The 1,146,582-nt window shown below is 41.7% G+C and overlaps 10 protein-coding genes, 1 long non-coding RNA gene, 1 other non-coding gene and 1 pseudogene across 30 annotated transcripts in view; 6 read left to right on the forward strand and 7 right to left on the reverse strand.

The window, feature by feature from the left end:
- The window catches only part of KIAA1328 (KIAA1328 ortholog), a 347,638-nt gene extending 316,134 nt beyond the window's left edge, over positions 1-31,504 (reverse strand). Inside the window, exons 1-4 of one of the 2 annotated variants that reach the window (XM_012440766.3) lie at positions 31,427-31,504; positions 26,974-27,009; positions 25,956-26,098; positions 17,292-17,386 (exon numbers count right to left, since the gene is read on the reverse strand). In XM_012440766.3, coding sequence (XP_012296189.2) covers positions 17,292-17,386; positions 25,956-26,098; positions 26,974-27,009; positions 31,427-31,484 — 332 coding nt within the window. In that variant the 5' untranslated portion in view covers positions 31,485-31,504. The remainder of the gene's footprint in view (positions 1-17,291; positions 17,387-25,955; positions 26,099-26,973; positions 27,010-31,426) is intronic. The other variant, XM_012440767.3, reaches the window with a different exon arrangement.
- A 115-nt stretch (positions 31,505-31,619) lies between these two features.
- Positions 31,620-75,315, forward strand: TPGS2 (tubulin polyglutamylase complex subunit 2). 2 transcript variants are annotated; one of them, XM_021670034.2, is made up of 7 exons: positions 31,620-31,939; positions 41,308-41,387; positions 50,496-50,583; positions 52,625-52,753; positions 60,898-61,011; positions 62,639-62,799; positions 75,211-75,315. In XM_021670034.2, exons 1-7 carry the CDS (start codon positions 31,855-31,857, stop codon positions 75,298-75,300), a joined length of 747 nt encoding a protein of 248 aa, XP_021525709.2. In that variant the 5' UTR covers positions 31,620-31,854; the 3' UTR covers positions 75,301-75,315. The 2 variants fall into 2 exon arrangements, with proteins under 2 accessions (XP_021525709.2, XP_012296191.2); XM_012440768.3 differs by lacking the exon at positions 75,211-75,315 and adding an exon at positions 64,187-67,424.
- Positions 75,316-77,990: 2,675 nt separating this feature from the next.
- On the reverse strand, positions 77,991-574,812 carry FHOD3 (formin homology 2 domain containing 3). Of its 8 annotated transcripts, XM_064379250.1 has the most exons (29): positions 574,549-574,812; positions 521,374-521,480; positions 503,685-503,749; positions 358,789-358,856; positions 348,442-348,547; positions 287,437-287,531; positions 270,651-270,762; positions 263,163-263,257; positions 253,830-253,973; positions 229,500-229,738; positions 206,494-206,586; positions 202,938-203,297; positions 202,453-202,527; positions 197,680-197,793; positions 169,816-169,950; positions 164,515-164,565; positions 158,242-158,456; positions 142,716-143,012; positions 133,499-134,382; positions 122,575-122,733; positions 112,682-112,864; positions 110,594-110,713; positions 109,603-109,764; positions 106,471-106,661; positions 98,396-98,588; positions 94,533-94,556; positions 92,899-93,073; positions 86,893-87,054; positions 77,991-78,606 (listed from the first exon to the last, which is right to left on the reverse strand). In XM_064379250.1, the coding sequence occupies exons 1-29, from the start codon at positions 574,711-574,713 to the stop codon at positions 78,524-78,526; spliced, it is 4,872 nt and encodes a 1,623-aa protein (XP_064235320.1). In that variant the 5' UTR covers positions 574,714-574,812; the 3' UTR covers positions 77,991-78,523. The 8 variants fall into 8 exon arrangements, with proteins under 8 accessions (XP_064235320.1, XP_064235321.1, XP_064235324.1 ...); XM_064379251.1 differs by lacking the exons at positions 348,442-348,547; positions 358,789-358,856; positions 503,685-503,749; positions 521,374-521,480; positions 574,549-574,812 and adding exons at positions 203,668-203,817; positions 252,926-252,961; positions 290,280-290,313; XM_064379254.1 differs by lacking the exons at positions 164,515-164,565; positions 348,442-348,547; positions 358,789-358,856; ... (1 more) ...; positions 521,374-521,480; positions 574,549-574,812 and adding exons at positions 203,668-203,817; positions 252,926-252,961; positions 290,280-290,313.
- LOC110568084 (uncharacterized) lies at positions 192,800-195,805 on the forward strand. Its single transcript, XR_002478415.2, has 3 exons — positions 192,800-192,913; positions 195,179-195,265; positions 195,631-195,805. It is a non-coding gene; the product is annotated as an uncharacterized LOC110568084 (long non-coding RNA).
- A 19,275-nt stretch (positions 574,813-594,087) lies between the features above and the next one.
- Positions 594,088-678,922, reverse strand: MOCOS (molybdenum cofactor sulfurase). 3 transcript variants are annotated; one of them, XM_064379259.1, is made up of 17 exons: positions 678,823-678,922; positions 674,195-674,461; positions 673,570-673,659; positions 670,176-670,242; positions 668,622-669,263; positions 668,350-668,397; positions 666,128-666,204; positions 663,841-664,040; positions 654,911-655,027; positions 652,742-653,206; positions 648,845-649,007; positions 626,867-626,945; positions 624,593-624,717; positions 613,275-613,380; positions 610,170-610,308; positions 602,572-602,676; positions 594,088-600,906 (listed from the first exon to the last, which is right to left on the reverse strand). In XM_064379259.1, exons 3-17 carry the CDS (start codon positions 673,583-673,585, stop codon positions 600,754-600,756), a joined length of 2,502 nt encoding a protein of 833 aa, XP_064235329.1. In that variant the 5' UTR covers positions 673,586-673,659; positions 674,195-674,461; positions 678,823-678,922; the 3' UTR covers positions 594,088-600,753. The 3 variants fall into 3 exon arrangements, with proteins under 3 accessions (XP_064235329.1, XP_064235330.1, XP_021525708.2); XM_064379260.1 differs by having other exon boundaries at positions 654,911-655,023; positions 663,837-664,040; positions 673,570-674,461; XM_021670033.2 differs by lacking the exon at positions 668,350-668,397 and having other exon boundaries at positions 673,570-674,461.
- LOC135276199 (U4 spliceosomal RNA) lies at positions 604,844-604,926 on the reverse strand (annotated as a pseudogene).
- An 8,619-nt stretch (positions 678,923-687,541) lies between the features above and the next one.
- Positions 687,542-687,682, forward strand: LOC135276193 (U4 spliceosomal RNA). Its single transcript, XR_010343740.1, has one exon. It is a non-coding gene; the product is annotated as a U4 spliceosomal RNA (small nuclear RNA).
- Positions 687,683-690,108: 2,426 nt separating this feature from the next.
- ELP2 (elongator acetyltransferase complex subunit 2) lies at positions 690,109-738,203 on the reverse strand. 3 transcript variants are annotated; one of them, XM_021670029.2, is made up of 22 exons: positions 738,039-738,203; positions 735,145-735,223; positions 732,164-732,234; positions 729,944-730,100; positions 729,502-729,579; positions 727,221-727,285; positions 725,799-725,865; positions 725,171-725,311; positions 724,120-724,215; positions 722,949-723,049; positions 722,610-722,741; positions 714,163-714,312; positions 711,598-711,786; positions 709,089-709,158; positions 708,155-708,250; positions 707,958-708,015; positions 706,971-707,043; positions 703,831-704,023; positions 701,386-701,507; positions 698,728-698,861; positions 697,925-698,038; positions 690,109-694,164 (listed from the first exon to the last, which is right to left on the reverse strand). In XM_021670029.2, the coding sequence occupies exons 1-22, from the start codon at positions 738,174-738,176 to the stop codon at positions 694,008-694,010; spliced, it is 2,481 nt and encodes an 826-aa protein (XP_021525704.2). In that variant the 5' UTR covers positions 738,177-738,203; the 3' UTR covers positions 690,109-694,007. The 3 variants fall into 3 exon arrangements, with proteins under 3 accessions (XP_021525704.2, XP_021525705.2, XP_021525706.2); XM_021670031.2 differs by lacking the exons at positions 690,109-694,164; positions 697,925-698,038 and adding an exon at positions 701,074-701,176 and having other exon boundaries at positions 698,776-698,861; XM_021670030.2 differs by lacking the exons at positions 690,109-694,164; positions 697,925-698,038 and having other exon boundaries at positions 698,768-701,176.
- A 633-nt stretch (positions 738,204-738,836) lies between these two features.
- Positions 738,837-768,761, forward strand: SLC39A6 (solute carrier family 39 member 6). Of its 2 annotated transcripts, XM_012440762.3 has the most exons (10): positions 738,837-739,000; positions 741,139-741,903; positions 743,384-743,564; positions 744,412-744,581; positions 745,810-746,028; positions 758,067-758,172; positions 760,362-760,739; positions 762,233-762,313; positions 766,081-766,271; positions 767,531-768,761. In XM_012440762.3, exons 2-10 carry the CDS (start codon positions 741,148-741,150, stop codon positions 767,681-767,683), a joined length of 2,235 nt encoding a protein of 744 aa, XP_012296185.1. In that variant the 5' UTR covers positions 738,837-739,000; positions 741,139-741,147; the 3' UTR covers positions 767,684-768,761. The 2 variants fall into 2 exon arrangements, with proteins under 2 accessions (XP_012296185.1, XP_012296188.1); XM_012440765.3 differs by lacking the exons at positions 766,081-766,271; positions 767,531-768,761 and adding an exon at positions 762,428-762,589 and having other exon boundaries at positions 738,838-739,000.
- Positions 768,762-805,401: 36,640 nt separating this feature from the next.
- LOC105713484 (dynein light chain 1, cytoplasmic-like) lies at positions 805,402-805,668 on the forward strand. The gene has a single exon (XM_012447214.3). It carries the CDS (start codon positions 805,402-805,404, stop codon positions 805,666-805,668), a length of 267 nt encoding a protein of 88 aa, XP_012302637.2.
- An 8,379-nt stretch (positions 805,669-814,047) lies between these two features.
- RPRD1A (regulation of nuclear pre-mRNA domain containing 1A) lies at positions 814,048-887,274 on the forward strand. 4 transcript variants are annotated; one of them, XM_012447265.2, is made up of 8 exons: positions 814,048-814,354; positions 844,318-844,447; positions 846,972-847,078; positions 847,164-847,261; positions 850,789-850,915; positions 851,024-851,199; positions 883,759-883,957; positions 886,497-887,264. In XM_012447265.2, the coding sequence occupies exons 1-7, from the start codon at positions 814,204-814,206 to the stop codon at positions 883,906-883,908; spliced, it is 939 nt and encodes a 312-aa protein (XP_012302688.1). In that variant the 5' UTR covers positions 814,048-814,203; the 3' UTR covers positions 883,909-883,957; positions 886,497-887,264. The 4 variants fall into 4 exon arrangements, with proteins under 4 accessions (XP_012302688.1, XP_012302687.1, XP_012302690.1 ...); XM_012447264.2 differs by having other exon boundaries at positions 883,759-887,274; XM_012447267.3 differs by lacking the exons at positions 883,759-883,957; positions 886,497-887,264 and adding an exon at positions 852,441-852,522.
- On the reverse strand, positions 875,409-875,788 carry LOC135276066 (small ribosomal subunit protein bS21m-like). The gene has a single exon (XM_064379263.1). The coding sequence runs from the start codon at positions 875,713-875,715 to the stop codon at positions 875,476-875,478; it is 240 nt and encodes a 79-aa protein (XP_064235333.1). The 5' UTR covers positions 875,716-875,788; the 3' UTR covers positions 875,409-875,475.
- A 19,085-nt stretch (positions 887,275-906,359) lies between the features above and the next one.
- CUNH18orf21 (chromosome unknown C18orf21 homolog) lies at positions 906,360-913,019 on the reverse strand. Of its 2 annotated transcripts, XM_012447261.3 has the most exons (5): positions 912,836-913,019; positions 912,732-912,754; positions 910,632-910,831; positions 908,302-908,492; positions 906,360-907,056 (listed from the first exon to the last, which is right to left on the reverse strand). In XM_012447261.3, the coding sequence occupies exons 1-5, from the start codon at positions 912,910-912,912 to the stop codon at positions 906,891-906,893; spliced, it is 657 nt and encodes a 218-aa protein (XP_012302684.1). In that variant the 5' UTR covers positions 912,913-913,019; the 3' UTR covers positions 906,360-906,890. The 2 variants fall into 2 exon arrangements, with proteins under 2 accessions (XP_012302684.1, XP_012302685.1); XM_012447262.3 differs by lacking the exon at positions 912,732-912,754 and having other exon boundaries at positions 912,836-912,908.
- Positions 913,020-1,146,582: the final 233,563 nt, after the last annotated feature.

A 1,146,582-nucleotide genomic window follows, 5' to 3' on the forward strand; every position in this document is an offset into this window, starting at 1 on the left:
ACCACACCAGGCATTTTAATCTGTTGTAGCACAAATGGGTGAATCACATTCAAGCTGAATTTATGAACCAGAGATTTCTTTTTAGACTATGGGGCCTAACCAGTCTTTCTTTAACATAAATTTCTAATTTGTTTTTATTCTTAGACACATAGTACCCTGTGCTTGTTACTACTGTCTTTCACCCTGTTTGGATGAATCAATTGTTCATCTATGCCAACTCTAAAATTTATTTATACCTTTTATTCCCTTTAACTTTCACTTTTATTCACATTTATATAGGCATCTTTATTGTTCTTTCATACATTCCACCAATGAAGATACTGACTAAAGAGGACTTCACAGAGGGGGCCTCAAGTAAACCCTCCAAGATACATGAAAACCACTCTTGGCCATGCTCTTTTAAGAATGCTTTAAACTTTAACTGTGCTATTAAAAAGAAGTTGCTGTTTTTACTTTGACTTTATACTGCATGTCACTCTATAAATGAAAAACATGCTGTATTAGGTCATTTTTACATTGCTATGAAGAAATACCTGAGATCAGGTAATTTGTAAGAAAACAGGTTTCATTGGCTCCTGGTTCTGCAGGCTGTACAGAAAACACAGTGCTGGCATCTGCTTCTGGGGAGGCCTCAGAAAGCTTTTACTCACAGCAGAAGGTAAACTGGCACTTCACATGGTGAAAGCAGGAACGAGATGGTGAGGGAAGTGCCACAGACTTTCAAACAATGAGATCCTGTTGTTGTTTAAAAGCTAAACTATTCGTTTCTCATGAATGGTTTAACACCTTAGTCTTAGTCCTGTTCTTGTGCTAGTGAGTGAGATAATGAGATAAAGACAAGCAGAGTCAGTGAGACAGTGAGAACTCACTCACTATCACAAGAACAGCACTAAGAGGATGGTGCTAAACTATTCATGAGAAATCCACCCCCAAGGTCCGATCACCTCCGACCAGGCCCCACTTCCAACACTGGGAATCACATTTCAGTACGAGATTTGGGAAGGAACAAATATCCAAACTATATCACATGCCATTTGTTTATATGTTGTGTTGAGAGCTGCCAAATATTATATCCTTCTGAAAATATGCTTGTCAAAGGACAGTATTGGGTGCCAAGCACTCTCAGTGACTTCCCCTCCAAAATAATGTTAGTGGATGTGCATAACAGTTGAAACTCTTTCAGGAATACTAAGTTTTTCTAAATCTTCTGACATTTTTCCCCTACTTGGTCTGACCTTTAATATAAATTAAATATCCTTCATGACTCATAGATATTATTTTCTGAGAAGATATAAATTAAGACAACTTTTAAAACTTCGGCCTCCTAGCCATTATCTATTAAAACTTATTTATTATTCTCTATTTATCCAAAAGTTGACTGATTAAAAATGCAATATATCAGGCAAGACTGGCAGAAGACAAAGAAGCAAAGGGTTTGTCTTAATTTATATGACATAATCAGGAAAAAAAACAGTATATAAATATAATGTGTTTATTCATTAACAAGGAAATACACTTAATGTGTTTACTCAAAGAGATCACTTTTCTCTCATCTGAAAGTTGAGCTTTCATTTCCTTCTTATTTATTTTCCATTTTCCTTTTTCTTCCAGAACAATTAAGTCCTAAGACCATAATGACAAGCAGAGTCAGAATCTGAGTGAGATAAAGAGAGCACCTGTACAGAAAAGTTTCCTGAGGTGGTAGGTCAGGGCTCAAGCATCCCTTGGCTGATAAGGGCATCCACACATGAGGATGATCTAATACCAGCCCAGTGTCAGAACCTAAGTAAGGGAAGAACGACATCCAAGAGAAGCAGCCTAGCATGATATGGCAGAACCAAAGTAGGGTGAGCTGTGTGTTCTTGTAGAAGGACTGGGGTGACTGAGCATGGAGATTCAGAGCCCAAGTATGGGGAGGAGGAGATTTATGCAGGGGTTGGTAGTACGTACTGGTGAAGATTAGCCAATAAAAGGTTAACCTGAAACAGGGTATTAGAGCTTAAGGAAGATGAGGACATATACTCAGAAGGACAGCCCCAAGTGTAGCATCAGAGCCCAGGCAGAGAGCAGGGTTATCCTCAAAAAGGCGCAGTCTGATATGTAATCATAAAGCCTGGGGTAGGTAAAGAGGACAACCATACAAGGGAGTGGACCAACAGGCAGAGTCAGATCCAGAAAAGGGTAAAGGACATGACCACAAAGCAGTGGCCTGGTGTGGAATATGGCAGCATAAAGTGAGAGGACGGTCCAACACGAAGAGTCAGAACCAGAGAAGCATAAGGAGGACATTCAGGCAGAGTGTATCCTGAACTGGTGTGCTGCAATACAAGCAAGGAGAAGAGGGCATCCATTAGAGGGTGATGGACTGAAATGGAAGTCAGATTTTCAGCAAAATAAAGATGAATTCTGTGCAGCAGAGGGAGTAGTAGCATAGATGAAAAAGATTAGTTACATACAAGATTACTAAACAAAAAAAAAAAAAAGGAGGGAGAATATATTAAACATAACAGGAAGCAGATCTATGAGTCATCTAAGAGAGTTACAGTAAGAGGGAACACTTCCTAACTCATTTTGAGGCTAGCATTACTATATTACCAAAAACAGACTAAGACAGTACAAAAAGGAAAAACAAAAACAAACTACAGACCACTTTGATATAAAAATTACCAAAAAAAAAAATAGAAAATCAAATCCTGCAAAACATAAAAACAATTATAACAAGTGAGGCATTACAGGTATGCAAGACTGATTCAGCTTTCAAAAATCAATCAGTGTAAACTACCATATCAACAGGCTAAAGAAGAAAACTCAGGATCATATCAATTGACACAGAAAAAACATTTAACAAGATTCAGCATGCAATCATAACAAAAATCTTATAAAACTAGAAATAATGGTGATAGGCTGAATACTTCTACCTAAAATCAAGAAAAGAGCAAGGATGTCCTCTCTAATTATTCTTATTCATATAGCACTGGAAATCCTAGTTAGGACCAGAAGTTTAGAAAAAGAAATAATAGAGACACTCATTGGAAAGGAAGTTATAAAACTGTCCCTATATGCAAATGACATGATAGTCTACATAAAAGAATTGCAAAGAATAAACAGCAAAAATCCTAGAATTAATAAGTGACTTCAGCAAGGTTGCAGAAATCAAGATCAACAGACAATATTCAATCATATTTCTATACACTATCAACAAAATGTGAATCGTAAAATTAAAAATATGGTATCTTTTACAATTGCTCCAAAGAAAAGTAAATATTTTAAGTATAAGAAAATATGTACAGTATCTGTATCCTGAAAATTACAAAAGCTATTGTAAGAAATCAAAGACCTAAATAATTGGAGAGATATACCATGTATCATATAAGAGAAGACCCAACACAGCAAAGGCAGCAATTCTTCCCAAATTTGACCTATAGTTTAATGTAACACCTATTAATATAACAGCATAATTTTTTGTAGACATTAATAAGCTTACTCCAAAATTATTATGGAAAGGCACAGGACTAGTCTTCTAAAATAATAATTTTGAAAATAATTTTGAAAAAGAAGAATAAAGTAGGAAAAGTCTTTCTACTCTTCCAAAATTTGATCTATAGTTTAATGTAATATAACAGCGTAATTTTTTGTAGACATTAATAAGCTTACTCCAAAATTATTATGGAAAGGCACAAGACTAGTCTTCTAAAATAATAATTTTGAAAATAATTTTGAAAAAGAAGAATAAAGTAGGAAAAGTCTTTCTACTTAGTATTAAGGCTTATTATATTGCTATAGTAATCAAGGCAGTTGGCAGAGAAATAGACACATAGATCAATGGAATAGAAAAAAGAACCCAGAAAGAGACCCATATGAATATGCCAATTTCTGACAAAAGTGCAAAAAAGATTTCAACAAATGGTGCTGGAATAACTACATCAAACAGAAAAGAAAAAAAAAAAAAAGAACCTCAACCTGACATGTTATTCAAAAGTTAACTCAAAATGGATCATGGGATTAAACAGGAAAAAAACTGATAAACTGGATCTGGTTAAATTAGAAACTTTTATTTTAGGAAAAACCCAGTAAAGGGGGATGAAAGGCAAGATACAGACTAGATAGAAGTATTTGCAAAGTACACATCCAATAAAGGATTTTTATCTAGAACATATAAAGAACTCTCAAAATTTTGTAACTGTCCTTAACAGTTACAAAAACATTCCAATAGGAAACGGGCAAAAGGGATGAATAGACATTTCACTGAAGAAAATACAGATGGAAAGAAGCACATGAAACAATGTCCAACATCAATGCTCATTAGAGAAATGCAAATTAAAATCAAGATGGGATATCACTAAGCACCTACCAGAATAGTGAGAATAGAAATTAATTATCACAAATGTTAGCAAGAATGCAAGAAGACCTCTTGCATTGCTGGTGGGAATATAAAATGTTGTAAAATAGTTCAGTAGTTTCTTATGAAATTAAACATTAGTTCCAATATCTCAAAGAAATTAAAATGTGACGTTCACACAAAAACCTACATATGAATGTTCATAGCAGCTTCATTTATAACACTGGAAACAATGCAAATGTTCTTCAACAGATTAATGATTAAACAAACTGTGGTATATCTATATCATGGAATATCAGTCAGCAGTAAAAAGGAACAGATTATTGATACATGCAACAACATGAATGGACCTAAAGAGAATTACGCTGAGTTAAAAAAAAGCCAGTTACAAAATGTTACATACTGTATGATTCCACTTACATAGCTTTCCTGAAATGATAAAATAATATAGACAGCAGATTAGTGGTTGCTAGAGATTAGAGAAGGCATATAGGAAAGAAAGTATCTGTGTCTGTAAAAAGACAGCATGAATAGTCCTTGCAAAAAAAAAATGTTTTGTATCTTGACTATGGCAGTGGTACACAAATCTACACATGAAAAAACTGTATAGAACTAAAGACATACACAAATGAATACATGAAAAATTAGCAAAATCTGTACACAATTGATGGATTCTATCAATGTCAATTTCCTGTGATATTGTACTGTAATCAAAACATTACCATTTGTAAAAACTGGGTAAATGGTACATGGGCTTTCTCTGTATTATTTCTAATAACTGCAGATAAATCTACAATTATTTCAAAACAAAAGGTTGTTTCTTTTTTTAATGTAACATATTATTTCATTTTTGTTTCTGTGAGTCCTGGATTGGAATAAAATGAATGGAGCTGGGCACAGTGACTCACACTTTGTAATTCCAGCACTTTTTGGGGGCTGAGGCTGGTAGATGGTGTGAGCCCAGGAGTTCAAGACCAGCCTGGGCAACATGATGAAACCCCATCTCTAAAAAAGAAAAAAAAATTAGTTGAGCATGATGGTGCATGCCTGTAGTCTCAGCTACTTGGGAAGCTAAGATGGGAGAATTGCTTGGGTCCACGAGGTTGAGGCTGCATTGAGCCATAATAACATCATTACTTCAGCTTGGGCAACAGAGCAAGATCCTGCCTAAACAGACAAAAAAGACAAGGAAAATAAATGGCCATGAGTCTGATATTTATTAAAAATAAATAAATACTGTAATAAATAAATAGGGCAAAAGAGAGAGCTCATCCTTAAATATAAATTCCAATTAATAAATTAAAAACAAATAAAAGAAGTATAAAGTAACCATTAGAATATCACTGTAATAGCTGCAGCCAAGTTTCTTGGATGGATGCTTATAGTGGTGGGTAAAAGTTTCAGAACAAAACAGTATATCTGAATAGTCTCAATGGATCTCCCCCAGGATATTTATTAAATACACAGAGAAAAATAATAACTTTTCAGGGGAGAAAACTAGCATACTATTCCCTAGCCAAGTGACAAAAGTTAAAACCACCGTGATAAGCCTATCAACACATCAACCTCATGCACCCCAATATAACGTATCAGAAAGCAATATAATCATGAGAAAAAAATAAATTGAAGTAAATACTACAAAACATCTGAATAGTACTCTTCAAAAGACTTGGAAGGCAAAAAAAGACTAAGGAATTGCCACAAACAGGAGGAGACTAAAGAAATATGAAAACTGAATGCAAAACAGAATACTAGAACAGAAAAGAACATATTTGTTAAAAAAAAAAAACAAAACACTAGTGAAATATGAATAAACCCTGTGGTAATTAATGGTACTGTACCAAGGTTAATTTTTTATAATTTTACCATGATTATTCAAAATGTTAACATTAGAGAAAGCTAGGGGAAGGGAAGAGAACCCTCTGTACTATTTTTTTAAAAAACAGTTTTATTGAGATATCTTTTCCATATCATAAAGTTCACCCATTTAGAGCATCCAATTAAATGGCTTTTAGTACATTTTACAGAATTCTGTAACCATCACCATAATCTAATTTTAAACATTTTCATTCTGCTAAAAAGCTTTCTACACATTAGCAGTTATTTCCTATTCCCCCACCCTGTGATATTCTTACAACTTTTCTGTAAGCTTAAAATTATTTTAAAATGTTACAAAGAACAGTGATATTATGCTGAGTTGAAATTTAAATATACATGTAAATGCACAGAATTATAACATGTAACATAACAAAATTTATACCAAGAAAGGAAAATGTAGTTCATGTATTCTAAAGTTCTTGCACTGTTTAGAAAAGCTAAAAGTGCCAATTAATATTCAATGACTGTGATTAGTCAAGAATGCATCCTATAAATCTCCAGGGTAACGAGAGTTTCATTTAAAAACGACGAAAAAAATGCAAATTATAATTGTACAAAACTAATAAATACAGAGTCAAACACACAAGGCAAAACTGATAAAACTAAGAGAAATATACAAGTCTCAAATCACAGTGGGAAACTTTAAAACATCTTTCTGAGAAATTCATAAGTTAAAAAAATCACTAAGTAAACAAAAGATTTAAAAACAATTAATCAAGATGACTTAATGAATATAAAAAAACAAGGCCCTCAACAAGCAAAAACATGAATTCTTTTAAACATATATGAATATATTCAAAGAATGATCATATGCTAGGCTAGTAAAGCAAGTCCTAAGATTTTTTCAAACTAGTAAAATCATACAAAAACACATTCTGTCCACAATTCAATTCAGATAGCTATCAAATATACACAGAAGATCCCCAATTTGTTTACAAATTAAGAAATAAGCATTTAAATAAAACGGGTCAAAAATTGAAATTAAAGAAAAAATTTAAATAGATGATAGTAAAATATTACATATCAAAATGAAATAAGAAAACATTTAGAGGGAAATACAGTTTTATGAGCATACATTACAAAAGAAAAAAGGAGATGAAAATTAATGAGTTATATATCTATTATAAAAAGTTAGGGATAAAAGAATAGATTTGACTCCTATTTAAAAAAAAAAAAGAAGGACAAGAATAATAAAGAGCAGAATTTTTCAAAGCAAAAAATAAAAGAAGGCAGAGTGCAGTGGCTCAAACCTATAATCTCAACACTGTGGGAAGCTGAGGAAGGAGGAGAGCTTGTGCCCAGGGGTTCAAGACTAGCCTGGGCAACACAGCCAGGCATTGCCCTTAAAAAATACAGAAAGAAAAAAAGAAAGAAAGAAGGAAGGACAAGGGAAAGATAAGGAGAAGGGAAGGGAAAGACAAGGAGAAGGGAAGGAGGAGGAGAAGGAGAAAGAGGAGGAGAAGGGAAGGAGGGGGATGAGGAGGAGGAGGAGGAGAAGGGCAGGGCAAGGGAAGGGAAGGGAAGGACAAGGGGAGGGAAGGGAAGGGAAGGACAAGGGGAGGGAAGGGGAGGACATAGGGAGGACAAAGAGAGGGTAGGGAGGACAAGGAGAGGGGAGGGGGAAGGGGAGGGAAGAGGAGGGGGAAAAGTGGGGAGGGAGATAGCTGAAGATAAACAGTTCTACAATAACAGAGAATTCGATAACACATTTTCAATAACACATAGAACATCTAGACAGAAGAAGAATCAGAAAGGACTTGAATAACACTATAACCAACTAGACCTAAAAGACATATATATACAGAACACTCGACCAAGTAACAGCTAAATACCTATTATTCCCAAATGCAAATGGAACATTCTCCAGGATAAACCGTATGTTAGGTCGCAAAACAAGTCACAATATATTTTAAAAGACATAAAACATACAAAGTACCTTTTCTACCATAATAGAATAGAATTCAAAATCAAGAACAAAAGAAAACACAAAAAATGCATAAATATGTGGAAATTCACAAACTTTTAAACAATCAATAGGTCAAAGAAGAAATCACAAGGAAAATTACAAAGTATCTTGAAATGAATGAAAACAAAAACACAACATACCAAAACTATGGGATACAGCAAAAGCAGTGCTCAGAGAAAAATTTATAGCTATAAATTCCTACATTACATTTAAAAAGAGATCTCAAATCAGTAACTTAACTTTATAACTTAAGAAACCAGAAACCAAAAGCAAACTAAATAAAAAGCTAGCAAAAGGAAGAAAAAAAGATTACAATATAAGACAGAGAATTAAAAAAATACAATATATAAAAACAAAACTTGGTTCTTTGAAAATATCAACAAAATTGACAAATTTTTAGCTAGACTTATGAAGAAAATAAGAGATAATGTAAATAAAAGTGAAGATACTACCAACTGTACAGAAATAAAAAGTATTGTAAGAGAATACTATGAACAACTGCACGTCAACACATTAGATAACTTAGACAAAATGGACAAATTTCTTAAAAAAAAATTACCAAAACTGACTCAAGAACAAACAGAAAATCTGAATGGACCTATGCCAAGTAAAATGATTGAATTAATAATCAAAACCTTTGGGACCAGATGGCTTCACTGATTAATTCTACCAAAAGCTTAAAGAATTAACAGCAATCCATCTTGAACTCTTCCAAAAAACATAAGGGGAGGAAATACTTTCTAATTCATGTTATGAGGCCAGCATTACCTGATGCCAAAGCCAGATAAAAACATTATGAGAAAAGAAAACTATAGACAATATCCTTTATGAATACAAATTCAAAAATCTCCAACAGAATGCCAGCAGACCAAATCCAAAAGCATATTAAATGATTTTATAACATAATCAATTGGTATTTGTCTCAGGAATACAAGAATGATTCACCACAAGAAAATTAATCAATGTAATACAGCATTTTGCAGAAAAGAAAAACAAAAAATATGACCATATCAATTGATGCAGAAGAGCTTTTGACAAAATTTAAAACCCTTTCATGACAAAAACACTCAAGCTAAGAAAAGAACGAAAGTTCCTTAACATAGTAAAGGGCACTTATGAAAAACCCATAGCTAACATGTTACTCCACTGATGAAAAAATGAGAGCTTTCCCATTTAGATCAGGAAAAAGACAGATGCCTGCTTCTGCCATTTCACTCATCAATGTACTAGAAATTCTAGGTAGAGCACTTAGGCAAGAAAGAGAAATAATGAAATCTCGTGCAGTCCAATTCAATCCTGCCTGGGTCATGAATCATCCTTTGGCCAGCATATTCACACTGTATAGGCATTAGTCACATAGTATCCCTCTCAGTTATCAGATTGAGGTATGACAGTGCTTTTGGTTACGTGACTCTTACTTTAGTAAATAATGGCTCCACAGCACAAGAGTAGTGATGTTGGCATAATGCTCTTATTGATCTATTTAATTATTAGTTATTGTAGTTAATCTCTTACTGTGCCTCACTTATAAATTAAACTTTATCATAGGTATGTATATATAGGAAAAATATATATATAGAATTTGGTACTATCAGCAGTTTCAGACATCCAATGAAAGTCTTGGAACATATTCCCTGATAAGGGGAGACTACTGTATAGAGAAAAGACTAGAGAATCCTAAATAAATAAATAAATAAATAAATAAATAAATAAATAAATAAATAGATAAAAGTATTACAGCTAATAGACAAATTCAGCAAAGTTTCAGAGTACAAGATCAACACACAATAGCCATTTGTGTCCCTCTATACCAGCAACAAACAATCTGAAAGTATATCAAGAAAACCATCTCATTTACAAAAGCATCAAAAAGAATAAAATACTTAGAAATCAATTTAACCAAAAAGATAAAAAACTTGTACACTGAAAACTATAAATCACTGCTAAAAGAAATTAAAACCTAAATATCAAAAGACATTCCATGTTCACAGACTGGAAGAGTGAATACTGTTAAGGTGATATTGATAAATTTAACACAATCCTATCAAAATGCCAACTGCCTTTTTTGCAGAAATGGAAAAGCTGATTCTAAAATTCATATGGCAATGTAAGGGACTCCAAATAGCCAAAACAATCTTGAAAAGGAAGAACAAAGTTGGAGGTCTTGTACTTCTTGATTTCAGTGCTTACTACAAAGCTATACTAATTAAAACAGTCCGTTAATGGCATAAGGGCAGACATACAGGTCAATGAAAAAGAACTGAGAGTCCAGAAATTAACTTGTATACCTCTGATCAATCAATTTTTGACAAGAATGCCAAGACCATTAAATGGGAAAAGAGCAGTCTCTTAAATACATGGTGGTGAAACAAATGAATTTTCACATGCAAAAGAATAAAGTTGGAACACTATGTCTCACCATATACAAAAATGAACTCAAAATGGACCAAAGTTCTACATATAAGATCTAAAACCATGAAATTCTTAGAAGAAAATATGAGGGCAAATCTTCATGACCTTTGATTTAGCAGTAGTTTCTTATATACGATACCGAAAGCACCATCAATAAAAGAAAAGGTAGATAATTTAAATTTCTCCATCTTTTCTTTCGTACTTCAACGAACACAGTTGAGAAAGGACCCAAAGAGTTTTGCAGAGAACAATCTATTAGGCAGAGAGAGAGACAGGAGTAGAAAGAGCTTCCATGCTATTGTGGGAGGGGATCCCAGAGAGGGAAATCTGCACAGGTAGAGAAGGAAAGACAGCTCCCACGTTGGAGGGCATCTGGAGAAGGAGTCCACACAGGTAAGAGGCAGTCGAGTTTTAACTCTGAAGTTATTCCCACCTCATTCATGTTCTTTTCCAACGAGAGGAGTTTTTTTAAACTCCTTCTGGAGTGATTTATCTTTGACTCTGATCCCAGATTGGTTGCTTGGGCCCACAACAGAGCCACTCCTTCCAGGGCTCTTGGTGGGCTTTCTGAACAAAGGAAGCTCACATGGAATTTTACCTAGCAGGCTCGGGAAAGTTAGACAAAGAACTTGAGTTTCCCGGATGGGAAGGTGGATGGAGGCATGGTGCTGGGAAGTTCTTGCCTTTGAAACCATGCCCCTTGTGGACCCAGGAAGGGAAGTTAACATAGTCCCTCAGGCCCGCCTCAGCCTCCCAAAGTGCTGGGATTACAGACGTGAGCCACTGTGCCTAGCCTTCTTTGGTTTTTTGTTTTTTATTTACAAGACTGTTGGATTGAAAGTACTCTGCCAACCTTGAAATAATGCTAATAGAAAGAAGCCAGACAGAACAGGCCCCATGTTCTATGATTCCAGTTATATAGAATACCAGAGACAGCAGCAAATCCATAGAGACAGAAAACAGATTAGAAGCTGCCAGAATCAAGGGGAGCAGGAAAATGGGGAATAACTGGTGAATAGAGTTTCCTTTAAGATTATGAAAATGTTCTAGAACTAGAAAATGGTGATGATTGTATAACATTGTGAATATACTAAATGTCACCAGTCATCAATTTTATGCCATGTGTATTTTACCACATTAAAAACACACACAAACTATTTTCACTTAAATGATGTGGTAAAATTCATGGCTATAGAGTAGGACAGTGGTTACCAGGGGCTGGTGAGAGGAGTAATGAGGAGTTGTTTAATGGACATTGAGTTTTACTTTCACCAAATGAAAGAAGTTCTGAAGATTGGTTGCATAACAATGTGAATGTACTTACCACTACTGAAATGTACACTAAAAAACTAGTTAAAATGGTAAATTTCAGGTATATCTTACTACAATTTTAAAAATTGAATTTAAAAATATACTAAGACATTTCATGAAAACTATACATATTTCTGATGATGCAAGTATATTTAACAAAATAACAGGTAATCGAATTCAGCAACACAGTAAAAATAAAAATAAAAAACAAAACATGACCAAATGAGGCTTAAGCTAGGAACACATGGTAAGTTAAACATTCAAAAATCAATCAATGTACTTTACCTCATTAATAGAAAAAAATAAAAATCACATGTTCAGCAATAAAAGATAAAAAAAATTGACAAAATTCTACTCCAATTTATGACTAAAGATAAAAACTCTCAATAAACTAGAAACAAAAATAAATTTTCTCAATTTGATAAAGAACATCTACTAAAAAATCTACAGCTTACATTGTACATAATGGTGAAAGATTTAAGATCAACAACAAGAAAAGGTAAGGATGTCCACTCACCACTTTCATTCAACATTGTACTGGAGGTCCTACCCGATGTAAAAGGGCAAGAAAAATAAAGCATCTATCGATTGGAAAGGAAAAGACAAAACTGTTTTTATTTGTAGATAACATCTTTTATGTGCAAAATCCTAAGGATTCTACAAAAAAAACGGCTATAACAAGAAAATTGTAAAAGGTTAAAGGATACCAAGCCAATATATGTAAAAAAAATTCTATTGTTTCTTCAAATGAGCAATCAAAAAAAATGAATACTGAATGTATAATAAAATTTTAAATAACATCATTTACTTTAGGACACATATAACTTTAGGATACATATAACAAAACTTATGACCTGAAAATTACATATCACTGCCTAGAAAAATTAAAGAATATTTAAATAAATAATAGATAACTTTTTGTAAATTGAAAGACTCAATAATGTTAATTTTCTTAAAACTGATCTGTAAGTCCGATACAATTCAACCAAAACTCCAGGAAACAATTTTCCTTTAGAAACTGACAAGCTGATTCTGAAAATACAGTGAAATGCCAAGGATCTCAAAGAGTCAAAACAACTTTAAAAAATAAGAATAAAGCTATAGAATTTACCTGATTTTAAGACAATATAAAATTAAAGTAATCAAGTCAGTGCAGTGTTGGCATAGGGATAGACATACACATCAATGAAAGAAACAAAGAGTCCAGAAATAGACCATGCATATATGGTCATCTGTGTTTGACAAGGAGGCTAATGTAATTCTGTAGGAAGTCTTTTCTAACATAGAAAAAAATCTTTGTAATTTGTGATGGGTAGTATTTCATAGATAGAACTCTAAAAGCATGGACCACAAAAGGAAAAAATTGATAAACTGAACTTTGTCAAGATAAAAAATTTTATCAAGAGAAAACATTAAAATAATTATAAAGGAAGCTGCAGACTGAGAATAAAACACATATTTGACAACTCATGTACAGAACATACAAAGAACTCTTAACACCTCAATATTAAGACGAGAATGTGATGGGTGAAAAGAGGAAAAAGAATTGACAGACACTCGACAAAGGAAGAATGACTCATTAGTCATATTATTATAATGTGATTATCATACCAATAAACACATTAGTCATTGGGGAAACACAAATTAATTCTTCAAGGAGAAACCACTATACTCACCACTAAAATTTAAAGAAATGACAATACCAAGAGTCGGTGAGTATACAGAATAATGAACTCACATAAGTTGTTAGTGGAAATGTGAAATAGCACAGTGATGCTGGGAAGTGGTTTGGAAGTTTCTTATGAAGTTATAAACACACAACATACAATTGAGCATTTACTGAAGAAAAATAATTATGTTCATAGGAAGACTTGTACATGAATGTTTATGGAAGCTTCATTCATAAAAGGCAAAAACCTGAAGAACCCAAATGACCATTAATAGAATAAAGAAACAAGGTACAGCCATATCATGAAATACTATTCAACATAAAAAAAAATGAGCACTCATACACAACTTGAAAACAACTAAAAATATTATGCTGTAAAATAAGCCAGACACAGAGGTCAAACATTGCATGATTTCACTTACATGAGTTACCTAAATTAGTCAAATTTATATAGAGACACACAGAATAGTGGTTAACAGGGGCAAGAGGGAAAGGAGAATGAGGAGGTATTATTGAATGGGTACAGTTTCAGTTTGTGATGATAAAAAAAAGTTCTAGAAATGGATGGTAGAGATGTTTGCATAGCACTGTGAATGTACTTAATGCCACTGAACTGTACACTTAAAAATGGTTATGACGGTACATTTTTTGTTAGGTGTATTTTACTGCTCCCCATCCAAACCATTAGGCAGAGGGAAAAAAGACAGTAAAAGAGCATATACTATGTGGCCTTTATATGGTGTGCCAGAACATGTAAAACTAAACTATAATAACAGAAACTATATTAATGGTTGGCTGGGATGGGGGAAATAGAATGTAAAAGGTCTAGAGGCAACTATTTGGAATAACATAAATGCTGTATATCATTAATAGGAAATCTTGTATATCTTACATCTGTCAAAACTCATTAAAATATACACTTAAAATTGGTTCATATTATTGTATGCAAATTGCACTCTGACATATTTACAAATAAGCAGATTGATAAGCAAGCAAGTATGCTTGAAAAAAAATACAACAGAGTAGAAAATAATACAGACTATTCTTTCTAGAAAAAAAGTTTATGTCTTATAATACAAAGAAGGCAGTGACTAGGGGGAAATATATGGTGAAAGGAGCATTTTTAAGATAAAGAGAAATTAGTATATTTAACTATTTCAAATCAGATTGAAAATTCAAAGGGAAAATAACATAAAAACTGGGAAATGTTTTGTTGCCAGTGCTTGATATATATGAGATTCTATTCTCTACATTCCCACTTCAATCCAACAGTCTTGTAAATAAAAAACAAAAAACCAAAGAAGGCTAGGCACGGTGGCTCACGTCTGTAATCCCAGCACTTTGGGAGGCTGAGGCGGGCCTGAGGGACTATGTTAACTTCTCTTCCTGGGTCCACAAGGGGCATGGTTTCAAAGGCAAGAACTTCCCAGCACCATGCCTCCATCCACCTCCCCATCTGGGAAACTCAAGTTCTTTGTCTAACTTTCCCGAGCCTGCTAGGTAAAATTCCATGTGAGCTTCCTTTGTTCAGAAAGCCCACCAAGAGCCCTGAAAGGAGTGGCTCTGTTGTGGGCCCAAGCAACCAATCTGGGATCAGAGTCAAAGATAAATCACTCCAGAAGGAGTTTAAAAAAAACTCCTCTCGTTGGAAAAGAACATGAATGAGGTGGGAATAACTTCAGAGTTAAAACCCGACTGCCTCTTACCTGTGTGGACTCCTTCTCCAGATGCCCTCCAACGTGGGAGCTGTCTTTCCCTCTCTACCTGTGCAGATTTCCCTCTCTGGGATCCCCTCCCACAACAGCGTGGAAGTTCTCTCTACTTCTGTCTCTCTCTCTGCCTAATAAATTGTTCTCTGCAAAACTCTTTGGGTCCTTGATATTTATACCAACGGTAAGCCCACCGCAACTCCAGGGCCTCTTCCCCCATTCCTGGGGCAGTGGAGGTCAAGAACCTGGGACACCTGGTTACAGGCAATCACCTGAGGTCAGGAGTTTGAGACCATCCTGGCCAACATGGCAAAACCCCATCTCTACTAAAAATATAAAAATTAGCCAGGCATGGTGGTATATGCCCGTAATCCCAGCTACCCAGGTAAAGCTGAGGCAAGAGAATCACTGGAACCTGGTGGGGTGGGGTGCAGAGGCTACAGTGAGTGTAATTCTACCACTGCACTCCAGTCTGGGTGACAGAGTTAAGACTCCATCTCAAAAAAAAAAAAAAAGCAAAGAAAACAGTTTTCAAAGTATGGGTAGACAAAAGTAGACTCAAATATCCAATAGAGAAAACTCCGCAAATTTTAAGATATCAAGAACACATTATTCCTATATACTTGCATGCTAATAGTAAATATAGTAATAATGGGGTTATTTAGCAGTATAAGCAGATTTTTACCAATATTAACCTTGTACTGACACACTGACCTTCTACAAAGAAATTACAAAAAAAGAAAACCTAGCATATTTTGTAAGAAGTAGAGGGTTATTAAAACCAAAATGACATGCTCTAATATTTCTGGTATTCGCAAAGCTTGATGGTTCAAATAAAATGGGTCAGTCAGGACAATAATGGCAACTTAGGACCATTAACGAACAGAGACAAGCAAATAGCAATAGCTTTTCGATACCATCAAACATATTTGGTAAATCCTCATCAAAGGACTTACTTACTATGTGGTAAAGTCTCACAAGAACATCATCTTCAAATATTGAGGATAACAATGAACACTGAAGTTAATAAAAACTCTACTTTAGAAACTAGAACAGCCAAAGAATTCTAATGAAAGAGATCACTACTTATCTCAGGTAGCATTATCAAATTCAGACTAAGGCATGTACTTTGAATTCTCACACCCTATATTCTGGCTCCCAAAAACATCACTTTTTTATAGTCATCTTTGATACTCATGATTCTATGATTTGGAGTAAAGTAATTTTTTAACTTCAGTCTTTTTAAAAACCTCTATATACATTATGTTAAGGTTTCAAGACAAAATATGTTCAAAACATACCTAATATTGTTATCTTCATTTGCAATTCAATGACAAAAAGTACTGTTTTATGAACTTTTAGGTATGGTCTCTCCATAAATTTAACTTTTACAATTTATATTCATACATTTCACTATAGATATCTTCATTTATTAAGTACTTTTTAAGACCCCCAAAACTGGACATGTATATTTGACAAAGAAATTACACATACAAAGTAGATATGCCTCATACACATCATTAATAAACTGGAATAGTATTCGCAAACAGCTAAGAAGTGTCATTATCAAAATTCAAAATCCATTAGTTGAAAAGCATTAGGAGTTAGCAAGGCAACAACGGATATTCTTATGAATGAAGTATTTTCTCTTCAGATGCTGAAGAAAAATCAAAGGTAACTGCTATGCCTCTGATTACATCATCATCAACCTACTTCAACAGCAGTTTCCAAAACTTCCCTCCATAGATGACTGCTACAAATATTTGCATCAAACAATTTGGAAAGTTAAGTAAATAAGAAAATATAAATTGGAAAGTAGTTTGCTTTTGATGCTTCTTTTTAAACCTTTTTGGGAGGATTTTGGCATCACAGAGTATCTTTTTTATAAAACTCTTTGCTACCATAAGATCAAAGATATTAAGTCATCAAAATATATTTGCAATTTTCTGTTTCTAATAAGAGTTGTCTTTTGTATAATAATGCATTTCATATAAGGTTTTGTCTCACCTGGCCAGTTCTTTAATTAAGTTTGCGATGCGTCTTTTGTCTTCAAGACATAAATCCTTCAATGATGCACTCTTTATTTCTCCCCTGCAGGAATTCTAAAAAAAAAAATTTAGTTACACTTTTTCTAAAAACAATTTCTAAAGTCTTTTCAAGAAACCTAGGTACAAGGTGAAATTTCTTAGGTATCTTTTATCTGGTGGAACATTATCTACCTGTTTCAATTTAAACCTACTGTGAACTAAAAACAGGCTAAGGAACTGACTGTCCACTAGGACACTTCATGAGATTTACATAGAGAAGCACACAGAAAGAAACTAAAAGCAGATGTCCCCACTTAAATACTAGGATATATTAGGAAAACAACTTTCCCTTTGTGAATGCCACAGAAACAAATACTCAACAGAAGATACTGAGTACTGTTCTTACACCACAGTCCCCATGCTGCTTAAAGGTATACTAAGGTTAGCAACAGAGGCACCAGGTACTAAGCATTCAAAATACCCTAATGTTCATTCCAAAGAGTACTAAACCAAAGTGTAATAATAGCAATAGGTAACATTTACATCTAGTGCTCATTCCATGCCAGGAATACTGTAAGTTTGTACTTATTATTCCATTTCATTTTCATAACAATGTTATTAAGTATTAATAGTTACTATTCCTTTTCTACTTTAAGGGTACATATGAAGGATTATAGCAATTTAATAGCAGAATCAAGACTCAAACACAGTTTCCATAGTCTGTGCTCTTTAAACACCATACTATCTTAATCTTTTACGCTACAGAAAGTTTTCCCCAGTACCTCAGCATCGTTAAGAGGGGTCCTTAAAGACATAAACTCAGGGAGTCACAAAGGAACCGGAGGTAACATGTAAAAGAAAGGAACTATAATCCTTGGCATTTGCGCAACCACCAAAGTTAAGTTACTCCAATTATTTCAGATAGCCAAGAATAACTGAAAGCCCCTAAAGTGAATTCTGGAAATAGTAACAGCCAAAGGTGGGAAAGAGAGTAGAAAAAAAAATAGAGAAAAGAAGATGATAATAAAATAAGTTTGGTTTTAGAAATGCTCAATGTAAGATGTCAGCAAACCATTCAAGTGGAAATGTCTAAGCTGGAAGCTTGAAAGGTAGGTCTAGCTTTCAAGCTAGAGAAAATCATAAAGATTTAAAAGTCAGTTGCATGGTATTATGGATAATGTTGAGTTTTCCTATTATTCTTTTTACTTGTCCATGTTTAAAATTTTTCTTTAATAACTATAATATTTAAAATTAAGAAAAAATATTAGTATTTTAAAATTCATCTACAAGTCCAAGAAAACTGGCATTTGATTTTAATTTCAATTTAATTAATTTGATTTTAATTTAATTTAAAGTGGCATTTGAAAGGACAAGAGGAGAATCAAAAGCATATAACATTGTAGTAGAAAAGAAGAAAAAAGTTTCAAGAACAGTGTGGGGTCAATAGTGCTAATGATTAAAAAAGACAAATAGATTGGGCGAAGAAGGTACTGGATTTGGCAATGGTGGAAACTGCTGATAACCCATGAAAAGACATTTCATTAGTGATGCAGTCAGCAAAAAGAACAAAAGAGAAATCTTTGCATATAGGCCAAAAAAAATTTAGCAGCATTGTGTTTACAACAGCAAAAATCTGAAAACACGAATGTCTATTAAGTAGAGCATAGTAAAACTTAATGGCTGGCATATTTATACAATGAAATTCTACAAGTACTGGTAGTTATGCTACTAACTTTCCCCCTCAAAACTACCTTTCTGTCCTCTGCTTTGAGATGCTAAGGCTAAGGCTCTGGAAACACCATTTCTCCTTTGCCACCTGGCTCTCTGTTGAACTCTGCCAACACAAAGAACCAGATGAAGCCCAGGAAGAAAAAAGGAAGGATATTTTCTTGCTGTTACTGACAGTGTCACCCCTGAGTTTCTCACCCTGGCAAGTTCTGATGATTCCAGTTTGCAATTTTTTCCCAGCCCTTACAGACCCGCCCTTTAACAGGTCTCCTCAGGAATGGCAGTAGCAGCCAGGCTGGTGTCCCATCACCAGAGGTCCAAGTTGCAGCTTTAAGGGGCCCCTCCTTTAAGCTTCTAAGTTTTAATAATTCCAACTTATTCTGCCCTCTCATCCAGTTCTAGAGATTGTGGTTGTGTTGTACAGTTACTACTTTCACGATACCTTAATGTTCCTTTTTTGCCTATTTGGTTCTCTAACACTATTCAACAATTTTTTTCTTTTAAATATTCTATTAAAATAACTGACTAAACCCTGAGACATCAGTGAAAAGAAATAAATTATAACTACATAAAATATAAAGAAATCTCATGTAATGTTGGAAGAGCCACAGAGATAAAAAAGACAAGAAATCTCATGAACATAATATGGAATAAAAAAGCAAATCATACAATACAATTACATATGAGCTCATTTCTATAAAGTTCCAAATACATATGAAATTAAACACTGTTTTAAAAAAATGTATTTACACTATATAGGACAGGGCTTGGTAAACCATGGCTGCAAGCTGAATCTGGCCCACTGCCTGTTTTTGTAAACAAAGGTTTATTAAAGCACAGCTTTGCTCATTCATTTGCATATTGCTCATGGCTTTTTTAATGCTACTGTGGCACAGCTGAGTAGTTGAGACAGATGTAATAGCTTGCAAAGGCTAAAGTATTTACTACTTGTTCAATTTATAGGAAAAGTCTGCCAACCCCTGATATAGAAAAATCAAAGAATTATAAATATAAAATTCAGGATAGGAATTACCAAAGAAGATACGATGAGGGAAGGTCACATCTCTACAATCACTTGACTTACAACAATAGCATCATTGCAATTCAGAGAAGAAAAGAATGTTCTTCCCAATAGATGGTACTGGGACAATAGACAATATGAAAATATGAACTGTGACCCTTGCTTTACACTACATGTGCATATTACTTCCTGATGAATAGTAGGCTTAAACTGCGAAAAATAAAGCAATATGGCCGCAAAAAAGAGAGGGAACTTGCTGCAGAGTATAATCATCTAACAGCTTCCAGTTGCAAACCTTCGGGATCCACTGCAGTGTTCATGCCAATGCCAATGACTGGGAACAGTAGAGACACTAGAACTGAGTTATTTCTGATCCAAATGGCATCCTCAAAAGGCAGTATTTGCTCTGGGGTTCCTCACTAGCAAAATGGACACTATCTCAGATTGCATGGCAGTCTGAAGGCTGAGGTTCTTCCTAGTCAATCTTCCTTCCTTCTTTATGTCTCCTCCTACAGGTGTCATTTCACCTGTGGTGAAATCTGAAGACTCCCCTTTTCTATTCCTACTCATTCTACTCTTAATGCTTTACAGGTTTTTCCTTCATTAAATCTCTTGCATTCCTAATTCTATCTTGCTGTCTGCTTCCCAGAAGACTTGAACTGACTTAATTATCACTGTGAAAACCTTAATGAATTAAGGATACTGAACATCAATACCAACAAAGACAACATACAGAAAAAAAATCACAAGATGCCTAGGCGTGGTGGCTCACGCCTACAATCCCAGCACTTTGGGAGGCCGAGGGGGGCAGATCCTGAGGTCAGGAGTTCAAGACCAGCTTGGCCAACATGGTGAAACCCTGTCTCTACTAAAAATACAAAAATTAGCTGGGCGTGGGCACATTCCTGTAATTCCAGATACTCAGGAGGCTGAGGCAAGAGAATTGCTTGAACCAGGACCTGGGAAGCAGAGGTTGCAGTGAGCTGCAGCGTAGCCTAGGCTACAGAGCAAGACTCCATATCAAAAAAAAAAAAAAACAAATCACGACATGCTCTTCAATGAAAAAAAGAAAAAAAAAAAGCATACCACCATTTCTAGTCTTAAGAGAAAGCATACATACACATATACACCTCCCATGTAGGGAATCCTCTTCTAGCCCAGATGGAATAACAGGGACCAGATCTACCCTCATTTCAGAAACAAAACAAAAACCTGACAAAAGATAAGAATCAATAGTTTTCACTGGATAGCAGGCAACACAGAATTATCATCATTGAAATTACAGAACCAAATAAGGCGATCCTACAACTGTCCCAGCTAACTGCTGTGGAGAGTTTTCAGGGCTAAGGTAGGTAAACCCAGACAGAGCCCAGTAATCTCCCTGAGATGAAAACATAGAACTGGGAGTCCAGGAAAGCCAAGATTTCTAGAGTTTGCAGGGCAAAGTACTGGCAAAGATAGAGCAGCACAAGAGAGCTCTAGAGATCTGAAGAATGCTTTCGTGTCAACTACTGAGTACTGACCAGCATATATATGTGAGAAAACTACTCATGCCAGGGAAAGAGCCCAAAAAGAGCAGTGGCAATAATTTCTGTAGCTAATATAGCATAAAGAACAGTCTGTTCCCACCAGCCAGTTGAAAACCTTGTAATTTAAGGGGCACCAGGAAGAGTATTCAAAAGGGTATGGCATACAATGGGCAAAATTACCTCTATACTAAAAGCTGCTCTGGCACCACCTTTAAAAGCTCAAAACCAAGCTTGGAAAGAATCAAATTATTTCCAACTTATCACTGTCTCAGAAACCAAAAAGGTAAAATGCATACTTTCTTGTGACATCCAATAAAAAAACAACCAAGCAGGCAAAGAAGCAGAAAAATACAGCCTATAATTAGGAGAAAAATTGCTCAATTGAAATCTACCCACAAATGACAGAATTTGTAGTCAAGAATATTGAAACAGTTATTATAACTATGTTCCATATGTTCAAGTACAATAGAAGAATGACTGGGCATGTCAAGTAGTGACATGGAAGACGTAAATAAAAATAAGAGACTGAAACTGAACTTCTAGAGATAAAACTATATTGTTTCATATGAAAAATACACTGGATGAGATTAGTAGCAGATTAGACATTGCAGACAATTAATGAATTTGAAGACACAGCAACAGCAATACAACTATCCAAGGATAAACAAAAAAAATTTTAATTAAAAAAATATGAACCGAGGATCAGAGAGCTGAGAGGGTAACTTCAAGAGGCCTAGTATTTCTGTAACTAAGGTCACTAGAAAGAGAGGGAAACACAAAAATATCTGGAGAAGCAATGGCTGAAAAATTTCCCAATTTAATGAAAACTATAAATCCACAGTCCCAAAAAGCTCAACAAATCTCAAACAAAAGAGATAGGTATACTATAATCAAATTGCTCAAAACCAGTGATAAGAAAATCTTTAAAGCAGCCAATATTTAAAACACTTACACACACAAAAATAAGGAGGAATAAAAGTGATAGCCAACTTCTCAAAAACAATATAAGCCAGGTAACAGTGCAGCAACGTCTTCAAAGCACTGAACGAATAAAACTATCAACTCAGAATTTTATAACCAGTAAAAATATATTTTAAAAAGGAAAGAGAAAAAAAGACTTTCCAGGCATACATGAGCTGAAAAACTTCTTTCCTAGCATACCTGCACTGTTGTTGAAGGAAGTCTTTTAGGAAATCTGGATACACATAAAAGAATGAAAACACCAGAAATGGTAGCTATAGAAGTAGATTTAAAAGACTTCTGCTGCATTTGTAAAATGTCTTTAAAAGGCAATTAAAACAAAACACATCCAAAATGGAATAAAGGCATCCAATAGGAATATGTAAACTATCTCTATTAACAGATGACTTCATCTTATACAGAAAAAATGGTAAGGAATTCACAAAAGAACTATTAGATTAGAAACATTGAGTTTAATAAAGTTGCAGGATACAAGATCAATTCACAAATCAACTGAATTTCTATATACCAGCAATGAACAATCCAAAAGTGAAATTCAAAAACAACTGTTTCTAATAAATCAAAAGTATAAAACATATGCTAATTCTATAATTCCTATGAAAACACAAGGGACCCAAAATAGCCAAAACAATCTTGAAAAAAGAAGAAGTTAGAGAACTTATACTTCCTAATTCCAAAAATAAAAATAAAAATAAATGGAGTAGAATACAGAGAGTCCAGAAATAAACCCTTACACTTATGGTCAACAGATCTTTGACAAGTGTGCTGAAAACATCCTTAATAAATGGTGCTGGGACAAATGGATAGCTACATGCAGAGTAATAAAGTTAAGTTACCACCTCACTCTATATACAAAAATTAACTCAAATGGAATAAGAACTAAATGTAGGAGCTAAACCTTTAAAACCCTTAGAAAAAAATATAGGCACAGATATTTGTGACCTTGGATTAGGCAACAATTTCTCAGATATGACATCAAAGCACAGGAAACAAAAGAAAACACTAGATAAACTGAACTTCATCAAAATTTTAAACTTTTGTGCTTCAAAGAACACCAATAAAGAAATGAAAAGGCAATGCACAGAATAAGAAAAAATACTGGCAAATAATGTATCTGATAAGGGATTTGTAGATGGAATTTAGAAAAAACTCCTAACAGTACAAAGACAAATAATTCAGTTAAAAAAGGATATGACCAGATATTTGTCTGAAGAAGATATGCAAATAGCCAAGAAGCACATAAAAAGATGCTCACCATCATTTAGTCATTAGGGAACTCCAAATCAAAACCACAATTAAATACCACTTCATACCCACTAGGATGGCCATTCTCAAAAAAGATGGACATAAATGTTGGCAAGAATGTGGAGAAATTTAAATCCTCATACATTGCTAGCGTAACATAGTGTGACCACTTTCTAGTTTGGAATTTTGTCAAAAGGTTAAACATAAAATTATATGACACAGCAATTCACTTACAGGTATATACACAAGAGAACTGGAAATATATGTCTGCACAAAAACTTGTATATGAATGTTCACAGCAGAATTATTCATAAAAGCCAAAAAGCAGAACACGTCCATTAACTGATAAATGGATGAACAAAATGTATATTCACACATAAAAAGGAATGAAGTAATGATACAGCATAGATGAACCTTGAAATCATTATGCCAAATGAAAGATGCCAGTCACAAAAGGCCACATATCATGTGATTTCCTTTTATATGCAAAGAAGCCAGTTACAAAAGGCCACATATCATGTGATTTCCTTTTATATGCAACATCAATAACAAGCAAATCTAGAGAGACTTAAAGCAGATTAGTGTTTGCTAGGGGCTGAGATGACTAGGGAATGAGGAGTGCCTGCTAATTGGTAAGGTGTTTCTTTCTAGAGTGACAAAAATGTTTTGAAACCAGATTGTGATGATGGATCCACAACTCTGTGAACATACACACACACACAAAATCAAAACAAAACAATAAATTGTACACTTTAAAAAGGTGAATTTTATGTATGAATTATATCTCAATTTGAAAAAAAGACAGTTGACTATTTAAAGCAAAAGTAATACATATTTTGGGGTCTGTGCACATAAGTAAAATGTACTACAACAATATCAAAAAAGTCAGGAGGGGAGAAATAAAGTACAATGTTGAAAGGTCCTTATACTATAGGTGATGTGGGAAAATGTCACTTGATAATAGGCTATGATAAATTAAAGATGTATAGTATAATCTCTAAAAGAGCCACTGAAATAACCCAATCAAAAGTTACAGCCAATAGGACAAAAATATGAACTTAATCCAAAAGAAGGCTATAATGTTCAATGTAAAACAAATCAACCATTATATGAAAAAACATTTTCAACTTTTGATAAGAACTTGCAAATTCAACTATTCATACCCCAGTGTGAAGTGGGTACACTGGTACAAGTAACATAAAATAGGCCATTTGATTCAATCATAGTAAAATCCTGTAGTAATAAAAGAGGCACTGGAAATATCTTTGAGAATATAATTCACAGAGTGAAAAAAGTTTTCTATAAAAGGTCTGATAGTAAATGTTTTTAGCTTGTTGGCACACAGTCTCTGTAGCAATTCTGCTATTGTAACACAAAAGCAGCCATAGACAATTATGTAAAAGAATGGGCACAGCTGTATTCCAAAAGTCCTTTATTTATAAACAGGCAGGAGAAGGATTTGGTCCACAGGTTATAGATTCCAAAGCCTGAGCCAAACTCTGGCTGCAGAGGGAAAATATAACAAAAATTAAAGTAAAATAAACTGGTCAGATAGGACATGTGCCAAAGGAATGCACCAATAATATTACTATGCCCAGTCACTGATTTTTCCCTCATCTTTACAATGTACAATTAGTAACATGGCATAGTAATAGTAAGAAAGATAAAACTATCATAAAGTTTCAAAAGTAAGAAGCTTTATGGCATTATTTTCCAAGTGAGGGAAATAATAATGAGAGTTAATTTTTTTAAATAAAATATCTTTCTTATGTAAAAGGGTTCATCCATCAAATAAATTCACAAAAATAAAAATCCAAAAGGATGTCTAATTAAAAAACAATTCTCATCAGTTTGATTTACTAATGCCACACAGATCAGAATATAGGTCTTTTGAGACATACCAAGATAATACATTATCGTGGCTAAATCTTAAACCAAGTCAGATGTTTTGGAGCGAAACCCTTGAGTAATCTAGATAATTTAGGCTCAAATCTGGCATCATCAAAGGATCCTGGAATCCTCTGTATCTTTTAAGAATGTTTGTTGATCACCTAGTATACTTTCAAATGTTCTTCTACCCTTTTTGGTCATCACTTACAAAGATGGGAGAATAAGGAAAAAAAGAAGAAAAATAACCAACCTGTTCATTTACTGAATTTCCTGCGCCTTTTAAGGACTCCATGGAGACTGAAGCATCAGTCGCCCTGGAAGTCTTAAGTTTAACATCAGATTTTGGACTCATCAGCTTGTGTCTTGATCTGCCATTTCCTTCAGTAGAAATTCCTAAGGATTTCCATTAAACAAGATTTCAAAATCATATCTTATTCTCTTAAACCCTCCCCCATCAAAACTCCTTCCTTGGAATTCTCCACTTTAAGGGACCTGATGGAGGAAAGTCTCTTACTTTATAAACTCAATTTTAAAGCTCTTAATATATGAATCGTGAAAAGAATATGTTTTAAAGAAATACACTAAAGATTCAATTGAAATTTGTTTTTATTTTTATGTTTTTAAAGAGACAGGGTTTTCCTATGTTTATCCAGGCTGGACTCGAACTCCTGGACTCAAGCGATCCTCCCACCTCAGCCTCTGGAGTAGCTGGAACTACAGGGTCATGCGACCATGTCCAGCTTAATTGAAATATTTTTAAAGGGTATTGTAAATGTTCATAAGTCACATTAAAACCAGTAAATTATAATATGCCAAATACACATTAACTCAGGGAAAATCAAAGATATTTTTCATCCTATATAATTAGGGTGCTTTCAATGGTTGTTTTACTATCATCTAGTTATAACCATTAAACTTTAAGTGTCTTTCACCTATACCCTGTATCAAGAAGTGGTATACTTTTCTTTGAAATATTAAATTTGGCTATCATTTGTAAAAGAAAAAATAAGAATCTTTTGCCCCTTACCACATGAAGTGTTGCACAAGTTAATTAAAATCTGATTTGCCCAGCCAATCCCAAAAAATGAGCCAGTATTGCAAAACTTAATAGGGTTATGCCAAATATTCAAAAATAAATTTTAGGTTTTGATGTCCTGCTCTGCATCCAGTCAGTTACACCTGCAACATTGTCCTAATAGCTTTATTTTCTTCTAACAATTAAGGATCAAAGGAAGCTTCCCAAATTTTAACATAGAAAAAAATCATACCTGGAACGTACACTACTGATTGTTCTTCATCAGAAACTATGCAGGAGAACGTGAAGGAAAATACAATAAGATTATCCAGCATCCAAATGATGCTTCTGTTCTGTATACCTCTTATAATTCATCATTTCTTTTGACCTGGGAATTTATAACTAAGTTTTAAAAACAAAGTTAGAAAGTAAAGTAATTGAATTAAATATAGCAAAATTAATATTCTCTAAAAGTTCATCTTCATATATTCACAAATACAGGTCTTATAAAAATCTTGGAATGTACTGTTCCATGAAACTTCCGCCCACTCTCACTGTCAAGTGGTTTACCCTGCAATATATACTCTGATGTTAGTTTCCTTTCCTTTTGAAAACAAAAAGTGCTCCAGTTCGGTCATTATTGGGGAACTGACAATTCTGAAGAGTAAATAATTTCAAGATGGGCTTCAGCTTTGAAGAACAAACACTGAGAGCAAGTCAATCATGCAAACACAAAGACAATATTTATTCTTCTACAGTGCATTAATAAAATATCCCAAGAAGCCCTACTATTTAAAGAGTAGAAGAAATTTAAGACAAAAATAACTATTTTAAATTTCAAAAGGAAAAATTTAGAAAGGCTGTGATTATAACACACAGTTTTCAACTGTCATCTTGATCCAAGTCAACTGTTCCTCTCCCAGGATTATCGCAATAAGCTCCTAACTGCTCTCTGTCACTTCCGTGCACATTCCCTCAACAGCCTATTTTTTCACACAGTGGTTAGAATCATCATTTTAATACTAATGTCATTTTCAATTTAGATTAAAAGCCAAAGTTTTAACAACAGCCTACAATCCTCAAGATCTGATCCCTATAACTTGTTATATCTCTGACCTCATTCCCTACTACTATTCCTCTCATTCATTCCTGGCTTTCTTCCAATTGCTAACAAGCTATGCAAGCTCCTACCGCATAGCTTCTGCATTCATGATTTCTTCTACCCAGGAAGCTCTTTCCCCAAATATTTTCATGGCTCACTTTAGGACTTACATCATATGTCATGATGTCATGTCACCTTCTGATTGAAGCATTCACTTCCTAACCATGTAGGTACTAGAAATTGCAAAACTCTCTCTTCCTGCAACCTACCTACCTTCCCCTACAACTTTCCCCTTTCTTGTTTCTTCTCCACAGAACCAATAATAATTGGACATGTATTTACTTATTCATGACCTGATTTCATCTCACTAAAATGTAAGCACAAATGTTCAGTGTTGTACCCTCAAACATAAAAGAATGCCTGGTTCCATAATAAGCCATCTATGAAAGAATAAAACTGATATTTATTTAATTTTATGATGCATTGTCCAACAATTTTCAATGTTATCTTTCTCTGTCTGACTCAAAATATGCAGACAAAACCTTTTACTTTCAGCTACATCCATGCGAAAGTTCTTTTCAAATATATAAAACTCTAAACTGACTTCAAAATTTTTAAAATAACAATATTTGATATTGCCTCTATCCTTTCTATTATTTGTAATGTATATTCATCTCATTATATTAAGAACCCAAGTATTTACCTTCTTCAAATGTAGAATTTCCCAACAAATGTATATTTCATGGGGAAGTCAAACAGACACATTATATACCAAATGTATAGTGGACCTACTAGTGGGTCATTTCTAGATCATCTATAATACCTAAAACAATGTACATGCTATATAAATAGTAGTTATATTGTATAGTTTAATTTGTATTACTTTTTATTGTTATGTTATCTTTTTTTCTCAAATATTTTCCATCCACATTTGAATGAATCAGCAGATACAAAGGGCTAACTGTAATTAGAAACCCAGAGCAGAAGTGGTATAGAGGAAGATGCACCTCTGTCCCAGACCTCCAAGATTTCAAGGACATAAGCTCAGTACTGCCCATTCTATTCTAATCTGCTGAGTTTTGCCAGCAATACATGTATATGTAATTATTATCAACCACAGAGACTTTTTGGGCTAATATATTATTTTTATATCAATATAAAGTCTTCGTTTTCATTTGAAAATTTAACAGCAGAGATTATATTGTAATGTTTTGACCCAGTCACTTGCAGTTCATATTTTTTAATATCAAGTTCCTGATATTGCTAATGGTAATACGCTAGAGTGCATTTAAGCAGTCAAATTTAGGTACTACAGAAACCCTAACTCACTCTGATATTACTAGATACTGTAATGAAGGAGAAGGGCAACTTACAACTGAAGGAACATATTTTGCTGGAAGATTTAACTCATAAAATGATAACACTATACACTCATTGTTTACACAAGCGGTACTAAAACATACCTTGTGCAAAACAGCACTGCTGAATCATACTGTGCAGGAGATGCATAACTCACAAAAACAACAGTTAAAACAAAAAGGGGGGGACATTCAGTCACAAATGATCTGTCCTCTCATGATGGAATCATCAAGGATTAAGGAATCTCTCAATCACATTTCTCTAATTGTTGGGGTGAAGATTTGAAAATCTTTTTTCAATAATGTGAAATGAATACCAGATTAAAGGTACAGACTTTTTGAAATTTTTCTATTGAAAATTCTACTATAAAGGCTCTAGGGTGCTCTGGGAAATAATCAATATGACAAAGGGATCAAGATCCAAAGACATGTAGTCAAATCAAATGATTAGTAACTATCATTAAGCTTTTCAGCAAATATTCAGCAACAAATTTACATTTGACATTGCTTACAGTGACATTCTCTATGGAGATTGAAAATATCTGAGGTTTGATGCTAACTGGTCATTATGTGGAATAGGCTGGGGGAAAAAGTGACACTAGTAACCTTGCAATCCTTTCACACATCTGAATTAGATCTCATAGGATATAATCACCACCATTTTTCCCCTGTACAATTTCAATTCCTCACTATCAATGAGAAGATGAGTATTTTACATTAAATGTTGAGAGTCAGAGAATATACAAGAGATAAGGGAGTATATATGACTTCTATATAAAATAGGGAGTGATATAACTACATGAATAAGTGCAGTTACTGGGTGCGAAGATCAAGAGCATAGGTTGAGTCCATCTATCTATTAATTAACTTATTCAGTCCCATTGCAATAGCTTGTCCCCCCAATCATTAATTCTATATTTGAACAATACCATAGGCTAATAACCTTCAAGTATCTCCTCTGTCACAAAATCTTGTTAATGCCAAAGCAGTATTTCTTGAGAAAAGACTCATCCCAATTTTCTAACTTCCTAATTCAGCCCAGTTGTCCACGGTGCACATATTCTCTTCCGAGAGGTAAAGGAAAAATGTTTAATTTGCACGCTGCACTAGTATGCCTTCATCCAGTGTATGTTCATGATTTCATTTGCTTTTCACCAACCTGAGACAAATGGTAATTATGTCTATTAAGTGCAAACACTAAACACCTGATCAGCACACAATACAAACATATCCCTCTCTCCACACAACACTAATCCTAGTAACTCAGCAGAGGAGTTGATAACACAGTTTTGTACATTTCACCAGGAGCTTAGAAGAATGTCCAAAGAGTGATTCTGCCAAAGGTAACTGCAATACCTTAATGCCATCACCAACCCTAGTAAACAGAAAAAGCTGCCTCTGAAAGCACTCGGTAACACTGATTGCCCTCCCTCTTTCAAGTAACTCCTCTAAGGAACATGAAGTGAATTATCAGGACCAAAGCTCAAGCGAGAACAGTCTACCTACTACAGGGACAGAAACACTCCTGTCACATAAACATCTCATCACAGCTGCTGAACTAGTAACACTACCACTGGACTAAAAAGTTCCACTGCTTCATCTCACAACGATCCAAGAACTTCAATGCCTGCCAGTGACTCACACTCTACAACTAAGTCAACAATACTTCCAGGCACAATGATTCCCATCTTACACAGTATCTAGCACCAACAGACCACATCCCAGTAACCAAGCTACACAGCTCCCCTAAAATATGTCATCACTGGAGGGCCTTTTAAGTCCGACAAGATCCTGACTTGCTCCTAGCAATGCAGACTAAGGACAGTCCTAAATCAAAACAAAAAGGCTCCCTGTCCAGCCAACATCCACTCCTCCCTCAGTCTCGAGCTCGCTCCACACGCTCAGTCGGCCTCGGGACACTCTGAGAGGGTGGGCAGAGGGACCTCGGAGAACCCGCCCAGCCCCAGGCTGAGCGTGGACTCTAGGCTATCTTTCTCGCTCACCGCTAGTGAGAGCTGGAAGCATCTGCGCCGCGTCCCCGCACCTGGAGACAGTACCAGTCTCTCCGCTACCTAACACCCAAGCAAGGGGAAAGCCCAGCACCTAGACTGAGGCCGAGCAGCACGTCCCCGCCACCGGGGTTAGCTCGGAACTTCTCCTCCGCACTCAGACTGCCACGCGACCGCTCACCCCTCGCCGCCACGGAGGAGGGCGCCGGCGCCCCCTGCCAGGCGGGCAAAGGATACAGTCCCGGCTCCAGAACGCCGCGACGCCGGGGCGGGAGGGGCCCGCCACGTCCGCCATCTTGAAACAACCGCCACTCGGGGAGTCGCGCCGGGGCCGCCACGCCCCGGCCTGCAGACGCGGTCCCCATTGGCCGTACCACCCAGAGGCCCGCCCCCGCCGGCGCGGCCGGCCCCTGCGGGGCGAGAGGGTCGGGCAAAAGGGACGCTGTGTCCTGGAGGTGCGGTTCGGGGCACTGGCCGGGGCCGCGGGAACTGGCGCCCCGCGGAACTGCTGCTGTCAGACCAACCCCGGGTCCCCATCACCACAGCGCCGCGCTCTCAGGCGCCGAGAACTACAGTTCCCGGCATGCCGTGAACTTGGCCGAGGCCCTGAGGCGGGGTCCGACACACCACCAGCTCCCGCCGAGCGCGGATCGGGGACGCGAGTCATGGAGGAGAAGGCGTCGCCCCCGCCGCAGGGCTGCAGCAAGCCGCACTTGGAGAAGCTGACCCTGGGCATCACGCGCATCCTAGGTGAGGGGTGGGGGGCCGATGCCGAGAGGGTGTGGAGAAGGAAGGAGGAGCGGAGGGATGAGGTGCGGGGTGGGCGGCGCGACGCTGGCCCCTGAACAGGAGTGGATATCGCTGCTGTGACTTCTGTTGTTACGGAGGAAAGTGAGGGACCCGGTTTGTGATTAGGCCGGGGAAGGGTCTGCCAGGAGTGTTCGGAAGCAGTGCTGGGAATCCTGAAGGTTCCCCCACTCACCGCCCCCGCAAGGTCCCACGCAGGAAGGACGGGCAAAGACTTGTAAAGGGAACACAGCAGGCACCTGAGGCGTTCTCAGCCAGGGCATTATCCCCGAAACCTAAGCCCTTCCTCTAGGGAAGTGATGCAGCCGACTTCCCAGGGCGACAATTACCTCGAGTCTGAAAGGAACCCAACCTTGCACCACTGAATGACTTAAGAGTTTTTCTTTTATCGAACGTTTCTTCTTGTTGTTGTTGTTGTTGTTTGTGTGAGTGTGTGTGTTTTGAGACAGAGTTTCGCTCTTGTTGCCCAGGCTGGAGTGCAATGGCGCAATCTCTGCTCACTGCAACCTCTGCCTCCCGGGTTCAAGCAATTCTCCTGCCTTGCCCAGCTAAATTTTTGTATTTTTAGTAGAGACGGGGTTTCACCATGTTGACCAGGCTGGTCTCGAACTCTTGACCTCAGATGATCCACCTGCCTCGGCCTCCCAAAGTGCTGAGATTACTGGCCTGAGCCACTGTGCCTGGCCTATCGAATGTTTCTTTGGTACTCACCACTATGTTAGACTGTGAGGTTAAAATATGAAAAAGACACTGTTCTGTGGGGAAAAAAAATGAGGTCTCTAGGAGTGTGAAAAGAGGTCAGTAATCTGTTGTTACTCAGAGATATCACAGAGGAGGGGACAGATCTTACCAGGGAAGTTAAAAGAACATGTCGCAGAGGAGATGATGCTAGATTTTGAATATGGGAGTTAGCCAGAAAACCAAGGAGAAGAAAGGTCTTTTAAGAAGGCTGAAAAGCATGCTTCAATGCCTTCCAATCACAATTATAATAAAATCCAAATGTCTGTACCATGACTTACAAGTCCCTGTATGATCTGCTCCCATCTCTTTCTGACTTTATTTTCACTCTTTTGACCACATGGCCTTCTAGCTGTACCTTAAACACACTAATGTGTTCGCTTCAAGGCTTTTGAAATTTGCTAATCCTTACACCTGGAATTATCTTTCTCTGAATGTCTGGCTTCTTCAGGTTATTCAGATCTCCGATCAAATGTCATTACCTCAGAGAAACCTTCCCTGAATATAGTCTGAGTAACCTCCGTCTTTCTTGCTCTCTTTCCTCATCCTGGTTTTTCTTTATCCTTATAGCACTTACCACTTCTTGCATGGTTGATTGATTTTGTAAATTTGTGTCTCTTTTAATAGAAGTCCAAGACTAAATGTGATTTAGGAGTGAGTGGTTTAACATATGAAAATCAATTAATAGCTGGGCATGGTGGCCCATGTCTTTACTTCCAGCTACTGGGGAGGCTGCGGTGGGAGGGTCACTAGAGCCCAGTTCAAGTCCAGCTGGGCAACATAGCAAGACACTGTCACTAAAAAAGAAAAAAAACAGTGACTTAAAAAAAATCAATTAAGGTTATGCAACTTATTAATAGAATAAGACAAAACTGCGTAATCGTCTTAATAAAGAAAAAGCACTTGATGAAATCTAATACCCTTTCATGATTTAAAAAAAAAAACTCAACAAACTAGAAATAGGATACAATAGAGATAGAAATTTCTCAACCTGATAAAGGAGATCTATAAAAAACCCACATCTAACATCATGTGTAATGGTGAAAAACTGGCAGCTTTCTCCTTAAAATCAGGAACAAAATTGTGTCAGGGTTCCCCAAGATCACACCAGATTCAATGATTTGACATAAGGATTACAGGACTCTGGAGATAGTCCTATTCATGGATGTGATTCATTACAACAAAAGGATTTTGGCAGCCCAATTAACAGGCCCTTTTAAGGATTATTGTCTTGGACCTGCTATGTTCACTCTTGTCTGCACAGTAAGAATTCCACTTTCATCACTTCTATTCAACATTGTACTGGAGGTTCTAACTAGGGCAGTTAGGCAAGAAAATGAAATAAAGGCATCCATTTGGAAGGGAAGAAGTTAAACTATCTCTTTGTAAATGACATTATATTGAATATAAAAAAAATTCTAAGGTATACACACACACACACACAAATATCCCTGTACACCAGCAATGAATGATCCAAAAATAAAACTAAGAGAACACTTCAATTTACAATAGTATCAAAAAGAATAAAATGTAGCTGGCATAGTGGCTCACACCTGTAATCCCAACACTGGGAGGCCAAGGTAAGAGGATTGCTTGAGACCAGGAGTTGCAGACCAGCCTGGGCAACATAGTCTTTACAAAATATTTTAAAATTAGCCAGGTATGGTAGTGCATGCCTTAGTCCTAGCTACTCAGGAGGCTGAGGTAGGAGGATCACTTGAGCCCAGGAGTTTGAGGCTACAGTGAACTAGCACACTGCTGCACTCCACTCCAGGTGACAAATGTGAGACCCTATCTCAAAAAAAGAAAAAAGAATAAAATTAATTAGGAATAAATTAACACAAGATGTCCATGACTTATGTACTGAAAGACTATAAGACTGTGGAAAGAAATTAAAGAAGATCAAAATAAATGAGAAGACATACTATGTTTATGGATTGGAAGGGCAAATATTGTTAAAATCTGTTACTCCCCAAATTGATCTACAGTTCCCATCAAAATCTCAATTGTCTCTTTTGTAGAAATGGAGAAGCTGATGTAATCCTAAAATATAATATAGAAATGCAAGAAACCCAGAGTAGCTAAAACAATCTTTCCTTTCCAAAACAGGAAAAAAGTTCCTCTTACTCACATTTTCCTATTTCAAGGTTTACTGTATTTGAGATGATGGAAAAGTTCTGGTGATGGTTGTACAACAGTGTGAATGTACTTTATGCCACTGAACTGTACACTTAAAATGGACTAAAATGATATGTGTATTTTACTATAATTTTAAAATTTAAAGCACAGTAGTCTTCAGAGTGGTAGTGGCATTAAAATAGAAATACAGATCAATGAAATAAGATTGAGATTCCAAAAATAAACATCACATTTATGATTCATTGATTTTTGACAAGGATGTTAAGACTTCTCAATGGGAAAAAATAGTTTTTCAATAAATGGTTCTGGATTTCCACATGTAAAATAATGAAATTGGACCTCTACCTCAAATTACATACAAAAATTAACTCCAAAAGTATCTTAGACCTAAAAGTAAAATAATGAAATTTGATCTCTACTTCAAATTACATACAAAAATTAAATCCATAAGACTCTTGAAAGAAAACACACCTTAGGTTACTTTTTAAGTGACCTTGGATTAGGCACTGGATTCTTCTTACATATGACATTAAAAGCATAAGCAACAAAAGAAAAACAGATAAATTGAGCTTAATCAAAATTTTAAATGTTTGTGCTTTTAAGGATACAGTCAAGAAAGTGACAATCCAAAAAATAGGAGAGGCTATTTGTAGATCATATATATGAAAAGGGACTTATAGATCTGCAAGGAACTCTTACAACTCAACAATAAAAGACAAATAATTCAATTTTAAAGGATCAGGACAGACATTTCTCCAAAGATACATAGATGACCAGTGACCACACATAAAGATGATTATCATCGTTAGCCATTAGGGAAATACAAATCAAAACCATAATGTGGTTTCACTTCACACCCACCAGGATGGCTATAGTCAAAAAGACATAGTGATTGTTGGCGAGGATGTGGAGATATCATACACTGCTGGTGGGGATGTAAAATGTACAGCAGCTTAGGAAACTAGTTTGGCACTTCCTCAAAAGATTAGTTACCATATGGCCCAGCAATTCCATTTCTGGATTTCATTTCTCCAAGAGAAATGAAAAGATATTTATATGAAAACACTTGTATACAAATTTTGTATCTGCATTATTCGTAATTGTCAAAAGTGAAAACAACCCAATGTTCATCAATTGATGAATGGGATATGTAAAATGTGATATATCCGTATAACAAAAAATTATTCATCCATATAACGTAATGAATACTGATCCTACAACATGGATGATCTTGAAATCAAACTGAGAGAAGCCAGTTGCAAAAGCCACGTGTATGATTCCGTTTATATGAAAAGTCCAGAATAGACTAATCTGTAGAAACTGAAAGATTAGTGGTTGCCAGAGCCTGGTGGGAGAGGAGACTGCTAATATAATAGGTATGGGTTTCTTTTAGGGGAAAGGATGCATAACTCTGAATATAAAAATCACTTTATAAGGGTGAATGATGGTATGTGAATTATATCTTAGTAAAGCTATTTTTAAAAAGGAATCCTAAACATGATACTATTAGAATTCCTGCTCTAATTCCCAGGGCTGTGAAGCTGATGATATCACACCTCGATTATTTTACATTAAATGGCAACAGCAAGATTATCCAGGTGGGCCCAATCTAATCACATAAGCCTTTTAAACAAGCTATTAACAGGGAAGTCAAAGAGACTTGAGGCATAAAAAGAATTTCTTACGCTGTTGCTGTCTTGAAGATAGATGGGACTTTTTAACAAGGAATACAAGTGGCCTCTGCAAGCTGAGAGTGGCCCCAGCTGACAGCAGGCAAGGAAATGGAAGCTTCAGTCCTGCAACCAAAAGGAATTGAATTCTGTCAATAACAGGAATGAGTTTCCAAGATGACCCCAAGCTCCAGATGAAAATACAACAGCTAAAATACCTGTCAGCACATCTGGTGTAAGGAAAGACCAGTAATTTCTGGTCTTTCCTAAGCAGATAACCCAATCATGGTGTGCCAGACTTGTTAGCTACAGAACTGTAACTTAATAAAAGGATGTTGTTTAAAGCTGCTAATTCATGGTAATTTATTACTCAGCAATAGAAACATTCCCCCAAATTTTGAAAGAATAGAGCAAACGATATGCATGTCAGAAAGAAACACAAGTATAATATAGCACACATAATTATGAACTATTATGATAGAGTTTAGACCAAACATATCTGTCATAACAATAAATATAAATGGTCATGGCTGTGCACTGAGGCTCATGCCTGTAATCCCAGTGCTTTGGGAGGCCAGGATGGGAAGATAACTTGGGGCCAGGAGTTTAAGACCAGCCTGGGAAACATAGCAAGACTCCTGTCTCTACAAAAAAAAAAAAAAAAAAATTTAGCCCAGTGTGGTGGTGTGCACCTGTAGTTCCAACTAGTTGGGAGGCTAAGATGGGAGAATCACTTGAGCCCAGCAGTTGGAGGCTGAAGTGAGCTATGATTCCACCATTGCACTCCAGCCTGAGTGACAGCAAAACCCTGTCTCTGAAGTATATACATATAGGTTTATGTCACCTATTAATAGAAAACAGTTTAAACCTGACTCATAAAACCCAGTTATTTGATGTTTTCAAAAACATACCTAAAGCAAACAAAATCAGAAATGTTAAATATAAAAAGATGGATGCATGTTTCTGGGATCCCACAAGCATCCACACATTTAGATCTACAGATCCACTGCAAGGACACACAGGACTCAGAAACAGTAGTCCCTAGTGTAATTTATTGCATTGATTAGATAAATGTATAGGAAAAGATATAGGTAGAATCTAGAGGAATCCATGCACAGGCTTCTGAAGTTTTCCCTCTTGTCAGTGGTCACACACTTCTTAAACAGTGAAATGCAACAATATGTGTGTAGTGTTTCTTCTCCAGAAAGCCCGTTTAAGTCTTACGTTGGCAAAACAACCAGCCACAGCTCTCAGAATTTCAGACTCCCAGAAGGATAGGTGCAGAATCAAAAATTGCTCCTGCCGCCAGCACCCTCTGAGACTGAAACACCTGTGAAACTATGCTTGCAAGAAGATCTGGTCTCTCCATTTTTTCTCTTCCTCATCTGCTGATTCCCTTCGTCCAAGTTTTATGAGCGTAGGTTTCTATGCAGGCATCCCAGCCACCGGAGGGAGTCTAACTGCAGTGAAATCTAGGAAATGAGGTCTTTAGCTACGCAGTCTAAAATAAAGGAAAGCACGCCGGGGGGAACAGGAGGAGGTGTTAATTGAGCCAGTCTGCAGTAACTGACACATCATCCTTGAAGGCCCAGATCAGCTGTGTGCAGTTTCTGATGTTTTCTATCACTTGCAGTCTTTGTCAACTTACCTCTACCTTCAACTCCTGTGGCCCTGACAGTATCACCTAGTTTAACATATAATTACATATTATCTTGCAGTTTTCACTTTGTTTCATGTTTGTCTTGTTTATATAACTAGGCGGTAAGTTTCCACAGTGTCTCCTACTTAAATTCCTAATCTCTGGCAGTAATTTTCCCAAGCTTAGGACATAGCAGGTCCCCATTAAATACCGCAGAGAGACTGTTTGTCACCAGAAAATATATTCCAGTTATCTATCACAGGGTAACAAATCATCCTAAAACATAGTTTGCTTGAAATAGCCATTAACTATCTCTCCCAGCTCTGTGGATTGACTGGACCAGCTGGGGTAGTTCTCATTTGGGGTCTCTCAAGTGGTCACAGTTAGATAGCAGCTGGGACTGGAATCATCAAATGGCATCCGCACTCGAATGTCTGCCCCCTTCAGTACTTCTCAGTGTGGCCTCTCTCTCTCTCCCCAGAAGAGTTGCTTGGATTTTGTGTGTGATGGCTCAGGAATCAAAGAAAGGCAAAAGGAAACTGCCAGTTCTCTTAAATTTTAAGTCCATAACTGGCACACTATTTTTTCACCATATTTTATAGGGCACGGCACTCACAGGCCAACTCCAAACTCAAGAAGTTGGAGAAATGGACTCACTTCTCAACGAAAAGTGGTATGGGCCTGCAGGGAAGGAAGGAATTGATAGCACCCACCATTGGAGTAAGCCAACACAGAATTTTAAGCTGTGGCATATCACACAGTTACTTAGAGTGGACTGTGCAGGGTCTAAAGATCCGAGTTTCATATCTCTTACTCTGCCATGAAGTTTATTCCAGCCAGGTGGCTGACAAATGCTTGTCATTGGTCACAAAGACAGACAGTGAGAATGGCTATGCCTGTTTAGATGTTGCTATGGCATCTTGATAGGCCAAGGGCAGTGTATAATTTCTGTTGCTTTCTAAACATCTACAAAATGCTTTTATCTCAGCAAAATGATAGGCTACTAAGACAATGTAATAAAAACAGCATTGGGCTTGGTGTCCACAGCTTTGGTCAGCGATTTCATTCTATGAATTACTTAACATCTTTAAACCTTAGTTTCCTTATCCTTAAAACAAGAGTAAGGATACCTGCTTCACAAGATTGTTGAAAGATTAAGTGGGATAATTTATGCCAAAGATTGTTGAAAGATTAAGTGGGATGATTTATGCCAATTTCCTATAACAGAGCATTATACAAGTGGAATTTATTGAATGCCCTTCTCCTCCATATCCCCAAAACTTCCTCCTCACCAATGCTGAAATACTATATTGGATATAGGAGTCTCTACAATGAGTACTTCCTAAGCAACTTATTATCTAAAAGTTATTAAAGTCAACATCTTGGCCAATTAGCTTATAATGAGAGTACTCTAAGCTTAAGTATGATATGACCACATCTGCAGTAGCATCATAGTAGTTTTTTCTGAACCTATAGCCCTTCCATGTAGGCCTGTTATAAACAGTAAATAATTGTATGTGTCCTCTTTCAAACCTAAGGTCTATTCTGACTTACCGAAAGTGAAGGGAAGTGAAGACCCATATAAAATCATACAACTAGTAAATGTATAAAGCAAGACTAGAATAGGTAAAGTCTAGATTTCTTAGTTCCTATATTGGGCTATTGCTGCATACCAAGATTTGAATTTCTGGCAACTAATTTTATAATGCATAAAAAGGGCACTGACTTAATTATAGAATCAGTGAACCACATAAAATGATTGTAAGTCTCTGCCATAGTCCATGAGATTTTAAAAACTCAAGCTACCCTCCTGTGTCAGCCTCCCAAGAAGCTGGGACTACACGTATCCACTGCCACACCTGGCTACATGTTCTTTTTATAAGGGCACCAATCTTTGGACTAGGGGTCTACTCTACTTCAGTATGACCTCATCTAAACTAATTATATCTACAGTAACCCTATTTCCAAATAAGGTCATATTCTGAGGTACTGAGGGTTAGGACTTAAATATCTTTTTTGTGGGGTGGGGACAGAATTCAAGTCATAAAAGCTTTTATGACAGATTTTTTTTTTTTTTTTTTGGTTAAGGACTTCAGAATCTTGAGTCTGCATGGCCACAGACAAGTGGAGAATGTTGGAGGAGGTATTGAACTCTGTAGTATTTCCAGGTGGCTTCTGCTTTCCCTCAGAGTGAATGATAGAACACAGCTCCACCAAGAGAAGCAAACCAGATTGTTTGGAGACCTTTTCCTACTTCAAGGATTTAGAAATGTGACTTATTTTTTCCTCAGTATATTTATCAATGGAATTTGTTTTCTTTTTGTTTTTTTATTGCATTTTAGGTTTTGGGGTACATGTGAAGAACATGCAAGATTGTTGCATAGGTACACACGTGGCAGTGTGATTTGCTGCCTTCCTCCCCTTCACCTATATCTGGCATTTCTCCCCATGCTATCTCTCCCCAACTCCCCACCCCCCACTGTCCCTCCCCTATTTCCCCCCAACAGACCCCAGTGTGTAGTGCTCCCCTCCCTGTGTCCATGTGTTCTCATTGTTCAACACCCGCCTATGAGTGAGAACATACGGTGTTTATTTTCTGTTCTTGTGTCAGTTTGCTGAGAATGATGGTTTCCAGGGGAATTTGTTTTTTATGTTAACCCAGCTTTTAAATCCTAGACCTCATAGAGTAGAAGATTATGTTCAAGATGAGTTTTATTTAGAAGAAAAGTTAATAAGCAACTTTTATGTCTTATAAAAGTTAATGGATTGCTATTTATTTCTTTTCACTTTGAGTATATAGATTTAGCTCATTGAGAATTTCCGTGTGAAATCACTAGGAATCTACAATCTGTTTTTTTGTTCAATAAGATTAATGACTGAGCAGTGACAGTATAGAGCACATTCTGTGGATATCCTTTCTATCAGGTAGACTACATTGTGCTAGGTCATGGGATCATGCCTTTCAGAGGCCAACCAGTCCTCTTCTTTCATCGCAGGAGTGCTAAGTGTGTATGAGAAGGATTGGATGTTCTTAGAGCAGTCATCAACAGCTAGTCAACATCTAGCATAGAAATGTATGACACTGCACCAATTGCAACTCTACAGACTCTTTTTTTCTCCTCCAGAATCTTCTCCAGGTGTGACAGAGGTGACCATCATAGAAAAGCCTCCTGCTGAACGTCATATGATTTCTTCATGGGAACAAGTAAGTGTTGCCACATGAAGTCTTTACCTCCCAACAAAGAGAGGTCAATGTAAATGTCCCTGAAAAGGAAAGACTGGGGGAGGAAGAATACTTATCTCAAACCACAGCTGCTTTCAAGGTAGAGTTCACCTTTTCTATGTTCCTGTTCAGTCCACTTAACAGTTCCTTTCATTCTATGCCACTTACCCAGCATGGAATGTCTCCCCTGAGCCCCACTCTCCTGTAGAGGTAGTGGACATTCAAAGTTGTATACAACAAAGCTAAAAATCAATTAAGGAATAAAAAGGATATATAAGTGTCATGCTGTCCAGAACATGGTTAAGTGCTGCACATAACTGCTAAGCAGATTAAAAGCTAATGCTTTCCAACTTTCCTCTGAACTTCATTTATTCAGTAAAAGTTTTAAGCTTCTACAATGGGTCAGACATTATGCTTGGTGTTGAGCCCTGGGGGTTAAAGGGTATTTTTTAAAAGGCACTGTTTTTGCCTCTTGATCTTACTGCCTAAGACATGGTATAGATTGTTATAAAGAGAAGACTTTACCCATTTGTCCCAGTTTTACTTATAGTGTATTTTTCTTCATTTGGAGCTGCCTTCCATAGCTGTGTTTCAGGGATAGAGTCTGCAGGGGATCTCTTGGGATCTAATCTGCCTCCTGGACTATGCATCTTTATTGGGTTCCCTTTTAGCTTAGACTGACACTTAGGGAAATGCAGTTGTAGTGCTAGATAAATAGCCATCAGAGGTCTAAAAGGATTAAAGGGTAAGCATCAAAGAAAGAGATTTTTAACTAACTGAGACAGTTAATGGAACATTTTCTTCCGACATATTCAGTTGAGAGAATGCCTGTACCTAAAATAAGGTACATAGATACATAGATTTGGAATTTTCCTATGAGTTCTATAGTTAAAATATCTCAGATCTAAGTTCAAATATGCCAAATCTAATATACAAACAAGCTAGGTGTGGTGGTGCACACCTGTAGTCCCAGCTACTTGGAAGGCCAAGGTGGGAGGATTGCTTGACACCAGGAGTTCAGGAACAGCCTGGGAAACATAATGAGACAACCCCTCAACCCCCATCTCTTAAAAAATAAGTAATCAAAATTTTTAAAATAACATACTATCAGTATTAGGATCAGTATCAAGATGAGTTTGGCATGTCTGGGCTTATAAAGGCCTGTGGGATGCTTGGAGAATAAGATAGCCTTTGGGGTGTGTATGTCTGTTTTAAGATTCAGTTTTTATGTAACACTATTTTTTTCTGATTATGCTAAACAAACATCAAAAAAGTATTGAAAATACAAAAAAAAATTTTTTTTTAAAGTCTTCTAGGATTTTGCCACCTAGACATAACCACAGTTGGTGTATTTTTGGTTGTATATGTGGGTGGAGAGTAGGCAATGGGATCCCTTACAAGTCTATGAATGGGAAGTTGTCCATGGACTCCTTAAAATGGATATCAGATGTATTTTTTTGTTTTTTTTTTTTGGTGGGGGGAAGACTTCATCAGACTCTCAAAGGGACTCATAACCCCAAAAAGTTTAAAACGGGTTTATGCATAATAATTTTTTCATTCAAATGTGACCATGCCCGATGTGCAATTTTCTTACCTACTTTTGTCTCCTAAGCAATGGAGGGTAGAAGTTTTGGACTGCTATGAAACTTCCTTGTCTCACTTTCTCACCCAAGAGGTTACTAAAGAGCATGCTGCCACGGGAGTGGGCTGGATATGCCACCCCTGCTATGTGCCTTCTTCCTGAAGTGCCTACACCAGAGAAGCGGGAGCATCCCAAGGGGCTGATAATTCCTACTTCTCTAGAGAACTGACCCTAGAGACCTGTCTCCTTGGAGACACCTCATTTAGAGCCAAGCCTCCATTTGGTATACCTGGTGATCACAGCTGCATAAATGCATTCAGATAAGGCCCCCCACAAAGGAGACCTCTGCCCCTTTGGGCAAATATAGCTCTCTGGGAAGCTCACTGAGGTACAATATACTAGTAAGGATATGGAAGCATTTTGATTTGGGAAAAACAGACTGGAGTAGGAATCTTATGCCAGCTCTGGACCCTTGGCTAAGTCATGTAACTTCTCTGGAGCTCATGTTCGTCATGTATAAAATAAGTAGTTTGAAATTAGTGTTATTGAAGGACTCATCCAGCTGTAATCTAGTATTTTGTGATTCTGTACTGCAAATCCAGGAAGAAAGGTTGACAATTGAAACCTAAATGATCACATATCTGCTACAGTGACCTGAGGTTGGAGGGAAATGTGAATAACCTTTTTCCATTTTTATATATTTCACCATTTTTTCTTCTTCAGTACACAGTTTCAGTTTGTCTGCTTCTCTGCAGTTGTATGATTCATGTTCATTGTACCTGCTACCTACCTTTTGTCATGTTGGTCCATAGTAAGGCCGAATGTCTACACTGAGATTTTCATCTTTCAAGCACCATGAAAATATCTGCCTCTCAGTTCTCATAGCATCCTGGTGCCAGGAGAGTTCTGTTATTATTAAGCATGTCAGTGACATTTCATAGTAGCAGACTGCTTTACAATTCTTGACAGGTTATACACTCTTCAATCCCCAGATTAAAATTCAGTTCACTTGATGGTGAAACCGTGGCCCACAGAAACCAAATGACTTAGCAGAATATCCCCATTGTTTTCAGGCTCAGTTTTTCTACAGTCTACAGAGTGGGTTCTGAACCTTCTTGAAGATATGTTCCTTACATGCCCCTACTATGAATTTATCATAAGCATTTCCAGTAGAAGAAATCATCCTGTGACACCATATCACTAGTGACCCCCTCATCTTATGCTCTTACTCTGCCTGAGCTTCTCTGTTCTCCACCAGTCAATCCTTCTCTCTAGCACTTCACTTCTTTCTGCTGGCAGCTTCCCCATAGGGGCTTCCCATCTCTTTAAAATTAAAAACAAAAAAACCTTCAACATATGTCTTCTTCTAGCTGTTTAGCCATTTGTTCCTTTTCACACGAAGTGTGTAGAAAAACTATCTACATCAGGGGTTGGGAAATGTTTTTTTGAGAGGACCAGATCCTTTATGCTCTGTGGGTGCTACAGTCTCTGTCACAACTACTCATTTCTGCCATTGTAGCTGTGAAAGCAGCCATCAAAAGTACTGAAATGCATGGCGTGACTATGTTTAAATGAAACATTTTTACAAAAACAGGTGACAGGGTGGATCCAGTGGACATAGTTAACAAATTACTGTCCTTCCTTCATTTCTCAGTTATTCTTTGTCCTGCCACAGCCTCTCTTTAGCCACCACCATTCTTGGATACCATTCTGTCAAAATCACTAGGACCCCTTCATTGCTAAAGACTTACCTCATCTCACTTGGTTCCACGCCTGCGTGTCTCACAGTTAGCCACTCCCTTCTCTGCTAGTCTCTCCTCCCTTGAATTCAGAAGCACAACTCTCCTGATTCTTTCCTTCCTTGCAGACTCTTCCCGCCTAGTTCTCTTTGACCCTTGCAGCTCTGCAACACTTATCTGTTAAACATTTGTCTCTGTATAAATTAGGAATATGTTTGGCCCAAGGAAAGATAATAATAAACTAGCAATAGCTTCAGCAAATAGGAATTAATATTTTTCATGTAACAAGTCCTGAGGTAGACAGTTGCAGTTGGTTCATCAGCCCTGACAATGTTAAGCCTTTATCTCTGTAATTATTTTGTCCTTTTTCTTTATGGTGCTTCTGAGTAGGAAAAACACACACTGCTTTTCCTCTCCTATTACTCCATAACAATCAACACAGAAAATTTCCATGATCAAACGTGTGTGTTTTGCAAGGGGGAGTTCCCGAACATCAACAAGCAATCAGTTCTGCAGTGGACACCAGCTGGGTATCCTCCAATTCAGTTCCAATGCTATCTCCCTGGATATAGCATCAGATCCCACAGGTTAAGGGCTCAGTCTCACAAGATTGCGCCTCACTTCCAATACCAATTGCAAGTCGCAGGTTGTTTTACCTGTGCTTCTGACCCACCAGCTATAAATTGGGGTTCCCACGACCGCCTCCTCAGGTTCAGTTAATTTTCTAGAGTGGCTCACAGAGCTCATAGGAACACTTACTTAACATTTACAGGTTTATTACAAAGGATACAGATGAAGAGATGCACAGGGCGAGGTGTGGTGGAAGGGGTGTGGAACTCCATGCCATCCCAGAGCACACCACCCTCCAGGAACTTCCATGTGTTCAGCTGTCCGGAAGCTCTTCGAACCCTGTCCTTTGAGTTTTTATGAAGGCTTCATTATGTAGACATGGCTGATTAAATCTTTGGCCATTGATGATCAACTTACCCTTTAACCCCTTTTCTTTCCCTGGGGTTAGGTGGTGAGGCCGAAAGTTCCAACCCACTGCCTGCCTTGGTCTTTCTGGTGATCATCCCCCATCCTGCAGCTACCTTGGAGCTGCCAGTCATTTGTCAACTCATTAGCACACAAAAAGACATCACTTTAGAGATTGCAAAGATTTTAGGAATTGTATGCCAGGAAACTGTGACAGAGACCAAATATGTATTTCACAATATCACAGTGGCAAAATAACTGCTACAGTCTCAGCTATCACTTCCAAGCTCAAGGAACAAAAAGGAGGTAGGTTATGTTGCCAGGCACATCTGTCACCTTTCAACAGGAAAGTGAAAATTTTCTTAGAAACCTTCTCTTTTGGACTTGTGTTTACATTTTAATGTCAAGTACTAATTGCAGGAGGTTCTGAAAACAGGTATTTAATAGGACACACTGCCATCTCAAACAAAACGAAGGTTCTGCCAAGGAGAAAAAGGAAGGTGGATTTGAATAAGCAACCCATATGTCTGACACAGCCTCCTTTGCCCTGTCCCTCATTTCTCTTTCTGTTGCTAGTGCTCCACATAGTGTTTATCCCATAATAGATACTTAATAAATGTGAGATGAGTAAGCAAATTAGATAAAACACAAAAGTCAGAAAGAGTGTGAAAGTTTCCCAAGGCTGCCTAACTTCTTTTTCACAAGCAGTCCTTAATTTCTGTCCTGAGACTCAGGCTACCACACCACCATCTCTGAAGCAGAGCAGCTGCAGATGCAAAGGCTTCCCCCACTAATTCCTCCAGTGGTAGAATTTTAATGATTATATAAACCTAAGGGCGTTACTGTTCTGAAGGTTGTCTGGCATGAGCTGTCAGACACCCAGGTTCACCAAGACTTGTGGTTTCTCTAGACAGGCTATTTATATATTTTTTTCTTCACATATTTTTAGAGGGAGACTGATGGTTCTGTGGAGAAAGGATTTTGGAAAAAGTATGCTACGTTTCTTTTGGCCCTTAACTGTTGGGATTCACTTGGGGTGGCTGGTAAAATATTAGGGAAATATTAGGGCAAGTTATAGATTATAGTCTCAAACCTTTTGGAAAGCTGAAAGGTTTTAAGAGAATGGGCTGAAGGCAACCAGTTCACACGTTAGAGCTTTAAGTCATAGGATAAACATAGGATAAAGTTTAGGAATAATAAAAGCTTCTCCAATTAAGTCTATTTATACCACATTCCTTTGTCCCTAATTTGTTTGCTCATGTAAACTTTGTGCTGGATGGTCCTCTCAGGAAGAGGTCGAAGGGGTAATCCATTAATGGTGTTTATTCTGGGCCCTGGAACCAAGACCTTTTATCATTCGTAAAATTACTCTTTTAACCATGTTAATTACTCACAAGCATGTTGACTTAGAAACTCTGTTATTAAATCCTACCGAATAAATATGAGGAGGAGCAGCAGCGAGTGGTGGTCGGTTAGCTGCAGTCACCCTCTGAAAGCAGCTGATGACCATCCCTGGCCCACTCAGATTAACTGTATTCTGGTGTGTGTGAGTACATTCATTCATCCAGTCATTAAGTCAGGGTTAGATCTCCGCAGGTGGTGATCAATGTCTCAGGTGATGACCCTGACATGACCGAGGTCTCAGGTGGTGACCCTGACATGATCGAAGTCTCGCTTAAGTAACGCAGCTCTGGCCCCAAACTCTCATACCCTACTCAACAAAACAAAAAGGTTCAGTTAACCAAGCCCTCCACCTCTCCTAAGGTGGGAGTTTAAGAATATGTTTGGGAATTCTCTTAGGGATCTCACACCATCCCTCCACAGCTCATCCAGGTTTTCCTTCCACTTCATGGAATGTCCTCCCTGAGAAGAGTTTCAGGAGACGGCATTTTGCTCATTGCCATAGTTTCAGGCAGTGTTCTCATGCTCCTTCTTGTTGGATGTCCTGGGCAGCTCTTCACCTGGCTGTGGTTGCAGACCAGGCAGAGAGCCAGCTCAGCATGGACCAGCACCTACAGAAAGATTGATTTCTGTCCTCTGGTCCCTATGCTGACCTGATCCTGCATCTGCTCCCCAGTTGGGAAGTGGCCTCTAAAAGGGGGTGGGGAACAATGGGGTGCAGGACTGTCTAGGAAGAGAAAAGGTGAGTAGAAGGCAATGGACAGCCCCTAGCCCGGTTTTCTGGAATCTTGTTGATAGCTCCCAAAACATAAAAGTGGTTCAGGTCCTTCATCCAATGAAGTAGTAACAGAGCTTGTGGTGGACTCTTACTAAAGTAGCTTAAGGAAACCACTGCAGATCGTCTCAGGAAAAGAAAAGAAAGATTGAAAATTAGGAACTATGTGACAGAAGCACCACTGGACTGGATAGACATTGCACATACCATTTTGATACAGTCAGCTGTTATTACAGACATCAGTCAGTGTTATTCTCCATTGTTGGCTTTCTCCTCAAACCCTCCCTCCAATCCTGATATTACCCTTGTTCATTCACTTTCTGCCAATCTTCTTTCTCCCCACCCTCCTATTACACCCCCCAAAATATAGACTGAGTATGAATCTGTGGAGGAAGAAGCTTTGTGATGTGGGCAGATTGCTCCCTGTAGAAAAGCAAACTCTTTTCAGGTTGGTTAGAAGAGAAATTTTAAAATGGCAGTAACTGAGTCACTGGCAAGAACAAAAAAAAAATGGTGAAATATATTAAAATTAGGAGAGGTTGTTTACTTTTCTCTCCAACCTTAAAGGACTGAAGAGGGTATATGCTCATTTAAGCTTTGGTTGTGAACCTTTCATCCTGGATTTGCCCCACTCAGAAGAGTTACATGCAATAGAAAGAGGCTGAAGCACTGCAGGCCAAGAAGCTGCCCCCAGGATGCTTGGAACAGAAAGGTCTGCAGCAAAGAGCAGCAGAGACAGGGCTGCTAGTCATTTAAATTAGAATGACAGTGAGGGATTGATGTTTTTCATGAATTTTGTTTACTTGAAAATTTTTATGTATGTTAGTATTTGAAATGTGTATTAAATACTTGATTTCACAGATTTTTTTCTATTTGTTTGAATTTTGAATAATTGTAAAAATAATGGTATAAAATACCAAAATTTCTTTCTTAAGTGAAATAAATACCATAAGAAATGTTATAATTAATGTTACTGGAATTATTCAGCCTGACTTACCTATGAACAATGCCCAATAGTCCACCTGCCCTCAGCCTGGTTCTCATGGAATCCCCATTAAGAAAGGCTGATAGACAGTAGTTTCCTAGTCTTCACCACTAGATGGCACTAGTGATCAAAATGTCAGAGGGATGCTGGCCTTTTGGGGTAGGAACAAGAACTTTGTCAGAACACTGGTAACTGTAGGCTTCCTGTAACAGGGTTCTAGGGGAGGGAGAAAGGCATTTTGCAAGTGCATTTTTTCCTCTGAAGGCACAGATAATGTAGCCACACAGGAGGGACTAGGAGCAAGCCCCTAACTCCAAACAGTAGGAAAACAAAGAAATTAGTCCAAAGAGTCTGAGAGTCTCTTAAATTTCACATCTGTGAGACTGGGAACTAAATAGCGGACACAGAAAACACAAAATTTGATCAGAACATACATTTTAGTTCATAGGAAAAGGAAATTTAAAGCTTGTTTCATTAAAATGACATCTGTTGTCCATTTAATAATCTAAAAACACTGCTTAAAATCTCTGGCAAGATTGAAGCTTTCTCTTTATCTATAGTTCCTAAAGATGCTATGGCTGTGAATAATAATTTCCTAGTCTTCTCTCTTCCTGTCAAACTCACACCCCCTTGTACCTCCAGTGTTCTGTATATTCAGTCTTAGAGTTTATTCTTCAGCCTAGATTCACAGAGTGACATGTTCAAGGTCACTCAACTAGTGGCAGAGTTGGGAAGTGAACTCAGATTGTCTTTCTACAGTATGCTTTCCCACATATTGGGTACCTAGAACTGACTGACAGGATGACCTAATGCAGTCTTGACATGAGCAGTGGTCAGCATCACATCTCAGAAGGGTCCAGTAAGCCACAAACTTGGATAGTTCTTAACATGTTGCTTCTTTGCCTCAGTAACTAGATCAAGAAGTCACTCTAGGAGCTCAGGAAATGAATTAGATAACTCATGCTTCTGCACACTCCAGGGATTTGAGTTGGCTAGGGAAGACTAAAGACTAAGTTATTTAGAATGTAGGGCTTGTTCCTGGTATCTCCTTGAAGGATACTAAGCTCCTTCTTTGTTCTCTCCACCAACAGTTTGGATGGTTTATTATCCATGTGAAATAAATATTTGAGTATATATGGTTACTTTCTAAGAGCTGTCAGAACTTAGACATTGCATAGGTTTTCTGGAAATAATATACTCTTCACTTTTAAGATGTTCTCATTTGTCCAATTACTTGTTTCAGAAAATAATATATGAGCATGGGTCAAATGTATGGCAGTGATTGCTTTGCTTGAACATTGTCAGACTTTACCTAGGACCTCCTCTCTCGCCATGTTCCCCTGTCTCCTCTTCAGCTTGTTCGCTTTGAGCTCCTTTGCCAGGTGGCTGCCCACTGGGGCATTATCATGGCAGAGCAGATACCTGGTTTGCTTTAGCTGCTGAAAAAAAAAAAGGCAAACTGGTGACTTGGCTTGCAAGGCTCCAGTGCCTCTCTATTAGAGTTTTGGGTAACTATCAGAGTCTTCCTATTTCGGGGACCTATAACATGGTAAATGTCCCCAGTGCCTTGAGGCATAGCCCTGTACCCTTTTTCCTGGTCCTGTCCTGACACTTAGCTGCTTTGTGATTCTAGAAGAATAACTGTGTGATGCCTGAAGATGTGAAGAACTTTTACCTGATGACCAATGGCTTCCACATGACATGGAGTGTGAAGCTGGATGGTGAGTCAGCCTCCTTGCTGTAGGGGGACATTTCCCTGGCTCAGAGATTGAATAGGACAACTCTGAGGGCCCTTCAACTTTTGAGTCTTTGAATCTGGTTGGTTTTCTTGGGTGCTTCTCAAGTGCCATTTCCAGAAGCTGTGATTATGTCCCAAAACTAACAGATGCCATCATTGTTTCACCCACCATGAACCCCATGCCAGTCTAGCAGTTTGGAACTGGAAACTCAATTTAGAGGCTTCCTGTAGGAATAGGGTAGAGAAAACCATTAATTACTACCTAAAAATTCCTAGCCACCTCAAACTTAAAGTCTCCGAGTACTCCATTTCGGAGCAAACCCCTCAGGGTAGGCTGCAGTGACATTCTCTAAGTGACAGGGACCACTTACCTCTTTCAGGCTCTTTCCTTTATTCCCATCATCATAAAGACCTCAGGGCCCTAACCCTCAAACCAGAGTCTTTGCACAGACCTAAGCCTCAAACCAGAGTCTCCTTCACATCACCTCAGCCTAAGTCACCAACTACCTCAATTCACAAACTGTCATCTTTATCCTTTAATGTGTCTAGGACGAAACAGTTGCGTGTGGATGTGGGAACTCACAAGTTTGTACATGTCAGATTGTAGATAGTATGTAGGCATGAAAGGCAGTGCTGAACATTTAGGTGAAGACTCCTGAAAACATTTCATAAGCTAGAAAACCCTGTCTAGCCACAGTGCCCATTCCTGGCACAGATTCCCCAGCCCTTCCCCTCCAGTCCTTTATTGTCTCTGACTCTAACCAGATCTATTTTGGCCTTGGGAAGTACCCTGCATCTCCCCACTGCTGTCCCTAAAAATGCAGTGACTTCTGTTGCACTGCAAATCTACAGAGCAGACTTCTCCCCTTCATTGCCTCAGCCTTCTGCCTACACACCTGAGTTCCCTGTTTGGGTGATTTCCAAAGCCTTCCTGTCTATCTTGCACAGCTGGCCAGAGGTACTTTTGTAGCCTGCTGGTTAATATTGAACATTAGCTTTTATCTTAGAATCATTTCCATCAACGACTTAGAAACCATCCTTGCCACCAGCATCAGAACCCTCTTATATAACATGGCCATGGCTTTTGGTATCTGGAGCAACACAGAGGGGACAGAGACTAAACCAACTGGCAGACTCTCCCTTGCCCACATCCTTGAAACAGGCTATCCCCTTCACAAGCCTGCTTCAGAGAATAAAGTTTTATGAATGAGTCCCAGTTCATTATTGCAATACCTTATCTCATTTAATCTCCCCAAGCCCAGTCTTCTTATCCCCATTACCATACCCTTTATTTACTGAACAGCCTAAGTCAATGACTGAAAAGGCGACAGAGTCAGCTTCTGAAGTTTGCCTCTTTAGTGGTCATTTTTTCTTAGACATTCCATGGTCTATACACCAGTTGTTTTATTGCTTTAAACCATTCCAGTTTTCTTCAGAAGTCAAATAAAGAAAACATGCAGCCTTCCTAGTCCGTTTTTAGACCCTCATCACAGACTAGAATCAAGCAAGAAGGCTGCCAAATTCTCATCACTGAGTAAAGGAAAATGATAAAGAGAAGGGGGGTTTTTTTTTTTTTATTATGAAAGCTTATAACAAGAAGAATAGAAGGGGTCCTTTATATAATCAAAGCTATTACTCCTTCATAAAATATTTATGCAGAATACTTGCTAAACAAAGGAAAGAGGGAGCAAAAACATTTTAAAATCCTTTACCCTTCAGATGTCCCTAAGCCACGCCCGGATTTCTCAGTTCTTTGTTGGTATTCCCTTTTAAAATTTTCTTCAGCTCCACCCTAATACATACAGTGGTTGCTCTTCATCACCCGTAGCCCCCAGTTCCTTTTTTTGTATAAGTTTGGTGCTTTGGAATATGCAGTGAGTGATCCTCTTCTTCCCACCTTCCATCAGAGTCCTCAGCTGTGGGCCAAACAATACCTGGGCTTGGGTTATTCAAGCAGAATCTCATGGTAACCATTGTAACTAGGCTGTTACTCCATGTAATTCTCCTTATGCATGTTCCCCTAGAGCACATCATTCCACTGGGCAGCATGGCAATTAACAGCATCTCAAAACTGACTCAGCTCACCCAGTCTTCCATGTATTCACTTCCTAATGCACCCACTCTGGCAGATCTGGAGGACGATACACATGAAGGTAGGAAGAAGATACCAGGGTTGGCATCTTTGTTTTGTTTCCAGCATCCAGTTCAGTGCCTGGCACATAGTAGGCACTTAATGAATCTTGGTGCATGAATGAATGTTAAAGATTAAACTTCACTCAACATTTCAGTATCAAGAGGATTCAGTGAACACAGCCGTCTAAATACAGTTCCTTTCCTCTCCATTCTTACCTCCAGGCTCTTTGCCACTTCTAAGTGAAATGGCTCATAAGTCAAGTGGCTGCTAAAACCTAGGAGCAGCTGGGTATAAGTGAGGACTTATTCAGTCAGAGTTGTGTTTGGTCACATGTAACAGATGTAGTTACAATGTTTAAATAGTAATTTATTTTTCTCATAACAAGACATCTGGAACTAGGTTGATGTAGCTGCTGGAGAAAGTCAATGATAAAGTCTCCCTCTTGCATTGTACTGCACCAGCCTGTGGATGTGGTTTTCATCCTCGTGTTTGAGGAATGTGGGCTATTCCTGTCAGGAAAAAAGACGAGTAAAAGGTAAAGGGCTGGCTGTTTGTTTGCAGAATCTCTCCCTTTTGATAAAGAAAACAATAGTTATCTCAGCAGCACTGCCTAATAGATATTGGAACAGTCAAATGGCAACCCAGGTTGCCAGGGGTCTGAGAAGATGAGTACTTTTAGTTGTGCAATATGGCCTCCTTGAACAGAACTGGACTTTCATTAAGAAAGAAAGGAAGAACAAATAGTGAATAGGCAACTAGTGTCTCCAATCCTAAGACCCTGGGGTTCACTAAGCCCTGGCAGAGAAAACTAATGTAAGGCTTTCTCCTCCAATTGGATGATCATTGAAGAATAGTACCAGAGGAGTTCAGGGGCAGAGGCTGGACAGCGACAGGTTCTGGGAAAAGCCTGTCACTCAAAGATTTGTGGAATCCCCAGGGGTAGGAAAAAGGTCTCACTGTCTTTATATGTGTGTGGTGGGCTTCTCTAAACGGCAAAGAAGTAGTCAAATAGGTAGACTAAGTCTTCCTTGTTTTTGAGTCTGGAAGAGAAGAGGTAGAGTAGATAACAGAGAGGCTTCATGGGATCACATTGTTCACATACAAATGGGGATAAAAACCACTTGGCCTTCAGACACCTGCTAGAGTCATGCCTTTTAAGATAGTGCAACAAGTATACCTAAGTCTCATTAAACCTAAATGGAAAAACAGTGACTTTTCTCAGGGAACTCAGCAGTCAGAGAGATGCTGATCAGGAAAAAATAGAATACACAATCAGCCGGGTGCAGTGGCATGAGTCTGTATTCCTAGCTACTTGGGAGGCTGAGGCAAGAGGATCACTTGAACCCACAAGTTTGAGGCTGTAGCATGCTGTGATCACATCTGTGAATAGCTACCACACTCTAGCCTGGGCTAAATAGTGAGATTCCATTACTGTTTTAAAAAAATACGTACCCAGAAAAATAAAACTGCTAGAGGACACAAATAAAAATCTAAATAAGAACAAGAATACTTAAGGAGATATAAGACAACATAAAGACTTTCTATGGGTAAAAATAAAGATTCTCAAACAATTGACTACATGAAGAAGAGTATATATATATATTTTATTGAGACCCAAGTTAGCCTGAAAAATCAAGTGCAATATATATCTTAAAGCATAGATGAATAAATTTAGAAGAGGGGGATTATGAGGGAAAAGTTAGGAATTTAGAGAAGTGGAAAATAGATTCAAGACACTTTCCATTAGAATTATAGGTGCTCTAAAAAGAGAAAAGGAATAGATAGAAAGGCAGTAAATACATACTAATAAACCTCTCTGCAGATGGAAAAGGCTCACCTAACCCAAGCTGGACAGGTGAGAAAACACAGACACCTATGCATATCCTGATGTGGAGAAAATGACAAGCTTCTAGGCAAAAATAACAAATTACTTGTGAGGGAATAATAAGCAGACCGACATTAAATGTCCCATCTACAACAGTGGAAATAGAAGATAGTGAAAAAGCACATACAGGTTTCTGAGAGAAAATAAGTAAAAGTCAAGAGTCCTGTATACACAATCCAAATATATCTCTCAGGTCATAAGAAGGATGTCAAAAAAACGTAAATAGCCAAAAAGCAAATGAAACCAAATGGATACTTCAAGATGTATATACACAAAGAAGAAAAGGAAATGTAGAATCAATGCACCTTCCATGAGAGACAGTAGGTATATGTGTTTGTGTTTAAAAGTAAATCTTAGTATCATAGAGTGTGTTGTATAATTTCTACATAAAAACTCTTGGAACATAGTACAAGAAATATTCTACAAAGTATTATACTGTCTCAGTTCAACCTAAAAGGTGAGTAGAGAGACCAGATGTAAAAGTGTTACAGGTTAAATTGTATCACCATCCAAAAATAAATTATGTTGTCATGACCCAAAGTACCTGAGAGTGCGACCTTGTTTAGAAGTAAGGTCACTGCAGATTTAATTACTTAAGATGAGTAGTTACACTAGAGTAGGGTGAGCTCCTAATCCAGTATGTGTGGCGCCCTTCTAAAAGGAGGAAATTTGGACTCAGGTGCACACAGGAAGAATACCATTTGAAGAGGAAGGTAAAGATTGGGGTGATCCTTTTACAAGCCAGGGAATACTAAATATTAACAGCAGACCACCAGAAGCTAGGGGAGAGACATGGAACAGATTCTTTCCCACAGCAGGAAAGAATCAATTATAAAGATACCAGTCTCAGATTCTGACCTCCAGAACTGTGAGGCAATAACTGTATGTTATTTAAGATACTTAGTTTGTGGTATGTTGTTACAGCAGCCCTAGCAGATTAATACAGAGGGTTCCAGAGGTCACAGTGGAGAATGGTCAAAAGACAAGACAAAACAAAAAGGCCAAAATCAAGGTATCTGCTGGGATTGTGATCTTATTCCAAGCTTATTGTGGTTGGCCGTTCTCCGTTTCTTACAGGTATAGAAGTAAGTCCCTGTTTTACTCCTGGGTTTTGGCCAGGGTTACTCTCACTACCTTTAGCTGCCCTCATATTCTGGCCACGTGACCCTTTTACAATGTAGCAGCTTATGTCTAAGTCAGAAGACAAATTTCTCTCCAGTGTACTACAACAGAGTTATTTCATGTAACAACCAAGGTTATGACTGCCCATCATATTCACAGGTTCCAATCACACTCAAGAGGAGGGGTACAAGGTATGTACACCAGGGGGCAGAAATGTTGGGAGCCATCTTAGAATTCTGTACATCACACTTGGTTAGGGAAATAATGGCATATTGTTTCCAAATAGCAATAGAGTCATATGGATATAATCATTGCAAGCAAAAACAACAACAGAAAGGAAGATAACCACCAAAGGAATGAAAACTACATTAAAATCTCCAGTGTAATAAGAGGCATATTGAATGATATGAGTAAAAATAAGAAAAAGGAAAAAGAAGAAATAACATGAAATAATTAAGAAACATAACTTTAAGATAGAGGAAGAAAATAAAATAGACAGATTATTACATTAAATGTGGGCCAGGGGAGAATCCCAGCACTTTGGGAGGCTGAAGTCAAATGATTGCTTGAGCCCAGGAGTTTGAGACTAGCCTGGGCAACATAAACCCTATCTCTGTAAAACAAAAAGATAGATTGGATGTAATAGGCTTGAATCTCCCTTTTCAAAAACAAAGACTATCAGATTGATGAAGAGACTTCCTCTTCTGGTAATGGAAGCTAGGTAATTCAGAGCAGCCTTCCTGCTGAGGACAGCTGAAAAGCAGTACAGAACTAAAAAAATCATCTTCCTAAAAGTATTAAAGCGCTAACAAGACAATGAGGTGTAATACCATATCAACATTCAGAAGGAGACACAAATTCAGGGAAGAGGCTCAACATGTGGCATTACTTTTGCCACATTGTCCTTTTCAAAAGATGCAGTGAGGCTACTGAAAGCTTAAAATTTGACTGATTTGTGAGACAGGGAGCAAAATGGAGTCCAGAGCCTACAGAAGGTGACATTATAAAATCATCTACCCTCTGGATTGGCACTGTGAAAAGCTGTACCCTAGGAGACAGGGTGAATGAAAAGTAACCATTCTTCATGTGGACTGAAGCTCAGTGGATCCTGGAAAATGTGTTAAATCCCAAAATTAGGGTAAATTGATCCCAGATTACTAATCTCCCAATAGGCCTGGCAGAAATAAAAATTGACTCTAAATAAATGCTCTAAAATTGTAATGACTGCACAACTCTAGAAATATATTAAAAACCATAGAATTAATATGTTTTAAATGAGTGAAATGGTAGGTGAATTATATCTCAGAGTTTTTGTATAAAAAGAAAAGTTCACTCTGGAATGAGATAACATTATGCCGGACCTCAATTTGTTTTTATAAATAATCAGAAACTAATTTCTACTAAAAAATAACTCAGCATATGAAGACACACAACCCCATGGATGAGAACCAGCACAGATAACAGGGAACAGATCAGCAGTGGTCACCAGAGGCTTGGGTGGGGAGGCTGGACAGGAAAAGGGGAAACGTTGGTCAACAGGCACAGTTTCAGTGAGACAGGAGGAATAAGTTCTGGTGATCTGTTGAACAGCATCATGACTATAGCTAATATTGCATATTTCAAAATAGCTAAAAGAAAAGATTTTAAATGTTTTCACCACTAAGAAATGATAAATACTAGTGGTGGATGTGCTAATTAGCCCGATTTGATCTTTCCACAATGCATACATGTGTTAAAATAGCACGTTGTATTCCATCAATATATATAATTATTATTTGTCAATTAAAAATGAAACCTTAAGAAAATGTTAATTAAGGAGAAAAAAAGAGGGCCAGGTGTGGTGGCTCACACCTGTTATCCCAGCACTTTGAGAGGCCGAGGCAGGTAGATCATGAGGTCAGGAGATGGAGACCATCTTGGTCAACATGATGAAACCCTGTCTCTATTAAAAATACAAAAATTAGCTAGGCATGGTGGCGGACACCTGTAATCCCAGCTACTCGGGAGGCTGAGACAGGAGAATCACTTGAACCCGGGAAGTGGACGTTACAGTGAGCCAATATCGTGCCACTGGACTCCAGCCTGGCGACAGAGTGAGACGCTGTCTCAAAAAAAAAAAAAGAAAAAGAGATTCATTGGTACTGCTAAGAGTGATGTTATTAGATACAGAGTACAAAATGACATGCTTATATGCCCATGGATGTAAAACCAAACTAAAATTTCAGAGGGGAACTGAAAGCAGTGATTGCAGATTTGAAAAAAAAAAAAAATCAAATATTGACATTGTGTTTATAATATGGCAGAATCTCTTACCAAAGCAAGGCTTCTGCAGATAATACTCTACACTCTGGAAGAAGTTTAAAAACATGTGCCTTAAAGGACTGGAGAGTAGTCAAAAGCAGGCAGAAGCTGGAGTGCTGTCTACAGTTGGCAAAAGGGAGCCACATTGAGTCTTCTATTCTTACAACTTTTCACCTGAGGGCAGACCTCAGCACCAGGCAGGGCTGCTAAAACACACATGTGGGAACATATCAACTGGACTTTTTATTTCATCCAAGATGGAGTAACAGAACAGATTTATCTACCCAGCTGGAGCAACAGTGACAAAGAATACAGACAAAATATATAAAACAGTGATTTTCAAGCACTGGCCATCAGGCAACAAAGGACAGTGAGGCCTGAGAAATGGGAAACAAACAAGGTGAACCCTACAATTTCCCTAGAGAGAGATTCCAGTCCACAGCATAAAGAGGGAGACCCAGGCAGGACCCGTAGCACTTCCTGAGTTGAGAAGACAGAGTTGAGAGTCCAGATCAATCAAGACAGCTAGAGTTCACAGGACTGAGTAACAGATAGGCGAATGCCACATAAAGGGAAAACCCCAGAGTTCTGCAGCGGGTGTCCCCCTCAAATATTTGGAGAAGAATTGATAAGCACATGCATGTCAAACTGTCCAAGACCAGGGGACAAAGCCACTCATGGTGATTAGAAGAAACAATGCCCAGTACTCACACAGGACCAGGAACAGTGCCTGTTTCTGTCAGACAGGCTAAAACACCTCATGATTTGGACAGCAGTAGATAGAGTACTCAAAAGGATGGTGCCGCAGCAATGGAGAATAATTAGCCCTAAGTAAATACTGCCCTAGTCCTGCCTGACAGATCTTAAGAGGAGGGCCCAAAGTATCTGTTTCCAAGTAACTTAACTGTCAAAGAACAAAGCTCAAGAATATTTACAGAAATATAAAAATATCCAGCATTCAGCAATGCATACATAGTAATAGTTTCTATAACTATATTCTGTGTATCAAAAAAAAATAAGTACAGACATGGAATGGTTGTGTGTGTGTGTGCGTGTGTGTATGTGTGTATGTATATGTGTTTGTATGTGTATATATAGAGAATATAGATCCCCAACTTATATGTTTTGTATATGTATGTTTGTGTGTATATATATATATACATATATATATACACATATATATATATACATATATATATATACACATATATATATATATACACATATATATATATATACACATACATACATATACATACACACACACGTTATATATATATCTAAAAGTTAAATTTGGGATGGAGATATAAATATATTTAACTTTTAGAGATGGAAACTAGTTTCTGAGAGGAAAAATGTAGTGGATTGGATTATTAGTGGCTAAGACATTGCAAAAGAAAAGACTGAAGAACTTAAAGACATAATAGGAGCTATCTAAAGTTACACAGAAAAAAATCATTTATAATGAAAAGAGCGTCAGTGACCTGAAGGACAACACATGGTATAATATATGTGTAATTGAAGTATTTGAGAGGAGAGGTCAGGGGCCAGAAAATATTTGAAGAAATAATGGCTCAAAAGTTTACCAATTTCATGGTAACTATAAACCCACATATCCAAAAAGCTTAATAAACCAGGAACAAGAAACACAAATGATACCGAGAAGCACCATAATCAGATAGCTCAAAATCAAAGATAAAGAGAAAATCATAAATGCAGCCAAAGGGAAAAGACAAATTACATAAAAAGGAACATAGATAAGGATAACAGCATAATTCTCCTTAAAGCAATTCAAGTGAGATAAAATACTCAAAGGAAAAAATAGGCTAGTGCAATGGTTCCTGCCTGTAATCCCAGCACTTTAGGGGGCTGAGGCCAGAGGATCACTAGAGCCCAGGAGTTTGAGATCAGCCTAGGCAACATAGCAAAACTCCATCTCTACAGAAAAATTTAAAAATTACCTGGGTGTAGTGACCACACCTGTGGTCCCCAGCTACCTGGGAGTCTGAGGCAGGAGGATTGCTTGAACCCAGGAGGTTGAGGCTATAATGAACCATGTTCACATGCCACTGCACTCCAGCCCAGGTGACAGAGTGGAGACCCTGTCTCAAAAAAAAAAAAAAATCAACCTAGAATTCTATACCCATTGAAAATGTCTTTCAAAAACAAAGGATTTCCAGTCTATCTTCCTGGATCTTAAAAAACGCCTTTTTGAAAAGCAATCTGGCAACATCTATTCTATTGCAGGATAACTGTCCCATATAATGAAAACATCAGAATATAAGGACATATACAGAGAAGATTATTGTAGCATTCACAAGTAATGGTAGGCAAATGCCTATCAATAGAGGAATGCTGGAATAAATGAGGGTACTTCACTCCCACAGACTATGAAACAGTCATTTAAAAAGAATGAATTAGAGTTATGCCACATGACTTAAAGGGCTTCTCCATGGTATTGCACAGAAAGCAAGAATCAGATAATGTGTTTGCTATACTACTTTTATAGAATAAACAATCTCAGGAAAGAAAATGAAGTTATGTCAGCATCAAGCCATTCAGATTGCTCTGTGGTCCCACTCCCAAGAAGTTCAGTTTGCTCTCCTCATGCCTCCTTTTCCCAGATTCCCTGACACTGTCTGTTGCTGATAGGGAAACCCAGACAGAAGGCCTAGTCCATGAATGAGTTCAGGGCTTTAATTCAAATACAGAATTTATTTGAAAATACTACTTAAGTATATGTCTGAGATAAGGCTTATTCCTTCTGTTTTTTCAACCTAGCAAAGTTGGATATGTATAAATATGTGTTTGAGTTGAGTTTGTTTGAACATTACCATTAACTTCTGGGTTTGCAGCCAGTGACGATCAGCCAGAGAAGCCTCACTTTGACTCTCGCAGTGTGATATTTGAGCTGGATTCATGCAATGGGAATGGGAAAGTTTGCCTTGTCTACAAAAGTGGGAAACCAGGTAAGAATCGTTTACAAGCATGGTCCTGTAGTTTGACTAGGGTCTTGTCTGACCTTGCTTATTAGCCATGGCTTAGGAGACACATACCTCCTTGGCCTGTTGAGATGCTCCCAGGTATCTTGTGTGTCCCAAACCCAGAAATGCCTTTGGTTCTCTCTGAGCATCTCCCTCTGGGCTAATTAATAGTCTTTTTATCCACCTTCATTTGTGAGTCATTGCAAAATAGTAGATGGGATTAGGGTAATATGGGAGTATAAACTAAAAGAAATAGACATTTTGTTTATAGACTCCGACAGCAAGTTCATGCACTAGATAAGCATCCAGAAAGTGCATTATCTTTTATCTTTCATTTTATACCTCTATATGTAGACCAATTAACAGCAACAAAAACCTGAATTACTAGACCTCAAGACCCCAGATGGGAAATTAAAAGCCCCTCTGCCCTCAAGCAGCAGCTGCCACCTAGCCCCTAACAGCCCTTCAGACCCTAGCCTAGGGACGGTGAAACTACATAGCTGGACAATGTCAAGCCCTCTTCAGCTAGCTGTCTGGTAGGGGTGAGAGGATACAGACACTGGGATTTACCTCTGGGGGAAGGAGAATTCATCCAGCTGGAGGAATTGTTGCAAAATAGTCTTGGAGCTGCATCTTGAACTGTGGGGCAGGAATTAGATACAGGGTGGGGAGGAGGATTTGGTGGAGTAAGACACAAAGGGGAATCCAAGCCAAGGGACAAATGGGCAAAAGCCAAGCCATAAGAAAGTACATCTGATTTGTGGGGAATGACACTTCCAATTCAGTGGGCCACACTTCCAATTCAGTGGGCCACATGGTTCATGTTGGGGATGAGGAGGAGATTAAGCCAGAAGGCCAATTGCTCTCTCTCATGCAGAGCTTTGAAAACCAAGCAAAGGAGTTTCTACGTAATGTGGAAGACAGTGGGGAGTCAATGAAGGTTGTTGAGTAGAATGGCAGGGATCATGACCACTAGCAGTTTTGTCAAAGAAAGAGACTGGATAGATAATGGAGGCCACTTAAGGAGATGTTACAGCTATCTAGACAGCAGATGAAGTAGGACAGGCTTGAAGTAGTAAGAATGGAAAGTCAGAAACTGCGAGGCAAGACATCACACCACAGCCTAGGCAAGACTCCCAGGAGTGAACTCGGCTAGTCTTCTTTGTAGTGGTTTTGCGTGGCACTTTTGGTTTTTCATGGCACTGATAGAGACCTCTTCAAAAAAAACCCAAGCCATTCAGTGGTTTTCTGTCAGGAAAGCTGAGATCACAGTGTGCACACCCACTGAGGGAGGGGAGTGCTGATTCCACACAGAAAAGGAGCAGCTTCCTAGATAGGCTGAATGTACTTCCAGGTGGTCAGAGACCAACAGATAGAGCAATCAACTGATCTATCAAAAATTTGTAAGAGTATCAAAGGAACTGGTAAAGTGGCTGCTAGAAAATGAGACTAGAGGGTTAGAAGTGGGGCAGAAGGGGAACTTTTACTTTATATTTTACATTCTGTCTGCTGGGATTTTTTTTCTAAACCACTAGTATAACCTTTTATAGTTAAAAAGAAAAAACTGTTAAGCTATTCCTTGTCTTTTTTTTCCCTTTGTCTTCCATTTCAGCATTAGCAGAAGACACTGAGATCTGGTTCCTGGACAGAGCGTTATACTGGCATTTTCTCACAGACACCTTTACTGCCTATTACCGCCTGCTCATCACCCACCTGGGCCTGCCCCAGTGGCAATATGCCTTCACCAGCTATGGCATTAGCCCACAGGCCAAGGTAAGGGAGGAACGCCTGCCATTGCAAACTATAGTATATACCAAAATCTGAGGAAATGGTTACGTTGCAGTTTCCCAACTTCCCCATCTGACTCAGGAGATCTAGGGTGGGGCCCAGGAACCTACATGTTCAATAAGCAAGACAGGTGATTCCAGTGGAAAACGTCACTTTATACTCATCTAGTTAAGTGGTTCCCAAACTTGACTGATCCTCAGAATTAACTGGGGAGCTTTATTTTTAATTAAATTTTATTGGATAGTTTATATCCGATGGGTTGTTCTGGGTTGGCAGTACATGCACCCAGGAAGAGTAAAAAGTCAGACTTTCACTCCCCTGTTCTCCAAGTGTACTTCCCCAGTGGCAGCCGCTATTACGAGTTTCCTGTGTGCCCTTCCCAAGATACTCATGGCACGTAAAGCGCATGCACATTTTTGTCGTTCCTTTTTTCTCAATCACAAGTATAATGTCCTGTCCACATTATTCTGCATCTTGCTCTTTTTCCATAACACTCCATCTTGGAGCTTATTCCCTTTCAGTGCATTTAGAGCACTTGTCCTCTTCAGTGGCTACAGAGTATTCCATTGTGTGAGTGTCCCTCATTTATATTACAGGTCTGGTCACCATTTCAGACATACAGATGCCAGGTATACAACCTGGTTTGAAAACATCAAATGTAGCTGGAAAATCTTTTGACTAGAGTGAGCTCATCTGGGCTCTTTCATGGTGGTTTCTTGCAGCTCTAAATTAGCAGCAAGTTAGGAACTCAGCTCCAGCTCACCGTACCATGTATGTATTCATCTAGTAGGCTTCAATTCCTTCAAATGTCACATAATTATAACATTATCTGGTCAACATTGGGAGGCAGCTGTGATTTAAAAGGTAAATAAATGTGGATGCCCTTTACCCTCAGCTGCCTAAAAAAACAGTAGGAAACGGAACACCAACAGATACAGCACCCCTCAGCAGAGGCCCGCACTGGCCCGCCTCCTACCTTTCCTGGGGAAATGGTGCTGCCAGAATCCACCTGATGGGAAGTAGCTGGTTTGAGGACAGAACAATTAGACCCTGTCCTCTAGAGCTTTGCAATCTAGCATCCCAGGCTCAGGACTCACTAGATCAGAAGGAAATGTGCTCAGATTCTTAGTTCTCATATTGCATTTATCTTAAAGGTCATGAGACCTCATAAAGCAATGTGTGTATCTTACCAGAGGTTGATGGGATCTGTTATCACTTCCACTTAAAGGAAGAGCAAATAGATTTTTAGGTAGATTTTCATGAAAATGTACCTGCTTCCTGTTCCCAGCTGTCCTGCATCCCCCACAAAACAGCACACAGAATGGCATTTCTTCTTTGAATTATGACCTTCTCTCCCAATTCTGCCTTACAGCAATGGTTCAGCATGTATAAACCCATCACCTACAACACAAACCTCCTCACAGAAGAGACCGACTCCTTTGTGAATAAACTGGATCCCAGCAAAGTGTTTAAGAGCAAGAACAAGATCATAATCCCAAAAAAGAAAGGGCCTGTGCAGCCTGCAGGTACCCAGAAAGGGTCCTCAGGACCCTCTGGTCCCTCTACTTCCTCCAATTCTAAATCCTCCTCTGGCTCTGGAAACCCTGTCCGGAAGTGAGCACCCTCCCTCCAACAACTCCCCAGCAGCTCTAGAGTGGTGGTTTCTATGCACAGATGGCCCTTGAGGGTGACCTCCAGTTCTGTATGTGGAACCATAGGCCTCTTTCCAGCTGAATGACCAAAATTTTAAGTTTTTTGGTCCCACTGACATTAGCCAGGAGTTGGAAGCTCCTAGTGATGCCTCCCTCAGAGTCCTTCCTCATATCCTTCACAGCAGGTTGTGCTGTTCCCTGCCTTGGGAACCTTAGTGGGGAATCTGGGTCTTAAGTGGCCAAATAAGTCTGGTGGGTTCTTTCCTCTCCTTCAACACTCGCGCCTCAATCCCTTAGCACTGATTGGAGAAGTCCCCTAAATAAACCACTGTTTTTGACCCATGAAGCATTAGAACTGCATTGTTCATTCAGGAGCCACTAGTCACATATGACTATTTAAATTTTATTTATATGAAAAATTCATTTCCTCAATTGGATTAGCCACATTTCGAGTATTCATGCAGCTGGTAGATTCTGTATTAGCACAAAGATAATGAACATTTCCATCACCAAAGAAAGTTCTGTTGGACAGCACTACATGAGAATATTTTCAATACTGCTCTTCCTCAGATCAATTAATTTTTGTTGTTAATGTTGATGTCCTAATTTGATGGATCATAATGTTCCATTAAACCTCTCAAATACACAATTGTACGTTCTTTGTATTCCTTATCACAGATATCTTGCTCCGCTCATTTCTTTTGCAGCTTCCTATAAAGTTTGTCTTCCTCATCAGTTTCCAGTGAACTTTCTTGCTTCCAGTTTGGTGTTATGATGTTTGTACGTGTACCACAATTATCCTCCTTATTAACTTTTTAAAGAAGAGGTGTACTTCTGCTGTACTTTATTCTAACCATTTAAAAACAAAAAACTCCCAAACATTGCTTTGCGTGACTCTTCATGAAGAATTTTAATGATGCCAATCACTGCTAACAGAAGCTTTCCACCTGCTCTGCCTGCCTCTTCACAACTCTGAGTTGTCCAGCCTCACTTTGCCTGGTCCCTGGCCATCTTTGGGACAAGCGGTCTCCTGCTTTGAACAGGGTGAGCTTCCAAGAGTTCCTTTGGAAGCAAGTTGCAATTCAGAAATCACTTTCCCATTGACATATAGGGGTACTGGACCTCTAGTCCACATTTGCTTAATATTTGACACAAGATAAATCTGACATTATCTACTACATTTAATGAAATTTTTACAGAGGAGGTCACTCAGATTTTCAGTTAGGAATGCCTGTTTATTTCCTCCCTCTACAGCTCTGGCTGTGGGCAGAAGCAAGGCCTTCACTCTACTTCTTCCCAGCAGGGAAAGTAGGGAGTCACCCACCTGGACCCAGTTTCCTTGGGTGGCTGCAGTTTTTGTCCTGAAGTCCCAGAGGTTAGAGAATGAAGAAGAGTTCTGAGGAATGAGGTGCAGGGGCCTGTACCGTCTGCACTCTTCAATCCCAGCTGGCTCACTCTCTTTCCTGACTGCTCTCTACCCCAGTGATTGGCCAGGCTTCATTCCTTCGCACTGCGTCTGCATGCTAATCAATCCAGGATTTCCCTCTTCCAAACCCACTGAGGAACTCAGAGGAGTCCACCAGATTCTCCACATGCACTTTTGCTCTGAAACATTTTTATTTTGATTGTTGACAATAGTGGTAGATATTCATGAAAAAGAGCCTTCGTTATTTCCTCCACCTACCACTTTCCATAGCCCCTAAGGAAAACCAAGGTGAAGAGTTAGCCTTCAAGGATGACGGCAAGGTCTAACTGGCTGCTTCCCTATTTTTGTAATAGTTCAAAGTCTTGAAATAGCAGTGCTTGAAAGTCTTTGGGAGCATAAATTGAGCTTTGTGTTAACAGCTCATTCATTTGCTTTAAAATAGCGACATCTCTTACCTTTGCAATCCCAAAACTAACTACTTATAATTCAGTCTGGTCATTTAAACATTTGTGTGTGTGTTTTAACCATAACATGACTCTGTCACATATTCTCTAGGAGACACTTTGGCTCTTCTAATTTAATTGTGTAGGTTATTACACTTCAAGCATTTATAAATGTGCAACAATTCATGGAGTGGCAGAAAAGAACAGAGAGAAACCAAGTTGTCGAGGACAATAGCTGGAGTTTAGTCTTCTGGAAGTATTTTTCTTGCCAAAACCGATCAAAGGAAGAGCCAACAGTACCAGATAAGAGAATCTAGCATTAGGCTTCTCCAAGACAAGCAAGGTTAGAAGGGAGTTGAGAAGTTATATCATCTTCCACTGCAGCAGATATCCTTTTTTTAGTACCTGGGGAGCCCCTGAATCACAGCATTTCTAAGTTAGTCCTGGATTCCCCAAGTGAAGCGGCAGAGGAACTAGGAGGTCAGTGGTGCTCCTCAAATCTGTGGCAACCAAGCAGGAGTTTTCAAAAGGCTATCAAAGGAGGTGGATTACAATAAGGAAAGGCTGAAAACATGCCTCAGAAGGAGTGAGCAGTGAAAAGCAGGACTGACTCCACAAAATGCAGGATCCAGTACAAAATGAAGATGGGTGGCTTTTGTGCAAACATCAGTGTGCAAACATCAGGAAAACATTACCTCTACAGGTACTAAAATGTCATGTTTTTCCTTTCTTCCATAGGCTCTTTCTCAACTTGTTATGGTGGTGGTTTTTATTTACTACTTAATGCCATTCTAACTAAAAAATGTTAAATTCCTATCATGTATTTTACTGTTTATGTTTATATTGTGCAATTCCAGTTTTAAATGAAAATATGAGCATTTAACTCATGCAGAATCGCCCAAATTACACAATTTGTATTTTATAGCTTGTGTTTACATACTGTACGCATATATATTTTGTTCTTACCACAGCAGGAGAAACACTGTACAAAACTAGCTCAACTGTTACTGTTTCACTTCTTGGTATTTTCAGTATAAGTGGTTGGCTAACAAAGGAATGTAACATGAGTAAAAAAAGGATATGATAGGGCTCCTTAGTCATTCATGTTTCTTAGAATGCCATTGCCTTCTTTCTGTGTTTGAAGCCAGTCGGGTTCGGATGGGAAGTGCAGCCTTTTGGGGCTCTCAGACTCCCCCACTTATTCAGTCATAGATATAAGATGCTTACTTTGTACTCACTTTGAATCTCTTCGAGCTCTGACACATCATGAGTCCAGCGGAGTTCTTTGCTCACAAGGCATCATAAAGGCTACATATGAACAGGGCAGTAAGGAACATTGGATATAAGTTGCTCATCTCCTCCGCTCATGTGTATATTCCATTGTCCCATCAGACTTCACCTACAGAACAGAGGTTCAAAGATAAAATAGTGCCAGAAGAGCATTAAACTAAATGTGAAGCCCTTCTGAGTATGGGCCATCCGCCCATGGAGCTGGCCCTGTTGAAGGATGAGGGGAGCACTTCTGGCAAAAGACCCAACAACAGGAGGTTGAGTGGGTTAAATTGGGAAAAAACACCCATGAAATTTATGTTTTGAAACTAAAGCAATTAAAATGGGAATTGGCTGTACTATAAATCAACTGCTCAGAAAAAGACAGTATGCTGGAGTCACAAAATGAGAATAAATGGCAGAATGTCTCATGATGCACCGATGTAGTCAAGATTGTACATAAAGTGCTACATCATCATGCTGCTTGCAGGGAAGTAACCAAGCCAAAGATAGGAATGAAAAGGGGCAGCTTGCACCCAATAATCCACAGAATCTAGCCCTTAAAGCTGACATGCACCAATGCCACTAGAATCGTGTGTAGAAAGTAAGATACCCAGATCCCCCTCCAGACCTACTAAATCAAAATTGCTAGGAAAGGTTCCAGCCGTCAAGATTTTTAATCAACTGCAGTGGTGACCATAATGCTCACCAAGCCTGAAATTTGTTACTTAATGGGTCTGAGTGGTTTTGCTTTTATTGCATGGAGAATAATTCAAAATCTGTTTTTATTCCAGTAAAGCATATATAATGACTGGAATAGAAGGACCAAGGGAACTTTTTAGGTTCTCCATAAATGCACATATTTTTCTAAACTCATTATTATGGAGAATTTTTAACATTTACAAAGATAGAAGAACATAATGAATCCCCATATATCCATCATCCAGTTTCATCAATTATCAACTCATGACCAGGCATGCCTTAGGTATACCCATGTTTACTCCTTCAGTTTCAAGTCTATTCAATTTATCTATTGGTTTTCATGCAAAACTGCTTTATATTTTAGCAATTGCTCTGAAGATTATAATATATGTTAACTTTTTTCTTTCCAGTAGCCACTCACAAAGTCCCTGGTAGCTATATTTTTACAGTGAACTCTGGCCCCTTTATTACAATTGATTAGACACCAGGTGGGTTTCTAATCCAAGTTGACTGTGCTCTTACCCTTGAGATCTTAAGTTGAATTTCCCTATTTTCTTTTCTTTTCTTTTTTTTTTTTTTTTTTTTGAGACAGGGTCTCACTCTGTTGCCCAGGCTGGAATGCAGTGGCATAATCATGGCTCACTTCAGCCTTAACCTACTAGGCTCAAGCAAATCCTCCCACCTCAATTTCTTGAGTACCTAGGACCAGAGGTGTGTACCACCTGGTTAATTTTTTTATTATTATTTATAGAAATGCAGTTTCCCTATGTTGTCCATACAGGTCTCAAATTCCTAGGCTCAAGCAATCCTCCCACCTCAGCCTCCCAAAGTGCTGGGATTAGAGGCATAAGCTACCACACCCAGCCAGATTTCCTTCTTTGGCTTAAGCAACCCAGACTGGATTATGTTTTTCCAGCCATGCATTGTCTTGTTAACAGACATGGCCTCCATTATGGAGTTAATTATGACAATTTAAAGAGCTAATATATAGTTGACAACTCAGAAAAGTTGGCTCCTCTTTTGCTCCTTCTTTTATAATGTGATCCCAACCTTTGTTTCCAGCGATTGACTTTCTATATTACCTATCTGGCCCTGCTCTCCTGAACCACTTACTCTTTCCAAAATTCCAGCTTGTTCTCTTCCTGTGCCTTTACACCTAGAGTTTGCTCCTAAGGTCCAGCTCCAGTCTACCTCCACCTCAGAGGCCTCTGGGAAACCCTAGGCTGCAAGGAGACCCCTCCTTTAGGTAAAGTGCTTCATGTCAATACCACTCAATTAACTTTTGATCACCTTGCCTGTGTCCTCTACGTCTTTAGTGTTGAGATGGTGTATTAATCCATTCTCACATTGCTATAAAGAAGTACCTAAAGCTGGGTAATTTATAAAGAAGAGAGGTTTAACTGATATGAAGTTCTGCAGGCTGTATAAGAAGCACAGCTGGGGAGGCCTCAGGAAACTTACAATCATGGCTGAAGGGGAAGGGGAAACAGGCACATCTTACGTGCATGGAGGAGGAGGAAGAGAGTGAAGGGGAGGTGCTACACACTATTAAGCAACCAGATCTCATAAGAACTCACTATCACTAGAATAGCAAGGCAGAAATTGCCTTCATGATTCAATCACTTCCCACCAGGCTCCTCCTTCCAACACTGGGGATTAGAATTCAACATGAGATTTGGGCAGGGACACAAATCCAGACCATATCAGATGGGGACTTCATGTTACTTTGGAAAATCCATTGCTACTTAATATAGAACCCATGAACCATTAATAAACCTAAAATCAGTTAATACATAATCTTGTGCTAAATCAAGAACTGCTTCATACTTCAGGATAGATAGGAACAGATGACAAGCAAAATTGAGAAAAAAGTTAAAAAGCTATTAATTTAAATGTTTATGCAAATTGTGAAAAGACAGTCGCTACTTTATTTTAAAGGCAGGATACCTTAGTTCAGCCCACAGACCACCCCGTCATAAAACTGTGCCATAATGAAAGATGTTAGCAATTTTCTAATGTCTTAGCATCCAAACATTGTCTCCCAGACTGCCTCTTGCCACTTACTAGCCATGGCTCAAAACTCTTTTTCTGACAGTGTTCCTTTGTGGCTCTGAAAATGGGATTTTTATAATTTCACATCCTTATGTACTCTATAGTACTGGCACCCAGGCCTTGTCCAATACCATCCTTGATAAATGTAGTGAGCATTATGAAAGAAACCATCTATCTGGATGCTTTCAGTATCCAACCAACTACAGAGTCTCATATGGATAAAATCTTTTGTGAGCAAGATTCCCAGGTGATAAGGGTGAAATGCAGTAGTGAAAACCAGCCAGAGGGTGACACGGTGAAAACACATCCCACCACCACAAGAACTGAAATGCTTTTTAAAGCATTATTGTAAGGTGGATTTAGCTGTTAAAGATATGTGTTCTGCCATGGTAAGTATTATAATAACCGAGTTATACTCACAGGTCTGATGTGGACTCTGCTGAGGAGAGATTGCTTCTTCTAAGTGAGATATGTCAAGAGAGGAGAATGTATATTTGATAGTATTGACTTCACATAGAATTCTCCTTTGTGGACAAGAATTCCCAAGACTCAGAACACAATGTAGGCAGGGGGTGGACATAGTGTATTAGACCATTTTCACGCTGCTGATACAGGCATACCCAAGACTGGGTAATTTTTAAAGAAAAAGGTTTAATGGATTCACAGTTCCACATGGCTGGGGAGGCCTTCCAATCACGGCAGAAGGTGAAAGGCACATCTTACATGGTGGCAGGCAAAGAGAAAATGAGAGCCAAGCAAAAGGGGAAACCCCTTATAAAATAACCAGATCTTGTGAGACTTATTAACTACCACGAGAACAGTATGGGGAAAACCACACCCCATGATTCACTTATCTCTCAACGGGTCCCTCCTGCAACATATGGAAATTATGGGAGCTACAATTCAAGATGAAATTTGGGTAGGGACACAGCTAAACCATATCACATAGTTTCTTAGACATTGTTTCATGTTCTAGATGGAGGGAACTGCAGTCCAAAGCAATTTTGTACAAAACTAAATTTAACATAAAAACTTCCTGTGTATAAAATGAATAAACAGCAGCAAAGTACATATTAAGGTATATTCTCTCAGACCTGCACCAATACGTAGCCATAAACTAAATGAAAATAAAATTTTAAAATTCATTCCTCAATCTCCATCCACATTTCAAGTATTCAGTAATCACATATGTCTCGTGGCTACCATATTAGATAGTTATAGATAGAACATTTCCATGATCACAGAACGTTCCATTGGGCAGCCCTAGTTAGAGCAAGCATGGCTTGTTTTATAATTTTCAGAATAATTCTGGTGAAAAGCTGTTTTATACTATGCTATACTCAACAAAGAAAAAGGATATTTACCCAATCTTAAGACCTTTTTACCTAAAACATGACATCCTTTTCTGCTTTACATATTACTTTTGCAGCTCATGGCTCATAGGAAAAGCCAATGTTGAGTTAACCTGCTGCTATCCATTTTAGCTGCAGAGTGGGCTGTGCAGGTTCTGAGCTTTCCCCATTTGATAGTCAAAGACCCCAAGGTCACCCACCCTTTCTAGGTCTCTGCACAGTCTCCAGTGTGGAAAGTTGTGGGAAAGGAAGGAGCAGGTTCTAGGTCTTCAGGATTTTCTGCATCTTAAAGCAGCTCCTCTCCCTTATACTCTTAGGGAGCAGGAGGGCCTAGCTTTCGGATCATCCTCGTAGCCTCAGAAATAATTATTCAAGAAATAACATTTCTCACATAAAGGATAAATGCTTGAGGGGACGGATACCCCATCTTCCATGATGTTATTACACATTGCATGTCTGTATCAAAACATCTCGTGCCTCATAAATATATCCATCTACTGTATACCCACAAAAATTTAAAATTAAAAAAAAAACATGCTCTGAGGTAACTGGTACTCCCGTGAAGGACCAGCTAAGTTATATTTTCTTCCACAGCATAAAGACTAAAAAAGAATATGTTGGAAACCAACTAGGGCAGAGACACAAAGCCTGAGTAGAGTTCAGTGTAAAGGAGAAACCCCATCCCTCAGGCAAAAGCTTCAGGTGTGGAACATGCTAAGCACAAGACTCAACCTCTGGAAAAACAGCTCACCTTTACTGAGGCCCCAGCTCACAGCTTTATACTTTTCGCCTTATTTTGAAAACGAGGCCATCTCATAGGATAGAGACAGCGATACGGATGGTACTTGCGGGTTTGTCCTTAAGTCTGTCCTTAAGCTACCAGAGGTGGTTCTAGATCCTGGCCACACAGGTTCTGGAACATTGTGTTGGGGCTCTAGAATGTATGTTTATTGAACAACTTAATGTTCATCAGAAAAACTCAAAATTTTCCTTTGAAAATTAGATTCTACAATAGATGGCTGTGGCCTTAATAACTATCTTCACAAATCATGTTTTTAGGCCATTAAAAAATGGTAAGCTATCTTCAATATAAGTTAGAAAGGGAATTCAAGCACAAGACAAATTCAAAAATCTGTCTTATATTTGTTCACAAACACAAGCCCGTAGAGTTTAATTTAACCCAACAGCTAGTGAACTTCTATATATATGTGTGTGTGTGTGTATACACACAGATGATCGATACAGTTGGTCGATAGATATAGAAAGTTCTAAATTACCAGGACGCTTGCAATTTCAGGCAAGTTTTTCTTCCAAAGAGATAAATGTTATTTTTTCATACCACCTGCTACAGAGGGCTAGCTAGCTGGATAAGAGCTCATTTCCTTCTATTGAGACCGCATTTCTGAGAATGGGTTGCATCTTTGTAAATGAGCTGCTTTATTCTCACGACATTCCTAATCGCATGCCTAATTATCTAAGCCAAGAAAACCTCTGAAGTTGACTGAATTGCTTTATTCTGTAGCCAGTTTACCACCTGCTGCTGTGTTCCGAGTTCCAGTAAAATCACCTTGTCTAAATAAGCGTATCATCAAGGATGCCTCTTTTCAGGGACTGGATACAATGGCTACAATAAGTTTCTCAGGCAGCCAGCTCTTCCTGTATAACTACTACACTTTTATTCAGTTCTTATTTGAAAATTGGGTTTTAAAAAATTATAATTATTCCCCTGGGCACATGACAAGTGTTTTTTGGAAAGGCAACTGCATCTATTGCCTAGCCCACTGCCCTGGCTGTTCCCCAGTGGGATCACCCTCTCCAAAGAGCAGCGAGGGCTTAAAAGCATTTTTAAGCAGATATTATTAGTAGTGGAGTCTCTCTTTGAAACAAAAAAAAAGAAAAGAAAAAAATTTCTTGTTAGTTTTCTGAAAGAGAAAAAGCCAAGCCCTCTGCTTAGCTGGGCCAACTGAATAGCCCACATACTGCAGTGATCTCTCACATAGTCCAGGAACACCACTGCTGACACAGAGGAACACAAGGGCCCCTGTTACCTTGTGCCTCATTTAATGTGCTACCCGTAACATGCTATGCATGCCTCTCGAATACTTTTAAACTCTGAACTGAGATTCATTTATTTCTATTTCCACCTACACCAGATAACTTATAATAGCAAAATGAAGGGAAGAAAATGTGTTCACTGGAACTGGCTGTCAAGTCTCTCTGATGGGAGCTGAGGAGCTGTGTGTGTCTCCGCAGGCATGGAGACTGGCCAGAACCAAAGATCCTGTGGCATCAAGCCCCGGAGGCTGAGGCAGGAGAATCACTTGAACCCAGGAGTTGGAGGTTGCAGTGAGCCGAGATTGCACCATTGCCCTCCAGCCTGGGCAACAAGAGTGAAGCTCCATCTCCAAAATAAAACAAAACGAAACAAAAATAAATTTATTTTATCACATTTCTGGGGGCTAGCCATTCAATTAATTTTATTGAGCCAAAATCAAGGTGTAGAGCAGGCTGTGCTGTTCCTGCAGGCTCCAGGGTAGCACCTGTTCCTTACCTTTTACAGCTGTTCCTTGCCTTGTACAGCTTTTGGTGGCTGCCAGCATTTCATGGTTTGAGGCCATGTTACTCCAATCTTCGTGTCTGTCTTCACGTTGCCTTTGGTGTGTATCAAATCTCCCTCTGCCTTTCTCTTATAAGGACACTCATGACTGGGTTTAGAGAATCCCCATACGATCCAGGACTATCCACATATAACAGGATCCTTAATTTAATCACACTTGCAAAGACCCTTCCTTAGAAGGTAACATTTCTAGGTTCCAGGGATTACGACCTTGTTCTGTTAGATGGCCATCATTCAACCTATTACAGTGGTATTTGGTGATACACCATCTCAGGTGTATCCATGAACACAGAAACAGTGGGAGACATGGACAATGTGGAGGCCACTCACAGACCAGGAGCCTGGAAACCAAGTCTCCTACTCCTAGCCCCTGTTGTTCCCCACTGCCTGCCCCTCCACCCACATTGCATTAACAGTGCACTTGAAAGAAAATAAAACTAGGTCATCAGCCCTCCAAGGCCCTATGTACCCTCCCCCACCATCCCCAGATCCTTATTTTTAAACAGAAAGAAAAAATCCTTAATACTCCAAAGAAACCCAAATCCAGACAGCTTTAACAGAAAAGTGTTTGCCTGCCTTTTCTGGCAGTTTTGTAATTTCAATACATATTAAAACATAGGTGCTAAGACACAGGAGCAAGAATATCTGTGGTAATTCCCAGGCAGATGAGCAATAGCATCTTACAAGTGTAAAGTACTATTCACTTTCATGCTTCTTGAAGGTCTTTTAGAAAAATTTAACATCCTGAATTAAAAATTGCTCATAGAGGCTGTCAGAATGAGTGGCATCAAGAGAGGAAACAAGCAACAGGAAAACATCCTTCAGTTTCACGAAAAATGAATGAACCACTAAGTTTAACAATGCAGATTGATTTTTCTTATAGGCTCTTCTAGGCCTTTTTGATGGATCTAGTCCCTCAGTGGATTTGAATAATCCAAGGGGAAGAGCAGCAATCCAGAGCAGACGGTTCTAGAGCTCCCGGTACTTGCTGGCACAACCTGACTGCCCCTTGACATTTGTGGACAGGGCTCTGGGTTCACCTCTGACCCACTATGTCTGTCCTGCCACTGAGCTGGCAGGCATTTCTGTGGGTGAAGAAAAAACAGAGAGGTGGCAAGAGCCGGCCTTTTATACCACTTCCGATGTTCCTTCCATATTGCTGGGGATTTTTCAAATGTTCATTTCAACTCTAAATGTTTAGTGAGGGACTCGGTTGCTGCCACCTCCTGGCTTTCAGGACAGGCAAAGAAGTGACACAGATCTCGGGGCACATAACATGAGGGCAGCTTTGCACAAACATGTCCTAGTCGATCAGTTACTTGATAGTGATTAAAAACCAATTCTGTCATGGGGAATTATTATTGGTTTTGCAAAGTTCTCAAAAACATCATCTTCAGTCTCCAACTCCCACTCCACCCCCAACCAAAAAAAATGAGAGAGAAAAAAAATACCCAGTGATTTCCATTAGAATCAGGGGGAAGGAGATGAGAAGATCTTTTAAATGTTCCAAAGTCCAGACCACACTTCACCAATTAAACCACAGTCTCTGGTGGAGGGACAGAAATAACAATAGTTCTTAAAGCACCCAGGTGAATCTGATGTGTAGATTGGGCTGGGAACCACCACCCTATCTTATTCCCATACTACAGTGGGATTATTCAAGATTCTGGGCCCAATAAACGAGACCCCTTTTACTTAGCTGTAAGCAAGAAATTAGTTGATCTTGCTTGCTGCTTCTGAGAGCTTTTCAATCCCTAAAATGAAATTAAATTAGGTTTATTCAATCACCTCCTTCTGAATGTGACTTTCCATTCTAAAGCAACAACTCAGCAGAATACCAAGGACCCCCCAGGAGGACATTGACATATTTGTTCACTAAACAGTGTGACAAAAATGCAGCTTCCTTTTGTCTGTGCATCATTATCTCATGTAATACAAATATTCCAAATCTGCATTCAGTGCCAAGCAATAGGCAAACACTCACAAACTATTAAATCATAAGCGGAATATTATTCCTGTTATTTAGAAGCATATGGAAAATAACCATTAATACCCTATATATTCTTTTCAATAAGGTGATTAAATAAACTCAACAGTCTATAGTATACAGACCCAACTCTTGCAACTTCCAGGCTCTCCTGGGGTGTTCACATCCATCATGTACTATTTGATAAATGACTGCTTCAGCAAGCTCCCTGTCTCTGTAAGTGGGGTTAGAGCAGAGAGGGGAAGACAGGCACAGAGGCCTATGGGGAAAATATACTACCTTTGGCTTTTTAAGCAATGCTACTGCACGTTGTCTACAAATCACATATCCCCAGATTCAGGAATGCAGAGTCATAGAGGTTTTAAAAGTGGGACAAAGATGGAATTAGTGACCTGATGATTTTTCAACCCCTCAAAATACCTGCTGCAATGGTTTACCTTTCCCTGTTTTCAGAGGCAGAGGTTCTTCATAGGGAACCATGGGACCCCAGGCCAAAGGGGTACTGTAGAGGGTGTGGCCACCACCTGGGCCTCAGCCCCCTCAGTGTTGCTCTGCAGTTGCTGAGAGCCCCTCACGGCACCTTCACCTCTGACCTCAGCTGTCGATGACCTGTGCTTGAGAACCATGTATAGTCATGCACCACAGAACAGTGATTTGGTTCACAATAGAGCACATATATGCCTGTGGTCTCATAATATTATAATGGAGCTGAAAAATTCCTATCACCTAATGACGTTGTAGCTGTCATAACAGTGCACTGCATTACTCACGTGTGTGTGGTGATGCTGGTGCAAGCAAACCTATTATGCTGCCAGATATATAAAAGTGGACAGTAATGTCCCAGACCTTCACATTCACTCACTACTCACCTGCCCAGAGCAGCTTACAGTCCTGCAAGCTCCATTCATACTGCGTGCCCTATAGAGTTGCACCTTTTTTTTTTTTTTTAAATCTTCAATACTGTATTTTTACCGTACCTTTTCTATGTTTAGGTGTATTTAGAAACACAAATACTGGTGTTACAGCTGCCTACAGTATTCATTCAGTAACATGATGTATAGATTTGTAGCTTAGGAGCAACAGGCTATATCGTATAGCCTAGGAACATAATAGGCTATACCATCTAGGTTGGTGTTAAGTATATTTATAATATTTGCACAATGATGAAATTGCCTAACGACACATTTCTCGGAACATATCCCCATCGTTAAGTGATGCATGACTATACTAAGCATGCAATTCTGAGGTTCCCTGTACACAAATCTTTAAATTTCCATTTTGTTTTGGTGATTTAGTACATTTTTTGAGAAAACGATTTTTTACATAAGAGGCCAGTGAGTTGTGGAATAGTTCAGATTTGTAAAATGCTACTCTCATTTTTGCTTCCCCATCACAATGGGGAAAAGAAACCTTATCATGGGTAAGGTGATAGATGTTAGATTAACAACAGCTAACACATCCTGCAAGAAGGACCTAGGCCCAATTATAAAAGGAGTTCCAAAGAGCACAGTGTTGATGCTACTCACTCTATTAACAAAATACAGCCCAAAGGATCTGAAGGCCGTTCCAAGCAAGGGTGCTTCTGATGACACTGAGAAGAGTTCTGCCGTTCTGAAGAGGCGAGCCTGTGGAACTGCTGCAGGTCCTGCTCCCAGGAGAATAAAGGTTTCCCATGATGGCATTAAACTCTATTTATTTAGTATTTGAAACATGGTGTACATTTATGTATTTGTATAAACATTTGGTACATCTAAAATCCACAACTGGTAAACAATCTGTGCTTTCTTTTGTGTACAAGTTTGGGGTTTACATCTGGATATTTTGGTGTTGTGGAGACTCAGTCTGTGAAGCTAATCAAATTGCCTCATGTTACCGTAACAACTGTGAAGGAAGTGATTTGCTCCTTAAAGAGGCTGTTCCTTGCCCAGAAAAGGTGTCACGCTTTTGAATTTGAACTAATAAACCAGTTGTGTCACAGAATCAAGAGAAACACAGCTGACACGATGGAGTAGGTATGTGCAGGGGACTCCTGGAGATCCAAGTCAGTGCGTAGCAGGCAACACAAGCTGCGCAGTGACACTGGGAATTGACTCTCCCTTTTCAAACCGTCGGATGTTAATGTCAAGTTTCCCCAACCCCACCTGGAGGGGTTTCATCTGGCAAGAGCTTGCCTTCTGCTCAGCACACTCCTGGGGGTACTCCACGAGTGTCACAGCTGCAACTCCGAGGTGCCAACCAAGCCCAGGGCTCTGGCTTCTTCTGGTGTCAGGCCGCTCTTCAGGGTTCTTCGCACTGCAGCGGTGGCCACAGGTCACAGCCAAAGGGATAAGAAGAAAAGGGGGTATGAGCAGCAAGGCACAGGGCAGTCAAGACTCCAGTCCCCTCTTCTCCCCAGGGACTTCCAGAGAAGCCAGAGAGTTCACACTCTGCACCCCCCTGCTCTTGCTGAATTGCCCTGCAGTGTGTCTGCCAGGGCAAAAAAAAGTTTGGAGCTAAACAGGCTGTCCTAACAATGCCACAGGTGCTGACTTAGAGGGCCGAGAGGAGGGGTGGGGGCACTTAGGAGAGAAAGGAGGAGAGGCTCACCCTCACAAGGCTTCTGAGAAGAGGGTGCAAACTGCAGAAGTGCAGAGGGCAGGAGAGACCTCAGCATCTGCCCAGTATGAGGAGTGTATCAGAGCTAGGAAGGTAATTCCAGAGCAGAGAAAAATGCAAGCTCCGGTAATACTAATGAGGTGAGGCAACCAATGCCCAGCGAGGGGATCCGCAAGACCCAGCAACCTTACAAATCCAAGGGAGGACCAACGATAGCTGGGGACATGCTCAAGAACCATGGCCCCACAGAGCAAGTTCATGAAGCCAGGGCAAGGGGCAGCAGTCAGGATGAATCTCTCCATGAGTGCTGTGGGTCTTAGCCTCAACTCACTAAAGGGCCCCTAGAGACAATAATTAAAATAACCAGTGCCTCCTCAAGGAATGGAGGCTAAGGAGCAAACTGCCAAACTTATTCTGGGTGGAATTGGTGGCTGTTTTCTATGGAACACATGAGACTTAAGAAGGGCCAATAAGCATTCTCACTGGGGGTTACGGTTGACAACTGGAGGGATGCTCATCTTTAACTGACTTAGAATTGGCTTGTGTTTAGCTTGGCAAGTTGGTATTCCCACTGTTTAGTATTCATCAATTTCAGCATCAAAATATAGGCTGGATAAGGGTGAATGAGGAGGTAGCTGCCTCACCCAAGACAAGTCCTTTCATTTGAAAGCATCGCTAATTACATTTTTCTTAATTTACAAATTGTATTTGACCTACTCTGTGTTTCTTTAAAGGTCACACAGAGTTTGGGGTATTCATTATCTGAAGAAAAATGTTATGGATCTGCCTTCAACCTAAATCCCAAATCAGCCAGAGTTCCTGAGATGATCAGGGCAGGCTGTTGATCAAAGTTTGGAAACAGTAAGCTCACCTTAATGTCTCCCCATTTCCTTTGCCAACTTCCCTCATGCTCTCCCCAGAGGCCAGGGCCCACCTCATACATCTGCAGGCCACACCGGCATCCTCTGAACAAAAGCTCACCCAGCCTGTGGACAAAAGATCTGAAAGACCTGTATCCATGGCAGAATCAATGGGGACTGATATCTATTATTAATAATAAAGGGCTCCTTTGCTTCCAGGAATCAGCACTTGGAACAGGAGTCAACATCATATCTATCAATTGGTCAATCAACAAGTAATTTATTCAGAACCCATTAAGTATACTCAGCATTTAACTCAAAGAATCAAAACACAGACATCAAGCATGGATTTTTAGAGAGACATGGGATATGTGGTGAGGGGTTCTTTCAAATTATGCCACTGCACACTAGCTTGGGCCTTAGAGCCATCTATTTCCAAGCCTAGCTTTGGGCCTCAGAGCCATCTATCTGTAGCTGTTCTTGCACTAGCTTCTCCTTCCCCTACCCCCGGTCCCATGGCTTCCAGACTGAGTGTCTGGCTGAACCAGACGAAATGTTTGGCTCCTGAGTCTCAGCTGGAGGCAGATTACCTTCAACTGAGTAACAGAATTTGTTCTATGGGGCAGCAGTGAAAATACTGGTTTGTAATAACCGTTTATGTTCTTTAAACACTCCTTAGAGTGTTTGTCAAAGATAATTTTAACAGTAAATAGATAAAATATCTCTCTTGACAAGAAAGATCTCTTGCTGAGACTTCTTAACCAAGATACAAAATACTGCCTAAAGAAGTCCATGCTGGCCAGGTGCAGTGGCTCATGCCTGTATTCCCAGCACTTTGGGAGGCTGAGGCAGGTGGATCACTTGACATCAGCAGTTTGAGACCAACATGGTGAAACCCCATGTCTACTAAAAATACAAAAATTAGCTGGACATGGTGGCATATGTCTGTATTCCCAGCTACTCAGGAGGCTGAGGCAGAGAATTGCTTGAACCTGGGAGGTGGAGGTTGCGGTGAGCCGAGATTGTGCCACTGTGCTCCAGCCTGGGTGACAGAGTGAGACTCCATCTCAAAAAAAAAAAAAAAAAAATTAAAGAAAGAAAAGAAAAGAAAAAAGAAGTCCATGCTGCACTAGCTAGGCATCTTAAATTATCTTAAATTTCACCAGCCACAGAAGGTGGTGTGGACATCAGTCTATGAATCTTTGTGCATTTAGGTATGTATTTTGGCCAAATGACAACAAAAGACCCCACAGACATTTTACCCATGAAGGTATTTAAAGATGCTTAACACTTCCCATTTGCACATTTGCTTTAGTTCAGTCTTATGGCACCGTCCATTATGCCCTTCTTCTTCTGAGTGGAGTCAAAATGGCAGGGCCAGATGTGCTCCCTGGGACATTCTTTTTTTCACATAAAATCCTGTCCATTATATGCACAGGTTTCCCAAATGGAAGGACGTTCTACAAAATAACGAACTAGTACTTTTCAAAAGTATCAAGGTCACAAAGTGCCCCACAGATGAGAGGAGACTAAGCAGACATGAGGGCTACATGCAATGTGGAATCCTGGGTAGGATCATGGAGCAAACATAGGACCTTCATGGAAAAACTGTTGAAATCTGAATAAAGCCTACAGTTCAGTTAATAGTACTGTACCAATATGAATTTCCTGGTTTTGCTAAATTGTCCTAATATTTTTGCAACTTTTCTGCAAGTCTAAAATGTTTTCAGAATAAAAAGTTGAAGCAATAAAACCCAGGACAACAACAAAAAGCAGACATTCCCGAATCTTGTTGACTTAAATTCAACTTCTTGGACTCACCCCCAACACACTGAGCAAGAGTCTCTGGGAGAGGCCAGGCACTGCATTTGAACCTTCCCTCGGTGCTCAGATGGCCAGGTTTGGGGCCCCTGACTTAAATCACTGCCATCTGAGATGCAGGGAAAGGCGGGTTTTCAGGACAGTGACAGTCTTTGCGGTGACAAGGCTGAAGTCTCCTAGTTCCATCTAACCCAAGATGAAGTTCACTCAGGCTGAGCGGGCACTCAGAAATACTCAGGGCATTAGGCACTTTCCGCCATCACTGATCTGGCTGTGGCTTCCTTGGCCTTGCAGAGCCCAGCCCATGCCCTCCTCCTGTACCTGTGGCTACATTAGCATTCAGCACTCCCAAAGACTGTTTTTGGCTCCTAGGTAGGATCGGAACAGAAAGCAGTTGGTTAAAATGCAAGCACCAACTGCCACCTCCTGTGACTCATGCTGGGGGTGGGCAAAAGGAGAGTTTGCCCTGAATGGAAAAGTAAGTTCTCCCCATTGTTTTCTGGGAGAATGTACCTCAACTAAGGATAGACAGGAAAGGCAGTTCAGGAATCTACAGACTCAAGAGTTTTCCACAATATTTTAAGTTCTGGGCAGGACAAAACTGCCCTCCCCCTTCCCAGATTAAATCAAGAGTGTCAGCACTCTGCCTGGGGTATCTCAACAATACTAGCCAAGTGCTATGCTGGCAAGGCAGGCTTTATATGCACAGGCACAAGCATTCTGGGGGTAAAAAAAAGACTGGTGAAGATTGGTCTGGGCTACTAATTGTAGCAGGCCATAGTGAAGTAGACGGTGTGGTGGGGAGGGTGAAGGGAGCAGACAGTTGGGTAGGGACGTGCACAACAGACCCTAAGCACCTTCAGGCAGCTACGAATTCCTACCAGCAGCTTGTCCCTTGGGCAGCAGTGAGACACAGGCTGAAAGGGAAGAAAGGTAGTGGAAACCTGTCATAGATGCCTCGCTTAACCCCACAACCACCCTGGGAGGCTGGCACTACTGCCTCCATCGTACAAAACATGACTGATACTCAGTAAGGCCAGGTCACTGACGTGAGACCCAGTCCTATCCCTGTTGTGTGCATGTGTGCATTCCTGAGCATGGAAACGGATTCCATTTGAACTTGGCAGCAGAAATGATGAAATGCTGTAACATCCCATCGACCAGGTGCATGGCACCTTCCTGAGCACCACCATGGGAACCCTACGTCTCCCCTCCAAAAGGCTCCTGGAGGCAGAAAAGACAGGTTCTTGGGTTCGTCCTTTTACTGCCCTTCCATCCTTTTGACCCTGGTACTCAGACGGGCACTGGGGGAGGACTTAAAGACCAGCCTTCTCTTTAATGTGCCAGTATCCCTTGTTTGGAAGGGTGATTTGTCTAAAAGTGAAACAACCAGAGAGCCATGTAATGTAGTGAAATGCTTCAAAACTCTTCCTGTATCTGTCTCTGTAACCCCGAGGCTTCCACCTGAGCCCTTTCTGATGACTTAGCATATTAGTGTCCTGGCCTCTAGCCTGGCCCTGCTCTGGAGCAAGGGACACCCTCTAAAGGGCAGTGACTCTCCACCTGGGTTTAGGGAAGAGACCTCGGTTCTCTCTTGGACTTGCTTTGTTTAGCCTCTTGTCCTGTGTCTTGTGCGCATACGTAGGCGCCCTCAGCTGTCTTTACAGGAAGGGCCAGTCCATCTTTAATCAGCTCTAGAAATCATTTGCTACTGAAGATCCTTGAGTAGGGTAGAATGTCGGGGAGGACAGGAGGTAAGCTGGATCAGCCATTTCACAGGCTAGAGATCACCTGGACAACTGGAAACAGTTTACTCAATATGCCCCTGATTGGCACCAGCTGGGAGAGCGGTCCACCTGAGCCATGGGAACCTGTGAATTGATTACGATGCCCTTGGCTATCCCAGCTGACTGCAAAGTTCAGGCTTTGGTGGGACATTCGGTATGTGTGGGCCCGGTCACCAGCGTCAAATGTGAAAGCAGATATTTAATTATCTCTGAGGATCCTCGAGTGGCTTGCCTTGTGGGCCATAAATTTCAAGGTTATGGGATGGATTCTGTTTCGTTTCCTGCAAGAGCAGAACTATTATTGTCTTTAGCCAAATGAGTTATGGCCCAAATATGTTGGTTATTCATTATCCACTTGCTTCATAGCCATCATTAAACAAATCAAATACAGCACTATTTCACCATGAGGCCCAAACCGCTAAACTTCACATTGATTTTGCAAATTGCTTTTTCTTGTTCCTTTAACCTCTGTGAAAAGCTGGAGTTTATCATCCCTTTATAAAAGAAATCAAAGTCTAACTTCCCCCTTCTTAAATTTCTGCTGATAGTGCCATTACTAATAAATTAAGCCTGTTACAGATAAACACATACATGCTGTGCTGTACTTGTTATAGTAACTGTGTCACAGAAAAAATGTGTTTGGCTCAATAAAAAGAGTAGACGGCTGTTTTGCATAAAATCAAAATGGAAACAATACCACAGGAAATTATTTTATGTCAACCACAAAAACAGGCAAAACAATCTCTCTGGCCAGATTGAAGAGGAAAATTAATTATGACTGTGTTATTGTGCCCAGTGACATTATGAGTCTCTCTAAGAATTTGGATCTCGGTAGACCAGAGGATGGGGCCATGCAGACTTGGAGGAGAAGCACATGCTCTGGGCCTCCAGGGACCCCAGGCCAATGTCCCATGCTGTCTCCTGTCTGAGGAGACAGCTTCCAACCCCTCCAACCCTCTGTCAGGGTGCCATGCCCCTGACGGGATGTCTCCAGCTTCACGAGGTTGAAGTCTCCTAGTTCCATCTAACTCTCCAACCCTCACCCTTGGCCCACCTCTTCGTGGCTCTTCCCAGCTCCTCCCCATGGTGAGCTCTGCACTGAGGCTGCCCACGCCAAAAGAACCAGGAGTTAACTGGGTGCGTGGTTCTTGCCATGTGGTGACCTTGAAGTAACTATTGGCCTCCTTGAATGAATTAAAAGGAGGCCAATAAAGGGCAACTACTTACTCAGGAGACTGAGGCAGGGAAATGGCTTGAACCCGAGAGGCAGAGATTGCAATGAGCTGAGTTCGCACCACTGCACTCCAGCCTGGCGACAGAGCAAGACTACATCTCAAAAAAAAAGTGGGGGGCAACTACTGAAGATAACCTACTTAAGATCTCAAAAATCCTTTTGGAAGTTTCATTTCAAAAACTATTTAAGCAGATTTCCTATCACAAAACATGGGCCAATGATATGGACAAATCATAGACAAAAGGAGAGATGCAAATGGCAATAGGCTCAACCTCCCTAAAGTGAAGGGAAATGCAAATTAAAACCACAGATAATGTTCTTGCACACCCTGCAGATCAGCAAAAATGGAAGCACTGCCTTGGCCTAGAGCAGCTGAGATGTAGCCCAGAGCATGAGCGTGGATTAGCCTCACCCCTTGGGAGAAGAGTTTCCACGCCTGGTCTCATGCCCCAGTGCTGTTCATCTTATTATGAACATGAATCACCTGGGGATCTCGTTAAATGCAGATTTGAATCAGTTGCCCTGGAAAGGGGGCCCATAAATTTGCAATTCCAACAAGCCTCCAGGAGATACTCATATTGTCTGGGGTCCAACTTTGAGTTGCAAGCCTCTAGCCAAGTTCCTTCACAAGTGCACCAGGAGATGAGCAAAGAACTCCTGACAGAGAATATAGCAAAATGTCAGAAGAAAGCAATGTAAAGCCCTTAGATATTGATGTTGGAATCTACAAACATATTCTTGAAGATGTACAAGCCAGTCTCCCTGAATGATAGTTTTCCATTTAAAAAGTGAAATAAACGTAGTGGGGAGCAGAGGAAGGCATACAGTGAAGAGAGAGCTGACACCTAATGCCACTAACCCAAGAGGCAGGGACCCAGACCTCAAGGCCTCACCCCTGAGGTTCTGCAGTAGTGAGCATGGGTGCAGCCCAGATATCGGAATTGAAACATCTCCGCAGAACATTCTAATATGCATCCAGGGTTAAGAACCACAGCTCAAGAGCCTTGTTACTCACAGTGTGTTCCAAGGGCCAGAGGCATTAATTTCATCTAGGAGCATGTCAGAAACAGACTCTTGGTCCACCCATCTTACTGAATGGGAATCCATTCCCCGCTCCCCACCCCATCCCCATCTGTACCCCCACCCCCACCTTAAGTGTTATTTTCCTTTCTGGGGGAAAATTCTCATCAGAAACTGAAGCAGATCATAGGAAAGAAACAGGGGACCGCAGGAATGTGATTAGTGTTCTGTACCCTGGAAACACATGTGTAAATGGGCCAAACAGAACCACTGGGTCCAACATATACAGGCCACACCCTGGTCGCCTCCTGTGTGAATCTCAAGGGTGGATCAAGTTTGGGCTATCTGAATTTGAGTTCTTACTCAACTCCCTGCCTACCTGGACTCAGCTCCTTTCACTTTTGGGAGAAAACAGGAGGAAGCACCTGGCTTCCTTTCCTTGTCACCAACCCTCATTCTCAGAGGCAAAGCCAGTGGAGACTAAAGCAGCCTCTAGAGTGACCCAGTGGCCAGCTGATTGCTTTTCTGAAACACTTAAGGCCACAGCTCATGCAGGGAGACGTCAAAGGAGCCACAGGATCCTGTTTCCCTACAGAACAGTGTTCCTGAGAGGGTCAGACAGAGGCAACTCCATACCCACAAGTTGGGTGAGCAGGAGCAGGCAGTAGGCTCAGACCAAAAAGGAAAATCAGTCACTTTGATTTAGTCGAATCCTCTATCTGGTGGGAAAAGGAAAAAATGGTCAACCTAGGCCACGTCAAATATTTCAAGCATCCCAATGACCATCAAATCACTTGCTACCCCTGGTTTTTGCCTTCATCATGCTCATGGGCAGCGATAAACCCAGGATGGGGCCAGTCTCCAGTCCCGCAAGCACCCCCTGGTGCTGGGTGCGGGGCAGAAACACGGCCTCCAGCAGAGCGTCTTGGGCGGGACTTGATGATGGGTTCCACTAGTACTCAGTCCTGTATACCACAGACACTTAAGGGCCTTTCATACCTTCCTGGGAACAAAGTATGAATTTAGAGAGGCCTGGCCACCAATGGCAGATACACTGAACAGATGTGGCTGCAGCTGCCCTCCTCCACAATGGCCAATGTTGACAGCCAACCCTAAAACCTTCTGTGGATGAGTGTAGGTAGGCACTCTGAAAGCCACTGACAATTCACTGGAGCCGAGTCTCCACCGTTCCCGGTTCACACAGAATAGGAAGGCAGATCCCTGCAGGGGTGAAGACTCACCCCTCCTTTAATGCACTCACAAGATTTCCGGTTGGCCCGGGATCGTTTCCTCTCCCTTGGCACCACTCGCTGACTGGGCACTTGGGTGGCCGACTTGACGATGCGGTCCATGATCTCATCAGCTGCATCATCTGTGACATTGGGTGAGTCATCAGTTCCCATAGTCCAGGAACTAGTGGATCCTAAAAAATTAAACAGCCAGAGTGTACAACGTACTCAGAGAGAAGGAAAATACAAAAGAAGATACGCAGCACTATTCCTCCAAGCAGCTGAGTTCTTTCAGCAACAGACCACAGGGAAGGCCAGAGTTAGAGTCTCAGAGCTAGTGACAGATCCAGAGCACTAACATGTCCCCACTGCAGGGAGCACTGCTGTCACTTGTGACTCTCCCCTACAGGCTCTGAGAAACAGATATGTGGGGCACTTACTTCATAACACCCTGTAACACAGCTATGCTCTTTTCTCTCATTATATTTAACTCACCACCCCAGGTGTGTTGTCTTCACCTGCCAGGTCCTGTGATCACGTGAGGGCAGATGACCCAAGCCACACCCTGCTGTGCAGCCATCAATATTCAGCAATGCACATCCAGTAATGCAGAGACCCTGTGAGGGTCTTACTGAGTCTGCTCTCTATCAGTAATTGTATATGCCAAGCGAATGTCAACTGACCCTAACTTCTCGCTAAGTAGAAAGCAATATATTTTACAATACACAGTTTATCTTTGAATTATCTAGCTATTAAAAATTGTAACAGGATTGCCATCTTTAAACAGGAAAGGGTCATTAACCTAAATTTTTCTCTGGTACATTCATGTGCTCCCTCAACCACATTTTCCGTAGTTTATAAATAACTACATGTTAAAACAAGTCAGAAGAAAGCATCATCGGCCGGGCGCGGTGGCTCAAGCCTGTAATCCCAGCACTTTGGGAGGCCGAGGCGGGTGGATCACGAGGTCAAGAGATCGAGACCATCTTGGTCAACATGGTGAAACCCCGTCTCTACTAATACAAAAAAAATTAGCTGGGCACGGTGGCGCGTGCCTGTAATCCCAGCTACTCAGGAGGCTGAGGCAGGAGAATTGCCTGAACCCAGGAGGCGGAGATTGCGGTGAGCCGAGATCGCGCCATTGCGCTCCAGCCTGGGTATCAAGAGCGAAACTCCGTCTCAAAAAAAAAAAAAAAAAAGAAGAAAGCATCATCAAAACATGGGTCCCAAGTACAGTCATCCCTTAGTATACAGAGGGATTGGTTCAGGACCCCCAAGTATACCCAATTCTCTGCATACTCAAGTTCCACAGTTGACCCCGTAGAAACAGTATACAGCCCTCTATACACATGGGCTTCACATCCTGCAAATACTCTATTTTTGATCTGTATTGTTGAAAAAAATCTGCATGTAAGTAGATGCGCTCCATCAAATCCAAGTTGTTCAAAGGTCAACCACAATGTTAAACAGTTAGAAATTAATGCCAGTGTAATACGTCCAGAACTACATCTTTGTCATTGATTAGCTTCCTTGTGAAATCTCTTCTGTACGATGGTGAATATATGTTGCTGCAAGAGGAAAGATGAACATGCTCAAGATTGTTCACTTCTACCACCTGCACTTCATTTTATAGTACATGCACAACAACTTCAAAACCCTGCATGTAAGAATTCTCAGCATCACGGCCTATGCACACAAGTACCCCCAGCCTGACTAAAGTACAACAGAGGCTAGGGAACTGCCAACTTTTCCCAATTTGAGTAAAAAAAACTGTTAATAAACAGTTAAAATGTTTGAGTTCTCCCACACTGATTGTTTTCTAAAAGTTTTGGTGCTTAAAACCACCTGGCTGGTAATGAATGAACCAAGAAAAAATAGATATCAATGGAAATGACTGGGAAATGTGGATCACAGTTCAGTGGACTGTGATTTTCATATATGCGTGTGTAGTTGAAATATTGCTAATAGTACTGTACTCTAAGGTAGTCATAATTTCTGATAGTAAAATTCATGGCTGAATTAAATACATAAATATTTCACACTTGTAAAAGGAGAGCCAGGACTCCAGGTGCCCTGTCACCTACCTGCATGTGTGTAAAACCTGTGGTTGTGGAGCAATGATGTTTTCAAATGGTAAGATTTCTGTTGGCCGGGCGCGGTGGCTCACGCCTGTAACCTCAGCACTTCAGGAGGCCGAGGCAGGCAGATCACTTGAGGTCAGGAGTTTGAGGACAGCCTGGCCAAGACAGCGAAAGCTCGTGCCTACCAACAATACAAAAATCAGCTGTGCATGTTGGTGTGCACCTGTAGTCTCAGCTATCTGGGAGGCTGAGGCAGGAGAATCTCTTGAGCCCGGGAGGCAGAGGTTGCAGTGAGCTGAGATCGTGCCACTGTACTTCCGCCTGGGCAACAAAGTGAGACTCTGATTTCTGTTATTGTTGACATAGTTTTTTAAAAAAATTGTTTTGCTTAGCTTTTATTATTTTTTAAATGATAGCACACCTACAGCATGGGCACATGCAAAATCAGTAAATTGTACTTTTTGTGCTTATACCCAAGGGAACTTGATCTGCTTGCTCTTATTAGGCCAGTTTTTTTCAGCATTTAAAAAATAGACTCTTTTCGAAATGAAACTCTTGAAATTGCTGCTGAATGTTTCTGCATTCTGAGTCAACATATTCTAATTGGAAGTAAAAGGCCTCATAATGCCACAGCTCTTAGACTGGGCCTCTGCAGACTCTCCGAACAACGAGCAGAACAATCAATAGTGCAGTTGTGTTTTACTCAGCAACTTCCTGTTTTCCCTTTTATCTATTGATTTATAATTCTCTATCTTAAAAGGCCAAACTACCTTCTAAAAACATACAAAGCTCAATAAATCGTCTTTGCTCATACTACATTTTTAGAGCCCTGGGCCAGAAATGAAGGCATCTTCTAATCTTCCCTCTGAGATTACCTGTACTTTTTCCATCTTACACAGCCCTAGGGATCTTTTGTCAACATAACGTGTCAGGAGATGCTTAAAGGAAACATCTTGTCATAGGTCCAAGATTGTCAAACTCGGTTTTATGATGACATCATTTTCTCATGACTTCATTCCTGGTTCTACTTTATGTCCTCTTGGTTTACTGCCTGATGACCATTATTTCCATTCTTCCTAGTCATGTATATATTCCTCTTCCTGGAACCCTTGTGCCCACATTGTAGCCATCAGAGTAATACTGCACACACATTTTACATACCCAAGGGACCACGTGTTAGTAAGTGTTAGCGAGACATTTGAGATAGGGTGGAGAGGATGAAGCATTCTCGATTGAATAGCACAATATCACTTTACTTTTATTTTTCTGAAACATGAAAACTGAGGCTTGAAAGAAAACACTGAAATTTGTTTTTCCCCTTACAGAAATCTAATCTAAAGAAACAGTCAACAAGGAAAACACTTACATCAAAATGGATAATCTACTGTTTTAATGTAAAAAAAAGTTTGCTTTCATTTCTGAAAGGTAATTTCCCTGAAGATAGACTTCTGTGATTGAAGTTTTTTCTTTTGACAGTTTAAAGATATCATTCCTCTTTTTTTCTGGCTTCTAGTGAGTCATCATTATTACCACTGTTCCATAGGAGGTACTCTGTCTTTCTTCTTTGTTTTAAAGAGTTTATCTTCATCTTTGTTTTTATTAGCACCTGGTCTATGGTATGGTTCTGTTTGTACTTACTCTTCTTGGATTTGCTACGTTTCTTAAATATGTTGGTTGATATCTATCATCAGTTTTGGTAAATTCTCAGCCATCTCTTCAAATATCTTCAATCTCTTCAAATATTGCTTCTGATCCATCTTTTTCCGGTACTCCAATTACATGTTAGACCATTCAACTGTGTCCCTCAGATCTTACATTTTGTTCTGTTCTTTCCATTTTTTCTCACTATGCTTCTGTTTGTAAATTTTCTATTAGCCTGTTTTGAATTCCCTAATCCTCTTTTGCTGTGACCAACCTCTGTTAAACCCATCCGAAGGGTTTCTTATTTCAGATATTTTATTTTGTAGTTGTGGAATATCCATTTGATTCTTATTTATAGAGTCCAATTTGCTATTGAAATTATCTACCTTTTTACCCATTTGTCTTTTTCCCCTTTAGTTTTTATTTTAACATTTATAATGGTCATTTAAAGTCCTTGACTATAGATATCAACACCTACGGTCCCATTCTAATTCTATTCCCTTTCATATGCCAGAAAAGATGACCACATGTTGTACAAATCCAGCAACATCTTTTCTCTCCATCCACTGTGCCTGGCCAAAGTCCTATTTTAAAAGGTAAACACCAAGGTCCAACATTAAGGTCGAAGAAAAGAGAACTAGAGTCAGTACACTGTAGTCACATGAAGTGAGAAAACCAGTCAGTAATTTAGTAAAAAAGACCAAAGTGCCAATCTGCTTGGGAATCCCATAGAAACCCCAGAGTTCTGGAGCACAGCCTGCAGGTCCCTTTGAGGTCCTCCTTGGATAGCAGTTTGTGGCTCTTTGGTTCATAGGAAACTACAAGCAGCCGTATGCGTTATGTGGTAATAACCCATCTTCTTCTCAAGAAAACTCGGAGATGCATTTATTTTCTCCATTATGTTGAAGCTATCATTACTACCATTATTTCTGTATATTTAAGAATGTTGACAACAGCAAAATTCCAAAAAGCACTGGTGAGCAAAGGCTATTAGAAGTCACTGAAGGGCCTCCTCAGGTTTCTCCAGACTGCAGCCCTCCAGATTCTAGCTGCCTTTCTGCCTGCAGGTTCACTAGAGCCTATGAAAATGCCTGGTGGGTGCTATATTCACTCATTACTGCATTTCTGTGATGTGTATGGCAACCCATAAACCAGCTTACCTGGCATGCCATTTTACTTGCTCCCCAGCATAATTCCTACTAGCACCCCCTTTCACACTCCAAAGCATCCTAGCTTGGACAAGATTAGATGGTTTCTTCTAGCTGCAGGCATAGCTTGTGCTCAGCAAACACCGAGAGAAGAAAGCCTGTCTCCAGCAGTTGATTCTCCTTAAAGCTCACCATGTTTAGTAGGTCTAACTGGGGTCTCTGGAGTGCATGGAAGAGAAAGAGCAGCCTGGTGATCGGGACAGTGCCTGGAGGATGAGGTTTCTGGAGGTGAATGGGAATGGGGCAGGCAGAGGAGTGGGCATCCTGAACTGAGGGAGCAGCATGAGAACAGCGGGGACTCTGGGACGCGCAGGGTGCTTGAGAAATGCAGTGGTGACCCTGCAGGATGAGGGAAAGCCAAGCTTGGGAGATAGGACAGCACTTGACTACAGGGGGCTTCCAAGAACTGTGTGAATGGTGTGGCCTTCAACCTGCAGGCAGAGAGGAAACCTAGGAGGATAAACGGGTTATCAGGCCAGACAGGGAAACACGAGGAAACATTCACAGATGTAAAATGCATCTTAATCCTTTCAAACGATAAAAGCAAATCTGGAAACTCAAACTTGTCTGCCATTTTGAAGTTTCAGTTTTATCTCTCCCTAAGGATGCAACGAAGGGACAAAGGAGTCATGCTTTATGCAGAGGCTGGCAACCTTGTCCTGTGTAGTAGGTGTTTTAGGCTCTGTGGGTCCTACAGTGTCTGTTACAGTGGCTCAATTCTGCCAAAGCAGCCACAGACACTACACAAATGGATAAGTATGACTGTGTCCCAACAAAACTTTATTTCTAAAAGCAGGGGGAAGACTGGGTTTGGCTTGCAGGCTGCAGTCTGCCCACCCCAGCTCTCCCGCAGGAGGCCTCCCTGGTAAGGATTCCCTCTATGTAAACTGAAGTACTCTCATTGGGAGTGTTTGCTTTTGAGGCAAAGCTCTTGAAGGTGGGTCACAAAGATGCTAGTGATGGAAGGTGTGTGGTTAGGTTGGCAGTGGAATTCCTGGGGAGCTGAAGGCCAATCATAGCAGCCCACTGCAGCCTGCGATAGGGACCGGACCCCACTGGAGTGACCAACCTGGGAAGACAAGACAAGGCCCGCGTGGCCAGGAGTTACCTCGGCTTGCTCGGCTGCGTGTACGGATGCCCAGCGCAGGGGTGGCATCCTCCACGGAGGGGGATGAGGTTTTCAGCACAGCTTTCATGTTCTCGTGCTCAGCCGCATCCTCTGCATAGCTTAGACCCTGCGGCTGGCTCGGGGTTGCCGGAGAACTGCTGGAGAACTTGCCGGACTGCAAAACCAAGGGGCAGTTAGCAGGTGAGGGAGACTCCCCAAAAAGCCAACTCAAGCTTCTAAAACCCGTGGTTAAGGCAAACCTCCTCTCCTCTGTCTCATTTGTTTTGTTTGCAGCACATTCATTATGGAAGTCACTGAGGCTGTTAACTAACGACAAAACATCTGTGCCTACAGGAAGATCTAATATGAGACAGAAAAGCCTCTGGCCCAGAAGGACCACCACCCACTCATCCATTGTAGCGGGTCTCTCTCAGATCCCCTCAAAGGTTGGCTGCCAGGAGCGACTGGTATTGGCTCTGGGAAGAGCTAAAGCCAAATGTGTTTCTAACACCAAAGCCCTGATATGAGAATTGAAATGAAATATCCTTGTTAACCAAGCATACTGAGCTTCATTTTTTTACTTAGTGTCAGGAAGCAGTTACATTTTTCTCAAGTATCACTGATGATGGTAGAATTACAGAAGTGGGATTCAATCACAGAAGCCCAGCATGTTGAGTTGGGAAGAATTCTTCTAGACCTAGTCCCATCTTGCTTTTATGAAAAAGGAAATTGAGGCCCTCCAAGAATATGTGGCTTGTCAAGGGCCCCAAAAGAATTAGTGTCAGGGCCCAGAACAGAACAAGACACAGGAATTCACGCTGATTTTCTCTAACTGAACAAAAAGTCAGGACATATATATTTTAAAAGAAGTATGCTGGAATGCCATATGTACACAGTGCCAAACATCTGGATGAAGAACTAAAAGTCAGATGAACAGTTGCAAAGAACAGCTCCATAGATTGCTGGCTTCCTTTTTCACTGGTGTCTCAGCCACAGCAACAGGGTTGGGGACACATCTGTGGCTTGTAGCATCTACATGGCTCTCTCCTCATTTTCCAGGGCCAATTAGCACCCCCTTGGTCTCTGGTTCTCGCTCCTGCATCCAGGGTGTGGGGAGGAGCCCCTGCCATCCAACACTGCATGCACATTGGCCCATGGGAGCCATTAAGACCAGCAGAGGAAATGGGCACACATCAGAGGCTGCCTACTGGCTAGGGACAGAGGCTCTGGCCTGGCCCTTGGCCACGGCCCCACTTCCTCTTTGATTTGAAGACTGTTTATGTGGTTATTCCAGAATCCAGTTCTCATATTTAAGTTGCCAAAGGAAAATTCCTTGTCCACTTTTCCAGCAGCAGGGAGAGACCTGCTAAACCTGCCACTTGTGACATGGTTACTGATTAGCCAGGCTCAGGGACAGCTTGGAAAATGCATTTAACCCTTCGGTCCCTGGCACACGTGGCATGATGAGAGCCCTGCCGGATGGTTAGTGATCACACAAAAACCAACCAGAAAATGTCCATGCATCGTTTAAAGCACTGAACAGTGCTAACACTTCATGCTGATTATGTTAGGTTAGACCAGAGCATACACGAGGCAGTCAATGTGGCATTCTTCATGTTCATAAACGGTCATACCTCAACTTCCTCCTCGTCATCAGTCTACCCGACAGGACAGGACAGGACAGGACAGGACGGGACGGAAAAGACAGAAGGGATTCTTAGAAGGCACAGAAGTCAGCAAAGAGATCATCTCAATGTCACATAAAATTCCAAGTAAATAAATTGGTCACCACAACCAGGACACATCCTCTTGGGAGCCGCCAGTCCCCACCCTCTTGTCCTCATCTGGACACTCCTTGCATGAACTTCAAGACCACCCGTGACCAGAGTCAGGAATGACTCACAGGGCCCCGGACCAATTTTACGGGGCTGGCCCTGAGGTTAACAGTCAGCTTACCCAATTCCCTGACCACCACAGACCTCACTCGCAGTTCTGCATCCTGCTGGGAGTGCCCTGCTCTGTGTCTCATATGGCTTGGGCGGCCACATCCTTAGTCACCAAGGCCTCTCTAAGTGTACTGGCTTCCATTTGCTTGGCTCTGCCCGTCAGCCGCCGGCCCTCCCATCCCACCCAGTGCGCAGGATCCCTCCCTGCCCAGGTCCCAGTTCTGGGCTACCGCCATTCCTTCCACATGCAGGCCAGCCAGGACAAACAGGACAACTGCTTCCGCAACCTGTTCACATCTCTCTCTCCTCAGGAGTATGACATTAACTTTTGTTTCAACATCTCACCTGTTTCGCATGGTGGCCACCTGAACTGACTCTCTGTGCTTTTAATTACTTTAGCACTAGATACACGTCTTTAAGTGACTTTAAACAAAATATCCCTTTTCTAAAATAAATTAGAGTGAAAAGTCATGTCAATCTCTTGATTGTAAATTAAACACATCTTTAATTTAGGAGTGTCCATGAGGTTACAGGGCCAGGCCAGCAAATCATATTAAAGTGTTTTGGGAATTGACTACACTTTTGGAAGTTAAAATGACAATCTGCTTCCAGTTCATCACATTCCACACTGCCTCACCCAAATGGCATTGTGACAAGAGACAGCAGTCCTGTTCCATTACTCTCTTCTTTAAAAAAAGAACAACATACAGTTTATTTATATAACCTGTACGGTTGAGATTTTTTTCCAGCAATTCACTCATGTTTAAGGTGCTACATATATAAAATCTTGGCCCTCTCAACATCCCTAATTAAAAATCATTCTTTTTCTAGAGGAGAGGAAGCTGGGGTTGAGCGAGGCTAAGGGTATCACCCAGGATTACCACTGCCCTCCAACGTGGGAGCCCTGGGGGACCAGCCTGGGTTCTCGCAGCCCACATCAGGAGTGTGATGACCACAGAAAGGCTGTAGCTGCCTCATGTTGCCTTGTCTGTGTTACCATTTGCTCTAGGAACAGCTTTGTACACAGGATGAGGAATTAGTTGCTCACTGATCCTAGCCTGGGAGGACCCCTGGATGATGAGAAAGAAAGCCTTCTGAACACCCAGAAACAGTGGGAGAAGAAGAAGGATAGGCACTCAGGAGCTGGTGCTGGGGTCTGGAGATTTTACCCTCATACCTCTTATCTCTAAATGCTACCACTTGCATCCTCATTTTATTCAGCAGGTACGTTCAAGGTGACTTACTATAAACAGTTTTCTCTAAAATTTCTTCTAGCTCCAACGTTCAGGAGGTCCATGATTCTAAGTCTGTTGTCTAGTTTTGTTTTCGGTGGTTTAAGTTGTGTATATGTTATTTTTTAACCAGCTTGTGATGTCCTTGGGATATAAGCTTGTCTTTCTTTATACTCACATCTTCCTTGGTGCCTGGGGCACTGCTGGGCACACAATGAGCCCTTAATAGAGAGCTGGAAAAATCCAAGGCTGTATATTTCTCCTTAAGGGACAATATCCTAATCTTCCAGCAGAGGGCAATCTTTCCACATAAATGATGCCACCTTGGCCATTAAAAACATGGACTAGACTGAGAATGAAGCCTGACCAAGCCTGTACTATCCAGATTTTAATGGGAATTTAAATATTTTTGAATCAAACTTTAGAAACATTCACCTCTGTTTATGATTTGGAAAGTCAAATGTTTTCAGAGAAAGACAGAATTTAAAAATTAGACGGATCTATAAAAAAATCTCAAGAATTTAGCAAGAAATTTTGATGTGTCCACACAACTACAACCATATTGGGCTTGTATTTTTCACCTTCCAATGTGTCTTATAGTCACAAAAATAAGCAATCTCTTTTTTAGGCTTTCCAAAAATAATACGGTGAATAAAATATGGGCCACAGCTTGCCTAACCTGCTTCCTGAGTTGCTGTCCTCCAAGAGGCTAAGGATCCTACTGAACTCAAATTTCAGGAGAGGAGACAGAAGACTCTTGGCTGATGGCACTGGAATTCAGAACTGCTTAGGTGCGGGGTAGAGCTGTAGGAAGGGCTCCTTCTGCAGAAAAGTGACCTGAGCCCTTCCTAAAGGTTCAGAAAATTCCAAGAAAACGAGGAGCTTACACAAAGGTGGATGTTAAGAGAAATGATTAGCCCAAGTTTCTTAAAATTACAACAAAATTGGTAATTTAATGCATCTGGCTTTCCTTGTAAAGTCATACCCTCAGGAATGTGGACTTCTAGAGAGCAGTAACCAAGTGTCCTCTTTGGCCCACTACATACATACATATCTGTGCACATAGGGCAGCCTCAAAAAGGTCTTCCTAATTGGTTTTCTTCCCCCCAACAAAAAATCTGCCTGACTAGGGTTCAGCTGAAGCATGTAACTGTCCAGATGATGACACGCCCTGTGGCTTAATCCTTTTCTCATTCCATTCCCTCTGGCAGCATTATATACTGCCAGAAGTCAGTGTGCTACTCAAATGCATGTACAGATGGGAGAAATCCATGGGCACCAATCCAAACCATGAAAAAAAATCATAGAGTCCTTCAACAGGTTCCAAATATGACCTGTCAATATCAAATAAGATGACTTTATTATCATTGAGTCTGTTCGAGAAAGAATAAATAGTGATTAAAGGAGGATTCCCAGAAAATTGCAGCCTTTTGCCTGGAACTGACCTTACAGTAACAGATGAGGTAAGTGAGATACCAGCCTGCATTTTATGTGCCATAAACGCACATTAAGAAAAAGGAAACTGCACTATGTATCTCTGTTGGTCTCTGGCATCTTCATGCATCCCTTCACCCTCCACGTTATTGAGCATCTGTTATCTGAATATCCACTGCCCCCCAAGACCTGGGCGGGCTTGGGGCTGAGACAGGAGAGATGGGGAAAGAGCCCCAAAGCAGGGGAGACATGTAAGTGTGCAGGGGCTCCCCAAGGTGCTCTAGGGAAACTCTTACTGGATTCATTGTCCTCTGGGATCTCTTTCCACCCTGATGTCCTGTGATTCAACGGACAGCCAAGAAGCCATTAGATTATATCTTTGAGCAATCACATCAGTTTATTCAGATGCCCAAAATGGGTGGTCCATGTGTCAACTGGCTGGGTATACAGAACCATTATGATGACTAAAACACTGAATCAATTCCCCAACCAGTACATTTGTCTTTCTATGATAAGTGGCATTACCTTTTACATTTTTCTTGTCTTCTCCCAACTTTACCCACATCACAGAGGACAAAAATAGAATCAAACATTGAATGTCATTAGCCACATGCAACACACCAAAATGGCTTCCATGTTTCTCTTCTAGCCATACGTTCTTAACTTTACATCACCTAGGTCCTTGTTTGTTACATAGCAGATTTTCACAGAAATGTTGGAGGAGTACTTTAAGAGCACTTTTTTAAAAAGGGAATTTTTTTCAATAGTCAAAAAAAAAAAAAAAAAAAAAAAACCACACACACAGCTTCCTAACTGTGGGGAGGATTTCTGATTGATCTTACTTTAAAAATGAATGACATAGGAGAGGGACTGTGTGAAACTTACATCGGTGATCATCTTCCCTCTGGTCTTATTTCTCTCTCTGTGGTTGGCCCGTTTCTGTTTCTGCTGCAAAACCCTCTCCCTGGTTGTGCGATACTCTAGTGCAAATTCACTAATGATCCTGCAGAATTTGTTTATGTTCACTTCCCGAATTGCGTAAGGTGGATGACCCATAAAGAGTAAAAAGGAGTGGAATCTGCAAGGGAAAAACAGTAATGGCAATGACTTCAGTTTTATGGAACAAAAATTACTTGTTCAAAATCTCTCAGTAAGGAACCAATGTCAGAACTTAAAATAAATAATAATAATAAGAAGAAATCCATAAGCCACACTTTCAGTAAGAAGACACTGTCCTTCATTCCTGGGGCTTTGAATTTAAAGAGTCTTCTCAAGTGAAAATGCAAACAGAGGTTCAACTCACTTTCCCACTGATGGAGGTAATATCTAGGAGGTAGGACTTCAGCAGATTACTTTTTCACTTTGCTTATCTATGTTTTAACATTTTTCTAAAATGTATATGTAAAACTTTTGTAAGAAAAATGTCAAAGTAGTATTTTAGAAAAGTATTGCACCATTTTTAGATTATATGAGAATTGAATAGGAATAAAGAAATATGGCTTAGAAATTTTTTTGAATGAATACTTAAAATAGACATGAACATATTATGAATAACATGTTAATCTATAGTTTGTAAATAGATGCTGTTTTCTGAGTAAATATTTTGAAACATTTTCTTGCAATATTACATATAATCTTTAATTAGGAAACACCAAATAAGGAGAAAATAAATTTATTTTACCTATTTAATTTGTAAATAAAAATTATTAGACATTAGTTAAAATGTTGTAAAAGAAATTACATGAGCAAGAAAGCACCCAATTTTTAGTTATCAGGAAATGAGAAAGAACACACAGTGGGAGACAGAGGGAAATCTTTACATGGAACAAACAACATTATGTAAATGTACCACTATTTATGGACAAAAAAAAATTTTATTGCTCTACTTGTATAGTTTGAATATGGATTTTAAAAAAATAAAGGACACTAGCTTACTCTTTTTGAGAACAATAATGAAGTAAACATAAATTTGTATTTAAAGTAACAGGGCCTAAGCAATGCTAACCAAAACTACCTAACTCTTAGAAGAAAACAACCTAGAAATCTTCATGACTTTGAATTAACGTCTTTAGATGTGATACCCAAAGCATAAGCGACCAAAGTAGATAAACTGGACTATATTAAAATTAAAAATCTTTGGCTTCAAAGGACATTATCAAGACCAAAAAGACAATGCAAGAGATGGGAGAAAATATTTGCAAGTCCTGTGTCTAATAAGGGATCTGCGTCAGAATATATAAAGGAATCTTACAACTCAACACTAAAAGACAAATAAAAAATGGACAAAGGATTTGAATAGACGTTTCTCCTAAAAAGACATGCATATGGCCAAGAGATACATGAGAAGATGCTCAACATCATTAAGGAATGCAAATTAGAACCACAGGGAGACACCACACACACCCACCAGGATGGCCGTAATAAAAGAGACAGGCAAGAATGAATGTTGGTGAGAATGTGGAAAAATTGAACCTTTGCTACAGTGCTGGTGGGAACATAAAATGGTTTAGCAGCCATAGAAAACGATCTGGCAGTTCCTCAAAAAGATAAATGCAGAGTTATTATATAACTTAGCAATTTTTCTGCTTTGCATAAAAGAAATGAAAATATCTGTACACACAAAACCTCTACACAAAAGTTCATAGGAGCATTATTCATAACAGCCGAAAGTGGAAACAACCCAAATGTACATGGACAGATGCATGGATGAACTAAAAACAGCATTTCCAAATAAGGCCCTGGGCAACTGGCCCCATCACCTCTCTGACTTCATCTCTCATGACTCCAGCTACACTGGACTCCTGGTTGTTCCTTGAATAAGCCCATCTCAGGGCCCCAGACACTGTGTGTGGTGTACAGGAGCCCTGGAGGGACAAAGAGGCTGAGGAGCGGAGAGCTTGCTGGGCCTTGGGGAGGGGTGAGGAGGCCACTCCACAGGGGAGGATCACAGGCCTGACAAGGTGTCCAGTACCAGCTGTTCCCCGTGTCTAGAACATTTTCCCCACTGACAACTGCATGGACGGCTCTCACTCATCTCACAGATCTCTGCCAAATACCACCTCCTCTAAGAAGACTTCCCTGACCACCCTGTGTAAAACAGCACCTTCTAGTCACTACCTAGCCATTTATACTCTTAATTCCTCTTCCTAGCTCTTATTACCATCTGACATTATATATTAGATATATGATATGATATTAGGATAGGACAGCATAATATAATATAACAACTATTCAAGATCTGTACTCAGGAAGATTTGAGGGGAGAATCCATCAGCCCACAGTTAGCTAACCACTTCACTTCCTTCTAATATATCAACTTTCTGGGTCCTATTTTATATATAAGTACAACCCAAGATTTCTTATCCTACACTTTCTAGAGCATTGTTTTTTGATACACAGGGAATCCAAACTTTGAGGCAGTAAAACTTTTAAGGAATTTTTGTCAGTTGAGTTTGTAACTTTTAGAATACATGATAGGAAGATCTTGTGGTTGTGGGCAGGCTGGCCTCCCTAACCAGTACTTCAAAGCACAAGTCAAACATCCTTGATTGGTTCTATCATCTGCCTCTGACTCAAGCCTGCCACTGAGCAGCACGTCTGGCCCAGAATGGGGAGGGGTGGACTTTGGGCAATGGCACACCAGTCTTGGTGTTCGTCTTCTGCCTGTCTCTCCCCCTAGAATGCCAGTCCATTGCTGTAGTTTGCTAGGTTTCCCAGGAAAACTTTTGATATAATTTGGCTTTGTCTTCACCCAAATCTCATCTTGAATTATGGTTCCCATAATCCCCATGTATCATTTAGGGATCAGGTGGAGACAATTGATTCATAGGGGCAGTTTCCCCCATTCTGTTCTTGTGATAGTGAGTTCTCATGAGATCTGATGGTTTCATAAGGGCTTTCCCCCTTTCCTCAGCACTTCTCCTTGCTGATATTATGTGAAGAAGGACAGGTTTACTTCCCCTTCCACTGTGATTGTAAGTTTACTGAGGCCTCCCTAGCCATGCAGAACTGTGAGTCAATTTACACTCATTCCTTTATAAATTACCCCGTCTCAGATATGTCTGTAATAGCAGCATGAGAATGGACTAATATAGCTTTCTTCTCTTCCTCTCCCCAGTCCCTCTTTATGCCTTTCACAGTGCAATTGTAGCCTAATGGATCACAAGAGTGAGTGGGTGGGTCTGTACATCCAGAGAGCACAATAGGATAAAAGGAAAGGTTAATATCACATTTAAGAATCAGAGACAAAATAAAAAGATTATCTCAATAGACATAGCAAAGGCTTTCAATAAAATTCAACACCCTTCATGTTAAAAACACTCAATGAACTATGTATTGGAGGAACGTACCTCAAAATATAATAATAAGAGCCATCTATGACAAATCCACAGCTAATGTCATACTGAATAGGCAAAAGCTGGAAGCATTCCCCTTGAAAACAAGCACAAGACAAGGACGCCCTTTCTCACCACTTCTATTCAACATAATGTTGGAAGTTCTGGTCAGGGAAATCAGTCAAGAGAAATAAATAAAGGGCATTCAAATAGGAAGAGAGAAAGTCAAGCTATCTTTGCTTGCAGATGACATAATTCTGTATCTAGAAGACTCCATCGTCTCAGGTCCTTCACCTGATAACTTCATCGAAGTTCCAGGATGCAAAATCAATGTACAAAAATCACTAGCTTTCCTATACACCAACAACAGTTAAGCTGAGAGCCAAATCAGAAAGGCAGTATCATGCACAATTGCCACAAAAAGAATAAGATACCTAGGAATACAGCTAACCAGGGAGTTGAAAGATCTCTATCATGAGAAAATAATCAAAGAAATCAGATGACACAAACCAATGTAAAATATTCCATGCTCATGAATTGGAAGAATCAATATCATTAAAAAGGCCATACTGCCCAAGGCAGTTTACATATTCAATGCGATTCCTATCAAACTACCAAAGACATTCTTCACAGAACTAGAAAAACTGTTTTCAAATTCATATGGAACAAAAAAAGAGCCTGAATTACCAAGGCAATTGTAAGCAAGAACAAAGCTGGAGGCATCACGCTACCTGACTTTACACAACAGGGCTACAGTACCTGCGACAGCATGGTACTAGTACAAAAACAGACACACAGACCAATGGAACAGAACAGAAAGCCCAGAAATAAGGTCACACACTGATGACCATCTGATCTTTGACAAAGCCGACAAACACAAGCAATGGGGAAAAGACTCCCTATTCAGTAAATGATGCTGGGGTAACTGGCTAGCCAAATGCTGAAGATTGGACCCCTTCCTTACACCATATACAAAAGTCAACTCTAGATGGAGTAAAAACTTAACTGTAAAACACAAAACTATGAAAACCCTGGAAGACGACCCAGGCAATACCATCCTGGACATAGGAACAGGCAAAGATTTTATGACAAAGACACCAAAAGCAATCACAACATAAGCAAAAGTTGGCAAATGGGACCTAATTAAAGAGGTTCTGCACGCTAAAAGATACTGTCAACAGAGTGAACAGACAACCTATAGAGTGGGAGAAAATTTCTGCACACTATGCATGTGACAAAGGTCTGAGGTCCAGCATCTTCAAGGAACTTAAATTTACAAGAGAAAAATAACCACATTAAAACTGGGCAAGGGACATACACACTTTTTAAAAGAAGACATACATGTGACCAACAACAATATGAAAAAAAGCTCAACATCACTGATCATTAAAGAAATGCAAATCAAAACCACAATGACATACCATCCTACACCAGTCAAAACGGTTAATTATTAAAAACTCAAAAAATAACAGATGCGGCGAGGTTGTGGAGAAAAAGGAACACTGATACACTGTTGGAAGGAGTGTAAATTAGTTCAACCATTGTGGAAAGCAGTATGGTGATTCTTCAAAGAGCTAAAAACAGAACTTCCATTCAACCCAGCAATCCCATTACTGGGTATATACCCAGAGGAATATAAATCATTCTACCAGAAAGACACATGCACATGAATGTTCATTGTAACACTAATCACAATAGCAAAGACATGAAATAAACCTCAATGCCCATCAATAACAGACTGGATTAAAAAAATGTGGTACATATACACATCAAACACTATGCATCCATAAGAAAGAACAAGATCATGTCTTTTGTGGGAACATTGATGGAGCTAGAGGCCATTATCCTTATCAAACCAACACAGGAACAGAGAACCAAATGCCGCATGTTCTCGCTTATAGACAGGAGCTAAAGGATGAGAACTTATGAACACAAAGGAGGAAACAACAGACACTGGGGTCCACATGGGGGTGGGGGGTGGGAGGATGGAGAGGAGCAGAAAAGATAACTATTGGCTAGCAGGCTTAATACCTGAGTGATGAATTAATTTGTACAACGAACCCCCATAGCACGAGTGCACCTATGTAACAAACCTTCACATCTACCCCTGAACCTAAAATAAAAGTTAAAATAAATGCAGGTTTGAACACCCATAACAAAATTTTCTTAGCCAACAAACAGTTTCAAAAACTAGGTTTTACCTAAAGAGAGAGCTAATTGAAACTTTTTGATCTGAAGTCAAAATATAAGTATTTAGGCTAATTTGCATGACTAAAATGATCCCACTGGTTACCAGCTATAAGGCCCTGAACCAGGGTTCCTCTTTCTGTGCCTCAGTTTCCCAACGTGTTAAGTAAAAAAAAAAAATCACAGCTATGATCCTGAGGACTGTTGATGGGAGGGGGAAGGAAAAGTAAGCACAGCCCTTGGGCTCCCAGTCCTCCATCTGTTTCAACAAGATAGTTCTGCTTTAATCAGTACTACATGCAGGGCTTCAGCTAAAGACTTCATTTGAATCCAGGATTCTATGGTTTAGGTACTTTGAATTGGCCACTTCCCTTTAGCTCCTTTTACCACCCACACCAAAACCACAGTGAACTTCTGGTTCTTCCTGGTCATCCCCAGTGAGATGTGGACAGGTGAGGTGGGAGCAGCCATCATCCGGGTGATCAGCTTACCAAGGAGAATGGGACAATCAGAGAAAATACTTTATAACTTAAGAAATAGACATATCTTGGGAGGCCGAGGCTGGTGGATCATGAGGTCAAGAGATCGAGACCATCTTGGCCAACATGGTGAAACCCCATCTCTACTAAAAATACAAAAAAAATTAGCTGGGCGTGGTGGCGCATGCCTATAATCCCAGCTACTCGGGAGGCTGGGGCAGGAGAATTGCTTGAACCCGGGAGGTGGAGGTTGCAGTGAGCTGAGGTCGCGCCACTGCACTCCAGCCTGGTGTCTGGTGACGGAGTGAGACTCTGTCTCAAAAAAAAAAAAAAAAAAGAAAAGAAAAAAGAAATAGACATATCACCAAACTGAGTTTTTATCTGTCTGGGATAAAATGGTTAACGTAACCGGCTCAATAGCTTTATAAGACGTTCATAAAATTACTCCAGTTTCATGACATTCCAAACAATAATTGGTATCTCTCTCTCTCTCTCTCTCTCTCGCTGTGTGTGTGTGTGTGTGTGTGTGTGTGTTTAATTGGGAATTGCTTGCATCATACAAAGCATTGAGGGCTAAACAAGCTCACATTCCCTGCTTCTTTGATTTCAGTAAGAAATCTGACAAAATCTCCTAAAAGTTCCCTTGAGGAAGGCAGGACAGCCAGAAGGTTAGATAGAGTACAGTCAGGGAGATTTATAGTTGAACAATTACATTCCAAAAGAACTGATTAATGGACAGTTGTCAACCTGGAGGGAAGATTCTGCTCCTTATTTTTGTCCTGTACAACATTTAACAACTACTGCCATTTTCTTAGTGGTCTGGATGAAGACCCAGGGAGTATGATTATCAAAGTAGAACTGACACCAGCTAGGAGAGGGCTTACATGCAGATAAAAGTATCAGGTTTTTATAAGTTCTGTATAGGCTTAAGGAAGGTGAAAGAAGGGAGTGAGGAAAGAAGGGAAAGGCAGGAAGGGAGGGATGAAGGAAGAATGGGTGAGGGTCCCTCAACTGTGTTCTGTAACAAAGCAAAGGTGAAGAGAATGGTAGCATATAGCAGGAAACGTCCTGGCTTGGGAAGTTAGAAGACCCAGGTTCTAGTCTTCTGGCTGCCACTGCTTTCTGGTGGCACAGCCCTGGACAGCTATGGGTCCCAGACTCCATTCTCCTTGTGGGAAAAACAAGGTCACCGGGGTCTACATGAGGGTGGAGGGTGGAAGGAGGGAGAAGAGCAGAAAAGATAACTCTTGGATAGTGGGCCTAATACTTGGGTGAACTAATCTGCACAGCAAACCCCTATAACACAAATTTTACCCGTGTAACAAACCTAGAGGGAAGATTGGATATACTTACATAAAATAGAAGTATTTAGGCTAATTTGCATGACTAAAATGATCCCTCTGGTTACCAGCTATAAGGTAACCAGTGTCTCCAGGGTTCTTGTGGATCCTGTGACTCTGGGGAGAGCTGGTTCAGAGGACAGTGCTGTGATGGAGCCTGGATCTCACTCAGGTAGGCTGTGACGCAGAGCAGCTTTTGGAGGATCCATTTCCGGAAGGTCCTCCAAAGACCAGCTGCAGATCAGGTAAAGGAGGAACTTTTCTAACAGAGAGCTGCCTTGAAAGGGAGTGCCCTCTCTATAGGTGAAATTCTTCCAGCAGATCAAGAGATGCAGGGTTCAATTTGTTAGGAATCTTACAGGTATAATTCCTTAAAGGTAGGATTTTTGATGAAACAATTTCTGAGATTCCTAACAGCTGTGAGGTTTGATGGCATTATATGATTGTGTAAGAACAATTAAGTATCCATGAAACTGTTAAACATCTGTATCATTACTGTAATTGCTACGTACTAAGAATGTACCAAAAAAACCTGTAAATTTAACCTCCAGCTCTTAATTTGCAGTACATTTTCAATATGCCATTGTATCGATGTTTTTATAAATTTCCAATCCACTTACCTGTTGATTATCCTTCTATGGACAATCTTTAAAATTATAATTCGCTCTGCACAGTCTTTCAGGAACTCTGACATCCGTTGTTTTAAAACTGGCTTCATTTCATGTTTTGCAATTGCCTTGAGGTGATCCCATGAAGCTTTGCATCTTCTTTCCATCTGACATAAATTATCCTGAAGTTGATCAAAGTCAACCTGAAAATCAGAGTGAGAACATTGCAAACACACTGAAACCGCCGGACACCAACCTGAGTTGGGAGACCAAACTGCCTCTGGGAAGAAACAAACATCAAAACCAAATTCACATCTTGAAATATAAACATATTTACAGCCTAAAAATTATTCACGTGTATTTGTCATTATCTTGACATCACCTTATTTAGTGATAAAAGTATTCTCTAAATGAATCCAATACATGTGTCACCTTTTTTGGCCATATTTGGAAATAAATCTTTGGGAACTGTAAAGTAAAACATGATATCAAGGAACCCTAGTACAAGACGAACTGAGTAGATGTCTCATAAATTTTTTCAGAGCACTCTTATTCTTCAGAGATGATATTTCTCTTAGAGTTGAGAAATGCACCCTAGTCGTACGAGAATGGCTCTGCAATGCTGGGGACCAACTAATGGGCAGCCAGATTTTCTTCGTGATGATCTCCTTTATAATGTGAGTGACAAGTTGTTTTACTCACCTGCCCACCCGTCTCTAAGCCAGGCATTGAACATAAACACAAATGGTGAATGAGACAACTCCCTGTTCTCAAGAAGGCTGACTATACACACAGGTGATCCCCAAACTCTGAAGGACGCACACCCTCCGCCAGGCCTGTGTGTGTGCTTGTATGTGGGTGTGAGGGTTGCCACAGATGCATATCATACATGCAAGTGACAGATGTGACAGAGCACTGGCTGTGTATTCAGGGACCTGCAGACAGGCGGGATTGCCAAAGCAGCCTGAGATGAGGTTTTCGAAGGTGATGATTTTACAGAATTTCCAAACTAAAAATTACATAAACCAGAGAGTTGTTTAGTCATGAAAAAAAGATATCAAAGGGCCACATTTAACAGAGGGATGGAGAAAGAAACTGACGACAGTAGAGGAGGAAGAAACAGATAAATAAGTGGGTAAGCTGAAGGGAGGGGATTGAGGTAGATGGAGAGTAGTTAAGGTGAGAAAGGCTAGGTCCAGCAAGCAAAAGTCAGAGCAGCAAGAGGTGCGCGGGGGTGAGCGGGAGGTGCGGGGAGGGTGTTGCAGGGGGGGTGAGTGGGAGGTGCGAGGAGGGTGTTGCGGGAGTGAGTGGGAGGTGTGCGGAGGGTGTTGCCCGGGTGAGCCGGAAGTGCACTGAGGGTGAGGGGGTGGGGGGTGGGGTGGGGTGAGAGGGTGAGCAGGAGGTGCGTGGAGGGTGGGGGGGGGTTGGGGGGTGAGTGGGAGGTGCGCGAAGTGGGGTGAGTGGGAGGTGCGCGAAGGGTGCTGCAGGAGTGAGCTGGAGGTATGCCGAGGGTGCAGGGTGGGGTGAGTGGGAGGGGCGCGTGGGTGCAGACTAGGGTAAGCAGGAGGTGCGTGGAGGGTGTCGGGCGGGTAAGCGGGAGGTGCGAGGAGGGTGCAGCGGGGAGGGGCTGAGCGGGAGGTGAGCGGAGGTGAGTAGGGGCGCGGAGGTGAGTAGGGGCGCGGAGGTAAGCCTTGATGCTTAGGGGCCACCGTCAGAGGCAACAAGCAGGGCCTGCTGAACGCCCACAGGGGACTTGCTGGAGTGACCTCAGACCTCCAAGCCCACCCTTAGAAGGAAAATGGAGGGGAACAAGCCCACAAAAATGGATTCTGTAAGAGAATATGTGGCACCAACAGCACGAAAACATGCAGTGTAACGTCTGGCGCCAGGCAGGGAGGAATGCAAGATACCATATGTACTGGCCTTCCTGATGCTAATGCGTCAAAAAGAGAGAGTGAGTTTAGGCAGAGCTCTGGGATTCGGGTATGCAGGAGTTCATGGCACTTTGAGGAAAATGATTTGTATGAAATCAAAGGAATCCAGAGTCCAGATAGGAAAGGCTTGGCTTTCTCATGATACAATGAGGCTTAGAATAAAATTCTGATAGGCTAGTTCAGGGTCCTCTGTTCCGTGCACCTGGCAGAGGCCAGCCTGTGGCTCTGGAGGTAGGTGGAGGAGCCACAGGCTCTCGGCCACCAGGTACCCACAAGCTAGGGCTGTGGCAGAAGGCAGACAGGAAGGGCCCCTTGAAGCAGGCCTCAGTAGCCACCCCACATCCTTCCCCACCTCTGCCCACCACTTTCTCTCTTCCTCTCATGCTGCATTCCAACACACCCCAGCACTTCCAGCTCTCATGCTCCAGCCACAGGTATTTCTAGAAGGTTCCTCCACACTGGCCTGGCTCCTGTGCTCTATTTAAGGGTGTCTTCCACCCCTGCCTCTTCCCCTAGCCCATTTCCTGTAATCCCAAGACCTTCACATCTCCCAGTTCTGGTGTGTTTGGGATCCCTCCAGGAGTTGGTCAGCCTCAGTGACCCCCTGCACTAGAGGCAGCTGGGTGTCCACATACTGTGACTGTCTCTTTTCTAATGAAGCATACACTCGTGAAGATATTAACTGTGCCCTTGCTTTAAGAGCTTGCAGCTGAGGGCCAAGGCCATATACTGTTTATAGGCCTATAAAAATGTTCCCTCTGGGCAAGATCATAGGGACAGCTGATCTGTGGGGAGCAGGGGCTGGGAGGACCCTGTTTTCTGGCTCCACACCTCACTGCAAGATTCTTATGTAGAGCCAAATTCCATATTTTTTACATGGTTGCCCACCTAAGACAAAGTGTGCTGTTTTAGTGTTCTGGAGAATCCAGTCTGGTGAGTAACACTGCTCAACAGTGGACACAGGGTTTAGGAATGGGATGGCAGGCTTGCCTTGCATACCTCAGTAGGAAAGAATCTGACCGAGAACCAGAGATAGGAAAAAGTTCATTAGAAATGCCATGAAACAAATCATATTCACAAACTCCAGAGCAGGGAATGCAGGCAGCACTTGGGCATTTTACTTAACAGGGCACATGATCCTCGAGGATGACTGATAAAGACCCCGTGGCTGCAGCAAGACCAGGCCCACTCCTTGCATCCGTGAACCTACCTTGGCTGACCTGGTGATGGCCCCGATCTCCGAGTATAGATCGGAGCTGTCTGGGAAGTTTTCCACCACCATGGTGCACACATGGTGGAGAAGCGACTGCTTGTGCACTGTGTCTTTGACTTCTGGAACCTTCTCGAGGTAGCTTAACTCAAACGCTTTGGCCTGTTGCACAAACATCAATAAAGACAAGTTTCACATGGGCTCTTAGAGAATAGCACAGATGGTTATAATTGATTCCCGGCTGCAGTAGCCCAACGTTCAGCTTCTCTGTGGCTGAAGCTCCTCAGGCCACACACTCCATGATCCATGGTGGGCCAGCCACAGTGAGAATGAGGGAGCCTCTAGCCCTTTCCCACCACAGCCAAGAGCCACGTCCCAGGGCTCACCCCTAAATCAGGGTGCTGTGGGACTGGGCTCTGACATCTGCATATTGACTTCTTCCTCCCTTTGCCTGTTGTTGTCTACTTCCTGGCTAAAGCTGGGCCAATTTGAAAAAGTTGCTTTTCTTAATAGCTAATGCATGCCGGGCTTAATACCTAGGTGATGGGTTGACAGATGCAGCAAACTACTAGGGCATACATTTACCTATGTAACAAACCTGCACATCCTGTACATATAAACTTAAAAAAGGTTTTTTCAAAAAGTTGTTTTTCTTTAAGCATCAAAATGCATATAAGCATCAATATTTGAGTGATAAGCTCAGAAAAAAATGGGGTAGAAGTTTTCCAATGTCAAATTTGAGAGTAGTTACACTTCATAAAGAATCATGTGTGCAGTTTCTTTCTGTTTTCTTCTTTGTAGCAAGACACAGGTTGAAATAAAAAGGCCCTGATATCTTAAGAACAGAATTTCTTCTCAATTTTCAGCAAGAAGACACAAAAGTCAGTTGTTCTGTGCTTTGGGGAACCCGAGATACGACATTCATCAGCGATTGATGGGCAGGGATTTTGTGACACGGGGCGCCTCAGGATGAGGGATGGGGAAGACTTACATTAGTTCCATTTAGAAAGTTCCCAATGGCTAAGAGAGTAGACAGGATAAAGCCCAAGGTTTTATTGTTCTCCAACTGGTCTATTCCTTCCTTCAAGTCCAGGAGTGGTTCTGCAACTTCCTTTCAGTTAAAAAAAAAATTAGATGATAAAGAATGCACACTTTGGCTTCACTTTTTTCTTTTGACTTTTTGTATATGGGAATAACAAGCAGTGTTCTCCGAGTACGAGGCAATCCCTTGCGGTGAGCATTGCTCCTAGGTATGGAAACAAGTGGCAGGGAGAGCCTCTACTCCCCGGACTCTGCAGTGGAGACCAAAAGGAGCTTGTGCTGGGGTGACCAGGGCTCTGGACTCCCTGTTCCTGCCCACTGTGCAAGCTCAAACAGGACCCTCAGGGAACGCCCTCCTCTGACTCTCCTTCCTGGCTGTGGCTGACTTCTGGGACACCCTTCCTTCCCATCTTCCTTTGGCTTCTAGCCCATAGTCTTCCTCTTTGCTTTTTCTCCTTCCAGGCAGATTGGCCATGAAAGTTGTGGCCTCCCTGTCCCTGAACTGCCCCAGGCCTCCTCCTCCCCTCAAGGCACTCCATGGCTAGCCACCTCTCAGCCTGGGCTGCTCACTAGAAGGCTACTATCCTCACGACTCCACTACCTTCATGATCCCCATCCCTCAGACCTCCAGCCTGCCCTGTAACCTCATAGCCTCCACCTCCCCTACCGTCTCTGCTGTTATTCTGGGGCCCCCATTCCTTTATCTTGACTGAGGCTCTCCCCTAGCCTATATCCCAAAGCCAGGAGGTTCAGCTTCAATTTCCCCAGGCCAGATCCTGCCAGGCTGACCCAGTGATCTGTTTTCTCCATGATGTTACCTCCCTTGGCTAGAGAAAGTCACCTGAGCATGCTCGGTGGTCTTGTGACCCAGTCGTAGCAGTCACCTCAGCAGTCCTAGGTGTCTTTATCTCTGCTTGACTTCCTGATGGATACTGTAGTTCCCCCCTAAAGCCCCCCACACCCACCACCACATATCTGGCCCTCACTATAGGACCTTGCTCTTTCCTTTACCAAAAGATGGAGACCACGTAGACTCTCCACTTGACTTAATCATTTTTCTTTTTTAGAGATGGGGCAGTCTCACTCTGTTGCCTAGGCTGGAGTACAAGTAAGGCAATCATAGCCCACTGCAGCCTTGAACTCCTGGCCCCAAGTGATCCTCCCACCTCAGCCTCCCAAGTAGCTAGGACTACAAGTGCATACCACCACACCCAGCTAAGTTTTAAAAATTTTTGTAGAGATAGGGTCTCACTATGACGCCCAGGTTGGTCTTGAACTCCTGGCTTCAAGCCATCTCCTGCCTCAGCCTCCCAAAGTGCTGGGATTATGGGTGTGAGCCACTGCACCCAGCCTACCTGGGCTTTAGAATCTGTCTTCTCTGGGTACTTCCTCTCAACTAAGATCCCACACAGTCCACTTTTCATCTCTCCCTTTTCTTCTCCACTGGCTCTTTCTGTTCAGCCTGTAATGAACTCCCCCTGCCCCATTCCAGAGAGGATGCTGACGTCCTCTGCATTCTACTCAGGAGGAGTCTCCTAAAGCTTTCTCCATTAAGGCCCCTTTACTTCTATTCTCCTTCCAAATGTTTGCAATAGGCATCACCTTCAACTTTCTACCAGGGATACTCTTTCAAAGGGACTCAAAGACCTGCTAATTGCCACAGTCACTGGCAGTTTAGGTGATTATTATCAGGTGGAAGGATTACAGGAAATTTTCCATATTGTGCTTTTCTGTATTTTCCACATTTTCTACATTGAGAATGTAGGATCTGAAAAAAATGTAATTGTTTTGTTTTTTGATCAGTCATCTGGTGCCCACAATCTAGTGTCTGAGGCTGGTGCCAAGCAGACACTTTAGAATCAGCCCTCATCGGCCAGCTGCTGATCACTTGGTGTACACACAACTTTCTCATTGTCAACTCACCCTCTGCACCCTATGCCAAGAATGATATTTCACTGCCTTAATATTGATCAGTGAAAAATTGCCTTTCTCCACACTGTGGATGTGGGATTGGCTGCCTCTCTTACTGAGAGCTTACCTTTTCTGTGGTTTCATAATCCATTTTGAATGCCCAGAGGTGAAGCCGCGCGGAGAGCTCGCTGATGGAGGAGAGGGTGAGGAGAAACTGCTCTGCACTGCCCAAGGGCATTTCAGGGTTGGCCAGCTGAGCTTCCTGGATTTTCTGCTTCTCTTCATCAGTGGGAATCATCGTTAGAATTTTCTGGAAATAGGAGGTGATATAGTATATTTTCTCTTTGTGATAGGCTCTCCCTTGCCCCTTCAATGTTATAAAATTTATATTATAATTTTCCAACCAGGTAATAGAGATATGTGCAGGTATTATATTGTCATAAACCAAATGTACTTGAAGCAACTTGACTCAAATTTTCAGGGTCTTGCACACAAAGGACATTCTAGGCAAGGAAGGGAGATGGGAGTTGACAGAAAGATGAAAGACAAGACCCAAGATTAGAGAACAGCTCCCTATTCCCTAGGAAGTAGAGTAAGACATGTCAAAAGATTTGCTTTGTATACTTCTCCTGGATTAAATTAAAAGCTTACAAAAATGAATCATTTTCAAAGAAGTCAGATTGACTTTTGTTCATATGACATATAGTTATTTTAACTATATTTCAAAACTTGCATAGAAACAATAATACCTTAAGTAATACTAAACTTAAGTCTGATTGCAGAAAAAATGATGATGGTATCTACAAATACAAGCTAATGAAAAAAAGTATATCTTTTTACTTTTATTTGTTTCCAGTAAAAACCAATTGTGGAAGGCAGAGAAGGCAAAAAGACACCAGAATGCTTATGATTCCCATACGCTCAAATTTCTTTTGTGATTACATTTTTTTAAAGTAAAATTTCTCATGTCTACTTCTACCATTCCTATTTAACATCATATGGAAATCTTAGCCAGGCGCATAAAAGAAATAAAAGGCATACAGACTGGAAAGGAAAAAACTGCTCATACACATAGATGTCCTAATTGTCTACATAAAAAACTACAAGGAATCTACAAAAATGTTCTAAAACAAAAAAGTGAGTTTAATAGTGTTGTATGATATAGGGTCAATACACAAAAATCCATCTTATTAGTTCATTATCTATATATTTATAATGAACTAATTTTTTAAAGAAATGCTATTTACAATAAAACACAAAGATATAACTCTAAAAAATCCTGTTAAGTATCTTTATGCTGGAAACTAGAAAGTGCTGATGAAAGCAATAAAATAGATACAAATAATAAATAAACAGAGTGACATACTATGTTTATGGATTGACAGACTCAACACAGACAAGATGTTAATTCTTCCAAAACTGATCTATAGATTTAATTCAATTCCAATCAAAATACCAGCATGACTTTTGTAGATATATGATGCAGGACAGGTGAGCACCCTTCTGGGGAAGTCTCAAAAAATTAGGGCTTAGTCTGGGAAGGTTTTTGGCTTTAATCAGAAAATTCAAGGGCAAGCTGGTGGTGATAGGCTGAAATTTTTTATTGAACAGTACTTCTCCTTCTGGAGCAGGGCTGACTCCTAGGAAGTGTGCCCAGAATCAGCAAAGTATAGGCTTTCAGCAACTGTATTTATACTCTCATAAATCTGTTTTCAATTATATGCAAATTAAAGGTCAGGTCAACACAAATTGAGGGGTGGGTTGTTTATAACTTTTTAGGAAAGGAGCAGTAAGTTTTGGGTCTTGTCATGGAAAGAGGTGGTAACTTCTGGGTTGTTTACATGGCATTTATAAATTCTCAGGGCTCTAGTGGGAGTATCTTATACCAATGAGCAATGAGGGCAGCTAAGGATTGCTTTTGTTGCTATCTGTGGTTTTTGTCAGTTTTTTTTGCTTTATCCCATCTGAACCAGATCCTGTTTTGGTCATCAGGGTTGGACCAGAAAACAGGTCCTGCTGATTCTGAAAGTTACATGGTAAAGCAGAAGAACTAGAACAACCGCATTTGAAAAAGAGTAACCTTGGAGAAATCATATAACCTGACTTTAATAAATAAAAAGCTACAGTAATTAAGACAATATGTCATTGATAAAAGGATAGACACCTAGATCGATGGGACAGAGCTGACAGTTCTGAACAGGACACACAAATATGGCCCATTGATTTTGAAAAAGGTGTAAGGTAATTCCATAGAGAGAGGATATTATTTTCAACAAATGGTGTTAGAACAACTAGGCTCTATATGCAAAAAAAGTAACTGCAAGTTAAACTTTACACCATATACATAAACAAACTCAAAATGGATCACAGATCTAAAAATAAAATGGAATACTATGAAACTTTTAGAAGAAAACATAGGGGAAAACCTTTATAACCAGTGTTAGGAAAAAAATTCTTATACATGATACTAAAAAAGAATAGGTTAATAAACTGAACTTTATCCAAATTAAAAACTTTTGCTTTGTGATAGACACTGTTAGAGAATAGAGGGCAAGCTGTAGTTCCTCAAAAGATTAAACAGAATTATCATATGACCCAGCAATTCCATTCCTGGGTATTTACCCTAGAAAAATGGAAACTTACATTCACACAAACACCCGTACATGAATATTTGTAGTAGCTTTATTCATAACTGCCAAAAACTGGACCAAGCTAAACATTCTTGAGCATTGAATATATAAATTGTAGTAGATTCCCTACAATGCAATAGCACTCAGCAATAAAATGAACAAACTATAGATGTGTACAATGACTTGAATGAATCTCAAGGCATCATGCTGAGTGAAAGAAGCCAGTCTCAAAAAAGGTTACATGCTATTTACAGGACATTCTTGAAAAGAAAAACCCATAATGATGGGGAATAAGTAAGTGGTTACCACGTGCCAGAGATGGGTTGAGGGTACAACTACAAAAGAGCAATACAAGAGTTTTGTTGGAAAATGGGACTATTTTAAATCCTGACTGCAGTGGTCATTGCATGAATTTATATGCTTTAAAACTCACAGAACCATATACCAAAAAAGTCAACTGCACTCTATATTCGTTCAAAAACTAAAAAAAAAAAAAAAAAAAGAGAAACAGGACTCTTGACACCACAGTCCCTACATATGCAGATGTTGACACAAGTACGCATCAGGATGTATCTGGCTGGGATAGATGAAGTCCTGGGCTTGATGAGGCTGTTAATAGGCAGGGCTGCCTTAGTAGTTTATCAGAAGTCAGTGAGGCAAAACTGCATTGCAGATGTGAATTCAGGCTGTAGTCAGTGTAAAGTTGTCGAAGGTAAGCCTGAGAAAACTCCCTCTCCAACTGTCCCTTCACCAGGGCTCCAATCACCTGAGGCTTCAGGTAGAATTTGAGCATCTGGAGAGATATGTGGTGGTGGTGCTCCTTGTTTGCCTACAACCTGGCACATGTCCCACCTGCTCACACAGATGGCATTAAGAGATAGGCAAGACACTTCAAGCAGATGTTACCTCTTTAAAAACATGTGTGATTTAAACTCGACTAGTTTTTAAAATAAATGCTTCACTAAAATTTGTATTTTAATTTCTTTAGCACTGCCATTGTTTTTGGTATGACCAAAATTCCAAAATGAAAAACCGTTAACACTTTGTACAACCTTCAGAAGACATCTTCCTGTGATAAATTTTGTTGCTTTGTTCCTTTGTGAAAGCAATCACTCTTCTTTTTGTTTTTCATTTCTATAATTTATACTATTTTACCATTGAGTTGAAGATTTATGAGGCTGCCACCTGCCAGTTGATTTTATTTTTTACACATCACTGACAATAAGAATAGCTGTAAGATAGAGGGATGGTAGGTTAAAGCCACCTCCTATGAGCCCCTCCTATGAGCTGACGGCCCTTGTTTTTCATGAGCAGATGATAATGTGATGAGTATGAGATAGTATATTTTAACTTGCTTTTCTATGTCAGTAGATTTATTGATAATTTTATGATCATCATTTCACAGGAAAGCAAACATCAAACAAGACCAATATGTTGATAGGGATAGGGAGCAGAGAAATTCTAGGCAGAAAAGGCCTAGAATTTCCAGGCCCCACCCTCAAGCCTGGAACCCTGGTCCAAAGTGAGAACTTTACATCCCCATTTTCCCACTTGAATGTTGCCTTTTCCAAAACCACCCTGGGTCTGCCCCACCCCCATTCTGTGCCCATAAAAACTTCAGGCTCCACTGGCATAGAGGAGAGAAGAGGAGAAGAGGAGAAGCAGCAGGACATCAGAGATTGTGGTTTGATGTCAGAGAGTGGCTGTTTGACCCCAGAGGGATGGCCTGACAGCACTGCTTTGAAGTGGAATATAGCCAGGACGGCCAGACTCTGGCGGAAGCTCACTTTCCTGCTCCATCCCCTTTCCAGCTCCCCTTCCCGCTGAGAGCCACTTTCATTGGCAATAAAACCCTCTGTTTTCACCATCCTTCAATTCACTTGTGTGACCTGATTTTTTCTGGATGCCAAACAAGAGCTCTGGTGCCACAGATGTGGATGCTAAAGGTTGTCAGACTGACCCTCTGCCCTCACTGGTGGAGAGCAACCACCTCACGTGAAAAGGCAGACGGCCCACTGAGCTGTTTAACACTTAAGACTTCAGCAATGGCAAAGCTAAAAGAGCACACCGTAACACATGCCCTCTGGGGTTTCCGGGTTGTGGGTACTCCCCGCTACATGCTGCTGCAGGGCCCACACAGAGTTTTGCTCCTGCTGGTGCCCAGAGGCACTTGCCCTGGCTCCTGCACTGGCTTACCTGTGTGCTCTCACTCCCCAGAAGGGTTGAGGACTGCAGGCTGAGTAAGCAAGACACCCCCATTAGGGGGCCTATGAAGGGGTCAGGGAAAATTTCCTGTTTCAATGTGATAACCTCCATGTTTTCAGCTTTCTCCTAGATAGTATCCCTCTAGCACTGCTCTAAGTATATTTGCTTTTGTATCTGAAAGTCATGTATTTTGGAGAAAAATGCAGAAATCTCCTTTTTTAAAAATAGACTCAAATACCATTGGGTTTGGCCTTTTCATTTACCTGCACATGAAATCATAATGAGTAATTATTTTACCCTGTGAGTTTTAAACAGAACCCTAGCTACAACTTTGTATAAGCATCTACCACAAGGATTCTGGTGACCACAGCAGAAAGTTGAAGCCCTAAGAGCTATACCTGGTTTGCATACAATGTGCATATTTGCATGAGAAAACAGTGTTCTATCCATGTACTTACTTTCCTGTAGCAACTTAAAAAAAACTTTTTAAAGCATCTTGATAGTATCCTTCACTCTTATTACTAATTGAGGCACATTAGAGCAGAAATTATTGTATCAAACTCACAGATAAAATGATTTTCCTGAAGCTAAGCTGGATCAACCAAGGCAGAGCTAGAGAAGAACTCAAGGGCCAACTCTAGTTTCTAGCACTAGCTCCAAAGTTCATGGGGATTTAAATTAATACTGAATAAATTCAAATAAATGCAAATTAATGGTGCAGCTAAGCCAGTCAGTCATCAGGATATTCTGGTTCCCTGTCACTGCTGAGCCAACTGTGACTCTCTGTGGTCAGCCTCCTCTGTGTGTGTCTAGCACCCACACAGCTGGGCACCTGTGGACAGGCACTGTGCAGGGTCAACTGCTTTCAAAGATGCTGCCATTTTTTATCTGTGGCCAAAGAAAACTTCTGTTTCTAGGATGCTGATTGGACTGGCAGCCAAACTAGGCCAAGTTAAATGTTGTTTGGGACCATTCAATTGTGCTACCCTTTTAGTGGACACAGACTCTATAAAAAATTAGAAAAGAAAGAAAAAGAAAAAATCATTATACTTCCATTTATGATAATTGATGCCATTTTACTTGGGGAAATATTGTTAATGCTACTTAGAGATGGCTGCAAAATGATTTTCTGAAGTTTAATACTCTTATGAAAAATGACTTTCTTAATGAAGTTAACTACTTACTCCTTCAGGTTTTCATGACAAACCTGGATACATACCATTGGGGTGCTAAGCAAAGCCACAGGATGAAAATTTTCTAATTATGTTTAGGTATACAGAGCTTTCAGATGACCCCATTAAGCTGTGGTGCCATGCTACGGTGCCTGCATCTGAGAAGCAGACAGTTTGGCTAAAGGCCCTTTGGGTGCAAGCTGGAAATCGCATTAACAAAGATCTGTATGTACCCAATTACATCTCTTCTCAGTCATGATTTAACTCTTGAACAAGCCTAGAAAACAAGCTCTGGGTATTGGTTTGGCATGTGGGTCTAGATCATCTCTGCCTCTCAGGTTCCTGAGATCAATGGCCCAAGACAATAGGTAATGCCGGAGAGTCCCCTGGATTCCACGTTCTGGATTCCACGTTCTCCAAGAGGGCTGTTTCCACTGCAACCTTCTCAGCTGTGAAGCACTGGAACCTTCTCAGCTGTGACTGGGGAGTGCTGAGGGGTCTACATAGTCTCTGCATTCACATAGGCAGCTTTTAGATCAGGGTCTCTCAACCCGGGTGACTTTGCTCCTAGGGGGCACGTGACAATGTATGGAGACGGTTTTGGTTGCAGAGGGAGGGTAGGTAGGTGTTACTGGCGTCTAAAGGGTACAGGCCAGGGATGTGCTAAACATACTATAATGCGCTGGAAAGCCTCCTACGACAAAGCACTGTCTAACCCAAAATGCCAGTAGCAGTGAAGTTGAGAAACCTGCTTTAGAAAAGAACATAAAAATGTAACTCTCTGTGTCATTGTGACTGTGAATTTACTGAGGACTCACAATGCAATTAAATCTCAGTCAGTGCTACCAGTGTTTCCTGTGGCTGTGTCTGCTCACTTCAAATTGCTCCGTAAGTCAGCTACTCCCAGGGAGCAAACATAAGCAGCACAGTGAAGAGGGCTGCGCTGCTTTGTTCATGTCTCTCCCTCCCCTTTCGGATTCCCTCTTAGTCTCTGCGGCATACAAACCAGGCATGGAGGGTCCCTATGGGGCCAGCCAACCCCCAAAACTACGGCCTGTATTCCAGATTCAGGCTTCAGAGCTCCCATCCCGGCTCCCGGGCTCTCCAGCTTACTGGCTTGGGAGCCTGGACACAGACTAATGCTGGGACTCCCGTTCTTCATCTTCACAGTGGGGAGCACATATACCTCATAAGCTTTGATGAGAATCTGTGGCAGGCACCTACTTGCTGCCTGGCCCACAGTAAAAATCCTATGAAAGTCAGATTTGGTGCTGTGCTGCTATTCCCATATCTGTCAGTATTACAGCTATAATTATTTCTTCCTGAATCAAAAGCGTGCTCAATTGGAAACCAGCCAGACAAGAAAAAAAGAGTAATTTGGTTCATTCTAGAATTTGAGTAACTTACTGTATCTGAAACTTTCCCCACCTGGGGAGAGTTGCATTTCAGGAAAGAACACAGGCAGAACCAAAAGAATCAATTTCTCCTGATGGACTTTCAAGTTCTCATGACGAGGAGGAGAAATATTTTTAAAGGGGGCAGTTGTCCTTTTAGTCCTTTAATCAGGCTGGCTCTGGCTATCTTTGTAGCCTCTCTCTGTCTGAATCTGAAGCTTTTGTGCTCTCTAACGGATCTTGTTGTGTAAATAGGATGGCCCAAGAGCCACTGCCTTCTCTCCTCTAGAAGTCAGACACTTTGCACTTGGTACATCCAGGTCCACCTAACAGCAGGCCACCGCCCTTCTCCTCCCTTGCTCTCTAGGAGGGTCCCAGAGTGGGCTGCATCACACTGAGGCCTGGCCTGCCCCTTCCTGCAGTCTGGCAGCTGCCTCAATCTCTCTCTTTGTATCTCCCGGCTGTCACCTATTCACTCCTTCATGCCCCTTGCTCTGGTCTGTTGTATGCCCTCACTCTCTGGATTGGCTGGATTCCTGGATTTGAGTGGGCCCCAAATCCAATGACTGATATCCTAATAATAAGAAGGAAGTTTGAACACAGAGAGGAGAATGCTATTTGAAGATAGAGAACACACATGGATATACTGACGGGCTTTGCTGCCTGGCCTGGCTCCAGAGCTCAGGGCACAACTTCTTCTGCCAGGAGAGAAGTGCATTTCCCTTATTGTACCTGTTCCTGGAACAGGGTGTGTGTGTTTCTCAGAGTAGAGCTGCTTGGGCCTTATATGGGTTTTCTAGGGCTGCCATAATAAAGTCTCACCAACTGGGTGGCTTAAACAACAGAAATGTATTCTCTCAAAGCCCTAGAATCCAGAAGTCCAAAATCAAGGTCTCAGCAGGACCATACTGTCTCCAAAGGCTCCAAGGGATGAACTTTGCTTCTTCCCAGCTGCTGGTGGCATTCCTCCTTGGCTTGTAAAGACATCACTCCAATTTCCACCTCCATCATCACATGGCATTCTGTATGTCTCTCCACATGTTATCTGTCTTCAAATAGCATTCTCCTCTCTGTGTTCAAATTGCCCTCTTCCTTTTTTTTTTTTTTTTTTTTTTTTTTTGAGAAGGAGTCCTGCTCTGTTGCCCAGGCTGGAGTTCAGTAGCATGATCTTGGCTCACTGCAACCTCCACCTCCCAGGTTCAAGCGATTCTCCTGCCTCAGCCTCCCAAGTAGCTGGGACTACAGGCACATGCCACCACACCTGGCTGATTTTTGCATTTTCAGTAGAGATGGGGTTTTACCATGTTAGCCAGGATGGTCTCGATCTCCTGACCTCATGATCTGCCCACCTCATGCTGGGATTATAGGTGTGAGCCACTGTGTCTGGCCATCTTCTTTCTTCTTATAAGGATAACAGTCATTGGATTTAGAACCCACCTGAATCCAGTATGACCTCATCTTAACTTGATTACATATGCAAGACCCTTTTTCCAAATAAGGTCACGTCCTGAGTGGGCATGAATTTGGGGGGTTGCTATTCAATGCAGTTCAGGCCTCTAGGAAAGGTTTTTCCTTTGAAGGTCCCTTCCTTCCAAAGCATGAAGGCATGCCTGGCGGGCTGGGTGCAGACCCCTCTGCATACTGTATGCCCACTGCTCCTGCCCATTCCCGGGGCCGTGGGTGATTCTGGCCAGAGGCCCGGGCCCTTCCTCACTCTCAACTTCTCTGTAGAAGGGTTGCTCTCCCTCTCTGGAGTTAGGAATCGTTGGTTCTGTCCATGCCCAAGTCTCTCAAACAGAAGACAAACCCCAATCATGGAGAGGCTTTAAAGGAGTCTGGGGCTCCCTGACAATAGGAGGATGGGTTAGGTGCCACCCAATGCCACAAGGCAGTGTCCCCATATCCCCACTCTGACCCAGTGGGCCCCCAAGCTGTAATACCTTTCTGTAGGAATCACGTGGGCGGGGCACATTGGCTCTGCCCACTCTTTTCATATTATAAGAGATTTAACCTGCTACAAACTGGTACCAACTCACAGTGAAGGGAGAGCATGGTCTGTGGAAGAACACAAACCCAGGCCCAGCAGGCGAATTCTGCCTCCAGCTACCAGCTGTGTGGTCACAGCCATGCCATCCAATCTCTCTTCACTTTGTGACATTCAGATCATTGAATGCGAAAGCCTCAGCTGGCTTGAGTTCTCCGGCTTATCAAATGAAACGCGTCTCTCTGTACCCCAACAAATGCCAAGAAAGTTCTTACATGGATGTGTGCGTGTACTGAAAATCCTACCTTTGAAAGTGCTCGTTAAACGTTATGTGGTTTAAAATGACATGAAGGAAGACCCTAGTGGCCTCCCAAGGAGGTTATCATATTCTTCTTTCATTTTGAGGTAGGCAGAATGTGGTCAGAGGGAGATTGGTAAATGAACCTGGGTGAAGATTGCTGAACTTCATGGACAAAGTGAGGCTCCCTCTCCCCTCAAAAAGTTTAACATGTGTAAGAATTATTAACCATATTCAGAGTCTAGTTGAGGACAGAAAGGCACCAATGGTACCTTTTGAAATGTGGACATGCAGCATATTATAAAATACAAATAATGCTTAATAGAGCTTCCCTTACCTCGATTCCTTCTTTGTTTAAGGCATATTCATCAAAATTCAAAATGGCGATCTTAATCGTCCTTGGAGGGGGCAGCACCGTCAGACCAATATTGATGGCGTTACTCCTCTTGGAATCCAGAACAATGATCTCTTGCCTTTTCCCATCTGCAGCAGTTTTCTTAGTGATAAAACAAGGAGAATCTAAGATTAATGCATCATCTTGGGTCCTTCCTGCATTTCATTATTAAAAGCACTCACTACTTATTTAGAAATGAAAACAAATGGCCTCAGATCAGCTCAGAAGGGATCAGGGATTAGCTCTGAGGAGCCGCCAAGCTTGGGTCAGCAACAGAACTTCAAGAGTCAGACACACAACAAAATAAAATGGATTTTCCTTCCATTGGGAAAAATGTGATATTTTGCAAGAAAAAAAAGTCTGTTTTTTCCATACAAGCAGTGAAAACAAAATCAAAACCTTTCAGAGTTCCTTTCCTGTGGGCTTCGAAGTGTCAGAATGTGTCTTGGTTGAGCTTCATACATACGGTATGTGCCCAGAGAGAGCTGGTTTACATGCTGGGAAGAGAGGATCAGTAAGGACAATACAGCACCACTGGCCTGGCAGCCCCTCCGGATCTCCAGCTCTACTGCCTCAAAGCACTCGCCTCACCATTCAAACATTCCATGCTCCTTATACCAGAGCACCTCCATCTGTGCTGTGCACTTAGACCTCTGTGCAGCTGCCTGTTGGATGAATGAAGAGGGGCCTTCTGAGGAAAAGAAATGAAAGGGCATGCACTGGCGAGGACGAATAAAGGACAGACAGGCTTAGAGGCCTAGGAGGGGAGCAGGGAATAAGAAGTGTCCTGGCATTCTCATAAAGCCCTTGTGTGTCTTTCCTGTTGGCCTAGCTGGTCCTCAGAGGCAAGTCCTAGGCTTCACTTATCTCTGCAGCCAGCCCAGAATTAGCACAGGATGGGAGCTTGGCAAGTGTATGCTATGAGCTGAATGTTCATGTCCCCCCAACATTCATAAGTTGAAGCCCTAACCCCCAAAGTGATGATAGTTGGAGGGAGGGCCTTTGTAGCTACTTAGGTTTAGATGAGGTCCTGAGGGTGGGGTCCTCATGATGGGACTGGTGTCATTATAAGAAAAGACCAGAGTGCGACTAGTTCTCTCTCTGCTACTTGAAGACACAGCAAGAAGGTGGCTGCTTACAAGCCAAGAAAAGTGCCCTTGCCAGGAACGAAATTGGCCAGTACCTTGATCTGGCGTTCCTAATCCCCGGGACTGTGAGAAATAAATTTCTGCAGTTTAGGTCACCTGTGTGTGGCATTTTATTATGATTGCCTTAGTGAACAAAGACAGTGTATGTGAAGTGACGCCTTAACCCTGTCACTGGTCAGAGCTGTGACCACAAGACCCCCAGCTTTCCTCTTGAGCTCTCGGAAGTTGGGTGCAGGTGGCACTGGCGGGTATGTGGGAGGAGACCTGGCTCTGCAAGCTCCTTGCTGTTGCTCAGGTTTCCCTTGAGGCAAACATACCGAGGAGGATGGCTATTTTGACTCATGTAACAAGTCCAGAGTGACAAAGATGAATGAGGCACTGTGCATCTCCTGAAGACACATTCAGCACAGTAATGGGGTGTGCTGCGCCCTCTGTTATTGAGGAAGCTCAACAGCAGAGCAACTGTAACTCACCTGGTGGTGGAGGGGGTCTGGAAGGGCTGACCCTTGGGCTAGGCCTTAAAGAATGCCTAGGATCTAGTCTGGGAAGAGAAGACGTGGCTTTGTCTAGGTTGTTGAGAACTGCCAGGGATGAGGCTGGAATTTTGATGGGGCCACATCCCAGAGGACCTGCTGACTCAGCCAAGGGGCTCCGACCACACTGTGCAGGCAGGTTTCCTCTGGGCAACTGACTGCCACTCATCATCCAATCTCCTGCACTGAGCCCTCACCTTGTTCTCTGAAGCAGGGGCCCTGGCTGGGCCTGGGAGCAGCCAAGCCAGCTAAACCCCAGGGACAGCAAGGCATCAAGGAGAAACAGGCTTAAGTCCAGCTTAAGTCCTGCTGGAATCTTCCTGACTTAGTTGCTAAATTTCTATTTTAGATCCTTAAATATGCAGTTGTAAATAAACTCAAACTTCTTAAAAAACAACAACAACAACTGAAAACATCCCAGGTGTTTTGGGTCCTGTTGGTGGTCAGGAGAGGCAATTCCTGTGGGTGGGGTCATCAGCTTTGAACAGTGTCCCAGGGACACATGGCATACATGCCTCCCCACTCTTCAGGGAAAGTGTTCTGTTCTATATAGTTAGCTGAAGAAACTTATCAGGAGTCCCTGGAAATTCTCAACTTAGCTTTTAAATCTAATTTTATGTTGTGTGTGGAATGCTAAAGGAATGAGAAAGGTTTGACAAAATATCGAATACAGGCAATGAAGAGGAATGTTACAACTAGCAACGCCAACACTGTGGTGCTAGAGGCCTGCTTCTCCAGGCACTGCTGGGCACCTACCCTGAATCATGCCCTCTTCCCCACTCACCAACAGGACCCTGATTTTTTTCAGGTTGGCAAAGTGTCCGTTAAGTCAATTCCTTCCCTGGACCCTCTGCAGCTGAAGCTGGCCCCGTGACTTGGTTCTGGCTTTTGTTTCCCTGATTAAAGAACAACAGACCTGGTGGGGCATGCCTTGTGCTCTTTCCCCTTCTTCCTGCCTAGAATGGAGATGTGGGTCTGGAGGCACAGTGGCAGATGTCTAGTGAGCACAGGATGGCAGCAGGGATTCCCTGGGAACCAGTAGCCCTTAACCCCTCATCCATACATCCCCATCACTCTAGGAGCCTGGAGAGATGCCTGGTCCACTCTTCCCAAAAGCCTCTCATGCCCATCCGTCCTCTTCCATTCCTACCTCCTCCACTAGGGGCCTGACCACCCAGAACCCCACTTCTCAGAACAGCCCAGCACCAGCCTCCTGCTTCTAGTCTCTTCTCTCCCTAACCCATCCATCCTACTCTTGCTAAAAGGCTTAGTGCACTTCTTTGTTCAAAAAGCCACAGTGGTTGTCCATGGTTTAAAATTTGAAAATAGAAATTGGTTTATGATGGGAAGGGAATATAAGGCAGAGGTCAGAGATGAAAGAGGGGTCCTTGTGAATGTTAGAAAATGTAAATGCCCTTCTTGAAGGGGACTGCATCTAGAAGGAGGGAGTGAGATGGACAGGGCAGAGGTTGGACAGGTATCAGGAAGGGGAGAAGAAGCAACGCTTCTTTCTAGGAAGTCAGAGAGTTGTTCTGCATTTGATAAGAAACCAGATATCCCCCGAAAAATACCCAAACAAGGAAACAAAGCAAAAAACCTCTTGAAGTTTCTTCTATTTGAAGAAAATGACATTTTTTTGAGAGTAATAAAAGAAGATTTGGATAAATGAGAAACTTCATGTTCCTGGATAGGAAGTCTCAATATCCTAAGTGTGCTTTACTTATCTCTCATCTAATCATATACATTTATATATATAACACTTAGATATATTTATATATGTAATATATATATCTACATATAACATATTTATGTATACAATTTGTATATATAATATATAAGCTGTCTAATATATATATTACTTTCATTTTATATATATGTAATCCTATCAAAATTCCTATAAGATTTGTTTTTGGAATTAGGAAAAAGTCTAAAGTAAACATGAAAGAATATATATATAAAAGTGTCAAACATGTTATTAAAATGTAGAGTTACATATAATATCTACCCAATCAGCTATCAGCTGTGGAGCATAGGCCCTAGAATAGCTGGAATGATATAACAGACTAGAATAGGACAGAAAAAGCTCTTATACAATGGTCCAGGACATTCTAACAAGGACACCGAGATTAGTGACCCAGAATCTAACATGAAAGATCAATTTTTAATACGGAATCAGAAAAACTAGCTTTAAGCCAAACAAACCAATATGGTGAGCGAACATTGTGACAGACTGGACTGACTGACACCTTCTTTCTTAGGAAAGGAAAAGGCCAGGAGAAAGCAGGAACCCAGGCTGGGTGGGAACGGCCACGCGTCAGCACAGCACAAATCCACCACAGCCAGGAGACCCCTTGCTGACTGGGGTATGATGCCACCCTGCTGCCTGGAGTCTCAAGACATTCTCAATGATGGCCCATGATGCTGAACCCTGCACAGGTGCAGAAGAGGCTGAGAAACAAGCCCTGTCCCGGATGGCCTCTTTCTGATTGACTGTGTAAGCTTCCCTATATTTATTGCCTCTCTTTGATATATAGTTCATTTCCTTAAACAGATATTTCCTGAGTGCCTGCTGTTAGGTGCCTGGTCCTCAAGTGGGAACATTTCCATGCAGACTAACAAAAAAATGTGTTACCTGTGGAGGCCCAGGATGCCCCCAACACCTATGGTCAGCTCTGGAGAAACAGGACATTGGGATTCTTGTTTATTGATAAAAGAACAATTAGTCAAAGCTCTGTTTTCTTCCTCAGCAAGTTCTAAGAACTATTAGGGAGGAAGAAATGATGGAAGGAGGAGCCTGTGAGCCCAGGCTCCAGGTACAGGATGCTAGACTAGGGGTTGGCTGGATGTGGAAACAGCAACAACTATCTTTAGTTGTCAGCAAAAAGGCAGACATGAGACAGTGTGTGGGAAACCACTGCAGGGCCATCTCTGAATATGCTGCTTTCCCAAATATGTCCAGAAGTGATCAAAAAAAAAAAAAAAAGAGGAACTTCTTTCTTTAAAAAAGTAGGGGGAGCCTGGGAAGCAGCCAGGCTCTGTTTTGGTTCCAAAAAGCCTAGTTAAGCTGAACTCCCACGGCAGAGCTCCTCCTTCAGAACTCCAACTACCGGGAGCCTCCAACATGCCCGTAGTAGCCCTTCTCCCCTGGAGGAAAGACAGTCTCCGGAGAAATGCTTCAGGGTGAATGCCATGTAAGGCTTTTGTTTGTTTTTGTTTTTGACTTGGCTAAGAACACTGCAGGGAGACGGAGCAGGGGTGTGCACAGCCAAGATGAGAGAGAGGCAGAGGTTACTCTTTGTGGAAAGAGAGGCTGTCCAGGCGAGCAGGAAACTCAGAGGGAGCAGGAGGGGGTGATTAAGGCAACTCAGGGAGAGGGTACAGCTTCCAGGAAGACGGAATGAGGCTTCAAACAGCACAAAGGGGAGGTAGTGACTGTCAACTGCCAAAGCTTTGGGGGGGCTGTGCCTGTTCTCCACAGCCCCAGATTCAGCTGGTGGGCAGCTACTGGATTGGGAGTCTGCTTTCCAGAACCAGCAGCCCCAGGAGGTAGGATCCTGCAAACTCAGCCACTCCATGGGGCAGAAAGTCACATATGGTTATAGGAATATTTTCTGGAACAGCTAAGCCAGATATTTCAGTTCGGCTGGATATAAGCACCGCAGAGTCACAAGTTCATCGAGGTGGATCCTTGGTGAGACACCAATCCTTGATGCAGAGATGGATGGAAAAGGGCCCTTGCAGGGGAGACACCCAAGTCAGGCTTTCAGAGAGAACAGATTATTGCCTCCAAGGAAAAGGATTTAAGAATCTGCAAGTAAAGACTCGAACTTGATTCTGATTGGTTACTGGAAAACAGGGACCACCATGCAAGAGGGACCACAACCCACTTTCAGTCGGCATCCTGGGAAAGGAGAAGACCTAGTTCCCCCTCAGAGACACTCTGTTTTGGAAAAAGAAGAGTGAGGATTAAGGCAGCACTTAGGGAAAAAAAGTGGAAAGAAAAATTTAAATAGTAAATAGTAGTCATTAAGGCTTCCTGACATGTTCCCATATCATATTGCCCCTTTGCATTTTTAAAGAGCATTTTACTAGTAACAGAGGATGCAGTACATAAAAAGTGGATATTTAACATAGAACATATCACCCCAGGAGGTGCTGCCATTGACAACAGACCCTGGGCTGAGGATGGGATTTATTAGGAGAGCTGCAGGAGGTCTGGAGTGTGCTGCTAAGCCTGACAGTGCTTCCATGAAAGGCGACAGACCTTTGCAAATGCTTCACCGCATCACCGCCAGAGACCTTGGGTCGGGCTCAGAGAAGCAGAAGTTCTAGAAATGGTAAGTCATCCCTCCTCACTCCCTGCTCACTGCCAAAAGAGTGACGCCACGGGATATTTTCAAAACTGTCCGTTGAGAAAGTGACAGTTTACAAGGATGCAATGACACAGATGTCACAAAGATGTGACAACTATGGAGTTTTCCTAAAGTCTTGAAACAAGGGAGACAGGGAGATGTATAGGAAAGCATTAAGGCAAACCACCCCCGCATTCCCCCAACTCACACACACCCTAAAATGCAAAACAAAAGCAAAAAACTAAGCCTAAGCAAAGGCTGAGAAATCCTTAGAAATAAAATTTCTTGCCAGATTAGGTTTGCCTTATTGTTAAGGAAAGAGTATTAATTTCTCATATTTGCCCTTTGAGTTGTCCAGAGCAGAGGCCAATTGTTAAACAGACTTCCTGCATTAATTCAGTTTATTTGTTATCCTAACCCAGAGACCCAGGAGAGGGGGAGGGAGTCTCCATGTCCTACAAGGGCCTTTGGCTCTGACATCTTTCTCTGGGGTCATTTTATTCTCCTATAGGGTTCACTGCATCCGATAGGACCAGCAGGCCTCCACCAGGACTGTCTGGCACACAAGGATGTACGAGCACCCTGCTGAAGTCCCAGAGCTGTGCTCAGAGTTTCTAGGCAGAATTCAGGTTTCTGAGGGTAATGTTAAAAAACTTATTCCCTTATGTCCTGAACTTGAATATAGTGTAGGAAGATTTTCGATCTCTTCGCAGGAAAATATAAAGGGTCGGGGGTGTCAGTGTGGAGAGTGGTGCTGGGGAACACAGTGCTCCTTCAGTGCCTCGTTTTTCACCTGAATCAGTGGTTCACAAAACCTTGGTCGCACTTGAGAGTCATTGAGGAGCTTTTACAAATATGCTTGGGAAGCTGAGGTGGGAGGATCCTTTGAGCCCAGGAGTTTGAGGCTGTAGTAAGCTATGATTAAGCCACTATACTCCAGCCTGGGCAACAGAGTGAGACCTTGTCTCTAAGAAATAAAAATAAAAAAAGGAAAATAACCCAGGCTAAGGCTCACCCCCAACCAATTAAATAATTACCTCTAATTTTTCTTTAAAAGTTGCTGTTACTAGTTCAAATAGATTTAGAAACTTCAAGGTAAATAAACTCCACATACATTCTGGACTCCCCCCATGATAAAGCTAATGAATATAAGAGAGTAAGACAGCATCAGGTACCCAAAGTGGAAACTGAGTTCCACTCCAGGTCTGTTTGGGTCTGGCTATAACTTGGGGCACAGAAGCTGCCCTTTGAGAGCAGGAGGAATTTTGCTGCCCCTGGTTAGGTACAAGGATTGGAAAGTCACTTTCCTGGGGCTCCCAGGGTGATGTAAAGCTCAAGGAAATCTCAGAGCTTTCTGCCTTGACATCTTTCTCTGGGGTCACCTATGGGGCTTACCACATCTTAGACCAGCAGTCAGAACATAACAATGAAATTTAGCACAGGATTTCTACCTTTCTCCATAAAACAATACAATTCATCTTATTAAAACACGATATAATTCTAGGTGATAGAGAAAAATTGATCCAATTCCAGAAACTATTTTGAAAGAAAATTAAAAAGTGCATCTTTTCAGTCTTCTAATTTTTTCATTAATTAGTCACCTCAGCCTTAGATCTGGCTCATGAATCTTTGTTTTCGGGTGGCTTAGTCACAGACATGCCCAATAACTCTTGTCTAATGTTTGTTAGTTTTTTTGATGAAATCTAAAACCAATTCTCTTTGTTTTGTGCTGTCTTGTAAAGTCTATTTCACTCTATTTTTGTTGCATTTTATTTATTGTACTTAATTTAAAAATTTCTGAGCCAGAATTCAGAAGTGGCTGTTTACATTGTGATTTATGAAAACCAAAGTCAAGGATCAGAAACAGAAATGAAATTGGTTATATCTGTATTGGTTACATATACAAAATGGATTCAACTCTCCAATGTAATGTGGGGTTTGTTTTTTGTTTTGTTTTTTTGAGACAGGGTCTTGCTCTGTCATCCAGGCTGGAGTGCAGTGGCGTGATCACAGCTCAGTGCAGGCTTGACCTTCCCAAGCTCAAGCAATCTTCCCATTTCAGCCTCCCAAGTAGCTGGGACTATAGGCATGCACTGCCATGCCTCCTGGGTTGTATGTGTGTGTGTGTGTGTGTGTGTGTGTGTGTATTTTGTAGAGATGGGGTTTTACCATGTTTTCCAGGCTTGTCTCAAACTCCCGAGCTCAAGCCATCTACCTGCCTTGGCCTCCTAAAGTGCTGGAATTCCCTTCATGAGCTACCTATTTGACCAAAACACGGTGATGTGTTTTAATCCTACCTTACATTCTTACCTTTTGTAACATTTTGTAAACTAGCTCCTGTTCACATTTCCTATCCCAAAAACAAAGGTAGGGGTTTTGGGGTCTCATTATAGAACATTCTGGAATCAGTTTGGTAAACTTTTCAATATATCGCTTTCCTCTTATGCTTCTACTTGATAAAAAAATATGCAAACATTTGTCTATTCGCTAGGCAATAAATTGTTCTAGAGGTCACTACCTGTTTCAGGCAATCATGGAACTTTGGGCTGAGACGGCAGAGGCTAGAAAATTATCACCGACCAAATTGGCTGCAGTAGGAACAAGAGAAGGAGGGAGGTAGGTGAAACATTCATTTTGGGCCTTCTTGAGGAAATTTTTAATCCTCTAAAAATGAAGCTAGGAGTGCCTTCACCTCCATACTTTTACTCCATTTTATTCCTCCCAATATTGAATCAAGGGGCAGCCTCTCCCCAGCAATCTGATAGGGAACCACAAGAAAGCTAGAGGTGCAGCCAGCCAAGTGGGCAACGAGGGGAGGAAGAGGAGGAGGAAGGGGGGAGCGAAGAAGGAGGAAGAGAAGAAGGAAGAGGAGGAGGAGAATTCTGTCCAATTAAGTCAGTGGGTTGGAGGTTGGTGTCAGCAAGTTAGGTCACAGGTAACACCTAGCAACCACAGACTGCTGTCTTAAACCTAGCTGGTCTTCTCCTAAATGTCATGCTACCTATAAGAATTGGAAGCATGAGACCAAGTGATGGCTCATGCCTGTAATCTCAGAACTTGGGGAGGCCAAGGTGGGTGGATCACCTGAGGTTGGAAGTTTGAGACCAGCCTGGCCAACATGGTGAAACCCTACCTCTACACAAAATACAAAAATTGGCTGGGCGTACTGGTGGGTGCTTGTGATCCCAGCTACCCAGGAGGTTGAGGCAGGAGAATCTTCGGGAGGTGGAAGTTGCAGTGAGCCAAGATCACAGCACTGCATTCCATCCTGGGCGACAGAGCAAGACTCTGTTTCAAAAAAAAGAAAAAGAAAAAAAAAAAAGAATTGGAACAGGGCATGTGGCTGGCTTGGCACCACTTGGTATCAGTCCTAGAAAGTCAGGACTGAGATATACCAAGAGTGGGTATCTGGCAACCCTTTCCTAGGTGTTATTTTCTAGAAAGGACAAAAGCTGGGTCTCCTTTCAACCAAAGGACAGGACTGATTGGGTATGATTTCTTACACTGGATCCTAGCAGTGTAGATTTGTAAACAAGACAGTTTTAATTCTGACCTGAGGGGATTCTTGATGCTGGAAATGATTTAGACTCATGTCCTCACTGAGAAACACACACTGGGGCAAACAGCAACCAGCGAAGGGCAGCAAGCAGCTTAAGAATCTCAGCATGTGTTTTGAAAGGAAGCTGATCAGTTACAGCTCCCCTGGCTGGCCTGTCAGCATCCCACAGCAGTGACAGGTACTGACTCTGTCACTGTGCTCCTCCTTCGAAGGGTTCAATTGCTCTGAGGATCCTGCATGTAATTTTTGATACAGAATTGGTGCGCAACTGGCAGGGCTGGGAACTTGACTCAGACAGTTTATACTCACCCAAAAAGATGATAAATGCATGCAGCAATACAGGGAGTTAAAATTAATTCATGATTATAAACTTTTGCATGTTTATTCTAAAGTATACTTTACAAAGTTCTTTCTCCAACCCCTAGTACCTGGAAAGAGAAGTTAGCTTTAAACCTGTTTTAAAACTGAAATATACCCAGAATGGGTTTTTAAAAACCAGTTCTTTAAGATATGCAAAAGAGGCTCTATTAATTTAGGGAATCATCAGATATAAAATCTGTGATCCAGTATCTTGCAGTTTCTTTATCAGTGTAAATTAACCATGACTCAACCTTTGATGACCAGTAACTTTATGTACAGTGTTTCCCATTGATAAAAGTGGTATAACAGCTCTGTTACTATCACAGCAGCAGTGCCTATAGGATTCTCAAACATTTATCCCAAATACTAAATCTAGATGCATGTGTAAGATTGACGGGATGCCAAATATATGGCTCCTACTTCCAGATAACTGCATAATGCTGGCTTGATCAGGGCCAAGCCAAAGAAATGTCACTTGGACTACTGCCTTTGAGATTATCGGGTAGTTACAGATAAAGTTCAAACTACTACTATCAATCATAATCAATGAAGGTAAGATTAAATAAGCATATCCCATATTTGGTGAGTCAGCAAGTCCACTTTCTCTAGTTAATGTCAACATCTGTTATTGGGCTATGCTGATATTCCTTGGTTGCCCATTTCTGTCTTCTTTTCCTCAGGAGTATTTGCCTAACATAAGTAAGCTGGTAACCGTGTTAGTTAATAAGGGTCTCTGACTCATGTAGCCTACACCTAGCATGTGGCAGAAGGAACACTACAATAATGATCAGATTTTTATACCAGTGGACTTTTTACCAAATAGCAAAAGCAATGCAAAAGAGTATTTTATATAGAACAAATCTCTTCAGCCCTACCCAACTTCCAATCAAGAAGCATGCTGAAGACTAGCAGTACCTTTGAGACAGACAGTTCCTTGGATTTAGACTCAAACAGGTGCTCCAGTCTGGAAGTGTCCACCTTAATGGGTTCCAGTTTTGACCACAGGAATTCTCTGCAGCGTCGGTTGTTTTTACATGGCCAGTCAAAAGGCCGAACTTCATTCCAGAACAAACGGATGGTCTTCTTTTTCTTAGTGAATGTGGGCTGACCCCTGGGTACCTGGGACCACCCTAAGCCCTGAGGAGCGTTGAACACTGGAGGAGGAGGAGCCAATAAATTACCAGGGACAGGAGGGGGAGGGACGCTGTCCAACAGGGGTGGAGGGGGTGGGGGCGGCAAACCCAGAAAGGTGGGTGGGGGTGGGGGAGGCGGCCCAGGGGCCTCCCTGTGACCCAGGTCCACATCTAGGACATCGACGTCATCCTCCTCCCCCAGGTCAGTGAAATCCATGTCTTGGATTCTGAGCTCCCTTGGATTGGCCATGAGCTGGTCCCAGATGTAATCAGACTCTGTCTTCAGCTGCACCGGTGCTGTCTCTGGGACCTTGTCGTTGGGCTCAGTATCAGCGGAGCCGGAACCTCTCCCCAGGTCCCCACTGTTGAATTTCTCAGTGAATGCTTTCACACTGCCCCAATTGTCCAAACAGCCGACGTCCACCCTCCTGACACTCTCATCCTGGGCCTGAGAGTTGGCTTGCAGGGTGGATATCCTGGTGGCAAGGCTGGCTACCGCCTCTGCCTCCTGCTGGGTCCTCCCAGCCTCCTCATCCCCCTTCTCCTCATCATCAGGGGACTTCCTGTTATGAGCATACAGCATGTCCAGCATGAACCGTTTGTTGGTGAGGATGTCGCCACACTGTCCATTTACACCTGCATCCTGGACACCTGTGGGCCACAAACCTGAAAGTACATAGGAGAGAAAAATGAGAAAGGGGCAAGGGGGCCTCATTTCCATGAAAAATCTGATTAGAGAATAAGTGAACTTGACACACGGGAGTGACTTCAGAGAAGACACTGCAGAAAGCAGTCAAAGCCGTGGGCAACAAGATGCTCTTGGGCAAGAAGAGATGCAGCTTCATAGTCCCAAAGACCTGCACCCAAGACTCTTTCAGGCATTACACTGCTCCTGGCTCCTACCTGGGCTCATGGGAGAAATTTTCCTTTCTCCTGTCCACCCACAGCAGCTGGCCAGGACCCGCACAGCCACAGGTAACTAAGGAGCCTCTGCCCTAACTTGAGATAGGGAGGCAAGAAGTCACTCCCTGGCCCCAGCAGGTGCTGGAGAGCCTGGAAGATAACCTTCGTTTCTTTCCCCTACTCCAAATCTGCACTAGTGCAGCTCAAAGTGCCTCAAAAACACAGAAACTGTGCCACTGGTCACTCTTTAGATTCACTCCTTATCACAGTCCCTAGTTTCCAGGGGGCTGAATGCTGCCTGGCAATCTCACCCACTCCTCTCCTAGGTGACTTTCCATAGCCTTCTCTCCTCTAACCTCCTGGCCCATCTCATCCTCAGAGATGACCTTGCTTCCTAGTTCACCAACTTAACAGATAAAGCCAGAAGGAATCTTCCAGAGCCTCCCTTCCGCCTCTACCCTCCCACCTGCACTGACCCTCAGAACACAGTCTCCCTCCTTTGACTGCCTCATAAACATCCCTCTTAGCAGGGGTTGGCTGCCCACTTATACATTAGACACCCACTCCAGAAATTCTCTCTCCTGCATTTCCCATGGCCCTCCCACTAGAGCCTTCCTTCTGGCACATTAACATATATATAATTTCCCCCATCTTAGAAAAGCAAAACGACCCTTGGTCCCACTCATCCCTCCAGCTATCACCTAACTTTAACTTTTCTCATTTCCTTTAAAGTATAACTGCTCATAAGAGTTGCTTAGCCCACTGCTTCCACTTTCTCTCTTTCCTTTCTCTTCGACCCAGTCAAAGGGAGCTGTTGTTCCCACCACCCTTCACAGCTTCTGCTTTCAGGTACCAGTGACTTCTGTGTTGCACTAGATGCAGCCGACCACTCCCTCCTCCTTCATGGGGCTCCCAAGAGATGATACAAGGCTCCCAGGACATCTGGTTACTCCTTCTCAGTCTCCTTTACTGGTTTCTCCTTATCATTAACCTTTAAATGTCCTTGGACCTCTTCTCTCCATCTGCAGTCTTTCAGTCTCATCTAGTTTCACAGCTTTAAATGCCATCCATAAAATACAACCTTCTCCACCCCTGCACCCCCCCAACCTAAGCTGCTTCTCCTGCAATCCTTTGCTGTCTCAGCTATGGCAACTTCATCCATCTTGCTGCCAATTCCAAAAACCTCACAGTCATCCTTGACTCCTCCTGTTCTTTCACCCTCCACATCCAGTGTTGCAGGAAACTGGCTATACCTTTATGTCATATCCAGAATCCAGCCACTTTCCTCGGCACCTCTGCAACCATGACCATAGGCCAGGCCAGCATGGGTTCCTGCCTACAGTACTCCAGGGGCGTCCCTGCTGGACTCTCTCATGTCCCTTGATAGCCAATTCTTACCCCAACAGTCACATGATGTTATAAAAATGTTTGATCATATCTTTCTGCTCAAGGTCTTTTAATAGCACAACCTTTTCCTGTGAGAAAAAGCCAATGACACAATGTTCACGAGGCCTTCCATGATCCATCCTTACTTTTCATTCATTGCCCACCACCATCACTCCCCCTCCCCCAGACACACATGCCCATAAACATCGTTAGCTACAGCAATTTCTTCCCATTCCTAGAACTCACCAAGTATGAACCGGCCTCAGGGTGTCAGCCCCTCCTGGGATAAACTGCACCCGGTGAATCACACAATTTTATCCTTGACCTCCTTTTAGTCTTTGCTCAAACCACATCTTCTCAATGAAGTCTTCCCTGACCACTTAGTGAAAACTGTGTAATCCTCCTCCCTGCTGATCATCCTTTCCTGCTTTATTTTTCATGACAGCTCTTAGGACTATCAAATCTGTCATTTTACTTAGTTTATTGTCTGCCTCTGCCCTGTCACTGGAATAATTATAATTACTGATTAAATTGCCTTCTTCATGGGATGCAAACTCTATCAGAACAGGATTTGGGTTTGTTTTGCTCACTGTTATTTGTGCAACATGTGGAACGAATGAATGAATGATCAGGAATATTATTCCTCTGGGTTTGCCTCCTTGGGGCTTGTATTAGTCCATTCTCATGCTGCTATAAAGGACTGCCAGAGACTGGGTAATTTATAAAGGAAAGAGATTTAACTGACTCACAGTTCAGCATGGCTGGGGAGGTCTCAGGAAACTTACAATCACGGCAGAAGGGGAAGAAAACATGCCCTTCGTCACATGGTGGCATGGGAGAGAAGAATGAGTGCCTAGCGAAGGGGGAAGCCCTTTATAAAGCCATCAGGTCTTGTGAGAACTAATTCACTATCATGAGAACAGGATGGGGGAAACTGCCCCCATGATTCAATTACCTTCCCCTGGTCCCTCCCATGACACACGGGAATTATGGGAACTACAATTCAAGACGGTATTTGGGTGAGGACACAGACAAACCATATCAGGGCTGGCAGAGCCAGCTGGCAAGTGCTTTAGGAGGTGAGTTCCATCAGCTTTCCAGGGCCTCAGTGGATCCTGGTGTTGGGACGTGGCAGGAGACCCAGGCCTGGGAGGTCAGCATTTGGAGCTTCATTCAGCTGAGGGAGCATCTTCCTCAAACACACTGAGGGTGGGCTCTGGCTTGAGAAGGCATTGACTAGGGGAGCACAAGGTCTCCCAGGATTTCCAGTGTAGCTTTGTTCTCTGTCCTCGCTACAACAGCAGCTTAACCTGAGCAGGGGACCTTAGGCCATCTCAACACCAGAACAAGGAGCTCTTGAATCCTCTTTTAGGTTTTACAAACAAAATATACTTGGGAAATAATCACCATCAAAAGGAGATGAGATGGCATTTGAGGATAAGAGCAAAAAATCTGATTAGCTGGAGTTTCAATAACTGGTCAGACACTCCTGTGAACAGGGAGACCACTTGGATGCCAGGAGGCTGCAGCAGATAAAGCAGCTGAGCCCTTGTTAAGAGGCAGACTCATTCTTTCTCCATTTATCGGGAAATGTAAGCATTTTTCTATTTTGGCAATAGGGAAAATAATATAATCAGGTAATATATTTTTTTCTGAGACAGAGTCTCGCTCTGTTGCCCAGACTGGAGTGCAGTAGTGTGATCTTGGTTCACTGCAGCTTCCACCTCCCAAGTTCAAGCAATTCTCACATTGCAGCCTCCTGAGTAGCTGTGACTACAGGCATGCGCCACCATGCCCAGCTAATTTTTGTATTTTTAGTAGAAATGGGAGTTTCACCATGTTGGCCAGGCTGGTCTTGAACTCCTGACTTCAAGTGACTCGCAAATGGGAGTTTCATCATGTTGGCCAGGCTGGTCTTGAACTCCTGACTTCAAGTGACTCGCCCACCTCAGCCTCCCAAAGTGCTGGGATTACATGTGTGAGCTACCATGCCCAGGCAACCAGGTAATATTTTTAACATGCCAGTTTCCTTGCTTGTTCTCTTCACTCATTTGTGACTCCTTTCACCGTTTTGCAGTGTCCCTCTTTGTCCTTAGTAACTTCCTTTGCTCTGAAGTCCACTTTATCTCATGTAGCCATTCCTGCTTTTCTCTGATTTAATGTCTGCATTAATATATCTTTTATCAACTTTTTCTTTTTTCTTCCTTTTATACCTAGTCCTACAGATTTTTTTCCCCAACTTTTAATGTAAAATCTACCTGTGTCATTATGTTTGAAAAGAGTTTTCTATACGTAGCATATGATTGAGTCATTTTTAATCCACTTTGCCGTCTATGTGTTCATTTAAAAGAATAATTGATATGTTAGAGCAGAAGTCTGCCATTTTATTTGTCTTATTTGTTCCATTTGTTTTAGTTTCTGTTCCTCCTTTCTTGGTCTCTTATGGGTTACTTGAATGCTTTTTTTTAAATTTAACAAATTTTTAAATTGATACATAATAGATGTACATATTTTCAGGGTACATGTGATAATTTAATACATTCATGTAATTTGTACACTAGATCTTATTTATTCTAACAAATTCTGTACTTGTACCCATTAGTCAACCTTTCTTCATTGCCCTTTAATATTTTTTGGAATTGCATTCTGATTTATTTATAGTGTTTTCAAGTACATTGCTTCATGTGGTTCTTGCAGTGGTTGCTCTAGGTATTACAATTACACACTAATCACAGTAAACTAATATTGCTGTTTTACCACTTTGAAGTATGAAAAGACTTACTTCCATTTAGATACCTTTAGCTTCCCCTCTCTTACAGTTGTCTTAATATTCCTCTACCTACACAGAGCACTACATTACATGATGTTATAATTTTTGCTTCAACCATCAAGTATGATTTAAGAACTCAGAAGCAGAAAGTCTATTTATCCCTGTTTTCACCCATTCTGTTGTCCTTTCCTTCCTGAAGTTCCAAGCCTTCTGGTCACCTTTTTTTTTTTTCTGTTTGGAGAACCTCCTATACTAATTCTTTGAGGGTAGGGACACATTCTTTTGGTTTTTATCTGAGAATGTCTTATTTTCATTCTTAAAGGGTACATTTGAGGGATATAGAATTTATAGTGGACAGTTCTTTTCTTTTAGCACTTGCAAAATGTTGTGCCCCTTCCTGCTAGCCTCCACGGTTTCAGATGAGCAATGTGCTGTCATGTGGACTGGTGTTCCTCTATAGGTAATATGTTTCTTTCTAGCCCCTTACAAAACTTCTTTGGTCTTTAGTTTTCATAAGTTTGATTATCATTTGTCTTGGTGTGAATGTCTTTAAATTTGTCTTGTTTGGGGTTTGCTCAGCTTCCTAAATCTGTGAGCTTATACCTTTTGACAAATTTGAGACGTTCTGGGCCATTATTTCTTCAAAGAATTTTTCAGCATTCCACTCTCTCTCCTCCCCAGATTCCGAGGAATTGGTGTTAGATGGAGTCTTATTGTCTCATAGGTCCCTGAGGCTCTGTTCATGTTTTTCAGTCTATTTTTTTCTGTTATTCAGAGTTCGTAATTTCCACCAGTTTGTTTTTGAGTTGACTGATCATTTCCTTTGTTGTCTCCAATCTACTATTAAGCCCATCCAGTAAGTATTTTATTTTGGTTACTGTGTTTTTCAGTTGTACAATTTTCCTTTGGTTCTTTTTAATATCTTCTATTTCTTTGCTGAGATATTTTATTTTTTATGTATTCCTTAAGTGTTTGTAACTGCTCACTGAAGCAGTATTATAAAGGCTGCTTCAAAATCCCCATCACATAATTCCAATGTCTGGCTCATCTCAGGGTTAGCATCTGTTTATTGCATTTTCCCATTCAAGATGTGATTGCCTTAGCTCTTGAAATGATGAGTGATTTTTCCATTATGTCTTGGACATTTTGTGCATTATTAGCCAGACTTTAGATCCTACCTAATTTTTTAGCAGGTAGTCACCCTTTTCAGGTATAGCATACAGATGCTGGTGGAGGGAGATGTCCAGCTCCCTGCTGGATCCTGCTGTCACCACCCCAGCAAGAGTGCTGACTCACACTGGCTCATTGCAGATGAGGAGGGCAGAAGGTCAGTTCCCCCTCCCTTGGCCCCACTGGCACCTTCCCAGGGAAATTAAATCACTGACTCACATTGTCTTATTGCCTCCAAGTGGAGGCGGAAGTTCAGCTCCCTATCGGTCCCCATTGACTCTGGGTCAGGTTTTTCATTAGTGCCTGTCTAGGGTAGAGCAAGTATTAATAAGCAAAAAGTCTGTGTTGTGTTCTGTTAGGCAATCCTTTTCCCAGTCCTTTGGCTAGGGAAATAAGCTTTACTTGGAGCTTCACCGTCATGTAATTTAAATCCAGAGGTTCCTAGGCGGTATGCCTTCCTCTTTCTACCTTTCATAGTCAGCCTCTAATTGATTGTTCTGGTGTTCTTGGGGTGTTGCTATGTTAGTTGTAAGAGGGAAGACCCAGGAGCAATGAAGATTCTCCATCTTAACCAGACACCTCTTCATTTATTCATTGATTGTTTTGTGAGACTCTGCTAGGAAGTGAAGACTCACAATGAATAGACAAACATCCCTATCCTCACAAAGCTGACATTCAAGTGGAGACAAAGGACAATTATACAAGTAATTATTTAAAAAAGTATAATGCATGCTGTGATAAAGTTTCTCACATGCATGCCCTAGAGTAGAACACATGAAACAGAGAAATTAAACCACATAAGTGGAATAAGATGAGATTTTTTCAAATCCTACAAATTCATTTTTGACATAGTCATTAGAAATATTTTTGGGAATAATTTTAACTATCTCTAAGGTTGCTCTGTAATTTGACAGCACTCTGAAAAGCAAGAGCTATAATGACATAGCTGCCCTGAATCCACAATGGCTGATGACACCTGTGAGCAGTGAGATTTTTTAGGAACCAATAAGCCACAGTAAATAAACACGACCAAATCTAACAGCACTGGAGCAAAGCAGAAAAATCATTGCAAAGCCCTAATTCCTGCTTCAAAACCCTTGGACACTGCCCACTTTTGGTAGAAAGTCAATGGTTCTTCACTGGGAGCAGTTTCCATTTTTGGAAAGTTGTCCTTTTTGGGAAGAATATTGGATAAGCTGATCCAAGAAAATTCGTCACCTGGTATATTTTTACTAACCCAATTTGTTGATATGTTTTAGGCCTGCTAAATCCAGTTATGATGAAGAATTCTTAAAGTTATTCCTAATAAATAAAACATGATTTAAGGCCAATATGATCAATAAGACTCACCCTACACCCAGTATTATGACAATAATTACATTAATGTGAATGATAACAAGTAGAATATGGGGACTTACCTGTAATCTGATTTTGAAAGAAACTAAGTAAATATCAGCATATATAATAATGCCTCTTGGCACGTACGTATTCAACCAAATGAAGACACAGGATTTTCAATGCAATAATTCCTAAGATGTAAACTAATAAAATCTTTTATATTCTTTTTTACTGCATCATAGTAGCCAGCAATATAAAGTACAAAATCCAGTTGTATATTCTAACTAGGAAAAATCCAAACTGTACTTTTAGACAACGCCATTGATTTTCAGGTCTTTTGAGAAACATTCTGGTTTCATTCATTTATCCATCCATGCTTCTGAGACAATATATTTTAATCTGGGAACTAATAAGTCATTCATAGGTCATGGCACTGGCTGGCAGGCCTTTTAGAGGTGTCATGTTGCCCTCTGGACCTAAGACATCGACTTGAGTGGATACCACTCATATGTAGCTTAATGAAGGCTGGCCCATGAGACACGACTCCACCAGTTAGGAGTGTTTGTTGAGGAAGGAGGCATTCTACCACCTTGATAGCACACAAGTCATGGGTAGGAAAATTTACCCTGTGGTGTCACAAATCATATGAATCATTTACAATTCCTACAACGCTCTATGGCACCCTCCTCAAGTTCTTGGTGAGGTTCTTTCAGGCCAAACCAAACCTATAATCTAACATTCCATTTGGTCCCTAATTGTAAAGTTATCATTCACAGGAGAACTGAATGAGTATTAAGTGTAACACCAAAAAGCATGTACTTTATACTAAAGAAAAGAATGGTTATGAGTGTAATGTAGAGAACGAATTATCTATATTCCAGTGCCTCACATCAAATTGAACTCAGTACACTATGTACTACAATTTTTTGGAAATACTCATTCAATCCATTTAAACAAATCTTTCCAGTCTGAAATGTTCAGTCAAAATGAATACACTTCAGTAAACACATTGTTAAAGAAATAGATAACAATGTGATAGTTTCTAAACTTCTATCAAAAGCTGAAAAAAATCTTACTATTATTAACCTATTATTAACAATGGAACATTCAGAGGAAAATGAGAGGTTTCTCTTCCAGGGCTTATTCCCCAGGAAAAGTCCTCCTTATCGGGGCCCGTTTTTCCAGGTATGGAAGTGATGACTGTGACAGTGTGGCAGAGGGTCTGGGGTCGTCTTTCTATGGGGTAGAAGGCTGCTGGCTGGCTGCCAGCATGGCCACACTCCTTGTCCCCAGACACTGGGTGACACAGCCGGGTGAGTGGGCTGACCCAGGTCACTTTAGAGACCAGCCTGTCGACAGGCTCTTAGCGAACCAGCCCCTGCACCCCAGGCCTCCCTGGCACATGCCAATTGAAACCAGGGGCTTCATTTACCAGTCGTCCTGTCCCTGGAGAGTTTGTCCTCCTTCTCCTCCCTCTCCAACGTGCTGCTGGAGGACGAGACGCTGGAGGCGGAGCAGTTGTCCCTTTCGTTCACCCCCTCGTTCTGCCTCTCTTTCTCACTGAGGGAGGCTCTTTCTTCTGGCTCTTGCTCTAGTGCCCGCTCCACTTCGATCTCTGCACCCTCGTGGGCAGAGGCTACGTCCTGGCCGGCTTCATCAGCAGCCTGCCCTGCTCCTGCCTCTGGTTCTGGTTCTGCCTCTGATTCAGGCTCAGGATCCCCGGAACTGGCTGGTGGAGACAACAATGGAAATTATATTGACAACGGATTTCTTGGAAGGGTGAAGTGAGGTGAGAATGGACATGAGGCTGATTTCTCTATGGTGGGCGGATGTCCAAAGATGGTCCCCAAGAGACCTATCCCCTGGTTATTCAAACGCTCATCGAGGCATTGCCATGAAGGGATTGTACAGATGAAAGTCCCTAGTCAGTGACCTTAAGATATGGAGATTAACTAGAGGAGCTGGATTCAATCAAGAGTTGGATTCAATCAGGAAAGGCTTTCAAAGGCAGAAAGTTTTCCAATTGGCAGCAGAAAAGGAAGTCAGAGATTAGAAGCAGGAGAAGGATCTGCCACTTCATAGTTGCCTGACAGGGAATGCAGGTGGCCTCAAGAAGATGAGAACCACCTCTGGGCAATAGCCTACCAGGAGCAGGGAACTCAGTTCTGCAGGCGCAAGGAACTGGATTTTGCTATCATCCTGAACGAGGCTGAACACTTCCCAGAGTCTCCTGATAAGAACCCTGCCAGCTGCAGCCTTAATTTCAGCCTTTGGCAGTGGACAGCCAAGGTCAAGAACTCAGCTGAGCTGTGCTAAACTTCTGACCTATGGAAACTGTGAAATAATAAACAAGAGTTGTTTCCAATCCCTATGTCTGTGGAAATTTGTTACACAGCAATAGGAAACTAACATATGACGTTTTTGCCTGTTTAGGGAAAGAGAAACAAAATCCATGGTGGATCAAGCTGATGAAAAGTAGTAGCCTAATGTGTTCTGAAATCAGTTGGCTGAACCAGTGAGGTTTATCACCCTTTTCTTGGGTTATGTTTGCTCATAATGTGTTTGCTCATAATATGAAGTTAGTTTGTGATTTTGAAAGCAGTTTGGAAGAATCACTCATGGTCACAGTCTATTTGCAAACCTATCAAGGCTGGAGATCTGATGCTGTCACTGAGGTAAGACACCCATGTTCTCACTTGCATGACATTCTAGGGAACATGGAAATGGCACAATCTGGCTTATGCATTTTTTTTTTTTTTTGAGCAAAACTCTCAGCTGTGAGCTGTGGATGTGTAGCAAAATGATTGAGAATACATAAAATTCTGAGCCAGCTGCCACACGTGAAGGTTGGAGGAGGGTGGCTTACTCTTAAGGGAACTGCCCTCGGGCTGGGCAAAGCCACTTTTATAGAACCCTGGCAATGCACTCTAAGGGCATGTGCTTAAACTCTAGATACACACTGCTCAAAGCAACACAGAAATTCTGGCAGTGTCTACACATGGCAGGGGCTGGATGAGACCTGCCCAGAGTCCATGGGAACACACAGATCAGGGCAGCTCTCCGTGGAGGCATCCTGCTTGCCCAGGTAATGGGCATGGCTGGCCATGTGGCACACAGAACCAGCCCTTAGCAGGCTGGGCACGGGCATTACTAAGGGGGAGGGACACTCAGGCCTCACTAAGCAAGGGGCACAGCTAACCCCAGCTTCCCAGCAAGAACTTATTCTTCAGGACCCACAGGGCCATCACTCCCAATCCCTCATCTGCTCTTAGGCTGTCATCCTCTGAGGATGAGTCAGGGAGTTAGCTGGGCAGGGAACATGCGGTGGAGAGGATGAAATGCCACTTTTCCTTACGCTCCTGGGCAATTTCCAAATCCCACTCCTCCGTGGGAATATCCCTGAGTGCCAGGTAGGAATTTGGGGATAGAGGAGTAAATTCCTCTCCTTTGATTACAGGTTGTGCATCTTCTGCTGGGAACTCCAGCCTCAGGCAGGAACCTGCTTCCAGGGAAGGCTGGAGGACATGGGGAGGGGCAGCAAAGGGGCTGTCCCTCCTGGGCATCCCGAGAAGAGAAGGCTTTAGGAACTGGGGATCTGAGGGCAGTTTCCAGAGAGGCATGGGTGGCAGTCACAGAAGGAAACCAATGGACACATAGCTGTGAGTCCGCGTGCCTGAGAACGAGAGCATCATACCCTCTTCCTTAAAAGTAAAAACCGTGCTGGGTCATGGGATGGAATGAACAGGCCTTTTAGAAATATTCCCTTTGGTGCTGAAGGAATTTTTATGGTAATTTCTTTTTCATCTGATAATAGAGTATTTAGGAGAGATACAAAACCCCATTAGTTTTACAAGCATGGCAAGAGCACAGCCTCAGCAGAGGCAGCGTCATCATTTGGTTGACAGAAAGCACATGTTTTTGCACACATGGACTTCAGAATAGCCACATCAAAACAAAAATGTGTTTCCAACAGCCCAACATGTGGCACGAACTGCAGTTTTAATTGGTAAGCATATGGTGAAAAACAGCGAGGGCCCCTCCTAGTGGCTTCATCACAGACAGGGACGGGTGTTCAGTTGGCTGTCATAAGCCTATGTCTACTCACCACCCCCAGGGGGCTGGGCAAAGCACGGAGCCTCCGTGATTGACGGCTGCTTGACTTCAGCCTGTGTGTGTGTGCACTGCCATGTTCTATTCCACTGAACACGCAGGATTCTGCCCAAGCAGCAGCTCTGGCCCTGTTTAAGCTGCCTGGGCAGGTGTGCTAACAGACACACAAGCTCTGGAAAAGCCACATTCTTGGGGGAAGCAGTACAATTTTATCCTGCTACACTAGGGCCTAACTTCATGGAATCAGAAATTTCAATTTGTGATTTCAACTACTGGGGTGGTTTCTTTTTGTCATGACTGCTGGGGAAGGAGTCATCTGCAAAGTCATCTCCTGCCCCGAATACATGACTCAGTGTCTACAAGGTCTGATTGCAAATCTGAGGCCGTCCTAATGATGAACAAATTAAATAACTGTTACATACATTCAAGTCAAGCAAAACTACCAGGGTCCATGGCAGAGCTCTTCGCTCGCTGTCTTAATCAAACCCAGGCAAGTTGTCTGAGGGCCAAGACCTTGCCTTCCTCTCCTGTTGGAGGACCCCAGCATGGTCCTGGGGCCAGTGTCTACTCAGAGCGCTCCTGCTGATACTCAGGAAGCATCCAGGACAGCCCCGAGATTCCACGCTGAACTCCAGAACGTTTCTCTTCCCCTTTCCCGTTATCTTTCAGCAGGATTTTCCTCACTCACACTTCCCTCTGCACACACACATACAACAGTTCCTTCTGAGTCAGTGTCTCTAAGCCTGCTGTCCTCTGGGTAGATACAGGAAAAAAATTTCATTTACACCCACCAAGTCCCCAGGAAACAGGAGGAATCATATAATCCTACAGGAAAAGTCCTGAAGGGGGTTAGGATCTCTGGCAACAACTAGGGAGGAAAGGGAGGAAAGGTGTTTGTTTCCCTACCAGGAATGTTTACAACTTCTCACTGTTACCATTCCCAGAATTTAATGAGCCTTTCTCTGACCCAATAATGTGGTGTTGGTGGTGAAAGACAGACACAGTGACCCATGAGACTGACCCCGATCTGTCACAGAGACTAGAGAGAAGCAGATTAGAGAGATCTCGAACAACCTGCCATGACATCCACGTGGCAAACTGAGTGAGCTCCGCCACCAGTGGGCACAGGGAAACCCCCACCTCTCAACTGCCAGCAGACACAATAACAAAAATGCATTCGTAAGAGTGATAGAGGTTCTAAGACCAAATGCACACTGTCCTGGGAAGGCATGGCAAGGGTCTTTGGCAAGACCTGGGAGGGGACGTGAGTCTTTGTGCCACAATGATGTTTAAAGCCTCAAGGGGTAAAAATGAGTTAAAACGGGAAACACTGAGAATGCTCTGGGAAGAGGGAAGTGCCCACGCAGGGACCTGGAGCCCATGGTGTGCTGGAGGGAACGAAAGCTGTGTGGCCTGGCAGAAGGAATGAGATGAGGTTTGGATGATCATTAGGGGTTAGGGCAACCAGCCCTGTGTGTTGAGGGAGGGATCTGGGACTTTACCCTAAGGGCAGTGATGACTGCTCTGTGTTTCATTTCATCTGAGGTGAGCCCTGTCTCCACCTGCATCACAGGCAAGCAAGGCTTTCTGCTGGGAACAGCTTGGGTGTGCCTACAAGCTGAGGTCCCTAGTCAGTGTGGAATCAAGAGTCCACGAAGCAAACCCTTAGAGAGAGAGAGAGAGAGAGAGAGAGAGAGAGAGAGATGAGGAAGAGGTGAACGCCAATCAGTGGAGCTCAAGAGAAAAAGAAAATAAAAACATAGCACCACTGGAAGAACATGTGGGTAAGAACACATGGATTGAGACTGAACAGCAGGAAGTTCTCCATTCCAGACATCAACCCGGGGAGGAACGGTGTTCACACTGGAGGTGGGCAGGGAGATCTGCAGGGCTGCATGGCCCCTTGAGGAATGGTTACTGAGCACTTCATAGGAACTGCCTTCCGAAGCCCTCGTGACCTCTCTATGGAGAGGGCTCTGGGATTACCCTCAGAAAGCTGGGGCCAGGAGAGAACAGTGAAGGCCTGTGCCAGGGTGGTGGGAAGGAGCAGAATGTCCCTTCCGCAGCATGTAATACCTCTAAGAACCCTGCAGCAGCATCTTCAAGGTAGGCTCAGGAGTGACTGTGATACCCAAACCCAGCAGGTCAGGAGCTGCCAGGGCTCCCCACGCTTGTCCATAACCACCTTGGATGGAGGAAGGAGGCAAAGATCTGACTGCATCTCCTGGGCTGTGCAAGAGAGGAGGGGAACTGCAGGAAGGACTTGGGCCAGGTGCCCAGGCAGCCCTTCTCCTAGCAGTGGGCGTGAGTTTGGAAACAAAAGGAGGACATGGCAAAGAATGCTTGGTAACATTACAAGCGTCCAAAACCAGGATCTGTCTTCCTGGATCACAGCCCAAGAGCGCAGACTGACGGGATCTCAGCATCGCCAGGATGCACTTAGCAAAGACCAGAAAAATGTGCTCGGCCAGAGCCTGCACTGACCTGGCTCTGAGGGCTTCCAGCTAGATCTGAAGGTGGGGGTAAGGGGAATACAAGGGCCAAAGAAAAAATCAACACTAAACCGCATAAAAGGATGTGGTAATGGATACTTTTTGCAAAGTGGAAGAAATAATAGAAAAGAAGGGATCCAGGATATCCTCAAAGTGACGTAACAGGGAACTGGGCTGTCACCACCCTATGGGGAAGGACCCATAACCCATAACCAGAGCACAGCCACTAAAAGAAATTCTTCACCCCAAAGAAACAGACATTCCTGGAGTGACAGGGGTTGAGAAGCCAGGATGGGAACCCATCAACATGAGAACCACACGGAAGGAGGGAGAACCCAAGCGCTTTTCTTAGGTATAAGAATATACATCCTGCCCCATCAGATGGAGAACGTGACCATGCTTTCCTCATGCAGATTGCAAAATCGGGAGAGAAATGAGGAATGAGCCAGCCTGAGGACTTCAGCCAACTGGTCCCTGCGCAAAGTCCACCAGGGCAGACCATCACTCACTCACATAATCTCGTTTTCCTTGTCCCTCCCAAAGTCCAACACCAACTCCTCATCTGGTCCCCAAAACCTCCCTGGACATCAGGTCCTGCTTGCCTAAGTGCAGTAAAAATCCAAGTCATTACATACTGAGTACCTTCTACATCCAAGTGCTGTGCTAGGAACCATGTTACATCATTCTCTTTAGTTCTCACACCTACAATACGAAGTAAGGATTGATGTCCCATGTGAGAAATAAGGAAATATGTTCAGAGAGGTTAAGCAACTTGCCCAGAGCTACACAGCAGGCTGACTACTCTCTGACTGTTTGATCCATGCTCTGTTCTGCTCTGTGTCTGAGGATGCTTATCCCCGCAGACAGCACCACCTGCATGTGCTCTCCCTCTCCCTGGCTCAGCCCCTGGAGGTTCTAGCAAAGGTGGGAAGAAGGAAGCTGGGATATTAACACCCCTGCTTCCTTCACACAGGACCCTAGTTTGGCAGAGGTTGTCAGGCCACTGTTTCTGTCCCTTGATCTCCCTCCTCTGGCCACAGATCTTACCAAGTCCTAGTCATTTACCAAGTTCCTTCAGGCCTGAAGGCAGGAACAGCATCCCATGACTTCTAGTCTCTGGTGAAGCATCACCACCTTCTGATGGTTCATGACGTCCCTATACCTCTATAAACGGTCCCTTCACTGAATACCTTCAGTGACCCTGTGACCAACAGGACCCACTGCCAAGCAGAGCTCATGCTAGCAGAGCTTGGATTTGAACCTGGATTGGCTGGACTGCAAAGCTCTGGCTGTTAATCACAGGGTTATACTGTGTGGTGGGTGACTTAAGCAACCAAAGAGAAGTATATCATCATGCCTGAAATTAAACACAAACACACACACACACACACACACACACACAGAGTGGGCAGGAATGTTGCAATTCTGCTTTCATCCATGTCCCTGACAGCCGAGTTTAGGGTGTCCAATTAGAATTTCCTGTCATGCAATTTTTCTTTGAAGAGATAAATTGCTGGTAGAAAGATCTGAACTTGATACATCTCTGGGTGGCTTCAGTTGATTTCAATCTGCAGTAGTGTCTCAACGACTTTGCCAGGACTTGGCTTTCTGGCAGGTCTTATGAAACCAAGGACTGGGCCAGCCAGTTCTATAATAGTTGCTCCAAACTGTGTAGATTCCAGGGACCTCCCCAGCTCAGAGCTAATAACTAACACGATTGACTATAGACTTGTGGTTTAATCACAGAAATCTGAAAAAGGTCTCAAGAGAAAAAACTCACAATTTTGAAAATCCTTTAGACTTTGCCTTTGTTGTTAGACCAGTTCTTGCTAAGTTGTTCACTTGGATTCACTCTAGAGCAAGGTTTCTCGGCCTGTGTACCTGGATATTCTGAATTGAATAATTTCTTCTTCTGGGAGACTGTCTCATAGCTGTAGGATGTTTAGCAGGATCCCTGGTTTCTACTCACTAGAAGCTGCAGCACCAACCCTCCACTCCTCCTCTGCTGTTGTGGCAACCGAAAATGTCTCCAGACACTGCCAAATGTCCCCCAGGAGAGCAAAATCCCCCCGGTTAAGAATCACTGCTCTACAGGAATAGTTGCATGCAATGGGCACAAACTCAGCTTCACAAAAGAAACTCTACTCAAGCCTCACAAAGAAACAGCTCATCACTTGCAAAATACTGATTCGATAGTCTAATCCTTATGCCTTAAAAGTTAAGCCAAGCTTTGTCCTGAAATTTCAGAGCTTGATTTTCCAAAGAAGTTCAGGCTTAAGCCCCTCTGAAGATGGATAGTTTTCATCTTCAGAGATGGGTTAGGCCTGAACCTGTTTGACCTGAACAATTCTGACCATGTATAGTCAAATTACCTTCAAAAGTCCCTTTGGACAGTGCCACTTTATAGATCCCACAACTTCTCCATGGTTTCAACAATCAAGGTTTTAATTTAGCTTCAGTGGAATTCCTTATGTGCTGGGATTGCATTCATGGGCCATGTTACCCCCAAACACAAATCTGTAAACTCTAAAATCACGTTTGAAGCAATAAGTTGTTCATACTACAAGGGGAACGCTGGAATCAGGAATGGTTCAGGGAAAAGAAAAAAAGATCCATGTTCCTTGTGGTCATGCTCTCTCAGGGACATGCACGTTAGATTTGAACGTTAGAAGGATTAAAAGCACTATTAAATTAGAATTTCCATTTCCCACTTTTGCCTCTCAGATTATGCTTCTGATTGAGTTCACTTGCTTAAATATGTATATAATGCTACTGTAGTATCACATAAGATAAAAAGAAGCCAATTTCAGGTTCAATTATTCTTATATTGATAACATATAGTGTAACTATTCTATTAGAGTTGGATCCTCAGAAAGAAATGGCCCAGATATGGCAATTCTCTGTAAAAGTTTCCTCTCTATTCATTATGCCAACATAATTTATTCAGTCCTCATGGAGTGGCCTGCACAGTCAAAGATGCGTCCTCTACCCATGGCTCATGTAATAAATTTCTTCCTGGGCACAGAGAAAACAGCTGTCTCTGCGGATTCATGCGTCTGCTTTCTTTTGTCGTGCTTGACCATTTGCCAACTCATAACGCATGTACTGAATGCTTGTTCTGCTCCAAGCACTGGGAATAACAGAAGTGGGCACAGGCACAGGCACGTGCCCTGCCCTACCTGAGGCACACGCAGATGCTTGGGAGGAGTAACCATCACATGGACAGTTAGTTAAGCCCTGCACTCCAACTGTGCACAAGATGCAAGGGAAACACAAGAGCGGGGTCAATGGAGGCTTCAAAGAGAAGAGAAGATGCTTCAGCTCGATGAAGAGTCCAGGGTGCACCCAATGGAAGAGTGTACTCCAAGAGCAGAGCATGGCATTTTTCAGAGACTGATCGTGGTTTGGTGTGGATGGAGCATAACACTTGGGGGGGTGGCTGTGGTGGCTGGTACTGGGTAACAAAGGGTCTTGAATGTCACGTAAGATCTGAATTTATGTAGTAGATAATGGAGAGCCACCTGATAATTTTAAGAAAATGTACAGAGATCCTTGTTTTTTTCAATTGGGTTGCTGAGAAGAACCTGGAAAAAGAGGGACCTATCAGAAGTGATTGAAATGGCCCAGATCAGAGATCGTTGAGGCCAGGATTAAGGCACTGGAAATGAAGATAAAATAAAGAGGGCTGATTTAAGAGAAAACACCACAAAAGACACTTGGGGATTGACTGGATGTAGGGTAAATGTTGAAGGAGAAATCAAAAATTATATGTATGTTCCAGCTTAAATGATTGGGCCAAGAGAGATGGCCTTACCCAGGTAGGGACTAGAAAATACAAGCAGGTTTGGGGTGGGGTTTCTGAATAAGAGATGGATGGCACCTCCCATCGGAACAGCCCTCAGTCTGGCACCTAGTCGGTCTGAAGGGTGGGAGAGACATTCAAGGGAGACGGCTGGGGAAAGTGTGATACACATGCCCTGAGCTCAGGGAGGCCAAGGCTGGAGGTTCAGATATGGGGGATTTAAAGCATATGGGAGGTAGGTAAAAATCACGGGTGGAATGCGAGGGCCTGGTGACAGGACACGGCATGAAGAGAGGGGGAGCTGGGGAGGAACTTCAGAAAAACCCACCACTTAGGGGGAAGGCAGAAGAGGAGTCCATGAGAGAATAAAGGCCAAACAATGAGAAAAGACTGAATGATGAGATGAGAAAGCAATAATGAGAAATTTACATGACACAAAATGCAACTGTCCTATTCAGTCTGGAGATTATCTAGAGGATGCAGAGGCATCCAGAGGGCGCTGAATCCAGAAAGTCAACAAAAAGCAACGTGAACTACTCGACATATCTGGCAGAGGGAGCTTTCTCACAGAAGTCACAATTTCAATAGGCTCTAAAGATGCACATCACATCCAGAGGCAGAGAGGATGCACTGCATGTCACAGAACCCAGAGGTTCTCTTGAAAAAGTGTATTTCAGGTACCAGAAAATCAACATGTGTGTATCTTGCTATACTGCAGGTGTTGTATGATTTTGAAAAAATGTGTTCCAAAGATGGATGTGGGAAAGCAGGGCTGCTGGAGGGAAAGGGGGAGCGGTGGAGATGGCAGAGTAGTGATTAAGATCCTGAGATGGACGAGGATGATAGAAGGAGTCCCAGAGTTATTCTCGTTTGCTAATTTCCCTGGTGTCAGTCATTGTCTGGAAATTCAAAGTACCACCGTGGCTCAAGAATCCTAATTGTCCTGACACGTGGAGCCTCCTGACTGCACCTGGAAGCATGGACCCAAGGCTCCTACCTGGGCTGAAAGACACTGATGTCTCACCCGGCCCACAAACCAGATTCTCTGAGTGTCTCCAGAGCAAACTTGTTCATCCCAAGTGCCTGCTCCAGGTGGAGTCTCACATCTCCTGCAGCAATTTCTTTTTTTGTTAAATGGGAATAAGCTAATTGCTGTTCAAAGCTTGAATTTATTGTTTACACTAATCAGATTTTAGGATACAAATTTGATATTAAGGCTGACTTAAAACTATTATAATCTAATATTAGGAAACAATTCTCTACACCTCTCAGGTGCTCCTATGTTTCTTCAGTCTTGCAAGCAAAGGCACTGATAGCCTTTTGTTCTGCACTATCTTTCTAAGGATGTGTACACAGCAAAGAGCCTTAGAAGACAGAAATAGGGTCTCCCCCTAGAGCAAAGATCTGGTTGGTTTATTGCCCACTGTAATAAAGATAATGTCTCCCTCTGGGACAAACAGAAGGCACATTACCGCCCATTATAAAAGCGTTCAGGTCCCCAAGGCTCAGTGTTCCTTTTCCCAGGTTCCACACAATGTGTCTGCAGGTTTCACTGGACCCTATTCACATCACCCTGTGGGAACTGGGGCTTGGGGAAATGGGCAAATGTTGATACTCTGGTTATTGCTATCACTATAAGTAATGAAGTCCTTTGTCTCTGACCCAGTAATTTTGTGTCTTCTTCCAGCATCCATGGAATTGTGGCAGGGCAGCATATTAGCTTATAAGTAGGGTAATGTTTCAGTCCCTTCACAGCTCTTGACACCTAATAGGTGCCTAGGAAATCATCATGTTGATCAGATCATGTCTACCTCTCCCTCTTTTTTTGGAGTTGGGGTCTTGCTCTGTTACCCAGCCTGGAGTGCTGTGGTGAGACATTAATTCCAACACAGTGTAGCCTTGAACTCCTGTGCTCTTCTTTACCAACTCTCCCGGTGCCACTCAGTGCCTGTCTTTACTTAGGGTTTATACTTTGTCAATTTCAGAAGGACTCAATCCTGATTAATGTTTCCAAATATGATGCAAGAAGACATACTGCAGACAACTGTCATTTCCATAAGGAGAAAAAGGGAAATGTTTAGCGACTGAGAAATGGCAAGAGAGAAAAACACAATGATTTGCAAAGGCTGCCCACAGCAGGTGCAGCAGGTAGGGCCTCGGCCTTGGGTAGAGTTGCTGAAAGATGTTGTCCAACTGACAAAATGTCATTAAGTAGCAGCAGTCAGGTGAGGCAGGGAGTGGGGCAGCCCTGAGTCACAGAACCACAAGGAATCTAGTTTCCTGCCAATTCATGAAACACTGAATTGGAGCATCCAAAATGTTTATGCAAGAGAACTAGCATGCAGCGTTGGGCTGATGATGTACGATATTCCATTGCTACCATGCCAGTTGGAAATAGGATACCAGATGTTTCTGATTTCTGCTGTGGGGATTAGATAACCTCAGAGAGTGCCTACACCTGAAGAAGACTCAAAACATCTTACACAACGAAGATGACAAAGACAGTCAACGCTAACAATGACAATAGCCAAAATGACAAATGCATGCCCACAGGAAAAATTATTTACACAAACTAAACATTTCATGACACTCTATGTATAAATTTTATTTCCAGGCTTGAGATCAGGAGGATATAGGAAACTGTGTTTGTCCATACTTTAAGTGCCTGGATGTGTGAGAGGAATTATCATTATACCTTTGTCAATAATGCCTGTAAATGCTGCTGGTGAGTAGGCCATGGCTGTACAGGCCATATGTATCTCTAGGGCCAAACAATCAGACATTTGGAAATACTCTGGAATCCAATTACACGTAAAGAAAAAAATCACTGTCAAACATACTTTTTCCCTGACATAAATAAAAATAATATAATGTGGCATAATTTTCAAATGCATCTCTGATGCATTATTTCTGTGTACTATATGGAGAGTATCAAGCTCATAATAAAAAAATGTAGACATAATTTTGCTTTCATGGCTAGGTTAGTGGGTGAAAGCCACTTCTAAATTCTTGAGAGCTGCTTTATTCCACTGGGAAATGTCATTTATCTCCACCTGGCCTCAGGAGAGACTTGTATGCAAGAGGGAGCAAGTGGGGAACATAGTTCTAGCTCTCCAGAGAAGGCAGCTCAACCCCGGACACCCTCCAGGGACCACCATCAACCTCTGGTTTTCAGGTGAGTAGTTTCTCTCTACTCTGTTTTCATGAAATAGGTTACCTGGATCTGACACAAACTGGGATAAGAGGTTATCTGGCTATCTTGACTTTACTTATGGGTACACAGATTACTATCACTGTTTTTAATCCTCAGAGCAACTTTCTCAAGAATTATGTTGAAGAACTCTATCCTATACCTTTTCTGATAACGAGAGTCACTTATGTGCTTTCAGAATCATCTATGAGTTTCTAAAAATAATAGGAAATAAACTTACTAAGCAGATATTCTGATGTCTACCGCAGGGATCAGTGAAAATAAGGAAAGGGTATCAAAGCAATGAATGAAGAGATGCCTTTCCATGTCTGCCCAAACTCTGGGCTGATTGTCTTTATTAATTCCAACACAGTGCAAATAGTAACATGTATATGTCTTTCCCTCCCCTGGGCTGGATTTTAGAAAGAAGGAAAATACTCAGACCATCATCACCGAGTCTAGGCAGCATGGGGACACACATCTGCTAAGCCACAGGAGGGCCAGAAGGAAAAGTAATTCAAGTGCATATTGACTTGGTGGTGGGGGCTAGTGGCATCATTCACACAAAAGTTATAGCATATCTAGCTGGGAAGCTTTCAGCTGAGACATCTCACTAGATGGCACATCACACTACCAGTATCTACCATTAGCCCTTCCCTTTTAAAAAGTATATTTTGGAAAAGGAGTTTTTAATGTTTTTATATCTTCTTCTTTTGAAAGTTCTTCAGAATCTGAAACAGGAGTTACAAAATAAAGAACCCATAAAGGGACCTGTAATCCTGAGGCATAGAAAATTTAATAACAAATATTAGTTTTTCCTTTTCTTGTGAATGTAATTCTGAAATGTAGGCTGCAATTTTTGCAGACATTGGTCAGCAAAGGGATGGTGTGACATTAATATGAACAACAATGCAAACATGGTAGAGCCACGACTCCATGACAGATGGCTGAGATTGGCAGCAAAACACTCATTACACTCCCAGCACTGTGCCAAGATGGTCTGAAGCACATCTTTCCATCTATCTGGGCCTCAGTAAAACATGGATAATAACATCTCCCCTACCTACCCAGATGTGTTTGGGAAAAACGGGCAGAACACTACAAAAATGTGAAGCGTATCATGATCGCATGATCCCACAAGGATAAAGAGTGAAAAACCAAGGCAATCCCTGGCACGTTTGGGCCACAATATGCCAGGTGTTTGGTGCAGGACCAACATCTGGATGTGTGATTATATTTTTAATTCTTCCTCCAGATGCTGGGATGCTGGAAATGCTAGGGATAAGCAAAAGGTTACTTTTGGATGTTTGAAAATGGGACTTCGAAAAAGAATATACTATTAATTGGATACTAACAGAATGTTTCAAAGAATAAACTAGGTTGAGAAAAACTTCTCTGTTATACCAACTGTGCATTTTTGTCCTAAGGGCAAACATCTACAAAGCAGAAGGAAACCTCTGCAATCCTTTCTGAGACCACCATCTTTTCATACACTTGCGAGTTCCAATTTTATAAATCAATTACATATCAGGACAAGGAAGTGAGAAGACTGCTGGTTCTTGCTGATTTGGCTCATGATTACTTAACATACAATGAGCAGCTCTTCTAGATCTCACAGGAGCCAGTGCTTTTTATTTTTTTCCAGGAAAAAAGCAAACAACATGATATGATGCTATTTTATGAATTCATAATTATGTGTAGATTCAAGCCTTGTATTCCTTTCACATGCAGTTATCATTTGTTGTGTAATTTTGGTCAAACAGTCTCTATTAACCCCTTCTCTGAAGAGAAAATAACATTTGCAAATATCTTTGAAAACGTACTGACATAACTTATTTTCTCCAAATGCATACCCCACCCCCCCCACACACACACCCCCACCACACACGCAAAATGACTATTTTCTTTATTCTTACTGGTCTCGAGTTAAATTGTAATTTAATCAAATACTTAAGAAACTGTCTTTTGCCACAAACATCAAAGAGATTAAAATTTTCGGGACAAATGATATTTACAGATACTGACAATTCCCTTTCAGCTTGGGGCTGGTTCTGACTTCACAATTCAGACAATTATTCTGAAAACAACTGGAGGTACAATTTTTAGTTAAAAGTCCCAGGATGAAGCGCTGAACCACAACTCTGAAGGAGGATATTTCTTCTATTGCCTCTGGAAATACCACAATGTAGATATAGCAACGATATGAGGCAGGGTTTGGAAAGCACGTGGATGTCATGGAATAGTCTGTTTTCTTGACTCTCAGAGTCTCAATATTTTAAGACCGACATTACTCATCCATGACTGAACCATCTGCCTGGGACAATCTTCCATGGCTCAGGGATCAGGAGTAACGGGACATCATGGGAAGCTGTAGAGGAGCCAGCCTGCTCCAGCAGAATGAGCCAAGTTTTGGAGAGCCAGCAAAGAATTGGACAGACAATATCGTTCCGCTACATCCAGTTCTGCTAAGGTCATGGAGTCTGGCCTTGTTTAAATAAAACGTTATGCCATATTTAGTCAACCCTCCTACAATTAAAATCTTAATGCCTCTGCTGTCTTCAATTGGCTAAGTCTACATCAGGCTGTAAGCCATAACACTTGACTAAACCAAACAGTGCTAGCAGTAGGGTTAATCAACACACACACTGTGTAAATGCTGGTGCCTGGGAACCAACCCTGTGTTAATGTGAAAGAAAATGAACCTACAATGTGCAGAACAGGCAGCAAAACAGCTGAGGCTGAAGGCTGCAGTGTACAATATCATCACACCTCTCCAAATAAAGCTAAGAAGACAGAATATCTCCAGGGAGAGCTTGCCTGTCTGCACATAAGCAAGTACACACACCCCCACACACCCACACCCAATCATGTGCCAGTAATTTTTACAATTGGAATTATTTTCCTTCTTCAATATTTACCTTCTCTTTTCACTAGGTCCACATTTTTCTTTGCTTGCTGCAATTAATTTTATTCTCCTTTAGTTTAATTTAAAACAGACTAAGTTCCTCAGGTAAGAACATTCAAATGTGGTCACTTGATTGGGCAGACCCACGTATCCAAATGAGAAAGTATTAAATGAATATCCCAGTATTTAGGATTAAATGTCAGAGTAAAGCTTATTTTCCATATTCTCCTTTTTCTATGACCACACATTGACAACTCTGATGAATCATTTTGCTTTACTATAAGTGGCTCTGAAGACGTCTGATTTGTTAGCGCCCACGCAGGTCGCAGTCACCCCCACAAAGCGTACCCGTAGTTGCTGTCTCGGTATTAGTCTGCAGGTTGCAATCATCACTGCTGCCCCGAGGAAGCCTGTCTGATGTTAACCCATTCATTTTCCCTCTACCCTCCCTGTACTCACCTTGGGGATGCTGAAGGGTTCCTGGGGAGGAGAGAGTCGCTGTCAGAGCCTCTTGAGAGTCTAAAGATGAGGGGCTATGGCTCAGAAGGGCCGGGCAAGCAGGGGCTGCCGGTGAGGTCAGGTCCAAAGAGAGGTCGGCTCTGCCCCGGCTCACACTCCGGCTTCTCAGCTCCTTCTCGTGCTCCTCAGCTGCCAACTGTTCCAAGTATTTGTATCTGAAAGTTAAATTCCAAAGTGTTTCCGTCAAAAGAAAGAGGAGCCCGTGGCTGATTCTTGTTTATGGACGAAACACCTGCAGAATGAGCCGCTTTCCTGAGGCACACAGCACAGTGCAGGGCTGGCTGGAGGGTCAGCCTGCCAAAAACACCCAGCAAAGCCAAGATGCTAATGATTAAAACTCCCACGTCATTCATAACCAAGCAAATTGGGGGAAATGGCAGCATCACACAGTCCCTAGATACTGGATCACTGTTGTAGAATCTTATCTTGCTCTTTTAGGGAACATTTGTAAAACAGCAAAACAGCAATAGCCACCACCAAAAAGCCCTAAGTGTGATGGCTGAAAACCAAATCCCCTCGGAGCTCACAGCTGTGAGATGGGTGGGTGCTCTGGTGTGGCAGAGAGAAAAAAAATGCCCCCAAAATACCAAAAGGGGTTGCTTGGATGAAGGTCTGCCCTCCGAATTTCTGAACCTGTTTCAATGCTAACAGCAATGTAACTGGAATTCACTTTGTTCTCTCAGTGCTGACCATGGAAACTTTTTTATATTCTAAAATATTTCTGAGTAGGAATCAGACATCCAATAGCTTGAATCTGACGTCACATATAGTTTATTCATCAAAGTCAGTTTAAAAGAACAAAGATACATCTGTTTTGCATTTCAGGCAGGCAGAACCCACTAACTGTTTATTAAGACCAGCTACCAATCATATTCCTCATAGTGTGCTTTATAGATCAGACCAAAATAACTTTGAAATGTGTGCCTCTTCCAGATGTCTGCTAATTTTACCCACCACTATTTTTTCAGAAATAAATTTATGCATCCAGCTGTGGCAGGTTTCTTACTATCTTACCCACCACTAAACTTTGAAGCAGCTTACTCAAGACCCTCACTTTGCATCTATCCAATTCACTGCTTCAGTTCCTCACAATGGGCATTAGACATGGTGTTCCTCATTTACCCAGATAAGAAAGGCAGAGCATATATTTAAACTATTTTAAAGCAAGGCATTTAAAATGCATGCATTTTTGCATCCCATCCTAAAGGTGGCTGTGGTTTCCCAATCCGTAATCCTCACCCCTTCTCCCTGCCAGCCCCAATGCAGCTTTGGACCAAGCTTGCGAGCTCATCTCCCTCCAGGAAGCTTGCCTTGACCACCAAAGCTGGAAGTGATCTTGGCCTTGCCTCTAAACTCATGTCAGGTACGTAGTCCCTTCAACTCAGATGGCATTTTACATTTACTGCCTGGCATAGTCATCTTTTCACATGTGTACGTCTGTTTTCAACAAGCAAATAATAGGACTTTTGTGAACACACGAAGATGACCATCTTCTGTTCTTTCCCTCAGTGCCTTGCATCTGTGGGCTGAGGGGAAGCAGGCAGAACATGCAGGGAGAAGCCTGCAAAGTGGCACCCCACCTGCAGAGGCCCACCTGCAGCTCAGGATGCTGAGGGGGCAAATGTATTCAGTTTCATTTTTGTGGGGAATGAGCTTGCGTTCATGGTGAATCTCTGAAAAAATGTGTGCAGTGAGTGTATATGTAGATACAAACAGTTGAGGCTTGGCCAACAGCACCACCTCTCGAGGGGTAAGAGAGGGAACAAAAGGAATGTGTTTCTGGCCTTAATTCAGGCCAGTAAGGAAAAGCCACTTGGCTGTGGAAGTAACAAGAACCTTGAAAGAAAACAATTTTGAGGGTTAAGAGGCAGGGCCTCCAGCAAATATGTTTTAAATGGGATGGTGGCAAGTTCAAGGCCAGGAATGCTGTAAGTCCAGGAGGAGTTGTGAACGCAGGTATTCCCACACTGCTGCAACAGGATAAAGGGACAGGCAAGAAACGAGTGTAAATAAGGAAATCTGGACAAGTCTAGGAGATCAGGAGGTCAGAATCTCAGAGCGAGAAGAGTCCAGGGGGGTGGGGCGTGGGCTGACGAAGCCCTGCATGAAAGGCTTTCAGCAAGGACAACCCAATTATTGCATTCATTTTTGCTGGCTCATTCCTGGTCCTGGCTTGCTGCTCGCTTCCCTGTGGGCAGCCAGGCGGGCAGGCATTTGCGGACAGCCAAAGGGTTTAACCCACTTTCTGGGAGACCCCAGGGGCCACTTATCCCAGAGCCTGGATAGATTTGACTCAAATGCTATTCCTGTGCCCCTCTCGGCCTCACACATGCCATCACTGAAGATCCATAAGACATGGGAAGAGTTAAAGGTTAAACCTGAATTGTCCCAAACAATGAAGATGTTTATGTGTTAGACAAAAATGGCAGAAGCAGAGGTAAGGGGATGATGAGTTGTTGCTTCATGGATAGAGAGGTTCAGTTGTATAAGATGACAAGAGTCTGGAGACTGGTTACACAACAATGTGAATGCACTTAATGCTACTGAAATATACACTTAAAATGGTTAAGATGGTCAATTTCATGTGATGTGTATTTCATCATAGTTAAAAGTTTTTTTTATATAAATGGCAGGGACAGAGAGGCATGGAGGTCAAGAGCACTAAACCTTTCTGAAAAGCTGCAGTAGTGTTCATCCAAAGTGGTCAGAGTGGTCAAGGCAGTGGGCTGGTACACAGGGACAGCCATGCCAGAGGCATTTATGGTGCTACAGCTTAGCGACCCCTCCTGCCCCTCATGATCCTCCAGCAGTTCTTGGGGAGGAAGCTGGACCTATGTCATGACCTTCTCCTAGACAATGACTCTAAGTGCTATGGAGCTCAATAGTACTTGATCTGGGGACCCACCAGCCCATGCAATGGCTGCCACGTATTCCTGCTGCCATGCGAAGCCACACTCAATCCACAGACCGATGGAGCCTCCTCTGTGGGAAGCACATGGTTTTCTATCCACAAACCCAGCCCCGAGAAAAAACTTTTGCTGCCTTCATCCAAACATTCCCGCTTATCCTCTGCCTGTATGATTTGTTTGTTCATTCATCTTTTCATTTATTTATTGAACATTTGTCAAGTGCCTGTCACGTGCTAAGAACTGTAGTAGACACTCAAGATTTAATAATAAACAAGGGAAAATCCCACTCTCACAGAGGTCACAGTTCAGTGGGACAGAGAGACAAATAAACCACTGGGATGAACTCCAACATCCACCCGGGACTCAGTGGCAGAGCTGGTACTGCGTGCGGCTCAGCCTCTTTTCACAGGGCCCTACAGAAACTCTGCTTGACTTTAGATTAACCTAGTCCTATTTACTGATGACTTTTCCTGCCACACTTCTATTTGGAAATTCTCACTTACATTAAACTAAAATCTGGCTCCCTCTAACTTCTGCCCTGTTCTTAGTCCTTCTAAGCAAGGCTCAGAATCCTTTCTTACTGCTTCATTGATCATTTTCATGCACAATTTCCAAAACCCTAGCCCAGTCCCAATCTTTCTTTGCACTCTGTTCCCATGGCCCCCGTTTACCATAAAGCATTTCCTCTCCACGCCCTGCCATCTCCCTCAGACTAACAAGCCCAAGTGGAAGTATCGTCCCGTGCTACCCCCAACACCCTCCCAGCCTGGGGCTCATTCCTTACTCCAGACACTTCTTTTTTCTCCTTTAAATTATTTGTGAATGTTATTTTAATCAATCATTATCCTATAAAGCCTTTCTTCTAATACTTAAAAGGATGAGAAATAGCATCTCAACAGAAACTTACTCCTAGTCTGCACCATTGCCAATAACATAGTTTGTTCGAAATTATGGAATGAGATGATATAAAATAATATAACATGTATCTGGATGGCCACTACACCTCAAAAGAAGGTAGCATTTATCTTGTTACACTTACATGATACAAGCCTCAAAAACCATCTGCTGACCCTGGCTGTCTTTTTCTGAGTCTGGCATTAAGGGTAAGAGACGTGGGACTCGACAAAGACACATCCCTGTATCTGGAAGAGTTAACAGACGGAGTCCTTTTCCTTATTTCTGTACTACTTTCCACCTCTGATGTCTATTAGTATCTCCACCCATTTCTAAATTCCATTATACTTGGAAATCTTGTCTTTTCCTGGCTTATTAGGAAGGAACCCTCAATAGCTTTTGAAACAGAGATGAAAGTCTATTTCCCCTAACTCGCATCTTCACCAGGTTATTCAAGAAGAAAACTAACAAGAAAAATGGCTGGGCCAAACCAAAGGAAAATGCGTGGCTGCTTCCCCAGACCTCTGTGTAAACAGAGAGGTGACTTCGAGGGAAGAATCCCACAGTGGGCCTGGAGAGCACACGCCTGCATCCAGGCTAATGGGCAGCCTGGGAGCAAGGACTAAGGACAGAACCAGAGGAAAGAAGAGAAGCAGAAATCTCCTCTTACGAGTTTGCCAGACCTAAGTGAAGCCTTGTTTGGGAAAAAAAAAAAAAAAAAAAAAAAAAAAGGCGGTAAATAACATCCAGAAAGAGCTGGACTTCCGTGGTTTGGGAAAATTTGGAAACCAGCCTGAGCCAGTTCAGATCTTGACATAGCACCTAAAGCATCTCCCCAGGAGCTGCCAAGCCTCGTCTGTGTGGATATAACCTAACAGTCAAGTTGTTGAGAGTGCAAAGAAATACAGAATCTGGGGGGAGAACTAAAAAAATAAAATCTAGCTCCTTATGCCTGGGCAGGAAGTCAACAGCATTTTCAGTGAAAGTATATGTGATGCCCTCTGATGTGAAAAACAGCTACTAGTGAGAAATATAACTTTCCTATTTCTTTAGCAGCATCTTTCACCCTAGATTTGCCAGCCACAACTGGTTATTAGGATGACAATAATCAAATAGAATGTTGGAATCAAAGCAATGCCATCATTTTATTTATGAGGTTGATCTAAGCATCTAATTTTTAAATTGAAGACAGGCAGTCTCCACTCTTCCCTGCCTCAGACTGTCCTGATATATTTAGCTGGTGTTTAGAAAATCAGCACAATTCCACTTCTTATTGGTACAGTCCAGAAGTTTTGTTAGGTTCCCAGCAGGTTTCAGCATAAAAGGTATGAAATTAACCTTCCCATCTCTCCATGCAGTCACCCCACCTGGTGGTAGAGAGGACAACTGCAGGCTGTAAAGAGCTGGGGGTAAAAACTAGTCTTTTGCTGGTCTACTTGTACAACCAGTGTCCACAGTTTATCTGCATTTATAAGACACTGAACATCTTTGTATCTTTTATTGAGATTCAAAGCATGTTGCCATTGAAATAAACTACTGATCAACACCAGAGTTTTGATCTGCTCCATTATATGACCTAGGCTGGTTTGAATATTACAGCAACATTTTAATAATACACTTCTTAATCTTATAAAGTAATGTATCTCATATTTGATTTTATTACAAAAATGTATATAACTATTCTATGGATAGAAATTTTAAAATGTATTCATGCATGTTCTAGTCAAAGATTTGTACCATAAATAATTTTCAAAATTAAAAAAAAAAAGTATTTTACAGCCTGAATATTTTAAATAAAGCTGTTGTTTCATTTGCTCATTTACTGATTCTATATTTTGTTCTCAAGTTGCTACTACATGCCAAGCACTGTGGTGGGCACTGGAAAAATAAAGGAAATCCAGGCATTGTTCCTGCCATGCAGGAGCTGAATACAGTTAGTTAGGGAGACAGGTAAGTGGCCAGGCACACCCAGCAAGAGCCTCAGGTGTATCTAGTGCCCCCAGCCAGTGTGTGTACACAGCCTGGCACAGTGTGTGTACTCGAATATTTGTTGAAGGAGTGCTGACTATGTGACATGGAAGCACGTAGTAGGAACACCTAGTCTGGACTCAGTAGCAGTGGGACAGGGTATTTCAAATATACGCCCTATGTCATTATGCTAACGTTAATGTGCTCATTTGAAGGAGAATTTTGAAGGAATAGACACATTTAACCATGGTGGCACCAAAAGACAAATCCAAACTTTTACTGGAAAATTAAGGTAACTAGTACACTCTGTTCTGCAAAATGCCAGCTATGTAAGGTTTTAGGTGAAGCAGCTATATTTTAATCAACAGTCTCTCTGCATGCTAGGTTAACAGTGCAAAGTCACATGCCATTTGTTACAATAGGAAAGAAGAAACATACAAACCTTTCTTCTCTTGCTTGCCTTTGCTCCTCTCTTTTGTCTAAATAATCTCGGCTAATGGAAATATACAGAACAAACAAATGGGAAAAGAAAATAACAGAATTAGATGCTCAGAAAATTACCAATAAATTATGAACAGTATATCATGAAAGACCGCCACTGTCTCAGAAATTTAAAATGGCTGTAACTGAATATTTTAAAGGTTGTAGCTTAAAAGTATTAAATACAATTGATTTTCAATACAATCACAGGGAATGCAGAAATGGAATTTTTGGATTCACCCAGAAACACTACTAATTAGTTGTTGGAAATAATATAAGTATCTGAGGAAAGAGAAGTTTTTTAAAAATTCATAAATAAAATATGGCAATAACAAGCAAGCAATAACTTTTGAAAGTGATTAGCATCTACTTGATCTCAGGTAGCTCCATAACAGCCATCTTAAGAATTAAATCTAAGTGCCTTGGCCGTTTTGTGTTGCACTCCACAGGCTGAATATTCCTTCCACAACCCAGGATTCGATTTGATTCAATTCTTTTTTTTTTTTCTCTCTCTCTCTCTCTCCTTCTCTTTCTTTCTTTTTTAAACTTCTGGGATACATGTGCGGAAGTGTGGATTGATTCCATGTCTTTGCTATTGTGAATAGTGCTGTAAAGAACACATGTGTACATGTGTCTTTGTGACAGAATAATTTGTATTGCTTTGGGTATATATTCAGTAATCAGACTGCTGGGTCAAATGGTATTTCGGGTTCCAGGTCTTTGAGGAATCATCACACTGTTTTCCACAGTGACAACCCAGGATTCTTTTACCACATCCATTACACTCTCAGCTTCTATGCTGAGATCACTGAAGCTCCTGCTTTGGGCATTCTCTTTCATCTGTACCCATAGATGCCCAAATTTGATTAATTTTAATGTTTTGTTTTTCTGTTCCTGCTGCTTAGGTTCCAACTTGAATCTAAATTTAATACTATGTGGTTAGTCATCTCTCAGTGGACTCTTTACTTTCTTGGAGAATGCTAACATCATGGTTTTCAACACTGGACATCATAATGTAGCTTAAATATTCTATTTCTTGGTGTACTGGTAAATGGATATAAAGGGACAGTAAGTTAGACTAAAGCAGTGTAGGACAGGGAGAAAAATGCAACAAGGACTCAGATCTGTCATGATTTATAAACATCCAATCTCATCACTTTCCACACTTGAAGTAAAATTTTCTGCAACTCAGAAAGCTTAAGACAATATTCAACAAAAATAACCATAAAGAACAACTTTTAGATGCTTTGCAAAAAGCACAAGAAGCACAAACAATTTAAATAAATGAAATGGCTGATAACAGGTCAGTCATTTGGGTAACATCAGGGACTACTTCAGAAAGCTTTTCCTATTTTCTTCTTTGAATTTCTTTTCATTCACATCCTCAGAAATATGGTAGTGTAGTCACCATAATTAATAGTTGCCTATGGTCTATCCTTGATTAGCATTCATTACTGGACGAGGGCCATTTTGCCAAGGTCTCTCTGTATTCTTAAATGACAAGTTAGAATCACTTGAAATCAAGAGCAAATCATTAACAGTTGTGATTATGACCTCTGATGACAACCTGCCCAAGCCTAATTCTTATTCTAAAAATATATACATATAAATAACATAACTTCTGAATATATATTACAATGCATAGCCAGGTGCAATGACTCATGCCTATAAGTCTAGCACTTTGAGAGGCTGAGGCAGGAGGATCACTTGAGCCCAGGAGTTCAAAACCAACCTGGACAACACACCGAAACCCCATCTCTACAAAAAAAAAAAATACAAAAATTAGCCAGGCATGGTGGCACGTGCCTGTAGTCCGAGCTACTTGGGAGGCTGAGGCAGGAAGATCACCTGAGCCTGGGAGGTTGAGGCGGCAGTGAGCGAAGATCTCGACACTGCACTTCAGCCTGGGCAAAAGAGTGACACCCTGTCAAAAGAGAAGAAAGAAAGAAGAAAAAGAAAGAAAGAAGAAAGGAAAGAAAGGAAAGAAAGATAGAAAGGAAAGGAAAGGAAAGGAAGGAAGGAAGGAAGGAAGAAAGAAAGAAAAAGAGTGAGCCAATGCACTCTTGTTCTATTCTCATATACTTATGGGACCCTGATGACATGAATGCTAGATATTTTGGTGTTATTACACAGGACCCTAAGGCTTTGTTCATTTTTCTTTCAATTTTTGTTTGTTTAGTTTTCAGGTAGGAAACTTGTTGTTCTATCTTCAGGTTCACTCATAGTAATGAGTTCACTTTCTTCTCTCATAGCAATTCTATTTGGCCTATCTGATAAATTTTCTATTTTAATTTTCCTGTTTTATATAGATTTCCATTTGGTTCTTTATATCTTTTTTTTTTTTTTTTACAGAGACTTAGGTTTTCATTTGTTTCAAGAGTATTTGCTCTTACTTCTTAAAGCATGTTTATAATAGCTACTTTAAAGTCTTTGACTTTATAATATCTATGTCCTTTGTGGTTAGTCATCTTTTAATTCTCTTTTCCTTTTGAGTTAAAATTTTCCTAATTGTTTTTATAAGTTATTTTGGATTGTATTTTGTACATTTTATTTATTTTCTAATGAGATATGGGGTCTTATTTAAATTCTACAAAGAATCTTGATTTTTGTTTTATTTTGCATTAGCAGGTAATCAACCAGGTTAAGTTCAGCTTGCAAGTTGTAACCTGCCTTTGGACATTGGTTCCAATATTAATTAAGTTTTCTGGCATCTGGGTGGCGATACACTCCCACTCTGTACTTAGTTCTCAAAGCCTATGGCATGCCGTGTAGGTTTGAAGCCACATATGCACAAATTAGAGATGCATTCAAGAGTCTTCTCTTGACATCTTTGCTCTTTGTAGCTTTCCTAACACTTTCTGGCTCCTTGGGTTTTCTTTTCTGGTCCTCCATCAAGAAGGCTTGGGCTTTATTTTTCCATTCCTGCCACATACTTTTGGCAACTGCATCTGCATCCAGAACAATGCAGCAGGAGGAGAGCGAAGTAAAATGATCATGGGGTCATGGCTCTTATGATCAGAGGAAGAGTTCACCTCCCTCCCGTTTTGCTGTGCTTCTGTAGCAATATTATTTGGGAGGCTAGGGTAGGAAATAAAGAAATAACAGGATTTCTCTACACTTTTATCTTTAGAAATTTCCTTTACTATGCCTCAGTCTGGAAAAAGAGGGCTTCTTCTGGGGCTCTTTTGGTCCAAATTTGGCCTACACTTCTAGGTTTAGATGCTTTTGAGTACATGCCAAGTAATATTGAAGGTAAAAAATGGTAAACTCTCACTGGTTTTGTAGGACTCTGAATTTTAGTCTCCCTTCCTAATTCACCTGCTCTCTTTTACATTTCAGAATTTTCAGAGCTCCACGTATTCTCTCCATGATTTTATGGTTGCATCCAGCAATGCTGAAGGAGAGACAGGATGGCATGAATGGATTCCATTTTCCCCAGAACTGGTACCCTGTTTCAAGAGATTTTCAATCAAAAACTTTGGATGTAAGCTAATCTTTGAATTTTCCATGTATTTCACTCAGATTCTCTGCTGGTTTTTGGTGGTAAAATATGCAAATCTCCCAGAAAATCATAAATCAGGAAGCATTTAACCTGTTCCAGAGATTTAAAGAATTGGTCTTTCTGAAAGTGACAACTTCCAGAACTACCCTCATGAGAAATGGTGCATACAGAGCTGACATTTACATGTATCATTTGGTAGAAATCTGACAGCTCAGCATATGCTACACAATTTTGATGGGAAATGATGTTGGTTTACTTCATGCAGCACATTCACCCAGTCTTAGAAAAACTAGGATTAGCATTTCACAGTCTTGGCATTTGTTTTCATGAAGTAGTGACTTATAGTTAACCAACTTCACAACTCTGCTCATATTTTGATTATTTTTACAATTACACATATACTTCTTGGCTTCAGAAAAGCACAAGTTATTGGCTGGGCATGGTGGCTAATGCCTATAATCTCAACACTTTGGGAGGCCGAGGTGGGCAGATCACTTAAGGTCAGAAGTTTGAGAACAGCCTGGCCAACACGGTAAAACTCCATCTCTAATAAAATACAAAAATTAGCTGGACATGGTGGCATGGTCTGTAATCCCAGCCTACTCAGGAGGCTGAGGCAGGAGAATCACTTAAACTGGGGAGTCAGAGGTTTCAGTGAGCTGAGATCATGCCACTGCACTCCAGCCTGCGTGACAGAATGAGACTCCATCTCAAACACTCAAACACACACACACACACACACACACACACACACACGCTATTAAATCTGTAAATCTTCACTACAATGCCTTACATTCCTCATAGATTTAATGGGGAGTAATTGATGGGAATATTATTTGCCAAAGAAACTGAGCTGAGGAAACAGGAGGTAGAGAGGGAGAGAAAAATGAAAAGAAAGAATGTAGAAGCTATAGGATAAATGACGTGGGAGAATTAAGAAGGAAGAGAAAGTATAGGAGGAGGAAGTGGGGAAGAAAGTGGGAAAAGGGAAAAAGAAGATAAGGAAGAGTAGAAGGAAGTAATGTGTAAGGAGAGACATAGCAACTGCTTTTCATTCCATAAAACACTGCACAGCATGAAGCCCAGGGGATGGGTGTGAAGGATGATGACCTGGAGAATGTAGAGAACAAGTGAATTGGTTGAAGGAGAAGCTGAGGCACATTGGGCTCAGTGGGGACAGACAGGCCAAGATATGGAAGCTGGAATGAGCTATACCCAAGAAAACATCCTTGGAGCCATAGAGAAACCAGGAGATCAGGGGGAAATGGACTGAGGGTAATCAATACAATGACTTTTTCCCCCCACATAGCAAGAGAAATTATTATTTAAAAAAATAAACTGAAGATTGTTACAGGGATCAAAAAGCAAACTGGAAAGTGGGAAAAACATTTCCTTTTAGGCATCCAATAGAATATGAATAAAACATGAGGATCATTAGGAAGAGATGGTAAATTAAGTTAAGATAATTAGGCTCTCTGTCATCAAGAAGGCCTGGATAGGACCACTGTAGATAATGGAGGACCCAAGAATACATGAGTTCCTAATTGTATTTGGCTGACTGTGCTTCCTGCCACATGGCTAGAGAAACAAAGGCCATAACAAACCAGATCCAGCCTATTCCAAGTATGCCTTTTTCTTCCTTAAAGAAACAGACAGAATTTTCATTGCTTCCTTTAATGCCAATGTTTAACATATACAGCTGTAAAGTCATGTGCTTTAATTTTTAATGCATTATTTTAAAAAACTTAAGATCTTTCTTACCTGAATTTGTTTCTTTCTTCCCGCTCTATTCTCTGCAACCTTTCTTCTCTCTCCTGCCGCCGCCTCTCTCTCTCTGCTGCCAGTGACTCTTGGTGCTGCCTGAAGGATGATGTGAGAAGACCACTTGGTGATGACCTGGAGATACAATGAGTTAATGTTTCAGTTGCTTAGCCTATGATTAACAGTACTGAAGTAAGCATCAGTCAGACCGTGGCTAGAATTGAGGGTCTGCCAGTACCTACGCAGTGCTTATGGAAAATCACTGAATGCCTCAAATCTTCTTGTTTCAGGATTTTTGTCTGTAGATGGGGATAAGTAACCTGCTGTGAGTGTGCTAGTAGGAAAAAACGTGGTAACAGACAGAAAATACCAAGAAACATGCCTGACATGTAAGCAGCCCTCAAGAACGGGTGTTATAACACAGAAGTATTCCAGGAAGGTATATACAGTCTATATATATTTTAGAGTTGGTCTATGTTAAGACATAGACAAGCTAGCATCAACTTTCAATCTAAAACCATTTTCTAACTATCTGTCAGGTAATACATTCATTATTTGGGTAACAGGATCATTAGAAGCCCAAACCTCACCACCATAAAAGACACCTATTAACAAACCAGCACATGTACCACCAAATCGAAAATGTTTTAAAAAGTGATTTTAGAAAACTATTTTCTATTACACATGCACTAAAAATATTTTACTATATATCAAATTCACAATACACTTCTTTAGGATAATTGAACAAGGCAACGAGATGATAGATGAAGACAAAAAAAACTTGCAGTGGGCTGAAATGTTAATAGAATTAAGGAAATTTCATTCTATGACATTCTATGCCAGGAAGTATTCAAGGACTCAGCATGTTCAAAGGACAGGCAGTGGTACTAGTAACATCACATAAACAGTCTGGACTGTTCACTGAAAATGTGTGTGAAGGCCTCAGAGAGAAACCACAGGGTGCGCATCACAGGAGATGTTAAGTCAGAGAATGAGTGGGAGAAGAGAAAATCAAGTAATCGTATGACATCTAAGGAAAGGGGTTAGCTATGTAAAGGAGTCTGTGGGATCTCTGGAGAATAATAAACAAAATCTGTTATGGACAATTGGGTCTTCACTTATGGAAAAAAATCTCTAAACAAAAGAGACAAATATTTATGAAATATATTTTGCCAATTTATTTACCCAAGAATATAGCTTGGGTAAAATCCTAACTGAATTCAGTGAAAAATATACCTGCAAGGTGGGAAACACAGGTCTCAGTGCAGGAGAAAGATGTGACTCTCGTATTACACACACTGCCATGAGGCCCACAGACGTTCTCCCTAGAAAAGATGAGTCACCTATGGCTATCAGTCAGAGGTGGCAGGGAAAATGGAGGGAAGAAACCACTATCCCTGGTAACTACAGGGAGGGAGTAGCGAAATTCTATATTCCAGACTCACTATGGAGCTGTTTTCATCAGCTCTAGACACTGAGGCATAGATAGAGTTTATTTATCTTTCTCATAAAAGAAGTCCAGACCAACTTCTATTTTTTGTAAGTTATTGCTTTTTTGTGGGAATTTTTTCCCTGCTGTATGCAGCCAAATCTAATAAAAAATCAGAGTAAAGAGGTTTGTAGTACCTCTTGCATGGTAATTGATAAAACTGTTATGTACATAATAGATTTAACCCAATTAATAAGTTTCATCTAATAGATGAATATGTATATAAGCTGGTACCCAAATTAGAAAAAACATATTCTTTCAAATATATAAGAACTACTAAAAAATTGACCATCAATTCTGTCACAAAGCTCAAGAATGAATGCCACAAACTGGTTTCACATGAGCTACCTCCTGATCACAATGCAACTGAGTTGAAAATAATTAACAGATGGAAAAACATTCCATGCTCACGGTTAGAAAGAATCAATATTGTGAAAATGGCCATACTGCCCAAAGTAATTTATAGATTCAATGCTATCCCCATCAAACTTCCTAGGATCTTCTTCACAGAACTGGAAAAACCCAACTTAAACTTCATATGGAAACAACGAAGAGCTCGCATAGCCCAGACAATCCTAAGCAAAAAGAACAAAGCTGGAGGCATCACACTACCTGACTTCAAACTATACTACAAGGCTACACTAATCAAAACAGCATGTTACTGGTACCAAAACAGAAATATAGACCAATGGAACAAAACAGAGGCCTCAGAAGTAACACCACACATATACAACCATCTGATCTTTGATAAACTGGACAAAAGTAAGCAATAGGGAAAGGAGTCCCTGTTTAATAAATGGCATTGGGAAAACTGGCTAGCCATATGCAGAAATTTGAAACTGGATTCCTCCCTTACACCTTATACAAAAATTAACTCCAGATGGATTAAAGATTTAAACATAAGACCTAACACCATAAAAACCCTAGAAGAAAACATAGGCAATACCATTCAGGATATAGGCATAGGCAAGGACTTCATGACTAAAACACCTAAAGCAATGGCAAAAAAAAGCCAAAATAGACAAATGGGATCTAATTAAACTTAAGAGCTTCTCCACAGCAAAAGAAACAATCATTAGAGTAAACCAGCAACCAACATAATGGGAAAAAATTTTTGCAATCTACCCATCTGACAAAAGGCTAATATCCAGAATCTACAAAGAACTAAAACAAATATACAACAACAACAACAACAACAACCCCATCAAAAAGTGGGCAAAAGAGATGAACAGGCACTTTTCAAAAGAAGACATTTATGTGGCCAACAAACATATGAAAAAATGCTCATCATCACTGGTCATTAGAGAAATGCAAATCAAAACCACATCGAGACATCATCTCATGCCATTTAGAATGGCGATCATTAAAAAATCTGGAGAGGCCGGGTGCGGTGGCTCACGCCTGCAATCTCAGCACTTTGGGAGGCCGAGGCGGGTGGATCACGAGGTCAAGAGATCGAGACTATCCTGGCCAACATGGTGAAACCCCATCTCTACTAAAAATACAAAAAAATAGCCTGGCATGGTGGCACATGCCTGTGGTCCCAGCTATTCGGGAGGCTGAGGCGGAAGAATCACTTGAACCCAGGAGGTGGAGGTGGCAGTGAGCCGAGATTGCGCCACTGCACTCCAGCCTGGTGACAGAGCAAGACTCTGTCTCAACAACAACAACAACAAATCTGGAGATAACAGAGGCTGGAGAGGATGTGGAGAAATAGGAATGCTTTTACATTGTTGGAGGGAGTGTAAATTAGTTCAACCATTGTAGAAGACAGTGTGGCGATTCTTTAAGGATCTAGAAATAGAAACACCATTTGACCCAGCAATCCCATTACTGGGTATATACCCAAAGGATTATAAATGGATCTATTATAAAGACACATGCACACATTATGCTCATTACGGCACTGTTTACAATGGCTAAGACCTGGAACTAACCGAAATGCCATCGATGATATACTGAACAAGGAAAATGTGGCACATATACACCATGGAATACTATAAAGCCATAAAAAAGGATGAGTTCATGTCCTTTGCAGGGACATGGATGAATCTGGAAACCATCATTCTCAGCAAACTGACATAAGAACAGAAAATCAAACACCACATGTCCTCACTCATGAGTGGGTGTTGAACAATGAGAACACATGGACACAGGATGGGGAACATCATACAATGGGGTCTGTTGCGGGGTGGGGGGCTAGGGGAGGGATAGCAGGGTATGGGGAGATTGGGGAGGGATAGCATTAGGAGAAATACCTAATTTAGGCGATGGGAGGATGGAGGTAGCAAACCACCATGACATGTGTATACCTATGTTAACAATCCTGCAAGATCTGCACGTGTATCCCAGAACTTAGAGTAAAAAAAAAAAAAAAAAAAAAAAGAAAATAAATAACAAGGAGATAATTTTTTTAAAAAAAATCCATGTAATTGGAAAAATTAAAACACGTCTAATAACTTAGGTCAAAACAAAGGGCAGGGCATGGTGGCTCACATTTGTAATCCTAGCAGTTTGGGAGGCTGAGACTGGTGGATCATGAGGTCAGGAGATCAAGACCATCCTGGTCAGCATGGTGAAACCTCCTCTTTACTAAAAACACAAAAATTAGCTGGGTGTGGTGGTTCGCACTTGTAGTCATGGCTACTTGGGAGACTGAGGCTGGAGAATCACTTGAACCCAGGAGGCAGAGGTTGCAGTGAGCTGAGACCATGGCACTGCACTCAGCCTGGATGACAGAGCGAGACTCCATCTCAAAATAAATAATAAAAAAAAAAAATAGAAATTAAAAAATAAAAACAGACTATTTAAAGGGTATCATAATGAAAAATGATAAAACCATAATGAAAAACCTGAATGTCAAGTTTTGTAGAATACTTCTAAAGTAGTATTTAGAAGGGAATATATTGTCTTAAGTATTGATATTAGAAAAGAAGAAAGAGTAAAAATTAGTGATCAGCTCAACAATTGGAAAGGCAACAGTGGAAAAAATTCAAAGAAGGCAAAAAAAAAAAAAAGAGCAAAGACTAATGAAATAGAAAAACAAAGGGATAGACAAAAATCAACAAAACTAAAAGCTGGTTTATGATTATTTTGAAAAACCTAACAAATAGACAAGTTCTGTCGAAATTGTTCAGGAAAAAAGGCCACAAATGAGCATATTCAGAAATGACAAGTAGATAAAATTATAGATACAGTGACCAAAAACATCGCAAAAATAAGGGGAAATTTTTATGACAATAAACTTGAAAAATCAAAGAAATGGTTTTCTAAAAATATATAATTTACCAAATCTGATTGAAGAAGAAATAGAAATTTTGAATAACCCTGTTACTCACAAAAGAAATTGAGTTAATTAATGACAAATATATTCACACCCATGAAAAATATCCATGAGAGTCAGATTTTCAACAAGATTACTACCACTCAAAGTTAGACATAGAGAAAGTTCCAGAGAACATAAAGAAGAAAGAACTCCACAACCCATTTTACATGATTCATATTACTTGGACTGTTACCGGACTAAAGCCAGGTGAGAACAGTATGAGGATAACTTACATACTATTTAATATGAACACAACTACAAAATCTGAAAGAAAATCACACTGGGCTTGTCCAATGACTGCAAGGGTAATTTGAGATGATAACATCAATGAATATAATTTACTACGTTAATAGTTTATTGGAGAAAAAACCATGGCTACCTCTGTAAATGCAGAAAAAGCTTTAAACTCAACAACCATTTGTTATTTAAAAAATCATTTTTTACTACACGTAGTAATAGAAGTAAACTTTCTTAATCTGATAGTGGGTATTTGGCAAGGAAATTTTTTAAAACGACAGTAAGGATCTTTCTTTCTGTTTTTATTTTATTTTATTTTATTTTATTTATTTATTTATTTTTTTGAGACAGGGTCTCATTCTGTCACTCAGGCTGGAGTGATCATGGCTCACTACACAGCCTTGACCTCCTGGGCTCAAGTGATCCTTCCACCTCAGCCTCCTCCTGAGTAGCTGGGACCACAAGCATGCACCACCATGCCCAACTAATTTTTGTGTTTTTTATAGAGTTGGGGTTTTGCCATGTTGCCCAGGCTGGTCTCGAACTCCTGGGCTCAAGCAATCCTGCTTTGGCCTCCTAAAGTGCTGGGATTACAGGCATGAGCCACTGCACCTGGCCAGTATCATTCTTAATGCTGAAACATTAAGAGCAGTTTACTATTAAAAATAACATAAAGATGTTTCTATCATTGCTTATGTTTGACATTATTCTGGTGGTCTGAGCCAGAATACTAAGAAAGGTAAAAAGCATAAGGAAAAGAAATAAATACAACACCATCATTTACAGATAATCTGACCATCTATAAAGATAATCCAAGAAAGCTCATGTTATTTTATTAAGAGTCTAGCAAAGTTTCTATATATAAAACATAGAAATGGCAACTGCATTTTTACATGTCAGCAACAATTTACCAAGTTAATCATAAGCTAACTATGCATTACTTAACTAAAGATATGAAAGATCTTTATAAAACCTTATTAAAATGAAACAGTCATTAAAATGGCTAACAGTTATCTCAGCACCATTTTTTAAGCAGTCCATCATTTCCCCACTGATGTGTAATGACACATTTGACAAGAATCAGGATTCCGTGAATCTCTTATTCTTTCAAATGAAAGCTATATCTCATTTATGTATTGAAAGAATCAATGCAGTCAAGATGCCAATTCTCCTTTTTTTTCCTAGTTAATACTATTTCAAATCAACATCCAAAAAAGGATTCTCCATGAAATGTTACAAGCTGAGTCCCAAATTTTTACACAGGACCTGAGGTTTTAAGGATGACCAAGATGATTTTGAGCAAGAACAAAGCAGAGCACTGGCCACATTCGATATGAAGCCTATTCTGAAATCACAATGATTGCCCGGCACGTGGTCTTGGTGCACGAATGGAAACGTGGACAAATGGAGTGGGCTAGTGAGCCATGACACAGACTCATACACAGACAGAATCCTGATTCATGTCAAATGTGTCATTACACATCAGTGGGGAAGTGATTAACTGCTTAACAAATGGTGCTGAGACAACTGTTGGCCATAAAAACAAATTACAGGCTGGGTGCAGTGGCTCATGCCTGAAATACTAGCACTTTGGGAGGCTGAGGTGGGCAGATCACCTGAGGTTGGGAGTTTGAGACCAGCCTGACCAACATGGAGAAACCCTGTCTCTCCTAAAAATACAAAATTAGCCGGGCATGGTGGTGCATGCCTGTAATCCCATCTACTCGGGAGTCTGAGGCAGGAGAATTGCTTGCACCCAGGAGGCAGGGGTTGCGGTGAGCCGAGATCGCTCCATTGCACTCCAGCCTGGACAGCAACTGTTGAGTGAAACTCTATCTCAAAAAAAGAAAAAATACAAAATACAGCTAGTCCCACCTCATACCAAATATAAAAATAAATTTTAGATAGTTTAAGTGAAAAATATAAAAGACAAAACTTTATGACATTCAGATCTCAAGATAGGAAAGATTTTTTAGACCCAAAACTGAAAAGAACAATGAAAAACGAAAGACTTGATAAATCTGCATATATGAAAATTTAAACTTGGTGCACATTGAAAGACTACATAAAATAAAGAAGAGCAACAACCTGGGAGAAAGTACTTGTAACATACATAAACTACAAAGGATTAGAATACATTATACAAAAGAACCCCTTCAAATCATTATGTAAAAGACAAACTACCTAGAAGAAAAATGGGCAAAGGGTAATGAGCATTTCACTGAAGAAAGTTAAATGGCCAATATATATACGAGTGATGCTCATCTTCACTAGAAATCAGGGAAAAGGAATGCAAGCAGAACCCACAATGTTATACTGTTTCACCCCTATCAGATTACAGACTGACAAAAATTAATGTCTGATCACACTCACCCATTGGCACAGAATAACTCTCATACAGTGCTTCTAAAAGTCTAATATAATCATTTTGGAAGAATCACACAATATATCTGAAGATGTATATTTTCTACAATCTAGCAATTCCCCTTCTAGGTTTATCTAGAAAGTAACTTTGCATGCATAAAGAAGACAGACATGTATGATAGAGAATACCACACGTTGCAGTGTTTTTTATTGCTTGCTAGTGGTTAATAATTAGAAATAACACAAATATCTACAAATAAATATACAGTATGTTTTTAGAAAGGAATACTCTACATATGTGAAAATGAATAACTAGAGTGATATGAACATAGGTAATTCCTAAAAGCAGAATATATGGATAGTGGAAAGTAGACTGAAGAAAAGAAACAGTATTCTATCATGTCTATGAAGTCTAACTACATGCAAGGCAAAACTACACACTAGTGATACATGTATATTTGGTAAAAACAAAAACATGTGAGAGTAATAAATACCAAATTCAGTGGAGTGATCATCTCTAGGGAAGAAGGGAAATCAAAGGGATAAGGGGCTCAATTTTATATCTGATGCTCTTTATTGCTCTGTAACTTTCTAGAATTGTCTAAAATTTTCTGTAAGCCCTGAATATATTTGTTAAAGTCATTTATTTCTCTGAAATAAAAGTCCTTCTTAGGTGGATAAACAACTTGTATATCAAATATCTTTGAAACCCCAAGCTAACTGAACATCAACAGTTATATCCAGTTTTAGAATTCAGAAACATAACAAAAAATAGGGGATTTTATACAGAATTATTTTAGGAGCCAAATAATTTCCCTTAATTGAGGACTTTGATTCAGGCTTTAAAGCCTGCCCTGTGTGCTCTTCTTCAGCACTAGCAGCCTCACCTTCTGAGTTATCTTTCCAGAGGGGAGAAAGAGAAGCAACATTGCTGGTCTACGTTCTTAAATGAGAAGCGAAATGAGGACCTTGCTATTCCCCTTACACTTGTGACTTCAGCTCATTCTTCGAAATATCCCAATCTTTACAATCTTCTAAATACGTCAACTACCTAAGCAGCACTAGTAGCTAAACCTGGTCACAATGAAGCCTCTTTATATCAGACCTTAACACAATTTCCTTGTTTAAAATGAGAATAATAGAGCTTGTTTAACATTGTGTAGAATTGGACAAGTATTAGAACTTGAGAAAGTTAAGTAGGATCTATCCAATTTAGTCAAGTGAAATCTGTCGTTCCTTGTTGGGAGCCTCTAAAAATAGGATATGCAGCTCATCCTCCTGTACACCTGGACCTTGCAAAAGCAGATCCCATATTGGCTCCTAGGCCAGACTTCACCTGTGGACACAATAGCAGGCACCATTAATGACACTTGGAGGCCCTTTCTTTAATCATCTCAGCACTGAGAGAATGGAAATGTGAGCTTCTAACTCAAAGTACTGAGGAATGGTTCTTCTTTTCCTGAAATAAAGCAAAATACCTTAAGTAATGAAAGATTTATTATCCCGAGTGCCCTAACAACAGATCCCTGTATCAGGAGGAGAAGCCTGTCTGTCCTAGGTGAATCTAAGCAACTTTGCCTCTGTTAGAAGATAGACACCCCAAACTGTCATTAAAAAGATAGGCGCCAAAATTCATGCTGACATGGTGAACTCTTTTCTTTATAAAGGCATCTTTAACAGATTTTTATCTTTCATATTGTTATTCCAGGAAAATATCTACAATGATTGGAAGTTGTTGCAATCATGACATAAAGGAATGAGCACAGGGCTTGGGATGAGAAAATTTGAGTGTGGCTGCTAAACCTCAGTTATTTGTAAAATGGGGATAATCACATGTCTAACTTGTACTGTAAGGTTTAAATGAGAATGTAAATGAGAATTTGCTTAGAACAGTATCTAGGCCACAGTAAGCACTCAGTAGCTATTACTTTATGTTGGGTGTTGAAAGTCTGTAGAAAGCGGGCATGGGGTGGGATAGGGGGTTCCTGCTGTAGTCCCGAGGCCAGGTCTGGAGAATGACACTGGCAGTTCCCAACTTGATGGACTCCGGTGGGCTAGTGGTTTGATGTGAGCCTTCTTGTCATGGCTACCCAGCTAGGTCAGTCATCAGGACTGCATGCCATGCTGAGCGTGCACCTGGAAGGCTAAAGTCATCTGCAGTTATGCCCAATGCAGCTGCAACCAAGAGAAACTACACGGGAATGCAGGTGGCAAGAGGCCAGAGAGATTTTATAAGAGAGTGGATAATATACTCTGAAGGAGAGGAATTATAATATTTAATCTTCACCTTGCCAGGCCCCAGGGTGTGCTCCAAAAATCACACCTGGTAAGAGCCTCCCACACTGGGAAATCTAGAACAGGAGCTCTATTCCACTGAAATATGGTTGGTAATAATAGTTAACATTTCTGGAAATGATATGGTGTGCCAGTTACTTTATATCTATTAATAATACAAAAGGAGGTTATATGGATTAAAAGAGCTATTAAAAGTCAAGTTTGTTAATTATCCCCTTCTTTATATATGAGGAAACTGGGGTGCAGAGAAATTATAATAGGGCATATAGCAGAGCTGGGCTTTTAAACCAGCTGTCAGTCCAGAGCCCCAGCGCTGACTGAGGCCCCTTTCCTCCACACCACTGGTACTTAGTAAAGCACCATTCCAGCAGCATTTAGCACAGTACAGGTTCATTTCTTCCCTAGAGATGGCCACTACCCTGAATTCAGTATTTACTCTTTCCATATATGTGTCACATTTTTTCTTGGCAGACTACGTTTTGGGGTCAGATCTTGTTTTCTCATTCATCTCTATACCCTGGCACATAGAAGAGCCTCACTGTCTGATGAGTCAACTAATGATTGAATAAACAGGATGCATGAAGTCAGAATAATATGTATAGGCTAGTCTCAGTGCTCCCAGACCCCCAGCCCAATCTCTAAGGGAAAATGTATGATAAGGACCTACAGAGAAGGAGTTTTTTGCACTAGACCCAGTCCATTGGCAATAGCTGAGTGAATGCAGGGTGGGTGCCTGCCCCAAAGGCAGCCTGTCAAAAGGCAGGCTATCCAGTGGCATAGGAGACTCCTGGCACAGAAGGCTGAGCTAATCATAGTCATGTCTCAGGGCTGTGCACTGGGAGGTGGATGGAGAATGTGCATTTGAGAGAAACAAAAACCAAAGGGCCTGGAGGTGGGGAGGCTCTTGGTGGCACTGTATGAGACCGATGCATGAGAGGACAAAATAGAGCCATGTTGTAAGGAGAAAAAAAAATGATGTTGACTGTATGAAGAGACAGTGGGGGTGGCAGTAGGAGGCAAAGGAACAAAGGAGACCATGTGGGAAGGGATTGAGACATGTTAATGACAGAGCATCAGAGGACACAGCTAAGAATTCACATGGTCAGGGACACCCGGCTGACCCTGATTTCTGGTGCAGGGAGGTGGCCATGAAGGGTGGGGACATGACTAGCCAGCCTTCCCTAGGTGTGCAGGAGGCCTGTACCATGGCTGACAACCCAGTGTGCTGACAATCATGGGAGTTCTTCCCCAGCATCTCATCACTGGGAAGACACTGAGCTCAAAGGGGCCTAACTAAGATGCCAGGGAAAGGAAATGCAGATCAACAAAAAAATTATATTAGCATTGAAAAATCCCCAGAAATAACAGTAAATTTCAAGTTCATTTTTTTTTGGGAGAAAAATAAAACATTACTGGAAGAGTCAAATGCAGAGCAGTGTGCATCACAGAGTATTCTCAAATCTTCCTTCTCTTTGCATAAGAGTTTGTGACATCTTATCCCAGAACTTACTCCTGGGGCACGTGCTTGCATCTGACAGCTTCACAGGTTTGTCTTCATGTGAAGTCTCTGAGCTGTCCCAAGATGCTCCCCTCACTGTCTCAGTTAATGTTATTTGTATTTATATTCTCCTAGCCAAGTGATGGGGTTCCAGGAACTTCAGCTCTCAGCAAGTCACTGAAACTGTGCTCATCCAAAAAGTTTTACTAACCTCCATTTGAAGAATGCAAGAAGAACCACAAAGGGGATTTAAAGTCCAACCAGACACCTCGTTGCTGAATAAATGACATCAAAATTGACAAGCACCTTCACCAGTGAACAAGAAGGGCCACAGGAAGCTGAAACAAGAAGACTATTCAAGGGTAGGAGTTCAAGGCCACAGGGAGCTATAATCATGCCACTACACTCCATCCTGGGCGACAGAGCAAGACCCTGTCTCTCAAAAAATAAAAATAAATTTTTAAAATAAGGGCTTCAAGCCTGTCACAAAACTGAGGGTGGAAGAGGATCTGTTATCCCCTGGCGTATAAATGTGGATTCTCCCTTCAGCACTGTTTTCTAGTTGTGAGGCTGTCATTGCACCCAGGCTGTAAGAGAAAACACAGATGCATCATAAGGCATGTGAGCTTGAAAGCCAGGGCTTCAATGTCACCAAAACTCATGGCTCATTGTTCAGATTTCAGCACAGAAACAATAGAAAGTTCTCTAAAGCCAGTATCAGAGTTTTAAACTTTCCTTCCCTGGGAAAATATACTCTGAAATCATAGTGGAAATCAATGGCAGACTGAAATTTTAGATCTAAATATTAGTTTAACACACATTTGAGGGGGAGAGGTAAAGTAAATGACTTACAATGTTTTTCTCATAGGATTTCAACATTATTTCCATTATACAGACTTGAATAATAAAAGGACTGGTTTCAGAAAGAACCAAAATATATACCAGAAGGATATATATATATATATATATATATCCCTCAAATATGTGTTAAACTAATATTTACTATATACCCCTCTAACATGTATCTCTGGGAGAGATTTCTGTCAGTGAAGCAATGGAATGGAAAGAGAACAGGATGCAACAGAAGGAAAGGGGTCCTGAGGCAGCTGTGCTACTCACTCCGCACCTGACCTTGGGTTAGCTTCTTGAATGCCTGCAGTTCTCTCATTCCTGCTGAGTGTTAAGGGCAGATGGAGGAACCCATGTCCAGATCCCAGGCCAAGTTCACAAACGGTCTCCAGCCATTTCTTTCTGCCTCTCCCTCTGCCTGCTTTCTGGTAGCTTTCACTATTGTCAGGGACTCTGAAAACTTACCACGTGGTAATTAGGAATACTTAACTCAGGTTCCCACTTTTGTTTTTCTTTTGAGGGGGAGAGGTAAAGTAAAAGACTTACATTGTTTTTCTCACAGGAATTCAACATTATTTCCATTATACAAACTTGAATAATGAAAGGATTGTTTCAGAAAGAACCAAAATTATATACTTGATAATGAGAATAACTTCTTAGATTTGGAAATAAACAGTTTACTGGTTGCATAACACAATGGAGTTTTTAAATGCATAAACAGTAACCTCCCCTTTTCCTAAGACTTCTTGCCTTTTTAATAGAAAAGTGATTTGCCAGAAGAAAGACACAAGGCAGCTAGTCCAATCTCCATCTTAAGTAGTTTTGAATGTCTCTTGGCTCTTAACAGAACAAACCTGCTGCCCAGGCTGAGCTAAGACAACAGAGAGAGATGACCAAAAGCTACGGGGGAGATTTTCTGTCAATGACAGTCTTTTTTTGATGACAAGTTAGCACCTTGTTTATCTAATAACCTGCAAATAGACTAAACATAAAACAGGAAATCTTTATAAAGATACGGCTAAAGCAAATAGGAGAGATTAAAATATACTAGATTTTTCATTTGAGCGAAGCCCAGAAAAAAAAAGATTAAAGAAGAGAAAATACACTAGTGTCACTTTTTAAAACACTTAAGAACCATTCAAAATAAAAATCTGCCAGATAGTCTGCAATTACTTTTTGAACAAAGTGAGTAACTTTAAACTCAACACTCAGCAGGTCACTCTTCTACTTGTTTATTGCACAACAAACTTTTAGCAGATGCACAGTATCTTATAAAAACAGACACAGAACGTTGCAGCAACTCCTTTAAAGAAAATGCAATCTTTCTCCATCCCCTTGAATCGAGGCTGAACATGTGATTGACTGTGGCCAATGTAACAATCAGAAATGTGATTCAATTCAAGCAGGGGCTTGAAAAGTATCTGCATACCGGAGCTTGCTCCCTTGCTGCCCTTAGGAACCCTACACCATCACCATCTGAACAAGTTTGGGCGAGGTGGCTGGGCCATGAGGCACGGTGCCAAGCTGCTTCCTCAAGTCAGCTGATAGTCAGCCAATTGCTAGATATCGAGTGAGACGATCAATGACTGGCTGACTGCAAATACCTGAGTTTTAACCCAGCTGCAACCAGAGTAATTGTTCAGGGTGAGCCTGGCCAAAATTACCAACCCATAGGATCATGAGGTAAATGCATGGTGGTTGTTTTAAACCACTATGTTTTGGTTGTTTTTTGTATATTTAAAAGCTGACTGAAACAGGATGGGTTTTGAAAATATTTTCCCTATTTCTGTCTGAGGAAGTTGACACTTCATTGGTGGACCCCAGTACAATCTGAAATGTTGAAGCAATTAAAGTCATCTTAGAATATGACCTATTAGCTAAACTTATATCCCACTGTACCCTGAAATGGCCTCCAGGCCCATCAAGCCATTCACCATCTTGCTCCCCAAAGAAGTCTAGTTTCTTTGCCTAGTGGTATCTTACTTCCTCTCTACCTGAGATCTTCAAGACACCTCCCTTGAAGACGATATTGGACACTGCTCTTTATTTCTCGAGACTCCTGGATGTGTCCTTTTGGCACACCATCACAAATAATTGGTTGGTTCCTTCACTGTTTTGTGAATGAACATTGCTTCTGGCACAGCTTATCCCTTGTTGCCTTTGGGAGCACATCAGAACACGGTCCCTGTCTCCTACTTCTCTTTCCCCCAGAGCAACTGTGTCTGAGTGCCATTAATACACACTGACTGAATTTTGTTGTCTATATCAGTGATGAGAGCAATGTCACAAAAACACACATTGTAGCAATTGGACAAATTTATGAACAAAAAAACCTATCATTTTCATGTTGCTTTTTCCTTTTGTCTCTCTTTACAGAAGTTAGCTTTTCTAATAAAAGTTTCCCATAAAGTAAAAGTTGGCACACTGAACCCTACCAACTTTCTACATATAATTGGAGCCTATTTAAATGGTGAAAAAAGGAAAGTTCTTGAACTTCCACTTTCAGTTCATTTGCAGGAATAGGAACCAGATTTACCTGCACCTGAAACAATTAAAAACCAGACAAAATATATGAAACAGCAGCACTGAAGAGACTGGCCATCAGATGGTGAAGGCCAGTGATTCCTGAGAGGTGAAAAGCAAAGTAGGTGATCCTCATGATTGCCCTAGTTTACTGATTACAGAACGTTTGCAGGCTGTGGTCCATAATGGGAAAACCCAGGCAGAGCCTGGAAGTCTCCGTGAGTTGTGGAGGCAAAGCTGGGAATCTGGAGAGGCAAATGGGGCTAACACTGGCAGGTAACATACTAGATAGAGTCTATAGAGAGAGAAAGAGACCTCTGTACATCTGCAGAAGGCTTCCCTCAATTAACTAGGTGAGGATTGTTCAGCGTATGCGTGTAAAAAGTTATCTGTGGCCAGTGAAAGAACTATCCAAATTAATTAGAGCAAACAGTGCCTGGAAATGATGTAAGGCAGAGGGTACTGCCTGTTCCCAACAGTTACAGAGAAAAACCTCATAATTCAGAGGGAACTGGTTAAAGTTTTAATAAGTGTCTAGCCTCAGTAAGTGGAAATATATTGGACTAACCACAGCTCTGGTCCTGCCTAACAAATCTAAATATGCAAGACCTACAAGGATCAAACTGAGCTAAGCCCATCCCAGAACAAAGCTCAAAAATATTTACAGGAATACAAAAACATCCAGTAACCAGCAAGATAAAATTTACAAAATATGGCATCCAATAAGAAATGACCAAGCATGCAAAGAAGTATGAAAATACAAGTCAGAAGAAAAAAGTAAATTATTTGAAACCAATCCAAAAATGACACAGATGATAGAATTAGTTGGGGAGAATGATAAAACAATTATTATGACTATAGTCCACATATTCAAGATGATAGAGAAAATATTTAACATGTTAAAGTTTGAAAGATATTAAGAAAGAGCCCTGTTGATTGTCACTGCAGAAAAAAAAATAGTGAACTTGAAGACACAGCAACATAACTATTCAAAGTGAAACACATTCAAAATGAATCAAAATGAAAAAAATCAACAGAGCACCAGTGAACTTCGTGAAAACTTCAAATGATCCAATGTACATGGAATTGGAGTTATCAAAAGAGAGGTGAAAAGTACCAAAAATTTTTGAAGAAATAAGCATAAGATTTTTCCCAATTTGATGAAAACTGTAAACACACAGATCCAAGAATCTCAAGTCCCAAGCATAAGAAACATGAAAAAACTATACCAAGGCATATCAAAATCAAACTGCTAAAAACCAGTGATAGCATTAACCTTAAAAGCAGCCAAAAAAAAAAAAATAATAAAAAAGATACATTACATTCAGAGGGACAAAAATAAAAACAGAAAATTTATCATCCAAAACAATGTAAGGTAGAAGAAAGTGATACAACATCTTCAGAGTACTGAAAGGAAAAATAAAACCCATATAATTCTTTACCTAGCAAAAAATATCTTTCAAAAATTATGGTAAAATAAATATTTTTTTCAGACATATAAAAACAGGAATAGGCTGGGTGTGGTGGCTCATGCCTGTAATCCCAGCACTTTGGGAGGCCAAGGCGGGCAGATCACGAGGTCAAGAGATCAAGACCATCCTGACCAACATGGTGAAACCCCATCTCTACTAAAAAAATACAAAAATTAGCTGGGCATGGTGGTGCATGCCTGTAGTCCCAGCTACTCAGGAGGCTGAGGCAGGAGAATTGCTTGAATCTGGGAGGCGGAGGTTGCAGTGAGCCGAGACTGTGCCACTGCACTCCAATCTGGCGCCTGGCAACAGAGCAAGACTCTGTCTCAAAAACAAACAAACAAACAAACAAACAAAAACCAGGAATAGTTCATTACTTAGACCTAGGTAATGCACTACAAGAAATGCTGGCAGAAGATAAATGACACCACATGGCCATCTTCATTTACACAAAATAATAAAAAGAATTAGAAAAGATAATGACAGGTAAATATAAGCCTTATTTTATTATTTCAATATACTTTGAAGATAATCAGTTGCTTACAGCAGACATAATAACAATGTATTGTGGAATTTGCAACATTATAAAAGTAAAATACATGATCACCATGGCATAAAGGCTAAGAGAACAAAAATGAAAGCGTGTTGTTGCAGGGTTGTTATGCTATGCATGAAATCTACAGTATCACTTAAAGGTAGACGATGATAAGTTAAAATGTACACTATAAACCCCAATGCAATCACTAAAATAATACAACACTTATTGCTAATAAGGCTACAAAACAGATAAAAGGAACTAATAGAAAATATGCAACCCCCCAAAAAAAGGCAGCAAGAATAAAAAAGGAAAAAAGACGGAACAAACAAAAAGTATAAACTCAAATAAATCAATAATCACATTAATATAAATGGTTCAAACACTCCAATTAAAAGACAGAGATTATCGGACTGGATTTAAAAAAAAAAGCTTCAACACTATGTTGCCTACAAGAAGCATAAACCTAATTTATCTTCAAATAATACAAAGATACACCTTATTAATACTATTTTTTAAAAGCTGAAGCTATATTAATATCATATAAAGTAGACCTAAGAATCAAGTATGTTACCAGATATAAAGGTAATTTCAAATGATAAAAGAGTCAAGCCATCAGTAGGATATAACAATTGAAAGTTTTTATGCACCTAATAAAAGAGCTTCAAGATACATGAGGAAAAACTAATAGAACAGTAATATATTTTTAAAAATTAAAATTATAGTATGCTATTTCTTTACTACTCTCTCAGTAATTAATAGAACAAGACAGACAAGGACTAAGGATACAGAATACTAGAACAATACCATCAACCAAATAGACATCTACAGAACATTTCACCCAAAAACATGAGACATATTGTTTTCAAGGGTACACAGTATATTTGCCACAATAGATCCTAGTCTGGGCTGTAAAACAGCAATAAATTTAAAAGTATTCAAGTCTTACAACATATGTTCTCTGACCACAATTTTATTAAATTAGAAATCAGTAACAGAAAGATAGTTGTAATATCCACAAATACTTATAAGCTAAATAAATACTTTAAAATAACCCATGGGGTAAAGATTTTTTAAAAATTTACAGAGAAATTAAGAAGCAAGTTAAATGAAGATAAAAAGACAACATAAAAAACTTTGTGGAATGCACCAAAAGCAGTACTTAGAGGGAAATTTGTAACACTGAATGCCTATATTTGAAAAGATAAAAAGACTCAAATCAATAAACTCATCTCCTGAGAAACAGAGCAAAGTTTACCCAAAGCAAGCAAAAGAAAGGAAATAAAACAAACAGAAAAATAATATAAAAGTTAAATGAAACTAAAAACTCATTCTTTGTGGTCAATAAAATTGATAAATCTCTAGCCAGACTGATGGGAAAGAAGAGAGAGAAGACACAAATTACCAATATTAAGAATGAGAAATATGATCACTACAGATACTAAAAGAATAAGGGACTATTCTCGACAATTATATTCCAATAACTTTTACATCTTAGATGAAATGGAAGACTTTCTTGAAAGAAAAAAACTACCAAAACTCTCTCAAGATGAAATAGATGAGCTGATATGAATTAATATAAGATAAATATCTATTAAAGGCATTGAATTTATAGTTTTAAACTTTCCCATGAAGAAAGCCCCAGTCCCAGATGTCCTCACGGGTGAATTCCATAAAATATTTAAGAAAGAAGTAGTACTAATTCTGTGCAGCCTCTTCTAGAAAGCTGAAGAGGAAGGATTACATTTCCTCTCATTTATGAGCATTACTCTGATGTATAGCCATTTTGGAAGACAGGCAATTTCTTAAAAGCTAAGGATCTACCTGGCATAAAACCTGGCCATTCTACTTTTAGTAATAATCATGCATAACATTTCAGTCAACAATGAACCACAAGGTAGTCCTTCCGTAGATTACAATGAAAATGAAAATGTGCGGTCACCTAGTGATGTTATAGTCATCATAACATTGTAGCACAACTACCTTTCTTGTTTAATTAAGTTAGTGCAGCCTCAGTATACAGTATTTATAAAGTCTACAGTGATGTAAAGTCTATGCCTTCACGTTCATGCTTGCAATCCTGTAAGCTCCACTCATGGTGAGTGCCCTATATAAATGTACGATTTTTTTCTCTTTTATACTGTATTTTTAACCATATCATTTCTACGTTTAGATATGTAAATACTTCTCATTGTGTTACAGCTGCCTACAGTATTTGGTACAGTTACATGCTGTACAGGTTTGCAGCCTAGGAGTGATAGGCTACACCATATGGCCTAGGAGGACATCTGGGACTGGAGCTTTCTTCACGAGAAATTCAATGTCTTCATCGTTATTTATCTTGTATTAATTCATATCAGATCATCTATCTCATCTTGAGTGAATCTTGGTAGTTTGTGTCCAAGAAATGCTTCCATTTTATGTAAGTTGTCAAAGTTATTGGAATATAATTATTCAGAATAGACCCTTATTATTTTTGTACAATGAAATTGCCCAGCACTGCATTTCTCAGAACATGTCCCCATCATTAATTGATGAATGACTATATTTACCCAAGAATGAAAGCACATGTACATACAAAGACTTGTATACGAATATTCATGGTCAAAAAGCAGAGACAACCCAAATGTCTATCAACAGCTAAACAGATAAATTATGGTTTATGTACACAATGGACTACTACTCAGTCAAAAGAAATGTACCACTGAAACATACAACAAAATGAAGTGATCTCAAAACAATTATTCTAACCGAAAGAAGTCAATCGCCCTCAAAGAGTATATTCTGCCTGATTACATGTATATAAAATGCTAAAAACACAAATGCAAATGAATCTATAATAAAGAAGCAGATCAGTGGTTGCTTAGGGATGGGGAAGGGTAGTAATAATCACAAAGAGGCAGGAGAAGATTTTTGGGGTGATGGATATGCACATTATCTCCACTGCGGTCATGGTTTCACTGGTGTACACATATGCCAAAACTAATGTGCTGTTTCTTGCATGTTAATTTTACTGCAAAAGCTGTTTAAAAAAAATCCTTTGTTAAGTTCAAGTTAAGTAAAATTGTATTTCTGAATGATGCAAACCTTCAATGTTTCCTCGTTAAAAATATAAATGATAATCTCTGGTAAAATATTAACAAAAGCAAAAACTAAGTTCACAAAGTATCTGATATGTCAAATTAGCACTTAATTCACAAGTAGATAATTTAATACAAAGACTTAGAGGTCAAAAATAATAATTAAAAAAATAGCATTGAAATGATGCTGAGTAATGAGATCGTCCTCACAACCTGGCTGTGAAATTGAGGATTACCTTGTCTAATGAATACAGGAGAAGAGGTAACTGTAAGTTATGGCCAACTGTAAAAGGCATTTGCTTGCCCCCGAAACAAGAAAACATAAGAATCTTCCTTCATAGCTTCAGGGTCATATCCCAGCTCTCATGATAAAACCAGCAAGCCCCAGAGGCATCTCCAAGAAACAGGCAACTTTTCTCATCACAACTGCTACAATCCTGGAGACAGCCATCGTCAGAGACTAGATGTAGATTTCAGTCTCCCTCTTGCTTTCTCTTCTCCAGCCTGTTGCCCACACTGCCTTGGTGCAGATCTGAGATCCTTGGCCATGGGAAGGAATAGCAGGGCTCACGCAGTGTGCCGCAGAGATTGGTCCCACGTGGAGTCTCACATTACGGTGCTGGCTCACATCTAGAACGTGAAGCCATTCCTGCAGGCCCTGGCTGTTGTCACGCTTCAGCCTGTCCACTTGCCCCTTTGTAGGCCCCGACTTTGGCGTACAGCAGTTCTTTCTAGTTCTCTCATTCCCTCTTAATTTCCACCCTCTGTCTAAGACCCAGTGAGTCTTCCAGCCCAAAGGAGGTCAGTCCTCTCTTGCCACAGCCCAGGTCCACCCATTTGGCTTTACCATTTGCCATTCTCCTGGAAGCTTCCCAAAGCAGACTGCCACCAGCATCTCCTGTGTTCCATGATTCCCAGCCCTTACTGGCCAGTACTGATGCCCATTCTTCTTTCTCGTCTCCTCTCTGTTTCTTCACTCCAGGCCAGCTCATTCTTCTTTTGCACACTTGTCTCTTCTCTAAATGCTACTGATTCCAAATGGTCTCCCATCTTTCTTTGCAAAACAGATTTGCAAAATCCTGTTTTGAAGAAAGATATGGACTCACTCCATTTTCTTATCCGCCTCTGAACCTCCCTTCCCCCACCCCACCAGGCCAAGCTCAGAGCAAACAGCAATTTGCCTTACATTAGTGACTCAGTTTCCCAGACCTTTTGCCAGGGGTATCCCTCACAACAACAGAGCACCTATGCTAGGCCCCCAGTCTGATGGCCTCTCTCTTTTCAGCTCTTCTATGAAGGTTCATTTTCTTCAAAGCATTCACTGCAGTGAAAACTCTTTATTTGTGGATGGTTTGCTTATCTTCTGCTTCTACCACTGAAGTGTAAGTTTTGTGAAGTCAGGGACTGGGTCTGATTCAATCAATACACTCAATAAATACTTGCTGAATGAAATATATGAGCATGTAAGACTTGTGTATCCTATATACACAATTTCCAAAATTAACTAGAAACTCAGTCTCCTATTATGATAAAAATAAAGCTTATTTAATCCTCATTACTGGGCTTTGAGGGAAGAAATGAGGAAAGAGATAAGGCAGCAAACATTCAGTGATCTGGCAATAAACATTTTCTTTTTCGAGACAGGGTCTTGCTTTGTCACCCAGGCTGGAGTGCAGCGGCATGATCTTAGCTCACTGCAGCTGCCAACTCCTGGGCTCAAGTGATCTTCCTGCCTCAGCCTCCTGAGTAGCTGTGACCATGGGCATAAGCCACTGCACTTGGGGTCTCACTTTGTTTCCCAGGTTGGTCTTGAACTCCTGGGCTCAAGCAATCCTTCCACCTCAGCCTCCCAAAGTACTAGGATTATAGGCATGAACTACTGTGCCCAGATCAGTAATACATTTTCTGAAGGAGAAATATCTCTCTCTCTCTCTGACACACACACACACACACACACACACACACACACACACCTTTTTGCTCTGTGATCTTTGTACAATAATGGTACAAAACCAATGTAGCAAGTGACAACTGAAAACTATGGCAAAAAAGATGGGAGTAGGAATGGTGGGAAAAAGTTGAGTCAGATCTAAAACATACATGGGAGAAAGAACCTTTAGTACCTGCTGAGGACCCAGAGTCCTGCAGCACAGCACAGCCCAGGTCCCCTAGTGCCCACAGTCACTTCATGAAGCTGCCATTAGAGAGCCAGACCCCTCTGTGATCTTACTCCATCAATAGGACTGGTGCTTCTCCTCTTGTGCACTTTGGATGTAATACAATCAACTAATTGGGAACACATTTTGCCTTACAGGAACTCTTATTGTTTGTAACAAGATTGCTGTCAGGAACCAGCAGCAGGCAAGTGGGAAGACTGCTTCTGCACAGTCTAAGGAGAACACAGTGTCTTTGTTTGAATAGTGGGGAATCAGGCCACATTGGTACTGCTGATTTCCTGCTGGCATTTGTGGACTGGGTGCCATTAACTGTATCGCATAGAAAGACAATGTCCCTTATCCCATTATTTTACATTCTATTTGGGATTTTCTCAGAGATTTTTTAAAAAATGTACTTTGATCAACCACCTTATTTTTTTAAGTAGAATCCCATTGCACAGTGGGGCTCTCAATTCCACTGACAATTTTTTTACAGTAAGTATTGGGTAGACCAACTGATAGAACGCAGCCAGCAAGCATCTGGGATCCAGAAAAACACCCAGATCACATATCCACAAAAAACAGTGACTCAAAAACCCAAGTAGGACTTCAAGGCACATGTAGATGACTAGTGAGGTCAGGGCAGGAAATGATCAAAGCCAAAGCAGACAAGAATGGGAAGACACAAGCATGTGGATTCATAGGGAATAGACTGTCCACTTGGAATCGGCACCAAGGATGAAGAAGGCACAGGTACTTGCAAATCACACACTGGGCAGCAGTCAAAAGACATGCCCAGCAGGCCATCACTGGAAGAGCTACAGTAACAGGCAGGAAATGCATGGAAACAGAGATGTGGATTCTGAGGGAGGAGTCTCCGTAAACAGGGTGGAGATAGGTGTTCAAGGGGTTCACAGCAAGTGAGATTCCCATAACCGAGAGCTTAAACTGGGAGGAGCAGCCACCACTAAGCACAGAAGGCTTCCATTCTCCTTGCTTCCTATGACTGTGTACTTTACTATAGCACTGTCAATCACTGTACAAAACTTCCTAAAAGCAGGTAACGCAATGGTAATAGGACTGTTCCAAAGCAGCACGTGACACAGTTGTATTCCAATGACCATGAAGAAAGTGGTAAAGCCAAAAACTGGGAGGAAGGAGAGAGCTCCTGAGAGGTCAGTATGGCTGATCAGAGAAGGAAGACAGCAGGAAGAGAGGGGAGATGCTCCTAAGAACAGTTTGAACACACTGACACATAACCAAACCTACATTCCTGTTAGTATCTGATACATGGTAGGGAAAAAACGGATTATTCAATACATGGTGTTGAATGCACAAAAAAGCTGTAGTTGGACCTCTGCCTCATACTGTTTGCCAAAATAATTTCCAGATAGATAAAATATTTAAATGTGACAAAATGCAGCTACAGACGTACTAGAAGAAACCAGAGGGAAAAGGCCTTCTTTAGTAGGAACACAAAACCCTGAAAATAGAAAAGATGAACTCATGAAATTGACTCTACATGGTAAAAAACACAATAAAAGTAAAAAGAACAATGAGAAAAATGATTGCTGCTCTTATGACAGTTTACAAAGAACTTCTATAATACAATGAGAAAAAACAACTCAACGACCCTCATATGAGGCATCTAAAATGGTCAAAGATATAGAAGTAGACAACAGAATGATGATCACCAGGGGACTGGGGAAAGGGGGATATGGGGAGTTATTATGAGTAAGTTCCAGAGATCTCCTACACAACACAGTGCCTACAGTTAATAATGTTAGTACTGCATACTTCAACATTTGTTAAGAGGCTAGATCTCATATTAAGTGTTCTTACTGCACACAAAAAAGATTATATCCTTTATTCATCCCTTATTATCCATTAGTACTCCTCTATTCCTTAACGAGATGTCATTACTTATATCTGGGTTTATAACCTTACAGAAAGTAGGAAGAACTCTGCTGGGACAACCCTATGAGAAAGACCAGTCCCAAAATCTTCTAAGGGCTCTTGACATTAATCTGAAAAACAGGTAGGTCAGTGTCATTTATAGTAAACAACGGCACTATTACAAGAGGAAAAGAGAATAGAATCCATGGTTAAAGTGCATACGGATCCTTTGGGTTTTAGCACAGCATGTCCACAGAGGAGTCCTCTCTGGCGTCCTAAATCTGGGCCTGAGGTTCCTACAACGTCTTCCCACTAAGCACTCACAGTGCAGGACAGGCGCCCTCTAGGTGGCCTCTTTAGTCCCAGCACACCCTCAGTCCCAGGGCTTGGACTTACTGTTTCCTCGTATTAGACAAGACAAGCCTCTAGCCGCCATTTATGAGAAAGTCCACAAGATGGAGACGTCACTACAGGGATGGGAAGAGGATGGGCCCGGCCGTTCCCAAAGCCCCACAGCCACAAGGGCACTTGAGGCATGGTTGTTGTTTGCTTGTTTCATTTGAATACTTGAACACAAATGGTTCAAATATTCCTATCATTTTGTTTTCTTTCACAAAGAAAATATTTAGAAATTCTCAGCTCAAAAAGTACATTTTCAAAAAGTGAAGTGTTTTAAAAGTCTGCTTTTATTAAGCAGTTGCATCTTGTATTCCTGAGGTCATTTGCAAATAGTTCTGGTTTTCTTGTTTTGTTCTGTTTCTCTTAAGTTCCAATTTCATAAAAATGCTACTCTATTTCTGAAAGAGAATCCTATTAACAAAGCTGTAGAAGGAGATGTGGAGATGTATGCATTTTAATATCCTTGTCTTGACTTAATTTTGCATATTGTTACTTCAGCACTTCCTTTCTCTGTCAATTTATTATTCCCAGTTTTATCAACATCTAACACATTAATATACTTGGGGGGAAGAAATGGAAAACTCCAAGCTCATGACGATGTCCACTTCCATTTCCAAAGTGAGCCGAGGTACCTGAAGGGTGTTTTAGTTGGCCTGATTATCCTAGGACTTCAGTAAAGTAGCCTTGTTTCCAAATCAAGGGAATGAAGTTCTAGAACTTCCTAGTATTGTAGAGGGCTTGGGTACAATGTTTATTAGTTGGGGTTATTATGCTCACAGAAGATGTGGGTTCTCATTGCAGAAATGCAACTATTATTTGTAATACAGTTCTTATTTGGTTTTAATAATATATGTATATATAAAACATACCAACCATAAATCTTACAAATTCTACTAAAGTATATATACCCCAGTAAAAATAATCACACATCTTAATAGGGCAAAAAATACTTGTATAGGTGAAATTAGATTATAGGTGACATCCAAATAAATCAGTTGTGAAATATGAAAAAGAAAAAAAATCCAACTATATAAAAGTATCTATCATCATGAGTACAACTGATGTAATGTGCTTGGGCGATGGTGCGTAAGTATGATTTGGAGTTGGTAGATCCTCTTATTTCTTTTCTTTTCCCACTTATCAAACATAAGTAAAGTAGGTTTATACAGCCAGGTCCAGTGGTTTCCTGGTCTTAATAAAACTGCACATCTAATAAGTCAAATGAGTCATCATATGGTTTTTCAGAGCCACACAAGGTGACAGTCAAAGCAAATGCAAAGGAGGTGATAGACTCCTAGAAGCTACCTTACTTGCCCATGGATAGAGTAGATAGTAAAAAAAAAAAAACAAGTTTCTACAGCAATGGCGTACTGTAAGAGGGAAAGGAGCTTAGAAGAAGAGTCACCCCGCCACTGCTTCTCCCCAGTGACCCCATCCCAATGCTAGGCTCTCTCAGAAGAATTTAACTCCAGAACCTTCTTCGAGCCAAGGACTGCTGAGTCCATACCTCCCCAGGGCCTCTGGAACATCTCCCTGGGTGTCATATAGGCTCCTTAGACCTCGCATGCCCCAGGCTGGAAATCCCCACCCAATTTGCTTTTCTTCCAGTATCATCCCAGTTCACTGTTTCTAACATCCACACACTCATGCAGGCCTGAACCTCTACTCATTTTGCATCTCCTGCTCTTACACTCCAGGTGGCAGCGAACTCTGGCAAAAGTGCTGCTCCTCACAAGTCCCACAGCCACTGCCATGTTGGGCACTGTCATCTCTACTGGACTCTGACACAGCTTCTCAGCAGCCCCTGTTCCTTCAGCCTCACCCCAGTGGCTTGTTCTATGCTAATAACAAATTAGAATTGGTCGCCTCCTGCTTCCAAACTTGAGCAGCTCCAGTTGTCTCAGGGTAAAGTCCAGCCTCTTCCCCAGGATGTTCAAGGCACTCTGGGATCCAATTCTACTGTTCCTGGTTTAACTGCCCACCCTCCTTATCCCCAGGGGCACTTCAGCCAGCCCAGGCAGAGGAGGAGACGCAGACAGGAGTCCTTCAGGATCCTGGATCTTCTAGCCCAAACCTGGACCTGAGATTCCAGGGGTAGAAAAGCAGGCAGAAGCTGGGGCTTCCCTTTCAGAACCTGGGATGATATCTCCAAAGTCCAGGGCTTCGGTAACTGTGTGGACCACAAGGACCCCCATCTGTATAACTTTGTAACTTCACAGACCTCCAAAGTGTTCTCAACCTGTGAGCATCTAATTCACCCCATCCTTCCATCAATGTTTACTATGGCTCTACTATTGCCAGGCCCCAGGCACTGTAGGGAACACAACAATGAACAGAGCCTGGTTCTAGTCCCTGAGGAGCTGGCAGCCTGGCAGATACAAGACGTGCAATGTCATAGCAGTCAGATTCCAGTATTCCTCACTTTGGCCCCAAATCTTATATCTCATATGACAAGAGGCATCTGTATGGTGACCTCTTCAGGACTACAGGTAATTCTGACTAATCCCAACAGGAGGTGCCTGAGGGTAAAGGACAGAACTACTGACAGGTAAGGGTGTCTTCAAGGTAATCAAATGGTAATGATAATAAGATAATTATCAAGACCTAACTTAGCCTGAGTGTGCCCAGCCGAGGGCCACGCTGCACTGTGGAATCTGAGGACTTGACATCATAGGATCTACATGTCACCTTCAATGTTAACAGTGACATGTGACTAGGCAAACCCTACTGACACCCCTTCCTCCCAGGGCTTAAGGTCTTGCCTGCTCTCAACCCAACCAAACCTCCAATGACCAGCAGCACTCAGCAAAACACACTTCAGAATACACATAGAAGAGGATCTAAATGTGGAACACAGGTTGCTTTAAATTTGCGATTTGAAGCCAGTGATCTCTGTGAATTGCTCACGTCTAGATTCCTGACGAATGAGATGCTGCTGGAAGTTACATGCCATCATCTCCTACACTATCTGCTCCCACCAGATATACACGGTAGGCTTCACACAGCACTCTCGAGTGGACTTTTGTTTGCTCATCAAAATCACCCTCTAAAGTAAGGGTTGGTGTAACTGGCATTTACCTTCAGGGTTTAAATAACTTCTAAGTGAATGAGCTGGAATTCTAACCAGTTTTCTCTAACTTAGCACCCTTGCCATGTAAGGGTAACTTTCTAACTGTTCTAAAATTACAGGTCTTACCTTTCCCTTGTAAACACATCCTTGAGCAATCATTTGCTTCTGGGAGTCTTAATCAGTTAATTTCTGGTGGTCTAATACTCTTGCCAAGTTAAATTCCTTCCATGTGCCCATACAATTCTTTCCTCTTCTGGTAGGTCCTGAACTAATTATACGGCACCTTAATGGGCCCACTACTTTCTGATTTACATAGATTTAATCATTCAACGGTGAAAACTGATGTGTATATAACAAATTGCAGAGCTTACATAAAATCTAGAACATTTTTTAAGGAATGAATCAAAACATTCACACAAATATGTTAGAAGACATTTTTATACTTTCTATGGAAAGTGTGTAGGGAGATGAGACAATAATATTAAAATATCACCTGTAATAAAATATTTGCTTAGTAAATAATCTGAAAGAAAGCGAAAATATTGCTGGCTTCGGACAATGTTCTGTAAAGGAAAATACTTCATGTTACGTCTTTTATTTATATTTTTCCTTTAACCACATTTAATGAAATTGAGGTTGAGGACTGTGAAGCCACCAGCATGCTTGTGGAACTCACCTTTCCAACCTGGCCTCCTGTGGAGGTGAGACAGACGACGTGGGGGTGGTGGGCACACTAGATCCAGATGGGGGTCTTGAGGAGTGGTAAGAGCTGTTGCCAAAGTTGCTGTATCTAAGAAGTGCAGAGGTTTAAGTTGGGGGAAAAAGGACAGAGAAATGAGTACAAGTCAGTAAATAAGACTTAGCAAACCATTTTAATTTTTGCAAGAGAAACAAGTCTATGCTACCACTGTTAATGGTAATTCTACGTAAAGAGGTTTGTTCCTTAACTTTTTTGTCCTGATAATTTCTCATAGGAGGAGTTTCCCAAAGTCCAAAACCACTAGGCAGCAAGATTTATGGCAAAAGGTTTAAATAAAACCCTAACATGTCCTGTCTTTTTAAATGTACATTAAAATTATTTGCTAACATAAATTAAACATCCAAATCATTTTCACTGGAACCATGAAGATTTTCCTTGCCTCACATGGTGGCACAATTAGTGTTAATTCCATCACAGGTCTGTAAGAAATACTATACGATTGGCTAAAGAAACATCTTATTTAAAATTCCACTTTAGTATTTCCAAATCAATTTCATTAATTCAATGTAATCCCATGGTATGCTCACTGATTGAGGAGTAACTCTCTCCAGGCTTTCGGGACTGGCCTGCTCCTTAAAGGTGCATGTATTCATGTTTTCATCCAATGTTTCCCCTGAACCAAAATTATAGCCATGAGGTTTTCATGAGATTTGATTATTTTCCAGACAACTCTGACAAGTTAAAATTTCAAGATTTGTAAAATTCTAGATTTCTGTTTTTCAGAATAGAGGCCCTTTAGCAGACTGTATTTAGTTATCATCACTCAGAGCACTCCCAGAAAACAAATCATCATTTGAAGCCCTAGCATGGGCTCAGACACTCAGGATTACTTACAGCTAATGAGACTCAGAGAGCTTTGCCTGTTAAACCTACCTAGCCACAGAGCAGGACCCACCCCTTCCACTAAACTGGTTAGGTACACTGTAGTAGAATGTGCAGGATCCTAACAGTCACTACGGTATAAGTACACAAAGACCTTCTTGCACATGGAGAATCCAGTCCAAACTCCCATCAACAGAGGTCAGAATCCCTTCTGAAAAGCAAACTAACTTCAAAATGAGTGTATCCTTTGACAGCGTAAGTCAACTTTGGAGAAGATAACATAAGGAAATAATCTTATAGTTATTTGTATATTGAAATGTCATGCAGGAAGATACTTATTGGAGCATTATTTATCTTTTTTTCTTTTTTCTTTCCTGCAAATAGTGGAGCATTATTTAGATCATGGTGGAAAACTAGAAGCTACTCAACCAGGTAACAATGTGGAAATGGCTAAGAAAGTATGATACAGTATTTGTCAATGGAATATTATGCAACCTTTAAAAATAATTACCAGTATTGTAAGTGACAACATGAAAAATGATAATAGGGCTAAATGAAAACATCAGGGTATAATATTATACATAGTTTGATCACATTTGTGCAAAAATATTCTCAAAAGTCAAAAACTAAGTATAGAAAAATACTATAAAAATGGGGTTGTTTTCAAAAAAGAATATAGAAATGAAATTTTAGTTTTCAATAAGAAATTTCATTATTATAACGGAAAATAAAATACTGATATTTTATTTTCCATTATGATACCCAAATCTAATCGATCCTGCGCTGCTAGCTCTGCTCAGCTTGGCTGTTGCTGTCCTTATTTTTTTTATCTAATGTCACATGCCCAGCATGTTCTCAGTGCCAGAGAAGCTCAGAGCACAACACTCTATCCCATCTTCCTCTGTTAACACACCATCTTTGCGAGACTTGGCTTCTGGGCACTAGTTTTCTCTTAAAAAACCCAACACTCTACATGTCAAACAGGTTAATTGCTTCTTCAAGTGAGTGTTGGTTTAATTTTTCAAGAGGGCTCCCAAACCACAGGCCACATAGGAAGCACAAAAGCAAAGGATGAAAGAAACATACAAAGGCAGAAACAGAGAAGGAAGAGAAAGCCAATGAGCAGAGAGGAAAAGAAACTAGGCAGCAGACACTGCAATAAGGGAGGGAAAGAGGAGGCTGCACCCCATGATGCCTAGAGCCCTTGGAGACGAGACCTCGATACAGCTCATTCGGCACAGGCTCCACACCTGTGTCAGCAGCTGCCTGGATGCTCAGCTTGTCATCTTACTCTGGCAGCTAAAGCAATCCCCTTCCCACCACAAGTGGACATCCTGTAGAATGTTTTAACAGGATCACTTTGCTGAAATTGTGTTTAAATGACGCTATGGAAAGAAAACAAGCAGAATATGATTTTCCCTCCTTTTGTTTTTCTAATGGCTAAGCAATTAATTCAAATGCCTCATAGTCTAATTTTGCATCTCAATTTCAGTCAAACTAACTAGATCATACAATTCACTATTCAGCACTTTTTTTTTCTTCATGGAGGGTGAGGGTTCTTTTTGATGACTAACTGGTTGGTCTTTATTATTATAACCCATTCAATTGCAGTCAACCACTGAGTAGTCCATCTGTGGCCACACAGACCCATGAAAACCACAGCAAGTGAACATCAGAAAATCAATAGGAACAAACAATATTTATACAGTATCCAAGCTCCTGTTGGACAACTGATTTTAAAAGTTTACAAACTTTGCTCAGTTAAATCAAAGTCAACCTTCATTTACAAGCAAGCAGCTGTTTTTCACAATTTATGTATCTTCAACTGGACAGCTTATATGTTTCTGTTGCTTCCACCCCCAGGACTATAAGTAGTACTGAAGCTTGCAGACCAAATGGGAAGGATCTGGAGCCCAGGAAAGCCCCAGCCAGGGCCGAGACCATCACCAGAAAGACCAGGATCATGACCATGGGCTAACACACTCTCTGGGAAAGATGACATCGCCAAAATATTTTTCAGCTCCTAACTTGCACATAGATATTATTCTTAGAGGGTGTAAGAGTTATGTTGGATTCATTCGACAAAAACTGTGTGAAAGAGAACAACAATCCTGGAATTGTAGACCTGGAAGAGACCTGCAGTGAACTTGTAGTTTCAAGGTATTCAAATTCAGTTCATTGGGATAATCGCTTGAACCCAGGAGGTGGAGGTTGCAGTGAGCTGAGATCACACCACTGTACTCCAGCCTGGTGACAGAGTAAGACTCCGTCTCAAAAAAAGAAAGAAACTAAGTTTACAACTGCTGGAGGTATGCAAAACCATCCTGGAAACAAGAGGAAATTAATTTTCAGTTCCTCAAGTCCCATATCTGCTCTTTTAAAAAATGGATCTCCCCACACTGCTTGTAGGGTCTCCCAGTCCTTTCTTGCCTCTCCTTCCAAAATAATTTTCCACTTTTAGAAAGAAAAGAAATTCCTGAGCAGGTAGAATCAGTGTGGGACACTGACTTGTGCTATAAAACTTTCAGGGTCCCAAGCAAAGGGAAACATCACTCTTGAGGGAATTCTTTAAGAAGTATGCAGGAAAGAGAAGATGGAGCTTTATTTATCCAGAGAAACAGTAGAAGCATGATCTCATGCCTCATCCCTGTCTACTGCCTACCTACCTGAGAATTGGCCCCAGAGATAAGACTGTTGTCAGGGATGCATATAAGCTCACTTATTTGAACTGAAACACGAAGTCATCCTTCTTCTGACATAAATTAAGTCTCATTTGACTAAGAACTGGCTTTTCTAAGTAGGTATAGTTAGGTGTTTTCCAGAATTAGATCAGTTAAATCTGAAGCCCCAAGGCTTTTTTTTAAAATAAAAAACCATATATATATATATAAAATAGACAAATTACATCAACTATATAAACTTATAATTAAAAAAACTATAGACAGGCTACTTAAAACCTCAACAAAATTTGTTAAAGATCATAGTTCTAGATTAGTCCTCCTATTTATTAGATGAAGGGTCTGATGCCCATAAAGATTGGTCATTTTCATGGTGTGAAGGAGCTGCCTTCAAGGTTGAGGTCCTATAAACCTTCATTTAAAACATGGTACAGCTTCATGTAGAGGAGGGCACCCAGGCTGCAGTCCCCCAAACAGGCTCTGGCAAAACCATCTCGCAGACAAGGACTTGCCTTGGTATGGTGTGGCGAGTGCAGTAAGGAGAGAAAGTGAACGACTGCCCAAATGACAGACAGCAGCCGCGTGTATGGGTTAGGAAATTACTCTGGAACAGGCTTCCTGGGGTTGAAACTGCTCTGCAACATACTAGCTGAATGACTCTGGCCAAGGTCCTTAGCCTTTCTGTGCCTCAGTTTCCTCACTGTAATAAGGGCTTGTAATAAAACCTACTTCTCAAGGGTAAAGTAATACTTTAAAGTACTAATTTCATGGAGAGTCAGCTATTATTATAATTAATCTAACATGAAGTGACCATTAGAATGACCAACTATTGATTTTGGACAACCAACTGTTCAAAATATGCCAACTCTACTCCCAGTTCCCTACTCTGGCAGAGAGCTCCTAATGCAGGCAAAAGTGAAAGGCATTCATACAGGCAGGCACCTGTTAAACATTCTCTGGGTTATTCTGATTTGCACACCTCCCTCTGCTCCTATCTCCATTCTTGATAAGAATTATTTAAGCGTTCACAGTAAAATAATATAATTATATTAATACCTATGAAGTGGTTCAAACTGTAATTGTGCATCATGTTATGGGATGATATTAGCATTCTTGGAAAAGAAAAATGCATATATTAGAATATAAAACAGAAAGCTGTAGAAAAGGGAAAGAAAATAAAGACACCCACCTATTAGAAGAGAAAGACCGGAAGTTGTAAGGCTCAGAGGCGGAATATGTGCTCAAAGAGACAGAATCAGAGGAACTGTCAAAGGAATAAAACCCCACTCACAATGTGGCATGGAAAGATAGCAAAGGATTTTGATATATTCTTCAGAGTCAAAAAGACTTCATGTCACATGGCTGGGTACAAGATATATAAATTTGGACACATACATATGTAAAACCTTATGTTTAAAAACCCATTATTAGTAATCATATTTTAATAAATGATCCCCTTAATTCAAACAGATAACAGTTTTCTCTGCATCTATGTAAACACTGGTCATTATTTAGTCGGGGGTCAGCAACTTAGAGGTATGCCACAACTGCTCTGTGCTTGGGCTGAAATCCACAAAAGAAACATGGCAGAAACCAAGCCAAGGGGTGCAGTTAACACACTGTGTTCTCCTCCCCGAGTTAATCTCAAATAAGCCTCCCTGTGAGCAAATCTACCTGTTTTCCTTCTGGGACTCTGCTTCCTTCTCCTTGGTGGACAGTGGGGAGTCCTCAAAGTCATAGGAGAAGAGGTGGAAGGGGCTGTGGGGCACGTAGGGCAGCTTGTCTATGGTTGGTGACACCTTCAGGGAGCTGGGTGTGGCGGAGGAGGGCCAAGCAGCTGAGGCAGGGGGTGACAGGTGGGCAGACCGGGTGCCCTCAGGCCCACAGGACCCGCTGTGCATGGGGGTCCCGCCTGCAGAGGCGGCCAGGAGCAGCTTTCCCTGCGAGGCGGCATTCGAGACAGCAGGGAGGGCAGAACTCTCGGGAGCAGCATCCTTTCCAGTGGGGGTCTGCCCTGAGGTGAGGCTGAACTTGCTGTTGGGCCAGCAGGGAAAAGGAGGAGAAAGAGAAAAGATTTGGGAGAGAGGGAGCAAAGGTTAGGAAAAAGAGAAAGACAGGCCAAAAGCCACTTCTGTACTGTTATCCTTCACTTCAGAATCCAGCTGTGTTTCTTGAAGTGCAGCATAAAAGCCTGTCACCAGAAGCTTTGGTGTGCCCAAGCAATCCTGACATACTGAGCTTGTCAAACTGGGAGGTAAGACTTATCGAGGGCAAGGAGGCAGCTCTCAGACCAAATCTGGCCTCTGGACATAAGAGACTTTGGGAAGGGATTTAATGGAAGGGATTTAAAGACTCTTCTGCACACTGCCCCTCCCACGTTTCTCCCTGCTGCTTATTTTGGCACCTGAATTTCCACAATTGGAACTTCATGTCTGTCTTGGTCAAATAGCAGATCTGTCCTCCTGCGAAAAAGCCCGACCATGAGGAAAAGGTATTCCACAAAGCCATATACTTTAGTAACTGCTTCCAGAACCTTTCATGAAAGCAGGTATGGCTAAGAGAAAAGGAGAAAAAATGCCAGTGAGGAAGGCAAAGAGCTAAAAAGGAGGGGCCAGGATAATAAAGACAAATTTTGCCCATTTCATACTTTCTCCAGGGCCTCCCACTACGCCTGTGACATCCAGACTCCTTCAGACAGGCCTGATTCCACTACAGTTACAGGTATAAAATCCTGACCTCAGCCCCCTCCACACACAGTAACTACGGGAGGTGATAGATGTGTTCATTGATTGTGGTCATCATTACACAATGTATACATATATCAAATCATCACGTTGTAAACCTTATATACTTTTTTTTTTCCCTGAGACAGAGTTTTGCTCTTGTTGCCCAGGCTAGAGTGCAATGGCGTAATCTTGGCTCACTGCAACCTTTGCCTCCAGGGTTCAAGTGACCCTCCTGCCTCAGCCTCCCAAGTAGCTGGGATTACAGGCATTCACTACCACATCTGTCTAATTTTGTATATTTAGTAGAGATGAGGTTTCATCATGTTGGTCAGGCTGGACTTGAACTCCTGACCTCAAGTGATCCGCCTGCCTCAGCCTCCCAAACTGCAGGGATTACAGACATGAGCCACCGCACCTGACACTATATACAATTTTTAATTTGTCAGTTAAGTATTATAAAACTAAAAAAAGAGCTTTCCATCTTCAAGGGGCTGGATTTAGACACTTGGACATTTTAACACATACATTCATAATCTGGGAATCTATGTTAAACTTTGCATTTTTCCAGTCTTCTCCCAGAGAACTTGACTCCCAGCCATGTTCATATGAACGTGGAATATGAGCTGTCTTCTTTTCTGCCTCAAATTCAGAGCTCTACCTGTACATAAGGGCAGGCACACCAGTTTCCCTGGGTTGAGGGGAAGATGGTCATGCTGTAGCGAGCTCAGGGCACTGCCCCCGGGAGGAGCACACACTAAGCAGAAGCCAGCAGGAAGCGAGGCGGCAGAGACACCAACCCAACAGAAGGAAGGGAAAATCCTTTAAGGTCTCAGAAGTTTACGCCAGAGAACAAGTAACATCCAGATGAAGGTTAATGAATACCTAGGTACTAACAAGATCAAGCTCTGGTATTTAACATGCACATGTTTATTTCCTAACACTGAAAAGCCTAATTGTCTTGGGTAAAGGATGCCCTCTGGCATCACTTTGTGGAGTCAGACACTCTTCTGGGCATAAGGTAAACAATCATCTACCTGTATAAACAACAACCCTAGGTAGAGACAGCACACCACTAACAGGGATGCCTTTGAAGGCTGCCCTTTCCAGCCAGATTCTTCCATCTGGTCTGAAGGTGCAGAAGCATGTGCATACCTGAGGGTTTAAGGGTTTGTGCGGTTGGGACAGAACACACACCTTTAGGCAGATAGGGAGGCATATCCCTGTTTCAGTGATAGTCTACAGAATTTCCTACAGCTCATCATCAACTGATGGTGGGATGGTGACCAAACATCCTCCCTTTCCAGAGCACCTCTAAGTAATCAATCACTAGCTCTAAGCACGGCAGGGGCTCTGTTTCACGCTTATCTTGTCTGAAATGTGTGGCTAATTCTCTATCATCAGCTCATTCCTTTCCTCTCTCCACATCCTGCTGGCTTCTTCTCAGACATTTCCAAATGGCAGGAAGCAATCATTAGTTTGTCAGTTCAGAGAAGATTCTATGACCCCTGGGCATGGCAGGAGTCTGAGTGTCAAATGAGCTCATCTGAGAGCTTGTGTGTGCACTGCTAGCCAGGCAGATAAGGCATCAGTAGCAAAGACTCCATTAAATTTAAAGTTGGCAAGAGAAAGATTTTACTCAGATCCATCCAAAATCTTTTCGTTTTGCTTATTGTAGGAAAAAAAAACAGTAAAAATGTCTATTTGCAGTGGCAATCAATTAAGTGAAGAAAACCATTCTTCACTTAATTTAAAATAATTTAGAATTATTTCTGAATACTGGAAAATAAAACTACCCACGAGGAATTTTTATTGTTTTTGCAGACATTATTTGGGGAAAATATCTAAAGAATTTAAAAATATCTGCAAGGTGCCTGGGTCTGTCAGCATTGCCTGAGGATAGAAGGAAAGCACTGTGCAAAGGAGGTGAGTAGAGGACAGCAAAATCCCCAAAGGGCTACAGAGTTATGTTAGTTGTCTTGGGTGTGAAAATAAATACTGGGAAATTTTGCTGTGACGCATGGGGTGACAATGTTACTGTTCGTTTGGATAAAAGAACAAACCTGAGTCATTAATATAGTAGTTACCTACACATTTTAGCTAATATTGTACTGGTAAAATCAGGAAAAAGGGAACATGTGGAATTCTTACTACAATGCTGAAAGAGAGAGAATCTTCTTAGGGGAGATGAGCCTTTTTAGTCACCGTCAATCTCACCGAGCTAAAGCACTCAATGAGGGAGGGAGCAGTGGGGAGAAAACCAGTGATTTTTCCATAAAGTATGGTTAGGAAGGCAGGATTTCAATAACAAGTGCAGTTCTCTAATGAAAACATGCTCAGGTATTTCTACAAAACCAGTGGTTCTGTGGCTCTGTGAACAGGGTAAGTAAGGGTTTGCAAGTGGGAGCCAGTGAGGAAGGGAGGTGGCCACTAGAAGGTGGTGAACTATCATTAGGAAGGAGCCTCCCACTTTTAGTGTGAGCTTGGGAGGCTCCAGTCCTAGGTACCTGTCCTTGCCCTGACAGGAGGCATCATCCTCTCTCTCTTCTTCTGAATTGGGCTCCGTGACTGGCTGCTCCTCTTCCTCTTCCTCCTCCTCCCTGAGACAAGGCCAGGAAAAGAGAAATGCACACAGACAAGATGGAAAAGTGAGATGAGCATTATAGACAAACAGAAAGATGAAGCAAAATAAATAAATAAAATAAAATAAAATAAATCCCAGCTGGCTGAAATGAAGAAAAAACATACTTAGTCTGTTAAGATACAAGAGACAGTTCTGAGATGGGGGACTTTAAATGTAGGGTAGAGATGTAAGAAACCAGAAGAGGCCAAATTTCTTTGTCAAGCTAGCTAGATGCCACTACCCTGCACCCCCCACAGGCAATTCAGAGAAGCTTCTGGCCTTGGGCAGACCTCCTCTGGTTTTTCTCCTCCACACAGAATCATCCAGTAAATGTTTTTGGTGATGACCAGCTGAAGCAACAAGGGTCCTCACATCTTCACTGCATCCCTCCTGATTGGAAACCAGAGAGGGGCAGGCCAATTTGGCATGGACTAACCTCCATGGTAGAGGTATGGTTTTGGCATGGCCACCCTCATTCTCACCAAGTGGCCACCCCTGACCCTCAGTGAGAGTGTTTCAGGGGTACAGTTCTACTCCCACTTCAAGGGTGGCACATAGTCCAAGTGGGGTCATTTCATGTCACACCTAGGGTTTCTCCTGGTACCATTAGGGATGACTCACTATAAGGACACCCTGAATCCAAGAAAAACATAGTTGAACCAGGAGAAAGGGAGAGGAAAGCAGTCCTCCCGTCCATTTTAATGCCTGTATCCAGCAATCTGGAGCTCTACCCTAGCCTGTTACTAATGGAAGACAATAGATCCTCTTTGCTGCTTAGGGTAGTTTCAGTTGGGTTTTGTCCTTGCAGCTATAAGTGCAGTCTAAAAACTTTAATAACTGGGACATTCTCTTTCTGTGGCCTCTAAATCCTGTCAACATCTGACTTATGTCACAGTCCGCATGGAAAACCTGTTCAGTGCCCTGCTGGGCTTCTCAATCCCTTGCTTTGCTGGACTTCTCAATCCCTTGCCTTGCTGGACTCCAGTGACCTTCACCTTCAGCCTCTCCCACTCCAGACCTCACCATCATACAGAACTAGTCCACCTTGGAAATCTTACCTCCAATCTTCCCACCCCGACCACAAACGCCCATTCACCCAAATCTCTCACTCCTTTCCTCCCACCCAAATTCTTCAACTTCCTAACGCATGTGCATCCTCTACTTTCTCAATGTCCCCAGCACCTTCTTGCTTTCAGTCCTTACAGATCCACCAGGTCTCACTCCAGGCATTATCCACCATGATCTTTAACTCTGTGATTCCACTGTCCTTCAGCTGTGTTCTTTTCCTTTTCACCAACATATAAAATATATACAGAAAAGTACACAAATCACTGAATTTTCACAAAATCAACACATGTATCCAACCAGCACCCCCTCAATAGTCTTTGCCAATTGCTTCCCTCTCCCACCCCACATCAAGTTAGCTTTGCCTGGTTTTATTCTCCATCTAAAAGGAATCATAATCTGTCTAGCCTTCGTTCAACATTACACCTGTGGGGTTCATCTACATAGTTATGTATACTTGAAGATCATTCATTCTTATTGTGTATTGCAGTAGTTTACCCATTCTACTGCTGCTGACACTTGAGTACCCTTCAGTGTGGGGCTATTTTGAATAGTGCTGCCATAAACACTGTAGTACATGTCTTCTGGTGAATATATGCATATATTACTGTGTACTATAGATCTCAGGATGTAATTTTTGGGTCACAAGATAAGCTTGAGTTCATCTTTATTAAAAAATGCCATTTAAAAAAATGATGGGACGAATTACCATCCCCATAAGTGGTAGATGAGCATTCTGATTGTTTTATATTCTTGCCAAGATCTGATAATTTTGTCTATTTCATTTTAGCCATCAATCTGTGGGTAGTGATGTCTCACTGTGCTTTCAGTTTGCTTTCTCTAGTGACTAATGAAGTTGGGCACATTGTCGCATTTTTAATGTCAATTTGGATATGCTCGTCTTTGAAGCGTCAAAGTAATTTTTTTCCCATTTAAAAAAATAGCCATTTTTTTATTTGAAGAAGTGTTTTTAATATCATTTGTCCTTTGTCATTTATATGTGCCGTAAACATCTTTTCCTTTTCTGTGTAATGTCTTTGCATTCATTTAATGTCATGTTTTAATACATAGAAGTTCTTAATAAGGTCCTGTTTATCTTTGTTTGATGGGCAGTGCCTTTGTGTGCTGTTTTAACTTTTTTGTTTATACACGAGGTCTTACAGATAGTCTCTATGTGTCCTTCTAAAAGGTTTATTTCACTAACTTTCACATTTACATTTGTAGTACATCTCTAATAGATTTTTGTGTACCATGTAAGATAGAGGTCAGATACATTTTTTTCCCTCCATCAGTATGCAATAAGCCCAGAACCATTTAGTAAAAGGCCCTTCTCTCCACTTCAGTATCTTGTTCACAAATCAAGTAAATATGTATTAAAATATATATTTGTAGATTTCTGGACTTTTTCTCACAAATCAACTTGTCTTTTGCTCTACTATTGACTGGAATTATGTTAAATTTATACACAAATTGGAAGAACTGACATCTATGCTGAGTTTTTAAATCCATGGTTGTGATATAGCCTTTATTTAGATCTAATATTACTGCAATCTTAATTTCTCTTAATAGTGTTTTAAATTTTTACAGAGGTCTTAGATATCTTTATTTTTAGGTATAAATTTGGATGCTATTGTATATGTTATCAAACTCTAAATTTCATTTTCTATTTGTTGATGGAATATAGAAATAAAATTAAATTCTGTCAATTTAGTTTGTATCCAGCAATTTTTCTAAATTTATTAATTATACCATTCATAAACAGTCTTTTAGATTTCCTCTGTAGACAATCATTTTATCACTAAATAATGATGGTTTTACTTCTTTTCAATTCATCTGCCTTTCCTCTTCCTTCCCCTGTTCCACTTGCTAGCACCTCCAACATGATGATGAAATGAAGATAGTGATGCTTCCTTTTCTTGTTCCAAATCTCAGGGAAAAGTATAAGGTTTATCATAGCTTTTTTGGTAAATAGGCTTCATTTAAAAAGTTTCCTTCTAATCCTAGTTAAAAATTTTTATTATAAACAAATATTAAAGTTCTGTCAAATGTCTTTTTTTCTTTTAAGATAATCATATGATTCTTCCTTTTTTCTGTTAAAGAGTTACAAAGACTGCTTTTTTTAAGAAAAAGTTAAACCAACCTTACATACCATGAATAAACTTAATAAAGATAATACATTTTGTTGTATTATCTTTTGATATACAGCTGGAATACATTTCTTAATATTTTATTAAGTTTCTTTACATATCTATTTTGGAAAGAGATTGATCTATAATTCCCCTCTTATAATGTGCTTGTCAGATTTTGAAATCAAGGTTATGCATGCCCTATAAAGAGTTAGGTAGGTAGAGGAATTGAGAGCTGTGTAACTAAGGAGGGAGAGACAGATCTGGACTCGGGGTGCCTGTAGCAGAAACAAGGAGAGCAGCGAGACAGCATCCCTCCTGTCATGGCAGAAGCCACAAACAAGGACATCTAAGCCATCCTTCTTATTTATTTATTTATTGACAGAGCCTGGCTCTACCACCCAAGCTAGAGTGCAGTGGCGCAACCTTGGCATCTCAGCTCACTGCAGCCTCCGCCTCCTGGGTTCAAGCGATTCTTGTGCCTCAGCTTTCCGAGTAGCTGGGACTACAGGCATGTACCACCACACCTAGATAATTTTTGTATTTTTAGTAGAGAAGGGTTTTTACCGTGTTTGCCAGGCTGGTCTTGAACTCCTAATCTCAAATGATCCACCCACCTCAGCCTCCCAAAGTGCTGGGATTATAGGTGTGAGCCACCAGGCCTGGCCTCAGCCATCCTTCTGAGCTTGGCACAGCACATCCTCACACACCACCCCCCACTAACTTCAGTCCTTTTTTCCTCCATCTGCTCCCACAGCCGCCAAACTATACCCACAATCTCCATCATGAAGCCACCTTCCCTCAGCTTGATCAGGCGTTTGCAGATGTTATTACTCTGGTCCACACAAAACGCCCTCCACCTTGCCAATCCATAGGCCTCTCATCTTTAAAACAAAACACTGAGCCCCTCCCTCCAAAATTCCTTGATTCCATTTACCCTCCCAGGTAGAGCTGGAGAGGTTCTAGAGCCAGACTGCCTGGGTCTGCTCTCCAGCTCTACCACTTTTGAGCCCTGTGACCTTGGACTCCACTTTACTCATCCTTACATGAGGGAGTAACAGTACCTATCTCCTAGCAGGAATGCATTATTATGTAAAAGCACGTTGTCTTTTTGATCCATCTCTTTTTCACATGGCTGTCTCACAGGTACTTAAAGACAGCTATACGAAGCTACATCCCAAGCTGTCTTCTCTTTGGGCTCAACATCCTCAGATCCCACAATAAATCTTCACATGATGTGCGTGTTGTAGCTTTGCTATCACAAGTGGCAGGGCAGAACCAATGGCGGACAGCACAATGACCCACTTGGAGGGTCTACATCCAGGATGCCCCATGGCCAGAGCACTGGCCTTGCCTATAATGCAAAGGGGTGGAGAAGGAAATACCCTCTCCTAGGGCACAGGACTTTCTAGGCTTGATTTTACTTAGTTCCAAACTTTGATAACATCAGTCAAATGAAATGATATTTTGTGCTAATAATATTTAAGACTGAATAATTAATTCTGACAACTTTGCTTTTCTCAAGCTAGATTTTCTTGTAAAGTGTAACCTAATTGTGTTTATATTTGTGCTAAAGAATTCTGGGTGTTTGGCCTTTGGCTTTCCAATACCTCCACAGGTCTTCTGCTTGTGATTGACAAGGAGTTACTCTAGGACACAGGCCTGTTTCAAATCCATTAGGTATTTTCTTTTTCACCACAAAGAGTCCCAGATTTGAGGTTACCCTGTTCATGTTGGAAAAGCAATTCAGAGGCCTGAAGCCTGACCAGTTCTGCAGGCCGCAGTTTCTGTCAAAGCCAATTTAATATCTTGGATTTGAGTCTCAGGCTAATGTCATATTTCTCAGGCTTCAAAACACCAAAAGGAAAATAAATGTGGCTGAGCTGTTTCAGAAACACAATACAAACATTCAAAATAATGTAAAAGTATGTTCTAAGACCAAAGCAATCAGAATGAGAAAAGATTGAGCAATAAACTGGGAGAAGACATTTGCAATAAATCTAATAGACAAACTCAAATCAAAGATATAAGAAAATATGTTTTAAACTCCAAAAACTATAAAATGAACAAAATACATGAACACAGTCGACAAAGTTTTATAAAGAGATATTTTATACTCACTATCAATCAGGGCACTATAAATTAAGGCCACAAAGAGATACCATTTCTATCTTCTTAGTAAAATTAGAAGTCTAATGATACCACGTGCTGAAAAGAATGCAAGTCAACTAACTCATATATATCATTGATACGAAGATATCTAGGTATTACCACCTGGCAAGATATTTTTCAGTATCTTTACAAGATAATTAACACTATCTTGTAAAATTAAACACTGATCTCATGACCTAAAGGTGGCATTGCTATACCCTAGGACAGTGATTCTGAACCAGGGTTATTCTGCCTCTACCCCCAGGGACATTTGTAAATATCTGGATACATTTTTAGTTATCACAACTGGAGTGGAGGGCAGGGAGTACTACTGGCATCTAGTAGGCTGACACAAGGATGCTGTAAAACATCCCACAATGCACAGAATACCTCCACAACAAGGAAGTATTCAGTTCAAAACATCAACAGTGCTGAGGTTAAGAAACCTTCCCTAGGGATACTGAAGCACCAGTGTACTAGGATGAGAGTCCAAGGATGTTCTCAGCAGCACTATCTGTAGTTGTCAGAAGCTTGAAATGACCCAAATGTCCACCAAGGAGAAAAAAACATAAAAAGATTGTGGTAAATTTCAGGCAGTGAAAATGAATGAACCACCGCTTCACATTACGATATGGAGGACCACCAGACACATAATGCTGAGTGACTGAAACAAGTCCAAGAAGGAACATACATTTTACAACAAAGCCCAGAAAATCAGAATTGTATAATCTAATGTGACACACGTGTGTAATGATACTTCAAAAACCGCATCCATTCAAGTACAGAGAAAAAAATAAAAGTAAAAAATACTAAAAAGAAAAGCCCGTAAAACAATGATAAACACACATTAAAGTGTTGGTTACCCAGGTTTAGGAATGGGAGAGTGAGAAGCACACAGACAGATGTAAATTAGAAGTAACACTTTGCTTTTTCAGTTAGGTCATAGTCTCCTTGATGTTCTATTATATTAATAAATATTATATAAAATATACTAGAAGATAGTGATCCACAGATCAGTGATGACATTGTGTTATTAACCAAGGACAATGATTAACCCACTTCTGTACAATTAGGATTTTTAAACTATGTAATGAAACAGTTTTTTAAAATTTCTTTAGAGGTTCAGGGACACATATGCAGGTGTGTTATATAGGTAAACTCATATTATAAGGGTTTGTTGTACAGATTTCTTCACCCAGGTACTAAGCCTAGTATGCAATAGTTATATTTTTCTCTTCCTCTCCCTCCTTCTATCCTCTGCCTTCAGGTAGGTCCTAGTATCTGTCGTTACCCTCTACATGTCCATGTATTCTCATCATTTAGCTCCCACTTATAACTGAGAAGATGCAGTACTTGGTTTCCTGTTCCTGCATTAGTTTTCTAAAAAAGCAGTCTAATTATGGCACAAAGGCTTTATCTCCCTCTATTTAACAAAAAAAAAATTTTTTGGAGACGGATTTTTGCTCTGTCGCCCAGGTTGGAGTGCAGTGGCACCATCTTGGCTCACTGGAACTTCTGTCTCCTGGGTTCAAGCCCTGCCTCAGCCTCCCAAGTAGCTGGGATTACAGGCGTGCACCACCACACCAGGTAATTTTTGTATTTTAGTAGAAACGGGGTTTCACCATGTTGGCCAGGCTGGTCTTAAACCACTAACCTCAAGTGATCTACCTGCCTCGGCCTTCCAAAGTGCTGGGATTACAGGCGTGAGCCACCGCGCCAGGTTTAACAAATTTTACTGAGCATTTACGTGCAAACATGCTGGGATGCAGTGGCTAAACGAAGTCCCCACCCTTGGATTACAGACCAGTGGGGGCGGAGACACTAAACAACTAATTGTAGCAGGAAGTATTCAACCCACGGGGCCCAAGTTACCCTAAATGATTCCGCAGTGCTGTTGAAGCAAAACTTGGCTGTTTAAGGCTAAAGAGGACCTGAGTAAGGGACAAGATGGAATTTCCCACATGACATTCCCTTGCGTAACATGTCTACTGACCTAGGATCAAGTCTAGTTTGCCTAGCTAATCTCTAATCCCTTATCACTTCTCCAACTTCATATCCCACTCTGCCTTCATGAACCTCCCCACCCAGTCTTTATGCAGTCTACTGATACATCAAGCTTCGACCCAACACCAAAGACATTTCACTCTTGGAGTCCTTGCAAGAGCCATTCTTCGTCACTAGAGTTACTTTTCCTGCTCTGTTTCTCCAGGAGACCCTGCCCACAGCCCTGGGTCAGCCAATAAGTACTTATTGCTCCAAGGGACAGCCAATAAGTACTAGCTGCCTGCTGCAGTTCCATGGCCCTGAGGACCTAGCACAGTGCTCAGCACAGAGGCTCTTGCTATAGTTGATCCAAGGGCAAGATTCACAATTACTTGGAGATGACCTCAGAGATCTCCCATGTTGCAGAGAAGAAAGATGGGGTCTAGAGAGGGCAAGACCAAACAAGTTGCCAGTAAAAACTCTGCTCTCCTAATATCCAGGCCAGATTCCTTTCTACCATGCCAGGCTACCCATGAAACTAGAGCACAATCTAAACTGTTTTCATCACTGCACAGTTTCTTCTAAGCATTAGTCTCCTGACCTGTGCTTGTCAATCCTTCTTTCACACAGCACAGACAAAAATAATCCCTTGTATTAGACAAGGCTGTGTATGGCTCCCAGAAGACCAGCTCAGGGCCCAGTCACCCCAGACTTGCCTAATCGTCCTGAAAGCCTAGAGGAGCAGTGCCTTATGACCCATATGTGGTAACTAGTCAAAAACCTGTCTTAAGGTTTAGATAAAATGCAGACATTTAAACTGTCCCATTTAATTCTATAAAATGCACAGGACATAAGATTAAAAAAATTCATAGAAATATTTTGTTACATTTATGGCAAAGAACGTGGCCCTCTGGGCTCAGTCTGCAGCCTTCTGTGTTATTGAATCCTTAAATTGCAGTGTGATCTTAGCCTCACAGTGACTCACACTTTCTGTTAACTTTAAGGCTGTTTCTAGGTCACCGAGGGCCCAAGATACATTTGAAAACTTCCAATTAGCAATCTTAATCAGTTAAGACAAATATCTGGCCAACTTGAATCAGTGATTTCACTTAAAAGTAGAGTTTTGTTAGCCTTCAAGTTTTTTAAAAAAGTTTCTGTGAAAGATTTTTACCAGCCAAGAGGATGAAAAGACATCTAACAGAGCCCAGCTGTTGCTCTGATGTTTCCATGGTGAGAACCCAAAGTTAGACAGGAAAGTATTTATTGTCCCTGTATCATGCAAAGGTTAGGAGGAGTATAAAGTATAGCTCATGGATCCCAAATATACCCCAGAAGCTGGACTATGGGCTAGGACCTTAATACGTAAGCCATTATTTTGCTCTTTTGTTTTAGAATCAAATAAATATTAAAGGACCCAGCACATTATTTCTGGTGAAACATGGAGTAGTTTAAAATAATGGAATTCAAGTCTGCAGATTATAAACATCAACAGAAAAAAAACACAATTAGTAACTGGGGTTACAGATTTATTCAGGTGTAAAACAAATGGACCTAGTGATAACTATAGACTACGAGGCTTCTCACTGCTTTCTGTATATACCTTGATTCTGTGTTTAAAAAAAAAAAAAAAAAAAAAAAAAAACTTTATTCTAAGCCAGAGATATTCATTGCTTTAAATGTCCCTTAGAAGTTGACAGAGCAGAAGAGAAACTAGGATGAAGGTAAGCTGCATTTTTCTAAGAACTTTGGAAACAGCAGGAACACTAAGCATAGTCCCCTGCTGAGATTTTAGGAAGGCAGCCTTCAGAGGCAAAAAACAGCCTTGCTCATTACCCTTAAAATAAAGGGAAGTACACTGGAATGAAAGCCTCCAGTTCTGACTGTTATAGCTGGAAAAATCCAATTGTGTGGATATGAGACATATTTTGCCACTTCCAGAAGTTGTACAATCACTAATCTCTTCTGTGTTTTTCACATATGGAAGATAACACCCTCCTAAACCAGGACAAGCTCAAGGCTGTTGAGGGCGGCCTTGGGAGGTCCAGAAATGGGGGCAACTAACACTCTCTATAATGCATGCCTCAACACTTCATGTCTCTCCACCCCACTGGTAACCTCCAGCCTAGAGATTCGCATCCTTGAGGCATATTATTTTAAAGTGTGAATGCTCAAGTCCTCCTTTCAGATATCACATTCAAGTGTTCTGGGGTAGAACCTGAACGTGGGTTAATTTAGATGCTTGGCAGGATTGAAAACCACTACCCTAGTCTAACCTATCAATGTTTCTCAGTAGCTTGGCATCAATAGCCACAACCCATGTCCCTGCTGCCACTCTCCCTTGCCTCTAATCCAATCCCCACCAGGCAGGCAGGTAGACAGGCAGCTCTTCAAATGTGCACAACTGAGCCTCACATACTGACTAATAACCGGACTCTGTGCTGTGGTTTCCCAGGCTCTGCAGGACCTGCTCTGCTCACTGTGCAACCTCATCTCCACTCTGTGCCACCTGTCTCCGGCCACACGCTACAGCCTCACCTCCCGAGATGCCTATTAGATACACAGCTATATCAAGCCCTTTTCTCCCTTTGCTACTGCATATGGCATGCCCTTGGCCTGGGGAGCTCTTCTCTTACTCTTCTCATCCTTTGGGATTCAACCTAAATGCCTAAGGAGGTTTTCTGGAGTAGCCCGATCACACTATTCTCTTTTCTAAAGAACTTTTTAAAGTGAATATTTACTATGGGAATTCATACTCCCTTTGAGAAAGAAAGTATGCTTATACTACTACTGATAACAGTTAAGTCCCTTTGAATAGCAATAATCACTGTCATACATTTGGTGGATAAACTTCTAGATTTAAAAACAAAACAGAAACATCTTATTCTACAATCTTTTTACACAGAAAATGACTTGACAACCATGTTGGCACTTCTGATATTCATACTGTGCATTTCTTCTACCTGCTGGTGGCATCTGCCACATAAATCATCTAAAAGTAGTAGATGTTCTACTGACCTAGCTATTCCCCAATTGTTCGCTATGCTGTACCACAGGGTCGCAGTAATGCCTCTCCCTGCCCACATCCTTGTGCACTTCTGGAGGGTTTCCTCAAAGATATACTCTTGTATCCCTGATATCCGCTACCACACGGCCCTGCTGGCTTGCTTCAAAAGTCCTCTTCCAATGCTACTCATATTTACTTGCTACACTATTTGCATGCTGTCTTATGAAAGTGTATGTTTTGTAAGGTTTATGTTCACCATTGTATTCTCAGATTCTAGAACATGGGAGGCACAGGGAAATAGGAGTTGGGGCTGGGCACAGTGGCTCATGCCTGTAATCCCAGCCCTTTGGGAGGCCGAGAAGGACAGATCACTTGAGGTGAAGAGTTCAAGACCAGTCTGGCCAACATGGTGAAATACCATCTCTACTAAAAACATAAAAATTAGCCAGACGTGCTCACTTGAACCCAGGAGGCAGAGGCTGCAGTGAGCTGAAATGGTGCCACTGAACTCCAGCCTGGGTGACAGAGCAAGACTCTGTCTCAAAACAACAACAAACCCCAAAACAAACAAACAAAAACAAACAAAAAAGAAAATAGTTGGATAAACAAATGAGTATGATTTGTTCCTTTAGTCCCAGAAGATAGTATTCCTGTCTTAACAAAGTCAGTAATTATAAAATCAAAGGTCATAAGATGTCACTACTAAGAAGTCTTTTAATGTAAGGCTGCTCTGAAATAACATACCCAGTGTTGAGGGCTTCTTTTCCAGAGAACTGGAGGCTTGCTCATTTACTTATAAACATGAGCTATCATGGATGTGAACCCAAGTCCACAAATGCAAACAAAAACCAAGGTAGAGTCCAAGGTACTTCATAGTTGTTTTTTTTTTTTTCCCTGATTCCATGAACAAAATTATATGCCCCTCCATTTGGAAGGCAGTTTTGCAAAGCTTTGTTATGGATGAAAAAATATTTAGAAAAAAAACAGCTTCTGAAGTCTGGAAATTCAGTATGTATTTCATACTCAAAGGCCTGCCCACCTGCATGTAGCCATGACATGTCCACCCCCAGTATCCCTGCTCCATCCAAGGACCCCCCAATAGACAAATACCTGTACCCCACAGGCCCTGACTGGCTACTTCCTCATGAGGGCTCATCTCTAGTCAGCTTTTAATCTCATGTTTGTAAAACCAGAACCACATTGCTGAAAAAAAAAACCCTCAGGAATAAAATTATTTCTCTGGGGCCATGTGGATACCATAATTGAGTACTCCTGAAGTGTGATATAATAGTCTCTTGATTCCTCACTGAGCTATCATGTCTTCAGGAAGTACATTCTCTCAGGATGATCAAACGGATTTAGGCTGCAGATAACCATTCCAATGTTCCCAGGATTTCTTGAGTTATGCGGGGCACTTCATTTTTTGTTTGCTTTTTGTTCTGTTTTTTGTTTCTTGAGATACTTACTCTGTCACCCAGGCTGGAGTGCAGTGGCGTGATCTTGGCTCACTGTGACCTCTGTCTCCCAGGATTAAGCAATCCTCCCACCTCAGGCTCCCAAGTATCTGGGACTACAGGTATGCACCACCATGCCTGGCTAATTTTTTTTTTTATTTTTGTAGAGAGATGATGTTTTGCCATGTTGCCCATGCTGGTCTTGAACTCCTAGACTCAAGCGGTCCACCTGCCTTGACCTCCCAAAGTGTTGTGATTATAGGCATGAGCCACTGTGCAAGACCTCTGCAGGGCACTTTCTGAGGGCCAGAAATAGGCTTCTCTGTCTTTTGCCTTGCTCTGCCTCCTAAGGATCTCTCTGGGGAAGGCAGGCTTTCCTTGGGATGGCTATAGTTCCTCATTTATTCTATTTACTTAACAAACACTGTGCCAGGTGTACTTAAGCTAAGCAGTTCACATGGTTCCCTCCTTCAGTACTCACAGGAACCCTGAGGTAGGGACTATGAATAACCCCATTCACAGATGAGGAGCTGAGGCACAGGGAGGTTCAGAAATTTGCCCAGGATCATAGCTAGTAAGCCAGAATTGAACCTAGGAAGTCCAGCTCTAGTGTCCATACTTCTAACCACTCTATTGTGCTACCTCTGTCTATGATCAATTCTTTGTGGCTGGAAAAAAAATGCCTCTTTGGCTGGATGTGATGGCTCCTGCCTGTAATCCCAGCACTTTGGGAGACCAAGGCAGGCAGATCACCTGAGGTCAGGAGTTTGAGACCAGCCTGACCAACATAGAGAAACCCCATCTCTACTAAAAACACAAAAATTAGCTGGGCATAGTGGTGTGTGCTTGTAATCCCAGCTATTCAGGAGGCTGAGGTAGGTGAATCGCTTGAACCTTGGAGGCAGAAGTTGCAGTAAGCTGAGATCACACCATTGCACTGCAGCCTGGACAACAAGAGCAAAACTCCGTCTCAAAAAAAAAAAAAAAAGAAAAAAGCCTCTTCTAAGGACTGGAAGAAGCCATTAATCCTTCCATCTTTAGATTCTTTCCTGAACACCATCAGCTCATCTGATGGTATTCATGTGCACAGGATGTTCACTAGCTCTCATCCCTTGCCCTGTCACTCTCCCTGCCCCTCTCACCAGAGCCCTATACCCAATAGGTAAGTGGATGAAACTATGATATAGGGCACCATAAGACGTATTTGGACCATGATTATAGCCCATGTTAATTCCAACTAGTCTCTGAAACATAAATATTACCTCATTTAGAAACAATAAATATTTTTGCAACATGAATATGATGCCTCTGTCATCACTATCAGCCACTAAGCACAAGCTGGAGTGAGATGAGCATGACCTTCTCCAGGTTTCTCTCACTGGGCCTTCTTCAATTTCCAAAGCCTATTCCCAGAAGACTCCCTTGCAAAATGATTCATACCAGCATCACCTCTGCCTAGATGGATTTTTCTGTTGTCAAATTTGGCCCCTTCAACCTACACGCTCAGGGTTTTATTTCCCTATTTGTTCAACCTTCATCAATGAAGACTTACAACCAGGCTGCCTCCACAGGCTCTTATCAAGCAAAAATAATCTCACTCTTCTTTCCATGGCTGGATTTGATCAACTCAGCTCAGTATTCTTTAGAAATCCCCTGCTCTACCTCCAAAGGGATCCTGGGAGTTGCACAGGGCTATATAGAGAGATCCTTATTCTCTAGCTGGATGACCCATGCCCATGCCTGGGTGGACTGCCAGCAAAGACTAAGCCTTATAAGAAAGTGCTGTGAACATTCAGAATACAGATGAGAAGGTGCATATTACAGGAGATGTAAGGTTCGGACAGGTCAAAGGGAAGCTTGGCACTGAAAGAAGAAAATTCTCAAAGTGAGTCAAAGATTCAACTAGAAACTTGAAACTTTCTGTCTGAAGTGTGTTCACCTCCATTCCCATAGTCAACAGATTGTTTCTTCCAGAGCCCTTGTACAACGTTAAGTCCACTCTAGCCTGAGAAACAGTCACACTTGATGATAACCAACGCCAAGGTTCATTGACTTGGAATGTGGCTGATGCTCTCAGTTTCTTCATTTTATGAGATGAAAGTTCTGTACATTCTCTTGCAGGGTTTTCCCCAACCACCTATCTGTTCATACAGTCTATTTTTCCTGGGTTAGGACCCCTGAACCAGAGCTTCAGTCATCACCCACAGGTAGGGGAGTTCCAGAATTGCCTATCCAGTTGACTATGGGAATTTCCACCCACGTGATCCATAGATACCTCCCAGAGCTTACTGACTGGCCCAGGTTACTGATTGCTGGGGAATCACCTCAGGCCCCTTTGTCTTTGACACCATGCAATCCAGTCACTGTCCCACAAACCACAGCCTCCTGCATTCTCATCACCTCCACCTACTTTCCCTTCTCTCTGCCCCTGCTTCAGTCAGGTCCTCTGCATGCCTTCCTGGACCAGCAGAAGCCTGGTGCCAATCTCCTTGTACAGCCTGCTCTCCTCCAGTGAACTCCCCACACTGAATGCCCAGAATGCTCCTGCAGAAACACTACACTGATTTTCACTTAATCACTTGAAATTCATCAGTAGCTCCACTTGGCTTTAAGTATAAAATTAGGCCAATTTCTTTAAAACCTAGAAAGATCCCAAGATTCAATTCAGGAAAGTTCAAACCCACGAGAAATTTGCAATCTGGTCACAGCAAATATTTGAGAAACCATTCCTGCCCCAGATATCAGCAGCATTGCAAAGTAACTTCTTCCTCATGCCCCAGTGCCTCTGCCTTTAGTCAGTACAGTTTCTCCCATTCTAAGCTCACTCTTCCAGCCTTCCCAGCCCTCTTCTCTCCAGGCCACCCTTTGGTATTCAATGCTCAGCATGCATCTCTTAGACACTGCTGAATCACTGGCTATATTCCAATCATACTTTTGTCAGGAGGTCACCACCCTTGTCAGTGAATCCCATTTATAGCAAGTCACTTACCATCAGATAAATCTTCCCAAGTAGCTACTTGCCACTCATGGTACCTGTGGTTGTTAATCTACTTGTTATGAAATCCCCTAGCATGTTTATGCGGGTACACAAAATATTTTCCCCAATTCATGTTCATATTCATTTAACAATTACCTTCTTTAACAGAGTAATATCCGTGAATGCTCCAGGGCATGGATTGATGATAATAACAGCACTAGGCAAAGCATATATTTGTGTTATTTTAACTCTCCCACCACCGTATTAAGGAGTACAGGTAGCATCATCCTGAGTTTACACACAACCACATCTATGCCTCACCTGCCCCATCTCACCTGCTGCTCCTTCACTGAACATGGCCAGCCTTCCTCCAGGAGCCAGGACTGAGCAGGTCGCCTGGGTTGCAGATTTTGTAGATGAACATTGTATAACACCTCATGTCACGGTATGTCTTTTGCTTGCAAATAGATTGCTCATTGCCAGCTGCTTCCAAGAAAGAGATAGGGCTGCTCTACTATTCTGCTATTCTACTGCAGACCCAGGATGAATTCCGTAATCCTGGTAATGAAGTTTTGTGGACAAGGTATGGGAAACTGTGCTGCCTTAAAACTTGGGCATTTAAACACACCTCCTTCCTGTCAAAACATGGGAAGATGAGCTCACTTCCCCAGCACAATTCCATAATTAGGCTCCCCGATTTGCCCACTGCTTCCTGTGGCTGGTGAAGAGATGCCAAAACTCTTCTTCACTCCTGCTGGAAAACAGAAAACACCACGCCTCTAATTGCCTCCCTCCAGCTCCCACCCCAGAGGCACAGCCCCAAGGCTTGGCTACCCTCATCCTACCTCCTGCTGGGCCACTAATTGGTATGCACCAACTGTGAACCCTCAAAAAGTGAGGATGGCTTAGGTCTCTGCTCCTCCGCAGCCTCCCCATAATTGATAGTTAACTGTGGCTTCCTTTCAGCTATGAGTTTCCCTTCTCTATACCTTCCCTTACTCCATCGCCAAGGTAGTGGTTAGTTACTTATGATTAACTGGAAAGCCTTGTTCCAGTGTTACAGCTATTGCTCTGAACATTTTCAGAATTCCCCTCCTAAAATGTCTTCTTCAGTGCCCATTTATGAGGAGAACAAGCAAATCAGTAAGATTTCAGAATCAAAATCAAACAGTGACTAAAAAATAGAGCTGACTAGGATTACCAAGTTCCAGTAAAACATTGGCCCTGAGTGATGTTTTGCTTTCTCAACAAATCTAATCCACCCTCAAAAGATAAAACATTCTCATTACTGAACACATTCTATAGATTCAGAGAGTAGTTTCAGGTATGTTAGGTTCTGAGTACAGGCTGTGGACTCTGACTGCCTGGGTCCCAACCCAACAGAGCCTCTGTAATCTGGAGACAAGCTCCTTAATCTGTGTGTCTCAGTTCCTCACCTGTAAAATGGGTATGATACTTCTACCTTCTTCATGGAATTTACAATATATGTAAAATTGCTTAGTTCAACAGCCAGCACAAAGTGAGTCCTCCATGAAAGCTGGTGTTAGAGTAGGTAGTTAGGTAGACATCACTAGGGAAGGAGAGTGTCCCCCGACTCCAGGAATGTCCAGTGACCATCAGGTGATGATCAGACAGTTGTTAAACTGTCTCCTTAGAATAATAATTTGTCACAGCTGGTGCCAGGGAAAGGCAGTCTCCTAAGAGATAGAAACAGATAAACCTAGTGATCAGCAGCTTCTCAGATAAGATCTCAGGAGTTGGGTGACTGGGCTCAAGCACGTGCACTAAAAGGCAAAATGGCAGAGTAACTGGTATATGACCTTCCTCTAGGAACACTGGAAGGTAAGGGGAAAATGCCTCAAGCCATAGCAAAATAAATGACAGCATTCTGGTAATATGGTATATCTATATAATGGAACATTAGACAATAATTTTTTAATGTACTGATATGAAAAATACAGATGCAATAATAAATACAGCAGTGTGCATTTACTAACTGCTTACTAATTGCCAAGTACTCAGCTAGTATTTATTTCCACAGAATCACAGAAATCAGGGTTATCTAGGAGAATGATGAGGACATGGACTCTGGAGCTAGACCACCTGAACCCTAGAACCAGCTCCACCATATATTTGCTGTGGGACCTTGGGCAAGGTACTTCAATTCCCTGTGCCTCAGCCTCCCTTCCTGTCTCACGGCAATAATAACAGTACCTATATCGTGACATAATAGCAGAAATGGAGTTTGTACACTTGAAGTGCTCAGCATAATGCCTGGTAAGTGATTAAGTGCCCAGTAAAGGCTAGCTGTTGTTGTAACTGTTATTGTTATATTCATCTTTGCAATATATGGTACAACTCTCCCCATTTTACATCACATAGTTGGCACCATATCTTTAAATCCTATCATTTTTATTTAAAAACATGTAGAGTTGCTATTTATTCAGTGCCTACTATTGAGCCAATGGCCATATACAAATTGACACAGAGCTATTATGGGAGAGCTGGGTTCTGAGCTTGCCTTCCCAATGCTTCAATACCTCCACCCTATGCCCAAGACCATAGTGATTCTAAACAGCCCTCTGGTGAGGATTTGTGAAGACTGAGTGCTCCCCTCATCCTTAGGAGCTATGGTCTGTTCTCTGTCAGGTGTGGGTTGAGCTTCCAGTGCTGGTCTCTGCACCCTGCCCCACATGAAACCCTCACCAGACTTCTCCCTGCAGTTCAAGTGGGCTCTCCACTCCCACACCAGTACTCCTGACCTGCAGCCCATCTAAGCATGGTCTCTCCTGCTTCTGGACCAGCTGACGCCAGGCCACATCTTTTCTCTGCTGCTCTAGGGTCAAGTATGTCTGTAGGTCAGACTGCTGTGCTCCCGACTATAAGCTCAAGGCCTAGGCACAACTCCTGACTCCCACAAAACCCATTTATATATCCTTATCGCTTTGCATTTATTAGAATGAAGACTTCTGTATAACATATATTAGGCAATTTTTCTTTAACCATCATTTAACTTACACGGAAAAAAATAGCAATTCTTATATATAACTTTTTTCCTTCTTGACCACCAGTTGACAATATTGCCAGCCAAGAGGAGAGCTGCCCACTGCTGTTTCTCAATGCTGATTCCTTGACTCCACTTGAACATTTCTGGTGAGACTGTGCCAGCTTACTCTACCTCTGGACAGGTACGTGACACCTGGCTGTAGACTATCACACCTCTCTTATATAATCATTATTCTTTCTTGCCAACTTGTTTTAGGCTGGTGTCACATTCCATTATGTCAATTTTTTGGAATAATGGATATGAATGAAGCCAATTAGAATTGGATATGCTGGGCAATTCAGTTACTGAGAGTAACAAGAGATGCAGGCAAGCCTTGGTCTCCTAAAAGGGTTCAAGCATATTTCCTGAGAATTTGAAGTATAAAACTTTGCTAAATAGACTTAAAGCAAAATCAAAAAAGGACTCTACTGTAAACCATCTGACCAGTCAGCTGGGGAAGACAATTCGTATCTCCTTTAAAAAATACTGTTTGCACGACACTCATTCTTAAAATACCAATGGATTTTTTTTTTTAACTAGAAATGTCTTCTACAGATCTGTGTTTTAACTGATTTACTATATTCTCTGAAAAAGGTCAATTTTGACCCATGCACGTGAACATTTAAGGTAGGTGCACAGAGTTCCACATGCTTCTAACGTGGAACTCTATCCCTTCCAACGGCCAAAACACTCTCTACCTCAGCATCGTGTGGATAACATAACCAATGATCTGCCTTCCCCTAAGGCAGAATTTCTCAGATTCAACACTACTGACATTTTAAAACAGATAACTCTTTATTTGCCAGAAGCTGTCCTGTGCTTAGCAGAACAGCATTCCTGGACCCTACCCACTAGATGCCAGTCGCACCACCCTGTCTCAGTTACAACAACCACAAATGTGTCTAGATGTCTCATAGGTGGCAAAATCACCCCTAGTCAAGAACCACTGCCTGGAGGGACCACTGTGACCAGTCCCGGCCTTCCATAACCTCCCTGCACAGTCCAACCTTCCCTGGACTCATCACACAGTCCCCTCCTCTCCATGTGTCCCTCAATCTAGCTTATCTCCTGCCCTTCTCCAACCCCTCAATCTTCCTCTGTGCTCTGGGATCTCATGATAAGCCATCAGCAAAGTTCCCTAGAGTCTGAATCTCTTCACAGAATATTCCTTTGACTTCCTTGCTCTAATCCCAAACCTAAGAATACTGTACCCCTAACCCTCACATATAACATGGTGGATTTTTCTCTCATACTCCACACACTCTCCTTTGCCAATTAAATGTCATTTTCCCCCACCCTCCCTCAAGAAACCCAGACCCTTGGGACAGGGGTTGGCAAACTACAGACTGTGGGCTATGTCTGGCCTCCCACCTGTTTTTATATGGCCTGTGAGCTAAGAGTGGTTTTCACATTTTTAATGGTTGAAAAAAAATCAAAATAATAATATCTCATGACATGTAAACTTCAAATCTCAGTGTCCATAAATAAAATGTCACTGGAATGCAGCCACGCTCATGCCAGTACCAGTGGCCAATGGCTGCTGAAGTGCTACAAAGGCAGAATTCAGTTGAGTAGGTGTAACAGAGACAGTCTGGTCCTCCAAGCTTAACGTATTAGTTGGCCCTTGACAGAGAGAGTTTGCAGACCCTGCCGCTGAGGCACGTGGCACTAGTCTGGACCCTATACTCCCTAACCACTTGTTAATATCCACTATCTGCCAGGTCACTCTTCCATGTATATTAAAATATACACATGACTAAAAGCTGCATGGTACAACTGTTAACGTTAGTGACTGAATGAAATTCAAAATTACTTTTATAGTTTGGAATGTTGTGTGGAAATTAGCAGGATGAAACTGAAAGTTCATGTGTTAAGTCCCATGCAGTGTTTGATATCAGAAAGACTGACACACAGAGCGGGAAGCAGCCCTGTTTTTGCCAACAGAGAAAGAACCTGGATAAACAGAATATTCAAGGGCAGGAGGGTACCTTGGGAAAGAGAGTACCCACACCTGGAAGTGTACCCCATCTCTTGGGAATGTGATAGGAAGGGCTCCTGCTTTGGGCTAGATAAATTTTAAGAACTTTCTAGTCCTAAGATTCTTTTCTCCTTCCAATGAAATTTGCAAATTTTAAGTGCAAAGATGAAACTCATTATGGCACACATGGTCCCATAAAGATGTTTTAGTTGACCAATGACCAATAAACCTGTACCTTATTGGGCAAATGTTCAGTGTGGTGTTCTATTTCTTAAGAAACCAAAGCAAACCAATCTGAGTTCAGGCTCTTATTTGTCTTTAGTAAAATTAAAGCATATAGCTGGCTTAAGTCTACAGGAAGACTAAGCATTTCTCCTTTGCAAGTCTTTAAATTTTTGTATTTACCTCAATAAGATAAATACCTATCAGGTATGTAAATCAAATTGTCTCTCTAATCATCTCACTTAAGGAATACATTTAGGAGTGGTTGGCTGGGATGTGGTTGGCTGAGAAGCGGTTTGAATACTTTGGACATTGAGAGCCAAGGGCCAAAGACATGGACTTACCCCATGGCTCAGCCCTAGTACTGTGATTTGGAATAAAGCACTTAGCCTCATCTGTTTTCTCACTTGTACAATGAGGATAATAACACCTGTCCTCTCTGAATCTTACAGAGGATGATTGAGAGTTAAATTCAAATGCAAAAGGACCATCTGAGTGGAGACTGTCTTATATATTTTTTAGAACAACATGAACCCCCTTCTAAAACATATTTCTACCTTGTTTATAAAAGTTGGCATCACTGAGTTATAAAATCCATCCCCAAATTCTTCATGTGTGGTATCTGCAGGCATGTTGCTACAAGCTAATGTTAAGTACAGCCAAGGCATTTGCAGAGCTGAAGAGCAATGTACATTAGGCATGCTTCTGTGTCTTTCAAGGTCTGCAGGGGACAGAACACAATGAGCTACTTGATTCTAAGGTACGGTTTTGAGGCACAGATGTTGAGCAGGTGACTAAGCTATCTGGGCAGAAATCATTTCCCATTCTGCATCTCACCACCCCTTCCCACAATCTCACTCCTGCCTCATCAAAATCGTGCCATCACTTTGGGGCCACAGGCAAAATCCCTCCAACAGGCTTCATAAATGAAGTCACTTCATGACCATCAATCTAGATGCATACAATGTCATCCATCGTTACAAGCTGCAAACTATATTTTTCTCAAATGCTACTAAATTAATGTTGAAGTAATAATCCCAGTAAAATGAAATTCCAAAAAAATGAAGCAAATGGCATTCAGAGCAGCATCTCTGGCTTCCTGTTTCAGACCCTACAGAGCCCAGCACTTCAAGACTGTGAACTGTGCCCAGGACGGTCCACTTCCATACCATCATCCTTGCCAGCCTACTGCAAAGCACTGTCATCTGAACTCACAACACAGGGATCCTCGAAAAGTATAACAGCAAGAAACAGACAAGGAACAAACACAACGGAGCAGGAGAACATCCAGCACTACTGACAAGGTCCTCCTAGCTCCTACCCTCAGCATCTTCAGTGGTTTTATACATAGGCTTTTATTCAGATGGCTGTATACAATTTTCTCAACTCTCTTCATGTTAATTTCTCAAGCCAGCTGGAAGAGAGCTTCAAGGGCTTTTTGTTTGAGAACTGGCTGAGTTTCTTTAAGGTCCTAGATGACAAGATGTAATGCTCATGGTAAATGCTACTGTTCCTTAATCTGTTTAGAAGTTTAGGTCTTCTTTTCACTAAAATAGAGATTGTTGTAAACATACTCTCAGAAACCTAAAAATCTGTAGGGAGAGGGCACCTGGGATTATGAGGTAGAAGAGGGGTATTAACATGGATCATGGTTGCACATCTCTCTCAGGCCAAGGCCCTCCTCCCTCTTCTGGGATAACAGGCATGTAAAGGCATGGCCTGGATCCTGCTCAAATGATCCCATGAGAATCAGATTGTTTGGGGCACCTCTTGCTGCCGGTGGGGTATTCCCTTAGAGATGGAGAGGAGGAGCATATCTTGATCACTCTTTCTTAAGGTCATCCAACTTATTCTGAGTGATTTTATTCCTTGTCATGTAGCCTGGTAACCTAAATTTGACTCCCAGAAGGATCTCTATGATGGGAGAGGATGCTCCAGCCAAGTGGTATGAGCACTTACTACTTTCAGACTCTCAGTAGCAGGATGGGAATGTGTCAGTTGGCCCCTGTGGACTTGGGTGGGAGGGACTGGTCCCTAAAGTCCATCATCCCAGTGACCTCAGAGCATCCATTTGGGAAGATATAACTGGACCCACACCCTGAAGCAGACATGGCAAGCCTTCTGTTGTACCTCTATATTATAGAATCACTCTGGTTTGGCAGATTTTGTCAAACTTTATACTTTAAATACACATAATATCTCACAGGATTGCCAATTGTTACATTTTTTTTTTCTATCTACCTTTCTTATTCTTCCTCCCAACCCAAACATGAAGCTCACAGGGACAGAGATGGTACCTTTCTATTTACATATCTTCATGGCTTTGAATAGTCTTAGCCTCTAACAGACACTCAATAAAAATGTTTCAGACTAAATGATGGAATTAGTATTTACTGAAATTAGTATTTTCTGGGTTATCATTCTGTTTAACTAAAACCAACCCGGAGATAGCCCTGTATTGTCAGGACTATTGCAAGACTCTTCCAACCTCACATTCCTACAGTGGCATACCATTTATTTCTAGGCCAAAGTTTTGTGTTTTGAAGTCTTTCCCATTTGATTAAACATGGTTTTTCTGAACAGTTATTAACTGAGAGGCAAATAATACTTTTAAAAAACAGATAGCTGAAAAAGAGTTCCTGGGATTAGTAAGATCAAGTCTGTGAAAGTCACCAGGGGCCACCTTGCATGGGAAATTCCCTGAGATGTTTGGCTGGTGGTTTAATGGTCCAGAAGACATAGGGAACAATGTCGGGGCAGGGTTTCTGGGGGGACAAACTGGCCAGCAGAAAGGAGAGCGTGGTGGGCACCTGTGGGCTGTAGCCTTCCTCTCTCTTTCGGGTGGCATCCTTGCACCCCACTCCACTGCCAACTGAATGCTTACTTTTCATGCAGATCTTGCACTTGGCTGGGCTTGAAGCTGGGTGCTGACTGGGAGCAGGGACTGGTGGGAGCCGACAGGGTACTCTTGATGCTCTGCACTGAATGCCTGCGGCTCCTTCTGCGATCCAGGCCCCGGTGTTCGCCCCCGCCACTGGAACACACACTGGCCCTCCTCCGGTCCCGGCGCCCGCTGGGGGGTGGCTCCGCAGTCTCATCGCCATCCTCATGCCTGAGCGCCACCTGGAAAAGCAGAGCGCGCCCAGTGCAAGGTCAGGTTTGGCATCCTTTCACAGACCTTAGGTGTGACTGCATTTCAGGATTGTCCTAATAGAGATTTTTAACTCTGTCTTCCCACAAGGCAGGCCTCAGCTTCCCTGCCAGGTCTTTACAAACACACGTGTCCAGGCCAAACACAGGCTGGGCACTGGAAGATGCCTGCCACTGTGGGTTCTTCCCATCAAACGGACACGAAAGGGGGCAGTCAATATGACCAGTGAGTGGGAGAAATATTTTTGTAATCGGATGGAATCTAAATAATTCCGCACCCCAGAATTTCCATTTCCTGGGCCTTCATCTCTCCTTGCCTACCCTTGCCTCTTTTCTGCTCCATGAACCTGAATCCCTCCTGAAGCCTAGTGGTGGCTGGTCCCCAGTGAATTTGCTTTCCCAAAGAGGGTGCTCAAAAGTGGCTAGAGCCACAAGATACAGGTGAATGGGAACTGGTCTCACTCATAAATCTTTCTAAGAGGCCTAGTCCAATAGCAGGTACCGCTCAATTTCACAATCTTGGCTGACAGCTGCTGCACTATCAGGCTACTCTCAGCAGCCTGGTTCAGGGTTTTGGGTGGAGGCTGCAGTTTTACTAGAAGTTGGCACACACAAGTCACAAAGACACACAACACAAATAGACGACTCCTAGATTTTTTTTAAGTTTCTTAAGAGTGATACATATTTGTGCAGAATAACTGGCTTGCATTTTGCCACTTTGGCTTACATGGGGAAACCTGAGCCAACTGGCCCCACACTCTTTCTTACCCTTTGCCTTTTTCCAAGGGATATTTTTGGTCCTGTGTCTAGGTAGTACCTTCTGCAGACGACCAGCTTCTCTGTCTCTTAATCTCACTCTGTACTGGATCTTACACCATGGCTTTCTCACCTCACATTAAAACTAACTGTCCTTTTGCATAACTCTCCTCCATCTCTCTTCTAGCATCCAGCTCTGCTCCTCATCTGTGATCGCTCTTTCTAGCCAGGGACTCTATCTCTGGCCTTTTTAATTTTTATGCCTATGTCTACATTACTTAAAACCAGACAGTAGAAAGAATACAAGTTTTGGTGTTAACTAGACCTTGGTGTGTATGCTGGCTGTGGCACTAATGAGCCAGGTGTGACCTGCCACAAATTACTTGCACCCTCTCTGGCTCATCAAATGAAGTTAATAGAATTGTCCTTGCAGATTTGTGATGAGAATCACTTACATAAAGGTAACTTGTGTAAAGCATCTAATATAGGGCCTTCTTTGCGGTACTCAATGAATATGACAGTCTTCCCCTATCCATGCTCTCACAGGAAGTGACCTAAGATGCCCATAAACTCCTTAATCACACAGAACTGGTGGGTCGGGCCACCTCACAGCCCAAATGGGCCAGGCTCATTTAAGTCCAGCAGTCTCTCCGACTTGGCAACCATGGAATCACATGGTTCCAAGTCCCCACACATGCAAGTTCTCCAGTCTTATGGGTGTTCTGGTCACATTTCACAACACAGTCCTGCCATGTGAGAGAATGGAGAATATAAAGATTTAGATAGCTAACCACAGTATATGGCTTTAACACCACCTATCTGCAGAAAATCTGGCTATTGCAAAATCCGTCACTCTCATGTCTAAAATTTCAAATCTGCGTTCTGGTGTGAGCTTGGCTGAGGCAAGGCCAGGTTGGCCACTGTCATTCCAGTTCACAGGGACATATCAGCACCTGAGATACATGGACTGTTTACCAGGAGTGTATCCACCCTTATCTGTCCCACTCTGTTTCCACCAGCTCAAGCTTTCATGAAATCTCTTCCATCTACATGCCAGATACATCTTATAATAAACTCTTATAAGTGAAGATAATTTAACAAACTTCTGACTGTTTTACTACCCTAGAATTCACCAGTCAAACATAATTTTGGGAGGTTTGAGGCAAGAATTGATAAAAGTTAATCTAAAGCTCTATCTTTACAAAGTCTCATGGGAAATTCTGTTTCCCAGGAGTCTCCTTCTGCACTGTAACTGCAAGAACTAAAATGATATTATGCATTTGGTTGAGCACATTTGTCATCTCAACTTTATAAATGACATTCCATGGGGAAAGTTTGAGAACAACCACACACCTAACAAAGGACAGCATTTTTAAGTGTTTCTAGCCAAATATTTTTTTTTCATTTCTATATATTAAAATTCTAGACCATTTGAACTTATTCTGACCTGATGTCTTGATTCTGCTTCTTATTAAGCACACATTTGGAAGGATAAGATTAGGGGCTAGAGTTCAGATATTTCTAATTCCTTATCTAACCTTAGAGGTCCAAGGATCAAGTAATGTTCCACTCATAATTCCTTTCAGAGAGGCACATAGTATGCATGAAGTGAAATCCTCTTTAACTGCCCTTTGTCAAGGAAGATGGAGATAACCAGAAAATCTGAAGGACAAGAAAAATCTGAAAAAATTATCAAGGCAACATCATAACATGGAGCACAGTTGGGGCTTTCTGAAGTTCAGATAACTGACAAAACATCAAGCTACTTAAAAAAAGAAGAGCAAGTTAGCTACAGAATCTTGGTAGACCCAAGGGCAGCCTCGGGCTTGGCAGTCAGGGACAACATAACAAGAAATTAGAGGCTGTTGTTCACTCATAGGTTTGTTTTTATAATAAGAATTCTAGAGTCATCAGTGCCCAGTGATGACAGGAAGAGAGACTTCATTTGCACATGCAAGGCTATGGTGGCATTTCCAAATGCTTTAGTTTCTAGTGAGCACTACAACTTAGAGTCAGGAATGCTGGGAGCTAAAAAAAAAAAAAAAAACACCTGGAGAGTATAGCTCTTAACCCGAGGCTTATTCAGGACCCATGGTAAGGGTCAGACCTAATCAAATACAAGTGCAATGCACATTCTCCATGGCAACACAAAGTGAGATAGAGCCAGTCCTGAAAGATCTCTACTCTCTCCCAAGTGATGGAGCGATTCATTTGTTGGACCTCTCATCAAATATGCCTTAACTCTTTAAATGTAGAACACTATTTGTAAACTAAAAACTTGGGCGAGGAGCAAGTAGGGTCCAGAATCCAGTCTTGATGGCTTACACATCCCCATGTAACCAAGAAAGCAGTTAGGAGTGGCTTAAGGTGACATCTGTAAGCACTTCTACCAGTCTTTCAGGCCATGGAGTGACCTGAACATTCTTCTTAAGAACTTTTTTCTTTTTATTTATTGTAGTAAAAACATTCAACAGGAGATCTATTTTTTTTTTAAATAAGATTCTAAGTGTACAATACAATATTGTTAACTAGAAGGATGATGTGGTATAGCACATTTCTACAACTTATTAATCTTGCATTACTAAAACTTTATGCTTGCTGATTGGCAGCTCTCTTTCACCACCTCTCCTCAGTCTCTGGCAATGGCCATCCTACTCTCTGTTTCTGTGAGTCTATTTCAGACACCTCATATATGTGAAAATGTGCTGTATTTGTCCTTCTGTGACCAGCCATTTCACTTAGCAAAATGTCCTCCAATTTCATCCAAGTTGTAGGAAATGTAAAGATTTTCTTCTTAAGACTGAATAATATTCCACTGCATGTATATAGGATATTTTCTTTATTGATTCATCCATCACTGGACATTTTGGTTGGTTCCACACCTTGACTATTGTGACTAATGCTGTAACAAACATGGGAGTACCAATCTTTCCAAAATCCTGATTTCAATTCTTTTTGGTGAACATCCAGAAGTGGGATTGCTGGATCATATAGTGGTTCCATTTTCAATGCTTGAACAGTCTTTTTAACTTATACTGTGGAAATGCTTAAATATACACAAAATATAGAGAAGAATAGAGACAGTGATGTGTTCATCACTCATGAAAAGTTCAACAATGTCGCTTGCTTTAACCAATGGAACATCAACAAACATGATGCACACAGAAGCTTGAAAAGTGTTTATGGAGAGAAATCCAAGATGGTTGAATAGGAATATCTCTGGAATGCAGTTCCCAGTGAGAAGAATGCAGAGTGTGAGTGATCACCACGTTTCCAAATGAGTTTTTACTGCCCACAGACCAGGAGATTCCTGGGCCGAAAAGCACCATTAGTTTCCAGCACAGCTGTTTCAGCCAGCGCTGCGGGTCTCCACACAAAAACTCGCACAAATCCGGGTGGCTGTTTCAACAGGTGCCTGGAACGCCTGGGATACAGGGCTTCCCATTCAACTGAAAAAAAAGGGCTGAAACAGGGAGCCATGTGATCTGGCTCAGCGGGTCCCACCCCTAACAAAGACCAGCAATCTGAAATGCTCTAGATTAAGAGTTTCGCAGCAAGCGCAGCTGGCCCCAGGACAGTCTAGCTTAGTGGAGGGAAAGGCGTCAGCCATTACCAAGACAGTCCACCATTACCGATGCAGTCCGCTATTGCCAAGGCAGTCCACCATTACTGAGGCAGACCACCATTACCAAGGCAGCTCTAACAGGAAGTTCACACAGCAGCTGGGCAGAGCCAACAGGAGCTCAGTAACGCCTCTGCTGGCAGACTGTGGCTAGACTACCACCTTGCTGGGCAGGACATCTCTGAAAAAAGGCAGCAGCATGACAGGAACTTATAAATAAAGGCTCACCTTCCTAGGACAGAGCACCAGGGAAAAGGCATTTATGAGTTCCACTGCAGCAGACGTACACGTACCTGGCCAGAGCTCTGAACAGAGCACCGGAGCAACTAGCTCAGCACTTAAGCTCCAGTGAGGGACAGACTGTCTCCCTCAAGCAGTTCCCTGACCTCTGTATATCCAAAGAGACACCTCGTAAAGGAGAGTTCAGGCTGACATCTGGCAGGTACCCTTCTGGGACGAAGATAACAGAAGAAGAAACTAGCAGCAACCCTTACTGTTCTGCAGCCCCCATGGGTGATCCCCAGGCAAAGAGGGTCTGGAATGTACCTCCAGCAGGCCAACAGCAGAGGGGTCTGATGATTAGAAGGAAAACTTAAAAACAGAAAGAAATAACTTCAGCATCAACAAAAAGGACATCCACTCAGAGACCCCATCTGAAAGTCACGAACTTCAAAGACCACAAGTAGATAAATCCACAAAGATGGGAAGAAACCAATGCAAAAAGGATGAAAACACCAAAAACCAGAACGTCTCTCCTCCTCCAAGGGATCACAACTCCACACCAGGAAGGGAACAAAGCTGGATGGAGAATGAGTCTGATGAATTGAGAGAAACAGGCTTCAGAAGGTGGGTAAGAACAAACTTCCCTGAGCTAAAAGAACATGTTCTAACCCAATGCAAAGAAACTAGGAACCTTGAAAAAAGGTTTGACGAAATGCTAACAAGAATAAACAGCTTACAGAAGAATATAAATGACTTAATGGAGCTGAAAAACACAACACGAGAACTTCACGAAGCATACACAAGTTTCAATAGCTGAATCAACCAAGCAGAAGAAAGGATATGAGAGATTGAAGATCAACTTAATGAAATAAAATGAGAAGGCAAGATTAGAGAAAAAAAAGTGAAAAGAAATGAACAAAGCCTTCAAGAAATATGGAATTATGTGAAAAGACCTAATCTATGTTTGATAAGTGTACCTGAATGTGACGGAGAGAATGAATCCAAGCTGGAAAACACTATTCAGGATATTATCCAGGAGAACATCCCCAACCTAGCAAGGCAGGCCAACATTCAAGACCAGGAAATACAGAGAACACCACAAAGATATTCTTCAAGAAGAGCAACCCCAAGGCACATAATCGTCAGATTCACCAGGGCTGAAATGAAGGAAAAAATTCTAAGGGCAGCCAGAGAGAAAGGTCAGGTTACCCACAAAGGGAAGCCCATCAGATTCACAGCAGATCTCTCGGCAGAAACCCTACAAGCCAGAAGAGAGTGCGGGCCAATATTCAACATCCTTAAAGAAAAGAACTTTCAACCTAGAATTTCATATCCAGCCAAACTAAGCTGCATAAGTGAAGGAGAAATAAAATTCTTTACAAACAAGCAATTGCTGAGAGATTTTGTCAACACTAGGCCTGCCTTACAAGAACTCCCAAAAGAAGCACTAAACATAGAAAGAAACAACCAGTACCAGCCACTCCAAAAACGTATCAAATGGTAAAGAGCATCGACACAATGAAGAAACTGTCAACTAATGGGCAAAACAACCAGCTAGCATCAAAATGGCAGGATCAAATTCACACATAATAATATCAACTTAAATGTAAATGGGCTAAATGCCCCAATCAAAAGACACAGACTGGCAAATTGGATAACAAGTCAAAACCCATTGGTGTGCTGTATTCAGGAAACCCATCTCACATGCAAGGACACACATAGGCTCAAAATAAAGGAACTGAGAATCATTTACCAAGCAAATGGAGAGAAAAAAAAAAGGAGTTGCAATCCTAGTCTCTGATAAAACAGACTGTAAACCAACAAAGATCAAAAGAGACAAAGAAGGGCATTACATAATGATAAAAGGATCATCAATGCAACAAGAAGAGCTAACTATCCTAAATATATACACACCCAATACAGGAGCACCCAGATACATAAAGCAAATTCTTAATGACCTACTAAGAGACTTAGACTCCCACACAATAATAGTAGGAGACTTTAACACTCCACTGTCAATATTAGACAGATCAACAAGACAGAAAATTAACAAGGATATCCAGGACTTGAACTCAGATCTGGACCAAGCAAATCTAATACACATCTATAGAACTCTCCACCCCAAATCCACAGAATATACATTCTTCTCAGCACCGCATCACACCTACTCTAAAACTGACCACATAATTGGAAGTAAATCACTCCTCAGCAAATACAAAAGAATGGAAATCATAACAAACAGTCTCTCAGACCACAGTATAATCATATTAGAACTCAGGATTAGGAAACTAACTCAGAACCACACAATTTCACGGAAACTGAACAAATGGCTCTTGAATGTTGATTGGATAAACAATGAAATGAAGGCAGAAATAAAGATGTTCTACAAAACCAATGAGAATGAAGACAAAATGTACCAGAATCTCTGGGACACATTTAAAGCAGTGTCTAGAGGGAAATTTATAGCAATAAATGCCCACACGAGAAGCAAGGAAAGATCTAAAATCGACACCCTATCATCAAAATTGAAAGAGCTAGAGGAGCAAGATAAAAAAAAAAAACCTCAAAAGCTAGCAGAAGACAAGAAATAACTAAGATCAGAGCAGACGTGAAGAGATAGAGACATAAAATAACCTTCAAAAAAATCAATAAATCCAGGAGCTGGTATTTTGAAAAGATCAACAAACTAGACAGGCCACTAGCCAGATTAATAAAAAAGAAAAGAGAGAAGAATCAAATAGATGTAAAAAAAAAAAAAAAAAAAAAAAAACCGATAAAGGGGCTATCACCACCAATTCCACAGAAATACAAACTACCATCAGAGATTACCACAAACAACTCTATGCACATAAACCAGTAAACCTGGAAGAAATGGATAAATTCCTAGACACTTGCATCCTCCCGAGCCTAAACCAGGAAGAAGTCAAAACCCTGACTAGACAAATAACAAGGGCTGAAGTTAAGGCAGCAATTAATAGCCTACCAAACAAAAAAAGCCCAGGTCCAGATGGGTTCACAGCCAAATTCTATCAGACATACAAAGAAGAGCTGGTATCACTTCTTCTGAAACTATTCCAAACAATACAAAAAGAGGGAACCCTTCCCAAATCATTTTATGAGACCAACATCATCCTGATACCAAAACCTGGCAGAGACTCAACAAAAAAAGAAAACTTCATGCCAATATCCATGATGAACATAGATGCAAAAATCTTCAATAAAATACTGGCAAACCGATTGCAATAGCACATCAAAAAGCTTATCCATCACAATCAAGTAGGCTTCATCCCAGGGATGCAAGGCTGGTTCGACATATCCAAGTCTATAAACATAATCCACCACATAAACAGAACCAAAAACAAAAACCACGTGATCATCTCAACTGATGCAGAGAAGGCCTTCAACAAAATTCAACAGCCTTTTATGCTAAAAACCCTCAATAAACTAGGTATAATGTAATGTATCTCAAAATAATAACAGCTATTTATGACAAACCCACAGCCAATATCATACTGAATGGGCAAAAACTGGAAGCATTCCCTTTGAAATCTGGCACTAGACAAGGATGCCCTCTCTCACCACTCCTATTCAATACAATATTGGAAGTTCTAGCCAGAGTAATCAAGCAAGAAAAAGAAATAAAGTGTATTCAATTAGGAAAAGAGGAAGTAAAACTGCCTCTATTTGCAGACGACATGATTGTATATTTAGAAGACCCCATCTCTCAGCCCAAAACCTCCTGAAACTGATAAGCAACTTCAGCAAAGTCTCAGGATACAAAAATCAATATGCAGAAATCACAAGCATTCCTCTACACCAATAACAGATTAAAAGAGAACAAATCAAGAGCGAACTCCCATTCACAATTGCCTCTTAGAATAAAATACCTAGGAATACAACTAACAAAGGATGGAAAGGACCTCTTCAAGGAGAACTACAAACCACTGCTCAAGGAAATAAGAGAGGACACAAACAGATGGAAAAACATTCCATGCCCATGGTTAGGAAGAATCAATATCATGAAAATGGCCATATTGCCCAAAGTAATTTACAGATTCAATGCCATCCCCATCAAGCTACCTATGACCCTCTTCACAGAACTGGAAAACACCACCTTAAACTTCATATGGAACCAAAAGAGAGCCGACATAGCCAAGACAATCCTAAGCAAAAAGAACAAAGCCAGAGGCATCATACTACCTGACTTCAAACTATACTACAAGGTTACAGTAATCAAAACAGCTTGGTACTGGTACCAAAACAGAAATATAGACCAGTGGAACAGAACACAGCCCTCAGAGGCAATGCCACACATCTACAACCAACTGATCTTTGACAAACCTGATAAAAACAAGCAATGGGGAAAGGATTCTCTGTTTAATAAATGGTGTTGGGATAACTGGCTAGCCATGTGCAGAAAGCAGAAACTGGACCCCTTCTTGACACCTTACACTAAAATTAACTCCAGATGGATTAAAGATTTAAACATAAGACCTAACACCATAAAATCCCTGGAAGGAAACGTAGGCAAAACCATTCAGGACATAGGCATAGGCAAGGATTTCATGACTAAAACACCAAAAGCATTGGTGACAAAAGCCAAAATAGACAAATGGGATCTAATTAAACTCCAGAGCTTCTGTACAGCAAAAGAAACAATCATTAGAGTGAACCACCAACCAACAGAATGGGAAAAAATTTTTGCAATCTACCCATCTGACAAAGGACTAATATCCAGAATCTACAAAGAACTAAACAGATTTACAAGAAAAAAAACAAAGACATATATGAGGCCAACAAACAAGAAAAAATGCTCATCATCACTGTTCATTAGAGAAATGCAAATCGAAACCACATTGAGATACCATTTCACACCAGTTAGAATGGCGATCACTAAAAAATCTGGAGACAACAGATGCTGGAGATGATATGGAGAAATAGGAACACTTTTACACTGTTGGTCAGAGTGTAAATTGTTCAACCATTGTGGAAGACAGTGTGGCGATTCCTCAAGGACCTAGAAATAGAAATTCCATTTGACCCAGCAATCCCATTACTGGGTATATATCCAAAGAATTATAAATCATTCTTTTATAAAAATACATGCACACATATGTTCATTGCTGCATTTTAGCAATAGCAAAGACCTGGAACCAACCCAAACACCCATGGACAATAGATTGGATAAGGAAAATGTGGTACATATACACCATGGAATACTATGCAGTCATAAAAAAAGATGAGTTTATGTCCTCTGTAGGGACATGGATGAATCTGGAAAACATCATTTTCAGGAAACTGGCACAAGAACAGAAAATCAAACACCACATGTTCTCACTCATAGGTGGGTGTTGAACAATGAGAACACATGGATACAGGCAAGGGAGCATCACACACTGGGGTCCATTTGGGGGGACTAGGGGAGGGGTAGTGATGGGTAGGAAGGTTGAGGAGGGATAACATGGGGAGAAATGCCAGATATAGGTGACAGGGAGATGGAGGAAGCAAACCACATTGCCACATATTTACCTATGCAACAATTCTGCATTATTTGCACATGTACCCCAGAATCTAAAGTACAATTAAAACAAAAAAAGAAAAATGTGATGTACTTAGCATATAAATTTTAGGAAATTTCCCCTACTATTCTTGTTTGATTGAATATGTGTGTAATTTTTAAAAATGTAAACTGAATATATATGTATTGAATCTATCTATGTATTGAAAATGTAGGTTGACATCACAGAGTACACTTAGTTCATGGCAATGCTTTCTCCGAAAGCACCTGCAGAAATTTACTCTCTCTTCTTCCTTGATTCTAAAAAACTCAGAGGCCACAGGGGAAAGGGAGTTCTTTGGATACCAGATAAGGCATGAAGTGGATTTGGTTACAGTAATTTTAGTATATTTCATTGTAAGGTGATGATTTCTAGGAACTTCATCACAGTAGAGAAACCTGAAAGCTCCCTGCAGCCAGCAATGAATGAAAGGTGGAGGCAGGGCCACCAACAGGGTGAGGACTGGTTGATATGCCTGGGCTTCTACATCACAATGGGGGTGGGGGTGCGTGGAGGAGACTCAGCGCCTGATTGGTTCCTGGGCACCAGGATGGAGCTCTGGTGGTTGGCAGGGCAACCTCCTTCAGTTGGTAGAAAGAAGTGGAAGGAGGAACTCCCTCTGTGCTGTCCTCTCCACAATCACAGCTCTCAGGCTTGTATCTAGACCCATTTTAAATAAACCAAGCAGGTTCCCTTCAGACAAAGGACCCTTCAGACAAGTCATCTCAGGGGAGGCAGCTGAGGCAGGGAGTGAGCTGTTAGTGGGGTGCAGCCCCATAGCCAGGGGCTGGCCCTGCCAGTGTACCTGTGTTAGAAAGAAGTGAAGTGCTGAACTCTGCAGACTTGGAGGCAAGGGAAGGCCCAAGTTGCTGGAGAGGAGCCAAGGTGCCCCATGGGGAACACTCTGAGCTGTTGCTTGTGCACCAAAGTCAGCCCCAGACGAGGTCTGCGTAGGTGGTCTGCAGATCTGTCCTGCAGCTCTGACATCTATGGGGCGATGGCAAGCAAAGGTGCAGGCCAAGGCAGAGAGGAGCGGAGGCACAGCAGATGGAATATGTTCATCACCAGTGCCCGCCCCAGTTGGGGCCAGAGCTGGGAGTGTGGGGAGCCGTCCAGCAGCTCTGACATCTATGAGGCAGTGTCAAGCAAAGGTGCAGGCCAAGGCAGAGAGGAGCAGAGGCTGGGCAGAGGGAACATGAAGCTCCCCAATGCCAGCCCCAAGCGGAGCCAGCGCAGGGTGCGGGGGGCAGACCTGATCTGTAGCTATAACATCAACGAGGTGGAGGTGGTACAAGCGCCAGATAGCACTGCTGTGGAGCCTGCCCTGTGGGATTTGGGAGCCGGCAATGGCCATAACCAGCAGCACATCAGCAACCAGGAGATGCCCAAAGATTTTGCTTCTGACCATCCAAGGGCAAGCACACTCTTCCTGAGAAAATATCAAATGAATGTGCAAGAAAAGAGGAGAAGCTCTCATCTATATTCTATACGTCTATGGCATCTTTATATAAAATACAGCTCGTGTTCCACCATATTGCTAGATAACAGTAGGGTCAGCAAACCTGATCTTAGCCACACATTAGAAAGTGTGACTTTGGCAATATATTACAACATAAAGCACAGATATGCAAACAGATCTCTGGCTATTTTTGATGAGCCAATACATCCACTTTCATAAGAAAAGACTCCAGGGAAATCCTTTGAGCATGATCCCAAATGCAACTGCATTTTCAGATATTTCTGTACTCTTTTTCAAGTCACAAAACTAACAGCTCCATGTGCAATCGTAGCTTTGGTGTACACTGAACGCCTTTTAACTAATGCTAACATTGATCTTTGTCCTACTAATTGGAAAAAAAATGTCCTCGGAGCCATGCTTCTAGCCTCCAAGGTTTGGAGAAATCGTGGTCTGTGGAGTGTGGATGACAGCCAGAATCCCAAGGACGTTGCAGTTGAGAAAATGAGTAAGATGGAGAAGTGTTTTTTAGAGCTACTTGAGTTTAATATTCATGTGTCTGCCAGTGTTTATGCGAAATATTACTTAGACCTGCGTGCCTCGGCAAACGGCCATGACCTGTATTTTCTATTTAGTCTTCTTCATAAAGATAACGCACAGAAATTGAAGGCTATGTCACGGCCATGTGAATACAAAGACTTTCATCAAGATGTCGCCACTATGACAAGGGCCATCAGCATGGATTTCACTGGTATTCCACGCACTAATGCCATCTTATCTTAGAGAGAAATTAGTGTTATAAGATCCTGGACTTGTCAACTATAAAGACTACAAAATATCACTTCTCCTGCTGAAAAAGACCAGCAAAATTAGGATTTTCTTTTTTTATGTTTTGAGTTTTTTTGTTTATTTTGTGGTGTTGATTAGAATTTTCATTGAGAGAAAACTTCTTCAAGTAGCCACACTGTGAAGCTGGGTGATGGTGGCATGAACAGTGGGTGCCAGGTGCTCCCTGCCCTTCTTGTTCCATTGGGTCCAGATGACATTCCTAGCCCACCACCTTCCTGAACAACTCTTGGGGAGGAAGACTGTCACATGAACACAGCACATCCAGTTCAGAGTCCACAGTCACCCACAGTCCCAAGCAGATGACAGTGGACTGAGCGGAGCTGGAATTCAAAAAACTTTAGAATTGGCTCCACATTTGTGAAAGTACCTGGGTTTGGTTCTCTGTCCACTGAGGCACTGAATGCATGATGCCCAAAACTCAACAAGTGTGGGAAGAGAGAGGGCATGGGGACAAGGCTGTCATTACTCCAAGCACCAGGGTGGCTCAGATCTGTTCATCTAGTCTTTGGAGGCAATCTGTGCATGTGAAATGAGGCTCCCACATCATGGTTATAAAGGAGGAGATGAAATCAGCTCATCTTCCCCGAGGCCCATATGGTCATGCCAAAACTAAAAAAAAATAAAATAGGACTCCTGAAGATTTCAAGAGTATTGTGATGAGCTCCTAGACAAGTAAAAGACCAGCCTTGGGAGTTTTAAGGGAGCTATGGAAGTAAAAACTGAATTTACCCAGTTCTGGGAAAACAAGGAGGAACATCTGGGTTCAAAACTCTATCATAAGATCATTTTTCAAGCTAATCTTGCCCTGGTGCATTGCATTGTCTCAGCACTTGTCAACAAAACAAAAGCCCCTCAACTCTAACACAGGGATACACCGGGACTCACGTTTTCCAGTGCACCTCACTGGTTCAAGAGATTGCTGGTGCCGCCTGCATCTGTCTGTCTGTTCACATATGGAGAGGAGCAGCAGTTCTCACAGGAGCAGCTTCTGCATCCTGAGGAAGTGTACCCGTGTCTGCAGACATTTTCTGGTTGTAATAACTGGTGGCACTCACTGACAAGCAGTCAACAATGGAATCTTATGGTACACAGGACTGCCCCACCTCTCAATCAAGAAAGCATTTCTAGCTTCCAAAATAGAAAATGTTGAGAATCAACTTCCCCAGAGTCTACAAGGGAAACACTTTGACACTATTTTTTTCTTACAAGAACACTAGACCCCCACCAATGTGAGATGTTAGATCAAGTTTTTGTGCAAGGGTGGATGTGGGGGGGGCAGAATCCTAAGATGTCCCATGAGCTCTGCTGTCTTTTGTTATCCTCTGAATCCTCATCTTTCCTTGGATATGGCCAGACCTGTGCCTTGTTCTAGACATTTGAATATGGCAAAGTGAGGGAGTAGCTTTCTGGGAGTTACCTTTCCTTTTATCAGAAACAATAGGAATCCCTATTTTCTTTATTGTGTTTACTTTCTTGTTTACTATTATTTTTATTTTTGACACAGAGTCTTGCTCTGTCACCAGGCTGGAGTGCAGTGGCGGGATCTCGGCTCACTGCAACCTCTGCCTCCCAGGATCAAGCGATTCTCCTGCCTCAGCCTCCCGAATAGCTGAGACTACAGGTATGCACCACCAACCCAGCTAATTTTTATATTCTTAGTAGGCAGGGTTTCATCATGGTGGCCAGGATAGTCTTGATCTCTTGACCTCATGATCTGCCCGCCTCAGATTCCCAAAGTGCTGGGATTACAGGTGAGAGCCACCGTGCCCAGCCTCTTGCATTTACTTTCACAATAAAGTGGTTTGGAACATCCCACTGTCGACTTGCGATTTCCTCCTCCAACCACAGTCTATGGCCCTTTATACATAATTGAATATTTTCATGTATTGATATTTTGTGTCTGAAGATGAAATATTAGATGAAACATGTTAAAACATTTCATGCAAAGCCTTTGGTGGTTATAGAGTCTACTCTTTGGTGAATACACAAATTGATCTATTTTAAATATTAAAATTTGTATTAGATGTGATAATGATATTTTCTTTATCTTTGCTTGTTAGATATAGTTACTTAAATTCTTCCAAAATTAATGATATTGTATCTTATATTTGATGTAAAAAACTCCTAGAATATTTGGAATTGATAGTTGAAATTAAACAGCAAAATGAGAATTGCTGAAACTGAGTGATAATGTACTTCTGATGGGTTTGTTATCTATTATCTCTAACATTGTTAAATTTTTAAATTTCCATGGAAACCTATACATAAGAACTTAACATTTTCTATAAAACCCTTCGTGCCCTGCACTTTAGCTCTAGTGCATAATGAATAAAAGGAAAATGGATTCTCCTGCAAAAAAAAAAAAAGAGAGAGAGAGAAGTGTTTATGCACTGGGACTTGCCTTTTTGAAATGCTGCTATAGTGGGAAGACATGTGGGCCAGCCTCTTGAAGATATGTGGCTCAGCCAATAGCCGGTACCAAACACCAGACCAAGTAGATAAACTAAGCCTGCCGTAGATCATCCAGCTCACTCAAACCACTAGATAACTGCAGCTGAGTGAAAACTTCCCAGCTGAATAAGGCTCAAATTCCTAACCCACAGAATCGTGAGCAGTGATTGTTGTTTTACACCACTAAGATCTGGGGAATTTTTCTATGCAGCAAGAGATAACTGATACACACTTTCTATCACCTATGACAAGGAAGAATCTTCAGAGATTAGACCTATTAATTACTCCTAAAAGTAATAGTTATGTCTCATCCTCTAAAGTCTTTAGCCTTGAGATGCCTGATCCCTTACAGGGACCATATTTTCAGAACCCAAAGTTAGAACACAAAATCTGACAAAAGATTTTTTTTATTTTCTCCATTTATGTACATGGCTCGGCCCACAGCCAGTACCAAATGCCAGACTATGTGAAAACTCATATGAAGCTATAAAAAAATCAAATGAATTTAATTAAACATGGATCAAATCACCTTTCTGAAATAGAGTTAAATTACATGAAATTGGGCCTGTTTTCAGCAAGTCCAAGACATAATGGCCATCAGATGTCCTTTTCTATTAGGAAGAATTCTAGAAGCCTAACCGAGCTCTCTGCAATTGCTTGAGAACATTCAGTCTTTTGTGAAAATAAATACTGGTTCTGCCTGTAGGCTTTATTGCTGCCCTTGCATATATTGAAGTTGGTTGTCTTGTGGCCGCAAATATATTTTTTAAATGCATTAACTTTCGGAAAGAAATAAAAATTCCAACTCTGCCAGCTATCTGAAGGATTCAGTTGTCACAGCTTGAGTTATTACTCAGGGCATCTGCCCCTTAAGGTGACTGCTTTCCAACTGACTTGCATCCTTCCTTCCTTCAACTCAGCCCCTAGTAGACACTATCATGAAATGTGTGATATTTGAAGGAGACCTTCATTCAAGCACTTACTGAACTTCTACCATGGGCAGCTGTGCTGCCAGGCCCTGGGGCCAGACAGAGGCATGAGATGTATGGCTCAGAGGAGCTCAAAGGGAAACAGGTCGCACATCCTAAGGAGTGTTAAATCAGAGGTGTGGACACAAGGCAGCACCCTCTCATCAGCTACAAACGACAGTAGGGGGACAAGCAGCAGGAGACCCTTTCATCTTGCCAAGGAGACTTGGGGGAAGAGATGACATTGGAGTTGACTTCAGCAGGAGGGGCAGGAGTTTAATAACTTGAGAAGAGGAAGAAGAGTATTCCAGGCAAGGAAATGGAATGGATAAAGGAAATTTCCCCAAATAACCTGCCTTTCGTGTTCAAAAACAGGAGAAGTTGAGTGTCACTGAAATTTCAGACACATCTTTGGAATGATGGAGATGAGGCCATAGAGACACAAAGGCCTCGAAGCATGGATGGCCCTTGTAGCAACTCAAGGAATTTTGGTTTCATCTTGCTGGTCATGAAAAAGTCATTCATTCATTCATTCATTTTCTTAAAACGAAGAACAGCATAATGAGATTTCACTTTTAGGAGGATCACCTTGCTTTCAGCTGGTATGAAATGGAATGGGGAGAAGGCTCCCTTGAGATATCAATGTCCCCAGGCTCTGCACATGCTGTTCTCTGGGCCCTACCCCTGCAGTCCCCCAGCCACCTTTCAACCCCTGACACCTGCCATGCCTGACTTCCTCCAATGGTCTCTCTCACTCACTGTCTTTCATCAGGCCATCATCTCAGACAGGCCTTCTGTCCTTGCTGCTGCTTCACTTTCTGGTTCCCACCTCATACCATCTCTTTTCTTCATAGACATGTTTGCAATCGCAGATCCTCTGCTTACACACATTCTTGGTCACTGTCTGCACCTCATTAGAATATATGCCCCCTCAGGGCAGTGATTTTTTTCTCATGTGCTGGGTCACCAGGGCTAGAATAGTGCCTGGCACACAGCAGGTGCTCAATGAAGTTTTGTTGAATGAACAAAGTAATAGACAAGTAAATGAATAAGAAGATATGCAATAGTTCAGGCAAGAAACCATGAGGGCCAGAGTTAAGGAAATGATCACAGGAATGGAGAAAAAGTACAGTTTTCAGCAATCAAACTCAGAAATATGGGGACACAGGAAAGAGAAAGGAGTTCAGTATCGCTCTAGGCTTATAACTTGGGAAACTCCACTGTTTGCAGAGGTGGAGACATGAAGAGTCTGTGCAGAATGTTTGTTTTTGTTGTGGTAGGAAAATAAAGGGTTCGTTTGGGGCTGGTTGCATTTCATGTGTGGCTTTCAGGTGGTCATGTCAGATACAGTCAGAACTTCCTTGGCATGTTCTAAGTCCTCTGCACCATCACATAGAGCTGCTAGGGGAATCGGCCACCTACTTGCCTTAGAGTACAGAACAGAGGTTCTTTAGGGGCAGGTACAGATCTTTTATCTCTGTATTTACAGCTCTAGCAGAATATGTCACATATAGTGGTCTCCAAGTGAATGAATGAAATACAAGATGGCAAGCAGGCAGAGAAAAAGGAAGGTAGAGATGCAAGCAGCCATGTGCCTCAGAATAAAGCATGGAGTCAAGATAGCAATCAGTCCCAAGGCTGCTGACCTCACTGGGGAGAATCATAGGCAGACAACACAAAGAGGAGTCTGATAAGGACACCTCAACACTGAAAGGGAGGGCACAGAAACAGAGGATCCAGGGAGGACACTACGGGGGAGCAGAGAGGTACCCCAGAGACATCTGGACACAAGGAACAAGAAGCAATGTACAGGAGTGGTCAGGAATTCTTTTATGATGCTAGTATAATAGTGATGCTCAAACTGATGAACACAGCATACAACAAAGGAAGAGGAAGGGGAGGTGGCTGGGATGGGCTGGGGAGGGGCTGCTACACACCAATCTTACTTATAAATACTGATGCAAACATTTTCAATAAATCAATACCAATCAGAATTCCAACAGCACCTTTTTAAAAAGAACACATCATTACCAAATGGATTGTATTACAAGAATGCAATGATGGTTAAAAGATGACCAAAATATCAATGAAATACTCAACTCAAAAATCCAGAAAAATAACAAGGCAAACTGAAAGAAAGTAAAAGAAATTTTTCTTTCTTTTTTTTTTTTTTTGAGATGGAGTCTCGCTCTGTCTCCCAGGTTGGAGTACAGAGGCATGAACTCGGCTCACTACAACCTCTGCCTCCTGGGTTCAAGTGATTCTCCTGCCTCAGCCTCCTGAGTAGCTGGTATTACAGGTACGTGCCACTATACTCAGCTAATTTTTGTATTTTTAGTAGAGATGGAGTTTCACCATGTTGGTCAGGCTGGTCTCAAACTCCTGATTTCGTGATTCGCCCACCTTGGACTCCGAAAGTGCTGGGATTACAGGTGTGAGCCACCACACCTGGCTAGTAAAAGGAATTTCTAAAGATAACAGCAAAGCATTGAATTACAAAACAGAAAAGCAGTGGCATTCATATAAAAATCAGAATTATTGTTTGACGAAAGTCAACAAAATAGACAAACCCCTAGTTAATCTGGAGGAGAAATGAAGAAGTCACACACACACAAAATAAGAAATAACAAAAGGAGGTTAACTACTAAAAATGAAGAAATTTAAAACATTCATAACAGTCTAAGAAAAATTCTTTTACTAAGGAATTTTAAAGGATGAAATGGATAACTTCCTAGGAAATGTAATTTAGCAAAATGTATCCTGTAACAATAGGAAGTTTAAACAGACCGGTTTCCATAGAAAAAAATATAGTTACCAAAAATTTCCTCTCATTGCCCTCACCACACACACCTATATATTTAACATCACAGGCCCACAAAATTTCCTGAGAGAATTCTAATAAGCCATCAAAGACCAGAATATGAAATGTCACTTAAACATTTCCAGGGCTTAGAGAAAGAAGAAAAACTTCTAAATATTTTTATGAAGCATGAATAAAACTGATACCTAAACATCTTAACTATTGTGTGCACACGTGTGTGCACGCACACACACACACACACATAAGTACAAGAACTCTTGCAGTAGCATTGTTTGTGAAAGCAACAAAAATGTAAACCAGCTAATATCTGTTACAAGCAGAGCAGACAGATAAATTGTGATATATATTCATCAGCAGTGACAATGGACAAACTGTTATCCATATACCAACATGGAACAGGTCTCAAAACTGTTGAGCAAAAGGGCATATTCTAGAAAAAGTGAAAAGATATGATTCCATTTATAAGAAGTTTGAAAACAGACAAAATTAAACAGTATCTTGTTTAGGGGCAGACTGGGAAGAAGGAGCCAAAGCATCTGACTGATGATCCTTTCACTCGTCTTACAAGAAAGATGTTTCTGGGGGAAGGACACAAGTGGCTGAGGACCTGCCTCACCTACCATAAATATGCTAATTAACTAGACTACCTAACAAAAAGACTAAAGGTATTTGCTGAGAGTTCTTATTTCCGGAATACCCTTAGCAGGATGTCCCTGGCTATGGTTTACTTACAGTAAATAAACCCAGAATTATGGATTTGTGAGCCATGCCTCTCTGGGGCATGAAGTGGAGATGTTTCCTAACTGAATGCTACTTGCTGAGCGAGATCACTTTGTGAACCTCACTTAGAGACTTTGTCTATTGTTCCAGGTCAGAAAACACATGTCTGAATCATGAAGAAAGGACCTGGGGAGTCACAAGGGATGTCCCAGACCTCTCTCTCATCCATCGGCACCTTGATAGCCTGTATTCTTGAAATTTATGAGTACAGCCAGATAACTGCAAAAGATCCCTGATTGGCCAATTCTGATTTAGTAATCTGATCCTTTATGTTAGCTCACAGATTAAGTGGTTTTCAGGTTAAATTCTTCTTAAAGAAAGCGGGAGAATCCTGAAGGTAGGGGTAGTAGGATGACAATTAACGGACTGCCTAGGACACTTCTGAGTTGTAGTGTTTTAGTTCTTAAAACTAGCACATGGTATTTATCACTCTTTAAATAACATAAATATGCTTCATTTGTGAATGATATACACTTGATGCTCAAACATTCAGCACACGTAAGTTGGCAAAAGAAAGATAGTGAATACAGAATAATTTCTTAAAAGTTTGGTATGAAGGAAAAGAAGGAGATGAGGAGGTGGCTTAAGAGGCAGGTAGGCTGGAGGGAAAACGTGCCCTGAAGCAGAGGGTAGTGTTTAGATTCCTGGAGTGGGTATCAATGCTATTCTTCAATACTCTCTCCCACTTGGCTCACTGATGGGCAATTTACCTGCATCAAGCTGACTTCTGAATATACAGCGACCCTATGGAATCCAAATCTGTGGTTATCTGAGCCCCTGGTTGAACAGAATCTAAGAAACAGAAGGAGTTCTGACCATGGTGGTGAGGGGGTTAAGGGAAGGAAATATCTGTGACAGCAAAAGTCCATCTTCTACCTTCATTTAAGCCAACTCTCTTGAGCTCTCTTCCTCTTCCATCTTTAGTATTCTTACTTTGTTCTCCATCCTATCTCTTAGGAGCCATAAGAACATACTCCTTCACCATCTACTGCCTCCCAGAGCCACAGGTCAGTAACAATGAAAAACTGAGGGAGTGAGGCAGGGCTGGAAGAGAAGATGCCAGAGCAGGGCACAAAGTGCTGGCCGGCTGGCAGCTGTGGGCAGCTTCGAGTGCTGCCAGCAAATATGTTGGACCCAGTTTCCTCTCTCCCAAGATCATATAAAGATCATTCTGTTCTATTCCTCAACTTGTCACCTATTATGACAGTAACTTACAGGAAATAGTTATGCATCAGTCTCTCCACTTCTATCCAGTGACAACCATAAAGAAACCATCTAGCAGGAAAATCTCTTTCCTGGAGCTCTAGCTGTGCAGAAAAATTTATGAATGAGTATCTTCCTTATAACAGCATTTGTAATTGTGAAAACTTTGGAAATATTCTAAATCTGAAAAAATAGGGACTAGTTACATGTATTATGGTATATACACAGAGAGACAAACTCCTAAAATATTAAATTTTTAAACATTTAGTGACAAGAAAAAATGTTTCAACATGTTTGCTAATGAGATTCAATATGCAATATTATATGTAGACCATTGTCCCTCATCATGAACACACACCCAAGTTACAAAAAAGACAAGAAAAACAGATCAAAATGTTAAAAATGGTTAGTAATAAAATCATGAGTGGTTTTTTTCTCTTATGCTTTTTTGTATAACAAAAATGCTTTTTTGATTTTCTAAATTTTCATCAATGAATATATGAGTGGAAGAAGGAAACATTTTAAAAATGTATTACTATTAACAAGACTGATTGGTTAGGTCAGAAGTAGAACAGTACAACCCATAGAATGTAAGAAAATATTTTCAGATTATACATCTGATAAGGGTCTAGTATCCCGAACATAGAAGTATTTCCTAAAACTCAACAAAAAAAAAATCAATTTAAAAATGAGCCATGGATCGGAACAAATATTTCTCCACAGAAACTATGCAAACAGTCAATATGCACTTAGAAAGAGGCTAAACATCATTAATCATCAGGGAAATGCAAATCAAAACCATGATGGCTATAATAAAAAGGTGGACAATAATAAGTGTTGACTAAGGTGTGGAGTAACTGGAAGCCTTATAGTGCTGGTAGGAATATAAAATGGGATAGCCACTTTGGAAATCAATCTAGAAATTTCTCAGTCAGTTAAAGATTAGTTACCATATGACCAGTAATTTCACTTCTAGGTATAAACCCAAGAGAACTGACAATGTATGTATATACACAAACTTCAACACAAATATTCAGAACAGCATTATTCATAATAGCAAAAAGGTAGAAATAACCCAAGTGTTCACTAACTGATAAATGGATAAACAAAATATGGTATTATCCATATAACAGAATACTGTCAGCATAACTAGGAACAAAGCAGCGATTCTGCAATTGTGGGTGAAACTTGGAAACATGCTAAGTGAAAGCTAGCCACAAAGGCCATGTTTTGTATGGCTCCATTTGCAGGAAACATCCAAATCAGGTAAATCCATACAGAGAGAAAGCAGATTACTGGTTTTGGGCCATGGGAAACAGGGAAGAATGCAGTGTCTGCTAATGGGTATGGGGGTTCCTTTCTGGAGTGACAAAAGCAATCTGAAATATGATAGTGGGTGATGATTGTACAATCTTGTGAATATGCTCAAAACCATTAAATTGTACACTTTAAAATGGTGAATTGTGTGGAATGTGAATAATGGGCGGAAGGCTAAAAAAAAAAAAAAAAAAACAAGATTGGGCACAGTAGCTCATGCCTGTAATCCCAGCACTTTGGAAGGTTGAGACAAGTGGATCGCTTGAGGTCAGCAGTTCAAGACCAATCTGGCCAATATGGCAAGACCCTGTCTGTATTAAAATATAAAAATTAGCCAGGCATGGTGGTGGATGCCTATAATCCCAGATACTTGGGAGGCAGGAAAATAGCTTGAACCCAGGAGGCAGAAGTTGCAGTGAGCTGAGATCACACCACTGCACTCCACCCTGGGCGAGAGAGAGAGACTCCATCTCAAAAACAAACAAAACCAGAGGTGGAAGGTTATACAGGCCAAAGGCTCTAGCAGTGACGGCCACACAGAATGCCACCCATGGAACATCCTCAGGGACTGCCTGGGTCATTGCGTTCTTTGAGTTAGTTTGGGCCTAGAGGAACTCACTTTCCTGGTGAGGTCATACCACCCAGGAGAAAACACATCTTCAGATCTGCCCCCAGGTGGCCACAGCAGGACACTGGGATGATGAGGGTCAGCAAGAAAGGGTGTCATTTGCTACTCAAGAAATGTGCTCTTACCATCTAGTGTCCAAACACTCTCACAGTTACGTGCTTTTAATACTGTGGGGGCATTTGACCTAAAATTAACCCACAGGGGACAGTCTGAACTCAAGTCAACAGGGCCCGAATCCCAATGTGTAGCCCAAAGCGGAACCGGCGTCATGGGTGAGCAAGCTGTGCAGTTGCATGAGCAGAGGAGAGGGGTTCAACATGCATGCCTGCCATTCCTTGTTACTCCTGTGCATAGATTCTGGTAGACTTGTGATAGGCAGGAGTTCCACGGGACTGGAAGTGAGGACAGGGTAAGTATGTTACATCTACAACTCGGGAGGCAGGGGCACTGACAGCCCTGGGGGCCGTTCCCTTCAAGATGGATTTGAGTGTAGACAAGACAACCCAGGGAGCCTCTCATCCTTTCTTACCTTGTTGCCTTCCCATGTTCGCCACAACAACTTATGCTGAAATGACAACATAAAAGAAAGGAAAAGATAGGGCAGCTCCTGGATCCTTTTTCTTTCAGCCCTTACTCTAGTAAGCTGAAGGCAGAGTGTCGGTAGAATGCACACACCTCAAGAAGTGAGGGACAAACAGTGCAGTTGGTTTTGTACCGTTTCTGCTGTTCTGGTAAGAACAAAGTACACATGTGTGTGGGAGCTACAAAATGCAATTTAGGTAATTTTGCTGATTCTGCCTACATGTTAAATGCTCTTATATTTGCATTCTAAACTGACACTGCATAATAAAAGATGAATGGTAAAGTTTATGGTAATAATTTTAAATTTTAATTTTTCTTTCCTTATGACATTACATACTGAATTTAAAAATCACCATAACAAGGTGGGAGAAACCACAGAAAGAAGTGAAGAGTCGTTTTAGTGTCTTTAACAGCACTTTTGCTTGACTGTTCCATAAATGGTCTTTCATTTTCGTTTTGCATTGGTTCCTACAAATCACGTATCTGGCCCTGCCTGAAGTTCCACCTCCATCAGGTGTAAGAAATGTGATTTCTGTCTCTTTCTCTCCCTGCCTCCTTGAGTGAAAGTGCTACTGACAGAAGGCATGTTATTAAAAAAAAAAAAAAATAGCTACATCAAGGGTTCTTGAGCTTGAATATACATCAGAGTCGCCTGGAAGGCTTGTTATAACATGGTCTGCTGGGCCTCAGAGTTTCTGATTCAGCAGGTCTGGAGTGAAGCCTGCGATCCTGCATTTCCCATAAGCTGGTGGTGTTCATAAGGCGACACACGTGGTCTAAAGTAGGCGCCATCTTAGTTTTTGACAACTGCCAAAGCTGTACGATATCTTACAAAAGGCATGGTCTGGTACCTCATAAATGTTGAGTTGCTCCACTAAGTCCAGGTCAGTCCCTTTCTTGTTCAAATGCCTCTGGGACACAGCAGCGATGCCCAGCTCCTCCAGGCAGTCCACGACATCGTAGAAGGTGTCTTGGTCTGGCAGTCCTGATAAAGTCTGGAAGGAGAGAAGAACCAGCTACAGACACGCCACAGAGGACTGCCTCAAGGCTCTCAAGGCATTTTCCAATGCCTAATCCAGGCATAGTGTCATAATATCGTCATGGCCGCTCATCAATCCAGACAGATGACAAATTTATTTGAGAAAAAGCCTCTTCAGTGTGGCAGGCAGAATTAACCCCAATATTCTCCCCTCTGGTGTACACATGATAGATAATCTCCTTGGCTTGAGTGTGGGCTGGGCACTCCCATGGGAGGATGGCACGCCCATGATAGGGTTACATTAGGTGGCAAAGGTGAGGGGATTTTGGAAATGTAATTAAGATCTAAAATCAGTTAATTTTGAATTAATTGAAAGGGTGACTCTCCTGGGTGATAATCAGGCCCTTTAAAAGAAGGCTTAGCTCTTCCCTGAGCTCTGGACTGGAAAGAGGTTATGCCACTGGCCTCAAAGCAGCAGCAACCACCACAAGTTTCACAGATGCAAGAAAATGAATTCTGCAACTACACAGGCTTGGAAGAGGACCCCAAGCCTCAATGAGACTCCAGCCCTGGGCGACACCTTGGCTGCAGCCTTGTGAGACCCTGGGCAAAGGACCCACTAAGGCCATGCCCTATGGAAGCTGTGAGATGATACATGGATGTTGTTTGAAGCCGCTACGTTTGTGGTAATTTGTTACATGGCAATAGAAAACTAATGTACTTTGTAATTAGAAACTCCTGTTAAGATCCATACACCAACAACTCCAGAGCTGTAACAATTTTATTAAATTGTATTTAAATTCAATAGGGCCTCCCCATGGTCTATGAAATTTTGGAAAGCATGAGAAATTTCAAGGCAGCAATTAAGAGACAAAAGGGAGCCCAAGAAAGAAAAAGCTGACTTTGAATTCTACCTCTCTTAAGAGAATGAGGGTATCTGAGACAAGGCCCAGTTCAGAGCTGGAAGGAGGCTGAGATTTACTGCAAGCCCCTTATCGTATACAAGAGGGAGAGAAGGATAAATGCCTGAGGCAACAGGAAGTTACTAAAGACACTGGGATAAAACCCTGGGCTCAGAGCTGCCATTCCAGTCTCAGCCTTTAGTCCCTATTTATTTCATTATCTTTGCATTTCTAGGAACAAGACATGCATTCTAAAATTATTCTAGACCTGATAACTTGCCTAGGAAGAAATAAGACCAACACTTTCGTAAAGATCATCTCACATCACCAACTTCTCTAACACTTCTACCTTGGGGCTATTAATATTGGAAAGAAGGTCTCTACTCATAACTTGAATAATGGCTTTTTCCTTTTTGAGCTGAGCAGAGGACACAAGTCACTGTCATTGAGATCAGAAACTAATGAAAACCAATTGTGATGTGAGAGTCTAATTATTCAAAGCCCCAAAAAGGACACAAGGCAGGAGGCTGTGCATCTGAAGCCATCATAAATAGGTGTTCACACTTGGGCCACCACGTATGACGGCACACACCAGTGTCTGCAGGCACCAGGCTGACCACATCGCACTGGCAGGCAGTAACGGTCATTGGAGTTGCCCCCGGCTTCCAACATTGATTGAAGAACTTCACATCATTCAAAGAATCCTATCATCCTTTGCTTTTAGTGAAAACTCTAGAACTTATTAAAAGCTGAGAGGGAAATGGCAATACCGGGCCTGGGCAGGGTGAACAACTAGAGATGCCCTAACTGCCAGCTGACTCTGCAAAATGCACAGCCTGAGGGACACAGGTGAGGGGACATCTAGTGTCAGAATTAAAACTTCCTCCACAGCAGTGTGGGGGCCAGCCCCAGGCACAGAGAGAGGCCGCTGGTAGTTTCTTCAGCTCTGTTTCCCCATCTTCCTCTTCTGCTTTCTCCTTGCTGGGAGTCAACTGAAGTTCTTTCACTCAGAAGTTTCCAGGAGGTTAAACTGCTAAACCTAATCCCCATTGCTTTAGCAAGTCTAACCATAAAGCGTGGGGGAATCGCTAATAAATAATTTAAAAATTAGAGCTACAGAACTAAGCAGGGGGCAGGCACAGTGACTCACACCTGTAACTCCAGCATTTCGGGAGGTTGAGGCAGGTGGATCGCTTGAGGCTAGGAGCTCAAGACCAGCCTGGCCAACATGGTCAAACCCAGGCTCTACTAAAAATACAAAAATGTAGCGGAACATGGTGGCACATGCTTGTAATCCCAGCTACTTGGGAGGCTGAGGCACAAGAATAACTTGAACCCAGGAGGCAGAGGTTGCAGTGAGCCAAGATCACATCACTGCACTCCAGCCTGGGCAATGGAGCAAGACTGTCTCAAAAACAAAATCGAAAAATAACTAAAAAGACTCAAGAAACTCTTGCCCCTTGCTCAGTCATAGGCCCTGAACTAAGTGTATCAGCAGGTCATTTGTCATTTCTGCTGTGAAAATGTGGGCTTGAGCCAAGCCTGCATACTATCACCTTTCCCGCAGGCTGCAGGGGAGACGATGGCCTTCCGCCACTCACAAATGCAGCTTCTTTTTCCACCTGTGCAAGAGGGTGCTATACATCCTAAATAACATTTATCTCTCTTTTTTTTTTTTTGGCTGATTCTCTAGTATGCTCAGCAAATTGCACCACACTCTCACCTGTCCCTGGGCCTCCCCTCCCAGTTCCACCCTGTGGCCTCTGCTATAAGTTGTCCACCTATGACAAAAAAATGGAAGCTTCACCAGAAAAGTCTGTGAGGCAAATGTTTCCTGATGCCTTCACCCTCAGACACTAAAGGTGCCCAGCGTAGCTGCCTGACAGTTGGTATCTCTCCTCCTGTTTTTTTCTCAGACTTCGTCTTGACAAGGCCTTGACAAGTAAATCTTTACAGATCCCTCTCAGAGGGGGAAATTCTGTCCTACCAGACATTCTTCCCCTTCTCTGGGTTTTCACTGATTCCATCAAGTCCTTCTTGTAGGATAAAACCATTGTGGCAAAGCCTATACATGAATGTTCATAGCAGTGCTATCTGTGGAAGCCAAGAGCTATAAACACACAAATCCCCTTCAATAGGTGAATGGGTAAGCAAACATGCACCTCTACAAGGAATACTACACAGCAGTGGAGAGGAGTTAATATGTTGCATATATTAATAAACGCAGTCAAAGATGAATCTCAAAAGGCATGATACTGACAGAAGCCAGCCTCAGAGGGTTACTTACTGTATGATTCCATCTGACATTCTTGAAAAGACAAAATTACAGTGATAAGAGAATAAATCAGTGGTTTCTCAGGATTATATATAGGAGGTGAGAATGTCACTATAAAAGGATAACATGGGGGATATACTATATTATTATTAATCTGTATTCTAATTGTGAAGGTGATCAATCTCTATATACGTGTTACAACTCATATAGCTATATTCTGGAAGAAAAGGTGCATTTACTGCATCATAATTGTTATGGTTTGGATGTGCCCCGCAAAGTCATGGGTTGGAAATTTAATCCCCAATGCATGAGTGTCGGAAGGTAGAATCTTTAAGCAGTGATTAGGTAATGAATAGATTAGTGCTGTTATCTCAGGAGTGGATTAATTATTGTGGGAGTAGTTTCCTGGTAAAAGGATGAGTTCAACGTCTTACCTTCCCTACAACCTCCCCCCCCGACCCCCAACCTCACCCCCACCCCGTATCCCACTACCGGATAGCACAGAAAGAAGGGCCTGGCCAAATGCCAGAAGCTTGATATTGGACTCCCATACTCAAGAACTATAATACATTTCTTTCCTTTGTAAATTACCCAGTCTGTGGTATTCTGTTATAGCAACACAAAACAAAGACATAAAATTGGTACAGAGAAGTGGGGCTGTTGCTATAACAAATAACTGAAAACATGAAAGCAGCTTTGGAATTGGGTAATAGGTAGAGGCTGGAAAAATTTGGAGAAGCAAGCTAGAAAAAGCATAGATTGCCCAGAGCATTATCTGGTTGACTCTGGTGGGAGCTCAGAAGAAGAGAACACATGTAGGACAAGTCAGAGCCTTCTTAGAGATTGCTGAAGTGGCTGGTAGAAATACAAACGGTAAAGCCAATTCTGAAGAGGACTCAGATGGAAATGAGGATCAAGGCATTAGAAACTGGAATAAAAGCCATCCTTGTTTTATAGTGGCGAGAACTTGGCTGAACTATGTCAATGTCCTAGGGCTCTAATGAAAGATGGAATTTAAGAGCAATGAACTAGGATATCTGGTGAAAAAAAAATTCTAAGCAAAATAATGAACAAGTTGTATGATTACTTTTAACTGCATATAGTAAGATGCAAGAGGATAGAAGTGATATAAAGATGGAGTTTATTAAAGGAAAGCACAGTAGAAAAATTGGAAAAAGTCAGAGCCTGGCCATGTAAAGAGTGAAAAGGCATCTTTTGGAGAGCAAACCAAAGGCATGACCAAGTGACCATTTGCTAACAAGATTATAGTATGGACAGAAGGGAGCCAGTGTCATTCACCAAGAAGATGGAAGAAAAATTCCGAAGGCATTTTAGAGACCTTGCCTTGAGGTCTCTGAAATGGTACCAGCAGTATCTCAGCAGTCCCTGCTCAAGGCCACTTAGGGTCCTGCTCCCAGAATTCTGGTGTCAGATTTTTTGGCCACCCCAGCTGTGACTTGAGCAGGCCTTGCTGCTCTGGAAGGTACAAGCCATAAAATACCTGGTGCTAATTCTACAGGTGTGCAAAATACAAGAGCCGTGGAGCCATGGCTCAACCTAGATCTAAAAGATGTTGTGGACAGCCTAGGGTCCCAGGAAGAGACTTGTCATAGGGGTGAAGCTACTGTGGAGAGTCCCCACTAGGGCAATGCCTAGTGGAGCCATGAGAGTGAGGCAGCCCCCAAGACCCCAGAACTGTAGAGCTACCAGTGTGCAACTCCAGCCTGGGAAAGCTGTAGGCATAAACTCCCACCCAAGAGAGCTGAAGAGTGGGCTAGGCCCAGCAAAGCCATAGGGATAGGGTTGCCTGAGGCCTTGTGGGCCCAACCCCAACCCCAGTGTGCCCAGGATGTGGGACATGGAGTCAAAAGAGATTATTCTGGTGTCTTGAGATTTAATATTGTTTTCTCTCTTGGGCTTTGGACTTGGAACTAGTTACCCCTTTCTTCTTGCCTATTTCTGCCTTTTAGAATGTGAACATCTATGCCAGTTCCAACGATGTATTTTGGAAGTAGGTAACTTGCTTGATTTCAGACTCACAGCTAGAGGGAAATTTGCCTCAGGATGAATCGTGCCTTGAGTCTTACCCAAACCTGATTCGGATTAGACTCTGGATTTTGGATTTTGACTTCATACTGGAATTCATTAAGACTTTGGGGCTACGGGAATGAAATGGGTATAACTTCATGAACTTCATGTTCATGAGGAGGACATGAATTTTGGGGACCAGGGGCAGAATGCTATGGTTTTAATATGTCTCCCAAAGTTCGTTATGTTAAAAACATAATCCCCAAGGCAACAGCGTTGAAAGGAGGTAAACTGGATGGATGTCATTATCTCAGGAATTACTTACTGCAGGAATAGGTTCCTAACAGAGCATAAGTTTCATCACCTTCTCCTCTCTTCCCTTGCAACCCTGCAACCTCCTTGCCCTCTACCATGGATGAGACAGCAAAAAGGTCCTCACAAGATGTCTGTACATTGATACTTTGATATTGAATTTCCCAGCCTCCAGAACTGTGAGAAATAGATTTCTTTATAAATTACCCAGTCTGTGGTATTCAGTTATAGCAACACAAAATGGACTAAGAGAATAATTTTAAAACAATAAAAGTAAATGTAAAAACAAAGGCAAATACTCAGCTTGTAGCATCCAGGTTCATCATCCCCCAGCCCCACTGAACAGCTCCTCTCCCCACGGCTCCCTGGGGTCCTGCTTTCCCTGAACACCCTAAGCCAGCCCCGTAGTAACCCCTCTTGTTACTCATTCTACATCCCACCCCCAATCTGCTTCATTCTATTTTATAAGGTAATCAGTTTTAGAACAGTAACCAGGATAGGACTTAGTGTCATTGTTTTATCACAGAAGTGTCCATTTTTTAAATTCCATGTTATAGGGGCTTTTATTTTGTTGCAATCAATAGTTAGAAACCACAGAAATTACAATATAATTTCCCAGATTTTAGAGTCTGAATGTTTTCCAGACCCATATTAACATTTAATTTTGTTATTTTGTTTGGTATCTCAGAGGAGTTTACTCACTGGGCAAGATGCATTACTATAATGCAGCAAAACAAAACAAACCCAGCATGAGTGCTGGTGGCCTCTTGACTTGTTTAACCCATTTATGCTAGAGGATGTAAATTTTTGTGTGTGAAAAATCAGACCTTGGTGATGACCTTGAGCAGTAGCATATAAATAACACCTACAAGCTTACTGTTCCAGTAATGGAACACTAGGCATAAATGGGTTAAGGAAAGGATTACATTTAAATGAATTTCCTCAAGGATCTTTCTGGATGTCTCCTTGGCCAGAACTAAGAAAGGATGAGAAAGAACTGCCAGAAGAGAAAGAGTAAGTGAGGAATTTCTGGAATCAAATGCCACAGTATGCCAAGCAGAGGGTGACAGGCACTGGGTCTCTGCCAGTGATTAGCAATAAAGTACCCACAGTGTGTGCATGCTGCTATGATCATAAGAACATCTGGGCACGACCTTACCAATAAAATAGATAATTTTATTTAATCAATAAAATAAAATTACAATGTGTAACACTGTACCAGGGTGAAAATTCCATTTTTGCTGAATTCAGTGTTTACCAAAACAGGGTCAGTGACCAAAAAGGACAGGAAATAGATGACCTTAATCTTTAGATACCAACAGAAAACTGCTTCAAATCAAGTGGTAAAACAAGCTCAAAAAAAGATTTGAAAATAAAAGCAGAATTCTCAGGATTATACTTCAGAAAAGTTGTGCCCATTTCCTACTAGGGTTATAGGAGTTTCCTGTGTGTTCATCAACAAATGATACTTCATTCAAAGGCAATTATTGCCAATGTGACCTGGGGAAAATGTCTTATCATTTTTGTATGTATTTCTTTTGATCTTAGTTGGTTTCATGTCTTTCATTTGTCTACTGAGTTCACAATGTATTTAGGGTAGTGTCATTTTCTACCTTTCTTTTGTAAACCATCTCTCAGTCTGTCATTTGTATTTAGTTATAATTTGTGATTTTCATTTTGTACATAAGAACTTTTAAAATTTTATGCAGTAAAATATTTAAATCTCTTCCTTTGGAACCTTTTTCACTGGTTTTATTATTAAAATAAACATTACCAACCAGAGACTAATTAGCCTTCATCTCTTTTTTTTTTTTTCCCTACAGTTTGATATGTTCCATTAAATGCTTTAAGCTCTCTGGGACTTATCGTGGTATACGGTCAAAGTATGTTTTTGTTCACTTCCATTTAACAACACCTCTCCAATCAGTAGCTAGCCTGTCCCCACCAATATTAACTGCACAGTGAGTTGTTCTGTATACTGAGGCCTGTTTTAGAGCTCCTCTGCACCAATCATCTGTCTGCTGAGGAAAGGGCCAGACCACATTGTTGTAATCCGCAGAGTTTGCATAACATTTTACTATCTAGTAGGACAAGTTGCTCTTCATAATTATACTGCTTTCTACAGATTTATCCCCAATTCATCAGGGAAAATGTTTCTCTGGTCCCTTTTTCCAAGAAGGGACTCTGGATCTTTCTGAAGCCCTGACCATCACTACAGATGGTCTCGCAGGCTCATACCCAGTGTGAGCATGTACGGAAAGCACAAAAAAGGGCTATGGGGCAGCTGGTGAGATGCCTGTGCTCTGAGGCATGGAGATCCAAATAGAGAAACTCCAGACCTGAGACTGGGCCTGTCCAGGTCAGCATGGGTTCTCTTGTTTAAGAGCAGTATCTCTGGGGATGGGCACCAAGGACCAACACTGTCCTACAAGGTGGTGATCAGGGAGAGATGAGATAGGAGGAATGAGAGCACAAGGTGTGGTCCCCATCACATGAGACGAGTGAGAACCACCCCAGGATCCCCTATCTCAGCCCAACAGTCAGACTTCAATATGCAGTGGAACACACGTACCTCGTGTCTTCCTGACTTGTGAACTATTTTCTTAGAGTAAAAACTTCATAATTTATATTCTCTCAAGGAAAAATGATTTTAAAACATAATTTTGGCTAAGTACAGTGGCTCATGGCTGTAATCCCATAGTTTGGGAGGCCGAGGTGGGCAGATCACCTGAGGTCAGGAGTTCAAGACCAGCCTGGCCATCATGGCAAAACCCCGTCTCTACTAAAACACAAAAATTAGCTGGGCATGGTGGCATGTACCTGTAATCCCAGCAACTAGGGAGACTGAGGCAGGAGGATCTCTTGAACCTGCAAGGTAGAGGTTGCAATGAGCTGAGATCATGGCACTATACTCCAGCCTGGGCGACAGAGTGAGACTCCATCTCAATAATAATAAAAATAATAATTATTTTAAGGGGCCAACTTGATAGGAAAAGCAGTCATGAAATTCTGTCACCTTTCTGGTTTACTAGAAAAGGCCAAAGCATGAACACATGCAGGCAGGCACCCATAGGGCTTCATAAGCACGCATAGCTGCATACACACCCACTCGACATGTTGCATGAAGGATTTTCTCCTTTAGTGTAAGCTGCAGCTGTGGTTCCAGCCACCATGAGGGGGTGCATATGGTGTATCTCTTATTGAGAGGGAAAATTTTAGATTTTCACAATATATTAGTTCCCTATGGCTACTGTAACAAAGTACCACAAACTAATAGAAACTTAAAATAATAGAAACTTATTCTCTCACAGTTTGAAAGACTAGAAGTCTGATATTAAGGTGTCAGCAGGGCCATGCTTTCCCGAAAGGCTCTACAGGAAGTCTCTCTTTGCCTCATCCTCAACTGGCAGCCAGCAATCCCTGGCATTCCTTGGCTTGTGGGTGCATCATTCTGACCTCTGCCTGTCATCACGTGGCTGTCTTCCTTGCATGTTCACGTTGTCTTCCCTTATGTCCCTTTGCCTCTTATAAGGACACAGTCATGCTGCATCAGAGCCCACTCTAATGACCAGATTACATCTGCTAGGACACTATTTCCAAATAAGGCCACAAGCACAGATACCCGGGGCCAGGGCTTTAACTTATCTTTATAGGTGACACAATTCAACCCATAACACAGTCAACCAACCTTGTTCACCAAAGTCATTGCATAAACCAGTAGTTCCGTGTCAACTCCATCTTTTTCCTCCAGGATTTCCATGATATTTGACCAAGGTTTGACCCCTATGAGTAAAGCAAAAACCATTAGAAACAGCGATTCATCAACATTCTTTATCCAACTCGCATCACAGTTTATTATCCAAGGACGTATCCAGTGATGGCAGTGTCTCTCAGTCATCAAATTTCAAAATATGACACTATCCTTAGGATGGATTTGAGCATACTTCTAACTGAGAATATTTCTTAATAAGGATCTCTATCTCACATCATCCTTGTTCTTTTGACAAGAGCATTGTGTACGCTTCAGTGCCTGGATGCCTATCTACTTGCTTGAAAAATTCTTCATATCAAATATATAATTTTTAAAAATCCACTTATTGCAATTCTGTAGGTCATACATTTCCCCCAGAGCAGAAAAGTCTTGGTAACTATTCTATGAATATCCATCAGCAAACAAGGAAAGGGGATGTGGAAGATCTTAACATCCCTCTAGAAGTAACTCCAAGAAATAAGTGACATGCCTGTCTAGCAAACATCTCAAGAAGTGAAGTATATTACATCTATTCCATCAAGACACAAATACTGTTTAAGTATCAGGTAGGTACAAGGTCTAGTGAGCAGCTGCCCTCAATAGGTTTACAATCTAATGGAGCAGCTAGGCATAAGCACAAGAACAGACACCAGCACAGAGCAACAGCTGAGATGTGTCCAAGCATGCAGCTAAACCTGTCACTGTGCAAGTGAGCTCTCTTGCAGCAGGGATGATTGCAGAGGGCTTGGCACAAGAGGTGGCTTCTGCCTGGGCTCTGCAGGTGAAGGCTCATAGTGGTTACTTCCAGGCTCTAGGAGGGGGCAGGAGAGTACTTCACATTCACATTCAGGACCACTAAGCCAAGGGCAAGACCACAGAGGGGGACACAACACCTTGACGTGGTTTTCTCAGCCCAAGATGAATATCTGAAGTGAAGTGAAATAAGAATTGCCTTGCCCTTGGCTTGGTGGTTTGCAACATGAAGCTCTTTCCTGCTTTCTCTATAAAGATCTCAAAGGGATACTGCTTATTTTTGCTTGAGAGAAGTAAACTTGGAAATAACCTAAATACAGTAGCTTGCAAATGCTGGTCCTTGGATGGGTTATGTCAGAGCTGATTTTGACCTTGTAAACAAAAGTTCCCCAAGGACTGTGGTAGGATCTGTCTTGTTGATCTCTGTGCTCTTAGGACAGCACCTGGCATATAGTACATGCTCAGTAAAATGTCTGCTGAATAGAGAATGGAGACCTCTGAGAAGGCATGAAGTGGGTAAAGCTGGGGCAATTTTAAAAGAACCAGGAGGCAGATGCACGTGGTAAGGAAAGCAGAGAAGACAGGATTTAAGAGGATTAAACAAAGAATAGGCTCCTACTTACTACAAGATGTCAAAGACACAAATGTAGCTCAATGTGGAGATCTTCTGTCTTTCCAAAGTGAACAGAAAGCCTTTTCTTTGGCTAAGTTGCCCAGTCAGTCAGTCAGAACTGGGCTGTCTTCTACGCTAACTGAGCATGGAAGTCTTCCTCGCTAACTGAGCACAAAGACATGTTCTTTCACCTGCTCACTACTGAGTTATCTACTTGCTGATGTTGATCATCAAACTGCTTGGAAGTCCACATCACAGTGTGGTTGTTCTTCCAACCCCCACAAAATAACCATCTGAGCCCTCAAGACAGTCAATCAATATGATCAGCAGGCCTTGGGTCTCACTGTCCAGGTGCAGTTTAAGAGATCTGGATGCCGCCGTTTGTGTTTATAACAGGAGCAGCTTCTAACATTCATATTTTGTTTCAAACCTTGGCATAAAACACATATTCTAGTGAGTTACCCATGCATGGTTCAAAGGAAGAATGTTCAGGGGAGAAGGTATTAAAACTAAGGATTTCTAGTGGTGCTCATGGACCCAGAACTACTTTTGGTTTCTTACTTTGGAGCCAAAATGCCAAACAGGGCCTGAGGGAGCAAAGGCCAAGGAACCAGCCCAGAGAGAGCGGGGGAGGTAGCCAGACTACGGCCGTCCTCCCCTTAAACAGACACATGCACACGTGTGCATCTAATCTTTTATAATAAGAACACCCAAACACTGGCTTAATTTAACTGAAAAATGTGTTCTTCAGCTGTGTTATCTGAGTCTCTTAATACCATTTAAGGATTTTAAGTCTGGGAATGTGCGTATATTCATATGCTGTTAAGATGGATGTTCATTCTTTTTATTGTTTTGGGGCAGAAAATGGGAAATATTTACAAGGATGAAGGTGAAAGGGAAGAAACATTTGGTTCAACACAAATAGCACTGGCAGGCCTCAGGCTAAGGCCTGTGTAAAACACCAGCGCTTGCAAGTTTCCTAGGAGCTCCTGTCAGAATTACATGGTCCACTTACTGCCCTCACTGCCTTTGCTAACTCCCTACAGTGTGCGTGCGTGCTTGTGTGTGTGTGTGTGTGTGTGTGTGTGTGTGTGTGTGTGTGTGTTTTGTGGGGGAGAGGATTCCTATACTGGAATCACAAACCACATGATACTATCCTTTCACATAACAGAGAAAGAAACCGGACCCCAAAGGAGTGGAATGGAGGGGCTCAGGAAGTTCACCTGGAGCTCCTAAGGTCTCTGGAGTGACTGTACCCACTTCATAGGATTACTGAGAATTGTCATTGGGATAAAGCACTTTGTCTTTTTTCCTCAGCGCTGCTGGAGTGCATTAGAAGACAATACTTAATCATTGTCATCTGTCTCTCTCCAACTCCACCGCCCCTCACCCCCACACAAAACACTGAAGTACAGGTTCTGTGAGAGCCTTTTCCCTGATGACTGCAAGCACACAACTGATATTCAAATACGTGCCGAATAAATGGGTCCTATGTGAAAACTGTTTAGAGTTGTGCCTGTTACATGGCAGATACCTAGATATCAGTAGCTGTAACTGTAATGGTGGTGGTTGGTGGAGACACCCAGTTTACCTCCAGGTGGACCATCTGCACTGACTCCCTGGCCAGCCCTCTTAACTCAGATAAATAAATACACACAGAATCAATTGCTCAATACTTCCCCCCCTCACTTTTCTAAATCTCTGCATTAAATCCAAAGGAAACTAAGATATTTAGCTTAGTGCCTCGGACATGGGTTGGTCTAACCTTCAAATAGAAGCTCTTCACAGCATGTTCCACGTCTTTCCACATAATAGATAAACACACTCAATGTAGATGCTTCTGCTATAAATAACGGTGGAAACAGAGCTTGAGTTCTGTCAACGTGTAGCTTCCACTACGCTTCACACGATCTTCACAGATTGACATACTCTTAAGCAGAAGGCAGAGATGACTGAAAGGCTTGAAAGGATGGCTGAATTTTCTCCCCACTAATCATGTGTGATACATATGCTTAAGAATTATGTCATATCTCATCACCTTACATTCAAATGAAAAACTGAACTACTTCAAAAGCTATGCTGAGCCAAATTAGTGGGACTCAAGATTTATGACAAATTTCAACATGAGTTATCCTCTCTGGTCACTTGCCTCACCCTCTGTGGGAGAGGCACACCTGTTCACTCAGATGGAAGGACCCCATACCCAGACAGCAGAGGAGTGTCAATCACTTTCCCATCAACCACCACAGGGAAGACCTCAAGGAAAGGGAGTCTCTGACATGGCAAAATGACAAAGCAAGGCTCTCTAAGGGCTCCCATGAGCATTACTGCCTTTCTCTCTTCCTGCCAGACCCTGGTCACCAGAAAGGGAAAGTGACTTAAAGATGCAAGCAAAGAAAAGGAGATCCAGTGGTCTGATTTTAATACCATACCATGACCCAGAGATGAACTTGAATCCACCTTATTATCTCGGCCCCTGAGCAAAACTGCAATTGCCTGTGTCAAATGGAGCATTTTAAATTTTCCTTCTTCATAAACACTGATCACTCCTTAGGATGGACTTGAACCCCTTTGGCTTTTATCCCTGCTAACTGGCCCACTCTTGGCCACAGACCAAATTGCACACACTGCAGAATGAAGCCTCTGGTTAGCCCACATGCAGCATGTATGATGTTTATATTTATAAAGCAACCAAAGGAATTCACTCTGGACAACTTCATTTACTTTAGGCAGTAATGATTTTTGAGGACTGGTAATTTATTTGTTGGTTTTATTGCTGATTCCTTAAATCTGACAGTTTTCATCATTCAAAAGAAACTATTTAAAAAGACAGCTGCTTATTTGTCCATTCGTCCCTGCTGAAGGATGAGTCTAAAGCCACTTTGAGAAGTAAAATTTATGATTTATAAACTTGTACACAAATGGATACGCTCAGTTTACCCTAAATCACCTCTGGCACCTGTCTGCTCTCTCACCCAGTTGAGAGGGAACTGAGGGCTGCTTCTAAACCCACTAGGTGGAAACACACCTGGAAGTCATGTTGCTCTCTGCAGAACACTGTGACATATTTATATGTTTAATTCCATCATAGGATTCATGAACAATTTTACTAGCAGTAAAATAGGATGATGTTATATGTATGCATTATAAAACCACAGCCAAGACCACACATGTTCATAAAGAAACATGCTATTGAGCCACACGTGATAAGCTATTTCTGAGTTTTTCCATTAGTGTCATTGCTTTTTTTCAGCTGCTAGTGCTCAGCGGCAGACAGATAACAGCAGTTGCCAAAGGTTTAAGAAATTTTATAGGCAAAAACCATAAAGCCATAAACAATTCATTAGCTGTTTTTTTTTAATTTTTGCTGATCAGTAAAAGATGGCCATTGCTTAATGTTGGTGGAAAGACTTGGTACAAATGAGAATCTCTGGCTGGGGCTATGGATGGAGTCTTGGATATGGCATACAAAGCCCTGGGTTCATCTCAGGATCACTCCCTCATCCAACACAATATTCCCTTTATGAGATATGAAGTCCAAGGAAGGGAACTCTGAGCTGCCAGCTCAGCAAAGCCAAAGGAGAACCCCAGGTCATGAGAAGCTGGCCCCTCTAACTCACACCCATAGCAAGGGCCCTTGGGTTACCTGAAACTTAGGACAGGAAGATAAAGAGTTTATTAGTTGTCCTAAAGCAACCCCCAGAGTTAGGAGATGAAGTACAAATCCTTCAGGGGTGAAGGAGAGGAGCTGCTGCCTACCAGCTGCCAAAACACTCCGCTGGCCTTAAAACTAATTGACTGGCCTTGGAAAAGCCTAGCTAGACCTGGTTTCTGTGCCATCAGCATTCCTTATCAAGGATTCTTGGCCGGCCCCATGATCTGCTCTTAGCCATGAGGGTCTTTCTACCTAGCAGCAGAGGGCAACATGCTGTGGCAGAAGAAACTTGCCTCAGCTTGGGAAACACCTTCCAGACTCACAGGCCCTGACCGTGTGCTAGAGTTTGTCTCCCTCACACACCAACAAGAACGGCGAGTTGCCTCCTGGCCTGCTGCCAGCCATGCCTAGTGCCAACAGCTGCCTGCATGTTCATGTAGAAAGTATAGGAGCCCCAGTTTAAGGTCCTGGATGCCTTTCATTAACTTTTTTTTTCTTTTCTTTTCTTTTTTGAGACGGAGTTTCACTCTTGTTACCCAGGCTGGAGTGCAATGGCGCGATCTCGGCTCACCACAACCTCCACCTCCTGGGTTCAGGCAATTCTCCTGCCTCAGCCTCCTGAGTAGCTGGGATTACAGGCATGCGCCACCATGCCCAGCTAACTTTTTGTATTTTTAGTAGAGATGGGGTTTCACCGTGTTGACCAGGATGGTCTCGATCTCTCGACCTCGTGATCTACCCGCCTCGGCCTTCCAAAGTGCTGGGATTACAGGCGTGAGCCACCGAGCCTGGCCCTTTCATTAACTTTTACTCAAACTTCTAAAACAACTCAAGCTACTTTCTTTCACATGTGGATTCAGCATTCAAAGGTGGATCTGAGTAATGCTAAATCATAGATACACTAGTTTGAATCAAAAGTGCAATTTAGGCCCCTCGTTTTGTTTCTGACACATTCTGGTTGGTTTGCGCATACGTGTGTGCACACACACACACAGCTATAAGGAAATATATCAACCGGTTAACAGTGATATCTTTGTTGAGATCAGGAGTGAATCTTTATTGTCTTCTTTAACCTTTTCCCAAGTTTTTAGTAATATTATTGTTATAATCATAAAAAGAAAAAATATTGTCAAGTTTTTGTTCTTGAGTCTTGTGGAGATAATGAGAATAATAATTGAGTCCTATCAGGGAGGAAAACAAACTACAAAAGACGAAAGGATAAAAACCCTTTTATGTAATCCCAGCACTTTGGGAGGCCGAGGCGGGTGGATCACAAGGTCAAGAGATCGAGACCATCCTGGTCAACATGGTGAAACCCCGTCTCTACTAATACAAAAAATTAGCTGGGCACGGTGGCGCGTGCCTGTAATCCCAGCTACTCAGGAGGCTGAGGCAGGAGAATTGCCTGAACCCAGGAGGCGGAGATTGCGGTGAGCCGAGATCGCGCCATTGCGCTCCAGCCTGGGTATCAAGAGTGAAACTCCGTCTCAAAAAAAAAAAAAAAAAACCCTTTTAATCGGGAAGCATTTTAATTTCAGGCTCCCCAATATCACAGGGTCCACAGCATGTTACACAGTAACCCAGAGCCGAAGCTCGTTCTTCACCATGTGTTTGCAGCATGCCTGCTGGCTCTGGGCCAGCTGGGGTGATGGGACACCACGCTGGGAGACAGAGACCCCATCCTTGAGCAGAGAACCCCCACTGGGAGAGACAGAGATGGGCAACACTACCACAGCAGAGAAGGGGTACATATGTGGGCTTTAAACACACATGCCCAAGGTAAAGGGGTGGGGTTGCAGCCCAGGTGGAAGATGGGGGTGGCAGGTGGGCAGGAGTTGAAGAGCAAAGGGCCTCCTCGGTTAGGGGAAGGGGACTGGCTTTATGCTCTAGGCACTGGGAAGCCACTGGCAGGTTTTAGATGTGAAAGGATGTGACCAAACTGTTTTGGAGGGTGGCCAGAAGCATAGGTTAAACATAGTGAGGGCCTGGGTAAGGCAGGGCAGGGGATAGAGGAGAGGAAGGGGGAAGATTCTAGAAACATCTGGGGGTCATAAGCAATGAAGCATAGAAGGGAGGGGAGGAGGGAGCCAGGGCAACTCTGGACAAGACAGGAAGAACAGGAGGAGGAGCTGGACTTCCGTGTTTCGATAGGAGGAGCTGGGTAAGGGCAAAGGCAAGCCCAGCATCTGACCTCTCCCAGGTAAGCCCACGAGCACTTTTCTTCCATTGTCAAACCACACTCCGGCCCTAAACTTTGTGTGTTTACTATCCTCAAAAATGTTTCTTGCAGTGAAAGTCCACCTCTCGGGAATTCTGTTAATTCTTAATTCTGTCGCAAGCATGTAGAACACGGAAGCCTTAGACATCTTCACCTTCATGACATAAGGAGGCGGGGACTACTCACCTCTTTTCGTGTCCACAGCAGTGACAGCCTGAATTAGGAGAGGCGCATTGGACTCCGAGTACTCCACAAAGACGAGCAGCAGCTTCAGGGCTGTCTTCACCACCAGGCGGAACTGTCAGAAGAGATAAAACCATCACATCGCTGCCAACGAGGCCTTGTGCACCTGAGAGCATCTTCCTAACTGCAGCGGGCACCCAGCTCTCCCCAGATGAGATGCTCTCAGTGATTACACAGATTCCTTCACACATCCTCACAGTCCCTCATTAGACACCTCAGAAGGCAGGTGTTAGTACTATCCCTATTGTGCAGATCATGAAACTGAGGTAACAAAGTTCCCTGCTCTCAGTCACGCAGTAAAATACAGAACCAGGACATGAACCCAGGATGCGTGGCTCCAGAACTCACGCCTGGCAACTCTCAAAACACGAGCATTTGCTGAATTGATTACGTCTTCGTTTTACCCCAACTATAACATTGTGAGGTAGGCACGAGCACAGTCTTATTTTTCTGGTGAAGAAGCAGAAACAGCAGGTTAAACAATTCGTCCAAAGTCACAACAGCTGGCTTGTCAGTGGCCCCATCCCCCTATTGGCAATATGCACTTTCAAGGAAAGAGGGGGCTTATTTTCACTGTGGCTGCAGGGCCTGGAACTGCACTTGGCGCAGAGGGAGCTGGAATAAATTGTTGACTGAATAAATCAGTCAGTGACCAGGTCAATCAATCCATGACCTCTCACCCAGCCCTCGAGCCTCTGTCACTGGCTGTGGCAAATCAGCTCCAGCTTTTTCCTGTGTTCTGCAGCCCAAGGAAAATTCTGTGCCTCTCGGATGCATCTGCCCACATCACAGCATTAGGGGACATGGGTAGAATTTATAGGTAAGTTTGGGGGCCCAAAGAAGACACTGTGTTGTGCAGTCCACAGGGAATAGGTTAAAAACACCACCCACCCCCAGTCACTCATCCACATTCACGCAACCCCTTTACCCCCTTGCTTCCCTCTCCTCTGCTGTCATACCTACCAAGCACACCATCTGTCTTTTCCTCAATTCCACATCTCTCTCCAGTCAGTGCCCACGTGCTCAGCTCCCCTTTATGAGGAAACTTCTCTGAAGACTTGCTACAGTCCCTGGCTCCGCCTCCTAACTTCCCACAGACTCATCACCACCCTTCAGATTACTCGTCAAGGCCGCCAGTGGCCTCTATGCTGTCGAATCCACTGGTTACTTCTCCGCCCATTTTTGCTCAGTTCTCAGCACCATGTGACAAGTAACTGCTCTCTCCAGAAACAACTTCCTCTCCCTCTGGGCAACCAAAGTCTCCTGAGTGGCTCCTTTTTCAACGGTTCCTTTTGGGCGCTCAGTCTCTCGGTGTGGGAAGATGGCAGACTTCACTCCTCTTTACTCTCCCTCTCTCCCTTCCACACTCTCTCTAGGTGAGTTCATCTAGTGCCCTGGTTTGAAAGTCTACCTAAGACCAGATGCTAAATATTGCTCTCCAGGCCTGACCAAACTCCTGAACAGGCGTCATATAACCTCCTGCCATTTCCACTCAGATGCTAACAGATTCACTGTGGTAAAAACAGAAGTCTCACTTTTCATTCACACTGACCCCCTTCCACCCACCACTCCCAACCTGCTCCCTCCAAAGCCCTCACCTCAGGACAAGGCTCCACCACCCTGAGCACTGGGAGGGGTTCGCCTGCACCTCCCTCACCCCATCCCCACAGCAAATCCATCCACCAGTGCTGGAAGAGCTCCCTTCAAATTCTGTCTCAAACCTAACAGTTTACATTCTCTCTGTTCATCACCCTGGACCACCACAATAGCCTAAGTGCTTCTGGCCTTGTCCTGCTGAAGTCCATTCTCCAAAATGCAGCGAGAGTGACCACTGCAGCCTCCTGCTCTCAAGCCTCAGTCACTCCCCATCATGCCCAGGGTGCTGCCTGTCACCGCAGGCTTTCTGTCCTGGCCTCTGGCAAGCCCTCTGACCTCCTTTCCTGACACCCCCATGCTGGCCCAGTGTGCTTCACATGCTAAGCTCTGTAGTTGTGTGAGTGTTTTTCACACAGCAGAGTTGATCCATGATTCAGGGTCTTCTCATTGTTCTTCCTTCTGCCTGAAGCCTGCCCGGAACCAGTCATCACAGGACTGACCTCATCCTTTAGGTCAGAGAAATTCTCATTATAGAAAATGCCTTCCTGACTCCTTTACCTAAAAGAGCCCCTTGGTCATTATCACATCACTCTGTTATGTATGTATGTATGTATTTATTTGAGACGGAGTTTCACTCTGCTGCCCGGGCTGGAGTGAAGTGGCATGATCTCAGTTCACTGCAGCCTCTGCCTCCCAGGTTCAAGTGATTCTCCTGCCTCAGCCTCCCAAGTAGCTGAGACTACAGGCGCTTGCCACCATGCCTGGCTGATTTCTGTATTTTAAGTAGACATGGTGTTTTACCATGTTGGCCAGGCTGATCCTGAACTCCTGACCTCAGGTGATCCTTCTGCCTTCGCCTCCCAAAGTGCTGAGATTACAGGTGTAAGCCATTGTGCCCAACTACCTCATTTTTTTTTTTTTTGAGACAGGGTCTCAATCTATCACCCAGGCTGGAGTGCAGTGGCGCAAACATAGCTCACTGCAGCCTCAAACTCCTGGGCTCAAGTCATCCTCCCATCTCAGCCTCTCGAGTAGCTGGGACTAGAGGTGCATGCCGCTACGCCTGCCTAATTTTCTTTAAAATTTTTTGTAGAGATGGGATCTCTCTCTGTTGCCCAGGCTGCTCTTAAACTCCTGGGATCCAGCAAACCTCCCATCATGGCCTCCCAAAGTGCTAGGATTTCAGGCATGAGCCGCTGCAGTGGTCCTTTTTTATCCACGTCCTTTATCATGATCTGAAATTGCTACAGACACTGGTTCACCTACTATGCCTCTGTTGCCCCTAAGGAATGTAAGCTTCATGGCAGCAGAGATGCTATTTTACCCATGAGAAGCTGTTCAGTCAGCACAGGTGTGAAGGGTAGGCCAGCGCCCGTCCTCCAAATCCATCCCCGTATGTTGTGTGGTGTGAGCCTTCCCAGCCCCCAGCCTCCCTTTCCCACCTCGTAGCAGTCCCCAGCAGAGCCAAGCCCCCCTCCCCACCCCCACCATTGAGCTGAGGGCAAGTCATGCCTGGGGCTTCCATTCTTGAGGTAAACTCCTCCCCCCACAGGGAGCTGAGTACTTTAGAGCGCTGGGAACTAACTCTTCAGAGAGTGTCTACCCTCATAACTTGAGGCCACAATTGTTCCTCTGCTTCTATTCTGTAGGAAGAAACTACATTCCAGTGTATTTTTCTCAACTACACGGTTGGAGGTTGAAGGGCAAGGTATGGCATAATGAGTTGTGCTTTGTACATTTAGGGCTGAAGAAATTTCTTCAAGTAAATAAAAAGACCTAGCAAGTTCAGGCTTGGTGACTTCCTCAGTGGGTGGACTATTATTATGTGGTTTAAGCCTCTAAATGCCTTCCCAGGAAAGAACCTGGCTGCTGCCCAACCCACTCCCCCAATTAGCTGGTCTCAGAAGGGCCCCTTCACCCACCTCACAGAGGCTCCCTCTGAACATCTCTGTGGTCATGAGGCCTTGACCGATACGGTCTCAGGCACCCAGCATCCCTAAGCCATTCTCCCATATGTGGCTCTCTAATTAAGAAACCACTGTTTTCTAGCAAAGCCTCATTTTTCTGTTGGTCTCAACATGCCTATTCCTGCCTTTCTCCCTTCTGCGATACAAGCTCTGTTCGGAGTATTTTTGGCAATCTAATTTGATTTTTATTTTTTTTAATCCCAAACATCTTCTGATTCATAATTTTAGGTTCCTAGGAATTTGGCTTCTATTGAGTTTAAGTTTATGGGGATGTACTTTTGGAAGCTTCACTATGTAAATTAATAATAAGCACATTAAACACTTTAGCAAAAAAGAGCACTAAAATATTAATTTTATAGAAATGCATGGTGCTAATTGCAAGCATGTACTAATTCACTGTCAAAATATGTCCTGCAGGACCCTCCTCAGAATTACCTTACTAGCATTACTGCATCGACTTGAAAGTAAAAAAGTTACATTCCATCAAAAGAATTCTACAGGCAACCTCATTTATCCAGAAATCATGTCTCTGATGCCCTCATGTATCTGGAATACAGTCAAAACCCTTGGAAGCTTGGAACATCCACAGTGGAGGCCACACACACATTCCTTCAAGTCCAAAGACACTGGTCACCCCACAGCTCTTAAAAATCCATGCTTGGTGTCCCTTGCGCTTATGTTAGACACATTTTATAATAACTGGAGTGGATATTAAGATTCACAGCCCACATCTGCTGAGAAGAGACAGACCAGAGAGGACAGTGTTAGAGCAGGAGAGGCAGGCCTGGTGTGGCAGCAAGAAAGAGTGTCACAAACAAGGAGAGTAGAACAAGCTGCACAAATGCCACAGCACACACCACGGTGTGGCCCAGACACGTCAGCAAAGCGTCACTACAGTCTGAACTGTCTGATTTTCAGCTCTGCCTGGCATGCCTTCACGTGGTAATGAAGGGGTCCACTATGACCTACAGGCTCAAGCACCTGCCCATTTGTCCAGCACCAAGAGAAATCAATCAGAATTGATTCTCATTCTTATGGAGCATCCCAGGCCATAGAAGATACAGCAGTCATAAAGCAGTCACACAGGAATATAGGGCAACAAGCAGGCAGCATCAGCATCAGTGGTCTCAAGACAACCAGGCTGGCAGGGAGGGAGTAGGTTCCCTGTCTCTGGAGGCTCTGCATGGCCACTTACAAAGGCCTTTGCAGAAGGAATTCAGAGCCTGTAGACGGTGGACTGGCTGACCCCACGTAAGGTCCCTCCGAATCCAAGATTCTCTGTTTCTACTTTCAACAACGTCTTGAGTGCCAGGTTGCTGAGGACAGATGCAAACAGAGAGCATTCCTAGAGGACATAACTGGATACAGTCAGCCTTTCCCAGCTTCCATGGAGCAAAAGAACCCTGTGATGGCCTTTGGGCTCCTGTTCACACAAACAATCCCTCTTCCTGTAGGCTGGAGAAACACACTGGAGCTCTAGATCCAGCCTTTGGGCTTTCTGTTACCTACATCTTCTTTAATTACAATCTAGGAAACACTAGTATTCCATCTTTAGTTGTTTGTTATAATAAGGACTATGTTTATGTTGTTCTAAAGCATGTAGCTAAAACACAGTATATAACAGGAATCTGAAATAATCCCCTTGTATAAGGGGGTGCAAAAAGCAGGAACATACAGATGGCTGTCAATTTTTGCACATTTCATAATGATGTGGCACATTTTGGGGGTTACTGAGCTGAGCATTACTTTCTGTTGCAGCTGTCATTTTGCACTCTCAAAATAAAGGCTACAAGCCTTCAAAGGACCAGAGATACCTCTTGACCCAAGGAAGTAACATTTTTCAAGCCAAGCCTCAGTCCAGGGACTGAACCTCCATATTCTATAAATAACTCAGGGCTCAATGTCAGCTCCGTGCCAGGGAGGCTGGGCTGGAGGGAAGGGCAGCAGGATGGTGTCAACACAGAGCCTTGTTGTTTTTATTTTCCAGGTCAATCCACAGGAAGAGCGTGGAGTTGCCTGTACAGAACCTGGGTATCTAGATTTCAGATAACATGTAATCACCAAATATGTGGGAAGGTAATAAAAAGACAGTTTCTTAATCCTTTTACACATAAAAACAAACTGGAAGTCCCTTCACATTTTACTGCTAAGAACTATACTTAGCAGGTCAAATATGCTGCTCGTTAAGCAAAAATAAAAGAATTCCAAAAAATCTTCAAATTCCTCATTTCTCTTCTAAAAATTCAACAACCCTAAAAAGAAAACAATTTCCAAACCTCAAGACTGAAATTACAAAGGGGGTTGGAAAACCATGCTTCATTCTGTTTGTCTCATTTTCCACTAAAACATCATAAACGTTTGTTACATAAATGGATGCTGGTTATTAAAACTGAGTTCGAAAGTGGTAAGATAACTTGATCTATAAAGCTTTGCCACATTGTTTACAAGCTCATCGGCACTTTAGAATATACTAGGTATTGCTATAAAGAAAAAAAGATCTCAAATGACTTAAGATACAAACTGTTTAAATATTGTATCCCAATGCCATACACTTAAGCTCAGAATTTCTGAGCAAGCAGCTCAGAGCGCATTCTAAAGCTTTCAAAACTGGTTATCAAACAGTCCAACAGACATCCCAAACTCCAAATTTCTCCCCTCCCGACCTCTAATAGGTTATCTAAAACATGAGGTGGGTATTATCAGAAATAAAGTACAGACCCAAACATATTAACTAAGCGCAGAACTCTGGGTCTTGGCTTGCAAGTGTCTTCAAGGGAGAGTGTGGAGACCAGGGTTGGTGTATCCGCCAGAATAGGAAGTCATGTACACCCAACCCACGTGGTCCAGCCTAAGGGCCTGATGGCCAACCTGCTTATGGCACAATGCAATTTGCAGGATTTCCATTATTTGCACAATGCATTACTGCAATTTTCAGTATAGCAGCCAGGTGTAAGCCTGGGTAGCCCTTAGGATTTTACTAGTGAACAGGAAATCTTACAGAATGTAAAATATAGCAAACAACCCATAATAATTAAAATAAATGATAATAAACAGTGCTACAAATTGGCATTTTCTCTATTGAGATAAAATTCTGGGACTTAAATGGAGGTTTGTTACCCTAGAAAAGGCCTAGATGACCAAGCATATTTTTTTCCTACCTTAACTCTGCTCATCTTTGGGAAACAGGATGCCTGAGGTCAGAAGCTCCCCCTCCTGACAAAACTGGCTCAGACTGGTGAGACCCAGGTCGCAGCTCACTTGACCTCTAAAGATTTTCTAACTTCATTAATAATCTAATTCCCATGGAAAAAGACACTTCCACCAGCACCATGACAGTTGATAATCACCATGACAACAATCAGAAGAAACCATAAAAGGACAAAAAGAAAAGTGGCATTCCGGTTTCAGAAGTTCTCCCCAGAAAAGGCATGAATTTTCCTTCCCTTGCTTTTAATGCTCCAACCCCTTCATTAAAGATGCCCTGTATCTGTGACTTCCCGCCTCTCTTGAACCGAGGAGTTGATTTATGAACCACGCTCCCACGTCTCAATTCCATGGCCATCGAATAAAGCCTGCACTGTTTGGGGCATCACTTTTGGTTTTGTGTATTGGCTTCACAGCACCTATCAGGGAAAGGCTCCCTTTTGGGGGGACTGGCTTTGTAAGAGCTTCTTTAAAGAACCATGAATAAAAGTGGAAAAGAATCAGAAAACATCCACTTTGGAGTAGGAGGAGAAGGGCTGGCAGGCGGGAGCTGGAGAAGAGAGTGGCAGAACCCTGCGGGCTTCCAGAAGCCTGTGCTGCTTCTGATTCTCTTGCCCATCCAACTCTCCTAGAAAAAGGTAGAACATCTCTCTCGGAGGAACAGCATGCTGCCTACTGCAGAGTTTTTGCATTTCCCCAAATCTTCTTCCAGATTACAGCTACCCACTTCTACTCTTCCTCCAGCTGCTAAAACTCAGCTGGTTGACCTGGGCTACAGGGGCAGAAGAGTCAAAGCTGTACGCTTAGTTTCTTCTTCTTGCATTCACAAGGATAATATCTCTGTAAGTTAAAATTCTGGTTTATCAGCAAGCCTCTGAAGAATTGAGGAGCCACAGTCAGTTCCCTGAAGACGATCATCTCAGCGTGAATGGAAGAAACTGCTGCTTAGCCCTGTGGCTGGAGACCCGTCTGGACGATGGGGCCTCCTCAGCCTGCTGCCCTCTTTGAGTCCTGGCCTGAATCACTTCTCTCTCACTCCAAGGTCTTCCTAAAACAATTACTAGTAAAACTTGCTTTTTCCCTTTTTTATCCTACTGAGAGTATTCTGACGTGGGGGCCTCTAACGTATCAAATCAGTGAGAATGAGTGTTCTGTGTACGCACAGCCAAGTGGCCAGCAGAAGAGCAACTGCCCTAAAGAAGCAGCTGGCATTTTACAGCCACAATGTCTCCAGCACAAATATTACATGACTATGCCATTAAAACCCATGGAATTTTAGAAATCTCATCTAACAAATGTTGATAAACATGCAAAAAATTCAAACACAACCTCATTCACTAAGTATATTTTCATGCCATTAGAAACAAAGCTCTTTAAATACAGCATAGCATTGGAAACAATTCAATTAAAAGATGAGAAAAATCAAATGAATAACAGTACATTCATATGACTCTGTATTATGTAGGCATTAAATATTGTGATTTAAAAATATTGTAGAAATACAGGAAATGCTTATAATATACTTAGAATTAACTCTGTAAGAAAAATTCAAAGAAAAACTAGAAGAAAAAGTACCCCAAAATGATGATCTTTATGTGGTAGTGTTTCTAGAAAATTCAGTAAATGTTTTAAAAAGTTATTTTTTATATCAATATTTCCTTATTATACCAGTAAACCTTAACTACTTTCATTTTTTGAGATGGGGTCTCTCTGTGTTATTCAAGCTGATCATGAACTGGGATCAAGGGAGCCTCCTGTCTTAGCCTCCCCATAGCTGGGACTACAGGCCCACCACACCCAGTTGCCGTATTTTTCTAAATCTGTTATCACTAACTGAATTATGAAAAAATTAGTCTTAATGAAATTTCTATTAATGAAATATATTTCAATTCAATTAATGTGGGAATCGTAAACAGAACATCCAATATCAAGGATGGACTTAAGACAACAGTGCAATTCAAGGATTAACTAACGTTCTAGTAACTCCCTTTGCCTGGACCATATAGAATTTGCTGGCTGAGTACATCTCATGCTATTGCAGTATATTTACAGCTTTTTTTAATAATATTAACAATTGGATTTCTGGCTTCCTGCTGGAAATCCAATCTCTCTTTTATCCCAACCTAACGATAAAAGAGAGAAAATCATTCACACCATAACTTTTCTTGAGCCTATCATACAGCTGGGGTTGCAGGAAAACCAAGTAGCCTGCAATCTGGGAGGGAGAGGGTACTACCCACCCAGAAAGGGTGAGAGGCCAGCAATGGCCTATCTGAGGCAGGGGAGGGGAAGAAGATGAAATCACTTATACAAAACGGTAGGAAAAATTCAGGCCGGCCGGGCACGGTGGCTCATGTCTGTGTTCCCAGCACTTTGGGAGGCCAAGGCCAGAGAATCACTTGAGTACAGGAGTTTGAGACCAGACTGGGCAACATGGTGAAATCCCATCTCTATCCAAAACACAGAAAATTAGCTGGGTGTGGTGGTGTGTGCCCTGTGGTCCCAGCTACTCAGGAGGCTGAGGTGGGAGGACGGCTTGAGCCTGAGCTGTTGAGGCTGCAGTAAGCTGAGATTGTGCTACTATATTTCAGTCTGAGTGACAGAGCAAGACCCTGTCTTAAAATAATAATAATAATAATTAAAAACAAGAAAACATCAGATAATAGTTTTAGCAAATTGTCACATGTCAACTGTGGGCTGCCATGAAGCATAAACCCCTTGGAACTGCAGACACAAAGGGATTTGGCATCCACCAGGAGGCTGCTCTCCATGGCACTCACAAACAAGCTGGGCGCAGGGCTGGGACCTAAGAAACTCTCCCCACAGCGCAGGTCTCGCAGTGCACAGCCACACAGCAGGCAGAACTGCAACAACCCTAAAGGACTAGGGTGGGGGGTGGGGAGCAGCTAGCACTGTGAAAGGGCGGGAAACCTCAGCCAGAGGCTTCTCCCCCTTGAGACAAAAGCCTTAAGCTATAGGGAAGGTCAATAAGGTGGTAGAGGAGAAGAGAAAAGAATAAAACCCCGTACTCCTAGGGCAGGGGTGGGAAGCCATCCTGGGCCTCTCCTGTTGCTCAGTGTTTTACATCTTCTTCTCTATTATCACCTGCATTTTACAGATGAAAAAAGCAACCCACACCAAGGATGGTGCGGGCGTGTGTGGCCCCAAAGCTCTGGCACTGACTATCAGATGCAGCATATCTAGATTCCAGGAAGGTCTTGTAAACCCAATGAAGAAACACAGCTGGATGGTCAGAGTTCAGCTGCTTCCCACTAATTGCACAATGGCCCTAAAATGCCCTGACTGATCAGTGTCAACCTGCAGGCTGCACTGGTTTATGCATTCCTTGTCTCTGTCCCACTGGACATTTTCATCAATGGCATGGAAGATCTGCTTATTTATTTTTTGTTAAATAAAATTAGCACTACAAGCTAATAACATAAAGAGCCAAAACAGAATTCTTAATTATCCTGAGGCTGGAACTCTGGCCTACAATCAATGGGGGAAAAATGCAAGGCCCTGAATGTAGATGTGAATCAGTCAATCACAGACACGCAGAATGGAAGAAACTGGCAGATAAAATGTGTAATGAAAACCTGGAAGGCTCAGTGGATTACCAGTTCAAATTGGGGCAACACCCAGGGCTGCTGCTAAAAGTTGTAACAAAGCAGAGGTGGGATTTGTGGAAGAAATTGTATCCCAGCTACCATATTACTATTCTTTGTACTACATGAACAGAAGAGTTGGTAACCAGTATGATGAGGAGTTGAAAATTATGTCCCCAAGGACTATCTGTAGCACCCATCAAGTTTAGCTTGGACAGGGTTCACATGGTAACTGCCTTTAAATACTCAATGAGCTTCCACAGCAAGTCAGAGTGTCTTGCTCAAGAAAGCAACGCACGAGCATTTGGTAATGACAGGTAATGCATGTCCCAAAAAGGAAGTCTTCTCACCAATTCCAGCACGCAACAGTGTCCCTGGGCAACCTAAGAAATGATCTGATGCTCCCTCTGCCTCCAGAAGTATCAGGAATGGGACTGATGTCAGAAACACCTTTAACATGACATTGCCATCTCTTCAAGGCTAGGATTCTATTATTTACATTATGTAACTTACAAAGCTTTTCAGCTTTCACCTACACGTTTGGGTCATCTGAGCAGATCACACAACAGTGTCATGCCAGTGGCTCCAAGACCAGAGAGCTCACCAAATCTCCTCTCCTCGTCCATTAGCCAGCATCTCCTGGGGCACACAGAGCACCAGGCTCCATGGCACTTAGCTCTCTTTGGAAATATTTCCTTCATCTCCAAACCAGTGTGCCCAAAGTTTTCTTGCCAACAAGCCCAAATTTCTAACTCTTCTACTGCCAGGGGCACTACCATATTTCTAGCTGCAGGGTCAAACTGTGACCCCCACCTTTGATTCCTTTTATTTTCTTATATCCAGAAACCTCCTCCTCGAAGGCTAGTCCTCAAAATGTCTCCATTTTTTCATTATTCTGTTTCCACTGCTTTCACCTCACAGCTGTGATACTGAGCTAACCCAGTAACCCACCCAGCTTCCCCATTCCTGTCAATTTCACCTGCTCCACCACTCGATTCTACACACCATGTTATTTCTCTTCATTTTGCAGTCTGAAGAAACTTTCAGCAATGTCCCCAGTGTTGGGGGTGGGGTGGCAGGCCAGTGGGAACACAGGTTCTCTAATGTGTATTAGTGTGAGTATGAGTGAGAGTGAGAGTGTGTGTGTGTGTGTGTGTGTCTGTGTGTGTCTGTACGTGCATGCAAGGAGGGCCATGGCCAAGGCTCCTCCAGCTAGGGCTACATAGGAGTACAGAGGTCTGCTCACCCTCACGCAAGTAGAAAGGAAGTCTGGAGAACTGTGATCAGCAATATGGGGCACAGCTGGAAGGATGAGCTTCGGTGGAGCTGATGGAAACATAGAGAGAGCAGAGCAAGCTAACCTGAGCAATGCTGACAGGGAAGCTTCCATGCCACACCAGCGCCCCAAGGCGCCCCTAAGAGGCAGCAAGGAGGGGAGAATTTGCCAGTCTCAGGGCCCTGAGGCCTTCCCTCTGGGCGAAAAGAGGATCCTTAGAGATAAAGAGACAGACTTTCTGTGCTAGGGTGAAAAAAGGGCCATACTTTATAGACGGAATCATTCTACCCCAGTTAATTAGAATTCCAGATGTATGAAGAGAAAAAAAAAATCCACACCCTGTGATAAGTCATGGGCCTGGCATCTGCCTCTTACCTCTGACTGGGGAGTTTAAAGATGGGCTCTTGTAAATAGAAAGAAACACTTTATTGAAAACACTTTTTCTTTCTTTTAAAAAGTCACTATTTGGCTATGAATGCATCATTTTCTCCCCTGGCTATGAGTCTCAAATATCTGCAAACATGCATTGCATAATGAGCCTCTGGCCGGCTGCAAAATCACATCTTGTTGCCTTTCATGGAAGAAAAATGAAGAATTATGAAAACACAGTGACAAGATTTTTCTACTCCAGTATCTCCTTTATCAACTCTGTGTCTGTATAAGGCAAAGGCAACTCGATGTCAAGGTAAAATTTTCAGGTCAAGATAAATCTGGCTCTTTGTCAAAAGAAAATGCTAGGTCCCCTGGCTTTCCTGATTTCTTAATTTGAATTGGGAAAACCTATTGCAGCTGTATTGACAAAACTGTATGTTTAAGGAGGAGATGGAGGCTTCATTCTCAAAACCTAAGGGTCTTGGGCTGATGTACCTGTTGTTCTTTTAAATCTTTCACTATTCAGATAGGGGTGAGAGAAGAGTGTCAGCAGACACTGTATTGGTTTTGTAAATAAGAGGTGATCTCATTAGAACCATGTAGACTGGAGATAAACTTGGCAGCTACTGCCTTTGTTAACTTTCAGTGACTAGCCTGGGACTTAGCACACCCTTCAGGGTGGCAGGAGACCTTCATCTGACATCACAGTTGGTGGGACCTCTGCAGAGTCGCTGTTCCTGGAATTCTCCTTTCCAACAACACAGGGAGCTCCAAGGCACAGGCTGACTCTTGGCTTCACTCCCATCTCATTGTGACCAGCACAGCGCAGAACACAGGTGCCAGAGACTATGCTAGACCTTCCTGTGGAAAAATAAAAGATGGAGACAGAAATACACACAGATCCAATGTTGGTGGCCCAAATGGCTGAGAAGGAGGCGAGTGTGCCACCTCAGACAGAGGCCCTAAGGAGGCACCCCAGAGTCCTGAACCACCGCTGAAGAAGCACACACTGAGTGTGCCATGGAGGAGGGGGAGGCTGGGAAAGCACAATTCCTACAAATGCATTTTTGAAGCTTTTTAATTTTATAATTTCCCCATGTTATTTAGAAATGCAATAAAGATTTTCCTGTGTGTTCGTTCCTTCTCTGTTGTTTATTTTCCTTACAGAATGATTCCAAAGTAAAGTCCACTAGATGCTGTTGCAACACCAGAGACTCCGAGCCATGGTGTGTGTTTCTGTTATTTCTGTTTTTTTCTCTGCTCCTCTTTTTCTTTTCCTTCTTCGTCTCTTCCCCTCCCTCTTTTCCATCTCTCCCTCTTCTTGTCTTTGAGCCATTCCTCTCTTAGTCTATTTGTGCTGCTATAAAAAAACACCTGAGACTGGGTAATCTGTGAAGAATAGACATGTATTTCTCCCAGTTCTGGAGGCTGGGAAGTCACAAATCAAGGCACTGGCTGGGAGTGCCCAGTCTCTCTGCATCCAAGAGGTGCCTGTTGCTGCATCTTCTGGAGGGAACAAAGGCTGTGCCCTCACACGGCAGAGAGTCGGAAGAGAGCAGACCCACTCTTTCCACAAATCCTTCTTATAAGGACATTAATCCACTCATGAGGGCAGAGCCTTCGTGACCTAACACCTCTCGACACTGTTGCATTAGGGATTAAGTTTACAACACAAACATTTAGGGAGGCACATTCAGACCACAGAATTCTCTATGTCATCTCTCCCTGCTCACAGCAATTCTTCCCCACACCTATCCCACGTTCCCTAACCTTGCCCTCACTCTATTCTCTGTCTGATAATGAGCTAACAGACTGTCAGTTTTTCTATCGTAAGCATGTTAGGTTTTATTTCCTTTTAGAAATAGGGGAAGTTGTTGGTGTTTTAACACGGCCATCATAAAACCATAAAGTTACCTTAATTCAGCTGTGACATGTACAAAAAAGTCAATCATTCTTGCAAAATCTCTTCCCATCTTCCTAGCTTTTAGGTCCTCAAGACCATTTAGAGTGCCTGGGGAGGGAGCAGCTTCCAAATGAACATGAAAGTTAGGGAGGGTTCCCAGCACAAGCAATGAAAAAGGAGAAAAAACTGAAACAGGATATGAGATATAAATCTTCCCTCAGCCTGGCTGAAGCAACCTAGATGGCCCAGCATTCCACTCAGCGTCCAAGGTCACCTACATCAGTTTCAAAACAGAGTCACTTCCATTTTCCACGGAAAACAAAGCCAAAACAATTTTTTAAAAAAGATTTTCAATCTTCTGAGGGAAGCCATAGCTGTTTCTAATATGAAATGAGGAAAATTTCTCTCATCAATAAGTACTAGAAAAAGGAAGACTGAGTGGACGATGTGAGGGTCACCCACAAATGTGGGACCCCATAGGGATTTGCATGCCAGTGCCAGTCACAGAGAAAAGGCCCTTCCAACCACACAAGGACACAATCACCAGGATTTTGAGAAGCCTGAGAAGGAGACACAGCCTAAAACTAGAACCAGGCTCATCCCCAAATCAAACCAGGGCTGAGTGCTCCCGAAGGACAGCAGAGTCCTTGAAAGGCAGGTGACTCCAGTGGTAGGGCCAGGGGATGGGCTCCCCAGCAGAGCACAGCACTATGGGAAGCTCCCCAGCAGAGCGCAGCAGCCTGGAAAGGCTCGTTCTAGTGGGGTGGGCAGTGAACACAGGGATGGGGGCAGAATGGGCAGACCACATGTGATATGGGTTGGTTCTATGTCCTCACCCAAATCTCACCTTGAATTGTAACAATTCCCACATCTTGTGGGAAGGACCCAGTGGGAAGGACCCAGTGGGAGGTAAGTGAATCATGAGAGTGGGTTTTTCCCATGCTGTTCTTGTGATAGTGAGTAAGTCTCATGAGAAGCTGATGGTTTTATAAAGGGTAGTTCCCCTGCACACACTCTCTTGCCTGCCACCATGAAAGATGTGCCTTTGCTCCTCCTCTACCTTCCACCATGATTGTGAGGCCTCCCCAGCCATGTGGAACTGTGAGTACATTAAACCTCTTGCCTTTATAAATTACCCAGTCTTGAGTATGTCTTTACTAGCAGGATGAGAACAGATTAATCCAACATGCTCTTCTGGGACCTAGCAAAGCTATGCTAATTCTGTGACCTATTTAAGTCAGGTTCAATTTCTGTATCCAGGCCCTCAAGATCCCCGACTCCACCTGACCATGATGCCACTCAGACACTCAGATCTCCACAATGCGCCACCTGCACCACACTCCAACCTTGGTGCATCTGTACCTGCTCAGGACAGGGTCCCTTATACTTCTTCTCCCAAATACCCCTGCAGCCAGGTCCCTAACACATGCTCCTCCACACCCCAGAAAAACCCAGAGAAGACTATGCCAGAGGCTTGCCCAGCTTTTGGCACACCTCATGTGATGGAGTACATCTGCTTCCTTGGCAGCACTTCCAGAGTCCTCAGGGACCTCGCAGCCAGGGCGTGGCTGGGGGTGATGTGCCAAGATGCATGGGGAAACCAGCTAGGCTTCATAATCAAGCACTGTTTCCTCAACTACCAAATGGGAATTATATTATTTACCTGATAATGGCCTCGTGAGGACTAAATGAGGTCATGCTTATAAAACACCTAGTATGGGCCGGATGTGGTGGTTCACACCTGTAACCCCAGCACTTTGAAAGGTTAAGGCAGGAGGATCACTTGAGGCCAGGAGTTCGAGAACAGAATGGCCAACATGGTGAAAATGTGTCTCCACTAAAAACACAAAAATTAGCCCAGGGTGGTGGGTTATGCCTTTATTCCCACCTACTTGGGAGACTGAGGCATGGGAATTGCTTAAACCCAGGAGGTGGAGGTTGCAGTGAGCCAAGATCATGTTACTGCACTCCAGCCTGGGCAATAGAGTAGGACTCAGTCTCAATAAATAAAATAAAATAAAATAAAATAAAATAAAATAAAATAAAATAAAATACCTAGTATGGTGCCTGGCAAATCTGTAATAAACAGTGATGACTTTTATAATTGATGTTAGAACTGAAAATTAATCTCAGATTCTTTTATCCATATAGGAATATGCATATACATATGTACAATGTATAAACATATACGTACACACATGAACATGAAATACAGGTGGTACACAGATCTTACATCTATGGTATAACCTTTTTTTTTTTGAGACAAAGTCTTGCTCTGTCACCCAGGCTGGAGTACAGTGGCATGATCTTGGCTCACTGCAGCTTCCACCTCCTGGGTTCAAGCAATTCTCCTGCCTCAGCCTCCTGAGTAGCTGGGACTACAGGTGTATGCCACCACAGCTGGCTAATTTCTTGTATTTTTAGTAGAGATGGAGTTTCACGGTGTTAGCCAGGATGGTCTTGATCTCCTGACCTCGTGATCCACCTGCCTCAGCCTCCCAAAGTGCTGGGATTACAGGCATGAGCCACCGCGCCCAGCCCTATGGTATAACATTTAATTATGAAAAACCAAAGGTTCCAAAGGCACTTGATTAAAGCTTAAGAGAAAATAGAAATGCATTAAAATTTCATGAGCCATTTGCAATTTAAGTGTATCTTATCTCTATAGAGTAGTAGTCCTCATTTATACTGTAATGGCTTGAAAAAAAAGTTGAACAAATTTCTTTCTGCAAAATTGACTCAAATAAAAACAAAAGGCAAGTGATAGGACAACTGAACAAAATAGTCAGCCATAACTTCCCCTTACCTTTGACCCAATGAGAGTATACAGCCACTGAATGGTTTCATTGTGGTTTATTACTCCATTCATTCCATCCACATACAACATGATCTGGCCCAAAGCTATAGAAAACAAGAGAAAAAGGAGACATCATAGATTTATATAGAATTATAATCTTCAGTGATCATAATGGCAATCAAGATTTTCATACTTTAAGTACACAGTGTCTTAAAAATCAAAACTGAGGAGAATCCCTGAGCTCTGAAATTAGCTAAATCTCCTTTCAGAGAGAAAGTGTCAAACAAGGGCTATGGAAGAAACAAGGGCTATTCTAGACTCCTGGAAGATGCAATTAAGGCACCGATCCAGTGACTGTTGTTTCTGTGTGCCTTGATGTATAAATGCATGCTTTTTTGTTTCTATATCTGTGTGTAGTCCCAGACAGGACAAAGATATTCATGAGATGGTGTCTGGGTTGTGGCCTCCCACTGGGGCCATAAGGACAAATGAAGTTTCCAAAAGCAACCTGTCCAGGGTCTCAGTCTGTGGTCAGCAAGTCTCAGATTCTGTGGGATCATCCTGAGCTAATCCAATTTTATTCCAACAGGTCAGCAATGTGTAGTTAAGTATTATGTGTAATTCCCTTTAAAGATTTTCAAGTAAAAAATTTCAGGTATGATGAAAATACATGATATCACACATTTGTCATAACATTAAATCCTAAATTCTTAGTTTAGGACGATATGGTCACCCATACGATCATTATTCTCCAAAAAGAAAATACTAGCTATTGTTTTTGTAAACATAAACTTAGTTTTTCAGCTCCATTAGTATCAAAATAATCTGGAGGACAGGTAATGAACAAACAGAAGTTGTATGCCCTAAAGGAAGCATATTTCACCCATAACTAATTGTCAGGACATTCACATTTTTTTAAAACAGCATGTTTTATGCTGGTAATAGTAGGACATCTTCTCTTAGAAAGTTGGAAAAACACAGAAGAATAAAGTGAAAATAATTCATATTCCCATAAAGATAACCATTCTTAAAATATTGATGTATTTTCTTACATTCTTTTTTATGCATTACACACACATATAAAGTTTGTATGTAAACTGTAGGAAACATTCTACATGAAATATGTTGATTAAAAAGAGTGAAACACGAAACAGTATACACAAATTCTAAGTATATAAATATATATGTAATATTAGAAAACTCGTTCTATCCAACAGAAGAGCAAGTAAGAAAACTGCATTGGTGGCCAGGCATGGAGGCTCACGCCTATAATCCAACACTTTGGGAGGCCGAGGTGGGGCATATCATATGAGGTCAGGAGCTCGAGACCAGCCTGACCAACATGGCAAAAACCCATCTCTACTAAAAATGCAAAAATTAGCCATGTGTGGTGGCTGGTGTCTGTAATCCCAGCTACTTGAGAGGCTGAGGCAGGAGAATTGCTTGAACTCAGGAGACAGAGGTTGCAGTGAGCTGAGATGGCGCCACTGCACTCCAGCCTGGGTGACAGAGCGAGACTCCGTCTCAAAAAAAAAAAAGGATAACTACATTATTCTGAGAAAAACTATGCTCCTAAATATGTAAGAACTCAAAAATTTTTTAAATTATTTGGACATACCCTTGACACAATAAGCAGTATATTTTGAGAAGTAACAGATTCATATTCTACTTAATGGTAAAACACTAGAAATATTCCTACTAATCAGGAATAATTTCTAAATGATGCTCATTAAACTCATGTATTATTTAACACTGCGATAGAATCTCAGGCAAATTTAATAACACATAAAAATAAGATATGAAATGGTTGGAAATAAATACATATTATAATAATTTGCAAGTAACATTATAGATACAATTTAAAAACTCACAGAATTTACTGAAAAGAGATTACAATTATAATCACATTTCTCATCCTAATGAGAAATCTATATGTAGCATTTGAATGTAGCATACAAAACGTTTGACGTAAAAATATATTAGATAAGTGGATCTATGACAATAAATGTTAAAGAATAGAATTATTGCTTTTTAAAATAGTAAATACAAACTAGTAAGAAAATATTAAATGCCAATAGAAAAAAGGCAAATCTATTTTATATGAGAGACAACAAATGTGTTTATAATATCATGCAAAATTGTTCACACTCACTATAATAAAACAAATGCAAATTAAAACAATAATAAGGTAGTGTTTACACTGAAATTGGCAGAGGTATTTTTAAAATGAATGATTATGTATCAAACACTAGAGAGGTTAAATAGCTTCATGCATCGCTGGTGGTAGGGCAAACTGGTAGAAACCTGCAATAAGGCTATCTAGGGCTCTAACTATTTGTAAAGTTGCCACGTATTTAGCACTCACTGTGTGCCAAGTTCTCAAGAGGGACTTTATAGGTATTATTGATAGAAGAGCCATCTGCAGGGGGTATTTTTACCCCCACTTGACAGAGAAAAAAACTGAGGCACTGAGAAGAGAGGAGTTGTGTCCAAAATTTCCATCACCGCCAAAGTAGCAGAGCCCAATTCCAGCCTTGGTGGGCAAGCACCTATGTGTTTATACTAAAAGCCTGAAAGTCTTCTTAAAGCCTTTCCCCAGTCATCACGATTGGGAAACCTATTCTGAGGAAATAGCTCTAAGTTTAAACAAACAAAATATTCTCACTCATAGGGGGGTGTTGAACAATGAGAACACATGGACACAGGGAGGGGAGCATCACACACTGGGGTCTGCTGGGGGAACTAGGGGAGGGACAGTGGGGTGCAGGGAGTTGGGAAGGGATAACATGGGGAGAAATGTCAGATACAGGTGATGGGGAGGAAGGCAGCAAACCACATTGCCATGTATGTACCTATGCAACAATCTTGCATGTTCTTCACATGTACCCCAAAACCTAAAACGCAATAAAATATATATTTAAATAAATAAGGAAGCAAAGGTGTTCACTGAAGCATTATTTAAAATAGCAAAATAACAACTAAAACACAAATACCTATCATGGTTCTAGAACTCAGCGTACATAGTCATTTACCAAAGCTATGTCCTAACCCGTAAAATGTTTCCCATAAAATAAGTAAAAAGCAAGTATAAACATCACATAATTAAATAAAACACTCAAATCTTCTTTTAGTTGAGATAAGGTCTGGAGCAGTGGTCACTAGACCACTAATCTTCTTTTAGTTGAGATAAGTCTGTTACCCAGGCTGGAGCAGTGGTGGCTCACTGCAGCCCTCACCTCCCATGCTCAAATGATCCTCCCACCTCAGTCTCCTGAGTAGCTGGGACTACAGACACATGCCACCACACCCAGATAATGGTTTTTTTTTTTTTTTTTTGAGAGACAACGTTTCCTTATGTTACCCAGGCTGGTTTCGAACTCCTGGGCTCAAGTGATCCGCCAGCCTTAGAATCCCAGAATGCTGAGATTATAGGCATAAGCCACTGTGCCCAGTCTTAACACTCAAATTTTCATACCAAGAAGAAAAGGAAATCCATAAAACATTAACCATTATGATTGAGTATATGTTCTTTGGATGTATTTTTCTTATTTTTCCCAGCTTTCTAATATGAGCATCGATACTAGAATACGTAATATGAAAAATATGTAAAAAAAAAAAAAAAAAAAGAACAAAAATAAGACTGAATAATGTAAGGTGTTACATGCTTTTGTTTTTAGAATTTTTTACTAGTGCACCCCTTCTTAGCTCCCCTCCCCACCCTTCTGCAGGAAGATGCAGCCCCCCACTTCATGGAAGAGCTCCATTCTGAGTCCCACTGTTGAAGAAGCCAATCCTGAGGTACATTTTAGCACCTTCCTTTAAATAAGCCTAACCACACAGGGAGAGAGGAGGTAGACTCTTTAGCCTTCTGGAAAGTATATCCACAGGGAAGACTCTCTCCTCGAGGCTGAGAAGCCAGGACTGAAAGCCTCCACCCTAAGAGCTCAGGTCCTCTGGTACTGCCCGGCGCCCAGGAAGCCAGGACACTATTACAATGGGAGAAGGCAAACTAAGATTTAAAAGCTGACTTGATCTGTTCCCTACAACATTCTACTAACTGATCACATTGGAAAAGGTGCGTCACTAGAAAGTTCATGTCTAATGGAATTCAAGTGCCCTATCACACTAATTTTTCATATTTTGATAATCAAATACCGATCACACTAATTTTTCATATTTTGGTAATCAAATCTTCCCCACTACATCTTTTTTGTACCCTACCCCCTAACACTAAAGCAATCCCGCCTATAAACCACTCCAAACACAAGATGGCGCTAAATAGATTCATGTGGGTTAATATTGCACTATGAGCAGCAAAAACCCAGCAACCTTAAACATAGGCCTGAAAATAAAATCCACACAGAAGAAAACAGATGCCCTGAAAACACATGTCTGGGTCACAGGAACCATGAAAATTCATGATTTGTGTTTTCAAGAAGGATTAGACTGTCTGTCAGAACACAGTAGTAGATGTCACCACGCAGGTCTAGGAAGAGAGCATTTCCTGTTCTGCCACTCAAGGAACTTACTACATTCGAGGTATATTTATTCATCTTTCTGTGCTTCAGTTTCTTCATGTCAAAAATGACACAGCAATACCATAGTCTTTATTTTTGAGAGGCATGGTGAGGAATGAGTTAGAACAGTGCCTCCACTGAACAGAAGCACATGCTGAACAAATCTCAAAGACCAAAAAGCAGCGAGCAAGCCCTCCGGGCTAACCTTACCCAGCTGTGGGTCATGAGATGTGGTGGAAGAACTCCTTGCTTAACTAGAAGTCACAAAGATTTTCTCTTATGTGTTCTAAAAATGTCTCGTTTTTCGCTTTATATTTAGCTGTTTGATTCAATTTGAGATAATTCTTATACGAAGAGGCTTAGATTCATGTTCTTTTTTTTTTTCATATGTCCAACTGCTATAACGCCATTTTTTAAAGAGACTGTCCTGTATTTCATTGCTTTGGCAAATTTGCCAAAAATCAACTGGTTGTGTCTGTATGGGTCTGTTTCCGTTCCATTGGTCTACCCCTTTGCCAGTACCACACAGTCTGCATCACCATAGCTTTACAGTAAATGTTAAAATCAGCCAGTGTGATTCCTCCTATTCATTCTTCTTTTTCAAAATTCTTTCAGCCATTCTTGTTCTTTTGCCTTTTAATAGAAATTCTGGAAGCAGCTTGTCTAAATCAACAGAAAAATCTTTTTGGAAATAATGTTAATCTATAAATTCTAGGAGAACTGACATCTTTACTGTGCTGAATCTTCTAATCTATAAACCTATTATGTTTATTCATTTATTATACACCTTCACAGATTACTTTTATCTGTGTTCTATAGTTTTCAGCTATAGATGCAATATATGTTTGTTTGAGGATGTATATTTTTGCCAGATTTATAAGTAGTTCGCAGTCTTTGGAGTTACTACAAACGGTGTTTTAAAAACTTTCCATTCCCAATTGTTTATTATTAGTATATAGAAACAAAATTGATTTTTGTATATTGGCCTTATATTCTATAACTTGGTTAAACTTATCAATTCTAAGAGTGTTCGATTTTTTGTTTTGTTTTTGTAGATTTCCTGGAATTTTGTACAAAGACAATAACGCTGTCTGTGAACAAGAACAATTTTATTTTTTCCTTCTCAATCTATATCCCCCTTTCCCATCCCTATAGCACTGGTGAAGACTTTCAGTATAATATTCAGTGGGAGTGGTGAGAGTGAACACCCTTGCCTTGTTTCTAATATTAGAGAGAAAGCATTAATGATCATTTACCATTAATTATAATGTTAGACATAGTTTTTGTAAATTGCCTTTTATCAAGATGAGGAAGCTTCTCCAATTTCTAGTCTGCTAAGAGCTATTTTAAAATCATGAATGGATGAATTCTGTCAAATGCTTCTTCTGCATCAACTGATATGACTGTGTTTTTTCTTCTTCAGACTGTTAATGCAGGTTACACTAACTGAATTTCAAATACTGAATGAGCCATGCATCCTTTTTGACCATAGTATATTATTCTTTTTATATATTGCTGGATTTGATTTGCTAATATTTGTTGAGGACTTTTTGCATCTTAGTTCACAACGAATATTGTTCTGTGTATTTTGTGTCTGGTTGTTATCCCATGGTAATAACAACCTCATAAAATGGATTGGAAGTGATCACTCCTCTTCTGTTTTCTGGAAGAGATTTTGTAAAATCGGTTTGGTCTTTAAATGTTTGGTGGAACTCACCAGGAAACCATTTGGACTTGGAGATATTTTGTTCAGAAGATTAACTGCAAATTACATTTCTTGAATAGTTACTGTAATGGGGCTGGTCAGGTTATCATTCCATCTTGGGTGGGTTTTGGTAGTTTGTGGTTTTTAAGGAAATGATCCATTTAAGGAATTGATCCATTTCATCTAACATATCAATTTTATGTGCTGAGAGTTGTTCACGGTATTCTAATTCATTTAAGTGAAGTCTTATCCCGTTTCATTCCTAATGTTAGCAATGCATGTCTTCTCTCTTTTTTCATTTGTCATTCTTGTTGGTCAACTTTTTCTTTTCAAAGAACCAGCTTTTTGTTTCATTGATTTTTCTCTGTTTCTCTGCTTTCAACTTCATCAATTTCTACTTTAATTATTTTCTTCCATTTATTTTTTACTTCACTTTTCTTACTCTAGTTTCTTACAATAGGTGCTTATATTATTATTTCTCTCTTTTCTAATATATGCAGGTAATGCTAGAAATGTCCCCCATGTATTGCTTCAACCACATCCCACGAATTCGATATGCTGTATTTTCATTTTCATTTAGTATAAAATGATTTCTAATTTCCATTGAGAATTCCTCTTCAACACATGGATTATTTAGAAGTGTGTTAATTTCCAAGAGTTTGGACGTATTTATGTTATCCTAAATAGTTCAGTTTACAGTTTAGTTGTATTTACAGTTCAGTTGTATTATAGTCAGAAATTACATTATCTCATTTCTTTTAAATTCGTTATGGTTTGTCTTATGACTCACGATATGATCTTTATTGGTGAATGTTTTATGCATATTTGAAAGTAATATGTATTCTCTGTAGTTGGGTAGAGTTTTCTAAAGATGTCAATTAGAAATAGTTGGTTGATGGTGCTATTCAGTTCCTTCACAGCCTTGCTGATTTTCAGTCTGTCAATTCCATTGATTACCAAAAGAGAGGTATTGAAGTCTCCAGCTACAACAGAACTTTTTCTATTTCTTATTTTAATCCTGTTTTTGCTTCATATATTTTGAAGCTTTAGTTTTCTGGGTGACCTGATCCTTTTGTCATTATAATGTCTGCTTTACCTCAATTATTTTCTTTGCTCTGAAGCCTACATCTCTTCTTCTAATAACTAATACAGCCACTTCACCTTCTTTGGAGTAGCATTTGCATGTTTTCTTTTCCTGCATTCTTTTGCTTTTAACTACCTATAGAATTATAATTAAAGTGGGTTTCTTGTAAGCAGCATTTAGTTGGGTCTTGTTTCACTTATTTATTAATTTCTGTCTTTTAATTACTGTGATTAGACCAGTCATATATCATGTAAGTACTAATGTGTTTTAATTACGGTCTTTCTGAGTCCACCTGGTAAGCTTTTTACTTTGGTTATTGTATCTTTCATTTCTAAATTTTCCATTGGGTTCTTCTTTATATCTTCTATTTCTTGCTGAGACTTTTCATTTTTCTATTCATTTCAATAATGTTCACTTTTACTTCCTGAAGCATTTTCATAATAGCTGCATTAAAAACTGACAAATCCAATATCTGTATCAACTTGGCCCTGGGGTGGTGATCTATCTTTTCCCATGCAAGTTGAGATTTTCCTAGTTTATTGTGTGCCAAGTAATTTTGGCTTATCTCCTGGATATTTTAAAAATAATGTTACGAAACTCTGGGTTTTGTTTAAATATTACAGAAAATGTTGATATTTTTGTTTAAGCAGCCAATTAACCTGGTTCAGTTTGAGCCACAAGTTCTGACCTGTCTTCTGTAGTTCCAATATCAGTTCAGTTTTCAGAGCCCTTGCTGGCTCATTTGATTCAGTCCTATATGTGTACCAACAAGTGGACAGCCTGGGGCCTGGGCAGTATCTATGTTGTTCAGTTCTCAAAGTCATTGCTATGCTGTTTAGGGTTAGATTTGTGCATACAGTCTGTGTGGAGCCCAGGGGTTCACATAAAACTTTGTGGGTCACATTCCTTCTCCTGCTCCATTATATTCCTGATATGTTTAAGTTCCCTGAGGTTCCTTCCATCACTTTTTTTTTTTTTTTGTGAGACAGAGTCTTGCTCTGTTGCCCAGGCTGGAGTACAGTGGTCCCACCTTGGCTTACTGCAAACTCTGCCTCTGGGTTCAAGTGATTCTGGTGCCTCAACCTCCCGAGTAGCTGGAATTACAGATGTGGCGCCACCATACCTGGCTAAATTTTTTTGTATTTTTAGTAGAGATGGGATTTTGTCCGGTTGGCCAGGCTTGTCTCAAACTCCTGACCTCAAGTTATCCATCTGCCTCAGCCTCCCAAAGTGCTGGGATTACAGGTGTGAACCACCATGCCCATCTGAGGGTCCCCCTTCTTAGCTCTTCAGCCAGAGACCTGGAGCATTATTTAACCTGTTCAGCCACTTAATTTCTATGGCTGTAGCCACATCTGGGCCAAGCAGAACAGAGAAGGAGAAAACAGACTGCTGTGAGTGAATTTCCACCCCACTCTTCAGAGTTTTAGGTGCCTATAGGCCCCTGCTGTTCTCACCATGGGGATTACCTGGTGGAAAGGGGGCAAGATAACAGAGTGAGAAACATGTGGGACTTCTGCACTGAGTCCCTTTTCCTCCTACTCAAGCCAGAAATAGAAAGATTCATCTTGAATTCTCTCTGTCCACACCCAAGTCCACTTCTGGGTTTTGTGCTAATTTGAGTCCAGACCAGAGAATACTAGAAGAAAAATGTTAAAAGAACTGTCAGTTCAATATTTCAAGTTCTAGTCTTCTTCCCCAGATGCTTTGCTGGAAGCAGGACTGAAAGGTTTTGCCTGCCTGCTATCATTTACTCTTCAGAGTCTTCAAACAGTTGCTCTGAGTATTTTTATCCTTGAATTTGTTGGGAAAGACAATTGAATAGTTGTCTTTATAGGTCTTATAGTTGAAATCATTCAGAAAGACAGTGTCCTGTGTACTTACTCTATCTTACTCCAAACCAAAACTCCTAGCTGTTTTTACAATAAGTAATCTAGCAGCAATGTGGAAGGTGGCCTGCATCGAGCAACTCCTGGGGCCAGGGTCCATTCACAATTCTGTCTCGGCATGCTAAGCCCATGGTTTTCAATCCTTTCTCTTCTTCTTCCCTTCTTCCATCTCTTCCTCCCTTCTTTCCTTCCTTTTCTTCTTCCTTCCTTCCTTCCTTTTTAAAGCTGGTAACCTTTTACTACAAGGAACCATTAAAAGGAAGCCTTACAGACAACAGCTAACTCCCAGATGCTTTGCTGGAAGGAGGATTGAAGGGTTCTGACTGCACTTCCCCATCAGCGCTAGACACTCCCCACCCCGCCTACCTCAGTAAGTTGTAAGAGGCCCTGTTAACAGGGCACATCACCCAGTCACCAAGGCTAGACACTGGAGTTCACTGGATACCTGCATTTTCAAATACCACTAGAAAGTTGTGAAATCAACCAAATAAGTTCAGACTAGTAATGCATATTTTTCAATAAATAGAACAGAAAATGAAGTACACTGCACTTATTAAGGGAAATACTGTTCTTACTTTCATTTCATATAAATATATATATTTTTTCCTGTAGGTCTCCAACCAAAAAAGTCTGGAATCTGCTCTTCCAGGCTCCTTTCCTTTCCTCATCCTCCACTTTCAGTGAGTCACCCAGTGCCCTTCATTATTCCTCTGAGACAGGCCTTCTCTTTCTCTCCACCACTGCCTCAGTTTCAAAGTTTATGATCTCTTCTGGACTATAGCAACTGTGGGTCCTGGCTGGTCTCCCACCTTTGATACCCACTCCTTTTCAAATCTATAATAGATGTTCTTACCACTGACTTTTCCAAGGTACCAAATATGTCAGCTGAAGCTGGAACACTTTCTGGTTCCCTCTTGCTCATGACAAGGCCCTGGGTCCCCTTACCCCTTCAACCAACCCTCTGGCCCTTCAGCTTCTTGCTCAAACCATCTGGGCTCCTTTGTCTCTGAGCCGTTTGCTACCATCTCAAGGCTTTGACTCAAAGCTTATCAATTTTCAGTGAGTTAAACATCATTTACATTTAAGATAAGTCCTTACATATATTCATGCTACAAACAGAGCTACACTTGATTTAAATTTTTTTTTTTTTTACACATTGGAGATATACAAGGATCTGATACCAAATCAGTTATTTGCTTGTTCATGTCCCATCCTTTAGCCAAAGATACTGAAAATGCCACTGATGAAGTTGAAAGATTATCTCTTCCTGGCAAAATCACCTAACTTTTTGCATAAAGAGCTCTTAAATATTGCTGCCCTGTATAATCTTTAAATCAATCCTTCATCCATTCTTCCTTTTTCTACATGACAGTGAAATTAAGGTTGCATGTGTTCTATAAATGGGTACAGAGATCCAAGAGCTATAATCCTGTTTAAAGGAGTTATCTAGTTTAGGTCTAAGTATTTTTAATGCAGTTTTTTGAAAGCATTACTATAACTATAGATATTTCACAACTTTTACAACAAACCAGCCCTTTTTATGTATTAGATAAGGTTCTGGTTTTAAAAACCAAGTGTCCCCTTGCATAGTTGAGGCCACAGAGTTCCACCATGAAATGCGAGATTCCTCTCACTGACGTGTGAGCATTTTGGCGTTTCTGTCCTCCCGGTCTTCCCACTCTTGACTTGATTTTCTTTTACCAAAGCAGTTTAAAGAGAACACTTTTCTGTTGCCATTCTATAAGATATTTTGCCATTTAAGAATGTAGCTGGAAATAATTCCTATTTATTTCTACCAAAAGTACAGAAAAAAAATGAATGAATGGTAAGAAAAATTAAAGAAACTTACCACAAGGGCAACTATAAGCAAATATTCTGCTTAAGCAAATATCAGTGATAACTAGGGTTTCATTTTGTTTTGGGAGGAATGATCTGTGATTTGCACATTGGGAATGAAGATGGGGATACGGTAGGGTACAATCAGTCCTTCCAAGAGCCCCACACTAAGCACCAAGATAGGCACTGCTTTCTCCAGTTAGAACAGAGGAGCTCTGAAAACGTGCAGTGAGGCTTTAAATCAAAGTGATCTCCAGAGAGAAAAACAAAACACAACTGTTAATGCTACTCACACCTTATCTTCTGAGAAGGGCTAATTCATCTTAAAGAAGGGATTTCAGTGAATTTTAATCAGACCATTAAAATTCACTCTTCCTAACTCTGAACTGGATTTGTCTACCCCTAATTTCCATTATACACTAGAGCCCGCAGTAAATATTAAAAAGAGGTTGATATTGTTGACATTCTTGGAACTAAATGAAGACCTTGGAGTCTAGTTATTATTCTTTTCCACTTAATTGTCTGCCCTAAATAACAAGCTCTGGTCCAGTTTTCCCCAAGGGCAACTGTCAAAGAAATACTCTTTCAACACCGATTATAGCATGAAAATTAAGGAGAGTAAGCTGCCAATTCTAGGCTGGAGACAAGAATTTAATCAGTACAAAGAGCTCCAACAAGGTGTCAAAGTTTTGAGTCCCTTGCTGACATTTAGCAGCATTTGCAATGCAAATTTTTCTAAAGCAGTCTTAGATTACTACTCTCTGTCTACCTTAGAATGACCATTTCCTAAGGTCCCCCAACAAAGTTGTTAAATAAATCAGATCTAATATTATCCCCTAACACTTGCAAGCTTAACTCTTAGTAACTTTCAAAGGACGAAGGGCCCGTTCCCCCTCCCTCCTCCCCAGGCGTTCCAAACAGAATCACTGACATCGATGTGCTTCTTTCTGATAGACCTTCCTTCCCACCAGGATATTACGTAACCAAGCTCTCTGCATTCATCTCCCATCTAATGCACACAGAAGGTTTGTTTCTGATCTATTCATTCACCTTCCCAATAGCAGCAAAGTTTATATCCCAGATTCCCATACTAAAGATTGAAAAGAAGCCCTCATCAGCCACTTGTACAGAAACAGGTGCTTCATGACTGCTACGCTGTAGCAGCTTCAGTCACACCTATGCTTCCCACCCTCTCCCAGTCTTTCCTGTTCTACATTCCCCCATTTTATAGATAAGGAGACACCAAAGGAATGAAGAAAAGTATAATAGATTAGCAAGTTTTGAACCTCTAAAATTTTTTGGCAGACTCCTAGTTTCTCTATGGAAAGAAAAACAGTCATTTTAATGATCTGTTCTATAATGATCTTCCAAAACTTACATCAAATGAAATACCAGTGGAAGCACACAGCCTCCCCAAAGCAGGTCAGAGCCACAGGTGGAATGAACCAGAAATGGGCTCTGCAGCAGGGTCTGCAGTGGCTGGCCTGTCTCATTCACTCTCATGTGCTCAAATGTACTCTGGCTCTTCCCACTGGGACCTGGAGTGACACCAAGTCAGTGACAAAGGCTTGACCAGTGACCCCAAGAAAAGCAGCTCCTCCTGGCCTACTGAGGACCCACACAGGACGCATACACTTAGGGCATCTGTCCCTGACTGACAGGCATCTGTCCCCAACTGACATTCCTGTTTACCAGGTGACAGACGCAATGAACACCAGGCATAGAGAAGAGTAATTAAACCCAAGCAGAGTGAACTGGAGCTCATAAACACCCAGATTCAGAGAAGGGTGAGGCTGGTATGAGCCTGAGTAATCACAGGAAGATTCACGGAGAAGCTGACGAGAAACATACCTTAAAGGATGGGGCACACTTAGCTGAAAGAAGACACATGAGTTTCCAGGGCATGAGAAAAGAAAAGGTACCAGAATAGTTCCCCTGAGTTTTGCTTCCAAGACAGTACCTCATCAAGAAAACTCACAGAACTTAGACCCATGGAGAAGCTGGCTTGCATGTTATCTCCACCATTTCCTACTTCCAAAAAGTGCAAATCATCCAGCCTATGGAGCTTACACAGTCATAAAGTGGAAGACAAGTCCAACCTGGATCCTTTATGGTTAGGATGAAATATGCTGATGTATTAGTATAGAACTTGGCTGATGGTTGGCCATTCTTGTTCAGGCTGTTACGCTAATTAACCTCTCTGGACTTCAATGGTATCATCTGAGAGACACAAGGGTTTAACCTGAAGACCTCCAAAACTCCCAGCTCCAAGGTAACATTATTCAAAAGCCCCTGCAGCTGTGTAATATGAAGCTGTGTAATATGTCTGGCACTAGGGAGCACGCTTGGACTAGGTGTTTCTATCTGCAGTCTGAGGTTTCAGACATGATTCCACAAACCTGCCTTATTAATATACAACCCTTCATAAATCAGTCCTCTGTAACAATCAGAAATAGGTTTTTGGGTGTTATGTAAAACAGTAAGAGAATATGCTAGTATATTAACGCTGTACTTCTCTCTATCTAGGATTTCAACACCTTTAGAATTTTAACTCTAAAAACCCTAAATTTACTAAACTTCCTAACTTACTAAATGTCACTAACCACGATGACTCTGTGTCTAGAAACACTTACCTGAGGGGACTGGCTGCTAGGCCCCTGCAAAGGCCACAGAACCTTTGTCCTGCGAATACCTGATGGCTGGCATCCCAGGCACTGACTGACAGGCTCAGGATTTCCAGGCCTGGCCACAGAGGAGAATCATCACGTCAGAGCCTTAAACGATTGGCCCTCTCCACCTCTTGGATCTCACTTCCAGCACCTGATTGACATGGGCGTGTGCGTGGATCGGACATTGATGTTTGCCAGGACTCCACAGGTGAGTCTCCTGTACAGTCAGGGATATAAGCCACTGCTCAATGCTAAACCAAATTATTACTTTAAAGGTTGTGCTTGAATTAAGGCTCTCCCCAGCAGGCTCAGCATCAACACTTGCTTCTCACCGAAACCAAGCTAAAAGGTAAACACAGGAATAACCTAAGTTCCCATGTCCTGCTCGCCAATGAGGCAGAGAACTATGGCTAGGGATGAGGTAGGAGGTGCTGGTGCTCCCTTCTCAGCAGGCTCCAAATGGCTGGAAATGGCATCTGAGTGTCATCTATGTTTGCTAAGCTGCACAGCCACATGTTTGATAGACACAGTTTCAAAATTTCAACTCTTAAACATTTTAAAATCATATCATGCAACATAGTAAATAATGTTTTTAAACAAGATAGTCTCTTACTTTCTTCCCAGAGGACTTGATTACTTTATTACAGATCTCTACAATGGGACTTTTTAAAAATGAAGATCCAATGTAGTTGTCACGGCCAGGTACAGTGGCTTACCTCTGTAATCCCAGCACTTTGGGAGGCCGAGGTGGGTGGATCATCTGAGGTCAGACATTCAAGACCAGCCCGGCCAACGTGGTGAAACCCTGTTTCTACTATAAGTACAAAAATTAGCCAGGCATGGTGGTGGGCGCCTGTAATCCCAGCTATTTGGGAGGCTGAGGCAGGAGAATTGCTTGAATCGGGGAAGCAGAAGTTGCAGTGAGCCAAGATTACCCCATTGCACTCCAGCCTGGGTAACAGAGTGAGACTCCATCTCAAAAAAATATAAAATAAAATAAAACAAAATAAAATAAAAATATAGTAGTCACTTGCCTACCATTTAGCAAAACCTATATTATTGGGAAGTATTAGAAGCCTGCCCAACGTATTTTTAGTCATATTGGTTTTGTGTATTTTATGACCTAGAACAATACCAACACAAGCATAACGGTCAAAGAACCAGAAATCTTCCTATTGTGACCCCACTCAATCATCTTTATCAGCTCTAACTTGAAGGTATTCAAAGAACAAAGATGGAGTTGGGGGTAAGGGAGATTGAAGAGCTAGTGCCTAATGGGTATATAATTTCTGTTTGAGGTGATGAAAAAGTTTTAGAAATAAATAGTGAGTGATAGTGGTACAACATTATGAAGATATTTAATGTCACTGAATTGCACAAAAATGGTTAAAGTAGTTTTATGATATATCTACAATTTAAAAAGTCAAAATCAAATCATATCAAAAATACTACTTCTCAAAAAACTAGCAACCTCATAGCCACAGCAGAAAATCATAAAAGTAACTAAGTCCTCCTGACTTGGACGTGTGCTTTAACAGTTCTGGGGGTGTTTCCCTGAGCACAAACAGGTATGAGACAATGCGGCCCTACGCAGCTGAGCCATGTGACAAGGCTGAGTGTCCCCAGACCTCACCACCATCCATCCTGTCTCCTGGGCCAACACATTAGATTCCATGCACTTAATAGCTATTTCCCAGCAGCTGTAATTACATGTTCATTAGAACAGAATTGTTTTGCCATCCTAACAGTGATTACTAGCTTCAATGACTAGTGTTTTGTTTTCATTCCTGTAATTATATACGCATTTATCATGTTATCAGCTACTGAAATGGAATAAATACTTCAGATCATAAATTCTTAATAGGAGCTAGAAACATGAAAATTGATTTTTGGGAGCAAAAACATCTTAGATTTCACAAATGTTACAGCTCTCCTGAGGGCAGAGGACATAAATAGAATGTCTGCAGAATTTGAATTTCATGAGGGTTGGGGTGTGGGGGTGATTCAGAAAAAAAAAATATTAAAGGCTCCTTAGGGGGATAATGCTGAATAGAAGGTTGACAAACAACTGCTTTATACACTATAATTAAATATTTCCTTAAACAACAAAAAAGAAAAAAACCAGCTCTCTCTCTCACACACACACACACACACACACACACACACACACACACACACGGCTATGAAAGAAAGTTTTAATGAAAAACTGTTGCAAGGCTGTGCTGCAGGCCTCAATCTGCGGCAACCTATGAGAGGTGTTACCCTCCATTTGGCCCAAACTCTCTTAGCTTTTCTGAAGACTGATACACACCCATTTGTGCTAGCAGTTGCAGCATTTGTTAAGCACCTTAGCTTTTCTGAAGACTGATACACACCCATTTGTGCTAGCAGTTGCAGCATTTGTTAAGCACCAGGCCCTCTGCTAGGCCCATTTGGCAGGAACCACGTTGGCCAAATGGACAGAGCACTGCAATAGTTAGGAATGGAGAATGATCAGACCCCTCACTCCACAAAAGCTTTGAAGGGAAGACATGGGAGGTAGACCAGCCAAGCGGTGGCAAGTACAGGCTCTAAAGCAAAGAAACTTCTGTTTGAGGCCATCCCTGTTACGTCTTACCAAACAAGCAATGTTGTACAAGTGATTTGACCTCTGGTACTTAAATTCCTCCACTGAAAAAAAAGAGAGAGATGGGAAGGTTTCTTAAGGGGCTGCAGTAAGAATCAAGTAAGAGAGAACATTAGTCTCTCACAAGCTCAAGTGACTAATAGTAATGCCTTAGCAAGTGAAGTAATATGACAATTAGAAGGTAGACAATTACCTGACAGAAAAAGGCACTGTCCTCACCTGGTTTCACCAGTGGAAACCGTTTACCAACATCCTCAACAGTCCTCATTCTAAGGCCCTGCAACTATCTTTTGGGGAAGCTCTGGCTTTAGTATGAGCTTGCATGAGAATGGGCTCCATCAGATTAGATCCAAGGCCCAGTTCAACTACCCTCAGACAGAAAGGAGCGGCAGTAAGCAGCTTTCTAAGTCAAAAGAGGAATTTAGGCAATGTGTAACCCTGTGTTTTATGCTAATTCATCTAGCCAAGAGGAGGCACATACTCACTCACTCACTCACTCATTCTGGGTGCCCAAGAACAGTTCCTGAAAATTTGGACAAGCAAGGAGGTGAAAAATCCTGCTGCATTTAGAGTTTGATTTCATGGACCCTAGAAAGAAAACAACTTCCAAAAGTATGCCTCTCTCAGCTTGCTGCAACTGTCTTTCCCAATGGATACCTGCCACAGAGAAAGGTAAGGGTCAAGAGTGCATCCTCTGGGCAGTCAATGTAATTCATCTGTGGGACCCAGGGGCTGACAAAACTTATGCTTCAGAGTCCCTCACTCCAACAGGCCCTTTCCCAGACCTTGTGAGGGGCACTAGCAATGTGTTCTCCTGGTCCTATATTTTTATACACTTGCACAGGGAAGTTATTTTAACAGTAATCACTTAAGGCCATGGGCTCTATCTAAGCTGACTTCCCTCCATCACTCTCTCTCAGGTTAGGATATAATGATGATGAAAACCAAAACAGACACATCCTCAGGGAGGCACAAACCTTACACATGGAGGGAAAAACAATCACTGTGTAGCTCTGTTTAAAATGCTTGTGTGTCCTGCCCAAGCAAGGTGCTAAAATGTAATGCAGAGGGGTACAGAGGAAGAACTATTGGTGGAGGCTGCAGGAGAATGGTAGGTAATTAGTTAACAATATTTACATGCAAATGAAGCCTACTATTCAGAAAGGAGGAAAGGGCAAAGTCAGCTTGTCCTATTTTAACGGCTTCCTTCTGAGTGGAAGAGGACTGATGTCACCAGTCCTGCTGCTCAGTTCATCTTTAACTCATTCCTCTTTCTGCTGAGCCAAGAGAAGCAGCCACAGAGAGGAGTCTGGGAGTACAAACAACACTGCTAGGTAGTCAGTCGTGGGCCATCTTTCAATAGCAAGGTGATCAAACAATGGACAGTTTTGAAACCTTTTGGGCTTTTCAACATCATCATGCCCTGAAAACCTGAATAAGTCCCCAAAGAATCCAACTCAAGGATACTGTCAAGGACCATGACTAAGTGATGGTTGACAGTGGTCTAAGAAGGTCAAGAGAGAGAAATTACAATAGGTGAGATGACCAAGTTGGTTGTAACCAGGTGATTCTTCCTGTCCTGTGAAAACACTGGTACAATAGAATAGCTTGCCAGAGGAGTCAGGGCTGAAAGCTGAGCAGAGCACAGAGGTGTGAATGTGGGTGTGAGTGCAGAAGGGAAGCATTGCGACTCAGCAGTAACACAGCTGAGATGAAGGCAGCCCATTCTCTTTGGGTTTTTAATCCATAAGAATGTGTAGACTTTTATAAAGTTCCAATGATGATATACCATGGACTATTTTAATATAATTTTAATAAATATAGTATTAGTGTTTCCAATGTTGAAAATCTCAGAAATTGTCATTTAAAGACAATTTAAATAAACCACTAATTTAAAGACAATTTAAAATAAACCACTAACATTTCACTGCATAGATATGCCTTGATCTTAACCCCTCTCCTTTTGATAAACATAGATTCCTTCTGATTTCTCATTACAAATAATGCTGTACATAATGTTGTGTATGTAACATCTGTTTCCTTTTTGGAAATATTTAAGATATATTCCCAGAGGTAGGATTATTAGGTCAAAAAGTTTTATATTTTTTGTAAATCATTGTACACTGTCAATATATTTTAAATATAAATGTTTGCAAGACTTCTGCTTCTGGCCAAAAGAGGAATAGAGATCAAATTTCCCCTTCTGCCTGAAACATAAACAAAGCTAGACTAAATATAAATAACTCTTTTCAAGACACTGGACAGCAAGCAATAACAGATTATATTCCAGGGAGTTAGAAAACAAAGATGAGCCCTCCAGTGGCCCAGCTTACTATTATACCTTGAGAAGATTTCCATATCATCGCACAGGGAAGGGGGACCTGACATACCTCATCCGAACCTCCAAGTTGGGAGACCTAAGAAAGCAAGGTAGATAGAACTCACTGGAGACACTAAGACAGAATCACCCAGAAAAAAGAGCTTGAAAATCCACCAAGGGTTCCTTCTGGGTAGTCAACTGAATACTAATCAGTGCAGGAACACACTTGAGGCAGGGAAAGAACCTTTCCAAAGGGATTGTTAAGAAAATTACCCAGCATTCATACATGGCTATTCCCACCAGCCAGACCAGAAAATCTCATAATTCATGGGGAATAGGGCAGAGCGGTCAGAAGGATCTTGTTTTAGTCATGGGGAAAACTTAGCCCTAGATCCAATGTTTCTCTGGTTCCGTCTAACAAATCTTAAAAATAATACCTTAAAGGATCAAACTGTTTACAAGTAACTGGGCCTTAGAACAAATCTGACAAATATTTATAAAGAATACAAAAACATCAGCATGCAATTAGTACAAGTTACAGTGTGTGAAAATCAATAAAAAATTACCACACATGCAAAGAAGCAGGAAAATGTGAAAGCAGTTTGGAGAAAAATTAATCAATTAAAACATATTGGAATTATCAGACAAGAACATTGAAATAATGATTATAAAGTATTCTGTATATTCAAAAAGTTCAGTAGGGACATGAAAGATATTAAAGACATTGAAATTGAACTTTCAGGTCAAACCACAGCTTCCAAGATGAAAATGACACTGGATGAGATTAATGGAAGATTAAACATGGAAGAAAAGATTCAGAAAACTGAAGATGTAGCAACAGAAACAAACCAAAATAAAAACATAGAAAGAATATTTTTAAATAAACAGCATCAGTGAACTGTAGCACATATTGGTTACTGGATTCCCTGAAGGAAAGAAGATGGAGAAGGTGATAAAAAAAATTTGAAGATATAATGGCTGAATATTCTCAAAATTTGTTGAAAATTGTAAACCAACAGATCTAAGAGGTGAAGTAACAAAATCATGATTAGAAGAAACATGAAGAAAACCATACCGATTCAAATCATAATCAAATTGATCAAAACCACTGATAAAGAACTAAAGAACAGAAAATAGACACATATGCAATGAAACAAAGAATGGCAGCAAATTTCCTATGGAAGACAACACAAGTTTAAGAGGAAATGAATCAACATATTTACAGCACTGGCGAAAAAAAAAGGTCACCCTAGAATTTTATACCAGGTGAAAAAATATTTGAAAAACAAAGGTGAAATAAAAACCTTTTCAGATATGCAAAGGTGAAGTAATTCATCAACAGCAGACCTGCACTACAAGGAAAGCCTTTGGGCATGTGGAAAATAGTGCCAGGCAGAAATACAAATCTCTAAAAAGGAATAAAGAGCACTGGAAGCACTGGAAAAGGTAACTATTAAGGGTAAATACAGGATTTTTTTCCCCTTGTTTAAAAAACACCTTTAAAAGGTCACTGGCTACTTAAACAGAAAAATAACAGTGTTCTGTAGGGGTTTTAACACATGAAAAAGTAAGAGGTATGACAATAGGCACAAAGACTGGGAGGGAATAAGTGACACTGTTATTGTAAGTTTCTTGTAGTATACACAAAGCGGTATAATGTCACCTAAAGAAAGCCTCTGATGAGTTAAAGATGTAAACAGTTGTTTCTCAGTATCCATGGGGGATTGGTTCTCTGACTACCCATGGATGCCAACTTTTTGTTCTGGTGGTTTAGCAGACCCAACTATGGAACTTAAGTATGCACGCTCAAGTTCCATAGTTAGGTCTGCTAAACCACCAGAACAAAAAGCTGACCCTCTCTCCACGTGGGTTTCACATCCAGCATAAATTGTATTTTTGATGCAAGTTTGGTTGGAGGTGAGGAACCTGCTGATATGAATGGCCAACTGTATTTACTGAAAAAAAAATTAATGTATAAGTGGACTGGCATAGTTCAAACCCATATTGTTCAAAGGTCAATTGTACTATAAACCCTAAAGCAACCATGAAAATAACAGAATTACAGCTAAAAAGAGATTGTTTAAAAATCCTACAAAATACTCAAATAATCCAGAAAAGCAGAAAAAGAAGAAAATGTAACAAAGTACGGATGAGACAAATAGCAAACAAATATTTAAATGACAGGCTTAAACCTAACCGTATCATTAGTCACAGTAAATATAAATGATCTGAACAGCCCAATTTAAAATCAGATTGGATAAAAAAGCAAAACCCAACTACATGATTCCTACAAAAGTGATCTTTTCATATAAAGAGAAAGAAATTAGCTAAAATTAAAAGGATGAAAAAAGAATATACTATGTTAATGCTAACCAAAGAAAGTTGAAATGACTGTCTTAATACCAGGCAGAATCTATTTCAGAGAAATGAATATTGCCAGAGATGAAGAAAGTCATTTCATAATGATAAAGAGGTGAATCTGACAAGAGGAAATAACAAACTTAAGCCACCCTAAGCTCTGTTTATAACAACAAAGATTCAAAGTACCTGAAGCAGAAATTGATAGAACTAAAGGAGAAATAGAAAAACCTACAATTCTGGTTGGAAAAGTCACAGTAATCTCACAGTAATGTATAGTAGAAGGAGATAGAAAATATGTATATAGAAGGCTGGAACAAAGCTATCCATCAGCTTGACCTAATTGACATTTATATAGCATTTCACATAAGAACAATAGAACATACACTCTAATCAAGTGCTCATGGACAGACCAGATTCTGACTCACAAAAATACTCTCAATATATTTAAAGAATTCAAGTCATATAAAGCACGCTGTCTGACCACAATGGAATTAAGGAATCAAGTTATAAATGAATAAAAAAGGTCTCTGGCATATCCTCAAATATTTTTATAAGTAACACACATCTAAATAACCCAGAGTTAAAGAAAAAACCAAAAGAAAAATTAAAAGAATTGTGAAATGAATAAAATGAAAATACAATATATCAAAATACATGGGATGCTTCTAAAGAGAAGTGCTTAGAGGGAAATTTACAGCACTGCAAATCTACATTACAAAGGTCTCAAATCAATGAATGCAGCTCCCACTTTCAGGAACTAGAAAAAGAAGATCAGGTTAATCCCATAGCGCACAAAATATAAGTAATAATAAATATTAGAGGAGAAATCAGTGAAATTTAAAATGAAAACAATAAAGAAAATCAATTTGATTCTTAAAAAAGACCAATGAGAGTGATATATATCTAGCCAGATTAATCAAAAAAGAGAGAAGAAACAAATTACAAATACCAGAAATGAGATTATTACAACTACAGATTTAAAATAAGAAAATCTGAACTTTACGCCAAAATATTTAACAACTTAGATGAAATGCATAAATTCCTTAGAGAGGCATGAACTAACAAAGCCTCATGCAAGAATAAACAGATAACCTGAATTAGCCAACATCTATTAAAAAATAGAAATTGTAGTTAAATTTTTACCAGAAAGGGATCACTAGGACCACATGGCTTCATTGGTGAATTATAATAAATGTTTAAAAATGAAATAATGCCAATTCTACACAAACTCTTCCAGAAAACTAAAGAGGGGCAAATATTTCCTAACTCAACCAGTAAGACCAGCATTACCACAATAACAAAATCAAAGACATGAAAGAAGACTATGTACCAATCTCTCTCAGGAACATAGATGCAATAAAAAAAAAAATTAGCCAATGAAATCTGACAATATATTAAAAGGAAAATACAGCAAGACCAAGTAGAGTTTATCTCAGTTTAACAATTTTAAAATAAACAATGTGGTTCGCTATATCAACAAACAAAAAATGATCATCTCAATATATGTAGGAAAATCATTTAGGAAAATCTAACATACATTCCTGTTCTCAGCAAACAATAAAAAAAAGGAAACTTCCTCAACTTGATAAAGGACATCAACAAAAATCCCCTGCAGATAACACCATACTTAATGGTGAAACACTGAATGCTTTTCTGTTAGGATGAGGAATAAGACAAAGGTGTCTACTTCTAACACTTCTATTCAACAGTATTCCAAATTATAGCCAGTTCAATAAAAGAAAAGAAAGAAAAAGTCATTTAGATTGGAAAGGAAAAAGTAAAGCTGACTTTATTCACAGATGACATGATCATCTGAGAAAATCCTATGGAATCTACAGAAAAGCTAGTAGAACTAATAAGTTAGTTTAACAAGGTCGTAAGATACTAGATTAATACACAAAATTAAGTTACATGTCTAAACAATACAAATGAGCAATTTGAAACTGGAATTTTAAAAAATACCTAAAAATATGAAATACTTATTGATAAATTACATAAAAGATAGGTTTTATCAGAGACTAGGATTGCAACCCCTGCTTTTTTTTTCTGCTCTCCATTTGCTTGGTAAATCTTCCTCCATCCCTTTTTTTTGAGTCTATGTGTGTCTTTGCCTGTGAGATGGGTCTCCTGAATATAGCACACCAATGGGTCTTGACTCTTGTCCAATTTGCCAGTCTGTGTCTTTTGATTGGGGCATTTAGCCCATTTACATTTAACGTTAATATTGTTATGTGAATTTGATCTTGCCATTTTGATGCTAGCTAGTTGTTTTGCCTGTTAGTTGATGCAGTTTCTTCATAGTGTTGAGAACATGTGGACACAGGGAGGGGAACATCACAACACTGGTGCCTGTCAGGGGGTAGGGGGTCAGGGGAGGGATAGCAGCAGGTGGGGGGTTACAGGAGAGATACATTAGGAGAAATACCTAGTGTAGATGATGGGATGATGAATGCAGCAAAACACCATGGCACATGTATACCTATGTAACAAACCTGCACATTCTGCATATGTAACCCACAACTTAAAGTATAATGATAAATAAAAAAGACAGAGGAGACAAAATGGTTTGTAATATCTGTATACTGAAAACTATAAAACATTGCTGAGATAAATTCATGACCTAAATAGAGATATAACAGTCATAGATTAAAAGACTCAATATTTTGAAGATGTCAACTCTCTCCAAATTAATCTGTGGATTCAATGCATTCCCAATCAAAATCTAAGCAGGCTTTTTTTTCCTCATAGGAATTGACAGAAAAAAAAGAAAAACTAAAATTCTTATGGAAATGTACAGGATTTAATAAAGGTCTTTGAAAGAGAAGAGCAGAACTGGAAGACTTATACTACCTACTTTAGGAGTTATTATAAAACTACAGTAATCAAAACAGTGTGGTACTGGCAATAGGATAGACAAATGGTACAGAAAGAAAAGTTTAGAAATAGACCCATATATATGGTCTACCACTGGTTTGTGTGCCTCTCTTTCTCTCTCTCTCTGTATATGTGTGTATATATATATATACACACACCCACATTCAAGTGATTTTTAGCAAAGATGTACAGACAATTCAGTCTCTGAGAAAAGGCAATTTTCCCTAGATACTAAGAAAACTAGACAGTCTTTTCTAATAAAAGATAGAAGAAAATATCTTTTTTCAACAATTGTTGCTAGAACAGTTGTTTGCACATAGGTCAACAAAAAAGAACTACATAAAACTTTGATTCAGACTACGTGCAAAGATTAACTCAAAATAGGTCACAGTTATAAATTAAAAACCTAAAACTAAAACCTCCTAGAAAAAAACATGGAAATAAATCTTTGTGACCCTGAGTTAAAGATTTCTTAGATATGATGCTAAATGTATGGTCCATAAAAGAAAAAAAAAGATAAACTGAAATTCTTCAAAATTAAGAATGCGTGCTCTTTGAAACATAGTAAGAGAATGAAACACTGCTAAGGGAACAAAAAATTAAGCTACAGACTGGGGGAAATATTTGCAAATTAATATCTGATAAAAGCCTTATATCTAGACCATTAAAGAACTCTCAAAACTCAATAATGAAATAAATAAATATTAAAAAATAAATATTAAATAAGAAACAGAAAGCCCAATTAAAAATTGGCAAAAGAGGTGAATAAACAGTGATGGATGGATAACAAATAAACACATAAAAAAGATGTTCAACATCATTAGTCATTAGGCAAATGCCAATTAAAACCCCAGTGAGGTACCACTGCTCGCCTAGTAGAATGGCTTAAATCAAACAGACTAACCACACCACGTGTTGGAAAGAATGTAGATGAACTAGACTCTCATACACCACTGGTGTGGATATGAAATAATACAACTCCTTTGGAAGTCGTTTGACAGTATTTTTTTTAAAGCTAAACATATACCTACCTTATGATTCAGTGATTTCATCTTAGGTATTCACAACAGAGAAGTAAAAGCACATGTCCACACAAACAATTATATGCAGATGTTCACAAAGGCTTTACTTTGGATAGTCTACCTAAATGTCCACCAATTTGTATATGGATAAACAAACTGTGACATATCCAGATGATAGAAAGCTACTCAGCAATGAAAAGGAATGAACTATTAAGACCATGTGATGGCTGGGCACAGTGGCTCACGCCTGTAATCCCAGCACTTTGGGAGGCTGAAGCAGGCAGATCACCTGAGGTTGGGAGTTTGAGACCAACCTGACCAACATGGAGAAACCCCGTCTCTACCAAAAAATACAAAATTAGCAGGGCACGGTGGTGGGTGCCTATAATTCCAGCTACCCAGAAGGCTGAGGCAGGAGAATCGCTTCAACCTGGGAGGTGGAGGTTGCAGTGAGCCAAGATGGCACCATTGTATTCCGGCCTGGGCAACAAGAGCAAAACTCCATCTCAAACAAATAAACAAACAAACAAACAAAACCATGTGACATGTGTGAAAGAAGTAAGCTGAGTGAAAGAAGCCAGACTATAAAAGGATATGTACTGTATGATCCAATTCATATACAATTCTAGAAAATACAATCTAATTCATGGTGACAGAAGGTAGATCAGTGGTTGCCTGGGGAAGGCATAGGTGGCAATGGGGATAAAGAGGATCCCAAGGAGTGGAAGGAGACTTTCTGGGTATTGGATGCAGTCACTATCTTGGTTGTGATGATGGTGGTGACTGTGTCTACATATGTCCAAACATATCAAATTTTATGCCTTAAGTATAAACAGATTATTATTGTCAATTATGCCTCAAATGCTGTTTTAAAATATCAATGGTTGAACCTAACAAAAGAGAAAAATAAGTCCCCTACAAAACTAACAGGAAATATCACCATAACAAATTGATAAATTGCTGACTCTCCTATCTTTGCCCTCCCAGAGACAACCAGGGTGCCTGGCAAGTTGTTGATTATGAACCGATTCAACTGATGTTTGCTGAGTGAATGAACAAAATTGTTTTGTTTAGTTTTGTTTGTTTGTTTGTTTTTGAGATGTTGTCTCGCTGTGTCGAGGCTGGAGTGCAGTGGCGCGATCCTGGCTCACTGCAACCTCTGCCTCCTGGGTTCAAGCAATTCTCCTGCCTCAGCCTCACACCTAACTGGAATTACAGGCATGCACCAACACACCTGGCTAATTTTTGTATTTTTAGTAAAGGTGGGGTTTCACTATGTTGGTCAGGTTGGTCTCAAACTCCTGACTTCAGGTAATCTGCCTGCCTTAGTCTTCCAAAGTGCTAGGATTACAGGCATGAGCCATTGTGCCAGGCCCAAAATTGTTACATGTTAAACATTCATTAAACTCAATTTTACTCCTTTGCTTTAATTTTGTTTCCCTCCCAGGCTTAGCTCAAAACAACCAACTTCAAGAAGGAACTGGCTGCCCAGGTGCCTCACAGTGGCAGTGGACAAGGTGGCTGTGGCTGTAGGGTATGAAGAACACAGGCTGCATCCAACCATCTGCAGGTGAGCAGCTCCCACAGACACTGTGACCTTCCTTCCTGAGTTTCTCCAAGGTTTCCTCCCTCCCGTGTTCTGTTCCCTTTTGTCTTATTATATTTGTGGAGATAAATGCTTATGTTCCTTGCCCTTGGTTTTAAAATGTGATGGTTACAGCTGGGCAAGGTGGCCCATGCCTATCATCTCAGTGCTTTGGGGGCCAAGGCAGGTGGATCACCTGAGGTCCAGAGTTCAAGACCAGCCTGGCCAACATAGTGAAACCCCTTTTGTACTAAAAATATAACAATGAGATGATTTAATCTATGACAAATCTACCTCACAGAAAACCAAGACTTTTTTTTTTTTTTTCCCAAAAAAGAAGAAAAATAAAACAAAACACTTTTCTGCCTTTGGTGGCTCTCCTGTGTCTCGGCTATGGTGGTCTGCAACAATGGCCTCAGAGAGAGATGAGAAGCAGAGGCTTTCCACTCAAGTCAGTGCCTCGAACCTGGGAATGCACCTGGGAATGGGCCGACCTGGTGCTGCCAGGAGCTTGACCTCTCCTCACCCACACTCTCCTGTGTCCTTCATCTCCACAAGGATGCCACTTGGGAGCACGGGGCCCAGCTCCAACCTGCCCCTGCAGGCGGCGGGACACAGGGCCAGGATGCAGGCCCTTCCTAGGGAGCAGCTTAGGGCGATGGAGCCAACTCCACCCTCAGCGGGGTCAGCGCTGTGCGGCAATGTGAATCAACACTACAGTCTGAAGCCATAGGTCACGGGCACATTGACTTTCAAGCCCCTAGATCTCACTTCTTACTTCTAAGTTCTATGCTGCTGTCCCTATAAAGGAAAAAGAATGGATGATTTGAGGGAGTCAACATTGGAGACTGTAAAAGCAGTGTGAAGTGAGTACTCCATGTTACCATGAAATTCCTGCTAAATTCCTCACGCCGCCTATGCTGTGTGTCTCACAGCCCGGGTAACATCACTCCAAATGCATGATGTGCAGTGGAAATGCCAGAACATGAGCCAAAGCACCCATCCATCGGAGTGCACTTGAGATTCTGAGTGTAAGTTACATTTGCCTCATCTTGCGACAGACAAACCTGAACTTTCCTTAATTACCATTCCAGCTGGCCACCCTCTCTTCCTGGTGCTGGATACGGAATAAGGGGAACTTCTAGAGTTGCTCATTAACTCCACTGTCTCTGAAGAAAACAAAAGACCAACACCTGAAAAATTAATATGCTGCTAAGATAGCCATTCTCTGTTGATTACACTAAAGCTTAAATTAGCCAAATACTGCAAACATACATAAAGTCACTTTAAGGTGGCCCAGGTCAATCTTTTAAATGAAGTATCAAAACCCTAAAGCACACATGTCAGGAACTCTTGCAAAGTAAAGAACTGTGAGTCATTATACAGATGTGGAATAAAAAAGTCCAAGGTGCCATTAAGTACCTTAGCAGTTAGCACACCCCAGGGGTGGTAAACAGTTGCTATTTGTAGGAGCACTGAAAACAGAGGATTGCCAGAAACATCTCAAGATGAACTGAGTGGAACGAACACCAGCCAGAGCCAACGCATGACAGGGATTTCTTCTTCCCATACACCTATGAAAAAGGGTTTCCCTTAAAGCACCAGCACTTACTTCTCCATGAGGAAAAGCCTGCCTTGGCCCACACCCACAGATTCGAGAAGGATTTCACGCTGGTTGTTTTCCAAACGGCAAGCTGTACATTACACGTGGAGGGTTCTTTCTAGAAAGAAGTTTCCAAGGCAACTCCTTACAAACTGCTAGCTCTGTTAGCTGCATTTCTGATAGTGATAGGGGTGTAAGCCTGTTTTTAAACATCATTTTTTATATCAAAGTAGATTTTCTTTAAAGACCAAGAGATACATAAGGTTTTTACTCATTTCCACACATCAATGAAGCAACAATTCAACAGTTCGTTTCAATTCCTACTTAATGGAAATCAGCCATCAATATCATTCAAATGTCTACTTTCCGCTTATGTTCTGCTAAACTGAGCTGAGCGTCTCAACAGTGTCATCATAGAGATAAAGCATAATCCATGCTGAGGAAAATACACTTTCCCTGCATACAACACACACACACACACACACACACACACACAGAGAGAGAGAGAGAGAGAGAGAGAGAGAGATTTAGAAGTTCTTTCTAGAACGTAAAAAGTTTCGTGATAATCATCCCTTAGCTGATAACACTGACATCTTATCAGCGGTATTCCTGAGGATTCAGAAACTGCTTTGAATTCCTTAATCCATTGCTTTTTACATTTGGATGCAGATTTACCTCCAGCTGGCTCCATTCTTTGGTGAAACATTACTTCTTCAAAGAGGCCTTCCTCATCCACCCTGTAGAAATAGTGTCTGCCCACCTCATACATGCCACCCTCTAAAAGCTTCACACCCTGCTTTATTTTTCTTCGCAGCAGTTACCACCAGCCAACATTATTACATATATCCTTTATTGTTCCTTGTCTATCATCTTGGCCAGAATGGAAAGTTCCATGAGGCAGAGCCATGTGTGTCTCGTTCACCTCTGTATGCCCAGTCCTGGATCACTGGACACAAAATGAGTTTTTATTGACTTAAATCAAAGGTGAGGAGAAGGGGAGAGAGGGAGAGAGAGAAAGAAGGAGAGGGAGGGAGGGTGAGCATGAATAAATTTTAAATTCTGAAGTTTGCACTACCAATGTAAAACAAGAAGATAATCTACAAGCCTTGCCTCATTGAATCTTCACGGCAACACCAGTTAGTCCATATTAATACCCTAGTTTTAGAGATGAAAAAAACTATTGACAAAATATTTAATATTCCCAGGATTTTAATGTAAGAAATCCCAACTTCTGATGTTAGGCTGGTTTTTGCCTAATTTTTAAAAAGTTAATATCATCTGTAAAATTTCTGTGTTCAAAGCTTTTTTTTTTAATACTGCTGGAAAAGTACCCACTGCTCAGTTCAAAGAAACACCCGGGGAAGACATTGAAAGAGGAGGAAGAGAGGTCCTTGAGTGGTCCCACCAGAAAGGGGAGAGCGGCGTCTGGCAGCCAAGCCCTGGCTTATCCACGCACACTCACCTGGTTTGCAGGTTTCCTCCAAAGCACACTGACTGCTCCGCATCCCAGGGTGGTTTTCCTTAATGCTTTCAGCCTGTGGCCACCTCTCCAGCTCACCACAACTTTGGTAAGTCCAGAGGCAGTGAGGGAGCCGACTGCCGTGATGGGCGTCTGCAGCCACCCAGCCCAGTGACTCAAGTGCCCAGGCACCTCACACCGTGAGCTCCCTGGATATGCAGGCTGATTCATTAGGCCCAAAGAATGCCTGGGCTTTGGCCCCAACTAATAAAGCATTCACTCACAGACCAGAGGCAATTAGACAGGTAACAAACAAGAAGTAAAAAGGAAAGTCAACACAGAGTGAGCAAACAGCGCGTGCTCTTCACCCTTGATCACTCTGAGTGGGCCAAGTGTGGCCCTGCATGAAACACATGCAGGGAGGTGGAGCAGGGAGATCGGGCAGGTGGCACCAGCTCCCACCACTAACTCTGCAGAGAGCACCTCTCCTGCCAGGCAGTCTGCCCAGAGGCCCTACCTTCCTGTCTAACCCACAGCTGCTCTAATACTCAATGATGATACTACCGAGAAACGCATACACTCAGCCACCTCTCTAGGGAACACTCTGAAAAGCTCTCACTCGTGTGACATATTTAACAAACACATATCTTGTGCCAGAAGCCTATAAAAGATGTTAAAACCATCTTACATGTTTTGTCTGAAGATGTAACTTGCTGCGGCTACATTCAATCTCTACTGTCCACCCCACTCCAAGGACAATTAATCTGGGTTTTCAGACACAAAGTTCCTAGCTTCTACCGCAGAAATAACCGGAAGACATTGTAAGTATGATCTTTTTCCATAAACATTTTTTATTTTAAGAAGTGGAACTATTTTGAAACACTCAGCCCCGGTACTGGCAGTAGTACCAAATGCTGATTTGAAGAGTAAAGAGAAAAAGTTTTGGGGAAAACAAGCACTTCATCCCATTTTGGAGCTTAAATGGGCCTCAGTGTGAGGCCAGCACACGGGGCTTGCTCCTCTACCTCACATCCCCAGTGGGTGACAGGGATCCTGGGTCTGCAGGACCTCAGGCCAGCTGAGGATTTTTAGCATCTGGAACCTTCAAGAATGTTCTATTTTGTTATCGTAGGTGAACTAACTGACGAGTTGCTTCTTGGCTGTTCCCCCTGACTGTCCAGCACTGCCTTTTCTGGACAAAAGAAGGAGACGTATATGACAGTGTGTGGTCCAACCAAGCCATCAAGGAAACACCATGCAATTAAGTTTCTTGACCAAAAATTTCCCTGCTAGTGGATCTCTCTAAAAGGGGAGTGTACTAGTCAAGATTTTTCTGAGAAATAGAACCCATAGGAAATGTATGTATATAAATAAAGTATATACACTTACATACTTTATATAAAGTATACTGACATATACAATATGTATATATGCATTCATGTATACACACACTATATAGATTTAAGAAACTGGTTTACACAATTATAAAGGCTGGCAAGTCTAAGATCTGCAGGGTAGACTGGCAGGTTGAAAGATCCAGGAAAGAATCAATACTGCAGTTCAAGTTGAAGGCTATCAGGCTGGATCTCAGGAAAGAGCCAATGTTGCAGTCTTAGCACCGTCTTTGCAAAATTCCTTCCGACTGATTGGATGAGGTACCCCCACATAATGGAAGGCAACCTGCTTTACTCAAAGTCTACCAACTTAAATGTAATCTCATCCAAAAACCCCACAGAAATATTCGGAATAATGTTTGACCACATATGAAGGGACATTGGTCCACCTGAGTTGATACATAAAATTAACCATCACGGGGAGCTAATGCACCACACTTTCCCTTTGTCATTTTTTTTGTGCTTCCAAATATACTAAATGTTTGTTAAATAACATGTCTCTAAGCAAACACAGGTGTCTCAGTAAATCAGACACTGTAAACCTTCTATGGCAATTTGCAAATTCATCCCCTTTAAAAGGAAATCACATGGATCTCAAGTTTAAGAATTTGCTGTTTAAATATGCCTTTTTTTTTCTTGGAGAAAGCAATTAGGAAACTTTTGAAAACAGAAAAGTGTTTTAGGATAGTAAATGCTTTCCAACATAGTTCCTTTTCAGCAAGTTGATTCTGGGAAAACAAAAAAGATAATTCAGGGAATACCCTATATATTTAGCCAGCAAAAGCTTAAATGCTGGAGCCAGGAAACCTAATACAGAATACTCAATGAAATTGAGTAGTCTTTCCTTTAATTTTTTGTTTTTATTTTCAGAAAATATTAGTATTAAAAGGCCATCTACTGTTTTTCCTAGAATTTTACTCAAATTAATGCTAATTTTTTAAATCCTTAAAACTAAAAATAAATTGAAGGGATTTGAGTTCATAAGAGAGCTAAAGGCATCTCCCCCACCCCCCACATCTATGAGATAAAAAGCACATTAACCGTGGACATCATGATGAATGATGCTTCCTGTATGGGATCTAGCTCTGATCCATTTAATTTGCCCAAGACATCTGCCTTCATAAAAAAGACAAGGCTGGTACTCACTCTACAAAGAGCTGTGGGGAACACATTAAAGTCATCTTCATTATAAATAGCTATATCCATGGTACGTTGGCCTTTTAATTCCGTTGTTATAAACTGGGATCCAAATTCCCATTTGTAAAACAGCTTTGATGTGTGGCTGGTGAAGACTGGACCGGCAAGGGTGAATATTTCCTGGGAGCCTTAGATGCTGGCAAAAGACTACCTCTCCCTAGGGCTAGTATACCAGCAAAGAGTGCTTTAAAAGCATAAAGCATTGTTATCTGAAGATCTGAGTACTTAGAAGAAAGGGCATTAACTTCTCAGAATTCTCAAGGGGGATGAACTGGAGATTTAGTTCAGTTCCATTCTGAGATTCATTCCAATTCTGCCCCATAGAGAAGCAGGTTAGATTAAATACCGGTTTTTAAAAGGTTGAACTTTTAAAAGGTTATAGGAAATCATGGACCCAGAACTTCAACTGCCTAACAACCTCCCAGTTATCTAACGTCCTGGGGATCGTTCCAGATTTTACTGACTATTCAATTCACTTTCCACTTTATTTGGAATGAGTAAACACACACATTCATATCTCGTTCTAGATTTTTGATTGCTAAAATTGAAAGCAAAAAAACATATAGCATTATTTCTTTTTCATTTTTTGTAGAGATAAGATATTGCTCAATTGTCCAGGTTGGAGTGCAGTAACATGATTATGCTCAAGGGATCCCGGTGCCTCAGCCTCCTTAGTAGCTGGGACCACATTTTTAAAAATTTTTTGCAAAGACAGAGTTTCATTTTGTTACCAAAGCTTGCCTTGAACTCTTAACCTCAAGCAATCCTCCCATCTTGGCCTCTGAAAGTGCTGGGATTGCAGGTATGAGACATCACACCCAGTCAATATTTCTTTTAATAATCTCCTTTTGAGGCTATGTTAACAGGAAAAGAAACAAAACAGAACCAAACACATTTGCTGTTGGTAAGGATAAACCAATATGGGGAAGAGGATCAGGGGAAGTCAAGACTAATATGAGTATGAATGGGATTAGGTGTGCCCTCCCCAACAACATAGGGCCTGGAAGCAGGGATGCCAGGTGGAATAACTACAGAGCCAGGAATTGGGATGAGGCACTTCCACCTTCTTCCTTGAATCATGCTTTCCAACCAACTAGTCCTTCCTATCCACAGTTTGTACAACTCCCCCTTCTCCCCCTATACTCCTCTATCCCACCCTCCCCCAATTACCACTTAAATCAGTGGGTGCCACTGAGTTAAGTAGAACCTGGTCAGGCAGAAGCAGACATAGCAGCACTGTCACATATATCACTTCAAATGTATTAATTTAAAATGAAAGTCTCCTAGGAGCTCTAAGAGGCATTTGGCACCATGAGCATTCTTCTCCCCAACTGCACCTCCAAACTGTCTATGAAAGCCCTAGCTCTAGCTTAAGCAAGCCCAGCTTCTTGGCATGAGGATGTCTGACATGGAAACACATCATTGTTGTTCATAGAGGCATTTACTCTACTAACTTTCAGCCACCACAGTTCTGAGAATCACTCCAAAAAGAAATGAGGGAATTACATTTGGCTGCTCTGTGTGCTGACACATATAAGGTAAATAATTAGACATCACTGCTTTGACACATGACATTACCACCCTAATTGGAACCTGGCTGAATTGGGCATTCTTGAGATGCAGAATTTTTCCCCTCTTAAAGGCCCTACAAACCTGCCTAATATCTCATGCTACCTCCACCCCACGCCTGCATTTCTAATGTGTGTCATCAAGGAATCTGCTTTGATCTCTGCAAAGTATGCCTGTTGGAACAACATAATGAAAGGGATTATGATTTAAATACAGGCGACATGAAGCCAGAGGCAGCAGAGAACCCACTTGATTCTTCAGGGCCTCTCTTTGTTGATTCCGAGGCTTCATAGGGATGTGTAGTGTGTTCCCTCAAGCTACTCCCCTATTGCCACATCAGAACCATGCCTCTCCCAGGAGTTGCCTGCTCTGAATCAACACTGCTGTCCATTCTGGGGGACTTTAGTGAGCATACATCCTCCAATCCTGCACTTCCTGCCCTGGAAATCATATTCATAATGGGTTCAAAAATACTCTCAGAAAATCTGGCTTTGGTTTTAATTTTCTCGAAATGGTGAAAATAAACAGCCCTGACAGGGTTTTGTCACCCCAATTCACTCACCTGGTGCTGAATTTCTTTTATCACAACTTGGCCCAGAGCCTGGGTCTGCCATTGAAAGGTGCCACCGAATCCCCATTTTTTTTTTGCCACCACAGTGCCCACCTCCACAGCAGATGTTCACTCAGTCTCTGCCCACCACTCCAGGCACATCTGAACAATGGAAGAACTATGGCCTGCTTTCCTCTCTGGACGGTGACTGGTCTCCCATCTCACTCTGGATACTTTCTACACAATGACCTTGGTTTTGGCATCTTGGCCTTCACCCAGAATAACTCCATGTCTTCTACACATGTGAATTATTCAAATAGTTAAAGTCACAGCATGCCCTGCCTAGCAAATCTTGCCCAAGTTCCCCTACCTGCTTATTATGTCCTGGTTTTCAGCCAGCTCAGTCTACAGAATATCATATGTAGTATTGAATACAGAATGAATTCAAAAGTGGGTCTGATCATCATAAAAAGCACACGGACTGTGATATCACTTACAAATGTATTAATTCAGCCTATGCAACTGTGTGGGGGTTTCTTGGGTTGGAGATGGATAGTGGTCTTATAGAAGCTAAGCAACAGAAGATGTCTACTGATTTTTTTTTTTTTTTTTTTTTTTTACTTTTTATATCGAAATATAAATACACAGGAAATTGCAAAGGTAGTATGGTGACATCTCAGGTGCTCTTCACCAGTTTCCCCCAGTGATTGTATCTTACTTAGCTATATTACTGTATCAAAACCAAGCATTTCACTTTGGTAAAATGTGCACCGATAGTTCCCTATCATTTTATCATGTGTAGATTCATGTAACTACCACCCTAATGAAGATAATAATTAAAAAACTTCCATCACCACAAAGATCCCTCTCACGTTACTCCTTCATAATCACATGCATTCCCTTATCCTGCCATCACTAACCCTTAGCAACTCCTGTTTTCATCTCTATAATACTGTTGCTCTAAGAATGTCCTATAAATAGAATCATACAATATGTGACTTTTGAGGATGGACTTTTTACAGTCAGCATAATGCTTGGAGATCCATCCAAGTTGTGTGTGCCAATAATTTATTCCTTTTCATTGCTGAGCTGTATTCCATGATATGGATGTACTGCAGTTTGTTTATTAACCTACTGAGGGACAATTGGTCCATTCCATTAAAGTAGTCAAAGTTATATGTATAGAGTTCTTTTATTAACCATTTGATCCTGCAAAACCTGTAGGAATATACCCTATCCCCAATTATCCCCTGACATTAATGATTTGTGTCTTTGTGATTCTTGCTACAGGTCTATCCATTTTATTAATCTTTTCAAACAACCAACTTAGTTTGATTTTCTCTATCATCGTCATTTTCAACGTCAGTGATTTCTGTTCTTAATTATTCCTTTCTGCTTAGTTTGGATTTGTTTTGCTCTCCTTTTTCAAGTTTCTGGAGGTGGGAACTTATTCATTTGAGACTTATTTTCTATTATATACATTTAATTCTGTAAAATTTCCCCTAAGCACTGCTTTTGCTGCATCCCACAAGTTTTGATATATTGCATTTTCATTCAATTCTATATTTTTCCCCTCTAGAAACTTCCTCTTTGACCAATGGATTATTTAGAAGGGTGCTGTTTTGTTTCTAAATAATTGGAGACTTTCCTGTTATCTTTCTGGTATTGATTCACAGTTTGATTCTCTTGTGGTTGAAGAACATATTCTGTATGAGTTATTTTAAATTTGTTGAGGTTTCTTTTTACAACCCAGTATATGGTCTATCTTGGTATATATTCCATGGGTCCTTTAAAAGAATGTGTGACTCTGCTATTGAGTGAACTGTTCTGTAAATGGTGATTAGCTCCTTGTTAACGGTGTTACTGACTTACACTATATCCTTACTGATTTTCTTTCAAATTATTCTACCAACTGTTTAGAGTGTTAAAGGCTCATGCTGTAACTATGGATTTCTTATTTCTCCCTGCAGTTCTATCAGTTTTTGCTTCACATATTTTGCAGCTCTGTTGTTTGGTGCATATACACTTAGGATTGCTGTACTTTTTAAGTGGCCAGAACTTTCCATCATTACATAATGTCCTTCTCTGTTTCTGGTAATTAACTTTGCCTTGTTTCAAATGAGCAGGTGCGAAGGACCTCACTGTCTACTCGGCTTTCTCTGACACCCACCCAGCAAGGAGGAAGAAGGGTATCCATTATGACTAGATGGAAGTAGAAGTCCAGGTTCCTCATGTGATCTCCACTGGCTCCTGGGCAAGGGGGGTGCCCTCACCATCAGACATGAATGAAAGTCCCAGTTCCCCATTTGAGAAAAGCACAGAGAACTGTTAGGGAGTGACCAAACATGGTAGTAGAAAATCCCAGAATAACAGTTGGACATGATGGTGACAAATAAGAATGCCAAAAAAGCTGGGAAACTTGGGGTATGTGGTGAACAGCAAGGGAGTGATGGGATGTCTGCAAAGACCTCATGGGCCTTTCACCCTGACTTACAAATACAATGATCGGGGAGTCATGGAGTTTGTGTCCTGTCTGGAGTGAAGACAGGCCATACTGACTACCTGGAAGCTACACCTGAAGCTACCGATGTTAGGTCTGGTGCAACAGACAAGCAATCCAAGTGAGAGCCTTGGCTTTAAAACAAAAGGAAAGTGAGAGCCTGTACTTAGAGGAAACCAGGATCACATCAGATTTCAGTCAGGTTAGGACGTCTGAATCAAGCTCTACTGATTCTATAAGTTTATTTTTCTCTACCTTTGTTTTTCTTTCCTTTTCGTTATTTCTAGAAATGTTTCCTTTTGAAAAATTACAGCATTTAAGCTGAACTAGGGGAAAAAAGAAATATTCTTTGGGCATTTGTATTGCGGCCAGGAATGCTAGCAGAATTAGTGTGTCCAGACTGGGTGTGATGCAGCCACTGCCTATCACCCCTTGGGAAGCCTTCATGCAGCAAAAAAGGAGACAGGAGTGTGGGAACAAGCCCTTCCCTACTCTCCTCCCTCCTTTGATCCTAACCAGATGCTGTTCAGGCCCACTCTGCCTCGGTGGGGAGTCTCTGTGATCAGGGCAGCTTCTCTGGCAGGTGGCTGTAGCAGCAAGGAAGGGGCATGTACACATGTGCAGAGCCAGCACAGAGCTCAGATGCAGAAAACACACAGAGGGGAGCTGTGCACAGAGCAGGAGGAGCACAGCAATGTGACCCCTGTCCACAGCCAAATACAGGATGCCTAAATGGGCACAGTGGGCGCTGACTTCTTAAATCCATTTTTGTTAATGACAGGAAGTCACCAAGACTTACTTATAACATTACACAAATACACAGAGCCATGGTTTAAAATCAAAGTGTCACAAAGTTCATAAATACTAAGAGACTCTTAAATTGAGATGAAATTGTATTTGTATAGGTCCAGACAGTTACCTTGGCCCCATCCATGGGAAGGAGGGATGAATTTTCTAAACAAATCATTTGAATAATTTGTATAATATAATCAAGGGTTGGTAAACCACAGCCCATAGGTGAAATCTGATTCATAACTTGTTTTTGCACAGCCAGCCAGCTAAGAATGGGTTTTTACAGTTAAACATTTACAGTCAATTTGATAACAGAAAACACTAACTTTGGACCCCAATTAAGTGAAATGTTATTTTCTCCCACCAAAATTTCATTCCTATCATTGGTAAACCTGAGTTAAAAACACGTGGTACTCAATTATTACTTTTATGGTTTGAATTCAGTCAATTAAAAAAACGGCAAATTTTCTTTCTCTCTTATCATAGAAGTACCTACTTAATAATCTCAGTTTTGGCTCTTGGACCAAAATGCCTGAAATATTCATTTTTTGTCCCTCTATGGGAAAAATTTGTCAACCTCCAGCATAAATTAATAATATAAACTGGCAAAAAAGTTTATTATTTAATATAATTATTGAGTAGCATTAAATACTGTTAAAACTATCACACAAAATATTTATTTTAATATTTTAGGTAATTTAAGTAATTCTTTATTGTTCATTAAAGCACAACTAAGCCAGCACTCAATGTGCCTACACGGTAATGCTACAACGTAAAAGTCTCAGGCACATTTATTTTAAACTAAACTCTAAGTCAGACTTTCTGCTGTTGGAAGGGTCTTCCTCTCCAAAGTGCTTCTGGCTTCAGGCAAATCAAATAACACTGGACCTGATTAAAGGATCCTACTGAATGCTTCCCTCAGTGGCCCAGCTTTTTACTGTTGATGACCTTCCAGTCTTTAGACCTGAGCTTTACCCTTTACTTCCCACATAAGAAACTAGGAAGTGACTGTTAGGGGGAGGGCTAGGAACCAGGGAAATGGATGGAGGCTTTGCCCAGCCCGTGGGATACCAGCATGGGCTTGCAGCTCCAGGGGCAGACAGGGCAGAGAATCCCAGTCTAAGGATTCATTCTGGACCTTCCAATCTGGGGTGACACTGTAGGTCTAGAGCATGCTATCTTCACTCTTAGAGAGTGAAAACTACACATATCACCTTAGCAACTGACCAAGCCACTGAGCCTCGCATATTAGCTCACAGCCCAGTGCCTCAGGCAGCACTGTTTTGGTAGTGCTACTTTATTTTTTGGTTCATAACAGCAATATTTTTTCATCTGAAAAAGTGTGTTTCCTGAGATAGGGGTGGCATGGAGTTTGAAGGCACAAATGGGACAAGTTAGTAAAACAAGAAACAGAAGGAGAAGAAAAACATTATAAAGACATCAAAGTGGCCCAGACTGGCCCAGTAGGGCCTCTGTGCTTCCTCCTGCCCCCATGGTGGGGTAAACTTAGGCAGATGTTCTCTAGTGTTTTGAATGGTCTTCTAAGCACAGCAAATTTATAGAGTCAAGTAAAAGCTAGACCTGGAGTTTGCAAGTTAGCACCAGGGAAACAAGCCTCTCTTTTGCTGGAGTGTCTCTCCAGAGCCACCTGGTTCAGAAGGGCTTTGTAAAACAGGGGGAAGGTGAACCAAGCAGAACAGACTCAGTCCTCTACATCTATTGAATGTACTGATCGACAATAATAACTGAAGGCAATTACACAGGCAGATGCTGGACTTAATGAGCTACCCCTATAAAATCCCACCTCTTGGTGGAGGAGGTGGAGGTTGCAGTGAGCTGAGATCGTGACACTGTACTCCATCCTGGGTGACAGAGTGCAACTCTGCCTCAAAATAAAATAAAATAAAGTTCCACCTCTGCCAGTCAGCCTTGTTGGGGACCAGTTCCTCCCAGGACCAGCTGCAGGAACAGCCCTGGCTCCTCATCAGCCCATCCTCTCAGGCTCACCCTGTCCCCACCACAGCTGGCCATGAGACAGTGTTCTGTTTTCTAACTCTTTAGAAACAACAGCACAGCGTTACCCAGGGGCAGGCAAGGAGACCACACCCTTGACTTAGCTGTGGTTGTATGCTCCCCTAAACCACACGGGAGAAGCAGCAGGGCTGTGATCAGTTTTTGAGACACCTGAAGGACTTTCACTGCAATAGGAATTAGAGCTGGCTGCATGTCCCACATTCAGGGCCAAGAGGAGGAAGTTAGGATGGCGTGGACTCTGGGAAGGAAGGGCTTTTGTGGGTCAGAAGTGTCCACAAACTGGATGTGTTATCACCACTCTAAGGGCGGTAAGCTTCTTATCATTGGAGGCAGGAGGTCCACTTGCATGGGAGGGAAGGAGCCACGGATGGGAAGTGAGTCCCGATGGCCTTTACACTGCCCTGCAATCATGGCACACTCTTGATTCTTAACTCTAATATGGAAGATATTTCTCAACAACACACAGGCATTGTAGACATCACATTCCACGATTCTGTTTTCTCCTTCCCTATTCCTGTCCTCAAACAATTACAGACACACCTCTCCTCTAGGGCCCTCTTTCATCAGGTTTTCTCACCTCCCAATGTGTCAGCCGGCCTTGGAGGTCAGGACAGGCTGTTCCATGGTTTCCTCAATAACTAAGACATAAGTCATCTTCACAGAAGGCCTCCAGATTACACAGTCCACCCACGTGCCCCGTTATCAAAGTCATTGTTCCTTACAAAGCTCATCTGGAAACCATTAAAAAGGCCCTCAGACCTTCTCAAGAGCAGCTGGGCACAAAGCAGAAGCCGGCCCCTCTGAGTCCATTCCATGCCACCTGCAGCACCACAACTAACCATCCACCTTGAGGACAAGCACTTCTGGAGAAGGGCTGCTTCGGCAGCATGCACTTGAAGAGCACACGCTCAGGACACAGAGGAGGAAGGCCTCCAGGACCTGGCCAGCACCCCCTTCGCCATCCCAGCCCTGTCCCCTCTACCCATGCCAGTAGTACGACAGACACTGCCAGAGCCCTCACTATGAGTTGCGATGAATCCAAGTGTGTCACATATACTCATCTATTTAACCCTACACCAAACTATCGGAGGATACTTTCATCATCCCTGGTTTGTAGATGAGGAAACTAAGAATTTTGAGTTCCCAGCACTAACATCTGGCTGCCTAACTTCTATAAATAGCCCAACTCAAGTTTTAAGGTCCTCCAGATGTTGAAGCCCCACCACGTCTGTGGCCTCGAGGAAACACAATACGGTGCAGAGGGCAAAGCGGCTCAGCTTCACCTGGGATCCTTACAAAGCCCCTCCCACTGTGGGAAGCCCAGGCAGGCAGGCCATCACGTTGGGGACACCTAGTCAATCAAACATGTAGAGACCACATTAGGAAGGGCCTTGAACGAGACACTGTATTTCCTGTCATCTAACAATGGTGTCTTGCCTTTAAATGTTTTAACAGAACCTTTTTCAAGAGAACTCTCCATGCAATCCCAAAATATCAACCAGGTAAAACTGGAAGTTCTGTGGTTGAGGATAGAGAGTGATTTCTCTGCTTCCATGTGTGGGAGGGACCCCAGGATTTGTGGAAGAACACATGGTAACCACTGGTTCTTCACACAAAGAGGGTTGGAAAGGATCTGAGATGACTCCCAAGGGTTCTTGGAAAAGTTTTGGTTTCCATTCTCCTGCCAAGAGTAGAGTAGGCAGGAGACTCAGAGACATTTCTGATGGGGAAGGAAACCAGAGGCACCCTCTGCCAGGCTGAGCACACGTACCAGTAGCCACAGCAGCTCTTCCTATGGGCATGACACCCCAAAGATGCCTCCACTGGTCCCCTGCCCCCCCGGAGCCACAGAAGCCACTGTGAATGTCCCTTTTCTTCCTTCTCTCTTCCAGGGAGGGTGAGACTGGAGGAAGTGGCCAGGGAAGAGGAGAGTGAGGGCCGTGGAGTTTCCTAAACACACAGACCAAGACTCAAGACTCTGGATGGTAGCAATCACTGCCCCGTGTGCCCCAACACCCACTGAGAGAGAGATACTCCATACTTTAGTGTACTCCAAGTCTAGAAATCAGAGGGCCTTACTGATGTTCTGAATTACAGTTATGGAGACTAAACATCAAGAGGCACAACCTGAGACCTGGGAGGAACTTAGGGTTTTCCTCCAATGGCAGCATCAAAGCCATGTCACAGGGACATTTTCTCCAGAGGCAGCTCTGCAGAGAACAGAAGCTGGCCAGCAGCGAGGCTGAGGGCAGGCACGAGAGCAGAGGGAAAGAAATGGAAATGAGAGATATTTCAATAAGAAAGCACAAGACTTGGCGAAAGGATAAAGGGAATGCAGAGGTGCTGGGCACGGCTGGGCAGGGGACAATGTGACATGCACAGGAATAGCCCAGGGAGGAGCCAGCCCGCCTGTGGGCAAACTGCTCTAGTGTCAGGTATCCCGCCTCCGAGAGGACCGCAGGCTATAGACAGCTGAAGATGTGGGACAGGAGCTGAAGATGTGGGATATGAGCTGAAGGAAGAGCCAGTCCCAGAGAGCTCCACTTTGGAGACAGTTTTCCAGACTTATTCAGTCTATGAGCTGTTCCTGTAAGTTCTGCTGTATGCACAGGGCACTAAAGCAACCTTTATTCATATCAAACAGACTCCTTTGAAATCAGGGAGTCCATGTGATCTTAGGTGCTGCAAATGCATCCTAGAGGCATTTTGTCACTCTGAATGAGCTCAGTTGAGCTTTTCTGAGATTTAGGAAGGGAGGCGAGATGGCACCAGTAGGCAGAATATGGAGGGGAAGCCCAGGATAGGGGAAGGGTCTCAACCACCAGAGTGGCTTGGACAGGAATGGCTGTGACTGTGAAGGCTGAAATAAGGAGAACAGTTGAAACAAAAGGCAAAGCAACAAACTGCGAAGCCAAGGCTGCCAAAGAGAAAAGAAGAGCATCCCTCAGGAGAGAGGTAGGGCAAGTTGCAGGCACTGGGACATGGGCATGTGGCAGGACCAGTGATGCACAGATGGAGAGAGTGGCCGCTTGCATCCTTCACAGCTGGGTCTTCCTTCTGTCCGTGATGCAGAAAGCACTCACGTCCACAGCTCAATCACTGTCCAGCCGCAAAACCACCATGACCACAAAGTCACCAGAGCCCTCCAGACCTCAATTTCCCTATGTGTAAAATGAAAAGGTTAGACCAGGAGGCGTTAAGACACCTTCTGGCTCTAACATCCTGTGTCCAGCCAGGCCAGCCATTGGACACCAAACTAATTCAACCATGGTCACGGAGGCAAGACCCTTGGGGACCAGTGGAAATAGGCCAAGGAAAAGTCTCTTTCCAGCCCAAAGTCTCCAGTCATGTCAGTCATACAGTCACTCACCGCAGGGGCCTCAGGGAGAACAAGACTCAGAATAAAAGCCCCAGCTACTAAGAAGCAACCCAGGATGAATGCAAGACTCCTGTGTTCAGAAGTAGCCATTCTGACCAGGGCTAAAAAATACACAGAATGTTATAAGAACATTATGAATATCCCCCACGACCAGCAATTCTACTGCTAGGTGTATCCTAGAGAAATTCACATGGATGCACAAGGAAATTACAACAAGAATTGCATGCTGGCATTGTCTGAAATTCAAAAAAAACTAGATATTACCTGAATGTAGACCAACCAGAGAACTAATAAATAATTGCGATACATCCCTACAACAGACTACTACCCAGCAGTGAAAATGGACAGGCGAGGGCCATGATGCCAGCATGGATGAATTTCATGTCATTACACTCACTCATTCTCTCAACAAGCACTCACAAACACAAGTCCTCTGTGCCAAGGCGTTGTTCTAGGCAGCAGGGACACTTAACTGAATGGATGATGCCCCTGCCCTAGTGGGGGTAGAGAGAAAAGAAACCACCATCAAATAACACACATAGCATGGCAGACTATGTTGAGCCCTACAGAGAAGGAACAAGCAAGGAGAAGCCAGGTGGGGAGAAGGTGCTAGTAATAGTTTAAGATGTGGTCAGGAAAGGCCAAATCACGTATTGGTCATGCTTCTTAAGATGAGTGGTGGATACATAAGGATTCACTTTCTTACCCTTTATACCATTTTCAAAGTCTGATACGTTTCAAAATAATTTTCACTACAAACATGACTAATAAGGAAAGTCATTAACAATGAGAGTATACATAGTCTTCCACCTTGAACATAAATGTATCCCATGTTCATGAGCCTGATTCATGTGTCCCCACCCTCCATGACCAACCCCCCGACCCTGGAAGGCTGGTCTCTCTCAAGCAAAGTTTTCAACATTAAGCAATGTTTCTGGAACCCTCACAGAGCCTGTTGCTAACAAGCCCAGCAGGGAACCTTGTCAGAAATCTGACTTTTGATGTTGAACAATGGGATTCTACTTCAAATTCAGTGGCTCTTCCAAGCTTCAGACCTCCTTAACCTTTTCATTTTATTTATTCATTTTTTTGAGATGGAGTCTCACTATCACCCAGACTGGAGTGCAGTGGTGCAATCTTGCCTCACTGCAACCTCTGCCTCCCTGGTTCAAGAGATTCTCCTGCCTCAGCCTCCCAAGTAGCTGAGATTATGGGCACCCACCATCATGCCTGGCTAATTTTTGTATTTTTAGTAGAGACCAGGTTTCACCATGTTAGCCAGGCTGGTCTCGAACTCCTGACCTAAAGTGATCTGCCTGTCTTTGCCTTGCAAACTGCTGAGATTACAGACATGAACCACCACACCCAGCTCACCCTAATCTTTTTACATCTTTAAAACATATGTATGAAGAAAATCCCTAGAACCCTATGCCCCTTTAGGTTTTCATATTAGAGAAAAAATCAGAGAGCAAGATGCACTTATTCAATGAAGCCTCTCTTTCGTGGAAATACAAAGTTGCTCAAGGAGACAGTTCCCAAATCTTAATCTAGAAACTGGAAAGAGACTTGGCCACTGTCTTGCTGTATAACACGAGCAGGCAGCTAAATTAAGAACATCAGACAAAATCACCATCACACCCTGTTGGTCTGATAAGGAATTTGAACTTACAACCATCAGTCCCTGAAAGCTGCCATATTTCCTGAACAACCACAGGAATGCCCCATCAATAGCATATTCAAGTTAAACACGCTGGTGTTCAGCTACATCTACAGAGGCAATATCCACAACCAGTATGCACATCACCAACAGCTACATCTATTTATACAACTCCAAGGGAAAAAGCTGCCATCTGCCCTCCAGACACCTTCTTTATAGCAAATGATAGTGATATCTGCTTGGAGTCAGAATCCTCTCCCAAGAGCACGAGCAGCTAGCTGCATTGTGTGGCGTTCTGTCCAGCTAATGTCAACCCATCCCCAGGGCAGTGAGATGGACAGTGATTTGGCACAGACCATTAGCACAGAAGCCCGTGTGAGAATAGGTGACATGATGTGCACTGGTTCCATTTTCTAAAAGGGCAGAACTGTACAATGAAGGTGCTCGGCACTCAAAACCTTCAAGGCATGATCTGATAAAGCAACTATGTCCTTCTTTTAATGCTGTAAGGCTAATTAACAAAGAAAGCCCGTGGCATTTTGCTGTGCATGTGGCGCTGGCATTGTATAAACACTAAGCAGGTGAAATTGCCCAGTATCCAGAGGGCCACAGCGGTGAACTTACTACATTATCTGATGCCAAAAGGGAAAGACATCAGCTCAGATGTATCCATGTTGTCATCTTGAAGCAAGGGAACAAGGACATCATGAAACTGCCCTTTGGATCCCTCGGCATGGTGCCCTTTACACAGGAAAAAGAAGGTGAGCCATAGAAAGACAGGCTTTATTTCTGAGAAACACAGGGCTTTCTGATCAGCTCTGCTCCCAGCAAACTATTCCAAATGCCAAGATCCAGGCCAACTATTTCAGATTCTGTTATACAGTATGGCAGCCTGGATGAGACAAGCCAAGAATGTCAAAAGTCCATCTAATCACCCACATGGTGCACAGCCTCTGGCTATGCTCAAGATCTTATTTGTGGGTCTTTCCTTCTAGCTTTTGATTCTAAGATTTCTCTGTCTTATCCTTGTACCACAGGCTTGTTCTCCTCCAAAGCTTCAGGACAACCATCCCCAGCTGATTATTTTATTGAAGGGCCTACCACACACCAGACACCGTAAGAGGTGCCTGCTTGTGCAGAAAACAGAGGATCCAGGTGCAAATAAGCGTGTGGTCCACTGGGAGAACACCACCTAGTCAGGTAGAAGGACAAGGGACAAATGGTTATGGATACTCTGTGAGGTGGGAAGGTCACATGCAGAGAGGATGTTTACAAAGGACGCCCCTGGAGATGTGTCATGGAAAGGGTAGGGCAAAGGGTAAAGCCCTGCAGTTAGCTGAGACAGCAGAAGGCTCAACATACACAGAGGTCAAGCGCACAGCAAATTCAAACACTTCCATGTCACTCAGCCTTATATCCACCCAAATATAAATCTGGAATAGAGGCTGTTCTACCACACTGGTGGTATATCTTGTCAATTCCATTGCCACAAGCCAGGTTCACAAATCTCCCCATGGCGAGCCTACATGCTGCAGCTCAAAGGTGCTCAGGATGGCAACTTTCAGGAGAAGCCATTGCACTCCACGGTCTCAGACCCAGAAGCTCTCAGATAACAGTGGCCCTATGTGCCCACCACCCTTGCTGCCAGCCACATGGGGAAGAAACAATATAAAACCATTCTCCCAACAGTGTCTTGCTACCCAGTCATATGTCTGCAAAGACAAAAAGTGAAGAGAGAAGAACCAGTTTTGTTATTCGAGGAGCCCATTCAGTTAAATGACAGGGTGCACTGCTACTATCTCTCATAATACGGCACTGCTACTAGCTCTCATAATATCACAAAGCACTTAGGGTGCTTTTTAATTAAACCCCTTCTTAAGAGAAATGATGCTTTTTTCTCATTGTATGATTAATCAGAAAATCACATTTAGACCATTCAGATGATGATGTGACTCTCTCCCTTGGCTTTAAAGAGCACTACTGCAACAGCATTGCCCACAAGTTGACTAAACACAACTCCAGAGAAGGTAGTCAGAGCAGATCCTGATGGATGAGGTTCCCAGGGCCTCTCCACCAGGCACTGGAAGAACAGTCAGCCAGCCAGTGTTCCCCTGGTCCACAGCCTCCAGATGCAGCTTCCATAGAATATCTGCTTGTCCAAGAAGGTGGGAAAACTGACTGTGCTTCTTCATACAACCAGAAGGTTAACATCTCAATTGTAATTTACAAAAGGTTCAGCCATTCTTAGTTCCAGCACCTTTCACATGAGGACTTCAACTGATATAGAGGGAATTTGTGATCCACATGATTTCAGAAACAAAATCACAAAGTTACATATCTCCTTTATTTTCAAGCATGATAATGTCCAGAAACCTTTGTGCTGTCTTTTGCCTACATGAGAATGAGTGATTCAAGTATCAAATTTCCTGTTTTATGAAATTCCTGTGAAACACAATATGTTAAGCTGATTCTATTTTTTAAAAAGCTGAATTATGGGACAGGTACAGTGGTGCATGCCTGTAATCTCAGCACTTTGGGAGGTTGAGGCAGGTAGATCACCTGAGGTCAGGAGTTTGACCCCAGCCTGGCCAACATGGTGAAACCCCATCTCTACTAAAATAAACACAAAAATTAGCCAGGAGTGGTGGGGCACATTTGTAGTCCCAGCTACTTGGGAGGCTGAGGCAGAAGAATTGCTGGAATGGAGGAGGTGGATGTTGCAGTGATTGTGCCACTGCACTCCAGCTGGGGCAACAGAGCAAGACTCAATCTCAAAAACAAGAAAGTTGAATTATGAAAAGTTAACATCTTGAGTGACTAAGCAAAGAATAACTATCCTTGAAATAAATGATATAGGATTGAACTACTTAAAATTTATCAACCACCTTTAGAAACATAATGCTGATGCAAACAAAATTGAGAGGAAAAATAAAGAATGATTTCAGGATTTTCATCCCAAACCTAACAAATACAGTGTTTTTGTGTCTATCCACTCTTAGATGACTCCTATGCTAAGCCAGTGCCAAGCTCCTTATGCCGAGGGGCCTTGGCTGAGCCTTGGGTTTCCTGCGGCAGTCATCTGTAGAGCATCTCTTGGATGAGTCAGTGAGTAAACAGGAAATACAGAGAAAAGCGAGATAAGAGCATCTCTGAAGAAGAGCAAGGGTGGCCCAGTGCCCATGCCTATCTTCACAGGTGAGATCATCCCAAGATCACCCAAGTGATCATCTTTTCCTAAAACTCAGCCCAATCTTGATAAGGCTACCATGTTCTCTCATGATGCTGGCATATTAGTAAACACTCAATTTCCTCATAAATTGCCTTCTCCATTAGTCACTCATTTGTGTGTGGCAGAGAGTCCTTTATTAGAGTGATCGTGGACGTTATCAACAGTTGGGAGACTCACATGAGAGGTCTGTGCAGACCGTGTGAGAAGATCATGCAGGAGGCAGAGGACCAAAGGGAATTCAGCTTGAATGGATGGGATGTGGTTGCCTAAAAAGCGCAGAAAGAAAATTAAAAGTTGCTGCCCTCATGATACCTTCCCTAATTCCCCTACAAAAGACCTCTGAGGTCACAGGGTATTCTGTATCAAATTTAGCAAGATGGCTTCGTGTTATGATTCTTGGTATGTAACTGTATTCATTTTCTAACTCTGTATAACAAATTGACTGGCAGCTTTTTATCATCTCACAGTTTCCATGGTGCAGGAATCTGGGCACGGCCTGACTGGGTCTTCTGCTGTGGGTATCACAGGGCTGCAATCAAGGTGTCAGCTGTGGTCTGATCTGAGGCTTGGGGTCCTCTCCCAGGTTCATGTGATTGTTGGCAGAATTCATTTCCTTGCAGCTGTAGAACTCATGGCAACTTGTTTCTTCAAGGTCAGCAGAAGTCTTTGACTTCTAGACCTTCTTTTAAGGGATTCATCTAATTAGGCCCATTTTACCTAAAATAATCTCCCCTCTGACTGACTCAAAAATCCAGATTTAGGACCTTAATTACATCCGCAAAACCCTTTTACCTTTGCAATGTAATATAACTTAATCATGGCTCCCTAATATTTATGCATCCATTATACGCACAGGTCTGGCCTAAACTCAAGGGGAGGCGATTATACAGGGTATAGACTGAGGGAAAGAATCTTTTGGGCCACCTTAGAATTCTGCCTACCACAGGATTTATGTCACTTCAGGTACTATATTGTAAACTCCCTCTCCTTAGGACTTTATTCTTGGCTTGATGGCACAATTTCTAATTGTTTAGTTCGGATTGTTCTCTGCTGCCCTTTACTCAGACCCCAAAGTGACTGACCCACATAAAGCAATGAAGTAACACTTGGTGATGAATGAATAATCCAGTCAGCCGATCTTTATTTAGAGGCCCCCAACCACAGAAAACTTGGGGCCCACAAACTGACAAAAAGCAATGAAATCTAAATTTGGGGAGTGAGCGATGTTTATCCAACCCTCCAGATTAAGATCTGGAAGAGTTGGGAAAAGACAGACAGAAAGACAGGTGTGGAGCAGCAGGACGTACACACGGATGGAAACTGTGGACCACGTTGGAAATGTGGGTAGATATGAGGGAAGCCAGTGAGTCAGCAAAGCAAGGTGGGCTGCCTACGCACACTCTCCTCATGGACACTAATCTGCCTTGCCAGCCCTGCTTTGGTTTGATCAACGAGTCCAACTCCTTGATGTTTCTGTGAGCCCTCCTGTTCCAGTCCTCAGGCTCTGGAGAAGCAGTAAGCTCACCATTGTCTCCTATGCCCCTGGCTTCATCATGTACATATGAATTCCTGAATATAAACCAACACTAGCCCTGCCAATCCTTCAAAATTCTGTAGGTCACATGAAAGCTATCCCCACCCCACCCCATTTTTTTTTTCTTTTTTGAGGTAGAGTCTCACTCTGTCACTCAGGCTGGAATGCAGTGGTGCAATCTTGGCTCATTGCAATCTCCATCTCCTGGGTTCAAGTGATTCTCCTGCCTCAGCCTCCCCAGTAGCTGGGATTATAGGCATGCACTGCCTTGCCCGGCTAATTTTTCTATTTTTAGTAGAGACTGGGCTTCACCATGTTGGCCAGGCTGGTCTCAAACTCCTGACCTCAAGTGATCTGCCAGTGTTGACCTCCCAAAGTGCTGGGATTACAGGTATGAGCCACCACGTCCAGCCAAACACTAGCCTCTTAGTGATGAAAAATAGTTCACCCTCATTTTCCATAAATTAGCTAGGACCTATGTCATGTAACCAGATGGCCTTATTTGAAGCTGAAAGAGGACAATACGTGCTTGGTAACAACCTGGGAATCCTACAGCAATTAACACAGAGCATGCAGAAGAGGGAAAGTCAAACAGCTCTGCTTTCATCCTTTCTGCTTTTTATATTTTACTTAGAATCACAGAATCTTAGAGGTGGAAGGGTCTAAGAGGTCATCCAGTGGCACCTGACCCTAAGCCTAGCAGCCCTAACAGATCATCTGGCCTCTGCTAGAGCATTTCCAGGGCAAAGTGATGTGTTCTATGGTTGGAAACCTTGTTGCCACACACCTGTTTGAAATCAACTAAAGAAACATGCTGAAAATGCCTAGTATTTTCCAGAAGAACCAAATCATGTCTAGTATTCCTGCTGTCACTCCTCAGCTCTGAAGCCATTGGACAGTCTTCCCTAATCAGCTGTGGCACTCTTTCCGGCTGATGCTGGATGTGGCCTCAGAATCCTCAGGAGACTGCTCCAGAAAGGCACTGCTGATCAATTTATGTTGGCAAGAGAAATAAATGAATTTTCCACCTCTGTTCTTGGATTTGTCTTCAGTCAAAAAACACTCTCTTTTAACTCCTACTTATTGCTTTTAATCTGACTTTAAGGGCAACAATTTTGCCCCCTCCTCTAAAAACCACCTCTTATTTCTCTAATGACATTTAACCTCTTTCCTCACTGAAGCCTTGCATACTGAAGCCCAGCCCCAAGGTCAAAGTGACCTGGAAAAAGAAAACAGTAGAGCTGTAATTCTAGGATCAGCAGTCCCAGCAGTGTTTCAAGGAATGCTGGGGCCCAGACAGCACTGAGGGCAGACACAACTCCAGTGTGGCTGGGAGGCTAGGGAGTGCTAGTTGCCTGTGGGAATTAGCTCCAGAAACAAGTCAGGCCAAACTCCTATCCGAGTGGTTTTAGAAAGGTCCGGTTTTAAGGAGCTAGGAATAGAAGAGACAGGGCAAAGAAAGCAAAGATGACGAGATAATGAGGTTGAAATAGTGAGGATACTGAAAATCAAATCAAGTGAAAGCCCTCTACATCACACTTGAATGTGTGTCATATAATTGCTGTCTTCTCATTTCACATCTCCTGATCATGCACACACATTTCCTGGTATAAACTTTGTGTTTACCCACAATCACTCATAAAACACTGAACAAGATCAACCCAAGAGCTCCATGGCATGGCTCTGGGGACTCCCCTCCTAGGCATTCATTCAACTGTTTTCCTCAACTACTTGTTGAATATTTATGTGGCACTCAGGAGCAGGCTGGTGCAGCTGCGTACGGCTGTGATGACACTACTCCCATCTCCACGGAATCCACAGTCCATCTATATCAGAGGCAAGTAATTAACTCCTCCATATATAAAACTGGCTGTACAGTATAATGGTATGTACATGTATTTTATCTGTACAAATCATGTCGTATTTAAAATCAAGATATACACCCTAGTAGATATATATTGACCTACTGAACTAGCAACATTATCAAAAAGAAAGTTTAGTAATTTGGCCTTTTTTGCAGAGTACCAAAACCAAATCATCTTGTGCGCTACTGCTTCAGAAACAAGAGCTGGTGAACTAAAGCTTCAGATAAGCAAATTCTGGCTCTCTCCAATTATGAGTACAAATCAGCAGCTTTCTCACAAGTAGTGACTTCTCTTTCTCTTCAGATATTCTATCATTCATCTATCCCCTCTGTCAGCCCATTTCCACTGAGCTCTTAAAAAATGCCTGGCATCCTGGTGTGGTGGCAGGCACCTGTAATCCCAGCTACTTGGGAGGCTGAGGCAGGAGAATCATTTGAACCCAGGAGACAGAGGTTGCAGTGAGCCGAGATTGCACCACTGCACTCTAGCCTGGGCAACAGAGCAAGACTCTGTCTCAAAAAACAAACAAACACACAGGCCTGGCATCAAGGATCTCACAGAACAAGGATGGAACCTGACATGCAAGTAGTCTAATATGGTGCAGGGAATTCACCTAGAGTTCCTAGCCCATAGTGTATGTTCACAAATATTTATTATCAGTGAGGTAAATGTCAAGATCAGGGTATACATAGACGGCCAAAACACTGGGAAGCCAGGGAAGATCTCCTGGAGATTACAGTATCTGAGCTCCAATCTAAGGATGAGCTGGAAGCAAAAGATAATGTGTGAACCAGATGAAGATGGTGAGCAAGGCCTTGTAGGCAGATGCCAAGGTCTGCAGGAAAGACATCACCCTCACTGAGATAGCAGGGAGTGGCTGCGGTGGACTGCACAGACACACGAGGGAAGGACCAAAGTGGGCTCTACACACATGGAAGGCCTGGGATTTCATCCTGAGGATGAGAGGAGCCACTGAAGGAGCTGAACCAAGGACTGAGGAGAGCAAATCATGGTGCAAAGTCAACCCATGCAACAGGAGCAAAATGGGCCAAAGGGAGGCAGGACTGAAAGCAGAGAGACCCATGAGGTGGCTGGTAGAGCAGGTTAGGAAGGAACAAATGATTATCTGAACTCAAAAACTGGGAACAGACAGAAATAAAAGGACTTGAAAGGGAGTGAAGGGTAGAGAAGCCCTAGTTTGGCGGTTGATGATTACAAAGGATGAATGAGAGAAGGGGTTAGGGAGGCCCTAGGGTGGCTGAATTGAATGTGATGAATGATTATGCTTTGTTGAGATGGTGAACAGAGCTGCAGAGGAACTGACTAGGGTGCAAAAACATTGGTTTTGGGTTTGGGGATGGTGCAATGGAGATGGAGATACCCAAGCCATGGCTGGCTCCACAGGCCTGAGGCACTGGAGAGTAGCCTGGGATGGAGGTCTTGTGGACATTAAAGGCAGGGGCAATCAGTGTTAGAAAAGGAGTGGTGCCCACCAGGAAGCTGGCCTAATCTACCAAGAGCCCTCAAGCCTCCAAAATGCAGATATCTATGAACACACCAACTGATATTTCCCCAGAAAATCTTAACTCCCTCTTACAAAAAAAAAAAAAAAAAAAAAAAAAAAAAAATATATATATATATATATAGTTTTAATCGATGCTTGGGGCTAGGTTTAAATCTTGCTTTTGACATTTTGTTCTATCATAAACCTGGATTCACAAATAGAAACCTTCTAAAAGAAGACCATGTGTGAGATAAAGTGAGAGCCAATGAAATAACAATCGTGCTTCAAGGTGCACCTAGCCAGCAGCTCCTCTGGAAAAGTCTACTGAGCAAGGAGAGAAGAACAGAGTGAGGAGGCACATCTTTGGTATGAATAAGGTGGAAAAATTCCTGATGAACACAGCAGTGAGATTTGGTTGTGGAAAATTCCACACTTTCTGTGTAGGAATGGCCAAATAACTTTTTCTCTCTTCCTTTTCATCTCAGATAAAAGAAAGAAGAGGAAAAAAAAAAAAAGGAATCTAGTAGAAACTAAAATTCTGGAGGAATCTCTCTGGCCAAGACTGAGACAACAATGGCTCTTTAAGGGGAAGCACTCAGAGGCATGATTGTAGGACATTGCCAGGGCTTTTTTTTTTTTTTTTTTTTTGGTTTGCAAAGTGGCCTGAATTTCTGGAGAAATGTGATTCCAGATAGAATGCAGGATGAACTTTAAGAAGCATCTAATCAACCTAAGAAGGAGTCAGGTTAAGATTAAATTATATTAATCCTGACATAATTTAATATGGCATAGTAAGTTAAACTATACAACTTTGCCCTTTCTGTAGGTAAAAGTGGTCAAATATCAGCAACTTCACATGGGTTGGCCTAACACTGCTCCAGCTGGAGATGCTTGCCAGGGCTATCCAGCTGTCTATTTCTTTAGAAAGACTGCTCTACATGAAGTATTTCTGTCACAACTGAATGCTTGCTATGTTCAATATTCATAATTAATTTGTACTTTAGGAAAATTACAATTTGAAACACGCTGGGCATGGTGGCCTAGCACTTTGGGAAGCCAAGGCAGGAGAATCTCTTGAGGCCAGGATTTGAGACCAGCCTGAGAAACATAGTAAGACCTCATCTTTACAAAAAATAAAAAAAATTAGACAGCTATAGTGGTACATGCCTGTGGTTCCAGCTCCTTGGGAGGCCAAGGCAGAAGGATCACTCGAACTCAGGAGTTTGAGGCTGCAGTGAGCTATAATTACTACAGTGCACTCGAGCCAGGGTGATAGACTGAGACTATGTCTCTTAAAAAAAAAAAAATAGAAAAGCCTTACTGATCATAAACTAAAGTTACCCAGAGACAAGCATTCTCTAATCATAGGAAAAAATACCTTGGAAGAAAGTGAGAGGGAAAACCAAAATCGACCTTAGAGCCGAAGTACTCATGTAGAGTTAGAAGCTGATGGCAAATATTGCACTTGCTGCTCAATGAGGTGAAGGGCTCAGGGTCATGGATGCTACTTGCCCCACCCATGGAATAGCCCAGCTTTCCTCTCTCACCTCAGAACAGAGGATGTACAAAGGACACTTTGTCCCACGAGAGGTCAGGATCTGGCCCCGGCCTTTCCTTGCTTCCCCTGGCAGGAGCTCCTCGCCCACCTGACCCATGGCGCTCCTGTACACAGCACTAGGGGCTGACAGGCCATCAGGGCGCCAGCCACAGTGATGATGACTCAGATCATTCAGCACTTGCAAAAGCAGCACAGTGAGGAGCCTTCAAATCACCATCCTCCAAATCTACCCAAATGACCAACGAGATGTGGACAAGACAGTCCCCAAGCCCTGAAGACTAGGGGTAGGCCAACCATACCCCACTGACCTTGGCAGATCCATCCAGAAACACCAGCAAGACTGCAGTTGGCCCCGGGAGAAGCAGCTCCCTCCTGTGGGAAACAGTACTGCAGAAAGTCAGGCAGAAAGCTGGACAAAGACACAGTATCCTATGGGCTGGCAGGCCAGGGGAGAGCCATGAACTGCCCCAATTTCAGTCCATTTGGGGTCCTCTGTGCCTGTACAGGCTGGAATGAGGAGGACACAAGTGCAGATCCCATATACTCTCTGGCCCAGTTTCCAAAGAAGGTGCAGGCCTGATGTACAGTGGCAGGGGGTATCAAGAGGAGCCACAGATGGGACACACAGAGTACCCCTGGGAAACGTGTCATCATGTACCAACAGCAGCAGGGTAACTCGGCCTCCCATCCCCTCCCAAGCAGTACAGGCTGCAGCTTCCCTGCCCCTGACCACACTCCTGGGCAGGGTGGCTGGTTCACCCCAGAGGCCACATCCCTAACAGCATGCCAAGGGGACATGAGACAGAGGCCAGAGGGAGGTCAGAACCAGCCAGGGCCCCAAGACACCTAAAGCAGAGGTTTCCACAACTACAGGAGGAAGAAAAAGCCAACACCACGTGGAGATTGCAAGGGCCAGCTTCCCCATCCCTCCCCAGTCAGCATCCCACAAGCCGGGTCGGCTTAAGTTTTTAGTATTTCAAGAAAAACCAGAAAGCTTATCTTTATGTCAAATCTCCTAATTTTTAATTATTTGCAATTAAAAATCTTTATACCTATTAGATAGGGCACACAAAACACCTGCAGGCTCCATTTAGCCCCCACGGGCTGCCAGTCCCCACATGCTGCAGTGATTTTTTTTTGGAAATAGACCTGTTATACCACTCAGCAAGAGGAGAGACATCAATTGAGGAAGGACTCCATTCCCAACACCGGCCTTAACCCACCTGGGGCTGGAGACACCTCCAGGACTCATGTGTCATCCACATCAAAGCCGAGCTGTACAGCTACCATAATAATCCCTGAAGCCCAGACCCAAAGCAAAAAACCCTCCTGGCAAGAGGCAGGAAAGAGCTTCCTCCAAGCCAGCTGTGGGGGACACAGTGGGGCCAGTGTCATGAGGTTGCAAAGTATCAGGCTGGGCCGTTCTGTAGAAAATACAGTAGCCAAGGACCTAACCTTGATTGAGGAAGCAAGAAACTCTTCCCCTTTGCTCCTGTTTCCTCACCTTGGGGCCAGTTTGGTGCCTTCCCTATAGTCTGAACCCAACCTCTGCTCTTCTTTTTGGCATTTCATAAAATGCCAAAATATAAGCTTCAGTTTTTCTGACATGAAGGATGTTTAATAATCACATGATCATTTTGTGCCACTGCCTTCTAACATCATAAAATCTCTTTCCATGCTATCTATGATATTTCCATTTCTGGTACCGTCAATGCCAACAAACACCATCTGGCCATATGTCCTGATTCTCATTAAGGGATCCCCTAATATGCATGGCATTTGGGGATTATTTTTCCTATAGTGTAATATAGTCAACTCTGGCACAGTTTTTTCCAAAGGAGCCTGAAATCTGGATTTTTTAAAAATATATCAAATTTCCCAGTGTTTAAATGCTGACAACCACTAAAACATTTAAAAATATATGACGGCAAACAAAATCTATCTGCAATTTTCATCTGAAATGAAAAGGCTGAGTTAAATGAGTTTTAAGATCTTATCCAGCTTTTTAAATAACTGATACCAACGGAGGCGTTTTATGATTAATTGGTATTTTGCTTTAGATGAAATGACTACATTAAATTTCTCCATGTAAAGCTAGCCCGAAGAGGTGGTTTCTCTTGAGTTACAGCCAGAAAGGGCAGCTGGTCTTACTATTTCTACTTATCTCTTTCTCTTTTCTCCTCCAAAGCATATCGCACATATGCAATTTCCAAGCTTACAAGACACATGCAATTCAGCATATAAAATATGCCATGCAGGAGACCCCATAGGGACCTGCTTCAACATGCATAGGGTGTATCTTGGTTTCATCGTCACAACCCTAGGGCCTGACATGGTGCACGGCCCATAGAGAAGGCTCAGGAATGTGTGCAGAAAGTTTAAGTTCCCAGGAATATACCACTCCAGGTCCTCCTTCCATAAGAATAATTGTGAGGTACAAAATTCCACAGTAGATTTAAATTAAATACTGGCTATCCTGAAAACCTTTAGATCATTAGCTACAACCGCCCAAGAAAAATAAATCAGATAAATATTATTCCTCCATGTTGTACAGTTGAGACCTCTTCCCAGCAGCCTGCTCGCAGCTTTGGACTGCACTTGCCTATACTGTAACTAAACTTCTTTCTACCGCTCAGCAGACACAGCCTCAAAGAAAAGCAGTGGACTCTTGGGCCTTAAGAAAAATGCTGAGAGGGGGCTGTGTATACAAATAAAGATAAATTAAGAGTTCTAAAAGCAGATCTGGGAAAGTCCTAGGTTCTCTACATGTTCTTGTTTCCACTGGGGCCATAGGACTCCCACGTGGCCACACAGAGCAAACCTCCTGAGATGACTTCATGATGGGCACACTTGTCGAGGCACTAGGACAATTGGTTGGCAACATCATTTTTAAAGATGCTATCTTGCCACAGATTTTTAAAAACAGGGTCTTGCTCTGTTAATCAGGCTGGAGTGCAGTGGTGCAATCATAGCTCACTGTAATCTCAAATTCTGGGCTCAAACGACCCTCCAGCCTCAGCCTCCAAGTAGCTGAGATGACAGGCATATGCCACTGTGTCCAGCTTAACTCAGTTTTGAGGCCCTGGCTAGCGACCAGCCAGTTCCCCTTCTCCAGCAGCAACTAAGCCCACACCCAACCTTCTCTCCCACTGGGCTCTCACACCCTGGGCCACTATACACAGGCCCTCCCCACTCCAGGGCCACCCTGAGCCTTGGGGCCAATCCTTAGCCAGCTTGCCTGTCCCTTGGAAGGCACATGCAGGTGTTTGCCACAGTCTGCCTCTCCCTCCACCTCATGACCAACCTCTGCGCTTCCTGAGTGGCCCTGCATGGGTACCATGTCTTCTCCCCAAGGAACTGTGAATAAAATAACTGCAAAACTTTTCCCAGACTTTTCTCTTGATCTGTCTCTGGCCTCACCAGTCTTCACCCAAGATAATATGGTTAAAACATGGATGGACAAATAAAGAGGCAATTCAAAGGTTGTTCTTGATTGCAAATGTTCAGTGGCTGCCAACAGTTAGCACAACCTTAAAGCCTACATGAGAAATTGTTCAGTCACAAAGGAATGACTCCACGTATGAGCTAGGGAAAAATCACAGCTTCCCTGTAGGAAAACACAAATATCACATCCTAAGAAACGTGTCATTTCCATCCCTTAGAAGTTACTTTCCTGGTATGGGCTTTGGTCACACACATCAAAATGTGGTGACAACTGGGCCCAGTGCCCTGGTGACCAAGTCCTCTGAGACATAGGCATGCAAAGGCATCTCTGTTCTGTGAAAGCAAAATGTCTTGCAGTAGCCTGAATGGAGTGCTCATCTTTCAGATAATGCATGATGAGCCTTCTGGTAGCAAGTAATGAGACACTATTGGAATGGAAAATATGAACACAAGGCTTTGGTGGTGACGATGGAAATATGAGGTCTTCTCACGTTTTAGGAAGAGCTGTCTGCAGCTAGGGCCTCACCTCCCTGGCGTTTTCTAGAAGGAGAGGCAGAAAAGCTGGATGAGAGAAGCAGCAGCTGGTTGACGGGGCTCTCCCCTGGTCACAGGTGGGCATTCTGAGAACATTCAGGAATTGCCTCTAGCACCTTTCTGTTTCAGGTAAGAACACCATAAAATTAACTACTGCAAGCTTCATGGTAAATATTCACTGAGGTAGAGGATGTGGATGAAGTTCCCTGTATCAACACTGCCTTTCATTGCCAGCAAGTACAATTCACACCGCTGGCAACCAGGACCTGTGTTTAACCTGCACATGCACAAGGATTCCCTCAGCAGCCTGCAGACCACCGGTGGGAGGGGTCTCACTGTTGCTCACCGGAAAGGGCTTTCTCAGCTATGCTTAATTTTCTTTCCAAACTCCCTCTAGGCAGCTGGGACTCATAACCCTCAAGCCCATGCCCTTCTCTCTGTTGCCTCCCCTGTGGCGTCTAGGAAGGCACTCCATTTGCCAGCCTCCCTTGCAGCTACAGAGGGTCATGTGATCCAGTTCTAATCCATATGAGGTCTACGGAAGAGGAGGTGAGTTCTGACCACAGCAGACAGGGCTGTCCCCCTCAACCAGGATTGGATGTAAACACTTACACTGATGATCACATAATAGAAACACACGAGTATGCTCCTAGATAAGGGTCAGAAGAATGGGGATAAACATGAAGATGGTTATAGCTCTCCAGAGGTGTGTCTGTGTATGTCGGGGATAACTTATTTTTTGGTAAAGTTAAAATGATGTACACTTTAAACATGAACAAAATATATATTGTCAGTGTGGACCCACTATTCAGAATTAGGCAATTTTAAATATATCTCCTAACGTGGTTCAACATATGGGCATCGATATTATACTTAGAAAATAAACTAGAGGAAGCTCTCCCACCCTTATCTCTGCACCTTCCTCCTGTCTAGGTGTTAGCCCAATGTGAACAGAAACACATGGGTAAGAATCCAGGCCTGCGCTCGTCTCTTTAGACACACAGATGGCTGCATTTGGATGCAACATGGCACAACAGCTTTGATATAAATGTTTACATTATTAAGGATAGAAATCACAAAATTCAGCAATAAAGCATCTCTGCTGACTACTTGTAATGGAAGATCTATTACAAGCCCAGGAAAAGACTGAGGGTGGACAAAAAGAGCCAACTCCACAGCCCCACAAACACTGCTGCACACACACCATGGGACAGCAAAGTGAGAGGCTCAGGAACTCACATACATTTGCCATTTATCAGAATCAACAAAGACAACACTGACTTGAAAAGACAACCTTAAAAAAATGTTTTAATGAGCCCTAAGTTCTCTCTGTTGCTTTTTATTACAGTGATGCTACAGAAGAGGGGAAAGAAGGAAGGACTGAAAGTTCTGATTGGCTGGAAAACACCACAAAACCTAAGGGAGCATTCTCAAGGCAAAACAAAACAGATGAGATGACTGTCAGTTTCCTGGTCTCATTCAACTCCAAACACAGACATCTGATATTAAATAATACTTTTCGGGCTGGGCGCGGTGGCTCACGCCTATAATCCCAGCACTTTGGGAGACCGAGGCAGGTGGATACGAGGTCAAGAGATCGAGACCATCCTGGTGAACAAGGTGAAACCCCATCTCTACTAAAAAATACAAAAATTAGCTGGGCATGGTGGTGCACGCCTGTAGTCCCAGCTACTTGGGAGGCTGAGGGAGGAGAATTGCTTGAACCCAGGAGGCGGAGGTTGCAGTGAGCCGAGATCACGCCATTGCACTCCAGCCTGGGTAACAAGAGCGAAACTCCGTCTCAAAAATAATAATAATAATAATAATAATAATACTTTTCATGTATGATTTTCATTCTTCTTTCACCCAACCAGAAAAGAAAGGAAGGTTTGGGTGGTTTTATTTTCTCCTATGAGCGCTGAACATGCAGTTTGTGGGGTCACAGGCATAGATACAGAGGGGATGACAGAACCCTGACCACCTTGACATACCTCAGTGCATGGGCACAGCTGCTGCCTGGTGCACTATAGGAATTGAGTTTATTAGGTAAAAAGCTTGACTTCTTTAAGTATCAAGTTGTTTTCAACTGCAAAATGTAGATAATATTAAACTATATAAAAGTTCTTTTGTAGGTCAAAACTGTTGATAGCAGCAGTTTCATATGGTTCAACCTAATCATTTCTGTCCTGCCTTTTTATTTTTTTAAACAGGTTGTTTTTCAGGATCAAATGAAATTATATAAAGATGCACAAAAAAACCTATGTCTATAAAAGCACCATTAACTTCATGAACTGGAACAGGAGTCAATGCTTCAAACTCCACATTTGCATTGCTTTGTAATGAAATCATTTCTTTTTCCCCAATAAATAAATTGGCCCCTTTGGTTTGGGGTGGCTTTCTGCTGAGATGCAGGCTTTTACCCAAGGCCATTTAGTACGTCTCCTTCCTCAACAAAGAAGAGAGATTATAAAGAACCCAGTGAATGGTACATTTTTCCTAATAAGCTGGTAAAATCACTTCAGGTGAGTCAGTAAAAATTAGCACAGTCACCAATTACTAGGAATTGATAAAACCTGATGCAGATGTTTTTTGCCGTAGGGTGTCTTTACCACCTTACTCTCAAATCCAAGTCTTTTAAAAAGCTCTCAGTCGTTAAGTTTCTGAAGGTAAACCCAGATTCCCCATTCAGCTGGGGCAGCCGCTGCATGCCCAGTCATGACTTACCCCTTAAGATGTAGTTCTGATAGTTCTGATCAGCCTCAGCTCCCACCTTGATCAAACATGTCAGACCTTCAGCCACTACAAATTCATGCACCAAATCCTTGTCATCCTGGTAGGAAAGAAAAAACAAGACTTCAAATACTGTCTCTGTCCATCTTCCCTCCCAACTGTGCTGCTAAAACTATATAAAAGCCTTTGAATCCAGAACAGCCCCTACAGATTGCTCTGCTCTATTCAAATGAAGCATCTCAACTGTTGCCAAAAGAATTTTACAACCAGTCCTCACATTGTCCTTTGCCAAAGACCAATTACTGCCTCCTGGGCAATCTAATAAAGATAAGGCAAATGAATCTCCTCACTGCTAGAAATATTTACAGTGTCTTGTTTTTCATTCTTCAAAAAACACCAGGCTCTACTCCCCAACGGGTCCTAAGGGACTGGCCACGAGAAGCTTGCTGGTTTTTAACTAGAGGAAACATTTGATTGCGGCAAAGACCATCAGGTGAAGAACTCAAAGCCACTCCTGTGTTCTAAAAACAGTCCTTCGGACAGCGGTTCCAGAAAAGGGTCTTGCAAAGACTGAGACCCAAAGGAAGCAGTTTATCCAACCTCCAGTAGTTGTGCTGCCTGCAGGACAAGCATGGAAGCAGGATGCAGGATTGGCCATTAACCTGGAGCAACCGTGCCATCCCTTGAAAGGACCGCCTTGGTCGGCTTGCAGACCTGATCACAGAAGGCAGGACATGGAAGAAACCTCAGGAGTCATCTCACTCGATGGTTCTCAGACAAAAGTCTCCAGACCTATCAGCCAACAGAGACTAGGAGCAAGTGCATCTCCTGGTAATTTGTTAGGCCTCCTGCCTCCTGAATAGGAATCCCTACAGTGAGGCCCTGTTTCTCAAGCTCAGAAGCAGGTGATTCTGAAGAGGTCAGATGGTTCTCACCCCAGACTCCTTCACATTAGAATCATCTGGGGAGCTTTAAGAAGGACTGGAAAGCAGGACCTTACCCAGATGGAAATAATCCAAATTTCTGAGGTGGGGCCAAGGCTCTGCTATTAAATTCTCAGGAAATCCTCAAAGGTTGCCTTTTTAAGAACCACTGATTTAATGCTATCTTTTCTTTACAGATAAAGACACTAAGACTCAGGAGTGGCAGTCACTTTACTCCATTCAGCCAAGATCACTTTACTCCATTCAGCTAGACCCGAGCCCAGTCATTTTTCCATAGTACCAAGCTCTCTGGAGCTCTCTGAGAGGGATTTTTCTGCCATTGTTTTCCTCAGTTGAGATTAGGAGATTCCTTCAATTGGACAGTGCCTTGTCTCAAACCCATCTAGGATAAAGCTGGAACATTCATCTTAAATTATCACAACAGAGCAAAAATAAAAAAACCTCCATGATGTAAATGGTAGAAAGCTTAATGGAATAATGAAAGGTTATTATTATGCGAAAAGTCAGCAACCATGGCTTATCTCCAAAAGAGAAAAAATAATGTAGATGAACTGGCACAATTCTGTTCCTACATGAACTCAGCCCCTTATTTTGATTTTCATGACATTTTCCAATTATATAGATGGTGGACTAGGTAAATCTGGGCAGGCTCAGCAAAGGCTCCCTTTGAACCAGGAAAGAGCTCTCCAGGGTCAGAGCTCACTTGGGGGGAAGGGTGGGTGAGTGATGCCTGCGCCCTGAATGTAATGAAAGACAGCTGTGTTAACTCAGACTTCAAGATAATCATGGCTTTGGAAGAAAGAAAATGGGACAATATCATGAGTTTTTGGAAAATTACTTTACACTCATATGTATAAAGGAAATAAAAAATAATTCTCTCTCCATCCATATCCTTTTCCACCAGCATATGTGAAAAGCGAACATTTAGATGAGCTCATGTCTAGTCAGAAAGTTTTTCCAAGCATGTAACAAATGTTTATTACTTTAACTAAAACTAGATTCACACATGACTTCATGGTGAAAAAGTGAGAACAAGCTCTCAAGAAACCACTCAAGCTAATCACTAATATTAATATACCAGAGAATTGACTGTCTGGCAAAGGCACTTGGAAAAAACACTGGACAGGCGAGACAGTGTTTATAAAAATCGTTCAGAACTTTAACCGAAATTTATGCACATATGTAGATAAGGCACTTAGGAAAGAGACATTTATTGATAATAAATGTGCAGAAAATCTTCCAAATTGGCAATGTGCTAGATTTTACACATATATCCTAAAATACATGAGCGTTAAGAAATGATCTTTAAAACACTGGTTTCAGAATAGAATGAAATGAAAATGTTAACACTGATAGGTGCTTATTACTGCATTTCAGGATTTTCTGTAATAGCCATATATTAACCTGGGATCATTTTTTTACATGCCTATTGGTCAAGGAATATTCAACGCAAAGAGATGACCAATGCCTCTGTTTTTCAGACACTTATAACCTAGTTTGGAAAAGAACCTCCACATCTAGAAAACACGAGAGATGATGGAGACTCTGACCCACGCGTATTGAAGGTGGTGATCCATGCCCAGACAGCACCGCTGCCTGTGTAATCCAGTTAATTCCCCATGCGTCACTGCCCTGTGGTCGAGTGCTGTTTTGTGCACACGTGTGTGGTCTTCCAAACAGACTATAAACTTCTGGTAACAAGCACCTTCTTCCTTGCCTACACGGTGCCAATGAGGCTGCTCAAAAATATTTGTTTAATGACGGTCCTGGGAATTCAGAGAACACACACTACAGAGTGAACTTGGTTAAAGGGATCTACAAGAGTCCAAGCATGTTTATTTTTAATGTTTTCAATTGTGAGAATTTTAAACATATACAAAAGGCAACAGAATAGTCTAGTGAACCCCAGGTGCCAATCAACGCATACCAACCCTGCTTCATTGATCATGCTAACCCTTTCCCTGCCACATTAATCTGAAGTGGGTCCCATATATCATATCATCTAATCCATAAACATTCCAATATGTATCTCTAAACTACAGGAAGTCTTCTTAAAAATATGTACTCACAATTAAAATTAATACTTTTCATTCATTATCAGATGTCTGGTCAGTGAGCAAATGTCCAGCTATCTCATAAATACTGTTTTTCACAGTTTTATTAGTATCCAAATAAGATTCATACATTGCAGTTAGTTGATATGACTCTTGAACATCTTTTAATTCAAAGTTTGTTTTGTTTTTTTTTTCCATTGGAATTTATGTGTTGAAGAAACCGGATCATTTGTCCTGTAGAGTAGCCCACAGTCTGGATTTTGTTGGTTACACCCCTGTGGTGTAGTTTAACATGTGCCTCTTGGATCATTTACAAATAGTTTATTGCATATAGAGGCATGCAGATTCGGAGGTGATTTTTTTGGCTTGACTGCATCATTGATGGTAGTTTGTATTTCCATTGGGAGGTACCTGATACCTGGCTGAATCTCATGCTCATCATGTCAGCGGTTCTTGAGGCTCACCACATAGATCCCTTAAATCATTAGGGGCTGCAGAATAGTAATATTCTAATTCTGTTACTCCCTCTTACTTATTAGCTAGAATATTTCTACAAACAAGACTTCCCCTCAACTATTTGATCATCCTAAAGTTCATAAGTGACAGGGCAAAATAAATGTGAGATACTGAAACTTAATTCACTTGCAAAATAGTAAGCTAGTTCACTAGCATTTTCCTATATTGAGCTAGTTAGCTAGCATCTTTCACTTATTTTCTGTCAATCCATTGTTATTGTGTAGTATCGTTATGAACTCATCAATACAAACTTACTTTGTGTGTTTTGATCCACTGCAATTATCACCTTTATTGATGTTCACTGTCTCATCTTTGGCAAGCCAGTGGGAGACCCTTCAACTTACTTCTGAGTTCTTTTGGAAATAATCCTAGACTATTGATAGCTTTCTTGCTCTCTGTACAATAAGATGTTCCAAGTTTATTAATTTATTTTATTATGTTTCCCACTCCAGACTTGGAATCAGCCATTTCTCCAAGAAGTTCTGGTTCCTTTTGGTGTTTCAGACCATAATCTCATTGCTAGTGGTGCTTTTTGCTAATGAATTGATCATTGCTTCTAGCTCTTTTTTAAAAAAATGCTTATTTGTTTCAGATAATATACATGGGTTCATTCTGATATTTCCAATTAAATTCAGGGACACAGAGTTGTTAAACTTAAGAATCTTAATTTTTAAGAATGCTTAGAATTACAATTAGAATCTCTCTCATGCACACCAGTCTCAGAATAGTAATACCAACACTATCATCACCAATATGATCATTGTAAACAGTTTTGTTGTGGTTGTGGATTTTTGGGTGGTTCTTTTCATTCTTAGGGTACATCCTACTCACAGTGCACAAATTACAGTGTTTTGAAGTCACTTGGAATAGTTATTAGCTGTGTGGCTCCGCCACCAGGTCTCAGTCAGGTGTGAGAGAAGTCAAAGCTGAAGAATGGAGACAAGAGGCAGGCTTGTGACAGACTAAATGAGGAAGGAGGAGGAGTGGTGTGAGTATGGCCCTCTGGTACCATAGGAAGAGTCTATCCCAACTGCAGTTGGGGATCGCAGTCCAAGAACAGGACATAATGGAAGGTGAAGAAGTTTTGTTTTGTTCAGCGAAGTATCAGGAAGACATATGTGGATACTCTGAAGCGGAGCTTTGGAATAATTAGTTAGTTAGCATAGTATTTACCACATTAGAGACAGGAAAGACTGAAGACAGAGACATCTGCTAGAAAACAATTCAAGTTACCCAGTCCATTCATTTATAGTTTAAGTGGTACCAGATAGTATGCTAGGCACAAAAGGCCTGGCGATGAAACCCAGTAAGCTCACGGACTACCAGACTGAAGACAACTGCTCTGAAGCATCTTAAGTTCTATACAGGTTGAGTATCCCTTATCCAAAATGTCTGGGACCAGCAGTGTTTCCATTTTTTTTTGGAACATTTACATATATATAATGACATATCTTGAGGATGGGACCCAAGGCTGAACATGAGATTCATTTAGGTTTTGTACACACAATTTACATATAGCATGAAAGTAATTTTATACAATATTTTAAATAATTTTGTGATTGAAACAAAGTTTGTGAATACTGAACTATCAGAAAGTAAAGGTGTCACTATCTTAGCCACCCACGTAGGTGATCTGTGCTAGCCTGGTACCACCACCATTCCCGACACTGAATTTAGAGGCTACCAATATGCAATCATTGTCTTACACTTATTCACACATAAGTACTTAACAGTAAAAAAGATGACATGCCATTTATACAATGAAAAATGATAACATGTTCTGGGTAACTAAGCAGTACAGTGGCATCACCAGAATATCTGTCTCTGCTGCTAAACAACAGCAGGCTTTCAGTCTCCCCCTACAATGTTCTGTTTTGATTAAAAGGCTGCTATACACTATATTTTATTTTGGGGGTGAGACTAAACATCACAAGTTGTTGAGGGACTAGAAGTGGGTACTCTAGGGATAAGGAAGCATTCTTCTGGATGGGCTTTTTAAAACATTTTCTCCATCATCTGCCTCATTAACAAGAGTTTTTGTCTTAGAAATCTTTGATTTTATAAACTAACATGATTTCTTGTTCTGTTTTGAGTGCACACTGCTCTACACTTCAATAAGCCATCAGATACTTTTGCCATGTCATCTCTCGGCACTTTTTCTACAGTGTTATCATCTTCATCACTTATATAAGAGTACCTTGATTCAGAAACATTTTAGCTATTTCAATTCACCATTGATTCAAGAATGAACAACTGAGGCCTCTTCATCAATGTTACAAACTTCAATATCCACTTCTTCCAGCTCACTGATGGACTCTGAAGATAAACATTCAAACAATGTTTGTATTTATAAGGAGATCAGACATCATTTTCTTCTCACTTGATGTACAGAATCCTACAAAGTCACCACCTGTTCATCATCATCACTAAACACAGTCACAGGTTAGAGGCTGTGCCAGGCATGCACAGCTGGGTCTTTAGTTGTGTTTCCAGTGTTGGCAGCAGTATATCCTTCATGCTAAACATCGTTCATGCTAAACTGCTTTTGAAAACTTTCCACACCCATGCCTCTGTTCACTGCTGCTAGCATGCTGTTCAAAAAACCGTTTTTAATATTGATTCCTCATTGATCTAAGAATACCCTTTATTAATGGATCTAAGAATTGATTCCTCATTGACCTAAGAATGCCCAAAATAAATGAAGTCACATTTGAGGGAAAGTACATTGCATAAACATTATTTTTGATGAGAATTTCAGCTGGAAGATGAGAAGAACAGTTGTTGAGGAAAAAATCTTGCCATCATTATCTAGTCCAGCTTCCCTGAAGTAAGCCCAAGCCCTCAGTACAGAAAAAAATGATACAGTGATCCATGGCTTTGTGTTAGTGTGATAATGGAATAGTAAGAAATTCACTCCTTTAAAATGGTGAGGATACATTTGCCTATCACAGCAAATTTTCATTGATGTGTGCCTGTGGCATTAGCACAGCCCCGTAGTTATTCTGTGTCCTGGCATTTGTAATTCCCTTAGGAGCTGTCTCACCAGCTCTAGCCAGTGTCTTTCTGGGGCTGTATCTACAAAACAGTAATGTTTTTTCATACACCTGTTCTGGCATCAAATTTTCATCAGTCGTGACCTTAGCAATCTTGTCAATGAATTTCTCCACTGTTTTATGATAGGTCAGCACAGGTTTATCGCTACAAATCTTTAAAAATGTAATGTTGTGTCTTTTCTTAAATTTCTTCAACGAGCCTATTAAAAATATGCAGTTCCTTTCCACTTTCAGTTTATGATAGATCTTTGCTTGTTTCACAATCAGCATACATTACATGGCATATGTTCACTGCATTGCTAATGGATCCACTCTATACGCAATTGAGATCTTCACTTTTAGCTTCATGAAATGTTCTCCTATTTTTCAGTAACTTCTGCTCATTGCTTTCCGCATAGAACTTCAACAGTTTATGCTTCTATTTCTTCAGGTCATCTATGGCGATCTTTCTAACACCACACTCTTCTGGAAGACAGTTCACACTTACACCACTGCCCAATTTCTCCAACAGCTTCACTCTGAGTTACAGATAAACATAAATGACTTCCTTTTATTTTTTGAGACAGAGTTTTGCTCTTGTTGCCCAGGTAAGGTGCAATGGTGTGATCTCAGCTCACTACAACCTCCACCTCCTGGTATTCAAGCGATTCTCCTTCAGCTTCCTGAGCAGCTGGGATTACAGGTGCCCTCCACCACACCCAGCTAATTGTTTTTTTCATTTTTTTGTTTGTTTTTCATAGAGACGTGGTTTCATCATGTTGGCCAAGTTGGTCTTGAACTCCTGACCTCAGGTGATCTACCTGGCTGGGCCTCCCAAAGTGCTGGGATTACAGGCATGAGCCACCATGCCTGGCTGACTTCTCTTTTTTGTCACTGTTACCCAAGGAGGTATCTTCAGGCCTTTTGGACATTTTCAACAATACCTTTATACCACAGAGCACAGAATAAGCAAACACACACAATGAGTAATGCACATACACTTCGGCCCATGTGGGCATTATGGGGAACCTGCCACTGGTGTGTCCGGCCTGCACACAGGCCATTTCATCGCCCTTTGTGGGCATGCTTGCATGGAGGAATCTGGGCATGTGTGGAAAATATGTATCATAGCTGAAAGGTGGTGGGAGGGTCTTTTTCCTTGAGGATGCTGAATAAATCATGTGTTGTGAGCCTGCCCTTTGACTGTGACCGTCACATGAGATCAAATGTGGAATTTTCTACTTGTGGCATCATGTCAGCACTCAAAAACTTTCAAATTTTGAAGCATTCCTAATTTTGGATTTTCAAATTAAGGACACTCCACCTGTACAAGAGGTAAGCACAGGATACTTTTAATGGTATTTGGAGGGACCCTGACTAGGGTGAGGGATCATTCTGAGAGAGGATCCCTAGCAGGAAGAGATACCAGAAGGAAAACTGAGAGACATAGAGAGTGGGTGTGGGGTGGCAAAACATTCTGGGATAGAACTTGTAGGTCCAGGCCAGATGTGGTGGCTCACACCTGTAATCCCAACACTTTGGGAGGCCTAGGTGGGTGGATCACCTGAGGTCAAGAGTTTGAGACCAGCCTGGCTAACATGCCAAAATTCTGTCTCTACTAAAAATATAAAAATTAGCTGACCACAGTGGTAGGTGGTCGTAATCCCAACTACTCGGGAGGCTGGGTCAGGAGAATTGGTTGAACCCAGGAAGCAGAGGTTGCAGTGAGCCAAGATTATGCCACTGCACTCTAGCCTGGGTGATAAAGCGAGACTCTATCTCAATAAACAAATAAACAAGTTAGTTAGTTGTAGGTCCAGGGCAAAGGTATAGAAGAGAAAGGGCAAGCCTTACATTTGGAGTACAACTGCAGGAGGAACTCAGGATGTAGCCAAGGACAGAGAGGTGGGCAGCAGAGACCAGATCAAGAAGGACTTCCATGTTATGCTGAGAAATTCAGATGTAACCCAGAAGGCAACATGGAACCAAGAGAGTAACTCCCTCTGGTGGGAAGCTAAGAATGGACTGAGTTAGAGAGAACCAAACACACATGGCTCCATGAATAGCTGCTGCAGTTTTCCAGGTGAGAGGAGGACAGTCATGAACCAAGGCAGACCTCTAAACCCCAAAGCGTTTCCAAAGTATGCAGTGGGGTGGAGCAAGGGTGCACCAGGTTCAAACCTATGGCTACTGGAAGAAAAGAAAGAGGATTTGTCTCCAGAAATGTCAACACAGAAAAGGAACGCTGTTCTGAAGAAAAAAAAAGATAATGGTACAATTGAACACAGTGAAAGAAAAATGGGACAAGAATGTGTGGATGGGACAGATTTGGGGCCCACGCTTTTTCCTATTCCCTCTCAAACAGGGAGAAATCCACTCTGGCTATCACTGACAACTATCACTGATAAAGATAATCTTTCAAGGATGTAGATGAGATGGGAACTGAAAAGAGGTAGGATATAAACTAGAATCCAAAATTCTAACAGAAAGAAACAATGAACCTAGACAGACACAAGCTCAGCATGAAGGCCATCTTCTCCATGAACCCATCTCCCGACCCTGCCCTCTGCAGGGTGATCACCTATGCTCTCACATGGGTGATCACCTTGGGGCTTGTCTGCACACCAGTCTTAGTCCTCTTCATTATGCTTGTGACTTTCTCAGCATAGGAATGGAGGGAAGGCCTAGGATGGAAGGATATTATGGAATCCAAGACAGATTTGCACAGGTACACAAGGGGCATAGTCACAATAGCATTGTTTATAACAGCAAAATACTGGAAATTAACCAAACCATCTGCTGATAGAAGAATAAACAAAACAACTTGTGTTTTATTCATCCAATGCAATCCTCAATCTGAGCTACGTCAGTTATGCCTACACCTATCCCACTCTCAGTAAGCAGAAGTAGGATATATGCAACATGATCATATGTGTATACAGCTCATAAAAAAGAATGTCACATATTGTTGGTGAATATTTACCATTAGGAAACATGCATGTGGGGGTAGGGGGAAAAGAGATTGATTGGGAATTGGGAGCAGAACACAGGTCTTCAGTTATATCTCTAATAGGCTTTGCACACGTATGTTTATTGCAGCACTATTCACAATAGCAAAGACTTGGAACCAACCCAAATGCCCATCAATGATAGACTGGATAAAGAAAATGTGGCACATATACACCATGGAATACTATGCAGCCATAAAAAAGAATGAGTTCATGTTCTTTGAGGGACATGGATGAAGCCAGAAACCATCATTCTCAGCAAGCTAATACAGGAACAGAAAACCAACCACATGTTCTCACTCATAAGTGGGAGTTGAAAAATGAGAACACATGGGCACAGGGAGGGGAACATCACACACCAGGGCCTGTTGGGGAATGGGGGGACAAGGGGAGGGGTAGCATTAGGAGAAATACTTAATGTAGATGACGGGTTGATGGATGCAGCAAACCACCATGGCACATGTATACCTATGTAACAAACTTGCATGTTCTGCACATATATCCCAGAACTTAAAGTATAATAAAAAAAAATCTAGAAGTAAATATGGAAAAATGTTACGATGTGATAAAGTTGCCTTTACTTTTTATTATGTTTGAAACATTTGATATGGTAAAAATACTCTCAACTGATAGGCATTATGACCTAATTTATATGGTAATCTGAAGATAAATATTGTAATCTAAATTTGTCCTTCCTTTTCATAATAAATTCAGGTAGAAGCTTGTCTGTATCTAATTTCACAGCAATGTGAAAACAGGTAAATGCTTGGTTTTTTTTCCTATTTACCTGAAATATCTGCTTCAGGGAGAAAAGGGCCCTTCTCAGATCTCGTCCACTGGAGTTGTACAGTTTCTCTGAAATAAAGAATACAACACACAAATTAATTAAACTGACTCAATTGACAGTGAAAACAGAGAGGATATGAATGATAACAAAACTACCCCTGGAAAGGTAATGAAAATCTATTCATTTCTTTCAGGATGCAAACCTTACCCCCAACCATAAGAAGAATGTTGCATATACATGTCTGGTGAGTGAGGGAATGTGTGACTTGTAGAGAAGGTACCTAGATTTTTAACCCTCATCTCCCATCCTTCCTCTCTCAAGATCTCTATTTCCAGCTGTTTGAAGACTCTATTTTCCAGTGTATAGATTATTTCCACTTGATGGTCAACTATACCCAGAAAAGTCCATGCAGCCAGAATAGAATCTATCCTTCTACCTCATGCCTCCCCTGCCTTACAGGCCCTGCATACCCATGCTTTCTACACCTCCTGTTTCTGGGGTGTGTGGGCTGCCTTGAGCACTCTTCTGGTCCCAGGGTTCCCTAGACAGCATGGGAGACCCAAAGGCAACATGGCAGCTTTACTGACTAGCTGGCTCCCTCTAGTTGTATGAGGGCCTCTACGCAGGAAGCCAACCTTAGCTCTGCCTGGCCATTTTCACTCATGTTCAAGGATGGGGTTTTCACTCATGTTCAAGGATGGTCCTGGCCATGGACAAGCCAGATGAAAGATCCCAGTCTTGGAATTCTCTAGATGAAGACTTAGGCTGACTTCCACAAGCTCACTGTTGAGCTGGTCACATTTCAAATATACGAGTTAGGCCAGGCTTCGTGAAGAAGAAGGTGAGCTTGACATAGGGCCCATCCTCCAGGGGTTGCCATACAGCTGGCCAGAGTTACCAGCTGGCCACAGTTACTAGCTGGCCAGAGTGATGGTGCTACAGGTGCTGAAGACACACAGGAGGGAGTCCTGTTCTGGTTATGCAGGATGCCAGGGAGCACGGATCCTGCTCAGCCTCCCGGCACCCACTCTTGGCCCTGATCCAGGTAGCTCAAGTGCATAGGGTTGTATTCCTAGCACCAGTCGTCAAACTTCTCCAAAAGAATCACCAAACACATTTACTGAGCACCTGCTGGGCATAGTAGTGGGCACTAGGATACCACAGTAAAGAATGGCATTATCAGGAGCAAAGACTGAGTCATCAGACTGCCTGCATTCCAAACCTGGTGTCACCACTTACTAGCTATGTGACCTTGAACAAAACACTTTACCTCTCTAAGCCTTGGGTTCTCATCTGTAAAATAGGAATAGATAATATTAGAGGAAAATGGGTTCTGTGTTAAATTAAGCATGTATATTACAGAGTGGAATGCAAAATACCATTTAAAATGTTTAGATAGAATAAAAGCATTCAAAGCAATGTCATGTTGCTGGCCAGCCACCCTGGGCTTCAATTCTAGCCTAAAGGGATTCAGGGCAGAGCCACATTCCCCTCTTGTGCAAGTGGCATGAAGCACATGGCCCCAGAAGAGTTTGCAGAAGTCTAGTGACAGAATGGATATGCTGGTTTTTCACAGTGGCCCAGGAAGTGGATAGGCCCCAACTGAGAGAGATTTAAAAGGACACAGGCATGTAAAGCTCAGTATTTGCTTGGCAGTCGTTTCTTCAAAGGCCTCCCTACCAGACATATTGCCTTCTGGCAAAGAACAGAAGGACCCTGTGGAAACACCCACTTGATGACATCACTTCCCCATTTAAGCCCTTCGTGGCTGCCCACTGCAGCCAGAATGAAATCCAAACTCCTTTGCATGGTCTGCCAAGCCCTTGGTCATACAGTCCCACTCCCTCGCTGTACTGCAGACACTGTGGCTTTCTCTCATATCCTGAGGTAGTCCAGGCTCCTCCAAACTCACAACTTAATACATATTGCTGCTAAGGAGCAGGGGCAAGTTGCTGTGGGGTGGGGGTCTGGGGGGTGGTATGTGACTCCAAAGATTTCCTGTTGTTTGACCACTTTGGCATCTACCACCTCTAAACACAATATGCAGCCCACAAACACCTGCTAATTATGAAGACTTCTGATTAAGAGAGAATGCATCACCTTCCTAAAAAGTAAGAACCTAGAAAGCTCCAGAGAAATCAACCATCCCCAATCTGAACATCTAATTCATCTCTGACCCTAAGAAACAAGGCCCTGGTGACTCTCAGGCTGACCTCTAAGGAGTTTGTGTGGTCCCAACATATGAGTAATAGAGTGAGTTTCTCACTGCATCGTGCCTGGAGTAGAACCCTGGTCTCTGGGGTGATCACACTTTTTCCAACTTTCACAGATAACATCTGAGAATCCCCAAGTATCAGAGAAACAGACTTTGTTTTTTGTCAATACGACTTCTAATAAATAAGAATAAAACTATCAAGTGAAAGCATGGGTCCCCAAAGAAGTCGGCCAGATTTATCCTACCCAGGAAGAACATCAGTAGAAAAGAGTCAATTCCAAGTAACTCTTAAAAAGGCAATAGGCTGCCAGGCACAGTGGCTCAGGCCTGTAATCCCAGCACTTTGGGAGGCCGAAGCTGGCTGATCACTTGAGGTCGAGTTCAAGACTTGTCTGGCCAACATGGTGAAACCCAGTCTCTACTAAAAATACAAAAATTAGCCAGGTGTGGTGGCACACGACTGTAATCCCAGCTACTCGGGAAGCTGAGGCCTGAGAATCTCATGAACCTGGGAGGCAGAGACTGCAGTGAGCTGAGATCATGCTACTGCACTCCATCCAGCCTGGGTGAGAGTGAGATGCTGTCTCAAAAAAAAAAAAAAAAAAAGGCAATAGACTTGCATTAGACCTTGTCACCAGATGACAAGCAAAAATATGTCATACGTAGACTCAAAATATCACAGTTAAAGTCTCCTTTAGTTACTAGTGACATATCATTCCTGATTCATCAAAATGAAGGTTATCATTAGTTGTATTCTGATAGTTAAGGTTTTACTACTTGGTGCTATAGTGAAAATAATCAGTTTTTAAAATACAAATTAAGGATTAGAAAAAAATCAGCTGAGAATGACTGCTAATATTTTGCTGAAGATTTCTGCATCTATAGTCATAAGGAACACTGGTTTATAGTTTCTTTTTTTTGCAGTGGTGTTAATATTGAGACAATGCTGATCTCGTGAGTTGGGAGTACTGCTTCCCCTTCTGCTTTCTGAAGGGATTTCCATAGACTTATTTTATACAAACAAGTCTATACAAATGTTATTTATTCATTTTATTCGTGTTATTTATTCAATTTCTTCATTAATACAGGGCTATTCTGATTATCTCTTTCGTCTTCAATGAAATTTGTTAATTTGTGTCTTTCAAGGAATTTATCCATTTAAGCTGTTAAATGTGTGGCCATAAAGTTGTTCATATTCTATCATCCTTTTATTAACTGTAGCAATGTCCTTTTATACCTGGTGTTGGTAATTTGTGTCTTCTTTCTATTTTACTTGATCAGTCTGACTAAAGATCTACCAATTTTATTAGTCTTTTTCAAGAATCAGCTATTGATTTCATTAGAGGTTTTTTCCTATTGTTTTTCTGATTTCTATTTCATTGATTATTTTCTTTCTTTTGTTTGCTTTGAGTTTAGTTTGCTCTTCCAGTTTCTTCAGGTAGAAATTTAAATGACTTGAGAACTGTCTTTTTTCTAAGTATTTAATGCTGTAAGTTCATTTCTAAGTACTGCTTCAACTGCTTCCTGTACATTTTGATATATTGTTTTCATTTACAAATTTTATTAATATTGAATTCAGAGTGGAATAACTTAACCTTGTGATTTTTTTTGACCCATAGTTTATTAAATTGTATTGTTTAATTTCCAAATATTCAGACATTTTCCAGATATCTTTCTGCTACTAATTTCTGATTTAATTTCTTTGTGGTCAGGACATATACTTTATCAAATCTTTTAGACTTATTAAGGCTTATTTTATGGCCCAGAATATGGTTTATCCTGGTGAATGTCTAATGTACACTTTAAAAGAACATGTATTCTGCGGTTATTGAGTGGCTGTTCTATAAATATCCACCAGATCAAAATGAGTAATAGTGCTGTCCAGGTCTTCTGTATACTTACTGAATTTTCCATTTACTTGTTCTATAGATTAGTATGAAAGGAGAGCTGAAGTCTCCAACTATTACAGAGGATTTGTGTATTTCTTCTTTCATCTTTATGAGTTCCTGCTTTAGGCGCTTTGAAGTTTTGTTGTTAAGTATGCTTACATTTGGGACTGTTGTGGCTTCTTGGTGTATTGACCTTTTATCACTATGTAATGTCTCTCTTCATCCCTGTCAATATGCCTTGTTTTAAAGTCTACTTTTCTGATGTGAATATGACCACTTCGGGTTAGTGATTGAATGGTATATCTTTTTCCATCCTTTTATTTTTAACCTATCTATGTAGAATTTCTTATATAGTTGCATCTTGTTTATATGCAATCTGACCATCTGTCTCCTAATTGATATGCATTCATTGTATTTTTTTTTTTTTTGAGGCAGAGTCTCACTCTGTTACCAGAATGGAGAGCAGAGGCACAATCTTGGCTCAATACAACCTCTGCCTCCCAAGTAGCTGGTATTACATGTATGTGCCACAATGTCTGGCTAATTTTTTTTTTTTTTTTTTGGTATTTTTAGTAGAGATGGGGTTCCACCATGTTGGTCAGGCTAGTGTCAAACTCCTGACCTCATGATCCACCTTCCTGAGCCTCCCAAAGTGCTGGGATTACAGGCGTGAGCCACTGCGCCCGGCATTCGTTTTATTTTTAACCTCTATGACATCACAACTTATTCCTCAGTGGCACTAGAACCAGACCATAGGGAGGCTCTGATTCCATCTCAAACTCTTAGATAGAAAGCATCCTTCTACAAATTCCAAAGATACTCCCAGCAGTGCCAAAAATGTCTCCTCTTTTTTGCCAAGTGTCATTTAATTAAAACAAACCACAATTCCTAATCGAGGAATAAGTACTTTCCATTCCCATTATCTTTAATTTTCAAAACAAAACCTTTAAAGTAATTTGTTTAAATTGTCTATTTCAAACAAAACTGAGTAAGAAAATACGTAGTACAGTTCCCAAATAATGACTCTGGTGCTTTAAGCAAGAGAATTCTCACTATAGACTTTAGAGACTCATAAATGTTAATGTAGTTTTGTTTTTCAATATCAAAGCTCAAAAGAACAGCTAATCTATGTAAAAATATGACCTATTTTGGCTGAAATGTCTCTTAAAATGCTTTTCTTTTTAATTCCCTATGGTATAAAGCACCAGACAAGGTCTTGATCAGAAATCCTACCATGTGGCATCCGTTAAGTTGTAACTTTTTTTACCCTTCATACAAATGTCTGGCAGTGATACTTCATTTTTTTGACAGATACCTTCTCCTGAACTACTGCAAATCTTTAATATTTATAAGCATTCAATATTTTAACAAATGTTATGCATTAGTCCCTATATATCACATTAGAGCAATACTAGAGTCATCATTATGGTTGAAATAAAAAGAACAAAATATTTATTTAAAGGAATATTACTCTAGAGTACCATCTTTGGAAAGACAATTCAATAATACATTCTCTTTCTACCAAGAACAATAATGTGGTGTAAAATGAAATCATAGTTCTTTATTAAAACTCAAAGTTGCCAGCTATGTTTAAAACAGTGGTACCAAAAAGCCTCTCTTCCTAACTTATCTTATTCTGTTGATTCATAACATACATTTCAGGAGACCTCAGTCTACCTAGAGGCTTAGGAAGGATTAGAATGCAAGGATGTTTTAAGTGACATATAATTTGTCATTTTACAAGAGGTACAATTTATGCTGGTAGAAGAGGATCCAGCAGGCATTTCACTATGTCAGACATCATGCCCAAACTAGCAACTAGTGACAGCCCTTTGATGTGGCTCAAGAGAGACCCAGACAGGCCAAAGGAGAAGCACTTCTTCCCAAAGCGCAGGTCCTGGGTTCCTTGCTGCAAGACTAACAGTGCCATGGGAGGTGTGATCTGGAGCTCTATCTGCTGGGTAACATTCCAAGTTCAAGAAACCAGGCATTCCACTTGTGTTGCACCCAAGTTTTAACATACAGAAACATCACCAAGGCTGTGCGGGCCTCTCCTTTAGCTTAGAATAGAATGTGAAGGGCTCATCCAGGAACAGTACCTGGCCTGCCAGATTCCCAAGGATATTCTTTACCTCACTCTTGGATCCATTTGCTATGGAAGTCCAATCACCCCTTCTTTAGAAGCAGCCTGTCTATGTAGATTCAGGTATTTTCAGTCTGGGTTACATGGATATGTATGTGCAGGGTTTCCTTGAGGCAAGATGATCGATAGACTTCGTGCTCCCTAGTTCTGCACCAATTCTCCACTCTGCAGACTGTGCTCGCTATGAAGGTCTCCCACATGTATATGTGGGTCTGTGTGTGTGCAGATGCATGTGCACATATGACTTCAATCTGTGGTTAGTACAGTCTATTTGCAGGTCCACTGACCCTCTAACTACATGCAGCATACTGTATAGACTGTCCTAACAGCTCCTAAATCTCAAGGAAAGGAACTCCAAGTGTGCCCACTGCCTGAAAATCAGGCAAAACAAAAGAAAGTAGATTCCACATGTAGTGCAGAAGAAGTAGGTTGGAGCCCATCCTACACCAGCAAGAGGGCAGCTACAGAGGCTTCATGTATATGCAAATCTCAAACTTTTCCCATGAGCTCACAGAGGTTCTCCTCGCTTCTCTTTGTTCACCTTGGCTATGAACACGTCAGTGAGGGTGGTACAGCCCCTATCAAGGGAGGTTGCAGGGGAGCAGATGGTTCCTGCCAACTCAGACTCAGCTGGAGAGCTCTAAATCAGAGCATCAAGGAAAGCGAGGTGCCTTAGCAACCAAGAGGAGACATGTGGGAGACTTCCTGATGAATGTCAAAAAAGCATAAAAAGGCCAGGCACAGTGGCTCACACCTGGAATCCCAGCACTTTGGGAGGCTGGGGCCGGCAGGTAGCTTGAGCCAACAAATTTGAGATCAGACTGAGCAACCTGGTAAAACTCTGCTTCTACCAAAAAATACAAAAATTAGCCACATGTGGTGTTTTGGGCCTATAGTCCTAGCTACTCTGGAGGCTGAGGTGGGAGGACTGCTTAAACCCAGGAGGTCAAGGTTGCAGAGAGTCATGATCATGCCACTGTACTCCAGCCTTGGCGACAGAGCAGAACTCTGTCTCAAAAAAAAAAAAAAAAAAAAAAAAAAAGTGTAACAGCAAAACTCAAAGCAGAAATGCAGGGCTGAGATCAAACTAGAGTCATTAAAGACTTGCCTTTCTCCTGAAGCACTGGGACTGCCAAGTGGGAGATGTGCAAAGAGGTCCCCCAAGCACAGCCCCAAGGGGTGGCCAGCAGCCGATGAGAGCTAAGGCTGCAGAAGGTCCTGGGGAAGAAGCAGTGCTGATTGCTGATTTCAGAAGCTGGGGAAAAGCTGGGGGCAGGCTGATTATACATCCCTTACTTTTAGGTCAAGTACAGCTTGTGCATGGCCAATAAATAAATGAAGAAATACATGCATCTATTCTCCTACCGCTTCCAAATTAAACCTGCCTGGGCTATAATCATTTGGGTAGCATTAGCCTTTGAGTAAATGCAATTAGAAGCCTATCTTTAGTAAGGACAAGGAGGTGTAATCAGAATATTATTTGTGGAAATCTTTGGAACTGCCCCTCCATCCTTTCTTGCCAAGATTCTTGCCTTTTAAAATGAACTATGTCCCTTTAATAGGTGCAATCATGTATTATACTGTAAACTAGCTTGTAACAACAAGAGTGGAGGGCACAGCCTAGGAGACCACTGGGGATCATTCCTGCTTTGTCTCGAAACCCCTGTGGGGCTCACAAAGATCAGTGCTGAAAGTACAGCCAAAGGGGTTCTGTGCTTCCGGTTCAGCGAAGAGCACAATGAAGAAAACTTCAGTGTGTGAAGAAAGAAAGACCAGAACATTAATTAGAAAGGCCCAGAGAGAAAAATGAGAACCAATTTACATCAGTGAAAGAATATGCAGGGGGAAAAACCAAAATCCCCTTCAAGAAGGGAAGTACAGGAGTGAAAGATACATCTAGAGTATCATGCTTTGGGGCCTATAAAAATTGCTGGCTGGGAGACTAATAATTACAGCACAAGCTCTCACCAGGTGTCAAACACATTAACCAAGCTCCCGGTGGGAAAACCTGGACCATGTCCCCAGAGCCTCTCCTCTGCTCAGGGAGCACAATAACTTTCCTTTTTCCCCTGGGCTGCTGCAGTTTAACACATTTCAAAAGGAGATTTATTCATGGGCGCAATGTTCAGGCCTACATTGAAAGTCTGTTTGCAGCAGCTACAGACAATACAACCATCATGATTTCTCAGGCACAGCCATGAGAAATGAGCTCCTGATCCACCAGGCATTTAGCTGTGTGGCATTTGCTCTTCAGACACCAGAGAGAGTTGGTGAAGAACAGCTCTGTGAAATGTGACCAAAGACAGCCTCTAGAAACGAGTGGCCAGGCTTGGGCAATGCCCATTTCCCTAGCCAGAACACACGCAACCCTAGTTACTGTCAGCACTGAGTGAGGCAAGAGAAATATACTCTAGATCTTCTTCTCGTGAATTCAAATGTGCCACATGACAAACGAATGTCCAGGCAGATGGCTCATTTCAACCTGCAGCCTCGCTCCATTATTACTTGCTAATGTTTTGAAGAGAAAATGTGGCATAGTGGACACTTTATTTTACAGTGAAAAAAAATTGTTTGGTTGGACTTTGGAAATCATATCTTCCAGTGATTTTGAAGCTTGTTGGAGTTATAGCCTCCAATATACAAGTTGTGGGGGGAAAAAAAAAAAAGCTTATCCATCACAATCAAGTAGGCTTCATTCCAGGGATACAAGGCTGGTTCAACATATGCAAGTCTATAAATGTAATCCACCACATAAACAGAACCAAAGACAAAAACCACATGATTATCTCAATAGATGCAGAGAAAGCCTTCGACAAAATTCAACAGCCCTTTATGCTAAAAACCCTCAATAAACTAGGTATCGAAGGAACGTATCTCAAAATAATAAAAGCTATTTACGACAAACCTACAGCCAATATCATACTGAATGGGCAAAAACTGGAAGCATTCCCTACGAAATCCGGCACTAGGCAAGGATGCCCTCCATCACCACTCCTATTCAATATAGTATTGGAAGTTCTAGCCAGAGCAATTAGGCAAGGAAAAAAAAAAAGGGTATTCAACTAGGAAAAGAGGAAGTCAAATTGTGTCTATATGCAAATGACATGATTGTATATTTAGAAGACCCCATCATCTCACCCCAAAATCTCCTTAAACTGATAAGCAACTTCAGCAAAGTCTCAGGATACAAAATCAATATGCAAAAATCACAAGCATTTCTATACACCAATAACAGACTTAAAGAGAGCCAAATCATGAGTGAACTCCCATTCACAATTGCTACAAAGAGAATAAAATACCTAGGAAAACAGCTAACAAAGGATGTAAAGGACCTCTTCAAGGAGAACTACAAACCACTGCTCGAGAAAATAAGAGAGAACACAAACAAATGGAGAAACATTCCATGCTCATGGTTAGGAAGAATCAATATCATGAAAATGGCCATTCTTCCCAAAGTAATTTATAGATTCAATGCTATCCCCATCAAGCTGCCAATGACCTTCTTCACAGAACTGGAGAAAACCACCTTAAACTTCATATGGAACCAAAAGAGAGCCTACATAGCCAAGATAATCCTAAGCAAAAAGAACAAAGCCAGAGGCATCATACTACCTGATTTCAAACTATACTATGAAGTTACAGTAATCAAAATAGCATGGTCCTGGTACCAAAACAGAGATATAGATCAGTGGAACAGAACAGAGGCCTTGGAGGCAACACTACACATCTACAACCATCTACTCTTTGACAAACCTGACAATAACAATCAATGGGGAAAGGATTCCCTGTTTAATAAATGGTGTTGGGGAAACTGGCAAACAGTGTGCAGAAAGCAGAAACTGGACCCCTTCCTGACACTTTACACTAAAATTAATTCCAGATGGATTAAAGACTTAAACATAATACCTAACACCATAAAAACCCTAGAAGAAAATCTAGGCAAAACCATTCAGGACATAGGCATAGGCAAGGACTTCATGACTAAAACACCAAAAGCAATGGCAACAAAAGCCAAAATAGACAAATGAGACCTAATTAAACTCCAGAGCTTCTGTACAGCAAAAGAAACAATCATTAGAATGAACTGGCAACCAATAGAGTAGGAAAAAATTTTTGCAATCTACCCATCTGACAAAGGGCTAACATCCAGAATCTACAAAGAACTAAAACAGATTTACAAGAAAAAAGCAAACAAACCCATCCAAAAATGGTAGAAGGATATGAACAGACACTTTTCCAAAGAAGACATATATGAGGCCAACAAACATATGAAAAAATGCTCATCATCACTGATTATTAGAGAAATGCAAATCAAAACCACATTGAGATACCACCTCACGCCAGTTAGAATGGCGATCATTAAAAGATCTGGAGACAACAGATGCTGGAGAGGATGTGGAGAAATAGGAACACTTTTACACTGTTGGTGGGAGTGTAAACTAGTTCAACCATTGTGGAAGACAGTGTGGTGCTTCCTCAAGGACTTAGAAACAGAAATTCCACTTGACCCAGCAATCTCATTACTGGGTATATACCCAAAGGATTATAAATCATTCTATTTTAAAGACATATGCACACGTATGTTCATAGTGGGGCACTGTTTACAATAGCAAAGACCTGGAACCAATCCAAATGCCCATTGATGATAGACTGGACAGGGAAAACGTGGCACATATACACCATGGAATACTATGCAGCCATAAGAAACGATCAGTTTGTGTCCTTTGTAGGGACATGGATGAATCTGGAAACCATCATTCTCAGCAAACTGACACAAGAACAGAAAATCAAATACCACATGTTCTCACTCATAGTCGGGTGTTGAACAATGAGAACACATGGACACAGGGAGGGAGCATCACACACTGGGGTCTGTTGGGGGGGCTAAGGGAGGGACAGTAGGGCAGTGGGGAGGTCGGGGAGGGATAACATGGGGAGAAATGCCAGATGTAGGTGGCAGAGGGGATGGAGGCAGCAAACCACATTGCCATGTGTGTACCTATGCAATAATCCTGCATGATCTGCACATGTACCCCAGAACCTAAAGTATAATTAAAAAAAAAAGAACACCACACACAAAAAAAATGTTCAGATACACAAGATATTAATACAATTTCAGGGATACAGATGCCCAGAAACTTCTTGTGGTCTCTTAGGACATTCCATGGACCACAGGGTAAAAATCATTGCTCTAACCCAACATCTTCATTGAATAGGTGCAGAAACATAGGCAGAGAGGTGCCATAGATGCTGGCCCCAGAGCTGGGACTGGAGGCTCAAGGAAACACAGAAGAGTAACTGAAAATGGCAAGCAGAAATTGAATTGACCATATGTTCTTATTGTACAATAAAAATAAGGTAAACAACTGAGCCACTGAAACTCACTCACATCCATGACATTTATGCTACCCTGTAAATTCAGAGAGAAAACACACACATGCTAAAGCAAAGGTTTTGCTTTTGAGAAGTCTGACTCATCCCTTTTGCCTGTAGGGATGACCATGAGTAGTGGAGGCTTGAGGTACGCCCCACTCAGCCTGAGGATGAGGAAGCTACACGTCAACAATGACAAGGTCATGAGACCTGGTAAGAAAGAAGACTGCTTAAGAAGAACTTATTGAAATTCTAATTCCCTTGGATTACAATCACATTTTACATACTTATGAGTATATAAACCCTATAATAATCTTAATTATTGATTATCTAGTAAGTAGGTGCTATGCTGAGCATGAGGTTATAAATGTAAATGAAGATAGTCTCAGCCATTGGTTTATCAATTGTGACAAATGTACCACATTCATGCAAGATTTTACTAATGGGAAATTAGCGAAAGTTGAGGGGGTATATGGGAACAAATTTTTGCCCAGTATTTTTTTCTGTAAAATTTAAACTGCTCTTCACCAAAATAAAGTCTGTCTAAAAAATTATATCCAAAGGCAAGCCCACAGGACGTGGGAGAGGCCATGAGCCTGGGGCTTACGGAGGGCACAGCTCTTTACAACCCCTGCTGCACGCACATGCAGTCTCAGGCCTGGGACTTGGCATTTTCTGCCATGAATCATTGCTCATCTGTCCATGCATGCTTTTGCGATCTCCCCACACCAGGGCCAGCTCTCAACCACAGTGGTTTCTCTCCAGCCCCTGGAAGTGTCTGGCTGGGGTAGGTTCCTGGTGTATGTGACTGATGGGCAAGTGTATGTGTTCTGTCTAAGGCCTGGGTCAACCTGAGATTCCATACATGAGTTTCAGACACATCTGTACCTACTCTGAGTTCCCAAAGGGAAGGGCATAAGTAATTTTTAGGACATTGGACATATCAGATGCTTCTTTGTCACCTTCAGCAGGAAATCCTAACTCCTCCTGCCTTTCCTTCCTTCAAACAATCACTGACCATTTATTCTGCAACAAGGGCTATGCCAGACAGGAGAGTAAAATGAGGCATGGGGCACAGCACAAGCTTCCAAGAGGCTTATAGTCGGTGGAGAAGACGATTTGTCAACAAAGAGGACAGCCCAGTATTGTAGGAGCTGGAACCCAGAAAGGTACCAAATGAAGGAGCCCTTCCCACCTACTGTAGGAAGCAAAGGATCTTCAAAGAGTTATTGACCAAGAGGCTGCAAAAGACTTTAAGTCATAAAATGATGTTATGTGGTTACTTCTCTGTCATTACCACCTGCTGAGCCCCACCCATCTCCACACCCATTTGGTCTGGTTACCTTGGGACTCACTGGCCCCATCTTCCTCATCTTCACTGAGAAAGAAAGCCCAAGCAAAGCCATTTATACCTCTATTCTGAATTAATTATTAGGAAACTACTTTTCCCTCTGAATTGGAGGGAATGGGTCAGCTTTGGGGCCCCAGCAAAGGATACGTTCATTTGCTCCCATCTTCACATTTCCAAAATGGTCCCTTCGTCGGGGCAAAGGGGTCCAAGTCAGCTGATGAAGGCCACTTAATAGGTCAAAATCCTGTTTCAAACCTGCCATTTTCCCTCCCAGGATCAAAGAATGATAGAGAGAAAAGGGTCCTCAGAGACTTCTCTCTGCAGAGAAGTTGAACTGCTCACCCAAGCCACAGAAGACCTGTGCACAGGTGCCAGAAAGAGGCAGCACCGTGATGCTGTTCCTCTAAAAAGGCTGCTGACCTGGGTTATCAGATCAGTGGCATCTTAAATGCAGTAAAACTGTCCCAAGGCTACCAGCAGTGTGAAAAACAGGTGACCAGGGGCTTACTTCAGGCCTCTCTCTTTGGTCTCTATCTCAGGGCTCTCTCTCTGGGCCCTGAAAATGGTTCTCCTCCCTTCTCCCTCTTACTTTCTACATTTCTTTTTCTTTGTTCTCTTCTCCCAAAGTTAGGGATCTGGAGAACCTTATGGTATTTTCTTTAGCGATGGACTTTTATAATTCCTTTTCTTAATTTCCAAATTAAGTTAAAATATTTGAATTACATATTATCTCAAGACTCATGTATTTCTTTTTCTAGGTCTGTTTTTAATATTACTTGTTTTTTTGAGACAGGGCCTTACTCTGTCACCCAGGCTAGAGGGTGGTGGTATGAACATGGCTCACTGTAGCCTCTGCCTCCCAGGCTCAGGTGATCCTCCCACTTCAGCCTCCCAAGTAGCTGGGACCACGGGTGTACACCACCATGCCTGGCTAATTGTTAAATTTTTTGTAGAGACAGGATCTCACTATGTTGCCAGGCTGCTCTCGAACCACTTGGCTTAAGCAATCCTCCCATGTCAGCCTCCCAAAGTGTTGTGATTACAGGTGCGAGCCTCTGCAACCATCCTGGTTCTCTTTTAAAAACAACAAAGAACACATACTGCTGAGTTGGTTTTGCTTGTGAGCAGGGTGTCCCTCTTCTGAGACAGCCATGGCACAATGGCTGTCACTGCCCTGCCACTGTCCCTACTTACCTCCCTACTGGCACAAAATGAAGGAAGGCTTCCTAAACAAATGAACCCATTCTTTCTCAGTCTTCTGGAAGCATCTAGGGTTCCTGGTAGCATCCACAGGAAACCATCCCTTCCAGTTGGGTGTGAGGCCCACCTCTCTGGGGAGAACATTTATGAGACAAAAACCACCCTAGCTCAAGGACTGGAAACCACAACCACGTACCACCCAACCAGCCCCACACAGCAAAAACTACTTAGCCCTCTTACGGAGGCACCCATGGCAGCCAGGACTGACCTAGTGTTGGCCTCTGCTAAGCGCCCCATTCCGTAGTCTCAGCTCAGAGAACCTGCCACCCTCAGCCCCTGATCCTGTCTCCCACCTGCCTTGGGGGGCATCTTCTCCCCTTCACCTACGGCACCAGCTGTCAAAGTCCTCATCCTGACACTGTACCTGTGCCTGGTTTGCACTTTGACCTCAGGCACCATTGTGCTATGGCCTTGGACAATACCACTACGCAGACTCCTAAATCCATATTTGCATTTCTGAAGAAATTCCTCTCTGTACCTCAGTTTTATGATCAGTAAAACAGGATTTAAAATAGACATTCCAACATTCTGAAGCCATGTGATTATGAACATAATCATGCTGGAAAAGTGCCTGGCACAAGTTAGGTACTCAGTAAAGACCACTTTTCTTTCTCTTTCAAGCCCCTAAGGCTTCCATGACATTTCTAAAAAATACCTAAAGCCCTCCATAGAGTGAATAGTTAGTCCTTTCTTGGGCACTGCACTCAGGGCTATGAGATGCCTCCTATCATCTGTCAGCTCTTCCTAACTGGGTGGTAAGACAGTCTCCTGAGCTCAGACAGCCCCAGCCGGGCCCTGGGGATCCCGCTCCAAGGCACAATCACTACCCCAAAGAGAGTGCCTCTTCCTTCCCGGGGTCAATGCCTGTTGACAGGGAAGATGTTCACCCTCTCTGCCCTGAACACTTTGAGAAAAAAGAAATGGTTTTCTACTACTTGGAGAGAAGATAAGGATCATTAGCTGGGGTCAAAAGGGAACAACCTAGAATCAATCATGTCACCGTGCAGAGATGGCAAAACTCAGCAGTTCAGCCGCCCCACACCATGGGTCCTTTAAATATTCTTTAAGATGGAAACAGCCAAGAATCTATGGCAAGTATCATGTAAAGCAAAGAAAACTGCATCAGAGAAAAGGATGGGTATTTAAGACAACTGTTTTGACAGGAGTTTATTAAGTAACAGGTATGGAAAAGAAGAACAACAGAAGAGAATATACAGTGGCATTTTTACAAGTTCAGTACAACTTAAATAGTGGTTTTGTCTCATAACAAATTCACACCTAGCCTAACATTTTCACATGTTAAATGGACAAGCTACGTCTGGATCCTCAGTGGCCTCCTGACACACTCCTCTGTATTTATTTCCAGGTTGTGTGTCCTGTGGCAAGGAGGGCTAAGCCAAGAGTGCCATGCAGCTCTAGCAAGCTGTTTCAGTGAAAACAAAAAAATGCAAAGTACCAAACATAACGTCTCTTCCCCATTGCTGTGACAGCTTGGTGAGTCCGACACATTTGAGAACATCACTAGGAAACAATGTGGATGTAGCTTCAAAGTTCTTTCAGACTTCAATTGCAGAAAAGAGAGAAAGATAACCTGGGGTTAGAACTTCAGCTGAAGAAGTATTTCTGAGCCTAATACCTAATCAGAGTGTGTTTCCTGATGAAACTGACCATTTCCCTCTGTCATCTTCCATGGAATAACAGTTACAGAAAGGCCCATACAGAGAAGTGGGCAGGATGCAGCGGGAGGACCACCAGCAACAGGCTCAGGGGCCCAGTGGGGTGACCACAGCTCAGGCACTTATGGCCTGCGTGCTTGTAGGGAAGAACCTTAATATCTCTGGGCCACGTTTGCATGTTACAATGTTAGAATGGATAAGCATAAAAAGAATGGCCATATGAGCTTATGGAGAACCTGGAACAACTGGAACCTCACGCTCTGCTGCTGGGATGTGAGATAATGCAGCCTCTCTAGAAAGCAGTTTGATAGTTTCTTATCAACTGAGATACAGACCTACTGTTTAACTCAGCAATTCTACTTCTAGGACTTTCCCCAAGGAAAGTGAAAATTTACACACATAAAAACATTTCACCAAGATCTATAGAGGCTCTATTCAGAATGATTCTTAAAAACACCCTACTGGAAACAACTCAAATGTCCATCAGTTGTCAGACAGATAAACAAACTGTCGTACATCCATACAAGGGCACGCTAATCAGCAATACAGACTACTGATGCATGCAGCATAGATGAATTCTAACGATAATATGCTAAATGAAATAAGCCAGATACAAAAGAGCAGACACTGTATGATTCCACTCATATGAAGTTTTAGAAAAGACAGATCTGATCTACAGTGGCAAAGCAGACCAGTGCTTGCCTGGATTGGGAATAGTAGAGATTGATAGGGAAAATGCATGAAGGAACTTATGGGAAAATGTTTTTTGTCGTGTTTGCAATAGAGCATATAGTTGTCAAAAGTTGAACTGCATTTAAAATGTGTGCATTCTATTGTATGTGAATTATTCCTCAATAAGGTTGATAGAGAAAAGGAAGGTTGATTCTAGAGGGTCTTTAATTCAGTTATAATTCTAACTCTTAAATATTGACGTTAAATAACTTGCTTCCTTTTAGATAATGCCATTCATAATATGTTATGTAAACTTACAAAGGGGTCACTATAAAACACCCTTTGGGTTGGGCACAGTGTCACATGCCTTTAGTCCCAGCTACTCATGAGGTTGAGTTGGGAGAATGGCTTGAGCCCAGGGGATTGAGGCTGAAGTTAGCTATAATTGCACCACTGCACTCCAGGCTGGGAGACAGAGCAAGACCCTGTTCAAGACACAAAAACATCCTATGAATATAAAGCAACACAAAAATTATTACTGACCATGGATGCATTGAGAGAGAGAGTACAAGATAATATGAGCTTGTGACACAGAAACTGAACATCAAGTGTAGACTCCACGTGTTGTGACTGGGAGAAGACAAGCCAGCTGGGGCCAAAGTGGTGGGTGTAGACAGAACCATCCAGGGGAGAGGCAGTGCTGCACTCAGTAGCCTTGACGTGGCCAATGGGAAAATGGAGGAAGTTCTGTTGTGTTCACTAACAGGTGCTAAGTATACAAAGATGAGCAAGATGTGGTGCTGTTGAGGAGCTTAGAGTCTAATAGGAAAGGCAGAGTCCCAGGTAGATATGTGCAGCCTAATGTAGGAAGTTATGCAACAGAGGAGGGCCCTAGTCATTTGGGCAAACTCTGGGGTAATGAGTCAGTTATTCAGGTGAATAAAGTCAGGTGCAGCTTTCCAGGCTGAGGGAACACAAAGAGTAGACACCAAAGAATGAGACAGCCTGGCATTGCTAGGAACCTTTGCAGTCCTACGATGGGCAGCGTCATTTCTTTCCTCTGCATGAAACTCAAGCTGACTCTTGGAATAGTCGATAATCACACTCACAGTAGGTCGGCTGAGCAACGCTTTCCTGATGTTTCCTCAAACAACACAATGTTGCCCATTATGTATTATGCTCTGTGCTAGGCTTCAGGTTCACCTAGCCTACAGTGTCTTGATATGACAATGCCATTTGTCACTAAAAGGAAGAACTCCAAGGGCACTCTTCTCACAAGCTCTACTGGTACTCCGTTAGGGTCTACTTGTTTCACTGAGTCAGTTCATAGAAAAACTGCTGGGGCAGCCCCTGGATTCCATGGAATGGTGGGGAGCAAGGGTTGGGAGCTGCTAAGAGACCACCACAGGACCCACGGGTGGGTGCATGCTCACAGCCTTGCTGACACATATGCTCGCCCTCCCTCCCTCCCTTTCTGAGTCACTTCATCACTTCACACTGAGGTCTAAGCCAAGGGAGCCTTTGCAAGAAAGTTTCACAACCACAGGCCACTGACAAGAGAAGACAAGCAAAAGAACACCCCATTCTAACAGCATGGTCACCATGGATCCCAGCAGGCTCATCACTGGTGGAACTATTTCAGACAGGGAATGTGAACCAGCCTCTGACTGGTACATGGGAAGAGCTGAGGCATGTGAGTGGGAAAGGGGAACTTAAGATACATTCACAAGAAATGCAGTTCTTATTGGCTGTGAAGACCTACCACCCACCCACCACCAAATGCCCAAGTGGCAGCCCCATACCCCCACTCCTTCCCAGATCTTGTGGAGCAGACAGATGCGTGTGATCGCCAGGAATGAGGTTGGCTCGACCATACCCCCTGGGTGGGCCAGAGTCTTGGTGGCAACTCAGCTGCGGAGTCCTGAAAGTGAGGAGCACAGCAACAGACCAGGAATGGGAAGCCAGCTGGGACAATGCCTTTGCTGCCCCAGTGAGCTCCCCTTAGGCTTCCCCTTCCTCCTCACACACCAGAGCCACAGGCATGGAAAATGTCCTCAGTAATCTTTGTGGTCCGACAGCAGGGCCCCAGCCTTCACCACACCCCCCGGGGGGCTGGAGCTTTTCCTGTGTCTACATATGGCCTCAGGAAGAGACACGCACACCCGTCATTATACCATACTTAGAGGCTCCCTCAAACATCGACTGCAGACAAAGGTGCCATTAGGACTAAACCAAGCACCAAACTGTTGCTTTGCTTTGCAAGGCAGCAGAGTTTTGTTTTTTCCTAGTCTGAAAATTATGAGGAGGCCTGTTTTTATATTCTCATTGAGACTTCAGGCTACTAGATTTTTAGTTTTATTTCACCAGTTAATCCATATTTAGGCAATATTTAAGCAAAGTCAGCCTAAGTCAGAGAAGCACCTTTAGCATCTCTATGAATCAAACAGGGAATTTCAAGAGCAACTCCTCCCTGGCCAGTCTGGTATGCAGCATGAGAGGGACATAGAAGGAGTCCAGGCACATCCTACCTTGTATTGCAAAGCAGGTCATCGGAGGTTCGGACGACACATTTTCTGAGACATATATTAAAGGAACTGGACACTTGCACAGAAAAAGATGTCAAGAGGTCAACAAAAGAGAAGCAACAAGTGTCACAGGTTGCCTATATGAAGGAGCCCTCACAGCTAAGAATTATCCACAGCTAGGACTGTCACACAGAATTTTTAAATAGTCCAGCATAAGTATAATAGTGGATGTATGTGATATCTTTAATCATCTCACACTTGAATGTGTATAGCAATCACCTGGGGAACTTGACAAGCACAGATTTAGCTTCAACAGATCCGGGGTAGAGCCTGGGATTCTGCATTTCTACCAAAGTCACAGTTGGTGCCCCCATGGCTGGCAAATGGTCCTGGGAGGACACTCAGAGAACTACTGGCCTTGGGGCATGTAGTTAACACCTGCAGTGCTTGAAGTGGTGGCCAATTTGAATGTGAAGGAGTCCCTGCCAAGGGTGGCTACTATGTGTGCTGCTTATCCTGCTATCCACATCTGCTCTGGAGGGCTCATTAACCAGCATCAGAAATGGCAAAATGCTTCTCCAATGGCAAAATGTATGGCATTCGAGATATGTCATTGGCCAGAAAGGTTTCAGAGGCGCATCCACCCTTTAACGACAATTAATCTGCACCAGCTCCTCATATTAAAAAATGGGGTAATGTAAAACCTACCCTGTTCATGTGAAAATACTTGGTAATGTGTTTTACTAGCATTAATTATGGGTTTTTTCACCTGGAATAAAACATAAATAGCCAGTAGAGAGCACACTTCTCTGACATATACATGTTCTTCAATACTCAATAGATGGAAAAAGTATTGACAGCAATACACAAAAAGATAGTGGGCTAGCAAGAGTAAAGAGGGGGTGGGATCTTATTACCAATTCTCCTTTCCCTTCTTGGTTCCAGGACAGTGGCTGGCTGTGCTGAGTGAAGCAACTGGCTGAGACCGACTGTTGCGTAGGAGCTTTGCCATCCATCTGTCAGTGCCAACCAACACTGCTCCTGCCTCTCCATCAGCGACACTTTCCTGCTGGCTTAGTCCTGGGCTCAGGACACACCATAAGACCTGGGTCATTTCTAGATTATGCTACAAAGCAGAATCTTTGTAACTGGCCTTCAAACACCAGAGGTCAAACCATCTGGTAAAAATCCCAAAAATCCCCAATTTTTCCAATCCTCCCACTCACAAAGCAGTCCTCCTGGATGCTCCAGAGCCAGGATGGGGAGCCTTGGAGCTGCATTTGAAGTGAAGTTCTATCTCTCTTCCCAGTGTTCTGAGCCCATGCATGCATGGGTCTGGCTGGCTCAGAAAAGATTTCATCATGGCCCTTGGCTATCATTTTTAACTGCAGGTGAGTCATGTATTGTAAACCTGGCAGGTAGTCTACAATGTGTTCACTCTCTCATGCTTGCTCTCTCTCTCTCTCTCTCTCTCTCTCTGTGTGTGTGTGTGTGTGTGTGCGCGCGCGTGCGTGTGTGTTTACAGAATGATTTTGGAATAAAGTCAATTCCATTCAAGTCAAACAAACATTTATTGGACTCCATGAAGTGTGAAAAACAAGAAAAGGCTTTCTCTCAGGGAGTTTGCAAGCTAGTGTGAAAGCAATTATACAAAGTATAAGACAGGATAAACCAGAAAGTCCTAGTGACTCTGCTTTGGAGACCACAGCAGAGGAAACATAGGGTCTGCAGAAGTTGCTCAGGGTAGAACCCTGTGGCCAGCCTTCTTGCCTCTCTTTACTATACCCCTCAGTCTCATCTGGCAAGGAATCCCATGTCCAACCCTTTCTTACCACTGCCCTGGTACACTCCTGGCCTAAGGAATCATCCCTCAGGGGGTCACACAGTAGCCTCCTCCCTGGTCACCCTGCTTCTCACCTTGTCCTCATATAGCCCTCATCCTCCAGATCCTTCTGAGTGAGACTTCCCCGGCTATCTAAAATCTCGAGTGTGCACCCAAATACATACTCTTCTTTCAGAAGCACGTGCCTGTTTTTTTCTCATAGCACTTATCATTATCACACTATGTATTTTACTGATTTACCTTATATACTGCCTCCCCCACTGAAACGCAGGCTCCACAAAAACAGGGATTTGTGTCTGCTTTACATGCTGCTATATCCCCAGGACCTTACACAGTGACTGACACATAATAGGTAGAGTGAATGAAAGAATCAGTACCCTCCCCCTCCTTCCCTCTGCCTCCTATCTTATGAATAGGGTGTTTGAAGTCTGTTTCCACCACCTTCTTTTTTTTATAATTTGAGAGCTTGAAATAATTTTCAGGATCTTTAGGACAGATAAGGTGTCAGACATATACACCTTCTGCCTAATTCCTTAAAACTCTAACCTGTAACAAACTCCATTTACATCACTGTTCAGAATTGAGGAAACATGAATTAATTTGTTCTCACTTAGATTAACAGCAGAAGCCACAGTTTCAGAAAGACTGCCTCTGATTCAATAGTGTAAAGACTTTTTTTTTAGTGGGTAAGAGGCAAAGGAATGTCTTTTAAAATGTCAGCCGAGAGAGAAAAACACCTTTGTCTTTGATGGTTTATACAAAAAAATGTGTTTAGCCTACTTCTACCATTAATTCCCATAGTAATAAAAGTCAAATTTTTGTCATTTGTATTTTGTTTATTTCAAGGTGAGATGCTATCTCAAAATATCAAGAGAGAAAAATGTCTGCATGGTATCTGTCCATGGTACCAATGGAACCCAAATGTCCCTGTTTTCAGAATCATGTAAGAAAACTCTGTTGTAACCAACTTGGGTGGGGAGGGGGTGAAAAAGAGAAAGAGGGAAGAGGGAGGGTGGTGACTGCTGCCCTACCAAAAAAAGGAGTTTTCTGCCTTTTCCCCAGACTCCTTACAGCAACTTAAAGAAATTTTGCAATCCCACTAGAAGGACCATATGGTAATGCTCCCTTTCTTTTCATTGTCTTCTGCCAAACCCTGCAGTCTTAGGGAGAGTTTTGGCTCACTTGAAGAGCTGGGTCCAAAAGAAGGCCTTTCAAGAGTAGATTATAGCTGCCTGCAGAAATTCCTGAGGCAATTTACTAAGAAAAGAGATGCAAAGAACAAACACAGAAAGCAACAATGACTCCACCGCTCCCCTCCTTCCTTCAGTCCTGTTGTTTTTCTCCTTCAGCAAAAGAGAAAAGCTGAGCAAAATTAAGGTTTATTTCCAACACCAGCTGGAGAATGCCTTAAAAGCTCTTTTAAAATGAGTTATCAAAAAAAAAAAAAAAAAAAAACCTCCCAATATGCCCAGCCTGGCCTACAGCACTGCATAAGAAAACTTTGGTTGGAAATGGCTTGAGTTTCCGGAGAACATGAATGCTTTCCTAATGCCATGAAGAAGGAAGGGCTCAAAACAAGGGAAAAACTGCTGGAATCCCCATTTGGAGACAAAAGCAAGAAAAATGTGGAGGCAATTCTTTATGTGGTGATGAACCTTAATTGAGATCACTACTGATGTCTCCTAATGCACATGCAATGCAAATTATTTACAAATATTGAGGTTGGTCTATTCCGCATTAGGCTGCTACAAAGAATAAATTAAGAAGAAAATATGAACTCAAATGCTATTTGCCTGCTGCAGTTGGTTTTGTATATAATATCTTAGTGACAACAGTGGGCAAGATGGCTAAAGTTACTTTCCTACTTTTCTAGAGCTTTACATAAACTGCAAACCTTCAGAACAAAGCTTAATAAACTGTAAGTAAGTGGAAAAGGCCTTTGAATAACTAAAATATTTTTCAATGTCAATCATGCCCTTGAAGGTGTCAGCAAGAGCCTCATGCTGCATATTCCTAGGCCAAAGGGACTGAAATTGAGTCAGCATTCCCTCTTCTGGGCAGACATTTCATCTACCCTCAATTTTCCACTAAAGAAACCTTAGATGGATATTGGACAATGGCCATCTCCCTGTATGTGTGCAAATATTTCTGTACAGATTTAAATTTAATTTTGGCCATGATTCTAAGGTGCCTGGAAAAGGGATTCTCCAATATAGCAAATCAAAAACAGTGGTCAAGGCAAGGTGTGGGGTGGGCATGGTAGATCCCTAGAGCAGCACAGAGGAGGAAAAGGCACTGGACACTGGACACTATCGACACTGGACCTCAGAACTGGCTGAGGCCATGGGATAAACCGTCTTATACAGGGCTACCAAGGTGCCACTGTATGGAAGCAGGCCAGTTTGCAGAAAGTATATTTACCTAAACCAAATTTGCAGAATTTACTTGTTTCTCTTTACGATTTACAAAGTCTTAACAATTTGGTTGTCAGTAACTATTTTAACAATTCTGCCTAGTTAGTTAGCTAGTTCTGCCTAGTTCTGGGTGGCCAGTATTTAGGAATGGTTAATTTGTTTCTGACTCTGCCCCCCCGCAGCTGCAGCTGAAGAAGAGCTGTGGAAAGAACAGGTTGCAGGAAAAGGGGACCCTTTTCTCAGGGAAAATACAGGACGGGAATCAGTGCCAGCCTACCTGGGCAGTAGCATGGAGGGTAAAGCGGAATGAGAGGTGTCAGTCCATTTTACACATTTATGGATCTATTGATTACAGACATTCCCTCCTGACATAAGCTTTTTCCAAATAAAGAAATATATCTAATATATTCATTCTATGTAGTCAAAGAGTTCTTAATATATATCTAAGAATAATGGCTATTCATATTCATCATATATTAATATATTCCTTTGAAATATATATGTATACTTTATAGTATACATTCCTAAAATGGCACTGAGCAACTGAATATTCCTTAAATGCTACTATTAGGACAAATTCAAACCAACTACAAGGTGGCAGAAATTTTGTTTTTTTTTAAATTATACTTTAAGTTCTAGGGTACATGTGCAGAATGCACAGGTTTGTTACATAGGTATACACATGCCATGGTGGTTTGCTGCATCCATCACCCCGTCATCTACATTAGGTATTTTGCCTAACGCTATCCCTCCCCTAGCCCCCTCCACCCTGCTATCCCTCCCCTAGATCCCCACCCCACCAACAGGCCCTGGTGTGTGATGCCCCCGCCCACCATGTCCATGTGTTCTCATTGTTCAACACTCGCTTATGAATGAGATCATGTGGTGTTTGGTTTTCTGTTCTTGTGTCAGTTTGCTGAGAATGATGGTTTTCAGCTTTATCCATGTCCCTGCAAAGGACATGAACTTATCCTTTTTTATGGCTGCATAGTATTTCATGGTGTGTATATGCCACATTTTCTTTATCCAGTCTATCTTTGATGGGCATTTGGGTTGGTTCCAAGTCTTTGCTATTGTGAACAGTGTCATAATGAACATACGTGTGCATCTGTCTTTATAATAGAATGATTTATAATCCTTTGGGTGTATACCCAGTAATGGCATTGCTGAGTCAAATGGTATTTCTAGTTCTAGATCCTTGAGGAATTGCCATACTGTTTTCAAAAGCTGTAAACTTATGACAGTACCAGCACAGATGGCTACGCGCTTAATATTAAGCAAGCAAGGAAATCTGGACAACAGATCGCTGGACAAAAAGGATCAGGCCTCCACTGTATTGCAGCTCGCCCTGGGACCTGGGTTTATCATGACACAGAAAGGATTACATTATGAATAAGTTCAGTGTCCTTTAACAAACAAAAAGGCAACATATAGTCCTGTCAGACTTACACTCAAACCAGATAAACTTCTTTAAAATTGTTCATATTTAAGGGATGATCTTTCATTTTCTTGAGAATTATTTTATGCATATGGCTCATTCCCATCTCTGTAAAATGGAGGTTACCTACTTTATCTGTGATACATGTGAGCAACTGAGAAAAACGAACACACAGCAATGGCCAACGGGAAGGGACACACAGGAAGTGAAGAGATGCAAACGAACCCGGCATGCTTATGATTTGCACTCGACTATCTGAAGTTGATAAAAGTCCATCAAATCTGTTCTTCATACATGTTGTATAAGCTATATTTAGAATCCTCTCTTTGATATTTATACTTTGGGTGGGGGGAGAAGAAAATAAGAACTCAAGTCTTAGTCTAGAAGGCCAGAATAACAAAGTATCTTCAATAGTTTGAAGGAGTCGGGGAGCAAGTTGAGGGGATTGTGGGGGTAGCAAGAGTTAAGAGTGGGAGATTGCCAGGAGTAACTTGGCGGGGACTAAGGGTAACAATTAGTAGAAGAAAAGATAAATGTGACAGAAAGCCACCAAGTAGTTTTAAGTAGAGAAGTGGGATGCAATCCAACGTACGTTTTAGAACAATCACTGGCTGCATTCAATGTGGAAACCATTTGGAGGTATCAAGGTCCTTGATGAATATCTGTTAAGTGGACAGAAGGAAGCAGACCTGTTTAAGAAGAGGCTACATTGGCAGGGGGAGTGGGGATGGTTAATGGGTACAAAAAAATAGAAGGAATGAGATCTAGTATTTGATAGCATAACAAGGGGACTATAGTCAATAATTTAACTGCACATTTAAAATAACTAGAAGAGTATGATTGGATTGTTTATAACACAAAAGATAGATGGTTGAAGTGATGGATACACCATTTACCATGATGTGATTATTACACATTGCATGTCTGTATCAAAATATTCCATATATACTCCATAAATATATACCTCTACTGTGTACTCACAAAATTTAAAAATTATTTTTAAAAAGTGTGAAATTCATCAAAAGAAGATGGGACAATGGCCTGGATTAAGTATTTTGCCAACATCACAGGTGACAGGTAGACCAAGAAAAGAAGTCACATTAAAAATCTTTAAATATTTAATTAACACCCAAGCATTACAGCAACCAATTACTGCTCACCTTTCAGAACCCTCTGCTCAAATAACACCCCCACTACCATCCTTCACTGAACAGACCCTGCAATCTAAGGTGTCATGTTTTATCTCCTGGTGCCTCCCACCTCCCTTCCCAGAGCTCGTTCTTTTGGTCTATCAAAATCCTGCCCACCTGTCGAGATGCATGGAGTGCACATGTGGGGCCAGGACATCTTTGCAGTCCTTTCAGCACTGCATGCCATGGTTCTTTGTCTCCCCTGACCATCCCAGTCCAGAGATTCTGCCATCTTTGCTCCTCACATCTTGTGCCAAGAACCACACCTGCCAGGTAAGCTCATTGCCTCTGTGTTGCCCACTTGTCATACATTTGTACCTTTAATTGGGTTGTAACATCTTGGGGCTATCAGGGATTTAAGACTTGTGCTTTTATGCCTCCCGTAACACCTGATACAGTGCCTAGTACATTCCTTTTACTATTCCATGTATTTTTCCAGAGACTGGTGAGATATAAGAGAGAGAGAGAGAGATTGATACACACACACACACACACACACACACACACACACACACACACTCATTCACTCTCTCTCTGGCTATTTCCCTGTCACAGGAAAGGTCACTTGACTTCTTGGATCTCAGTTACCTTTTCCTGGGCTTTAAGCCTAAGATTCAATGAAAAGTGATCAATATTCAATACCAAGCTAATTTCTAATATTTGTTTCATCAGATTATCCCCACATTATAAACCATCCTTGACTCTATTTCCTGCCCCAGTCTAAATGCCTCCATCCAGCTTCAGGAACTCCACCATCCCAACCTCATCTCCTTCGCGCCCTAACTGAGGAGACAGATCTGATTATCCTCATCAATACCTCACCTGTTACCTCCTTCCTCACCTTCTCCTGGATGCCCCTGTCCTCCTTATCTCTCCAAATTGGACACACCTTCAAGGACCTGCCATGAAATCCACCCTCTCCAGATAACTCCTACCTACATGGCTTTTCCTCCTCTTTGAGGTCTCATGGCACATTAAGTTGTAAAACCCCATTTATCATTTAATTATGACACTGTATGACAGTTTTATTGTGTGTGGGTCTTACTTCCTCAATTCATGGTTAGTACTTTTCTGACAAAACCTTCATCCTATGCTTCTTCCATATTCCAGCAGCTCCAAGAACAGCCCTTGGTAAAAGTGCTCAAAGAGTCACTTGGCTTAACTGACCTCCATGCCCCCATACTGAATTGACTATATCCAGTTTGGATCTTTACACTTAAGAACAGTTGATTTGGGGAGGAAGAAAGGTCAAAAGATTGCTTTCCTTTGATGTATAATTCAATTTACTTCCAGATTCCTAATTTTTCCCATGACTTGCTTTGAAGTGGCTAATCAACGTGAAATTACTGCCTTTGATCATGAGGATTCAGTGACTCATACTGGCTTAAGAGCTGACTTCAACATAATGAGCACCAAGTAACCTACGGCCCTTTCCTCACTATGGGGCACCAAAAGACAGAGAACTTGCACCCACAGGTCTCAGGGTGGTGGGATGCCTGCCCCCACTCCCAGCTCACTCATTCACTCTGCTGCCCTGCCTGGTCTCTGTGGGCATGAGGACCTCCCCTGGTGCAGCCTAACAAGACCCATCCCACAGTCCTGAACCCTGTAGCCAAGGGATGTAAGTTGGTAGAATAAAGAGAGTCCTTCCTGCCTCCTGATGGCATCACCTTCCATGCCCCTGGGAAAGATGGTCCTGCTTCTCAGTCCCTCTGGCAGCCTGCGAGATGTTCCTTACAGCAGCACCCAGCGGAACAGGAGCTGTCGCAGTCAGTAAAAACTATATGCCTTGGGAGGCCAGGCACCACGGCCAGGGCACTTCAGCATCCTTGTGACACACTCAGCACTGTGACTGGCAAGAACACAGGGCTCAGCAGAGGAGTAATGGGTTGACGGAATGAATGAGTGAGAAAATGAACAAGCTTCATAAACTCGATATAAAAATAATCACTATATTAGTGAAATGCATTTATTTATTTTTTTATTTTTATTTTTTGAGATGGAGTCTTGCTCTGTCTCCCAGGCTGGTATGCAGTGGTGCAATCTCGGCTCACTGCAACCTCTGCCTCCTGGGTTCAAGTGATTCTCCTGCCTCAGCCTCCTGAGTAGCTGGGATTACAGGCTTGCACCACCATGCACAGTTAATTTTTGTATTTTTAGTAGAGATGGGGTTTCACCACGTTAATCAGGCTGGTCTCAAACTCCTGACCCTGTGATCCGTCCACCTTGGCCTCCCAAAGTGCTGAATTACAGGCGTAAGCCACTGTGCCTGGCCAAAATGCTTTTAAAAATACATTTCTTGACCAATCTTTGGGTCATATTTTTCCTAAAATACCTAGTAATTGTACATTCTGTCAACCTTTTTTATAGCTCATAGGTTTTAGATAACATTTTCTAGAGCATTATTTTATATGTGCAGTTGTTCTTGATTATGAAAGTAATACATTCCCACTATGAAAAAACCACTGCAATTTACAGAAGAAAACAATAAAGAACAACAATTATAAATGTATGTATGCATGCACGCACGCACATGTGTGTGTATGTGTATGTTTCCATGAAGTAAAAGTCTTCTGTAATCTCACCTCTATAGATTTTGGTACGTATTGCCCTATTTGTTAAATGAATAAATTAATATCACATACACATTCAAGCTAAGCAGCATGAATAACAGTTTCTGTACCTGATTATGTTAGGGTACATTTCTCCAAAATTGTTTTATTAGTCTTGATTTTGATGGCAAGTCCTTCCCATTAGAATTCTCAATTCCTTTTGTGTTTGCGTTTTTGTGACCACTGCACCCCGCCTCCCACCCCACACCCAACCCCTCCACAGGGAGATTCAGGCTGCTTGACCTACCTACTTAAAAAGTCAGCAGCCAGTAAGGAATGGCAGTCACAGCCATCAACACCCCTGGTGGGGACCTCCAAAAGAATCACAGAGTGGCCAAAAATGCTAGCAGCCAAGCTAAGGGTCCTGCAGGACACCGTCTCTGCATGTGGCTTAGCCATTAGGGTGACACCAAGCTGCTAAGAGCCCCAAGGACAAGTGAGCACCCAAGTCCATCAAAACAAGGGGCACAGCCACATCTGGGCAGAGTAGGGAGATGAACCAGCTGGGGCTGCTGGGGTAGGCGGTGACACCGCCAGGAAATACACAATCTTCCTCTTGTCCTGCAAGCAAGAACACTTTACAGATAAAACGCCAAGAAAGAAACAGTCCAAGCTCTTCTGTTCTCCAAATAGAAGGCATTAACCTTATGTTTTTGTTTTATTGAGATACACTCCACATACCATAAAATATGCTGTTTTAAACTATATAATTAAGTGAGTTTTATTATATGCGCAATGTTGGGCAACCGTCACCATTATCTAATTGTGAACATTTTCATCACCCTAAAAAGAAACTGCATACCCATTCCCAGGCCTTCCCCACTCCCTACTCCCCTCAAACCCTAGCAACCACTTAGCTACTTTCTATCTTTGGCATTTGCCTATTGTGGACAATTCATATAAATATATTAATTAAACTATACAACATGTAGCTCCTTATATGTGTCTTTCATTTAATGTTTTCAATGTTGTGGCATGTATCAGTATTTCAGTACTTTTTATGCTAATATTCCATCATGTGGACAGACTATATTTTGTTTATCCATACAATAGACATTTGGGTTGTTTCCAGCTTTCGGCTCTTGTGAACAATGCTGCAATGAACATTCACGTACAAGTTTTCTGTGCACATAGTTTTCAGTTCTCTTAGGTATAGATCTAGAAGTAGAACTGCTGGGTCATATAGTGACTCTATGTCTATATAATCCTGGTTTTTAAGGACTGATTTGCCTCCAACAAATTTCTGTATTCCCTTCTTCCTCCATCTCCCACATTTTCCATTATCAGTGGACTGAGCACATAAGACCCTGGCCATTCACAAAATGCAGATGGATTGAGATGCCCAGAAGAACCAACCCTTGAATATTTAGAGCCTTGATATACTCTCTATATAGAGAAAGGCAGGGTTTCACCATGTTGGCTAGGCTGGTCTCAAACTCCTGAACTCAGGTGGTCCTCCGGCCTTGGCCTCCAAAGTGCTGGGATTATGAGTAGCTGCTGCATTTCTAACAAGCTCCAAGGAGAAGCTGGTGGTGCCGGCCCAAGGACCACAAATGGAGTAGCCAAGATTAAAACATCTCATTTCATTGAGCTTGTGTTCTGCCTTCAAATGAAGGAGGCTGAGCACAGGCTTTGGTCATGTCTAAGGAGCTGTTATAGAATCTTACCTGTTACTGTAAAATTCTACCTCTCTTTGGAGTGGATGCAAAGTGCTCACAACGATCACATGCAGACAGTAGAGTCGTTCAAATTCCAGCTCCTTATGCCCCTTCAATGTTCATAGCAGTGTTATCATAATAGCCAAAAAAGTGGAAACAACCCAAATGTCCATCGACTGATGAATGGATAGATGCAATGTGGCACGTACATGCACTGGAATATTACTCAGTGGTGGAAAAAAGAAGTACTGATACATGTTACAACATAGATGAAGCTCAAAACACTATGCTAAGTGGAAGAAGTCAGTCCCAAAAGACCACATATTATATGATTCTGTATACATGAACTGTCTAGCACAGGCAAAAGCACAGAGACAGAAGTAGATCAGTGGCTTTATATTTATATTTCAACCTCCTCAAAAGATCTTGAAAACTAGCTGAACCCAAAACTAGCTAAAAGTCACCTGCAGCCCCAGGCAGCTTTGACTTCAGCTTAAGGGAAACCAGCCAAACTTTCAAAAGTCCAGAGGGCCCATTCCAGCCAGAGGGCCCCAGGCCTCAGGAATTCACTCCCAGCCAAGGTTAGTGGGCTTCCTGGCTCTGTGAACCATTCCCATTCCAGAAGCTCACTCTGCATCAGTCTAAGGTAAAAGTGATCTAAGAGGTGTGGTTGTCAAACTAACTGAGTCAGACCCTAGTCACCCATGTTTCTTCCGTGGGGTTTCCAAAGCTAGCCACCACCCTACCCCACTCTCTATCCCACCACTCCTCAAATATGGACCTTTCCAGTTTCAGCCCTTCTGATCCCTCCTTTGATTCCAGGGATTGTCAGACTCTAAGCCTCCAGCTGTGGGGAAACAGCTCCAGCCCTCAGCTTGCAGTTTGCCTCCAACTCTAAAAACTCAGCATCACAACTGTTAGAGCACGGCCTAAACAGAAGCCAGAACAGGACAAGAATTGTCTTTAAAGTATTTGCCAAAATCTATAGAAGTAGCACTGATGTCCAAATCCTTATCCTCTCTCCCTTCCATTCCACATTGCCACCGTCATGCACATATCCCTCCTGTAGGCACTGAACCAACTTATGGGACAAAAAGAAGAGAGCTATGTGCCTGTGCATGTGGAGGAGTCAGTAAAATAAAAAGGGGCCAGGAGCAGTGGTTCATTCCTATAATCCCAGCACTTTGGGAGGCTGAGGCAAGTGGATCACCTGAGATCGGGAGCTCAAGACCAGCTTGACCAACATGGAGAAACCTAAAAATACAAAAAATTAGCAGGGCATAGTTGTGCATGCCTGTAATCCCAGGTACTCAATGCATACCTATAATTCCAGCTACCTCCCAGCTAATCCTAACTGAGGCAGGAGAATCATTTGAACCTGGGAGACGGAGGTTGCAGTGAGCCAAGATCACGCCATTGCACTCCAGCCTGGTCAACAAGAACGAAATTCCATCTCAAAATAAATAAATAAAAATAAATAAATAAATAAAAAGACAGGAAAATCTTTCGGACTCTACTTGTCCCTGGTTTGTAACATCGACCCTAAATCAAGGTACCTGAAGGATCTGAGTCCCTTCCAGGTCTTCTTACTGTTCTATGATGCATAAGTATTAGAAGAATGTTGTTTTTTAAATTCCAACTTTGACTGTTCAAGGTCAATGGAAGAAGAAAGTCAGGAGTAAAAGAACCAACTACTTAGAGAACCTGGATGTCACTGCTATATGAGCATATCCTAGAGGAAGGGTGGGATGTGGGATCAGCAATGCTGGGATCAGATTTGTTTCCTCAAAAAGGTTCCAAGGATATTACTAATACCCAAGGATGCTTCTCAAAAAGCGTGTTCAGGAGTAAAAGGCTTCCTTTGCCAAGGTATTCTCAAGGCCACTGGTATATTCCTATGGAAATTCTGCAGATTAAGCACAGCTGGCACAGGGGACCTGAGGGCTTAGTAACACCTCTGAGAATGATGAAGGATGATGTGCAAATATCTCCCTTGTAGTTTCTTCTCTTACACTGAGTAAGTGTGGAAAGGCTATTGGTGTCTCCATATCTCATGTTTTGATGCAGTGAGGAAGTTATTAGTATTTTATAGAAAAATGCATTCTGAACATATTCAGAAGTGATACTGAGGAATACAAATTCCCCTAGGCTTGAAACTGGGAATCAAGGCTCTAGCCCTAGCTATGTGACTTACTAGCAGTTCTCAAACTTTAATGAGCTTACTCATCACCCAGGGATCAAAAATTGAGTGACAAAGGCAGGTTCTGATTTGGCAGGTCTCAGCTGCTGCATTTCTTCTTTTGTTTGTATGAGATGGAGTCTCACTCTGTCGCCCAGGCTGGAGTTCAGTGGTGCTACCTCAGCTCAATGCAACCTCCGCCTCCCGGGATCAAACGACTCTCCTGCTTAGCCTCCCAAGTAGCTGGGATTACAGGCATGTGCCACCACGGCCAGCTAATTTTTGTATTTTTAGTTGAGACAGGGTTTCACCACGTTGGCCAGGCTGATCTCGAACTCCTGAACTCAGGTGATCTGCCAGCCTCAGCCTCCCAAAGTGATGGGATTATTGGCAGGTGCTGCATTTCTAACAAGCTCCAAGGAGAAGCTGGTGGTGCCGGCCCAAGGACCACAAATGGAGTAGCCAAGATTAAAACATCTCATTTCATTGCGCTTGTGTTCTGCCTTCAAATGAAGGAGGCTGAGCACGGGTTTCAGTCATGTCTAAGGCTGAGGACCGGCTTCGGTCATGTCTAGAATCTTACCTGCTATTGTAAAATTCTACCTCTCTTTGGAGTGGATGCAAAGTGCTCACAACAATTACATGCAGACAGCAGAGTGGTTCAAATTCCAGCTCCTTATGCCCCTTCAATGTTCACAGCAGTGTTATCATAATAGCAAAAGCAGTGGAAACAACCCAAATATCCATCAACTGATGAAAGAATGGATAGATGCAATGTGGCACGTACATGCACTGGAATATTACTCGGTGGTAGAAAAAAGAAGTACTGATACGTGTTACAATATGGATGAAGCTCAAAACACTATGCTAAATGGAAGAAGCCAGTCCCAAAAGACCACATATTATATGATTCTGTATACATGAACTGCCTAGCACAGACAAAAGCACAGAGACAGAAGTAGATCAGTGGCTACCTAGGGCTGGGGAGGATAACATGGGGATGAGGAGTGACTACTAATGGGTATGAGGTTTTTATTTGGGGTGATGAAAATGTTCTGAAATTAGATACTGGCAATGGCTGCAAAATTTGGTTAATCTACTAAAAACCACTGAATTGTGGTCAGGCGCAGTGGCTCATGCGTGAAATCCCAGCACTTTGGGAGGCCAAGGCGGGTGGATCACCTGAGGTCAGGAGTTTGAGACCAGCCCTGACCAATGTGGAGAAACCCCATCTCTACTAAAAATACAAAATTAGCCAGGCGTGGTGACACATGCCTGTAATCCCAGATACTTGGGTGGCTGAGGCAGGAGAATCGCTTGAACCTGGGAGGCGGAGGTTGCAGTGAGCCGAGATCACGCCATGGCACTCCAGCCTGGGCAAAAGAGTAAAACTCTGTCTCAAAAAACAAACAAACACTGAATTGCACACTTTAAAAGGGAGAATTTTATGGTGTGTAAATTATATCTCAATAAGCTGTTTAAAAATTCTAGCCCCTTCACATACTAAATATTTGACCTTGGAGAAGTTGGTTTTTTTCTCGTCTTTAAAACAGGGATGACACGAGGGTATCCTGCCAGAGACTAGTGTGCAAGAGCGGTTGCCATTACCCTAACAGGCTTCCTCACACAAAGCCTTCAGAAGCATTCATCGAAAACGCCACATGTTAATTCACACTTGAAAGTTCATAAAAGCTGCATCTTAATGGAAATCATGTAGGCCAAGTAACTTATATATTTAAGATTACAGCAAAATATGCACTATGGAGAAGTGGAATTTGCAATTAATACTCTTTTCAGGTTGGTTAGAGACTTCCATTTTTTCAAGCAATATCATTGTTTGAGTGAGGATTTTATCCTCTTGGCCAGTATTTGCTGACTTTCTGGGAACCCTGGGAACTAAAATCGTTGGAAATAACAATTGATTCTCCATCTGGATTGGATTCTTTCACAGGTATTTTGTCATTGCCCACAAACACTATGAAAATCATTACTCACATCATCTCATTTATGTAAAACGTCCCTGAGATAGAAACAAAATTGCGCCTGGAAGCTGTGTCCCTGAAACAAATAACCTTTCCGTGTGCTGCAAAGAAAATATCACTTATTCTGTGGATAGACTGACAAGCGTTTGTGTGAATAGCAGAAAACCAACTACCTTTAAATGGGGTCATTTTCCCATGGCGAAGTTCTCTGTTACTGTCTTTGCCCTGGTGATTCTAATTTCCTACACCAAAACCTCAAGAAAAACTTTCCGAAGTCAGCACTCTGGACAAAAGGAGCCTTTGCTTGGAGAAGTGCTGAATAGACCATTGTTCTGATCCTAATTGACCGGGCTTCTCTTTGTTCTAAGTGAGCCCAGCACTTAGAAGTCCAGGGGCCACCAGGGCAGGGCAGAGCAGTCCGTAGACAACCACTTGCTGTGGACTCAGGGTGACCAAGGAAAACAAAGGGGTGATATCCACACATAACAATTTTGAAGCCTTCTGAGAGGAGGTGTAGCCTCAGGAAACCTCGAGAAAAGAGACAGTAAAACAGGGAGCAAGCTGGCTCATCAGGCAGCATCCAGAGCTGGGGCGTGGGGCCTCAGGGAGGGACTGCGCCTCAGGGAGATGGCAGCACAGTGTTCACCAGCTCATGACACTCCTATCAGCCCACATGGCTCATGCTCCTCTGCCTCATGAGCTGGGCAGAGTACCAGGAGGAGCATCCTCATTGTCCCAAATGCACGCCCTCTCCAAAGTGCATACCCACTGCCTTTTGTTTTAGAGCACAGCTGCATTTGCATCATTAACTCTGGGACACTGTGATCCCTAAGTCATGTGGGAGTACTCGTGGGCGTTCAAAGCCAGCAATGAAAGGCCTGGGGTCTCTTCTCTAGAGGGGTAAAGACCACCCACATGAGTGCCATCGTGTCCCTGTTCAGCTGGGAGCAAAGACCCCACGGAGAGTACCATCAGTCCAGGGGCAACGCTGCCAGCTACTTACCATTAACTCACCATTGCCGCCAACTGCCAGGCTCCCTGCCTGTTATTTCACTTCCAGCTCCATTGCCTCGGCCTTTTTATCTCTTATTGCCAGTGAGGATGTCAATATCCCAGCGCTGAGTGGGAATCTGAGCTGAGCCTGGGCTCAATTTGTCTGCTTTTTCCTGCCAGAGGCAGAGTGGGCTACTATCATTTTGCTCACCATGGAACAAACAAAGCTACGGAATGGATGGAGTATCTGTAGAGACTATCAAGCACCATACCAGCTAAAACTATCTTAGAATGATACAGTTATACACATATTGTATAATTATAGAACCATATAGGTTTTAGTGAACACAAGGACGTGAGAAAGTCCTATTAGGGAGAACTCTGAGTGTATCCTATTCCCCTCCCTCCCCCATTTCCAGGCCAAATCTTGGCTTCAAACCATCTCAACAAATCTCTCCTGTCACTATGAGACAACCCTCATAGATGTGAACGGCAAAATCCTTTGCCTCTGAGCTAACCCTGTTCCTTCACATTATACCTGGGGAAACTGAGGCCAGGGAGATACAGGATGGTCATTCATGTCACTAATATTTATTGAGCATCTTCTGTGTGACAGGCATCTATTCAGCATTGAGCAGAACATGGTGAGCAAAAATGGGTGGGGGTCTGCTCAGTAACAGAAGAGAAACCACCCCCTCCGCATGAGGCCTCCTGACTTTACAAGAGTATGCTAACTGCCACGAACTAGGACCTGCTCCAGAGGACAAGGCAGCCCAGGCACAGCCCCTGCCTGCCCTGTGCGCCCCGCTCTCCTACCGTCTAGAATTCCTGCCAACTCTCTGCTACAGAATTTCCTCATGAACCAATTTCCTAAACTTCTAGGTCAGCCTCTTGACGAAGAACAGGAACCGGTTTTCCAAGGCCTCCTTCCCACACATATGCATTCCATAATTACACAGACGAGGACGCAAGGGGAACCATGCATGAGCATGGCTTGATTTGTGGAAATAATAACGCTTATCCTGGCTTAGCCACAGAGGACTGGAGCTTCCCCCTCAGACCCGCCGCCACCCTCTTAACCCTCCAACAACTTCCCTAGGGCTTGCTAAAGCCCACAACTCCGGAACAACTTTGAACACCCTGAAATCCCAGTCAGAGCACCAACTGGTTTCACATTAAGATCCAACCAAAGGTGATGAGGCCTCGCAACCCCTTGCCAAGCCTGGCATGCCTGCCAAGTTATTTTTGCGCCAGCATCAGCTGCCTCTTGGTTGAGTGATAGCTGATGTCAAAGGGTTTGATTTCTGAGAGCTTATGAAGCAGGTGGGTTTTCATGTCCTAAACATGCCATTTTAGAACTCCCACTTCCAAAGGATAACATGGTAAATACCTTGAAGAGAGCCCAGCTGGCCCGCTGTGCATGGGATCAGAGAGGAACAAATGCTCTGTAGCCCCACCCCATCTTCCAGTTGCAGCATGGGGCAGGAGAAGTGTCTACACCGCAGTGGGCAGCTCGGCAGGACAAGTGTCTATACTGCAGTGGGCAGCCCTGTGATCAAAGCTACAAACTTGGCCCAGGATCTCTCCGAGTGTGGTTTACATGTGCCCCTTAATTTGTACCCAAATCCACCATAGGGGAAAAGTCTTCTTAAGTTTCATAAAGAAAGAGTAAACAGTAATCATCCAGCCCTGAGAGGGCCAATATTTGCTTATTGTGTATACCTCTACACCTGGTGATAGGATGGAGGCTGGGATTTAGGATGGAGGGAGTGTACGTAAAACAGAAAAGTTCTCAACAGGCATCAGAGTGATCACAATTCTAAGGGGAAAGATCCCGAAGTATGGCAAAGGAAACTTCCTGATCAAGCCCTGTGTTACTCAGTTTCCTTCCTAGCACTTGTCACAATTTGAAACTGACACAAGTGTTTGCTTGTTCACTTGGTAACTGTCCATCTCCTCTCCTTCCCCAAGCTCCAGGAAGGCTTGGCCCCGTCTGTTGTATTTCCCAGACCTGCAGCCTCAAACGTGCTCGGTGTCTGTTGGTGGGATTACTGTTGCCTGCACCCTTGCTCGCTCGCGGCTGGAGGTGCCTTGCACTCCCAGGAGTGGAGCAGAGGCCCACGAGGTGGCAGCCTCAGCAGAGCCCGGGGTGGCAGCAGAAAGAAACCTGTGGGAGAGGCAAAGGATCTGGGTTTGGACTGAGCTCTGCCACCAACCTTGAAGGGGCCCCTTCACATCTCGAAGCCACAGGTTCCTCCCGCTCTAAAGTACTAGGGGTAGGTGGAAGTAAAAGCCAGGATCACTACAATCCCGCTGCCCCTGAAATTCCCTGATTGATTTGCTCAGGCTGGCGCTTGCCTTCCCTTCCACTGGCTCACACCCGCAGGGCACAGCCAGGAGGAGCTCCAGGCAGCTCCCTCTCCCACAGCGGGCTCCTGCAGGCTGTCTCCAGAGCCCCAGCTGTGCATTCCTGTGTCGCCACCCCTATCTTATCACCCTCTTCTTTCCCCACCACCTCCGCCTTCCCTGTCCCCAGCTGACATCCCTGGCCATCTGGGCCCTTATCACCGCGTCTAGCTGGCTATTCTTAAAAGTTCTTAAAAGTGCCACATTTTTCCATAACAGCCCTGTCCTCCAGGTTGCATTACCCAGGCGAGGAGAGAGGTAGCCACTTATCCATGTGGCTTCGGCACTGCAGAGTCATTAAGGTGGAAGGCACGTCAGAGACCAGTCAGCAGCCTGGGTCCCTGCAGGGATGCACCTGGCTGCCACCAGGTCAGCATTCAAACTCCGACCCCTGCTGGTTCTCACTGCATTTCTTCCCCTCTCGACTCCCAGAAGCTTCACACAGGAGCACCTGACTTCAGGTCACGATAGAGTGGAAGTGGGAAGTACATGGGAACCCTGGAGGCCACCCAACTATCCTGCTGTGGGTACAGACCTACCCTCTGCCTTCAGACTGAACAAATCATTTAGGATTTCTTGGCATTTGGATTTTAAAAGTGTCTCCACTTTTGGCGGTCTGCAGTGCAGGCACCTGTACCGCAGGCAGCGCCTACCTGCAGGATGCCTGGAGCCACCTCTGCCCGCAGCACAGGAGCACCCACATCAAGGGTTGAACATTAAATAAACAGAGCTCATCCCTGCAGTGGGGCAACGCCCACTCCACAGTGCAAAGGCCAGCACCGAGCATTGCTAGGATGCCACACACATGCCAAGTACTTCACACATGCTTTTCAACGGTCCTAGGGTGGAGAAGGGTGTTTTCTTGGTTTTATAAATGAGCAAATGAGGTTAGAAAACTCATGTGACCTTTCACCCAGCTCTCAGCAGAAAAGCTGGGATTTGAGTCCAGGCAGTCAAGGCCTTTCCCCTTGTCTTCCTTGCTCCCTTACAGAGCCCTCCTAGAGTGACGCTGGCTCAGGCTAGACCAATCTCCTGCCTCTGCTCCGGAAGGGAAGAAGGTGTCGTCAAGCTGGAGAGCTTCTAGGGTAACCACAGGGTGGTGGTAAGGGCTCTCTGGCCTGCCTGGATGGTTCACTCTGTCTCAGGAACACAGGGTATGAGGGATAGGACATTTCTAGCTTTACATGTTGAAGATGTTCTTCACACTATGGCTTTCTAACTTGATCTTCAGAAGAGAAAGTATGCTGTGGAGGGCTGAAAGTCTGTCAGAATTCCTAGGAGGTGACTGTAGAACAAACGAAAACCAAGAAGGGCATGTGAGGCTCTTAAGACGAAGGTGAAGGGCGGGTAGCTTGGCCCTTACCTCCCTAGGGTCTCTCGCAAGGAGCAAGCATCCTCTCCACCTGCTCAAAAGAGCTGGAGACTCGCTGATTAGCAGGAGCAGTCAGGGCCTGAAGAAACTAGCCCAGGGCTGGTGTCCAAACTGAGATAGAGCAAGGGTCCCCTCTTAGGGACCTGCAGGTCCCACAAACATAATTTTTTTTTTTAATCTAAGGTCCCTTCAAGGGAAATTCCAGGTACCTGGCTAGCCTTGAGAAGCAACTTAATAAGCAAGGTAACAGTAGCTAAAACAACACCCAAAAAAGCTAAAATCACTGAATGTTTGGTGCCCCTCAAAAAACTAAAGATAACACTTACTTATTTCTCTGAGTTGTTTTTCAGAAGCTCAGACCTCCACCAAATGGATCTGTCAGCACACAGACCTCATATAAGGAGGCTGACCTATCACCACCATTCTTATTCTAAATTTCTTCCTGAGGGGCCTGGAGAAAGTGACACCCACGAGGTAGAGCTAACATTCTTTTCTGCTGACCCCCAGTTTTTAAATACAGCTTCTCTTCTTTAACCAACTGCAAATCAGAAAATCTTTAAATCTACCTATGATCTATAAGGCCCCTTCTTCAAGATATTGGTTTTAAAGGGCCAAAACCAGTGTGTAACCTCCATGTATTATTGACTTATGATTTTGCCTGTAACTTCTGCTTTCCTAAAATATACCCCTGCCTTTAAAAGCCCTGACCTGCAAGCCATGGAGGAGGTCAGCATTTGAGCAACAGCTGCCTGGTCCTCCTTGCTTGGCTCCTTCAGATAAATATCTTCCTCTCTCCTGCTGCAAACCTCAGTATAGATATCTGTCTTACTGTTAACAAAACCTAGCCGAGGGCTCATCCAGGCCTTGAAGGCAAATTCACCCATTTTTAGCAAGCCATGTGTCTGCAGTAAGCTGAGAGTCTCCTTCCCTCTGGGATAACATAGACACCGAAGTCATTCACCCTGGGGTATGGGCAGCTCTCTGCAGGAGCGTAACATGTATTTATTTATTCAGCAATGTCAGGATCACATGAGATTTGTATGCATTGCAGGTGGAAGAGAGGCCAGACAGGGGAAAAGGGCATTATCAGGAGGTGAGAAAGCTGGATTGCAGACAAGCTAATTCAAGGACTTGCTCCAATTTTATGCTTTAGAATTGAGGTCAGATCCAATCTCAGACTCAGTCTGAGTAGGCAAAATATCCCTACGCATTGAGAAGAGAGGGAAGAGAATCTCAGGTTAATGTAATTTAGAAGGATTTAGATTAGAGGAAGAAAAACCACCTGTCTCTGCCATGACCCTCATGGCAAGTACTACAAATTGAACCCACCACACCCACACACGGCCTCAGATCATCCTAAACACAGCATTTCAGAAACCTAGTATCAATCAATAGATTTGGTCCTTGAAGGAAAACCTACTTAGGATCCTTGGTTTAAATCAATGTGTGGGTGATCAATCTCTCACAAATGTCTGATGACCCTAGAATCATTAGGAATTCATCAGCCAAGCCTTGCCCACCACACTCCTCAAGAGCCATGACCTAGAAAGGTCTTCCACAAGGGCGGGCAGACAGCACGGCCCCTCCTGCACCAACCCCTGGCTCCTACCCCTGCACTTTGCAGAAGACAGCCCAGGCCACAGCCTCAGCCCTCACCAACCTGGGCCCAGGTGATGTCAGATCCATGGTTCTGGAGGCAGCCACAAACATCACCGCTTGAGTTCCTCTCAGGTTATGAGATCTGTGTCGAACTTTTTTGTTTTTTTCAGACAGAATCTTGCTCTGTCACCCAGGCTGGAGTGCAGTGGCACGATCTCAGCTCACTGCAACCTCTGCCTCCCAGGTTCAAGCAATTATCCTATCACAGCCTCCCAAGTAGCTGAGATTACAGGTGCTCGCCACCATGCCCAGCTAATTTTTGTATTTTTAGTAGAGATGGGGTTTCACCATGTTGGCCAGGCTGGTCTCAAACTCCTGACCTCAAGTGATCTGCCCACCTTGGCCTCCCAAAGTGCTGGGATTACAGGTGTGAGCCACCATACCTGATCATGTCTGTCTAACTTTTTGCCTAAGATTGTCATATCACTTTTTATATTTCTATTTTGCTCTTATTAAAAAAAGTTGTAAACATCCCATGGTGGTTTGCCTGTGTGTTTATCTGTGTGCGTGTGTATCTCTGTGTGTCTGTGTGTGACAGAGAAAGACAGACAGACACTGAAGGGCAGCTATCCCTGTGTGTTTGGGGCCTATGGTACCCAAGAAGGGAGGAAGAAAGAAGAGAGGAAAGACAGGATGGGAGCAAGAAGAGTGCTGAGAGATGAACCTTTGTTCTCATTTCCTCTGAAACCAACCCTCCCCTCCTTCTCTTCACGGGACCTCCCTGTCTCTTTGCCTCCTCCTGGGCCTCCTTCCCTCCTGAGGATCCATCCTTGTCTCCCTCCCTGACTGTGTCTCTGGCACTCTCTCTCTTTCTCCATTTGCACATAGATCCTTTCCCCTTCTGCAAGTTATCACACTGGCAGTCACCAAAGGAAAAGAAGTGCAATGTCTCTTAAGTGTTAGTTGATGGAATTTTTATCTTCTTGACCCAAGTTTTCTTGACTGGGCTTGACTCACTCCACAGGAGCCAATCCATCCCTGGCCTGAGCCTCCTGGGTCCTGGAGTCCAAGCAGCATGGCAGCATCACCCAGCACAGTACGTACCAAGTCTCAGAAGTATCCAGAAGTCTGCCCCGCTGCACATCTCACATAGCAGTAAGCATTTTCTAGTATAATTTTAAGGGCAGCAAAATGTCCTTAGGAACTGTTCAAATGTTACTAATGAAAGGAATGTTTATTGCTCTAACTGACTTGTCCTTCGCTAATCCCTTCACCAGATACCTTTTATCAGAGAGGCATGCAGTCCATTTCTTCGACACGTCAATATTGACACAATCATCTGAAAACTCAAGTACAGTGGCATGTTTCCCAAAAGCATTATCAACCTGGCCACAGATATGGTCCAAGTTGAATGTCAGCTATTGGAAGCATAAGGGTCTTCTGATTAAATAAAATTAAAGATGCCTGCTTTCTCCTATTTAATTTCATTTCAAAAACTATTTGTTCTATTATAGAGAACAAATCCAGCAATATTGTGGGTTTCTTTTTGAGCTTAAGAAGCTATTTCCTGAGTGAATTTTATGTCAGAGTATTTTATCATTTAACAGCAATTCAAATAAGAAAAGAAACACTGTTTTAAAGAAAATAATTAGATTTTAATTTCTCCTACTTCTAGGTCTCCTAAGCTTAAAAACACCAAGAAAGCACTGAGACATTTATATTTTCTGTAAATAAATTGGTGCTTGGGCCAGGTGTGGTGGCTCATGCCTGTAATCCCAGCACTGAGAGGCTAAGACAGGCAGATTGCTTAAACCCAGGAGTTCAAGACCACTCTGGGCAATATGTCGAAACCCTATCTCTACAGAAAATACAAATATTAGCTGGGCATGGTAGCTCACACCTGAAGTCCCAGCTACTCAGGAGGCTGAGGTGGGAGAATTGCTAGAAGTCAGGAGACAGTGGTTGCAGTAAGTCGAGACAGCACCACTCTACTCCAGCCTGGGGCAACACAGCAAGACTCTGTTTTAAAATAAATAAATATATATATAAAATATTTTTATAAGTATATATATTTTATATATATATATATATATTTTTTTTTTTTTTTTTTTTTTTTTTTTTTTATTTATTGCATTTTAGGTTTTGGGGTACATGTGAAAAACATGCAAGGTTGTTGCTTAGGTGCATACGTGGCAGTGTGATTTGCTGCCTTCCTCCCCTTCACCCATATCTGGCATTTCTCCCCATGCTATCCCTCCCCAACTCCCCACCCCCCCGCTGTCCCCCCCACTCCCCCACAACAGACCCCCATGTATAGTGCTCCCCTCCCTGTGTCCATGTGTTCTCCTTGTTCAACACCCGCCTATGAGTGAGAACATGTGGTGTTTGATTTTGTGTTCTTGTGTCAGTTTGCTGAGAATGATGGTTTCCAGGTTCATCCATGTCCCTACAAAGGACGCGAACTCCTCGTTTTTAATGGCTGCATAATATTCCATGGTGTATATGTGCCACATTTTTCCTGTCCAGTCTATCATCGATGGGCATTTGGGTTGGTTCCAGGTCTTTGCTATTGTAAACTGTGCTGCAATGAACATTCGTGTGCATGTGTCCTTATAGTAGAACGATTTATAATCCTTTGGATATATGCCCAGTAATGGGATTGCTGGGTCAAATGGAATTTCTATTTCTAGGTCCTTGAGGAATCGCCACACTGTTTTCCACAATGGTTGAACTAATTTACACTCCCACCAACAGTGTAAAAGTGTTCCTATTTCTCCACATCCTCTCCAGCATCTGTTGTCTCCAGATTTTTTAATGATTGCCATTCTAACTGGTGTGAGATGGTATCTCAATGTAGTTTTGATTTGCATTTCTCTAATGGCCAGTGATGATGAGCATTTTTTCATATGCTTGTTGGCCTCATGTATGTCTTCTTTTGTAAAGTATCTGTTCATGTCCTTCGCCCACTTTTGAATGGGCTTGTTTGTTTTTTTCTTGTAAATCTTTTTTAGCTCGTTGTAAATTCTGGATATCAGCCCTTTGTCAGATGGGTAGGCTGCAAAAATTTTTTCCCATTCTGTTGGTTGCCGATTCACTCTATTGACTGTTTCTTTTGCTGTGCAGAAGCTGTGGAGTTTGATTAGGTCCCATTTGTCTATTTTGGCTTTTGTTGCCAATGCTTTTGGTGTTTTGGTCATGAAGTCCTTGCCTACGCCTATGTCCTGAATGGTTTTGCCTAGGTTTCCTTCTAGTGTTTTTATGGTGTTAGGTCTTATGTTTAAGTCTTTAATCCATCTGGAGTCAATTTTAGTGTAAGGTGTCAGGAAGGGGTCCATTTTCTGCTTTCTGCATATGGCTAGCCAGTTTTCCCAACACCACTTATTGAACAGGGAATCCTTTCCCCATTGCTTGTTTTTATCAGGTTTGTCAAAGATCAGGTGGTTGTAGATATGTTGTGTTGCCTCCGATGCCTCTGTTCTGTTCCATTGGTCTATATCTCTGTTTTGGTACCAGTACCATGCTGTTTTGATTACTGTAGCCTTGTAGTAGAGTTTGATGTCTGGTAGTGTGATGCCTCCTGCTTTGTTCTTTTTGCTTAGAATTGACTTGGCTATGCGGGCTCTTTTTTGGTTCCATATGAAGTTTAAGGTGGTTTTTTCCAGTTCTGTGAAGAAGGTCATTGGTAGCTTGATGGGGATAGCATTGAATCTGTATATTACTTTGGGCAGTATGGCCATTTTCACGATATTAATTCTTCCTAACCATGAACATGGAATGTTTCTCCATCTGTTTGTGTCCTCTCTTATTTCGTTAAGCAGTGATTTGTAGTTCTCCTTGAAGAGGTCCTTTACATTCCTTGTTAGTTGTATTCCTAGGTATTTTATTCTCTTTGTAGCGATTGTGAATGGCAGTTCGTTCTTGATTTGGCTCTCTTTAAGTCTGTTATTGGTGTATAGGAACGCTTGTGATTTTTGCACATTGATTTTGTATCCTGAGACTTTGCTGAAGTTGCTTATCAGTTTCAGGAGCTTTTGGGCTGAGATGAGGGGGTCTTCTAGATATACAATCATGTCGTCTGCAAATAGAGACAATTTGACTTCCTCCTTTCCTAATTGAATACCCTTTATTTCTTTTTCTTGCCTGATTGCTCTGGCTAGAACTTCCAGTACTATATTGAATAGGAGTGGTGAGAGAGGGCATCCTTGTCTAGTGCCAGATTTCAAAGGGAATGCTTCCAGTTTTTGCCCGTTCAGTATGATATTGGCTGTCGGTTTGTCGTAAATAGCTTTTATTATTTTGAGATACGTTCCATCGATACCTAGTTTATTGAGGGTTTTTAGCATAAAGGGCTGTTGAATTTTGTCGAAGGCCTTCTCTGCATCAATTGAGATAATCATGTGGTTTTTGTCTTTGGTTCTGTTTATGTGGTGAATTACATTTATAGACTTGCGTATATTGAACCAGCCTTGCATCCCCGGGATGAATCCTACTTGATCATGGTGGATAAGCTTTTTGATGTGCTGTTGTAATCGGCTTGCCATTATTTTATTGAAGATTTTTGCATCTATGTTCATCATGGATATTGGCCTGTAGTTTTCTTTTCTTGTTGAGTCTCTGCCGGGTTTTGGTATTAGGATGATGTTGGTCTCATAGAATGATTTGGGAAGGATTCCCTCTTTTTGGATTATTTGGAATAGTTTCAGTAGGAATGGTATCAGTTCCTCTTTGTATGTCTGGTAGAATTCGGCTGTGAACCCATCTGGGCCTGGGCTTTTTTTGGGTGGTAGGCTCTTAATTGCTGCCTCGACTTCAGACCTTGTTATTGGTCTATTCAGGGTTTCGACTTCTTCCTGGTTTAGGCTTGGCAGGAGGCAGCTGTCCAGGAATTTATCCATTTCCTCCAGGTTTTCTAATTTATGTGCATAGAGTTGTTTGTAATAATCTCTGATGATGGTTTGAATTTCTGTGGAATCTGTGGTGATATCCCCTTTGTCATTTTTTATTGCATCTATTTGGTTATTCTCTCTTTTCTTTTTTATTAGTCTGGCTAGTGGTCTGTCTATTTTGTTGATCTTTTCAAAAAACCAGCTCCTGGATTTATTGATTTTTTGAAGGGTTTTTCGTGTCTCTATCTCCTTCAATTCTGCTTTGATCTTAGTTATTTCTTGTCTTCTGCTAGGTTTTGAGTTTTTTTGATCTTGCTCCTCTAGCTCTTTCAATTTTGACGATAGGGTGTCAATTTTAGATCTCTCCTTTCTTCTCATGTGGGCACTTATTGCTATATATTTTCCTCTAGAGACTGCTTTAAATGTGTCCCAGAGATTCTGGTATGTGGTGTCTTCATTCTCGTTGGTTTCGAAGAACGTCTTTATTTCTGCCTTCATTTCAGTGTTTATCCAGTCAACATTCAGGAGAAAGTTGTTCATTTTCCATGAGGCTGTGCGGTTCTGGGTTGGTTTCTGAATTCTGAGTTCTAACTTGATTGCACTGTGGTCTGAGAGACTGTTTGTTATGGTTTCCGTTCTTTTGCATTTGCTGAGGAGTGATTTACTTCCAATTATGTGGTCAATTTTAGAGTAGGTGTGATGTGGTGCTGAGAAGAATGTATATTCTGTGGATTTGGGGTGGAGAGTTCTGTAAATGTCTATTAGGTTTGCTTGTTCCAGGTCTGAGTTCAAGTCCTGGATATCCTTGTTAATTTTCTGTCTCGTTGATCTGTCTAATATTGACAGTGGTGTGTTGAAGTCTCCCACTATTATTGTGTGGGAGTCTAAGTCTCTTTGTAAGTCTTTAAGAACTTGCCTTATGTATCTGGGTGCTCCTGTATTAGGTGCATATATATTTAGGATCGTTAGCTCTTCTTGCTGCATTGATCCTTTTACCATTATGTAATGTCCTTCTTTGTCTCTTTTGATCTTTGTTGCTTTAAAGTCTATTTTATCAGAGATGAGAATTGCAACTCCTGCTTTTTTTTGCTCTCCATTTGCTTGGTAAATCTTCCTCCATCCCTTTATTTTGAGCCTTTGTGTATCCTTGCATGCGAGATGGGTTTCCTGTATACAGCACACTGATGGGTTTTGGCTTTTTATCCAATTTGCCAGTCTGTGTCTTTTGATTGGGGCATTTAGTCCGTTTACATTTAGGGTTAATATTGTTATGTGTGAATTCAATCCTGTCATTTTGGTGCTAGGTGGCTGTTTTGCCCTTTGGTTGATGCAGATTCTTCATTGTGTTGATGCTCTTTACCTTTTCGTGTGTTTTTGGAGTGGCTGGTACTGGTTGTTCTTTTCTATGTGTAGTGCCTCCTTCAGGAGCTCTTGTAGAGCTGGTCTGGTGGTGATGAACTCTCTGAGTTCTTGCTTGTTCACAAAGGATTTTATTTTTCCTTCACTTATGAAGCTTAGTTTGGCTGGATACGAAATTCTGGGTTGAAAGTTCTTTTCCTTAAGGATGTTGAATATCGGCCCCCACTCTCTTCTGGCCTGTAGGGTTTCTGCTGAGAGATCTGCAGTGAGTCTGATGGGCTTCCCTTTGTGGGTAACCCGACCTTTCTCTCTGGCTGCCCTTAGTATTTTCTCCTTCATTTCAACCCTGGTGAATCTGATGATTATGTGTCTTGGGGTTGCTCTTCTAGAGGAGTATCTTTGTGGTGTTCTCTGTATTTCCTGGACTTGAATCTCGGCCTGCCTTGTTAGGTTGGGGAAGTTTTCCTGGATAATATCCTGAAGAGTATTTTCCAGCTTGGATGCATTCTCTTCGTCACATTCAGGTACACCTATCAAACGTAGATTAGGTCTTTTCACATAGTCCCATATTTCTTGTTGACTTTGTTCATTCCTTTTTACCCTGTTTTCTCTAATCTTGCCTTCTCGTTTTATTTCATTGAGTTGATCTTCGACCTCTGATATCCTTTCTTCAGCTTGGTCAATTCGGCTGTTGAAACTTGTGCATGCTTCACGAAGTTCTCGTGTTGTGTTTTTCAGCTCCATCAATTCGCTCATATTCCTCTCTAAGTTGTCCATTCTTGTTAGCATTTCGTCAAGTCTTTTTTCAAGGTTCTTAGTTTCTTTGCATTGGGTTAGAACATGTTCTTTTAGCTCACGGAAGTTTCTTATTATCCACTTTCTGAAAGCTGATTCTGTCATTTCATCACACTCATTCTCCGTCCAGTCTTGTTCCCTTGCTGGTGGGGAGTTGTGATCCCTTGTAGGAGGAGAAGTGTTCTGGTTTTGGGTGTTTTCATCCTTTTTGCGCTGGTTTCTTCCCATCTTTGTGGATTTTTCCACCTGCTGACTTTGTAGTTGTTGTCTTTCTGATTTTGGTAATTTTAAGTCTGCTGTGGCAGAACTCATAAACCCCCTGCTCTTCCCCCGAGGTGTTCTGTCCCAGGGAGTTACTGTTTTATGATGTTCCCCTGTGCGGTTGCTGTTTTCCCTGCCCACAAGGTGGCAGCCTAGTCACACTCAGGTTGCAGAGGCTTCGCTAAGCTGCTGTGGGCTCCACCCAGCTTCCGTGTGAGCTTCTGGGTGCAGTTAGAACTGCTTCCACTATGTTGGCCCGCCCCTGTAGTGACGGAGTCTCTGTAGTGGCGGATTGCCTTGTTAGATTGCCCTGGGAACAGCAGGGTGCCTATGGAGAACGCCCCTCCTCCACAGAGCTGGACCGTCCCGGTTTCAGTTGTGTTTCAGGTCTTCTTGCTGGGTAAGAGGGGACACCGTCTCATCTGATCTGCCTCCGGAGCCGCTGCGTTGGCTAAAGCCGCGGCTCTGAGATTCGTGGCGCTGGCCTGGCTCCCCGTTTCAGCTCCCCTTGCTGGCTTATAGGGGACTCAGACTCTCTCACTTTATACAGTGAACCGTTGCCTCAGGGTGCCGGCCCAGCGGCTGCGCCGTTCAAGCCAGCGGCGCCAGCGGCGCTGGTGACCCGTGTGGCTTCTCTGCGTGTGAATCTCCTGGTCTGTGGGCAGTAAAAATCAGTCTGGAAATACGGCGTCCACTCACCCTCTGTGCTTTCTCTCGGAGCTGCATTCCCGAGTTCCTCCTAAGCGGCCATCTTGGATCTCCCTCTATATATATATTTTTAATGGCACTTGGGCTAAATGCTTGTCACAGCCGACAAGCCTATCAGAAAGAAATTCCTATTTATTCAATTCTAACTGTACAGAGATAATAGAAATGGAAGACAATCACCTAAATAATTTGGATTTTACTAAAATTTTAGATCTAAATTAGTTAATATGTGGTGATAAAATTCACATTATATAGTTGCCAATCTTTTAAAAAATTGAGAAATCCTGCAGACCAGAGTTGCAATGGGTTGGTATACAACTGAAGACTATTTGTTGCTGTCTTTAAACTACTAGAAACCTAGATTCAGTAATTTCATATAAATTATTTTAGCCATGCAATTCATCAAGATCAGAGAACTGGGTTGGTTACAGAGGCTCACATCTCACATCTATAATCCCAGCATTTTTGGAGGCCAAGCAGTCAGATCACTTGAGCCAGGAGCTCAAGATTAATCTGGGCAATATAGGCAGATCCCATCTCTATAAAATATTGAAAAATTAGCTGCATGTAGTGGCATGCACCAGTAGCCCTAGCTATGCAGGAGGTTGAGGCAAGAGGATTACTTGTGCTCAGGAGTTCCAGGTTGCAGTAAGCTATGATCGCATCACTGCACTCTAGCTTGGGTGACAGAGCGAGACCCTGACTAAAAAACAAACAAACAAAAAACCAAAACACACACACACACATACATCAGAGAACTGAAGGGAAGAGACTGGAGGGAAACCTACTTGCACTCAAACTGGCCCCACCAAAGCCACAAGAATGTCTCTCTCTGTTCCTGGTCAGTGAACAATCCCACTGGTGGGTAAGTCTACCCACCCCCACCATGAGCCAAGGTATAGGAAAAGTTAAGGCAGCTCAGCACTTTCTACTTCAAAAAAAAAAATCGATAAAGCATCTGTAATGATAACATATTTATATAAAATCATCCTAAATTTACCACAACTACTTTCATTTTTGCATTTTACTCTACAGTGGATACTATGTTCTTAGATCTGAAAGGGATCGTCAAGATCTTCCTGTCCAACTTGATTTTATTGAAAAAGAAATGAAAACCTCAAGCTTAGCAGGGACTGGCTCAGGATCACAGTAATTGTGACAGGTCTATGACTAAGGCAGAAGTCTTCCAACTCCTAGTGCCGTACTCTTTCCACTACATCACCCCCTTCCTTGCTGGAATCCTGCTTGGTCTTACACAACAGACAGGCAGAACCCCAATTCTGCGAGGCAAACTACCTACCCTACATTCCAAGAATTTATTGGTAAGTTAGTTACTTGAAATTGAAAAGAAATTTCCCTATGAAAGCAATGTTGCCTGTGTTGGATGAGTTCCCAGGCTAGCCCACAAAAGCAAATTTAGAAGCTACAAGAAGCAGAAGCGGGTAATCGTTGAACCCTCTGAGATTCCTAAAGTCCTCAAATACCTCTAATTGAGAATCCAATGCCAGCAATTCCATGAGCCAAGTCACCGTCAACCATGAGGGTAGAGAGGGTAAACACAAAGGCTTTGGAGAAAAAAAACCAGCCTGAGTTCAAATTCAGATTCCCTCAACCTTCACAAACAGTTACTTTATTCCCAGTAACAATCTAATAGAAAAGGGTGACAATGGAATGAAGAAAATCCTTTTATTCTTCATGTATGTGCCTACCATTATTGGTGAGTTCCTTCTCCCTTCAGGGACAAGTGAGGACAGAGCAGTGGTAAGAAGGTGCTGTGTTGTCCTCCAGAGGAAGGACAGCAGCCTTGCTCAGAAGCAGTGGCTGATGGCGATGGAAGAGAAATAAGCAGGCTGGCCCCAGGGCATGGCACAGAAGCAGAGGGGTATCTGAGGACCTGCAGCAAAGCCCCTTCCCAGCACTGCCTTCCCTTAGTCTGCAAGGGAGCCCCTGCCGCTAGCTGTTCAGTCCCTCCCTCTCAACCCCCATCCTGTGCACCACTCCAAAGGTCTTGGCCCCCATATTTACCACTGCCAACAACTTTCATCTGCTATGCCCAGGGGTCAGCAACAGCATCTTGGATTCCAGGGAGACTTGACTTTCAGCAGGTGAAGGGGGAGCAGGACCATGTAGGAAGCCTAATAATCATCTCCTCTATGCCTCTCACTTCACAGGCACCTCCTGTATTCACTTCTCTCAACAACCCTCTAACACAGGTCTTAATGTCCCAATTTGACCTAAGAGAAAGCGATGTTCAGAGAGGTTCAGTGAATTATGTTGTCATTAATACATAGTAAATAATGGGAGAATCAGGATTCAACACTACAACTCAGTGTCCCCATGGCAGCAGTGGGATGGGGCCCTGGCCACCAGCTGGCACTCTAAACACAAGTTCCCATAAACTGCGCACACGGAAATAAGGAGCTACCAAATTCCGCTGCCCATGCAGTGTGCTGCACAGCTTGTGGGGCCTCTTCAGGAAGCAGCTTACAGTAATGCCCCATGGGAAAAGAACCTCTGGATTAGTGCATCACACAATGATTGTATTTGCATGGTATGTGTGGCTTACCAAGCGCCTGCTTGAAATAGCATTAGATTATAATCTGAAATATAAAATAAATAGTCACAAGTCTTTACTGACATAAACAGATGACTCAATAAATACATACAAAGGGAAGAATAGACTAATCTCCCATTCTGCCCTCAAATAAGAGAAGTGTAACTCCCATCCCTTGATTCTGGGCTGCGTATGGAGACTTCCTTCCAACAAGTGCAGCATGGAAAGGGGAGAGAGAGAGTAGCTGAACAGTGGGAAAGGCTGACAAATGTCACCTCAGCCAAGGTGCTCAAGGTTCACATTGAATCGTACGTCATGCTGACAGCACAAGTCCTTGATAGGATGCAGTGAGAATAGAGCTTTACAAAGCATCTACTTCCATCCTAATGATGAGAAAGACACGAGACAAATCACAATCGAGGGACACTTTACTCAATGCCTGACCAGCGCTGAACGGAACTGGCAAGGCCATCAAAAACAAGGAAAATCTGAGAAACTGTCACTGCCAAGAAGAGCCTAAAGAGACGTGACAAGTCAACATCATGTGGGGTCCTGGCCAGGGACCTGGAACAGGAAAAGGACATCAGCCAAAAACAAAGGGAATCTGAATAAAGTATTGCACACTAGATAACATTAATTGTGAAAAATACCATCTTTGTGTAAGCTGTTAATAATAGAGGTAACAGTGTGGGATATAAGGGAATTCTCTGTATTATCTTTACAATTTTTCTATAAATCTAAAGCTATTTTAAAATTAACTATATTTTTCAAAATGCTTTGCTTTTATACTTGATCATCTAACACTATGACCATGAAAGAAGTTGGCTGGAATCTTTCCCCACACTGCAGGTCAGACAGGGCCATCCATGAAGGCCTCACCACATTGCAAAATGAAGGTGTTATATGGGGACCCATTAACAACTATAGCCTAGGTGCTATACCCCAAGGTACTCCCCCAACCTAAGGCAGCCCAGCCAGTGAAGCGATTCGCCCATCTCTAAGCTCTGGGTGTGAGCAGGGTTTGGTTGATCACTCTCTCCTGCACTACCCTTTGTGGTCACTGTTCATACCACATCAGCAATATGCTTATTTTCCACCTTCTCTTCTTCTAACAATCCCCTTTGTCATAGTTGCCTTCTTCTGCTGTGTACATATCACTTATCTCCCCAACTAGACTGCAAGCTCCTCTTTCTCAATAATGATGTCTTTTGCCTTAGGATGGCTTCTGTTCCCCAAAGGGGCAGTAGATGGGTGTGGCCATAAAAATGCCCATTAACAGCCACTGCTGGAGAGTATAGAAAAAAGAAACAGTGTGGGAAGGACAAGAACTAAAGAACAACCTTCTCCCAAGGCAGAAGTCTTAAACAGCAAGGAGACTTCCCCTAAACTCCAGGCTGCTGATTAGGAACAGTGCCCTTAAAGCCAGCCCTGGGCAAAGCAGGGGTCACAGTAAAAGGTGACATAGTCAAAAAATGCTCAGAAACAGCAGTGTCTGAAAAAATGCATGAAAGGATATGTGCAGAAATAATTACACCGCTCAAAAATAGGCCAAGTTCCATAGAGAGACTGATTTTTCTTCTTGGCTGGAAAGTATTAAAATATATTTGAAAATTAAAAGAAAAAGGAGGTGGGAAAGATTCATGAAAGCTGGTTTGGCTAAGATACCCAGATGGTTCAACAGAGCCACTTTGAGATTTCACAGAGGGAAAGGTTAAATTTTTCCAAAAAAAAAAAACCAAACTAACAAAAAACAAACCAGAAAACCATGAACATACTTTGTTAAAACACGTGAGCCTGTCGCACATCCCCTTATTGCAGCAGAAGATCCACAGGCCAATGGAGAGGCAGAGAAGAGGCCCCAGTTGAGGCAAGCACCTATTTTAATCCAGAGACACTCCCTATCCTTGCTTCTGGTTTCTAATCATCTCTGTGGCAACCCACGATGTGCACACACACTTGTAGAGGTAAGGAGGGGTAGGTGAGTAGTTGGAAGTACATGCTACCAAAAATTTTTTTAATAACTGTTAGGATCTCTTTTATGTTACTCCTTATACGGCTATGAAGGCGGTAAGGAAGACACCAAAAACGCAGCCAGAGGGAACTGCAAGTCCACCCTCCTCACCTCTACTGCTTAAACTAATTACCAGTAAGTTTCCACATCCCTCTTCCTTCCTTCACCAACCAAAGTCATTCTGGTGAGTTTATGAGTTTCCTCTGAATTTCCAAATGCCCCCAGAGGAAATTCCTATTGATCACTGACACCACACTTGCTTTAATGCAGAACCCTTTCTGATATAGGTGAGTGGGAAGAAAAGGAACAGAAGAGGTGAAGGAAGACAGCTACTCTTCTGGTTTCTGCTTCCTCCTTTCTTCACCTTTTTATGGACTCTCAAGTGTTCCCTTCCTTCTTGGGGACACCAGAACTTACCCCTCAGTATAGGTCAGAGGGCTTTCTATGTCATCTGAATGTTGAGAATAGTTGTAATATTCATGAAATAAATAGCATGTAGATTATGAGGCTATAATTGGTCTACCAAGATCTTTGCCTGCTATGTAACATCCGATTCAGCAGAAAAAATTCTGCCTTAGATTATTTCCAGGCTGTGACATCCTGAGCTAAGTGAACTCTACTAAGCTCTCAGGATCTCTTTCAGAGAAATCAAGAAAGAGCATGTACCAACTCAGAGAGAAAACACTTCAGGAGTGGACACGCAACTCTTTACTTGTTACAGCTGCTGCTGTGGCTGCCTTGATTCTCACACCATCAGGCAAGACGGGTAAACTCTTATGGAATCAGTTTCAGCTCTACCAATAATAAAAGCAAATTACAAAAGCTGCTCCTTTCTCTTTTTTTTTCTTTTTGAAGACTCTACCTTTTTACTGTTGGATTCAGAAACCCTTAATATTTGAATGTAAACCAAAATTTTTGCGAAAGCCAGATGTTCTGTATAGAAGCTTGTGTGTGCTACACAGCTTGGTAGCATACCTGAAGGCACTCTTCCCAGTGGACAATACACCAATGCTGACAGCTATAGCTTTCACCAAGGGTGCACGGTGGCCCGTCACAGGATGAGCCTAACCCAGGTAAGCATTGTGCCCAGCTGTGCTTCAGCATATTTATTAAAAAATGCAAGTCTAGCATTAAGTTACTCATCATTGGCATTTTAAATCCATATTGAAGTCTTCTGAGCAGGCATCAACACACAGCAAAACAGCCTCAAGGTTTTCCCCACCTGTCTCTCTCAGCCAAGTCACATGCATCTCAGAAACTGTTCCCTTAAACCCTCTTTCCTCCCAAAACATTCTGGACGTTTCCTCTCACTTCCCACTTTCCCACCTACTGGCTGGAACTACACCCTCCACAGATCCTTTCTCACATATTCCCATGCCTTCTCTTCATGGTCCCACAAAACCAAAGACGCAGGTGCTAAATAGGAAACAGAATCCTCCTTAATTAAAAAGAAGATCCCTTAAAAGATGAATACTTAGACATCAATGTTTTTCTTCTCAGACTCACTTTTAGTCAGCACTAAATGGCACTGTGATGACTCACCCCATGACAGAGGGAGGATGACAGTCTGAGCTGTGTGGTCCTGCTTTGCATGGGCAGTCAAGAGCTGGGTGGGGTATGTACAAGCAAGGCTCTCTCCAGAAGCTTGGTACAGTCCCCAGAGCTCGGCCAGGAAGGCAGTAGAAGTAGGTCCCTCTCTGATCCCATCACTAACACTGTTGCCCCTGGGGGACCCACAGGCTGGAACTCCTCCTTCCCCACCCCCATCCAGGAGTCCCCCAAGAACACCTAGGGACTTGATGACCAGTTTGAAAACTACAAGTAGATTATTTCTATAGCCCTATCCCCCTATTCCATTCTTACCCACAACATGGGATCACACATTGTTTTATAAGAAATGACCATTTCTTTTCCACTAATCTTCTAATGCATTACAATCAATTGTCCTTTTCTTCCTCTATCTCTCAAGAAGATAAGAAAAACCATCAGTATATCCAGGCTACAAACCCCTAAGCTGGTGCTGCCGAGAAAGTCTACAGCCCGGACCCCAGTTCTATGGGCAATCTTTTGCATTTGTCAGAAAACTACTCCTTTACAATCACTGTCGGAAGGTGATTTGTCACAGTCCATCAAAGGTCATGCAGAGACGGAAAATCGTGCATAGCTAAAGGATTTGTTTGAGGCCCATAGTTAATTATAATTGCACCAGGGGCCCAGGGAGCCTGTCTTACCTGTCACTGTTCACTGCTCAGGACAAAAGGAGTTCAAAGCAACAGAAGCCCCATTAACTCCACAGGGGGCCTGCAAAACATCGGAAAAGTACAAGCCCTAGGGGGTGGCAGATGTAAATGTCAGGAGACATGTGAGGTGCACACTTGGGGTGTACATGGCCTTGACAGTATCCACAGGCAGACCCTCTGCGCTAGGGGGCGGCAGCCAAGAGATTCATGTCTGCCAGGTGGTTCCAGCCACTAACGTGGCACCAGCGGAGAGACCAGGAAGGGAAGAAGAACCAAATTTCAGAAGAAAACAAAAGCAGATGAGTATGCCACTCTTCTGAAGGCCACAGCCCAACCTGTTTATAAATTCTCCACTTAGGTAGCTGCAGCCAGAATCAAAGCATGTGCAGTAAAGATTGAAATGTACGCTCCAATGATGGTTAATTCATCTCAGAGCCTGAGGAAGGGAAAGCCCATAGCATGTTTTATATTTTTAACTATTTTTTTGAAAAATTATTTTGGCTCTTTCCCATATTAAATACACTTATTTACCTGTGATCCCTAGACAGCTGTTTTTTAAATTGTACTGTAATTTCTGGGGTACGTGTGCAGATCTTGCAGGATTGTTGCATAGGTACACACATGCCATGGTGGTTTGCTGCCTCCATCCCCTCATCACCTACATCAGACATTTCTCCCACTGTTATCCGTCCCCAGCCTCCTCACCCCCCGGGCAATCATTAAAAAACCTGGACAACTTTTTTTTAAAAAAACTGAAAGTTTAACAAACATTACCAGCACCTGTCTAAATGGAAAATAAATCTCTTTTAATAAAATAGTGCTAAAAAGCTTTATTTTGAAAGAATCATAATAGATAGATTGCCATAATATATAGATAGAATTAAAGCAAAAGAAAAATCTACTGTGAAACACTGAAAATGTTTTCTGCTTCTTATTGCTCCTATTCAATCTCAGAATTTGTCCCTCACATATTTAACTATTTTATTTATCAAACTTATACAATCCAAGACAATAGACTCTTGCTAGGATCAAGGTTGCTAAGGCTGGAGGTAAGCCAACATCTTGCCAGAAGCCCAGAGGAAGGTTTGCTGCAGGATGTCTGCAGAGAGGAAAGGTATGGAATGATTACTGTAAGGATATGCTGGGAAATTGATAAGAAACTGAAGTGACTTTGAGCTTAATATAGCAGATTGGACACATGCACTCCGATTTCAGAAATGCTGCTGACACCTCTGGCTGGCTGTCATTTCTTCTCCAGCTTTCTTTGTTCTTGCAGGTTTATGACTTTGTTCTGTAAAGAGTGAACCTCATATTAGTGGCTTTGAAGAGCAAACAGAGATACATGGGCATGTGTTCGGATTCTGCAGATGAGAGAAAGGTGAAATCTAAGTGGGAGCAAAAGCAGCAAGTTAGTTAGGTGAGACCTCCAAAGGGCTCAAGAACATGAAAACAGGTGTCTCTGAAAGCTGGGTGTAGGTGGCAGCTGAATACAGAACACCTGGTTGAAAGTTTTAAAAGGAGCAGTTAGATGCTGGAATATCCTCTCCCATGCCGAAGAGCCAGAATCAATTATAAGGCTAAAAAGAGGTCAGAGGAGATGAGGCCCAGACAGAGAGGTTGGAGGGTTGGGCTCCAGGACAATGTCTATGAGAAAAAAAAAAATGAACTGATAGAATTTCTAGTGCATCAAAACAAATTGAGAAAAAATATTTAGCTGTCTCAGAGTTCACGGATAAATTCATCACAGGTACACAATGCACATGAAAAATAAGGTAATTAGTTCCAAGAAAACAGGTTCTACAAGAAAGGAAACATAATCACATGAGGCTTGCCTGTGAGAAATACTGACATCATCTTAATAATGTGAACATTAAACATGTAACTATATTGAGAGGGTGAGGGAAGGGTGTGTATGCCTGTGTGTGTGCTCCTGTGTGCGCTCATGTGTGCACGCCCCCATATTTGTGGCTCCATGTGTGTGCCCATGTGCTCCTGGGTGTGCTCCTGTGTATGTGCTCCTGTGTGTGTCCCCTGTGTGTGTCCCTATGTGTGCCCCTGTGTGTTCTCCTGTGTGTGTCCCCTGTGTGTGTCCCTATGTGTGCTCCTGTGTGTTCTGTGTGTGTGTCCATGTGTGCCCCATGTGTTCCCTCCTTTGTGTGTGTGCCAACCCTCTGTCTCCTTTTCTTCCCAGCCATGTGAGGGTCAACCTCAGGACCTGGAATGTCTGGAGGCCAAAGGTGGGAGCTGCCTGCTTGTTTCAGCATTAGAACACTGCCCAAGCTCTCATGATCTATATGCAAAATACATTTGGATTTCAAAATGTGATGGGGAAGAATAAAAGAAAGAGCACCATCTTGGAATTCAACCACAATAATTTTTTATTTAAAATATAAAGAACAGAACAAGAGTAGCACAGTAAGAATTGCTCAAACCAGTATCAGAGAACCTGTATGTCAGTCTTCAGAATAAAACTTCTGTAGTCATGTCACAAAACTGAGCCCACATGTCCAATCCAGTCTCTTCTCTCACTTATCCCACAAAAGCCCTGGACTCCAGCCCTTGCCCTGAGGACACCTCCCGCATCTTCATGCTCAGCCTCTGCCTGTGCTGTACCGGCTTCTTTGCTCCCAGCCTCTGGCCTCATTCAAAGCCTGGCCTCCCCTGGCTCCCAGTTCCAGCCATCCCTGAGCCCCTCCATTATGCCCTGGACTCTGGACCCCTGCTTCGAGGCTGTGGGCAGTAGGCCCATGTGTGTGACATTCATGTCCCCACAGGGGTATACCTGCTCCATGAAAGAAAAACTGGGTCTGAAGCCTCTTCTGGAGGCTGCATTGTGCAGAGCATGTAGGAGCATACACCTTACTGTAAAAGCCACGTGTAGTGAGAGACAGGTTTCATTTGGAGTTGCAGGACTCCAGGTGCTGGATTTTGAAGATCCAGCTCCTCCTTTCTAACTAGCTGTGTGTCCTCAGAGCTGACTCTTAGAGCCTCTTTTCTCAATTCTCACCTGGCTCACCTTACAGTATTGAGGAAACAAAACTGTCATGTAAATTAAAACCTTTGCCAAACTCAAGATTTTTTTTATACCTGGAGATGTATTAAGTCAATCCCTTTACCCTAATGTCTCCATGGCAACTGACCGGACACAAAAAGCTAATAGAAAATGAGTGTGTGGTCAGGACAACACCAAGCTAGAATTAGTTTGATCAAGAAGAACTCTGGCAAGTATCTAGTATCTAGTCTGTATTTTTAATTTTTTGAGGAACCTTCATACAGTTTTCTCTAGTATCCAACTTCCGGGTATTTTTCCAAAAGATTTCAAAACTGGACCTCAAAGAGATGTCTATATAGTAGGCACTGTAGAGACTGTAAACAAAGAGATGTTTATAACAGTCAAGATGTCAAAAGAACTTAAGTGCTCAACAGTGGGTAAATGGATAAAGAAAATAAATCATTCTATTATAAGGACACATGCACACGAATGTTCACTGCAACACTGTTTACAATAGCAAAGACTTGGAACCAACCCGAATGCCCATCGACAGGGAAAATGTGGCACATATACACCATGGAATATTATGCAGCCATCAAAAACGATGAGTTCGTGTCCTTTGTAGGGACATGGATGAACCTGGAAACCATCCTTCTCAGCAAACTGACACAAGAACACAAAATCAAACACTGCATGTTCTCACTCATAGGCAGGTGTTGAACAATGAGAACACATGGACACAGGGAGGGGAGCATCACACACTGGGGTCTGTGGGGGAAAACCAGGGGAGGGATAGCAGGGGGTGGGGAGTTGGGGAGGGGTAACATGGGGAGAAATGTCAGATATAGGTGATGGGGAGGAAGGCAGCAAACCACATTGCCATGTATGTACCTATGCAACAATCTTACATGCTCTTCATATGTACCCCCAAACCTAAAATGCAATAAAATTTAAAAAAAATATATGGTGTGCATATATGTACACATACATATGTATTTGTGTGTATATATATGCACATATATACACATACATTTATATAATACATATATATACATATACACAATGAATTATTACTCGGCCTCAAAAAAAGAAAATCTTGCCATATGCAACAACATGGATGAACCTAGAGGACATTATGCCAAGTGAAATAAGCCAGTCATAGAAAGACAGATCCTGCCTGACTCCACTTCTATGAAGTATCTAAAATAGCCAGACTCCGAGAAGGGCAGAGAGCAGAAGGGTGGCTGCCAGGGGCTGGAGGGCAGGGAAATCGGGAGTTGCTACTCGACTGACATTAAGATTTCAGGTGTGCAGGATGAACAGGTTCTAAAGATCTGCTGTAGTATGCCTATAGTTAACACTACTGTATTGTACACAGAAAAATGTGTTAAAAGGATAGATCTTATGTTAAACGCTCTTACAATTGTTTTAAAAATGTCTAGCCTCAGCAAACTGACACAAGAACAGAAAATCAAACACTGCATATTCTCACTCATAGGCGGGTGTTGAACAATGAGAACTCATGGACACAGGGAAGGGAGCATCACACACTGGGGTCTGTTGTGGGGGAATAAGGGAAGGACAGTGGAGGGTAGGGAGGTTGGGGAGGGATAACATGGGGAGAAATGCCATATATAGGTGACGGGGGGATGGAGGCAGCAAACCACATTGCCATGTAGGTACCTATGCAACAATCCTGAATGTTCTGCACATGTACCCTACAACCCAAAGTGCAATAAAATATATATATATGTTTGTGTGTGTGTGTGTATATATATATATATATATATATATATATATATATATAAAATAAAAAGTGTCTAGTCTGCAAATGTTAAGGTAAAGGGATAGCTATTCTGTTATTCTTTTGACGTCTCAAATTTTTTTGGCCTCTTTTCTTGACTCACTCTGACAACAAATGAATAATTCCAAGCCAGACAGGCCTGCTCTGTGGACAGACTCATCATTAATTCTCCAAGAAAAACTACTGTTGGATCTTACAGTTCTGGAATGTTGTACAAATACTGAAAAGGCTCCTGAGACACTTTTAAGATAAAAGTCTTAAGGTCACTAGCATTTGTGGCACCAAAAAAAAAAAGCCAAGAGGCACTCTCATAATTCTCATAACTCGTGATGACAACGAGCTACGATCCCAGCTATGACGTGGCCAGTCACGGGGTGGGGAGAGCCCTCATCCCCAGGATCCCGGCTTGAAGAAACTTGCAAGCAAATGGGGTTGCTGCTTGTGGAGGGCAAAGTGGGCACAAAAAGGGCAAATTTGAAAAAAAGGAGCCACAGGCAGGAAAAGGAACTGAGGGAACAGCACAACAGTTCAGGTGTAAAGGGAGCCAACACCAGTCCAGAGGGCGGCTGGCATCTGGGCTGTGCCAGGGTCCGACCCGCAGACCCAGGCTTTCACGATGGATGAGTAACATACACTGACCCAGATATTTTGCCTGTCAGTCTGGCTAAGGGTCCGGGCCACTCACAGACACCAAGGAGGGTCCAGTAAAGAGTTGGCAGCCGCAGCCCCAATCAGCCAAACCTTTTGCTGAAGCTATGCAAATCCTCTGGCCTTCCAAAAAGGTTTGTGACTATTTCCTGTAACTATCCTTATAACTTTTCCTCTAAAATTTTTCCCATGACCCTGACTGAACTCCCACAGTGCTGAGCCACTGCACCAGCCCCCTCAGAACCCACCTTTTATCTTTAACTAGTCAAATTCATTCTGTATCCATGACATGACTGACAAACAGGAGCTCCACGCAGGATGGGACACCCCTGTTAGCCAGTAAGCTTGAGGGGTCCTGCTTCCCTCCCACCCACCTCAAAGAAGCTGATTTCACCTTGCGTGGCTTCTCATGCTTTGCCCTTGAGCAGGGCTGTTGCCCTGCTGAATACTGTGGATACGCAGAACCAAGGACACCAGAGGAGAAGGAAGAGCAGTGAGGCAAAAGGCTGAGGCATCACCAGACAGGCTGAGTCAATCTGGATAGAGGGCCACACCCAGCCAGAGGCTAGGAGAAAGGGCAAGTGGTTTGAATATTACCCTCAGGCAGCTTTGAGTTCCCATAGACATGGATAGACAGACAGGGGGACTTATGACCACTTCCAAGAAAGCAAATAACCAGTGTGAGTTCTTATGAAATGATTTTTGACCATTGGATTCTTTCTTTTACTGGTACTGGCTTCATATGGCTATACACAGCACGGGAGTAAACCAACTCTAGTCTGTGACATCAGCTATATTAATATTACGTACCAAGTAGTTCTGTCTTTCTTGTATCTATCATAGTACAATTAGTGATGACCACCATGAAGCCATGAGGTATTCATTAGATTGATTTGGATCAGTCATAACAAGGTTATCAATATTTAGTTTTTAAATTGATGTTGCTATTACCTATTTTCTCTGGGAGTAAAGAAAAGAAATGAGTCGTTTGCTAAGAAAATTAACAATGTAAGCATTAACAATGTAAACATGTGATATGGTTGGCTTGTAAAAAGAAATTAAATTGAAAGACTTCTGCAGTAGGAACAAATAATGAACAGAAATGGTTATCAATTATTCTTATGTAAGACCTCAGAGACTGGAAGCCAGCTGGAGCTTTCCTGAGTTCACTGCTCAGTAAGCAGTTGCTTCACATACTTAATTTAAAAATTTTTTTAAATAAACAAATGAGTGTTTTTGAAATTGTCTCTGACACAGTGAGGCTTTTTTGGTTTGGGGGATTTTGTTTGTTTTAAGAGACGGGGTCCTGCTCTGTTGCCCAGGCTGGAATACAGTGGTGCAATCATAGTTCACTGTAGCCTCAAACTCCTGGCCTCAGTCTCCAAAGTAGCTGGGACTACAGGTGTACATCACCATGCCCAGCTAATTATTTTTATATTACTTAGAGACAGGGGTCTCACCATGTTGCCCAGGCTGATCTTGAACTCTTGGCCTCAAGAGATCCTCCCACTTTGGCCTCCCAAAGTGCTAGGATTACAGGCTTGAGCTATGTGCCCAGCCTCAGGGAGTTTTCTTAAAAACAAAACAAACAAACAAACAAAAAACTGGTTATAAATGATACTGATCTAACACTCATCCTATCTTAACCACTTCCCTTTAAAACCCCAGGAGTGGTCTAACCTCAGAGCCCCTGCAGCCCCAGTCTTCTCCTTCCTACCAGGGAGCTCCGCTGGCTGCCTTCCCTTTCACATTAATTCTGCTCCTTATTACTGGCTGCTCATCAAAGGTAGAATTTTATTTATTTTATCAAACTGTAAGAAAAATACAATTCAATTATTCTAAGTGAAGTAACTCAGGAATGGGAAACCAAATATCATATGTTCTCACTCATAGGTTGGAGCTAAGCTATGAGGATACAAAGACATAAGAATGACACAATGAACTTTGGGGACTCAGGGAAAGGGTGGGAGGGGGTGAGGGATAAAAGATTACACACTGGCTACAGTGCACACTGCTCTGGTCATGGGTGTACCAAAATCTCAGAAATCACCGCTAAAGAACTTATTTATGTAACCAAACCACCACCTATTCCCCTAAAACCTACTAAAATTAAAAAATAATAATAAATTTAATGAAAACTGTGGTTCAAAAATCCCCAAAAAAGAAATACGGTCATTTTCATCATCAATATCATCATATATAATCTTTAGTGTTCATTTACCCAACCTTGGTGCCCATTTAATAATGAATAAATCATCCAAATGAACTTGGAAAGCATCTTTCCCTAAATAATTTATATTTTAATATATATGTATATGGAGAAAAATTTACTGAACAAACTAATATTATGTAAATCAGAACAAGAGGAATGGAATGACTTTTTTTTAATTCCAAGAATTCTTGCCAAGCATAAAACACTAAAAGTTGTTTTAGGCTGTCCATTTTGCTGCTATTTTAGAATGCATTTAGTTATCTCCTAGAGTAAAACTCTGTGGAACAAGTAGGGGAAGACGTGAGTAAAAGTCAGGAGAGCAGTTAATACAGGAACCAAAGTTCTGGGGTCAGATGGACCTGGGTTCCAATTCTGCCTTCTGTCTCGCAAACATTAGGCAGGTACCCTTAAGCCTTGAAGTGTCAACCCCACACAAATAACATACGGATGACAAGGGCATATGCAGCATGGATGCCAAGGAAATGTAAAAAAATTCAAATCATAATCACAGTTATTCAAGCCATATACTTAATATTTTGTGCCTTTACTATATGTTGTACTTCATAAGAATAACAAATATTTAAAACATATATGTACCATTTCATTTCAATTATCCAGTAGTCAAGCCAGAATTGCCTTTAAACACAGGAAGTGTAGGTGGTTTCTAAGGTGGAGTGATCCGAGAACCACTGGCAGGCATATGGTGCCCCCACCTAGCTCCACTGTGTCCTTACTATGCAACCTAAAGCTCTACTATTAGGGATTAACAGCTTTGGTTAAAGCCATATATTTTTCAAGCATCTTTTAAATGTAAATACCACTGTAAAGCCTCAGAGTAAAAGAGTCCTTTCCACCACTCCCCAAAAAAGGGAACTCCAATAAATTGCTGTCCTGAAAAGGAAAAGTAGGGAGGAGGAGAACAGAGGAACTGGGGGGCTCTGGGTTGAATAAAGGACAGACAGAGGCCACATGTTTGATCAAGAAAGAGTGTAAGGAGAGAAGTCCCCAGAGGAGGCAGAGGCACAGCAAGGAAAGGCCAGCAGGACGAATTTCTCAACTGCGAGACCAGCTGTGGGTGGTGCCTCAGCGACAGCCAGAGGCCCAGGCTTCTTTTCAGCATCTCAGCAGGCTCCCATCCTGAGTTGTCCCACTCAACTTGACCCTCACTGGGCCCAGTACGAAGCAGAAGGAGGAAAAGTAACTTGAGGTCCTGTCCCCCATCCTGGGCCCCAGGGGAGAAGGCTGTCCAAGCAAAACCCTCCCTTGCACAGAGGGAGGCAGGGAGCCTTGTGTATAAAATGCTTGGGAAGTCAAGTCAGCCTGGCCCCAGAGAGCCATGTGGGAGAGAGAGAGCCCACCACTGTCCACTGCATGGCCAGCTGCACAGAGACAGGTCCACAGAGAGAAGACTGGGGCAGGGCAGGGCTGGCTGGGGCCTGAAGAATAGGCCCTGATTATTAAAACAAATGTGTGACCATGAAACAAATTTTGAAAATACAATCCAAAGTCCCAATGAAATGATAGTTATACATCCATTGCTTTGGACAATCTCTGGGATGGTTTCTACTCTATCCTTTTTGAACCTACACAGAAGATACAGAGTGGACCCTGTCTAGTTTCTTCAACATTTTAGCAATTTGAGGGACAGTCTTCCTTTCACACATGTATTCTCACTTGCTCTTTAAATTCAAAATACTACCAATTCCTTATTATTATAAGAAGCTTAGAGTGAAATGAGAATATTCTTCATGGCACCATCTAATACCACCAATATCATCCTTTTGTTATATTTCCTTTCAGTTTTTATAGATTTGTTTCTTCTTTTTGTTATTTATTTTTGAAAAGGAAATACATTCAATTCACATTGTTCAAAAGTCCAAAGGCACAAAAGTCTACACCGTCAATGTTCTTTCCCTGGTCCTCCTGCCTCCTCGCCCCTGCAGCCACCTGACTGCACCCCTCAGTGAAGGCAAAATAACAAGTTCCTTGTGCAAATGCATTTTAATGTGCTTATAAGGCATTTGTGAAACCTGCTTTTATTTACCTTAACAACAGTCCTTTTCCAGGTCGCTACACTATTAATGTTAACAATTACATGATATTCCATGAAGTTGATCATTTACTTCAACTTATCCTGTTGCAGTTAAATATTAAGGCTTCTTTCAGATTTTCATTAGAAATAATGCTGCAATCACCATTTTGGGGCACTGACTAGCTTTTGTCTGATTTGGGGTACTTTCTGAGGCTGGAGCCTCCAATCTCCCCCAACCTTTTTGATAGCTGTGCTTAAGGTGAAGAGAAGCCCACAGTCCACACCACACAAAGCTCTCTGATAGTCAACACCATCCTTACCACCCTATTGGGGGAAAAAAAAAAAAAAAGTTCATGCAGGAAAAACAAAACCCAACTAATTAGGCAAAGTCAAGCTGATGATGCCCAGAGAGTACTGTCACATGCCAGGGCCCAATCACACATCATGTCCCCAAATCAAGCACAGAGTCATCTTGAGAGATCCCCTGGCCTGGGCCCCTCAAACGCACACTCATATCCCAAGAGATTTGCAATGGCACAAGGTTGACCCACATAGTTAATGTGGTCCACCCAGACCATCATTTTTATACAAAGTCTGGGGACTGAGACACTGCATTTATAGTAATCACAGATAAAGAAGCAGGCAGTTAGGGCCCTGCCCCAACTCTTCCTGGAGGTCATGGTTTGAGGAATACTGCACCCCTTACCTCTGGACTCTAACTAAAGACACCAGGGTGTTGGATACAAACCCATCTCAATTTCAGAAGAAAAGGAGTTGCCAGGGGTGCCATTTGCAAGCATCTTTCAAGTGATCACAGCAGGGTCCACGCAAAAATACAAGAGCTGCTGGCCTCACCCTCAACCTCCTCAGCAAGGGACGTGCAGGGTGGCCTTTCCCCTCCCCACTGCCACCCCAGTCAGTCCTGCTTTTATTCATTTTAGAAGTTTTTAGTGAAGGAGATTAAAAGCCAGACACTAGATAAATAGATGAATAAGACAGACCACCTTTCAATAACTCAATTCTAATGGAGAGAGATGCATACATTTAACAACTAGTAAAGCACCAATTTGCACTAAGGGTTCAGGGAGCACTGGGAGCAGGTGGGGGTGGGGGATAACAGGAATGCGAGCCAAGTTTGTATATGAACTGGCCAGTACAAATCAGTCAGCTTTCCTCCAGGACCAACCCTGGACAGGATGCAATTCCATGACCTCCCCAGCTGCGGCTCCTCCCCCAATTCTCTCTACTTACTTGCAGACCCTTACTGACTTGCAAAGCCTTTCCATTCAAAAAGGGTTCAATCTGGGACATGTGGATTAAAGTATGGCAAAACTTGCCAATGAGGAATTAGGCCTGACCTCTCTGGGAGCAGTCTCCAACGCTGACGAGACAGTGCACTGGGAAAGAAAAAATAAATGCCCACAGAGGCTTAGGCTGCTGAGTAGGAGAAATTAATACATAGATCTAAAGGAGTTAAAAGCCAGCCTGACTCCGCGGCTGGCTCCTCATGTTGCTGGTGATTTCACTACGACTAATGATGACCCGTCATTCTGAGAGCCCCCAGGGCCCTTCTGCACTGAGGAAGGCCAGATTGCCAGTGCCTGGCATCCCTGAGCTCCAGCCACAGGGGACCACGGCCCACCACGAGGTCTGGTTTTCAAACTCCTTGCTTGCTTCATGGGGAAGAGCCCTGGATTCACAGCACAATTAATTGTGAACAATTTCTTGGGTGACCTTAAATCCTTTTCTATCTGCTGTCCTGGCAACAAGTTCCTGCCTCCAAAGCCTAACCCAGGACAGGAGCCAGGGAATCCATTCATCAACAGAGACCTGGAAGGAAGTCCTATTGATTTGGATGCAACAAAAAGTCCTGGAGAATCCTGGAGTAGGATCAAGATTTCTCAATGAATTGATTTAGAAGAAAATGGCAACTTCCGCTTCAACCTTACTGATGGTAAAGATCCAGGAAACTGTAACCCTGATGACTGTGGCTGACCAGAGGGAGCCTCGCTGCAACTACCTGGACCTGCCCGTGATTTCTGGAACTCACCAATGGGGCATCCTCAAATGGAAAGAAAAACCCAAGATGAGACAGAAGCCCAAAGCTTCATAATCCCACCCTTAGCCAGTCCGTCAAATACTGAGGTAAAGCAAAGCTTATTTTTATAGGAATGTTAAACACTACCTCATGGTCAATGGAATGATTTAGAATCCCTCTTGCTACTTCAAATAAATTGAACAGGATTGGGGAGTAGAGAAGGGAAATAACTTTTACTGGGTACCACTCCATTTACAATTTGTTTACTCCTCAGACCAACCATGTTGACCCCACCAGACACCATGAAAAGTACTTTCCAAACATTAGAATTTATTATTCTTATTTTTCAGGAAGGTTGAATAAAATGCCTGCTTAAGAATCATACCTCCATAACTTAAAGGCAGGCCTAAAACCCAGAAGCTTTTAACCCACACCTCATCACCAACTCATGTTCTTTTCCTAACAGAAGAGGTCACCGAATTTACCCCCATAAGCAGCAGCCCATATGTCTCCTAGAGAACTTAGAAAGGCTTGGATTAATTATCTAAGTCCTGAACTGGCCTCAAAGCCTATTCTCTTTCTGCTCTACTGTGGTGATGCCTTTAGAAGAGAGGAGGAAGAAAAAGCAATAAATGAAGTCCTCCACCCTCCAACACAGCCACCCACTCCCATCCCTATAACCACTAACTGCAGTCATGCCCTCTACCTGGACATACATAGATCATAGCCTGTCTTCTTCAGATTACCTTTCTATAATCTTTTAGAAGGAAATCTGAAAACATCTAAACTATACAGGTACTTTAACTTTTGACTTATCTTTTAGTTATAGAAATTTACTCTGACAATACACATCCAACAATGTGAAAATACACATGCATGAGGCTATTCATTTTGCAGCACTGTTTGTAATTGCAAAATATTAAAAGCCTATGTGCCATTACATAGGAGAGTTGTTGAATAAATCGTGATACATCTGCACAATGGAATATGATGCAAATGTCATAAAAAGAATAAAAAAGATCTCTCTGAACTTATAAAAGTGATTTCTAGGATGTTGTTAAGTTTTTTTAAAAAAAGTAAAATGCAAAAAAAATCTATAGTGTGCTACCCTTTGTGTTAAAAAAGGCAATGACAAGATATTCATATATCTGCTCATTTGTGCAGTAAGAAATAACAGAATGATAAACCAGAAAGGAGACTGGTTATCTATAGAGGATGAGGGGAAACAAGAAGGGAAAGAAGAGGGCAAGAGAGAAAGAAGTAGGGAATGGGAATGGGATGGGGGGTGAGAAGGAAGTCACAGTTCTCTGGTCTGCCTTTTTGTGTAATTCTGATTTCTAAAACCATGCTTATGTTTCTCACATATTGAAAACATAAACAATAAAAATCAACCAGGATATGAGGATAACCTAAGATGGAGTATGAGAAGTAATATACTCCATTTTGTGAATCTAACTGTATTACAAATAAATAATACAACCACAGTGAAGTGGGCAGGAAAGAAAGAGAATTTAAGTAACTTCAAAAAACATCTTGGCTAGATACTGGAAGGCTACAGATTTAAAAAACATTGTATAATAATTCTTATATTGTAGTTAGGAATTTTTTTCTACAGACACACACGTTAACAATTCTGAAAATATATGTATTTGAAGACTGAATAAACAAACATATTGTGGCTAATGGAAGCTGGGTTTCTTATTGGTGAAGAGGGGAGTTACAAATAAAAGGGAAAGACCAGAATAAGGTCCATGGGGTCAGATTAAAATAGGCCACATCAGTACAAACTCAGTGTTGTTAATAGAGATAGGGAAGTATATTTCCGAGCTCCATGATCTCAAGAAGTCTAAAACCAACACCACCCTAGTATCAATGAACACACCCAGTCTTCAAGATCTTGGTTTCTAAACACCATTCTCCACTAAAAGGAAACAGAGCTTCTTAGAGAAATGACTGATTTCAGGATTGGGCAAGGAAAATACAAAATAAGCATGAAACTTCTTGAGATGCCAGAAAATAAGTATGTTCAAAAAATATAATGAGGGAATGTTTAAGAGGCACAGGAGTCAACCTTAAAGATCTTCTAATGGTGAAATCTGGAGCAATTTGAGCAACAAAGTAAACAATGATAGTACTGGGTTATAATCCATAGAATAAAACAAATATCCATGAGTTCATATACAAATAAACAGAGATGAGAAGCTCTTCCTTACAGCAGAATTTCAATTAATAAGTACAGATGATATCACAGAAACCCAAAATTACCTGTTAGCAAACACTACAGTAATGATTGCCACAGACAAGAATTATTAAGGATTGTAAAAGCATGATGAGTGGGATATTTACATAATTTCAGGGTATCTTATTGATCACAAAGGAGGAAACAGTAACTTTTTAGTGGAGAAACTACTGCCCGAAGTAATCAAAATTATCAGTGGTAATGAGAAACGTTGGCAACATGTACCTCCACACACAATGAACTGAGAAGAGCATGACAATTCTGTGGCATTGTAAAGAATGTATAACTTGAGGTCAATCACAAAGAAACATCAAACAAAGTAAATTTGAGGGCCATTCTACAAAATAATTAGCAGATATTCTTCCTGCTTGTCAAGGTCACGAAATAAAAAGACTGAGGAACTGCCACCAACCAGAAACTAGGGAGATGTGACAACTGAAATAAAATGTGTGATCCTGCATTGGATACTGAATTGGACCTTGGAATGAGAAAAAAGGCATTAGTGAGACAATGAACAAAATTTGAATAAAGTCTCTAGAATAGTTAATGGAAAAGCATCAATGTTCATGTCTTGACTTTACTGCTTGTACTATGGTTTAAAAGATGTGAACATTTAGGGAAATTGAGTGAAGGATATACAGACGTCTACATATTATTTTTTGCAACTTTTTGGGGAGCTCTGCAATTACCTCAAATGAAAAGCTAAAATATAAAAATAAACTTAAAAAATGTAAAATGATTCCACTAAATTCTCATTGCTTAAGAATTTGCCTGTATTTTTTCCTTGCAACGATAGAATGAAACAAATAGATTATATGAAAAATGTGCATGTCAGTCCTAAAAAGTACAAATGTCAGTATTTTAAAAGCCAGTTTTTTGAATAATTTTGTTTTTTAAAATCGCAGAAAAAAATCCCTATTTATGAAGAGCTGAGGAATAAAATTCACTAGTTTTTAGCTAAATATGGAAATTATCTTCTGTATGATAAACATTATCAAGAATATACCTTGAAAGGAAAAAAAAAATCAACTGTTATCCTCCATAGGCTATTTTCAGCTCAAAGAATGCCACATACTTAAAGGAAGTATGAGCCACAACCTTGCAAACATATTACATGAAACAGAGCAATGGGGAAGGGGAACCTGGGGGAAGGGGAGCAGAGAGGGAGCATTCCCAGAATACATGGAATGTCCAGAGTCTGGAAGTTCCTAAGTATTCCAGTCTCCAGCAATGACACTTCTAAATTGTGAAAAATAATGGCACTCTCTCACTATGACTCATAGAGGAAACAGTCTGTAATCAGTAATTTATTATTCTATTCCAAAGCTTTATCCACAGACTTCCATGAACTAGTCAGAAATCCTAACCTAGCATAATTTGACTTGGCTTTTCTTATTTTGTTTTTTGGGCTTTTTAAAAAATCATGCAACGTGTCGCTGTAACTTGAGCAATGTTCCTTTTAGCAATACCAAACAAACTCAGTGAGTCCACGATTCTATGAGGAGGTACATTTTGTTCCACGGGGCAGCCACTGCATCTAAAATGTGATGCAGAGATGGTGCTTGGCTGTGATGTCTATAATTAAGGAGCATCAAGGCAATTACACAGCACAGCTGTTTGTGCAAAGCTTCCCTGTAACATGTGGTTTCCCAATGTATCATCTCTATCATGAGCTTAAAAATAAGAAGGAGTCTACCAGCAAACACAAAGCTAAGAATTCCGCCAGCAGGGACTCTGCCCACTACAACAGCCATGGAGATGTCCAGCAGCCTACAGTAGGCCTCCTAGGAAACCTCCTGAAGCCTCTGGATCCAGTTCAGGCCTCCCTGTCTCCAAGCACACTTCCTGTAGACCCCAGCCTCAGCCCAGTCCTCATCCTCTATGTTCCTGTAGAACTCTGAGCGTCCACATTTTCTGGCACTTATCACATTAAAGTAGAATTGGCCATTTACCATCCCTTTCTCCTCTGAAAGCAGGGCTCACGCCCGCCCTTCTGAATTTCCCCAGGGTCTGACAATGCCTGGCTCATGCAGGTCCTCACCTTGCATTGGTGGGCAGGTGCAGCCTGTGGGAATCACACCCTACCATCCATGCAGCCCAGCTCCGGGGCACATATCCACCCACCTCACCCATCTTACTGAGCTCCTGCTTGCTGTGCAATATCGTAGCTGGTGAGAATGTTGCAAAGACAAAGAGAGAAAGGAAGGGACTATCCTCCTGGAACCGAGGAATCTATAAGACTGACCTTACACACATAACCATGCAATTGGGGAAAATATTATAAAAAAGAAAAAAGTATAGCAGGCTATCAGACCACGTAACTGGGTGCCCTGCTGATTGTAAAAGCTTACCCAAGGCAATAGCAGGGTGGGAGGGTGAGGGTGGAGATAATCTCAGCAGATAGTCACAGCCCCACCATTTAAAATACAAGAGGAAAAAAAAATAGAGATGGGCCAAGTTCCCAGCCTCAAAGGAATGGCTACACATGGCCTATCCAGGCAAGCTAAGGGAATGCAACTACTGAGCCATTTAACAATGACAAGTATGTGAACTATGTTGATTATGTGGGGAGATATTAATAGAGTTTATTATGTATTGGGTTTTTTCTACCATAAAGGTGCTTAGGTTCATTAAGAAAAATTTCAAAGCTTGGCCTCCACCACTCCTGCCTCAAGATAATCTTTAGAGTCCTGGAGCAGCACTGGTGGCCCTTGGGGCTTGGTGGTCAGAGGTGCAGGCACAAGTGACAGAGTATGAGCAGTGGGAGGGCTGTGGAGGCCCAGAGGAGCCCTTCATTTGACCAATGCACACTCAGAGTAGGCAGGCAGCGCGTCCACCCGGGACAGTGCCCCACATCCTTTCCCTCCCACGTGTGGCCCTTTCAAGGAGCTCCTCAAATAAGGAAGGGAAGTGGGAGATCAGCAGCCACATCCTCTGTCAGGAAGAGAAAGCCCTCCCCGGGCGGATGTGGAAAGGCTTCTTGAAGTGCCCTGTGCCTGCTTCTGCTGTAGAAGATGACAGCTGTGCTGGTCCTCATTGGGATGGCTGCCCGAGCCTGAGTGCTCCCATTGTTTTTTGGGTAGTTTAATACTTAGCTCTTCAAAGGATGGTTCCTGGACCAGCAGCATCCGCACCACTTGGGAGCTTATTCCAAACGAAGAACCTCAGTCCTACCAGTACAGACCTACTAAAGCATCACCTACATTTATTTTAACAGGATCCCTAGAAGAGTCACTAAGATGATGGAGTTTAAGTGTCAACCTGACTGGGCTATGCGATACCCAGACAGCTAGTAAGACATTATTTCTGGGTGTGTCTGTGAGGGCATTTCTAGAAATGATTCACATTTAAATCTGTATATTGAGTAAAGAAGAGCCCCCTTACCACTGTGGCGGAGGTGGGGCATCATCTAATCCATTGAGGAACCACATAGAACAAAAGAATCGAAGAGGGCAAATGCTTTCTCTGCTGGAGCATCCATCTTTTCCTGCACTGAAACATCAGAGCTCCAGGTTCTCAGGCCTTTGGACTCAGGGACTTAACACCAGCTACCTCCCAGGTTCTCAAGCTTATGGCTTCATACTGAGAGTTAGACTGCCCACTCCCCTGGTTCTTGGCCTTCAAACTCAATGACACCACCAGCTTTCCTGAGTCTCCAGCTTGCAGACAGTAGATCACAAGACTTCTTGGGCTCCATAATCACATGAGCCAATTTCCATAAAAAGCCTTTTCTTATGTAACTATATACATATATATCCTATTGGTTTTGTTTCTCCAGAGAGCCCTGACTAATACAGTCACATGGACATTAAAATTTGACAAGTCCTGATTCAGTCCTAGAGTGTGGGAGGATTCATTTATTCATTACCCAAATAGTCACTGACTCCTCTGCTAAATCCTGGGGCAGAGCCAGAGTACTGACAACACACCTGTAGGCTCCTCTGCAAGAGAAAGCCAGGTCAGCAAGTAACACAGCTGCCTTTCTACAGTCCCACGGAGAAGAAATCCATGCTGAAAAGCATAAGATGTTTTGAGAAGTTAACCAGAGGGTTGGGAATAGAACTTTGAGAGTCTTTTTAGAAAACTATATAGTAACTACAACAATGAAGGAGCATTCAATAAAAATCAGGCACCTTTTTCATAACTTCCTTCAGTAATAAGGTGTTGTACTGTTTTATTTTTCCATTTAGCCTCTCCTGCTAGTTTCACATTCTCTCTTGTCCAGAGTTTCCATGAGATGCTAGTAGATTTTGTTTTGTTGCCTTCCTAAATGGCCTGTGTCTGCAACTGCCTGTGTTCAGCACAACTTCAGGTACAAGGTAGACAGAGTCATCCCAGATGAGCCCAGTGGCTCAAGCCAGGCTACAAAGAGTCTAGGCCTTACCCTGAGGCCACAGAGAGGTCAGTCCAGGATCAGAACTGGTTTTCTGAGTGAAAACTCAAGTGCCAATATGGAAGATGAGCTGGAGGAGAGAGCCGGAAGACAGGATGAAGAGCAGTGCCTCACAGCGGTACAGAGGAGAGTGAGAGGGCCTGAGCCGAGGCAGGCCATGGACAGAGAGCACTGGGGCAACAGACAGCAGTCACAGGCCTCACACCCCAGCGAGGTACGGGGAGGGGAGATGGTCAGGCCTCTGGGTTGGGTGACTGCCCACAGGTTTTGCCGACAACAGACACACTGAGCAGTGGCCATGCTGAGTTCGAGGGGCTGCTAGATTTGACATCCCATGGGCTGACAGAAGTGCAGGCAGAAAGAGAGGGCCTGGGATCTGGTCAGAAAAGCTACTGAGGCCACAGCCAGAGAAGCTGCCAGAAAGAGAGAGGGAGAAAGCAGGGGAGCTGGTGGGAGAAGGAAGTTTTTAAAGGACTGATGGTGAATGCCCTCCAGTGCCCAAGAGAAGGGAAGAACACAGAAAGAAAAAGCACCCTGCATTGGCAAGAAGGAAGTTTCAGGTGACCTGCAAGCACACCTCACTGCTGGCAATCAACGGAGAAATGCAGAGAGCTGAGGGGACTGTGGGGTCCTCAGGGTGGAGGTAAAAGTAGGCTCTGAAAACAACCACCATGCTGGCCAACTTGAGACTAAGATAAATAATATTTCTGGATAATACCCTCTATTGTCAAGTTTTCTTTGTGGAGCAACTTGAGGTTTTCATGGAGATTCCCAATAGCCTTGCTGTTGAAACTGCTTGGAACAGACTCAAAGGCCTCCCATGCAGGCAGCCTCTGGAGGGGTGTGTAAGAGGGCAGTGCAGGGGATGCCACCAAAATAAAACTCCCAAAAAGAAACCAAAAACTTGGCCAGCTGTGGTGGCTCATGTCTGTAATTCCAGCACTTTGGGAGGCCAAAGCGGGTGGATCACAAAGTCAAGGAGATCAAGACTGTCCTGGCCAATGTGGTGAAAGCTTGTCTCTGCTAAAAATACAAAATATAGCTGGCCGTGATGGCGCACGCCTGTGATCCCAGCAACTTGGGAGGCTGAGGCAGGAGAATCCTTTGAACCAGGGAGTCAGAGGTTGCAGTGAGCTGAGATCACACCACTGCACTCCAACCTGGTGACAGAGCGAGACTTTGTCTAAAAAAAAAAACATAAAAATTTAATCAACCATCTGTGTGGAAGGCCATTTTAAGTCCATTGCTAACCAATGCTTTTGTAAAAAAACACAACAAAAATGAATTGTCAGTAAAGGAAGTAAAAAAGGATGTATAAATACATGCTAAATATTTTAACATTAGACTCAATACACAAAATTGTATTTTAGTAAATATAATCTGAAAATATATAACTTGCAGAAAAAGGAAAGAATTAGACAATACAAACATAATAAAAGCAAACATAGGGCAATCAATATAAAAGATTACTATTATTCTCATAATGTTTCTGTTGTAGCACAAGCAAAAAGCCAATACTTGGCCAGGCGTGGTGGAACCCCATCTTTACAAAAATACAAAAATTAGCCAGGTGTGGTACCCCACCCCTGTAGTCCTAACTACTCAGGAGGCTTGGGTGGGAGGATCACTTGAGTCCAGGAGGTAAAGGATACAATGAGCCGAGAAGGCACCATTGCATTCCAGCCTGGTGACAGAGCAAGAGTGAGACCCTGTCTCAAAAAAAAAAAAAAAAAAAAAAAGCAAAAAAGTTCATGCTCATACAATGAAGAAAAACAGCATATACCAATATTCAAAGTTTTTAATAGGACAACTTACCTTATTTTTTGCTTGTTAACTTACCTATTTTTGGTTGGATAAACCAAGCTATGTCTAAGTTGTTTCTATATTTCATTTTAGTAATACTCCTAAGTACAGAAAGGAGTCTCACAGAGGTATGTTGATGGAAATAGGGAAAGAGATTTTAGCATAATTTTGGCAAACTCAGAACATTAGTTTTCAACTTTTATCCAAAATGAAAGCAAATGCCATATTCTCAAAACACATCTTGAATCTTTCAGTAGCTGCCAGTTCCACAATCTATCCTGTGCAGTTATGATTAAATTTAAATTATCTTTGGTTGAAGTAAGTAGCTACTAGATCCATAAATTTCCTAAACATAGATCATTTTTGGTAAAAAATACAATTCAAAATGCTTGACCAAATTCATAGGATATTTGGTGATAATATTTCATAGATGTGCAATATTAAGATTATGTCACAATACGCTGTAGTTAAATCATGGTACATAACTTAGCAATCTGTAGAATTTCTGTGCTTGTTAAACTTACAGCTTTTGTTTCTGCCTGTTGATCTTTTCTCCCATTAAACAACGCGTTGCCTTCCTTTGTGCATGGGAGTTTTTTGTTTTTTGTTTTTTTTGAGACAGAGTCTCACTCTGTCGCCAGGTGCCAGGCTGGAGTGCAGTGGCATAATCTCGACTCATCGCAACCTCCACCTCCGAGGTTCAGGCAATTCTTCCTGCCTCAGCCTCCTGAGTAGCTGGGACTACAGGCGCACGCCACCACGCCCAGCTAATTTTTGTATTTTTAGTAGAGACGGGGTTTCACCATGTTGGTCAGGATGGTCTCGATCTCTTGACCTCGTGATCCACCCGCCTCGGCCTCCCAAAGTGCTGGGATTACAGGCTTGAGCCACCACACCCGGCCTGTGCATAGGAGTTTTAATACCTCAGATAACAAACAAATAAGCAAATCTGACTGCCTAATTCATATCTTTAAGAAATTGAGAACAAGCTGGTCCCTTGCCTCCAAGAAATACTAAGAACTTATTTCAGTTTATTTTCCACAGAACTTTTCCATAGGTAACTGTCATACCTCAGCATGCAATATCGGTTTATAATTAGCTTCCATATTAGCATATAAAAGAAAGGATAATTTTTAATACCTTTGCTTGTATATAGTTTACAATTCTTATACCAGCACCAAGCACACTGCTTAGTTCAGATGACCTTTTTTTCATACCCAAACTTTCTCAATGAAGAAAGGAGTGCACTGGTTTGCATTCTGTTGCAAGCTCTTTAATCTATGTGACTTCTCTAGAATATTTTTCTGTTATTGCAATGATGCTGTCAGAACACACTCTCCTGTACAAAACATAAACTGCAAACCACTCTTGTTGAAAATGTAATTATTCATAGTTTTATATCATTCAGAGTTAGTTCTGTTTATCCGTAATAAAGCTGAAAAGAATTCTTCCATCATATCAATATGTTGAAATTACACACTTACTAGAAGAATTGCCACTTAGCAAATCTGTGCATTCTTCAACCTATAATGAAAAATTCCTTACTGGCTCCATTTGTTCTATGGGTTGGTTTTCTATATTATTAGCCAGTTTCTCATTATATCATTGGAAAGTGATGTCTGAGCTGTCTCCTTTGCCATAGATTTAGCCAACATTTCCACACACATATTTTTGATGCAGTCTTACATTACTGTCTTGATAATTTGAATATTGGCTTTTTATTCTTAGCAAACCAAACTGTTACTTAGTAAGAAACCCACAAAGTACCAGTGTTGATATATGAACTAGTGAACAGTGGCATCTGTCAGCTCGTTAAATGGATTCTTTCTTTCAAAGAATCATTTTTGTTTTCAATAATTTGTTTTATATGTAAATACCATTTACATACAGATGTTCTTCTCCCTTCATTAACACTAAATTCTCACAAAAATAACATACACAGTGGTTTTAGCAGTTTAATTGGCTAATTATAGCTACAAAAGTGAATATACGAATACTTCCAAGTACAACTAATTTAAAATATTTTGCTCTTGAAATGACTTCCATTGTCACCATTTAGTTCACGACCTACTACTGCCCATTCAAGGAAAGGGGTCTTTTCTTGGCCAGAAAAAAAAAATTCAGTGAAATTTGTTTTGCCCTTTGCTATCAGTAAATTAAGGTTACAAATAAATTAATATACATTGACCAAATAATATTCAGCTAATAATATTAAGCAATAAATTAAGCTGCTGTCTTTATTTACAAATGATGTGATTATATACACAGAAAATCCTAGGAAATCTATTTATTAAAGCTACTGGAAATAATAAGTAAGTTTAGAAAAATTGTAGGCTACAAGGTTAATGTAAAAATATCAATTTTATTTCTATATATGAGCAATAAAATTTGGAAATTTAAATTTATGATAGCATCAAAAAATGATATACCTAAGAATAAATTTAACAAAGCATTTGCAAGACCTGTACCCTGACAACTATAAAACTTTGCAGAGAGAAACTGAAGAAGGCCTAAATGAAGGTAAACACCTGAATAAATAGAACACTCAATATTATTAAGATGTCAGTTCTCCTCAAATTGATCTACAGATTCACTTTCACTGCAATCCCAATAAAAATCTCAGATTTTTTAAATTAAAAAAACCAACAATCTGATTATTAAAACGTATATAGAAATGCAAGGGGCATAGAATAATCAAAACTATTTTGACAACCTGAACTTGAGAACTTGTACTACTTAATCTCAAAATGTACAATACAACAATGGTAATCAAGAGTGTATAGTATTGGCCTAAGCATGGATACACAGAACAACAGAACAGAATATGGAATGCATGCCTAGAACCACACATACATCATCAACTGATTTTCAACGTAAGTGCCAATATAAATCAACAGGAAAGGATAGTATTTCCAACAAATGGTGTTTGAACAACTATTAATAGATAAACATATCTTACCTCATCCATAAAAAAACAAGTCAAATTGGATCATAGACCAAAACAGAAAAACCGAAACTATTAAATGTCTACCAGAAAACAGAGGAGAAAATCTTTGTGATCTTGAGATAGGCAAAAATGTCTCAAATAAGACATGAAAAAATATAAACCTACAAGGAAAAACTGATAAACTGGGCCTCATCAAAATTTTTAAAAGTGAAAACCTCTACTCTTTGAAAAGCACTTTAGAAAAATGAAAAAAGCAAGCCATAGAGATGAAATATTCCCAACATATAGATCTAGCAAAGGACATACCTCCAGAGTACATGAAGACCCAAGACAAACAACCCAATTAAAAAAGAATGGTCAAAGACTCTGGATAAACAGCTCACAAAGAAGATATCTGGATAGCCAGAAAGCATGTGAAATGATGTTCAGAATCATTTGTCATCAGGAAAATGCAATCTAAAACCAAAATGAGACATAATCACAGGCCTATTAGAATGACTAATAAAAAGACTGGAATATCAAGTGTTGGCAAGGATGTGAAGCAAGTGGAACTCTTGTGCATTGCTGGTAGGAACTGTAAATGGTATATTCATCTTGGAAAGAAGTTTGGCCATTTTTATAAAGTTAAACATCCATTTACCATATGACCCACAATCCCACATTTATAGGCATTTCCAAAAAAAAAAGAAAAAATATATAAAACTGGCTCACAACAGCTTTATTCATAATGGCCCAAAACTGGAAATAACCCAAATATCAATCAACATTTGACATTTGATAAACACACTGTGGTTTATTCACACAATGGGTTATTTACAAGCAATAAAAAAATAGGAACCTTTTTTTTTTTTCAGACAGAGTCTCACTCCGTCACCCATACTGCAGTGCAATGACATGGTCTTGGCTCACTGCAACCTCCATCTCCTAGGTTCAAGTGATTCTCGTGCCTCAGTCTCCCAAATAGCTGGGATTACAAGTGTGCACCACCATACCAGGCTAATTTTTGTATTTTTTAGTAGAGATGAGTTTTTGCCATGTTGACCAGGCTGTTCTCACACTCATGGTCTCAAGTGATCTGCCTGTCTTGGCCTCCCAAAGTACTGGGATTATAAGCGTGAGCCATAGTGCCTGGCCAGTAATGAACTATAAATAACACACAACAACATGAATGGATCTAAACATCATTATGCTGAATAAGAGAAGGCTAACATAAAAGAGTACACAGTGAACTCGTTTATTGATATGAAACTCTAGAAAAGACAAATCTAATCTATAGTGATGGCAGAAAGCATATCAGTAATTACCAGTGGTTTGGAGGCTATAGGTGTGGAGTGGACAGGGACTAGAGTGACTAAGAAGGAGTAAAGGAAAACTTTTGAAAACATGGGCATGTTCTAAACCTCGACTGTGGTAGTGGTAGACACATCGGTGTATACATTTTTCTAAACTCATCATACTGTCACTTAAAATGGGTACATTTTTCTGAATGTAAAGTATACCTCAATAAGGTTGGTTAAAAATAAAATCCTACCTTGTAACCTAGTTCTAAAACACAGAACCAGCACACAGATCACACCATATGTAACTCATCATGTGACTCCAGCAATACTCAACCTGTCCTATATTTTGGTCAAAAAGATATGCTTACTGATCACTGGCTTAGATACTGCGACAATATTAAATTACTATAAATGTTTCTAAATGCTCACTCTCACTTTCTGTACATACCTCACTGTGATATGTACAGTTCTCAAATGAGCAGTGATCTATAGATCACACTTTGAGTAGCCTTGCACTAGACCACATGCCCAGAATATTCTAGATTGAATAAAATAATAATGTGTTTAATTGAGTAAATTTGTTAGTATCTTTTCTTCTGCTAAAAGTGATCCTGAAGCTCATTCCCACACAGGGAATTTGGTGAAATTCATAAAAAGTACTAAATGAGTGAACTTGAGGTGGAAAAGAATTTAAACTCTGCAAGGAAAATTGTTACTGACTAATCCTGTATAATTCTTTGAGGCTTAAATCAGTAAATGTTTAGAGGAATGTGGTAGACAGAATCTTAAAATGCCCCCCAAGACTCCCTTCTGTTGTGCCCACTGTATAATCTGGGTCAGACTCATGGATGTGATGAAATATCATCATTGTGACTAGGTTAAACTATGTGACAACAATGAGGGAGTTTTGCAGATGTCATTTAGTTTTCAAATCAGCTTACTCTGAATTAATCAAAGGAAAGATTGTCCCAGGTGGGCCTGACCTAATCAGGGGAGCCCATTAACAGAGACTGTGAAAGAACTGTACTTCCAGGGCAAGAGCAGAGTTTGAGCACACCCACCTCCTGAGGTCCTACAAGCTGGGTTTATAGAAATGGTTCTGTACAAGAGTCAATGTGAGGCCCAAAGACATTAAGACATTTGAACAGCTGAAGGGAATGGGAAGCAGAAAGATATGGCTTTAAATTTAAAAGGCAGAAAATTGTAAAACCAAAAATAAAAGCTTCCCCCTCCCTGGCCCCCAAATCAAGTTCAAACCTATGATAAAGAGCAGTGAACAAAAGTCAAGACACAGCCATTATTATATATGAGTTAAGCATCTCCTTTTCAAAACCAGTAAGAAGGTACCATTTACTGTCCTCTGCAGTTGACAGTGACCCACGAGCTCAAGCACAGTCTTGGTCCTAACTGCCTGCTTCCTCCCTTCCACGTGTGATCCCAACATGGCCTGAGAAGAATGGGCAGAACTGGGCACCCAGCATACACGCAAGGATTCCCTGAGTCATAGCTGCCAGGCTGCAATTAGAGGACCCATTCTAGAAGCTTGCTGGTCCTCCCTCCTCCATGTGAGATTAAGTTGGCTGAATCATCCCTGCCTACTTTTCTAGGAAAAAAGACCCCTTGAACAGAGTCTTACACTGGTGATTTTGTTTCTGATATCTCAGTCCACTGAAGTTAAGGAAACAGAAAGCTGCATCTCATCAATTTCTTAACAGCAAACACCAACATCGACAGACCTATTTACAATTTTTTTTTAAAAGAAAGAGCAAAAGAAAAAAATCTTTAAACTAGCATCCAGCTGGCATTCTGTGAACTCTTTGTATAGTGGATTTTAAATTACAGATCAGAGTAAAACAACATGGGCAAAAATAAAGAGTAATCAGGGCCTCTTTCTGAAGAAAATCTCCAAGACGGTATGGCCCTGAAGGTCCTTGGCTGCCCATGCCAGCTGTAATAACTGCTCTCCGTTCTCTGAGACACAGAGCTAGCTTGGTCAAACAAAGCTATGATTACTGAAAAGCAGAAATGCTCAAAAAGAATCACCAAAGGGAGAAAGGACTTTTTCTCTAAATCTTCATATCTATGTGATGGGATTCACCTTCAGATTAAATTCAAACCGCATTACTGGGAACAGGTACCACATATGACGTGCTTCCTTTGCACTCTCTTCAATCACAATATATTTTTCAAGGAACAACTGTATTTTCTCATCACAATTACATTCAACAAAACTCACTCTTTGCAAACAGTCGTGGTTACTCTTGCTTCTCTGGAAACTTCCTTGGGCCTTCCCACTTAAAGGATGGTCATATCACAGTTTCCTTTTATAGTATTACATAACCCAAATTACAGTGATAAACCGATCTCTAAACCATATGTTAGTGGCTTTAAAATTACAACAAAATGTAGATTGTCCAAGTACTGCAGAATCTGAGATTTGGAAGGGACCTCAGAGGCCACCAAATTCAGCTCTCCACCCACTGAAGACATAGCCTCGATGCAGCCATCAAGTCTGCTCATACCCAAGTCAAATCTGTCCACCAGCAACCTCCACCCACAGAGGCAGTACTGCCCTCAGGAGCTACCGAGAACAGGTCTGCTCCTTCCTCAGGACAGACTTGACTGATAGAAAGAGGCTTGCACACCCATGTGTTGGGTTTTCAGGCCATGCTTTCCAGTCCCTCTTACCATCCAATACTTTCCTCCTGCATCCTCTTCAGGACACCCTCCCAACAGGGCCCTCCTGAGATATGGCTTACAGAGCATCGCAGCTGTGGGCACTCTACATCCCTTTGACAGAATATAAAGCTTTATAGGCCATCTTCTCCTATAAAGCTTCATATTCTATAAGTGTAGTCAACTAAAACACATAGGTGTTTTATAGAAATGCTTTTTCAACTTTCTTTCCATACTCATACAATAAAATTTTTAGCCCAAGAGGCAGGCCATGTATTTCCATTATGTTAGCCTTTTTAGATGATTTCAATTTACCAGGCCACTCCCACATGCGCCCCTCTCTCCATCCCTGAATGCTGTGTTTTCATATAATAACATAGCAATGTTCGTCCCTCTTCCCAAAGGAAGAAACTCTTTCTGGCAAAATCCAGTTCAAGTGTTATTACCTTGGGGAAGACTTCTTCAGATCCCTCAGGCAAAATTGAGTTACTTCATTTCTCTTTCCCAGATCTCTATCAGTTTCACTCTTGTGGATTTAGTACAGGGATTGCAACCACTGGCTGCTATGACTCACTCTCCAAAGGGCTCAAGGGTTCTTCATGGATCGAGACTATGTTCAGACTCTGCAAGCTCACTGATGGGAACTTGTGATATACAACATATCAAGTATTTCTACCAACTTTGTCACACAACATGTTAGGTATCCCTTTCAGCTTTGTGTCACTTGAGACTGTATTGAATATGCCCTCTAGACAGAGGACACTGATCTTTTATTTTAATGAAAACATGGCAGCTTTTTGGCATCCAGTTGGACCGCCCATGCCATTCAGAACAATAACAACAGATTGTTTTTAAACAAATAGTGACTCCGTCTAACTCATGATAATGACTAGACCACACAGATATTTACAAGAGTCTCTTGCAAATCGATTCCACAAAACTAAATCTACCAGCCCAGTATTATCCCCAATCTGAGGCTGGCTTAGCAATACTCACTCCTAGCTAACCCATGTTCATTCCTGGTTAATTCTACAATCATTTAGAAATGCTCGCAATTTTTCTGATTCAATTTTTGATAATTACTTATTATCTACCATGTACCAGATTGTATAGATTTTACTAGAGATCACTGTCAGACTTCCAGGAATTAAACATTTTTAATCTTGTTTATTTTTAAAAACTGGCTTTTTTGCCAAACCCTAGTCCTGTGGCAAATGGAGATCATACACAATGAAATAACCAGTAATTTAGATCATCAACACCAAGAGGCTGGCATAGTCCTACATCTTTGTTCTCTTTCAAATGAGGACCCTTTAACTGCAAGAGATAAAATGTAGCATTCTGAATCTTCAGCTTCACACCCAGAACCACAAGATCTCTGACACCCAGAACCACAAGATCTCTGGAGAGAAGTGCAGAGGTTTAGTGCCCACATGAGGCAACAGGCACTCATTCCCATCAGTGAGCTTGCAGAGTCTGGTCAAACACTCCACCCCAATTTGAGAACAAGCCCCAGGAGTCAACCCACAGACCTGCCAGCAGCTCCATTCTCAGCAGGCCTGCTTCTCACTTTTTCTTGCTGCAAAACAACAAGATTCCTCCCCAATGCCAGCAATTTCATGCTACCTGGGTGGTGCAAGGAACAGGAAAGGCCTCTCCCCCAAGAAGTGCTTCATGTCTTCACACAGCTCCATGGATGTGGAGCTGCTCCTCCTTCTGGCCCTCAGTTCTGCCATGCCTTCTTTCTGCCCTCTGCATGTTCATTTCCTTTTCACATTGATCCCCTGATTAGTTATCCAAACCTAAGAATTCCTTATCTGTGCTAACAAACTAAAAATAGTTTTTAAAGCTGTTTTCTTCTCCCATAGCAAAGGAATGAGCTTCGCTTGTAGCAAATAAAAATGAAGACTGTTTCAGAAAGGCAGATGGAGGCATCTCTATGACATACTGGTTGTCCATAAGAACTAAGAGTCCCATATGCCCCCACCCCTACCTGGAGTCTTCCATAGGAAACTGGGTGTTTTCTACACCCATTGCTGGGGTTCTGAATCTCATTAATTACAAATCTACTTAGTTCTTCACTTCTCTTTTCCTACTTAAGTTTACTAATTTTTTGAGACTGGCAGCAATTATATTAGACAAGGTGTCACTCCATCGCCCTCATGCAGACAGACAGAGCAGACACACACAACATTCTAAGGAAGCCCAGCATCTCACCCTCACAGCACGGTAAGCCACAAAAGAGACACTCAGTCCACTATGCTACTCTGCCAGGCTTCCTGGTGACAGGGACTTCTGGAGAAAACAATCCTTAATGTCTCATTGGACCTCAAGACCCTTCACGAGGTGCCACTCCCTAGGCCAAAGCTTCATGAGGCAGTATAGGGTACCTCTATCTTTACTCCAAGCAATGACGACAGTGTAATTAACATTCCCGACCGACTGCTGCTGAAACATTTCAAGTTTCACTCCAGAAATTTGGCGTGCTTAGCCAGCCCACACTGTCTCCTTAAGATGTGTTTCCAGAATCCTGCTTGAAAATGTTGACACCCAATGACCCCATCTCTCTGGCCACAGCTGATCTGACCAGGAAGAACACCTGACCTAAGCAAACCAATCAAATTGCTCCTCTGAAGAAACATACTTAAGTCGGAAGAAACAGTCAGTCATGGTCCCTGGAGTGACCGTTCTACTGACACATTCAAAGAGCAAACAGAAAGGCCCAGTCAGCAAAGACAGTCAGGAGGTGTGGCACTTGCCCTAGGAAAAGAAGGGATGGGAGACCACGTGACAAGACAGGCAGACAGACACAGACTCCTGGCTCTCAAGAACTTCTATTTCACATGCTCCCGCCAAGCCCCGCCCTCAGGAGCCTGGTTGCTTTTTGGCTTCTCTTTTCTGTATACCCCTGCATCCTTGCAGTAAACCTCCCATACACTTCACAGGCCTGAGCGGGGCTGTGTTTCTTACAAAAGAGCATGAGCCCCCATTCTTCCTCCAAAGATGGAGGAAGGGGGCATTTTGCAATTTGTCAAAACGTAACAAGAAAGCAGTGACCTCGTCAACCAAAAATCCTTTAACGCTTACTACATAGACATGCCTATCACGTTAGAAATGCTACAGGACTCGGAGGGAGAGTATAAATATGACTCCTGCCCTCTAAGAATTTATCATCTGCTTGGGGAGTCAAGGTCAAGAGTAATCCAAGAAATAGTGAAAATTTTAAGGCATAATACATGCCTTAGAGGCAACCTACAGAATAACCAAGAACCACAGCTACCGATGTTCCTGGCAGAGGCTAGCCAAGAGGACAGAAAAGGGTGCAGAGAATTCTTCACTCAGGATCTAGGAGAATGCCAAGAGAATGTGGAAAGTCAGGAAAGCAAATGCATACAATGCTAATATTTCCTAATTGTAAGCCAAAAGATACAGATCTACAAAATCCTTGTTCAAAACCTATTTTGTATCCTAATTTCTAAGAATTTTCAGAAATGGTTTTATAAAACTAGCAATTACATTCATCATGAATAAAAAATTCGTCCAGCGACAGTGCCTACAATAGTTCCTCATTTAGAATGACTTATCCATGTATCACATTTATATGGAATCATTTAAGTATCCATCCATCCATCCATCTACCCATTTCATAAACACTGACTGGGTGTACCAGGCTCTGGGATAGGCACCAGAAATACAGACATGAATAAAACATAGTCTTGATCCATGAAGAACCCTTGAGCCATTTGAATAGTGAGTAAGCCATAGCAGCCAATGGTTGCAGCCCACATACTAAATCCACAAGAATGGATTAAACTGATAAAGATCTAGGAAAGAGAAATGAAGCAACTCAATTTTGCCTGAGGGATCTGGAGAAGTCTTCCCCAAGGTAATAACACTTGAACTGGATTTTTCCAGAAAGAAAGAGGTTCTCCCTTTGGGAAGAGGGACAAGCATTACTATGTTATTACATGAAAACGCAAGGCATTTAGGGATGGAGAGGGGGCACCTGTGGGAGTGACCTGAGAGGTGACGAGTGACTGGCCACAAGAGAGGACATGCCAAGATTCACATTCTGCAGACAGCGGGAACCAAGAAGGATTTTTTTTTTTTTTTTTTGCAGGAGAGGCAAGATCAGCTTTATATTTTTTCTTTTTTAAATCTTTCATAGTATTTTATTATTATACTTTAAGTTCTGAGATACCTATGCAGAATGTGCAAGTTTGTTACATAGCTATACACATGCCATGGTAGTTTTCAGCTCTAGTTTTCAGATGAATTCCTCTGCTGCAGTGTGATCTTCCTCGTCTCATAGTTACCATATTGAAAATCTATGGCTTCTATCTTCTGTGACTAATTGCTATTCAACTTGCTAACTGCTCTTCTTTTAAATATAAGATCTCCATTGTTGTAAGTACATATTTATCTTTTTAAGTCTTGTAAGAATTTTATCACTGTCCCGAATCCTCTTATATTTTTCTTAGAAACACACCTCAACTGAATGTATGCCTCATTTAAAATGGAAAAAGCAAAGATTGTGAAGACAGCCCTGCATTCAGATCCTAACTGTACCACTCCCTGGTTGTGTGTGCTTACTTCTAAGAATAATTCCCATCTCACTGGTTGGTGGTGATGATTAAACAAAACCATTTATAACTATGTGACTTTGGGCACATTCTTTGGGTTTTATGGAAAATGAAGACAGTAACAGAACCAGTCAGAGGAGGATTGTAAAGATTAAATGAGACAAAACAAGTAAAAACACTTACACTAAGCTCCTATCTGACAACTTCAGTTACTAATACAGTGTATGAGAAGGGACTTGCCCAGTGCTTACAACATGGTGGGAATTGAATGAACATTAGTTCCTTCCTTTGCACACATGTCTATGCTTTCTGCTTTTTGGGGTGTTTTGGGCTTATTTCAATGTATGCGGGTACTTCCAAAGCATCCAGTTAATGGACAAGGAGCCCACCACACATGGCAGTGAGGCGCCTGCTCCCCCAGTCCCCACAATTCCTCAGGCTCTGCTCGCTTGTATGCCAATCCCATGGTTATTTTCTACTTACATCTCCATGGTCTCTTCCTGGAAGGCAGGAGACAAATCTTAACTGGTATCACTAAGATCTAGCTTAATGCTCTCAGCACCCATGAAGGCATGGGCTTTGCACCTGCAGTCCCAGGTTTACCAGTTACCAGCTGTATCATCCCTATTAAGTTACCTAGACTCTCCGTGCTCCAGTTTCCTTATTTGAAAGATGAGAAAAATAATATCACCTACTATGTAGAGCTGCTGTGAGGATGAAATGAAATAGTGTGTGAAGTACTTCCCAGAGTTTCAGCCCAAAGTCACATGCATAGAAGTGTGTATCTGTGTACATGCATATGGTATTCTAGCTACCAATTAGAGGTAGACACTCAACACATGCCCTCACTTAGTGAGCACTAACCCTATACATATATTAAATATGCATGGCAGGTGCTAAACCAATGATTCAATGACAAGAATTTTCATTAAAACACACTCAGATCAAAGCATCATCTTTATACACTTTTTAAGTTTACTTTTCCTATATTAAATTATTTTAGAGTCAAGCACCATTGTTTGGCTCTCTTTTTTTCCCCCACTACCTTTACTAAATGAGCATAATCTTATTCATGGATCTGGCCACTTTTGCTATTATTCTGATTGTTCTTATTTTTAACTGGCTTTGAATTAAAAGTTGTTAGAACATAAAGCTTTTCTTAAATACAAATTTTTTAAAGCTCGGTGACCTACATTCCACATTTCCATTCCTCCACTTCCTTGATAAGCCATGTTAGCCACTCTACATCCCTTAACTGCAATTTAGTGGTTCTTCTTTATCCATGGGAATGTATTCCAAGACCTCCAGTGGTTGTCTGAATCCTTGGATACTATGTATACTATATTTTTTGTATACATGCATACCTCTGATAAAGTTTTATTTATAAGTTAGGCACAATAAGAGATTAGTAACAATAATAAAATAGAATTGTAACAATATACTCTAATAAAGGTTACGTGAATGTGGTCTCTCTCTCAAAATGTCTTATGTATTGTAGATCTTAGCAACCTCATCATATAATTTTTTTCTTTCCTTATTAAGTCAAGAATTTTCACCTTTTCCCTAGGGGAAACACTTTACAGCTTCTCTTTGGCATATCTGAATTGCTAGCATCACTAGTCTTGTGTCTTGGGGCCATTATGAAGTCAGATAAGGGTTAGGTGAACACAAACACTACTATACCACAAAGGCTCTGATGTGATAACTGAGAAGGCCACAGAGTGACTAATGGCCAGGTAGTAGATGCTGCACAGAAACGCTGAACAAGGGGATGATTTCAGTTTAAGGACGAGGGCAAGAGATTTCATCATACCACTCAGAATGATGCACACTTGAAAACTTATGAATTGTTTATGTCTGGAATTTTCTGTTTAATATTCTTGGATTGTAGTTGACCACAGGTAACTGAAAGCAAAACTGTAAATAAGAGTAGACTACTGTAATTCTTTATTATAGAACATTAATTTACAACAGAATATAGTTAGAGTGCTATTTCCAGTAAACGAACTGATGATTCATTCATTCAACAAATGTTTATTGAGCCTCGCTTTGCGCCAAACCCTGTTCTAGGTGCTGAGGACACCACAGTGAGTGACCCATCAAAAGGCCTGCCCTCATGTACCTACATTCTAGCAGGGAAGGAGGAGGAGAGAGGACAAGACAATAAACACGAACAACAAACCTAAATCAATCACAGTCAGGCAGTTCTGTTATAACACAACATACGCATCGCTAAAAATCACCACACTATGAAAAAGCTCTCACAATAACACCAGACGGTATATGGAGAAAAAAGAGAGGAGCCTAATAAAAACTGCAGCACGGTTTTATACACACTAAGTGGTTTAGCAATACGTAAATACTACAAAAAATATGGACCATACTGTGAAGAAACCGAAATGTGTTTGTGGAAGTGGGCATCGGAAAGGCTTGTAATTATGGGATGGATGGAGGATTACCAGGAATGAGAAAATTGAAACTCCACATGTGGATGGGTACGGCTCAAAAAATGAAGCATGAACTGAGGTAGCTGGGAGATGCTTGAGGTGTGTGTAGGTGTGTGTTTGCGTATTCCTATGTGGCTTGGTTCAGCTGAAGGCAGTTTTCTGCATTCACCTAGAGCTTCTGCAAACAAAAACCAGCAAATGTGAAATCCACATTATGCTCAAATTGTTCTCTAGTATGTCAATCATGTTGAAACAAATACGGGTTTTAAAAACAAGTGTTAAACAGAACTGAATGTATAAGGTGATGATTGCTGTGAAAAACAATAGCAGAATAAGGAAACAGAATGGAGATATTTGTTTTGTTTTTAAATGTGTTATTCTATACCACTGTATTCATTCTATAACACTGTTAATTAAAAAAAAAAAAAACCCACGTGTCAGTTGCATTTATGTAAGAGCCTGCAATCATTTCTCTTTCTTGTTCTCATGTCACTCTTCTTCCACCTTCAGAAGTGTGTGCTGTTGTCACATGGCACCTTGATACTATGCCCACTGCACACAGCCCCACTATGGAGCCTCCAGGTACTTCCACTATTGTTCACTATTATAAGGCAAGGTGGCTTGATGCATTGAAATGGCAGCAGAGGTTTTCCAATGCAGACGCCCTCCGCAGCATCCACCTTCTTTCTATTCTTAGAGTGTACTTAGGAATTCTCGTCAGATCCACTGTCATAAAACGTCGTTAGATGGCCTTGCTTTTCACTCTTTCTCAGTGGTGAAATAGTATGCTGAGATGACTTCAGCTGTTTCATGTACTTTGAGAACTTCACTCAAGTTCAATTCCGACCATTTCCAACTTCCTTTTCCATACCTGCTCATTTTCTACTCAAACCCAATCTGATCTCCAACGATATCCCAAAATTGTAATCATGGCGTTAAATGATAGAAATAACAGCTTTTTAAAAATCGCAAATGTATATTGCTCTTATTATCAACAAAGTTTTCATTACTTAAAAGTTTTAAATTCATAGCAGAATAGCATAGCATAGGAGAATGAGGATTTGGACTTGAAGTTTAGGGTGGTGTGAATCAAGGGCCGGGATGAATCCAGGGTGAGGGGGACAGGTGTACCTCCAGGAAGCAGAGCTCCAGGAATGGCAGGGAAACTGAAGCCATGAAGGAGACTGACCCAGGAAGGAGACAACCAGAGTTTCTCAGCTTCTTGCTGCGGTTTCCTTTCTCACATTAAAATGGTGACATGGTACAATGTTAACCCTTTTCTGCTCAATTCCAAAAATACTAAAATTTTAAGCTGATTGCTCATCTCCCTGATACACCCTTCCTACAAGTTTAATAAAAATGGCTTCAGTCAATGCTTAAATTAGTCAGATTTAGTTTATCAAAGCTTTACTTAAGGACACTAATTTATGTTTTTGAAAATAAATCGTATCCTTTGTTTCTAAGAAAGGTTCTCAACCAGGGCTGCTGCTGGGGCATAGAGAAAAGCAGCCCCTAAGGTCAGCCTGCAGATTGAGGTGGACCTCAGGCCCGCTCTTGCTCCACTGGCTGTGTGCCCTTGAGCAGGGACAACAAGCACTACTGCACAGGGTGGACTTGTCTTACACAATAGCGGAACTCAGTAGGTCCCCTGCACCATCAGGAAGCAGTGAGGTCACATTTTGGAGCAGTGCATTTCAGATCTGCATGTAAAACACACTTTTACTATCACTATTTGGTGCCCTAAGAGGCATTCCAGCACATTCACATTGATCAGCTGCAAATTGCTGGTGGGAAAGGAAATTAGAACAAGCCCTGTGGAAGGCAATTTGACAATATCTATCAAAAGTGTAAGTACACAGACCATTTGACCCAGCGATCCCACCTCCGGGAATTTATCCTACAGGTAAACTTACACGTATGTGAAATCTCATATATGCAACCTTATTCACTGCAGCATTGTTTACCACGGAGAAGAATAGATAGCAAACCAACTATCCTTCAACAGGAGATAGGTTAAATAAGATTCCTATATACATGGATCTGAATATTATCCAGATGTTAAGAAATCGGAAGCCCTTTATTTACTAATATAGGAAGAGCCCCAAGAAACAGTAAATGGAAAAAAAGTATATATGGTATGTTACCTTTATTTTTAAAAGGAGGGTAAATTACATATATTTGTCTTCATCCACAAAAACATGTGGGAATTGATAACAATAATTACATGTGGCAGCCAACTGGGAAGTTTGGGGGAAGGAAGCAGAGAGCAAAGTCAGAGATGAGAGAGAATAATAAGGTGGGATATTTTACTATAAATCATTTTTTACTTTTCAAAGTTGCACCCATGTGAACGTGCCACCTTTTCAAAAAAATCAAATATGGAGTTTAATTAAATAGCTTTTTAAAGTTAGAATAAGGCTTGTATACCTTGTTGAAACACCATTCCCGACTCCAAAAGTTATGACTGTCTCCCAATCCAGCAGAGAGGGCTTTGGGTGCTATGCTGACTCCTTTACAGTTCTCTTTCTTTAGGTACCTGCTCCCCAGCACTACAGACTGCCTATCCACACAGGGGCTGCCACCTAGGAACCAGCATGAACCTGCTGTCCCCTAGAACCGGCATGTGATCCCAAACTACCACAAACATTCATGGCAGTCCCGGCTGGATTTCCAGGTTGCAAGTCACTGTTCTTTCCTTGTTGACTGCTGATTCTGGAGAATTATTTCAAAAGATCTGCCAGCAACACCCCTTGAACTCAGGGCTACATTTATATGTTTTCAACAGTATGTATCACCTTTTTTGCTATGAAACGTTTTCTAAAAAAAATAATTAAGTCAATCAATATTGTCTTTTTCATTCTAAAATTTAAGCCACAAAAAACCAATCATATACAATCTCAGTTTTGCTTTAGGCTGCAAAGTCTAACATCTTTGAATTATCAACTCAAACTTTTGGATCAACTGTAAAGTTTTCAGAGCCAACTAACTTGATAAGACTAAGAACAGTCTTACAAAAGAAGCTACCCAGATGCCTCATTGGTTACTGCTTGAACGAATATTTGATAAATTCAAAAGTATCTCTTTTTTTATTATCTAAGCATAAAAGTTAAGAGTTAGTTCAATTTGTGTATATTTTCCCACACATGATTATCATGTGGCAGGCCATTCTAATCTATATTTCCATTTGAAAAAAATGTTTTAGTTTTTGAAACACACCCAGGAACACATTGTTTTCAGCTTATTACCAGAATAAGTTCAACCAGAATAGTTTCAACTTTAGTGAAAACTAAAAACAGTTGAAAAGTCTGAGTGTCAATTCTATCAAGACCTGTGACACTCTTTCCTGATGGCCACCACTAGACTTTGGCTGAGTCATGGCCAAATTTAACCTCGCCATTTGTCTTCGGGGTAAGAGAAGTGTGGCAGTGAAAGAGACAGTGATAAACGTCAAAAATCCAGCACTACTGAGGAGTCAACAGCTGACATGGAAGACTAGCAAGATATGTCTCCATTTACTATTTACACTCCTCAGATCATAAGGCTTCCTACTTATTATCCTGCACTGCCACCAGGCAGTCCCCGATGGTCAGGAAGCCACCAGAATGGGCAAGGAATTTATCAAGTATCTAAGTGAATCATAGATAAGCTAAAAGACAATGGCAAAAAACTAGTGCTCCCACCTGACCCCTGTCCCAGAGGATGGTTCTTACTTTAGGCAAACACTGCTCTTAGAAAACCCTATAATATGGGAATGAGAAATACTTTAAACCAAATTTCTAGCCGGCATCATCTAAGGGCTGGTTGTTAAACCAGCTGTCCTGAGTCAACAAGGTCTAGCCACATGCAAAACTATTGGCTTATATAATAGATCCTCATATCCCACAGTCACCTCCCAAGGCAGCCAGCAGACACTGGTACATCAGCGGGTGTGGGCAGGTTGGCATTTAGAAGTTCTTCAGTCATACCAGAAGGGGTGCTACAGTGTCAGGTGGCAAGTGAGAGAGGAGACTGCAGATTGGCTTGGATGGAACAATTCATTTCCTGAGTGTTCACAGCTGCTTTATGACTCCAAGGTTGTAAGTTTTGGCCCACATGACATCTGACTGTATCTGATAGCCACAGACTATACCCTCAACTGTAGCTCATCCGCTAACAAGTGTACACCATCAATTAATTCAAGAGTGACATGTGCCTGGCACTGTCTCAGAGGCCCGAGAGTGTGTGGACGGATCAGTATGAATCCAGTACAACTGTAAGGAATGCCCAGGGCACACTTCCTTCCTTTCCAGGCTCCACATTCCAAGAGAAGCTCAGCTTCACAAAACAGTTGAGTCCAGGAGGAAAGAGAAGAGTTAATCAAGTATAACTTAGCAGGGTAGCTGGTTGGGAGGTATCAAATGCCTCCAAATGTCATGTAAGCCAATAAAGTATCTTCCTCTAGGAAAGAGGCAAAGCCTTTCTCAGTCCTACTTTTAGGTCTGTCCAGTAGACCAGGCTCCAGAGTTAGCGCTCCTCAGCAGGCTAACTCCCTGACTCACGGATCTACTCTTCTTGATGTGGAAAGAAAGGCAAAAGAAAGTGCACTTTCTTCCTCTCAGCTGTGTTCCTCCCTGGCCACATGTAGCCACATGAGACAACGCTGGCCCAAGGAATCCCTCCAGTCTCTGAGGTCCATCAGACACACTAACTTACTATTTATAGATGCCCCATTCACCCACTACTTAGGCACTTAAAAGAGCATGGGTTAGCCCCAACCCAGTGTCAGCACAGATGCAGGTTTGCTTTCTGCATTTGCTCTTACAGTAAACCTAAAAATTGCAAGTAACAAGTTGCTACAGGGTTCCTATTGAATATCAGCATTCTTTCCTTCCATGGTTTATATAAATTCATGAAAACATGTGTGAAGCATCTGCCTTTTTATTTAAACAGAAATCAAGAGCTCAGATTGCTGTGCTGTGGCATTTTATGCACAAACCCAACAGCTAAATTGGGAGCTCCATCCTTGGGAGAGGCACATTAGAGTTGGGTCACTACAGCTGCCCTGGCCACCAGCTGTCCAAGAGGCCTCCACTTGAACCCAAGAGGAATAGTCAACAACAGAGCAAAGTCAAATAGAGAAAAGTGGAATAATTCCTTTTGCCTGCACAACTCAAAGTCAGATTCCAATGTACCCTCTGACCAAGAATAAGATGGCAAATTATAATCATTTTAAAATTCCTTTGAATGCATCCAGTATTATTTCACAACATTTTCCTTGAATTTGATACTGGGTAAAAATTTAACATGTTTATAGCCAGACCTACTATAAAAGTAATAAGACCATGATTTTAACATTTTAAGTTATTTTTAGAACCATACACTTTTTCTACTCTTCCCCTCCTGTGTTAATCCTCCACAAACAAGCCCACTATTTTAGTCTTATTTATGAAAATAAAATTTCCATTTATAGCAAGAACATGTAGATTTTATTTTATTTTTTTGAGACAGGGTCTCACTCTGTCGCCCAGGCTGGAATGCAATGGTGTGATCTTGGCTCACTGCAACCTCTGCCTCCTAGGCTCAAGCAACCCTCCCACCTCAGCCTTCTGAGTAGCTGGGACTACAGATGCACACCACCACGCCCAGCTAATTTTTTGTATTTTTAGTAGAGACAGGGTTTCACCATATTGCCCAGGCTGGTCTGGAACACCTGGGCTCAAGCAATGCTCCTGACTCTCAGCCTCCCAAAGTGTTGGGGTTATAGGTGTGAGCCACAGCACCCGGCAAGAACATGCAGATTTTGATCAAAAGAATTCAACTCGTGTCATACAAGAAAAACTGAGGAGCAAAAGTCAACATTTTGCCACATGTCTTCCATACACACTTTCATCATCATATACCTAAAGTCCCATTACCTCAATTTCACACTAGTACTCCCAAACCTTAAACAATCTAATTCTTAAATACAAAGCATTCAAACTAATGTGGAATATCTTCAAATTGCTTTTGCAAAACCAACCCATGAGGTTCCTACAAAACTTCAAAGAGAGAATAAAGCATTGTATTCAAACTTTCCACCCCTAAAGTCTTCACTTGGAATTAGACAGACATTCTAAATACTAATCTCTATAAAATTCCTTTTCAGAGTATATGAAAATGTAAAGCTGTTATGGACATCTATACTCAGATCACCACCACCACTCTGAACCTAATCAGAAATGGATATATTTGCCGGAATGGATTGAAGCCACGGCATTTCCAAATTCCAAATGGCAACCCACCCTGGAAGGGCAAGAGTGTCAGTAAATCAAAGTGAGAACTGACAAGTGTCAATTTTGCTGAAAAAACCAAACACTATGATTGCACCTTGTAATATGCAAAATTATATGCATTAATATGCCTAAGACATTTCCTTCTTGTTAAAAGTAACATTTTCAACCTAAATTTCTTAAATTAGTGGTAACCCTTAATTTAAAACAAAAAGATCTGTAAACCAAAAAATTTTCCAGAACAGTTAATAGAAGTTGATTAGATGCATTTCAAGGAAATGGAAAGCTGGTATTCATTTACTGAGTGGCTTAATTGTCTTTCAAATATCTGGGGAGGGGAAGTCAGCTAAAGGCTTCATATGTGCTACTGCCCTTTCTTAATCCCTCGCTAGCTCAGGAATATATGGAAAAGCAATATCAACAACAAAGTGTGTGATTATACAAAGAGACTTCTAAGGTATATTATCTCATGAAATAAAGGCACACATACATATTCTGACTTCCTACCATTCAACCCAGCAATCCCATTACTGGGTATATACCCAAAGGAATATAAGTCATTCTATTATAAAGACACATGCACACATATGTTCACTGCAGCACTATTCACAATAGCAAAGACATGGACTCAACCTAAATGCCCATGAATGGTAGACTGGATAAAGAAAATGTGGTACATATATACCATGGAATACTATGCAGTCACAATAAAGAATGAGATCATGTCCTTTGCAGGGATATGAATGGAGCTGGAAGCCATTATTCTCAGCAAACTAACGCAGGAACAGGAAACCAAATACCACATGTTTTCACTAATAAGTGGGAACTAAATGATGAGAACACGTGGACACATAGAGCAGAACAACCGACACTGGGGCCTATCAGAGGGTAGATGGTGGGAGGAGGGAGAGGGTCAAGAAAAATAACTAATGAATACTAGACTTAACACCTGAGTGATAAAATAATCTGTACAACAAATCCCTATGACATAAGTTTACCTACATAACAACCTACACATGTACCCCTGAACTTAAAAGTTAAATTTTAAAAATTATAAATATATATAATGTGTATGTATATATACACCAGATAGATAGATCGATCGATCAATTGATCGATCGATCATACATCTATATATTCTGATTTCCTTCAGTACTTCTCACCCAAGGGTGGGAGTTGTGGGTGGGAATGAACTAGAATTGAAGAATCAGATGCCTTTGCCTTTGAACTGCTTGGAAAAAGGTGACTGGGCTGGCAGGAGGAAGTGCTTGTACACTCTTCTAAGGACACAGAGGTGGCTTGAAGGCAAGGGAGAGGGGACTGCTTTGAAAGGTTTTAAGCAACCATGTATCCCAATCAGATCTACATTTCAGGAAGATCATCTTGCAAAGCACATGGAGGAAGGGAGAGCTGGCAGAGACTCCATAGAGAGAGTGATGCCAAAGTGTAACACAGAGGTGCCAAGAGCCCCAGGTAAAGGTGACAGCAACTGGAATGGAGAAAGGATCATAGGTACAACCTCACAAATCAAAATTACATATCCTTAATAAGTAGAAAGTAGAAACTGAACAAAGTAAGTGCTATTGACCCAATGGCTGTGGACGGTGTGCTAATAAGTGGATCGTGGCTCACTGAGGCAACTGTGTCTGAGGCACAGGCCACAGCTCCAGGGTGTCAACCAAGATGCCCACGTGACAGGCCTTACGGACTCGTCACACTTCCTAAATGAATGTTCAAGCCACCTTTTCATATTTCAGTGTAATCATAGATGGTTAAGAAATGACACCTATGTATATGATGATATTCAGCTATTTAATGTGCTTGAAATAGGTTTGAAAAACAAGTTTGTTTCCAGCTGATTTGAGAGTTAAGCAGTCTGGAAGGGAAAGACAGTCATCTGGTTAGGTCACCAAACTTCATCAAAGAGACTAAATTTCTTTCTCTCTCTCTTGCAGGGCTGCTTCGGCATGGAAAGGAAAAATGCCACCCTTATTATGTAGTCTTGGAAAAAGAATCACATGCCAACAGAATGAAAATGTCTGCCTGAAATGAAGAATACAAAGCTGAATGTAGTCCAGAGTTTGGCATTTAAGACTTGAGAAACATGCAGATAATTTTAATCCTACTGGAAATGACTTATGGTATGACTTGGGTTTCTGCTAAATATAGATTTACTGCAGCCTGGTAAATTTTAAAACAATCAACCAATTAAGTATTTATTGCCTGAATAAAACAGTTCAAACAAAATGCAGCGGATCGGGAACCATTTGTCCTCAGTGACAGACCAATCATGTAATTTAAATTTTAATGATGTGTGAATAAATCTTTGCATGCTGACAAGGTTTTAAGAATTCACATTTTCTTCGTCAGAACCTCTCTCCTTCCCCTTTCTCTTGCTCTCTGACAGCCTAATCAATTCTCACCCTACACCCTATCTCAGTCTCACTGCTCTCTCCTAAGTGGATTTTGATGATCTGTTGTGAACTACGAAATGAGATCATAAACCTGACAGATTTATATGCAAAATACGATTGAACAGACATTCAGAGAAGGCCTCTCCTTTGTGCAAAGTGAATTAGCACTAACCACAGAATTCTGGCAATGGACTCACATTTATTCTCCTATGGCCCTAGCCATCAGGGTCTCACCCTATCTCAGCCTGCATGGTCCATGAAAAATGGGCACTCAGCAGAGGCCTCACACCTCCCCTGAAACACTGTGAAGCCCTCCCAAGCAGGGGACTCAGAAATGGAGGTGCCCAATAATCCTCCCCTGCAATCCCTGCTCCCCAGCCCCCAAACTCACTGCCCCCTCAACTCCTGCTAGCCAGGTCCCTTGGCTACTGAGGTGTCCATGTCTTGCCCAGGAAAATGGCTGGGAGAAAAGAGGCTCTGACCACCCACCACAGAGGGTCGACTAGAGGTCAGACAGCCCTGCAGAAGCCCCTCCTGCTGCCACCAGCCGAGTGATCTCTTGACAGCTTCAATCTGACCTTTGTTAGTTTCCATTCCCTGTGTCCCAGAAACGCACTGCCACCTGTCTGGAGGGATGTGAGTGTTAAAACTCCTGAAACATCCTACCCAGGCTCAAACCACAGAATATGCTCAATAAACAGTGGGGATGGTGGCTTCTACTGTCGCCACTCTTGCCATCATCATCACAGTCATCACAGCCACCAGGGGCCACAGGCTCATCCCCCAAGGTCCAGCATTTAACTGGCACCAATGAATGATGGGAGCATTGATGTGGGTGGACAAGTGACTGGGTGACTGGAACCTTCAGTTAAGACAGGAGCTTCTGTGACATGATGGGCAGCAGCTTTCCTTGCTGCCACCTTTGGCTCTAGAACTCTTTCTGCTAAACGTAATAATGGATGGAAATGCTCCACTCTTACTCTTATGTGTCCTTTGTGCACTCGGGATAAAGGAGTGAGTAACAGGAAGAGATGAACATCTGAGGTCAGAAGGATTTGGTTTTCAATCTCAACTTTTAATAGGATTTTTATGTGAATGAACTTCACTTTCTTCATCCTAAAACAAAAATAACTTGCTCACTTAGGCTGTCATGAGGAGCAGCTGAGATCACACGCATCCATGCAGCCACTCCTGTGCTTGACACACGATGGGTCCTCAAGGATGCAGTCACCTTTCTTTCCATCTTGTTCATGTCTCCTAGCAACTGTCTAATGTGCAAAATAAGGTAGTCCTGCTGAGTTAAATGTGCTCAGCTGAAAAACTATAAAACCTCAAGTCCTCTTCTGAAACTCTTCTGTAAACTTCTAAGCCCAACTTAAAATAAATTTGAAAATAAAATTTAAAAATTAAATAGCCAAATCCGTAGAGACATAAGGTAGATTAGAAGTTACATGGGCTGAGGGTGAGGGTAGAATGGGAAGTTATTGCTTAATATTTACAGTTTCTGTTAGGGAAGATGAAAAAGTTTTGAAGATACTTTTTGGTGATGGTTGCACAAAATGATGAATGTACATAACGACACTGAAATGTAAACTTAAAATGGTTAAAGGGAAATTCTTGTGTTATGTATATTTTACCACACTAAGAAAATGTTTAAGTTCTATGTAGAGCATTGTGAATTCTGGAGAATAAGGGGAACATAGGTCTTTTGATAACTGTAAGTTGTGTGCCTTAGCATTGGCCATGAATGAAGCATATAATAAATGCAGGCTGCCTAACATGGTGGATGCAGCTGTGCTTGATAAATAGCGATCTGGTGTGGGACAGTCAATCTTAACTCCAAAAGCAACTTGCCATCCACAAGGAAAGCAGTTATGGTCATGCGAGGCCTGCTGAGCAGCATGGGCATCCTCCTCCCTTCAGCAGGCCTGACCTCAGTTCACAGCCCAAAAAAGAACCCACTGCCATGTTCCTGGGTTCCAAATCCAGTGTGCCATGCTTTCAACTTTTTTTACTAGAGGAAATAATAAAGAAACCTCTGGGAGGGGCCACAGACTCACAGGGTGTCCATGTATATGTTCTGGAGGCAGAGCTGAACGCAGGCAAGACTGAGCTGCGCACCTGGAAAATCAGCTCGTTCACGTGGGGAGGTATGACATCGTTGTCCACCCACCACCAAGACATCTTTTGTTAAGGCTTCTTTTCCCAAACACAACCTGACAACAGCATTGGACTTACGTTGGAAAACATAAGGAATAGTCCACCTTTTTGACAAATTTCTGATGCCTATTGCTGAAAACCAGGGTGCCTAAATTATACAACTGTGTTTCTGGGAAAGGTGGAGTCCTCTGCTCTGGCCCTGCCCATTGCCAGATGTTCAGTTGTGCCTTTTCGTTGAATGAAGGTTCGCCATGTGCCCATGATGGGCAGTGACCCTGTGCAGGCTCCAGGGATAACCTCACAGGCAGGTGTCTAGAATACCCGTTCCAAGGCAACAATATGACCTCTGTGAGCTTCCATCCTCACCTCTCCTTGCCCCCAGAAACCCACTGCAACGTGCTGCCAGGAAGATGAGAAAATCCTCATATCATTCATTCTTCATTATATATTGGCTTTTTGTGCTATTTTCAATATTAGACTTCTATACCTAACATTTTTAACCTTAATTTTATTCAACAGCAAATGTCCTTTAATCAAAACAAAAAAGTCTGAAATGACTATAGCAAAAAGGATTATGACTTTTATAAAATTGCTTTAAGGCCGGGCGCGGTGGCTCAAGCCTGTAATCCCAGCACTTTGGGAGGCCGAGGCGGGTGGATCACGAGGTCAAGAGATCAAGACCATCCTGGTCAACACGGTAAAACCCCGTCTCTACTAAAAATACAAAAAATTAGCTGGGCATGGTGGCGCGTGCCTGTAATCCCAGCTACTCAGGAGGCTGAGGCAGGAGAATTGCCTGAACCCAGGAGGCGGAGGTTGCGGTGAGCCGAGATCGCGCCATTGCACTCCAGCCTGGGTAACAAGAGCGAAACTCCGTCTCAAAAAAAAAAAAAAAAAAATTGCTTTAAGAGCAAATTCTCTTTACCTTAAGTCTTGATTTAAGGGAAGAATAGGCTCATCTGGGCAACTCCTCCAGAATCACTTTTACTTTTACATGGGGAAAATGGCACATATCTTTCTAAGACATATGAATAGCTTTCCCAGCTGTTCAAGAGTAAATCTGATTTTAGTCCTTGTCACTTGTCAATCACCCTGATTTTAAGTTATGTGCATTGCAGCGACATTTTGGTGTTTGAAAATTGGTATTGTTTTTCCCCTTAGAGTTAGCTATATTTCTATAAATTTTAGTTTAATTTTAAATACTAGAACTAAAGTAGCTTTAATTATCATGGTAAGGAACTTTTTCTCAAATTGTTCTTCAAATGCAGATGTGAACATATATACAGAAGGGACTTGCATTCATATGGATTCCCTCACCACACTGTTCTTGCTAAAGAAAGAGCACTGAATTTGAGCAGCTTTTCAATCCCCTGCAACCTATCCCCTAAGGCAGTGACCCTGAGCATTATTAACTGCCCTCCAGCCCCACCCCCTGCTGCTCACGTGGGATGGCAGGTTGGAGCGGGGAACAGTTCTGGTTATAATTAGGCAAGCACAGAGCACACTTTACACAAAGGGCTCAAATCCTACTCACCACTCCAGTGATCCACTTGTTGCCCTACAGATGGCCACCAGGAAAAGTCTATTTTTGGAGCCTCTGGTTGGGGCTGAGAGGAGAGGCCAAGGGAGTCGCCATTGCTTAGAGCAGGTGCTACCCAAAGGGAGAAAGCCAGTGGGCAGGTCAGTCTCCCAAATGGCCGAATGGTGGCCTTGTTTTAGGATCAGAGGCAGGAGAGTGCCAAATGGCACTAGAATAAGTTAGGGTACTTTCATTTTAAAAATAGGAATCAGAATCTTGGTTCTTCACCCTTTTTGAAAATTAGTAACTACAGTATTCTCCTGAGCCAATCAGGCCAAGTGGTGGAGATAAACCCACAGGATCAGTTGCTCTATTTTGCACTCCAAACATTTTAGATGTGGGCACTCTATATCGTACTGACAAAAATGAAAAACAAGACAATTAACGTAAGAAATAAATGAAGTAAAATAAGATGAAAAGAAACCACTGACAAATAGGAACAAAAAGGTGTTTAGAGGCCAGATTTTATCATCTTAAAAGCCAGAATGCAATGGTTAAATATCCTTTTATGAATGTTAGTTTCAAATATAGACAGACACATGAAATCAATTGATTCCTCATTCAGGATCACATAGTAACAAATGATACCCTTTGAAGAGTTACATTATTTTGATAACTTTCTTTGCAACAGATCCCAAAGAAATTTACAAAAGCACTTAAAAGTTTTTAAAATGAAATTTAAAATGTATTAACATAAAAAAGTGTATGAGGATGGTCTTTTCAACAAATGGTGCTACAACAACTGGGTATACATATGCAAAAAAATTAGGTTGGACCCCCCCGCCCGTCACACTAAATACAAAATGGATCAGAGACCTAAATGTAAGAGCTAAAATCAAAAAGGTCTTAGAGAAAAATAGAAGCAAACTTCCATTACCTTGGATTAGGCAATAATTTCTTAGCTATAAAACTAAAATTACAAGCAAAAAGAAGAAAAAAACTAGGTAAATTAGACTTCATCAAAATTAAAAATTTTCTGCTTAAAAGAACATCATCAAAAACACAAAAAGGCAACAAACAGAATGGGAGAAAATATTTGCAAAGCATATATCTGACAGGGGACTTGTATCCAGAATATATAAAGAACTCTTACAAAATTTAACAGTAAAAAAGCCAAATAACCTAATTTTTTCAGTGGCCAATGATTTGAAGAACATTTCTCCAAAGATGATATACAAATACCCAATAAGAACATGAGAAGATGTTCAATGGCATTAGCCACATGGGAAATGCAAATCAAAATCGCACTGAGATGTCATTTCAAACCCACTAAAACAGCCATAATCAACGAGATAGACAAAAACAAATTCTTGGTAAGAATTTGTTGGTAAGAATTGGTAAGAATGTGGAAAAACTGTAACCCTCATACATTACCAGTGGGAATGTGAATAGGGCAGCTGCTTTGGAAAATAATGTGGCAGTTCCTTAAAATGCTAAATGTAGAGTTACTAACCGATTTAACCATCCCATTCTAGGTAGGTTTTCATATAGCACAGGCAATGTAAAAACACATGTCAATACAAAAATTTATATACATAAATGTTCATACAGCATAATTTATAATAGACAAAAAGTAGAAACAACTCAAACGTCCATTTGCTGGTGAATGGACAAACAACATGTAGTGTATCCATACAATGGAATATTAGCCACGAAAAGAAATGACGTACCAATGAATACAACATGGATGAACCTTGAGAAGTCATGCTAAACAAATGAAGCCAGACACGAAAGGCTATATATGATTTCATTTAAAATGAAATGTCTAGAATAGGCAAATCCTCAGAGACAGAAAGTGGATTCCTGGCTACCAGGGGTTGGAGAGGTTGGGGGAAAACTGAGTGTGACTGTGAACAGGTGTGGAGTTTCTTTTGAGGATGATGAAAATGTCCTAAAATTGTGGTGATGGTAGCATAACTCTGTGACAATATTAAACACCACTGAATCAGACACTTTAGGTGAGTGAACTGTAGAGTATGTAAATTACAGCTCATAAAGCCCTTTTAAAAAAATGTAAGAGATTATACTTATGGTAGGTTCACAGCACCATGATAGGCATGGGGCACCCGGGCAACACCTTGTCCTCTGATCATCTCCCCTCATGGGCATTACTGCCCTGACTGTTTTCTCCAACAGCAACACATCAGATCAGCAGAGGCCTTCAGGGCAGAGGGGACGGTTAAGAGTGGAATGAGCCACCGAGAAACCACCTTCAGGGCAGTGCTTCTTCCGCAAGCTGCCACTGTGCTGCCAGAGCAGCCACCCCGGCCACACCCTCAGAGTGCTGGGGCCAGAGCTCTAGCTTTTCCACAGACCAAAGTCTGTATCTGATAGTCAACCCTAAAGACTCACTGCAAACTACATCCTCTTTATTCATTTACTAAACATTTACTGAGCACCTACTGTATACCAGGCCCTGAAATGGGCATTATGCTTGATACTGAGAACACAGACATGAGAGAAAAGGTCAAGGGGCTCTGAGCCCAGCAGCGGGGAAAGTAAGTCAACAGTAACACATGAAGGCTCCTGGGAACACAAACCCTGAGCTCCCAGACCAGAGAGATGAAAGAAAGGTTTGCTGGGGGAAGGAGCACTGAGTTGAATAGTGCAAGACAATGAGGCGCTAGGCAGGTGAGGAAGGCGAGGAAGGGTGATCAGACATGACAGTCAACGGCACGGATGAAGAGCTTCCGCTGCCTCTTGGAACTCACAGACTGTGAGTCTTAGAAGAACTGTTCTTTTCTCTATGTAGATATCACGTCTGCATGCTTCAGACCAGCAGCTTAATTCCTACAAGGCAGGTGCTGAAGGAGATAAGCATGCCCCTTTGCCCTGCTAAAGGAGAATTACCCCCAAGAAGGTTTCCCTTGGTCAGTGGAGGATGGTGGTTCTGGTGGTCTCCTCCTGGAAAGGGAAGGAATTCGCCGGGCTGCAAGGGTCAGCCTTGTCAGAAGCACTAGTGTGGGAGTCCAAAGGCCCCAGTTCAAGTCTTTTTCCTGCCTTTAACCTGTGGAGTCTAACGGTCTCAGACCCAGCTCCCCAGCAGGGGGAGTGAGCAGAGTCAGGAGCCCCTCCCACAATAGCAATGAGGGATTCCACGACCTGGTCAACCTATCTCCATCGCCTCAGTCATCGCTCACACACTTCTTATTTAGCCGTAAATCAACCCTTTCATAGCAGAGTCATGGGGCCCACCTGCTCCTGGGAGGTGATCCACCATGTGCTCCGGGCTTGGCTCCCAGGCGCAAGACATCCTCAGGCTTCCCTTATTGGACACCATTTAGCCCCGGCCAGATCCCAATGCTTCTGCCCCTGGCTCCTTCCTTCCAACTCCTTGGCTGTGCTTGTGCCCATCACTGGCTGCCCAACCCCTGCTCCAAATAACCACTGGCACTATGTCCTGCTACGGGCCAACTAACTATGATGGTCTTCAGCTTCATTCCTTGGTGATGGTGCCACCTCTGTTTGCCAAGAAGTCTCTGGAAGGCATCTTCCCACCTGCTGCCATGAGAGAGCCCTTCCCCTGTACCTGCCATGCCCTTCACACCTCCTTCAGCTCCCCTATAACACCCATCAGCCTGGCCCAAACCGCTGCTGCCTCAGGGCATTAACCGCTTACCTTCTCAAACGCCCCTCCCCATGGGGCCTGTAGATCTGCCCGCCAATGCAGGACCTGTCCTACACACACTGCTAACTGAAACTGTGTCTCACCAGGCTAATGGACACCCCTCTCTGTGACCAAGACCATCGTAGGGATTCCACATTACCATCGCCACATTCTTGCATACACTTCAGACTTTTCTTTCCTCCAAAGCTGACCTTAATAATTAACAAGTAAATTCTGTTATTAATTTGAAAGGCTGGTGAATGGGCAGGACAGAGGACTCATGCAAATGTGGCTCCTGGAGAAAGTGTCATCCAGTGTAGCCCCAAGGGCTCCAGAAGGCGCTCTCAGGGGCACAGGGTCTCCTCCGACAGGAAGTTGAGCAGCCAAGGCCAAATGCTCCTCAGCCTCAGCTAAACAGTTCCAATATCATCTACCTACCTTACATCTCTGTTCCCCTTAAGATACCATATGAAAAAGGATCACGCAGCTTGAAAAGCATTTAACAATCGATCTTCTCCCAGCTCTCACTCAGTTTACCATAGCCCTCCAGTATTATTGTAAGAATCACTATTTTTCAGATGATGACACTGAGGCATAGAAGTTAAGTAGGATATTCAAAGTCCCAACTATTACATGGCAGAACCAGGATTCAAACCCAAGCAGCTCAGGAGTTCACACTCTGTATCGTACCCTACATTGGATGGATTCATGTAGGGTGTCTGCAGAAGCTCACAGCAGAGTTTAGAGAAGCAGCCTAACATATGGGAAAATGTGTCTCTGAAATCAGACTTCAATTCAAATTCTTACTCCATCACTTATGTTCAAGTCTTTGATATCTGGGAATCTTTTTGAATCTGCTTTCTTATCTATGAAATGGATAAGAAAACAAAATATTGTTTTCTTATCTATGAAATGGATAAGAAAACAATTTTCTTATCCATTTCATAGATAAGAAAACAAGCCTATTTTGCAAGCGTGTTGGACTTGGGTTAAACTGAAATAGTGAGTGTGCGGGTCATAGCAAGGTGCGGAGCCCCTGGCAGATGTGCACCTGAAGCAGCAAGGCTGTTACCACCATCATTAGTGCTCACAAGCACCGGCAGAGAACAGGGAGCACACTGGTGGGGAAACGTACATGAGGGGGGAGTCAATGAATTGGTATAGACTGGAACAAAAAGAGAATTTGTAAAGTAGTACTTTTTAATTTGACTGCAGGTTGGAATCACCCAAAAAAGCTCTGTGGTCTTACAAAGCCCCCTCAAGCCTACTCTACATTTGCCTGTTTAAAAAGCTTCATAGGGCTGGGTGCAGTAGCTCATTCCTGTAATCCCAGTACTTTGGGAGGCCGAGGCGGGCGGATCACCTGAGGTCAAGAGTTCGAGACTAGCTTGCCCAACATGGCGAAACCTGTCTCTACTAAACATACAAAAAATTAGCCAGGCGTGGTGGCAGGTGCCTGTAATCCCAGCTACTTAGGAGGCTGAGGCAGGAGAATTACTTGAACTTAGGAGGCAGAGCTTGCAGTGAGCCGAGATAGTGCCATTGCACTCCAGCCGGGGCAACAAGAGCAAACATCCATCTCAAAAAAAAAAAAAAAAGCTTCACAGGTGACTCTGGACCACATTCCTATGTGCTGGGAAAAGGGGAGTAAGAGTACTACTTGGAGGAGGAAACTGAGAGGTGAGCAAAGACAGACAGGGAAAGCAGAGGGTAGCAGGCACATCGTTAACATTGGTCAGTCGGTCCAGACACACGATGTGATTACACTGCATACTAATGGACCCTGAAGCCCTACTCTGTGCACAGCACTGGACTCAGGCATAAACTTACCCCACAGCAGGCACAGAAGCAGGTGTGCCTAGTCAATGTTTACCGGAGGGTGGGTGGGTGGGTGGGTATGTAGGCGGACAGATAGGTGACGTGGCAAGCCAGGTGAGAACATGAACACACACGTGGTCTGCTCACACACAGAGAGTACTTTAGTGGGGCCTGCCATTAATATGGGCCTTCTGCCAACAGCCTCTTCTCTTCGCCAACTCATGAAAGTGCTTAGTAGACTGCTCTGACTCAAGCTGCCAGCCAGAATATGTACTATCAATAACTCCAAAATTCCGCAATAACTTTCCAAATACAACAGCTCCCCGTCCCTAAGGGCAGCTCATCTCAGATCAAATTCATTCATTCCAAGGTGAGGAGGACTGATAGGCTAGTGGAAGCAGATTTTCAAAAAGAGTTTGCTAACCCAAACGCAGGTCCTTTAAATGTCACCTGTAAAACGCATTTGCATCCCTCTCTCCCCACCCCCAACCACTCCTAATCCTATGCCAAAAGGTCCCGACACTAATGTGCCATCCTCATTCCCACACATGACAAGGCTGTTTTGAGGCCCATGTAGAAACTCTGAGAGGAAAACTCTTACAAAGGTATAAACTCTAGCTCTTAAAAACATAAGACTAATAAAACAAGGCAAGAGAACCAATATATTTGCGAGCTGTCTGGCTCAGCTCAAATCAGTATCTCTGTGGCAGGCCACATTTCAGCAGCTCTATTTGTAGCAGCAATGCCTATTAAATGCCATATCAGTGTGACAGGTGACCCAGCACCAGCATGATGAGCATTCCATGAAAACTGGTCCCCATTTCTCATTCCCTCTAAAAGCGTTTGCAGGTGCCACCTTGCTTTAAAAAAAAAAAACGAAAAACAGAGAAGGCCACTATGTGAACTTAGTACAGATCAAAGCTCATCAAAGTCCACACTACTGAAATGAATTTGGCACCTCACCATTATCAAAAACCTACTAAGTGCTTAGCATTGATGGGCACAGATCACTGAGCAGCTGATTCAACTTCTGGAACCCGCAGGCAAACTTGAAATACCACGTTTTAAATAGAAACAGAGCCTCGCTTCATTTAACCAACAAAGGGGGAAGAAAAGGAAAATAATTATTATGCAATCCCAGTATATATGAACCTTACAGCCACAAACAAGACATATTCCTCCATGTAGACAAGAATCACATCTGTTCCATATTTTGGCATGTTCACAGTCATATAAACATGTCCTCACAGCTGGCTCTTTGGGAAATTTATGTAGCATAAATTCTTTGTTCATCCTGAATTCTATAAAGATTGGTCCTTAGCTTTATTCCATTTCTGCGTTATTTTTTTTTTGTTATCCCATTTCCACCCTATCTTACATATTGAAAAAATCCTACCTTGAGATGTCACACATCCATAAGTTAATGTAGGCCAAAAAATAAAAACTTGAAAATTTAAATTGCATCCTGCAAGCCTTCCAAGACTATCAATTTGGCTTATACGAACCTGACACTTACCACTACCTCCAAAGAAAGTGGAAAGGGAAGAGGAATATTTCCATAGCTTTAAAATATGATTTGATCTTTGAACGAAATCCTTCTGCAATTGTAAATTTTTTAAATATAACTAGACAAATTGGTGGAATTGAGCCTCTTCATCACTTCCATTTAATTACCCAGTGCTATGAGTGTCGTGAGGCCCATTTTACAGGTGCACAAATGCAGGCCTGGAGAAATCAAAGAAAATAGCTATTAAATGGGAGAGACAGGAATTTAACCCTGATCTTTCAGCCACATGTTTATTGCTCTTTCTACCTGATGGGAGCTGATGTTTTATAAATAAGGAATGAATAGTAATAACTCACAAAAGCCAGAATATGAAGAGAGCATTAGTGGCATTATCATTTATTAGCTCATTGCTTTCATATCTAAGTATAAATTTGTAACTGATGTTATACTTCCTCTAGCGATTGCTAACTCCTAAGGACTGAAAAAAGTTCAAGACGAAAGCTAGAAGCACTCACAGTCACACCATCAGAACAGCAAGCATGGCAGCCCTCAGATCCAGGGATGGAGGAACAATACCACAAGCACACAACGGCTCAGCTACTCAGTGCATTTGCCTTGAGCCCCCCAATAGCCACTGAACTGGGTGCAAGTGAATTGCAGGAACTGATGACTCAGGACTTGGTATCACCTAGGGGCATGTCAGAAATTCAGGATCTCAGGCCCCACCCAAGACCTACCAAATCCAGATCCCCAAGTGATACACCTGCACACTGGCATTTGAAAATCTTCCCTGTAGGCACTTGGAACCCAGTATGGGGTCAGGCCATATGTAAACATACTATTCAACAGCAACAAATTGCCTCTTTTTAGGTGTCAGCTGCTGGGCCAAATCTTTCCCACTTTCACCTAATTCCCTTATCAACTCCATAAGGAGAACACTACAATCCCTGATTTATGGATAAGGAAGCAGACACCTGGCGAGGTCACTTGAGGTCACAGAGCAGCAAGAGGCCAGGTCTGGATGTGAACCAACACCCCAGGGGGTATGTCACCAACACCCCAAGCAGGCAACACCTCAGCAGATGGCTCACCTGGGGCTGTCTGTCCAGAAGAGCTTGTGGAATGAGAAAGTCCCTGCAGGATAGCAGGGCAAGAGGCAGGAAAGCTCAGGAGGTCAGGGAGGCCCAGGCCTGTGGCCAGCACTGCCCAAACTTACAGGGAGCAGATTGCAGGAGGGGAGAGAGGAGAATGTAAGTTACCTAAACCAAGGAAGTTCAGTTTCTGCCTCTGTATGCAGGGGATATCGAAACCTCCCTGCTAATGAGTTAGAAATATGATCCCATAAGTATTTAAGTAAAGCCTTCACACAGAGAAAGGCCTCAGCTATGGATACCCCAAGGGCACTAGGGCTTGCCTTAGCTTAGCACTTCTCAGCCCTGGCCACCTGGTAGGATCACCTGGAAAAACTTTTAAAGGACATCGATGCCCACTCTACCTCCAGCAAGTCAGATCCCGCTGGGCTGCCACAGGGTCCAGGCACCAGTTCTTTTTAGAAATTGCTCAGTTATCCCAATACATTTACTAATATTCCCACCTTAAAATGAAATGTCTTTGATAGTTGCTGGCCAGACTCTAAAACAATTTCTAATGAAATCTATAATTGCCTGGCTAACCTTTCCTTATGATTTTATATTTTTGTGGTTTTTTACTAAAATCTCCAGTTTTTATTATGACTAAGAGTTAAAACTCTGCATGGAATATATTTGCTCGGGGAAGATCAACCGTAAGATCCCTAAGTGATCAGTTCCATTCTGAGAGCAGGTATGGGTAAAGTAACTCTGGCACACAGGAGGACTTCTTAGGTTCCCTCTTAGTAGGTGGCACAGAAGGAGGACTTGCCACTCAGCTTGCAGATAATGTCAGAAATATTTCTTTAAAAGTAGGAAGAGAATTAGGGGACTTTGTGAACTAACCTGTTTTCTTCATTCTACTCTACACCCCTGATATGCATGCAGATTCACCTTAAGCAATGTCTGACTCTATTCTACCAGTATCATTCCAAAAGGTGGGTGGGAGGGGGGCAGGGAAGCTGCAGAGGACAGAACACACCCTAGGTCAGTACCCTAGGGGAGACAGGAGGGAGACACTCCCAACTTCCCTCAACTAGTCTGGGGCTTTCCTGCCAGGACTGGGGCCTGCTCCAGCTCTGGTCTTCGAGGATTTTCACAGAGCAGCTCTGAGGAGCCCAGGATTCTGCACCCTGCACCCCACGGCCCCTTCCCAACAAAACCGTCCTCGAAGATTTTCACTTCATTGTCATGACTTAGCAACGTCTAACCAAGGAGAACTTTCCTACGGCCTTGCCAGCTTGAGTGTCTAACTTGCGTCACCATTGGCCACAGCTCTAGCCCAGGCAAACATGCCTCTCAGCAGATGTGAAACAAAAGATGCCACTATGTGTAAACCTTTGGTTTTCTGCAGCTGATGGAAACGCACTGTGGTTCTAGTTCAGATAATCTGAAAAGTGGAACATATTTGTTAAGGCCTTAAAATTCAGAAAGATATAAAATTCCACTCTGCACAAAGCATTTTGTGGCATAAAGGAAGGGAAAGGCTCAAAAGGATGGCACAATGTCACATCAAACAAGCAGCAATGGATGTCAGGGAAAGAGCACCGGACTAAAGCCGTGAGCAGTGGACTGTAGTCCTGACCTGGCAGTTGCTAGCTATGTGACCTTGAACATGTCTCTTTTCCCCTCTGGAGTGTTTTCATATATATGTGTGTGTATATGTGTGTGTGTGTATATGTGTGTGTGTGTGTGTAACTGCATATTATATATCACTAAAAATATACATTATAATTTTTACATTTAATATTACATACTAGGATAAAAATATATAATATGCATTTCACACATACATTATATATTTAAAAATACCCCAGAGAGGTAGCAGCACGGATTATGTGCATGTAAAGGATATAGATCAAGATGAGCACGTGAGTTCTTTGCTGTCGTCAGCATTTTAATCTATAATGAGCCAGTTTTGCTCAAGAAGGCCTCTTTGCTGCCATGATGAAAAGAACAAGAGGCGATCAGCCTTCCTCAGCCCTGGAGCTTCAAGCCCAGCCAACTCAGTACCTCTCTCCCATCTTGCCTGCCCCAAAGGCCACTGCTCCCTGTTGGCTTCTCCTGTTCTCAGGGCTATAATTGAACCATCACAACTTCAAAAGCACCACATTTAAAAGTTTCCTGCCTTAAAAACAAAGTGGAATTTTTAAAAAGAATATATGTAAGAGAAGTGAAGACATATGTCCACATAAACGCTTGTATACAAAGGTTCATTACAGCATTATTTGTAACAGCCAAAAAGCAAAAACACAGAGGATATAAGCAGCCTCTCTGTGTAACTTAAATATTTCCACTTGCAAATCAATAAATTGGTAAAATGATCCTTCAGGTCTGCTTAGCCAGTAATTATGGCCACCCTGAGCTATATACCACATGAGGCATAGAACATGAGGGCCAGATTAAGCACTGTCCTCACAGGTTTCCAACACATGATATCTCAGAACACTTTTACTTCCTTGATTACATCTGATCCTCCTAAAAGTCCAGAGCATAAAATGTTGTTGTGCCTGTTTTATACATCGGGAAAGTGAGGCTCAGAGAGGTGCAGTGACCTAACCAAAGCCACATACTAGCTAAAGCTGATACACAGAGCAAGAACCTGGGAATCAGCTTCTTGGTCTAGTGCTCTCTGAAGACACCTACCCACCCCTCCTTCATATGCTCTTGGCAATTGACAAAAGCATTCTTGCCAATGACAGGCTGTCTTAGTCCCTTCAGGCTGCTATAAGAAAATACCTTAGACTGGGTAATTCATAAATAATAGAAATTTATTGCTCAATGTTTTGAAGGCTGGGAAGGCCAAGATCAAGGTAACAGCAGACTCAGTGTCTGGTAAGGTCTCGTTCCTCATAGGTAGCACTGTGTGTGTGTCCTCACAGGGTAGGAGGGGTAAGGAGTTCACAAGCTTCTTTGGGCCTCTTCCATAAGAGGATACCAATTCCATGCATGAGGGTGGAACTTCACCTCCCAAAGACCCTACCTTTTAATACCAGTGCTTTGGTGATTAGGGTTCATCATATGAATCTGGGGAGACACCAATATTCGGACCACAGCACAGGCCATGCATCACATCCTGCAAAATGGTGGCCAAACTCCTCCTTCTCCCTAACTAGAGTCCAGTGGCTCCTTGGAATGCAACAGTGATCCACCCCTCCCTCCAGAGCAACAGGTCTGCCTTACACTTTCACATACGAGGTACAGAGACTGAAGCCAGCACCTGACACTTTCCGCCATCTCTCTTCCATAACGCTCCTTCCTCAATGTCAAATGCCTTCACCATCCTGATCCTTTTTTACTTTTCTTTCTTTTTTTTTGAAGGAGTCTCGCTCTGTCACCAGGCTAGAGAGCAATGGTGCAAACTTGGATCACTACCACTTCCACCTCCCAGATTCAAGTGATTCTCTTGCCTCAGCCTCCCGAGCAGCTGGCACTATAGGCATGTGCCACCATGCCTAGCTAATTTTTGTATTTTTAGTAGAGTCAAGGTTTCACATGTTGGCCAGAATGGTCTCGATCTCTTGACCTTGTGACCCGCCCACCTCAGCCTCCCAAGTGCTGGGATTACAGGTGTGAGCCATCACGCCCGGCCCCACCATCGTGATCCTTCTTTTCTTTTGCAACCACTCACTCTGCTTCCAGGATGGGTCCTCTCCTCCTCTGTCCATGGAGAGAAAAGGAGAATACCATCCCAAAGGAGATGGCTGTGGATACTTACTCCCTGGCTGCCTTTGATTAGACCTCTGCTCCCAGCCTCCATCCCTGTCCCAAGGCAAGTCCTGCTCTCAGCTCTGGTGGATGCACTGAGTGAGAAGAGCCCCACCCTCTTGGTCCCTTCCCCAGGCCACAGCTCCCACTGTCCCAGTCTCATAGAGGACTCCCTCAAATCAATCAGAGTCTCCTCAGACCACTCATGATTCACCTGGTTCACTCAAAGATCTAGGGAAAATTCAGCCTCTGGGTGGGGTCTGGGATTCTGCATTTCTAACCAAGTAATGCCAATACTGCTGGCCTGGGGACCACACTGAGTGGAAAGTCCTAGAGGTCTCCAATGAAGAGCTGCGGGGATAGGGGTGGACAGGAACCAATTGGACTAAGAAGAAAATTGTTCTCCCCATTTAGAAGACAAACGGGCAAAAACAGTGTTTCTATTTTTCTTTTGGTACAATTTATTGGAGTAATTACTTTTTTCACTATATAATTATTTTTAAGGTCTTGCATAAATACTGAGCTCTTCTAGAATATTCAATTATCAATTATTCAAAAGCATGTTTCATTTCCAGTTCATTTTTTTCCATGGCTCTATAAGTGTACAAAAGTAAACCTTGGAAACTAAAATTATCCATAAACTCTACTGTTGAGAATCAAAGCTGGAGAAATACATTTCAGTTCATAGAAAGATGCATGGCATTTGAGAGGTGATAGACAACTGCAGCCAGGATCCGCACCTCACACCCGCTTCCTGTCCAGCTTTTGGGAACATTCCTACATTTTTATTTTCTCTCGGTGACTGAAGAAACTCCGTGATTCAGAAGGAGCAAAGTCAAATTCTGCCTGAGCCCTCAGGCCTGACCTGTTGGACCATCAGCTGTCTCGTGCCACTAAATTCAAAACTGTCCTCTAATTGTGTCCTTGCTTGGTCTTCCTCCCAGCAAGATGGGAGCTCAGAGCACCTTCCTGGCAGTGGCCATAGACAGTTAATCCTGAATTTCCAGCAACAGCTTTCTATAAGGTTCTGAGACCAGACAAACCTTCTACAGCAGGGTCATCAAGACTAAATATGGAGCAAGAAGAAAAGGTGGGGGGTGGGCTAGAAGGGCCTAGAGCACCCCTGAGCACAATAAGGCTAGCCAAGCCAGCAAGGTGCACGTCCTGAGCCCTAAGGGCAGCCTTGGGTAGAGAAAATGCCTTCAGGAGCCACTTCCCCAAGGCCACCCACCAAGAGGGGAGCTCTGAGATAAGAAGGGGACCCCAAAGACAGACTGCTACTGGAGCCTCCAACACATCTGCTGAGACTATAGGATTCTTTCCCACAGTTCCTTCATAAGAAACGCTGCGTGAGGGAACTTCTAGATGGCACAACAAAAGACACACATAACATCTGTGTGTGGACATCTAGGATTATCCACATCAGAAAACTCAAATACGTGTCCAGTCATACCCAAGTGAGACAGCTCACAGTCCCATAGGTGCAGGCTGGGAAGGGCAAGGCCTTGCATGGCCTAATTCAGAGCTGAAATAATGAGTCACAGCCTGCCCCAGATGCTTGCCCTCCTTGGGACAAATGAACAGGACACTGAAGTTGGGCCAGCACAGCAATCTGGGGCCACGGAAAGAAGCAGCACATGACCTGCACCTTACAGTGTTCCATTCTCAACGCCAAGGAATGTGATGGGCCTGTTTTCAGAACAGCAGTGCCCCCTTCCTGGAAGAGTGGCGCAGATCTCTGCTTGCTTGGTGTCAGATACAAGGCCCCCAAACTCTCCTGCAATACTGGAAAATGGGCTGTTTTGGACAAATAAGTCCTAGATTACAATCATCTCACACTGTCTCCCAGGAGAATAAGTTCAAAGCCAGTCTCAACACCAGTCAGACCAAAAGACAGGAAATCCCAACTTTTCCACACACCACACATTTATCTCCTCAGATCCCATCCCTGTCCTATACCTCCCTCCTCACAACACACTGAAATGTACCCAAAAACATCCCTTTATAGGAGTTCACAGACAATGTCACAGACACACAATGCACCTGCACCATGGGAAATAGGCAGACTTTTACCTATTTTGGTAAATAGGAACTTGGAACACGGGTAGAAGAGAACACTAAGCACATGAGAGTGAGTGGGATTACACTGGCCACTGGCTTAAAGCTGTGCCCAAGCATGCCCAGGGCACCAACCACATAGCGGGCACCCACTGGCCCTGGATTGTTCCTGCTGTGCCCTGACCATCCTAATGGAACAACTCATTGAGGCTACACAACAGTTCCACTCCCCTCAGGCTCTGAGCAGCCACTGCAACTGGAATCCTAACCAATATTGAATGCCTGCATTTTCTCTCTGAAAAACACAATGGCTACAGAATTACAACATGATCCAGCAACTCCATTCTTGGGTGTATATCCAAAAGAATCGAAAGCAGGTTATTACCACACCTAAAAAACAGCATCTCAGGAAGTAATGCCAGAAAGGCAGGAAGGAGAAACATCTCTCTTACTTACCACTACTGCCAAAAGACTAAAGATCTGCACTGAAACGTCACCAGCATCCCAAGATATGGTGCAAATAAAATAGTTCAATTCATAGCACTGAATTGTTTTCATTCATAGAACAGCATAAATGTAATGAGAAAAATATGTTAAGATTAAAATCATACTCAAAATATCCTTTTAACTTCCTGCATATTTATTTGCATTTGTGTTCAAGCATACAGCAGGAAAACTCCATTCATTTCTGGGTTGCCTATTCCAATGTCCACTCTCTCCTTCTTACTAGAAGAACCCCAGTGTCTCTTTGGGTAGCCTACTAGCCAGATAAAACAATTCAGTTCCATGACTCCTTAGCAGCTACCTCTAGCCACATGACTAAATTCAGTCCCATGAGATGTAAACAGAAATGTTTCAGGAAACGTCAAGAAAGCCTCTTAAGAGCATAGAACAAGCCCTTCATCAGCCCCCACCCTCCTTTCTGCTGCCTAGAATGCAGAAGTAATGACTAGAACTCAAGCAGTCATCCTGATCACCCTGGAATTACCATACTAGCCCTACAGTGCAGACCCTTAGTCTTCTAATTTGACATTATAGGAAAGGGCACTTCTATCTTGAAGGCATTTCCTATTGTTTGGGGAATTCATTATATAAAAATAAACTGAATTCTAAGTAACAATTTTTAGGAAATTATCTTAAAGATCACCAATGAAGAGAAGACTCTATAAAGATGGAGGCAGTAGTATAATGTTTGAATCATTATAAAAATCTACATTAAAAATACAACAATTAATGAGTAAAGAGTATATGGAGTCTCTATACTAGTTCTTACCACTGTGTGTGATTCTCAAAATACAGTTTTTTAGTATCTAAAACCCATTCTTTAAAAAAGCCACCAGAAAGCAAAACAAAAACACCATTAACAACATTTACACTAAAATAAAAAATGTCAAAATACAAATGAGTAAAAGCAAATTCTACAAACACTAAAATAAAAGGGGATAAGGACAAACCACCGTCAACCTGAGACATGCATGTTGTTATTATCTGTTCAGCAGAGAGTAGAGGGAAGCAATGAGACATCTGAAAGACCTGAGAACAGGAGAAGTCAAAATAACGAGCAGATATTCACTGGAGAGCATATTAGGCCCATTTGAGAACAGCAGCTAAAACTGAGAGGGGTATTGACCAATCCAATTCTAGGCAAGTCAACAGTCCCAGGGTTCAGACTAAAAGATCTGCATCTATCTAGCTTCTACGAATTCTTAAAACTGGCCCCCAGGGCTTCCTTCCAGGATAGGACAAACTGCTAGGAGTGGAATCAAAACTGAGAAATTTTGGAACTGTAATATAAAGAAAGGAAATGCTCAAAATAAAAGTGAGAGACAAGAATAGAGACAAGAAATCTCAGAACGCAATCAGTCATGTTTCTAAACCCTATACTAAAACAATAGATTAAAATGCTCTGTGAAGTTAAAAAAAAAAAAAATGTGAACCAAACCTCCTCCTAAAAGTTCAAGAAAACTGATTTCATATAAAAATGAGCAACATAAAATTATCAAGGTTAAATTTCATACAGAATTATTATAAGAAAAGAGAGAATTCACATTGAGATATCATCTCACGCCAGTCAGAATGGCAATCATTAAAAAATCTGGAGACAACAGATGCTGGAGAGGATGTGGAGAAATAGGAACACTTTTATACTGTTGGTGGGAGTGTAAATTAGTTCAACCATTGTGGAAGACAGTATGGCGATTCCTCAAGGATCTAGAAACAGAAATTCCATTTGACCCAGCAATCCCATTACTGGGTATATATCCAAAGATTATAAATCGTTCTACTATAAGGACACATGGACACGAATGTTCATTGCAGCACTGTTTACAATAGCAAAGACCTGGAACCAACCCAAATGCCCATCGATGATAGACTGAACAGGGAAAATGTGGCACATATACACCATGGAATATTATGCAGCCATCAAAAACGATGAGTTCCTGTCCTTTGTAGGGACAAGGATGAACCTGGAAACCATCATTCTCAGCAAACTGACACAAGAACACAAAATCAAACACCGCATGTTCTCACTCATAGGCGGGTGTTGAACAATGAGAACACGCAGACACAGGGAGGGGAGCACTATACACTGGGGTTTATAGGGAGGAAATAGGGAAGGGACAGCAGGGGGTGGGGAGGTGGGGAGAGATAGCATGGGGAGAAATGCCAGATATAGGTGAAGGGGAGGAAGGCAGCAAATCACACTGCCATGTGTGTACCTATGCAACAATTTTGCATGTTCTCCACATGTACCCCAAAACCTAAAATACAATTAAAAAACGGTCAGAAAAAAAAAGAAAAGAAAAGAGAGAATGAGGAGTTGAATAACATCTGTACAGACAATGAAAGCATGTCAAAAAATCATACCTAAAGTGCCTAAAATCATACCTAAATTGTACCTAAAGTCATACCTAAAATCAAATTTATAACCTAGTTTTTCAAAACTAGGTTATAAATGAGATGATACAAGCTAAGAAAGAACATAAATCAAAATTAGAAAAAAAATGAAATCTCCTGAAACTGATAAGCAACTTCAGCAAAGTCCCAGGATACAAAATCAATGTGCAAAAATCACAAGCATTACTATACACCAATAACAGACTTAAAGAGAGCCAAATCAAGAAGGAACTGCCATTTACAAATGCTACAAAGAGAATAAAATACCTAGGAATACAACTAACAAGGAACGTAAAGGACCTCTTCAAGGAGAACTACAAGCCACTGCTCAACGAAATAAGAGAAGACACAAACAGATGGAGAAACATTCCATGTTCACGGTTAGGAAGAATCAATATCGTGAAAATGGCTATACTGCCCAAATTAATTTACAGATTCAATGCCATCCCCATCAAGCTACCAATGACCTTCATCACAGAACTGGAAAAAAACACCTTAAACTTCATATGGAACCAAAAGAGAGCCCGCATAGCCAAGTCAATTCTAAGCAAAAAGAACAAAGCGGGAGGCATCACACTACCAGACTTCAAACTATACTACAAGGCTACAGTAATCAAAACAGCATGGTACTGGTACCAAAACAGAGATATAGACCAATGGAACAGAACAGAGGCGTCGGAGGCAACACAACATATCTACAACCATCCGATCTTTGACCAACCTGACAAAAACAAGCAACGGGGAAAGGATTCCCTGTTTAATAAGTGGTGTTGGGAAAACTGGCTAGCCATATGCAGAAAGCAGAAACTGGACCCCTTCCTGACACCGTACACTAAAATTAACTCCAGATGGATTAAAGGCTTAAACATAAGACCTAACATCATAAAAACCCTAGAAGAAAATCTAGGCAAAACCATTCAGGACATAGGCGTAGGCAAGGACTTCATGACCAAAACACCAAAAGCATTGGCCACAAAAGCCAAAATAGACAAATGGGACCTAATCAAACTCCACAGCTTCTGCAAGGCAAAAGAAACAGTCATTAGAGTGATTCGGTGACCAACAGAATGGGAAAAAATTTTTGCAGTTTACCCATCTGACAAAGGGCTGATATCCAGAATTTACAAAGAACTAAAACAGATTTACAAGAAAAAAACAAACAAGCCCATTCAAAAGTGGGCGAAGGATATGAACAGATATTTTACAAAAGAAGATATATATGAGGCCAACAAACATATGAAAAAATGCTCATCATCACTGGTCATTAGAGAAATGCAAATCAAAACTACATTGAGATACCATTTCACGCCAGTTAGAATGGCGATCATTAAAAAATCTGGAGACAACAGATGCTGGAGAGGATGTGGAGAAATAGGAACACTTTTACACTGTTGGTGGGAGTGTAAGTTAGTTCAGCCATTGTGGAAGACAGTATGGCGATTCCTCAAGGATCTAGAAACAGAAATTCCATTTGACCCAGCAATCCCATTACTGGGTATATATCCAAAGGATTATAAATCGTTCTACTATAAGAACACATGGACATGAATGTTCATTGCAGCACTGTTTACAATAGCAAAGACCTGGAACCAACCCAAATGCCCATCGATGATAGACTGGACAGGGAAAATGTGGCACATATACACCATGGAATATTATGCAGCCATCAAAAACGATGAGTTCCTGTCCTTTGTAGGGACATGGATGAACCTGGAAACCATCATTCTCAGCAAACTGACACAAGAACACAAAATCAAACACCGCATGTTCTCACTCATAGGCAGGTGTTGAACAATGAGAACACATGGACACAGGGAGGGGAGCACTACACACTGGGGTCTATAGGGAGGAAATAGGGGAGGGACAGTGGGGGGTGGGGAGTTGGGGAGAGATAGCATGGGGAGAAGTGCCAGATATAGGTGAAGGGGAGGAAGGCAGCAAATCACACTGCCACATATGCACCTATGCAACAATCTTGCATGTTCTTCACATGTACCCCAAACCCAAAATGCAATTAAAAAAAAAAAAAAATGAACAGAACTCAGGACTATCACTTGGATTTACTTTAAATAAATGAAAAGTCATTTCGGAAATGGCAAACTAGAAGGAACACAAAAGTAAATAAACACAATAATAATAATGCTTCAAGAGATGCAGAAAGTTAGAGGGGGACATTTTTTCAAATCAAAAAGAAATGACAAAAATGACTCAAGAGAAATAGTATCACTGCAGGTAGGCAAAGAAGGTCTAACACACAGCTAACAGGGGTCCCTGAAACAAGGTGAACCAAAATAACGGAATCGAATATTGAAAACTATAATACAAGAAAATGTTCTTAAAATTGTATATATAATTTGAAACTACATGAAAGAGCCCCCTATGTATCTGAGAATACTGACCCAGAAAGTCCTATACCAAGACACAGTATAATTATTGGATTTTACAGAAAAAAAGAAATATTTTAGGCATCTAAGCAAAAATAACAAATGACATAAAAGCTTATTATCATCAGACTTTTCAAAAGCAATACTTCATATACATAAAAATGCAGTAACAAGGACATAAAATGTTGGCAAAGGATATTATACATAGCAAAAATCTTATAAAGTGTACCAATAAACTGTTAACATGCAAAACCTGAGCCCTTTTTAAAGAATCTACTAGAAGGCAGGACCTCAAACTTTTTCTGACGCCTTAACTTCTTCAACTTATTTAGGATCCCTAAGAGCTGTGTTTTTGTGGGCAATATCTACAAACAAATCACCTCTTAGAAGTTGAAACAAATTTTTAATTCTTTATGAATTAATCAAAAATAGCAAACTCAGTATATGTTAATGTATGTCTAACATATTTTCAAAAAAATATTTATTTTTTCAAACAAAAATAAATCGTAAGAGTAACATTGCTTTTATTTTTGAAAATCCCTTTAATATTTCTCATAGTAACAGCCAGAGTCACATATCTGCTATATGCTTAATTTGTTGTGATATCACAAGTCACAGAGCTTCTGGAAAACTCCTCTGTGCACTCATGTGAGAATGAGAGAGGGGAATAAATTAAAGGAAAATACCCTCTTAGAATTATTATGAAAACATTTTTTTTTTACCTCAAAGACTCCCTAACTCAAGAATGAGTTTCGAACACAAAATGATTAGAAAAATATCAACATAAAGACTGATGGTGAACTTTAATCCCGAAGCAATCTGCAGGACTAAGAGAAAATGACAGCTACAGTGAAGCGAGTATAGTTTACAATAGCTATGCATTCTGACAATGTAGATAAAGATATTTTTAAATGAGAAGGGCAAATACAAAAAAAAAACCATTCTCAGTAGTTTTATTGATGTCGGTAGTATTGTTATTCTAATACTACTGTGTGAGTGATATAAATTTAAGTGGGTAAATATGGGATATTCTAATTCTATCCACTCTTGTGTTCTTGATAACCTGGACACATGGGGGTAGAGAAATAAGATGAGGATGTAATATAGAAGAGGTTATATAAAAACCTTGTGGCACAGAACTGGAATTTGAAGTATCATTATATTCTCATGAGCTACTTTATCCTAGGTAAATAAATACATATATATACACAACACATATCTTCCAGCTTCTCCCACTGAGAAGGCTCAGAAACTATGACAATCCAGTAGCAGTAAATATCTGCAGCACTCAAATTGCAATTTCGAAATATTTTCTGCTAACAACAACAACAACAACAACAAAAACTGGGCTTCTTCGAGAAATAGTTGATTCCAGACCTGGGGCAAGTAATGCATAAGATGAACTGAAACATCTTGCTCTACCACTCAGAGAGGAAGCTAAAGAGAACACCAATTATTCAGAAGCCTCCTTGGGTTCCAGTGGCCAAAAATGGGACAAATCAAACTTCAAGTACATTAAGTGCAACTGACTGAAACCCATCAAATACATTTAGATCTGTAAGTTCACAGTAAAAACTCTAGGTTTTCAAAACAAGCATGATAGGAGCTGCAGTAACCAACTCACCCAGATGCCTAGGAACACTGATTTCTTTGTTCCTTGAAATTTGTCATGATCCATACTTGTTGGTATAATATGCTGTTTTGTGTTTTTTTAATACCATACATCACTTCCCATCATGTTAGGGGGCAGGAAGAATCTCACTGTAGTCAGTTAATCACGGAATCAGGGCCAATCTTGGTTTCCTCCAACCACATTTCTCAAGTGTAACCCTGGAGCCCCCTCCACCACCAGCTCCCCTTCTAGTGCTGGGGTGGGGTGGGGATGGGTGTTGGTCAGCTATACCACTCCTTCCTCTTGGCTCCTTCCCATCCAATTAATTCTATATGCCATTTCCAGAATATTCTCCTCTGCTCAAAATCTGATTTCAGTGATCCTTTATTTTCTATTCACAGTGTCTGCTTGTGAAAACTGTCTACACGATGACCTTAATAATGACTTCCATTTGGGAATCTCAATATTTAAACTGATTTTATCTTGTTGACCATAACAATGAATCTGTAAGACAGATAGCATGTTCCCCAGGAGATGGCTTAGAAAATCCAGGTCTTCCTCACTCAGCCTGATATTTCTCACTTCCCTACACCCACACCAGTATTTTTTCCTTCCTTGATCTTCTGCCCAAGTAGGTTGGATTTGCTTTGTTAGCAAATTCACTCTGCTCCTGCTCATGCTCATCTATGTGTCTTTTCTCCAGTGGTTCCCTCAGCCCCTCCCTGTCACTTAAATAAACCTTCCAAGTTTTAATCAAGCCACTTACTTTCCAAGTCCTCTCCTAAGACTAATATATCTGTAGTCCCCAGGCCTCTGGATCCAAGTGGATTAACTAGCTCCCTGCCCTCACATAGGATACCATCAGAACACAGAGTTTTCTGAATATCAACCCAGCAGTAGGACCAGTTAGTATGACTTAAGAGGAAGCCTTCTGGTCCCAATCAAAACACCCATTCCCTTAAGCTGCTTAGAGAACTAGGCTCATTTCACTCCCCTTTGTATTCTCCAGGTCTAGTTGGGCACACAACTGGGACTCCAGGATAATGTTTCCTGGGGAAATGAATTACTGATTGCCTTTGTGTAGCCCAATACCCTATACTGGTGGGGATTATGGACAGCTTCTTAGTCCCTTTGTGACAGTCTCAGGGCCAGCTCTAGAGCAGTAGTTCTCAACTGCAACCACGTTTGCCCCAAAAGGGACATTTGACAATATCTACAAGTATCTTTTGCCATCACAATTAGGGGCACTGCTACTGGCATCTAGTGGGTATAGGCCAGGGATGCCACCAAGAATCCTACAATTCACAGGACAACCCCCGCTAACAAAGAAGTGTTGGCCCCAAATGTCAATAGTGTCAAGGTAGAGAAACCCTGTAGAGAACAATACAAGGAAAGAGAAAGTGTCCAGAAGATCCAGATCCCTAAACATGATGGAAATATCACAACATGCCTCGCCAGATTCAGATCCATCATAAATGCTTTCACCGTTACGTTTGTTTAACTCTAAAATTAAGCAGGCAGCCTTCTGCCCTGCAGCCGTCCCAGAAGCATGTGGCCAGCATGGCAGACACTCTGGAATGACCACATCACAAACTAACTGGAGCTGGCTGCAGCATTTCTGCCTACTAATTTTAATCTCCCTTTCTCAAAGGTCATGAATATTTTCAGACCTCTAAGCACAGGCATATTGTGGGCAGACTTACTATATGTTGCTTCCAGTTGGCAAAGCACTTCACTCACCAACACCCTAAGCTGAGTTACAGGCTTAACTTTGGCCATGTCACTTTCCAAGGGACTTTCTCAGTCCATTATCCTAACTGGCAAATGATATGTAAGTACCAGAAGGCTGTGTGTCAGCAGTTATATTTATAATGAAAGCTTAATCTCCAAAAGAAAACATTAATTCATTAAAACCTCCTTTCCCATCTGCCATGACAGTAGCCAAAGGAAAAAGAATCTGTGAAGTACAAATTAGCTGCCTGAGCATGAAACACAGACAAGACCAGATGAAGGGGAAGAGGAGATGTACCCTGCTTGGCCCCAGGAAAGCCGTCCTCACTCTACACAGCGTTGCCATGTCTCTAGGTCTCTAAGAGACAGAAGCTTGAGGATCAGAGCCTGGGAGGGCAGGAAGCAGTCTTTCCTCTGTCCTCTACTCAGGGAGACCTTTTTTAGCAGATACTGTTCAGCTTTGGCCACTGTAAGTTATCAGCACTTCAGGGAAACTTGAGAGGGTTTTGGGAAGAAAAGGAAGATGACTCCACAGTCTGATATTTCAGCTCGGCTCTCACTATAATCCCACACTCTGCTGCCCTTGTTATTCATATAGATATATTAAGACCCATCATGTGTCATACATTGTGCTAGGGAAACCAATTATAGCTACCCCATGCGCAGTACTTACTCTGCTGGGTGGGGGTTCTGGGCACCTGGCATGAATTCACTCATTTAACCCCCCAAAACCCTATGACTATCTCATTTTACAGGTGAGAAAATAGAGCTGGTGAGAAATCATCTGCTCAAGGTCATGCAGCCTGAAAGTGGTGAGGCCAGGGTGTGAATCAGGAGGGCCAGCTCCAAAGTCCACCCTGCTACACAGGGGTCCAGCACCACTGGGCAGGACAGCAGGGCTCACATGTGCAGTGAGCACATTATGCCACGGGGACTATGACAAGTGCTTTACATGCCCCATCTCATCTGTAGGAGACAGGGAAGACCACAAGCTATTTTCCCTGTGGCATGGGGAGACAATTGAGCAGAGCCTGAGAATTGAGTCAGAGTCAGCAGACACAGGGGAGGCCACCAACACAAGGTCATGGAGCCGGCCACAAGGCCTATCTGGAAAGCCACCAGCAGAATGAAAGCTGGAGGGGCAGGAGGTGTGTTATCATCTCATTCAATCCACCCAGTAAGGTATGCACGATGAGCAACCATGCCCTTTACAAGAGTCACCTGAGGCCTGGAGAGGTTAAGCATCCTACTTAAGGTCACACAGCTGCTGAGTGGTAGAGCCAGGGCTCAGCCAGGCATGTCTGACTAAAAATCCCAGGCTTCTAGGACCTTGCTAAGATCCAGTATGTGCCTCCTCAACTGCAGTTGTAGGCCTTGAATTTCCTGAGCTCTAACTCCCTGAATTTACTATTGTCCATGCCATATTCCCTGTAGGACCCTCCTACCAACGAGGAGAAGTTCCCATGAACAAGGCTGCCCCGACCAGGTCAAGGGATCCTTGTCTGGACTCCAGGTACTTGCAAGCACCCCTGCAGAAACAGGGATCCTGGCATCTGTCCAGGAATAGACCAACACTCTAAGCAGTTACAGGCTTAGGGTGTTGAATTGTAGGATTCCTTAGAAAAATGGCCTCTCCCTGTTCCATGAGCCACCCCCTTTAAAAGTGGGTATGCTTTGCCCCCCAGACCCTAGGTGCCCCCATGGTCCCTCCATGGAATGGCTCTGACCTCTCATCACACTGCAGGTCAGCACCTGGTGACAGTGAAGTGTGCCCTTCACACAGTGTTGGCAGCATCAGATGAAACCTGGCCTTATGCTTATGGAGAAATGCTCCAGCAAACAGAAGCAGAATTCTGACTGGTGTCTACAGTTGGAGTGCTCAGGCTTCCTGCCCCACCAATCCTAATTTCCCATCGCAGAGTCAACAATCACTTTCTGGTGAATATTCATGGACTATCTTTCTGCGGCAAGAGGGAAGAAAACTAAGGCAGTGCATATCTGTCTATACAGGTGAGTACTTGATCTTCCCAAGTTGGATTCATTCATGGATTACAGGTGATTGATCCATGTGGACCACTTGTTATTTCTCCCCACCTCCAAGAGTTTGACAGTTTAATAACTTCCTACTTCCCCTTCAAGGGAGTGGAGAATCACTCCAGGTTTAGCAGGGCCATCATCGTGGCAAGTGTGGGTCTGTTAGATCAGTCACTCAGGTAGTAAGTTTTCTTAAAGCAGGTTTGCTGCAAATATACGCATCTCAAAACCATCACTGGTTCACACCTTGACACACCAAGTCACAGAGGTCAGAGTGTGAGGTCCTAAATTGCCTCACATGTTATATTAATCAAAAAAAAAAAAGTGTTTCCTGAAAAAAAAACAGGTACAGAATGTGTTTGCAGAAAATCAAAACCAGCAGAGCTCAGCACAAAGACAGGGTGCATGCCAGAGCAGGACCCAGGACTAGAACAGGTTCTGTCTCCTCCAGAATGGCAGGCCCCAGCAAGGCATCCGGCAGCACACCCCGAACAGAGTCACATTTTATTTTAGACACACTCCTATCTTTAACCTGGAATACTATGGCCTTAAAAAAAACAAAGCTCAGGGCACCTCTAGTTTTAATTTAGCTCAGCACAGCCATGCTCCTCCAAGCTAGAATCACTCAGTGCATAGGGAAGAAATGCAGGAGCAGCTGTCTGTCACCCACCCACTGGACACATCCCCCATCACCTCTGGACACCGCTCATCTGTCTAGGCTGCTTGACCATTCAGCTTCACACCTACAGAGCAGGACTGGGGCTAAAATACCCAAAGCCTCAATGCTGGAGTCCTGTCTATGGAGGATCTCTCTGTGGGCTTCCTGGGTCCACAGATAACACTGATTTTTGCCAACTGAGTTAGAAGCAGATGGGAAAATAGACACAGCAGATGGGTAAAGCCTTACCACTGAGACAGCTCGTGAGAGAACCGGCCTTGAATCTGCAGCCAGAGAGGCTCCAGGCAGTTCCGAGAATGGCCGCTGGCCTACCACAGGAGCAGGTGACCTTGAGGGTCCTCAGAAAAGAACAATCATTGAAGAAGGAGGGGCTAAGCCTGACCTGCTCACTGCCTTCTCCCAGATTCACCCATCTTTCCTCAGAAAGGAGCCAAGGGGGGAGTGCAAAGAAGACCCATGTCCTTCCAGGGAGCTGAGGGGAATTCCCTAATATCTCTGGAATAGGAAGAGCAAGGCATAGGGTTCCCTTGAGATGCATCCACTGCAGAGGAAAATGAAAATCCATATCATGTCATTTTAGGGTCTACACATGGAGAGAGCACATATTTAGAAAAAAAAAAAAAAAACAACAGTGCTCTGGGAAAAGACAATAATTATGTATGTCCACTGAGAAATGGAAGTGGGAGTATGCAGGACTGGCAATGAGTCCAGCCTGAAAGCCTCATCACAGCTCTGTGATTGCAGAAAAGAATGAATTATAGGACTATTATTATTTATGACCATTAACACTGAAAATCACACTGTGACACCGTATGAGGAAGAACCCTGTGCATTCTACACAAGTCAACTGACACAGGCCCAGTGACAGGGATTGGCATCACAATAGCGGGGCAGGAGGAATACGAAGGTCAATTCTTCAACTCTGCAGTCCAGGAGTATTGATCTAAGGGAGAAGGAAGCAAAAAAAGCAAATGTCCTTGCAGGCTGCCTGCTCCACTCTGACTTCCTTTTATTTTTTTTTAAGCATCAATGCATCTTTATTCACAAATAAAAGCTGCGGCAAGATATCATCTACGCATTTGTATAAAGATTCGGACATCCCATATCAATGCACGATCCTCCTAAAACACGAATTGCCATGCAGGAACATCGCAAACACTGGCAGGCTCACCCCTCATCTGCATTTGGCAAAAAGAACCTCTCAAGGCCCCCCACCCTGCCCAAGGTGCCCCCCAGAGACAGCTGGCTTCCCAAAGCTGGAGAGAGTCCAGCCCCCAGGACACCTTCCCTAGAAAACCATAAACACATAGATCATTTGTCTTCAAATTCCCATGTCAAATACTGCATTTATAGGCAAATGATACAAAAATATGAACCTAACAGAACCTTTACAAAGCCCTTATTCTCCATCTTCATTGTTGGTAGTGGCAGTCTGTTTTGTTTTTTTACTTGTGGTTTTGGTAAAAATTCCTGCTGTGGAAGAGGCAACGTGTGCCTGGGGCTCTGCCCTAATGACAGAGCAGGGTGCTCTCAGGAAGGGAAAGGACCCAGTCATCCCTGCCCAGGAGACCCTGGGGATGGATCTGTGTTGGGAATGCCACACAGATCCCCCGTGACCCAGGCTCTGCTGAGAAGAAACCACTGTAAAAGAAAAGTAATCTGGAACCCTAAAGGACCCCTGGGGCATGCAGTCATGCTACACAAAACTGCTTAGCTGCAAAGAAAGTGAGATGGACATGTACAAAACTGGCACTAGCTCCAGCCTGGACAGTCGCAGCAGGACTGGGCTGACCCTCTGACTCCTAGGCCTTCTCATCGGACTGGGCTACAGTCCCAGGAACACATTTTACCCATTTTCTTTTTATGTCTGAAAAACAGCAGACCTGGGGAGACCTGTGGGGGATCCCAGTGTTTCCCTTTTCCTGTTTAGTTTGGGCCCCGCGTCTGGTTCAATTTAAGAATCAGGGCAATGTCAGAAAGACATGATATGCTATAGAATCAGAAGTGGAGGAATGAGGAGTATAATTAGTATTTTATGAGCAAATATCCTTGGAGAAAAACCACACCAAAAAGACAAAGATTAAAGAAAAAGTCTAATGTAACATACTTTCAAAGACACACACACACAATGCTTCTTAAGTTTATATAGCGAATTCTCTAATTTTTAAATAAACTATGTCCCCAAAGTTCAGTTAGGGAAACTAAGGCTCAGGGCAGTTCCATGATCATCAGGTCCCAGAAACCCCAAATTCCTTCCTTAAGGCCCCTTTACCCTTCAACCTCTCCCCATGAGAGGAATGGCCTCCATTCCTATCCGTAATGGTCACACAGTCTCACTGGGAAGCATGAGTAGACACATCACACCACTGGCGAGGCAAGGGGCAATGACAGCACATGGCAGCACTAGAAGCCCAGGCAACATCAAGAGTGGGTAGGCCGAGCCCTGCCAATGAGGGGTGGAGGAGCAGCGGGGAGATGGATGTGGGATGAAGCTCAGGTACCTAGCACACATTTCAACCACAGGTCTAGAACTCAGGGGAAGAAGGAAACTTTAAGCATGCAGCTGCTAGTTAGAATCATGAAAGTGGATGGAACTGCTTCATATATGTACTGCATTCACTTACGTGTCTATTTCCTTTATAACACTCAATGTAATAGTTACACCCACAGGCATTGAATAAAGATTGATGTGTTATTTTGAGTCAGGTGGAAATCTGGAAAGATCTCACATTACAGTAACATAAATGATAGTGATGCTTTCAAGCCTACCCTCAAGAAACTGCTAGATTTTGACAGTGATAGCAACAAAGCTCGTGTTAATGAAAAACCTGCAGGGCTACCAGATGCCAGGTTCTTGACCTAAGACACCCTCATGGCTCATCAGTCCTTTCCGCAGCTCACAAGGGAAGTGTGAGGGACCCCATTTTTAGAAAAAGTGTCATGTCCCAAATCTAGCAACCTGATGATGCTGTCTCCAGAATTAGAATGCTGCCTCTCCCTTACCCACCATCTCGCCTCAAGCAGGACACCCCTGAGGGAGAACCAATACCTTCTGCCTGTAGTCTGGGTGCCTGACTAAGCAGGACCTCACCCAGGACATAGTTCAGGGCACTTGCCTTTTTTAGGGTGGTGGGGAGGATATTTTTGGCTCCTAAGCCATTTGTTTAAGAAAGAATAATAGATATGCTAAAGGAAACTTGCCTTAAAAACTGCTATAGGCTGGGCGCGGTGGCTCACGCCTGTAATCCCAGCACTTTGGGAGGCCGAGGCGGGTGGATCACAAGGTCAAGAGATCAAGACCATCCTGGTCAACATAATGAAACCCCATCTCTACTACAAATACAAAAAATTAGCTGGGCATGGTGGCGCGTGCCTGTAATCCCAGCTACTCAGGAGGCTGAGGCAGGAGAATTGCCTGAACCCAGGAGGGGGAGGTTGCGGTGAGCCGAAATTGTGCCATTGCACTCCAGCCTGGGTAACAAGAGCGAAACTCTGTCTCAAAAAAAAAAAAAAAAAAAAAAAAAAACTGCTATATTTTGAATATTTAATCTTAGATTCTAGGTATACAAAGTCATTTGGAGGTGACATCAGAAGTCCTGCCCACAAGGCCCAGGTCAGTGGTCTCTTGCCTGGCCCATGAGCAGGGTACTGCACTCAGAATCCCACCTTCTCCAATCCCCCCGAGCTAGATGCCACAGCATGAAGGCCCTATGAGTCCTGATGAAGACCAAGCCTCAAGTCAGACCCCAGAAAGTCAAACCTTACGGACAGCTGAGGGGAAGCAGGACTACACCTAGAACTCACAGCCAAGCCACCCTCTGAGTATCACCACCACAGCAGTGCCACCCTCCAGGAGCCTGGCACGGGCTATTCCAGGCAATCTGTATACCATCTCAATGCACACGCCCACACTGATCCCACCCTTCAAGATTCTACTGTCTTCCAAGACAAGCCACAGCACACACAGGTGACTCACACTGGTCTGGGCAATTCCCAGCCAAGGCAACTCCATGGGGCTCCTTTCAATGTCTCTAACAGGCAGGGAAATTTCTCACTGTTTTTATGGCTTTCTGCTAAGTGATTCGTGGCACTCTATTTCTTCCCAGAAGCCTCTGAGGCCCAAGCCACCACTTGGTAAAGAGAAGTGCCTCATCAGCCCACCCTTGGCCACCCATGTCATCCTTGCCAACCCCAGCACACATGCCCAGCGCCCAGGATGGCCCGAGCCACCCATCAATGCAGGGAGGCAGAGGAGGGATAGCTTCTAAGGTACCCCAGGCCAAACAAGTCATAAAAAGCCATCCAGATACTGGGTCAGCCAAAAAATGCATTGCCACATGTACAGTGAAAGTTTGCCATCACCAGCATATTTGTTGTTGGAAAGACAAACATACAGATTGTATTTTTGGTGCAATTTGAACAGCTTATCAATTTGAACATTTTGTAAATGTCAACTCATAGAGAATATTTGGACTACTTTTATAATGCTTAGAGCACAATTTTTCAACCTTAAAGATATTATAGATGTAACTAAGCACTTGGTGTCATGTTGTGGTGTTTTCATTCCTTTTCATGCGTGCGTTTGACTGCCTGGGCATGTGCGCTCAGGAGCTTCCTCCTCCATGCCAACATCCCCTTCAGTCAGGAGAAGATGATCAGGGAACACGCCAGCAGAGTGAGAAGCAGCCTTCATGGTCACAAAACCTACTTAATTTCCATGAAGACGAGAACTTTTCAGTAAACATGCTGACTGTTCAGTGCTTGCCAAAACTGGAACATTCTAAAATATATCAAAAACAGGATAATTGGAGGCCAGGCACAGTGGCTCACGCTGATTCCAGCACTTTGGGAGGCCAAGGCAGGTGCATCACTTGAGGCCAGGAGTTCGAGACCAACCTAGCCTGGTCAACATAGTGAAACCCTGACTCTACTAAAAATATGAAAATTAGCCAGACATGGTGGTGGGCGCCTGTAATCCCAGCTACTTCAGAGGGTAAGGCAGAAGAATCACTTGAACCTGGGAGGTGGAGGTTACAGTGAACCAAGATCTTACCACTCCACGCCAGCCTGGGCAACAGAGTGAGACCCTGTCTCAAGAAAAAAAAAAACAGGATAATTGAAGAAAGCCATAAAAACAACCCCAATGCCAGTAGCTAAGCAGGAATTATGGGGTCAGGATCACCCTCAGGCCTTAGGTTGGTTAACTCCATTTTCTAAGAACAAATAAAATTTCAATAAAAATTTATTGACCTACAGTTTCAAATCTGTTGGCTGCTCAAAAAAAGATAGTAGCTAAAACATATTTTAAAGACATTAATTGGGCATTACTTGGTTTTCATATTTAAGAGTTCCACAATGTATTTCCCCAGCTTAATAGTTAATACAATTCTGTGATGCAGTTCTGGTTATGGAATATGGGCTCCTTCAAGAATTAGAGGCCAGATAATACATTTCAGTCCAGGTCAGTTCTGTCTCTAGGAGTAGGTCAGACACTCTAAAGTCACATTCCTTTAGAGGAACTGGATACTCAAATTTTGATTTTGTTCTATTGGTTTGTAAGGCAACAAAACACAAAACATGGTGCTGGTGGCGCTGGTGGTGGCGGTGGGATCTGCCACCACTTGCCAAGGGCGTAATCAGGACCTAAACACTCACTGTCTCCTTGAGCATTTGCATCACCACCAGGAAGGAGGCACTAGGACCCCCTGTTCTCACTGTTACAAATAAGCAGACAGGCCTTCAAGGGGTGGGTAACTTGCTCATGGACACACAGAGGCAGGTCTAGGATTGAACCCCAGTTTGTCTGATTCTAAAACACATACTAGATCATTCTGCCCATTGTTTGAGCACACAAACCAATACTCAATATAAGACTTTATTTTTTAAAACTGCATCTAGCACCAATGAAACATTTATTTAATCCCCACAATTTTTTTTTTTTTTTTTGAGACAGAGTTTTGCTCTTGTTGCCCAGGCTGAAGTGTAATGGCATGATCTCAGCTCACTGCAACCTCTGCCTCCTGGGTTCAAATGATTCTCCTGCCTCAGTCTCCCAAGTAGCTGGGATTACAGGCATGCACCACCATGCCCCACTAATTTTGTATTTCAAGTAGAGATGGGGTTTCACTGTGTTGGTCAGGCTGGTCTTGAACTCTTGACCTCAGGTGATTCACCTACCTCTGCCTCCCAAAGTGCTGGGAGCCACTGTGCCTGGCTTCATCCTCACAGTTTTTTAAAGGAGATATTTTCGTCCCCTTTTGATAAATGAGGACACTGAAGTCGGAGCAGTGAGGTCACTTTTCCGAGGTCACTTTTCCAAGGTCACACTGCTTCTCAGGGCCAGGTCTGATTCTAGATCCCTAGTTCTCTCATCAGCCCAGAGCTGTGCTAGTCAAGGGTCCAGATACCTGGAGCACAGTAAGCGCCCAGTCAAGAGGCAAGAGCGGCTAGCGTTACCAAAGGAACCAGAGCACAGAAGTGGAACACATCACCCTGCAGTCAGGCAGACAGACCTGGGTGCGAATCTCAGCTCTGTCATATACTCCTCACGGAACCTTGGCCTGGTGATTAGACCACTACGTGCCTCAGCTTTCTCCTCTATTAAGTGGGACCAGTAATGCAGATTCACAGGTTACTGTTGGGATTAAAGGAGATCTAGTGCTTCGCTCAGTGCCTGGTAGGAAGCATAAGCATTAAATGCTTAGTAGAAATTTCCCTTTCTGCCTTTATAGAAAGACACTATTTTAAAAAGTAAATTGCCCATTGTAATAAACCAGAACTTTTCCATTTGACAATTAGACAGGTGGGGATGTGAATCTGAGCTCTGCGGTTCAGCTCTGTGTCCCTGGGCAAGCTCCCAAACCTCTTTGAATCTCACTTTCTCCCTCTGTGAAGTAAGGATAATATATGTGTGAGGAAGATAAATGGAATCACCTCTGTTAAGCACCTTTCTCATAGCATGTGCTCAGTAACAGTAGCCAGTGAGGCCTGAACATAACTCAAACACAGCACAGCACCCCGAGAACTCCCCCAGCCTCAGATGTCCACCGCAAGAGAGCACTGTGTTTCAGGACAGTGCCAACTCTGCTTCCAGACAGAATCCTCAGATCTAAATTCCCACATCTCTTCCATCCATCCATTCCTAGGTGACATCCCAGGACATACAAGTCACCCACCCAGGAGGAAGCCTGCCCAAGAACAGGACACAGCAGGGCTGGAAGGGCTGTCCAATGCCATCCTGTAACAGCATGGAAACAGCCACCTGCCCAAATCACCCACCCTGTGAGTAATCAGACAGGGCACTCCCTGTGGAAGTGTGGCAGGCCAATTCTCCCTGACCATCACACACAGACAGGCCTGCAGAGCACTCCAGTTACACAGACATATTTCCGCAGCATTGCCTTCAGGTTGAGCAAACACTTAAACCTGGGGAAATCGGTGCCCAGACATCAAAGCTAGAAATGAAACATATGGTCAGTAAGAGCCTTGTATAGGCTTCTCCCTAACATGGAGCAAGTCAAAATAATAGAGGCAGTCTTACATTCCTAGCACCAGGACCCATATCGGGTTGACAGAATCTGAAACAAGTTAGGGTAACAGAGGCAGCTGTTTGAATAGATTCATTGGAAAATCTAAGGAAAATCTAAGGCAGCTCTCCAGACCAAGCTGTAAAAGAGATAAGATAGAAATAATCACTCTGGTACCATAGTAGACAGTCCTTGAGGGTACTGGGGCCCTTTGAATCAGACTTAGAAAGCAATTTTTGCCTCTGACTTTCTAGTTGAAACAAAATTAGTTGCCAAGACTTAGGCAAATGCTATACTGCACATAGGCACATAACCCCACCAATATAAGCACTAGGAAAATTGTAACACTTTGAATTGGTCTGGTGGAATTATCTCCAGACTTCTCCCCATATCTGGTTACAGCAATAAATTCCCTTCTTTCCTATTTTGTCTGCTTCTTGTCACTGGGCCTTGAAAAAATGCAGCCAGACCCAGCTTGGTTCCGGGAACAGAAGCACTGCAGTGGGTAGTCACAGGAAGAGCCACAGCCCATCCCTAATGAAGCACCCAGCTCTTCTTCATTCACTCGTCAAAGTCTGCCATCGACTCATTACATATGGGGATGACAGCATCCTACCACATTCCCCTAAGATGTGAAGCACACACTGCAATGGAAAGGCCACAAAAGCTGTTTCATGGAGCAGTCTTGCATCAGGCTGCTACCCCAAAACACCACCATGTCACCTCCAACCTCCCAGAGACCTGGGCCCCACTGCAACGGCTGGCACCACAGAGCTCTGCCCAGCATGTGCACAGGCCACGAACACTCACAGACGGTGCAATTCCAGGCTCACCTAATACCACCCAGAGCATCCTTGACACACTCCTCAAAACAACAGTCTACTCACTTTCACAGCTTTTTAACTCTCTATTTACTCTCACATCCTTCCCACCCCTTTGAGGTGCCCCCGTGGCATCATCTGTTAGCATATGGTACTTAACACTTACTGCCTTTTTTTCTTCTTCCTGAGAACTATCAAAGGAATTCATTTCTGAAGTAAACAAATCAAACCTAAGAAATATTGTCAGTACCATGACCCTTTTAGCTTTTTTATTTAACCAACAAATAATTTGGGATCTCCTTCTGAGGGTGAGACAATATGCTGCATCTGGCATAATAGGATCCACACCTTCATGTGCTCAAGAGCAAGCTGCCACAACGTAGAGAATCCAGACCTCACAGAGCTCAGACTAGGACCAAGGCACCAAACCCAGAATGGGGAGGACTCATACTTTCACGTGCTCAAGAGCAAGCTGCCACCCACACAGAATCCAGACCTCATAGAGCTCAGATCAGGACCAAGGCACCAAACCCAGAACAGGGAGGACTTGCAGCCTCTGCCTGGCATCTTCGTCCTCCTCTTGGGCAGCTCCTATAGCCAGCAGGGACAGAGTGCAGTGAGAGACCCCATTTCTAGGGACTTCCTAATGTGAAGCCAGAACAAGAGACCGGGTGTCCAGCCGATCAGAGTGGAAGCCTGGAAGGGATGTGGAAGCCCCAACTCCATCTCCCAGGCATCTGCAGCCTGGCTCAGAAGGAATTTTAGCTGCATTCCTAAACACAGTCAGCTCTTTAAGGGTGAAGTCCATTTTTCTCAGCTGATTTACTTTCCTCTAAGGCAATCTGTAAACCACACTGGAACTCAGCCGAAACACCATCCTTTGAAGCCTGCTGAAACTTCACTTAGAGAAACGTTTCAAAAGACATCTATTTAGATGTTTTGGCAGCACTTTTCAGACATCTCAAACCAGAAGGGCTGCATTGGTCTCTGCAATCATATCTGTAGAGAAGGGCTGGAGATGGTTTCAATGGCCTAAAAAGAGGAGCATCAGGCCAGTGCAAAGAACCTGGGCAGGGAATCGAGAGACTGCAGCCCTAGTCCAGTGGCGTCCCAGCCCCGTGACCATGAAGAAATGCCTCACCACTGGTGGACCCCCTTTCTCAGCCCCTACTGTGGCTCAGGATGGGTAGCGAGGGCTCCTGAACCTGTGGGTGGCAAAGAACCAAGGTGCAAATGTGTCAGCCAGTGAACAGGGCTCATGGGACTTTTTTTAAATGGCTGAGGTAGACAGGATTTCTTTTTTAGCTTTCTCATAGAGTTTCTCTCAAACTAATAATCTTTGTAGTATTTTACAACTTTTAAAGCACTTGTAAATACATTATCTAAATTTAAAAGTGTTATTAAAGTGATCATTGACTCTTCAGTCTTTTTTTAAAAACAAAGAAAAAGAAGGAAAAAGGAAGGAGAAAGGAAGGAAGGAGGGAGGGAGGGAAGGAAGGAAGGAAGGAAGGAAAGAAGGAAGGAAGGAAAAATGGGAGGGAGGGACGGAGGGGGATGGATGGATAGATAGATGGATGGATGGATGGATGGATGGATGGATTGGATGGATGGATTGGATGGATGGATGGATTGGATGGATGGATGCATGACTAAAGTATTGACTGGAAACCGGGCTCTATCCTTTGCCCCAACAATTTCACTACATCCTTGTAAGATAGTGACTCTTCCTGCCCACACACCAACAAACCAGTTACTGGGATTACAGATAAGTCATGTTACTTCTGGGAACAATTAATAGAATGTTTCCTTTTTTTAATTATGCTAAATAATTAACAGAACCTTTTAACTTTTTCTTCTTAGTTATTCCATTGCTATTACTCCAGTATATGGGCTTGAGATGACAGCACTTGTAACGATTCTCCAATGCCTTTCTTTCCTCCTTTAAAGTAAAGCTTGAACTGGTAGCAGATTTGCTAAACTATGAATGCTTTCTATCTGTTTTTTTTTTTTTTCTGAGTTAAAATACTTCCCATCAGGTACTTCTAACACAACAGAAATGTTGAGATGTGAAAAATACACTGACATGCACCCACTCCTTAAAGAACCTTCTTCAGCAACACATTTTTCAACCATCCATCCTCCTTTTCAACTCCCACACCCTCTGGAAATCAACATTTCTAGAAATAAGACAAAGCATTTGGTTTCCTGACATAAATTTTGATTGTCCAGTGCCAAAAATAAAGTTGTCTCTTCATCGGGACAGCCATAAGCACTCAGAGCCCATCACTAGAGCTCACATCACTCCCCAGAAGCAGACCAGACCAGTGAGAGGAAGGTATTTATACAGACACTCTAGTCAAAACCACCCAAAACCAGGGTGGTTTCCCTATCAGAAGTTGTTTTCTGGATATAACTGACGTTTGGCTGGATAGGAACTCTGGAGTCTAACTGCCAGCACGTGATTTAAATTTGTCAGGTAACACCTGCTACAGGCGTCCGTATCAATGGGACTTCATTCTCCATTATCAGTTTTGTTTGCCAGAGTCTCATATTCCTTGGTAAGTGACCAACCAGAATATAAACAATTACATGGACAGTGCAGAATAAACACACTGCTAATGGCTCTAAGGCAAAGCTCCAATTCCATTATCCAACACCTCGAGATCCTTAGAGATGAAAGGTAACAGAGTCTTAAAGAAGCAATTCATAATTTGAGTAAAATTGGGGGAAGGCCAAATACAAATATGAAATGAAGCTGTCATAAGAGACCCTGAGATATACACTTTCTTTCCTGTGATTCAATTCACATTGTTCCCGTCCATTTTCCTTCTCTTGGTGCCTCATGATTCCCAGAGCTAACCTGAGCTTCCAGCCCTATCTGGAAGGTTCCATGCTACCTCCCTCTCTCAAGTGTGTGTCTCCTCTTTATTCATCCCCTGTATTTCTGTTTGCATGTCTATAGATGGCAAAGCCACTCTTTAAATTCATTCTTTAGTTGCTCTTTCCATCTTGGTGAGAAATCAATCCCAACCTATATATCATATGAATATAACATTTGTATGGAAAGACGTGTGACAGAACTGAATGGCTCCCAGCATTTAAGGACTAGACTTGGCTGGGCACAGTGGCTCATGCCTGTAATCCCAGCACTTTTGGAGGCCGAGATGGGCGGATCACCTGAGGTCAGGAGTTCGAGACCAGCCTGACCAACATGGTGAAACCTCGTCTCTACTAGAAATACAAAAAATTAGCCAGGCATGGTGGTGCGCAACTATAGTTCCAGCTACTTGGGAGGCTGAAGCAGGAGAATCTCTGGAACCCAGGAGGCAGAGGTTGCAGTGAGCCGAAATCATGCCATTGTACTCCATCATAGGCAACGAGAGTGAAACTTTGTCTCAAAAAAAAAAAAGACTACCTGACAGCATGTTTTATATCCTTCCCATATCTCTTCTCCCATCCTTTTTTTTTTTTTTTTTTTGCAGTGGCGAGCAGGGGCAGGGGGCGGGGGCAAGGGGGAGAGACAGGGATTGGACACACCTGTCAATTCCAGTCTGATGGAAGGCCCCTTGGAGGTGGCTACCCACACAGAATGCAGAGGCTGACAGGCTGACCTACCTAAGAAATCTCCCTCAGCACAGACCTAAGGGCCTTCTAGACACATGCACACTCCATGGGGTCTGCCTCCTGGGAACTGTGACAGATTAATGGGAAACAGATGATGGGAGGTACTTATTTGATTAACCCACAGAGCTTGTTTTTACCTAGAAAACAGAACCACAGGCAGAAACAGGTCGCAGACTTGGGGTGTAAAAGAGATAAGGTTTTTAATTTCTTTTAAAGGACGAAGCACTGGGAGTCTCCTTCTGCACGGGGAGACTCGGTGTCAAACCCATCTCCTGCTGAGGCTGCAATTGGCCACTCAGGAGCCTTTGCGGGAAGACTAACCTCTCTGGAAGAATGAGAGATGGTTTCCAGAGTTTCTGGAAAATCAGAGGATCTTAGCATCAAAGAGCAGAAATAGGAAGTATGATGACCCAATGCACCTGATGCCACCAGCGATGAGCACAGCCAGGACACACAACACTGTGAGCTTGGCCATCATGATGTCCAGAGACAGGGCAAGGAGGGTGGACCACCTGCAGCTCCAAACCAAAGCTGCATGGTAGAGGTGGAACAGAAGCAGAAGCAGCCTCTTGTGGAATGCAGGACAGAGCCAGCCAGAAGCCCAGGTCCAGGGCCTGGAGTCAATGAAGGCAGGGCAGGTGGGCTAAGAGGGGAAAGAATGACTGGGGAAGAAGGGGTAGGGGTATCTCCCACTCAGGAAACAGCCAGCTCTACTTCCTTTCTGCAGCATACAATGGACACGTGGAGGCCTGCCACAGAGTAGATCACAGAGGACCAGCTGCATCTCTGTGGGTCCTACAGCAAGGACCCAGAGGGGCCAGGTGCCCAAGCACACACACGTCACCATTCAGGCCTCGTGTCTCTCAGCATGCAGTACTCCGTGCACCTCATCTATATTAGCTAGCACAGAAACAGCACCTGGGTGCTGTCAGGCCAAGAGTGTCAAAAAGGCCATTTGCAATTTCCCATAGGAAACCTCTAGTTTTTATGGAAATTCCAAACTGACACAGAGCCAAGAAGCAGTAAGGACCACAGGGGAATCTAGCTAATTTTCCAAAGGCCACCCCAGGGGCAAGTGAAATGTCAGAAAAGGAAGCTAGAAGGGGGCCTGCCTGCAGGCCAGGAGGGCTCAGCCACCAGAAACAAGCTCAAATTGATTAGAGGGAAAGACACCCAGAGGTGGGGGGAAGGTAGTACCCAGCCTGGTCAGAAGACTTAGTGAGGTAGGAGAGGAGTCATGCTCAGATTCACAGGCTGAAGAACAAAGGCAGAACCTGGAAAGGGACTGGGAAGGAAGGAGAGGGGGCAGGGGTCAGAGGCCATGAATTACAGCTCCATTCCCCACCCTTCAAATACAGAAGCCCAGGAACCCCTATACTGTAGCTATAGGAGGCTCAAGCACTGGACAAAAGCTGCACCTCACCAGAGCTGCCACATCATATGTATACCACCTCCATCACCATCAGTGGAAGCAGGTACCCATGCAGGATCCTTCCCCATTCAGACTGCACACAGCCTCAGGACCTTGCTCAACACAGAGCCTCAGGGAGCCAATGCTCCTAAATCGGTTGGCTGTGAGATGAATCCCCTTCATTACACTTGCACTAGAAGGTTCTTCCTGAGGAAATGCTCCACTGTTTATAATTCATCTCTTTGCTATAACAATATAATGCAAAGCACATGGCTACATGATAGGGCCTGCAAGAGAAAAACGCTTTGCAAATTATACATTGATGGTTTGTTCTGTTGATGTTTCTGTTGCTGGAAACTGGCATTAATGGATGAAATGGCCTTCTCTCCTATCATTTTCTTGCCTTTAAAAGTTGCCTTTGTCCCTGTGACTTGACCATCTGAGTAATTAGATGCATCTCATGCAGAGGTCAGTCGCTTTAGCCCCCTTGGCAGCCTCTGCCTGACTCATCTGTCCCTCACAGGAAGAACTCATCATCTCATATGATTCTCAAACGCCTCTGAAGACCCTTTGTGCCAGGGTTCTTTCACAGCTGAAAGCATAAATGACATTTTTGCATCTTCACCCAAATTTTACACTTTTGTTTAACTCAATGTTGGACACTAGAAAGTATAGGCCCCCTGGAACCCAGAGAATCAATCGCCAGGGTTTTACTTTCTTAATGCGAACATAGGATCTGCTTCAGAAAACTGAAGCCCAGAGGTTTTTGGGCAAACAAAATTCCTTTAAAGCGAACCCGTAAAAAACACTCACATATTAACTTTAGGAGCCTAATGATTTCAAACCTTTTTTTTTTTTTTAAGTCCTAGATTCCATTCCTTACCCCACAATTCTTTAGTTCCTTTCTCTTCAGGATGAGATTCAGTTATCAGAGCCAGTTGGCCCTCTGAACATTTTTCTGGGGTCTGGAAATAGGATCACTTTTCAGGAACCAAAAAATTTATTTTCTCTAGCTAACCTCATAAAATGCAGACTTCTCATGTCTATCACACATTTTTTAATTCATATCTGTAAGTTTATGCCCACTATATGACCATCAAAATTTTCATTTCTTTGAAAGATCGAAGCTAGATTAAGAAGGCAAGTGCTGCAGCGTTGGCTGAAATATCAATTGGTCATACCAAAAATGTACGAACAAATAAAAATCACATGGTGATGAGCACTGAGGTACGAAAGCTTGAGGCCTCTCTATACCAAAATCTCATTCCAACCTCCTGCCAAATGCTTCAGAACCACTGCATTATCAGAAAAGACCTGTTTCAGCTGCTAGCTGTAACCATCAAAGCAGAGCCCCTGTGGCCTTCATTTTTCATAAGGGTTGCCCGGCTGCTAACTATAAAGGCTCACCACACTCTCCTCCCAATGGGTGCCGGGTTCCAAAGTGAACACTGGAGAATTCCAAAGGCATGTCACCTCCAAATGATTAACATGCAGTCCTGGATTCTAAACATTCCTAAACTTAATAAAAACAGGAATGAAGGAGAAGAGAATGTAGGGTGAAGAAAGCATGATTTTTGAGACATTTCTTTGATAACGTTTCAGGCCCAGGAGACAAAAGCTGGTCCTGGATCCTCCCAGTCCAATCATGGGTGGAAAGAAAGTCTTCAAAGCTGCATGTGGTGCTTGGCTGAGACGGCAGCCACTGTGCCCCACGCCTGCAGTGTTAATATTTCACCTATTTGTTATATGGTAAAGAGTAAATAACCTTGAGAAGAAACAAGGACTAAAACAACTGACGTGAAAAAAGCTTATTTTCTCCTTGTCATATTTCCCATTGTCATTTTGACTCAAAATTGTTCCAGGTATTGTTTTCTTTATCCCTAAGAAATCTCATCTAACACTCCATTCAGAGAGGGAAGGAAGATGTCACAATAGGGGAAGGTACTTCATAAACATGATGCACACATCCCATTTTCTATACATACCCAAAGGATCATACTTAGTGCTATTATAATAAATCTACTCCAGATCTTGCTAATAGTAGGAAACGGAATGAGGAAAAAAAAGGCTTTTAATTCAAAGGAAAAACTTTTCCTTTTTGGGGTGCTGCTGTTAGTTTATATAGCCAAATCCTCTCATCTGACATAATCAGGCCTGAGGCAATTAATATTAAAGCAGAAAATCCTTTTGAAAACAATTTGTAAAAAAATACATAAACATAAACAAGACCTTAAAACATTTTGAACTCGCAGCTATTATGGCAAAACATGCCGGTCTACCTGTGATGAGGCACAAATGGTTCTCTGAATAAGGATCTACTCATTGGAATTCCATGTAGACCTTTTACAAATCCCTCCAGTAACATGGTCTGATTTCCAGTCTCAGTTTCTTTGAAGTTCAGCAGAATCCTCTTCTATTTTCATAATATTCCCCCTCACCTTTTATAGTTATCATAACCTATTTACATTGACAGAAATGCTTTTGTAGTGATGAATTTTGAGTCTTTTCCAAAATATTCAGTGAACTTTCAAAGAAGCAGTGACCTTTATGTAGTCATATTTAATTAGGTTATGAAATATTTGGTACTATTTCATTAAATTACATAATTCTGATAACCAGTGCAATTGTCATAAGGAGGTTTGTGAGTGAGCACACTGACTCCATAAGCCCCTAGGTCAACCCCTAGAGCAGGGAGCATGTGTGTCCTAGTTGAGTGCAGGCTTGAGGGGCTGTCAGTGCTCAGTACGCCACAGGATAAGATGTCACACATCTTACATCTATCACATGGGACTATAGGATATAGAAGTCAAGTCAATAACACAGAAGCTGTTTTTTAAAAATCCTGTACCTGAAATATTTGAGTACCTGAAATACTGTAAAGGAATGAGTTTCCTTAAAAGGAGTTCGCTCATTTGGATTTTGACCGAGCTCACTTTCATGTAAGTCTGCTTTCTACCACCTTACGATTCCTAGGAAAAGCCAATTCATCTTCATGTCCCAAATCTCTAGTGGTTATCAGCTGTGTTTCAATATTTAACTTCAACATGTTCAGTACATGTTATATACCAGGATTTGTTCTATCGGAATGAGGGTAAGGAGGAAGTTTATCCAAAATCGTGTCACAGACCTTTCCTTTAGATAGATATAATTTATGCATATGAAATCACTGGGAAAATATGAAGCAGGTAATAAAAAAGCCACTGATGAAATATAAGTGCCTATATACATTGTATAGTTACTCGGCACTACAAGCAGTTGAGAAGCAGAATGGTCAATGTTGGCTGGAGGTCCTGCAGATCTTACTTTGTTTCCAACAAGATTTCCAATCCTCCTGACACTCTGACCTTTCAGTCCCTGAAGTTTGAGTCACCTGCACAATTATTCTCTGGCTGCACAGATTATTACTCAAGACACTTGCAACTTCACCTCCCTCCATACCAAATGCAGTGAAATCATGTGGATTTCCCTTCATGCCCAGCTGCTCCCCCTCCCCATCCCTGGGTGAAGGAGGGACCAGAAATAATTTCCCTAACTCCACCCATGAATACCTTTCAGGTGCAGACTAGGACTCAACAGGATGATCTATGGTCTTTTGATTAGAAGATTAAATGAAGACCACAGCATATATTAAACAAAAGCAAAATTACTAAGATACAAAAAACTTCTAGACATGAAATGAAATTTAGTTCCTTTTTCTTTCCTTTTTATGACATATTCTTGCCTCGACTTGGCCCAGACCAGGAGAAAACTGGGCCTCCTACAGCAAGCCATTCTGAACCACAGACACATTTGTTTGCTTAAGAGCATCTTGCCCTGTATCCGCATGTGCCCTCACCCTGTGCTGACCTGAGATTTCCCTTTTAGTCACCTGATAACTGTCTAGAGCCCCAGACTCCACTTTCCCACAGGCACGCCTCACAGAGCCACCAGGAGGCACATGAAGATCAGGTCAATGCGCTAGAGGTTCACATTGGCACAGTCCCAGGAAGAACCTCATCTCCCCCAGCACTGCCAAAAGGAACCTCACCAGCAAGCTGTCTTACCTCACGCTCCAGTCACTAACCAAACAGCAGAGGAAGCTGGAATGAAACAGACCTTCAAAAATCATTGCTGAAAATTGTTTCACCAAAACCATAAGAACCCATGATAGGGGCTAGCACAAACAGATAGCATAACAGTGAATCTTTATTTTATTCCCGTAAGTCGTGTTTTTTTGTCATGCATTTAGTCCCTGAGGGCAGGTGTCACTCACCGATGCAGGCATGGACCCTCACCGACAGCTGCGTCCTTAAGATGATGCTGTGCTTCTTGCCCCGCCTAATGAGATAGGAGACAAAACAGGGGCATCAGAGGAGTCGGCAGAGACATCTCACGTGCTGTCAATCCACATGAAGGTTCTGACAAACCCACCTGAGAGGAGATCCACAGAAGCAGGGACCCACACTGAACAAGAATCTATCCTGAAGTAATGTTGACATCACAGGCCTTTCACAAACGTAAAATAATAAAGAAGTCTGACTTTGTTGGATTGGCACATGCATCTCACTGCCAAGCTCCATTGACTCATTCCATCCAGAGTCTGCACATAGCCATGCTTGACCATGTTGGGAAAATTTTAAAATCTGTGTCCATGAAGTGAAATTTCTGGAATGTAACAACACAAATCTGCTTGATCATTCTCATGGCTATTTTTACCTTTTTTTGGGAGGGGCAGATATAGGAAAAGTGAACACATGATGGATGGGGTCATCAGAACCGCTTTACTGTGTATCAATTCAAGCCTGTGTTAGCTTTTCTCTTATACTCTTGTGAGAAAATGGGAATCTACAAAAGAAGGCTTTCAGACTACTTACGATCAGAAATGCCAATTTACACCACACCCCATCTCACCTCCACTTCTTTCTCACTGCATTTCTCATGAGGAAGAAAAAGGGAAGACCTCCCCAGTTCCACTCCTACTAGAGCCCATCCTGCTTTATGCAGAGAGGAACGCCACAGAGCGGTTGGTAGAAGGAGATAAAGGGGAGAAAACATGAGTCTTGGCTACCTGACAGGAACAAAGGCTTTGAGGTTTAGAGAAAAGGGGAAGGCAATGGACAAAGGAAAAGCAGAGCCAGCCAAGGGCATGGCAGCAGGTAGCGTGGCAGGGCTCTTGGGAGCGGGATTCCCTGCCCATCCTCACCTCTCCCCACCAGGGCTTAATGTATAACAGAATCTGGCAGTGCTTTCCTGCCTCCTGGTGTGTGGTTGTGTTGGACAGAAGGGAACACAGATCTCACCAAGGTGCACTACTAACGCTGTGATTATGAATTCACAGTAATGACTACATCAATTACATTTTTTATTCTTACAACCAGGTAAGAGACAGAAGTATGGTTTAAATAATGGTTTGTTGATTCTGATATGGGTTGGTTGTGTCTCCACCCAAACAGCATCTTGAATTGTAGTTCCCATAATCCCCATGAGTCACAGAAGGTAATTGAATCAGGGGGGGCGTTCTCATGATAGTGAATAAGTCTCATGAGAGCTGATGGTTTGATAAAGGGCAGTTCCTCTGCACACACTCTCTTGCCTGCCACCATGTAAGAAGTGCCTTTGCTCTTCCTTCACCTCCTGTCATAATTGTGAGACCTCCCCAGCTATAAGAACTGAGTCCATTAAACCTCTTTTTCTTTATGTCTTTATTAGCAGCATGAGAACAGACAAATATAGGTTCTTTAAAAGAAAAAAGGAAACCCAGCTGCATAATTTCAAAGCATACAGTAACCTCCAGCTGGGCAGCTGCTTCAGGTAGAGAATCTGCACTCAGAGTCCCCTCAAAATTCAATGAGCCCCTCCATTTTCCTTTGTTTTCCATTTTATATGCAAGTTATTAGTCTCAAGAAGCTTGCAGCCAACACACAATGCCTGCAGAAGACAAGTTCAAGATTCCTATAAACACATATTTCTGCAAAACCTTATTTTTCACAAAAACTCTCAGTCTCAGAAATCCTGACATGAATACTCCTTCAACTCTTCCCACCAGACCAGAAGAAAGTTTTGATTTAAATGCACCAGATTGAATTATAGACAGCTTTTTGTTTGACTTGCCAAGAAAGGTGTTCTGGGGTAGGGGGGACAGCAGCTGGGAGCAGAAAATCAGTGAACTCCTGCCGGGAGCCAGACTCTAACTACTAGAAACAGTAAATCCTTGTCTTCCAAACTCAAGGATTTTCTGTAATTCACATTAACAGCAGTTATAAGTCAATGGTAAATGTCAAATAAATAGTAGACAAAGGACATGCTGTAGATGCCCAGAGAGAGAAAAAGCATGAGCTGGCCAGGGAAGACATTTCAGAATGCCCCAAGTTCTGGAGAATTTCAGAAAGGGCCCATTGGTAGCCCCTTCCTATATCCTCAAACAACTGCAAAGTTGCACTTCGAAAAGTTTGTTTCTCTACAGAATTCTCTAGACCCACAGAGAGCATGTAGGATGGTCACTCTGAGATTCCAGGCCCCTCAATGAAAACTATGACTGCCAAGACACAGCAAGCCCACCATCCTAGAAGGGTCCTCTCTTCCGGGTGCTGAGAAACCAGGCAATTGGTTTGCTAAGCTAAACCCTAATGGAATTTAAGAGAGCATAGAAGAAAATAAGGCCTATTTTTTAGAAGTTTAATCACTTACAATTCCTCCACTTCAATATTCTACCTCCTACCTTATCTGCTGGTCTACACAAAATCCTACAAATGAAGAAACCTGCATGGAACTGGGAGCCAAGGATGGTGGAAGCAGGCTGAGGTGGGGAGGAGGCCCCAGATCCCAAGTTCAGAGAAAAGGAGGGGATTGGCTAAGGAAGAGGCAAGTGGGTGAAGAGTGTGGCCAGATTCAGCCAGGTCCACAGCAGGGTATCTGCGACCTTTCACCCTTCCCCACGTCTGCTTCCGCCCACCTCTGATGTAGGTACTACTTCTGTGTCCATTTTGCAGATGAGGAAAACAAAGCTTGTAGAAATGATGTAACTTGCATACATGGCTGGTGGAAACAGATGCAGGACTGAAGGCACAGAATCTGACTCCACGGTTGCCTGCACCATCCTGCCTTTTGCTGCACAGTTGCCTCACTGTATAACCTTCTCTAAGGACTACAAAGGATAAAAAGAGTCCCTAGTTTTTTAGGGAACTGGTATAACCTTACTACTGAAACCTAACCAAAAAGATACACTGAAACTCTAAGATGCAAACATCTAAGAAAATCTTGGGAAATCAAATTATGCAATATGTAAAAATAATACAACAGGACCACATAATACTCATCCTAAGAGTTCAAGAATTATGGACAGTCTAGTATAATAGTTTTACATACATATATATATAAAAAACAAACATATATATTATATATACATATATATGTAATTCTTGACTTCTTAGGAAAAACTTTATTTGGTCTTGTATTTTCACATATTGCTTACTCGCTCGCTGTATATACACACACACACATATACACACACACGTGTGTGTGTGTGTGTGGTATATATATATGTAAAACTATTATACCGGACTACCAAATGTAAAGGGACCTTATGGTGGATGTACATACGTGTGTGTGTATGTTTAAATAAAACAAAAAACATCCACTGTAAGGTCCCTTTACATTTGGTAGCTTCCCTCCACCACTATATTTTCTAATTAGTTAAAACTGACATATTGGAGAGATTCATTTTTATGTATTTCTTTTACATATGGCCATTTCCCTGCTACCACTGATTCTAAAAACCTTTTTGCTAAGTCCTTTGGCTTATTTTAAGAAATAATCATATCTGTTTAAAGATAATCATTTTATCCCTGCCTTTCTAGCAAATACACCCTTTTCTTTTTTCATGGGTAAAATTTTCAAGAGAAAATTAAAGAATCATAGGTACACTCCCTTCCCCACCATGGGACACTATGTCAGTTTGGGTTCAGAAATAAAAATAGTTGTTAACATTTATGGAATGCTTATCATGTGCCAGAAGAAGTTCTAAGTACTTTATACAGATTTAGTCTTCACAAAATTTCTATGAGGTAGTGATATAGCTAGACTTCGTGTCCCCACCAAATCTTTTCTTGACTTGTAATCCCCAGGTGTGAGGAAGGGACCTACCTGGTGGGAAGTGACTGGATCAGGGGGGTGGTTTCCTCCATGCTCTTCTTGTGATAGTGAGTGAGTTCTCACAAGATCTGATGGTTTTATAAGGGGCTCTTCCCACTTCGCTTTCTAACTCACTCTCACCTGCCACTGTGTAAGATGTGCCTTTGCTTCTCCTTCACCTTCTGCCATGATTGCAAGTTTCCTGAGGCCTCCCCAGCCATGCAGAACTGTGAGTCAGTTAAACCTCTTTTGTTTAAAAATTACCCAGTCTCAGGTATGTCTTTGTAGCAGTGTGAAAATGGACAAATACAGGTAGATAACATTATTGCCATTCCAAAGATAAGGAAATCAAGGCCCAGAAAAGTTAAGCAATGGAGATGAAGTCACATAGCTAGAAAGTGACAGAGCTCAGACTCAACCCAGGCAGTCTGACCCTAAAGTCAGCGGCCCTATCACCTCCACAGAGCTTCCCCCCAAATGTGTGTTCCTCTCATTCACTCCTTCATTTCACTGGTGCCAATATCATGGAGAAAAGGATGCTAAGGTACTTACAGTGAATTCACACTGACAACCTCTCACGATCTGTATCTTTAGACTATTATTATTTTCTGAATCCCTACATACATATAAGATGTATTCTATGAGATGTACAAAGTATATGGAGCTTTAAGATAGGAATATAGAAACCCTACCTGCATTTCCAGGCTGCTAGCCTGCCCTGCGGATTTCAGATTTGCTAGTCCCCACAATTGCACGAGCCAATTTCTTAAAAATAAATCTCTCTAGATAGATAGATTACATAGATAGATGATAGACAGACAGACAGATAGATAGTGTATTGGTCTATTTTCACACTACTCTAAAGAGCTGCCTGAGACTGGCTAATTTATAAGGAAAGAGGTTTAATTGACTCACAGTTCCACATGGCTGGGAAGGCCTCAGGAAATTTACAATCATGGTGGAAGGTAAAGGGAAAGAAGCACCTTCTTCACAAGGTGGCCAGAGAGAAAGACAGCAGGGGGGGAAACTGCCAAACACTTTTAAAGCATCAGATCTCATGTGAATTCACTCACTATCATGAGAACAGCATGGGGGAAACTGCCCCCATGATTCAATCACCTCCCACCAGCTCCCGCCCGCCACATGTGGAGATTACAATTTGAGACGAGGTTTGGCTGGGGACACAGAGTCAAATCATCTCCGATGTCCTCTTGGTTCTGTGTCTCTGGAGAACCCTAACTAATAAAACTTTGATATCTGCCTTCCTAGAGATTCCACATTCCAAAGATAAAAATCAGTGAGAGGCTGTCAGTGTGTATTCACTGTAAGCACCTTAGCCATCCTTCTCTCCCTGATACCAGCATTCTGGGTTAGTTTTGCAGCTGCCACTCCTTTTGAGTCTGTGTTTTTTAGCAAGATGAAGTGGAATGCACCAAGTACCCAGAATCCAGTGACCCAGAAGGCAAGGCGGCTCAGCTTGACCTTAATCTCCCCAGGGAGACTCAGATTCCTTTCCTATCAGCACAGCCACTGCCAGGAAAACATCACCAGCTTCTGGACAGCAAAGCAGGCAGCACAACCAATGGGCTGCCCACAACCAAGGCCAGCTACCCAAAGTGCCAAAGGGACTATCTAAAATAGGTGAGTAACTCAAGGAAACCCCACAAGGCACATGCACCAGGGACACGATGATACTACCGCTAAAAGAACTTTCTGAAATGTCCTGCCTTCTCAGAAAACACAGGCTTCTGTTACAATAACATCAGTGGTCTTGGAAAAAGCCTGGTTTAACCAACTAAGACTCACAGAAACCTGTGTGTGTTTCCGTTCTGACCCTGTGCCTCAAGGGAACCTTTTTACAAGAGTAACATATAAAGCCCTCTGTGACTGTAAGAACAAGTGCTTACATTATTTTACTGAGTGGTATAGAGCCAGAAGCTTGATGACTTTTTCTAGCAACCAACAGTGGAATTGATGCTCCTGAGTATTCTTCTACTTAAATTAGAAGGAATAAACTATAGTTTCAGTCAAGGAAAGAAACAGATGTTTCACCATCCAGCAGAAGTAGGGACTAGGGCCCCTCAACAGTTGCGCCAGGAGTAAAAAGCTCTTACTATGCTTCCGGAGCTGAGGGGCTCAACCAGCACTCCATCTCAGATAAAGAGATGGAGGAGGATTCGAACCAGTCATCAGCTAGTAAAAGGATAGTGCTAGCTAAGATTAACTTGCCCAGAAGCTCAAAGTTTAAGCAAGAGAGGCAGTTGTCATCACATTAATCTCCAGGTGTATTCTGTTCTCCCCTGGCAGACTGTAGAGGTAGAAAAACATCGACTCTGAAGTCAGCTGTGTGACCTTGGACAAGTTACTTAACCTCTCTGAGCTTCGGCTTTATTGTCTGTAAAATAAGACAATGATGTCTGCCTTTCCTGAGAGAGAGAATTCAATTAATCAATGCAAGTAACATGCTGTGGACATGGCTGGCACGTGGTAAATGCTGAATAACATTAGGCAATACCCTTGTTAGTGATATTACTGTTCTTTCTTTCAGCCACTTCCCCTCCCTCGTTCCATCTGTCTTCATGTCTGGATATTCTCTCACTCTCTGTATGTCTCTCACTTCATTTTTGTCTGTTTTCTCATTCTTCCCAGTTCTCACATCACTCCTTTCTCTCATTCTCTCTTCACCACCCATTCAAGAATTGACAATAATGATCCATTTGTTATTATTTGATTCTTGTTCCCGTTCTTCATTAAAGCTCCAGTGATGTCGCATTTTAATATTCTCAAGGGATTATACTAATGTCTGTGCCTCCTGTGTGTGCAACCCTGAGTGTGTCTGCCTCTGAGGAATAAGTCATCTACTTTAACGGGAAGGTGTGAGGAGTCTGAGACACACGGGGATCCAGGTGGAAGCACCCCGGGCAACACGTCCTATGACCAAAGCGTGAAGTTTGCGCAATTGGTGAAAAGGGACCTATCAAAGCAGGTCACCTCTCTAGACACCTTCTCAGAGAGGCCAGTCTGGTTCTCTCATCTTCCTGTTTCCCTCACCTCTTTGCTTCAACAGGACATGATACAGACGGAATCAACTTTCTCAGTTCACTTCCACTCAGCTAATGTCCTCTCATCACAGATGCTGAAACTTCTCCCCGCACCCAGCCCAGCCCGTCACCAGCTCAGTGTTCCTCTTCCACAGTCATTCCCTGGCACGTTTCTTGTAAGCTTTAATGAGGTATAATTTAGGTGCCATAAAACTCACCTGTTTATGATATAATTCACTGATTACTAGTATCTTCATAGAGTTATACAGTCATTACAATCTGATTTTTTTAACTTTCTCAACAATGCAAAAAAAACCCCAAAACCCTCACACCCATCTGCAATCACTCCCTGTCCCCATACTCAGCAAGAGGCAACCACCAATCTACTCTGCCTCTCTACGGACATATCTTCTCTGGGCATCACATACAAATGAAATTCAACAGTATGTCACCTTTTCTGTGTGGCTTCTTTCACATGGCCTAACATCTTCAAGGTCATCAGATATCAGATATATGATTTACAAACATTTTCTTGTTTGTAAAATGTTCTGTGGCTTGTGTTTTCACTTTATCAATTATGTCTTTTGAGGGAGCAAAAGGTTTTAATTTTGATGAAGTCCAAACTATTTCTTTCTCTTGTCACTTGTGCTTTCATTACCATATCTAAGACACGGAAAGCCCATGTGGCAAGAACCATGACTTTTCCTAACTCAGCCATGGACTTGCTCCTGTTTTCCTCTGGAGTTTCATTGTTTTGGCTCTTACATTTAGGACTATGGTCTGCTTTTAGTTAATTTTTGTGTCTGGTATGAGGTTCTTGACATCTTGATTAGCTCCTTCTCTTGTCTTTCACCCTCACATACCCCGTACAGGGCCCTTGTTCAAGCTGTACACAGATTTTAGCTCCTGGGAAATCCTGCTGCCTTCCTTCTCAGCCCCCAGTCTCTCCTTGTCAGCCTCTGCCCCACCATCCTGCTGCTTCCTCCCGCTTCAGGACATCCAAAATCTGCTCCCCACTCCCAGCCTTGCCTTGCTCCTCTCACAACTTGCCTTTGTGGCACAGTGTCCTCAACTGCCCATTCCTCGAAATGTCCTCTCTCCTTGCAGAGGTAGATGCTGCTGGTTACCCCCCTAGCACCCATTTCCCTTTCTGCCTTATAACGGGAATACAATTGTGTTTGCAGTAACAATGTATATTCCACAATGTGCAACTCTATACTGTGGCACAGTTCTCATCAGTGAACTATAGGTGGAAGTTGCTGGTGGGGTTTCTGGAAAGCTCTTTAAAAGGGGCAAACCCAGCCAGCACCATCACTGCTCTTCGCTCTTCTCATCTAAGGCAGGGACCATGGCTGTCAGCTAATATTCATAGCAATAGCAGGAAAAGGTTAGCTGGATACAGCCCACAATTCATACTGCACCCATGAGCCTCTGGCCAAAGTCATGTGAGTGAAGATAAGTGCACAGAGACTAGGCATGCCCTTCCTCCATCCCTTTCCTTCTTTCTAGGGGCTGGGATGCAGATGAGATGGTAAGAGTGGAAGCAGCCACCTGGTCCCAGAGATGGAATCCTTGTTCTGAGGATGCTGTAGCTATTTTACAGTTCCAAAGAGGATTGCCTGTATTTGGAATCTTATACAAGAAAAAAACTTTTATTTAAACTGCCATATTTGGGGTTTTCTTGGTTGCAACAGAGAAGACTGCATCCTAACCAATACATGCCTCTCTGTCTTGATATGACAGGGGTGTGGGGCAGTTGCACTGTAACTATGATGGAGCATGAAAGACAAAATCCAGACCCTAAGGATGGTAGAGCATAAAGATAAAACAAGCCCAGGTTCTTAAGAGTATCATGGAATCAACATACTGTCCTTGAAACTGTATAACTATCCACTGATTTTCTTAGAGTGGCTTTAGTTGTATAGAAAAATTTCATAGAAAATAGAGAAAGTTCCCATATATCCACACTGCTCCTCCCCACCCACCTGTTTCTATCAACATCTTTCATTAGTGTGGTTACATTTGTTACAATAGACTAACTGACACTGACACATTATTAACAAGTCCATAGTTTTACTTTATAATTCACCATGTTGAACAGTTCTATGGGTTTTCACAAGTACATAATGTTCTGGATCCAACATTACACTAACATATAGTGTGGTGACACTGCCCTAACAATCCCCTGTGCTTCACCTATTCATCCCTCCCTATCCATCTCCCAACATCAGCTCCCACTCCTGGCAACAGGATCTTTTCAGTCTCCATGGCTTTTGCCTTTCTTGGAATGTCATATAGTTGGACTCACATTATGTAGCTTTTTCAGACTGGGCTTGACTTCATAGTGTGCATTTAAGGCTCCCCCATGTCTTTTCTAGCTTGATAGCTCATTTATTTTTATTGCTAAATAAAAAATACTTCATGGTATAGATGAATACTATGGTTTGTTTATCCATTCATCTACAGAAGGACATCTTCCTTAAATTTTGGCAATTATGAATAAAGCTGATGCAAAAATGTGTGCAGGCTTTTGCATGGACATACATTTTCAACTCGTTTGGGTAAATACCCAGAAGCATGATTGCCAAATTGTATGGTAAGCCTATGTTTAGCTTTGTAAGAAACTACAGGCTGTCTTCCAAAGTGGCTGTGTCATTTTGCATTCCCACCAGCAATGAATGAGAGTTTCCGTTGCTCCACATCTTTGCCAGCATTTGGTGATACCAGTGTTTCTTATTTTAGCCATTCTAAGAGGTGTGTAGTGGTATCTCATTTTTTTTAATTTACATTTTACATTATATTGACATGTAATGTTGGATATCTTTCCATATGCTTATTTAACATCTGAATGTCTTCTTTAGTGATATATCTGCTCAGATCTTTTGCCCATTTTTTCATCAGGTTGTTTTCTTATTAAGTTTTAAGAGTATTTTGTATATTTTAGATACATGTACTCCACCATTTAGATACATAATCCATATGTTTTTCAAATATTTTCTGTGGCTTGTCTTTTCACTGTCTTAATATCCACTTTTTTTCCATGATAAAAATATAAAAATTTTAAGCCACTGTTATTTGGGTTGTCACATGCAGCTAAACCTGAGTCTCTTACTGATGTACAACACCTGGGTTATGGTTTCATTGGCTCTGCGTGCTGCCACCTGGGTGACTGCTAACTTTCTAGTCCCTACAGCCAGGGCCTGGTCCTCTCCTCACCTGCATCCTATGGCTGACCCTCTGGGATAAGACCTTCAGACTCCATAGCTCCCTCCATGGGAACACCCCCAGCCTCTCCAGTCCTCCAGCCTTCTCACCAGGGTGCCCGGTCAACATTTCTCACTAGCCACCCCACACTGGCCTGTGTGTGGCTTGCCATAAGGTCAGACTAATAGGCATAAACCCCTCCTCCCCTTTTCAAAATTGCCTCCACTTTACCACCTTTTTCCCTAACCAGTCCACCATTCTGTGCACTATTCCCCTAATGCCACGTGTCCATTCCATTCTCCTGTCCCCCTCTACACCAGCTGGCACCATGGCTCCAGATTCCCAGTCCCCTCCCTCCCCAATCCTGGGCGAGACCCCAATACACTCACCTTCCTCGGCTACCAGGTTTAGGTTCATTAGGGCACTCCCTGCTTGTCCCCACAGGGGTAACATCTGACCAAGGTCTCCTACTCCAAGTTCTTCCCACTCACCCACACCCAAAGCCCCTCATCACTTAAGGACTTCTGTGATGGCTCTCTGTGCAGGTCATTTTTCTTCTGTCTGACTCCAACCCACACACTTACCTGATGTCATCTTTGCCCATCATACATCCTGGCATTTAAAGACATTTAGAACCTTTGATTCCAGTGTCCCTTCAGCATGGGAGTTACTTCATTCTCCCCTGACTTACTGAAGACTTCTCAGGAACGCTGTCTTCCTCACTCAGTGCTTCTCAACTTTGACAGCACACTGAAATCACCTGGGAGCTTTGAAAATCACCTCTGCCTGGGCCCACCCCTCCCACTGAGTTCTGATTTCATGGGCCTGAGGCTGGGAGTGGCAAGAAGGGTTTTAAAGTCCCTCAAGGGGGTGGCAATATTCTCCAAGACTGAGAACCTATGCTGCAGGTTCCCAAACAAACACCCAACCACCTGAACAGCCTTTTTTTTTTTTTTTTTTTTTTTGAGATGGAGTCTTGCTCTGTCATCCAGGCTGGAGTATAATGGTGAAATCTCGGCTCACTACAACCTCCACCACCCAGGTTCAAGCAATTCACCTGTGTCAGCCTCCTGAGCAGCTGGGACTACAGGTGCGTGCCACCACACCTGGCTAATTTTTTGTATTTTTAGTAGGGATGGGGTTTTGCCACGTTGGCCAGGCTGGTCTCAAACTTCTGACCTCAAGTGAGCCACCCACCTTAGCATCCCAAAGTGCTGGGATTACAGGCATGAGCCACCATGCCCGGTCTGGATGGTTTTTTTTTTTTTTTGAAGTGAGATTCTGAACCCCGCTCCAAACCTTCTGAAGCCAGAACTTAGACTTCAGCAGTTCTGGCACCTGGAGCTGGTGTACAGGAGCTCTGGGCTACCCACTCAACCCAGCTGAACTCACCCCTAATGGCTCCTTTGGTTTGAAAGGGCCAGCTTTCTCCCCCACTGAGAGCAGGGCAGAACTTGATGGTCTGCACTTTGAGCCTTGCTCAGCAATATGAAGACAGGAGTTCCTTCGAACCTGTCACTGATTAGCCACAAGGCCTCAGCCAACACACCTGCACCCTCCACTCAGGATAACTGCCTTAAGAGGAAAAAAAAATCAGGGCAAGTCTACCTTTCTTCCCTTCCACACCCTCCCCAGAATCTCTCTCTTAACTTAGGGGTTTTGTTGGTTACTTGTTTCAGTTTGGTTTTTTAGGTTCAGTCGATTTTTAGACTTATGTTTAAAGTCTATTCAGTGATTTCCCATTCCACCAGTCTAAGATGCAGAGAAAAGGTGGACAAATGTGTGAATAGGTGAGGTTAACTTTTATATCATAAGAAGTAGAAACTGCTCCTTGTTCCTTCAAACCTGATATTTCGAGATGCAAAGACCTCTTTAAGAATCTGATGAAGGCTTTGAAATACTTTCCCACCAAAATCTCACAAACCCACAAACTGTACAGAAACCTCAGAGGTTCATGGGCCTCAGAGCCCATGATATGCCGGCTGAGAAGTCAGGTGTCCAAGAATAAAAGCGGAGCCAGTCCCAAAACCCCCAGGTTCCCCTAAGCAGGTCAATCACAAAGCTGGTGGGACCCATGTACCCCGGCAGATGGGCCTTCGTATGGCCCTTCTCACCCTTTCCCAGATGCGCATCCAGCTGTGATTTCTAAGCCACCAGCCTCACACAGACACATGGGCCCAGGGTGGGAGGACTACTAGCCCCCTTGGCAGATGAGAGAAAGTGAACAGCATCACACAGCAAGTAAGAGCAGCTATCTTCAGAGCCAACCCTGTGGCACAGGCCTGAAGGGAGGCATGCCGAGGAAAAGGTGAACACCCCAAGTTACCTGAAGTCAGGAGCACCTGTGAATGTGTATGCCATGTCCAGCTACCACGCTCATCCCCACGATGTCCCTGAAACATCGTGTTTCTCAGGTCCGCTCTTGGCTCAAGCCATACTCCCACCTGCTGCACCTTCCAAATACCCAAAGCCACTATCTCCCCCTGGCCTTGCCTAGAAGCCCACCTTCTCCACGACAGTGCCCTGTGGACCTGGGCTGGCACTGGTTTCCTTTCAAAGACATTGGGGGTAGCAACAGGCAAGAGTGGGGTTCTGGCCAGCTCGGCCCTGTCAGCAAACCTCCATCGAAGCCTCTTAACTAAAAGTCGAGATCTCAGGGCACCTGACCTGCGTGGAATCCTCTGAATCTAAATTCCAGTGGTTCCCATTTCAATGTATCATCTTCCCAGGATCGAACTATCGTTATAACAGGGGCTAACAGTTTTGAGTGTGTATTGTGTGTAAGGAACTAGTTAAGGTTGTAGATATATTATCATATTTTACTTCAAAACAACCCAAAGCAGCAGTATTACAATAATATTGCCCCCAATTATAAGGAAACTGAGGTTCAGAGAGGAGAAGTTACATCCCCATGGTCAAACAGCCATGAGACTAACTGTAAAGCCTGTGTCCCTAACCATTATGTAACACTGCTCTCCTCAGGTGCCAGAGACCCCATCAGGACCCGTGCTCACAGAGGAAGAAAACTGGGATTGGATCATATTTTCCTTATTCTATAAATAAATGTTACAAGTGTCCTCATTTTTTTTTTGGAGACAGAGTCTCACTCTGTCACCCAGGCTAGAGTGCAATGGCACGATCTTGGCTCACTGCAACCTCTGCCTCCCAGGTTCAAGCAATTCTCCTCCTTCAGCCTCCCAAATAGCTGGGACTACAGGTGCCCGCCACCATGCCCAGCTAACTTTTGTATATTTAGTAGAGACAGGGTTTCACCATATCGGTCAGGCTGGTCTCGAACTCCTGACCTCGTGATCCACCTGCTTCGGCCTCCCAAAGTGCTGGGATTACAGGCGTGAGCCATTGCACCTGATCACAAGTGTCCTGGTTTTATAAACTTCTATCAGAAGTAAAGTGGCTTGCCCCAGGCCACACAATGACAGCGCCAGGAAGAATAACCTGGAGGCTGCAACTTCTGTGTCTGCTGCGCCAAGTCATGCTTGCTAATTTCCCTGGCCTTGGAAGGCGATGAACAGACCTGGCTCTATTTTGTTAACATAATAATTACTTTGTCCTTCTACTTTTGAAGGTCTTTCTCCTCTTCTCTGAATAGCTAGAGCCTGAGTGATAATTCTAAACAACGAGTTAATTTTTAGTCTTGGCATAAAAGTGCAGGGTAATGGACGAGAACAAAGAAACAAACTCCTCCAGCAAGGAAACTCAGGCAGAACACACGGTATGAAAAACACCACAGTTTTCACACAGACTCATCTCATACATCTTCATTAGATGATCACAATAGTAGCAGACATTTTGCTCTAATTGACACAAAGAAATCAAGAGAAAAAATGGTATTGTATTTGCCATTTTCATACCTCCAAAGAGCAAATCTTAACTGGGAAGTAATTATATTGTAACTCCCACTCATGAGAGGCACACAGACTTTGTCAAATGCCACACATCTAGGAGAGGACCTAAAAGGTCTATTTCAAAGATACAAAGCCTCACTCTGGGGTGCTTTGGGGGCACGCTTGTCAAATGTGTAGCTACATATGCCTATAATTCCAACACTTTGAGAAGCTAAGACAGGAGTTTTGTTTTGAGTCTGGGAGTTCTAGACCAGCCTGGGCAACATAGGGAGACCCTGTCTCTACAAAAAATACAAAAATTAGCCAGAGCAGGAGAATCGTTTGAGCCTGCGGGGGTGGAAGCTGCAGTAAGCTATGATTGTACTGCTGTACTCCAGCCTGGGTGACAAATCAAGAACCCAACAAAAATAATTAAAATTTTAAATTTTTCTAAAAATATTTTAAATGTGTAGCTACGTTCCTCTGTTTGGGCTACCTTCCTCTGTTTGCAGTTTCCCAAGTCTTGAGTCCCATTTTCTCAACTTTCATAATTCATTCTCCCAGCAACCCTAGTGACTAGAGTACACAAACGGGATCCAACCTCCACTATTGGATGGACTGATGGCCAAGCGATGATTCAGGAGGGAAGAAAGGGAGAATACAAGCACCAGGATCTACTCTGGGGAGCTTACAGCAGGATGCCCTGGCTCTTTAGGAGCAGCTGTGGAGGGACTGCCAGCATCTGGAGGCAGGTGTTGCCAGGGTGAACTGTAGTGTCAGTGATGAATGATGACAGCAAAGCTGTTTCAACTGGAGACAGTGTTTTAGAACAGGACCAATTGTCCTCTCAAGAACCAACCTCATGCCACCAAAGGTTCAAATGTACATGCTGCATAGAACCTAAAGTACCTTTGCCCAGAAGCCCCTGGGATGGCAGAAGAGCAGAGTCTTGGGAATTGGTCACACCTGTGTTCAAACTTGGCTTTGCCACCCTGGACATGTAATTTAACTCCTGACCCTTGGTTGTCTCAAATGAAAAACTGAGACAATAAAATCCAATTACACGACTATTATGACAATTAACTACTAAAGATCTTGTGAACAGGTAGCCTAATATAGTACCTGGCATAGCAGCTGATCCAAAAATGTTCTTTTTCTCCCACACCCTTTAGTCTTATGCTTTTATCAATACATTAGCACTTTTCTTCTGAGTTGCCATCTCCAAATCATTCAAGTTTTCACAAGAAAGAAGAAAAAAGAAACAGGACAAGGCCATCAAGCATAACACCACTAGAGATATTTCTCAAGCTGGCAATGATCTACTCATAACACTCCTAGGGGTCTGTTTGACCAATGAGCCATGAAGTCATCCAATTAGACTATCATCTAGCCTGCATTCTGACATCTTATATGAAAGGATGGCACTGTCAAATACTTGGTAAAAACTATCGCAATGGAATTTCCCCAAGTCTATCAGCCTAGTAGTGTTAATTTTAAATATAGCAATGAGTAGATTCTGGTGTGACTTAAGATACCCCTCCTATATGCACAGCCTATAGTGGTTTCCAAGATCCTTTCTCACATACTATTGGTGTGCCCCTTACTACCACTCTGGAGATAAGAAGGGTATCCTCAGAGCACCTTGCTGAATCCTAACAAGGACCTTGGTCTTCTTGGTGCACATGGCCATGCTATTCAGGAATCCATCTGGCACTGCGCCATTCACCTGGCCACCAGTATTCCCTAAGCACATAAAACATGCTGAGAAAATGCCAAGTACTGGACATTCAGACAAGCATGGTTCTGACCTAGTAAAGTGTTAGCAGCAGAGAAGAGGGACAACTAGCAGCACAATCAATGACCATAAATTGTGAAGGGTGTTAAAACAGGAGAAAACCAGGAAGCCATCAGTACATACTAAAGTCAAATAGCTACATGAAACTAACACTAAGAAGGTTCCAATTTTTCTCCATTCACTGAGCTATTCATGAAAAATGAGTACTCCCAGATAGTATTCAGTGGACCATATTTTTAACTCAGGTAAGGTAGTTTCAAACAACTTTTGGGGGCCCTTGGACAACAGATTAAGATAGTTGAGCATTATTTGGAAAGTATCAAGGAAGCTCTTAAGTTGAAGAGGATGATGAAATCAGAGATATACTTGGTTTAAGATGGATAAGAAGTAGGCTGGGCACGGTGACTCACAGCCTACTTAAGGAGCACTTAGGGAGGCTGAGGGCTAATTGCTTGAGTTCAGGAGTTCAAGACCAGCCTGGGCAACATGACAAAACCCCATCTCTACTTAAAAAAATACAAAAATTAGCTGGGTGTAGTGGTGCGCACCTGTAGTCTCAGCTACTTGGGAGGCTGAGGTTGGAGAATCACTGGAACCCAGGAGGTGTAGGTTACAGTGAGCCAAGATCGTGCCATGCTGCACTCCAGCCTGGGTGACAGAGTAAGACTCTGTCTCAAAAAATTATATATATACACAAAATTTATAAATTATATATATATAATTATATATACATAAATTTTATACACATAAAATTTTATAAATTTATTTTATAAATTTTACATATATAAAATTTTATAAATTTACTTTATAAAATTTTATATATGTAAAATTTATATAAATTTATATAAATTTTACATATATAAACTTTTATAGATTTATTTTATAAATTTTACATATATATAAAATTTTATTAATTATATATATATATAATTTTATATATAGAGAGAGAGAGTGTGTGCATGCAAGCGCGCTGGGCACGGTGGCACATGTCTGTAATCCCAGCTACTCAAGAGGCTGCAGTGAGCCGAGATCACACCACTGCACCCCAGCCTGGGCAATTGGAGTAAGACCCTGTCTCAAAAAAAATAAAAAATAAAAATAAGAAGGAGAAAGGTGGGGCCTCATCAGGGGCTATTTCAGTAATCTAATAAATATAAGAATGGCTATTTATATGGGTATATTCCCAGAGAGGTTTCACTTTCTGCGCACATCTCTGATTTTTTATATGTGTATTGCTTTATTCAGACTCAGAGTATTTCTTTATTCAGCAAAAGTATTAAGCAATTCTAGGTATAGGCAAAAAGTAAGTTGACATTAGTTAACATAATTAATAATTATTTTTTCCACAGTAATGAGTTTAAAAGATGATATCATATAGGACTATCTACTAGAGCATCTGCTAAGAAAATATCCAGTAGATTATCATTGAATACAATGTCTAAAATAGTTGTGAATTCACTAAAACCTGGAAAATATCCATTTATTTATTAATTTTAAGAGACAAGTTCTTGCCCTGTTACCCAAGCTGGAGTGCAGTGGCACAATCATGACTCACTGCAGCCTTGACTTCCCAGGTTCAAGCGATCCTACCACCTTAGCTTCCCAAGTAGCTGGGACTACAGGTGTGAACCACCACACCCGGCTGGAAAATATCTATTTAATTGTGATATCTAATTTAGAATATCTTAGAATATAAATACCATCTTCTTGATTATCAGAAATGTTCCTAGGAAAGACTACTCCCAAGTACCCATCAAGAAAAGTTGCTCAAAATGGAAACGGGTCTGCAGTCACCACTGATGAGTCACTTACATCTCCCTCATCTGTGATTGAGAATTAAGAGAAGGTCAAAGCCATGGTAGTTCCTTTTAAATATTTTAAGGCCTCAATGTACCCCCATTTCCTAGCAGGTGGGAACCAGTCAGCAGGGTCAACAGTTGCTCTTACCCAGCATCATCCTGGAAGCCTTCCAACTCATCCCGCTGCTCTGCCAGGGTGGCCTCCAAGTCCAGGTAGGCGCCATTGTGAGACAGCTGCAGAGTGCAGTCATCCAGCTGCAAGAGAAAGAGCCCGTTATGCCCAACCTGCTCTTCAGATGCGGACTACATACGGAGAAATCACATCTTGTCGCCTTCATGTGTTCTGTAAGATCAAACAATATCCTGAAATGTGGATCATAACTTGAAGAGGTAGTGTGTTAGTGCAAATAGACGGGAACAATCTGCATGCCAAGTGGATGGATGAGGCATCTCTTAACAGAGTGGTATTGACAGCACCCTCTGTGCCCTGGGCCACTGAAGGAGCTCTTTGGGCACTGGGCCACACCAGAACCTTTTTCAACCCTCAGGGGCCGAGATGAGACCTGGCATTTCAAGAGTGGAAATCAAGATCACAATGCTGATGTGACCATGTATTGAGTCACAGAGCTTAAAAGGCAAATTTGGTGAGGAAAATATGCTATTTCCTTTAATTCAGTGAGAAGCCCTGCTTATTTGGATTCTATGGTCATACTCTGCACATTACAAATAATGTTGCTCAATAAAGTATTTTTACAATTGAACTGAAACATCCTCCAACTGAGTGGCAATATACCCAAATTACAACATAACACACAAGAAATTAGGTCTCTTCGTTACTGATCTTTTTTTTTTTTTTTTTTTTTGTTTGAGACAGAGTCTCGCTCCATCGCTGGGAGCCAGGCTGGAGTGCAGTGGCGAGACCTCGGCTCACTGCAACCTCCGCCTCCCGGGTTCAAGCAATTCTCCTGCCTCAGCCTCCCGAGTAGCTGGGACTACAGGAGCGTGCCACCATGCCCAGCTCATTTTTGTATTTTCAGTAGAGACGGGGTTTCACCATGTTGGCCAGGATGGTCTTGATCTCTTGACCTCATTATCCACCCGCCTTGGCCTCCCAAAGTGCTGGGATTACAGGCGTGAGCCACCGTGCCTGGCCTCTTTTTATTTATTTATTTTTTTGAGAGGGAGTCTCACTCTGTCACCCAAGTTGGAGTGCAGTGGCTTCATCTTGGCTCACTGCAACCTCCACTTCCTGGGTTCAAGTGATTCTCCTGCCTCAGTCTCCCAAGTAGCTGGGACTACCAGCATGCGCACTGATCTCATTTTTAAAATTTTTTATTTTTATTTTTTTTTTGCAGGGGGGACGGAGTCTCACTCTGTCACCCAGGCTGGGGTGCAGTGGCATGATCTCAGCTCACTGCAACCTCTACCTCCCGAGTTCAAGCAATTCTTCTGCCTCAGCCTCCTAAGTAGCTGAGATTACAAGACCCACCATCATGCCCAGCTAATTTTGTTATTTATTTTTAGTAGAGACGGGGTTTTGCCATGTTGACCTGTCTGGTCTTGAACCCCTGACCTCAGGTGATCCTCCTGCCTCGGCCTTCCAAAGTGCTAGGATTACAGGTGTGAGCAACCACATCCAGACAAAAATTTTATTTAACAAACACTTACATGCTGTTCATTATGTTCTGGGCACTGTTCTAAACATTTGTACATGGGAAGTCAATTAATTCTCTCACAAACTCTATACATTCTACTATTTTCTTCATTTTACAGATGAGGACTCTGAGGCACAGAGAGAGGCTAAGTTACTTACACAATTCACCATCTAGTAAATGGTAGAGCTGGAATTTGGATACCAGCAGTTTGATTTGAGGACATGGTCTCAACCACTACACTCTGCACCCTCTCTACAGCCCAAGACCCATAAAGAACTTGAAAATTTTGTCATGGTGCAAAATGCAGCTTATATCACCTGAGTATTCTGGTATGACCAAGCAAATGCCATGGGTTTGCCATCGCCATTCCCTTTTCTTCCCAGGCACACAGCCTTGCCTTTTAGTTGGGCTCTGGCCACATAACTGAGTGAGTATTGACCAACAGAATATGGATGAAAGTGAAGAAGGCCCCCAACAGGGTTAGCCATAACACCTCTGCACAACTGTCCACCTTTCTTTTCTTGTCTATGGCCAGATGCAGAGGAGCCAGAGGAGACTTTGAAACCTAGAAAACAGCAGAGCCCCAAATGCAAGGAGCTTGGGTTCCTGAGTCACTGCATGGAAGAGAGCACTTTGCTGTCCAGACCCACTGACCCATCCTGGACTGTGACAAGATCAAGAAATGAGCCTTTGCTGTGCTAACTCATTAAGGTTTTAAGGTCACTACAGGTAGCAGTTAGCATTACATTACATATAGAATGATTACACTTAAAAATAGAGGAAAATAATTTTACCAAAGAAGATTGAGATTAATATTACGAGGAAATATAAACTTATACAATCATGCCTGATTTCTTGAGCTGTAAGAGTGACTCAATTCGTCTTCTCATTGAGTTAGGTTGTCATTCCAAAATGACAGCTTGGGGAAAAGTGGAGACAAATATGTAGTTACTTTAAAACATTTAGATGAATGCTTGATAATCTGCTATAAGTGAGATTTCAAATAAGGAATTAGTTTTTGTTTTGATAGAAAAGTTTTGCTATTATTCTCAACAAGAGAAACACAAACTGTCATATTGTTTAGAAGCAGCAGCTATAACAGGCTGTTAATTCTTGTTAGAGACCCTGCAGTTCCTTGGTTCTGGTTATCTGCAACAAAATGAAAGAGATTTCTTCTTTGTTACTTGTGAGAAATACCTAGTTCAGTCATTTGAAGGGGTTAATCCTATTTGATTCACTTCTTTTATTTCTCTAATAGCAGACTGTACCTCCTAATTACTAAAGTCTTGCTGGGGAATTTCAGCATTCTTGAGCAGCACCATATAGATGGATCATCTGATTTGAGAAGGCATTTAATACAAACTAGCCAAACTCTCTGTACCATAGTGTCAAAGGTGTGCCCAGGGTTTTGGGGAAACACGCAGGAGCTGTCTCCCCTACTCTATGGAAGCAGCAGGTAGGACTGAAATCAGACTTTACCATCCTGGGTGGAAAATTCCAGTGGAAACTGGACCTGTTAACATGTACAGTGGACCATGTGTCTGGTTGTAATCATTGGCAGCTCATTCTTGCTTTAATTTCTACTGCTATTAACTAAGAAATCTGATTTAGTGTATTCAGCTGATAGTATCAACACTTTAGCTTATTTTTAATCCCACATATAATCAACAGACTGAAAGATGTGATGATGAAAGCTCTTTAAGCCACCACAATGTTCTTTTCCTCAACCCCCGGAAACATATGAGCCTAGAGAAGCACTGGGATAAAGAGTTTCTGCTTCTCCTCAAGGAGGTCTGAGTCATTCTGAGTCTGTGGTCCACGCTTGGCCAGAGGGAGAGAACCAAGAGCAAGAAGAAGTGCTGTTGGGAGAGAAGCCAAGCACGCACATGAATGTGGCTTAAATACTCCCATAGAGCCTGTGTCAAGCCACCAACATGTGGTCACTGAGCATGGGGTTAGAAAGAGGTGTGCAGCAGTTCGCCGGTATATACCATTTCTACCACACAGATCTGTAAGATCTAAGTAACCTGGAGAACAGAGGTAGCAGAACGGAGTAAAATAATTAGGAAGTGATACACTGTGAATGTCTATAACCTTTGTTTTTAATATAATCTGCCCAATTGTGAGTTTCTATGACATTTTAAATTTCTTTTAGTTTTATTTATGGTTTTTATTTCTTTTTAATAGGGCTCTCACTATTGCTCAGACACTGGTCTTGAACTCCTGGCCTCAAGCAGTCCTACCGCCCCGGCCTTAAGACTATGGATGTGAACAATTGTGCCTAGCCAATTTAATTTTTAGTAATAGCTATGTTTGACAAGTGGCTCACAAAATTCCTGAGAATTTGACAATCAGTCTTGCAGGTCACCCAGGTCAGCACCAGCACATACTGCTCCTGGCCATTCAGTTGAGGTACCTAAAATGAAGATAGCAGAGATGAAAAGACTGAGAGACCCATACCCAGGCTTATCAGTCTCCACCAGCCCTTCGTAAGCTCTGTGGTCTTCTCCTTAGACCGGGAGCAGGTAGGGATGTACTGGTGGCCAGCAGATGTAGCCCCATCTGGGCTATTTTGCATGTCATTTCCATCTCACATCTTCAGATTTTATTCCTAGTAGCCCACGACAAATCTCACCTTCCTGGACACTCACCCTGGCCTGCCAGGTATCCGTCTCAAAGTACGTCACATCGGCCCCAGATTGTAACAGGAAGCCCCATAATCTCCCCAGCCTCCGACAACAGAATCCTCAAACCTTAGCACAATGGCCTGTTCTTGCCATTCCTCTTCTCACATTCTGGGCAGCATTAACTACTACCATTTCCACAGTTCAATTTTAACAAAATTATATGTCAGGCACAGGCAGGGCACCAAGGAACACATAATCACTTCCTTCCCTCAAACAGATAGTTTCATTGAGTAAGTATAACACACAAATCAAACACAGAAGAGAATAAAACACCATCTAAATCAACTGTCAAAATGGGTGGATGTTCATCCTCAGTTATATTCTTTCTGCTGTCATTAGCGGAGACCTAAGCATACTCCATAGAACTGCCCGAGTCCCCCCTCCGGGATTAGAGGGTGTCATTACCTCCTAAGCCAGATGCCACAACTCTGATCCCCTAATGAATGGGTGGGCAAGCCCATCCCATTTGTGCCAGTGAGTCCCTCAACTGAAAACGAGAAGAATTTGCGTCTGTGAATCTCTCAGGAACCTCATGTGGAGTCCTCACAGTACAGCTATGGGAAGAGGGGCTGCCCTTAGGGAGACAGGACAAGTGTGTGCAAAGAGGATCCTAACAACACGAGGGCTGTGAAGACAGCCAACGAGACAACACACACCGCCCGAGCCACTCCAGTACGCAAGCCCTACTCCATCATTACACCCAAGACACAGGAGATTAATATTTAAACCATCACATGAGCCAAGGGGGAAGAATACAGTGCTTCTTGGCTGGACCGATACATTAAAAACAGCAAAAGTTCCTAAATATGTGGGGATGGGGTCATGTTTAGCTGTCATTTTCATGAGCAAATTCATAGGTACACTAAATGAATTCCTCAATCTTGTCAGTGATAACTAAGTAACAGTTACGAACTTCCCACAGAATTCAAAAACAATACGAATAGACAGTGAGTGGTGATTAATTCCAATCTGGTTATTATAAAGATTTAGACAGATATATCAAAACTTCCCCTACAGAGTGTACAACTCAGACACCTCCCGGCCAGACCAGTCCCTGCCGAGGAATCTCAGTTCTTACTTACACTGAGGCAACCTGATCTCGTTCCTTGGCCTTTCCTGTCAAATGTCTTCCCAAATGACTTAAGGGACCTGGAATTTCCTGACTCTCACGATTTTCAGGTCAACCCTGATCCCCTGGCAGCATGTCCCCTGCAGTCCTTTCTTGACTCTAGGTTTGGTGGCCAGGACATTGCCGGGCACTTCAGGACATAAGACAAAGCCAGGAGCCACGGGGAAAGATAACATTACAGGGCTATTATAGAAGTGTGGTGATTAAGTAAATTTAGGGGCAGTGACAGCAGTGCAGCTGGAAGACTTCAGATTGGGTCACAGGCTCACACAGTTAGGGCTGTAAACCTGTGGCCAGGATGCTGGTGGGAGGCAGGGTGCTCAGCTGGCCGCCAGACTCAGATCCACAATAAGTGTCCTTTTGAATATCCAGGATTTTGTGCCACTCTGCCTGGGTTAAAACACACCAATAAAGCAGGATCTCATTCTCTGGAAACATAGAAGTAGCACGTTACTGGGGTAAGCTTAATGATTATCTAGGTTTTGGCAGCAGGTCCGCAGTGATCCATAGCCCAGGCAATAAAATTTATGTGTAATTCTGAAATAGATTTGCACAGAACCGTTCTATAAATATATACACTAGGGCTACTCTGTAAACCAGTTTTGGTTATAGTTCAGAAGTAGGAAAACATATTCTGATCTTAAAAAGAAGAAAGTAAACCTAAAGGAAAGCACAAGTGCTTACAGAACTTCATCAGTTCCCCCATCCCTGCATCCATATCCTCCCAATGTGATTTTGCAGCAACTTCCCTCAAGAGGCAGATTTTTCCTCTACTCCTGGAATCTGGGTGGCCTGTGTCTTGCTTTGGCCAACAGGACGGTGTCATGTGTGACCTGGCAGAGACCTGGAAGGCACCTGCTCACTGGGGCTGTCCTCTCTTGCTGCTCTTGGAGCTCTGCCTCCACCTAAAGATGCCAGGGTTCCCCACTGGAGGATGAAAGACTTGGGCCTGGCTGCTCCTACCACCCCCACTCACAGCCTGCCAACTGCCACATGTCACGTGAGGACAACCTGTACGGTCAAGCCTCCAGATGACATACATGACAGGCACATGAGACAGCCCAGCAGGAATTGGCCAAACTGGCCCAAACCAGAACTTTCCAGTTGACACATAGGCTCAAGAGCAACTTTAGGGTTCTGACTTTGTCACTCTCTCTTCCCATGAACTTGCCACCCCAACCCACAGCAGACAGGGAGAACAACATTCACACTCCACGTGCTCTGCACCTGGATGGGTGGTGGGTGAGAAGTTTGCCCCCTTTAAGCTGCCCACTGAATGCACCACAACACTGCAGGCTCAAGGCACGGGTGGTCACTACCTGCCCAGCCCTGAGGTGGCACAGAGAAAGAATATACCTAACCCTGACCTTACCTGAGCCCCAAGCCCTGCTTGGGGCAGAGGACAGTAGCACTGGCTGGGTAAAAGCAAGGAAGGGGAGCCCAAGCAGAGCCTGGAGCACTGGGGAGTGCGGGAGCAGTCAGCCAAGGACCCTCCCAGGGACAGGAGGAAGGAGACAGCAGGAGGCAAGACCGCACGAAGCCCCAAACCCCCAGAGCATGCTCCAGGGACCCATGAAACTTCACTTTCAAAATGCAAATTGAAAGATAAAATTTGGAAGAATTTCAAGATAGCAACTTCAAGCATGGGGCCCTTCTGGCTATATCAGTCACATGCCCACAAAGCCAGCCCCACTCCTGGCTCATAAATGAAGTGTTGCTGTGGGCCCCATCTCTCTCCCCTGAGTGCCCCACTTCAGGTACATACAGCTCTAAGAGCAGCCCAGAATCGGTCAGTATGTTCCATTTGGTCAGCTGCAATACAGCTATGCCTGTTTCCCCGCTCAAATGCTACTTGTGTTGCTAGGCAGCCATGAAGCTTGCCGATTCCTTAGACTTTGTGGTTCCTTCTAAGTGGAGCAGAGACAAGGAACTGGACTTCAAGGACAAGCAAAAAATGTTAGGAAAGAGAGCTTTCCAACAAGCAGTGCCACATGTCCCTTTCACAAGTCTTAATAAAACCAACACAAAACTTGGCTCAGTCATTCCAGGTTTTATAGACTATGATTCCCCCATAATCCATAACAACCATTGCAAAGGGACAAGATACAGGGTGCACACACTCTGGGGTTGTCCTCTGCTATTTCCTGAGGTGATAGTGAGAACGTGGTATTCATTTTATTAACCTTCAAACTATACATACACCTCAACATGTTATTCCTTTGTATGTATGACGCATTTCACATAAAAAGTTGTAATTACATTTGCATATTTTAAAAAATACAAGTAAGGCTTGGTCGATTTTCTGAAGAGAAAGACTACATGAAATCAATTCACATATACCAGAAGAAAGTAGTTCCTACTGGCTAACCCCAACAAATCATTTTTAAACTTTCATGTTTTTAGCGGCCCATTTGGCCTTTTCTAAATGAGCACATCACAGGTACTTAAATAAATATTTTAGGATGAAGTACAGGGATATTTTTGACGGTCCAGCATATATGGGTTATGAAATAACATGAATGTATTTACTTTGAAAGTGGTTGGACTTTACTTTCTCAGAAACATTTACTAAGTTACGTTCTTTGTGGCCACTGAGCAAGAGAAGCAATGTCTTAAAACTGACTTAGGCAGTTTTCAAATAAGCCCCAGATTTCTATTTAAGTCAACAAAAGAGCCCAGCTCACCAACCAAAGGCAAGAGCCTCTGTCAAATTCTGCAAGAAAGACAAAGGCCAGGTTTCTCCCATTCAGAGCTTAAATTTAGAGAAAGTGATAGTCTGGCAAATAGGTAAATATTTGAATTATTTTAAAAATTTTTGCTACCATTACATAGCCAAAAATACATTAAACTTTCCTTTAAAAAGCTGGAATATATTTTTTACATAAGTCTATAGGCACCTTTTGCCATTTTCTGTTTCACTTTATTCAAGTTGAAAATCGTATCAACACTATGCTTCAGGATTATTATTATCCCTGGTTTGTTCACTCATTCAGATTAATAGTTGTCTCCTATTCTTCTCCATGCCACACACTACACTGTATCCTGGGGAGACAGACAGCCCTGAGCAAGACAGACCAGGTCCTAGGGATCACTCAGGGCTGTGGACAGGACTGATCACCCAGCAGCTGGTAGGAGTTCAGGAAGTGAGATGCACAATGAGTTAGTTGTCTGTGTTGTTTCTGTTCTTGTTTTCTTTAGGAAGGGATGTGGGATGCAGGGACTGAAACACTGGATGCAAAAGCCCTGTCACAAACAGTGTGAGCAGTTAAAGCAGTGAAGGGAGGCAGGCCACGGGCCACAGAGGGGGAGCCTCACTGGCTAAAGTAGACTAGACTTGATTCTAGGGCAACAGGAAGCCATAAAATGGAATAGCTGTGAGCAGATGTGTGCAGGACCCGCTTTGCAGTGTGGGGATGGAAGAGGGAAGACAAATGAAGAAGCCACCACCGGGATCGGGGCAATTTGAACGTGGCTTGGGCAATTTGAACGTGGCTTGGACAATGTTGAATCCAGTGGAATTGGAGAGAAGGAAATGGAGAGAAGTGGTACAGGGAAGGAGGGCATGAAAGGGAGGAAGGAAAAGTCAGAGGATTGAGTGATCAGATGTGGTGGCATCCAACATAGGCAAAATCTTGAGTTTCTTGCTTGAACAAATTAACAAGAGGTGGCACCATTTACCATTTGCATTAACATGGCAAACACTGGACCAATAGCTGTTTGGGGGCAGGAAAATAGGATAAAATGAGGATTTGGTTTTTGGTTTTTCAGTTTTGTTTTTGGTTTTGAGGCAGGGTCTCACTCTATCACCTAGGTTGGAGTGCAGTGGTATGAACATGGCTCACCACATCCTTGACCTCCCAGGCTCAAGTGATCCTCCTGCCTCAGCCCCCTGAGTAGCTGGGGCCACAGGTGTGTGCCACCATGCCTGGCTAATGTTTTAACTTTTTGTATAAATGGAGTCTCGCTATGTTGCCCAGGCTGGTCTTGAACTCCTGGACTCAGGCAATCCTCCTTCCTCAGCCTCCCAAAGTGCTGGTATTACTTGCATGAACCACTGTGCCCAGCCAAAATTGGGATTTGTTTTTAACATGGTATGTCTAAAACTAGTGGAGATGGATGGTGAATAAAGAAAGAGATTCAGGGCACTGGGCATGAATAAAAATATGGCAGTTGAAATCCCACAAGTGCATTGGCCTGCCTACAGATAACTGCTAACTTCATGTGTCTTGAGAATTGATAGTGGTATTCCCTTTTTAAATTCCTGATATTGCTAACTGTGCTGTCTGAATTACTTCTCTAATGATTTTGGAGAAGTTCTTCATTAATGTATTTTTAAAGAACTATCGATTATATTGCTTTTCCGCTATAAGTTTGTTTTCTAGCTCACTAACTGCTATTCTTATCTTTATTATTTTCTTCTATGTTTTTTGTGTTTGACACATTGTATTTTTTTTCCTAACCTCTAAAATCTTAAGATTTTCAGACTTTCTTCTTTTCAATTATGTGCATTTAAGGCTATAATTTTCACAAGACCTCATCTCTAATAGAAATTTTAAAACTTAGCTGGGTGTGGTGGTGCACACCTGTAGTCCCAGATACTCAGAAGGTGAAGGCGGGAGGATCGCTTCAGTCCAGAAGTTCAAGGTTACAATGAGCTATGATCATGCCACTGCACTCTAGCCTGGGCAACAGAACAAGATGCTGTCTCAATAAATAAATAAATAAGAAAAAGACTGTAATTTTCCTCTAAGTAAATTTTAGCTCTAGTCCACAGGATCTGATATGCTATATTTTTATTATGTTCAATTCAAAATATTTTCTAAATTTCACTGGGATTTCTTCTTTGACTCAACAATTATTTAAAAGTGTATCAAATAATTTCCAAATATTAGGAATTTTCTAGTAGCTTCTTTTATTGTAGATTTCTAGCTTAATTTCACTGTGATCAAACAAACACACTCTGTATGATTTCAATTCTTTGAAATTTCTTTAGACTTATTTTATGGCCCGATACATAAAAATAATGTATTCTAACAGCTGCAGTGTTTGTTAAATTAGATGCTTAAATCTCTATCTTCACTGCTCTTCATATGCTTGTTCTACAGAGAGGCATGCAACTGTGAATTTTTCTATTTTTCCTTTTCATTCTGTCAATATTGGATTTATTTCAGTTATTAGGCGCAGACAAATACTTCCTAGTGGACTCTTTTAGCACTATGAGATTTCCTCCTTATCTCTAGTTGCCTAAAGAGTACATTCAATATTAATACAGGCATGCCACTTTCTTTTGGTTAGTGTGTTGCATGCATAGTCTTCTTTTAGTCCTTTACTTACAGCATTTGGTACCCATATGTTTAAGATGTATCTCTTGTAAGCAGAATATAGATTTTTAATCTAATCTGATAATTTTTAATAAAAATATATCATCAAGGTATGTTAATTTAAAATAATTGCTGATGTTTGAGTTCAAATCTGCATGTTTAGTATTTAATCTGCATGTTCTAGTTTCCTTTTTCCTCTTTTCCTACCATATTTGGTTTAATCTACTATTATTTATTCTTCTATATTCCTTTCTAGTATTCTATTTATTGCCAGGTACACATTCTTTTATTAAGCCTTTTAGTAATTTATCCTATAGATAATATGCCTTCCTGACTCAGCAAAACTACTCTAAATTACTACTGTCACTTTCCAGGCAATGTAAGGGCACTAGACCACTTCAATATGATTAATACCTTTTCTCTTTTTTTAAGACAAGGTCTCACTACATTGCCCAATCTGGTCTTAAACTCCTGGGCTCAAGCAATCCTCCTGCCTCAGTCTCCTGAGTAGCTGGAAGTATAGGTGTGTGCCACCATGCCAGCTATACCTTTTGAGATACTGAGAAATATATTTTCAATAGTATCGTTTTGGGCAGCCAATATTCCTTTAGATTTACCCATATATTTACCTTTTTGAAGTATATTTATTATACTTCATTCTTCCCTGCATTTCTGTGCTTCTATCTATAATAATTTCCTTTTGCCTGAAGAACTCTCCTTAGTTATTTCTTGAGTGAGAGTCTGCTGAAGACAAAACTGCTCAGTTTCTGTTTTCTAGAAGCATCTTTATTTCACCCCCACTTTGGGGGTAACAACTTTATTGAGATATAATTTATACCACATAATTCACCTATTTTGAGTGCATAATTCTCTAGCTCATAGTATATTCGCAAAGTTGTGTATCCATCACCCACAATGAATTTCACAACACTCTCAATCACCCCCAAAATAAACCACAAACCCATTAGCAGTCACTCCTCATTCCCACACATATACACCTTCCAGCCCGACAACTACTAATCTTTCTGTCTCTACAGATTTGCCTATTCTAGACACTTCATGTAAGTGAATCCTACAATATGTGGTTGTCTTAGTCTGTTTTGTGTTGTTACAAAGAAATACCTGGGACTGGGTCATTTATAATTTTAAAAGGATTATCTCGCTCACAATTCTGCTAGTTGGAAGACTGGGCATCTGGTGAAAGCTTTAGGCTCCTTCTACTCATGGCAAAAGGCAAAGGGAAGCCAGTATGTGCAGAGATCACATGGTGAGATAGGAAGCCGAGAGGTGGGACGGAGATGCCAGGCTCTTTTTTAACAGCCGGCTCTTGCGTGGGAAAAAATATGGGTAAGAAATCACTCTCCCCCAAAAACATGGGCATTAATCTGTTCATGAGGGATGTACTCCCATGACCCAAACACCTCCCATGATACCCACCCCCAAAACTAGGGATCAAATTTCAACATGAGATTTGGAGGGGACAACATCCAAACTATAGCAGTGGTCTTTTATGACTGGCTTCCTTCACTTAGCAAAATGTTTTATGAGCTTCATCTATGCTGTAGCATTTGTTGGTATTTCAATCCCTTTATTGATGAATAATATCTCAGCATGGATATATCACATTTTATTTATCCATTCATCAGTGCATGGACATTTGGATTGTTTCTACTTTGTGGCTATTATGAATAAAACTACTATAACATTTGTCTGTGTACAAGTTTTTATGTAGACATATGCTTCGATTTCTCTTGGGTATATATCTAGGAGCAGAATTGCTGAGTCATTAACATTTTAAGAAAATGTCAGACCATCTTCCAAAGTGGCTGTATCATTTTACATTCCCACAAGCAATGTTTGATTTCCAGTGTCTCTACAATCTCACCAACACTAGTTGTTATTTGCCTTTTTTCATTATGGCAATCCTAATAAATATGAAATGATACCTCATGGTTTCGATTTGCATTTTCATGATGGCTAATGGTTTTGAGCATCTTGTCATGTATTTATTGGGCATGTGTATATCTTTTCTGGAGAAACAGATATTAAAATCCTTTGCCCATTTTAAAATTGTGTTATTCGTCTTTGTTGTTCAGTTGTAAGAGCTTCTTATATATTCTAATACAAGTCTTCTATCTGATATGTGATTTGCAAAAATCTCCCATTGAATGGATTGGTTTTCACTTTCTTGATGATGCCCTTTGAGGCACAGAAGTTTTTAACTTTGATGAAGTACAATTTATTTATTTTCTCTTGTTCTTTGTGCTTTTAGTGTCATATTACCTTTGCTTTGAAGGATGTTTTTGCTGGATAAAGAATGCTAGATTAGCAGTTATTTTCTTGGAGTATTCTAAAACTGTTATTCCATTGCTTTCTAGCTTAGATCATTTTGTAAGCTAGATATTTAAACATCAGATAAATCTGATATATCTCTTTTGAAGATAATCTATTTTTCTCTAGTTGCATTTAATATTTTCATTGCCTTTAATTCCATAAGTTTTAATATAAAGTGCTTGTGTGCATATTACCTTGTAATTATCCTATCTAGTATGTGCAGCACTTACAGTTTGATGTCATTTGTTGATTTCAGAAAACTGGCCATTACCTCTTCAAATATTGCTGCTGTCCATTCTTCTTCTTTTCCCATTCTGTTATTGTAATACATATATTTTAGACCCATGACTCATATGCTTCTTATGGTCCTTTCTGCATTTTCTATTTTCTGCTCTTCATAAATTGGTCTTAATATCTTCTACTGACCTATATTCCAGATCATTAATTCTCCCTCCATCTGTGTCTAATTTTCTGTTGAACTATTTATCCATACTTAATTTTTGTATTTTTCATTTCTAAAATTTGCATTTGATTATTTATATTGTATATCTCTACTTTCTTTTGTTAAAATTCTTTATCTCAATCTACTTTCTAGTATGTGTCTATCACAATTGTTTTAGAGATCATATCTGATCATTCTGGTATCTGGGTCACATAGATGTTTATGTGGTCTTTTTTGTTCTTGGTCACGTCTCTGGATATATCAGATAAGTCTTTATTGAATGTTTATTAAAACATTTGGAAGTTCTGGATGTTTTCCTTCAGAGAGGATTTTCCTTAGCTTCTTGCAAGCCATAGGAATAGATCTCTTTCATCCAAACAAGGAGCAAACTCACTCAAATCTGGGTTTCAGTGTGTGTACGATCTACTATGTGTTTGGTTACCACTATTTCAATGGTGTAATCTTTAGAGGTCCCAACTGAATGCCTGGAATGTTTAACAGAATCTATTTGTCTTGGTGAGCCCCCATCTCCATTTTTTTTCTCCCCAGCAGAATGAAACTACTATTATCTCTGCTTAACTTCTCAAGCTTCCTCAGTAACTTTCTGCTTGCCTTCATAGACACTGCCCTTGTTGCTGATGAATAGATAAATACATCAAGATGAAAAGCAACTTAGAATATCAGACTTGATTTGTCTGACCTCACTGAATCTCCTTTTTCTCTGGGGTCTTGGCCATCTTGGTAGCTCTCCAGAGCCTTCAAACAAATGTTTTTGGTTCTCTGGCTAGCTTCTCCATTGTCCTGGGTAGGATATTGGTCTGCTACAAGCTAGTTCATTATAGGTAAAAGCAGAAGCCCAAACATCTAACTTTTAATAGCTAAAAATATTTACTATTCAATTAACACAAGTTAACATGAATAATTTAATCTTCACACAAGCCTATGAGGATGGTGCTATTATTGTTTCATCTTTAATTGATATAAAACTGTAGCACAAGCTCACAGAACACTGTAATTCGACCAAATAACTTACCCAAGATTGACACAACTAGTAGCAACTGAACCCAAATGACATGGCTCATAAGACCTTGTTCTTAGCTACTGCACAAAAGAATACAGATGAGGAAGAAAAGAAGGCAAAGACTAAGTCCTCAGCAAACAGCATTTAGGGACTGCATCAAAGAAAAGGAGACTAAGCAGCAGCAGCCAGAGAGAACCAGAGAGAAAGAACTAGAGAAAGCTGTCATATAAACCAAGGGAAGAGTGCTTCAAGCAGAACATGGTCAACCAAAAAATGCTGATGAGAGGTCAAGTGAGACACAGACTATGATATCTGAAATAATTAGGCCTAGTGTTACCGGCTGCTCAACCTTCAAACAATAAAAATCTTTGGCAAGATATGTATGCTCCAATCCTCACCTCCTATTCTTCTGCAAACACTCACAGAGCATACAGCAGGTCCCAAGTATATCCTACTTATTTATTATTATCTTGTCCAACAAAGTGAGGCAATGCACTCCTAGATGGCTAAACTACATAACCAAATTCATGCAGTTAAAAATTGAACAATTATTGGAGAAACCACATAAATAGGGTAACTCTTACTGATTCTCTTTAAATCGTCAAATCTCTTGCAAAAAGTTTACAAGGACTATTAATATGTTATGGCTTTATATTTAAAAATCCCTGTTGTTCACATTCATTCAAACAAAAATACCACAACATATAAAGAAACTTACAAACATATGAAAGACTCAGTATGGTCAGAACGAAGAGTTGGTGAAAGGGGGAGAAACTGAAAACCTAGGGGAAGAGCTGCATTATTTCATTTATGTGAGCCACCAACAAAGTAGATTCAATAAGAACAAGGTTTATGCATAGGGTCACTCAGACCAGCTACACAATTTGTAGCATAAACCAAAAATGTGGAGCCCAATGTTCAAAAAGCAGGGAAAAAATCATTCTCCTTTCATCAGCAGTCTCTTTTGACCTGCCATAGTGTTTTTTGAAATCTGCTATTTACTATTCCACTTCCTCAGGCACAGGGATGCTCACTGGACATATGCAGGGTTTCACAGGTGCCCACAGCCCTGGCCCCACCACTCTGCACATGAGGAACATGCCCAACCCCAACCCTCTCTGTACCTGCACCCAGGCCCCTGCTGGGCAAAGAGCAGCAAAAGCCCCTGGGCAGACCACTCATCATGGGGAAGTAGGGAGGCAGAGGTGCCAAGCCCTCAGCACCTGCTCCACTGTCCCATCAGCCTTTGCTTAAAAGATACAAATTCAGAAATAAAATTAAGAATTTCAAGACTATAGCCACATAGCATTAAATTCCAAGTGACAAGCCCCCTTCTGCATATGGGGCCCTCTGTGGCTGCACTCGTTACACACCCATTGAGTTGGTCCTGGGGCAGGCCACCACTTAATACTTCCTGTTGGGCTCTGGGCTATGAGCTGGAACCAGCCAGCTGACTGCTGCCTGCCCTCATCTGCTTGCATTCCTGCATGGTGGAGCCCACAGAACACAACTTAGAATCACAAGTCCATACTGTCCAGTGTCCTTGCCATCCCTCCATCAACCTCGTGGGAGCAATTAACATGCAGATTCCTGGAACATACCCCAATATCCTAATTCTGTGGGGTAGGAGGGGCCTGGGACATGGCACATTTCCCACCACCCACAGGTGATCTGATGCAGGAACGCTGAGAAAAGGTGCCAGACACCACCACTTCAGCTCCCCCGGGGGGTAAGGCAGAAGTCTCAATTTGGGCTGAAAACCAAGAGCAGAAACTCAGGAGTCCCAATCTGTTCAGAACTTTCCCCTCTGTAGCCAGTGTCCAGATCTCCTTCCTACTTTGCCACATTTATCCACATAGCACCCTTCACGTTGAGCATGTCCCAGGGTCTAAGGGAAGGCCCACTGAGACCCAGGAAAAACATATAAACAGGCCAAGAATCTAGCTCCACCTGGCATATGTGACACAAAGGCCCAGGAGCAGAAGCCACACCTCAGGGAACTCCAGCTGGTCATGACTGCAGACTTCTAGGAAAAGCTTTTAAGAATACTAGAGGGTGAGCTGCCTGCTCGCCAGGAAAACCCAGAACTCACAAGTCATTCCATAGCATCCCCAGGAAACAGCCCTTAAGGGATAAAAGAAATCCAGCCTCTGAGCCAAGCCAGCAGCAGAATCTTGGGCCAGCTTGTCATCTATCACAGCCGTGAAACAACAGGGCCTACAGGACATCAGGGTGCAACTGGTGAAACACTGCCACACTCAGTGTGGCCTGCCTGGCATTTTAGATACATTTGGTTAGCTGCCAATAGTTAAAAGTAAAGGCACAGTACATGAAAAGCCGGGTTTCCAGCTTCTCGGGAAGATTGGAAACATCCAGAAACCCTGGGCCATCCTTTACAGCCCCAGGGAGGCCAGGCTGAGCAGCGCCACCCTTCATTCCAAGCACCTGCTACCAAGTACCCAGAGCCACCTGGTCTGCCTGGCTCATTTCTACTACATATCTGGACCCTGGCTCAGGTGACTCAAAGGTCTTCTTTCCTCAGATGTTATATGACTGAGTGTGCAGTTTCTTCATTTAGTTTTGACTATACATAACACTAATGTTCTCTACCTGCCACCTTCTCAATAACCAGAGGATTTCAAGGTCAGCAGCGTGAAACCAGCAGTATAATTGACTCTACTCCATTCCGTTAGTAGTTCATTAACTCTGTGACCAAACAGCCCTGGTTTAGTGGTCAGCTGAAACCCCTCAACCAAACACCTCTACTCGCTGAGGGCTGTGCTGCCTTTAAGATCCTCAGAGTCCCAGATACCCAAGTCAGCATCCTCTGCCTCGCTTCTGTTTCCTCTGTTCTGTCTCCAGAACAAATGGAAAGCCCCACTGTGAGATGCCTGAGATGCAGATTACGGGAGTCCTGCTCTGCCGCGATGCCTTCCCCCACCTGGCATCACAAAGTATAGGGTTGGTGTGAGCTGTAATTAAAGACTGGTCCCTGTACTCCCTGCCACAACTTTTAAAATCCAATTTTAAAATCTACAGGCATCCATGTATTTCTAAATTACAACTTGTATACTTTTAATTGGAAGAGAAAAAGAAAGAAAAAAACAAGCAGGGTCCTTGCTCATGAGCAGAAGACCACACGTCTTTGGGACTTACCTCCTCACTGGAACTCCAGGGTGCTGAAGGATGGCCCTTCCAAAGAGCCACATGCAAGAGACAGCAAAAGTGAAACACTGCCATTTGTAATGTCATGTGCCCCAAGTAAATATTCCCTGAAAGCCTCACACATATTGTCATCTTCAATTTGTGTTTGAGAAATGTTTGGAGAGAGAGGGTCCACATCCCTCTTCCAGGATTATTCACGTTATACACCAGCCCAGAGCAGGGCTATTACTGTGACCACGTCAGGTGTGTTTGGGGATTGTATTCACCATGCAGGAAGTGCATTTCTATAACAGAAAATACAAATCATCAGTACATGGCTCTGGGAATGTTCCAAGTTAGCTCATTTGAGAGTCTGGAGAATCTGACCTTTGACATAGAAATTAACATTCTTTTCTTTTCTTTTTTTGAGACAGAATCTCACTCTGTCACCCAGACTGGAGTGCAGTGGTGCAATCTCAGCTCACTGCAGCCTTCACCTCTTGGGTTCAAGCAATTCTCTGCCTCAGCCTCCCGAGTAGCTGGGACTATAGGTGTGCACCACCACACCAGCTAATTTTTGTATTTTTTGTAGAGATGGGGTTTTGCCATGTTGGCCAGGCTGGTCTCAAATGCCTGGCCTTAAGTGATCCACATACCTCGGGCTCCCAAAGTGCTGAGATTACAGGCGTGAACCACGGCACCCAGCCTAGAATTAATTTTTTTTTTTTTTTTTTTGAAATGGAGTTTTGCCCTTGTTGCCCAGCTAATTTTTTTTGTATTTTTAGTAGAGACAGGGTTTTGCCATGTTGGCCAGGCTGATCTTGAACTCCTTACCTCAGGTGATCTGTCCGCCTTGGCCTCCCAAAGTGCTGGGATTATACACGTGAGCCACGGTGCTCTGCTGAAATTAATTTTCAATCTAAGGTTGCTGAGGATGGTCAATGAACATTTTAAACATAGTCTATTTTCTAGTGAGAAGCCACTGTGAAATCTAAATTTATAGATTATCATCTGTGAGATTCAGATCTGTCATCAGTCACCATTTTATTGAGATATAGAGATATTGTACAGCCAAAAAGCAGACTATAATGATGGCCTTTAAAATGTCAAAATCAAAATTTTCTTCAGGTCCCAGAAATGGTCCAAGTGCTTTTGGTCACAGGCAGTGACATGTTTGTGACAGGACTCAACTCAGGTTCCTTTCTGGTTCATCACTCAAGATGGAGGGACTTGGGATTTTCTGGAAAACACTTCATACCCCTCATCCTCAAGGAGGTGCAAACATGAGCACCACTGCCTGCTTATTTTTATAATCTGCCTGAACATGCAGTTTCTTATGGCCACCACACGGTTTGGTTTTAGGCAGAGAGTAATCCTTCCCAGATGTTGACGAGAAATACTCTGGCCAAGCAGATGCTGCAGCACCAGATGTGTGTGGTGTAACAACACGTCGTATTCCTAAAAGGTTGCCACAACATTCATGCTATTCTCCCAGTGAGATGCCCGTGCCATCATGTGCACGAGTACAAGCTGGTTCTCACACAGCCTCATGCACCCTCATGGAAGGTAATGGCTGAACAGGCAGGAGCCATTCACGCTTTAGTACCTCTGTGCCTACTGTTCAGAGCCACCCCTGTCTAGCAACAGAGGCACGTGAGGAGCACGGGGCACCCAAGTTCCTGCACACCTGGAGGCCAGGAACAGAGATGTGGGAGCAGCATCCACATGGGGTAAGCTGTACATTTCCTTCAGGCAGCAAAGCTGGGCAATGGGGAATGCTGGACAGGTCTAGAAGTTTATGACTCCAAGGTCATGGCGATTTCTACTATAGGCCAAGCTTGTCCAACCCACAGCCCCTGGGCTGCATGCCACCCTCCCAGGACAGCTTTGAATATGGCCCAACATAAATTCATAAACTTTCTTAACATTATAAGTTTTTTTGCATTTTTTTCCAGCTTATCAGCTATCCTTAGTATTAGTGTATTTTATGTGTGGTCCAAGATAATTCTTTTTCCAATGAGGCCCAGGGAGGCCAAAAGATTAGATGCCCCTGTACTAGGCGACTGCCATGTGCATCCGTGAGCCTGGCCCAGGCCCTGGAGATTTGCAGCTGCTCCCAAGGCCAAGAGGGGTAGGGACAGGCCTCAGGCACCCCTGCTAAAAGAAAGGGGCACACAGCCAGGGTGCTGGGCTGAAGGTGGTCCCTGGAGCACTTCAGAACACCTCTCACCAGTGACCAGGCCTCCTTACAGGAATAAATTAGTCCCTTATCTTTGAGCCAGAAGGGCAGATAGGACGATTCCCTCTCTCCCCCTGCCCTCTCTCATTCACACTCTCATTCCACTAAAACCTAAATCAGATTATCAGTTCATTTTTCCAGTAAGTCAGAAAGTGGGTTTCCTGGTACAGAGCGGTCTTGGACAGGAATGAGAGCTGCATGCGATAGTTTTTCATCAAGCTTCATTGTCCCTCAGGAAAGCCAACCACAGAGATTCTGGACTGAGACATTCTGAGCACTGAATCAAGATTGAGCAGCCATGAAAAGCTAAGCCAAAAACAGCCTTGACCTACCTCATTAATATTCTGGAGACTCCAACCTCCAGAAAGAGACAATACACTTACAGGAGCAGCAAATGCTTAAAACCCCCTCTTTGTGTCCTTAAATAGTTATTGAACACCTGTTCTGTGTAAGACATGGTGTTAGCCGTTGTTGTAAGGATAGCTTCTGTCTCAAGAACAGGGCATCTGAATAGCACTCCTAGAACAAAAGTGAAACAGGCACTTAATGATAATGCCCAGGGACCCTGCTCACGTCAGCGTCTATGGAACGAGCTGCCTCTCCTTAACTTGGGTGCCTTTGCTTCTTGGGCTCTTCTGCATGTCCCATTTTTTTCCTAATGAATGAGTATTATTAAAAATGTAATCCATAAAAAACTGACTTATTTTAACACAATCAGAGTGGTTTCATCAGTGCCTCCTCACCTTAAAAGTGGATAGAAACTACCTACAGAGCTGGCGCAGGGCCAGGATTTTATGTTTCTAACAAGAGCCCAGTGCTGCTAATGTGGGGACCACATGCAACAGAGGTCAGAGAGAGAGAATACAAGAGCTCAAGCAAACCTGCTGGAGGAAGGGGGTCAGTCAAGGCCTCACAAAGGCAGCACATCTGACCTTGGCCAGGAATACAGATCTGATTCAAAAGGTACATGTGGAGAATACAGGGCTGAATACAGATAAAGCCTTGGGGGTTAAAAAAAAGAAAAGTAAAAGTACAAGCAGGACTATGATGTGTTAAGGTGTCCATCCAGGTTGACTACTAGATAAGGAAGCAGTTCTCAAACTTAAGCATGGATAAGTTACTGGAGAGCTTCTTACAACAGAGTGCTGGGTCCCACCCACAGAGTTTCAGGATTAATAGGTTGGGAGGAGAGGGAGTGGGGTCAAAAGTCTGCACTTCTAATAAGTACCCAGGTTCCACTAAAACTGCTGGTCCAGGGACCACACTTTGAGAGCTGTGGTTAAATGAAGACTGAGGACTCTGCTCCACCCACGCCCCACTGCAGGGAGGACAACTGGATTGTCTAAACATGGTGGACTTCACATCTGGAAATGGCCATGATAGCTCATGTTAGATCCTGCCAAAGCAAAAATGGTTATAAACCCAAAAGGGCAGAACTGTACATTCCTCTGGATTAGCTTTACAATGGTTTGGATCCTATCCACCAAATTAAGTGAAGACTACATGGAATTTTTGCAGTTTGTAAATAAACTCCTCAAGAAGAAATCCAGTTGACAAACAACCACCCTGCCATGTCAGCAGATCAAGTGTTCCAAGACAAAGGTAGCCAGCAGCAGCTGTCTATGCCGGACAGCCATCCCCTCCGAGACTAAATTTCCTCCCTCCCTCCTTTGGCAAGTAAAAATTAGAACCTGATAAAGTCGAGAAAGTCATATCTCCCAGTGGAGACAGTGAGTTTCTATGCCAATTATGGTATAAACTTGGAGGCACCATCAACTCCACTGTTCCAGGGAACTAAGGCTGGTGGGTGCAGTGTAAGTTCCAGGCTGCCATTTGCCAAGGGCAGTGTGGGACACAGAGGTGCAAAGAGAATGAAAACAATCTTTGCTCTCAAAATATTCAAAGCCAACATGAATGAGGCACACAAGTAAACAGAAGAGCAAACGAACCAAGAGGTGGCCCACCCCAGGGGGCAGAGTCTGGCTCAAATCAGAGCTCTAACCTTGGCTGCATGTTAAAAACACATGGCAGGGGGTAAGGGGTTGGGGAGATGATGCCACAACCTAATTCTCATCAACTAAGTCAGAATCTTTATGGCTGGGGCCCAGGCAGAGGGAGACTAAGCAAAACTAACCCTGGCAGCCGCTTTATCGGCATGCCCACCCACCCCAACCTGAGCCAGGGAGTTCACAGAGACAGGCACAGAACCTGTCCAGCAGGTGCACCAATAAAGAAGCATTCCTTCCAGGAACTCCTCAAGCTGTGATGGGGCCAGTTGTCTAGGATGCAGAAACACATCTGTCAAGTGTTTCGCACCTGCATTGGCTTGAAGAGAATGCAGAGATTGGGGAGGGGGTGCCCTCTGTGAGCCAGAGTTGATACTGCCACAACCAAAATGGGTCAAGTTAAGCTCCTCAAGTCACAACATCTCTAGCAGGAGCACCTGCCTGCTCCAGCTCAGTTCCTCTCACCTTGAGCTGTTAGCGGGCCTGTGAGAGAGAACCATGTCTCCTTCTCCTTGTAAGGCAAAGCCTTAAAGAGAAGCCTTGCAAGGAGAGCCAGCCCCTTGGTGAGCCACACTCTGAAATTAACAGGGCAATGTGGAGGAAGGGGCAGCCTACATCCCCACAGACATACTGGGGCCACAGGTGCTGCAGGGAAGGACAACCCGGGTATGCCAGTTAACAAGGTATTGCCTCTCAGCTCCAAATTCACCCTTCAATACATGCTCTGCAATAATGGAAGGAATTATTCAAGCATTTCTCATTTACCGTGAGTACAATGTTAAGCTTTCTCAAAAGAGGGCTCTGGCTGGAGGGAACGCTGCAGGAGGAAGGGACTAGTGGAGAAGAGAGGAGGGCATCCAGCAGGGCTGTGCCCCAGCCCCACACCCAGAAGGTGCCCTCTTCCAGTAACCTCATAGCCCCAGAGCAACCCAGCGATCACCTCTCAGTATGTACAACTGGTGCTCCAGTCCTCCTGCCCACCAACACACTGATTGCCTCTGCCCACTCATCCCCTGCCCCCAGGTTTGTCTCCCATGGTCCTCCTATTCGTGTGCACTCCAGGATCCTGCCTGCACCAGTGCCCTCACTCCCCACATGGCCATACACCAGTACTAGCTGCAGCTCCCCCACCCCTTCTGAGCTCTGGAAGTTGCTTCCTGTCTGCCCCATGACCAACTAAATCAATGAACTTCCCTGCCATCCTCACCCAACCACACCTTCTCCAACAAGAACTGTTCCAAGTTTGTCCTTCCTTTGGTACCCTCAGCCCTAGAGGACCATAGAGTTTTCTTTGATCCTATAGTTACTCTTCTAGCATAGGTTAGTGATTCTTCTTATTAAACTTCCCTGTTTAGATCACTGTGTGGTTTCTCACTCGCGACTGGCCCCAGACTGCTATAGCAGAAGAACTGCCCCTAACAACACCCCGACAGAAGCCCTACAGTTACAGCAGGGAGCTCAGGCCAGCAAACTCTGCTGCATTTATCTACTGACATCAATATTCTCAGAGGAACAAGAGGCCCCATATAAAACAGACAGACTCACTTCTAGCTCACTTTCTGCCAATCAATCCAGTTCTTTTGTCAATTAAGTATATACAGAGGCTGAGACAGTGACTAAAACCCTCCTCTTGAATATTCTTAAATTATTAGTCAATCAAACATTTTTTGAATGCTTACTAACAGAGTATTTTGTAGCCTGTTTCAAACACCAGCAGAGAAAAGTATTTGTACCTTATTGTTTAGAGTTTCACTCACTTACAAAAGAAAATGGAAAAGATCTGGATAAACACCTCTTTGGAGGAAATTAGAACAAGCGAAATCTTACAGAGATTCACACTCAGAAGCAGGTGGGATCTGGCTGTCATCCGAACAGGAACATCAAGAGAGGAGCCTGGGGAGCAGCAAGGAATGTCTCCTCTAAAGGCAGGGGCAGGGCAGGCCGGCTCCCAAATGAGCACGCTCACTCTGGACCACAGAGGTCCATGTGCTTCCCACTGATCTGATTCCATGCTCTCTCGCTCACTCACTCATTCATCAGAAAAAGATACCAGCTCTGATGCTGCAGTCACCAAGACCCCCTAACCTTGATGTGGTATCCCAAGAAGTTCTTCCTCCTGGGAAAAGACTATGCCCATAAACAGCAGGCAGCACAGCAGGAAAGTGACTACCTTGGGATCCCTGCATGAAGCCAAGTCACCCGGCCTACCTCGGGAGGCAGCAGCCAGCTTTTCACGGGCTGGGTCCCTCCTGGATACACAAGCCAGCAAAACAATGGATGCTCAGCCCTGCACACCACAGTCCCCTGCCTTCAGTCTACCCTCACCAGCAAGGACCTACCCATTTGGGCAAAGCCCAACCTCAGAGGCGTTCTTCATATTCCAAGAGGAGGAATTTAATTGTAGGAAGGAAAAGTAACAAGGCAAGTCTGTCCTGTAATTGTGAGCATTATGGTTGAGCTGGTTCTCCTCAGGCAATACACAATGATAAGTCCTTACATTTATAGAGCACTTAACAGTGCTCAGAATGCTTTCACAAATGTTATTTCCTTTTGGTGACATCTGTTACTTTGGATAACTTTTCTCTCAGATGCTTTGTTTTCACATGTTAAGAAGCTAACATGTGATTCATTCCATGATGTAAGACATAGACGTAATGTTAGGGGTCACTGCCAAAGAATGAGGAGAAAACTTGTGACTTTTGCCCTAATCCATTTTAGAAAAACTAATAGATTTCATTAGTTTGTAGTTGAGTTAGTTAATTTCAAGCTAGGTGTGCAATTCACACAACATGATTCCCTCCTGAGTATAAAGGGGAATGCTCAGCCTTCCTAAACTCAGTAGGGACAGCTCTCGGTCAGTTCACAATGGCCAACACTTGGCCCCACACCTTCCCTGGTAGATGTGACTCATCAATCACTGCATTCTTTCTTCAGAGACCTCACTCCCAGATGGCACCGCAGGCAGGCATTATCAATTAATTTGACTTGGCATATGCAAGTAAAAGCTATTTGCCCTTTCTAAGTCTCAGGTTGATGGCAATGGGCCCAATGGTGCCCTGGGCACCCTGCCTTAGTTCTTTCTTGGAATTTCCTCTCCTGTTGGGTTGTGGCTCTTGGGTCCATGCAGGCATCCTCAAGACATCTGTTGCATTGCTGGGAACCTGCTTCCTACTAAGCAGGGCTACAGTACCAGCTGGCCTCATCCTTTCTTTGATCCAGTTCTTCAGAGCTGAAACTCATGTACTCCCTATTTCTGCATCCCCCAGTAGCATCCTGCATCCCCACACCACCCCACCCCATCACTGCAGCCCCCAGACTGAGAGGGCCATAGCAGGTCTGTGATTACACCTTCTTCATCATCTTGAGAGAATCTTTTTAAAAGATGTAAGTGTTCGTGTCAATGACTCCACTCTAGGATCTTTGAAGTCTTTGGCACAGTGGCTACATGCCATTACATACTGTTGGGTAAGGGAGTGGGTTCCAGGTGGGAAGAGCCATGAACACCAGGTCATGCAGCAAAAACGATCGTACTTCACTTTGCTTTGCTCAAAGGCAGAATTAGGGGGTGAGGGTGCAAGAGTGGTTGGCAGGGCAGACTGGGGCAAATCACATGAGACAAAGGTACTTGTGTACTCTTCTGCAGGTGGCACAGACCTACCAGAGGTCTCAGCGGGGAAGGACACAGCTGATGTTGTGCTCCAGAGTTCCCTGGTAGCTCTGTGGATAACACACTTGAAAGGAAGCAATGGAAGTGGTTTTTAGGTAAGAGCATTGAGCCATGAAATCAGCAGAGGTTGGGGATTCAGGGCAAGAAGAAGCAATGGCCCCCAATCTTGCCCACCCCTTCTATGTACTCACTCCCTGGGCAATGCCAGCCAGTACTGACTTTAAAGACCAAGACCATCTATGCTTTGCTCACTCCCCACTGTATGGCTCCAGCCTGAACTCCCAACTTGAAAATCCATGGCCATCTGCACTTGTAAGTCCAACTGACAGCCCCACCTTAAACACTCAAAATGAGTGCCTCGTTGTCCCCTGCTGTCTCACAGTCTCCCAACTCATAAAGGGCAACTCTGTCCTTCCAGCTGCTTTAGTCAAAACCTCAAGTCATCCTTGACCCCTCTCTCCCTCCCACTTTCTACTGCAATCCATTGGGAAAGCACATGGCTCTGTCTTCATGATATATTCAGGAATCTCTGGGCTTCTCCCAACATCATCCACCTGGTGAGGTTCCTGGCAGCCACCCCTAATCACCCTACAGGTTCTCTCCACCCAGAAGCCAGAGGGATCTCTTGTGGTATGAGTCATATCAGAACATGCTGCTGCTCAAAACTCCCCTGTGGCTGCCCCCCATAAGCCCTACAATGACACACAGGCCCTACGGACTTCCTCTTCCTGGTCTGACTCCCTCACACAGCTCCTCTTTCTGCTTGCTGCACTCCAGCCACTCTGGATTCCCAGCTGTGCCTCAAACACACTAGGCACAATCCCACCTCAGGACCCTTGCACTTGCCATGCCCCCCACCCAGAATGCTCCTCACCCAGAGCTATGTGGTTTCCTCTCTCCCATCCTGTAGTACTCTGCTCCATTGCCCTATCTTCAGAGTCCTTCCTGGACTACCCCACATGAAAAAGGATACCTGTCACTCTCTATCCCCTTCATCTATTCTTTTTATCTTCACCACCTGCCAAACACCTGTCTCCCACCAGATACCAGGTCCATGAGGTCAGAAACTTTGTCCTGGCCACTGCCCTCTCCCCAGTTCCCAGCACATGGCAGCTCTCAAACATTAGTAAAGGGTGCGACTTTGACACATGAACAGGAAAAGTGGAAAGCTTCCAGGAAGACAGACAGTGATGCTGTTAACAGAAAAGCAGAAGCACCTAAGGATGTTGGGGGCTTGAAGAGAGCAGAACTACAACCCATGGGCCAGATCTGACCCATAGCCTAATTCTATAAATAAAGCTTTATTGGAACACAGACATACACATTTGTTTAAGTATTGCCTGTGGTGCTTCACGCTACAATGACAGAGTTGAGTCACTGGAACAGAGACTGTATGGCCCACAAAGCCTAAAATACTTACTCTGTGGCCCTTAGTAGAAAATATTTGTCAACCTCCAGCACAAAGAAGTATTTTTCAAACTGTAAAAGTCATACCCCCAACTCCATCCCACAAGAAAACTGCTACAAACCTTACAGGAGGCTCAAACTCCAATTTGAGAAACAAAGAGAGATGATGGCAGTGGAGAGGAAAGACTTGGGTTCAGTCCCCAACACTGCTGTTCACCAGCTGTGTGACCTCACCCAAATTACTTAACTTCTCTGATGCTCTTCTTTATCTGTGAAATGAGAAATACTATACCAACCACCTTGCAGAGTCATTGTGAGGAGCTGAGATTTTGTAGGTAAAACATCTGGCAGTGGTTCACAATATATTAGGTGGGTGCAAAGGTCACTGCGGTTTTTGCCATTGAAAGTAATGGCAGAGACCACAATTACATTTGCACGAAGCTAATACCTATACACAAGCCATTTTTTGAGAATTTACTGCATTCCAAGCATCAGTCTAGATGCCACTCCTGAATGAATTCATCTAATCTTCACAAAAACCCAAATGGGGCTCTGCCAGCACTTCAGTGGGTTTCTTTATCTTTGATGAATACAGTCTTTAAAAATCAAAACAAAGGTTATGAAGTCAATGATTTCAGCATTGTTGAGGGGAAAGATTCATTCCTGGGGAACTGGGGAAACATCTGAGCTGCCTTGGAGAGCCTCCTCAGCTACTTCCTAAATTAGCAGGAAAATCTCCCAATTCAAAGAAACCTCATGACGTACGTGACAGAGATATCACTGAAAGCAACTGATTTTGTGCCTATTTTTGTCTGGTTCCAAGATAACTGGTCCCGGCAAGGACAAAGCTCTTGAATCACTGGAGGTAAAATGCCATAGTCCGAGCTGAGAAAACGCAGAGTGCAACACAGACAGCTGGACTGAGTCTCCTTTCCTAAGCCAGCGACCTTCTTTGGACTTTTTCACAAACCAAATAATTCAGTATTATTTTCTCAAGAAGTATAGCCATTTGAAGGACCTTTTATAGTTTTTATATTCTAAAAATAAAAGAGACAAGGTCTCACTCTATTGCCCAGGCTGGAGTGCAGTGGCGTGATCATAGCTCACCGCAGCCTCAAACTCCTGGGCTCGAGTGATCCTCCCTCCTTTTCCTCCGAGTACCTGCGACTACTAATATTTTTAAATTATTTTTGTGTAGGGACAGGGTCTCACTCTGTTGCCTAGGCTAGTGTCAAACTTCTGGGCTCAAAAGGTCTTCCCGCTTCAGCCTCCCCAAGTGCTGGGATTACAAGACGTGAGCAACCGCTCCTGGCCTGAAGTACTTCATACGTGTGAAATATGTGGAGAATAGTCTATACCATTTAAACATATTGTCTGTTAAATCAGTGAATAGAATTTTCAGTTCTGACTTCATACATGAGAAGCAGCACTAAAAAAGACTCGAGAGAAAGTTCTATTAGGCCATTTTTAAGAATAAATAAGTTTTCAACTTATCTGGTTAGCTTGAAAACAAAGAAAATATAAAGAAAAATCTGACTTAGAAGTCAATCTAATTATGCCACTGGCAGGCATATTTGAATCTTTCTATTCCCATAAACTCAATGATTTCTTGTTATTTCTTTCCTTGACTTTCCCATTACTAAGAAGTGGCCAGACTAAAAACCCCAGGGCTCGCAAAAGACATTTTTTTATTTTGACTTGACCACCATGCTCACGAAAGCTAGACATGGCTTGACTGCTGAGTGATCCCAGCCAATACCACTGCAAAGATAAACACCGCATGGAGGAGCCAGCTATGCCCTGGCATGCAGGAATCAGTGCTGTTAAACCAAATGAAGTTTTCTTTCCCTGAATAAAGTTTCTTACACTTCTTGTTCAGATTCTGACAATGGAATTCTTGCCTGCTCAGTGCAGCTTTCTGCACTGCCCACTGGGTCTAGGTTCTACAACATTCTGAAGTCTTAGCATTTGTGTCCCAGTACACTAATTTACATCTGTCCTTTAAGTAAATGTCCTTTTGTCTTTGAATCTGTGGGTGTAGGCTGCCTAGCAAAAATTCTTACTCTTTGCAACAGAGTAAGAAGAGAAGAGAGGGAAGAAAGAGAAGGAGAAAGAGAGAAGAAAAGAAGCTTTTGGATTTCTTCCTTCAGCCCACAACATCCTGCCCACTGCCAGCACCATCTATTATGGATAAAGCAAGATGGTGGAACTCTGAGTGTCTCTGAAGGAGACAAAGGGTCACAGAAATGACTATTTTGCTGCTGCCTGGTCCTCACGCTCCTTAGAGACCACAGTGCTAAGGCACTCGATGCACTCAGGGATAAGGACAAACCTGCCACTGTATAATCTTCAAGTTAAAGTATCTGAAAAAAATTCCAGGACTTTCTCATCACTTCTCCTCTTCCAGGTAGCAAATTCCCAAATGACAGAAGCCAACATATTCTATATGAATAGCTTCCGTCTATTTTTTAAGTAAACTTTGTTATTTAAGTGTAAGATATTTAGAAAGCTATATAAATCAATGAATTTCACAGTGAACACATTCATATAACTACCACTCAGATAAGGAAATGTTCCGCTTGCATTACTAGCACCCAGAGGCCCCCACCACTCTCAGCCAGTCAAAACCCCCTCCTCTCCAGAGTAAACTGCTATCTTGACTTAGAAAATTATAAATTAGTTTTCCCTATACTAGAACTTGATCTATCAATGTGCATTAGGTACTCTCCTGTGTCTAGATTCTTTCATGCAGCTGTATGTCTGTGAGATTCATCCGTGATGTTGCAGGATGTAACCGTACATTCATTTTCAGGACTGTACAGTATTCTATTGTATGAATATTTTATAAGTATCAATTCCACTGTTGATGAACATTGTGTTGTTTCCATCATTTTGCTATCACACAGACTGCTCTGTTTTTGTAGACGCCTTCTTGGGCACATATATATACATATCTGTTGAGTTTTTATTTAGCTGTGAAATTGCTAGGTCACATGCATATGTTCAGCTTCATAACTGCCTATGAGTTGTTGAAAAGTGGGTATATGGGTGTTCTTTTTGTTCCATAGCTTTTCCAACCCTTAAAATTGTCATGGTTTTACATTTTAACTATTCTGGTGGGTATGCAGTAGTATCACTATAGTTTTAACTTGCATTTCCCTGATGAATAAAGGTTGCTGATCATTTGGGTACCATCTTGAATGGAGTACCTATTCAAGTCTCTTCACCATTTTTCTATTGGACTGTTTTATTCTTATTTAAGAAGCCTTTTATATATTTTGAATATGAGTACTTTGTTGAATATGAGTCCTTTGTTGAATATTTACACACACAAAGAGAGAGAACATGTAAATATTTTCTCCCATTTTGTAACTTGCCCTTCACTCATATCTTTTGAAGTACAGATCTTAATTTTAATGTACTCCAAATTATCTTATTTATTCCCTTATGGCTAGCGTTTTCCTATCCTGTATTGAAATCTTTGCCTTCTCAAAGTTGTAAATATATTTTCCTTTGTTATCTTCTAGGGGCTTTATTGCTTTACCTTTCACCTTTAATTTGATGAATGATCTGGAATTGAGTTTTGTACCTACTGCAAGGTAAGGGTCAAGATTCATTTACTTCCATGTGGATACCCAACTGGCCTAGTGCCATTTACTGAAAGGACAAATCTTGTCCCACTGCATGTGTGTGGGTATGCTTTGGGATTCTATGCTGTTCCACTGATCTATTTGTCTATCCTTGTGGGAATACTGTAACTTTAAAGCAGTCTTTGCTACTTATGAATCAACACATTCCTCAAAGGGAAAATCATCAGAGAATGCTGGGATCACTTCAAATAATTTTCCTTTTTTTCAGGGTCTTGACCCCACAAGTTCTGGCTAGCTGTTTAAATGTCTTCTTACATATTATTTAGAGTCTACTCAGCTTCTTCTAGTTGTTTTCAGAAGTACTGGTCTACCATAAACTAGTACTTTACAGCAAAAAGCTGACGGGGCTTTGTGCCCCTGTGGGCATCACACTGAAGTAGTTGAGGGTGGCCTTGAGAAAGAGGTAGGATTGAGTGAAGCCTCGGGAGAAGAGGTAAGATTAGGTGGGTGGGAACAAGGAGAGCAGTCTTGGTGACAGGAGACTTTACTTCCTGCTGCTGACTCCCTACCTTCTGTGGCCTTGGCAATTTGTGCCCTGGAGAGAACAGTGTTGAGCTGAGCTGAGAACTGAAAGGTAGTCTGGTGAGAAGTCCTCCGTCTTGGGATGAATTGCTTCACATCATCCAACCACAAGGAAACCCTGGGAGTGTGGGAAGGGGTGGATAAAGGCACCCTGATGCCTGATGTGCCTGGGGCAATGACCCCCAAACTAGCAAGGGCCACAGCATTCCAGAAAACGTGCTGCATTTGGTGAGTAAAAGATGCTATTTGAAGTCTCTACTCAAGATCTGCACTCTTGCCTTACAGATATTCCCATCTAGTGCAGCCTTAAAGAAAAAAAAAAAAAAAAAACCAGAAAAAACAAGTGTCTTCTTTGCCCTGGTGTTACGTGGAGGAATTTGACAGTGTTCCTCATTGCTGGCCTTTGCGTTTCCAATTTCCCCTGTCAAAGACTCCCACACAGAGGAGGAGCAGTGGCAGCTGGATGCCTTCTTTCTGAATGGGCTAAGCCCTGGGCTAGATGCTTCCTGAGTAGGAGCACGTCAGGCTTGCAGCCACCCTCTCCAGCAGGCGTGATCATCCTCACCTTACAGATGCAGAAACTGAAGCTCAGGGAGATTGCAAGTGTGTCCATAAAATCTGAAGCCCGTGCTGCTATGCTGCACAGAACAAGCAGCCAAAGGAGTATCCATGAGGGTCACCCTCCAGCCTGGGGGTTGGCAGATGGCAGTGCCCAGCAGCCACTCCTGGCACTCAACAGGCAGCAACAAATGTCAGTGGAATGAACGAATGAGTTAATTAATGCCAGATCTGTTAAGATGAGGATGATCCTGCGAGGGGAAGTGGGGAGGAGGAGGTAGAGGGATGACAAAGCCAGCAAGCATGAAGCAGCCAGGAATGTGAGGAGCTAAGGTGGACAGCTGGCGGGGACAAGACCAGACAGAAAGGATACCACCAGGTCACTAGCAGCTAAGAATGCTTCATGCTTTATGAAAGGGCACTAGTTTCCAGATGCAGGAGAATGAGCAGTAGCAGAAGGAATAACTGGCTGGACCCTGCAGCTCCAACCCACTATGCCCACCAATCTCCCATGGAACCTACCACCCCCAGTCCCCAAACCTGCTCTTTCTTTTGGGTCCACAGGCTACAGGATTGCCCCAGCTGCCTACTGGTGCCACGTACTCCCGCCTTACCCCTTCACCCATTCACACAACAGGAGGGGCCTTACCTGAGATTCAACAGCAAAGAAAACGGGCAACTTACTGCCCTTCTGGAGATGCCCAAGAACATTCCTCCCCCATAACCCTCTTGAGAGGAGGTGACTGTCCTCTGGCCTGATCTCCTGGTTCAGTGCACCATAGGGCCAAAGAGGTCACCTCCAAGCCTCCTGTTGCTCTTCCACATTCTAGGGCTGTGCAATCCAGCTCTCCCACTCCTCCTCACACCTGACCTCAGGACCTGGCACCTGCTCACAGTCATTCCTTCACCCCAATTTCTCCCACCATCACAGAAGACCCCCACCCTTCCACCCCATCCTCCACCTCAATGGCCCTGCTGGTTGCTCGGCCAGAGAGGGAGGTGAGAGAAGTCACACTCACACCCCACTCCAGCTACCAACCACACAAATTCATACTCCAAAGCCACCAAGAGATAGTGTCCTAGAGGCTGGTGGCCCTGCCTCTGGCCGTTGTCACATGGACAGCAAGGCTTCCCTGTCTCTCAGCATTCCAACAGAAGAGGCATCTGAGAGCACAGGACATCACCTGCCCCATGTCCTCCTCATGACTCATGGGACTGAGCAGAGCGAATGCAGGAAACAGAAAGCAAGTCCTCTCCTCTGTGGATGGGAAGTGCCCCCCCCACCCCCAATCCTGGCATATTCTCCACTTGTTTCTCCAGTTGCTACAAATAGCACCACGCACAGGGCTCATGGCCCTGGTCACCGCTCTCCAGCACCAGCCAGGCCCCCAACCAGCCAACTGCAAGGGCCCCAAAGAAGTGTCTGCCACTCCTTCTCCCTCACATCCCCTGCACCTGGCCCACTGACTGGCATTGGTGGGTGCTCATTAATTGATTTAAACTGAGGGGAAAGCAACACTCTATATACTCCAAAAGTGTAATGCATATTACTAAAGAACAGCAGTAATTCCATTTGCAGAAAGCTCTGAGCCAGGAGAGAAAAAAGCAGAAATCACTCCACAGTCCCATTATCCAGAAGTCCTGCAAGCTGAGCTGTGTCCTGAGAAGAACTGGGTCCCTCTCATCTCTCTATTCCTGTCAACCCCCATACACACTACAGAGAGAGGCCCCCATCTCACTATTTACCTTCCCACCTTCCTATAGCCCACACATGGGAGCACTGGGCTCAGTAAGTCCACAGTAGCACAGATGGACCCTGGCCTCATCCTAAATAGACTGGATGACACTACATCCCACTGTGCACCTAGGGAGACACAATCACTGTCACCAGAAGAATGATGCAAAACCAAACTGTTGTAAACATTTCTGTATTCTCATTAAGAATATCTGCAGGAGGCCAGGGGCAGTGGCTCACACCTGTAATCCCAGCACTTTGGGAGGCCGAGGTAGGCAGATCACCTGAAATCAGGAGTTTGAGACCAGCCTGGCCAACATGGTGAAACCCCATCTCTACTAAAAATACAAAAATTAGCCAAGTGTGGTGGAGGGTACCTGTAATCCCAGCTACTTGGGAGGCTGAGGCAGGAGAGTCGCTTGAATCCAGGAGACAGAGGTTGCAGTGAGCTAACATTGCGCCATTGCACTCCAGCTTGGGAAACAAGATCAAAACTCCACCTCAAAAAAAGAAAAGAAAAGAAAAGAACATCTGCAGGTAATATCTGCAGGTAAGAGAGACTAATGGATTTCCTTATGAAGTGATGCAAAAAAATCATAGGAAATCTCGAGAAGAGCTGAAAGGAAGGAAGACTGGAGGTGTGGCCCCATTTTCTCATTTTGCAGATGAGGAAACTGAGGCCAAGGGAGACGGGCACTGGTCACCTTCCAACACAGCACATACCTTGCCAATTCATTTTATTTACCATCTCTCTTGCATCTCTCCCACTTGAATCTAATCTCCCTAAAGATCAGGATTTCTGCCTGTTTCGTTCTATTATTTCTCCAGTGCTTAAGAGAATCCAGTGCATAGCAGGTGCTCAATGAAAACGTGTTGAGTGAACAAAAGAATGAACACCCCAGCTAATTACTCAGGTTCAGGAGCAATGCACTTTGAGGGTATCACCTGGCTTCTTGACAGTTATTGATTCCAGAAAGATAAACCAGGAACCCAGTCTTTAAAAAGTGAAGGCCACCGCTAAAAGGAACACAGCTTCAGAACAAGGGGCACTGGGGTGGCCTTATATAGTTTGCCTTATTGGGTCCATCTTCAAGCTGCTGATCACTGTGAGCCCTATGTAAACTGATCATAAACTTTTTTTTTATTGTACTTTAGGTTCTAGGGTACATGTGCAGATCATTCAGGACTGTTGCATAGGTATATGCATGCCAATGTGGTTTGCTGCCTCCATTCCCCCATCACCTATATCTGGCATTTCTTCCCATGTTATCCCTCCCCAACATCCCTACCCCCCCACTGTCCCTCCCCTACCCCCTCAACAGACCCCATTGTGTGATGCTCCCCTCCCTGTGTCCATGTGTTCTCATGGAGAACTATGAGTGAGAACATGCAGTGTTTGATTTTCTATTCTTGTGTCAGTTTGCTGAGAATGATGGTTTCCAGATTCATCCATGTCCCTACAAAGGACACAAACTCATTGTTTTTTATGGTTGCATAGTATTCCATGTGTATATGTGCCACATTTTCCCTGTCCAGTCTATCATCGATGGGCATTTGGGTTGGTTCCAGGTCTTTGCTATTGTAAACAGTGCTGCAATGAATATACATGTGCATGCATCTTTGTAATATAACTAAAACACTAATAATACCAAAAGCCCTTCTATCAATAATAACTGATCAAAATGACCAAGATATATTTTGGAATATATATAGACAGCTCAAAAGAACAAGAGCTGACCCTGCTATCTATCTGAGGGACTTTTAATCCCAGTGACTCATGCAATAGAATTTGGGCAATGCTCTTTTTGCTGGTGAACAAATGCTGCTGAAATGTGGTAGACCCTCTTGAGGAGCTCCAGTTTGCTCCCTACACACCCCAGGAGGCAGAAGCAAAGCACCACTCTAGGCATGCAGGAGACTAAACTTCTTGTCCCTGCACAGATTTTCCCTGCTTTGGCAAGCCGACAAATACTGCCTAGAATGATGAAATTTAAACTGTTTAGACTTTGTAGAACTACGTATGTTAATTTAATGGAGCTGGTGTGCTCTGCTTTAGGGACCAGGCCAGTCAAGGAACTTTTTTTTTTTTTTTTTTTTTAATGAGAGCAATGGCTCTCCAAGAGAGGGAGGGAAGAAAAGAGGCTTAAAGATACCAGAGCCCTGAGACACAAAGAAATCTCAGGCCTGGGGTCGCCCCTCCTTCTCCCCTCCTGCTCCCTGAGGATTAGCTCTGGTCTTACTCATGGCTGTCTCAGCCACAGAACGGTGCATGCAGTGGCAGCAGTGGCCACTTCAGGGCCTAGCAGATGGCAGCACTCATGAGGGCTCACCAAGCAGGAGTCACAGACACCAATCAAGAAACCAAAATTATATTTTCAAAAGTCGGGGCTGTGAGCAGACATGATGGGGTATTCTGCCTGAGTACTCAGCACTGCCAGGGTTCACTGGGACATCATAGATTTGGGGTCCTCTCTCCAGGCCTGGTGGAAGGCAGGCTGCTGGAAGAACTGATAGGGTGTGTGTGTGAGCAGTGAGCACACAGGTTCTGGGCTTTGATCTAAGTCCTCCCTCATTGCTGCTGTGAAGCCAGGCCTTTAACCAAAGCACTGTTCACAAACTTTAATGTTACAAGCCATGTTCAAAATCTCAGGATGTTCCAGAGCCCCACAGGTCCCCTTAACCCCCACATGTCCTCTGCAGAAGCCCCCAGTTTCATCCGAAAGGGAACCTGATAAATGCTTCTGCACAGTGTGTGGAATAAGAGAATCAAGAGTCTTGGGGTGAGGGTGTCATATTAGAGGAGAAAGACTTTGGTTACAGGGAGCAGATCTGAGATCCAGAGCTCTTGAGTGACCAAAGAAGCAGGCTGAGGGAAGGAAAGGCCTAGAAATGGAGAGAGACTGAGAACAATGTCCTAAGCATCTCTATGTAAACTAGTTTCTAGTGAAACTCACTAAACATAAGCCAGTCACAATTTCTTGCAAAAACACAGTCCCCACCTTACCCACAGGTGACTTTCAAAAGTTCAATATGACTCGACTATTTGGAACTCTGAATGCATTTTTCATAGAAATAAAGTGATGCCTATTAGGAGAGTAGGCTAAGAGACCAGGCCAGCCTGACACCGTCACGACCTATCAGTTCCTGAAGACAAGGCCCATGCTTTATTCTTCTCTGATTTCCAAGTGCTCTGCAGAGAACCTGACTTAGTTCTGCTCTGTGAGTCAGTGAAAGACTTCCTCAGAGGTCAAGCATGATTGCACATTTAACTTCCTTGTGTGTTCCTCGAGAATGCAAGTGCTAACATCCACAATTCTTAAAGGCACTTGGAGCACATAGATCTCCCCGATTTAGGCCTTGACCTAATGTACTCTAATATCCTAAGGAAAGTCAGGATCCCTAGACAGGGAGGCAGAATAGAAACAGAACTGAAAAGTGGGCTCTGGTTTTGCATTTCAGGCAGGTCCCCAGCCTGCACACATTGAAAGTACAAGACGCCCTGATGAGGGGACTCCTTGGAAGGCCACCTGGAGGCCTTGGCAACCTTGGAATCCTTACTTTCCCTCAGCAAAGAGAAGACAAAGTTCATTCAAAAACCATGTCTAATACTCTACCCTCTGAACTTCTTAAATATCTGGGCCCCTCCCATCGTTCCCACCACCTCCTCCTCTAAAGCTCTATTTTCTGATGTGACAGAGAAAGCCACACGCACATGGCCACGTTTCTCCATTACTGCTCATGTCACCTCTGTGTGCAGCGATCACAGGGTATCTTTCACATTCTAATTTCTCCAGTACCATTTTCTGCTTTGCTTGTTTACAGCATTTTGCTAATTGATAAAATGGCTGGCAATCTGTGCTCCATGGGGTTTGAGAAGTGATTCCACACAGCTCTGTCATGGGCATTGTCCCTGTGTAAAGTTGTGAAATGAGGGTTTTGAGCCAGAGCCCAGGATGATGAGGCCATGAGGTAGGGAATGCCAGTACTTTACCTCACAATTCATCCACAACAGGGCTTTGGGAGGCGTAAGAATTAAGAACAGTCAAACGGCCACAAACAAGGATGCCTCAATGAATGATCTTTTTGTGGGCAATGTTTTAAAAGGTGCTTATCATCTGAAATTCAGAGACCCAAATAACAAATTCTTCTGACAGCCCAGGTTCGGTGGCTCATGCCTGTAGTCCCAGCTACTTGGGAGGCTAAGACAGGAGGATTGTTTGAGCCCAGGAGGTCGAGGCTGCAGTGAGCTGTGATCATGCCACTGCACTCCAGCCTGGACAACAGAGTGAGACTCTGCCTCAAAAAAAAAAAGAAAGACAAATTTTTCTGACAAAGAATAACTGGCCAAAAAAGAAACCTCCTGACTGTCCTGCTAAGGAGAGAGCCAGGTAATTATCTGCTGAATAAAGAATCTAGGTATTTACCAGAGAAAAATGAAAACTTAGGTTCACACAAAATCTCTATGCAAATGTTTAGAGCAGCTTTATTCATAATCACCAAAACCCAGAAACAACCCAGGTGTCCTTCAGTGCGTGAATGAATGAACAAACTGTGGGACATCCATACCGTGCGAAACTGCTCCGCGATAAAGAAGGAACTACTCAAGCACCCAACAACCTGGATCTCAAGGGCACTGTGCAGAGTGAAGAAGCATCTCAAAAGGCTGCATACAAAATGATTCTATTTATGTAGCATTCTGGAGAAAGCAAAACTATAGGGAGAGAAAACAGATCAGTGGCCTCTGAGAACGCATGACTGCAAAAGGGTGGCCCGAGAGAATTCTTTAGGTTGCTGGAATTGTTCTGTGTCCTGGTAGTGGTGGCAGTTACAAAAACTTAACGCATATATGAAAACTCACAGGACTGTGCACCAAAAATAAAAGTGAATTTTACCAAACACAAAGTTTTTTTTAAGTTCACAAATACTTTGGCAATTCTCCCATAAAACAATGATGTCTAATTCCCCCTGCCCTTGAATGAGGGCCAGTCCTGGTGACTCACTTCTAATGAGTGGAGTACAGTGAGAGCATGTGGCTAGAAAAGGTGGGCAGGCACCTGCCTGGCCCTCTCTCCTTGGAGCCTGGAGCTGCCATATAAGAAGTCCACCTACCCCGAGGACACCATGCTAGAGAGACCTTGGGGACAGACCACTGAGAGATGAAGAGAGCTGCCCAGAGCTCCTAGCTATTGGCACTTCCCAGTCCAGGCACTGGTCACATGACTGAAGACGTCTCTGAGATGATACCAGGCCCAGGCACAATCCAGCTGCAGCCTAATGACAGACCCTGAGCTAGAACCACCCAGAAAACTGCTTCCAAATTCCTGGCCCAAGGAAACCATGAGAGATAATAAATATGATTGTTTGAAGCCACTACATTTGGGGTGATTTATTCACAGCCACAAGCAACTAACATAGGCACCCACATTTTCTGAGCAATCCCCATGTGACTGATACTTTCTCAAACATTATCTTATTTTCCATTCATTCAATAAATATTATTGAGCACTTTCTACATGCCATGGCCTATACACGGACCACAGGGAGAAGCAGGTAGACTCCAAGAGGCAGGATAATCAACAGAATGTGGTTCTGACAGAGGTGGGAGTGGGCCACTGGCTGGCAATGCTCCTCACTGAGGCTGTGTGGGTCTGTGGGAAGATGACAAGATCTGATTTAGATGCGGGGCAGATTCAACGTCTCTGGGACGTCCGGGAGGAGCTGTCCAAAGGGCAGCTGGGTATTTGGCCTCAGAGCCCAGAGAGAGTGCTCAGCCATGGCTATGAACTAGAGGGTCATCAGAAAGCCCTCTCAAAGCCACCCAGGAAAAAGAGGGTGACTCTGAGGAGGAAGTATGTTCTTCAGACAGAAACCTGAGAAAGGCCAACATTCAAAAAGCCAGAGAGAGCAGAAAGATTGAGAAGGACTAGCAAGGACAGGTGCATATCGCACCAACAAACAGAACAGCAGGTGCTCCTCAGAGGGGACCATCAGAAACAGCAACTGCTGCTATGAGATGATATAAGTCAAGGATGGAAAAGTGTCTACTGGATTTAAAGACAAGTACCTTAGCAAGAGTAGTTTAACTGCAGCAGTGACAGGAGCTGGGAGGGAATGGGAAGGGATGGTAAGATGGGGGGCGGGCTTAAACAGGTCTGGGAGGCTTGAGGGATGAAGGGCAGAAGAAAGACAGCTGGGACCAGGGCTGGGGAGGAGGGACTTTCTGGAAAAAAAAGAGGCCTTAGCCCACCTAAATGCCAATGGGAGGATCCCAGAGGGAAGGAGAGGGTGAAGACACCATGGAAAAAGGCTGGGCATGGCCAAGAGAAGGGGCATACCTGTCCCCTCCCCCCATCAGCAAGAAGGGCAGGGCAGGGCATGTGGATGCAGGTGGAGGTTCAGGCAGGCAGGGTCCAGGGCTGCCTCTCAGTGGTCTGCTTTGTCTTTGTAGTCAAAGGTGAGGACCCGCACTGGGAGTGGGGACACTGCAGTGGGGGTACAGGTGTGGGATGGTGAGAGGAGATCTCATAACATAGCTGCAGGGAAGGGACTACGATGCTGGGAAAGGAACACAGCCCACCATTTTGCAGCTGGGGCTGGAGGCCATGCATGCTCCTGTGACATACAAAAAACATGAGGACTTTGTGTCCTCCACAACAGCCCATGAGGGAGGTGCTACTGTCTCAAGATTTCAGAAAACATATGGAGCTCAGGTCTGTCTGACATGGAGCCAGCCCTTGGTGTCATTGATTTGTGTTACTCTGTGAACCAATGGAGTCTGACATCAAGCAGACACCCATGAACATCTGTGAAAGGGAGGAAGAAGGGAAAGCTCCCAGAAAGGGTCACATTGAAAGCTCTCGCTGGCTAACACTTGATAATCAGCTCACCAGGAATTAGCAGTGGCTGGGACTGTGACCAGCAGGGTTCCCACCCTCCCTGCCCAGACGCATCTGTGCCTGTGGCTTGTCCCTGTCTCCTTTCCTCCTCACATGCTATCTACATAGTGGCCTTTCAGTGACTGCCCATCCATCCATCTCCTTTCTTCTTTGCCCCATTTCTCTTTTTCTCACCTTTTTTGTAATTATTTTCTTCCCATCTTTCCTTTTCCTTTCCTTTTCTGTCATGTTTCTATGACATGAGAGGAAAGTAATTTTTGATTCAGTTTGTGGTCACTGACAACAGCCCCAGCTCCCCAGTCAAGCCCACATGTCAGCTTAGCCCTCGGGCCCACTGTGTGCACCTCCCTTCGGGGAGCTATCCTTGCCCACCCAGAGCCTTCAAGCCTGATCCTGACTCCCACATCCTATCTGTGTCTCACCTGTACCAGGTGCCCTTTACCTCCCTTTCACCTACTCAAACCCCACCCTCCTTCTCCACAAGGCCTTCCAGGCCATGTAGTGCACGTGGATTTTTCCCAAGTTGACACTTCCATAGCCCTGCAGGCCTGTGTCACACTTTGACATGAGTCATATGCTGCCTTCAGTTGTTACTTCGCTTTGCATCATGTGTATGCCTTATTTCTCCATCATCATAATAAAAGAGATCATTTTCACATTGCTGGGATCAGTAGCATTGATAGAAGCAGAGCTTCCCACTGAGCCAAGCTCTACTCCCCAGCCTGTGTAAAACTAAGCACCAACTTGTTCCATTTAATGTCATGTCAACTCCGCTTACATTTTGCTCTGATTCTGTTCACTCTGCACACTTCTCTGGGTGTCAACACACATCCTTCAGGCTTATCTCTGACAGATGGAGACAGGGAGCTCAGCCTGAACAACAGAAGCCGTGTGCTGAGTTCTTTTGCTCACCCTGTGAGGGGTGGTTACTGTGCATTCGTCATGAACCATCTGATTTTCATTTTCTCACCTTTGAGATGGAGGCCCCAATGCCCCACTCACCCTCTTTCAGGGTTGCATGAGGACCAGCTGGGCTAACCTATGTCCCAGTGCCTGGTAAACTGCACAGACATGCTGTGGTTCTAGGACTGGCATATTCTGTAATGAATCACTGTCCACAAAAATGCACTCAGTTCTGGGAACAAAAAACCACTCGTATCCTTGACTATTGTTCTGGACAGAACTGCCCAACGGCTCTGCTTTCCCTGCTCCCAGACACATGGTGCTGCTGAGCTTGGATGGAGGAGCCACAGGAAGACTGGATAACCTCTCCCACTTCCGGGCACTGGCAGCTCAGACGTTAGCCGCTCCAGGACTGCCGGGCCCGGGTGATTCATGGAAGCTGCGGTCAGGAGCCTGCCTGAGCCCTCCCGCAGCCTGAAGCTATGAAGTGACACAGGAAGGAGTCACAGATGCCTCCAAGGTCAGTGCCATCACCTGAAATAAAATCTCCTACTTAGAGCCTCCATGGTTGGCAAAAGGCAGAATTTCCATGTGTGGGAAGAAGGGCAGTTGGACTCTGAGGCCACCACTCCTTTCTCCTCAGAACCACCTTCTTCTTGGAATTTCCCACCAATCAGAGCTGCTGCAGCCACTGTGGCCACACTCGCCTCGGGGACCCTGCCCCTCACACAAGCTCACAACCCTCTTCCCCTTGGCTCACATGGGCAGAAACAGAAAACGAGGCTTGGGAACAGTGCAGGTGAGAGCACACGACTCACAAGTTGGTTCTTCCCCATCATGGACTGCAGGCCTTAAGTCTGACCTGGTCTCCCTCCATAAGAGGAGACCCCGACACCTACCCCACCCACGAGAGCCCCCAGGCATGTCCACACCATCCAGGACAGTCTGCCTTCTCTTGCCAACATGAGGCTTCCTTGCAAGCTGCACTTTCCTGTTGGAGGACCCAGCGTGGGTTCAGTGGGAAGAAGGCCGGAAACAAGTTTTTGATACATTGAAGAGCTGGTTCTAGCACACTCACCTGCAGCATGTGTGTGTGGCGGGGGAGGGTTATAACATCCACAAATCATGGCAATGGATTAGGGATCTGAAGGCTAAAGGTCTACCCTACAGACTCTTTCCTGTTGTTGCAATCATCATGTATATTAACATATACTGCACTTTTTCCACTTAACATGCTTTCAAATATTTAAAAAATATATTTATTGGGGCTTACTATGTATCAGACCCTGACTTAGGAACTCTGAAATGAAAGATAAGTTAATGCATTTCCTGCTATTGGGGCTTTACATCTGGTGGAGGGATGGAGCCACAGGATGAAGTGAGGCCCACAGTGTCCTGGGTCCGAAGGTGCTCAGTGCACAGCCTGGGTATGTCTGGAGGATGACCAGGAAAGCCTAGAATGAGTTTTGTTCTTCAAAATAGTAGAGGCAATGGGATACATACACGTAATTTATTCAGGGTAAACATCTATAAACAATCATCTCTACATGGCACCTGGTGGTATTCCAAGTTCAAGTGTCATTCTTGGAGGTGACATCAGCTGCACAAAGAAAGGAAGAAGTCAGGTTGGAGCTGGGCTTCATAACTTGGCCTGGCTCTTCACCTGTCCGACACAGATTTAGAGACCATCTTTCCAGCTACCTCCAATGCTTAAAATGAGGGAAACTGCTCCCATCCAAGAGGAAATCTTCATTGTTTAACTCAGCAACTAAACACTGAGAATTCATCTTGAGGAAGTAATCAAATATGAGAAAAAAAAATATTTTTCTGCAAGTATGTATTACAGCACTATCTGTATTTTCCTTACTGGCAACTACCTAAATTTCCAATAGTTCAATCATTCATGCACTCATTTAATGAATATGTATGAAGTACCAAGCATGAAAAAATTTAGTATTCAAGAAGAAAGAGCACTTTCCCTCATGGAACCTGGGAACAATAGTTACTTGGATCGTGGTACATACATAGACTGGATTACCAAACTGTCATTAAAGATGATGTGCTCCAAGAATATTTAATGACTTGGGAAAGTATTCAGATATTATTATGAATAGATGTTAAAATTCTGGAAAGACACAAAAGTGTTAAGAGTGGTTCCCTTTGGGTGGTGAGAAAAGTGATTAGTATTTCTTCAATGTGCTTTTCTGCAGTCTCCAAATGTATCCATGTGTTCATTCTGTGATGGGAACAGATGTTTGTTGCATAAGGGAGGAATCCTTGTTTGTCAGTCTTTCCTTCCCTGAATCTAGCTTTGTCAGTAGTAACCTCTCTCCAGCAACATCATCCTGATTCCACACACACTGATTAAGTGGACAGCTGCATGGAGCTACAGTGTGAAGATGCTTTAGACTACAAGGCACATGCACATCAATCAACACATACTGATCTGAGTGGTAAAAACAGTCCATATTACACAGCTTTCTCATGGGCATAAACCAGCTCTTTACTTCTGCCACCGCAGGGGAAGGTAACAGGTATGGCACTTCCAGCAGCCCCCTCTAGACACTTTCTGCAGGTTGTAGGTCACAGATCACTCCATGACCAAACCCTGGGGTCATGGTTCTTGTGGCTTATCCACCCTATTTCCATCCTCTTGAGCACAACCAATTAATTTTCAAGGGCCATGTCCATCCCCATCTGTGGGGATATGAGGACCCATCTCTCCAAGTACAAATTAGTGAGAATTGGTCTTCTAAAAAACAAAGCTCAGGCCGGGCGCAGTGGCTCACACCTGTAATCCTAGCACTTTGGGAGGCAGAGATGGGTAGATCACAAGGTCAGAAGTTCAAGACCAGCCTTGCCAACATGGTGAAACCCTGTCTCTACTAAAAATATAAAAACTAGCCAACCACGGTGGTGCGTGCCTGTAATCCCAGCTAGTTGGGAGGCTGAGGCAGGGGAATTGCTTGAACCTGGGAGGTAGAGGTTGCAGTGAGTAGAGTTTGTGCCACTGCACTCCAGCCTGGGTGACAGAGCAAGATTCTGTCTTAGAAATAAATACATACATATATATATATATATACACACATACATAAATCTCAAAAACGGGAAAGGCTACACTTGAAGGCTGGGGAGAAACTGGTCACTATGATACACGAAGAAGCCAGAAGGCGCTTCTGGCAGAGGCTTTACACAAGGGACTTCTGCAAAGAGATGGCTGAGATGAGCAGACTATTCTTTCTCCATTCTAGCTCTAAATCATGGTTATCCACTCACTCAGCAAATATTTTCTATACAATTACTATGTGCCAGACACTGTTCTAGGGTCTTGAGCTACACCAGTAAACAAAACAGATTTACAAAAAAGCAAAAACAAAACGAAAAATTCTGCCCTTATGGAGAAGTGGACCAACTACTCGAAGACTTTGGAGTTTGCTCTGAATGGCAGTAGGGCTAAGGGAGGTTTGGAGCAGTGATATGACCTGACTCTCATTTTTTAAATGTCTCTTTCCTATTTGGCTGGTTGTCTAGCCTGTTCTTCTACGTTAAGATCACTGAATGGACCACAACTGGTTTTAACTTTTCCTCTCTTTCTATTAATGGCTATGTTCTAAGGCAAGCAGGAAGCCTCCACCTCACCAGACATCATCAAGACTTACTGTAAACTACAGTGATCAAGGCAGTGCAATGTCAGCACACAAAGCCCTAGACAGACAATGGACCCCGGAGCCCAGAAACACACTCAAGGCTGTGGAAGTGATACATCTCAGAGGCGCCAGTGTAGACTGTGCTCCGAGCCCTCCACAATCCCCACCACTTGGACACGCAAATGACCCCTCTGTCAGCTGCTCTCCCAAGGGCTCTAGCACCCATGCCCTTCCAGCTGCAAGCACATATGTCATGAAATCAGAGAACCACAGCCACTAAGTCTCCCAGAGATAAGTTTCCTCCTTATTGTTCAGAAGGGTTAAAAGCTAGGTTTCTAGGGTATAGCACCCTTAACAATATTTCATTTTGCTTTCATTTAGTCACATACAGACATAGGATGGGGACAGCATCCTGTCAACCAGTTATCTCAGTCCCAGTGTCACCAACCACATGCTCATTTTCAGACTCTGGGAGGGTTGAGGGAGGTGACCTCAAATCATAAATAAAACCAAACAGATGTGAACGTGATATAACATGCATTTGGTATAAACCTCTTTGGTCAAAATTATGGCCAGTGATTGGCTGCAGGCTTTGTGTAACTCTGGTTTAGCCAAAGGGATCCTCCTCCTCATTCTCTCCCCCAAGGAACCCCACTCAGAATCTCCAGCCTGTCAGTGACCAGCCACGCAAGCTGGTAGCATTTGCCCATCAACTCATTTGCTATACTCCCCAAGCCACTCTTTGGCTCTGATCAAGCAGTCAGAAGATGCTTTGGTTATCTTCTATTCTGAGAACTTAAAAAAATCTTGGGCTTGTCCCACACACTCTGGTTACAGCTCTGGCATTTCATTCTCTGCTATAAAAATCAGTGCATGATGAGGCATCTCAGCACCAAAGGAGTTACTTCTTTGTTTTCTCTTTTTCAAGAATGTTAAAGATACTCAATGACAAACTAATTTGTTTCAATTTTGCCAAGTCCAGGAATAGCGTTCTATGTTGACCTGCAAGTTGTTTAACATTTTCCCTTTTTTCAACTTGATCAAAAATTTTAAGATTTTCTTTTCTCACATTAAACTCTAAATGTTTTTCCTTGGAGTCTAACATTTTAATTTTTAGATTACGAAACTAACTGGTGAAGAGGAGTTGGATGTATCTATTGTAAATAGATACAATATAGATTCCATTTGTTACTATGTGTTTCTAAAAACAGAAACATATATTTTTGCTTCTAATTTTTTTTAAAAATAATTGATCTTCCTCTCTCCTCAATAGTTGATCCATAAATAAGTTCATCTGACCATAGGAAATCAACGTTTACTGTAATTATAAGGGTAACCAGGTATACAATCAACTTACATTTTCAGGTACATTAGAGCATCACTGCCATTCACTATCAACTGAAATCCTCTTCTGAGGCATACTTAAGGTGGAAGCAGAGCTGGCTCACTGGGATCTGGGCAACACCCCAGTGTGGCTATGCAAGCATGTCACGGGCATCAACAGCCACTGGGAAGCTGAGTGCCTTTTATATATTGGTATCATTTATTATAGCCTTAGTAACTTCATAGTTCAGTGATAAAAATTTAGGAGCCTATACGGAAACCATAGGTATAATATCTCTACCTTAGCATTTCCCTTACTAAGCTAATAGTTTATGTAACTGACAATTGTTTACTTCATCATGGGAATTGATTGAGCCTAGAAAGACACCCTGAACATAAAAAGACAGACGACCTACGCTTGTTTTTCTAAGATCCTAAGGAGAACACAACAGAGTAGGAAGCAAAGTATCAATGGAGGTATGAAAAAAAAAAATCCACTGATGGTTAGCCATCTTGGCCATAGAAAACGCACTCAGATCAAACAGTAATGCTTAATGAAAGAGCTCTGATCCCAAAGGGACTATTGAAATTTTAACCCAATTTCTTTTAGCTCTTTTGTAAAAATATTTCAGCATATGAACGAGTATAGAAAGTAGTATCATGACCCCTCCCCACATGCCTATAATCCAGCTTTAACTCAGTCCATCCTGTTCCACCTATATGCTGACTCACCTACTTGTCTCTTCTCCTGAATTATTCTGAAGCGAATTCTAGACATCATATAATTTCAATATGTACCTGTGAAAGATTTAAACTCTTACTTAAACCCAACCACAATACTATTATCACACTCTAAAATTAATGATTTTAATATTAAATATCACTGCTGAAATGCTCAAGTAATCTCAAATATTTATTTACAGTGTATTTGAATCAGCATTCAATCACAGCCACATATTCCCCTTGATTGACGTATCTCTTCAACCTCTTTTTATCTAAGGTTTCCTTCCATCTTTTTCTTTCTTTTGCAATTTATCTGTTGGAGAAACTGTTGGAGAAATTTCTTGCAATCAGGATTTTGCTGATTGCATCCCTGTGGCAAAGCTTAACATTCACTGTAACTTAATTTTCCCCATTCTTTCTAACTTAGTTCTGAACAAAGTTCAGAACTGGGTCCCCCAGCTCCCCCTCCCCCTCTGAAAAACTTCTAATTATCTCTGTGATGGAGCAGACGCTGACAAACCCAAGATTCTGAAAATGGCCGGCAAAGGAGGACCCAGCTATGCCTCTAAACCAACCACAGGCAACAGCAGTGTCATTGAGAGATGAGGTGTGGAGGTTGCCTGGAGCAGGTGATCGCCGTCCTCTGAAGATAGAAAAGTTCCCAAGTGTTCAAAAGTATCATCTTCAGAGAGAGAAAAACTATAGAGAGAAAAGGAGGGTGGGGGAGGGCTGTTCCTGAGGTGACCTCAGCATGTTAATCAGTTTTCAAGTCAACACTATTAAGAACTAACATTTCAGAGTCCAGAGCGGGAGGTCAATGGCAGTCCTGTGGTTTTCCAGAGGAACTCAGGTTGTACTCCTAGGACAAAAGGCATATGCACAGAGCATCAACCCTGGGAGGACTTACCAGAGTACAGCCACTTAAATCACAGCACTGTGACAGCAGCCGCATGCAAGGGCAATGCAGTCAACCCTACCCCACCCCCACCCACACAGAGAGCATGTGCTCTGCTGGTTTTCTAATAATGGGACACAGTTAGCAACAGGATTTGGAGGGGGGGCGGGAAGATGACCTTAAATCTTAGCTCTTTCACTTAAACGCAGTATAGCCTTAGGCAACATGCTTAACCACCTGTGCCTCAGTTTCCCCATATATTAATTGGGGATTCCTCATCTGCCTGCCTGCTAGAGTTGTTGTGAGGACAAATTAAGCTATACATTGAGGCCTACAGTGTAGCCTCCAGAATAAGCTCCAGCATAGGCATAAGGGATACATAGCAGCCCCTTCCTCCCAAAGATTGATGCCAGTCTATTCCACCCAGATCCTTGCAAGGGGCCATGACAGCACCTGCTGGATGTCTGGCTAGGTTACCGATGTGGTCTGTGGCCATGCATGAAACAAAGCCAAATGACCCATGAAGGGTTCAATCCCATGATCCTGATCTCAATAGCGAGGCTCCAACCAACTGAGCTAATTACAGTGGAGTTAGATTCGACTCTGCTTACACGAGACACTCTTAGCAGTTCATACAACATTCAACATTCTTAAACACTGTTGTCCTAAGATGCTATGACACAACACACTTGCCAAGTTTACTAATGATCTCATCTTTTAAAAATCTTAATGTAATGTAGCAAACAGATGTGTCCCTTAAGAGGATTAAGGTGGAAATTCATTAGTGCAATAATACCAGTGGATTTGTGTTCTAAAACTAACACCAATCAATCAACTTAGTGCACATTCTATCTTAGCACTTCTCAGCTTCGAAGGAAATACTAGAGAACTGAACAGCCAGGTCTTCTTCCTCAGGGAAGTTATCTGAGAACAGGAGAGACAGTGAGAACCTCTATGTACTGAGACCCTGACCTAAATCGCCTGTAATCCATGTTCTTCAGACTGTAGTGTGCACAAAAATCACCAGGGCATCTTGGTGAAGTGCACGTTCTGATTCAGCAGGTCGGGGGAGGTCTGAGTGTGTGCATTTCTAATAGAGGTCAGGTGATACACAGCTCACACCTGGAGTAGCTAAATTCTAATCCTCACTGCAATCGGCTGTTTACAGATGGAATAGCTGAGGCAGTGAGGCAACCACAAAGACAAAGGTAGTGAGAAAGGAATGAACACAGTACACTCAAGGCTAATCCAATGAGAGGAGGCATGCTGAAATGTGGACAGGCTGCCCGGAAGGAGAACATTCAGGACACAAAAGTGAAGTCCTTAAGAGCTTAGACCTGCTGTCAAATGCCAACTTGGAACTTCTCACTTGTGTGACCTGGTGACTTCCTTCCAATCTTGGTCTCTCCTTCTATGAGTTGCAACAGTATTAGTACTTGGCCCTGGGGGTGGCCATGGGCTTGGTGAGGATCTGATATCCCTCTAGGATGGTTCCCAGCTCAGGCAAATGCCTAGGACATGACAGCTATTATAACCCCACTCTGTGCAGCTCACTACAGGCAATAAAACATTTCCCGAATTAAATCATCAAGTAATAGTTGTCAACTTAACATGTACACTAAAAAAGCATAGAAGTATTCTACAGTACCAGTGTTGTCTATCAAAGTGAAAAAAAAAAGAATCCTTATATCATTAAATGCCAGTGGCATAAATCAATCCAAACACATTTTAAGCTTTAAAAGGTCTATCATTCTATGAATGCTACTGCAGAGGCATTTTTTTAAAATTAGAACTCCTATAATTACCATTTTTCTTTAAAAATATTAAGCCAGAAATAAACACCTACTGTTGCAGCATTTGAAAACAAAAACTAAATGCCTCACTTAGCCCAATGTAGAAAATATAACCACCAAAATGAACATCTCCCCAGTGAAAATACAGCACCTGTTTTGAACCTTTTGTTACAAAACTAATGTTTATTTAATCATATTCCCTGGAATGAGGGTTTTTTAAAAATAATGTATCAGTTTAAGAAATAAAAAATGATAAAGCTTAATAAGCACAATCTCTTATTTTTGCGTAAGATGACAATTTTCTTAAATGAACTCCAACTTCTAATGGAGTCAGCAGACATGAACTAAATTAATATATCTTTAGGTTCAGAAAAGATGTCCACACTCAAGTTTCAGCCAGGAAAGGCCTGACAGGTTGTCCAGTTCAAAGGCTGCCAGCACAGGAGAATCCCTAGGAAGAGCTTTAAAAATTAGGACCCTCTGAGGGGGCCTTCTCAGCACTGCTTACACGGATACATTTACTTTAAGAAAATTCACCCAACTGCACACTCACACCCTGTACACTTTTTGTATGTGTGACCTACTTCAGTCAAAAGTTTACTCCCAGCCAGGCACCAAGGCTCACACCTGTAATCTCAGCACTTTGGAAGGCAGAGGCAGGCAGATCACTTTGAGCTCAGGAATTCAAGATCAGTCTGGGTAACATGGTGAAACCCCATGTCTACAAAAAATACAAAAATTAACTGGGTGTGGTGATGCATGCCTATAGTCCCAGCAACAGGGGAGGCTGAGGTGGGAGGATCACCTGAGCCCAGGGAGGTCAAGGCTGCAGTGAACCATGATCGCACCACTGCTCTCCAGCCTGGGTGACAGAGTGAGACCCTGTCTCAAGAAGAAAAAAAAGTTGACTCTGTCAGGGACTTGAATGTGCAGGGAAGCTGAGACCACGCAGAGTGTCTGCCTGACCCACGCTTATGCTCCTCCCCTCTTTGTACCACAGAGAATGTACTCCTTGCATAGCACTCCACTTCTTGTCAAGACCAGGCTCTGTGGGACCTAGAAGAAGCATGCCTTGTGGTCCAAAAAGCCTCACCGGTGGCAGGGTCCTAGGTTTATAGTTCACCCACTCCCTCAACAAACCCCCCAATAGCTAATTCACAGGAGAGTTGATAACTACTCATTCCCACCCCTGACTCTGAACTCTGTCAGGTCAGGAGTTCTCCTTCAAGGCTCTTAGTTACTTACAACATTCACCTGTCCCCAGGCGTAAAAGTGTTTGGCCCTCGAAGGTAGTGGGGTGAACCCCTCCAGTTAATGGAACAGAAGCTCAGGAGGCCTGGTTTCCGTCCACAGCCATATACCTGGTTCCCAGAACAGAACAGCACTGATGCCCTGAGTCACACAGGGCTGGTCTGAATCTCAGTTCTCCACTTCTAGCACAAAAACTGGCTTATTTAGTCACTCAGCCTCACTTTCCTCATCTCTAAAATAGGGACAAAGTCCCTACTTCATGGAGCTGTGTAGTATTAAAGGAAAGCATGCATTGAGAGCCTGGGTGGGGCATACACTATGCCAAGTGCTTGAAACTCTTCAGCTGTTTCTATCACAGGTGGATCATCCAATTTTAAGATTCTCTGATGGAAATTATTATCATCTTAACAACATGAATGTATACCTAGGCACATAAATGCCCTGACTTCTGCTTTACAGAACTCTCATCAATAAAGTCAGTTGCTCATTCCGCTGTAGATCAGAAAAACTGCCAGACATCTAAATACACTGGGTGGGGGTGGGGGGCTGTCTCTGAGCAAAAATTCTGAGACTGAGGCTGGCTGGCCCCCAAAACAAAGGTCAAGGGTCTCTGTAGAACCTTGTGTGGTTCTTTTCTTCCCACAAGGACACCTGAGAAAGTTCTGCAAGCCAGTGCAACTGCTCTGCTGGGGCTTCTAGTTGGGGGTGAGGAGCAGCGGGCAGTGGGGAAGCATCAGGATTTCCTCCTACTAGACCAGGATCAAGACTGTGGGGCTGTTCCACCAAAACATGAAAACATACTGCAGCTCCCAGCTTGAAAGGTCAACCATGTATATAAGGCTTGAAATCCAAGGAAACCACTTCAAGGTCAGACAGGACCACAATTATGAACCTTCGGTGGTTTCAACAAAAGATCACTGTAATCAGAGACCGTAATGGCCTGAATAATCACGATGAAGAAGAAGCTCTTTGAAAACTTTTCACTGAATCAACTAATTGAGAAGAACCAAATAATTTACAAGTGATTCTGATCAGCTAAATACAGAGTACATCACTCTGGATGATGATGACCCTGTGTCTCCCAATCAAATGTGCTTTTGTGGCCAGAGAGGTTTCCATGACTATCCATCCTGAACCAACCAGGAGAGAATGAGATGGAAATGCCCCATTCCTTATTCCTAAAAACGTTACTAATTAAGTAGAGGAAGGAAGCACTGATACACTAATAGAGAGGAAACCACCACTGCCAAAGTCCACCAGCTCCTTCACACAAGCTCCTCCTCTACTTGCAAAGCAGGTCAACATCATACAGACATCCGAGGAATTTTTTAAAAATCAATTTTGTTCTTTTGGGCATCAACGCTTATCTCTTTCAAATATGTGTCAATGTCGATCATCAAGAAATAAATCATCTCCAAGCTTTGATATGAATCTTAGGAAGAAAACATACTGGGAAGGTAATTCTGCAAGCTGCATTCAATCTGTTTTCAGTGGCAGGAAGGGTTTTCCTGGGTAACTAAATGATTAGCTTTCAATACCCAGCTCTTTGCAACAAATGCTTTGCAAGAGGCCTGTCCTCCTGCAAAAGCTTTTTTTTTTTTTTTTCAAGAAACCTCTCTAACTGGTAGACTGAGAAGTCTTTCTTCCCAGGGGACACTCATTTCGGGCTGCCAGGCTGAGGCTTTGTGAGCGCGCCGCCCCTCCGCGCCCCCGCCCCTCCTCCCACAGCGACTGCTCCTCCAAGGTTCCCAAGGCCACCTGCTTCTCAGAAGAAAAGGGGGATACCCTGAGCGCTATCGCAGTGCGCGGCCGGCGTCTTCGGCGGCGCCCCGGGGAGGAGGAGGAGGCGGTGTCCCCGGGAAGCGTGCTTTGTCGCGAGGGTCGCGTGGCCGCCTGCCGCGGCCCCAGAGGCCTGAGAGAGGTTTTGTCCCGGCCATCGCTCAGGGCTTTCCTCCAAGGGGCATGAGTCCCGTGGGGCCCCGCTTATTCCCGCGCCCCGCTTGGTGCCCGCCCGAGTGCGGGGGCCGACTGCCCGCGTCCGAGCCCCACCCCGCCCACCCGGCCGAGCTAACGACGCCGCGCCCGGGAGCTTTCTCCATCCCGCCTCGGGCAGGCTCGGCACCTGCTCTGCCACGCCCGCCCCCGGCTCTGGCTGTCCTTCCCGCCCGCCCCGGAGGGTCCTGCGCCAGCCGGCGAGTACCCCGGGCTCCTCTCTCTAACCGGGAGGGGGGTCTACCCTCGAGCGACGGTCACCCGGGGCCGCGCCCAGCCCAGCCCAGGGGGCCCGCGAAGCCGTGGCCCTCGGCGCTCCCACCCCGGCGCGCACCGCGGCAGGGGCTGCGTCCAGGGGGCCCAGCCCACCCCGCCGGCCGTACCTTGTGCGGCGCCCGCAGCAGCCGATGGACCCCCGCCAGCTGGGTGCCTAGCGCGAGGTCCTCGCGGAACGTGAACAGCGGCGGCCGGCTGGGCTCGGGGAAGTTGGTGCTGTTGAAAGGGTCCGTGTCGTCCAAGAACTGCACCCGGCAAGCCAGCGTGGCCATGATGCATCCCTGCCGCGGGGCCGCGGGCCGGGACGCCCGGGTCGCTGCGCGCAGGGGAGGCCGCAGCCGCCGCTCGCTGGCTCGCGGGCTCGCAGGCTCCGGCGCGCCGGGCTCAAGCCCGGGCTCCGGCCGCCGGGGGCGGGGCGGGGGCGGGGCCGGCGCCCCCCCGCTTCCCCTCTTCCTCCGGCTCCTCCCCTCCTCCCAGCCCCCTGTCCCCGGCCCGGCCCGGCTGCCCGGACCCACTGGACCGCCGCCGGGAAAGTGCTAGGGAGGTGGCTTGCGCAGCATCCGCAGCCCTGCGCCAAAGGCCGGCGGATGCGGCGGCGGGGCGGAGGGCCCAGCGGGAGGACTTGGCTGCACGTGCGCCCCGCGGCCCTGGGACGAGCTGCACCCCTCTGAGCCTGTAGGACCGACTTGTAGGGGGCGATTGGGGGGGTGCGACGGGGAGACGGGCGGCCCTCTGACTTATTCCCTACCCGGAGAGGGCTTAAGCCCTTCCAGATGAAGGCGGCGGCGGCCGGCTCTTGCTGCCCGGATTTGGAATACCCCGGCAGGGCACCTGGAGGCCAGGGAGTCGGCTCCGGCAGCAAGAGGGGCAGTGGCAGCGACCCGGAGCCCCAGCTAAGGGTATGGGGAGGTTTCCCTTAGGGACAAAGAAGCTAAGAAAGAGAAGGGTGCGCCAGGGAACTCAGGCCACTCTTAGGCACAAGCCTAGAGGCGAGAGGCATGGAGGCTGCGAGGCTTCCCTGAGGGACCCCCAGCGCCGGGCATGGCCCCCGGGGGACCTGGTGGGTGCTGCTCAAACTTCTGTATCACCACGGCCTCTCCCCAGTTAGGCCTCCGAAAGCCCTAATTGGACCTTGTGGGGCCGCGGGGGCTTGGGAGGTGGGAGCGCTTCTGGCAAGGTCCCCGAATTGCGGGGAGCCGGGGATGCCCTGGTAACCGAGGGACTGGGAGAGGAGGTTTGCGTCCTCCCCGCCCCTGACTGGCAGGAGCAGCGAGACTCGGCCCTGCCTCCCACCGCTCTCCTCGCCGCTCACGGGCGACCCCCTTCGTTTCCAAGGAGCATTCACGTTTCTCCCCATTCCCAGGCCACGGCCAAGTTCCGGGTTCCTCCCTGCCTCATATAGATCGCCCTCATAACACCCAATCTCTCTTAATATACGAGGCTTTTCAAGGCGACTCTAACGCGTCTCTCTCCCTTTCCTCTGGTTTCAAGGGAAAAGAAACCCTTGCTCCTACTTAGCAGCCTCACCCACATCTTTAACCTCTCCCTCTCCGTGATGTCTTTCCCTGCCACACATACACACTTATGCCTGGTCTTAAAATAATTCCACGACACTTCTGCTCCTTCCAGCCGAACTTCTAGCTCTAATTGTTTTGTTATTTAACTCTTTGAATGAGTCCTCTAGACTAGCCATCCCCAATTTTTTGGCACCAAGGACCAGTTTCGTGGAAGATGATTTCTAAACGGACAGTGGTGGGGGCGAGGGGTGGGGGGTGATGTTGGGGGAGGGAGGGAAGGCAGATGGTTTCAGAATGAAACTGTTCCATCTCAGATCATCAAGAATTAGATTCTCATAAGAGCGCGCTACCTAGATCCCTCGCAGGCACAGTTCACAATAGGGCTCTCACTCCCTTGAGACTCTCATGCCTCCGCTCACCGGCTGCTTACCTCCTGCTGTGTGGCCCGGTTCCTAACAGTCCATGGACCAGTACCAGTCTGTAGCCGTGGGGTTAGGGACCTCTGCTCTAGACTGGACCTACACCAACTTCCTCATCTCCTCATGGACAGAATACTAAACGCACAAATTCTTCCCCTCTGAGATGGGCCACCCGCACTTCCGCCTCCCTCCTCACTGAGCGAGCCCTCCAGTCCCAGCCACCCCATTTCTTATCACGTTCCCAACCCGGATCCCAGCCTATCCTCTCAGGGACCCCTTTGGGTACCTGACTTGCTCCTCCTGCCCCATCTACCAAGTGCCTGCTACTAGTGAGATTACGCAGTGCCCCCACTTCCACCCCAAAGCCCCTCAGCCTCTTACTCCACTGATGCTGCTGCAAGCTTCTGCCACTTTCCTCCACCCAGAAATCAGTCAATAAGGAAAATAGTTTCTCCAGAATGACTTCCAGCACCCTCTCCTCTTCCTCTTTCATCTTATTTTTCATCTCCTCTCCATCCCCCATCTCCCACTTCTCAGAAGGTGACCAAAGTCCTACTTTTCCTTCCATTCAAGGCTCTGCCGCCACCTGGACCCTGGGTCACTCCCTTCCCACTTGCTCTTGGCCGGGGCTCTACCACTGATCCACCCACTTCTACCTTCCTCCCCTCGCTCCTTACCCTGAGGCCCAGGGCCTACTTCCTGATGTGCAACTCATGAAACCACACAGGGCCCTGCACTTTAAATATTTAGCCGTTGTGTCTTGAATTTTTTTAATACTTTTTAAGGAGTCCCAGCATTTTTGCTGTACACTGGGCCCCACAAGTTATGCACTCAATCCTAATGAGAATAAATACTCAAGTGTTTTCCATCTTAAAAGCTGCATCTATATGAAGCCCACTTCTCACTCTAGCTCCCTGGCTTATCTCATTATCACTTCCTAACCAACTTCTGAGAGAGAGCCTTATTAATTTCTCAGCATCCTCATCACCTTTTCTCCACACTCCATGACATCTGGAGGGCAACCCCTTCCTGCCATTCTAAGATTATCAATGCCAGCCTAATTTTCTTACCTGGAAGACACATTGGCCCTGCTACTCACTTTCTTAGCAGCATCTGTCACTGTGGTACCATGGATGATTCTTTTCTCAGACTCTCATTCCCTCAGCTCAATAGCTCTACCTCCTGTAGGTTCTCATCCTCCTCTGACAGCTCCTTCTCAAGTCTTTCTGGGCTCCATCCTCCTCTTGGTCTCATTCACATTTCCTCTAGATTTTCCTGGCTTCAACCCTCCTCAACCTGCATGCATATGGCATCCAGCTCTATGCTCACAGAGGAGTCCCTCTCCTCACTTCTAGTCTCTGATTTTCACTGGGCAACTCAACATCCCCATCCTGGTTACCACATCACACTCAATTACACATTCAACCCAACACCCCAACCTGGCTGCCCGTCCAGAACCTCTTCTGCAAGGTTGCAATCTGCCAGACTGCTTTACCTGCCTGTCTGCTGATTCCAATGCTCTCCAGCCCTTGGAGCGTAGAACACCACAGCTATGGCTACTGTTAATTTATTTTGTGTTGTCACTAAAGGGAAAACTCCTCTGAGGCAACAACCATGCCGTATTCATTTCTATGCCTACCACAGAGAAGACACACAATAAATGTCTAACAAATGTGTGAACATCGAAGTCATCTTTGACTCCTACATCTTGCAATTGGTCACTAGGACTTGTTACTGAGTCAGCCTCTAAAATATTTCTCAATTCTTCCCTTCTCTCTAGCCCTCACTTTCTATACTAGTCTTCTAATGACTTCCCCAGACTTGCATCCTGCATTTGGTCTTCCACTGGCTTTCCCAGAGCCAGTGATCATTCTAAGATGTGTGTTTGACATGTCACACCACAGGGTAAAATCCTTACATTCCAAATCCCTTAGCACAAATCACAAGGCCCTCTAAGACCTGCCTTAGTCTACCACTCCAGGCTCATGCTTGGTCATTCCCAAGCTTCACTGTCTGCTTTCAAGCCACGCCAAACTTATTACTGTTTCCCAGACATGCTGAGCTTTTTCATGGTGAGCATCTCAACCTAGATTCCTCTTCCCTATCTAGTTAGTCAGCTGAACCCACTTACCCTTTAGTTCTCATTTCTAATGTCAACTCCTCTGGAGAGCCATCTCCAACTCTACCCCAAACAAGGATTGTCTGTCTTTCTTCTGTGGTCTCAAATTATACATGCCCTTACTGTAGTACTTTTCATGCTACATTGTAAATTCATGCTTGCATATGCCTACTCCACTAACTATAAGACTTTCAGGATTGGAATTTTCCCTCCTCAATTTTAATCTTAGAACTTCAGTGACTGGCACCTAAAATGAAACCTTCAGATTTTTTAATTAGATAGGCTATCCTTAATTCTTTTATGTATTTTTGCTTTGGCAACTCCCTTAAAACTGCCATTGCTAATAATTTTTTCCTCTAACAGCCAATTTTTTTCTCAGCCTACTTTGGAAATTATTTCTTGGTAGTAATGTAATGATTTATCTTAATTTAAAAGGCCAAGAGTAATAAAAAGTTACAAGAAGATATCAGAACAGACATTTGATCCCAGTTTACAACACCCCCCTTAATATACACATTATCCAGAGCCACCTGTTTCTAAATAATGTGAGTACACTGCTATACTTTTATCTATCCATTTTAGATAATACAGTGACCTTCTATCACACTACGTGAGGGTTGTAGCTTCTTTATAGTCTATTTCCTTTTCCAATGTTGTTTATCACAATTTTAGTCAAATTCTGATTCAGTGATTTTATTTTTTTTTTAATTTATTTTTTTATTTTATTTTATTTTATTTTTATTTATTTTTTTTAATTGCATTTTAGGTTTTGGGGTACATGTGAAAAACATGCAAGGTTGTTGCATAGGTACATATGTGGCAGTGTGATTTGCTGCCTTCCTCCCCTTCACCTATATCTGGCATTTCTCCCCATGCTATCCCTCCCCAACTCCCCACCCCCCTCTATCCCCCCCTCTCCCCCCCAACAGACCCCAGTGTGTAGTGCTCCCCTCCCTGTGTCCATGTGTTCTCATTGTTCAACACCCACCTATGAGTGAGAACATGTGGTGTTTGATTTTCTGTTCTTGTGTCAGTTTGCTGAGAATGATGGTTTCCAGGTTCATCCATGTCCCTACAAAGGACGCGAACTCATCGTTTTTGATGGCTGCATAATATTCCATGGTGTATATGTGCCACATTTTTCCTGTCCAGTCTATCATCGATGGGCATTTGGGTTGGTTCCAGGTCTTTGCTATTGTAAACTGTGCTGCAATGAACATTCGTGTGCATGTGTCCTTAGAGTAGAACGATTTATAATCCTTTGGATATATACCCAGTAATGGGATTGCTGGGTCAAATGGAATTTCTATTTCTAGGTCCTTAAGGAATCGCCATACTGTTTTCCACAATGGTTGAACTAATTTACACTCCCACCAACAGTGTAAAAGTGTTCCTATTTCTCCACATCCTCTCCAGCATCTGTTGTCTCCAGATTTTTTAATGATCGCCATTCTAACTGGCGTGAGATGGTATCTCAACGTAGTTTTGATGATTCAGTGATTTTAAAATTTATGATATTAATATTGTTCACATCTGTGCAAAGTGGTGTACATGATTACATGCCCTTTCTTGTACAACTTTTTGTTTTTCCTCAAGTTAATGTTTGCCTCAATTTTTTAAATTTGATTATGTTTTTCTTAAACAGCCGGCTAAATCGTCACATATCCTGCAACAGCCCTACAAATGCCTGTCTTAATATTGTCAAATAAGCTTTCCGTTCCATCCTTCTGATCCAATTTGAAATGTGGCTCTCTCAGGACTATCCTCCTGGATATTTTCCTAGCTTTTCTCTTGTGCAGGAACCCCTGGTTCCCAGCTCACTTACCTTATTCTTTCTTAGTTTTACACTCCCATTTTTTGTAAGTACATACTCTACTAGCTTTCTGAAAAAGGATAAAGTTTTGAAAAATTGCATGTCTCAAACAATCTTAATTCATCGTCCTAGAATTTGCCTCGGTGTAGTAGTTTTGTTGCCAAAGATGGCTACAATAATTCCTCCTGCCCCTTATATTCTCACAATTTTCCAATATGACTTCGCCACTTCTCCTGCCACAAAGTGAAGTCTATCTCTCCACTCCCTAAGTTGGGGAGGCTTTGTGACTTGATTTGACCAATACGGTGAAAGTGACATTGTGTGGCTTCTGAAACTAGGCCTCAAGGGACATTACAGCATCTGCTTTCACCCTCTTGGAATGCTGGCCTGAGACTACCATGTGAAGAGGCCAGGTCTAGCCTAGGAAACCTGGTAAGGAAATTGCTACTAAAGACTGAAAAAAATGGTTACCTGTGTTATGCAGCAATGAAAGAATTGACAAGACAATTGCCTAGAGTATTTGTAAGATAGAAAATGTATCTAATGAGCTTATAAACTTGGCTAAGGAGAGCTTTAAACAGTATGTTGGAAGTGTCTGTTGGGTACTTGCAGCTGCATATTACGAGGAATTCTGTTTGCAAGCGGAGGAGTGAGTAGTTAAGATTTGCTGGGTTATAAAAGAAACAATTTCTCATCCCTAGTTTGTCCAGTTAGCAAACACCTTCAAAGTAAGAAATAACTTTGGTAAAGATCAGTTTAAAAATGTGGTTGTAGGCCGGATGTGGTGGCTCACATCTGTAATTCCCACACTGGGAATTATTTACAATGTAAAAGTTACATTACTTACAATGTAAATTGTAATGTAACTAAGTTACATTACTTATAATGTAACATGAAAAGTTACATTCAATGTTACATTGTAAATGTAATTCCCAGTATGGGGAATTACAGGTGTGAGCCATTGCGGTTGGCCTACGACCACATTTTTGAGGCAGGAGGATTGCTTGAGCCACAGAGGTCAAGGTTATAGTGGGCTATGCTCATACTATTGCACTCCAGCCTGGGAGAGAGAGCAAGACCCTACAGCTACGGAGAAAAAAAAAAAAAAAAAAAAAAGCTAAAACGTAGTTGTAAGACACTTTGTTAGGGTCTCAGAGAGATTTAAGGCGGTGCCTAGCAGATCTTCTCATTTGGACAAAAGGGCTTCTAAGAATCTTAAGGGTGGTGTTCCACAGCAGTATGACAGGCCCAGAGGAGGAAGAATTATAGGTGTAGTGTTTGGCACATGGAGTAAACTCTAATAAGATTCATAGAAAATCCACGACATTTTTCAGATAGTTGTATTTATGAAAGCACTGTTGGCTTAGGCTAAAAGGAACTGAGATTGTGCAAAATAACAAAAACTTCTGGAACTTCAACCTGAAATGGATAAGAAGCAGACAAACATAAAAAAGAATTAAATCGTGTCCTTTGCAGCAACTTGGATCAAGCTGGAGGCCATTATCCTAAGTGAAATAACCCAGATACAGAAAATCAAATACCACATATTCTCACTCATAAGTGAGAGCTAAACAACGGGCATTCATGGGTATAAAGATGGAAATAATAGGCACTGGGGACTCTAAAAGGGGAAGAGGAAGTAGTCAAGGGTTGAAAAACTACCTATTATGTTTACCAAATACCATGTCAATACTGTATTCACTATACAAGTGATAATTTCACTAGAATCCCAAACTCCAGCATTATGCAATATACCCATGTAACAGACCTGTACCCGAATCTGTGATAAAATTACTTTAAAAAAAAAAAAGCTAAGAAAGCTTCAGCTGCAAACATGCAGCCATTTCTTTTGGGAAAAAGGCTGTATAAGAACATGGAACTAAGGGTCATGGAGAACAAAAAACTTGGAAACCATCCCAAGAAGCAGAACTGGGCCATACTCTCCTGGAGTAGGAGAAGCTGGCAACATGTGTCTACCTGGAGTTCAGCATTACTATGAACCAATAACTGCTGTGTTTCTTCCAGTCTGTCTATTTTTACTTTATTATTATTGTTATTGAGATGAGGTCTCACTCTGTTGCCCAGGCTGGAGTGCAGTGGCACGATCCTGGCTCACAGCAACCTCCGCCTCCTGGAGATTCTCGTGCTTCAGCTTCCAAGTAGCTGGATTACAGGTGCATACCACCACAACCATCTAATTTTTGTATTTTTAGTAGAGATGAGGTTTCACCATGTTGGCCAGGCTGGTCTCAAACTCCTGGGCTCAAACAATCCACCCACCTCAGCCTCCTAAAGTGCTAGGATTACAGGCATAAGCCACCACACCTGGCCCCAGTCTGTCTATTTTTAAATGAGAGTGCCTCTGGAAGTTATTCTGTCCCAATTTCACCATAGTATATTGAGTGTGAAAGGGCCACACACTTTGTCTTTTTAGGTAACAGGTCTCTGCATCAGAGCAGTTGTATCTGAAAAGAAAGTCCTCATCTGCATGCAGATTCAAATAATGGTTTCCTTACCACTATCCCGGCCTCTGCCCCCTGCCCAGTTCTAATACCAATGTCATACAATTTAGGGGTTTGTTATGGTACCAATTTATGTTTTATTTAGTCTTTGTTGTACCAGAAACCACCCCAAAATGTAGTAGCTTAAAATAACAACCATTTTATTTTCTTTGGATTCTGTGAGTCAGCAATTTGAGCTGGTCTAGCTGGGATTGCTCATGTAGTCGCAGTCATCTAGAAGGTTGACTGGGGCTGATTGGACTAAAATAGCTTCCTTTCATACCTGGTAATGTATTCTGGTTGTTAGCTGGTTGGTCTGGGGGTGGAGGGGGGCTTCAGTTAGAATGATTTCTCTCTCTTCCTTGGGTTTCTCATCTAGTAGGTCAGATCTGGCTTCTTCACACTGGTAGACTTCGAATAGCATTCCAAGAGGTCAAGAGTCGAAACTGCAAGATCTCTTGAGCCCTGGGCTTAGAAATTATGCTGTATCACTTTCGCTATTTTTATTTTTGGTTGAAGTAAGTCAAGGCCAGCTTAGATTCAAGGAATGGGGAAATCGATTCCACTCCCTAATGGGAGAAGCAAAATCATATTGCAAAGAGGTCCAAGTACCCAGATATGAAGGAATGTTGTAGTCATCACTGCAACAATATAACTCATATGTTATATAACTCTAGGTTAAACTGATTTTTTACTCAGAATATTGAGGCATTGCTTCATTATCTTCTAATTTTTCTTGTTGCTATTGAGACTATTAGTGCTGTGGTATAGCTGGTCCTCTATATCTGTGGGTTCTGCATCCATGGATTCAACCAACTGCAGATTGAAAATATTCAAAAAAAGGAATGGATGCTTGCATCTATACTAAACATGTACAGACTTTTTTTCCTTGTCATTATTTCCTAAACAATACAACAGCTATTTACATAGCCTTTACATGGTATTAGATATTATAAGGAATCTAGAGATGATTTAAAGTATACAGAAGGATGTGCATAGGTTATATGCAAATACTACACCATTTTATGTGAAGGACTTGGGCACCCATGGATTTTGGTATCCAAGGGAGGTCCTGTAACAAAACAACCATGAATATCAAGGGACAACTGTATAGGTAACTCTACATTGTATAGCTAACTGTTTTTTCCCTCTCCCTTTGGAAGCTTTTTGAACCTTCTGATTATTCCCAATATACTGAAATTCCATGATGAGTCGTGCTGTGGCTTCTTTTTCATTCATCCTGTTGTCATTGTATGGATATTATTTAATCCAGAGATCCTGCCCTTTGATGTAGAAATGTTCTTATATCTTGTTTGCAATCATTTCCTCTCCTCAGCGTTCTCTGCTTGCTCTTCCTAAAACTGTTATTCAGATGTTGGACCACTAAACAGATTCTCTAATTTTCTTAACTTTTCTGCCCTGTTAGTCTCTCTGAATATTTTCTTCTACTTTTTGGGAGATTTCCTACACTGTATTTCCTTTTTTTCTACTGAATGTTGTATTGCAGCATCCATGTTCTTTACTTTTCAAGAACTCTGTCTTGTTCTTTGATTTTTCTTTTTAAAATATCTTGTTCTTATTTCCAGGATTTCCCTGATACTATTAACTACATTTTCTTTAAAGTTTTCTTCTTTTTGCTGCACTGTTTCTGTGCACTTTGGGTTCTTCCTTTCTTCTTTTTCAGTTTTTTTTCTTTTATAGTAGACATTTTCCTCAAATGGCATGATCCTTGGCTGCTCATCACATTGAAAGCTAATTGGGAGGACAGGTGCAGTGGTTCACATCTGTAATCCCAGCACTTTGGGAGGCCAAGGTGGGCAGACCACTTGAGGTCAGGAGTTTGAGACCAGCCTGACCAACATGGTGAAACCCTGTCTCTACTAAAAATACAAAAATTAGCCAGGTATGATTGCAGGCACCTGTAATCCCAGCTACTTGGTTGGCTGAGGCAGGAGAATTGCTTGAACCTGGGAGGCAGTGAGCCGAGGTTGCAGTGTGCCAAGATTGCACCATTGCACTACAGCCTGTGCAACTTAGCAAGACTCTGTCTCAAAAAAAGAAAGAAAGCTAATTGGAAGCTCTAGAGTATAATATAGGCACTTTGCCTGTGGTCTTCATTGCAGACCCAACCAGTGGACAAATGGCTCATTTCTTGACTATCTTTAGGTCTTTCCTCTGGAGTAGTTTACTTTCTCCAGAAAAAAATTTAACAACACTGCCCTTAGCCCAGAACAAGAGAGGCCCCTGCCTTGGCCTCCATGCTGTAGAAGGCCTCGCCCTGGCCCTGCTCCTGCCATCCCTCCCTATAGAGCAAGTCCATAGGACCAAGATGTTATGCCCACCTGGAATCCAAGCTGCTCTCTCTAGACTATTCTCCAGGCACTGGGACCTCAGAATTCCCTGCCCACATAGCTCTGAACATGTTCCCAAGGCCTGTATGTGTGTGTCTTCTCCAGAGCATCTGTAAGCGTGCACCCCTAAGCCTGAAAAGGGGCTAAACGGCAGCTGATTGCAGGCCTATAGGTTATTGTCACATTTATCGAGTTTGGTAAAATATCCTTGCTTTTTTTTTTTTTTTTTTTTTTAGCTAAATATATAACTAGCTAAAACTTTTTAACCAGAAAAGGTGGATAAACATGATATAATATTTCCTGTGCCCCAGGAGGAAATAGGAGAGTAATAATTTTTTTTTTTTTTTTTTTGAGGAGTTTTGCTCTTGTTGCCCAGGTTGGAGTGCAATGACGTGATCTCAGCTCACTGCAACCTCTGCCTCCTGGGTTCAAGCAATTCTCCTGCCTCAGCCTCCCAAGTAGCTGGGATTACAGGCACCTGCCACCATGCCCAGCTAATTTTTGTATTTTTAGTAGAGACAGGGTTTCATCATGTTGGGCAGGCTAGTCTCGAACTCCCGACCTCAGGTGATCCACCCGCCTCAGCCTCCCAAAGTGCTGAGATTACTGGCATGAGCCACCACACCTGGCCGAAGATAATAATTTTTTGATAACCAGACGTGCTTCCTGCTTCAGCACCCAGGTGGAAAGGAAATCCGCAGGTCTCAGTGGAGGACTCTGTCCTGACTGCAGCAAGTAGAGTCTCAGACTGATGTCAAAATAATTTGTTTCCACCCATAAGTTGAAGAGAAAAGACCAGGACAGGTCTTCATGGGACCGTTTAGAAAGTTAACAAAAACTGTTTCACTCTGTAAACTGCAAAAAGCACAATAAACGTAACCCTGGAGAGGTTGGGCAGCACTTAGATGGACCAGGAAAGGAGGCAGCGAGAAACCAGGCAGAGGCAGATTCATTACAAAAGTAACAAGGCTTCAGCTCAGGGCTGTTTACCATGCAGACTTCTTCCAAAGCCCCTTCTCTTCTCATGCAAGTCAGTCTTTTTGGATCTAAATTTTAATTTGTGGTTTTATATTCTTTGTTTCTGTTTGGGGTGGAGTTTTTAATTGGTTTTGGGGTTTTGGTTTCGTGGTGTTTTTGTTTTGTTTTTGTTTTTGTTTGAGGCAGGGTCTTGCTGTGTCGCTCAGGCTGGCTCACTGCAACCTCCACCTCCCTGGCTCAAGCAATCCTCTCATCTCAGCCTCCAGAGTAGCTGAAACCACAGGTTTATGTCACCACACTCAGATAATTTTTAAATTTTTTGTAGAGATGAAGTCTGACCATATTGCCCAGGCTGGTCTCAAACTCCTGGCCTCAAGTGATGCTCCTGCCTCAGCCTCCCAAAATTCTAGGATTACAGGTATGAGTCACTGCATCTGGCCTGTCTGATTTTGTATTCTTTTCTTTTCTTTAAAGATGACTTTAGAATTGTATAAATTTTAGGCTCACAAAACCTAGTTCTGCTGCGGATGGGTAATATATATATATATATATAACCAGAGTCTCGCTCTGTCACTCAGGCTGGAGTGCAGCGGCGCGATCTCGGCTCACTGCAACCTCCGCCTCCTGGGTTCAAGCAATTCTCTTGCCTCAGTCTCCCAAGTAGCTGGGACTACAGGCGAGCACCACCACACCCAGCTAATATTTTGTATTTTTAGTAGAGATGTGGTTTCACCATGTTGGCCACGATGGTCTCGATTTCTTGACCTCATGATCCGCCCACCTCAGCCTCCCAAAGTGCTGGGAGGATACTATATATTAAAGCTCTCTCTCTCTCAATGCGCGCGCGCGCGCACACACACACACACACACACACACTATATAGATATATTAAAATACTCTATGTGTATATATATATACACACACACGCATCTCTAAACATATTAAAACAAAACATTTCCTATATGTACATATATTTATGCATTTGTGTATACAGTCACACACCCACTCAGAGAGAGAGACAGAGACTCTACCTGATGAAATCACCAATTCAAAGTAGTGACCTTAAAAAATTCTAAGAAAAATAGGAAACCCCAAAAGAATGGTGGATGCAAAGTAGGTTTAAGTAATCTGATCAAGAAATAATTCAGAAAATAACTTGTAAAGGACATCAACATCAATATGGAAAATCATCTCAAATCTGGTCCATTCAGGAAGCCAGACAGAGGGTCAGAAGTGTGATCACGTTTGCCGTTCTTCTCCAGGATTTGCTGACCCAATTGGCACCCGTTTGTAGCCGCTTGAAGAAATAAAATCTGCACTTACCTAATGCTGCCAGCAGGTGGTAGACTTGGATTACTCCTGCATAATTATTTTGAGGCACTGAGCTAAAACAGTCTCATCTGATCTCAATTTTGTAAAATAGAGCTTGTGGTTTTCCTCTTTTCAGGTGAGACTTGATAACACTTAGAGATGTTCAATAACTTGCTCATATAGCATGATGTTTTCCATGATTTTTGTTTGGAGATGTGCAAGGTGAGTTATGTAAGTTAATTCTGTCAGCACAAACATGAGAACTGGAAAAAGAATAAAAACAAAAAGGAAAGACAGGCTGAAAGTGCCTGCCAGGTGGATGGATCCTAGCTTGCTTTCTGCTTCCAAGGGCTTCCTGAGCCCTTGGTCTTTCTCAGAGACCCGAGGTGCTGGGAACACTGTCTGCCCAGTGAAGGTTTCTGCTGCTTTCAGGGTCCTCGGATGGCTCTTTGTAACAGGACCCTCTTCAAGTGAGAGGCAGTGTTCAGCCCTAGCAGTGGATCTCTGGATCTGCTGGATCCCTGTGGCCTGTGCTGTCTGCAGCAGCTCACCCCTCCCTCCTGGATAAAGGAGAGCTGAGAAGGATGGGACACAATTGGTCCTGATGGCTTCTTCTGATCAGGCGGTCACTCCAAAGAACCAATGCCACTCACTGGAGCCAGGCTTCCAGTGCCTAGCATCTCTCCTCACAGCTGAAAGGTTGCAGCATGCTCCAAATGCCTTTTCCTCTCTTCCCTTGCTGAAGGCCCTGGAGGCCAGAGGTAGTTATTGGTGGAAATGGACATGGCAGCTTCTGCATGGACAACTGTCTGTCATCATTAGGAGATGGCACTGCTCTGACCATCTGTGGGACTTCCCTTTCAATCCCGCAGGCCAACCTGGTCCCTGCTAGATGTACACCTGGCTCCTGAACCTCCATGAAAACACCACTGTTCTTGTGATTATCTGATAAGAGGCATCAAGCTCACAGAACACAAAATCTGTGGGACCATGCCCAAGGCTTAAGCTTGTAATCCCAGTGTTTTGGGAGCCTGGGGCAGGAGGATGACTTGAGCTAGGAGTTTGAGGTTACAGTGAGCTATGATCATGCCACTGCAGTCCAGCCTGGGAAATAGAGTGAGATGCTGTTCTATAAAAAAAAAACTCTGGTCTTTTCTTTTCTCACAATCATCACCTAGTGCAATGGGAGGCACACAGTGGCTATCACAGCTCATGAGCAAATCACTTGCTAATGCTAATTTTTATAATATTTTCATGTGTAGCAAAAGCAAAGCAATTTGTTTAATAAACAATAATGGCTTTCCTTGAGTGAGGTGAGCAGAAAATGGATGCTTGAGTTAGACGCCTGGCTTCTAAACCTAGCCCCACTACTTACTAGTTCAGGGACCTAGGGCAAGTGACTTCCCGTGCCTCTGTTCCCTCATTTCTAAAATAGATGGTTAATAGTCATAGGTTTCTCATAAACTTGTTAAAGAGGATTAAGTCGTTTAATACCTGTAAAGTGCTTAGAATGGGGCCTACAGTTACCATTACTCAGCAGTTTATCACAATGGTGAAGAGGCAGACCTAGATTCAAATCTCATCCCTGCTCTGTATAAGTCCTCTGATACTGACTGCATCATTTAATCCCTCTAAGCCCCAGTTTCCTCATTTGGAAAATGTAGGTATAAATAGCTACCCTTAGGGTTTTTGTGAGAATTAATAAAAGTGCATGATTCTATATACATTTGCAAGTGGAAAACAAATGTTATTTTTATTAAGAAAATAATAAATTTCTTTAATAAGAAATAGCTTTTAATGTGCAAAAAAAGCATGATCTCAATAACCCTACTCATCTTCAGTTACTGCAGTCAAAATTCCAACATACTACTTTGTCACTAAGTCACTAAATGAGTTGTTTTTCTCCATGTTTTATGATAAAAGTCATTGTCCTTCCACTGGTAAGAACTAATTATTGCTGAGTGAATTATTAATTCAGCATCATTAAGCAACTGTGCTCTTTAAAAAGGCTAATTTGAACTATAAGCAAAATGTGTAGAAAGAGTACAGCTACTATAAATTCAACATAAACATTTAAAATTCATTGGGACTTCTTAGCTGAAGCCATGTTTTAACAGGATTTATAAGATTTTTCTTAAATTAGGGACCAAATTCTGTGTGTGAAATCATTTTTAAATGCTTCCCTCGTGGGAACAATGTTGAAATTAGTGACTAGATTATTTTAGCAGTTTCTGCTCTTACATTGGTTCCACCCACTAGATCCTCAGTCAGCTTCTTAAGAGCAGGAACTATGTAAAATGCATCTTTTTGCCCCCAGCACCAACCACAGTGCTCAGCACTATGATCAATCAAGTTTCATTGACCAGAGCTGATGAAGAAGGCCAGGAGAGGAGGGCAGTGAGCCAGAGAGGAGCTCAGGGTGGCATCCAGCCAAGATCTCAAAGGCACGACAAAAAGCTGTTTTAAACTCCCAATGAGCTGCCCAGAAAGCCCAGTGTTGAGCTTTTTTCAGAATCCTGGAGAGAGGGGCACCACATGTGGCTTTTCCATCCATGCAAAGAACAGAGTTACAGGAGCATTAAGAGAGGCTACACAGAAGGGCACAAGTTATTGGTGGCACCAGGGAAAGTCTGGAATTCTATACACCAAAGCATTCCAGGTTAATTGTGTCTCTGATAGGGTGGTAGGATGAGAGGTTATTTCTTTTCGCTCATCTCTATTTTTACTTTTCCCACAATAAGCTTATATTTCTGCATCAATTCATTGCTCTTGGTGACTCTTGGATCCATCCTCTGAAAGGTCTTTTCTTTTCCATAACACTCCTTGGGTTATGTCCTTCAGAAGTGCTCTTCTGAAAAGGGCATTTTGAACAAGGTACACTTCTTGATGGCTGCATAGCCTTATCTTTTTTCTTTCTTTCCATATGAAGTTGGAAGCCTAGAAGTATTTCTATATCTTGAATAGTCAGTCTCTTTTAGTCTAGACTGGTGGTGCTTTTGCTAACACAGATCTCTCAAAAACAAATGGAAGGTTTTTATTTTGGTCAACTCTATGTATTAAAAATTACACAATTCTGATGAGGAATTATTGACAAGAATTGGGCACATCTGGCTTTTAAGGTACTACACATTCAAAGCTTTCTAGAAGTCCGAAAGTGTACCTTAATTATTTCAGAGATCTTAACTAATTACGTGATGGCCATGACCTGGATCTGGTCCTCTCCTGAGTTTCTTTCTCATCTTTAAACTTTGCTGACTGCAAGAAGGAGCCCAGTGCTGTGATTTTTGTTTCTCTATTTCTTCTAACATACGCCATATGGTTGGCATATGATCAATGTCTAAAAGACAACAGGAAACAGTTTGACATTTTGCCACAACATAATAAAGGTTATCAACCTTCCAATTTGAAATATTTGGGTCCTTACTATTCTCTAGCTACCTCCTCCATTTAAGCCAGTTTCTCTTTTTTTGTATTTAGCAGGGTACACAGCAGGCACCACATTTTCTAGCAGTCAGAATTCTTAGTTGGAAACAATAGAAATTAATTCTCACAAGACTAAGCAGAAAATAAGTGTAATAAAGGATATTGTGTAGCTTGCAGACTCCCCAGAGAGCCGAAGAATCAGCTTTGGAGACTGCATAGCTATTGCAAGGTAGATACCACTGTAGGCTCTGCCAGGCATCACACCACAGATTGTACCACCATGCTCACTGCCTCCATCACTACCACCAGCAAGCCATGAAGATTTTTGCTTTGCTTGTAAGAGCAGTTAGTATTATTTACATGAATATTCTTTCTACTTGCTAAAAGGTATGTTTAATTACAAGTAAATGTTGAGTTTTTATCAAAATTATTCTCTTCATTTACTGAGACAATTGGACTTTCTCCTTTAATCTCTTATTTTCTAAAATTAAATGTTGGCATCCTTGAAATTAATACAACATGATCATAATATATCATCTTTATAGATATTACTGAACTAAGTTTTTGACTTTTTAAAGAATTTCTGAGTTTATGCTCATAAGTGAGAGGAGCTCATAATTCTCAGAAATGGCTATATGATTATTAGATAAATTGGACTGCAGAGCAAAGAATATTTCTAGGGACAAAGAACATTATACACTGATAAAGGAATAAGTCCATCAAGAAGGCACAGCAATCTTAAGGATAAATGCACCAAATAACATAGCTCCAAAATACATGGAGCAAAAACTGATACAGCAGAAAGAGAAATATTAATAATACAAATATACATTGTATTTAGAGATTTTAGCAACCAGACAAAGACAGTGCAAGAAAAGAAAATCACAGACCAGTATCCCTCATGAACTTAGATCCTCAACAAAATATTAGCAATCAGACCCAGGAATCCATGAAAAAAAAAATCAGAATTAATGGAGTTTATCCAGGAATACCAAGACTTATTTCAGTATTTATAAACCAATCAATGCAGTCCACTATAATAACCACAGAAGAAAAATCACATGATCATATAATTAATACAGTAAAAGCATTTAACAAAATTCAAATCCACCCATAATGAAAGTTATCAGCAGCCTAGGAATAAGAAGCAACTTTCTCAACCTCACAAAGTGCATCTACAAAAACCTTATAGCTAAATCATACAAAATGGTCAAAGATTGAAAGCTTTATTGCTAAAATCAGGAAGAAAGCAACGATATCTGGACTTACAACTCTTATTCAACATAGTTCTAGAAATTCTGCCCAGGGCAATAAGCAAGAAAAGGTAATAAAAGTCATAGAGATTAGAAAGGAAGAAATATCTCTAGTCACAGATAACATGATTGTCTATGTAGAATATCCAAATATCTTTTAAAAAGGGAAAATCTACTAGAACTAATATAAGTGAGATTAGTAAAGTCACAGGATGTAAGATCAGCACTGCTGAGTTTAATATTTTGCTGCTGCCATCTTGAAATTCTGAATAAGTTTTGAACAAGGGGCTTCACATTTTTATTTCGCATTGAGTTCCACAAATTATATAGTTAGTCCTACCTTAGATGTCATAGTAGCTGTGGTCTTTATTCAGAGTTATCTATCTGCAAAGTCCACATTGGCTTTGTTTCCAACCAAAATTATTGGAAATTTGCTCAGTGCTTTACTCTGAGAATTTGTCATTGATTTTATTTATATGCCATTCTCAAAAAGACGGTTCTTCAAAACCACCTCCATGAGAGACTAAGAAGGCTGATGGGAAACCTGCCTTGCTCTTCATGTGCTATTCTTTCATGACTCCAAACTCTTCTTATCCTAGTGTACCCAAGCTGCTCTTGATGAATCACACATTGCTGCTCTGCTAGCAATTACACATGGCTCTATGTATAAATCTTCAGTGGTTGGATCACACTTTGGGACAAAATAGGACTAAATGAAGTGGATAGCAAATGCTGACTTGCCCCTGACACCTCTTTGAATCTTTTGTCCATATCCTTGGAATAGACTTAGCCCACACTAGCCCACAGAACCCCAATCCCTAGGTCCAGCTCCAGATATCTGCCTGGCAGGCTGATAGAGAGCAATCAGGTGATCCTGAGGATTAGACAGCATCCAAAAGAGCAAGTTCACTTAGGGGCACCACTGCACCAGAGGCTGGTCAGGGTTCTCTGAGGGACAGAGATGTGTAGTATCCAGCTGGAGCATATGGTGGCAGCTGGTAAGGGGCTCCCTCCTCAGCACCGGCTCCCTCTCGATATCTTTGGATTTAATTTACTGTTGTTGTTGTTGTCTTACTAACTTATTGGAATGAATGCTTAATTATTAATTTCTCTCCTTTTTTCCTAATATAGCCTTACAGGGCTATATATTTTAAGTACCATTTTGGTATAGCCCACAGATTTTGATACATAGTATTGTTGTTATCATTCTGATAATATTCTTTTCCAATATTTCATTGTGATTTTGTCTTTTATACACAGGTTATTTAGAAGTGTGTTTTTATTCATTTCCAAACATGTGGGGTTTCTCTAGTTTCTTTTTGGTTGATTTCTAGCTCAGTGGCATTATAGTCAGAATACACACTTTGTATGATTTTAATTGTTGAAATTTGTTGAAACTTGCTTTATGGCCCTGTCCAAAAAAAATGGTTCATCATTTACGATCATCATAAAAATGGTCAATTTTTATAGACACTGTGTGTGCTTGAAAAGAATTTGTATTGTGCTCTCATTGACTCTGTCGTTCCATTCTGTATATGTTTACTAAGCCACATTTGCTAATGACATTGCTCAAATCTTTTATAATTTTACTATTTTGAAGTCTATTTCTGTCAATAACAGAAAAATGTATTCAAATTTCCCTCTTGTGATTATAGACTTATTTCTCTTCTTATTTCTTCCTGTTTTTATTATTTTAACCTTAGTTGCTAGCTGGACTAGAATATTCTTCCCATTTTGCTTTATATCTCAAGAGTTTGTTTTGAGGAACATAAAAATTTACAAGTCTTTCTTACAATTTTTACAAATGTAGGCTGAATTTGTTATATGGTTTTAAGTCCTAGTAATGTTTGTGCTTTTTTTCTTGCCAGAGATTTGTCATATATTTTAGTTTTTTTATTATTTTATGTTTGTTGCCCTTTTGTTCTATGTTTATTTGTGTTCTATGTTAGTTTCTTCTTCCATTTTCTCAAAATTTATTTTGCTATAATTTCTCTAACTTTTTAAAGTGAAGTTTTTAGGTTTCTTCTTATATAAGCATTTTAGGATATAACACTTGTTCTTTGTATTATTTTAGCTGAATTTGCAAATTTTTAAATAAATTCTAATATTGATATGTCCTAAATGTTTTCTAACTCTATTACAATTTTCTTACATTTATGAGCTATTCAGAAGTAGTTTTAAAATATTATATATATATATATATATCTCCTAGTTGTTCTTTTTGTTTTTAATTTATAATTTGATTTTGTTGTAGTCAGAGAATGTGGTCTATATGATACTTATTCTTTGAAATTTGCCCTAGTCTAGGCAACACATGGTCAATTTTCACAAATATTCCATGTAAAAATATGTATTCACTCATTGTTTAGTTAAGGATTCTGTGTATATTCACCAGATGAAGATTCCTTTATCATTTGTGTTCGTCAGATCTATTATGACCTTACTAAATTTTGTCTGCTTTATTTATTGTTCACTGAGAGAACTTTCCCATTACAATTGTGGATTGCTCAATTTCTTCTTGTAATTCAATCATGTTTTGTTTTATTGTTTCATAGGCCTTAAGACTCTAGTATTATATTCCAATTGGTTTAAACTGTTGTATGTTCCTGGAGAATTTAACCCTTTATTATTATTTGGTGATTTTCTTTATCGCTAAACATGATTTTTGCCTTAAAGTCAAATATTAAATAGATAATAATTAAAATATCACCTGTTCTAATGTACTGATACCAGCTTTCTTTTGGTTACATTTGCCTGGCACATCTTTTTCCATTCTTTTACTTTCATCTTTTTTGTTTCCGTGGTTTGTCTCCTTTCTGCAGCATAGGGATATTTTTTTAAATTCAATTTAACCATTCTGCTTTACTCTCCCCAAAACATACCATTAGTTGCTTACATTTGTTGATATTACTAATATACTTGGATTTATATCTTCCATGTGATTCTTTGTTTTTTCTTTATTGTGCATTTTCTATGATTTTTTTCTCTTCCTGTCTTCTTTTGACATGATCCAATATTTTTAATTTCATTTTTGCTCAATTGATTTAGAAGCTATAAACTCTATTTCTGTTCTTTTAATGGTTCTCCTAAAATGCTAACATACTTCTTAACCAAGTGTCCATTTAATATTGCCATGGTTAAGAAAACCTGCTCAGAACCTGGCTGTGCCAGTTTGAATCACAACTCAGCCACACCCCACTGTGTCCCTTGGGAAGTCACTTTTAGCCTCCTGAGGGCCAGTTTTCCCCTTTGATAAAATGGTAACAATAATATCATCAAACTCACAGGGCTGTTCTGGGAAATAAGTTAATTACATTTAAAAAAAAAAAGGTTTCAGACCATGCCATATGTAGAGCAAGCTTTTAAATTAAATGTTATTACTGTTATTGCTGCTGCCTCTTCATTACCCTCGCCCTCCTTCCAATACAAGGATCTTAGAATTCTTTAGCATGACCAATGTCAAAACATTACTTTTTGGTAATTTGATTCCTTTTCTTTACTCTTTAATTAGCCATTAGTGTTACTATTACTGTTTTATTCTGTATTTTTATAATTAATTACTCTTTTATTTGTCTCTTTATTCATTATTCCTCTTTCCTTATCAGTTCTTGATTCTGAGTTCAACTTTCTTCTCCCTGAATTACAAACTTGAGAAGTTCTTTCAGAGAAGATTTACTGTGGGTAAGCTATCTAAGTTTTTGAAAATCATGGCCGGGCTCAGTGGCTCATGCCTGTAATCCCAGCACTTTGGGAGGGCAAGGCAGGCAGATTGCTTGAGGTCAGAAGTTCAAGATCAGCCTGGCCAACATGGTGAAACCCCATCTCTACCAAAAAATACAAAAATTAGCTGGCAGTCTTGGTGCGCGCCTGTAATCCCAGCTACTTGGGAGGCTGAGGTAGAAGAATTGCTTGAACCCTGGAGGTGGAGGTTGCAGTGAGCTGAGACTGCACCACTGCATTCCAGCCTATGTGACAGAGTGAGAACCTCTCTCAAAAAAAAAAAAAAAGAAAGAAAAAGAAAAGAAAATCTGTATTTTCCCTTTGTTCTTGTCTGATTGATAGCTTAGCTTCAGTGAGGAGAAGATCCTAGAAGGACTATGATTTTTCTCTCAGCACTTTGGACAAAGTCTACATTCTGTCTTCTGGTCTATTGTTGCTTTGTAGGGATTTATCTCTTTGCTGTGGCTGCAGCTTTAGATTCATCTTTGTCTCTGGGGATTCTATGGTTGCATTACGCTGTGCTTATCATGGATTTATTTTTATGTATCATGCTCAGGACTGTGCTTTCTAAAGTTGAGGATTCGTGATTTTCCTTAATTCTTAAAAATTCAGACATTATCTTTGCCCTGTTGTCTGTGTCTTCTCCCTCTGAGACTGAGAAAGAAATAAAGGTATTCAAATAGGTAAAGAGGAAGTCAAATTGTCTCTATTTGTAGATGGCATGATTGTATACTTAGAAAACCCCATTGTCTCAGCCCAAAATCTCCTTAAGCTGATAAGCAGCTTCAGCAAAGTCTCAGGATACAAAATCAATGTGCAAAAATCACAAGCATTCCTATACACCAATAACAGACAAACAGAGAGCCAAATCATGAGTGAACTCCCATTCACAATTGCTACAAAGATAATAAAATACCTAGAAATACAACCAAGAAGGGATGTGAAGGACCTCTTCAAGGAGAACTACAAACTGCTGCTCAAGGAAATAAGAGAGGACACAAACAGATGGAAAAACATTCCATGCTCATGGTTAGGAAGAATCAATATTGTGAAAATGGCCATACTGCCCAAAGTAATTTATAGATTAAATGCTATCCCCATCAAACTACCATTGACTTTCTTCACAGAATTGGAAAAAAACACCTTAAACTTCATATAGAACCAAAAAAAAAGCCCGCATAGCCAAGACAATCCTGAGCAAAACAAAACACACACACAAAAAAACAAAGCTGGAGGCATCACATTACCTGACTTCAAACAAGGCTACAGTAATCAAAACAGCATGGTACCGGTACCAAAACAGAGATATAGAACAATAGAACAGAACAGAGGCCTCAGAAATGACACCACACATCTACAACCATCTGATTTTGACAACCCTGATAAAAACAAACAACGGGGAAAGGATTCCTTATTTAATAATTGGTGTTGGGAAAACTGGCTAGCCATATGCAGAAAGCTGAAACTGGATCACTTTCTTACACCTTATACAAAAATTAACTCCAGATGGATTAAAGATTTAAACACAAGACCTAACACCATAAAAACCCTAGAAGAAAATCTAGGCAGTACCATTCAGGACATAAGCATGGGCAAGGACTTCATGACTAAAACACCAAAAGCAATGGCAACAAAAGCCAAAATAGACAAATGGGATCTAATTAAACCTAAGAGCTTCTGCACAGCAAAGGAAACTATCATTAGAGTGAACCAGCAACCAACAGAATGGGAAAAAAATTTTGCAATCTACACATCTGAAAAATGGCTAATCTCTAGAATCTACCAAGAACTTAAACAAATTTACAAGAAAATACAACTCCATCGAAAAGTGGCAAAGGATATGAACAGACACTTTTCAAAAGAAGACATTTATGCAGCCAATAAACATATGAAGAAAAGCTCATCATCACTGGTCATTAGAGAAATGCAAATCAAAACCACATTGAGATACCATCTCACACCAGTTAGAATGATGATCATTAAAAAATCAAGAGACAGCAGATGCTGGAGAGGATGTGGAGAAATAGGAACATTTTTACACTGTTGGTGGGAGTGTAAATTAGTTCAACCATTGTGGAAGACAGAGTGGTGTGATTCCTCAAGGATCTAGAAATAGAAATACCATTTGACCCAGCAATCCCATTACTGGGTATATACCCAAAGGATTATAAATCATTCTATTATAAAGACACATGCACATGTATGTTTATTGTGGCACTGTTCACAATAGCAAAGACTTGGAACCAACCCAAATGCCCATCTGTGATAGACTGGATAAAGAATATATGGCACATATACACCATGGAATACTATGCAGCCATAAAAAAGGATGAGTTCATGTCCTGCAGGAACATAGATAAAACTGGAAGTCATCATTCTCAGCAAACTGACACAAGAACAGAAAACCAACACCACATGTTCTCACTGATAAGTGGGTATTGATCAATGAGAACACATGGACACAAGGAGGGGAACATCACACACTGGGGCCTGTTTGAGGGTGGGGCACTAGGGGAGGGACAGAAGAGGGTGGGAGGATTGGGGATGGATAGCATTAGGAGAATTACCTAATGTAGATGATGGGGTGACAGATGCAGCAAACCACTATGGCACGTGTATACCTATGTAACAAACCTGCACATTCTGCACATGTACCCCAGAATGTAAAGTATAATAAATTTTTTTTAAATTGAATAAAGGTGAGAATAACTCAAAATTTAGTAGTTGTAATAAGAGAATAGCTTGCTCTCTGAAAAAGCTAAACGGAAAATGCTATTCATAAGTTCCAGACACCACCACCCTGCTACCAACGTAACAAATCTCTCAGCCTAAGTGTGGGTCCCTGCTCTTAACTACCTGCCTTTGGCTTAATGACAAGGACAGAGATGGTACATTAGCAGTCTGGCACTCTCTCTTGCTCAATGTTTACTTTTAATTAATTTATTTATTTATTTTTAGATGGAGTCGTACTCTGTCGCCCAGGCTGGAGTGCAATGACAGGATCTCAGTTCACTCTAACCTCTGCCTCCCAAAGTGCTGGGATTACAGGCATGAGCCACCACGCCTGGCCAATTTTTGTAGAACATGTCTTCTGACTTGTTTTCCATCATAATTAATATGACACATTTGTCAACAGAAGGTCTTGGAAATCCTGCAATGTACCATCTGGGAAGTTTCCTCCTGCATGAAACTAGCCTGAGCAGGTGGATAAATTCATTACTTTAGGGCACTGTTTTCCTATCCATTAGCTGATGAGGACAAGCCCACTTGCATGATGCGGTACTGCTGAGTCTTCAAATAGGTTGTATTTTTAATAAACAGTTCAAAACAATAAACCCCACCTCCCCCCGCACCTAACCTCATTTGCCTCTTCTTTCACTGATCTCAGGAACCAGAGTCAGAGTTGTACTTTTTACCCTTAACTCTGCACAACATGTGAGTGTGCAATCATTAGGCTCCATCTCAAGCATCCTTGAGAACAGAGTACACCTCATCTTTCAAATCCCACCTAGTGCTGAGAACAACACAAACTATCACAAATGATAATGAAACAAACTGACCCTGAGTCCCACTAGCTCTGAACGGATAAGGCAGGGAAGCCTGAGCCTGACGCCTGCTCTCCAGCTGAGCAGCAGAAGAGATGGGGTGGCACAGGCTTTCAGAAGACGCAGTGGGTCGTGGTGGGCAGGCATTTGGGGGAGAAGTGACTGGAAAAATACAACAATCCAGTGGCAGATGCTGAAGGAACTGGGTTCACACATGGACAGCAAGCTTCAGAAGGACATTGGCAGAATGGATGTGGAGTGGATGTACTCACGCTGCATCGCTCCAGATGACAAGGTAAGACCTAAGGCTGGAAGTCATGGGGAAGCAGATAAGACACACACAAGCTCAGCACAGGGAGAAACTTCTTAGAAACTCAGTGGGACACGTAACTTCATTAGAGAATGAGTTTTCCTCACTGAACATTTTCATCTGGAGGCTGCAGGAGAGGTGGTCAAAGATGGTACAGACAGGATTCCTGAATGCCAAAGTTCCTCCCTCGATGGGATTTGGAGGCTCTTGGGTGGATGGACCAAGGATGGTGGGCTTGTGGAGAAGAGGATGACCACCTGCATAAGCACCACCATCACTGAGCATAACTTCAGGCTCATGTGTAAGCAAGAGGGTGGGGCCGGGGCTCGTGGTCCCTACACCACAAATAGCACTCTGGCTCCTCCAACCTGTGCCACAGGTGACCACCAATAAAGTCCTCTGCTGAGAAAAAAAAAAAAGTCATCAACTCAGTGGGGGATGAAGATGGCAGCCAGCGATGGGAAGCAAGAGGAAAGAAATTGCTGGCCTGTGCCTTTGCTCAGAACATAAATATCCTGGAAGAAACTCTCCACAAGGAATGTGGTCACCCTCTGGGGCCCTGAGCACAAACCCACACCATCATGTACATGGGAGGAGAGGAGCATCTTCTCATACCCAGGATCACTGGGCATGGACTCCCTTCCTCACTACAAAGGGGTTGGAGAGATCAGAGATGCTCTCTAAAGACAAAGTAACAATGTGAGAAAATGCTAAACTAGGGACTGGAGTAAGTTCAATCTTCCCAGTGAACTTCATTAAAAATTTCATCTGATTACAAATGATTATACTTCAAATACCTATGGGAGTCTCACTGGATGTGGGTGCAGCATTCATTCCTGAGGCCTCATAACTGCTCTCCTGAGCATAGCCAGTGCAGATGTGCAGGGTGAGAAGTCAAAGGCAGAAGGAAGCAGATAAGAGCATTCCCTGCCTCTAAAGGAAAAGGGCTCACCTTATTCAAAACACCAAGTTCTACTGAACCAAGTTGCGGATCTTAACAATAATAGAGATCCCTATAAATCTCTATTTAATGTATGCTAAAAAATTTTTTTTCAGGAGGTAACATCCTGGTGTTTCTCAGATGCAGGTAAATCGTGGCCTTCCACATTCTCTTTCAATACAGGGAGCACCTGAGATCCTACAGACAGGAAACATGGGGAGGATAAATCCAGTGATGTGTGCATCAGGTACATGCCAAAGTTCACCTGTGAACAAAACAGCAACAACAACAACAAAAGGCTAGATTATTTTAGCAGTTAAAATAACTCTGTAAATATTAATGTCTAACTTAAAAAAATTCAGATCTTTAAAGACATGTACTGAGACTTGATATGTCCTATCTGTTACATAGTAGAATGCAGTGGGACATGAGGAGAATCCTAACTTTAGACCCCAAAGATTCTCATCTTAAGGCATCCATCCTTTCTCTATGGTCACCCTACACCTCTTCTTGCTGGGCACATCTCTGTCCCACATGTCCTGAACTTGCTGCAGAAGGACCTTCTTCCTGCTCTCAGCCTGTGACCACCACCAGGCCCATTTCCCCTTTGCTGCCTGATATAAAAGCCTTTTGGGGAAGATAATGGCAAAGCTCTGCATTTTCCTTGAGAAAGAATGATACAAGTTAATTTTGTCAAATTCTCCTGAATAAGGGTGGAAGTTCCAAAATGAAAAGTAGGTAAGTCTGCTTAATGTTAACCATCAATGCAAGTGAGCCACTAAGAACTCTTCGGAGGACCTGACGTGCTCCCCGATCTGTCTGTTCCTGTGACAACATCTGTTGGACACCCTCATGTTCCAGGCCCCAGGCTAGGGGATTGGGCCAAGTTAACTCCTTAAGATTTGTAGAAATGTGAGTGAAGAGTGCACTCTCTGCACCCTCACTGTAACTGTTTTGTAAATCTAAAATTATTCCAATATTTAAAAATAAAAAGTGCAGTCCCATGAAAACTACAGTGATGCTGAGAAACACTATTTTCATGTACCCTAGTATTATATTGGTGCCTCCTTCTTTCTTCTCCTAGCAACCTGCATGGTGCAGGCTCAAAGTCCCCACACCCCAGATGACACAGCCTGCATTGATAGACAGGCTGCTGTAACAGTCAAATGTACCACTCTGCAGGCCATTTCTATCCCGTATTGGTAAGAAAACTTACGTAAATCAAATATCTACACTGTTACATATTTCCTGGTTTTGAAGAAACATAGGAAACAATGTAACAGTCTACTTGCCAGCTTATTATTGGAAATAGATTCAATGTTTGCGTTATTTCTGTTAATTTTCAAGAATTGTTCTATGTAGTCTGACTGCTTTACTTGGCTTCCTGGAATTCTTTGTAAACAAAAAGTCCTAACAGAAAATATAAGCCTGAAAATATACCTTTCTAAAGAATCAACATGTTGGAAGTTCAGTTTTTATAATCTGGAATTTATAATAACACTTAGTTGTTTTAACTTTCAAGAAAATGAATTTCCAGGAATAATGAATGAATTTCCAGTTTAATGAAATGTACTGACTCTATGCAGCTACTCTATTCATAGTAAGGCATTTTACTCTTCATGAGATCTCAGTGGTAAAGAATGATCAAGACAATAGAATTACTTGTTTTTATTTTTATATTCTCTATCTTTTCAACAAGATTTGAAAGCATAAAAATACATGTAGTAAAAAAAAAAAGTAAGAACTTGGATGGAAAGGAAAAATAAGATGGAACTACAAATTACAAAGTAGGTTAATGGTAGCCTAACAGCTTTGGGTATGCAGCAAATCCCCCATTTAAAAAAATTACTCTGCACTATGATGAACACAGTTCTGGTATTGATAACACCAGGATCGGAAACCAGGTGTTGTATTTTGAAATCACGCTTACCTTTCTTTCACGACTCTCAGAAAGTTTTTGGAAAACATGCTGGTTTCGTTGCCCAGTTTGCTGGTCGATACAAATCATCTGGCATCTGTGACAAGGCCCCAAAACCTGGCAAGTGAGAAGGGAAAACACAGCATTGCCACAAAAGTGACCAGAGCCTTGCACTTCAGAGGGAGGAATCATGCAGAAATGCCCAGTCCCCTAACTATGGAGAGCCAGGATGCAGCACCTGTTCAGCACCACTGCTGGGGAATCGTCTGTACTTGTTTGTCTGCTAAAAGACAGATCACTGCTTAAGAGCTTTGCAGAGAAAGAAAAGAGGGACTGAAAATCGTGATGGTTTTCCAGAAATGTTGGAGAATGGATTTGAGGAAGAAAAGCACTCAGTGACTGGGAGAACAAATTGGGAAAAGAAAAAGTCACAGGAAGCCGGGCACGGTGGCTCACACCTGTAATCCCAGCACTTTGATAGGCAGAAGTGGGCCGATCACTTGAGGCCAGGAGTTCAGGATCAGTCTGGCCAACATGGCAAAACTCTTGTCTCTACTAAAACTACAAAAATTATCCAGGTGTGGTGACACACACCTGTAATCCCAGCTACTCAGGAGGCTGAGGCAGGAGAATCACTTAAACCTGGAAGGCAGAGGTGGCAGTGAGCCAAGATAGCATCACTATACTCCAGCCTGGGCAACAGAACAAGAGAAGAAAGAAGAAAGAAGAAAGGAGGAGGAGGAGGAGGAAGAGGAAGAGGAGGAGGGGAGATGGGAGCGGGGAGGGGGATGGGGGAGGAGGAGAAGAAAAGGAAGGGAAGGTGAGGGGGAGGGGAAGTTTCAGAGGCAGTGCCGACCCCTGTGAGAAGGTCGTCAGAGAAAACTTTCATGTGTCAATGCCCTCTGACCCAGCAACTTCACGTCTAGGACTCTAACCTAAGAAAGGAATCAGAAGCCCAACCACAGTCATGTTCAAAGATTGATCCTCACATTATTCATAATAGGAAAAACTTGTTAACATCATAAATGTCATACAGTGGAGAGAAATGGTTAAGTAAACCATGCTACTTATATATGACGTATATGGTACAGGCGTTAAAATTATATCATGCAGGTATTAAAAGGAATCTATAAAGACCTTTAAATAAAATGGGGAAATATTTTTAAAACTGTAATAAGCAGGAAACAAAGTTATTTTCAATATATGTATACTTTAAGTATTGTGCATGTATGGCATGTAGGCATGGGTACATATATATATCCATATGTATATCCATATGTATATCCATATGTATATCCATACATATATCCATATGTATATCCATATACATATCCATATATATCCATATACATATCCATATGTATATCCATATACATATCCATATATATATCCATATGTATATCCATATACATATCCATATATATATCCATATGTACCCATGCCTACATGCCATACATGCACAATACTTAAAACATACTGTTACAGCTTCTTAACAAAGGTCATACTGTCTGGTGGAACTTAAAATCCCCCATAATATAAACATAAAAAAGAAAGTATGCAGCTCAGCAGTAACGAGATGCTTCTTTTATTGCACATGTGAAAAGTACAACGGTACTTGATTTTCTTATAACCATTTTCTCCTCAGCTCACTCATGGGAAAATACAAATTATGCACTGAAATTAGAAACACTCACCTAATCTGGATGCGTCTTGGCCTGTTCCTGTTACTGGTGTGAAAGTTGCAGATACCAGGATAAAAATCACTCATCAGGCCCAAAGAAATTGGAGCCAGGATAGCACAAAGGAGGGGAGCTCATGCCTGCATTTCTGAGATAACAACTGTCTCAAGGACTTTCTAAAATCATCCCACAAGAAATTCCTCCATGTCCTTCATGCATCTCATGCTTTTCATGATCCATGTCTTGCGCGTATGCACGTATTTCTAGACTGGGTTTATCACTAGACATTCTTCAGGACTGCAGCAGTTCAGATAAGACGCTCTTCAAAGAACATTTGCCTGGTAACAGCGTCTCCACCAATGAACTGATGCCAACTCTGGCTTTGAGCCTCAGGAACCAATAAACTCTGTTTTCAAGCAGCTTGTACAAACTTCTTTTTGCCAATAAAAGCTTTCCCTTTCTCTCTCCTCTTCGGGTGCACCTGTGGCTTGCCAGAGCTATGCATCCTACTTTATAATCCTTTTTACTTACTCCTGAATAAATTTGACATGTTAAAAGATCATTTTTTCTGGTGTGTGTTTTAAATTTTAGTTTGTTTTTTTGTTTTTAATTGGGAAAAGTTTTCAATTAGCAATAATCACACCTCAGATAAACCCCAATGGCTCTGATACTGCCACCTCACAAAGCTCTGATTTTTTTTTCAGGTTGACACTCACATTCTGGTGCTGGGTACCAAACCAATGGAAATACAGGCTCCGTGTGGTACCAAAGTCAAGATTTCCAGCCATGTAAGTATCCAGAACATGCTGGAAAGGAGCTCTACCAAGGTCTTGACAAACCTGTGACCCCTCCAGACCTCATTTCCTCGTCTAGATCCTTGGCTGAATTGGATGAGAACTATATCAGGGATGCAGGGACTCAAGCCCAGAACTGGCAATTGGTCGTGCTCAAGAGTGGAAACTATCACGTTATACACAAGGATCCCTGCTGTGGAACGAAGCTTTGGTAATACCACAAGGCTGTGCCCTCGACTTTCCTGCACCCTCTGAGCCCTTGGCCTAGAAAACAGCTGATGTGTAGGCCAAGCTCCTGCAGAAAGGATGCCAGGGCCCTGCAGCTCACACCAGCCCCAGCCTCCAGCAGTCACCCAACCGGCAACACCTTCTGTAGAAACCCTGTCACTTCCATGAAAGGCCCTCTTAGAACAGTTTCTCGAACTAGCAGAAGAAAGGGCATTTTCCAGACACTATTTTCTTTTACTTTTTTTTTTTTTTTTTTTTTTTTTTGAGATAGTTTCACCCTGTCACTCAGGCTGGAGTTTCCCTGTTGTCACCCAGGTGGCTCCCTGCAACCTCCACCTCCTGGGTTCAAACAATTCTCCTACCTTAGCCTCCCAAGTAACTGGGATTGCAGGCACCTGCCACCAAGCCCACATAATTTTCATATTTTTAGTAGAGATGGGGTTTCACCACGTTGGTCAAGCTGGTCTCAAACTCTTGACCTCAGGTGATCTGCCCACCTTGGTCTCCCAAAGTGCTAGGATTACAGGTGTGAGCCACTGTACCCGGCCCCCTGCAAAGAAAATAATTTTCTTAAAACATCATCATTTTAAAGCTTCTTTTCTGGTATTCTTAACAACTAGTATTTTAAAAACTTGTTTACAGCCAGGCACGGTGGCTCATGCCTGTAATCCCAGAACTTAGGGAAGCTGAGGCAGGCAGATCACAAGGTCAGGAGTTCCAGACCAGTCTGACCAACATGGTCAAACCCTGTCTCTACTAAAAATACAAAAATTAGCTGGGCATGGTGGTGCGCACCTGTAATCCCAGCTACTCAGGAGGCTGAAGCAGGAGAATTGCTTGAACCTGGGAGTCGGAGGTTGCAGTGAGCTGAGATCACACCACTGCACTCCAGGCTGGACCATAGAGCAAGACTGTCTCAAAAAAAAAAAAAAAAAAAAAAAAAACAACAACAATACAGAAGCATGAAGAATTAAAAGAGAAAGCACTCAGCAGCAGTGGTCCCCCTCTCCCCATCCACATACATGTAGCTACAGACCATCTCAGGATATCCCAGACTGTCCCAGGCCATCCTATGACATCCAAGCCATCCCAGATCATCCCAGACTGTGGCATGTAACTGCATACAACTGCATATGTGCACCTGTGTAAACACACTCTCTGGGATCTCAGAGTCCACTTGGGTTTCTTTTTCAATTACTCTGCAATATGTAAGGACATCCATCCACATCAGGACATAGAGAGCCACCTCATCTTTGCATTTTGCGATTTTCACAGTGGATGGCCTGACATTCCATGGGTTAAAACACTTAGCGCTTCTCCTTTGAAGCCATGTGAATAGTTTCTAGTGATTTCCTGTGATCAATAATTTTGTAATAAAGCCCTAATTCACATAACTCTCTTTCCTGTTTATGTTATTTTTTAGTATCAGTCTCCCAAAATGAGATTATAAGGCCAACAGGAATAAAAATATTTATGATTTGATAACACCCAGTAAAAAATTGTTTTCCAAAAGAGATGTGCTGGTTTCACTATAATTGCTTCAGCACTGAGTATTATCATCAACAAACATCTTTTGAGCATTTGCTTTTTGCGGCGGTGGGGAGGGGAGACAGGGTCTTGCTCTGCCATCTAGGTTGGAGGGCAGTGGCTTCATCATAGCTCACTGCCGCCTCCATTTCCCAGGCTCAAGCAATGATCCCACCTCAGTCTCCTGAATAGCTGAGACCACAGGAATGCACCACCATGCCTGTGCTAATTTTTTAATATTCAGTAGCTATAAGATCTTGCTATTTTGCCCAGGCTGGTCTCAAACTTGTGAGCTCAAGCAATCCTTCTGCCTTGGCCTCTTAACGTATTGGGATTACAGGCATGAGCCACCATGCCCAGCCAAGCATTTACTTTCTTGAAAGGCACAGTAATGCCAGGTGTGGTGGCTCATGCCTATCATCCCAACCCTGGGAGGCTGAGGCCAGCAGATCACTTGAGCCCAGGAGTTTGAAACCAGCCTGGCCAACAGTTAAACCCCATCTTTACCAAAAATTAAAAAATTAGCTAGGTGCAGTGGCGTGCACTGTAGTCCCAGCTACACAGGAGGCTGAAGAAGGAGGATTTGTTGAACCCAGGAGGCGGAGGTTGCAGTGAGCCAAGATAGTGCCACTGTACTCCAGCCTGGACAACACAGTAAGACCCTATCTCAAAAAAAAAAAAGAAAAGAAACGTGCAGTATTAACTATATCTTATGCTCTTTAATGCTTGCACTGGACTACTATGTATAGCTGTTATTGATTGACTGATTGATTGACTGACAGGGTCTTGCTCTGAGACCCAGCCTAGAGTACAGCAGGCAATCTTGACTCACTACAGGCTCGAGGTCTCCTCCCACCTCAAGTAGCTGAGACTACAGGCGCACACCACCATGCCTGGCTACTTTTTCTTTTTTCTTTTCTTATTTTTTATTTTTTATTTTTTTGCAGAGACAGAGTCTTGCTATGCTGCCCAGCCTGATAAAAGTATTTTTATACTTTTTTTTAATACTTGTATTAGCATTTTTATGGGATAGATTTCTACAAGTGAAATTATTGAGTCAAAGAGCATGCATATTTTAATTTTTACTAGTTATGGTCTATTTAGAATGGTGACCTAAAGAACGCAAAGCCCGCTAAGTCGTCTCAGAAAGGTTCCTTAAAGAGTCTTCCTTGCATTTGCATCTCCAGATACCTGGAGCGGCACAGGTGCTACTGCTGCCAGGTAAGTTTCTGAGAGTGATCTCAGTCTAGTTCTGGTTTTCTTCCCTTTTCTCTTTCTTTTTTTTTTTCTTTTCTTCCTTTCTTCCTCCCTCCCACTCTCCACCTATCCAATAATGTATAGTGTCTACTTTGTGCCTGGCAGGATATGTACCAGTAGGTATTTTTTAAAAAAAAAACATGGCAGAGACACAGGATAGAAAATAAGGATGAGTAAGTAAGGATGGAGGGATAAGGGAAACAGCAGGAGGGCTGCTGCCAGAGACGGGCTTGTGAGAGAGAATGTAGGAGATAATGTAGATTGTTTTTCAAGAGGGAGCAACTGCCAGGGTAAGAGGAAGTCTAGGGAGTTAAATGCATCAAAAACATCATTGGGACATTTTGTTGTACCATGCAATTTATTTCCTACACCCCAGATCTCTAAAATTCTTTAATAAAGATTCGAATGACTGTTTACTGCTTTCCTAGATGTTAGAGTGGTGTTCCTTCTGAGTGCAGAGCCTGAATACAAGGTAGCTCATCACAGTCAGTTTATACCAGTGGCTAATTACACTGCTACAGGGTATTTCCTAATTACATTACTACAGGGTGAGCATCTAAAATGCTTAGAACCAGAAGCATTTTGAGATTTTTTTGAATTTTGGAATATTTACATTATATATCTATGGTATACTTACCAGTTGAGCACCCGTAATTTGAAAATATGAAATCTAAAATGTTTCATTGGTCATATCCTTTGACTGTCATGTCAGTGCTCAAAAAGTTTTAGGCTTTGGAGCATTTCATATTTCAGATTTTTGGATTAGGGATACCCCGCCTGTATTATAAAAATAATTTCAGCCCCCACTGAAGAACAGAGCGCATTCTGTGGCTTCAATATTCCTTACCTCTCCTGTCTGTTTCTTCCCTCAACAATTACTTACTGAGCACTGACTCTGGGCCAGTGTTGTTCAAGGCCCTAGAGGTACAGCAGGAAACAAAACAGACTTGGTCTCACCCTCCTACATGCTGCAGGAATAAGCAGAACACGACCCTGCGGCAGGTCAGGGCATCCTTTCCAAGAAGGTGACATCTGAGCTGAGACCCTTGGACAGTATGCCAGGCAGAAGGGATGGCAAGGGCTAAGGCAGGAAGGGTGGCTCTTTGGGGAACAGAGAGAAGGTCACTGTGACAGAGGCAGAGAGGGAAGGGGTGATGAGCTCAGAGACAGTGACAGCGTGGGATCTCACGGGGGCTTGTCAACCATCTGAGGAGGACAGATTTTAGCCTAAGACATTTCTCCTCTTTCTCACATCTTTGAAACCCACAGCAAAGGTTTTGGGAGCCCAAAGCCAGGGAGACAGGACATCCTGGTGGCTTTGCCTCTGAAGATCTCCTCCCCAGCTACTAGCAAAGGCAAAAGAAGATGAAGTGTGTGGAGGAGGGATGGCCATGGGCACAGAGGCACCATCAGGCGCCTGCGCCTCCCTCCACAAACTCCAGACTGCCAGAAAGTCCAACAAGTTTCAGGAGGACAACATTCTCATGATGCAAGCATTCCCAAAAAAAAAAAACGAGTTTAAGCCTAGACAAAACGACAGCACAGAGGCGGCGCTGAGCCCTCTGATGGGGCACACCCTCTGTGGCTCATGCGAAACTGACCAGCACAGAGGCGGCGCTGAGCCCTCTGATGGGGCACATCTTCTGTGGCTCATGCGAAACTGACCAGCACAGAGGCGGCACAGAGCCCTCTGATGGGGCACACCCTCTGTGGCTCATGTGAAACTGACCAGCACAGAGGCGGTACAGAGCCCTCTGATGGGGCACACCCTCTGTGGCTCATGTGAAACTGACCAGCACAGAGGCGGCACAGAGCCCTCTGATGGGGCACACCCTCTGTGGCTCATGTGAAACTGACCAGCACAGAGGCAGCACAGAGCCCTCTGATGGGGCACACCCTCTGTGGCTCATGTGAAACTGACTGCTGCCATCTTCTTGGTGAATAAAGGATAGATTATTCCATGGGGTGTCTCAGAATGCTGAGGTGACACAACCTCCCACCAAGATTTTATAGTTAAGAGACAAGGACAGGGAGGAAGTCCCACCTGCATCTATCCAGGTCTGGGATTGAGGTCAACCTTCACTGACAACCCTGGAGGAGAATAACAGAACTTCCCAAAACTTACCTGGAAATGCAAAGAACCAATTGAAATCTCATCCCATTTCTCTTCTTCAAAAGCCCTTTTTCCACTGATAATAATATTGGCACGAAAACGCAAGCTGAGATCCTTCACTGAGAATAATTCCTCCTTTCCATTCTCATCACTGTTTAAGGCAACCAAAAAGCGTAAGTCGGGGGAGGGTGGCAGATAATTGTACCGCTGTAATTATTCATCATGCCTGCCGTGCAATACTTAACTTCATCAGCTCTACTGTGGCCTGCAGCCTGGATAATCAGAACAGACTTTTACCATGAGTGCAAGGCCAAGAGACACCCATCTGCTAAACAGACATCAGGGCCTCCCCTGGGATATGGTCCCATCTCCAGTGACAGGCCCACAGCAGCCAGGAAAAGGGCGAGCAGATCTTAGCTGAAGAGATGAAGACTTTGAAAACCAAGTGAACAGAGCTCCAGTGAAGAAAAAACTTCTAAGAACATACCAGTTCCGAAGGTGGGGCAGCATAAGGCATTTAAAGACCTGTAAACAGGCTTAATTATCAAAGAGCTAAAAAGCACTGAGATCTCACTCCCTACTTCTCCCTTCTTTCCACAGGTGTTGAGATCTCACCCCTTTTTTCAGGTATTAAAACATTATAAATAAAGTGGATAGTATTTTCTAATTTCCATTCTATTTGCAGTTTTAACTAACATCTGCTATTTTTGTAGTTTCTTTGTTTTTTGCTTTTTGTTTTTGTTTTTGAGACAAGGTCTTGCTCTGTCACCCAGACTGGAGTGCAGTGGCACAATCTCAGCTCATTGCAGCCTCGACCAAGATCCCAGTCTGAAGTAATTCTCCTGCCTCAGCCTCCCAAGTAGGTGGGTCTACAAGCATGTGCCACCATGCCCAGCTAACTTATTTTTATATTTTATAGACATGGGTTCTCACTATGTTGCCCATGCTGGGTTTTTACTCCTGGGCTCAAATGATCCTCCCACCTCAGCCTCTCAAAGTGCTGGGATTACAGGTGTGATCCACCATGCCTGGCCTATTTTTCTAATTCTTGTTTATTTGTATAATTTTTATTTACTGCCATGAGGTTCCAAAAAATGGCCCCCTCTGCACCCCCCACCCTCACCCAGAAGAATGCACTGAAAATACATCTTAAAACTTCTCTGACAAAAGAACACATTCTGTATGATCCCATCATATAAAGTTCAAGAACAGGTGAAACTAGCTATGGTGAAAGAAGTCAGAATAGTAGTGACCTTCAGTGAGGCTGACTGGGCTAGAATACAAGGGAGGTTTCTGGAGTATGTTCTTAGCCTGATCGAGGTAGTGGTAGTTGCTGGTGAAGTCCCAAATACTTAATGTGTTGATCAGCAGATACTCTCCCTCATTCACCAGAGAAAGGGTGGCTGCTGTACCAGGAGATTGATCTGAAAATGATGGAGCATGGGTGTATATATGTGCAAAACTGAATTTAACTGTGATCTGATGATTTTTGCACAATTTTGTGCTTTAGTAAATTTTTAATTGCTTAAGTTGGTGTGGGGTAAATCCTTGGGCATGCTTAGAGTATGCCTCAGAGACAGAATAGAAAGACTATGGGGTTGGGAAGGAGGAGTCCCAAGGTTATATCTCAATCCCCTTTGAATGGCAAATAGTGTATGAAAAACCAGAGACCAAGATACCCGAGTCTGGTTTTGCCACTTACTATGTGCAACTCCCACAACCTGTGAGGACCACGGTTTCCTCATCTGCAACAAGAGAGTTAGCACTTTCCAGTCATGAAATCCTTTGATTCTGCATCTACTCTCCAGGTTATAAATCCTCACTTTGGGCTTCGTAAAAGGGGATGTTTTATGTCCAAAAGCTATCGCGGTTAACATTTGCCTGATAGAATCCCTCAGATTTGCAAATAGAGCACCAAGAAACACCAAGCAGGGGACCCTCACTCTGCTCTTGGACCACCTGCCCAGTGGGTCTGCCTTGCTTGAAATCAGATAGTGGGGAAAATGCCCCTCCTGGTAGCAATCGGGGTTGCAGCAAGCCTGTCCCTGCCTCCTATCTTTCCACATCATGAACCCCAGAAAACTGCATGCCCACTTTTTCCAGGGCTCTACATGCCTGAGGAGGAGGGTCCCTCAGTGCCAGGAGAACTCAGTGCATACCCAGGGAACATATGGCTGCATCACACTTTTGTTCCCAAAGACAGCGACCTGGGCCACCGTATGAGAATGATGTTTGTTTTCCACAATGGCTAGAAATAAGAATGACTACAAATAGCCCAACCCTGCAGAGGTGGAGGAGGTGGCCTTGGTCATTTTTATTAATCTGTATTTGTATGACTTTGCAAGTATGTATGCATGTGCACATGACCACGTGGTGCATGACAGTCACAGGACCCCCGGTTCACCGTGCTGTTAGGGGTAGCCACTAACACAACGCTCATCTCTGGCCTGTGGACCAGGAATGAGGAGCCTGTTCCAGTCACCCTGTGGCATGACAGCTGGGTGATTTTTCCTCATTGTCTGATTACCTTGGGACTTCACTTTGCTCTAAAGAACAACCATGACCCTTTCTGGAGCTCAGCTTTTGACACTGGTAGGGTCCCTGGGGGAGCACTGGGTGGGAGTGGGCAGGGAGGGGTGCTAGTTCCACCAGTGGCACATCTTTCAAATAAAGCATGGCTGCAATTACAACTTTAAAAGTTTCCATAACCACTCTTTTTTTTTTAGCCTTTGGAATGACTGTGTGAAGTAGGGCAGAGATCCTAGGGGACAGGGGACAGTGGGAGGGTGGGCAATAAAAGTAGGTCAAGTTGGTGGCAATTCAATTAAAACAAACATTAAGAAACTGATTAAAATGTGAGAGTTAGGGATTCTCCATTAAGCATCTTGAGGATGTCTAAAAGGATCTTTGTAAGATACAAGATAACCCTCTATAAAGCCAAATGGAAGCTGGATGAAAGGGCTTGCTGACTTCTCAGGACCTCAGTGTCTCATCTGTAAAGGAAGCAGGGCTGAACTTCATGACTCTCAGATCTCTCCTTCCCAGGTGGGTGCCAGATCCTGCTCTCAGTGACAAATGGTGATGCTTGTCTGCTAGTCCCAAGATACAAGTTCTTACCTGGTGTTTAGCTGCTGGTGAAGTTCCAAAATACTTGATGTGTTGATCAGCAGATACTGTGCCTCGTTCACCAGAGAAAGGGTGGCTGTTATACCAGAAGGCTGATCTGAAAATGATGGAGCATTTAAAAGAAGAGTTGCAAGAACACAAAATCAAACACCACATGTTCTCACTCATAGGCGGGTGTTGAACAAGGAGAACACATGGACACAGGGAGGGGAGCACTATACACGGGGGTCTGTTGGGGGAGAGGGGGGGATAGCGGAGGGGTGGGGAGTTGGAGAGGGATAGCATAGGGAGAAAAGCCAGATATAGGTGAAGGGGAGGGAGGCAGCAAATCATACTGCCATGTATGCACCTATGCAAGAACCTTGCATGTTTTTCGCATGTACCCCAAAACCTAAAATGCAATAAAAAAAAATAAAAATAAAAAGAAGAGTTGCTTTCTCAGAATAACAGTCAATCATGTTTTCATGGACTCGTGTTTTTAAAAGGTAGAGACTATATCTATAAAGGAAAAAAAGTGATGCCTGGCAATAATAAAAATGTCCTAAGCATGGTAAATATCTTTCAATAAGGAGGGAAAAGGAGATCCTAGAATACCATTTAAAATAACCTAGAGAAAATAACAATAAGGGCTGGGCGTACTTTGGCAGGCTGAGGCAGGAGGATTACATGAAGCCAGGAGTTTGACACCAGCCTGGCCAACATGGCAAAACTCTGTCTCTACTAACCCATTAGATGGAGGTTGCAGTGAGCCACTACACTCTAGCCTGGGCAACACAGTGAGACTCTGTCTCAAAAAAAAAAAATTAGAAAATTTAAAAAGTAAAATAAAATAATGCTGAGATGAAATTTTTCCAGCAAAATTTTTTTTAAAAAGTTTTTCAGCAAAAAGACTTGGAAGCAAGACTTGGAGGAGGAGGGATGATGGCAGGTGCATCCTTCTTCAGGACAGGACAGAGCCAGGCAGAGAACCTTGGTGAGGGCAATAGGCCCAGAGAGCACTTCTGAATATAATCAGGGAAAAGCTGTTTCCCCTTGGGCCAGTGCCAGACATTGACTTTAGAAATAGATAGTGGATGTTTAAAAACTAATAAAAGAGAGAAGAAACTATGGAAAAAAATATTAAGTGCTTTCAGAATGGCTGGCAGCCTATCACCCAGCTTCCGTCTCCCATTGGCAGGCCCAGCCTCACTATCAATATCCAAGATACTGATGAAAAGGTTTGCCTGGGCCAGGACCTACTCAGCTGTCTCCAAATCAGGGTGTGGACCCCAGAGTAGACGCAAACAGATACTTTTGAGAGAATCGCCCTCCAGATCCTCCACTTTCATATACCCTTTGCTAAAATGGCTCTTCCAGAGATGAGAAGTGCAGCCCTGTCCACAAAGACCCTTCCTCCTTCACAGAGGAAAGGCCAAGGTCTCCTAAGGCACACACCCTCAGGGACCAACAATCTCCAAGATGGAAGACAAAAGCTCCATTCAAAACCCTGGAGTCTGAGCTGAAAAAATAAGTCTCTAAAGCTTGGGTGAATTATCCTCTTGTAGGTCAGCTGGATTCCAATTCTCTGCTGTCCACAAAACTGCAGGGCCTAATTAAGCTGTCAAGTGACAGATGATGAAAGGCGTTTCAATCTTAGAGCCCAGTGCTTTGGTCACATACTTCAGAAGAAAGGTTTGAGTGACAGTGCACTAACCAAACTCCTTTCCCTAGCCTTCTATTTAAGCTTCTGAGAAGAGACCGGAGGCTGAGCACCAGCTATTCTGGCCATGAGTGACAGGCATTCATGGGAGTGGGAACCAATGGCAGGGAGCCCAGCCACCTCATTAAGAGATTCATTTTCACTATTCTTATCATGTTTAATAATTATCTTTCAAAATTTATAATATACATATGTTGCTTTGATCAACTGTATACTACTAAAAATTATGGGCTGGGTGCAGAAGCTCACGCCTGTAGTCCTAGCACTTTGGGAGACCAAGGTGGGAGGATTGCTTGAGCTCAAAAGTTTGAGACCAGTCTGGGCAACATGGCGAAACCCCATCTCTAGAAAAAAAAAATTGTTTTAATATAAGAACTCAATGCAGAAGAAATTTCCTAGCACTCAAACTTACAGTCACAGTAAACTTTAAAAAATGTTTATCCATGTAAATTTATATAGACATTTTAATTTCACAGAAGTATGATAGGATAGTAGTCAATGAAAGATTTCCAAGCACAAAATACGTAACACTAAGATAAAATTCTGTTGAGGACATGGAGAGGAAATACAAGTTGAGGAGAAAAAGGAAAGAAGTAAAAGACTGGCCATTAAAAGACAGTTAGTTCATATATATGAACTAACTGTCTTTATAGATGAACTAACTGTCTTTTAATGTCTTTTAAATGTCTTTATATATATATATATGAACTGTCTTTTAATGTCCAGTCTTTTACTTCTTTCCTTTTCCTCTTCAACTTGTATTATGTATATATTGAATACATATATATATATATATAAAGGAAAAGGAAAGAAGTAAAACTGACCATTAAAAGACAGTGTATTCATTATATATATATGTGTGTGTGCGTGTGTGTATGTATATATATATCTATATACTCATGAGATTCAAATTGCTATGGTTTTACAAAATGCTACAGTATTGAGATTCTACTGGTTATGTTGAAAAGAGCAAAATACCAGTTTAAATTTAAAATGACAACGTTTATAATATGCTGGAAATCATATCCTTTGTAGCTGTTTAAATGATTTTTAAAATTTAGATGACAATGTAAAAATGTATGAGTAGGGAATATAGTTTTTAAAACTCCTTCTAAGGCATACCAACTCAAAAAATATGTTTCAAGACCAGTGGCTTAGATTGTCAGAGAACACGGCACCCTAGGTGGTGTCCTTTAAGTGTAAACAGTCACAAGGTGACACTCCCTGATTCTGCGTTGTGCAGAGAGCAGGAAGACAGGCTTTCTTCTTTCCTCTGCACCCATCGCCTTTTCAGGCCCCATCTCCCAACAGGACAGTCCCAGCTGCCTCCCACCCGGTGTCTTTACTGCCTGAGTTTCCCACTTGATACAGCCCCCTCGCCAAGTCAGGGCTGCCTTTCCAACATAAGCAATGTTATGAAGCTTCTTGGCTTAGAATCCTCCAGTGAGTCACACAACCATAGACAGAGTACTACTGACTCCTCAGTGGCACACTCACCCCTTCTCCCCATTTGTACCTTGTCACTCCCCTGCTCACATCTGACCCTCCTAAACCCTTCTCTGAGCCCATGAATGCCAAGCCCTGCCACTCTGCTCCTGGATAACCATCCCGCCTCTGTCTGCTTGGAAAACTCCTACTCTTCTTTTAAGATGCAGCTCCAAACTCACCTCTTTCCTGAAGCCCTCTGTGACTCATTCCAGGTGTAGAAGATTCTGCCCTTTGCATAGACCTTTATTACATCCCTTACTTTGTAGCATTGCTGTCTGCTGGTGAGTGATCTCACCAACCAAGACTCCAAAGGACCAGGAGTAAGGCATAATTATCTCAGCCAGCCTCCTGAAAACCCAGCAAACCCCAGGTAGGCAATGGGTGCTATGAATGATTGGCACTTAGCGATTTCACTGCTGCTATCTTCTCCAGATAATTTACAAGGGTGGCACACAGGTCCTGACAAATCCCACTCCTTTCATGTCTCCACCCCTGGAAATGCCTATTTCTCCCTCCCCTTTAATCATATCTCTAAGCTTATCCATACCCCAAATACCACAATCTAACTTCAATAAAATGAGTATAAATCTATTCCCCTTTTCTATCACACAGCAACTTGAATTCTTAACAGCTTATGGCATGAAAAATCATCAGAACTTTAAAAAGTCTAAGCACATTACATCCTTTGACTCCTCTCTATGGCATACACTTTCAGGGATTTATAGGTTAACCTATGCAGGGCCCTAGACCCAGTTTTCAGCCCATATATGGTCAAAATGCTATTTGTTTGGTTTATTTATTTTATGTTTTAGAAGCAGAGTCTTGCTGTTGGCCAGGCTACAGTGCAGTAGTGTGGTGATACCTCACTGCAGTCTCGAACTCCTGGGCTGAAAAGATCCTCCCATCTCAGTCTCCCAAGCAGCTGGGACTACAAGTGCATGCCACCACACCTAGCAAGACAGGGTCTTGCTTTGTCAGGGTCAGGCTAGAGTACAGTGCTGTGATCTCAACTCACTGCAAACTCCGTCTTCCAGGTTCAGGTGATCCTCCCACCTCAGCCTCCCAAGTAGCTGGGACTATAGGCATGCACCACCATGCCTGGCTAATTTTTGTATTTTTTTCAAGAGATAGGGTTTCATAATTTTTGCATCTTATCTTGTAGAGACAGGGTCTTGCTATGTTACCTAGACTGGTCTTGAACTCCTGGGTTTAAACAATCCTCCCTCCTTAGCCTCCCAAAGGGCTGGGATTACAGGGGTGAGCAACCATGCCCAAATTCTAAATGCTATTTAGATTACAAGCTAGTTCCTCTGTGAACTGTTCACTAGGCCAGGTAATATCTGAACAAACTGGTGATCATTTATTCATTCATCTAGCCATTTAGTGAGCAACTATGTGCCAGGTGCCATTTGAAGCATGAGGAGACAGCAGTGAAGAAAACAAGCAACAGAGGATCCAAGATGGCCAATTAGACACAACTCCAGCACACGACACCAAGTGAGAGAGACGCAGAAACCCAGAGATCTCCTAGCTCCAACCGAGGTACCAGGTGCATTTCAACGGGTCTGGTCCGAGGGTGAGCAAAGCCCACTCAGGGCAGACTGAGGCGGGGAGGGGTGCTGCTTCACCCAGAAAGTGCATCTGACCTGCGAGTCAGAAGCTCCACCTCTGGCACTCCAGTCCAGATACAGCGCTTCCCCCAAAGCCTCAGCAATACATAGAACAGGGGATCTTTGCCAGTCAAGCGCCGGGAATTACAAGTGTGGAGTTGAATAAGAGTCTGCAGACTGAACTATCGCCCCCTCCCCCCACCCAGAGAGACAGGGGACTGTAAGCGGGAGCAGCTGGGCGGCCCCTACTCCATGACCGAAGAGAGAGAAAGCTGAAAAAGGGAGACTGCCAGGTGCGGCTGGGTGGGTCCCTAACCTCCCCCACAAACCCCAGAGGGCTGAAGCTCTGACTCTAGTGGGTTGAGTAGCCAGTGCCACAGCCTGAGATGAACCCTGAATGATCCAACCCAGTGGAGGAAGGGCACAACCCATCACTAGAGGGGTGGGACTGGGCTACATATTTTAACAAAAAACACAGGAAGCCTACGTAGCAACGGGATGGCATTCTTGACAACCCAGCAGTGCCTACAGGTCAGCAGAAGAGGCAGGTCTAATCTGCCAGCATAAACAAAAAAGACACAGGAAGCTTCCCTAGTAACCTGAAGGAGTCCCTAGAAACCCAGTAGTGCCCCCACAGGTGCAAGCGATCACATCAAGCAGCTCTCTGACACAACAGCCAGGTAAATCCACAACGATGGGGAAAAAACAGCGCAAAAAAGGTGAAACCATCAAAGACCAGAATACCTCTTCTCCTTCAAGGGATCACAACTCCTCAACAACACAGGATCACAACTTGACCAAGAAGGAGTGCAAAGAATTGACGGAAACGGGATTCAGAAGGTGGATAATAACAAATTTTCAAAGCTAAAGGAACACGTTCTAACTCAATGCAAAGAAACCAAAAACCTTGAAAAAAGGTTAGAGGAAATGCTAACTAGAATAACCAGCTTAGAGAAGAACATAAACGACTTGATGGAGTTGAAAAAAAACAGAACAAAAACTACATGAAGCAAACACAAGTTTTAATAGCCAAATCGATCAAGCAGAAGAAAGGATATCAGAGATTGAAGATCAACTCAATAAAATAAAAAGAGAAGGCAACACAAGAGAAAAAAGAGTGAAAAGAAATGAACAAAGTCTCCAAGAAATATGGGATTATGTGAAAAAACCTAATCTACGCTTGATTGGTGTACCTGAATATGACGGGGAGAATGAATGCAAGCTGGAAAACACACTCCAGGATATTATCCAGGAGAACTTCCCAAGCCTAGCAAGGCAGTCCAAATTTCAAATTCAAGCAATACAGAGAACTCCACAAAGATATTCTTCAAGAAGAGCAACCCCAAGGCACAAAATCGTCAGATTCACCAGGGTTGAAATGAAGGAAAAAATGCTAAGAGCAGCCAAAGAGAAAGGTAAGGTCACCCACAGAGGGTAGCCAATCAGACTCACAGCAGATCTCTTGACAGAAACCCTACAAGCCAGAAGAGAGTGGGGGCCAATATTCAACATCCTTAAAGAAAAGACCTTTCAACCCAGAATCTCATATCCAGCCAAACTAAGCTTCATAAGTGAAGGAGAAATAAAATCCTTTACAGACAAGCAATTATTAAGAGATGTTGTCACCACCAGACCTGTCCTATAAGAGCTCCTGAAAGAAACACTAAGCATGGAAAGGAACAAGTACCAGTCACTGCAAAAGCAAACCAGTTGGCAAAGACCAAAAATGCAATAAAGAAAATGAGTCAACTAATGAGAAACAAAACCAGCCAGTAACAAAATGGCAGAATCACATTCACACATAACAATATTAACATTGAATGTAAATGGCCTAAATACTCCAATCAAAAGACACAGACTGGCAAACTGGATAAAAAGTCAGAACCCATTGATGTGCTGTATTCAAGAAACCCATCTCACATACAAAGACACACATAGACTAAAAATAAAGGGATGGAAGAAGATTGACCAAGCAAATGGAGAGCAAAAAAAAGCAGGGGTTGCAATTCTAGTCTCTGAAAAAATGGACTTCAAACCAACAAAGATCAAAAGAGACAAAGAAGGACATTACATAATGGTAAAAGGATCGATCCAACAGGAAGAGCTAACTATCCTAAATATATACGCCCCCAACGCAGAAGCACCCAGATACATAAAGCAAGTTCTTAATGACCTAAAATGAGATTTAGATGCCCACACAATAATAGTGGGAGACTTCAATACTCCACTGTCAATAATAGATAGATCAACAAGACAGAAAATTTACAAGGATATCCAGGACTTGAATGCAGAGCTGGACCAAGCAGATCTAATAGACATATACAGAACGCTCCAACCCCAATCCACAGAATATATGTTTTTCTCAGCACCACATTGCACTTACTCTAAAATTGACCACATCATTGGAAACAAATCACTCCTCAGCAAATGCAAAAGAACAGAAATCATAACAAACAGTCTATCAGACCACAGCACAATCAGACTAGAACTCAGGATCAAGAAACACACTCAAACCCACACGACCACTTGGAAACTGAACAACTTGCTTCTGAATGTTGACTGGATAAACAATGAAATGAAGGCAGAAATAAAGATGTTCTTGAAAACCAACCAGAATGAAGACACAACTTACCAGAATCTCTGGGACACATTTAAAGCAGTATTGAGAGGAAAATTTATAGCAATAAATGCCCACCAGAGAAGAGAGGAAAGATCTAAAATCAACACCATATCATCAAAATTGAAAGAACTAGAGGAGCAAGATCAAGAAAACTCAAAAGCTAGCAGAAGACAAGAGATAACTAAGATCAGAGCAGAACTGAATGAGATAGAGACACAAAAAACCCTTCAAAAATCAATAAATCCAGGAGCTGGTTTTTTGAAAAGATCAACAAAATAGACAGACCGCTAGCCAGATTAATAAAAAAGAAAAGGGAGAAGAATCAAATAGATGCAATAAAAAATGACAAAGGGGATATCACCACTGATCCCACAGAAATACAAACTACCATCAGAGATTACTACAGCTCTACTGACATAAACCAGTAAACCAGGAAGAAATGGATAAATTCCTAGACACTTGTACTCTACCAAAACTAAACCAGGTGGAAGCTGAAACCCTGAATAGACCAATAACAAGGACTGAAGTTGAGGCAGCAATCAATAGCCTACCAACCAAAAAAAGTCCAGGTCCAGATGGATTCACAGCTGAATTCTACCAGACATACAAAGAGGAGCTGGTTCCATTCCTTCGGAAACTGTATCAAACAATACAAAAGGAGGGAATCCTCCCTAACTCATCTTATGAGACCAACATCATCCTGATACCAAAACCAGGCAGAGACTCAACTAAAAAAGAAAACTTCAGGCCAATATCCACGATGAACATTGATGCAAAAATCTTCGATAAAAAACTGGCAAACCGATTGCAACAGCACATCAAGAAACTTATCCATCATGACCAAGTAGGCTTCATCCCAGGGATGCAAGTCTGGTTCAACATATGCAAATCCATAAATGTAATCCATCACATAAACAGAACCAAAGACAAAAACCACATGATTATCTCAATAGACGCAGAGAAGGCCTTCGATAAAATTCAACATCCATTCATGCTAAAAACTCTCAATAAACTAGGTATTGATGGAACGTATCATAAAATGATAAAAGCTATATATGACAAACCTACAGCCAATATCATACTGAATGGGCAAAAGTTGGAAGAATCCCCTTTGAAATCAGGCACTAGACAAGGATGCCCTCTCTCACCACTCCTATTCAACATAGTATTGGAAGTTCTAGTCAGAGCAATCAGGCAAGAAAAAGAAATAAAGGGTATTCGATTAGGAAAGGAGGAAGTCAAACCATCTCTATTTGCAGATGACATGATTGTATATCTAGAAGATATTAGCCCAAAATCTTCTCAAACTGATAAGCAACTTCAGCAAAGTCTCAGGATACAAAATCAATGTGCAAAAATCACAAGCATTCCTACATACCAATAACAGACAAACAGAGAGCCAAATCAAGAGCAAACTCTCATTCACAGTTGCTACAAAGAGAATAAAATACCTAGGAATACAACTAACAAAGGATGTAAAGGACCTCTTCAAGGAGAACTACAAACCACTGCTCAAGGAAATAAGAGGGGACACAAACAGATGGAGAAACATTCCATGCTCATGGTTAGGAAGAATCAATATTGTGAAAATGGCCATACAGCCCAAAGTAATCTATAGATTCAATGCTATCCCCATCAAGCTACCAATGACCTTCTTCACAGAACTGGAAAAAAAACACTTTAAACTTCATATGGAATCACAAAAGACACCGCATAGCCAAGACAATCCTAAGCAAAAAGAACAAAGCCGGTGGCATCACACTGCTAGACTTCAAAATATACCACAAGGCTACAGTAATCAAAACAGCATGGTACTGGTACCAAAACAGAGACGTAGACCAATGGAACAGAACAGAGACCCCAGAAGAAACACCACACATCTACAACCATCTGATCTTTGACAAGCCTGACAAAAACAAGCAATGGGGAAACGACTCCATATTTAATACATGGTGTTGGGAAAACTGGCTAGCAATGTGCAGAAAGCAGAAACTGGATCCCTACCTGTCACCTTACACTAAAATTAACTCCAGATGGATCAAAGATTTAAACATAAAACCTAACACCATAAAAACACTAGAAGAAAACGTCAGCAAAACTATCCAGGCCATAGGCATAGGCAAGGACTTCATGACTAAAACACCAAAAGCAATGGCAATAAAAGACAGGATAGACAAATGGGACCTAATTAAACTCCAGAGGTTTAATTAGCGGTTTAGCATGAATTGGCAACCAACAGAACGGGAAAAAATTTTTGCAACCTACCCATCTGACAAAGGGCTAATGTCCAGAATCTACAAAGAACTAAAACAGATATACAAGAAAAAAACAAACAAACCCATTCAAAAGGGGGCGAAGGATGTGAACAGACACTCTTCAAAAGAGGACATATATGAGGCCAACAAACATATGAAAAAATGCTCATCATCACTGGTCATTAGAGAAATGCAAATCAAAACCATACTGAGATATCATCTCACACCAGTTAGAATGGCAATCATTAAAAAATCTGGAGACAACAGATGCTGGAGAGGATGTGGAGAAATAGGAATACTCTTACACAGTTGGTGGGAGTGTAAATTAGTTCAACCTTTGTGGAAGACAGTGTGGCAATTTCTCAAGGATCTAGAAATAGAAATTCCATTTGACCCAGCAATCCCACTATTGAGTATATACCCAAAGAACTATAACTCGTTCTATTATAAAGACACATGCACATGTATGTTCATTGCAGCCCTGTGTACAATAGCAAAGACCTGGAACCAACCCAAATGCCCATCAATGATAGACTGGACAAAGAAAATGTGGCACATATACACAATGGAATACTATGCAGCCATAAAAAATGATGAGTTTGTGTCCTTTGTAGGGACTTGGATGAATCTGGAAACCATCATTCTCAGCAAACTGACCCAAGAACAGAAAGCCAAGCATCCTATGTTCTCACTCATAGGTGGGTGTTGAACAACGAGAACACGTGGACTCAGGGAGAGGAGCATCACACACAGGGGACAGTTGGCAGGGGTAGGGGAGAGACAATGGGGGGTGGGGAGGGTGGGGAGGGATAATATAGGGAGAAATGCCAGATACAGTATGCACCTAAAGTAAAATAAATTTTTTTAAAAAAAAACAGAAAACAAGCAACAATCCCTATCTTCATAGAGCTTACATCTACTAAAAGGAAAACAGAACAAAATAAATGAGCAAAATATACAGTCAGAAGGATGTTTAAAAAAAAGTACCACTGAGAAAAATGAAATAGGGAAGGTTGCTATGTTGCTGCAGAGGTTCAGGCAGAGGCTGCTGTTCTGAAAAGGGTAATCAGCCAGGTTTGTCTAAGGAGGTGACGTTTGAGCAGACACCTGAAAATGATCTTTTCTGCACATCTGGGTCAAAGTACTTTCATCTCTACTGCCTCACTTCATCCTAACAATGGCTTATGGAGGGAAAAATTGTCGAAACTTTTAAAAGTCTGAGTAGTTGAGGTCTATAGAAGTTGAGGCATCATAGGGTTCAAGGATTTTCCAAGGTCACACCACTGTTTGGTGATAGAGCTAAAAACTAGCAACCCAGGTTTCCTTGATTTCAGATCCAATCTGAGGACATAGAAAGCTATTAGTGTTTTTACTTAATACAACTGGATTCATTGTGCTTTTGAACATGCAGGACTAAGGCCAAATGTTTGAGCAGAGGCTGGGCAGCTGGCTTTATGCCCTCCTCAGCCTCCGTATGGGGACCCTGGACCCCGCTCCTCCTGCTGACCTGGGGCTACTGCAACAGGTTTCTGCCAAAGGCTGACCACCCCAGCTCTCCATACATGAGCAAGTCACCCATATGTGTGCAAGGGTAAGCCAGGGCTCCTGTCTCTAAAAACCAATTAAAAATGTAATACCTTTTCCATGTTTTTTCTTTGCATTCCTTTGAAAGTCTGAACTTTGTTTGATCAAATGACAAGGATGTCCAAAAAATGTTGACAACCAGCTTGAAATTTTTTCTCCACAATCATAGGTATTTACCCTGGAAAAAGAGAGGGGGAATGGGTGAACTGTTACATAGTATGTATTTAAATAATAATCTAAATTGCAAAAAGTTAGATTACAAAATAAAATAAAACAAAACATTGCATGAGCCCCAAAGAGAAGGCAGACTGAAGTGACAGATGCTGCAAGGAGATTTCCAAGGCACAGGAAGACCTGCCATCTGGGGCTCATGTGAAGCTTTCAGACCAGATAAAAAGCTGAAACATTTCTCCTGGAAAGACCTTTTTACTAGTAATTATTGACACAGAGAACCACAAAGCTTAGATTTTGAGAACTTCCAGAGTGATATTTTGCTTTCAGAAGCCCTTGAGCCCAGAAATGTGTCCTATTTTTTCACTATGGGCCTGATTGAAATATTTTCTCTCAAACACAGACTGACGCATTTGGTTTGTAAAATGAACACTGTGCCTGTGAGTTACAGATAAGTACTACATGTATCAATCTGGTGTTTGAAAACTTAAGAATCCTCTAGAATTTTGTTTATCTAAAATTCATTGTTGTAATTGAAAATGTGCTAAATGAATGTGTAAGTTGGTGACATTGGTGAAAGTACTGGTGAGAAGATGTAGAGTGTGCTTCACTCTTCAACCTCCAAGGTGGGGACCAGTGCCCAGGATGCTCCACTGTGTCAAACACAATCATCACATTATCACCTTTGTGCTTTCCTGGGGGTATAGCCCTTCACACTTCCAGAGTGATCTTCTGCCTATCACCCAGAGTACTAATGACTGGGGTCCAACTTGGATGTAGATTTAGCATTTAACATACCATTTTCTGCCTTGTGTGATAGTATATGTTCAGGGCAGTGCACAAAAACGTGCAATATGGTTTGATACCATGCAGTATCACCATCTACTGAGCACAAACCTACCCACTAATGAGTGCATTGTGCTAACTGGTAGCAATCAACACTTTGAAAGCTTTTTATTATATATAAATCTTTAGTGAACTGTTACATAGTTAATAGTTTTAGAATTTGGGCAGGGGTGAAGAGAGGATTGGTTGGAGTTTAAGATAGGATACATTTCCAAAGATTGGAAAATTTGCTATTCCACATGTATTCAGATACAGATCAGATTAGATAACAAGGGATGCAGACATTTGATTTATTCAATAACAAGACTTACAAACATGTATAATCAATAAACGAAATAGCAATGTCATTACATTCAACCCCACTTTACATTTCCTAGAATTCAGTAGATGATTTATCATCAGCAACCCAGATTAGATAATAATCCATAATATGGTATATAATTTATGAGTTATCACCTGAAAGCTACACCTTAAAAACCTGAGAGATGTCTTGATATCTGCCACCCTCACCCTCAGCCTCCTCCTCCAATCATCAGCTAGTTCAGGTTATTCTATTTCCAGAATATATACTTGCTGCCTTTCTGACTTTCTCTTTGACCCTGGTCCAAGCCTCTATCCTGTCTCACCTGTGTTGCTGTCACAGGTGCTTATGTGGCCTTCCTGCTTGCACCCCTTCCCCCTTCCAACCACTTCACACACACCAGCTGGTCTTCTCAAATGCAAATCACATCTTTTCCCTCCCCATCAGGCCTCCTCTGGACTGCTGCAATGCCCTCCAGACCATTCCTTCTGTGTCATCTTGTCTGCCCACCCAACACTGTCCTCTTGGCACTGTCCCAAGCTCTGAAGGGAGCAACACAGGCATTCCAGTGTGAGGGGCAAAAGATCAATAAACAAATATATATCTTGGAAACAACAAATGCAAAGGAAGTGAATACAACAGGAGAAATGGAAAGGATAGGGCTGGTTTATGTGGGTAGTCATGTGGTCCTCTCAGAAGGGGACTTTTGAGCAGAGACCTGTTGGAGATGAAACTGGAAGAAGTGAGGGAACAAGCCCTGTGGAGGTATAACTAGGGGAAGAGCACCAGGCAGAGGGAACAGCAAGTGCAAAGACCTGAGAGGGGAACATGCTTGATAGGTTTGAAGACCAAGGAGCCAAGAGAGTTAGAGAGAAGCATGTGAGTGGGAAATGGGAAGCAACTGGACTGAAGGGTAGCAGAGGATAGACTGCATAGGGCATTGCTCTCTTCCCCTTCTGGGGCCAGCATGTCAATAAAGTTGAGATTTTCACCTGCTGCAAAGTCTCACCTGTCAGCACAGACCTTGCTTTGGCAAATCTGAGCCCGTTCACTATTTTCCTCAAGAGGCACCTCTATAGGCTCCATCCCTAATGAACAAAGGTTAAAAACAAATTTGTCATTATGTAAAAACAACAAATACTTGACTTCAAAATATACTACAAAGCTATAGTAACCAAAACAGCATGGTACAAGCATAAAAACAGACCAATGTGACAGGATAGAGAACTGAGATATAAATCCACACATTTATAGCCAGCTGATTTTTGACAAAGGTGCCAAGAACAAACATTGGAGCAAGAACAGTTCTCTTCAACAAATCGTTCTGGGAAAACTAGATAACCATATGCAGAAGAATGAAACTAGGCCCCTTTCTTTTACCATATATGCAAATCAACTCAAAATGGATTAAAGACTTAAATCTAAGACCCCAAACTATTAAACTACTAGAAGAAAACATTGGGAAAATGCTTCAGGACATTGGTCTGGGCAAAGAATTTCTGGATAAGACCTCAAAAGTATCAGCAACAACAGCCCAAATAGAGAAATAGGATTACAGCAAACTAAAAAGCTTCTGCACAAGGGAAACAGCAGAATGAAGAGACAATCAACAGAATGAGAGGAAGTATTTGTCATCCAGCAAGTATCCATCCAGCAAGAGATTAAGAACAAAGTATATAAGGAAATCAAATAACTCAACAGTGAAAAAAACAACTAATTCAATTTTTTTAAACAAGCAAATCATCTGAATAGATATTTCTTGAAAGAAGACATGCAAATGGCTAGTCAATATATTTTTTAAATAGTCAACATCACCAATCATCAGGGTATGCAAACCAAAACCACAATGAGATCTTACCCCAGTTAGAATGGCTATTATCAGAATGACAAAAAATAACAAATGTTGATAAGGATGCAGAGAAAGAACTCTTACACATTGTTGGTGGGAATGTAAATTAGTACAGCCATCATGGAAAACACTACGGAGGTCTTCAGAAAACTAAAAATAAAAATACCATATGATCCAGCAATCCCACTTCTGGGTATTTATCCAAAAGAAAGGAAAATCAGAGGGAAAAAACAATGGTGAATAGGAGACAGGACTAATGTGCAGCTCCCAGTTAGACAGACAGAACAGCATGTAGAGACTTACACTGTGAACTTTTGCTCCAAGAGCTACTGCAGGAACATATCAGGAAAACTGACAGAATTCACAGACACTTTGAAATAAGACACTTGCTGCTACAAACACCACAAGATAGCCAAAAAACTGAGTTCCCAAAGTGTGAGAAGGTGAGAAGCTGGCCCCTGAACACATATCCCCGTTGGAAAACCTGAAAATCCAGATCACAAGAGGATTTAACCTTACCTAGAGTTGAAACGGATTTAGGGAGCCGAGCAAAGTATAAAAAGTAGAAGTAGCGGGAAGAACCCTATAGGGACTCCTGGTCCCCAGCTGGAGCCCCAGGGAAGCCATTCCTGGCCTTATCTCACAGGGGTCCTTGGGAAGGGAAGGCAGCCAGTGGAATTGGGGAAGGGCTTCAGGGTAAAGGAAGCTCCTAGCTTAACTTTGTAATAATTCTGACTGAGCACAAACTTTCCTAAGTAGAATCTGGAGGAAGAGACAAATGGGAAGTGAAGATACGAGCACAGAAGCTGCAGCCAATGATGCAGGCAGGCAGGGAGGAACAAGGCCTGAGAGCCCTGCTTGCTTTCTTACCAGGAGGCTTGTAGCCTGGGGCAAGATCTCAGCCTGCCTACCAGATGCCTGTATATAAACCTCAGTGCAGCTGGGGAGGCACAGTGGGAGTGAGACTGGCCTTGCCGGCTGTGTGGGAGCTGGATGAGGTCTGTCACTGCCAGCTTTCCCCCATATCTCTGGAGACCTGTTTGACACAGCAGAAACAGCCATAATCCCCCTGGGAACATAACTCCATTTGCCTGAGAACCAGCCCTCCACCCCTACAGTGGCCACAGCAAGTCCCACCCAAAGAGAGTATGATCTTAGATTCACCTAACCTGCCCCCACCTGATGGTCTGATGATTTTTCTCTACCCACCCTGATAGAAAAGATCTATCAGGGTAGATAAAAGAAATGATCTCTTGGGAGCTCTATGGTCCTGTTCATTACTGAGAAACCCAAGTACTCATCCTAGCCAAGGCAGAGAAAGATTATAACCCCCTTCTACTACTGCAGCTGGCATTCTCTTGAAAGCACCACTTTCTGGCTGGAGGCCAACCAACTCAAGCCATTACAGCAACTCATAAGAGGAAACCCTGCTCCAAAGAAGGAGAAAACAACAGTTAATTCCACCACCTGCAACACCCTGGCTAACCAGAGGTCCTGAGTCTGTCCATGTGACAACTTCACTGCTGACATAACCAGCATTCAAGAAACCCAGCACACTAAACAAAACTACAACTAAGGACTAAAACCAGTGCACTAAAACAAAACTACAACCAAGGACTCCCACAGAGTCCACTTTACTTCCCTGCCACCTTCACCAGACCAGGTGCTGGTATCCATGACTAGTAGACCTGAAGATGAATCATCACAGGACTCTTTGCTGACAGTTCTTAGCACCAGCCTGGAGCCCCATAGCCCCGCTGAGTGACTAGAACCAGAAGGGCAATAACAATCACTGCAGTCTGGCTCTCCAGAAGCCCTATCCATAGAGGAAGAGGGAGAGAACCATATCAAGGGAGCACCCCGGGACAAAAGAATGTGAATAGCAACTCTTGAGTTCCAGATCTTTCCACTGAAACAGTCTACCCAAATGAGAAGGAACCAGAAAAGTCATTCTGGTAATATGGCAAAATAAAGTTCTATAACACCATTAAAAGATCACTCTAGTTCTCCAACAATGGATCCAAACCAAGAATAAATCTCTGAATTGCCAGAAAAAGAATTCAAAAGGTTGACTATTAAGCTACTCAAGGAGGCACCAGAGAAAGGTGAAAACCAATTTAAAAACATTAAAAAAAAATACAGGATATGGATGAAAAAGTCTCCAGAGAAATAGATGTCATAAAGAAAAGATAATCACAATTTCTGGAAATAAACAGCACACTTAGAGAAATGCAAAATATACTGAAAAGTTTCAGCAATAGTATTGAAAAAGTAGAAGAAAGAACTTCAGAGCTCAAAGACAAAGCTTTTGAATTAACCCAGTCCAACAAAGACAAATAAAAAAGAATTTTAAAACATGAACAAAGCCTCCATGAAATTTCAGATTGTGTTAAATAACCAAACATAAGAATAATTGGTGTTCCTCAGGAAGAAGAGAAATCTAAAACTTTGGAAAATTTATTTGAGGGAATAATCAAATAAAACTTCTCTGGTCTTACTAGAGATCTAGATATCCACATACGAGAAGCTCAAAGAACACCTGGGAAATTCATTGTAAAGGATTATCACGTAGGCACATAGTCATCAGGTTAGCTAAAGTCAAAATGAAGGAAAAAATCTAAAGAATCTAAAGAGATGTGAGGCAAAGGCATCAGGTATCCCAAAAGGAAAACCTATCAGATTAACAGCAAATTTCTCAACAGAAGCCCTGCAAGTCAGAAGGGATTAGGGGCCTATCTTCAGCCTCCTTAAACAAAGTAATTATCAGCCAAGAATTTTGTATCCAGTGAAACAAAACTTCATAAATGAAGGAGAGATAGTCTTTTTCAGAAAAACAAATGTTGACAGAATTTGTGACTACCAATTCAGCACTACAAAAAAATACTAAAAGGAGTCCTAAATCTTAAAACTTTGAAATATATCAAAAATAGAACCTCCTTAACCCGTAAATCTCAGACAGCCTATAAAACAATAACAGAATGAAAAAAAAAAAAAAAAACACGGTATTCAGGCAACAACTAGCATGATGAATAGAACAATACCTCATATCTCAGTCCTAATGTTTAAATGTAAATTGCCTAAATGTTCCACTTAAAAGATACAGAATGGTAGAATGGATAAAAATCCACCAACCAAGTATCAACTGTCTTTAAGAGACTTGCCTAACACATAAGGACTCACATAAACTTGATGAAAGGGGTGGAAAAAAATTCCATGAAAATAGAAATCAAAAGTGAGCAGGAATAGCTGTTCTTATAGTTGACAAAACAGACTTTAAAGCAACAACAGTTTAAAAAGACAAAGAGGAACATTATATAATAATAAAAGACCAGTCCAACAGGAAAGTATCACGATCCTAAATCAATATGCACCTAACACTGGAATTGGAGCTCCCAAATTTACAAAACAATTGCTACAATAATAGTGGAGGACTTCAATACTCCACTGACGCACTAGACAGGTCATCAAGACAGAAGGTCAACACAGACACAATGGACTTAAACTATACCCTAGAACAAATGGACTTAACAGATATTTATGAAAATTCTACCCAACAACTGCAGAATATACATTCTTTTCATCAGCACATGTAACATTTTCTAAGATAAACCATATGATAGGCCATAAAACAAGTCTCAATACATTTAAGAAAATCAAAATTATATCAAGTACTCTTTCAGATCACAGTGGGACAAAATTGGAAATTAACTCCAAAAATAACTCAAAACTATACAAACACATGAAAATTAAATAATCTACTCCTGAATGATCCTTGATTCAACAATGAAATCAAGATGGAATTTAAAAAATTCTTTGAACTGAACGATAACAGTGACATAATCAATCACAACCTGTGGGATACAGAAAAAGTACTGCTAAGAGGAAAGTTCTTAGCACTAAATGCCTACATCAAAAAGTCTGAAAGACCACAAATCGATAATCTAAGGTCTCACCTCCAAAAACTAGAAAAAAAAGAACAAACCAAACCCAAACCCAGCAGAAAAAAAGAAATAACAAAGATCAGAGTGGAACTAAATGAAATTGAAACAAACAAACAACAAAAACAAAACACACACACACACAAAAGATAAATAGAACAAAAAGCTGGTTCTTTGAAAAGATAAACAAAATCAATAGATGATTAGTGTGATTAACCAAGAAGAGAGAAGATCCAAATAAGACCAATTAGAAATGAAATGAGAGATATTACAACTGAAACCACAGAAATATAAAAGACCATTCAAGGCAACTATGAACACCTTTATGTACACAAACTAGAAAACCTAGAGGAGATGGATAAATTCCTAGAAACACACAACCCTCCTAGATTAAACCAGGAAGAAACAGAAACCATGAACAGATCAATAACGAGTAGTGAGACTGAAATGGTGACTTAAAAATTGCCAACAAAAAAAGGTCCAGGACCAGATGAATTCACAGCTGAATTCTATTAGACATTCAAAGAAGAACTGGTACTAATCCTACTGAAACTATTCCAAATGATAGAGAAAGAGGGAATCCTCCTTAAATCATTCTATAAAGCCAGTATCACCCTAATACCAAAACCAAGAAAGAGCATTACAAAAAAAAAAAAAAGAAAAAGAAAACTACAGACAAATATCCCTGATGAACATAGATGCAAAAATCCTCAATAAAATACTAGCTAACTAAATTCAACAGCATATCACAAAGATAATATACCATGATCAACTGAGTTTCATACCAGTGATGCAGGGTTGGTTTAACTTATACAAGTCAATAAGTGTGATACACTACATAAACAGAAGTAAAAACAAAAATCATATGATAATCTCAATAGGTGCAGAAAAAACATTTAACAAAATCCAGCAACCTTTATGATTAAAACCCCTAGCAAAGTCTTAGCTAGAGCAATCAGACAAGAGAAAGAAATAAAGGGCATCCAAATCAGTAAAGAATATGTCAAACTGTCGCTGTTTGTCAATGATATAATTGTATACCTAAAAAACCCTAAAGACTCATTCAAAAAGCTCCCAGACCTCATAAATGAAGTCAGCAAAGTTTCAGAATACAAAATGAATGTACACAAATCAGTAGCACTTCTATACACCAACAGTGACCAAGTTGAGAATCAAATCAAGAACTCAATCCCTTTTACAACAGCTGCAAAAAAAATTAAAAGACTTAGGAATTATACCTAACCAAGGAGGTGAAAGATCTCTACAAGGAAAACTACAAAACACTGCTAAAAGAAATCATAGATGACACGAACAAATGGAAACACATCTGATACGGTTTGGCTCTATGTCCCCGTTCAAATCTCATCTCAAATTGTAATCCCCACTCATAAATGGAGGAAAGTAATTAGATCACAGGGGTAGTCTTCCCTATGATATTCTCATGACATGAGTTCTCATGAGATCTGATGGTTTTATAAGTGTTTGGAAGTTCCTCCTTCTCCCTTCTCTCTCCTTCCACCATGTGAAAAAGGTCCTTGCTTCCCCTTCACCTTCCACTATGATTGTAAGTTTCCTGAGGCCTCTCCAGCCATGTGGAACTGTGAGTCAATTAAACCACTTCGTTTATAAATTACCCAGTAATTTCTTTATAGCAGTGTGAACATGGACTAATACAGTAAATTGGTAACAGGAGTTTTGGGCATGGCTATAAAGATACTTGAAAATGTGGAAGTGACTTTGGAACTAGGTAATGGGCAGATGTTGGAACAGTTTGGAGGGCTCAGAAGAAGATAAAATGATGTGGGAAAGTTTGGAACTTCCTAGAGACTTATTGAATGATTTTGACCAAAATGCTGATAGTGATGTGGGCAATGAAGTAGTCTCAGATGGAGATGAGGAACTTCTTGGGAAGTGGAGCAAAAGTCACCTTGCTATAGCAAAGAGACTGGCAGCATTTTCCCCTTGCCATAGATATCTGTGGAACTTTGAACTTGAGAGAGATGATCTGAAATTGAAACTTTAAAAGGGGAGGTAGCAGAGCATAAGAGTTTGGAAAATGTGTAGTCTGACTATGCTATAGAAAAGAAAATACCCATTTTTTAGGGAGAAATTCAAGCCTGCTGCAGAAATTTGCATGAGTAACCAGGAGTCAAATGTTAATTGCCAAGACAATGGGGAAAACGTCTCCAGGGCATGTCAGAGATCCTGGTGGCAGCCCCTCCCATCATAAGCTCAGAGGCCTAGGAGGAAAAAATGGCTTCATGGGTGCCCATGGCCCCACTGCTATGTGTAGCCTTAGGATTTGGTGCCCTGTGTCCCAGCCACTCGAGCTCCAGCTGTGGCTAAAAGGGCCAAGGTACAGTTTGGCCTGTTGCTTCAGAGGGTACAAGCCTTGAGCTTTGGTAGCTTCCACATGGTGTTGAGCCTGTGGGTACACAGACATCAAGAACTGGGACTTGGGAACCTCCACCTAGATTTCAGAGGATGTATGAAAATGCCTGGATATCCAGACAGAAGTCTGCTGCAGGGTTAGAACCCTCACGGAGAACCTCTGCTAGAACAGTATAGGTTGGAAATGTGAAATTGGAGCTTCCACATAGTCCCCACTGGGGCATTGCCTAGTGGAGCTGTCAGAAGAGGGCCACTGTCCTCCAGCCCCCAGAATGTTAGATCCACCAACAACTTGCACTGTGCACCTGGAAAAGCCCTGTCACTCAACTCCAGCCCATGAAAAAGCTGCCCAAGGCCATGGGAGCCCACCTCTTGCATCAATGTGATCCCCATGTGAGACATGGAGTCAAAGAAGATAATTTTGGAACATTAATATTTAATGACTGCCCTGCTGGATTTCAGACTTGCATGGGGACTGTAGCCCTTTTGTTTTGGCGAATTTCCCCCATTTAAAATGGGTATATTTACCCAATGTCTTTACCCTCATTTTATCTTGGAAGAAACTAACTTGTTTTTTATTTTACAGGCTCCTAGGCAGAAGGGACTTGCCTTGTCTCAGATGACACTTTGGACTGTGGACTTTTGAGTTTGCTGAAATTAGTTAAGATTTGGGGGTACTATTGAGAAGGCATGATTGGTTTTAAAATGTTAAAAGACATGACTTGAGAGGGGCCAGGACAGAAGAATACGGTTTGACTCTGTATCCCCATCCAAATCTCATTTCAAATGGTAATCCCTAGGTATCAAGGGAGGGAGGTGATTAGTTCATGGGGAGGGTTTCTCCCATGTTGTTCTCATAATAATGAGTGAGTTCTCATGAGATCTGATGGTTTTATAAATGTTTGGAAGTTCTACCTTTGCCCTTGTCTCTCTTGCCACCGTGTGAAGAAGGTCCTCACTTCCCCTTTGCCTTCCACCATGATTGTAAGTTTCATGAGGCCTCCATAGCCATGTTAAGCTATGAGTCAATTGAACCTCTTTCCTTTATAAATTATCCAGTCTCAGGAATTTCTTTATAGCAGTGTGAAAATGGGCTAATACAACTAATACAAATGAACTAATGCTCATGAATGGGTAGAATCAATATTGTGAAAATGACCATACTGTTAAGAGCAATCTACAAATCAATGCAATTCCCATCAAAATACCATTATCATTCTTCACAGAACTAGAAAAGAAATGATTCTAAAATTCATGATACCAAAAAAAAAAAAAAACAAAAAAACAGCCCACTTAGCCAAAGCAAGACTAAGCAAAAAGAACAAATCTGAAGGCATCACATTACCTGACTTCAAACTATACTACAAGGCTATTGTTACCAAAACAGCATGGCACTGGTATTAAAAACAGGCACACAGACCAACAGAACAGAATAAAGAACCCAGAAATAAAGCCAAATACTTACAGCCAACTGAACTTTGACAAAGCAAACAAAAACAAAGTGGGAAAAGGGCACCCTATTCAACAAATGGTGCTGGGATAACTGGCAAGCCACATGTAAAAAAAAATGAAAATGGATCCTCATTTCTCATCTTATACAAAAATCAACTGAAGATAAATCAAAGACTTAAATCTAAGACATAAAACCATAAAAATCCAAGCAGATAACATCGTAAAAACCCTTCTAGATATTGGCTTAAGCAAATAATTCATGACCAAGAACACAAAAGCAAATGCGACAAAAACAAAGATAAATAGAAGGGACCTAATTTAAAAAGCTTCTGCACAGCAAAAGAAATAATCAGAAAAATAAAGAGATTATCCACAAAGTGAGAGAGAATATTTGCAAACTATGCATCCAACAAAGGACCAATATCCAGAATCTACAAGAAACTCAAACAAATCAGCAAGAAAAAACAAATAATCCCATCAAAAAGTAGGCTAAAGACATGAATAGAAAATTATCAAAAGAAGATATACAAATTGCCAATAAACATGAGAAAATGCTCATCATTACTAATTATCAGGGAAATGCAAATCAAAACCACAATATAATACCACCTTACTCTTGCAAGAATGGTCACAATTTAAAAATTGAAAAATAATAGATGCTGGCATAGATGTGGTGAAAAGGGAACACCTTTACACTGCTGGTAGGAATATAAACTAGTACAACCACTACAGAAAACAGTATGGAGTTTCCTTAAAGATCTAAAAGTAGAACTATCATTTGATGCAGCAACCCTACTACTGGGTATCTACCCAGAGGAAAAGAAGTCATTATATATAAAAAAAAAAAGACACTTGCACACATTTGTTTATAGCATCACAATTCACAACTGCAAAAATATGGAACCAGCCTAAATGCTCATCAGCCAATGAGTGGATAAAGAAAATGTGATGTGGGAGTGTGTTTATAAATACAAACACACACACACACAAACACACACACACACACACACACACACACACCATGGAACACTACTTAGCCATTAAAAGGAACTAAATAATAGCATTTGCAACAACCTGGATAGAGTTGGAGGATGTTATTCTTAGGAAAGTAATTCAGGAGTGGAAAATAAAACATTGTATGTTCTCTCTTACAAGTGAGAGCTAAGCTATGAGGACACAAAGGCATAAGAATGACATAATGGATTCTGGGGCCTTGCAGCAAAGGGTGGAAGGGGAATTAGGGATAAAACACTACCAATTGGGTGCAGTGTACCCTGCTTGGCTGATGGATGCACCAAAATCTCAGAAATCACACCTTAAGAATTTACTTATGTACCTAAATACTACCTGTTTCCCAAAAACTATTGAAGTAATAATAATGTAACAAAGGAAAGGAAACTCAGTATGTCGAAGGTATATCTGCACTCCCTTTTATTGCAGAACTATTCCCAATAGCCAAGCTATGGAATCAACTTAAGTGTTCATCAGTGAGTGAATGGATAAAGAAAATGTGAAACGTGTATGTGTAATGGAATACTATTCAACCATAAAAAAGAAGAAAATTCTGTCATATGCAGAAACATGGATGAGCCTGAAGGACATTATGTTAAGTGAAATAAGCCAGGCATAAAAAGACAAATACTGCATGTTCTCACTCATATGTGGGAATTTTTAGTTAATCTCATGGAAGTAGAGAGTAGAATAGTGGTTACCAGAAGCAGAGAGGACTAGGAGAAAGAAGGGGATAGGGAAAGGTTGGTTAATGGTTATAAAATCACAGGTATATGGGAGGAATAAGGTCTAGTATTCTGTAGCACAGTAGGGTGACTATAGTTAACAATAGTTTACTGAATATTTCAAAATAACTAGAAGAGAGGATTTTACTATCATCCTCAACACAAAGAAGGGATAAATATTTGAGGTGATGAATATGCTATATAACTACACTGATTTGATCATTACACTGATTTGGTTACATATTGTATGCATGTATTAAAGTATCACATTGTACACCATAAATATGTACAATTACTGTGTCTGTTCAAAATTGAAAAATGAATAACTATGTAAATCAAAGCCCATTATTATGAAATATACAAGAATTTTAAGGCCAGGCATGTGGCTCATACGTGGGATCCCAGTACTTTCAGAGGCCAAAGCAGGTGGATCACTTGAGCTCAAGAGTTTGAGACCAGCCTGGGCAACATGGCAAAACTCCATCTCTACTGAAAATACCAAAAATTAGCTGGACATGGTGGCACATGCCTATGGTTCCAGGTACTCAGGAGGCTGAGGTAGGAGGATCGCTTGAGGCTTGAGTCAGAAGGTGGAGGTTGCAGTGAGCTGAGATTGTGCTACTGCATTCCAGCCTGGGTGACAGAGTGAGAACCTGCCTCAAAAAAAGAATTTTAATGACACTAGAATTTGGTTGCATCAAGGCAGTGCCTGAGTCTTAGAAATCTTTTTATAACACAAAGACTTTCTTTATCATTATCAGTGCCACCAATAGTGTGTGCACTTAGCAAGCTTCTCATGGAAGAACCTGCATGGGGGCAATCACATGCAAGGCTCCAGGGACACTCTATAAATTATTCTGAAAGATTTTTCTCTACTTCTGGATCATCCACATCATGGGGTCATTGTTCTCTAAGCTACCTTAAATCCTTTAAAATTAGACAGACAGGCATGAAGGCTTATTCTGTAAAGATATCAGCATAGAATGTGAAATCTCAGTAGCCTCTAGGAGATAGCAACAAATTTCTGCATTAATCACAATTATTGCTTATAAAAAAATAAACCCACTTACTATGTCAGTGGAGTTGAAAACTTATTCTTTTTTCTTTGTTATACACATCATATATATAAAGGAGTGTGTAACATGCATAGGTAACAGTTTAAAATAACAATAATTAGCATATGTTAATGTCCTGGGTACTTGAACTTGAACAAGAACAATTTAATAACAATGGGCTATATATCAATCTCTCTGATAAAAACAGATACAAATATCACAAAAATACAAAATAATAAAATATTAGCAAACCAAACCCAGCAATGTGTTACAGAGTCATTGCCAAGTAGTACTTTTTCCTTAAAATACCAAGGATAGCTCAGTTATAGACAATTTACTAATGTAATACATCACATTAATAGATTATGTGTAAAAATATGATAACCAACAAATGCAGAAAAAGCATTCAGTAAGAAATAAATTTAGTCATGATAAAACTTTTGGCAAAATAAGAAAAGAACTACTGTAGCCTAATAAAATAAATTAAGCAAAAAACTACAGTAAACATCATTCTTATTTTTGAAACTTTAGAAGCATTCCAACAAGTTAGATAAAGAAAGACGTCTTCCATCGGTGCTCCATTCCTCATTATATAGGAAAGATTAACAAATGCAGTAAGACAAGAAAAAGAGAAATAAAAATTAAAAAGAAAGCTACCAAACTATCATTATTAGAAGATGACAAGGAAATCAGAACCAAATTGAAAGGCTCCTGCACCCCAGAAGAACATGAAAACAGACTCACTGAAACTGATAGGGAGATTTCCAGCACTTTCTCCCCAGACACCTGGCCCCCAGTGCAGTGCCATACAATCAGGAAGAAAACCCCTCATTCTCAGCTTCACCTAGGGAAGCAAAGGGGCTGGTTTGTGTATCTAGCACCTCACCTTCTCCAAGAGAGTTCCCTAGAGGACTGGCTTCTGTCTTCTCAGTCTTAGAGCTCTGAAGGGCCTGGCACAGTGAAGCTACTCACAAGAGAATGGAGGTAGCATCTTGAGCTCCCCAGATTCATCTCACAATAAGCAGATAGAAAACACAGTTACCTGATTCTCCTAAGAGAGGAAAGAGTTGGTAGTGACCCCCTGAATCTCTGGTCAATCTCGTTGGTAGGGTGAGGCCAGTCGATGAAGACTAGGAGTGGTGCTTGCTTTGTCTAATGCACAGACACAGGCTGGGCGCAGTGGCTCTTGCCTGTAATCCCAGCACTTTGGGAGACCAAGGTGGGCATTGAGGTCAGGAACTCGAGACCAGCCTGGCCAACATGGCGAAACCCCATTTCTACTAAAAACATGAAAAAATTAGCCTGGTGTGGTAGTGCACGTCTGTAAACCCAGTCACTCAGGAGGCTGAGAACTGCTTGAACCCTGGAGGCAAAGACTGCAGTAAACCAAGATCATGACACTGTACTCCAGCCTGGGCAATAAAGAAAAACTGTCTCAAAACAAACTGACAAACAACTAATGCACAGATACCAACACAGAGAGTTGAGGAAAATGAAGAGTCAGGCAAAGATGTTCCAAACAAAGGAACAAGATAAATTCCCAGAAACTGACACTAATGAAACAGAGTAATATGGTTTACATGACAGAAAATTTAAAGTAACTTTTATAAAGACAGTCACCAAAGTCAAGAGAACAGTGTATAAACAAAGTGAATAGTTCAACAAGGAAATAGAAAATGTTAAAAGTAACAGATAGAAATCATAGAGGTGAAGGACACAGTAACTGAACTAAAAAAATTTTCTATAAGAGAAGTCCAACAGCAGACTAGATCAGCAAAAGAAAAGAAAAGCAAACATGAAGACAGTTCATTGCAAATAATTCAGTCAGAGGAGCAAAAAGAAGTAAGAATTTAAAGGATGAAGTAAGCCTAGGGGATTATGAGACATCATTAAGTAGGCCAATATATACATTATGGGAGTCTAAAAAGTTGAAAAGAATAAGAAAAGAAAGCTTATTTTTTAAAATGGCTGAAAACTTCCCAAATCCAGGAAGAAAATGGACATCCAAATTCAAAAAGCCCAATGGATATCAAATAAGTTATCTTTAAAAATCCGCACCAAGAAACATAAAATCAGATTGCCAAAAGTCAAAAGTAAAGAAAAAGGCAAGGAAAAGGTGACTTGTCACATACAAGGGAACCCTCATAATACAATTAGTGGATTTTTTTCAGCAGAAATCTTGTAGGCCAGAGGAAGTAGGATGATATATTAAAAATATTTTTTAAAAACCTACCAACAAGAATACCACACCTAGCAAAAGCTGAGAAAAGGTATCACTACTAGACCTGATGTATAAGAAATGCAAAAGAGAGTTCCTCAAATGGAAACTAAAGGACACTACACTGCAACACAATAGCATAAGAAAGCATGAAATTTGCTATAAAGTAAGTATATAGACAAATAAATAAAATTGTGTTACTATTGGTAATGGGTAACTTATTTATAATCCTAGCATAAAAGTCAAAAGACAAAAATATTTAAAATAGCTACAAAAATAAGTCAAAAGATGAAAGTATTAAAAAAATACATACAAAAGTATGTTAAAATATATGCTGGGCACAAGGGCTAATGCTTGTAATCCCAGCTACGAGGAGGCTGAGCCAGAAGGGTTTCTTGAGCCCAAGAGTTTGAAACCAGCATGGGAAACATGGAGAGACCTCATCTTTTTATAAAAAAACATAAAACTTTTAAGTTCAGGGGTACAAGCACAGGTTTGTTACATAGGCAAACTTGTGTTATGGGGGTTTGTTATACAGATTATTTCATCACCCAGGTATTAAGCCTAATACTCGTTAGGGGTTTTTCCTGATCCTCCCCCTCATCCCACCCTCCACCCTCCTATAGGCCTCAGTATCTATTGTTCCCTTCTATGTGTTCATGTGTTCTCATCATTTAGCTATCCCACTTATAAGTGAGAACATGTGGTATTTGGTTTTCTGTTCATGTGTTGATTTGCTCAGGATAATGACCTCCAGCTTCATCTACGTCCCTGAAAAAGACATGATCTCATTCTTGTTGATGGCTGCATAGTATTCCATAGTATATATGTACCACATTTTCTTTATCCAGTCTATTATTAATGGGAATTTAGGTTGATTCCATATCTTTGCTATTGTGAATAGTGCTGCAATGAAACTATGTGTGCATGTGTCTTTATAATAGAATAATTTATATTTCTTTGGGTATATACCCGGTAATGGGATTGATAGGCCAAATGGTATTTCTGTCTTTAGGTGTTTGAGGAATCACGACACTATCTTCCACAATGGCTGAACTAATTTACACTCCCACCAACAGTGTATAAACATCCCTTTTTCTCCACAATCCCATCAGCAACTGTTATATTTTGACTTTTTAATAATAGTCATTCTGACTGGTGTTAGATGGCATCTCATGTAGTTTTGATTTGCATTTCTCTAATGATCAGTGATGTTGAGCTTTTTTCATATGATTGTTGGCTGCATGTATGTCTCCTTTTGCAAAGTGTCTGCTCATGTTCTTTGCCTACTTTTTTATGGTGTTGTTTCTTGTAAATTTGTTTAAGTTACTTATAGATGCTGGATATTAGACCTTTGTCAGATGCATAGTTTGCAAACATTTTCTCCCACTCTGTAGACTGTTTACTCTGTTGATCATTTATTTTGCTGTGCAGAAGCTCTCTAGTTTAATTAAGTGTCATTTGTCAATTTTTGCTTTTGTTGCAATTGCTTTTGGTCTTCACTATGAAACCTTTGCCGTTGCTTATGTCCTGAATGGTATTGCCTAGATTGGAGAGAACTCATCTTTTTAAAAGTTTTAAAGATTTAGATGGGCATGGGCCAGGCACAGTGGCTTACACCTATAATCCCAGCACTTTGGGATTGAGCAAATCACCTGAGGTCAGGAGTTCAGCATCAGCCTGGCTGACATGGTGAAACCCCATCTCTACTAAAAATATAAAAATTAGCTGGGTGTGGTGGCATGCGCCTGTAATCCCAGCCACTCAGGAGGCTGAGGGAGGAGAATTGCTTGAACCCAAAAGGTGGAGGTTGCAGTGAGCTGAGATCATGCCACTGTACTCCAGCCTGGGTGACAAAGTGAGACTCCATCTCAAAAAAAAAAAAAAATTTAGCTGGGCATGGTGACACATATCAGTAGTCCCAGCTACTTAGTAGGCTCAGGCAGGAGGATCACTTGAACCCAGGAGTTCAAGACTGTAATGAGCTATGATTATGTTACTGCACTCCAGCCTGGGCAACAGAGTGAGACCACATCTCTTGAAATGTATACATATGTGTTAAAAGATACACAATATGGGCCAGGGGTGGTGGCTCATGCCCATAATTCCAGCACTTTGGGAGGCCAAGGCAGACATATTGCTTAAGTTCAGGAATTCAAGACCAACTTGAGCAATATGGTGAAACTCGGTCTCTAATATAAAAATTAGCCAGGCATGGTGACATGTGCCTGCGGTCCTAAGCTACTCAGAAGGCTCAAGTGGGATGATTGCTGAGCCTGGGTGGCAGAGGTTGCAGTGAGTCAAGATCACACCACTATATTCCAGTCTGGGCAACAGAGCAAGACACTGTCTCAAAAAATAATAATAATACACAATATGAATAGATGTAAATTCTGACAACCACACATAAAGTATGGGGAGCAAAGGTTAAAGTGTAGTGTTTATGTTTGTGATTAAACTTGCTGTCAGCTTAAAATAGACTATTATAACCCTAAGATATTTTATGTAAGCCCCAAAATAACTACACACAAAAAAAAACTATAGAAGTTACACAAAAAGGAAAAGATAAAGGAATTAAAGCCCATCAATATAAAATATCAACAAAACACAAAGATAACAAGAGATGAAAAGATAGACAAAAAGAACTATAAGACTAACAGAAAACAACTAGCCAAATGGCAATATCAAATCCTTATCAATAATTACTCTAAATGTATTTGATTAAACTCTCTAATCAAAAGACAGAGAGTTTAAAATGGTTGAATAAAAAGACCCAACTGTATGCTGTTTACAAGAAACAGATTTTAGGTTTAAGTATGCACATAGGCTGAAAGTAAAGAGATGGAAAAAGATATTCCATACAAATGGTAACCAAAAGAGAGTAGGAGTGTCTATATCAGTCAAAATGGATTTTAAGTCAAAAACTATTACAAGAGATAAAGAAGGATATTTCATAATGATAAAAGGATCAATCCACCTTAGGAGTATATAACAATTACAAATATATATGTACCCAGCATCAGAGCACCTAAGTACATAAAGCAAACATTGACAGAACTGAAAGGAAAAATAGATAGCAATATAAAAATAAACTCAATATTGGACAGAACATGCAGACAGAAGATCAATAAGGAAAAGGAGGACTTAAATCATACTGTAGACCAAATAGACCTAATAAACATATATATATACATGATATTTTACCCAGCAGCAGAAGAATACACATTCCTCTAAGGCACACACAGGTCTTTCTCTAGGACAGATCATATGTTAGTTCTTAAGACAAGACTTAAAAAAGAAAAAAAGAAGAAGACTTAACAAATTTAAGAAGACTGAAATCATATCAAGTTTCTGACCACAATGAAATGAAACTAGAAATCAGTAGCAGCAGGAAAATGAATAAATTCACAAATATGTGGAAATGAAACCACACACTCTTAACCATTTGATCAAAGAAGAAATTTTTTAAAATTATAAAATACCAAAGACAAACAAAAACATGAAATATCAAAATTTATGGGATATGGCAAAAGCAGCACTAAATAGTAAGCTCATGGCATTAAGTGTCTACAGTAAAAAAGAGGAAACATCTCAAACCTAATTTATACCATAAGAGCTGGAAAAAAGAGAACAAAATAAACCCAAAGTTAACACAAGGAAGGAAACAGCAAAGATTGCAACGGAAATAAATAAAATAGAAAAATGTAAAACATTAACACAACTAAGTTGGATTTTTGAAAAGATAAACAGAATTGACACCTTTTAGCTAGACTAAGAAAAATTGAAAACTCAAATAAAATCTGAAATGAAATGCCACAAAAACAAAAATTATAAGAGATTACTATAAACAACTACATACCAACAAACTGGATAGCCTAGAAGAAATGCATAAATTCCTAGACACATACCACCTAATGAAATTAAACATGAAACAAATAAAGCCTGAGCAAACCTGAAACTAATATGGAGATTGAATCAGTAATCAAAAACCTCTCAATAAAGAAAAGCCTATATCCAAATGGCTTCACTGGTGAATGCTACCAAATATTTAAAGAAGAATTAGTGCCAAGTCTTTTCAAAACCCTTCTTAAAAACTAAGAGGAGGGAACATTTTCAAACTCATTTTATGAGGCCAGGATGCATTTTCTTGATACTAAAGCCAGACAATGACAGTTGCAGGCCAATATCCCTGATGAATCTAAACACAAGCATCCTCAACAAAATACTAGCAAACTGAATCTAACAGCATATTAAAAGGATCATACACCATGAGAAAGTGGGCTTATTCTTAGGATGTAAGGATGATTCAACGTATGAAAATCTATTAATGTGATATACTACATTTACAGAATAGAGGGTAAAATAATCATCTCAATTGACACAGAAAAAGCATTTGACAAAATTCATCACCCTCTTATAATAAAAACTCAGTAACCTAGGAATAGGAGGCCTCAACATTTTACCTGAAGATTATAAATGTCATATAAAAAGCCTACAACTAATATTATATTCAGTGATGGAAAACTGAAGACTTTTTCTCTAAGATCAGGAACAAGGCAAAGAAGCCCATTCTTGCCTCCACTATTCAAAGGCATTCAAATTGAAAAAGGAGAAGTAAAATTGTCCTTGTTTGATCAGAAAACATGATCTTATATATTAAAAAATTCTAAATACTCCATTTTTTAAAACCGTTAGAACTAATAAATGAGTTCAGTAAAGTTGCAGAATACAGGATACATAATCAACATACAAAAATCTACTGCATTTCTATAAACTAAAAGCAAACACTCTGAAAAGGAAATAAGAAAACCAATCCCACTTATAACACAAAAAAGTGTACAATACCTAGAAATAAACTTATCTAAACCAGGCATGGTGGCACACGCATGTTGTCCCAGCTACTCAAGAAGCTGGAGTGGGAGGATTGCTTGAGCCCAGGAGTTCAAGGCTACAGGGAGTTATGATCATGCCACTGCACTCCAGTCTGGGCAACAGAGTGAGACCTTGTCTTTAAAAAAACAAAAAAAAAAACTTATCTAAGGAAGTGAAATACTCATATTCTGAAAACTGCAAAATATTGATGAAAAATTAAACAAGACACAAATAAGAAATTAAACAAGTGAAAAGATTTTCCATGTTCATGGATTAGAGAAATTAATAGTTAAAATGTCTACACAGCCCAAAGTAATCTATAGATTCAATGCAATGCCTATCAAAACCGCAATGGCTTTTTTTTTTACAGAAATAGAAAGAACAATTCTAAAATTCATATAAACCCACAAAATATGACAAATAAATTAATCTTGAGAAAGAAGAACAAAGCTGGAGTCATCACATTTCCTGATTTTAAATATATCACTATAGCTATAGTAATCAAAACAGTATAGTACTGGCACAAAGACAGATATATAGACTAATGGAACAGGCTAGAGAGTCCACAAATAAATCCATTCCTATATGGTCAACTTGATCCTTGAGAAGGGTGTCAAGAAAACGTAATGGAGAAAAGATAGTCTTTTCAACAAATGGTGTTGGGAAAACTGGATATCCACATACAAAAGAATAAAAGTGGACCCTTATCTTACAACATACAAAAATTTCAACTCAAAATGGATTAGAGATTTAAGCATAAGATCCCAAAATGTAAAGCTCCTGGAAGAAAACATACAGGAAAAACTTTATGACATTGGTCTTGGCAATAATTTTGTGAGTATGACACCCAAAGTACATGTAATAAAATGAAAATACACAAATGGGACTATATCAAACTAAGAAGCTTCTGCACAGCAAAGGGAACAATTAACAAAGTGAAAAGGCAACCTGTGGAATGAGAAAAAATATTTCCAAACAATTTATCTGAAAAAGCAGTTAACCTCCAAGATATACAAGGAATTCTTACAACTCAATAGTAAACAAACAAACAAAAAACCAAATGACCTAATTTTTAAAAGAGTTAAGAACCTGAATAGATGTTTCTCCAGAAAAGATGTACTAATAGTCAATGGGTATATGAAAAATGTGTAACATCACTAATAATCAGAAAAATGCAAATTAAAATCAAAATGAGATATCACTCTACACCTGTTAGGATGGCTATTGTCAAAAGAAAACAAACCAAAAAAAGACAGTGTTGGTGAGAATGTGGAAAAACTTGAGCCCTTGCAACCACTGGTGGGTATGCAAAGTTGTTCAGTTAACATGAAAAACAATATTGAGATTCCTTAGAAAATTAAAAATAGAACTACCATATGATTCAGTGATCTCACTCTGGGTACCGATCCAAAATAACTTCAATCAGGATACTGAAGAGTATCCTGAGCACTCCCAAAGTTCACTGCAGCTCTATTTACAATAGTCAAGATATGAATACAATCCAAATGTCCATTAAGAGATAAATAAAGTAAATGTGGTATATTTATTAAATGGAATACTACTCACTCTTAAAAAAGAGATTCTGCAATATGTGACAACAGACAACTCAAAAAAAAAAAAGGGGGATATTAGGGCTGGGCACGGTGGCTTATGCCTGTAATTCCAGCACTTTGGGAGGCCAAGGTGGGCAGATCACCTGAGGTCAGGAGTTTGAGACCAGCCTGACCAACATGAAGAAACCCCATTCTCTACTAAAAATACAAAATTAGCCAGGTTTGGTGGCACATGCCTGTAATCCCAGCTACTCAGCAGGCTGAGGTGGGAGAATCACTTGAACCCAGGAGGTGAAGGTTGCAGTGAGCTGAGATCTCACCACTGCACTCCAGTCTGGGCAACAAGAGCAAAACTCTGTCTCAAAAAAAAAAAAAAAAGAAAAGGGGGGGTGGGGATATCAAGACACAGTCTATAACTCTAGAAATAACACTGGCCTCTTGGTTCAAGTAAAAATAAACCACGGGAACAGAAATAGAGAACACTTACAGCCAAGAAACACAATCACGAATATATGGAAATGTTATATATCACAAAAGCACAACTACAAGTTAGGGAGAAAATGGGAATGTTCTAAAAATGGTAGGTGGGATAGAAAACAAGGAGGAGTGAGACTCAGGAGAGGTCCACAGGGAATTTCTGCTATATCTGCAATTTTTTTTATCTTTTTTTAACCCAGTACCACAACTGCTATGTAATGTTGTTTGTATGTATGTATGTATGTATGTATGTATGTATGTATGTGTGTATGTTAAAAAAGAAAAAGGAAGAGGAAGAGGAGGACCTACCAGAAATGTGGCCAAATGTTAAGATTTGCTAAAATTAAATGCTGTAATTGTGTATTATTTTTTATACCTGTGCTGTCCAACACTGTAGCATAGCTACATGTAGCTATTTAAATTAATTAAAATTAAATAAAATTTAAAATTCAGTTCCAGTGTCCCACTAGCCACATTTCAATAGTCACATGTGACTGGTGGTTACTAAACTGGACAAGGTATAGTTTGAACATTCTCAATATCACAGAAAGTTCTACTGAACAGAGCAGGCCTATACTTTTTTATAGGTTTGATCGTTTGTAATAAAAATCAACAAGGAAGAATAAAAGCCTGCAGTATACATTATGATGAGTTAAGAAAATAAAAGGAACTTAAGTAAAAAAGATATCATCTAGTTCATATAAAAGTTATACCTTTTTTTTTTTTTTTTTTTTGAGACATAGTCACCCTCTGTCACCCAGGCTGGAGTACAGTGGTGTGATCTGGGCTCACTGCAACCTCCACCTCTGGGGTGCAAGTGATTCTCCTGCCTCATCCTCCTGAGTAGCTGGGATTACAGGCATATCACCATGCTCAGCTTATTTTTGTATTTTTAGTAGAGACAGGGTTTTGCCATGTTGGCCAGGCTGGTCTCGAACTCCTGACCTCAAGTGATCTGCCCACCTCGGCCTTCCAAAGTGCTGGGATTATAGGCGTGAGCCACCACATCTGGCCCCTCTTTACTGTCTGGACTGTCAGATCTTTATCCCTCCTGAAATTTCCCAAAGCAAAAGGGGAACAAACTCTTTGTTGTATTTCCTAGACACGATTTCCTTTACTTTCAGGTTATTTTACCCCATGTTTTCCCTTGAGACAAGGTCTGGCTCTGTCACCCAGGCCAGAATGCAGTGCCACGATCTTGGCTCACTGCAACCTCCGCCTCCTGGGTTCAAGCGATTCTTGTGCCTCAGCCTCTCCAGTAGCTGGGATTACAGGCACACACCACCACTCCCAGCATAATTTTTTAATTGTTTGTAGAGATGAGGTCTCACTACATTGCCCAGGCTGATGGGTTATTTTAATATTTGGTAGAAGCAAGCCACTATTTTACTTTCATATGAGTACAAAAGCTTGGGAGCTGCTCTGTGAAAATGACAGTTTTCCCACCTTTGGCTTTAATGACCATGATCCTTTGCTGCAGGTCGATGAAGGGCTGGATCAGGCAGAGCCGCGGTTCCTGCTTCTGACTCAGGCAAACACCGTTGTGATTCACAACCATCCAGCTCCGGTCATATAACAGCCCTTGGTTTCCTACAGGCCACCTGGTCACCTAAACAAAAAGGTAGGTGTGTCTTAGGCCAGGGATCCCCCAAAGATGGTCATCACCTATTTGCATAGTGGTTGTACAAACACAGATGGACTTCATGAATTCAGCACCCACTCTGGAAGGAAGAAAGAGGGGAAGAGAAGAAACAAACAAAGAGGACAATGCAAAGGAGATGATGTGGGAGCTACATATCTCCCATTCAGCCTCCAGGTCCACACTCCACTCTCCTCCACTTCAAACCCTGTTTTAAGCAGGTAATGCCTGTACATGGTATGACAGAGAGTACAAGAGTCTGCAGTGAAAAGCAAGCCTCCTTTCCTAGCTGGTTCCAGCCATTGCTCTTGTTTTTTGTTTTTTTTCTTGTTTGTTTGTTTGTTTTGTTTGTTTTTAAGACAGAGTCTTGCTATGTCACCCAGGCTGGAGTGCAGTGGTGCAATCTCAGCTCGCTGAAACCTCCACCTCCTGGGTTTAAGCTATTCTCCTGCCTCAGCCTCCTAAGTAACTGGAATTACAGGTGCCTGCCACCATGCCCAGCTAATTTTTGTATTTTTAGTAAAGATAGGGTTTCACCATGTTAGCCAGGCTGGTCTTGAACTCCTGACCTCAAGTGATCTGCCTGCCTTTGCCTCCCAAAGTGCTGGGATTATAGGCATGAGCCACCACACCCAGCCCTTTGCTCTTGTATATCCTTCCTTAGCAGTGGTGCCTATCCAGGTATTTCAAAATAGTATAGAAGTATTTCTCTACTAAAAATGCAAAAAATTAGCCAGACAAATTGCTTGAACCTGGGAAGCGGAGGTTGCAGTGAGCCGAGATCACTTCATTGCACTCCAGCCTGGGTGACAAGAGAGAGACTCTGTCTCAAATAAAAAATAAAAATTAAAAATAAAATAAATAAAGTGAGTAGAGCCAAGCATGGTGACTCATGTCTAGAATGCCAGCACTTTGGGAGGTTGAGGCAGGGGGATCACTTGAGGCCAGGAGTTTGAGACCAGTCTGATCAACATAGCAAGACCCTGTCTCTAAAAAGAAATGCAAATTAAAAAGTAGCCTGGCATGGTGAGGTGGGCCCATAGTCTCAGCTACTCAAGAGGCAGAGGTGGGAGGATAGATTGAGACCAGGAGTTCAAAACTGCAGTGAGCTTTGATGACACCACTGTACCCCATCCTGGGTGAGAGAGTGAGATCCCATCTTGAAAAAATAATAATAATCAAATGAATAAATGAATAAAGTGAGTAGCAAGTAAGAAATCTTTCAGCACAGAATAAAGCTTTCCTGAGAAACTAGTTTTAAATTGTTTCCTCAAAAAGACGCTGGCTTTTTCAAAGACCAAAAAAACAAGGTACAAACGTTCTTCCTGGTGGTGTGTTTCTCTAAAAGAAAAAAAAAAGCTAATATTAAATGTGATGGAGTCTGCTGATGGAAAAAAATAAAACCACCAGTTAGGTGGGTATAGGTATCAAGAGCTGCCATCACAGAATAACAAGATGCATTGATTGTTTCTAATTTTGCTTGTTTTCCTTCCAACAGGGTCTCTGAAGTGCAGTTTCCCAGCCTACAGCTGACCTGTACAAGAGGTGTACCTGCCCCACCAGGGGCTCCCTCCTGCAGCTCCTTCCACCACACCTCTGGGTTCACCTCCCACAGATGTGAAACCTTATCGCCCCATCCTGCTTTTGCAAGATGGTGAGATCCTGAACTGATGGAGATGATATTCTTTGGGTTGACCGTTCTAGCAGGAACAGTCAGCTGTGGAGCAATAGAAGCAGTTTCATGCAGTTGTGAGAAGGTCCCAAGCTTAGAAACAGTGGCCCACATCGAAGAAAGGCTGCAGCATCCTCACAAGATGTCATGGTGGTTCCCTAAGCCATCTGGGGGTTTAATTGGGGATTTAGCTGGGGATAGTCAGCTGGGAGTCACATTTCTCTAAGTTTCATTCGTCCCTTCCACTTATTTCCTAGGCTACTAGACCAATTCACTTTCATCTCATTTCTTCTTTGAACCTTTATTTTAGCAAGGATGTGCTTTCTCTAAGTGCAGAGAGAATTAGTCCAATTGCGGCTCTGCTGGCTTCCTGCCCCTGGCCTTTGTGGGAGTGGTTGTCCACAGGTTAGGTTTTAACAGCACCAGCATGTAACAGCACAGGTGCAGTGTCCCTTCAATGAGGGCTTTTCCTGAGCCAGTGGTCTGCTGAAGAAGGGTGTGTAGACAAAGGCAAAGGTTCAGAGTTCTGACCACAGCCCAGGTCATAGATGTCCCAGCAATCCACATGGAAGGAAGGGAGCCCAGCTACCCTCAGCACTAAAGAGGCAAAAAAAGTGACATTATTTACTGATGCCACAATTTTTGAAGTATATTTTAAGCTTAAATAAAAGTAATTATAGTGCACAGAGCTCCCATAAGCCCTTCACTCAGATTATCTGATTGTTGACTTTTCTGAATCATTTGAGAATAAGTTGCAAAATGATGCCTCATCACCCCCGTTATACTCTAGTGTACATATTCTAAGTATCAGGACACTCTCTGACATAATTGCAGTACAACCATCAAAATTAGATATTATCATTGACATGATATTACATCTAATCAATAGACTCCATTCAAATTCCACCTCTGCCGTCTGCATCGAATCTCATGTGTTGCATACATTTGTGGGGTCTCTAGTCTCCTTCAGTCTTCTCCTGTCCTTCACGCCTTGATATTTTTGAGGAGTACAGTCCAGCTACCTTACTAAATGTCTCTTAATTTGAGATTATCTGAGCTTCCTTATGATTTCTGCATTTTTGGTAGACATGCCACAGAAGTAATGCTACGTTCTCCTCTGTGCATTCCAGGAGACACACCCCATTCCTCTGTCCCAATGTTGGTGATGTCAACTTTTGTCACTTGGTTAACATGGGGTCTATTAGGTTTCTCCATTGTAAAATTCATCAATAAGTAGGTGGTACTTACTAATTAATAAGTTGTTTATAGACAGATATTTTCAGAATATGCAAATATCCTGTTACTTACCAAATTTTCATTCATTAGATTTAGCATCTATTGATGACTATTGCCTAAATCAATTATTGGCATGATGGTTGCAAAGTGGTAGTTTTAAAAATTATTTCATTGATTTATTAGTTGGTATTCTATAGTTGAGTTGAGCTTCTTCTCCATTTATTCACTAATTCATTTTTACTCTCTTCTGGACTCATGGATTCCTGTGTTGCTCAAATGCTCACCACCCATCACAATCAGCACTTATTTTGATGCACACATTGCCACAGACTTGGCCAATGGGAGCTCCCTCAAGCTGGCTGATGTGTCCTTTTGACATATCTTCAGGTCACCTGGGCAAAGTGCTTAACCTCAAAACCCTCAGGCTCCATATCTATAAAACAGGGATAATATTACTGTCCGCCTCATATGACCATTTTGAGGATCAGATGAAACAAATAAGCACATACAATGCTTCAGCACAGAGTCAGCACACACATTCAGTGAAAGTCACAGCTATCATTAATAACAGGAATGACACATTCACCTCTCAGAAATGGTCCTCTCAGGAGCCCCATGAGCAGAGTCATGTTCCAAAGTCAGCACAGACCAAGAAAAGAGAGAATGAGAATGGCTTTTCTCACCACAACACTCTGATGAATTTTGACTTTTTTTATGCTTTTCTTCACTTTATCAAAAAATAGAAAGAGAGAGTAAACAAAGAGAAGCATTTCTGTGCTGCTGTGAAAGTCCTTACCTCAAACGCAGCACAGGATTTGATTGGATAAAGGTAAAGGTTAGTGACAACAGGTGCCCCAAGGGCCCCCTCCAGGACTCCTGCAGCTTTCTCTGAAGGAGTCTGCTGGATTCTGGTGACATCACATACAGGTGGGGCCACAGGTGCAGCATTCATAGCAGTGGGCGGGTTGTTCCAAACCCTGGAGCCTGTGAGGGCATCTTCCCAAGGCAAGAGGCTACGTCTGCGCATGACAGCAGGTGCAACATCAGCCTGGCCCTCTGCCGATGGGGCTCCAGCCTCCCGGGTGTCAGCACAGGCCTGAGGGACAGGCCAGCCCCCTGATGAGTGCAGGCGGGTGTCTATGATGAACCTGAGAAAGGCCTGGGCATCGTCAAGCGTTGACATGTATCCAAATGAAATCCTCACAGATCCTGTGGGCTGCCCATCGATGAGGTCCATATTGTCCCCACAGACATGACCAGCCTAGGGTAAGAAAGAAACACACCAGCCAGAGTGACCCATTTCTCATAGAGACATTGGAAACAGTTTTGCAAAATAAATTTTGTCAATTTTAAAATTAACCCAGGAAAACAGAACTGCAACATTAACATGTGCTGTGTGTCTGAGACGTGGTTTAGCTCTGTACACTCAGGGGACCACTTTCTGGATCTCATTTTGCTCAACTGTAAATTGAGACCAATATCAATCTCAAAGAGGCCATTAAAAAGTTTCATAGAAACACTTCATAGAAAACATTTACCTAGAGCCACGCACAGGGCTGGCTCACAGAGGGGTCAAAACACAGACTAAAGTTTCAGAAGCACCGAGGGGTCGGCCTCAGGGTCTACCCAGGACTGAGATGGGAGAAACATCACTGGACACTCTCATGAGCCTGTCAGTACTGAAGGGAGGCCTGCATCCCTGAGAGCTGCCCCTTGACAACAGGGAAAGTCAGAGATGCTGCCCCTGCAAATGACCAGCCCAGGGCTACTACGAAGGCCAAGGTCAGCTTGAGGGCCCCTGCTGGGAGGTGGGGAAGAAAGGCAGGAGAATCTCAGTCTCCAAGCCCGGCTGCCTGGTGTTGATCACTGGTCAGCACAGTGCATGGAGCTGCCCCGAACATCTTCTTGGTGCTGGATCCGGCTCAGTCACCAGAAGAAATGGAGCCACAGCATTCCACAGGGCCAAATATTCTATCTGGAGCTGTGTTTATTTGTGTTCTGAGCCTCCCTCTCCCTCTCTCCTCTCTTCTCCTCCCTCTCCTTCTCTCCTATCCCTCTTTCTTTTTAAACAAAACTCAGTTCATGGTTACTTGGGATCTAGTATATATAATATTTCAATAATATACAATATTTCATGGCAACCAAATGAAATTCAAATTAGAAACTCAAAGCAATAAAGATTCTTTGCCATTCAAATTATTCCCAATGCAATGGTTTAAAACAGGCTATACCTTGAAGTGAAAAACCTCAGCCCAGGGGAGAGACGGAGGGGGTGGGGACTCTGGGAGATGCAGAATCCCTGGAGCCCAAGAAGAGTTCCACTCTGTACCCAACCTGGATGCAGCTGGCTAACTGTAACCTGGAGGCTGTACCTCAGGAGGGCTGACCCAGGTAAGGCACGCCCTCACACATCCCTTCTTTATTCCCCTCTCTTGCCTTTAAATGTTTGGCCTCAAAGTAAAAAACTAATCAGAAAGTCTGCGATAGAGATAATATCTTGAAGCTTATTTTATTTTATTTTAGACAGAGTCTTGCTCTGTCGCCCAGGCTGGAATGCAATGGCACTGTCTCGGCTTACTGCAACCCTCTGCCTCCCAGGCTCAAGCGATTCTCCTGCCTCAGCCTCCCAAATAGCTGGGATTACAGGCACATGCCATCACGACAGACTAATTTTTGTATCTTTAGTAGAGACAGGGTTTCACCATGTTGGCCAGGCTGGTCTCGAACTCCTGACCTCAGTTGATCCGCCTGCCTCAGCCTCCCAAAGTACTGGGATTACAGGCGTGAGTTGGCACTCGGCCTTCTTGAAGCATTTTCTATTTGTATTCCTTTTCCTTTGTACATGCACAGAGCAGGCACGGGGAAATGAGTCTGCAGCAGCAGCCCCCACTCCAGGCACGCACGCAGTAACAGGTGTCGCTGGGTCTCGCTGACCGGCATCTAGACTGCCGAACCCCGTACCAACCTGAAAATGCTTCCTGACCATCTCACTGCTGATGCCCAGGTGCCTCTGGCAGGCTCCGGTGTTGCAGAAGCAGCCAGTTCGCAGGTGGATGTTGTAAAGACTGGCCATTTTGTCTACCTGCAGATTTAATGTAACATGGAATGAGCTGTTACCAATGTGCAGTTTTATTCTGAGAGTTTCGGATCGGCATTTGGACCTGTCTTTCCTAATAATAAAATGAAGACACAAGCCTGGAACTGTCCTCTAAAATGCCACGATCTACCACAGGTTTGTTAAACACTGTATAAAATGTTTCAGTGAGGCTGGAGATAGTGGCTTCTTGGCATCAGCTGCATGGGTTTGGACCACAGGGCAGGCCCCGTGAAGTGCCGTTCCAAGCAGCCCCGCCTCAGCTCGCAGCCTGGACTCCAAGTGTTACTGTGTCCATGCTGAGTGTGATTGATTTGTTTTTCCGACTTTCTCCAACTTTAGGTTTAATCACAGAATTGCTGTTCAGTCCAGCAGTTTCCACAGCTCTTTCCTGCCCTCTGGAGGCTCTGGGAAAGGTTTGCATTCACATGAGTCCCGGGGGATGTCTGCTCCAGCTCCTCCAGGCCTGAGTCAAGGACTCCATTCCCTCAAAGGCCTGGGGGCCCAGTGAGAGTCCAAGGCCTGGGGGCCCAGTGAGAGTCCTTGCCCTGGGGCTCAGGCTGACTTCACAGGAGGAGTCATTGACCTGCATTCAGGAAAACAAATACATCTTGCTCAGCTAGTTGAGCCTTTGAACTTTTCTTCCTGGGAAGTAACATGTGGGGTGGCCAGAGGTCACTGTGCAGTCAGCCAGGGATCATGGCTGGACAACAATGCCTCCCACAGACCCTTATCAAGATCATGGCAGTCTTCACCTTGGCCGTCCCCTCTGGTGTGTCAGTGAGAAGACGCCATTCTCTGGGTTGAACTTAGAGGCTTCAGATGAACAATTCTGTTTCTTCACTCTTAGCTAAGGGTCCACTGGCATGCAGACCTGCTAGTGAATTCAGGAGTTTCCCGGCTCTGTGAGGTGAGTCCTGGCCACTCTACTGGGCCCGGCCAACTCCATCTCCAGAGTCAAGCTTAGCTTCACAAGGCAACCCTGGGGAGACCCCTGACCCCCAGTCCAGCTGCCACTAGGCTGAATTAGAATCCCTGTGGCCCAGGCCAGGCGCGGTGGCTCACGCCTGTAATCCCAGCATTTTGGGAGGCCGAGGTGGGTAGATCACAAGGTCATGAGATCGAGACCATCCTGGTCAACATGGTGAAACCCCGTCTCTACTAAAAATACAAAAATTAGCTGGGTGTGGTGGCGCGTGCCTGTAATCCCAGCTACTCAGGAGGCTGAGGCAGGAGAATTGCCTGAACCCAGGAGGCAGAGGTTGCAGTGAGCCGAGATTGCGCCATTGCACTCCAGCCTGGGTAACAAGAGCGAAACTCTGTCTCAAAAAAAAAAAAAAAGAATCCCTGTGGCCCCCGTCACCAACTCCCCCGTATTCACAACCAGTTACCTTTGTTGTGAAGCAGGCCACCCAAACTAGGGATAATAAAACAACCACCATTTTATGGGGCTCATGGCTATAGTGTGGGACAAATTCAAATAGGGCACAGAGGAGATATCTCCTCTCTGTCTTAAAATGTCTGGAGTCTCAGCTAGGAAGACTCAAAGGCTGGGAGTAGTTTGGCATCTGGGGGCTGGGATCATCTGGAGACTCCTTTACTCCTGGGTCTTTCTGGTCCCCAGGCTGGGAGGGCTCCAGAATTAGGACTGCCAGCCACAGTCCTGAGCTTGGCTTCTCTGTGTGACTTGGCATCCTTGCAGCATGCATGGCAGCCTCAGGGCACAAGACAGTAACTGACAGGGTAATTCCAGGCTCCAAAGCTAGTGTCCCAGGGAACAAAGCCAACATGACATCGCCTCTTCTGATCTAGCCTTAGAAGCCATGCAGTGTCACCCTCCCGGCATCTGTTGGCTATAAGCAAGGCACAAATCAGCCCAGATTCTACAGGAAGACCCATGGATCCCCAGCCCTCCATGGAGGAGTGTCAAGGAGGCATGGCAGGAGAGGATGTGAGCAGAAGACACTGTTGCAGCCACATTTACCCTTTGTCCTAATTTCCCATTTATGCATCAGTCTCCTCTTGCCCTCAGTCCTGGGGAATCCCACACAGGCCCAGCCTGTGCCCAGCCAGGTGAAGGAGGTTGTTTTCTATGGCAGGATGAGCACAGCATTCAGGGAGGACCGAGAAACCGGCCCAGCCACAGTGCCCTGGAGGCTCCCAGCCCGGGAGCCTTTGTGCCCAACATTTACTGAGCACTTACTTTGTCCTGGGTCCTGTGCTAAGGGATGTACATATTTTATATCTCATTTAATCCTCATATTAACACTATAATAGGGCATATTGTTATCCCCATTTCACAGAGTCTTGGAGAGCTTAACTTGCCCAAGCTTGCAGAGCCGGCAAGAAGCAGACTGCAGAGTGACTTCCACCAGTAGGAGAATAAAATTAGAAGCCTGGATATACCAAAACAAGAACCCAAAGCCTCGTAGGAAGCAAAATTCTTTACACATCCCCTGAAGAAAAAGAGACAGCCAAACTCAACTGATTTTTCCAAAGGCCACCAAAATCCCTGTGGAAATTCCCATACCATGAAGTTCCCTGAACCTGAAAAAAATATAAGTGGATTTTGTTGAACTGGCACAGTTCAGTTAGTCATGCCTTAGCCACAGAATCCATTCACATGGTGAGCTTCCTCTACCAATGCACAGAGGGAGAAACTTGTCCTGTGTCCAGCCCCAAGGAAAGAGAGTTCCCAGACATCTAGACAGACAGCCTCACACCCTGTTGATTCCTCTTCTTGGAGGCTTCTTTTCCACCACCAATCCCATGACTCTGCCACAGCACACACAGTACATTTTTTTTTTTTTTTTTTTTTTTAGACAGAGTCTCACTCTGTCACCCAGGCTGTAGTGCAGTGGCTTGATCTCGGCTCTTGGCAACCTCCATCTCCCAGGTTCAAGTGATTCTCCTGCCTCAGCCTCTTGAGTATCTGGGATTACAGGTGTGCACCACCACACCCAGCTAATTTTTGTATTTTTAGTAGAGACAGGGTTTTACCATGTTGGCCAGGCTAGTCAAACTCCTGACCTCAGGCGATCTGCCCACCTTGGCCTCCCAGTGATGGGATTACAGGTGTGAGCCACCATGCCCAGCCACATTTACTTTTGTTTCAAGAATAAAATTTATGTTACCAATTACCTAGGATAACATATTTAAGAAGGCAAACCTTTTGCCTCTGATGCATTTTCCACCTCACCCCCTCCAAAAACATTTAAAATAATATGCTTCTTAGTAGTGTCAGGGCTGGTTCTGCCAGTACTGCCAGCTAAGGGCAGTGAGGGCGAGGGGTCTGCACAGCTGACATACTCGAGAGACCACCTGTGGCTGTACAGTGTTTGCCCCTAAACACCAGTGAGGACCAACGTCTCCCCCAGAAGAACATTTCCCAAGTGTATTCTTTAGAAAGTTCATGGCTATTCAGAAAAGTGGAGGAAAAGATTCCTTGGGAAATGAATTTTGTTTGGGAAATCTGGAGTTTAACAAATGTGGGTTTGACTCCCTAACTCATTCTATGAGGCCAGTGTCATTTTAATACCAAAATATGGCAGAGATACAACAAAGAAAGAAAACTTCTGGCCAATACCCATGGTGAACATAGACACAAAAATCCTCAACAAATACCAGCAAATCAAATCCAGCAGCACATTAAAAAGCTAATCCAGCCAGGCACAGTGGTGCACACCTGTAATCTCAGCACTTTGAGAGGCCAAGGTGGGCAGATTTCTTGAGCTCAGGTGTTCAAGACCAGCCTGGACAACATGACAAAACCCTGTCTCTACAAAAAATACCAAAAAATTAGCCAGGTGGGTACCCTACTGGGTATCTACCCAAAGAAAAAGTCATTAAATGGAAAAGACATATACACACACATGTTTATAGCAGCACAATTCACAATTGCAAAAATATGGAACCAAGCTCAATGCCCATCAACCAACAAGTGAATAAAGAAAATGTGGTATATATACACCATAGAATACTACTCAGCCATAAAATGAAACAAAATAATGGTCTTTGCAGCAATTTGGATGTAGCTGGAGGTCATTATTCTAAGTGAAATAACTCAGGAATGGAAAACAAAATATCATATGTTCTCACTTATAAGTGGGAGCTAAGGTATGAGGATGCAAAGGTGTAAGAATGACATAATGGACTTTGGGGACTTGGGGAAGGGTGGGATGGGGGAGAGATAAAAGACGACATACTGGATACAGTGTGTACACTGCTCGGGTGATGGGTGCATCCAAATCTCAGAAATTACCACCAAAGAACTTATCCATATAACCAAAAACCACCTGTACCACAAAAAACTATTAGAATAAATTAGCTAGGCATGGTGGCATGCACCTGTAGTCCCAGCTATTCAAGAAGCTGGGATGGGAGGATCGCTTAAGCCAGGGAGGTCAAGGCTGCAGTGAACCAAGATCATACCACTGCACTCCAGTCTGGGCGACACACTGTCTCAAAAAAAAAAGAAAGAAAGAAAGAAAGAAAGAAAGAAAGAAAGAAAGAAAGAAGGGGAAAAAAAGCTAATCTACCAGAATCAAGTAGGCTTTATTCCTGGGATGCAAAGATGGTTCAACATACACAAATCAATATATGTGATTTATCACATAAACAAAACTAAAAACAAAAACCACATGATCATCTCAATAGACACAGAAAAGGCTTATAACAAAATTCAGCATCCCTTCAGTTAAAAACTCTCAACAAACTAGGAATCCAAGGAACATATGTCAAAATAACAAGAGCCCAAGAGCCATCTATGACAAAACCACATGCAACATCATACTGAATGGGCAAAAGCTGGAAGCACTTCCCTTGAAAACTGGCATAAGACAAGGATTCTCTCTCTCACCATTCCTTTTCAACATAATACTGGAAGACCTAGCCAGAGAATTAGACAAGAGAAAGAAATAAAAGACATCCAAACAGGAAGAGAAGAAGTCAAATGATCTCTCTTCACTGATAAGATAATTTTATACTGGGAAAATCCCATAATCTCTGCCCAAAGGCTTCTAGAACTAATAAACAACTTCAGTAAAGTTTCAGGATACAAAATCAATGCATGAAAATCAGTAGCATTTTTAAACACCAATAATGTCCAAGCTGAGAGCCAAATCAAGAATGAAATCACATTTACAATAGCCACAAAAAGAATAAAATACTTAGGAATCCACCTCACCAGGGATTGTATCTACAATGAGAATTACAAAATACTGCTTAAAGAAATCAGATACTACACAAATGGAATAACATTCCATACTCATGGATAGGAAGAATCAGTACTGTTAAAATTGCCATACTGCCCAAAGCAATTCACAGAGTCAATGTTATTCCTATCAAACTACCAATGTCATTTTTCATGGAATTAGAAAAAAAATGATTCTAAAGTTCATATGGAACCAAAAAAGAGCCTGAAAAGCCAAAGCAATCCTAAGCAAAAAGAATAACGCTGAAGGCATCTCATTACCTGACATCAAACTATACTACAAGGCTACAATAATCAAAACAGCATGGTTCTAGTACAAAAACAGACATGTAAATCAATGAAAAAGGTTAGAGAACCCAGAAATAAAGCCATACACCTACAACCATCAGATCTTTGACAAAGTAGACAATAACAAGCAATGGGGAAAAGACTCCCTATTCAATAAATGTTGCTGAGATAACTGGCTACCCATACACAGAAGATTGAAACTGGACCCTTTCCTTTTACCAAATACAAAAATCAACTCAAGATAGATTAAAGACAAATGTAAAACCTAAAACTATAAAAATCCTAGAAGAAAACCTAGGAAATATCATTCTGGACATAGGCCTTGGCAAAGACTTACTGATGAAGACTCCAAAAGCAATTGCAACAAAAGCAAAAATTGACAAATAAGGCCTAATTAAACATTGAACATCTGCACAGCAAAAGAAGCTATGAACACAGTAAACAACCTACAGAATGAGAGAAAATATTTGCAAACTATATGTCTAATAAAGGTCTAATATCTGGAAGCCATAAGGAACTTAAATCAACAAGCAAAAAACAACCTCATTAAAAATAGGCAAAGAACATGAACACTTAACAAAAGATGACATACACGCAGCCAATAGCATATGAAAAAATGTTCGACATCATTAATCATGAAAGAAATGCAAATCAAAACCACAATGAGATGCCGTCTCATACCAGTTGGAAAGGGTATTATTAAAAAGTCAAAAAAATAATATATGCTAGTGAGGTTGTGGATAAAAAGAAATACTTATACACTGCTGGTGGGAATGTAAATTAGCTCAGCCACTGTGGAAAGCAGTTTGGAGATTTCTGAAAGAACTTAAAACGGAACTACCATTGGCCAGGTGTTTTGGCTCATGCCTGTAATCCCAGCACTTTGAGAATCTGAGGTGGGTGGGTCACATGAGGCCAGGAGTTTGAGACCAACCTGGCCAACATGGTGAAACCTCATCTCTACTAAAAATACAAAAATTAACCAGGTGTGGTGGTGCACATCTGTAATCCCAGCTACTTGGGATACTGAGGCAGGAATTTGCTTGAACCTGGGAGGTGGAGAATGCAGTGAGCTGAGATTGCATTACTGCACTCCAGCCTGGGCGACAGAGCGAGACTGTCATGAACAAACAAACAGACAAATAGAACTACCATTGAATCCAGCCATCCCAATTCCTTAATTAAATTGCTGGTATATACCCAGAGGAATATAAATCATTCTACCATAAAGGCAAATGCATACATATGTTCATTGTAGCACTTTTCTCAATAGTAGGGACATGGAATCAACCTATATTGATGACTGATAGATAAAGAAAATGTGGTATATATACACACCATGAGATACTACACAGCCATAAAAAAATGAAACCAGTCCTTTGCAGCAACATGATGCAGCTGGAGGCCATTATCCTAAGTGAATTAACACAGGAACAGAAAACCAAATACTGCATGTTTCTACTTATATGTGGGAGCTAAACATTGAGTACACATGGCCACAGAGAAGAAAACCACAGGCACCAGGGCCTACTCGAGGGTGGAAGGTGGGAGGAGGGAAGATTGAGAAACTACCTATCAGGTACCCATGTAACAGACCTGCACCTGTATCCCCTGAACCTAAAATAAAAGTTGGAAAAATGCCAGGCACAGTGGCTCACATCTGTAATCCCAGCACTTTGGGAGGCTGAGGCGGGCAGATCACCTGAGGTCAGGAGTTTGAGACCAACCTGACCAACATGGTGAAACCTCATCTCTACTAAAATACAAAAAGTACCCAGGCATGGTGGCACACGCCTGTAGTCCCAGTTACTCAGGAGGCTGAGGTGGGAGAATCACCCAAGAGGTGGAGGTTGCAGTGAGCTGAGATCATGCTACTGCATTCCAGCCTGGGTGACAGAGCAAGATTACATCTCAAAAAAGAAAAAAAAAGTTGGAAGGAAAAATAAAATAAAAATAAAGAGCCAGGTACCTCCCTCGCCCTCTCTCTTGCTTCCTCTCTGGCTGCACATACCAGTTCCCATTTGCTTTCCTCCATGAGTGGAAGCAGCCTAAGGCATTCACTGATGCCCAGTCTTCCAGTCAACAGAACCATGAGCCAAATAAACCTTTTTTCCTTGTTAAAAAAAAAAAGTGGGCTGGGTACAATGACTCACACCTGTAATCCCAGCACTTTGGGAGGCCAAGGCAGGATCACCTGAGGTCAGGAGGTCAGGAGATCGAGACCAGCCTGGCCAAAATAGCAAAACGCTGTCTCTAAAAATATAAAAATTTTTTGTACTAAAAATAGAAAAATTAGCCAGGTGTGGTGATGTGTGCCTGTAATTCCAGCTACTCTGGAGACTGAGGCATGAGAATTGCTTGAACCTGAGAAGTGTAGGTTGCAGTGAGCCAAGATCATGCCATTGCACTCCAGCCTGGCTGAAAGAGCAACTCTATCTTAAAAAAAAAAAAAAAAAAAAAGTGGATGCGGATGTGGTTTCAAGGGAAACCCAGCATCATCTTCCAAACATTCAACAATCAAATCTGTTCCCCACAGAGCTGCTCTGGAAGGGACCTTTGGTGCCTGATGTCTATCTGTGACACCCCATCTGGTAACTACCTACCACCATGCCTGAGTGCTCAGTGCAATTCTGGACATTTTAGTGGACCAGGAAGTGAAGTGAGCAGCTTACTCAACTATGGCAAAGACCCAACCATTCCCTACCTGTAAGGCACTATGGGCATTTTTTATGGATATATCTGTAGAAACTACTTTTAGCCAACCCACTATATCCTTTGAATTCACGAGATGCATAAACTAAGGTAGAAATAGGGCTTCTGTGATACTAAATGATGATTTCAGCTTCTCATAAGAAAGGGTTTTTAGTTCCAAACAATATCCAAACAAAGGGTGGTAACAAGCCCCTGATTTTATGGGATGTTGTAATATAGCCTGGCACATCGCTGGAACCACCGGACTCTGGATGACTCTGGGCGTGAAATGACCTCAGCCACAGTGTTCTGTCTGCACTACCTTTCTGTATATACTATAGTATATACAAAAGTGTCTCCCCTGCTGCAAGCTGTCAGGTGTCCCCTTCCACTGCATTCAGAAGAACTGGCCTCTTTCCTCCTACTTGAAAGTTACCACTTTTGGCTGGGTAAAGAGGGCTGAAAAGCAAGGGTGAATGAGGGTGAAAAGGCCTGTGGCTGAGGGCCAGTTGGTCTCTTCAAAAGTGCATGGACTTTGTCACACAGCATTGCTCTTATCTGGAACTCAGACAAGTTGTAACAAGGTCGGCAGGATAAAAAGAAAACCCACCTGGGAGTAACCAATGATGTTCCCTTTGTCATCCAGCACATTAAAATTGATGACTGGACCCTGAACCTCAGGGCTGCTGAAGTCAGAATCGCTGTAAATCCGCACCACAGGGGCTCCATTGGGGTACCGGAGAGAGGACAGGGCCGTGTAGGTATACTGAGCCAAGGTGAAGGTGTGCTGCTTGATATTCTCCATTCCACCTCAAATCAATCATGAAACACAAGAGAATCATGAGCTTTATGTAAATTCATTTTTTTTTTTTTTTGAGACAGGGTCTCATTCTGTCACCCAGGCTGGAGTGCAGTGGAACGATCACGGCTCACCGCAGCCTCAATGTCCTGGGCTCAGGTGATTCTCTCACCTCGGCCTCCCAAGCAACTGGGACTACCAGCACGCACCACCATACCTGGTTAATTTTTGTATTTTTGCAGAGATGGAGTTTCACCATGTTGCCCAGGCTGGTCTCAAACTCCTGGGTTCAAGTCATCTGCCTGCCTCAGCCTCCCAAAATGCTGGGTATACAGGCATGAACCACCACACCTGGCCCCATTAACTCACTTTTAAGAAAACAAGTTTGTTATAACTGGCAAACCTGGACTTCACATTAATGATTTTAAATGCATGTAAGTAGTGGATGGTACTGCCCTTATGACAAATGTTTAGGTCTTCAGTAATGAACAACAGAATTTCTCCATAGGCATTCCTGTCATCCTCTTTTTTTATATAAAATGTGACTTAAATATTTAGATATTCAGACCCTTTGGTAACAGATCACAAAATGTATACTTTTTCTCTAAACATATTTTTGCTGTTTTTATTTATTAATGTTTAAATCATTTTAGCACTACACAAAGCAATGAAGAATACATGCTTCAACATGAATGAACCTTGGAAACGTGCTAAGTGAAGCCAGACACAAAAAAACAAATGTTGTATGATTCTATTTATATGAGTTACCAAGAAAAGGCAAATCCACAGAGACAAAAAGTAGTTCCAAGGGCTGAAGGGGGAGGAGGGAATAGGGAGTTATTGTTTAATGGGTACAGAGTTTCCGTTTGGGATGATAAAAAAAAAAAAAGTTCTGCAGAAAATCAAACACCGCATATTCTCACTCATAGGCGGGTGTTGAACAGAGAACACATGGACACAGGGAGGGGAGCATCACACACTAGGGTCTGTTGGGGAGGGCTAGGGGAGGGACAGCAGTGCGGGGGGAGGTTGGGGAGGGATAACATGGGGAGAAATGTCAGATATAGGTGACGGGGGGATGGAGGCTGCAAACCACATTGCCATGCATACCTATGCAACAGTCCTGAATGATCCAGACATGTACCCCAAAACCTAAAGTACAATTAAAAAAAAAGTTCTGGAAATAGACAGTGGTGATGGTGGCTCAACATTGTGAATGTACTTACCATCACTGAGTTGTACACTTAAAAATAGTTAAAATGGTAAATTTTGTTATGTATATTTTACCACAATTTTTATTTTTTTAAAAAAAGGATCAATTACGTAGGGAAAAAATCAGGGCTTGCCATCTTGTGGACTGGTACAGTCAACCTTTGTATTCAGAGGTACCCAGCCCTGTTAGACCCTGTCACTTGCAGTTTGGGGGCCCTGTTAATATCTTTCCTTGGAAAGTGCTCACTTCTCAGTGCCTGTCTTTATTGACTCCTCCCTTTGTCCTGGATCATGCCCACTCACCTCGTCTGCCCCTAATGTTGAACTAAGGCTAAGGAACTGAAGGATCCCCTTCCTGTGATAAAAGAGCACTGGCCAGGAAAGAAAGCATGCCTCACGTGAAGACTGTCGGTTGGGAGCTCATATGACCTGGGTTGAATCCTAGCCCTCCTGGTTTCCAGCTCCCTAGCCTGGAAGGCGTTTGACCTCTCTGAGCATCAGCTCATTCATAGGCAGAGTTCCCCCATGGGGCACTGGGGAGGACCCAGAAAGGCAAGAGCAGGTAAAGGCCTCAGGATCTGTTACCATTCCCAGGACCCAGGGAGGCTCTTCCATTCTGTGAAGCTAGCAATCTCCTGATTTGGAATGTCTTCTACCTGTTAAAATGTTATTTTAGCTGACAAAACAAAAAACAGTCCAAAAAGCCCCACCTCATTCTCTTGCTCTCTGAAGTAGTTTTGAAATTACTTGGAATAAATATAGCTGCATGGAGTGCCAGTCATGTCCACAGACTCTGTCTCCCTCACCTGAATCACACTTGAGCCAGGGCTCCCTCAAGGACCCAACAACAGGAGGAAATTTTGCAGGGTTAGAAATGTCCACTGACCTGTGAGGCGCTCTAGGGTGTCAAATCCATGTTTTAGCGCGATCACACCAAGGAATGAGATAGTGCCATCTTCAAACCTATAACCACGGGGTGAGGAGAACAGGTCAAGCTGTAGCCAATGCGATCCATGTGCATTTTACGGTATATAATGTGGTTTAGATTTTAGGCTTAGCTGGTCATATGGCTTGGCTTTGTGTCCTCACCCAAGTCTCATCTCTACTTGTAATCCCCAGGTGTCGAGGGATGGACCTGGTAGGAGGTGATTGGATCATGGGGGTGGTTTCCCTCATGCCGTTCTCATTTCATGATAGTGAGGGAGTTCTCACAAGATCTGATGGTTTTATAAATGGAAGTTCCCCTGGGCTCTTCTCTGTCTCTCCTGCTGTCTTGTGAAGAAGGTGCCTGCTTCCCCTTCCACCGTGATTGTAAGTTTCCCGAGGCCTCTCCAGCCATGCAGAACTGTGAGCCAATTAAACCTCCTTTGTTTATACATTACCCAGTCTTGGTAGTTATCTTTACAGCAGTGTGAAATTGGACTGATACAGCTGTAATCTATTAATACCTTCCCTCTGCTATCTTATAAAACATTGCCCTCCCCTTCAGGAGAAGGGGCTTTGTACACCAAGACCTGTCTGGCTGCCTCTGGCCCTGACCCACTCTGCAGTTTTCTTGGGCTGCTTTAAATTTCCTAGGGTGGTCGGGTGCAGTGACTCATGCCCGTTATCCCAACACTTTGGGAGGCCCAGGTGGGAGGATCACTCGAGGCCAGGAGTTTGAAACCACCTGCCTATGCAACATGGCAAGACCCTGTCTTTACAAAATTTTTTTAACTAGCTAGTTATTAATTAATTGGTAATTATGTATTGATCAAATACTTAATAGATTCTTTCTTAGAATAAAATAGGAGTTTTTTGTTTCTACCAAGGGATGTATTTCACTGAGTTATAAAATACATAAAGTTAAGAACACAGTCAAGATGCCCATTCAATACAAACTTTAGGTTGACTATTAAATCTCTTGAGTTCTGGTCCTAAGTTTCTAAAGGGAAAAAATGGCTTATAATGGTAAATAAGTATATTCTGCTTTCTGAGAATATTGGTGTGTCATCTGTTGTAAAGTCATCTACCCGAATCAAAGGAAAGAGGTCTGATCCCCCTAGCCCAACCATGCCCTGGCCCCCAGTGAGCTGCCCCACTTCTCTTGGCCTTCAGGGGCCCTTAGTGGCCAAATTAAATTTGAGGCATCATTTTGTTCTGCCTGTAACTTACATTATGTTATGCCTGGCATTCTTTTCTCACTTGGTTCTACTACATGGTAAATGATCACACTTGGAGTCAAAAGGTTTTACATGCGCATTCCTGTCTTAGAAGTCCCCCAACTGTGGACAAGTCCTAAATAAAAGAGACATTAAATAGCCTCCTAACCTTGATCCCCACCATTCTGATGCATCACCTATTTTAGCTTTAAAAGAACAATATTATCATTTCTACTTTACAGAAAAAACATGAGGTACAGAGAACAAGTTACACGTCCGCTCACTGCTGTTCTGTGGAGGAGTGGGAACTCACTCCCCAGAGGTCCAGCCGCAGGCCTACACAGCTAACGTTGACTCTATTGTCAAGGCCGTGGCCCTGTGTGCAGGACCCTTGAGTCTGTGTGGGGTCCCTAGGGGATCTAAAGCCCTTCCCATCTAGGCCTGAGGCATTCTCTGGCCCCTGTAGGTGATTAGTTGCTACCCAAACCTGTGTCCCCACTGTTGACCCAGCAGAACCCTGGGTCAGCCACCATTTTCAGCCTTGACACACTCAACCTTACAGGTCTCAGCCATCACCATCTGAAAGATTCCTGGGCATAACCCACACCACCTGCCCTTGCAGCCTGGGGAAGAGGCATATGCCAACCACCCAGGCAGAGGCCTCTGGTATTTGAGGGCAAGTGACAGCCTGCACCAAGACTCCTCCGTCTGTAACTCATTCACGGTAGGGCTCACAGAGGCTACTGCTAACACTGCCACAAATCTGGAGGCCTCTGCTTTACCTGATTCTTCCTGCTAAGTGCCAGGCTGAGCTGATCCTAGCTGCTGTAGAACCAGCTGTGCTGTCAATGTGTGGGCAGACTTGCTCCAAATGGTACCACCTTTTAAAGCTATTGTTTCAACTGCTGCAACCTCTTGTCAGTGCTGAGGGCAAAGACCTGGAAGTTCACCATTGAGGGCCTCTCACCTCTTCTGTATGCAGTTCTTATCTGCAGGCCCCAGTCTTCTCACAGCTCTGGAGAAGCCCTCAAACAAGAGCAGAGTTCACTGAATCACCTGTGTCACCTCCAGCCAACCTTTGCCTCCCAGATGTGAGCCCTACCATCAGCCTGTCCCTGCCAGCAACCTGAATTCTCCTGACCCCCAAAACCAGACCTACCCCTTGCATAATCCTCCAGGGGAAACAGGCCAGCCCCCACCTTGCTAACTCCTCTGGTCCCTCCCCTGTAGCAAGGTTACCTTTGAGCCACCGATGGCCTCGGGATGTAGAAGTCTTCTCCCGCTAGGTAGGCAGAGGCTGTGCCTCCTCCAAAGTAGGTCTTCCTCAGTAGAGGAGCCACACGATTATGGACCAGCAGAGCCCCCAGGCCCGTAGGGAACCCGAAGATCTTATAGAAGGAGATGGGGACAAAATCGGCCTGGTGAGCTGACAGATCCAAAGGCGAGGTGCTCACGTAGGAGGCTGCATCGAGCAGCACAAACCACTTCCCAAGTGTGCTCACAGGGCACAACCACCCAGACTTGATGTCTTCTATCCAGGACAGGGGGTATCTGGCTCCAGAAAAGTTACTCTGAGCTGGGTAGCAGAAAAGATGAGGCAACTTGCAGTCTGGGTCGTTGGCTGAAGCACGACGTTCCTTTGCAGACCACAGGTCCTCTGGCCTGACCGGGGTGGACATGACATTCATGGCCATGGTCATGTTCCTCATGCCCACTACGGAAGTGTGGCTGTCGGTGAGGTAACAGAACCGACTCCCACTGCTCTCTGGGCCCTGGGGCACCCATGGAAAGGCCTCTGCCACCAGTTTGAGAGCAGCTGTGCTCCCGGCAGTGAAGATCACACTGTAGTCCTCTGCGGTGGTGTGGAAGTGCGCCAGGATTCTGGAAGAAGCACAGCATCCCCGTAACCCCCGGATCTCAGCCCCAGTGCTGAATGTTTGCAGGCTGTTTTATTTCTATTAACTATGACAGCTCTACCTTCATGGCTAGCAGAAACTCCAGATAGGCTTTGCCACAGCTGAAATTAGGGCAGGGGCAATGGAAGCCATGGGAATGACTTCCAGTTGGCAAAATCTCCTTAACTCCCAAATATCACTGGATATCTCCAATTACACATGACAAAAAGCCACAATAAACTTAATCAGAGTTGATAATACCCTCTCTCCTTGGTGCTTTCTACCCAGCTCTAACATAACAAGGTTTAAGTAACAATCAATCTGTTTAATTGCTTTTAATTTTGGCAACCCTAATAGCAAAACAGTATCACTTTCAAATTTGAAATAACTTGAAATTGTGTTAATAATTTTAAGTACCACCTGGCAATTATTTGCCAGATACTATTATGTATAGAAAGTATAGAGAGCTATTTAACATACAAATACTAGTAAAAAAAAAAAAAAAGGGAAAAAAGACAGGAAGAAAACAAGATGCCTAATAAAGCTTCTTATGAAAAGGAAAACCAGAGAAAGTACTTTTCTTCTTTCTGAAAACAAGACCTAGGCTCCTGGGTCACTCCCTGTCACTCTGTACTGCAGTGTCTCTGGAGCCACACAGGACAGCTGTGTGCACCTCACAGCCACCCACCTGTGCGTCTCATTTGCCCCACACTGTACCTACTCCCCCCTGCCTACCTGAGCTCTGACCCTGATGTTTGTCATCATGCGTGCACTGCCTTTTAGCCTACCGTGATCCTCCTGAAACCAACTCAGAATCTCTGCGGGATACAGGCAAGTCCTAGGAAGAAAGACTGTCCGCCTAGGTATGCCCAGTCAGGCAGGTGTCCCTGATGCTTACCTGTAGCGCACCTGCTCCACAGTGTCATGGGTGAGCTTGCTGCTGATGTTCTGGCTGTGAGGATTACCTGGCGGATTACAAAGACAAGGCCACCAAGTCACTACTTATGGTCTCTCCTCTTGTGTTCCTTCCAAACCCACTCCCTCGGTTTCTCAAAAACCTCAACATAAAACTATCATATTACCTAATAATTCTGCTCCTAGATTTCTACCCCTCAAAAGTGAAAACTTATGTCCATACAGACTTGCACGTGAATGTTCATAGTAGCTTTATTTGGAAAGCCAAATTCTGGACATAATATAAATGTCCATCAATGGGTGAACAAATAGACAAAATACGCTATGTCCATAAAATAAAAAGTGATTTGGCTTTTTGCTGTCTTGCTCTGTCACCCAGGATGCAGGGCAGTGGCATGATCATAGCTCACTGTAACCTCAAACTCCTGAGCTCAAGTGATCCTTCCCTTCTCAGCCTCCTGAGTAACTGGCACTACAGATGTGCACCACTACACCTGGTCAACTTTTTAAAATTAGTTTTTGTAGAGATGAGGTCTCACTATGTTGCCCAGGCTGGTCATGAACTCCTGAGTTCAAGCAATATTCCTACCTCCCCAAGTGCTGGGATTAAAGGCATGAGCCACCACACCCAGCCAGGGAAGTTATTTGCCAATAAAAAGGAACAAACTCCTGGCTGTGTCATGAATGAACTTCAAAAGCATGCTAAGTGAAAGACTCCAGACACAAGAATATACATAATGCATGAATCAATTTACATAAAATGTCCAGCAAAAGACTTGTAGAGAGATACAGAAAGTAGTAGATTAGCAGTTGCCTGGGGCTGAGGGCAACAAGGGTTAGCTGTAATGGGCATGAGGGATCTTACTGGAGGAATAAAAACATCTAACTGAATTATAGTGACAATTGCATCACTAGGTCAATTACTAAAAATCACCATTGGACACCTGAAATCGATTTTTTTAGAGAGACAGAATCTTACTCTATCACCGAGGCTGGAGTACAAGTGGCATGATCATAGCTCACTATAACCTTGAATTCCTGGGCTCAAGGGATCCTCCTGCCTCAGCCTCCTGAACAGCTAGCACCACAGGCATGTGCCACCACACCTGGCTAATTTTTTTAATTTTTGTTTTTTGTAAAGATAAGCTCTTGCTATGTTGCCTAGGCTTGCCTTGAACTCCTGGGCTCAAGCGATCCTCCTACTTGGCCTCCCAAAGCACTGGGATTATAGGCCTGAGACACTGTACTTAGCTGGCAAATTTTATGATATGTTTTACAAAATAAATTTAAAAACCCTCTCCTCACTAGTAAAACCAAATAGGATCGGGAAGAATATTTTAGAGCTGGAAGTCAGCTCAAAAGCAGGCCAGTGCAAGAGTCTGTTCTACAAGTTTCGGAGAGGTGGCCAGTGGCTTTGCTCATTAACTCCAGAGAACGCAGTAACAGCCTCAGGGGGCTGCCCTTTCCTCCAAGCATGAGGCAGAGCCATGAACGCAACTTAATCTAAGTTCCCATTTCCTGTCCTGCAGATCCCACCCCCACTACTGGTACCATTCCTGCAGAAATAACTGATCCTGGCCTCCAAATATGTGAAGGGGGCCACCGTGCAGCCCTTAGTCACCTACTCTCAAGGATAAAGGCCCTGCTCCCAATTTCACTCTTCCTCTTAACTTCTAGTTTTGCTCCCTTCCCGGTATCCCCACCAAGTGTGTCCCAGAATATTATGATCTCCCTCAAACTTAACCCCCAGACAGGCCTTGGTAGGGCCTGACCTATAAGGCTGGGCACTAGCTGTTCTCAGGAACTACATGTGCTCGTTAACGCAGGCTTGGCCCTTTTGTTCTAGATGGTTTTTTCCCTCCAAAATACACTGAAAGATCACACTGGATTTCTGCCCACTGCAGCTACTACATGTTCCATTTCCACATTGCTAGTAACCTGTGGGACCTGGTAATTATCCTCGTTGCCTTTCCTCTGCTTGGCTTTAGCTCTGCATCATTAGGACCACCTGCAATCTCAACTCTGTCATCTCTCAAGCTTTCTCATGGTTATGACTCTTGCAAAGGTCAAAGAAGGAGAATTGCAGGTCTCTTTGCAAATTGCAGATTAAAATCAACATAAATACCTCCTTGGCACCTTCCTGGAAGACTGTTTACCAGATTTAAATATCTGCTGGCTGCCCAGAGCCAAGATCCAAACCCCTTAATGTGGAATAACAGACCTATCCTGAATCAAGGCACTCTGATGGAGGTTAAGGGCTTGGGCTCTGGAGCTAAACTGCCTGGAAAGCAAGCTTCTAGGTCCCCTAAGCTCCAGTCTTTCCTGAGCAGCCTCAGGCTAGTTACCTGCCCTCTCTGGGGCCCTATTTCTTTACCTATAAAACAGGAGTGATACCAGAACCTATACCTCTTTGGTTGTGAGACTGAAGAGAGAAAGCTCATAGTGAGTACCTGGTAAATGTTATTTATCGCTATTCTCATCACAAATATTACAATTGCTACTGCTGCTATGATTTCACATTTTCTTTCCAAGGTACGTGTAGATCATGCTGTGCTGCTAATAAATGCCACTGATGACTCTCCATTGTTCCCGTAACAAAGATCAAGCATCTACAACTCTGCACTGGCTTCCTCTCCCACTCTCCTTCCCTCCCGCCGTGTTCCTGGACTGGTTCCCGAAACCACTACAGCATCTTAGCTCAGGTTGTTACCCTGCCTGCTCACACTTCTCCTCCTCTTGTCTGAGGGAATTCTGGCTCATCCTCCAGCAACCACTCCACTCTACTCCAAAGGAAGCTTTCCCTGACATGCATGAGCCAAGCCCACTGTCACTGCAGATACAGGCTGCCCTGGAACCAGGCACCTTTTGTCCGTCCTTCACACAGTTGGTAATCACATTTATTTGGAGTTTACTTAAGATCTTGTCTTCCAGGACTAGACCACAGTGTCCAAGAAGAAAGGGGTTGTGTTTATTTTGTTCCCATTATAGCACTGTGCCCCACACACCGTAGTGGCTCAATGCACAGTTATGGAGTGAATGACTGAATTAACATCTCTCCTGCCACCCCACCCTCTGCACTGTACGAGGTCACTCACCACCACCAAACACAGCAGCTTTGAATCTCTGTGCCCTTCCTGACACTGGTCCCTTCTTCTGGTAGTAACCTGTGTGTCTGTCCCTGAGCCAGCTCCCTCCATCTCAGCCACACATGTACAATACAGAATGACCCAGAGTGCTTGCCTGGACCCTAAGTGACATGGGGCTTATTCAGCTTTTTATAGTTAGAAGAGTCCCAGTCTATTAATCCAACATTTAGTATACGTAGGTGTATCAGCTTCACGTAGTTGACTAAAACTCGTTTTAGGCATTTTCTTTACCATAAATGTTTTCCATGAGATCTCTAGTGAAGCTTTGAAGCTGGCTCTGGGAGAACAAGGTGGCGCCTGCATGGTCAAGGTAGACAGTTCCTGAAAGAAAACATAAAATAAAGCTGCAGGTTGTTTCTCATCGGTCTTTCAGTCCTTTTACCTGACTCTTGTTTGGGGAAGCCCAACCAATGGCATCCAACATGTGTAGACCTAACACCAGGCCACTGACTTCCCTGGGCCTCTTGATAAGCGCCTCTTAATCCAAGTGTAGGCATGAGCAGTGGAAGGACTGCACTTCTAATGTTGAAGGACCTTTAAATCCCTGAGAGAGCCCTCCTGATCAATCAGCTCCCTTCACTCTTTTATGAACCTGGAACAGAATCCCACACAGAGAAGGCACCCAGCAGACATTTGTGATGAACGGCGGCGAAGCTGTTTCACATTATGACTCGTACCCTGTTCTGGAGGTTCTGGAAGGATTCCCTGAGGGGAGAGTCCCAATCCTACTTTCCCACACTGCTCTGCACCCTTCAACCTTAATGCAGCAGGGAGAGCTTCTGAGAATACAAGGCATGCAAATGATCCTTCCAGCCTTTCTCAGAGAGAAATGCAAATTTAGATGAAAATGAGATACCATGGTTTACTGATGAGTTTGGCAGAGATCAGAGGTTGGATACTTCCCTGTGTGGATGAAGGAGTGCGAAACAAGCGCACTGCTACATGGCTGGTAGGAGCGTGCACAGGTATACTTTCTTCACACTCAGCAATGTGGCAACATCAGTTCACGATTTAAAATGTCCACACCCTTTGACCCAGCAATTCCTCTTGCAGGAATTCATCTTATAAGTACCCACGTTTTTGTGGCATGACATGAATATAAGGATATTCAGTGAACCATTCCCTGCAATAGCAAAAGATTAGAAACAACTTAAATGTCCATCAATGTGCATTTAAAATAAACATTGTACAGTATCTAATAAGTACTGACATGAAACAAACTCTAAGATACACTTTCAAATACATATAACGTGGAGAGATCCATTCATTCACTTATCAAATATTTTGTTTTGTGTAGAATGGATTGTCTGTTTTATCACAGCTTTATTGAGATGTAACATAAAATTCACCCTCTCAAAGTATACAATTCAGTGGTTTTTAACATATTCATATGTTACACAAATATCACCACTAATCTTAGAACATTTTCATTCATCCTCAAAGGAAATCTCATTTCATTACCAATCACTCCCCAATGCCTCCAACCCCAGCCCTTGATAACCACTAATCTACTTTCTGCTCCTCTAGATTTTCTTATTCTGGACATTTCATGTAAAAGGAGCCATACTATATGTGGCCTTTGGTGTCTGACTTCTTTCACTTAGCATGTTTTCAAGGTATGGCCATATTGTAGCATGTATCAGAACTTCATTCCTTTTATGGCAGAATAGTATTCCATTGTATGAGTATACCACATTTGATTTATCCATTCATCTACTGAGGAATATTTGGGCTGTTTCCACTTTTGTGTATTGTGATTGCTGCTGTGAATATTGGCATACAAGTTGTTGTGTGGATGTGTTTTCTCTCATTTGGTAGGTTGCCCTTTCACTTTCTTGATGGTGTCCATTGAAACATACAAGTTTTTTTAACTTTGATAAAGTCCAATTTGTCTATTTGTGGTGTTGTTGCTTATATTTTTGGTGTCATAAGAAATTATCTAATTCAAGGTCCTAGTGATTTATGCTTACGTATTATTCTAAGTATCTTTTAACTCTTTCACATTTAGATCTTTAAATTCATTTTGAGTTAATTTTTGAATTATGAGGTAGGGGTCTAAGTTCATTCTTTTGCATATCAATATCCAGTTGACCCAACATCACTTATTTAAGAGGTTATTCTTTCCCTCATTGAATACTCTTGATATCCACTGAAAATCAATTAACCATAGATGTATGGATTTATTAAATCAAAATTCTATTTCATTGGTTGATATGTGTATACTTATGCCAATACCACACTGTCTTCATTCTGTAACTTTGTAATAAGTTTTGAAAGTTAGTGCGATTCCTCCAACTTTGATCTTTTCTTTCAAGATTGCTTTGAGGCCAGGCGCAGTGGCTCACATCTGTAATCTCAGCACTTTGGGAAGCCAAGGTGGGTAAATTATTTGAGGTCAGGAGTTCAAGACCAACCTGGCCAACATGGTGAAACCCCATCTCTACTAAAAATACAAAAATTAGCCAGGTGGTAATGGCACACACCTGTAACCCCAGCTACTCGGGAGGCTGAGACAGGAGAATCACTTGAGCCTGGGAGGCAGAGGTTGCAGTGAGCCAAGATTGCTCCACTATACTCCAGTCTTCGTGACAGAGTGAGACCCTAGCTCAAAAAAAAAAAAAAAAAAAAAAAAAAAAAAGATTGCTTTGGCTATTCTGAGTCACTTGCATTTCTATATAAACTTCAGGATCAGCTTGTCAATTTCTGCAAAAACGCAGCTGTATTTTTATAGGAATTGCATTAAATTTGTATATCAATTTGAGAATTATTGCCATGTTAACAATATTAAATCTTCCAACCCATCAATACGGGATATCTTTCCATTTATTTTAGTTGTCTTTAATTTCTTTCAATGATGTTTTACAATTTTCAGTGTATGTCATACTTCTGATAAATTTTTTTCTGTGTATTTTATTATTTTTGATGCCTTAGGAACTGTTTTCCTGATTTCATTTTCATAGTATCTATTGCCAATGTATAGAAATTGAACTGATGTTTGCATATTGACCTTGTATCCTACAGCTTGGCTAAATTTGTTTTTAAATTCCAATAGTTTTGTGTTTGGGTTCCTTGAAATGTTTTATATACAAAATTACATTATTGGCAAGTAGAGGTAGTTATACTTCTTTCTAATCTGGATCCCTTCTGTTTCGTTTTCCTGCCTAATTTCCCTGGCTAGAGCCTCCAGTACAATGTTGACTAGAAGTGGTGAGAACAGACACCTTTGTCTTATTTCAAACTCAGGATGAAAGTTTTCAGTCTTTTACCACTAAGAATGATGTTAGCTGGGCAGGAGTGGGTGGGGGTGGGGGTTTGCAGATGGTCTTTATCAGTTGGTTAATTTTTCCTTCATTCCAAGTTTATTGGGTGTGTTTGCATTCAAGAAATACTTATTGAGCATCTACTATGTGCCAGGCATTGTTCTAAGTGCTGGGGACACAGCAGTGAACAAAATAGAAGCAGCATGATAATGACAGAGAAAGAACTTAAACAAACACAAATGATGGCAGGTGGTGAAATATATGGCTCACTTGTGTTTACAAAAAAAAAATGTAAGGGCCAGATACCGTGACCCACACCTATAATCCCAGCATTTTGGGAAGCCAAGGCAGAAGGATTGCTTGAGGCCAGGAATTTGAGACCAGCATAAGCAACATAGTGAGACCCCCATCTCTATAGAAATAAATAAATAGCCAGCCATGGTGGTGCACACCTGTAGTCCCAGCTACTTGGGGGGCTGAGGTGAGAGGATAGCTTAAGCCCAAGAGGTCAAGGTGGCGGTGAGCTATGATTATGCATTCCAGCCTGGGTGACAGTGTAAGTCCCTGTCTCAAAAAGTGTGCACATGCACACATAAATATAGACAACCACTGGAAAGATACACAAGACATGAGTGACAGCAACTGACTCTGAGGTAGCCACAGTGGCTGCAACTGGAGTGAGAGGGAGGCTCCCTGGCGATTCTTCACCTTCCTTTGGCAACTTTTGAATCTGATACCACTAAATGTTATATGAGAGCATTCTCACATTGCTATAAAGAACTACCTGAGACTGGGTAGTTTATAAAGAAAAGAGGTTTAATTGACTCACAGTTGCTCAGGCTGTACAGGAGGCATGGCTGGGGAGGCATCAGGATACTTTACAATCATGGTAGAAGGCAAAGCAAGTGCACCTTCATATGGTGGCGGGGAGTGGGGAGAGAATCCACTTGTGAAGGGGGAAGTGCTTCACACTATTTTTCTTTTTCTTTTTTTTTAATTTGAGAGAGAAGGTCTTGCTCTGTTGCCCAGACTAGAGTGCAGGGACTCAATCTGAGCTCACTACAACCTCCACCTCCTGGGTTCAGCCTCCCAAGTAGCTGGGATTACAGGCATGTGCCACCACACCAGGCTAATTTTTTATATTTTTAATAGAGATGAGTTTTTGCCATGTTGGCCAGGCTGGCCTCCCAGAGTGCTGGGATTACAGGTGTGAACCACTGTACCTGGCCAAATAAATAATACACTTTTTTTGAGAGAGAAGATCTCACTCTGTTTCCCAGGCTGGAGTGCAATGGCAAGATCTCAGCTCACTGCAGCTTCAACTTCCTGGGCTCAAGCAATTCTCCCACCTCAGCCTCCTGAGTAGCTGGGACTTCAGGCATGCACCACCACACCTGCCTAATTTTTGTATTTTTTGTAGAGACGGGGTTACACCATGTTGCCCAGGCTGGTTTTAAACTCCTGGGCTCAAGTGATCTGCCTGCCTCAGCCTCCAAAGTAGTACGATTACAGGCTTAAGCCACCATACCCACTTTGTGCTATACACTTTAAACAATCAGATCTTGTGAGAACTCACTCTCACGAGAACTGAAAGAAGAAATCCACCCCCTTGATCCAATCACCTCTCACCAGGTCCCTCCCCCGACACTGGGAATTACAATTCAACATGAGATTTAGGTGGGGACACAGAGCCAAGCCGTATTAAATGTACAACCTCATCCAGAAAGATACTTTTAAAACAATGTTTGCTTTTACTAAATATTCAGAAATACAAAGGTACCAAACCAAAAGAAAGGCTTTTGTTCACCCAGGCATCAAGGCCACAGGTGAGACCCGGAAGTTGCTGGGGAGCATCTCACACTGTGCCACAGTCTTCTGCAGGTCCAAGAAGCCATTGGAGAAAAAAGGCTGCTTTGGCTTTTGGTCCAACAGTTAATTTTGCAGGAAAAAACAAAAGCGTGGGAAAGCTGTGTGAGATCAGCCATAGATGTAATATTAGGAGAAGGTCAGGCAGCATAGGGGTTAATGGTATAGAATCCAAGTCAATCAACCCAGACTTGAATCCTGCCTCCACCACTAGCCATTCTGGCCCCTGTTCCTTTATCTGCAAGATGGGACAAAGGTTAAATGAACTGGTATATGGCAGTACCCAGTTCAATGCTCGAACACAGGAGTAGCTGTTATGAGAAGAGGAAAATGGCCCCAAAGTTAAATGGCATCAGACCTTCTTCAAGAAAGTGAATTCCAGGATCAACTCTGGGTCATCCCCCTCCGGTTCTCATTCCAGCAGGGTGAGTGATCATCATTCAGCACGAAGGCTTGCAGAGACCCTTGACACACATCCATATAGTCGATATGGTCCCTTCACAAAAGCAAGGAAGCTCTCCTCCAAATAGTTAGGTAACATATTTCAGCACTTAAACCTTAAATATTTAATTATCCTGAGCTACCACTTAACCAGAGAAATTCTCAAATTGGCAGAGAAACTTCATGAGGGGAGAGGAGGAGCGAGGAAGAGGTAATATTATTTTGGTTTTTTTTCCTGCCCTTCTAGGAGAAAAACAAATGGACATGTTCCAAGACTCCCAGCAGTGGGAGGGGCGTTAAGTCAGTGCACAAATCTCCACTTCAACCATAGTAGAGAAAATACAAGGAACTTGCATTAAATAAATAAAAGATGCCCAGGCACAGTGGCTCATGCCTGTCCTCCCAGCACTTTGGGAGGACAAGGCGGGCAGATCAAGTGAGGTCAGGAGTTCAAGACCAGCCTGGCCAACACAGTGAAACCCCATCTCTACTAAAAATATAAAAATTAGCAGGGCACGATGGCATGTGCCTGTAATCCCAGCTACTCGGGAGGCTGAGGCAGGAGAATTGCTGGAACCCAGGAGGCGGAGGCTGCAGTGAGCCGAGATTGTGCCACTGCACTCCAGCCTGGGTGACAGAGCCAGACTCCATCTCAAAAAAAAAAAAAGATGCCCACAGTGCTACCACAAATACAGTAAGCAGTATTCTGAGGGCCAGCCTGGCTGACAAACCCCAATTTTGCATCTGAGGGGAAAAGTGCTGTTCTCTGAGGGACAAGAAAGACACCAGGAGGGGACCAGAATATAGCTCTACTTTCCCAGGGTAGCATTGAGGGAAGAGGTAGGTCAATAGTGGGAGTGAGAGATCACAGCTGGAGGAGATTTAGGGGATTAAGGAGGCGGGGTGCTGAAATGATTACTCAGGCAGCCTTTAAGAGTTGCTTCAAAGAATGGAGAGCCTCCGTCCCCACCACCTGTGGGCATTCACAGTATCCGTCTATTTCTCAGTTGTAGGAAATTTCCATAATTAACAGTTGAGAGAGAGAACATGAAAGCAGAAAAGGGTGAGGGGCTGTCTCCAGCAGGTGACCCTGCGACAGGGAAGGATGAGGAGGGAATAGAGAGGCTGGCAGAAGGCACCCCGTTCTCCCTCCTGACTCTCCCTAAGAAGCCAGAGGAGACACATAGAAGGAGGCCACAGTCCTCACAGCCCCCAAAGGGAAAACATAGTTAACCTCCGCAACACCAGGAAGTGACCCAAAACGCTGAAATCAGCTACCCAAGTAGTGAAACCTAAGTCGTGGTTGCTGTTCTGCCCCGAGCAAGGGGAGTAGTCACCAGCTGTTCATCACGACAGAGCAGGTACCCTGTGACACGACGTGCCCACTTCACCTGCAGATCGTCACTGACCGCCCGGCACGCAGCTCTGGGGCTCAATGAAGCCCTGCACTCAAGGTCCCTGGCACAGGAATGAGTCACAAGCTTGGATGCCGGCAGCAGAGGGCCAGGTGGGCCAAGGCCAGATGGACATTGATTTGCAAGTTCATCAGCCCTTTCCTCTCTGAGGAAAGGCACGATGTGATCTTGGTCCTCTTATCCAATTCACAGGCTTACCCTGTTCTTAAAGGTGAAATTGCACTGTTTGCTAATTCTCCTAGTCCCCCAGCGAGGTGGAGCTCAGAGGGATTGTTCTGACGCTGGGAAATGAGGTTTAGAAAATCAAAACTGAATACGGGCTACCCCAGCAGAGTCTGCAGCGCGCAGCCTCGGGAGGCCCCTGCCAGGAGGCCTTGGCCTCTGGGTCCCAACCTGGCGAGCCGGCAGAGGCGCGGTCCTAACCTGGCGCTAGAGGCCCACGCGCCGCTCCTACCCTCTGCGGACATCCGAAGGGTCACGGCCGTTGGACATGCTGTCTTTGGCAACCCCCACCCCAGCAGGATTTTTAGAGTGAGGGGTCTCCCGCCAGGGAGTGCAAGGACCATCGAAGCCATGCTCCCGGAGGGCGGGGAAAGGGGCACAGGGCTAGGTTGGTCCTGCCCACTGAAAAGTCTGAAGTCCGCGTTTGCGAAGCGGACGCGTGGACAGGTCCCTCCTGGTTTCGATTCAAAATGCTCCCCAAATTAGGTAGCCCCAGGAGCAAAAGCTCCATCCAAGTCGGTTCCCATGCCTGCCCGCTCGCCAGCCTCACCTGCCAGGCGGCCGAACTCGCGCGCCCGCAGCTCGCGCAGGCTGCCCCGGCCGTAGCCGTGGGCCAGCCGCGGCGCGCTCGGATCCCAGGACCTCGCGAAGGCCCGCAGCTCCCGCCCCGACTCCACCGCCGCGCCGGCCATGGCCCGGTGTTGTCCATCCGGGCTGGCCGGGCCCCGGACTTGCGCGAGGCCTGCCCACGGCGACTCCGCCCCCGCCTCGCCTCCTCGGCCGCCAGCCTCCAGACTCTCGGAATCCGCGCCCCACGTGTGGCGCCCTGCGGGGCCGGCCTGCTCGCAAACGCCCGGACTTTCACCTCTGGCCTGCTCTTTCCCACCTGGGCGCGGGAGCGGGTGTCTGCTTTTAAACAATCTCTCGATGGGGCCTACGAAGATGTTCCCAGGCCCTAGGAATGCCAAGTTTATTGCTATGCCCCGCGGAGAGGCCGGTGGAAGAAGCAACGAGATGCTCTTTCCTGCTCGGCCTCCTGGAACCCCGCGACCCTCCACCTCGCAGGGGTCCCAGGACCCTCACCCTCTCAAGCGGGGACCAGCGTCTGGCGGGAGCGGGGTTGGGGGCGTTCTCGGGTGGGTGCTACCCAGCGGGGCGTGTGCTTGCTGTTTGTGAGAATAGAGCTGAGCAAAGGGGAAAGATTGGGGGTCCACGAGGCTAATAAATTCCCAGTGGCTGCGCACCATCGGAACAGGAAAGGTCGGGGGCTTCCCCCGGAGCGGGCCCAGCAGCTGGGATCCGCGTGAGCTGAGCTTCCCCTCCTCCCAACTGCGTACTGGGCCCTACTTCCTGCATCTGCCTCCCCACCCCTGCATCCCACCCCGCACTTCCCGCACGTGGGTTGTGGCCGGACCCTCCCTATTGAGGCGAGAGTGCCCTAGGACAAAGGCGCCTCTGTCCCGGACAGAAAGTGGAATAAGAGCGCCTCCTCCGATCCCCACTCGCACCTGCCCCCAGATCGCCGCGGGCACTGCAGCTCTGTCTTCAATAGGGAGGGTCTGGCCAAACCTATTGCGCGGGAAGTGCTGGGAGGGATGTAGGGTTGGGGGAACAGGTGTAGGAAGTAGAGCCCAGACTGGAGGTTGCGGGGTGGGGGGAATCTCACGTGCGATCCCAGGTGCGGAGCACGCTGCTGGGAATGGGTGGAAGCAAGCAGGTACTGCATTCCTAGGCGAGGTACCTCGTGAGGAATCCAATGTCTGGGGCGGTGGGGAACCCGCTGCAGTTGGACAGCAGATCCTGGGGGCCCGGAGGACATAACTCAGAGGCAGGCTCAGATAATCAAAGGCGGGCGCCCAAGTGCAGGCAGCCCACATGCCGTTGAAGCATACAGGTGGGGAGGCGGGGGGCGAGGTGGGAAGGGCGCCCATGCCCCAAGATCTCAACCTGTGCTGCATCGAGGCCAGCTGTCACCCAGGGTATGGGCTGCAGATGCCCTCGGACCCTTGCTGATGCATGATGCATACGGGTGCCCAGCGTGAGAGCCATGAGAATGCAGCTCGCAGCCCTGGCTCACCGGGCCAGGCCCCAGGAAAGACCAGCCACTGAGGGCTCATTTGCCTCTGGCTGGAGACCCGGGGTCTGTGGACTGCAGCGCTAGAGGCCATGCCCAGGCACCTGTATTCCTCAGTGGCCTCTGCCCACCAACCACCCCAGCTCTCTCTCTCACTGCTGAATGGCCAGAACCTTACATGACAAACACCCACAGTTGTTTGGGGAGGAGTGAATATATTGATGGATGAATGCAGGCATTCGCTTATTGACATCACTGCCCACCCCACCACCTGCTTGCCTTCTGGCCATGCTTCAGGCGGGCACTTTGGATGCTGGACTGTCTTCTGTAAATGTGATTTGGGGCAGAACTAATAACAAGAGCTAGTTACAGGGCCTCACTCTGTGCCAGGCACTGCACTGTGTACACTCTTACCTGTCCTGATCATTCAGTAATTAAATATGCAGATCTAGGAGTTAGCTCTTACAGATGGGGGAGCTGAAGCAGAGAGAGGCAGAGTAACTTGCACAAGGGCACGTAGCTAGAAGACAAGCTAGCACCTGGGAAGTCAGTCTCCAGAGCCCAGGCAGGGAAATGTTTTCTGCTACCTCTCTGGCATGAGCCACTGTGGTTCCCAAGGCCTCAGTTTCCCCATCTAAGTTGGGAGAGGGGTGGGGTTGGTCCTCCCAGCAGCTATTCAGTCTGTCACTTCTCACCCCTCCTTTTTAAGCCCTGCTTCCTGGTGAGAGTCTTCCCTAAGCCAGGATCTCCAGGCATTTATTTGCATAAACTCCCTAGAGAGCCTATTCAAAGGCAGGTTCTGTGTTTCTAAGTAGCCCAGGTGATGCTGATGTCAATTCATGAATGGCACTCTGAAGAGGGATGTCCTAGGTCATTTCCCTGGGAATGTAAGGAGCACCTGTCCCCAAAGAGTTCTGCAGCCAACAAACAAACCACCAGTCCATGGGAGTGCTGCTTGCCTAGTGATGGATTGGAATAGGCCAAGTCAGTGCAGAACTCCCTAGGGTATTAAAAATCACTGAGCTACCATTAATCAAGAAATACTTTAAAGCAGTTGGCTACGCCCATCTAGGGCACTGTGTCCTTGGGAGGGTGGATGTGAAGACATTGTATCTACAGCTAAGCAGGAAAGTGAACCATATATCTAGCCACAAGGCAATGGGCTGAGTGCCCAGGCAGCACTGGTTCAGGATGCAGGTATAGAATTGCAAGAGAGGAAGGGGCTACTTCCTAGCAAGGTATCCAGAGAAGGTAGCCCAAAGGAGGAAGCCTTTGAAGTGGGCCATAGCAGTGAGCTGGTCAAGATGGGAGGAGTAGGGGATGTGAAGACTAGGAGACTTGGCTTCTAATTGGCACCCTTAGGTGCATTTAACCAAGATTCCTTGGGCCTCTCCTATCAGAAAGAGACTATCAGAAGTCAGATTGCTCGCTCTCACCCTGCCTTAAGCAAACCTTCCATCTCCACCAAGGAAAGACTGACCTGGCGGGAGCAGTGATCTCCTGGGCCCTGTGCTACAGGCTACCACTGCCACCCCTCACCTGGTCCAGCTGCTGGCCTTGGAGCTTCCAAGCAACCTGAGCTGGTCCATGCTGAGATCCCAGGAGGCCAGCTTCTGCACCTAAAGTTTACAGCTTGGTAGGAAAACAGCTCTTTCAATTCCCACTTGCAGCCCTTTCTCACCTAAGAACTTGAAAAATTATGTATCTATGAGCCAGTTGAGCAGACAGGTGAGATGCCCTCAATTTTGTACTTTAAATCTCTGTGTGAATCTTAGTTAGTCCCTGGTGCAGGTCACTGAGACTGATTCTTTACTTCCTGATGATGCTTCCCCAAATCCCCTTGCTCCCAGGTTAACAACTCCCACCCCTAGTGTCTCCTAGCAATGGGCTCCATTTGCAAGAATCTCTACTACATACAAAGCGTTTATTCATGTATTCTTCCATTCATTCATTAGTTCATTTATTCACTCACTCACTTAGCAGAAAATGAATGAGTCCTTACAGAGTTAGGCTCCGAGTTGGCGGTGGAAAAAGAAAGAAAGGCAGGTTTGGGAGCTAGAAAGTGCCCTATGGGTGACTTAGGTAGAACTATCCAATGGCCATGAGCAGACTAGATGAGCCTGTGAGAATTGGGAGCATAACCTCTTGCAACTGTCCAGGCTTGAAACACCAGAAAAGATTCACTTGAAAATTACTAGCGCTTTTGGCAGGGGCATTCATTCAGTGTCCACTGGGCAGCTGTGCCCTGCTACAAACATGGTAGGCACTGGGAAGACAACCGTCAGCAAGGCAGTCTCTGTGCCTGAGAGGCTCCTGGGATGGGGAAGGAGCTAAGTTCATAGTCAGGTCACCCCTCCAGCTGCCAAGTGCTGGAGAAGAGTCTTTCCCACAAAGGTCCAGGCTGGGGATAAAGAGCCTCCCCCACCTGGGGCTGCTGGGAGACCTGCCTGAATGTCCTGGAGTAGGAGGTGGGTGAGGGAGGACAGCATTCCATATTCAAAGGCCTAGAGGTGCAAAAAGGCTCAGAAAATTCCAGATGCAGGATTTTTAATGAGGCTAGAGCACAGACTGCAGCTCTGTAGGGATAAGTGGGACAGGGAGTGAGAAAAATAAGAGGGGTCAGACTGCAGTACAGAGGAAAAAGCTGGCCTTGGTCCGGAAGGGACAGGACCACTCTAGAGTCTCCTCCTGAGAGTGGCTGGATCAGGGGTGTGCTTAGATCCCAGGCGGCAGTGGAGGAGGTGGGTGTGGGGAGGTTGCAGGCAGCACTGCTGTCAGAGGCTGGGCAAAAGTCCTGGCGAAGAGCAGTGAGGGCCTGGTCTGAGGCCCAGAGCGTGCAGAAGTGATGAAATTCAGGGACTAATGGGACTGAGGACTGGCCCAAGGTGACTTGGTGCTGTCAGATTGGGAGACTGTGTGGACACAGTGAGTCTCAGGCATAGGGAGACAATATGGAACTCGGTTCAGGATATCTCAGTGGAGATTCAAGGCTCAAGAGGGACAGAGTGTCTGGGGTTGGAGACTCGAGTCATGTGAGGGGCTTGTGGACAGGTCACCTCCGGAGCTATGGAGTATTTAGGGAAAGAGGGCGGAGCCCTGGGAACAGTGACACTTAAAGGGTCTCTGTCTTATGCCACAGGTGGGAAGGTTCAGTTAAAGAAGCGGGGAACAGAGTCAGAAGAGATCACTTTGGCAATATCTAAGGCCATAAGGCCAATTAAAACAAACAAGGGTTAAATTAAACCATTAGGACAGATTGTTAAACGTGTTGGGTAGGTGGTGTGCAGTAGCCTAAGCAGGAACAGCTTCATTATCCAGGTGGGGATGGCAGCTCCATTCTAATGGTCAAGTCCTAAATGGTGAAGAAGGGTACAGGTTTTCTCACTACTGAACCCCCTGAAAACCTTGTCCTCCCACTCTGGAAGATAATAGGTTGGTGCAAATGTAACAGCGGTTTTTGCATCAAAAAAAAAAAAAAAAGGCAAAAACCGCAATTACTTTCGCACCAACCTACAGTTGGCAGCTGCAATTATGAGGGACTAAACTTCCCACCAAATTATCAGGATAGGAGGTAGGAATTTCCAAGAAGGCTGAATTTGGTTTGGATAATAAAATTAACTTAAGTGTTTCCTATTAGAGTGAAATGCACACTTTTCCAAAAATGAGAACTCACAGACCTAGATATGCTGGTACCTAGGAAGTCAGAAGAGGGCTGGCACAGGAAGTAGTGAGACAGACACAGCATGGGAGCAAGTTTCTCTTCAAAGACTGGCAGAGTGCCCTGGTAGAAACTGAGAGCAGTGGAAAGAAAGATCTGAAACCCCAGGAAGCTCCCTGCCCTAGAGTGACACAAGAACTTTCCTGTGAATAGAAGCTAAAGGGCAGTTCAACATCATGACATGACTGGGAACAAGGCTCCATTATATCTAATGTTCAAAACAAGCAAACCCACCAGTACTAGGCAGACCACAGGACTGAGGGGGTGGAGGGCCCAGAGCAGCAACCTTCCTGGTGCAGTATTTCTGGGGGCTCTCTTCTGTGTTCATTCATGAGCAGGTCCACTGGGCTAGGCGAGCCCCTTCTTGGTCCCTTCTCTGCTAGCACCTCCCTCCTACTCTTTGCCCCTTACCCCTTTATGCCACCAAGACAGGAATCTCAGATATTCTATTTACTGACTGGCAGATTACATTTGAGAATGCTTCCTCCACCAGCCATCAGTGTTGCCAAACTCATTTATTCCTGAATTCAGCAAATATGTGACAATACACTGGGAACCATCTGATTCCCAGGTGTTTAGGCTTTAGCAGGCTTGTATAGGGAGCTTGCATTGGTTGCCTATCCTGTATCCACTGGCCCCTCTGATTTTGCTTTGGAAAACCACACCACATTAGAGCAGCTATGTGGTCCCATTGGGACCTACTCTGCCTCTGCCCCTTATCCAGAATAGGTGATCTCACAGCTCATTACATCAGATGGGCAGGCCCAAGCTACTCAACATCTGGCTTTCCCTGACCACTGTAATTAGTTGCGGAATGGCTGAGTCAGAGTAAAGTTAGAGATCTAATGCTAAGGGTTATTTCCTCTGATATTAACAAGGAAAAAAGTAATGTAGGGGCTGTTTGCATTCCTCTTACGGCAATGAGGGAGGACAGCCTCAGGAGAAAGCTGCCATGTGGCCAGGCATGGTGGCTCGGCCCTATAATCTCAGCACTTTCTGGAGGCCAAGACAGAAGGATGGCTTGAGCCCAGGAGTTCGAGACCAACCTGGGCAACATAGTGAGACCCTGTCTCTATTTAAAATAGTAACGGCCGGGCACAGTGGCTCATGCCTGTAATCCCAGCACTTTGCGAGGCCAAGGCAGGTGGATCACCTGATGTCAGGAGTTCGAGACCAACCTGGCCAACATGGTGAAACCCCATCTCTAAACTTTGTGCAGTGGCAGTATCATAGCCAATGAGGTTTATCCGAGGCACAATTATTGCTAACTGAAAACTTTTCCCAATACCCTGCCATGACAACTTGCAATATAATAGGCATTGGCAATTTTTGACAGTCTCTACTGAGACTGAAAAAAAAAAAGAAAGAAACCCTATCTCTACTAAAAATACAAAAATTAGCTGGGTGTGATGATGTGTGCCTATAATCTCAGGTACTCAGGAGGCTGAGGCAGGAGAATCGCTTGAACCCTGGAGGCAGAGGTTGCAGTGAGCCAAGACCTCGCCACTGCACTCCAGCCTGGGCAACAAGAGCGAAACTCAGTGTGAAAAAGTAACAAAAGAAGAAAGCTGCCACGGAAAGGGCAGATCTGAGCAAACTAGAGGAAACAGAGCCCAGATCAAACTGCACCTGAAGCATATCCCACCACTGAACTTTTTTCAGCCATATGAACCAATAATTCTTTTGTGTTTGAGATGAACTTCCTTACAATAGAAGGCATCTACCTGACACAGCATAAAACATACACATGAATAAAAGAGAGTGACAAATGCCGTAAAAGAAAATTGGAATAAAATACTATGGAATTCAGAGAAAAAAAGAATATTTGAAATGAGGGTTTTATGAAAGGGTCTATGGAGGTGACATAAGCTGAGCTTTATTTAATCATAATAGTACCAGATACAAATTACTGCTGTCTTATTATATCCCAGGCACCAAATTAGTGTTTTCCATACATTGGCTCATTTAATTCTCAGGACAATCCTGCAAACTGGTTACCATTGTTCTCCTTTTCTTCCCAAATGAAGCACCCCAGTTCTCTGCTGAACACATGGCCATCTGCAACAAATACTTAATTTCCCAGCTTCTCCTGATGCTAACTAACTATGGCCACAACACTAAATTCTGGCTAAGGAGATTAAGCAAAATGGTATGGGACTTCCAAGAGTTCTTAAAGTCTGAAGCAGGCCTTTCTTTATGCCTTCCTCCTCTTTGCTTGCTGGAATGCAAAGACCATGGCAAGCGGCCAAGCAGCCATCCTGGAAGGTGAAAGCCCCATACTGAGGACGACAGACAGCGAAATAAGAGCCTGGATCCTGTAAACGTCTCCCGGCCTGTCCTGGTTGGTCTGCCTTGACTCCTTTCATATGAGAGAAATAAACTTTTAACCTGTGTAAACCAGAAAGAACATTTTACAATTTCTTTTACACACAGCTGAATGGAAGCCAGACTCATACACTAATCTTATCTCCACTTTTAGAGATGAGAACAGCTTGCCCAGAGTAATAGCCAGTGTAAGCTGGGTTTCTGTTGGCTGACTCATTGAGTACAGGTTCCAACCCTCACCCAGACTGCCCCACAAAATTCCTAGAACTTGGTCAGGAGAAAAGATGGAGGGGAAAATGTTGGCAAAAGGCAAAGACTAAGGGCAGCGGGGCAGAAGTGAGTGTGGAGTGGAAGGGGAAAGATGGGGCTGAGCAGGAAGAGGCTGCCTTTGCATCCCTGTGTTGGGGGGCAGTTTGGGGACAGTCAGCAGGCACCTGGCTGCAGGGGAGCCCCTGCAAGAGCAGCCTTTGTGGAGCTCTCTCTTCCACCCGAAGAGGAGCTTCTCTGTCAAAGCAGGAGGGCTCTCTCCTTCACTCTGGTTGTCTTCACTCAGTTCTGGGTCCCAAATCTCTGTTTTTTGAAATGGAGTCTCACTCTGTCATCCAGGCTGGAGTACAGAGGCTCGATCTCGGCTCATTGCAACCTCTGCCTCCTGGATTCAAGCAATTCTCCTGCCTCAGCATCCGGAGCAGCTGGGATTATAGGCACAGTGTAAAACTAGCCACCACACCTGGCTAATTTTTTTGGTATTTTCAGCATGTTGATCAGGCTAGTCTCGAACTCCTGACCTCAAATGATCCACCCTCCTCAGCCTCCCACAATTCTTGGATTACAGGTGTGAGCCACCGCACCCAGATCTCTAAGTCCACCTCAGTGTGGGGCTCAGAATCCTCTATCCACCAACCACATGCAGCCATCCAACATTCTGTTTCTCTTCTAGCCTCAGCCTCATTGTCCTTGCAGTGCCAGTCTCTTGTTTAAGCATAGCAGAGGCTTAATACTGGACCATCCACTACATGCTAGAAGGGAAAGAATTCCTTACAATGTAACACTTTTTTTGTATTTGACTTTGGATATGCTCATTCTTTCTTCATTTAACAATTTTTATAAGGAAAATTTTAATATATTAAAAAATTAGAATAATATGACCCCCCTGCTACCGCCCATCTTCATTAATAATCCACACATCTACAACCCACCTAGTCCTCGCCACACGATCATTATTAAACAACCCAAGACATTACTTCATTTCACCCATAGATTCAAAAGAACTTTTTTTAAAAAAAGAAACCAAGACTGAGGTGGGAGAACTGCTTGAGCCCAGTTCAAGACCAGCGTAGGCAACACTGCAAAACCCAGTCTCTAAGGAAAAAAAACAAAACCAATCATAACCACAGCCCCACTGTCATATATTTAAATGCTGTTTCCTTAACATCATCAAATATCCAGTCAGAGTTCAAATTCACTTTATAGTCCCGTAAGTACATTTATACAAGATTGATTGGCTAGTTCAGATCAGGATGCAAACAAGGTGCATACATTGCACTGGAGTCACACATCTCAGGTATCTTTCAATCCACAGGCTTCCATGTTGAAGAACCTGGGTCATTTATACTTTGCCCTCTGTAGTCACTCCTCTCCCCATTCCCAGCCCCTGGTAACCACTTACCTGTTTTCTGACCTTATCATTTTGTAGGCCCCACTTTGTACTGATGTACTTCTGACTAGGTATGTTTACGTTCAAGCATTAGAGCCAAGGCCCAAACCTCTACCCTGGCCCTCCTTCTGCTATGGTCCAACTATACCTGAGCTGGGCTCTCCGTCTCCCTGCCTGTTAATCCTAGAAGTGGGTGAGAAGGGAGAAGAGGAAGGGAGGGAATTGGGGTGGGCAGCTTGGTACATGGACATCAGGGCTGTTCCCACCAGCAGCAACAGCTTTGTGTTAGCTTGGCTCCAATTTGAATGAAATATTCCAAGGCCGTTTTCCCCAACATGTTACAAGAAAACTCCCAACATGCAGAAAAGTTGAAAGATTGTATAGTAAACACCCCTTAAAGAGTTTCTAGCATTAACATTTCATTTAACATTTTATTTAAAGGGTTTGGGACCCTGAAGTTTAGTGCTTGTTTAGTGAAATGCTATGAGCTAGACCTTCCACACTGAAAATTCCCAATGTAAATTCATTTGTTAAATGCTTAGAAGTCCTGCAATAGATACCTATCTAACTTTAGTTAGCCCTGTGTTTCCCAAATATGGCTTACTTTGAAGCACTTTTTTCTTTCTTTAGTACCAATTTACATTCTGGGAAATGGTGTTTACCATGCTTTAAAAAAATGTGGTAAAATAAAGATAACATTTACCATCTTAACCATCTTCGAGTGTACAGTTCAGTCAGTATACATTATTCACATAACTGTGCAACCAATCTCCAGGACTTTTTACCTTGTAAGACTGAAACACTATACCCACTGAACAACTCCTCATTTCCTCTCCCCTAGACCTTTGCAACTAGCATTCTACTTTGTTTCTATGCATTTCACTACTCTAGATATTTCATATAAATGGAAGCATACAGTATTTGTCTTTTGGTGACAAAAACAAATACTTCACTTAGCATCATTTCCTCAAGGTTCATACATGTTTTAGCATGTGTCAGCATATCTTCCTTTTAGAGGCTGAATAGTATTTCACTGTATGCATACACCACATTTTGTTGATTCATTCACCCACTGATGGACACACATTGCTTCCATCTCTTAGCTACTGTGAATAAGGGTGCTGTATGGGCATACAAAACTACCACTAAGATTTTACAGTAATGCTTCATACCTGTCCACATGTCTGTCACTCCACCCAGTTTATTATGTATTTCGTAAGTTACAGACCTCAGTAACTTCCCTTAAACACGTCAGTATACACATCAATGACCAGCGTTTATTGTTTTTTCCAAGTCATTTTGAACTGCTGTAGCAATGAGTAATATGGCCTCAAACACACACACACATACACGTGCGTCACTACAGAGAACTCTTCCTGGCAGAGAGGAAAGGGACCATTGTTGGTCATGTCATTTTAATTAAGATAAAACAAAACCACCACCACCATTTAGTAATAGTCTGGGGTAACAAGGGCTGCATCATAGACTGCCACTTTTGCCATCCGGCTCAGAGCAGGGCTATGCCTAACTCGTATCTGGGGACTGCTTCAGATATTATGAATTGCTTCAATATTATGAATCACTACAATTCACAATAATTGCTTCAAATATTATGCATTACAATATGGTTCAAAGGTGCTTTGGCAGATGAAGACACAAGTGTTTAAACACATATGAATTACAATGCAGACTGCCCAGATGTGTAGCAAGTCCTCTGAATGTTTACTGAACTGAATTAGGTGATTTTTGAGGAAGATGCTTCAGGACCATTTGGGAAAACTGACAACTTGAAAACTCAGTCTCTCTATGGCAAGGCCTACTTTCAGATAACCTTGGGGGTTCTGTGCTGGGAGGGGAGCCAAAGGACTAAATTAGTCCTCTGAATCTGCTCTGGAAGCCTGCATGTACTGGGGTCAAAAGTCCGTGTGCCAATGTGGGTAAAGATTCCTGAGTTGATAAGCAGGGAAATGGGCAGGGCATCTTGGTCTCTGAGGTTCCAATCTCAGATGCTCACTGCCTTGGTGCACACACACTCACACCCCATCCCCCAGCTGAGGATATAAGTGTATACACAGATGCAATAGTCTTAAAGTACACTGTCTGAATATGGATGGCCACAAGCCACACGTGGCTACGGAACACTTAAATGTGACTAGGCTGAACTGAGATGGGCCCTATAAAATATTTCACTAATAGGTTTTTCACTAACAGGTTGACATAATTTGGATATACTGTATTAAAGAAAATGTGTCATTAAAATAAATTTCACCTGTTTTCTTTATTATGTGGCTACTAGAAAATTTAAAAATTATATATGTAGCCCACACTATAAAATGTAGATTAGAAATATTGCATAGCACTGACCTAGAAACCTCCATTTAGGCAAAAGGTCTTAACCCCTTTGGAAGCAAAATATGTTAAACAATAGCATAAACTCCCACCAAGAAAATCCTCACCTTCCTCTTTCAACACATTTATTCTGTACAGCCTTTACTGCATTGTTAATCTGTCAGATGGCTCTATGTTCCAACATGGTCAGAATAGTCCTCTGCTCACACCAGTCTTCACACTACTTCCTGTGTCATCCCTGTTAACCTCTCTCCCAACACCCAGGCTCCCAACTCTCTTGGCTGCCTCCAGCCCTCAGCTGGCACAACTGACATGCTGTTTCCAGCACACTTTTCTTCTTTCTGTGTCCTCCCTGGGGGACATACATCCCCCATCTCATGACTTCAGCTATCACATAAATTCAGATGATTCAGAACTCTATTTTTTAGCTCCTACACCTATCATTTTAAATGTTAGGAAATTATACTTAAGTAAAGTCCTAAAAAGATGAATCTATGTACTTTCAAAGAATAAAAGAAATGATTGGTTGCAGCTCAAACCTACAACTGCCTGCCAAACTCTACAACGACTGGCATATACTAGAAAGAGGGGGGTCAAGACAGAGTTAGCACACTTGGTGTGGTATGCTTATATACAGAAAATGTTAAAATAAAAATTAAGTAATCTGGGTTTCCTCTCTTGATTTTCTCTATCTACTCTCTGAATAGGGCAATAAATAAGGAAAAGTCCCAGAGTGGGGCAAATGAAGTCCCAAAATAACACAAAATTGGGCAAACCCAGTCATGAAGAAAAAAACAGAGGTTCTTAGATCGGGACACACAGACGCAAGTCTATAGGTCTAGGAGTCTCTGAATGTATCTGCAAAGTTCTGGGTGTGTGTGCATATGTTATATAACAAAGCAAAAGGTCCATAGCTTTCATCGCATTTCAAAGAGTCTAGGACTCAAATAAAGACTACTGCTATGTGACTTAAAAAATGAAACTCAGGCCAGACACAGTGGCTCACGACTGTAATCCCAGCACTCTGGGAGGCCGAGGTGAGCAGATCACCTGACATCAGGAGTTCGAGTCCAGCCTGGCCAATGTGGCAAAACCCCATCTCTACCAAAAATAACAAAAATACAAAAATTAGCCAGGCATGGTAGTGTGTGTCTCTAGTCCCAGCTACTCAGGAGGCTGAGGCTAGAGAATCGCTTGAATCTGAGAGGTGGAGGTTGTGACAGAGCAAGACTCTCAAAAAAAGAAAATAGAAAGTCAGTTTAGTTATGAAGATAAAGATGATCTATTTACATGATAATATTTTAAGATACAAGTGACTGACAGCATGTAGTTATTAAGTCCATTACAGTGCATATTTATTGACTCTGTATATCTTCACAGTGTGATCTTCACCACAGCTTGCAAAGTGTAACCACTCAGCACCTTCTGCTTCCTTCTGTTCAGTTTTTCCACTGCAATTCTTCCAGCATAATTTTCTGATAGCAAGTGTATGACTTTGGCTAAAACAAAGATAGAGAAATCATGAAATGTTTTTCTAATTAATGGTGTAAACAAAATTGGAAGTTAAAACCTGAAAACTAAAATGTACAGGTTTTAAAATACCATCATTAACATTTTAGCAATTTTATTTTAACCTGGAAAATATTTTACTGTATTTACTTAAAACTGCAAGACTAAATTTTAATCCTACTCACTAGCCAATGACATCACCAAAAAGGGCAAGACAATGAATTTCTGTCAAATGTTGTTTTAAAAAAATAAAAAATACTTTTATTTAAAAAATAAAAAAATTTTTAAATGAATGTTTTAATGATCAATGGAATTTCACAAAACAGCTATTCAGGTTAGTCTTTCAGATAACATAACTAAATGTATTTCTAAAAATGTCAACTTTACAATATATTCTAGATTATTTTATTCTTTTTTTTTTTTTTTTTTTTTTGAGATGGAGTCTCGCTCTGTAGCCCAGGCTGGAGGGCAGTGGCGTGATCTCAGCTCACTGCAACCTCTGCCTCCCAGGTCCTGGTACAAGCAATTCTCCTACCTCATCCTCCCAAGTAGCTGGGATTACAGGCACAAGCCACCATTCCCAGCTAATTTTTATATTTTTTAGTAGAGACAGGGTTTCACCATGTTGGCCAGTCTGGTTTTGAACTCCTGACCTCGTGATCCACCTGCCTTGGCCTCCCACAGTGCTGGGATTACAGGCGTGAGCCATCGTGCTCGGCTAGATTATTTTATTCTTTTGACATCCCTGTGAGATAGATGGACTTGCATTTTTAGTACTGGGTAAAGAAAGACAATGAAAGATTTAATGTATTGCCCAATGAAAAAGTCTTGGTCTCTAGTGTGACCTCTAACTGCGTGACCTTGGGAAAGACCATCATATTAATGCTCCCTGCCCCCCAACCCACTAGTCCTTTAAAAAGGCAGACCCAGAACGTTACCAAACATAGGTTAGTAACAAGTAACAAATCTCTATGAAAATACAACATCATCTATAAATTTAACCTGTAAATTAGCTTCCCAAACCAAAAAGGAATAAAGTGAAAAACTTGAGTAGGTTTTAGGGCAGTAAACACTGAAAACAATATTAAAGCACAGAAATTACACTTTCATTTGCTGACAGTCCCTGTCACCAGATATATTCTCATGATAAAAAGGGAAAAATGAAGTAATGAAACACATTTTAAGAATCAGTCCTCCTGAACCTATGTAACAAGATGATAGCATGCATGCCCTTACAAGTAGTCATTCTGGGAGGTTACAACAGTGCTGCAGTGCCTCAACTGTTTTCTGAAATTCTTCTAGAGAAAATGCTTCCATATTATACAGACTATGACTTGAGTATGCTCAATGATAGCTCATCTTCCTTTGAGGATGAATTTGGTTGTTGAAAGCACCTGGAAGTAAGCTTTATAATAAATATAAATGGCAAACTTAATAGATATAAGTGGCAAGCTTTAAAAAGAGGAAATGATTAAAATAAGTAATACCATAAAAGGCATTATCATTTGTTTTCTTATGTCACTAGTAAGCTAGTTCTGAACACAATTCCTATAGAGAAGTTCCAAGAATATTTTAAGTGACAGCAACATCACTGGAATCTCAATTATTATGGATTAAAGTGCTCTCATTTCATTAAAAGAATGATTTGAAGTAGTGACATCACTGAAATAAACATACATGGTATATTTCTTTCTAAGGGAGTTACTTTGAGGAACAGTATTTGTTTGGCTATGTAAGCTTTGAGATAGTGAGTTTCTTTTTTCTTTTTCTTTTTTCTTTTTTTTTTTGGTGATGTCCTTTAAATCCAGCATGTTAGCATGTCACATTTAAGGAGATAGAGAGTTTTGCAAACCAACCTAAAAGGTAGTTTTTGCTTATATTACCTTTGTAAATCTTATTACTAGCAAAAGCTTTAATTTGAAAGGTACTTGAAATTTGGTAACAGAAAGATTAGCAGTCCAAATAATATAATATGTTAAGTCATTTATTAGTTCCATCTTGCAAATCCTAAATCACCAAAATGACCAAAGAAAAACACAACCCTTTCAAACAAAAAACTCAAATTCTATACATGTTCCCTTCCTGCACTTTCTAAGGGGCTTCTCGCCAGTGTCCCACACTGGGGCCACTGAAGAGGTCTTCACACCAGGTTAGAGGTGAAGTGAGCACTGTGGGCAGGCAAGGTGGAAGGCAAGGGTGCCCAGGAAGACAGAAAATTTCAAATGCCTGAAGCATGGAATTTCAACAGATTTCTTCCCTCTTCAGCAAGCCAACAGCACAAACTAGTTCAACTGCTAAACCCAGCACCAAAGAGGCAGGAGAGAAGCCATGGGGGCATGGCAGAATCTCATTTTAATAAAATACAATTTTAATAAGCACTAACATGCTTGGCTGACGTGGAGACAAGATCTGCTGGGTGAAATATCTTACAAAAGACATGCTCACAAATCTCTCCCCATTATGCACTCATCTTCATCATATTGTCATTTGAAATTGTATTTTCAACAGTACAGATAAATGAAGGTTGAAAAAGTCTACGAAAATATAACATAGAATGATATTAGTAACTTTCTGAACGTTTAGACTTTTTTTTTTTTTAAGAGAGGGTCTCACTCACCCAGGCTGAAGTGCAATGGTGTGATCATGGCTTGCTGTAGTCTCCACCCGCTGGGCTCAAGTGATCCTCCCACTTTAGCCTCCCAAGTAGCTGGGACCACAGTCATGCACCATCATACCTGGCTAATTTCTTTTATTGCTTGTAGAGACTGGGGATCTCACCATGCTGCACAGGCTGGTCTCAAACTCTTGGACTCAAGCAATCCTCCTGTCTTGGCGTCCCAAAGTGCTAGGATTATAGGTATGAGCCAACACACCCAGCCAGATTTAGACATTTTTAAAGAATAAAATGTGACAGGCATGGTGGCCCATGCCTGTAATTCTAGCATTTTGGGAGGCCAAGAGAGGAGGATTGCTTGACCCCAGGAGATGGAGACCAGCTTGCCCAACACAGTGAAACCTCATCTTTACTAAAAATACAAAAAAAATTAGGCAGGCATGGTGGTGCCTGTCTATAGTCCCAGCTAATTGGGAGGCTGAGGTGGGAAGACTGATTGAGCCTGGGAGGCGGAGGTTGCAGTGAGCTAAGATCTTGCCACTGCACTCCAGCCTAGGTGACATAGTGAGATCCTGTCTCACACGCACACAAAAAAGAATAAAACATGTAAAAGGGTAGATTAAAAGTGATCCCTGCTGTCTAGGTGGGTGGAATGGGAGGAGGTTGTAAACAGCAGGTGCTCTATGCCAGCTCAGGTGGCAAAGGCATGAGGCCCAGGGCATGAGTCTTGCTATGCCTGAAAGCTCCACTACAGGATCTGAGGTAAAGGGTTCAATCATAAGGATATGACTACCAAAGCGCAATCCAGAATATTTTTAAAAATCACAAACATTTTGAATCAAATTAAGAATCTACTATAGTCAAATTCTAAAACACACCATTATGAAAATCACTTTCATTTCAAATGGTTGTTTATAAAAACAATATTATACAACAAGAAATTTGGTCAAGTAAACCTTTAAAAATCAAGTGCAATATAATAATATATGGTAATTTCAGATTACCACAAAACAAAGTGGTAGACACCATGAATAAAGATATATGGCCCTCTCCATGAAAATGTGGCATAAAATTTGCCACAAAAGATCCCACAATTTCTAACTAATCTGATGGAAACAAAAATAGGAAAGAAGTACCTTTGACTTGTTTCTACACAGCGGATCCAGTCATTTATCTCTGGAACTTGATTAGTCTTTTTCCAGGTGTATAAGCAAATCTTTCCACACTCCAATCCTACTGCAACCACATATCTGTTTTTAAGGGAGGGGGACAACAGTGATTAATTTAGCATGAAGTTCTAGTATCTCCATCATTGCTCTAAAGTAGTTCTTCACAGTGTCTCAACTGTCTCTGCCTTACAAAAGACTCTGTTTGTAGGCATCAGCTCAGGACATGCTGCACACAGATTCAACTGTGTCCTCTGCTGGCAAAGCCCACGAGCCAATGTTTCTGCAGCTGGCTGTGGGGACCCTTGTTCCACTGAAGATGCTTATTACAGAAAAAGTACTACAGTCCTGGATTTGGTGAAGTAAGAATCTTTAAGCCACATTCCTAACCTGTATTTTACATTCTGAATCATTAGGTTATATCAATTTAAAAATTATTATGAGAAACATAAGCATTTTGAAAAAGACAGCAACTCAGGCCAGGCACAGTGGCTCATGCCTGTAATCCTAGCACTTTGGGAGGCCAAGGCACGTGGCTCAGTAGTTCAAGACCGGCCTGGCCAACATGATGAAATCTCATCTCTACTAAAAATACAAAAAAATTAGCCAGGCATGGTGGCGTATGCCTGTAATCCCATGTACTTGGGAGGCTGAGGCAGGAGAAAAAGCCAGTAACTCAGAAGCCAGGAGAATCCACAAATGAAATGACATGAGGGTTACATATTAAGACACCAAGTGGTCCTCTTAAAACTAAGCCCCACACAGACACTAACCGTTGGGAAGGGTGGAGCACCGGGCAGATGCTGACAGCTGTCACAGCCCCACCCACGTCCAGGACTGAGGAGCAGGGGCCAATGTTGTGCTCAATACAGTCATCAGTGGAGTCGCACTCACCCCAGACAACCACCTAATACAGACAGATCACACACTGTAAAACCTTCTCTTTGAGAGGTTTCTAGCAATGCGTTACAGTTTCATTGGCAAAGATAAAACAAAGTACTTGCTCTAGTATTTTTAAAAATGTGTCATTTACATTTGTGTATGATGTGCCAGGACTTCAGAACATTTCAAGCATCCCAAAGAAGGCACAGTGCAGCAGGCATGCATCTCTGAGAGCTCACCTACGTAAGTGTGTTGGTCCAAACACAAAGTGTCCCTGACCACAGACCAGAGGGGGTGTCTAACATGACTTCTATACTCACAAATTGGTTCTGATCCATGAGCCCCATCAGTAGGCTCATGCACCTCCCCAAGAGGCTACCACAAAATATCTGAGAACTAATCAGCTTTCTAGCTCTTCCTCCACACCGCCCATTGCTCAGAGAATCTACTCAGCTATGAGGAAAACCTGACCTGGATGATACCCTTCATAAGAAATGAGGCTTCCCTGGAAACTCATGCCTCAAGGATGTGTGGATAGTCACAAAGAAATGCAGAGTGGGCCAGGCATGGTGGCTCACTCCTATAATCCTAGCACTCTGGGAGGCTGAGACGGGTGGATTGCTTGAGGCCAGGAGTTCAAAACCAGCCTGGTCAACATGATGAAACCCCATCTCTACTAAAAATACAAAAAATTAACCAGGTGTGGTAGTGGGTGCCTGTAATCCCACCTACTCAGGAGGCTGAGGCAGGAGAATCGCTTGAACCCAGGAGGTGAGGGTTAAAGTGAGCCGAGATCACACCAATGCACTCCAGCCTGGGCAACAAGAGTAAAACTCCATTTTAAAAATGAAAAGAAATGGAGAGAGAAGTGATGTGGACAACAGTAGCTAAATACAGAACCAAAGCAAGATTCTGAGCAGAAGGCTTCGTCTAAGCAAGCAGAAGTACGTTTCAGAGAATGTCCAGCAAACGCTGCTTTGTCTGTTGGAGCCCTGACCTATCCCTGAGAGTAGCAGCTGCACCACGTTCTATAGGCATGTGATATGGTTTGGCTGTGTCCCCACCCAAATCTCATCTTGAATTGTAGTTCCCATAATCTCCACATGTTGAGGGAGGGACCCAGTGGGAGGTAAACGAATCATGGGGTGGTGACCTCCATGCTGTTCTCATGATAGTGAGTTCTCATGAAATCTAATGGTTTTATAAGAGGCTTTCCCCCTTTTGCTCAGCACTTCTTTCTCCTGCTGCCACATGAAGAAGGATGTGTTTGCTTCCCCTTCTGTCATGATTGAAAGTTTCCTGAGGCCTCCCCAGCCCTGAGGAACTGTGAGTCAATTAAACCTCTTTCCTTTATAAATTACCCAGTCTCTGGCAGTTCTTTATAGCAGCATGAAAACACACTAATAGCATGACTGTGGAGGACAGAGACAGTCCTGCTTCCTCAGCATTGAGCACAGAACAGGCATACCAATGCCAAGAAAGAAAGAATAGGTAAAGGAACAGAAGGGAGGGTCTGAGACGTAAAGTCTGCCATAGAGGCTGACATGTAGGTGTTTAGCCTGAGTGACACCCTGCCTGTGCTAGCCCTCCACTGCAGGGATCTGTACCATGTCTGTGACTAGAGAGGGAAGGGAGAGGAAAGGCAACACTAAACTGCCTCACCATCTCCTGTCTGTGGGAACAAAAGGATATTTTAAAGAGTATGAAAACAAAGGAAAGACCAGAAGCGAAGTGGACATTTCCCAGATAAAAAGGGTGAAGGTCATGTTTGAGAACATATTCCGAGGCTGGGTGTAGAAACTCATGCCTGTAATTCCAACACTTTGGGAAGCCAAAGTGGGAGGACTGCTTGAGCCCAGGAGTTGGGGACCAGCCAGGGCAACATGGCAAGACCCATCTCTATACAATTAAAACATTAGCTGGGCATGGTGGTGAGCACCTGTAGTCCCAGCTACTTGGGAGGCTGAGGCTGAGATGGGAGAATCGCTTGGGCCCAGGAGGTCCAGGCTGCAGTGAGCCATGACTACCACTGCACCCGAGACCCTGTCTCAAAAAACAAACAAACAAACAAACAAACATATTTCTAGCTACTTTGTTCTGATTTTTTTAAAGCTTGGGTCAGTCATACTCCAGCCACTTCTGGAACCAAATAAAAAGGTAACAATCATTCATTATAGACAAATGTTACATTCATAAAAGTATGAAAACTAGAGATAATTTTTCCCTTATTCCCCTACCTCCCTTGCTGCCCTCTTGGTTTCTTGGTCTTGATTAATTTCATTTATTACTGTTCTTCCACTGGGACCATTTGAGGAAGGTCATATGTCTGAAAGGTCTTCTCTTCATATTTTTGACAATTCAGAGAAATTTATTTATAGAATTTAACAAGAAAAGTCTTTTTTTATATGTACATATATGAAAAACAGAAAGGAATACATAAGCTGATTTTTAAAAGCTATAACAGAAAGGGAAGATTATGCATTTGTTATTCAAACATACCTATAAAAACATTATTTTACATTTGAAAAAATAAGTTTTTAAATAATTACCTTTTTGTCTCGACTCCCAGTGAAGAAATACTTGCTATCAGGACTCCAGTCACAAGACCAAATAATTCTACTGTGCACAGAAGTAATTTTGTTGGTGAAGGCAAAAAGAGTAAACACTGGCTCTGAAAGAAATATGTATACACTATTCACAAAGCAGAGAGAGCTGGGTTTTTACCTGTTAGAAGTGATGTTTAAGTGCCATATACACCATGTGACTTAATATGCAACTTATATGCGCTGACTTTTGCAATAGACTGAAGCCGCAACTAACCTTCACCAGAAGGCTGTGGACATACAGTTATTATTCTAGTAGGAGATGCTTTTGTACTCATTGGTCACTCTCTAGTGACTGATGACAAACATCTTCCAAACACTCAAATGAAGTTCAACTTACACCTACAGAAGAAGCCTGAAGCTATTTAGCCTTGCTCAAAGTAGGCAGATTTGCATATTAGGTTATAGAAAAAAGAAGAATGCACCACTTAAATAATGTTTAAAAAAAGAAATCTTAAGAAAATATTTTCCTTGTAAGATTTAAGTGTAAGGCAACTTCTAGCCCTTATACAGACTAAACCTCAAACACATAACTGTTGGCCAGGCATGGTGGTTCACGCCTGTAATCCCTGCACTTTGGAAGGCAAACACGGTAGATCACCTGAGGTCAGGAGTTTGAGACCAGCCTGGCCAACATGATGAAACCCCATCTCTACTAAAAATACAAAAAATTAGCCAGGTATGGTAGCAGCTGCCCATAATCTCAGCTACTTAGGAGGCTGAGGCAGGAGAATCAATTGAACCTGGGAGGCGGGTGTTGCAGTGAGCCGAGATTGTGCCACTGCTCTTCAGCCTTGGCAACAAGAGCGAAACTCTGTCTCAAAGGAAAAAAAACAAAAAACAAGCAACTGTTTATGAGGAGGGAATAAGGGTGTATCTATTATTACTCCATAATCCATAAAGATATAACAAATTAATACATGTTATCAATATAATTTTTTGGGGGGAGGGAACAAAGTCTCACTCTAATGTCCAGGCTGGAGTGCAGTAGGGGTATCTCGGCTCACTGCAACCTCTGTCTTTTGGGTTCATGCAATCCTCCTGTCTCAGCCCCCCGAGTAGCCGGGATTACAGGCATACACCATCATGCCTGGCTAATTTTTGCATTATTTTAGTAGAGATGGGGTTTTACCATATTGGCCAGGCTGATCTCGAACCTGCCTTCAAAAGATTCACCTGCCTCCGCCTCCCAAAGTGGCGGGATTACAGGTGTGAGCTACTGCACCTATCCAACTTTAATTTACTTTTTATTTTTTTGAGATGGCGTCCTGCTGTCACCCAGGCTGGGATGCAATGGCACCATCTCGGCTCACTGAAACCTCTACCTCAAGGGTTGAAAACAATTCTCCTGCCTCAGCCTCCTGAGTAGGAGGAATTACAGGTGCGTGCCACCATGCCTCGCTAGTTTTTTTTTATTTTTAGTAGAGATGAGTTTCACAATGTTGGCCGGGCTGGTCTTGAACACTTGACCTCAGGTGATCCACCACACCTGGCTGACTTTAGCTTTTTAAACAGTAAATGCTGTTCTAAAACATACTGCTGAGTATACTTTACAGTCCCTGGGTGTTCTCTAAAACACAAGAAACAAAGACTAGAAATATCACAAAATCAAGTTGTATGCAAGTGTTATCAACAGAAAAATTAAAAACAGGATTAAACAACACAAATATACTTTGAACACTCTCTAGAACTTATCCACCAAAAGAAATGGGAAATAGAAATAGGCCACTGCCCCAACTACACAAAGGTTTTTAGTCTTTTTTTTTTTTTTTTCCCCAGTTTATGCCAGGTTCAGAGTAGAATGTGGGTAGGTGGGCTAACAACTTGCTCAGGAGTCACGTTGTCTAGATGGATGACCAATATGCCCTTCTCAATGAAGGAAGTGATAGGAGAGGGTAGGAAGAAGCTAAGGATAATGTTCTCCTTTACATTTCATGATTTTAAATATTACTATATTCATAAAATAGTTCAGAGAGAAGAAAGAAACCACTCAACCATGAGTTTTCTTAGTTGTATCTTCCTTATTCCTGTCCCATAAAATCCTAGCTCAGGATATATCATCCATTAGGTTTTGTGGTAGCATTCTATCACCATTTGCAAAACTTAACTCCCTACATACAGAGGTTTATGTTTCTTGAACTGAGATATCTGAACACATGCCATCTTGACTACATAATCACAAGCAGATCAACCCAAACAGAGATCATCTCCATTTAAATCTTGCAGGGAAGGTCAAGTCTTTGTCAGTTATCCAAGAACTTTGGAAGGCTTCAAAGACATGAGGCTCTACCCTTCACCCTGTTAACTTTCGCTTAACCAACAGCTGCTTAATGTACATAAAATGGACATAACTGTTTCACTAATAACTTTTCCAATCAGAAACTGTTTTACCGAACTCAGGTGAGATTGTATCCTGCTTTTTCCACAATGACCAGGTTCGATCTCTGGAAACAGCTAGTAAGAACTTGTCATTAGGTGAGAAGGCCATCTGCGTGACTGTCAAACTGTGAAAAACTAAATTCTGCACCTGTTTCCAAGATGTAGTGTTCCAAAGAATGATAGCTGCATGCTCTTTCTTAGCTGCCTATAGGACAGAGATGAAACAATGAAGCTAATAAGTAAAAATAAACTGAAGAGAAAACATTTTAAAAACAATATTGCTTCTATCAGTATATTTTATTTATCTGTTTGAATTTTTAAAAAAATCCCTAGGAGACAACATACTACAACCATTTCTAATCTCTGGGCAAAATTAGGGAAGACTGGAATTAGAAAAAATAAATCATCAGGAACTAATATAATCATGTTTCCTTTTTTTTTTTTTCCTTTTCACTGTAGCTCTCAGATCTTAAAAATTCTTCCGAGACCAAAACTGTGACATGGAAGGGGAAAAAATGAAATGAAAAACTGTGACACGGAGGGGAAAAAAATAAACAGTATTCCAAAATAAAGGGTTCACTTTAAAAAAGATATTCCTGAAAGAAATGAGGGACCCGAATGAATGATAGGTATATTGCATTCATATGTCAAAATACTCAATATTGTAAAAATTCTCCCCAAATTGATCTACAGAATCAATACAATCTCCATTAAAATTCCTGCAGTATTTTTGTAGAAACTGTCAAGCCAATTCTAAAGTGCAAAGTAAAGGACGATCTACTACAGCCAAAATAACTCTATACTTCCTAATTTCAAGATGTATTATTAAAACACTACAGTTACTAAGAGAGTATGGTACTGGCATCATATCAAAAAAGATCAATAGAACAGAATAAAGTCTAGGGAACAGACCCACACATATGAACAACTGACTTTCGACAAAAGGACAAAACACAGTGATGAAGGCAATAGTCTTTTCAAAAAATGATGCTGAAACTGGTATCCACAATAAAAGAAAATCAGTGTTCATCTATACGCCATGACAAATACAAGAATTAATCTGAAAATATCATAGGTCTAAAGGCAAAAGTTAAAAATCCATAAAACTCCTAGAACAAAACACAGCAGAAAAATCCTTGTGACCTTGAGTTAGACAAAGATCAGATACAAGAAAGACAAAAATCAGATACAAGAAAGACACAGCCCAATTAAAAAAAAGAACTAATAATCTGAACTTCACCAAAACATAAAACTTCTGTTATTTGAAAGACACTGTTAGGAGAATGAAAAGCCACTGAGAAAAAAATATCTACACAAGCACATCTGATAAAGTTGTATCCAGGGTATATAAAGAACTTTTCAGTGTCCATCAATGGATAACTAGATTTTTAAAATGTGGTGTGTATACACATACACCCCCCCATGAATTATTACTTAGCCATAAAAAATAATGAAATCATGTCTTTTGCAGCAAAATGGATGGAACTAGAAGCCATTCTCTTAAGCGAAATGACTCAGAAGTAGAAAGCCAAAAACCAGTCATCCTCGATTAAAAGCAGGACTAAAAAATGGGTATACATGGACATAACAACATTGAATAATAGTGACTACTCTATCATGACAAAAAGCAGATTAGTGGTTTCCTAGGGATGGAGGCAGGAGGGGGAAGGGAGAGGTGGAAAAGAAGAATTGCCAAAGAACATAGAAAAGGTTGGGGGTTGATGGATATATTCAGTATCTTGATTGTAGTGATGATTTCACAGGCATAAACATGTCAAAACTTATCAAATTGTTCACATTAAGCATACAATTTATAGTATGCTAATGACTCTAAATAAAACTGTTAAAAAATGTTTAGAGGATGCACATCTTGCTGTGAGTCAACTTGAAAAGGGAAAAAAAAAAATCAATTACAGGATTGACAGTGCCCTAAACTAGAAACAAATCACCTGCTCAGTAGAAGCCCAGACATTTGAACTACTAAACTCCATTTTTCCCAAAGGTTCTTATTTCCTATAAGAGAAGGAAGTCTTCTCAGTACCACTTCAAAGAATAAACAAGTGGGGTGGGGGTGGATGTAGAGGAAGCACAGCAGTATTTCTGATGATGCCTCTTAATGCAGATCAGTGGCATAAATCCACAGTAAAAGCAGGGACACGAGCCAATGCAGGTGGGCAGCTCTTATCATCGTATTTAAAACAAGTAAATAAATTTCAGAAAATGTAAGAGGAATGTATGGATTTCAGACCCTTCAGACAATCTTCCATAATTACTACATCATTCCATAGGATATGGACAAATACTGAATGATGAATTCAAGATCATCCTTCTAGGTAAATGCAAAAGTCATCTGCCTTAGGTCAGTGCCTAGAGTGTCCTCAAAAAAAAAAGTCTGATGGACACTCCAGATTTCCTCTTCTCAAACACTCCAGGTTTCCTCTTCTCAATTCCCTGTGTACTTCTTCCCTGTGTCTCTAGGATTCTAATTATTCAAAATTTTTCACATTTTTGGGCATCATTTTGAGATATCCTTTTTTTTATACAGAGTCTCACTCTGCGATTCTCATGTCTCAACCTCCTGAGTAGATGGTATTGAAGGTGTCACTCTGAGACATCTGATTAAATCACTTTTAGCAGGGGGACACAGATAAGCTCAAAATGTGCAGCTGAAACAGACTTAAAATGCAACCATGGCTGGGTGCAGTGGCTCAAGCCTATAATCCCACTACTTTGGGAGGCTGAGGCGGGTGGATCATGAGATCAGGAGTCCAAGACCAGCCTGGCCAAAATGGTGGAACCCTGTCTCCACTAAAATACAAAAAATATTAGCCAGGCATGGTGGTGTGCACCTGTAGTCCCAGCTACTCAGGAGGCTGAGGTAGGGCAATCACTTGAACCCGAGAAGCAGAGATTGCAGTGAGCTGAGATCGTGCCACTGTACTCCAGCCTGGCAGTAGGGTGAGACTCCGTCTCAAAGAAAAAAGCAAACATAAGCTTTCAAAGAGACAGAAGGGAAAGAGACATTGAGAAAGATTCAAAAAAGCAAGCACTAATGGCCTTTCATGTAGAGTTCTGCCTAAATCACTACCAAACTTGCAGGAACCTGATGACCCAAATAACCGGTGACCAGAGTCAAAAGTAAAATTCCCTACCTTACAAGCCGAGGCAAGCAGAGTCTTTGAACTGTTACAAGTAACACAAAATATTTCATAACCATGCCCATACCTAAAATTTAAAAAGAAAAAAAATGTACTCTGTATTAGTAAATGAACCTATTCTCATGCCACACAATTTTTAAAAGTGAAAAAAAGAACATCAATCTCTCTAGCTTACATACAATTCTTTTAAGAAACATTATATGTTTGTCTAGGCAAACATTTGAGAGAAAGACAGGGAGACAGGAGGAAAATGCCAGCTTCCTATAAGTAATATAACTCATTTAAACAACTAACATACAAGTTTTCACCTCCTGCCCCCAACTAGCCAGTATCTAAACAATAAACCATGGAAATGTTTTCATTGGGAACCATCAAAGACAAAAAAGACCAGTCGTAACCACAAATCTTAAGTCTTTTTTTCGAGGCAAGGTCTCACTCTGTCACCCAGGCTGGGGTGAAGTGGTGCAATCATGGCTCAATGCAGCCTCAAATTCCTGGGCAGAAGTAATCCTTCAGCCTCAGCCTCCCAAGTAGCTGGGACTACAAGCATGCATCATCATGCCTGGCTAATTTTTTAAAAATATTTTGCAGAGATAGGGTCTCGCTATGTTGTCTAGACTGGTCTCAAACTCCTGGCCTCAAATGATCCTCCTGCCATGGCCTCCCAAAGTGCTGGGATTACAGGTGTGAGCCACTGTACCCAGCCAAGTCTTTTTAATGAAGGAAAATACATATTGTTGTTCTTCTCTACTTTAAAAATAAAATCAATAAACAGAACTAATGAACACAATAAACAGTAATATAAAAATAAACCTGAGGCTTAATTCTCATTCCTTATGAAGTGCCACTAAGAGATGTATAGCAAAAGAGGAAAAAGGTAAGTAGAAGGAAGACAAAGGAGAAATCAAATGCTGGGGTGGGGAAGAAAATTGACAAGTTATGACAGAATCAGCCCAAAGAGCTAAATACAGTTTAACTTACAGTTTTTGAACTTCAGGCCACAAAGTATTCTGCAGAAGATGATCCTCAGTGGGAGGCTCTAGAATAAATTGAAGCTATTTTTTACTATGTTCGTCCAAATACAAAAGTGAATTCTATAGTACTTATTTAGGTCAGCAGCAACAGATAACATACTGTGTGTTCTAGTGGTTTATTAAATTCTCTTCATCACTTCTTACCAGTAAGTATGGAAGGTTGAAAGGCCACCTGCTGATACTCAAAACCAGTACTAGTTAACAGCTCCTCTTCATCAGAAGGCTGAGAAGCTATATCTCCTAGTTTAAAGAAATACATCATGAATATAGTCACTATTTTTAGGTCTCCTTCACTTGTCTCAACATTAAGGCCACCAGATAGAAAGCAGTGGTACTTCAAAGTGGTGTGATTCACAGCTGTGTCCATGTGATTCCAAAGGCAAGAGTATTTCCATTACTCCGGTATTTTCCAAACGTGCTCCTGGTAGCATTAATCAACTCCATAAAGGTTCCTTCCATTTTCCTTGATCTAACGGTTTCCAAACTTTTTAAACTACACAACCAATTCTTCAGGTTACCTACATTCTTATCTGTAGTTCTAACACTCCAGAAAACATGCTGTGTGGCAGGATGTGGTGGCTCATGCCTGTAATCTCAGCACTTTGGGAGGCCAAGGCAGGTGGATCATCTGAGGTCAGGAGTTCCAGACCAGCCTGGCCAACATGGTAAAACCCCATCTCTATTAAAAACACAAAAATTAGCCAGACATGGTGGTGCATGCCTGTAGTCCCAGCTACTCAGGAGGCTGAGGCAGGAGAATTGCTTGAACCCAGGAGGCGGAGGTTGCAGTGAGCCGAGATCATACCCACTGCATTCCAGCCTGTGCAACAGAGCAAAACTCTGTCTCAAAAAAAAAAAAAAAAAACAAAACCATGCTTTGTGAAAACTACACCTACTTCAGTGGTCTGAGTGTGTACAAAGAGTACTTATCACAAAATTAGTGATGGAGAAGATAGATACATGTATTGTGATTAAAAAAAAAATCAGCTGCAACAAACATTAGGTAGACATTATACAAATGTTGACTAGGATTTAAGTACCACTACAGGTTTAATAATTTTGAAGACAAAATCCTTACCCTGAAAGACAGCTTTATTTGATAATCCCAATGCAGGGACAGTAGCTCCCTCTGGAAGATCACTATCTTGCTAGAATAGAAAATATAATATCTAAGTTTTAAATGCTAAAGTTTTACATCATAATTTTAAAACTAAAAGTTACTGTTACTTCAGGCACTACAAAAAAGTCATGCTCATAAATGCCGAGAAACAGTTTAAAGACCATCTTGCGTGGCTGTCTACCTGTACTTTCACTTCCTGAACCAACAATGAAACACTAAGCAATCGCTCTCCAACAGAGAGGCCCTACCAGGCCTCCAACTCTCACCCAATCCATAAAGTCAGGCATCCTCTCATTCATAAAGGGAACTCATCGAACCATAATATTTCAATGGGTTTCCGGGTCTGACAGGAAATGCAGTGGACTGCAAATGGAAGGCCCAGAGCTCTACTTCCAAGATAATCTCACAGGCACATCCCCTACATTACATAATGATGCTCATATAAACACAGATGCTTCCCAGAAGGGAACGGTTACAGTATTAGTCATAGTATTTTCATTAAACATATCTAAATAACTGAGTATTTTAAAACTTTGTATGAGTGCCATTTGAAAAGGCAGTATCTGCTTATATTTTGCTATTTAATCAATCAAATTATTACATGTGAAACTGTATATAACCAAATCATCAAAACTGGCACATGCTCAGAAGCTAAGAGTGTTCTGTACAATTGAGACTTTAATACAGAAGCTGAAACTAGACACAAACATGAATAGTAAGAATTTAAAACCATAAAAAATGGCTACCAGGAACACAAGAAACAGTATGCTTTATCTCAGAAACCAAGAAAAACTAACATAGAAAGGAACAATAAGAGGCATTCCTACGTACAGATCCCAAAACTTGATATGTGAGCAAAACCCAAATGGGAGCAAGCAGCTCGCCACTCTACAAGATCCCTATATCTTAGGACATAGAACTAAGTGTATAACTGGGACTAAGCCTCTCATGGAATCCTAAAACTCCATTTCAATTCCTAGAACTGAAGAGATCCTGAAACTAACTGCCCTTCCACCTCCATATGCTTAGCTCTACATAAGAACCACAATCAAGACTTTCCTTTTGATCTTGTTCCTATTGTCCATTATTATTAGAAACAAGCACAACAGAATCTTAAAACCTCTTCACATCATCAAGAAAGCATGTAGAATGAGGTGCTGAGTATACATTCCAGGAAATTCAGTTGGGTACTTCATTTCTAATTAATTTCACTTTCTTCTCCAGTCTTACCCAGACTGGTGCTAGTTTCACTGCCTTCAGAGTCTCTTGGCTTCCAGATAACTCTCTTCCAAAATGCTTTTCATCACTCTTTGTGTAGAAGCCTCCAACAGCACCCCACAGTTGCACTGTGCCTGCCTTTTAAGATTATTTACCATGGACTTTCCCCATTCTCTCCACTTCCATCCAGTCTTCATTTCAACACAACAGCTCTGGCCTCCCCTTTGTTCTCTCTCGCCTTCTTTTTGCCTATCAAAAGGGTGCTCACCCTTTTAGAACTCAGAACCAAATTTGTGATTCAACTCTAAGTGAAGGACTGTATGATATGGACTTCTGTGTAACATAACTATCTTCTTAATTTTCCTTTCAAAATTGCTTCATAATTTTTATAATCCATGTATTTTTATAAGTAGCTCAAATCTTTTTTAGAAAGCAGTATAAACATAAAAAAAAGTTACTCTTACAAAACCCAAATGAAGTCCCATTAAACATGTTCTCATTATTCCAATACAATGATCTCTTCCTTCTATGAAATTTACTTTAGTACAAGATTAAGCAATTAACTGGTCTCATTTAATAAGTGCAGGTACATTAGTTCCACTGCCCACTACCTCTACCCTTACCCTACAGCTAGATGTTAATCCCCTTGAAAACAGCATCCATCTTTTATTTTGTTTTATTCTAGGTTCCTAACGCAGTGACAAAACATAGTATTCATGTCTCAATTGAAAACTAGTGCAGCTTTACAGTATTTTTAGCTCATTTGCTACACAAAATTTCTGGTTTTAGTATTTAAATCATTACACCTCACAGTGCACAAAAAAGTTGGTCAAACCATTAAAAAACAGTAAGACTTTTGGACAGGCATGGTGGCTCATGCCTGTAATACCAGCACTTTGGGAGGCTGAGGTGGGTGGATCACCTGAGTGGGCCTGCCCAATATGGAGAAACCCTGTCTCTACTAAAAAATACAAAAATTAGCTGGGCATGGTAGTGCATGCCTGTAATCCCAATTACTCAGGAGGCTAAGGCAGGGGAATCACTTGAACCCAGGAGGCGGAGGTTGCAGTGAGCCGAGATCGTGCCATTGCACTCCAGCCTGGACGACAAGAGCAAAACTCCACCTCAAAAAAAGAAACAATATGACTTTCTTTCTACCCATATATTCCATTTAAAGCCTGAGGCAAAAATTTTTTTAATTTAAAATCAAGTGACTAGATTTAGGTAAAATATTTAGAGAAATACTCACATTACAAAGCACATGATTCAGTGATTGTCCTGTAATGGCACAAAAATTTTCCACGAAATTCCGAGGTGCAGAAAAAACCCGAAGAACTTTTTCATCTGCTCCAGATACAAACTGAAACCGATTAATCATTGTCAAACATTTCAGCTCATACCCATGTATTTGAGGCCTTGCAATTTCATGCCAAGTCACCTGGGTAAGACAGGATAAGCAAAAATGATGGTTCAAAACCTGAATTTTCAACAAGCGAATTATTAGATAAAAATTATTTACAATAGAAATATAACCATGGGGGCAAATTCATCCATGAATAAACCACACTTGGGCAGTACTGGTAACAATCACCTAGAGCCACAGAAAATCACTCAAAATCATTTGACTTGTTTTTCAGTTAACTACAGGTGTTGTTCCCAATATTCTCAACTCTATTTATTGAATCATGTGTTACTGAAGCAATAATGTTAGTGGCAAACTTCATTAGCTCTTACAGAATGACTCATAGTTAGTTCCATGAATTTCTATCAGAAACTGAAGCAGAGGATCCTGATTTTCTCTACCACATAGCAGTTCAAAGTTTACCAGCAGTGAAGTTTTACAACTGTTTGAGCTCAAGGCCAGCATTAGCAATTAACTGGTCTAATCTAATAATTACAGGTACATTAGTTCCACTGCCCCCTACCTATACCCTTACCCTTCAGCTAGATGGTAATCTCCTTGAAAACAGAATCCACCTTTTACATTTTGTTCTATTCTAGGTGCCTAACATAGTGAAAATTTCCTTAAACAAGAAATGCCCTAGGCTGGGCGTGGTGGCTCACACCTGTAATCCCAGTGCTTTGGGAGGTGGAGGCAGGTGGATCACGAGGTCAGGAATTTAAGATCAGCCTGGCCAAGATGGTGAAACCCCATCTCTACTAAAAATACAAAAATCAGTTGGGAGTGATGGTGCATGCCTGTAATCTCAGCTACTGCGGAGCCTGAGGCAGAGAATTCCTTGAATCTGGGAGGTGGAGGTTGCAGTGAGCCAAGACTGTGCCACTGCACTCCAGCCTGGTGACGGAGCAAGACTCCGTCTCAAAAAAAAAAAGAACTGCCCTCAACTACTATCATCTAATACTATATGACTTTAGGCTTTTACTATACACTTGATAATGCTTCCTAATGAATTAAACCTAAAATTATGAGACATAACAAAACTGGGCAACACAGCATTACCCTGTCCCTACAAAAAAAATCTAAAAATTAGCTGGGTGTGGTGTCTCACACCTGTAGTCTTAGTTACTTGGGAGGCTGAGGCAGGAGGATCACTTGCGGCTGGCCAGGAGTTCAAGGCCAGCCTGCGCAACATAGCAAGATCCTGTCTCTACAAAAAACAAAAAATAAAATGTCCGACCATTTTCCAGGATGGCTGTATCATTCTGCATCCTCAGTAGCAATGTATGAAAGTTCCAGTTGCTCTGCATCCTTATCAGTACTTGTTTTTTTTTTTTCTTTGAGATGGAGTTTCGCTCTTGTTACCCAGGCTGGAGTGCAATTGTGCGATCTCGGCTCACCGCAACCTCCGCCTCCTGAGTTCAGGCAATTCTCCTGCCTCAGTCTCCTGAGTAGCTGGGATTACAGGCACGTGCCACCATGCCCAGCTAATTTTTTGTATTTTTAGTAGAGACGGGGTTTCACCATGTTGACCAGGATGGTCTCGATCTCTTGACCTCGTGATCCACCCACCTCAACCTCCCAAAGTGCTGGGATTATAGGCGTGAGCCACTGCGCCCGGCCCAGCACTTGTTAATATATTTTTTACTTTAGCTATTCAAGAGGGTGTGTGGAGGTATTGTATCATGGTTCTTTTTTTTTTTTTTTTTTCTGAGACAGAGCGTTGCTCTGTTGCCTAGGCTGGAAAGCAATGTCACGATCTCAACTCACTGCAAACTCCACCTCCCGGGTTCAAGCAATTCTCTGCCTCAGTCTCCCAAGTAGCTGGGATTACAAGTGCCTGCCACCACACCTGGTTAATTTTTGTATTTTTAGTAGAGATGGGGTTTCACCATCTTGGCCAGGCTGGTTTGAACTCCTGACCTTGTGATCCACCTGCTTCAGCCTCCCAAAGTGCTGAGATTACAGGCGTGAGCCACCATGCCCAGTGCATCATGGTTCTAATTTGCATTTTCCTAATGGCTAGCTAGCATAGTTGCCCTAATTTTCATGTGTTCATGGATGTTTTCTTTCAAATAGATTAGTAAAATAAGAGGCCAGGTACAGTGGCTCACGCCTGTAATCCCAACACTTTGAGAGGCTAAGGCAGGTGGATGACCTAAGGTCAGGAGTTCAAGACCAGCCTGGCCAACACAGTGAAACCCCATCTCTACTAAAAATACAGTAAGTAGATGGGTGTGGTAGTGGGCATGTCTAATCCCAGCTATTCCAGAGGCTGAGACAGGAGAATTGCTTGAACCTGGAGAAGGACACTGCAGTGCGCCAAGATTGCACCACTGCACTCCAGTCTGGGTAATGTGAGTGAAACTCTGTCCCAAAACTAAATAAATAAATACATAAAAGAAGACATTTTACCTGTGATTGGTCTTTTCTCTTCCATGGAGCAAAAAGTCTAGTTGTCTGATCAGTACCAACAGTGATAATAAATTCTCCTTCTGGATCCCAGACTAGGTCTTGGACACCATCAAAGTGTCCTGAAATGACAATCTCTGGAGTCCACTCTCTCTGCAATGAAAGTGCTCATGACACATATAAAAATAATCAAAGACTATCACCAAAGTAAAGCACTCATGTCTGATAACAGAGAAGACTAAAGCCCTCTGGCAAGGTGAAAAGCTAAGTATATAAGATCGGATCACAGAATAACAGGATCCACTTTCCAATCAATCATATAAGAACTTAGGCATTCAAATATGTGTTGTATCCTTTAAAGCAGTAACTGTGGGAAATTTCCCCCCATTCATCATTTACTGAGCAGCCAGACACTACTTAACCTGTGTCTCAATTACAGAATAAAACAGGTATTATAATAGCACCTACCTTCTAGGGTTATTATGAGGATTAAATGAGTTACATTTGTAAAGTACATAAGATAATTCTGGTATATACTAGGTTCTATTATTTATTAAGCTAAATAAAAACTGCATAAAATGTAAAAATATTGTGTAAAACAAGTCAGTGGATGTGGGCCTGATGGCTTTATAAGTAAAAGGAGTTATAGATGTAGAGGACAGAAAAAAATGAATCAAACCTAGTTGCTTCACCTACTAAGAAGCCTGCAACAACCATATAAACAAACAATGACAACAAAATAGAGAAAATGTCACGTGCCTGGTCCACAGAGCATCTTTTTGAACAACCTCAAGTGGGAATAAAACTTAACCTTTAGGGGAAAATTAAATGTGTATAAATAGCTAATAGGTCATTCAAAACCTAGTCTGATGGATAAGTCAGTGACTAAACTATATTATTTCTGCTCAAAAAAAAAAAAAAAAAAAGAAGGCTGTGACAAAAAATGTTACTGCCTCTGTGAACAAAAACTGATTCAAAAGTTAGCACTAATGGGAGTTTACGAAAAGGTCTGCGCAATGGACAGCACTTTTGGACTAACAATACAGTTTTCCACAGTAACAGTCCTAAAGGGCAGTATTTGGCTTTTAAAAAAATCACCTTTGACTGTAACGATGTACCCTTCTACTGTGGGATGTTGACAGTGGGGAGGCTATAAGTTGATGTGTGGGGGTAGAGGGTCGTGGAAACTCTATTTCTTCAGATCAATTTTGCTGTTAACCTAAAACTGCTCTATTAAAATAAAGTCTATTTAAAAAACAAGTCACTTTCAATCCAATAAACCAACAAATGTTAAGCGTTTCCCTGAGTTCTGTGAGCTGCCCCAAATTAACTGAACCTAAAGAGGGGGTTGAGGGAACCCCAACTTGAAGCTGGCCAGTCAGAAGTTCCTGAGGCCTAGGCTTGTGACTGGTGGAGTAGGGGACAGTCTTGGGGACTGAGCCCTGAACCTCTGGGATCTTTCACTATCTCTGGGTAGAGAGTGTTGAAACTGAATTAGAAGACACCCAGCTGGTGTCTGCTGCTTGGTATGTGGTGCAAGAAATCCCCACACATTTACTTACAGAAGTTGATGATTATTGTAGTGTAAGAGAGAGAGTTTTCCCTACCTTCTTGATGTTAGTGAAGCAGGATTTGCTGGAAAGGCCCTGACTCACAGAAACATGTGGTTTGGGAATAAAAAGGATAAAAGGGTGGGGAATGAGGAATCTTTGATTACATGCTCACCAATGGTATGAAGCTGCAGCTGTGTTGAGATCAGCGACTAAAGGTTATAGTTACTAGTGGAATTTAGAGATAGATCCAACTCCAAGAGTTGGTTCATTGGATGCATAAGGAAATGCAAACTAACAAGAAAAAAGTGAAATATTCAATCCAATATTCAATCCCTTGGTTACTGTTACCTATAATGGCTAAAATGAAAGTACATGAGGGTGCTGAGTAAGGACTGGAGGCTGGGCCCAGCTCAAATGTGGGTGTGAACTCAGGCTACCAGCCTCAAAGTCACCCACAGAGGAAAGAATTATGCAGGGACAATAGAAAGTATTGCTAAACTCTGTGGTTACTAAGAAGGTAGTCAATGTGGGGGAAGGGCAAAACCTAGTAACTACTGAAACCAAAGGGTATAGTGTGAAGGAATTGTTACATCTTATAGACTGGTATCATCAGCTTCTTTAGGAACCTTTGCTAAAATGGACGATGAGAGTGATTAAATTAGGGGCAGTATATTTTGTTTTAAATGCTACAGAGTGGAAGAGTATGTTTGGGATGATGCAGGACCCACAGCTCACAGTGAACAATCATGGATGGGGATATATAATCCAGACACACAGATTATTCCTGAGGGAACAGCCAGCCAGGTAGACCGGACAAAAACCACTATAAGGTCTGTTTACCCCTGAAAATGGGGACTGCCTAACGTAATCTATAAATACCAAGTGTAACACCCCAGATGGGGCACCAAAATGCTTTGTATGTATGCCTTGTGAGACTGGCTTTGTGATGACAGGGATATTCACCTGCTGAATATGCCTGTTACCCAGGTCCTGGTAAATGCTATGGTTAAGAGGGTCCCTTCTACATGGGCACCCCATATGATGGTACTGCAGAATCGATAAACAGTTCAAAAAGCGTTATCAAACTGCCGTCTCAGCTTCTCCTCATGAGTCTTACAGATGCTAATAAAAACATTAGGTTAACAAAAAAATAGGGAAAGTAAAAGGAGTCAAGGACTCATCCCAGAAAGGTGGAAATTTTTAAATGGTTATTAATAAGGTGAATAAAGAAAACATTGATGCAATGAAACTAAGAAGAAAAACAAAGGGAAGAGTCATGGGACTCACACCAGCAGGATGGAAATCTTTAGATGGTTATTAAGAAGCAGAACGAATAAAATAGAAACTGATGGTGTTAAAACAAAGATCTTTGTGCAGAGACACGATCATGGCTCACTGCAGCCTCACCCTCCCTCCCAGGCCCAAGTGATCTTCCCACCTCAGCCTCTGAGTAGCTGAAAAAAAACCATTAAAAAACCAGAACTGGCCGGGCATGGTGGCTCACAGCTGTAATCCAAACACTTTGGGAGGCTAAGGAAGGTAGATCACTTGAGGTCAGGAGTTCGAGACCAGCCTGGCCAACATAGTGAAACCCCATTTCTACTAAAAATAAAATAAAATAAATTAGCCGGGCGTGGTGGTGGGCACATGCAATCCTAGCTACTCAGGAGGCTGAGACAGGAGAATCAACTGAACCGGGGAGGTGAGGGTGCAGTGAGCCGAGACTGCGCCACTGCACTCCAGCCTGGGCAACAAGAGCAAAACTCCATCTCAAAAAAACAAAAACAGAAGATACTAAATGGATTTGGATGGCCAATCGTTATTTCTTCACACTAAAGAATTAGCCACACCTGGCTAATTTTTGTATTTTTTGTAGAGACAAGGTTTGCCATGTTGCCCTAGCTTGTCTCAAACCCTGGGCTCAAGAGATCCATCCACTTCAGCATTCCTAAGTGTTAGGATTACAGGTGTGAGATACCATGCCTGGCCTAAAACAAAGGTATTAATACAACACTATCAAAGGTTGGCTGGACCAAAGGGAGTCCCTCCTGGTCTCCCACCATTAAAGGATGCCAAACCAGTTTACTGTATTTCTCCCAGTTTGGAGAAATGTTGAAAGCTGGAAGGTAGAGCAGGTCATGGTGGCCCATGCCTATAATTTCAGCACTTTGGGAGGCAGAAGCGGGTAGACTGCTTGAGCCCAGGAGTCTGAGACCAGCCTGGGCAACATGGCAAAACTCTGTCTCTACAAAAAATACAAAAATTAGCTGGGTATTGTGATGCCTACCTATAGTCTCAGCTACTCAGGAGGTGGAGGTGGAAAGATCGATTGAGCCCAGGAGGCTGAGACTGCAGTCAGCCAGGACTGCACAACTGTACCCCAGCCTAGGCAACAGAATGAGACCCCGTATCAAAAAAAAAAGAAAAAAAATGCTGGAAGGCAGAGACTACAATGAAAAATGTGATCTGGCCTGGGACAATAGTGGGGGAAACTAATGAAGATAAAGACTGACAAAAGGGCTGGAGTTTTTAGGCTCAACCCTCAGCAGCAAGGAACCCAAAGCTTTTTGCACAAGAAAGGGTAAAATGGTCTGGGGGTGAAGTTCCTGAAAAGAGAACATAAAAATGTAAGTGTTAATAGGATTAGGAAAGTTGGTATATTTGAACACACTTCATATGAAGTGGTTGCATCTCTTTTACCTGATTATATCATGGGAATAAATGTTGTTTCTGATTGGGGAATGTTTCCCCTACCTGGTAGTGTAAAACAGAAGGCATGTAAATCTGACCTTCAGGCAATATTAACTGGATATGCTAAATGGGAACCACAATTGCCTGAACCACAAAATGCAGAGTAGAAGCCAGAGTGCTGGGAAGGATAAATTCTCTACTTCATCACCCACTGTGGCAGAGCTCCTCAGGCTTATGGCTAAAGCCTCTGAGCACCTCCCAGTAACAACTACTGGGGTTTGGACTAGAGAATTTCCACTTGAGGGGCATTTACTGTCTTGTCCCTCAAGACATTAGCTGAAACTACCCCTATGATACCTGAAACACCCATACTGTCTCCGGTGATGTCAGAGAAACATTCTAATGGGGATGGCAGTGCCCAGAAGAGTTCCATAATAGAATGGAAATAGTTTATGCTACCTGCGGAATGCAAGGAGGAGATAACACAAGCAAAGAGTTTCTCTTCCCCTAGAACTGACTCCGGAACTGTGTGAAAAACTGCTGCATTCTGCAGTGTCGGATGAATAGCTCTCAAGAGCTGCTTAGTTAATAGATGGCAATTCCAAGGTAACTAATGCCAGGAAGAACTGCTCTGTTTGTCAGCAAGAGAGACAGAGACTGCTGATGACTACAAGACACAGACTCTGGTGGGAAGGCCATGAACATGGCTGGCAAGTAAGACTGATGCTAGTAGCCCTGGGGAACTATAAATGGGTCTTGACAGGAACTGAAACTGACTGTGTAGTAGGTTTTGCTTATCCAACGGAAGATAAAAATGCTCAATGTGCCATTAAAAAACCAGAACAGAAGATACTAAACTGATCTGGATGGCTGACCACATTTCTTCAGACCAAAGAATACACTGTACAGTTCATAATGTCCAACAATGAGCAGAAATATCTCCTCCTTAGAGTCATAGTTTGACAGAGAAGTAGAATGGGCAACTGAAACATTGGTTATCTAAAATAGGGGGAGATAAAAACATGAAGGGCTAGCTTATACACCTTCATGAGTGTGTACTCACACTCAACATGAGTGGAACTTGAGTGTCCCTGCTAGATTTTTTTGTTTTTCTTGTTGATGGGGAAGGGAGTTGGGGAGGATGCTGGTATGACTAATGTCCCTGCTGGGTTTTTTGTTTTTCTTGATGATATGGGGAAGGGGGTTGGGGAGGATGCTGGTATGACTATGCAGTTCTTGCCAAGGGAGGAGTACACTGGTAAAATGACTACGATTTTTTTCTTTCTTCCCCAAATCACCTTAAAAAAATTTTTTTTTAATTTATATTTTCTCCTCTACCTGATGCAGTGGTCCCAAGACTAGGGCTGCAAGAAGTGCTGAAACAGCAGGGATGATTTCTAAGAGGATGCACGCACACACACACACATAGGACATTTAACTATGTTTCTAAGCATTATATCAAAATTCCTAAGGCATGGGGGTAGGTTTGTACCTTTACCCCATCTAGCAAAATTGGGCCTAAAGGTGAAAATAGCTACATTGCCTGGTGGTAAAAACAGCTCACTAGTTCGGCATCTACCTAACCTTATCCTGTCTGAATGTAGTGGACCGAGGAGCTACTTGCTTGACTTGTATTACTGCCAGCAATCTAGACCAGCACAATGGCAATTCTAATGTTCCTTCAAAAGGCGAAAAGGTTTGGGTATTAATAAAGAAAGGAAAGTAGCAGCTGAGAGTAAAGAAATGAATAAATGGGTCATTGAGGAAAATTGAATATTACATTAACAACTCAGAAGAGAGTCTCAGAGCAAGAGATGACACTGTCTCTTAGCTCAATTATCTCAGATGTCTGAAAGAGTGAAGCTGTATATAATATGTACTGAGGCCACTCCTTTTGAAACCTGACAAGATTGGAGGAAATCTGCAAACCTGAGTGGCCTCATCCTGGGAGGCATTCATACACTATGATGGACTGGACTAATTATTGATTTTGCGTGTGTGCACACATTATTTTTTTTTTTTTGAGACAGGGTCTTGCTCTATTGCCCAGGCTGGAATGCAGTGGTTTAACCATGGCTCACCGCAGTCTCAACTTCCGAGGCTCACGCAATCCTCCTGCGTCAGCCTTCCAAGTATCTAGGACCACAAGCGCCTGCAACCATGCCCAGGGCTGCAGACGCATGGCTAATTTTTAAAATTATTTATACAGATGGGGATCTTCCTATGTTTCCCAAGCTGGTCTCGAGCTCCTGGGCTCAAGTAATCCTCCCACCTTGGCCTCCCAAAGCAATGGGATTACAAGCATAAGCCACCGCACCCAGCCTATATTTTTTTATGTAAAGGATCCCTGGCCTGAGGGATCCATGGCCTGAGATGTTATGTACATTGGTTTTCTTTGACAATAGTTCCTGGCTTAAAACTCCCACAGCCCTTGTTACAGTCTTCAGTTACAATGTTGGGTATGTTAGGCTTCAGGGGCAGGCCTCTGACCGACTGTCTCCTGACCACCTTTCACCTGCCCCAAGACAGGACTCTAATCTTCCCCACCTGTCTGATTGTACGTCTTAAACCCCACCATGAGAGGGTTCCACCCTGGGGGAAAAAATGCTGACATCATGAAACTGCCATAATAACCAAAGATGACACAGTTCAGGGAGCTTCCGCATAGCTAAGCACATGGAGGTTCCTGTAGGATGGTACGCCCAGGGAGGGCATGGAAGCTTGGCACCCCTTCTCCCATACCTCACCCTATATTCTCTTCTTCTGTTTCTTTTGCAATATCCTTTATAATACACCAGTAAGTGTTAAAAAATAATAACATAAAATACACTTATATAGCATCCAGTATGTGCCAGGCCTTGTTTTGCACATCATATAAATATTAACTCACTTAAGCTTCATAAAAACCCTTTAAGTAGGCTGGGTGCGACGGCTCATGCCTGTAATCCCAGCACTTTGGGAGGCCAAGGTTGGCGGATCACCTGAGGTCAGGAGTTTGAGACCAGCCTGGCTAACATGGTGAAACCCTGTTTCTACTAAAAATACAAAATTAGCCAAGAGTGGTGGTGGGCGCCTGTAATCCCAACTACTCAGGACGCTGAGGCAGGACAATCACTTGAACCTGGGAGGCAGAGGCTGCAGTGAGCCAAGATCGCGCCATTGTACTCCAGCCTAGGCAAAAGAACAAAACTCCGTCTCAAAAACAAAACAAAAAAATAACCCTGTAAGTAGCTGCTATTAACAATCCACATGCCAGATGCAGTGGCTCACACCTGTAATCCCAGCACTTTGGGAGACTGAGCAGGAGGATCAGGACCAGCCTGGGCAACAAAGCAAGACTCTGTGTCTACAAAAAAATTTTAAGTATTTGCTGGGTGTGGTGATGCACACCTATAGTCCCAGCTACTCAGGAAGTTGAAGCGCGAAGATTGCTTAACCCCAGGAGTATGAGGTTGCAGTAAGCTATGATCACACTAGGTGACAGAGTGAGATCCTGTTAAAAGAAAAAAAAAATCTATCCACATTTTACAGACGAGGAACCTGAGGCAGGGATTAACTAAAGTCCTCAAGGACACACAGCTAGTAAGTGAACCCAGGCTGTCTAGATCCAAGGGCCTGTGCTCTTGGCCACTCTGTTCTTGCTATCTAATATTCCCAAACTAGAAGCAGATCAGAAGCGTATCAGATTACAAAGTAAAAGAAGGAATGCTGTAGAGAGACAGTTATATGACTAAAGGGAATTTTTTTTTTGGAGACAGGGTCTTATTCTGTCACCAAGGCTGTTTTCAAACTCCTGGCTTCAAGCAAACCTCCCTTATCAGCCTTCCAAGTTGCTGGGATTATAGGCAGGAGCCACCATGGCCAGGTGTGCTCCTACTTATTGAATGTCAGTCATTTATTGTGACTGACATTCATTCAATAATAGGGACCTAGTAGTCCAACAAGACAACTAATTATGTTATCTATTTAAGAAGACAGGAAAGCTACACATTTCAGAAAAGTTCTCATTAAAAACTTCTATAGCTTAAAGAAATACAGTGCACTTACGTGGAAAATTTACCTACATGCAAATCTCAATACCTCAACAGTGTCTACAGAAAAAAGTTATGTCACTTTAAGTGCCTCTACTTGTTTCTGTAGGCGTTATGAGTAAAATATTATTTAGCTAGGATTCACTCTTGTTTTATTTAAATGTTCTTTTCTTACTGAGTTAATTGTATTCTGTTTCCAAAGGTGCAACGCTCCATGGAAAGCATGAGCAATGATCATGGTGCCATCTTCATTGAACTGGCAGTCATAAAATCCTAAAGTATTCCCACCAACTTCACCTACTCGAACCTGTATAGTAACAGACAGAAAACAATTCTTAGCCAATAGTCCACATTTCTCACAAGAGAAACCACTGATTCTAGAGATTGTTAAATTCCCAGTATTTTAACATACACAAAGAGTGAAAATTTGCAGGTCTATCAATATAGACTTGGGATTTAAATACAGAGTTCACAAAACTTAATTTTCTGTTCCTTAAATATCTAAGATTTTTACCTGTTCTAGCCAAACTCCTGACTCTTCATCTGGAGCCCAGAGAATCATGGTTTTATCCATGGAAGCAGACAATAATCTCATTGGCTGCTGTAGAACACCACCTAAAAAATAAAACCTAATCCCTTTAGGTGATCAACAAGCATCATGTTTGTAGATTACCAGAAAAAAAAAACATGGGTACTGCAAGAATGTTCACTGCAGCATTATTTGTAATAGCAAAAAAGTGCAAACACCACAAACGTCTACCATTAGAAGAAGAGATAAACAGGCTGTAATATATTCAGACAGTATTACTATACAATAAAGACAAATAACTAGAGCTTCACAAATCAATGTGGATACAGCTCTAAAACATAGTAAGCTAAAAAGGCAAGCTGTAAAAGAATACATATTGCTACTAAGTTTTAATAGCTATAAAACAATATTATTTATAGCTATATAGATATGTAGCAATGGTATAAAAACATGCATGAAAATGATATGCACTGAATTATTATGATTGCCTCTAGGGAAGGATGAAAGGGAAATGTTCAGAAAAGAATACAAAATGGGGTCTTCAATATCCATAATTCCAACTTTTTTGTTTTTTTTAATATAGCAAACATGGCATAATGTAAGGAAGAATTGAATGGTGGTTTGCCTAAAAATTAATTATTGCTGTTGCTGTCTTGGGGAAGAGGCCAGGGAAGAATGTGAGGCTATGCCTCACCTACCTGTACACTCAGCACCAGCCTGAACATGCACAGAACTATCACTCCATAATGGAGATAAAGGGCAAAAGAAAGACGGAAAAAGAGTCTTACATCCTCATAAATAATGTATCTCAGTGGTACCAACTTTGTTATTGCTGAGGGTAAAGGATCCAGTGAAGTTGGCTTGAGAGTCAGTTTTTCTTAAATCCCATAATAATCAAGTGGAAAGTTTTAAGAGAGAAACTTAATGGGCGTGTGGTAGTTTCAGCATCATGGCAGGAATCACACTTTTCCCACTTAGGAGTCCAGTGTTCAATAGAATTGAGTGTCCAGCAGAATAGGAATGCAGTATTATACTTTGCCAACTTGAAAATGTCATGTACTCATCATACTAAAAAAATTCTCCACTTGATTTGGTCAGCTTACCATGCCGTAAGATTTAACTGGAGTAAGGAATATGTGTATGCTTTTCTTCCTACCTTTGTAAAACACAGGTTGCCAGTGAACTGCATTTACCCAGTTTTCATGACCAGCTAGCACTGTCTCCAGAGTAACAGCAAAGGTTATTTTAACACCTATAACAAAAGCAGTGAAGGTATTATTTCCTCAAAGCTCTTCTAAAAAGAATATTTTCATAACCAAGCCAGTTGGGCAACTACGTAAAAAAAAAAAATTAGAACAAAATATGATAGTTGAGATTCAACAAAAAGAACATGCATTCTAAATTTCTTTAATCTCAACTACTGTTCAAAATTATAGGAGAAAAAGTTATTAATTTTTCCTTATATTTTGTTCTAGCTGGTAATAAGTAAGTATTAAGGAATATCTTCTAGTTTTAAAATTTTCTGAGACAGCTACTATTATATTACAATGAGGAAGGAAAAACAGACATGCCAGCATCCTTATTGTCCTCACTCATTATGAGAATTTAATAGCCTAAAATACTGATATGGTTTGGCTCTGTGTCCTCACCTTAATCTCATCTTGAATTGTAATCTCCATAATTCCCACCTGTCAAGAGAGATTGTCTTTTGTAGAGATGGGCGAGACCCCAACTCTATAAAAAATTTTAAAAATTAGCTGGGTGTGGTGACATAGTCCTAGCTACTCACTTTGGGAGGCCAAGGTGGGCAGATTGGCGGGCGGATCACCTGAGGTCAGGAGTTTGAGACCAGCCTGGCTAACATGGTGAAACCCATTTCTACTAAAAATATAAAATAATTAGCTGGGCGTGGTAGCTCATGCCTGTAATCTCAGCTACTCAGGAGGCTGAGGCAAGAGAATCGCTTGAATGTGGGAGGTGGAGGTTGCAGTGAGCCGAGATCATGCCATTGCACTCCAGCTTGGGCAACAAGAGTGAAACTCTGTCTCAAAAAAAAAAAAAAAAAAGAAAAAAGAAATTTCAGGTAGGAATCTAGGAATCTGACACTTGTGAAAAACTAACCTTCACACAGGTGTGTGGTGGGAAAAAAAATGAACCAACTAGGAGACCTAAGTATTTTTATATCAGATATTTTCATTATTACTCACTTTCATTTTCTACAGTAAAAGTATTTTCTTTCAGTCTTATGTTATTGTCATCCTGAGTTTCTAAAGATGTTGACTTTATGTACAGCTTCCATATTCTTATAAGGCAATCTTGTGAACCGCTTGCTAGGAAAAGATCTTTACCTAATTAAAAAATAAATTGTTATTAATTTTAAAACATTATATTGTGAAGTTTAGGTATAAGACATTTTTCTCTATAATACATATATTTCTAGGTTTCCTGAAAAAAATAATACTTTGTTTCCTTACCCTTCAATTCATTTGACCTATATTCATTTTTAGTAATATTGACAAATATGCATACAATACTAATACATGTTTAAAACATGTAGTACTCATATTTAGTCTACTAAGTTCTACAAAGAACTTTACAAGAAGGTCTGCATGTGAACAAGACAGCTAGTATCATCTAATAAATATCCATTTGTTTAATCCTCTACCACCCAACTAACAACTAACAAAAGGGATAAGCATCCTCCTTTCTCATTGGGGCAATAGAAAATCATGACATACAAATAAAAGTTAAAAATTAAAACATAAAAGCCTGCTTTCCTGGAAGTAATACATACTTGCTCCCATTATAGGTGCATTAGCAAAATTACATACTGACCAAAGGCTGCCCATTCCACTCCTCTAATCCAATCCTCATGTCCAGAGAGAGAGAGCACTTTCTGAAACTAACAAGATAAAAATCATTGGGCTTGATGTAAGAATTTAACAACTTCATATATACCAGTGACATCATTTGGTCTCGGACAGCCCTACTGCATTGCTCTTTTACTGAGAACACTATCTGATTAGACAGGAAAAAGCTTTCCTTTGGCAATGAAAAATCCATCACATAATATCTAAATCACTAACTGGAGCAACTCTGAGTAGTTAACATAGTATTTGTAATCTAAATATTTTAAATGTTTACAAGATAAAATGATACCTACTGTAGATACAATATAGAGAAAAGGTGGGCTGGGCACGGTAGCTCACACCTATAATCCTAATACCTTGGGAGGCTGAGGTGAGACTATCACTTGAGGCCAGGAGATTGAGACCAGCCTGGGCAAAAAAGTGAGGCCGTGTCCACAAAAAATTTAAAAATTAGCCAAGCATGGTGATACACGCCTGTGGTCTCAAATACACAGGAGACTGAGGCAGGAGGACTGCTTGAGCCCAGGAAGTCAAGACTACAGTGAGCCATGTTCTCACCACCGTACCAGCCCAGGAGACACAACAAGAAAAAAAAAAAAAACAGCAGGGTGTGGTGGCTCACGCCTGTAATCCCAGCAGCACTTTGGGAGGCCAAGGTGAGCACATCACTTGAGGTCAGGAGTTCGACACCAGCTTGACCAACATGGAGAAACCCCATCTCTACCAAAAATACAAAATTAGCCGGGCATGGTGGTCCATGCCCGTAATCCCAGCTACTTGGGAGGCTGAGGCAGGAAAATTGCTTTAACCCAGGAGGCAAAGGTTGTGGTGAGCCAAGACTGCACCATTGCACTCTAGCCTGGGCAACAAGAGCAAAACTCCGTTTAAAAAAAAAAAAGTTGAATAGATGGACTTTCACAACCATTTTTAACCTTCTTATAGAATGCAAAGAAACAAGTATCCTCACTATTAAATAAGTCTAGAGTTAGCCAACCCCTTTCTAAATTTCTCTCCTTTAGTTTAACTACTCAAAGTATAAGAAAAGCTCAGAAGGGCAAATAAACACTACTAGGAATGCTTCACTGTAGGTATGTTATATCTCATTTAAATTTTTAAGAGGAAAAACAACTACCACAGCATCTTCCATCTCTTCTCCCCCACCTAATGACCTGTTTCCCCCTAACAACTCTGAGCCTGATGGTCAAGGCAGTGGTTACTTCATGTTCAGAGTAGACAACCATCTTAACAGAGGACTGTCAAAAAAAGATTCTTCTATTGGACTACTTTGGTTGATTAGAACATTCCTAAAATTCTATAGTCTGGATATAGTCTGTATTGAGATATAACTAAGCAGAACATAATTCCAGCCTCTTAATAATATTATTACCTGATCATTTTGTTGAGCAAATAAGTGAATTCTGCAATCATCATCGCCACATGCTAATACTGGTACTGGGGAGGCAGGAAAAAAAACGGGCTTTACTGTGAGTTCTCTATTCCACTACATGTTATGATTATCAACTACACTGGATTATAAGGTCTAAGTAAAGAATCCTGACTTCTATTTCCCACACCACTACATGAATAATTGATAATGCTCAAGCTCTGCAGGAATACAATGAACATTCTAAAATGTCCTATTCAGTGGTTACTTGGTAAATAATGACTATTAAATGAGAATCCAGTCCTTCCCTCCATTCGATGCCACTTATGATAGAAGAAGTGGAAAAATAAGCTCAAGAGCAAGTAGAGAGCATTTTCACCATGTCAGCCAGAAGACCAAGATGAAAAGTTATTAAGACAACTAAATAATGAACAGCTACTATGAGCCCCAGCATTATGGCTACTGTACATAGATTTAAGGGTATGTTTGTTACTTTGAGGACCTTATATTTTGTTTGAAAACCTTGTTTTATTTTGTTTAAAACAAAATAAAAGGCTGGGTGCAGTGGCTCACGCCTGTAATCCTAGGGCGTGATCCTTTGGGAGGCTGAGGTGGGCGGATAACCTGATGTCAGGAGTTTGAGACCAGCCCGGCCAACATGACAAAACCCTGTCTCTACTAAAAGTACAAAAATTATTTGGGCATGGTCTGTGATCCCAGCTTCTCAGGAGGCTGAAGCAGGAAAATCACTTGAACCCAGGAGACAGAGATTGCAGTGAGCCAAGATCACACCACTGCACTCCAACCTGGCTAAAAATCTATACAAGGCTATTAGCAGGCATGGTGGCATGTGCTTGGAGTCCCAGCTACTCAGGAGGCTGAGGTGAGTTGTGATCACACCACTGCACTCCAGCCTGGGCAATAGAATGAGACCCTGTGTCAAAAAAATAAAAAATTTAAAAAGCTATGCAAGGGGATCCGGATGCAGTGGCTCATGTCTGTGATCCCAGCACTTTGGGAGGCAGAGGCAGGAGAACCACTTGAATCCAGGAGTGCAAGACCAGCCTTGGGAACATAAAGAGACCCTGTCTCTACAAGAATAAAAAAATTAGCTGGATGTAGTGGAGCATGCTTATAGTTCCAGCTACTTGGCTAAGGTGGGAACATCACCTGAGCCCAGGAGTTTGAGGCTACAGTGAGCTATGATCACCACTGCACTCCAGCCTAAGTGCAATCTCTAAAATATAAATAAATAAATTTAAAATTTTAAAATTTAAAAAAGCTATGAAAGATGTGACTGTAAAATTATTTTCTTTATAAAGACGTGACTGTAAAATTATTTTCTTTAATAAGATGAAAAAATCATTAATAATTTGCTTTACCAAAGGGCAGCCCTAATGACTCTGCTAGATAAAACAGGGACTTTTTCTTAGGACATGCCTTGCCACCAAGTGTGCTTTTCAAAGATTTTCTTACTTTCGATCAACTACCAAAAAACAAACAAACAAACAAACAAACAACACTCCAGTCACTTGGCCTGAATGCAGATGGAATAAATGAAATTCTGTGTTTGATGCCAGAATGTATGCAGCTTCTCTTTCCACAGAGCCTTGCACAAAATGGAAGCATAAAATGAAACCATGGAGTCACAGTGCCTGCTACAGAGGGCAAGAGAGGCTGATGGCTTCAAGGTCCTGCCTCTCTCTATTTGGCCTATCTTCCAGGTAATTGCAGAGGCAAAGAGGTTGACTCACTCACACTGGCTATTATCTTTGTAGAAGATACTCAAAGATAAGTACAGATGAGTTTCACAGCAAAAGGGAAATTTTTCTGTTTGGAGATTTTAAGTTGTCTTGGGCAAAGTGTCATTACGCAGGATGTGAAGGAGCTATCATTTTCAGAGAAATGCTCACTTGCTATCTTCATTCAACACTTTTTCAATTTACCCCAGACCTTCACCTTCTAAAGAATTAGATACTTTCTCCAAATTAGATCTATGTACATCCACAGTATATTTGATAACAGTATCAATGTTGAGTATATAGTAAGTCAAATTATCAATAGCTATCAAAATCCTAATAAGCCCCCCTTAACTTTATGTTCTATACTAAGATTATTTGAATAGTATAATAAAAGTATGTTATTCACATCTTAACTTGCTTCATAGAAACATTTAGGCACAAAATTAAATTAAGACCCAATATATTTCGTTTAGGTTCTAATCATATGACAATATGCAAGTATACTGCTCTAACTTTTAATATATACTTAGCAGGATACTCACCATCAGTATTTGGCAAAAAAGACAAGCAGAGAGCCAGAGCAAATCCATTTCCAAAGTTTAAAGTCTGAAGGCATGTTACTAAGAAATAATAGAAAACACCATGAACAACTACCTCAGAGCTTAACCAACCGGAGAGGTGGGTAACATCATCACAGTCCCGGGTAACAGCACAGAGATGAGATAAGTCAATCCTGAGCCCCCCACCAACCATGTGAAGTTAAATAGCCAAATTTTAACAATGTTACAGAGAGTAAAATGACTTACATGAAAAAATTCTGGCATAGAGAATTTTAAGTAAGTGTAAAAGAAAATTTTAGATTAGAATTATAATATTTTTTAAGTTGCTTGAAAGTTTTAAAAAATTATATATATGCTCTTCTAGTTGTCATTCATTTGATAAATATTATTTCGTTTGTCTGGATTATCATGTCTTCAAACCTACCTTCTGAACCCTTTTTAGACCAGAGTCGAACAGTACAATCTGCAGCTGCAGAAACAATCAGTGTACATAATGCAGGATCTGATGTCCTCCTCTGGTAAACAGCATGCACCGCATAAACAGGTCCTTCATGGCCTTGAAAATGGACTGCTTTTAAAAGCTGAATCAGAAAGAATGACAGAAGCATTGTGGGGAAAAAAAGGAATTTTTTTAACCTTTATTTAATTGGATAAAGGTACCAATAAAACGCCTGACCAGAAATGGGTCCTCTAAGTTGAAAAGTATAAAACTTTTCAAGAAGTCTGTCTGACCATATCAACAACACATAAAACGTGTATACCCTGTGACACAGCAATCTCATATCTAGGAATCTACTCTGAGGAGACAACAGCACTAGGGTAACAAATATTAAAGACAAATGAATATTTACCACTATTTATAATAGTGAAAAACTGCAATCAACCTAAACTTAAAGACAGGCAACTAATTAAATTACTATAGACATACAATGTAGCCAACAAAAAGGATAATGTAGATAAATATATGCTTATTACCATGGCAAGATGTCCATGACATTGGTGTTTCTGAAGAATATAGGTCAGCTTTGTGGAATATTCCTCCATTTGGATTGATTAGTCTGATTTTCATTATGAATAGATTTAGGATATACATTCTGACAGCATTACTACATAAGCATATCCCATCAGGAGGCAAGTGATTTCAGTTTGTCCAAGTTTTAGTGAAGCTAACCTTCATATTTAGTAGAAGTATTATCTGCCAGGTTTTTTCACTGTGGTGTTAATTTTTTTTTTTTTTTTTTTTTTTTTTTTTAGTGCTGAGTATATTTTGGGATTGAGTAAACATTCTATTCCCCACCAAACTTTTACTAAGTACTTTTAGCATCCACTCAGGATACTGGCCTAAATCAAGTAGGTCTGCAAAATAAAAAAATAGCAAAGAGAAGTGGGAAATTCCATTTGCTTATCAAGTCTATCTGCTTGTCATCAAGATTATTCCCTCTGGCATTTCTTCTACTGATGTTTCGGGTTTTTCTTTTTTAAGTTTCAAGTGTGTGATATTCCACCACTTCTTTTAAAAGGTATCTTCTATGAACTCTCTACTGAAATACTGGTGCTCCTTCAATGTCTTTTCAGTTGTTTTTCCAATTATAATACTTACTAAAGAAGGTATGTAATACTCACATATAAGGGTCTGTACACTAACTTTCTTTAGAATCATTAGCCTTTGACTTCTTGGAAAAAAAACACTTAACCCAGGTGTGGTGGTATGTGTCAGCAGTCCGTTACTTGGGAGGCTGAGGTAGGAGGATCACCTGAATCCAGGAGTCCCTGGCTATAGTGCACTAACATCATACCTATAAATAGCCACTGCACTCCAGCCTGGGCAACACAGCCAGATCTCACCTCAAAAAGGTTTAAAAAAAACCCTCAGATACAGTATAATCTCTGTTATGCATAATAATACACATATACCTAGAGATGTGGAATGACTTTCATCAGAAAGTTAACTCTGCTCAGATTTTGTATAGGTTTTTCCTTCTTTATACTTTTCATATTTATAATCTTTTTTTATTTTTTACAAGTCTGTCATTACCCCCTAAAAATATTAAATCTATTGAAAACACTCATTTCACATCTTTAAGCACAGTTATCAGATAATTTTTAAAAACATAATATGACAGAAGTATGGGGTAGCACTGAGGAGAGTCTTGTAAGTCTATATTTGTATAGCAAAAGCATTGAAAACAGATCAGTAAGAACAGTTTGAAAATCATTCCAAAATGACAGGAAATTCACAGAGACAGTTAACAGCATACAAATATGGGAGTAGAAATCAGAGCAAAGGGTACAGGGCCTGTGTAGTACGAAAGATACAGCATTTGCATTGCTGATGAGCAAGATTTGGGAAATGTCATAAAGGAATAACACAGTTAAACTGAAGGAAAAAATTAAAAATAAAAGTAAATGTAACAGTCATTTCTGAGACCAGCCTGAGCAACAAAGTTAATACCCTATCTCTACAAAAAAATACAAAAATCAGCCAGGCATGATGTCAGGCACCTGTAGTCCCAGCTACTCAGGAGGCTGAGGTGAGCCATGATCTTCGCCACTGCACTTCAGCCTGGGTGACAGAGTGAGACTCTGCCTCTTAAAAAACAAACAAACAAGATTATTTCTTATGATTATAAACATGTCTACCCACCTGATTATCCTCTATTTCCCAGTGAATCACCTGATTATCAGATCCTCCAGAAACTAATTCAGTAGAAGAGGCTGAAAAAAATTATATTTCAGTAAATATCTTTATTCATTTTTTTCTGCAATTTTTTAAAGTTTCCAAGCTATACCAAAGAACAATATCCCTGTACCCGCTACCTAGATTTACAAACTGGTAACATTTTGCCATATTTGCTTAACATCTAACTCTTCATATATATATAAACACACACACACACACATATATATATACACACATATATACAACTTTTTTAGGAGGCAAACTACTTAAAAATAAGTAGCAGACACTGTGATCTCTGATCCTCAAAGACCATATATCTCCTAAGGATGAAAACACTTTCCTACATTACCTCAATACAATTATCACATTCAAGAATTCTAACATTGCTAAGTATTATTACGTAACATACAGTCCATATTAAAATGTTCCAATTGTCCCAGTAATGCCTTTCATAACTTTGTTTGGGATGCAGAATCTAAGGAAACACACTGAACATGGATATCACATCTTTTTAGTCTTCTTTAATCTAGAACAGTTTCCTACTCCCCCTCATTTTTGTGAAAATGACAGTACCCAGCAGTTGTTTTGCAGAATGTCCCTCAATCTCTGTTTGACTGTTTCCTCATGATTAGATGCAGGCTAAACACTCTTGGCAGGAACATTATATGAAATGTTGTAGTCAGGTGCTACTATCAAGAATATGACTTATTTTTGAAATTAGAGACATACTTCAAAATAGATCTTTTAAACACTTGCAACTTCTCAGTGATAACAGAAGAAAAAATAGTACCAAAAAAGGGGCAAATAACCTAATTTGGGCTTGAATTTTCTTTTTATTTGTTTCAGAGAAGCAGCTGGCATAGTCTAAAGAGCATTAGATTTGTACTCAGAAGGCCCAGGTTCAAGTCCTAACTCTGCTGCCAGCCAACTGTGATCATAGGCTTCAACTTCATGCATCGCAGAAATTAAGCCACTTAACAAACTATATGATTTTAACAATGTCTATACATAAGAGTAATATGTTAAAATTCAGACATTATAAAAACACAAAATGATATTAAAATTTTATTTATCACTGATAAAGGATTGGAAAGGCTATCTGCATTATCTGGCAGTTTGATTAAAGGAAATCAATCATAATAGTTATAGATCACAGTAATAAGCAATTCATTTTATGTAACCTCACTTTTAAAGGGAAGATAAAATATACAAGCCCAAATTAATATTTTATAACAAATCCCTATACTGAGAGTCAGTCTTTGATGTTATTTGGTGGCAATTAATATAATTACAATTGTGTTTTATTATCCACACTAACAGCCACCCCTTGTACCATTTAATGATTTTTATTGACCTGACATGTGACTAATCCTACAGAAGCAAATGAAGTAGCTTATTAAACTTTTTTAAACATCATTTATAAAATCATAGCAAAGTCTTAATAATTTAGGAAATTCTGCATTTGTGCCTAGCTCAAAATGCCCTCAAATGTTTGTGGAATGAAAAATAAAACTAATTCAGAATCCATAACAATACTACAGTAAGTATATTTAAGACAACTAAAGAACTATCATAGGATTTTGGGAGCACCATCTAAAGGCAACCAATATTTCAACTGAAAATTCTGGAGTCAGAATCTTAGAAATGGAAGAAACCTGGAGATAATCTTGTCCAGAAATCTTCAAAACATTTGGTCTTAGAATTCCTTTATAGTCTTAAAATTTGTGAGGACCCCCCAAAAGCTTTTGATTATATGAATCATATGTACCAATATTAACTACATTGGAAATTAAAACTGAGAAATATAAAAAATACATGTGTAACCATTTACTTAAAAATAACAATGGGTTCCACGATATGTTAACATACATAACATTTTGATGGGGAAAAACCCCAATGGTTTCCAAAACAAAAAACTAACGAAAAAGAGGAACTCTTTCACATTTCTACAAATCTCTTTAACATACAATTTTATTTGAATATAGCTGGATTTTCCTATCTGCTTCTGTATTTAATCTGCTGCAGTATCATACATCATGTGGCTGCTGGAAAACACTACATTCATGACAGAATGAGAATGAAAACTATGAATAACTTCTTGATATTATTATGAAAATAATTTGATCTCATAGGTCTTAAAAATAGATTCTAAGACTCCCTTTTTGTAGTCCAATCTTTTACTTTTCAGACGTAACTAAGGTGCAAACTACGGTCAATAGAGATGAAATGTCTTGCCTAAAAAAGCAATAGCTGGCCAGGTACAGTCATACCTGTAATCCTAGCACTTTGGGAGGCCATGGAGGGAAGACTGCTTGAGATTAGGAGTACAGAGGAGCCTGGGCTACGGCGCTGTCTTAAAAAAAAAATTACTAGAGAGGTATCATGCCACACACCTGTGGTCCCTGCTACTGCAGGGAACTCTGAGGGAGCCACTGCATTCCAGCTTGGGACAAGTGAGATCCTGTCTCTAAAAAAAATAAACATTCTAGTCTCCAGCCAGTTAGCTAAAAAAAAAAAAAAAAAAAAAAAAATCAAAAATTTAAAATAATAAAAGAAAAAACAATAAAAAGAAAAAGCTATAGCTTGTTTGTGGCAGAAACAGACCTAGAAGCTGAGTCTCTGAATCACAGCCTCAGTGTAGGCCCTGCTTACAAGTTTTTAAAAGTTTATGGGCAACTGGGGAGGTGGGATGGGATTCTGCCATAGTCTAGGGCTACACTACCCTCATCCTAAGCACTGCTGTATAATCCAAGCTTCAACATCTACAAAGTAAAAATACAGTTCAGATATTTCACTGGGCATATCATTTTTCTTCTATTTCTCCAACTGCATAACATCATATAAGGTAATAATATACATTAAGAGAAGTGATGAGAAAAAAATGGCTAATCATACTTTATCAGAAAACAATTGAGATCAACTTTAACAATCTGGCTAATACTTACAGCCATCCTGTTTACAAATCCACTGTATGCAATTGACTCGGGCGGTGTGACCATTCAGGTTGGTAACAACAACCCTTTTCTTTAGAGAAGAAAATACCAGTTAGTAAATTGGAATTTATCCTACAGAAAAATTAATAAATAAGTAAAAACAGATTTCAGTGTTTTGCATGCTAATAAAAAGATCAGGATTACATAAAACGGATTTGCCTTCTTCAATCCATAAACTTTTATCCATGGCTTAAGTTATCCATTACTCTAAATTAGTCCTGCCTTTCTTGAGACTCCACATTTCCCGAATCCTGTCCTCTCATTACACTGAGCTCTCGGGTCAGCATCCGCCTGGTTCTACTCACTTTCCTACAATGTCCACATCCTTCTCACCCAGGCAGCCTGTCCTGACACAAGCTAGACAAGCAGCTGCTTCCTTATGGAAGTAGGCCCACCATGCTTGCACCAATCTGAGGGTTCCACTGGCAAAAAAAAAAAAAAAAAAATAGTCCTTCAATAGAGGAATCTGTGATTAATGGGTACAAGTTCACAGTTCACTTTGCATGCCATGGCCAATCAGACAGTGGGTTTTTCAGCCACAGTGGCACAATGTCACAAGGCCACAACTACTAAGGATCTCACACGTCAGATTCCTGTAGGGCCTACTGCCAGATTCCCTACAGATCCTCAACAAGCTGCTTTCATCAACCTCACCCCACACTTAGCTTATACTTCACACACCACTAAATTTTAAGTATGACTACTGCATCTCCCTCTTTACAGTCCCTTTCTCTATTCATTGCCAATGGCAATGGCTTTGAATCTGCTTATATGTCAGTTAGAATTCTCATGGCGAAGAAAAAGGAAGAGGCAAATGTGCATAAACTAATATATTTCACATACAGGTTATTTGAGGTTGTGAAACAACTTACTGTATTTCATTGTCTCTCCCACTAGACTGAGAATTCCTTGATGGCCACACGTTATCTTTCATTATCTGTGTCATCATCACTCAGCCCAGGGCTAACCCACAGATGGTCCTCAAGGATTTGCTGAATGAGCATCATTCCCAAAACTTTATTTTAGTATTTGACATGCTTCTATTCCTATATTTACTTAAAAGCCCAACCATGGCCAGGTGCAGTGGCTCACGCCTGTTAATCCCAACACTTTGGGAGGCTAAGGCAGGTGGATCACTTGAGGCCAGGAGTTCGAGACCAGCCTGGCCAACAGAGTAAAACCTGTCTCTACTAAAAACACAAAAATTCGCCAGGCATGGTGGTGCACACCTGCAATCCCTGCTACTGGGGAGGCTGAGGCATGACAATCACTTGATCTTGGGAGGCGGAGATTGCAGGTTGCACTGAGCTGAGATTGTGTCACTACATGCCAAGGGAAAAAAAAAAGCCCAACTAGCAAATATTTAACAGGAAAAACTCCTTTTTAGACTCAATACTTCTTTGTCAATATGCTAAAATTCACTAGCTCAGCCACCTGGTTATCATTTAAAATATGATGGAAAGCATAGGAACAAATCTATTCAACTGCTACAAAAACATGGGATTCTACAGCTGAATCAACGGGCCTGCTGGGGTCTCTCCCAGTTATAATTTGTCCTTGCCTCATGGTCCCTTTAAAGTTTACCCTCGTTTTTTGCACTTGCTCTTACCATTCAAGAATGCAAATAATAAGAAACAAAAACCGGGAAGAGGCAAGCAAGCTCAAGATGGGGTAATGTGGATAAAAATATTTCACATATAAATTTGAATCTGCAAAGGGTGTGAGAATATAATTATTATTATTTGAGATAGGATCTGGCTCTGTTGACGAGGCTGGAGTCCAGTGGTGTAACCCCCATCCACTGCAGCCTCAAACTCCTGCTCCCACCTCAACCTCCCCAGTAGCTGGGAATACAGGTGCACACCACCACAACCAGCTGTTTGCTAATTTTTGGTACATCCAGCTATTTGCTTTTTAATTTTTTGTAGAGACCTGGGTCTCGCTATGTTGCTAAGCTGGTCTCGAACTCCTGGACTTAAGTGATGCTCCCGCCTCTACCTCCTAAAGTGCTGGGATTGCAGGAATAAGCCACGCTCCCGGCCAATAATGAAATTTTTAATCAAATTAACAAAGCAATATGATCAGAAATGCATATAGCCATCTCCTGCGTTGTATTTTAACTTTGGGCGTTTTACTTTTTATACTTAGCCTCCTTTTGAGATTCAAGACTAACTGTATTGACCTAAATTAAATTAGCCAGTGGGAATGGGATTATAATGAATTCTGGAAAGCATGCAAAAACTATTCACTTGAGAAATTTGGTAAGGAAAATGCCAAGAAAATAACCAGCTGACTGGGTGAAGTCGAAGGAAGTCCTGCCTTATAATCAGTGCTTAGGATCCCTATCCCCTATTACGTTTCCACCAAACTGGCACTTTCTCTAAGAGGTCCATTCCCGTAGCCAAAGCACAGGTAACATTTCCTTGAAATTTAATACAACTAAAGTTCATTAACCAAAATTGAAGGAAATACAGAAATGAGACTCCATCTGTGGGATGATTTTAATCCTCATATAAATTTCAAGTGTTTTAAAACCCAAACCGATTAACGGCACTATAGTTACCAAGTCGGCTAAGATTCTCATCATTCGGGTTACAGCGTGGGGCTAACAGGTTACTGGCAGGTCATGGGTAGCAATGGCCCTAGGATGACGCCGCGCATGAGACAGAGAGGGGTGAGGGACGAGTCCGGCGGGTCCACTGGAGACTCCCAGTCCAAACCCCGCTCCCCTGAGCCCACCCGACTCGCCTCCTCGGTCTGGGGCGGCAACTATTGCGCCTCTGGAGCACGTCCACAGGTTCAAACCTCAAAAGCACAAGGATTTTGCGTTCAGCGACCTCTCTTACCAGGGGGTCATAGAGCACCACAGAGCAGGACGTGCCAAAGGCCAAAAGTCCTCTGGGCCCAGAGCTCCAGTTCAGGACTCCCCGCACCCGGTTTGGGCAGCAAAACACATGAGAAGTCTCCAACACGGGTGCCACCATGTCGCTAGCTGGTCGACCGCAGAGACACAGACGGGCACTTCCGCTCTCGGAGCGGAACTACTAGCGTGGCTTCTCCTGGGACGTCACCCGGTCCGCGTTTCGCAGGCAGCCGAGGGCCAGACGGAGGCAGCCCCGCCCCACTGCGGTCCTCCACCGCCCCCCATTCCCAACACACACTCTAACCCTGTGCAAGGCCACTGCTCTGCGCTCGGCTCTGGGACCCCGGCCCCGCCCCGCGCACAAGCCAGGCCTTTGTCCCAAGAGCGAAATCCTACCCTAGTGGCTGGGAACCCTCCCGAAGGACCTGGGGCTCATGTGCCAGGGCAGCGTCAGAAACATCCCGCTGCCCCTTACAGCCCGACTCCCTGCAGCAGCCAGGGCTAGCCCTGGGGGCGCTAACTGGCGAGCCGAGCCTCCAGGAAAGGACCCCCCAACTGCTTAGAGTGCGCTAGGGCCGCGCCACACCCCCGCGGCGTCGGCGAACACGGAAAAGCGGATCCGTCTACGGAGCCGGGTTCCGGGGTCGCACTGCGCATGCCCCGCAGTCCTTGCCAAAGGGGGCGGTGGTTCCCCGTGGCGCTGCGCTCGGCGGTAATTAGTGATTGTCTTCCAGCTCCGCGAAGGCGAGGGGCGCGGCTGCCTGTTGGCTGCGCGGCGCTACCCCCGGACCAAGGGGCAGCGAACCCAATGAAACTACCGCGTGTCCGTGCCTGGTAGAGATTTCTCCAAGAGACCAGTGCTCCCGTTCCGAGCCCTCCGGACCGCCCGCGTGAAACCGAACCTGCGCGCGTGGCAGGGCCGTGGGACCACGAGGCCGCGGAGACGTGAGTCTTTGAGGTCCGGGAGCGGGGCGGCTGGGAGGGGGAGCCCCGCAGGCCAGTCAGGGAGGGAGGTTCTGCGGAGACCGGGGTCCTGCGGGCTGGGCAGGGGGGCTACGGAAAGAGGATGCTGTGGGGGAGCCCGCCGCAAGCGTCCACTCGCCCTAGAGAGCCGGACTTCTAAGGGTCCTCAGATGGGCTTTGGGGTCCAACAGAGGATTTTTTGAGGAAACGATCCGTACTTTTCATCCCATATCCGAAGAAGCCACTGACGTGTTTAGAAATAAAAAGCTTTTAGAAGCGAGCTTTGTGCCCTCTTTTCTGTTTCTGTAGTCGCCTTTTTCTGCAAGGCCCTTCTGCTTTCCGTTTTTCTCCAGCACGCGCCAACTTCCAGGGAAGGAGATTCTCGAACGGGTCCGCGACCGCGCTCAGCATCCTCCCTGGAGAAAGGCTTGGAGCTGCTTGGAGCTGTCCCCTGTGCTAGTCCCCTCCCATCCCGCTCCTCGCCTCTCTCCTGGGAATGATTTCTAAATGTTTCTCTTTTGCCAGTAAAAGAATTTCCGAAACTTCAGGCCCCCAAAATTCCTCTTTCATAAGCCTCGTTCTACACCGTACCTCCATTTCCCACTGCTCTCTGTATGATACGCTGCACTTGTGCAACACCTGCGTTTTAACGAGCACTTATGATATACATTCCTTCATGTGTTTTCCTCATTCGCCTTGCAAAATAGGTATTCCCGGTGTTTTAGATAAGGTGATGAATTCCAGAGCCCTATTTAAAGAAGAACAGCTGGCCGCGGTAGAGCTTGGTAGCCCCACGCTATTGCTTAGTTGGAAACTCGACCTCTGCGTCTTTTGCGGGAGATGTGGGTTTGACCATCATCACGTCCACCGTTGGTGCTGGACATCCTGCTAGGTCTGAATTAACCGAATTCTGGCTCTGCTTAACAGAATTCTGCTTTTCAAAATCCAACTCAATTGCTAACTCCTCTCTGGGGCATAGGCCTTTGGTTCCAAACACTGTTGTGGATGATTAACAACAGTCTGTGATTAAATGTTGACTGGTTTATAGTAACACAAGGATGCTACAGTGAGTTTTTCATGATGTTCAATTTACTTAAAGAGTTCTATGTGTGGACATAATATGTCTGATTCATTGTCAAGTAGGAAAAAAGATTCCATGTGTATTTAAAGTATACACCTATTTAAGGCTGAGGGTGGTGGTCACGCCTGTAATCCCAGCACTTTGGGAAGTGGAGGTGGAGGATCTCTTGAGGCCAGGAGTTCAAGACCAGCCTGAGCAACATAGTGAGACCTTGTCTCTACTCAAAAAAAAAAAAAAAAGAAAGAAAGAAAGAAAAAAAAAAAACTTCTTTAAAAAAAATTAAGTACACATGTATTTGAGTATGCATAGAAAATATTCTGAGGGATACACTGGCAAAATTGAGCACCTTTGAGGATTGTGATTGGGGAAAAGGGCCTTAAATGGACTTGTATATAAGGAGAGTGTATTCGTTTAAAATTTTTTAAATACTTGAATTCTGAGATGATTATTTCTGTTTTTTGGTGTTAGAAGATTATTATATGAAATAATGGTGATGATGAAGGTAGCTAGATTTCATGTAGTTCTTTTTTTTTTTTTTTTTTTTGAGACAGGATTTCACCATGTTGCCCAGGCTGGTCTCAAACTTTTGACCTCAGGTAATCTGCCTGCCTCGGCCTCCTAAAGTGCTAGAATAATAGGCATGAGCCACCACGCCCCGCCCAGATTTCATTTTGAATCATTGGCCTCAGTGATTCAAATAATTGTTCAAATAAATTCTCAACTTCAGTAAGAAACTGATGGCTGTGGCCGCATGGATCTCTCCTGTCTCTGAGTTTCTTTTGCTTTTACAGTGTTAATAGCAGTCTCTTAGCACTCAGCTAGCTGTTCTCCAGTGGTTTCATGTGTTTTAGCAATGCAAGGGTAGAGCCTAGGATTCTAGTTCTCTCCATATTCACAGTACCTAGTGCCACACTGGTCACATCACATGATCCTCTGGTAACTTTGATTATTTGATTACACATTAATTTTCAGTATGAGGTTTCTAAATTCAATTTGTTTCAGAAGTGAGTCAAGAATTTCTTTTTCCTGTCTTTTCTAGGAATGCACAATGGCGAGGAAGTTATCTGTAATCTTGATCCTGACCTTCGCCCTTTCTGTCACAAATCCCCTTCATGAACTAAAATCAGCAGCTGCTTTCCCCCAGACCACTGAGAAAATTAATCCAAATTGGGAATCTGGCATTAATGTTGACTTGGCAATTACCACACGCCAATATCATCTACAACAGCTTTTCTACCGCTATGGAGAAAATAATACTTTGTCAGTAGAAGGGTTCAGAAAATTGCTTCAAAATATAGGCATAGATAAGATTAAAAGAATCCATATACACCATGACCATGAGCATCACTCAGACCACGAGCATCACTCTGACCACGAGCATCACTCAGACCATGATCATCACTCTCACCGTAATCATGCTGCTTCTGGTAAAAATAATCGGAAAGCTCTTTGCCCAGACCATGACTCAGATAGTTCAGGTAAAGAACCTAGAAACAGCCAGGGGAAAGGAGCTCACCAACCCGAACATGCCAGTGGTAGAAGGAATGTCAAGGACAGTGTTAGTGCTAGTGAAGTGACCTCAACCATATACAACACTGTGTCTGAAGGAACTCACTTTCTAGAGACAATAGAGACTCCAAAACCTGGAAAACTCTTCCCCAAAGATGTAAGCAGCTCCACTCCACCCAGTGTCACAGAAAAGAGCCGGGTGAGCCGGCTGGCTGGTAGGAAAACAAATGAATCTGCGAGTGAGCCCCGAAAAAGCTTTATGTATTCCAGAAACATGAATGAAAATCCTCAGGAGGTAAGTTGAGTGCTATTCATTATTTTAATATACCTGTGTTTCTGTCCTGTCTCTCCTACTAAAGTAAAAATAAAATGGTGAAATTATTAAAAAGGGAATTTGCACCTTCTCAGCAAGGCACTTGGCACAAAGCATGCCTGCTATGTTGTAAATGTTCCCAATTCAGAACTTAGGGAATAGTTCTTTTGGTGAGTATAGTGCTGCCTTCTAAAATTTTTTCTGATATAGAATATAAAAAGAGAAAGGTATCAAGGTTATCTTTAGAGAAAGACTATAAAGGTGCATATTATTAGTAAAAAAAATAGAAAAGGGTTGAAAGCAGGAGTTAGAATCCATGTTTTAGAGAAAGGTGTGACTGAGGAGGTGAAGACCACTGAGAATAGCACTGCTACCTCCTTGACAGAGGTCCACAATGACTTGAGAAGTGATTGAAATTGGAGCAGTTTCCAAGAATGTCTTGCTGGACAAGGGAAAAGTCTGGGTAGTGAGGTTCTAAGTTCATGCAGTTTTTCTAGAGTAGACTTCCAGACTGTACATAATTTGCCTTGACTGAGAGATGTCAAGAACAAGGAATTGTGTTTAAAAAAAAAAAAAAAGGAACAAGGAATTAGTTGATACAGTTTAATAAATAAAACTTAAGTACTTCATTCAAACCAGCATGTGACTGTACTAATTCTGGAATAATTCTAGTAGTGGTCATAGCCATAGCAACACTGGTGATAAAGTGCTCTGAGTAGTATCAACTGAGAATTGTGGTGGGAGTTTAAAATGTCTTTACAGAAGATGAGAAACTGGTACTAAAGCCAGTTTTGAGTTGTTTTTTTTTTTTTCTTGGTTGGGGGAAAGATTGCATAGAGGAGTATCTTCAAACTAAGTTTGTCATCCAATTAAGTAGTTGAAAACATCTGCCTGCCGGTACAGGTTTGTTTTATTAACCAGCCTTGCCTTCTGCAAGAATCATCTGCATAATTTAATATCCTCTCATTGCAGAGCATTACTTTGCCAGGTATGTAGACAGAACTGAGTTTTTGCAAGTAGAGTCATTACTAGAAGAGGGGCATGTCTTGGACTTGTTTAGGCCAAGTAGGATAGCGTTAGTACTGAAGCAACATATTTCTCAATCTCTGATGAACCCCATTTTGAAATTAAAGCTCATTTCCTTAATACATTTATACAATGAGTTAACAGGCTTGTGAATCTCCATTTATCCTCATGCTTGTTCCACCTGAGGCTTTCTCCCTAGGTGACTGGTGATGTACTGCTTCTCTGATGAAGTAGATAGAAGAGATGGGATACCACTGTGGTGACATAGTATCACCAGGTAGCTGGAGGCAAGTTCCAAAGTGCTCAAAACAGAAGTTGATTTTAATTTTCATTAACTTGGGAAAACAAAGAAGTAGCTTTAGTAAAAAGGGTTATGTCATCACACTACTCTGATGGGGATGTCTTTTGGTAATTTTCACTGCTTTATTTCTTTCAGTGTTTGAATGCGTCAAAGCTACTGACATCTCATGGCATGGGCATCCAGGTTCCGCTGAATGCAACTGAGTTCAACTATCTCTGTCCAGCTATAATCAACCAAATTGATGCTAGATCTTGTCTGATTCATACAAGTGAAAAGAAGGCTGAAATCCCTCCAAAGACCTATTCATTACAAATAGGTAGAATTGCCTTTTTTATGTAAAAACAGTTTTCAGTAGATACATGTATGTTGTGCTTTTCCTTAGACTTGCATCAGCCTATTTGTTTTCCAGTACAATTCCAAATATGTCATCTTAGTTGTTCTTTACCCTGAATGTGAAGAAAGCAAGGAAAGGTGTTAGACCTGCCCTTTAAAGAAAACCCAGAAAATAACATTTCAATTATCACTTCTCTGGGTTCATCCTACAAGAAGGTGTCAGGATTATCTGAAATTTGGGATTTTTATATCATGTCGCACTGTTTGGGAGGAGGTCTCAGGTTCATCTCTGCTGCTTAGGAACCTAATACTGATATATTCTTACTGATAATTAAAATTAGGATAAACTCTTCTGTAGTACAGGGTCGCATTGCTCAAAAGTAATGAGGAAGAAATCACTGCTTTGTTTTCTGAGGACATTATTGAGTTCCTGGTTTCTTCCTCTCTTTTTTTCTTTTCATTTTTTCTAAAAAAAAAAAAAATCTTTTATAATTTAGCTGGTATAGCAGTCTAAAAGCTCAGTTCCTAAGTGAGCTAGAGTTCATCCTTAGTAACCATTTGTTTTCCTCTTTTACCCCAACCTGAAGAATTTCCCAGTAGGGCTGTGCTCCTTACCTGGAGAGTTCTTAAGTACCAGTGAGGTTGTTCATTTCAGCTAACAAGAGGTTTCTTGATTATTGTGCTATTGTCACAATAGGTCCTATTTGTATTCAATTTGTGTGTTTTTAGCTTTTCTGCTTTTACATGTCACTTTATGCTACTCTCCAAAAGTCTTTCTTGTAAAGTTTATTAACTGTATAAATTTTTCTTTGCTCTATTTTGTTTGACAGCCTGGGTTGGTGGCTTTATAGCCATTTCCATCATCAGTTTTCTGTCTTTGCTGGGGGTTATCTTAGTGCCTCTCATGAATCGGGTGTTTTTCAAATTTCTCCTGAGTTTCCTTGTGGCATTGGCTGTTGGAACTTTGAGTGGTGATGCTTTTTTACACCTTCTTCCACATGTGAGTATTGTAATTTGTCGTGTTAGTATTTGATTATTCAACATTGAAAAAATAATATGTTTTGGTTTATACTATATTTTTTTGTATAAAATGTTATAAATTTGGTTTTAAAAAGCTTATTTTAAAATACATTTGATAAGTGAAAGCTGTATTTTTGTGCTAGATCTTAATATGTCTGTGAATTTTGCTTTCCTTTTACCAAACACAAACTAATTTAACTTTTTGAAACTCACTTAATAAAAAGAGACAAATTCTGCCCAGCTATTAGTACTGTGACGAACTGCAGCAAGTTGAGTTATCTGCTTTACCTGTTAGTGTAATTGCCACAGAAATAAAATATGTGAGTGACCCTTTATGTACCCAAGAAACTTGGAGGTTTTTCTTCAGAGTTGAATGTATGTATGTATTTAGAATTTTATACTTCATGACACACAAAACAAGCTTGGTAAAGTTAATTTACTTTTCCATCAAGTATTTTGGATAGGTATTCAGTCAAAAAATATGCGTAAATTCCCATTAAAGGTTTTCGGGTAAGTAGGAAAAGGAAATCACACCATGCCTAGGGCACTACAAATCTCATGTTCCATTCAGTAGTGAAAGAAAACTATGTTGCTCTGACAAGCTCTCAGACCACCAGATGGCAGATGTTGGTGAATACCTGCTGATAGAAAGTGGCATGTGTATTGGGTGTACTGTGTGATTTCCCCGAGTCTCTTAGTGGGTTCCACACCCTGATTCCCTAATGTGCAGTAGCAGTAGTTACTACTCCATTTAGCTATAGGCTGCTAGGGCAGTGCACCTGGATCTCAGGTACCTGCCAGGGCCCAACATATACACACTAGTCTTCTTACAAGGCTAGTCTGATAACATTGGTATGGACTTTTCAGTTGGGAATATAAGCAGTAGAAACTGTGCACATTCAGTCTAGTATTCCCGTTATTTGTGGCCATGATAATTTGTCAAACATTGAAAATGCTCACTATTTATGTATTATGAGGGTCACTGGGAATGTATCAGAAGTGCCATAGTACATGGCATGCATTAATTTCTAGATAGCTAGCTGTTCATTGGTCATTTTATTTTTAATGTCCTAAACTTCACCTTGTCTCTGAAGTGTGTGAATAATTGCCTAACTCTGAATGATTTCAAATTTGGCCTTACTTAGCCAACTTTCTGACTTGTTATGTGAAACTGATGCATTTATAAATAAAAATTATTTTGCCTTCAGTCTCATGCAAGTCACCACCATAGTCATAGCCATGAAGAACCAGCAATGGAAATGAAAAGAGGACCACTTTTCAGTCATCTTTCTTCTCAAAACATAGAAGAAAGTGCCTACTTTGATTCTACATGGAAGGGGCTAACAGCTCTAGGAGGCCTATATTTCATGTTTCTTGTTGAACATGTCCTCACATTGATCAAACAATTTAAAGATAAGAAAAAAAAGGTAAGAAAAAGTATGCTGACTACTTACTATGCTTCAGACATCTATAGTAGTACCCTAACTAGATTGTTAGACTAGCAGGCCTAATTGTATGAGCTTTATTTGAGAGGGAATTCAGTACCCTCGAAGTACTTTTTGGTCCCAGAGATATTTATGAGGAGCATTTTTATATCTTAATAGCTCTGAAGTTTTCCATCTTTGCTATTCTCTTGAAACTCATGACAGAGTAGGAAAGGCCAGAATAAACATCTCTATGAGTGACCAGACAAGGTACCAACAGGGCCTTAAAGACCAAAAGCATCGTGGATACATGGATACACCATCAATATTTATTAGTAGTTATGATTAACTAATGTGATTAATTTCAAATTATTTAGTAGCAAAATGTTCTGTTTTCTTTTAAAGGGTATGTGACTTTTACAGGCTTGCCCTCTGCAAATTGAATCAGAAATGGTATGAAGTCAAACAATAGGCTCTTTCTTTCTGGCAAAAAAAAAAAACACACACACACACACTTTTGAGTTGCCTATGGTAATTTCCCACTTTTTATTTGATGTGATCAGACAAGTCATTCAGAAGACTGTTAGGAGACTCTTAAAAATGATGTGGGGGCCAGGCACTGTGGCTCATGCCTATAATCCCAGCACTTTGGGAGGCCAAGGCAGGCAGATCACTTAAGGTCAGGAGTTCAAGACTAGCCTGGCCAACATGGGAAAACCCCATCTGTACTACAAATACGAAAAGTAGCCAGGCAAGGTGGTGCACACCTGTAATCTCAGCTACTCGGGAGACTGAGGCACAAGAATCGCTTGAGCCCAGGAGGCAGAGGCTGCAGTGAGCCAAGACTGCACCACTGCATTCCAACCTGGGCAACAGTGAGACTGTCTCAAAAAATAAATAAATAAAAATTATGTGTTCACATCTCAACATTTTAACATAACACATCTGTCTACTCATATTCTGGTCATTTGATATTGACAAGGATGTTTTTCGAGTTGGAGTTCTGTATTCTGTATCATCTTTTCTTTTTTTCTTTATCAGCCATGCTGCTCCATCTACGATTTCCAATTTTGGTCTCTCTAAAATTGAACAAGAGGTTACACACTTAAAGCTATTCTGAATGTAGAATCTAGGTTTTGGAAATTAAAAAAAAAATTTATGCAGTGGTAGCCTTACATAATTTGATACCTTTTTTTAGCATCTTGCATTTGAATCTTCAAAGCATTCAGCTTTTGTGTTCACAGAATTAAGTATCCCCTACCAGGCACGGTGGCTCACACCTATAATCCTAGCACTGTGGGAGGCTAAAGCAGAAGGATTGCTTGAGGCCAGGAGTTTGAGAGCAGCCTGGGCACAGCCAGACCCCATCTCTACCCCCCCAAAAAGAAGTAATTCCTTACCATCATTTCATAGTTTGAGCAATGTGTAATTAAATTGTGCAATTACAGTAATAGGTATAACTGGCATGAAGAGATTTCAAAACTAACACAGTTGATTCTTGCTAAGCATAGAATCAAGTCAGAATCATCCACAGCTCACTGTGGGAAACAAATGCATGTGTAAACAGGAGAGTATTTATACTAGGAATATTTGCTTTTAGGGATTTTACATTCACCAAAATCTCAAATCAAAAATTTTGAACCCTCTCTTTAGTGGACCTAAATATAGAGAGAAGAAGTAAAATAAGAATACCTTTTTTTTTTTTTTTTTTTTTTTTTGTGACAGGGTTTCACTATGTTGGGCAGGCTGGTCTCGAACTCCTGACCTTATGATCCACCTGCCTCGACCTCCCAAAATGCTGGGAATACAGGCATGAGCCACCGTACCCGGCCTAGCTTATTTATTCTCAATCAAGGAAGTCGTCTTCTGTGTTCCCATTGTCCCAATTACTTCCCTTGGACTATTTCTTAATGTTATTGAATAGTTTCTAAACTCATTTAATTCTCTCAAAAAGAAAAAAAGCTACTCATTATATGGTGAGTACTTTGAGCTCTTCAGGCATTTTTTACTTAGGGTTTTCCTTAACAGAGCCATCCTGCACCCCTGGGAGATCCCATATATCATAGTATCATAGTTTTAGGTTACCCACCATATATGGACTAGTTTATTCCTACTTCTTTTAAGTCCTCTGCAGTTATTCTTACTTTTTTTTTTTAAAGGTCAATTATTCAGGGACACTTGGGGATGGGTCTTTTTTTTTTTCTTTTTTTTACGTCTGGGTCAAAATGCCATAATTTATTTAACATTCTCATTTCAACTTAGTTTCCAAATTTTACCTAAAGACAACTTTTCTTTTTTCTTTCTTTTTTCAAAAGACAGGATCTTGCCCTGTTACCTAGGTTAGCATGCAGTGGCATGATCATAGCTCACTGCAGCCTCAAATTCTTGGATTTAAGCAATCATCTTACCTCAGCCTCCCAAGTAACTGGGACTACAGGCTCGTGCCACCATGCCCGGCTAAGGATAGCTTTTCTTTAACTTAGCTCTCTTTAATCTGGGACTCCGAGAGATAGACCCTCTGTTATCTGGTAAAGAGTAATTTTTTTTAACTCTAGGTTATAACTCTAGATTGTTAGTGAGTTGTAAAATCAATCTGTGTGTCATAACCAATATTTTTAAATGCAACAGTAATATTAGGGTATATTATATATATATTACTATGTTTATATTACACATATTACTGTGAGTTGTAGTCAGAGTAGTTTGATGCTCTGTGCTTTAAAATAATATCTACTAGAATGTAAGCTCTTAAAAGCCAGGATCTCTCTGTGTTGTTTACAGCTCTGTCTCCAATATGTAGAATAGTGTCTGGTACATAATAGATGGTAATAAATATTGAATGTTTAAGGAACATGAAACAGCAAGTAAGCAAAATTTCTAGGAGAAGACTTCCTACAGAAGTTTTGCAAATGTTACATGTTCTCTTCCCTTTTTGAAATATGTTGAGTTTATCTTTTTTAAAGGCATCCAGATATTAAAGTTACTTAATAATTTATAATCTAATTCTCTCAAAAAGAAAAATACTATTTATTATATGGTGAGTATGAGGAGTTCCTCAAACTCATAACAGACCATTTTACTTAGTACTTTCTTAAGAGATTCATCCTACACCCCTGGGAGATTCTGTATATCATATTTTTAGGTTACCTGCCTTCTGCTAGTTAAGCTTAACTTTCTGCTAGTGAAGGTTATTGTTCATGTTGAAAACTGGATAATCATCTCTGATACCCCCTCATTCCCATATCCAGTCAAGTTTTATTAAATATGTCCATGGTCTCTTCATTCCTCTCCATCTTTCTCGCTGTCATTCTAGTCCAAGCCATGGTTGTCTCCCACCTGAGTGACAGTTATTGCCTCCTAATAGGGGCCTGTCACATTATTTTATTCCTTTCCCAATCTAGACTTCACAGAGCAGATAGTGATTTTAAATGAAAATATGATGAGGTTGCACACCACCATTTAAAATCCTTCCCTCAGTGGCTCCGTTAGTTGTTGGACAAAGCCCACTATTCTCAACAGAGTTCTATTGTCTTGTCTCCTTCAGCTGCCTCAGCCTTATCTCTGGCCACCCTGTCTGACCTAGTAGGCCATGCCACCTTGTACTTCTTTGAGTTCCAGAACAGTGCTGACCCCTTCCAAGTGCTATTCTCCCTGCCTGGAATGCTGCCTTCCCCACCTTCCCCAACAAACTTCTGCCTGTCTTTTAGTCTTGGTGTAAGTGTTACATTTTTTCAGTGGCCCTCTAGAAATTATTGAGGTCATGTTATTATACACTCTTAATAGCACTCTGTTCTTTTCTATTGTAAAATGTATCCAAAGTTGTAATCAAAGAATTGTATAATCATTATCTGTGTAAAACCCTTCTCCCTGTGGATAATAAGCTCTATGAGAACAGAGACTGTGTGTGTCTTGTTTTATGTTGTACTCCTAGCATTTAGCATAGGGAACATTGTGGGCCTTTAATACTTGTGGAATGAAAGAATTGGTTAAACTGTAAGTTCTAGAATAATTGCCCAATAAGAAATAAAGCACCACCATAAATGACTTAAGATACCCTGAATTCATTTATTTTTAAAAATATTTAAGTACTTTGTCTGATTGAGGTATTATATTCAGGATAAATGTAAAGATTTGTCTGTGTGTTTGCCTTTAAAAGCTCTTTTTTTTTTAATTTTTTTTATTGCATTTTAGGTTTTGGGTACATGTGAAGAACATACAAGATTGTTGCATAGGTACACACATGGCAGTGTGTTGTGCTGCCTTCTTCCCCATCACCTATATCTGGCATTTCTCCCCATGCTATCTCTCCCCAACTCCCCACCCCCGGCTGTCCCTTCCCTATTTCCCCCCGACAGACCCCAGTGTGTGATGCTCCCCTCCCTGTGTCCATGTGTTCTCATTGTTCAACACCCACCTATGAGTGAGAACATGTTGGTGTTTGATTTTCTGTTCTTGTGTCAGTTTGCTGAGAATGATGGTTTCCAGGTTCATCCATGTCCCTACAAAGGACACGAACTCATTGTTTTTGATGGCTGCATAATATTCCATGGTGTATATGTGCCACATTTTCCCTGTCCAGTCTGTCATCGATGGGCATTTGGGTTGGTTCCAGATCTTTGCTATTGTAAACTGTGCTGCAGTGAACATTCGTGTGCGTGTGTCCTTAGAGGAGAACGATTTATAATCCTTTGGATATATACCCAGTAATGGGATTGCTGGGTCAAATGGAATTTCTATTTCTAGGTCCTTGAGGAATCGCCACACTGTCTTCCACAATGGTCGAACTAATTTACACTCCCACCAACAGTGTAAAAGTGTTCCTATTTCTCCACATCCTCTCCAGCATCTGTTGTCTCCAGATTTTTTAATGATCGCCTTTCTAACTGGCGTGAAGTGGTATCTCAATGTAGTTTAGATTTGCATTTCTCTAATGACCAGTGATGATGAGCATTTTTCCTTTCTTTTTTTTTTTTTTTTTTGAGACGAGTTTCGCTCTTGTTACCCAGGCTGGAGTGCAATGACGCGATCTCAGCTCACCGCAACTTCCACCTCCTGGGTTCAGGCTATTCTCCTGCCTCAGCCTCCTGAGTAGCTGGGATTACAGGCATGCACCACCATGCCCAGCTAATTTTTTGTATTTTTAGTAGAGACGGGGTTTCACCATGTTGACCAGGATGGTCTTGATCTCTTGACCTCGTGATCCACCCGCCTCGGCCTCCCAAAGTGCTGGGATTACAGGCGTGAGCCACCACACCCAGCGATGAGCATTTTCTCATATGTTTGTTGGCCTCCTATATGTCTTCTTTTGTAAAGTGTCTGTTCATGTCCTTTGCCCCCTTTTGAATGGGCTTGTTTGTTTTTTTCTTGTAAATCTGTTTTAGTTCTTTGTAGATTCTGGATATCAGCCCTTTGTCAGATGGGTAGATTGCAAAAATTTTTTCCAGTTCTGTTGGTTGCCGATGCACTCTAATGACTGTTTCTTTTGATGTGCAGAAGCTGTGGAGTTTGATTAGGTCCCATTTGTCTATTTTGGCTTTTGTTGCCAGTGCTTTTGGTGTTTTGGTCATGAAGTCCTTGCCTACGCCTATGTCCTGAATGGTTTTGCCTAGATTTTCTTCTAGGGTTTTTATGATGTTAGGTCTTATGTTTAAGTCTTTAATCCATCTGGAGTTAATTTTAGTGTAAGGTGTCAGGAAGGGGTCCAGTTTCTGCTTTCTGCACATGGCTAGCCAGTTTTCCCAACACCATTTATTAAACAGGGACTCCTTTCCCCATTGCTTGTTTTTGTCAGGTTTGTCAAAGATCAGATGGTTGTAGATGTGTTGTGTTGCCTCTGCGGCCTCTGTTCTGTTCCATTGGTCTATATCTCTGTTTTGGTACCAGTACCATGCTGTTTTGATTACTGTAACCTTGTAGTATAGTTTGAAGTCCGGTAGTGTGATGCCTCCCGCTTTGTCCTCTTTGCTTAGAATTGACTTGGCTATGTGGGCTCTCTTTTGGTTCCATGTGAAGTTTAAGGTGGTTTTTTCCAGTTCTGTGAAGAAGGTCATTGGTAACTTGATGGGGATAGCGTTGAATCTGTAAATTACTTTGGGCAGTATGGCCATTTTCACGATATTGATTCTTCCTAACCATGAACATGGAATATTTCTCCATCTGTTTTTGTCCTCTCTTATTTCTTTGAGCAGTGGTTTTTGGTTCTCCTTGAAGAGGTCCTTCACGTTCTTTGTTAGTTGTATTCTTAGGTATTTTATTCTCTTTATAGCAATTGTGAATGGCAGTTCGTTCTTGATTTGGCTCTCTTTAAGTCTGTTATTGGTGTATAGGAATGCTTGTGATATTTGCACATTGATTTTGTATCCTGAGACATTGCTGAAGTTGCTTATCAGTTTCAGGAGATTTTGGGCTGAGACAATGGGGTCTTCTAGATATACAATCATGTCGTCTGCAAATAGAGACAATTTGACTTCCTCCTTTCCTATTTGAATACCCTTTATTTCTTTTTCTTGCCTGATTGCTCTGGCTAGAACTTCCAATACTATACTGAATGGGAGTGGTGAGATAGGGCATCCTTGTCGAGTGCCAGATTTCAAAGGGAATGCTTCCAGTTTTTGCCCATTCAATATGATATTGGCTGTTGGTTTGTCATAAACAGCCTTTATTATTTTGAGATACGTTCCATCAATACCTAGTTTTTTGAGGATTTTTAGCATAAAGGGCTGTTGAATTTTGTCAAAGGCCTTCTCTGCATCAATTGAGATAATCATGTGGTTTTTGTCTTTGGTTCTGTTTATGTGGTGAATTACGTTTATAGACTTGCTCATGTTGAGCCAGCCTTGCATCCCCGGGATGAAGCCTACTTAATCATGGTGGATAAGCTTTTTGATGTGCTGTTGCAATCGGTTTGCCAGTATTTTATTGAAGATTTTTGCATCTATGTTTATCATGGATATTGGCCTGAAGTTATCTTTTCTTGCTGAGTCTCTGCTGGGTTTTGGTATCAGGATGATGTTGGTCTCATAAAATGATTTGGGAAGGATTCCCTCTTTTTGGATTGTTTGGAATAGTTTCAGAAGGAATGGTACCAGCTCCTCTTTGTATGTCTGGTAGAATTCGGCTGTGAATCTGTCTGGACCTGGGCTTTTTTTGGGTGGTAGGCTCTTAATTGCTGCCTCAACTTCAGACCTTGTTATTGGTCTATTCAGGGTTTCGACTTCTTCCTGGTTTAGGCTTGGGAGGATGCAAGTGTCCAGGAATTTATCCATTTCTTCCAGGTTTACTAGTTTATGTGCATAGGGATGTTTGTAATAATCTCTGATGATGGTTTGTATTTCTGTGGAATCTGTGGTGATATCCCCTTTATCCTTTTTTATTGCATCTATTTGATTATTCTCTCTTTTATTTTTTATTAATCTGGTTAGTGGTCTGTCTGTTTTGTTGATCTTTTTGAAAAACCAGCTCCTGGATTTATTGATTTTTTGAAGTGTTTTTTGTGTCTCTGTCTCCTTCAGTTCTGCTCTGATCTTAGTTATTTCTTGTCTTCTGCTAGGTTTTGAGTTTTTTTGATCTTGTTCCTCTAGCTCCTTCAATTTTGATGATACGGTGTTGATTTTAGATCTTTCCTTGCTTCTCATGTGGGCATTTATTGCTATATATTTTCCTCTAGACATTGCTTTAAATGTGTCCCAGACATTCTGGTATGTTGTGTCTTCATTCTCGTTGGTTTCAAAGAATATCTTTATTTCTGCCTTCATTTCGTTGTTTATCTAGTCAACATTCAAGAGCCAGTTGTTCAGTTTCCATGAAGCTGTGCGGTTCTGAGTTCGTTTCTGAATTCTGAGTTCTAACTTGATTGCACTGTGGTCTGAGAGACTGTTTGTTATGATTTCCGTTCTTTTGCATTTGCTGAGGAGTGATTTACTTCCAATTATGTGGTCAGTTTTAGAGTAGGTGTGATGTGGTACTGAGAAGAATGTATATTCTGTGGATTTGGGGTGGAGAGTTCTGTAAATGTCTATTAGGTTTGCTTGGTCCAGGTCTGAGTTCAAGACCTGGATATCCTTGTTAATTTTCTGTCTGGTTGATCTGTCTAATATTGACAATGGGGTGTTGTCTCCCACTATTACTGTGTGGGAGTCTAAGTCTCTTTGTAAGTCATTAAGAACTTGCTTTATGTATCTGGGTGCCCCTGTGTTGGGTTTGTATATATTTAGGATCGTTAGCTCTTGTTGCATTGATCCTTTTACCATTATGTAATGTCCTCCTTTGTCTCTTTTGATCTTTGTTGGTTTAAAGTCTATTTTATCTGAGATGAGAATTGGAACTCCTGCTTTTTTTTGCTCTCCATTTGCTTGGTAAGTCTTCCTCCATCCCTTTATTTTGAGCCTTTGTGTATCCTCGCATGTGAGATCGGTTTCCTGGATACAGCACACTGACGGGTTTTAGCTTTTTATCCAATATGCCAGTCTGTATCTTTCGATTGGGGCATTTAGCCCATTTACATTTAGGGTTAATATTGTTATGTGTGAATTTGATCCTGCCATTTTGATGCTAGCTGGCTGTTTTGCCCGTTAGTTGATGCAGTTTCTTCATTGTGTTGATGCTCTTTACCATTTGGTATGTTTTTGGAGTGGCTGGTACTGGTTGTTCCTTTCTGTGTTTAGTGCCTCTTTCAGGAGCTCTTGTAAAGCAGGCCTGGTGGTGATGAAATCTCTGAGTACTTGCTTGTTTGTAAAGGATTTTATTTTTCCTCCACTTATGAAGCTTAGTTTGGCTGGATATGAAATTCTGGGTTGAAAGTTCTTTTCTTTAAGGATGTTGAATATTGGCCCCCCACTCTCTTCTGGCTTGTAGGGTTTCTGCTGAGAGATCTGCTGTGAGTCTGATGGGCTTCCCTTTGTGGGTAACCCGACCTTTGTCTCTGGCTGCCCTTAGCATTTTCTCCTTCATTTCAACCCTAGTGAATCTGACGATTATGTGCCTTGGAATTGCCCTTCTTGAGGAATATCTTTGTGGTGTTCTCTGTATTTCCTGGACCTGAATATTGGCCTGCCTTGCTAGTTTGGGAAAGTTTTCCTGGATAATATCCTGAAGAGTATTTTCCAGCTTGGATTCATTCTCTCCGTCACATTCAGGTACACCTGTCAAACGTAGATTAGGTCTTTTCACATAGTCCCATATTTCTTGTTGACTTTGTTCATTCCTTTTTACCCTATTTTCTCTAATCTTGCCTTCTCATTTTATTTCATTGAGTTGATCTTCAACCTCTGATATCCTTTCTTCTGCTTGGTCAATTCGGCTGTTGAAACTTGTGTATGCTTTGCAAAGTTCTCATGTTGTGTTTTTCAGCTCCATCAATTCACTTATATTCCTCTCTAAGTTGTTTATTCTCTTTAGCATTTTCTCAAATCTTTTTTCAAGGTTCTTAGTTTCTTTGCATTGGGTTAGAACATGTTCTTTTAGCTCACAAAAGTTTCTTGTTGCCCACCTTCTGAAGCCTGAATCTGTCAATTCATCACACTCATTCTCCATCCAGCCTTGTTCCCTTGCTGGTGAGGAGTTGTGATCCCTTGTAGGAGGAGAGGCGTTCTGGTTTCTGGTGTTTTCATCCTTTTTGCACTGGTTTCTTCCCATCTTTGTGGATTTATCCACCTGTCGTCTTTGTAGTTGTTGACTTCCAGATTGGGTCTCTGAGTGGACGTCCAGTTTTTTCATGATGAAGTTACTTCTTTCTGTTTCTAGTTTTCCTTCTAACAGTCAGTCCCCTCTGCTGTAGGACTGCTGAGGTCCACTCCAGGCCCTGCTTGCCTGGGGATCACCTGCAGTGGCTGCAGAACAGTAAGGGTTGCTGCCAGTTTCTTCTTCTGCTATCTTTGTCCCTGAAGGATACCCGCCTGATGTAAGTCTGAACTCTCCTTTATGAGATGACTCTTTGGATATACAGGGGTCAGGGAGCTGCTTGAGGAGACAGTCAGTCCTTTATAGGAGCTCAAGTGCTGAGCTGTGAGCTTTGTTGTTCATTCAGAGCTGTTGGGCAGGTATGTTTATGTCTGCTGCAGCAGAACTCATAACCCCCCCTTTTTTTTCCCAGGTACTCTGTCCCGGGGAGTTAGGGCTTTATTTGAGTTTCTGTTGTGCTGCTGCCTTGTTTCAGGGCTGCCTTGCGCAGTGAGGAGGCAGCCTAGTCACTGTCTGACTGCAGAGGCTTTGCTGAGCTGCTGTGGGCTCCGCCCAGCTGCCATGTGAACTTCCCTGCAGTCGTGTTTGTACGGGTGTAGTTAGAACTGCTTTGGCAATGGCGGCCCACCTCTATAATGGTGTACTCTCTCTGTAATTGTGAGCTGCCTCAGCAATGGCAAACTACCTCTGTAGTGGTGGACTGTCTCAGTAACGGCAAACGCCCCTCCCTCACAGATCTGGACCATCCCGGGTTTAGCTGTGCTTGCTATGAAACCCTCAATCCAGAGCGTTTCTGATTGCTGTTTTTTTGAGGGGGTGAGACCAGCCAAGCCTGATCACCTGGCTCCCTGCCTCAGAGCCCTTTTTATTTTTTTAGTTGAATGGTGGACTCTGTCTTCCCGGTGCTCCAGTCGCCTGTTGAAAAGGCGCCGGGATCTGTGTGATTTCCCATGCGGCGACCCACTGTGCTGGCTGAAACAGCCACACTGAGATTCGTGGCACTTTTTTGCCCAGGAATCTCCTGGCCTGGCTCCCTGTTTCAGTCCCCTTTGTTATCAGTTGAATGGGTGACTCTGTCTCCCAGGAGCTCCAATCACCAGCTAAAACAGCCGCGCCAACCAAAACAGCCGCGCTGGTGACCCGTGGGGCTCCTCTGCCTGGGAATCTCCTGGTCTGTGGGCAATAAAAATGCGTCTGGAAACACGGCATCCACTCACCCTTCATGCTTTCTCTGGGAGCTGTGATCCAGAGCTGCTCCTAATTGGCCATCTTGGATCTGTGTCCTAAAAGCTCTTAAAACCTAAGAATGTATAGACACTTGATATGCTATTAGAGTGTGAATAAAATCTTAGGTATGGTGGTGATTGTCATATTCAAAGGTACTGCAAATAAGAAATCTGTTATTTATGTGATAACTTTTATTTTAAATGTTCTATAGAAGTAGGTGATACACAGGCACCATTGTTCAAACAGTGATTGTTACACAACATAAAGATTGCTTGGACTTAGGGATAATCTCTCCTGTATGGTATTTGGGATGGTTAAAAAGCCCAGTGAGGAATCCAAGGTTAATAGAGGCTTGTTTTAAAAGAGAAATCATGTTAATGGTGTTTTAGTAAAGAAAAGTATTTTAAGGTTAATAACTAAAAATCTATAGTTATAGGTTCTAAAAAGTATGGGAAGTTTGAAGTTTCAGTGTGCAGAAGAGGCATGAAGGAAGCCAGGCAGGTGGCTAACGGATCACTAGATGCCTGAAGGAAATGCCACTAGCTAGTTTTAAATTGGTAAGCTAAGGTAGAGCTTCTTAAGTTTAATGTGTGTATGAATCACCCAGGGATCTAGTTTAAATCCACATTCTGATTCATTAGGTCTGAGGTGTGGCCTGGGAGTATGCATTTCTTTTTTTTTTTTGAGTTGAAGTCTTGCACTGTTGCCCAGGCTGGAGTGCAGTGACAATCCTGGCTCACTGCAACCTCCGCCTCCCATGTTCAAGTGATTCTCTCCTTACCTCAGCCTTCCAAGTCACTTGGATTACAGGTGCACTCCAGCACACCTGGCTAATTTTTTTTTGTATTTTTAGTAGAGACAGGGTTTCACTATGTTGACTAGACTGGTCTCAAACCATGATCTGCCCACCTAGGCCTCCCAAAGTGCTGGGATTACAGGCATGAGCCACCGTGCCCAACTGGGAGTATGCATTTCTAACGAGTTCCCAGGAGATACTGTGCTGCTAGTGTGGGACTATACTTCGAGTAGATGACTGTGGGGTCATTCTGTGTCTTCTGCTTACCTGATTATTGATTGAAAGCTGTACATATAAACAAATTACTGTTTTAAAGTATTGTTTTCCCTCACTATTTTAGAATCAGAAGAAACCTGAAAATGATGATGATATGGAGATTAAGAAGCAGTTGTCCAAATACGAATCTCAACTTTCAACAAATGAGGAGAAAGTAGATACAGATGATCGTAAGTCCTTATGCATAAATTTTAGGGCTGGAGGGAGTTCATTGCTGTATGATTTGCAGGCAGCTTGGACCATCTGGAAGAAATGGGACCATGTCCTTTTGGTTTTGGTTTTTTCAATATCTCATACTTCTTAAAAAATTGCCAGTTAGTAAGTTGTTTTATGTATATTTACATTTATTTTTTCTGTAACTTTTTATTTTGAGCTAAATTTATATTCATAGAAAAGTTTCAAGAACCATACAAAGAATTCCTGTATCCCATTCACACATATGCCCCAGTTATTTTACCACACATTTATCTCACTCTCTTTCTCTAGCTCTGTCTACACACACATACCTTTTTCTTTAATTTTTCAGTGCCTAGAGGGCCAGCTAGACACAGACTTTTTTTCTAAACCATTTGAGTGTAAGTTATACACGTGATGTTTCTTTACTCCTAAATAGTTCAGTATGTGTTTTCTAGGAAAATGGACATTCTCTCATATAACCAGTTTAATTATTAAATCAGGAACTTTATACGGATACAGTGCCATTCTCTGTATTCTTTTGTTCCAAATGCCTTAATAGTGCTTTTACCCCAACACTACCTCAACTCCCACCAAAATATTATTCCAGAGTACAATTCAGGATCAAATATTGTGTGTAGTTGCTTCTTATTTGGGGTTTGTTTAGTATTTTTGCATGATTAGGTTGATCAGTTTTGGCAGGAATACCACAAAATGGTACTTGTCCTTTCCTGTGACAATTTGTGCCATCTGATATGATTCTTTGTCACTTATTGGCAGTGTTAATTGTGATCACTTGCCTAAGGTTATATCTACCATGTTTCTCCTGTTTTTCCTGTAACTTGGCTGTTCGCTTGGCATATCTCGTTGGACAGACTGAGTTAAGATTCGTATTTTCAACCCAGCTCCTTGCCATCATCTTCAAGGTCCCGCTGAACCCACCACTCTCCCGCATTGTTCACTCTGCTCCAGCCTCCCTGGCCCTCTTTTCACCCTGGGAGCACACAAGGCTTGTCTCCAGGCCATGCATTCAGTATTCCTTCTGCTTGGAATACTGTTCTCTGAGACCATCACATAAATTCCTCCTCTTGTTGTTGTTTAGGTCTCAAATCAGATGTCTCCTTCTTTAGAGGCCTTCCCTGAGCACCCAACTACAACAGGTCTCCCAGTCACTCTCCATGTTGCCCCTCTCTAATTTCTACTTACCAGTGCCTCCAGTACCTTTTTTATACATGTGTTTCCTTGCTAAGTGGCTGTCTCCCCACAAGATCATGAGCTTCTTGAGGGCAGATATTTTGTCAGACTCCACTCTATCCCTAGTGCCTAGTGCTGGAGTACCTGGCTCAGCATTGGTATGTATTAGGCAGTTGTTGACTGAGGTGAGAGAACAACTCTATTGTTGCTACTGCCTGTTTGTATAGTTTCCTGTCCACTGTGTATTCTCCAACATGCTGTTTTTCTCTAAAGACCAAGTAAAATGCTTTCGCTCTTCTTCCTGCATCTGTTCCCTCTTGAGTTTTTTAAATGGACTCCAGTGAAATGTGTAATGATGGGGAGGAAATATCTGCCCTAGAAATGGACTGCAGTGTCAGGGATGGTTCAAAGAAAATTGATAACTATGTACAAGACACAGAAAAATAACCTTATCGTGGCAATTTACTTTCTTTGCACAAATAATAAATGCTTCTTGGTAATAAGAAATAATTCAGATTGTCTTGTTTTTTCCTTGAATTTTGACTTCCCAAAAAGAGGAAGTCAGATGACAGGATTATGCATAGTTTTTATTTCTAATTTTCCTTACTTCGCCAAGATATTTTTCTAAAATAAATATTTTAAATATCTAACATATCATGTTTTCTAAAACAAGCAAGTTCTTAGGATGAGGAAAAAAGTCATCTTTAAAAAGGTAGGGAGGTAGAAGAAGTTATGGGAGAATCTGAGAGGTAGTTATTGAAGGTTAACATGTAAAATCCATTCTTAATATTTGAGACCATTCCATTTCTGGAATTCATTAAAACCTGTGGATGTTTTTCATCACTAATACTTCAATGTTTAGTTCTGCAGATGTGAAGGAGTTACTATGCTTTAAGATCTTCTGTTTACTTTTTCAGTGCAGTTTGAAATGTCCCCAAGTTCATTAACAAAGCCTTCTAACTGTCCACATGCCCTTTATGTTTATTCCTAGGAACTGAAGGCTATTTAAGGGCAGACTCACAAGAGCCCTCCCACTTCGATTCTCAGCAGCCTGCAGTCTTGGAAGAAGAAGAGGTCATGATAGCTCATGCTCATCCACAGGAAGTCTACAATGAATATGTACCCCGAGGGTGCAAGAATAAATGCCATTCACATTTTCACGATACACTCGGCCAGTCGGATGATCTCATTCACCACCATCATGACTACCATCACATTCTCCATCACCACCACCACCAAAACCACCATCCTCACAGTCACAGCCAGCGCTACTCTCGGGAGGAGCTGAAAGATGCTGGCATCGCCACTCTGGCCTGGATGGTGATAATGGGTGATGGCCTGCACAATTTCAGTGATGGCCTAGCAATTGGTATACATCTACATATTTGTTCCTTGTTGATTGATTCCGAAAATGTCACATTAAACACCTAACAAATAATAGATTAGTTTAGATGAGTATATTAGTGACTTCCAAGATTATAAAAATGTTATTTTTTCTTTTACTACTTTGACAGTGAAGTACTCAGTTAATGTTAGGTATGATTAAATGCTAGGAATTGTGCCCAGCCTGTGATCTAAATTGTAACTGTCAGAAGCTGTTCTTAAATTGCAAGGTCTTAAGATCAGCCTTTAATTTGTATGATGCATATATGAGATTTTTTTTTCTCCCTATGCATTGAAGTTCTCTTATCAATAATATGAGTAATACTTATAAAGGTAAAATTATATTTTCCATCATCTTTTATGCTAAAGGAATCTTAATACATCTAAGTCCAGTTATCAATCTCTATCCTAAGAAGAATTATAGAACTTTTGCTAATAAATTGTTATACCACAATTGGGAGATAATAGAATATTTACAAATTTTAATAACTTAGTGCTGGAAGGAACCATGTAATTAGGCAGCTGAGGCCTGTAAAGGTGGGGCCACTTGCTCAAGGAGGCTCTGCTGTGTTATAACTAGGCTAAGATGAGCCCAGGCCTTGGCTCCCTGGGATTTGAGTGCTCTTCCTCTTGTACTATATTATGTGGAGCTGAAACAGACAAAGGAGGAATGTTCAACTGCACAGTCGACTGGGCCTGGTAGCTCACGTCTGTAATCCCAGCACTTTGGAAGGCCGAGGCAGGAGGAGTTCAAGACCAGCCTAAACAACATAGTAAGACCTCATGTCTACAAATAAAAAAAAAATTAGCCAGATGTGGTGGCACACACCTGTAGTCCCAGCTGCTTGGTAGTCTGAGGTAGGAGTGCTTGAGCCTGGGAGTTTGAGGTTCCAGCGAGCTATGATCTCACCACTGTACTCCAACCTGGCCAAGAGAATGAAACCCTGTCTCTTAAAAAAAAAAAAAACATGCAGAGTCATGGTTTATAATTGATTGATTGTATAATACGTCAGGTTTTTAAAAGGACAGCTATTTGTCTTAGAGTTTTCTCACTGAGATAGGGAAAGAATAAATGTAAACAAATCTAATTACAGAGTAAATTCCTCTGAGGCAAGTGAAACATATTTATACCCTTGACAGAAGAGTTTTTTCCTAAACCTTTCAAACAGTTTATTTTATATTCTTGAATATGCCTTTTATATGGTAGCAGTTACTTCTCAGATTTGTATAACTATCCACTCACACTAAGGCATAGAAAACCTTCCCCTCTCTTTTATGCCTGATGTGTTACTTTGGGAAATTTAGACCTCATGGAATGTACTGTAAGATTTCTTACAAAGAAGATACAAAGTTGGGTTGAGAAACTTCTGTTCATTCACAGCCAAAATACAGTTTTTTTGTTACCTCATTTTGCATGCTGAAAAGATTAAAAAACACACAAATTAATGTAGCCAAACTTTCTGATTGATTTTTACACAGGTGCTGCTTTTACTGAAGGCTTATCGAGTGGTTTAAGTACCTCTGTTGCTGTGTTCTGTCATGAGTTGCCTCATGAATTAGGTGAGAGAACCACATAAATTGTATTTGCCAAGTGGGTGAAATGTCCTAGTGTTACTGGCTTTTGCTAATGTTAGTTCAGCAAGCTTCTTCATCAATTCCATGCCTTCTCATAAGTCTGCCAACCAGCATACTGATGACTTCAGGAATCATCTTCATACCTACAAGGTGAATAACACAACAGGATACAAAGGAATCATCTTCCGTTAACAGAAGTTGAAAAAGAGAATCTCATTGGAATTGAAGGGAAGTGGATGAGTTGTGTTTTGAATATTTTTTTTTTTTTTTTTTTTTTTTTTTTTTATTGCATTTTAGGTTTTGGGGTACATGTGAATAACATGCAAGGTTGTTGCACAGGTGCACACGTGGCAGTATGATTTGCTGCCTCCCTCCCCTTCACCTATAACTGGCATTACTCCCCATGCTATCCCTCCCCAACTCCCCACCCCCCCACTATCCCCCCTCCCCCCCAACAGACCCCCGTGTATAGTGCTCCCCTCCCTGTGTCCATGTGTTCTCCTTGTTCAACACCCGCCTATGAGTGAGAACATGTGGTGTTTGATTTTGTGTTCTTGTGTCAGTTTGCTGAGAATGATGTTTTCCAGGTTCATCCATGTCCCTACGAAGGATGTGAACTCCTCCTTTTTAATGGCTGCATAATATTCCATGGTGTATATGTGCCACATTTTTCCTGTCCAGTCTATCATCGATGGGCATTTGGGCTGGTTCCAGGTCTTTGCTATTGTAAACTGTGCTGCAATGAACATTCGTGTGCATGTGTCCTTATAGTAGAACGATTTATAATCCTTTGGATATATGCCCAGTAATGGGATTGCTGGGTCGAATGGAATTTCTATTTCTAGGTCCTTGAGGAATCGCCACACTGTTTTCCACAGTGGTTGAACTAATTTACACTCCCACCAACAGTGTAAAAGTGTTCCTATTTCTCCACATCCTCTCCAGCATCTGTTTTCTCCAGATTTTTTAATGATCGCCATTCTAACTGGCGTGAGATGGTATCTCAATGTAGTTTTGATTTGCATTTCTCTGATGACCAGTGATGATGAGCATTTTTTCATATGTTTGTTGGCCTCATGTATGTCTTCTTTTGTAAAGTATCTGTTCATATCCTTCGCCCATTTTTGAATGGGCTTGTTTGTTTTTTTCTTGTAAATCTTTTTTAGTTCATTGTAAATTCTGGATATCAGCCCTTTGTCAGACGGGTAGGCTGCAAAAATTTTTTCCCATTCTGTTGGTTGCCGATTCACTCTATTGACTGTTTCTTTTGCCGTGCAAAAGCTGTGGAGTTTGATTAGGTCCCATTTGTCTATTTTGGCTTTTGTTGCCAATGCTTTTGGTGTTTTGGTCATAAAGTCCTTGCCTACGCCTATGTCCTGAATGGTTTTGCCTAGGTTTCCTTCTAGTGTTTTTATGGTGTTACGTCTTATGTTTAAGTCTTTAATCCATCTGGAGTCAATTTTAGTGTAAGGTGTCAGGAAGGGGTCCAGTTTCTGCTTTCTGCATATGGCTAGCCAGTTTTCCCAACACCACTTATTGAACAGGGAATCCTTTCCCCATTGCTTGTTTTTTTCAGGTTTGTCAAAGATCGGGTGGTTGTAGATATGTTGTGTTGCCTCTGACGCCTCTGTTCTGTTCCATTGGTCTATATCTCTGTTTTGGTACCAGTACCATGCTGTTTTGATTACTGTAGCCTTGTAGTAGAGTTTGATGTCCGGTAGTGTGATGCCTCCTGCTTTGTTCTTTTTGCTTAGAATTGACTTGGCTATGCGGGCTCTCTTTTGGTTCCATATGAAGTTTAAGGTGGTTTTTTCCAGTTCTGTGAGGAAGGTCATTGGTAGCTTGATGGGGATAGCGTTGAATCTGTAAATTACTTTGGGCAGTATGGCCATTTTCACGATATTAATTCTTCCTAACCATGAACATGGAATGTTTCTCCATCTGTTTGTGTCCTCTCTTATTTCGTTGAGCAGTGGTTTGTAGTTCTCCTTGAAGAGGTCCTTTACGTTCCTTGTTAGTTGTATTCCTAGGTATTTTATTCTCTTTGTAGCAATTGTGAATGGCAGTTCGTTCTTGATTTGGCTCTCTTTAAGTCTGTTATTGGTGTATAGGAATGCTTGTGATTTTTGCACATTGATTTTGTATCCTGAGACTTTGCTGAAGTTGCTTATCAGTTTCAGGAGATTTTGGGCTGAGGCGATAGGGTCTTCAAGATATACAATCATGTCATCTGCAAATAGAGACAATTTGACTTCCTCCTTTCCTAATCGAATACCCTTTATTTCTTTTTCTTGTCTGATTGCTCTGGCTAGAACTTCCAGTACTATATTGAATAGGAGTGGTGAGAGAGGGCATCCTTGTCTAGTGCCAGATTTCAAAGGGAATGCTTCCAGTTTTTGCCCATTCAGTATGATATTGGCTGTCGGTTTGTCATAAATAGCTTTTATTATTTTGAGATACGTTCCGTCGATACCTAGTTTATTGAGGGTTTTTAGCATAAAGGGCTGTTGAATTTTGTCGAAGGCCTTCTCTGCATCAATTGAGATAATCATGTGGTTTTTGTTTTTGGTTCTGTTTATGTGGTGAATTACATTTATAGACTTGCGTATATTGAACCAGCCTTGCATCCCCGGGATGAATCCTACTTGATCATGGTGGATAAGCTTTTTGATGTGCTGTTGTAGTCGGCTTGCCAGTATTTTATTGAAGATTTTTGCATCTATGTTCATCATGGATATTGGCCTGTAGTTTTCTTTTCTTGTTGAGTCTCTGCCAGGTTTTGGTATTAGGATGATGTTGGTCTCATGAATATTATTATTCTTTGTCACTAGGCTTTAAATCCTTCCCTAGTTCTGGATCCCAGTTCATGTCCTTGTTTTTTTTCTTATGGAGATATATTCACACACATACCACTGATGCCATTTTCACTTTTGTTCCTTGTCATATGTTCAGCCATTCCTTATAATCTTCAACTTCTAATTTATGTTCTATGTTCAAGGCCCATGAAGCCTCTCTCTTATTTCCATCTTCATGTGTCTCTTTTCTCCTTTTATAATTGTAGCATTAAACTCTTCAGCTCTTAGTTATGTATTACCTTTATTATTTGCTGATTATCTCATATGTATTCTCCACCCATCCCTCCCTTCTTTGTGGCCAAATTCCAGGCTCCTTGAAAACAGTGCAAGATCACAATGGTAAATTTGTAGTATTTATCATTTATTGATAAATCATAAGCCTTAAGAAAATTTTGGATAAGATATCTGGCCAGTGCAGTGGCTCACACCTGTAATCCCAGCACTTTGGGAGGCCGGGGCAGGCGGATCACCTGAAGTCAGAAGTTCGAAACCAGTCTGGTCAACATGGTGAAACCCCATTTCTGCTAAAAATACAAAAATTAGCCAGGTGTGTTGGCATGCGCCTGTAGTCCCAGCTACTCAGAAGGCTGAGGCACAAGAATGGCTTGAACCCAGGAGGCAGAGGTTGCAATGAGCCAAGATCTTGCCACTGTGCTCTAGCCTGGGTGACAGAGCGAGATTGAAAGATGAAGAATAAAAAGGAAAAACAATAGTTTATACAGCTGTTAGGGTGATTTACTGAGTAACACTGCTTTAAGACTAGATAATTCTTAATTTTGGTTTTTTTTCCCCCTCAAAAACAATGGAAAATTTTCTTAAATCTGAGAAGTATCTTGGTATCTGTCCTAAAAATGATTTCTTAATGACTTTTTCTTCCTTTTTCATTTTCTGTTAAAGGTGACTTTGCTGTTTTACTAAAGGCTGGCATGACCGTGAAGCAGGCTGTCCTTTATAATGCTTTGTCAGCCATGCTGGCGTATCTTGGAATGGCAACAGGAATTTTCATTGGTCATTATGCTGAAAATGTTTCTATGTGGATATTTGCACTTACTGCTGGCTTATTCATGTATGTTGCTCTGGTTGATATGGTAAGTTTTTAAGAAGTCATGTTACATTATTGACCAACAATAAAATAGAGAAAATATTCAGTAAAGCCTCATTTTTTCTCTGCTTTTGGGGGAGCAGGAAGTGGAATATTGCTATGTTGCCCAGGCTGGTCTTAAACTTCTGAGCCCAAATGATCCTTCCATCTCAGCCTCCTGAGTAGCTAGGACTATAGGCTCAATAAAAATCATTTTTTTTGGCTGGGCACAGTGGCTCACACCTTTTAGCCCAGCATTTTGGGAGGCCAAGACAGGCAGATCACTTGAGATCAGGAGTTGACCAGGCTGGCCAACATGGTGAAACCCCGTTTCTACTAAAAATTACAAAAAATTAACCAGGCATAGTGGCATGCACCTGTAGTCCCAGCTACTTGGGAGACTGAGGCAGGAAAATCACTTGAACCCAGGAGGTGGAGGTTGCAGTGAGCTGAGACTGCACCACTGCACCACTGCACACCAGCCTGGACAACAGAGCAAGACTCTGTCTCAAAAAAAAAAAAAAAAAAAAAATCATTTTTTTTTTAAAAAGGTTTCAATGCAGCAGTGATGAGAAGTGATTCTATATTCAGAAAGGTGTGGAATATAAGAATATAGGTTCTTTAGAGTTTTTTTTTTTTTGAATTGTTGATCACACCTTTATCTTAATATGTATCAGGATTCACAAAAATATCTACATCCTTATGATGTATTGTTGTAGGATACAATATCAGTAATCAGGCAGTGACTTTTCTATAGATTTGTAGGAAATCCAGGATGAGACACATATTGTTGGTATGCTGTGTACTTCAGAATGCTTAGTGTCCTTATTAATCAACAAAGGAATCATATCTTTTTGTCACTAATGTCCTCAAAATGATCCCAGCCAAACTTACTGGTAAAATTATACTTTATTATTTTACTTTTATTTTTAACTTGGTAAGCAATCAAAGACAATATATATCTTATATAGTATAAGGTTTTCTATCTCTGAACTAAAGACAAACTACAGTTCAGATATGAAGGCAGTAACTGACGTAGGAAAATCACTATCGCTTTTCATTTTCCAGTGGAGCAACTGAACCAGTACAAACTTTTACTTTCCCAGAACATCAAGAGTAGTCATTCTTAAACTGCTAGGAAGTGCTGTATGACGTTATTAGCTAGAGTCAGTATGTATATAATCATGTTTTAAGGAATTAACTCACAGTATATCCAGCTACAAATAAAGCTAATATACTCATATTTTCCCTTTTTTTTTTTTTTAGGTGCCTGAAATGCTACACAATGATGCTAGTGACCATGGATGTAGCCGCTGGGGATATTTCCTTTTACAGAATGCTGGGATGCTTTTGGGTTTTGGAATTATGTTACTTATTTCCATATTTGAACATAAAATTGTGTTTCGTATAAATTTCTAGTTAGAGTTTAAATGCTAGAGTAGCTTAAAAAGTTGTTATAGTTTGAATAGGTCTTAGGGAGATGAGTTTGTATGCTCTAATATGCAGCATTTAAAGTTAGTGGGTTTTGTGATTTTTGTATTGAATATTGCCGTCTGTTACAAAGTCAATTATGGTGGTAACATAAAGGTACGTTTTAATATTTAAGTTATTCTATCTTGGAGATATAATCTATGTGCAATTCACCAGTATTACCAGTTTATTGTATAAATAAGAGATTTGGCATGACATGTTCTGTATATTTCAGGAAAAATGCCTTTAGTGCTTTTTCAAGAACTAACACAGTAATTCCTATGCTGGATTTTAGGTCTCTGAAGAACTGCTGGTGTTTAGGAATAAGAATGTGCATGAAACCTAAAATACCAAGAAAGCTTATACTGAATTTAAGCGAAGAAATAAGGGGGAAAAGAGAAGAATCTGAGAATTAAGGAGGCATAGATTCTTATGAAAATCACAAAATTTGTCGTAAATTAGAGGGGAGAAATTTAGAATTAAGTATAAAAAGGCAGAATTAGCATAGAGTACATTCATTAAACATTTTTGTCAGGATTAATGTTCCTGTAAAGACATAGTGAGCACTTTTCATATACTAATTTAGTTGTACATTTAACTTCGTTTGTATAATACAGAAATCTAAATATATTTAATGAATTCAAGCAATGTATCACTTGACCAAGGAATTGGAATTTCAAAATGTTTGTGTGGATATATACCAGATGAGTACCATGAGTAGTTTTATGTATCACCAGACTTGGTTATTGCCAAGTTATATATCACCAAAAGCTGTATGATTGGGTGTTCTGGTTACCTGGTTTACAGAAGTATCAGACTAGTAAAACTTTGATATACATGAGGACATTAAAACCATGCTGAGTATCATTTGACTTCGATTCAGAAAGTACTTTAGTATCTCTCAGTACTTCAGTGTTGTCATTGTGAGCAATTGCCTTTTATATTCAGTACTGTAACCATACTAGGCCTTTCTGTGCCATTCTCTAGATATTTCTTTTTTACACAATAAATTCCTCATGTCACTTGGTGTCAGATGTCTGGTTTTCTTTTTAAAACATTTTTTACCATCTGAATCATTTTTAACTGTAGAGTTCAGTAGTTTTAAGTATATTCACATTGTGCAACAAATCTCCACAACTTTTTCATCCTGCCACACTGAAACTCTACCCACTCAACAACAACTCCCCATTTTCCCAAAGTCCCTCGTAACTACCATTTTACTTTGTTTCTAAAAAATTGAGCTGTCTGATTTTTAAAATTATAATCTGGATTGTAGTATACTAATTATAATCTGGATTGTAGTATACTAATCAATTCATTTATATTATTGTATTGAGTGGCCTTATTCAATTTTTAAATTTTTTTATCACAAAGGGCACTTGAAAAAATATCGGTCCACAGTTTCTTCTCAGGTGTCTTTTGTTTTTTTTTTTTAACAACCAGGGCCTAAAGCTGTAGAATAAGCATTAGTATTACTCTACACTCTCAAGAGAGTCAATGCTTTAATTTAAGATCTTTACTATGGAGAACTTGGTATGAAATTCAGTGCTTGGGAGAGACTCCAGGTGTTATTTACAGGTCCTGGGAGGTACATGGCATATCTGGAGGCCACACACATGTAGGTCAGGAAATGCAGGCAGGGAAAGAGAGGGACCTGTGGGCCAGTGCCTTTATTGGGTCCAGGGTATTATTCAAAGAAATTTCTCTTGAAGAGTTTTAATTAGGTTGAAAGCAAGCAGGCATCAGTTCCAGGAGACCATTCTATGACTGAGAGGTGGTCACTGTGACATATCCACACAGCCCATGTGAGGGTCGGCAGGGCCAGTCAAGCAAGCTGCATCTAGCTGTCCCATAGCAAAGTGGTTGACAGGGAGCAGCTGTGTAAGGCAGCTACCTAGATGGACAGCACTGAGAAACTAGGAGACGTAGAACTGGAGACTGTCAAGGGTGACTGAACTCTGCTTCTATATGGGAAAGTCCAACTTACGTTCACAGTGAGTGCCAAGGCCACATAAAGTTATAAGCATTAACTACGATCATTAACAAGTGGACAATACCATCTCCCCTTCATCTAGAGCTTACTGAGAGACCACATCACTAGGATTTCTGTTCCTCAGACCAAATGAAAGGGGATGGGTAACAGTTACTTGCTTGGGGGTGCCTGCATGGATGAGATTAAGCATCCCCTTTGATTGAATAGATTACAGTGCTTCAGAAACTCACAGACCTAGCATCGTGCCACTGCTAGATGAGTGCAAGGTAAGGAAGTTCTTGTAATAACTGGAAATGCACCTCTAGGAGTGTGGTGAGCAGAGACTTGTCCCTTCTTTCACAGAGATTCTGAAGGTAGAAGTTGTGCTGGACCAGCCCACAAAAACAGGATGAAATAGGAACTATGGTTCCCACTCCAGCTGGAACCTGTTAATGGGGATGTGGGAGATTCAAATAGTCCCCATCACTCCGTTTCAGAAGATGGAGATGAGAGGAAAAATGCAAGAGCTGTAGAATATGGACCAAAGGCTGATTTTTGGGAGGGAACAAAATTTGTCAGACTGATTAAAAAAACTCAGAAATAAAAATAACTTGAATGAAAAAGGAGATATAAATAGATTCAAGCAATTGTAAAAATCAGCTTATAATTTCAGAACTTATTGATTAATTTTCTGAGAAAATACAAAATATTCACTCAAGAAAAAAAAAATGGGCCAGGCATGGTGGCTGACGCCTGTAATCCCAGCACTTTGGGAGGGAGGCCAAGACAGGTAGATCACGAGGTCAGAAGTTTGAGATCAGCCTGGCAAACATGGTGAAACCCCATCTCTACTGAAAATACAAAAATTAGCTGGGCATGGTGGCACACATCTGTAGTCCCAGCTACTGGGGCAGCTGAGGCAGGAGAATCACTTGAACCTGGGAGGCGAAGGTTGCAGTGAGCCGAGATGGTGTCACTGCACTCCAGCCTGGCAACAGAGCGAGACTCTGTCTCAAAAAAAAAAAAAAAAAAAAAAAGAGCAGCAGAGGGGAGGCACAATGTGCAAAGAGGGAGGAACTACTGGTAGACGAGAAAGAGAAACTTATTATAAGACAACTCATTGATGGAACTTGACTTTCTCAGCTTGTCTGCTTACCTACAAAATACTATGAAAATTAAGGAAGTAGCAAACTGCTGCACTTCCATAGCTATCACCAGAACACTGAGTCACTGATGGCTAAAATAATTTTCTTCCCTTTTAAAAATTGTGGTGAAATGCACATAACATGAAATTTACATTTTTAACAATTTTTAGGTGTACAGGGCAGTGACATTAAGTATATTTACATTGTACAATCATTACCACCAATCTCCAGAACTTTCATCATCCCAAATCAAATCTCTGCACCCATTGGATAATAATTCCCCATTCCTCTTTGACAGATAGCAGGACAGTGGTCCTAACCCTTAGTAACCACTGACTTACTTTCTTCTCTTCTCTATGTACTGGAGTATTCCAGGTAAGTCAAGTAAGTGGGGTCATGCCATATTTCTCCTTTTCTGCCTGCCTTATTTATCTGTGCATAATGTCTTCAAGGTCTATCCATGTTATAGCATGTGTCAGAATTTAATTCCCTTATAAGGCTGAAAAGGAATGTGTATCAGAGTTATCCAGAGAAACAGAAGCAATAGGAGAAAGAGAAAAAGAGAGAGAGAACGGGTGGCGAGGGAGGGGTAGGGGAGGGGAGAGGGGAGGGGAGTGGGGAGGAGAGGAGAGCAGAGGAGAAGAGAGGAGAGGACAGGAGAGGAGATTATTAGGGGAACTGGCTTATACAATTACAGAGGCTGGGAAGTCCCAGAACACGTTGTCTGCAATCTGAAGACCCTGGGATGCCAGGAGTATGAGAGTGGAACTCTCAGACCAAGACCAAAGGCCTGAGAACCTGGAGAGCCACTGATGTAAGTCCTGAAGCCCAAAGGCCAGGAAGCCTGGAGTTGTTGTCCAAGGACAGAAGAGAAAGAGTGTACCCCAGCTCCCACAGATACCTCAACATATTCACCTTGTTTCTGTTTTTGTTCTCTCTGGGCCCCCAGCAGATTGCATGATCTTTCCTACCTAGCCCACTCAGACTCACATGCTAATCTCCTCTGGAAACACCCTCACAGACAACCCCCTGCCAAAATAATGGATTACCAGGTTTCTGAGTATTCCTTAATGTAATCAAGTTGACACATAAAATTAACCATCACATATTGTAAGCATATAATACACTGTGTTTATTCATTCAATGATGGATGCTTAAATTGCTTCCACCTTTGGGCTATTGTGAATAATGCTGCTCTAAATATGTGTATATAAATATCTGTTTAATATTCTTGCTTTCAATTCCTTTGGGTATATACTCAGAAGATGAACTGCTGGATCATAAGCTAATTCTATGTTGAATTTTTTGAGGTGTCATCATACAGTTTTCCACAATAGTTGTACCATTTTACATTCCCACTAGCAATGTTTATATTATTTCTGTTTCTTATGGTTCTTTTTTTCTTTTATGATAACCATCCTAATGGATGTGGTATCTCATTGTGGTTTTGACTTGCATTTCTCTAATGATGTTGAATATCTTTTCATGTGCTTTTTGGCCATTTGTATATCTATGGAGAAATATCTATTAAGTCTCACCAGGCCTCTCTTCCAACACCATGGGTTACAATTCAACATGGGATTTGGGAGAGGACACAAATTAAAACCATATCACCATATTTATGTAAGTCTGGCTTTTGCATCAGAGTAATCCTGGTCACATAAAATGAGTAGAGAAGTATTTTTCCATCTTCTATGTTCTGGAAGAGATTTTGTAGAATTCACCATTGAAACAATCTGGGCATGGAGTTTTATTTCAAAGTTTTAATCCATGAATTCAATTTCTTTAAAAGATACAGGAACATGCAGGATACATATTTGATTTGAATGAATTTTAATACTTTGTGTCCTTAAAGAAGTTGTTCCAGGAAACGGATCCAAGATGGCCGATCAGGAGCAGCTCAGGATTGCAGCTCCCAGCGAAAGTGCGGTGGGTGAGCGGACATCGCATTTCCAGACAGATTTTTATTGCCCACAGATGAGGAGATTCCCAGGTGGAGGAGCCCCACGGGTAGCCAGCGTGGCTGTTTCAGCTGGCGCAGCTGTTTTGGCCAGTGCAGCTGTTTTGGCCGGCGCAGCTGTTTTGGCTGGTGCAGCTCTTTTGGCCGGCGCCCCAGCATAGCAGTTCTCCATACAAAATACACGGGTCCAGGCACCATTTTAGCTGGTGATTGGAGCTCCAGGAAGACAGAGTAGCCCATTCAACTGATAGAAAAGGGGACTGAAACAGAGAGCCAGGCCAGCAGATTACCAGGCAAAAAAAGACCACAAATCTCAGCACGGCTGTTTCAGCTGTCACAGTGGGTCACTGCACAGGAAATCATACAGATCCCGGCGCCTTTTCAACAAGTGACTGGAACACCTGGGAGACAGTTGACAGTTCAACTGAAAATAAAAAAGTCTCTGAGGCAGGGAGCCAAGTGATCAGGCTCGGCTGCTCCAACCCCCACAAAAAAACAGCAATCTGAAACGCTCTGGATTGAGAGTTTCACACCAAGAACAGCTGAACCCAGGATGGTCCAGCTCTGTGGGGGAGGGGCGTCCGCCATTACCGAGGCACTCCACCACTAATGAGGTAGTCCGCCATTGCTGAGGCAACCCGCTGTTGCCGAGGCAGCCTACCATTACAGAGAGAGTCCGCCATTACAGAGGTGGGCTGCCATTGCCAAAGCAGTTCTAACTACACCCGTACAAACACGACTGCAGGGAAGTTCACATGGCAGCTGGGCGGAGCCCACAGGAGCTCAGCAAAGCCTCTGCAGGCAGACAGTGACTAGGCTGCCTCCTGGCTGGGCAGGGCAGCCCTGAAAAAAGGCAGCAGTACAACAGAAACTCATAAATAAAGCCTTAACTCCCAGGGATAGAGCACCTGGGGAAAAAAACGGCGGGGGGTGGGGGTGTTATGAGTTCTGCTGCAGCAGACTTAAACATACCTGCTCAGCAGCTCTGAATGAACAACAGAGCTCACAGCTCAGCACTTGAGCTCCTATAAAGGACTGACTGTCTCCTCAAGCAGCTCCCTGACCCCCTTATATCCAAAGAGTCACCTTATAAAGGAGAGCTCAGACTGACATCAGGTAGGTATCCTTCAGGGACAAAGATAGCAGAAGAAGAAACTGGCAGCAACCCTTACTGTTCTGCAGCCACTGCAGGTGATCCCCAGGCAAGCAGGGCCTAGAGTGGACCTCAGCAGTCCTACAGCAGAGGGGCCTGACTGTTAGAAGGAAAACTAAGAAACAGAAAAAAATAACTTCATCATCAACAAACTGGACATCCACTCAGAGACCCAATCTGAAAGTCAACAACTACAAAGACGACAGGTGGATAAATCCACAAAGATGGGAAGAAACCAGTGCAAAAAGGATGAAAACATCCGAAACCAGAACGCCTCTCCTCCTACAAGGGATCACAACTCCTCATCAGCAAGGGAACAAGGCTGGATGGAAAATGAGTGTGATGAATTGACAGAATCAGGCTTCAGAAGGTGGGCAACAAGAAACTTTTGTGAGCTAAAAGAACATGTTCTAACCCAATGCAAAGAAACTAAGAACTTGAAAAAATATTTGACAAAATGCTAACGAGAATAAACAACTTAGAGAGGAATATAAGTGAATTGATGGAGCTGAAAAACACAACATGAGAACTTTGCAAAGCATACACAAGTTTCAACAGCTGAATTGACCAAGCAGAAGAAAGGATATCAGAGGTTGAAGATCAACTCAATGAAATAAAATGAGAAGGCAAGATTAGAGAAAAAAGGGTAAAAAGGAATGAACAAAGTCAACAAGAAATATGGGACTATGTGAAAAGACCTAATCTACGTTTGACAGGTGTACCTGAATGTGACGGAGAGAATGAATCCAAGCTGGAAAATACTCTTCAGGATATTATCCAGGAAAACTTTCCCAAACTAGCAAGGCAGGCCAATATTCAGGTCCAGGAAATACAGAGAACACCACAAAGATATTCCTCAAGAAGGGCAACCCCAAGGCACATAATCGTCAGATTCACTAGGGTTGAAATGAAGGAGAAAATGCTAAGGGCAGCCAGAGACAAAGGTCGGGTTACCCACAAAGGGAAGCCCATCAGACTCACAGCAGATCTCTCAGCAGAAACCCTACAAGCCAGAAGAGAGTGGGGGCCAATATTCAACATCATTAAAGAAAAGAACTTTCAACCCAGAATTTCATATCCAGCCAAACTAAGCTTCATAAGTGGAGGAAAAATAAAATCCTTTACAAACAAGCAAGTACTCAGAGATTTCATCACCACCAGGCCTGCTTTACAAGAGCTCCTGAAAGAGGCACTAAACACAGAAAGGAACAACCAGTACCAGCCACTCCAAAAACATACCAAATGGTAAAGAGCATCAACACAATGAAGAAACTGCATCAACTAATGGGCAAAACAGCCAGCTAGCATCAAAATGGCAGGATCAAATTCACACATAACAATATTAACCCGGAGATCCAAGATGGCCGCTTAGGAGGAAGTCAGGATTGCAGCTCCGAGAGAAGGCGCAGAGGGTGAGTGGACGCCGCATTTCCAGACGTTCTTTTACTGCCCACAGACCAGGAGATACACAGGAGGAAAAGCCCCATGGGTCGCCAGCACCGCTGGTTTGAGTGGAGTGGCCGCTCAGCCTACGCCCTGGGGCGGCGGGCAGTGGCTTCTTATGCAGAGCGAGAGAGACAGAGTTCCCTCTGAGCCAGAAAGGGGAGCTGAAGCAGGGAGCCAAGCCAGGAGACCCCCGGGCAAGGGAGCGCCACGAATCTCAGAGCCGCTGCTTCGGCTGACGCAGCGGCACACAGGGCAGCGGATTTTAACTGCCCACAGACCGAGAGATTCACAGGTGGAGAAGCTCCACGGGTTCCCAGCGCCGCTGCTTGGACTGGAGCAGCCGCTCGGCCTGCACCGGGGGTGGGAGCAGCGGCTCCTTGAACAAAGTGAACGAGACTGTCCCCTCTGGGCCAGCAAGGGGAGCTGTGGCAAGGAGGCAAGCCAAGAGATTACCGGACAAAGAGGGCCCCTCTGGAAACATGGCTGAACCCGGGACGGTCCAGCTCTGTGGGGGAGGGGCGTCCTCCATCGGGAAACACCCTGCAGTTCCCCGGGGCAATTTTCCGTAACCAAGACAACCCGCCACTACAGAGACTCCGTCACTACAGGGGCGGGCCAGCATAGCGGAAACAGTTCTAACTACACCCACAGGACTGCAGGGAAGCTCACACGGAAGCTGGGCGAAGCCCACAGCAGCTCAGCGAAGCCTCTGCAGGCTGAGTGTGACTAGACTGCCACCTTGTGGGCAGGGAAAACGGTAGCAACACAGCTGAAAACCATAAAGCGCTAACCCCCTGGGCCAGAACACCTGGGGAGAAGAAAAGGGGGTTAATGAGTTCAGCTGCTGCAGACTTAAAATTACCAAAATCAGAAAGACAGCAACTACAAAGTCAATAGGCGGATAAATCCACAAAGATGGGAAGAAACCAGCGCAAAAAGGATGAAAACACCCAAAACCAGAACACCTCTCCCCCTACAAGGCAGCATAACTCCTCACCAGCACGGGAACAAGACTGGACGGAGAAGGAGTGTGATGAAATGACAGAATCAGCTTTCAGAAAATGGATAATAAGAAACTTCTGTGAGCTAAAAGAACATGTTCTAACCCAATGCAAAGAAACTAAGAACCTTGAAAAAAGACTTGATGAAATGCTAACGAGAATGGACAACTTAGATAGGAATATGAGTGAATTGATGGAGCTGAAAAACACGACACGAGAACTTCGTGAAGCATGTACAAGTTTCAACAGCAGAATTGACCAAGCAGAAGAAAGGATATCAGAAGTTGAAGATCAACTCAATGAAATAAAACGAGAAGGGAAGATTAGAGAAAACAAGGTAAAAAGGAATGAACAGAGTCAACAAGAAATATGGGACTACGTGAAAAGACCTAATCTACGTTTGATAGGTGTACCTGAATGTGACGAAGAGAATGCATCCAAGCTGGAAAATACTCTTCAGGATATTATCCAGGAAAACTTCCCCAACCTAGCAAGGCAGGCCAATATTCAAGTCCAGGAAATACAGAGAACACCACAAAGATATTCCTCTAGAAGAGCAACCCCAAGGCACATAATCATCAGATTCACCAGGGTTGAAATGAAGGAGAAAATACTAAGGGCAGCCAGAGACAAAGGTCGGGTTACCCACAAAGGGAAGCCCATCAGACTCACAGCAGATCTCTCAGCAGAAACCCTACAGGCCAGAAGAGAGTGGGGGCCGATATTCAACATCCTTAAAGAAAAGAACTTTCAACCCAGAATTTCATATCCAGCCAAACTAAGCTTCATAAGTGAAGGAAAAATAAAATCCTTTGTGAACAAGCAAGTACTCACAGATTTCATCACCACCAGACCAGCTTTACAAGAGCTCCTGAAGGAGACACTACACATAGAAAAAAACAACCAGCACCAGCCACTCCAAAAACGCACAAAATGGTAAAGAGCAGCAACACAATGAAGAATCTGCATCAACCAATGGGCAAAAGAGCCAGCTAACATCAAAATGACAGGACCAAACTCACACATAACAATATTAACCCTAAATGTAAATGGACTAAATGCCCCAATCAAAAGACACAGACTGGCAAATTGGATAAAAAGCCAAAACCCATCAGTGTGCTGTATCCAGGAAACCCATCTCACATGCAAGGATACACAAAGGCTCAAAATAAAGGGATGGAGGAAGATTTACCAAGCAAATGGAGAGCAAAAAAAAGCAGGAGTTGCAATTCTCATCTCTGATAAAATAGACTTTAAAGCAACAAAGATCAAAAGAGACAAAGAAGGACATTACATAATGGTAAAAGGATCAATACAACAAGAAGAACTAACGATCCTAAATATATATGCACCTAATACAGGAGCACCCAGATACATAAGGCAAGTTCTTAAAGACTTACAAAGAGACCTAGACTCCCACACATTAATAGTGGGAGACTTCAACACACCATTGTCAATATTAGACAGATCAATGAGACAGAAAATTAATAAGGATATCCAGGACTTGAACTCAGACCTGGACCAAGCAAACCTAATAGACATTTACAGAACTCTCCACCCCAAATCCACAGAATATACATTCTTCTCAGCACCACATCACACCTACTCTAAAATTGACCACATAATTGGAAGTAAATCACTCCTCAGCAAATGCAAAAGAACGGGAACTATAACAAACAGTCTCTCAGACCACAGTGCAATCAAGTTAGAACTCAGAATTCAGAAGCCAACCCAGAACCACACATCCTCATGGAAATTGAACAACTTTCTCCTGAATGTTGACTGGATAAACACTGAAATGAAGGCAGAAATAAAGATGTTCTTCGAAACCAACAAGAACAAAGACACCACATACCAGAATCTCTGGGACACATTTAAAGCAGTCTCTAGAGGAAAATATATAGCAATAAGTGCCCACATGAGAAGAAAGGAGAGAACTAAAATTGACACCCTATCATCAAAATTGAAAGAGCTAGAGGAGCAAGATCAAAAAAACTCAAAACCTAGCAGAAGACAAGAAATAACTAAGATCAAAGCAGAAATGAAGGAGATAGAGACACAAAAAACCCTACAAAAAATCAATAAATCCAGGAGCTGGTTTTTTGAAAAGATCAACAAAATAGACAGACCACTAGCCAAACTAATAAAAAAGAAAAGAGAGAATAACCAAATAGATGCAATAAAAAATGATAAAGGGGATATCACCACAGATGCCACAGAAATTCAAACCATCATCAGAGATTATTACAAACAACTCTATGCACATAAATTAGAAAACCTGGAAGAAATGGATAAATTCCTAGACAGTAGCCTCCTCCCATGCCTAAACCAGGAAGAAGTCGAAACCCTGAATAGACCAATAACAAGGTCTGAAGTCGAGGCAGCAATTAAGAGCCTACCAACCAAAAAAAGCCCAGGCCCAGATGGTTTCACAGCCGAATTCTACCAGACATACAAAGAGGAACTGATACCATTCCTACTGAAACTATTCCAAATAATCCAAAAAGAGGGAATCTTTCCCAAATCATTTTATGAGACCAACATCATCCTAATACCAAAACCCCGCAGAGACTCAACAAGAAAAGAAAATTACAGGCCAATATCCATGATGAACATAGATGCAAAAATCTTCAATAAAATACTGGCAAACCGATTACAACAGCACATCAAAAAGCTTATCCACCATGATCAAGTAGGATTCATCCCGGGGATGCAAGGCTGGTTCAATATACGCAAGTCTATAAATGTCATTCACCACATAAACAGAACCAAAAACAAAAACCACATGATTATCTCAATTGATGCAGAGAAGGCCTTCGACAAAATTCAACAGCCCTTTATGCTAAAAACTCTCAATAAACTAGGTATCGACGGAACGTATCTCAAAATAATAAAAGCTATTTATGACAAACCGACAGCCAATATCATACTGAATGGGCAAAAACTGGAAGCATTCCCTTTGAAATCTGGCACTAGACAAGGATGCCCTCTCTCACCACTCCTATTCAATATAGTACTGGAAGTTCTAGCCAGAACAATCAGGCAAGAAAAAGAAATAAAGGGTATTCGATTAGGAAAGGAGGAAGTCAAATTGTCTCTATTTGCAGACGACATGATTGTATATCTAGAAGACCCTATCACCTCAGCCCAAAATCTCCTGAAACTGATAAGCAACTTCAGCAAAGTCTCAGGATACAAAATCAATGTGCAAAAATCACAAGCATTCCTATACACCAATAACAGACTTAAAGAGAGCCAAATCAAGAACGAACTGCCATTCACAATTGCTACAAAGAGAATAAAATACCTAGGAATACAACTAACAAGGAACGTAAAGGACCTCTTCAAGGAGAACTACAAATCACTGCTCAACGAAATAAGAGAGGACACAAACAGATGGAGAAACATTCCATGTTCATGGTTAGGAAGAATTAATATTGTGAAAATGGCCATACTGCCCAAAGTAATTTACAGATTCAACGCTATCCCCATCAAGCTACCAATGACCTTCTTCACAGAACTGGAAAAAAACACCTTAAACTTCATATGGAACCAAAAGAGAGCCCGCATAGCCAAGTCAATTCTAAGCAAAAAGAACAAAGCGGGAGGCATCACACTACCGGACTTCAAACTATACTACAAGGCTACAGTAATCAAAACAGCATGGTACTGGTACCAAAACAGAGATATAGATCAATGGAACAGAACAGAGGTCTCGGAGGCAACACAATATATCTACAACCATCTGATCTTTGACAAACCTGACAAAAACAAGCAATGGGGAAAGGAGTCCCTGTTTAATAAATGGTGTTGGGAAAACTGGCTAGCCATGTGCAGAAAGCAGATACTGGACCCCTTCCTGACACCTTACACTAAAATTAACTCCAGATGGATTAAAGACTTAAACATAAGACCTAACACCATAAAAACCCTAGAAGAAAATCTAGGCAAAACCATTCAGGACATAGGCGTAGGCAAGGACTTTATGACCAAAACATCAAAAGCATTGGCAACAACAGCCAAAATAGACAAATGGGACCTAATCAAACTCCACAGCTTCTGCACGGCAAAAGAAACAGTCAATAGAGTGAATCGGCAACCAACAGAATGGGAAAAAATTTTTGCAGCCTACCCGTCTGACAAAGGGCTGGTATCCAGAATTTACAATGAACTAAAAAAGATTTACAAGAAAAAAACAAACAAGCCCATTCAAAAATGGGCGAAGGATATGAACAGATGCTTTACAAAAGAAGCCATACATGAGGCCAACAAACATATGAAAAAATGCTCATCATCACTGGTCATTAGAGAAATGCAAATCAAAACTACATTGAGATACCATCTCACGCCAGTTAGAATGGCGATCATTAAAAAATCTGGAGAAAACAGATGCTGGAGAGGATGTGGAGAAATAGGAACACTTTTACACTGTTGGTGGGAGTGTAAATTAGTTCAACCACTGTGGAAAACAGTGTGGCGATTCCTCAAGGACCTAGAAATAGAAATTCCATTTGACCCAGCAATCCCATTACTGGGCATATATCCAAAGGATTATAAATCGTTCTACTATAAGGACACATGCACACGAATGTTCATTGCAGCACAGTTTACAATAGCAAAGACCTGGAATCAGCCCAAATGCCCATCGATGATAGACTGGAGAGGAAAAATGTGGCACATATACACCATGGAATATTATGCAGCCGTTAAAAAGGAGGAGTTCACATCCTTCGTAGGGACATGGATGAACCTGGAAAACATCATTCTCAGCAAACTGACACAAGAACACAAAATCAAACACCACATGTTCTCACTCATAGGAGGGTGTTGAACAAGGAGAACACATGGACACAGGGAGGGGAGCACTATACACGGGGGTCTGTTGCGGGGGAGGGGGGATAGTGGGGGGGTGGGGAGTTGGGGAGGGATAGCATGGGGAGAAATGCCAGATATAGGTGAAGGGGAGGGAGGCAGCAAATCATACTGCCACGTGTGCACCTATGCAACAACCTTGCATGTTATTCACATGTACCCCAAAACCTAAAATGCAATTAAAAAAAAAAAAAAAAAACAATATTAACCCTAAATGTAAATGGGCTAAATGCCCCAATCGAAAGATACAGACTGGCATATTGGATAAAAAGCTAAAACCCATCAGTGTGCTGTATCCAGGAAACCGATCTCACATGCGAGGATACACAAAGGCTCAAAATAAAGGGATGGAGGAAGACTTACCAAGCAAATGGAGAGCAAAAAAAAGCAGGAGTTCCAATTCTCATCTCAGATAAAATAGACTTTAAACCAACAAAGATCAAAAGAGACAAAGGAGGACATTACATAATGGTAAAAGGATCAATGCAACAAGAGCTAACGATCCTAAATATATACAAACCCAATACAGGGGCACCCAGATACATAAAGCAAGTTCTTAATGACTTACAAAGAGACTTAGACTCCCACACAGTAATAGTGGGAGACAACACCCCATTGTCAATATTAGACAGATCAACCAGACAGAAAATTAACAAGGATATCCAGGTCTTGAACTCAGACCTGGACCAAGCAAACCTAATAGACATTTACAGAACTCTCCACCCCAAATCCACAGAATATACATTCTTCTCAGTACCACATCACACCTACTCTAAAACTGACCACATAATTGGAAGTAAATCACTCCACAGCAAATGCAAAAGAATGGAAATCATAACAAACAGTCTCTCAGACCACAGTGCAATCAAGTTAGAACTCAGAATTCAGAAACGAACTCAGAACCGCACAGCTTCATGGAAACTGAACAACTGGCACTTGAATGTTGACTGGATAAGCAATGAAATGAAGGCAGAAATAAAGACGTTCTTCGAAACCAACAAGAACGAAGACACAACATACGAGAATCTCTGGGACACATTTAAAGCACTCTCTAGAGGAAAATATATAGCAATAAGTGCCCACAAGAGAAGAAAGGAGAGATCTAAAATTGACACCTTATCCTCAAAATTGAAAGAGCTAGAGGAGCAAGATCAAAAAAACTCAAAACCTAGCAGAAGACAAGAAATAACTAAGATCAGAGCAGAACTGAAGGAGATAGAGACACAAAAAACACTTCAAAAAATCAATAAATCCAGGAGCTGGTTTTTCAAAAAGATCAACAAAATAGACAGACCACTAACCAGATTAATAAAAAATAAAAGAGAGAATAATCAAATACATTCAATAAAAAAGGATAAAGGGGATATCACCACAGATTCCACAGAAATACAAACCATCATCAGAGATTATTACAAACATCTCTATGCACATAAACTAGTAAACCTGGAAGAAATGGATAAATTCCTGGACACTTGCATCCTCCCAAGCCTAAACCAGGAAGAAGTCGAAACCCTGAATAGACCAATAACAAGGTCTGAAGTTGAGGCAGCAATTAAGAGCCTACCACCCAAAAAAAAGCCCAGGTCCAGACAGATTCACAGCCGAATTCTACCAGACATACAAAGAGGAGCTGGTACCATTCCTTCTGAAACTATTCCAAACAATCCAAAAAGAGGGAATCCTTCCCAAATCATTTTATGAGACCAACATCATCCTGATACCAAAACCCAGCAGAGACTCAGCAAGAAAAGATAACTTCAGGCCAATATCCATGATAAACATAGATGCAAAAATCTTCAATAAAATACTGGCAAACCGATTGCAACAGCACATCAAAAAGCTTATCCACCATGATTAAGTAGGCTTCAACCCAGGGATGCAAGGCTGGTTCAACATAAGCAAGTCTATAAACATAATTCACCACATAAACAGAACCAAAGACAAAAACCACATGATTATCTCAATTGATGCAGAGAAGGCCTTCGACAAAATTCAACAGCCCTTTATGCTAAAAACCCTCAATAAACTAGGTATTGATGGAACATATCTCAAAATAATAAAAGCTATTTATGACAAACCAACAGCCAATATCATACTGAATGGGCAAAAACTGGAAGCATTCCCTTTGAAATCTGGCACTCGACAAGGATGCCCTCTCTCAACACCCCATTCAATATAGTATTGGAAGTTCTAGCCAGAACAATCAGGCAAGAAAAAGAAATAAAAGGTATTCAAATAGGAAAGGAGGAAGTCAAATTGTCTCTATTTGCAGACGACATGATTGTATATCTAGAAGACCCCATTGTCTCAGCCCAAAATCTCCTGAAACTGATAAGCAACTTCAGCAAAGTCTCAGGATACAAAATCAATGTGCAAATATCACAAGCATTCCTATACACCAATAACAGACTTAAAGAGAGCCAAATCAAGAACGAACTGCCATTCACAATTGCTACAAAGAGAATAAAATACCTAGGAATACAACTAACAAGGAACGTAAAGGACCTCTTCAAGGAGAACTACAAACCACTGCTCAACTAAATAAGAGAGAACACAAACAGATGGAGAAACATTCCATGTTCATGGTTAGGAAGTATCATGAAAATGGCCATACTGCCCAAAGTAATTTACAGATTCAACGCTATCCCCATCAAGCTACCAATGACCTTCTTCACAGAACTGGAAAAAAACACCTTAAACTTCATATGGAACCAAAAGAGAGCCCGCATAGCCAAGTCAATTCTAAGCAAAAAGAACAAAGCGGGAGGCATCACACTACCGGACTTCAAACTATACTACAAGGCTACAGTAATCAAAACAGCATGGTACTGGTACCAAAACAGAGATATAGATCAATGGAACAGAACAGAGGTCTCGGAGGCAACACAATATATCTACAACCATCTGATCTTTGACAAACCTGACAAAAACAAGCAATGGGGAAAGGAGTCCCTGTTTAATAAATGGTGTTGGGAAAACTGGCTAGCCATGTGCAGAAAGCAGATACTGGACCCCTTCCTGACACCTTACACTAAAATTAACTCCAGATGGATTAAAGACTTAAACATAAGACCTAACACCATAAAAACCCTAGAAGAAAATCTAGGCAAAACCATTCAGGACATAGGCGTAGGCAAGGACTTCATGACCAAAGCACCAAAAGCATTGGCAACAAAAGCCAAAATAGACAAATGGGACCTAATCAAACTCCACAGCTTCTGCACATCAAAAGAAACAGTCATTAGAGTGAATTGGCAACCAACAGAACTGGAAAAAATTTTTGCAATCTACCCATCTGACGAAGGGCTGATATCCAGAATCTACAAAGAACTAAAACAGATTTACAAGAAAAAAACAAACAAGCCCATTCAAAAGGGGGCAAAGGACATTCAGACACTTTACAAAAGAAGACATATAGGAGGCCAACAAACGTATGAAAAAATGCTCATCATCACTGGTCATTAGAGAAATGCAAATCAAAACCACATTGAGATACCACTTCACACCAGTTAGAATGGCAATCATTAAAAAAATCTGGAGACAACAGATGCTGGAGAGGATGTGGAGAAATAGGAACACTTTTACACTGTTGGTGGGAGTGTAAATTAGTTCAATCATTGTGGAAGACAGTGTGGTGATTCCTCAAGGACCTAGAAATAGAAATTCCATTTGACCCAGCAATCCCATTACTGGGTATATATCCAAAGGATTATAAATCATTCTACTATAAGGACACATGGACACGAATGTTCACTGCAGCACTGTTTACAATAGCAAAGATCTGGAACCAACCCAAATGCCCATCGATGACAGACTGGACAGGGAAAATGTGGCACATATACGCCACGGAATATTATGCAGCCCTCAAAAAAGATGAGTTCGTGTCCTTTGTAGGGACATGGATGAACCTGGAAACCATCATTCTCAGCAAACTGACACAAGAACAGAAAATCAAACACCACACGTTCTCACTTATAGGTGGGTGTTGAACAATGAGAACACATGGACACAGGGAGGGGAGCATCACACACTGGGGTCTGTCGGGGGGAAATAGGGGAGGGACAGCGGGCCGTGGGTAGTTGGGGAGAGATAGCATGGGGAGAAATGCCAGATATAGGTGATAGGGAGGAAGGCAGCACATAACACTGCCATGTGTGTACCTATGCAACAATCTTGCATGTTCTTCACATGTCATGTACCCCAAAACCTAAAATGCAATTAAAAAAACAGTTGTTCCATATCACCTAAGCTCCCAAATTTATAGCCATAGAATTGTTCATAGTATTCACCTATTTTCTTACCAGCAGTAGCTTCTGTAAAGACATCATTCACACTATTGTTAATGTGTCTTTTCTCTTTTTTCTCTCATCAGTCTGACTATAGGTTTATGAATCTCAGTGATTTTTTCATACAAGATTTTGGTTTCATTTTCTCATTCATCTGTTTTCAATTGCACTGCTTTTTCAAATTATCTTCATTATTTCCTTTCTTCTATTTGTTTTGGCTTTACTTTTGTTTTAATTTCTAATTTATTAAAGTGGAAGCTTAGAATATTGACTTGAAATCTTTTTTTTTTCTCAGACAATCTCTGTCTGTCTCCCAGGCTCGAGTGCAGTGGGACTATCTTGGTTCACTGCAACCTCTGCCACCCAAGTTTAGGCAATTCTGTGCCTCAGCCTCCTAAGTAGCTGAGATTACAGGTGCATGCCACCATGCCCGGCTAATTCTGGTATTTTTAGTAGAGATGGGGTTTCACCATCTTGACCAGGATGGTCTTGAACTCCTGACCTCATGATTCACCCACTTCGGCCTCCCAAAGTGCTGGGATTACAGGCGTGAGCCACCGCGCCTGGCTGAAATCTTTTTAATAGAAGCATTTAATACTATAAATTTTCCTCTAAATACTGCTGCTTTACCTACATCCCACACATTTTTGTATATTGCATTTTCATTTTTGTCTGCTTGAAAATAAATTAAAAGAAAGAGGTCCTAAAAGGAAGAACTACTTGGAAGGCTGAGATGGGAAAATCTCTTGAGCCCAGGAGTTGAAGACCAACGTGAGCAACATAATGACACCTTGTCTTTAAAAAATATATGGATAAGGAATACTGAAATATTACACTTGCATAAATTTGGAAACTTAGATCATCAAATGAACCAATTCCTCAAAACCCACAAATTACCAAAACTCACCCAAGGATAAATAAACAACCTAAATAGTACTGTAACTATTAAAGAAGTTGAATTTACACACTTTGGGAGGCCAAGGCAGTTAAATCACTTGAGACTAGGCATTCAACACCAGCCTGGCCAATATGGCAAAATCCCATCTCTACTAAAATTACAAAACTCAGCTAGACATGGCGGTAGACACCTGTAGTCCCAGCTACTCAACTTGGGAGGCTGAGCCACAACAATCGCTTGAAACTGGTGGTGGCAGAAGTTGCAGGTAACTGAGATCATGCCACTGCACTCCAGCCTGGGTGACAGAGCAAGACTTCGTTGAAAAAAAAAAAAAGTTGAACTTAGAGTTAAAACCTTCTGAAGGAGAAATTCCAGCCTGGGATGATTTCATTGGTGAATTCTACCAAATATGTAAAGAAAAATTATACCAATAGTACATGACCTCTTTTAGAAAATAGAAGAGAGGGAAACACTTCTTAACCCATTTTATGAGGGCATTACCCTGATATCAAAACCAGACGAGTGATAGCAAAATGGAGACAGACTAATTCCTAGGCAGACAGAGACAGGTCCCTGGTGAACCCAACCTTCAAGCCGCAGACGGCCTGAAGCCTGAAAGCCAAGCTGCCAGTTGTGGATAGAGTCCATGTATAGAGTAAGAACTTCCTTGATGCCTTTTAGCTAATCAAATGGCACTTTTTCCAGGCCCACCCATAGACCAGTTAGTATGTACTGGGCCCATAAAAACCCTGGACTCGGGGCCGGGCGCGGTGGCTCAAGCCTGTAATCCCGGCACTTTGGGAGGCCGAGGCGGGTGGATCACGAGGTCGAGAGATCAAGACCATCCTGGTCAACATGGTGAAACCCCGTCTCTACTAAAAATACAAAAAATTAGCTGGGCATGGTGGCGCGTGCCTGTAATCCCAGCTACTCAGGAGGCTGAGGCAGGAGAATTGCCTGAACCCAGGAGGCGGAGGTTGCAGTGAGCCGAGATCGCGCCATTGCACTCCAGCCTGGGTAACAAGAGTGAAACTCCGTCTCAAAAACAAACAAACAAACAAACAAACAAACAAAAAAAAACCTGGACTCAGCCTCACTCTCAGGTGCCCTCTCTGCTGAGAGCATTCTTTCTGTCACTCAGTAAAATTCTTCTCCACCCTACTCACTCTCTGGTGTCTACATACCTTATTCCTCTTAGTCATGGTACAAAAAACTGGAACTCACCAAGCTGTGGGTGGCAGGATGGAACAAGCTGTAACATGCCCCCATTTTCCAAGCTGTGGGCAGCAGGAATGAGAGAGAGCTGTAACATTTCTTGGGGGCTCAGACCTTGGGACTCTCCAGGCAAGAGCTGTAACACCCCTTGGGGATCCATGATTGCTGACATCTCCAAGTTTTCAGGTGCCATCACATTCCCCTCATCTAGACACCGGTGCCTAACATGGAAGCCATTCAGAGTATGCCTGGTCCAGCCACAGGTTGAGTGCAGCTCCCACAGCCTATGCACGATCCAGGCTGGGGCATGAACCAAACACAGCCTGCTGGGTTGAGCCACAGAGGGAGTCTGGCAGGCTCAAGTGAGGTCCTGGGCAGAATTCACAGCAGCCACAGAGATTTCCAGCTGGCAAAGTAGCACCAAAGGAATTCTATAACATTGTAACCCTCCCTCCCACTGACTGAGCAATGAAGTAGGAAAAAAAAATTGCTAGGCGCCATTCCCTCCTGCTTGCTGAACTACAAAACCACAACGCAAGGACAGTAGAAGAAAACTACAGACCAAGAAAAACCTCACGATTATATCAACTAGTGCAGAAGAAATGTTTGATAAAAATTCACAGTGGAGAAGGGGCCAGGATGGCTAGATAGAAACAGCTCCCATCTGCAGCTCTAAGCTAGACCAATGCAGAAGGTGGGTCATTAATGCATTTCCAATTGGGGCACCCAGTTCATCTCACTGGGACTGGCTAGGCAGTGGGCACAACCCACAGAGAGTGAGCAGAAGCAGGGTGGGGTCTCACTGCACCCAGAAAGTGCACAAACCAGGGGCACTCCCTCTCCCAGCCAAGGGAACCGGTGAGGGACTGTGCTACCCACCAAGGATACTATGCTTTTCCCCAAATTTTTCCAATCCATGGATCAAGAGATTCCCTTGTAAGCCTACACCACCAGGGCCCTGGGTCTCAAGCACAAAACTGAGTGGCTGTTCAGGCACTCACTGAGCTGAAGGAATTTTTTCATTCTCCAGTGGCACCTGGAACTCCAGTGAGACAGGAGAACCATCCACTCCTGTGGAAAGGGGGCTAAAGCCAGGGAGCCAAGTGGTCTCACTCAGTGGTCCCACTCTCATGGAGCCCAGCAAGCTAAGAACCACCGGCTTGAAATTCTCACTGCCAGCACAGCAGTCTGGAGTCAGCCTGGGACTTGCTGAAATAAGGCAGGTAGACAAGATTAGAGAAAAAAGAATGAAAGGGAATAAACGAAACCTCTGAGAATTACGGGACTATGTAAAAAGACCAAACCTACAACTGATTGGAGTATCTGAAAGAGATAGGGAGAATGGAACCAAGTTGGAAAACATATTTCAGGATGTCATTCAGGAGAACTTCCCCAACCTAGCTAGACAGTCTAATATTCAAATTCAGGAAATCCAAAGAACCCCAGTAAGATACTCCATGAAAAGATCTACCCCAAGGCACATAATCATCAGATTTCCCAAGGTCAAAACGAAGAAAAAAATGTTAAGGGCAACAAGAGAGAAAGACCAGGTCACCTACAAAGGGAAGCCCATCAGACTAACAGTGGACCTCTCACTAGAAACCCTGCAATCCAGAACAGATTGGGAGCCAATATTTAACATTTCTAAAGCAAAGAAATTCCAACCCAGAATTCCAAATCCGGCCAACTAAGCTTCGTAAGCAAAAGAGAAATAAAATCTTTTCCAGACAAGCAAATGTTGAGGGATTTTGTCACCACCAGGCCTGCCTTGCAAGAGCTTCTGAAGGAAGCACTAAACATGGATAGGAAAAACCATTATCAGCCACTACCAAAACAAACTAAAATATGGACCAATGACACTGTGAAGCAACTACATTAACATGTCTGCAAAAGTAAGCAGCCAGTATCATGATGACAGCATCAAATTCACACATAACAATATTAACCTTAAATATAAATGGGCTAACTGCCCTAATTAAAAGACACAGAATGGCAAGCTAGATACAAAAAGAAGACCCCATTAGTGTGCTGTATTTAAGAGACATATCTCATCTGCAAAGACACACACAGACTCAAAGTAAAGGGATGGAGGAAAATTTACCAAGCAAATAAAAAGCAGAAAAAAGCAGAGGTTGCAATTCTAGTTTCTGACAAAATAGACTTTAAACCAACAAAGGTCAAAAAAGACAAAGAAGGGCATTGCATAATGTTAAAGGGTTCAATTCAACAAGAAGAGCCAACTATCCTGAATATATATGCACCCAATACAGGAGCACCCAGATTCATAAAACAAATTCTTAGAGATCTACAAAGAGACTTAGACCCCTACATAGTAATAGTGGAAGACTTTAATACCCCACTGTCAGCATTAGACAGATCATCGAGACAGAAAATTAACAAAGATATTTAGGACTTTACTCAGCTCTAGACCAAGTGGACCTCATAGATATCTACAGAACTCTCCACCCCAAAACAATAGAATATACGTTTTTTTGGTGTCACATGGCACTTACTCTAAAATTGATCACATAATTGGAAATTAAACAACCCTCAGAAAATGCAAAAGAATGGAAATCATAACAAACAGTCTCTCAGTCACAGCACAAGCAAATTTGAACTCAAGACTAAAAAGCCCACTCAAAACCACACAACTACATGGAAGTTAATGTGCTCCTGAATGACTTCTGGGTAAATAATGAAATTAAGGCAGAAATCAAGAAGTTCTTTGAAACCAGTGAGAACAAAGAGACAACCTATCAGAATCTCTGGGATGCAGCTAAAGCAGTGTTAAGAGAAAATTTTATAGCACCAAATGCCTACATCAAAAAGCTAGAAAGATCTAAAGTCGACACCCTAACATCACAACTAAAAGAACTAGAGAACCAAGAACAAATAAACCCCAAAGCTAGCAGAAGACAAGAAATAACCAAGCTCAGAGAAGAACTGAAGGAGATAGAGACACAAAAAAATCCTTCAAAAAATAAACAAATCCAGGAGCTGTTTTCTTTTTTTTAATCAGTAAAATAGACCACTAGCAAGACTAACAAAGAAGAAAAGAGAGAAGATTCAAATAAACAGAATCAGAAATGATAAGGGGGATACCACCACTGACCCCATAGAAATACAAACAAGCATCAAAGAATACTATAAACACCTCTATGAAGATAAATGGGGAAATCTAGATGAAATGGATAAATTTCTGGACATATACACCCTCTCAAGACTGAACCAGGAAGAAGTTGAATCCCTGAAAAGACCAATAACAAGTTCTGAAATTGAGGCAGTAATAAATAGCCTACCAACCCAAAAAAACCCTGGTCCAGATGGATTTACAGCTAAATTCTACCAGAGGTATAAAGAGGAGCTGGTACCATTTCTTCTGAAACTATTCCAAACAATTGAAAAAGAGGAACTCCTCCTTAACTCATTCTAAGAGGCCAGCATCATTCTGATAACAAAACTTGTCAGAGATACAACAAAAAAAGAAAACTTCAGGCCAATATCCCTGATGAACACTGATGCAAAAATCCTCAATAAACTACTGGCAAACCAAATCCAGCAGTACATCAAAAAGCTTATTCACCGCTATCAAGTCCATTTAATCCCTGGGACGCAAGGCTGGTTCAACATACACAAATCAATAAACATAATTCATCACATACACACAACTAAAGACAAAAACCACGATTATCATAATAGATCCAGAAAAGGCCTTCAATAAAATTCATCATCCCTTCATGTTAGACACTCTCAATAAACTAGGTACTAAAGATAAGAGCCATTTATGACAAATCCACCACCAATATCATACTGAATGGGCAAAAGCTGGAGGTATTCCCTTTGAAAACTGGCACAAGAATGCCCTCTCTTCCCACTCTTATTTAGCATAGTTTTGAAAGTTCTGGCCAGGGCAATCAGGCAAGAAAAAGAGATACAGGGTATTCGAGTAGGAAGAGAGGAAGTTGAATTGTCTTTGTTTGCAGATGACATGATCCCATATCTAGAAAACCTTATTGTCTCAGCCCAAAAGCTTCTTAAGCTGATAATCAACTTTAGCAAAGTCTCAGGATACAAAATCAATGTGCAGAAATTAAAAGTATTCCTATACCCCAAGAACAGACAAGCAGAAACCCAAACCATGCATGAACTCTGCTTCACAATTGCCACAGAGAAAATAAAATAGCTAGGAATACAAGGGGAGTGAAGAACCTCTTTAAGGAGAACTATAAACCACTGCTCAAGAAAATCAGAGAGGACATAAGCAGGTGGAAAAACATTCCATGCTCATGGACAGAAAGAATCAATTTCATGAAAATAGCCATACGGTTCCAAAGCAATTTATGGATTCAATGCTATTCCCTTTAAACTACCATTGACATTCTTCACAGAATTAGAAAAACACTATTTTAAAATTCATATGGAACCAAAAAGGAGCTCACATAGCCAAGACAATCCTAAGCAAAAAGTGCAAAACTGGAGACAGCATGCTACCCAACTTCAAACTATGCTATAAGGCCACAGTAACCAAAACTGCATGGTACTAGTACAAAAAGCAGGCACATGAGACCAATGGAACAGAAAAGAGAACTCAGAAATAAAATCCCACATCTATAACCAACTGATCTTTGACAAACCCGAAAAAATCAAGCAATGGGGAAAGGATTCCCTGTTTAACAAATGGTGCTGGGATAACTGGTTAGCCATATGCAGAGAATTGAAACTGGATTCCTTTCTTACACCTTACACAAAAATTTACTCAAGATGGATTAAAGACTTATATGTAAAACCTGAAACTATAAAAACCCTAGAAGAAAATCTAGGCAATACTATTCAGGACATGGGCCTGGGCAAAAGCTTTATGATGAAATTGCCAAAAGCAATTGCAATGTAAGCAAAAATTGACAAATGGGATCTAGTTAAACTAAAGAGCTTCTGTGCAGCAAATGAAACTATCATCAGAATGAACAGACAACCTACGGAATGGGAGAAAATTTTTGCAGTCTATCCATCTGATAAAGGTCTAATATCCAGAGTCTACAAGGAACTCAAACACATTTACAAGAAAAAACAATCCCATTAAAAAGTGGACAAAGGATATGAACAAACACGTCTCAAAAAATGACATACATGCGGCCAACAAACACGTGAAAATGGCTCAACATTACTGACCATTAGAGAAATGCAAATCAAAACTACATGAGATACCATCTCACACCAGTCAGAATGGCAATTATTAAAAAGTCAGGAAACAACAGATGCTGGCGAGATTGCAGAGAAAAAGGAATGCTTTTACACCGTTGGTGGGAATGTAAATTAGTTCAACCATTGTGGAAGACAATGTGGCAATTCCTCCAAGATTTAGAATCAGAAATACCATTTGATCCAGCAATTCTGTTACAGGGTATATACCCAAAAGAATAGAAATCATTCTATTATAAAGATACATGCACACTTATGTTCATTACAGTACTATTACAATAGCAAAGACATGGAATCAACCCAAATGCTCATCAATGATAGACTGAATAAAGAAAATGTGATACATATATACCATAGAATACTATGCAGCCATAAAAAAGAATGAGATCATGTCCTTTGCAGGGACATGGATGAAGCTGGAAGCCATTATCCTCAGCAAACTAATGCAGGAACAGAAAACCAAACATCGCAAGTTCTCACTTGTAAGTGGAAGCTGAACAATGAAAACAAATGGACACAGGGAGGGGAACAACACCTACTGGGAGCTTTTCAGGGAGGGCAGGGGCAGGAGAGCCTTAAAGAAGAGCTGATACATGCTGGGCTTAATACCTAGGTGATTGGTTGATAGGTGCAGCAAACCACCATAGCACATGTTTACCTATGTAACAAACCTGTACATCCTACATATGTATCCCAAAACTTAATTTTAATAAAAGAAAAAAATTAACCAATTACAGACTGAGTGTGGTGGCTAACATCGGTAATCCCAGTACTTTGGGAGGCCAGAGTGGGAGGATCACTTGAGGCCAGGAGTTCAAGTCAAGCCTGGCCAACATAGCAAGACTTCTTCTTTATAAAGAAATTTAAAAATAAGCCAGATGTTGTGGTATGCACCTGCTACTCAGCAGGCTTATGTGGGAAGATTGCTTGAGCCCAGAAGTTTGAGGCTGTAATGAATTATGATCACACCACTGCACTTCAGCCTGGGCAACAGAGACTGTCTCTTAAAAAGAAAAAAGTTAACCATATATGATTAAGGAAAAAAACTCAGTAAACTATAGCTAACATCATACTTATTGGTGAAAGACACATGCTTTTCACCTAAACTCAGATAGAAAACAAGGATGTCAGCTGGACAAGGTGGCTCATGCCTGTAATCCCAACTCTTTGGGAGGCCAAGGTAGAAGGACTGCTTGAAGCCAAGAGTTCAAGACCAGCCTGGGCAACACAACGAGACTCTATCTCTATGCAAAATTTAAAAATAAGCCAGGTATGATGGCATATGCCTGTAGTCCCAGCTATTTGGGAGGCTGCAGTGGGAGGAGTGGTTGGGCACAGAAGTTCAAGGTTGCAGTGATCCATGATCATACCACTGCTCTCCAGCCTGGGCAACAGAACAAGATGACTCTGTCTCTAAAAGTAAAAATCAAAGTAAATTTGTAAAAGGATGTTCACTAGTTAAATAAAGTAAGAAAAATGCATGTGGACCCTTCTATAACTGAGTGTCTTAGCTTTAAAATGCATTTTTGAACTTCTTTCTCTAAACTCAGAACATGGCCTTGAAATGTGCTTTGAAACTCCTTATTTCTCTCCCCTTTCTACCAGACACTCCCTTGCACCATACACACTTATCTAACCATATGCTTGTTTAAAAGTTCCAGGGGCTAATCTTGAAACAAACCAGGCATGGAGCACCTGTGGAATCCTCCTGTTTAGGGGAGTCCATAAACAATTATTCTACCACCATCAGGCTGAAGTCTAGAAAACACCAACGAGACCTCTGAATGGGTGATTATTCAAGAATGCCATCAGAATGAGGCATGCAGACCTGCACCCTGCAACATTCCTACATGATTCTCATAGCAAGTTTCTCTTTTTAAACCCCCTCAGTCAGCCCAAAAGTTTGAGATAATTTCTTTGTGACTTGAGCTCAGCTATCTCCCTAATTGTTGGCATTTGAAATAAAGGTTACTTTTCTTTCACCACACATCACTTCTTGTGTATTTGGCTTGATAGGTGGTGAGCAGCTGAATCTGAGTTTGGTTACACTTCTAGAACTAATAAGTAAATTTAGCTTTGTACAAGATACAACATCAACACACACAAGTCAATTATATTTCTATTTATTGACAACGAACAACTAGAAAGGATATCAGAGATTGAAGATCAGTTCAATGAAATAAAGCAAGAAGACAAGATTAGAGAAAAAGGAGTGAAAAGAAATGAACAAAGCCTTCAAGAAATATGGGATTACATGAAAAGACCAAATCTACGTTTGATCAGTATACCTGAAAGTGATGGGGAGAATGAAACCAAGTTGAAAAACACTCTTCAGGATATTATCCAGGAGAACTTCCCCAACCTAGCAAGGCAAGCCAACATTCAAATTCCGGAAATACAGAGAACACAACAAAAATACTCCTCGAGAAGAGCAACCCTAAGTCACATAATCATCAGATTCACCAGGGTTGAAATGAAGGAAAAAATGCTAAGGGCAGCCAGACACAAAAGTCCGGTTACCCACAAAGGGAAGCCCATTAGACTCACAGTGGATCTCCCAGCAGAAACCCTACAAGCCAGCAGAGACTGGGGGCCAATATTCAACATCCTTAAAGAAAAGAATTTTCAATCCAGAATTTCATATCCAGTCAAACTAAGCTTCATAAGCGAAGAAGAAATAAAATCCACATTCAGAATTTTTAAATCTTCTGAAAGTGAAACTGCAGATCTATTAAACAATAACTCTCCATTAAACAATAACTCCCCATTGCCCCTTTTCCCAACCCCTGGCAAACACTACTCTCCTTTGTCTCTCTGAGTTTGACTGCTCATTTAAGTGGAACACACAATATGTATCCTTTTGTAACTGGCTCATTTCACTTAATATAATGTTATCAAAGTTTTTTCACCTATGTTGAAGCATGTATCAGAGTATCATTCTTTTTTAAAACTAAATACTATTCCACTGAATGCATATAACATATTTAGAACGTATTTAAACCCATGCAGAAAGCTCAACTTAATGGAACCAGTCTGCCACCATGTGGAATTTTAATGCAACTTCAAATTTTACAAATTGAGAGGATGACTAATTTAGAAATGTTGCTACTAGTGTTCAATTATTAGCTTTGTGTGTGCGTGTGTGTGTGTGTGTGTGTGTCAATTTAAAGAAATAATTTTATTTAACATAGCTATGCAAGATGTATGTGAAGAGAACTTCAAATGCTGCCGATGGGTCAAAATATTTTAGTAAATGTAAAGATATTTTCTATTCTTGGATAGGAAAAATGGACTACAAACATGAATTTACTGGTCATGGAGAAAGAATAAATGGCTTTTTATCCATGTAAAAGTTTACATATGACAGGATTTCAATATCATTCGTAAGAAAAAATGCAATTTAAAAGTTGTCTACAAAAATTGTAGACAAAAAATTTGTTGTCTACAAAAAAGTTGTAGACAAAAAATTATCTACAACATGGATGAACCTTGAAAACATTATGCTAAATGGAAAAAGTGACACACAAAAGAATGGATATCATAGTTCTCCTTTATTTTATTTTGAGACAGTCTCTCTCTTGTCGCCCAGGCTGGAGCACAATGGCACAATCTCAACCCATTGCAACATCCACCTTCTGGGTTCAGGCAATTCTCCTGCCTCAGCCTCCTGAGTACCTGGGATTACAGGTGCATGCCACCATGCCCAGTTAATTTTTTGTATTTTTAGTAAAGATGGGGTTTCACCATTTTGGTCAGGCTGGTCTTGAATGCCTGACCTCAGGTAATCTGCCCGCCTCGGCCTTTCAAAGTGCTGGGATTACAGGCATGAGCCACTGCACCCCGCCCTTGTCCTTTTTTTAAAAAAAAGATATGGTGTCATCCTTTAAAAATAAACCCTTTACTTCCACTTCATCTTAGCTGAAAACATTTGGTAAATGGGAAGAGGTTACAAAGTAAGAAAAGTAGCATTTACTAAGGTCCAGTATAGTCCTCTACATAATTCTCTCCAATCCTCATAACAGCCCTGCTATACAGGCCTTATTAGTTTCATATTGCAGATGACAAAAATGAAGTTTGGAGAGGTTAATTGGTTTGGTAAAAGTCTCAGAGCTAGTTAATGCCACAGAAGAAAATTAAACTCCTGTCTATGAGTCTCCAAAGTTGAAACTTTGGGAGTTCAAGTTCGGCATCTTTTCTTTTCTTTTTTCTTTTGAAACAGGGTCTCATTCTGTTGTCCAGGATAGAATGCAGGTATCGCAATCACAGCTCAGTACAACCTCAAACTCCTGGGTTCAACTGATCCTCCCACATCAGCCTCCTGAGTAGCTGGGACTACAGGTGCATGCCACCATGCCTGGTTTACTTACTTACTTATTTATTTATATATTAGTAGAGATGAGATCTTGCTATGTTGCCCAAGCTAGGGCTTTCTTCCTTCCTTCCTTCTTTTTTTTTTTTTTTTTTGTCATTTTTGTTGTTGTTGTTGGGATATCCTTTCCTAAAAGAGATTTCCAATTGGATGTCTGATGTCCTTTTTCTCCATTTCCTTCGAGATGTGTGATTCCACCATCAGAGATACAGCACATATTCTGAGCTCTGAGGGGTTGGCTGACTGTGGATTTTCTTCTTTGCAGGAAAAGTACATGGTTCTGGATAGGGAGGCATGAAGCAGCTGATATGCCTGCCAAACAGGCTAGACTTGCTGGGCTGCACCATAAAATGCCAGGGTTTGAACAAAGGAGAAACATCCTACTATTCCAGAACTTGGTTGGAACATCCCCTAATCATTTTAGAGAAACACTGCCAAAGGAACATGCTCATGATGTGAGACCAATGTCACAATGGATCTGAAAACTGTTCACTCAACAAGTAGTTATTGAGCTCCTACTATAACCAGACACTGTTCTGTATAGTGTCTGTTAATTAGAAAAATAGACCAAACTCCTTGCTCTCATGGAACTTTCATTCTAGTAAGAACAGGCAGACAAGCTGGTGTCAGTGGCTCACTCCTATAATCCCAGCACTTTGGGGAAGCAGAGGTAGGAAGATTGCTTGAGGCCAGAAGTTCAAGACCAGCCTGGTCAACATAGCGAGACCCTGTCATTACCAAAAAAAAAAGAATAGGCACATAAGAAATAAGTTAAATAGGTAAACAATGTAGTGTGCTAGAAAGAGATATTTTACAAAAAAAAAAAAAAAAAAAATGTTGGGCCGGGCACAGTGGCTCATGCCTGTAATCCCAGCACTTTGGGAGGCTGAGGTGGGAGGATCACTTGATGTCAGGAGTTTGAGATCAGCCTGGCCAACATGACAAAACACTGTCTCTACTAAAAATACAAAAATTAGCCAGGTGTGGTGGCACGTGTTGTAATCCCAGCTACTCAGGAGGCTGAGGCATGAGAGTTGCTCGAACCTGGGAGGTGGAGGCTGCAGTGAGCTGAGATCGTGCCACTGCATTCCAGCCTGGGTGACAGAGTGAGACTGTCTCAAAAAAAGAAAAAAGAAAGAGAAAAAGAAAGAAAAAAATAAAGAAGAAACCATGTGATTTTTCTGTTCAACACTTTCCAGTAACTTCCCATCTTACTCACTCAAAGTAAAAGCCAAAATCCTGGCAGCAGTTTACAAGGCCCTATTTGATCACTGTCCTCTCTTCACACTTCATCTTACTGACTGTCTCCTCATCCTCTCCTCTTTGATCACCCACTCCAGCCACAGGAGTTCTCCTTGCTATTCCTAAGCCACCCAGGCACCCTCCTGTCCCAGGGCCTTTGTATCGGTCATTCCCTCTTTCAACACCCCAAAATAGCTGCACAGCTCCCATGTCTGCTCCTTCAGATCTTACAGTGGCACCTCAGTAAGGCTATTCCAAAATCCCAACAGCCATATCCCCTCCTCTACATTACTGTTCCCCATGGCACATAGCACAACTAACACATCATATTATGCTTTCACATGGTTCACTCTTCACTCCACGGAAGTTCTGACAGAGGCACAGATTTTTGTTTGTCTTATTCATTGCCCTATCCCTAGTGCCTGGCTTGTATTAGGTATTCAGTATGTCAGCTCCCTACAGCCAAAGACCACCAGAAACATACCTGTAATTGAACAAGTTGAGTTTTTGGCTTCTTGTAATGAGAGAGAATATACAAGAGGAGGAACCATGGAGTGGCTTGGTATGTTAGCAAGGATCATTTGGGCTTAAGTTATGTGATTTGGGGGAGGATTCAAGGAAGTGAGGCTTTGCTCTGAATTGGATGAGGCCAGGAAGCAGGAATAATTCTCTAATTGGGTATCTTAATAAACTTGTTTTTAGAAGAAGGGAAGAGAGCAAGGCTAAGGATATAATTGGTAAATAAGCAGCAGTTATATTAGCAGGAAGAGGGGCTATTTTGTGGTTTACACAGTGACTTTATTTCTTCCTGGTCTTGGGTAAGATTTATGAAGTAGTCTAGTTTTTGTTTGGTTTCGTTTTTGTCTCACTTTACCAAGATCATAGAGTGCCCCTGTCTGTTGTAGGTGTTCTGTGAGATTATGTTCATCAGGAAAATATCATGAGCTCACGACCTGTCTGTGATGCCAGATGAGCTCCTAATGCCACAGAAGGCCAGCTGATAAAGCCAGGCCAACTGCCCATGTCAGTGGTGATTTTTCTCTTTTTCAAGTATATATTTGTTAAACGATCGAGTGAATGAATATAATGGTAGTCTTCAGAAACCTAAAAGGCTATCATGTGGAAGTAAAGTTAGGCGAATTTTATAAGAATTCTGAGAGTAGAATTGGACAATGGAGCCAGGCACTGGTGGCTCATGCCTGTAATCCCAGCACTTTGGGAGATGCAAGCAGGTGCATCACTTGAGGCCAGGAGTTCGAGACCAGCCTGGCCAACATGGTGAAACCCCATCTCTACTAAAAATACAAAAATTAGCCGAGTGTGATGGCACATATCTATAATCCCAGCTGCTCAGGAGGTTGAGGCATGAAAATCGCTTGAACCCAGGAGGCAAAGGTTGCAGTGAGCCGAGATCGCGCCACTGCACTCCAGCCTGGGCAACAGAGCAAGACTCTGTCTCAAAAAAAAAAAAACCAAAAAGGAAAAAAAAAGAATTGAGACAATGGGTAAAGTCAGAGAGTGAGCAACCTTCAACTTACCATAAAAACTTTAAAAAAATGAGCCCTCCAACCCCTGCAGGGAGATGAGGGTCAGTTACTTGAATTCTCAACAGAATCTGGGAAGGACATTGTAGAAGTGATTAAGGCACTGCATGGAGTGCTGGATGTGATGACCTCAGATTTCTTGAACATGATGAAGATCTGCAAAGTTTAGTTGACCTTTCAGGTTGCTTCCTATGAAGTTCCCAGCAAGAATCAGTCACGAGCTACCCTAAGATAAGGAAGAAATTGTCCAGGCCTTAAGGATTTCACAGAAGAGAAGTGAAGACAGGTGTAGAAGCAAATATCTGCAGTGCAGTTCTTCAGGGCAGTTTTGAAGAAGTATTTGTCACTGGGCCAATTTTGCTCACATAAGACATTTGGTGGTGTGTGGAGACATTTTTCGTTGTCACAAGGAGTGAGAAGTTTGCTACTTACAAATAGTTAACAGAGGCCAAGTTGCTGCGAAGCATCCTCTAATGCACAGGACCACTTTCCACATCAAAGAATGATCTTTCTCAAAATCAATACAGGTTGAGCATTCCTAATCCAAAACTCCAAAATCAAAAATCCTGCAAAATCAGAAACGTTTTTGCTGACATGATGCCACAAGTGGACAATTTTATACCTGACCTCATATGATGGGTTGCAGTCAAAATGCAGGTGCACCATACACAGTTTATTCAACATCCCCAAGGGAAAAAAGATTTTCTCAGGCCCCCTTCAGTTTTGATACATCTTTTCCACACATGCCAGACATGTATGTCATGTTTCACTGTTAAGCACTTATGTGTGATTAAGTGTAAGAAAATAATAGCTTACTGGTAACATATAAATCCAGAGCCAGGAATGATGGTAATGACAAGCAATCACAAATTGTCCACATGGGTGGCTAAGATAATGTCACCTTTGCTTTCTGATGGTTCGCCTTGGTTTTATGCACAAAATCATTTAAAACATTGCATAAAATTATAGTACTTTCAGTGTATATATAAAACATAAGTGAATTTTGTGTTTAGACTTGATCCCATCCCCAAGATATCTCATTATGTATATGCAAATGTTCCCAAATCCACGAAAAATCCAAAATCTGAAATATTTCTGGTCCCATTTATTTTGTGAGTTTTTGTTTGTTTGCTTGCTTGTTTTTAGAGGCAGCGTTTTAACATAGTGGCCAGGCTGACCTCAAACTCCTGGTCTTGAGTCATTAGCCTACCTCGGCCTCCCAAACTGCTGGGATTATAGGCTGAACCACTGTGCCCCAAGCATTTAGGATAAGGGGAACAACTTGCAATGTCAAGGTCAAGAAACAATGGCTCAGAGGGAGAAGTGAGGAGTTGTCAGTATACATAGAGAGGAACGGGTATGCAGCTTCTAAGGGAAATGAGAAATGGTCTAACAGAGGAAGTGATATTCCGAGCTGGGTTTTGAGGGAAGAATAAGAAATCCTTGGTAAAGAAATGCTTACTGTGTCCAGACATGGTGGTTCAAGCCTGTAATTCCAACACTTTGGGAGGCCGAGGCAGGCGGATCGCTTGAGGCCAGCAGTTCAAGACCAGCCTGGCCAACATTTTAGTAAGACCTCCGTCTCTACTAAAAATACAAAAATTAGCTGGGCCTGGTGACACCTGCTTGTAATCCCAGCTATTTGGGTGGCTGAGGCAGGAGAATCACTTGTACCTGAGAGGCGGAGGTTGCAGTCAGCGGAGATCACACCACCACTGTACTCCAGCCTGAGTGACACAGTGAAACAGTCTCAAAAAAAAAACAAACTTAATTTATTTTGGAGAAACAATCTCAAACATTTGTAGATAATAAAATGTCTCAATATTGCTGCAAAATAATCCAGTAAGGAGGGTGGTGTGTGAAAGAGCAGAATTTGGCCAGGAGTTGATAATTGTTGAAACTAGTGATTAATATATAGAAGTCCATTATACTTTTAACTTTGACATATGCTTGGAAATTTCCATAATACAATTTCAAATTGAGGTTTTTTTCTTCTTTTTTTATTGTGCCAAAATATACATCACATAAAATTTACCAATTAAACCTTTTTTGTTAGTTTGTTTTTTTCAGGTTTCTTAGGTGATGGGTGGGGTCATAAAGCTCCCAAGAGTTTATGTCTTTTGTGATCAGCTACCGGGCAGGTAGGGAAATACTATCAGGTTGGAGGGGTCAGGGTTAAGTGAGTCTGAGCTCAAACTCTCCTTGGGTGGGGCTTGCTGCAGCCACTGTGGGAGATACGGGTGCTGGTACTTAGGCCACTGGGATTATGTTCCAGAGGGGTTTATGGCTGCCTCTGTCACCAGGGAAGTGGGGGACAGCTGGCAGCAACAGGCCTCACCCAGCTCCCATGTAGTTGGCAAGGCTGGTCTCACTCTCAACATACCCCACTAACAATGTAAGTTTATCTGCAGGCAGCCTGTACACAGGACCCAGACCTAACCCCAAGCTTTAAGTTTCACCTGCTAAGAAAGCAAGCATGGCTTTCAGCCATGCCCCTCCCCATCTGCCCTCACTGTTGGCTGTGACTCCTGCTCTCCTTTCTGCAGTAGTTCCCACTTGCCCCTGAATTCTGCTCAAGAGAGTTTGCACCCTGTCAAAGTTATTACAACAAAGTTCAGTTGGAAGCTACTTTCACCCTGTGACCCCTCCCAAATTCCACTTGCTGCCTTTCCCAAGGGCCTCTGTGAGATATAATCAGGGATGGCTTCCATGGGCTCAAGCTGGAGAATGAGAGGGGCTACAAGGCTCTTGTCACTGTTGCTTCTACTTTTATATTTCACACTAAATCTGTTTCAGGTCTAAGTAAGGCTAAATCCTTCTCCAGTATACTGGACTTTCAGGTTCCCCAGTGGAGATGTGTGTTGAGGTAGGTTCCACCACCTCACAGCCTAAAAAATTCACAGTTTTTCACCTGTCTCATAGAATTTGCAGCAGACAGCCACCTCTTTCAAAGGATCTATGAATTCTTTTGGTTTTCCTGATACATTCCTGCAGTGGTTCCTAGTGCAAAAGTCCATGGTATAAGTTTCCACAAACTGTTCTGTCTGTCCAAGTGGGAGCTGCACATCAGCCTTGTCTGCTATCTGCCATCTTGAATGCTTATCTCTTTTTTAACTATTTTGTAATAACACTTAGATTAAAACACAAACACATTGTACGCCTGTATGAAAGAAAAGAAAAGAAAGAAAGAAAAAGGAAATACATACATTGGAAAGAAGAAATTATCTGTATTCTTACCCATAGAGCTAATTAAAAGTTTGATGTATGTTATGTATCAAAGTCCATGGGCTGGGTGCCATAGCTCACAGTAACTGCAGCACTTCAGGAGGTTGAGGCTGGACGATTGCTTGAGCCCAGGAGTTGGAGACTATTCTAGGAAACACAGTTAGACCCTGTTTCTACAAAAAAATTAAGCAAGCCTAATGCACTGCCATGCACCTCTAGTCCCAGCTACTCTGGAGGCTGAGGCGAGAGGATTGCTTGAGCCCAGGAGGTCAAGGCTGCAGTGAACTGTGACTGTGCTGCTGCATTCCAGCCAGGGTGACAGAGCAAGACCCTATCTCAAAAATACCAACCAAACAAACAAAAAACAAGCCCACCAGCCAAAGACCATAAGAACCATATAATGTTAAACAAAGTTTACTTAGTTTGCTGCAGCAAACAAGAATGAGAACACACCACAGAAACCACGGGGTGTGTTATTACGAAGGAATTGGGAAGGGCTTATTTGAACATTTGAGCTTGTGTTGGGTGATTCTAAGGAGACCTTAGAAACAGTAAAGTCAGTTCTGGATTGGGTGCTGTCACAAGCAGGAGCAACTGAGTGACTGGGTAGATCTTTGATCATTTTTATGTAGGAGGCCAGAGGGCAAAGATGGGGATAGAGATGTCACTAGCAAAGAAGCTGTAATTATTCATATTAGTGATAAGAAGGAGATTCTATCAATTTTCATGACTGCAGGGTGGCCTTGGCTCTGCCTTGCTCCACTACAGTCTTAGAATGGACTTGCCTAATTATTGTTTATATCCTGTAAGAACAGTTTATGTTTCATTGACAAGATTGCAGTCTAGCTGTCAGTAACCACAGTTATCTTTTTACTTTCTCAGTGCTCCATTTTACTGTAAGATGAAGTCAGCCTGCAGGAATATGTTATTCTGTGAAATTCAGACTCATTGCCAAGATTCTATTGATCAGAAGACTATAGAGAGAACACGATGTTTTGTTCAACTAAAGTCAGTATTTCATATTCCTTTTGTTGGAAGATGGGCTGTTGACTTATCTGATATGACAATGGCTCTAAGATAATATTTACACGTATGGGAGTATCAGCAGAGTCTGCTAAAAGTACCTAATCTCCTAATTTGTTTGTTTATTTCCTGGAACTTTCTAGGAATATTAAATATTCCAGAGAAGTCTGAAGAGATGTAAGTACACGATTTTTTTTAAGATAGCACATGTTCCATCTCATGACATCAATATTATATAAATACTCTGGAATTTATGTTGTTTAAATTGGTAACAGTACTTGTTAAAGTCCTTTCCTTTAGGGTCTGATCTCCTCCAGGACCTAAAATCTCCTGGTCTAAGATCATGTAGAAGCTGATTAGGTGGCTGGTGAGACAGTGGAAGTTCATATCTATTGGTGACGAGACTGAATGGCTTCCCTTATATTATGATTATATTGAACAGCATTATCAGAATAGATACTGAGAGTATTAACATACTATGGATAGTAAGAGTAGTTTTAAAACTCCAAAGCCTTTTTTTCTTTTCTTTACTTTCTTTTTTTTTTTTGAGTCAGAGTCTCACTGTGTCACCCAGGCTGGAGTGTAGTGGTGCGATCACAGCTCACTGCAGCCTGGATCTCCTGGGCTCAGAGATCCTCCCACCTCAGCCTCCCAAGTAGCTGGGACCACAGGTGTGCACGACCATGCCTGGCTAACTTTTGTGCTTTTTGTACAGACAGGGTTTTGCCATGCTGCCCAGGTCGGTCTTGAATGCCTGGCCTCAAGCAATGCACATGGCTCGGCCTCCCAAAATTCTGGAATTTCAGGCATGAACCACTGTGCCTGGCCTTAAAGCCTTTGATTTAGTTCATAAAATATATTATGCTGGGAGCATTGGCTCACACCTGTAATCCCAGCAGTTTGGGAGGCCGAGATGGGTGGATCACCTGAGGTCAGGAGTTCAAGACCAGCCTGGCCAACATGGTGAAATCCCATCCGTCCTAAAAATATAAAAATTAGCCAGGCGTAGATGCGCCACGGCTTCAGTAGCGACAGCAGCTTAATCTCTGACTGAGCAGTGCTAGCACCTCCTCCAGGAGACTGTTGCTGTCAGCCAGCCCCCTTCTCCACGGTAACCATGTGCGACCGAAAGGCTGTGATCAAAAATGTGGGCATGTCGGAAGAGATGCAACAGGACTTGGTGGAGTGCGCTACTCAGGCGCTGGAAAAATACATAGAGAAGGACATTGCGGCTCATATCAAGAAGGAATTTGATAAGAAGTACAATCCTACCTGGCATTGCATCATGGGGAGGAACTTTGGTAGTTATGTGACACATATAACCAAACACTTCATCTACTTCTGCCTGGGCCAAGTGGCCATTCTTCTGTTCAAATCTGGTTAAAAGCATGGACTGAAAAGGCTGGGTGTGGTGGCTCACGCCTGTAATCCCAGCACTTTGGGAGGCTGAGGCAGGCGGATCACCTGAGGTCAGGAGTTCAAGACCAGCCTGGCCAACATGGGGAAACCCCATCTCTACTAAAAATACAAAAATTAGCTGGGTGTGGTGGTGCACACCTGTAATCCCAGCTACTCGGGAGGCTGAGGCAGGAGAATCACTTGAACCTGGGAGGTGGAGGTTGTATTGAGCTGAGATCAGGCCATTGTACTCCAACCTGGGCAACAGAGAGTGAGACTCCATCTCATTAAAAAAAAAAAAAGCATGGACTGTTGTGCCACACACCCAGTGATCCATCCAAAAACAAGGACTGCAGCCTAAATTCCAAATACCAGAGACTGAAATTTTCAGCCTTGCTAAGGGAACACCTTGATGTTTGAACCTTTGTGTTTTGTACAGGGCATTCTCTGTACTAGTTTGTTGTGGTTATAAAACAATTAGCAAAATAGCCTACATTTGTATTTATTTTCTATTCCATATTTCTGTGCCACATTGTTTTCTCTCAAAATCCATTCCTTTAAAAAATAAATGTTGCAGATGTGAAAAAAAAAAAAAATTAGCCAGGCGTGGTGGTAGGAACCTGTAGTCCCAGCTACTTGAGAGACTGAGGCAGGAAAATCACTTGAACCTGGGAGGCAGAGGTTGCAGTGAGCCAAGATTGTACCACTGCACTCTAGCCTGGGTGACAGAGTGAGACTATGTCTCCCACACACACACACACACACACACACACTACATATCATCAGTTGATAAGAATATTTAAGCCTGGAAATCTCCAACTGAAGTCCAACTAAAATCTTCTGTGGGCTGTTATTGTGCCACCTTTGTTTTATGAATACTTATTTATTTTTTTGTCTCTGCTGCTTAAATTACAATATTGTACAGCCTTTGTACATGAGTATTTGTATGCTTCTTTTAACCTGAGAAGTTCATCACTGAAACATATGTATATAAATACAGTTTACAAAGCTGGGCGTGGTGGTTCACGAATGTAATCCTAGAACTTTGGGGTGCCAAGGTGGGCAGATCACCTGAAGTCAGGAGTAATGAGACCAGCCTGGCCAACATGGTGAAACCTCATCTCTACTATAAATACAAAAATTAGCCAGGTGTGCTGGCATATGCCTGTAATCCTAGCTACTTGGGAGGCTGAGACAGGAGAATCACTTAAACCTGGAAGTGGAGGTTGCAGTGAGCCGAGATCATGCCACTGCATTCCAGCTTGGGCGACAGAGCAAGCCTCCATCTCTAAATAAATGAATAAATACCGTTTACTTATATATTATTTAACTTAGACTGAGCTTCTTTTTTAGTTTGTCATTTTTTTTTTTTAATTCTAAATATGGTAAACAATGAACCTTCACAACAATTTTGGGTCAGTGAAAATTTGGCTTATGTGAAATGAAATTATTTCCAATTGTCTTCCTTTTTTTTGTAGTGAGGTAGAATTCACATAGCAGAATTAACTATTTTAAAGTGTACATATCAGTGGCATTTAGTACATCCATAATGCTTTGTGGTCTTCACTTCTATCTTGTTCTAAAACATTTGTATTATCCCCTCCAAAAATCTCCCATTAAGTAGTCACTCTCCATTTGCTTCTCCCCCCAATTTCTAGCAACCACTTCCTGTTTATGGTTTTACCTTTTCTAGGTATTTCATATAAAAGAAATGACACAATATGTACTCTTGGCATAATTTTTTCTTTCTTTTTTTGAAACACAGTTTCCTTCTGTTACCCAGACTGGCATGCAATGCCACAATCTCGGCTTACTGCAACCTCAACCTCAGCCTCCCCAGTTCAAGTGATTCTCATGCCTCAGCCTTCCAAGCAGCTGGGATTACAGGCACCTGCCACCATGACCATGCTAAGTTTCGTATTTTTAATAGAGATGGGGTTTCACCATGTTTCCTGGACTGGTCTTGAACTCCTGACCTCAAGTGATCTGCCTGCCTTGGCCTCCCAAAGTGCTGGGATTACAGGCATGAGCCACTGCACCTGGCCAATTTAGCTTATTTTTTTCTTAAGTGACAAGGTCTTGCTGTGTCACCCAGGCTGGAGTGCAGTGGCATGATCATGGCTCGCTGTGACCTCCAACTCCTGGGCCCAAGTGATCCTCCCACCTCAGCCTCCTGAGTAGCTAGGACTATGTGTGTGCTACCATGCCCAGCTCATTTTTTTTTTTTTTAATTAAAAAAAATTTTTTTAGATGGGGTCTCACTCTGTGGGCCAGGTTGGAGTGCAAGTGGCATGATCATGGCTCACTGCAGTGTCAACCTCCTAGGCCTCAGGCGATCCTCCCACCTCAGCCTCCCGGGCTGCTGGGACTATAGGTATGTGCCACCATGCCCAGCTAATTTTTTTTGTATTTTTTGTAGATATGAGGTTTTGCCATGTTGCTCAGGCTGGTCTTGAACTCCTACGCTCAAGTCATCCGCCTGTGTTGACCTCCCAAAGTGCTAAGATTATGTATGTATGAGCCACCCCCCTCACCTAGTCCCATTCACTCACTTTTAGGAAAACGAGTTAATTATAACTGGCAAACCTGGACCTCACATTAATGATTTTAAATACCTGTAAATACAATTATGTGCACTGAGGTAACTCAGAAAATAATGAAACATCCCTTGGAGATATACTGTTCATCAAGAAGAGTTCGTTAGTCAAATTGCCTTTGAGAAGCAGGTTGCAGAGTAAGAGTTTGAACTCTGGGGCTGAAAAGGAGAAAGTTGACCTACATTGTCTCCAGGCCTCATTCTAGCTCAATGAAGCTATGACTCTGGCTACATCTATAGGACATGATGAAAGGTTAAAACACATGGAAAACACATTCCTAAATTCTGGAACTCTAAAATGAATTGGAACTCTAAATGTTAGTTCCAACTAACTCTAAAATGTTAGTTCCAATCTCTTGATCTTGAATTACCAAAAGTGTGATCCTGAGCAAGTTATTTAATCCTTTTTTGTTTGTTCTTTGAGACAGAGTTTTGCTCTGTCACCCAGGCTGGAGTGCAGTGGTGTGATCTCAGCTCACTGCAACCTCAGCCTCCCTGTTCAAGCGATTCTCCTGCCTCCGCCTCCCAAGTAGCTGGGATTATAGGTGTGCATTCCCACACCAGCTAATTTTTGTATTTTTAGTAGAGACTGGGTTTCACCATGTTAGCCAGGCTGGTCTTGAACTCCTGACCTCAGGTGATCCGCCTGCCTTGGCCTCCCAAAGTGCTGAGATTATAGGCTTGAGCCACCATGCCCAGCCATTTTTTCTTTTTTTTTTTTTAAGATGGAGTCTCACTCTGTCACCCAGGCTGGAGTGCAGGGGCATGATCTCGGCTCACTGCAACCTCCACCTCCTGGGTTCAAGTGATTCTCCTAGCAGGAACTACAAGCATGTGTCACCTTGTCAGACTAATTTTTGTATATTTAGTAGAAATGGGGTTTTGCCATGTTGGCCAGGCTGGTCTCGAACCCATTATTTAACTTTTTAAAGCTTCATAGGGGCCAGAGTGGTGGCTCATGCCTGTAATCCCAGCACTTTGGGAGGCTGAGGCAAGCTGATCACTTGAAGTCAGGAGTTCGAGACCAGCCTGGACAACACGGTGAAACCCTTTCTGTACTAAAAATACAAAAATTAGCCAGGTGTGGTGGCGTGTGCTTGTAATCCCAGCTACTCGGAAGGGTGAGGCATAAGAATTGCTTGAACTCAGGAGGCATGGTGAGCTGAGATCGCGCCATTGCACTCCAGCCTGGGTGACAGAGTGAGACTCTGTCTCAATAAATAAATAAGCTTTATAGGGTTGCAAAGATTAACATAACATCTGTAAATTATCTGGCATATAGTAAGTGGTGATTACCATGTTAATTACTTTCCCTCTCTTTCTAAACTGCTAAGAATTTATGCTCTACCTAGAAGTATTCCAACTGCATCTCAATCACTCATGATCTCACTAATTGTTTACTTAAGATCCTCTTATACAAGTTTCTTTCATTTAAATGTACTTATATCTTTTTCACATTTCCTATTTTATTTAGCAAAAATTGATTAAACAATTACGTGCTGCCAGGTACTATGCTATACTCTAACCTACATGTATTTTCAAATTCTAATTTAAAATTCCAGCCAGGCTTAATGGCTTATGCCTATAATCCCAGCACTTTGGGAGGATGACGTGGGAGGATTTATTGAGTCCAGGAGTTCAAAGTTCTAGGATTGCAGGTGTCAGCCACCACGCCTGGGCTTAAAAAAATTTTTTTATAGAGATGGAGTCTCACTATGTTGTCCAGGATAGTCTTGAACTCTTGACCTCAAGGGTTCACTTCTGCTTCAGCCTCCCAAATTGTTGGCACTACAGGCATGAGCCACTGTGCCAGCTATGATAATATTTTTGAGGTCCATTTGTCTTGTAGCATGCATTATTATTTCATCTCTGTTTATGGCTGAATAATATATCATAATGATTTTTCTTTGTTTGAGATGGAGTTTCACTTTGTCACTCAGGCTGGAGTGCACTGGTGCAATCTTGGCTCACTGCAACCTCCACCTCCCTGGTCCAGACAATTCTCCTGCCTCAGCCTCCTGAGTAGCAGGGATTACAGGTGCCCGCCACCATGCCTGACCAATTTTTTTTTTTGTATTTTTAGTGGAGACAGGATTTTACCATGTTGTCCAGCTGGTTTTGAACTCTTGACCTCAAGTAATCCTCCCACCTAGGCCTCCCAAAGTGCTAGGATTACAGGCATGACCACTGCACGTGACCCACACTGTTCTGGTGTATGTTTTGATATAATTGTAGCTTTGAAGTAATTTTTGAAATAAGAAACTGTGAATCATTCAACTTTTGTTTTTCTTTTTCAAGATTGTTTTGATTATGCACGGTTTCTTTCAATTCCATATGAATTTTAAGGTCAGATTTTCCATTTCTGCATAAGCGGCCATTGGTAGTTTAATATGAATTGCATTGCATCTGAAGATTGCTTTGGATAGTACTACCATCTTAAGAATATTAAATCCTCCAATCCATGAACACAGGATATCTTTCTATTTATCTAGATTTTTAATTTATTCCACCAATGTTTTGTAATTTTCAGTATACAAGTCTTACATTGCCTTGGTTAAATTTATTCCTTAGTATTTCAGCCTTTTTTTGATGTTATTGTAAATATGATTTTTTTCCTAATGTCATTTTCAAATTGTTTATCAGTGTATCTAAATATAACTTATTTTTGTGTGTTGATCTTCTATTCCACAACTTTGCCGAATTTGTTTATTATCTCTAATTTTTGTGTGTGGATTCTTTAAAATCTGTATCTAAGATCATATCTTCTGTGAATGGAGACCATTTTACCTCCTCCTTTCCAATTTAGACCCAAGATATAAAAACAAGTCATAATAATAAAAAAAAAACAAGTCATAAGTATCTAAAGGTATAAATAGTTAATATTTTGAAAATATAGCTATAAGTAACAATGTCAATAAATGTAGATCTAACAGCCTAGTGCCAAAGACATGGTACATTCATACACAGAATGTTCTGGGAGCCTGGGGCAGGGACAGCCAAATCAGACTGTGGACCAAGGAAGACAGAAGAGTTGGTGCTATGACTGAGTCACGGAGTGCTAAATCTAGCTGGGGAGAGAAAATACATATATTAAAATGTAAATAACATAGACTAGTAGTGTAAGTGCTAAATAAGGCCTTTAAGTTAGTAAATAACACAAGGAAAGAAAGCTGAAATTTAAGGCAGAATTAAGCTGAAATTTTAGGTAGCACTGAGATATAGAGGAAGACAGAGGTAGAGAATGAGAAGAGTGGAAATCTCAGGTGAAGACACTGGGAGATAGGCAGTAGTCTTTGGTGGCTACAGGGCCCACGGAAGGGAGTAGTGTTGAAGATATTTTTAAAGTCTCAGAATATAGACAGGTTTGACCAGGCTCAGTAGCTCACCTCTATAATCCCATCACTTTGGGAGGCAGGGACAGGAGGATGGCTGAGCCTGAGAGTTCAAGACCAGCCTGGACAACATGATGAGATCCCATCTCTACAAAATAAAAAATAAGCTGGGTGTGGTGGCAAGCCTGTAGTCCTAGTTACTCAGTAGGCTGAGGTGGGGGGATCACCTGAGTCTGGGAGGTCGAGGCCGCAGTGAGCTGTGATGGTGCCACTGCATTCTAGCCTGGGCAACAGAGTGAGATCTTGTCTCTTGAAAAAAAAAAAAAAAAAAAGCTAACTTAAACTCTAAGTGAGTTAAAATTAAAACTAGGCTAAGTAGATTGGATAAACAAGAAGATGTACAATGGAGAAAGGAATGTAGAGATAGGAATAGATATTTGAGTGAAAGGAGAAGGAAGAGTGAACTTCACCTCTACATCAATATTTCTGAACCTCAAGCGTAAATATACATATTTGGTTCCTACTTGCTACAAGTTATTGTTCTTGTTCTTTTTCTTTTTTTGAGATGGGGTCTTGCTCTGTTGTCCAGCCTGGAGTGCAGTGGCACCATCATGGCTCACTGCAACCTCTGCCTCCCAGGCTCAGATGATCCTCCCACCTCAGCTTCCTGGGACCATAGGCACATGCCACCATGCCTGGCTAATTTTAAATTTTTAGTAAAGACGGTGTCTCACCATGTTGCCCAGGTTGGTGTCTAACTCCTGGGCTCAAGGGAACTCCTACCTCAGCCTCCCAGAGTGCTGGGATTATAGACATGAGCCATGCATCTGGCCACAAAGTTCCTGAATGGTGCGCCTCAAAAGATAGTTTAGGAATTCCTATAGTTTCTTATGTATCTTTCTGGAAGTTTCTTGTATTAATATTTAGGGCCAGGCATGGTGGCTCACAACTGTATTCCCAGCACTTTGGGAGGCCGACCCAGAGAATGATTGTTTGAACTCAGGAGATAAATGCTGCAGTGAGCATGATTGAGCCACATACTCCATCGTGGGCACAAGAGTAAGACCCTATTTCAAAAAAAAAAAAAATTTAGAATGTGACAGTGTATGCATTAGATTAATAATGAGATTTCTGTAATTAATTTTTAACTATATAAGTAATACATGCACATATTCTTCTTGTAAAAATGAAAACAATATGGACACAATTTAAGGGCTCCAATTCTGATCCTCTCCCTGAGACCAGTATTAATGTGTTATGTATTCCTCCAAATCTTTGTCATGCATTTACTTACTTGTGAATCCATATAAACTATATATCTTTTAACAAGAAGTGGTATACTATACTTTTGCTTCTGTAATTAAAAAAAAAAAATCCAGTTGGGTACGGTGGCTCACACCTGTAATCCCAGCATTTTGAGAGGTGAAGGTGGGAGGAACGTTTAAGCCCAGGAATTCGAGGCTGCAGTAAGCTGTGATCATGCCACTTAACTCCAGCCCAGGTGAGAGTGAGACCTTGTCTAAAAAACCCCACAAAAACCCACCCAAACCCCTCCAAATCCACCATATCTTGAATTAATCTATATTTTAAATTGCTGCATGTATTTTGGAATACAAATGTATCTGTGTAGATTGCAACAGTGAATGCTCCAGTTTTTCACTGTTACTGTGTTAGACTGAACACCTAGAATAAGCCTCCTGGTGCAAACATGCTGGTGTTTTTCCAGCACTGATGGCTATTAGTGAAATTGCTATAAAGGTGTATTTTTATAATTTTTTAGTTTTTATTCATTTTTAATTCTTGTGGGTACATAGGTGTATATGTTTATGGGGTACATGGCATATTTTGGTACAGGCATGGCAATGCCTAATAATATTATGCAAAGTTGGGTATCCATCCCCTTAAGCATTTACCCTTTGTTGCAAACAATCCAACTGTACTTTTAGTTATTTTAAAATGTACAATTAAATTATTATTCACTATAGTCCCTCCGTTATGCTATCAAGTACTAGGTCCTATTTATATTTAGTCCTTTTATTGTTTTTTTGTGTGTGCCCCCCTCCCCCACTACTCTTCCCAGCCTCTGGTAACCATCCTATATTCTATTTAGGAAGGTGTATTTTTAAATGTAATTGGTCATGCAAGTAGTCTCTAAAGTGCCTGACCCAATTTATACCAATTTACACGCCTATGTAGAGATCTGTACTCACTGCTTCCCTGACAGAGAGTTTCCTTTGAGGAAGGTTCAGGCCTGGCAAACACCCACCATACCTCTGAGACCGACCCACGCGTCACGCCCCTGCCCACCTTCCCGGCACTTGTTTCGGCTCCGCCCCTTCCGCTTGGCGGTTCCGCTTCTGGGCCGCGCCTTTTCCCAGGGTTTGCAGCGGGAGGGGCGGGACATGGGTCCCTGGTGACGTCACTGCCGGCCGGACGCCATCTTGCTGGTTTGCGGCCGGACTTGGATGTAGCGGAGGCCTTGGTGAGAGCGTAGGGAAGGGTGGGGTGAGGGGGCGAGGCCGCGGCTAGGGCGGCGAAACTCTCCTCCCCTCGGCCCCACGGCTTGGGACAGCGTGAACGTGGTGTCGGAGGGATGTCAGCCTTCTCTGAGGCGGCGCTGGAGAAGAAGCTGTCGGAGTTGAGCAACTCGCAGCAGAGCGTGCAGACCTTGTCCCTGTGGCTCATTCACCACCGCAAACACTCGCGGCCCATCGTCACCGTGTGGGAGCGGGAGCTGCGGAAAGGTGAGTTGCCCGCGCCTCTCGGCCACTCCCCACCACCCGGCCGGCTTACAGGCGCCCCAGGGAACCCCGCTTCTCCAGCGCCCCCGGCTTCCCGGCGTCGGGGTGCTAGCGCGTGATGGTCTGCGGGCTTGGAGGAGCTGCGTGCACCGCGCTTCTGCAAAGTCTGGGCTTAGATATTAATTGAATAAAGGAATGAATAATTTTTTAAACTCAGATTAACTTAACACGGAAACATAGCAGGGGCTTGGGACTCCACACCCAATTAGGGCCAGAAATTAAGGTGGTCAGGTTTTTGTTTTTTTTATTCTGTAAATGATAATGGAGGATAGGGGAGGAGAAAGGTAGGGAAGTGGAAAGAAAGATTGGTGTGGGTTTGGGAGTTACTTCCGTCATTTCTGCAACGCAGCAACTTATTCTTGTAAAATTAATGGAGGAATAGTTTTAGAAATCTAATGTAAGAAGATGGGTGATTCAGTGGAAAGGACTCTGAATTTGTAGACTTTAGAGGATTTCGATAGGGCAGGTTTCTTATAAGTTCTGGATTTGCAGATGCCTTACCTGAAAATGAGAGGTTTAGATTAAGTGACCTAAAGTCTTTTCCTGTTCTATGATTACATGCCCTAATGCAGTGTCTTTATTTTGCAAAACATTTGATAGTGTTCTTGTCAATGAAGTAAACTTTTTTGAGATGTCTGTCACTAAAATATTCACAATCAGTTCATGTATGCAGAGCAACTTGATGTGTAAAAAACTGATTATGCTAGTGCGACTGAAAATAAAAAAATTGCATTTGCTTAGTCTGAGTTTGCACTTTAATTCTTAATTCATTGGGTAGAGTGGGCACTCTTCATTATTGTTGTAAACATCCTGATGGATATAATGGTTATTTATCAGGTGTTAAAGGTTTTAACAAACTGTTGTTAATCAAAATAGACTCTTGCTTACTGAACCTTGTGAAAGCTGTATGATGTATTTACATAACAGCCAAAATGTGAGCCAAAATGTTGGCTGTGCAGAATGGAGACATCTGTCCTTTTTTTTGTATATTTGCTTGTGGTTATGAAAATGTCACCCATCCTTTAGAAGAAATTTATTTACAGCCCTGTTTTTCAGTTTATGTGTAAGTGTATGTGTATTGGCCCTGAATGAGGAATTCATCTTCTGTGAGTGGACAGAAAGGTTTGAGAAACACTGATATAAAGGTCTGGAAAGTAGCTGTGAACTTTGAAAAGTCAGGAATTAGCTTTGCTTCTGCATTTTACTAGATTTCAGAATCAGTAACAGGTTTATCTTGTTTTTTTGTTTTTGCAAAGAGCATTTAGAAACACATGTAATCAACATAAGGTTGATACCCAGACTCTAAAGAACTATTACAAATCAATAGAAAAATGGCAATATTCTTTATGGGCATTTCACATGAGAAAACCTGAAAGGTCAATAAATGATAATCTTACAAATTAGGAAAAGTAAGCCAGTGAGATAACATTTTATGTTCATCAGTTTGGCAAAATAAAAAGTATGGCCCTATCAATAATTGTTGCGGACAAAGAGAAACAGGAACTCTTATACCACTTGGTGGGAATGTAAAACTTTTAACTATTTTGTAGATCAACTAGCAACCTCTGATGAAGTGGGAGGTATATATTAAATATATCCTTTGACCTAGCAGTTTTCTTTCTAGGAATATATTCTAGAAATAAGTATTGTGCTCAAGGAATATGTTTATTGCAGCTTCATAACAACAAAATTGAAAACGAGTTAAACATTCTAGCCTGGGCAACATAGTGAGACCTTGTTTCTATAAAAAAAAAAAAAAAAGAAAGAAAAGAAACCAAAAAACCATTCCCTTAACTTGAGAATGGACAAATAAATTGTGATCTTGATAAAATGTAATACTGTCCAAAAGTTCTCATGAATGAACTAGAGCTACGTGAAACAACATGACTGAATTGAAAAACAAAATCTTGAGCTAAGAAAACAAGGTACAGACCAATAATGCTATGTGGTCAAGTTTGAAAACATACATAGTAATGATTAACACCATATTAACTCCTAACGCCATAGGAGAAAGCTATCTAATACTTAATGTATTTAAGAAAATGTTGGTACAAATGTGGGAAAATAAGATGTGCTTTTAGCAGGGTTTGTGATGTTTCCATATGTTTAAGTGGTTTCATAAGTAGAAAAAGTTAAAGGCACATAGAAAGATGCTTTAGGAGGAGGGGGTTAGTGATGATAGTGTTGATAGTGATAGTGATGCTGATGAACATACCGCTGCTGCTGCTGCTGCAATCCTCATGTTAGCCTGGGCTGCTCTGCCACGGGTTTCCTTTTCTTGTCAGATGACTGCCTTTGCAGGGTGTAGCTTTGTGCTTGCGGTTTTGCTCATCAACTTCAGGATTCTCATCTCCTGTAGTTTAATGATAATGGCAATCACTTACTGAGTACCAGGCATTCTTTTAGTTATTTTACCTTATCTTGAATCACATTTTCTCTGCAGAATAATTATAAAAGGAGTTGATCAAACTTGAAAATATACTACAACAAACTAAGGAAAATTAGTTGAACATTTTGTGTTAAGCTAGGCATTCTTTAGTTTCTCAAAGTGTGTAAAGACAAAAATGTGAAAGTGGTAGAAGTTACTGTTCAAAATATAAGAATGAGCTGGGTGCTGTGGCTCATGCCTGTACTCCCAGCACTTTGGGAGTCTGAGGGAGGTGGATCACCAGAGCTCAGGAGTTCGAGACCAGCCTGGCCAACATGGCAAAACCCTATCTCTACAAAAAATACCAAAATTAGCTGATGTGATGGTGTGGGCCTAAGCTACTAAAGAGGCTGAGGTGGGAGGATCACTTGAGCCCAAGAGGTTTAGGCTGCAGTGAGCCAGTTGCACCACTGCACTCCAGCCTGGGTGACAGAGCAAGACCCTGTCTCAGAAAACAAACCAACCAAAAAAAGTACAAGAATGAATAGGTAAAATTATATATGTTAGATATGGTAGCCATTCAGTTATGAAGGTTTCCCTTCTTTTCCTACTTGCCCTATCTTTGTCTCCTTTAAATAAAGAATTTCTGGGCCGGGCGCGGTGGCTCAAGCCTGTAATCCCAGCACTTTGGGAGGCCGAGGCGGGTGGATCACGAGGTCAAGAGATCGAGACCATCCTGGTCAACATGGTGAAACCCCGTCTCTACTAATACAAAAAATTAGCTGGGCACAGTGGCGCGTGCCTGTAATCCCAGCTACTCAGGAGGCTGAGGCAGGAGAATTGCCTGAACCCAGGAAGCGGAGATTGCGGTGAGCCGAGATCGCGCCATTGCGCTCCAGCCTGGGTATCAAGAGCGAAACTCCGTCTCAAAAAAAAAAAGAATTTCTGTTTGGAGGGATAAACCTCAAGGCCTTTATGAAGACCAAAATGACATACAATTTTCCTGATAAATGCAGTAATTTGTAACCAAAAATGTAAGTGACCATTTTGTTTTTTCTTTATTAAGATGTAATTCGCATACCGCACCATTCATTCATTCAAAGTATACTTTTAGTGGTTTTTAATATGTTTATGGAATTGTAAAGCTATCACCAGTTTTAGAACATTTTTATTACCCAAAAAGAAACTCCATGCCATTTAGCTGTTGTCCCCAGTCCCCCATCTCTCTCCCAGCCCTAGGCAACTGCTAATTTGCTTTGCCTCTATAGATTGGACTATTTTTACCATTTCATATAAATACAATTATACAGTATTTGGTCTTTTGCATGTTTTCCATTCATGCTGTAACATGGATGAGCCTAGAAAACATGCTAACTAAAAGAAGCCAGTTGCAAAAGACCACATACTGTACTTCAGTCCTTTTTGTGGCCATATCATATTCTGTTGTATGAATTTACCCATTTATCAGTTGGTAGACATTTGAGTTGTTTCTACTTTTTGGCTATTATAAATAATGCTGCTGTGAGCACTCTTGTACAAGTTTTTTTGTGGATATGTTTTCATCTTTCTTGGATATTTACTGAGGAGTGGAATTTCTGGGTCCTATGGGAATCCTGTGTTCCACCTTTTGAGGATCCACCACATTATTTTCCACAGTGGCTATATGTTTTTAAAATACATTCGTACCAGCAGTGTAATAAGGGTCTAATTTCTGTACATCCTTGCTAATATTTGTTATTTGTCTTTTTGATTATAGCTGGCCTAGTGGGTGTGAAGTGGTATCTCATTATGGTTTTGAAATGCATTTCCCTGATGACTAATGATGCTGAGCCTGTTTTCATTACTTATTGGCCATTTGGATGTTGTCTAGTGAAATATCTATTCTGCCCAATTTAAAATTTTGTCTTTTTATTATTGAGTTGTAAGTGTTCCCAGTGTATTCTAGGTAAAAGTATTGTGGCTCATGCCTGTAATCCCAGCACTTTGGGAGGCTGAGGCGGGCAGATCACGAGTTCAAGAGATCGAGACCATCCTGGCCAACATGGTGAAACCCCGTCTCTACTAAAAATACAAAAAATAGCCGGGCATGGTGGCACGTGCCTGTGGTCCAAGCTACTTGGGAGGCTGAGGTGGAAGAATCGCTTGAACCCAGGAGGTGGAGGTTGCAGTGAGCCGAGATTACGCCACTGCACTCCAGCCTGGCCACAGAGCAAGATACTGTCTCAAAAAAAAAAAGTATTGTGTTAGGTTCACACTGCACGTACTTTCTTCCATTCAATGGGTTGTCTTTTTACTTTCTTAATAGTGTCCTTTGAAGGTGACTGTTTTAAACCGTGTATGTCTCAGTCAATATGAGGCTAAATTATAAAACTTAATATACACCATTCATTTATATTCATTTCTGTAGAAATCTTGACCATGAGCATACCCGAACTTAGAAACCAACACTAACATTTGGGCTCTTTTCTATGCACACTGACTGAAAGATCTCTAGAAGAGTTGTAGTAAACAAGGTAGATAGGAGGACTTCTTTGCAGTTGATGAAGGTCACTGCCCTCTCTAGTCTAGTGATTGTATCCTTTGTACCAGCCTCTTTTATGTTATATTCGTGTCTTAACAAAACTATAAGTGCCTCAACCCCTTCAAGTATATTAATTCACCCTGTATTTATCGACTGTCTATTACAATGGTAAAGAAAACAAAGTTTATTCCTGCCTTCGGAATGTATAGTCTCCTGGTAAGGGCAACCAATAAACAAAAAAATTGTAAATACAAATTTTGTGTTCTTTGAAGGAGGAAATCTTTAGTTAGAGGGAAATCATCTCTGCAAGATGATGTTTAATAAAAGACCTCTTTCAACAACCTGGTGGGGCATGGACCAGCAGCCACTGGGAATATGTGAAAGTGCTGAGGTGATAAATAGCGTTGGATGCAAAGAGCCAAACCTGGAAATGGTCGGCCTTTGCATGCCTGTTAATTAGTTTTCCTAAATTTTTTTTTTAAAATGAGACAGTGTCTCACTGTGTTACTGAGTCTGCTCTTGAACTCTTGGGCTCAAGTGATCTTCCTACCTCAGCCTCCTGAGTAGCTGGGACTACAGGTGCACATTACCATGCTGGGCTTATTTTTCCTGGAGTTGGCAACATTTGAAATAATACATTATTTAAAGTTTAGACTTTCCTCCTATTTGTAATCATTTGTTGAAATCAGCACTTTTTCATCAATAAGCTATGTTAGTTATCCTTCAGGGAACGAATTACCATTTTATATTGCATCATAGGTTGGGGGTGACATATTTGTTGTGAAGTAGATAGAGGGCTCCTTCAGGTTGTTTTCCTATGTCAGTTTTTAGCCTCCATAGCCCCAGCATACTGCCTTTGATGAAAGTTCTTAAATATTTGTTGAATTAACATTTGTATTCACTAATACGGCTTTAAATTTGTAAGATGTGCTAAAATAAGTACTTTATATTCTTAGCTCTTCTAATTAATTTGGTTTTAGAAAAATGGAGAAGTGAAAGAACATTTTTTATTTGCTTTAAAAATATATAGCAATATAAATCCTAAAAATGAAGAGATTCTATTTTAAATTAACAATCAGTGGCTTTTATATTATCTAATACTGTTACCTGTTTCTCTTTCAGAGTTAGAATTGAAAAAATAAGTAGACAATGTTTGTGCTTTCTAGTTCTTATATTTACAAGGATTAATGTTGTGAAACTGACATGATGACTTCCATGTAGTCATCTTGCAGCTTCAGTAGTCTTTTTTTTATAGTTATAGTCTTTCTTAACACCTAAAAAAAGTTAGTTTCTTAAAATATCATCAAATATTGAGCCAATATTTATTTCCATGATCATCTCACTTTTTAAGCCATTTGTTTGACTCAGGATCCAAGTAAAGTTCATTTATTGCAATTGATTACTATGTAAATAAAGTTCATTTATATCTGTGGGTTCTGTCTGTCTTTTATTTTAAATGTATTCTTTGAAAAAATCAAATTGATTGTTCCAAAAAGATTCTTATATTCTAGACCAGGGATTTCTCCAGCTTTTTGGTTTGAGGATCTCTTTACTCTTAAAAATTGAAGATTCCAGATCTTTTGTTTATGTGTCTTAAATCTATCGGTAGTTACTACATTGGAAATGAAAACATTTTAAAATTTATTTAATAATTATTTCTTTTAAAACTATAATACTGAATTGATTCATGTTAACAAATAATATTTAAACAATTTTTAATTAAGGCTGTGCATGGTGGCACATGCCTGTAGTCCCAGCACTTTGGGAGGCTGAGGCAGGCAGATCACATGAGGCCAGGAGTTTGAGACCAGCCCGACCAACATGGCAAAACCCTGTTTCTACTACAAATTTAAAAATTAGCGGGGCGTGATGGTGCACATTTGTAATCCCAGCTACTTGGGAAGCTGAGGCCCAAGAATCACTTGAACCTGGGAGGCGGAGGTTGCAGTGAGCCGAAATCGCTCCAAAAAAAAAAAATTTTTTTTTAAATTACAAATGGACACGTTGTAATTATACATATTTATGGGATACAGTTTGATGTTTTGATAGATGTGTATGTTGCTCTAATGATCAAATAAGGGTAGTTAGTATCCATTACCTCACGCAGTTATAACATAAATAACATTTTTAATGAAAACCAATTATATTTGCTAAAAAGTACCAAGGAAAGGAGTGATTATTTTACATTTTTGCAAATCTTTTTTTCTTTTAATTTTATTTCGATAGTCTTCCAAGCAATTTTTTTCATTTTATTTACTTTTATTTCAGATTGTCTCATTTTTGCAAATCTTTATAAGATCTCTCTTAATAGAAGCCTGCTGAATTCTCATGTTTTTGTCTGCATTCAGTCTTGCTGTATCACATGACCTCTGCAAAACAGCACTGTACACTTGTGAGAGAATGAAAGTGAAAAAAGGCAAATAATAGATGATCATTCTTGTGAAAGTAGTTCTGACTTCATTGACTCCATTGACCCTGGGAAACAGACTGTTGGCTGTAGACCATTTTCTGTAAATTGATAGTTAGATCAAGAGACTAGGATACATTACTTTGCTGATATATCCTTCCAAAGCAGACATATCCCTCTAAAATATTAATTCCCCAGAAAACAGAAACTGAATTTATGAAATTTCTCTTTGGCCCATAACATAATTTAATTTAGATTCTCTTTCCTGTTTTTTTTTTTTAATGTTGATGTTTTTGCAGCTGATTAAACAAATTATCTCTAAATTTCTCATAAAAATAGCAGTGTGTTCCTACATTAAACAAGCATCTGTAATTTTACAGGCTTCTTTTTTTTCCTTGATATATTTTTCATCCAAAATGTACAAATAGAAGTTTCTTCTGTTGGTTTTCTGGCCAGGTGCAGGGGATCATGCCTGTCCTAGCCAGCACTTTGGGAGGCTGAGGCGGGTGGATTATTTGAGCCCAGGATTTTGAGACCAGCCTGGACAACATGGCGAAACCCTGTCTCTACTAAAAATATAAAGATCAACGGGGTGTGGTAGTGCATGACTATAGTCCCAGCTACTCAGGAGGCTGAGGAAGGAGGATTGCTTGAGCCTGGAGGCAGAGGTTACAGCGAGCCATGATCTGGCCACTGCAGTCCAGCTTCGGCAACAGAGTGAGTCCCTGTCACCAAAAATAAAAGAAGTTTCTTCTATAAGTTTTCCTTATTCAAGAAATATTTATTGACCTCCTTACTCTGTTAGTGAATAAGAATGATTGAGCAGATAAAAAGACAGAGCTGTCTTCGTGAAGCTTACATATCAGCCAGGCAAGTGGACTCTGCTAATCTAGTAACTGCACAGTAATGAATACAAAGGAGAAATGTAACTGATAACCTATCCTAGTTTAAGGAATCAGGGAAGGGCCCTTTGAGTTAAGATTTGAAGTATATATGGAATTTACTAGGAGCTGTACCAAGAATATAGATAAAAGTTTTAGCTGTTGCTATAATATTTGAATGTGGTCTTATGGAGAACAACATTATTTGACATGTCAAATAGAACAATTCAGTTCATAAGTCCTTTTTGGAATTAGACAGGATAATACAGTTTAGATAAACTTTTAATTTTTTTTAAATTTTTTTTTTGAGACAGGATTTTACTCTGTCACCCAGGCTAGAGTGTAGTGGCATGATCTTGACTCACAGTAACCTCTCACTCCTGGGCTTAAGTGATCCTCCCACTCCAGCCCCCTGAGTACTAGGACTATAGGTACGTACCACCATGCCTGGCTGATAATTTTTTTGTGTTTTTTGTAGAGACCATGTTTGCCGTATTACCCAGGCTGGTCTCAAACTACTGGGCTCAAGAGATCCTCCCATTTTTGCCTCCCAAAGTGCTGGGATTACAGGCATGAGCCACGGAGCCTGGGCAAGGTAAACTTTTAGTGTTTTATATCTGAAAATAAGTGACTTAAAATGTGTGTGAAATATATATATTTATATATTTATTTATTTTGAGAGAAAGAGTTTGGCTCTGTTTCCCAGGCTGGAGTGTAGTGGCAGATCAGGGTCCACTGCAGCCTCAACCTCCCAGGCTCAAGCAATCTTCTTGAGTAGCTAGGACCACAGGTGCATGCTACCATGCCCAGCCAATTGTTTTTACTTTTTATTTTTGTAGAAACAGGGTCTTGCCATGTTTCTGAGGCTGGTCTCAAACTCCTGGGCTCAGATGATCCTCCTGTCTTAGCCTCCCAAAGTGCTGGGATTATAGGTGTCAGCATTACATCTTGCATGTTTTAATTTTTTTGTTTGTAAAAATGCATTGAGGATTATACAGAAAAAAGAAAAATAAAAGGATTGTAGTGATTAATTATTTATTTAGTCCCCTTGCTGTCATCTAAGCTTTTTGGTCATTTTGGTTCTCTTGCATAACTCTTGGCTGTTCTAAGGTGCCTATTAGTCTTGTTATCCTTTCTATAGCTTTTTCTTTCTCCTTTCTATCTGTAATAACAGAATTTTTTTTTTTTTAACAGAATGGTTTACTTTGCTTATGTTGAATGCTTGGATTTTCCAGGTTTATTTTTTAAAACCCTTGTTTTAGTAGGTAAGATATACATAATAAGAAATTTGAAAGGCAAAAAAGACTGGGCATGGTGGCTCACACCTGTAATCCCAGCGTTTTAGAGGCCAAGGTGGGCAGATCACTTGAGGTCAGGGGTTCAAGACCAGCCTAGCCAACATTATGAAACCCGTCTCTACTAAAAATACAAAAATTAGCTGGGCGTGGTGGCGGGCACCTGTAATCTCAGCACTTTGGAGGCCGAGGTGGGCAGATCACTTGAGGTCAGGGGTTCAAGACCAGCCTAGCCAACATTATGAAATCCGTCTCTACTAAAAATATAAAAATTAGCTGGGCGTGGTGGCGAGCACCTGTAATCCCAGCTACTTGGGAGCCTGAGGAAGGAGAATTGCTTGAACGCAGGGGGTGGAGGTTGCAGTGAGCCGAGATTGTGCCACTGCATTCTAGCTTGGGAGACAAAGCAAGACTCCCGTCTCAAAAAAAAAAGACAAAAAGACTGTAAAGAATGATATATATGGCTTCTTTCCATTCCTATTCCCTCCTTACCCATTTCTCTACACAGAATAAGTCTGTTAACAGTTTAATGACATTGCTTCATTTTAAAAAAATGTCTGAGTTGTATTTCATTTTATGAATGTGCCAAAATTTATGTAATTGTTACTCTGTTGATGAACATTTAGGATGTTAGTTTTTTCTATTAAAATTTGAAAATTTGTTTGTTAGTAAATATTCTAGTATATTCTTAATGGTTTCAGGTGATGATTTAAGAAACCTCAATAGGAGTGCTAGACGTTAGTGTATCACACCATTTTGTCAAAAGTTCACTTTTACCTCTACCCATTTGAAATGCAACTTTAAGTTTTTTCTGTGTATTCGAACGTATTTTCAGTCTAATTCTGTTCCATTGATCTGTTCACTCATGTAGCACTGTTATACTCTAACTAGATTTCATGTCTGCTAGGACATCCACCCTCTTGGACATGCTTTTTTCCCTTCAGCAATTACGCTTCTCTGTTTCAGCATTTTTTTGTGTATTCTTTCTTCGTTTTTCTACATAAACTCTAGAATCAACTTGTTATTTACAAGAACAAATTTTTTGATATTTCTGGAATTATCACTTTAATTTGTTACGGTACCTAAAAGACCACGTACATCTTTATGATGGCAAATCTTAGGCTGAGAACTGTGCAATCTTATTTTAAATGAGTGTTTAATTGTTTAAGTGATTTTCAAACTCATTCAGATGTCACTTCATGATGCTTTGTAAAAAAAACTGTAAAAAGTATCATGAAATGCACATTTAAGTTTAAAATAATTGTCTCACTTTGTGCTGAATGTATCAACTTGATTCTAGTATATACTAATAAAAGAAAGTATTGAAGGATTAAGTTGCATTATGAAAAAAGGCTTAAAACTGAAAACATCAATTAGTTTTTCTCTAAGTTGGATAGTTTGTATTGATTGTTTTTTGTGATGGCACACTTTGGTCCAGTTAAAGGAACATCATTTTGCTTTAGAGTATGGTTTAAAAATACCTTATTAATAGCAAATTATTTTTGTCAAGGACCATATTTTTGCCAAACTATCAAAAAATTCACTTTTCTTAGTTGAATATCATGACATATTATCTTGAATATCACTTGTGATGGTTAATTTTCTGTGTCAACTTGACTGGGCAACAGGATGCCCAGACATTGAGCCAGCCATTTCTGGATATGTGTGTGGAGATGTTTCTGGATGAAATGAACATTTGAATCAGACTGAGTACAGCACATGCCCTCCCTAATGTAAGTAGGCTTTATCCAGTCAATTGAAGAGGTAAAGAGAACAAAAAGATTGACTCTTCTGCGAATAAGAGAGAACTTCTGCTGACTGCTTTTGAGCTGGGACATTTTTTTTTTCTCCTGCCTTTGGACTCAAACTGAAATACTGGCTGCTTTTCCAGGCCTTCAGTTTGCCAGTCTTGAGACCAGAACTACACCATTGGCAGTCCTGGTTCTTAGGCCTTTGAACTTGAACTGGAACTACTCCATTGGCTCCCCTGGGTCTCCAGGCTCTCCTCCAGTCTGAACTGCAGATCTTGGGACTTGTCAGCCTCCAGATTCCCATGTCCAATTTCTTAGAATCAATCAATCAGTATTTCTCTTTCTTTGTCCTATTGGTTCTATTTCTTTGGAAAACCCTGAGTGAAAGTAATCTGAGCACTTCATCTAGACTTATTAACATTTTATTTATTTACTTATTTATTTATTTTGAGATGGCGTCTTGCTCTCTTGCCCAGGCTGGAGTGCAGTGGCACGATCTTGGCTCAATGGAACCTCTGTCTCCTGGGTTCAAGTGATTCTGCTGCCTCAGCTTCCTGAGTAGCTGGGATTATAGGCATCTGCCACCACACCTGGCTAATTTTTTCTATTTTTAGTACAGACAGGGTTTCATCATCGTGGCCAACTCCTGACCTCAAGTGATCCTCCTCTTGGCCTCCCAAAGTTCTGGGATTACATGGGCCACCATGCCTGGCCATAGATTTTCTAGCATCTAATCAGTAAATCAACTAGTATGGGTTTGTAATTTGATGGTTTAGATGGTATTTTTACTTTCTGTCATTAATATGCTGATGATTTGATGATGTTTTTCTGTAGTCCCAGTCTCAGTGCCACTGAATGGCATTTCCTAAAGCATCTTAAACTCAGTGTGCACAAAGCAACCCTTTTATGTCATCTTCCCCCATTCCCATTCCTCTTCACTGTTGCTCTGCCTTTCGTATTTCAGTGAAAAGCATTACTAATCTACTAGTTGCCTCAGCTCAGAATTTCAAGATTGTCTCAACTCCTTTCTTCATACTTTTGTCACCTTCAGCTATTTTTGGCAACATCTCCCTTGCTTTTCCTTTTTCACCCCACTGCCCAGGTTCTCATCTTTTACTAACATTCTTGCAGTAGCCTCCCAGCAGATTTCCTTGTGTCTAATCTTATTCACCTACCAGTTGTCTCCTCCTTACTCATGTTGACATAGAATTACTATATGACCCAGTAATTTCATTCCTAGGTATTAAGAGAACTGAAAACAGATATTCAAACAAATACTTTATGAGAATGCTCATTATAGAACTATTCATAGTGACCAAAAGGTGGAAACAACCTGCATATCCATCACCGGATGAATGGATGAAGAAATATGGTATATCCATACACTGGAATATATTCAGCCATAAAAAGGAATGAAGTACTGATACATTCTACAGTGTGGAGCAACCTCAAAGCAAAAGAAGGCAGACACAAAGTCACATATTGTATAATTCCATAATATATGAAAAATCTAGAATGGGTAAATTCGTAATACTCCAGGAGAATAGAGTGAAGAGAGGAATGGGAATAACTACTTTATGGGTATGGGGTTGTCTTTGAAGGGGCTGAAAGTATTTTGGAACTAGATGGAGATAATGGTTGTACAACCTTAACAAATGCACTAAAACCCCCTGAATCGTATGCTTTAATGTGGTTAAGTTTATGTTATGTGATATTCACTTCAGTTTTTAAAATGTTGTGTCTTATACTTTAATGTATCTGTGTGCTTTTATATACTTTTTCTTCTATTTTTCCTGTATTCCCTAGTCTCCACACCCTCATGATAACGCCTCTCTACAGGTTTTTATAGGCTCTCCTGGGAAGAATTAATTGTTTACCCACCCATCATCATCCCTAGTTCTGTTTTTTGAAATGGGTTCTTTTAAAAAAATTTTCAACTTTTAAAATTTAAAATTTCAGTTAACGTCTTAAATTTGAATCGATACCAACTTATCTTTAATAGCATACAAAAACTCTCTTCCTCTATACCCTGTCCTTCCTTTATGTTATGCAAATTACATCTTTATATGTTGTGTGCCATTCGATAAACTTAGTTTTATGCATTTGATTTTTAAATTACATAGGAAACAAAAAGAACTGACGAACTAAAAATACAACAATATTGGCTTTTATATTTACTTAGGGAGTTACTTTTACCGTTGTTCATTTTTTTTTTAATGGCTTCTGGTTACTATCTAGTATTCTTTAATTTCATCCTGAAAGACTCTCTTTAGGATTTCTTGTAGGTCAGGTTTACTAGAAACAAACTCTGTCAGGTTTTGTTTAGTTTGAAATGTCTTAATTTCTACGTTAGTTTTGAAGGATTGTTTTGCCAAGTATAAAATCTTGGTTGACAGTTTTTTTTATCCTGTAAGATGTTAAATACGTTGTTTCACTGTTTTCTGGCCTCGTGGTTTCTGATGAGAAATTGGCTTTTAATCTTCAGAGGCTCCCTCTTGCTGCTTTCAAGATTCCCATTGTCTTTGTTTTTGATGGTTTGATGATAATGTGTCTTAGTGTGGGTTTCTTTGAGTTTATCTTGCTTGAAGTTTGTTAAGCTTTTTGAATTTGTAGATTCATGTCTTCATGTTTTGGAGTTTTCAACCATTAGTTAATCTTGTATCGTTTCTTCATCCTTCTCTCTTGCTTTTCTTCTTGTAACTTCATAATGTGCTTGTTAATTGACAGATTCCTTAGGCTGTGTTCATTTTTCTTCATTCTTTTTCTTTCTGCTCCCCAACTCAATAATTGTAATTGTATTCAAATTAGCTAATTTTCCTTACTCTTGATATTTTCCGTAGTGTCATGTACTTTTAACTGTTATTATAGCATTTATCCATAATAATGTGTTAAGTTTCTTATTACTGGAGGACTGAACTTATTTCTTTATTCTTTCAGAACCTAGCATACAATGGACATAATAACTTTGTCGAATGAGTTAATGAATGTTGGAAAGTATAAAGAATCTGAGGGTCTTAGAATTGGAAGGGGTATTAGAGGATATCTGGCTGTTTCTTTTAGAACTAGTGTATGATTTAGGAACTTCTGATATCTTGTGCCAAATAATGAACCCTGAGTTATTTATTCTTGATTCAGAAAGACCTGAAAAATTTCCAGTCTTTTTAGTCTATTATATTGTTCCACTCTTTCCATACTTAACCATTTTTAGAGCAGTAGTCCTTAGAGTGTGGTCAGCAGACCACTGTGGATCACCAAGACCCTTTTAGGGGATTATATGGATCCAAAAGGTCAAAATGATTTTCATAATACTACCAAAGCTCTTTTGTCCTTACTTGCTATGTTGACACACTTCTTGATGATACAAGATACAAAAACAAAGGTGAATGAAAACCAGTAGCACCTAATCATTAGTTAAGGCAAACTGTACTAGTAATCATTGCACAGTTGTCCATTGCACAACATAAGTCTGACTTTTGTGGGTCCATGAATACGTGAATTTTCCTCCTGAAGCAGCAAGACCACCAACTCCCTAAGTTTTTGGGGGGTTCAAAAAGTATATGCAGGTTTTTTAATGTGCAGTGGGTTGGTGCCTGTAATGCCTGTGTTATTCAAAGGTCAATTGTACTTTTAACATCACACACTCCTAGTTTTTAAAAAAAATCAGTTTTACCTAATGTGCACGTTAAAAACAGTAAAAATGGCCAATTGTGTTAAATCCTGATTTTTGAGTACATTTTTTTGTGTGTGCATTTTTTCATTGTGGTAAAACAACAAAAAACATAGCAGAACACAGTGGCTTATGCCTGTAATCCCAGCACTGTGGGAGGCCGAGGTGGGTGGATCACCTGAGGTCAGGAGTTTGAGACCAGCTTGGCCAACATTGCAAAACCTCATCTCTACTAAAAATACAAAAATTAGCCTGGTGTGGTGGCCCATGCCTGTAATCCCAGCTACTCTGGAAGCGAAGGCAGGAGAATTGCTTGAACCTGGGAGGTGGAGGTTGCAGTGAGCCAAGATCGTGCTACTGCACTCCAGCCTGCATAATAGAGCAAGACTCCATCTCAAAAAATAAAAATAAGTTCGGGTTTGGTGGCTCATGCCTGTAATCCTAACACTTTTGGAAGCTGAGGTGGGTGTATTGCTTGAGCCTAGGAGTTTGAGACCAGCCTGGGCAACATGGTGAAACCCTGTCTCTACAAAAAAAATATAAAATTAGCTGGGTGCTAGTACATGCCTGTAGTCTCAGCTACTCAAGAGGCTGAGGTTGTAGGACCCTCGACTCAGGAGTTTGTGGCTGTGATGAGCCATAATTGTGCCACTGGACTCCAGCCTAGGTGACAAAGACCCTGTTTTGTTATATATAAAAAGATTTACAATTTTAATCTTTTTTATTGTACAGTCCTTGGCATTAAATGCATTCACTTGTTGTGTAGCACTCATCATTATCTCCAGAACTTTTTTAATTTTCCCAAACTGAAACTTTGTATCCATTAAACATTAACTTCCCATTTTCTTCTTCCCCAACAACCCTTTTACTTTCTGTCTCTGTGAATTTGACTATCTAGATGTCTCATATAAGTGGAATCATACAATTTGATTTGAGAACAAATCAACTCAATTTGTTCTTTTGTGACTGGTTTAATTCACTTAGCATAATGTTTTTGAAGTACATCTGAGTTGTAGCATGTGTCAGAATATTCTTCCTTTTTAAGGCTGAATGATTCTGCTGTATGTATGTACTACATTATATTTATTCATTCATCTGTTGTTGGACACTTGGATTGCTTTCACCTTTTGGCTATTGTGAATAATGCTGCTGTTGAACATTGGAATTATGGGTATGCATATATCTGTTTGAGTCCCTGCCTTATTCTTTAGGACTTTATACTCAGAAGTGGAATTGCTGAATCATGTGATAATTGTATGTATAAATTTTTTTAGAAACTGTCATACAGTTTTCTATAGCAGCTGCACCATTTTATATTCTGGCCAGCAATGTGCCAAGGTTCTTACTTGTTTTGACATCCTCACTAACATTTGTTATTTTCTGTTTTGTTTTTTGATAATAGCTATTCTAATGAATGTGAAGTGGTTTCTGCTTGTGCTTTTGATGTGCAAATCCCTCATGATTAATGATAATGATGTTGATCATTTCGTGTGCTTATTGACCATCTATATATCTTTTTTGGATAAATATCTGTTCAAGCACTTTGCCTGTTTTTGAATTGAATTGCTTTTTTGTTGTTGAATTGTAGGCTTTTTTTTTTTTAAAATATATGTATTCTGGCTATTAATCTCTTAGAAGTTTAATGATTTGCCAGCCATATATGATTTTCTCCCATTCTTTGGGTTGTCTTTCTACTCTGTTGATAGTGTCCTTCAGTATACTGAACACTTAAATTTTCTCAAAGTCCAGTTTATCCTTTTTTGTTGTTGTGCCTGTACTTTTAATGTCTTAGCCAAGACATCATTGCCCAATCTGACATCATGACGCTTTTCTCTGAGATTTTTTTCTAAGAGTTTTGTACTTTTAGCTCTTACATTTAGTATTTTGTTCCATTTTGAGTTAATTTTTGTATAAGATACAAAATTTAGGTAAGGGTTCATTTTTTTGCCTGTGGATGTTCAGTTACTTCGGTACCAATTTTTGGAAAGGCTATCCCTTTATGGTCATTCATGGAATTTCCAGTGTACTTTTATCAAAAATGGCTTGGGCATATTTGTATTGGTCCATTTCTGAGTTCTGTATTTCATTGATTCCTGTACGTGTCTCTCCCTCTCCTCTGCCATTACCACTTGTCTTCATTACTATAAATATAGTAAGTCTTGAAGTCAAGTAAACTGATTTCCTGTCATTGTATTATTTTTCAAAATTGTTTTAACTACTGTAGTTCTTTTGCCTTTCCTTAAAAACTTTAATCTTGTTTATACTTATAACAAAATCTTGCTGGAATTCTGGTAAGAGTTGTGTTAATCCTATCTATCAGTTTAGGGGGAATTGACATCTTTATTATGTTGAGTTTTCCAATCCATGAGCATGGTATGTCCTTCCATTTGTTTAGCTCTTTTTTGATGTTTCTCATCGGTATTATATAGATTTTAGCGTGTTAGTCTTGTATGTGTTTTTTGTTAGATTTACATTTAGGTATTTCAATTTTTAGGAGCAAATTAATTTTTCTTTTTAATTGGTAGACAAAATCTCATTTCCATTACCCAGGCTGGAGCACAGTGGTACTATTCACAGCTTACTTCAGCCTTAACTGCTCTGATTCTCCCACCTCCACTTCTGGAGTAGCTGGCACTACAGGTGCATGCCACCATGCCCAGCTGATTTTTTTGTTTGTTTGTTTTTAGTAGAGACATACTGGATTTTGCCATGTTGCCCAGGCTGGTCTTGAACTCCTGGGCTCAAGTAATCCACCCATCTCAAAGTGCTGAGATTAGCCGTGTGAGCCGCCATGCCCAGCCTGAAATGGTATTTTAAATTATGCTGTCTATGTGTTCATTCTTAATATGTTGAAATACAATTGATTTTTGAATATTTATCTTGTTTTCTGTGCTCTTGCTGAATACACTTATTAGCTGTAAAAGTTTTTTTCATAAATTCTTTGGGGTAGCAAATTATATAGATAGTCATGTCATCTGCAAATAGGAACAGTTTTATTTCTCCATTTATGATTTTTTGTCTTTTATTTCCTTTTTTTTGCCATATTATGCTTGCTAGAATTTCCAGCACCATGTGTAATAAGACTGATGAGAAAAAACATCTTTGCCTTATTCTTGATCATAGAGGGAAAACATTCAGTCTTTCTCCATTAGATGTAACGTTAGCTGTAGGGTTGTTTTTTTCTTTTGTTTTTTGGGTGCTTTTTATCACATTGAGGAAATTCTCCATTCTTGATTTCTGAGAGATTTTATCATGAATGGTTGTTGAATTTTGTCAGAAGCCTCTTCTGCATTAATTGATTTGACCCCGCAGTTTTTCTTTTTAGCTTGTTAGTATGGTGCATCACACTGATGTTTCAATCTTGAATTAGCTTTGCATTCCTGGAATAAACTACACTTATCTGTGTTGTATAATTCTTTTTATATGTTGCTGAATATTTACTAATATTTTGTTAAGAATGTTTATATCCGTATCAATGAAGGCTCTTGGTCTGTAGTTTTCCTTTTTTGGGTTCTGCGTGTGGTTTTGATATCAGAGTACCATAGCACTAACTTCATAAAATGAATTAAGATGTGTTCCCTCTTTTATTTCTAGAAGAGATTGGATAGAATTTTTAAAATTCTTCAAACGTTTGGTATAATTCTCTGGTGGAAACCATTTGGGCCTGGAGATTTCTTTTTTGAGAATTTTAAGATTATGAACTCAATTCCTTAATTGTTACAGGTCTATTCAAATTATCTTTCATATTGAGTGAGTTGTGGTAAGTTGTATTCTTTGAGGAAGTGGTCCATTTTAAGTTGTCTAACTTATGTGCCTAGAGTTAGTTGTTCATAGTATTTCCTTTTTATCCTTTGGGTGTGTGTAGGGTCTGTAGTGATATCCTTGTTTTATTCCTGATATTGATAATTTGTGTCTTCTCTCTTGTTTCTTTGTCATTCTGGCTAGAGGCCTTTCACTTGTATTGATCTTTTCAAATAACCAGTTCTTTGCTTCATTTATTTATTTTTTTCTGCATTTTTATGTTTTTATTTTCATTGATTTCTGCTTTAACCTTTATCATTTAATTCCTTTTGCTTGCTTGGGCTAATTTTGTTCTTTTTCTAGGTTCTTGAGGTGGGAACTTATTACAGATTATTGATTTGAGACCATTTGTCTTTTCTCATGTGTACCTTTAATGTTCAGAATTTCTCTCAGCACTACAGATATTTGATATGTTGTATTTTCAACATATTTTTATATGCTAGTTAAAAGATTTTTATTATGGCTGCTTTATTTATTTATTTAGAGATAGGGTCTTGCTCTGTTGCCCCAGTTGGAGTACAGTGATGTGATCATAGCTCACTGTAACATCCAATCCCTGGGCTCAGGTGAGCTTCCTGAGTAGCTGGGACTACAGATATGAGCCACCATGCCTGCCTATTTTTTTAATTTTTATTTTTGTAGAGATGGGGTCTCACTGTGTTGCCCAGCTTTGGTGGCTGCTTTAAAGTCTTTGTAAGATCATTTTAACATCTCTACTTTGTGTTGGTATCTGTTGATGTTTTTTTTCCCCATTCTGTTTCAGATCTTCTGGTTCTTGATATGGGGTGATTTTTTAAAAAAATTGATACATAGATGTTGGGGGGTTATGTTATGAGACTCTAGGCTGTTTTGTTTTGTTTTGTTTTTGAGATGGGCTCGCACTCTGTCATGCCGGCTGGAGTGCAGTAGCACCATCACAGCTCATTGCAGCCTTGACCTCCCGGGCTCAGCAGTCCTTCCACCTCAGCCTCCTGAGTTGCTGGAATTACAGGCATGCGTCGCTATGCCCAGCTAATTTTTGTGTTTTTTGTGAAGATGGCGTTTCACCATGTTGCCCTGGGCTGGTCTTGAACTACTGAGCTCAAGTAATCCACCCATCCTGGCCTCCCGTAGTGCTGGGATTACAGGCATGTGCCACTGTGCTTAGCCAAGATGGTAGATCTTATTTAATCTTAATTTACCTGGGTATCTCTGACACTGCCCCATCAGGAGATGGAGGTACTCTTCGGTACTGTTAGATGTAAGTGGAAGTTCTGGCTTTCCAGTAGGTCTCCACTGACACTGTAGGAAGGGGAGAAGGAGTATATGGTCCCATTGCTGCCGTGCCATGATGAAAGTCCTGTTGTTCCAGTAGACCTCCTGTGATACAGCCCAGTGGGGAGTCTCTCCTTATTGCTGAGTGGTGCTGGAAGTCCAGGTTCCCTACTTTGCCTTCTCTGACACTACTGTGGCAGGGATGTTGGACTCCATATTACAGTATGTGAGGATGGAAGTCTAGGCTTACTGTTTTCTTTGCTGGTATGGGTGTGGCAGAAGTTTTTTCTATAGTGTTTGGCTGGAGCAGAGCTGTTATTGTGTAAAATGTTTTCTGTTTTGCTGTTAGACAAATCATGATCTATATTAAAATTTTAATATAATGATAAAAGCTCTATCACATCTAACAAAGTTAACTATGACTCTTGATTATCTTAAGCCCAGTCCACGTTCAGTAGCCCATATTTTCTCAAAAATGTCTATATAGTTAGTCTTCAAAATAGAATCCAATAATGTTTACATGCGACTTTTGATTAACAGTTCTCTTAAGTCCCCACCTTTTTTTCCATGCGGTTTATTTGTTGAAAAGACTGTGTATGTGGATTTTAGAATTTGTCTCATTATTTATTTGGCTAATTCAGTCCTCATGATGTGATTCCTAAGGAATATTTTATTGGTTGTGTTGTGGATTTCTGTTGCATCACATTAGGAGACAAATAATGTCAAGTTATTGACTAATAATAGTTGCTTAGACCCATCATTTCATCAGGGGTTGCAAAGTTGCAAATGTCTAATTCTTTCAGTCCTTCTTAATTTATTAGGTGTGACAGAGCTTTCAGTCTTTCTGGAAGAATTAGAAATTCTGCATTTACTATTTAAAATTCTTTAATAGTGGTTCTGAGAAGTATTGTTCCCAGGCTGCCAGCATCAGTATCACCTGAGAACTTTCTGAAAATGCAAATTCATGAGTCCTTCTTCAGACAGAAACCATATTAATAGTGACCAGTACTCTGTTTTAACAAGCTCTCTTGGTGATTCTGAGCCATACTGGAATTTGAATACCTTTTCAACAAGAGCTTGCTTTCATCAGCCTTTGGTTATTCTGAAATACAGTGCATATAGCAAAAGCAGGATAATTTTTTCCCTTTGTCAATTGAGTTTTTTGGTGACCTCTATTTCTTTTATTTCTTTTTTTTTTTTAAAGAGAGAAAGAGAAAAAGGGAGAGAGAACAGGAGTCTTACTCTATTGCCCAGGCTGGAATGCAATCTAAAAATAGGTGTTAAAAACCTCTTCTTTGCCGATAATTATGCTTAACAGCGGTGACAGGAAGGAATAAGAGAAGAAAATAGCAAACAAACAGCCAACCAATATTTCATTTAAGTCTATGAAATGCTATGCAAATGCTGAAGAGTGATTTACTTCCAATTATGTGGTCACTTTCAAAATAGGTGTAATGTGATACTGAGAAAAATGTATGTTCTATGGACCTGGGGTGAAGAATTCTATAAATATTCACTGAGTTTACTTGTTCCAGGTCTGAGTTCAAATCATAGATGTCCCTGTTAATTTTCTATCTCGTTGATCCATCGAATATTAACAATATGGTGTCAAAGTCTCCTGCTATTATTGTGCGGGAGTCCAAGTCTCTTTATAAGTCATTAAGAACTTGTCTTATGTATCTGGGTGTTCCTATATTGGGTGCATATATATTTATGATCATTGACTCCTGTTGTTGCATTGATCCTTTTACCATTATGTAATGTCCTTCTTTGTTTCTTTTAGTCTTTGTTACTGTTAAAGTCTATTTTGTCAGAGACGAAAGTTAGAACTCCTGGTTTTTGTTTTTGTTTCTCTCCATCTGATTGGTAAGTTTTCCACCAACCCTTTGTTTTGAGTCTTTGTGTGGCCTTGCTTATGAGATGGATCTGGATACAGCTTACTGATGGGTTTTGACTTTGTATTCATTTTACCTGTCTGTGTCTTTGATTGGGGCATTTAATCCGTTTAAATTTAGGGTTAATCTTGATATTTGTGAGTTTAATATTGTCGTTGAATGCTAGCTGGCTATTTTGCCCATTAGTTGATGTAGATTCTTCATTATGGAGATACTCTTTACCTTTTGGTAAGTTTTTGGAATGACTGATACTGGTTATTCCTTTCTGTGTATAGTGCTTCTTTCAGAAGCTCTTGTAAAGCAGACCTGGTGGTGATGAAATCTCTGAGTGCTTGCTTGTTTGCAAAAAATTTTATTTTTCCTTCATTTATGAAGCTTAGTTTGGCTGGATATGAGATTCTGGGCTGAAAATTCTTTTCTTTGAGGATATTGAATATTGACCCCCACTCTCTTCTAGTTTGTAGGGTTTCTTCTGAGAGATCTGCTGTGAGTCTGATAGGCTTCCCTTTATGGGTAACCTGACCTTTCTCTCTAGCTGCCCTTAGAATTTTCTCCTTTATTTCAACCCTGGTGAATCTAACGATTATGTGTCTTGGGGTTGCTCTACTTGAGGAGTGTCTTTGTGGTGTTCTCTGTATTACCTGGAGTTGAGTATTGTCCTGCCTTACTAGGTTAGGAAAGTTTTCCTGAATAATATCCTGAAGAATATTTTCCAGCTTGGATTCATTTTCTTCATGACATTCAGGTACACCTATCAAACGTAAATTAGGTGTTTTCACATAGTCCCATATTTCTTGGAGACTTTGCTCATTCCTTTTTACTCTTTCTTCTCCAATCTTCTCGTTTCATTTCATTAAGTTGGTCTTCAACCTCTGATATCCTTTCTTCTGCTTGATCAATTTGACTTTTAAAACCTGTGCATACTTCGCGGAGTTCTCGTATTGTATTCTTCAGTTCCATTAATTCACTTATATTCCTCTCTAAATTGTCTATTCTCGTTAGGATTTTGTCAAACCTTTTTTCAAGGTTCTTAGTTTCTTTACATTGGGCTAGTACATGTTCTTTTAACTCACAGAAGTTTCTTATTATCCACTTTCTGAAGCCTAAATCTGTTATTGGAACGCACTCTTTCTCCATCAGGCCTTGATCCCTTGTTGATGAGGAACTGTGATCCCCTGTAGAGGGAGAGGCATTCTGATTTTGGGTATTCTCAGCCTTTTTATGCTGGTTTCTTCCCATCATTATGAATATATCCACCTGTCATCTTTGTAATTACCGACTTTCAAATTAGGTCTCTGAGTGGACATCCAACTTGTTGATTCCCAGCACCGGAATCTGAGCAACCCACTGTGCCGGCCTAAACAGTGGCGTCAAGATTGATGGTGCTTTTCTGTCCGGGAATCTCCGGTCTGGCGCCCCTCTTGAGTCCCTCTTTCAATCAGCTGAATAGGCGACTCTGCCTTCCCGGAGCTCCAAACATCGACCAAAAGGGTACCCAGTCCTGTTTACTCTGCACCAAGAACTGCTACTCCAGGGCGCTGGCAAAACCGCCGTGCTGGCCACAAGAGTTGCGCTGGCGACCCATGGGGCTCCTCCACTGGGAATCTCCTGGTCTGTGAGCAACAAATATTCATCCGAAAGTGTGGCGTCCTCTCGTTCTCTGCGCTTTCACTGGGAGATACAATCCTGGACTGCTAGTAATTGGCCTTCTTGGATCTCTCTCTCTTCTATTTCTTAATATACATATTTATTTTTATATTTTTGAGGCAGAGTATCCATCTGTCGCCCAGGCTGGAGTGCAGTGATGCAATCTTGGCTCACTGCAACCTCCACCTCCAGGTTTCAAGTGATTTTCATGCCTCAGCCTTCTGAGTAGGTGGGATTACAGGTGTACACCACTATGTCAGGCTAATTTTTATATTTTTAGTAGAGACAGGGTTTCTTCATGTTGCCCAGGCTCATCTTGAACTCATGGCCTCAAGTGATCCACCCACCTCAGCCTCCCAAAGTGCTGTGATTATAGTCATGAGCCACCATGCCTGGCCTTTTTTTTTTTTTTAAGTATCATTGTGAGTTCATGGATTTTTGTATGTTTGTGTTTCAGACTATTGTTATTGTTTTTGATGCCCTTTTGTCAGTGGCAGCCTCTTGGAAGACTGCTTGCGTCCTTTGGATACAACTGCAGTAGTTTTTTAAATCGCTTTTATCTTTTCTAGCATGACAAGATGTCCTAGGTACATTTTGTGCGTTTCCTTCCTTTATTTTATTTTTTCGATTTGCCAGAGGGCGTGAAACTTGATCTGCTTTTATTTATTTATTTAATTATTTTATTTTTTATATATTTTTTGATACAGAGTCTCGCTCTGTTGTCCAGGATGGAGTGCAGTGGTGTGATCTCAGCTCGCTGTAATCTCCACTTCCTGAGTTCAGGCGATTCTTGTGCCTCGGCCTCCTGAGTAGCTGGGATTACAGGCGTGTACCAGCATGTCTGGCTAGTTTTTGTATTTTTAGTAGAGATGGGGTTTCATCATGTTGGCGAGGTTGGTCTCGAACTCCTGTCCTCTGATGATCTGCCCACCTCAGCCTCCCAAAATGCTGGGATTACAGGTGTGAGATGTGGTGCCTGGCCTTGATCTGCTTTTATTAATGAAATGTTTTTTAGGGACCACAGTATGGGGCTTGGAACTGCTGATTGATTTCATTGTAATTTACATTTAATTAAAGTTTACCTTTGAACAATATGGGTTTGAACTTCCCAGGCCACTTCTATGCAAAATTTTTTTTTTCAATAAAAGTTAAATGAGTGTGCTTGCCTTCTCTCCCACCTCCTTCACCCCTCGTCTGCCTCTGATGCTTCTGAGACAGGAAGACCAACCCCTCCTCTTCCCCCTCTTTCTCCTTAGCCTATTCAACGTTAAAATGATGAAGATGAAAACCTTTTTGATGGAAACACTCCATTTAATGAATAATAAATGTTTTCTTTCTATGATTTTCTTAATATTTTCTTTTCTCTAGCTTACTTTATTGTCAGATTGCAATATATAGTATATATAACATAGAAAATATGTGTTATGTTATCAGTAAAGCTTCTGGTCAGTGATAATTAGTAAAGTTTTTTGGGAGTCAGAAGTCACATGGGTTTTTTACTGCACCAGGGGGTTAGCTAACTTTACTCCCCATTGTTGAAAGGTCAGCTGTGCTTTAATAATTGTTTCACTGGTAAAATGAGGATTGTTTTGAAGATTAAATGAGATAGAAGTGTAATGTGAATAAACGGGTATGGTGTGTATTCTTCTAGAACTGTTTCAGTTGACAGTGTATTTTACAGTGGTCTGATGGTCCAGGATAATGTTTATTCTCAGGATTTTTATCATTCATTTGTTGCATATAGTGAAATCAAGGTTTTAAAATTATTTTATTTATGAAAATTTCTCAGGAATTTGAATTTCCTTTGGCCTTTTAGAATGAAAAAGGTGTTTCTTTGCTTGGACTTAGGTGTTCTTTTGTTCCTTTTTTTTTTTTAATTCTTATAAAATTTTTCTTTTTTCTTTTTTCCTTCCTTATACAAAAATTAAATCAAGATCTTTTGTTCTTCTTAAAAAAGCATAGGAACAGGAGAAGCCATGGATAAATGCACCTGCAGGACAAAGTCAGTTGGTGGAGTACCACACCAGCACTGTGCAGAATCCCTTTACAGCATGTAGGCTCAGATTAATCATTTAATGTATAATTTATGTGTTTCTCTTCTATAACTTAATTCTTTGTTGGTAACTCCCCCTACCCACCCCCCGATTCTTTCTTGATCTTTCCCAAAGATATTGTTACTGTGTGTTTATGTGTGCTTATAACTTAATACTATGTCTTTGATATTTTCCATATCAGTACATCAACCTCTATTTCAGTTTTAAACAGCTGCAGAGTATTATGTGGATTGTGTGGATGTGCCATGGTTTATTTGTTCAATTCTTTCTTGATGCTGTCATGAATATCCTTAATGATTTCTTTGTGCGTTTGTGAGAAACATATCCATAGAATAAACTTTCAGAAGCAAAGTTTGAAGGTCAAAAAGATATGTGCATTTATGTTTTTTAGTAGATATTACCAAGTTGTTTTTCTGAGAGGTTGCACTAATTTATGATTTAACCACCAGTGTCTGAAGTTATCTAAATTTGGTCATCTCGCTCATACTTTTATCAATTTTAGTTAGTGTCAGACTAATTGGTCACTCTAATTTAATTATTTAACATTTGTGTTTCTTTGTACTTCCTATGCACATGTCTTGGCTGTTTTTTTATAGGTTACTGCTTTGTAAGAATTGTAGAGTGAAGGAAGGAAAATGGAAGTAGTTGAACTCAATACATTGGAAAAACATATGAGTAGTTAGCGTGCTAAGGAAGTTTGTCTTTCATAATCTGAATTAAAAGTTATAGTTTCTGACAGCAGTGTAATTTTACATGTGTTTCTCTCCCTGCTGTGCTGGCTGAGGTTAATGATCAGAAACTAAGTTACTGGGACAAGTAATTAAAGCCACAGGTCTAGACCAGAATTTATTCAGTCAGCATTGATCAAATTAGGAGCTAGCTGTTGGGTTTGATTCAATTATCTCCCACCTGGTCCCTTTCATGACATATGGGGGTTATGGGAACTACAATTTAATTTAAGATGAGATTTAGGTGGGGACACAGCCAAACCATGTCACAAGTATATGTTATTTATGATTGTTTCTGTGTTGGTGTAATATATTCATGGAGAGAAGAAATAAAGAAAAAAATGAACATTTTAGCAATGTGACCTGTCATCTGCCAATTTGTATGGAACTTGCAAACTTCTGATTGAACAGGAAAGGTTAATTTACTCTGTACTTAGCATGGTTTTTGGTACATGGCAAACATTAGGTATAATAAATGCTATTTAAATTGAAGGTTTGGAAAACAAGTGTTTTTGGAAGGAACCCCATGAGCAACAGAAACATAGGAATTAACTAGGTCAGACCTGTCATTTAGTCTTATATTCTTTGTTGCCAACAGTGGCATTTCTTTGAGGAATTATTAAATGGTCTATTTTCCCTTTCTGTTAACTTTCTGTTTTCCTTTTAATAACAATTTGTAGGTCTGTTATTTTTTAAAATATCAAAATTCATTTGAAATTTTTTTTTGTGATTTTCTTCTGACATTGCTCACTGTGATTACTGCCACTAATTATTTGTTGTATATATAGGGATGCATAATTTTAAATGGAAGTAAATTTCTTTCCCTAAAAATTTAGGGAAGGACATAAGTTGTGATGAATCCTAGGTATTTTTCATACTTTAGCTTGGTTCTACAAGGATAAAAGTGAAAATAGTATCTTGGTATTTAGACCCCATGCTCAATCACCTAATACAGAGTTTGTCCTTTGAAAAACACTGATAAATATATTTTTAAATCTTGTAAATTTTTATTGTAGTGTATATTATGAATTCTTTAAAAGATATAACCCATGAATTTAAAAAACATTCTAGGGCCAGGCTCAGTGGCTCACAGGGAGGCCTAGGTGGTAGGGTCACTTGAGCCCAGGAGTTCAAGACCACCCTGGGCGACAAAGTGAGACCTTCTGTCTACAAAAATTTTTTAAAAAATCAGCCAGGCATGGTGACATGCACCTGTGGTTCCACCTACTTGGGAAGCTGAGGCAGAAAGATTGCTTGAGTCTAGTCTGTTGAGGCTGCAGTAAGCCTCTAGTCTGGGAGACAGAGAGACCTTGTCTCAAAAACAAAAAACAAACCAACAAAAAACTAAAGGTTTTTTTTGTTTTTGTGGTAATAAATATTTTTTACCATCTTCACCATTTTTTCAGTGTACAGTCCAGTAGTGTTAAGTGCAGTGTTGTGTAGCTACTTTACAGAACTGTTCATTTTGCAAAACTGAAACTCTGTACCCATTAATAATTTCCCATTCTCCTCCCATCCCCACAGCCTTTGGCAGCCACCCTTCTGCTTTGTCTTTCTATGAATTAGATTACCTCCAATAAGTAAAATCATACAGTGGTTTGTCTTTTCATTATTTCACTTGGCATGATGTCCTCAAGATTCATCGATATTGTAGCGTGTGTCAGTATTTCCTTCTTTTATAAGGCTGAATAATACTTTGAATACATTGAATAATACTCTGAATATATTGAATATATATTCCACATTTTGTTTATTCATTGATCAGTGGATAGTTAGGTTGCTCTTAACCTCTTGGCTTATTGTGAATAATGCTGCTAACATTGCAAAATATTTTTATTTGAGTTGCTACTTTTTGTTTTGTTTCATTTTGTTTTATCTTTTTCTTCTTTTGAGTTGCTACTTTTGAGTCTCAAAAGGTTAACATGCCCTTTCATTTTGCCACAGGAAGCATGGTCTAGTTGTTAAGAGGGATTTGCTTGGCTGTTGCACTTTTTGGATTCCAATCCTGGCTGATTCCTTTCTCCTTCTTTCCCTTGGGGCAAATAATGTTTTTGACTTTGTTCAGCTACCAAGTAGAGACAATAATGGTTCCTTACATTGTTAGAATTAAATGAGATTATATATGTAAAGTGCTTAGAATAGGGTGTAGCACCTAGTAAAAGTACAGTCAAAGGAGCCCATTTGTTCAGCTACCCATTCAAAAGTAATGCAGGCAGTCCCCCAATTAATACAGATTTGAGTTTCTAAACTCATTTGACACTGAGAGGGCAAAAACCTGGATTGAATAATACCAGCCTATTTTGTGGGTGGGATTGAGAGGACAGGGATAGGTAAAAAAGAGACAGGATTGAATGTTAGGAAAGGATCCTGGCATCTTAACCAGTTACACTCTGTGGTTTATCTAACCAGACAAGGAGCCTGAAAACCAGAAGTTGGTCTCTGTTATTGCCATCTTTTCTTATCTTTATTCCTTGCCAGGAACTTTAAAAAGTGTGAAAACTGGTAGACAGCAATTTAAACAGACAAACCAGGTTGTATATACAGTGGCACGGCACAGGTTTGTAATGTTTGATCAGTTGTGACTTAGTATGCGAGATGGTTGGGTTTCTAGTTGCCCCCTCAAGAATGAAGTGAACTCAGAGGTAACTTTTTAATATGTTGAATGCTTAAGTTTATAAATTGAATACTTAATATCCAGAGGACCACATGTAGCCTGACCAAGATTTTTGTCTTAAATCCAATAAGATAGCCCACATCAATATGATACTGCGTAATTGGCCCTGACCATAAGTTTCCTACACCAGTGTAATACGGATGCCACAAGGTATGATGCTTCTGAATGTAATTGTACTACATTGAGTGATTCAAGTTTAATTCTAGTAAGATATAAGAATAGTATAAAAGATTATATTCAACACTATTTTCCTTGTGTATAATCTTGAGTCATATTCAGTACTACTATGTTGTTTAGCATTGTAACCAGTAAAAATGTTCCTTGAAGTCTTGTCTACTTACTTAGAGAAATAACTACACCCACAGAACATAGTGAGTAGCGGAATATTTTTGTCACAATGAATTCAGTTTAAAATTTATGACCATGTAATCTGAAGGAAACATCCAAACTATGCCCATTTGCCCTTCCTAACAGTTAATCTGTTAGCTTGGCAAATATTTATTGCACAAACAAAAAATATGCAATTAAGGGGACATCTCTTGCAACCTGTTTTACATTTCATGCTCTTTTGTTTCACAATAGCTTAATAGTGATTTTGAATTAACATGGCTATTAAAACAATCCTAAATTCAATGTAGGATTTAGGGTGTCATCTTAATAACGTGACCAATCACCATTTTATTTTAAATGACTGTATTTCATATAGTTTGTAATAGTTTTACTAAAATTTAATACAGGATAGAGTAATCAAGATGCATTTTTACATAGACATTAGTCGTTTTGGCGAGTTTAGCAGCAGTGACTTTGGTTAGTTTGGTAGTAAAATGAGAGAATAGAGTTGAACTTGATACATGAAGTTTAGTAGGGTTATTTTAGTTCTCAAAATGCATAATTCAGGTATTGAGAAAGTTTGTCCAAGTGAAGATGTTTTAAGTAGATTTTTAACTTTTTCTTATTTTTCAGCCAAACCAAACAGGAAGCTTACTTTTCTCTACCTAGCCAATGATGTCATACAGAACAGCAAAAGGAAGGGGCCGGAGTTTACAAAAGATTTTGCACCAGTTATAGTGGAGGCTTTTAAGCATGTTTCAAGGTATGATCATTGTTTTGGGTATTAAGTAAGCTGTTTTAAATGTACCATATGACCTTTTGCTTAATTTGCCTTAAGCTATTAAAATAAAGAGCAGGGAATATAGTTCTTTGAAGCTTTTATTTGAAAAGGCTTCCCTCTAAATGGCATTTGTAAATGTATTAAATGCCTTCTGTGAAGGAAAAATATTTTTTGAACTGTTGCTAAGGTGGGCATTTGGAGTACTTGAATTATAACTTTCCTTTAAGAGATCAGAATCAACTGCTATACTTCATTAAAAATGAATGAAGGTATTGAACTAAAAATTTGTGTGTTTATAAAGCTATCAGTCTTGTAAGTAATATTTCCATATATACTTAGTGCTGTTTCTTTTTTTCTTTCTTTTTCTTTTTTTGAGACAGAGTCTCACTCTGCCCAGGCTGGAGTGCAGTGGCGCAATCTCAGCTCACTGCAACCTCTGCTGCCGGGGTTCAAGCGATTCTCCTACCTCGACCTCCTGAGTAGCTGGGATTACAGGTGCCTGCCACTGCACCTAGCTAATTTTTGTGTTTTTAGTAGAGACAGGGTTTCGCCGTCTTGGCCAGGCTGGTCTTGAACTCCTGACCTTGTGAGCCACCACATCGGCCTGTTTATTCTTTACCTGCCCTCTGGGTGGTTTTGTACCCTGCATGTATTTGGTTATTCTCCATGCTTTAATGATTTATAGTTTTATGCTCCAGTCCAGATTTTTTTTTTTTTGTTCCAAAGTCGTGTGCCCATTTGCCTTTTGACATTTTTACTTGTATGCAACTCAGACATCTCACACTCACTGTGTCCAATACGAACTCATTATGTCTTTGCTTCCTGCCATACTTGCTTCTCCCCCAGGTTTTACTCTATGAATGGCAACTCCATCTATCCAGATGCCTATGCAAGAAATTGTGTTATTTTTAAACTCTTCTTTCTCTTTTACTCCACATATCTTGTATGGTACACGTTGACTCAGTTCTTTGGATTTCTTTCCCTTTTAGTTATCATAATGTCTTTTTGGATTAATTGCAATAGCCTTTAGTATTGTTTAATTTCTTTAGAAAACTAGACAGAGTTGCAGAGCTGGTCATAATACTTCCTTGCCTTTGAGTGGTTCCCATTTGTTTTAGAGATGAAGTCTAAAGTCCTGAGCAAGACTTAAGATGTTCCTTTGTGGCACTGCGTATCTCCCCAGACTCCTGTTTCACATTTATTCCCGACAGTCTGTAGTTTACAGTTTAAACTAAATTAACCTTTTTTAGTTCCTTCTCCCGTAAGGCTTCTATATATGTTGCCCCTCCCTAGAATTCAATAAAATATTTATTCGCTGCCTACTATATGCAAAACCCTAAGTAGTAGTGAACAAGACCAAGTTCTGTTCTGCTGGAGCCTAAATTTCAGTGGATGACAAAGGTAATAAGTAGACAAGTGAATGCATATATATTACAATGTCAGATGACAAATGCTAGCAAGAAATACAAAGCAGGGAAGGAACTAGATGGTATGAGGGTGCTCAGTTATGTGATGAGATAAAGAACAACTATTTGGGGAAGGTAGCATTTGAACAAAGACTTAATGGAAGGGATGAAATGAGCCATTTGACTAGGCAGAAAGGATTCTAGGCAGAATATGTGGCTGAAAAATGAGATAGCTATGTGCTGGGCGTGTTTGAGGACCTTAGCAAGAAGATTTGTATGGAAAAAGGTATTAGGGAGTGTGTACTGAGGGACTGCCAAGAGGCAGAGCATGTAGGCCTTGTGGCCCAGAGTAAGGACTGATTTTATTCTTGATATGATTGGTAGCTCTTGGAGGCTCGAGAGCTGTATAATCTGATTTACATTATTAGGATGCTTTGTACAGAATAGAGTAAAAGAATAGAAGCTGGGAGATCCGTGAGAAGACTTTAGAAAAATCCGAGCAAGAGATAATAGTGTTTCAGTCTACAATGACAGGGATGAAGGAGGTAGCAAACGGTTGGGAGTAGTCTGTTTTTCATTTCCCCATATGCTCAGTCTTCAGATCTCAAATTAAATACCATTTCCTTAAATACTCTTCCAGATGTCTCTTAAACTGGGCCAGGTCTGTGTTAAGCACTTTGTTCTCTTTGGTGATGCTTATAGATAACAGCTGCCATAAGCTGCATTTGCATCTCCATGTCAAAGATAGTAACTGGATCAATAAATACTTGTTGAATAAATTTAAAAATTACCTATTAGAAATCTTCTGTAGCCTCATGTCCAGCCCCCATTAGGTTAGGAAATCTCTAGTAGCCTGTACTAAAACTTTTACAACTTAAACTTTTTTTTGGTTGTTTAATAACATGTTTATAAAATGTTTACTAGAAGCAAGCAGTGTGTCTTGATGACTTCTCTCTTGAACTGCTGGCCACAATAGTTGTGCTAAGTAGACATTTGGACAGTTTTTTTCAGGGAATGAATGTCTGATTGTATTGAAAGTTACCATTACCTTTTCAATAGCACTGTGCATTTTTACTGTTAATATTTTTCTTTTTCTTTAGTGAAACTGATGAAAGTTGTAAGAAACACCTTGGAAGAGTGTTGTCTATTTGGGAAGAAAGGTCTGTTTATGAAAATGATGTATTAGAACAACTTAAACAAGCTCTGTGTAAGTGTAGAATCCTAATCTCTTATCTTGATCTCATCATTAAAATGTATTCTTTCATTAAAACTTAAATGTTCTTTCATTTCAGATGGTGATAAGAAGCCTAGGAAGCGAACTTATGAACAGATAAAGGTGGATGAGAATGAAAACTGTTCCTCTCTGGGATCTCCAAGTGAACCACCACAGGTAGAAGTTTTACCCTGTTAAACTAGTTAGAAACTTTTACTTTATGTTGCCACCAAACTTTATTAATTTCGTTTCACTTCTGTAAATTGGTTTTTTATTATGCTTTTGGATACAAGAAAGCCACATGAATATCTCTTATTTGCTCATTAACAAATTAACTATGTTAAATGTACTATGTCATATATTGTATATTTTGTATAGAAATCATATTTTTGCACAGAAAGAGGATTTTTAATAGCTAAATATGGTTATATGTGGTGAGATTTCAGCTATTTAAACAGATTTTATTTTTTTTATTTTTTTTTGAGACGGAGTCTCGTTCTGTCACCAGGCTGGAGTGCAGTGGCACGACCTCAGCTCGTCGCAACCTCTGCCTCCAGGTTCAAACAATTCTCCCGCCTCAGCCTCCTGAGTAGCTGGGACTACAGGCACGCGCCACCACACCCAGCTAATTTTTGTATTTTCTTTTTTTAGTAGAGACGGGGTTTCACCATGTTGGCCGGGATGGTCTTGATCTCTTGACCTTGTGATCTACCCTCCTCAGCCTCCCAGAGTGCTGGGATTATAGGCATGAGCCACCGAGCCCGGCCCAGATTCTTTTTAAAATAAAATAAGACATGCCTATTTTGTTATAGATATATTTTTTTGAGATGGAATTTCACTCTGTTCCCCAGGCTGGAGTGCAGTGGCATGATCTTGGCTCACTGCAGCCTCTGCCTCCCGGGTTCTAGTGATTTTCTTGCCTTGGCCTCCTGAGTATCTGGGATCACAAGTGTGTGCCACCATGCCTGGCTAATTTTTGTATTTTTAGTAGAGATGGGGTTTCACCATGTTGGCCAGGCTGATCTCAGACTCCTGGCCTCAAGTGATCCTCCTACCTTGACCTCCCAAAGTCTGAGATTACAGGCATGAGCCACTGCGTCCGGCCCATATATGATTTAAATACACTAAAATTTTCACTCTTGGGCATACACTGTCACCTTAACTATTTTTGGTTTTAAATATAAAAACTTGTGTTAGAGTGATAAGTATGTATTCATACATTTCTCTGTAGCTATATAGAATTTTGTAGTCCTATGGAAAAATAAGGTAAGTTAGAATCATTATCTTAATACTTCATGTCCTCTTACATTGGTACAGTATGGCATTCCTTAACCATCAGATGAATTCCATAAAGACTTGTTTTTTTAATTAAGTGAGCATTGAGTCTTTAAGTTTCCCCCTTCTATGTTTCAAACATATAAGGGGGGACAGATAAAGTGTAAAATGAGAAAATGAAGATATAACCATACTCTTAAAACAAGGTGAATGTATTTTCATGGTCTGGAAATTGTACACATAACTTCACATGTAAAACAGAATCTGGCTCCTGCTGAACCCTGGTCTAGGAACAGTCATGGGATTGCCAGAAATTAGTATCCTTTAGGGTAACAGGAGCTCCCAATGCTCTGTGGGCGTTAACAGGACTGGACCTAAATTCATTGAATAAAACCGGAGGCTGGGAGGAGCTCTGTCTCCCATGAAGGGAGCTTGAAAGAAAAATACAATCAATTACTACCTATAACTGTGTTTTTATATCACTCTCAGTACTGGAGAGGCAGACAGAATCAGATCACGGCCAGGACCTGAGTCAGCCTACCTGTTGGTTCAGTGTTAGGAATGCTGAAGCCCACTGGTCACTATGAACAAGAGTTTGAAAAGTAATGAGAACATAACATTCAGAACAACCAAACCCTAAGATTTATATCGCTTCCTATTTGATAATAACTCATGACAGAAAATCATTTTTGGCTAAGCGCCTCACTGTGATTCCATGAACAGTGTTTTACAACTGAGTTCAAGATAAAGGATCTGGCCTCCTTCCATTCTCCCTGATGAAAGGGTAACTACAGTTGCATATCTTAGGAGTATTTTTAAGTAATCATCTGCCTCTTCTCTAGTACTTGTATAAAATGCAGTTGCTCTTTGTTTTATAATGACAGTTTTTTACATTAGTTGTGCTGCTTAATTATCAGTGGTTCAGCTTTGTGGTCTTCATTTTTTTGTTATTGTTATTTTTTCTAAGAATGGCTAAAATCTCTTTGCAGGATCTAGTTAAACTCATTTCATATTCTCTGGTAGGGAGTACTAGGCTTAGTGTTGTTTCAGACAACTTTGCTTACCTGATCCTTGATCAGGCATTGGGAACTTAGAATGTACTCATGTAGGACTGTGAAGGTGTGATGAGATCAGGTTGTAATTAAAGCATCAATACATTGCCAAGAAAATGAAGCCAGATTTCTTCTTAGAACTCCAGGCAATTAGAATTTTCTAAGAATGATGAAAAAATAATAGCTAGTTAGGGCAACATGAGAAACAAGCTTTCTGGTAATTGTTGTTGCTCTCAAGCACACACTAATTGTAGAGGGGATATATCTTACAACGAAATTTTTTTTTAAATACCGAAATTTTAAACACTTCTACATGAGTGAGCACGCATAAGATAGTATATTTCTTATTTCATTCATTCCTAAGTATATTTCTTATTTCATTCACTCCTACCACATTTGATCATTTGCTATGTGCTACCATTTTTTTCAAGGGAATAGTTTAAAAATCTTAATATATATACAGAATTACTAATATCCTGTATTTTTTAAAGTATAAGTATAATTTCCTAGTGTTTCTGAATCTGGTCTTAGAAACTAAAAGAAGAAAGAAAGATGAAAAAGATGGGATGGAGAATGGAAACTAGTAAAAATAAAATTTAATTGTTTTTCTTTGGAATAACTTTATAGACATTATGAATCATGAAGTCACCAGCAAAGAATTGCTTTTCCCTCCTAATTATAGCTTGTATGAAAACAGTGAAAGTAAGATATTTTAATGATAAAATAATTTGAATACTGGTTAAACAATTTATAAATATTGGTCATCAGGTTATGGAAGTTTCAAATATTTTAATGATCTTATTAACAAGCTGTAGTGTAGTTGAAGATACCATATTTGAACATATTCCAGAACTACATTTCTCTTGGGCTTTAATTATAGCATTTAGAAATGGAATCTGGCAGACTCTTCTGTGTTGTAGTAGATAATTTATAACCCTTTTCCCCTAATATACAATTTAATACTAAAAAAACTTCTTGTGTACAATGATAATGTAATGAATATATCATACATAAAACTTGTATTCTCTAGGTTGAAGTTATAGCCTACCTTCTCTTTTACAAAACACTGATGTATTTGCCATATAAATCAGTTACTTACCTCATTTTAATACTCAGTTATCTTTACACTCTGTCTCCACCACTGGAGTAAGCTCTTCAAGGTCTAGGACCGTGACTTGTTTATATTTTCAACACCTAACATAGTATAGCTTCCTTTTTTCTTAATACATAAAAGAAATTGTCTTCAAAAGCAGTTTATATTGGAAACTTTGTACTAGTAAATAGCCCATAGGGATGAAAGAATATGAAATAAATTTAAAGTCTTTTGTACTTGTTTAAGCTTAATTTATTTTGGTTCTGAAGTTGTGTACTTTTTAGACTCTAGATCTCGTTAGAGCATTACAAGATCTAGAAAATGCAGCCTCAGGTGATGCAGCAGTTCATCAGAGGATAGCTTCTTTACCTGTTGAAGTCCAAGAAGTATCTCTATTAGATAAAATAACAGGTAAGAAAAGAAAATGTCATCCAGAAAGTTTTTGGGAGTTGGGATGAGAGAACAGTATATGTCATTGTTTTTGTTGTATAATATTTTATTATCCTGTGCTTTTCTTAGATAAAGAATCTGGAGAAAGGCTTTCCAAAATGGTAGAGGATGCATGTATGTTGCTGGCAGATTACAATGGCAGATTGGCAGCAGAAATAGATGATAGAAAGCAACTCACTCGAATGTTAGCAGATTTTCTTCGTTGTCAAAAGGAAGCCCTTGCAGAGAAAGAGCATAAACTGGAAGTGCGTAACCTTTTTCTTCTTTAGTGCTTATTTATTTAATTTACTTTTTGTTAGAAATTTTAAAATATTTTAATCTATGTGGACATTTTGCATTTTTTAACATAGACCTTTTTAGGTAGTAGCCCAGGTAAGTTTTTATTAATGGGTTTTCTTTTACTTGAGCCAGATTAACTTTGCAAGTAAACTTAGAAATTTGGAATTAGCAAAATAGTTTGCATTTTAAAATTATTCTTGTGAAATTCCATGCAATTGTAATTTATTTTATCAATTTGACTCTTGTCTATAACAGAAATAATAGGAAAATAGCAGGTGGCATAAAGTCTGTTGTTAATTGCAGTAAATTGTAGTAGGATTTATTTAATTTCTGTTTTGAGAAGATGTAGTCTTTTAGGTATACCATTGAGTCTTTAAATTACTTCCTTAATTCCACCCACCAATTCTGATGTTTACATGTTCCCAGCCGCACTCCCCGCTCATAACCTTAGGTAGGAATTCATTGCTCCTGTAAATTAAGTAAAAATTAATACTGCCTATGAGAATTCTGGGAGTCCAGGAGCTAATAAAAAGAAACATGCTCGTATTTCCTTTGATTAGAGTAGCAACTGTTAGGGATACATGAGCCAGATTTTGTTTTATGTAAAAGAATCTTTCAGTTGATGAGTTCTTGTTTAAATTGTATTGCTTGTGGCAATTTCTTATTGTAATAATATGTAGGAGAATTTCTAATTTGAATCCCTGTATTTACAGAAAGCTCACTGTAAATTTGTAGGAATGTCATGGTACTACCCCAATAAGTTATTTTTATTAGTATTTAGTTCTTGATTCCGCAGTCTCTAAGTGTGCCAAAAATGGTGCTTAGATTAGACAAGAGTGACTACTTAGTTATTCCCACCTCAGATTCCCAGCTCTCAAGTTAGCACTACCCCCTTTCAATTTACTCCTTCTCTGCTGATATAAATGATGATTATCATCACCCTCAGATGATAATTGTTGGCTGGCACTATGCTCTACCTTTGAAGAGGTTGCCCACTTCTATATGGAAAGGAAAAGTTTTTTTTTTTAAAAAAGATTAATTTGATAATTAACTTGCCAGTATTTCACCTTGTGTTGAAAGCTCAATCTTAAACATACTGTTACTTGTGTTTTATTGTCCACAGAATGAAGGGTAAGTAATGTCATACAGTTTTTGTCTCTAATCTTTTAGTATGGTTTCTTTAACTTCTATCGAGCTTCTGTTGCAGATATTGGACATGGGCGTATCTTCTAACGATGTCATCACCATTAGCATATTTTTCCTGCTAAAAATAAATATCAAACTCTGAAGCCTGTATTGTCTCATGTTTTTGAAAATTGAAGAGAAGACTGTTACTTTATTCTGCTTTATACTTTCTCACTTAGGATGATGGTCATTTGTCACTGTTAACAAACATAGAATTTATATTTGAAGTGTAACTGTAGAAAGTAGATCAGATGCCACCCCCCATAACCCCATCTTTCCCCAGTGCCTTCCAGCCCAATTTCATAGTTAATAGTCATAGATTATGAGGCTGATGATAATAATAATGTTTACATTTATCATGTGTCAGGTACTATTCTAGGCACTTCACATAACTCATTTAATCTTCTATAGCAGGATGTATTGTCCACATTTTATAGATACAGAACTGAGGCACAGTGAGATTAAGTAACTTGCCTAAGGTCACAAAGAGCTATTGAGTTGTTTGGAACCCAGAGAATCTGCCTCCAAAGCCAGTGCACTTCATCAAAAAGACATATTTGCTTCCCGTTTTTACTTAAAGAAATGTAAGGTTACAGCAAATGCTAAAGTCTTATTTCTCCAACTTTTTCTGCTCCCTCTCTCCTCAGAGGGAATCACTGTCTTGAAATAAAGCATTCTAGGAACTTTTTTTGTTTTCTTCTGCATTACCTGGATTTTATCATGTTATAAAGAAGAAATCACCTCAATTATGTTCAGCTGTTTTGTTTTTTTTTTAACAATTAAAGAAATAGCCTTTACAAGTACAGAAATAAACTTGGAAGTTATTCCACAGAACTCTTTGTAAATTATCACTTAGAACTAAGTTACTCCTTTGCCAGAAGATGTGGAAATGATTTGAGATATTTAGACTTTTTTGTACCAAGTAGGTGGCATCACTTCAAAGTTGAGACTGATAGGTGAAGATTTATATTTTCTAAATCAGCTGTGATATTATCAGATAATTCTCATCTATTATGTATCTTTGAACATTAACTGTAATTGACCAGATATTGATATGTTATTAGTTGCTGCTTTTTTGAAAATGAAACATATAAATTTAAAGTATCAGATCAGGAATTGGCTATTTCATATTTCTTAAGGAAGCCACTATTAAAGAAGGTGTAATGAATGAAAACATGAAGTTGTTTAAAATTTGTGTTTTAAGAAATCATTAATCATTATTTTTGAAACTTCTGACTATATTTGGTCATTAAGCAGAAGCAAGTAACTGTTGGGCTGGGTGTGGTGGTTCATGCCTGTAATCTCAGCACTTTGGGAGGTGGAGCTGGGTGAATCACTTGAGGTCAGGAGTTCAAGACTAGCCTGGCTGAACATGGTGAAACTCCCATTTCTACTAAAAAAAAAAATTAAAAAAAAATTAGCTGGGTGTGGTGATGGGTGCCTGTAGTCCCAGCTACTTGGGAAGCTGAGGCAGGAGGATCACTTGAACCTGAGAGGTGGAGGTTGCAGTGAGCCAACATCACACCACTGCCCTCCAGACTGGGTGACAGAGCGAGACCCCCTCTCCCTCCCCCCACACACAGCAGATAACTGCTAAAATAGACTGTTAATAAATTTAGTTTGTATTTATAATATTTCAGGGATTGCTGTAGGAATCATTTCACCATTCAGAAGATGAAAGTATGGCATAAACCGTCTTTTCAATTAGCTTATTATCTTAGAAGACATATGAATAGGAAAATTAAAATGACATTTTGATTTTGACATTGTTTCCTAGTACATATAAAAGTTATGTTTACACTTTGCTGTTGTCTAAGCATGTATTAGGATTACGTCTAAAAATGTACGTATCTTAGTTAAAAATACTTCGTTGCTAAAAAATACTAATAATCATCTGAGCCTTCTGTTAGTCATTCTCTTTGCTGGTGGAAGGTCTTGCCTCAGTGTTGATGGCTGCTGACTAGGGTGGTGATTGCTGAAGGGTGGGGTGGCCGTGGCAGTTTATTAACACAGTGATAACGTTTGCTGCCATCAATTGACTTCCTTCTTGAAAGATTTCTATGTAGGATGCAGTACATTTGATAGCATTTTGCTTACAGTAGACCTTCTTTCAGAATTGGAATCAATTTTCTTAAGCCCTGCTACTGCTTTGTCAAGTAAATCCTTTGTTGTCATTTTACCTCCACTGGGAGTAGATTCCATCTCAAGAAACCACTCTTTGCTTATCCATAAGAAGCAACTCCTCAACAAGTTTTATGAGATTGGAGCAATTCAGTCACATCTTCAGGCTCCACTTCTGAGTCTCATTTTCTCGCTATTTGCAGTAGATCCACAGTTATTTCCACCACTGAAGTCTTAAACCCCTCAAAGTCAGCCATGATAATTGGAATAAACTTCTTCCAAACTCCTGTTAATGTTAATATTTTATCTCCTCTCATGAATCATGAATGTTGTTAGTGTCATCTAGAATTGTGAAGCATTTTCTGGAAGTTTTCAGTTTACTTTGCCCATATTCATCACAGGAATCACTATCTATGGCAGCCATATATCCTTATGACATGTATTTCTCGAGTATACTTGAAAGTCAAAATTACTCCTTGATCTGTAAGCAGGAGAACAGATGTTGTGTTAGCAGGCATGAGCACTAGTCACATTGTACATCTTCATCAGAGCTCTTGGGTGACCAGGTGTGTTGTTGGTGAATAGTAATTTATTATTATTGTTATTTTGGAGACAGGCTTTTGTTCTGTCGTCCAGGCTGGAGCAATCATACAATCACAGCTCATTGTAAACTCGAACTCATAGGTGCAAGTTACCTTCCTGCTTCAGCCTCCAGGTAGCTAGGACTGCAGGTGTATGCCACCATGCCTGGCTAATTTTTAGTGTTTCATATAGAAGAGTTCTCGCTATGTTGCCCAGGCTAGTCTTGAACTCTTGGGTCAAGCAGTCCTCCCACCTTGGCCTCCCAAAGTGCTGTGGCTACACATGGGAACCACTACATCTGGCCAATAGTGATATTTTGAAAGGAGTGTTTTTCTGAGCAGCAGATCTCAACAGTGGGCTTAAAATATTCAGTAAACTATGGTGTAAATAGATGTATTGTCATCCATATTTGTTTCATTTATAGAGCACAGGCAGAGTAAATTTAACATAGTTAATTCTTAAGGACTCTAGAACTTTCACAATGGTAAATGAACATTGGCCTCTACTTAAAGTCATCAGCTACTTTAGCTCCTAATGAGAGTCAGCTTGTTGAAGCTTTGAAGCCAGGCATTGATTTCTCTCTAGCTATGAAAGCCCCAGAGTGCACCTTCTTCCAGTCTCAGGCTCTTTTCTCTACATGGAAAATCTGTTGTTTAATGTAGGCACCATCATCAGGGACCTTAGATCCTCTGGATAACTTGCTACAGTTTTTAGATCAGTACTTGCTGCTTCATTTTGCAGTTTAAAGTTAGGGAGATGGCTTCTTACCATAAACCAACCTCTGCTAATTTCAGTCTTTCCTTCTGTAGCTTCCTTACCTCTCTCAGGCTTCATAGAATTGAAGAGTTCAGGTCTTGCTCTGGATTAGGCTTTGGCTTAAGGGAACTTGGCTGCTTTGATCTTCTATCCAGACTACTAAAACTTTCTACATATCACCAGTAAGGCTGTTTAGCTTTGTTATTTGTGTGTACACTAGAATAGCCTCCCTCCCTGCTTTTTGAGATACCATGTCACTTTTGCCCAGGCTTGAGTGCAGTGGCATAATCACAGCTCACTGCAACCTCCTGAGTAGCTGGAAATACAGGCATGTGTATTTCCTCTACCTCAGCCTCCTGAAGAGCTGGAAATACAGGCATGTGACACCATGCCTGGTTAATTTTTAAATTTTTTGTAGAGACATTGTCTCACTATGTTGCCCAGGCTGGTCTTGACCTCCTGGAGTCAAACAGTCCTCTTGCCTCGGCCTCCCAAAGTGCTAAGATTACAGGCATGAGCCACCACTCCCAGCCTGGAGTGGCAATTTTAGTTTCCTTCAAGAACTTTGCCTTTGCATTCACAACTTGGGTTATTGGTGCAAATGGCCTAACTTTTGGTCTGTCTTGGCTTTTGACATGCCTTCCTCACTAAGCTTAATCACTTACAGCTTTTGATTTAAAGTGAGACAGCTGTGATTTTTTCATTTGAACACATAGAGGCCATTATAGGATTCTTAATTGGGCCAATTCCAATATTGTGTCTCAGCAAATAGGGAAAAGGAGAGAGACAGGGACAGCCAGTCATTGGAGCAGTGAGAACACAGCCAGCATGTATCGATTAAGTTTGCTATCTTAAATCACTGATCACAGGTTACCATAATGCATAATAGTGAGAAAGTTTGAAATAGCATGAGAAATACCAAAATTTGACAGACAGGTGACCACATGCTGTTGGGAAAATGGTGCCTGTAGACTTGTTTGGGGCAGGGTTGCCACAAACTCAGCTTTTAAGAAAATAGTATCTTGAAAGTGCATTAAAAGGAAGCATGGTAAAACGAGGTATGCCTGTATTTGATTTAAATGTAGAATTTGATAAGATGTTGCTCTGTGGATGTTACAAAGAAGCATGTTACTAGTTTGTTGATTTATATTTTTGAGGTCTAAATATCATTGTGTAAAATATTTTATGTTTAATTCAGTTTTATCAGGGATTGTGTAGTCTTTCTGTTGAAGATACAAGTAATCTCTTTTCATCATAAGGAAATAGCTACGTAAGCAAAAGACAGCCCTGTTTATTGGCTCTGTATTTTTTATCCTTTTCTGTAATACATTGTATGCGTCTTACATATCATTGTTTTTATGGTTGTCTCATAATTTATTTAACTGCTCTGTTCTCCGTGATTTTTTTTTTAATAGACAGGACCTCTGTCATCCACACTGAAGTACAGTGGCACCATCGTAGCTCACCATAACCTCACACTCCTCCTGCCTCAGCCTCCCAAGTAGCTAGTACTATAAGTGTTCACCATGCCTGGCTAATTTTTTATTTTTTGCAGAGATGAGGTCTTGCTATGTTGCCTAGACTATTTATTTTTATTGCTTTTATATTCTGAACAGAATTTCAGGGAACATCTCTTTGGTTAACATTTTGCTCACATATATTGATATCATTAATTCTTCTGATAAATTTCTAAAGAAGAAATTGCTGATTCATGTTAAAGACTTGATTCTTGTTACCAGTTTGACTTTTAGTAAGATTCTACTAGGTCATTGTCTTCTTTGATGATTTCTGAATACTATCTATAAGTCTTCCTTCCTAGGCCATTCATTTTCTCCAGAGGAAAACACCCCAAATTTGCTGGTTAGATAACATAGGACGTCTGTTTTTAGGACAATGCTTTACCTCTTAGCTCTGTGATTTGGGTCCGTAAATGCACAAACTTGTTTGCTCAGTTTCTTATCTTCCATCTTTTGGTTCTGTGGGATAACGGTTTTGTCAAATTTGTGTAAAGAGCTTTAGTCGATCCTTATTGTCAACTGGTACTTCAAAGTCCTGAACTTATCCAGAATTCCTCAGGATAAGTTGCATTACTTTTGGTCATTATTCCCTGTTACAGTTGTCCCCATCTACCAACAGATTCTTTAATTTTTTTTCCAGATGGAGTCTCTGTCACCCAGGCTGGAGTGCGGTGGCACAGTCTTAGCTCATTGCAACCTCTGCCTCCTGGGTTCAAGCAATTCTCCTGTCTCAGCCTTCCCAGTAGCTGGGATCATAGGTGCGTGCCACCACGCCTAGCTAATTTTTGTGTTTTTAGTAGAGATAGGGTTTTGCCGTGTTGGCCAGGCTCATCTTGAACTCCTGACCTCAGGTGATCCACCTACTTGGGCCTCCCAAAGTGCTGTGATTACAGGCATGAGTCACCACACCTGACCTTCCAACAGGTTTTTGCCATCTGTGTGCTGTGGTCTACTTTCCAATGTCCTTGTGGATTTCTGCCTGTGTAAATTGCTTTATTATTTTAGTGACTTATTGGGAGGGAGTAGATAAACATGAGTTTGCTCTATCATATAAATGGAAGACTTTTTATGTCTTAAGTAGACTAATATATGAGTTTCACAACTGCTGCCAAACCACCCCTGTCTAAGTGGTTGTCATGTTCCCTGGCTTGTTAGCAGATGATCTTCCTGCTCTCATATCTCCTTACATCACTGCAACCATATGGATCTTTTACGAAATCAGGTCCCATCACACCCCTCTTTAGAAATTCATCAATGCTCTCCATTACACTTTTGGATCTTATTTTGAACTCATAGAGACACCATTTAACCTCATCTTGTATCAACTCCTTAGCGTGCATTTTGTTCTTCAGGCATATCAAGCGTGTTCTAAAATCAGAGTTTTTGCTTTGCTGATTGTTAATAAAGAGGGACTGCAGTGCTCTTGCTTCCTGCTGTTTCCTTAACTGATACTTTTTCCATTCAGGTTTATATTCCTATGTCATGTCTCCAGAGAGTCCTTCAACCTTTTCTTATGGTTCCACCTACCCATTCCTCTGGCCTCCTCTTCCCAACTGTATTACATGGTCATTTTAGTTTTTGTTTTTCTTTCATAGTATTTCTATTAACACTTTATATACTTAGTTTTCATGTGCACCTGCCACAAGAATGTGAGTTTCACAAGATGAAGAGGTTTGTTTTGTTCTTCATGTTTATTTTCATATCCTCAATGCTTAGAGCAGTTTCTGTCTCCTGGTAGGGACTCAGGTGTTTGTGTTAAGTGAATGAATGCCACTAGAAATATAACTTGCAAGAGGTATATATTTTAAATTGGTAACTTATTTGTAACTAAGTCAGAAGAGAGTGATACTTTAATAAATAAAAATGATTGAAAAACACTTGAGGATTTTGAATACAACTATGTCCAACATAATTGGTTAAATCATTTTAGCAGAGTCCAAACTTAAAAAGTCTTAAGCGGACTGTGTGTTCAAGGCATGCAGTTTGTAGAGCTGCAGTTGAGCATTTTGAACAAAGGAGTAAATGATCATTTTGCAGTTGTAAAATTGTTTTACCAGCTTGCGTTTTTTCCCTTCCGTAGGAGAATAACACTAAAAATATGTGAGAATAACATGAATAAGAAATGAACAATAGTAATCCGTGGCATTGCATAAGTACTGAATTTGTAAAGAGTAGTGCCACCTAGTGGAAGAGCTGGAGCTACAAATGAAGTTAGAGTCCTTAAGCCAGTGTTTTACATTAAAGTATGTAACAGAGAGGAATTTACACTCTATTGCCCTTTGTGCCTGTTCACTCATTCATGGAATGGAAATGTAATACTAATACCTGTCAAGAGAGGCGTGATGGTTAAAAACAATGATGCGTGTAGGCAGTTACATTTGCCTGAGACAAAGGAAGTCCTTAATAAACTGATAACAAAAACTACATTTTGTTGTTACTGTATCAGTTCTTACAAGTAAGATGAGATTAAAAAGTAGTTTGGGGCCACATTGTGAGGACACTTGAATGTCAGGCCCAGAAGAGTGTGATAACAGGCCAAAGGGAAGAGAGGAGTGGTGGTATTGGCAATGTCTGAAAATGGTTATAGTTGCTTAGTGGATTAAATTGGAGAGTAGATTCCCTACTCCCCAGTAGGGAGAACAGATGCAACTTAATTAGAAAAATGTATGTGCTGAGAAATAAAAGCCTGAACTGAAGTGGATGATAGCAGTGAAGTTCGTGTGTGTGTGTGTATTTTGAGACACGGTCTCACTGTGGCCCAGGTTGGAGCGCAGTGACAGAATCATGATTCACAAACCCTTGATCTTCCAGGGCTCAAGTGATCAGTCTTCACAGTAGCTGGGACTACAGGCAAGTGCCACAATGCCCGACTGATTTTTGTAGTTTTCGTAGAGACAGTGTTTCACCGTGTTGCCCAGGCTGGTCTCGAACTGCGGGGCTCAGGTGATCTACCTACCTCAGCATCCCAAATTGCTGGTATTACAGACATGAGCCACCACACCTGGCTGAAGTTTTTGTTTCTTGTTGTTTTTTTTTTAATTGCAAAAGTAGTGCATGCTTATCTCAGTTGAAAAACCATTGATAAGCACATGCAGATACCACCTAAAATTTATATCACATATTAAATAACCTTTGACAAGATATGGAAGGATAGAATCAGACTATACATGCCATTTTATATAGTGTCTTTTTGTACATTTACTATAAACATTTTCATGTGATTATAAATCTAAGTTATAAAGCTAATAGATTATAAATCTCTTAACTAATGATAGCTAAACTATATTGTTCTACAGAAGTAATATTTGTTTAACCAGCTAACTATTTAGCATTTGTGTTTCTTCCAGTGCCTTGCTATTGGAAGACATTGCTTTAAACCACCTTTTGGCATTTATGTTACTTCCAGTTTCTTGATGTTGAAAACATTGCTCTGAATCACACTTCAGCTAAGTTTGGCTTATCTGTGATAGTCTTCTCATAAATTCCTAGAAGTAAAAGAAAAAGCAATAAGGAGATACGGTTTTCATGTTTGAGTTAGTTACAGGTTTTTTGTTTTGTTTTGAGATTGAGTCTTGCTCTGTTGCCAGGCTGAAGTGCAGTGGCGTGATCTTGGTTCACTGCAGCCTCTGCCTCCCAGGTTCAAGTGATTCCCCTGCCTTAGCCTCTCAAGTAACTGGGACTACAGGCACACACCACCACGCCTGGCTCAATTTTTTTTTTTTTTTTTTTTTTTTAAAATTTTAGTGGAGACGGGGTTTCACTGTGTTGGCCAGGATGGTCTCTATCTCCTGACCTGGTGATCCACCCGCCTGGCCTCCCAAAGTGCCAGGATTATAGGCGTGAGCCACCACACCTGGCCAGTTAACAGTTTAAGAAAACAAAATGATATTCTTTGTAATGACATGGGGTTGTGGAAATGGGAACTCTTACATATTGTTGATGTAAATTCATTTGGTCCAATCTGTGGAGGACAGTTTGGTAATAAGTATCAGAAGCTTTTATTTTACATAGTTTTCTTCTCTTTGCCTTTTATCAGATTACTTAGATTTGTGTAGTGATCTAAAAGGCTAATTAGCAGACCAAATTCTGGGTGCAATCAAAGGGAAGGTGTAGTTTTCTTCTTTTCACTGTATTCTCTGTTTGTGACTGCCGTACCTCCTAAGCGTAATGCCCTATAGGTTCATCCAATTTGCAGTATGTGTCAAAATTTCCTTCCTTTTTAAGGCCGAATAATAATCCATTGAATGTATACACTGCATATTTTCATTTGTCCATGGATGGATACTTGGAATGTATATTGAATGTTCAGAATGTTCACATTGCTTATCTTTTGTTTTGCCTTACTTTTCTCATTTTCCTTCACTATTTCCTATGGTTTTTTTGTTGTTGCTATTTTTTGTTGAATTCTGCTTGTCTAATGTTAGAAGTGCAGATTATTTTGTCAGATTTTTGTGGTCTCTGTTGAAGAAATGGATTTATCATTGTGTTTACTTGACTAGTTCACAGATTCTACAACTCAGGTCAAGTCAAGAAAAATCAGGAGTCAGAGATGTTAGTGCCAGAGTTTGCTGAGTCAGCCCAGATGTGACTGGGACCTTGCCTCTGTTTTTGCCAGTACACCAGCCCCACTATCCAATTATTCTGGTATTGTACTCCCTGAATTCTCTGTATCTCTGGAAACCACAGCAGTCACAGCTGTCCCTTTTAAAATGATTTGGAGTAATGACTAAAATATTTGCACCTCCAGAGCTTGGCATAGTCTGTAGGAATGTTTGGACCTACTTAATGTAAATGCAAAATACTGTTTAATTAGTCTACGAATGAACATTAATGAATTTTATGTTTTTAATTATTCTTTGAATAGAGACTATTTAAACAAATTTCTGTAAATGCAGTAGTCCCCTGCTTATCTGCAGGGCGTGTGTTCCAAGACCCACAGTGAATGCCTAAAACTTCAGATGTTACTGAACCTTATATACTATATACATTCATGTGTCTCTTAACAATGGAATACATTCTGAGAAATGCATCATTATGCATTTTGTCATTGTGTGAACATTGTAGCATGAACTTACACAAACCTAGATGGTGTAACCTACCCACTAAGGCTTTATGGTATAGCCTGTTGCTTCTAGGCTACAAACCTATAGAGCATGTTACTGTAGTGGATACTGTAGGCAGTTGTAATACACTAAGTATTTGTGTATCTAATAATGCCTTCTGGTATACCTCCTGAAGGACCTGAGGCCATTTTATAGTTAACTTTTTTTAATAGCGTATATTTTAACAATTGAAAGTATAGTAAATACATAAACCAGAAACAAGTCATTTATTTTCATTATCAAATATATACTGTACATAACTATGTACTGTACTTTTATACAGTTGGTATGGCTATCACCACAAACACATGAGTAATGCATTGTGATTTGTTAGGATGGTTACACTAGGCGATAGGAATGGTCACTAGGTGATAGGAATTTTTTAGCTCCAGTATAATCTTATGGGATCACTGTCATATATGCAGTCCATTCTTGGCCAAAATGTAATACAGTGCATAACTGTACTGTGGTTTCTGTACAGTCATACTGTATAGGGTGGGTAGCATATATAGCATGCTGGATTAAGGGATGATTTTGTCCTGGGTGGAATGGACAAAAGATGTAATTATGTAAGATGTAATTACACTACTCAGAACAGCATACAATTTAAAACTTAGGAACTGTTTATTTCTAGAACTTTTCATGTAATATTTTTGGACCAAGATTGACCTGAGGTAACTGAAATCATGGAAGGTGAAATTGTAGACAAGGGTGGACTGTTATAAAATCTTTATTATGGCATAAATAGTTGCTGACATTTATTTTTGCTGCATGTAGCTATTACTTCTAGGCTGTGAGCTTTTTTGTTTGTGGAAGGTGCACATTTTTGGCAGTGTGGCATTGGCATTTTTTGCTTGTGTTAATTTTGGGACTATCTCAAACCTGTCTTTTGTAACATCTGCCATTGTTAATCTTGGAGTTGTTCATCATGTTCTTATGTAATTAGTTTTTAAGATATATGTGTCTTTTTTAATCTTGTTGAACCAATGTTTTAGCTTGTCGAGTTTTTAACAAACTTGACTTTTGTCATTTCTTCTTTTGGCTCTGTTGGCTTTGTTTCTTCTGCTAATTTCTTAAGGATGTATTTTAAGTTACAGAAAAAAAAAATATTTTTACATGTTGAAGATGTAAGTACAGAAAAGAGGCCAGTGATTATTAACTTTTCCTGGTTGACTTTGGTCTTAAATGAGTAAACATTTGGAGGGGCAGATTAGCTTTGTGGTGAAGAGCAGGGACTCTGGAGCAGGATTGCCTAGGTTTCAGTTCTCCTTCACCACTTAGTAGCTCAGTGACATTCGACAACACATTTGACCTCTATTTCCTTGTCTGCAAAATAGGGATAATAATTGTACCTACTTCATATGGTTATTATGGGATTTAAATGAGTTGGGTGCTTAAAACTGCCACACATACAGTAAATACCTCAGAGGTTTTAGACCCCAACAAAAAAATCTTGGAGATTTTCTAGCTAGCGTATCTCTAGCATTTAACCAGTGAAATTATGTAGTTTTATGGGGATACTCTGGAGTTGTCAGATATCTGTAATATTTTTTTATCTATAGCACAGTGGTCCTTCCAAATAGGAAGTGTTTGTTTTGCTAGTTATAGTCTTAGTATCTCAGTGTTTGCAACCAGGTTCCTAAGTTCTTTTAAACAATATGTTCAGTCATTTTTTTGAGATTCTGGCTTATCTGAATCAAGCCTCCTTGTTTGCTGTTTATGAAGTCTATATCTTTTCAACTGGAGGTAGAGTATTTGGTGTTTACCCTTTTGGCAGTTCTTCATGATTCTTGGAAGTAGTTGTTTTAGAAATCAAGTTGCTGCAAAGTGTTTTCTCCTCCTCACATTCCCCCACCCACCAGTATTCTCAGCTATGATTGATGAAGTTAGGACACTTGGATTTAATTAAATTGGTGTTTGCATTTCCTTGCCCGATTTAGATTTTTACTCTCTTTTGTAGAGAAAAACAAAAGACATTGACGTCCTGCCCTTCTATTTTAAGATAATAGACTGAGTTGCAGCTTTTGTTTTGTTTTGTTTTGTTTTGTTTTGAGACCGGGTCTCATTTTGTTTGTTGCCCAGGCTGGAGTGCAGTGGCATGATCAGAGCTCACTGAAATCTTGAACTCCTGGCCTCAAGCAATCCTCCCACCTTAGCTTCCCAAGAAGCTAGAACTATAGGTACACACTGCCACACCTGACCAATCTTTTTTATTTTTATTTTTGTAGAGACAGGGTCTTGCTATGTTGCCCAGGCTTGTCTCAAACTCCTGGGCTCAAGAATCCATCCATGTTGGACTCCCAAAGGTGCAGGGATTACAGGCATGTGCCACCAGGTCTGACCATCTGTAGCTTTACTCTCTTGGAACTTAAAGAAAGAGAATATATGTTTGAATATAATAAAAAATTATATAAAACAGTATATTTTGTCTTTATCATATTAAATAGGTAAAATTTATATATCATATAGTATATGACATTCATATAAAGATTTATGTCATATCTTACTATGTTACATGTCTGTTACATTAACTGTAAAGATGGATATAATGAAGGGAAAGAAATGAAATGGAGATGGGAATGAAATGGGTAGAGATGAAATGGAGAGACGGATGAAATGCAGGGGTTGAGAGGGTGCACTGTGGAGTTGGAGAGCTGCACTGTTCACTAAGCAGCCACTAGCTATATGTGCTGTTTAACTCAATCAGAATTAAGAATTAAAATTCAGTTTCTCAGTAGCAATAGACACATTTCAAGTGCTTACTAGCGACATGTGGGTATTGACTACCCTGTTGGGTAATGCAGATAAGGAACATTTCCATTGTCACAGTAAGTTCTGTTCATAATGGTTGATAAAGATTGCCAAAAAGATTAGTATTGATGAAGTAAATAGAGATACAGGAAATAAAAAAATTATAATATATATGTAATATCTCTGCTCTAATAAGAAATGCTGTGGGTGCCCCAGAATAGGCAGTATTCATAGAAGACGGAATACTGACAGGATTGAATTGAAGAAATATTTCACATCCTAGCATGTACTGTTATAAGGGTGGAAGCATTTACACAAACGTTCCATGCCAGAAGTGGGACACACAGTGACTCCATTGCAGTGGAAACAGGCAGGTAAACCCCTCTATATCCTCTTTGTTGGGCTAGATAGCAATGGCGAGGAGTCTGCCTATGTTGGAGCTTGGAACAGAGAAAAAGGACAGTGTCTTCTCCAGGCTGATGAGGGCCAGGAATGATTGAGATAATTGATACGGAAGATCAGTTGCTGGGATAATCCATGTTGAATCATTTCCACCTTGGTTATTCCTACAGTCCGTAGTTCAGTAAAGATGGTTGAACCACTGAGGATTTTGGAAAGACAGTACATAAGAGAGTAAGCTCAAAGGGAAGAACTTTACTCTAGGAAATAGTTAATACAAAAATCAATTATATTAATGTAAAGTAACTGCTGAAAATGCCTGAACACCTGGAGTTTCCTGTTCCTGCTTCCATCCCCAGTTAGTATCCATCAGAAAACAGGGTGTCCTTACAGCTGTGTAATGAGAGTATCTTCACTTCTGATCAGCAAAGGAGTGTTTGGGAATTCTAGGCAGGTAAGCAAGGAAACAACATAGGTAACAGCATCAAAGCCGTAATGGCTGTGAAGTGAGAGGAGATGAGAGTGGAACAAGTGAGGTATTTTGTGAGATTTTGGAAAACTGGAATTGTGCTGTTGCAGTTTAAACTTGATGTAGTAAGTGGTGCTCTACTGTTGCACATAATGCGTTCCTAAAAAATGTATGAAAATAAGTCATACAAAATTTCAGTGTCAAATATGTGTATAAAATATATAGAAGTTCAAAATTGATATACCATGAGGGGCAGTTATTTTTTTTCTACAGAGATTTTTAAAGTTTTATATATATATTTTGAGACAGGGTCTTGCTGTGTCACCCAGGCTAGAGTGTGACGGCACAATCATGGGTCACTGCAGCCTTGATATCCTGGGTTCAAGTGATCCTCCCTACTCAGCCTCCTGAGTAACTGGGACTACGGATTCATGCTACCATGCCAAGCTAATTTTTGTTTTCTGTAGAGAGGAGATCTCATTGTGTTGCCCAGGCTAGTCTTGAATTCCTGGGCACAAGTGATCCTCTCACCTTGGCCTCCCAAAGTGCTAGGGTTACAGGTATGAGCCATTGTACCCAGTCTAATTATAATTTTAAAAATTACAGTTATTGATGCTTTTTAAGCACCTGAGAAATCATCAGTATAAAATTACTAAGATCATAGGTAAATTATTAAATACAGACAATGCCTTTTAAAAATGTAGCCTCTCCCAGCTAAATAGGAATAAGTAACTTTAGTAGTTAAGACGAACTGATCATCAAGTTGGGAAGTTTAGGAAGTTTAGGTTATTTTTTGTTTTTGTTTTGTTTTTTTGTGACAGTCTTTCTGTATTGCCCAGGCTGGTCTGAAACTCTTGGACAAAAGCAGTTGTGTCTCAGCCTCCTGTCTGAGACTATAAGTGTGAATCATGGTGCCTGGCAGATTTTTGTTTTTGTTTTATTTATTTATTTTTGAGACGGAGTCTTGCTCTGTCGCCCAGGCTGGAGTGCATTGGCATGATCTCACCTCACTGAAACCTCTGCCTCCTGGGTTCAAGTGATTCCCCTGCCTCAGCCTCACGAGTAGCTGGGACTGCACCACCACACCCAGTGGGACTGCACCACCACGCCCAGCTAATTTTTGTGTTTTTTGTAGGGACGGGGTTTTACCATGTTGGCCAGGATAATCTCGATCTCTTGACCTTGTGATCCACCCACCTCAGACTCCTAAAGTGCTAGGATTACAGGCGTGAGCCACTGTGCCTGGCCAGAATTTAGTTTTTAGTAGATGGATCTGGTAATTATGATGCTGATTTTGATGGTGATCTCATTTTCATCAACTTCCCTTCAATCTGTCAAGCAAAAATGTGGAACAGTTAGTTGTCTTCTCTTGCTTTTTCATGAGCTGTAAAGAAGTGTCCTTCTCTGAATCCCTGCATTCCCTTTGCATTTGGATCACTGGAATCTTTTGATGCTAAATTCCAATTCAGAATCAGAAAATCCTCTTCTTTTCCTTTAGTACTGAACATACAATAAACCACCTGAATATTTACCACTCAGCACGTCTGATATCTGTCCTTGTTTCTTGTCACAAGTATTATCACCCACATTACAGACCCTGTTGTGTAAAACTGAAATGCTTACTGTAGCATCATCATGGGATAGTTCTGACCTGCTGGCTGGTTGATACGTGAAAGCCTGAATTTTGCTTCAAAAAAGCCATTCAGGATTAACAGTGTATTGTGTAATAAAGTAGACTTTGTGTGAAAGTTGGAGATCCCTTGTAGATAATTCAGAACTACTAAAAGTTTTTCAGTACACTTGTAAATGATGAAAGTGTTGAGTTTCCTTTGACAGTAGAACACAGGATGGCAAGGGAACGCAATCTGAAAGTAAAGAAGAGAGTAAAAAAAGAAAAAAGGACAGAAGGAAAACTAGGAAGAGGAAAGAAGACAGGAACACATAGTACAGCTTTATTCATGCCTGCCAGAATGTTGTGTTCCCTTCCAGAAGCAGGTATCATATAGGCCAGATGACCCTTTTTCCTTGACTCTCTGTCTTAGAATCTGTAGGAAGGAGGGAAGCATCTAGGTGTCTAGTGCTAGTGAGTTAGGAGTTCTAGGATTGTCAGGTTCTAGGATTGTTAGATTGGGCTCAGCCTGCTAGATTTTATTCTGTCTGTATTCTGGCATTGTTAACCCTTTCTGGCTAATCATCCAGCACCACTTCCCTCCTTTTGAGGATTTATAGTCATAGTTGGGTGGGGGCATGGGAGGATTCCTTTTTATCAGGAGATGCTGCCCTTGAAGCCTCCAATAGCTTATTAGTTTCAAGATTCTCAGGATTCTTAGGCCTCTCAAATGAAATCTTCCAATACTACCTAAAGAAAACATTTCTGTACACTATGTGGGTGGAAAATTACCACTGTCTATAGCTAACTGAAATCTTGCTGTGTGGCCAGGCACAGTGGTTCACGCCTATAATGCCAACACTTTGGGAGGCTGAAGTGGGAGGATAGCTTAAGCCCAGGAGTTTGAGACCAGCCCTGGCAACATAGCAAGATCCTGTCTCTACAAAACATTTTTTAAACATTAGCTAAGCATGGTGGTCCATGCCTGTAATTCCAGCTACTTGGGAGGCTGAGGTGGGAGGATTGCTTGAGCCTGGGAGGTTGGGGGTGCAGTGAGCCATGGTCATGCCACTGCACTCTTGATTGGCTCACCTGTCTGCAAAAAATAAAACCCTGCCATAGCACTTACACTCCATTCTATGTGAGATAATACTCTAAAACTTAATTATAAAATAATACTTATTTGGCATTAACTCTGCTAGGACACTGTTCTAAGTACTTTTCTATTTTTATTAATACCGTGATTGTTATAGGTAGGTTCTATTCTTACCTATTTTATAAATGAGAATAGTGAGGCACAGAGGTATTAACATACATATTCTCTTTAGGGGAAATTTGAAAAAAAACATTAAAATCATTTAAACAGCCTGGTCACATTTTGATGTATTTCCTTTAGTCTTAAAAAAAAAAAAAACATAGGCTAAAAATGTCATTGTAAACATAGTTGAAAAAAAAAAAAACAGTTGTAGCCATGCTGTGTGTACAGTTACATTCCTGCTTGGATGTCTATCTTGGTTAGTCTCCAGCAAGTGATATATGGATTAAAATCATGAACTGGGAATTGAGAGTTATGGATTCTAAAGTTACTCTATGAACTTGAACAAATTGTGTACTGTGAAGACCATTCTTCATTTTCATGCTGTCGATTTCAAACTAATGACTTATAAAACCTAGCTCTAAAATTCAGTGCCTTTAAATTTTTCCATATTTCTGTCTCATAGTTTGGTACTTCCAAGTACTTTAATTCAACTTATAAAAGTGATATACAGAGTTTAAAATTTTCTCTCTTTGCCTCTTTAACCTAAGAATTTTCCATCATAAAAACAATACATATTGGAGAAAATTTGGAAAATACTGAAAAATAGAAAATCAACTACCTACAAATTTACAGCAATCACTGAAAACCATTATTAAAATTTTTATATATTTTGTTTCACTATGTTTTCTTTTTTTGTTTTAAATAGTCACAAATATGCAGCTGTATCTTTTAAAAAGTATTTGTGAAAGTGAGTTTTTTCAACTTAACATAGGTAGCCAGATTTATGTTGTCTATTTTTTAAAAAATTTATTTTATTTTGGGTTTATTTTTTATTTATTTATTTATTTATTTATTGAGATGGGAGTCTCAATCTGTTGTCCAGGCTGGAGTGCAGTGGCAGGGTCTCGACTCACTGCAACCTCTGCCTCCCAGGTTCAATTGATTCTTCTGCCTCAGCCTCTCGAGTAGCTGGGATTACAGGTGCACACCACCGCACCCAGCTAATATCTGTATTTTTAGTAGAGACAGGGTTTCCCCATATTGGCCAAACTGGTTTCTCTTTTGTTTCTTTCATTTCAAACAAGAGTGGAACTTTTTTTTAAGGTCTGTTTATTTACATGGGGGTAAATAAATTACACATGTTGGACCTATTGAAAGAACTAGGTCTACATAACAAATGGGGCAGTGGTTTACTGAAATGAATATTAAGGCTGGGCGCAGGCTCATGCTTGTAATCCCAGCACTTTGGGAAGCCGAAGTGGGAGGATTGCTTGAGACCAGGAGTTCAAAACCAGCCTGGGCAACATAACAAGACCTTGTCTCTACAAGAAATAAAAAGATTAGCTGGATGTGGTGGCATGTGCCTGTAGTCCTAGCTACTCAGGCAGCAGGCAGGAGGATCAGAGGATCATTTGAGCCCACGAAGCAGAGGTTGTAGTAAGCTGATATTGCACCACTGCACTTCAGCTAGGGTGACAGAATGAGACCCCATCCTGGAAAAAAGAAGATTAGAAGTCTGTCAGTGTGCCATTGTATAATTTATTGGTGGAGTGGTATCATTGGTAACAATACCATCTAAATATTTAATCCCTTTTAGCTTTTGAAGTAAGACTCGTGTTAAAGCTAGAATTTACCTGGGTGCGGTGGCTCATGCCTGTAATCTCAGCACTTTGGGTGGATCACTTGAGCCTAGGAGTTCAAGACCAGCCTGCGCAACATAGCGAAACCCAGTCTCTACAAATTGTGTGTGTGTATGTGTATATATATATACACACATACACACAAGCGTGGTGGTATGTGCCTGTAGTCACAGCTACTTGGGAGGCCAACAAGGTGGGAGGATCACCTGAGCCCAGGAGGTCAAGACTGCAGTGAGCTGTGATTGTGCTGCTGTACTCCAGCCTAGGCAACAGAGTGAGACACTTTCTAATAAAACAAAACTCTAGACTTTAAGTACTAATAATTTTGATATTTCGATATCGTTGTACTGAAGAGGTTTAACTAAAATATGGACCTCTCCAAGCAGTTATATCAAAGGCAGAATGTGGAAGTTTTATCTTTTTTTGAGTTGCCAGCGGCTTTGAAAAATGCATATATGCACACAAATTTACTTAAAGCTTCTGCTTCTGAACCTCACCCATCAGTAGCTAACACTTAAACCACGGTTAAGGTGTATTTTCTGTTGAGTAATGTTCTTGACAAGTCAGACCATTGGTCTAGAACCAGTGCAAATTGAATGGTGATCGCTGTGAAACAAACACTGCATTTCTTTCATTATACCTTTCTTTGCCTAAACACTTCTAGTATAAATTCCCTTATTTTGATTTTCCCAAGTTAATTGTATCAGTATTGTCTGGACATGGCTTGGCATCACTTAATGGGAGAAAGCATTGAATAAATACCACTATTAACATGGTGATGCAGCTAATGCAGTGGGGTTAAGCTACACTAATAAACTAAGTGATCAGAATGTGGAAGATCTGTTTCATCAGATACCAGTTAAACCACAGCAGGATTTTTGTCTTCAACTCTGGATTCCATATTAACCAAAATGAATTAACTTGCCATGGTGTATCCAGAGGCAGAGGCTAGGAGAACAAAGGAAAATGGAACTAACATTCCTTGGAGAACAGTTGAGGGAACTGGGAAGATTAGATCTGGGGATAGATATAATTATGTGAATACCTATTTTCAGAACCTTTGAAAGCTATCAGAAAAGAGGATTTGGGTTTACTTCTGAGAGCAGAACTAGGACCAGTGGATGTGTTACAGGTGACAAGCAGGACCATTCTGCCATTTAAAACTTCCTAATGTGTAAGGGCTGTTTTCAGTCTCTGGCATCTACATCTATAGCAGATCTTATGCACAGTCTAACTCCTAGCTAGATTAATAACACCTTAAAACTACTGAACTGTTTAACTCACTGTCACCTGATGTTCGGATTTCAATAAAAAATAACAAGGCATGCTAAAAGTCAAGAAACAGTCTGAAGAGAGAAAACAAGCATCAGAACCAGACTTACATATGACACAAATTTTAAAATGATCAGACCAAAAATTTAAAGTAATTGAAATGTTAAGGAGTCTAACAGAAAACGTACATACCATGCAAGAACAGGTGGGTAATAAAGTAGAGGTGGGAATGCCCAGAAAAAAAAGCAAATGCTAGCGGGGAAAAAAATCCCAACACTTGGGGAGGCCTAGGTGGGAGGATCACTTAAGCCCAAGAGGTGAAGCCTGCAATGAACTGTGATTGTGCCGCTGCACTTCAGCATGGGTGAGAGAGTGAGACTGTCAAACAAAACAAATTAAGAATGTCTTGATCAAGACCATCCTGGTCAACACGGTGAAACCCCGTCTCTACTAAAAATACAAAAATTAGCTGGGCACGGTGGCACGTGCCTGTAATCCCAGCTACTCAGGAGGCTGAGGCAGGAGAATTGCCTGAACCCAGGAGGCGGAGGTTGCGGTGAGCCGAGATCGCGCCATTGCACTCCAGCCTGGGTAACAAGAGCGAAACTCCGTCTCAAAAAAAAAAAAAAAATGTCTTTAATGGGCAGTTCAGCAGACCGGACACTGCCAAGGAAGCAAGTAGTGAACTTGAAGACTAGGTCTATAGAAACTTCCCAAACAGAAATGCAAAGTGAGAAAAGAATGGAAAAGAAGTCCCCACAAATAAACAGAACAGCCAAGAATTGTAGGACTATTTGGAAATATGTAATGTACATGGGTTTGGAATACTAGTTAGCAAGAGAATGAAGCAGAGTAAGTATCTGAAGTGAAAATGGCCAAGAATTTTAAAAATTAGTGACAGACACCCAGCCACCAATCCAGGAAACTCGGAGAACAAGCTGGATACCAAAATGCCTACAAGCTCTACTTAGGCATGCTATGTTCAAAATGCAGAAAACCAAAAAGTGAAAACCTTGAAAGAAGCCAGAGGCGGAATCACCTTACCTATAGAGCAACAAAGATAAGAATTATAATGAACTTCTCAGCAGAACCATGCATGCAAGAAGATAGTGAGATGATAGGTGTTGAAAGAAAAAAATCCAACAACTTAGAATTGTATATCCAATGAAATTCTTCAAAAGTGAAAGACAAACTAGTGAGTTTGCTGTTGCTGGAGGTGATCAAAAAGAGGCTGAATGAAAAGAACAAGAAATGTTGGGTCCAACATTTGCCTAACTGTTTTCAATACATAAACTTAGCTCTGGAAGGTGGTAGTTAAGTGTTCAGCAAAAATGTATTTCAGTGATTTTTAGGAATGTTGCAAACCAGATTGTACTCTTGGAACTTCACTCTGCTCAGATACTGAGGATCTGAGCAGGCCTATAGCAATGAACCCTATTTTTGTTTACAAACATAAGCCCAGAATCTCTGACTTTTGGCCTGCTTGTTAAAACCTTATGGATAGCCATGCGTGGTGGCATGCGCCTGTAGTCCCAGCTACTTGGGAGGCTGAGGTAGGAGAATAGCTTGAACCCTGGAGGCAGAGGTTATAGTTAGCCAGGATCGCAGCACTGCACTTCGGCCTGGGTGACAGAGCCAGACTCCGTCTCAAAACAAAACAAAAAACAAAAACACCTTATGGAACGATGTTTTGTGGAACACACAATTTGGGAAACACCAGATAAGATGACATTTATGACCCTGAGAATGGGATTCTTCATTAACTGGATAATATATATACTGAGTGAGTGAGACTAAAAACTCACACAAAATAAAAGTAACAGTTTTAACTTCCTCATTTGAATTTGAGAGCATGTAAAAAGACTGATTATGGGGGTTATTTCTTTAAATTCCTTTTCTGCCTGATTTGAAATTTCTTAACAGAAATAACCAAAGTTGGGCTTATCAGCTCCTGGCTTACCCTCTCCGCTCCATCCTCCCACCCTCAAGGTCAAATCATCATTAACTGGCGGTTCAGCTTTCCTGACATTGGGTACCTTTTTTGGTTGAACTAGCCCCTTGCTGCCTTTTCCCTAGTGTTTTCTTTATGTTGCTGCTGTTCTCATTTAAGAAAATTTATCACGGGGCCCATATGCCATTATACATGGGAAAATGGCAACTCTGCTTCACTGCTAGGAATGCCAGAGATGCTTTAAGGACAGAAGTAGATGACCTGATAGAAGTCAGTGTTTCCTTAATGGATTTTGAGTTTTAGGAGCATAACTAGTTGTCCTGTCACTGTGCCGATCTCTTAGTTGAGCTTTCATTAGGTTAACATCTTCAGATTACCCACCCTCAAAATAATTCCAGGATATGAGAGGGAGATTAGCATAATGGTTAAGCATGAGGACTCTGAAGACAGATTATCTTAAGTTGGAGGCCCTTTTTGCCCCTGTCTGTTGACTTTGGGTGAAGTTTTTTAATGAGTGGTTAAATGTGATTTAGTTTCATCTTCTATAATACATGGTTAGTAATAATCTCTACCTGTGAAGATTAAATGGAGCACTTACAACAGTGTTTGGCATGTGGTAAACACATGAAAAGCGTAGTAGATATTGGGTTAGTGTCACAGTGTGGTATATGAAATCTTGGAATATATAAAGTTTATTTGTAACATCTACCCTAAGAATTTAACATTATCGGTTTTTGAAAACCCAGTTGACAATCAGGCATTGGGTTCCTTGCAGAAGACCTGATAAAGTATCTTTTTCCACATGCTTGTTAACAATCTGGAAGATTAATGAAACTTTGCAATAGTAGAATTTTTTTTTTTTTACTTTCAGAAAAGTTTTTATTATAGTAAAACGAAATTTACCATCTTAACCATTTAAGTGTACAGTTCAGTGGCATTAAGTATATTCACCTTTTTGTGCAACCACTATCACCATCCATCATCCATCTCCTGTTTTGTTTTGTTTTGAGTGTCTCACTCAGTTCCTAGGCTGGAGTGCAGTGGCGTGATCTTGGCTCACTGCAACCTCCACCTCTCCGGTTCAAGTGATTCTCCTATCTCAGCCTCCCAAGTAGCTGGGACTATAGGCGTGCACTACCATGCTTGGCTAATTTTTTTTTTTTTCTGTATTTTTAGTCGAGACAGGGTTTCACAATGTTGGCCAGGCTTGTCATTACCTCCTGGTCTCAATTGATCCGCCCACCTCAGTCTCCCCTGGGATAACAGGTGTGAGCCACCACACCTGGCCATCGTCTCCTGAACTTTTTCATCTTCCCAAACTGAAACTCTGTACCCATTAAACAATAACTTCTCATTGCCCCCTCCTCTAGGCCCTGGCAAACACCATTCTGCTCCTAGACTACTTTCAGACTCAGTTTCTTCTTTCACTTTCCCTTAATAAGAAAGGGTCCACTGCTGACTAATGGGATTGTTTCTATATGTGGAGGCCTTCTTACAAACGTGTTTGAGTTTACTGTAGAGAACAGTAATAGGAAATGGGATTGTACAAAGAAAACTGAGACAAAACCGGATGAGGGTTTCACACTGGGTGTCCCATCCACAGGCCTCAGCAACCCTGCCATGGATCTGCTCAATTCTTTTGCATCAAGAAGTTGATCTTGTGAGCCACTTCCATGTTGTAGATCCGCCGACACCTTTCATAGCTTTCCCTCTGTTGCAGGAGGCATGGCTTCTCATAATACCGCCGATGCTTTATGTCCTCAATGAACCCATCCATAGTGAGGTTTCTGTTTAGGGTTCTGTATGCACTTTCCATGTTCCCTTCCTGTACCATCACAGTCCTGGCAAGGAACTTCAGATATTTTGCCATGACCTTGGACTGAAGTCTTCACTCTGTAGAGCCTGGCACACTCAGTACCTAGCCGACCCAATAGTAGAATTCTTAAGAGAATGAAATAAACTAAAGGAAGTGAGACAGTTTGTTAGATGATATTTACTTAAAATAATTCCCACCAAAAGGTAAAACTTTTTCAGTCAAGGAAAAAAAAAAAAAGCTCCATCTGAGATGTATAGGATAACCTGTGAAAAGAAATGAGAAAGGATTTGATATATTGGAGTTTATATTTTTTAAAATTGTCAATTCCAGGATTAGATAACAAGCTAAATTTGAGCATTTGTTTCCCAGAAGGTGAGGACAAACCACTGAGATCTTTATCTCTTTCGCACTCTGTCCCCTGGGGATGGGAACAGCTTGACTGATCGGCAGTCTCAAACTCCCTGATGTCATGGAATTTCTTGTCCTTATTTTAAAAAAATGGATGTATGTATGTTATATCTTAATACCTTAGTTAATTTTTTCTTCTAATCTAGAAAAGAGGCCCAATTCCAGGACATGCAAAATGAACTAAAGTAAATGGTGGTGGATTCTAAAAATGAGAACTGAAACTGCTTAATAGTTCTATTGAAGGCAGTGGCTTAAGAAAGACTTGTATGTTAACTTCTTAAAAGAGGCAAAGGACATTATACTACAGATAAATGAGGTCCCACAGAAAAAACTTTGCACGTTTTTTCTCTACAAGTTCTGCTGTTTTTATCAAGAAATGGATAGGAACCCATGGGTCTGCAATACAGTAAGTGTGATACTTAGAATTGACCAAAGCCTTTAATTGGCCACTAAAGATCCCCGTATTAAGGTGATTGAAATTCTCTTGTTTTTTTTTTTTTTTTTTTCTGTTGTTGTTGTTGTTTTGGGATGGAGTCTTACCCTGTCGCCCAGGCTAGAGTGCAGTGGTGCAGTCTCAGCTCACTGCAGCCTCTGCCTCCCAGGTTCAAGCAGTTCTCCTGCCTCAGCCTCCCAAGTAGCTGGGATTACAGGCAAGCACCACCACACCCAGCTAATTTTTGTATTTTTTAGAGATGGGGTTTCACTATGTTGGCCAGGTTGTTCTCGAACTCCTGACTTAATGATCCACCCACCTCAGCCTCCCAAAGTGCTGGGATTACAGGCGTGATCACCACGCCTGTCTTTTTTTTTTTTTTTTTTTGTCACAATTACGTAGGAAAGATAAAAGCAGAATTATTAGCAGCATCTTCAAGAAAAAGGCAGCCATGTAAATACTTTTAAGTTCAGAAATAAAATGTATTTAAAGCAACTAGAATTTTAGAACAGCTATCTGGGTCAGCCCTAAAATGAACAAGCATTCGAAATTTCACAAATTTATCTTAGCTGTTCTTCTGCAAGATGATTCTGATATCATTTCAGAATAAAAACCACAATTATGTAGCACTTCCTAATTTGAAAACTTCCACATCAGTTTGACCACAGAGCACTGTAAAATAGGTACCCTTATTTTATGCAGGAGGCATCTGAGACTTACTTAGATAATCTTAGTGAGCCCTTGCCCAAGGTTACATAGGTAGTAGATTGTGGAAACAGTACTTCCATCCAGATCTTCCGACTACATGGAGTGTTGACTCGGGGGGCTGTTAATACTCAGTCCCTTGCTGGACACTGCCAGTAATGTAGTTGCTTCCTAATTATGGGTATGAAATTAGAAAATCCAGTAGTAATTCAGAAATAACTCATGTAGTAGAATATCATAGGAAGTTAGCTTGAGAAAAGATTCTATGGCAGTGTTTGGTCTTAATGTAGGCCTTGAAAAATATACACAATTTGGATACTCAACCTACACTTAGTATTAGCTGTAAAGAAATCTGTAATGGTAGTTCATATTTCAAGTAGCTGTAACTCACTTGCTGTGCACACAAGGCAAATCACACCTCCTAGTTCACTAATGTTGTAGTATTATATCAGTGTAAAAAAGGCTTCTGCCCTTGGAAAGACAAGACAGTGCAGAGATAGCTAGCTAGAAGCCTGGAGTAAGTGGCAAAAACAGAGGAAGAGTTTTAGGTAAAGTGAAAATTTGCCTGGATTATAACTGGTGGGCAAAATTTTGAAGAGTGGAGGGGCTTTTGACCAGTGGTATTGAGCCTTGGTAGGGAGCTGGAACTGCAAAAACTGACATGAGGGTTGCTCATGACTGAGGTGATACAAGCTTTAGGGTGGTAGTGATGACACCGGTGGCAAGTAAAGGGTAAATAGTAAATTAAGGACAGAAAGGTGGGCCTTGTTGAATGAGGAAAATAGAGGGAAAGAAATAAAGTGGCTTTGGTCCACAGAGTAAGAAAAATGAGGTAAAGCATTGGTTCCCAAATACACCTATGCCATGGTGCCTCCTGAAAACATTTAATAGTGATGTTTATTTTAATGTGTGAATCAAAACCAAAGTGAGCACAACAAACCTATGATTACACAGACATTATTTCTTAGAATGAAGATGTTAAAAAAATGAGTTGATTTAAATATGATGTAAATAATAGTACAAGTGAGTTGTGGTAAAGAATGTTATGAAGGATGGTAGTTAGCTAATTGAAATTTGGAAAATAGTGATTAAAATTGGGGAGAGGTGGTATGAGGAAAATTTCTGGGGTTGTGAAAAAGCCTGTATCTTGATTTCAATGTTGGTTATATGGGTGGATACACATACTAACTGAAGTGTCTACTTAATATGAATTTTATGTTGTGCCTCAATTTAAAAACTTTAAGTAGCTATTGGCTAAAGTTGGGTAAGATGGAAAGAAAAGCAAAATTTGTAGAGCAAAAAGACACAAAGTTGTTTTTATTTGCTGATCTTATTTGTAGTGGAAATGATAGGTAAATTTATTTACATTCTCTGCTTTCCAAAAATAATTTTTAAAAGTGTGTAGCTAAATCAATATAAAGAAATTGCTTATGAATGTTGAATGTTTTGCTTATGAATGTTGCATTTCTTAAGAGATACATGCCTATATACATATGTGTGAAAGAGGTTTAATCATTCAAATGATAGAATTTTTCCTCTTTTGATATTTCATTGATCAGTTTTTTAAGTGTATTCTATATGTGTGATATGCAAATGGTCAGCAGGATGTTAAAGCAGTACATTGTTACATGGTCAAAAAATAGTAGTGAAAGTTTAGATACGAGAGAAGTAATTGGGGAAGGTTCGATGTATAGTTTGGGATTTCAGCTGGCACTTGGAAGTATGGAAAGAAATTGGGATCCTGGACAGGTAAGGGAGGAAAAACTTGGGCAAATGATTCTAAATAGGAATTTGTACCATATTTGGCTTTAAGGAAATTTTGTTCAGATTGGGCTTAATATCATAAAAATTCTATGTAGTTTAAAATAACTTTAATATATTTGCTGTGGTGGCCATATATTATTTGTAATCTTAAAAATCTGCTTCTTTTTTTTTTTTGAGACAGAGTCTCACTCTGTTGTCTACATTGGAGTGCAGTGGCACCATCATGGCTCATTGCAGCCTTGACCTCCTGGGCTCAGGTGACTCCCACTTTAGCCTCCTGTGTAGCTGGGACTATAAGTGCATGCCACCTATGTCTGGATAATTTTTGTACTTTTTGTAGAGACAAAAAGTTTCACTATATTGCCCAGGCTGGTCTCAAACTCCTGAGCTCAAGCATTTCACCCACCTAGGCCTCCCAAAATGCTGGGAATACAGGTATGACTCACTGTGCCTGGGTAATATTTTTAACCAAGTTGCATCACAGTGTGGATAATTTAATACAACTGCTATTCTGCAAAACATCTCAAATAGTTTTTGGTTGTATCTTTTTGAATAGCAAATGTTGTATCATTTGACCAGAAATAACTAAGAACTATTAATTTATTCATCAATTTTGATGTATCAAAATCAATTATGTTTCATGGTGCCTGGTGTTAATGAATCTTGAGCAGTTTATGTTCAGTTTTTAGTAAAAGGTGAAAGGTTCATATTACCTGAAGGGAAACCAGAGTGTTATCTTCAGTTTTTAAAGCCTCAGTTTTCTTATCTTTGAAACAGGAATAATGATACCTGTGTTTTAGCGTTTTCGTGAAGATTAAGATAAGAATGTATGCAAAACAGCTTTGATAATCTGGGAAAATGTTTAATTTGTCCATCAGTCTTTTTTTTTTAATGAAGTGTTTATTTTAGAACAATTTTAGGTTTACTATGAAGAGAGTATAGAAAATTCTCATACACTAGTTTCCCCTATTGTAACATCTTATATTAGTATGATACATTTGTCATAATTAGTGAACCAATATTATACATTATTGACTAAAGGCCACACTTAATTCAGATTTTCTTAATTTTTGCCTAATGTCCTTTTTTCTGTTCCAGGATCCCATCTAGAATGTCACATTCGCTTTGGTTGTCCTACTTCTCTTGGCTGTGATAGTTCCTCTGACTTTCCTTGTGTTTGATGACCTTGATAGATTTCAGCACTACTGGTCATGTCCCTCAGTTGGGATTTTCTGATGTTTTTCTCACAGCTAAAGTGGAGTCATGTGTTTCAGGGAGGAAGACCATAGAGGGAGACTGCCATTTTCATCCCATGACAAAGGAAATACTGTCAACATGAGTGATAGTGTTGATAGGACCTTTATCACATGGCTTAGGTATTTGTCAGGTTTCTCTTCTTTAAAGTTAGTCTTTTTTCCCTCCTTTTCATACTGTAGTCTTTGGAAGTCAGCCACCACAAACAGCCCACACTTAAGAAGTGGGAAACTTTTCAAATATGAAGTGCTGTACATGAGCCTTTTTCAGATATCAAATTACAATGAATTTTTTATTGTATTCTTTTATAAGAACTTGGAGAGCACCCAGGCGTGGTGGTTCATGCCTGTAATCCCAGTACTCTGGGAGGCCAAGGCGGGTGGATAACCTGACTTCGGGAGTTCGACGCCAGCCTGACCAAAATGGAGAAACCCCATCTCTACTAAAAATACAAAAAATATTAGCCAGATCAGCAATAGCGTATGCATCCTTCTTTGTTTGTTTGTTTGAGACAGGGTCTCATTCTGTTGCCCAGCCTGGAGTCTAGTGGTGTGATCTCCACTCGCTGCAAGCTGTGCCTCTTGGGTTCAAGTGATTCTCCTGCCTCAGCCTCCCGATTAGCTGGGATTACAGACACGCCCACCACACCCAGCTAATTATTGTATTTTTAGTAGAGATGAGGTTTCACCAAGTTGGCCAGGCTGGTCTCAAACTCCTGACCTCAGGTGATCTACCCGCCTCAGCTTCCAAAGTGCTGGGATTACAGGCATGAGCCACCTCACCTGGCTGTGTACATATATCCTTCCGAAGTGCACTTGAAACATTTTCTAGGATAGAACATGCTAGACCACAAATTAAGTCTCAGTAGATTTAAGAAGGTGTTATACAAAGGGTATCTTCTCTGACCACAATCCAATGAAATTAGAAATCACTATCAGCTGGGAACAGTGGCTCCTGCCTGTTAACCTAGCACTTTGGGAGGCCGAGGCTGACAGATCACAAAGTCAGAAGTTCAAGATCAGCCTGGTCAGCATAGTGAAACCCTTCTCTACTAAAAATACAAAAAAATTAGTCTAGCGTGGTGGCAGGTGCCTGTAATCCCAGCTACTCAGGAGGCTGAGGCGGGAGAATTGCTTGAAACTGGGAGGTAGAGGTTGTGGTGAGCCAAGACCGAGCCACTGAGACTGTCTCATAAATAAATAAACACACACACACACACACACAAAAATTACCTGGGCATGGTGGCGCACACACCTGTAGTCCCAGCTACTCGGGAGGCTGAGGCAGGAGAATTGCTTGAGGCAGAAGTTGCAGTGAGCTGAGATCAAACCACTGTACTCCAGCCTGGGCCAAAGAGCAAGACTCTGTTTCAAAAAAAAGAAAAAGAAATAAATAATTCTCAGCTGCTCGGGAGGCTGAGGCAGGAGAATTGCTTGAACCCAGGAGGCAGAGGTTGCGGTAAGCTGAGAGATTTCGCCATTGCACTCCAGCCTGGGCAACGAGAGCAAAACTCCATCTCAAAAAAAAAAAAAAAAAAACTTGGAGAGCAGGTATTCTTAGTTAAGGATAATTACTGGGTTATTCAGATAATGGATGTGAATGGTATTGTTCCTGAAGGGTTGGATTACATTTACTGTATCCAAAGCATCTATTGAGCAAGCCTGTATTTTCCTAAGAAAAAAGTGGGGAACTTTCCAAATACAAGCTCACTACTCTATCTTGGTATCTACTACTCTGTCTTTTACTGCTCTTTTCATGATCCTTTTCAACATTGGACACATTTCAGCATTTTGCTGTTAGGTCACTTCTCTTCCTTCCTGTGTATACTATGATTCTCAACCAGGAGAGGGAGGAGGGTCGTGCCATCTTGTGGGTGGACACATTAGAATTATGGGAGGTAGTGTGCTATGATGGAAAATATAGAAAATTAGGTTCAGTATACATGTATTTTTACTAAAACCACAAAAAATAAAGTTTGACAAAATCTTGGCTCATGGAAGATGTGCAGAAGAGTAGAGAAGGGAGGGGCAAAATGATTGAGAAACACTATTGTAGATTGTTTATATAAACCTAAGTGACTTATATTCTTCTCTTGGTTTTAGCTAGAACTTACTTGTGAGTTATAAAGCCTAAATCTTTATTTGTAGCTCAGAATACTATAATCACATTTCCAAGTGCCTACTAGAAATCCTGTGGATAACTCACACTTAACATGCTTAAAACTGAACCCTGTATCTTTCTCCAAAGGAGTTTGTGCCCCTGTCTTTGCTCTCTCAGGTAACAGCCCCAGTACCCACCTGCTTATGAAGCCTGAACCCTCATTATTCCTCACAGCAGAACCACAACCAATTCCTGCTGATTTTTCTTTCTAAACATTGTTTTAGTCTTTTAAATTAAGGTATTATGTGCATATAATGTAGTTTATAAAGGACATTGCTCTATCCTTACTATGATTGGTTTGGTTCAGGCCCTAGTCCTTTCTTTCCTGGAGAATTGCAGGAAGATCCTAGCTGGGTTTCTTGCTTAGATGTTTCCTCGTCTGTGCACACTCTAGGATGGTCCTCTCTGGACTTACCTGTGACCACATTTGGAAAGAGCATGAATCTCCCTGCTTTGTGCCATGCACTGTGGTAATAGTGAATTGCCATGGACGTATCTATTTTACTGCCTGCTACTTCCTTCAGACCAAATTTGAGTCAGGACCCTGGAACTGAGATGGGTATAGTGGGAAGCTTTCCTCTGAGTGATACCCTGCTCTGGCTGCTGAGCTTTTGGAGAAGGGGAGGGGTGTAGCAGCCTGAGGTCTCGCTTGCCTCTTCTGCTTTGGAGCCACTTCCTCATGAGTCGGGGGTGAGGCTTATCAGGGCCCTAGTATTCTCAGTCCTCCACGCATAAGGAAGAACTTCTGATCTGAGAGTAGGGGCTGGGCAGAAGCAGGGATTCCTCAGGCTCTTGCCTGCTCTGGCTCAGGAATTAGCTTCAGCACCAGGTAGCTGGGGGTAGGATGAGAGGTGCTCTTTCTGGGAATAAAGCCCTCCCGCTGGAAGTTGCAGGGAGAGTGATCCTCTGTTCTCGGCTGCAGCAGCCTGGAGTGGAGCCTCCTTGTACTTAGATGGGAGGGCACAGGAAGGGAGCAATCCTGCTTCAAACACCAGAGACTCTTGCCATTCTTACTGAGTTTTCATAGATGTTCTTGCCAAATTTTAGTTAAGGTTTGTGAAAATAAATATGTAATTTTTCTTGCCCAAACTCAATAATACCTGAACATCTTGTATGTCAAGGTTAAGCATATTAATATTTTAATCCTCTTTCTACAGGTGTGAAGCAACAGCTAAAGATTGTGGTTTTTCTTAATGATAATAGTTTACCTGGTGATATATTTCCAAAGCTCATCTTTTGATGCTAAAACTCACACTATAATTTTTTTTTAATTTGGCATTAACTGAGTATAGTATCTAGTCCTACGTAGGTCATTATTAGCTAAGAAGTTCTTTCAATCTGTATATGCTAATGAAAGTGGTTTGATGTTACAGGAGTACAAGCGCAAGCTAGCCAGAGTTTCCCTGGTGCGCAAAGAACTCAGGTCCCGGATCCAGAGCCTGCCAGACTTATCTCGATTGCCGAATGTCACTGGCAGCCACATGCACCTGCCCTTTGCGGGAGACATCTACAGTGAAGATTGATGGGCCAGCCTCTTTCCAGGTCCCAGGACTTTGCAAGAGATGGAGACAGGTTAGGTGGATAGTCCTGTAGTGTTATTTTTGTACATTGTTAAGAGAGAAACACTAACAAAAGGAATGACAAGTAATTTATAAAATTGTTTAAAATGTTGGTTTGTTTACTATTTTATTGGTAAATTAACATGACTTAGTTTGAACAAAGTGATAATTTGTGTGTATTAATAAGCTCACAAATAGTGATTATTTTCAAAAAATCTTTTTGTAAATTTTTTTTTTTTTTGATCCAGGGCCTTGTGAGAAATTCCATGTTTCTATTTCTTCAGGTATTTTCAATTGTTTTTCTTTATTTTCTTCAGCATCTAATCACTGAATACTACATAATTCCTAAAGGGGAAGAATTAATCAGTAGTTGATTGAGACTTTATTATGGTGTAGTTAGGACTTGATTGTAGAAGGGACTAAATGTTCCAACATAATCTTCACCCTTCTCCCCAAACAAAATATCTGTTCTGTGTCTCTACATGCCTTTGATTCCCTCTGTCGATAATTTAACATTAAACATGAATGTCACCTTGAGGGGCAGATGAAAGTCTAGAGAACTGTTCCTTAATAGCATTGCAAAAGTTCCATTCCAACTGCCAATGTAGTTGGATTTATTTTTTAGGATTTTTAAAGTGTTAAGTAGCGATTCCCTTGATTAAGCTGTTTGTAATTATTTGAGTAGATTCATAATGAAAATGCTTTGGAAATGTTATCAATTTTGACATTCTAACGAGGACAACTTTGGTTCTGGAATTGGTTTCTACTTGTCAAATCAGTCTCCTTTTAACATAATTGGTCCCTTTAACAGAAAGCCATCTATGGGACTAAAAGACACATGAAATAATGATACTTTTATTATTCCCTTACTCATACAACTTTTAAAAATAGTATTTTTAGCTCTAATAGCTCAAGAACACAATATTCGTTAATGTTCAGCAAAGTAGCCTGAGACATTTTAAATGCTTCCTTAAGGTTTTTGAATGACTGTATATTTGGCAATTAAGCAGTGCCACACTACAGGGTAGATATGGTAAATTTTATATTTGTATATTTACAATTATCAAAACAAATGTACTTTTACCTTTTATTTCTAACCCTGTGTGTTAGAGCAGTTGCATGCTCTCCTGCCTTTTAAATCACATTGTTAAGCTGTGGATTTGTACTCAGTAATAACTTAGGATAAATATTTTTTTTATTCATTGCTTTACATAGTAGACATTTTTCTTTTTGTAAGTAGATTCAAATTAGATAGTCAATAAAACATCTTTAAAATCCCACAAGCCAATTATGTCTCACTAGTGTGAATGACTTCACTGTTTCTTTCTCAGTATTAGAAATTTTAGTTAAAATGAATTATATATGAAGAAGGCAGACATTTATTTTTAATAGCCAAGTAGTTCTGCAAATAGTTCTTTTAACAATTTGACTTCTCTCCAAAACAGAGACACATAGAAGTAGTGCCAATCCATGCACTACTACTACTAATTCATGGCTTATATTCCAAAGCTTTTTAGTCAGCTTTTGGGACTTGGGGGTGCATTTTCTCACAGAAACAATAGTAGTTAGGTTCCCTAACACTACCACTGATAGCTCACCTGGGAATTGAATCCACTTAACCACGAATGTCCTTAACTTGTAACGTGGTTCACAGGTTACTGATTGTAGATCCTGACCAGCATTTGAAACACTGCTCTCACTAGGACACAGCACGCAGCAGCCACACTCACACACTGGGATGTCTGCCTATGCTGTGTACGTCTGTCTCTAGGTGTAGGAAATGGAAGAAAAAGATTCAGTGAAGTGGGGAGGTGACAAATGCACAATTATGAAACCTGGTTGTACATGCTATGAATACTAATAAGTTTGTTTTTATTGTTGTTAATGTGAAAGCAAAAACTTGTATGTTAACTTATTTTCAATATCTTGACCTTATTTATGATCTGCTAAAGTGTGATTTATCCATTCAAAATATATATATTTTTTCCATTTAAAACTAATTTATAAACTGCATACTCCTGGGAAGATTTGAAATCTTTTAGAAGTTTGTTGAAATATTTTCACCATTTCAGACAGACTTCTGACTTAGATACTGATTTTAATGCCAGTATCTGCTCTAAATATTTATGATAAAAATGCATTATTTTTTTAAAGAGCTTGATGAGATTTGTGATAAGTGATAGTACTCAAGAACCTGAATCCCACCTCTCAACCAATCCTCCACAAACTTCAGTTGTTGGTTAACTTATTAACTGAAAACAGAGAGTACAGTCTGGTTTAGAAGTCATCTTTTCAGCCTTATGATAGTTAACATGGTAAGCCTTAGCAGGAAACATTTTTCCTAAAAGGAAGACTTCATTTTCTCAAGAAATGGGGTTAGTTGGGGGTATTATAATACCAAATTCTAAATCATGAGCATTTTCTCCACTGTGTACCTGAGGCAAATCATGCATCTTTGAGTGCGGTTTGGTCTGGCCCCTCAAGAGAAAAGCATGACGTCATAGGGCTACTGTGGTTTGAATGGATACCATCACTCTTTTCTCCACATACAGTGCAGAGAGCTGTCTGGAGTGGCAATATGAACAGATTCCCGGGCGCTCCTTCTCTCCTTCCATCACTACAGTAAGTAAAAGGACCATAGAGGGGAACCAGGAATCAGAGAATCAGCTGTGCTCTATAGCCAACCTCCCTGTCTTGGAAAACCATTCCAGATGCAGCTATTTTGGTATCTCGTCTCACATGCACTCTGAATCAGGGTTTTTCTATAAGAAATCTTTCAGAATCAGACCTGGGCATCTTGATTTGCAACATTAAAATAACAAAACTAAGTTGTCAATTATCACTGTAGATGAGCAACTCATCTTTTTAAAATACAGTTACTGAACTGATTCTGAGAAATCTTTAGAGAGGAAAAAAAAACAGTACAAATTAACTAATTGGGAAAGTTAGAATGTCCTTTCTGAATTTTTCATTAAAAAATTATATTATATGAAATAACATAAAGCTACTAAACTGCTTTGTATTCTATTAAGAAATAGCTCCTAAAGATGTAGTCTTGTTTCATAGTTGTTACACTATGTCAAAGCTTAAAGTGTAAGCCCAATTCTTCTCTGTATAGAAAGGAAACATTGTGTTACTTAATGAATTATTTATACAGAGCATTTGTTGCCAACTGTTACTCCAGCCATCCACACAGGAGTCTGTTCTGAGGTGGCAATAGCACATGGGAAGATGAACTTTCCCTGTTTGTTTACCCGTTTTTCTTTGGCTGTATCTGATGACAGTATAAGATGTTCTTAATAAAGTTTTATGTTCTTTTTGAAAAATGTGTAGGTTTTTTTGTGAATCTGATTCATTGGATATAGGGTGGGAAGGGGAAAGATTAATGGACTGGGAAGGAAGCAGAGTACTGGAAGTAAGTCTGATGTTATGTTAGAGACTGCTGAAGGAGATTACTTGGCCAGTAGTTACCAAACTTGAATGAACGTCAGAATTACCTAGAGCAAGCTCCTAGAGCAAGCTTGTCCAACCTGTGGTCTGTACACAACCCATGATGGCTTTGAGTGCAGTGCAACACACATTTGTAAACTAAAACATTATGAGATTTTTTTTCAGCTTATTAGCTATTGTTAGTGTATTTTATGTGTGGCCCAAGACAATTCTTTTTCCAGTGTGACCCAGGGAAGCCAAAAGATTGGACACCCCTGACCTAGAGTATGTATAACTACAGAGAATTGGGCCCCACTCCCAGAGCTTCTGATTCAGTAGGTCTGGGGTGCAGCCTGATGGTTTACAGTTCAAACAACTTGATGCTGATGCCACTGGGGTTAGAGACCACATTCTGACAACCACTGCTCTAAATAAATTCCAGTTAATAAGATAATCAAGTATGGGTTTTACAGTTCATTATTAGCAAGTTCCTAATGGGAAAAGAGTAAGACCATATTTTCTTTTGTGGTCCACTTAGCAGTGCTTTATTAATTGCTTTTGAGTGAACAGATTCAATTGGTACTTTCAACTTCCTGGAACCCATGCCCTTTCACCACTCCTTGAATTTAAAGCAAAATTGAAAATACTAGAAATCTGTGAGAATCTCCAGGGCAGTGTTTGCCAAACTTCTTTGATAAACTCAGTTGGAGCATTTACAAAAAGGATACAAACCTACTGAGGCAAAATTTTTGTGATTCTTACCATCTAGAAAGTTGGGGAGATGTAATCCTCTGGCCAGCACCCCTGGTTCTCTACTCCTGGGTGGCATCTGGTCTCTATCTGAATTCAGATACTTCCCATTCCCATCCACTTGTTTTGTCTCTGCAATAGTAGGTTTCATACAGTGGAACCATAGCCAGAGATTGTTTCAGAAGATTTGGGATAGATCCAGAAGTCTGCATTTTAAGCTACCCAGATGATTCTAATGCAGGTAGTTCATAGACTGCATTTTGAGAAACATGACCTACAAAGCAATGTATGGTCCATAACATATAATAATGGTAGCTCACACATATATGGTACTTACTGTGCACCAGGAACTGCTCTCAGCACCTCACATATTCTTTGTGGTAAATACGCTCATTATTCCACTTTTATATCTGGGCAATGAAAATAATAGAAGTTCTCTGTGACTGTGAACGAGTCAGATGGTGAAGAGAAGATTCAAACATGGTTGACTGTAAGCCAGTGCTCCTTAACCACTACAAGATGCTGCCTCTTACATTGGTACGTTGTGTTGCAGCTCTGCCATCACCAAATCTACATTTTGCATAACATGTCATGTGATAGTGAAATTAACATTATCCAAGTATTCAAACTAAAAAGCAACATGTCAGCTAAAAGCACTGCTGAAGGATGGGGGCTTGTGGGAGGATGTTATACTCACTTTTTTTTTTTTAGTTAAAATGTACATTGCAGTATATACATATGATAAATTTTTAACCATTTTTAAATGTACTCTAGCATTAAGTACATTGACATTATTGTGCAACGATCACCACCATCCATGTCTCGAACTTTTTCATCTTCCCCACCTGAAACTCTGGACCCTGTGAACAGTAACTCCTCACACCACCCTTTTTCCCACCAGCTGCTGGCAACAACTGCTCTCCTTTGTGTCTCCGTGGATTTGACTTCTTTAGGTACCTCATATAAATTGAGTTATAAAATATTTGTTCTTTTTAGGACTGACTTATTACAGTTAATGTCTTCAAGGTTCACCCATGAAGGAAATGTCAGAATTTCCTTCCTTTTTAATGCTGAAAAATATTCCAGTGTGTGTATGTGTATACACCATGGTTTGTTCATTCATCCACTGATGAACACTTGCATTTGCTTCCACCTTATGGCTGTTTATGAATAAAGCTACAATGAATGTCAGTGTACAAATATCTGTTTGAATCCCTACTTTCATTTCCAATTGTTTTTTCAAAGCAATTATTTGTATTCACATCAACAAAGCAGAGTTAGAGTGAACTATTGCTAGGGATATTCCAGATAACATATTCCTCTAAGCCAGTGGGTTTATTAGGCCAGCAGCATTAGCTTCAGTTGGGGACTTCTTAAAAGTGCAAATTCTTGGGCCCCCAGACTTAACGCAATCAGAAAATCTGAGGCTGGGATCCAGCAACATATCTTTTTACCTAGCCCTCTAGGTAATTATGATGACCATTTAAGTTCCAGGTCCGTTTTTGGAACCACTGTTAGAGGCATCCAACACGTTACCTCAAATAGACTTCTCTCACATATGGCAAACTTTTAGAGGGAGGAAAAGGACTTTCTGTTCCAACAAAAGCAATTGTAATAGCAGGCCTTCCTGACAAGCCAAAAAATGCTTTTCATCTGCCTTATTTTTAACTTTACATGTGCAGGATGTGCACGTTTGTTACATGGGTAAATGTGTGCCATGGTTGTTTGCTACACCTGTCAACCCTTCACCCAGGTATTAAGCCCTGCATGCATTAGCTATTCTTCCTGATGTTCTCCTTCCTTATCTGCCTTATTTTAAGCTTAAGAACCCCACTCTCGACCTAGGCAAATTCCTCTGTATTTTCCTATTTCATTTCTCTGTCTAGCACAGTTCTTACAGTTCTTCTGAGGATGGCAGAGTGAAAGAGAAACAGAAATGCAGTTTGGGATCTGACCGTAAGAGACTCAGTAGCCCTTGGTATAACTACACCACCGCAGGTTTTTAGGATGACATAAAAAATGGAAACTATATTTTAATGTCTCTTCGATAAATGGATCACAGACTAAAGTAATTTGCGATGAATTGTAGAATTATACATATCTTTGAATTCTGTGCTTCATGGAAAAGGTATAAAACAAATTTTGAATTAATATAAATGATATTGTGATTGTTTGGTTAGTTTTGTCATCTTTTTTTTTTTTAGTAGAGTTGGGGGTCTTGCTGTGTTGACCAGGCTGGTCTCAAACTCTGGCCACAAGTGATCTTCTTGCCTTGGCCACCCAAATTGCTGGGATTACAGGTGTGAGACACCACACCCAGCCAGTTTTATCATCTTTTTAAAGCCATATTTCTTTGTTCAGTGAAGGAAATTTCATGTTACTTAATGGAAATACAAGGTAAGTGAGAGATTTTAAGAGGTTTAAATCATACATTAAAGCATGCCGTTTTTCAAAATACTCTGTTACTATTTATCTATTGTCTTTTTTTTCTAGCTCTTATTTTTCCCATAAAAATACAAGATTAGCAGAGTGCCCATGAGGTGTTTGATTCTTTTAGAGGTATTTTTCTCTTTTCATTATGCTGCCATCAGGTGGGAAGTAGTGCCTTGGTTGTGGTTTTGTGATTTAAATTGCTAGGCTGAAGCAGGAATGTGCTAAACTGAGGGAAGTTAAAGTCTGTTTTCATTCTGCATTCTGAGCTGGTGTTTGTGTGCTGCAGGACCCCTGGTGAGCTTCATGTCAAATTCTTTGTATCCCTATCTAGCTAATAGCTGTGGGTGCCCAAGTTACAGGCAGATGTCATCGGTGCTTAGCATTCTCCATGTTTGAGTTTCTAGTCTCTTCATGTCTTGGCTAGTGTGATGAAGAAAGATTGCAACTTCTTTCTAGTTTCTGTCTCTTTGATTTCTTGCTTTTATATCCATTGATGGAATAGAGCAATTATAGTTGTGGTAAAATTTTATACCAGTAGCATAAAGAACCATCTTTTTCTACTTGGGCCTAATTTTCCCACCAGGAACCAGTAAGCTAACTGCTAGTGGTGAACTTACTGATTGGTTAAAATATAATTTTAACCAGTTTTTGCAGTATGGCATAAAGCTTTGGGCTCGAAAAATCTTTTTTTTTTTTTTAAAGAATACCACTTAGAAACAGAAAACTTAATTTTTTTAAATATAAGGAAAGTTTTCAGTATGAATTTTTAAAAGCTCTATTTTTTTTTTTGAGACGGAGTTCCGCTCGTTACCCAAGCTGGAGTGCAATGGCACGATCTCGGCTCACCGCAACCTCCGCCTCCTGGGTTCAGGCAATTCTTCTGCCTCAGCCTCCTGAGTAGCTGGGATTACAGGCATGCGCCACCATGCCCAGCTAATTTTTTGTGTTAGTAGAGAAGGGGTTTCACCACGTTGACCAGGATGGTCTCAATCTCTTGACCTTGTGATCCACCCGCCTCAGCCTCCCAAAGTGCTGGGATTATGGGCTTGAGCCACTGCGCCCGGCCTAAAGCTCTATATTAATATTTAAATTAGTTTATAAGTTCTTATAAAGTAAGATGATTTCTTTTTTAGATAACCAAGGGGAATATTTAAGCAATTTTATTTTCAGCTGTTTCTTAATTGTCATAGATGAAATAAAATATTCATTAGATGTATTTTTGGTAGTTAATAACCTTTCAATATTGTAATGAGGTTAGATACAATGAGGATATTTACCAAGCATTTGTTTTTTGTCATTTTACAAATTGTAAATACTTTTATTACAGAAAGTTACAGCCATCATTATACATAATTTGGTTAAAATATTCTTCAGTTTCATTTTATTTTGGACTCTGATTTGGCTTCCACCTTTGTTTATTGCTTATAATATATATTACTTGGAACATGTTCCTCTTTCTGGTCAACAGAGCAAGACCCCCCAACTCTATTAAAAAAAATCATGGGGGAGAGGAAGCAAGATGGCCGAAAAGACACAACTCCGGATCACAACACCCAGCAAGAGAAATGCAGAAATCGAGAGATCTCCTAGCTCCAACCAAGGTACCAGGTGCATTTCAACGGGTCTGGTCAGACGGTGAGCAAAGCCCAGACAAGGCAGACTGAGGCGGGGACAGGTGCTGCCTCACCCAGAAAGAGTATCTGACCAGTGAGTCAGAGGCTAACCCTCCGGCACCCCAGTCCAGATACAGTGCTTCCCCCAAAGCCTCAGCAATCCACAGAACAGGGGATCTTTGCCAGTCAAGTGCCAGGAATTACAAGTGCAGAGTTGAATAATAATCCAGGATGGTGTCTGAATGGTGTCCTGGATTGTAGCACAGATCTAAGCAAATGCATAAGCCCATAAGCCAACCGGGAGAGCCTGCGGAACGAGCTCTCACCCCCGAGAGAGGGAGCTGACGGCAGGAAGACAGACAAACTGGGTGGCCTGTCCGCCATGACCGGAGAGAGAGGGAGCTAAAAGCAGGGAGACAGACCATGTGGCAGGGCGGGCCCCTACCCTGCCCCACAAACCCCAGAGGGCTGAAGTATTAACTATAGTGGGTTATGTAGCCAGCGCCTCAGTCTGAGCTGAACCCTGAATGATCCAGCTCTGGAGGAGGAAAGGCACAACCCACCTTAAAGAGGCAGAACCAGGCTTCACGTTTTAACAACACGGGAAGCCTACATAGCAATGGGACGATGTTCTTGACCACCCAGCAGCACCTCCAGGTCACTGGAAGAGGCAGGCCTAACCTCCCATTGTAAACAAAAAAGACACAGGAAGCCTACCTAGCAACCTGAAGGAGTCCCTAGAAACCCAGTAGCACCTCGACAGGCAGACAAGCGACCTTATCAAGCAGCTCCCTGAGATCAGAGCTAGATAAATCCACGAAGATGGGAAAAAAACAGCACAAAAAAGCTGAAACCATCAAAGACCAGAACGCCTCTTCTCCTTCAAGGGATCACAGCTCCTCATCAACATGAGAACACAACATGACCGAGAAAGAGTGCGACAAATTGACAGAAACAGGCTTCAGAGATGGGTAATAACAAACTTTTCTGAGCTAAAGGAAAACGTTCTAACCCATTGCAAAGAAACTAAAAACCCTGAGAAAAGGTTAGACGAAATGCTAACTAGAATAACTATCTTAGAGAAGAACATAAACAACTTGATGGAGTTGAAAAACAGCACAAGAACTACATGAAGCAAACACAAGTTTTAATAGCCAAATCAATCAAGCAGAAGAAAGGATATCAGAGATTGAAGATCAACTCAATGAAATAAGAGACGGCAACGCAAGAGAAAAAAGAGTGAAATGAAATGAACAAAGCCTCCAAGAAATAAGGGATTACGTGAAAAGATCTAATCTACTCCTGATCAGTGTACCTGAATATGACAGGGAGAATGAATCCAAGCTGGAAAACACGCTCCAGGATATTATCCAGGAGAACTTCCCCAGCCTATCAAGGCAGGCCAACATTCAAATCCAAGAAATACAGAGAACTCCACAAAGGTATTCCTCAAGAAGAGCAACCCCAAAATATATATCAAAAATATATCAAAAAGTAAACAGCATTAACATAATGAAATATAACATTTGATATATTCCAAAAATATATCAAAAAGTAAACAGCATTAACATAATGAAGAACTTACATCAACTAATGGGCAAAACAGCAAGCTAGCATCAAATGGCAGTATTAAACTCATGTATTATTAACTGGATAAAAAGCCAAAACCCATTGGTATGCCGTATCCAGACCCATCTCACATGCAACGATACACAAAGACTCAAAACAAAGGGACGGAGGAAGATTCACCAACCAAACGCAGAGCAAAAATAAATAAATAAATAAAAAGCAAGAGTTGCAATTCTCACCTCTGATAACATAGACTTTAAAGAAACAAAGATCAAAAGAGGCAAAGAAGGACATTACATAATGGTAAAAGGATCAATGCAACAAGAAGAGCTAATGATCCTAAATATATATGCATCCAATACAGGAGCACCCAGATACATAAGCAATATTAGACTGATCAACAAGATAGAAAATTAACAAGGACATCCAGGACTTGAACTCAGACCCGGAACAAGTAAACTTAATAAACATTTATAGAACTCTCCACTTCAAATACACAAAACACACATTCTTCCATATCACACCTATTCCAAAAGTGACTACATAATTGGAAGTAAATCACTCCTCAATAATTGCATAGCATTTCATAGGTTTAAATGAAATACTGGTTGGCTGCTTGTTTGTTATTTTCTTCCCTTATTCCTTCCTGTCTCAATTGTTAAGCACAATTATTGGCATGAAAGAGGTTTTCAATTCCCATTTTTAGACTGCATTCTAACCTGGGCAATAAAGCAATACTCCCATTCTGTCTCCCTTTTTCTTCCTCGTCTTCATTCTTTTTTTTTCTTTCTTTCTTTCTTCCTTTTTTTCTTCTTTAAAAAAAAAAAAAAAAAGAGCAACCCCAAGGCACATAATTGTCAGATTCACCAGGGTTGAATGAAGGAAAAAATGCTAAGGGCAGCCAGAGGGAAAGGTCAGGTCACCCACAGAGGGAAGCCTATCAGACTCACAGTGGATCTCTTGGCAGAAACCCTACAAGCCAGAAGAGAGTGGGGGCCAATATTCAACAACCTTAAAGAAAAGAACTTTCAACCCAGAATCTCATATCCAGCCAAACTAAGCTTCATAAATGAAGGAGAAATAAAATCCTTTACGGACAAGCAATTACTGAGAGATTTCATCACCACCAGATCTGCCTTACAAGAGCTCCTGAAAAAAACACTAAACACAGAAAGGAACAAGTACCAGCCACTGCAAAAGCACACCAAATGGCAAAGACCAAAAATGCAATGAAGAAACTGAGTCAACTAACGGGCAAGAAAACCAGCCAGTAACAAAATGGCAGAATCAAATTCACACATAACAATATTAACATTGAATGTAAATGGCCTAAACGCCCCAATCAAAAGACACAGACTGGCAAACTAGATAAAAATTCAAGACCCATTGGTGTGCTGTATTCAGGAAATCCACCTCACGTACAAAGACACACATAGACTCGAAATAAAGGGATGGAAGATTTACCAAGCAAATGGAGAACAAAAAAAAAGCAGGTGTTGCAATCCTAGTCTCTGATAAAATGGACTTCAAACCAACAAAGATCAAAAGAGACAAAGGGCATTACATAATGGAAAAAGGACCAATCCAACAAGAAGAGCTAACTATCCTAAATATATATGCACTCAACACAGGAGCACCCAGATACATAAAGCAAGTTCTTAATGACCTAAAACGAGATTTAGACTCCACACAATAATAGTGGGAGACTTCAACACTCCACTGTCTTATTAGACATATCAACGAGACAGAAAATTAACAAGGACATCCAGGACTTGAATGCAGAGCTGGACCAGGCGGACCTAATAGACATATACAGAATGTTCCACCCCAAATTCACAGAATATACATTCTTCACAGTACCACATCGCACTTACTCTAAAATTGACCACATAATTGGAAGCAAATCACTCCTCAGCAACTGCAAAAGAATGGAAATCATAACATTCTATCAGACCACAGCACAATCAGATTAGAACTCAGGACTAAGAAACTCACTCAAATCTGCACAACTACTTGGAAACTGAACAACTTGCTTCTGATTGTTGACTGGATAAACAATGAAATGAAGGCAGAAATAAAGATGTTCTTCAAAACCAGTCGGAAAGAAGACACAACTTACCAGAATCTCTGGAACACCTTTAAAGCAGTGTCGATAGGAAATTTATAGCAATAAATGCCCACGTGAGAAACAAGGAAAGATCTAAAATTGACACCCTATCATCAAAATTGAAAGAGCTAGAGGAGCAAGATCAAAAAAACTCAAAAGCTAGTAGAAGTCAAGAAATAAGTAAGATCAGGGCCGAACTGAAGGAGATAGAGACACAAAAATTCCTTCAAAAAATCAATAAATCCAGGAGCTGGCTTCTTGAAGAGATCAACAAAATAGACCAGTAGCCAGACTAATAAAAAAGAAAAAAGAGAAAAATCAAATAAATACAATAAAAAAATGATAAAGGGGATATCACCACTGATTCCACAAAAATACAAACTACCATCAGTTATTACTACAAACGACTCTATGCACACAAACCAGTAAATCTGGAAGAAATGGATAAATTGCTGGACACTTACACTCTACCAAGACTTAACCAGGAAGAAGTTGAAACCCTGAATAGACCAATAACAAGGGCTGAAGTTGAGGCAGCAATCAAGTAGCCTATCAACCAAAAAGAGTCCAGGTCCAAATGGGTTCACAGCCGAATTCTACCAGACGTACAAAGAGGAGCTGGTACCACTCCTTCTGAAACTATACCAAACAATACAAAAAGAGGGAATCCTCCCTAACTCATTTTATGAGACCAACATCATCCTGATACCAAAACCAGGCAGAGACTCAACTAAAAAGAAAACTTCAGGCCAATATCCATGAAGAACATAGATGCAAAAATCTTCAATAAAATACTGGCAAACCAAATGCAACAGCACATCAAAAACATTACTCATCACAATCAAGTAGGTTTCATCCCAGGGATGCAAGGCTGGTTCAACATATGCAAGTCCATAAATGTAAACCACCACATAAACAGAACCAAAGACAAAAACCACATGATTATCTCAATAGATGCAGAGAAGGCCCTTGACAAAATTCAACAGTGCTTTATGCTAAAAACTCTCAACTAGGTATCAACAGAACGTATCATAAAATAATAAAAGCAATTTATGACAAACCCATGCCAGTATCATACTGAATGGGCAAAAGCTGGAAGCATTCCCTCTGAAGTCAGGCACTAGACAAGGATGCCCTCTCTCACCACTCCTATTCAATATAGTATTGGAAGTTCTAGCCAGAGCAATCAGCCAAGAAAAAGAAATAAAGTGTATTCAATTAGGAAAGGAGGAAGTCAAACTGTCTCTATTTGAAGACGATATGATTATATATTTAGAAGACCCCATCGTCTCAGCCCCAAATCTCCTGAAACTGATAAGCAACTTCAACAAAGTCTCAGATACAAAATCAATGTGCAGAAATCACAAGCATTCCTATGTACCAATAACAGACAAACAGAGAGCCAAATCAAGAGCAAACTCCCATTCACAATTGCTACAAAGAGAATAAAATACCTAGGAATACAACTAACAAAGGATGTAAAGGACCTCTTCAAGGAGAACTACAAACCACTACTCAATGAAATAAGAGAGGACACAAACAGATGGAAAAACATTACATGTTCATGGTTAGGAAGAATTAATATCATGAAAATGGCCATACTACCCAAAGTAATTTATAGATTCAACACTGTCCCCATCAAGCTACCAATGACCTTCTTCACAGAACTCAAAAAAACCACTTTAAACTTCATATGGAGCCACAAGAGAGCCCACATAGCCAAGACAATCCTAAGCAGAAAGAACAAAGCCAGAGGCATCACACTGCCAGACTTCAAACTACACTACAAGGCTACAGTAATCAAAACAGCATGGTACTGGTACCAAAACAGAGACATAGACCAATGGAACAGAACAGAGGCCTTGGAAGCAACACCACACATCTACAACCATCTGATCTTTGACAAACCTGACAAAAACAAGCAACGGGAAAAGGACTCCATGTTTAATAAATAGTGTTGGGAAAACTGGCTAGCCATGTGCAGAAAGCAGAAACTGGTCCCCTTCCTGTCACCTTACACTAAAATTAACGATGGATTAAAGATTTAAACATAAAACCTGACACCATAAAAACCCTAGAAGAAAACCGAGGCAAAACCATCCAGGACGTAGGCATAGGCAGGGACTTCATGACTAAAACACCAAAAGTAATGGCAACAAAAGCCACGATAGACAAATGGGATCTAATTAAACTTCAGAGCTTCTGTACAGCAAAAGAAACCATCATGCTGGGCACGGTGGCTCACGCCTGTAATCCCAGCACTTTGGGAGGCTGAGGCGGGTGGATCACGAGATCAAGAGATCGAGACCATCTTGGTCAACATGGTGAAACCCCGTCTCTACTAAAAATACAAAAAATTAGTTGGGCATGGTGGCGTGTGCCTGTAATCCCAGCTACTCAGGAGGCTGAGGCAGGAGAATTGCCTGAACCCAGGAGGCAGAGGTTGCAGTGAGCCGAGATCGCGCCATTGCACTCCAGCCTGGGTAACAAGAGTGAAACTCCGTCTCAAAAAAAAAAAAAAAAAAAAAACGAAACCATCATTAGAGTGAACCGGCAAACAACAGAATAGGAAAAAATTTTTACAATCTACCCATCTGACAAAGGGCTAATTTCCAGAATCTACAAAGAACTATAACAGATACACAAGAAAAAAACAAATCCATTCAAAAGTCGGTGAAGGATATGAACAGATACTTCTCAAAAGAAGACATACATGAGGCCAAAAACATATGAAAAAACACTCATCATCACTGGTCATTAGAGAAATGCAAATCAAAACCACATTGAGATACCATCTCATGCCAGTTAGAATGGCGATCATTAAAAAATCTGGAGACAACAGATGCCAGAGAAGATGTGAAGAAATAGGAACACTCTTATACTGTTGGTGGGAGTGTAAATTAGTTCAACCATTGTGGAAGGCAGTGTGGCAATTCCTCAAGGACCTAGAAATGGAAATTCCATTTGACCCAGCAGTCCCATTACTGAGTATATACCCAAAGGACTATTAAGCATTCTATTATAAACACACATGCACATGTATGTTCATTGCAGCCCTGTGTACAATAGCAAAGACCTGGAACCAACCCAAATGCCCATCAATGATAAACTGGACAAAGAAAATGTGGCACATATACACCATGGAATACTACACAGCCATACAAAACGATGAGTTCATGTCCTTTGTTGGGACTTGGATGAATCTGGAAACCATCATTCTCATCAAACTGACAAGAACAGAAAACCAAACACCGCATGTTCTCATTCATAGGTGGGTGTTGAACAATGAGAACACGTGGACTCAGGGAGAGGAGCATCACATACTGGGGGCAGTTGGTGGGGGACTGGGGAAGGGACAGCAGAGGGTGGGGAGGAATAACATGGGGAGAAATGCTGGATATAGATGAAGGGGGAATAGAGGCAGCAAACCACCTGGTTATGTATGCACCTGTGCAACAACGCTGCATGACCTGCACATGTACCCTAGAACCTAAAATAAAATAAAATTTTTAAAAAATGATAAAACTAACCAAACAATACCTATACAACTGAATTTTTAAAGACATATCTGAATAAACTTAATGACTCTGAATCACAAAATATCATTTATATTAATTCAAAATTTCAATTTTATAACTTTTCCATGAAGTACAGAATTCAAATACATGTATAATTCTACAATTCATTGCAAATTCTACTTTAGTCCATGATCCATTTATCAGAGACATTAAAATATAGTTTACATTTTTTTATGTTACTGTTGAACAGTAAGAGGAACATGTTCCGAGTAATATATTTTCATAGTGAACAGTAAGAGGAACATGTTGAGTTTGTAGTTTCCTAAGAATACCCATTGCAGAATTCTTCCTCAGCTTTGCAGCATTTTATGGACCTAAGTTACTTAGTACATTGTGTGGATTTAGATAGCTTCTGTAAGCACTTTAGAATTTCTTCATTCTGCACTAGAAATCTTATTGTTTTTTAAATACATTAAAGATGCATAGACTTCTTTGTATGCTACTTAATGAAATTAAAATACTATTTTACATCTTCTAAAAATCCTCCACACAATGTACTTTTGTTTTCCAAAGGATAAAATGGAAACACGACTTGAATTGTTTGCAGATGTGTTCAGATTTTTTTTTTAAATCTTAGTAGACATGCATACCATCTGAACTTATCAATAAAAGCCAGCAAAATTTAGTTATAAGCTCAAAATTGTAGCATCTTCAGTTCTGTTTACTTTGGACAATAGTGTATCAAAGAACTCTACAAGTTTGCATTGTATCTGAATCCATGTCATCGTCCCTTCAGAGAAGGGTGACAAATGTATGCCACACATGCCCTTCACATCCTATGTTCCTCTGTCTCTTGCTTATGGACTATATCACTAATTCTATGAAGCCTGAATACAATCAGCACTCCAGGCAGCCATTAACAAGTTGACTGGAGTTGGAACAGGAGTTAAAATACATTTCTTTGTTACCTGTCTAGGCGAAAAGTTTGATGGGTTGTTTTCCTCTTCAAAGGTGGTGCCAACTGAACTATAGAGAGCAGTAAGAGGAACATGGTCTCCTCAACTTTTGTGGTTTCCTAAGGGTACCCATTGCAAAATTCTTCTCAGCTTTTCTGCATTTTATGGACCTAAGTTATCAGAAGTCCAGTTAATAAGTCAGAGTATCTAAATAATGACCTCTTTTCCATTCATTATAGCAAGCAGTTTCTAAGGTTGTTGAATGGATGTGTTGAGCCTTTACTGTGTGGCAGACATTATAGGAGAAGCATAAGAAAGGAATTAAAGGGAGTGAGATACAGCTTGCCCTCATAGAACTCTGAATTTAATGTAGGAGACAGATACTTACTTAAATAATGTCATAAGTTCTACACAAGTGGTGTGAAAAAGTTACACAACACTGAGGAAAGAATGGTTGGTGTCTGTGGGAAATAGTTAGATAGTGCTTTATAGCTCTAGAAATGACATATGTACTCATTTCTGAAGTTTGATCAACTGACCATGGATTGCATAAACAATGAAAAGGACTTTTAAAAGTTTTTTTTAAAAACCTGTCTCAACATACTGATGAATTAAATGAAAATTAAACAAAATGAGACAGTATATATAAAGGAGCTCCTACTGACCAAGATGTAACAACTTGAGCATCAAAATGGAAAATACAAGTTGTAATTAATTAAAACAAGTAGATTGTGCTGTTTCTATCATAACATTTTTAAAAGAAAAATAGAGATTTTCTTTTCAAATAACTAATATATACAAATTTATTTTTATTTTGAAAACTATTTCATTGTAAGTTTAATGTCAGGACAGAGAGAAGTATATTGCCCATGTTCTAGATGAGTTACTTACACCCTGGGGTTACAGCCCTCACAGAGCTCACAAACTGGGAGGCACACATTCTGGAGACTCTCAGCAAACTCCTGTGTGAGAGCTGTGCTAGGGTGAGTACAGGGCTCCTCAGAAGCTCATTCTTCAGGACACATCTGACTCAGATTTGTGATCAGAGCTAAGAGTATTTCTCTGTGTTACACAGCAATAAATATTTTTCTAAAAGAAAAAAAGTGCTAAGAGGATGGATCCTCTGTAGTGAGAGGCTGAAGATGAGAAGGCAGGGCTATTCCATATACCATAGTCCTGAATAACAGGGATGGAATCCCCTGGTGAATAAGAGGAAGACTGCCTATTATAACTGATCAGGAATGAGAAAATGAGAGGACACAACTTTAAAGCAATGTCTGAAATGTGCAATTGTATTTTGAGACCCAGTTAATTCACTGGTACTGCTCCTCTTAGATATGATCCACTTGGGAACATTACTGGGGAGTTCTAAAATCTGAGCAAAGGTCAAATTAGAAGTTACCCTTGTGTAAAAGGCCCAAAGGGCTGTGCTGTGGGGGAGAATAGTGCATGCTTAAGAACTGGGGTATGTCAAAGATGATTTTGGCCTCCAGATTGTAATCAACTCTGTCATCCCAGAGTTCTTTGTGTCACTAACAAAGCACATCAGTTTTTGTCCCCTCTTGCCCTTTTCCCAGTCATTCCTGTTGGCTTATTTTTCTAATAGGGTTCTGCTTACCCCATCCATCCCCTTCTGGCTGGTGAGGGCCTCCTTTTCATCCTCATGATAGCTGCCTTTAACTTAGGCTTGCTGGTCCACAGGGTCAGTGGTACTCTAGCCGCATATTCCAGGTTCCACAGCCCATGACTAGGAAAGCAGCCCAGGGCTAAGTCGAGCTGTCTTCAGGAAGCACTGCTGTAGCCAGTAGGATGCAGAAGCATGTGAGAAGCCCTATGGCAATATGGTGGAGGCCCAGGAAAGCCATGAAATTATAGCTGCTCAAAGTCTGAGCCTATGTTGCACCTCTGCTGCTTCTCTTTACAGGACTTAAAAATTAAATGTCTACATTAAATTTAAGGTAATGTACTTTTTTAAGGATAATTCACATAAAATTTATGTTTTCAATGTGTAGAATTTTGTTTTTAGTATATACAGAGTTGTACAACAATGTTCACTACCTAATCCCAGAATATTTTCATCACCCTAAAAAGAAATCCCATACTTATTAGGAGTTGCTCTCCATTCTCCCTATTCCTCTGGCAACCGCTTGTCTATTTCTATGTATTTTCCTATTCTGAACATCCCATATAAATGGAATCACACAGCCGGGCATGGTGGCTTACCCCTATAATCCAAGCATTTTGGGAGGCTGAGGCAAATGGATCATCTGAGGTCAGGAGTTCGAGCCCAGCCTGGTCAACATAGTGAAACCCCGTCTCTACTGAAAATACAAAAAAATTAGCTGGGTGTGGTGACAGGCGCCTATATCCCAGCTACTAGGGAGGCTAAGGCAAGAGAATTGCTTGAACCCAGGAGGTTGCAGTGAATCAAGATCACGCCATTGCACTCCAGCCTGGGCCACAAGAGCGAAACTTCATCTCAAAAACAAAAAATGGAATCACGCCATATGTGGTCTTTGGTGTCTGGCTTCTTGCAATTAATATGTTTTCAAGGGTCATTCACGTCCTAGCATAGATCAGTAATTCTTTTATGGCTGAATATTACCATTCCACTGTATGGAAAACACATTTTGTTTATTCAACAGTTGCTGGACATTCAAAAAACATTCTTTTAGCTATTTTGAAATTTTGATTTTATGTATATTATAAACACTACTGCCATGAACATTCATATATATGTTTTTGTGTGGACATCTGTTTTCAGTTCTCTTGGACATATGCCTGAGTGGAATTGTTGGGTCATATGGTAACTGTTTAAATTTTGAGGAACTGCCAAACTTCCAAAGTGACTCCACCATTTTACAATCCTAGGAGCAATGTGTGATGGTTCCAATTTCTTCACATCTTCACCACTTGTACTGTGTTTGTGAGTCAGTCTAGTAGGTATGAAGTATCTTTTCATATGTTCATTAGCTATGTTGGAGAACTGTATTCAGATTCTGACCATCTTTTGTCTTTTTATTATTGAATTTTAAGAGTTCTTTATAATTCTGGATATCGGTCCCTTAACAGATATAAATGCTTCTCAATTTAGGATGGGTTATGTCCTGGTAAACCCATCGTAATGTTAAAAAATCTCAAGTTGATAATTAGGAGACTATCTGTATATAATTTGCAAATGTTTTCTCCCATTCAGGGGCTGACTTTCCACTTTCTTGATGGTGTCCTTTGAACAGAGCACACGAGTCTTTAATTTTGATGAAGCCCAATTTATCTGTTTATTTTCCTTGTTGTCGCTTGTACTTTTGGTGTCCTATCTAAGAAACCACTGCATATCCCAGGGTTATGAAGATTTACTCCTGTATCTTCTTCTAAAGGTTTTATAGTTTTATCTCCACACTTCAGCTTTTAAATACTCCCTTTAGAAATGCCCAGACCTTTCTGCCAAACAGAAAAGTCAAGAATCTGTGGTGTCCTTCACTTGCAACTGAAGTAATGTGAACAACTTACCACCTAAGAGTTCCTGTCTTTACTATTTTTTATCTACTTTGCAGTCATGTGCTCAGAAAGACCTTAGTTCTTAGTTCTAGTGTGGAACAGGTAGAACTCATTACATGTAGTATTCTAGGACTATCTTGTGCTATGTGCTGGGCAACAAACTAGGTGCTGGGGGTCCAAGTGAGACCACTCAGGTCTGCAAAGAGCTCACAGGCAGTTGGTAATGATCAGAAACAAACTACAGGGTCACCAGAACTGTGATAAGAGTGGCCCCTCATAATGCAGTGGGGTTGAGTGGAGGGCAGTCTCCAAAGTGAGTCCTAAAGGAAAAAGCACGTGCAAAGGCCCAACGCTGACAAGTACATGGTATATATTGAGAACTGCAAAGAGCTCACTATCAGGAGCAAGAACAGTTCAAGAGAAACAAATGTTCTAGAGAGAAATTAGCCAGAAGGATAAAGCAGCTACCATGACCATTGTGTTGTGCTAGATATTGTGGACACAAAGTGAACACCTGGCCTTTGGTGGTGGCACCAGCTAGCACAATTTCATTTCATGCAACTATAAGATCAAGTGGTTAACTTTGGCCCTTGAGTTTTTTAATTGACAAATAATAATTGCATATATTTATGGGCCACAATGTGATGTTTCGTTACATGTATACACTCTGGAGTAATCCAATCAGGCTAACTAATAGATCCATCACCTCAAATATTTATCATTTCTTTGCAGAAAGAACATTAGAAGACCCTCTTTTTTGGCTGGGCACTGTGGCTCACACCTGCAATCCTAGCACTTTGGGAGGGAGAGGTGGGAGGATTGCTTGAAGCCAGGAGTTCAAGACCAGCCTGGGCAACATAGTACCATCTTGCCTCTCCAAAAAAAAAAAAAAAAAAAGATGGCTTCTTGTAGTGGGAAATAAAAAATAGTAATAATAAAATATTAGTCAGGTGCAGTGGTGTGTGCCTGTAAGTCCCAACTATTCTGGAGGTTGAAGCAACAGGATCACTTGAGCCCAGGAGTTCAAGGCTACAGTGATCTATGGTCATGCCGTAATAGCACTCCAGCCCAGATGACAGAGCAAGGCTCTGTCTCAAAAAAAAAAAAAAAAAGCCAAAACCCCTCTTTCAGCTCTTTTGAAATATGTATTAACTATGGTCACCATGCCGTATAACAGATCATTGGAAGTTACTCCTCTTAATTAAAATTTCCCTTTTCCTTTCTACTCACCCCATTCCCAACCACAGCCTCCAGTATTTACCATTATATCCTCTACTTCTGAGTTCTACGTTTTTAGATCCCATATAAATAATACAGCATTTGTCATGTCTGGCTTATTTGACTTAGCGTAATGTCTTCTAGGTTCATCCACGTTACCGTAACTGACAGAATTTCTTTTTAATTGTACGTTAGGTTCTGGGGTACATGTGCAGATCTTGCAGGATTGTTGCATAGGTACATACATGGCAAGATGGTTTACCACTTTCATCCCCCCATCACCTAAATCTGGTATTTCTCCCCACGTTATCCCTCCCCACCCTCCCCACTCCCCGCTGTCCCTCCTCTAGCCCCCACAACTGACCGCAGTGTGATGCTCCCCTCCCTGTGTCCATGTGTTCTCATTGTTCAACATCTGCCTATGAGTGAGAACATGCGGTGTTTGGTTTTCTGTTCTTGTGTCAGTTTGCTGAGAATGGTTTCCAGATTCATCCATGTCCCTATGAAGGACACGAACTCATCGTTTTTTATGGCTGTGCAATATTCCATGGTATATATGTGCCACATTTTCTTTATCCAGTCTATCACTGATGGACATTTGGGTTGGTTCCAGGTCTTTGCTATTGTAAACAGTGCCACAATGAACATACGTGTGCATGTGTCTTTATAATAGAACAATTTATAATTCTTTGGGTATATACCCAGTAATGGGATTGCTGGGTCAAATGGAATTTCTATTTCTAGGTCCTTGAGGAATTGCCATACTGTCTTCCACAATGGTTGCACTAATTTACAGTCCCACCAACAATGTAAAAGTGTTCCTATTTCTCCATATCCTCTCCGGCATCTGTTGTCTCCAGATTTTTTAATGATCGCCATTCTAACTGGCATGAGATGGTATCTCAATGTGGTTTTGATTTGCATTTCTCTAATGACCAGTGATGATGAGTGTTTTTTCATATGTTTTTGGCCTCATGTATGTTTTCTTAGAATTTCTTGATTTTTAAAGGCTGAATAGTATTCCATTGTGTATACACACCAGATTTTTTAAAAATCCATCCTTTGACAAATATTTCTGTTGTTTCCATATCTTGGTTATTGTGAATAACACTACAATGAAACACTGTAGGGCAAACATCTCTTTGACATACTGATTTCAATTCCTTTGGATATATACCCAGATGTGGGATCATATGGTAATTCTACCTTTAGTTTTTTGAGGAACCTCCATACTGTTTTTTCCAAAGTTGCTGTACTAATTTATAGCATCACCAACAGTATGTTCCCTTTTCTAAACAAAGAGAAAGAAAATTTTACTCTCCCATTGAGTGATCTATAATCAGGAATGTTCCAGATATTTACTTTTGCATTCAAAAATGGGAATAAGGTTCAGGTTTTACTAAGACAGTTATGCAGATAATTGTGAGAAAATAAGGACCCACTTAATCCTTTCCCTGAATTATCAATAATGCTATAGACACATGGAAGAAACCTCATGAGTGAACAGACCCTCTCATAAAGATCTCAATTCCCTTTTGAAAGAAAATAACATACATAAAAACTGCTAACTAAAGGAAGAAAAAATAGTAATGCCACTACTCAATGTACATATATAGCTTTACATACATACACATATATATCTATACATACACATCTACAAAGAACTTGCATATATTTTTTGATCTTCACAACCATCCTATGGGTAGGCAGGTTTCAGGTATTCATACTAACGAGGTATTTTCCCAAAGGATGCCAAGAAAAGTTTGCATTCAGATCTAGTTTCCATGTATTCAAAAAATAAAAGTTTAAAAAGTTTTACTATAGTTTCAGAATTGACATCAGGCATTTCTTATTTTCAAGGTCCACCCTTCAGAGAAGATAAGAAATTTCTGAAGTCCACCTTTGGATTCTTTTGGGATTCATTCTGACTAAGTAACAATTTTAGTTGAGAGAAATGTTTCTTTGTTTTACTCATATTCTTTGAGGAGGAAGTAGATATTGACTGTCCAGATGTAGGTGTTCTGAAAAGAAACAAAACCACACTTAGTTAGACCAACAAATGACAATCATTTTCTACTCTTTTGTATTATGGACATATACAGGCAATGGCTATCCTTGGTGTAGTATCATTTGACAAATCCCTGTTCAGTTAGATGTCCTCAGGATTTCTGACAGAGTTAAGGGCAAGAATAAATATTTAGGGCAAGAAAGTATACTGTGATGGTTCACGGTTGTTTTTTCTGGAGATGGAGTCTTGCTCCATCGCCCAGGCTGAAGTGCAGTGGAGCCATCTCATCTCGCTGCAATCTTTGCCTCCCAGGTTCAAACAATTCTGCCTCAGCCTCTCAAGTAGCTGGGACTACAGGCGCACACTGCCACACCTGGCTAATTTTTTGTATTTTAGTAGAGAGGGGGTTTCACCATATTGCACTGGCTGGTCTCGAACTCCTGAGCTCAGGGAATCTGCCTGTCTGGGCCTCCGAAAGTGCTAGGATTACAGGTGTAAGCCATCGCACCTGGCCGTGAATGGTTCAGTTTTGTTGGCACAAAGGAAGAATTAAGGCAAAATAAGACAGGCAGACAGATTGGTGCCAGACAGGCCTGGAAAGCCATGCTAAAGCATTGATCCATATGCTACAGAGTGATACTTCTAATCAGAGCTATGCTCCAGAAAGATGATCACACTAGAAGAGTTTGATTCTGGAAACAGGGAGACCCATTAGGAAAATCATTGCAGTAGTCCTGACAAATGGTGCATAAGGACCTAAACCAGAATCTAGCAGCATTAGGGAGAAAAAAGAGCAAAAAGATGAAAACAGCATGGAAGTAAAATATATAGAAATCAGTGACAAGGACCAAGGGAAGGAATTTTTGAATATACCTGCCATTTTAGGTCAAAATGTCCAGAAAGGTATGCTCATTCACAAAATAAGGAACTCAGGAGGATGGGCAGGTTTGAGTGGTTAGCTGTGGGGAAATGATGAACTAAGTTTTGAACATGTAGGGGACTGAAGCGGATATATTTAGCAGGCAGCTGGAAATAGGCCCAGGAGATGTTGGAAGTAGAGTAACATACCTAGAAGTCAAATGCATTGACATGAGCATTGAAGACATGGGAGTATGTGACATTTGAAAAGGGTATGGAGGATACATGGCCAAGTCCCGAAATGCATGGCATATTTACGGAGTATATGTTAAACACAAAAAATTAGAAGAAAACACTTGAGTTAACACTGGCAATTCAAAGAGTTCATGGATTAAGATACCTGAAAATCAATGCTGGACTCTTGCCTTTGGAACCAGACTTATCATGATTTGGGTCTGCAGTCCTTCTCTCTGGTGTTTTCAGGGTGAGTTTACTTGTAGGAATGGTAGAATTGCTCTTCAATGTTGATAGAAAGCTTCTGCTTTTACCATGATGTTTCACTGTCCTGTTGCATGTTTTACAAGTGATCAACTACCATAAAAATAAGAAATGTCAGTCCTGTCATTTATCTTACAGTATAACCCCATAAACCACATGTTCATTGAATTCTTAAATGTCAGAGATTATACCACATACTACAGGGGTAAGTAAAATAGAGGCTGCACTTGGAGAACTTGCAATCTAGTGGCAAGAATTGGACAAAACTTTTTTTTTTTTTTTTTTTAAGACAGTCTCGTTCTGTTGCCCAGGCTGGAGTGCAGTGGTGCGATCTTGACTCACTGAAACCTTTGCCTCCCTGGTTCAAACAATCCTGCCTCAGCCTTCTGAGTAACTGGGACTACAGGCATCTGCCACTGCGCCGGCTAATTTTGGTGTTTTAGTATAGACAGGGTTTCGCCATGTTAGCCAGACTGGTCTTGAAATCCTGACTTCGGGCTATCCACCTGCCTTGACCTCCCAAAGTGCTGGGATTACAGGCTGGAGCCACTGTACCTGGCCGACAAGATAAATTTAAAATGAGAAAATGTTCAATAAGATATGAATGGCTAAACATTTGTATTTAAAATAGGTCTTCAAATATAGTGAACTCTCTAATTTTTAAATATAAAACCATGTTTAGGGGGAATTAGGGAAAAGATGGGAGATGATACTCTTTAACATCTGGAGAAATAGTCTTTGTAAGAGCAGTAAGCATTTAATATTTTTTGCAGATTAACTTCAAGCCTCTTCCCACCGTAAAAAAACATAGCAGAATGTCACTGGAAATGTAAGTAGCCCCTTCAAATCCTTAGCAATTTTATAGGTCTGAAATATAGGTCTAATGTAACTTATACAACCAAATGAGTTGCTATATTCTCATACCTCTTCACTCATCATTAGCTCTAGAGGTTGACTTTCTTTTCAAGATTCACTTCTCAATAAATGGTCCATTTCCTAACTAATTCTACATATCTAACTCACTATGCACAGGATTCAGCCCATGCCTCAGCAAATTAATATAAACTAGTTTAAGTGAGAAGTAGTTTGATGTTCATGAGCAGATGAAAATGCCAATGGACGATCTGTATCTATCAAAGGTCTGTGTTGCTTTACACTTTTTGGAAGGAAGCTGTATACAGATTAAAATAAATCAGAAAAACAAATGCCTTTAGTTAGCACCTTTCTAGCTGACTTCTGATTAAAATACATTAGAATATAAGTTTCATGAGGGCAAAACACTGCAAGACAGTGAGGCAGCATTTACTATCTTCCCATTTAAGATCATTTTCCAAACATGTGGCAGTAATATTTTTTGAAAAATACAATTCTCTAAGAACTAAGAAACTGAATTCTACATCACTTCAATATTCTATCTCTTCTCTCTTTCCCTTTAACCATTTAATTTTATGACAAAGCAAAAGGCACCTACCTGTCCAACACTGGTAAACTCCTAAATATGGCAATTTTCAATCAAGTAATTACTAATTATAGTCTTAGGCCAGACATAAGCTGTCATAATGTCCAGTGCCCAGCACAGTGCTGCACAATAACCAGGCACTTGAATGGTTGATAAACGTTAACAATGAATATGCAGGATGTAAAGTATATCTGCTACTGGCCTCCATATAGTAAACCGTAAGTAATTTGATTTTGGTTTTATTCCATCTTGTATCCCCAATATTAAATATTGCTTGGCATATGATAGCCCCTCAATAAAGTGTTTAAAAAGCAAAAGATGCATTCACCTTTATTGGGCATAGCTGTAAATACACACTCTGATATGGAGTGGGAGGACAGCTGAAGAAGTAACATGACACCTACATATATAACACTACTGTTTGAAGCAAAGGACCATTAACTGAAAAAATAATGTAGTGGTAAGTAACTGCAATTCAGGTGGAGTAATAATAGTCAGCTCAAGGAATCCTCACATTTGTGAAAAATAATGCTCAAAAATGGGATCTCAAAACAATTGAGAGCTCATGATGTTTGGTTTAGGTAATCATGAAAAATAAAAATAAGCTGTCCTTATAATGAAACACTAATCATGAGAGAAATGTTTATGTATATATTTTGATAATCCAAATATACTACTATAAATCTCTGAGTTATATCAAGGCTGATTCTTAAACTGATTTTAAGTGAAAGAAAATTCTAGTTTACTCATAGATACTGGAACTGAAATCTTACCAATACACTTTTAGAGTCTTTGAACTTTTTGACAATTTTTGCTTCTTTAAAACTGAGTGTATAGTTTCTCGCTTCTCGATTAAGAAGTTTCTGTATTTTGGGTGTCATCTTGGCTTTGGGTTTGAGACGTACTCGAGAGTTATCCAGAACCAACAACTGGAAACAGTATGGACACGTTTCTTCAAAAGTGCTCTTATTATCTAAAATTATACAAATGAAACTCACAATTCAGCAAATCAGAATATTTTGTTAACTCAAACTGCCAACATTATAAAAAGTATATTGATATTTAATATAAGCACATATACATTCTTAAGCAAACTCAAAGTATGAAAATTTACAAAAAGATAAATTGGCAGTAATTTACTTTGCAAAGTACTCTAATTCCATCCATTCACTCCTTTCAGCAACAAACAGGCAAATCTCCAACTTATGCTAGCAAATCCTATAGGCTTTAAAATATATCCAAAATCTTGCCACTTCTCATTACTTGCTAGTAAGCTTTAAAAGGCTGTTATGTTTCACCAATTTTACCAATGCATTTACCACAAAATAACAAATTGCACTGTGATTGTTTCTGTTTTTAAACAATTAGCACAATGAATATTTATTTAGTACCTACTGTTGAGCACTGTGCTAAGTGCCAGGGATATAACAGAACTTATAAAGCCAAGGACCACACTTAAACTTAGCTCTGCCAAATGTGAAATTCATTCATATTTACTAAGTGACAACACCAGGTACTGTTCTGAGTGCTGGAGACATAGCAGTGAAAAAAGGAGAATTCACCAAGGCATATAATAAATATAACAACATCAAATGTTAAGTGCTGGGAATAAAAAAGTAAGACAGGAAAGGGGAACAGAAGTGCTGATGGAGTTACTGTAATTTTAAACAGGTGGTGAGGGAAAGCTTCAGTGAGTGATATCAGAGACCAGAGGGAAATGGATGATTCCAATGGAACCAGATATGTGAGGCAAGAATCCCAGGCAGAGTGAAGAGTAGCTGCAAAGGCCCTGAAAGAGAACAGCAAGGAGGCCTAGTGTGACTGGAGTTGCATGAAGGAAAGAGAGAGTAGGTCAGAGAGGTACGTGGGCCTATGATACCGGGCCTTAAAATCCTTTTAAAGGACTTTCACTTTTACTGGGAGATGGGAAGCCATTTGAGTTTCTGGCCGAGGAGTGACACGATCTAGCTTTGGTTTTTATCAGATTCACTCTGGCTGCTGGCTTGAGAACACACTAGAAACACATGGGAGCTGTTAGTAATCCAGGAGAGGGCCGGTGATGGCCTGGAGCAGGGTGGTAGAGATAGATGTGGTGAGGAGTAGAGTGCACTCCATCTCCACTCACTGCAATCTCTGACTCCCGGGTTCAAGAGATTCTCATGCCTCACCCTCCGGAGTGGCTGGGATTACAGGCGTGCACAACCACACCAGGCTAATTTTTTTGTATTTTTAGGAGAGACGGGGTGTCACCATGTTGGCCAGGCTGGTCCCGAACACCTGGCCTCAAGTGATCCACCCATGTGACCCTCCCAGAATGCTGAGATTACAGGCGACAGCCACCGCTCCTGGCCGATTCTGGATATATTTTAAAGCCAATAGGATTTGCTGGGAGGAGAGTTGTTAGGGAGTCAAGAATGGCTCCAAGGTTTTGGGGGTCCAATAACTATAAGGGAAGGATGGAATTATTTACTGAAATGAGAAAAACTGCAGGATCTTGTTGGGGGTAAAGCTCAGGTTTTGGACACATTAGCTAAATTTGAAATTACTAGACATTGAAAAGAATTTGTCAAGAAGACATTTGGATGTATGAGTCTAAAATTCAGAGGTGAACTACGTAATGACCTAGAAGTCAAGGGAGAAAACTATCTCGAGAAGATTGATCAATGTGTCAAGTGCCGCTAACAAAGCAAGACAAAGCACATTAAGGAATTTGGAATTTTCACAAAACTGAGAAGCATGTGGATTTTGTCGAAGGATGTGGGTTTTGTTGTTTTAAGGAGAGGAGTGAGTCCATCGGCCTTATTTGAGCGTTGTGCGGAATGGAGGAAAGCGGGGTGATAAGAGCCCAAGGCACAAGGGATAGGCGTTCTTACCGTGCGACGAAGTGTAGGCCCAGCTGTAAAAGAGAAAAAGACTTGTGAGGGGAAAAAAAGAACACCTCCCCGCTCGCCTCCCGCTTCATCTCCCGTCCTCTTACAGGAGATAGCGGGCTTGGCCCGGGCAGCTGTCGTGCAGTCCCCGCGCCGCAGCCTCAAGGTAGTGTTTCTGTCTCATCGCCGCCGCCGCTTCCTAGCCGCACGTACCCGGTGAGAAAATAGAGCGCCGGAAGTCTGCTTCCCAGCGTCGCTGTCTTTGGCGTCCAGACTCAAGTAGCTTCCGGAAAGAGGCACGCTAGGCAGAGAAGTTCCGGTTTCCTTCCAGTCCAGTCTGGCGTGGAGGTGTGCCCAGCCCGGAGGCAGCCCCATCCGCCCGCCGCGTCCCCGCCCCTTCAGTTCCACCCCTTGGCCTGCCCAGTCCTCTCAGGTACTCAGAGGAGTTACGAATCAAGACTTGAGGCGGGGCGGAGCGGCTTGACCCTGGTGTGGCGACTGAGTCCCGAGGTGAGGCTGCCACCCGCCTCTCCATCTTCCTCCCGGCTTGCCTTCTCTCTGACAGCCCTGTGGTGGTTGCTCCGCCACAGCGTCGCCCTCCATATTCGCCGGGCGCCGGGGGGTCGGGGAGCGGAAGCGCTGCCAACAGCAAGGCCGCGGAGAGGAGCGTCCCCCGTCCAGCCTGCCTTCCGCCTGTGTAAACGCCAGCATTTCTCTTTCTTTTTGTAATTAAAGTGAAATTCATATAACGTAATATTGACCATTTTAAGGTGAACAATTCAGTGGCGTTTAGTAAATGTACAATGTTGTGCAAGCACGATTCTGCTATTTCCAAAATACTTCGATCGCCCCGAAGGACAGCCAACTCATGAAGTACTTACTGCCCATTCTCCGCTTCCTCCCAGGCCTTGGCAACCACCGGTCTGCTTTTTGTCTCTATGGATTTACCCATTCTGGCCATTTCACATAAATGGACTCATACAATATGCGACCTTTTGTGTCTGGCTTCTTTCACCTAGCATAATGTTTTTGAGGTTCATCCACCTTGGAGCATGTATCAGTACTTCATTTGTTTTTATGGCTGAATAATGTACTCCGTTGTATGGCTGAAATCACAATGGTTTATCCATTCATCAGTTGATGAACGTTTGAATTGTTTCTACCTTTTGGCGGTTATGAATGAATTCTGCTGTGAACATGTGTGTTCATGCGTTTGTTTGAGTGTCCGTTTTCTGTTCTTTTGGGTATAATACCGAAGAGTAGATCTGCTGAAGTATGTGGTAATTCTGTGCTTAATGAGGGTTCCAGTTTCTCCATATCCTCACCAACATTTGTTTTCCTTTAAAAAAAAATTTTTTTTTTTTTTTTTAGTCCTCCTAGTGAGTGTGATGTAGCATCTCATTGTGGTATTGATTAACATTTCCCTGACGACTGATGGTTTTGAGCAGCTTTTCATGTGCTTGTTAGCAGTTTGTATATCTGGATATTCAAGTTCTTTGCTCATTTTTTTAGCTGTTTTTTTTTTATCTTTTTGTTGATGAGTTGTGTTTTTTTATATATGTATTCTGGATAGTGGGCCCTTGTTTAGCCTTGTTTGTTTGTTTATTTATTTATTTGAGATGGGACCTCACTCTGTTGCTCAGGCTGGGGTGCAGTGGTGTGATCACAGTTCACTGCATTCTTGAATTCCTAGGCTGGGCTAAAGGGTTCTCCTGCCTCAGCCTCACTAGTAGCTGGGAACCAGGCTCACTATCATGCCTACCTAATTATTTTTCTTTTTGGTAGAGATGGGGGTCTCACTATATTGCCCAAGCTGGTCATGAACTCCTGGGCCCAAGTGATCCTCCCACCTCAGCCTCCCACAGTGTTGGGATCACAGGTGTGAGCCACTATGCCAAGCCCATTTTTTATTTTAAAAGGGAGCTAAATTATATAAAGATTTTGAAGAGAAAGTATATATTTAATCTCTATAGGCATTTTAACTTTTTCCAAAGAAATGTTCTTTTCCCTACTCTTCCCACCTTTCCATCCCACTTCTCTGAGGCAATCAACATTAATAATCCGGGGGTCTCCTCTACCTATGTCCTTATACACTTAAGTACATGTATAAATGTGCAAGTCTCCCCCCAACTTACCACCACTACAACAAAAAGAAACCAAACACACACACAAAGTCAAAAGTAAAATGTTAGTTCCTTACTATATAACTTGCCTTTTTTCCTTAACAGCAGGCCACAGACATCTTTTCAAGTTAGTGTATGCTTTTAAATAGCTGAACATATTACAAAATGTAATGAAACATGTTAAGCACTCTCTGAATGAAGAGGTCACCTAAACAGGTGAGCAACAAACCTGTTTATAAACTTGGGTGCAAACGGGCTGAGTCCAAAAAGAGAGTCAGCAGAGGGTGGTGGGATAGGAGCTGGTTTTATAGGTCTGGGATAGGCAGTGGAAAGTTACAGTCCAGGGCAGTATTTTGCTGGGGGATGGGGGAAGTGTCACAGGGTCTGGTGTCACAAGGTTGACCTATCAATTGAGGCAGAAACAGTAATGTCGCAAGGTCAGTTAATCAGGCCACAGGGTCCAGTGTTACAAGGTCGACTTATCAGTTGAGGCAGGAACAATGGTAGAATGTTGCAAGGTTGGTTAATCAAGCACTGCAGGAGCTAGCAATTCTCCTTTTGCGGTTTTCCTGGTACCTTAGACTTTTTGGCTCAGGGAGGCCATCTGGAGGTGTACATGTGGGTCACAGGGGTCACCATGACTTGACTATGGTGTAGTCAGTTCAAAGAATCTTGCATTCCTGTCTTTTTATATTAATAATATAAAAGTTGAAAAGCAAAAACTAGAAAAAGTGGGGGAAGCAGTGAAATTTTGGAGGCTGTACAGAGGGATGATGGGCGATGTTTCTCAGGGCTTCTTCAAGCAGGATTGGGGGTGGCATGGAACCTAAAAATGGGAGAGATTTTAGACACCAAGAGATTTGGGGGCAAGGGGTGATATTGTGGGATTGTTAGAAGGAGCATTTGCCATTTTGACTGATTGGTTATTGCTTGGATGTGATTTTGTAGGATATTGAAAACGGGTTTATAACATCAGGAAAAATCCACACCAAGACAATGGGATTACTCAGAAAGGCTAGTTTTACTTCCTGCAGGAAAGGTGCAACTTGCTGGCAGTCTTGCCATGAGAGCACACCTGAACAAAGGAGACAGGGACATTTATAACTTTCATAACCTAATGCAATTGCTCTACTGCTGTGTCCAGTTTCCACTGGCGAGAACGGGACCTCACATTCTATACTTGACCTGATTCACTGAAAACTTGGAAATCTTCTAAAGAAGTAAAGGCAGAGGAGAACAAAGGAGAAGAGGTAGTAACTTGAAGACTGCTTAGAGAATCGATAACATTTCCAAATAAGGAAGGGGAATAAACTCTCACCTAAGACTTGCCTGGGCAAATATCTAGGTTAAAGTGTAAGAACTAAGAACACGGGTTGCATTTATTTCTTTATTATGACTAACAGCTACTTTAAGATTATTATCAAAAACTTTAAAGTAAATTAACCTTTGAATAAACTATTATTTATTCATAATGCACTAAAAGGAAAGCTTTGAAGAGGAACCTTTTATGTATTCTTGTTTCCTACATAGGAGTTGAGAAATTAGTTGGAAAAGACAAGATTCAAACAAAAGAAGGAGAAGAATAGATATTAAGGGGCCTGCTAATGAAAAGAGCCATGGTACCCAGTTAGAGAGTGGCCAGCGGCCAGAGTAATTATTTACCTGTTTAGCGAGGTTTTGGGCCCTGTCATTAAGTCTTTTGATGGCATTATATACAAGGCAGGATTGGTTTAGATAAAAGCATTCTTCGTTGAGGAATAGACAGAGTTTTCCTTTCTCAGCAGTCAATAGATTGAGGCCTTGGCGATTTTGGAGGACAACTGCAGCCAGGGAATTAACTTGAGGTTGGAGAACAGATAGTGTTTGAGTTATGTCTGAAATGCTGGTGGAAAATTTATTAGAGGGACGACGGATGGAAGTAGTAAGGCCTGCTATACCTGTCTTAATTGCAGCAGTGGGGACTCCTGATCCTACAAGCAAGGGGATTGATGGAATGACTCTTTTTTGTCATGTAAGAATTACAAAGGGGAAAGGGAGGTGTTCATTTCCATTGGCAAAATGGATTTGAGGAGTAAGGAAAATTAAGGTACAGTTGCCTGTCCGGTTGGTAGGAAGGCAGAGGTAGGTGGAAAAGCCACAGAGGAAAAAAAGTCCTTGGCTGAGGCAGAACTGGAAGTGTAGACCGAAGACATAAGAAAGTGATCTGTGGTGGTGGGGGGGGGGAGGGGGGGAGGGAGGACGGGGCTGGGGTCTTGCACTCAGATGCCCAGGGAACCAGCAAGGGCTGCAGCTATTAAAGGTTGTAGGGGGATTTGATAGGGTAATCATGTGGAGGGAGGGGTCTTGTTTTCATGATGTATGAGAAAATGTTTGGTATCTATGCGTAAACATTCACTTTTATTAACAAGGTTAGGTATGAGCAGGGAGGGGTGGCTGGACGGTATGTTCTGGGCGCTTTGAAGTCTTTGTGAGCTGGTGGTGTGGCTGGGGTCTTATGGCAGAGGCAAGCATCTGTAGTTCTGAGATGTGCTGCTGCCGGGCGGCTTCTTCCCTATTATTGAACAAAAGCGAGGTTAATTAACTCCTGTTGTGGGGTTTGAGGGCCAGATTCTAATTTCTGTAGATTTTTTGTAATGTCAGGGGCTGATTGGGTGATAAAATGCATATTAAGTGTTCTTTAGGGGTGAGAATAGAAGTAAGGATGGCATTTAAATTACTCCAAGTGAGATTATAAGACTGGGTTAAGTATTGAAATTCTTGTATATATTTGATGGGATCTGACGGGAAAGAGCCTAGAAGCTGACTGATTTGGAACAGGTTAGACAGAGAAAAAGGAATGAGTACCCAGACTATTCCTTCAGCTCCAGCCACTTCTTTAAGAAAAAATTGTTGGACAGGAGCCGGGGAGGTAGCTGTGGGACTAAGCCGTAAGCTGGACTGGGTATGAGTGGGGAGGTGACAGGAGGGACATGAGGAGGTGGACTGTGAGCAAAGGAAGAGGAGGGAGGCTCTGGGTGGGGGTTAGGGCCTGGACTGGGGTCTGGTTCAGACAGGCGGGGAGAAGAAAGGTTGGAGGGGTATGGACAAGGAGGAGTCTGAGTCACTGGCGGAGGCAGGAGGGGTGGGCAGAAGGAAGAGAAGGAAATTTGGGATATGTCGCATTGAGAGCAGAGATTAGGGAGGGATTAGAGTGTAAAAAGTGCCTGGATGTATGGCACTTCAGACCATTTGCCCGTTTGTTGACAAAAATTGTTTAGGTCCTGCAGAATAGAAAAATTGAAAGTGCCATTTTTGGCTGTTGGAAACCATTATCTAATTTGTATTGGGGCCAGGCTGTATTGCAGAAAAAAATAGATGTTTAGGTTTCAGATCAGGTGACAGTTGAGGTTTTAGGTTTTTTATGACACAGACTAGAGGCAAAGACAGAGGAATAGAGGGTGGAATATTGCCTATGGCGAAGGAGATGTTTTAAGGAAAGGAGTAGGGATGAGGAGAATGAGAGGAGAGCAGCGAGAGCAGCTACCAGGGTTTTCAGTAGGCTTCCCTGATGAGTCCTGGGCTGTACCGTGGGTAAGTGGTCAAGGCAGGTGTCCCTGCTCTTGGCCAGACACCAAGGGAAGACTGTCTTCCCGAGTCCGTGATCAATGTTGGAGTTTTTTTAAACAAATGAATAAAGAGTGTCTCCTTTGCCTCTACTTAGGAGAAGGATTTAAAGGAAAAAGAGAGGGAGAGACTGCTTACCCATTCTGAAGGTGGTGAGAAGGTTTTTGGGCTTGTCTGATGCACTGAGGTCACAGGTGGGTCTCTTCACAGAGGGAGAGCAGGGACAGGGGACTGGTCTCTCAAAGGAGTGCCCCTGTCCCAGGTTTTGGCACCAAATGTTAAACACACTTTGAATGAAGAGACTATCTAAACAGGCTTTGTGTGAGAAATGAGGCTGCCTATTCACTCGGGTGCGAGCGGGCTGAGTCTGAAAAGAGTCAGCAGAGGGTGGTGGGATAGGAGCCGGTTTTATAGGTCTGGGGTAGGCAGTGGAAAGTTACAGTCCAGGGCAGTTTTTTGCAGGCTGTTGTCGGGGTGGGGGATGGTCACAGAGTCCAGTGTCACAAGGTTGACCTATCAGTTGAGGCAGAAACAGTAATGTTGCAAGATTGGTTAATCAGGTTACAGGTCCAGTGTCACAAGGTTGACTTATCAGTTGAGGCAGGAACAATGGTGGAATGTTGCAAGTTCAGTTAATCAGGCACTGCAGGAGCTAGCTATTTGCCTTTTGGAGTTTTCCTGTTACCTCAGACTTTCTGGCTCCAGGATGCCATCTGGAGATGGGTCACAGGGGCCACCATGGCTTGACTATAGTACAGTCAGCCAGTTCAGAGAAGCTTCACAACAGAATTTCTTTAATAAATAATCATAATTTATTTTCCTATTAATGATTACTCAAAAAAAATTTAGTGCTTTGCTAGTTCATACAGTGTAACAGCAAAAATCATGTGTATACTGGTGCTTTTTATTTCTGTTATCTGAATTCCTAAAAGGGAAATTACTGTGTAGAATAATATGCACATTTTTTATATGCCAGATCATCCAGAAAAGGTTGTAGCAATTCGTATTCCCAGAATGAATGACTGAGAAGGCGGGGTCAGATTGGATGGGTGAAAGGCAAAGACTCTTTTCATTTATCCCTTGATAGTCTGCATTTTCTCTTATGAAGAGAAATCTCCTGTTGGGTTATCAATTTCTAGATCTTTTATTTTGGTTAAATTCATTTTCTGCTTGTCCTGTATGATGCAATATTTTCTTACTCATGTCTTCCTTATCTTTGGTGTAATTTATAACTTTTTTTTAATCTTACAGAATTTTGTATGTGATCAAACAAGTCACTCTTTTCATTATTGGATCTGGGTTTTCTGTGTGTTCTAAAACTTCCTGCTTTATGTCAAGGTTAGGCAACTAACTATTCAATCAGCTGGTTTTCTCATACTTGCCTAGTATGACTTCTTCCATGTACATATTTAATTGATGTGAAAATGTATTTTCACTTAAGTGTAACAGCATCTGACATTTTTTCAAAATGGAGAGTAAGTTATGCAAAAACCCCTTGCTAGGTAAACTAGTCTTTTTCCATTTGAATTGAAATAAAAATAATATGCAGTGAGCATTGACTATTTGCCAGGCACTTTTCTAACCATCTTAACATGTATTAATTTATTTAATCCTCACAACACCATGGCATAGGAGAAATGCCACTCCACCATATAGAAGTTTTATTTTGTTTTTTATGTAGTTGTATCTGTTTCTAGGTCACTAATAAAGCAGAAAGAGATAAAATGTGAAAATGAAACCCAAATGTGTGCACGTGCTCACCCACCCACCTGCCCACCCTCACACACTCCCCCTCCCCAGCACATTTTCCTTCAGCTGTTTCTCTTCTGTCTCACTCTGAGCACACTCCTCCGGCCTCCTCAGCATCTCTGCTTGCATTGCAACTTGTCTTATTAGATGCAGTGTGGCCAAAAGCACTCTTGTTTTCCCCACCAACTTGCCTGGCCTCCCAGTGTTCTTCCATCTTAAACCCCACAAGCATCATTGCTGCTTTTTCCTTCCCGCGGCTTGCAGCTGGTCTGCCCATAGGTCCTGCTGGCTCTCCATCAGAAGCAAGTCATGACTGCCCACTTCTCTGCACCACCTCGGCGACCCTCTTCTCCTGCCTGCACCCCTACTATGGCCCTCTGCATTCATTTCCTACTTCCTCTCTTATCTCTCCCAGTCCAATTGAAACTGCCTTTGCAAAAATTAACGGTGAAAATGATTACTGTGAAAGATCTGACCTGACCAACTCCATCCTGCTAACAACCTCTAAGCTATCCTTGTTCATTCCCAGGAATAGGCTGAACTAATTTTGGGAGAAACTTAGTTTATAGTTTAACTTTCTAACAGCCGTTTATAGTTTAACTTTGAAACAAAGAAACAGCTCTTTTCCAAAACAAACCTCCTTCTTGCCTGGGGACTAGTCTGCCTTTGTAGGACTAACAAATTAGCTATAAGATTAGGAATTATGGTTTAGGAGCCATGCAGCTGGAGGCTGCAAGATTCCGATCTTCCTCAAATTGCTCCTGGGGATAATGACATCATCTAAGATTAGTGCTTGGTAATCTGGCTCAACCAGTTTTGTGATTCTATGCTGGAACAGAAGACAGTAAGAAAAACCCACTTTAAGCCCCTATCCTATGATTTCTTTTTTTTTTTTTTTGACAGAGTCTTGCTCTGTCACCCAGACTGGAGTACAGTGGCATGATCTTGGCTCACTGCAACCTCCACCTCCCTGTTTCAAGTGATTCTCCTGTCTCAGCCTTCCAAGTAGCTGGGACTACAGGCATGTACCACCATGCCTAGCTAATTTTTTTGAATTTTTGGTAGAGACGGGTTTTGTCATGTTGGTCAGGCTGGTCTTGAACTCCTGCCCTCAAATGATCTGCCCGCCTTGGCCTTCCAAAGTGCTGGGATTACAGTTGTGAGCTACTGAGCTACTGTGCCTGGTCATTAACCTCCTATTATTTCATCTTTGACCCAACCAATCAGCATTCCCCACTTCCCAACCCCCTACCCACCAAATGATCCTTAAAAGCCCCAATTCCTGCATTTTCAGGGAGACTGACTTGAGTAATAATAAAACTCCAGCCAGCTCTGTGTGAATTAAACACTTTATTGCAATTCCCCATTAAGCAGTTACACATTTTCCACATGGCAGACAGAGTAGCCATCATAAAATGTCAATCATTGGCCAGGCGTGGTAGCTCACACCTGTAAACCCAGCACTTTGGGAGGGCAAGGTGAGTGGATCACTTGAGCCCAGGAGTTCAACACCAGCCTGAGCAACATAGGGAGCTCCTGTCTCTACAAAAAATACAAAAATTAGCTGGGCATGGTGTCCTGTACCCATAAGTCCCAGCTATTCAGGAGGCTGAGGTGGGAGGATCACTTGAGTCCAGAAGGGAGAGGTTGCAGTGAACCAAGATTGTGCCACCGCATTCCAGCTTGGGTGACTGAGTGAGACCCTGTCTCTATAAAAAATAATAAAATGTGATTTACTTTTTGGACATGCAATGTTCCTGCTCAGAGCCTCTCAGAGCTCCTCATTGTGCTTGGAACACCAGTGCCTCTCTATGCTCTCCAGAGCCTATCTGGGCAAGTTGCTGTCCCCACTCAGACTCACCTTGTCTTACCTGCCCACCTTCACACTGCTCTTGCCACACTGGTCTTCTCTCTGTCTCCCAAACATGCCCTGCTCAGACCCACCCCAGGGCTTTTGCTGCTCTTTGCTTTGAATGAGGATTCTTCCCATGGCTGTGTCTCCTCATCATTCCAAGGGGAGGCCTTTGCTGCATACTCCAGTAAAGAATTCCTCTCTGCCCCCCTCCCCCAACAAGTCATTCTTTGTCCTTACTGGCTTTTATTGTTGTCACAGTAACCTTATATCTGAGATTGCATTATTCATTCGTTGTTTACCTGTTCCCCTCCAGAATGAACCCCTGGCAGCTGGACTGTGTCTGTCATGTATGCTGTTCCATATGTGATTCCTAGTCCAGGGCCTGGACTCTATAAGAACTCTGAATGCATGAGTTCTCACAATGGTCCTGGGAGGCAGGAACTATTGTCATCCCCACTTCACAGGTGCAGAGACTGAGGCTCAGAGAGATGGAGTCACTAGGCCAAGGCCATGCAGATGGTATGGCACTTGATCCAGCTCCGTCTGGCTCAGAAGCCCATGCTCTTTCTATTGGTCCTCTCCTTGCCTGGTTTACCTGCTATAGACCTTCCAGCACTTCACAAGCCCTCAAGGGAAGGATGTGTTTCTGAGACCTGGTTTCCACAATACATTAATTTTATCTGCATAATTTCCCTGTTCTAAAGGCAACAGAAGGAGTCCATCTAAACTCCTCTATCTAAAATATCAGGCTTTCCTATAATTTCCCTTTAGCACCACTTCTCCTTTCTCTAGAAACCCTGTGCTTTATCTATTCCCTACCCAGGATTTTTTCTTTTTCTTTTTTTGGTTCAACAAGAAGTCAGGATAACTTCAAAGATCTCCTGGTGCACCTGATTCTGGTTTTGTTACTATTCAGCTTCATGACCTTGAGCAAACTTTACTCAGCTTGGTGTGCCTCAGTTTGGTCATCTAGAAAGGAAGGGGATAGGACTATAACTAAATATGATTCTAAATCCTTTCAGGTATCACTTGTGCACTCATGCATTAAGTGCCTGGAACGTGGAGGTGAGAGTACAAACGCATGGGGCTTGCCTATTGACATGAAGCCCCTACAAACCAGGAAAGGCCTGGTGGTCCAGGATTTAGTGTTGCTCCCCATGTGCCCATCTCACCTGCTGCTCAGCACCAGCAGCCAGCACCACTCCACTTCTCTCAAAAGGCAAAAAGAAATTCTTAGAATCATTGAGGCAAATTGATGTATTTTTGACAACTTCATTTTGATTTAAAAATAACTTATACCAGAGGGTCTCTTTATTTTCATTTATTTCCTTTAGAGACAGAGTCTCACTATGTTGCCCAGGCTGGCCTCAAACTCTTGGGCTCAAGTGATACTCCCTAGTAGCTGGGACTACAGGAGTGTACACCATGCCTGGCTCCCAGTAGAGGGCCTCTTTAGAAGAATGGAGTGTTGGCTGGACCTGGTGGCTTACACCTGTAATCCCAGCACTTTGGGAGGCTGAGGCAGGTGGATCACTTGAAGCCAGGAGTTTGAGACCAGCCCGACCAACATGGAGAAAGCCTCTCTCTACAAAAATTAGCTGGGCATGGTGGGGTGCACCTCTAGTCTCAGCTAATCAGGAGGCTGAGGCAGAGAATCGCTTGACCCAGGAGGTGGAGGTTGCAGTGAACCGAGATCATGCCATTGCACTCCAGTCTGGGTGACAGAGCAAAACTCCATCTCAAAAGAAGAAGAAAGAAGAAGAAGAGAAATAAGAGGAGGAAGAAGAAGAGGAGGAAGAAGAGGAGGAGGAGGAGCGTGTTAAGCACAAATGCATAAGCATGAGCATGTCAATTCTAAAACAGTTGGGAATTACTGTCACAAATATTGATGATGAAGGGAAGAAAGAAAAGCCTGGGGAGATGTAGAAATGGACTATTCATCAATGACCTTATGATTTGGAGAAATATCAGTACTTTCTTGAGTGTCTACTCCAACATCCGAAAGTCATCACAGCTCTTGCTCTACGTGGTTGAATTATTTTGTCATCAAACTGACTTAAATCAATCTTTGTCTGGCGTGCCTGTTAGGACTCTTTCAGTTCCACATAACATTCACCAACTTGAGTTGGCTGAAGTCAGTCAAAAGACAACACCACAGCTCTGTGGGTTGGGCCCAAATCCAGGCCTAGAGCAGGCCTTGTCCAACTGAGTATAGTGGAGTTTGGGTGAGAGGCAAAGGAAGCACTCAGAGTCCTGAGCAGAGCCAGGGATGAGAAAGGCCACCCCCTACTCCTTTGCCAGTACAGACTCAGAAGTGGGGATCAGCATCCAGAGAGGGGCTGTATAAATAACCCAGCCGTGTAAACTTGCTTTTGGCTACCTGTTTTGGCTTCTGAAAGGCTTTTCGTTGTGAGATGTACACTTGTGAATCATGCACTGCCTATAGTAGTTAGGAGTTTTGTTTTCAATTTCATTAATTTTGCTCCTCAAAAGTATCTTTTTATCATGGAAAAAGTCAAACATGCAAAAGTAGCAAAAACAGTGAAATGAATCCATAACCGACCCTCCATAAGTAATAAATTAATGGCCAGTCTTGTTTTGTCTGTACCTCCATCTACTCCTCCACCCACTTTCTGCCCCACTGCCTATCTGGATTTTTTTTTTTTGAAGCAAATGTCTATATAGAGTTTTTAGGGGAAACAAACAACGATTTACAGAAACAAACCAGAATGCTGCTGGAAAAAGAGCACAGCCAAATAAAAGGTTGCCAATTTCAAATGTCCTTGATCATCTCACCCACTCCCCTAAAGCCGTTTGAGTTCTTCCCCATGCCCTTATCATCCTATGCCTCACCTGCTGCTTCACAGAAAAACTAGAGTCCATCACAGGTATGTCATTTGGGAAGGGTCAGCAAACTACCAGGGGGGCTCCAATCAGAAATCCGAGAAGTCTGTGGAGAAGGCAATCAAGACCTGGGCTGAGGGAGGTCACCAGAGACATAGGCTTCTTCAGTCTTCCTGCTGTGACATCCTTAGCATGTGGCCTCATCCTCATGGTTGCAAGATGGCTGCTAACCTCCAGGCATGGCGTCTTTCTTCCAGGTAGAAATAAGGAAGTCCAAAAGCCTTTGTTTTTTTTTCTGTTTTTTTTTAGGGAAATGAAGTTTCTGATTCTTTCCCTAAATCTGAGTCACATAGCTACCCATAGCTGCAAGGAGTTCCTTTAAGGGGAGTAGTTTTGCTTTTTTAGCCCCTGTAGCACAGTTGGGAATGGACTTTGAATGGCCAGCTCACGGAGTCTGCACAACAAGGGGTGCCCTTAGTGTCTTACCCCTCCCTCCATCGCCTCTCCCTACCTCTTCCTCTCAATGTGCATGGGGGCCAGGGTAGAAGGAAGTGGTTTCTGCTCTCTGCCCAGGCCACTCCTGACCTGTGTTCACAGGCTCCAAACCCTTTCATTGCTAGGAACCTTATGCTGCAGTTATCTCCTGTGTCTTCCTCTTTTCCGTCCCCTACAACTTTCTCATCATCTTTTATGCATACTCAGTCCCCCTCACGTTATCACCAACACACACCACAGCCCATTGATTCCCCCAGTGTTCTGCACCACGTGCTGCACAGCCTAGCTTCTTGAGCCACCTGCCACACTCAGTGACTCTGTTTCTCCCTCCTGTGTCTCTATCCATGACTGCAGTTTGCTTCTTGCCCTGTACACGTGTCAGCAGATGGAATAGATCTCATCCTCTGTCTTACTTGGCCCTGGCAATATCATCTGTTGTTCATCAGTTTCTGCTTACACCTCCCTGTGCCTCGCTGTCTCTATGCTCCTGGTAATCTTTGTACAAGTTCCTGTCTGGTCTTTAAGCCATCATTTACATGCCTCTACCTTTCTATGTAACTTTTTGTTTATTTTGGTTTGTCTCTTCCCTTTCTCTTTCTCTTCCCCTGCTGCCCTTTAGACTCTACTGTTAAAAACTGATTGTTATACTAACCTATCTCAGAAAAAGAGGCAAGCAGGTATGCATGTGCCTCCTGAGGAAAGAACACAGTACCAATCATGAATTAGTCTTGTCATTAAAATCAAACCCAAGGCCGGGCACGGTAGCTCACGCCCGTAATCCCAGCACTTTGGGAGGCTGAGGTGGATGGATCACCTGAGGTCAGGAGTTCGAGACCAGAGTGACCAACATGGAGAAACCCCATCTCTACTAAAAATACAAAATTAGCTGGGCATGGTGGCGCATGCCTGTAATCCCAGCTACTCGGGAGGCTGAGGCAGGAGAATTGCTTGATCCTGGGAGGCAGAGGTTGCGGTGAGCTAAGATCGCGCCCTTGCACTCCAGCCTGGGCAACAAGGACGAAACTCTGTCTGTCTCAATAAATAAATAAATAAATAAATAAATACCCAAATCTGATCAAGCCTCTGAATCCAAAATCCAAATGGCAAAAAATGCAGAGGACAGAGGAACCTGTTAAACCAGTGGCCCTCAACCTTTTTGGCACCAGGGACCACTTTTGTGGAAGACAATTTTTCCACAGATGGGAAGCAAGGGGGTGGGTAGGAGGGGATGGTTTCAGGATGAAATTGTTCCTCCTCAGATCATCAGGCATTGGATTCTTATAAGGAGCAGTGCAACCTAGATCCCTCGCATTTGCAGTTCACAACAGGGTTCATGCTTGTGTAAGAATCTAATGCCACACTGATCTGAGAGGAGGCAGAGCTTAGGTGGTAATGCTCATCTGCTGCTCACCTCCTGCTGTGTGGCCCCTTTCCTAACAGGGCACTGACTGGTCCCTGTCAGTGACCTGGGGATTTGGGACCTGTGTGTTGAACTACACCAAAGGAATACAGTTTGGGAAAATCCAGACTGTGTGAAACTCTACATAAAAATAACTGATTTTATTCAACAACTAAATTGCAAAGCTTATTCTTGAAAAACATACAAGAATGGCTAAGTGCTCTCACCACAAAATGTTAACTATGGAGGTAATGCCTATGTTAATTAGCTAGATTTAGTCATTCTACAATGTTACAATGTATATATACTTCAACGTGTATATATATATATATATATATATATATATAATGTGCATAATAAATACATATAATTTTGTCAATTTAAGAAACAAATAAAAATCTCTAAAAAATTGTAAAGCAAAAGAGAGAGAGAGATGGAGAGGGTAATGATAAAAAGGACTTAAAAGATCTATGACTGGCCAGGCACAGTGGCTCATGCCTGTAATCCTAGCACTTTGGGAGGCTGAGGCAGGAGGATTGCTTGAGCCCAGGAGTCTGAGAGCAGTTTCAACAGTATATGGAGACCCTATCTCTACAAAAAAAAAAAAAAATTAGTCAGGTGTGGTGGCATGCACCTGTAGTACCAGCTACTTGGGAGGCTGAGGTGGGAAGATTGCTTGAGCTGGGGAAGTTGAGGCTGTACTCAGCTATGATTGCACCACTGTGCTTCAGCCTGGATGACACAGCATGACCGTGTCTCAAAAAAAAAAAAAAAAAACACCAAAAAAACAAAAAAACACAACAACTCCCAAACACACAAAACATCTATCACCCCTATTTGCAATGTGTGGAGCTTACTTGGATTTAAACAAACTATAAAAACCATCATTTATGAGACAGATAGATATTTGGTAATATTAAGGAATTATTTCTAACTTTAACTCCTTAGAGTTATCATGGTATTTTGGGCTATTATTTTATTTTATTTTATTTATTTCTGTATTTACTTATTTTTTAGACACGTTGTCTTGCTCTGTTTTCTAGGCTGGAATCCAGCAGAACAATCATAATTCACTGTAGCCTGCAATTCCTGGGCTCAAGCAATCCCCCTGCCTCAGCCTCCCAAGTAGCTTGAACTACAGGAAGGCTACCACGCCAGGCTAATTTTTAAATTTTTGTATAGAGACAGGGTCTCACTATGCTGCATTGGCTGGTCTCAAATGCCTGGCCGCAAGCAATCCTCTGGCCTTTAGCCTTGTACAGTGCTGGGATTACAGGCAGGAGCCATCATGCTGTAATTTTTTGAAACTTGTATTTTAAAGATGTACACTGAATGTTTGCAGTTGAAATAAGTTTCTGGAATGTGCTGCAAAATCATTTTGGAAGGAAAGAAAACTGAGGGGGTGAAAATAAAACTAGATTGGTATGAATTGACAATTGTTGGCAGTGAATTTGTTATATTTATTCATTTTTTATTTTTAAAACTTTATAATGGAAAATTTCAAACATTTACAAAATAAACACAATATTATGATAAACCTTCATCTATCCAACTGCCAACTTCAATAACTATCAGCATCTTGGCATTGGTTTCATCTATAATTATTTTAGAAAGTTTTAGGTAAATTGTGTCTATGTTAAAATGTACATATCTTAACTGTACAACTTAAAACTGAAAATACCCCTGTAAAGATACAGAATATTTCCATCACCCCAGAAGATAACCCACATCCCATTAAGAAGATTTCCTTCAGCCTGAAAGTTTCTCTAATGTTTTTTCCTGTTGAACACCCCTTAAAGAAGCCACCACTCCCCGCTCCTTAATATATGTTAGTTTTACCTTTCTAGAACTTCAAAAAATGTAGTAATACTAAAAAAATGGAATACATACTCTTTCACATAGATTAGTTACGACTTTCTAGAACTTTACACTAATGGAAAAAATAGTATGTACATCTTTTACTGTGAGTTTCTTCTGTCTTGTGTATATCAGTAGTTTTCCTTTCTATTGCTGAGTAGTATTCCATTTTGTAAATATATCACACACTGTTTATTAATTAGCCTGTTGATGGATATTGGACTGTTTCCAGTTTTTGGCTATTATAAGTAAAGCTGTGATAAACATTCTTATACAAGTCTTTTTGTAACCTATTTTTCTTAGTTAAGTACCAGGAATGGAATTTCTTAGTCAGAGGGTAGGAGCATGTTTATCTTTATTAGAAATGGCTAAATGGTTTTTCAAAGAATTTGAATCATTTTGCATTCCCATCAAGAATTGTATGAGAGTTCTAGTTGCTCCATATCCTTACCAACATTTGGTATTGTCTGTCTTAACTTTTTGTTTTGTTTTGTTTTTGTTTTTTGAGATAGGGTCTCATTCAGTCATGCAGGCTGGAGTGCCGTGGGGTGATCTTGGCTCACTGCAACCTCTGCTTCCCAGGCTCAAGCTATCCTCTCACCTCAGCCTCCTGAGTAGCTGGGGCTTTAGGCATGCACCACCATGCCTGACTAAATTGTCAGTCTTAAATTTTAACCATTTAAATAAGTATGGAGTAGCATGTCATTGTGATTTCAATACTCATTCACCTGATGACCAATGATATTGGGCAATTTTCTTTTTCTTTTTGTGATGGAGTCTTGCTCTGTCACCAGGCTAGAGTGCAGTGGCATGATCTCTTCCCTCCCTCCCTCCCTTCCTTTTTCCTTCCTTCTTTCCTTCCTTCCTTCCCTCCTCTTTCTTTCTTTCTTTCTTTCTTTCTTTCTTTCTTTCTTTCTTTCTTTCTTTCTCTCTCTTTCTCTCTCTCTCCCTCCCTCCCTCCCTTCCTTCCTTCTCTCTCTCTTTCTCTCTTTCTTTCTTTCTTTCTCTTTTTCCTTATTGAACTATCCAGGACCTCCAGTACAATTGAAGCAGTAAGAATAGAGAACATTACCTTCTTTCCAATATTAGGGAAAAGTGTTTAAGAATTATTACTTGTAGTTTTTTTCTTTGTAGGTGTCTGCCATTAAATTAAACTAGTTCTTTTTTGTTCAGTTGGAAAGAATGTATATTCTGCTATCATTGGGTGTAGTGTTCTATAAATGTCAATTAGTTTGAGATGGCCTATAGCAGAGGTTAGCAAACTCTTCCCATGAAAGGCCAGATAATAGACATTTCAAGTTTTGTGAGCCGTATGATCTCTTTTGCATCTCAATTCTGCAAAAGCTGCTATAGACAACCATAGACAATACATAAATGAATAGATGTGGCTGTTTTCTAATAAAACTTTATCTTTGAGATTTGTGTGTCATAGACCATAATTCATCAATCCCTGATCTGTACTGCTTTTTAAAAGATATTCTATATATTTACTGGATTTTTTTTTTTTGGTCTAGTTAGTCTATCCATTTTCAAGATCAGGGTATCAAAATCTTTCACTGTGAGTATGCATTTGTTTATTTCTCTCTTTAGTTCTGCTAGTTTTGCTTAAGTTATTTTTAAGCTTTGATTTTAGATGCATAAACATATATAATTGTCATGTTTTCCTAATGTATCGACTCATTTATCATTTGGAATTTCCCTCTTTGTCTCTAATTATATTTTGTCTTGAAGTCTATTTTGTCAAATATTAATATAGTCACTTCAGATTTCTTATTATTAAAAACACGTAACACTACCCACAAAACTTAAGAATAAAGAATTGTATTTTAAAAATATATAACAGTAAATTTATCATATTAACCATTTTTAGCTGTATAGTTCGGTAGTGTTAAGTATATTTGCGTTGTTGTCCAACAGTTCTCTAATACTTTTTCATCTTGCAAAAGTGAAACTCAACACCTGCTAAACACTAATTCCTCCCCTCCTCCCCTCAGCCCTTGACAACCACCTTACTACTTTCTGTTTCTATGATTTTGACCACTTTAGATACTTCAAATGAGTGGAATCATACAGTATTTTTCCTTTAGTGACTGGTTTATTTCACTAATCAAAATGTTCTCAAGTTCCATTTACGGTGTAGCGATAACAGGATTTTCTACGTTTTTTCTTTTTTTTTGAGACAGGGTCTTGCTCTATCACCTATGCTGGAGTGCAATGGCATCACCTTGGCTCATTGCAGCCTCTACCTCCCAGGTTCAAGTGATTCTTCTGCCTCAGCCTCACTAGTAGCTGAGACTAGAAGTGTGTGCCACCATGTCCAGCTATTTTGTGTGTGTGTGTGTGTGTTTTTTTAGTAGAGACGGGGTTTCGCCATGTTGGCCAGGCTGCTCTCAAACTCCTGACCTCAGGTGATCTGCTCACCTTGGCCTCCTGAAGTGCTGGGATTACAGGCGTGAGCCACCATGCCCGGCCAGATTTCCTACTTTTTAAAGGCTACATAACATTCTGCTGTGTGTATATACCACATTTTCTTTAGCTATTCATCTGTTGATGGACATTTGAAGTTGCTTCTACCTCTTGCATATTTTAAATAATGCTGCAATGGACAAATGGATATGTAAATATCTCTTTGAGATCCTGCTTTGAAGTCTTTTGGATGTATACCCAGAAGTGGGGTTTGCTGGGTCATCTGGTAATTCTATTTTCAAATTTTTGGAGAAACCTCTATACTGTTTTCCATAATGGCTGCACCATTTAACATTCCCACCAGCAGTGCACAAAGGTTCTGATTTTTCCACATCCTTACCAACACTTGTTGTTTTCTGTTCTTTCCATGCTGGCCCTTTTCATGGGTTTGCAGTGATATCTCACTGTGATTTTGACTTGCGTTTCTTTTATGAGTAGTGAACTTGAGTATCTTTTTGTATGCTTGTTGGCTGCCTGGGATTTCTTACTTTTTCTTTTCTTTTCTTTCTTTTTCTTTCTCTTTCTTTCTCTCTCTCTTTCTTTCATTTTCTTTTTTTTTGAGATAGCATTTCATTTTGTTGCCCAGGCTGGAGTGCAATGGTGCAATTATCTCGGGTCACCACAACCTCCACCTCCCGGCTTCAGGCAATTCTCCTGCCTTAGCCTGCTGAGTAGCTGGGATTTCAGGTGCCTGCCACCACACCCAGCTAATTTTGTATTTTTAGTAGAGATGGAGTTTCTCCACTTTGGTCAGGTTTTTCTTGAATTACCAACCTCAGGTGATCTGCCCACCTCGGCCTCCCAAAGTGCTGGGATTATAGGTGTGAGCCACTGTGCCCGGCCCTTATTCTTTCTTTTTACATAGTGTATCCTTTTCTATTCTTTTACTTTCAACCTATTTATGTTTTTGCAGTTAAGAGTTATCTATTGTGTGTTCATGGTTAGGAAGAATCAATATCGTGAAAATGGCCATATTGCCCAAAGTAATTTACAGATTCAACGCTACCCCATCAAGCTACCAATGACTTCTTCACATAACTGGAAAAAACCACCTTAAACTTCATATGGAACCAAAAGAGAGCCCGCATAGCCAAATCAATTCTAAGCAAAAAGAACAAAGCGGGAGGCATCACACTACCGGACTTCAAACTATACTACAAGGCTACAGTAATCAAAACAGCATGGTACTGGTACCAAAACAGAGATACAGACCAATGGAATAGAACAGAGGCCTTGGAGGCAACACAACATATCTACAACCATCCAATCTTTGATAAACCTCACAAAAACAAGCAATGGGGAAAGGATTCCCTGTTTAATAAGTGTTGTTGGGAAAACTGGCTAGCCATATGCAGAAAGCAGAAACTGGACCCCTTTCTGACACCTTACACTAAAATTAACTCCAGATGGATTAAAGACTTAAACCTAAGACCTAACACCATAAAAACCCTAGAAGAAAGTCTAAGCAAAACCATTCAGGACATAGGCATAGGCAAGGACTTCATGACCAAAACATCAAAAGCACTGGCAACAAAAGCCAAAATAGACAAATGGGACATAATCAAACTCCACAGCTTCTGTACGGCAAAAGAAACAGTCATTAGAGTGAATCGGCAACCAACAGAATGGGAAAAAATTTTTGCAGTTTACCCATCTGACAAAGGGCTGATATCCAGAATTTACAAAGAACTAAAACAGATTTACAAGAAACAAACAAACAAGCCCATTCAAAAGTGGGCGAAGGATATGAACAGACACTTTACAAAAGAAGACATACATGAGGTCAACAAACATATGAAAAAATGCTCATCATCACTGGTCATTAGAGAAATGCAAATCAAAGCTACATTGAGATACCATCTCACGCCAGTTAGAATGGCGATCATTAAAAAATCTGGAGACAGATGCTGGAGAGGATGTGGAGAAATAGGGACATTTTTACACTGTTGGTGGGAGTGTAAATTAGTTCAACTATTGTGGAAGAAGTGTGGCGATTCCTCAAGGACCTAAAAATAGAAATTCCATTTGACCCAACAATCCCATAACTGGGTATATATCCAAAGAATTATAAATCGTTCTACTATAAGGACATGTGCACACGAATGTTCATTGCACAGTTTACGATAGCAAAGACCTGGAACCAACCCAAATGCCCATCAATGATAGACTGGACAGGGAAAATGTGGCACATATACACCATGGAATATTATGCAGCCCTCAAAAACGATGAGTTCGTGTCCTTTGTAGGGACATGGATGAACCTGGAAACCATCATTCTCAGCAAATGGGCACAAGAGCAGAAAATCAAACACCACATGTTCTCACTCATAGGCGGGTATTGAACAATGAGAACACATGGACACAGGGAGGGGAGCACTACACACTGGGGTCTGTTGGGGGGAAATAGGGGAGGGATAGCAGGGGGTAGGGAGTTGGGGAGAGATAGCATGGGGAGAAATGCTAGATATAGGTGAAGGGGAGGAAGGCAGCAAATCACACTGCCATGTGTGTACCTATGCAACAATCTTGCATGTTCTTCACATGTACCCCAAAACCTAAAATGCAATTTAAAAAAAAGAGTTATCTATTGTGGATAGTGTACAACCAGGTCTTGGTTTTGGTTTGTTTTAAATCCAGTCTGACAATCTCTGTCTTTTCATTAGCCTATTTAGTGTATTTATATTTAATATAGTCTTTTTATTTATTTGTTTGTTTATTTTTTTTTTTTGAGAGGGAGACAGAGTCTTGCTCTATCCTCCAGGCTGGAGTTCAGTGGCATGATCTTGGCTCACTGCAAACTTCCCCTCCCTGGTTCAAGTGATTCTCCCGCCTCAGACTCCCGAGTATCTGGGATTACAGGTGTGCACCACCACGCCTGGCTAATTTTGGTATTTTTAGTGGAGACGGGGTTTCACCATGTTGGTCAGGCTGGTCTTAAACTCCTGGCCTCAAATGATCCACCTGCCTTGGCCTCCCAAAGTGTTAGGATTACAGGCATGAACCACTGTGCCTGGTCTCATTTTTTGTATTTTTGGTAGAGACAGGGTTTCACCATGTTGCCCAGACTGGTCTTGAACTTCTGAGCTCAAGCGATTCACACAATTCAGCCTCCCAAAATGCTGGGATTACAGGTCACCACACCTGCCTATATTTAATATAGTTATTGATGCTAAGCTGTGACATCTTTGAGGGATCAGAGGGTAGATTCTGGTAGGCTGCTTAATGGCTACCTGAGGATATCCATGTCCTATTCCCTGGCACTTATGAATATGTTGCCTTACCTGGCAAAAGAAATTCTGTAGATGTGATTATGGTTACTGGCCTTAAAATGGGGTAGTGTATCCTATCCTGGATAATCTAGGTGGGCCCGATCTAATTACACAAATTCTTAAAAGGGGAGAAATTTTCCATGCTGGGTCAGAGAGACAAAATAGGAGGAAGAGGACAGATTTGAAGTGTGAGAAGAACTTGACTGATAATTCCTAGCTTTGGCTTTTAAGATGAAGGTGTCCCAAGAAAACGAATGCAGCACAGTCCTTTAGAAGCTGGAATGACCCTCACCTTACAGCCAGCAAGAAATCAGGGAACTCAGTCCTACCTGAGTGAACAGGAAATCGGTTCTCCTCTGCAGCCTCTAGAAAGAACATAGCCTGTCAACACCCTGGTTTTGGCCCAATGAGCTCTGCACCTCCAGAACTGTAATGTAATAAATTTGTGTTGTTTTAAGCCACTGAGCTTGTGGCTAATTTGTTATGGCACCAAGAGAAAACTAACATGACACATACTTCTCTATATATTATGTTACCTCTTTCCAACTTTCTTTCTTTCTTTTTTTTTGAGACAAGCTCTCTCTCTGTCACCCAGGCTGGAGTGCAGTGGTGCTATCTCGGCTCACTGCAGCCTCTACCTCCTAGGTTCAAGTGATTCTTGTGTCTCAGTCTCCTGAGTAGCTGAGATTACAGACACCTGCCACCATGCCCAGCTAATTTTTGTGTTATCAGTAGAGACAGGATTTTGCCATGTTGGCCAGGCTGGTCTTGAACTCCTGGCCTCAAGTGATCCACCCACCTGAGCCTCCCAAAGTGCAGGGATTACAGGCATGAGCCACTGCTCTCAGCCCCAACTTTCCAATTCTACTAGCCTCACACTGTATTTTCTGTTCATTTCAAGTCAATCAAGTGATGGTTCTTTGCAGCTGGAGCTGCTCATGGATTGGGGGTTGCCCTCAGGTAAAAAGCCACAAACTCACAAATCCCAACAATTTTCATTTATTTTTCAAGGTGGTCTTTCCTACAGTTTCTGCCCTCTTTTGGTCAATCTCTAATGCCTTCACATATTTAAAAAATGCTTTGCTCAAGTTGTATAATTTTTTTTTTTTTTTTTTTAATTGCATTTTAGGTTTTGGGGTACATGTGAAAAACATACAAGGTTGTTGCTTAGGTGCATATGTGGCAGTGTGATTTGCTGCCTTCCTCCCCTTCACCCATATCTGGCATTTCTCCCCATGCTATCCCTCCCCAATTCCCCACCCCCCCGCTGTCCCCCCCACTCCCCCACAACAGACCCCCATGTATAGTGCTCCCCTCCCTGTATCCATGTGTTCTCCTTGTTCAACACCCGCCTATGAGTGAGAACATGTGGTGTTTGATTTTGTGTTCTTGTGTCAGTTTGCTGAGAATGATGGTTTCCAGGTTCATCCATGTCCCTACAAAGGACGCGAACTCCTCGTTTTTTATGGCTGCATAATATTCCATGGTGTATATGTGCCACATTTTTCCTGTCCAGTCTATCATCGATGGGCATTTGGGTTGGTTCCAGGTCTTTGCTATTGTAAACTGTGCTGCTATGAACATTCGTGTGCATGTGTCCTTATAGTAGAACGATTTATAATCCTTTGGATATATGCCCAGTAATGGGATTGCTGGGTCAAATGGAATTTCTATTTCTAGGTCCTTGAGGAATCGCCACACTGTTTTCCACAATGGTTGAACTAATTTACACTCCCACCAACAGTGTAAAAGTGTTCCTATTTCTCCACATCCTCTCCAGCATCTGTTGTCTCCAGATTTTTTAATGATTGCCATTCTAACTGGTGTGAGATGGTATCTCAATGTAGTTTTGATTTGCATTTCTCTAATGACCAGTGATGATGAGCATTTTTTCATATGCTTGTTGGCCTCATGTATGTCTTCTTTTGTAAAGTATCTGTTCATGTCCTTCGCCCACTTTTGAATGGGCTTGTTTGTTTTTTTCTTGTAAATCTTTTTTAGCTCGTTGTAAATTCTGGATATCAGCCCTTTGTCAGATGGGTAGGCTGCAAAAATTTTTTCCCATTCTGTTGGTTGCCAATTCACTCTATTGACTGTTTCTTTTGCTGTGCAGAAGCTGTGGAGTTTGATTAGGTCCCATTTGTCTATTTTGACTTTTGTTGCCAATGCTTTTGGTGTTTTGGTCATGAAGTCCTTGCCTACGCCTATGTCCTGAATGGTTTTGCCTAGGTTTTCTTCTAGTGTTTTTATGGTGTTAGGTCTTATGTTTAAGTCTTTAATCCATCTGGAGTCAATTTTAGTGTAAGGTGTCAGGAAGGGGTCCAGTTTCTGCTTTCTGCATATGGCTAGCCAGTTTTCCCAACACCACTTATTGAACAGGGAATCCTTTCCCCATTGCTTGTTTTTATCAGGTTTGTCAAAGATCAGGTGGTTGTAGATATGTTGTGTTGCCTCCGACGCCTCTGTTCTGTTCCATTGGTCTATATCTCTGTTTTGGTACCAGTACCATGCTGTTTTGATTACTGTAGCCTTGTAGTAGAGTTTGATGTCTGGTAGTGTGATGCCTCCTGCTTTGTTCTTTTTGCTTAGAATTGACTTGGCTATGCGGGCTCTCTTTTGGTTCCATATGAAGTTTAAGGTGGTTTTTTCCAGTTCTGTGAAGAAGGTCATTGGTAGCTTGATGGGGATAGCATTGAATCTGTATATTACTTTGGGCAGTATGGCCATTTTCACGATATTAATTCTTCCTAACAATGAACATGGAATGTTTCTCCATCTGTTTGTGTCCTCTCTTATTTCGTTGAGCAGTGATTTGTAGTTCTCCTTGAAGAGGTCCTTTACATTCCTTGTTAGTTGTATTCCTAGGTATTTTATTCTCTTTGTAGCAATTGTGAATGGCAGTTCGTTCTTGATTTGGCTCTCTTTAAGTCTGTTATTGGTGTATAGGAACGCTTGTGATTTTTGCACATTGATTTTGTATTCTGAGACTTTGCTGAAGTTGCTTATCAGTTTCAGGAGCTTTTGGGCTGAGATGAGGGGGTCTTCTAGATATACAATCATGTCGTCTGCAAATAGAGACAATTTGACTTCCTCCTTTCCTAATTGAATACCCTTTAAGTTGTATAATTTTTATTTTGTTTTACTTATTTACTTTTTTTGAGACAGAGTCTCACTCTGTCGCCCAAGCTGGAGTGCAGTGATGAGATCTCGGCTCACTGAAACCTCTTCCTCCCCGGTTTAAACGATTCTCCTGCTTCAGCCTCCCAAGTAGCTGGGGTTACAGGGGTGCACCACCACGCCCATCTAATTTTTTTTCTTCTTTTTTGGTATTTCTAGTAGATGGGGTTTCACCATGTTGGCCAGACTGGTCTCAAACTCCAGACCTCAAGAGATTTGCTTGCCTTGGCCTCCCAAAGTGCTGGGATTACAGATGTGAGCCACCGTGCCCGGCCAGATTGTGTAATTTTTATTTGCAAGATCAGTCCACCGTTACCAAGAGCTGGAACCTCATTATACTCTCTGCCTACTTTTGCATTTGCAATTTTCCATAATTTAAAAAGAGGAAGAAAAAATTTTTTAAATGCTCTAGTAGGATGTTTTAATTTTACTTATTAATCTGAAGCCTAAAAATGAGTTGCTTTCTCTTAATGTGACAGTTGAAATAAAAGAAAAGGAATAAAAAGGGGAGTTTTCAAAGCCTTTGATAGGGGAAGGAAAGACCCCAACCTTCCCTGCTAGGAGGGAAGGAATCCTTGCAGGTTAGTTCCACCACGTGCAGTTCCTCACAGTCACCAGCAGGGGGAAAAAGTAGTTTTGCGTTTCCGATGGATCCTGGCACCCGCTGCCAATTCCCCAAGCAAAGGGAAGCGAGGGGAAAGCGCAGAGTCCCCGAACAGCGTTCGCAGGAACTGGCCTAGAGGGGCCACTCGGAGCTCAAAGGCCCCGCGAAATAGAATATCCTTACGCCCAGCAACCCTCCCCTTGCGAGGCGCACGGGATAACTTGGCTGGAACTCCCCGCTGACCGCTCCGCCTGGGACTGAGGGCTGCAGCCGCACAGAGCCTCCTCCAGGGCTCCCACTGCGGCGCAGGCAGCAGGGGGACCCAGTGTGGCCGCGCCCGGGACTTCAGGGGACCAGGTGAGCCCGCGCCCGGGTCCGAGTGGGATCCAGGTGAGCGTGCGCCCGAGTCCTCGGGGAACCAGGTGAGCCTGCGCCTGGGTCTGAGTGGAATCAGGTGAGCCCGTCCAGCGACTCCAGGGTCTGGGGCAGGGTCGTCGGGCTTAGGACTCAAGAAGTCAGTGGGCAGAATTGGTTGGCGCGGAGAGCCAGGCGCGCTCAGGAGCCAGGCGATGGGCCCAGGCACAGCCGTGTCTGCAAGGGCTGCGGTCAGGGGGTCGTTGAGAGGACCTGCTTCTACCTAGTGGATTCATAGTACTAGTCATAAAAATAAACCTCCTAATGAGACGGTGTGTGGGGAGGGGGTGGGAGAGTGATCACTGTGTTACAGCTGAGCATTAATAATTTCCTTGAGGACCTTGGCCAAACTCTGTTTTGTAGCCATTGGAGAGCCTGGGTTCGTGTCCCTGAGTTCTGAGTTAACTGCGTGGACAAATGATGAGAAACAGCCATCACTTTAGGGGTGTTTTAAGAGAGTCAGTGTGTGCTGAAACAGTGAGTTAGAGAGATTGGAATCAGAAAGCAAAACCAGAAAGACAAGAAGCAAAGATATGGGCAGTCAAAAAAAGGAAACTGCCTGGAAATAAAGCCAGATGGGTCTGGCAGGAGGGCTGTCTTTGTTGACATCGGTCGGTGGACGTGACTCTGGACAGATCACTGGAGTCAGAGGAGATCACTGATTAAGAATCCGCTGGTTATCCTTGGTGTTTTAAGGTTACCATGGTAGGAATAAAACGTGTGCAGCACATAGGCAACAAGTTTTGGCAAATGACCAAATAAGATACAAACATTTAATTGGATTCGGAGATCAGTTGCAAAGTGCTGTGTTTTCTATGCTATGATGAACATTCAGAGCGGAATGTTCTAGAAAAACACTATGTGTTAAAGATTAGATGTAGGATTAAGGTGTTGCAAAACAGTACAGTAAATTACTTACTTTTTTTTTTTTTTTTTGAGACGGAGTCTTGCTATGTCGCCCAGGCTGGAGTGCAGTGGTGCGATCTCGGCTCACTACAACCTTTGCCTCCTAGGTTCAAACAATAAATTATTTACTCTTAATCTCAATGATACTATGTGTAGCAGTAATACTCTAATTACATTTACATATATTTCAAGAAGGTGTCCATTTGTTTTAGACAGCTAATTACTAGTTTAAAATAGATAGGAATATAAAACATTCTGATAATTTTAAATATAGGCTACAGTCAAGTAAAACATTTGCAAAACCATACATGAAAATGAGTAAAATAATAGCATAGGCCGGGCGCGGTGGTTCATGCCTGTAATCCCAACACTTTGGGAGGCCGAGATAGGCAAATCACAAGGTCAGAAGTTTGAGACCAACCCTACCAATATGATGAAACCCCGTCTCTACTAAAAATGCAAAAATTAACTGGGCATGGTGGTGGGCATCTGTAGTCCCAGCTACTCAAGAGGCTGAGGCAGGAGAATCACTTGAATCCAGGAGGCGGAGGTTGCAGTGAGCCGAGATTGCACCACTGCACTCCAGCCTGGGCGACAGAGCGAGACTCCCTCTCAAAAAAAAAAAAAAGAAAGAAAAAAGGCATAGCCAAGTTCAGCTAGTTTTCAAAAGAAATATAGGATGCTACTCTTTGCCCTGTTCTTGTACTTGAGGATTGAGGGGCTGTTTGTTGTTGCAGGCTCACGTTTGTGTTTCCAAGTCAGGCCTGCAAAACCTGACTGTGCATCCCACATCTCAATTTACCCAGTTCTAGGGTTCTTCTATGCACACCTGTGAAAAGACATCTTAATCTTGTGGTTTAAAACTTGCCTATACTGCTTAGTGTTTCCAATAATTTGGAAAGGGGAGGAAAAGTCAGGTTACCCTTCCATGAATCAGACACAGCAACTGAACCTCAATTCTTGGGGAGGGATTGTTGGCTGAATGAAAAAACTAGGTGGGAGGCAGGAGAGGTGGATATAATGACCTCATTTGAACTTTGCATGCTATTTCTTTGGTGAGGAGTTTAGAACAAGTACTCAAGCTTAGTTTTGGTGGAAAGGCATTAATTGCATTTTCTCAAGCAGTGTTTGTACAGAAGTATTAAGGAGCTTCCTAACACTTTCTCATAAGCCCCCAGGAACAGATTCATTGTACCTTAGAGGCAAGGTACTTGTCAATAAACCTTTAGCTTGAGGCTTGCTCTAATATATTTTATATGACTGTAATGGAACTTAGCAATTAATCAGAATATGAGCTTCTCATTATATTCTTAAAAAATACAGCCTGGGCATGGTGGCTCACACTTTTAATCCCAGCACTTTGGGAGGCTGAGGCGGGTGGATCACTTGAGGTCAGAAGTTCAAGACCAGCCTGACCAACATGGTGAAACCCTGTCTCTAAAAAAAAAAAAAAAAATACAATGCATCAGCAAATGAAATTCCTTCTGTTAGTTGTTCACATTTGAGCCTGTGCCCACTGTGTTTTGTATGGTGGACAAACCAAATAACCTTGTGTAAGTAAGATAGAGCTTTATCTTTTTTTCCAATGTGTAGACACTCTGTAAATAGGCAGTCGTTGGTGGGTGTGGCAGCTCCTCTATCTCATCAGGAACCTGGACTCCTCTCTTCTCTGCTGTCCTTAGTGTGTAGTTCTCATCTTTCAGGCTGCCTCATGGTTGCAAGATGACTGCTGAAGTTCTAGTCATGACACCTACATTCTAGGCAAGAAGGAAGAAAGGGAGAGGCAGCTGAATACGATCTAACAACGTCCATTTAAATTTGATGGTAGAATGTCTGTAAAGATGGCTGCCGATAATTTGTGTAGGCTTAAGTCACTTTTCCTATCAAGGGGTATAGTCTGTTTTCTTTTTTAATCAGAGTTGACCCTATGACTTGCTTTGACTAATAGAATGTACTGGAAGGCCTTACTAGGCTTTGGTGCTTCTGTTTTTACCCTCTTGGGATCAAGCTGCCATGTAAAGAAACTTAAGACTATCCATCTATCCATCCATATAAAACCGGAGTACAATAGTGTGAACACAGCTCATTACAGCCTTGACCTCCTGGGCTCAGGTGATCCTCCCACCTCAGCTTCGATGGTAGCTGGGACTACAGGTGCACTCCACCATGCCCAGCTGATTTTTGGTAAAGACAGGGTTTCACCATTTTGCCCAGGCTGGTCTTGAACTCCTGGGCTCAAGATCCACCCACCTCAGCCTCCCAATCCTGCTAGTATTACAGGTGTGAGCCACCACACCTGACCCAGACTAAACATTGAATAATGAATAACCATGTGAAGAGAGGCCTAGCCAGTCCCCAGCTATTCCAGGTACCCCAGCTGAGGCATAAGTCATGTGCATGAAGCCATCTTGGGTGTGCTAGTCCCAGTCAAACTCCACTTGATACCATGTGGAATGCAAGAACCACCCAGCTGAACCTAGCCAACTTATAGAAATGATCAGAAATAGTAAATCACTGCTGAATTGTGCCAAAACACAATTAATTGGCTTGCTGCCTCCAAATGCCAGATGGTCAATAAGTGAGGTTCATTAATTGAGCTCTTTACCATACTGGACATGTTATGAGTCTGTTACTGTAGAGGAAGAGAATGGCTGTCTGGGATGGGGAGGAGGGGTAACAGTGGCCACAGTTACCAGTCACATGATGGTGGCTTGGGACAGAAAAGGCACCTCTGGGACCCCAGAAGCAGGGTCCTATGGGAGAGTTACTCTCATGCTTTGGCATTAATAGGACTGGGCCACCCACAGGGGCTGTGCTTTTGTGTCCTGCCTCGGCCCTTCCTCTGCTTGGAAGCTTCTGCTGCTTCACAGTTTCTGTGCCTGTGTGACCTCAGGCCCCCCTCCGTGTACACTGTGAGCCCCCAGTTCCCGGCTGCTGCCAGGTAGCCTAACTCCTGTTCTCAGAGAGGAAGTCGAATCAGCTCCATTGTTTAGTGAGGTCACTGCAAACGTCATCTCTGGTTTCTGGATTGACTGCCCAACCCTTATCGAGGCTCTGGCAGGAGAGGGACATGGCTTCATGAGGGTTTTGCCAATAACTAGGGTTGTGGGAAGCACAGGCTCTCTTGGGGGCACCATGCATGTGGCAACTAATGTTCTCTTCCAGGTTTTTGAGCAGGAATGAGGCAGGGAAGGAAGACTGTGTGAGATGGTGGATTTGCCTTGAGCTCTAGAAGAACTGGATCAGGTCCTGACTACCTCACTTTCTGCCTGTGTGACTTTGAGCAGGTTTTATAGAACTTTGCCTCAGTTTTCTTATCTGTAAAATGGGGTGATTGGTACCCACTTCAGAAGGTTATTGTGAAGATTAAATGAAAGAGTGTGTGTAAACACATAGTGTGTGCTCACTAAATGTAGCCATTATGTTACTATTTTGTTTTAACTTAATAAGCAACTTTTTGTCTCTTTTGTGGAATCAGTGTTTCTTTAAAAGCCATCAATCAAGTTGTATTTTCCCATAGATGTCCATTATACAATTAAGAATTCTTTCTAAGTAAAAAGTTTATTTTCAATCATATTACATCATTTAAAAACTTCTTTTAAAATAATGCAAAATTTTTTTCAAAATCATGACTTGAGAGGGAAATTTACTGGTAATGTACTAAAGGTAACCAAAAGTCTCTCCATATTGTATACAACTGTTTTTTCTCTGTCTGGAGTGAGCAGGGGCAGTTTGGGAGTCTGGCCTTGAGGGATGCTCCTCTACTTATTTACTGTTTCACATGATCGCATGATCACCCAACATGGAGTGAGACTTAGACTGCTTCCCTGGGGCAAGGGCAGCTTGACAGAAAAAGTAGTGGGTGCTTTGGAAGACAGGCTTTCAATTCCTTCAAGGCTGCAACTTAACTCAAGGTATGTGTGATCTTCCTATGGTAAGCCTTTTAAAATTTTTGTAAAGTGGATTCTCTCATAATTGCTTATATAATAGCAATAGACAGGGATCTTACAAGTTATTGATGCATTTACTTGGTATTTTTTCTAGTGTTTATAGTGAGCACAGATTTGCCATTCTGCTTATGGCATACCTTTAAAATAACTGCTTGTATAACGTATTACTTCTGTAAATTCAAATTCCTTGCAGAAGATTTTTTGCCCTTATTAGACTATCATGCTCTGTAAAAATGTAGGTATCACTATCATTATTTTTTCTTTTGTTTTTTAGAAATGGGAACTTGCTTTGTTGCTCAGGCTGAAGTATAGTGGTATGATCACTGCTCATTGCAGCCTTAAACTCTTGGGCTCAAGCAATCTTCCTGCTCAGCCTCCCAAGTAGTTGGGACTACACGTGTGAGCCACAATACTATCATTCTCTAAGTTGGACACACCCTTAGTTGGTTGTGGCATTTCTTTTTATAACTCCTGAGGGGCAGGTGGTACTACATCTAGAAATTGATTTTGATTTTGTGAACTTGAGGCTGAAGTGGGTTTATAAGTGCTGGCTGGAGACTACACTCACATCGTAGTGCAGTCTGTCAATATGAGGCAAAAAAAAAAAAAAAAAAAGGCTTATCCTAAAACCACTCGTTTCTACTTACTTATAAGTAATCTAAGAAAGTTCAGACAGGACAGGAGGGTGTGAGGCCTCCCTCACATCCCACTTGCCGGAGGTGGGCGGCTGCTGCTAAGAGTCTCTCATCCTTCTATCTGTATGTGTTGGTGTGTGTGCATGTGTATTAACAAACATACGTAAGAATGTCTTGTTTCTATGTAATGCAAATAGCGTCTCACTGTATGTTTTGTTATTGCATCTTTTTGTACATATCTAAATGTGTTCCCATTGCAGCATACACAGCTCCATTTCATTCTTTAAACTGTGCCATTGTATCCTCTTGCATGGCTGGACCACAATTGACCAATGCCATATGAAGATCATTTCCCAAAAGACTATGTCTAAAGCTAAACATTTCACTAGATTTTTAAAAATTATACCAAAAAAGCATGCCCACCATAGCATGTGTAACAAAGCAGAAAGGTATAAAGAAAAATTCAGTAATCCACTCTTTGCTTCTGATTGTACCCTTTGAGGTACAATCTGAACAGTTTGATTTGAAACTTTCTACATCTTTCTCTCTGCTCAAATGTGTATGTGTTGTATGTAGAAGTGTGCATAAGCTTTTTTCCTATTATGTATTTGTTCAAAAATAAGCTTATTCTCTGGCTGGGCCCGGTACCTCACGCCTGTAATCCCAGCACTTTGGGAGGCTGAGGCGGGTGGATCCCGTGAGGTCAGGAGTTCGAGACTAGCCTGGACAACATGGCGAAACCCCATCTCTACTAAAAATACAAAAATTACCTGGGTGTGGTGGCGCACACTTGTAATCCCAGCTACTTGGGAGGCTGAGAGAGGAGAATCGCTTGAACCCAGGAGGCGGAGGTTGCAGTGAGCCAACATTGTGTCACTGCACTCCAGCCTGGGTGACAGAGCTAGACTCTGTCTCAAAAAAAAAGCTTATTCTCTCTATATATCTTTATACTTTTCTCTTATTTTCCTCCCTCTAAACAATATACCACTGGCATATTTCTAGATAAGTAAGTATAAGAGTAACTTATTCTTTTTCATGGCTGTATAATATTCTTTGGTACAGATAATATAATGTAGCCAGCCATTCCTCTATTGAGCTATTTAGAATATTTCCAATTTTTTTTTCATTACAAACAATTCTGGTACTTTTATTCCTGCAGGAGAAATTTTTCAAAGTGAGACTCCTGGATCAAAGGTGATGTGTATTTCTAATTTTAATGGATGCTATCAGATATTTTCCAAAAAGTTGTAAAGATTTATATCCCCACCAGCAATATATGACACATGCATTTGCTCATATCTTCATCAGTGCTAGATGCTATTAGTCTTTAAAACGTTCACCCATCGTTTATATTGTTTTAATTTGAATCGTTCTTACAATTAGTGGTGTTGGACATCTTTCTGGAGGCATGCAGGTTGGTTATTCATATCCTTGGCCCATGTGTCTAATGGGTTTAAATGTGACAGCTTTTAAAAGACCACCTTCCAAGGCTAGAGTAGGACACAGCAGAATGGAGTAGGCATGGTATTTATGGCAGGGCTGGGTATATGTCAGGTCCAGTCCTCTGGGTGGCTACCGTCACCACAATAGGATGGTGATACCCACCATTAGCAGCTCCTCCACCCAGCTGTGTCCCTGGGTTATATCCAGGGCTTCTGGACTGCTCAGCTCCACGGGCCATGCTTACATGGTAAGTGGACAAGGAGTGGCAGTTCCCATAGACTCCCACAGATTGTGCCTGCTAGAGCTGTGATTGCCAGGACATTGGTCCTGCTTTGTGGTAGCACTCACAGGGTTGTAAGGTAGCCTCCATGTATGTGTGTGTTTGCCATCTTTTCAGTCACTAAGCTTGCTGAACTTTGATTCCCCATTGCTTAATCTGGTGCCTGGCACATCACTGGGCCTCCATGACATTTGCTGATTGAGTGAATAAAAGTTATTACAAGAGCTGGCAGGTTGTTTGGGCACAGTGGCTTATGCCTGTAATACCAACACTTTGGGAGGCCAAGGTGGGAGGATTACTTGAGACCAGGAGTTTGAGACCAGCCTGGGCAACATAGTGAGATGTCGTCTCTACAGAAAATGAAAAACTTAGCCAGGCTGGTGGGGCATGCTTGTAGTCCCAGTTACTCGGGAGGCTGAGGCAGGAGGATCACTTGGGCCCAGGAGATTGAGGCTGTGGTGAGCTGTGTTCTCATCACTGTACTCCAGCCTGGGCAACAGAGCAAGACCCTATCTAAAAAAGAAAAAAAAAAAAGCTGGCAGCCCTCAAAAAGTGGTGGGTAAGGGAGCCGGTGTGTGTGTGTGTGTGTGTGTGTGTGAGAGAGAGATGTGTTAGTGGGGTGTGGGTGAGAGTGATATGTGTGTGTACGGTGTGAGTGGGGTGTGTGTGAGAGTGATATGTGTGTGTGTGTGTGTGTATGTGTGTGTGTTTTAGAAATGCCAAGCATTAGAACTGGGTTCAGGGGCAACTGAGAGGAAGCTCAACACAGCATGGTGGAGAGCTGCCCGGCAACTCATGCCCTTTTCCCTCTACCTACTTCTCTCCCAGATAGTGACCTCTGAGGCCTCTCTGCTGTTTCTTCTCCCTCTGACTTAATCTTGGAGATGCCATCCTTCTCTGAGAACTCCCTCCCACTCACAGCTCAAGAGGCCTCTTTGCACAAGGTCAAGGGGATTATGTTAGATGAGGCCAATTATTCCCCTTACTATTAGTCCCTGGGAATATGGGGTCAGCAGACCAGCATTTGACTTGTCTGTAGTTAAAAAGGAACTGTCCTAACCCCAATGTCAGAGTTCAGAAAAATAATGACTCTTAATGATTAAAGGAGCTGTGTGTGTGAGCGTGTGTGTGAGCGTGTGTGTGTGGTGTATGCATTTGTGTGTGGGCTGTATTGTGAAGGGATTGGGGGTTGGAGGTCTGTAATCAAATGGACAACCAAAGCCAGACAGAATAACATTTCACTCATGTATTCATTTTCTTCTGTTCATTCATATAACAGATTTTAGACAGGTTCAGTGCTCTCAATCTTTTTGAGGTCCAAAAATTCTCTGAGAATCTGGTGAAGGCTATCAATATTTTCTCTCACAAAAGCACCCCTTACATACACAAAAGTCTTGCATACAATTTGGAGGGGGCTTCACCAATCCCCCGAGACCTCTCAGTTCCTTAGCCCTTTGGCTGTAACCTCAGAGGAGGAAAGATATCCTAGAGGTATCTGATTTCTTAAAGGACTATTACCATATAATAATTACTTTTTTTCCCCAAGAGCTAATTAAAGCACCCACAAAGCATTGAAGCATTGAGATTTACTTAGTCGGCTGAGTCACAATGAAACAGTAAAGAAAGTGGGATGGAAGCGTCTGTTGCCAGAAGCACATGAATGCCAGGTGATGATTAGAAAAAAACCTTATAAGAGAGATAAAAGGCATCGTTTTTACTTTGAACTTGAAAAACATCTACACTGCCCAGAAGCATGTGACCCAAGTTAAATGTGACAATAACAAACAACAGAAAGGGTTCAGAGCTGTAATCATAGGCATTCAGAGCTGTGGAGACTTTTTAGAAGGTGCATAATGCATTTACCCTCGGCATTTTCTTGCACATTAACTCCATAATTTTGCCATGTTTTCCTATTCTAAACCTAAATGTTCTCTTTATTATCACTTGATGGGAAAGGGTCCTGTATAGTACCCACACCAGAGGCTACATGCCTGCCAGCCCCAGGAACTGCCAGCAAGGCAGGGGCTGATGGGTGCAGCTGAGAGCCTTCTAGAAAGGTGGATGCGAGATGTGCAGGGGAGGCTGTTTTTCCATTGAGGGGCTGTAATTTTCATTCTGAGTTTTTTTTTTTTTTTTGCTTTTTTTTGGAGGGGGACAGAGTCTTGCTCTGTCGTCCAGGCTGGAGTGCAGTGACACAATCTTGGCTCACTGTAACCTCCGCCTCGTAGGTTGAAGCAGTTGTCCTGCCTCAGCCTCCTGAATAGCTGAGACTGCAAGCGTACAAGTGCACACCACCTTGCCTGGCTAATTTTTGTATTTTTAGTAGAGATGGGGTTTTACCCTGTTAGCCAGGCTGGTCTCGAACTCCTGACTTCTAGGGTGATCCACCCAACTTGGCCTTCCAAAGTGCTAGGATTATAGGTGTGAGCCACTGCACCTGGCTGTTCTGAGGTTTTCAAAGTCCTTGCCCTCCTAGGCATTGGCTGTGAGCAACTATTTCCCTGGGATTTGTCAATTTTCTTTTCTTGACTGTCAGCACCACTTTGACTGTCCTGTGCCTTTGAACACTAGTTTTCTGGATTAATAAATGTCAATCCTTTACATGTCCTATATCTTTGAATAGAAATCTTTCCAGAATCTCCCTGCGTGTTTGGACCTCACTGAACTGAATAAATTGGTTTTATTCTGGGTGAATGGAGAGGAAGCCCCAATGGGTTGGTTAATGCTCTGGGAGTCCATGCCAGCTCAGAAGAGTTCCAAGGATTGGCCTAATTACCTGTTTGCCTCTTTCTCACAGAAGTGCAAACAAAACTGTGGGGCAGCTGACCTGGAGGTACTTTAACATGGCTGCTTTTTCGTCAAAATCAGTCAATGAGTTATAAGCAGAAGCAACCGTTTTCCACAATGCATAACACTTTTAGTAAATGCCAGAAAAATACACCTTTTCCTTTTTCTCTGCCTTTCTCTGCGTCCTTTGATTTTCCACTGGCTTCCCAAACATTGTCTATTTATGCATCTCAAACATAATGCAGTTCTTCAGCCTGCTCTTCTATCTTACTGATATTGAAGTTGCTACAATATGCAGGAGATGCATCCTTCATTATTTCCACATTTTTTCCAAGGCCGACTTTGTCTACTGAGTGTGCTTTTGCCAACATAATACGAGACTACAGTTCCTCCGTGGCTTCCTTGATAGTTTACTTTTTCACTGAATTCCAAGCACAGACAATATTTGAAAATTAGGTTTTTAGTATTCTGAGGCCAAAAGCCTTGTAGGATGCTGTGCCAGTTATTAAGCTGTTGGCTCTTAGCTGCAAACCCACCCTGCCCTGCTCTGCTCTGTGAGGCTGGGCTGCTATTCTGCAAATCTCATTTCTGCTTCTCCAGTAAGGCTCTGTCAATAGGGGGTGCTAGATAGAAACTGCAAGACTGCGGGAGGGAGAAGGGACTTGGTGTGGCCTCTCCTTCCCTGCTTGTGGTTTCTGTGAAATTCAGCCCAATAATGATTCTTCACTCTGGCAGAGGCAGTTCCTCCCATGGAAGTGACCGAATCCTGTTGGATCCTATTTGTATTTTTTCCACATTTGCAAAGCCAGTTTCATACTGCCACTCTGAGAGACATCAGCACCTGCCACCCAGCACCTCCGCTTCAGAGGTCTGAGTCCCAGACCCACTGGGCTCTTGTCAGCAGCAACTGGCCAGCACCCTCTCCTCAAAGGTCTGGGTCCCTGTTCCTCTGAGCAGCTTAGAAACACCACTGCCAGTGGAAGCAGCTGGCCTCTTGTGACTGAGGTAACTAGCCTTCCCTTCCTGGAAAATTTTCTCATGAAATGTTTTATAAAATGAAATTGACTAATAGCACTTTATTTTCTGAATAATGTCTTAGACCATAAGTTGAATCACTGAGGTAAGAGTGATGAATAGAAAAAGGATAACACTAACCTTGGACTCTTTCCTTACTCAAGAGGAGCCCCACATATGTAGCAGTTGCGTCATTTGCTGTCCTCAGGCAAACCCCTAGTTCTGTAATAACTATTAGATACAGTTGCGTAAATATAATGCAATCATGAAAGTCTCTTTCTCAGCCATGCAGTGACTTATACTTTGTAAAGAGCTGGTAAAAATGTGACACCTTGGAGAGCCTGGAAAAGATTAGATTTTTCCCTAGGCATCAAAAGTTCTATATTTTTTTTTAAATGGGTACCTATAGCACTAGAATATGCAGTAAAAATCAATGTGTCCCCTTTTTCCTGCTTAAAATCAAGGGCATGGGCACCATTTACAAGGAAACTGGCAAGCAACAGTAAACAGACCCATTGCATCAGCCTGATATAAATGCCCAAGAGAAAGAAATATGTTTATCTGAGAACACCACACATTGTCCAGCGACTCCATGGTCCAATGATTCTTGTCATGACTCACTTTGAAATGGACAAGTCATCATTCAGAAAATATGTAGCTCAGTCAGACATATTTGTTCATTGAAATCTTTTGCCTTTGGCTGAGCCCTGAGCCAATACTTCCCTGAAAACTCTTCCTTCTCTGCAATTTCTTTCTCCAGAGCAGGGCAATGGTCAATGACTTTAACAATCAAATACAAACCTGCTGAGAATGTGATGAGATCCTTTCTGGTCTCTGATGTCCTGAATTGCAGATACCTTCTCTTGCTTTAAGTTTCCTTTCTTCCAGAGCCTGAGACAAGGATTCTGCTACAACTAGTTTATTTGGGATGTGATTCCCAAAGAAGGGAGCATGGGGCAGAGAAGGAGCGGAGGTTACCTCTGTGGTTGGTGGAGCTCGATTCTGTCAGGACTGGAGTGAGCACACAGAAGGCCTCTCAGAACCATCTGCTGCAGGCCAGGAGCCTGGAGCATTTCTCCATTGCATTTCTTCCACTGCTAATTGGTTGATGGCTACCTGGGGCTGTTCACTGTCTTGCACTTCTAGGCTGCATAGGGTGGGATTATGTGGGACAGCACAAGCTGGGTTTGGGGATGCTGTCACAGCTTAAATGAAACCATCTCCCACAGCTGCAGCTTCAATGAGAGCAGGGTGGATGGGATGGACATAGTCACCAGAGGTGAGCAGCTGGCTTTGGAGCTGCGATTACCTGGGATCAAGCCCCTAGCTCCATCGCTGATTAGCCATGAGACCTTGGACAAATAAACAACACTTTTCTTGTCAGTTTAACAGGGGTAATAATAGTGCTTACCTTATGGAGTGTTGTGATCTGTAAAGACTAGCTATGGTTACCCAATGATACTCTTCTAGTTTAAACTGTGTGCAAATCTCCCCGCTACCCTTTTATTTTGAGATGGAGTCTTGCTCTGTCCCAAGGCTGGAGTGCAATGGTGCAATCTCAAGTCGCTGCAATCTCTGCCTCCCAGGTTCAAGCTATTCTCCTGCCTCAGCTAATTTTTGTATTTTTTCGTAGAGACAGGGTTTCACCATGTTGGCCAGGGTGGTCTTGGTCTCTTGCCCTTGTGATCCACCTGCCTTTGACTCCCAAAGTGCTGGGATTACAGGCATGATCCATCCTGCCCAACCTCCCTTTTATCTTTTAAGGTGGGCACGCTTCTCTGTGTTTCCATATTTCTCTCCCCTGTCAGCACATGCTGAATGAAGTACCCCTTTTCTTTCCAGTTGCATACTTTAGGGTTTTGCAGCTAAGCTGCCCTTCTGAGACTCCTCCACATGGTTTCTTTTCTCCTTTTTCATCCCCCTCCTTTTCTGCCTTCCTACCCTGTTTGTCCTCAGGATGCAGAGGGACTGCAGAGTTCAAGCCCTCAGTGTGCCCTCCTGCTGCTGCTGCTGGCTACAGCCCTGTGGTGCTGAGATCACATTGTACTTCCTTGAAAAACTCACTACAGCCCGCTCTACTTTCTTGCAAGTGCTGATGTAAACATTTCTCTGCCAGAATCTGATAACATTCTAACACCGACAGTACTTAGATTAATGTCGACACTTTTGGTGATGCTCTCAATACAGATAAGCTAAAGTGGTTCAGCTAATGTCAGCATTCAGGGGCCTAAACTTCCCAAAGTGACTACAGCTGCTCTGGAGTTTACTTACTACTGCTAGGAAAAAACATCATACCTCCCGGCAAACACAGATATTTTTCTTTTTCAGATAGTAAGATACAGGTTGAGTTGAGTATTCCTTATCTGAAATGCTTGAGACCGGAAGTATTGCAGATTTCAGTGTTTTTCAGAGCTTGGAATATTTGCATTACATTTAGTTGTTCAGCATCCGTAAGCCAAAAAATCTAAAATTGGAAATGCTCCAATGAGCATTTCTTTTGAGCATCATGTTGGTGCTCAAAAAGTTTTGGAATTTATAACATTTCAGATAAAAAATTTTTGAGTAGGGATACTCAACCTGTAATAATTTTAACCTTGGCTGACAGAATGCTTAGAGCTAAATTGTATGTTCCAACAGTTTTCTCAGACTATTTGCATTGCAATAAATAAAAATAAAAATACCCAGTCTGAGGTTTTTTTTTTTTTTTTTTTTTTGAGACGGAGTTTCGCTCTTGTTATCCAGGCTAGAGTGCAATGGCGCGATCTCGGCTCACCGCAACCTCCGCCTCCTGGGTTCAGGCAATTCTCCTGAGTAGCTGGGATTACAGGCACGCGCCACCATGCCCAGCTAATTTTTTTGTATTAGTAGAGATGGGGTTTCACCATATTGACCAGGATGGTCTCGATATCTTGACCTCGTGATCCACCCGCCTCGGCCTCCCAAAATGCTGGGATTACAGGCTTGAGCCACCGCGCCCGGCCTATTTTTTTTTTTATTTATTGCGATGCAAACAGTCTGAGAAAACTGTTGTATTCTTTACCTGTAGTATGCTTTCCACTGCCTAGCTAAAAGGGGACAATAGCCTCCGTAAAGCGCCTTGTCATGGACGAGCACTGTGAGGTAGCACCATGTGTGCTCTTCCAGCTGCCCTTGAGGAGTTGCGGCTTGGCAGTGCGCCATGACATAGGGAGCACTGGGTTGATGAGTAAAATGACCCAGTGTGAAAGAATGGGCATATTGGCTGCTGAGGATAAAACATGCCCTAGGAGACAACCTTTGCTGTTTATCCCACTCAGGTGGCCTGAGAGCCTGTCCACTGCCCTGTGAGGCCAAGGTGTCTGCATCTCACCAGGATTCCCAAGTAAAGAAGTGGCAACCTTGGTGGCTTTGTCCCCCTTAACAAAGAAAACCAGGTGGAAGTGGCCTGAGGCCCTTTTTATAACAGGAAAAGTGTTCTGTGCTCTAGGTGTTGTCAGCTTTTTAGTAATTACTATCTACTGCTTAACACTGCTCTCTATTTGCATCCACTTCTACTTACAAATGCAGGAACAAGGACATCAGAAAGGCCATTTTGTGAATCCAGTGTGTTTTTGATGATGGCACAAGACAAGTGAGTGAAGCAGGACTGTTTCTTGTCCTGAGAAACATTGCTGCATGTCCATGCGCATAGCCAAAATGCCCTTCTGTATGGATCCTGCTGGTGGAGGTGTGTGTAGGCACTGAAGGCGGCTCAGCCACGGAGTACAGCAGAGAGGACAAGGTGAGCGGGCCTGGGAAGGGGGGCAGGTCAGGGAAGGCTGAGGCTGGTGAACCAGAGCACATACAGGACTCACCCTTAAAGGGAGGCAGCTATTCATACTGCAGAGTTCATAGGAAGCTGTGGGTAGTTCTTGGCTCATCTGCCTAGGACAGGGACTGACTCTAGCTTGAGGCTGTGGTTCTTGGAGTCCAGCCTGATTATTAGGATCCTGAGGCAGAAGCCCCATCATACGAATGCTGTGAGCACTGACATTTCTAGAAAGGCTCACTCATGGCACACATATTGCTGTTTTGTGAGTAGCTAGTCTGGTTTCAGGCTTCACTTGCCTGAATAGAGAGTAGGGCTGCAAATATAGGTCCCGGTGTGGGTTGATCTGGAAGAAGCTGGGTCTTAGTTGCAGAGCCTCAGGGACTTCTGCTTAGAGGCACTTGGTATAAGGCAAAAACTATGAGGGCTGCTGTATACAGTTGTACAGTTTCTGTACTACACAACAGACTATGACCAAGGGGTGAGTGGGGACTGAAATGCAGCCAATGTTCCGTAGCTAGGTCACATCTCCCATTACAGATCTGAGTCTATGCACAAGGGATTCCTCTTATAAACTGTACAAAGGCATGGTGCAAAGCCACTAGTTGTGGCTCTGAGGACAGATATTCACCTATAAGGTCCTCCTGGACAGGGACCATCTCCTCTCCCTGTTCAACCCCTGGATCCCAACACAGTATTGAGCTCACAGCACTTTAACAAAAGCTTGGTGAGTAAATGACCGGCCACATATCGCTTGGGTGTCCTGTTCTTTTCCTGGCAGGCATTGTCAGTCGCTTTTCAGGTTTAGCCGTTCTAGTAGGTATGTAATTGTAAGGCCGGTCACCTCGCCAGGAGCTCGGACATGCCCACCCCTCTCCACGCCTAGAAACTACGTCACCACTCCATGCCCAGCACCAACCCCACACTCAGCACCTAGCTCCGCCAGGTAACTTTCCCCGCCCACTTCTGCACTCAGCACTCAAATCTGCACTCAACACTAGGCTCTGCACTCAGCACCTAGTCCGCCGTTGGAAAACCCCGCCAAAATTCAAAAGAAGCCCCACCAGAACCTGCCCAATAGCATTTTGTCCCTTCCAGGTCCCACTCCCCCTGGGCGGCCCACTCACCGGAAATCCCGCCTACCTGCCAATAGCAGCTTGTCACGTCCACGTCCTGCTCTCCCACAATCAATCAAATGCCTCCACTCCCTATAAAACCCCACCTCTAAGAGGCGTCTGCGCGACTTCTCCAGCCCCTCCTGTTGGACTGCAGAACCTCGCCCAGGAGCCTATTAAATTTCTTTATTCCAATAATTGGCCTCAGTTGCCTCATTCGAACCTCGGTTGCTTCATTCAAACCTTACAGTAATAGTATCTCATGTGGTTTTAATGTATATTTCTCTGCCTACTAGTGATGTTGAGCACTTTTTCATATGCTTGTCGGCCACTCCTTTGTCTTCCTCTGTCAAGTATCTGTTCAAGTCTTTAGTCCATTTTTAAAAAATTGGATTATTATTAGTTTTATTACTGAGCTGTGGACCTTCTTTACATATTCTCTATAGTGGTCTTTTGGGAGATATATGTCTTATGAATATTTTCATCCAGCTTATGGCTTGTCTTTTCCTTTCCTTAATGGTGTCTTTTGATGAGAAGAAGCTTTTACGCTTTATGATATTTAATTTAGCATCTTTTTTCTTTTCTGTTAGTTCTCCTGCCCTTCCTCTTCTTTCTCTCCTTCTCCTTCTTTTTATTGCTTTCTCTGACCTATGAAATCTTTGCCTATTCTTAGGTTGCAAATATTTTTTCCTATTTTTTTCTCCTGACAGTTTTATATAGTAGCCACTGCTTATCTGCAGAGGACATATTCCAAGACCCCAGCAGATGCCTGAAACCATGGATAGTAAAGAACTCTATATATACTATGTTTTTTCCTATATATATATATTCCTATTATAAAGTTTAGTCTATAAATTAGGCACCGGAAGAGATTATAACAAATTATAATACAACAGATAATTATAATGATATCCCAGCATTACTATTCTTGCATATTGGGCCCATTACGAAGTAAAATAAGGGTTACTTGAACATGAGCACTATGATGTCATGACAGTTGATCTGATAACCCAGATGGCTACTAAATGACCTACAGGCAGATAGCATCTACAGTGTAGATCCACCAGAGAAACGGATGATTCACATCCTAGGAGGAACAGGACAGATGGTATGAGATTTCATCATGCTCCTCAGAACACCACACAACTTAAAACATATGGGTTGGCAAGGTACAGTGGCTCACACCTGTAATCCCAGCATTTTGGGAGGCTGATATGGGTAGATCACTTGAGCCCAGGAGTTCAAAATCAGCCTGGGAAACATGGCGAATTCCTGTCTTTACATACAAAAATTTACTGGGCATGGTGGTACATGCCTATAGTCCCAGCTACTCAGAAGGCTCAGGTTGGAGGATTGATTGAGCCTGAGAGGCCAAGGCTACAGTGAGCCAAGATTTCACCATTGCACTCCAGCCTGGGTGACAGAGTGAGACTCTATCTCAAAAATTTAAAAAAAACCGAAAGTATGAATTGTTATTTTTTAAATTTCCCGTTTAGTTTTTTTGGATGTGAGTAGATGATGGGCCACATATCCCTTTGGTTGGCTGAGGGTAACTGAAACCATGGAAAGCAAAACTGTGGATAAAAGAGGACTACTGTAATTTTAACTGTATTATGTTTAGATCTATCATCCATATTGAATTAATTTTGTGTATGAGTTGAGATGGGAATTGAGATTCATTTTCTCTCCCATATGGATATCTACTTTTCCAGCATCATTTGTTGAAAAGCACTTACTGTTTCCATTGGATCTTTGTGGCTTCGTCAGTCGTTAAGTTACCTTATAGGTGTGAGTCTATGTCTAGGCTCCCTGTTGTGTTTTATTAATGTATTTGCATAAACTTGCTTTGTGTACATTAGCTTGACTACTGGAGGCTCAAAATCAGCTTGTGGAAGTACTCATATTCTGTTTCGTCAATTTTATTTTGGAGATTCTAGGACCTTAGTATTTCCATATAAATTTCAGAATCAATTTGTCAGTTTCTCTGAAAACCTGACCTAATTATGAGTAGGATTGCATTGAATCTATAGATCAATTTGGGGAGACTGTATATTACAAAAATATTGGGTTTTTCAATTTATGAACATGAAATACCTCTCCATGTACTTAGGTCTTCTAAATTCATAGTTTAGTAAATCAAAATATAATTGATTTTTGCAGATTGACCTTGTATTCTGTGACCTTGGTGTTTTCACATAAATTCCTCAGGATTCTCCTTGTAAACAATGATGTCATTTGTACACAAAGAGAGTTTTACTTCTTTATTTTCAATCTTTATGCCTATTATTTCTTTTTGTTTCATTTTACTGCCTAGGACCTCCAGTACAATGTTGAACAGAAGTGATGAGAGTGAACATTTTTGGCTTGTTCTTGATAATAAAAGAGGACAATATTTCACCATTATCATAAATGGCAGTTGGACTTGGTGAAATAATGTTTCTGCTTATGAAATGATTATACATTTGCCTTTTTAATTTTATTAATATGGTAGAATACATTGAAAATTTTATATGTTAAATCCACATTGCATTCTAGTGATAAACCTACTTGTTTATGAAATATGATCTTTTGCATATATTTTTGTATTTGATTTGCTAGTAGTTTCTTTAGGTTCATGAGGGATATTCTGAAGTTTTCTTTTATAGTAATATATTTGTTAGTTTTTTGGTATCAAACTTATATAGGCCTCGTAAAAATGATTCAGACAATGTTCTCTTCTCTTCTGTTTTAGAAGAGTTTGTCTAAATTTGATGTCATTTCTTTCTTAAACGTTTTACAGAAATCACCAAAGAAACCATCTGAGTCTGGAATTTTCTTTGTGTGAAGGTTTTTGATTATACATTCAATTTCTTTAATAAGTTCAGGGCTAGTATCATTTTTTTCATTGTGTGTTAGTTTTATTTTTCAAGGAATTATCCCATTTTATCCAAATTGACAAATTTATTGGCATAAAGTTATTCATAATCTTGCTGTATTGTCTTTTAAATGTCTACAGGTTCTATACTGGTAACCCTAATTTCATTCTTGATACTGCTAATTTGTGTATTCTTTTTTCCTTACTTAGTCTAGGTATAGGTATATAGTTTTTATTCAGATTTTTAAAGAACCAACTTTTTGCTTTGTCTGTCTGCTTTCTCTTTCATTAGTTTCAGCTTTATTTTCTCATTTTTTAGCATTTCTTATAGTGTAGATCCACTGGCGATGAACTCAGGTAGTTTTTATTTGCCCAAAAATATTTTTCTTATTCTTGAAGAAGATTTTGTCTAGGTATCAAATTCTAAGTTGACTATGTTCCCCCTGCCCCAGAACTTTAACTGTGTGGTTCCATTATTTTCTGGCCTACATTTTATCTGATGAAAAGTTGGCCATCATCGATATTATTATTCCCTTGTATGTAATTTATCTTTTTTTTTGAGATAGGGTCTCACTCTGTCACTCATGCTGGAGTGCTGAGGCCAAGGATTGCTTGGGCCCAAAAGCTTGAGATTGCGATGAGCTATGATTGTACCACTGACCTCTAGCCTGGGTGACAGACAGAGACCCTGTGCCAAAAAAAAAAAAAAAAAAGTTCTGTTTAAGCAGAAAATTAACTTCGTTGAACTCAAATTCCAAAATCTGTCATAGCTGTGGTGAGAAACAGCTGACATTTTGTCTAATTGTTTTAGTCTTATGTAGGCTGCTTGAAGTCTGTCTCATACATGCATAGTTCAGGGGCATTGAGAGATTTACAGAGTTTATATTCTGAATTTGGAACTCCTCTTCTGTGGCTCTCTCCTTTTAATGTTTCATGTGATCTTGACTTACTGCAACCTTGGCCTCCCGGGCTCAAGCGATCCTCCTATCTCAGGCCCCCAAGTAGCTGGGACCACAGGTGCATGCCACCAATACATGGCTAATTTTTTTAATTTTTAGTAGAAACAGATTTTTGCCATCTTGCTCAACCTACTCTCAAACTCCTGAGCTGAAGCAATCTGTCTGCCTCAGCTTCCCAAAGTGCTAGGCTTACAGGCATGAGCCATGCTCAGTCTGGTCTCAAGCAATCCTCCCACCTTAATCTCCCAAAGTACTGGGATTATAGGCATGAGCCACCATGCCCAGCCAATAATTTTTTTTTTAATCTCTGATTTCAGAAGTTTAATTGTGATGTGTATGCACACATACACACATACATAGACACACACACACATATATATATGCATGTAGAGATATACATATGACATTGACAATTTTAATGTGTTAAATCAACATTGCATTCTTGTGATAAACCTACTTGTTCATGGTGTATGATTTTTTTGCATATATTTTTGTATTTGCATATATTTGCATTTGCATATATTTTTGTATATATCTCCACATATACACATATATATATTTATTCTGCTTGAGGTTCACTGAGGTTTTTTAGATATTTAAATTTATTTCTTTCACTAAATTTGGGGACATTTTGGCGATTGTTTTTCAAAAAACTTTAATTTTTGCTTCATTCTTTCTCTCTTTTTCTGAAACTCCAACTATCTGTATATTATACCTTTTGATATTATACCACAGGTTAAATTTATTTTTTTCTCCAGATTGAATTATGTTGATTAATCTTTTTTCAAAATCATAGGTTCTTTCTTCTAATAATTTCAATATTCTATTAAGCCCATCCAGTGAATTTTTTATTTTGCATGTTGTAATTGTAAGCTTGGTATATTTAATGTTTCTGTTTCTCTGCAAGGTTTCCTATTTGTCATTTTATTGTTAACTTATTTTCTTTTACATCTTTGAGTATAGTTTCATTTGCTGCTTCAAAAATCTTCATCTGCTAAATCCAAGATGTTGGTTATATTGGATCAATCTCCATGGGCTTCCTTTTTCTCCTGTATATGGAGTGTCATGTCCTATTTGTGTGTGCATGAGTGTGCACACACACACACCTGTATGTCTAGTGATTTTTATCTTATTCTGGACATTGTGGACAACCTGCTCTACAGCCTATGGCTTCTGTTATGGTTCCACTGAAGAGATTTAAATTTTTGTTTTAGGCCAGGTGCAGGGGCTCGCATCTCTAATCCCAGCACTTTGGGAGGCCAAGGTGGGAGAATTACTTGAACACAGGAGTTTGAGACCAGCCTGGGCAACACAAGGAGACTTCCTCTCTACTAAAAATTAAAAGATAAGTCAGGCACGGTGGCATGTACCTGTAGTTCCAGCTACTTGGGAGGCTGAGGCCAAGGATTTCTTAAGTCCAGAAGCTTGAGGTTGCGATGAGCTATAATTGTGCCACTGACCTCCAGCCTGGGTGACAGAGCAAGACCCAGTGTCAGAAAAAAAAAAAAGTTCTGTTTAAACAGAAAATTAACTTGGTTGAACTCAAATTTCAAAATCTGTCATAGCTGTGGTGAGAAACAGCTGACATTTTGTCTAGTTCTTTTAGTCTTATGTAGGCTGCTTGAAGTCTGTCTCATACATGCATAGTTCAGGGGCATTGAGAGATTTACAGAGTTTATATTCTTAATTTGGAGCTCCTCTTCTGTGGCTCGCTCCTTTTAATGCTTTCTCTCAGGACTTTTCAGCTGTGGTGATAGCCCTGAGCTTTATCCTTTGATTTCCTCAAGCCAGGAAGACTGCAAGTTTCTATTTGATTTCAAGATGCCCTGGGAGGTGCCAACTGGTATCTAGCTTCTTTCAGGCGAGAAGCTGTGAAAACAGAAAACTCATTAGTGTGGGTCACTTCTTTGAAGGGTAGACTCCTGTCCAGATCTGCTTTCTTTTGGCCCCCTTTCAGTACCTTTAGATTGTTATTTTTAGATAGTTTTTAAAATGTTTCCTCCAGAATTTATAGTTGTTACCTGTAGATTGGTCTTACACGATTTCTTCTTACACAGACCATGTCAGTTATCTTTTGACTTTGTTCATGATGTTTTCTGACTTGCAGACATCTTTTATTTTTATAAATGTAAATTTATCAATATTTTCTCTTATTGCCTCTGGATTTTAGTTTACAGTTCTTTCTTCACACCCAAGTTAAACAGAAATTCACCTATGTTTTCTTCTAGTGCTTGTATGGGTTTGTTAAAAATTTTTACATTATTCTCCTAATATATTCAGAGTTTATATATGAAGTGTGAGGTATAATTTTACCTTTTTATGAATGGTTATTTAGTTGTCCCAGGACTATTTATTAAAAAGTCCATCTTTGTTCTAATGATATGAGATGTAGCCTTTATCATATTCTAAATTTCCACATATACTGTGGTCTATTTTGAAATTTATATTCTGTTCCACTGGTTTATCTTTCTCTACACTCATTGACATCTCGCTCTTTTAATTATAGAGGCTTTAATGTATGTTTTAGTATAGGAAAGTGTTAGTCCTGACTTGTATATTTTCTTTCTCATTGTTTTCCAATTTCTGTATGTTTACTTTTCACTACAAATTTTTAAACAGTCATATTGGGATGTAATTTACATAACATACATTTTACTCATTTAACATGTCCAATTTATTATGTTTTAGTATATTCAACATATTTTGTATGTTGGAACTACCATCCCCATTTAATTTTAGAATATCGTTGTCCCTTCTAAAAGAAACCTTATATCCATTATCAGTCTCCCTATTCTTTCCCCTACCTCCTCCCAGCCCTAAGCAATCACTGTTCTACTTATTTTATTTATTAATTTTTTGAGACAGAGTCTGCTTCTCTTGCCCAGGCTGGAATGCAGTGGCATGATCTCAGCTCACTGCAACCTCTGCCTCTGGGGTTCAAGTGATTCTCATGTCTCAGCCTCCTGAGTAGCTGGGATTACAGGCATGTACCACTGTGCCTGGCTAATTTTTGTATTTTTAGTAGAGACAGGGTTTCATCCTGTTGGCCAGGCTGGTATAAAGCTTCTGGCCTCAAGCGACCCACCCACCTCGGCCTCCCAAAGTGCTGGGATTACAGGTATGAATCACTGCACCTGGCCTCTGCTTTCTGTCTCTATAAATTTGCCTACTTTGGACATTTTATATAAATAGAATCATATAAAATGTGATCTTTTGTGATTAATCATATAAATTTTAGTGCCAACTTAACATCATAAAAAAATGCTTGCTGTTATTTTTATTGGTATTTCATTAAATTTATAAATTAAGGAGAACTGACATCTTTATGATGTAGAGTTTTCCTATAAGAAGAATAAGAGGTATTTTTCTATTTGTTCAATTCTAGTTTTCTGTCTTCAGGAATTTGATATTTTTCTCATTTAGATTTTACACATTTCTTGTTAAGTTTATTCCTGTATATTTTATTTCATGATGTATTGCTTTTATAAATGGGATTTGCACTACCATTATATCTTCTAACTGGTTATTGTTTGTGTTTTAAAAAACTATTGTTTCTAAAGGTTAATTTTACCTTCTTTTATCTTTGAATTATTTTATTGTTTTAGTTGTATTGATTCTCTAAGACTTTCCAAGTGTATTCTCATATCATCTTCAAATAGAAATAGGTTTACTTCTTTTGCAGTTCTCTAAGTCTTGCAAGCATCTAAGTGCTTTCCCTTGTCTATAGGCGTTGACTGTTATCTGCAATGTTGAATAACAGAGGAGATAAAACTTTGTTTCTTATCTTAATAGAAATGCTTCTAATGGGAAACAAATCCTTTCATAAGCATACACACCCTGAATGACTTATTTTTGTCTGTTTAATAAATGAATATTTATTCCTCTGTCTCTTGGATTTATGATTAACCTCAAATCTTTGCTTTGGATTCATAAATCCATTTTGTGACTCACAGTGATATTAGATTACATGGAGTTGTGTTTCAAGCTATATATTAATGTATGAAATCTGTCCTATAGTCCCCACTATACTCTAAAATATTTTTGCTAATTTGAATGAGTAAAATATTATCTTTTTGGTATAATCACTCTGGAAAACTTTATGACAGTATTTACTAAAGCAAGAACATACAATATGATCCAGCAATTTCCTACTGTATATATCTCAGAGAATGACTGCTATGTCCTACAAAAGACATGGGCTTGAATGTTCATAAAAGCTTTATTCATAGTAGCTAAAAACTACAAACAATCCAAATTCTCACTGTGAGTAAAATGCATATGAGACAGGAGAGTTCCCTTGGCTTCCATGCAGGACTTGCAACAGAGGTGGCTCATGTACTCAGCCACCATGCGCAAACCCTTTGCAGGAGGAGGAGCATACAGGTGAGCAGGTGCAGGAGCTGGGGCCAATACCTTTGAGTGCCAGCAGGAACAAACTCCATACCGGCCCACAGCAGCATCTAGGGGTTGCCCACGATTTCTGGAGGCCTAGAGGGCATGTGTTACAAACAATGCTCTTTTAGCCCCTCCATCTATGGATGGCTTAAGTGTTAAACAGCTCAGTGAAGAGTCACTGTGATAGCCTTTTTGGGTTCCTGCACCCAGTACATCCCGAATTCTTGTCCGGTGTCCAGGAAGAATCAGTTTACACGAACAGATTGAAGGGTGGTGTCTGCGGAGGATTTTATTGAGCAATCAAAGTGGCTCTCAGTGGGATGGGGGGTTGGAAAGGGAATGGAGTGGGAAGATAATCCCTGACCATCCCCAGCTGAACTCTCAACATTCAGGTGCTGCTTCTTTCTCCCCTCTGCCACACCACTCTGCTCCTCTGTCAGTGGAGCTTGGGGCTTTTATGAGTACAGGGTGGGGGATGTGGTGGGCCATGGTGGTTTTGGAAAAGGCAGCATTTGGGTGGGAAAACAGGAATGCATATTCTCATTTGGGGTGGCAGGTCCAGGCTTGAAAGTGGAGCCCTCACCAAGGACCCTGCCCTTTTCTACCCAGTATTTCCCTGCCTGCTGTCTGTGTCTTATGATACATTCAAACAATGGAATTCTATACAGCATCAAGAATGAACTGTCTGTGCCTGTTTGCAACCATGTGGATGAATCTCACAACAATGATGAATGAAAGAAACCAGAAACAAGACACCATTTACTGTACGTGTTCATTAGCATAAAGTTCAAAGATAGGTTAAAAAAAAAGTCAATGATTACATAATAGTGACTGGAGGGGAGGGATAATTAGGGGCAGATAATGTTCGGCTTCTTGATCTAGTGCTGGTGTTCTGGTTCTCTTTTCATGATGATTTGTGAAGTTTTCTGGATGTATGTTATACTTCAATAAAAAATACTATTTTAACTAAAATTTTTTTCACCAAATTCCAAATGCCAGGGAATGGGGAAGTGACCTTTTATGGACCTTTGGGAAGAAGACCCATAAAGCTGAGGAAATTCTCAATTCACTGCCCAACTGTCATTCTCCTCTTCTTTAGGGTGCATAAAACCATTGTGCCAATGTAGATCAGAACCTAGATGTTTTGTATTTTGCATTTCCTTATGCACTTTGAATATTGCATCAGGAATTACTCTACTTCCAAGTAGAGGAGCCAAGTCCTTGAAAGTTGCTCCTAGTGGACACCTGTTTTCCAGAGGGATTGTCATTCTCTCCTGTGTGCTGATTGTCAGTTTGGACACATGTGTCGGGTTCTATAGTCAGTAACTTTGTTTCAGGTCCAGAAATCTGCCTGGAAGAACAATTTCAAACTTACTACAGTCAGATTGTTAGCAAAAGCTTGGAAGATTCCTCCAAGGTGGTGGCACAAATCCACAGCTCCACCTGCCAGGGATTAAGCTGGGAATGTGGGAATGTTGTTCTCTGGGCCCTGAGTGGGCTTGGCATTCTATAGCATTGCTTTCAGCTAATCGCAATCTCAGGGCCAGCTCATCAGGCTGAGTTGATGAGGACATTTACTTTGAGACATAGTCTTTGCTTTCCTGGGACGCTCAGGAGGAGAAATGTGACCTACTTGAAGAACAGGAAACTGGCACTTCTCAGCATGCCACTTATTTTTATCTTAACAACACTGCAAACCAGGTAAGCTTCTCCTTTCAGTGTTAGAAGCTTCTGAAAGCCAAATGTAAGTATTTAAACATGTCTGTAGGGCTTTACAGTAGGCATTTGTGAGTCTGCTAATTCCTGGCTCCATTTTATACCCCTACCCTTGTTTCATTCCTTCTCTCTCACCTACTTTTTATGTTCTTGATGTAGTTTATGTATTTTTTCATATTTGACTTCCAAGAGTGTGCTAGAACCTTTGCACTTGTTAAACATTCAGGAATTTTGTATTACCCTTCTTAAACAGTTGATAGTTTGAAATCAGCCATACTGGGAATATTTACACTATGGATATAGGCAAATGCTACAAAACAGATCTTCCGCTGGCCCAAGGCAGCCAGTTTACCAGCCCACCCTTGTTTATATCTTTTCTAGAAAAGGTAGAGTACAAATGTGTTTTTAAAAGGTTTAATGAAATTACCTACTTATTTAGATGTTGTATATTGTTTAAAATATTTTCCTTATTCTTAAAAGTAATGGCACTGTTTGGGGTCCAAAAATGTTTCAAGGGAAGTACATCTATGGGATTGTTCTTATTGATAGCAAGGGAAAAGTAAGATTAATCTAAAATGTACTATCTAGACAACTTGGCTGTAGTGCAACTATTCTGCAAAGGAGTATATTTACGTCTGTTGATATGATGAAAGCTGTTTACATTTCTGTTTATCACATTTTAAGTTGTGTTCCAGAAGAGCTAAGATTCTGGTAAATCTAGTGGCATTGGAAGCAAGTTAGTATCAAGTTCAGTGTGTGATGGCTGCTAAGGGACCATTCAATGCAAATTAGAAGTAATCATAGCTCTGGTTTAAAAGGACAAAGAATTAGGGCTGAGAAGGGAAATGACTCCCTACAGAGGACAAGAGCTTTGCGCTGACAAATGTGAATGCTTGGTACACAGCTCTTCTCTCTGCTGTGTCTGGGGACAGAGCCGAGGAGGGGTAGGGACAGAGCAGGGGTGAAGAAAGCCACAGAGGAAATCTGCAGTAGCTGCCAGCAGGAGTTCAGGCTGCTCAGCTATCAGACAAAGCTTAGAAAGTGGCTTCCATTGGAATAAGTGCAAACAACTAGCAGAAAGCAAGTTTGTTATTGAGAGTTGACTGCCCAGCAATCTAAAACTTCTGCAGCAGCACCAAAGAGAGGAGAAAGAGGTCCCTGCTGGTAAAATGGCAATCCCTGAGCCACAAATGACACTGAGGGCAGCTGGAAAGAGCCCCAAACCTGAAGTGCCCCCAGAGGCATTGCAGCAGAGTGGCTCGGTTCACTGACCACGGGAAGCGCTAGCCCTGACTGTGCACTTGCTGCCAGGCACCTGCCTGTGCTAACAAACTCTTCACTTCGCCTTAGCCACTAAATTCTCACAGCAGATGGGGAAACTGAATTGGAGTGGCGCCCAGGGTGACTGCCCAAGGAACTGAGGACTAAACTCTGATTTTTATCTTGCCCAAATTCCTATCTATCTAAGGGGCTTGGGAGGTCATGCCATACAAATCGTAAATTCTCATCGGATGGGTTTTATTTAAGCTTGCATATCGTAACTTACTTTCTAATCTGACTCTGCATTAACATTATGGGACAAGGAAGAAAATAAAAATATTTTACCCAAAAACATGTTTCTTGGAATGGCCCTGCAAAGCTGTTCTTTATGGGGGAAAATTTGCATCTGTAAAGAATCTCTATTAACTAGAAAGAGATCTATAGTTAGATCTCTTTCTTCCAGACCCTCCTAATCCTAAAGAGATTAACTAAGGGCCAAAGAGGTGGCTCACGCCTGTAATCCCAGCACTCTGGGAGGCTGAGGCAGGGAGATCACCTGAGGTCAGGAGTTTGAGACCAGCTAGACCAACATGGAGAAACCCCCCTCTACTAAAAATACAAAAATTAGCCGGGCATGGTGGCATGCACTTGTAATCCTAGTTACTCAGGAGGCTGAAGCAAGAGAATCACTTGAACCTGGGAGGCGGAGGTTGCAGAGAGCGGAGATCATGCCATTGCATTCCAGCCCGGGCAACAAGAGTGAGACCCTGTCTCAAAAAAAAAAAAAAAAAAAAAAAGAGCGAGAGAGAGAGATTAACTAAAATCTGAATAGGAAACATTTGTCTAAGGGCGACCACTGTAAGACTTCAAAGAACTTTGGCCTCCGCAATCTTTTATCTTGACCTGAACATTCCCTTTCTATCGATCCCAGGTCTTTGGACAAACTCAACCAATTGTCAACAGAAAATGTTTAAATTCACCTATATCCTGGAAGCCCCCACTTTGAGTTGTGCCACCTTATGGACCAAACCAATGTACTTCTTAAATGTATTTGATAGCTGTCTCATGCCTCTCTAAAATGTATAAAACCAAGCTGTGCCCTGACCACTTTGGGCACATGTTCTCAGGACCTCCTGAGGACTGTGTCAGGGGCCATGGTCACTCACATTTGGCTCAGAATAAATCTCTTATTTTTTGAGACAGAGTCTTGCTCTGTTACCCAGGCTGGAGTGCAATGGCGCGATCTCGGCTCACTGCATCCTCTGCCTCCTGGGTTCAAGCAATTCTCCCGCCTCAGCCTTCTGAGTAGCTGTGACTATAGGAGAGCACCATCATGCCCAGCTAATTTTTGTATTTTTAGTAGAGATGGGGTTTCACTATGTTGACCAGACTGGTCTCGAACTCCTGACCTTGTGATCTGCCTGCCTTGGCCTCCCAAAGAGCTGGGATTATAGGCGTGAGCCACTGCACCTGGCCCAGAGTAAGTCTCTTCAAATATTTTACCCAGTTGGACTCTTCGTCGACAGTACCCAGTGAATACAAGAAGGAGCCAGGATTTGAGTCTCTGCTCCCTACTGCTCAGATCAAAAAGAAGGAAGGATTTGTATTGATGAGAGTGGTCTTAGGTGCCAGTGATCAGGCAGATAGACAATGGGTGTGTGAGGAATGAGGATGTAAGTACTATGAGAACAGTTAGAGAGGCTTGTGGCAGATGAAGATTTGGGGACAAAACAGGAGACCCACAGCCTTGAACCAGAGGGAGACAAAACCCACCTAGAAATCCTAGAAAAGCTGTCATCTACCAGCCAAATTATCCCATATATTCAGGCCACTGCTGAGCCTCCGTTCTGTTCAAGGCAGCCACAATTGTGGGATTGCAGTATTTAGGTCATTAGTAAAAGTTCCAGCCAAGGCTTACCCACATCTTTCCTTTAGTAGCTCAGTAATATCATCACGCTGTGAGCGAGCCCATGCCAATTCAGGACAGTTTTCTGAAGGGGACCGTGCTGAGGTGCTTGGTGGATTATCATCATGTAGGAGAACCTCATCAAGGGGATGGAGATGGAAATTCAGAGTCCTTGGGACAGTCAGGAGCAACCCCAAACACTGAGCTAGACTTCAAGGAGAAAATGGAAATCTCTGTGTAAATGGAACAAGGTGAGCGTGGAAAGTTTGGTTGGATGAGCAAGCATTGGTTCCACCTCATGCACTCCATGTGTTCATCTCTGAAGACTACTACTGCTTATCAAAGGACACCAGGCACTATGCTCCTCACTGGCTGATAGAATTTCTTGTGGATTGCTGGTCACGTAACAATGAATCAAATCACCACACAGACATATTGGGGGGCCAGACCTTATTGAATTTGCAGAATTCTTAGCTCCCATTGAACACAGCCTTGACTTTTGCAGATGGTTTCAGAGTTTCCAGATCCAGCAGCACCAAAGGCAAGCTCTGGCTTCTGAGAAGAGAGCAAGATGTCCTGGAGCTGGAGGGTAGCAGCATCCTCCTGGAGCATCCACGTTTTCTCTGGACAGTTTTGTCTTTATAAAACAGTTTTGAGATATAATTACACGCCACAACATTCACCTGTTTTAAGTGTATAGTGCAATGGTTTCCAGTATATTTAAAGAGTTGTAACTATACTACACAATCTAATTGTAGAACGTTTCCAAAAAGAAATCTCTTGACCATTTGTATTGACACCCCATTTTTACCCCCAAGGCCTAGTCAGCTACTACTCTATTTTCTGTGAACAGTTTTATATGCTGATGAAAACAGAAGATGTTTTGCAAACACAGCTTCTGCCCTGCACCTGGAGTGAAGCAAAATACAGAAAACTTAACTGTTTTTGCATAATCTGATGTTCCCATAAAATAAAAAATGTATTAGGCTTAACAAGTTTCATTGTTAAAAGATACAGTTACCTAATGCTTATCATCTTTTAATATCTATTCTGTGAAAGATTAGTGAAACTCATTAACTGACTTGAAGGTCCAAACTTTTACATTGCTAGATAATTGTAGAGCTGCCCTTGAGAAAGTAGGATAAATGCTTAGATTTTTTATTTGCTTACCATTTTCTTGTCCTCTGAAATTCCATGTCATTGATTTAACTTGTACCCTTGGGTGCTGTTCAGAATATGAACTGCTGTTACACAGCAGACTTCATGAGGAAGTTGGCCCAATGTTTGAACTCCTCAGAGCCTCCCAGATGTACTGGAATCTTGTCTTATTTACTGTAGTATGAGATGGTTTAGTGTGGACCGCTCTGTCATCTTTCTCTGAAGGACCCTCTCCTCCTGCAGTTCTTATCTTTCCCTTCTGTTCAATTCTTCATGATACACAAGATGAGGCAGGCTCAGCGAGGTGGATGGCTTGTTCAGGATCACACAGCAAATTGAGGTTGTAATAGAATAATGGCCCCAAAAATGTCCATCTGCAAATCCCCAGCACCTGTATATTCCCTTATATGGCAAAAGGATCTTGAAATGGCGGCGGGGGGAGGGTGGATAATCCTGGAGTATCCAGAGATAATCCCAAGTGTCATGTAAGAGGGAAACAGGAGAGTCAGTGTCAAAGAGGGAATGTGACAATGGAAGCAGAGGTCAGAGTGACACAGTCATGAGCCAAGGAAGCAGGTGGCTTCTAGAAATTGGAAAAATGTCAGGGTTACTCTGCCCTGAACAGTCTGATAAGCTCTAGACTGAGGAACAGTCTCCTCTGCTGGCAGGGTGAAGGGAGAAATCTGTGTATGTTTCTCACAATCTGAACTTTCACCATGGACCTCCAGAAAACAACGCAGATAACCCAGACAATGACAAGTGACACTTCACAGGCAGAGTTAGGTCAGTTTCAGTCCACCCAGACAACACTCATGCTTTTCCAAAGAGGTGGCCTTCAGAGTGGGGCAGATTGCAGAATTATGAATACAAAATTAGTTATGAAAGTATTATAGGGCCGGGCACGGTGGCTCAGACCTGTAGCCCCAGCACTTTGGGAGGCCGAGGTGGGCAGATCACAAAGTCAGGAGATCAAGACCATCCTGGCCAACATAGTGAAACCCCGTCTCTACTAAAAACAAAAGTTAGCTGGGCATGGTGATATGTGCCTGTAGTCCCAGCTGCTCAGGAGGCTGAGGCAGGGGAATCATTTGAACCCAGGAGGCGGAGGTTGTGGTGAGCTGAGATCGCGCCACTGCACTCCAGCCTGGCGACAGAGCAAGACTCTGTCTCCAAAAAAGAAAAAATAGAAAGAAAAACAAAGTATTTATATAGAATGAGAAGAAAAACCCACCCAAATGGCAAATTTTAAAAAGCCGAAATATACCTTAAATAGCACTAAATCTAGGAAAATAGCCTATGATTTTAATTAAGTCATAGCTTCTATGTTCTCTCCCCATTTTTTGGGTGCATATTCTTGGATTATCTACCAGATTCAAATAGAAAGATAATACTTTCTATTTAACATAATTTTTAACTAGCATATTTTCCTTTACAAGAGTGATCAAAATTTATTTCACCTGGAACTACCAGACTTCATCAGGACAAGTTGTTTCAGATATGTTAAAATGTGATCTGATATGTTGGGATACATGAAACATGCAACTCCCACATAGGCGTACTCGGTGTTGGTAGGATTTTCCAAGTCACGCCGCACAAGCACAGAGATTCCAACAAAGTTTATTTTACCAAAAATGGGAACAGTGTGGTGCATTTATAATCGTATAAGCTTCATTATCGAAACTATGACTGACAAGGAAGAACTTCCATTCTGAATAGGGTTGATGAGATCTGAATTTTCTGCTTACAATTTTACTCATCTTGATGATTCAAGGAATTTTCCACAGATCAGCTTCTGCCTCTGTGCATTTTAAACCTATTTCTCTTCCTACCCACATACTTCTGTTGCTGGGGCCCCCAAGACATGTTCATGTTACAATCTGACCACTGGCCCTCAACACTCAGGGCCAGGCTGGGGGAGTTGGCTCAGAGGGTGGCAAAGATGTTCTTGCATCAGAGCAGCTGGCAGTAACTGCATGTGGAAGTGACTGCAAACCGTGTAGAAGATCTCACTAAACCCAAACTACATGTGTTCCCAACTTTATTTCTCTTACTGCATCCCCTAAACTCTTGTGACTGTTCCACCATCACCTGGCCTTCAGGTGAAGTGACAGAGATAGGGAAGGTTGGTGTGGAGTTAGGCAGTGTCTTATTCAATTGAGGTTAAAATATCTTACTTTTAGAAAGCTTATGGAAATTTATGACCATGTTTCCAGGGTCTAGGAAGTGACCTGTACAGGAGAGGGACCTGAAACTGGAACTTCAGAGCCCTACCTAAGTCAGCTGCGAGGCACCTTCTATGTACGGCATCAAGCAACCTCCAGCTCCTTTCCTGTAGATCTACTTCTAGAGACAGGTTGACCTTGAGACCTGAGGAAGTGGGGACTTGGTTTACATTTGAATAGCCAAAAGGCCATTTAGAATGTTTCCCCTGCAACAAGGGACACTGTTTCCAAAACTCAAGCTTCCACCATTTGGCAGGCAGATAACTAATTGAAACTCTTGTAAGTTTTTTCAGTATCTACCCATTATGTTCTTAACACTATTTTCCCCCCAGTACTAGCCATTTTCCTTCTTATATCTTCAAGAACACCTTGCCGATATTTTAGTTATCTGGTGTTACTTGCTAAGTTAGTGATTTTGTAAACTGGGGTCCACATATTGTGTGTGTGTGTGTGTGTGTGTGTTTTGAGACAGGGTCTCTCTGTCACCCTGGCTGGAGTGCAATGGCGCAATCGTGGCTCACTGCATCCTCAGCCTCCTGGACTGAAGCGATCCGCCTGCCTCAGTCTCCAGAATAGCTGGGACTATACCCTGGCTAATTTTTAAATATTTTTGTAGAGAAGAGATCTCCCTGTGTTGTTTAGGCTGGTCTTGAGTTCCTGAGCTCAAGTGATACTCCTGCCTTGACCTCCCAAAATACTAGAATTACAGGCTTAAGCCATCACACCTAGCCCACATGTTCTTTAAGAGAATTCTAAAATGTAATGTTGAGTAAAACAGTACAGGCACTCTGGAAAGGTTTGGAAGTTTCTTTTAAAACTAAACATACAATTATCCTACAACCCAGCATTCTCACGCTTGGATTTTTTTCCCCAGAGAAATGAAAACTTACATTCAAAGAAAAATCTGTCCACAGATGCAGCTTTATAATAGCCCAGATCTGGAAACAAGCCAGATGTACTTTCATGTGTAAATGGTTAAAGACACGGCAGTACATCCACACCATGGAATACTGCTCAGCAATGAAAGGAGCAAACACTGATGCAACAATTTGGGTGGGTCTTAAGGGAATTATGCTGAGTACAAGCAGACAGTCCTAAAAGGTTGCATACTATATGATCCCATAGATATAACATTTTTGAAATAAAAAATTATTGAGATGGAGTATATAGAGCGGTTGCCAGGGGCTTAGGGGGTGCGTGTGGCACATGAGGGAGGGGTGTGTGGCTAGAGAAGGGCAGCTCCAGGGATCCCTGTGGTAATGGAGTTGGTCTGTATCTTGCTGTGGTGGTGGATATGTGAACCTACACATGTGATAAATGTGCATAGAACTAAACACAAAATAACACAGAAAAATAAATACAAAGGAGTAAGTGCATGTTAGACTGGTAAAATCTGATTAAGATTAGTGGATTGTATCAATGTCGATTTCCTGGTTGTGATATTACTGTAATTTTACGAGATGTTACCATTGGGGAAACTGGGTGAAGGGCACGTGCGATCTTTGTATTATTTCTTCCAAGGGCATGTGAATCCACAATTATCTCAAAATAATAAGTTTAATTTTTTAAAAAGCTTCATGGATATTTTGATAGCATAAAAAGATGAATGTCAGTATATTTGAGATGCCCCAGGTGACTCCTTTATAGCTTTATAACCAAGTTCCCGTGCTGGCCATCAGCACCTTCATTGGCAAGAGTGTTTATTGCCAGGCATTTTGCACCAAACAGTAACAACTGCTAGTCAAGAACTGAGTCAAAGGACAGGTGCCCCAGTGAGAGCAGGCTAAATGTCAGGTACTGGCACAAAAGGCAGGACTGAGAAAAATTCTTATGGACCCCAGTGTTGACTTTATTTTTATAATGCTACATAAATACGCAAAAGCTCATATACAGCTATAAAGCCAAAACAAATTTCTGAACCAAATATAATAAAAACTACAAAACCAATAAAATTCAAATTAGTGGCATTAATCTAATGTGATGAATGTTGCTGGTGTGCTGAAAATAAATTGCTGATCACAAAGAAGAGATTACACTGACACTGTTTCAGAGCTTTCCTGCCATTTCCATTCTGAACTGCGTTTCTTTACTTACAACTTGAACTTTCTAGGGATACAGGGAGCAAGTAAGAAAAGGCCTCAGATGTAACCGGAACTGCTTGTTCTCTACCTTAGCAACGCATCTTACTCTGATACAGCCCTGATCAACTTCACCATCTAGTCTCCTGCCCTTTGCAAAGACAGAGACAGCTTCTGCAGGCTGTCCCCTTATGAAACGACAACAAAGAATCTAACAGTTATAGCAAGATGGAAAGATGATGAAAAGCAGATGCAGAAACTAAATATTTTAGCACTTGAGAGGAAAAGGCACAGTGCTGCTGAGAAAATCACAGTGTGACTGAAGAGCACAATAAATAATATTCATAGTAAGGACCAGGAGCAATAAATGAAATGTTGAATTATGTTGAGAATCTTATGTTTAGAAAGGCTTAGGCAGTCCCTATTGGACTCTTGCATGTTTTTGAGTTCTGGTTCTTCAATGTGCACACTTCAGTTATCTCAAAACCTGTGCATTTGTGGACATTCCTTCTCAGAAGAGAGAAGGATGGCTTTGCATCTGTGTGTTGTGTGTGTGTGTGTGTGTGTGTGTGTGTGTGTGTGGTGGGATGGGGGAAGGGAGACTGCATTCTATGACATTCAGAACCAATGGCCTCATATACAATGAACAGTGCCCCCCAGCACTTAAGGCTGCTGATAATTGTCCCCCACTTCAGGATTTTGAGACAGCACATCCGACCTTCTGAGCTTTCATCTTCACACCCCTTCGTGCCTCTTATGACAGATAATTATGGTTTAGTGTGAGCATTAACAGGAAAAGCAGATCTCTTATCTTCACGTTGGGCACTTAAATGAATATTTTAAAGCAAATTATTAATAACTGTGCTTGAGAAAATGATATCGGTGAAATATTCTGAGATATTGAATTGTTGTATTATGTGTGTGGAAGAAAAAGGCTATTTCCATGATAAATAGGAAAATTTGTGTGAAGTAATTAAATATTAATTTGTCCGGCAAATATTTATTACATATCCTCAATATCCAAGATAACTTATTAGAGACCACAGAGTACACAAAGTCATATATAATTCAGTTCCTGATCAAACAGAGTTTTACAACCCTGGAGTTTAAGAAACACTTATTGTTTAAACAGAACTGCAGTATAGGCTGGGCATGATGGCTCACCCCTGTAATCCCAGCACTTTAGGGCCGAGGCAGGTGGATCACGAGGTCAGGAGATCGAGACCATCCTGGCCAACATGGTGAAACCCCGTCTCTACTAAAAATACAAAAAAATTAGCTGGGCATGCTGGCACATGCCTGTAGTCCCAGCTACTCAGGAGGCTGAGGCAGGAGAATTGCTTGAACCCAGGAGGCGGAGATTGCAGAGGGTGCAAGACTCCTCTCAAAAAAAAAAAAAAAGACCTGCAGTATAAAAAAAAAGTCAAAAATATAGGACAAGCTTAACACTTGAGGAGGTAAGAAGGGGGGTGTCTTATGAGAAGGGACCCCTTAGCTGTCCTTAGAAGGGTGGACAGTGCAGTGAAGGGCAGGAATGGGGAAGGGGGAGTGCCCCAGTCATGGAGGAGACAGGCAAGCAAGCAGTTAGTTCATCTGGTCTGTGAAATACCCATCGGGGACTATGGCAGAGACCAGATGCTTTTAAGTAAAGCGTCTTAAATGCTGGGCTAAGGATTCAGCTTTATTCTTTGGTAAGTGGGGTAACTAATAGGTGACACGAGGGGAGACAATGAGAAGGGAAGCCTGATTAGGAGACCACCGCAGGGGTCCAGCTAGAGGGCCTGAGAGGGGAAGTGGCAATTTAAAAATAGCGTCGCAAATGCTGACAAGGCTGTGTCAAGCCAAGTCTGGAGGAAGGTGAGCCAGCAAGTTACATTGTCATGGTGTTCCGGCCTCCTGCAGCGTGTTTCATCAGGATGTACAGGTTACAGCAGGGAAGGGGTCCCAGCCTCCAAGATACCTTCTCTCTGCCTAGAAGGGCTTCCCTACCTTAATACTCTGAAAGCAATTTACTAACTCTATTTTATATGCAGGCTGATATTTTGTAATTTTGAACTGATCCCACGCTCAAATGGTTTCATGAGATGTGCCTTGGATCTCCAAGAGGGTAAGCCACACCTGCTGGGAGTCCCAGACTTATCACCAGAATTGGTCAGGATCTTTCCTACTTGCTGAGAGTGTGCTTGGCATACGGTATGTGCACAGCAAATGCAAAACCTTATAACCATGATTTCTATGAAAGGCGTAGCTCAAGTCAGACCCTCACTGATTGGTCTGTTCATTCAGCCAAGCATGCCGAGCCCCTGCAACATGCAAGGAGCTAAGCCACTTCTGTGACTGCCAGCCAGGTGACTGCCCCTTCTCTGAAATCTGCTCTCAGAAGAGTGTGGGCACATCCTCGGTTTGCCTCACAGGCAAGTTCATCCTTTGGGAGACAGAGGGGTTGGCGGGTCATCTACTGAGTGGGATCTAGATGACCACCAGGGAGGAGTGGATGCAAGGTCATTTCTGTGGAGATCCTAAGCAGCAAGCCATCATGTCATCACAAAATGTGTCATCGTGAAGGAAACAGGATTACTGGTTGTCTTGGTCCATTTGAGCTGCTTTATAAAAGTCCCACAGACTTATAAACAACAGAATTGTATTTCTCACAGTTCTGGCAGGTGAGAAGTCCAAGATCAAGGTACAAGCAGATCTGGTGTCTGGTGAGGATCCATTTCCTGGCTTACAGACAGCCACTTTCTCATTGTGTCCTCATGTGGCTGAGAAAGAAAGAGAGAGAGATATTCTCTCTCATGTTTCTTCATAAGGGCACCAGTTCCATTCATAAGGCCTCCACCCTTACGACCTAATTACCTCCCAAAGGCCCCACCTTCTAATACAATCACATTGGTAAAAATCCTATGATTTTAACATATGAATGTTCAGTTCATTACACTAATACATGTGGCAGCAACAGCAGCTGCTATTCATGGAGCGCTCTGTGCATTACACCTTATTCCCCTCATGGTCACCCCGTCAATCATTTTACAGATACAGAAACTTGTTTTCAGTGGAATTACGTAACATTCCCAAGGTGACATAGCTCCTAAACTGGATTAGAACAAACTGGCTCCAAAGCTTAGGCCCTGGTACAGCCCACACCCTTAGCCTCTCTTCTGTCCCTTTGGATGTGAAATAGGATTGCATTTGGCTGCAGGTAACAGAATCTGACCATGGCCCAAACAGGTGAGGCATTCATTACCTTATATCCTGTGCTTAGCACAATGCCTGTTATGTTTGTTAAATGAATACAAGAGTAATTTCCTTAAATAATAATTCTGCTAATATCTTGCATCAATATAACATTTTATTGTTAGTGTTCACTCCTGGTAGTTTCTGGAAGTACCAGCATTCTCATTTAAGAGGTAAGAGAGGGCCGGGCGCGGTGGCTCATGCCTGTAATCCCAGCACTTTGGGAGGCCGAGGCGGGTGGATCACGAGGTCAAGAGATCGAGACCATCCTGGTCAACATGGTGAAACCCCGTCTCTACTAAAAATGCAAAAAAATTAGCTGGGCATGGTGGTGCGTGCCTGTAATCCCAGCTACTCAGGAGGCTGAGGCAGGAGAATTGCCTGAACCCAGGAGGCGGAGGTTGTGGTGAGCCAAGATCACGCCATTGCACTCTAGCCTGGGTGACAAGAGCGAAACTCTGTCTCAAAAAAAAAAAAAAAAAAAAAAAGAGGTAAGAGAGAAGACCCTATGCTGTTTTACCTATGAAGACAACTCTGTGCAGAGGCCAGGACAGGTTTTAATGTAGCCATTTTGCAGAGGAGAAAACTGAGGCTCAGGAAGTTTGAATGACTGTCTAAAGCCGCAGAGTGAGGACATTGCAGTGTAGAATTCAAAAGCTGTTTTTCTGATTTTGAGGTCAGTAGCACTTCTCCGTTGCTATATGCTCTCCTCTAAATAACATGGTAGAATTTAAGGTGCTTATAATTTCTATTCTCAATAGCATTTCTTTCTTTCTTTCTTTCTTTTTTTGAGACCGGTTCTGGCTCTGTCATCCAGGCTGGAGTACAGTGGCATGATCTCAACTCACTGCAACCTTTGCCTCCTGGGCTCAAGCAGTCCTCCCACCTCAGCCTCCCAAGTAGCTGGCATTACAGGTGTGCACCACCATACCCAGTAAATTTTTGTATTTTTTTGTAGAGACACAGTTTCACCATGTTGCCCAGGCTGGTCTGAAATTCCTGGACTCAAAACAATCTGCCAGCCTCGATCTCCTAAAGTGCTGGGATTATGGGTGTGAGCCACAGTGCCTGGCTTATTTATTCTTTGTTTTTGGAGACAGGGTCTCACTCTGTTGCCCAGGCTAAAGTGCAGTGATGGTGACAGCTCACTATAGCCTCGACCCCCTGGGCTCAAGCATCCTCTGCCTTTGCCTTCCATAGTGCTGGCGTGATAGGTGTGAGTCATCCTCATTAGCATTCTTTAAAAAATGTGTGTAGACATTTTACTAAGGAGGTGTGTTTTATTGAACAAAATAAGAGATGTGGCTTGGTGAGAAATGGGGATGGTTCGCAGTAGCTTCTTTCCTCCCCTGCCCTCCCTGCCTTCCTCCCTGCTCCCTGTGTGTTCTTGGGCCTGCTTTGGAAAGCATCTGTGAGGCCATGTGCTGAAGGCAAGGAGAGAAAACGTATTAGGTTCTCTAATATGATAATAATATAAAAGAAATTTATGGTGCCCCAGAGGGAGAGAATTACAAATGGATGAAAGGTGGCTATTTAATGTACAAGGCTTTTTTTTAGGGTGTAAAAATAAATAGAGAAAAATAGAGTGCAAAAAGAACCTGCGGCGAATAGAAGGCAAGCGGGCCCGCTTTGCTGGCACCTTGGCTGCAACCCACCACCCCATGTAATGATGGCCATTTTTCAAATAGCTCTGCAGTCTCGCACTTCTTGGCCAGTCTTAGGAGCTTTCTAGAGCTCCTAGTGAATGAAGAGCAGCTTTGTCCTGGTCTCTCTTGCCCGGCTCCTTCAGACCTCATCCTCGCCACCTCCCTCAGGGCATGGCTCCCGTCCTTGGGCCAGGCAGCAGGTTGCTGAGAGGACCAAGCTCCTTTCTTCTTTGCTCCCTCAACCAAATCTGTCATACTAGGACAGTCTATGTGCATGCTTAGGGTACACTAGGGGTAGCCCTGTGAGGGACCAAGGAGCCCATCTCCCAGGGAAATGGGGCCTTTGCTGGCATGCACAGTCAGGGGCCTCTGGGTACTCTGGTCTCTGGCACAGCCCTTTTTCTTCCCAAAGTACCAGATAGGTTGTAGGGTGTGTGGCCCAGGGTGGGAGTTCTGTCTACGGCCCTCTTGGTGCAGGCCTCAGTCTGCCCTGAGTCTGCCCAGCACCTCCTACTACCCTCCCTGGGGGGATGCTGCCAGGACATTCCATATGGGCTCATTTCTTCCCTGAGATCCAGCTGTGTTTCACCAAGGCCACTGGCCATTCAGTTAGTCAATTCTCCGCTTATTTCCCCAAATCCTTCCTCATTTTAGGCTTTTGAAGCTTAGGCCCTGGTACAGCCCACATCCTTAACCTCTCTTCCATTCCTTTGGATGTGAAATAGGATTGCGTTGGCTGCAGGTAACAGAATCCGACCATGGCCCAAATGGGTGTAGCTTTCACTACCTTATGTCCAGTGCTCAGCACAAGGCCTGTTATGTTGGTTAAATGAATACAAGAGTGAGTAATATCCTTAAATTATAATTCTGAGGTTGGGTGCAGTGGCTCATGTCTGTAATCCCAGCACTTTGGGAGGCAGAGGTGGCTGGATCACTTGAGGTCAGCAATTCGAGACCAGCCTGACCAGCATGGTGAAACCCTGTCTCTATTAAAAATGCAAAAATTAGCCAGGCATAGTGGCATGTGCCTGTAATCCCAGCTACTCAGGAGACTGAGGCAGGAGAATCTCTTGTACTCAGGAAGTGGAGGTTGCAGTGAGCCGAGACTGTGCCACTGCACTACAGCCTGGGTGGCTGAATGTGACTCTGTCTCAAAAGAAATAAAAGGTAAGAAAAACAAAAATAAAAATAAAATCTGAGAACTTATTCCTGAGAAGAACCCTGGCCCTCCACCTGCTACAGACTTAATAACCACAGCGTTCTTTCTCCTCTGCCCCAGCCTACTACATTCCTCCCACCTGCTGATCGCTTTGTTCCCCTGTCCCGCAGGTGGTCTTCATGAGCTTGAAGTTTTCCTCTAAGCTTTTCTTTCTGGTTCCCGTTTTCTTCACTCTGACCTCTTGTTGGCACAAACAAGCCAGATAGCCCCATCTCAGCGTGGCATAGAGGAAATGATTGGTTCCCTTCAGGACCCTATTGGGTAGGGTTGGGGTAGAAGGTCCCGGGCACTGAGGGGGGACAGGAGGCTTGTCTTGTCTTCATTTACCACCACCACCACCCGCTCTCCACCATTTGGGCCTTGGACCTGCACTTCTGTTGCTCCAGCTGAGCCCCCCACGTGGGCCTGGCTTCTGACTCAGGAAAGAAGGCCTGGCCTGCAGCACCTGGGAGGATGTGCTGTGAGGCAGGTGCAGGGGCTCCCACAGGCTGAGGCTCTGTCCCTGCCTGGCCTGCATTTTGGTTCCTGGGGAATTTGAGAATCAGCCAGCTCTCTAAGCATCATGCAAGTAAGCAGGTCATGTGAGCCACCACTCTGGGTCTGCTTCTGGGATGTGCCCATCCTGCCTTGCTCCCTGCTGCGAGGCCAGAGCCTGAGCCAGAGCTTCGATCTCCCTGCCCTTGCATCACCACGGGCTTTCTCCCCACTGTCTTAGCTGCCTCTGTGTTCCTTAGTTGCTGAAAATACCATGCCAGGGTACCTGCTGCACATGCTCGCCGTCAGAAGTTGCAGATGAGCACTGGGATATCTTCACTTTCTTCAGACAGAACCTGATAATGCAACTCCACTTCTGCTGCCTTTCAAAGGTAAGGTAAGCATGTGCAGAATTCAGTTTCTTCAGTTTTGTCAGCAGGAGCCAGCCCCGCAAGCCTGGGAACTTGGATAGCATCAGGTATCTGGACTTTTGAAGCAGGGGGCTGGGTCCTGGGGACTGGGGAGCGTCTCCCAACAGCCAGTAGCAGGCCACTGCCTGGTGGCTCTGTGACAAGCTCTCCTTTTTCAGAGGCCCTGTGCTGGGCCCAGAGACAATGGTGTCTTCAAAAGTATACGAGTCCTCTGTTGCTTCTCAGAGCCTGATGCAGTCTTAGATCACGAGTGCCCAGCCTGAGAAAGGAGTTTGGAGGGAAAATAACTTCTTTGGAGAACATATGCCTCTACGGCTCTGCACAGATTCAGATACAACAGGGAGTACCCTGGTCAGCTGGGAAGAGTCCCTCAGTCTTTTAGACAATTAGGCAGAGAAGGGATTTTCCCCCTCTTAATTGTTCAACTTTAAGTTCCTGTACAAGATGTGGGCGTGATATTGTTATCCCTCTTCCTTCCGCTTTTGTTGGTAGAAAACCACGTGACACCTAATTGCTACACTTCTGTTTAATGTCTCACCTGTGCTCAAAGTCTACAGCCTTCCCAAAAGATTTCTTGAACAAAACTGATGGGTCCACTTTACTGAAGCTAGGAGAGCAGCACCACCGCCCACTCCTCACTCCTGCAGCCCAGGAGAGGAGCTCTGCAGAGTTCAGCCAATGATTACGCACCTCGGGGAGGAATCTCAATAGGTCACCTTTGGAGGGACTGAAGTTGGGACACTTTTTGGGTTCTGGGCCTACCGCATTTTATTTTGTAAGAAAAACCAGAGATGACTCATCTAACATAATCTGCATAAAAATTATATGTAGGAGTTTTTGAGTAAAAAGGAACCATAAATCAGTAATAAATCCTTCAGAGGCCTTTTGGAAATGGATAGCAGTAACGTTGTGTTTACTGCCTTACTCCCAAAGTGCAGATACTTATTATAACTCAGGGCAATTCATTGTACTTGCTTGGCATTTATAAAATTCTCATCAGAGTATTAGAGTAGGAACCCATTTCCTAGGAAGTCTTGTTATGATAAACCATAATTAGTGACTTGTAAACAGCCATAATTCACTGTTAAAAGGAAAAGGTATGTAGACAGTGAAGTATTTGTGTGCAAAGCCCCTCACCTCTCGGAGCGTTTCCATCAGGCTAGTTGCTCACTTGGAGCACAGGTCATCTACACTGCCCCAGGCAGGAATCCTCGCCGGTCACAGCCAAGACTTCTCAGGTCAAGATCTCTGCTGAGCCCCAGTCCCAGAGCCCTCTACTGATGCAAGCCTCTGTTCTTTTACAGCTTCCTCATCTGGATGCACAGCAAGTTGGATTCCCCAAGCAGAAGCCGGGCAGCCCACCTGGAAGAAGAAGACGGGCAGGTGCTGCAGGTCAGGCTCACCATGACACAGTGTGAGACCTCGGGCTACAACACAGGACCCGGGCGCTGCTCTGACCCCTCGTGTCTTGTGTTGCAGCCGGAGGGACGCAGGTCCGCAGCAGAGCCTGCTCCGTCGACCTGAGGGACTCGACACACGGGACTGCACAGAGACCATGGGAAAGCCCAGGCTCTGGTGGGCAGGTGGGTGGAGTGTTGGAAGAGAGGCCCACCCAGACCACTCCAGGTGTTGCCCACTCTGTCCCCTCTCTTGTCCTAGCTCAGTCTCTCCGTACACAGCTCTGCCCACCCCTGGCCCAGTGCAGATAGCTGGTGCCAGCTGCAGGGTGACACAGCCTACTTTGGGTCTGTGCTTTGAGGATGCCCTCTGTGCCTCACCTCCATGCCCCACCTCCACTCCCCAGACCAGGTGACTGAGACTCCACAGTGGGGTTGGGAGGGTAGCAAGGAAGGCAGTTGCTCCCCAAATATCTCTCCCGTTGGTGGGAAGTCCACCACTGGACCTCCTCCCAGTAGGAAAAGCATTGCATTTTTAGGAGTTGTCTATTAAAATATAAATATTTTCTGCAAAGTGGGAGATTAAACCATTGCAGGCATTAGCTGGCTTCATTGATGATATTACCGCCAACATGACAGAGACTCCAGAAGGAAATGAAATCAGATTATCATGTTCAGTAAAGAAGCCCCAATAGAGGACTCTAAAGCTGGAGGTGAGAAATGTCAAAAGCAAGCTTCCTTCACCCATGCAGGCTGTCACAGCACTGGGGTGGGAGCTTGGATGCAAGGTCTGCTGAGTGACCCTGCCTTCATAACTGAGGACTATGGGTCAAATTTCTCCAAAGCCCCTGCCCCGGAGCAGCATCCTTCAATCAGACCCAGATGAGCCCCTGGCCCCCAGGACTACCTCCGGGTTACTTTCCACACCAACCCTGCGTCCTAGATAGAAAGCATCCATTTATTCCCCTGCTTTTCACTAGCCTCATGGTGTTCCCAGTGCCTCCTCTTTTACAAAAAATGGACTAGCTTTAAAATGTAATTGGTTCAGTGTTTTTCCTTCTCTCGAATGATCTGGAGGGGACTAGCATAAAATGACAGGCTGCATTTAAGTGGAAACTGAGGGGAAAGCCAGGAGGTTGAGAGGATTGAGATGCAGGGAAGGCTCTGGGTCATGCAGCAGGTTCCACTACAGAACAGGTGAGGTTAAGGCAGACACGCTGCCTCTGTGTGGGAAACCTGGAAACTGTCTTTGTGGTGTCCTGCTTCGTAAAGACTGACAGGAGCCAAACCAGACTGGGACAAGTGCAGAGCTGCAACTCAGACAAAACTAGAGAAAGTAAATGAGTGTGAACTAGATAGGAATCATTGTGGAGGCAAGCCATGTCGTATGATTTTTATTATTATGTTTTCATAGAAAAGTTGCTGCTTGCTCTTCCCAAAGCCACTAGGTGGGGCTGAGCAAGAGGGGCCTCAAGGTAAGGAACCTTATGCTGGTCTAGGGCAGGTGGGTATGGAGTGGGCACTCCCGGAGTCACTCACCATGAGGAGTTGGAACTGAGCTGGGTGAGGAGGGGCGTCTGTGTGGCAGGGGCATTGTCAGGAAAATTGGTTACATAGTGTAATCAAATAAGTAAATATATTCAGGAAAATAGAACCAGTGTGTCGCTGTCAAATGAGGGAGTTTTCTAATATGGAAAGGGAAGACACCAGAATGAACTGTGGTATTGGAGTAAGGTTGGAGGTATTAGTGTGAGCATATTGTTTTTAATAGAGATAGATATAAGAAACATACATACACACACACACACACACACACACACAGAGACACAGACACCATTCCCTAGCTCTGTGCACTGAGAGGGGCCTGGGAGCTGTGATATCTCAATAAATCTGAACATCTTGTGCCACATTTTGGTTTCTAAATGTCATTTCCCACTGAAAGAGCCCAGAGCTTTTTGGAGAAATAGCTGATTCCAGGACTGGGGCAGAAGAGATACAAAAGGAACTCAGATCATCTTATAAAAGAAAGTAAGAAATCTCTTTAGAAAATGATGAAGACTTGTCCAAAGGACAAGAAATTAGATGAAGGAGCTCCCACTGGCCATATTTGGGATTATTTAATCATCAAAATACATATGGCCACCTGTAATCCCAGCACTTTGGGAGGTCGGGAGTTTGAGACCAGCGTGGCCAACGTGGCAAAACCCTGTCTCTACTAAAAATACAAAAATTAGCTGGGCATGGTGGCAGGTGCCTGTAATCCCAGCTGTTCATGAGGCTGAGGCAGGAGAATCATTTGAACCCAGGAGGTGGATGTCGTAGTGAGCCAAGATCATGCCACTGCATTCCAACCTGGGTGACAGAGTGAGACTCCCTCTCAAAGAACAAAAACAAACAAACAAAAATCCATATTGCTAGTAACAGATGATAACTGTTATAAGGTAAAGTAGGAAACCCTGAACCCATGCTGACATTTCAAAAGGAATAAATCAAAAGTTTGGTGAGCAAAAGGGTATTTATGTAATCTCAAAGTACATCTCCACTAATAACAAAGGCAAGAAAGTGACTTAACTGTGGAAAAGCCTGACAGTTGTGTCCCATTCATTTGTTCTCTGTCTCTTTAATTTTGTCATTTTGAGAGTGTTATATAAATGGAGTCATACAGTACATAATCTTTTTAAGTTAGGCTTCTTCCATTTGAAATAATGTCCCTGAGACCAATGCAATAGGCATCATGTATCAATAGCTTACTCCTTTTTATTGCTGAGTAGTATTCCATTGTAGGGATGTACCACAGTTTATCCATGTACTCATTTAGTATATTTTGGTTTGTATATTTTGGCTACTATGAATAAAGCTACTATGAACACTGATGTAAAGTTTTAGTTTCCCTAGGATAAATGCCCAGGAGTGCAAGTACTGGGTCAAATGTAAGTATATGTTAATTTTATAAGTAATTGCCCTACTATTTTCTAGAGTGGTTGTCTCAGTTTACATTTCCACCATCAATGTATGAGAGATCCATTTTATCCACATTCTCACCAGCATTTGCTATTATTATTTTTTATTTTAGTCATTCTAGTAGATTTGTGATGATATGTCATTATGGTTCTGTTGTATTCTATTTTCTGTTGGTGTAACAGAATACCATAGACTGGGTAATTTATAATGGATAGAGGCTGGGCATAGTGGCTTATGGCTGTAATCCCAGCACTTTGGGAGGTCAAAGCAGGAGAATTGCTTGAGACCAGGAGGTTAAGACTAGCCTGGGCTACCTGGTGAGATGCCTGTCTCTAAATTTTTTTAAACTTTTAAATATATATAATATATTTAGTTCACAATTCTGGATGCTGGGAAGTTCAAGAGCACAGTGCCAGCATCTGATGAGGGCCTTCTTGCTGCATCATAACATGGGGGAATGCATCACATGCCAAGAGGTGAGAGTGTGCATGTCACTCAGCCTCTCTTTCTCATCTTATAAAGCCACCAGTCCCATCATGGAGGACCTATCCTGATGACTCTATCAAATCCTTGTTACCACCCAAATGTCCCACATCCAATCAATTTATTAAATTGGGGATTAAGTTTCCAACACATGAAATCTGGAGGACAAATGCAAACCATAATGTGTTTTCATTTGCATTTCCCTAATGGTTAATGTTTTTTCAACAACTTTTCTATGTTCATTTCATATCTTTTGTCAAATCTCTGTTAATGTCTTTTGCCTATTTTCTAATTGGATTGCTTGCTTTTTTACTGTTGAGTTTGTGTGTTCTTTATATACTGTCAATATAATTCCTTTGTCAGATATGTAGTTTGCATGTATTTTCTCCCAGTCTGTGGCTTGTCTTTTTCATCCTTTTATGGTCTTTCACAAAGCAAAAGCATTTTAATATATCAATTTGTTCTTTTATGGATCATGCTTTTAGCACTGGGTTTAATGTCTAATGATGTTGAACTTAGCCCTAGGTGTCAAAGATTTTCTTATATGTTTTCTTCTAAAAGTCTAATAGTTTTACATTTTACATTTAGGTCTCTGGTTCATCTCGAATGTATATTTTTTTGAGACAGGGTCTCACTCTGTCACCTAGACTGGAGTGCAGTGACACAATGACAGCTCACTGCAGGCTTGACCTCCCAGGCTGAAGTGATCCTCCAGAGTAGCTGGGACTACAGGTGTGCACTACCACACTAGCTAATTATTTTATTTTTATTTTGTAGAGTCGAGGTCTCCCTATGTTACCAGAGGTGGTCTCCAATTCCAGGGCTCAAGTAATCCTCCCGCCTTGGCCTCCCAAAGTGCTGAGATTACATAAGCCACCATGCCCAGCCTATTTTTTTTTTTTTTTGGAGACAGGGTCTCACTCTGTCACCCAGGCTGGAGTGCAGTGGCATAATCTCAGTTCACTGCAACCTCCACCTCTGGGGTTCAAGCGATTCATGCCTTAACCTCCTGAGTAGCTGGGATTACAGGTGCCCACCACCATACCTGGCTCATTTTTTTGTATTTTTAGTAGAAACAGAGTTTTACCATGTTGGCCAGGCTGGTCTTGAACTCCTGACCTCAATGATCTACCTGCCTTGGCCTCCTAAAGTGCTGTGATTACAAGTGTGAGCCACCGTGCCCGGCCTCAGCCTAATTTTTTTTAATGTAAGATTTGAGGTGCTTGTAATCCCAGTGCTTTGAGAGGATGACGCAGGAGGATCTCTTGAGTCCAGGAATTTGAAACCAGCCTTGGCAACATAGCAAGACCCCATCTCTACAAAAAATTATAAAAATTAGCTAGGTATTCTGGCATATGCCTATGGTCCTAGCTACTTGGGAGGCCCTTAGACAGGAGGATCAGTCAAGCCCAGGAGTTTGGGGTTATGGTCAGCTATGACAATGCTACTGTACTCCAGCCTGAGTAACTGAGTAAGACTTTGTCTCTTAAAAAAAATGGTGTCAGGTTTATTCATTTATTTGCCAATTGGTCCAGCACCATTAGACTATTCTTTGTCCATTGAATTGTTTTTGTACCTTTGTCAAAGTTCTTTGGACCTATTTGTGTGGGTTTATTTCTGGGTTCTCAATCTTGTCTTATTGATCTGTATGTTTATTCTTTCACCAATACCACACTGTCTTGATTACTGTAGCTATATAGTAGGTCTAAAAATTGGGTAGAATTACTTATTTCACTTTGCTATTCTTTTTTGGAAGCTGTTTTTGCTATTCTAGATCCTTTGCCTTTCCCTATAGATTTTTAAATAAGCTCGTTTTCAAATTTAAAAAAAGAGACATTTCGAATAATCCTATGTTTATCCACATCATCACCATTTCCATGACTGTTTACTTCTTCCTGCAGAGCTGGGCCTTTATCTAAGATTATTTTCCTTTAGCATCATTTTGCAGTGTGGCTCTCTTGGTAATAAATTCTTTTTATTTTTATTTGTCTGAAAAATACCTGTAGTTTGTCTTCATTTTGAAGGATATTTTTACTGTGTTCAGAATTCTAAGTAGACAAATATTTTCTTTTAGTGCTTAAAAAACAACATTCTACTCTCTTCTGGCTTCCATTAGTTTTATGAGAAGTCAGTTGTATTAGTCAGAGTTTTCCAAAGAGACAGAACCAATAGGAGATAGAGAGATAGATATGTAAATAGATACAGATATATGGGAGAGGATTTAGCACAGATTTTGTGATTATATGAGCCTGTGATGTCCTATGACAAACCATCTACAAGCTGGAAACCTAGGGAAGCCAGTAGGGTGGTTCAGTCCCACCTAGTCTGCATGCCTCAGACCCAGGGAAGCTAATAATGTAACTCTCAATCTGAAGCCAAAGGTCTAAGGGGACTGCTGGTACAATTCCCAGAGTCCAAAGCTGGAAAACCTGGAGTTCTGATGTCCAAGGGCAGGAGAAGAAGGGTGCCCCAGCTCCAGGGGAAAGAGAGAGGAGGTTGGGGGGAAAGAGAAAATCAACCCCTGCCTTTTTATTCTATGGTCCTTCAGCCAATTGGATGTTGCCATCCACCTGGAGTGGATCTTCTTTACTCAGTCCACTGATTCAAATGCCAGTCTCTTCTGGAAACAGCCTCAGAGACATACCCAGAAATAATACTTTACAAGCTATCTGGGTGTCCTTTAATCTAGTCAGATTGACATCTAAAATTAACCACCATATCAATCATTATTGACATTGTTCTCCTGAATGTAACATGTCCCTTTTACCCCATCAGCTACTTTTGAGATTTTTCTCTTTATCTTTGGTTTCTGAAGTTTGTCTGTGATGTGTGCAGGTGTGCTTTCCTTTGGATTTTCTGCTTGGGGTACACTTAGCTTCTTGGATCTGTAGATTGACGCATTTCATCAATTTTGGAACAATTTTATTCATTATTTTAAACAATATTTCCCCTTATTCTGTGTTCTCCTTCTGGGACTCCATACATATATGAATGAGCCACCATGCTTGGCCAGATGTTTTTGCCTATTATTATTTTCTCTATGTGACTTATTTTGGATACTTCTTACTGACCTATCTTTAATTTATGGCTCATTTCTTCTTCTGTGTTCAGTTTTCCGTTAACCTCTCTAATGAATTCTTTATTTTAGTTATTTAATTTTCAATTCTAAAAGAACCATTTGGTTCTTTTTAAGAGCTCTTCTTTCTCTTTTGGGATTTCTCATCTGTTCACTCATTTTACATCTTTTCCTCTAAATCCTTTAACATATTTATACTAATTGTTTTTACAAGTTCTTGTCTGGTAATTATGATATCTGAGTCATTAATGGCTATGCTCAATTTGCTTTTTTAGCTCTTTATTATGGATCACATTTTTTAATGGATCAGATTTTCTTGTAAGTTTTTCTGAATGCTAGACATTGTGAATGATACATGGTAGAGATCCTGGGCTATGTTGTTTTTATCTAAAATTGTTAAGTTTTATTCTGGCAGGCAGTCAACTACTAGTGGAAGATTGTTAAGTTTTATTCTGATAGGCAGTTAAACTACTAGTGGATTTCTTTTCTTTTATCTTGTGCTAGTTTTAGGCCAGGCCAGGTTGTTTTGTTTTGTTTTTTAAATAACTAAAAAACTTTTGGGAAATGAATTATAATAAATCTCAATGGAAAGTCAAGGGATAAGATTTTAAGTCATAGGAAGATTTATATTTATTTATTTATTTAAGTCAATGAAGAATGCCTATTTTAGGACCTAATAACCCATGATGTGAACATATCGAAAAATGATGGATACCCTGGTTTTCATGAATTTGCTGGATTCAGATTCTAGCCCAGTTTCAATCATTTTAAATATCAGGATTCTTCTGGGTAGAAGTCTGAGAACTTTACCTGTTTTAACACAGCTTATGAATCACTTCAAGTGATCATCACCAAAGCCTTTAATATTTAATATTTATTACAGTCCCTGTATTACACATAATTAGACAAGTTTACAAAAAGACTATCTACAAGGGTGTTTATTGGATCATTGTTTATAATACCTATAAAGAACATATATGACTATCAGTAGACAACTGGTTAAATAAATGCACCAAAATCTATACAATGGAATGGTGTACAAATAATATATCTATATTTAAGGATATAAAAATTTATTCATTGTATAGTAACTGAGAATAGGTTATTAAACAGAGTATGTAGTATGATCCACTTTCCATAAACAAAAGTATTTGAGTGTATAGAATATATACATATATATATATATGTATATATATATATATTTTTTTTTTTTTTAAGGAAAATACTATCTTTAGAAGTTGGATAATAAGTAGTGTTTACTTTTTATGCTTGCACTGAGGGTTCCCAAGAGCATCTTCAGGTTCTATGACTCACTGGCAGAACTCAGAAAAGCTGTTATACTAACAGTTATAGTTTATTACAGGAAAAGAACACAGATTAAAATCAACAAAGGGAAAAGGCACAGAGGATGGAGTCCAGGAAAAACTAGGGAATGCTTCTAGTTTTCCTTACCCAGTGAAGTCACACAGATGGTGCTTCATTTTCCCAGCAACAAAGTGACATGCACAAAGTGTAGCCCACCAGGGAAACTTACTTGAGTCTTGGAGATCAGTTCAGATCAGTCACATAAGCCTACAGCACTTGTGTGCCTGATGACCTCAGCCACTCAGACCCTAGCATTCCAGAGGTCAAACTGACACAGTGTAGCCCAAAGCCTCAGGCATACAAAAGCAGTTGTTTACCATAAATCATGTTATGAGCATACACTATCTGGTGTGGCCCAGGGCCTCAGGCTTCAGGCAGGATACACCACAAGCTCAGAGGTTATCAACCAAGAGTTGGGTCAAGGGCCAGTCCTGAAGATCTTGAGAATGTGCAGGGTGTGAGCAGCCCACGCCTGCTGAGTTAACTCTTTACTACACAATGCTTTTCTTGTTTTTAGTGTTTTGCCATAACCACATATTACTTTATCCCATTACGGACAGCAATTAAACTATGAATTGCATCTGCAAAAAAATGAAATGCATCAGAAAGGTTTGTGTGCTGCCATTTTAATATTGTTAGGTGTTACCAAATTAGATCTCTATACAACAACATTCTCAGCTGCTAGAAGTGACATCTTAATCACTATAGGTGAAATATATCATTATGAAGCAACTTTCTTGCCAGGAATTTCCAGAACTCTGTAGTCTTATGAATTCACACCAGAGAAGGCCAGGAGCCAAATCCCTTCCTTCCTTCTGAAGAAGGAAATCTTAGTCCATGGTACAAAATGATCTGAAAGTCAGAAGCAGCTAAGAAGGTGACTGAATGATGTATTTGTCACCCCAGCCACTTGAGACTCATGTAGTTTAACACCATTTAGTTCTGGTGACTGCATTGTGAATTAAGCACTGAGGATTTTAGACGTCTGGCCTGGTTAGAGACTGTCATGCTCTGCCGTTCATTTGTAGGCAATTCCCATTACGGACTCAGATCAGCCATAAGCAGAAATATTTTACTCTTTCACCCACTTCACCGTTTGTCATGTTGCCGATCCTTAGCTGGTAAAGAATGAACTAAGAACTGCTTCCTATATGCCGAGTCTTGTGCCAAGTGTTTAGATTATACTCAATCTTCACGACAATTGTGTAAGCTACATGTTGTCATCCCCATTGTATAGATAAGGAAACTGAGGATCGGAACAAGACTCAGTAGTATGACTATCGAACAAGAGGGCTCTTCAAAGGAATGCTTGGCAGAGCTTTGCATTTCCAAATTCTCACAACCCAGCATTTGAAAATATCTGTGATGTTCAATAATCATATGCTTCAACCTCATGGAAAAGGCACAAATACATTAACATTTTAGGATAAAATCTTTCCCCCTCAATTAGAAAAAAGAGCAGACGTAACATAAATAAAATTCTTGAAAAAAAGAGAGAAAATAGGAAATATTTAGCCCACAGTTGACAATGCCTCTGTGACATTTTGAATTAAAATCTGATTGTGAGTTAAGTTTCAAGGGGTGACAAATTCCGAACAAGCAGATTGAAACTAAATAAACAGTTGCTCCATCCTGCTCCTCAGCAGTTAATTATAGCAAGAACTCTGCTTCCTGGGAAGCATTGTTACAATAAATTATGATTAGTGGTTTGAAGCAGAGTTACTTTTTTTCTTATAAAAAAAATTGTGTAGCAGAGTAAAGAGCCTTGTTGAAGCTGTACTGTTTGAGTTAGAAAAGAGCTACGGTAGAAAACTGGTTATTCTTTTGGCATCTGTCAGTCAAGACTGCGCGTCAAGAGCCCCAAATACTATTCAAACAGGATAGAATGAACCTTGTAAAAATGTTCAGGTGTGGAGAGGCCCTTGGAGCCTTGGAAAATGTTCTGCATTGCTTAATGCCGAATGCTAATTGATGAATCTCTGCTGATTGCCATTGGTTTTAAAATTGCATTCAGATTAGGCTTTCTCTGCCTTGGAAAATGTGGCAATTAAAAAGTGCTTTAACATAATATCCAGGAGCAGCATGGATGGTTCCATGAGCACATCCAAACTAATGACAGATGTGGGGCTGCTGAATGTGCTCAAGGTGGGTAAACAGCTTAATGCACCAATTTTTAAACAAAGCCTCAGAGCTCAGCCCTGCGATAATGTGACAGCAGAGAGTCTCCTCTGCTGTGTTACTCTCTGCCTCCCGACCCTGCCTGGGCATCTCTTTTTCTCCGATTCCATTGTCTTTCTTTATTTGTTTTGTTTGTTTGTCCGTTTGTTTGAGACAGGGTCTTGTTCTGTCATACAGGTTGGAGTGCAGTGGCCTGATCACGCCTCACTGCAGCCTCGACTTCCCAGGCTCAGTGATTCTCTTGCCTTAACCTCCCAAGTAGCTGGGACCACAGGTGCATGCCACCATGCTTGGCTAATTTTTGTAGAGATAAGCTTTCACCATGTTGCCAGGCTGGTCTCGAACTCCTAGGCTAAAGCAATCCACACGCCTCAGCCTCCCAAAGTGTTGGGATTACCAGTGTGAGCCACCACAGCCACCCTCCATTGCCTTTATTTCTCTTTTCTCTTGAAGCTTCTTTCCTTGGCTGTTGACCCCTGGGCTCTAGTTATGGTGACTGAAACTTTCTGCTATCCCTGCAAAGAGCTTCACCTGATCCAGCCATTTCTAAAACTACTGGGAAAAGGGGTAAATGCGGGGCAGGTAGTGATTAGATATTTTCTGTTTGTTCTACCCTCTGTCTCTTCTGTGCCCTCAAAGGCTGACTTCTAGGGTCTGCAGCCACTGGGGGTTCTTGTCCTCTGGCTTTTGATTAGAGCAGCCATGGAGGCACCAGCAGCAGATCAGAGGATGGCATGAAAAAGGAGGAGGTATTTATTCTCCACCCCAGGACCTGGCCACACAGCTCTCATCCACAGACCCTGTCCTAAGGCCACAGCTCTCACTGGCTTCTTCCAATAACAGCTCCTGCCTGCCCCTTTCCCCTATGGGCTTAGGAGTTTAATGGTGCTTCTCATGCTTTTCAGTTTCCCTAACCCTCCCTTCCCCTCTGAAAATAGTGTCTTCTTCAAACTCTCTTCAGTTGCCCCTTTGAGCAGCCATCTCTTGGCTGCTGAGACCCTGAATGATACCTGCAGCACCTTAAGTCCTTTCTGCAGAAGTGGCTCAGGCAAGCGTCATACACCACGGGAGGAGGAGGTTGTAGGAGAGGCACCTGTCACCTGTGCAGTCAGGTAGCTGTCATCTTTCCTGTCATGCTCCGGTTCCAGTGAACATCTCATCCAGGAGTGTTCTGAGGTTTCAGGTTAAATATATTGTGGGACCATGATCTTGGAAAGGTCAAAAGGGAACAAGCAATCTCGCTCCAGTGCTGTTTCTTCTTTCTTTGCTAATTTCTGACTGTAAGTGGTGCTCACTGAACCTTAGTTTTCCTGCCTCCTTTTCAATCCTTCTATCTGTGCCATTTACTAGCATCAAAGTTGCTCCATTGCTTTTTAATTCATGAGGTTCCAGATCACAGAAAGCCATCTCTTTAAAGCTGGTCTTTTGGATACCTTGTATCCTGAATCCCTGATTCCTGATCTATGATTTATGGAGTGTGTGTGTGTGTGTGTGTGTGTGTGTGTGTCGTGTGAATGAAGATCTAAATAAGTACATGATGTATTGTCTAGAGGACCTTGGTCTTTCTACTCAATCTCTACTTACTTTGGAGCACGATAATGCCTCATCACAGTTGCTTACATACGGCAGGACCTTATTAAATGTTTGCTGAGCTCTGTAGTAGGCAGAATAATGGTTCCCCAAAGATGCCACATTCTAATCTCAGGACCCTGTGAATATATTACATGGCAAAGAGGTGTTAAGGCCAGATTTGGATTTAAGATTGCCAGCTAGCTGAGTTTAAGACAGGAAAAGCATCACAGATTATCCAGGTTTCTTAAAAGTGGAGAAGTGAGGCAGAAGAGGTCAGAGTGATATGATGTGGGAAGAACTCAACCTGCTGTTGAAGGTGGAGGAAGGGAGCACAAGCAGGTGGCCTCTAGAAGCTGCAAAAGGCAAGGAACAGATTCTCTACTAGAGTCTCCAGTAAGGAACACAGCTCTCCTCACACCTTGATTTTAAGCTGTCAAAGTGAGGCCTGATTTGGACTTCTTATAACCTGCAGAACTCTTAAGATAATACATTTGTATCGTTTGAAGCCACTAAGCTTGTGACAGTTTGCTACAGCAGCAACAGAAAAGTAATATAAGCTCCATGCTGATCTTTATACAGGACAGGAACAGCCTTAGAGCAAGAACCAAAATGAGTGAGTGATGGGCTAGAGTTAGGTGGGATGTAAGCTGTGCAGCAATGGGACTTAGCTTACCCTAGGGTTATGGCCAAAAAAGCAGAGGCCAGACAGACTGGGGATTCTTAGACTCTCGTGGGGCAGGAGCTCAAGCCACTAACTTAACTTTTTAAAGCTTTAAAATTTTTATTTTAGAGATGGAGGGGCCACGCAAGATGGCTCACACCTGTGATCCCAGCACTTTGGGAGGCTGAGGCAGGTGGGTCACTTGAGATCACTCGAGGAGTTCGAGAACAGCCTGGCCAACATGGTGAAACCCCATCTCTACTAAAAATACAAAAAATTAGCTCGGCATGGTGGTATTTGCTTGTAGTCCCAGCTACTCGGGAGGAGGCTGAGGCAGAATAATCACTTGAACCCAGGAGGAGGAGGTTGCAGTGAACCAAGATTGCACCACTGCACTCTAGCAACAGAATAAGACCCCGTTTCCAAAAAAAAAAAGAAGAAGAGGAAAGAAAGAAAAAGTGAGTAAAATAATATGTTTTATGTTTACAGAGTGAGTGAATATATATATTGCAGGGTGAGGGAATGGAGTGGAGATGCTATACTGGAAGGGCTCTTTCTTTCTCTCCCTCCCTCCATTCCTTCCTCCCTCCCTCCCTCTCTCTCTCTCTCTTTCTTTCTTCCTCCTTCCTTCCTTTCTTCTTTCTTTCCTTTCTTTTCTTTCTTTCTTCTTTTTCTGAAGAGCCTCACTCTGTCACCCAGGCTGGAGCGCAGTGGCACAATCTCAGCTCACTGCAACCTCTGCCTCCCAGGTTCAAGTGATTCTCCTGCCTCGGCCTCAAGAGCAGCTGGGATTACAGGCAGGCACCACCACACCTGGCTAATTTTTATATTTTAGTAGAGACAGGGTTTCACCATGTTGGCCAGGCTGTTCTCAAACTGCTGACCTCAAGTGATCCATAGAAGGGCCATTTCTTAAAATGACTACTACATCCGCAGTACCCGTGAGGACACCTGCTTCACTGGCTCATATGGTGCATTGCCCTCCCACACATGCTGCCCTCCTCCTCACTGTGGCTGGCTGGGGAGGATGGGCACATGGCTTAAGGCAGTCAGTCTGAATTGCTAGAGGAAAGGGGCTGGACCGTGCAGACTGTCTCTCCCAATAATCTAAACTAAGAAATACCAGGGAGACCGGCAGTGAGAAACAGGGGAAACTGAGGCCATGCCAGCTAAAGCAGTGTGGAGGGGGCCAAATCATGAGGAAGCAGGGGGAGTCAGTTAGTACCAAATGGAACAGAGAGGATAGTCTCTGTTCATGGACCAGTGGCCCATGAGGGAGGTCCAGGAGGACCATCGTCCCTTGAGTTGCCTCAGGACCAGCTGATGCCCACCTGGATTTGCTGTGAAGCCCTGCTGTGCCTAGTTTTTGCTTTTGAGCTCCCATCTGATTGCTGTTTCCTTATGTGCCAATTATCCCCTGAGGGTAGCAGACCCTTTAATAGATCAATACTGTATGGGTCTCTGATCTTCACAATGAAGGCAAGCCTAACTAAGATATATATGGGGCCCCAAAGTAGACAGCACACCTTACTTGGGATCTGGAGAGACCAATTAGAGTTATTAAAAGTCTGAAGACAGCATGGAGGAGGTGGAAGGTAAAGGAATAGGGAAGAGGTTCCCTGGCCTCTCCTGTTCTTATACTGTAGTCCATGGATTCCCAAATGAGATCTGGCTGTCCTCTGCTCTTTTCCCTTAGATGTAGCAGTTCCACAAAGCCTGGTGTGTGAAAGATGAGGTACAGGGTCATTATCTAGGGTGGTAGCTCTGGAGTCAGCCTGCCTGGGTCTGATTTCCAAATCTTTACATTATTAGAAGTGAAATCTTGAGCAAGTAACTCAAACTCTAGTCTAACTTGAGTTTTCTCATTTGTGAATGGGTAAAATAATAATACCTGATGTGTTATAAGTGCCAAATAGACTAGTTCCTGTAAATGGCTTAGCACCGTTGTTGGCATGTGAGTGACCCATGTAGTGGATTGAATTGTGTCACCACAAAAGGTCCAAGCTGTAACCCCTGGTGTCTGTGAATGTGACTTTCTTTGGAAATAGAGACTTTGCAAATGAAATTAATGATCTTGAGATCATACTGGATTTATGATGGACCCTAAATCTAGTAACTGGTGTCTTTAAAAGGGAAATGAGAGAGATTTGAGACACAGACAGAAACACAGGAAAAAAGGCCATCGGAAGAAAGAAGCAGGGATGGGAGTGCTGGGGATACAGCCAGGGTACTCCAGGAGCTGCTAAAAACTGGAAGAGGTGAAGTATTCTCCCCCAGAGTGTTTGAGGGAGCTTGGCCCTCCTGGCACCTTAATTTTGGACTTGCTGGATTTTGACCTCCAGAGCTCTGAGAGAATAAACTTCTATTATTTTAAGCCACCCAGTTAGTGGTCATTTGCTATAACAGCCCTAGAAAACTAATGCAGTCAGTGTGTGTTCTTTTATTTTGAAAGGATGCTGGCTGGGTGTGATGGCTCATGCCTGTAATCCTAGCACTTTGGGAGGCCAAGGCAGGTGGATCATTTGAGGTCAGGAGTTCAAGACCAGCCTGGCCAACATGGTGAAAACCCATCTCTATTTAAAATACAAAAATTAGCTAGGCATGGTGGCACATGCCTGTAATCCTAGCTACTCAGGAGACTAAGGTTTGAGAATCACTTGAACTCAGGAGGCAGAGGCTGCAGTAAGTCAAGATTGTGCCACTGTGCTCCAGTATAGGTGACAGTGCGAGACTCTGTCTCAAAAAAAAAAAAAAAGAATAGAAAGAAAGGAGCCATGTCCATGCTGACCAAGGAAGAATAAGGGTAATGTTCAGGTGCAGCTGGGGAAGGTGAGGAAGGTTTGTATTTTATATTTGTTCTATTGGATATATTTGTATTTATGTATTAATATCTGTGTTTTCCTATCTTTTAATTTTTAGCAACTGGCTCGTCTAGGTTTAACATTATCCTTTGATAACATTAATAAAACTAGAAATTAATTATAAAATCAGACAAAAATCAAAAAATTATTTCTGGATTAGTTCTGATTTGTATTCCACATAGAAATAAAAACATTTTATTAAAAGTTACAGAGTATTTAAAAAGTAATGATAATACAGCACTACATTTCAGAATGTATAGGATATATTTTGTAAAGTGATCAGAGGAATTTCATAGCTTTAAAAACTTAAATAGCAAAAGGATGAAAATAAATGAATTAAAATCTTAATTCAAAAATCTAGAAAAAGAACGGCAAAGAAAGCCAAAAGAAAGAACAATTTTCTCTAACAGTTCAAGCCAAAATAAAAAAAAAAGAAAGCACAAAGAAGTAGTGAAGATAAAAGAAGTAACATGATGAATTATGATTATAATTAATAATTAAGTCTGTTTCCTTGCAAAAATTAACAAAATAGATGAAAAATAGCTAAGAAGGAAAAAGAAGGAGAAATAGACAAAATAAAAACTGACAAGGGGAAAATAATCATTAAAATAAACCTTTTTTAAAATAATAAGAAACTTTAAACTTCTATGCAGCTAAATTTGAATGCATAATTTTATAGGAAAATTCAATTTACCAAAATCGTTTCAATTAGAAGAAACATAAAAAGTCATCAAGAAACTATCTCACAAAAAACCACTAGCCCCAGATAGATAGCTTCATGAGAAATTCTATGGAACCTTCAAAACCAGATGATCCCAATGTTACATAAATCATTCTACAGCAATGAAAATGAAGGAAAACTTCAAATCATTTTTATGAAGAAAGATTTACATTGACACTTGTTTTATACAGTCTACAACAAAGCAAAATATTAAGGCCAGACATGGTGGCTCATGCCTGTAATCCTAGCACTTTGGGAGGCTGAGGCAGGCAGATTACTTGAGCCTAGGAGTTCGAGACCAGCCTGGCCAACATGCTGAAATTCCGTCTCTACAAAAAATACAAATATTAGCCAGGCATGGTTGTCCATGCCTATAATGCCAGCTACTTGAGAGACTGAGACAGGAGAATCACTTGAACCTAGGAGGCGGAGGTTGCAGTGAGCCAAGATCACGCCACTACACTCTAGCGTAGGTGATAAAGCAAAACTCTGTCTCAAGAAAAGTAAAATATTAAAACTGGTCTCATTGTCTGAGGGGTCACCCAGAGTTTTTGGTCTCACAGCCTCACAGCCAAGAAAATCAAGGATGTGGACACTCCAAAGGTGAGGTTAGAGCAGATGTTTAATAAGTGAAAGGAAGAAAGCTCTCTGGAGCAGAGAGGGGTCCCGGAAAGATGGGTTGCTGTTTTACAGTGAAATGAAAGGGTTTTTATAGACAAGCTGGTGGGGAGGGGTGCATTCATTTACTTAAGGCATGAATTTCTGAGTCCCCACCCCACCCTTTCTAGTGCACATGTGGGCTACTTAGCCTGAGTTACTCCATGTTGCTTATCTGTTCCCAGTACTCATGTGTAAAAAGGGTGGGGTCAGAACACTCCAAGGTTCCGGTTCAGGGTAGCTCTTCTTACTGGTGCTGCTGCAGGCATTCCTCCTGTGCAAACCCCCTTGTCTGAGCATTTCCGAGAAGGGAGAGGACTGTACTTACTGGGGTCCACTGTATGTCTGTTTGTCACACAGGAGGCTTCTTTCTGTGTTAGAGCCTGCCTTCCTTATTTGTGTTTGTAGCCTGATCTCTCAGGCTGCTGTTTGCTGAAAGACAAATGACCTCTTGGGCTGCTTTTTGTTAGAAGGGAATCCTACCGAGGACCCTTGCCCTAACTATCTGCCTATTTGATTTCTCTCTCTCTTTCCTCTCACATTCCACACTCAGGAGTGGAGACCCTAACTGCCGTTAGGGGGGTTGGTTGACAACTTGTCTAGCTACTTCCTGCTGGAAGAGGTCTTTGAGTGGGGAAACAGCAGCTAGGGTTCCTCCTGAGGTCGAGCTAAGGTCCTCAAAAGAATGGCATGTTCATGTGTGGCTCTGTTTGTAACGCTGTTTGGAGTTTGATAACTTCTAGACGAGAAGAGCTGAATCTGGTTAGGCAATTTAACATGGTCCAAAGATTAAAGCTAGTATTAACATTAATAGCAGACTGGCCAAAAGGAGGAGCCATGATCCCAAATTTAGCCATTTAGACCAAAAGCCCCATGACTCAGACAGTTGTTGACACATCTTTGAGGTCCAATCAGCTAATTTTCAGGTGGCATCCCTTCCTATGCCTGTTGGTTGACATAGAAACAGCATTCTTCTTCTACAAAGAGACATAGGCCACCCTTTTCAGCACCTAAGAGGTCTAGTCCCCTCCTATTTTGTAGAGCATCTGTTGCCAGGGAGTCTATTTGACTTTGCATAGTATCAATGGTTCAGGCAATGTCCTTTAAATTTTCTGTAAAATCCCTGGACAAGTCTTCATAGTAGGAGAGAGGTTGCGAGTCCTACAACCCCTGTCCCTACACTCGTGGCAATTCCCAACCCTCCCAAAAGAGGTATGGACTGAATAGCTCATTTATGCTTGTCTGCTGTGGTTAAAGGTATAATAAGGGATTGGCTGCTGGGGGCTGTATTCATCAGGAGCCAGGTAAAGAAGCAAACAGATTCCAATTGGCTGGTAAAAATAAGTAGGAGTTGGTTCCGCACAGGAAGAACATTCCCTGCTTTTTAAGGCAGAAATTATTTTCTATGGAGAATGTATAGGTTAGTTTGCCATTCTCACTTTCCCAGGTGGTTAGGGTTCCTGCCAAGGTGGCCCCAGTTAAAGGTTAGAAAGAGCCCTGGGAAATATCCTGTTTTAACCCGACGGTTTTGTTTTCCCAGTATAGGTAGTTGTGTTTGACATCCACCAGCATCCACTCAGGAGCTTTTTCATACTGGGGGACTAACAGGCACTTAGACACCTCAGGGATAGTACAATCTTCCCACAGGAAAATATGAACAAACTAATGGGTCTATTTATACAATACCCAGATCGCACATCCTTCAAAGTCCCTTTATTTATGAATGGCTTCCCTGAGAAGCATACAGATCTAAATGGTGCAGTTTGGGTAACCATGTAGTTTATATGATCATGTGAGGGGTTAATCTCTAAGGTGCAGTTGCACTGATTTTTTTTTTAGGGTTCCCAAGTCCTGAAAAAAAGTTTGGCTTCTCTTAATACAAAGAGATGCTTGGAGTTTTAGTTCTGTGTATGCTGATATTGGGCCTCCAAATTGGAAAGGTTGCCCTGATAGGACTGGAAAAGGTTCACTGCTCGACCTGTTAGTGTGACCCCTGTCATCTCATTAATCTGGAAGTTCATTAACCTGAAGGGGACTCCCTCTTGTATTTGGGTTGATAGGTCATCTTATTAAGGGCCCGATATCGGACTGGGACTGGGATGGCAATGTATTGAGGTGAGGATGATAGGCAAAACCAGCAGTCCATTTTCAAAGTTGGGTTTGTGGTGTTTAACAACTTCTGTGCTAACTTTAAAGTTTTTAAAAGATACCTTGAGTTTATTAGTCGTTGGAGGGGTACAGCAAAACCTGGTAGCCTGATGAGGCTAATCCTAATATATACAGGCTGTGGGTGGACATTCTGAGAATGTTAAAGCCCCACTATAAGGAAAACAATCAAACAATATACTACAGCAATTGCGGCTCTTTGTCCAAAATTGCACTCAGAGGGTGCCACGGTGTATAGTCCTGTTGCAAACAGTGAGGTAAGTATAGCAAATCCCACAAATGTAGTGTGGTAAATAATTTCCATCTAAAATTTTGCTCACTAAGATATAGAATTTTCCCTTGGAGATCTACGGAGTAATTTCAAGAGGAAAGGCAGAAATGACTGAAAGTACCCGGTTAGGTAGGGGTGGAACTGAGTAGGACGAGTAGCCCTCACTCATTTACTTACCTTGGTGATTTTCAATTTAAGATCCCCCATTTCTTTGCAGTGATATTCAGAGTGTTCTTCTGAATTGTCTGAGGCTTCTCCCTCAGCCTTCCAGGCTTTGACTCGAGTGTGATGAATCCAAGAGTCAATTCCTGCAACTTTTACTGTCGAGGGGTTGGGGAGAAGACTAGTATAAGGTCCTCAACTAGGGTCTAGAGAAAGGGAAAGAGAAGGGAGAACCTTGACCAGTACTAAGCCTCCCAGATTAAATAAAGGTGGTCCTGTTTCCTGCAGTTGGGCCTCTGTTAGTTGTATTAACTCATGTTGGAAGATGGCCAGGGAAGTTACATGTTTGACCAATTCACAGCTTTCCTGATCTAATAAGAAATCATTTGTAAGAAAAGGTTGTCCATATATAACATTCAAAAAGGGCTTAAACCTAACTTGGAAGGAGTATTTCTTATCCATAGTAAGGCCATGGGAAAGAAAGTAGTCCAGTGGAGGTGAGTCTCTTGAGATAATTTTCTGGGGTGTCTTTTGATAATGGCATTTTTTTTCTACCTTTCCTGAGGACTGGGGTCTGCAGGCACAATGGAGATGATATTGTATGCCTGGTGCCTTCGAGACCCCCTGAATGACAGCTGCTTTAAATGAAGGGCCATTGTTGCTTTGGAGATATTTAGGGATTCCAAAGTGGGGAATTATTTCATTGATTAATACTCCTACCACTTCAGAGTCCCTTTCTGTTAGACATGGAAATGCTTCCACCCAGTTAGTGAAGGTATCTACCCACACCAGGAGGTATTGAGTACCCCTCGATTTTGGCATATGGGTGAAGTCTATTTGCAAGCCCTCCCCTGGATAATTTCTCATTCTTTGAGCTCAAGCGGGAAGAAGCCATCTGTTGAGGGGGTTGTTTTTAAGACAGACTTCACAAGCAGTAACAACTTGCTTGACTGTATTTTAGTAGGTTCTCCCCTGAGAATAATCGTTGGATAGATTGATATGTTTTATTCTTCCCTAGATGAAAAGTTTGGTGAAGGGTTTTAAGGACCTTCCATTGGTTGGAGGCTGGCAAGTGGAATTTGCTGTCCTCTGACTGCAACCATCCTGAGGGCTGAAAAGTGTATCTCCGAGAAGTGGCCCATTATGTTCTGCAGGTGAATATTGAGGCTTTATTTCACTAATGGAGCCTTCCCAGATTAGAGGGGCTTCAAGTGTGTTGGCATCCTGAGCCTTTCATGCCATGGACTTGGCTGCCTGGTCAGCTAACTTGTTTCCCTCAGCTATTTCATCTGTTCCTCTCTGGATGCATACATTGCTGCTACTTCTCATGAAAGGAAATCTGAGGATAATGCCTGTTAATTTCCTGATGGAATTTTATGGGAGACCCATTGGCAGTGAGAAAGTATCTCTCCTTCCAAATGGCAGCATGAGCGTGGAGGGTAAGAAAGGCATATTTGGAGTCAGTATAAATGTTAGCTGTTTTTCCTTTGCTTAATTCAAGCACTGTATTAGTTTGTTCTCATGCTGCTAATAAAGACATACCTGAGACTGGGAAATCTGCAAAATAAAGAGGTTTAATGGACTTACAGTTCCACATGATTGGGGAGGCCTCACGATCATGGTGGAAGGCAAGGAGGAGCAAGTGGCACCTTACATGGACAGTGGCAGGCAAAGAGAGAGAGCATGTGCAGGGGAACTCTTCTTTACAAAACCATCATGTCTCTTGAGACTTATTCACTATCACGAGAACAGCATGGGAAAGACTTGCCCCCATGATTCAATTACCTCCCACAGGTCCCTTCCACAGCATGTGAGAATTCAAGATGAGATTTGGGTGGGGACACAGTCAAACCATATCAAGTAGCCTTGTAAAAGCTATCAGCTCAGCTAATTGAACACTTTTGCCTGATGAGAAAGATGTGCTTTCAATGATACTATTTAGAGTGACTACTGCATATTCTACCTTATGGACTCTCTGTTCCATATAGGAGCTCCCATCTGTAAAGAGGGTCCAGTCTGGGTTTTCTAGGGAAGTTTCCCTGAGATCTCCCCTGGCTGCATGGATTTATATCACTACTTGCTCACGGTCATCTTCAGGTTTTCGAGTTTCCTCTGGGAGGGAGGTGGCTGAATTCAGGCAAGATCAAGTCTTTAGTTGAACTGAAGATCTCTCTAGTAGTAGAGTCTGGTATTTAAGGAGGTGACTGTTAGCCTAAGTCCCCCTTTAGTGAACAGCAATCCTGTCACATTATGTGGGGTATAAACAGTTAAGCTACTCCCCGGGGTTAATTTGGTGGCTTCTGCCACCAGTAGGGCTACCGCTGCAACTGCCTGGAGGCAGGCTGTTCATCCTTTAGCCACTAGGTTCAGTTTCTTACTTAGGTAAGCCCCTGGCTATTGAACTGACCCTTGAGTCTGAGTTAAAACTCCCAGGGCCATTCCTTTTCTTTCTGACACATAAAGACTGAATGCCTTTCCTATCAGAAAGCTAAGGGCTGATGACCAAGCGGGGCTTGTTTAAACTGGTTAAAGGCCCTTTTTGCCTCTGGTTCCCAAATTAGGGAATAAGTTTTGGCTGCCTGAGTTTCCTTTATTAGTTGGTATAAAGGATGAGCCATTTCCCCATACTCAGGTATCCACAACCTGCAAAAGCCTGTAAAGCCCCCAAATCCCCTTAGTTGCCTGAGGGTTTTAGGGAAGGGGAAGGAGGAAATGAACTTGATCCTTTCTTCTCCAAGTGCTTTGTTTGGTGCCTTCAGATAACACTAAACCCAGGTATTTCACTGAGGTTTGGCAAAGCTGGGTCTTGGATTTTGAAACTTTATATCCCCTATTAGCTAAAACATTGAGAAGGGCCTCACTGCTCTCCTCACAAGCTTTCTCAGTTGGGGCACAGAGAAGAATGTCATCTACGTACTGTAGAACTTTATCCCAAGAATGAGATAACTCAGAAATGTCTTTAGACACTGCTTGTTCAAGCAAGTGAGGACTGCCCTTGTGGCAACACTATACAGGTTAACTGGACAGTCTGGCCAGAGGGATCTTTGAAGGCAAGAAGATACTGTGAGTCTGGGTGTAGTGGTATGCAGAAAAAGGCATCCGTTAGGTCTGGCACTGTGAACCATTTAGGTTCTTCAGGTATTTGGGTTAGCAAAGTATAGGGATTAGGAACTACTGGATGAATTGGGACTATGGCCTCATTAATGAGGCAGAGGTCCTGAACTAGTCTCCATTCTCCATTGGGTTTTTGTATCCCTAATATTGGGGTGTTGCAGGGGCTGTTGCAGGGTTTGAGGAGGCCCTGCTTCTTCAGATGATTAACAATGACCTCTAACCCTTTTCTAGCCTCTGATGTTAGGAGATATTGTCTTTGGTTAGGAAAAGAAGTGGATCCTTAAGATGGATCTGGACCTGTATAGTGGTTATAGCCTGGCCAGTTTTCCCTTGGCTTGCCCGCACCTGTGGGCTAATACTGGTTTCCACCAAGGGAAGACAAATCGTTTTTCCCAGGGCCATAAGGATGCTGGCTCCCATGCAAGCTAAAATATCTCTATCTAATAAGGGAGTGGGACTTTTGGGCAAGATTAAAAAGGCATGTGTAAATAGTAAGTTCCCCTAGGTACAAATAAAGGGTTGAGAAAAATATTGGCTTAGAACCTTTCCTGTGATGCCCTGTATGGTCGTGCTATGGGAAGAGGGGAGATTTGGACTGGAGAGAACAGATAGACTAGCTCCAGTGTCCAGAAAAAGGTCCACCTTCCTTCCTTCAATTTCTAGAATCACCCAGGGCTACTGGGCAGTAATGGCAGTTTGGACCACTGGAGCTGGGGAATTGAGCCCCAAGACCTATCAGTTTTGCCTGACCATTTGTGAGACCAGTCTGGACCCAGTGACCTATGTCTCCAGGGGCAGTTTGACCTCCGGTGATCCCCACCACAGGCTGGACAGGGTCAAGCTGGCTTGATCTTTCTGCCCGGGCAGTCCTTCTTAAAGTGTCCTGATTTGGCACACTGATAGCAATTAGTGGATGCACATGGTGGATCCTGGACTTTACAGGATTGCAAAGTGGCCATCAGAGCCTCTGTCCTCCTGTGCTTCCTCTCTTTTTTCCTGGGCCTCCTCCTGATCCCTATTGTAAAAGACCAAGGTGGCCACCCTCAGGAGGTTCTTCAGAGTACTATCTGGTCCTATAGCCTATTTCTGTAATTTCTAATATCAGGGGCTGCCTGAGTAATAAACTTGTCCTTTAGGATTAGCTATCCTTCAACTGAGTCAGGAGACAGGGAATGTGTTTTATTAAGGCCTCTCTCAGTCTTTCCATAAAAGCTGAGGGATTCTCATCTGGTCTCTAATCTGTCATGGACAGTTTAGCGTAATTAAGAGGTTTGGCCCTCATTTTTTGAAGGCCCTCCAATATGCACATGAAAAAGTGTTTCCTTTTCAGTTCATCTGTGGGGGCACTAGGGTCCCAGCCAGGGTTTTCAAGGAGTATTGCCTCTCTCCTTATTGGGAATGGTTGTTACATAATTTCCTCATCTTCCTTATCTCCTCTTTTCCTTTTTGGCCTGCTATAAAAAAGATGTTATTCATCCCCAGTTTTTTCTACTTCCTGCAGAGCTGCCTGCCTCTCAGCAGCTGTTGGGATTTAGTTTAAGAGTAATATAACATCTCTCCATGTAAAGCCATACACTTGGTCTAGATTTTGGAAAGCCTCTATATACCTGTCGGGGTCATCAGAGAACCTACCCAAGTCTACTTTTATTTGTCTAAGGTCTTTCAATGAGAAGGGATCCTGTACCCCTATGGTACCACATCCATTGGGAATTTCTTGCAGGAATAAAAGTGAAGCTGAGGAAGTGAGGAGTTTTGGAAGTGGTAGAACTGAAGGAGCTGTTGGTGCAGTTGGAGGAGGGAGCCCCAGATAAATGGGACCAGAGGGGCTGAGACACTCAGTAGTTGTTTCAGGGGATTTCCCAGGAATTTGTTTTCTTAGCTATGGGGACTCGTTCCCCATGGGTCTGCCTGATATGACTGACTGTTAAAATACCTGGGTCAATTGTGTATCACTTGCAGAAGTATGAGTTGTCCTGCAGGGCAAAGAAAGCCTGTACATAGGGGACCTCGGACCATTTGCCCTCTCATCTACAGAAAAGATCTAATTTTTGGATAGTATTAAAATCCAGACTTCCCTCAGAAGCTCAGGTTTGTCCATCCCCAAGCTGGTAAGAAGGCCACATTTTTGTGCAAAAGAATGTGACCACTTTTTCTTCAGAGTCTTGGGGTCAAAGAATTCCAATGCTTCAGAATGCACTCAGGAGAAGAGCAGGCTGAAGATGTCTGTTACCCATCTAGAAAGAAGGGGAGAGGAAGGAAAGGCATTCCTTAGTCTTCTCCTTCCTTTTGGAGTGACCCAGGTGGAGAGGAACACAGTGGGGACGTCCCTGCTATTATCCTCCTTTCCCCATGCAATCCTCCTTGTCTTAGCATTTCCAAAAAGGGAGAGGACTGTGCTTACTGGGGCCCACTGTATGTCCATATGTCACACAGGAGGCCCCTTTATGTGTTAGAGCTTGCTTTCCTTATCTATGTTTGCAGCCTGATCTCTCAGGCTGCTCTTTGCTGAAAGAGAAATGACCTCTTGAGCTGTTTTTTGTTAAAAGAGAAGCTGCTTTTTGTTGGAAGGGAATTCTACTGAGGACCCTTGCCCTAACTATCTGCCTAGTTGATTTCTCTCTCTCTCTCCTTTCACAATATTATTTATAAATATTTATGCAAGAATATTAAATAAAATATTATCAAAAGGAACCTAACACCGAGTTCACCAAGTTAAGAAAATAATACATCATGACAAAGTGGAATTTATTTTAGGAATAACTAACAAGCTTGGTTCAATGCTAGGCAAGGTTGGTTCAATATTAGGAAACATTGAACATACACCAAATTAATAGTTATAAGTGGAAAATTATCTAATGTTCTCCATGGATGCTGAAAAATGTATTTGACAAGATTTCCACTAAAAATCTGCAAGGAAATAGGAATTAATTAATAATTTCATTAATGGAGAAACACTAGTGGTATTTTCACTATGGTCAAGATCAAGGCAAGAAGGACCACTACCTCTACTACTATTTAATATCTTACTGAGTGTATTAGCCAACACAATTAGAAAAGAGAAATAAATTAGAGGCAAAATAATTAGAAAAAAGGAAGTAAAACTCTATATTTGGAAAATATGATAATATACCTAGAAGCCTTTGGAATTTCCTCAAAAAGAAAATCAACGATAAAACTAACTAAAGAATTCTATAAATTAGAAAAATAGAAAACATATGAAAATCAATACTTCATATATATGAACAATAACCAATTAGATAACATAACAGTAGAAAACTCATAATATCAACAAAGAAGATAAAATACCTAACAAAAACTAAATAAGAAATATGAAACAAATGTCACCTAAAAGACAAAAAATAAGACTTAAACAAATGGAAGGACACAGCTCATTTTTGGATAGGATAATTCAATGTTTTCAAGATGTCAGTTCCCCCTATGTAAATTCATAAGTATAACAATCCCAATAATACCAATGATCTTCAGTGGAGCTATACAAATTGATATTAAAGTTCATATGAGCATGCAGGAATACTTATGAAAACCTGGAAAAAGAACTCTGATAAGAGGAGTAGCCCTTTCAAATATGAAAACAAAGTATAAAGCCTCTATTATTAAGACATTCCAAGTACTAGTACATAAATAGACTAGACAGAGTGACCAATGCTATAGAAAAGAAAACAGACCCAAATACACATGGAGTTACAGTGTATTATAAATGTGGCATCTCGAATTACTGAATAAAAGACATTTGTTGAAAATGATTCTGGGACAACTGAATAGGCAAAAGGATAAAATTAGATTTATATACCTGGTCATTTACAAAAATAAGCTACCAAAAGAGCAGAGATGTAAAAACAGAAACATACATTTATTAGAAGAAAATATGGGTGAATTTCTCTATAACCTGGATATAAGAAAAGGCTTTTAAACTGTCTCTCAAAATATAGGTGCAAAAAAAGAAAAGATGCATCAATTTAGCTATGTTTTTAAAAAATATTTGCATGATAAAAACAACAAACAAACTGATAAGCAAAGTTAAACAATGAATGACAAACTTGGAGAAAATAGTTGCAGCAACATATATTACAGATGAGGAGTTAATTAAAGGATAAGTGACCCAAGAACACAACAGTAAAATGGATAAAAAATAGGAACAGGCATTTCACACACAAAAAAATGTTCAAGATTACACATAACTAGAGAAATTCAAATCAAAACTATGCTGAGATACTATTTCTCACATATCAGATCGGCAAAAATTTTTAAATATAAAAACACATTACTTGTAAAGCTGTGGACAAATAGGGACTTTAAAACATTCCTTGTGTGAATGAAAATGAGTACAACACTCATGGAGGGGAATTTTGTAATATCCAATAAAACTACACATAAGTTTACCCTTGGACTCAGCAGTACCGCTTCTAGAAATTTTCAGTAAAGTTATATCTCCAATAATTTACAGATACATATATAAGATGTTACATATTGCAGCACTGTTTGTGATTATAAAATATTGCAGGGCCGGGAGCGGTGGCTCACGCCTGTAATCCCAGCACTTTGGAAGGCCAAGGCGGGTGGATCACGAGGTCAAGAGATCGAGACCATCCTGGTCCAACATGGTGAAACCTCATCTCTACTAAAAAATGCAGAAAATTAGCTGGGCATGGTGGCGCGTGCCTGTAATCCCAGCTACTCAGGAGGCTGAGGCAGGAGAATTGCCTGAACCCAGGAGGCGGAGGTTGCGGTGAGCCGAGATCACACCATTGCACTCCACCCTGGGTAACAAGAGGAAACTCTGTCTCAAAAAAATATATATATATATTGCAAACAACTTATATAACCACTCATATCTAACTAGGGTACATTCACACATGGAATAATGTGTAGCAGAGAGAGACAGACGGAATATCTACAAAGAAATGAGAATATGAATGGCATCAGGATTTACAAGGGTAACTTGCATGTTAAACTTAATGAAGCCATATTCTGAAGGAAAGTTATTTTGGGCTTAATTTTATATTCTAGGTGCGAGAGCAAAACGAAACACATTGACATGTAAGAAACACCCTTAAACTGTCTCAGAAAGTAATACTGAAGGATTTGCTCCATTAAATTCAAAGGAGCCATTAACTACAAGCAAAGGAACCAGAGAAACTTGTAGTTAAGAGTAAAGTTTAAATACATGTTGATGAACAATGTTCCTATAAGCTCTGCTGTTGACTTCATAATCCCTGACAGGTAACATAACCATATGCATACCTTCTAAACATTCTGGTAAGATTAGGGAAACTAATGCTTACAAATTATTTAATACAAGTTGTGGAATAGAGTGAGTTGTTTTATAAATGTTAGTTGCTGCAATAATTATTAACAGTATTCTTATTACTAGAACTGAAATTCCAGATAATTCTGACATGAGAGGAGGCAAGAGTAAATAAGGGGGAAAGAGAAGCTTGTTCAGTTTCTTTTCCCTTTCAGGGGAGGTTAAAGACACCAATCAATGGAAATACGTGTTTTAGTGATTTAAGGAAAACCACTAAAAGAACAAAACAGAGTAAAGAAAATTCAATCAATGTTATAACACCTGAAAAAAAAAATACGAAGAAACTAGTAAATCTGAAGGAATGGTAAACCCTATAAATAGTCAAAATAAAGATAAATGAGCCATAGTCTATTAAAATTCTGAGTGGTTACAATAAATAAGTTAGCTTTGTGCTATATTTGAATCTCTGTAAAATAAAATGACACAGAAAAATATGTCAGGAAAATGTTAACAAAAACAAAAATACATATTGTAATATTAATATCAGACAGAATTTAAGGCAAAAGCACATTCTGCATTAAGGATTTATTTCATATTAATATGAAAAAAAAAGTTATATTCCAAGCCAGGTGTACCAGGAGGCACCCATAGTTCTGGCTACTTGAGAGGCTGAGGAGGGAGGATCACTTGAGCCAGGAGTTTGAGACCAGCCTGGGCAACCTATTGAGACCCTGTCTCTAAAAAGTGAATTTTCAGGCTGGGCACAGTGGCTCACACCTATAATCCTGCACTTTGGGAGGCCAACGTGGGTGGATCACCTGAGGTCAGGAGTTCAAGACCAGCCTGGCCAACATGGTGAAACCCCATCTTTATAAAATAAATAAATAAGCAAAAGAAAAAAAATTGTTTTTCAATAAGAAGATAGACTGTGCATGGTGGCTTATGCCTGTAATCCCAGCACTTTGGGAAGCCAAGGCAAATGGATCACAAGGTCAAGAGATTGAGACCATCCTGGCCAACATGGCAAAACCCCATCTCTACTAAAAAAATTAGCTGGGTATGGTGGCACGTCCTGTAGTCCCAGCTACTTGGGAGGCTGAGGCAGGAGAATCACTTGAACCTGGGAAGTGGAAGGCAGAGTTGCAGTGAGCTGAGATCACGCCACTGTACTCCAGCCTGGCAACTGAATGAGACTCCATCTCAGAAAAAAAGAGAGAGAGATATAATAACCATACATCTTTACATGTCTCAATGTATAATTTTATTATTTTATTTTATTTTTTATTTTTTTTGAGACGGAGTTTCGCTCGTTACCCAGGCTGGAGTGCAATGGCGCTATCTCGGCTCACTGCAACCTCCGCCTCCTGGATTCAGGCAATTCTCCTTGCCTCAGCCTCCTGAGTAGCTGAGATTACAGCATGCGCCACCACGCCCAGCTAATTTTTTGTATTTTTAGTTGAGACGGGGTTTCACCATGTTGACCAGGATGGTCTCGATCTCTTGACCTAGTGATTCACCTGCCTTGGCCTCCCAAAGTGCTGGGATTACAGACTTGAGCCACCGCGCCCAGCCTTAAATGTATAATTTTAAAATATAAAAATAAAAAAAAAGATAAATCACAAAAATACACATCAAAATCACAATGAAATACCTCTTTGCACCTGGTAGGATGTCTATAATAAAAAGATGATTACAAGTGTTGTTGAGAATGTAGAAAAATTAGAGCCTTCACATACTGTTAGATAAGAATGTAAAATGGTGCAGCTGCTACAGAAAAGTCTGCATTTCCTCAAAAAGCTAAATATAGTGTAAACATGTGATCTAGCAGTTCTACTCCTAAGTATATATCCAAGAGAAAAGAAAACATATGCTTACATAAAAGTGTGTATATGAATGTTTATAGCAATATTATTCATAACAGCAAAAAAGTGGAAACAACCCAGATATCCATCAACTGATGAAAAATTTTAAGGCTAGACACAGTGGCTCATGCTTGGTAATCCCAACACTTTGGGAGGCCAAGTCAGGAGGATTACTTGACGCTCAGGAGTTCTAGACCAGCCTGGGCAACATGGTGAGACCTTGTCTCTACTAAAAATTTTTTAAAAATTAGCCAGGCAAAGTGCTGCACATCCATAGACCCAGCTACTCGGGCGGGGTTGGGGGGCTGGACTGAGGTGGGAGGATCTCTTGAGCCCAGGAGGTTGAGGCTGCAGTGAGCCCTGATTGTGCCACTGTACTGTAACCTGGGCGACAGAGTGAGACCCTCTCAAAAAAAAAAAAAAAGATTTTTAAAACGTGGTGTATCCATGCAATGGAATATTATTTGGCAATAAAGAGTGAAGTACAGTTCTGATCCATGCTACAACATGGATGAAACTTGAAAATATTATGCTAAAGTGAAAGGAGCCAGTCACAAAAGACCACATATTGTGTGATTCCCTTTAAATGAAAGATCCAGGATAGGCCAGTCTGTAGACAGACAGTAGATTAGTGGCTGCCTAGGACTGGAGGAGATGGAGGGAAATGGAGAGTGACTGCTAATGGGCATGGGGATTAGGACAATGAACATGTTCAAAATTGATTGTGGTCATGGTTGCATAACTCTGTGAGTATCCTAAAAACTATTGAAATATACACTTTAAATGAGTTAATTGAATGGTACATGATTCTCTCTTAATAAAGCTATTATGTAGGCAAACACAAAAACAAATAGAAATATAAAGAGAAATTTGCAAATAAAAATACAAATATAAAAAGCTGTTACAGTGCAAGTGTTTAATCATGTGTGCACAGCAAATTATTCAGTTGCACATTAGGAACGCCTGTGTATGAATCCCCCAGTGCTGGTGTGGGACCTGGCCTCTGCAATTTTTATATAGCTCCCACTGGTGTCATGCAGAGGCCTTTGTTCTAGTCCCAGATTCAAATACTTTGGGCCCTGGGACAGTTATTCTGTCTCTCCAGGCCTCAATTTCTTCACTTGTGAAATAAGAAGGAAGCAGACTATGATTACTAAGAACTTTTCTGCTCCTGCATCCTGTGAAGACCTGAAAGTTTCCTTTGATGTGCTCTTCCCAGTGGGCTCTCTGATCTTGGCATAGGTCCTGGCATCTCCTCCTGGTTGGGAGTTAGAGTCCCATGCAGTCAGGAGCAGCACCTGGATGGTAACTGTGCAAAGAGAAGATAAAGAGTGTGTGTTTATTTTACTCTGTGGAGATCATTGCCAATCTGGTCCTGTGTTCATTAGAGTTTTTAAGGAATATATTTTGTTTTCTATTTAAGGTATTTTCTTTGCATTTATATTCAAGAAATTAACTCTTAAGAATACTTTATTATTTGCATCTTTCTGGTGGTCCTATCAGTTCTTTCAAAAAAATATAAGTGACTTTGACCAAAGGTAGATAAAGTAATGAGGGGACTTGCTACTCTGGATTTAATTCTGACCAACCAGATAGAAATAGGGTAGACAGATGGAAATGATGGAAACCATGGGAAAAAGTGAACTGGCAGATTGGTATCATGGTATAAAAGAATGAATGGGTAATTTAGTGGCAGATCCGGGTTTCAATCTTGGCTCATCTAATTGATATATGATCTTGAACGTGTTGAATAACCTCTTTGAGCCTCAGTTTTCTTATCTACTTTTCTTATCTACAAAATGAAGACACTATGCTTTACCTTAGAGAATTGTTGCAAGAATTAGAGATAATAATGGTAGTTGTTACCATTTCCAACTACTAAATGAAAGAACCATTTTACAACAGCTAGTTACTGCTCAAACAGTGTCAAGCAACTTCCTATGCAGCATGGAAAAACTTGTCTTTGTGGATATCTATGATTGCTTCAAATTCCATCCTATTTTTTTTGAGACAGGTCTCTCTGTTGTTCAGACTGAAGTGCGGTGACGCAGCCTCGAAATCCTGAGCTCAAGTGATCATCCTGCCTCAGTCTCCTGAGTAGCTGGGACCACAGGCACATGCCACCATGCTCAGCTAATTTTTTTTTTTTTTTTTTTTGGTAGAGATGATGTCACACTCTGTTGCCCAGGTTGGTCTCAAACTCCTAGGCAGAGGTGATCCTCCCACTTCAGCCTCCCAAAGTGCTGGGATTATAAGCATGAGCCACCATGCCTAGCCTAAATTTCATCCATAAAGTGAAGTGAAATTTACATCCCTTTAGCTTCCATCTAGTGCTCTGGTTTTACTATTTGAATCAGTTTCTGTCATTCTCATGACAAACTTTCCCTACTACATTATATCCCACTCTTTACACTCAAGTGTTCTCTTGGCTACTCCCCATATGCCTTGAAATTTTTCCTTATAAGATAAGGTTTCCAGTTTCCCCACCATCTGGATGTCACTTGGTGACAGCCACTGTGATTTGCACCTGGGAACAATGGTCTAAATGTGATCTGATTAACCCAGAAAACATTGAGGCTGTTTCCTCTCTAGCTACTCCGAATAGACCCTGGAGTGTCATTAGCTTGTTTAGCAGCCTAGTCACAGCCTTGGTTCCTGTTGAATTTGCATTCAACTAAAACACCCAGAATTTTTCAAATGGACTTTTTTTCAGAATCTGGTCGTTGCTCCTCTTCATCCTACAGTTATATATATATATTTCTAAACTATATTTATTTAGTTGTATCTATGTTCTTCTATATGAAGAGTTCCAAAAAGTATGAAACATGCTATGTGGATAACACCTAAATTTATTGAAATTGTGCTGTCAGCAGGCACTGACTTTTTACCCCACATTCTAATGAAGAAACAGAGGGGTAAAGAGTTTGTGCAAACTCACCCAGCAAGCGCATATAATTGCATCATTTCTGTCACAGTTGAGGCCAGCTTCATTAGGTTGCAATCTCCCTGGGCCCCAGTGTCTGTATCTGTACTGGTTGGGCTAGATCATTTCTTGCATTTTTCTCAGCTCTAAGATCCTGCATAACTCTACCAAGACTCCAATGAAAAGAAGTTAAACTGCTTTTCTTTCCCAGGGCTTCTACCTGCACTTCAGCACATGAGCAGAACCTCATATTCACCCCTGTTCAATTTCCTGAGATCAGATTTATTGAGTTGTGAGCACTGGCTGGCCTGACAAGTGCTTCTGGGGTCAGTAGTTCTGCATCTGCTGGAATACTGATGCCATCACATCTGCTGTTCCCCCTACTTGGTAGCATTTGCAGTCTGATGTTCAGACCCTCTGGATCTTCATGGAAGTCACTGGTCTCACACAGTAGCCCACATTGGCCTGTAGGCTCTCACATTGCCACGAGAAATGCTTCTAGGACATAAGAGAACTTTGCACGCTGCTGTTAACAGTCTCGCCAACAAACACACCACAATGTTACAGTCTTGCCAGTGCACCAAAACATAGCAGTCTCTCTTATCCGAGGTATCACAGCAAAGAAAATTAAAAAGGGCAGACACCAAGGGTGAGGTTGGAGGAAAAGGTTAATAAGCAAAAGAAGAAAGCTCTCAGCTGTGAAGAGCAAGCCCAAAAGAGGGTTGCCATTTTTACAGTTGAATGCAAAGGCTTTTTATAAGAAACCAGTAAGGGCTGGGCATCTCATTTGCATAAGGCATGAATTTCTGGTAGCTCCAACCCCATCCTCCTAATGTGCATGTGGGCCCTTTGTTTGGGTTACTCCATATTGCTTTGCTCCCTTCACTGCACATGTGTCAGGGCATGGAATTTTTCATTGCGGGCATGTCTGGGTAAGTCACCTGTGTAGCTTTTCTTTTCTATGCAGCTATGGGCCTGTCTCAGGCAAGCCCTCCTGTGCAAGTTCCCTTATCTGTGCCTGCAACTTGATTTTTCAGGCTGTTTTGTTTGAAAGCAACCAAGGACCCACCCTAACTGCCTGCCTGTTTTCTTCCTTTCTCCTCTCTCACTGTCTCCAGAACTGTTTTTAAAAATGGGTCCCCAAATGTTCTTTCCTGGAATAATCAGCTATGGTGCAAACCACAGTGAACTGTAACCACAGTCTGTGGTTCAGAATGTGACTCTGAGCAAGTCACTTCATCTTCTTGGCTGGCTGTGGTCAGTGGGATCAGCTGTGAGGGGATGCTGTGAGCTCCCTGGCAGGGTGGGGTGCTACTGAGGGGACTTTGAGCAGCTTGCTCACAACACACTTCACTATTTTGTCCCCTGCAGGCTCCATTCCACAGTGGCTCTGCAGTTTCCTTCCTTGGTAAGATCAAGAGCTTTACTTGGGATAAAGAAGAGGCTGGGTCTTCTCTTGGCTTTTTACCTTTCACCCCCAAACCTAAGCAAGAACCTGGTCTTTTCTTCATCAACATACATCCTTTTTTGCAAGAAAAACAATTCTTTTCATCACAGTGGCTATTTTTTACCCATCGTCCCCCAGTCTCTGGAATGCAAAAATTAGGCACTCAGCAGTGGCTGTAGCTAACTCAGCCTTGGTGAGTGGACGTCCATGTTGCTGAGCCCCTGCACAACGTCCATCCCTCCCACCATGGCCAGCTTGATGTCAAGCTGCTGTGACATTTTACTGGCAGAGAAGCCCTGGCACTATTTTGGGAGACTGTATTAGTCAGGGTTCTCTAGAGGGATGGAACTAATAGGATTTATATATATAGATATCCTATTATAGATACTGATATATATATATATATAAATCCTATTAAATTATATATAAACACATATATTTATATTTATAAATATATATAAATCCTATTAAATTATATATAAACATATATACATTTATAAATATATAAAAATCCTATTAAATTATATATAAACACATATGTATTTATATTTATAAATATATATAAATCCTATTAAATTATATATATATATACACACATATATATAAAGGGAGTTTATTAAGTATTAACTGACACAATCACAAGGTCCCACAATAGGCTGTCTGCAAGCTGAGGAGCAAGGAGAGCCAGTCCAAGTCCCTAAACTGAAGAACTTGGAGTCTGATGTTGAGGGCAGGAAGCATCCAGCACAGGAGAAAGATGTAGTCTGGGAGGCTAAGCCAGTCTCCTTTTCACATTTCTCTGCCTGCTTTATGTTCTAGCCTCTAGCAGCTAATTAGATAGTGCCCACTCAGATTAGATAGTGCCACCCAGATTAAGGGTGGGTCTGCCTTTCCCAGCCCACTGACTCAAATGTTAATCTCCTTTGACATCACCCTGACAGATGCACCCAGGATCAATACTTTGTATCCTTCAATCTGATCTAGTTAACACTCAGTATTAATCATCACAAGTCCACTGCTTTTCAACTTGAACCTATATACAATCTCCTGAGATCATACATAATCTTCAAATAAAGATAATAACACAGTCATCATTATGCCTAACATAATACAACTATCCTTCATACAATCAGAAGCACACCAATTCCCAACCCAAATACTATTACATAAAGTTAACAATACTTAAATGCTGATGTGAAGTCAATATATCTTATGTCACATGATAAAGGAAAAAGGAAACAAAATGCAGATATTTTCCCAGTACAAGTGTATACATGCACAAACATGTTTTTAACAAAAGAAGGAGGAAATACTCATGACAATTACAATCCTCATTTCTACATCTGGTCATGTGGTCATAGCTGGTATTGATGACTATCTTCTTCTACTACCCATTCTATATTCCTTTGCCTTCGGGAAGCACTTCAGCAGGTTGTGGTTTTTTCCTGATAGAGTAACCCAAACCTTCATTCCTGAGGGTGTGCCATTTGTAGTCCTGCCTGGATTGGGCTGGTGTAGTTTCCCATTGACCTTAATCACGGGGCATGGTAATGCTAAGAGATGCCCTAATGGATTTCCTGTTTTTCATGGATACTCTTCTTTACCTCTGTTGTGGAGTAGTAGACTGATTTCATCTTGATAATACAGGTCAGTCACCCCAGCCAACACTGTAACTCCCTTCTTAGCTTGTTGACGTAAAGGTAAGAGGAGCCCAAAGTGGCCAGGTGGCAGTCTTAACTTTCAGGTTAATGGAATTGTTGTTGTATCCCCTGGTGGCAGTGTTCCTTCCTCTGGAACTAAGACCTCTAGGTCAGCAGAATGTAATGTTGCAGGAACAGGAAGCAAAATTTTTGCTAGTGGATCATGAGGGGTGATGGTGGGTGCTGCCTCTTCCACTTCCACCCCTTGATTTCTGGACCCATGAATCCTGGCTATGGGAGAAACAGTACCATATATTGGACACTGATTCAGAGCTTACACAATATTCTGGACAACTTTGTCTCAGCTCTGCAAAGTATTGTCACCTAGTTGGCATTGTAATTGTGACTTTAAAAGGCCATTCCACCATTCTATCAATTCAGATGCTTCAGGATTATGGGGAACATGGTAAGACAAGTGAATTCCATGAGCATGAGCCCACTGTTGCACTTCTTTAGCTGTAAAGTGAGTACCTTGGTCAGAGGCAATGCTGTGTGGAATATCGTGATGGTGGATAAGGCATTCTATGAGTCCATGGATGGTAGTCTTGGCAGAAGCATTGCGTGCGGGATAGGCAAACCCATATCTGGAGTAAGTGTCTATTCTAGTGAGGACAAACCTCTGCCCTTTCCGTGATGGAAGAGGTTCAGTATAATCAACCTGCCACCAGGTAGCTGGCTGATCACCTCGAGGAATGGTACCATGTTGAGGGCTCAGTGTTGGTCTCTGCTGCTGGCAAATTAGGCACTCAGCAGTGGCTGTAGCTAACTCAGCCTTGGTGAGTGGAAGTCCATGTTGCTGAGCCCATGCATAACCTCCATGCCTCCCACCATGGACACTTTGTTCATGGGCCCATTGAGTAATGACAGGGGTGGCTGGGGAAAGAGCCTAAATGGTGGCCAAAGAATGGGTCATCCTATCCACTTGATTATTAAACTCCTCCTGTGCTGAGGTCACCCGTTGGTGAGCACTCACATGGCATACAAATATCTTCACAGTTTGTTACCACTCAGAGAAGTCCATCCACATACCTTTTCCCTAAATTTCTTTGTCATCAATTTTCCAATCATGCTTCTTCCAAGTCCCTGACCATCCAGCCAGACCATTGGCTACAGCCTATGAATCAGTATGTAATCGCACATCTGGCCATTTCTCCTTCCATGCGAAGTGCACAACCAGGTGCATTCCTCAAAGTTCTGCCCACTGGGAAGATTTTCCTCCACCACTGTCCTTCAGGGATGTCCTAGAAAGGGGCTGAAGTGCTGCAGCTGTCCACTTTCTAGTGATGCATGCATAGCAAGCAGAACCATCTGTGAATTAGGCCCTAGTCTTCTCTTCCTCTGTCAGTTGATCATAGGGAACTCCCCATGAAGCTATCAGTGCAGGCTGGAGGAGAGAAGGCAGGGTGGCAGGAGCGGAGACCATGGGCATTTGAGTCACTTCCTCATGTAACTTCCTTGTGTCTTCAGGGCCTGCTCAAGCCAGATCACATATATACCACTTCCATTTGATGATAGAATGCTGCTGTGCAGGACCCACTTAATGGTTAGATAGGTCACAAAGCACCCAGTTCATGATAGGCAGTTCAGATCGCATGGTGACTTGATGACTCATAGTCAAACATTCAGTTTCAACCAAAGCCCAGAACAGTCCAAGAGCTGTCTCTCAAAAGCAGAGTAGTTATCTGCAGGAGATGGCAGGGGCTTGCCCCCAAATCCTAGAGGTCTCCACTGTGATTCACTTATCACAGTGGGGTAGCCAAAGGCAACCTTACCTCTAGGGGCTCTCTGGGACTTTATTCTAGTTATAGGTCTTCTCTAGCAAACAAGGGTGTTGGGGGTGGCTCCTGAGGAGAATCAACATTATTTTGCAAGGTAGCTCCCCCAGAGGAGGCCAGCACTGTTGCCTCGGGCAGTGCAGAGTTTATCTCCTCAGACAAAGGTGGAAAGGCTGAAGGCAGCGTGGGTCAGAGGGGGGATGTTGCCACTACTGGGGATGGGGAAGCTGTTGTTTCTTCTGGCAAAAAAGGTTCATAGGAGTTTACAAACTCAGTGTCCCCAGTTTATCAGGGCCCTCCTACATGTTTCCATTCCAAGTTTTAAGGCCCCATTCCTTTTCAATCAATGCCCTCACTCTAACAGGAGACACCTGGTGAGGCTGTGCATGCACCTTTCATTGCAGGTCAGCCACTTGCATGATAAGAGCTTGTAGCTGTTTTCCCACAATTTCAGCTCTTTCTCCCACTCAGGGCAATCTTAGCAGATTTGAGGCTCAGTATCTACTTCTGAAGCCAGGAGACATACTCCCTGAATTCATCATTTTCTTTAATCCCTTTGCCCACTGAACTTAGGAGCAACCAGCCAGCTTCATTATGTTTCTTGGTTCTTCACATATGGTCAAAGATATTCTGCATAGAGTCACTAAACTCCTTGCCTCTCACAACCAGTGAATCAGGAGTGTCAAATGCATTTATTTTGCATAACTCTCTAAACAGTTCATGCCAAGAGCTATCAGTGTTCTCCATACTATTAGAAATAGGGTTCTTAGCATTTTGGGGTCTAACCATATTAAGCCGCCAACTCCAGGAACCCCAAAACCAATGAAAGAACTCCATCCTTAATATTTTGTTCCTCTAGAACCACTCTTGGTACCAAAATCTGTATTAGTCAGGGTTCTCTACAGGGACAAAACTAATAGGAGATGTGTGTGTGTGTGTGTGTGTGTGTGTGTGTGAAAGAGAGTTGATTAAGTATTAACTGATGATCACAAGGTCCCACAATAGACTGTCTGCAAGCTGAGGAGAAGGAGAGCCAGTCTGAGTCCTAAAACTGAAGAACCTGTAGTTCGATGTTTGAGGGCAGGAAGCATCCAGCACAGGAAAAAGATATAGACTGGGAGGCTACTTTTCACCTTTTTCTGCCTGCTTTATATTCCAGCTGCACTGGCAGCTGATCAGATGGTGTCCACCCAGATTAAGGATGGGTCTGCCTTTCCCAGCCCACTGACTCAAATGTTAATCTCCTTTGGCAACACCCTCACAGACACACTCAGGATTAATACTTTGGTATCCTTCAATCTGATCAAGTTAACACTTAGTATTAACACTCAGAAACTTAGGGAGAAAATTTTCCATTATGGTGCCAAAGATTTTCCCTTTTCATTGGCAACAGATAGGTGACTAGAACAATTGTCTCCTTTTTTAAAGTGAAGTATATTAGGATTAATACTTTTCTTTCCAGGACATGTACTGTGTATCTACAACAAGAAAAAGTACTTTTAATTCTGCAAATTTCTAGTAAATTTTTCCTGTTTGTTTGAAAATCATGCTTGTTTGTTGAATAATATTCCTAGTCAAGACTGGGGGAAGTCTGTATCACTGTGTACCCTATGAGGGAAGAGCACCATGGTTACATGTCACTTTTAATCCAGACTTTCTGCCCTGAAGAAAGAGATAGAAGTGGCTATGACCCCTTACCCACAGGAAAGGTGGCAGAGGTACAGTCTCAGTCATAGCCCTCTCTGTTTTTTGCCCCCGGAGACAAATAAATGGAGTCAGCTCTGGGGCACTTAGTCAGGTGCCCACTTTAGTCCCACTCTCAGACAGGAAGGAGCACCAGATAGGGTGTGGACTTTATACAACTTGCCTTTCATAGTGAATAAGAGAATGAAACCCTTTGTCTGCTGCCTGTTTCTCGGAGTCTCGTGCTTTATATCACATCATTGTAGTAAAAAGAAGGAGAGCATGACCGGGCTCAAACAGGGATGCATACCTAATTTTGGCAGTTCCTAAAATAAACAGTGAGAGTTTAAGTGCCTTAGCCAGGGCCATCTGACACCCAGATCTCCTGACTTTAAACACAAAGTTCTTTGCACTTAGCCTCAAGGGTCAGGTTACTTTAAGCTGAAGGGCAGACAGATACCACCCAAGGTGGGTTTCCAGGAAAGACCTTCACTGACCTCCTGTTTCTTCTCTAGCCTGGGAGCTACCTGCAAAAGCTCTGGGAGAGCAAGAATAGAGGCAAATGAAACAGACATTCTGCCAAACAGCCACAGTGTAAGCAATAGAGTTCCTCTGTTTGGAGAAAAGAATGAGAAGGGACTCGAGGTCTCTTTTGGCTGGTCTGGCTCTCTGGGTGTCTGTGACCACCCATTGCTGAGGGCACATCCTCCATCCTCTATCATGTGGCTGTGAGCAGCCTGAGCTGCAGTCCAAAACAGATTCTGTTCCAACTTAGTGATCTGTGGTTACGGCAAGTCATTCCTTCTGTTGATTGATCAGTCTTTCAGGCTGGGCTTTCCTCCTGTGCTGTCTCTCCAGTCTTTTGGGCCCTGTGTCTCTGGGTTGGGGGGATCAGCATGCTATCCCAAGGGGGTGAGCTTTTAGACCCTATGGCTTCCCTTCCCAAGTACATGACCCACCACACAGGCATCTTGACTACTCCTGGCTGTGACCACACCATGGATGTCCCCACTGAATGTGCTGTTTGATTAAGAAGTCCTCAAAGGAAACATGTGGAGGCCCACTGATCAAGAAGCCCAGAAGAGGCATCATGGCAGCCAAGCATCCTCAGACCCTGGGACCTTAGCTGGTACGGTTTGGCTCTGTCCACACCCAAATCTCACCTTGAATTGTAACTCACATAATTTTCACATGTGGGAGGGACCTGGTGGGAGATAACTGAATCATGGGGGCAGTGTTCCCCATACTGTTCTTGTGGTATTGAATAAATCTCATGAGATCTGATGGTTTTATAAGGGCAAACCCCTTTTCCTTGGCTTTCATTCTTTCTCTTACTTGCTGCCATGTAAGATGTGCCTTATGCTTTCCACTGTGATTGTGAGGCCTCCCCAGCTACGTGGAACTGTGAGTCCATTAAACCTCTTTTCTTTATAATTTTACGCAGTCTCGCGTATGTCTTTATCAGCAGTGTGAAAATGGACTACTACAGTAGCCCAGCAACTTAGCTCATCTAACTGCTGCTGGCATCTGGCCAAACAGCCCACTTTCCTGATGACAGTGGGATAAGGAGACAAGGGCTCCCTTGAGTGCTGTTTCAGGCGTAATAGTAGGTGTTCCTAAACTGGTTGCCATTTGTGCTCCAGATTTATAGGAGCTCTTACCATGATCTGAGAACAAGTCATTTCCTCTTGGTTTTTATGATTAATGTGACCTGGTGAGAGACAGACTATACAAGCAGACAATGGCCAGATCATATAAGACAATGGAATTCTGACCCACAACCTCTGCAGCAACCAACCCAGGAGGGTCAGCACCTGGCAATGACTGTGGCTTCCTTATTTCTTATCCCTGCCTCCTCTCCAACTTGGTACCAACCAGAGACAGCCAAATATACACAACAAAGCAGTCACATTGTGGCAGGCCGGGTCTCCATTAGCAACCAGAGCAGTCAGCCTTCACTAGCACCTTACTGTAGCTCTGATAAATGTATAAGTTAAGCATAAATTAACTTAATTAAGTTTAACATAAGTTAAACTTAGTACAAAGGCTAGAATATAAAAATGAATTCATTAAGATCCCACCTGGTCATTCTCAGATCTTAGAGTTTAATTAAAATAATGCAGACATTCTTGCACACCTTGTACCAGGATCCACTTCAGATTAAGTAATCTTTCTAAGGCTTGGAAGTAATTGTCTAGATCCTGGACCCTAGTTAAAGATTAGATACAGTGAAACACCTTGGCTTTCAGCTTATAGGTGCATGGAATGTATATAAGCACTAGAAAAAACTTGTAACTTTGAGTTGGTCTGATGAGTTACCCTGACCTTCTCCCTGTAACTGGTTGCAGAAATAACACAGCTCATTAAGAAACTCCTTTCCCAATCTGTCTGCATCTCGTTATTGGACCACAAGAACAAGCAGCTGGAGCTCGTTCTACCTGGCAACAATTTGGAAGTCCTCACTCCTAGTCAGCCCACCTCCACTTTCCCACACCAACAGCCTTCAGTCAGAGCACACCTGAAGCCTCCCATTTTCCACTATGAAGCCTCCCCACTCCCTGCCTGGCTTGGAGTCTCTGCCCAAGACCATAATGATATCTGTGGCTGACTCCCTCTGACTGCTCTTGTCCAGACGATTTTTGATTATTTCCACACTAGGTAAGTCATATCAGCTTTTCAACTTCCTGCCTTCTCCTACCCTCAGCTACTCAAAGGGAAAATATCCTCTGTAATGAGAAGGGAGTGATTTTGTGCTGATGGGCTTTATTTTATTTAAAAGTACAATCAAATGACAGCAGGTAACAGAAAACCATCTTGTTTTTCTTAGTGTTTGGAGCGGTCTCTGCATTACCCACAGGGATGTTAAAGGCAAGTGGCCAACCCTGGCGCTGAGGATTCACTGTGAATAAAAAATTCAAGAGGTTCTGTAGAAAACCAAGCTTTCAGGATTCCAAAATCTGATGATGTAAGTGTCTTTTCATATTTATTGCTGAAGCCCCGCCCCACCCCTCATTTCACCTCCCACATTCCCTTTTTGGATACCTTTCTCTTGCACGAGATTTGCACCCAGATAGCTCCTTTGCTCCCTTTAGAACCTCCCATTAGCAGCAATTAAAAAAAGGTCTTCCAGCAACTTGACACTTTTTGAAATGCTAATTGATTCTAAGCAGAGCCATCAGGCTGTCGTTCACACCTACTCAGTCCCTGCCCCAGGCTTTTTTGCATATTTAAATCAATAAGTTTCTAAACCTGGGAAGTGTGAGTTATGCAAATAGCTGTTCCTACCACTCTTGGTGAGATTAGTACCTGTGGGGCTTTAGAAAATCCTCAGGTGTCTGATAGTGTTTTAAGTCTTCTGCATGTGAAATGCTCAGATCATCTTGGGAGTGACCATTATTAGAGCTTTGTTTGAGTATTTGCATAAGCTGGTTGAAAAATGCTGCTCAAGTCTGTTGCCTAAGCAATAAAATGATTTTCAATGAAATCCCTGTATACAGCCACCAGTGAAAGAAATAATTCAGTGATGAGATTGCTAAATTGGGTACAGAACTAGTTAATGTCCACAGGGTAAGATATTCATAACCAATAGAAGGAAATCATTTACAACTTATCAATCATCTGTAAGTCAATATCTAGCATCACAGTCTGATCAGTCAACAGTATGTCCAGAGTAGCCAATTATGAAAGGCATCAGAATTAAAATAGTCACTTGTGTTAAATAAATTAAAAAAAAAAAACCCTAATGGATAGAGTCAGGGAAAGCCATGGAGAGAGGGTTCTTGTACTTGTAGCCCTAATAAAAACGATCACAAAAGATGATGCAAAAATCACAACCTTGCGCAAAGGCTATCATAGCCTTACATGAAAAATATTTCTGCAAGGATATCTGCATAGCAACTGCCTGCCTAGTCTCAGGCTGGTGCCCCCACCCCTTGTTACTGATCCTTGTAGCCAAGGATAATTATCTCAAAACAATTGTGTTATTCTGTAACTGAGCTCACATTCAGCTGCTCACCACTCAAAAAGCCAGGTATGTGAGAAGTGAGCTTTGGCAAAAGGAAAGCAGGTTTCTTCAATTGCTAGTGGCTTGGAAGATGGCCAGACTCAAGTCTCTAAAAGCCATCTTAAAATCTCAAGCTGGGGAGGGGTGTGTTGGCTCATACCTGTAATCCCAGTACTTTGGGAGGCCGAGGTGGGCGGATCACCTGAAGTCAGGAGTTCCAGACCAGCCTGGCTAACATGGTGAAACCCCATTTCTACTGAAAATTCAAAAAAGAAAAAAAAATAGCTGGGCGTGGTGGTGCATGACTGTAGTTCCAGCTACTTGGGAGGCTGAGGCAGGAGAATTGCTTGAATGAGGGAGGCAGAGGTTGCAATGAGCTTAGATCACACCAATGCCCTCCAGTCTGGGCAACAGAGTGAGAGACTGTCTCAAAAAAAAAAAAATCTCAAGCTGGCTAAAGGGGTTTTAAGGGGAAAGGTAGCATGGAAACCATGCACAGAAGTGCAGTAGTAGTTCCTAACCCTACAAGTAAGGGGAGTAATGGAATGACCCACCTGTGTCATGTTGGGATCTCAAGGAGAACAGGGAGGCTTTTGTCTCTGTTGGCAAACTGAATTTTGGGAGTAAGGAAAACTAGGGTACAAATGCCCATCCAGTTGGTAGGAAGGCAGAGGTAGCTAGGAGAGCCACAGAAGAACAAAAGCCCTTGGCTGAGGCAGAACTGGAAGTGTAGGCTGAAGAGATGAGAAATCATTCTGGGGTGGGGCCAGGGTCTTGTACACAGATACCAAGGAAACCAGCAAGGGCTGTGGCTATTAAAGGTTGTAGTGGGGCTTGGTAGGGTAACTATGTGGAGGGAGAGCTCTTATTTTCATGGTGTATGAGAAAGTGTTTGGTATCTATAAGTAAACACTTACTTTCATTAACAAGGTTAGGTACGAGCAGGCTGGAGGAGAGTCTGATGAACGAGGCAAGGGCAGCCAATGATGGAGTGAGAGACAGGGTAAATGCCTACCTAGGCAAAACTTGAAGTTTATTTGCCAGTCTTGTGTAGGGGAAAATCCGTGGGCCTGATGTGTAGGAAAAGGCGGGAGTCTGAGGCAGCCCTGAGGAATAGGAGAGTGACAGATAGAACATTGAGATGCGACTGTTTTGAGGATGGACTTCCATATGGAAAAGAAATAAGGGGTTCTAAAAGACAAGCCAGGGGCTTGTATCCTACATGGAAGTGGTCATGAAAGGTTGGGAGGATACCAGGAGCTTGTGGGGCAGGGAGGAGGAACTTCCCGTGGTTTAAGAACCATTTGCCTTGTGTAGGAAGTGACTGGTAAAGTGAGTTTTCGGAGGAAAAATAAGTAGGGGAGATAGATGAGAAGGAAAAATACTGGCCTTGTGGGGGAAGTACTGGGGTGTCCACTGCTCCTTTGGCTGCTTTGTCACCTAAGGCATTTCCTTGGGCAATAGAATCTGATGGTTTTTGGTGTCCTCTGCAGTGGATAACTCTGGCCTTGGCTGGGAGGAGAGAGGCTTTAAGGAGGGCCTTTATTAAGGGGGCATTGATAATAAAGGACCCTTTTGTAGTGAGAAAACCTATTTCTGCCCATATAACCATTTGCCTGAGTAGTGGAATAGGATGTGGAAGGCATATTTAGAGTAAGTATAGATATTGACATGTAGTCCTTTGGCAAGAGTAAGAGCACGGGTTAAGGCAATCAGTTTAGCTTGCTGAGAAGTGGTGGAAGAGGGGAGTGTGGCAGCCTCTATAACAGACGAGTGGGTTACAACAGCATAGCCAGCTTTGGCCGGTGCCAGCTGACTGGGCTTGGAGGAACTGCCATTAACAAACCATGTGTGATATGGGTCTGGAATGGGAAAAAGAGAAATATGTGGAAATGGGGAAGATGCTATATGGATTAGGCAGTCATGGCGTTTGGGGTTTGTGTTTGGTATTGAGAGGCAGGGTTAAAGTCAGGACCGAGAGCAAGGGTTACAGCGAAGGTTTCAATAAAAAGTGCATAAAGCTGGAGAAGGCAAGGGGCTGAAAGTAAATGTGTAAGGTGTGAGGAAGAAACTAAACTTTGGAGGTTATGTGAGCTGTAGAGAGTAAGTGGAGCGTAACCTGTAATTTTGAGGGATTCTGGGGGTATTACAGTCACAGCCGCAGCGGCCATGGTATGTAAACATCACGGCCAGCCTAGGACTGTGAGGTTGAGTTGTTTAGACAAGAAGGTGACTGGTCGTGGGCCTGGCTCTTGTGTAAGAACCCTGACTGTGCAGCCTTTTATTTCTACCATGTGAAGAGAGAAGTGCTGGGAGGAGTTGGGGAGTGCTAGTGTAGGGCTGTGTCTAAGACTTTCTTTAGAGAACAAAAGGTAGAATGGGGGAAGGATTTGGGGTCTATGGGGTTAGCTAAGTTTCCTTTCATAAGTTTAGAAAGTAGTTTCATTAGGAGGGCAAAACCTGGTATCCAGAAGTGAAAGTATCCTGGGAAAGGGCTTGACTAAAGCAATGAGGGCTATCTTGGAAACCTTGGAGAAGAATGGTCCAGGTTAACTGCTAGGATGGGTGGGTGTCAGGGTCAGTCCCAGTAAAGGTGAAAAGAGGCTGAGAGGAGGGGTGTAAGGGGTTGGTGAAAAAGGCATCTTTCAGGTCAAGAACAGAATAGTGAGTTGTGGAAGGAGGTATGGAAGATAGGAGGGTATAAGGGTTTGGTACAACAGGTTGGATGAGAAGTACAATCTGATTAATGAGGTGGAGGTCTTGGACTAGCCTGTAGGGTTTGTCTGGTTTTTGGACAGGTAGGATAGGAGAATTGTGAGGAGAGTTAATGAGAACTGAAAGGCCATGTTGTAGTAAGTGAGTTATAACAGGCTTTAGGCCTATTAAGGCTTGTTCTGGGATGGGGTACTGGTGCTGGGCAAGATAAGTGTGGTTAGGTTTTAAGGGGATGATGAGAGGTGAGTGACTTATAGCAAGGGATGGGGAGGTTGTGTCCCGCACCCTAGGGTTAAGGTAGGGGGACATAAGGGGAGCTATTGAGGGAGGTACGAGTTTGGCATTGGTGAGGAGGGTGACAATGAGATGTGGCTGTAGCCCAGGAATAGTCAAGGAGGCAGACAATTTTGCTAGGCTATCTCAGCCTACCAGGGGAGCTCGACAAGTGGGGATGATTAGGAAAGAATGTGGAAAGGAATGCTGGCCTAATTGACACCAGACTTGGGGAGTTTGGAGAGGCCTGGACACCTTGCCGTCAATTCCCACAACAGTTATGGAAGCCAAGGAGACAGGTCCTTGAAAAGAAGGCAGAATGGGGTGGGTGGCCCCCGTGTTGATTAAGAAGGGAACCAGACCCTCCACCGTAACAGTTACCTGATGCTCAGCGTCTGTGATGGTCCAGTGGGCTTCCAAGGTCTTTGGGCAGCGTCAGTCTTCAGCCGCCAAGCTGAGCTCTGGGAAGGATTTGGTTCAGGAGCTTTGGGTTGGAGCTCCAGGAGCTCTGGGAGGAGTGAGGTGAGTCAGACAGTCTGACTTTCAGTCGGGGCCCCACACAGATGCGCCAGGGCTTAGGAGGAATCCCAGGTTGTGAGAATTCCTTGGCCCAGTGACCAGGTTTCTGACATTTGAAGCAAGGTTTGGGAAGGGCAGGTGGACACTGCAGTCTGGGTACTTTGAAGTCTTTGTGAGCCGGTGGTGTGGCTAGGGTTTGTCTTGCAGCAGAGGCAAGCGTTTGTGGTTCTGAGATGCACTGCCGCTGGGCAGCTTTTTCCCTATTATTGAACACCTTGAAGGCAAGGTTGATTAATTCTTGCTGTTGGGTTTGAGGGTCAGATTTTAAATTCTGTAGCTTTTTTGTAATGTCAGGGGCTGACTGGGTGATAAAATGAATATTAAGCATTTTTCAGAGGTGAAAGTAGAAGGATGACATTTAAGTTACTCCATGTGCGATTTTAAGACTGGGTTAAGTATTGGAACTCTTCTATATGTTTAGTGGGATTTGATGAAAAGGAGCATAATTGTTGGCTGATTTAGGAAAGGTCAGATAAAGAGAAAGGAACATGCACCCTAACTATGCCTTTGGCTCCAGCCATGTCTTGAAGGGGGAATTTTTGGGCAGTGGCGGAGGAGTTAGCCGCAGGACTAAACTGTAGGCTGGACCCGGATGAGGTGAGGAGGTGACAGGAGGGGCCTGGATTAGGGCCTGGCTTGGACAGGCAAGGAGGAGAAAGGTGGAAGGGTCAACAGACAAGGAGGATTCTGAGTTACTGGTAAAGGGAAAAGGGGTGGATGGAAAGGAGAGAAAGAAACTTGGGACAAGTTGCATTGAGAGCAGAGATTAGGGAGGGATTGGAGTATAAAAAATGCCTGGACGTTGAGTGCAGGAGGATAGCTTCTACTCTCTAAGATTTTGTTGACAAAAGTTGTCCAGGTTGCACAGGATCAAGTAATAGAATGTGCCGTTTTCTGGCCATTTGGAACCATTGTCTAATTTGTATTGAGGCCAGGTGGTGTAACAGAAAAATAATTAGATGTTTAGGTTTCAGATTGGGTGGGTGACAGTTGTAAAGGTTTTAGTTTTTTTAGGACACAGGATAGAGGCAGAGACAGATGAATAGAGGGCAGAATATTGTCTATAGCAAAGGAGGAATTTTTTTTTCTTTTTATTGTATTTTAGGTTTTGGGGTACATGTGAAGGACATGCAAGGTTGTTGCATATGTACACACATGGCAGTGTGATTTGCTGCCTTCCTCCCCTTCACCTATATCTGGCATTTCTCCCCATGCTATCTCTCCCCAACTCCCCACCCCCCCACTATCCCCCCTCCCCCCCAACAGACCCCAGTGTGTAGTGCTCCCGTCCCAGTGTCCATGTGTTCTCATTGTTCAACACCCGCCTATGAGTGAGAACATGCAGTGTTTGATTTTCTGTTCTTGTGTCAGTTTGCTAAGAATGATGGTTTCCAGGTTCATCCATGTCCCTACAAAGGACATGAACTCATCATTTTTGATGGCTGCATAATATTCCATGGTGTATATGTGCCACATTTTCCCTGTCCAGTCTATCATCGATGGGCATTTGGGTTGGTTCCAGGTTTTTGCTATTGTAAACTGTGCTGCAGTTAACATTTGTGTGCATGTGTCCTTATAGTAGAACGATTTATAATCCTTTGGATATATACCCAGTAATGGGATTGCTGGGTCAAATGGAATTTCTATTTCTAGGTCCTTGAGGAATCGCCACACTGTCTTCCACAATGGTTGAACTAATTTACACTCCCACCAACAGTGTAAAAGTGTTCCTATTTCTCCACATCCTCTCCAGCATCTGTCTCCAGATTTTTTAATGATCTCCATTCTAACTGGTGTGAGATGGTATCTCAATGTAGTTTTGATTTGCATTTCTCTAATGACCAGTGATGATGAGCATTTTTTCATATGTTTGTTGACCTCGTGTATGTCTTCCTTTGTAAAGTGTCTGTTCATATCCTTCACCCACTTTTGAATGGGCTTGTTTGTTTTTTTCTTGTAAATCTGTTTTAGTTCTTTGTAGATTCTGGATATCAGTCCTTTGTTAGATGGGTAAACTGCAAAAAATTTTTCGCATTCTGTTGGTTGCCGATTCATTCTAACGACTGTTTATTTTGCCGTGCAGAAGCTGTGGAGTTTGATTAGGTCCCATTTGTCTATTTTGGCTTTCGTTGCCAATGCTTTTGGTGTTTTGGTCATGAAGTCACGAAGGAGATAAATTTAAGGAAAGGAGTAGAGTAGAGACAAGGAGAAGGAGTGAGCAGCTACCAGGGTTTTCAGTAGGCACCCCTGACTGAGTCCTGGGCTGTACCATGGGTGAGTGATCAAGGCTGCCATCCCTGTGATTGACCAGACACCAAGGGAAGACTGTCTTCCCGAGTCCATGACTGACATCAGAGTTTTTGAGTGCACGGATAAAGAGTGTCTCCTTTGCCTCTACTTAGAGAGGGAGACTTGTCTCCTTGGGATTTAAAGGAAAAGAGAAAGAGAGGGGGACACAGACTTGTCTCCTTTTCTCTAATTTAAAGGAAAAGAGAGAGAAAGAGGGAGAGACTGCTTACTCAATCTGAAGGTGGCGAGAGAGCTGTTTAGCACGTTAAGTGCAAGCTGCTGGTCTTCTCTGATGTGTTGAGGTCTCAGGTAAGTCTCTTCTCAGAGAGGGAGTGGGGACAGGGTATCAGTCTTCCAAAGGAGTACCCTTGTGCTGGATTTCAGCACCAAATGTTAAATGTGTGCTCTGTATGAAGAGACTCCCCTGAAACATGCTTTGTGTGAGCAACATGGCAGTTTATTCACCCAGGTGCAGGCAGGCTGAGTCCAAAAAAAGAGTCAGCACAGGGTGGTGGGATAGGTTTGGGATAGGCAGTGGAAAGTTACAGAAGTTACAGTTCAGGGTGGTTTGTGTAAGCTGGGAGGGGGTCATAGGGTCTGGAGTCATGAGGTTAGCCAAGGTCAATTGCAAAGTCCAGTTTGTCCAGTTGCCTTATCAGTTGAGGCAGGAATAAGGAACAATAGAAGAATGTCTAAGTTAATTAGGCAGTGCAGGGGTTGGTCATTCTTCCACTTTTTGAAAATCCTCTTTGTGATTTTCCAGTTACTTCAGACTTTCTAGTTCCAGGAACTCATCTGGAGTGTATGTGAAAGTCACAGAGGCTACCATGCCATCCATGGTGCAGTTGGCCTAAAAGGCCTTACGCTGGGCATAGGCTGCACTAATTTTGGGAGAAATTTAGTTTATAGTTTAACTTTGAAACAAAGATGATAATAGCCCTTTGACAAAACAAACCCCTTTCCTGGCCTGGGAACTAGACTGCCTCTGTAGGACTAACAAATTAGCCACAAGGTTAGAAATGATGATTTAGGAGTCATGCAGCTAGAGGCTACAATATTGTGACCCCACCCCAGCCCATTACTTCTGAGGATAATATCACTCTTATAAAACCTAAGATCAGTGCTTGAGATATTTTGCAGCCCCTGCACTGGATGATCAGTTGGCACCACCCAGATCGATAAACGAGTTCATCTGGTCTTGTGGCCCCCACTCAGTAACTGACTCAGTGCAGGAGGATAGCTTCTACTCTCTATGATTTCATCTCATCTCTGACCCAACCAATCAGCACTCCCAACTCAATGGCCTCCCACCTACCAAATTACACTTAAAAACTCTAATCCCTGAATGCCTGGGGAGACTGATTTGGGTAATAATGAAACTCTGGTCTCGAATACAGTCCACTCAGTGTGAATTACTCTTTCTCCATTGCAATTCCCGTCTTGATAAATTGGCTCTGTCTAAGCAGTGGGCAAGATGAACCCATTGGGTGGTTGCAGGAAGTTGTTCCCACAGCCCAAGAGAAGCTTCATGACTTCCCTGTGGGCGTCTCCATTCTGGGTTAGCAATCAGGAACATATCCTTGCAATTGATTTTGCCCTCCAACAGTAGAGACAAAAGCCCCTCTCCTCTAGGTCTTCTCGCCTTCGAGCCCCAGGTTAGGTAATTTTTCTGGCAAATTTTCCTTCATCAAACTTTAATCAGGCTCCTCGGAACTCTCTTCTTGACTTGGCCTCAGCCTTAGCCTTCTGTGCCTGTCTTGTCCTTCCCAGGCCTGCAGAGCCCAGTCTTAGCAAGAATCCTGCTAAGTCAGTTTAGAGAGAATCCTCTGCCCCTCATCTCTGATCAAGTTTCTCCCCCTCACCTTTGATGTCTAAGTCCTTGGCTTGCCTTTGGCAAGAATCCTATTCAGTCAGTGTAGCAAGAATCTCCCTATCTTCATTGTCTCCTGTTAGTAATTTTCCATCCACTAACCCCCTCACTCTGCTCCTTGGCCTTAATAAAGGCCCCCAAGGGGCCTTTTATTAAGGGTGCATTGATAATAGAGGACTCTTATGTAGTGAGCAAACCTCTTTCTGCCCAAATAACCATTTTCCATCCACTAACCCCCTCACTCTGCTCCTTGGCTCCTTAGCTGGGGCTTCCTATAACAAATGAAAGATTTATAAGAGAAAAAAATATAGAGTTAATTAGCATGTCTACCTAATGTATACACAGGAGATACCTGTTACTGAACCAGGCCCGTTTTGTCTGCCATGCAATATGCCAATCACTGAGACAATGAATTTTGCAGCAGAGAAAGGGAATTCACATGGAAGCCAAGCAAGGAGACCAGGGAATAGATTTCAAATGGCCTCCCCAAAGATGGGGTTTAGGGTTATTTATGGGTTAGAGGAGCAGAGTGGTCTGAGGCATGGGGAAAAGTGACTGGGGATAAGGGAAAGTGAGATAATTGGTGTTCTGCATAAGCGTAGTCAAGCTTCATGGCTCTTCATAGGATGCATGTTCAAAAAATTGTGGTGCTAGCATGATCTGAGGGTGGAGCTCTCAGGTCTCTGATGTCAAATGGTCACCCATTGGACATTTACACAGGCCCAGTTGAAGGCTTTGTGGCTTCAACCAGTTTGAACTGGACAAGAGCTAACTTTAAGTTCCTGAAAAACAACTTAGGCAACCATTACCTTTGTGACCCATAGTCAGAGAAGTTATCTATAGTGAGGCTGAAAGGAGTCTTTAAACAAAATAAAACAAAAACAAACAAACAGCTAAAAGCAAGCAAAGCAGGTTAAAGTTTGAAGAGCCTGTTAGATTTGCCCTTGGCTTCATGCTCAGTGAATTGAATAAATCTCTGAGAGGTGGCTGTGAATTCAGTCTTCGATACCATTATATGCTGAAACAAAGCAAGAAGAGTGTGGGGGAGGTGGGTTATGGAAAGGTGACCAGAAAAAGCTGGGTCAACAGGGATAAGGTTTGTTATGCAAATTTAAAGTCAGTGCTTTCTCCAACAATGAGAATCTCTAGTGGATTAGTCATCCTTCTTTCCTGGTACAGAGAGGTAGACACTATTACAAATGGAGATTTCGTTTACAGATGTAAATTTCCCTTACAAAAGGGTAACTCCCACTCTGTTTTCAGCGCTTCTCCTGTGACTACAGTTTCTCAAAATTACTCTTATGCCAAAAAGGCCTATCTTGGGGTGACATATACTGGTTCTCTGCAGTCATATTTGGAGGTGTCCTATTCTTGTCTCTTACAGCTATCAATCCCTGCTGGTCCTTGCTGTATTCAAGGACCTCATCTCTATTGAAATAATCTTATTGCAATAGTCTTCAATAAATTCTTCCTAATTTTAATAAATGTAGAAATAATCTTTTCCTTAATACTTCCACAGGGTACCACTCTGCCTGCCAGGATGTGGTATTGCTGAGGGACTCGGGCTTGTGGAAACACTGCCCAGCAGGCACACTAGAGTGGTGAATGATGGGGCTATTGCCTTGGCCAGCAGTTTCCCCTTCATCTCCTTTTTGTAGTACCAGCCCCTTCTCATTGGCCATGGGACAAGGCACAGCATTCAGATCTGAGCTATTTCCTGGATTTCAGCTGGTCTACATGCTCTGGGCCAGATGATATGCAAACTATGGAAGAAATAAGGTCACTTCTGTTGTGGGTACCAAGATAGGAAGACGTTAAATTGAAGCTTTGCCCCCACTCCCCAGTGGAGGAATCCCTCCTGACATTGGCTAAAATAGAACTAAGATGCAGAGGGTAGCAGGGCAAAAGAAGGAAGGGTCCTGAAGATATCCTGGAGATTCCAGCTGGCCTGGGGCCCTCACAAAGCTGGGATATTCCCTATGGGCCTGAGCCAGTCTCAGTTGAGATGTCTGCCACTAGCAGCTGACAATCCTGAGTGCTGCACAGTATGGCACATTTACCCCCTTGTACATTCCTGGAGCAACCCTCCCACACGCACCCCACAGTCCCATGGAGTGAATGTCACCAGTGCCAGTTCCCAGTTCCTCTCTCTGGGACAGCAGTACACAACATGTCTGAGTTTGGGCCTGGCTTTCCTTTTCTCATTACTGTTGCCCTCCAAAGTCCGTACCGTACAATACATTAAGGCTGTGTTTTTCAAATCTGAGCAAGGGTACAGACCCCCTTCAGACTCTCTGTGTGAATTTAAATTATTTTTATTGCAAGTGCCGACATAAAACATATGCTCATGGCTATGGAAAACCAAAATAAAATTTCAGCCATAAAATCAGCAAAACTCAAAGACAGTAATTTAATGACAGACTATGTTTTGCTAAAGCCACTGGTAACAGTGAGTTTATTATTAGAAGTGTTCTCTAATTGATTCTGAATTTTCATGGGGAATCAATGGTGGGAGGAGAACTTGAGCTGATTTCTGTTTCCAGCGTCCTAACATTTCCATTTTATTATGACCTTTCAAAGGGAGGCAGGTATTCTGGTTCTGAGAGGGGAGGTGACACTTGAGCTTTCCCCTTGAGGTTCTGTGAGATTTATTTAGAAACCCTAGATTGTGGGATATTTGGGTGCTCTTAGGTCCCTGTTCAGGTCTCTTGTCTTCTGCTATCTGGAAGAGACCTCACATGACCCTAGACTCTTTTTTCTTTTTTTTCTTCTTTTTTTTGAGACTGAGTCTTGCTCTGCCACCCAGGCTGGAGTGCAGTGGCATGATCTCAGCTTACTGCAACCTCCACCTCCTGGATCCAAGTGATTCTCATGCCTCAGCCTCTTAAGTAGCTGTGACCACAGTCATGTACCACTGCGTTGGGCTAATTTTTGTATTTTTAGTAGAGACGAGGTTTTGCCAGGTCGGCCAGGCTGGTCTCGAACTCCTGGCCTCAAGTGAGATTGGAGCTGAGATTGTAATCCCAAAGTGCTGGAATTACATGGCAGCCACTGCACCTGGCAACTCTAGACTCTTAAAATATAATGCCTGTGTCTCTGGGTTTTGGTCCTAGGCAGGTATAAATATCTTAGGCAGCAGAGGGAAAGCTGTCTCAAATCATGTTGGGCAGCCTGGGCAACATAGCAAGACCCTGTCTCTACCAAAAAAAAAAAAAAAAAAAGCCAAAAGAATAGCCAGGCTTGGTGGTGCACACCTATAATCTCAGCTACTTCGGAGGCTGAGGTGGGAGGATTGCTTCAACCCAGGAGGTCAATGCTGCAGTGAGCCATGATCATGCCACTGCACTTCAGCCTGGGTGACAGAGTGAGATCTTATCTCCAAAAAAAAAAAAAAAAAAAAAAAAGAAAAAAAGAAGTCATATTTGAGGAGCAACAAGGTTCTTGTAACAGTAAAAAGCCCTCAGTGTTTGAAAAGGATAATGAAAGAATATGAATATGTTGAAAAATAGTGTGAAAAATGGCAAAAAAGAACAATGTATTTTTCAGCAACATTTGAAAAATGATATGTTGAAAAGAAATGGAGGCCTAGGGGTAAGAAAGCTGGGTGTAGAGAAGGGATATGCCAGGACCCCAAGTCCCCAGCTTTGGGTCTTCTGCCACCAGCCCCCAACCCCTAGACTCTTCAGCTCCCAGGTCCTGGTCTCCAGCTCCAAGCATCAGTCTCCAGCACCCCATTCGGTTCTATTTTCCCGAGTGTTTTATCTTATTATAAAATACTTAAGCTTTATTCTTCACCTGATGTACTTCTTTGTCATACAGAATATGTATGACAATTGAAATGAAAATTTTAACAATTTCCCTGTGACATAATGCCTGCATCAATTCTTTGAAAGCTAATTATTGAAAGTAACATTTTGGAAGTGACTTTCTTAATTTTTCTATGTTTAATAACTGCTTTAAAAAGTCATAATACATAAAATGACATATCATTTTAGTAAAATACTACTAATAATTATAATTTTAATTCAATAGAGGAGAAATATTTTAATACTTGGCATATTACAGACAGGGAAATTTTGTAAAGTTCTACATTTCAATTATTTGATGATATATTTCTTTGTGATTTTTGGCATAAAATTGGAAGGAGTTCAAAGAATTGAGTGAATAGCTGTAACAAATCTCCTCCCATTCCCATCTACTTATTTATGTGACTAAGGATAATCCATACTTACACTGATGAAAATGAACAAGAGGAACAGAATTTTTGCTGAGCTCTATCTCATTCTAGTAATAAGTATTATCCATGCATGACTACATGAATGTTTTTTTTAAAAAACCGGCAAGGATGGAAGGCTGGATGGGGCTGACTTAGGTGGACACTTCTGGCAGGGTAAGATCAGACTTGCCGTGGAACCTGGGTCACCTTTCTCAAACACAGCTACAAGGGTGGTCGCCTAAGTGGTCCCTGGGAGATGGTTCGGAACACAGACTGAGTAGTGGGGAGTCCTTTTTCTACTCTCTGGAACCATGTGTATAAGAATATTCCTTGAGTATTTGTCAGAACTTACTTGGAAAACTCTACTTATATTTGGTCTGGTATATATTTTTTTAAGTTGCATTTTCATTTTTCTCAGTGTAATGTAATGTATGTGCATATTTAAAAGTCAGATGGTATCACCAAGCTTATAATAAAAATCATTCATATCAAATCCCATGCAGCCCTCGAGTCATCCTTATTCAATATTTTAGGTGCTGCTTCTGATTTTTACCTTCAAATTTTTAAATAATATGCTGTATTGGTTTTCTGTGGCCACGACAAATTGCCACAGAGTTAGTGGCTTTAAACAACGTGTTTATTCTGTTACTGTTCTGGATATTGAAAAAACGAAATAAATCTTTTTTTTTTTCCTTTGAGACAGAATTTTGCTCTGTCACCCAGGTTGGAGTGCAGTGGCATGATCTCTGCTCACTGCAACATCTGCCTCCCAGAGTTGCAGTGAGCAGGGCAACTCTCTGCTCAGCAACTCCTGCCTCAGCCTCCTGAGTAGCTGAAGCTACAGGCTCAGCCACTATGCCCAGCTAATTTTTTATTTTTATAGAAATGGGGTTTTGCCAGTTTGCCCAGGCTTGTCTTGAACTCCTGGGCTCAATTGATCCACCCACCTTGGCCTCCCAAAGTGCTGTGATTATAGGTGTGAGCCACTGTGCCCACCCCAAAATGAGTCTTAAGGAGCTAAAATTGAGGTATCAACAGGGCTGTTTCTGGAGAAGGCTCTAAGGGAGAATCTGTTCCTTGCCTCTTCCATATCCAGAGGCTGTCAGCATCCCTTGGCTCCTGGCCCCATCATTCCAATCTCTGCTTTTGTAGTCACATCACCTTCTGCTGTATCGTAGTCAAATTATAAAGACATCTGTGATAATATTTAGGGTTCAACTAGATAATCTGGGAAAATCTCATTTTAAGATTTTAAACTAAAGCACATCTGCAAAGTCCCCTTTGCCATATTATGTAAAGTTCACAGGTTTCAGGGCTGAGCACCTGGATATCCATGGTGGGCTTTACTCAGCCCATTACATTTCTAATGCTTCTTTATTTTTTAGACATAGTTTCTCTCTTGTTGCCCAGGCTGGAGTGCAATGGGGTGATCTTGGCTCACTGCAACCTCTGCCTCCCAAGTTCAAGCGATTCTGCCTGATCAGCCTCCCAAGTAGCTGGGATTACAGGCATGCACCACCAACCCCAGGGTTTCACCATGTTGGTCAGGCTAGTCTCGAACTCCTGACCTCAAATGATCCACTCACCTTGGCCTCCCAAAGTGCTGGGATTACAGGTGTGAGTCAACACACCCAGACTCTAATGCTTCTTGATTTTTTTAGTTGTAGGTGTTTTTGATTGATGTCCTGCTACGGAAGATGAGTATTTGGCTTGCTAGCTGTACGCCTTCCATCATGCACATACACACACACATGCATACACACACAAACCTACACAATTCTCTCCTCCCACCCTCGTGATAAATTTGTATTGCCCTTTTAGTTTAAATCAGTATTCACTGTTTACATTATGATTAGATAAATATAATTCATGGCTAAACCAACCGTGAACTATGCTTATATTTACTTTCTTATACAATGATTTTTTTTTTCTTACATTTCTTTGTTTTCTATGTGGTTATCACCAAGTGAGTCCAGAATTCTGCCCTGGAATTGAAAATCTACTCTCAAAATAATCAAACACATCAGGTAGAAGATCAATTTCAGTTTTTTCTTGGAAACATTCTCCTTAGGCCTCTTCCCATTCTCCTGCTCCCAACTGGACTTTGTCCCCAGCATCTGCTCCACAGCTGTCATCTGGAAACACCCCTATATCACCCTAGAAGCCTCCCTGCCTCTCTTATAAGCCGGATCACAGGTCTTTGGTCTACTCTGTCATTTTAGTGGAACACATCCCCATTAGCTTCCTGAGAAAGGGTGCCAGGGATCAGGGTGCCTTGTTCTCCTCTAGGTCCAAATATTAATTCACAAAAAGTAGAGAAGACAGCGGAGAACACTGACACCATGGAAACACAGCCGGCAAAATAACCTAAAACCTGGAGAATGTGACACGTCGCATAATGCGGTTTCTTCCAACACTTAAATTTATCAAGGGGGAGGAAAAGCATTTGCAAAACATAGTTTTCAAGGAAAATAGAGGAGGAAACTATAGCTTAAAAGATTTTGAAAGCAAACTACTTATGATGTGTTGATTCAAACAAATGACATTTTTTAAGTGTGACATGCATGAGATGATTAGAAATTTGAACACTGAATATCCGAAGCTTTGTTCAGTTTTATTTTAGGTGTAATAATGATATTATTCCTATATTTGTAAACTCTTATCTTTTAGAGAGACACAGTGGTAGGACACAAGGGGACATAATTAGGATGTAGATACAGCCAGATTAGCCATGATCTGATCATTGCAGAACTTGTGTGTTAGATGTATGGGAATTAATTATATGATTGCCTCCACTTTTAAATGTTCGAACTTTTCAACAAAATAAGTTTCTTCTTTTTGAGACAGGGTCTCACTCTGTCGCCCAGGCTGGAGTGCAGTGGCGTGATCTTGGCTCACTGCAATCTCCACTTCCTGGATTCAAGCAATACTCCTGCCTTAGCCACCCAAGTAGCTGGGATTACAGGTGTCCACCACCATGCCCGGCTAATTTTTGTGTTTTTAGTTGAGACAGGGTTTCACCATGATGGCCAGGCTGGGTTTTTGTTGTTGTTGTTGTTGTTGTTTATAAGAAAAATAACAAAAAGTCACTATTCTACCCCCATACTTCAGTGATACCTCAGCCAGATATAAACTATAAGAAATTATTTTTCCTCAGAATTTTAAAGGGGTTTCTCCATCTTCTAACTCACAGGGTTTGTTTCTGAGCGGTCCAGTGTTTTTCTGAGCTCTTATCCTCAGCTTTATGTAACCTATTTTTCTCCCTTCCTGTAAGTTTTTAAGAGTTTCCATTTCATTACTTTAGTTCTATAATTTCTTAGGCATATCCTTTGGTGTGGGTCTTTTTTTCCCCTTCTTCTTTTATAGTCCTGAGAATTCAAAAGTCCCTTTCAATCTTGAATATTTTTGCTCAATAAATTGTATTTTTCTTTGATTTTTTTCCCCTGCCATTTTCTTTGTTCTTTCCTTCTGAAATTCCTATTATTTGGATGTTGAACTGATGCTGTTTTTATTCGGGTCACATTAAATTTGCAGATAAAATTAGGAAATATTGATACCTTTTCATGGTAGACATTCCTATCTCAAACAGGGTATGTTTCCATTTATCCATTTGTCTCTTCAGTTTTGTCAAGAATTTAACATTTTTCTTCATACTGCACATTTAAATTATCTTATTCTTAGCCATTTTTACTTTGTTTTTGTGTCATCTTGAAGTGGAATCTTGCATTTTGTTATGTTTGCTACCTCGTTATTATTGCATGTAGGAAAGCTATTAATTTTGATGGCAGCGGCTGCTCCACACAGTCTGCCACTGCCATCATGCAGGCTGCAGCAGAGAGGCCAGCTGGGGCTGCACACTGCACGGAGCTGGTGGGAGCTCCACCCCTTCCGAGTTGAGACAGGAGCTCCCTGGGTGCTGCTGCAGCTATCCAAACCCCAGCTGTAGATCAGGACCTCCTATTTCACTGAAGCAGGATGAAAGCAGGCAGCATCCCTGCCCTCCTGGGTGCAACTGCAGCCGTTCAATCTGTGGCTGCAGACCTGGGCCTCCTGCACCAGGAGTGGGCAGGAACCAGGACAAGTGGAAACCCCACCCATTCCAAGTTGGTGTTGGGGAGCTGCCCAGGTGCAGCTGCGGCCTCCCTTCCAGGTGCAAGACCAGGGCATCTCTGCAGCCTGCACCTTCGGGCTGGGAAGATGCTCCCCCACTCCACCTCTGTCCCCTTGGAGGTGTCTGCTCCCACTGCCTGGCACCCACTCCAATCTTGGAGCCAGGGGGAGATTGGAGCCTGGCTTGTGATGGGGGACTGTCATAGCCCAGCCTGGTGTGCAAAGGCTCAGGGCTGCATTGACACACCAGCACCCTGCCATCTTGACCCCCTCCAGAATTTTAGGGGAAACCGAGGGCAGCTGGGGTTATGGGTGGTTGGGCACGGAGCTGAAAGTGGCTGGGTGCTGGCCTCCATGTGCCCCTTGGTGCCAGCAGCCTGGGAGCCTTGAACAGCCATGGGAGGCAGAAAGGCTCCTGGGCAGAAGGGGGCAGGTCCCTGGTAAGGCCCCACCTTCAGGCAGGGAGGGCCTGAAGACTGGGGGCCAGGCTTCCAGTCCTGTGGACTGAAATGGGAACTTGTGGTGCCTTTTCTGTGCCCAGGGACCAATCTGTAGGCACTTCCTCCCCTCTGAGGTCCATAAAAGCCAGGGACTCAGCCAGAGGAGCTAGCCTTTCTGCTGAGAGCTGCAGAGATGACAGGACAACCTGTGGGCAGAGAGGAGCCACCCTCTTGAGGGCCTCCTCTCTGCTGAGAGCTGAACACTCCATGGGGAAGACCTGCCTACAGAGAGGAGCTACTCACTGCAGGTCTCCCCAGAGCTGTAACACTCAATAAAGCTCCTCTTCATCTTGTTCACCTTCCACTTGTCTGTGTTCCTGGAGGCAGGACATGAACTCCGGCAAAGGTGCCACTGGCCACAGAGGTTTCCAGCCAGAAAAGCGACATCTCAAAGATCTGCAACGATCTTGTTTATTAATTTTTAAAACTACTTTTCTAAATTCTATTTCGAATAACTTTTGGTTGATTATCTTGGTTTTTCCAGGTATATGTCTATACAATCTCCAAATAAAATTAATTTTGCCTTTTTCTTTATGATTTTTAACCTCTTCTTTCTATTGTAAACATATATGGTGAAGGATTATTATTAGTAGCATTATTTGAGATAGAATCTTGCTCTGTTAGCCAGGGTGGAGTGCAGTGGTGTGTTCATAGCTCACTGCAACCTCAACCTCTAGGGCTCAAGCAATCCTCTCACCTCAGCCTCCTGAGTAGCTGAGACTACAGGCATGTGCCACCATGCCTGGCTAATTTTTTTAATTTTTTGTAGAGGTAAGGTCTCACTCTGTTGCCCAGGCTGATCTCAGACTCCTGAGCTCAAGCAATCCTCCATCTTGGCCTCCCAAAAGTGCTGGGAATTTTTTAGTGTATTGGTCCATTCTCTTTGCTAGTTTTTTATTTTTGAGTTTTCTTTCACTATTGATAGGTGGTATTGGCTTCTGTTGGTTAAACATTTATGATGCAGATGAATATGCTCCTGTCTTCTCTACTGCCTGTAATTTGACAGCTGGAGCTGGAGACTGGACCAGACTCAAGTTTAATTCTGTTGACAAGACTATAGAAGGTATATCTTTTTTTTTTTTTTTTTTTTTTTTTTTTTTTTGAGACGGAGTTTCGCTCTTGTTACCCAGGCTGGAGTGCAATGGCGCGATCTCGGCTCACCGCAACCTCTGCCTCCTGGGTTCAGGCAATTCTCCTGCCTCAGCCTCCTGAGTAGCTGGGATTACAGGCACGTGCCACCATGCCCAGCTAATTTTTTGTATTAGTAGAGACGGGGTTTCACCATGTTGACCAGGATGGTCTCGATCTCTTGACCTCGTGATCCACCCGCCTCGGCCTCCCAAAGTGCTGGGATTACAGGCTTGAGCCACCGCGCCCGGCCTAGGAGGTATATCTTATCTACTTGTCTCTTTTTGTGCAGTTATAAAAGTTGTCGATGCTTTATGGCTATCCAAATTCATTTAGTGGTTGCAAAATTGTGACATTCTGTCATTTCCCTTAATATTTACATAAACTTTTTATTTTGTTAGATTTTTATGTTTATAAAAATTTGAAAAGATAGTACGGAGAATTCAGTAGACTCCACATTCAATTTTCCCTATTTGTTACTATCTTATACGGCTATGACCCAATTGTTACAACTAATGGATCTATAGTGGTTTCTTATGATTGACTGAAGTCCATGCTTCATTCAGATTTCCTTAGTTTTTACTAACTGTATCTGTCTGTTCCAGGATCCCACATTATATTTAGTTGTCATTTAGTTTAGCCTCATTCATCGCTGCTGGAAATGCAAAATGATACAGCCACTTCAGACGACAGTCTGGCAGTTGCTTACAAAGCTAACTAAACTTAGGCTTATCATATGATTCAGCAATTGCACTCTTAGGTATTTATCTAAATGAGTTAAAAACTTGTGCCCGGACAAAAGCCTGCATACTGGAATATGTACTTCCCCTCAATTGTCCTGTAAACCTCAAATTGCTCTAACAATGAAGTCTATTAATGATTTTTAAGTCCCATTCCATACCATTCTTTCAATTTAGTTAATTAAATAATTATTTTATATCTGTTTGGAATCCTAGATCCTTATTTCACTCCATCAGTAAAATAAATAAGCCCATTAGTACTGAGAAAGAAAAAGGTAGTCCCTGAAATCTGGGAACTGGTCTGACACTTGCAACCAGACTCAGTGTTGTTGGAAGCTGGCCTGGTGCTTCTAGATGTTTGTTGGACATAAATCATCTCACACAACATCAGTGTTGGAGAGGGTCACTCTGAGACCATGGTAACTTAAGACAAAACAGGGCCACTTCATAAATTTGTCTAGGAATGAACAAAACCAAGATGCAGTCCACACAATCTCATCCCTCTCTCCTGGCTAATAAGAGGAACCACCACTTCTTGACCATTCCAACATTATCTGCCCTAGCTTGTTCTTCTGTAGAGAAGATTTACTGAGGTGCCCAGTCGTAGCATCGTCCCTGCTTTCCAACAGTGTATACCGCAGTGAACCCATGTTCCTGGACTCTCCCAAAACCCTCCCCAACCAAAGCCTAATCTTATAATAGGTTTTTTTTCTGACACCTTCTTACTGAGACCCCCTTCCACCGTAGTCTCTGTGGTGTGCCTTCTTCCTCATTGTAAGGGGTGATGAGCCCAAATTGTTCAACTACAGGCATTGACATTTATTTTGATGCTCCAGTTTTCCAGGATTTGGTCTTTAGGCTATCATCCTTTTGACAGATCCTTATTATTGTTTGAGCATTTTCCTGCTTTCTAGCACAACAAGATGCTCCAGATTCACCTTGTATATTCTCTGTTCCAGCCCTGGAACCAGTAATTTCTCTAAGAAGTCCTTAGTTCTTTTAGTGGGAAATGGTATTTAAAAGTGAACATCTGGTATTTAAAATTGCTTTTGGGGTGTCACTGATCCCAGATGTGGACAAAGCTAGGGCATATATATATGTATTCTTATACACACATAAACATTTGTATCTATATTTCTCTCTCTTTATACATACACACACACACACACACACACACACACACACACACACACACATTGACTGATACTCCCAAATTCAGCACCACAGGTTCATTCTAGTTGTCTCCTTCCTCATGTGTAGCTCTCTTTCTGGCATCATTCTTAATACATCCACTTATTTGGGTCATCCACCAGTAGGTAGCCAATCTCCCTTCTCAGGCCCACCCCTCCCCCTGCTGATGCCTGGACTCTGAGACCCTGTGCTGGGCTGTACCCTCATCGGATGCCCTCTGTATCCTGCTTGGCGTTTAAATGTTTAAAAACATTTTAATTTTACTTACATGTTTGTTAAAGCATTTGTTTATATTTTACTTGAATGTAATTTGTGACTGGCAGCCTACTCGACAGTGGGAACAGCACAGCAGAGCTTTCTCTGTCTCTGTGAGAATCTTTGTTCTTTTTTTCCACGTAATAATACACATGATACTGCATGGCTTTCACGGGCATCAGAATGTTGTAAATTTTGTCAGCAAAGGTAAATTCTTCTCATCTCCTTTTGCTTCTGAGACTGTCTTGACAGGCTGTGATTTATGGGGGTGTGTGTGTGTATGACTAAGGAGCCACAGGATGGTAAGGTATTTGCCACCCTTAATCTGCTCTGGGCTCCTTCATTCACCTTGCTGTGAAGGTAGGTGGCAAGGAAACTATTTCTCACTGGGAGTTCTCCCATCCAAGTACTAACCAGGCCCGACCCTGCTTAGCTTTCGAGAAGAAGGACGAGATCGGACGCGTTGAGGGTGGTATGGCCGTAGACCTCACTGCGTATTCTCATTGGCTCAGCATCTAGGGATGGAGGCTGCCAGGGGTCCTTGGGGATGGATGGTCTGCTGGAAGCTGTGAAAGATTTCTCTCCCCTGCAGACCAGACCTGCGTTAGGTGAGCACTTTCTGGGACCCGGGCTCTGGGCTAAGTGCTTCATGGCTAAATCCATTTGTCTCATGTAATCCTCACAACAGTTTTGTGAGGAAGGTGTTAGCAACCCCATCTTCTGAAAGAGGAAATGGAAAGGTTAGATCATGTTTGTGACTGTGACAGCAGCTGCAGTGTTGGACTTCCAGCCCAGGCCAGCCTGGACTCATAACCATGAAGCTATCCCAACCCAAAACAGTACACCCTTCCCTCTGCCTCCACCAAATTAATGAAAGGCAAGGGCAATTTCATTATAGTGTAAAGCCTTAGCAGTTCAAAGAACATATAGATTGTCCAGTGCAAGCATACGATATGGTTACAAAATCACCTTTATATAGCTGGAAGCCCCAGTCTGACTTCTCCCTCTCTGCTTTATCATGAACCACTTCTACCTCAGGTCTCCTAATGCAATTTGAGGATTTTGATTTCTGTTGCTGTCCAAGACAACCCCAACCCTTAGACCCCAGATGCCAAACATCCTTAAGAGCCCAGCAAATTCATATTGTGGCTCTCTCAGCCCTTGGGATTCCCCAGTTCTTTCTGGGATCTTCTTTCATCCCCATATCTGAGCATACTCTTTCTTTTTCTCCAAGGTTATGATGGTGCCAGCAGGGCTAAGCTGGAGTTTTTCATGACATGGTCATCTAACCTCCTGGTCTTAGCCTTCTGGATCTATAAACCAGGGCACAAAAAAAGACTGGGCACCTGGTGCACCTCAGATCCATCCCAGCCTTTCCTCTGTGCTTCTTTTGACCATAGGGAACGCATTTCCCAGTCTTCTTTACTCCATGGCTTTTAGTAGGTATAGCCCATGGGAAGCCTGGTGGAAAACTGGAGGGAGGAAGGAAAGGAACTGCCTGGTGCTTTTTGTCCTTCTGCTTGGCTTCCTGAATCTCAGCAGCGGATTTTCCTTCATGGTTCCAGCTTCTTCCAGACAGCCCTTGCCTTAGGGTCCTGGCTCCCCCTGGGCTATTCCACCAGTTCCAGCATCTGCTGGCTTTGGCCTCTAGTAACGCCCTCTACTCCCACTTTTTCGTGGGCCTTGATGTATTAATGGCTTCCTTCTGTGGCTAATCTCTGTCTTTCCTCTATCCCCTGTTTAAATCGTAAATTCTCCTGTCAGCTAATGAACCAATTCCCTGTATTAAATTCCCCCATTCAGGCAAGGGACGGTGGCTCACACCTGTAATCCCAGTGCTTTGGGAGGCTGAGGCAGGAGAATTGTTTGAGCCCAGGAGTTCAAGACCAGCCTGGGCAACACAATGAGGCCCCATCTCTGTAAAAAATAAAAATAAAAATAAAAATAGCCAGGCAAAGTGACAGTGCACACCTGTAGTCCTAGCTTCTTGGGAAGCTGAGGTGGGAGGATCCCCTGAGCCCAGGAACTCAAGGCTGCAGTAAGCTATGATTTTGCCACTACACTCCAGCCTGGGTCACAGAGCAAGACCTCATCACACACACACACACACACACACACACACACACACACACACACACACACACACATTTAAAAAAAATAAAGTTCTTCCTTCAAAGGCCAACTCTTACCAAGTGGTTTGAGAACCATTGAAGGAAGAGGCTTTTATTCTTTTGCTTCTCCCTACCCATCTCAGATGTTATGAGACCAGAACTCATTTTTTTTTTAAAAAAAACCTCTATTTGTTATGATTATAGAACTCATCTGTTAGTAAGGAGAGCCCTGAGCAGCAGTGACAATGAGACCCTCCAATCAGACTGAGAGGACTGTCCCGTTCCCACAGATTGTCAGTGCCTGTGCAAGGGGGTCAGATGAACAACAACAGCTAGTGCCATTTGCACCCCTAGAAGACTGCCACCATCTTCTGGGAGTCAGGCTGCAAGTCCTTCCTAGTGAGGCTCATGGCTCAATGCTTCAGTTCACCAGGCACAAGCCATTCCCTGGAAATACATAGATGAACAGACCCAGGCCTGGTGGATATGGGCTGGAAGCTTGAGGAGAATCTTTCACAGGAACTCGCAAATGCCATTTGCTGTGCTGGGATCTCCAGGGAGCATGGGAGGGAATGGGGTGGTGGGGAAAAGAGCAGTTAATAATGATGTAAATCAACCCTGGAACACTAGAGACCCATGCAGTTGGTGCATTCAGCAAATGCTGAAGCCTTCTTTCATCTATGTTATGTTTATTTCTTCTAACGTGTTACTATTTGACACTATAGTTATTATACCTTGTCAGAAAGAAAAGAATATTATGTACAGAGAAGAAAATTCAGCCAGTTCCCTAGTGGTAGGGGAATGGAGAATAATGTTGGCAAAAGAAAATCTCTACTTAAAATCTGGCAGGTGCTGTTGGAGGTGGCTGCTCTGATATTACTGCAATGCTTCTTTTCTAATACTCTGATGCAGGGAATTGAGATATTCCAATTCTTTCATGCTTTGTGTCAGAGAAATGGGAGATAATTATAAAATATCATTCAATATATTTTCTGTTGAAGAATGACAGCCACTGTGTTTTTCCCTTCTCAAAATGAGAGGCAACTGATACATTTCTTTTTTTTTTTTTTTTTTTTTTTGTACTTTAGGTTCTGGGGTACATGTGAAGAACATGCAGGATTGTTGCATAGGTACACACATGGCAATGTGGTTTGCTGCCTCCATCCCCCCCATCACCCACATCTGGCATTTCTCCCCATGTTATCCCTCCCTGACCTCCCCACCCTGCCCCCGCTGTCCCTCTCTTGGCCCCCTCCAACAGACCCCAGTATGTGATGCTCCCCTCCCTGTGTCCATGTGTTCTCATTGTTCAACACCCGCCTATGAGTGAGAACATGCGGTGTTTGATTTTCTGTTCTTGTGTCAGTTTGCTGAGAATGATGGTTTCCGGATTCATCCACGTCCCTACAAAGGACACGAACTCATCTATTTTTATGGCTGTAGTATTCCATGGTGTATATGTGCCACATTTTCCTTGTCCAGTCTATCGTTGCATTGGTTCCAGGTCTTTGCTATTGTAAACAGTGCCGCTATGAACATATGTGTGTATGTGTCCTTATGATAGAATGATTTATAATTCTTTGGGTATATATCCAGTAATGGGATTGCTGGGTCAAATGGAATTTCTATTTCTAGGTCCTTGAGAAAGCACCACACTGTCTTCCACAATGGTTGGACTAGTTTATACTCCCACCAACACTGTAAAAGTGTTCCTATTTCTCCACATCCTCTCCAGCATCTGTTGTCTCCAGATTTTTTTTTCTACTGGAAAGACACATGCATACGTGTTTATTGCAGCACTATTTACAATAGCAAAGACATGGAACCAATCCAAATGCCCATCAGTGATAGACCGGATGAAGAAAATGTGGTATATATATATTTCATGGAATACTATATAGTCATAAAAAGGAATTAGATCATGTCCTTTGCATGTACATGGATGAAGCTGAAAGCCATCATCCTCAGCAAACTAACACAGGAACAGAAAACCAAACAACTGCATGTTCTCACTCATAAGTGGGAGCTGAACAATGAGAACACATGGACACAGGGAGGGAAACAACACACACTAGGGCCTGTGGGCAGGGGGCAAGGGGAGGGAGAGCATTAGGACAAATAGCTAATGCATGCAGGGCTTAAAACATAGATAATGGGTTGATAGGTGCAGCAAGCTGCCATGGCACATGTTTACCTTTGTAACACACCTGCACATTCGTCTCCAGATTTTTTAATGATCGCCATTCTAACTGGCGTGAGGTGGTATCTCAATGTGGTTTTGATTTGCATTTCTCTGATCAACAGTGATGTTGAGCATTTTTTCATATGTTTGTTGGCCTCATATGTGTCTTCTTTTGAAAAGTGTCTGTTCATATCCCTCTCCCACTTTTGGATGAATTTGTTTGTTTTTTTTTCTTGTAAATCTGTTTTAGTTCTTTGTAGGTTCTGGATATTAGCCCTTTGTCAGATGGGTAGATTGCAAAAATTTTTTCCCATTCTGTTGTTTGCCGGTTCACTCTAATGATTGTTCCTTTTGCTGTACAGAAGCTCTGGAGTTTAATTAGGTCCCATTTGTCTATTTTGGCTTTTGTTGCCAATGCTTTTGGTGTTTTAGTCATGAAGTCCTTGCCTATGCCTATGCCCTGAATGGTTTTGCCTAGGTTTTCTTCTAGGATTTTTAATGGTGTTAGGTCTTATGTTTAAGTCTTTAATCCATCTGGAGTTAATTTTAGTGTAAGGTACAAGGAAGGGGTCCAGTTTCTGCTTTCTGCACACTGCTAGCCAGTTTTTCCAACACCATTTATTAAACAGGGAATCCTTTCCCCATTGCTTGTTTTTGTCAGGTTTGTCAAAGATCAGATGATGTGTGGCGTTGTCTCCAGGGCCTCTGTTCTGTTCCATTGGTCTATATCTCTGTTTTGGTACCAGTGCCATGCTGTTTTGATTACTGTAGCCTTGTAGTATAGTTTGAAATCAGGTAGTGTGATGCCTCCAGCTTTGTTCTTTTTGCTTAGGATTGACTTGGTATGCAGGCTCTCTTTTGGTTCCATACGAAGTTTAAGGTGTTTTTTTCCAGTTCTGTGAAGAAAGTCATAGGTAGCTTGATGAGGATAGCATTGAATCTATAAATTACTTTGGGTAGTATGGCCATTTTCATGATATTAATTCTTCCTAACCATGAACATGGAATGTTTCTCCGTTTGTTTGTGTCCTCTCTTATTTCCTTGAGGAATGGTTTGTAGTTCTCCTTGAAGAGGTCCTTTATGTCCTTTGTTAGTTGTGTTCCTAGGTATTTTAATCTGTTTGTAGCAATTGTGAATGGGAGTTCGCTCATGATTTGGCTCTCTGTTAGTCTGTTCTTGGCGTATAGAAATGCTTGTGATTTCTGCACACTGATTTTGTATCCTGAGACTTTGCTGAAGTTGCTTATTAGCAACTGATACATTTCATTGCCTGGTCCTGGCTGTATGACAGTCTTTCTTACAGTGCACATTCAGGATACTAACTCATATTTCTTATACCAAACTTTCCTTTGATACAACTTCCCAAGTAGTTTATGCAATCCTTTGCTTTTAAGACACAGTGACATGCTGCAGAAAAAGATATAAATGGGGCTAGAAGAGTTCCCTTCCTGCCCTCTAACCTGAAGAATAAATTCTCAGGGATAGCCCTTCTGCATATGAATCCTTGAAAAGTGGAGGCTTGAGGGGATGGTCACCTTCCCAAGAACTCCCATCTGGCTTAATGAAAATAATTTATATTTCAAGGTCCTGACCCAGAGCTTGTTAACTAAAACTGAGCTGTTTGATAAGGGGTGAGAAAGAGCTCCTTCCTTTGTACCCTGGGCATGGTCTAGAAATAGGAGGATGGACAAAGGGTTCAGCTAGTGTCCAATGCTTTTTGCTTCTGAAAATTATTATTATTATTATTATTATTATTATTATTATTGGAGATGAGGTCTCATTCTGTCACCCAAGCTGAAGTGCAGTGGCATGATCTTGGCTCACTGCAACCTCTGCCTCCCAGGTTCAAGCAATTCTTCTGCCTCAGCCTCCCGAGTAGCTAGAATTACAGGTGCCCACAACCACACCCAGCCAATTTTTGTATTTTTAGTAGAGATGGGGTTTCAGTATGTTGGCCATAGGCCAGGCTGGTCTCAAACTCCTGACCTCAGGTGATCTGCCTCCTCCCAAAGTGCTGGGATTACAGGCGTGAGCCACCGCGCCTGGCCTGCTTCTGAAAAATTATTTAATCATTGGGAAGTATGTGAGTTGGAGGCAGACATTACTGCCCAAAGTTGTTGCAGGGAACTGAGGGGAAATGGAGCAGGGGGCTCCACTCCTGCCAAAGCTGTGCAGTGGTGGTACCAGTGCAGGTAGAGAGCAGTGGTCCCAGAATTCCAAGTGGTAGTCAGCAGTGGAGGAGCCAAAGGCCACAGGTTGCTCAGAGTCACATAATGAGGTGCCAGCAATGTAGCTGGAGCAAGACTGGTATGAGACCAATACCTCTTCCCCCGAGACATGACAGCAAATGAACTCATACACACCTGTCACAGGTTCTTCTGTGGTTGAATGAAAGACTGTTGTATTAATCTGTTCTCACACTGCTAATAAAGACATACCTGAGACTAGGTAATTTATAAAGGAAAAAGGTTTAATTGACTCACAGATTCACATGTCTGGGGAGCCCTCACAATCATGGCAGAAGACAAAGGAGGAGCAAACTCACGTCTTACATGGCAGCAGGCAAGAGAGTTTGTGCAGGGGGACTTCCATTTAGAAAACCATCAGAGCTCATGAGACTGATTCACTACCATGAGAACAGTATGGGGGAAACCACCCATGATTCAATTATCAACTCCTGGCCCCGCCCTTGACATGTGGTGATTATTACAATTCAAGATGAGACTTGGGTGGGGACACAGCCAAACCGTACCAACTGTTCTAGATGCATCCATTGGTCATGATACTCAGAGCAGGCATTTTCTCCACATAAATCCTTCAAGCCCATACTATTAAGAAAGTGAGTGAATATAATAAGGAATTACTTAAGAAAACAATCCCAGCCCACATGTAGAAATCATTATTTGGAAAATTTGAAGTATGGTGAAAAAAAGAAACTCAACAACAAAAATTAAAGCCTTAAAAGACCTCAGGTTACAATGTAATAACTTGAAGAAGTTTTATCTTATGAGCTAGGAAATACAACAAATTTAAAACTCATGGGATTTATTAAGAAAATTGCCTACAGCCAGTAGCTTAAAACTAGCCCAGTAATGAAATGGCCATCCATTCAAGCAAGAGGACTATTCAAAATATCTCACAGTTGGGCAGTGCATGGGCATCTACCAAGAGGAGGAAGTTGTCGATCTATCATTTAGATTGCCTGCCAACATAGATTGCTGTGCCAGACAACAATCCTTTAGTTGTTGAACTATGGAAAGGACTACAGCTTTGTAGTAGAATAAAGATCCAAGGAGGCCAGGACAACAGGGGGCATTTGAGGAGCTCAGGGAAAGAGATATTTACCAACTAATGTAGAAGTATTTTAATATTTTGACAACCTGAATACCCATCCTGGTACATACTATCTTGGCCCTGCATCTATCCATCCATCCATCCATCCATCCATCCATCCACCCATCTGCCCATCCATTTGTCCATGCATCCTTTCATCCATCCACTCAGCAATCCATTTTCTCTCTATTTAACAAACATATCCTGGGAACCTTTCCTTGGAGATACACAGTGGATATATGGTGGGCTGGAAATGACTTTTTTCCTCAAGAAGCTCACAAGTTATTCTTGTTACTTCTGTGAAAGATGTGTTTTAAGTTGCTGCCATTTATCTTACTGTGATAGAATTATGGTAAGATTTCATGAAATAACAAATAAATTTATAAAGTCTCACAGAGACTATGCTTATTATTTTATATTTTTCAGAGCAATTTTGCATTTTTCTCACTTGTTCCTCATAGCAATCCTGTGAGATGAATGGAAACACATTCTACAAACAAGGGAATTGAGATGCAAAACCCTTATGAGACAGCCAGAGGGGTACAGAGCCAGGAATCTGGCCAGATGATTTTTAAAATCAAGGGTAGAAACACTTTTCTGAGTGATTGTGTTTTCGAAGTATGGATTTCATTTCTATTTTAACATTGAGATTGTCTGGCAAACTGTACAGTCAGGAGTGGAAGATCCAATTTATTGTGATTGAGTTGATACATCTGACTGCAATTAGCCTGTGTTGCTTCTCTGCTGCTCTGATAGAGCAAGAAGGAAGAAAGGATCCACTGAGATTCAGAAGTCCCCTATGATTAGTAATAATAATAATTTCTCATATACAATGTAATTCAACACTCTCAACGGAAGGGAATGCTTCCTATTTTCTTGCAAGAAGTTATTGAACTGAGACACATGTCCCAGTGTTTCCACTGGGATTTACTGTCTTCGTTTTCATGAGGCCGGTATGAGTTGTTGCTTTTCAGTCATTTGGATCTTTCTGCGCCTGACTTTGACAGATTCTGATAAAGTTACTGCCTTTGGCTTTGAGAATGAATGGAAAAACACATTTTTGTGGTTGAGTGAAAGAATACTTCTTAGAAGTTGGTTAAGTTTGTGTCCATTTTTAAACTGCTGATAGGAGACACCCTATGGAGTATTTCCAAAAGGAAAATAAGATTTATTGCCCTTTCCCCCAACAATCTCCTGAACTTCACTAAAGGTTTTGGCTAGAGAAGAGGTAACTACAAGAAGCATGGCCTGTCCTCAGGAGATTTATGACCAAGGTCTGGCCAGTGATGATTTAGGATAAGGCCACGTGCTTGAAAAGCTGAAGAGTTCACATTCAGGTTATTGACCATTCAAGGGGTAAAACAATAATCAAGAATTATTACTCCTCAGCTATGCCTCCTTGAAATGAGTCAGTGCCTTCTGTATGAAGAGCAATGGCAGGTACATCCTTCTACCAAAAATCAAAGAGGCTTCACTGTGGTTTATGATGGTCAAATCCACAGAAGTCTTTGTGAACAGAATAGATTGTTCACGCACAGATGATCATAGACTCCCCTATGCCTGTCAGATATGTTAACCAAGAAGAGATTCCAGGGTCCTCCCCTTGGTCTTGATGCCTTTCAAACCTGGAGTGGACGCTGGATGAAGTGGGGCTGTAACGGTAGACAGAGCATCAGGGTCTGGTCCTGGGAAGCTACATCTGAATGAGACAGAGCCAGGCTTAGGGAGGAGGAGGTTAAATGGGCTCTGTCTGCTGCCAGGTTTGTGGCCTCCTCAGGTCTCTGAGGCCTTTTCCAGTCCCTAGATCTTGGTAGGTCCTGATTGATTGTCCACATTCTGCCCACCTCCTCCACTCATAAGCCTCTGGAGCTGGAGCTTTCTATGTCTATAACCACGGAAGGAATTAGGAAGGCTGCACAGCACTTTAGGCATTACATAGTGCTCATATTACTCATCTGTTGCTGAATTTAAGCCCCAAAACTTAAAGGCTTAAGACAACCATTGTGTTTGCTCATGACTATGTATAAAAAAGTCAAAGTTGTTTCCAACAGCCAGCAGCTGACAGCTATAGTGTTTCTGAATGTATATAAACAATTTTCATAACATATAAACAATATGGCCATTTTTTTTACCATGGAGACAAAACCATTTTGTGATTATGCCTGAAAGAATGTGGAGACAGATATTCCACAATTCAGTACTAACTAAACATTCCCCCACCTCCAGCTAATATGAGTTATCTAGTCCCACTGTAATCTTCCTGCCTCATAGATAAAAATTACCAAGAGATCCAGTCACCAAGTTGCCCCCGCTTTCTGATATTACTCAATCAAAACCTGTCCCTTTAGGCCAGGCATGGTGGCTCACAACTGTAATCTCAGCACTTTGGGAGGTCAAGGTGGGTGAATTGCTTGAGGCCAAGAGTTCCAGACCAGCCTGGCCAAGAGTTCCAGACCAGCCTGGCCAACATGGCAAAACCCCGTCTCTACTAAAAAAAATACAAAAATTAGCCAGGCACAGTGGTACATGCCTGTAGTCCCAGCTACTCAGTAGGCTGAGGCAGGAGAATTGCTTGAACCCAGGAGGCCAGAGGTTGCAGTGAGCCAAGATCACACCACTGCACTCCAGCTTTGGGGAGAGAGTGACACCCTGTCTCAAAACAAAACCAAACGAAACAAAAAAATCCCCCACCCTGTACCCACTATAGAATCACCCAGCAGACACCCAAATCCTACAATATGCCCCTCCCTACTCCCCCTTTCTGGTTCCTCTGGAGTAACTCTCCCTTAATGCAGCAAGTTAAACACACTTGTTTGACTACAAGTGTGTTTCTAGTGGTCTTTAAATATGGGTCAGCAATTTTGGCTGAGCTCAGCTGACGGTCCTTCTGCACCTGGAGTTGCTTACATGGCTGCAGTTTTCTTGCAGCTCAACTGGAATAACGTGGTCTAAGATGTTCTCACTCACATGGCTAGTGGTCGGGCTGGCTGACAACTGAGCCACATGTGTCCAGCAGGCTAGCCCAGGCATCTTCATGTGGTAGACTTAGGTGGCATAAGGCAACCCCCAATGCACAACATATTTTAAGCATCTGCTTGTATCATGCTTGTTAATGCTTCACTGGTCAAAGCAAGTCACATGGCTAATCCCAGAATCAATGTGGGAGGGGACTACCAAAATTGTAGATAAAGGAAGAAGTGATTGGGGGCCAATTTATGTAACAAACTACTATAGCACTGAAACACACAATCTCATTCAATCCTCACAAATGAATACACTATTATCCTAAGTTTACTGTTGAGAAAATTAAAGTTCAGAGAAATTTGAGTTTTGATTAAGGCCATAAGGCTAATAAATAGAAGGTCCAAAGTTGCTGAGCCATCCTTCTTTTCTTTCTGGGAAAGAGTTTCTTTTCCCTGAGCCCTCACTGAAGATTTGCCGTTTGGGTACAGATGTACGGTAACTTTGGTCCTGCAAGGCTCTTCAAGTGCCTTCTGTGACTGAATAATTTCATTTAGCATAATGATTTTAGGCTCACTCACTTCTTCTTACGGCCAGTTCATACTGCATTGTGTGGACATGCCACATTTTGGCTTATGTGTTCATTAGGTTATATAAATTTGGGTGAAACTTCCAGAGAAAGGGTTACAGAGTTAAATTACGAACTTTATATAACAAGGTCATGCTAACCTATTTATGTAGTTGACTGGAGCACTTGGATAGTGATGCTTAAGCATCTCAATCTAAACACTGCCTTCTCTCCTATAGATTAGGAAGGGTAGAGATGCCCCAGGAGCCAAGGACAGCAGTGTGGGGAGGAATGAAAGACCCCTTAAAACTAGACCTCTCCCTTGTTGAGGTAATCCCTGTAGGATCCCATTTAGGGTCATAGTTCTCACTTTGAGAGCACGATTTTATTGCCAGAACATCTAGACATGGCACATTTTATCAATCAGGGATTTATTCTGCTACCACATCACTAAGAACAGCCCTAACATAGCTGGACAAAGATCCCCTGAAAATACAGATTTGACCAGTTTCTGATTTCTTTAGTTAAACAGAAAACGTCTAGGGTGGAAATGGAGAAGAAGAAAAGGAAATAATCTCTCCCTAAAGCTACTCCACAGTGAACAGGAGTGTCAGGTGTCCGTGTGAACTAGCAGGGCTATGAAAACTAAGACTGATTGAAAATGGCAGAAACTAGAGTTGGCTCTAAAAAAAAAAAAAAAAAAAAAAACCTGCGCAAAACAAAATAATGTTGTACGTAGAGAACACATCTTGCTATAATTAACTGTAAAAGGCAGCAGTGAAAATGACTGTTGGATGTGCTCTGAGACCTTCTCACTGGACTGTACTTCAACTTCATGTGGGTTTCTGAAGTCCAGTCACCCCCATAGGGTTCCCCAGGGGCATCTGAGGAGGCCCAGAAGTCCACACTTTTAACGGGGCTCTGAGTGGTTCTGGCTGTTGATCTGAGCACCCCAGTTTTAGAAACAAGATGGTCTTAGAGGCCCTCTTGATTCTCTCCTTCTGGTTACAATGTTCATTCTGAAGGTAAAACTCACAGGAGAAAGGAGAATGCTTTGTAGTCTTTGAGGAAGAAATGGATTCATCCTCACTTAACTGGAAAATTAAATTGAACAGCACATTCCACATAATACCCTGGCCACCTTAGGTCAGTGAAAGAAATATTTTAATATTGGTTCAGTTTGTCAAATTGGGTTGAGAAGCCCTCTGTGGAGGCAGAAACATACATTTCTGCTAGAAACTGATGGATATTCACAGGTTGATTATGTATATTTTAGTGGAGTTTTCCAGAGAAACAGAACGTGTGTGTGTGTGTGTGTGTGTAAAGAGAGAGAGAGAATGAGAGCAAGTATTCCCCTCTTATCTATGGGGGATACATTTCAAGACTGCCAGTGGATGCCTGAAACCTCAGATAGTACTAAACCCTATGTACACTATGTCAGTTGATCTGGTAACTGAGATGGCTACTAAGTGGCTAATGGGTAGGTGGGGTATACAGTGTAGACACACTAGGAAAAGGGATGAAAAGGGATGATTAATATCCTGGGCTAGATAGTGCACGTTTTCATCACTCTATTCAGAACAGCATGCAATTAAAAACTCTGAATTCTTTTTTTTCTCTTTCTTATATTTTTTTCTTTAAACTATATTTCAGCAGTTTCCCATTTGATATTTTTATTTTGTGATTGATGGCAGGTAACTGAAACTGGAAAGCAAAACTGCAGATGAGGGTGGACTACTGTGACTCTGTGTGTGTGTGTGTGTGTGTGTGTGTGTGTGTGTACACATAGTATATATATACTGCTGTATACAGATGTCCCTGACTTATGATGGTTTGACTTAAAGTTTTTCAGCTTTAGGATGGTGTGAAAGTGACAGGCAGTCAGTAGAAATCATACTCTGAGCACCCATACTACCATTCTGTTTTTCACTTTCAGCATAGTATTCAATAAATTACATGAGACATTCAACACTTTATTATAAAATACATGATTTTGCCCAACTGAAGGCTAATGGAAGTGTTTTGAGCATGTTTAAGGCAGTCTAGGCTAAGCTATGATGTTCACTAGGTTAGGTGTATTAAGTGCATTTTTGACTTAAAACGTTTTTAACTTAGGATGAGCTTCTTGGGATGCAACCCCTTTGTAAGTCGAAGAGAGATAGAGATTATAAGGAACTGGTCCACACAATTATAACAGTTGAGAAGTCCCAAGATCTATAGTTGCCAAGCTGGAGACCAGGAGAGCTAACGGAATAAGTATCAGTTCAAGTCCAATTCCTAAAGTGGGAGAAGACGGAAGTCTCAGCTCAAAAACAGGCAGAGAGAGAGCAAATTCTTCCTTACTCCACCTTTTTGTTCTTTTCAGGATTTAATTGGATTGGATGAGAGGGCCATCCACTGTACCCAGCCTACCAACACACAAGGTTATTTTGCATTTTAAAATAAAAAGAGATCTAAATGCATGATGTTACTCTTCATTTTATTAAATCTAGTGAAGGGCCGCTAAGTTAAGAGGTCTCTAAAAAGACATCAATACCACATTTTCCTTGGGCTGGCTGGCTGATGCCCCTCTTCTCTCCCACCGTTACTCCCCTGAATTGTAACATAATGGCCTCTTCACACGTGTGTCTCCACCCTCAGACTGTGGGTTTCCCAAGCTGGGAACCTGGTCTATATTCTTTACCCACTCCTGTCAGCCCTCAATTAACTTTTTTTAACAATTGGATTTGATGTTTGACCTATGATACTGGTCTTTTGTGTTGACTTCCCAACCCCCAACCAAATCTCTGGCAGAACAGGTTTATGGCATTGTATAAGCTTGCTTTGACAAATTAATATAAAATATTAAGAGAAATTATTGACATTTTTATGATAGAGAAAGCATTAGGATGAAATGAGACTGTAAAATAAAACTGTGGCAAATGACTAATAAAGAATCGGTTCAAGTTAAGAAGCAGTCCTTCTAGAATTTGCCTGATTCTGGTGAATTGTGGCGGCAGCTGATTTACAACAGGCTGCTTCTGACCAACTCTAGCTCAGCTTGTGAGGAAGAAATATAACTGCTCATTACGTACAGAGCAGAGTTCATTTGTTTTGCAAAAAATGTCACTGAGACATTCAGAAAAATGTTTAAAAGTCTTTCACGGAAAAAAAACTCTTTCATGGAGGGTTTTTTTTTCCTCCTGTAAAGTTTAATCACACCAAATATACAATAAGCAAAATGCAGTTACTTCCTCAATAATTAAATTTACTAAAATTCATGAGTTCATCACATTATTATTAAAATAGCAGTTACCCAGTTGTAAATTAGAAATAGTTGCCATTCTTTGGAACTTCAGAAGTTGGCTTTTATTAGTTCATATGTTTAAACATATACTAGCTATCATTTGTGCTAAACTGTTTTAGATTTGTTAAGTTTGCAACAAATCATTTGTTAGAAAAAAAAGAAAACTGAAGTAAAATGTGACTTTAACTGAAGTCCACCTTTGTACCTGGTGCAGAATGTTTTTAGCTATATTCCTATAAATAAAAGCTGGTTACCAACTCCAAAGTCTTAGATAACCTTGAACTTTCGGAGACAAAAGTATGTTTATTTTAATCCATTTCAGCTTGGATATAAATTATTTCGGGACATAATGGCTCAAAAACTCAATATTCCCAAAGACTGATTATATTTGACTCTAAAAACCTAATGATAATACAACATAAACATGTGAGGCGTACAATGTCTTTGAAATACATTATCTGCAGGATGGATAAAGAGAAAAGAAATAGAATTTATTTTTTTTAATGGAGTTTTTAAAATGTAAATCTGGTTTTTCAATGTTTGGTTCAATCATTCCCTTATCTTTCTCTCAAATCCCATATGAAGTTAGTTTTCATAAACTCAGATTTGGAAGCTCTTGAGTTTAATTCTCGACTTGGCGCCAGACGTCCCTTTGTGCTGCTCTAAGCTCATGCAGCTTCTCAAAGCAGCACTTCCTCTGCTTGAAGGGCTGATTGTTGGAAACATCTTCCTTATATTGTTAAAGCCTTAAAGCATGTCCCTGTTGTATCCTTCAATCACTAGTCTTTGTTCTGCCCTGTTTCTGTAATACAGAAAATCCCCCTCCTACCCATAGCAATGACCCAATCCTGTAACTGTGGCTCATATACAGTTTCCAGACCTCTCCACTTTCCAGATGCCATATCCTGGGCTGCCCCAAATTTGTCAATGCCAGTCTTAAAATGTAAATTTCCAATTCAGTTCTACAATATTTACTGAGTACTGTGTACCAGGTAAGTGCTAGGAATGAGGCATTATAGATAATTTATAAACATATAAAATAGTATCCTTGTCCTCCAAGAGTTTCCAGTGGGAAAAAGAACTTTTCCAAACCCTCTCTCCATGCTTCTCTTTCAGCCCCACCACAGCCTCCCTCTAAGGGATAAGTTGCTCCTATTGTTGGTCAGATCTCAAGACAGTCAATGGCCATATTTCACTAGAGGACCAAGTGGCTGGGCCTTAAAAGATCACCACCCTTTGTGGTGCCTTCTCCCACCTCCTTGTTTGACACCAAGGCGAGGCTTGGAAGCTAATGGCAGGTCAGCCATCTGCTGTTTCTGTGTCAAATGCCTACTCTGGTAGTGGGTTCTCCATTTGCATCTGTCTCTCTCTGTCTCTCTCCCCATTGGAGGTAAGGTTGGGGAGAGTAAGAGTCCCACTTTGACTTTGAACCAAAGCTACCTGTTTCAACTTGTTTCCTAGTGGATTCTACTTTGTGGATCAAGGGCATTGGTTCAAATTTCATAATGGTATTTTAGTCCCATCCAGTTATTGTTCTTTATAAACAGATTCCTCAATCTGAACCCCCGAGAAGAGAAGGTAGAGAAGCAGGCATTCCTGGGACCCTAAGCCTAATTTCACTAAATGAGCCCCGAAATTCCAGCACACAGACGTGATTTTACAATATCCATAAGAGAAGACAGTCATGGAGCTTCAGGCCTGGGAAACACAGGGTTGAGGTGAAGCTGGTAACAGTAAGGTACAGAAAGGGTGGGAGCCTTCAGCAGGTGCAGCTGGAAGACTATCGAGGGAGACAGCTTCCTGTGAGTGGCTGGGGATATAATCAGGAAATGGTGAGTCCTCAAATTTGGTTGAAATCTGTAAGAGAGGGTGGAGAGAATTGCTGGAAAGAGGAGCTAGCTTGCCAAGACATGGAAGGCTTTGATTACCAAGCAAAGGTTTTGTACTTGATTTGGTAAGTAATGGATCTTCACTGACCCATTGGGGCCTAGGGATGTGGAAGTGATCCCAGTATATAAGATGATGGAGCCAACTGTGAGGGTCAGGGAGGAGGGAAAGAAAGACTAGACACTGAGAAGCCAGCGAGAAGGCTCTCAAGCATAACACCCACCCGTGGCAGTCCATTGGGCAAGGTGGTGCAGCCCCAATCCTGCTCTCTGGAAAGGATGAATTCAGACCTGGGTTGGACTCATCTTTTTAGCTGCCATATCACACTCTTGATTGACACTGGGCCTGCCATCGAGTGAGATCACTAGGTCTTGTTTTCACAAGAATTCTTTCAGGTCTCCTCCACACTCACAATTTGTAAGTGATTTGGGGGATGCCTGTGTAAACCTGATCTTCATCCTGGTGCAAATTAATCTTTCTTAGAGGTAACTGGACATTCCTGACTCCTAAGGTAATTTTAAATCTTGACTCTGTTGTCTGCCACTTTATCTTTTCTTCCTAGCTGTGTTTTGTGGGAAGATTGAATAACCATTGAAGTTACTGCTAATAATGATGATGAGATAAGGACAAAGACACTGCTCTGGAGTCCTAATTGGGGGCCCTATTAATAGCATGAAAGCCATTGGCCAACAGACTGTGGAAGCATTGGTTATCTGGAGGCAGATTCACCCATCAGCCTAATCACACCCCTCAGCATCAATCATTTCATCCCTTAAAGACCTCACAGTGGAGAGACTTCAAAGACCCTATGCATTCCCTGACCTCCTGCCGAACTTGATGAAAAGGAAGTTCATGTGACACTATTTTTCTGCTACTTTTGCAAGCCTGCCTTTTCTTATTTTTACTTTAAAGATATTTTTTCAAGATCTTTTCCCTCCCTCCCTCCTTCCTTCCTTCCTTCCTTTCTTTTCTTTCTTTCTTCTCTCTCTCTCTCTTTCTTTTCTTTTCTTTCTCTGTTGCCCGGGCTGGTGTGCAATGGTGCAACCTTGGTCACAGTAACCTCTGCCTCCTGGGTTCAAGTGACTCTCCTGCCTCAGCCTCCCAAGTAGCTGGGATTACAGGCATGTCCCACCACGCCTGGCTTATTTTGTATTTTTTAGTAGAGACGGGGTTTCGCCATGTTGGCCAAGCTGGTCTCAAACTCCTGACCTCAGGTGATCCACCCGCCTCAGCCTCCCAAAGTGCTGGTATTACAGGTGTGAACAACCAGGCCTGGCCCTTTTTTTCTTATACAAATAATCAGCTACTATAATTCTAGCTCAAAGAAAGTTAATGTTAACTGGCAGTATACTAATATATATTATTGATGTAATTACTCCTAGGACTTCTTGGTGACATCTATTGAAATTCTTATGCATTGTAATACTTAACAACCAACAGTTTCAAAATGAGTAAAACTGGTGTAAAGAAAATGCAGGACGCTTCAATTGAGGGAATGCATTCTGCCAGTGCCTTTCCATGGGCACTGCAGAAACCGTAGGAATTGGCAGGTGCATGGTGGCAGACACTTGCATCATCTGACTTACAAAATAGTTGGCCTGTTTGAAGATACCATTTCCTTTAGAAAGATAATAAATCATCATGTGCCATTCAACTTCCTCACACCTGGTATCTATCAGCAGACTCAGGCTATCCCCTGAGCTCTGATCCTGGCTCCTCCTGGGCCAGTTAGGTGCCTGCTCCTGGCGGGACAGTTCAGCATGAGGGCGGTGGTGGGGAGGTGTCAGTGGTTGAGCCGTAGGGGACAAGCAAGAAGTAATCATAAAGAAGTCAGGCAAGTGACTAATAAGGCATATTTAAAAAATTTTTAGTACTTGAATGTTATGACCCTCCTTACTACTGATACTAAAAACAAGATGAAAGGCCTCTGGTTATCACAGTGATCAAGAACAGCGAGTTGGAGGTTACAGCCTATTCTTAAAAACCTTTCTGTGTAAAAGCAGTGTGTATCTGTGGCTCTTTAATGTGAAGGAGACTGATTTTGGACAGTCACTGGCTCAAGCACTTGCCCAGTCTTGAGATACATTAAAAGTCTGAATTCTCTTTTTTTTTTTTGAGATGGAGTTTTGATCTTGTTACCCAGGTTGGAGTGCAATGGCACTATCTCGGCTCACCACAACCTCCACCTCCTGGGTTCAAGCAATTCTCTCACCTCAGCCTCTTGAGTAGCTGGGACTACAGGCATGTGCCACCATGCCCAGCTAATTTTTTGTATTTTTAGTAGAGATGGGGTTTCACCATGTTGACCAGGATGGTCTCGATCTCTTGACCTCGTGATCCACCCGCCTCAGCCTCCCAAAGTGCTGGGATTATAGGTGTGAGCCACCGCACCCGGCTAAAAGTCTGAATTCTTATAAAAGTATAGAAATGAACTATGACTTCAAACATGCAGGATAAAATTAGCAAATGTAGCAGTACTAATAAATCCAGAAGTAGAATATCAAACCCTCTTTATCCATGTAGCATCAAACAGAATTAGGTCTTTATTATTCTAATGATAATGACTCCAAAATTGTAAATTACATATTATTTTTAATCTTCAAAAGTCCTTCTGGTAAGCCAGAAGCCTCTGGGGTGATGAAGGAGGTCATTGGTGGCCATGGCATGGGCCTGCTGGCACTGAACCTCTCATGATGTTAGAGCTGCACAGTGGATGTGCTGGGCCATTTCCAGCACTGGCTGGGCTGTGCCAAGCAAGGGCAGCAGTGGGGTCCTGTTTCTCAGCCAATGCTATTCCCTCTAGGGAAGCCAGGGGCAAGTGAGAGCTCCCACCCAATTCTAGCAAGGACTTCAGCTGCTGAGGACATGGGCCTCCCATAGGACTAGATGGAGATAGGCCAGGTGACTGCCCCATTCCACATGATGTCACTCTTGGCCTTGGCTGTGGCAAGGAGGGGCTGAGGGTCCTCCCTTGTCTTTCTCTTTTTCTTTCTCTCTCTATAGTTATTTTTTTTAATAATAATAATAATGAGCTCAGGAATTTGCTGGGATCTAAAACCTACTCTTGGATCATATACCATAACCAAGTGGAATTTATCCAGGAATGTAAGGTTGGTTTGACATCTGCTATGGACTAAAATGTGTGCCCCCAAAATTCATATGTTGAAGCTGTAATTCCAAATGTGACTATATTTGGAGATATGGCTTTTAGGTGGTAATTAAGGTCAAATGGGGTTATGAGGATGGAGTCCTAACCTGATAGGATTGGTGGCCTTTCTGCCACATGAGGATACAGGAGAAGGTGGCTGTCTACAAGCCAGGATGAGGGCCCTCACCAGATCCTGACCATACTGGCACCCTGATCTCGGATTTCTAGCCTCCAGAGCTGTGAGAAAATAAATTCCTGTTGGTTAAGCCACCCAGACTATGATATTTTGTTTTGGCAGCCTGACCTAATACAGCATCCAAAAATTAATTCATATAATATACCATATCAATAGAATAAATGTAAAACCACATGATCTCAATAGAAAGAGAAAAAGCATTTGACAAAATTCAGCAATCTTTCATGATAAAAGCAATCAACAAACTAGGAATAGAAGGAAACTTCCTTACCATGATAAAGGGCATCTGAAAAACTGCAGCTAATATTTTACTTTCTTTTTCTTTTTCTTTTGAGACAGAGTCTCATTCTGTCACCCTGGCTATAGTGCAGTGGTGCAATCTTGGCTCACTGTAACCTCCGACTCCCAGGTTTAAGTGATTCTCGTGCCTCAGCCTCTTGAGTAGCTGGGATTACAGGTATAAGCCACTACATCCAGCTAATTTTTGTATCTTTAGTAGAGACAGGGTTTTACCATGTTGGCCAGGCTGGTCTCAAACTCCTAGCCTCAGGTGATCAGCCTGCCTCAGCCTCCCAAAGTAATAGGATTACAAGTGTGAGCCACTGTGCCTGGCCATACCTAATGGTTAAAGACCGAAAGCTTTCCCCCTGAGATCAGGAACAAGGCATGGGTGTCCACTTTCACCACTCCTATTCAACATTAGACTGCAGCTTCGAGCCAGGGCAATTAGGCAAGAAAATCAAAAGGCGTCCAGAAAGAAGAAGTAAAACTATGTCTATTTGCAGAACACATGATCTTGTAAACTGCAAGTGCTGAATAAATCTACTAAGAACTATTAGAACTAACAAATGTGTTCAGGAAGGCTGCAGAACACAAAATCAATCTACAAAACTGAATTGTATTCCTATGAAACGCAAGCTCATCTTGTGTGAAAGTCAGGTCTACAGCAGTGACTGAGGTCCTTGGCTCCCTCTCTGTTCTCCTTGACTGCTCCAAGATCAGCAACAGTGGTCCAGAGGCCTCTCTCTCCTCATTGGTACCACCCTGCTGGGCTCTGTGCAAGAGAATGCCACACCTGGACCACAGGATCTGAGTGTGGCCTGCTCAGCACAAGATTGGAATCATCTAGAGTGAGAGTTAATGAAGATTCTTGGACTCTACACCAGACGTATCATCTCAGGCTTTTCTCCACTGAGGCCCAGAGACCAACATTTTGGCTCCAGCATCTGTGGTGATGCTTAGGCATTCTGAACCCTGAAAACTACTAGCCAGATCCTCTAAGCCACAGACCTGCATGGTGCCAGAGTCACTGTCCTGTTGCCTACCTGCCTGCCCTCTCAATTCTGATTTCTGTCCTGCAAGAAGCTTTCCTACCCAAACAACCCCCGAAATGATACATGCAGTGAGATTCTCAGCCATCTCTGGAGGCAGGTTCATGGCCCCACTATGTGCAAGACAGTCTATTGTAGCTGAACCCACTGCCCAGCAGCTACTGCCCACGGAGCACCTGAACGTGCTGACATGGTGCCAGACAATTCCTAGATGTTATTTTGGCCAATTTAATCTTCAAAGCTTATTTACTCTGTGGGGTTTCTGGGACCAGGCTGGCACATCCACACAACCAGTAGAGGTGATTTTTGAACACTGATTTGGCCGGTAATAAAAATCAGCCCCTGCACATAGTAGGAACGACACAAACAGTGATGGGGAATTCCAGGCCACAGTGTGTGACCACGTTAACATGGCCAGGCTCTCCTTCCTCACCTGCTTCCATATCCTGGGTTTTGTTTCCCTCCCTACTTGGTAACCAGCTGAGTAGAGTCTCAGTGTCTTGAGGTATCAACATGAAGCTATCATATTTTCCCAAAAACTGCTAGCAATTTTGTTCTTTCAGACTCCTGCCCTTTTCTCCCACTACCACCCCACATGGATAGCTTCTCCTTTAATTCCTAAACTTTTCAGAATGCAAGATCATTAGCATACATCATCCACAACTAAGGGCTTCAGTTACCAATTCTGAAAAAGCAAGGGAGATCTCACAAGTCTTCTTTAGTGACCCTGTTTTTCATAGTTTTGTTTTATTTCATATTTATTTTAGAGACAAGGTCTTGCTCTGTCACCAAGGCTGGAGTGCAGTGGTGCAATCATGATTCACTGCAGCCTTGACCTCCTGACCTCCTGGGATCAAACAATCCTTCCACTTCAGCTTCCCAAGTAGCTGGAATCACAGGCTCATGTCACCACACATGGCTGATTTTTGTTGTTGTTGTTGTTGTTGTTGTTATAGAGACAGAATCTCTCTATATTGCCCAGTCAGCCTTCTCTTTTTAGTTTGAAGCTTTTAGGCTATCAAAAATAGCTCCACTGCAACCTCAGGCTGGTGATCTTCACTTTGGTGTGGTCCTTTGGATTTCCATTGTAGAGTTTTGTCCTCAGAGTAGAAGAGTTGGAAACTTTGTTCTGTGAGTTCTCTACCTCACCTGCTCTGAGGATTCTCCCTGACCCAAGTTTGGAAAACCCAGAGGGGCTAGGTACTTCCTTTACAATGGGCATAAAAGGCATCCAGAAGGAAGAAGTAAAACCATTTCTATCTGCAGATCACATGTCTTGTAGATTCCTCCTGAAGAATCTACTAAAAACTAGTAAATGAGCTGAGGTCTTCAGTGCTTCAAGTTCTCTACAATTCTGCTCAGACCAAGTGAAAAATCAGGAACGTCCTATGTAAGGTGCAAAATGTATACAATGGGCAGTATTTCCAGTGAGTTTTGGAAACTCAGTGATCTTCTCTACTCCAAGGATATTTCCATTTAAACACCCATGGCTGGTCCACTAGAATGAAAGCATCTTCCCCAGAAGTCACTGACAGAGTCCAGGAGAGTTCAAGTCTCTCTTTCATTTCCTTGCTGCTACGATTTTTTGTTTCTAGGGAGGAATCAGGATGAAGGGCAGGAAGCTCCATACAGAGTCCTGGCCTCCTCCCACCCCTGCCCAACTGGAAGTATGTTGCTCAAATTCAGAGACACTGACGAGACTGCTCACTTTTGGAGGGTGTGCAGAGCATAGGTCTTATCTAATTGAATGAGGATACACCATATGTGAAGTGGTCTTTCTCATTTCTTCCTTCCATGGTTTCAGGAGGCAAAGTGTTACATGGGGCAGGTTGCTATCCCAGGGCAGGAAAGGCTGAGACACCCATCTTCCTCCCTTTTGGGATGCTTGCTGTGTCCCCACATCGTGTGCCCTTTGCTGACGGGAATGGTGGAAAGGCATTCCTGCCATCCTGGCCTGGGCACAGGACAACATGCCTTGCTGTCTCTCTGGTCCTGGGTAGTGATGAGAATGATCTTGGGACCTGGGTCTAAAACAATGACAGAGAAAGCTGGGCTTTTCTTGCTTCCAGATATTTAGGCATAACTTCCTTTTGTTATCATTATTAAGAAAATTTTTTAAAGTTTTTTTTTTCAAACACATACTGTGGTAGGCAGACTTCTAAGACAGTCCCACAATCTCCCCATGTGGTGGTATCCATGGTTAGGTTTCATTAGGTAGTAAAGGTGAATGAATTTTGAAGATGTAGTTAAGGTCTCTAATCCATTGGCTTTGAATTAACCCAAAGAGTGATTTACCTGGGCAGGTGTGACCTAATCAAGTGAGCTCTTTAAAAGAGACTCCAAGCAGCAGAGACTCTCTCTCTTTTACTGGTCCCAATGAAGCAAACAGCTGCCTTTAAAAAAAAAAAAAAGGAGAGCAGCAGCCCACAGGAGCTGAGGACCTCAGTCCTACCATTGTGAGGAGCTGAAATTCTCCAAACCTGAATGAGCTCGAAGCACATTCTTTCCAAGTTGAATCCTTCAGATGGGATGCAGCTCACTGACGCCTTGACTGCAGCTTTGTGAAACCATGAGCAAAGGACTCAGCTAGGCCCCCCTGGACTCCTAACCCATGAAAGTTGTGAGATAGTAAGTGTGTGGCTTTAAGATGCTAATTTTATGATAGTTTGTTATGCAGTAGCAAAAAACACATACACTCAAAAGCACAGAGAATAGTACAGTGCCATGCTGCTCAGACTGTGCTTCATGAACCCATGCTGTCCACAATCTGTTCCTGATCCCTGAGGAAATCAGTACAGAACCTAGAGCAAGCACTGAGTAACTTCTACAGCAGTTGGACATTGCCGTGACACCCAAGTGCATGACCACTAGACTCATCTCCAGGGCAAGACCAGTTTGCATTTGTCAAACTCACATGATAAATGGTGCATGGTATAATCTGTGTACTAGATAAATACTACAACATGTATGGTTTCAGTTTTAGTTTGATGATTGAAATCCAAAGTTATAAAAGTCTGGGAAATGTAAGCATTTACTTATTTTATAACTTATTTTCAATTTTTATTCAATCTTGTTTGGTTTTGGTTTAGCAAATTATTAAATTAGAGAAATAACAGTCCAATTATTTATTTTTAACCCTGTGTTATTTTAACTCCATGTTTCAACAACATAGCTTGATGTACTCAGGAACTGCCCAGTCATACTGAAAACCAACCCTCAGAACAGATAAAGCTGGTGAATTTTTCCTTGTAGTTCAAAGATTGTGTGGGTTTGGTAATGTGGAAATTCTAGTATGTGTGCAATTTGAACATGATGGCAATAGGAAGACTTTAGCTCCATTGCCAATCAACACAACTACATAAAACTATGAAAGAGGCAAAGTGTGATGGCTCACACCTGTAATCTCAACACTTTGGGAGGCTGAGGCAGGAGGATCCCTTGAGTGTAGGAGTTTGAGACTTGCCTAGACATCATAGTGGGGCCCTATGTCTTCAAAAAATAAAAAAATTAGCAGGGTGATAGTGCACACCTGTGGTCCTAGCTACGTGGGAGGCTGAAGTGGGAGGCTCATTTGAACCTGGGAGGCCAAGGCAGCAGTGAGCCGTGATTGCACCACTGTACTCCAGCCTGGGCAGCAGAGTAAAGACCACCCTATCTCAAACAGCACCAACGACAAAAACCTATGAAAGAATACATTGTCCACAAATGTGACTTGGAGTTTAAAGTGTGTATAGGAGAGTGCATTCTTGTGTTCTGACAGCTGCAATGACAGGAGAATATTCTGGAGAAGAGCAGTCATCCGGATTAAGGAGTTTGTGGCAGAATGTAAAGCAAATGCTTGGTTTCATTCAGTGAGAAAGTTTTGCTACCAAAAGCACTAAAAAACAAACAAAAAACCCCCAGTGAACTGAATAGCATACCCAGTAATGAATTAAGAATTTGTAAATCACATGAAGACAAAGGCACTAAAGATTTTCCTTCTTTTATGTGATAATATGTGAGTGGAACAAATAGTTTCTTACTGCATGCTGAGATACAATTATTTTGGAGGAAGAAGTCTGTCAGGAACAAAATGCAGAACAAAGTCATCGTGCTTCTTCTGCAGGATAAGGAATCCATTTGATCAGTGTTTAAAGATGTAAATTGGACTTGCTAATTTTTCTGATATCTTAGGTCTCTTACATTTACTTTTTAATTAATTAATTTTTAAATCAACGCACTGTAATTGCACACAGTATGAGATACAATTTGATGTTTCGATACACATGTGTTGTGTAATAATCGACTCTGTGTATTTAGCATGTCTACTCCCTCATGTTCTTATTATTTCTTCCTGGTAGGAACATTCAAAAACCTCTCTTGTAGCTATTTTGTAATATACAGTACCTTCTGTTCACCATGATCATCCTACTGTGCCACAGACACTTGGACTTACCTTGCCTACTGCACCTTTGTACCCATTGACCAACCTTTCCATATTCTCCTCTTCTCTGTCCCCTCCCCACTCTCTGGTAACCACTGTTCTACTCCGCTTCTACTTTATTTTAGATTCTAGATATGAGTGAGATCATATGGTATTTGTTAGGTTGTAATGATCTTTAAATTTCCATGTAAGGAAGGAATGCAAGAAAACATCAAAAGGTAAACCCCAAAATTAGAATTTCTACAGATTTTTATGAAATGTCTCAACAACAATTAGAAATGTAGGGGATGGACTATTACTGTATACCTGTATACTTGTGAAATTTGAATTTTATTTATGTCGTATATAATGCTCACATAAGAAAACTATGGTTCTGGAATCTATTTCTTTCATCAATAGATATGAATAATTTAAATGAAACTATGACTTTACAGAATAAATTGCAACTGGCTACTGACCAAGGACTGAAGATGAATTTTGAAAATACAACATTATTTGCTTTATTTTTGGATAACAGTTTAAAATGAATATTCTGAGCTTGCTGAAATTGCTTTAAAATCTCTTCTGCCTTGGTCAGGCAAGGTGGCTCATGCCTGTAGTCCCGGCTTCTCAGGAGGCTGAGGCAGGAGGATTGCCTGAGTCCAGGAGTTGGAGGCTGCAGTAAACTATGGTAGCACCACTGTACTCCAGCCTGGGCAACAGGGTGAGACTCTACCTAAAAAAAAAAAAAAAAAGAGTTTTAAAAGTCTTTGCTCTTTTTATATGATATGTTTGTTTTGATTATATTTATTGAAATATAATTTTATATCTGTTGAAGCCAATGAAAATTTTTCACTTACATCTCTTATGTCTGCTTTTTTATCATTTGCTTTTTTTGGTAATTCACTTTTATTGTATTTTATAAAGGTATTAGTCTGTGATAAATTGGAAGTTTTTTTAAAAAGAGCAAATCTGCCCTCCTTCCCAAGTAGAGGAGAAGGTACATGGTTGTAAAACCACAGGGACCACACCTGCTTCCACAAAGACCCACTTTCAACATTCTTGTCTCAGATGTTCTCCCACTTATATTTTTTGCTGAAGTATTTTAAGGCAAATCCTAGACATCATATAGTTGTATGAGTAAATACTTCAGTATGTAGCTTTAGTAATAATGACTTAAAAACTCTAATCACAATATCATCACATTCAACAAAATAAGTATTATAATTCCTAATAGTGTCTCATACTTGGCTTATCTTCACTTTTCCCTGATTATCTTGAAAACAACTCTGAGGTTGGTTTGTTCAGGTCAGCATGCAAGCAAGGCCCACACACTGCATTTGGCTGCTCTGTCTCAAGTCTTCTTTGATCTAACACTTTCCTCTTCTATTTCCTTTTTTTTTTTTTTTCTTTTTTTCAGGAAATCCACCCACCTTAGTCTCCCAGTGTGCTGGGATTACAGGTGGGAATCATCACACCCGGCCTAACACGCAGCCTTCATTGGTGCTTTAGGACCTTGATTCCCTTGCTAGAGTGTACGACTACCTCTGGACATGCCAGTCATAGAACTCTAACACTTTGGCCATAGAGATTGGTTCAGAGGGCAAGCACGTGGCCTAAGCCAACGCAACCACAGACCCTCACCAGATGTTTTTAAACTGAAATAGGAGACATTTTTTTTCACTCTTTTTCTGAGACTGGGAATATGTGAGTCTAGAAACTTGAGTAGTCAAGGTTCCTGCCTTACGGAGAAAGTCAGTCTGAGAGATCAACACTGACATGATGAGATAAACAAAAGCAGAAATGGAGAGTGAGTCCTGCTCATCTGTGGTTCCCCAAGTCAAACATTACCCTTCTTTCTAAAATGGTAATAAGCTTGGCATATTCAAGGAACTGAAGCCGAGTGTGTAAGAAGAGAGTGAAAGCAGATGAGGTTGGAGATCTCAGAAATAATCAAATATTTTATAAGTTAATAGATCTCAATATTGGCCGAAGATTAAAATCACCTGGAAGGTGTCTAGAAACATTATTATAGATTTTCATAACAGCACTCCACAAAAAATTACTGAATTGTATTTCTATACCAAAGCATAGAATTGGAAACTAAAACATTTTTTAAAATAACTTTTTTAATTACATCAAAAATATGAAATGCTCTAGAATAATATTATAAGTGTTTAAAAATTACAAACTAAAGAGTGGGAAACACTGCTGAGATCAAATATGTAAATTAACGGAGAGAGATATCATGTTTATGAACCAGAAGAATTACTAATGTTCTTTCTAGACAATCCTACCATAGAATCAATAATGTTAAGATAGTAATTATGCCAAAATTGATTCGTAAATTTGACAAAATCTCAATCAAAACTCCAGCAGGTTTTTTGATAGAATGTGAGAGGACAATTCTAAACTTAAATGGAAATTGAAAAGACCTAGAATGACAAGAACACAACAAATATGAAAAAGAAGAACAGAATTAGAGGACTTATACTAGCTGACTTCAAGACTTCCTATAAAACTACAGTAGTCAAGATAATATGGTATTTGCTAATGAATAGACAAAGATCAATCAAACAGAATAGAGTCCAGAAATAGATACACAGACATAGAGTTAACTGAAACAGATTTTTGAAGAGAGTGCAAAGGAAATTCAAAGGAAAAAGTATCACTTCAACAAATAGTGCTGGAAAAATTGGACATCTTTATGCAAAGAAAGGAAATAACATTCTTAACACATATATAACACCTCATACAAAAATTAACTCAAAATAGGGAAAGAATATAGACCTAAATACAAAATATGAAACTATGTTTCTGAGACCAAAAAAAAGTGAAAGAAAATTTCGATATGTTCTCCATTCAAATATGAGATTTTAGAAATTATACCAAAAGCACGATCTGTAAAAGAAAAATCTAAAATTTAACCTTATCAAGAATTTAAAACTTTGTACTGTGAAAGACATTGTTAGAAAAAAATAACATGATAAGACAAGCCTGGAAGAAAGTATTTCCAAATAATATATTTAATAAAGAACCTGTAACTCTAATAAAAATATAAACAACCCAGTGAAAAAAATAAGCAAAAAGTCTGAAGAGATCTTCAGCAAATGAGATACACAGATAACAAAAATAAGCATATGAAAAGATGGGCTTCACCTGCAACAGTTATTATCGTGATGGGATTTTGTTTGTTTATTGCTGTTATTTGAGACAAGGTCACCCAGACTGGACTGCAGTGGTGCCATCATGGCTCACTGCAACCTCAACCTCCCAGGCTCAAGCAATCATCCCACCTCAGCCTTTTGAATAGCTGGGACTAAAGGTACGCACCACCACAGACGGCTAATTTTTTGCATTTTTAGTAGAGATGAGGTTTCATCTTGTTGCCAGGCTGGTTTTGAACTCCTGGGCTCAAGAAATTCACTTGCCTCAACCACCCAAATTGCTGAGATTACAGCTGTAAGTCATGATGCACAGCCTACTATGCTATCTTCTTCTTTCTTCTTCTTTTTTTTATGAAAGAAAGAAAGAACAAGAAAGAGAAAGGGGAAGAGAGAACAAGAGTCTTGCTCTGTTGCCCAGGCTGGAATGCAATCTAAAAATAGGTATTGAAAACCTCTTTTATGCCGGTAATTGTGCTTAACAGCAGAGACAGGAAGGAATAAGGGAAGAAAATAACAAACAAACAGCCAAACAATATTTCATTTAAGTCTGTGAAATGCTATGCAAATGCTGCAGAGTGATTTACTTCCAATTATGGGGTCTATTTCGTCAGCACTCTAGCAGACTTTAAGAGCTCCCTGTGGGTCGGGCGCGGTAGCTCAAGCCTGTAATCCCAGCACTTTGGGAGGCCGAGGCGGGTGGATTACGAGGTCAAGAGATCGAGACCATCCTGGTCAACATGGTGAAACCTCGTCTTTACTAAAAATACAAAAAATTAGCTGGGCATGGTGGCGCGTGCCTGTAATCCCAGCTACTCAGGAGGCTGAGGCAGGAGAATCACCTGAACCCAGGAAGCGGAGGTTGCGGTGAGCCGAGATCGCGCCATTGCACTCCAGCCTGGGTAACAAGAGCGAAACTCCGTCTCAAAAAAAAAAAAAAAAAAAAAAAAAAGAGCTCCCTGTTTTCAGGCATGACCAGGTGTCCCAGGCTCATCTTGTATGCTTTCAGCCCAGGCATGAAATCAGCCACTTTTCTAAGAAACTCTGGTTCGAGTGGAAGTTGAAACTTATGAGCCACAATCTGGGTTCTATATAGCTCTAAGTTCTTTAAACCCTCTTCCCATGGACTGGAAGTGCTCATCAAGGATTAAATATTGCTTTGCTTTGAGAGTCTAGTGTACATATCACCTTCAAGGAGCCCATAAGGAGACAGACTTGAATCTCCCAACTCAATACCAGAAAATAACACTTGTACCACCCCTTAAAACCTCTAACTGACTTCATTCATTTACTCATTTGTCCACTTAACAAATACTTTCAGTACCTATTATATCTATTGTTTCAAGCCTCAGACATATATACATATATATATATACATACACACATATATATACATACACATATATATATCTCATTTAGAGATATTTAGATATTTAAATATCTCAGATACACATACACACACACACACACACACACACACACACGGGGCTTGTTCGTATATTTATATGTACAAAACAGACCTAGTCCCTAGATGTTCTAGTGATAGGAGGACAATCAATGAGCAGGTAAACATGCTCATGAGAGAGTGTGGGGGCTGCTTTCTATACAGCGTGGTCTGATGAAGATCTGGAGCAAAGACCTGAGGAAATGAGGAAGGATGCCAGGCAGAAATCTAGAGGAAAAGTGTCAAGACAGAGGGAACAGCCAGTGCAAGGGCCCTGAGCCAGAAGTGCGCTGACCGTGATTTCTAACCCTAGAGATACTGACAAATTCTTTACTATCCAAGGTTCCAACACTTCTTATCAATTTCAAACTATTTTCTCACAGAAACATTTTAAAAGTTCACAGCTTGCGTCTCAGCAGTGACCTTTTTATATGGCGACTTTTATGCCATCATTTCATGATGTCTGGCAAGATAGACTATCTTCTCCCACACCCCAACACTTATATTCTTAAAAATAACTTTTCTACTTCCAGAAGTTTGAGGTGTTTATTGCAGAACACATGGAAAACACAAAAAAGAACACAGAACAAAATTAAATGAAAACAAAAGAGAAACCATCTGTTTATCCCCCCACCCCCAATACCACTCAGAATTCACCTCTGTTAACACTGCAGTTTGTGTCCTACCATTCTTTTTATAAAAATGCAGTGAGTCCAGGACCCTGCCTTCTCATTTATGGACATGGCTTTCAGTACCTGTAGAGACTGCTGGCTTATAAACTGCCCAATAGTATTTTCTCAAAGCAGGAGCTTCTTGGTGAGCTATGACTTGCACATGCTGAATTGTCCTTTTATACCTAGAGGGCACTCCCAGCGTCCCCCAAACCCTGTCCTTCCCTCTCTCCAGAGGGCAGGCCACTGAGTTCCAATGTTTCCAAATTATCAGGAAGTTGTTGCTTCTCAGATAGATATGACAAAAAGAATCTGTCCCCACTCTCACCCTTCCCGCTTCCTGCCAAGAGAGATCCTTTGGGGTGAATGGGATGGTGAGGCAGGCAATATTTCAAGTGTAAGATTGAAACAGTGAAAACAATTTAATGAATTTTATTTTAGTGTAAAATAGAATTTTAATTTACGTAGTTTGCTTTCATCACCCGAGGCCATGCATGGTATTATCGCTGAGGTCCTGTTCATTTGGTAAGTTTCATCACTGGTTTTCTCAACACTTGTACATGCAAAATATTCTTAACAAACTTAGACAGGTGAAAACAACAAAGACCACCCAGATGAGAGCAAGCACAAGCCATTCATTCAAAGCTATCGCAAGGGAGTCAGCCACAGCCAGCACCATGGTGTTAGGCAGAGGCTCCAAGGCCGGCAGGGAGTGGGGATGCTTCCTAGTGGAAAAGGGAGGCTTCAGGTGTGCTCTGACTGGAGGCTGTTGGTGTGGGGAGCTGGAGGCAGAGTAACTAGAAGTGGGGCATCCTATGTGACTGTTTTGGGGCACATATTGGGCTTTCTCTGGCTTTTCCTGGTTTGGGGAGGGGGCAAAGATAAAACATAGGGAAGCTGCAGTTGCTGCCAGGTGCTGACCCTTCCGGGCTGGTCACCACAGCAGTCGTGGTTTGGCTTCCCAGTTTTGTGGCTACAGAGATTGCAAGTCAGAATCCCATCATACTGGGATGCAGTCACATCCCATCCTATGTGGTCAGTCACTGTCCATTCAGTCTCTCAAGTATGTTTCAAAATGTCATGTTGACAATTTGAGTGTCATCATGGAAAGATACTTTCCTTTGGAACTGATGTCCATGGGGTATGGTGGTGTGAGAGAAATGATCAGACATCAGAATGAATGTTTGAATTCCAGCAGGTGACCCCAGACAGGCCATTTCCTCATGACTAAAATAGAAAAATATTCTTCCTATCTCATGGTTGTTAAGAGAATAAGAAACATATGTCTATGCAAGACCCAGTATAAGCAAGACTCGGTTAGGGTGGTGGGTTGGGGAGAAACAGCTGATGCTGTCCTCTGAGGGTCACTCAGGGTCCTTGGCAGAGCTGTGACTTTGGACACCAGCTGTGTCTTTGGTTAAGAAAAAAACCCAATAAATGCAACTTTCCTCCAGCCACTTGGCAGTGGGAGTGGAAGGTCCCTGCTATGTGGAACCCTGTGGTCTCTGGGTCCCTCCTGCTCTGTCCAGTGGCATTTGCTATCATTCTGAGAGTTTGCAAGACCATCCCTGACAGGCTGATCATTTCCCCAAGTACTGGTCTGTATTCGTGTTGGAGTCTATAGTGTAGCAGAAAAACAGACTGAAGCTCCCAACAGTGCATGTTCTCACCATTCATGCAGACAGCCCTGCCATCTTCAGCAAGTGCAAACTAGAACTACATGTTGAACAATAAAACCACATGCCATGCTGTCCAGACAGGACCCACTGACTTCCTACAGCTTACCTGGGGCTGAATTTTCTATACAAGCCCTCACACTCTCCTCCAAGGATGACTGGATCTAGCAAGTATCTGCTCCACCCAATGTTTCCCTTTTCCATCCCACATGCTGAGCCTGGAACTTGCTCTGCAGAGGCTCTATGGGTGATCAACACCCCAAGACTCGAATTAGGGACCTTGTTCATTTAACTTAGGATTAAGTATCAACATACATCACTCTGTTCTTCCCTTTGTCCACCAGACTGATGACTGTGACCCAGAGAGGATGTGAGCTCCAACCTGAATTCCATCAGCCTACAATCTCATTCTTAAAGGTTCCTATTCAGACAGGACTTATCTGTAGTTATTAATAAAATATGTTAGCAACCGAGTCAGCTTTGGCTGGCAATCATACATAAGCCTACCTAACTAACCATACACTGCATTGTAGAAAGAAGTTCATACTCTCAAAGAGCAAGTTTCTATGGAAATATACATCTAGATACATTTAGACTATACATTTATACATCTATACATCTATTTATATTAGACTCCTAGGTCTGCTGTAACAAAGCACCCCAAATGTGGTGGCTTAAAACACAAGAAATGTGTGCTGTCACACTTCTGCATGATAGAAGCCTGGAATCAAGGTGCAAGCAGGGCCATGCCCTCCCCTAAGCCTCTAGAGGAGCTCCTTCCTTGCCTCTTCTAGACATAGTCTGTTGCTGGCACCCTTTGCATACCTTGGCTTGTAGATGCATTATTCTAATCCCTGGTATCACATGGTGTTTGTTCTATGTCTCTGTCCAATTTCCCTCTTCTTTTAAGGAGACCAGTCATTGTATTAGCACCCACCTTAATCCAGTATGAGTTCATCTTACCTTGATTACATTGGCAAAGATCCTGTATCCAAATAAGGTCACATTCACAGGCATGGAGGGGTTAGGACTTCAAAAGGTCTTTTGGAGGGACACAGTTCTACCCGCAACAGGTACCACTACACTCATAAAAAGAGCACTTTTGGGAGGCAGCATAGCTCAGTGGTTAGGAGAGGGATTCTCACCAGATTCAACTCCTGGCTTTGCTGCTTCTTAGCTGTGTGATCTTGAAAAATATAGGTAGGCAATCTGTGCCTTAGTTTCTGCACCTGTAAAATGGGAGGTGCTAATAAATGCCAGCCTCAGAGGAGTATGAGAGGCTCCTGTGAATCAGCACCAGTAAAGTAGAGGGCACGGAGCTGGCACATAGCAGGTGTCAGTCCCCAGGGGCTCTGCTGATCAACTGGGTACTCTTCTGAGCTCCTCATGCTATTCACTTACTTAATCCTCAAAACAGCCCAATGAAATTGGTACTATTGTCACCCCCATTTTACAGAGGGTTAACTGAGGCACAGATAGCTTAATAATTAGCTCAAGGTCACACACCAGAAAGTGGCACAGCTGGGACCCAAACCCAGGCAGTCCCACTCAGAGCCTGTCCTCCACTGTAATGTCGGATATCATTACCCACTGCATAATCTGCCCACTGTTCTCCATCACACACAAGAAGGCTGTTTCTTTTGAATGTCTTGTCTTCCTCATGCCTTAGACTCAAATAGCATATGGTTCTAAGTTTAAAATATAAGGCTTTTTCTGCCTTCTCAGTCCTCTGGGACTATGGCTTTCATCATGTGCTGTCTTTACTCTCCTAACTGCACAGACTTTGGCCTTTGTCACAAACTCCCCAGTCCCTTCCTGCCTTTGCTTACTGCAGGGAGCTACCCACAAGAGATCAGCTGCAAAATGCACGTCTATATGGAGGGCTGCCTTGCTATTGGACTGGCCATTTCTCATCCTTTGCTCCTTCTTCTTTGTTTATTAGTCTTGCTCCTTTTGTAGAAAAACCTCAGCCCCAGTACTGGTGACTTCATGTTTTGCTTGTATTAGAAGAAATGGCCCTTTTCAGAGTTCTCATCCCAGGTCCCCATGAGCATAAGCCAGAGACAGACAGGTGGCAACACCTGACTACAGAGGAGGGAGGGGTGCAGCTTGGCATTGGGTGAGTTTGGGAGGAATTTATCCAGAGGATACCTTGGCTCAGGACTGGGAATAAGTCAGGAAGAAGTTCTCAGCCTGCTCTTGTGGTCTAGCAAGGGGGGAAGACACATGGTAGTTCCTGGGGTTCCAGGCAAGTGCCACAGTGGAGGGCCTGCAGAGGTCAAGGAAGGCTTCCTGGAGGAGGGGACCCTGAGCTGAGTTAGACCTGGGTTTGAAGGGAAGTTTCATCACTCCCTAACTGTAATGTTATCAGCCTCTCTGGCCTTTTATCCTCACTGGATAACTGGGGCTGTTGTGAAAACAAAATGCCCCATCTGTGGCACACAAGGGTTGCCGTATACATCACAGCAGGTAGTGCTATTATACTGTTAGTACTGTACCTCCTACTAATAAGAATGATTGCTTAATAATAGCATACCCTCCTCTTTTAGAGAGAATATTTGTTTCCAGTAACAAATCTCAGCCTCCATGCAAATACAAGTCTTCAAAAATATGATTACATATATATATATGAACAAGATTTTTGAAAGGTATCATAAGTGGATTTCACTCCAAGCCACTCCGTGCAGTTCCTGCACCTGCCGTCTCCCACTCCTGACGAGTCTTCCACGATCCCCAGTGAACACCTGGGGAGCTTCAGAACTGAAATCAGTCTTCCCATCCCCAGGACTGACTTCCTTCTTGAGGGATGTCAACAATGATATTTTATCCACAGTTGATACATTACCAGGGACATGTAATTATGATGATGGTGGAAGAGTCTCCGCTCCCTGGGATGGCATCTTAGTGATGATTCTTTTGTAATATCATCCTTATATCTCCACAGAGTACAACTGAGCAAAGCCAAGTTGCTGAGGCAGATGGTATCAGCCTGTCATTGCATTAAATGGACATTTTCCCCTTGTGGCCTTTAATAATTTATACCTTAAAAAAAGAGACAAGGATCTGTCCACCTAGCTAGTTAAAAATACAAATCTCACAGATAAGAAGTATGGTTCTTATTAAAGTGTCCGTTTGCTACCTTGACATTTTGTAAGCAGCAGATATTTCTTCTGCTCCATACATAAAGGAGCAAAGTTACTCAGCCAAGGGAAATCCACTTTGGAAAATAAATGAATACGTGAGATTCCTGATGATGCCATAGCGTCAGCATGGATTCAGATGATAAAGTGAAATGCCTGCAGAAAAATACAGTTCTCATTAAATAAGGGAATTGGATCTTTCTTCATGCCAATATTGGCCTATAGTCCACACAGCTTCTCCCCATTTTATCAAGGAGGAGATTTATTGAGCAGAAGTATCAGGTATCTCCCTACAAAAGACAGAAAGACCTCACTGAGGAGCGGTTTTCTGAGAAGTTGGGCTAGGCTGAAAGCATGATAGGACTTCCAATAAAATATGCAGTGGGGATGCAGTCACCTATCTCTGCCTCTCCCCAAAGTCCTCTAAAATGACAGCAAAGAAACAAACAGACAAACAAAAAGGCATAAGCCCAATAAGGTAAAGAGGCTAGGCAAAGAGATCATGGAAGAGAGGAAGGCAACAACAATGTGGAAACCAGATGTCTGAGTGGCCGCTGACCTCGCAAACCAGAGGAAGCCGGGGCTGAGAGCTGAGAGCTGGCAGGGAGGAGAGCTGGTCAGCCAGCCATGCGAGCCGAGAGCAGGGAGGACTCAGCACCAGAGGCATCAGGGGACTGAGCACAAAGGTGCAATTCAGACCAGAGAGAGGAAAGACCAGCCCCTGGGAGCTGGCTGGCACTGATAGCTAGCCCTTGATAGTCTCCTGCTGAACAAAAACAATTTCACAAAACACTTACATCAGACAAGGCCACTCTGTGCTGTGATGGATGAGGATGAAAACAAAACCACTCCATAACCACGCCTGGGCATCCATAAAAACAGCAACCCTGTCCAAACCTGAAAAATGACCAAGGCACTCCTCTTTCTGGCAAATACAAGTGACTGTGGCTTCTTCACTGATTACAGCTTTTGCCCTGCTTCACTCCTCCCAACTTCCAGACACATGAAGTCATTCATCACAGGATTACTCCGCGTTTCCCAGCACCCAATCCAGAGAACTCAAATCCATTTCCAAGTCTTTCCTAATTCTCTCTTCCAGAGACACCCATAACTCTCCATGATGGCAGCTTCCCTCATTAATAAGTTAATAAACCCAAATATGCCTGACTACAGGTGTGCTCTTGGTGATCTTTGACTGAACATCAACAGGCCCCAGACTCCCTTTTCCCATCTCCCATTCTGCAGGAGGTGACTCTGGAGAAACTAAGCCTGGGGAACTAGACCCAGGGAGCACCAGTCACTGCTGAAGAAGGGGTGTATCTCCAGAACAAGGGATTGAAATAATGATGACATAATAGCCAGGCCCCAAATCCCTTCGCCCAGCTGGCCCAAAGAAAATCTGGTAGGCAGCCTTATATCCCCTTTGGCAGAGACTAAAAAGTCCCCAGCTGTGGAAACAACCAGTCCAAGAGAAAGACTTCCCATCCTCCCTCTAAATGAAATGAGTAGGCAGCCAAGCCCCACCAGATATTTGAAGAAAAACAGAGGCAGAGCAAGAAAAAACAAGAATCTCAGAGGAGGCAGAAGCAATGACCAAAAAAGTGAAGAGAATGTCTAAAGGTGGAGCATATTCTCCAACAAATACATTATAAGAGAAAAACAAGAGTTGGAAGGGTAGCTCCAACTGAAAGAGACTTGTGAACTGTAATAACCCATTGCAAAGTGTAGACCTTACTTGGATCCTGATTTAAACAAAGCATAGAAATAAAACCATTTATAAAACAGTCAGGGAAAGGTAAATATTGACTGCATATTTGATGATATGAGGGAATTATCAAAGTTTTTAGATGTAGTAGTTGTATTATGGTTATGTTTACATAAAAGATTCCTTATCTTTTGGAGATTCATATGGGAATATTTACATGCTACGAATTCTGGAATTTTCTTCAAAACATTTCACTGGGCAAGTGGGGTGGGGGGCAAAGATGAACCAAGACTGGCACAAATAGAATTATCAAAGCTGGGTGGGGTATACATAGAGATTTATCGTTTTATTAGTTTTACTTTTGCACATGTTTGCAATTTTCCGTAATAGAAAATGAACCAAAAAAAGCAATATAAACCAAAAACTCCTGAAGTATAACCTTTGATTTTGAGGACAATGCAAAAATGCCTCAGCTTATCCAGACCAGCCCCAGACCTGGAAGCCAGTATGTCTAAGCAGTACATCCTCAAATCCTGCAGACAAGGAGGAAAGCTTTAGAAACTCTTTGAAAACATTATAAACCTTATCAAGGATCATAAAGCAGGGAGGTAAGAGGACAGCCCCACGTACTATTGTAAATTGCTCTCCTCTCCTTCCTGCTTCTTTTTCCTGAGCCTTTGGTAACTCTGTGGTATCTGCGGATGACTTTCCCTCTATATCCCAGGAATCCTCTCACAGGGCAACTTGGTTGGGTTATGCTGGGGGGTAAAACATAGGTGGGGGCTGTGGGGTCAGATCTGGCTCTCAGAGGGGGAAGGGAGGTGGCTTGACCCGACTCAGCATAGGGCTCCAGGCTGCTCCCACTCACCGTGCTCCCTGCCCCTACCTTGGAAGCTGGGGTGTGGAATGGGGTGGCCAGAAGTGCGGTGGGTGGACAGATGGGTCCACAAAAGAAAGAGCACCATGAGGTAAGTCCCAGCAGGGGCACACAGGGCAGTGGATAATCAGAAGAGGAGGTGACAGCCACTTGCCCTCCTGGAAGACTCACTGGGGCAGAGTCTGAAGCAGATTCCCGGGAAGAGTACTGGGTAGGCAAGGGACTAGATGAGGTGGCACCACTGGCTGCAAGGGGGTGGAGAGTGTGGCCTTGGATTTGACTGAAGGGACATAAATGGAGGCTGGCTCTGTAAGGGACATGGGAATTGGCAGAATGGAGAAAGGGGAGTGGAGGAAATTTCACTCTTAAATGCAAGGAGCTCAGGTTTTTCCTAAGGGATGCTGCTCAAGGGACTGTGACTTCTAAAAATTCCTCTGCAATGTTAATCTTGGGAAAAGAAATCCTTCATCTCAGACTGAGTAAAGTACACTGTGAGACTCGGCAGCAGCTTGAAACTGAGAATGCTGAGAATGTCTTTTTTTTTTTTATCTTAACAAGAAATTTTAAGGGCTCTTCTGCTTTTGAGCAACATATCTTGCTTTTCATATTTTTATAAGACTTGTTGCTCTCACCCTCTTTGAAGTACAGCAAAAAGATATTTTTCCATCTTAGTATTAGAAAGCACTGTTATGCTTTCTATATAAGAGTTTTCACTGAGTGCATAGACCTGGCGATTCATTTAATGATGGCTAGATGGAAGTTTGTAGCTAATAAAGAGCTGTTTTCTAAAAACAGACAATTACCAGTGTACTTGACTCACCAGGAAAGGGCACCATCAAAACAGTACTGAAAAAATGCACAAGTCAGAGCCACGTCTCCTGACCTTTTCAGAGTAATGGGAATCTAAGAGTCTAACAGAAGATATGAATGCCTCAAAGAAGTATAAAAATTGTGTGCGTGTGCACATTCTGCATATCATTTTAGAGGGTTCATGAACCCAAGGAAAAAGCTCCAGAGAAAGAACAACAAAGAATTGAGAGGAAGCAATGGATCATTTCCATTACAAAAGGGTTCTCTGCTCTAAAAAATGATTTGCTATGGGCTCCAAAATGCCTTCTGGTATATTCCAGTTGGTTTATTTGATTTGCAACTATCCCATGTCTATGAGACTTTACAACTAAGACACTGTTTTCATCAGATCAAGCCTATTCCCTACACAAATCCATTAATGAAACAACAAATTATTTTAACAAATATTTGTGCACCCCCTTTCTGTGCTAGGCCTGTAGGTCACAGAACAGGCACAGGGGAGCTGATAGTCGGCTGGGCAAGAGATCAGGTCTGTGTGGTTCTTGTTGTGTGTCCAGAACCTTGGACAGCTCTCCATGCTATTTATGGGATCAATGTGTGAATGAATAAGGAAGCAAAATACAACGTGCTATGAAGAAACTCAAGTGCTGTAATTGTAATTGCCCAAGGGGTTCTTCTTGCCCCCTTCCCAGATGTCAAGACAGGCAAATTGTAACAAAGAGAGAGTTTATTGTATGTACAGCAAGCCAAACAGGAGATCAGAGTTTTATTATTACTTAAATCAGCCTCTCCCAAAATGGGGAAGCTAGGGTTTTTTTTTTGCGTGTTTTTTGTTTTGTTTTTGTTTTTTAAGACGGAGTATTGTTCTTTCACCCAGGCTGGAGTGCAATGGCACAATCTCATTTCACTGCAACTTCCACCTCCTGGGTTTAAGCAATTCTCCTGCCTCAGCCTCCCAAGTAGCTGGGATTACAGGCGTGTGCCACCACACTCAGCTAATTTTTGTATTTTTAGTAGAGATGGGGTTTCACTGTATTGGTCAGGTTGGTCTTGAATTCCTGACCTCAGGTAATCCACTCGCCTCAGTCTCCCAAAGTGCTGAGATTATAGGCGTGACTGTGCCTGGCCAAGGCTAGGGTTTTTTAAAGATAGCTTGGCCAGCAGGTGGCTAGGGAATGGATGCTGCTGATGGGTTGAGAATGAAATCATGTGAGTTTGGCAAATGGAAAATGGTCCTTGTGCACTGAGTCTGGATGGAGGGAAGCCACAAAGCTGTTGAGTCGTGAATCTTGGGTCCAGGTGGAGCCACCTGGTTGCTAGAAATGCAAAAGTCTGAAAAGACATCACAAAAGGTGAATCTTAGGTTCCACAAGAGTGATGTTATTTACAGGAGCAATTGGGAAATTGCCAATGTTGTCACCTCCAGAGTAATGGCTGTAAAAGTTTATGCCTACATCTTAGTAGATTCAGGCCCCTCTCATTTTCCTAACCTTGTGTTTTTTCATGAGTTTTACAAAGGTGGTTTAGTTTTAGGAAGGGCTATTGTATCATTTAAAGTATACACTAAATTTCTCCCAAATTTAGCTTGGTCCATGTCCAGAAATGACCAAGGACAGTTTGGAGGTTAAAGGCAAGATGGAATTGGTTAGATCAGATCTCTTTCACTGTTATAATTTTCTCACTGTTACAATTTTTGCAAAGGTGATTTCATAATGGTAACTAAAGAATGGGGACAGAGAGTTGGGGAGGGGTGTTAGGGAAGGTGTCTGCAGAGGGGGAAATTTAAGCTGAGCTCTGAAAGAGGAGTCCTGTGGGAAGAGCATTCCAAATGAAAAGACCAGCATGTGCAAAGACCCCTTGGCCAGGAGAGGTGTGCCCTGGGGAGGACAGGAGAGGTCAGAGTCACTAGGGCTCCCGAGGAGTATAGGGAATGCAGAGGACACAATGACCTGCAGCGTGGGAAGGAAGCAGATGACACAGGGCCAGGTGAAGGGTGTAGGGCCACTGCTTTAAATCTGGATGCTGTGGGAAGCAACTGGAGGGCTTAAGCCATGGAGTGATATGATTTGATCTGTGTTTTCAGGAAAACCACTCTGGCTGCTGTGTAAAGAATAAACCATTGGGAGTAGAGGACGCAGGGGATAGCTGGAGGCCAGGCAGCTGGACAGGACACGATGCGGCTGTTTCCATGTGGGCGTGAGTTGGGAGTGGCGAGAAATGACTGGATTTAAGTGACCATCAGAGAGAGGTGGTGGTGGACTGGACGTGGACAGAGGAGGCTCAAGGCGGCTCTCTGACTTCTGGCCGGAAGGATGGTGATGTTACTCACAGAGCTGAGGGACATGGAGGAACAGGTTTTGAGGGAGCAATGACAAGTTCAGAGTGGGATGTGTTGGGACTGAGAAGTTGACTGGACATCCAGGGGGAGATGTACAGGAGGCAGTGCTGTAGGAGGAGGAGTACAGGCGTGGAGTGTGAACCAGCAGCTGCTGCAGCAGAGGGAGCATGAAAACCTGGAGAGGTAAGTCGACACAGGGACACAGAAGAGGCCCTAGGGAGCTCATACCAGGCACGAGAATTGAGGGGAAGCAGGTGCAGGAGATGGAGAGGAAGGGAGAGCAATTAGGGAGGCTGGGCACTCACCTGGCCCCAAGTGTCTTCTCCAAGGCTCTCATAATTTCTCACGAGACCTCTCTACACTTCAGCCAGGCTGCTGGGTCCCCTGAGGCTGGAAGGCACCATCTCAACATCAGCCTCTGTGCTATTCTTCTTGCCTAAAATGCCCTCCTTGATCTTCTAGGCTCTTCTTAATTCCCCTGCCCTGCCTGTACAAGAAGCCATGGGCCAGCTAGCCCTTTGCCTTGCATGTTTTCCAGACAGACATCACACACCATCCATGCCACTGCCATAGAGAACACAAATCCAGCTCTTCATGTGTCCTGCTGAAGCCCCTCACTGTACCAGAGGTGAAGGGGAAACCCCCCCATCCCAACTCAGTCCATTATGCCCTGGATGAAGGTTAGGGGTGGAAAAGTCACAGAATTTCCAACAAGTCTTCCTTCATGGGCTTACGCTTCCCTGGAACATGGCAGCTTGTGCAATTTGCTGTCTGCCCAAACTGCCTTTCACATGTCCCATTACATGTGCAGGTCTGACCCTTTGTTCCTAAAGGGACAAAGGATTAGAGGCGGTGATGGCTTTTGTGTGGGCCTCAAAGCAGGGACAGGCTTTAGAAAGGGAACAAGGAGATCAGAGAAAGCACAGGAGCAGAGAGGCCCTGCAGGACAACGGGGGCTGGGGACACCTGGAGGATGGGGGCCAAGGGTAGAAACCTCAGGTACGTGGCACCTTGGCCATTTCTAGGCCATGATAGAATGGGGCTGGCTCACCAGCATGCGCTAACTCCCTCCCAGAGCCTCATTCTAAAGAGTGCCTGGACTGCAGGGCTGGGGGTCACTGAGAGCCAGAATGGGGAGTGGGTGATGGTTGTGGCAGCAGTCGGGAGGCAGTGTAGATTCTAGAGGAGGGGAGAGACATCACAAGAGCCTTGTAAGGTGAAGCCAGATGCAGTCCGGGAGGGGGCTGGGGGCTGAGAAATCAGTGGGAGGCTGCTCCCATCATCCAGGCGCAAGGCAGGAACCTTGGGCATCCTGAGGATGAGAAAACCTGCAGGGCCTCAGGCATTGGATGTCTTCCAGGAGAGGTGGGTCCAGGGCTGAAGGAGAGGATCAGAGACAGGTCCCTTTGCGGATGATCTAAGAGCCGAGAGGGAGGGGTGTGCAGTCCAGCAGACCCTCTAGCGATGCTTTCACTTGCTACTTTGTGCTGTATCCACAGAGGAACTGTGCAGGCCTTTGGCCCTGGCCGAACCTCTGCAACGCCCAGAGCTGCCCTTCTAGGGGTCAGCCGGATGCTGTTGAAGTCCAAACATGTTACCCCAAAGTGTACCACATTGTTGTCTTGATTATTTTGAGCTAAGAGAAATAGACAACCAGCCAATGCAGGAAAAACTGTTTACCTTCCCCTCAACAGCCTAAAATAAGGTATAAATTTTACATTTTGTAAAGAAAATTTATATTTATAAAAGAAATTGTTATTAGTAAAGATGTTTGTACCAGGAAGGGAGCTGCTCTGAGACAACTTTTATCACCTGAGAGACGTTTATCTACATAACAAGATGACTTATATTCACATTTCCTCTACTTCCTGCCCCATAATTTGTCTTCACCACCTCCGCCCAGAAGCCCCAAACCCTATTCCTTTTTATAGCTCAGAATGCTTAAAAGCCTCAGCCAGGCGTGGTGGCTCATGCCTGTAATCCCAGGACTTTGGGAGGCCAAGACAGGCGGATCACATGAGGCCGGGAGTTTGAGATCAGCCTGGCCAACATGGTGAAATCCCACCTCTACTGAAAACACAAAAATTAGCCAGGCATGGTGGTGCGCACCTGTAGTCCCAGCTACTTGGGAAGCTGAGGCCTGGGAGGTAGAGGTTGCAGCAAGCAAAGATCACACCACTGCACTCCAGCTTGGGCAATAGAGTGAGACTGTCTCAAAAAAAAAAAAAAAATGCTTAAAAGCCTCCATCATCTGGCCTTTCTTTGAGTCTCATGTTTTTGTGGGACTCTCATGCCTATGTACGTAGTTAAAATGTTTTTTCTCCTGTTAATTTGTCTTACATCAACTTAATTCATCGACCAGCAAAAGAACTAGAAGGGTAGAGGGAAGCAATTTTCCTTCCCTACACTGTCCTATCCAGGGCTGACAGGCAGCCCCCTGAGAGGTTGGTGGGTACCTGGTGAGGGCATCCCCATAGAGGTGTAGGGTGAATGGAGGCCCATAGCACCTCCGGGTCATGACAGTTGTTACCAGTGGCTAAGTGCTGGTTAGCAATCAGTTTATTGAAATAAAATGTGGGGGACTGGTTTGTAAATGCTCTCACTGTGGTGTCTTTCAAGCCACCAGTCTGACCTCACTGACCACCAGCGTATAGTCCTGACACCAGAAAAACGTGACAGATATGAATGACCTCAATGGCATACATTGCAGGCACATAATAAAACAATGCATTTCAAGTATCTATTACCTGGATTTTAAATGTAATTTACTCATAGGTTCACATCATTTAATTTTTAATAATGACTGTTGAAGAAGCAGCATATAAAATTCCTGAAAATTTAATAATCTATCCTTGAGAGGTGACACAAACCAGCACTGGCACAGCACTGGCTGGCCCCAGGACAGGACTTGACAGGGTCCCGGGAGCCCCTACCCACAGAGCTCTCATCCGAGGCACCGGGCTCCCCTCCGACCCCCCCAACCCCACCCCCCACCCCGCATTGGGAAGCCTTGTTCCCACTAGGAGAAACAACTTCCAAGAAAAGAGCTTGGAACCTGTGCACCTTCCATGTCTGCAGGCCTAGGGGCTGTCTGTTTTAACAAAAAAGAACAAAAAACCTAATTTAAACCTTGCCTTTGCAAGTGTCATTTGAACTGGAATGGCTACAATAAGATGATGTATCAGTGTTAAGATCAAAATGAAAATTAAGCACATGCTCCCCTATTAGTCAGCACTTCTCAGGCTACATTGTTGTGAAGTTCAGCAAAAGAGTTAAAGAGTCTATTTAAATACAAATGTGCCATAAAACCAACTAAGAGCAATACATCTCCAAAATTCTGCCAGCCCTACTTTCAGCAGGCTCTGTTCACAATGGTGGTGTTATTTTTTCAATGTGGAGAATAATATTTCTGAGTAATCCTGTGTTACTATCTGGGATGGGAGTCTGAGGGTTCTTCTGGGGCTGAGTTGGCACATGTGTCCCACTGCTCTCTGGGACTGGCCAGGGCTTAGCATCACCAGGCAGCCTTTGGGTTGGAGGGGGTTCTTCTGCCTGGAGGGTTCCTGACTCCCCGTATTACCGCCCTGGTTACAATGCTCCAAAGGAGCCCAATTATATACATAAGCTCCAGTGACCAGGAGGGTGTGGCTCCCTGACTCAAGAACTGAATGAGACATTCCTTAAAAGGAGCCATGCACAGCACCTGACTCAGAGGCAGTGATCTGCTAGCACTAACCATTGAACATCCCATCCCTGTGGGAAGGAGGCAACAGGTGCTCTCAGAGCCCATGCTCTGTGTCAGGTGACAACCTTACCCTCACAATAATCACACAGAGGAGGCATTATTGCTCTGTCTTAACAGAGGGGCTGGAAAGATGTGGCATGAGACAGCGAGTGGGCTTGGCCATTAGGGCTCTGTCAGAAGGGGACTGGCCCATCCCCTGCCCTACCTGTGGAGGAAATGGGATACCAGGTATTTGGGGCAGAGTTTGGTGATAAGCTTGGCCTGAGGCTGAGTGAAACCATCTGCTTTTCAGAGGCAGCAGGACTTCTGTGCCCACCAAGGCCTGTGCCTAAGCTGAGAACAGCCAGAGGATACCTTTGGGCTTGTGCCCTGGAATAAGAGGAGACTGTACTTCAAAGCCCTCAGAAGCCACAGAACCATCTAAGAACCACCTGATTCAAGATGGACTCTGCCCGGGAGTGAGCAAGGCCTGCCCAGCACAGCTCAGCCCCATCTCAGTCACTGAACCGTGGGCAGAATCCGGCCCGTGAGGGCAAGCAGTAAAAATGTGTTGAGCTTTTAGATACTGTGATACAGGTATGTAATAATTGTAGGGGCAGACTTTCTAGATATTAAATTTTTAGTGTACAATTAGAATATATGCAGCTCTTTTTACTTCTGTTTATTTGATGGCATTCAGGATGTGGCTTGAATGGCGCTGTGCTAGGGCTGGCTGCTCTCCCCTATTCCCTCTTCAAAGAGCCTCCTGCCCCTAGGATGCACAAGTAGGGTCCTCACCTTAGGAGAAAGAAATACAGGATTGTGGAAACCTCTACTTCCCACCTTTTCTCTGTGTCTTAGGGGACTCCATATGGAGGGGTAGCATTTCAGGCATGGGATTGCTTTCTGCCTGAGAGAAGGGGCTGGAGCCAGGGGGCAATGATGGGGCTGAGGGATGTGTTCAGAGTAAACCTGTTTAGGCAGAGGCAGAATCTAGGCAGTTCATCTCTTGGGATCCCACTCAATATGAAAGGCAGATAGAGGATTGACTCTGCAGAGAAGGGGAACCCCCACTTCTAGGGGCATGAGACAAGGTAGCAACCAACAAAGATGTCATCTAGTCACCTAGTGAGAGCTCACATGTGTAGACACATGCAATATCTCATGTGATCTTTCCTTAAACTATCTGTTTGCAGATAATCTGATCTTGAATATAGAAAATCCTCAAAAATATGCTGAAAACTGGTAAAACTTTAAGTTCAGCAAGCCTGCAGAATGCAAGATCAATATACAAAAATTGATTGTGTTTCCATATACTTGCAATGGACAATCAAAAATGTAATTAAAACAATTCCATTTATGATAGCATCAAAAAATAAAATAGTGAGCTGAGCATGGTGGCTCACACCTGTAATCACAGCACTTTGAGAAGCTGAGGTGGGCGGATCACTGGAGATTAGGAGTTCAAGACCAGGCTGGCCCAACATGGTGAAACCCCATCTCTACTGAAAGTATAAAAATTAGCTGGGTGTTGTGGTATGTGTCTGTAATCACAGCTACTGGGGAGACTGAGGCATGAGAATTGCTTGAACTCAGGAGGCAGAAGTTGCAACGAGCTGAGATCGCACCACTGCACTCCAGCTTGGGTAACAGAGCAAGACTCCATCTCGAGAAAAAAAAAAGGAATAAATTTAACTAAAGAAGTACAAGACTTGAACACTGAAAACTACAAAACATTTATTGAAACAAATTAAAGACCAAAATAAATGAACACAGCCCATGTTCCTAGATTGGAGGTCTTAATATTAAGATGGCAACACTTCCTAATGTAGCCCGAGATCCAATACAATCCCTACAAAATTCCAGGTGCCTTTTCTGCTGAAATTGACAAGCTAATTTTACAATTCATATGGAAATGTAAGAGACCTAGAATAGGCAAAACGATCTTGAGAAAGAAGAGTGAAGTTGGAGGACTTACACTTGTCCATTGCAAACTTAAAGCTAGAGTATCAAGAAAGTGTGGTACTAACATAAAGATAGACACGTAGACTAATGAAATAGAGGCTAGAAATAAACCCTCGTATTTATGGTCAATTGATTTTTTTGACAAGGGTGCCAAGACAATTCAGTGGGGGAAGGAATAGTCTTTTCAGCAAATGGTACTTGTGACAACTGGATATTCCCATGTGAAAGACTCCTTTCTCACACCATACATAAAAATGAACTCAAATGGATTCTAGACCTAAATGTTAGAACTAAAACTGCAATACTCTTATGAAAAAAATAGAAGTAAGGTTTCATGACCTTAGATTAGAATAAACATAAATAGATATGATAGCAAAAGCACATGCAACAACAAAAAAAAGATAAAAAACTTCATCAAAATTTTTAAAACTTTTGTTCTAAGAATATGACCAAGAAAATAAAAAGACAATTTAGAGAACAAGAGAAAATATTAGCAAATTATGTACCTGATAAGGGACTTGTATCTAAAATATATAAAGAACACTTATAATTCAATAATAAAAAGGCAAAGGATTAGAATACACATTTCTCCAAAGAAGACATACAATGGCCAATAAGCAAATGAAAAGAGGCTCAACCTTATTATTCGTCAAAGAAATGCAAATCAAAACCACAGTGTGATGCTACTTCACACTCACTAGGATGGCTAGAATTAAAAAAAAAAAAAAAGACAGATTATAATAAGTGCTATAGGGATGTGGAGGAATTAGAGACTTCATACATTGTTGGTGAGAATGTAAGCAGTACAGCTACTCTGGAAAAGTCTGCCAGTTTCTCAGAAAGATAAATATAGAATTACAGTACTACCCAGCAATTCCACTTCAAGCTATATACCCAAGAGAAATGAAAAAGAAGTCCACATAAAAACTTGCAAACAAATATTTGTAGCAATGTTATTAATAATAGCTGAAAAGTAGAAACAACCCTGACATCCATCAACTTATGAATGGATCAACCAAATGTGGTATATCTATACAATAGAATATTATTTGACCATAGAAAGCAAATAAGTACAGATACATGTTGTATGACATGGAGGTACCTTGAAAATATTATGATAAGTGAAAGAAAACTAGTCACAAAGACTACATATGGTATTATTCCATTTATATGAAATGTCTGGAATAGGCAAATGCATAAAGAAAGAAAGATTAGTGGTCCTCTAGGGCTGGAAGTTTGGGGGGAAATGGGGAGTGATTGCTAGAGAATACAGGATTTCCTTTTGCTGTGATAAAATGTCCTAAAATTAATTGTGGTGATGGTTTCACAACTCTGTGAATATACCAAAAACTACTGAATTGCCCTCTTTAAGTGGGTGAATTGTGTGGTGTGTGAGCAATCCCCCAATAAATATGTTATATTAAGAAATGTATTGGTGCAAACATCAGGAGTTGGAGATTTTTTTAATGCTGTTTTAAACCACAAATTCAATTTTTAAAATTGTTAAAGGACTGTTTATCTACTTCATCTTGAGTAAGTTTGATTGCTTGTGATTTCTGATGATTTAGTCCATTTCATGTAATTTGTCAATTTTACTTGCATAGAGATGTTATTATAGTTTTAATATCTGTGAAGTCTATAGTTATATTCCCTTTTTCATTCCTGATGTGGAGATTTCTTTTTCTTTTTCTTTTTTTTTTTTTTTTTTTTTGAGATGAGGTCTCACTTTGTCAGCCGGGCTGGAGTGCAGTGGTGAGATCTCAGCTCACTGCAACCTCTGCCTCCCAGATTCAAGCAGTTCTCCCACCTAAGCCTCCAGTGTAGCTGGAATTACAGGCATGAACTACCATGCCTGGCTAATTTTTGCATTTTTAGTAGAGATGGGCTTTTGCCATGTTAACCAGGCTGGTCTCAAACTCCTGACTTCTGGTGATCCACCCACCTCGGCCTCCCAAAATGCTGGGATTACAGGCGTCAGCAACTGCACCCAGCCCTTTGGTGATTTCTGTCTTCTCTCTAAGTTTGTCAGTGTGAGTAGAAATTCACCAATTTTATTGATCCCCCAAAGAATCATCTTTTGGTTTCATTGATTCTATTGTTTTTCTATTTTTAATTTCCTTAATACACTGCTCTTTATTATTTCCTTCCTCCTGTTTACTTTGGGTTTATTTTGCTCTTTTCCTCCCTAGTCTCTTATGGCAGAAGCTTAAATTGTTGTTTTGACACATTTCTTGTTTTGTAGTACAAGCATTTAATGCAGCAAATTCCCTTCTTGCTTTAGCTACATCCCACAAATTTTGATATGTTATATAGTTATTTTCTTTCAATACATCTTCTAATTTCCCTTTTTTAACTGTGTGGTTTGCTTTCTAATTATTTAGTAATATTTCTGTTATCCTTCTCCTACTGATTTCTATTTTAATTCCATTATAGTCAGAAAACATACTTTGTATGATTTCAATCCTTTTAAATTTAAGGTTTGATATGTGATTCACAATATGACCTATCCTGGTACATGTTCCATGTGCATTTGAAAATAATGTGTCGTCTGCTGTTGGAGTGTGTAGTGTTCTATAAATATGACTTAATTCAAGTTAGCTGACAGATAGAAGTTGATTCTATCCTTGCTACTATTTCTATATATTACATAGAAAGGAGTGTTGTAGTCTCCAAGTATTATTGTCAGCATGTGTACTCCTTTTATGTTCTGACAATTTTTGTTTCCTATATTTTAAAGCTCTATTCTCAGGTGCATATACATTTAGAATTATTATGCTTTCCGGGTGAATTGCTTTTTCTTTTTTAAAAAAATTATTGAGGTAAAATATACATGTATAATCCACCATCTTTACCATTTTAAGTGTAAATTCAGTGGTGATAAATACATTTACATTATTTACCCCCTTCATTCCCCTTTCCTTTCTCCCCTTCCCATCCTCTGATAACCACCCATCTACTCTCTGTCTTCATGAGATCCACTTCTTTAGCTCCCACAAGTGAGTGAGAACATGCAGTGTTTGTCTTTCTATGCTTTGCTTATTTCACTTAGCATAATGGCCTCCAGTTCCATCCATATTGCTGCAAATAACAAGATTTCACTCTTTTTATGAATGACTAATATTCTATTGTGTATATGTACATATTCTTAATCCATTCATCCATTAGTGGGCCCTTAGGTTGATTTTATATTTTAGATATTGTAAATAGGGCTGCAATAAATATGAGAAGGCAGACATCTCTTTGATATATTGATTTCCTTTCTTTTGGATATATACCCTATAGTGGAATTGCTGGATCATATGATAGTTCTATTTTTGTTTTTTTGAGGAAGCTCTATACTGATCTCCATAGAGGCTATGCTAATTACTTTCCCACCAACAGTATCCAAGGGTTCCCCTTTCTCCACATCCTTGTTAACATCTGTTATTGCCTGCCTTTTTGATATAAGCTATTTTAATCAGGGTGAGATGATATCTCATTGTGGTTTTGCATTTTCTGATGATTAATGATGCTGAACATTTTTTAATATACCTTTTGGCCATTCGTATATCTTCTTTTGAGAAATGTCTGTTCAGAACTTTTGCCCATTTTTATTTATTTTTAACTTTTTGATACTTTTTATTCTTTTTAAACTTTTTTTTTAACTGACACAGGATCTTGTTCTTTTCACCCAGGCTGGAGTGCAGTGGCATGATCACTACTGACTGCAGCCTCAACCACCTGGGCTCAAAGGATCTACTGCAGCTTCCCAAGTAGCTGGGAATACAGGTGCATGTCACCATGACCAGTTACTATTATAATTTTTTTTTAGAGATGGGGTCTCACTGTGTTGCCCAGACTGATCTTAACTCCTAGACTTAAGCTATACTCCCACCTTGGCCTCCCAAAATGCTGGGGTTATAGGTGTGAGCCATGGTGCCCAGCCGCCCATTTTAAAATCATATTATTTGTTTTTTGCTATTAAGTTATTTGAGCTCTTTATATATTCTGGTTATTACTCTCTTGGCAGATGGACAGTTTACATTTTTTCTCCCATTTTGTACGTTGTCTCTTCACTTTGTTTCATTTGCTGTGCAGAAGCTTTTTAACTTGATGTAACCCCCATTGTCTATATTTGCTTGGGTTGCCTGAAGCTTTTCCTCAATGTTTTCTTCTAGTAGTTTCATAGTTTGGGGTTTTAGTCCTTTTAAGTTTTTAATCCATTTTTATTTGATTTTTGTGTGTGGTAAGAGATAGGGATCTAGTTTCATTCTTCTGCATTTAGTTATTCAGTTTTTTCAGCACCATTTATTGAAAAGACTGTCCTTTTCCTATTGTATATTCTTGGCTCTTTTGTTGAAGATGAGTTGGTTGTAAATGTGTAGATTTATATCTGGGTTATCTATTATGTTTTATTGATCTATGTGTCTGTTTTTATGCCAGTACCAGTGACTTAACTTTTCTACCAATATGTAATATCCCTTTCAACCCTGCTAGTTTTCTTTGCTCTGAAGTCTACTTTGATATTAACATAGTAGTTTTGTTTCAGTTGGGGACTCCAATGTGCAGGGTTTTTTTCATAGTTTTTCTTTTTAGCCTACCTATACTGTAATATTTAAAGAGAGTTTCTTGTAGATAACATGTACTTGAGTCATTTTTATAAAATTCATTCTGTCAGTCTCTATCTTTTAATTGGTGTGTTTATGTCATTTACATGTAATGTAATTACTGATATGTTTGGATTCAGGCCTCCTAATTATTATTTGTTTTCTGCTTTTCCTATATTTTTAATTCCTTTTTTTTCTTTCCTACCTTTGTTTGGTTTACTTAAACTTCTTTTTTTTAGTATTCTAATTTAAGTTATCTAGTGTGGTTTTTTTGTTTTTTGTTTTTTGTTTTTTTGAGATGGAGTCTCTCTGTCACCCAGGCTGGGTACAGTGGTGGGATCTTGGCTCACTGCAACCTCCACCTCCCAGATTCAAGCGATTCTCTCACCTCAGCCTCCCAAGGACTACAGGCATGCACCACCACGCCTGGCTAATTTTTGTATCTTTGGTAGAAATGGGGCTTCACCATTTTGGCCAGGCTGGTCTCGAACTCCTGACCTCAAGTAATCTGCCCTCCTCGGCCTCCCGAAGTACTGGGATTACAGGTGTGATCCACCACTTCTGGTCTCTAGTGTGCTTTTAACATTAACTCTTTGTATATAATTTTTCAGTGTTCTAGGAATTACAGTACACATATTTGACTTTTTGTAGTCTATTTAGAATCAGTATTTCACCGTTCAAGCAGAATGTTGAAATCTTACCACCATATGGATCTCCTTACTTTCCTCCTCTTTTTGTTGTGATTTTCTCATGTATTACAGCTACATACTTTGAAACTTCTTTAAATGGTGTTAAAATTTTTGCTTTTAATTGTCTTACATATTTTAAAGGACTCAAGAAGAGAAGAACGATCTCTTATACTTACCCAGATATTTGCCATTTCTGTTCTGTTTCATTTCTAATGTTCCACATTTCCTTCTGGCATCAGTTTTTTCTTCTCTTCTTACCTACCTAAACAATACCTGGTGGTCCAGCAGAGACAAAGAATCACAGCAAGAGAAAGAGAAATCAATTTTAAAGATTTAATGGCTGCAAGACTATTCAGAGGCAGTCCCTAGTATAACAGCACCACCTGCTGGAAGAGAGACCAAATACACTTTTTTGTTCTGAGGCAGCTATGACCAAGCTCTTGCTGGAACTGAATGCTTGACCCAAGGATGCTTTGTGACTCTTCTGCCTGCCAACCCCATTATGGAGTGTATCAACTCACTCGATAACTAAAAAGGTGACAAGAGCCTAAGAGACCTCTCTGTTTAAAAGGAAATGGAGTATTCAAGAGCCAGTTGGCCTCTCCTTAGCAGCATCTTGGCAGCAATCCTTCAGGGGAAACATCATCACCTGCCATGCCCCCTAAAGCAAAGCTGCTGTTGGTGTTCAGCCTCAGCACAATCTCCATAAAACAATAAGCGAACATGGTCACTTGCTCAGTGGGCAGAACTCACTGCAGTCCTAATGCCCTGGCCAACACTCCCCCCCAAAGCAACTTGCTACATGTTAACTAACGCTTAGCTGGCACCAATGGCCTGGCTATCTGCCCTGCTTCTAGAAAGACTCTAGACTGGAAGGTTACAGACATCCCTCTTTGGGGCAGTAAACTGTGGAAACAAATAGCGGCTGCTGATGGGCAGCTGGTGTCACAGGTGCAGATGCCCTTGAGGATTCTCTGTTGAGACTGACTGAAATCAAACTGCTTGATAGATCCCTACTTGAATCCACATCCAGGTTTTGGGGTGCCGTGAGCCCAGGCAGGGGAATCCTGGAGGAACAAGAGTGGTAAACTTACTGCTGGTGCTGAGATACTTTCAGGCTTTGGTTTTCTTCCAAATGCATCTGCTGCTATTTACTTTTCTGAGTCTTCAGATGGCTGCTCCATGCATGTGGTCGAGGGTTACAGCTGCCTTCAGTGGGATAGATGGGTTGGGGTGTGCTTGTTCCATCTCATCTAGAACTAGAACCAAGAAGAGGACTTTAATAGGTGGAGAGGAGGCAAGAGGGCATCTCCAGGGAAACTGCAGCACTAGGCAAAGCACAAAGCTGGGAACACAGGACAGGATCTGAGGGCAAGAATAGTTCATCTGGCTGGGTCCTGAGTGCTCAAGGAGAGCAGCAGGTGAGAAATCTGACAGAAGGGCTTGGCCTTAGCATGGGGCCCCAGGAGAAGAGTGTGGGCTTTGCTGGGTAGCATCACCAGGATTTACAGAGGGCATCCAAGCTGAGCAGTAGCTATAATGGAGCTGTGCTACAGGGCCCTACACACTTTCCCTTCACCTGGAACATTCTTTCTTCTGCTCTTCCCCCAGCCAACTCTTTCTCATCCTTCAGGTTTCAGTGTATGTCTCATTTCTCAGGGAAGCCTTCCTGACCACCCACCACCTGCTTAGCTCAGACCATGGCTTCCATAGAATAGTGGATTATTCCTTCCTCGTCCTTACCATGCTGTCAATTGTTTACTTAATCATTTGCAATAATTTATTTCACATCCATTTTCTCTGCCAGCCTGTAAGCATATTTCTTGTTTATTGCTAAGGGCATTTGATCAACAAACTTGCAGGGAGAATGTGCTCTCTGCCCACCATGGCATTAGATGCCAACATTCCCAAGGATGAAGTAGGTGACCTCCCTGCATGTTGTTAGCTTGTTGCCTGCACAGGCCGTGCAGTTGGTGTTACTGGTCTAGCTGACAGGGGTTGTGTGTGGCGTGGAGCGGGAAGGGGCAGGTGGCAGAAAGACTGGGTCAGGATCCACTATAATAGGCAAAGGAGTTTCTGGTCATGCTGTAACCAGGGCTTCATTCAAGAGTGAAGCAGACACCACCCAGACCCTTTTGAGATCCTGGATATCAGGGAGCCCCAACACAAGACCTTCTGATGTTTGCCCATCTCCTGCAGGCTGCAGTGAGCCAGGCTGCCCAGTGCTCCTCTGGCAACCCAGAGGTACCATCCCACTGGTGGGAGGAGGGGAACTGAGTGCCCCTTGAGCCAGGACAGAGCTGGGGCTGCAAGTCACTATTTCCAACGCTATTAGCACATGTGGTGAGGGCCTAAGGGGTGCAAGGCTCACTCAGGGGTCACTGACTTGGGGACATAGCAGGGCCAGGAGAGGGACTCCAGGTCTGTCTGCTTTGAAGCCCCACTCAACTCCAACAGGCCCCATGCCCCTCAGGAACCACCTTGGGGAGCGAATCTGAATTCAGGGGCCACCTCAGCCAGCTCCTTCATCATCCTCTGTCTTCTACACCTGGAGCTCGATGAGGACACAGCATGCAAACCACCTGGCTGCATCCCATGCAGCCTCCTCCCACTGCCTCACCGGTGTTGCACCCACCTGCAATTCTAATTGGTTCTATTCGGTTTTTGCTCGAAAGACCTTCAATGACTGGCAATGTCTGTCAGTAATTACAGTCCACAATTCCCTAGCAAATTCATTTAGGAACAAATTATTTCACAGAATTCAATAAAAGTAAATTGCTTATTCCTAGTGGGTTCTGAGGCATCCAGAGGTGGGCTATACAAAGCCATGCTGATCCTCACCGTGGGAACCCTAGGTCCTTGCCAAGTTTCCCCCGTCCTCTCCCACTCACCAGGAGCTGCGGGCCTCCCTCAGGGTGTGGCCCCCAACTGGCCAGGCCAGAGACTGACCAAATCCTGATGGATCATTTCAGCTGGAGATTCTTAAGTGGAGGGGAAAATGTGTGCTTTAATGGAAAACTATGAATTGTTTAGATCACACCCTTTGGGGGTATCTCACTGCGCTGTTTTACAAATCCATGCATTGTAAATGACTGACAGCAATGCAAAGTAAGTGAGTTCATTTTAATACACCTGATTTGTAAATGTGTCTATTCTTTGGATTCTCCCTTGAACACGTTGAAACATTCTATAGGTTCCTGCAAGGTGTCAGAGCCCTGGCAGCGGAGAGTGATTGGCTCACATGTGGCAAAAGGATGTACCAACAGCAGTATAGGTTTGAAGAGGAAAGTTTCATTAGACAGGAAGTACCCTGCAGCCGAGTACAGCAGGGTGCTTCAGCAAGACAGGAAGTACAGCGGGGTGCTCCAGCAAGACAGGAAGTACAGCGGGGTGCTCCAGCAAGACAGGAAGTACAGCGGAGTGCTTCAGCAAGACAGGACTGAGCTTGCCAAGGTGGATTTTCCTTAGGGGTATTTACAGACCTTAAAGTGGGAGCTTAAGGGTAATTTGGACCATATTAGCCACGTAGGTAATTTGGTACCTTGGTGTCAGCAAGGGTTGCACAATGACTTTCGACATCATGCATTCCGGAGATGCATTAGAAATTCTAGTTACTTATAAATTTTTGAGAAAAAAGCCTGGTGCTAGACGCTGACTTTAGAAAATATGGAATTCTAATTACTTCTGAGTTCCTCAAATAAAGAGTTTTGCCTCCAGATGGTCTGCTTGATGGACACCAGGTGACCTTTGCTCTCCTCACTTTCCTCACTAATAATGACTTAAATAAAGTCTTTAACGATGTTCATGTTATAACTGCTTTAGAATCATAATTTTACTTTTTGTTGAAAAGTATCCTTTAACACAAACTTAAGCAACCCCAGAGTTTCTGATGCATTGAGTCTGGAGCTCAAGAACATGATGTCGAACAAGCCCATGGCTCAGGCTTTGGGGACTCTGTGTCATCCGAGGGTGTTCTTGAGGGTGGCAAGGGCTCTGCTGTGAAAGGACATTGTCCTGGGTTAATGGGGTGTCTAACTCCCTGGGACCCACAGGGTGTCTCCCAGATGCTGAAAGAGACTCTGTTCTGCAGCCAGTGGAGGGAGTGGAGATGGGAGAAGTGGAATCACAGAGCCAATGTCCCTTCCCCAGTGCCCAGTGCACAAGGCCCAGGCTGTGTGCTTTCCACCCATGCAACTACTGCTGATGCCCTTAACGCTGGGCCCTTCTGAAATGGACATGAAGCCCAGGAAGGGTAGGTGAGCTCGGGCTGCAGCTTCATCACTTCCTCTGGACACCCTTGCTCTTACTCAGCACCGTGTGCAGCTCCACGCAGCCCTCCCTTGAGCAAAGGGATACGTCATGTCATAGACAGGTTTTTGTGATTCTGCAGGACCTGGGACCCTGGGAGTGACAGAGAGGTGTTGCTGGGGAACTCTAATCCTGAAATTGCCTTTGCAAAAGTTTTTTTTTTAACAGTGAGAAACTTACGACATCGAAAGAGATGTGATCTAACCAACTTCCATCTTGCCTTTAACCTTCAAACAGCCCTGAATCATTTCTAGGCTTAGGCCAAGCTAACTTTGGGAGGCATTTATAGTTTAAATGATAATAGCCCTTCCCCAAAACTAAACCTAAAGCTAATGAAAGGCCACCAGGTTAGGAGGCTGTGAGGACCCTGAATTCTTCTAAGGTGTAGACATAAGCGATTACAGCCGTTATTCCGGAGGTCACAAGATTTGCAACTCCCACAATTACTCTCGCAGATAACATCACTCTTGTAGAACCTAAAACTAGCTTTTTGATATGTCTTTTCATGTTTTTGCATCTCTGACCCCAACTCCCACCAACTGGTCCTGTGGCCCCACCCAGAAGTGGTCTTCCTGACCCACCAAACTCTTCTTGAAAAATCCTAGCCTCAGAGTTTTCAAGGAGATTGATTTGAATAATAACTCCACGTCCCATGTGGTGTGGACAACCTCATGTCTCTTAAACTCTTTCTTTATTGCAATGCCATGGTCTTAGTGAATGGGTTTTGTCTGTGCAGTGGGCAGGAAGAACCCATTGGGTAGTTACAATCCCACCAATGGCCTTTACCACCACCACCCTCTTTCCCCAGCCCGGGACCCAGAGACCAAGGTGGCCCTAGCAATGCCCTGTCTTAGGTAGGACTAAACCAGCCCTTGCATGCTGCCAGAAGGCTGGGGTCTTTTTGATTTTTCATGGCCAGACTGTCCATCATCTTGGGCCCCCTCTGAGGGAGACTCCTAGACCCATGAACTGAGATTTTTATACAGGAGCTAGAAAGAAATTATTTAGGCAGATAGGAAGGGCAACAGAGTTCTCAGCAAGGCTTCCCTTTTAACAAAAAGCAGCCCCAAAGTAATTTTTCTTATTTTTTCTTTCTCTCGTTTTTTTTTTTTTTTTTTTTTTTGAGATGGAGTCTCACTCTGTTGCCCAGGCTGGAGTACAGTGGTGTGACCTTGGCTCACTGCAACATCCACCTCCGCCTCCTGGGTTCAAGGGATTCTCCTGCCTTAGCCTCCCAAGTAGCTGGGATTACAGGTGTGCACCATCACGCCTGGCTTATTTTTGTATTTTTAGTAGAGACAGGGTTTCGCCACATTGGCCAGGCTGGTTTCTAACTCCTGACCTCAAGTAATCCACCCGCCTTAGCCTCCCAAAGTGCTGGGATTACAGGTGTGAGCCACCATGCCCAGCCAATAACTTCTCTTCTAACAAAAAGCAGCCAGAAAAATTGAGCTGCAGACATAGATAAGCATGCAGGAGTGAATGCCGGCAGCTATGCCAATAGAAAAGGGCTACCTGGAAGCCAGGTATGTTCAAAATAGAGGCTCCATCTTCCCTTTTGGTTGTCACCGTGTATGCAGTAAAGAAGCAGGCAACATGGCACCAAATGCAAAGAACCATCTGCAGAACAAAAGATGAGGGTGAGGTGGCCATGTGCAAATGGAACACCTGGTCTGACCAATTTTTCATGCCCTATGTAAATCAGACACCACCTCCTCAAGCTCATCTATAAAACCCGCTGCATTCTACCACTAACCAGCAACCCATTTCTTGGGGCCCTTCTCTCTGCAGCAGAGAGAGCTCTTCTCTTTCTTTCACCTGTTACACTTCCACTCCGAACCTCATTCGTTGTGTCTGCTTCACATTGCCCCTTTGTCTTTATTTCTGCTGGGACTGGAGGGGCAGAAACCTTATGTGACCCATCATAATGTTACAGTAGGTAGACAGGCGCCAGTGGGGGCAGGAGAGGGCCCTTCCCCCACCCACTAGGAATGTCAGGTGATAATTCAGCAATTACTACATTGCCTCTCTAAAAGTGATAAATAGGCAGCTGGCGCCAGGGAGAGGCCATTTCCTGATGGTCCACACCTGTTCCACTAAAGTATTAATTGAATGCAGATATCAGGGAGAAGCAACTTCCCGGGCATGTGCATTAGGAGACAAAATGGCGGAGTATGACCTTCCAGGGGCACGCCACGGGAAAAGGGGAGAAAGCCTCAGGTAAGCACAGATACAACTTCCTAAATACACTGTGCACGCTCACCTCCCAAGGGCGAGGGGGACACTGCACATGCGGGCAACCCCCTAAGGGCAGAATCATGGGAAAGTGGCCAGCCTATAGAGTCCTAGGATCAAGGTTAAGTAACGGCACTTGTTCTTCAGGTCGCCAGCTTGGGACTCTTCCAAGCATACTTTCCTTTCTTTCCTGCTCTGAAGTTTTTTTTCTTTTTTTTTGAAAGGGAGTCTTGCTCTGTTGCTGAAGTGTAGTGGTGCAATCTCAGCTCACTGCAACTTCCGCCTCCTAGGTGCAAGCAATTCTCCCACCTCAGCCTCCTGAGTAGCTGGGATTACAGGCGTGTGCCACCACGCCCAGGTAATTTTTGTATTTTTCAGTAGAGCTGGGGTTTCACTATGTTGGCCAGGCTGGTCTTGAACTCCTGACTTCCCATGATCCACCTCCTCGGCCTCCCAAAGTGGCTTTTTAATAAACTCGCCTCTGTCTTTCTTATGCCCCTCAAGTTCTTTCTTCTGAGGAGGCAAGAATTGAAGTTGCTGCAGACCTGTATGGATTTACTGCTGATAATTCAGATACCTTCCACCACTGACAATAAGGGTCACTGCCAACCCTCCTATAGCAAAAGACAGATTAACAAGAGAAAAGCATAACAAATTTATGTAATCAAATTCTTATGTGACATGGGAGCTTTCAGAAATGAAGACCCAAACACCCAAGGAAAACTGTTTTTATGCTTAGGTTTGATGAAAAATAGACAGCTGTGTGAAATGTGGTTAGACAAAGGGTATGATCTAATGGTAACATCAGAGGCGTTAGAACCAGCGTGACTCCATCTTGAATAGGGGCTAGGTAAAATAAGGCTGAGATGTGCTGGGCCGCATGGGCATTCTTAGTCACAGGATAAGAGGTTAGTAGGACTGGTGTCACAAGATACAGGTCACAAAGACCCTGCTGATAAAACAGGATACAGTAAAGCCGGCCCAAAGCCACCAAAACCAAGATGGTGACAAAAATAACCTCTGGTCATCCTCACTGTACATTTTATGTTGATTATAATATATTAGCATGCTAAAAAACACTCCCACCAGCACTGAGACAGTTTACAAATGCCATGGCAATGTCCGGAAGCTATCCTGTATGTTCTGAAAGGAGGAGGAAACCTCAATTCCAAGAATTCCTGCCCGTTTCTGGAAAACTCATGAATAATCCACCCCTTGCTTAGCATATAATCAAGAAATAACTACAAAAATAGTCAAGCCGCCCATGCCGCTGCTCTGCCTCTGGAGCAGCCATTGTTTTGTTTCTTTACGTCTCTAGTAAACTTGCTTTCACTCTAGGGATTTGCCCCAAACTCTTTCTTGCCTGAACTCCAAGAACCTTCTTTTGGGGTCTGGATTGGGACCCCTTTCTGGTAACAACAGGCAGAGTATGGAACCCCACAGGCCTGTGTGTTCAGACTCAACCTCTCTGTGTAGCCTTCTTTTGAGAAAGAAAAATAAAATTCTAAGCCCCCAAATGCCTAAACGCACCCTCTCTTGGCCAAGGGGACTCGAGAGAATCCTTGAAAGCTGATTTCATGACAATGACAGGATGGGAAGTCAGACATGCCTTATTTTGGGATGGGAGGTCAGACTCGCCTCATTTTTTACCCCCTTCCTTGCTAACTATCATTAACTTCACTAAGGAGTAAACAGAAACCAGCCCTTTCAAAAGCCTCCACACTGATAATGTTGATTACTAGCTTATCGTCCCAGGTACAGAACAAAAATAAAATAAGATCGATCATCCCTTCATCCCTCCCTAAGACATATGCTTCCTCTAGTCCCATTTTCTTCCAATGTTCACTTTATCTTACATAAAATGTAGATTTACTGGGCACATACACAAGTATGTAATCATTCATCTCTCTGCCACCCACCCCCATGCTTTTTAAGGACAATGTATAAATACAAAACCTCCTGAGAACGTCTTTGGAAGAAAGAGCCTCAGATGCATCTGTGGCTTGTTTTTCCCAGGTGCATCCCCCAAGCTGAGCTCCATAAACTTCAATGATCTGAGACCTATGCTTCACTCATTTTAGCTCCCAGGTATAGGGCAGGACTATTTTGGAATGAGGGAGACAGGAGAAGGGAGAGAGTAACCTCTCTAGGTTTTATGGCTGGCTTGAGGGAAACAGGTTCTAGCTTCTAGGATTCATCCTGGGGAAGCTGAATTCTGGTTTCTATGACTTGCTTCAGGGAAGAAAGAGAAGAAGGAGACAGAAGCAGAAGATCAGAGAGAACTTGCTTCTGTGACCTTCCAGTGTCCTTTAGTTCAAAGTCCTCAGCGTGCCAAAGCTCCATACTTCAGGGTATTGTTTTCTGAGCCTCAACAGGGTCAGGTGCATCTTCCTGGCCCATCCGTTCTGTTATCTGTGGCCAGCTTGGCTTTGGCCAGCTGAATCTGCTGATTCCATCATCCTGCAGGTCTTCCTGTCTCTATCCATATCCTGCTGACTGCTGGGACTGGGTGGGCAAAGCTAGGCTGCCCCAGCCACAGGAACCCTTCCCAGGCTGGCATTTTTCCCCTGGGGGTGGTGGTGAGCCTCAGTGCTGGGCTGGCTTTAAACATGTGTGGTTGGTATGAGTAGTTTTCACCTCCGTGCATGTCAGACTCTGAGGAAATCACAGCCTAACATGCTCCACACACCCCTGCACCTCAGTACAACAGAATCTCCTCAGTACAAGCAGAGGTAGAAAGCTCAGCCACGCCTTCCTGCCTGGCACTCAATAGGTGCTTGGTAAATATTTGCTGAATAAACAAATGAGGAAGTCCCAACCTGCCATCTGACAGAGGCCACCCAGAGCCCTCTGCCTGTCAGGGAAGGGGACTGCCTTTGGGATTTTTTATGGCCACGTTCTTTGAGGAGAGAACTGAAGTCTGGGTGGCAGGTGATTGATGGAAGGTGTCACAGCACATTGAGGGCAGTGCCTGGCCAGATGGGGACCTCTGATCCCCTCTATCAATACAAGTAAGGCCCCCAAAGGCCAAGGCTCATTCTTTACCCCAGACTTGAGCTGGGCCTGGGGACTGGGGGGCCTTGGATGGTCACCCCTCCTTGTCCTCCTTCCCTTTCTTGTCCCCTGCCCCCTCCCCTCATTTCTTTCCCACTTCATTCTCCACCTTAAACCTACCCAAGCGTCTTACCCTCCCCACTCCATGGGCCTTCCCTGTCTACCAGAGAGGGAAGGGTTGGCCCACTCACAGGCCACAGCAACCTGTGGGCACAGCTTTGCAGGGCCCCACTCCATTCTTCCAAAGTCCAAGTTTTAGCAAAATGTTTGTAACCCCCAAAGCTCAGATTCCAGCTCTGCCTCCACATGTGAGCTGTGTGACCTTGGACAAGTCCCTCTGCAGATCTGTCATCTCCATCCCTGCATTAGGGCTGGGGAGGCCTAGGGGAGACCCATGTGTGAATGCTGGGGAAGCCCAGGTTCTTTGAGTTATTGTAAGCGTCATTAGCCACAGCAGAAGCACTTGCAGATCCCCACGCCTCAACAGCAGCAGACTGGATTCTCAGAGGCACTTTGTGACTTGCAGCCTTTTTGGTTCCCCCAGGAGGGCCAGTCTGGGCATCTTCAGGGCATTTCTCAGCCCATTTTTTTCCTCTTGGAGCTGGGGCTGAGACTTTGGGGGCCTGGACTCCCAAGGGATGGGTGTTATACTCTGGTGCACATGCTGAGGGAGCCCTGTGCTGGCCCTTGTCACCTTATGGAGTCGGCTGCACATTTCACAGATGCTTTGGGTCAGGGGCCCCCAGTCCACCAGCCCTGCTGACACAGGGTCCTGGAGTTTAGGGCACACCCTCCCTCCAGGGCAGGGCAGGGCAGGGCAGGTGTGGACCTGAGAGCCAAGGAGCCATGACACTAGTGCAGACATGGGACATGCCCCTGCCTGTCTTATCTCTTCTCCACATACAGTTTCCTAGGCCCTGGCATGGCCTCTCCTGAACAAAGGAGGAGGAGGAAACTGGAGCATGACAAGTTCAAATAATTTGCCCAGGCCACAGTGCAGTGAGCAGGGAGATGAGGATTTGAACCAGACCTGTTGCTCCAAGGACCGGGCCTTTTCTGGTGCAGAAGGGGCTGCCTTTACACAGGTAGCTCCTCTGGCTGGAAGGATGTTTGCTTTAGACATCTGGTCCTGATGCCTCAACCTTGCTCTGGGACACCTCATAGCAACAGTCTTGTGACTTGGGACAAAATACTAAATCTTCTGGGACCTCAATTTTCCTTGTAAAGGGAGGAGATGGTAAAAATACCTGCTTCCCATAGTTTTTATGATAATTCCTTGTTGTTCTTACTAGTAGCAGTAGTGCTGAAGTCAAAGCTGACATCTACCAAGTGTGTTTACTTATATTAAAGCAGACAATGTGAGAGGCAGAATAACGACCCCTCAAAGACATCCACATCCTAACCTATGAATATGAATACATTAGGTTACATAGCAAAGGGATGACATTTGTTGTAGGTGAAAGTTACATAGCAAAGGGATGATGTTTGTTGTAGGTGAAAATGAGGTTACCAATCAGCTTACATTACAAAGGGGAGATTATCCTGTATCATCCAGTTGGGGCCATTACACTGACAAGGGTCCTTAAAGTAGAAGAGAGAGGCAGAAGAGGAGATCAGAGTAATGCAATGTGAGACCTCTACCTGCTCTTGCTGGCTTTGAAGACAGATGAAGGTCATGAGCCAAGGAATGCAGGCAACCTCCAGAAGCTGCAAAGGGAAAGGTCAGACTTTCCCCTTGAATCTACAGAGAGGAATGGAGCCCTTTTACTTTTAGCCATGTCAGACTCCTAGCCTCAAGAACTACAGGATAATACATTTGTGTTGTTTTAAGTTACCAGGCTTTTGGTAACCTGTTTTAGCAGCCATAGGAAACCAACATGGAAGGTAATGGTGAAGACCCTGTGTAAACAATCACAATGGTAAAGTGTGCTATAGAGATCATAAAAGGAGACTCTGCATTATATGTACACAGCAATTCTAAGGTGTGTCCCAACCTCGGGAATGCAAAAATACTTAAAAATGTTAAGTAAAAAGGGAGACTCATGGTTCCAGACAAGATTGAATAAACACACCTCTCCCTGTTTGTCCTGCTAAGTACAGCTAAAAACTATGGACATTATATGTGAAACAAAATAAAAAGAAACTAAAAGATGGTGAGAAGGCAGACCAGACTCAGGACCTTAGGAGCAACAGGATGGTGAATTTCCTGAGGGTGTGTGTGTGTGTGTGTGTGTGTGTGTGTTTTGTTTCTTTTTGTCTTATATACCTGGAGTGGATGATAGAGATGCCTGCAGTCTGGAGACACCAATGAATGCAGACAAAAGAAGCTCCAAGAGCAGCTTACTCCATATATTAGTTCGTTCTCATTCTCCTATAAGGACATACTTGAGACTGGGTAATTTATAAAGGAAAGAGGTTTAATTGACTCACAGTTCTGTAGGGCTGGGGAGGGCTCAGGAAACTTACAATCATGGCAGAAGGGAAAGCAAATATGTCCTTTTTCACATGGTGGCAGGAAGAAGAATGAAAGCCAAGCAAAGAGGGAGGCCCCTTAAAAAACTATCAGGTCTCATGAGAACTTACTCATCATCCTGAGAATAGTGTGGGGAAAACTGCCCTCATGATTCAGTTACCTCTTACTGGGTCCCTCCCACAACATGTGGGGATTATGGGAACTACAAATCAAGATGAGATTTGGGTGGAGACACAGCCAAACCATATCACTCCCTCTAGCTTAAAAACTGGGAAGGAGGCAGCCTAAAACCTATCAGACCAAAAACCAATAAAATCTTAGCTTAAATGAAAAAAAGCTAAGTAACAGAGACTGATACTGATACACACACATTTTAGCATTATCTGATAGGAATTTTAGAGGAACCATCATAAAAATACTTCAGTGAGCAATTATGAACATACTTAGAACACATGAAAAAAGTAAGAAGTCTCAGCAAATATATAGAAAGTTCCAGCAAAGAAATTGAAGATATAAATAAGGACAAAATGGAAATTTTAAAATTAAAAATTTGTAACTGTAATAAAAGTCTCACCAAATCGGCTCAATGGAACAATGGAGAGGAGAGGGAGAAAATCGTGAATTTTAAATAGATCAATAGCAGTTACCCAATCTGAACCATAAAGATAAAAACAGGCTTATAAAAGAAAAAGGACAGTGCCTCAAGGACGTGCAAAACTATAACAAAAGAGCAAACATTTGTGTTACTGGAGTCACAGAAGGAGATGAAAGGCTTGGGGCTGAAAAAGTGTTCAAAGAAATAATGACTGGAAATAAGAAGTAATGGCTGTAGATATAAATCTACAGATTCAAGAAGCTGAGCATTTGAGGTCAGGAGTTCAAGACCAGCCTAACCAACATGGTGAACCCCCGTCTCTACTAAAAATACAAATATTAACTGGGTATGGTGGTACATACCTGTAATCCCAGCGACTCAGGAGGGTAAGGCAGGAGAATCACTTGAACTTGGGAGGTGGAGGTGGCAGTGAGCCGAGATCATGCCACTGTGCCTCAGCCTGGGGGACAGAGTGAGAATCTGTCACAAAAAAACAAACAAAAAATGCTGAGCAAAACTCAAACAGGATAAGCCCAAAGAAAGCAATGTCGAGATACATAATAATCAAGATTTTGAACATGAAAAACAAATTTTAAAAATCATGATATCAGTGAGAGAATAATGACACCTTGCCTGTAAAGGAAAAACAATTCAAATGATAGGAAATTTCTCATTGAGAACCACAGAGGCCAGAGGAAGTGGCATAACATTTTTCAAATGCTAAAAGAAAAGAACTGTCAACCCAGAATTCTGTGAACATATCCTTTAGGAATGCTGGGTAAGTCATTACATTCTCAGATGCAGAAAAACTAAGATAATTTGTTGCCCACAGAAGTATCCTATAAGAATGACTAAAAAAAGTTATTGAAACTGAATGGAAATGATATAAGAAGGAATCATCTTGACCCCATCTTATTTCAGTATAAAAATTAAAAAGGACCAAAGACCTAAATTTAAGAGATAAAACTATAAAATTCGTTTTAAAAACAATATCAACTTTTATTTTATTTTAGATTCAGGGGGTACATGTGCAGGTTTGATACGTGGGTATATTGCGTGATGCTGAGGTTTGGGGTATGATTGATCCCATCACCCAGGTAGTGAGCACAGTACCCAATAACTAGTTTTTCTACCCTTGCCCCCCTCCCCTCCTCTGCCTTCTAGTAGTCCCCAGTTTCTATTATTGCCATCTCTTTGTCCACGAGTACCCAATTTTTAGCTCTTATTTATAAGTGAAAACATATGGTGTTTGATTTTCTGTTCCTGTGTTAATTTGTTTAGGGTAATGGCCACGAGCTGCATCCATGTTTCTGTAAAGGACATGATTTCATTCTTTTTCATAACTGCACAGTATTCCATGGTGTATATGTACCACATTTTCTTGATCCAATCCACCATTGATGGGCACCTAGGTTGATTCCATGCCTTTGCTATTGTGAATAGTGGTGTGATAAACATGAGTGCTTGAGTCTTTTTGATAGAACAATTTATTTTCTTTTGAGTGTATACCCAGTAATGGGATTGCTGGGTCAAATGGTAGTTCTGTTTTAAGTTCTGTGAGAAATGAAACTGTTTTCCATAGTGGCTGAAATAATTTACATTCCCACCAAGAGTGTATAACTATTCTCTTTTCCCTGCAGCCTGCCAGCAGGTATTGTTTTTTGACTTATTAATAGTAGCCATTCTAACTGGTATGAGATGGTATCTACTTGTGGTTTTGATTTGCATTTCTCTGATGATTAGTGATGTTGAGCATTTTTCAACATGTTTTTGGCTACTTACACATCTTCTTTTGCCAAGTATTGTTCATGTCTTTTGTCCACTTTTTAATAGGGTTGTTATTTGCTTGTTGAATTGCATTCCTTATAGATTCTGGTTGTTAAACTTTTGTCAGATGCATACTTAGTGAATATTTTCTTCCATTCTGTATTTTGTGTGTTTACTCTTTTGCTGGTTTCTTTTGCTGTGTAGAAGCTCCTTAATTACTTTGCTCTCACCTGTCAATTTTTGTTTTTGTTGCAATTGCTTTTGAAGAGCTAATCATAAATTTTTCCCCAAAGCTGGTGTCCAAAATGGCATCTTCTTGGTTTTCTTCTAGGATTCTTATAGTTTAAGATCTTAAGTTTAAATCTTTAATCCATCTTGAGTTAATTTTTGTACATGGTGAAAAGTAGAGATCTAGCTTCATTATTCTGCATATGGCTAGCCAGCTATCCCAGCACCACTTATTGAACAGGCAGAGCTTCCTCAATTGCTTATTTTTGTTGACTAAAACTTTTAGGAAAAAAATATCTGAGTAAATCCTTGCGACCTTGGATTTGGCAATTGTTTCTTAAATACGACACTAAAAGCACAGCAACCAAAGAAAACAATAGATAAATTGTTTCATCAAAATGTAAATGTCATCAAAATATAAAACTTTTGTACTTCAAAGAATACCATGAAGAAAGTGAAAACATTAGCCCGCATAAGGGGAAAAATATTTTCAAATCATATATTTGATAAGGGATTTGTATCTATAATATATAAAAATACTCTATAAAATGATCATAATTTGTTTTAATGGGCAAAGGATCTGAATAGACATTTCTCCAAAGAACATATGCAAATGGACAATAAGCAGATGAAAAAAGGCTCAATATCATTAGCCATTAGAGAAATGTAATTCAAAATGGCAATGAGATACTGTTCCATACCCACAAGGATGGCTTTTATAGAAAAAGACAGATAATAACAAATGTTGGCAAGGATATAGAGCAATTAAAATCCTTATGCAGTGGTGGTGGGAATGTAAAACAATATAAAACAGTTTAATAGTTCTTAAAAAATTAAGCATAGAGTTATGATGTGACCCAACAATTTCACTCATATGTACTCAAGAAAAATGAAAACATATGTCTATATAAAATTTGTACATGAATGTTTGTGGCAGCATTATTCATAATAGCCTAAAAGGAGAAACAACCTAAATGTCCATCAACTCTTACGTAGATAAATTAAATATGGCATATCCACACAATAGAATATGGATGAATTTTGAAAATATTATGTTAAATGAAAGAAGCTAGTAACGAAACACCACATACTGCTATGTTCCATATATATCAGATATTCAGAATAGGCAACTCTACAGGGAAAGACGATTAATGGTTGCCTAGGATTGAGGGTGGTAATAGCTAAAGGGTATGGAGTTTCTTTTTGCAGTGATGAAAATGTTCTAAAATGGATTGTGATGATGGTTGTAAAACTTTGTGAATATACTAGAAAACACTGAATTGTATACTTTAAGTGGGCAAATTGTATGATACATGAATTATAAAACTGTTACAAAAAAAAAGGAATCTTGGAACATCAAAAAGGTTGGGTGTGGTGGCTCTGTAATCCTAGCACTTTGGGAGATTGAGGCAGGTGGATAACTTGAGCCTAGGAGTTTGTGACCAGCCTGGGCAACATGGTGAAACCCTGTTTCTACAAAAAAATACAAAAATTAGCTGGGCACGGTGATGCATGCCTGTAGTCCCAGCTACTCGGGAAGCTAAGGTGGGAGTATCACCTGAGCCTGGGAGGTCGAGTCTGCAATGAGCCATGCCATGATTGCATCACTGCACTCCAGCCTGGACAACTGAGTGAGACTCTATCTCAAAAACAAAACAAAACAAAACAAAAGAAAAAAAAACCAGAAAGGGTAAAAAGTCCAAGTAAATACAATAGATTTTCCTTTGACCCTTGAGTTTGCTAAGTTATGTTTGAAGGTTGAAGCAAAAACTACTATTTTCTGATGTGTTTCTCAGTGTATGTAGAAAAAATAGTGAAGACACTTATAAATGGGAGAAGAGTAAAGAGACTTAAAAGGAGGCAAAGTTTTGTGAGAAAAGAAATCATCCCTGGATTCTCAGCATTTCTGTAAAAACCTCAAATGCCAGATACTCAGAAATTAATACTCAACAAAGATAGAAAATGTTGTTTTGACTTCTAGAAACATGTTACTTTTTACGTATCATTAGGATTAAGTCTGCAGTCATTTGTTCCCCTACTAACAGAGCTAATAGCTTCCATCCAATAAGCCTTCTCTTCTCTCCCCAAGTGTCAAAAAGTTACCATCCAGGATAGGCACTCAGATAATGTTATAACATCATTTTCCTAGGGGTTGAAATTTCAAAAGGGATGAAACAAAGGACCCAGAGACATTTGTATATATTAAATACGTATCTAGAGATACGTATTTAATCCAAAGTGTTAGAGTAACATATTTCTAAGAAGAATCTTTCAGAAGGGGAGAGGGAGGCGGTTATTTCTTTCTCTTGAACATAAATGGCTGAAATGGAATATTCTGTGTCCCTCACTTACAATACAGATTTCTTATGTATAGGACATTTGACCTGGATCTCCTCACACTGTCCCAGGGACAGAGAAGTATATGCTCATGATTTTCTATAATATAAATAATAAGAAATTTGATTCCAATCCAAAAACCTTATGCATATACTCACAATGCAATTTTTAAAAATGAACGTTAGAAACCTAACAGTGACTGTGGTGTTATGTACAAACATAGTAGACTGTGGTGTTATATATGAATACTAAAACATCTTGAGCAACTGCATAAAAAAGATTATGCAAATAGATACATTCAAAAATACTATAAGAAAATAAACCCTAGAAGGTAAATAAAAATGTAAGCCTTGCACAAAGGCAAGAACAAAAAACAAACCAGGAAATTAAAAGCAGAGAAAACAAGCAGAAAACAAACAAACCAAAAAAAACAGTGGCAGACTTGTCTGTCATATCACTAATTACATTAAAAGTGAATGATCTAAATATACCAATTAAAAGATGAAGACTGGCAGGTTGAATTTTTTAAATGTTCCAACTATATCCAGGTACAAGAAACTCACTTTTAATATGACAACATATGTATGTTGAAAGTAAAAGGATGGGAAAAGTTATACCATGCAAACATTAATTGAAATGAAGTAGGTGCAGCTATATTATCAGATAAGGTAGATTTCAGGGCAAAGAACATTGCTGGAGACAGAGGATCATTACAAATGATTAAAGAGTCAATGAACCAAGAACACATAAAAATCTTATATGTGTATGTATCAATATAGCAAAAACTGATAGAACCAAAAGGAAAGGCTAGGTATGATGGCTCATGCCTGTAATTCCAGCACTTTGGGAAGCCAAGATGTGTGGATCACTTGAGCCCAGGAGTTCAAGAACAGCCTGGGCAACATGGCAAAAACCCATCTCTACAAAAAATAGAAAAATTAGCTGGGTGTGCTAGCAAATGCCCATAGTCCCAGCTACTTCAGAGGTTGACACAGGAGGATTATTTGAGCTGGGAAGTGGAGGCTGCAGTGAGCTGAGATTGTGCTATTGCACTCCAGCCTGGATGACAGACTGAGATTCTGTCAAAAAACAAAACAAAACAAAAAAACCTCAAAGGAGAAAGAGAGAAATCTACAAATATATTTAGAGAATTTACAATTCATAGAACAATTAGGCAGAAAATTAGAATTGAGAATTCAACATCATCATCAACCAACAGAATATAATTGACGTTTATAGAACACTTTACCCAGCAACAGTAGATTACACACTCTTTTCAAGTGCTCATGGAATATTTATCAAAATAGATATATCCTGGGCCATAAAACAAATCTCAACACATTTATTTTATTTTATTTTTTAAACTTTTAAGTTCAGGGGTACATATGCAGGTTTGTTACATAGGTAGACTTGTGTCATGGGGGTTTGTTTTATAGATTATTTCATCACTCAGGTATTAAGCCTAGTACCCATTAATCATTTTTCCTGATTCTCTCCCTCCTCTCGCTCTTTACCTTCAGATAGGCCCCAGTGTCTGTTGTTCCCCTCTATGTATCTGTGTTTTCTCATCATTTAGCTCCCACTTATAAGTGAGAATGTGTGGTATTTCATTTTCCTTTTCTGTGTTGATTTGCTAAGGATAATGGCCTCCAGCTCCATCCGTGTTCCTGCAAAGGACATTGTCTAATTCTCTTTTATGGCTGCATAGTATTCCATGGCACATATGTGCAACATTTTCTTTATCCAGTTTACCATTGAGGGGCATTTAGGTTGATTGTTGACTTCGTATCTTTGTTATTGTGACTAGTGCTGCAATGAACATATGCATTCATGTGTCTTTATGATAGAACTATTTATATTTCTTTGGGTATATATCCAGTAATGGGATTGCCAGGTTGAATGGTATTTCTGTTTTTAGGTCTTTGAGGAATTGTCACACATTTTTCCACAATGAACTAATTTGCACCAGCAGTGTATAAGCATTCCTTTTTCTTCACAACCTTGCTAGCATCTGCTATTTTTTGACTTTTTATTAATATCCATTCTAACTCATTCTAATATCTCATTGTGGTTTTGTTTTGCATTTCTCTAATAAACAGTGATGTTGAGCTTTTTTTTATATGCTTGTTGGCCACATGTATGTCTTCTTTTGAAAAGTGTCTGTTCATGTCTTTTGCCCACTTTTTAATGGGCTTGTTTATTTTTCCTTATAAATTTGTTGAAGATTCTTATAGATGCTGGATATTAGACCTTTGTCGGATGCACAGTAGTGAAAATTTTCTTCCATTCTGTAAGTTATGTTTACTTTGCTGATAATTTCTTTTGCTGTGCAGAAGCTCTTTAGTTTAATTAGATCCCATTTGTCAATTTTTGCTTTTGTTGCTTTTGGCATCTTTGTCATGAAGTTTTTGCCTATTCCTATGTTCAGAATGGTATTTCCTCAGTTGTCTTCCAGTGTTTTTTATAGTTTTGGGTTTCACATTTAAGTATTTATCTTGAGTTAGTTTTTGCATATGGTGTAAGGAAGGGGTCCAGTTTCAATCTTTGGCATATGGTTAACCAGTTATCCTGGCACCATTTATTGACTAGAGAGTTCTTTTCCCATTGCTTGTTTTGTCAGCTTTATCAAAGATCATATAGTTGTAGGTGTGTGGTCTTATTTCTGGGCTCTCTATTTTGTTCTGTTGGTCTATGTGTCTGTTTTTATGCCAGTACCACCCTGTTTTGGTTACTGTAGCCCTGAAGTATAGTTTCAAGTCGGGTGGTGTGATGACTTTTTTTTGCTTAGGATTGCCTTGGCTATTTGGGCTATTGTTTGGTTCTATATGAATTTTAAAATAGTTTTTTCTAGTTCTATGAAAAATGTTATTGGTAGGTTATTAGGAATAGCATTGAATCTATAAATTTCTTTGGGCAGAATGGTTATTTTAACGATGATTCTTCCTATCCATGAGCATGGAATGTTTTCCCATTTGTTTGTGTCATCTCTGATTTCTTTTAGCAGTACTTTGTAGTTCTCATTGTAAAGATCTTTCACTTCCCTCGTTAGCTATATTCTTAGGTGTTTTATTCTTTTCATGACAATTGGGAATGAGATAGAGTTCCTAATTTGGCTCTTGGCTTGACTGCTCTTGGTATATAGGAACACTAGTGATTTTTGTACATTGATTTTGTATCCTAAGGCTTTGCTAAAGTTGTTTATCAGCTTAAGGAGCTTTTGAGCTGAGACTATGGGGTTTTCTAGGTATAGGATCATGTTGCCTGCAAACAGGGATAGCTTAACTTTCTCTCTTCCTATTTAAATGCCCTTTATTTCTTTCTCTTGGCTGATTGGTTTGGCCAGGACTTCCAATACTATGTTGAATACGAGTGGTAAGAGAGGTCATCCTTGTCTTGTGCTGATTTTCAAGGGGAACACTTCCAGCTTTTGCCCATTTAGTATGACGTTGGCTGTGGGTTTGTCACAGATGGCTCTTATTATTTTGCAAACCTCAACACATTTAAAAGAACAGAAACAAAATAGGTTGTGTTCTTTCACCATAATGGGTTTAGATTGTGAATCAATAACAGAAAAAAAAAAAGGAAAATCACGAAGTACTTGGAAACTAAACAACATACTTCCAAATAATCCATGGGCTGAAGAAGAAATCTCAAGGTCAATTAAAGAAATTGAACTGAGTAGCATTGAAAATACAACATATCAAAATGCGAGGCACAACCAAGGCAGTGCTGAGAAGGAAATTTATGGCACTAAACATGTACATAAGAAGGGAGGAACATCTCAAATCAATATTGTAAGCTCTCATCTTGAGAACCTAAACTGAAATAAGCTCAAAGCAAGGAAAAGGAAGGTAATAATAAAAGGGTTGACATAAACGGAATTGAAAACAAAAAATAATAGAAAAGAATAAATGAAACCAAAATAGATTTGTTGAAAAGGTCAATAATATTGACAAACTTCTAGCAAGACTAGCAAATAAAGAAAAGAAATAAGATAAATCAGCAGTATCAAGAGTGAAACGGGATTATCATTACAGACCTTGAAGACATCAAAAGAATAATAAGAGAGTATACACACAACTTTATACACAAAAATTCAACAACTTAGTTGAAGTGGACCAATTCCTTGAAAAGTACAAACTAACCAAACTCACTAAATATGAAACGGATCACTTAAGTTGTCGTGTAACAATTTAGAGAAACTTTTAGTTTAAAAATACTGTGGTTTAACTAAATAATTCTACCAAACACATGAAGAATTCTATACTAAGTCTGTACATTCTTTTCCAGAAAACAGAAGAGAAGGGAACACTTCTCAACCCGTTTTACGAAGTCAATATTAAACAGCTACCAAACCACACAATGATAGTACAAAAAAGTAAATTACAGATCAATATTGCTCACGAATATAGATACAAAAATTCTTAACAAAATATTAGCAAACAGAATTAAATATGTAAAAGAATTACATACCATGACTAAGTGAGGTTTATTCCAGGGGTGCAAGCATGGGTCAATATTTTAAAATCAGTCAGTGTAATCCAACATTGTATTAGTTTCATATTGCCACTATAGCAAAGTAGTACAAACTAGTGGCTTAAAAACAAAAGTCTATTATCTTATAATTTTGGAGGCCAGAAGTTCAAAGTGGGTTTTGCTGGGCTAAAATCAAGGTGTCAGTATGGCTGTTTTCCTTTCTGGAAGTTTAAGAGAATAATCTGTTTTCTTGACTTTTCCAGCTTCTAAGCTGCTTACTTCCTTTGGCTGGTGGCCTCTTTCCATCTTCAAAGCCAGCAAAGACCAGTGGAGTCTTTCTTACATCACAACTCTCTGACACTAACAGAGAGATGTTGCCTCTCTCTTCCACATTTAAGGCCACTGTGATTACATTGGGACCACGGGATAATCCTGGGATAATCCAGGACAATAATCCCATCTCAAGGTCAGGTCATTAGCAACCATATTTTCATCTGTAACCTTAATTTGCCTGTGCTAACATACCGTTTCCAAGGATTAGGACATGGCTATCTTTGGAAATCATTATTCAACGTACAATAATTTTCTCTCTGACTCCTGAAGATTTGCAACTATCCCACATAAAAAATCCTATCCAAAGATTCCCAAAAGTCTCTGTCCATTTTACCATCAAGTCGAAAAATCTCAATCTAAGTCTCATTAGCTCAAAATTCTCAAATTTCAACATCTAAATCCGATAGGGGTGAGGCTTTGTGTATGATCCATCCTGGAACACAATTATCTGCATGCTGATTACTCAAAATATATTATTTTAACATCGTGTGCCCATTTGGCATGACAAGGTACACACACCTCCTGACCCTACCGCCTCCACCATGGTTCTCTGACTGCAGTGGTCACTACCTGGTCCTCAGGCCAGAAGGCGAAACTTTGTTCTTGACTCCTTTGTTTCTCTCACATCCCACATCCCATGCATCCTCAAGTCTGTTGGTTTTATCTTAAAAATCCACAGCCCCATGCTGTTACTCTCTCCCAGTTTCTGTCACTCACTGGGTTCTTAAAACATGCTCCTTACTGGACCCCAGCTGCCACTCTTAGTCCTAATAGAAAATTATCCACACAACAGCCAGAGTGACTTTTTGGAGATTTTTGTCAGCTCATGCTGCTCCTTTGCTCAAAACCAACCTTTCTGACCCACTCATATTGAAATGCAAGTCCTTGTCATGGCCTATAAGGCCCATGTGTTGTGGCTCCTGCATGCTTCTCAGCCTTGCCTCAGGCCCTTTCTGTCCCTTCACAATGCCTGACCACACTGTCCTGTTAGTCCTCCTGCATGCTGACCTACTGGTCCCAGGGCTTTGACCCTCCCTGTTCCCCCACCTGGAACACTGCCCACTTGCTCCATGGCTTTCTCTTTTGTGCCTTTTGGCCAAACATCCCCTCTTCAGGTAGGCTGTCTACCTGCTCTAGAGTAGCCCTGTCTGCTCTGTCACTCTGTCAGTTGGTTTATTTTTCTTCATGGCACATTATTCATTGTTGACTTGCTTTTTATTTATTTTCTTCCCCCTGCCGTGTCAGCTCCACAGGGGCAGGGAGTTTGGGATTCTGAGTCCTCGAGTGGTGTGAGACATAGAGGTGGCTCAAGGGTATATTTGATGATTTAATGAACAAATAAATGACAACCATCTGCAAATAATGAGAACAAATTGTTGATCTTGATGACATTTTTTGCCTCTCCTTTCTGTTTTGTGTCCTAATGCATTGTCAGGAGTGCATTACTGCTTAACTTCCTGAACACTGTCAAGCAGTAATGGTGATAGCAGGCATCCTTGTTTTGTTCTTGATTTAAATAGCAACGTCTCTAGGGTTTTGTCATTAAATATAGTTTTAGCTGTTGGGTTTGAAGTAAAATTAAAGTGCAATACTTTTAAGATGTATGTTAAACATATGCTTTTGCAACAAGTTATTAATGTTTTATCCCACATCCACTGGTCCAACACATTCATAGATTTTTTATTGAACTTTAGCTACATTTTGAGATAATCCCAACTTGAAGTAAATTGTTCTTTTAATAAAATATTGAATTCCATCTGGTAATATAATATCTAGGAGTTTTAGGTCTGCAATCATGAGACCGGCTGAGACTTTTCTCCTGCAGGGCAGTGTGGCCAGGTACCATGAAGGGACAGAAAGGACCTGAGGCAGGACTGGGCAAGCAGGAGCCACATCATGTGGGCCTTACAGGGCATGGCGAGGACTTGCATTTCAATGTCAGCAGGTCAGAAAGGCTGGTTTCCAGCAGAGGAGCAGCATGAGCTGACCAAAGTCTCAAAAAGTCACTCTGGCTGTGGTATGGAGAATTTTATGCCCCACACCAGCTTTTTATTCCTGTGGCTGCCCATGGTGGGTGAGTCTGTCTTCCCTGGAAGGCACAATCAGGGTGCAGGGTGAAGCCATGTGGCCTGGCTTAGTAACAATGGAACTGCTGATGAGTAAATACTATCTTGTTTCTTTTCCCTTTTTGCAGCTTTAAATGTCTCTTTGCTAAAGTTGAGCTGAGTCATGTATTGGTTAAGTGGAATCAGATTTACATGATTCTGCACAGCGTCTACTTCCAGATGCCCAGATGCAGAGGGTCCTTGGTCTGGTTTGCCACACAGCTAGGGACAATTGCTCCCCTCCTCCTGACACCAGCCCCAGCAGAAGAAAATGATAACAGCAGAAGGGAAAATCATTTGTTAATGCTATCTCTATCAAGATGTTGTAATTCCCCAGTGAGGCAGGCATTTTAGAGAGGACAAAACTAAGGCCTAGATCTTTGGATTTGAACCCATGGCTATCTGACTTCAAAGCCTGTGTTCTTTCCACAATGCCAGTCTCCTCTCACAGCTGACCCCCTAACTTTGGTCATTTAAATGACATAATTATGAATCGAGACCATGTCCTGTTCCCTCCCTTCACCCCCCTATGGGAACTACAGTGCAATGTTGGCCTGCTGTCCTGAAATCTGGCTAAAGCCCAAACTGAGGACAGAAAGTGAAAAGTTTTTTTACAGCCTATGAACCAGGAGCTCAGGATCCTGGGCTGCTCTCTCTGCACAGACTTCTCTTTAAGAGATAGTGTCATGCTCTGTTGCTGAGACTGATGTGCAGTGGTGCAATCATAGCTCACTGCATCCTTAAACCCCTAGGCTCAAGAGACCCACCCACCTCAGCCTCTCAAGTATCTGGGACTACAGGTATGCACCACAATACCCAGCTGTTTTTAAAAAAATTTTGTAGAGATGGAGGTCTTGCTATGTTGCCCAAGCTGGTCTTGAATTCCTGGCCTCAAGTGATCCTCCCACCTCATCCTCCCAAAGTGTCAGGATTACAGGTGTGAACCACCATGCCTGGCCTTAAATATAAGTTTCTTCTTATAAGATACATAAACCAATAGTTTGTTCCACTCTGTGAGTCATGTTTTCACTCTCTTGATTGCATCCTTAGAAGCACAAAACTTTTAAGTTTTGGAGAAGCCCAGCCTTATTTTTTCCCCCTACTTTTGCTGGTGCTTTTGGTTTCATGTCTATGAAGCCATTGTCTAATCCAAGGTCATGCAGATCATGCCCATTTCCTTCTAAGAGTTTTTTACTTTTAGCTCTTATATTTAGGTCTTTGATTCATTTTGAGTTACTTTTTTACATACAGTGTGATGGAGGGGTCCACTTTCCTTTTGCAGGCAAATATCTGGTTGTCCCACCACCTTTTGTTGAAAACACTATTATTCCATTATATTTTCTTGGCACTCTTGTTGAAAATCAGTTGACCTAAATATAAGGAGTTATGCTTGCACCAAGAGAAGGAGAGAGAGAGCCAGAGCTGTCCATCTTTGCAGATGGACAGGAGGGAACCAGGACAGAGCTCTACTCGCTCATACCCAGAGACGGAGAAAGAGTTAAGCTGCTGACCCTGGAGGGAGAGCTAGCCATGCAGCTGTGTGTGGGAGCCACCGGACTAAGCAGCTGAGACAAGGCAAACAGTGTGAGAGAGCTAGTGTGAGTAAGCTGCTGATGGGAGCTGCTGAATCAAACGCCTTTCATCTGCCTATGGCCCGAGTGTTCTTTCAGCTATCTGCTCATCCATCTACTCCTTTCGGACCTCAGCATGACCTGGAACCTGATCCCAAGCAGGACAGGGAGTCGTACCATTGTTGTGAGTTCTATTACAGTTTTTTTTTACTTTGGTCTCGAGGTCTCTCTCTTGAGAGTGGCTATGAGCTAAGATACCCACCCTCTAAGAGAGCTCTGACTGGGGAGATATTTAGGTTCAGGTGTGTCTGTCAGGTGAGACACAATGAGAAAGTGAAACCAAAGTTCATGAAACAGAAGAAATTTATTACTCACAGGCCCAGGTTAGGGATGCCTATGAGAAGCTGTTGGGACATCTGGAGCCAACAAGGGGTGCAGTGCAGAAGGGGGCAGGCAGGGAGCGTGAGAGAGGACAAAGTGGGAGGAGGACTGGTGGTACTCTACCTTTATGAAGTTCCACAGGCATTAACCTTTAAGCTTTCTCTCAAGAGTTGTAGACTGACTAGCTGCTAAAAGGGGAGATTATTTTTGTGAGTCTGATGTTGACCATTAGGATTTATGGTGGCCAGCAGCTGCAAGCTGTGTTGGGTTTTGGGTCAGTAGGATTAGAAACAAGCAGGCTCTACTGGAAACAACCATATAGGGAGGAGAAATTTTAAAAGCCAAAGGTAATAGAGCACAACTGGGTTCCAAATAACTTAGACTTAAAAATGGATGCTGAGACAGCAAGTATATTAAAAAAACTTATAACAAGCATCTTAATAATAATAGGCTTTTTGATTCATGAGCATGTGGTATTTATTTACGTCTTCTTTAATTTCTTTATGTAATGTTTTTAGTTCTCACTATGTAAGTCTTAAACTTTTTTTCTTCAACTTTTATTACAGGTTCAGGGGTACATGTGCAATTAAAGGTATATTGTTATATTGTGTGATACTGAAGTTTGGAGTGAATGAGGCTATCTCCTAGGGAGTGAGCATAGTACCCAGTAGGTAGTTTTTCGGCCCTTGCTTCCCTCCCTCTCACCTCTTGTATTTCCCAATATCTATTGCTGTCATCCTTATGTTCATGTGTACTTGATATATATTCCCACTTATAAGTGAGAACATGTAGATTTGGTTTTTGGTTTCTACAATAATTTGCTTAGGATAATGGCCTCTACCTTCATCCCATGTTGCTGCAAAGGACATGACTTTTTTCTTTTTTATAGCTGCATAGTATTCCATGGTGTGTATGTACCACATTTTCTTTACTCAATCCAGAATTGATAGGCACCTGAGTTGATTCCATGTCTTTGCTCCTGTAAACTGTGCTGCAATGAACATACTGGTACACTTTTTTTTTTTTGGTAGAACAGCTTACTTTCCTTTGACTATATATCCAGTAATAGAATTGCTAAATCAAATGGTAGTTCAACTCTTAGTTCTTAGGAAAGCTCCAAATTGTTCTCCACAGTGGCTAGACTTATTTACTTTATTTGTATGTTTTCACCCTGCTGATAAATACATACCCAAGACTGGGCAATTTACAAAAGAAAGAGGTTAGGACTCACAGTTACACATGGCTGAGGAGGCCTCACAATCATGGCAGGAGGCAAGGAGGAACAAGTCACATCTTATGTGGATAGTGACAGGCAAAGAGAGCTTGTGCAGGGAACTCCCTTATAATACTGTCAGATCTCGAGAGACTTATTTGCTGTCACAAGAATAGCATGAGAAAGACCTGCCCCTATAATTCAATCATCCCCCACTGGGTCCCTCCAACAACATGGGGGAATTATGGAAACTACAAGATAAGATTTGGGTGGGGACGCAGAGCCAAACCATGTCATTTACATTCCCACTGGAAGTGCAGAAGTGTTTGCTTTCCCCACGTGCTCACTGGCATTTGTCATTTACATTCCCACTGGAAGTGCGGAAGTGTTTGCTTTCCCCACGTGCTCACTGGCATTTGTCATTTACATTCCCACCGGAAGTGTGGAAGTGTTTGCTTTCCCCACGTGCTCACTGGCATTTGTCATTTACATTCCCACCGGAAGTGTGGAAGTGTTTGCTTTCCCCACATGCTCACTGGCATTTGTCATTTACATTCCCACTGGAAGTGTGGAAGTGTTTGCTTTTCCCCACATTCTCACTGGCATTTGTTTTTAGACTTTTAAATAAAGGCCATTATTATTGGTGTGAGATAGTATCTCCTTGTGGTGTTGGTTTGCATTTCTCTGATGATTAGTGACGTTAAGCATTTTTTTGTTTGTTTGTTTCTTGGCCATTTACATGTCTTCTTTTGAAAATGTTTGTTCATGTCCTTTGCCCACTTTTTAATGTGGTTATTTGTTCCTTGTTGAATAGTTTAAGATCCTTATGGATTCTGGATATCGGGCCTCTCTGTTGGATGCATAATTTGTGAATATTTTCTCCTATTCTGTAGGTTGTCTGTTTACTCTGCTGGTAGTTTCTCTTGCTATGCTGAAGTTCTTTAATTTAATAAGGTCCCACTTGTCAATTTTTTGTTGCACTTGCTTTTGAGGCCTTAACCATAAATCTTTTGCCAAGGCCAATATCAAGAAAGGTATTTCCTAGGTTTCTTCTAGAATTTTAATAGTTTGAGGTCTAACATTTAAGGTTTTAATCCATCTTGAGTTAATTCCTGTATATGGTAATAGGTAGAGATCCATTTTCATTCTTCTGCATATGGCTAGCCATATATCTATCACAGCACCATTTATTGACTAGGAAGTCTTTTTCCCATTGCTTATTTTTGTCGACATTATTGAAGATCAGAGGGTTGTAGGTGTGTGCCTTTATTTATGAGTCCTCTATTCTGTTCCATTGGTCTATATGTCTGTTTTTGTACCAGCACCACGTTGTTTAGACTACAGTAGCCTTGTAGTACAGTATGAAGTCAGATAATGTGATACTTCCACATTTGTTCTTTTTGCATAGGATCGCATGTCTGTTCTGGCTCTTTTCTGGTTCCGTATGAATTTTAGAATAGATTTTCTAAATTTGTGAAAAATGTTGTTGACAGTTTCATAGGAATAGCATTGAATCTGTAGATTTCTTTAAGGAGGATGACCATTTTAATGACATTGATTCTTCCTATTCATGAGCATGAAATGTTTTTCTTTGTGTGATCTCTGATTTCTTTCAGCAGTGTTTGTAATTCTCATTGTAGAGTTCTTTCATCTCCTTAGTTACTGTATTCCTAGGTATTTCATTCTTTTTGTTGCTACTATAAATGGTATCGTGTTCTTGATTTGGCTGTCAGCTTGAACATTATTGGTATATAGAAATACTACTGAATTTTGTACATTGATTTTGTATCCTGAAACTTCACTAAAGTCATTTATCATTTCCAGGAGCCTTCTGGTGGAGTCTTTAGAGTTTTCTAGGCACAGAATCATATCATCAGTGAAGAGGATAGCTTGACTTCTTATTTTCCTATTTGGATAACTTCCATTTCTTTCTCTTTCCTGATTGCTCTGCTAGGACTTTCAGTACTCTATTAAAAAATAGGAGTGGTGAGAGTGGGCATCCTTGTCTTCTTCCAGTTCTCAAGAAAAATGCTTTCAGGTTTTGTCCATTCAGTATATGTTGGCTGTGGGTTTGTCATAGATGGCTCTTATAATTTTGAGGTATGTTTCTTCAATGCCTATTTTGCTGAGGGTTTTTAACATGAAGGGATGTTGAATTTTATCAAAAGCTTTTTATCTGTCTATTGAGATGGTCATATGGTTTCTGTTTCCAATTCTGTTTATGTGGTGAATCACATTTATTGATTGCATGTGTTGAACCAAACTTGCATCCCAGGGAATGCAGCCTACTTGATTGTGGTGAATTAACTTTTTGATATGATGCTGAATTCAGTTTGCTAGTTTTTTGTTGAGGATTTTTGTGTCTATATTTATCAGAAACATTGGCCAGAAATTGTCTTTCTTTATCATGTCTCTGCCAAGTTTTGGCATCAGAATGATGCTTGCTTCATAGAATAAGTTAGGGAGGAGTCCCTCTTTGATTTTTTTGGAATAGTTTCAGTAGAAATGGCACCAGCTCTTCGTGCATCTGGTAGAGTTCCACTGTGAATCCATCTGGTTCAGGGCTTTTTCTTTTTCTTTTTTTATTGCTTGGCAAGGTTTTTTTAAAAAAGTATTACTGATTCAATTTTGGAACTCATAATTGGTCTGTTCAGGGTTTCAATTTCTTCCTGGTTCAATCTTGGGAGATTGTGTGTTTCCAGGACATTATCCATTTCATCTAGATTTTTCTAGTTGTGTGCCTAGAAGTATTCATAATAATCTCTGAGAAGTTTTTCTTATTTCTGCGGGGTCAGTTATAATGTCACTTTTGTCATTTCTGATTGTGCTTATTTGCATTTTTTCTTTTTTTTTCCTTGTTAATGTAGCTGGTGGTCTATCTTGTTTATTCTTTCAAAAAAAGCCTTTTTGTTTCCTTGATCTTTTATATGGATTTTTGCATCTCAATTTCTTTCAGTTCTGCTCTGATTTTAGTGATTTATTTTCTTCTGCTAGTTTCAGTGTTGAGTTTTTTTGTTTTTGTTTTTATGGAGTCTCACTCTGTTGCCCAGGCTAGAGTGTAGTGGTGTGATCCCAGCTCGCTGTAACCTCAGCCTCCTGAGTTCAAGCGTTTCTCCTGCCTCAACCTCCTGAGCAGCTGGGACTACAGGTGCCTGTCACCTGCTAATTTTTATATTTTTTGTAGAGATGGGATTTCATCATATTGTCCAGGCTGGTCTCGAACTCCTGATCTTGCGATCTGCCTGCCTTGGCTTCCCAAAGTGCTGGGATTACAGGTGTGAGCCACTGCACCTGGCTTGTCTTATTTTTCTAGTTCCTCTAGGTGTGGTGTCAGGTTGTTATTTTGAGATCTTTCCAACTTTTTGTTATAGGCATTTGGCACTATAAATTTTCCTCTTAACACTGCTTTAGGTGTATCCCAAAGATTCTAGTATGTTGCATCGCTATTTCCATTAGTTTCAAATAATTTTTTTGATTTCTGCCGTAATTTCATTCTTTACTCAAAAGTCATTAAGGAGCCAGTTGTTTAATTTCCATGTAATTGTGTAGTTTTGAGAGATTTTAGTATTGATTTCTATTTTTATTGCACTGTGATCTAAGTGTGTGGTTGGTATGATTTTGATTTTTTTGAATTTATTGATACTTGCTTTATGGCTGAGCATATAATCAATCTTAGAGTATGTTCTGTGTGCAGATGAAACGAATGTATATTTTATGGGTGTTGGCTGGCGTATTCTCTAGATGTCTATTAAATCCAACTGGTCAAATGTTGAGTTTAATTTCAGAATATGTTTATTTGTTTTCTGCCTCAATGGTCTGTCTAACGCGTCAGTGAGGTTTTGGGTTTCCCTCTATTATTATGTGGCTCTCTAAGACTCTTCATAGGTCTATAAAAACTTGTTTTATGAATCTGTGTGCGCCGATGTTGTATGTGTATATATTGAGGATAGTTAAGTATTGCTGAATTGAACCCTTTATCATTGTGTAATGCACTTCTTTGTCCTTTTGGATTATTGCTGGCTTCAAATCTGTTTTTCTGATATAAGAAGAGCAACTCCTGCTCTTTTTTGTTTTCTGTTTGCATGATAGATCTTTCTCCATTCTTTTAATTTGAGACTATGGGTGTTGTTACATGTGAGATGAATCTCTTGAAGACAGCAGACACTTGGGTCTTTTTCTTTTATCTAACTTGCCACTCTCTGCCTTTTAAGTGGGGCATTTAGTTTGTTTACATTCAAGGCTAATATTGATATGTGAAGATTGATCTCATTATTGTTGTTAGCTGCTTGTTATATAGCCTCGCTTGTGCGGTTGCTTTATAGTGTCTGTGGGTTATGTACTTAAGCATGTTTTTGTGGTGGCAGATATTGTTCTTTCATTTTCATGTTCAGTACTCCTTAAGGACCTCTTGTAAGACAGGTCTAGTAATAATGAATTCCCTTAGCATTTGTATGTCTGAAAATGATTTTATTTCTCCTTCACTTAGGAAAATTATTTTGGTAAGATATGAAATTCTTGATTGGCATTTCTTTTCTTTAAGGATGCTGAAAAGAGGCTCCCAACTCTTCTAGTTTGTAAGATTTCTGCTTGAATGTCCACTGTGCCTGAAGGGGTTCCCTTTGTAAGTGACCTGTCCCTTCTCTGTAGCTGCCTGTAAGATTTTTTCTGTCATGTTGACCTTGGAGAATTTGATAACTATGTGTCTCAGGGATGGTCATCTTATATAGTATCTTACAGGGGTTCTCTAAATTTATTGAAGTTGTATGTTGACCTCTCTACCAAGCTTAGGAAAATTTTCATGAGCAATATCCTTAAACTGTTATAAGTTTATTATTCTTTTGTCTCTTTCAGGAATGCCAATGCTTCATAAGTTTGGTTTCTTTTTATAATCCTATACTTCTCAGAGGTTTTGTTCTTTTCTTAATTTTTATTATACTTTAAGTTCTGGGGTATATGTGCAGAATGTGCAGGTTTGTTACATAGGTATATATGTGCCATGGTGGTTTGCTGCATCCATCACCTCGTCATCTACTTTAGATATTTCTCCTAATGCTATCCCCCCTATTTCCCCTATCCCCCCACACCCTGCTATCCCTCCCATAATCCCCTGACAGGCCCCAGTGTGTGATGTTTCCCTCCATGTGTCCATGTGTTCTCATTGTTCTACACCCACTTATGAGTGAGAACATGCGGTGTTTGGTTTTCTGTTGTGTCAGTTTGCTGAGAATGATGGTTTCCAGATTCATCCATGTCCCTGCAAAGAACACGAACTCATCCTTTTTAATGGCTGCATAGTATTGCATGTATATATGTGCCACATTTTCCTTGTCCAGTCTATCATTGATGGGCATTTGGGTTGGTTCCAAGTCTTTGCTATTGTGAACAATGCTGCAGTGAACATACATGTGCATGTGTCCTTATAATAGAATGATTTATAATCCTTTGCATATATACCCAGTAATGGGATTGCTGGGTCAAATGGTATTTCTAGTTCTAGATCCTTGAGGAATTGCCACACTGTGTTCCACAATGGTTGAACTAATTTACACTCCCACCAACAGTTTAAAAGCATGCCTAATTCTCCATATCCTCTCCAGCATCTGTTGTCTCCTAATTTTTTAATGATCACCATTTTAACTGGCGTGAAATGGTATCTCAATGCAGTTTTGATTTGCATTTCTCTAATGACGAGTAATGATGAGCTTTTTTTCATGTTCGTTGGCTGCATATAAATGTCTTCTTTTGAGAAGTGTCTGTTTATATCCTTTGTCCACTTTTCGATGGTTTTTTTTTCTTCTTGTAAATTTGTTTAAGTTCTTTGTAGATTCTGGATATTAGCCCTTTGTCAGATGAGTAGATTGCAAAATTTTTTTCCATTCTGTTGGTTGCTGGTTCACTCTAATGATAGTTTCTTTTGCTGTGCAGAACTTTTTAAATTAGATCCCATTTGTCTATTTTGGCTTTTGTTGCCATTGCATTTGGTGTTTTAGTCATGAAGTCCTTGTTCATGCCTATGTCCTAAATGGTATTGCCTAGGTTTTCTTCTAAGATTTTTTTTGTTTTGTTTTGTTTTGTTTTGAGATGGAGTTTCGCTCTTGTTACCCAGGCTGGAGTGCAATGGCGCAATCTCGGCTCGCTGCAACCTCTGCCTCCTGGGTTCAGGCAATTCTCCTGCTTCAGCCTCCTGAGTAGCTGGGATTACAGGCACGTGCCACCATGCCCAGCTAATTTTTTGTATTTTTAGTAGAGACAGGGTTTCACCATGTTGACCAGGATAGTCTCAATCTCTTGACCTCGTGATCCACCCGCCTCAGCCTCCCAAAGTGCTGGGATTACAGGCGTGAGCCACCACGCCCGGCCCTCTTCTAGGGTTTTTATGGTGTTAGGTCTTATGTTTAAATCTTCAATCCACCTGGAGTTAATTTTTGTATAAGGTGTAAAGAAGGGATCATTTCAGTTTTCTGCATATGGCTAGCCAGTTCTCCCAACAACATTTATTAAATAGGGAATCCTTTCTCCATTGCTTGTTTTGGTCGGGGTTGTCAAAGATCAGATGGTTGTAGATGTGTGGCATTATTTCTGAGGCCTCTGTTCTGTTCCATTGGTCTATATCTCTGTTTTGGTACCAGTACCATGCTGTCTTGATTACTGTAGCCTTGTAGTATAGTTTGAAGTCAGGTAATGTGATGCCTCCAGCTTTGTTCTTTTTGCTTAAAATTGTCTTGGCTATGTGGGCTCTTTTTTGGTTCCATATGAAATTTAAGGTGGTTTTTTCCAATTCTGTGAAGAAAGTCAATGGTAGCTTGATGGGGATAGAATTGAATCTATAAATTACTTTGGGCAGTATGGCCATTTTCATGATATTGATTCTTCCTAACCATGAGCATGGAACATTTTTCCATCTGTTTGTGTCCTCTATTATTTCTTTGAGCAGTAGTTTGTAGTTCTTTCTGAAGAGGTCCTTCACATCCCTTGTTAGTTGTATTCCTAGATATTTTATTCTCTTTGTAGCAATTGTGAATGGGAGTTCACTCATGATTTGGTTCTCTGTTTGTCTGTTATTGGTGTATAGGAATGCTTGTGATTTTTGTACATTGATTTTTGTATCCTGAGACTGAGGGAGTTTTCTAGCCCCTTGCACTTCCCAGGTGAGGTGATGCCCCACCCTACTTTGGCTCACCCTCCTTGGGCTGTACCCACTGTCTAGCCAGTCCCAATGAGAGGAACCAGGTACCTCAGTTGGAAATGCAGAGATTACCCATCTTCTGTATTGCTCTAGCTGGGAGCTGTGCACTGGAGCTGTTCCTATTCAGCCAACTTGCTGAAAATTCAGTTTTGTTCATTTTTTAAGGTTCTTTTTTCCTTATTTTTGTCTACCTGGGTTTATTTGAAGGAGCAACTTTTTAGCTGTGAGATTCTTTCCTCAGCTTCATCTATTCTGTTGTTAATGCTGCCAGTTGTATTCTGAAATTCCTGTAGTCAATTTTTCAATTCCATAGGTTCAGTTTTTTTCTTAAAAAGGTTATACCATCTTTCAACTCTTGGATTATTTTACTGTTTTCCTTGGATTGAGTTTCAACTTTCTCCTGTTTTTGTTTGTTTGCTTGTTTTAGCTTCCTTGCTATCTAGATTCTGAATTCTGTGTCTGTCATTTCAGTCACTTCAATCTCTTTAAGAACCACTGCTGGGAGTTTGTACAATTGTTTAGGGGTAAGAAAATGTCTGGCTTTTAGAACTGCCAGAGTGCTTGTGCTAGTTTCCTCTCATCTGTGAGGGATGGTGTTCCTTTATCTTTTGAAGTTGCTGTCATTTAAATGGGGCTTTTTATGTTCTATATTTCCCTTGAGTGTTTGACTATGGTGTAAGTGGAGTATAGTTATTGGCTTTGTTTCTGGATGCTTTCAGAGGGCAAAGGCTCTCTACAGGATTTTTATTCGTTGCTGAAACCCTGCATTGTGTTTCACAGGCAATGAAAGTTGAATTTTTTGGTGGTGTAATTCAGGCTGCAATCCAGCAGATGGCGCTTAAGACTAAGGTCTTGTAGATAGACTCTAGCTGAGCCATGTGCCTCTCAAGGTATTTCAATGTGCTCTGTGGTGGGGCAGACAGGGTTGGGGAGAGATGATCCCCCCACCAAGTCCATTCCTGGGTCTTATATATATATATAATTGCATTTTAGGTTCTGGGGTACATGTGCAGAACATGCAGGATTGTTGCATAGGTACATATACGGCAACGTGGTTTGCTGCCTCCATCACCCCATTATCTATATCTGGCATTTCTCCACATGTTATCCCTCCCAAACCTCCTTACCCCCCGCGGTCCCTCCCCTATTGCCCCACAACAGACCCCAGTGTGTGATGCTCCCTTCCCTATGCCCATGGGTTCCCATTGTTCAACACCCGCCTATGAGTGAGAACATGCAGTGTTTGGTTTTCTGTTCTTGTGTCAGTTTACTGAGAATGATGGTTTCCAGATTCATCCATGTCTCTGCAAAGGATACAAACTCATCATTTTTTATGGCTACATAGTATTCCATGGTGTACATCTGCCACATTTTCCTTGTCCAGTCTATCATCGATGGGCATTTGGGTTGGTTCCAGATCTTTGCTATTGTAAACAGTGCCGCAATGAACATACGTGTGCATGTCTCTTTATAATAGAATGATTTATAATCCTTTGGATATATACCCAGTAATGGGATTGCTGGGTCAAATGGAATTTATATTTCTACGTCCTTGAGGAATCACCACACTGTCTTCCACAATGGTTGAACTAATTTACACTCCCACCAACAGTGTAAAAGTGTTCCTATTTCTCCACATCCTCTCCAGCATCTGTTGTCTCCATATTTTTTAATGATCGCCATTCTAACTGGCGTGAGATGGTATCTCAGTGTGGTTTTGATTTGTGTTTCTCTAATGACCAGTGATGATGAGCATTTTTTCATATGTTTGTTGGCCTCATGTATGTCTTCTTTGGAAAAGTGTCTGTTCATGTCCTTCACCTACTTTTGAATGGGTTTGTTTGTTTGTTTTCTTGTATATCTGTTATCATTTTTTGTAGATTCTAGATATTAGCCCTTTGTCAGATGGGTAGATTGCAAAAATTTTTTCCCATTCTTTTGGTTGCATGTTGATTCTAATGTTTGTTTCTTTTGCTGTACAGAAGCTCTGGAGTTTAATTAGATTGCATTTGTCTATTTTGGCTTTTGTTGCCATTGCTTTTAGTGTTTTAGTTATGAAGTTCTTGCCTATGCCTATGTCCTGAATGGTTTTGCCTAGGTTTTCTTCTAGGGTTTTTACGGTGTTATGTCTTATGTTTAAGGCTTTAATCCATCTGGAGTTAATTTTAGTGTAAGGTGCAAGGAAGGGGTCGAGTTTCTGCTTTCTGTACATGGCTAGCCAGTTTTCCCAACACCATTTATTAAACATGGAATCCTTTCCCCATTACTTGTTTTTGTCAGGTTTGTGAAAGATCAGATGTTTGTAGATGTGTAGCATTGCCTCCAAGGCCTCTGTTCTGTTCCATTGGTCTATGTCTCTGTTTTGGTACCAGTACCTTGCTGTTTTGATTACTGTAGCCTTGTAGTATAGTTTGAAGTCAGGTAGCGTGATGCCTCCAGCTTTGTTCTTTTTGCTTAAAATTGTCTTGGTATGCGGGCTCTCCTTTGGTTCCACATGAAGTTTAAAGAGTTTTTTTTTTTTTTTCCCACTTCTGTGAAGTTGGTCATAGGTAGCTTGATGGGGATAGCATTGAATATATAAATTACTTTGGGCAGTATGGCCATTTTCAGAATATTGATTCCTAACCATGAGCATGGAATGTTTTTCCATCTGTTTGTGTCCTCTCTTATTTCCTTGAGCAGTGGTTTGTAGTTCTCCTTGAAGAGGTCCTTTACATCCTTTGTTAGTTGTATTCCTACGTATTTTATTCTCTTTGTAGCAATTGTGAATGGCAGTACATTCTTGATTTGGCTCTCTTTAAGTCTGTTATTGGTGTATAGGAATGCTTGTTATTTCTGCACATTGATTTTGTATCCTGAGACTTTGCTGAAGTTGCTTATCAGCTTCAGGAGATTTGGGGCTGAGACGATGGGGTCTTCTAAATATACAATCATGTCATCTGCTAATAGAGACAATTTGACTTCCTCCTTTCCTAATTGAATACCCTTTATTTCTTTTTCTTGCCTGATTGCTCTGGCTAGAACTTCCAGTACTATATTGAATAGGAGTGGTGAGAGAGGGCATCCTTGTCTAGTGCCAGATTTCAAAGGGAATGCTTCCAGTTTTTGCCCATTCAGTATGATATTGGCTGTGGGTTTGTCATAAACAGCTCTTATTATTTTGAGATACATTCCATAGATACCTAGTTTCTTGAGCGTTTTTAGCATAAAGGGCTGTTGAATTTCGTCAAAGGCCTTCTCTGCATCAATTGAGATAATCATGTGGTTTTTGTCTTTGGTTCTGTTTATGTAGTGGATTACATTTATAGACTTGGTGTATGTTGAACCAGCCTTGCATCCCCAGGATGAAGCCTAATTGATCATGGTGGATAAGCTTTTCGATGTGCTATTGCAATTGGTTTGTCAGTATTTTATTGAAGATTTTTGCATCTATGTTCATCATGGATATTGGCCTGAAGTTTTCTTTTCCTTTTGAGTCTCTGCCGGGTTTTGGTATCAGGATGATTTTGGTCTCATAAAATGATTTGGAAAGGATTCCCTCTTTTTGGATTGTTTGGAATAGTTTTGGAAGGAGTGGTGCCAGCTCCTCTTTGTATCTGTGGTAGAATTCGACTGTGAACCCATCGGGACCTAGACTTTTTTTGGTTGGTAGGCTATTAATTGCTGCCTCACCTTCAGCCCTTGTTATTGGTCTATTCAGGGTTTCAACTTCTTCGTGGTTTAGGCTTGGGAGAGTGCAAGTGTCCAGGAATTTATCCATTTCTTCCAGGTTTACTGGTTTATGTGCATAGAGTTGTTTGTAGTAATCTCTGATGGTAGTTTGCATTTCTGTGGAATCAGTGGTGATATCCCCTTTATCATTTTTTATTGCATCTGTTTGATTCTTCTCTCTTTTCCTTTTTATTACTGTGGCTAGTGGTCTATTTCGTTGATCTTTTCAAAAAACCGCTCCTGGATTTATTGATTTTTTTGAAGGTTTTTTTGTGTCTCTGTCTCCTTCAGTTCTGCTCTGATCTTAGTTATTTCTTGTCTTCTGCTAGCTTTTGGGTTTTGTTTATCTTGCTCCTCTAGCTCTTTACATTTTGACAATAGGGTGTCGATTTTAGATCTTTCCTCACTTCTCTGGTGGGCATTTATTGCTATAAATTTCCCTCTAGACACTGCTTTAAATCTGTTCCAGAGATTCTGGTACATTGTGTCTTCGTTCTTGTTGGTTTTGAAGAACATCTTTATTTCTGCCTTTATTTCATCATTTATCCAGTCAACATTCAAGAGCCAGTTGTTCAGTTTCCGTGAAGTTGTGCAGTTCTAAGTTAGCTTCTTAATCCTGAGTTCTAATTTGATTGCACTGTGGTCTGAGAGACTGTTATGGTTTCCGTTCTTTTGCATTTGCTGAGGAGTGATTTACTTCCAATTATGTGGTCAATTTTAGAGTAGGCGTGATGTGGTGCTGAGAAGAATGTATATTCTGTGGATTTGTGGTGGAGAGTTCTGTAGATGTCTATCATGTTTGCTTGGACCAGATCTGAGTTCAAGTCCTGGATATCCTTGTTAATTTTCTGTCTCATTGAACTTTCTAGTATTGACAGTGAATTGTTAAAGTCTCCAGCTATTATTGTTTGGGAGTCTAAGTCTCTTTGTAGGTCTCTAAGAACTTGCTTTATGTATCTGGGTGCTCCTATATTGGGTGTGTATATATTTAGGATCATTAGCTCTTCTTGTTGCATTGATCCTTTTACCATTATGTAATGCCCTTCTTTGTCTCTTTTGATCTTTGTTGGTTTAAAGTCTATTTTATCAGAGACTAGGATTGCAACTGCTGCTTTTTTTTTGCTCTCCATTTGTTTGGTAAATCTTCCTCCATCCCTTTATTTTGAGCCTATGTGTGTCCTTCCATGTGAGATGGGTTTCCTGGATACAGCACACTGATGGGTTTTAACTTTTTATCCCATTTGCCAGTCTGTGTCTTTTAATTGGGGCATTTAGCCCATTTACATTTAAGGTTAATATCGTTATGTGTGAATTTGATCCTGCCATTTTGATGCTAGCTGGTTGTTTTGCCCATTGATGCAGTTTCTTCATTGTGTCGATGTCTTTACCATTTGGTACATTTTTGGAGTGGCTGGTACTGGTTGTTCCTTTCTATGTGTAGTGCTTCTTTCAGGAGCTCTTGTAAGGCAGGCCTGGTGGTGATAGAATCTCTCAGTATTTGCTTGTCCATAAAGGATTTTATTTCTCCTTCACTTATGAAGCTTACTTTGGCTGGATATGAAATTCTAGGTTGAAAGTTCTTTTCTTTAAGGATGTTGAATATTGGCCACCACTCTCTTCTGGCTTGTAGAGATCGGCTGTGAGTCTGATGGACTTCCCTTTGTGGGTAACTCGACCTTTCTCTCTGGCTGCCCTTAGGATTTTTTCCTTTATTTCAACCCTGGTGAATCTGATGATTATGTGCCTTGGGGTTGCTCTTCTTGAGGAGTATCTTTGTGGTGTTCTCTGTATTTCCTGGACTTGAATATTGGCCTGCCTTGCTAGGTTGGGGAAGTTTTCCTGGATAATATCCTGAAGAGTGTTTTCCAGCTTGGATTCATTCTCTCCATCACATTCAGGTACACCTATAAAATGTAGGTTAGGTCTTTCCACATAATCCCATATTTCTTAGAGGCTTTATTTCTTTTCACTCTTGTTTCTCTAATCTTGCCTTCTCTTTTTACTTCATTGAGTTGATCTTTAATCTCTGATATCCTTTCTTCTGCTTGGTTGATTTGGCTATTGACACTTGTGTATGCGTCACAAAGTTCTGGTGTTTTTCAGCTCCATCAATTAACTTATATTCTTCTCTAAGCTGTTTATTCTCATTAGCATTTCATCAAACCTTTTTTCAAGGTTCTTAGTTTCTTTGCATTGGGTTACAACATGTACTTTTAGCTCAGAGAAGTTTCTTATTACCCACCTACTAAAGCCTGTTTCTGTCAATTCATCAGACTCATTCTCCATTCAGCCTTGTTCCCTTGCTGGTGAGGAGTTGTGATCCCTTGGAGGAAGAGAGGCATTCTGGTTTTGGGTGTTTTCCTCCTTTTTGTGCTGGTTTCTTCCCATCTTTGTGGATCTATCTACCTGTGGTCTTTGTAGTTGGTGACTCTCAGATGGGGTCTCTGAGTGGATGTCCTTTTTGTTGATTATGAAATTATTTCTTTCTGTTTTAGTTTTCCTTCTAACAGTGAGGCCCCTCTGCTGTAGGACTGCTGGAGGTCCACTCCAGACCCTGCTTGCCTGGAGATCACCTGCAGTGGCTACAGAACAGTAAAGGTTGCTACCAGTTTCTTCTTCTCTTATCTTCATCCCAGAAGGATACCTGCCAGATGTCAGGCTGAGCTCTCCTTTATGAGGTGTCTCTTTGGATATATGGGGGTCAGGGAGCTACTTGAGGAGACAGTCTGTCCCTTATAGGAGCTCAAGTGCTGAGCTGTGAGGTCCATTGTTCTCTTCAGAGCTGCTGGGAAGGTACATTTAAGTCTGTTGCAGTGGAACTCATAACTGTCTTTTTTCCCAGGTGCTCTGTCCTGGGAAGGTGGGGCTTTATTTATAAGTTCCTGATGTGCTGCTGACTTTTTTCAGATATGCCCTGCCCTGCAAGGAGGTAGCCTAGTCACAGTCTACCAGCGGAGGTGTTGCTGAGCTGCCGTGGGCTCTGCCCAGCTGCTGTGTGAACTTCCTTGTGGTTTTGTTTATAGAGGTATAGTTAGAACTGCTTCAATAATGGCAGACTGCCTCAGTAATGGTGGACTGCCTCGGTAATGGCAGACTGCCTCGGTAATGGCGGACGCCCTTCCCGTCACAGAGCTGGACCATCCCGGGTCCAACTGTGCTTGCTGTGAAACTCTCAATCTAGAGCATTTCAGATTGCTGGTCTTTGTGGGGGTAGGACCCACAGAGCCAGATCACCTGGCTCCCTGTTTCAGCCCCCTTATTTTCAGTTGAATGGGTGGCTCTGTCTCCCAGGCATTCTACGTGCCAGTTGAAACGGCCGCCCAGGTTTGTGTGAGTTTTTGTGCAGAGACCCACTGTGCTGGCTGAAACAGCCGTGCTGGAAACTCATGGCACTTTTCAGCCTGGGAATCTCCTGGTCTGTGGGCAGTAAAAACTCATTGGGAAATGCAGTGATCACTCACACTCTGCATTGTTCTCACTGGGAACTGCACTCCAGAGCTGTTCCTATTTGGCCATCTTGGATCCCCCCCATTCTTGGGTCTTAAGGGAGCCCCCTCCAATCACTGGTGCTGTGCCTGCCTTTTGTTAGTCTTAAAGGGGGCTCTGGTGCGCTGTGCTCCTCACTCCCTTTGGGGTAGTCCAAGCCAAAGATTAGGTGACCAGGAGACCCACAGCTCTCAGGAGACCCACCGAGGTTCTCTGTACCTGGCAGAATCAGAGCAGGTTGTGGGGTATATCTGTGGTGGTGGTGCATTGATGCAGTAGGTCAAGGGCAGGGCATCTCTGGGCAGGGCGATGTTGCTGTGAGTATGCAGCTGGTGTAGTGCCATGCCTGGGTTTGTTCTTTTTTTTTTTTTTTTTTTTTTGTCAGCAGTCAGCAGTGGGACCTGCCCAGCTCCACCTACGATAGGGTCTCCTTCTGATGAATGCCCCAGAATTTAGCCTGGCCAGCTTTTGTCCCAAGCCTCCTGCACCCAGACTGCTGGGCTGTTAGGTCATGAGGCTCCCCTGGAGAGAGGCTGTGGCTGCCAGACAGGCCATACCCCTCCCAGACTGGCCCAGCAGGAGTCACAAGGCACATCCAGCTCCTGTGTCAGCCCACAAACCCATGCTTAACTCTTCCCAGCACTTTGAGAGTAAGAGTTCTTCCTTCACCTAAGTTCTGGCCACAGATCTCAGCTGAGTACTCCTGGGCTGCACGCTTTAACCCTGGGGGGATAGGACTGGCTCCAATGGCTTTGTTTTCTGGCTCCTCCAGGTTGAGCACCAGCCTTGCAGTTTGGGGGGTTGGGGGAGCTCAAGGTCTTCTCAGGACACCAACAAAAATGCTCTCGTGGTAGTTTCCAGCAAAAGCACTCTGTTGGGGGCAGTGGAGGCTGTGCTGTGCGCCCACTCCCATAATTGTGGCCAGGCAGGGACTCTGGGATGGGTCAGTGGACAGGTGGGTACACATGTCAGATGTGCTCTGGTCATGCAGGAAAAACAGCCCTGCTATCTCCAGGTTCAGTAGCCAACAAAGGTTATAGCCTTATAGAGAAATACATAGAGCCTTGGGGATGGGCACCTGTGGTCATATTTTGTTACAGCTGTCCCCATGCAAAACCCCCTGGGTTCCACAGAGGCTCAAACTCTATATCTCTGCTGACTCTCCAGGCAGTTCCCCCTGCCAACTCATGTGTCCATGAGGGTCAGAGGATTTTCTGCAGCTAGGATCTTGGAGATCTGCAGTTAGAGTGGGCTGGTCTGCAGTTACTTCACTCACTCCTTTCGTAGGAGTTGTTCAGGGCCAAGAATGAGTTCCAGAGCTTGGCAACCCCATACAGGGTTACCAGCTTCCTCTCTCTTCAGCCCTGGTATCTGCATCATCTCTCCATTGACTCTCAGTGCTTTCTTCCCAAAGATCTGTTGAAAGTATAATGGTTTACTCCATATTTTGGTCTCTCTTGGTGGAAGATGCTCTTCCTGGCTGCATCTAGTTGGCCATCTTGTCCCTCTCTTGTAATTTTTAATTAAATTTATTCCTAAGTATTTTATTTTTTGGACACTATTTTAAATGGAATTTTTAAAATTTCATTTCTGAACTGTTCATTGATGGTGTATATAAATACAACTGAGTTTTATATATTGATCTTTTATCCTGCAACCTTGCTAAACTCATTTATTAGTTCTGATAGTATTTTACTGGGTTCCCTGAGATTTTCTATATACAAGATGATGTCATCTGCACAAATAGTTTTATTTCTTCCTCTTCAGTCTGGGTACGTTTTCTTGACTAGTTGTTCTGGTTAGAACTTTCAGTACAATGTTGAATAGATGTGGAAAGAATAGACATCCTTGCCATGTTCCTGATCTTAGGGGGAAAGCATCCAGTCTTTTACTTAGTTACTTACTTACTTATTTTTTACACCTAACCGGTGTGCTATAGCATTCAGTCTTTCACCATTAAATATGATGATAGTTGTGGAATTTTCATTCAGGTTTTTTATCAAATTGCGGAAGTTCCCTTTTAGTCCCAGTTTTATTTTGTTTGTTTGTTTTAACCATAAAAGGGTGTTGGATTTCCTTTTCTCTATTAAGATGATCATGTAGCTTTTGTTCTGTATTCTATTAACATGGTATATCACATAGATTGATTTTGAATTTTTTTTTTTTTTTTTTGAGATGAAGTCTCACTCTGTTGCCCAGGCTGAAGTGCAGTGGCACAATCTTGGCTCACTGCAAACTCCACCCCTGGGTTCAAGCAATTCTCCTGCCTCAGCCTACTGAGTAGCTGGGATTACAGGCACCTGCCACCGCACCCAGCTAATTTTTGTATTTTTAGTAGAGACAGGGTTTCAACATCTTGGCCAGGCTGGTCTTGAACTCCTGACCTTTTGATCCACCCGCCTCAGCCTCCCAAAGTTCTGGGATTACTGGCGTGAGCCACCACACCTAGCTGATTTTCAAATGTTAAAACAACTTTGCATAGGATGAATACCACTTCATCATGGTGTATAATCCTTTTAATATGCTGCTACATTTGGTTTACTAGTATCCTGTAGAGGCTATTTGCATCTGCAGGCATACCTCAGAGATATTGCAGGTTCAGTTCCAGACCACCCCAATAAAGTGAATATTGCAATAAAGTGAGTGACACAATTTTTTTTTGTTTTCCAGTGCATATAAAAGTTATGTTTACACTATACTGTAGCCTACTAAGTGTATAATAGCATTATGTCTAAAAACAAAACAATGTACATTTCTTGATTAAAAATACTTTACTGCTAAAAAATGCTAATGTTCACCTGAGCCTTTAGTGAGTCGTAATCTTTTTGCTGCTGGCGAGTCTTGCTTCAATGTTGATGACTGCTGACTGTTACAGTGGTGGTTGCTGAAGTTTGGGTGGTTGTTGAAATTTCTTAAAATAAGACAACAATGAAATTTGTGACATTGATTGAAACTTCCTTTCACAGAAAATTTTTCTGATGCTGTATGATAGCATCTTACCCACATTAGAAGTTCTTTCAAAATTGGAGTTTTCTTAAACCTCTGCTTTATCAACTAATTTTATGGAATATTCCAAATCTGTTGTTGTCATTTCAACTATGTTGACAGCATTTTCACTAGGAGGATTTCATCTCAAGAAAACATATTCTTTGCTTATCCCTAAGAAGCAACTCCTCAATCCGTTCAAGTTTTATGATGAGACTGCAGTATTCAGACACATCTTCAGGCTAATTCTAGTTCTCTTGCTGTTTCTACATTTGCAGTTACTTCCTCCACTGAAGTTTTGGATACCTCAAAGTCACCTATGAAGGTTCGAATCAACTTCTTCCAAACTCCTCTTCATGTCGGTATTTGACCCCCTCTCATGAATCATGAATGTTCTTACTGGAATTTAGAATGCTGGATCCTTTTTAGGTTTTCAATTTACTTTGCCCAGGTCTATCAGAGAAATCACTATCCATGAAAGCTATAGCCTTATGAAATGTTATTTCTTAAATAATAAGACTTGAAAGTCTGAATTAATCCTTGGTCATGGGCTGCAGAATGAATGTTGTGTTAGCAGGCATGAAAATATTTATCTTGTACATCTCCATCAGAGCTCTTGGGTGACTAGGTGCACTATCAATGAGCAGCAATATTTTGAAAGAAATCCTTTTTTTCTGAGTAGTAGGTCTCAACAGTGGGCTTAAAATATTTAGTAAACCATGCTATAAACAGATACGCTGTCATCCAGGCTTTATTTTTCTATTTAAAGAATATAGGCAAAGTAGATTTAGTATAATTCTTAAGGGTCCAAGGATTTCTGGAATGGTAAATGAGCATTGGCTTCAACTTAAAGACACCAGTTGCAATCGCCCCTAACAAAAAAGTCAGTCTATCCTTTGAAGACAGGTATTGACTTCTCCTCTCTACCCATGGAAGTCCCAGATGGCATCTTCTTCCATTTTAGGCTAGAAGGCTAAAATCAACAGAAGGCTGTTTTGTCTACATTAAAAATCTGCTGTTTAGTGTAGCCACCTTCCTCAATGATGTTAGATTTTCTGGATAACTTGCTGCAGCTTCTGTATTAGCACTTGATGCTTCACCTTACATTTTCATGTTTTGGAGATGGCTTCTTTCCTTATACCTCATGAATAACCTCTTTTATCTTCAAACTTTCCTTCTGCAGCTCCTCTCTGCTCTGTCTTCATAGAATTGAAGAGAGCTATGGCCATGCTCTGAATTAGGATTTTGCTTAAGGAAATGTTGTAGTTGGTTTGATCTTCTGTCCAGACCATTAAAACCATTAAAACTTTTTCCATATCAGCAATAAGGCTGTTTTGCTTTCTTATCATTTGTGTATTCAGTGGAGCAGCACTTTTAGTTTCCTCCAAGCACTTTTCTTTTGCATTCATAACTTGGCTAACTGTTGCAAGAGGCCTAGTTTTTGGACTATCTCAGCTTTCAACATGGCTTCCTCACTTATTTCTAGCTTTCAATTTAAAATGATAGATATGTGACTCTTCCTTTCACTCTAACACTTAAGAGGCCATTGTAGGATTATTAATTGGCCTTATTTCAAAATTGTTGTGTCCCAGGGAATAAAGAGGGCTGAGGAAAGGAAAAGACAGCAGAAGGACCAATGGGTGTAACAGTCCACACGCACACATGCACACATACCCACACAATTTATCATTTAAGTTCATCTTCTCATATGTGTGTAGTTTGTGGTGCCCCCAAACAATTACAATAGTAACATCAAAGACCACTGAACCCCACAACAGATATTCTAATAAAAAAGTTTGAAATAATGCAAGAATTACCAAAATGCGACGCAGAAACATGAAGTTAGCACCTGTTGTAAAAATGGCACTGTGAGACTTGCTTGATGCTAGGTTGAGACAAATCTTAAATGTATAAAAACACAGTATCTGCAAAGTCTGCAAAGTGTAATAAGATGAGGTATGCTTATATATTCACCAGAAATATTGGTGTTTAGCTTGTCTTGTTTTCCCTTGTTATGTCTGTCTGGCTTCGATATCCGGGTAATGCTGGCTTCATAGAATAAATTGAGAACGGTTCCCTCTTCTTTTTGAGTTTGTGAATGATTAATATTAATTCTTCTTTAAATGTCTAGTAGATGCTGAATAGTGTATCTGAATTTCATCTAGTAGATGCTGAATAGTGTATCTGAATTTCATCTATTCAGAATATCAGCATGAGACTCAATTTAGAAATATAATTTATATTAATTTCCTGGGGTTTTTGTAATAAAGTACTATAAATCGAATGGTTTAAACAATAATTTTTTACTGTTTTGAAGGCTAGATGCCTAAAAATCTAGATATAGGCAGGGTTGGTTCTTTCTGAGGACTGTGAGGGGTTATCTGTTTCATGCCTCTCCTAAATTGCGGTAGCTTCAGGCACCCTTTGGTTTGTGGATAGAATTTCTCATATCTGCACATCATTTTCCTTCTCTATGTGTCTGTCTCTGTGTCATTTCCCCTTTTAATACGGACATCAGTCACACTGGGTTAGGGCTCACCCTAATGATCTCATTCTGATTTGTTTACCTCTGTGAAGACCTGACTTCTAAATAATGTAACATTCTGATGTGTTGGGAGGGTAGGACTTTCTTACCAGTGGACAGAATTCAACTCATTGCAGTTTATGCAGATGCAGTTAGTTAAGATGAGGTCATAATGGATTAGAGTGGGCTATAAATTCAATATAAGTAGTGTCCTTATATGAGGAGGCAGAGAAGAAAGACACAGACACATGCAGAGAGTAATGCCAAGTGAAGACAATGGCAGAGATTGGAGTGAGGCATCTAACAAGCCAAGAATTGTGAGCAACCACAGAATTGAGAAAACAAGTCGTCTTCAGAGCCTCTGTTCTCTTGTCTTCTCTTCTTCCAGGTCAGTCAATGTATTTCGTCATTAAACCTGTTTGTTTGTTTTTAACCCCTTTGTCTTTTTTCTTTGTGGTTCAGTTTGGACATTTTTTATTGACCTGTGCTCAAGTTCACTGATCCCTTCTTGTGTGTGTCCAATTTGCTGTAAATCCCATTCAATTAATTTTTGATTTTAGATACTTTTTGGTTTTAGGATTTCCCCTCCTACTTTCCAGACCTCTTTTGAAACTTCCCATGGTTTTATTATATCTACATTTCTCTGTATACATTTTTAAAACACTGATACTTATTTTGAAGAATCTGTCTGCCAATTCCAACATCTGTATCACCAGTGGGTCTGCTTTTTAAAATTCTTTTTGAAAACAGTCAATAAAATAGACACTTTGTTAGATGTGGTCGATTTCCATTTTGTAGTTGGCTTTAGAAATAGCTCTAAGGTCTTAGAAATGGTCTTTATTTCTACACATGCCCTTCTTGGATTTCAACATAAAGCTGACAGTGTTTATCAAGCCCCTTCAAATTTGAACTTCGACCTCTGTGGTGCTGGGCAACTGCTGAGACAGTTGCTCAGATCCTTCTGCTTTTCGGTGGTTGTTTTCTCTGAGCTTCTTGGAGTTTCATCCTGAGCACACAATTTAATCAGCCAACCATCTGTGGAAAGTTTGTATGTAGATTTGGGGGCTTCTTTCTCCAACTCCCTGCAGTCTAGGATTTCCTTCCCCAATTTCCAGCCTGTTTGCTCTCAGATAAGATCTCTTGACCCCTCAGTCTAATATTATTCATCACCATCTGCATGAACTGTACTACCTCCAGTGTGCTCAGTACATGGTGGAGGCTTTCTAGGGGAAAAGCTGAGATCTTACCCAGTGAAATCCTTAACAAGGGTCAAATCCCTTCAGTTTCTGTTCACTTGCCTGGGCCATCATTCTTTAAATAATATTTTGTTCAAAATTATTGTTACTAAGCTTTAGTCTGATATAAGCTAGTCTTAGATTGCCAAAAGCTAGGAATTAACTTTTGTTTATATTCATGCATGATGGCTTCCTCTTTTTGATAGTAATTTCATATCTGAATTTAGTAGGAGTATGGGGGTCAGGATTGACAGTTTTCCAAAAAACTTTTATATATATATATATATATATATATATATATATATATATATTTTTTTTTTTTAGATGACGTCTTGCTCTTTTGCCCAGGCTGGAGTGCAGTGTTGTGATCTTGGCTCACTGCAACCTCTACCTCTAGATTCAAGTAATTCTCATGCCTCAGCCTCCCACGTAGCTAGGACTACAGGTGGGCACCAACACGGCCAGATAATTTTTGTAATTTTTAGTAGAGATGGGATTTTGCTATGTTAGCCAGGCTGGTCTCAAACTCCTGGCCTCAAGTGATCCATTCACCTTGGCCTCCTGAAGTGCTGGGATTAAAGGTGTGAGCCACTGCACCCTGCAAAGACTTGTTAGAATGGTTTTCAGGAAGTGGTAAATCTAATACTTTATTTTCTTGATCAGCAGACTTCAAGAATGTGGCATTAAATCCCTGATCTATGTGAAAGGAGACCTATGATTACAGAGGTGGCACCATCATCTCATTTACTAACCAGAAAAGGGGCAGAATCAGTCAGATTACTTTTCAAGAAGGCTGACTTCCCTATCCACCCTTCAATTGTAGGTGTTAACACCTATTAATATCCCAACTGAAGATGCAGGGATCTTTGGTTTATTGTTTTTGTTTGTTTGTCTTTGAGACAGAGTCTCACTCTACATCACCCAGGCTAGAGTGCAGTGGCACAATCTCGGTTCACTGCAACCTCCGCCTCCTGGGTTCAAGCTGTTCTCCTGTCTCAGCCTCCTGAGTAGCTGGGATTACAGGCGTGTGCCACGACACACGGCTAATTTTTGTATTTTTAGTAGAGATGGGGTTTCACCATGTTAGCCAGGCTGGTCTCAACCTCCTGACCTTAGGTGATCCACCTACCTCGGCCTCCCAAAGTGCTGGGATTACAAGTGTGAGCCACTGTGTCCAGCCAGATGTTTGGTTTAGTTCCCCAACTTCGTTTAGGCCCAAGGCCTAAGCTCCCATTCCCCAAATTGTAGGCATTATATTTTGTTCTTAGAAGAGGAAGGGCTTTCATATTTAATAGTTACGATTATCATCCAAGTTCATGTTTACCAGTCCGGCCCTTATGAATTTTTCATATTTTCTGGTGATCTCAGCATTCCACTTAAGAGTATATTTGCAGTAACTTATTCAGCCTTTGGCTGTTTTGTAGCAGTGCAGGGCTTTTCAGAAAGCCTTGATGCCAGCGGGGTAAATACCTTCATCACTTTCCCCAGCACTTTATTGAGGCATAATTTACATACAGTAAAATGCATGTATCCCAAGTATACAGTTCAATATATTTTTAAAAATATATACACATCCATATATATGTATAGGTTACCACTATTGCAGTCAAGATATAGACCATTCCATCATTCCAGAAAGTTCCATGCTCTTCTCCAGACTATACTTATCCCCAAAGATAACCATTCCATATTCGTTTCATCTGTTTTTGAGCTTTATATAAATGGAGTATTTCTAGCTTCTTTTGTTCAACAATGTTTTTAAGATTTATCTATAATGTTTTACCAGTACCTCATTATTTTTAGAGACAGTATTCTCTGTCACTCTGGCTGGAGTGCAGTGGCGTGATCACAGCTCACTGCAGCCTTGAACTTTTGGGCTCAAGGGATCCTCCCACTTTAGCCTCCTGAGTAGGTGGGACTACAAGTGTGTACTGCCATACCCAGCTGATTTTTAAATTTTTC

The sequence above is a fragment of the Aotus nancymaae genome, unplaced genomic scaffold (assembly GCF_030222135.1).
Source record: "Aotus nancymaae isolate 86718 unplaced genomic scaffold, 86718_ANA_hifiasm-v0.15.2.pri h1tg000020l, whole genome shotgun sequence".
NCBI classification, from domain to species: Eukaryota; Metazoa; Chordata; class Mammalia; order Primates; family Aotidae; genus Aotus; species Aotus nancymaae.

Coding starts and splice junctions, on each gene's coding strand:
- TPGS2 (XM_012440768.3), top strand. CDS start 31,855: ATGGAGGAGAAGGCGTCGCCCCCGCCGCAGGGCTGCAGCAAGCCGCAC. Junction 52,754..60,897: donor GGAGGACGATACACATGAAG/GTAGGAAGAAGA, acceptor CTGGGTTTGCAG/CCAGTGACGATCAGCCAGAG. Junction 61,012..62,638: donor CTACAAAAGTGGGAAACCAG/GTAAGAATCGTT, acceptor CTTCCATTTCAG/CATTAGCAGAAGACACTGAG.
- FHOD3 (XM_064379250.1), bottom strand. CDS start 574,713: ATGGCCACGCTGGCTTGCCGGGTGCAGTTCTTGGACGACACGGACCCT. Junction 270,763..287,436: donor ATACTCTCATTGGGTCAAAG/GTAAGGGGAAGT, acceptor CTCTTCTGACAG/TTCCGCCTGGTGGTGAAGAC. Junction 87,055..92,898: donor ACGCAGCCGAGCAAGCCGAG/GTAACTCCTGGC, acceptor TTAATTTTTTAG/GATCCACTAGTTCCTGGACT.
- MOCOS (XM_064379259.1), bottom strand. Junction 653,207..654,910: donor TGGTCAGGAAGCATTTTCAG/GTTGGTACGGGG, acceptor TTCTTACCCTAG/GCTGGTCATGTCTGTGGGGA. Junction 649,008..652,741: donor AATCCTGTGCTGCGTTTGAG/GTAAGGACTTTC, acceptor CTTTTTGTTTAG/GTGACCAGGTGGCCTGTAGG.
- ELP2 (XM_021670029.2), bottom strand. CDS start 738,176: ATGGTGGCACCCGTGTTGGAGACTTCTCATGTGTTTTGCTGCCCAAAC. Junction 735,224..738,038: donor TGGTGCTCTATGACCCCCTG/GTAAGAGAGGTC, acceptor TCTTCTCTAAAG/AAAAGGGTTGTTGTTACCAA. Junction 711,787..714,162: donor AGAGAAAAGACCAATCACAG/GTAAAATGTCTT, acceptor TGTCTTACCCAG/GTGACTTGGCATGAAATTGC.
- SLC39A6 (XM_012440762.3), top strand. CDS start 741,148: ATGGCGAGGAAGTTATCTGTAATCTTGATCCTGACCTTCGCCCTTTCT. Junction 743,565..744,411: donor GACCTATTCATTACAAATAG/GTAGAATTGCCT, acceptor TTTGTTTGACAG/CCTGGGTTGGTGGCTTTATA. Junction 760,740..762,232: donor CAGTGATGGCCTAGCAATTG/GTATACATCTAC, acceptor ATTTTTACACAG/GTGCTGCTTTTACTGAAGGC.
- LOC105713484 (XM_012447214.3), top strand. CDS start 805,402: ATGTGCGACCGAAAGGCTGTGATCAAAAATGTGGGCATGTCGGAAGAG.
- RPRD1A (XM_012447264.2), top strand. CDS start 814,204: ATGTCAGCCTTCTCTGAGGCGGCGCTGGAGAAGAAGCTGTCGGAGTTG. Junction 814,355..844,317: donor GGAGCGGGAGCTGCGGAAAG/GTGAGTTGCCCG, acceptor CTTATTTTTCAG/CCAAACCAAACAGGAAGCTT. Junction 844,448..846,971: donor GCTTTTAAGCATGTTTCAAG/GTATGATCATTG, acceptor CTTTTTCTTTAG/TGAAACTGATGAAAGTTGTA.
- LOC135276066 (XM_064379263.1), bottom strand. CDS start 875,715: ATGGCAAAATATCTGAAGTTCCTTGCCAGGACTGTGATGGTACAGGAA.
- CUNH18orf21 (XM_012447261.3), bottom strand. CDS start 912,912: ATGAGACAGAAACACTACCTTGAGGCTGCGGCGCGGGGACTGCACGAC. Junction 912,755..912,835: donor GGCCAAGCCCGCTATCTCCT/GTAAGAGGACGG, acceptor TCTCTTTTACAG/CTGGGCCTACACTTCGTCGC. Junction 907,057..908,301: donor AGTCCAGCATTGATTTTCAG/GTATCTTAATCC, acceptor GTTTCTTTTCAG/AACACCTACATCTGGACAGT.